At 43.9% G+C, this 1,153,433-nt stretch overlaps 1 protein-coding gene across 1 annotated transcript; it reads left to right on the forward strand.

Annotated features, from left to right (window-relative positions):
• The first annotated feature begins 24,762 nt into the window (after positions 1–24,762).
• C2H8orf34 (chromosome 2 C8orf34 homolog) lies at positions 24,763–648,999 on the forward strand. The gene is made up of 16 exons (XM_029591437.1): positions 24,763–25,217; positions 157,385–157,532; positions 173,036–173,161; positions 195,854–195,982; positions 270,443–270,471; positions 286,277–286,449; positions 326,431–326,597; positions 429,629–429,764; positions 465,141–465,186; positions 477,399–477,441; positions 482,227–482,300; positions 530,979–531,099; positions 571,889–572,391; positions 599,665–599,758; positions 605,614–605,661; positions 646,453–648,999. The coding sequence occupies exons 1-15, from the start codon at positions 25,149–25,151 to the stop codon at positions 605,655–605,657; spliced, it is 1,902 nt and encodes a 633-aa protein (XP_029447297.1). The 5' UTR covers positions 24,763–25,148; the 3' UTR covers positions 605,658–605,661; positions 646,453–648,999.
• Positions 649,000–1,153,433: the final 504,434 nt, after the last annotated feature.

The raw sequence follows: 1,153,433 nt of genomic DNA on the forward strand, positions 1-1,153,433 counted from the left end.
CCCTTTATCATTTTGGTTGCCCTTCTCTGTACCTTCTCCATCGCAATTATATCTTTTTTGAGATGTGGTAACCAGAATTGTACACAGATTTCAAGGTGCGGTCTCACCATGGAGCAATACAGAGGATTTATGACATTTTCTGTTTTATTAACCATTCCCTTCCTAATAATTCCTAACATTCTGTTTGCTTTTTTGACTGGTGCAGCACACTGATCTGATGATTTCAAAGTATTATCCACTATGATGCCTAGATCTTTTTCCTGGGTGGTAGCTCCTAATATGGAAGCTAACATCGTGTTACTACAGCAAGGGTTATTTTTCCCTATATGTAACGCCTTGCACTTGTCCACATTAAATTTCAATTTCCATTTGGATGCCCAGTCTTCCAGACTCGCAAGGTCCTCCTGCAATGTATCACAATCCGCTTGTGATTTAACTACTCTGAATAATTTTGTAACATCTGCAAATCTTATCATCTCACTCATCGTATTCCTTTCTACATCATTTATAAATATATTGAATAGCACAGGTCCAAGTACAAATCCCTGAGGCACTCCACTGTTTATCCTTTTCCACTGAGAAAATTGACCATTTAATCCTATTCTCTGTTTCCTGTCTTTTAACCAGTTTGTAATCAACAAAAGATCATCACCTCCTATCCCATGACTTTTTAGTTTTCTTAGAAATCTTATGAGGGACTCCTTCTGAAAATCCAAATACACTAAATCTACCGGTTCACCTTTATCCCCATGTTTATTAACCCCTACAAAAAAGTGAAGCAGATTTGTGAGGCAAGACTTCCTTTGGGTAAATCCATGTTGACTGTGTTCCATTAAACCATGTCTTTTATATGCTCTGTGATTTTGATCTTTAGAATAATTTTCACTATTTTTTCCGGCACTGAAGTCAGGCTCACTGGTCTCGTCTATAGTTTCCAGGATCACCCCTGGAGCCCATTTTAAATATTGGTGTTACATTGGCCACCCTTCAGTCTTTAAGTACAATGTATGATTTTGATGATAGATTACAAATTTTAAGTAATAGATATGAAATTTCATTTACGAGTTCCTTCATAGCCCTAAGATGCATACCAGCTGGTCCAGATGAATTGCTACTCTTTAGTTTGTCAATCTGGCCTACTACATCTTCCAGGTTCACGGTGATTTGGTTCAGTTCATCTGACTCATCACCCTTGAAAACCATCTCCAGAACTGGCATCTCCCCAACATCCTCATTAGTAAACATGTAAGCAAGGAATTCATTTAGTCTTTCTGCAATGGCTTTATCTTCCCTAAGAGCTCCTTTAACCCTTGGTCATCTAACAGTCCAATCAACTCCTTCACAGGTTTCTTGCTTCAGGTATATTTTAAAATGTTTTTATTATGAGGTTTTGTTTCTATGGCCAACTTCATTTCAAATTCTCTCTTCGCCTGTCTTGTCAATGTTTTACATTTAATTTGACAATGCTTTTGCTTTTTTTTCAGAAGGATCCTTCTTCCAATTTTTGAATGATGTTTTTTTGGATAAAATAGCCTTTTTTACCTCACCTTTTAACCATGCCAGTAAGCATTTTGCCTTCCTTCCACCTTTCTTAATGCGTAGAATACATCTGGACTGCCCATCTAGGATTGTAATTTTAAACAATGTCCATGCCTGTTGAACACTTTTAATCTTTGCAGCTGCACCTTTCAATTTCTTTCTATTTTCCTCATTTTATCAAAGTTTCCTATTTGAAAATGTAGTGTTAGAGCTGTAGATTTACTTATGTATCCCTTCCAGTTATTAGTGTTCCCGTTGGTCTCAGACAGCTGCGACCTTTGCTGCTCACCTCAATTTGCCCAGTAGCTCTGATTCTGGCTAAGATGGCCACCTCTGCCTCTGCACGTCGACCTCCCTGGCGTTCCCGGGACGGATTGGGCGATCCCGGTCACCATCTTGAATCTGGTGTGACCTAGGGCGCGCACGCGCCTGCCTCCTTCTTGTGCATGTCATGGCGGAAACCTCAGGGGCATCCCCTCCGCATGACGTCACTGCCTATGTGTATTTAAGCCTACCGGACTTTCTTACCTATAAGTTAGGACCCAAGAAACAAATCGGAAGCCGATCAATAATGCTGGAAAGCAGGACAAACTGTAGAGATCGGTATAATCTGGGATTCTTTTTTGGTGTTAGCCTGACTCTGGCCAAGTTTCGCTCTCGCAGGGGCTGTCTCAGGGGCTACTGTACCAATGGTGGCTTGTATTATCTCATATGAATAGTACAAGAACTTTACATCATATCAATCGGAATTATAATAGGTTGACTCAACATTGAAGTAGTCTCTTTGCAAAGCAGAGTGTGATTGATGTTTTGAAAACACGAAAATCACTTTCAATGCGATATATATCTTAGTCACGTAATGAACGTTCATTACGTGACTTGTTCTTGTTTAAAAGCTGCTCTATCTCCTTTTTAAAAATTAATCAAATTTGCAGATGACACAAAATTGTTCAGAGTAGTTAAATCACAAGCAGATTGTGATAAATTGCAGGAAGACCTTGTGAGACTGGAAAATTGGGCATCCAAATGGCAGATGAAATTTAATGTGGATAAGTGCAAGGTGATGCATCTAGGGAAAAATAACCCATGCTATAATTACACAATGTTGGGTTCCATATTAGGTGCTACAACCCAAGAAAGAGATCTAGGTGTCATAGTGGATAACACATTGAAATCGTCGGTGCAGTGTGCTGCAGCAGTCAAAAAAGCAAACAGAATGTTGGGAATTATTAGAAAAGGAATGATGAATAAAACGGAAAATGTCATAATGCCTCTGTATCGCTCCATGGTGAGACCGCACCTTGAATACTGTGTACAATTCTGGTCGCCGCATCTCAAAAAAGATATAATTGCGATGGAGAAGGTACAGAGAAGCTCCCCTATGAGGAAAGACTAAAAAGGTTAGGACTTTTCAGCTTGGAGAAGAGACGACTGAGGGGGGATATGATAGAGGTGTTTAAAATCATGAGAGGTCTAGAACGGGTAGATGTGAATCGGTTATTTACTCTTTCGGATAGTAGAAAGACTAGGGGTCACTCCATGAAGTTAACATGGGGCACATTTAAAACTAATCGGAGAAAGTTCTTTTTTACTCAACGCACAATTCAATTCTGGAATTTGTTGCCAGAGAATGTGGTTCGTGCAGTTAGTATAGCTGTGTTTAAAAAAGGATTGGATAAGTTCTTGGAGGAGAAATCCATTACCTGCTATTAAGTTCACTTAGAGAATAGCCACTGCCATTAGCAATGGTTACATGGAATAGACTTAGTTTTTGGGTACTTGCCAGGTTCTTATGGCCTGGATTGGCCACTGTTGGAAACAGGATGCTGGGCTTGATGGACCCTTGGTCTGACCCAGTATGGCATTTTCTTATGTTCTTATGTCCTAGCAGCTTGGTTCCACTCTGGTTAAGGTGGAGCCCATCCTTTTGGAAAAGTCTCCCCCTTCCCCAAATATTTTCCCAGTTCCTTACAAAACTGAATCCCTCTTCCCTGCACCATTGTCTTAACCATGCACTGAAACTCCAGTGCTCTGCCTGCCTCTTGGGGACCTGCATGTGGAACAAGAAGCATTTCAGGGGAAGTTCCATTGAAATGTGCACGTAAGTATTTATGCGCACAAACACGTGCTGGGGTCCCCTACAGCATAACTTTACTTCTGCTATGGACAGCATGTAAGTTTTAATATAAAAAAAACTAGGTGAGTGAGCAGGGTTTTAAGAGTAGGGGTTAATAGGATAAAAGGAAAGCTATCTAACTAGGGGGTTAGGTAGTCCTAGCCTTTACTAGGGCAAACTGAGAATGAACTTGGGAAATAGGCTGCCTTGGACCAGAAAGGTCTCCCAGTTGGAGAACATCACCCAGGTGTAGGAGGAAGTGATCCTGTAGCAAGGACCTGCTCTCCAGGTGATGTATTTTCCTCTCGCACTGAGGATAAGTCTCCCAGGTTTACTGCCCAGGAGGGAAGGGTTAGGCCGGCCATCATAGCTGGTGTTTCAATTATTAGAAATGTAGATAGCAGGGTGGCTGGTGGATGTGAGGACTGCCTAGTAACTTGCCTGCCTGGTGCGAAGGTGGCAGACCTCACGCATCACTTAGATAGGATATTGCTCAGGTAATGTCATCATTAAAGAAAATAGCTCTGAGCTATGTTAGAATGTCTTTTTAATATATACCATTAGGTCTAATACCCCCTTCTTATGATCCAGCTATTTAGATGAGATTTTGTTAATTTTTAAACTACTCTGTAATTGTTTTATTAATAGTAGTTAGGTCACCTAGGTTAAAACTCAATAGTTTTCTTATGTTGGACTTAATACATTGTTTTTTTTTCCAAGCGATGGAGGAACAGGTTCTAATTAGCATATGGTGGCAGTTTGGAATTCTTATGAGCACTGTCAACTTGAGGATAGAAATATCCCAGTGAGATAGAAATCCCAGACTGGATTCAGATATATGACTGGATCAGAGTTAAACTTGCACAAAAAGTGTGGTTTTAAAATATATTTCCCTCAGAATTTGTTCTTGATTAACTTCTAAGCTGTCCTTTGAAGTCTTTTAATGTATCAGTACTTTTTAAACCTTTTTTTTAGGTCCAAAATAAAGTCATTGTACTGTAAGGTGACTAAACCTTTTCACATGGAATTTTCCGAAAATAAAACTATTGGGGTCACTCTTCTTCCCTTATGTGATCCCTTGGTGTTAACTACTGAATTTCTCTTTTATTAAATTGTTAATTATAAAACATATTGAAGGGCAGGGACACCCCCTTTGGTGTTCCCCATACTCAATTTGTGAATATTTATGCTTTTTTACTGATTTTTAATGTGCTGAAGTAGGGATCACCAAGGTGATTCCTGGGGTTTGAAATTTAAATGGGGGCTTCCTTTAGCCTCCACCACCAAAGTTTGGGCCTTTATTTTAAGTAAATTCACTTTATTCTTATTTTTTTTACTTTTAAACACTGCCTCAACAGACCCACGGGACAGAAAGTGATGTCACATGGCCTGCTTATACTGATCAAGCCAGGGGCTTTCCAAAGGCCTCTGATGCCAAAGAATGGCTCCCTTCTGCAGCGGCACTAACAAGTATGCTTCCAGCATTACTACCTAAGGAACGCTGGAAGCATTATGTAATAAAAGCCTAAGATATGTTAGTAGCGGTCAGTATCGCTGAGGTAGGTGGAAGGGAGATGACTGGGGGGAGGCAAAGGAGGAACATTTTAAGTTTTTTAGCAAAGAGGGAGGGGGAGAACTGATCCAGCAGCAACTGTTTTAAGAAATTTTTCAATTGCTAAATTGTGGGACACCCGAGAGAGGAGGGGTAGATATATGTGGTGGTGGGCATCGAGCCGAGAGGCCCACAACTTTATTTTTCTAAGATGCGCTACTTACCCAGGTGTTTCACAAGTGTCTTTCAGCCCCCCATCACATAGAGCTCTTTTGGATTACCACACCCCAGATGCATGACTCTGCACTTCTTGGCAGTGAATCCTAGTTTCCAAGTTTTCAACCACTCTTCAAGCTTTCTGAAGTCACTTTTCATTCTCTCTACTCATTCTCTTCAAGATATCAGGGTAAATAGCAAGTTATCCAGCCACATGAGGCTGGATAACTTTAGGCCTAACCAGCCATAATCAATCAATGGCTGGTTAGGGTTAAAGTTATCCAGCTAAATGTAGCTGGATAACTTTGAACAAGCATTTTCAGTGGGATGTTTATCTCGCTGAATATACTGGACAAATTATCCGGCTAACTTCAGTTGGACAATTTGTCCTCTAAACGGCCTATTGAATATTGGCTTCATAGCAATGAGGGCCGAAAAAGACCATCTGGTCCATCCAGTCTACCAAGCAAGTTTCTTACAGTAATAACTGCCACAATGTGCAGGTTACCTCCAGGCCTTACGTTAAGGATATTAATATTAACATTAAAAACCAAGCAACTGTCAAACCCATAACAAAACTAGTGCTAGCAACATTTTTACAGGGTGAGCAGCCTTCTTGATAATTCATTGCTGTTTGAACATGCTTTGCTTTTGGACTTGTGCCTTTTACCTAATGTTTGTGTATCAGTACCCCGGACTGTAAAAGACAGGGCCCAGCATTGTCTGTCATCTGAATCCAATTCCCCTTCCCCTCCCTCTCCCACGATCGAAGCAGAGAGCGATGTTGCAGTTGCATCAATGCTAACTGGTTAAGGGTAGTAATTCCCAGGCCTTCTGTTATTGGTAGTAGCTGCTGTTCCTTGTATGTTACCCCATGCCCCATTTTCTTCATTCCGCTGCCTGGCTTTAGGGATCCACAGTGTTTATCCCATGCATTTTTTAATTTGTTTACTGTTTTCATCTTTACCACCTCTTCCGGCAAGGAATTCCAGACATCCAACACCCTCTCCATATAGAAATATTTCCTGATGCTTATTCTGAGTTATCCCCCCTGGAGTTTCATATCATGACCTCTAGTTCTACTATTTGCTTTCCAGTGGAAAATGTTTGAAGCTCGTGCATCATTAAAACCTTTCAGATAACTGATGGTCTGAGTCATGTCTCCCCTGCACCTCATTTCTTCCAGGGTATGCATATTCAGATCCTTCAGACTCTCCTAAGTCTTCCAATAATGGCCCCATACCATTTTGGTTGCCCTTCTCTGGACCACCTCCATCCTGTCTCTATCCTTTTTGGATATGATCTCCAGGACTGAACTCAGTACTCCTGGTGAGGCCTCAACAAGGACCTGTACTAGACCGTTATCACCTCCTTTTTTCTTACTGGTTATTCCTCTCTCAATGCAACCCAGCATTCTGGCTTTAGCTATTGCCTTGTCACATTGCTTTGCCACCTTCAGCTCACCAGACAGTATTACCCTAAAGTCCCTCTCCCAGTCTGTTCACAATTGTCTTTCAGCCTCCCCATCATATACAGCTCTTTTGATTACTGCACCCCAGATGCATGACTCTGCACTTCTTGGCAGTGAATCCCAGCTGCCTTCAAGTACTCTTCAAGCTTTCTTAACTCACTTTTTATTCTATCTACTCCTTCAGGCATGTTCACTCTGTTGTAGATCTTAGTATTATCCTCAAACAAACTTTACCTTCTATCCTTTCCGCAATGTCGCTCACAAAGATATTGAATAGAACCAGGTCCAATACAGATCCCTATGATACTCCACAACACTATTCTCTCTTCAGATTAGGTTCCATTTACCATTCCATGCTGTTTCCTGTCAGTCAACCAGTTTGTAGTCCACTCCACAACCTTGGCGCTGAGTCTCAAGCTTCTCATTTTGTTCATGAGCCTCCTATGCGGGATTGTATCAAAAGCTTTGATAAAATCCAGCTAAATCACATTGAGCGCTCTGACTTGATCCAAATCTCTAGTCACCCAATCAAAAACGTCAATTAGATTTGTCCACGAGGCAGCATGGACTCACCAGGGGAAGGTTCTTTCAGACAAATCTAATTGACTTTTTTGATTGGGTGACCAGAGATTTGTATCAAAGCAGAGCGCTCAATGTGATTTACTTGGATTTCAGCAAAGCTTTTGATACAGTGCCATCTAGGAGGCTCATGAATAAAATGAGAATCTTGGTACTCCTTTGTGCTTAGGAGAATTTTACCTCCAGTACTGAATGTCTCCCTTGTGATTTTGCATCCTAAATGCATTACTCTGCATTTTTTAGCTGCCATATCCTAGAGCATTCCTAGAGCTCCTTGAGCTCCATCCTCATGTTTCCACACCTTCCTGGCTGTCCACTTTGTGACAGATTTTGGTATCATTGGCAAAAAAACAAACTTTTCCTGACAATCTTTCTGCTCTATCTCTCATGAAAATGTTGAAAAGAACAGGTCCAAGGTTCGATCCCTAGGGTACATCACTAGTAACACTCCCCTCCTCAGAGAAAATTCCATTTACTACTACTCTTTGTTGCCTCCCATTCAGTTAGTTTCTAACCTAGTTGGTCATAGGGGTGTGCATTTGTTCCCTACGAATTGGGAATCCGCAACGTATAGGGCCCTATTCGTTGTATTTGTGGGCAAGCAAAACATATCGCGATTCCCCACGAATACAACAAATCTTCGCCGAATTATTTGGCCGCCTAGGAGCCAATTTAAACAAACCCCCCACCCTCCTGACCCCCCCAAGACTTATCAAAACTCCTTGGTGGTCCAGCGGGGGGTCCAGGAGCCATCCCCTGCACTCACATCCTCGGCTGCCGGTTTCAAAATGGCGCCGAAAGCCTTTGACCTACTATGTCACAGGGGCTACCGGTGCCATTGGTCAGCCCCTGTCACATGGCCATTGGCTCCATCTTGTACTTGGGTAACAATAGAGCCTGGAAATGTTGCTTGTAAGCCATCTATTCATATACTGGCACAATAAATAAATCACTCTTTAAGGATAATTAAAATAGCCCCCCCCCCCCCTAGTTTTCATACTAGAAGGAGAGGGAGATGGAGCAAAGGCAAAAGGTAAGGACATAAGGGGAACATGTTACCATTTACTGAGAAGACAATATTCAATTTATTGACAGAAATGAAAGTAAACAAGACTATGGGACCTTATGGGGTACATCCCAGAATACTGAAGGAGCTACAAGAAGTACTAACTGTAAACCTCACACCACTTGAAACAGGACAGCTTCCAAGAGGCTGAAGAAAACCAGCTATGGTACCATTCCATAACAGTATAAACAAGGAGGATGTAAATAACTACATACCTGTTTAAGATCTGCATGATAAGCCACACACAGACACTGAGCTAAAAATATACTCTGCAGCAAAGAAGGGAAAGGGGTCGATATGATACAAACATTCAGATGTCTTATAGGCTTCAGTAAAATACTACAAGATACCATTTTCCTTAGAATGGACAAGAAGCTCAAAAGAATTCAGAAAATACTTTTATGGCAGACCATCCCAGTCTGGATGGTCTGCCACTGTCACTGTCCTTGTAATTTGTAAGGAGCCTCTCAATCCCTCCCACTTGGTCAGTCTGGATTGGATGCCTGAAGACTATTTAGCCCAGCCATTTTAATACACTTTGGAGTTCAGTGTTGCGACCATCGCTGCCCGACGTCTCCATTACGCCCACCTTACCTCTTTGGCGACTCCCTCTTTGCCTGTTGGAGGTTTGGCTGCCACGGCGTCATCGTGCCGTTCTACTCCGGAGTCCGCGGACCGGCTAGACGCCGCACTCTGCCATGTTTTCCAGCAGCCTAAGGGCATGCGCGCAACGTGGCCCCGACTCAAGTACCAGCAGTGGCACGAACCTCAGGGGCGTCCCCCTGAGGTGACGTCATCTCCACCGGATATTTAAGGTCTCTGAAATCGCTAACTAATCGAGTTAGCAAGGCGTTGGATTACAAGGGAAAGGTTTCCTTACTCTCCTAGCTACTCTGCCTCTTCAGACTTGCTCCTCGGAGGCCTCGTTTCTATTTGCCTTTCAGGTCGCAGTCTGGAAACGGTACTCGCTCCTCGAGGGCCCACGTACCTGGACTTGCTACTGAATATCACTTCTGCAGGAAGTCATCGCTGCCTATAACACCAGTGAGTTACCATCTCTCTCTCAGAGTGTTCCCTGGAGCTAGGTACTCTCTCCTCGAGGGCCTACTTCTTTCCAGCTCCTGGGCTGCTTCTCGGAGACTATTGTGTGAGAGTTACCATCAAGGTTCTGTTCCTGAACTCTGCATACCCTGCCTACTCACTATATTCAGTTTCTCTACAGCTCAGTTATCCAGGATCACTGTTCCAGTATATGAGGGACTACAGCCCAGCCGGGCATTCCAGCTCACTACTGCCACCTCTGGTGGTTCCATATACTGTCTAATAAAAGAACTAGTGTGTGTCTGTCTCCATACTCTGAGCCTGACCGGTGGTCCCTCTCGGGATCTTCCCCCGGGGGCATGATCATCTGCCACCAGCCCAAGGATCCACCCACAACTACCTCAAACACCAACATTCAGTTTGAGGAAGCAAGGGAAGAGAAAGGATATTTCAGTTTTACACTCTGGTGAGGCCTCCCAGCTTAACCCAAATGTTGTTTCTTTTAGAACTGACTTCCAGAGGGTCCTTTTTCTAATTTTCAGAGAGATAGATTTGTAAACCTGATACCCTTTGGGTCAAAAGGACACTCACCAGGGGACCGAAGACCTGTGAGCCTACTCTAAACCCTAAGCCCCAGAGATGGATCCTGCTGCAAGGGACAGTGAAGGCAGAAGATATATCCAATTTAACCTTTAAAGTATTTTTTGGACTTTAGCAGAGTGGGGTTTTTTTGGATCTCCCTTCCCCACTGGGATTTCAGAGCGAAGAACTTGCCTAATCCCACTGACTTTTCTCCAAGAGAAGTCCCCCAGAAACATTAGTGAATAAAGGATGAAAGAATGACTAAGGAAGCAAGAACAAGAGCAGGAGACTCCAACTAGATCTCCACAAATACCAAGGGATCAGGACAGGCTGGGCTCTTCTTCCAAGGAGAAGAAGGTAGGATTTCTGCAGTAAAGTTGGGGACTTCAAGAACCAACAAGAGAGGGAGCTATTTTTGATTTAATTCTTAATGGATTTGGTGAGAGAGGTAATGGTGGTGGGGCCACTTGGCAACAGTGATCATAACACGATCAAATTTAAACTAATAACTGGAAGGGGGACCATAAGTAAATCTGTAGCTCAAACACTAAACTTTCAAAAGGGAAACTTTGATAAAATGAGGAAAATAGTTAGAAAAAAACTGAAAAGTGCAGTTGCAAAGGTTAAAAGTGTTCAACAGGCATGGACATTGTTTAAAAATACAATCCTAGAGGCGCAGTCCATATGTATTCCACACATTAAGAAAGGTGAACGGAAGGCAAAATGATTACCGTCATGGTTAAAAGATGAGGTGAAGGGGCTATTTTAGCCAAAAAAAACATCCTTCAAAAAATTGGAAGAAGGATCCATCTGAAGAAGATAGGATAAGACAGGCGAAGAGAGAATTTGAATTGAAGTTGGCCATAGAGGTAAAAACTCATAATAAAAACTTTTAAAAATATATCTGAAGCAAGAAATCTGTAAGGCAGCAGGTTGGACCATTAGATGACAGAGGGGTTAAAGGGGCTCAAAAGGGAAGATGTATTTTATTTATAAACTTTTTTATACCGATATTCTTGGCAACATCATATCGGTTTACATTGTAACAGCAAGGAGGAAAATATATTGAACAGGGGAGGAGGATGCATCAGAAATAGGAGCAATAAACTTAGTAAGGGAAGAAAGAGAACCAAGCAATAACATCAACAACTAAAGGATAAGGCCATTGCAGAAATACTAAATTAATTCTTTGCTTCCGTGTTTACTAATGAGGATGTTGGGGAGATACCAGTTCCGGAGATGGTTTTCAGGGGTGATGAGTCAGACAAACTGAACGAAATCACTGTGAACCTGGAAGATATAGTAGGCCAGATTGACAAACTAAAGAGTAGCAAATCACCTGGACCAGATGGTATGCATCCTAGGGTACTGAAGGAACTAAAAAATGAAATTTCTGATCTATTAGTTAAAATTTGTAATCTATCATTAAAATCATCCATTGTACCTGAAGACTGGAGGGTGGCCAATGTAACCCCAATATTTAAAAAAGGCTCCAGGGGCGATCCGGTTAACTATAGACCAGTGAGCCTGACTTCAGTGCTGGGAAAAATAGTGAAAACTATTCTCAAGATCAAAATCATAGAGCATATAGAAAGACATGGTTTAATGGAACACAGTCAACATGGATTTACCCAAGGGAAGTCTTGCCTAACAAATCTGCTTCATTTTTTTGAAGGGGTTAATAAACATGTGGATAAAGGTGAACCTGTAGATGTAGTGTATTTGGATTTTCAGAAGGCGTTTGACAAAGTCCCTCATGAGAGGCTTCTAAGAAAACTAAAAGTCATGGGATAGGAGGCGATCTCCTTTTGTGGATCACAAACCGGTTAAAAGACAGGAAACAGAGAGTAGGATTAAATGGTCAATTTTCTCAGTGGAAAAGGGTAAACAGTGGAGTGCCACAGGGATCTGAACTTGGACCTGTGCTTTTCAATATATTTATAAATGATCTGGAAAGGAATACGATGAGAGAGGTTATCAAATTTGCGGATGATACAAAATTATTCAGAGTAGTTAAATCACAAGCGGATTGTGATACATTACAGGAGGACCTTGCAAGACTAGAAGATTGGGCATCCAAATGGCAGATGAAATTTAATGTGGACAAGTGCAAGGTGTTGCATATAGGGAAAAATAACCCTTGCTGTAGTTACATGATGTTAGGTTCCATATTAGGAGCTACCACCCAAGAAAAAGATCTAGGCATCATAGTGGATAATACTTTGAAATCATCAGCTCATTGTGCTGCAGCAGTCAAAAAACAAACAGAATGTTAGGAATTATTAGGAAGGGAATGGTTAATAAAACAGAAAATATCATAATGCCTCTATATCGCTCCATGGGGACACCGCACCTGGAATACTGTGTACAATTCTGGTCGCCGCATCTCAAAAAAGATATAGTTGCGAAGGTACAGAGAAGGGCACCAAAATGACAAAGGGGATGGAACAGCTCTCCTATGAGGAAAGGCTGAAGAAGTTAGGGCTGTTCAGCATAGAGAAGAGACGGCTGAGGAGGGATATGATAGAGGTCTTTAAGATCATGAGAGGTCTTGAACGAGTAGATGTGAATTGGTTATTTACACTTTCGAATAATAGAAGGACTAGGGGGCATTTCATGAAGTTAGCAAGTAGCACATTTAAGACTAATCGGATAAAATTCATTTTCACTCAACACACAATAAAGCTCTGGAATTTGTTGCCAGAGGATGTGGTTAGTGCAGTTAGTGTAGTTGGGTTCAAAAAAGGTTTGTATAAGTTCTTGGAGGAGAAGTCCATTAATCAAATTTACTTAGGGAATAGCCACTGCTATTAGTTGTATCAATAGCATGGGATCTTCTTAGTGTTTGGGTAATTGCCAGGTTCTTGTGGCCTGGTTGGCCTCTTTTGGATACTTGATGGACCCTTGGTCTGACCCAGCATGGCAATTTCTTATGTTCTTATGTTCTTCACTAGGATTCTCTCACAGCTTCTGGGTACATTGCACACATAAAAAAAAAAAATCACCAAGGGACTACCTACCTAGAACCAACATTCAGCTGTAAATTCAATATTATGGATGGATGGATGGGCTTTAATTTATGAGTATCAATCAGTAGACCTGTCCTGTCCAAGTAATTACAGTCTCTCATTTAGTGGGAAGCATCAAATGACTATACACACACTGGCAACCTTTTAACATTGTCTGGTCCATAAATGAGAGCTTCCCCCCCATAAAAGAATTGGCCCCCGGGATTGAGAATCAAGCATGGGATGGAATTGCTAGCTGGAGCAGCTCCTGAAGAAATAAATTAGTTATGTACCCTAAGGATCAACAATTATCCTCAAAAAGGGGTTACACATTTTACTGAGATAATGGTGGCCACATGACGCAGACTTCCATCAGATGTTATGGGAGCAAAATAAGTGGTAGAATTCAAGGAAATATGGGATATATATTTAAAGGGATTCTGGTGACAAGAAAAAAGAAGACCACATGTCCAGTAGGGAGGTACATATGGGCAGGTTTAGTTAATTAGGTGGATCAAGAGACCATTTTCTTTCATCTTCTATATTTCTGAGTTTTGGAAAATGGTGCCAACAGGGCCAGGGGCAAAGGTACGGCAGGCCCCCTACACAGGATCCTTTGACAGGTTCGGTTGGGGTGGATCAAGTGCGGGGGGGGGGGGGGGGTAGGGGACCTGCTCCTTTTTTGGGGGGAACAGGGTTTGAGGTCATGATGTTGGTCTTGGGGGCAGGAGAGTGGGAAGGGGGGTGGCAAAGCCTCAAGTTTATTTAATGGACTGGGGATCTCCATGATGGACTTGAGGGGGAGGGCTTCTGTAAGCAAGTTTAGGGGTGCAGGGACCTTCTGCTAGAAGGCACTTCCAATTGCCCTCCCACCTTATTTCACGATCCTAAGTCAGGAAAAGACAATGAGTATTCTCCTCAGAAACAGATTTTTATTTATCAGATTTGGCAGGGTATAGCATTTAGAAAATAACAACAAATCATGTCGCTAACATCCTGGCCATGGTTTCACACATGCCATAAACCTTAGCCTGCTTAATATATTAATACTTTTGGCTAACTTACTTATCCCTGATCCCAGTTTCAGGCGAATTCCCTCTGTTTTATCTCAGAAGCAGACGATGGCTGGAGGTCTGGAGAATGTGGGCAGGGGGGAGCCTTGCTTCCTGGGCTTGGTACTGGCAGAGAGGGTAGGTGGTCCCAGAAGAAGACATGTGCTTCTGCTCTATTACTTGCTGGGCTATCTGGGCTTGCTCTCACCCCTCACCCTCTCAGACTCCAGTGTTCTTTCCTTCTTTCCAGGTTTTTCCCTCTGTTCCTTCTTCTCCCCCCCCCCCCTCCGTCTTATACTTTCTAGATGATAAATGTGCATATGCTCATGCATAATCATGTGGTGGGTAGAGGGTCTGCTGCATTGCAGGTCTTTTTCCCTCTCTCTATTTCTTCAGGGGGGGAGGGGAACTGCCACATCTGTATGCCAAGCTGTGGGTCAGAGTGTTTTTTTCTGTCTCCAGCTGCTCCCCCTCTTCCTTCCAAGGGTGGGGGTCTTTCTGACCTGTGGACTTGTGTTGGATGATCTATGACTCCTGCTTATGGGCTTAAGTTGTTGCAATGTCTCTGTATATTTGCACAGGAACTGACAAACAGGCAGATCTGATAACATTTCCTTTTCTGTTTTAAAGTTCATCTGTTTTAAACAGGTCAAGGTTTCTTCTTTTTCCACTGAGCTGTGACAGTGCTTTTGGGGCCTGTCAGTAAACTGGCCTGTACATTTCTTGACTATTATGATTCCTTTTTGATGATTCAGTGGTAAACATGAGATATATCCCTACATTTCATGATAGAATTGGGGGGGAGGGGTGGGGGCTGTCATCACACACAAAGATTTTTTATTTTTTTTGATTTTAGGAGAGCCAGCACTGACCCCCATTTAACTTCCCCGTTTGTCACATCTTTTGTTTTTATTCTGCCACTTCAAATGTGCGGCAGGAGCCTCGGGACCCGTGTTAGGGTCTTGGGCCCCCGCCACACATTTAATGTATTTCATCGAGACTGACCACCTTCGCAGTCAGCCAGGATAAAATATTAACATCAAAATATTCATGCATGCAAATCACATGCAAAGAAGGTCATTGCAATAGGGGAGGGTATCTGGGTGGGGAAATACAAAATATTGCGGATATAGTGCAATAAAATGTGCGTTAGAGCTTTAACGTGGCTTGATGAGTCAGTGCCATAACTGAAGAATTTAGCATCTGTGATGAAACAGAGTAAGCACCCCTTCTTCCCTTCATGAAGTGGGCAGAAATAACTATTCTCCTACTGCATACCACCTCTGAAATCTCAGTGTATGCTTCTCTCAATGCAGAAAGTTTTTCCAGTATAGGTAGACCCAGGCCTAGCTGTCCGCCATTGCATGCTGGGATTTGTAGTTCTGAGTTCCCTAAAAAGATAGGACTGTTGTCCATATATGCAGTGTGGTACAGCCAAGATTTAATTAGCCTTTCCTGAAAAAATAAACCCAGCTGGTTAATACTATCTCAAAGAAGTGCCCTGTGTCACCACACTGCCCCCACTCCTCTACCTACATAACTTAACATTGCGACCACCAATGCTCGGGGCAGTACTCCGATTGCTATCGCAATCTGGAATCGCAGATACAATACAGAACAATACGAGGCAGACACTTTTTATGTGGTAATAAAGGCCGCAGTTTTATTATTATAATTAATTACCTTGAGATGCACGAGTCTCTCATCATATCATATCAGTAGCTAACCAGCAGTCCAGGTGTTGTGTATCGGCGGTTTCGTGTGCCCATGGGCCTCAGCCCGACCCCTACCTTCGGAACCGAGCCAAGGGTTGACGGTGGCCCCACATGGCTGATGGTCTACCCTCCGCCAGGCCGGCAAGCTCCCATGGCCAAACATCCGAAGATGTTGGAAGGTGAATGGTCCTCCGACCATTCCGGGCCCTTTCGGACCTGCTGCGAGCAGCATGGAGCAGCAGGCCTGGCCTGAGGTTGAGGGCAGATGGGCCTTGACATGAAAACATGACTGTGGATTGATGCGATGGCTTCCAGACGAAGACACATGGCTGATGCAACGGCATCCAGGGACGAAGACACATGACTGATGCAATGGCAACACGAGGCACGAAGACTAGGGGTTGATGCAACGGCATCCATGGCGAGGACACAAGAGACAGTGCCAATGTCCATGCCTCGTGTTGCCTTCGTGGATGTCAAGAGTCTCGTCACGGAAGGCAGGAACACCAGGACGTAGGAGAACAAAGACACCTGGACATGGACCTCAGGCACGAAGACTTGGACATGGCACAATGGACGAGACGAGGAGCTCCACGGAGAGAAGAAGACCTTACAACCGGCTCTGGCAGGCAGGAGCCTCCAGAGCGAAGACTCACGGCGATGATGCAAGGCACTGGAGAACTGACGGAGCAGCCCTTTATAGGGCTGGTACAGGAAACAGTAATCAAGGTGGGGCATAGACACTTCCTGTGTCTGGCCCTTTAAATCTTACAAGAAGACGCGGCCACGCGCCTAGGGAGAGAGTGCAGAGGCTGTGCAGGACCATGGCCAGCGGCCTGCACAGCGTCTTTGCGTCAGACGCCAGAAGAGGCAGGGCTGAGCCTGGGAGCAGGCTCCAACGTGAGCGGCGGCTCCAGCCACTGCCGGAGGCCCCGGGGGCAGCTCCTGCCGCTACTCCAGCCCAGGGCTTTTGCGGCCTCCAGCTGCGAAGATGGAATCGGCGTCGGGGGTGGTCCCAGCCCCGAAGACAGCTGCGGCACCAACCGCGGAGCGGAGGAAGAAGCAGGGCGGCCTCCTGGCTGCGTGGGCAGGCCGACAGCGGCGTCCTGCCGCGTCGGCGAAGAAGGCTGCGAGGGTAAGTGGCCTGCTTGCGGGGGGACCCGCGGGCAGCGCTATTCATAACACCAGGGAGCCATCCGCCTTGTCTCCAAGCAAGGCGGCCCCTTCCACCGGCCCCCCCGCCGTGCTCATCCTAGCAAGGGGACCCCCTTCCGGCCTACCAAATTCGGACGTGACTCGTGCACCCATATTTGTATGCTGTAATAATTAACAGAGAATTAAACAACATTGAAACAGTTAAATTAACAGCCATTATCAATATTACAATATAACAATCACTCTAGAAACTCTTTAACTTTTATTTGCTATTAGTAATATATGCATATAAACAATTGATATAGGGGTGGGTGGGTGCGGTTTCGCCTGCCTTCGTCGCTGTAGAAAAGGGGCAATGACAGTGGCGAGGCAGGCTTATATCGGCGCTGCGACGCGCTCTTTGGAGCATGTCGCAGTCCGATGATGTCATGGGCACGTTGGGGGGGGGGGGGGGGGTGTGTGCGTTCGCAAGAGGCCTGCACCCAACATGCCCAGGAAGGCCAGCGCAGCGCCAGAGGACGGTGAGTTTTCTGTCCCGGCGGCACGCCGTTAAGGCCTGGTGCGCCTAGGAGCTCTAGCCCTCATATTAACATCATGACCGCCGATGCTCGGGGCGGTGCTCCGTTCGCTATCGTTATCTGGAATCGCAGATACAATACAGAACAATACGAGGCAGACGCTTTTTATTTGGTAATAAAGGCCACAGCTTTATTATTATAATTAATAACCTTGAGATGCACGAGTCTCTCATCATATCATATCAGTAGCTAACCAGCAGTCCAGGGTGCCACCCGCCTTGTCTCCAAGCAAGGCGGCTCCTTCCACTGGCCCCCTGCCATGCTCATCCTAGCAAGGGGACCCCCTCCCGGCCTAACAAATTCGGCCATGACTCACGCACCCGCCACCAGCATGAGGTAGTAGCATTTGCCTCATGCCTCCCCCCCCCCCAAGCTGCGGCCTTTTCAACCTAAGAATAGTTCAATGGCTTCCTGGATGGAATTGTTGAGAAAAAGGCAAAGCCAGCTAGCTGATTCATCACTACACTCCTTGATATACCGCTCTCTTTTGAGCTCACAATAAATTTGACCAATAGATCTTGTTGAACTGGTCCTGCATTCCAACCTCTCTCTTTTAGGAATTCAGATACAGTGTCATAGGCTCTGCTGTACGCTCTCCATGTGGAGGGGGTGACCGATCTCTTCAGGAGGTCTCTTGTGCCATTGTCCCAATGTTCCACAATTTCTTGGGTACTGCTGTGCCTTCCTTGTCGGCTCCGGGAACCTGTTTGTGAAACAAATCCCATTTAGCTCTGGATAATGCATCAGCAACACTATTATGGACACCCATGACATGATGTACTCTTATGGTCATGTTTAAAGGTAAACTGGTTAGTATCACCTCTCTCAGTAACTCAGCCACTCTTGGACATTTGGCTGATTGTTTATTGAGAACTTGCACAATCGACATATTGTCACACCAAAAAATAATGTATTTATTCCGAGGTTTGTGACCCCCATATGACTAGTGCCACCAAACTGGGAAACAGCTCAAGGAAAGTGATGTTACGCGTTAAACCATTCTGAACCCACTCCTGCACCCATTGCTCAGCACTCCAGGAGCCCTGCCAGTATACTCTGAAACCCCATCCTCCAGATGCATCTGAATATATACTGAGGTCTCAGTTTGATATAGGAGGGTCTTGCCAAATGGATGTTCCATTGAACTTGTTGAGAAAGGATGACCATAAATACAAATCATCCTTCATCGCCTAAGTGACCCTGATGCGATGTTTTGGGCATGAAACTCCGATCGTGCTTACGATTAACCTCCTCAGGAAAACTCTCTGTTACATCCCTACCCGCGGATATCACCCTGTGGGCAGGCCCTCACCTTTTTATTCCTCAGCCGGCATGCTGCGACCTTCCCTGCGGTCCGGAGCGCTGTCAGCATTCCTTCTTTCGGCTGTCGCGTCTCTGCCCTCCTCTATTGCGTGACTGGAGCTGCACCACAGATGGCCTCTTCGGGGGGAACGCTGGGAAATCCCCTCATTGCAGCCCGAGCGCCACTGCCAGAGTACTCCTTCATTGGGGAAATCCCCCCGTGGGGATTCCTCTCCTCCGCAGCTTGAGTGACGCCGCGGAAGCCCTTCTTCACGGCAGAATGCCGCCACAGCTGCTCTCCTCTTCTCTGGGGCCGGTCCTGCCCCAGCACAGCTCCTCTTCAGCGGCAGGAGCCGCCCTCGGCCCTTCTTGCTCCTGTTTCCAGGACGTTGCTGCAGGCCTCAGCTCCACCCCCCTGTGCTTCAGGACTCCCTCTAGGGGCTGGTCACATGGCTTCTTCAGTCTTTTAAAGGGCCAGCACAGGAAGTTCTTCTTCGACTCTCCAGATGATGTCTTCAGGGCTCTTCCTGATCCTACCCTATAAATAGCACTCCTTCAGTTCCTCAGTGCCTTCGGATGGAGTCACACCATCTTCTTCAGAGTAACTCCCTCCAGAGAGTCTATCCTCGGAGTTCCACAGTTCCAACATGGTTCATCTTGCCGCTCCTCTCTGGAAGACTTCGTGTTCCAAGTCTTCTTCACCTTGATGTCTTCACCTTGATGTCTTCACCTCAATGTCTTTGTGTCATGCTCAGGTCTCCCCTGTTGTGGTTGACCTTCCTCGTGGTATGTTCCAGCCCTTGGCTTCCCTTCCAGTAAGCCTCTGGATCCCTTGTCTGTTCCTAGATGTCCCAGACGTTCCAATGTCTCCAGGTCCTGATGTCCAGATGTCCACCTATTCTAAGTTCCGGAGGTACGCCAGGACATCTGGAACTTAGAATAGTCATCCATCTCTTCAGACATTCACAGGTCCTAGTGTCCAGAGGTCTATTCCCTCGATTCCGATGCCCTGGTTTCCTGACGTCGAGATAACCGCCTGAGGTACCATTCTCCTGTGTACCTCCTTCTTCACTCCACTTCTCATTCCTGGAGAACATGTCAGCAGATCTTGTCATCCTCCGGACTTGCCCCAATCAGTCTGCGCTTTGATAGATTGGAATCCCTCCGGTTTGACTTTCCTCGAATGCTGCTCGACCCCTCTCCATCTAGTGCTCCTCCCGCTCCCAGCATGATCCGCAACCAAACTTTGGGGTTCTGTAGGGTGCACAGCGGGACAGGGTGGTCCGTGACCAGTCCACTTTGGCTGTGTAGGGTGCCCTGAGGGATAGCACTCCCCTACTTCAAGAGCCTCATCTTTACTCTACTACAAGAGCCTCGTCTCTTCTTCGTACCCAAGAGTGTTCCTCTTCATCGTCTTTAAGAGTCTCAACTCTGTGTCCGTTTCCAAGAGTGTTCCTCTTCAATGTTCCCAAAAGTGTCCCTCTTCAACAACTCCAAGAGTCTCGTCTCTTCAGAGTCTCCAAGGGTGTTCCTCTTCATCGTCTCCAAGAGTCTTGTCTTATCTCTTCAATGTCTCCAAGAGTCTCGTCTAATCTTCGTCTTCAAGAGTATACCTCTTCTTCACCCATGTCCAGGAATCCTCATCTAGTCCATGTTCCAGGAGTCCTCGTCTCCCCTATGAACTCTGACTCTTTAGCTCTCTGGTCCAGGAGTCCCCTGTTCCGGTTCCACTTCTACCTGAGTTTGTACTGTGTCCATGCTTGTACTCATTTGCTTATCCTCGGGGTGTCTTGGGGCTCCTCCCTGAGTAGCCACGTGGACCAGGGGCTCACTTTCTCACAGGAGCAAATGATCATGCCTCCTCGCCCTTTCCCAGGGCTCACCAGGCACATTCATTACTGAATCCGGAGTCACAAGGCGTGTTCGTAACACTCTCCCCCTTGGTATAACACAACATGCAAAATTCAAACTGCCTATTAGTGACTGCATTTCGACCAACGTCATCTTTTTGGCTGTCATCGCTTGCTTCAGCCTGTTGTGAATGTCACAGAGTTTTTCTTGGGGTAATCTGGACCTCATCTTGTTAGAGTGGATTTCTATTCCCAGAAATATGATTGAAGTGGTGGGCCCTTCGGTCTTGTCATGTGCTATTAGGACTCTGAAATCGGATGCAATTGTATGGAATGTTCTTAGCAGTCTCGAGCAGGCAGTAGTGTTGTTGGGTCCGATGAAAAGGAAATTGTTGAGTTAATGCACGATGTTATTCATTCCTGCTTGTTGTGCTGTAACCCAATGGAAGAATGAACTAAATGCCTCGAAGGTAACGCATGACACTGCGCACCCCATAGGTATACATTTGTCAAAGTAATACACTGCTTTGAAGCAAAATCCGAGCAATGGGAAATTGCTTGGGTTCACCGGGAGAAGCTGGAAAGCTGATTCAATGTCGGTTTTCATCATGAGTGCTTCCCTCCCGCATCTACGCAATATATCTGTGGTGCTGTTGAAGGAGGCATACTGTACTGTGCATTCTCTGGCTGGTAAGTGGTCGTTAACTGAGGCGCTGCTTGGATATGAAAGGTTTTGAATCAGCCTGTATTTTCCTGGCTCCTTTTTTGGGATGACAGCCAATGGAGATACCATCATTTCCTGGAAAGATGGAGAATTGAATGGTCCAGCTAATCTGCCTTTTGCAATTTCTTCTTCAATTTTCTTTTGAATGATTGCTTGATGTTTTATTGCTGAGGATGCATTATGTGTCCATGTTACCTCTATGATCCCTTGAAAAGGTATTTTGAATCCGGAGCGAAATCCCTCTGTTAGCTTAGCTGCCTGTTTTTTGCATGGATAATGATTTAACCACGGGAGCATGGCTTCAATGTTGATTGGGGATGGCGCTTTGATTAATGCACTGTTATCACTTCCCTTTGGGATTATTCTCTGTGTAACCCTTCTTATTGCATTTAAATGCTGGATGTGAAGCCGAGCAAATTGAGCAAATGTGCTTAAATTTTCAATCCTGGAAAGAACCTGCCAATTTGCTATACCTCCAGCACACTCCGTTGTTACTGCTGAACGCTGCTTGTCCTGTGTGTGTGTTGTTTTGACTTAGTCTGTTGGATGAACGGATGCTAATTGCTGCATCCTGCTTCTTGCTCATGTGCCTGAGCCTCAGACTGACAACCTGTGTGCCCCAAGACATGAAGTGGTTCTCTTCCATTTTGTCTCTGAAGCGCTTGTCATAATTAAACCATGCCCATCCTTTGTATTCTCTATAAGCGTCCAAAATGGTGTCTGCGTAGCTGAGCATCGGTCTTCTTTTACCATGACACTTGTCATGCACAAAAATTCTCTTGTCCAGTTTATAATGTTTCTGGCGATAGGTTTGACGGATCCAGGTGCATGTTCATGCTTTTGGCTTCCTTTTTTGTCACCCGGATTTCTTCTTTCTTTGAGGATTTTAAAAATGTCAATGTACTTCCGCTTCTTGATCTTTTTATGCAAGTCTTTGGGCACGCTCTCCCATAATTGTGATAGTGCAGTCGAGGCATGTGGTGCACGCGATACGTCCTCATCCCGTGCACTAGTCCTTTCTCGTTCATCCTCGTTCATGATGAGTCAGTGTCAGAGGGTGATGTGGCACTGGAACTAGTAGAATCAGATTCTATTTCTGTTCTTACCTTCTTACTCTTTTTTGATTTTTGATTTTTTGAACCTTTTTTATTGCTACGACTAACCCCCGGCATTAATTCAAACTCACCTATTGCCGTTGCCTCGCTCTCCTGTCCTGGGTTTTCACGGGTGACTTCTTCTACCGTCGCCTGAGTCAGTGGAGCCGTGTTGAGAGAGGTGGTGGTGTTATGTTGTGTGGAGCTCGACTCTGCTGTTTGTGTTCTCTGACTGATTTCTTGCATTAGTGCAGTGCTTTCGGCTGGGTTGTTGCTAGCAGCCAGGTTGCTAGCGGCTGTTTGTCCTGCTGCTGTTTGTCGTGGCCATGGCCACCATCCCCAAGGGGGCTGCTGTAGATTGTTTGCAGGTATGCCTCTGTTACCTGTGTTCCAATTGGCGAATGCAATTTCACCAGGCCGGAATAGTAATAGCATGTTCCAGGGGGGATTGCTCGCAGGTCCTGCCAGCGGCGGTGGTCCTGTCGGCGGCAGTCCTCCACTCGTGTTGTTAGGGCATCCAGGTGTCGTGACAGCATTTTGAGGATTACTGGGCCCCTGTGTCGCAGTCTGACTGCATTGCTGACTGCTCGGTTGGGCTTGTACCTGGCTTGTACCAATTCATGTGCGTGTGGTGCAAGCTGTTGTTGTTCTGTTGTTGAACCTTTGTTGTTATTTGCTACTTCAGCGTGTTTGACGCACTCACATTCTACTCTTTTGCGCTTTTGCCTGCTGGCATTTTGTCGTGTGCGTGGTCTGGCCGTTGCCTTCTTGTTTTCCAGTGTTTTTTTGGCATCTTCCTTGGGAATGGCTGCCATGGTGTTTTTGTCTGCGGCTTCTTTCAGTTCAGCTGCCATGGAGGTTGTTGTGTTCTTTAATTACTGTGGTTAAAAGCAGGACCCCTGGAGATCTGAGGACAATTCCCCTGCTACAGATGCCACCAGCAACCCAGCTACGGACACAGTAGGCAATTTCGGCACAATACATAAAAACCCGCGGGAGAGCCAGCGAACGCCCAGGCCACTCTCCTGGGCGCAAGATTCAGAAAAAAAAATATGCAAATGAGGGCCCGCGGTAAAAGGAGGCACTAGGCATACTAGCGCGTCCCTAGTGCCTCCTTTTTGACAGAAGCGGAGGCTGTCAGTAGGTTTGACAGCCAACGCTCGATTTTACCGGCGTCGGTTCTTGAACCCGCTGACAGCCACGGGTTCGGAAAACGGACGCCGGCAAAATTGAATGTCCGTCTTCCAACCCATAGGCCGCGGGCAGATTTTAATTTTTTTTTTTTAAATTTTAAATTTGTTTTTATTTTTGGGGCCTCCGACTTAATATCACTATGATATTAAGTCGGAAGGTGTACAGAAAAGCAGTTTTTTCTGCTTTTCTGTACACTTTCCTGGTGCCGGCCGAAATTAACTCCTGTCTTTGGTGTTAATTTCTGAAAGTAAAATGTGCGGCTTGGCTGGGTCGCAGTCCAATGATGTCATGGGCACGTCGGGGGAGGCACGCCCTCGCGAGAGGCCTGCACCCAATGTGCCCAGAAAGGCCAGCGCAGCGCCGGAGGATGGTGAGTTTTCCGTCCCTGTGGCGCTTCATTAAGGGTGGGCACGCCTAGGTGCGCTAGCCCTCGTATGCTCAGAATGCACTAATAATATTTTTGTTTAAGTGGTATTTTCTATTTTAAAAGTTACATCTTCCCAATATCTGTTATAAAACTTTAAGGATAAAATAGGTTCAGGAAGTACAGCCAAACAAATATATACTGTATCTTGAATTACAATCTATATATATATATATTAAAAAAAAATACACAAAATGCTTGCTTTAAGAGCAATTGAAGAATGTTGTGTAAGAAATAAAACCGAACCCTGAGAGCTAGCACTAGGCAGCGGACACAGAAGCAATCTATCCGCCTCAGACTCCACATTTCATTCCTAACCTGAGCAAGCCGAAGCTGTGCATGCAGGGCGGAAAAAGAAGCTGAGCCAATCGGGAGGCGAGCATTCCGTTTCCACTGGAGAGCTGCCTAAGGTGGCCAATTGGTAAGCAGTTTACATCTCGGGAGCTGAAGAGCCGGCTTCAGCGCTCTTTTGTTTGCTGGGGTGGGGGGGGGTAATGTCTCTGGTGTCTCTCGGCTGGGAGAGTCTTGGCTGTTGTTCCTGTAACCAAGGAGTACGGAGGAGAGAGAGTGACAGCTAAAGCAAGCCAGTCAGCCGCTCGCCTTTCACCATGCACTGCTTTATTCAGTGCATCCTAGCCGCAACTACTGTTACTACCCAACAAACAGACACCAGCTTGTTTCTTTAATTAATAGAATTAGGATTTTTCTTTCTTTTAAATCTGTTTCCAGTCATATTTCTGCTTCACATCCTTCATGGGACTTTAGTTCTCACTCCCCCGTCCCCCTTCAAGTGTTCTGTAACTAGCCTGCTGGGAACCAGCTTTGAAAGAGTCCGGGTGGCTTTCACCGGCGGCAACTAACTGGGCACTGGCACTGTACTGGGATTCTTGATGGCGGCTCATCGGCAAACTCGAATTCAAGCCTACCTGGAGAAGAACAAGATAGGTTCTCTCTTTGAGGTAAGCGCAGTGTCTCACAGGCAGGCTTAGAGAATGCTGACTTCTTGCTTAGTAAGGGAAAATTCCTAATCTGGAAAATTAAATTGCAGAGAACATCCTGACTATTAGTATGCAGGTATCGCAAAAAAAAATAAATGTTTGATCTGCAGAGGAAGATAGTTTTGTTTTTTTTTCGTAACCTAAAGTAAATGCAGTATGCCTTAAACAAGAAATGCCCCTATTTTCGGACTTAGGTACAGCTCCTGCTTTCTTTTCCTTGGGTCTGTACTTTTTTTTTTTTTTTTTAATATATATATATATATATATATATATATATATATATAAACGGGCATGCATGCCGCTTAGAAGGCACACAGAGAAACTACAATATGTGCTTGCAAACGAGGTGCCAGGTCGAGTCACGTGACCCGCTCTGTGCCGGAAAATGCTGAGTGGAGAGCGCTGCCAGGTGAGCTGACTCCAGGCATGCAGGGCACCGGGGAGGGAGAAGCCCGCTCAGAAGGTCCCCCGAGCACTTGGCCAAAACATTACTACAATATTTGGAACATCATTGAGACTTGATGTGCTCTGCTTACCCCCTTTAGAGTTTAGGTGGCACATTGAAAACATACGTGAAATAACTAACAGCAATAAAGAGTTCCCCATCAGAGGAAAAAAAAAAAAAGCATGCATGTACTGCAGAAGCAGGCAAAGTCACAGGAGAAAAAAAAAACTAGCGGTGAATGAGCAGTGTGGAAGTGAAAACGCTGATCAGCGCTGCACAATATATAGAGAGAAAAATCTAAACAACCAAAAAAAAAGCGAAAACCAGGAGAAAATGCCAAATCATGTAACTTTATAACGAGAACAGAAAAAAAACAAAATAGTAACCAAATTAATGTATTCTTAAAAAAAACCTTATATTAAGCTAAGCTTTTGAAAAATTGCTAAATGAACTAGAATTAAATTAACATGGGAATACGGGGTGAATTTGAAAAGAATCTTAAATGTTCATAGATCACTATGGGTGCCATGAGAGAGATGAATGTTATCTATAAAGAAATAGATTTTGGCATTTAGGGTTTTTTTTTTATTTAAAATTGTTTTCATTGTGATTGATTGACATTTTAAGATTTTTCCCAACTTTTCTGTAGTATTATTTTGGGGGTAATGATTAAGCCTGTATGGAGATGAGAAAGCAATCGGGCTATTTTAAGAATACCTTGTTTTTCAATGTTCATATACAGTTCACAAAAGTTTTTTTTCAATTTGTATATTTTTTATTTTAATTTTTGGGCAGATAGATTTATTATGTTTTTTGTTATTTTCATTGAGCATAGGATTATTTTTCTTCCACACATATAAAGACCATGGGAGCTATTGAGAAGGAAGGAACATCCAAATTCCTACAGCTGTTGAAAAGTCCATCCCTGTGGTATTGCTTAACTAGACAACCCTCCGAGGGGTGTTGCTGCTCTTTAAAACAGTATTTATGTATTTATTTGCAAAAAAATTGATATTTAAGGGATGTTTCTATAGAAAAACATTTTGTTATAGTGATGTCTATGTGAGAAATGCATTAAGATGTCCAGCTGTCCTTTTACAATATATATAGTGATATTTGGGTGGGAGTTGGCCTTCGGATCAGTGGTGGTCTTATAAGGGATTTTCTTACCTTTTTATGCACACTTATCAAGTGTGAAAATGCTTATTGTCAATGGTCAGTCAATCTATCCATTCATCTGCACATTAGAATGGAAGAGGTACTTAATTGATTGTACTGAAATTCACCAGACTGCATCTGTACTAGAAGTGGTGAAGGAATACCAAGTTTGTTTCTGATTAGTACATTTTAGCTGCCAAATGAATCTGAAACATGCCTAAATGTTACAAAATGCATTACTTTTTCTAAACTTATTTCTTAAATTAATTATGTATTAGTCAAGTTAGGGAAGGGGACATACTGCATTCATGGATGAAAGTAGTGTGAACTATGTAAATATAGAAGGAAATTAATTTTAGCTCATAAGAGGATCGAAAAGAGTGCTCTGAGAGTGCATTAGTGACTGCCACAGTTTTTATTAGGATTTTTAGAAGTCACAATTACTCAGATTTACACTTGTATTTGTCATTGGAAACTTATCTAGTGATTATGGTTGGTTGCTTTAAAATATGGATTGGCATTCCCTTCTCCACACCTCCCCTCACTTATGAATATCCATCAGTCTAAGATCAGACTATACTCTTTATTTATGCTCCATTGACAAAGTAATGATAGTACTGATGTGACATAGCATCTTCTTTAAGAGTGGTTCTGTCTTGTCTGTTCTGCAAACAGCTTCCGGTAGGAGGAGCAAACTTACATAAAAGAACTGCTAACAGAAAGGTGATGACCCAGAAATGTTACTATGAGCCCTGGGTTGGAGCTTTGTGGGTTTCAGTTTCAGTAACAGACAGTTGTAATTAACTTTCAACCAGCAGTTCAATAAAATGAAGCTGACATTAACATGAAATTTTCCTTCTAGATCTACTGAGTCAATGAAAACAATTTATTTCATTCAAGCTCTTCCACCTGCTCTTAGCATGAGTTTTGATACTGCTACTTAATGTGTAAAGCTAAGTGTTTGCCCACTTTCAAGTTTAGGTGGTATTTATTTATTTAGACATTTTATATACTGTCGTTCCAAATGAAGATCACAATAGATTACATACATGTTAAAGGTCAACACATCAAGACTGATATAAATCTACATCTACTTAGATTTCATCGTATATAATAACTAACAGACTAGGACAGAAGAATGTAATAGTTAAGTTCTCTTTCAGTAGTATTCATATATTATCATTGAGTTGTCTTAGCATGCCTTATTTCTTTCATTGCTTGTTACTTATTCTTTTAGTATTATCTTTGACCTTAACAATGTTATTCTATGCCTTCTGAAGTTTTTTAAGTTATGTCATACGCATTTTTGAATAGCCAGGTTTTTAGTTCATGTTTGAAACTCTTTCTAACTTGTATCAAACTTAACGTCTCAGATAGGGAATTCCACTTCCTTGGGCCCGTTATGGAAAATACACGTTCACTTATTTGTGACAGATGTGTTCTCCGCATTGTTGGAACAGTCAATAATCCTTTATTTTGTGATCTTAGTGTTTGCTGTGGTGTATATGGTTGTAGAGACACTCTAATCAGGCAGGGGTTACTGGAGTGGCTAATATTAAAAATTAGTGTTTATATTTGATTCTAGATTGCACTGGCAGCCAGGGCAGTGATATCAGAGAAGGGGAGATGTGGTCAAATTTCCTTGTTCCTAATAGAAGTCTTGTTTCAGCATTTTGTAATAACTGGAAAGGTTTTAATAGCCCTAGTAATAGGGAATTGCAGTAGTCTATGTTTGAGATTAGTGTTTGTAACACACTGTACAGTCCATGAAAATTAGTAGGGATTTCAGCCAATGTAGCATGTGCAGCTTGGTGTATCCTGTTTTAATTAATTTATGTGCATTTTCATCAATCTGTATACCTAGATCCCAACTGTGCTTTCTTACTGCTTTGCATAAGTATTACTGCAGAGTATGATAATGTTTTCACACTTTGCAGTACAGAGAGAGAGAGAGAGAGAGAGAGACACTAGTTATAAGGCCCTTCTAGTAGTTAGGTATTTATACCTCTATATGAGGCTCACCTAGCCACTCGAGGTGGTTTAAATAGTAGTGTAGGGGTTAGGGACCACTTTGAAATTCAGAGTGAGACATACGAACAGAACAGTACACTCTTGTGAAGATTTGATGGTCTTCGGAGTGAGGAAACTCATACAAAGATGAGATTTGTACATTGTTCTCTCAACCTAGCTTGATGGACCCTCTACCTGGTGTAGTTATTTCCTGTGTGATATGGCTTTGCAAATTGTGAAGGCAGCCCACTTGGACAGAAGTCCCACCCTAAACTCCTCCCCCTTTTCCAACTTAGCATCACACCATGTATTATGGTGCTTTTCGCATGCGTTAAGGTGTTTTCCGCATGCAAAAAGCCCTTAACGCGGCATGGAAAATAACCCCTTTAGTTTGAGATGGGATAGTTTTTGCTGTATAACTTTCATATATATTGAGAGTGTAGATGCTGTCTTTTCAAATGATTTGGTGATGTTGTGAACCTGCCCACGATGAGCGCGGGCAGGCCACCTACCTTCGTGGCCAGTCAGACCGCTGAGGCCATTCCCAGCTGCTCTCTTCTCACGGCCAGTTGGGCCGCAGATGCTGTCTCTGCTGCCATCCTCCGTGGTCCGAAGGCCGCGGCAGTCTTCTGCCCTTCGTGGCAGGGCTGAGCCCCGCTGGGAGCCTCTCTTCGCGGCCGATGCTGCTCCCAGGGTCCTCTGATGGCAGGGAAGCCGTCCCTGCCAGTGCCTGCCCTCCTTCTCCTTCTTCGTGGCTGGAAGCCGCTCTTGCAGCCTGCCACGCTCCATCTTCAAGGCAGGGCTGCCGCTGCTGATGCTGCTCCTCTTCGGGCCTTCCACATGGCGGATGCCACCGACCTGCCTGCCCTTCTCTCTTCTGCTTCTTCTTAGGTGCGGGCGTGTGCCTCTCCTCTGAATTTAAAGGGCCAGCGGCGGGAAAAGCCCTGTGGGCCCCAAAGATGATGTCATCTACTACTTCCTGCTTCAGCCTTTTAAAAAGGGCCCTTTGCCAGTCCAGCTTTGCCTTCGCAAGGAGTTAGTCGCTCCTGGATGTTCCTGTCCTTCGCTCCAGGTGTCTTCTGTGGTTCATCGCTTCTTCAAGGTCCTGTGTTCTTCGTTGGAGCTCCATGTTTGTCCTGATGTCCGCCTTCTGTTCCTGATGTCCACAGTTAGTTTTGATGTCTGAATCCAGTTCCTGATATCCGTGATCCACTCTAGATGATCATCTCCTGTTCCTGATGTACGTGATCCAGTCCAGATGTCCTGAGCCCCAGGTTCCTTGTCGCCACCTTTCCTGGCGTGCCATGTTGTGGTCCGCGACCAGTCCCATGGACGGGCTGAGTAGAGCGCCTCATGGTACAAGGCCTTCTTCACTGCCGCACCACAAGCCTCTGGGAGGCTTCCACTTGAATCCTTGCCCCGGTCTACAGAGTTCTTTGTGCCTGCTCCGTCCATGCCAAAGACTCTGCAAGAACCTGTGCCATTCTAGCGTGGTCCACAACCAGCCACTGGCAGCTGTGTAGGGTGCCCCCCGGTGCAGGCCTCTACAGTTTCTAAGACATGTTCCTCTCAATCGCTCCACTATCTCTTCTGGAGTCTACGTTAGTTCCAGCATGGTCCGCGACCAGGCCCACGAGTGGGCTGTGTGGGGCGCGCTGCATCACAGTCTCAACCCAGCTCTTGCCCCTGACTCCTTGACTTCAGGACCTCGCTTCTGACTCCTTGTCCAAGTGTCCTCGTCTGAGTCTTCATCCAAGTGTCCTCGATTGAGTCTTTGTCCAAGTGTCTTCGCCTGAGCCTTCCTTGTTCCTGGCCTCCGTCTGGCCTGCCACTTCTTGCTGTTACCCAGTGGCAGGTCCGAAAGGGCTTGGAACGGTCGGAGGACCGTTCAAAGACCTCCATTGCGTTATTGGTCTTCCCGGAGCGTGCAGGTCTGGTGGAGGGTCAGTGCCTTCAGTCATCCTTGTCCAGTCCAGCCTTGCTCCTGCTCCGTATTCCATCGTGCTCTGGATTCCATCATCTGTCTTCGGTCCAGCCTTGTTTCTGTCCAGCCCATGCTCGGGCATGCCTCGCCTGCCTCGGCACCTCTTCGGAGTTCCTCTGGGGTCGAGCCAAGGTCCAAGAACACACAATCCCCTGGAAAGTGGAACTGCTCTCCTAGCGCTTCCTAACAGGTGAATGCGATATAAAATTGTAAGTCTTTTGCATATAAGAAGAAGAAGATTCCGAGACCTGCCAGTAATTTACACAGAGGGAGCACATAAATGCTGAACAGTGTTGCTGATAGTGCTGAGCCTTGTGGTACACCTGTATCAATATGATACGTATCTGATATGTTGTTGCCGAGTTTAACTTGGAATATCCTATTAGATAAAAAGGAAGAGAACCATTTGTTAACAATCCCGCTGACTCCAGTTTTGCTCAGCTGATGGCTTTGAAGGGTATGGTCCACAGTGTCGAATGAGGTTGTTAAGTCGATTAATATAAGGAGGTAGGATTCTTCATTATCAAATCCTCTTAGGACAGAGTCTATTAAAGAGTAAGGTTTCAGTTGAGCAATTTTTCCTAAATCCAAATTGGTTTGGGTATAGAATATCATGGTCTTCCAAATGGTTTTCAAGATGAGATAACACTGCTTTTTCAAGAACTTTTATGAGGAAAGATAGATTTGAAATTAGACGATAGTTATCTCAATCATCAATTCTCCCAGATTTATTTTTTAGGGTTGGTTTTATCACTGCTTGTTTTGCCCTATCTGGGACAAATCCTTCTGAGAGTGAAATATTGATATAGTTGCAAGATTTGGCGTAATTTCGCTGTTTACTTGTTTTAATGAACTACCTGGGACAGTCACATGGCTGAGTAGCAGGTTTGATTTTAGTAATGATTTTACTAATTTCGAGTTTGGATATATTGTTGAATTCTGTCCAATTGTTCAGACCATTTGTTTCTTCAGGTTCTTTTGTGGACTGGCAGAGGAGGAATTATGTTTTCAACCTATTGATTTTATTTATTTATTTAAAGCTTTTATATACCATCATTCTGTATTCAATCACAATGGTTTACAGTAAATACAATAGTAAAATCAAATCATAAAATAATCCAAAATTACAATAAATATCTTAATAAAACAAATAAATTACCAAAATAATAACAAGATATCTAGCAGAGATGTGGTATATTCATTGCAGGTGTTCTTGGAGAAGAAATAGTTTCTCAAAATGGAGGATAAAGGGTCCTTGATTAGGTGATATGTTCAACCATTTGAGGTTTAATCGTTTAATTAGAGATTTGCAGCCCTTTTACTCTTTGAGGATCATGCCAAGCCTATATTATAGTCATGAGACACACATCATCAAGAACTTTAACAAAATGAAGGGAATTATCACAATTAATCTTTTCTACCATTTTGAGCTACAAACTCTTTGAAACACCAACATTCACAGTGTGGTGCAGTGATACCACAAGCAGAGCTGACAATATATTTTTTAAATGAATAGAGGATATCACCACTCTTGTGTCATCTAACTGTCCTGTGTTCTACACTGTTTTGATGGGAGGGGGGGCTCTCTCAGGAACTCACTTGCTGTGAATCCATCTTTATTGCTTGAGATTCAGGCTCATTGATGTTTTTAGTTCTGGGGTCATCAGAACCCATCTATGGTCTTCTAGTGTCTTAACAGATGGTTTCCCATATTTTACTCTTTAGAGAGTTGTGTTTGATGAATCGCCGTTTGCAAACTGAAGCACAACTCACATGGAAATATTACCCAATAGAAATGGGGAGGGCAATTTTCAAAGCTATTTACTAAAATGACTTGTCCTCTGACCAACTAAAAGTATGCATATTCTTCCTGCGTGCATGTAATTTACACTTAGGGCCGGATTTTAATACCTACGTGAGGGCGGAGATTTGTGTGTGCAACTCGGCACGCACAAATCTACGCCCGATTTTATAACATCCACGCACGCGCATGTTATAAAATCCAGGGTCGGTGCGCGAAAGAGGGGTGCACACTTGTGCACCTTGCGCACGCCAAGCCCTAGGGGAGCCGCAGTGCCTTTCCCCGTTCCCTCTGAGGCGGCTCTGAAATCGGAGCGGCCTCGGAGGGAACTTTCCTTCCGCCCCCCCACCTTCCCCTCCCGTCCCCTATATAACCCAGCCCTATCTAAATCCCCCCTACCTTTATTTTGTTATTTACACCTGCCTCTGGGCAGGCGTAGGTTGTGCGCGCCGGCCAAGTGCTGATGCGTGAACCCCAGCACAGCTACTGTGCCGGAGGCCTCGGTCCCGCCCCGCCCCTTTCACAAAGCCCCGGGACATACGCGCGTCCCGGGGCTTGTGTGCGTCGCCGGGCCTTTGCAAAATAAGCTTGGCGCACACAGGAGTGGTTACGCATGTAAATCCTGAGGATTTACACGCGTAACCGTTTGAAAATCTGGCCCTTAATGTTTGAAGCAAACAATGTGGGTAGTTTATCTTTGAAAATTTACAGAAAGTATGCGCATGACAAGTGCCCCAGTGATTTGCATCTCTGGGAATATTTGAAAATGGGTCCCATGGTGTATTCATCATTTCTCTGTGTTTTTTTTTTTAGTTATATGCATGCTATGTTTGCACAGGACACGGCCTAGCAAAGTGCTATGTATGATTGTGGATTTCTTTGCTTAGTAATGGCATGGTTCTCTGTGAACGAATATAGAAAGTGTGCCCCCACTGAAAGTATGCACATTAGAGTGGCATTCTTTCATAGTGTGCATAATGACCAGTGAGTGCACACTAATGCACCCAGAATGTAGAAGAACAAAATTCCACAAAATGGAAAGGCAAAAACTCTTTTCACAAAGGGGGTTATTTTCTAAAAGCTTATCGCATGCAAAAAGGGCCTTTTCGCATGCGATATCATGCAAATTAGGGGGAGGGGAGGAGTCGGGGCCGTGGTGCGAAGGCTGCCGGCTTTCACAGGCCTGCTCCCCCTTCGCTCCCTGCCCTCCGTTTTCGCAGGATTCATCATTCTGCGAAAGAATGATGAATCCAGGGCAACGTTTCCAAACATAATATTCTCGTCTTCTATATCCCAGTGTAAAATATGAAATCTCAGCTCTTTCTGTTTGGCTGTTTGTCTCCTGATACAATGTTACAGACAGACAGAGAGATGGATGGACGCGATCACCACATAAGCCGTTCTTGTGATACTTTCTATGAGAACGCCTAAAAGTGACAAATGTTTTTATTTTATTTTATTTATTTATTTATTTATTTATTTAAGGTTTTTATATACCGGCAATCATGACAACATATCTTGCTGGTTTACATAAAACAGGAGTGCAGTAGATACGTCAAACTGGAACTGTGAATTTAAGGATACATACAGTTTTTAAGCTTTTCCTGTCTCACTGCAGAGCAGAATTTGTTACACTTGTCTGTCTGCTGGCAGTTCCAAGTTAAACTTTCATAGACACAAGTGTTCCTGCTGAATTCAGCAATACTTATTATCTCTTCTGTGGGCGATAGTAAGTTGTAGATGAACGAAATAACAACAGATGAGTAAAGCAGTATTGACAAAACTGCCAAAGCTGCTCTCTGGTAAACCACTTAGAAACAAAAGCTTTGGGGGTAATTTTCAAAAGGATTTACATGTTTAAACTGGATTTTCCATGTGTAAATTGGTACAATATATGCCATTGAGTTGGCAGTAGATTTTATGATTGTAAGTGCACTTTAAGCATGTAAATGGGCTTTTGAAAATTGCTACGATAGTGTTTGAAAATTACCTCTTCTGTGTTGGTGATACATAGCTTGGCTACAGCTTTCTACATTAGGGTGAGTTTTGACATAGCACACTTCTGGAGCTCCCCTAATAAGATCTAAGCGCATTGTGGATAATACATTGAAATTGTCAGCTCAGCATGCTGCGGCAGTCAAAAAAGCAAACAGCATGTTAGTAATTATCAGGAAGGGAATGGTTAATAAAATGGAAAATGTCATAGTGCCTCTGTATCGTCCATGGTGAGACCGCATCTCAAAAAAGGTTATAATTGCAGTGGAGAAGGTACAGTGAAGGGTGATCAAAATAATAAAGGGGATGGAACAGTTCCCCTATGTTGAAAGGCTAAAGGGCTGTTCAGCTTGGAGAAGAGACGACTGAGGGGGATATGATAGAGGTCTTTAAAATCATGAGAGGCCTAGAATGAGTAAATGTAAATCGGTTATTTACTCTTTCGGATAATAGGACTAGAGGGCACTCCATGAATTTAGGACACTTAAAACTAATAAGAGAAAATTGCTTTTCACTCAACATACAATTAAGCTCTGAAATTTGCTGCCAGAGGATGTGGTTAGTGCAGTTAGGGGTAGATTCTAAAACATTGTGCGTGCGCGTCCTTGTGCGAGTGCTACCCAGTGCGCACACATGGCCGCGCAATTTTATGACACGCGCATGCTGGTGCACGCATGTTATAAAATGCCGGGTCGGCACACGCAAGGGGGGGTAGAGATGTTCAAATACGTGCGGCAACGCATCGTGGCCTTCCGAAACCCCTAGCCTGATCTCCCTTCCCCTTCCCCTATCCTACCCTCCCCCAACCCTATCCTAAATGCCCCCAGATTCATTGTCCTAACTTTTGCTCCTGCTTCTGAGCAGGAGCAAGTTGTGCGTGCCAGCACCCTGCCGGTGCATGAAACCCCAGCAGAGCGGCCTCTAGCCCAGCCCCAGACCGCCCCTTTTGCTTACCCTGGGACTTACATGCATCCCGGGGGTTTACGAGTGTGACCGGGCCCTTTGAAAATTGGCCCAGCGCGCGTAAGGCCCTGCGACGCATGTAAACCCCCGGGTTTCACGCGCATAAATGTTTTAAAATCTGGCCCTATGTGTAGTGGGTTTTAAAAAGGTTTGGATAAGTTCTTGGAGGAGAAGTCCATTAACTGCTATTAATCAAGATGGCTTAGGGAATGGCCTCTGCTACTATTGGCATCCGTAGCATGGGATCAACTTAGTGTTTGGGTACTTGCCAGGTACTTGTAGCCTGGATTTGCCACGGCTGGAAACAGGATGCTGGGCTTGATGGACCCTTGGTCTGACCCAGTATGGCAATTTCTTATGATTATGTTTCTAATTAGTCCAGAGGCTCATTTCAGATAAATTGGGAATTGAAACATTTCTGATAGAAATCTGTTTGTCAGGTTCAGCAAATAACGTTATTACATCCTATGTTATCAAAAAATGACTTGAGAGAGCTCAGAAAAGTCACAGATACATCCTTTTTTTTTTTTTTTTTTTAAAGAGCCCAGCACAGAATCATGGAACATATTAACTTCTTTACCATATGCATGAGCCTTTTATTATCCCTTTTGGGATAGATGCACAGTTGTTCTGGCATCACAAAACATCTGGAATTGGGCAGAGGAAAAGCACTGAGTGTGCTCATGTGTTATCAGCTTAAACTATGGATGAGACACTGATTGCCTATGTATCTGTCACCACACTCTCTCCTTTTCATATGCTCCAAACTGCTTATGGAGCTCATCTCCATAGGAAACAGTTGCCTACAAACACCTATCTGGACCATAATCCAGTCTGTTATTTGTGAAGAGTTGAATACAATTATATACTGAATTATACGCCAGGAAAAATAGTGGAAAGTGTTCTAAGCATCAAAATCACAGAACATATAGAAAGACATGGTTTAATGGAACAAAGTCAGCATGGCTTTACCCAGGGCAAGTCTTGCCTCACAAATCTGCTTCACTTTTTTGAAGGAGTTAATAAAGATGTGGATAAAGGTGAACTGGTAGATGTAGTGTACTTGGATTTTTAGAAGGCGTTTGATAAATTTCCTCATGAGAGGCTTTTAGGAAAAGTAAAAAGTCATGGTATAAGTGGCGATGTCCTTTCGTGGATTACAAACTGGCTAAAAGACAGGAAACAGAGAGTAGGATTAAATTAACAATTTTCTCAGTGGAAGGGAGTGGACAGTGGCGTGCCTCAGGGATCTGTATTGGGACCCTTACTTTTCAATATATTTATAAATGATCTGGAAAGAAATACGACGAGTGAGGTAATCAAATTTGCAGATGATACAAAATTGTTCAGAGTAGTTAAATCACAAGCAGATTGTGAGACTGGAAAATTTGGCATCGAAATGGCAGATGAAATTTAATGTGGATAAGTGCAAGGTGATGCATATAGGGAAAAATAACCCATGCTATAGTTACACAATGTTAGGTTCCATATTAGGTGATACCACCCAAGAAAGAGATCTAGGCATCATAATGGATAACACATTGAAATCGTCGGTTCAGTGTGCTGCGGCAATCAAAAAAGCAAACAGAATGTTGGGAATTATTAGGAAGGGAATGGTGAATAAAACGGAAAATGTCATAATGCCTCTGTATCGCTCCATGGTGAGATCCCAACCTTGAATACTGTGTACAATTCTGGTCGCCGCATCTCAAAAAAGATATAATTGCAACGGAGAAGGTACAGAGAAGGGCTACCAAAATGATAAGAGGAATGGACAGCTCCCCTATGAGGAAAGCCTAAAGAGGTTAGGACTTTTCAGCTTGGAGAAGAGACAGCTGAGGGGGGATATGATAGAGGTGTTTAAAATCATGAGAGGTCTAGAGCAGGTAGATGTGAATCTGTTATTTAGTCTTTCAGGTAATAGAAAGACTAGGGGGCACTCCATGAAGTTAGCATGTGGCACATTTAAAATTAATCGGAGAAAGTTTTTCTTCACTCAACGCACAATTAAACTCTGGAATTTGTTGCCAGAGGATGTGGTTAGTGCAGTTAGTGTAGCTGTGTTTAAAAAAGGATTGGATAAGCTCTTGGAGGAGAAGTCCATTACCTGCTATTAATTAAGTTGACTTAGAAAATAGCCACTGCTATTATTAGCAACAGTAACATGGAATAGACTTCGTTTTTGGGTACTTGCCAGGTTCTTATGGCCTGGATTGACCACCTGGTTTGGCCTTTGTTGGAAACAGGATGCTAGGCTTGATGGACCCTTGGTGTGACCCAGTATGGCATGTTCTTATGTTCTTATAGAAAAACGAAGCAGCTTTGATAATTGTGCTCACAACCATTGAAGTTAGGTAACTCTCACGAATTAATCAATAATGATAATTCAAAGATCAGAAGCATAACATGCAACACCCTCAAGAAGTCCATCTTCACAGACTTAATTTAGAAATCACTTAGATCTTATCAGTAAAATAACACTTAACAGCATGCCAGCTTTACTTAAGAGCTACCTGCACATGCTGCATACCTTTCCCTGCTGCTTTGTGTATGCCCGGTAGACGGCACCAATGAGAACCAAGACTAGAGCTGGTTGAAGGCTGTAGTAATCAATTTAAATACATTGGCCCCACCTTGTATGGGGGCTCTGAGCAGAGCTGTCGGTGCTTTCAATCACTTCTGCCTGCAACACTGTTTAGTTGCTACTTCCACCTTGCTGGGCTTAAAAAAAACAATTTTTTACTCAGTTTTCTTATGTCTGTCCTGCAGGGCTTAAAAAAACTGCTTGTTTTGCTGCCTCATAGCAGGCATGGAACCATTGAGAATATAAGAATGCCTTACAGAATATAAGAATGCCTTACAGAATATAAGAATGCCTTACAGAATATAAGAATGTTTCCAGCCGTGGCCAATCCAGGTCACAAGTACCTGGCTAGATCCCAAACAGTAAATAGATTCCATGCTACTAACGCACAGTAATAAGTAATGGCTATTCCTCAAATCTGCTTGGTTAGTAACAATTGATGGACTTCTCATCTAGGAACTTGTCCAAACCTTTTTTTATCTCAGCTATGCTATCTGCCTTAACCACATCCTTTGGCAATGAATTCTAGAGGTTACTTGTGTATTGAGTGGCGATCTGGGAAACTGATAATTTTGGGGATGACTTGTATGGCGCAGCAGAAACTTCCACAGGCTTGCTGGGCAGACGGGATGGACCGTTGGTCCTTTTCTGCCGTCATTTCTATGTTTCTATGATTTGTTTTAATGTGCTACCTAATAATGTCAAGGAGTGGCCCCCCCCTAATCGTTATTATTTTGAAAGAATAAATAACTGATTTACATTTATCCGTCCTATTCCACTCATGATTTTATGGATCTCTATCATGTACCCCATCAGCCATCTCTTCTCATAAGAACATAAGAACATGCCATACTAGGTCAGACCAAGGGTCCATTAAGCCCAGCATCCTGTTTCCAACAGTGGGCAATCCAGGCCATAAGAACCTGGCAAGTACCCAAAAACTAAGTCTATTCCATGTTACCATTGCTAGTAATAGCAGTGGTTATTTTCTAAGTCAACTTAATTAATAGCAGGTAATGGATTTCTTCTCCAAGAACTTATCCAATCCTTTTTTAAACACAGCTACACTAACTGCACTAACCACATCCTCTGGCAACAAATTCCAGAGTTTAATTGTGCGTTGAGTGAAAAAGAACTTTCTCTGATTAGTTTTAAATGTGCCCCATGCTAACTTCATGGAGTGCCCCCTAGTCCTTTTATTATCCGAAAGAGTAAATAACCGATTCACATCTACCCGTTCTAGACCTCTCATGATTTTAAACACCTCTATCATATCCCCCCTCAGCCGTCTCTTCTCCAAGCTGAAAAGTCCTAACTTCTTTAGTCTTTCCTCATAGGGGAGCTGTTCCATCCCCTTTATCATTTTGGTCGCCCTTCTCTGTACCTTCTCCATCGCAATTATATCTTTTTTGAGATGTGGCGACCAGCCTGTCATAAGGGAGTCGTTTCATCCCCTTTACCATTTTTGTCATCCTTTTCTGTACCTTTCCAGTGCAACTATATTCTATTTTGAGATGCAGCAACCAGGATTACACATTGGCTCCTGCTGTTCCTTGGGCTCGGTGCAGGCCCAGTGGTTCCAATGCATCACTTCTGGCATCATCACTGTAATACTGCTGCCTCTGTCCTGCTGGATTTAAAAAAAAAAAAAAAAAAAAAGGCTGCCCGTTTTGCTGTTTCTCAGCAGAAACTGGGCAGCGGGGTGCCATAACTGACTCTGCTTCATGAGAAGAGCTGAAGTGCATTGCAAGGTGAGGCAGAAGTTTTTCTAGTTGTTTGGCTAAAAGAGGGGGAGAGGAATTTTTGTTGTAGCCAGGCGTGGGATGTCATTATAAGTTTCTTTGCCACAAAATGTGTGTACGTGTATGGGGGAAGGAAGGGAGGACATCCAAATCTGGTATTGCATTGAGCCTCAAAATTTGTTCAACTGGGCCTTTGAAAGACCCCCCCCCCCCCCCCACACACACACACTTCCAGGGAGAAAAACCAGCCTGAAGGCACCTCAACAGCTCAAGAATAGTTCCTCATCGTCCTGCCAGACCAATCTTCACAGTGAGTTTTGTCTCCCTCCCAGCAGATGGAAGGAGAGTTCTGGACCACTTCCCTGAGGTCATCTCCTGTATAGACTGGTTCAGTGGGGGAAGGAATCAGTAGTTCTCTGCCTCCAGCAGATGGTAGGTGGAGCTGGTTTGGCAAGAGGATTAGGCAGGGGTTACGACCTTCCTGAGGTTGCTTTCTCCAGGGAAGACCTGGGCCGGGTCGGTGGCCCTCCTTGGGACGACGGCCCTTTAGGTTCACTTTTCCCTCCCCCAGATCGGGGAGTTAGGCCTTGGGGGCCTAGCACTTCCCATGCAGAGGAAGCGTGAACAGCGGTAGCAGCAAGGAGGCCCAGTGCCTAATACAGCAGGACCTGGCCCAAAGTCCCCCGAACCCCTCACAATGAAGTTATGGACAGAGGCAGGAAGTGCCTAGCGTGCAGTGCATGGCGCGTCCCGACTGTTTTCGGCATCTTCTACTGCAACTGCGATGGTGTGGCAGCTGGCAGTACGGAAGCAGTCAGGATGGGGTGGAGGTGGTGCAGCAGAGGGCAGAGAGTGAGTCCCAGTTTCTGTGCTGCTATCAGAGGTCGCTGCTCTTCAGCTCCCTGACCCTCCACGCCCCCTCCCCGGCAGCCTTTTCCAAAAAGGGGTGGAGCTCTCTTCGGAATTTATGCTCTTGATGCACAAGACCTATAAAGAAATAAAGGGGAAGCCCCTAGGTGCAGGCCTCAAAGGCCCCGATCCCACTCCCTCTGCAGGGAAGAAGAGGAAATTGGAAGCCAGGGTGAAAGAGAAACCCAGACCCTTACAGGAGCTCCTGTCAGAGGAACAGGAGGACTGGTCCTGGGGGGATTCCCTGGAGGAGACCAAGGAAGAGGAGGATTTGGGACCGGAGGAGGAAGATTCAGTGGTCCAGCTGTTTAGGGCTGAGGAGTTAGGAGCCCTAATTTCCAAAATCTCCCAGGTCCTCAGGCTCTTGGAGGAACAGCCCAGGGGCCCTAAACTAAAGGGTAATCCTATTCCTATGGGAATTAAGAAGCCAGAAAGGGCTTTTCCCATACATTCCACAATCCAAGATATGATTAATGCAGAGTGGTCCTTGCCAGACTCTAGACTATGGAGTAGAAGAAACATGGAAAGACTGTTAGATCATATGGGGAAGGATAGTCTGCTGGAACTCCCTAAGGTGGATGCAGCAGTCCTGCAGTCTCTAAGAAAATGACTATCTCGGTTGAAGGAGGGGCAGCCCTCAGGAACTTACAGGATAGAAGGATCGAGACACTTCTAAGAAAAGATTTTGAACTGTTTACCCTAGCATTATGCTCAGCAATCTGTGGAGTATATGCGGCAAGGGTTTACTCTGCACGTTGCAGCCATCCCCACAAGCAGGTCAGGCAGAAGAGGCCTGTAACCAAGAGTGTGCCCAGGCAGAGTCCGTTGCAGTCTATGTGTCTAATGCCCTCTACGACTTCATTAGGATGATGCCCAAGCAGGCGTTACAACTGTGATGGCCAGGTGCTCTTGTGGCTGAAGAGCAGGGCAGCAGACTTAGTATCAAAGGCCAAGCTATGCAAACTCCTGTTCAAAGGAAAATTGTTGTTTGGGAGGACTTGGAAGCCCTCTCGAAGGCCCAGGACACCAAACCGCTGAGGCACCTGGAGGATAGAAGTAGACCACAGAGACGGAGTGCCGGTAGGCAGTGTCTCAGGGACACTAGTGAGTCCAGATGGCCAAGACTTCAGCCCAGTGGGGAAGGCAGAGCACATGGGCAGCCGTTTTGAGGAGTCCGACGTGGCTCAGGAGGCACAAGCCATAGGGGCCAACCCCCCAAGGGTGCAAAATGATGTTTGGAAGGGCCTCTCAAAGCTTCCACAGATTGGAGGCAGACTAAAGGAGTTCTATTGCAAGTGGACCTTAGTAACTACAAATCAATTAGTTCTCATGATTTTTATTAGTGAAGAATACTACCCAGAACTAAAGAGCAGCTTAAGAGAACAGTTCAACCCTCACCTTGCAGCAGAGCAAAGAAGCAGGCGGTTCAAGAAGCAGTGACCAGGCTGTTAGATCTCAAAGCTATTACTCCAGTCCCCAGCCAGAAAGGAGGAAGAGGCACGTACTCCATATTTTTCATAGTGCCAAAAAAGGACTATACTGCCCAGTGCTGGACCTCAAGAAAGTAAACCAAGCACTGACAATCCCGCATTTCAGAATGGAGTCCTTAGGGACAGTAAAGGCAGCAGTAAGAAGGGGCGAATTTCTCTCCTCTCTGGACCTGCTGGAAGCCTATTTGCACATATCTATGCGGGAAAGCTTCCAAAGGTTTTTGCCTTTGCTGTCTTAGGCCATCACTTTCCATTCTGGGCACTATCATTTGGTTTGGTGATGGCCCCAAGTACCTTCACGAAGGTCTTTAGTAGTTGTAGCAGCCACCCTGCGCAAGGAGGGAATCAGAGTCCATCCTTACCTGGACAATTGGCTAATAAGAGCAGACATGAGACAAGAAGAGGTTGCGGTAACAGAAAGGGTCATACAACAGCTGGAAGCCCTGGGGTGGATAGTAAACGCAAGAGCCATCTGTGCCTGTCTCAAATGTTGCAGTACCTCAAGGCACTGTTCGATACAAGCAGAGGGATGCTGTTCCTGCCAGAAGAAAGGATAGACAGGCTGCAGCAAGAAGTGAACAGTTGATATCCACCTGCGAGCCCAAGGCAAGAACTTAATCTTCAAGTGTTGGGATCTATGGCGGCAGTCATCAAAGCAGTGCCCTGGACAAAGGCACACATGAGACCACTACAGCAGTATCTCCTAGTAAGTGGGGCACTGCAAAAACTGGATTTCGAGTGGAACCAGCCACTACCGTGTCATGTAAAGGAAAGCCTCCATTGGTGGCAAGAGAGGGACAACCTAGCCAAAGGCTCCAGTTTGGAACCCCTCCAGTGGGTCTTACTGATGACAGATGCCAACATCAGGAGCTATCAGAAGAAGCTTTCCAACAGAAAGAGAATCAGTGGGGGCAAATCCAGTGAACTTCATGGCCAAAAGGAGCAATGCCAAAACAGACAACTTTTTCAGCCAAAGAGAATATGGGTCCAAGGGAATTGATGCATTAGCCCAGCAGTGGCCAATAGGAGTTCTCCTCTACTTCTTTCCTCCCTGGCATATGGTGGTAAAAATCCTTAATGGAGTAGCAAGCCACCAAGTTAAGTAATCTTAGAGGCACCAAATTGGCTGAGGCGACCGTGATACATGGACCTAGGTGGAGCTGATCAGGTTACAGCCAGTATAGGGTCTCCTGCATCAGGGGCCAGTCAAAATGGAAAACCCAGTACAATTATTTCTTACGGCATGGCTATGGAGAAGGACAGGTTCAAGGAAAGAGGCTATGCCACAGAGGTAATAGCCACACTTCTGAAGGCACAGAAAAGATCAACCTCATTGGCATATGCAAGGACCTGGAGGCTTTTCGAGAATCGGTGCTCTCAGAGAAACATTTCCCCGGGAAGGCAAACTTGGTAGCAATATTGCAATTTTTCTACAGGACTGCCTGGACAAGGGGCTGGTGGTAGGCCCTCTTAGAGTCCAGGTGGTGGCTATCCCCTTCTGCAGAGGGCAGATCAAAGGCTCCTCGGTGGCATCTCTGCCAGACGTAGTCTGCTTCCTATGGGGGGCAAACCACATATGGCCTCCTTGAAAACTAGTAGTGCCAGCATGGGATCTACACTTTGTGCTGAGATCACTGGCTAAAGCTCCCTACAAGTTGCTCAGAAACATTCAGAACCTCACCTGGAAGACAGCCTTCCTAGTGGCCTTATGCTTGGCAAGAAGAATATCAGAGATAAAAGCCCCATCGTGCCAGGAACCATATGTCTCCTTTTCAAAAGTAAAAGTGACACTGAGGCCAGTTCCATTTCCTCCCCATGGTGGTGCTAAATTCCACCTTAGTCAGCTGATTACTCTGCTAGGAGTCAAAAAAGCGGACTGTACAGAGGGGAGGGAGGAAGAGCTTACATTTTATGGATGTTAGAAGATCCCTCCAGAAGTAAGGCTACAAACAAGTTCAGAAAGTCAGACAAACTATTTGTCTTGTACACAGGAGTCTGCAAAGGGGAGGTGACCTCCAAGACCTTGATCGCAAGGTGGATCAGGGAAGCATTTGCCTCAGCATATGTAGCGAGCGGCAAGGAGGTGCCGCAGGGCCTGAGGGCGCACTCAGTGAGGTCGCAATCCTCCTGATGGGCAGAATTCAGGCTGGTGGCTCCCATACACATTTATAAGGCAGCTGCATGGGCCTCAGTGCACATGTTCACGAAACATTACAGGCTGTACCTACATGAAAGAAAGGATACCAGATTTGTGTCATGAGTCCTGGAAGCAGCCTTCGGACTTTCCCACCTGGGATGTCAATAGCTTAGGTTCATCCCACTGGTTTGGCAGGATGAAGAGGAAGGTACAATTAGGTCTTACCTTGCTAATTATCTTTCCTCAAGGCCTAACAGATCAGTCCTAAATCCATCCCTTGTAGAAAAAAAAGAGAGTTAAAAGGAGAAAGAAATAGAGGGAGAATAATATCTCATTTCAGACATCCAAAGCAGCAGGTTTCAGAGTAGGTCATACCTCCTTCTTTTTTAGTAGTCCCCTCAAGGCGAGGAGCAAGGGTGGACCAGGGTGCTGTCTTTTCTGGACTTGTTCTTTGGCCATGGACAAGCCATGTTTTAAGTTTCCAATTTGGGTTCTGACTACCCCAGGTAGCTGGGGGACAAAAAAAAAAGACAGAGAATATATAACATATTTATGTAAGAAAAATGTTAGGGAGAAGGGAGTGGGTGGGCAATCAAGAGGTTTGGTCTCCTTAGACAGAACCCCCCAAATATCAGTGCCTGGCATTTAATTTGTTTTTCTCTTCTCTTCTCTTCCCTTTGCTTTTTGTTTTTGGTTCAAATTTTATGAGAAACAGCAAGGATAAAGGTAATTGAGATAGATAGCATCAGCCTGGGTAAAGAACTTCCCTGCTGAACCAGCCTATATAGGAGAGGGCCTCAGAGAAGAGGTCTGGAACTCTGCCTCAATCTGCTGGTAGGAAGACAAAACCCACGGTAAAGACTGGTCTGTCAGGCCGTGAGGAAAGTCAATTAGCAAGGTAAGACCTAATTGTACCTTCATAGCTTCCAGTAGGTAGGGCCTTCCCTAGTCTCTGAAGCTCTAAGGACTGGAAGGGCACAGAGAATCCACTGGCTACCGTCACATGATAGACCAAAAAATAGGAAGGAAACGAAAATGTGCAGGGACAAAGTTTAAACTAGGAAAAAGGAGTTATAATAAACCTATGAAGTGGCCTCACATTTCCTCAGCTGTATAGCGATCATTTTATAACTAGAGCTCTCATCTTCAGTCTTCAAGTGCTGCAAATAGGTCTGGTTTTCAGGATAATCAAGCTATGCAAACTAGCTGTGTTCTTTAGACCATATATCTGATGAATATTCATTACATATGTCCTAAAAACCAGACTTGTTTGTGTGCCTCACTGATTTCATCTGCTCTAGAACCCCTGACGATGCTAGGAATCCGTAGCATTGTCAGGGGTTAGAATGCTACACAAGGAAATGAAGGAAATTGTGCACAAGTGAAAAGTCATGGGGGGTCGCAGGATAAGGAGTTAGCTAGAGGCACTGGAAAGTGTGTGAATGGAGGCACATGATGACTAATAGATACATATAATAATGTACAACTGTATTCTATCTCAGAAAAGCTAAGTCATGTCTAGCTTATATCATTATTTTCTAGATCCACTGATGACCAAGTCAATGACCCAGATGGGGCTGCTTCATAAATAAGAAAGGATACCAATGAAATGGCCATGAAGAAGTGGATTTTTTTTTTAATTTATGCATGTATTAAATAACATATCAAGAACAATCTTGAATAACAAAAATATATGAAGCATGATTTAAATTCCAAAATCATGAAACATCATGTTAACAAGAAAAAGAGAAACACTTCATAAGTTAAGTCCAAAAAATGGGGATCCAGTACCTCAATCTAGAAGCATTAATAAAGGAAACAAAAAGAAAAGAAAAAAATGTGTCAGCACCTCACAGAGGGGGAATAATATAATAAAGAGAGGATAAAACTCAACCATTTGGGGAGACCTAACAATGAAATTAAAATTATCCAACATCAACTTTATGAATTATACTTTTATCACTCAAAAATTGTATTAATTGTGATGGAAGATAGAAAAGGTATGAAGCCTCTTTATTCTTAATAAAGCATTTGCAGGGGAATTTTAGAAGATAAAAGGGCCCCATTTGCAGGACCTTAGGTCTGAGGAGCAAAAATTGCTTCCTCTTCTTGTGTGTCATCTTGGACACATCAAGGAAAATCCTAACCTGCAGATTCAAGAAGGATTCTGACCGATGTCTGAAAAAGAGCATCAATACCCAGACTTTATTGGGTTCCAATACAAAGGTCAGTGTCAATGTTGCCGGAGTAGCTTGGGCTGAGTCTAATGTCTCTAACAATTAAGAGATATTTAAAACAGATGCAACTGGCTCATCTACAGGCTCCACTATAGACTCTGAAGTAATTTTCTTAGCTGACCCATCTTGATTATCTTCTCGTCCTTTTTTCACACAGAGTAGATAGAATGCCCATGACAATGGTGGGACAGTTTCCTCAGCCACATTAAGAATTTCCATTAAGTATCTTTTAAATATATCTTTTGGTATATGTAAGGTAACTTAGGAAAGTACCCAAAACAAAGATTCCTTCCTTAAGAACATAAGAAATTGCCATGCTGGGTCAGACCAAGGGTCCATCAAGCCCAGTATCCTGTTTCCAACAGAAGACCCCATGCTACTGATGCAATTAATAGCAGTGGCTATTCCCTAAGGGGTAGATCTTTAAAAAATACGCTGGATTTTATAAGATACGCGCATAGCCGCACGTATCTTATAAAATCCGGGGTCGGTGCGCGCAAGGGGGTGCACATTTGTGCAACCTGCGCGCGCCGAGCCCAGCGGCGCTGCCTGTTCCCTCCGAGGCCGCTCCGATTTCGGAGTGGCCTCGGAGGGCACTTTCCTTCACCCTCCCCCCACCTTCCCCTCCCTTCCCCTACCTAACCCACCCCCCCGGCCCTATCTAACCCCCCCCTAACTTTGCGCGCGCCAGCCGGCAGCCCCGCTCCGTCCTCTGGTCCCGGGGGCTGGTCCAGAGGCCTCGACCACGCCCCCGGGCTGGCGCCACGCCCCCGGGCCCGCCCCCGAAATGCTGCGGCACGCCCCCGAAGCGCCACGTCGTTTCAGGAACGCCCCGGACACGCCCCCTCCCGCCCCTTTTCGAAAGCCCCGGGACTTACGCGCACCAGCGGCCTATGCAAAATAGGCCGCTGGTGCGCGAGGGCCCTGCGTGCGTAAATCCAGAAGGATTTACACGCGCAGGGCTTTTAAAATCCGCCCCTAAGTAAAGTTGATTAATAGCTGTTAATGGACTTCTCCTCCAAGAACTTATCCAAACCTTTTTTGAACCCAGCTACACTAACTGCACTAACCACATCCTCTGGCAACAAATTCCAGAGCTTAATTGTGCATTGTGTGAAAAAGAATTTTCTCCTTTAATGGCATTCTCAGTGTTCTCCATCTTACTGAACAAAAATAGATTATCCTTAATAAAGTAATCCTGTAAAGATTTGTTGGAAATCAGGGTTGTCTTAACCTCACTAATCTGATGAGAAGTAGCCTTAGTAACATTTTCCAGCATCTGTAAACAAATTTCATGGTCATTTGATCTCTCTACCAGAGAGTTTAGCTGGTTGGATAATAAATTCCCCAATCCTTCAATAGCCTCCCACAATGAGTCTAAAGTTACTTGGTTAGGTTTAACAAGAGAAAACCGTGGGCTTGTTGGTAAAGGAGTGGAAGAAACTCTTAAACTCATCACATAATTCTCTCCCATGGCTGAGCTGCTGGCCAGCTCGTCGTGCACTACCGGCATAGCGTTCACGCTCTTTCCTTCCGGGTAGGAACTCCCTGCCTGGTGCCTCCGACAGCCTGCATCTTCGGCAGGCGATGCTACCAGGTTCCCTTCCGGGTACCTGAGTGTGGCAGGATTCGCAGGCGCCTCTCTCAGCATCGGGGACAGCGATGTATCTGACTCTGGCAAGGGAACCTGCACCTCATCCATGGTTCCCGGCCGATGCGACTCCTCTCCTGATGAAAAGCCCCCTCAAACTACATGGATATCCATCGGGCCAGTCACAGGTGGGTCAGGAGCCACCCCAGGGTAGGTTTTTTTCCCTCGCACACCTTTTCCTGGCTGAGTGGGGCATTATAAACAGTATATCAGGAAATTCTTCAAGTAGAAAATTACCACGGCTTTCAGTGCTGTGGTGCCGGTGCCATCTTGGATCCCCCTCGAAATGGATTTTTAAGCAAGCTTTTAATGTCAGTTAATTAGTTAAAAAAAATTTTTTTGGGGGGGTTAATATTTATACTCGAGTGCAGTTACAGATTGATGATTTGGATTTATGTAAGGTTGCTTTTAGGTTTATATTATGTTTTATGAAATGTTATTTATGTGTGTTTTTGTCTTATTTATTGTTGTCCATCACTTCAGGCAACTTGTTGATGTAAAAATAAATAAAAAATAAATCAAAGTGACAGTGCAACCTCCGCCACTGCTTCCCCCTTCTGGAGTCTGCCAGACTGGGGACAGCCTTTCTACAGTTTTGACGAGTCCTCCTTGCGGGCATCAGTGGCACCTCTCAACCTCAAAACACCCTTATCTTGACTACCTTGCCTCACCTGCTCCAAACTATGATACATTTACTAACCTTCTCTCTCCCAAGTCTCTTTATGCCTGACAACTGCCCTCCTCCTAGAGTTAGTGGGATGGAGTGCCCTCGCTGAGAGGCAAGGAGGATAAACAAACTGATGGCCCACCTTTTACTTCCTTCTGTGGGACTACCCAAATCCCATGCTTCCCAGGATCTCCTTTCTCACTGCAGGATCAGTTAATACAAACGCCCTCCAGAGAGTGGGTCTTTTCAGAGAAGAGGAGCATGGCACCATGTTAGTGGAAGCAGCCATCATGTACCCTGGCCCATTGTCTTTTATTTATGTGGAGGCCAATATTCACATTCACAATAGGCCATTTAATGGACAAGTTATCCAGCTAAAGTTAGCCAGATAACCTGTCCTATATATTCACCTCACTTAATAAGCATCCCACTGAATATGCAAGCTTAACGTTATCTGGCTACAGTGCTGCTCTAAGAGAGACAGTGCCGGAAGCATAAGCGTGTGTTCTTACCTCTCTTAGAGCAGTGTGGAGGTGTTGGAATTTGGGCAGAACAGGTCTTCCCAGCAATCAAATATAAGGTATCGGGGGGTGGGGGGGGGGGGGGGGTCGGGGGAAGGGGGACTTGTTGATGTAAATCTTTGCAGGTGGGGGGAGGGAAGGGAGAGGGGTCAGCCTGATTTTGGAAAAGTCTGGGATAGGGGTATCTTGGGAAAATTTATAGTATTTGGGGGTGAAGAGGGCACAGCCTGACAGGGTTTTATAAGAACATTTGCTGCCCATGTATTTATTTTTTGTTCTAGCGCTAGTTAGTTGGATATCTTTAAAGATATCTGGTTAAACAGCACATTATCCAGCCACACAAGGCTGGATAACATTAGATCTGCTCAGAAGCAGATATAAAGTTATCTGGCTAACCTAGCCAGATGTACCCGATATTTGGCTAGGTTAGCTGGGTAACACAACTCCTCCCCGGAAAGCCTCTGAAATGCCACTTTTTTGTATCAGGCTAAACTATAGCTTCTTATCCGACTATAATTTAGCTGGATAAGTGGCTGAATATACCACATTTGCCATTTAGATGGATGACTTGTGAATTATCTGTCTAAATGGCTTTTGAATATTGACCTCATGTTAGTATAAATGTTTGCATGCAGTAGTTTTTATTCTATGCTTTCTCCTGGTCACTCTTGAGAGCAAATTGTTAGTCTGATTAATTTTTAACCAGATAAATGAATAAGGTTTCAATTATTGACACTAATTGTTTTCAAATCTATGAAAAATGAGAAACCACTTATTACTCATTAAGGACAAGGCAACAGTTAACTAGATTACTTCCTGTTGTGATTATTATAATGCCCGTTATGCATCACTACCATAATACACTCAAATAAAAAAACACATATACAGTACAAACATACAATACACATACCAAAACGCAAATGCATAAACAAATACACATGCAAACACCAGCACACATGCATCGTATGCACTCACATTCACATCAAACTTATAAAACAAATCAGAAAAAAATATTTTTCACTCAACTCACAATTAAGCTCTGGAATTTGTTGCCAGAGGATGTAGTTAAGGCAGTTAGTATAACTGGGTTTAAAAAAGATTTGGATAGGTTCCTGGAGGAGAAGTCCATAAACTGCTATTAATCAATAGGTAATACCCAATTGCTTGTTGTCAGATTTAGTAGCATGAGATTTATTTAATATTTGGGTACCTGCCAGGTACTTGTGACTTGGATTGGTCATTGTTGGAAATAGAATACTGAGCTTGATGGATCCTTGGTCTGACACAGTATGGCATATCTTATGTTCTTATACATATACACCACACATACATAAAAACATATATACATTAATACATGCATTTTGAACAAACACAAAAACTCAAACATATACACAATACAAAGATACTTACTCTCAGCTACACATACAAACACACAATGCAACACCCACATACATAATCTACAATTTTTCAGAACTCCATTTTTTCTGTATATTTACTCACAAAGTGGAATCATTTATATTAAAATGTTTTATTACATTTTTTTTTAATATTATACAATTTCAGGTAATTCTGCTAGTCAAAAATATGGGTGAACTTAACCCACAAGTATTAAAGACACTCCAGAAAACTTCTTATGCCTAAACAGAAGAGTAAGGTGATGAATCAAGCAATTTTTAGATAACCTCTCCAAAATTTTGAAAATGTTTTCCTAAAAATATATTTTTATGTCAGAAGTTCAGCAGATATTGAGTCTCCTGGAGCAGAGCCTCCCCAATATCTGACAGCCAGTTGGATTTTTAGGTTATCTGCACTGAATGTACCTAAGACAAATTTGGTATAATCTGGGTATTATATAGATTTATCTCATACATTACATATTCATTACAGATATCCTGAAAACTTAACTGGCTATCAGGTATTCAGAACAAGGTTGAGAACCCTGAAAAGGCTTGGTTAGCATATATTAAAAAAACAAAACCCAAAAACAAAGAAAAAGTGATCACCAGGGAAGTTTTTAAATGTGACAATGAGTGTGGGAAATATATACTTTGCAAATAATTTGGAAAGGATTAAACTGTGTGATATGAAATTCAGTTCTAAAATGTCTTCAAAATTGAAAAAGTGTCTAAACCATTGACCATTTCTTGAATCTGTAAAATACACTTATTAGTTATTAGTACGGGGAATGCAGTTTGTTGATTTTTTCTTTCTTATGTATGATGTGCTATCCTGGCTGGCGTTTCCGAAGGGGTTTGTTTAGCACACACCTTGTCAGTAATGCACTTCACTTAATAGCAAGGAATATGCTGGGTATAATCTCACTCTCTCAGATTTACTGCTAGCACTCTTTTTAATCCTTGCATTGTGCCAGAGAGAGCTTCCTCCTGGAGTCTGTACAGTGTAATATATGCAATACAGGCAAGGAGAACTTTGAAGGGATTTTCTTTTTAAGTCAGGCCGGTGGTGCTTAAAACAGCTGGGACTGTTTCTGCTCTTCTGTAAGGCATCTGTTGTTTCTTAAAAAGTAAAGGAAATTAATTTGGTCCACAATCTTTTAAATAGCACATTGTTAGGACTCTATTGAATCACATATTAAGGGTTTGCTCTTTTTTATTGCTTTTTGTGCCAGTAGTAGTTAGTTAGTAGTGCCTTTGGAGTCTCTCAGATACAAGTTCCATTAAAATGAACCTGAGAGATTGTATATACAGTATAGAGTGAATTTTTAGAGATGTTATGCATGTAAACATATCAAATATCATAGCATTTTTCAAAAACCCTTTGGAGAATTCAGCCCTGTGGAGTACATTTTAAAAAGGACTTAATGCACAAATCCTTTTGAAAATTACCCCCCAAGTGTACATGCACACAGTGCAGGGCAATTCAGTGTGACCAGTGCACCTCTTTCATAGCAATTCTACTGTTAACAAGAGGCAGTTGTCAGCAGAAAAAGCAGCCTATATGCTGTTGAGTTAAGTTCTTCCTCCTCTACTAACTGAGAACCTAGATTCATCATTTTGGTATAAATAGGGTAAATTAGTAACTCAAGGTGAGGTTTTGGTGGTGTTCTAGGGTTTGAGGGGCAGTTTAACATGCACAGTCAGAGGTACCAACAGCACAGTACACATCAGTGAAGATTGATGTGGTTTGGAATGAGGAAAGATACACAAAGATGAGATTTGTACAATGTACTCTTGACCTAGCTTGATGGCAGCTAGCTAGAGAGTGCATCAAAGCTAGTGCGAGAGTACATTGTACAAATTTCATCTTTGTGTACTTGTTTTCATTCCAAATCACATCAAACCTTCACTGATGTGTACTGTGCTGTTCGTACCTCTGACTGTGCATGTAAAACTGCCCCCCAAACCCTAGAACACCACCAAAACCTCACCTCGTGTTATTAGTTGACCCTCCTACAGTGGTATAAATAGATGACTAATAATTGTGCTACCCTAGAGGCTCTCTCTCCCTACTCTCTACCCTCTATTCCACTCCTCTCCCCTCCCATCCCCCTTCCTACCCAAAACAGGATTTGTAATATTTAGCACAAATCCAAGTTCAGGCATCATGCATAGCATAACACCTGCAAAAAAGGTGTAGTTATTTCCAGCATTAAAACATGCATTACACTGTTACACACAATATTAAACACTCCTCATTTTCATACATCCCTCCCATTTGACTACACATTTACATACACATCTCACAATGTGATAAATAACATATATTTTAAGGTGTTATTGTGCGCCTTAGGGCCCAAACACCCGCAATAAGGCACTAACGCAATTTGAAGAATGACCCTGTGAGGTAATCTTAGAAACATGGTGGCAGAACAAGATCATATGGCCCATCCAGACTGTCCATCTGTCCAAATAATTGAGTATCACTTCCTTAGAGATCCCCTGTATTTATCCCATGCTTTCTTGAATTCAGATACTGTTTGTTGTCTTCACCATCTCCACTGGGAGGCTGTTCAGTGCATCCACCACCCTCTCTGAAAAGAAATATTTAAGATTACTCTTGAATCTACCCCCTTTCACCTTCATCTCATGAGCCCTCATTCTAGAGCCTCCTTTCCATTCAGTGCGTGGAAACCTTTGACATAATCAAATATCTCCCCGTCTCGTTTTTTCTAGGGTATATATGTTTAGATCTTTAAATCTATCTCCAAATGCTTTATAAAGAAGACACTGACCATCTTAGTAGCCACCCTTTGGACCGACTCTAATTGGTTTACATTCTTATGAAGGTGCGGTCTCCAAAATTGTACATAGTATTCCAAGTGAGGTCTCAGGGACTTATAAAGGGGCAATATTACCTCCCTTTTAGGGTCATTTATCAAAATGCTATAAGATGTTTTTGCATGCGTTAAGGGCTTATCGCATGCGAAAAGCGCTGTTAATGCATGCGATAAGCCCTTAATGCATGTGAAAACGCCTTTAACACATGTGATAGCACCATAACACATGGTGCGATGCAAATCTGAAAAAGAGGAGGAGTGGGTTGGGTTTACTGTTTTGCATTGCATGGCTTTAAGTACATCTTTTTCAGTAGCATTAAGTGTTCTCAAATGCCTGTTTTAGTAGATTTGAAGCTCCTGGAGCACCACTGAGAGAGAGAGAGAGAGAGAGAGACCCACTTAGTAATTTGAGGTGAGGTTTAGGTATTAGTGTAGGGGTTAGGGCCACTTTGACATTCAAAGTGAGACTTTCGAACAGAACAGAACAGTGCTCTCTTGTGAATGGACTTTCTACCTGGGTAAATGAGAGAACATTGCACAAATCTCATCTTTGAGTGAGTTTCCTCACTCCGAGGTCATCAAATCTTCACAAGAGAGCACTGTTCTGTTCGTATGTCTCACTTTGGATGTCAAAGTGGCCCCTAACACCTACACTAATACCTAAACCTCACCTCGAATTACTAGGTGGGCCTCCTATAGAGATATAAATATCTATCCAGTTATGGCTATTCGCTCTGTCTCTCTCTCTCTCCTTCTCTCCTCTGATAGTAAACATGTCCCCCCCCCCCATCAGTTGTATGTAGGAAATACCACTCTTATCTCAAAGTGGAAAAAAGTTATTGCAATTTGCAGTAACTTAGGTATTAACGCAAATTGCAATAAACTGCCTTTTACCATAAAACACTCCCCTTTTTCTATCACATGCAGTATTTAGTGCATTTTGATAAATCCAGGCCTTTATCTGCTGACCATTCCTCTCCCTATGCAGCCAAGCATCTTTCTGGCTTTTACTGTCACTTTATCCACTTGTTTGGCCTCCTCACAATCATCATCAATGTACTGCATTAGTCACTTAGACAATTACAGTACATTGTTTATCGGTCTGCTGAAATCATTGCTGAGAGTGATACAGTTGGTGCAGAATGCAGCCACGAGGGTAATAGGTGAAATACCAAAAAGAGATCATGTCTCTCCAGTACTTAAGGAATTACATTGATTGCCAGTTGAATGGAGATGCAGATTTCAACTTATGACATTTGTTTTTAAATAACTAAATTGTTCATCTTCTTGTGCTCTGAAAGATAATATTGTACTCTATCTGAGTCGATCTTTAAGGTCGGAAGGAACCCAATTATTAGTGGTTCCCCTGGTCAAACAGTATAAGAAGGTTTTAAGTAGAGGGCGTTTGTTTACTTACTTAGCTCCTAATGAATGGAACAAACTCCCAGTTGATCTGAGGTTGCAGCAAGATTGTAAGGTATTTAGGAAACATTTAAAGGTTTATTGTTTGTAAGCTTTTGGGGGTAGTGAGCAGATTCAATGATATCAGTTAGGGGAATATAGAATGGAATGATAAAAAAAAAGTTTTTATTTTTATCTTATTGATGTGTGTTGTATGGCATTGAATGTAAATGTTTAGTTTGTATTATTTTATGAATGTATTTACTGTAATCCGCACCGAACTGATCTCTGGAGGTAGCAGAATATAAGGAATTTTTTAAAATAAAAAATCAGATACAATTGTCCCCAGATCCCACTCTTCTTTTGTGCTTAGAAGAATTTCACCTCCAATACTGTATCTTTCCCTTAGGTTTTGCATCCTAAATGCAGTACTCTGTATTTTTTAGCATTAAATCTTAGCTGCCAGAGCTTAGACCATTCCTCGAGCTTCGCCAGATCCCTCCTCATGTTTTCCACTTCTTCCTAGCTGTCCTAGCTGTCCACCCTAGGATGTAAGGTTAGGTTATCATCGGCAAAAAGAGAAAACTATCTCAACAACCCTTTCAAAATGTTGCTCAAAATTTTCCTGCACATTCTGTTGTATTTTGACTTTGCAAAGACCTAGATTATTTTTCTTAGTCTAAAGCATTCTTTCTAAGAAGAGATATTACTTTCTAAGAAGAGAAATGTAGTGCTTCTGGGCTATATTTAGCTAAACTTAGCCAGACAAACCCCAATTTTTAAAATATCCCATCCTGCTGCCCAGCTGAATTTTAGCTGGGTGAGACATTACCTTGTTAACATTTAGCCAGATAAAAAAGATGGGGCAAGATGGGACTTAAATTTATGCAGCTAGAGCTGATTTCAGCATTAGTTAGATAAAGTTATCCTGCTAATTCGTTGGAAAATTGCAGGCCTAACAACATAAAAAAAAAGAAAAAGAAAAATAGCAGCAAAGCTGCGGCTGTTTTTTATTTTATTTTTCAATCATTTCCCTGCCTTCCCCCCTGAAAATCTCTTTAAAAATTACTGGGTTAAGTGTAGCCTCCTCCCCCTCCCACCCAAATCTCCGTTACAAAGTATTGGGTTAAGTAGGGCCAATTCTCCCCCTCCCCCCATCTTCAAAATAATACTTGTGTAAATACCCTGCCCCCCCCCCCCCCAGAACATAAAAAAATCTTCCAAATACAGAGCACGAGACTTAGGGTCCCTTGCCTTCTCCCACTTGCTTAATGCGTAAGTGTAAGTGCCAATAGCTCTGTCTGTATGAATTTATTCACTGCATTCCTTTAGGGATTGGCTCTTCACTTACAGCTGAAAAGCCAATCTCTCCCCCACGGAATTCCTGGTTAAGCAAAGATGCCTGCCGGTTGAGCATTCTGGATAGATGAATGCCCGATAATGGGGCTTTTACGATATATTAGTAGATATTAAATAAATAACTAAATGACTACCACACTAAACTGAACAATTATTACAGCATGCCCAGTCAATGAGAATTAATGAGCTGACAGAGTTACTGAATAAGGAATAATCCATTAGATGAGCAGTCCTTCTATTACTAACTATCCATTCTTTAATAAAAGCATAAGCAAGCAAATAGACATTTTCACTTGCTTCAATGCCTCTGGCACAAGACAGTGGTGGCAATTAGTGAGCCACTGCAGATAGTGCCTTGGCCAATAAGTCTGCAGATCTTCTGCCTTTTTTTACTAGTCTATAGCTGGAGGGCAGGGAAGGGTTGTAAAGTTCAATCTGTACTAGTCCAAAACCACCAGATATACTGCTTATGAAAACTGCCACATTCATGACCTAGGGGGAGAAAAGGCAGAGAGCAGTGCCCTGATAAGACAGTACCTAGATGAATGGTTCTTGGCCACTTGGAACTGAGTGAGGAAGTCAGTAATGCCCCAGACAATGGGACATCATTTATCCCTGGGCATATGCAGCATCAAGTCTTTCTACTATTTGGGATCCCGCCAGGTTCTTATGGCCTGGATTGGCCACTGTTGGAAACAGGATACAGGGCTTGATGGACCCTTGGTCTGACTCAGTATGGCAATTTCTTATGTTCTTAAGCATACAAGGGGGCGGGGGAGGGGGGGTAAGGTTAGGTTAAGAGGTTACACAGAAATCAGGGGTCACTGGTGGATGTTCTTATCTGTATTATTTTGTTTTATAAACAATTCCAGTATTCCTAACTTACTGATTAAGGTTGTATACGGTACCTCATAACTTCATGTCATGGTGACATTTGGTCTTGTGGTTTGTGCTGCCTTTGGAAGCCCTGAAAATATTTATGGTCTTTTTTTTCCATCTGTCTAAGGATAGTTTGTCTTATGTATAATGATTCCTGACAAAGACACTTACTGGAGCAATAAAATCAAATGCTGTGCGTATGGCACCAGCTCGATAATAACTGCACTCAGTCACATGACTCCATGGCAGCAAGGGCTTTACTATAGAGTACTGCTTTTTTTTTTGCCCTGAGTAAGCAAGTATCTTAGTATGGGGGATATTTCTTGCCAAACTTAGGTTTTATTTGTTTTATGAGCAGTTTTCGTTTTTTTGCGCAGCACTAAAATTAATTTCAGGAATACAGAGCTAAATGTAAATTGAGATGGGCTGGTACAAGCATTTTCTGGAAAGATGAACCTTGCTATAGCAATCATTCAGAAGTGATTTGCATCCAACATCCTTTTCTGGGCTGAGCTGAAAGTTGAGGTCTATTTTGTTTTAGTGCTCTCCACACACAGAAATAATAGTCCTGTGGAATTAACACAGTCATTTTTTTTTTTTTAATTCCTAGAGCCTAGCTTCATAAACCTCTAACCATGAGTAATTGTTTAGCCTTCTCCCCATAGCAGGTTTTTAATAACCAGTGTGGTGAATAGAACTGTTTGTTTTCGATGTCAAGGGGACTTCTTTGATGTGTGTACTAATTAGTCAGGAAGACTCGGCTGCGAGATTAAATTTTTGTTTGGGCTCCTGAGGGCTGCATGAGCAATCTGCAATCAGTGTTCACGTCAGTCTCCTGTGCATGTGTACTGGGAGACGGTTAATGCCCAGCCCCCTCCCCTCCATCCGAAAAGTGATTATTTTACGGTATCGCACATCTGAAAAATGTATCCACGCACACTTCGTGATCTTGAGCTCGGTGCCACTGAGCACCTGCTTCCCAGTTCAGGCAGATGCACACTGAGTGAGAGAGTGCTTAGGCACAGTAAAACACAGAGAATATGCATTGGCTAATGGCTTAATTATGGCATCGTAAAGTTCCACATCGGCAAAGGCAGGATCAGCACGAGACTAACGGTGGTCTCATCTAATCCTCTTTTCCTTTCATTTTAAAGATTTGTCGCTCTTTGGATTTTGCTAGCTCAGTATGTTTCTTAAGGCCGCTTTCCATTGTTTCCAGGATGGAAAATGAAAGATGCAACTGCATTATCCCATTAGACTTTTGGTTTGCACTGAGGAAAGTTTTTGATATAGGACAGCGGATTGGAGCTTTTTGTGAGATAAACTTCAGATAGTGTTTCACACTGATTTTTGCATAGTCAGAACTAATCTTAGAGCTAGTCTGTTAAATATTAATTCCGAATGACTTGAGTTCGGAAATTGTAGATAGAAACTAAATTATAGTGAGCATTTAATGCTTTTAGCTATCTTGTTTGCATACCTGTGCCCACAAACTTTAACATGAAGGCTTAAATATGACCTTGGAGGAACTAAGACATTAAGGTGGCATTTCAGTACTCAATAATGAGAACTACACCAGAGGGTGGGACATAATATTATTAAATGGAGAATAATAATGTAATTGAGATTGCTGGCATGGATCTCAAAAAAGAAACTGTGCCCAACAAAAGTAGAAATTACATAACCGATTTGGATTTTTCAAATATTGTATCACATATCCCATGTAAGCTGCAAACAATATGGTCTGGCTTAAGAGATCATGTTGGAACAGTTTTAAACTGCTAACAAGCTGATAATAAGGCACACCATACTTGAACTGGGATGAGCACATGAAGGATGCTAAAGCAAAAGTTCTAATAAAATGTTTGATTTAGATCAGGGGTGAGCAAACTTTGAGCCATGGTCCCCCTTCCATTCATGCACTTGATTTGACCCCCACCAAGATGGGTTACAATATTATATACAGTATATAGATACATATATACTGTATATATCTAGGTATACACACATACACATGCATACATATGTGAAGGGTATTCACTGTCAACCAGTGGCTCACAGCCTCCAATGTGTTTCTCTTCAAATTGCTGAAAGAAATAAGTTCACACACACACATGCACGCATACGTGCGCGCGCACACACACACACACACACAAGCACACAGAGGCAGACACCAGTATCCAGACAGACGCAAAGAGAAACAGATACTTCATGTCCAAACCGACAGAGAACGGAAGAGAGACCTAGACAGATTCTTACCCTGTTCTCAGAGAGACAAAGACATGCTACAGAGAGATAGAAACTTAACACCCAGACGGGCATGGAGACATAGACATATCACACCTAGACAGAACATCACACACTCCACCTCCAGACAGAGGACAGACACACACAGACACAGGAAGGTATACACACAACACACCGAGACAGACGAACATGGGCAGACACACCACATCACACACAGACACATAGCCCGCACCCACAGACTAAAGCACAACAGACAAACACAGAGTTGCAAACGCCACACCATATCCAGTCACACGGGACACAAACCGCAATGGTAAGGACTGGACAATTTTTCAAACACATTTTGGTGCCATCCAAATCTTTGTAGAAGCTGAGAAAGACCTCCATCCCACCCTGCCCAATTTTTATTCCTTTTTTTTTTTAATGTTTTCACTAATTTTTCCTGTTTTTCTCTCTCTTTTTGTACTTTTCCTAGTTTGCTCATCTTTTTTATTTTCTCATGCTTTGATTTGCTTATTTATCTTTTTTACATTTTAGGCCTTTAATCCCCCTTCCCCGTCTCCTCCCTTCCACTTCCTCGATCTCTCTGGCCTCTTTGCCCATTCTCTTCCCCATCCTCACCACTTCCTTTCCCCTAGTGGGCAACGGCTGTGATCTCTCTCCCTGAGTAGGGACCCAGCAGCAGCAGCAGGAGCTCCTCCCAGGCTGAGGCTCGAGGGGTGGCAGCTCTTCCTGGGTCATGGCCAGTTCTGCCTCAGAGTAAGCAGCTCCCTTCCTAGGCCTGCCACAGTAGAAACAGATCCTCCCTATGGCTCACCGAAAGAGATGCATGGCTAAGCCGTGGCCTGCTTACAATGACATCACTATGTTCTGGCAGCTCCCTCCCTCCTGAGCTTGCAGTGCCACCAATTGTACTGAGACTCGACAGTGTAGCCATTTTTTCTTCCTTGATTGGGCAGCCTGTGTGCCCCCTTCTGGATTGTTTCAAGCCCTCAGTTTGCTCGCTCCTGGTTTAGATGGCAATTAGGAGCACCTTAAAGCCTATCTTGAAGTACTTTGCCTTTTCTGCTGCACAACTTTTAAAACCACATGTCATTGAGCCAGCCATGTAGTGCTGTGGTGTGGACTGTTCGAGGTTCAGATCCCCGCCATGCATTGAGCCTGAGCAGACCACAAAGGGCGGGTTCTGAGCCCAGACAGAATGGCTGCAGCTACAGTAGCAGCCTCTGCCCTCCAATAAGTACGCCTGAGGGTATGATTTGGAGGAAGCACCCCTCCTCCAAACCTCAGGCCTGAGAGGATCTGTCTGGGTAGAGGCAATCAGAAATGGAGAGCTGTAAGCTCTAAAATTACATGCCATTTAGGACATGCAGAGAGTTTTGTAAAAAAAAAAAGAAAAAAAAAGCTTACTATTCCATAACCCAGAAAACTCTAATGGATACTTTTAAAGCTCAGACTAGTCAGCAATAATGCAGAGCATTGAGCTCCTTTACAGAGAAGTCTTTTGATTGTCAGAGCATAAATAATATCCTTAAAAGATTTAAGAGCCCAGTATACAAAACTGAGATTTTAAAGTTGCCTTTGTAGTTGCTTTGTGACTTTCAGCTCAGTTTATCTGATAAAATTCCCTTTTCACATGTCCAGTTACTGCCCAGAGTGACTGGAAGATGAAGCTCAGGATGTGTTCCTTCTGAATCCAGTGTCATCCACATTAGGATGCTCTTTGCCTAATAATGACAGGCAGGGCCACATTTTCCAGTAGGCAGAATAGGTATATGCCTAGACACGCCTGCACCGAAGCAAGGTTTTGACGACTTGCCTCCGTGACATGCCCCTTTCCCAGCAAGCTTCTTTCTCCCTTTTCTTCCTGTGGTGGGGAGGAGAAAAGGAGTTGAAGACCCTGTGCCTAGGGGTGCATGAGATATAGATCCAACTCTGACAGCTAGCCTTCAAACTTAGCCTTGTAATCTGTTTTTAATTTGCTGCAGCTGAGTGTGAAAAGAAAAGCTGGTAAAATGAGAAGATGTGAGCTGGAAGTAACGGGTTCATATTCAGCCACTGTGCGGCTCAGCTAGTTAGCTGGATAAAGAATCTGGCTAACCTTGCCTGCATATTCAGTGGTGCGGGCATGCCGCTGAATATCCTAAACTTTAGGATAAATCTACTGGATGACCAGACAACCAGATAAGTTATCTGGCTAACTCTGCTCTTTGCCCTGTTTGCCCTTTGTCCAGTTATGCCCTGGAATGCCCCTAACTTATCCAGCCAAATTTTAGCCAGGTAATAAATTATCCAGCTACAGTTTCACTGGATAAGTGTCCAAATATTCATTTAGTCAGATAACTTCTGAGTTATCCTGCTAAATGCTTCTGAATATGGACTTCAGAATGTTTAGGCAATCTGAAATCCTGATTTTAAGGCAGTGAGATTTTTTTTTTATCACTAAAGGTAAACATTTTAATCTTGGTCTATAATCACAATTTATGTCCATTCTGGACAATTGCTCTCTCTAAGAGACCTTCCTGATGGAGTCATATTGTAAGGGTTGGTGCTTTACAGAAAAATAAGTCCAGATTTTGTGGGATGAGAATAATGCCTTGTTTAAAAAGCAAGGCAAGTATGAAGAGGCCCTGACAAAATAATAAAAGGGAGGAAAAGGAAACTGGATATGTAGGTAAAATCATAAAATAGAAGCTAGGAGAAATGCGAGAATGATTCACTACTCTGAGGTTGCTTCTCTGAGAATTGTGTATTCTTGGCTGGTCCCCTGCATCTTATAAATCATGATGCACTGCTTGAAAGCATACAAAATAAAACAATATAACCTGTGCAGAGATAAAGGGAGAATTAGATGTACTTTGGGCTAAACCTTACAGCAGCAATTGTACTTAGATGCCATTTTTGAATCTGAGAGAACCTGCATCAGTGTATATATCGCTTTTAACTAGAAAAAAGAGAACAGCGTATGACCAAATTTATAAAAGCCCAGGATCAAGTCGGTTAGTACTTAATGGTGCCTGCCAGCCTTACAAAAGGACATAGTTAGTGCATAACATGCAATTTATCATCTAGCTAGGGTACGGATCATTGCCGTAGTCCTGTTCTAGCAAGCCTTGTGCACGTAATTCCTGCTACTTTACATGAAGGAAGATTTCCATAGAACTGGAAGCAGCTTTATATTGGATTTGCATTGAAACTATTTGTTTGCAGTAGAGCAGTGTAGACATTTAAAAGAGAGGTATCAGTCTATCACTAGGTGCCATAGGGTTCAATTGTGGCTGCTATTCAGTTAGCAAACTTCTGGTTAACTTTGCAGGGATATTCAGCGGCATGGGAATGCTGCTGCATATCTCCGGCTATCTTTAGTGTTAGCCGGATAGGTTTATCCCACCATCTTAGCAGGATAATGCTGAAAATCAGCAAAAACTTCCTGTATAACTCATTCACATCTGTAGCAAACATTTGCATGAACAGACTGCTAACTTGCAGGACATTCTGCAAGTTACTACATCAGCCTGTGTGCGAACCACATTTATGTGTTCTTTGTGTTGATTTGGCAAGTACCAGGCAAAGGCAAAAACAAACATTCACCTGACAGCCTAACAAGTTTATTCTGTCCACTATGAGAGAGAACTCCATGAACAGAAAATTATTTTGTGTGACGCTAATGAGCTGGTTGGTTCCACTAACAAATCCCTGATAGCCACACAACTTTATCCAAATCCCTGACAGGATAACAGCCCTTTGAGCTCCTCCTTCATGATGAGCAGTGAGAGAGGTAATCTCTCTGAGTCACTCCTCTCCTTACAAAGAGCAGGGAGAAAGAGAGAGTTGCTTGATAGGCCCCTTCACTTCCTCCTCATGGGGCCGATGCAATACAGTGCGTTCAGCCGAGCGCAATGTATAACCTGCAGTCGGATGCGGGTTGAATAGGCACTAATCAATCCCCTAATGCAATAAGGGGATTAGCGAATATTCAACGCGCGTCCAACGCGGAGTGAATCTAATAGCACTCATCACGTAGCGAAACTAATAGCGCTCATCACATGCAAATGCATGTGAATGAGGCTATTAGTTATTCACTCCCAATGCAAAAAAAAAAAGTGTGTCGAGTATGCACATTTTTGTGCTCAGCGCCTGCCCAAAGTGCTCCCAAAAGTTGTACAGAAAAGCAGAAAAAATGATATTAAGTAGGAGGAAAAAAATCTTTAAAAATGTTTTTAAAAAAAGTTTTAATAAAGTACTGGTGGTCAGGTTCAGGAAACGCACGCACAGTTAACAAGCATCCTTTTCCCGAACCCCTGGCTGTGCACCAGTTAGGAAAACAGACATCGATAAATTCTGTTTTCCTAACCGGCGGACGGTCGACTGCCCGTGAGCTCCTGCTGTCAAGGAGGCGCTAGGGGCTGCTATTCCACTGTGCATATATTGGATGCAACTGCCAAATAAATAGGCTATACAAGCTGGTTTGGGGTTTCAAAACAAAATGTTACTGCTGTAGATCTTCAATAATAATTTGGCAATATACACACTTGTTCTTTAGATAGCCAATTATTATCTCAGTTCTCCAACCTCTCCTGATCAATGCAGGTGTCCTCAGTATTTGGGATCCCAGAGATATCCCACTCTCCAGGACATAGAAAAGCAAGAATTTCAGGGGGGCAGGAGTCTCTGAGGTGTATGTGGTATTCCCTTTCCAAAATACCTGAGGACCAAATGTTATGCCACACTTCCCAGCTCCCAGACTTGGTTCCTCTTCCTCGAAGACTCTGATGGGGATCCCCACATTAATAAAACTGTTCTCTTTTCTAGTGGAAAGAGAACTTCTTTCTCTTTTCAGTGGATTGCAGGGCAGGAAGGGTGTCAGCAAAAACTTCATCCCAAACTAAAAAGGTAAATTTTTTATGTAACAGAGTTAAAAAAAAATTATTTCTCTGGGCCCCTGAAGAATGGCTCTGGGAGTGAAGCAGAGCTCTATTAGTTCTAACTACAAGATCTTGTGTATGGTTTTTTTTTATTAATTGCTTGATGACTTGTAGAGCCTTGACAAGAAGTTAAGATAAAAAGAAACTGGACTTGCACAGGAAAGAAAGGTAAACAAGCAATTGAGCTCCTTCTTATTGCTCCTTCTTATTGCTTTTGCATATGGGAAAAGAACAATTTGGAGCCAGATTACAGAGAAATTTGCAGAAGACCAGAAGCGTGTCTGTGGAGCTGCAGCTAGTGAGAAAGAAAAGTAGTTTTCATGGTCAGAGAGCTAAAGAAATTATTTGGCAAACAAAAGTCCTTAACCCTGGCAAATGTGAGTTGCATTTTAATTCAAAGGTACAGCTCTACTAGAGAAAGAGAATTTTTGAAGGGATGGTAAGCGAAAGGAAAAATTTGTATGAAAGAAAATGTAGTTAAATTTGGAGTTTACCAGCAGAGACAAGAATTTGTTTAGAGGCTGGTATTACAACCAGGAGCTGTAACCACTGATTGAAGCACAAGTACCCTGGCAGAGTGAACTGCTGTTTGCAAAAGGGCAGTTTTAATTTGAGAGTTGCACAGAGTTTGACTGGAAGTAAATCTCTTGGTTAATAACTAGGAAGAGAAAATCTAAGGCCCAGATTTATCATTTTGCTATAAAGTTTGCAAAAAATAGTGCCCACGATAAAAAAGGGCCAATTATCAGATTTTGGGTAGGAAGAGAGAGAGACTCTTTATAAAGCTATTATATAAGTAAACTGTACCACTGTAAGAGGGGCAACTAGTAACTCGGGGTGATATTTTGTTGGTGGGCTAGGTTTTGGGAGGCAGTTTTACATAAACAGTCAGAGGTATGAATAGCACAGTTAAGATTTTATAAGATTTGGAGTGATTAAAGATACACAAAGATGAGATTTGTACATTTTACTCTCAACCTAGCTTGATAGCAGCTAGGTAGAGAATGCATCACACTAGGTTGAGAGTACATTGTACAAATCTCATATTTTTAAATAAATATAAATATTGCAAATCCTGTTTCGGCCATAACGCACAGTAAAATCCAGGAAGAAAGGTGTGGTAGTTCCGGTGTTAAATCCTGCGATAGTGTGCGTTATGCTATCGCACTCAACGTTATTTTCATTTTCATTTACTCTGCCCAAACTCCTCCCACTTGACTAAATTTTTAAAATTTGCATACGCATCTCACGATACGTTATCGCATGCGTTATGGCTTTATCGTGGGTGTAAGGACCCTAATGCGATTTAAAAAATGACCTCTAAAATCCTTCTGTTTTAGAGATGTATGCCACATAATCAGAGAAAGAAAGTAAATTTAAGTACCTGGCAAAAATGAGATAAGCTACAGATATTCTGAGGATCCCATTATTGCATATCTCATTGAAAATTAATCCAAAATATCTTTATTCTACATATTTTATCAACATACCATAATTTTTCTAAATGATGACATTAAATAATGAGACACAAAATACCTTTTATTAAATAAATTTAACAATTGGTAAGCTAAAATCCCTATAACATAGCATATAACCCAATAAAACATACAAAAAAGAGAACATAATTAAAACCACACATACAAAGAAGGGGATACACTTTTTCATTAGTGCACATTTCACATTTCACCTTTATATACTAATTTACTAACACGGGTTTTCTAACTTCTTATATAGGTATTCTACCTACTTGTATGTTAGTAAATATGTGACACAAACACACACACACACACACACACACACACACACACTCACTGGAATAAGTGCTCACTGACAAATCCTATAACTCCTTCTTTACAATCCAATGATGAATATCAGTCACTCTCCTTATATATGAAACAACTGATCATGTGGGGATACCTCTCACTCCATTCTTAATAGCATAATTTATCACCCCTTCTACCACGACTACCGTGATTGCATAAACACCTCTAAAAATAATGATCTTACACTTAAAAGGGGAGGTGAAAGAAGCTATTTTAGCTAAAAGATCTTCATTCAATATTTGGAAGAAGGATCCAACAGAAGAAAATAGGATAATGCATAATCACTGGCAAGTTAAATGTAAGACATTGATAAGACATGCTAAGAGAGAATTTGAAAAGAAGTTGGCCATAGAAGCAAAAACTCACAGTAAAAACTTTTTAAAATATATCTGAAGCAGAAAGCCTGTGAGGGAGTCAGTCGGATCGTTAGATGATTGAGGGGTTAAAGTGGCACTTAGAGAAGATAAGGCCATCATGGAAAGATTAAATGATTTCTTTGCTTCGGTGTTTACTGAAGAGGATGTTGGGGAGGTACCCATACCGGAGAAGGTTTTCATGGGTAATGATTCAGATGGACTGAACCAAATCACGATGAACCTAGAAGATGTGGTAGGCCTGATTGACAAACTGAAGAGTAGTAAATCACCTGGACTGGATGGTATACACCCCAGAGTCCTGAAAAAACTCAAAAATAAAATTTCAGACCTATTAGTAAAAATTTTTAACCTATCATTAAAATCATCCATTGTACTTGAAGACTGGAGGATAGCTAATGTAACCCCAAAATTTAAAAAGGGGCGATCCGGGAAACTATAGACCGGCTAGCCTTACTTCAGTGCCAGGAAAAATAGTGGAAAGTGTTCTATACATCAAAATCACAGAACATATAGAAAGACATGGTTTAATGGAACAAAGTCAGCATGGCTTTACCCAAGGCAAGTCTTGCCTCACAAATCTGCTTCACTTTTTTGAAGGAGTTAATAAACATGTGGCTAAAGGTGAACCGGTAGATGTAGTGTACTTGGATTTTCAGAAGGCGTTTGACAAAGTTCCTCATGAGAGTCTTCTAGGAAAAGTAAAAAGTCATGGGATGGGTGGTGATGTTCTTTCGTGGATTACAAACTGGCTAAAAGACAGGAAACAGAGTGTAGGATTAAATGGACAATTTTCTCAGTGGAAGGGAGTGGGCAGTGGAGTGCCTCAGGGATCTGTATTGGGACCCTTACTTTTCAATATATTTATAAATGATCTGGAAAGAAATACGATGAGTGAGGCAATCAGATTTGCAGATGATACAAAATTGTTCAGAGTAGTTAAATCACAAGCAGATTGTGATAACTTGCAGGAAGACCTTGTGAGACTGGAAAATTGGGCACCGATATGGCAATGAAATTTAATGTGGATAAGTGCAAGATGATGCATATACGGAAAAATAACCCATGCTATAGTTACACAATGTGAGGTTCCATATTAGCTGCTACCACCCAAGAAAGATCTCGGCGTTATAGTGGATAACACATTGAAATCGTCGGTTCAGTGTTCTGCGGCAGTCAAAAAAGCAAACAATGTTGGGAATTATTAGAAAGGGAATGGTGAATAAAACAGAAAATGTCATAATGCCTCTGTATCGCTCCATGGTGAGGTTGCACCTTGAATACTGTATACAATTCTGTTCGCCGCATCTCAAAAATGATATAATTGCAATGGAGAAGGTACAGAGAAGGGTGACCAGAATGATAAGGGGAATGGAACAGCTCCCCTATGAGGAAAGACTAAAGAGGTTAGGACTTTTCAGCTTGGAGAAGAGACAGCTGAGGGGGGATATGATAGAGGTGTTTAAAATCATGAGAGGTCTAGAACAGGTAGATGTGAATCAGTTATTTACTCTTTTGGATAATAGAAAGACTAGGGGGCACTCAATGAAGTTAGCATGTGGCACATTTAAAATTAATCGGAGAAAGTTTTTCTTCATTCAACGCACAATTAAACTCTGGAATTTGTTGCCAGAGGATGTGGTTAGTGCAGTTAGTATAGCGGTGTTTAAAAAAGGATTGGATAAGTTCTTGGAGGAGAAGTCCATTACCTGCTATTAATTACGTTGACTTAGATAATAACCACTGCTATAACTAGAAAAGGTAACATGGAATAGACTTAGTTTTTGGGTGCTTGCCAGGTTCTTATGGCCTGGATTGGCCACTGTTGGAAACAGGATGCTGGGCTTGATGGACCCTTTGTCTGACCCAGTATGGCATGATCTTATGTTCTTAAATACCTGAAAAATCTGGGTTAGGTATTTATATTTATTGTCGTTTATATTCCTCCTCCATAGCCCAGAGTGGTTTACATCTTTTGACATGAATAATCATAAAATAACAGCAAGTAATAGAAACTAAAACAAATCATTAAAGTAGACAGGTAAAATAAGATAAAAAAAATCAATTACATACTAACAACTCTTTAAAATTATCATTAAAATATAAAACTGTACATTGCAGAAAGATGACTATAAAACAGATATTTAAAAGCAGATTGAAATAAATGAGTTTTCAACATTTTCTTAAACATCTTTGAATAAGACACAAGGCATAGTTTACTGGGAAGGGAATTCCAAAAAGGTATCATTTTGAAGAAAATTAATATTTAATTGGCAATTTTCTGAGTAGGAAACAAGGAGTGAAAATATTTTGAAACCAGAATAATACAGTTTGTGTTGATCATTCGAACTGACATATGAGGGCAAAGGCTAGGGCCGGTGCCATTTTGAATACTGGCAATACGGCCCGAGTGCAGGAGGTCGCTCCTGGACCCCCGCTGGACTTTTGGCAAGTCTTGTGGGGGTCAGGAGACCCCCCAAGCTGGGGGGGGCCTCCTGACCCCCCCAGCTTGGGGGGGGGCGCCTGCCCACTCCTGGGGGTCCAGTGTCCGGGAGCGATCTCCTGCACTCGTGACGTCGGGTGCCAGGAACTAAAATGGCGCCAATAGCCTTGCCCTTACTATGTCACAGGGGCTACCGGTGCCATTGGTCAGCCCCTGTCACATGGTAGGAGCACAAGATGGCGCCGGCCATCCAGTGCTCCTACCATGTGACAGGATCCGGCCAATGGCACGGATACCCTGTCACAAGGTAAGGGCAAAGGATGGCCCGATAGCCGGAGGACGGCCCGGAGCGGGAGATCGTGGGAGATCGCTCCCGGGATCCCCATTGGACCACCAGGTACCTGTATAAAGGTTTTGGGGGGGTCGGGAGGGTGGGGGAAGCTAAGGGGTTACTTTTAAAGGGTCGGGTGGGTTTAGGGGTTATTTTTGTGTGCCGTTTTTTCCCGCCCTCCCCCAAAACAATAAGGGAAGCCCCACGATCAATATCGTGGGGTTTTCCTATTGTTTTCGGAGAGCCCCCGATTGTTGATGATTTTGAAAATATCGACGATATTTTCAATCGTCCGAAGCCCGATTCACATCCCTATTTGACACTAAGAAATGAGAAATTACTGCTTACCTGATAATTTCCTTTTGTTTAGGACAGATAAATCCAGCTTCCCTCCCTTGGTTGCCATATTGTTGCATTATAGTCCTCCTCCATGGCTATGTGTTATAGGGATTACTGGTTAGTGTTCATCCAGTCCCTAGACTAGTGTTAATACATTTTTGTCTGAGCTCAGCATTGCCTGTTAGCTGAGTATTGAAATAGTTATCTATTTAATCAAGTTTTGTTAGTCTGTCCCCAGTTGCTTTTGATTAGAATACTGGCAGCTGATGTTACTGCAGGGGTATATTTACTGTGATGTCAGTTTGCTCCATCTCCATCTGCTGGTAGAGGTGCATAACCCACTTGTTCTGGATTCATCTGACTGTCCTAAAGAAAAGAAAATTATGAGGTAAGTTGTAATTTCTCAATAGCAATGTAGTCAGCATTTGAGACAGGCTTTTGACTGAATCAGAGAGAGTATATCTAGCATCACAGCACCCATGTCATAAGACCTTCTTGTTGGAGGCAGGCTGAATTTTTATGTATACCACTGGCCCAGTGTAATTTCAAATGCTTAGTCAGAAGAAGGTACAGATTAAATCTGTTGGGTCTCCTGGCAAATCAACTATTGAATCCAAGGTGGATTGGGACTGCTACAAAAGGAACTCTCCTCCCTTTCATAGGCCAATATGGTCAAGCCTATTCCACCAGGGAAAGAGGGCAGGAATTCTATTCTTCCTGATTCCGAAACAAAATGAGGACTCCATTCCATCCTAGACCTAAGGGCCTTGATCAACTTTATCAAGGGAGAAAAGTTCAAGATGATTTCCCCAGGCACCTTAATCCCCTTTCCACAAAAAGGGACTGGTTATGCTCTTTCAGTCTAAAGGATGTTTACACCCATGGTATTAGGAAATATCTCAGATTTATTGTGGGAGGATATCCCTTCCAGTATCATGTGCTGCTATTTGGCCTAGCATTAGTCCTATGTGTCTTCACCAAATGCCTTGCTGTGGTTGCAGTGAACCTGTGCAAGCTGGTTGTGCCCATATATCCCTATTTGAATGACTGACTGGTCAAGAGCACATCTCAGGTGGCAGCAGCAGAATTAATGTGCATGACCATCTGGGTATTGGAGTTACTAGGTTTTATCAACTACCCCAAGTCTCAGCTGAGCCTGTCATTTCAATTGGAATTAATTGGAGCTCTGCTCAAAACGACTCAGGCAAAAAGTCTTGCTTCTGCAAAAAAGAACTAGCACCCTGATGTCTGCAGCAGAATAGATCCAGATGAGTCAGTAGACATGGCATATGTTGAAGCTGTTGTACATTTGATGCCATGAGGCCCATTTCACTCCCTTGGCATGCCTCCATATGAGGAGAGATCAGGTCACAGTAAATGCAAGCCACTTAGGACCTTTGAGACAGCATCCATGTCACACAATTGCTCAAGGACTCCCTGTCTTAATGGCGGGACAGTTCTAATCTGATCAGGGATATCCACTTCCAAAAGTTTCCAATGCAAATTAGGGAGCTCAAGTGGAGAGGCTCTGCACTCAGGGTCTTTGGTTTGCTCAGGAAAAGATCTATCAGATAAGCTTCCTAGAGCTAAGGGTGATCCGGTATCCTCTAAAGTCTTTCAGAGATTGGTTATCCAACAATGTCATCCTGGTTCAAATGGACAACCAGGTGATGACATACCTCATCAGCAAGCAGGTAGACATGGGATAATAATTCCTGTGTCAGGAGACTGTCCAGATGTGAGACTAGACTATCTCTCAAGAGATGGTTCTCAGGACTGCATACTTGGCTGGGATGGAGAATGTTTTGGCAGTCAGTTTGAGTCAATCCTTGGAACCCCATGAATAATCTCTGCCAGTGAGGCACACCCATGGTGGGTCTGTTTGCATCCCCTCAGAACAGGAGGATCCCACTTTTTGCTCCAGAAAGAAGAGGCAGAGCAAATTAGTCTCAGTTACCTTTACCTAGATTAGGGCAAGAGTCTGCTATATGTGTATCCTCTGATTCCATTAGTTGTGAAGATTCTGTTGAAGATCAAAGAAGACAGAGGAAATATGAAACTCATAGCTCCTTTTTGGCCAAGACAGATCTGGTTCCCATTCCTCAGGGAGATGTCCATCAGGGAACCAGTCAGACTGAGGACTTTCCAAGATCTCACTACACAGAATCAGGGCAGGTTGCACCATCCCAAGTTAGGTCCCTGGCGCTCACCACCTGACACTGCAACCCCTTGATCTATCTGAGAATATGTCTTGAGTTCTTTTGACTTAAAGAAAGGATTACACTAGAAAGTCATGGATTTAAGTGAAGGAGGTTTGCTTTGTGGTGTGAGCATAAGATCCTAGATCCATTCTTATGCTCCACACAGAAACTGCTTGATTATCTTCTACACTTATTGGAGTCTAGACTTAAAACCACGTTAGTGCAATTGGTGCATGCCATCACCATGTAAAAGGTAAACACATCTCTGTACAATCTTTAGTTGTCTGGTTTATGTGGGTCTTCATCTAAAACCTCTCATCAGGCTTCCAGCTGTGTGTTGGGACCTCATCATGGGTCTAGCCTACCTGATGAAAGTTCACTTTGAGACACTACTCTCCTGTGACCTGAAGTACCTTGCCCTGGACAGTAGTATTTTTAGTGGTGGTCACTTCAGCACACAGAGTCAGTAAGCTTCGGGCTCTAGTAACTTATTTAGCTTATACCAATTTTTATTATGTTAGGGGGGTGTTATGCAGCCATCTGAAGTTTTTGCCTAAGGTGGTCTCAGAATTTCATCTTAACCATTCAATTGTCCTTGCAGTATTTTTTCCCATGCCACATATCCACCAAGGTGAACAAGCACTGCACAGTTTGGATTGCAATAAAGCCTTGGCCTTCTTCCTGGAGTGGACTGAAGCTTATAGAAAGTGCACCCAGCTTTTTGTTTCTTTTCACCCCTACAAACTGGGGGATAGTTGCCAAAGAACTTTATTTAATTGATCAGCAGCTTGCATCTCCTTCTATTATGCCCAGGCAGGCTTGAATCTGTTGGGCCATTTCAAGGCTCATTCTGTCCAAGCCATGGCAACGTTGGTGGCTCACCTATGATCAATCCCCATGGAGGAGATCTGCAAGGATGTGATGTGGAGTTATTTCCACACATTCACACCTCACTACTGTTTGGACAAGGATGGCTGATGTGACAGTAGATTTGGCTAGTCTGTCCTGCAGAATTTTTTTGAGGTGTAGAACTCAACTCCATTCCCTCCTAGGTAGGGCTCATTGTTTTTGTTCCAGACTGCCCCTCAAAAATTAAGTATAAAATGGAAAAACGGCTAGTTGCCAGCAACACATTTTGTTGTGCCCATTGGCACATGTTATTGTTTCCCTTTTTTTTCATTGAGGGAGCCTGGAGCTAGGGATTTCACACTTGTGAGAACTGCCATCCTGCTTATCCTTGGACAAATAGAGTTGCATACCTGCAATAGATATTCCTTTAGGACAGCAGGATGGCAGTCCTCATGAATCCTGCCCACCTCCCCTTGGAGTTGATTTCTGTATTTTTCTGCTAAAATACAATACTGAGGGTCCCTGCGTGGAAGTGTGGCACAATGATTGAGAATGCAGCAGCAGCTCATGTTCTCACAGGAGCCAAAATACACGACCATATCACTCCTATTCTCCACTCCTTACATTGGCTTCCAGTTCATATACGTATTAGTAAACTCAATTCATAATCTATTTCTTAATATAAATTGTCCTTGCATTACAGCTATGGTGAAAGTTTACGTCTCCTCACGTGTACTTCGGTCTGCTACTCCAAACTTCCTTGACGTTCCTTCTTCTCGGTTAGCATGCTTGGCAGAGACTTGTGAAAGAGCATTTTTCTGTGTTGGTCCCAGTCTATGGAATTCCCTTCCATATGAGATTTGGAATATCTCAGATTTGATAGCTTTTAAAAAAGTCCTCAAAACATTTCTTTTTAAGGGAGCATTTGAGTGCTAACCTTGAATACTCATTCGCTCTTCTCATTCTTCTCTCGCTCAGATGCAGGGTAGTTCATCCATTGTGATGTACCCCATGTTTGTTTGTTTTCTGAATTTTTTCTTGTTTGCATGTCTGTATTGTGATTTTAATTATGTATGTTTATTTTGTACCCTGCCCGAACTACTGTTTGTAAAATAAAATACATAAATTATGCCACATATGGACATGCTCAGTGAGGTACAGTCAAAGTTCTAGAAACTTTGACAGGCTCCATCAGATGATGCCATCCATGTGTGAGAACTGACATCTTGCTTTCCTCGGAAAACACTTGTTACAAATAAGCACCTCTGCTTTACTTGGCAACTTGTTCAAGAGCTGATTAGTTGACAAGAGACTTTAACAGCGAATCAGGATTGTGGGGATGGAATGGATGGAAAGGGAACTACAGCTCAGTTTGCTCATTCCTGCTCTAGGGTACATTCTACTACTTAGTTATTAAGCAAAAATGTAAAATTTATGTTGGAAAGGTTTTGGATCAGTTCTGCCAGGTCACATGATGTCCTCTCAAGGGCTAGATTGGCATGCTCTGGAACCTCTTGAAACACATGCTGCATAGAAAGAGCACGAGGAATCAGACAGATGACCCATCCCGAGATACAGGTAAGCAACTCTGCTTTGTCCAGAGGTAAGCAGGATAGCACTCCTCACAAGTGTGAAATCCCTAGCTACAGACTCCCTCAACGAAAAAAGGGAAACTATAACATGTGCCAGCTAGTTGGCAACTAGCCTTTTTTCCATTTTACTATGTTTTATTTGATTTTATCTTATTTTGTTTTAATTGGTTAGAATTGTACTGTTGTGCTGCATTATATCTTAATCTGTATTCCTCTTAGCCTGCGCTCATTATAGGTAGATTGTAATTGCTTAAAATAAACTGGCTGCTTTTGAAAAAATTCCCAGGCTGATCTTTTCCTGCAGTCTACTCCTGTCAGTGATGCTCTAAGTGGAATGAGTTTTTAATTTGTATAAATGTGTTTAAAGGGCTCACCCTGCTTGTGATCCTGAAACCAGGCTGTAAATATTTCATTTTATTTAAAAAATATTTATTTCCCACAACTATCTAGCATTCGATATAGGAAACAAATTAAAACATTCATAAAATTATAAATAGTTTTGCAAGAACAGCAAGTTGGAGAGCTATTCATTGGCAGCTTTGTACCACCTCCGGGGAATCAGGGGCCTTCCTTTGCCACAAAATAAATATAAATATTTACCATCACACTACTACGTATTATTTCCAACGTACCACGAGACATACTCCGTGCTGTAAAGCTAACATGTAAGAGGCATTCCCTGCTCCATGGAGCTTACAGTCTAGTAAAGAAAGCAGCTGCTTTGTGTTTCTGGTGTGCAGGAACTCCATGGGTGGCTGTGGGACATCCACAGTGTTTCCATTAATTTTAACACTAGCCACACTCTGGGTCCAACATAATAAAACATGAGCTAAATTTCTTTACTCACATCGTAAAAATTGAGTTAACTAGTGATGTAGTAAGTTAATAATATGCTAAAGAATCGGGAGTTAAAAGAAAAAGCACACTCATCTGAAAATGTGTGCAGAAGGCATGCTTATTGCACATAACATAAATTTGTGCTCAAAGCATATTCTCACAGGACAAGCAGGATGGTTGTCCTCACAAATGGGTGACATCGAGGATGGAGCCCAACCACGGAAAACTTCTGTCAAAGTTTCAGGAACTTTGACTGGCCCCTATTGGGCATGCCCAGCACGGCACTAACCCTGCAGCCAGCAGGGGTCTCCCTTCAGTCTTCTTTTTTCCGCACAGCAGTAGCCACGCGGTAGAAGAGCTCATAACCACGTTCCTGACAGGAATTTCAAACTCTCAGTTTTGAAGAAAATTTGCCCCACAGGGGTCTCCCTTTGTCAAATTTTCTGTCCGCGGAACTTCGGTAAGTTTTTGCCGTTGTTTGGTCGACTTTCATCGTGTTTGGCCCTCGAGGCCTGTTGTCAGTCGACAGTCCCGCGGCTAAATTTTTGGCTCTTCGCCATGGCGTCGGGGTTTCGTCGGTGTCCGGACTGTACCCGAACTATGTCAATCACAGACCCCCATGGAGTCTGTGTTTTATGTTTGGGAAGCGAGCATGATGTTCTGACTTGCACCAAATGTGCTCTCATGACTCCAAAGGGTCGCAAAGCCAGAGTGGAGAAGATGGGGCTCCTCTTCCACGCTCGTACCCCAACGCCATCGATTGCATCGACGTCATCGGAACCGGCACTGACGAGGTCTCATCATCATCGACAACCCTTCGGTGACCGCCCGCCTTCGGTGACTTCCCGGCCATCGACTCCGATTCCTTCCCCTGATGCTCGAGGGGATCGAAAGGAGAAACATCGCCATCAACGTCATAAGTCTCGGCCTGTCGAGGAATCGATGTCATCGACCTCTGTACAGACCGAGCCACCGCCAAAAAAGCCTCGATCAGAGGTGGCACCGTCCACTCCTGTTTCGCAGGCACCGAGGCAACCCTCACCCCTTCGGGGTTTGGGAGCCGCGACTCCACCGCTGACGGTGGTCCCTCCGGCTCAGCCTCAGCCTCCCTCTTCCGTCGAGCCAGGTCTTGTTACCCCTGGACTCCGGGCAGAACTGGACCGGCTGGTCCAGGAGGCCATCGACAAGGCGATGCAACGATTCCAACCTCCTCCAGCACCGACACCGGCACCGAGGGTGGAACCAACCACCGAGCCCATTGCAGCAGCACTAGCTCCGTTGCTAACCCGGATGGAAGCGCTCATGACAGCCCTTCCACCGGTGATACCTGCGTCACCGACACCGGCAAGACCGCTGTCACCGACAGGTTTTTCATTGAGAAACACCGTATCGGATTCCCCCTTTGGGGATAGTTCCATCGGTGCCATGTCGTCCCTCGTCACCGACATTATCTTCGGGGGCGATACGCACCTCTGCTCCACCGAGGTTACCAATGCCGGCACCGATTCCATCGAGACCGACACCGTTTCCTTCGGTGCCCATACCGGCACCGATATCGGCACCGATTCCATCGAGGATTTTCTCGATGCCCCCGGTGACTCCAACTAATATTTTGGATCCTCAACCTGGACCCTCAGGGGTTCAACCCCCTCGAGGTCCTGCAAGTCATCACCAAGATCCCTATGACACTTGGGGTGATGATACATCTACTGACACCGATGATTTGCCTTCACCACCCTCTCCTGCAGAGAGTAGAAAGCGTTCTCCCCCTGAGGACCTCTCTTTCATAAATTTTGTGAAGGAAATGTCAGAGTTGGTTCCTTTCCAACTCCAATCTGAACAAGATGACAGGCACCAGATGATGGAATTGCTCCAATTCCTGGATGCCCCTAAAATTATCACTTCTATTCCCATTCATCAGGTTTTTCTAGACCTCCTTAAAAAGAATTGGGAATCTCCTGGCACTGTTTCCCCGGTCAACAAAAAAGCTGACTCTACATATCTAGTACAGTCAGCTCCTGGTTTTCAAAAACCTCAATTAGACCATCATTCCGTAGTCGTAGAATCAGCTCAAAAGAAAGCTAAACGACTGAAGCCACACTCTTCCATGCCTCCTACTAAGGAAAACAAATTCCTAGATAATATAGGTAGGAAGGTGTATCAAGGAGCTATGCTGATTTCCAGAATAGCTTCTTATCAGCTTTACATGACCCAATATAATAGGGTCCTCCTGAAACAGATGCAGGAATACACGGATGCCTTACCTGAACAATTCCAGCCACAGTTCAATCCCTTCTAAATAAAGGATTTGAAGCTGGGAAGCACGAAGTAAGAACAGCCTATGACATCTTCGATGCTTCCACAAGAATTTCAGCCACAGCCATCTCAGCCAGACGCTGGGCTTGGCTTAAGTCATCTGACCTACGACTAGAAGTTCAGGACAGGCTATCTGATTTACCCTGCCTAGGGGATAATTTGTTTGGCGAGCAAATTCAACAAATTGTTGCTGAATTAAAGGACCATCATGAGACACTTAAACAGCTCTCATCTATTCCTCCTGACTTGCCTTCTAAACAAATGTTTAGGAAGGACTCCAAAAAGTCTTTCTTCCGTCCTCGGAAGTATTATCCCCCTTCAACCAAGTCTAGGCCTGCAAGGTCTTATCGTAAGACTCAACCTCGCCAGACACACAAACAAAAACCAACAGCAGCTCCACCACCTGGCCCTGCGGCAGGTTTTTGACTTTCACCTGGAGAGCGTTTACCAAACCCCTCTTCCAAATATACCAGTAGGAGGACGGCTGTGCCACTTCCTAGAAAGGTGGCAACACATTACCACAGATCAATGGGTAATAGCAATTATTGCACAGGGTTACCACCTCAACTTCCAGTCTCTCCCTCCCGACTCCCCACCTCTGCAGGCGTGGAGACATACCGATCACTCTGCTCTTTTAGAGCAAGAAGTTTCTCTTCTCCTACTATCAAACGCTATAGAACCCGTTCCTCACTTACAACAAGGGCTAGGGTTCTACTCCAGGTACTTCCTGATCCCAAAAAAGTCAGGAGGACTTCGTCCAATCCTAGACCTACGGGCCCTCAACAAGTACCTTTACAAGGAGAAGTTCAAGATGGTAACCCTGGGCTCGCTGCTCCCTCTCCTACAAAGAGGGGATTGGTTATGCTCTCTAGACCTAAAAGACGCATATACTCACATTGCGATCACACAATCTCATCACAAATACCTGCGCTTTCTGGTAGGCCGAAACCACTACCAATACAAAGTACTTCCTTTCGGCCTGGCATCTGCACCACGAGTCTTTACCAAATGTCTCGTAGTGGTAGCAGCATTCCTCAGACAGGAAGGTGTCCACGTCTACCCCTATCTGGACGATTGGTTAGTCAGGGCCCCAACCCAGCAGCTGGCTCGGACCCAGTGTGCACAGCCCAGGATGCATCTTTTTACACTGGGGCCCTAGAGTCTCATGGGAAAATGCAAGTTTTTCTTTAAAAGTCGGATATCTTGCAATTTACTTCCAAAACTCCTCCATAGTTTACAGTAGGAATCAGACTGAAATGGAATATGTTAAAATGGTCATTAGATTTGTCTGTACTGCATGAGTTGTGCGGTTACATCCTGGTACTAATCTATAATTGATCTGTAGGTAGTGCTTACATTTCTAGTTCATGTTTAGCTTTCCTAGCATAAGACACATCTATTATTTTATTCTTAAAGCTTTAAAACAAAAACATTTTGTCTTAAAAAATGTCATTAAAGTATACTTTGAATCAGGCAATTTAAACTTTGACTTTGATGTAAGCTTGCTTTTAATTCAGCCCAAATTAATTATTTTCCATAAATGTGTTTCTGCTGATAGTACTTTATCAATGAACGTAAGGAATTATTTCTAAGGTGAAAAACTGGGCTATTGCATTAGAATTTTATTTTAAATTAAATCCCCCACCCTCCCGAACCCCCCCCAAATGCCTTAAATTACCTGGGGGTCCAGCGGCGTTCCGTAGCTAAATCGGGGGAAGGGGGAGGGCAGGAAAACCGGCACACTAAAACACCCTAAAACCCACCCCGACCCTTTAAATTAAATCCCCCACCCTCCCGAACCCCCCCCCCCCAAATGCCTTAAATTACCTCGGGGTCCAGCGGCAGTCCGGAACGGCCTCCTGCAATTGAATCGTGTTGTCTTCAGCCGGCGCCATTCTGCGCCGCCATTTTGCAAAATGGCGGCGGCCATAGACCAACACGATTCGACTGCAGGAGGTCGTTCCGGACCCCCGCTGGAATTTTGGCAAGTCTTGTGGGGGTCAGGAGGCCTCCCCAAGCTGGCCAAAAGTCCCTGGGGGTCCAGCGGGGGTCCGGGAGCGATCTCCTGCCGAGAATCGTTTTCCGTACGGAAAATGGCGCCGGCCATACGCGTATGGCCGGCCTTCCACCTTCCACCTTTCACCCTCCCCCTTTCGCCCGACTTTTCCCTCTCCTCCTCCCCCCCCAGCCTCTCCCCTCGATTCCTTGTCACCTGGCCGACTCCCTACCCCTCAGCATTTCCCCCTTCCCGCTACTCCTCCTTTGTACCCTTTGAAGAATTTATTTCCCAGTGATTCCCAGTGATTACCGCTTTTCAACCCTTCCGTATTTCTACGTAGTTAAGAGATCCTTGTATATAAATCACCTATACATAGCTTCCTCATCTCTATTTTTATTTTCTCCTTTTTACTTCCTTTGAACTATGCCTTTCTCCCTTTTACATCTCACCCCCCCCCCTTTCCCACTCCCCTCCGACCCCTACTCTACCTCCCTCTCCCCTCGCCCTGCCCCCAGCCTACCCTCCCCCTCCTCTCCCTCCCCTATTCTCCCTTGATTCTCTGCTCCCTTGGTTCATTGTTTTTATAGTTTTATAGTTTTGTTCTTTTTTGTACCTTGTTTTTGTGTTAGTAATATTATATTGTTTTAATGTTATTTTGTTTTACTGTATCTCCCACCTGAGTTCATTGTAAACCGGCATGATGTGCTTCACGAATGTCGGTAAATAAAAGTTAATAAATAAATAAATAAAATAAATAAATTATGGTATGTTTATGCTTGACATAGTTGCACTTTAAAGTTATCGGACTGATGTTGCTTTGCATTTTATTCTAGAGTATAGTATATTGTATTTTTGTGGCATCACCTCTGAGATCTCCTTTATTTAGAGGAGTAGTCATTCTTGTTGTTAATGCTTTGCATCAAGCAATCACTGTTGTATCATTTTGCAAATCAGTAATTAGAATATGGCGAACTGAATCTACTGATGGTTGAACTCATTTTCCACAAACCTCCTCTTTAATTTTTTTTTATCTAAAAACATCCCATTGTTATAGATGGTGAATTTAGGCATGCATGTAAAAAGAATTCATTCTGTGCTGGATTCCAGGATTATATAGCATGCAAAAAGTATTGCCAGGTAATTAACACCATACTGTCACTCAACCTGCAAGAATGCCACTTCCAAACTTGCAAAATGCCAGTGGCACTCTTGAATTGTGAATGCAGCTACTAACTAGTACTAACTGACATGAGACTTATCCTAAACATTGATAAGACAGAAATAATCATGCTGGATAGAAAGAATAACCCTACACACATACCAACACTCAACATAATGAATCAAAAGTCTGCAAGCTCCCCTATCACCCATGCCCGCAATTTAGGAGTAATAATTGACAAGGAACTATCATTCAAGAACCACATCTCCGCAAAAATCAAAGACGGATATCACAAACTCCTAATCCTATGACACCTAAAAACTTTCCTTTCCCCCAATAACTTCAGAACAGTCCTCCAACTACTCATCTTCTCCAACCTGGATTACTGCAACTCCCTGCTTTTCAACTTACCTCTCACCACCATCTGACCGCTCTAAATCCTTCAAAGTACAGCCGCCAGAATACTCACAGGAACGAAAAAATACAATCACATTACTCCAACTCTCATATCACTATACTGGCTCCCAATAAAATAAAGGAGAGACTATAAAATACTATCCATAATACACAAAATTATATATGAAAAACAAACAAACTGGCTAAGTGCATTCATAAAACTCCACACACTAAACCGAAATCTCTATTCAGCTAACAAAGGTCTTTTAAAAATTCCATCAGCTCGTCACAAACGTACCTCAACTCGGAAGAGAGCCATATCCCTAGGAAGCCCCGAACTATGGAACTCCCTCCCAACCGAACTGAGAGCATAACAAAATATAAAAACCTTCAAAAAAGAACTAAAAACATGGATGTTCACCAAAGCCTACCAAAACACCCTATGACTATACTACATCCTCCCTCCCTTTCGGGCCTCAAAACATGCAGCCCAATCCAAAACACGTAATTTAACCTGCACAATTTACAACCAAGCTATGTTTATAATGAATAAGATAACTATGTTACCAAGCATATGAATTTAACAAGCTATGAATTTTTGAACGCTCTGTTAATCATCGAAACTTTGTAAACCGTTGTGATGGCGAAACCGAATGACGATAAATAAAATAAATAAATAAATACCCCTGCCTCAATTTACTTCTCTACTTGCCAACTTATCAGTGGCAGAGGCATGTAGGGCTCTTCTCTTTGGCATATTACTGCCAGGAACATTCCACTGAGTGTAGGACTGTGAGCTGTCCTGCCACAGCCCTGACTCTTCTTTTCATGGACTTTTGTTTTTTCAAAAAGCTTGTGCCACCTCATAATCCCATGCTGAGTGAGATGTTGCTGGCAATGCAGAGGGAAGAGCCTCAGGTATCTCTGCTGGCTGCTGATCAGTGGGGGAGAGGGCTACGTGGGAGTTTGGTTTTCTTGGGGTTTGCATTCACTATGGGCCGGATTTTAAAAGGGTTATGCGCATAAGTTATGCGCGTAACCCTTTTAAAAAACCCCTGTGCGTGCCGAGCCTATTTTGCATAGGCTTGGCGGCGGGCACAAGTCCCGGGGCTTCGCTAGGGGAGCATGTCGGGGGGGGGGGGGGGGGGGGCGTGTTGGGGCCAATGTGAAATTTGGGGCGTTCTGGGGGGGGGGCGTGTCAGGGGCGTGGTGCCAGCCCGGGAAAGTTTTGGGGGCATGGCCAAGGACCTCGAAACGGGTCCTGGGCTGGGGAGTCGCGCACCAGCAGCCCGCTGGCGTGTGCGAGTTACACCTGCTTCTGGCAGGTGTAACTTTTAAAACACAGGTAGGGGGTGTTTAGATAGGGCCGGGGGGGGGGGGGGATTAGGTAGGGGAAGGGAGGGCAAGGTGCGGGGGGAGGAGGGGTGGTGGAAGGAAAGTTCCCTCTGAGGCCGCTCCGATTTCGGAGCGGCCTAGGAGGGAACGGGCAGCGCGCTCAGGGCTCGACATGCGCAAGGTGCACAAATGTGCACTCTCTTGCGCGCCGACCCCGGATTTTAGAAGATATGTGCGGCTACACGTGTGTCATATAAAATCCCGCGTAGATTTATAAAATCTACCCCTATAGTTCTGAAGTATAGAATATTACTTTTGACTCCAACTGAAAAGAAGCACATTATTTTGGCCAGCTTGGGGGGGCCTCCTGACCCCCACAAGACTTGCCAAAAGTCCAGCGGGGGTCCGGAACGACCTCCTGCAGTCGATCTCCTGCCGGCGCCATTTTCCGTACGGAAAACGATTTGCGGCAGGAGATCGCTCCCGGACCCCCGCTGGACCCCCAGGGACTTTTGGCCAGCTTGGGGGGGCCTCCTGACCCCCACAAGACTTGCCAAAAGTCCAGCGGGAGTCCGGAACGACCTCCTGCAGTCGAATCGTGTTGTCTACGGCCGGCGCCATTTTGCGCCGCCATTTTGAAAATGGCGCCGGCTGAAGACAACACGATTCGACTGCAGGAGGTCGTTCCGGACCTCCGCTGGACCCCAGGTAATTTAAGGCATTGGGGGGGGGGGGGGTTCGGGAGGGGGGGGGATTTATTTTAAAGGGTCAGGGTGGGTTTTAGGGTGTTTTAGTGTGCCGGTTCACGATTTTCACGATTTTAAAGATATTTTAAAAACCCAAACGGCGACAATACGATTCCCTCCCCCTCCCAGCCGAAATCGATCGTTAAGATGACCCAAGACATGATTCACATCTCTACTATCTATCTGTATCTTAGCTTAATTTGGTAGAGCGTGATAGGGGAAGGGTGCATGAGAAGTTTCTTACACACATACGCACACACACTGTTTTTCCCCTCTCCTCTCTTCCATGACCCCAGCATCTTCACTCTTCCCTCCCTGACCTCTGCACTTTCTGCAGCCCATCCCCAGAACTCTCCCCATTTCCCTTCTACCTCTGAGGCTTCTGATCCCAGGTTAATTCAACATCCTGTGGTCCATCTGGGCTAATTCAGCCTTTCTGCTGTCTTCCATTCATGTGAGCAATATGCCTACCTCTGTCTGGGCCATGTGGTCAATGCCTGTGTGTTATTCTGGCCATGTGGGCCCATACATCTGCCTTCTTTCAGCCCTCATGGGTGGCTGTATTCATCTCCAGTTTTAAACCTAATTGGGTGGGTCTGAATCCAAAATGAGTGGCCCGTCGAGGTCCATCTATAGCTAGGTTCCTGGGATGCACAAAAGATGACTGAAACAACTTCTGAGAGGTAACATTGTCAATCAAAGTCATACATGAAGTATCAGGAACACCCAGGTTCAGTGAATCTGACCAGATTCTATTCTCCTTTGCTATTCTGGTTAGCGGCAGGCCTCCAGAGTTTCCCTGAACTTCTGCAATTCCTCCCCTTCCCCTAACTCATTTCCATGTCCTTGTGCCTGAATGTCACCACATCTGGACCAATGGATTCCCGTCCTGCCATTCTGATTGCTGCAATATTAGCCATAGCTGCCAGAGTAGAGCGACTGCTAGCTGCACCTTCCACCTGAACTCCTGGACTTAGGGTGACATTCAAGTCCAGAAAAACTGTCAGCCATCCTATTCCCAGTGGAAACGCCAAGATTCAAAACTGGTATGAACAAACTAGATAATTAATTAAGGAATTGTGATATATCAAATGAATAAACTAAAGATGATGAACGGGCCCTGAACTGATCTTTAGGCCCAATGGCTGAGGGGGCCCTGGGACCAAGGAGAAGTCCCAGGTCTTCCCCTTATGCTTTACCATGAGATAAATTATTTCAGGAAAATATCCACATTGGGGAGGAGCAGTATGGAGCCCAAGAATGATGCTGTCATGATCAGTTCTCCATCATGGATTAGCATACCACATTACAAATATTTACTGTTTCAGAATGGGAATTACATCTTTACTGTTCAGCTAGGTACTAAAAAGCATCTAATTTGGAGATTTTAATATTCTGCTTATAAAGTTATAGCCCACAGTGATATTGTACAGTAAAATATAGGCATGCAAAAGGCAGGTCAAATTATTGAGGGATCTGCACAGCTATAGAAAACTTTCCGTGTCTGTGCCCTATGGCCATTTTCCTCCCCTCCAGACTTGACTACGTTCTCCAAATCTGGTCACATTATATAGCACTTTTCTTCTCTTGTCACCTCCAATAGCATCTGAAAGATGATTCACAAGGGTCTATAAAAGTTTTCCACACACACTTGTGATAGATTTTCCCTATATATATTATAAAACAGTTCTTCTGTACATTGTTTGACTGTCTTGAAATGTAATCCTGAAATAGCCGAATGTGTGTGCGTATATAATAGCTTAAAAAATCTGTATTGTATTCTTTCTGTTCAGCAGTCTCAACTGTCCCTCTTCTAACATTGTAGCCACTCATAGGCATTTAACTCATGAATGATTGTGATAAGCAACATAATCATGGCATGGGAAGAAATGGTTTTTGTGCAGATAATAATTTGTGAACACAACAAAAGGCTTAATATTCTTACCGTCTGTGCAGAGTGTGCTAAGGAAGCAAGCAAAGAATGGATTTAATCAGAGTACGGCTTAGCTGGCGTTGGAGGGTTGCATGTACTCCGTTCAGTTATCACTGTCTCATCATTGAGTGATGTTGAGGGCTCTTCTTGGAAGTTTGAGGCATAGCGCTGTAATTTTTGTGGGCATGTGAGGGGGATATGAGTGATCTAGTTAGATTTTGGATGATCCAAACATGGCAGAGGACTCTGATTTTGTGAAAGAAAGTTATCATAATTAAAGGTAGCGCATATTGAGGAAGGGCCTTGTTAAAGCTGTTTTAATAATTAGTATGGTGGGGTTTATAAAAAGTCTACACAAGTTCCTGGAGGAAAAGTCAATTTCCAAAACAGTAAAGGAATTTATACCGATTTTTTAATATATCTGTATTCTTGTATATATATCAACATTTTAACTAATAAATACTTTTGTATATTTATAATATTTATACAAAAAACCTGTTATATATACATGCCACAAATACATACTTTATTAGATGTCCACCATAAGAGTAACAGCCTCAAGTAACATACATACTGCCAATAAAACACCATAAACCATTTTCTTTCACTCACAGTCATACCATCTGCTTACCAAATATCTATTATACACACAAACACACACACACACCACCAACCCTTGCAAATATTTTTTGTACTATATGCCACCTTGTATCTGCAAAGTACATCAAATTGTATCTACCATACACTGTTTTGTACAACATATATATATATATATATATATATATATATATATATATATATATATATATATATATAATCTTGCGTGTGCCAAAAATATTTTTTAAATACATTATTACCATGAACTGTGCATTAAGCCCTCCTCGCAGCTTTCAAATTGCTATCTGCCATGCTGCTGAAGCAATCAAGATACTATCATCAATTAGACAATAAATAACAATGCCAAATCTAGAGAAATAGTCATTTGCCAATTTTGAGAACATATTGGTCCGGTAAATGTAGACAATATAGCTCCATTTGAGATATCTGGTAGCAAAGGGCATGTGCAGACAGAAGAGCAGACATCAGGGTATCAGTATTCAAAAAGGTTCAGAACTAAATTCTGAAAAGGGATTGGGCCCCTTCACTGACGGTTGTCAGGGAAGAGATCAGTCATTGCCTGAGAGCAGTGAATAAATTAATACTAACTGCCAGTAGTTTTCAGTGAAACATAGAAACATAGAAATGACGGCAGAAGAAGACCAAACGGCCCATCCAGTCTGCCCAGCAAGCTTCACACATTTTTTTCTCATACTTATCTGTTTCTCTTAGCTCTTTGGTTCTATTTCCCTACCACTCCCACCATTAGGGGTAGATTTTCAGACGAGCGCGAACAGCCTACTTTTGTTTGCGCTCCAGGCGCAAACAAAAGTACGCTGGATTTTAGTAGATACGCGCGTAGTCGCGCGTATCGGCTAAAATCCTGGATCGGCGCGCGCAAGGCTATCAATTTCGTATAGCCTGCGCGCGCCGAGCCGCGCAGCCTACCCCCGTTCCCTCCTAGGCCGCTCCGAAATCGGAGCGGCCTAGAAGGGAACTTTCCTTTGCCCTCCCCTCACCTTCCCCTCCCTTCCCCTACCTAACCCACCCGCCTGGCCCTGTCTAAACCCCCATCCTACCTTTGTCGGGGGATTTACGCCTCCCGGAGGGAGGCGTAAATCCCCGCGCGCCAGCGGGCCTCCTGCGCGCCGGGCCGCGACCTGGGGGCGGGTACGGAGCGGGTACGGGCGGGTACGGCCCCCGGGCCGTAGCCACGCCCCCGTACCCGCCCCCAAAACGCTGCCGACACGCCCCCACAACGCCGCACGCTCCGGCCCCGCCCCCGACACGCCTCCCGACATGCCCACTCCGAAAACCCCGGGACTTACGCGAGTCCCGGGGTTCTGCGCGCGCCGGTGAGCCTATGTAAAATAGGCTCACCGGCGCGCAGGGCCCTGCTCGCGTAAATCCGCCCGGTTTTGGGCGGATTTACGCGAGCAGGGCTCTGAAAATCCGCCCCTTAATGTAGAGAGCAGTGATGGAGCTGCATCCAAGTGAAATATCAAGCTTGATTAGTTAGGGGTAGTAGGGGAAGTAACCGCCGCAATAAGCAAGCTACACCCATGCTTATTTGTTTTACCCAGACTATGTTATTCAGCCCTTATTGGTTGTTTTTCTTCTCCCCTGCCGTTGAAGCAGAGAGCTATGCTGGAAATGCATTGAAAGTGAAGTATCAGGCTTATTTGGTTTGGGGTAGTAACCGCCGTAACAAGCCAGCTACTCTCCGCTTTGTGAGTGCGAATCCTTTTTCTTCTCCCCTGCCGTTGAAGCAGAGAGCTATGCTGGATATGCGTGAATCAGTTTTTCTTCTCCCCTGCCGTTGAAGCAGAGAGCTATGCTTGATATGCGTGAAGTATCAGTTTTTCTTCTCCCCTGCCGTTGAAGCAGAGAGCTATGCTGGATATGCGTGAAGTATCAGTTTTTCTTCTCCCCTGCCGTTGAAGCAGAGAGCTATGCTGGATATGCGTGAATCAGTTTTTCTTCTCTCCTGCCGTTGAAGCAGAGAGCTATGCTGGATATGCGTGAATCAGTTTTTCTTCTCCCCTGCCGTTGAAGCAGAGAGCTATGCTTGATATGCGTGAAGTATCAGTTTTTCTTCTCCCCTGCCGTTGAAGCAGAGAGCTATGCTGGATATGCGTGAAGTATCAGTTTTTCTTCTCCCCTGCCGTTGAAGCAGAGAGCTATGCTGGATATGCGTGAAGTATCAGTTTTTCTTCTCCCCTGCCGTTGAAGCAGAGAGCTATGCTGGATATGCATTGAAAGTGAAGTATCAGGCTTATTTGGTTTGGGGTAGTAACCACCGTAACAAGCCAGCTACTCCCCGCTTTGTGAGTGCGAATCCTTTTTTCCACATTTCCTCTTGCTGTTGTAGCTTAGAGCGATGTTGGAGTCACAGTAACCATGTGTATGTTTACTGAATAAGGGTATTATCTCCAGGCAGTAGCCGTCATTCTGGCGAGCCACCCACTCTTTATTGACGGCCTCTTGATTTTATGGATCCACAGTGTTTATCCCACGCCCCTTTGAAGTCCTTCACAGTGCTATGGGCACTTAGTATTAAGTGGAGCAGGAGGAGGAGAGAACCTTTCCTCTACCCGTTCTTACTCGGGGAACACTGTTGGAGGTTTGGGTGTGGAGGTTGTGAGATATAGGGAATGATTTTGGCATAGGGGGATGAGGAGGCTGCAATACAATTATTTTATATATTGGGGAGTCGGGAAGGGGCCTCTGGATCACAGCTATATTTTTAATCATTTTAGAGGAGTGAGAGGGGCTGCTGACCCAGGCTAGAAATTATTGTGCATTTTTGTTTTGGAAAGGACATATTGACCACTACTCTGCCGTTAGGTGTGTGTGTGTGTTTTTTTTTTTTTAATTGCAATCTTCAATAAGCCGGTGAGCAGCCAAGTTACCTGGATAACTTTTTCCGGGTTGCTTTAACTTAGCGAACTCATATTGTGTGGTTAGGGCCTGCATATTGGAGAAGTTAGCCGGGTAAATGTAAACCAGCTAAGTTTTCCCATTCACCAGCTTTTTGAATGTTGACAAGCAGTTGTTTTTATTTGTGTATCTCCAATGCGTTACTGAGAAATAATGTCTTTTGTGGTATTTCTGCTCCAACATCTCTCTTTGTACATAGAGCTTCCATAACTATAACAATTGGTTGAGCTAGCACAGAGAGGCCTCTACTTTTCTCACTTTTGTATTTACTGTCAGGCAGGGTCATGGTTTGATGCCAGCCTTGTTCACGTGTGATGGCAACTTGTCCGTTTTTCAAGACTTAGAAAAACACCAAATGTTGTCAGTAGAAGAATCCCATGAGAAATTAAATGTTAGAAAGAGAATACTATGTGAGCCTCTCAAAAATACACTTTCTTTTTAAAAGAAATGCAACTAAGTAAATGGGTGAAAATGATTAAGGTAATGAATGATTTCAGATGTGAGATTTTTATACTGCTAAGGCAGCATTTCAGCACAGCACTCACATGGGTCCTATGTAATTATTAAACCACTTCCAACCTGTACCTTCAGTTTCCCTGCAGATCTCTGATCCCCACTAAAATCCACAGGTAGCAAAGAAATTGCATTCTGAGAAAGGATAGCAGCAGGTAGGGAGGAAGGGGAGGGGATCAGAGACCTATCGCACACAGGGTCAACAACTCGATGTGGCAATTACACTGGTAACTTATAGTTGCTGATGTTAAAAATGTATATAAAAGAAACATGCTCAGCTATGCTGAAATGCTTGAACTCATATGATTTAGCCAAAATAAACTGTAATATACTGTAAACGCAACAGGGGGTGCTTGGGCAGAATATAAAAATAAAACATACATCAAAAACTAGATAGCACTGATTGTAGATACAGCTCTCCTGCCCATAATCTAGCCTGAAAGCCCATCCTTTTTAGGCTAGTTTAAAATCTAAAACCCAGGGGTGTTGCGATCCCCCCTGTTGCTGCGCTACAGGAGGTCTCTTACCTTCCTCCAGAGGCTGCTCTGAAGCCTGGGCCTCGCCTGTGTTCCATCCGGGACTTGCTCCAGGGCCTGAGAGGCCTAGCTGTGCCTGTGGCTTACATGCCTCTGCGTTTGGACTTCCTGGTTCCAGCCACGCCCGTTTCCCTATGGGGCTGGCCCGCAGCTCTCTTCCCCAGTTATAGGACCAGCGGTGGGCGGTCCTGGCAAGCTCCTCCCAGGGAGTTGCCTTCTACCTCCAGTATTTAAGGACTTTCTGTTCACTTGTAAAGGGCCTTCGGATCAGGTCCTACAGTCGTCTGTATACTTGCTGATCCAGGTCTTCCGTGATCACATATGCTTTGATGGATCCCTGTCCAGTGTCTCTGCCTTGATGTCTGATCCTGTTCCTGCCAGCCGTAAGGACTTCGGATGTCAGTATCCCAGCATCGGAGTTCCTGTTCGCCTGGAGTTTCCCTGCACCCTCCTTCTCAGCGTGGTCCGCGACCAGCCTTCCTGGGCTGTGTAGGGCGCGTCTGGGACGGGGTGGTCCGCGACTCAGTCCCACGGGTGGGCTGAGTAGGGCGCCCTGATGGACAGTGCCATGTTTCCGTCCAGCCTTGTCTACAGTGTCTTGCTTCAGCCCTTGCCCGGATGACTTCGTGTCTCTGCCTTGACCTACGTCCTCGTCTGGTTCCTGAGCCTTCTGTCCTGTTGGGCCCTGGAGTGGCCAACAGGAGGGATTCGTCCCACGGGCTCTTGAGCTTCTGCCAGCCGAAGGGGCTTCGGATGTGAGTATCCCAGCATCGGAGTTCCTGCTCGCCTGGACCTTTCCTTCTTGCTTCAGCCCTTGCCCTGATGTCTTCAGTGTCTTGCTTCAGCCTGTCTTGGATGTCTGCTTCAGCCCCCGTCTGACGTCTTCTGTATAAGGACTCTGTCTGCCCTCGCCTCTGTCCGGCCTGCTGCCCATTGCCGTTCCCTGCGGCGGGTCCGAAAGGGCCGGGAACAGTCGGAGGACCGTTCATTTGTCAACTTCCCCGTGTTGGCTACCATGGGCATGCAGGTCCGGCTGAGGGTTGGACTCCCTGCTTCTGTTCCTGCCTGCCTGGCTCACCATGCCTGCTCAGCTCACCTCCCACGGTGTGGCTTGGGGCTCCTCCTTGAGTCCTGCCGTGGCCCAAGGGCTCACCACCCGCCCGAGACGACTGCGCCCGCGCGCGCTCGTAACAAGGGGTGGCCTGGGGAGGTGGGAGATTGATGAATTGTGGGAATCTGTGTGTGGCACACTCTTAGGGCCGGTGCAAGGGTATTCGATAAGGTATTAGTGCCCTAGCTGACCCTTACAGCCTTTGATCTCCCCTTCCCTTCCTTCCCACATACTTAAAAATTATGCATTTTTTCCGTTTAAAATTTCTAATTAAGTTTCCCCTATCTTAAATGGGAGATTTTATGTTGAAAAGGGATATTCAAAGTTCAGTCTTCTGAATTAAAAATATCACTTCAACATATATATTAAAGTTATATGCACTGCAAAAAAGACATTTGGATCCAATAAGCCTATCATAAAGAGTGCTGGGTGTGGATTTGGCCCACAGAAAGCCATGAGTGAACTGAACTACAATATAATAGAGTAAATCTTCCCTACCAGCACTCAAACAGGAAACAACCCTGCAAATATTAACATCAGGCCCTAAATATCAATATACCTCCTGTTAGGACAACAGAACAATATCTCTATCCCAGAAAGGGCCCAGTGTAACTGATCATATTCCAAGATCCCAATGTCAACAACACCAATGTGCACAATAGATCTTGATGTTAAATTTCAATAAGCACTTATAAAAAGTTTTGTAAATGTATGTAGGACCATCAATATTTAAAAGTGTATATTGAACATATAGTACACTGTATGCTGCTAGGTCCACTTTTATTTAATTTTTATAAATGTTTGAAATGCATGTAAAAAATGTTTGCTCATCATATATTGAATTAAAGAACACTCATAGAAAAACAGTTGTCACCAATTTACCGACAAACACAAAAATTCAGCTGCCCAAGTCATTGAAAGTCAATATAGTTACTTATCTCTATATAAGTGTTGCGCACGGAGTGGACCCTTGGCCTGATGCAGGGTTGGTACGACGTCAGACCCAGAGGGCGCCTGCCACCAGGAAGCGGAGTACAGGAGAAGATGGTCTGAAGTGGGCCTCACAGGATCTCGGAAGAGACAGTTCAGAGGAGTGCCCACTATACAAGTGTGCGCGGTCGTTATCCGAGGAAAAAGGCCAGAGGTCATGAGAGGTCAGCAAGGAGAGTCCAATGGATAGCAAGGGTCAAGAGCCAGAGATCAGTCCAGAATAGTTAGCCAAGGCAAAGGTCGGTTACCAGAGGTCAGTCCGGGAAGTCAGGTCACAAGCAGAAGTCAGGTCAGGCAGCAATCCAACATGGTCCATAGGCAGGCAATGGTCAGTATCGAGAAATCACTCCAGTGGGTACTACAAGGAAGACATGGAACAGGAACACTGGAGGAGAAGATGCTGGAACAGGGAACACCAGAACAGGACACGCTGGGATAGAAGACACTTGCAACAGGAGACACAAATGTGACAACCAGACGAGGGTGCTCGGTGAAGGTCCTGCTGGACCGATGTCCCCGCTACCTGAAAGGGAGCCCACAGATGGACTGGTACTCTGGAAGCAGTCAGCAGAGAAGACAATCCGGGGCAAGCAGCAGTCAGGCAGGAGTGACCCATGTCCTAGAAGGAACGACCTGATTCCAAGGCAAAGTGGAAGTGGCAACTGAGCCTTTTTGTAGGGCTAGAGAGGTAACTCCCTGGGAGCTTATTGCGGCGGTTACTACCCCTAACTAATTAAGCTAGATATTTCACTTAGATGCAGCTCCAACACTGCTCTCTACATTAATGGTGGGGGTGGAAGGGAAATAGAACCAAAAGGTTACTAAGAGCCAAGAGTAACAGATAAGAATGAGAAAAAAAAAAGTGTGAAACTTGCTGGGCAGACTGGATGGGCCGTTTGGTCTTCTTCTGCCATCATTTCTATGTTTCTATGAGCTTTAGGAGGAGTCCAAGGGACTGTACCCTCACTGTCCCTTTAAGAAAGGGAGAGAGGTGCAGCCTCAGACCTTAGGAGGAGCTGTAGCAGGAAGCAGGACCCTGGACAGCAGCGTCCCTGCCACTGCCGTGCAGGAGGAGCCGGAGAAGGGCCATGGAACAGGTCCCGAGGTGAGCAGCGGTGTTCTGCCATGAAGAGGGGATCTGGGAGCGGCAAGGTCGCAGGAGAGGTCACGGCTTCAGCGGCCTCTGGGCCGTGAAGCAAACATAGTCACCGGCGGCTTCCTGCCATGCTGGGGAAGGCCTGACACAGCTCCTGCCATGCCAGCAAAATGGTAGTTGGGCCGTAGGGCTCCAGGCCATCGGCGGCTCCAGCCACGAAAGTAAGCGGCCTCCCGTGGCTCCGGCCATTGGAGGGAGCGGAACAATATGCACTCTCATGTAGGTAAACCCTGACATAAATTCAACAAAACTGACAAAAACTGAACTAGAAATCACAAGAAACCAAACTTAGTATGGAATGCAAACTTCCAATACAATCAAGAAATATAAAACATTAACCATATCAAAAAAATGACAAATCAGCTGATAACTAGAGCATCCAATAATTAAAAACACATACAAAAATGTTTAAAAAATTACCAATAAAATATTTCAGACATATCACATCCAATAATTAAAACTAATAGGGATTTAAAAAATCCTACATTCACCATACCTGGGAACTTTAGATTTCCAGTCAACCTGAAATAGTCATAAATTGGAAGAGGGTGCACAAATTTTAATCTTTCTCTCTCGCACAGTCTCACACACACACACACAGGCATTCACACACACACTCTCTCATAGGCAGAGTCTTACCAGCTTAAATACTTTCTCTCTCACTCTCTGTCTCACACACACACAGAGATACACACACACATACGCAGGCACACATTCATACACTCAGGCACTCACACAAGTACATATTCTCTCGCATACACAGGCACTCGCTACCAGTTGTTGTGCGGTGGGCCTGTTACTTCCTGGATCTCGACTCACTATGGTGTCTCCTGTTGGCATTGTCTCTTAAGTAGACCTTACTCATCGGTGTCTCAGAAGCAGGTCTAAAGTTACACAGCTAACCAACAGGGTGATTTATCAAATTGCTATAAGGCGTTAAGCCCCTTTAACACATGCGAAAACGCCTTTAACAGCACCATAACGCATGGTGTGATGCAAATCAGAAAAAAGGGAGGAGTGTGATTGAGTTAACAATTTTGTATGGCTTTAATTACACCTTTTTCATTTGTGTAAAGCTGTGTGATAGGGCTTTATTGCACTTTGTGATGTTTTTGCAAATGCCATTGAGCCAGCCTAGCTGTCGGGGGAGGGGGGGGGGAGAGGGAGAGAACGTAGCCATAATGCCCTCACATTAGATAGGTATTTATATCTCTATGGGAGGCCCACCTAGTAACTCGAGGTGAGGTTTAGGTATTAGTGTAGGGGTTAGGGGCCACATTGACATTCAAAGTGAGATGTACAAAGAGAACAGTGCTCTCTTGTGAAGATTTGATGACCTTCGGAGTGAGGGAACTCACCCAAAGATGAGATTTGTGCAATGTTCTCTCAGCCTAGCTTAACATTATTTGTCTAAATAGTTTTTGACTATGGACCTCATAGAAAGTAAAAACATTATAATATATAGTGAAAATTTTAAATATTTAACAAAATAAAATAGTTTATAAAATGTTCCACATCACTTTCATTTAATAAAAAGCCTAATAGTTTGAGAACAGTATTTTTTTTATGAGCAATTTGGATTGAACAGCAGAAGCACTTAACAATGCATTGCTCTATAATTACCAGCAGCTGGAGCTGAAGGGGTGGGGGGTGAATCCCAGAGTGAGAACAGGTTGATGGTTGCCACTCTACTGTGGAGGATCCCTTAGAGACTAAGAAGTGGCTCTGAGACTGTTGGTACTGCTGAGAAAGTCAGAGACGTGGTAGAGAGGCTGCTGAGAGAAACTGGCTCAGAGACTGCAGGTTACTGCTGAGAGGGTATGGAGAGACACAGAACTGGCTGAGAGGCTGCTAGTAACTGTTGAGAGTGACAAAATATTGCCTGAGAGGTTGCTGAGAGAGACAGGCTGAGTTCCTAATGGTTACTGCTGAGAACTGGCTGAAAGGCTACTGGAAGCCTCTTGGAAGTTGCTGAGAGAGACAGGCTGAGTTCCTAATGGTTACTGCTGAGAACTGGCTGAAAGGCTACTGGAAGCCTCTTGGAAATTGCTGAGAGACAGAACAGCTTGAGAGACTGCTGAGAGAGACAGAGAACTAGCTGAGAGACTGTTGGTTACTGCAGAGAGAGGGAGAAAATGGACTGAGAATCTGCAGGCTATTGCTGAGAGACTGCTGGTTACTTTTGAGAGATGATGTATCAAGCTAGGTTGAGAGAACATTGCACAAATCTCATCTTTGGGTGAGTTTCTTCACTCCGAAGATCATCAAATCTTCACAAGAGAGCACTGTTCTGTTCGTATGTCTCACTTTGAAATTTTAAGTGGCCCCTAACCCCTATACTAATACCTAAACCTCACCTCGAGTTACTAGGTGGGCCTCCCATAGAGATATAAATACCTATCTAGTGTGAGGGTATTATGGCTAGGTGCTCTTCCCCCCCCCCCCCCCCCTTGCACTCTCTCTCTCTCATTGCAAAAAAGTTCCTTAAGATAGTGCTTTGCATAGGTATTAGTATAAAACACACCCCTTTTCCTATCACATGTGATATTTAGTGCATTTTGATAAATCCAGGCCTTAGCAGGATACACTCATATTTGGCTAGGTTAGCTGGATAACTTAAGCCCTCCCTGGAACTTCCCTGAAATTCCCCTTTTTTATCCTGCTAAATTCTAGCTGGATAAGAGCTGAATAAAGCAGGGTAAGCCATTTAGATGGATAACTATTACATTATTTGTCTAAATAGTTTTTGACTATGGACCTCATAGAAAGTAAAAACATTATAATACATAGTGAAAATTTTAAATACTTAACAAAATAAAATAGTTTATAAAATGTTCAACTTATCACTTTCATTTAATAAAAAGCCTAATAGTTTGAGAACAGTATTTTTTTTTTTTTTTTATGACCAATGTGGGTTGAACAGCAGGAAGCAGCATAACAATGCATTGTTCTATAGTTACCAGCAGCTGGAGCAGAAGGGGTGGGGGGTGAATCCCAGAGTGAGAACAGGTTGATGGTTGCCACTCTACTGTGGAGGATCCCTTAGAGACTGGCTCTGAGACTGTTGGTACTGCTGAGAAAGTCAGAGATGTGGTAGAGAGGCTGCTGAGAGAAACAGAGAACTGGCTCAGAGACTGCAGGTTACTGCTGAGAGGGTATGGAGAGACACAGAACTGGCTGAGAGGCTGCTAGTAACTGCTTTTCTGTGCACCCTCCGACTTAATATCATGGCGATATTAAGTCAGAGATCCCAAAAGTTAAAAAAAGTAAAAAAAAATTAAAAGCAGCCCATGGCTCACGGGTTGAAAACCGGACGCTCAATTTTGCTGGTGTCCGGTTTCCGAACCCGTGGCTGTCAGTGGGCTCGAGAACAGATACCAGCAAAATTGAGCGTCGGCTGTCAAACCCGCTGACAGCCGCCGCTCCTGTCGAAAAAGAGGCACTAGGGACACGCTAGTATCCCTAGCGCCTCTTTTTACTGCCGGCCCTAATTTAAATATTTTAGTTTACTGAATCGCAAGCACAGGACACTGGCCTGTGCGCGCGCCGAGCTGCTCTCCTGCGAACTTTACTGTATCGGCCCGATAGTCCTGTAACTATACGTTCTGCTCTTTGTCTTCCTCTGCCTTCTCACATCTCTTCAAACTCATCAACTTCTTCCACCCCCCCCCTTACTTTGCCTTTTCAGCTAGAAAAGAAGCATTACCATTATAAAGCAACCTATAATGTACTAAATATATATTTGGGCAACAACATTGTTAGCTCATACTGCACTGATCTGATGAAGAGAGGATAACTTTGGAAACCTAATCAGAAATGCATCGTTAGTCCAATAAAAAGGAATCTCCTGTAACGTTTGTTGACCTTTTTTTTCTAGATATCCAAGCAGACTAACACATCAACTGCACTTCTTCATTTACTATGGCAATGCAAAACATTTGAAACAATTACATGCATTTGGATGCTTGCTAATGAATCAGAGGCATGTAGAATTGTATGCTGTGCACAAGAGCCTGTTAAATTAAGAAGTTCATGGTGGGTATGGTTTAGGGCTTTATATGAGCCATCAAATAACTTAACTGCACAAACATCCAGTTCGTTTCAAAAGGCCCTAAAATTCACAAAGAGCAAACACGAGCATATATATTTCAAAACCTTTTGTGGGTCTTTCTTTTCATCAGATAGAGCTGTTAGTTTTTTTGGGAAGTACTCCTATTTTCTCTATATAGTTTTAGCATCTGGTGGAGCTTATACAAATGTCAGTTAGCTTTAAACATCAAAACCTATTCTGAAAAGATTCACAACAATAGCATTGCATGCCTCTAGCAACCACTTTGAAAAGAAGTATTTTAATTAAGAGGCTAATGTGCACAGCCTACAGTTCTTCAGGTCTCTGTTATTCATTAGATTAGCAGGCATCAAAAACCATTTAATTGTTTTCAAAGTTTTGCATTTCCATGGTGAATAAAGTGGTGTGTTTGATCCTTTCAGTCTGCTTGAAAACTGAAACAAGAGAGAGATTTTGGAGTAATCATTTCAGATATCCTCAAGATTGACAGTCAATGTACTAAAGCAACTGCAGAAGCTAACCACATGCTCAGTTGTTTAAACAGAGGTATCATTAGCAAGAAAGGGCAGTACTAATTTTTCTGAATAGGTCACTTGTAAGTCCACACCTTGAGCACTGTGTTGAGTTCAGGAGGCTGGATCTTCATAAGAATATTGAAAGAATGGAAGCGGTTTCGGGAAGGATTAGTAAAGTAGTATACAGCCTGTATTTCAAACCCTATAAAGAGAAGTTTAAAACACTCAAAATTTATTTTCTGAAGGAAAGTAGGTAAAGAGGAAGGAAGGAAATATTCAAATATTTGACAGGCAAAAATAAAGTATGAAGGTCAAATTGTCTTTACAAAAGGAAATTCAAGGCAGGAGTTTATGATGTAAAGCTGCAAGGGAGGAAGGTTCAGAAAGAATTTGAGAAGGTGGTAGATGCATGGAATAATTTACCAGAACAGGGAGTGGAAATAAAAACTATGACAGAATCGGTCTGGTTTTCAGGATAACGCTAAAGAATATGCATGAGATATCAATTTGCATGCACATTTCTCTATGCATATTAATCAGGGTTATCCTGAAAACTCGACTGATATGCAGCCCTTAAGGACCAGAAGGGACACACTGGATAGAAAAGATAGTGGTAGAAACAAGATTAGGATGTGGCAGGATTGCAAACAACCCATTCTTCATTTCCTCAACAACAGATGCAAGGGGAGAGGTGATAAGGAGAAAAGACATGAAAAAGGAAGCCACAAAGTAGTCAGTGGGAGCCAGTAGGCGTCAATTGTTTAGAAACCAACTGAGTCAATTTTGGCAGGTTGATAGTAGCTAGTTACATTCCAGCAAGTCCACAACTAGCTGTTATGTATGGCCTCGAAAGGCCTTGCATTCTGTTATGTACGGCCTCAAAAGGCCTTGCATTCTGTTGAGAACGGCCTCGAAAGGCCTTGCATTCTGTTGAGAACGGGCGGTTTTAGTGTGCCCATGGACCTCAGCCTGACCCAGACCTTCAGGGCCGAGCCAAGGGTTGACGGTGGCTCCGCATGGCTGACGGTTGTACCCTCTGCCAGGCCTGCAAGCTCCCAAGGTCAACATCTGAGGATGTTGGAAGTTGAATGGTCCTCCGACCATTCCGAGCCCTTTCGGACCTGCTGCGAGCAGCATGGAGCAGCAGGCCGGGCCTGAGGTTGAGGGCAGATGGACCTTGACACGAAGACAAGACTATGAACATTGATGCAACGGCATCACATGGCACGAAGACTTGGGTTGATGCGATGGCATCACATGGCACGAAGACTTGGGTTGAAGACATGACACCAGGACTATGAAGACATGACACCAGGACTATGAAGACATGACACCAGGATCGATGCAACGGCATCGCAGACGAAGAACTGACACCAAGGCTGATGTGAAGACATCACGGACCAGTGGTCGATGCGATGGCATCCCGGACCAGGGTCGATGCAACGATATCAGAAACATGATGCTGAAGTGCAGACACAACAAGGAACTTGGAATCCAGATGAGATGAGAAGCAGGGAAGGCGGACATTGGCACTGTCTCTCAGGTGCCCTACTCAGGCCACCCGCGGGACTGAGTCGCGGACCACCCTGTCCCACTGTGCGCCCTACACAGCCCTTGCAGGCTGGTCAGGGGACAGCGCAGGAAAGATCCAGGACATGACAGCTCAAGAGCGCAGGACACCTGTCCACCTGCAGGCCACTCCAACCCGGGAAAGACATCGTCCGAGGGAGTCCGGCCCACAGGACCAGAAGGATCAGGAGTGTTGAAGATGAGACTAGGAATGAACATCCAGGAAGGCAGGAACACCAGGACAAAGATCATGAAGACACCAGGGCACCTGGACGAGGACCTCAGGCACGAAGACTTGACATGATACAATGATTGAGACGAGGAGCTCCTAGAAGACCTTACAAAGGCTCTGGCAGGCAGGAGCCTCCAGAGTGAAGTCACCATTCTCTCTCACACACAGACACACAGGCTCTCATATACAAGTTCCCATTACCATACATATGTACACACACAGGCTCTCACTGTCACATGCAAGCTGCCACTTTTTCACACACACACACACACACACACACACACACACACACACACACACACACACAGGCTCTTACTTTCACATGCTGTCTCTCACATGCAGGCTCCCATTCCCCCCATAGACATACACATTTTCTCTCACACAGCTTCATATTGCCACACAAAAACAAAACACAGGCAGGCTCCTCATTGGGTCCGGAAGGCTGCCAGCGGCTGAGAAGGCCTGGGATGCTGCTGGTAGCTGAGAAGAGGAAGTTACCTGTTCTCCCACTGCTCCTCGCATGCCTGCCTCATGCTATTCAAAACTCACAGGGCAGCACTTCCTCTATGCTGATTTTGTGAAGTACAGGTTTTGAAGGCAGTGAAGCACAAGGTTTGAAGGCCACACGTGGTTTGAAAGCCGGCACACAGAGAAGCAGGAGAATGAGCTTCTTCCTCATCTTGTCCGACAAGTGAGGTAATCAAATTTGCAGACGATACAAAATTATTCAGAGTAGTTAAATCATAAGTGGATTGTGATAAATTGCAGGAGGATCTTGCAAGACTGGAAGATTAGGCATGCAAATGGCAGATGAAATTTAATGTGGACAAGTGCAAGGTTTTGCATATAGGGAAAAATAACCCATGCTTAGTTATATGATGTTAGGTTCCATATTAGGAGTTACCACCCAGGAAAAGGATCTAGGCATCATAGCGGATATATACATTGAAATCATCTCAGTGAGCTGCGGCAATCAAAAAAGCAAACAGAATGTTAGGAATTATTAGGAAGAGAATGGTGAATAAAACATGAAATGCCATAATGCCTCTGTATCGCTCCATGGTGAGACCACACCTTGAGTACTGTGTACAATTCTGGTCACCGCATCTCAAAAAAGATATAGTTGCACTGGAGAAGGTACAGAGAAGTGCAACGAAAATGATAAAGGGGATGGAACCGCTCCCCTGTGAGGAAAGGCTAAAGAGGTTAGGACTATTAAGCTTGGAGAAGAGATGGCTGAGGGGGGATATGATAGAGGTCTTTAAAATCATGAGAGGTCTAGAATGGGTAAATGTGAATCGGTTGTTTACTCTTTCGGATAATAGAAGGACTAAGGGGCACTCCATGAAGTTAGCAAGTAGCACATTTAAAACTAATTGGAGAAAATTCTTTTTCACTCAACGCACATTTAAACTCTGGAATTTGTTGCCACAGGAAGTGGTTAGTGCAGTTAGTGTAACTGGTTTTAAAAAAGGTTTGAATAAGTTCTTGGAGGAGAAGTCCATTAACTGCTATTAATCAAGTTGACTTAGGTAATAGCCACTGCTATTACTAGCAACATTAGCATAGGATCTACTTAGTGTTTGGGTACTTGCCAGGTATTTGTTATTTGGATTGGCCACTGTTGGAAACAGGATGCTGGGCTTGATGGACCCTTGGTCTGACCCAGTATGGCATGTTCTTATTCTCTTATATTCTCATTCGTACCATCCACAGGAAATATTTGTGTGCCTCTGAGGCAGAATAATTTTACCAATACAAAGTACTCCCATTTGATCAGGTGGCAGTTCCAATGGTATTCACCAAATGCCTAATAATGGTTGAAAGAAATGGCAGAAAGAACAATGTCTTAGTTTTTCCATATTTAGACTACTGGCTAATATTAAGGAGACCCTTGGAAGAAACGTGGCTGACTGTATACTATATAATCCATGCATTTCTATCACTGGGATTTGTTGTGAACAATAATAAATCCCATTTTACACCAGTTTGTCAATTGGAATTCATAGGAGTGAATTTGGAAACGCAAAAGGGAAAGTGTTTCTACCTCTTGAAAGCATGAACAACCTAACCCACATAGTTCACTTTTTGTCTTACTGACTAGATGTATAGCCAGGACTTATATGACAGTATTGGGCCACATGACAGCTACAGTCCATGTGAAATCTTTTGCCTGTCTAAGGATGAGAGAAGTGCAGTGGCATCTGAGTTGTCATTGGATTCAGCATTTACGGCCACTATCCCACAGAATATACCTCTCTGAAACTTTCCCATGCCTTGAGTTCGTGGTTTCAGCTGTCAAATCTACTTTGTGGTGAACACTTTTACCCACCCCAAATTCAAAAAGTACTAACTATGGATGTCTTCATCCAGGACTAGGCAGTTCATCTCATTACAGTCTGCTCTCAAGGAACTTGGTACATTGAGGAGCAAAACCTCCACATTAACATTCTGGAACTAAAAGTCATGTTCAAAGTTCTCTTAGTCTTTGCAACATGATTGAAGAGAATGGTGGTTCAAATCCAAGCCGACCATATAGTAGCAATGTGTTTTATAAAGAAGCAAGGAAGAAAAGAGACCACAAAACCATGTTAAAGAAGCATGCAAAATCTGGAACTAGGCCATTCCAAATGAGATTCATCTAAATAACATTTATTTCCCAGGCAAGAACAATGTCACTGAGATACTGGCTTCAACCTCACAAATGATCGCTCCATCCCATACAATACAATTGTTTTTTCAGTTCTGGGGAACGCTAAAGATAGACCACTTTGCAGTGCTGTTTAACCACAAACTTCCTCTATATTGCTCCAAAAGACTAATGCCAGTCATTCCGATGTCAGATGCCTTTTCTATTTTATGGGACAAGGATCTCATATATGTGTTCCTACCATGAATTGCCAAAACAATAAATTAAGAAAGGAGGGAGAAAGAGAAATATTCTAATAGCCCTCTTTTGGCCACTTTAAATATAGTTTGTGCTCATCTGCAAATATTTCCAATTCTTCTAACACAATACACTGGGTCACTCTTGGTGTCGCGGCCGGGTGGGTGCCGCGACCAGGCCTGCTCACCTTGCACTGCCCTCAACTTTGCCTCCAACGTCTTTGGCAGGCCACACAACCAGCTTCAGTATCACCATCCTCCCTTGGAGACTTGGGGGTTTTTTTCTGTGCCAAACTGTAGAAAAAAATCCCTGACCTGACACAATATTTGAGGATGACAGAGCAGATCTTCTGGGCTGGAGCACAAAATCACACTGACTCCGGCCTTTTCTAATGCATTATTCACTTTTATTCATATATCAACTACAACACAATCCTAGACTGCCTTCCTAAGCAGTATTCAGCTTACACAAAGGGTTGTAGACTGTCCTCCCTCTGGACAGTGTATGTTCAGTCCCTTCTGGTTAAGTCAGAATAGTTTTATAGGAGCTGTCTCTCCTGGTGATGTAGGGCCTCCTGATCCCAGATGGGCTCTCAACTTATCCTGCCCAGCAGGGTCCTGCCCACAAAGCTCTCTCTCTTTGTGGGATTTAAGGGGGACCAGACATTCAGCCTGGTTCTGCATAGGCTTAAAGGGAAACATAGGAGCACTCTGTCATAGTGTCTTCTCTGAGAACTATATGACCCCTGTGTTTTTGGGGTTGCGGTGTCCTTGGAAACCACCTGGGGATAACTTGTAGGGTAGGGTGCTTTCCCAGGGGCAAGTAGGAACCTAGTTGAAAGGTAGGGAGTTGGCAGTGTAGGGGAATGTGCATAGTTGCATGAACAGTTTTTGGCAGGTCCCTCCCAAGTGTCCATAGGGTTAATCCTGAGTAGGGTGTTAGGAGTAGCACTAAGTTGTTGCATGATAATATGTAAAATATAATGTTGCAAATGAATTGTACTCACCCATCTGTCAGCATTTTTTGTATAGGCGCTCCTCAATTTGCTGGGATAGTGGAATAATGCAGAGTACTTTTTCACCATATTTATAATCCTCATGAGTCTGTAAATAACCACTTGCACATTCAAGGAATGAAAGCATTTTCAATTCTGGTTCATTATTTCACTTTAATGAGATCGCAGCAGTATAATGTGTGCAATTCATAGTATCCATCACAGTAGGTAGGCTGACAATTCTGTCCTCTCACTACAAAATAAATATTGTTCCTAGTGTCTTTTTGTAGGGAATTCATTCTACCTACCATAGCCACATTAGAATAAAAAGACTCAGAAAAAACTCAGATGCTAGAAAATGTAATAAACTCAAATCCTTGACAAGGCCGTCCAGGGATGGCATATGATCTGCTTATCGGTTGGCTCAGGAATTCGTTATCTCTTCCTTTGGAGAGCAATTTTCAAAATAATTTACCCAGGTACAAAGGCCTGTCTGATAATTTCCCTCCTCTATCTAGCTTAAAGTATATGCAGGCTTCCCTAGAGAGGGCCAGTGCTTTCATTAGGAGAACTAGGTAGTCACCTAGAGCTCATGGGATGGGGAGGGGAGTGGCTGCCCCCAAAAAAGCAAAAGTGAGGCCTAGTCAGCAGCCAAAGAATAGAAAAGTGAAGCCGCAGTGAGTGTGCAGAGGGGGCCACTGGTGCAACCCATCTTACCGGCAGCTGAAGAAAGGAGAAACAAGGCCAAGAGGGACTGCTAGTGTGTGTGAGAGAGCAAGCATGAGCATATGTGTGTGTGTGTCTCAGAGAAAGGCAGCCTGTGTATGTGTGTGTGTGTGTGTGAAAGAGATAATGAGAGAGAAAGGGAGAATGTGTTTGTGTGTGAAAGAGTGAGAGAGAAAAAGTGTGCGTGAAAGAGAGAAAGGAAGCATGCATTAGTTAATGAAAAAGAAAGCGAGGGAGCGTGTGTGTTTTTGAAAGACAGCAAGAGAGAGAGAAAAGGAGCGTGTGTGTGTGTGAAAGAGCAAGAGAGAGAAAAGCAGTGTGTATGTTTGTGAAAGCGAGGGAGCATGTGTGTGTGTTTGTGAAAGAGAGTGAGAGGGCGAGAAAGAGATCATACCCAGATCAAGGAACTTAATATCTAATAATTTCATAACATATTAATTGATAATTACCTAGTTAATCTCTATCGCTCTTACTCCTACTTCACTTATTCCTAGCTACACTAGCTCCCAAGTTCAATACCCCTGTTTATTGTAACTTTGAATTTTCGACCTTTCTTATTTATGTTTAGTTGGTTTTATTTTTACTTCTGGTTTCCCCTGTTCCATGTAAACCGGTCTGATATGAATCCCATTCATGAAGGCCGGTATAGAAATGTTTTAAATAAATAAATAAATAAATAAATAAATCATGTTAGTGTGTTTGTGATAGAGATCAAGGGAGTGTATGTGTGTATGAAAGAGCAAGAGAGAAAGGGAATGTGTATGTGTTTTCAAAAGAGAACAAGAGTGTGTGTGTGTGTTTGTGAAAGAAAGCAAAAGAAAGAAGTGGGACATGTGTTTGTGAAAGACAGCAAGAGAAAGGGAATGTGTGTGTATGAAAGAAAACAAGAGAGAAAATGAGAATGTGTGTGTTTGTGAGAGACGGAGGGAGCATGTGTGTGAGAGAGAAACAGTGTGGAAGAGAGAGAGAAATGGAGTGTGTGCTTGTGAAAGAGAGAGAAAGGGAGCATGTGTGTGTGTGAGAGTGCAAGAGAGGGATAGAAAGGGAGTATGTTGTGTGTGTGTGTGTGTGTGTGTAAGGGAGAAAGGAAAGAGAAAGGGAGCATGTCTTTGTATAAAAGAGAGAGATAGGGAGCCAGTGTGTATGTGAGAAAGAGAGAGAAAGCATATGCATGTGAAAAAGAGCATATGTGTTTGTGTGTGTGTGAAAGAGATTGTGTGTGTGTTTGTATGTGAAAGAGGGAGAGAGTGTGTATATGAAAGAAAGTGCATGTATGTGTGTATGTGTGTGAAAGAGAAAGAGAGTGTGTGTGTGCATGAAAAGAAGAGGGTGCGTGTGTGTGTATATATGTGTATAAAAGAGAGAAGAGAAAGGGATCATGTGTATGTGTAACTGAGAGAGAGAATGTATTTGTATTTATTTATTTAAAAATGTTGTGGGTTGTCTACATCACTGCTCTATATGTCATATGTAAATAAATAAGCAAATATAATAGTAAGGACAAAAACATTAATAATGAAAAAAGAAAAGCCTCACAGCATTTTAGTAAAATACGTCATGCTATAGTTACCATTTACCGGTTACCAGTTCAAATATTGGATCAACAAAATGCCAGTTCAAACAAACGCACTTTAAACATTTTTAAATATTTTAGTATAGAAAATCAGATGCAAGGCAACAGTCAGCGAGTTCCACAAAGTGGGACCTACCACCAAAAAGGCCCTTTTAGCAAGTCAGACATATCAAACTGATGGGATATCCAAAAGCAGTGTGTATGTTTGTGAAAAGAGAGTGAGAGAAAGGGAGCATGTGTGTGTGTGTTTGTGAAAGAGAGAGAGAGAAAGGGAGCAGATCACAACACTTGATTAAGCTCGTTTTCATGCAACATTGCATTTGTCCAAGGCAAAATATCTGTAGTGAGAAATTTATAGACAAATAGTGCCAATTTAAATTGGACCTGCCAAATAAGCGGGAGCCAGTGCAACTCCAACAAGATTGGAGCATTCCTACCCAAACCAAAATTAAGATGTACAGGTGAGTTCTACAATAATTGTAAGGCTCATACTGCAAAGGTAGGCAAACCAATAAACAAAAATTGCAGTAATCAAGGCTGGGGAGAGATACCTGTGTGTGTGAGAGAGAAAGAGAGCAGTTTGTGTGTATGTGTGTTTGTGTGTGTGAAAGAAAGAAAAAGGGAGCATAGTGTGTGTGTGTGTAAGAGAGAGAGAGAGAGAGAGAAAGGGAGCATGTAAGAGAGAGAAAGGGAGTGTGTGTGAGTGTGTGTGAGAGAGAGAGAGAAAGCGGGAGAGAAAGGGAGCATGTGTGAGTATGTGTGAAATAGAGAATGTGTTTGAGCTTCAAAGAATGTGTGCTTTCATGATTTTGATGTAATTGCAACATTCTCTCCACTTGCATGGCCTGGCTTTGCATTTCTGACCTCTGACCCAAAGTACAGTATCACATGGGGGATCTTCCCTGTACAGGGAAGAATCTCTTTGGGAACAAAATTAAAGAGGCGGTAGCACAGCTGAAGGATATCACGAAACCCTTCAACAGTTGTTGGCCAGTGCCTTGAACACCCAGCGCTCAGACAAGAAGCCGCCCAGGCCATTCACAAGATGCTCATTTTACCAGCCACGAAAGTTATTATCCTCTGGAGTCCAGAACAAGACCCCAGTGGGCACCTGCTAGATCAAGGACACGACATCCTCGTGCCCCTCACCCAACCCCTATCCCGCCACGGGGTTTTGACTGGCGGCAAGGGAGTTTGAGCCAGCAAACCCTACCCCAGAATACCGAACCTTCAGTGAGGAGTTGTCTGCAGTTCTTCGCTGAACGGTGGATTTCAGTCACCTTGGACCAATGGGTCCTATCTATCATGCTGCAGGCATACAGGTTGTGATTCCAATGGACTCCTCCACATTTCCTCTGTGTCCTCAGTGGAGATGTTCAGAGAACCAGCAAATACTTCGATTAGAGCTCTTCACCCTCTTAATGTCTCGAGCATTTGAACCAGTACTGCCAGGCCAGCAGGATGAAGGGTTCTATTCCAAGTATTTCCTGATTCCCAAGAAAACCGGTGGCCTTCACCCCATACTGGATCTGAGGGCGTTAAACCATTTTCTTATCAGAGAAAAATTCAAGATGGTCTAGTTGGGAACCCTGATCTCTTTCCTTAGAGCTGGGGGCTGGTTCTGCTCCCTCGATCTCAAATATGCGTATGCCCCTATTCCCATTTCTCCAGAACATTGGAAGTATCTTCACTTCATCATAGAAGGGGGACACTATCAATAACAGGTACTGCCTTTTGGCCTGGCATCGGCATCCCGCGTCTTCACAAAATACCTGGCGGTGGTGGGGACTTATCTCAGGAGGCAAGGTGTACATGTCTTCCCCTACCTCAACAATTGGCTCATCAAGAGTGACTCCATATTTATTTATTTATTTATTTATAGGTTTTTATATACCGACAACCGTTTGCACATCGTGTCAGTTTACAGATAACTTAAAACTTTTTGGCAGTGTCATTACATAGAACTTTTTGGCAGTGCCATTACATAGAACAGTAAACTATGCATACAAGAGAAAAACATGAACATATGGAAACTGGGTAACTATTTACAGAGAACGACGGTTCCTCAACCGGGGACAGATGAGGGAAAAGTTGACAGGAGCACATTGTAAAGGTAAAACATGGAGAGCACTGTAAAGAGCTCAGGAGGTCATCGGGGAGAAGGTTATTGCGGGAAAAAGTCAACAGGAGCACATTGTAAAGGGTAATACAGGGAATGCATTATACACAGCTTCGGGGGTCATCAGGAAGATGGTTGTTGAGGGAAGGGTAGGCCTGTAAGAATAGCCAGGTTTTTAGCTTTTTTTTGAATTTGGGTGTAGATGTTTCAGTGCGCAAGTCTGGGGGCATAGAGTTCCAAAGGGTGGGGCCGGCCAGGGAAAAGGCTCTGTTCATTGTGGAAATAAGTTTCGTGGATTTGATAGAGGGGGTGCGGAGTGTCCCTTGGAGGGCAGTACGAGTAGGTCTAGTGGATGTACGGATAAGCAGTGGGGGGTTGATCCAGTCAGTGTTTTCATTGATGATGCTTTTATGAATGAAAAGGATACGAGACTGTATTGGTAGCCAGTGGAGTTCGATAAGGGTAGGAGTGATATGGTCACGTTTTCTGGAGTTAGTAAGGATACATGCTGAGGCGTTCTGTAGGAGTTGCAACGGTTTAGTGTGTGTAGCAGGGAGACCAAGGAAGAGTGCATTACAATAGTCTATTTTGGAAGAATAAGAGGGGCCGGAGTTTTTTGATGGTTTGTAGTTTAAAATAGCAGTCAGTAAGGATAGATTTAATGAAGGGTTTGAGAGAGAGCTGGTTGTCAATAAGGACGCCAAGGCTACGGTTGTGGGAGGGGAAGAGCATGGCGGAGTATGCAATGGGAATAGAGGGAGAGGAATGTTTGTTAGAGATGATGAGGAGTTCAGTTTTGTGTGGGTTAATGGCAAGGTGCATGTCAGTGAGTTAGCTGGTTGATGGCGGTCAGGCATGATTCCCACTTTTAAAGAGCAGTTTGGAGGGAGTCAGTGAAGGGGAAAAGGATTTGGACATCATCTGCATAGATAAAGTGTTTGATGCCAAGATTAGTAAGGAGGGTTGTGAGGGGGAGCATATAAATGTTAAATAGAGTGGAGGAGAGAGAGGAGCCCTGGGGAACACCTTGGTCAAGGCTAACTGGGTCAGATTCATTGTTGCCAGTGGATACTGTATAATGGCCATCTTGTAAGTATGATTTGATCCATGAGAGAGCAGTGCCGGAAATTCCGATGTTACTGAGCATGTTGATTAATGTGATGTGGTTAACAGTATCAAAAGCTGCAGATATGTCTAACATGGCAAGGAGAAATGAGTAACCAGAGTCAAATCCTTTAACAATGGTGTCAGTCAGGGATAGAAGCAATTTTTCAGTGCTCAGGTTTTTCCGGAAGCCATATTGTGTGGGAGGAAGGATATTGTGTTGTTCTAGGTAATCAGATAGGCGAGAGTTGACTAATTTTTCCAACATTTTAGATAGGAAAGGGAGATTAGAGATAGGTCTGAAGTTAGCTAGAATAGAAGGGTCAAGGCTGGGTTTTTTAAGGATTGGTTTCACCACTGCCTGTTTTAGGAGTTTAGGGAGTATAGGGAGCATTGCATTCTGTACATTCCCCGATACGTGTTCTGGAGGGTCTGGGATTTCTAATCAACTACCCGAAATCTCACCTTCAGCCATTTCTATAATTGGACTTCATCAGAGCCAGGTTTAATACTGTCCAGAGGAAGGCCTTCTTGCCCCAGAACCGGGTGATAACCCTCATTTTTTTAGCAAGGGTATTCTCATGCTAACCATATGTCTCAGTGCATCAGTTTCTGTGCCTTTTGGGGCATATGGCAGCAACAGTTCACGTCACATCATTTACTCACCTGCACATGTGCAGGGCGCAGTGGACATTGTGCTCACAGTGGTTTCAAGCCACCCAGGATCTTTGGACTCGCATCTTGGTGACCACTCCATTTCAGCAATCCCTCGTGTGATGGGAAACCAACCTGGAGAAGGGGATGCCTTTCAGGCTCCCTCAGCTCCAGATTGTCCTTACTATAGATGTGTCTCACATGGTTTGGGGAGCCCACATTGCAGGCCTCAGTTCCCAGGGTCAGTGGTCCATGCAGGAGCAGTATTTCCAGGTAAACTTCCTGGACCTACGGGCAATCTGTTATGCCCTTTGGACATTCTGGGATCACTTGACTAACAAGGTAGTCCTGGTTCAAACCGACAATCAAGTGGCGATGTGGTATTTGAACAAACGAGAAGGGAGTGGATCGTTTCTCCTCTGCCAAGAGGCAATGCAGATCTGGTCCTAGGCTCTCACGAGAGGCATCTTTCTTTGAGCCGTGTATCTCCCAGGGATGGACAACATCCTGGCAGATTCGTTGAGTCGGACTTTACAACCCCACGAATGATCCCTGAAGCAGAGGTCACAAACTGCATCCTCTGCCTCTGGGGAACCCCGAACGTAGATCTGTTCACTTCCCTGGAGAACAGAAAAGTGGTTCGGTTCTGCTCCCTGGTACTAGTAGGCAAGGGGTTGGTGTTGGATGCCTTCTTGCATCATTGGAGCATCAGCCTCCTGTACGCTTATCCTCCCCTGCCACTGGTCTCGAGAATACTTCAAAAACTCCAACAGGACCGAAGCATCATGATCCTGATTGCGCCTTTTTATCCATACCAGATTTGGTGCCCACTTCTGCAGGACCTGGCCTCACACCCTCCGATCCGGCTGGGGACTGCTCCAGACCTGATCATGCAGGATCAGGGCAGGCTGTGCCACCCCAACCTCCAAGCCTTGTTCCTCACAGCATGGATGTTGACCAGGTGACTGTGTAGACTCTGGGCCTTTCGGATGGTGTGTCTCAAGTTCTGTTGGAATCCAGGAAGCCTTCCATGAGGAGATCTTACAATCTCAAGTGGAAGAGGTTCTTGGTTTGGTATGAGGGCAGGGTATAGACCCATTCTCATGTTCCACACCAAGATGTTTGGACTCCCTGTTGCACCTCTCCAAGGCTGGCTTGAAGACCACTTGGTGAGAGTTCATCTCAGTGCCATCGGAGCTTATCATCAGGGGATGGATGGTGCCTCTATTTCCACCCATCCACTTGTAGCGTGCTTCATGCTAGGCTTATTGCAGCTTAAGCATACAATATGACCCCCAGCGGTCTCCTGGGACCTCAATGTGGTCTTGGCCCACCTCATGAGGGCACCATTTGAGCCCATGAGATCTTGCAATCTGAAGTACCTATCCTGGAAGGTCATCTTCTTGGTGGTGGTCACTTCAGCGTGCAGGATCAGTAAGCTTCAGGCTTTGCTGTCGTATCCCCCTTATTCAAAATGTTGTCTTAAGGTGGTTTTGCGTACACATCCAAGGTTCCTTCTAAAGGTGGTCTCAGAATTCCATCTTAATCAATTCATTGTCTTGCCCACCTTTTTTCCATGACTACACTCTCACCAGAGTGAGCATGCCCTGCACACTCTGGATTGTAAACGAGCCCTGGCTTTTTATCTGGAACGACAGCGCATCACCGCCAGTCCACTCAACTCTGTCTCTTTTGACAGGAACAGCTTGGGAGTTGCAATGTCCAAACAGACCTTATCCTGCTGGCTAGCAGACTATATTTCTTTCTGCTATACACAAGCAGGACTACAGCTTGAGGTCCACGTCAAGACTCGAGCCATGTTAGTTTTGGTGGGTCACTTGCATGCAGTACTGATACACAAGATCTGCAGGGTTTTCTCCACACATTCTCCTGTCATTATTATCTGGACAAAGATGGACGACATGACAGTCATTTTGGTCAGTCTATTTCTCTCTGTAATCTATTTCAGCCATGAAAACCCAACTCTTCCTACCTAGGGCCCTTTCTTTGGGAGCAGGCTTGCTCCCTATGTTCCAGCAGCTCTAATTGTTCTGCAGGTTTGTACCCGTTAAATGCTGCATATGTTGGTAGCAGGACTACCATTCTGCTTGTCCTTGGAAAAAGCAGAGTTGCATACCTGGAAAAGGTGTTCTCCAAGGACAACAGAATGTTAATCCTCATGAAATCCTCCTGCCACCCCGCAGAGTTGGGTTTCTTTTGGTTTGTTATTTTATTTTTCACGAATTCTATGTTATAAGACTGAAGAGTAGGGATGTGAATCGTGCTTCTGACGATTGAAAATATCGTACAATATTTTCAAAATCATCAGAAATCGGGGGCTCCCTGAAACCGATAGGAAAACCCCATGAAATTGTTCGTGGGGTTCTCTTATCGTTTTGGGGGAGGGCGGGAAAAATGGCACACCAAAACAATCCCTAAACCCACCCCGACCCTTTAAAACTGATCCCTTAGATTCGCCCACCCTCCCAAACCCCCCCAAAACTTTTTACAAGTACCTGGTGGTCCAGTGGGAATCCCGGGAGCGATCTCCCGCTCTCGGGCTGTCGGCTGCCACTAATCAAAATGGTGCCGATGGCCCTTTGCCTTTACCATGTGACAGGGTATCCGTGCCATTGGCTGGCCCCTGTCACATGGTAGGAGCACTGGATGGCCCGCGTCATTTGTAAAGATGGCGCCGGCCGTCCATTACTCCTACCATGAACCGGTTCCGATTCACATCTCTACTGAAGAGGGAACCTACGTGGATGTGTGGATAGTGGTATGCTGGGCAAATGTTTTCCATGCTGGTCTCCATATGAGGATGTCACCCATGTGTGAGGACTAATATCCTGCTGTCCTTGGAGAATACCTGTTACAGGTAAGCAACTCTGCTGTCTCACCATTAGAGATGTCTGGTTTGCAGATCCATGGGAGATACTGTGGCTCACAGAGGATGTCCCTGAAATAGCAGTACATATTGAAATCTCCATTGTCTTGGGCTGCAATGCAGAAGACAGAAGCCTTTCTTACATGCAGGATCTTCCGGTATGCTGAAACTGGTCTGCTGGGCTATAGGGAGGGGCAGGGAGTGAAGGCTCGGATATCATCTTCAGGTATTAATGGGTCTTCTTCCGTCAGCTGCTTCCTTTTGTCCCTCTCTCCTGCTGCTTTTAAGGCTAGGACATATATATGCAAGACTTCATATATTGTCAAGCAGAGGGACGGAAGGGGTCACTTCTAAACTTCAGACTGCTGAACTCCTCTTTCCCAACAGGAGGGGAGTTTATCTATCCTGTGGTCTCTGGTCTTGTGTATTTTTGACCAGTGAGCTGATCTGTTCCAGGTACGTCATCTCTGGTCCTGTGACATCTGATCTTGTGACATCTTGACCAGAAAGCTGACCTGGCTGTGGCAGAGGTCACCTGTGAGCCAATGTGGCTGATAAGCCCGCTTTGATGGATTGGCTATATTGGTCTCTGCTGCAGGTCTTAACTGTCCTCATACATACCTGGCTGTTCTTCTCAGGATCTTTGTTTACAGAGAAAAGCTGTCATGTTTTCAGGGCCTAGTTAAACAGCTGTGCTGGCAGAGGGTTAGTGTTCATGGTAGTTGTGGGTGGATCCTTGGGCCGGTGGCAGATGACCTCGCCCCTGGGGGAAGATCCCGAGAGGGACCACAGGTCAGGCTCAGAGTATGGAGACAGACACACACTAGTTCTTTTATTAAACAGTATATCAAATCAAGGAAGCAGTGAGTCACTCAGGCTGACTAACTGAAGTTAGACTGTTTGTATTTCCCAACCCTCCCACCCCTCACCCACCCACCCCTAGCTCATCCCTTAATTTATAGGCAGGTGCCACTTTCCCAAAAAAAAAAAAAACATCAACAAAAACTTTATTGAGAATTCGATCAGACCCCGGTAGGCCACTATCAGACACATAGTGAATTCACTAATACATTTAAATGAAGTTAGACACATTCCTACTCCCATAGCAACCTAAAACTTAACTAGGAACTGATCAAAATTGAGATGAAGGCAGCAGTCCAGCAGCAAGAGGGGGGCTTCCCAGTCTTTTGCATCGAGTGTCACATGTATGATTTTTTTACCCACCGGTGAGAAGTTGTAAATGTGCATGCGATGCAAAGAGCTCCTGGCTCTCAGAGAACGAGTCCGATCTCTGGAGGCTAGAGTGGCAGACCTGGAGGAGCTGAGGCAGACAGAGAGGTATATAGATGAGACCTTCAGGGACATAGTAGTCAAGTCCCAACTTCAGACTGGCAGCCCTGGGGCTGCCTTGGAGGAAGAAGGTCTCATAATGGGAGAGCACCAACCAGGTGTAGCAGGAAAGGATCCTGTAGCAAGGACCTGCTCTCTAGGTGATGCATTGTCCTTTCGCACTGAGGATATCTCCCCAAGGCCTACTGCCCAGGAGGGAAGGGTTAGGTCGGCCGTCATAGTTGGTGATTCGATTATTAGGAATGTAGATAGCTGGGTTGCTGGTGGGCGTGAGGATCGCCTGGTAACATGCCTACCTGGTGCGAAGGTGGCGGACCTCACGCGTCATCTAGATAGGATTTTAGACAGTGCTGGGGAGGAGCCGGCTGTCGTGGTACACGTGGGCCCCAACGACATAGGAAAATGTGGGAGGGAGGTTCTGGAAGCCAAATTTAGGCTCTTAGGTAGAAAGATTAAATCCAGAACCTCCAGGGTAGCATTCTCTGAAATGCTCCCTGTTCCACGCGCAGGTCACCAGAGGCAGGCAGAGCTCCGGAGTCTCAATGCGTGGATGAGACGATGGTGCAAGGAAGAGGGATTCAGTTTTGTTAGGAACTGGGGAACCTTTTGGGGAAAGGGGAGTCTCTTCCGAAGGGATGGGCTCCACCTTAACCAGGGTGGAACCAGACTGCTGGCGCTAACCTTTAAAAAGGAGATAGAGCAGCTTTTAAACTAGAACAAAGGGGAAAGCCGACAGTCGCTCAGCAGCGCATGGTTCGGAGAGAGGTATCTTTAAAGGCTACTAATGATGCATTAGAATTAGGGCATCCCGACAGTGAGGTTCCAATAAATAGAAAAGTAGTCCAAGTGCCTGTAACTAAAAACTCACCTGAGCTAAAAAATTCTAACTTATCCCTATCAATTAAAAAGCAGAATAAAAATACAAACAAAAAACAAACTTTGAAATGTTTGTATGCTAATGCCAGAAGTCTAAGAAGTAAGATGGGAGAATTAGAATGTATAGCAGTAAATGATGACATAGACTTAATTGGCATCTCAGAGACATGGTGGAAAGAGGATAACCAATGGGACAGTGCTATACCGGGGTACAAATTATATCGCAATGACAGAGAGGAGCAGTCGGGAGGAGGTGTGGCGCTTTATGTCCGGGATGGCATAGAGTCCAACAGGATAAACATCCTGCATGAGACTAAATACAAAATTGAATCTTTATGGGTAGAAATCCCTTGTGTGTCAGGGAAGACTACAGTGATAGGGGTATACTACCGTCCACCTGGTTAAGATGGTGAGATGGACAGTGAAATGCTAAGAGAAATTAGGGAAGCTAACCAAATTGGTAGTGCAGTAATAATGGGAGACTTCAATTACCCCAATATAGACTGGGTAAATGTATCATCGGGTCACGCTAGAGAGATAACGTTCCTGGATGGAATAAATGATAGCTTTATGGAGCAATTGGTTCAGGAACCGACGTGAGAGGGAGCAATTTTAGATCTAATTCTCAGTGGAGCACAGGACTTGGTGAGAGAGGTAACGGTGGTGGGGCCGCTTGGCAATAGTGATCATAATATGATCAAATTTGATTTAATGACTGGAAAAGGAACAGTGTGCAAATCCAAGGCTCTCGTGCTAAACTTTCAAAAGGGAAACTTTGAGAAAATGAGAAAAATTGTTAGAAAAAAACTGAAAGGAGCAGCTACAAAAGTAAAAAATGTCCAAGAGGCGTGGTCATTGTTAAAAAATACCATTCTAGAAGCACAGTCCAGATGTATTCCACACATTAAGAAAGGTGGAAAGAAGGCAAAACGATTACCAGCATGGTTAAAAGGGGAGGTGAAAGAAGCTATTTTAGCCAAAAGATCTTCATTCAAAAATTGGAAGAAGGATCCAACAGAAGAAAATAGGATAAAGCATAAACATTGGCAAGTTAAATGTAAGACATTGATAAGACAGGCTAAGAGAGAATTTGAAAAGAAGTTGGCTGTAGAGGCAAAAACTCACAGTAAAAACTTTTTTAAATATATCCGAAGCAGAAAGCCTGTGAGGGAGTCAGTTGGACCGTTAGATGATCGAGGGGTTAAAGGGGCACTAAGAGAAGATAAGGCCATCGCGGAAAGATTAAATGATTTCTTTGCTTCGGTGTTTACTGAAGAGGATGTTGGGGAGATACCCGTAATGGAGAAGGTTTTCATGGGTAATGATTCAGATGGACTGAATCAAATCACGGTGAACCTAGAAGATGTGGTAGGCCTGATTGACAAACTGAAGAGTAGTAAATCACCTGGACCGGATGGTATACACCCCAGAGTTCTGAAGGAACTAAAAAATGAAATTTCAGACCTATTATCCTTTTATCCTCCACGGGGCTCCAGCGGTGAACTAGGCCTGCGCAATCGGCGCTGAAGCCCGTCGGGGTAAGGCCTCTTGTTCCACTCACCCCGATCGGGCTCCCTCGCCGATCGCCGGCCTGTCTCTCCAGCAGCCACTTACCTGAGAGGCCACGAGTCTCTGCCTTCAGCCAGCTGCCATCGGAGCTGCGATACGTCGATCCCACCCAGCCTCGAACCGAAGCACGAGCCCTCGCCTCCAGCAGGCCCCCAGCTGAGCCGCGAGCCCTCGCCCCGTACCGCCCACGAAAAAGTCGCGGCGGTGACGTCAGAGGCGCGACCGGCGGGCTATTTAAACCTCCGCTCTCTGCTACATCCTCCTTTTATCCTCCACAGGGCTCCAGCGGTGAACTAGGCCTGCGCAATCGGCGCTGAAGCCCGTCGGGGTAAGGCCTCTTGTTCCGCTCACCCCGATCGGGCTCCCTCGCCGATCGCCGGCCTGTCTCTCCAGCAGCCACTTACCTGAGAGGCCACGAGTCTCTGCCATCAGCCAGCTGCCATCGGAGCTGCGATACGTCGATCCCACCCAGCCTCGAACCGAAGCACGAGCCCTCGCCTCCAGCAGGCCCCCAGCCGAGCCGCGAGCCCTCGCCCCGTACCGCCCACGAAAAAGTCGCGGCGGTGACGTCAGAGGCGCGACCGGTGGGCTATTTAAACCACCACTCTCCTGGCGCCGCGCACCGCGCGTCGCGCGCACGAAGGAGCACGACAAAGGGGCCTGCCCCTTTGTTTCGCCCCTTTGTTTCGACCTTCGCTTCCCCGAGCTGCATCACACCAATACCGCACTAGAACTCATCCAGCATCCACCCATCATTCAATTCAACTAACAGCCTCAGCATTCAACCCACCTCAGCATTCAACCAGCCACTTCAGCAGTCAACCAACAGCCTCAGCATTCATCCAGCAAAAGATTACACAACCAAACATATCATTCAGTCCTCCTTAAAGAACATTTCCTCAATCTATTACCGCCACAATGTCATAGGACACCTGATTCTGACAATACCATCAAAGTCATCTCCCTCGTACAACCATGTTGCAAGGACACCCAATACATATATTACATCACAACTCCTTCTCCAAGATGAAGACTACACTAAGATATCAACCTATAACCCGTAGAAATCTAACCCCAGTAATGATCTCACCATTCACACAATTACTTGGTTTGGCTCTATTCACCTTATCACTCTTCAATGCCCAATCAATCACAAAAAAAACCCACATCCTTAATGACCATCTGCTAGATACCAAACCAGACATCTGTGCCATCACAGAGACCTGGTTAAAATCCTCAGACACAGTCCTAATAAATCAATTGCCTACACAGACATATGATGTCTTCTCCTTACCCAGAAAGAAAAAAAAAGGAGGAGGTCTCCTAATAGCTGCAAAAAAACTTTTTAACCTCACGCAACAACCTATCCATACTATACCCAAACTTGAGGTAGGCTTATTCAAGTCTAAGTCACTTCAAATTCTCCTCACCTATGCTCCTCCCGGACTTTTAGATCAAGATGCCTCTCCCATGATAGAGGTTATAGCCAAATACTTAAAACTAGACTCTCCTGCCATAATCATTGGAGATTTTAACCTCCACACTGATGCCAATCCTCGATCGACCAACTGTGATGCTTTCCTATCAGCACTCTCGGACATGGGCTTCAAACAGCACATTAACCAACCAACACATAAAGCGGGTCACACTCTTGACCTTATCTTCACAAATTCTAATCTCACCCCACTCTCACCCCCCATATGCCTACCAGTCCCATGGTCAGATCATTTTATGATCAACTCCACAATCATTGACAGGATTGACCACACCTCATCAGCCTACAACTCTATACTACAGGAAAGCTTGTTCTTCAGAAGATCTTGGCAAATCCCTGATCAGAAAACTCCCAAACTTGGATCTTTCAAATCCCAATTCAGCTATCACCTCATGGCAAAACATCACTGAAATGATAGCCAACGAATTATGCCCACTGTCAAAAAAAATTATAAACCCCTCCCATAAAAACAAGCAACCATGGTTCTCAAATGAACTCCGCACTCAGAAGCAAAATCTAAGACGGAAAGAAAAAGAATGGAGGAAGAATTCTAATCCCCTCACTCTTTCCATATACAAAACTACTCTCCACCAGTACAGATCAGCAACACTCCGAACAAAAAGAGATTTCTATGCTCACTGCATCCACGATATGCTATATGATGCGAGGGCCCTCTTCTCCTATGTTTCGGAACTTACCAAAACGGCTCTTCCTAATATCCCTGACGATACAGCTCAATCAAAGGCCAATGACCTGGCCTTATTCTTTCAAAATAAAATCACCAATACCCTGGCTAGATTACCTGTCAACACAAATCCTACTCTTCCGGACACAGTTCTCCTACCAAACTTAGACATAAGATTGGACTTCTTTGATTCGACCCACACTTTAGAGGTAGAATTGCTGATAAAAAGAATGAAACCTTCGACCCACCCGCTGGACCAAATACCCTCCAAGTTACTGATTCTCATTCCAGAATACATATCCAAATATCTAGCTGATATCATCAATTGTTCCCTTACACAAGGAACATTCCCGGACGCGCTCAAATTGGCCACGCTCAAACCCATACTCAAAAAATCCAACCTGGACCCGGAAGACCTCAACAATTACCGTCCCATATCAAATCTCCCATTTGTATCTAAGATCATGGAGAAAATTGTAAATAAGCAACTTTCAAATTACCTAGAAGACCACAATATACTTCACACGTCACAATATGGTTTCCGAAAAGAACACAATATGGAAACCCTCCTCACCTCCCTCCTGGATCAACTATATATTGGTTTTGATAAAGGACAGTCATTTCTCTTAGCTCTCCTCGACATCTCTGCGGCTTTTGATACGGTAAATCACAACATCCTCCTAAACCGACTCTCAGACATAGGAATTACAGGTTCAGCCCTCAGATGGTTCGAATCTTTCCTCAGTAATAGAGGCTATAAGGTAAAAATTAAAAACATGGAATCACCTCATACTAATGCTCCTTTTGGCGTCCCCCAGGGCTCCTCCCTATCACCCACCCTGTTTAATATCTACATTCTCCCCGTCTGCCACCTACTTTCAAACCTCAAACTCAAATTTTATATTTACGCAGATTACCTTCAAATTTTAATCCCTATATCCAAATCATTGGACTCAACACTCAGGTTATGGAACTCTCATCTACAAACTATAAACCACTACTTATCCAGCCTCAACCTTGTGCTCAACACTTCTAAAACCGAACTCTTGCTAATTACTCCAAAAGGTAGTCCCATACTTCTCCAATCACAAAATATTCCACATATATCACACGCCAGAGATCTTGGAGTCTTAATCGACAGTCACCTGAACCTAAAGCATTTTATAAAACACACTACTAAGGAGTGCTTTTACAAGTTACAAGTACTCAAAAAACTCAAACCGCTCCTATTCCACTACGATTTCAGATCCGTCCTCCAAGCCATTCTGTTCTCCAAGATCGACTATTGTAACTCCATTCTGCATGGTCTTCCAGCCTCTACCATTAAACCGCTCCAGCTGCTACAAAATGCAGCGGCAAGGATTTTGACAAATACCAATCGGAGAGAGCATATTTCTCCTATTCTAAAAGATCTCCACTGGCTCCCAGTAAATTTCCGGATCCTCCATAAATCTCTCACAATCCTTCATAAAAATATCCACCATCAAACCCCGCTTGACCTGTCTCATCCTCTCAGACTGCACTCGACAGCCAGGCCTTTAAGGGATGCTTACAAGGGATCTTTACACGTTCCTACAATCAAATTAGTGCACCACGCAAACCTCAGAGACCGGTCTTTTTCTACCGCAGGCCCTTCCATGTGGAACGCCATGCCTCCGGACCTCAGACTGGAGACTTGTCTAACAACTTTTAAAAAGAAACTAAAGACATGGCTGTTCAGCCAAGCCTTCCCCACTACAAACTCCATTGCCTGATCTAGAATTGTACACCACATATCTCTGTAAACAAAACTCTCCAAATTTTTCATGCATAATATCCATTAAAGAGAGGTTGGCCCCTTGCCCCCTCTTCTGTATATAGTATTTATTCTATTTTATTTCACTTTATTTATATATTTATTGCTCCGTTCACCCCTTCTTTATTTTCCTACTCCAAGTTAAGGCTTCCTTGTTATAATGTAACTGTATGCTCCGTATCTCTTGTTGATTGGTTAATTGTATATTCTGCTTAGTTCATTGTAAACCGAATTGATTTGATTTGTATCAAGAAAGTCGGTATATAAAAGGCTTAATAAATAAATAAATAAAATATTAGTAAAAATTTGTAACTTATCATTAAAATCATCCATTGTACCTGAAGACTGGAGGATAGCAAATTTAACCCCAATATTTAAAAAGGGCTCCAGGGGCGATCCGGGAAACTACAGACCGGTTAGCCTGACTTCAGTGCCAGGAAAAATAGTGGAAAGTGTTCTAAACATCAAAATCACAGAACATATAGAAAGACATGGTTTAATGGAACAAAGTCAGCATGGCTTTACCCAGGGCAAGCCTTGCCTCACAAATCTGCTTCACTTTTTTGAAGGAGTTAATAAACATGTGGATAAAGGTGAACCGGTAGATATAGTATACTTGGATTTTCAGAAGGCATTTGACAAAGTTCCTCATGAGAGGCTTTTAGGAAAAGTAAAAAGTCATGGGATAGGTGGCGATGTCCTTTCGTGGATTGCAAACTGGCTAAAAGACAGGAAACAGAGAGTAGGATTAAATGGGCAATTTTCTCAGTGGAAGGGAGTGGACAGTGGAGTGCCTCAGGGATCTGTATTGGGACCCTTACTGTTCAATGTATTTATAAATGATCTGGAAAGAAATACGACGAGTGAGATAATCAAATTTGCAGATGACACAAAATTGTTCAGAGTAGTTAAATCACAAGCAGATTGTGATAAATTGCAGGAAGACCTTGTGAGACTGGAAAATTGGGCATCCAAATGGCAGATGAAATTTAATGTGGATAAGTGCAAGGTGATGCATATAGGGAAAAATAACCCATGCTATAATTACACAATGTTGGGTTCCATATTAGGTGCTACAACCCAAGAAAGAGATCTAGGTGTCATAGTGGATAACACATTGAAATCGTCGGTGCAGTGTGCTGTGGCAGTCAAAAAAGCAAACAGAATGTTGGGAATTATTAGAAAAGGAATGATGAATAAAATAGAAAATGTCATAATGCCTCTGTATCGCTCCATGGTGAGACCGCACCTTGAATACTGTGTACAATTCTGGTCGCCGCATCTCAAAAAAGATATAATTGCGATGGAGAAGGTACAGAGAAGGGCTACCAAAATGATAAAGGGAATGGAACAACTCCCCTATGAGGAAAGACTAAAGAGGTTAGGACTTTTCAGCTTGGAGAAGAGACGACTGAGGGGGGATATGATAGAGGTGTTTAAAATCATGAGAGGTCTAGAACGGGTAGATGTGAATCGGTTATTTACTCTTTCGGATAGTAGAAAGACTAGGGGGCACTCCATGAAGTTAGCATGGGGCACATTTAAAACTAATCGGAGAAAGTTCTTTTTTACTCAACGCACAATTAAACTCTGGAATTTGTTGCCAGAGAATGTGGTTTGTGCAGTTAGTATAGCTGTGTTTAAAAAAGGATTGGATAAGTTCTTGGAGGAGAAGTCCATTACCTGCTATTAAGTTCACTTAGAGAATAGCCACTGCCATTAGCAATGGTTACATGGAATAGACTTAGTTTTTGGGTACTTGCCAGGTTCTTATGGCCTGGATTGGCCACTGTTGGAAACAGGATGCTGGGCTTGATGGACCCTTGGTCTGACCCAGTATGGCATTTTCTTATGTTCTTATGTTCTTAAACCACCAGAGGTGGCAGTAGTGAGCTGGAAGTGCCTGGCTGGGCTGAAGTCCTTCAGATACTGGAACATCAATCCTGGATAACTGAGCTGTAGAGAAACTGAATATAGTGAGTAGGCAGGGTATGCAGAGTTCAGGAACAGAACCTTGATGGTAACACTCACACAATAGTCTCTTAGAAGCAGCCCAGGAGCTGGAATGAAGTAGGCCCTCGAGGAGCGAGTACCTGGTTCCAGGGAACGCTCTGAGAGAGGGATGGTAACTCACTGGTGTTGTAGGCAGCGATGACTTCCTGGCAGAAGTGGTATTCAGTAGCAAGTCAGGGAACATGGGCCCTTAAGGAGCGAGTACCGTTCCAGACTGTGATCTGAAAAGCAAAGAGAAAGCGAGGCCCCCGAGGAGCGGGTACCCCTGGTAAGTCTGAGGAGGCAGAGTAGCAAGGTTTGCGGAGAGCGAATCCCATCTGCCGATACCTGGAGGAAAGTCCTTACTAACTCGATTCGTTAGCGATTTCAGAGACCTTCAATATCCGATGAAGATGACATCACCTCAAGGGGAAGCCCCTGAGGTTCGCGCCACTGCTGGTACTTGAGCACGAAGTCGAACCTATTAAAAAATAGGGACATCAGGCCTGTCTGTAATTCAGGCGTTGTGCGTTGCGGAGATACTCTAGATTTTTATGATCCGTGAATACGGTTATTTGATGCTGAGCGCCTTTGAGCCAAGGCCGCCATTCCTCAAATGCAAGCTTTATTGCCAAGAGCTCTTTATCGCCAATCCCATAGTTTTTCTCAGCAGGAGAAAATATTCATGAGAAGAACGAACAGGGACGTAATGCTTTCGAGTCTCCTGTTTGGCTTAACACAGCCCCCACACCGACATCTGAAGCATCAACTTCAACGATAAAGAGCTTGTTGGGGTCTGGATGCTGCAAGCACTGTTCTGTGGAGAAGGCAGTCTTCAATTTCTCGAACGTGGAAATAGCCTCTTCTGACCATTTTGAAGCGTTGGCACCCTTGCAGGTCATTGCAGTTAAGGGTACGGTTAAAGAAGAGTAGTTCTTTATGAAGCTTCGATAATAGTTGGTGAACCCCAGGAATCTCCTTAAAGCCTTCAAGCTGGTAGATTGTAAGAAACTCTTTACGTCTCATCTGGGTTGTTTGTGTTACATCCGGATATATCCATATTGGATGCCCAAAAAAAGGTATCTGCCTATTTCTTAAGAATAACCTCAATATGTAATTCCACTCCGAATGAAAGAGCGCCCATAACAATTGCATGAACCCTCGAAGGCATCACGACAGCCAAAGTGGCAAGACAAGTGGCATCAACATTCTACAGCACAATGAAGGGGGAACATAGCAAGCAGAAAGAGTGTCAGAAAAAACCACAAGGCACCGATAAAGGGACAAAGCAGCAGAAAGACTAGCACCAACACACTGAGGAATCATGATAGTGGCAAGAATACCACAAGGAGTAGAGTGAGTTGTCTGGTGTATGGCAGCAAGGCAGAGTGGCAGAAAGTTGATAGGGGCAAGACAGGCTGGCAGAGTGGAGGTAGTCTGGTCCCTGTGGTTTTCATAGGGGCAAGACAGGCTGGACCCGGGGAGAGTTCTATTTCCTTTGTGCAGGAAAGGGCTCCCTAGAATGGGTTCATCCCTAGTGAGGTAGTTCTGTTGGCATCTAGTGAGCTCTCGCTGGTCTTCTAAACTCTGGAGGACGTAGCAGATATACAAACGAGAATTTTGAAGGCCGAGGCGGAGGATGTTTCAATGCGAACAGCGGTTCAACATGGGTCAGCGGGTGCTAAGAGATAGGCAGGCTACACCCGGGGAGAGTTACCTTTCCTTTGCGCAGGAAAGGGCTCCCTAGAATGGGTTGTTGGCCCCTAGAGTGGAGCACAAGCCTTCAAAGCGTGGTGAGTCGACGTGGAGGAGGTTTCCATGTGAACAGCGGTTCAACATGGGTCGGCGGGTGTTAAGAGAGAGGCTATCTACATCTGGGGAGAGTTCCCTTTCCTTTGCACAGGAAAGGGCTCTCTAGAATGAGTTGTTGGCCCCTAGAGTGGAGCACCAGCCTTCAAAGTGTGGCGAGTCGACATGAAGGAGGTTTCCATGTGGTTCAGTATGGGTCAACGGGTACTAAGAGATAGGCTGGCTACACCCGGGGAGAGTTCCCTTTCCTTTGTGCAGGAAAGGGTTCCCTAGAATGGGTTGGCCCCTAGAATGGGATGTTTCCGTTAGTGTCTAGTGAATACCCTGAAGCTATTAACTGCTTATGCACTTCAGCTGATGACAAAAGAACTCGAAGAGCTCCCAGAAATAAGAAAACTGCTACTCAAGTCCAAATCTACAATATCAACCTATATTGACTTTGTACCCTACACAGTGCCTCTGTAAACTATGGGAACACAGAGGATGAACTAGAGTGCAACTACCACCAGTTTTCTATAATACTAGAAACATTAATGAGGCACCTAAGAAAGATTTAGGAACAATGGCCCATATTATGAAGGTCATGAAAACTATTGTAGCATATGAAATATGCAAACTCCAAACATGTTAAGTCAGCTTTTTATGTTCTTACATTCCAAATGTTGCAAAACAGGAAAAATAATATTCTGTAAAGAAGTGATGCAGGAATACTTGAAACTGAAATTAGAAATACTAAAACTAAACTCAGACAGGCACAGCATTTGAGGTCAGGCCCTTGTAGTGACATAAGGGCTGGACAGTGGACACTGCAGACAGGCACAGTGTTTGAGGTCAGGCTCTTGTAGTGATTTAAGGGCTGGACAGTGGACAGACAGGCACAGCGTTTGAGGTCAGGCCCTTGTAGTGATGTAAGGGCTGGACGGGCAGGCACAGCATTTGAGGTCAGGCCCTTGTAGTGATGTAAGGGCTGTAAAGTGGTCACTGCAGACAGTGCATAGCGTTTGAGGTCAGGCCCTTGTAGTGACGTAAGGGCTGGATAGTGGACACTGCAGACAGGCACAGGTGTGTACAGCATTCATGGCGGTCCAGATATCACAGGTGAAATGCACACTCCCCTCTTCCTTAGCTAGCAGCGCTTGGATTAGACTGCAACACTGGCTGTACAGGCTGGGGATGATCTTTCTGCTAAATGTGGTTCTGGAGGGGACTTTGTAATTTGAAACTAAGACCTTCAGCAAATGCTTGAAACCCATATTCTCTACTATCTGCAAGGGCTGGTCAACAAGGGCAATCATTTCCCCAATGCTCCTGGTTACAACTTTTGAGGCTGACTGCCTCCTTCCCCGGGATAGCGTTACCGAACACCATCCCATTTCCTCCATGGTGGGTTGTCACTTCTGACACATGGCAGGGGGTTGCTGGCCTGCCACCTGACTGCTAGAAGGGACTGAGGGCGTGGGGTGACTCTGCTCCTTTTCAACCACTTTATGCTGCCTGGAAAAAGGGGTCCCCTGACTGGTACTGCCACCATCCCCAGATGGCAGTACTGTTGGGTGTTGCTTCTGCATATAATGCATCATGCCGAAATTAGTTAGATGTCCCATTTGCTTGCCTCTGCTAATAGCCCTGGCACAGTAATTACACTGAGCAAAACGCGGGTCCTCCGTCACATTAAAGTGGCTCCAGATCACAGATTTCTTTTGTGATCCCTTCTCTATAGCCTTCGGGGTGTATGCTGGCACTGGAGTTGAAGTAGTGGGTGCACCCTGAGAAGCAATGTGAGGTGCATCAGTCACACTCTGTGCCTGCGCTGACTGCACTTCCTCGTCATCATCATCAGTTCATCTCTCCCCTGCAGCACTGAAGTGGAGGCTAAGACAGAACTAACTAATCCTCCTAAACCTTCTTCAGCTATTACATCCATTCCTGATGATTAGAATCCCACACAAGATGATTCTTCATCAGAATCAGAAGCAAGCAGTGCCTGCACTACATTTTCAATGCTGTCGAGTCTGCTGTCACACTGCTGCTTCTGGGTCTCGCCCTTTTGTCTTTCATGACTCAGCTTCCCCTTCCCTCACCTCCAAAACTACAGGGTCAGAAACAGGTGGTGATGGTGCATCATCTTTAAATTTCATTTTTTTTCTGGATGGAACTGCCTGCCCCTCCAGAGATTTTAGATTGGAACAGCTTCCTTTTTAACTTTAATGGGGGACTGGCACTGCCTTTTGAATTGCCTCCTCTGCCAGTCCCAATCATTCGACCATGTCTACCTTTCCCTGGAAAACTGCGCACAGACGCATGGTGCAGTGCCTTGATGTACACTGCAACTGAGACAGCTGTATGTGCACACCAAACTTGTAACTACAAAAGAGGTCTACTGGGGATTTGGCTTAAAAGAGCCCTGCTGTTGCAATATATGTGAGTCTGGAAAACTGCCCACAGACGCACGGTGCAGTGCCTTGATGTACATTGCAACTGAGACCACTGTATGTGCACACACCAAACGTGTAACTACAAAAGAGGCCTACTGGGGATTTGGCTTAAAAGAGCACTGCTGACCCAATATATGTGAGTCTGGAAAACTGCCCACAGACGCACGGTGCAGTGCCTTGATGTACACTACAACTGAGACTGCTTTATGTGCACAAAAAAATAAAACAGCAGAGAAAAGACTTGACTGGAAGCCTGAACAAGCACAATTCCTAGTGATGCTGCTTCTTAGTTGAAAATACTAACTCACACTATCTCCCACCCACACCACCCACACCACCCAAACCCTGCCTGCAACCTACCCCAGGGGGTAAGATAAGCAGCAAAATTTCACTGCTGGCAGCTTGTCTCAGTAGGAGAGACAGAGAGACCGTCTGAGTTTAATAAAAAAAAGAGTGCAGTCAAAAAATGCCTGGCTGGCACTGCAGCAAAACGAACAAATATCTTTTTCAATGGAAAATTCTATCAAAGTAGCTAGCAATTGAATACAGATTTGAGACACTCAGACTAGCTCTGAGTAAAACCACCTCCCTGGATAACCCCTGCAAAGAAAGAACATGGCACGCTGCATGCTTAAGGTATATATAGTACATCGTCATCAGGAAAAGCGTTTCAGAGCACTGAGTGAGAGCGGCTATTGGCTGCATTAGAAAAATGCTTAGCTCTCACTGATAGGTTGCATTCTCGTCTCCTTGCCAACCTGTCTGACCCACTCTATGACAGCGCTGTGAGGTCACTTATGACTCACAAGAAAGGGCTGGTTTTTGCTATGGATACTCCCACATGGCCTTCTCCTATTTCAAACAGCCCCTAAGAAATCACTGCATGCCAAAAGATTGAAACTAATATGATGTTTTATTCGTGGGGGATCGCCATGCATTTCATGAAACCACGAATCAAACGAACAGGGACTTATGTGTTGCAGATTGCACATTCGTTGTAAACGAATGCACATCCCTAATCAGAATTCATATTTTGTTGCAGAGTAGTAAGACCTCTGGTATCTCCCTACAATTCTTAGTAAAATCTTTCAAGCTAATTTTAAAACAAGTGTGCATGCTCATACACGCTTGTATTGGCACATAAGCGGAGATGCATTGGAATTTTAAATTTTGCTCGCATATGATTTAAAATATATTTAGTGCGTGTAAGCATATTTTACTTACTTGAGCAAACCTACTAGGCATATGTTCATAGGACTTTGCTGGCTTTAATGCATGTATGTAAGCAGATTTTAAAACAAGCTTGTGCGAGGGACATTCCCAGTTTTTCCAATTAGTCCACAGTTTGCCCAGTCAATATTGAGGTCTTCCAGACCCCTCTGGTTCTTTATTCTGCACATCTCCCAGTTGATCTGGAACCCTCTCCCTGTCCTGTAAGCCCTAAAATGTGAGACCTATATACTTGCTCCTCATCAGGAGCAGCAGTAAAGTTACATGGATAACAAGCTTCTGCGTCCTCTGTTTTAAAATACGGAGTTACATGTACAGCAGTTGGACCTGCCCCAGAATGCTCATACCCTGCCGCTTTTCCACCCCCTTGGTTTTGGCACATACATGGGAATATACACGTGTAAATAGTGGCTTTTAAAATCTGCATTGCTCGCATGAGGCCCCCATATGCGGATATGTGGGCATTTTTGTGCGAGTAACACTTTTAAAATCAATCTCTTTGTGTCCATTGTTCATACTGACTTTACCCCTATGCTGAGAGTTATAAAATTGCCATCTTAGGACTTTGAAGTCTCTCTAAAATCTTATCTAAGTGGCATGCAAGGTCCACTGTTTTCGCACCAGGCAGGCAAGTTACCAAGCGATCCTCGTGCTCACCAGCCACCCAACTATCTACATTTTTAATGATCAAATCAACCACTATTACAGTTATATTAACTCTTCCCTACTGGGCACACAGCCTGGAGACATATCATTGGTGCGAGAGGATAAGGCATCACCTGAAGGGCAGGTCTTAGCTACATCCTGCCACATCAAGGTAATGGTCTCCTGCCAGATGATCTTGCTCCTCCAAAATAGAACAAGGGCTGCTTGACAGGAATTGTGTCTGCTCTACAATGTTCCTGAAGGCCTCCTCTATATACTTATCTGTCTGCCTCAGCTCTTCCATGTTTGCCATTATATTCTCCATAGATTAAACTCTTTCTCGGAGAACCAGGAGCACTTTGCACTTGGTGTACACATGCAACATTTCACCAGCAGGCACATAATCATACATGTGACACTCAATGCAAAAGACTGGATAGCCCCCAATTAGCTACTGGACTTCTGGTCTACATTTTCATTTTATTAAGTTGCTAAAGTTTTAAAGCTGATTATGGAGTAGGCATATCTCTCAATTTAAGGGGTTTTAAATTATTTGATGAGGTTTAAAAATCTAAGATGGTAATTTTAAAACAAGCGCGCAGGCACACATAAATATGCATATCTGCGCGTGAGCGAAGATACCCTGGAATTTTTAATTGTGCACTTAATGTTATAAAATATGCCAAACACGTCAAGTATGCTCCTAAGTTTAAGAGGTTACTTGAGCACAGCTAGTGCGCATGTCTTCCATAGAACTTTGTCGGCTTTTACATGCGTACGTCCGCAGATTTTAAAACATGCTCGCACGAGGCACATTCCTAGTTTTCCAATTAGTCCACCAGTTTGTCCAGTTTCTATTGAGATCTTTCAGACCCATCTGGTTCTTCATCCTACATGCCACCCAGTTAACCCAGATCCCTCACTCTGTTCTTATAAGCTTTAAAACTCGAGATCTACAGACTTGCTCCTCATTGGGAGCAGCGATTAAAGTTACGTGGATAACTAGTGTACACACGGTGCGATTTTCAGTTTTAAAATACCATAAGTCTTGGCCCTGCCCCAGAATGTCCTTGCCCTGTCCTGCCCATGCCTTGACCCTGTTCTGCCCCCTAATTCTTCACACACATAGAGGTTCATATGCAATGTCTCTGGTGGCTTTTTTAATGTCCCCGCATGTGGCCCTCATGTGTGCTTTTGTGGCCACTTTAAAATCAACCTGTAAGGTTTTTAAATTGATAACTTGGTAACTCTTTTAGTTTTTGAATGACCAGCAACAAGACTAAATTTAGTCAGTCTCTAAAATCAGGGTTAATTGTATATTATGCAAAATTGCTAATTAATGTATTTTCAAGATGTTCCTCCTAACTGGAGGTGGAGGTATCTATTTAACAGAAAAAGAGCCTGGGGTGGGTGGTAATCAAACTAGTGACTAGGGTCCAGTACTTCTACCTGTTCAGATCCAGTAAGCGATCTTTGCAAACTCACAATGTTAATACTTAAAAAGACATACTAACTTCTACAAGCTCACAAAAATAACCCAAAGTTCTGTTTTTACAAGCTCACAAAATAACCCAAAGTCCTACTTTTAAATACACACAATTTCTAACTGTGTCAAACAAATACTAACTTCTACAAGCTGACAGTGCATTAATGTTATCATGGTTTAGTACTTTAGTGCATATACCCTGTTAGGCAAAAAAAAAAAATCTATTTTCTGTTTTTAATTGAGAGGACAATTTTCAAATGATTTACCCTGGGCAACAAAAACATTGTTTACTCTCCTCTTTCTGGGTAAAAGTACCTGCACTGTTTCATAAGTGTTTGCAATTCAAAATTCAACAATCTCTGTTTTAATAATTTATTTTAAAAATTCCTTGCTTTGAGTTTAATTCTTCATTTGACTGTCAGTGGATCAGTATTAGTTTTGAAAGAATTTAAATTAAAATCAAAAGAATCAGGGATTTCATGCATCATGCTGTCAGCTGAATCACAGAACAAAGCTCTGCTAAGGTATGCCTGGATGGCTCAGAATTATTATACATAGCATGATAACAATACTGCTTTTATTAAAAAATTTAAAGGAAGATAGCTGAGCTTTCTTTATCTCTGAGGATAAAAGAATTTTCCAGCTCTTTCCTCCCCAAGGTCACAAAACATCATGCACAGGTTTTTGCATTACTTTTGCTCTTATTAAAATGCCCCTGTGTTAGACATATTTAAATTTGGAAAGGCTCTGAGAGCTTTGAAAGTGCCAGTTGAAAACTACTATGTCGAGAGGTAGGAAGAGGATATGCAACCTGGAGGTAGGAAAAAGGAATGAATGGAGGGAGAGGCAAAGAAGAGTGATGGTAATCTGTAAATGCAGGTAGAGGGTGAAGAAAGGAAAGCTAATAGGAGGAGGGAAGAGAGAAAGAGGGAGAGAAGAGAAACGTTAGAGGGTATGGCAGGAGAAAAGAAAGGAGACAGTGAGGGGAAATGGTGGAAAGGAATGGGAAGAGAACAAAGAGGATATGAATCAGGGAATGCAAAATTCTAGACTTTTTGCATTGAATTTTAGTTGTCAAACCGCTGACCTCAAGAATTTTTTGGTTACTCATCATTTTTCTGTTCTATCTGGATTGTGCACCTCATTGCAGATCTTTGTATCATCTGCAAAAGGACAACTTTGTTAATATCTGCTCTGCAATATCACATAAAAATACTGCACAGAACTGGAGTTGGGCTCAGTTCTTGAGGTCTGGTCTAAGGTGTTATGCAAGCCTTTTTACTTGAAAAGTAAGGGTCCCAAATCAGATCCCTGAGGCACTCCACTGCTCACTCCCTTCCACTGAGAAAATTGTCCATTTAATCCTACTCTCTGTTTCCTGTCTTTTAGCCAGTTTGCAATCCACGAAAGGACATCGCCACCTATCCCATGACTTTTTACTTTTCCTAGAAGCCTCTCATGAGGAACTTTGTCAAATGCCTTCTGAAAATCCAAGTATACTATATCTACCGGTTCACCTTTATCCACATGTTTATTAACTCCTTCAAAAAAGTGAAGCAGATTTGTGAGGCAAGACTTGCCTTGGGTAAAGCCATGCTGACTTTGTTCCATTAAACCATGTCTTTCTATATGTTCTGTGATTTTGATCTTTAGAACACGTTCCACTATTTCTCCTGGCACTGAAGTCAGGCTAACTGTCTGTAGTTTCCCAGATCACCCCTGGAGCCCTTTTTAAATATTGGGGTTACATTTGCTATCCTTCAGTCTTCAGGTACAATGGATGATTTTAATGATAGGTTACAAATTTTTACTAATAGGTCTGAAATTTCATTTTTTAGTTCCTTCAGAACATCTGGTCCAGGTGATGTACTACTCTTCAGTTTGTCAATCAGGTCTACCACATCTTCTAGGTTCACCGTGATTTGATTCAGTCCCTCTGAATCATAACCCATGAAAACCTTCTCCAGTACGGGTACCTCCCCGACATCCTCTTCAGTAAACACCGAAGCAAAGAAATCATTTAATCTTTCCACGATGGCCTTATCTTCTCTAAGTGTGCCTTTAACCCCTCGGTCATCTAACGGTCCAACTGACTCCCTCACAGGCTTTCTGCTTCAGATATATTTTTAAAAGTTTTTACTGTGAGTTTTTTTGCCTCTACGGCCAACTTCTTTTCAAATTCTCTCTTAGCCTGTCTTATCAATGTCTTACATTTAACTTGCCAACGTTTATGCGTTATCCTATTTTCTTCTGTTGGTTCCTTCTTCCAATTTTTGAATGAATATCTTTTGGATAAAATAGCTTATTTTACCTCCCCTTTTAACCATGCCGGTAATCGTTTTGCCTTCTTCCCACCTTTCTTAACAAAGAATGGCTACCAAAATGGGACACATAGCAGTTTTTTGTTACACTCCTTTCATATTCCATGTGAATGAAATACAGTAGGGTAAAAGGAAAGGGTAACATGTCTTGAGTTACATGATTTCTTATGGGAAGAAAAAAAAAGATTTTTTATATTTTTTTTCCTTTCATGAAGATAATGGGAGATGTGAGGCAAAAAAAGGATAAAATTGTTGCTCCTGTCTTGATATGTATTAAATCTATATGGGGTGGAGAGCTCTGGGATGTGAACAAAAGGCACAAAAATATTCAGGTGATTAGCCTCTAAAGAGCAGGTCAATGGGTGATGTGGAAGGCATTAATGGAGCGTCTGAGGTGGCATTTCCTCCTGTCTACCTCAAATTCCTTTTTCCTGCTGTGTCAAATAGTGTTTTGCCAGCTCTGAATACCTTACAAATGAAGCCTTTCACAACAATTCAAATTTTGCTAAACCCAATATCTGCTGCTGTTCACCAGGTAGAGATTCAGAACTTCAGGAGTGACTTCACCATGTTGTTTTTAAAGGAATATTAGAAAGAAAGGTGATATGGTAAAGTGAATGTAGATATATCTGCCTCTGTCATACTTTGTTGTAACAACCTGAACATTTTAGTGGATGAATTTTCCAGAAGAAACCAGTTGCCAGTTGCTCTCCACAGTCATTATACATGTTTACTTTTTCAATATAAAAAGTAAACATGTGCTACTTGCTACTTCAGTTGCATGGTGCTACTTGCTACCATGCAACTGAACTGGGTTCAGTTTCAGAGAAGTATGGGTGCTACAAGGGCCATATTTACAGGACAAGTGTGGAAGAAATACATGGCTGGTCTTAGGAAGTGGCAGCCATGGCCAAGGGCCCTGGGTTTTCAAAGGGGCCCTGCAGGCCACAGTTCTTAAAAATTGATTATGGTGTGTTGTTGATTATGATGGTTCATGGAAAAAAAAAATTACAAATGGTTTATTTGGCGAGCACCAATGTGGCTGTATTGCCTTGTTTACCATTACTTTTTAGTCTATAATTCCAACATATTTGTGAAATATACACAGTAATATTACAAAAAGAAAAGTCCAGAATCAGAAGGGCTGAAGAAACAAAGTACCCGTTCCACTTAGTATTGACTGAATATGAGGACTTTGGAGCTATAACAGTGCTTTTCTAGCTGCAACCCTCTATCCTGTATGCCCGCCATCCCCCATATTAAATCACTGAATGTAGTTTGCATTGCTCTAGCAGTGACATTAACCTAACTACTATTAAAGTATAGTATACACTAGCCCACATTGGTTAGTTTTAGGCTGTTATCTCTTGGTGATATAATGCACTATTGCTTAGATGAGTAACCTCCTATGACATATTTCCAATCAGTTACATCTGTTCACATTTTTCTGCAGTTGTGATTTCTTTCTTTTCTGGTGCATTTGTATTTCATCAATTTTTCAGTTAAATATTTTGAAATTGATAGTGTAGTATAGAAGTTATATGGAAATTGACTGAAAATAGACTTTTGTAATGGTTGAAATGAGCCCAATATGTGGTGCCGAGAAAAGGAAACTAAAGAAACAGTGACACATACAAGATCTGAATAAGCAAAAAAGCTTATGAAATTGGCTAGTTTTTGGCCCAAACCTCTGCAAGACTGGAACAGAGTGGCAAGCAATCTGCGACCATCATGCATATAGAAGATGAAGGATTAAAGTACACAGTGATGAGAAATTAGGTGTAAATGTTCATGTCGAGGGCAGTGCAATAATGCCAGTTAATATTGATGTAACATTACTTGAAAGCAAAATCCTAAGCATATTAGGCAGTGACAATGATGAATGCATAGATAACATTGGCAACACTAACGAGGCACAGACTGATGCTGTAGAGAGCAGTGACCCAGAAAATTGGTCTTTAAATATATGTCTGATTCATTGCAAACTGAGTTGGTTAAGCGAGGACCATATCTTGTTATTGTTTTTGTTTCCTTTTAATGATAAAAGATGTCAATTCTCTGAGGAAAATTATCCTAAATTGCAGAGTGGTGAAATTATTAAATGCAGCTGGCTTGTGTACTCAGAATGATGGGATGCTGTTTTCTGCTATTCTCAACATTCCCATAGAATGGTAAGCTTTTTTTCAGCTAAATGTTGAACGATTGCTATAATATAGTATAGAACTAGTGCACTGGCTTGTGTACTCAAACTGATAGGATGCTGTTTTTTGGAAATGCCAAATCCCACCTTACTGAGAACACTTATAACAGTTGGAAACATGTTTCTTCTTATCTGTGAAATCACAAATACACATAAAACCATTTGGAATCAAAACAGAAGTGAAAGCTCTTGCACAACTTGTTTACAAGTTTACAAAACTTGATGCACACACTTAGGGAGTGATTGAAATTGATTCACTGGCAAAAAGTCCTGTACTGAATTACAGCAATCAACATTTAGTTGAAAGAGAATGACCATTTTGTGGAAATGTTGAGAAATTGGACAAGTCAAGCAATGGATGTTTTCTTGGCAAAGCTGAACTACTTGAAAAATTTGACCCTGTTCTGGAGGAGCATACTTGATGTATTTTGAAATAGAGACATTTGACCATTACTTGGAGAATCACATTCAAAATGGGATAATCCTGTTGTTGGCGAAGAATATTTTACAGTGAGTCAGTTCAGTCAAACAGTCTAAATACTTTTTCATAATGTTGGTTCACACAGCTGATGAAAGTTGAATAGAACAGATGTCAGATATGTCAATCAGCACCAGAAGTCCAAATATGTCAATCAGCACCAGAAGTCCAAAGAACATTTTTAGGTTTCTTGAAAGTAAATGACAGAACAGGAAAGTATTTGTGAAACAATTTTGGAGTTTGTAAAGCAAAATTCATTAGATATACAGGACATCTGAGGTTAATGTTACAATAATGATAATAATATGAAGGGCAAAATAGTGGTAAGCAAGCAAGAATTTTGAACATAAACAGCATTTACTTGCTTTGCAGTAATTACAACTTAAATCTAATCATATGTGATGATGCGTCTTCAAACACTGCAAATATTTTCTTGGACTGTTGCAGTGAATTTTTATTTCTTCTCTGCGTTATCTCAGTGTTGGGAAGTGTTAAAAGGACTATGCAAAGTGACAGTTAAATTGGTTTCAGAAACTCACTGGGAATGTAGAGTTAGTAGCACAAAGCTTTATGCTGCCAATTGACAGAGGTTCATGAGGCGCTGCTTGAAATATGTAATACTAGAACTGACAGTACAACTGTATTCGAAGCAAGCAGCTTGGCAGACCTACTGAATTCCTATCCGTTCATCGTCTGATTTTTCATTTGGTATTAAATCCTTGTCAAGATCAGCAGTTACCAAAATATTCCCAAATCGTGCTGTTCATGTAGTAGTGACAGCTAGGCTGGTAGCAGCAATGTGCGCGTGTTTTCATGAGACTGGCTTTGATGAAGCCATCAGTGAGACAAAACAGCAGATTTAAAAATTCCTGCATCGTTTCCAGCCAGAAGCCATTTAAGACACATGCACCAGTTTAATTACGAGGTTTGCGATGAACCAATAACTGCTGAAAAGGAAAGGTTCAAAATTGAATTCTTTCATCACCTAGTTGATGTGGCTTTACAAAAATTTGAAGACAGGTATTCTGTGTTTGGCAGAATGAGACATTTGACTAATTGTAAAAATTCCATGCACTGAAGCAAATGTTCTTTCATAAGCTCAATAAACGAACAAGTTGTTATGGGAGTCTCTGTTTAGTGGACCCTTGGGCCGACCTGCTGGAGACTGGGAAAGATGGTCAATGTCTCTAATGAATAGCAGGGCCGGGAGGCAGATGTTCAGGCAGGATGTAGATGCTCTTCACCTTGGAAGCTGGTGCTCCCCCGGGAGGAGCCCGTAGGAGCCCAACCACTGGGACAGGTGGCTTCACCCTTGGCAGCCGAAGCCCCCCCGGGAGGAGCCTGTAGGGACCCGGCCGCTGGGACTTAGGCGGGTTGTGGATCAGGACAGGTAACTGGAACCAGACTAGGACAGTAGCGATACTGTAACTGGGCTCGGGTTCTGGAACCAGGCAGGAACTGTAGCAAGACTCGGGTACTGGAACCAGGCAGGAACTGTAGCAGGATTCGGGTACTGGAACCAGGCAGGAACTGTAGCAGGATTCGAGTACTGGAAGCAAGCAGGTACTGTAGCAAGGCAGCAGGAACCAAGCAGTTACTGTAGCAGGCAGACAGGAACCAAGCAGGTACTGTAGCAGGCAGGCAGGAACCAGGCAGGTACTGTAGCAAAAACGGAGCGATGAAGCGAAGCGAGTCACTCCGGGACACAGCGCAACAGGAAACCGGGAGGCTAACCTGTTGCAAGGCAAAGACTGGATGGCCGCAGCCGGCTTATCAAGGCCGCGGCGTCTGACGTCAGGAGTTGGGCGGAGTCACCACTGGCAGGAAACGGCCTAGAAAAGCGCCCAAGTGGCACGCGTGCACGCCTAGGAGCCAGGCGTCCATGGGAGACCTCACAGCAGCACAGCCCCAGCGGGGATGCTGCCAAACAGGCCGCAAACCAGGCCTCTGGAAGTGGGAGCAGGTCCGGGAGCCCGGAGGTAAGGGCCTGGCTGCAGTGCTCGCGGCCAGAACCGCAATAGTACCTCCCCTCTTACGCCCCGTCTTAGCCGGTCCGGGTTTACTTGGGTGGTCCAGATGGAACTGCCGTAGTAAGTCCTTGTCTTGGATGTTACGGGCCGGTTCCCAAGAATTATCCTCGGGTCCGCAACCCTCCCAGGCAAGCAAGTATTCCCATCGGCGTTGATGAAACCGGACATTCAAAAGTTCACGCACTTGATACGTGACCTCGTCCGGTACTGAAGGATCCAATGGTTCAGGAGCCCGGGAGTGGTACCTGGATAGCACAAGAGGCTTCAGCAATGACACATGGAACACGTCATGTATGCGCATGGAGGAGGGTAGGCGCAGACAGTATGAGACTGCTCTCACTCGTTCGGCGACTCAAAAAAAAAAAAAAAGGGACTCCGTATGGTGGCAAGCTGTTCTGGCGGGGCACCGTATGGTGGCAAGCTGTTCTGGCGGGGCACCGATGTTCAATTTCTGATGTTTTTAGACTGACTAAATTTGCTTAACCCACATCTCCAGTTTAATTTCTCTATAGACTCGTTATCCATAGCTTTTTTGGATATCTTGGTTTTTGTCCAAGATAATACATTTCATACTACAATATTTTGAAAAGAAACAGATAGGAATACCTTATTAGCCTTTGATAGTTGCCATCCGAGAAATCTTCGCAATAACATTCCAACTGGTCAATTTCTAAGATTACGGCATCTTTGTTCGACTCGTGAAGAATTTTTAAAACAGGCACAAATAATGACCTCTCGGTTTTTGGCTAGAGGTTACCCTAGAAAAGTGATTCGGAATGCTTTTAAACGAGCATTTCATGTGAATCGCGATTTACTTTTTTTACCCCAGTCTTCTCCATCAGAGCCCTCTAATAACTGTATCCTTCCCTTCTCCCCTTTAAGTCGGGAAGTGACTAAAATCATCCGTACACATTGGCATTCCTTATCTTTACATCAGATGTTCCAGGGTTCCCTGCGGTTTACCTTCCGCAGAGGGCGCAATTTAAGAGACAGATTGGTACATGCATATCAAGGTAGGGTTGACGCGACCCCTTCTGGAGACTATTTACATCGTCCTTGTGGTCACTGTACAGCTTGCCACCATACGGAGTCCCTTTCATTCATCCAACATCAAATTACTCAAAGAATTTTTTGTTTAAAATCTAACTCTGATTGTACATCACAGGGTGTCATTTACATGATCAAGTGTCCTTGCCCCTTGCTTTACGTCGGTAAAACGTCCCGGAAAATTAAAACCCGAATTATCGAACACTGTTCAAATATTCGTACGTCCCGTGACCAAGAACCCTTGGTTGCACATTGGATAAGTTTGTCTCACACCATTGCTGACCTATGGTTTGCCGTAATTGAGGTAGTCCCAAAGCCAACCCGGGGTGGGAATTATACAGAATATTTGGGCAGACAAGAACAAAAATGGATTTTTACTTTGGACACTGTTTCTCCCAAAGGTCTAAATCGGGAGATTGAATGGCATTTGTTCTCTTAATTCTGTTTACTCATTATACTGTCACTGGTTGTCCGTCTGTGGACCTGCTTGGGCGCTTTGCCTCTTGGGAACCGGTGATTGGTTCCCGCGAGAAAGGTGATCAACTCACCTGCAGTTTGGCGCCCAAATTCTGCCTTTAAAATACCTGGTTGTACTGAGGGTAAATGCACTCCCTGCCATCTTGTGAACACTTCGCACCAAGGTATGTTATTTTCTACTGCTTTAAGTTGCACATCGGGTTTAGTCCATTGTTTATGTCCTGATCTTTGATTATTTTAAATTTACAGATTGATTGAATCTTTGTTGGTCCCCCCGATGCAGCCACCGGCGAAACACAGGACCGTGTTGGGGCACCTTGAAAATTGTTTTCTGAGATAACATTATGCAGTGGAGTCGCTGCAATAAAATTTATAAATTGTTTTTGCATAAAATGTTTGGAATCTCCTTTGATCAGGACTAAAGTTCTATGATCTGCACTTCTCTGATTTGGATTATTCTGTAGTGCAGAACCTTGCTTTTGTTCTTTTGGATTTCTCCCACTGATTTTAAGCGTTTAAATGGTTGCCGATGATCAGATCTTCAGCTATACTGATGCAGAATTTAATGCGGTCCTGACGGACACCTCTTTTTTCTCTGATTCTCCAACTGTGGACATACCAACAGTGACCTGGCCTGATGTAATAAATCTCCAAAAGCGCTTTACCCATGCAGAACTGCACGCAGCAACTTTAATCGAGTATTGCAGGGTCCGACGTATCCCAAGAGGCTTATGTATTCAAAAGGAGCCGCGCTTACACACTGAGAATCCAACCTTTCTTACTCGCTGGACCCAAAATTTTAAACAAATGCTCGTTTGACTTGATGGTGTTGATTATTGAAACCACAAAACAGACACAAGTATCTTTACAAGAAGAACTTACCAATCAGTTAGACATCATTAAGAGTTCTACTGTAGCAGAAGAATTTGATCAACAACTTCGTGAATTTCAGGACAATCTTTCGAAGTTTAAGACTGATTTAAAAACCGGAAAATATAAGAAATTTCTAAGAGACGAGAATGATTATCGGTCGGGCTTTGTTTATCAATGGATGTCAAAATCTCGTCAAACTCATCCAAAGAAAGTGTCATTTGCTCACGATTCATCTGGCGATTCGTCGGGGGAAGAAGGAAATCAACAGCGTCCCAGACATCAACCTGCTGTTCCGACTACGTCAGATTTACCTGCACCTGCTTCTTCACGCTATGCTTCAGTTACTGCTTCTTGTTTGGACTCAGGCCAAAAACCTCCACACTCAATTCAAACGTCACGAGCGGAGTATACTACCCGGTCTCGTACTCGAGGCAACACTCAAACTCAGCGACCAACCAAGGTCACTCGGACTCCAGTGGACCCTTGGCAGTAGAACCTGCTGCAGTGTTTAATTTATCCTCTCATATATTGTCAGATACTGAATTAGGAATTTTGCGTAAAGGTTTGTCCTTTGTCCCTACAGTGAAATGCAATACGTTTGATTTACAAGTTCATTTACAGCGGTTTTATAGGTCATTACGGTTAAAATCTTTTTTTGCCAAATTCCCACCTAGCCGTGATGAATCCCTGGTTCACGTTAAATCTCGATGGACCCCCCCTGGCCCGATTGATCCCCTTATTTTGGCTTTTGAGAAATTAGTGAATCAAGATGTGAGAACACTTGTTTCAGCTAATCATTTTACATACTTCAATTTATCAGATTTACCTGCACCTGCTTCTTCACGCTATGCTTCAGTTACTGCTTCTTGTTTGGACTCAGGCCAAAAACCTCCACACTCAATTCAAACGTCACGAGCGGAGTATACTACCCGGTCTCGTACTCGAGGCAACACTCAAACTCAGCGACCAACCAAGGTCACTCGGACTCCAGTGGACCCTTGGCAGTAGAACCTGCTGCAGTGTTTAATTTATCCTCTCATATATTGTCAGATACTGAATTAGGAATTTTGCGTAAAGGTTTGTCCTTTGTCCCTACAGTGAAATGCAATACGTTTGATTTACAAGTTCATTTACAGCGGTTTTATAGGTCATTACGGTTAAAATCTTTTTTTGCCGAATTCCCACCTAGCCGTGATGAATCCCTGGTTCACGTTAAATCTCGATGGACCCCCCTGGCCCGATTGATCCCCTTATTTTGGCTTTTGAGAAATTAGTGAATCAAGATGTGAGAACACTTGTTTCAGCTAATCATTTTACATACTTCAATGTATCTAAGGTGGAGTCACGGGCTGTAAAGAGTTTAGAAGGTGATCCTGATATTGTAATAAAACCAGCGGACAAGGGTGGTGGGATTGTTATACAGAACAAGGATCAGTATGATACTGAGGTATATCGGCAACTTAGTGATACTGCTTTTTATTTACCTCTTTCTGATGACCCTACTTCCGATTTAAGATCATTGATTGAACCTGTAGTTCAACAAGCTTTAGACATGAAAATGTTGACACCACGAGAAGGTAAATTTTTGTTAGTAGAGTACCCCATTATTCCTACTCTGTATACCCTTCCAAAGATCCATAAACGTATAGAGAGCCCTCCTGGTCACCCAATAGTTGCCAGGACTGGCTCTTTACTCGAGCCACTTTCAAAATTTGTGGACCTTTTTCTAAAACCACTGGTCCCTCTGATTAAATCATACATTCGGGACTCATCCCATTTTATTTCTATTTTGGAATCTTTGCCTCCACCTCCGGATCAATTTTTCTTTGCTACATTGGATATAGTATCCCTTTATTCCAACATCCCGCAGTCTGAAGCTTTACTAGTTATTGAAGAAGCCCTGGACTCTCGTCCTGCCCCTTGCCGTATTTCTACATCTTTTATTTTGAAACTAGCTGAAATTGCTCTTACTAAAAACTTTTTTTGTTTTGAGGGTAAGTTTTATCAACAAATTAAAGGCACAGTGATGGGGGCCACCATGGCCCCTAGCCTTGCGTGCCTTTATGTGGCTAAATTTGAAAAGGTTAACATTTATTCATCACATTGGTCAAATCATATAGCATTATGGGTACGTTTTATAGATGACATTTTCATTAACTGGCGGGGCACCGATGTTCAATTTCTGATGTTTTTAGACTGGCTAAATTCGCTTAACCCACATCTCCAGTTTAATTTCTCTATAGACTCGTTATCCATAGCTTTTTTGGATATCTTGGTTTTTGTCCAAGATAATACATTTCATACTACAATATTTCGAAAAGAAACAGATAGGAATACCTTATTAGCCTTTGATAGTTGCCATCCGAGAAATCTTCGCAATAACATTCCAACTGGTCAATTTCTAAGATTACGGCGTCTTTGTTCGACTCGTGAAGAATTTTTAAAACAGGCACAAATAATGACCTCTCGGTTTTTGGCTAGAGGTTACCCTAAAAAAGTGATTCGGAATGCTTTTAAACGAGCATTTCATGTGAATCGCGATTTACTTTTTTTACCCCAGTCTTCTCCATCAGAGCCCTCTAATAACTGTATCCTTCCCTTCTCCCCTTTAAGTCGGGAAGTGACTAAAATCATCCGTACACATTGGCATTCCTTATCTTTACATCAGATGTTCCAGGGTTCCCTGCGGTTTACCTTCCGCAGAGGGCGCAATTTAAGAGACAGATTGGTACATGCATATCAAGGTAGGGTTGACGCGACCCCTTCTGGAGACTATTTACATCGTCCTTGTGGTCACTGTACAGCTTGCCACCATACGGAGTCCCTTTCATTCATCCAACATCCAATTACTCAAAGAATTTTTTGTTTAAAATCTAACTCTGATTGTACATCACAGGGTGTCATTTACGTGATCAAGTGTCCTTGCCCCTTGCTTTACGTCGGTAAAACCTCCCGGAAAATTAAAACCCGAATTATCGAACACTGTTCAAATATTCATACGTCCCGTGACCAAGAACCCTTGGTTGCACATTGGATAAGTTTGTCTCACACCATTGCTGACCTATGGTTTGCTGTAATTGAGGTAGTCCCAAAGCCAACCCGGGGTGGGAATTATACAGAATATTTGGGCAGACAAGAACAAAAATGGATTTTTACTTTGGACACTGTTTCTCCCAAAGGTCTAAATCGGGAGATTGAATGGCATTTGTTCTTTTAATTCTGTTTACTCATTATACTGTCACTGGTTGTCCGTCTGTGGACCTGCTTGGGCGCTTTGCCTCTTGGGAACCGGTGATTGGTTCCCGCGAGAAAGGTGATCAACTCACCTGCAGTTTGGCGCCCAAATTCTGCCTTTAAAATACCTGGTTGTACTGAGGGTAAATGCACTCCCTGCCATCTTGTGAACACTTCGCACCAAGGTATGTTATTTTCTACTGCTTTAAGTTGCACATCGGGTTTAGTCCATTGTTTATGTCCTGATCTTTGATTATTTTAAATTTACAGATTGATTGAATCTTTGTTGGTCCCCCCGATGCAGCCACCGGCGAAACACAGGACCGTGTTGGGGCACCTTGAAAATTGTTTTCTGAGATAACATTATGCAGTGGAGTCGCTGCAATAAAATTTATAAATTGTTTTTGCATAAAATGTTTGGAATCTCCTTTGATCAGGACTAAAGTTCTATGATCTGCACTTCTCTGATTTGGGTAATTGAAATCTCCCATTATTACTGAACTACCAGTTTGGTTAGCTTCCCTAATTTCTCTTAGCATTTCACTGTCCATCTCACCATTTTGGCCAGGTAGACAGTATTATACTCCTAAAACTATTCTCTTCCAAATCTATTTCCAAACCTATTTTAAGCCTAGCTACATTAAAAGCTTTTAGCACATCCTTTGGTAATGAATTGCAGAGTTTAATTATGCACTGAGTAAAAAAAAATTTTTCTATTTGTCTTACATGTATTGCCTAGAAACTTCATTGTGTCTTCTAGTCTTTGTACTTTTTGAAAGAGTAAATAACTGATTCACATTTACCCGTTTCACTCCACTGATTATTTTATAGACCTCTATCATATCTCCCCTCAGCTGTCTGTTTTTCAAGCTGAAGAGCTCTAACTTCTTTAGCCTTTCCTCATAGGGGAATTTTTCCATCCCCTTTATCATTTTGGTCACCCATTCTCTGTACCTTTTTTAATCCTGTTATCTTTTTTGAGATGCAGTAACCAGAATTACATACAATATTCAAGATGTGGTCACTCCAGGGAGCGATACAGAGACATTATGATAGTCTCTGTTTCATTCTCCATTCCTTTCCTAATGATACCTAGCATCATATTTGATTTATTGGCCGCTGCTGCACACTGAGCAGAGAATTTCATCCTACTGTCCATAATGACACTTAGATCATTTTCCTGGGTAGTGAATTCCAGTGTGGAATCTTGCATTGTTTAGCTATAATTTGGCTTGCTCTTTTCTACATGTATCACTTTACACTTATCCACATAGGGAGGATAGCTTTCTTCAAACAAGTGTGTGTGCTTTTCTGTACACTTTTGGTCTCCTTAAGTCTTAACATGAGCTCCAGAGCTGGCATTAATTTTTGAGAGTAAAAATGTGCACCAGAGATGGAATCAATAATAGCCTCATCAACATGCATTTGCATGTGATGAGTGCTATTACCTAGACCCGTGATAGGACATGTGTTTTGGAATTGCTAACCCCAGTTTTGAATCAGGAGATATGAATGCACATCCAAAATGCATGTCCAATCATGGGGTAACTGTGTGCTGCAGCCAGTGCATGGTATAGCATTGACCCAATAGAGATTATAAGCTTTAGCAAGTAAGATCTAGAGCCTTTTCATTTGTGTCTCTCAGTTGTTGGAATTCTTTACTACTTTGGTTGCAAACAGAGCCAAATGTTAAGAGAGTAAAAACTTTGCTTATCAAGAAGGCATTTGGATGATGTATTGTTAAGGATTTACATTTTATTTATTGTGTGTTTTACGTTTGTATGTTTTTATGCTTTATTTTTGTAAATTGTGGATGTTTGTAAACCACGCTGAACACAAAATTTGTATGGAAGTTTGCAGTATACATTGTTAATTAAATAAATCTATATATCTTTCATATATGTATTTATGCACAAGTATGGCCCCTGCAGGTGGAAGGGTTCAGATCCTGCTCTAACGGGCATAGATACATGCTGGCATAGGTTCAGTACAATTTTCTTGTTGAATCTGAACCTGCTTCTGAACTTGTGTAAGACATGTTTCTCTGGCAGATCCGAAAATTGTGCCCTAGTCCTGTATACTATCTGTAAGGAGTATCTCCTCTTTCTCCTCTGTTCTCTCTCTCTCTCTCCTCAACCATTACGCCATGAGTATCCATAAGACTATTAGAATCATTTAGAAGTTTAATTTTCTACCACTCACCCTGTCCTCCCCTATTATTCCCCAGTCTGTTCCATTCACTATCTCACACATCCTATTAGCAATGCAATGCCATTCAGTGAAAGGTTCCCCCAAAACTCTGCATGAGACTCCTGACCACGTTTTTCTTTATAACATGCACAATTCTGGGCAAGAACAAGGGCTTTCAAGTTAGCACCTCCAACTCCTCTGCCTCTCCTTCTAGCCTGCTGCCATGTCCACTCATTTGGAGAACCCAGCTCACCAACACTTGGTTGAACGAGCCCCTTCAAGTTTGAACTTTGCTGTAGTAAATATATTCATGCATTTGATGAGGATGATGGTCACACATAAGTGATTTATAAAAATAGCAATTTATGCACATACATGCAAACCACTATTGAGGGCTGTAAATAAACACAACAGCAGCAGCTACAGAGAAAGATCTCTCAGGAGAGTGCAATTACCAGCAAGGCAATTCAGGAGCAGCCTCGGAAAACGTTAGTGGTAAAATAGGTTAAATAGGTCACCATCTCTAGTTTATATACCAGTGAATTAATTTGTTTGCATAACATTTTCCTAATTGGTTAACATTATAATTTTATCCCTTATAGGATAATGAGGTAGGATTATTGTAAATTGAGCCCAAAAGGCAAATGAAACTCAGTGCTCATAACATACTTCTTGACTTTTAGCATACATTCTAGCATTTCAACAGCCGTGGATTGTTTTTACAAGTCTGATCAGTGCAGTCTCAATGCTGTAATTATCTTTTATTTCTTCCAAACTAGTTTAGCTTCATAGGAAATTCTTTTTAAAGCACCCTACACCACGCCCATTTTTCATGCATGCATTTTCTTGCGAAAGCAGATATATGTGCATATGTAGCATATATGGAAAGTATGACTTATACATGAATACTTCACATTCACATGTGTATGTCATTTCTGCATACAAACTTTTGAAAATTCTCCTCTTAGGTCAATCCAATATCGGCGTGCCTAAAATGGGTGGTCATGATTGAGTACCCACTCTCCTAAGCGTGGCGATCGATTTCTATGGTGTGCCCAATGGAATATGTAAATTGGCTGCACAGCCACAGGTTTGGAAAATGGACTCTCATTAATTGAGCGCCACTTTTCCCAAGCCTGACCGCCAGAACATTAAAAAAAATTTTAACATTCTCTTTTTCTGTTCTTCTGACTTAATATCGCCAAGATATTAAGTCGGAGAAAGTACAGAAAAGCAGTATTTTCTGCTTTTCTGTCAACTTTTTGGGCTTCTCAAAACTTAATGCCTGCTCGGGTCAGTTGTTAATTTTTGAGGGTTAAAATGTGCGTATCAGGTGCACTTTTTTTTTTTTTTTGCATTGTGGGAAATAGCTAATAGCCTCATCAACATGAATTTATATATGATGAGCGCTATTAGCTATGCACTCTATTGGACGCGCGTTTTGGATGCACTAACCCCCATTTTGCATCGGGGGTTATGGACACATGTTCAAAATGCGCATGCAATTGCGTGTTAAGCCGTACGCTGTGGCCAGCACATAGTATTGCATCAGCCTGAGTGTGCATGGTATACCAAAGAGAAGGAGATTCTAAACTGTTGGGACAAAGAATTGAAAGCAGAGGAAGTTCATGATAATTGCAATCTTGCAAAATGTTGCTCAATTCACTCTGGTCATCATATCATATTGATTGGAAAGAAGGGCTGTGAATTTAAGATTTACAAGTGCTAGGATATAATGCCCATTTTAATTAAATTCTTATACTTGGGTATTGCTTGTATAGCCATATGCTTCCCAGTGCTATATTACTCAGAATGAGTCAAGACAAACTGTGTAAAGGGTTTTGCGAGAGGATTTTTTTAACCTTTTTTTCTCTTTTCATTTACTAACATAAATGGCAGAAGTGAAAGATCATCTAGTTCATCCACATGCATGAAATCTTTCTGTAATTCTGCATATCATTCTCTTTAATTTTGGAAAGTGTCTTTCCAATAAATAAATTAAAGATTGATATTTTTATTTCATTGTTTCTTTCCTGCTATTGAATTCTATAGGTCACTATATTTCTATTGGAAAGTCTCCTAAGCCTCAGATTTGATTGAATCATGGTAACACAGTAGATGTTGGCAGATAAGACCATTTGCTCCACCCATTTTGCTCGGTTGTCCCAACTTTCTTTTGAGAGGATTAAGTGGCGGCAACATGCCTAAGAGGGAGATGGGAGCTCTGGGAGGGAACAGGGAGCCTGATTTGTGCAGAGGGAGCAGAGGAGTAGCCTAGTGGTTAGAGCAACAGGCTGTGAAGCAGGAAAGCCAATTTTCAAATCCTGCTGACACTCCTTGTGACTTTGGGAGTCACTTTACTCTCCTTTGCCTTACATACAAACCCTACTGCCTGATTCATTAAGGCTTTTCTCCCGTTCTGTGACTATAGGAAAATACCTTGATGAATCAGGGGCCTAGATTGTAAACTTTCTGGGGATAGGAAAAACCTTCAGTACCTTAATGTAATTTACTTTGAAGTGTCACAATAGGTGGAATATAAATGAAAAACAGTTATGATAAATTATGAGGATGGTGTACAGTTGGGGAAGTTGATTGGCAGAATATCAGCAATTAAATTGATGATTTAAAGATTCTGCAGGCTGCAGGGCTTTCTTAATCAAAACTGACTAGGCTGGCCAAATACCTTCTGGTTGGCAACCCTGTTCATAACATGAACCATTGTCCTTGAAGGACTTTATGGAAAATGTTACATTGTACTTTATTGAAGCCTGTTTGTTATATTCCCCTTTCCTTTTTCTCTTCCAGTCAGTTCATTATGAATTCCTTAAGCCTTTCTGTATAGGGTTTATATTGCAGGTCCTGTAACATTTTGGTAGCCTCGCTTTGAACTGCTTCCAACCTTTTAGTGTACCTGTGAAGGTATGATTTCCAGAAATGAACAAAGTAATTGGGGTGATATTTCACTAATAGGGATGTGATAAATGAGAGGAAAGAGTTCATTTTTGGTTTGTTCCAAATGGAACAAACTGAAAATGGCCTTTCATAAAAATAGCAAAACATTTGGGGGTATTTTTGTTTTCATGAAAAATTTAAAAAAGGGCCTCCTTGAGGTCCTCCAAACTTCTCCTGCTCTATGAAATCAAGTCTGTGACTTGTGCATACCTGACTGGGCCACCATGACCTCTTCCGATCCCTTTCCTTGTGTAAAACTTTAGACCAGTGCCCAGGCCTATCTGGCTGGGATGATCCAGGCCCAGCTGAGGCCTCACTGGACCCCTCTCCTGCCTTCTCAAAGATTTTTGGGGAAGGGGATGGGAAGAAAAATGGCATCAGCAGCCATTATGTTATAGGGATGGGATAAGGAATCTGAAAGGGTTTTTGAGGTAATGGGGGATTTGAGAGTCTGGAGGAATTTGAGGGGAAGATTGGAGGCCTTGGAGTCCCATATTGTGGTGGCAAAAGGTGCGGGTGGAATTGGGGGCCAGGAAGGCCCATGTTGTTGTCACAGGTAGTAGAACCAGGGGTATCAAAGGTTCAGAAGGCCCATATCATTGCTTAAGAAATGGCCCCCCCATGTTAACTTGTTCTTTAGGATGGTAAACACAGGACATTTAAAACTGCTGTTGTGTGCACTTGTTTAAAGCCCTGTGTTCCCTTTCATATCCTATCATATGCACACTTTAGCATACTGACTATGCCACTCACTAATGACAATTTTAGCATGCTTACTAACTTTTTTTTTGTGTGTCCTTTAGTGATTTGGTCTGTCCCTTAATTTGATTTGTTTTATATTGTTTTTTACATTATTTTTTTTCTTTTCACCTTAGAGTTTCTGGCCAGCTTTTCCTATTATTTTGTGGTACAGTACAATGTGTTTCTTCCTGTAATATCACTGTCCTATATCTAAGTACCAAATCAGATAAGATATTTCAGTATTATTTTATATACCATATGGTCTTTTGAAGATAAACTAGCCTTTCTAGCCATATTCATATCAGATTTATTTTATTGGCTTTGTAAGCTCGAGAATATAGTCTGTGAATATATAAAGCCTTCCCCAGATAATTTAACAGAGACCTTTATTAATTTTGTTTGTTTAACCAAATCTGTTCACCCATCATTGGCAGTGCATTGTTCTAATGTTGTGTCCTCTTTCTCCAAACCATTTATTTCTGTTAATGTCCTTTGAGTTGTATTAATTATCTTGTTGTTGAAATTCATTGTGTTCGTCCATTAACTTCTTGGAAGAGTATCAATAAATCATTGTGCCAAAATAAATAACCTTCCCTGGAGCCTCTAACAAACCACTGATCAAGATTAGAAAAAGGAAGGATCTTAGATTTGAACCCCATGGTTCTTTCATAATTAATATTCTGCTTTCTACCTCCTATTGCTTATTAAGGAAAAGTAAGTGTAACTCCCCTTTGCCAGAAGTCTCCTTCCCTGCCCTGGAGAGCACTGGACATCTTCAACCATGGTGGGGATAAAGTTTCTTGGTCCCAAGGAATGGGAACAGGAAATATCTGCAATGCCAAACTGAGCAATGGTTACCTTACAAAAAATAAAACAATATCCACACCAGTATTGTTCTCCAAGCAGAAGAAAAATGTACCTGAAAAAATTAACCAAGTTTCAGCAAGTGCAAAAACAAAATTCATATCAGAAAAAGTAAAAAGTCCAGATCAAAAAAGTAGAGATATTCATCATTCTTCAAGGTTTATTATTTTGAAACCAGTACTTATTCAGCACAAGTCTGTCCAAATACTAGCATTCTGCTCCTGCTCCCACAGATTCTCTACTGTTCCCCAGAGGAAGTTACAGAATTTCTCTTGATTTTGCTCAGAGGGGCGGATTTTAAAAAGCATTTACATGCGTAAATCTGGGTTTTACGCATGTAAATGCACTTTACTCGAGTAAGTGGGCTTTTGAAAATTGCTACAATATATGCCATTGAATCGTCCATAGGATTTATTCGCATAAGTGCACTTTACATGAGTAAATGGCTTTTGAAAATTGCTACAATAGTAGTTACATTTATGCGCGTAACTCCTTTGAAAATTACCCCCATAGTGTTCACAACCCAACAGATGACCTATGGAAAATCTTCCCACTGGTTCCTAGTGGACTAAAATTTCAGGGCTCTCTTCTGGACTATCCAAAGAAGGATTCTCTTCCTTCCTAAATATAATCCAAGAGCTGGAGTGTCATTCTAGAATAACTTCTTGTTTTACCTTTCTTTCTCCCAGTACTCTACCTTTCAACAGCTTCTGTCTGTCAGTACCACTATGCAAATCAATACCAGTCTGAATCTCCTAACCCAGTGGTCCCCAACCTTTTTTGCACCAGGGATCGGCTTCAAGCAAGACCATTTTTCCATGGCCCGGCAGGGCGGGGTGGGGGTGGGGCATGGGCGGGGCTTTGGTCATATGGAGGCGGGGTTATGGAGGGGGTTGGATTTTAGTGCACACTTATCATTTAATTATGACATTTATAATGTGAATGTGACTCAACTCACCATAGGTTCTCACATGCATGGCACACTGATCCATGATCATCACGGGGCTAGATGTAAAAGTACAGTTTGCATCCACGGGAACCCCCCTGACCCACAATAATGAATGTAAAGCAGAATTATGACATTCCCCATACAACTCACCCTACAAAAAAGATATTCTGGTTCTGGTGTCATCTCAGTACCAGCAACTCAAACTCCTTCTACTTCCAGGCTCAATAGCCCTACTTATGAAAAGACAGCAGTTTACCACCAATGCATGTCCTCTTGAGAAAACACAAAAATAAGACCGATACAAACGCTTACATGCTAGTAAAATATCTCATCTCGGTAACAGACACAGAACCGACCTAACATACTCCCAGGATCTGTAGTAATGCACATAAACTAATCCGCACACAGTTACACCTGTATTATGGAATACACTCAAACAGGAGCAACCCTATCTATGAAAAGGCAACACTACAAATATTAAATCAGGTCCTAAAAACCAATACACCTCTTATTAGGAAAACAGAACTAGCAAGCAGCTATAGATCCCCTCACAGAAATAATTGTAAAACTATACTAATAAGCAGAATAAATGTTTCAAAACAGCTATGAACAGAATAACATCCAACAATTAAAAACTCAGAAAAACTATTAAACATTCTCTAAACACCAATAAAATATTTCAAAAAAGCAGACATCACACAATTAAAATGGCAGTCAAGAAAAATAAACTTAAAAAGCCACCTTTACTTACCCCCTCCAGCAGCTCTCCTACTCCCCTTCCCTGCAGGCCGTGGCACACACTAGAAGCAGCAGTAGAAGCTAAGCTCTATACTTATGGTCCTCTTCCTTAGTGCCCATGTCTCTCACACACACACCATACCAGTCATGCCCCCATGACCAGTTTCTGTCTCTCACACACCAATCATCTCCCAAACAGTCTTTGGCACACACACACCAGTCACCTTCCTGAACAGTTTCTCTCATGCCATACACACACAGACAGGCTTCCCACTCCCGTGTTCTACTTACATATATGGGCTTCTCACTCTCATAATCACTTTCTCTGTCTGTCTGTCTGTCTCTCTCTCTCTCTCTCTCTCTCTCTCTCTCTCTCTCTCTCACACACACTCACCAGTCTCTCACTCCCATGCTTGTTCTCTCCACATGCACAGGCTTCTCATTCCCATAATCACTTTCTTTCTCTCTCTCACACACACTCACCAGTCTCTCACTCCCATGTTCTCTTTCAGATATACAGGCTTCTCCCTCCAATGATGTGTCTCACACACACCCAGGTTTCTCACTCCCATGCTCACTCTTCACATGCACAGGCTTCTCATTCCCATAATCACTTTATTTCTCTTTCTCTCTCTCTCTCACACACACACACACACACACACACACCAGTCACCTGATCTCGCTCATGCATACACACACACACAGGCTTCCCACTCCCATGTTCCCTTTCAGATATACAGGCTTCTCCCTCCCATGCTGTGTCTCACGCACACCCAGGTTTCTCACTCCCATGCTCACTCTTCACATGCACAGGCTTCTCATTCCCATAATCACTTTATTTCTCTTTCTCTCTCTCTCTCACACACACACACACACACACACACACACACACACACACACCAGTCACCTGATCTCGCTCATGCATACACACACACACAGGCTTCCCACTCCCATGTTCCCTTTCAGATATACAGGCTTCTCCCTCCCATGCTGTGTCTCACGCACACCCAGGTTTCTCACTCCCATGCTCACTCTCTTCACATGCACAGGCTTCTCATTCCCATAATCACTTTCTCTCTGTTACACACACACCAGTCTCTCTCTCATTTCCATGCTCACTCTCCACGTGCACAGGCTTCTCATTCCCTGAATCACATTCTCTCACATTCACACACACCAGTCTTTTTCTCTCACACACACCGTCACCTTACCAAGCAGTCTCTCTCTCTCATGCATACACACTCACCCAGGTTTCTCACTCCCATGCTTTCTTTCACCCCCACAACACCAGGCTTCTTACGCCCATGCTTTCCCACATACCCAGACTTCTCACTTCCATGCTTTTTCTCTCTCTCACACACACACACACATCAGTCACCTCCCTGACTAATGTCTCACACACACATCAGTCATCTCCTTGAGTAGTCACTTTCATTGTCTCTCACATACACACACACATCAGCTCTCTGACAAGTCAATCACACGCAGGCTGGCTGCTTCTCTATCTTTCTCTCACGCACTTCCTCTCCCTCCCCCCCCCCCCCCCCCCGGAGCACAAATGGGAGCTGCAGCAGCCCCCGCAGGCCAAGAAAGAAGAATCCCATCAGCCGCGGGAGGCTCATGCTGCTGACTCCTTTCTCGATTACCGGGTGCTTCAATTGCTCGGGGGCCGATGCTGCAGCAGCCGCTGCTACTTTATCACGCGGCTCGGCTTTTTCTCCTTCCCGCGCACCCCGTATCACTTCCTGTTCCGGGTCACGAGGGGGGGGGGGGCAGGCGCGGGAAGAAGAAAAGGCCCAGCCACGGGTGCCACAGCTTGTTCTAGCACTGCTGCCATTCCCACTGGGCTTGAACGTGCAGATAGCCCGGCGGCAACGGCAGCGGGAGAGACCGGGAGCGCGCGACACACCTGCCGGTGCTTGGCGGCGCCGCGGACCGGCAAAAAACTCCCACGGCCCGGTCCCAGTCCGCGGACCGGTGGTTGGGGTCCGCAGACCGGTGGTTGGGGACCCCTGTCCTAACCAACTGCCCTTGTGTGTTAGTGGGAGGCATTTTTATATTCCCTCATTGGTACCATCCTATTTTGGGAGAAGGAATTCACCATCACTCACCAGAAATGTATTCACCCCTTGCACCTCCTACTGCGTGAAGATTCCCTATGTTAACTGATACAGTCACATTGACATTTACTAGGCCTTAGCTGCCTTCATAAGTAATCTGTATATCCAACTGTTTCTATTCTTTTCATCCACAAAAAGTACTTCAATGTTAGATAAGTAAATACAAACATTATCTATTTACTTTTAATGAAGAAGCATCTTAAAATAATAACTAAATTAAATGTGACAACTCCAAAAACAGTATTCTGCCTTGCAAATTAGGTTAACCCAGGGGTTCTCAGCAAGGGTCACAAATAGGTCTAGTTTTCAGGACATTTGCAAGGAATATTTATCAGATGGATTTGCATAAATATGATCTAAGAGCTAGGCTACTTTATATTGCTAGGTAGATATAGCATATTTGGATTTTCAGAAGGTGTTTGATAAAGTCCCTCATGAGAGGCTTCTAAGAAAATAAAAAAATCTTGGGATAGGAAGCAATGTCCTTTTGTAGATTCCAAGCTGGTTAAAAGATGGGAAACAGAGAGTAGGATTAAGTGTTCAATTTTTTTTAGTGGAAAAAGGTAAACCGTGGAGTGCCTCAGGGATCTATAATTGGATCAGTGCTTTACAATATATATATAAATGATCTGGAAAGGGATATGATGAGTGAGGTAATCAGATTTTCAGATGATACAAAGTTATTCAGCATAGTTAAATCACATGCAAATTTTGATAAATTGCAGGAGGACCTTGCAAGATTGGACGATTAGGCATCCAAAGGGCAGATGAAATTTAATGTGAACAAGTGCAAGGTGATGCATATAAGGAAAAAAAACTCATGCGGTGGTTACATGATGTTAGGTTTCATATTAGGAGCTACCACGCAGGAAAAAGATCTAGGTGTCATAGTAGATAATACATTGAAATTGTCAGCTCAGTGTGCTGCAGCAGTCAAAAAAGCAAACGGAATGTTAGGAATTATTAGGAAGGGAATGGGGAATAAAATGGAAAATGTCATAATGTCTATATTGCTCCATGGTGAGACTGCACTGTGAGTACTGTGTACAATTTTGGCTGCCACATCTCAAAAAAGATATAGTTGCAGTGGAGAAGGTACAGAGAAGGGCAACCAAAATGATAAAGGGGATGGAACAGCTCCCCTATGAGGAAAGGCTGAAGAGGTTAGGGCTGTTCAGCTTGGAGAAGAGAAGGCTGAATGGGGATATGATAGAGGTCTTTATGATCATGAGAGGTCTAGAATGGGTAAATGTGAATCAGTTATTTACTCTTTCGGATAATAAAAGAATTAGGGGGCACTCCATGAAGTTAGCAAGTAGCACACTAGGAACAAATCTGAGAAAATTCTTTTTCACTCAATGCACAATTAAGCTCTGTAATTTTTTGCAGAGGATGTGGTTAGTTAGTTTAACTAGGTTTAAAAAAGTTTTGGATAAATTCCTGCAGGAGAAGTCCATTAACTGCTTTTAATCAAGTTGACTTTGGGAACAGCCACTGCTATTACTGGCATCAGTAGCATGGGATCTACTTAGTGTTGGGTACTTACCAGGTACTTGTGGCCTGGATTGGCCACTGTTGGAAACCGGATGCTGGGCTTGATGTATCCTTGGTCTAATCCATTATTGCAATTTCTTATGTTCTTATGTTTTTACCTTGAAAAACAGATCTGTTTGTACTTCTCAAGGACTTGGAATTGAGAACCTGTAGGCTATCTTATATTCTCTCACCCAAGGCTTCTTCAAGGTTTGACCATTTTTGTTTAGGAACAGCAAAATGCACTCTTGTACTCTTATCCACTCTGGTGTCAATATTCAGTAGCATTTAACCTGAAAACTCACAAGTTATCCGGCTAATTGCTGACATTTCAATATTTCCCCACTTATCTGACCAAGTTTTAGCTGGATTACGATGGGGTATTCCTGGATGGAGTTAAGTTTGCTGGTTAAATAATACAGCTAACTCAGAGATTCAGAATTAGCTGGATAACTTATTTGGGTAACTCTGATTGTGCCGCAGAGTAGTCGTAAAGATAGCCAGATAAATGTATCTTTAAGATATCCATCTATATTCAATAGTGTGGCTGCACAACTCACTATCCCTCCAAAGTTAGCCAGATAGATTTATCCAGCTAATTTAGCAATCTGGCCAGTGATTGAATATTATCCCCTCTCAGCTTATACCATCAATACTTTGCCAGTACTTTCACCTTCTGCATTTTACAGTCACACACTGTACTCTTGTACAAGGCAAAAATAATACTCCTTTTGCTCACACTCATGCACACACAAGATCTCTCTACAAGTATAATTGACTTTATCTGCACATAAGACCTTTGTGATTTCAAGAGCTTAAATATAATAATTTCTTGAAAATTCTTATGTTATTCAAATTTATGGTATCAGAACTGTTGCGCTGGATGTGGACCCTTGGCCTGGTGCAGGATTAGTTCGGCCTTCTGATCGGACCCAGAGAGCACCTGCCACCAGGAGGCAGAGCACAGGAGGAGTCAGAGGCTAGCTGGAGCTTTGCCAATAGCAACCCGGGGTTTCCGGAGGTTGAGCCCTTGGGTACCCGGGCTGCCTGGTCTTAGGTGGGCCTCGCAGGGTCTCCTAGAGAGGAAGCGCAGGGGAGTACCCACCACAAACAAGGGTGCGCGGTCAATGTCCAAGCAAGCAGGCCCAGAGATCACAGAATGCCAGAAAAGAGTGTTTGAGTGGATAGCAAGGATCAAGGCCAGAGTATCAGTCCAGAATGGTCAGCCGAAGCAGGGGTCAGTACCAGTAGTCAGTCCAGGCATAGTCAGGTCAGCTAAAGGTCAAGTTCCAGGCAGCGATCAGATGTGGTCAGTAGACAGGCTGAGGTCAGTTCCAGGCAGCGATCAGACGTGGTCAGTAGACAGGCAGCGGTCAGACATGGTCAAGAACAGGCAGAGGTCTGTACCATGAGATCAGTCCGAAAGGCACTACCAGGGAATTGGAGAGATGATGGAACAGGAGACGTTGGAACAGGAGATGCTGGAGCAGGAGACACGAGAGCAGGCAAACAAACTATACTGGAGTGTTGACCCGATTGCCAAGGCGAGGAACAGGAAGCAGGGCCACACCTTAAGTATCTGGCCTAGGTAACGTCATCGGGAGGTGCCCCCGCGGGTCTTCCCGCCATTGGCCCTTTAAAGGGCTGCAGGTCGGCCGCGTGCGTGCCTAGGGGCGGGGCTGAGGAAGCCGACGACGCGGAGCCCCGATGGGAGCTTCACTGTGAGGCCTGCACGGGAGACTGCAAGCGGGGGAGCCGGGGATGCTGCAAACTGGCTGCGGCAGCGGATGAGGAGTGCCCGGAGCTGGTGGAAGGGATAACGAGGTGAGCAGGGCTGGCCGCGGTGCGGACAAGGCCGGGGCGTGCAACAAGAACTTGTAAAGAATCCAGTGTTATACTTAGGCCAATGTAGGTATTAGAACTTGGCATTTCTCTTTCTTTCTTCCTGATGGAAGAAAATATAGACTGAGATTCATACTTATTCATACCTGTCCAGAGCCAGACCACATTATTAGAAGAGTTTAGGAGAGAAAGTTATGAAAACTAGATAAAAATGTAGCACAATACAGGGAAACAGGATGTATTGAGGTTGTAAGCAACCATGTCTTCCATGAAGATGTCACAGCTGGAGTCAAGAGGAGTTACTGATGGTAGTCATGTTTCTAGCCACTGTCTGAAAGGAGTTGCTAGCTGCAAAGCAAAGAGCTGTTAGCACTTTTACCTCCACAGACAAGTCTCTTTTCTAAATGGTACTGCAGGTGAAAACTCATCTATTCATTTAACTCAGACAAGAGGTCTTATCATGTACAATCTCTTTATGAACCTTTTCATCCAGGTCTTTCAGATCCAGTCTTATTTTAAACACTGTTTGCTTTACATCATGTCAGTCTTGCTATCAAGATTAGAATCGGTCTTAGATCTATAGAGCTATTCATCAGTAAGAGGACCATCCTGACATTGGCAAAGTGGACTTGCCCTTATTTGATTTATATGTGGCTGGCCTTAATTAGAACCCTTGGTCCAATAATCATTCAACTGTATGGAAAATTTTAAAGTATGGGACTCTGAATAGTTTGGGGTCATAACTAGTGGAGTTAGTGTACAAAATGCTGTGTATCTCTGGTAACATTCACTTAATACTTATTGGGAAATATAAATAATGGAAAGGATTGCTAATTGGGGACTGTCGAAGTGCAGCTCTACATTTCATTTCATTATATTCCAGCACCTTTTTCTTTTTAAGACTGCCTTTGGCTTTATAGATGATGTATATTGGTTACCCTGATTTGTGGATCTAAAAACTGAAAGTTGTCTCTTTTTTTAGGAACTGATGACCAAATTAATAACAGATACACCTGACCAGCCAATTCCATTTCTCATCAGCCATCTGCAGAGCAAGCAGGGGAATTTTGGCCAGCTTCAGAGAACACTGTCTGGATCTGCTGCTCTTTGGGCAGAAAGTAACTCACCAGGTAAATCTTTGATTGGTAGGATCCATTTATGTACTTAAACTAAAAACAAGATTCCACGTCTTGATTCTTTTCAATTTTGGTAGACTGTCACAAACTGTCATTCAAATTGTAAACAAGTCTTTAAATAATACACTGTTGGTAGGCAGAGAAAACATTTACTTCAGAAGCATTTGATGTATTGTATTATCAATAACCGTTTCAGTCGTGTAATGGTGATGTATGTTTAGGGATGGATAGATGGAATCTTTCTACTTCAGGTACTGACAATTGTAGGCACTCAGAAGCTGAGACACAAATGAGGTTTTTTTTTGTTTTATTTTTCATTCAATATTCTTAGCTTGCCAGTGTTTCCAATTTTCATTATAAAGTTAACATTTGTCCTCAAAAGATTATGTCTTAATATATTTGCTAGTCTAAGGGTGCTACCAGTCTCTGACACATTTTATTGCTATTTACTAACAAAGATCTCCCTTTGGAAAGTTTATTACACATGGATAACTATATCTTATCTTGGGCCTTTGGTTTGGTGTGAATCCAGGGTTGCAGAAAATGCTGCAGAATTTGCCTTCTTCCTTGGGATCACAATAGTCTGCCTAAGCTTTTTGTCATATCCTCCTCCTCCCTTTCCATTAACTGCCAAATCTTGCTTCCCGCTTTATAGACACCGACTGCCACTCCACCATGCTCACAATTTATGGTGAGCAAAATGGTTCCAAAAGTAAATTTGATCTCCAAGAATAGAATTGGTGCAAATAGTTCATGATTTAGGGAAACTGAGTCAATGTTGGCCACAGCAAGAGGACAAGGTTGTTTGGGAGATAGCAGCAATTATTAGCCAGGAATAGGAAGGGAGTGAGTAGGCACAATGAGAGAGCATTGGGGTTATATTGAGATGATAGGATGGGCTAAGGCAGGGAAGAGAGGAAGGGCAGGATGAGAGGGGAATTAGATAAGAAGTGGCTCGGGGAATGTTGCCTGTGGCACTGAATATATCTGGTTAAAGTTATCCAGGTAAGTTATCTTCCCATCATTCCCCTAGCCACTTGGCTTACTGAATATGGACCCATCAGAAAAGAAAACTTGAAAATCCCTAGTATATAACTAGGGACACCAGTTGAAGAAATTATTTATTATATAAATGGTCATCTGTTTTTAAAAACAAAACCAGTATTGGGCCCTTCCAGCCCACCCCTTCCCTAACCTAAGGAGACCTCCTCCTGGAGCCGCCTCCTGGTGCTGAGAAGGATAAGGAGGATATTATTATAGGTTGCAGAAGGGCTGATAGCAAGTAAGAACTTTACATAATGATGCAGCAGTGCTGGGTTGGGCATCAACAGAACGTTTGTTTATATTTGAGAGAGAGCGTGCATGTATGTGCCTTTTTGACTGGAGAGAGAGAGTTTCTGAGGGGGTGTGTTTTTGTGTCTGGGGGAACAAAGTGTGCATGTCTGTGTTGTATCTGGGAGAGAGGGTGAGTATCTCTGGGAGAAAGAGAGTATGAGTGTATATGTGTGTGTCTCTTTTTTCTCACTCGTTCCCAGAAAGTGAGTGTATGTGTGAGTTTCTGGGAGAGAAAGAGTGGTGGTGGAAGTGGGGGGGGGGGGGGGGAAGAGTGAGAGAATTAGCCTTTCGTTTCTGAGAGGTGGAAGCCTCCATTTACCCCCACAAATATTGAAAGGTATAGCAGCTCACTACGATTGTGAATTCTGGTTTTGTGGCTCTTGATGGGTGCAAGGTTGGCCACCACTGATTTAGACTCTAGCCAATCTGGATTCCATGCTAGCTACAGCACACAGTCAGTTTTGATCTCATTGGCTGACAATATACTATATTTTCTAGATAGGGGTGAATCAGCTTTATTATTCCTTTTTTATCTTTCCAGTGCTTTTGATTTATTTGATCACTGTTTTCCTGGAAAGAGGCAGAATTTGGTGATGGAATTATCAGCTGGATTACTTTTCTTTCAGAAAGGTCTTACTTTGTATTGATGATTCTGCTTCAGCACCAGGATACATTAAATGTATCGTCCTCAAAGGATCCTCCTTTTCAGAGTTATCATAGATAATCCTAGAAACACGTCACAGCTTGCATTGGCTCTCAATTGCTGCTAGAGCTAAATTTAAAATTCTGGCCCTCACCTCAATTAATTTAGTGGATAATGGCCCTCACCTCAATTAATTTAGTGGATAATATGATGTGCAGCCAAAATTGTTTTGGTTTGTTTTTTGTTTCGGGGGTGGGGGGGGGGGGGTGTTTTATCTTTCTTTTTTTATGTTCAGTTTGGTTTGTTTGCTAAACCAAAATAAACAAAAACTCCCCCCAAAACAAAAAAATAAATCATAATGGGGCCTCCCCAGATCCCCAGTACTGCTTCCCAGACCTCCCTGATCCCCCTCCAGCCCACAGAAATCAACCAGGGGCTGGACCTTCTTTGCTGGGCTGAGTCAAACCCATCTGGAGCCACTGAGCACCTCTAACTCCCCCCCTCCCCCCACCATATACCACCAGAAATATGTTGGATTCAGGGACCTCTCTGGTCCCCACTTACTCCTGCTCCTGCCCAATGGAATCCTTTTAAAAATGGCTACAGCCAGCCATGAGACCAGCACTAAGTGTGATATCAAAATGACACCAGTTTCTGGCCTGGTCAGCACTATTTCCCTGTATGAACTTACAAATTCCATGAAGTTAGCAAGTAGAACATTTAAGACTAATCAGAGAAAATTATTTTTCACTCAACGCACAATAAAGCTCTGGAATTTGTTGCCAGAGGATGTGGTTCATGCAGTTAGTGTAGCTGGGTTCAAAAAAGGTTTGGATAAGTTCTTGGAGGAGAAGTCCATTAACAGCTGTTAATCAAGTTTACTTAGGGAATAGCCACTGCTATTAATTGCATCAGTAGCATGGGATCTTCTTAATGTTTGGGTAATTGCCAGGTTCTTGTGGCCTGGTTTGGCCTCTGTTGGAAACAGGATGCTGGGCTTGATGGACCCTTGGTCTGACCCAGCATGGCAATTTCTTAAATAAACAGACCATACAAGAAAATGGCACCAGTCAGCCCTGAGCCCAGTGCCATTTTGATATCACACTTGTTGCTGGTCTCAGTGCTAGCTTGCAGAAACAAGTGGGGACAGTTTTGTCTGTACAATCTCTACTATTAACTAAATAAGATGGGCCTTTTCCCCTCATGATAAGGAAGGTCAGGGCCATAATCTTTTAAATTTAACTCTAGCAACAATTGAAAGCAATTGCAAGTTGTGGCATAAAGATGTAACATTTGCCCTTCTGGGACTACCTATGACAACTCTGGGTATGAAAAGGGGGATACCACATTTAAGAACCATCAACACCAACAAAGTAGGACCTTTCTGAAAGAAACGAGATCTCACTGATAATGCTACCAGTAAGGCCTGCATCTTTCCAGAAAAATTCAATGATTGACAAAATATTAAGCACTGGAAATATCTAAAAAGATCACAAAACTGACTCACCACTATCTAGATGATATAGCATATTGGCAGTCAATGTACTCAAGGCCTTACAGCTGTGATTATATATAACCTTCTTTATAGCATCTCTTCCCCCTGGATCAGCTTGACATTAAAGATTCATACACCTGTCCAGACACTCCGATCGTCAAATCAGTTTCTTTTAGTTATTCCCTCTTCTAAGTTAGCACGGTTATATGAGACACGCGTCGAAGCATTTTTCATCTTTGGCCCGAACATCTGGAATTCTCTATCTGTTTCTCTAAGACTTACTAGAGATTCCAAAATTTTCAAATAACTCCTTAAAACAGACTTATTATCTGAAACTTTCACACCAACTTCCTGAGCTTGATTCTCTCTTAGAGGGTCATTTTCTAAAGGGATCGCGTGCGATAGCTGAGTCGGGGCGGAGTCTGCACTAGAAGGGGAGGAGTCAGGGCGGACTAACTGACTATTTCGCTGATGGCGAAAAGGTAGGACACCTTATCGCTGCCAATAGCTTTCGCACCTTTCACAGTGGTGCTATTGGGTGCGAAAGCCAGCAGCGATTACACCGCAGAGGTGCGATCGCTGCCGGCTTTTGCAGATCCGCCCCCCTCCCCCCCCCGCTATCCGTTAGCGCCGGGATTCACTATTCTCTGTTATAAATATTTTTAAATAAATAAATTAAATAAAGAAGATAAAACCTCACTCTGTGCTGTAGCCAGTATGGAACCTAGATTGGTTAAGATCTAAATTATTAGGATTCCATTTTCAGCCGTTGTCTGGCCAGTAAAGTTGGCCAGGTAAACTTATCCGGCTAACTTTAGCAGCCACACTGATGCATATACTCGACTATGTTAAAGTTAGCTGGATAAACATTGGGCTAACTTTAGGATGGCTCTACGACATGACCAGAGTTAGCCTGATAAGTTGTCTGACTAACTCTGAATATCAAAGCTAGTCAGAATGACTTGCAAAAGTATTCGACCCCCTAAAAAAAATCAGCAGATTTGTATGGATTACAAATGACACACAGATTGTTCCAAACAGTATGCTTATTTCAAACCAGTATGCTCTTAAATTCTCAAACTCACAATTCATTATTTCTCTTCATTTATTGTAAAATAAAATTAAAACTAAAAAATGCTGCTTGCATAAGTATTCAACCCCTGTGCTGTGGAAGCTCCAAGTTTACACAGATGAAAGTTATTGCCCTAACAATTGACTTACAATTGGCCTCTACCTGTGAATCATTAAGAAAGGTCAGATTTTCTGTATAAATGACCCTCTAATTCCAGTACCATTGGTCAGATTGTGAATCTGAAGAAAAGCTGTGAAAATGAAGACCAAAGAGCATTCTAAGGAAATTAAAGTTATAGACATACAGAATATAGGAAAAGGGTGCAAAATAATATCCAAGTGCTTGGATATCCCAGTGAACACTAACATAAGAAATTGCCATACTAGGTCAGACCAAGGGTCCATCAAGCCCAGCATCCGGTTTCCAACAGAGGCCAAACCAGGCCACAAGTACCTGGCAAGTACCCAACATTAACCAGATCCCATGCTTCTGATGCCAGTAATAGCAGTGGCTGTTCCCTAAGAGCCAGGTTTTAATAGGCCCACGCTCGCAAAATCCGGCAGATACGCGTGTGGCCGGGCCGCATGTGCGCCGAGTGCATCTTCAGAGTGGTCCGGCCACGTGCGTATCTGCCGGTGTGCGCTGAAGTGCCAGGCCTGTAGGAAGGGGCAGTATGGGAGCGGGGTTTGGCCGGGGCAGGGGCGTGGCAGGGGCGTGGCAGAGTCCGGCTGGGACAGCACCATTAGGTGGGGGAGGAGAGGGGAAGAGGGAGGCAGGGTAGGGTTAGGCTTAGGGAAGTTCCCTATTGGAGCGGAGTGGGAGGGAACTGATAAGGGCCTAGATGCATCGCCACACAGGTTTTATAAAATTCCCCCCCCTGTAGTGTGCGCTGGCCGTCACCCGCCCACACATGGATATGCCGATACAAAATCAGGCACAGATGTGCATGCGGGTACCTGATTTTATAACATGCGCGTGCCAACGCACATGTTATAAAATTGGAGTGTCCATGTGAGCGCGGCAGGAACTGCGTGCACATGGACCCCCATTTGCCTTTTTTTTTTTTTAAACATATATTTATTATGAAACAATGCAAACCAGTATAACATAACTATACCAAAGTACACAGACTTAAGTGCGTACATACAACTGTTATTTATTACATAAAGTGGCTGCCTACTGGTTCTGTATGAGTACCATGTGGTAGTCCGTATTTTATGTTTTTGTTGCCCCTCCCACCCGCCCACCCGAGGATCTGTGCTTCCATTAATCACATCTCCCGTTTCTCTATCGTAAAATCATGGAATGGTACCATTCTTGACGCAGTCCTGCATGGAGGGTGTCAGAGTAGTCCAGTAGTTATTCCAAATCCTGTGGCAGTTTGCTTTTGCTTCTTGAGATTTACAATTCGCAGTCAGGTAGTCGAAATGCAAAAGCTTATAGAGCCTGGTCTGCCACTGTTCCACTCGTGGCCTTTCTGCCGTGATCCATTCAACCAATATGGGTTGGAGCGCCACTAGTAATGCTTTCCTCAGGAACATTCGGTCCCAATTTGTCAGCCTGTCCAAAGTGCCTTGAAAGAAACGAAGCAAGCACACTTCCGGCGTTTGAGGCACTGCATGTAGTAAAATTTGGCTCAAGGCATTAGTTACCTGCTCCCAATACCGCTGTATCTTATCGCAGTGCCATAAGCTGTGCATCAATGTCCCTGGTTCTTGATTACATTTCAAACATGTATCCGTGGTGCTTATCTTAGCCATATACAGTCTGGTTCGGGACATATACATGCAGCACAGTACCTTATATCCTGTCTCACGCAAGCGAACGTTTTCCGTAGTTTGCAAACAATCCAGCCAAATCTGTGCGACGTCTTTTGTGGTCCAACAACTTGATTATTAGCAGTTAATGGACTTCTTCTAACACCCGATGCAAAAAGGGGATTAGCGCATTCAAATCGTGCATCCAAAGTCGCTCATAGCTAATAGTGCTCATCGTATGTAAATGCCATGTAGATGAAGCTATTAGCTACTACCCTGCGATGCAAAAATCCCTGCTCGTCCACCGTGCCCTTGTAAATGCTGCAAATTTAATGCCAGCCCAGGAGCTGGCCTTACAGCGTGTATTGGGCTGAATGAAAATACAAAATTTGTGCTTTCTGTGGTTTCTCCTACTTAGTATTGTCGCGATGCTAAGTAGGAGGAACCGCAGAAAGCAGCAACATGCTAAATTTAAAATGTTTTCCTGAAAGAAATTTCTGTTCGCACAATATACACACTCCAGGCCATGTATATTGTGTGTGTGTGTATTGTGCCTGTCAGTTAGATGCTACGGGATAAAACACTCTCATAAATTGAGTGTCAGTTTTGGTAACCGGCACACAGCCACGTCTCCTGATCACCCGATGCTAAGGACACGCTAGGGATGCGCAATTTATCCCCAGCACGTCCGTTTTAGCACGATGACTCATTTAATATCACATCGGGTGCCTAAGAGAGGTGCATGTACGTGTGTTTAAAAAATGGGAGAGGAAGAAGCAGGTAGTTGCAAGTAGGAAGTGCTGCTGTTATTTTCTTCCTGCTGGCAGGAGAGGGAGAAGGGTCATGCCCCAGGAGAGATCTGCTAGAAGAGGCTGCTAGCAGGAGGACGACTTCCACCTAGAGCTGGGAAGTACGGAGGAGCACTGTATGAGGTGTAGGATCCCACACTGGGCCGTTGTGACAGAAGAGGCTGCCGGAAGTTGAGCACTGTATTCATGGACCTTCAGCATCAAGGAGCGTTAGGATGTGGGGGATGGGGGGGGGTGGGATCTTGAATATATCACCCTTTGTGGTTGCAAAAGCAGACCCTCAGGTTTTTTTTTTGTTTTTCTTTTCACTGCCCTATTGAATTGAGTATTTGGGCAGTTAAAGATTCTGTGGTGGTTTTTGTTTTTGGCCTGCCTGAACTGAGGGGGAGGAGCACACAAGCTTGGGAGGGCAACACAACTTATTGAGAAGTAATAGCCTGGAGTTCATTTTTACATTGTTGTGAGGACTGGAAGCCTCTACTTTAAATGCAAGTGACTGGCCAATGTAATTGAGGGAAGTGAATTCTTAAGGGAACTATAAGGAAATGGTAATGCTGAGAATTTGTTTGCTCTTCCCAGAGGAACACAGTCTGTACTTTATTTATTTATTTATTTATTTATTTATTTATTATTTTTATTTAAACAGTTTTATATACCGTTGTGCAGACACGTCCATCTCAATGGTTCACAATTAGTCATAGTAAAAATAGGGGAGGAAAATAGAAAAATACAATTATTATATTATAAATATAGCTAAAAATCTAGATTTTTTAAACTATAAAATTACCGAAAGATAAAAGTAAAAGCAATATAAGTAAAAGGTTAAAACACGTAAAAAATGACTAAAAACTCCTATGTTAATTTTTCTCGTCTGCATATGCTTGCTGGAACAGCCATGTTTTTAGTCCTTTCCGAAATTGTTTCTTATCTTGCTGTAATCTCAGTTCTGGTGGCATTTTGTTCCAATATTTTGGACCTGCAATCGAGAGAGCGCACTTTCTTACTTCGCATAAGTGGGCTGATCTGATGTTCAGAATTGTGAGTAATCCCTTATTTGATGATCTCAGATCACGTTGCGGTATGTGTAATCTTATTGTGATATTCAACCAATCTGTCATATCTCCGTATAGAATTTTGTGGATGATATATAATACCTTAAAGATTATCCTCTGTTCAATTGGCAGCCAGTGCAAATCCTTCAAGACTGGAGTTATATGATCTCTCCTTCTAGTACCTGTCAGTATACGTGCCGCAGTATTCTGTAAAATCTGCATGGGCCGGAGTGCAACTTTTGGTAGGCCAAGTAGCATCACATAATTTATTTATTTATTTATTTATTTATTTAGCACTTTTCTATACCGACCTTCATGAATAAATTCAAATCAAATCGGTTTACATGTAACAAGAGGTAGAACTTAATCAACCATTTAACAAGAGGCGAAAGTTACATATAACAAGGAGGTAGTAACTTGGGGGGCTAAGTTAGCCGGAGGCAAAGGACAGCAAAACTGAATAAACTAAATAACGAAACAAAGAAACAGAGGCAAAATATCAAGCCTAAACTAGGTGGGGCGCCTAGTCAGGTAAGTGGAGTCCTGTCTGGTAGAAAATGGATGGTTTTGAAAGTTAAGGGAAGGCTTGGAGGAAGGGCCAGGTCTTAAGTTTTTTTCGAAAGATTAGAGGGCAAGGTTCTAGCCTGAGGTCTGTGGGCATGTTATTCCAAATGGCCGGACCCGCTGTAAGGAATGCTCGTTCTTTGGCGGTTGATAGATGCGTGGATTGCTTTGGGGGGGACTTGCAGGGTACCTTTATTCGCTACAATAGTCTATTCCCGTAAATATCATTGTTTGTAATACCATTCTAAAATTTTCTTGCGATAACAATGGTTTAAGACGTCTCAACATCATTAGCTTACCGTAACCTTCTTTAACTTTCCTGGAAATATGTGCTTGACAGTTAAATTCAGTATCTATAAAGAAGCCTAGATTTCTCGTTATATTTTCTACCTTCATATTTTTGTTATCGGTAATCAGACTTAACTTGGGTTCATCATAGATCTTTTTCCTGTCTAAGATAATAAAAACAGTTTTATCTAGGTTTAAAATAAGTTTAGTTGTGTCAGCACATGTCTAATAATTTCTAAATACATTTTGATTTGGAGCAGTGGCAGTTATTTGAGTCCTGAGAGTCAGTGATGTGACTGTATGGTATAGCAAGGTCCTAGATGTTTCTTTCTTTGCAGGAGTTTGTGTTGCCTCACAAAATATCAGTGGAGGGATATTTTTTGCTGAGGTGACACCAGAATTTGAATATTTATTTTTCATGTTAGTTGTAATGTGAATTGTCCTAGCTCTGGTCTGCACCTGTTCTGATGATTAATGATATTTTATTGTAGTTATAATGATTTCTGGCTTTCTGCAAAGAGGATTCATGAAAGAATACATTAATTTTTGTTTTATTACAAGATAGTTTGGATCTGATAGTTTTCTTTGCTTTTTACATGATATACTTGTGCATTTATAAACAGCAATAAATATAAAATAAATTAATACAGATTAATAAGGAATTTTTAATGCTGGTAAGTGCTTGAAATGAGGTAAAATATTTTAAAGTTTCATGTATGATGCATAATTTCTGTTGCAAACTACTTAGAAAGCCATTCTAGGGTGCAGTATATGGCATTATTTCGCAATAAGAATACAACTAGTAAGTCTCAGACCTGATTGCCTACAGCCCACCCATGTTAACCTTGTGCCCATCCAAAATATCAATTCTGGCTACGCCACTGCCCTACAGGGGAGACAATACTGAACGCTTTGTACAAGGAAGTTGCGAATATACAATTTTAATAAATAAATATTAGGGATGTGAATCGTATTTCTGACGATTGAAAATATCGTACGATATTTTCAAAATCGTCAGAAATCGGGGGCTCCCCGAAACCGATAGGAAAACCCCACGATATTGTTCGTGGGGTTCTCTTATCGTTTTGGGGAGGGCAGGAAAAGGCACACAAAAATAACCCCTAAACCCACCCCGACCCTTTAAAACATCTTTAAAAATGGCGTGGGCCATCCAGTGCGCCTACCGTGTGACAGGGGCCGGCCAATGGCACGGATACCTTGTCACATGGAAAGGGCAAAGGGCCATCGGTGCCATTTTTATTAGTGGCAGCCGACGGCCCGAGAGTGGGAGATCACTCCCAGGACCCCCACTGGATCACCAGGTACCTGTAAAAGGTTTTGGAGGGGTGGGGGAAGCCAAGGGATTAGTTTTAAAATGTCGGGGTAGGTTTTTTGTTTATCGGCTCGGGCGCAGCCGATAAAAAAAAAGCCCAATCGGGCCGGACGAAAAAAAAATCACATGTGAATTGGAACCGATTCCAGTTCCGATTCACATCTCTAATAAATATGGTACATAAAAATTGGCCCCGGGTGCTGGAAACCCTTGCTGCACCTCTGGGTCCCTGTACTAGAGGGAATTATGAGGAAAGAAGTTATGCTGTCTGAGAGAAAAATATTTTTAAAAGAGGGTTGTTTAATTATTATAGTCATTGTTACTGCTACCAATGCTGTATGAAATCTGTGAACATGAGAAATCAGTGATTTTTAAGAATTTGTTCTTTTTTTGATGGACACCCCAGAATGGAAATAATTTGTTTTATTTGAAGATTCCATTGAGTAAGACCCTCCTTTTTCACAAGGTATGCATTTGTGTGAGTAATCTTTTATTTACAGAATGGAGGGCAAAGAAAGGGGAAATATCTAGCATGAGAAATGCAGCGTCTGTGCCAGGTCCACTACACCATCTGCTCTATCACTTTTATTTTTTGAACCCCCAGAGACGTGTTCTTATCTTCCAAACAGGCATCAGACCCTCTATCATTTTATGTGCTCCAGAAAGAGATGACAACAAAAGTAAACAAAATCGTAGTGAAAAGTAGCACTTGGGTAGCTGTTTGTTTGTGTGCACAATCAGGGGTGGTTCTATAATGAGGCAGGCTGAGGCGGCCGCTTCAGGCAGCAGAATTTTGAGGCGGCAGAAAATGCCCCTCTCAGAACTCCACTGTGGCATCCGCCTTACCTGCCTGCCTCTGCTGCGGCTGCTGACCCAGGCTGGCGATGGCAGAAAAGAGGAGGGTTGCTGCCGCGGGTCGCCGCTGCTGGAGGCCAGGCCAGCAGCATGGAGGATGGAAGAGGGCCTCTGCTGCTGCCTGAGGCCAGGCAGGTGGCGTGGAGGAGGGAGGAGGGTCGACGATGACACCGCTGGAGGGCCAGGCCGGCGGCGGATAAAGGGAGGAGGGACACTGCCGCTGTCGCCGGAGGCAGCTGAAGAGAGGAAGGACTGGGAGGGGGGGGGGGTGTTTGAGGGGACGCCATCTCATCCCTCGCCTCATGCAGCAGATTGCCTTGAGCCGTCCCTGCGAACAATAAATGGGATGACAAAGTGATCAAAAACAATGAGGGTTCTTTGAGTTTGTATAACTCAGTTGTTTGGCTGAGACTGCTACTGCTCTGTGCCATTCCACCAGAAGCTGTCATCCTGTGCAAATGCACCCTTTTCACAATGGGTTGCGCTGACCATAATCAGCTCAGTTACATACGAATGGACAAAAATCCTTATTGAAAGAATCTTATTGTGGGAAAGAAGATGGCATGGGGAAGGTCAAAAGAAATGATTGGGGCCAGGTTGGGAATTGGAAGTCAAATTATGCTGGCAAGAAAGCAGCATATATGTAGGGTGACGTTACTAATAGTCTTCACAAATAGTATTATCTTTTTCCAACTGTAAATGTCAGATCTGAATGTCAAAAGAGAAATCAGAGATCACTAAAACAGATGAAAATCATGTGTTGCTAATGGGAGTCTACATTTTGCAAGAGGAGAACAATTACTTTACATATTTTTAACTGGACACATATTTTCAAAATATTAATCTGTTAAAGACCTTTCACTTTCAGTATATTAACAATCACTAGGACACATGAGGGCTATCATTCTGATTTGCTGTGGAAATCTGCAGTGGGCAATAGATAGGTTGTACCTTCTTTTCGGTAATGTCTGGGGGCTCCATTGAAATCAATGTCGTTAGATGCTTAGCAGATTTATGCAGCTTTTTAGCAGTTAGCATCCCACTTAATGCAGTGTAGTAGTTTCCTGTGTTTGTGGTGTTGGGGCACCATTATCAGTTTCGTGCACTGCCTTTGGTCTAGCCATGGCTGCCAGAATATTTTCCAAGGTTATAGTGGTAGTCTCAGTGGTGTTGAGAAAGATGGAATCCTGGTACACCTGTATTTGGACAACTGGCTGATTTGAGCCAGTCTCTGGAAGACAGCCACCTGGTGACCCGCAAGGTGATCTCCTTGTTGCAGGAGCTCGGTTGGGTGAAACTGGCCAAGAACAGTCTTCAGCCATCTCAGTCCTTGGAGTATTTGGGTGTCTGGTTCAACACAAGGCAGGCCAAAATTTTCCTGCCAGAAGTTAGGATTCAGAAATTGATGTTACAAGTGCGTCAGTTGTTGAGCACTATACGCCCGAGAGTATGGTCCTATCTACAGGTGCTCGGTTTAATGGTGGCAACCTGGAAGTGGTGCCATGGGCAAGGGTGCATATGCGTCCTCTTCAGCATTCTCTGCTGTCTTGTTGGAACTCGCAGTCTCAGGCCTATTCAGTTTGGCTCCACTTGCCAGTAGAAATCTGCTCTCGTCTCCAGGAGGATCATCTGAGAAAAGTTGTTTCCTTGACCTCCCTGAACTGGTTGATACTCACGACAGATGCGAGTCTCCACGGTTGAGAAGCTCACTGTCAGGTGCTGACAGCCCAAGGACGCTGGTATTCCGAAGAGTCCCTCTGGAACATCAATTGCCTAGAAGCTCAGGCGGTCCAGTTGGCATACTTGCAGTTCAGCCACAGACTACAGGGTCAAGCATTCCAAGTGATGTTGGACAACGCAACGACGGTGGCCTACATCAATCGACATGGAGGAACCAAGAGTCAGCAATTGTCACAGGAAATAGGTCAACTTATGGAATGGGCAGAAAGACCTACAGATGATCTCGGCCTCTCACATTGCAGGAAAAGACAACATAAGAGCAGACTTTCTCAGCAGGGAGAGTCTAGACACAGGAGAATGGGTATTGTCAGACAAGGCTTTTCAGTTGGTAGTGGATTACTGGGGCCTTCCGTTCTTAGACCTGCTGGTGATTTCTTGCAATGTGAAGGTTCCTCGATTCTTCAGTCGTAGGAGAGATCCGTGGTCCCTGGGCATAGTTTCTCTCGTACAGGTATGGCCAGAAGATGTTGCTTTGTGGCTTTCCTCCGTGGCCCTTGTTGGGCAGGATAGTTTGTAGGGTCAAAGGCCACAGTGGGATGGTACTCCTAATGGCACTGGATTGACCCAGATGACCATGGTATGCAGATCTGTGAAAACTCCTGATGGAGAAGCCCCCCCACCCTTTGTCTTCCACCGCACAAGAATCTGTTGCAACAGGGACCTGTCCTTCACGAAGATTTGACTCTGTTTTGTCATATGGTTTGGCCCTTAAGAGGGCTCACTTGTTGAAGGGTGGATATTCTTCTGCAGTGATTTCTACCTTGGTTCATACTCAGAAGTTCTCCACTTCCTTGCCCTCTATATGGGTTTGGAGAGTGTTTGAGGTCTGGTGTGAGGATCGAAGTGTTCTTCCTCATTTGGTTAAGATCCTGTTCATTTTGGAATTTTTGCAGCATATGTCAAATAAAAGATTAGCCCTTAATACCTTGAAGGTATAGGTTGTGCTCAGGGGCTTGGTGAATGATGATTCCTTATCATCTCATCCTGATGTGGCCCATTTTTTTAAAGGAGTGAAGCATTTTCGGCCTCTTGTGAGGTTACCGGTTCCATTGTAGAGCCTTAATTTAGTGTTAGAATTCTTGGCAAGCCTTACGTTCTGACTGCTGCATAGCCTTTCCTTGTGGTTATTGACCTTGAAAACAGTTTTCCTGGTGGCTATATGTTTTGCGTGTTGAATTTCTGAGCTGCTGGCCTTGTCTTGCTAGGAGCTGTTCCTTCAGGTGACTTCAGGGGCGTTACAGCTGCATACAGTTCCATCCTTCTTGCCTAAGGTGGTCTCAGAATTTCATTTGAATCAATTCATTTCCTTGGATAAGGTCAGGGATGCAGAGGAGTATTGCCTCTTGCATCCCTTGGATGTCAAGAGACATCGTGCGGAATCTGGATGTTTCTGGACCTTTCCAAAAGATGGATCGACTGTTTTTACTTCATGGTGGAAGGAATCAGGGCGAACTAGCTTTGCAGGCTACTATAGCTCACTGGATTAAGGAGATAGTTATGGCTGCATATGTGAATGCTTAAAAGCCATTGCCTACTCAGGTTAGGGCTCATTCCTCTAGGGCTCAGGCAGTGTCATGGGCAGAGGTTAGATTGTTGTCTCCTGTCGACATTTGCCGAGCTGCAACGTGGTCCTCTTTACACACTTTTTCCAGGTTTTCTCATCTGGATGTGCAGGCCCAGGAGGATGCAGCCTTTGCAAGGGCAGTGTTGACTGGACCATAGGCAGCCTCCCAATTTGTCCGGGAGTAGCTTTGGCACATCCCACTGGTCCTGAGCCCATCTGTCTACACACTAGGAAAGGAGAAATTACTACTTACCTGATAATTTTATTTTCCTTAGTGTAGACAAATGGACTCAGTTTCATGCCCTCGGCTGCTGAATGATTGTGTCAGTGGTCCTCTGTGCTACGTGTTCCAAAGGCGTATCTAGGGACTGGTAAGTGTTCATCCAGTCCCTAGATGGGGGTAAATACGTTTGTTGCTTGTATTTAGTGTTTCTTGTTGGCTGAGTACAGTAATGGTTGACTGTTTTTAATCAAGTTTTTTTGCTAGTCTATCCACAGTTGCTTTTGAAGAGAATACTGGCAGGCTGGGGTCACTGCAGGGTTATATATACTGTGACATTTGCTTGCTCCATCTGCATCTGCTGGCGGGGGAGCATAGCCCACTGGTCCTGAGTCCATCTGTCTTCACTAAGGAAAATGAAATTATCAGGTAAGTTCTATACTGTTGAGATGGTAAATAACTTGACAGTATAGAAAAGATTTTCAATAAAAATAAATAAATAGTAATTTCTCCTTTAACATTCACAGCTGGAAATATGTGAACATTACCATTGCCATGGCAAAGTGTAGCATGATATTTTCTGCAATTTAGTGAATATAATGGTAACTAAAGTGCATTAAAACCAAGTGTTAAAATGCATTTTCAATGCTCTTTAGTAAACAGGTCTTTTAAATTGTTATGGGAAAACTTGTTTGTCTTTTTATGCACAAGGCCATGTTGACATACAAAGTGTAACTTGGCAACTTACAGCTTGCAATGTTTTTCTGCAGAAAATAAAAGAAGAGAGTTCAGAAATTATGATAAACCCTGGCTGGCAAATGCTAAGAAGCCTAAAAAATCAAAGAGTGATCTGGCCGTGTCTAATCTTTCACCACCATCCCCAGAATCCAAGACATGTAAGTTTTTATATTTTATTACTTTATGCATAAAAAACTCTAATTTGAATTTATTTCTTGTTCTTCCATAAGCAGGAATACTTGATCCAATTGATAAAAGTTTGAACGATTTTGTGCTGTACTACAGGGGTTCTCAGCCGAGTCATTGTGGCACTCCCAGCCAGTTGGTTTCCAGCATATCCACAATGAAAATGCCTGAGATAGATTTGCATGTGCTGCCTTCATTGTGTGTCTACCACATCTACAGCATTAAATTTCCTCAAGAGCTCATTGAATTCATGTTTTGTCAGTTCAATGATAAAAGGGAAAACCTCTATAGTTATAGTTCCCCTTGTAGAATTGCTCCTGAACCCATATTGATTATCATTAATCATCCTCTAAGTGAGCAACATCTCCTTTTCTGTGATAGCTTCCAATAATTTCCTCAGGAATTAATGTTAGGTTATCCAGGCTACAGTGAACATAAGATATGCTATGCTGAATTTGACCAAAGGTCCATCAGATCCAGCATCCTATCTCTGACAATAGCCAATCCAGGTCACAAGTACGCCGTAGATCCCGAAGAATAAATTTAGTCTTTGTTGCTCACTCTCAGGGATAAGTGGTGGCTTTCCCAAATCTACCTGGCTAATAATAGTTTATGGACTTTTTCCTCTAGGAACCTGTCTAAACCCCTTTTAAATGCAGTTATGCTAGATGCTTTGACCACATCCTCCGGCAATAAATTCCTCAACTTGATTGTGCATTAAGGAAAAAGTACTTTCTCTGATTTGTTTCAAATTTGCTACCTAGTCTTAGTCCTGTTTCAAAGGGTAAATAACCATCTCATGATTTTATAAACATCTATCACAGGGGTTCCTAAACTGTGGCCTGCGGATCTCATCCGGCCAGTGAACTAATTTTATATAGTCCCTGGTAGCAGGAGGAAGAGCAGATTATATGTGGCCTGCAGGAGGAGCTGCGTAGCTGGGATACAAACTACCAATTAAGGCAGCTTGAGCATGTGCCAAAATCGCAAGATGTACAGGATCAGCAATGAGGTGAATTATGACCTGAAATTTTTGCAAGCGCTTAAGGTGCCAATATCAGAGTGGGCAGAAGTGCTGGTGGGATTCCCAACCCTTACTCACAGAAGAGAACCACTGACACAGTGGCCACAAAAATACAGAAATACCAAAGGGTTCCCAACCATCACTGGCAGAAGAAGACCGATGAGGTAGCAGCACCACAAATAAGGAAGTGCCAGTGCAGTTCTCAAATCTTGCTGGCAAAAAGAGCCAATGTGATGGTGGCCATAAAAATACAAAAGTGCCAGTGGGTTTGCAAACCCCACAGACAGAAGAGGATTCATACGGTGGCCCTGGCACTGCAAATACATAAATGCTGGTAGGGTTCCCAATCCCCACTAGTAGAAGAGGATCCATGCAGTGGCTGTGGTGCCGCAAATACAGAGGTGCCACTGGAGTTCCCAGTCCTTGTTGGCAGAAGAGGAAAATGCCTGGGTAAGAGGGGAGGGGGTGAAAGGAATTGAAATCAATGGGAGTGAGAGGAATGGAAGTGAAGGGGTGAAAGAAAGAAGGGGGTGAGTGGGAGGGAGGGGAAGAGGATAAAAAAGGGAAAATAATATGGTGAAGAGGGGAATGTGAGAGAGTGGATGAAAGGAAAGGGAGCAAGTGTGAGGAAGGGTGTGAAGGAAAGGGACTGGTGAGTTTAAGGGAGGGGGGGAGCGAAAAGGGTGAAAAAGGAAGGAGTGAGTGTGAGGGAGGAGAGGAGAGGAGGGTGAGGGAGGGAAGTGTGTGTCAAGGTGAAGGGAAGGGAGTGTGAGGGAAGTTAAATGAAGGGAAAAATGAGAGAGTGAAGGGGTGAGAAAGAGGATGGATGTAGAGAGAGAGAGTGTATGGGGGTTGTGAGTGGGAGGCAGTGTATCAAAAACACACTGCTCTGCCATTCACACACCTCCTACTTCCCCGGGGGGCAGATTCTGATGCTGAGGAAGTGGGGATGCAGGTGGTAGGATTTCCAGGGATGTGGAAAAGTTCCCAATTTCCTAGAGATATTTTACTGACACCCTATCTATCTACTTTTGCAACCCTGAACTCTGTCCCCTCTTTCCCTTAATTTTGATTAACTGAAAAGGCCAGACTCCCTTCACGAAACCCCCTCGGCTGATCAAATTTCCAAGAGGAACACTCTCTCCTGGCAATTTTAAAAGTCATATGTGATCTATCACTTAAAGTTTGGGGATCTCTGCTCTTTTATATCCTGTCTCAGTTGTTTAGCCTTTCTTCATAAGGGAGCTGTTCCATCCCCTTTATTATTTTTGTTCCCTTCCTCTGAACCTTTTCTAATTTCACTGGGGATAGATATTCAAACACTACTTAGCCAGATAAATAAGATTTATTTAGCTAAATAGTTAGCCAAATACTCAGTGGCAGGCAGTGGGCATAACTGGACAGTGCTACCTATCTGGTTAATTTAGCTGAATGAGTAGCATTATTGAGCCTTATCTGGTTCAGTTATTCAGAGAGATGTGGCCTATAGCAGTTCTAAAGTTATCCAGATATGCTTATCTGGCTAATTTAAAATCTTATCCGGGTATATTCAGCATTGCCGCTGAATATCCCATGTAAGTTAGCCAGATAAGTCTTATCTGGCTAACTTTCTTAGCCGGATATATTTTAATATTGGCCCCTGTTGTTCTTTCTTGAGGTGGGATGACCAGAATTGCACAAAATACTAAAAATGCAGCCATACCATGTATTCTGTTCTTCATTACTTTCTGAATAATTGCTAACATTCTCTATGCTTTTTTATTCACTCCTGCACACTTAGCTGAGGATTTCAACTTTGTATATACCATGACTCCTTTTTCTGGGTGATAATTCTTATTATGGAACACAGTTTTTAGGATTATTTTCCTTAGGCGCAACACTTTGCAATTGTCAACATGAAATTTCATCTGCCATTTAAATGCCCAGTTCTCTAGTCTCGCACGGTCTTTCCCTGGTTTTTCTCAATCTACTCATGTTTTCACAAATATGAATAATTGTATGTTATCTGCAAATTTGATGACCTTACTTATTGCTTCCTTTTCCAGATCATTTATAGATGTTAAATAGCACTGGTCCGAGTATACATCTGTGGGGCACTCCATTATTGACCTTTCTCCATTTGGAGAATTGACCATTTAGTCCTATTCTCTATTCCTCACTTTTCTTCAGGAACCAGTCTACAATAGGACATTTCCTCCTATTGCATTATTTTTTTAGTTTCCTGACCTATCTAGGGATTTTATAAAATGCCTTTTGAAAATCCAGAAAAAATATTTAGAGGTCTATATTAGGAGACACTCTGGATAGCAAAGTTAACCGGATAAACTTATCTGGGTAACTTTGGAGGCACATTCAACAGTACATCCCCTAACTTATCAGGTTAAATTCTAGTTCCTTAACTTATTAGCCAGCTAGAATTTAGCTGAATAAAGGCTTAATATAGCCAGGTAAGTCATTTAAATGGATAACTATTACGTTATCCATCTAAATGACTTTCGAATATGGACCTCTTATTGACCAGCTTTCCCTTAATTACATGTTTATTAATACCTTCAAAAAATTCTAGTAGATTGGTAAGGCTAGACTTCCCTTTGTTAAATCCATGTTGGCCCTTTCCCAGTAGGCCAAGCATGGGTATCTCCCCATCATCCTCAGTGAAGACAAAAAACAGAAAATTCTTTCTTTTTTTGGTTTTGATATGACCTTGTCCTCCCTGAATTTCCTTTTACTCTGGGTCATCTAGTGACTACCTCACAGGCTTCATGCTTTGAATGTACTTGAGAAAAATGTTTTATTAGTTTTTGCCTCTATAGTAAGCTTCTTTTCAAATTCTTCCTTGGCCTGCCTTATTATTGCTTTACATCTTATTACCCTCATTTGGATTTGCTTTTCATTTTCTGAAAGATGCCCTTTGGCTTTAATTCCTTCTTTCACCTTACTTTTTAACCTGGCAGTCTTTGATCTTCCTTTGACCTTTTTTTAATGTGTGGTATACATTTTATATGGGCTTGCAAAATGGTATTTTTAAACAATGTCCATGTCTAATGCCAACTTTTAATCTTTGCAACCATTCCTTTATAATTTCTTTTCCTCATTTATTGTAATTTTTCTTTTGTCACAGTCAGTGCTATTGCAGTAATTTTACTTAATGTCCTCCCTCCTATGTTCTGCTTCTGTTTGGATCTCTTATTGAACATGGACCTTTTTTGCCAGTCTTGTGGAAGCCATCTGCTCTTAAGCCCTAATTTGAGATGCCCGGCGTGCGTAAAATCTGGGAGATATGCGCGTGGCTGGGCCTTGTGTATGCCAAGTGCATTTAGAAATGGCCCGAGCATGCGCATATCTCCCGGTACACGCAGAAGTGCTGGGCCTGGGGGAAACGTGTGACGGCGCACCAAAGGAGCAGTAAGTATGAAAACAAAAAAAACTGGGCTAGCTAGGTAGGGGTTAGGGGTCGAGGAGGAGAGGGGAAAAGGGAGGAAGGTTAGGTAGGGGAATATGAAAGTTCCCTCCCAGTCCTCTCCTTAATTGGAGCAGACTGGGAGGGAACTGCAGTAGGCCTACTTGTGTTGCCACACGTTTTTAAAAATCCTCCCCTTGCGTGAGTCGCGACTCTCCCACAGATGCGCGTGTAGATATTAAAATCTGGCGTGCATGTGCGTGCGGGAAACATATTTTGTAATATGTGCGTGGCGATGTACGCATGTTTTAAAATCGGTGCTTCCATGTGTGCATGCCAGGAACTGAGTACACGTGGACGCACACATTCTTGTTTTAAAATCGACCCCTTAATTTTCTTTTTTAATAATTTTGTCTAGCATATTTTCCTATTTTATTTGGGCTTCTATCTCAATCAGAACTGGCTTCTATTGAATGCTGCTGCCATGAGCCTTCATTTCAACTGCCCAGAGTTTTTCCCTTATTTTACAATTTCCCACCTAGCCTGGCCATTGCAGTTGTGGTCCTTGGCCAGAGACCACAGACTGTGGCTCCCTCTGGAACTTGGTACATATACACCCTAAATCCATCCAGTGGGTTCCACTACTACCTGGGAATGGAAGATCTCCACATGACAATACACAGCACTGCTGTTGAACCACCAAGTTCACACCCTTAATTGGCTCTTGAAAAATTAACTTTAATGCCCATTGCCCATTGAATAATTAACTTTAATGCCCGTTTCATTCTTTGTATACATTGCCACTTAACTAACTGCCTGGTGTTTGTGACTTATTGAGTTTCATACTGCACTGCAGTTCTTTTTTTAATCCATTCCTGTATTATGCAAACCTGATTCTACTTAATATTAATGTAGTGACCTTATTGGTCTATTTTTCTCTAGTGGCCTTTCTACCATAAACACTAAGGGTCAGATTTTTAAAAAGTACGCCCGACAGGCACAAACAAAAGTACGCTGGATTTTAATAGATACGCGCATAGCCTTTAAAATCCGGGGTTGGTGCGCGCAAGGTTGTGCAAAATTGGCAGCCTGCGCGTGCCGAGCCGCGCAGCCTGCCTCCGTTCCCTCCGAGGCCGCTCCGAAATCGGAGCGGCCTCGGAGGGAACTTTCCTTCTGCCTCTCCCCACCTTCCCCTCCCTTCCCCTCCCTAACCCACCCCCCAGCCCTAACTAATTCCCCCCCCCCCACCTTTATTCCAAAAGTCACGCCTGCCCAAGACAGGCGTAACTTGCGTGCACTGGGTCGGCTGCCATCGCGCCATGTTCCGGTCCGGGGGCTGGTCTGGAGGCCGCAGCCATGCCCCCGGGTCGGAACCACGCCCATGGCCCTGCCCCCGGAATGCCCCGGATGAAGCACTGGCCGTGACACGCCCCCCCAGGAAAGCCCCGGCGCGCGCAGGGGGAGCTTTGAAAATCTACCCCTAAAAGAAAAGTATAGTATTACCACTCTGTTCCTATCTCCATGGCATCCTTTATTTTTTCAATCTTTTGGCATTAATATGCTTGAAGACATTTTGGGGATTGGTTTTGCTATCTTCAGCATTTTTTCTTTCATTGTTAGCTTTTGCTTGCCTGATTATGCTTGCCCTCTGTTACATTCCTAACTTCTCAATAAAGGTAAGATTATCCCATACAGAAAAAGATAAACAACCAAATGCGTGAAACTGCAGAAGTTAGAGAATGTAATAGAGTATTCTCTCTCTCTTAGATATAAATTACATATGTATGGAGAGAGAGCATTCACTTTTAAATTTTCTAACTTCTGCAGTTGAAAATACTCCCACATACTCGAGCATAGCTCTTGAAAGGTAGTCAAGAAATGTATTAAGTTAGTTCAATAAAAATATATCATCTTATATATTTTTTTCATTTATTCACCTTTATTTCTGTGCACTCATGTAGACTAACAAGGCAACCCCACTATTTTAATTAAGAAAGAAAATCGATGTTAAATAGAATAATTTTTCCAATTCTTTTTTTTGCAAACATTTGATTTTTTATGCAACAGTAGTGAAAGATTTATACTTTCAGCAGAACTGCACAGGGTAAGCAGGGACCAGTGAAACACTACTGTCGCATAGTCCCCAGAAGGAATTAAAGCATAGCGAGAACAGCCTGTTTTTCCAACATTTGTTCTCTGCAGAACACAACAATCTCATAGTATCAAAGTCTTTAACATGATAAGCCTCCTACTTACAAAGCATCAATAGTAAAGGACCAAATATGCATACACAGTGAATAGTTAAAATAACAAATGCACAGTTTCAAAATGTATTATAGTACAGTAGCTCTCTGTCTTGCCTCACAATCTTTTGAAGGAGTTAATAAACATATGGATAAAGTTGAACTATTAGATGTAGTATATTTGGTTTTCAGAAGACTTTTGACATTCTTATTAGAAGCCACTCTTGAGAGACTTCTAATAAAACTAAAAAGCCATGGAATAGAAGGCGATGACCTTTCGTGAATTGTAAACTAGTTAAAAGACAGGAAACAGAGAGTAGGATTAAATGGTCAGTTTTCTCAGTGGAAAAAGGTAAACAGTGGAGTGCCTCAGGGACTGGTGCTTTTCAATATATTTATAAATGATCTGGAAAGGGATATGATGAGTGAAGTGATCAAATTTACAGATGACACAAAATTATTCAGAGTCGGTAAATTACAAGCGGATTATGATAAATTGCAGGAGGACCTTGCGAAACTGGAAGACTGGGCATCCAAATGGCAGATGAAATATGTGGACACATGCAAGGTGATTCTTATAGAGAAAAATAACCTATGCTGTAGTTACACGATGTTAGGTTCCACATTAGGAGTTACCACCCAGGAAATAAATCTAGGCATCATAACGAATAATATATTGAAATCGTTGGCTCAGTGTACTGCGGTGACAAAAGCAAACAGAATGTTAGAATAATTAGGAAGGGGAATGGTGAATAAAATGGAGAATGTCATAATGCCTCTTTATTGGTCTATGGTAAGTGCAGTTCTGGTCGCCACATCTCAAAAAATATATAGTTACACTAGAGAAGGTAGAGAGAAGAGCAACCAAGAGCTTCCCCTATGAGGAAAGGATAAAGAGGTTAGGGCTGATAAGCTTGGAGAAGAGACGGCTGAGGGGGAATATGATAGAAGTCTTTAAAATCATAGAGAACTAGAACTGGGTAAATGTGAATCAGTTATTTACTCATTCAGATAATAGAAGGACTAAGGGACACACCATGAAGTTAGCAAGTAGTACATTTGTTTGTTTAAAATCATGAGCGGTCTAGAATGGGTAGATGTGAATCGGTCATTTTCTCTTTCGGATAGTAGAAAGACTAGGGGGCACTCCATGAAGTTAGCATGGGGCACAGAAAGTTCTTTTTTACTCAACGCACAATTAAACTCTGGAATTTGTTGCCAGAGGATGTGGTTAGTGCAGTTAGTATAGCTGTGTGTAAAAAAGGATTGGATAAGTTCTTGGAGGAGAAGTCCATTACCTGCCATTAAGTTCACTTACGGGTAGATTTTAAAAAATTGCTCGTTCGCGTACTTTTGTTTGCGCACCAGGCGCAAACAAAAGTACACTGGATTTTATAAGATAGGCGCGTATCTTATAAAATCCAGGATCGGCGCGCGCAAGGCTGCCGATTTTGGGCAGCCTGCGTGCGCCGAGCCGCGCAGCCTGCCTCCATTCCTTCCGAGGCCGCTCCGAAATCGGAGCGGCCTCGGAGGGAACTTACTTTCGCCCTACCCTCACCTTCCCCTCCCTTCCCCTCCCTTCCCCTACCTAACCCACCCCCCCCGGCCCTATCTAAACCCCCCCTACCTTTATCCATGGATTTACGCCTGCCAGCGGGCTGCTGGCGCGCCGAGACCCGACCCGGGGGCTGTTCCGGAGGGTGCGGCCACGCCCCCGGAACGCCCCCCAAACACCGCACCACGCCCCCAAACACTGCGTCACTCGGCGACGCCCCCGACACGCCCCTTTTCAGAAACCCCGGGACTTACGCGAGTCCCGGGGCTCTGCGCACGCCGGCGGCCTATGCAAAATAGGCGCGCCGGCGCGGGAGGGCCCTGTTCGCGTAAATCCGGCCGGATTTACGTGAGCAGGGGGTTTAAAATCCGCCCCTTAGAGAATAGCCACTGCCATTAGCAATGGTAACATGGAATAGACTTAGTTTTTGGGTACTTGCCAGGTTCTTATGGCCTGGATTGGCCACTGTTGGAAACAGGATGCTGGGCTTGATGGACCCTTGGTCTGACCCAGTATGGCATTTTCTTATGTTCTTATGTTCTTACTCTTCTGTGGAGTAAGCCCCAACTCACCACAGCTACCTAGTGTACATCTTGTGAGATGTGTACACGGTTAAAGAAGCATCTCCTTAATGCCTGAATCATATCTGCAGATGTAATCTTTATAGTCAGTGATCAGGGATCTAAGGCCTCACATCAGCATACTGATGGACCTTGTCTGCAGGTGAGATATGACCTAAGAAGAATACTGGACAAGCTGGTGGGGAGGACCACAAGGAGATATCAGCTGCAGATTTTAGATGGGTGACAATAACTAGGAAGAGGGGATAACTGGTAGAATAGGAAGCATTGGATCAGCCTTATCCATGCCCCTCCCCCCCCAATACACAAATTTGCACTACCAGGTAAGGATGGAAGAGTATGAAAAGAAATGATGGTGAAATTGAAATGTTAAATATAGAATCCCTATGGATGGTTGGGGGACAGGTGTGGAGTCAAATCACAAACAATGTAAAACTCCTATATATGTTTGAATAAAATGAAAACTGGAAAAATTAATAAAACCTGTTATGTGGAGCGGTGGACCCCTGGGCCGAGATGAGGATGGTGTCACCTATAGGTCCTCGTTATTGGGAGGTGGACACAGGTGGTGGAGTCCCAACCGGACCTTCACCTATACCAGCTCTCATTCCCCACAGGTTGAGCCCTTGGGTGCCGGGGCTGGCAGGATTTAGGAGCGGGTCTCCGGGCGAAGATGATCCTGAAGGAGGAAGGCAGAAGCTGAGTCAGACATACCAGTGGTCTCGGCTGGCAGCGAACAGGAGAATCTAGGAACGGGCCAGAGGTTAGGGCAGGCGGCTAGCAGAAGAGACGGTGAGCAGGCAAGTGGTCAGGGCAGGCGGCAGACAACGCAGAATATAGGAGAGCAAGCCAAGGGGATGAGGAGCTGGAACAGGGATAGGAGCTGGATCAGAAACACACGGAGCAGGGCTGGATCAGGAATACACGAAGCAGGAGTAACCAGCAGCTCAGAGCAGAGTGGGAGCTGTTGCTAAGTCAAGGATGGGGCAGCAGGGGCTGCCTCAAATAGTGTTTAGGGTCGAGGTCAACATCTGGGGCCACGGGAAGTTTTCCCGCCACAGCCCCTTTAAATCTGGTTGAGAGCTGAGTGCGCTTAGCAGCAGCAGAGGCCAGCTGCGCAACGGCGGCAGGTCGGCTCCCTGCCACGGTGGGGAGAAGCGACGGAGGCGGCTCGGGGAGCTGCGTGGGAGACCAGACATGAGGTAACAAAACCTTTGGATTTGCATAACAAGTGACTGAATCTACAGATCCCTTTATTGGTTTATTGGAATAAAATTGTACCATATAATCAAAAAATATCATCTTCAATAATATTTTTGTAGAACAATAAATAAGTGATATATGGTAATATTATTTGCTTGCAATCTGCCTGCCCACTAGGGGTTCTATATTTCCCATTTTCAGGTTTATAGCCACTTTTCTGTTTCTATTCATTGTGGTAGTTTGCTGCCTCTTAATTGGTATGATAAATTTGGCTTATCACTGATCTGTATCATCACTTTTCAATCACGGAAAAATTAACTTAATTATTGTGACAAATATTTAGGAAAATATTTCAGGACCTACCCCTATTTGAACAATCCAGCAGTAATTTGAAAAGCTCAAATTGGGTGGACTTACACATTTCAATAAATAATACCTTATTAGCATGGAGCTGCACTACACTACCATCATTGCATATTATAGGGCAGTTGTTCTTAACCTTTTTTCTTTCGGGACACACCTGATAGATAGTTCTCACATGCATAACACACTGAACACATGACAGTCACAAAACTAACCCCACCCCTACCACGACCCTCAGTAATGGGTTTAAAGCAGAACTAGAACATTCCCCATACAATTTACCATACAAAAAAGATATTCTGGTATTATCTCAATAACAGCAACTCAAACTCCCTCTACTACCAGGTGCAATAGCCCTACTTATAAAAAGACAGCAATTCACTACCAATGCATGTCCTACAGAGAAAACACAATAAATAAGGTGAGGTATTTGTACTAGCCGGCAAGCTAATTAAATAATTCAAGTTGGTCATGCACACAAGATCGACCTTCAACAAGTACAGAAAGACCACAAATTACAAATATGGAGACAGAAACTGGAATGGAAACCCAAAAAAGCCACTCTGCATGCAGTATAAAACTGGAGAAATGGAAACAGAAATAGAGCACCTAACAGTTCCAGGATCTGCAATAATGAACACCATGCGCACAAAGTTACACCTGCATTATGGCATGCACTCAAATGGAACAACCCTATCTATAAAAAGGCAACTCTACAATTATTAAACTAGGTCCTAAACACCAATACACTTTCAATTAAGAAAACAGAAAAAGCCAAGCTGTGTTAGATTCCCACACAGAAATAATTGTAAAACTATATGAATACATTTTTCAAAACCGCCGATGAACACAATGGATATGATAGAGGTCTTTAAGATCATGAGAGGTCTTGAACGAGTAGATGTGAATCGGTTATTTACACTTTTGGATAATAGAAGGACTAGGGGGCATTCCAAGAAGTTAGCAAGTAGCACATTTAAGATTAATCAGAGAAAATTCTTTTTCACTCAACGCACAATTAAACTCTGGAATTTATTGCCAGAGGATGTGGTTAGTGAAGTTAGTGTAGCTGGGTTCAAAAAAGGTTTGGATAAGTTCTTGGAGGAGAAGTCCATTAACTGCTATTAATCAAGTTGACTTAGGGAATAGCCACTGCTTTTAATCGCATCACTAGCCTGATACTTCACTTTGAATGCATATACAGCGTTGCTGTCTGCTTCAACGGCAGGGTGAAGTTTGGAAAAGAGGATTTACATTCAGACAACATCCAACAAGGCATTGATCTGTGCAGTCTGGGTAAACAAGCATCGAGGTAACTTGCTTGATGCGGCGGTTACTACCCTTAACCAATAAGCCTTATGATTCATCTTTGATGCAGCTCCAACATTGCTCTCTGCATCGGCGGTGGGGGGTGGCAGGAAGTTCACGTCGGACAGTTGTCAACAAGGGCTCTGTACTTGGTCGTCGGTGAGACAGTATGGGAAAATAAGTGTGGGAGCTTGCTAGGCAGACTGGATGGGCCGTTTGGTCTTTTTCTGCCATCATTTCTATTTTTCTATGTTTCTATGTAGGATCTTCTTGGTGTTTGGGTACTTGCCAGGTTCTTGTGGCCTTGTTTGGCCTCTGTTGGAAACAGGATACTGGGCTTGATGGACTCTTGGTCTGACCCGGCATGGCAATTTTTTATGTTCATATGTTCTAACAATTAAAAAGTCTTAAAAATTATTAAAAATTCTTCAAACACCAATAAAATAATCAAAACAGCAGACACAAAACATAATACCTAATAATTAAAATGGCAGTCAATCAAGAAAAATGAACTTAAAAAGCCACCTTTACTTACCCGCTCTAGCAGTTCTCCTACTCCTTTCCCTTGGAGGCCACACCAGAAGCAGTAGTAGTTGCTGAAGCTGTCCTCACGGCCCTCTTCCTTAGGGACCACAACCATTGTATTCTCTCTCTCTCACACTCACACCAGTCACACCCTCTGGACCAGTTCCTGTCTCTCACAATCCAATCACCTCCCCGATCAGTCTCTCTCTCTCTCTCTCTTCCCCTCTCCCTTACACACACATACATATACCAGTCATCTCCCTGATCAGTCTTTCTCACACATACACAGGTCACCTCTCTGACCAGTCTCTCTCAATCACACAATGCTCTCTCTCTCTCTTACACACAGGCTTTCAATCTCACACATACTCTCCCTATTTCACTTACTTGCAATCTCTGTCACACACATGTTCTCTCTCTCTCTCTCACAGCCACAGCCATCCAGATACATGCTCCATCTCACTCTCACACATACACACAGAAGCTCCGTCCCTTACTCACACTGACATACACAGGCACCCTCCCTATCTCACATACACACCAGACACACAGAAGCACCCTCCCTGTCTCACAAACATACCACACACACACACAGAAGCACCCTCCCTGTCTCTCAAACACACCACACACACAAAAGCACTCTCCCTGTCTCACATACACACCACACACACACTTAGAAACACCCTCCCTGTCTCACATACACAGCACACTCACACACACACACACACACACACACAAGCACCCTCCCTGTCTCATATACACACCACACACACACAGAAGCACCCTCCCTGTCTCACGTACATATCACACACACACAGATGCACCCTCCCTAACTCACATACACACATATACACTGGCTCGCAGCTGCATAGCTCATCTTCAGCATCACTGGCCTGGTTTCAGGCTGCAGCTGCCAGAGGCTCTGATCTTCGGATCTTCAGCCCCACCGGCCTGGTCTCCAGCAGTGGCCAGCAACACCAGTCTTCAGTTTTTTAGCCCTTCCAGCCTGGTCTCTGGTGGCAACCAGCAGCACCAATCTTCATTTTTTCGGCCCCATCAGCCTGGTCTCTGGTGGTGGCCAGCAGCTCCGGTCTTCAGGGCTTTGGCCCCATCGGCTGCGGGTAGTGCACGACACACCTGCTGGTTCATGGAAAGACACTGGTATGTCGCGACACATGGGTTGAGAATCGCTGTTAAATAGAGTGAACTTTTATAGGGTAAAAAGTTCATCAGAGGCTTAAAGAAGTTAAGGTAGTCAAGAAATGTATTAAGTTAGTCCAATAAAAAGATATTATCTTATATATTTTTTCATTTATTCATCTTCTAGATGCCATTGAAATGTCCATAGGTTATTCACATATAAGTGGAATTTATGCACGTAAATGTTTTTTAAAAATTTGTATGGTAGTATGTTACAATTACACATGTAACTCTTTTTAAAATTATCTCCTTAGGATATACATTGAGCACAGGGAATTTCCTTCTCTAACAGCCTCATCTACTTCATCCACAACTCCCAAATGCATCCTGTTAGCTGAACCCTATCAAAAACATATAGAACTTAGCAATTGTTAGTTAAATAGCTCATAGAGGTGAGTAAGCATCCAGTAGAGCCTAATTTGCTTATGATGTTCCTTCATTTATATGTATCCCTATACTAATTTTAGCACAGACACGCTAAAGTCATTTAAGACTGATTTAACATGCACCTTAAGTTGTTAGTGCATCGCACATGATTTCCACAAATAATGCTTCAAAGCAGGACAATAAGCTATAATGCATAGACCCTTATGCAAACATTCCTCAGAGTCCCTAGATATTGTTAGAAAAAATTACAGAATAGGCTAGGTGATTTATGTACACCATCTGCACTGATTTACGAGTTGGCAGAGAGTGCACATATTGAGAGTCACTTTGCATTACAAGGGAGGTTATATAAACAAATTAAAGGAACTGCCACTAATTTACCTGATCTGGCCAATCTGTATGTTGCTTAGTTTGAAGAAAGATTCCTATCTAGCAGACCTGGATTTGTCAATAGACCCATTAGGTCTGTGCCCAGGGCAGCAAAAATATGGGGGCAGTAATCTGCTTGCTGCCTTCCTGCGGTTGTGATTTATCACTCAGCAGAGAACAACCCTCTATGTACTGATCCAGCAGGGGAGGGAGTAAACCTGGAGCAAACAGAGTAAAAAGAGATATATTTGGGGAGGTTAGGAGTGGCTGAGTGAGGGATCATTGATATACCTGGGAACTTTTGAGTTGTGGTCACTAGAGATGTGAATCGTGTCCTCGATCGTCTTAACGATCGATTTCGGCTGGAAGGGGGAGGGAATCGTATTGTTGCCGTTTGGGTGTTTAAAGTATCGTGAAAATCGTGAAAATCGTGAGCCGGCACACTAAAACCCCCTAAAACCCACCCCCGACCCTTAAAATAAAATCCCCCACCCTCCCAAACCCCCCCCCAAATGCCTTAAATTACCTGGGGGACCAGCGGCGGTCCGGAACGGCAGCGGTCCGGAACGGCCTCCTGCAATTGAATCGTGTTGTCTTCAGCCGGCGCCATTTTTCAAAATGGCGGCGCAAAACGGCGGCGGCCATAGACCAACACGATTCGACTGCAGGAGGTCGTTCCGGACCCCCGCTGGACTTTTGGCAAGTCTTGTGGGGTTCAGGAGGCCCCCCCAAGCTGGCCGGAGATCGTTTTCTGGACCCCCGCTGGACCCCCAGGGACTTTTGGCCAGCTTGGGGGGGCCTCCTGACCCCCACAAGACTTGCCAAAAGTCCAGCGGGGGTCCGGAACGACCTCCTGCAGTCGAATCGTGTTGGTCTATGGCCGCCGCCATTTTGAAAAATGGCGCCGGCTGAAGACAACACAATTCAATTGCAGGAGGCCGTTCCGGACCGCTGCCGTTCTGGACCGCCGCTGGACCCCCAGGTAATTTAAGGCATTTGGGGGGGGGGGGTTTGGGGGGGGGGGGGATTTAATTTAAAGGGTCGGGGGTGGGTTTTAGGGGGTTTTAGTGTGCCGGTTTTCCTGCCCTCCCCCTTCCCCTGATTTACGATTTTTTGACGATAAATCGGGGGAATTGGTATTGTATCGTGGCCCTAACGATTTTTGACGATTTAAAATATATCGGACGATATTTTAAATCGTCAAAAAACGATTCACATCCCTAGTGGTCACTCTGAGATTGCTGTTGAATAGCAGAGGGGAGAAGAAAGAATGGAATAATATGTATCAGCTTTCTCTTTTCCACCGCCTCCCCCACCCAACTAATCCACACTTGCTTTTTCTCCCACCAGTCACCATCACCTGTCCCTCCTCCCCTGGTCTCTCCCTCACCTCAGCACTCTCCTTGCTCCCTCCCCCTATAAATATCAGGTCCATGACTTATTCATCCTTACTCTACCCTTAGCTGAGTGATTCCCACATCCTGGAAACACAGATGCAGGTTGAGTTTTGTGTGCATTGTAGCCACTCTCCAGTTTCTGCTCACATGCTGCTTGCAGTGTCTACACCGGGCTCGTTGTTCTCTACAGATAGGAGAACTGATACGTGGTGGTGAATCTGAAAATGGAAAACATAGAATCCCTATAGAGATAAGAAAACATAAGAACATAAGAAATGCCATACTGGGTCAGACCAAGGGTCCATCAAGCCCAGGATCCTGTTTCCAACAGTGGCCAATCCAAGCCATAAGTATCTGGCAAGTACCCAAACATTAGAAAGATCACAATCTACTATTGCTATGACTCCTAGATCTCTTTCCTGGGTGGTAACTCCTAAGATAGAGCCTAACATTGTGTAACTACAGCAAGGATTATTTTTTCCTATATGCATCACTTTGCACTTGTCCACGTTAAATTTCATCTGCCATTTGGAAGCTCAATCTTCCAGTCTCGCAAGGTCATCCTGCAATTCGTCATAATCCACTTCAGATTTAATTACTCTGCCTAATTTTGTGTCATCCACAAATTTGATCACCTCACTCATCGTACCCCATTCCAGATCATTTATAAATATATTAAAAGGCTCTGGTCCAAATACAGATCTTTAAGGCACTCTGCTGTTTACCTTTTTTCCACTGTAAAAATTAACCATTTAATCCTACTCTCTGTTTCTTGTCTTTTAACCAGCTTCCAATCCACAAAAGGACATTGCCTCCTATCTGATGACTTTTTAGTTTACTTGATGCAAACCCTGTGGGGCAAAAAGTATCAATGGAATTTGAACCAATGCAGACAGTTTAATTATTGGCCCCTAAGGAGGCAAGTTTTTGTATAAATGGGGGTTAAATTTAAAAAATAATAATATAAAATATTACCTCATTTCTGGGATGGCTGATGTGTGGGTCCTTGGGGAGGGCCAGTGACTGGGGTTGTGGCTAGGAAGTTTTTTGGGTTTTTTTGTTTAGGTGGGGGCAAGCAGTCTTGGGGGCATCTGGGTATCAGAGTAACATTAGGATGACTTGAGGGGCTCGGTGAAGACCTGAAATCCTGGGGAGCAGAGGCTGTGGCCCTTGTGCTGCAGGAGGTACCTGTGTGAGGCATAAGGATATGCCCCGCGAAGCTGGATGGGCCTGATGTGGATACCACGAGCAGCGTGGAGGTTCTGCTTGGAGTGGCTTGGAACTGCACTTAAAAATGCAGCGGGAGCAAGGGAGAGGCTCACTGTCGCATAAAGAGTTAGTATTAGGCTGCAGGGGAGAGGAGCAGGAGAGAGCCACTGCCACCAGCCCTTCCAAGGTTCCAGGCTGCAGTGTTGAAGAAGGAAGCTGTGCAGCACCACAGGAATGTGAAAAAGACTGCAGAAGGTGACTGGAGATCTGGGAAAGACCCTGGCATGATTTTAAGGCTGGAATTTCGCTAATGTCAGCAATGATTTTACCGACTGTTGCGATTCCATCCCAAAGAGGAATACAAGTTTTAAAAATAAAGTCAAAACCATGAAAATAAATAAAAATACACAAAAGGTCTGATGGGCAATGATCAGGGGAACAGGAAAGATCTCTTCAATGGGCCAAAAGTGAATAAAATGTGTGGAAATAGCTTTGGTTCTGCCTTGGCAGTTTTGGGGTCTCAAATAAGTAAAAAACAGAAAAAATTAAGCATGGGAAGAACTATAGAGGAATGGAAAATTCCAATCAAGCTCTTATTTTAAATGTAAGAACTTGAAATATTAAAGGCAGAAATATTAAAACAAATACTTCAGTTTGGTGTTCACTAAAGAAGACCCTGTACATAGACAGTTGCTGGATGACAAAACCATGGATGGCAGTGGGGTAAATGCGACCCTGTGTACAGAAACAAACTAAAAGTAGACAAGGCCATGGAGCCTGATGAAGTACATCCAAGGATACTGAGGGATTTCAGAGATGAGCTGGTATGTCCATTGAAAGATCTGTTCAATAGATCACTGGAAAGGGGAATAGTGCTGCAAGATTGGAGAAGAGTGTTGATGGTCCCACTTTACAAGACTAGGAGAAGAGAGGAGACTGGAAACTACAGGCTTGTTATCCATACCTCGGTGGTGGGAAAATTAATGGATACTCTGCTGAAGGAAAGGATAGTGAACTAACTACAATCTGGTGGGTTGCTAGACCCAAGGCAGCATGGATTCACCAGGGGAAGAACTTGTCAGAGAAATCTGATTGATTTTTTTTTAAATTGGGTGACTATAGAATTGGATCAAGGAAGAGCACTTGATATGATCTACTTGGATTTTAGCAAAGCTTTTCATACAGTCCCACATAGGAGTCACGTAAATAAAATGAGAAGCTTGGGAGTGGTGGTAGAGTGGATTACAAACTGGTTGACTGACAGAAGACAGTGTATAATGGTAAATGGAACCTATTCTGAAGAGAAAATGGTGTTAAATGGAGTGCCACAGGAATCGGTTTTGGGACCGGTTTTGTTCAATATCTTTGTGAGCAACATTGCGGAAGGGATAGAAGGTAAAGTTTGTCTATTTGCAGATGATACTAAGATCTGCAAGAGTGGACCTGCCTGAAGGAGTAGAGAGAATAAAAAGTGATTTCAAAAAGCTTTATGAGTGGTCAAAGTCTTGGGAGCTGGGATTCAATGCCAAGAAATGCAGAGACATGCATCTGGGGTGCAGATGGGGGTGAACGGCTAATGTGCCACAACTGGGAGAGGAACCTTGAGGTAATCATTTCTGGTGATCTGAAGGTGGCAAAGCAATGCAACAAGATGATAGCTAAAGCCAGAAGAATGCTGGGCTGTACAGAGAGAGGAATATCTAGCATAAACAGGAGGTGATAATGCCCTTGAGCAAGTCCTTTAGGAGGCCTCACCTGGAGTACTATGTTCAGTTCTGGAGCCTGTATCTCAAAAAGGATAAGGACAGGATGGTTGCGGTCCAGGGAAGAGTGACCAAAATATTGTGGGGTCTGTATCTTGAAGACTTATCAATAGAGGCTGAGGGATCTAAATATGTATACCCTGAAAGAGAGGAAGTGCAGGGGAGATATGATACATACCTTCAGATACTTGAAATGTTTTAATGATGCATGGTCTTTGAACCTTTTCTGCTGGAAAGGAAACTGTAGAATTCTGGGTCATGAAATGAAACTCCAGGGTTAATGACTCAGAACCAACATCAAGAAATATTTCTTCATGAAGAAGGAAGAGGATGCCTGGAATGCCCTTCCGGAAGAGGTGGTGAGGACAAAAACAGTAAACAAATTCAAAAAGGCATGGGATAAACACTGTGGATCCCTAAAGACTAGAGGTTGGAAATAAAGAAAAGGGTACATGGGGGAACCTGCACAGAGTGGCAGTTACTACCCTTAATCAATGAACTTTGGTGCTTGTAAAGCAACGGCAAAATCACTTTCTGCTTCGATGGCAGGGGAAGAAATGAGAATTGGATTCAGATGACAGCCAACACTAGGCCTTGACTTTTATGCTCCGTGATAATGATATATAGACATTAGGGTAAAGCACAGGACTGCTTCTTTGACCAAGTCCAAAAAGCAAAGCACTTTCAAGCAGCATTGTCTGAATTATCATGAAGGCTGCTTACCCTATAAAAATGTTGCTAGTAATACTGTAATGGTTTTGACAGTTGCTTAGTTTGGATTATAAATATTGCTACCCTTAACATAAGTTTTGGGGATATCTTGCACAGAGCAGCAGTTACGTCCCTCAAGAGAAACATGGGGTAATCTGCACTGAGTGGCAGATAGTACCATAAGAAACCTCCTGCACAGACTAGATGGGCAATCTGGTCTTTTTCTGCCATCAGTGCTATGTTAAACATAGTATTTTAATTTGGGCATCAATGGCAATCAGCAGTTTTTGGGTTATGTGGGTTGGTTCAGGATGGAATTGGATGATGTTGGGTGTTCTTTTGTCACTTTGAAAACACATTGAGGTAGATTTTAAAAACATATGCGTGCGCGTACTTTTGTTTGCGCACCAGGCGCGAACAAAAGTACGCTGGATTTTATAAGATACGCGCGTAGCCGTATGTTCTTATCTATACCTGAGACCCGGGCCATGTCTGAGTACATTGCAGAGAATCTGGCCAAGGGGTTTATCCGCCCGTCCAAGTCGCCTGCAGGGGCAGGCTTCTTTTTTGTCAGAAAGAAAGATGGCTCTCTGAGGCCGTGTATAGACTATCGAGGCCTAAATTTGATTACCAAGCGAGACCGCTACCCGTTCCCGTTAATCCCAGAGCTCCTTGATCGGCTTCAAGGAGCGAAGATTTTCACAAAGTTGGACTTACGAGGAGCGTACAATTTGGTCAGAATCCGTCCCGGAGATAAGTGGAAGACCGCATTTAATACCCGGGACAGGCATTATGAGTACCTCGTGATGCCTTTCGACTTATGTAATGCCCCAGCGGTGTTCCAGCACCTGATGAATGTGGTATTACGGGACCTTCTGAACACCAGTGTAATTGTTTACCTCAACAAGGTGTTAGTCTACTCCCAGGACCTGCCGTCACACCGTCTGCATGTCCGTCAAGTGCTCCAGATACTTAGGGAGCATGGTCTGTACGCGAAACTGGAAAAGTGCAGCTTTGAGAAGACCTCCCTGCCGTTCCTAGGCTACATAGTCTTCGCAACAGGCTTTCAAATGGATCCTGAGAAAGTGGCGGCTATTAAGAATTGGCCCCGGCCGAGGGGTCTTAAAGCGTTGCAACGCTTCCTCGGCTTTTCCAATTTCTACCGTCACTTTATTCCCAATTACTCTCGTATTGTGGCTCCGTTAACTGCCCTCACTCGAAAGGGGGCTAACGCGGTGGATTGGCCAACTTCTGCTGGCCAAGCTTTTGAGGCCCTCAAAGAAGCCTTCTTATTAGACACCTGCTTTCGTCATCCGGATCCCAGCCGGTCCTTCGTGGTGGAGGTTGTTGCTTCCAATGTGGCCGTAGGGGCCGTTCTGAGCCAGTACTCTGATTCTGGACAGCTGTTGCCCTGTTCATATTTCTCAAGGAAATTCTCCCCGGCAGAGAGCAACTACTGTATTGGTGACAAAGAATTGCTAGCCGTGAAGCTTGCCCTGGAGGAATGGAGACAGTGGTTGGAGGGAGCCAACCATCCGGTTACGATTTACACCGATCACAAAAACCTAGCATTCTTGAAGCAAGCCCAATGCCTGAATCCAAGACAAGCCCGGTGGTCGCTGTTTTTTGATCGGTTTGACTTTACTTACGCTACCGACCCAGCTCTAAGAATGTTCGAGCTGACGCGCTTTCGTGCTCTTCTGAGGTCGAAGACTCCTGACACACCTCAGTATACCTTGGACCCCGTGAAAGTAAGTCTTGCTGCAACCTTGGTGTCCTCCCAAGGGAAGACCGTCGTTCTGCATCGCTCCCGGAGAGCAGTTCTCGCCTGGGCCCATGACTCCCTCACTGGGGGTCATGTTGGTTGGAAAGGGACTTTAGACTTGTTAAACCATTTCTACTGGTGGCCAACGGTGAGACAGGACGTCCAAGCTTTTGTGGGCTCATGCCCTACTTGTGCTGTTCAAAAACCACTCCTCGAAAAGCCCAGGGGCTTGTTGCAACCATTGCCCATCCCGGTGAGCCTTGGACACACATCTTCACTGATTTTGTCGTGGATCTTCCTGCCTCTGAAGGTAATTCGGTCATCTGGGTAACCATGGACTGATTTTCCAAGATGGCGCACTTTTTTCCCTTGCAAAAACTCCTTCTGTTCCTGACCTGGCTAGCCTGTTCGCTCAGCATATCTTTAGACTTCACGGTCTCCCGCAGGATATAGTCTCCGATCGAGGACCACAGTTTACAGCTCACTATTAGAAAACCCTATGCAAGCACTTCAATGTGCAACTTAGTCTTTCGTCTGCATTCCATCCTCAGAGTAATGGGCAAACGGAATGAACCAATCGAACCCTGAAGACTTTTCTCCGTGCCTTTGTGAACGAACGACAAGATAATTGGTCCAATCTACTAGATGTGTGGGCAGCAGAAGGGAAACAAAATAGTGCATGTACATTTGAAAACTGAGGGGCAGATTTTAAAAGCACTGCGCGCGTAAATCCAGCCGGATTTATGCACGCAGGGGACTTGTGCGCCGGCGCGCGCAAAGCCCCGGGACGCTCGTAAGTCCCGGGGCTTTGCTTGGGGGGCGTGTCGGGGGTGGTGCGGCGTTTGGGAGTGTTCCGGGGGCGGGGCCGGGGTAGTGGTGCCGGCCCAGGGGCATTCCGTGGGCATGGCTGAGGTCTCTGAACCAGCCCCTGGGCCGGGGGGGGGGGATTTAGTTAGGGCTGGGGGGTGGTTTAGATAGGGGAAGGGAGGGGAAGGTGGGGGGGGGGGGGCCGGAAAAAAGTTCCCTCCGAAATCGGAGTGGCCTCGTAGGGATCGGAGGCAGGCTGCTTGGCTCGGCGCGCGCAGGTTGCACAATTGTGCACCTCCCCTGCGCGCGCCGACCCTGGATTTTATAACATGTGTGCATGTTATAAAATCGGGCATAGATTTGTTCATGCCGGGTTGCGTGAACAAATCTACGCCCGCACATAACTTTAAAAATCTACCCCTGAATGTATACATGCTGTTTTCCTCCCCCCATCCCCACCCCTACTTAAACACATCCAAAGGAATGTTTTCTTTTGGTGTGGCTAAAAGTTTGCCCATACGTTTAGATGTATTTGAAGAGGGCAGGTTTCAGTCGGTAAATTCTGGTGAAAATTGCCCTCACATTCAGTCTCATGTTGCAACCTATTTTCTTATTTTTTTCCCAATAAATTGTAGAAGTTGAACACTGAACAGTGTATATAACTAGGCTTGATGGTTTTGCATTGTTGTCATTTGCCATCTTTCCTTTTCTCAGGAGAAATAAAAATACAGAACAATGCCTTCAGCTGGTGTAATGAGAATGAAAGTCACAGCTATCACTGTCAAAAGCTGTGACCTTATTATGTTATTGCTGAGCTTCTTGCTAGCATATAAATTCTCTGTTTTTTAATCCAGTGCCAAGGTCGCTAGAACATCCTAACTGGGATTGGCGAACAAAACCAGAAAGCCATGATTTTGATGAATTAAACCATATCCTGCAGGAAAGCAAGAAGCTAGGGAAAGCCCTGGAGAATCTTTCTCGCAGTAAGTGTTTTATTTTAATGTGTCTGTGCAGTACCAGATGTAATCTTACGTCAAAGATTCCTACCAATGATTTTCATGTTTTTTTTCTAAATCTAGACCTGGGAGAAGGAGTGGGGACTGATGATTATTTAAAAAAAAATAAATAATAATAATAATTTTACCATGATTAAAGTAGATATCTCACCCCCTTTCGAAGTCCTGTTAATTAAATCTATATCATTTAACATCTGTTTGGCTTACTATGCCCCGGGCCTTCTAGAGCATAACTACTCCCCTCTCTTTTGACTTTTTGGCGAGTTCTTCTATCGACCCTACTACAACTTTATTGATGGGGGACTTTAACCTTCATATAGATGTTAAACCTTTATTGTCATCGAGTCATGCTTTTTTAGATTCTATGATGACTATAGGATGGATGCAGGTATTACATGATCCTACACATAGAGCAGGTCACTGTTGAGAACTTATGTTTTTAAATAAAGATACAGCTATTGTTGATAAACTAAACTGTACTAAAATACCTTGGGTCCTGACTGGTCTCTGCTTCGCCTGGGTCTGCCTGCAGACTGTGGGAACCTGCAGCAAGAGGACCCAGGCGAAGCAGAGACCAGTCGGGACCTTCACCTATACCAGTCCACGTTCCGCTCGGTTTGAGCCTTTGGGTGTGAGCTGGCAGGACTTAGGTGGGGTCTCTGCTGATGGTGGAGGAGAAAGTCATGGACAGGCGGCTGTCGGGCATATCCAAGGTCCAAGCAATGGTCAGGCAGGCAGCAGTCAGTTATATCCAGGATCTAGGCCAGGGTCAATACCAAGTATCCATCCGAGGGAAGAGAAAAGAGATGGATAGGCAGGGCAGGCAGGCATGGATCAGAATAAGCGGGCAATGTGGATGGAACAGCGTGGAACGAAGACAGAAGACAATCTGGATGAAGACTGAAGATTAGAATGCAGGGAAGTAACATGCACTACTAGGAAGTAGCTGGACCTGTTGCTGAGGCAAGTTGCTTCTGGGGAACTGACTTATATTGTACTGTACCGATGATGTCATCACTAGTGACTGCAGGGATTTTCTTGTCACAGTCCCTTTAAATCTCCATAAGTGGTGCACATGCACACCTAAGGGGAGGCGCGGCACACGCTGCTGGAGGCGTGCTGCTGGTGACTTACCTGTAGCATTCGCTGCGTTGAGGAGGGGAAGAACTGGCCTGACCGAGGGAAGAGATTGTGACGGTTCACTGGGGTAGCTCACAGACTGCTGAACGCAACTGTACCCTCTTCTTAAACCCTCTCCCTGAGGCTCTGGATGTCCTGGGGTACCATGGATGAAAGTCCTTCAAGAGACTGGTGTCCAAGATGTTGGAGGATGGCTTCTATAAATGTTCTTCTGGGCCATAATTTTTCCAAGAAACTAAGTACTCGACTCTTTTTCCTCTCCATTGGGAATCCAGGACTTCTTGGATTTAATTTGCTATTCTCTTAACGCTTTATATTTACTCACTGACTGTTGTATTTAATTACACTCCTGTTAACTATATATCATACCAATTGTTCCATGTAAACATTACTGTTTCTTGTTAACCGATACGATGTGCAAACGGTTATCGGTATATAAAAGCTCTTAAATAAATAAATACATAAATTTAATTCATCTTCCTGACATTCAAGCCATGAAAGAACTACTGGCTTAAACAATGAAAAATAGAATACATTATGGATTTTTAATATGAGTGGTAGCTTTAGTTGACATGTGACAGGGCCCACTTGCTGCAGAATAGAAAAGGGCCCAATAAAACATGGTGCCAAGCACATAAATGAGATAGTCAAAAGTGCTGGGTAATGAGCAGACCCTCTCCCCTACCTTGAATTGGGGATCTTGTCTTCTTTGGGTATCTGCCATTCTTTTGACTCAGGTGGTTGCTTTTTCTATCAGCTGATTGGTCCAGTCCCATAGTTCATGGGACTGAACCAATCAGGAGTGAGCTGCACAGGTTGTCACAAGCAATGGCAGAGAAGGCGGATATTGTTTCCCGTAAACAAACTTGAAGCGCAAGGAGCCTGTGGCTGTGTTGACATGGTTAATATGGGAGAACTCGACACAAGGTGGAAGATTGACCCAGTTGTCCTGGCATTCGACATTTGAGTGAAGGAAGGTTTTGAGGTATGCTTTCCTGTCGCTTTGCAGGTGGTAGACTGTTGTATAATCAAGTGTGATGTCAAACTTTTTGCAGAGAGAGTGCCAGTACTACGCAGTGAATTGCATTCCTCTATCCGAGGAGGTTCAGTATTTCATGTAGACTAAAAATATGGAGGATAAAGAGACGTGCAAGTTTCGGAGCAGAAGGAAGACCTGGTAATTGGACAAAGTGTGCCATCTTGGAGAAACAATTTATCGCCACCCATATTACAGTGGTGCCGTGAGTCGGGGAATCCATGACAAAGTTCACGGAAAAGTGGGTTCAGGGTTCCCTGGGGGATTGGAACAGCTGTAACTGCCCCCAGGGTTGGTTATGCAACACCTTTTGCTGTGTGCAATTGGGGCATGAGTCGACATAGGCCTTGACATTTTGCTTCATCTGGGGTTACCAGTAATGTCATTGAAGCAATTCAAGGATTCGTGCCCATCCAGGATAACCTGTGACATAGGGGTCATGGACCCATTTCATCACTTTCTTATGCAATCTGGAAGATAGAACCATCTTCCTTGGAGGGATGGGTGCAGTAGTGGCCACAAGTATCTTAGCAGGATCAATGGTGTTCCTGGGAGGTTCATGAACATCCTTGGTCTGGAAGGAGCGAGAGAGAGCATCTGGCCATTGGTTCTTGATCGCTGGGCAATATCATAGTTAAAAATCAAAGCAAATGAAGAACAAAGGCCAATGGCCTGGCTTGTATTAAGTTGCTGAGCTTGATGTAGATGTTCAAGGTTCTTGTGGTCCGTGTATATTGTAACATAGTGTTGAGCTCCTTTGAATAGGTGGCACCACTCCTTGAAAGCTAGTTTGACAGCCAGGAGCTCTCGATCTCCAATGCTGTAATTTCATTCAGCTGGGAAGAACGTCTTAGAAAAGAAGGAACTTGGACGAAGTGTGTTGGCAGAGGGTAGAGGCATCTACCTCTAAGATGAAGGGTCATATAGAATCCAGGTGACAAGGGCAGGCTTGTCAGCAAAGACCTTCTTTAACTTTTGGAATGCGTCAATAGCCTCAGGCGGCCAATGTTTGGTGTTGGTGCCCTTGTGGGTAAGGAAGGTAAGTGGGGCTGCCATGGAGGTGTAATTTGGAATTCACTGACGGTAATAATTAGCAAATTCAAAGGAACCTTTGCAAGGCTCGAAGTCCCACAGGCCAGTCCATGATAATTTTTATCTTGGCGGGATCCATTTAGAATCCTTCTCATGAGACTATGTACTCAAGGAGGGGAGCTCCACTTGCTCAAAAAGACATTTTTCCAGCTTGGCGTAGAGATTATTCTCTCACAGGTATTGCAGGACGATGCAAACATCTCTTCAGTGGGAATTCAGGGTTTGAGAAAAGATCATTATGTCGTCCAAGTGTACAACCACACAGGTTTACAGTAGATCATGAAAAATCTTGTTGACCAGTTTCTGGAAAACTGCCGGGGCGTTGCAAAGCCCAAAGGGCATGACCAAATATTTAAAATGTCCATCGTGAGTGTTAAATGCCATTTTCCATTCATCACCAGGCTTGCTGCATATGAGGTTGTATGGACCTCTGAGATCCAACACTGTGAATATCTTGATGCCCTGTAAGCAGTTGAATAGCTCCATTATTAGAGGTAATGATAATGGCCCTTTCTTAGTTATGGTGTTCAGGCCACAGTAGTCTATGCAAGGCCTGAGTGATACGTCTTTCTTCACATCAAAGAAGAACCCAGCTCCTGCTGGGGAAGAGGAAGGACGGATAAATCACCATTCTAGATTCTTCTCAATGTATGCAGACATTGCCTGAGTCTCAGGCAGAGACAGTGGGTAAACCTGTCCATGTGGGAGTGTGGCCCCTGGGATGATTTCAATTGTGCAATCATACATATGATGAGGAGGTAAAACTTCAGCAGTCATTTTTGAGAAGACATCCTTGTAATCTACATACTGTGGGATAAGCCCCAGGAGTAAGGAAGCAGCAGGCACTGGACAAAGAGGTTCTACTGGCATCAAGCAGAAATTTGTACACCTGTGGCCCCATCAGGCTAGTTGTAAGGAGAACCAATCAAAGTGTAGTTGATGTTGCTGGAGCTACGGTAGACCTAGGATGATAGGATGGATGATTCTGGAGATCACGAGGAGGAGGATTTTTTCCACATCCAGGAGACCGGTGTGTAAGGCCACAACCTGGCCTGGGAGTGGATTTCCATAGAGAGAAGAGATCACCAAAGGAGAAGTCATCTGAACTGTGGGAATATGGAGTTGGTCGACTAGTTCTCTTAAGATGAAGTTTCCTCCAGAGCAGGAATCCACGAAGGCCTGGGTAGAGAAACAAGTGGAGCCCAATTCTAATGTGACCGGTAGTAATAGTTGGGGAGTTATAACAGTGAGGCCTAGGGTGTTCTCCCCAAAGGACCCTAGGTATTGAGGTTTCCTGACCACTGTGGACATTGGGCCAAAAGGTGGCCTCGGCCAATGCAGTATAGACAGATGCCCTGCTCTCTGTGATGGAGTCTTTCTTCCGGATCCAAGCGGCAGCATCCCAGCTGCATTGACTCTTCAGGAAGTGGAAAGGTTGAGGGTGTGGCAGCCGGGGTGAGAGTGGATGTTGCAATTGAAGTGCTAACAAGATATTCCTTCATGCCAGATGAGTCTGTAAAGCCCTTTGTTGCAATCGGTGATCTATTTTGAAGGTTAGGGCAATGAGGGCCCCTAGGAAGGTAGGAAGATCCTGGGCAGCAAGTTCATCTTTAATCTTCCTAGAGAGGCCTTCCAAGAATATGGTGACTAAACAATCCACATGCCAGTTCAGCTTGGATGCCAGCATCCGGAATTCCACTGCATATTAAGCTAGAGTTCAGGAGTCTTTGCGAAGGTGGAGCAGATCGGAATCCATTGCGGCTGTATGACCTGGTTTCTTGAAGACAGTGTGGAACTGTTCCATGAACTATTGTAGGTTGAGCAAGAGGGGGTCCCTTCGCTCCCAGATGGGAGATGCCCAGGCCAGTGTCCAGGCCTTCAAGAAGGGAGAGGATATACATGATTTTAGTCTAATTGTCTGGGAATAGCGAAGCCTGTAATTGGAACTGCATTCTGCACTGGTACAAAAATCTCCAACAATTCTTTGGGTCCCAGGCATACCAGGGTGGAGCTGGCAGCTGAGGAACTGGCTGACTGGGTGCGACAGTGCTGGTGCAGTGGAGGTGGCACTTCTGGAATAGTCAATGTGTCCAGGCGAGTGGAGTGCCGGTCCATCGTGGCAGCCAGGAGCTCCAGGACACCTTGTTGGTCTTGCAGCCTACGGGTTATGCTGCAGATGGCCTGCAGTGAAGTCAAGTTTACCATGGCCTCAGCAACCTGTTATATCTGTGGACCCTTGGGCCAAGGCAGGATTGGCTCTACTATCATGGAGGAGACCTGCAGGTTCTCACCATCGGCAGGTGGACCCAGTTGAAGCAGAGACCAGTCGGGACTTCTCCTACTCCAGCCCACAATCCCTTTGGGTTCCGCCTTTGGGTGCTGGGGCTGGCAGGACTTAGGTGGGCTCTCTGCTGATGGCGGAGGAGAAGGTCCGTAATAGCTAGGGTCATGGCCAGACAGCTCTCAGGCTTATTCAACGTCCAGGTGATGATCAGAGACAGGCAGCAGTCAGGTGTATCTGAGGTCCAGGCAATGGTCAGAGACAGCAGTGGTCACGCATATCCGAGGTATCCGGGGTCCAGGCCGAGGTCAAAGCCAGATATCTCTCTGAGGGAAGAGAAGAGGGACAGATAGGCAGGGCAGGCAGACAAGTAGGGATGTGAATCTGTATCGGACTCGTTTCCGGTATCTGGTTCGGGTAAAAACTGTGGGAAATCTTCATTCCCGCGGTTTATACCCGTTTAAATCAGCTGTTTCATGCTGAAAAAAAAAACACCCTGACCATTTAAATGTAATTCTTTCTAATCCCCCACCCTCTGGAGGTCCATAATCAGTTGGCCATTTAGTAGACAAGTTTCTGGCTAAAGTTTGCCAGATAACTTGTCTCAATATTCGCTGAGGTAGATCTTAAAAACATACGTGCACGCGAACAAGGCTGTGCAAAATCGGCAGCCTGCGCATGCCAAGCTGCACAGCCTGCCTCCGTTCCCTCTGAGGCCGGTCCGAAATCGGAGCGGCCTCGGAGGGAACTTTCCTTCTGCGTCCCCCCACCCCCCAGCCCTACCTAAATCCCCCCCTATCTTTGTTGGGCAAGTTACGCCTGTTTGAAGCAGGCGTAACTTGCGTGCGCCACCTCGGCATCCCCCGGCACAGGACGCAGTGCTGGGGGACTCGGGACTGCCCTCCCGGCCCACCCCGAACCGTCACCACGCCCCCGGACCCACCTGGACTGCCCCCTGATCTCGGCCACGCCCCCTCCCACCCCTTTTACGAAGCCCCGGGACTTACGCACGTCCCGGGGCTTTGCTCGCGCCGGTGGCCTATGCAAAATAGGTGCGCCGGCGCACGAGTGCCCTGCGCGCGTAAATCCTGCAGGATTTACGCGAGCAGGGCTTTTAAAATCTAGCCCAGTGGGAGAAATGTCCCACTGAATATCCCCAATTAAAATTATCCGACTAACCATAACCGGATAACTTTAACCATACGCCTCCATTGTGGTAGCCAGCAACGACAGAAGTGCCAGTCCCAGATCATGGTAGGAGGCTATCACAATTTGGGAGAACAAGTACAAATAAAGGTATGGGGTGGGGGGCTTTGGGGGGGGGGAGGGGATCTAGAACCCATGAGATGTACTTTAAAAAATAAAAGGTGAAGTAGGACCTAACGATTCTTTTTTAAAACGGAAATGGGCCATTTTGGGGAGGGGGCAGCAAGTTTGGCTCTGTAGGGTATTTGCAACTTGAGTGGGAGGGAGGCGGGGGACAGGTTAGGGCCTATACGCCTGCGATGTGAGGTTTTTTTTTTTTTTTTTAAACAGGAACAAAACTTGACAAGCTATTTTCTTTTGAATATAGCCAGTTAAGTTTAAAGTTATCTGGACACACAAAGTTGGATAACTTTAGACCTGATTCTGTACAGGTCTAAAGTTATGTGGTTAATTTATGGGTCCATTCATCAAAGTGCATTAGGGGACGAATGGGCGTTAAATGCGGTCTAACGCGCATTGCGTACACAATAAATAGCACAATGGAAGCTAGAATGCACATTTTAAATTTAGAATGCATGTGGGAGGAGTTCATGCAAATTAAGATGTCCTACCGCCTTCCGTAATAGCTTAAAGCACACTAATGCGGGATTTAACTTCAGAAATAACTATACCTTTTTTTGTTGCTGTACAAGAGAAAAATGTTTTTATCACACACCTGTGGCCGTTACTGCAGATTGCGGCTATTATCACAGCTGTTATTTTGAGGGATAAAATGAGGCCTTCTATCAGACACACCTACCACGCCCTCCTGGCCAATAAAAACACCTGTTCTTACCTGGCCTTTCTTCCTAAACCCATAATGTTTGTGACAAGTGTACTTGTTGGGGGATACTGGATGCTTCAGGAGGCTCACCGCAGACAATAAGAACAACAACCACAAGAACAGTCAAGGGAAGTTCCAACTCCTCCTAGAGAAGTCCCTACACCGGAACCTGAGTCACTGGTTCCACATGGAGAGGGTCAGGGCCCATGGTAGCGCTTGGCATTCAGGTGAGCTCAGCTGAGAAGATACAGTGAGTGCATCTTTCCTCTACGAGTCTCATTCCTGGGCATGCCAGAGAACTGTGTGGTTAGGTATCGCCTCCGCTCTCGTGCTATCCTGGAATTATATGAAGAAACAGAGGGGATCTGGGTCCGGCCACAGAAAGGTCCCACGCTGTCCTGAGCTTTACCAAACTATTGGCTACTCTGCATGTCATGGCAACCCGCTCCTTCCAAACAACAGTAGAGGTTGTGGGGGGAATGTCCCAAACCACTTTTTCCTGATGTCTGGACCAAGTCATAACAGCTGTATCTAACCACATGAATCACTTCACAGTATATCCTCAGGAAAGGCAGGACTTGATGGAAGTGAAGAGAGGCTTTTATGCCAAAGAAATTTAAACTACCTAACATGGCCATGTTTCAGCACAAATTCCTGCTTCAGGGATGCAAATTCACACAATCTTCATATTAAAATGAAAAAAAAAAACCCCAAACACATAAGCATATATAATCTTCCATAAACATCTAACAAGAGCTATGTATAGCTTGAAATGCAAGAATCCAATGTGAAACAATCAAGATATTAAACTTAGGTCCCAGATGTATCTGCAGTCAGAGAAAGGCTTCTCCAAATCTTCCCTCTGTGACGTCTGTTTCAGGCAGTGAAGTTACAAGTCACCAGGAAAGGTTGCTTACAGATGATCACTTGAGCTGACAGAGTTCAGCTATGGCAGATGGAGGAAATGTAAGGCAGCCAACATCCTTATAAGAACTTGAGAAGCCTTTTTCTAGCTGCAGGTTCCTCTGGCATTTAAGATTAATGCCATAAATAAGCCATTGGAATTATTTCACGTAGTGAAATTGCTAACTTTAAAGCCTTCAGATTCAGATCAATTGGTACCTGATGTTAGCACTTTGGTAGGTCATTTTGATCAGAAAATGCTGAGCATTCATAATAAGCTGGGACATCTTATGATAGATAATATTCAAAATTCCAGTCTCAATTTCATACTGTAACTGAAAAAGAAGCACAATTATTTTTGGCATAGGCAATGCAAAGGCAACATCACACAGTCTTCTACTGCTTCAAAGACATGAGCTTTGCAGCCAAATTAAAACAATTGGTTAGCTGAAAAAAGGCTTTTGAGATTCAAACTGCTCTTCAGCCTCAAGCCTCTAAGGCTTGAGACATACCTGACAAACAACGCTCACATGTGTGACACACTGCTCATTATAATCCATGGTGGAAATTTTGAAAAAAGGCCCAGTATTAGAGATGTGAATCCGTACCGGACTCGTTTCCAGTATTGGGTTCATAGAACCGTGGGAAATCTTCGTTTCGCGCGGTTCTGAATGTTTTGTTTTCCGGCTGTCCCGAGCTGAAAAAAAAACAAAACACCCCGACCCTTTAAATCGAATTATTTAGAATTCTCCCACCCCCCTGAAAACTTTTCTAAAGTACCTGGTGGTCCAGCGGGGATCCCGGGAGCGATCTCCCGCTCTCAGGCCGTCGGCTGCCAGTAAACAAAATTGCGCCGATGGCCCTTTGCCCTTGTCATGTGACAGGGGCTATCATTGCCATTGGCTGGCCCCTGTCACATGGTAGGAGCAATGGACGGCTGGCGCTGGACCACCAGTTACTTTAGAAAAGTTTTGGGGGGGTCGGGAGGGTGGGGGATTCTAAATAATTTGATTTAAAGGTTCGGGTGGGTTTGGGGGTTGTTTTTCTGTGTGCCTTTTCTTCCCGCCCCCCCCCCCTCCCAAAACGATAAGAAAACCCCATGAAAATTTCATGGGGTTTTCCTATCGCTTTCGGGGACCCCCTGATATCTGACGGATGAGAAAATATCGTACGATATTTTCATCCATCAGAAAAACGATTCACATCCCTACTCAGAATTACTTTTATTGTGAAGAATGAGACAAGGGAAAGATAACTACTTTCTTTGAACAGAATGACCATCGACTTAAGACTTGAACCAAGCACACACAATTAAAAAAAAAAAACTTAAAATTTGGTTCTTTGAACAAGCCAACCAATAACCCATTTCCTAGCGTGTAGCAGATGGACTTAGGACCAATGGGTATAGTGTACTCCTGATAGCAGTTGGAGTCGGATCAGATTTCAATCTGATGTCAGCCCTAGTACATATACCCCTGCAGGAAGTGCAGCTTTCCAGTATTTTCTTTCTCTATAGCAGTTAGGGACTCTATGCATGCTAGCACTGTGTTAGAGTAAATTTTACCGAAGAAACCCAAATTAAGAAGAAATCTTACCTCTACAGACAAGCCCCGCTCTCCTGTGGTGACACCCGTTGGGTCCCTCCCCCAGTCGAGATTCCCGAGGTGATTTCCGCTATCCCTCGGAGGTGAGCCTCGGTCCGGCGGCCGACCTTCGGCGGGGACCTAGCCCCTGACATCGGGTGTGGCTGAGAGGCAGTGGGTGCAACCTCGAGCGTGGCGGTGAAGATATTTCCCCTCTCCCCTCGCAGCCGGAGACCGCCCGGAACGAAACCGGGAAGCGCCGGGACAAGGTAAGCTAGAAATCTTTTTAAAAGTCTCCGGTCTCCAAAGCTCGAGGAGACGCACAGGTCACCAGCCGGGACCAGTGCCACCGTGTTGATCGGCCCTAGCAGGGCTAGACCCCGGTCAGATCCGAGGGCCCTCCCACGTGGAGACCCTCCGAGGTGGTCGCCATATTGTCCGCGTGGTCGCCGTCACCATTTTGGCCCTGTTCGCCGCTCTGTCTGCTGTCTCGATCCATGTGCTCAGAGGCAAGCCGTGCGTACAAATTCCTTGTGCGCACAACATCGCACGCACAAGCAAAGCGCATAGTCAAGCGCTCACTGTCCTGAGCGCATAACTCGACCCGTGCGCACAAGAGCGTGCACATCGCTCGGCACGCACGCACTAAACCTACACGCGCATCTTTGATGCACAACTGTATTATACGCGTACAAACCATGTCTCCACCTGAAAATAAGCTCAAAGCTCAGGGCCTTTGCCCAGCATGCCACATTAGAGCTGCACAGCACGAGGAGGCCATGGCCCTGTGTATACAGTGTGAAGAGGCCCTAGGGGATCCAACTCATGGCCCTCCCCAGCCAGTGCCGGACCCCAGCCCTTCGAGCGGTACGCCGGACCTAACACCACAAAGGGGGACCCCCCCCTCAAATGGGGCTCCCCATGGTCATGGCGCCCCCTAGTCTAGACCCATCTTCTATCTTCTGGGTGGAATTCTTCAAAGGTCTGCATACCTTCGTCCACATGCAACCAGGACCTCCTACAATGCGGCCACAGGCACCACCAGAGGACCTCAACATACCAGGACCCTCTATGCCCAGGGAGGTGATACCACCGCCCAGAAGCCCCGCCTTCAGGGACACCTCCTCTGTGTCCCTGAAGGTGGGGCTTCTGGGTCAGAACCCCTGGAGGAAGGGGAACTCCTTCCGGGGACAGAACCCCATCGAACCATGAGACGCTTCTTCACCAAGGATGAACTTCTAGACCTAATCACGCACAGCTTGAAAGATCTTGCCATCCCAGACACAAGCGCCTTGGGGGAACCTAAGCTGAACCCACTTTTGGAGGGACTTCGTCAGACCTCCCATCATTTCCCACTATTACAAGCCTTCCAGCAACTAATTGACCTGGAATGGGAGGCCCCAGAAACCACGTTCAAAGGGGGCCGGGCTCTGGCAGCCATGTACCCTCTGGATCCCGCCGCCAAAGATCTCCTGGCATGTCCGAAAGTGGATGCCATGGTCTGCGTGGTCTCGAAGCGCACAACTATCCCAGTGAAGGGAGGAGCAGCACTCAAGGATGCTCAATATAGACGTCTGGAATCTATCCTCAAACAGTCCTTTGACGTCTCCACTATGTCTTTACAGATCGCAGCCTGCTTTGCCGTGGTGACACGCGCCTGCTTAGCGCAGACATGGAACAACACCCCTGGGGAAGCCCTGGAACCAGCCGTATCATTTCTCGCGGACGCCGCTTCGGATCTGGTACGCACGGCAGCTAGAGGAGTCTTATCCACAGTGGCAGCCAGAAGACAAATCTGGCTCCGAAACTGGTCAGCTGACGCATCCTCCAAAACAAGACTCACAAGGATGCCTTTCAAGGGAATACTCCTGTTCGGAAGCGAACTAGAGAAACTAGCCAACAAGCGGGGTGAGTCCCCACTGCCGCGGCTACTGGAGGACAGGAATAAGAGAAACCAGCGATCCTTCCCCAGACCTCCAGGGGCAGAGAGTCACAGCGCTTCAACCCATATAGAAATTCATATCAAGCGGCCCTCCCCACAGGCCGGAGCCAGTCCTTTCGGAACAAGCACAATAAAAGGGGAGCCAGCTCGGGCCCAGGCCCCAGCCGCACCCCACAATGAAAATCAGATGACCCATCCAAAGAAAGAAGCCATAGGGGGCAGACTGACCCTATTCTACCAAAGATGGGTCGAGATAACTTTGGACAAGTGGGTCCTCTCCATCATTCGAGAAGGATATTACCTGGATTTCCACCACCTCCCTCTGGACAAATTTGTGGAATCTCCCTGCCACGACCCTTCGAAGAGAATGGCAGTGGAAGCTACACTGACCAGGTTACTAGCCTTAGAGGCTATAACACCGGTGCCTCCACAACAAATAAATACTGGCGATTATTCCATCTATTTTATCGTTCCCAAGAAGGAAGGAACGTTCAGACCTATCCTGGACCTCAAGGCGGTCAACTGTTACCTGAAGATTCCCCACTTCCGCATGGAAACCCTACGCTCGGTTAGAAGAGTGGTATAACCGGGAGAGTTCCTTACCTCCCTGGATCTGTCGGAAGCCTACCTACACATTCCGATCCATCAAGAGCATCAGCGTTTTCTACGCTTCTCGGTCCTGGACTGTCACTACCAGTTCCGGGCACTACCTTTCGGGTTAGCCACTGCACCCCGGACTTTCACCAAGATCGTAGTGGTAGTGGCAGCAACACTGAGGAAGGAAGGAAGGAATCCGCGTGCACCCTTATCTAAACGATTGGCTGATCAGAGCGAAATCCCCAGAGGAAAGCCACCAGGCAACCAACAGAGTCAAAACTCTACTGGAGAGCCTCAGGTAGGTGGTCAACACATACAAGAGCTGCCTGCAGCCTTCCCAATCTCTAGAATACCTGGGAGTCCAGTTCGACACCAAACAAGATAAGGTCGTCCTGAAACCGACAAGGAGATCAAAACCAGTTACGAACCCTGTTGAGCGATCCTTGCCCCACAGCATGGTATTACCTACAAGTTCTCGGCCTCATGGCATCCACACTGGAGGTAGTCCCATGGGCATGGGCTCACATGAGAACCCTACAATGCTCATTTCTATCATGATGGAATCCTCTGTCCCAGAACTACACCGTATGGCTTCAGCTTCCGGACAGAGTTCGGACCCAACTACGATGGTATCTACAAGAAGCCCATCTGAGCCAGGGAACGAGACTATCCTCCCCAACCTGGATCCTACTCACCACGGATGCCAGCCTATGAGGATGGGGAGCACACTGCCAGGAGCTAACTGCCCAAGGGCAATGGAACGAAGAAGAGTCGGGATGGAACATCAATCTCCTAGAAGCCCGAGCAGTCAGGCTAGCCTGCCTAAGGTTTGGTCACAGACTCCGAGACAAAGCGGTCAGAGTAATGTCAGACAATGCCACAACAGTGGCCTACATCAACCATCAGGGAGGAACCAGAAGCCAACAGGTGTCTCTGGAAATAGATCTTCTAATGTCATGGGCAGTAGTGAATCTTCAAGAGATCTCGGCCGTCCACAATGCCGGGAAAGACAATGTCACAGCGGACTACCTCAGCAGAGAGAGTCTAGATCCAGGAGAATGAAAACTGTCAACCACAGCATTCCAAATGATAGTAAACCATTGGGGAACACCAACCATGGACCTCCTGGCAAACCAATCCAACGCCCAAGTACCCAGTTTCTTCAGCCGCAGGCGGGAACCCCAGAACCAGGGAATCGAAGCCCTGGTACAGACCTGGCCACAGGAGACTCTGTTATATGCCTTCCCGCCATGGCCCCTATTGGGCACGATCATCCACAAGATAGAACACCACAGGGGGCCAGTACTTCTAGTGGCCCTGGACTGTCCAAGAAGACCATGGTACACAGACATGCGAAGACTGTTGGCAGGGAACCCCCTGCCGCTACCTTCACACAGAGACCTGCTCCAACAGGGACCGATCCTTCACGAGGATCCAGCTCAATTCTCTCTTACGGTCTGGCCATTGAGAGAGCTCGCCTAAAGAGGAGAGGATACTCGGGAGCAGTAATTGACACCCTACTCTGAGCACGCAAGTTCTCCCTAACCACGACATCATACCACACTCGGTCAAAATTCCTGCGATTTTGGAATTCCTACAGAACGGACTACAGAAGGGATTGTCCCTCAACTCCATCAAGGCACAGGTGGCGGCCTTGTCATGCTACGGAACCAAGAGCGAGAGCGGCAGCATAGCCTCTCACCCAGATGTCTCCCGCTTCCTGAAAGGAGTCAAGCACATCCGAACACTCCTAAAGTGGCCGGTGCCTCTTTGGAACCTCAACCTGGTCTTAGATTTCCTAGCAGGAACCTCCTTCAGGCCTCTCCGTGGTCTGTCTCTCCGACTATTAACATTGAAAACAGCCTTCCTGCTGGCAGTCTGTTCAGCTCGTCGTATATCCGAGCTACAAGCACTGTCCTGCTGGGAGCCGTTCCTCAGACTTACCCCGGGAACCATCCAGTTACGCACAGTTCCGTCGTTCCTCCCCAAAGTGGTGTCTCACTTCCATCTCAACCAAACCATCTCGCTACCATCACCAGATGAGCATAAGAATTTGGAAGAGGCTCGAAGTCTATGACATCTCAACGTTGGCAGGCTCCTAGTCAGATACCTGGAAAAGTCAGCATTCATACGAAAGACAGACAATCTATTCATCCTCCACAGTGGAAAGAAGCAGGGGGAAGTGGCCTCACGAGCAACCATAGCCCGCTGGATCAAAGAAGTCATCAAGGCAGCCTACGTGGAAGTAGGCAAGCCACCGCCTTTACAAGTCAAGGCCCATTCTACTAGACCCCAGGTGGTGTCCTGGGTGGAAACCAAGATGATGTCACCTGCCGAGATCTGCAGGGCGGCGACATGGTCCTCCATCCACACCTTCTCCAGGTTTTACCGCCTGGACGTTCAGGCTCAGGAGGACACAGCATTTGCAAGGGCAGTACTAAGTGGGTCACGGGCAGCCTCCCACCCAGTTCGGGAGTAGCTTTTATACATCCTATTGGTCCTGAGTCTATCTGCTACACGCTAGGAAATGGAGAAATTACTTACTGATAATTTTGTTTTCCTTAGTGTAGACAGATGGACTCAGCATCCCACTCACGGCTGCCGTTACTCATGGAATTCTCGGGGGACATCCCCGGGAGCGAATGATTCAAGGGTAAGCCATGCTTTCCTTCATCTAGGACACCCATCCTACCAGGTGTTGACATTTCCCGGTTGAGGGCACTGGCGGTCTCCAGCTATAGCCAATTCAACCAGTTCAAATTAATCAAGTTAACCAAGTTATAAAGTTAATCAAGTTATTCAAGTTATGAAGTTATTCAAGTTAATCAAATTAGTCAGTCACACATATATCCACAATGCTTTTCGAGGAGAATACTGAAGAGCTGCACTTCCTGCAGTGGTATCTGTACTAGGGCTGACGTCAGATTGAAATATGATCCATCTCCAACTGCTATGAGTCCATCTGTCTACACTAAGGAAAACGAAATTATCAGGTAAGTAATTTCTCCTCTCGCAGTCCTTCGCCCTCTCCTACACCCCCTCCAGCACGCTACAGATCATGTGCCTCCCCCTATACAAAACCTCCCACTACTTAAAGAATTATCATTAGCTTTCGTCTCAGCCTTTTGTTCTCCTTTAGTTTCTTCATACTCCCCCCCCCCACCCCCGTTACATATCTGTTATGCATTGTTTTAATCCCTTACGGGCCAATCCCTTACAGGCCAATGCAGTAAAGTCTAGCGCCTCCTTTTGGACTGGAGCGGTGGCTGTCAGCGGGTTTGACAGTCGACGCTCAATTTTGCCGGCATCGGTTCTCAAGCCTGCTGACAGCCACGTGCTCGGAAACCAGATGCCGGCAAAATTGAGCGTCCGGTTTTCAACCCGACGGCCGCGGGCCAACTTCAATTTTTTTTTTTTTTTAACTTTTGGAAACTTTTGGGACCTCCGACTTAATATCGCCATGATATTAAGTCGGAGGGTGCACAGAAAAGCAGTTTTTACTGCTTTCCTGAGCACTTTCCCAGTGCCTGAAGAAATTAGCACCTTTGGGTAGGCGCTAATTTCTGAAAGCAAAATATGCAGCTTGGCTGCACATTTTGTTTTCTGAATCGTGTGAGAATACCTAATAGGGCCATCAACATGCATTTGCATGTTGCAGGCGCTATTAGGTTCGGGGGGTTGGACGCACACTTTCAGCCCCTTACTGAATAAGGGGTAACACTAGCGCATCGAAAATGTGCTTCCAATAGAGGGTTAACAGTGCACTCTGTCGCAGTGCACTGTACTGTATCGGCCCGATAGTTACTTAAACTGTTCGATGTATTTTTTTTTTCATTATCCAACTGTTGATATGTAAACCGATGTGATGTGTAAAAGAACATTGGTATATAAGAAACGTTAAATAAATAAATAAAATAAATACATTAATAAATAGTATACCTCCCATACCAGAACAGCACCAGCTACCAGCACTCAAATTAACCACCTTACCTAAGAAAAGGTAACACTGAAAATAATATACCAGGCCTTAAAACACCAATACTCCTTCTATTAGGAAAACGGAACAAGCCAGGCTGCTTCATAGCCCTACACAAAAACTACATGCCAGCAGAAATACCTCACCTCAGTCACTTGTGCAAACTCTCACCTAACAAAGAATAAAGAGACCATAATGCATAAATAGAAACATGTGAACAAAAACTGAACTGGAAACCACAAGCCAGAGACTCTGTATACAGTGCAACAAAGGAAAAAGAGAAACATCACCAGTCTTCATAAAACAAATCAAGAAATATAAAATCAATAGCAATAAAACCATAATAATAAAATGAATAGATTATTTCAAAACAGCTGATGAATGGAATATTCAATAATTAAAAATTCATATACAAATTTTCCAGACATCAATAAAATATTTCAAAACAGTAGGCACAAAGACCCAGTAATAAAAATTAATAAGGATAAAAAAATACTCTGGTTACCATACCTGGGAACATTTTATTTCCAGGTGCCTTGAGATTGTTGTGAATTAGCAGGGGGAGGAGAAGAGAAATGGGGTGGGGGAAGTTTGCTTACAACTTTCTCTTCTCTATCACACACATATACAATGCTTATTCCTGGGGGAATTCCGCACCAAAAAAATTAAAATTCTGCACACAAAAACTTAGAATTCTGTGCAGAAAAACTTTAAATTCTGCAAAATTCTGCAAAATTTATATTAGTCAAAATAACACAATTTACATGACAGTCTTTAATAATCCATTTTAAATTAATACAGAAAAAAATTGTTACTTAAAGATGCATAATTTTAAATATTTTGAGCATAATTTCCCTAGAAACTCACTGTAAGATTGTCCCTTCCACTCACTCTCCCTACTCCCCTGGGCACTTTGCCCTCTCAGGCCCCAACTCCTTCACCTGTCAGTATCTCTCCCCTCCACCTCTAGGCTCAACTCCTTCCACTCTATCACCACTCCCAGAGTTTGACCCCGTTCTCAGTACTGCCCCTCACACAGGCTCTCCCTCTCTCACACACATGCTCCGTCTCTCTAGTACACATACACATACCCTCATACAGGGTCCCTCTCTCTTGCATACATACCCACACTAGCTCCCTTTCTCTTTCACGCATACATCCTCACACAGGCTACATCTGTCTCTCTCTCATGCACCCCTTCATACAGGCTCTCTCTCTCATACATACACAATCCCTTCACACAGGCTAGCACCCTCACATACACACAATCCCTTTTTTATAAACATGATCCCTTTTTCATACACACCAGCTCCCAATCTCTCACACATATACAAACTCCTTTACAATGTCCTCATATAGGCTTCCTCTCTCTGGCACCCTCACTCAAGCACCGCATCTGCTCTCTCTCACTAAGCCCTTTTTACCCTCTCTGGTTTCTCTCACCCCCCTGCTCTCTCACCTCCCCTGCTCTCTCTCTCACACCCTCCTGCTCATCCCCTGCTCTCTCTCCCTCTCTTTCCCCCACTGCTCTCTCTTACCCCCTCCCTCTGCTCTCTCTCACCCTCCCCTCTCTCACACCCCCTCCTCTCTCTCACACCCTGCCCCCTCCTACCCCTTCTCTCCTCCCCTTTCTCACCATTCCCTCCCCCTCCCCTCTCACACTCTCTCCCCTCCCTTCTCTCACACCCCCACCCTCCCCCTCTCCTGTCTCACACACACACCTCTCTACACACATTCACTATCACCGGGGCCTTCACCTAGGCTGCGAGTAGAGTGCATCCCATGGCACTCAGGGGCCTTCATCTCCACTGCGAATGGTGCGGTCCGTTTGCGGTATGCCGGGGCCTTCATCTTCGCTGCAAATGATGCTCACTTAATTTGCGGCATGCCAGGGTCTCCTCTGCCATTTTCTGCACAGAATTTGGCAATTCTGCGTGGGGGGGGGGGGGAATTCTGTGCAAATTCTGTGCTCCGCAGAATTATCCCAGGACTAAATGCTCTCTCTCTCTTTCACTTTCATAGCCTCTCAATTCCACTTTTCACACATGCTCTCTGTTTTTCTCACATTTACACTCACAGGCTTTCAGTCACACACTTACATACATGCTATATCTTTTTCTCTACTTACACATATATGCTTTCAATCACACACACACATGCTCTCTCTCACTCACACAGGTTTTCAATCACACACAGACACACACGCTCTCACACTTATACAAACAGGCTCTTAATCATACATTTATTTATTTATTTATTTATTTATTTAAGTTTTTTCTATACCGGCATTCGTGAGGGTATCACATCATGCCGGTTTACAATAAACAGTGGGGTGATAAACGGAAACAGTGAACGAAATAAATAAATAATAGGTGCTAAAAAATAACAGTTACAGTTACAATAAAATAGGGAGGCGTAAAACTAGGAGCAAGAAGAAATTGATAGGAACTTTAACATAGAATGTTAACCAGAAGTATGACGGGGTACAATATAAAGCATTTTGTGATTTACAATGACTTGTTCATTTGAGGTAATTGCGGTTTTTTACATAAGGGTAGAGATCAGAAGTAATGGTTTTCTGGGTATTGGTAGTGCTTGAAAGTTGGTTGTAGGTGAGTAATGAGTTTATACACACACATGCTTTCTCTCACATATTCAGTCTCTCAATCACACACTTACATACATGCTGTGTCTCTCACACACAAAGGATCTCAATCCTCACATAGACAGATACAGGCTGTCAATCACACACACACAAGCTCTCTTTCACACAAAGATTCTCAATTATACACTTACATACATTTATTATTTATTTATTTAAATCTTTTTCTATACCGTCGTTAAGGTGGGTACCGTCACAACGGTTTACAATAAGGCACAAAAAAGTCATGCTATTAACCTCTAACAGTTTACACAGGTGCCATAATATTCGGTAACATAGTTTTAATCAAAATTAGTTAAATGAGTGTGAACACTATCATTTCCTGGTCGATTCTATAGCAGTTTGAGTCGAGGACTCATTCTATAAGGAACTTATCCTTTACTGATGAATTCTGTTAAAACAAAAAACATACACCCTTAGTGATTTCTGTTTGCGTGGGTGTTTTGTCCCTTGCACTTACCTGGTTGAACCTTGCATTTCCCTGGATTCTATTCTATTCTCCCTTCTCTTTTTGAAAGGCTTGTTTGAATAGCCAAGTTTTAAGATTTTTTCTGAAAGTTTTGTTTTCTCTTTGCAGTCTTAATTCCAATGGCATGGAGTTCCATAATATGGGTCCTGATAATGATAGTGCCCTCTCTCTTACCTGTGTTAGTCTTGCTGTCTTGACTGATGGAATAGTCAGAAGAGCTTTGTTGGCTGATCTTAGATTTCTATTGGGGATGTGTACTCTAAGGGCTGTGTTTAGCCAGTCTGCATTTTCATTGTGTATTAATTTGTGTATGGTGCACAGTGTCTTGTACTGAATTCTTTGTTCAATGGGAAGCCAGTGCAGCTCAGCTAGTGTTTCGGTAATGTGATCTCTCTTCCCTTTTCCAGTTAATACTCTTGCAGCCGTGTTCTGTAATATTTGTAGTGGTCTTATGGCAGTGTATGGCAAACCTAGTAGAAGGGTATTGCAATAGTCAGTGCTTGCAAATATTAGCGCTTGTAGTACTGTTCTAAAGTTGGCGGTCGTTAGAAGTGGTTTGAGTTTTCTGAGAACCATGAGTTTGGCGTATCCTTCTTTTACTTTTATGGATATATGTTGTTTTAAGCTTAGTTCTGTGTCTATTATTACTCCTAGATTCCGGACTTTCTCTACAAGTATTATTTGTTTGTTGTTATTGAGTGGCTCTCAATCTCACATACAGGCTCTCAATCACATACATACATGCTCTCTTTCACCCACATAGGCTTTCTATCATAGACACACATGCTCTCTCTCACTTATACACACAGGCTCTTAATCAAACATACACATGTTCTCTCTAACTTACACATTCAGGCTCTCAATCATGCATACACATGTTCTCTCACACAAACTGGTTCTCAATCACACACACACACACCCCTGTGCTCTCTCTCTCATACACACAGGCTCTGAATCACACATTTACATATATGCTTGTCTCTCTCACACATCCACACACATTATCCTTGCAGAATGTGATTATCAAAGATGTTGACTTGCTTTGATTCTGATGACTACAAATGTTTAATAAAGTGCTCACATACTAAGAAACTTCACTTTCTGGTTGTATCTTAAGGGTTCACTAGGTAAAAGATTTGGGACCCACATGATCTTGCATGCTAGAGTGCCATTGGCCTATCTAACTAGGCACATTTTTCACATGTAAGACCATCTGGCCTAGACCATAAAACTGAAAGCTTATTGTATGCTCCCAAGGAAGACAGCAAGAGAAAAACAGGAAACTACTTGCTGTGGAGCTTTCCAAGTTCTCATGTTGTCTTTTACAGAGAGCATGTGTTTAGCTAACACTTGGGTTGGGCACGTATGTGAGATAGACACTATCTAGCTAGAATTCAATTCCAGTTGCTGTCTAGTGAAATAGATTTAGAAATGCTTGGTTAGAGGTGCTGTAGCTATGTCTTCACTCTGGTGGAGCCAAGAGGTTGTATAGCTATGCTAATGTTATAGTGCAGCTATAAGAAACACTTGGCCTCTTGCATTGTGAAGATATATCACCTCTGACCAAGCAATGGGCCTTATCTCTGGTTCTTACACTGATTGCTGTTATCACTTAAGTCTTTAGTCAGAAGCCCATTTGAAAAGTACATAAAGCACTAGGTCTTGTTCATCTCTAGGGAGCAGAAATATGCAGTTGCAGGTTCCAGACCCAGAGAGAGTACTTGTAAATCTTGCATGGTGTTAGGTGATGTGACACTAATCATGCCATAAGAAATTGCTAAGGACCCCTTATTTGTGACCTTATTCCACTTAAAAGGCACTCAATAAAAAAGCTTTTTTAGGAATGACCATTTAAAAAAAATATGTTATCTAATTGCAGCCTGCTAGAAGATCCTGTCATTCCAGAAAGTGGTCTCTATGAAAACTGTGGATGAGTCACGGAGGTGTGAAAGACAGAGATTCTGCACTGCCTAAGAGCAGACAGTGATGAGGCCTTCTGTTGCTTGGGACCAGGCAGACTTGAACAGACTGGCCCTCACCCTGCACTATTTTGATCTGTGTACACCTCTTTGCAGAGGCTAATCGTCCTGTATTTTAGTAGGTTAATTTAAAAAGTCTGGCACATACATCAATTAGGGGAATTGTGAAGAAGTCAGGCTTATACAAGCTGACCGTATTTTAGAAAGCTCCCATATATGCATATAAATGCTGTGGTACGCGCATATCCAAAATTTCAAGAAAGGGGTGTAGTAGAGGCATAGCATAGGTATGTTATGGGCATTTTGGGGCCTGGCTAAGAGATGTGCACGTAAATACTCACATGCCCCGGCGCGTGCTGAGGTCCCCTGTCGCATAACATTACTTCGCATATGGATGACATGTAAGTTAAAAAATAAAAGAAATGAGCCATTTCTGTGAAGTGTAAAGGGTCTGGGGTAACTGGGGAGAATGCAGGCTAACAAACCAAAGGGGGGGGGGGGGGTTGGAGGACCTATCTATTAACTGGGCAAACTGGTGGAGGAACTGGTAATCTGGGAATAGTATGTGCCCGCACCCCTTTTAAAATCCAATTTATGCAATAGAAGTGGGATTTACACACTCATGTGTGTACCCATTTAAAATTTGATGCATATGTGTGCCTGGCCAGGATATTGTATAACATGCACACATATACGTATATGGGCAAGTGTTGCGCCGGAGGTGGACCCTTGGGCTGAGGTGGGGTTGACGCAACCCATAGGTAGGGACCTACGGGTCCCCAACATTGGCAGGTGGAGTGAGCTGATGAACAGAGGCGAGCTGGAGCTTCACCAATACCAGCCCTCATTCCCCGCGGGTTGAGCCTTTGGGTGCCGGGGCTGGCTGGACTTAGGTGGGCCTCTGTATGTAGTCGATATAGAGATCGGTTCAGCCCAGAGACAGCAGGTGAGATATGGTATAGTCTTATACTGGACATGGTAGTGTCTTGGAGACTCGGGTGCCAAAGGAACGTAGGTAGACAGGGGGCACCCGAGCAAGAGCAGGCCGAAGCCTGAGTGGACCAAGTCCAGGAAATAAGCTGGAGAAGCTTCGAGGAACAGGCTTGAGTCAGGGCTGGTGGCAATCCAGAGGCAGTGGTAAGCAAGGCTCAGGTGTGATCACGGAGATAGTCAAACGTAGTCAAATGATGCGGAGGTCTGGATCTGAAAATAGGCAGTAGGCATAGTCAGGCGCAGCAGAGTTCTGGGTCTGGAGATAGGCAATAGCGTAGTCAGGCGAAGCAGAGGTCCGGGCTTGGAGAGAGTCAATGGCGTGGTCAGGTGAAGCAGAGGTCCGGGCTTGTAGAGAGTCAGTGGTGTGGTCAGGTGAAGCGAAGTCAAACTCCATGTAGGCAATCCGAGGAATGAAGTAAGACAGGAGCAAGGAGACAGGAACCAGGAACAAACGAGGAACAGGAACGTAGAAGTGAAACGAATCTCTAGGAGGCAATGAGTACTCGACCAGCGAGAAGACCTGTTGCAAAGGCAAAGCTAGGGAGTGGAGCCTGCGCTTAAGTACTGAAGCTCTGCTGACATCATCATCTGGGGCCGCAGCTAGGCTCCCGCCGTGGTCCCTACTTAACCATCAGTGATGCGTGCACCTAGGGAGGGGCGTGGCGCTGAGAAGGAGCGTCTCTCTGCAGGCCATGCAGAGAGGCCCGACAAGAAGCAATGGACGTGGTGGCTGGACCGGGAATGCCAGGGACTGCAGCTGGGCCAGAGGCACCAGGGGAGGCCCAAAGATGGAGCTGATGACTCACAGCCACCAGCGAGGAAGAACCAGGAGCTGGAGTCACTGTAGAAAGGTGAGGGGCCGTGCCGCAGGTCTGCCGCGGACGGCACATGTAACAGCAAGTTAATAAATAAATGAATCCCTGGGCGCAGGCCAATGCAGATGCACAAATGTGCTCCCATGTGCTGGTTTGAAAGTTACCTTCCTTATATACTACTTGTTCAGTTCATGAAACTTCTCCTTGAATCATTGGCAACAGCAGAACTAAAATTACATTCTTGGAAAGTCGGGTTTTTTTAATAGCAGTTACTTCTGCTTGAAGAATAAGTTATTATAGTCAGTTCTTTCCCAACAAAATAGTTTTGAAAATTTATCCCTAGATTTTAAAAGCACTACTTGTGCAAAAATGGCCCCATATACGCATATGTGGGCCACACGTGAGCAAATTGAATTTTAAGAAGCCGGGAAGTATGCACATACATACCTGTGCATGCGTCAAGAATAGGGAGGTAGAAAACAGGGCGGGGAATGGAAGTTCCAGGTGAGGCCAAGACATTCACATGTAACCCCTGAATTTTGCAAGGCTGACCATGGCAACGCACAACATGTTATGTGAGTAACTTCACTACTGGTCCTGATGAGGCAAGAAGGATCCTGGGTGGGGGGGAGAGAGAGAGCCAGACAATCTGACACTCTATATCTCTCTCTCTGTAAGAGGGGCATTTTCAACTCAGGGTGGGTTTGGGGGGGCAGTGTTACATTGGTCTGCCCAGGGCCCAAAGCAGGGGCCACAGCCTATGCCCGAATGTGATGCCGAGTCCCAAGCCCCCCTCACCTGGAACAATCACTTACCCGATCCATCGGGTATCAGGTGGCCAGGCCGCTTCCTGACACCTGGGCCTTGGCCTAGGCCAGAGCCTGAACTCAAGCCTAACATCACGATCTGACCTGGACCCAAGACTGCAGTTTCATTTTTCAGTTCTTTCTGCACTCTGGGATGCATATCATCAAGTCCAGGTGATTTGCTATTCTTTAGTTTGTCAATTTGCCCTAGTATGTTTTCCAGGTTCACTGAGATTTATTTCAGTTCCTCTGAATCATCACCTTTAAATATCTGTTCTGCCTTGGGTATCTGCATTATATTTTCCTCAGTAAAGACTGAAGCAAAGAATTAATTAATCTCTCTACTATGGCCTTGTCTTCTCTCAGTGCCCCTTTTACCCCTCATCTTCTCTTAGCGCCCCTTTAACCCCTCGATCATCTATTGGTCCAACTGATTCCCTCACAGGAAAGAGAACACTTTCAACTTGGATTTCTGATTCCATCACTTACTGGTACAATCAAGAAGGTAAACATCTTGAAGGTAAAGTGAAAGATCATCAAGTCAGGGCTACAGCAACTTCATTAGGGCATCTGTGCTTTATTTCCATAGAAGATATCTGTAAAGCTGTAACATGGTTTTCTTTCCATGTTCATTACTCATTACTGCTCATTACTGCCTAGAGACTGTTTTGCATGAAGACAGGAGCTTTGGACAGGCGGTTCTTCAAAACTTATTCAATTAGTTCCTTCAACTCTACTCACCATCCTTAGGCAATATAGATAGGTTGAAATGATTTACTACTGGCAATCAAAAATAACAAATTAATACCATGCAGTCCTCAGCATGGTAATCCCCATATTGGGACTGATATTATCCCGCCTGTCCACAGAGAAAGCTAAATTGCATACTTGTAATGGGGGTTCTCTGCAGATATATCAACCACTTGCTCCCTCCCACCTCCCCTTCAGAGTTGAAGCATAGCTTTCTATTAAGACTGAGAAGAATTGTGCAGCAGATGGCTACAGGGGAAGGTCTACATATGCTCAGCAAGACCCAGGTTTTTCTGAGCTCTGAGAGAGATTTTTTTGTTTTGGTGGCTGTCAAATGACATCACTCTCTATGGAGAACCCTCCTTATATGTAAGCAGCATAACTTTCCTGTCTCTGTCCTTTTTTAATTTACTCTCATCTTTTTCCCCCATATTTCTTTTTTCTTTTGGGTAAAGTACTAGATTAATGCATTATAGCCTTATCCTCACTTTTCCCCTAGATGCACACTTAGAAAGGCTAATGCAAGTCATTTCATTGAAGAAATAATTTACTGTTCCCAAATGTTTCTCCTAATGCTGGAAGAGAAGCAGCTGAATTATGTTTTAGAATCACTTAAGACTTCAGTTGAATTGCACATTTTTCCAACTATTGACTATAGAACTTTAACTTTCTGTCTTTATATCCTAATTACCATGCTTTCACTAACATGCTGAATCTTAAAACTACAAAAAGACTGTTGATTTGATTCATTTACTCAGTAATTTACTTCCTGCTTGGCTGTGCGGTTAGCTAGGCTGAAAGATGACCAGAAGTCCATAATGTCCGCTCTTTTAATTGTTGGGCAATTATCTCTGAGAGGAGAAGAATGGGAAAGTGAAAAGCAAAAATACTTTAAGTCTTTGACACATATAAGGGTTTACTGAAAGTCAAAAGTTTGAGAGAGAGAGAGAAAGCGAGAGATTATGGAGATGTTTCAGTTCTTTTCAAGCAGTATTTCATTTTTCTGTGATCCTGTTAAGCATTCAGTTCTTGTAGATGAACTACTACTACTGGGCATTGGAGCTGACTTTCCTCTGTAGAGGTTTTATCTTGTGTTCAGTCTGTGAGTTAGGTTTGGTTATGCTTTCCTGGGATTGATGTGTTTGATTTACATGGCAGGACCTCTTTGCAGATAAATTCCATCAGTATTTTAAGACAGATAACATTATCTCTGCACTGCAGGTACTATGTGATAGTACCTTTCTTCACTCAATCAATTTAAGTGGAAATAGTAGGCAATAACAGAAAACAAGGATACTTTCCCAGAGTGAAATAAAAGGAATGAATGTGCACTTAATTACTGACTTTCAGTTTGTAAGTAGAGTTTAGGTGACATTGGTATCACTGCAACCTTTGCTGGAAGTGTCCGTTTTCCTACCCTCTTAATTTTTAATTCTTTTAGCTTTGCTAACTAACATTCTATTCTAACTAGCCCGGGGCTCCATTTTTTTGTTGCCAAAGATTTTTCTATTCCATATACTGTAACAACAAAGTTTCTTTTGAGGTTTCAAATGTTATTTCTATGTAATGACGAGAAACCATACCATAACCTTACACAGTAGCTTCAATGTAATTTTGCCATGGAATTCCCTCCAGGAAATTTAAATTGTGGAAATGTATGTGGGATGGAAAAAGATTTAGATATGCATGAAAGTGAGCAAGGCAGGGATGGAAACTAAAAATTTAATGAAGTCAATTTTGAATATAGCGTTCAGGGAATTAGACACCTCGCATCCTTATGCAGGGAATCAGATGCTTGTTACAATAGGAATAGGTTGGGTAAGGATGGAAAATGATTTAGAAAACTCAGGAGCTGGAGGAAAATATGATTTTTTTTCTTTGCTTTATTTTTGTGTTTCTTTTTAGTTATTTCGCTCATTTTGTTCCGGGGGGGGGGGGGGGGGGGCGAGGATTGTTTTGTCTTTCCTCCCTTTTCTTCTCTACTCTTTTTCCTTCTTACCCTTGCCCCTTCCTCTCATACAGGCTGATACAGTACAGCGCGCACTGTTAACCTGCCATTGGACGTGCGTTTTCCCTTACCCCTTATTCAGTAAGGGGCGGAAAACGCGCGTCCAACCCGCCGAACCTAATAGCGCCCTCAACTTGCAAATGCATGTTGATGGCCCTATTAGGTATTCGTGCTCGATCCAGAAAGTAAAATGTGCAGCCAAGCCGCATATTTTACTTTCAGAAATTAGCGCCTACCCAAAGGTAGGCACTAATTTCTTCTGGCACCAGGATAGTGCACAGAAAAGCAGTAAAAACTGCTTTTCTGTGCACCCTCTGACTTAATATCATGGCGATATTAAGTCGGAGGTCCCAAAGAGTAAAAAAAGTAAAAAAAAAAAAAAATTGGAAGTCGGCCGGCGGCTGTCGGGTCAAAAACCGGATGCTCAGTTTTGCCGGCATCCGGTTTCTGAGCCCATGCCTGTCAGCGGGCTCGAGAACCGACGTTGCCAAAATTGAGCGTCGGCTGTCAAACCTGCTGACAGCCGCCGCTCCTGTCAAAAAGGTGGCGCTAGGGATGCGCTACTGTCCCTAGCACCTCCTTTTGCCCATTTCTACCTCCGGGCCTTATTTAAATACTGTATCGCGCGCACAGGCGAGTGGCCTGTGCGCGCGCCGGGAGAGCTCTCCCGCTGACTTTACTGAATCGGCCTGATAGTAACATAGTAATGATGGTAGAAAAAGACCAAATGGTCCCTCCTGTCTGACTAGCAAATGTCTTATGGTAGTAACTGCCACTCCATACAGGTTACCCCCATGTTTATGTTAAGGGCAGAAATTGCCTCTCTGTGCAGGTTACCCCCTAAGCCTTATGTTAAGGGTGGTAATAATAACAATCAGAACTAAGCAACTGCCAAATCCATAGCAAAATTACTGCTAGCAACATTTTTACTGGGTGAGCAGCCTTCTTGATAATTCAGACAATGCTGCTTAGAACTGCTTTGCTTTTCAATTTGGCCACGGACGCAGTCTTGTGCTTTTTCCCTAATGTCTGCATATCAGTACCCTGGACTTTGAAGGTCATAGCCCAGCACTCGCTGTTGTCTGAATCCAATTCCCCTCTTCACAGCCCTTTTCCTCTATCCTCCCTCTCTCTTGCCACAATCCCTTCTTTCTCTCTCTTCCCTCTTGCATCTTCCTCATTTCATTTTCCTTGCCACAGACTCCCCCTCCCCCTTCCCCTAAGTCTTTTCTTTCATCTCCATTACTTCAGCCTCTCTTCCCTCAAAAGGGCTGTAGCTGCAGCTCTTTCTCTCCTGGGCCTAGTGCCAAGGGTTACTCTGGACCTCAGTGGCAGAGACTCCTTTCAGGAGCCTGGCTAAAGGGGTTGCATCGGCCACGGAAGGCAAATGCTGGGTCTTTCTACTTGGTGACTTATTTAGTTAAGTGCTTTTGAAAACAAAGTGGTTTAAATAATATTTCAAAAATCCCCCCCAAAAATTTTCATTAAAATATTGAACTACGGGGTGGTTGTGATGGTATTGATGATTAAAAGTTGGCACCCTAGCCAGGATGGATTCAGAGATAGTCATATGAAATTTCCACCTCTCACCTTTATTAATATTTGCTTAATGTTTGCTTGAGTTAATCTCATTAGGCTTTTTTGAGCAGCTACTTGTTGAAGCGATTAGTTGGACTGCACAGGAATCAAAGTTTAGGCATTCTGGATTTTCCCACTCCTGGAATTGGGTATCTGTCTGTATGTCTATTACTATTATATTGTATTATTATTGTATTATGTCTATTACTATTGTAATGCACTACTCCTGGGCCTCCCAGCCAATGCTCTCAGACCACTACATCTCCTCCAAAATGCAGTGGCAAGATCTCTCTCAAACACCAAAAGATCTGAACACATCACACCAAACCTCAAAAACCTGCACTGGCTACCCATTCCACACAGGATTCAATACAAAGTTCTAACACTCACACACAAAGCACTTTACACCGAAAAATTTGACTGCCCTACACATTCAATCCACCCAGAGAACACTCCGCTTCACCAACACCGGACTAATCCCCACCCCATCAACAAAAATAGCCCACCTAATCTCAACAAGGGACCATTCCCTAACAGTGGCAGGCCCAACATGCTGAACAGCCTACCACCCTAACTCAGGTTCAACCTCATTACCCAATCATTCAAAAAGAACCTGAAAACATGGCTCTTCAACAAAGCACATCCAACAACCACCCTTCACCCACCACCCAACACACCAAGATGAACACTTACTCCCACCTACACAACAGCACACACTTCCCCCCCTTCCTCCCCTTTCCCCTCAACACCCCCACACAACCTTTCAACCATATATCATGGTCAACCCCATGACCCAGCTTTCTTATTACAGCTGACACAAAGTTCCAACCTTTAGCTCTGCCTCGACTATTATCTATAATGACTCTACCCAGACCAATTGCTATGCAGACAATTGTGCAATGCAAAATGCTATAAACTCATCTGTAAAAATTACTAAGTTCAAGGTATAATGTTATATAATGTCACAAAGTTCAATATAAAATGTCACAAAGTCTCAATGTAAAACAAGAAGTCTAAGCTAAAAGTCACTTTATCCTCCATTGCCTCAGGTACAAACTTAGATTGTAAGCCCTCTGGGGATAGGGAAATACCTGCAATACCTGAATGTGAACCGATGTGATATGTCAGATTGAATGTCGGTATATAAAAGAAAGTAAATAAATAAATAAATAAATAAATATATGTCTATGTAGTAAGCCTGAGAGTAATAGGAGTTATGTACAGAATTCTTAACATATAAAAATAACTTAAGTACTATTTTCATTTAAGAGAAAACTGTGACATGTGCATGTTGCATTTCATAAATACATGATTTTGTGCATGTTTGTTTTTTCTGTACAATCTTCTCTTTCTGAAGATACAGAAAATTAAGGCCTAGATTAATCAGAAAGCTATATTCATCATGGGACTCTAGCCTGTTAAATCAGGCTGACTCTTGATGGACTGAGAATGCTGTTACTTCAATAATTGAAGAGATTTATCCTCCCAGAAATGAAGGTAGCTCTACCCCTGTGGTTTACAGGGGAAAGTTACCTTGGATGATCTAGGGAAAATGATATTAAAGCTAGATAGTAATATTATAAAGATGAATCAATCGTTATTAACAGTGATTAAGGCCAACATGAATTCAATTGAAGATCAAGGAAAGAAAATTGATAAATGTGAGAAAGATTTGTTGTTGATAGCAAATAGAATGCAATTAATACAAAATTCTTAGAATGCTTTCATCTGGGATAGTTTGGCCATTCATAATAAAGATTTGGAGTACATTGAAAATTTATTTAGAGCTAAGAATTTAAGAATTATTAATTTCCCTATGACTCACCTTCTCTCCCCTTGGGAGTTCTTTAAAAAATTTCTAAGGGAGCAGCAACACCCTATACTGGAAGTGCCTTTCACCCACAAGGAGCCGCAGTTACTTCCTGTGACCAGGGAAGATATTGATGTAGGTGTATGTATCTTTTAGATCAAGAAAGCAAAGCCAGTACCCTCTTTGCAGGAATAATTTTGTATCATCCGCAAATTTGATAACCTCACTCATCGTATTCCTTTCCAGATCATTTATATATTTATTTATTTAACACTTTTTTATACCGACCTTCATAGTAATAACCATATCGGATCGGTTTACATTTAACAAGGGTATAAATGAAGCGACAACTAAAGTAAATTAAACAATAGAAGTGAATAAGGCAAAGTTACAATCAACAAGGAGTAAAGAACTTGGAAGCTTAAATAGCTGGAAAGAAGGTAAAGGCAGGTAGTAATTAAAGTGATACAGTAGAGAATATGGGTTAAAGCTTAAAGTGCTTTAACCTGGAAGAGCCAGAGTCCATCGTTCATGAGGATAAAAGACCATCATCCAGGTAAGAATAAGGGCAACTAGTGATTGTCTGGCGGATCGGAGAAGGCTTGGTGAAAGAGCCACGTCTTGAGTTTTTTTCTGAATGTTAAAAGGCAGGATTGAAAAGCACCGGTCCGAGTACAGATCCCTGAGGCACTCCACTGTTTACCCTTTTCCACTGAGAAAATTGATCATTTAATCCTACTCTCTGTTTCCTGTCTTTTAACCAGTTTGTAATCCACGAAAGGACATCACCTCTTATCCCATGACTTTTTAGTTTTCGTGGAAGCCTCTCATGAGGGACTTTGTCAAATGCCTTCTGAAAATCCAAATACACTACATCTACCGGTTCACCTTTATCCACATGTTTATTAACCCCTTCAAAAAATGAAGCAGACTTCCCTTGGGTAAATCCATGTTGACTGTGTTCCATTAAATCAAGTCTTTCTATATGCTCTACAATTTTGATCTTGAGAATAGTTTCCACTATTTTTCCCGGCCCTGAAATCAGGCTCACTGGTCTATAGTTACCCAGATCACCCCTGGAGCCTTTTCTAAATATTGGGGTTACATTGGCCACCCTCCAGTCTTCAGGTACAATGGATGATTTTAATGATAGGTTACAAATTTTAACTAATAGATCAGAAATTTCATTTTTTAGTTCCTTCAGTACCCAAGGATGCATTCCATCTGGTCCAGGTGATTTACTACTCTTTAGTTTGTCAATCTGGCCTACTACATCTTCCAGGTTCACAGTGAAGGTCTGCTTATGTTCTGCATGTGTGACTGAGGCAATATATTCTTCTAATAAGAAGTGTATTAGTGTTTTAGGGCCCTGAAGAGACATAAGGTGATTGCCTGTTCATCCCACTACTTCAGGCATTACTAGAACTATCAGCTTCCTGGCCAACTTTCTGCTTAACAAATTGGCTTCCCACATACTCCCCACCATCTCTGGTGATCATACTAGGGTAGGGGGAAGGTGCAAGAGAGTAAATGAGGGGATGGTCAGGGGAAGCAGGGCCGTATCAAATTAATTGGGGGACATAGGTAGAATGGAATATAGTGTAACATAGTTCAGGCAGCCGCCCCCATTTACACATAGGCCGATGCAGTAAAGTGCGCTCAGGCCAAGCGCACTGTTAGCCCCCGGTTGGATGCGCATGGAAAACGCACGGCCAAACCCCCCGAAACTAATAGCGCCCGCAACATGCAAATGCATGTTGATGGCCCTATTAGTTATTCCCGCACGATACAGAAGGGGTTAATAAACATGTGGATAAAGGTGAACCGGTAGATGTAGTGTATTTGGATTTTCAGAAGGAGTTTGACAAAGTCCCTCATGAGAGGCTTCTACGAAAACTAAAAAGTTATGGGATAGGAGGTGATGTCCTTTCGTGGATTACAAACTGGTTAAAAGACAGGAAACAGAGAGTAGGATTAAATGGTCAATTTTCTCACTGGAAAAGGGTAAATAGTGGAGTGCCTCAGGGATCTGTACTTGGACCGGTGCTTTTCAATATATATATATAAATGATCTGGAAAGGAATACGACGAGTGAGGTTATCAAATTTGCGGATGATACAAAATTATTCAGAGTAGTTAAATCACAAGCAGACTGTGATACATTACAGGAGGACCTTGCAAGACTGGAAGATTGGGCATCCAAATGGCAGATGAAATTTAATGTGGACAAGTGCAAGGTGTTGCATATAGGGAAAAATAACCCTTGCTGTAGTTACATGATGTTAGGTTCCATATTAGGAACTACCTCCCAGGAAAAAGATCTCGGCATCATAGTGAATAAAATCGTTGGCTCAGTGTGCTGCAGCAGTAAAAAAAAAAAGCAAATAGAATGTTAGGAATTATTAGGAAGGGAATGGTTAATGGAACGGAATAATGCCTCTGTATCGCTCCATGGTGAGACCGCACCTTAAATACTGTGTACAATTCTGGTCGCCACATCTAAAAAAGATATAGTTGCGATGGAGAAGGTACAGAGAAAGGCAACCAAAATGATAAAGAGGATGGAACAGCTCCCCTATGAGGAAAAGCTGAAGAGGTTAGGGCTGCTCAGCTTGTAGAAGAGACGGCTGAGGGGGATATGATAGAGGTCTTTAAGATCATGAGAGGTCTTGAACGAGTAGATGTGACTCGGTTATTTACACTTTCGAATAATAGAAGGACTAGGGGGCATTCCATGAAGTTAGAAAATAGCACATTTAAGACTAATCAGAGAAAATTCTTTTTCACTCAATGCACAATAAAGCTCTGGAATTTGTTGCCAGAGGATGTGGTTAGTGCAGTTAGTGTAGCTGGGTTCTAAAAAGGTTTGGATAAGTTCTTGGAGGAGAAGTCCATTAACGGCTATTAATCAAGTTTACTTAGGGAATAGCCACTGCTATTAATTGCATCAGTAGCATGGGATCTTCTTAGTGTTTGGATAATTGCCAGGTTCTTGTGGACTGGTTTGGCCTCTGTTGGAAACAGGATGCTGGGCTTGATGGACCCTTGGTCTGACCCAGCATGGCAATTTCTTATGTTCTTATGTTCTTACAATTAGTGTAGAGTCAGGTGTTTGAAACTCTTTGTTGAATAATTTGATTAAAGGTGAGCAGTCTTTTTGAAGTATTCCAGGGGGGCAATATGTTTATTTGTGGTGATTTTAGTATTGCCCCCTCATATGGTGGGTTAATCTGTACTTTGTAAAGTGTAAGTTTAAGTTCTTTTTTACAGATTATTAGTAGCCCTCCACCTTTACGTTTATGTCTGGGGAAGTGAAAGACATCATAGTTGGGTTGATCAATTTGATTTAAGAGTACATTATCTTTGTTGTTCAACCAGGTTTCAGAATTGCAGAAGATAGTAGGGTTTAATTTCTCTAACAGATCATTTATCAGCAGGATTTTTTATGTCAGTGATTGAACATTCAGAAGCAGGAGTGTAAACATTAGGCAGGATGAAATTACAGGAGAGTTGTTATTCATTGTGGGTAGTATCTGTCTTGTATTCCTTATTTGTTTCTTTTTTTGTGTTTTCTTTCTTAGTTCACATATATGCCCTGACCAAGTATGGGTTCTATAATATGCATTTGCTCCAATGTTAGAATGGTTTCAGATTATAGGTGATATTATTGTGGTGAGTATACACAGGTTGGCACCTCGGGCATGCACGAAGGGGTGCACAAAGAGGCAAGCTCCTTTGTTGTGCTCCTTTTGCACTCAAGCACCTTCAGCATGACCGCCAGGATCTTGCTTCTTTGGTGGTGGTGGGAGGGCAAAGGGTTGATTGGTGGGCAGGTGCTGGCTGGCTGGTGCCAACATCTCCATTCCCTCACCTGTCGGGGGAGGGAGCGCCCCTTCCCACTGTTTCCCTCCGGCATCTGACCACTCTGATGATGTCGGGGCTTGGTAGGTGGTGCTCCGGCCACCAGGATCTTGCTTCCTCGGTGGTGGTGGTGGGCGGGCAAAGGGACGGTCAGTGGGTGGGTGCTGGCCGGCACAATAAACTTTTACCATAATGTGTACTAAAAAATTGTATGCTACTGAAGGCCCACTTTAAGTTTTCAGGCATGGGTATGATAAACCTGTTACCAGGAGAAATTGATGTCTCCATGTTAATTGTCCCAAATTGAAAGGGCTAGTTAGCATGGAAAAACTAATTTACCTGTAGGGCCATTGACAGGGAGTACGGCCATCCACCATCATAGACCTCATGACATCACCTTTAGCATTGATCAGAGTCCCTCGAGTCCCATCTCAATCAGCATCCCCACCAAAATTCCAGAAGGACTGCTACTTATATGCTTTCTGGTGGTGGCTACTTAAACTGCTGAATGAAAGTCATCATGGTTTGAACCATGAATGCTTCTGTACCGTGAAGCATGTGTACTGTGGGTTGCTACATATTTTCAACTGCAAAACATTAAGATATCATTGCAATTTTCAAAAGCTCATTTCTACATGTAAAACCTAGAAAAAATGCAACCCTATGGAATGAATTTTCAAAGGAGTTGCGTGCATATATTGTAGCAATTTTCAAAAGCTCCTTTACATGCATAAAAATTAGTTTTATGCATAAATCCTTTTGAAAATCATCTCCAAAATTTGCATATGTGACTGCAGTCAAGCAATTTAGTGCAGGTTTTCACTCATGCTAAATGCTTTATGCATACTGTGAATGCATATTAGTGCATTGCCTGACAGTGTGCTATCACTTCTCCAAATTCTTTTTCTCTTGTTCCCTTTAGATATTTTTTCTTTTTTAATCTTGTTGAGAAGTTTAAGCACAGCTGTTACATCTCAGAAAATGTGCCTTTTGTTCTTTATAGTGTACTCCAGAGTTCAGTAGGGAATGGAATTAATGCTGTGCTACAGGATAATATTTCTTTCCTTGGCTTTTATTTATTTATATATTTTTGCTACTAGGAGATAAAGGTTTTAATGTTTGTAACATGTGCACAATATCTGATGAGCTGAAACTCTTTCATTTTTGAAAGCACAGCCAGAGCTTTACTGCTAAGAAGCATCAGTGACCTCCAGTGTAAATAATAAAAGCTAATTCTCTTACACAAACAAATATACTTCACTTTCAATGCATATCCAGCATAGTTCTCTGCTTCAACAGCAGGGGAGAAGAAAAACTGTTACTTCACACATCCAGCAGAGCTCTCTGCTTAAATGGCAGGGGAGAAGAAAAAAGGGTTCGCACTCACAAAGCGGGGAGTAGCTGGCTTGTTACGGCGGTTACTACCCCAAACCAAATGTACCTGATACTTCACTCTCGACGCATATCCAGCATGGCTCTCTGCTTCAACGGCATGGGAGAAAGACTGATACATCACGAATTTCCAGCATAGCTCTCTGCTTCAACGGCAGGGGAAAAGAAAAACTGATACTTCACGCATATCCAGCATAACTTCAACGGCAGGGGAGAAGAAAAAAGGATTCACACTCACAAAGCGGGGAGTAGCTGGCTTGTTACGGCGGTTACTACCCCAAACCAAATGTGCCTGATACTTCACTTTCGATGCACATCCAGCATAGCTCCCTGCTTCAACGGCAGGGGAGAAGATAAACAACCAATAAGGGCTGTATAACATAATCTGGGTAAAAACAAATAAGCATGGGTGTAGCTTGCTTATTGCGGCGGTTACTACCCCTACTACCTCTAACTAATCAAGCTAGATATTTCACTTGGATGCAGCTCCATCACCGCTCTCTACATTAATGGCGGGGGTGGAAGGGAATTAGAACCAAGAGCTAAGAGAAACAGATAAGTATGAGAGAAGAAATGAGGGAAGCTTGCTGGGTAGACTGGATGGGCCATTTGGTCTTCTTCTGCCGTCATTTCTATGTTTCTATATGTTTCTATGTTTTTCCTTTGCACTATTAAAAATACTGTTCATAGCCCTTTTATGTGAAGCTTACGTTTTTGCCCTTTCCTGTTTATTTGCACTTTTATTTATTTATTTATTTTTTGCAGGGGGGGAGGGTAGGGGGGCTCAGTTTCCTCCTTCTCCTTTGGGCTTCCGGTTCAGTTAAAACTGTCCTCTTCTTGAGCAATGGTGCCATGGGCCCTCATTCAAACAGGAGTTTTCCGCAATTTTTTTTCGTTTCTCTATGTTGTTACAGAGAGAGTTCTTTGCTGTCAAAAAAGTAGTGTTGACAGTCCCTACGTACTGCATTATCATCTCGACACACTGTCCATATATGTTGCCCGTTGCCCCTTCCAAAGTATACACTATCGGAACTGACCCTGTAAACAAGCAGTCACACTTAAGCACTCGTACTCACCATTCATGCCCATGCCACAAAGGACACCAAATGGCAAACAAAAAGAAGAAAGAAAATGTATATTTTAAGTGAATTTTTTCCCACTAAATGAGATGGATGGGGAGAACAGGAATGAGCATACTGACTTTTGGAGCTTCTGAGTATGTTGAAGACCCTTTCTTAACCTTCAGAGAGCCAATTCCTTCTCCTGCTGCTGCTGCTGCTCCTGGAAGCAGAGCGTGAGAATCCTCTGGGTATGACTAAATGAAAGAAAAGTGTCTCATGTTGCCTCCCAGAGAATTCAGAAGGCAGCAGGTGCAAAGCAGGAAGGAAGGCAGCACAAATAATTGCATTTTCAATAGGAAGCAATCTCTTTGCTTCCCGAGCAGATGTATTAGTAGCATGCTTAGTTTGGAGAACTCTGCCATTTGAAGTGGCTGCTGCATAGTGCATACACTATTTAGTCAGAGAAAAAGAAAAGATGTTGAAAGAATCTCAGATTCAAAGTGGTAACTGACTGTTACTAAGAAACATGAACAAGGAATGCAATGGCAAGATGGACAGAAGAGAGAAGACATATAACCAAGAAAAAAAAAAGGCAAACAATACGACACACACTATTTGAGGAAAACAAAAAGTTAGAACAAGCAAACTTTGACGGTTCTCCAAAGAGAGGCCGGATGGCCTTATTGTTGTCAGGAATACTTCCTGTTTCCAATCAGCATCTTTTATCTGGATTCTTACCAATCTCCTTTCTTCAGGGTTGAAGTCACCTGTTTATCTGATTGAGTCTTTGCACCTGCGGATTTAACTTTGTTTTGTACAATCAGCTGGTTTGGTGGTTAAGGCTTTTACATTTCCTTCCCAGGCAACTCTGGTTTTCACCTCCATCTAAAGGAGTCTACAGACCCAGACAGAAACCCTCTTCATGAAACTTGTTGAGAAGGAGGGGAAGAAAAGTGCTGAGCTATGGAGCCATAAAACCTCTTTCATAAAAACCTCATTTTATTCATCAGGAGAGTGAAACAGGTTCCCTTTGCTTAATTTGTGGGGAACAGTCAGGAATGCGGTTTTGGCACTTCTTTGCAGGCTTAAGAGGTGTTCTCCATCCCCTCCCCTCCAGGTAGCCCATAGGGAAGAGAAGGACAGGGGTTGAGCCTGGAGCACCCAGGGAAGAGAGCATCCACCGCTCCCTAATCCAGCCCCTTCCCTCTTGTTCCTCCTCCCCCCACCTCTCCTCTTCTAGTGCAGGGGACAGAAGGGGGAAGGTTGATACTGAAGCAAACTCTGCAGAGCAAAGAACAAACACAAAAAGGGTTTGAATTAGCACAAGTTTGAAACTTGTAAGCAATAATGCCAATTTTCAAGGCTTCAACCTCGGCCTTGAAAATGGCGCTACTGCTCACAATTTTCAAACGTGTACTAATTCAACATCTTTTTTGTGCCCATTGTCAAAGGCTTAATTTCTAGGGGTGTGCATTCTTTTTCGCCATATTGGCGATCCGCAACGTATCTTGCCATATACGTTATATGTGTGGGGAGGCGAAACGCATCACAACTCCCCATGTATATAACGTATTATCCGTTTAATTTGGTGTGCCCCACGGCGCGCACTTTTCTTCACCCCCACTTAGCTACTAGCTAGCTTAGGATTTTCACAAAATGGCAGCGCCCATGCCCTAGATTCCGGTATCCATGCCGACCTGTCTGACCCTTTCCTGTGAGTCACAGTGACTCACAGGAAAGGGTCGGACAGGTCGGCATGGATACCGGAATGCAGCGTATCCGTGCTGACATTTTGTGAAATGTACTGAATGCAGCCAACCGCGCTGACATTCAGTGCTCTCTGTCAGTTTTACTGATGAGCTAGCACTATATAAAGATCAGCACAAGGAGAGCCATGCTGTGGGGAGTTGGGCTTGGTGTAAGAGGAGGCTGCACTGAGAGATAGGCTAGTTAAGGAAAGAAAAAGCTAATTATTCTTTATTTTGCTGCAGTGCCAGTGCCAGCTAGTCCTGTTTCTTTCAAGCTGATTATTTAGGTGATCTGGCTGAGAAGAGAAGCTGTGCCAGGGAGAGAAGCAGCTAGCACTCACCACCATTAGGGTGTTGTGGCTGACTGGGAGAGATATATTATTTAAAAAAAAAATTCCAGCTTTTTTAAACTGAGTTTTTTTAATTCAAGTCACTTAGTCTTAGTTTAACAGACTGAACCTTATTATTGGGTGGGTCTGTGCAGTGAAGTGCCCAGGGAGTCTGCCTCTTTTGTGCTTACAAACAAGCAGCTTCTGTGTGCACACCACACACATTACTGCACAGCCAGGCACTGTGACATTGGACAGTGGGTATTTTTAACAGACTGAACCTAACTATTGGGTGGGTCTGTGCAGTCAAGTGTCCAGGGAGTCTGCCTCTTTTGTGCTTACAAGCAAGCAGCGTCTGTGTGCACACCACATACATTAGTGCACAGCCAGGCACCGTTACAGTGGGCAGGCGACATTTTTAACAGACTGAACCTAACTATTGGGTGGGTCTGTAGGCACTACTCAGTGACATTAAATCCATAATGTCAGGGAAAGATAGATGTAGTCGAGTGATTGGGACTGGCAGAGGAGGCACCTCAAAAGACACTAGTGCAACACCACCAGTACAGTTAAAAAGGCACCTGTCGCAATCTAAACTCTTTGTAGGGGCTGGCAGTTCCATTGTGAAAAAAAATGAAATCTGACCCTGATGCATCGCCATCGCCAACACATGTTTCAGGCCCTGTAGTTTTGGAGGGGAGGGAAGTGGAGGCAGAGTCATGCCAGACAAAATGTAGACACCCAAAAGCAGCAGGGGGACAGAAGTCTTGACTAACACTTAGCATTGACAAGGTAGCGCAGTCACTGTTTGCTTCTGATTCAGATGAAGAATCTTCTTGTGTGGGATTCTCATCAGAAATGGAAGAAGTAATAGGTGAAGAATCTTTGGTAGGATCAGTTAGTTCTGTCTTAGCCTCCACTTCAGTGCAGCAGGGGAGAGATGAAAGTGATGATGAGGAAGAGCAGTCAGCTTAGGCACAGAGGGTGACTGAGGCCCCCCCCTGGCATTGCTTCTCAGGGTGCACCCACTACCTCAGCTCCAGTGGCAGCTTCCACCCCCAAGGCTTTAGAGAGGGGAGGATCACGAAAGACATCTGTGATCTGGAGCCACTTTAAAGTGACAGAAGACCCATGTTTTGCTCGGTGTAATTACTGTGTCAGGGCTATTAGCAGAGGCTAGTGAATGGGACATCTATCTAATTTTGGCATGAACCATCATATGAAAAGGCAACACCCAACAAGATTACTGCCATCTGGGGATGGTGGCAGTACCAGTTGGGGGACCCTTTCCAAGCAGTGTGCAGTGGTAGAAAAGCAGCAGAGTCAGCCCACACCCTCATCCCCTTCTAGCAGTCAGGCGGCAGACCAGCAACCCCCTGACATGTGGCAGAAGCGACAATCCACCATGGAGGAAATGGGGTGGAGTGCGGTAATGCTATCCCGGGGTAGGAGGCAGGCAGCCTCAAAAGTTGTAACCAGGACCATTGGGGAAATGATTGCGCCTGATGACCAGCCCTTGCAGTTAGTGGAGAATTTGGGTTTCAAGCGTTTTCTGAAGGTCCTACTTCCAAATTACAAAGTCCCCTCCAGAACAACATTTAGTAGAAAGGTCATCCCCAGCCTGTACAAGCAGTGTCGCAGTCGCATGGAGGCGCTGCTAGCTAAGGCAGAGGGAAGAGTGCATTTCACCTGTGATATCTGGACCGCCATGAATGCTGAACACACTTAACTCTCTCTGACAGCACACTGGTGGGACCTGGCTGAGGCAGGGGCAGCCAGCAGCTCTATTACTGAAGAAGTATCAGGGTGGAGGTGGGCTTTACTGCACACCCACCTGACGGACCAGGCCCATACCACAGCCAATATTCTAGCATGCATCAGAAAGATGCTGGAGGGCTGGCAACTACACCAGTAAGACAGGAAAACTCAGGCAGGGTTCTTTGTCACAGACAATGGTGCAAACATGGTTAAGGCATTAAACGACGGGCGCTTTAAGAACATCTGATATTTTGCACACACTCTACACCTGGTAGTGAAGTCAGCTCTGGTGTTGGATTCCAATGACAAAGAGAATGAATACCTGCATAGGTTAATACAGAAGTGCAGGAACATAGCAACGCACTTCCACAGAAGTGTGAAGGCGGGGCAGGTTCTCTGAAAAAAGCAGACTGATTTGGAGATGCCGCACAAGCGTCTCATTCCACCCGGTGGAATTCCACCTTTATGATGTTGGAGAGGTTAGTGGAGCTGCAGACACCCCTTCATGAACTTTCTGGTACAATGGACATAGGTGTGCAGAATCCCCTTGGTTAGTCATGAGTCAGGTGGTAAAAATCCTGCAGCCCTTCAAGGATGTCACTGAGGAGCTGAGTTCCAGAAGTGCCATCTTGGCTGACATCATCCCTATAGTTCATCTCCTGGATGAACGTTTTGAGGCCTTTAAACAGGAAGAGGGAATGACAGTTGAGGTGCTGCATTGTCTGGACGTTTTACAGCAGCAGGTGAAAGAGAGATTAAGGCCTTTAACAGAACAGAACACATACATGCTCACCACAGTCTGTGATCCCCGTGTGAAAGGGAAACTTGCCCTACAGTACGATTGTCTCTTATTGGTGAAGGACCTGCTGTTATCAAAAGTCCGTGAACAGGAGCGCCATAGGCAGAGACAGATTAGGCTTCAAGCAGAGGTGGAAACAGCGGGCACTTAGAGAGTTGTGCTGCTAGCCCAAGCAGGAGCAGCACTGTGTCAGCGACAGATAGTACCTCCTCCTCCACGTCAGAACGCCCAAGGCATGTTGCCCATAAAGATTCATCTTTTGTGCAATGGGCGAGAGAGAAAGCAGCTGGGATGAGTGACTCTCAGCCCGCCCAAGCAAAGGAGACACCAGCACAGCTGTTAGTGACAGAGTATCTCTCAGAGCTGATAGAGAACATGCAGACAGATCAACTGGCATATTGGGCACACAAGTCCACTGTCTGGCTACACCTAGCCAAAGTGGTTCAGCGATATCTGTCATGTCCACCAACCAGTGTGCCCAGTGAACATGTCTTTTCAATGACAGGGGATATCATGAGCCCTCACTGCTCAAGGCTGGCACCAGAGTTGATGTAAATGCTAGTGTTTTTGAAAGTAAACCTGCCTTTGCTTGGGTTTCCAAATTTTTCCTGTGAATGGCAAGATGAATAAAAGCAATTCAAAGCCTTAGAGCAGCTCCAACTGCCTCCTATGCTCCAGATAATATAAGCACTGCAGCACGTGTACCTGACCTCAAACGCTGTGCCTGACCGTCCACTGCCCAGGCCGAAAGTCCCTTCAAGGGCCTGACCTCAAACGCTGTGCCTGACCGTCAACTGTCCAGACCTTATTTTCCTACAAGTGTTTGACCTCAATTGCTGTGCCTGTCCATCCAGGCCTTATGTCCCTAAGTGGTATTGACCTCTGTCCTCGACTGCTTTGCCTGTCATTCCAGGCCTTATGTCCCTACAAGTGTTTGACCTTGATTGCTGTGCCTGTCCATCCAGGCCTTATGTTCCTACAAGGGTTTGACATCAATTGCTCTGCCTGTCCATCCAGGCCTTATGTCCCTAGCTGGGATTGACCTCTGTCCTCAACTGCTTTGCCTGTCTGCCCAGGCCTTATGTCCCTAGCTGGGATTGACCTCTGTCCTCGAATGCTTTGCCTGTCCGTCCAGGCCTTATGTTCCTACAAGTGTTTGACCTCGATTGCTTTGCCTGTCTGTCCAGGCCTTATGTCCCTAGGTGGGATTGACCTCTGTCCTCAACTGCTTTGCCTGTTCGTCCAGGCCTTATGTTCCTACAGGTGTTTGACCTCGATTGCTCTGCTTGTCCATCCTGGCCTTATGTCCCTAGCTGGGATTGACCTCTGTCCTCGAATGCTTTGCCTGTCCATCCAGGCCTTATGTCCCTACAAGGGTTTGACCTCGATTGCTGTGCCCGTCCTTCCAGTCCTTATGTTCCTACAAGGGTTTGACCTCGATTGCTCTGCCTGTCCGTCCAGGCCTTATGTCCCTAGGTGGGATTGACCTCTGTCCTTGAATGCTTTGCCTGTCTGTCCAGGCTTTATGTTCCTACAAGTTTTTGACCTCGATTGCTGTGCCTGTCTGTCCAGGTGTTGTGTTCCTACAAGTGTTTGACCTCGATTGCTCTGCCTGTCCGTCCAGACCTTATGTTCCTACAAGTGTTTGACCTTGATTGCTTTGCCTGTCTGTCCAGGCCTTATGTCCCTAGGTGGGATTGACATCTGTCCTCGACTGCTGTTGACCCTTGTTGAACTGCAGTTCACATGGCACCCTGCTCCATGTCGCCATGTTTTGAAGGCTCATGCTGCACTCTAGGGGCCAACCCATTCCAAGGAAGCCCTTTCCTGCTCTTAGGAAAGGGAAGTCTCCCCGGTGTTGTAGCCTATCTCTTAGGACCTGTTGACCGATGATGAACTGCTGTTCACATGGCACCCTGCTCCATGTCACCACGCTTTGAAGGCTCGTGCTGCACTCTAGGGGCCAACCCATTCCAAGGAAGCCCTTTCCTGCCTTAGGAAAGGGAAGTCTCCCTGGTGTTGCAGCCTATCTCTTAGGACCTGTTGACCGATGATGAACCGCCATTCACATGCACCCTCATCCGCCTCAGCCATGAAAACTCTCGTTTGTATAGTCAGGTTTCATATCACGCAAATGCCAGGAAGAGTGCAGATCATAGCACATATCAAATACTGATTTTTCTAAAGTATAATTCATCTGTATGTACTGTCTTCTATCTGTGTTGCAAGGTGCCAAGCACATTTTATTAGTACTTCTTCTTAGCTTCGGAATAGTAAAGTTCTTCAAAGCCTCTGTTTCTACTAACATAACAGCTGGCATTTGGGATTTTACATCACTTGGTGAAGTCCTTTTTATTAGTGTTTTACCTCCGGTCGTTTCTTCCATTTTGAAATCAGCCTCTTCCATGCCAAGGAGCAGTACTCTGACTGCTTTCCAGCCTCCCTGCCTTTTGTCAAGGATATTCTCACACTACAGTCCCTGGGGATCCCGGGTGCAGCCAGCCTGATTTTAAAAGACCAGCGAGAGCCCACTGGACCCCAATGGAAACCTCCCACTTTAGGGGCAAACCCATTCTAGGGAGCCCTTTCCTGCGCAAAAGAAAGGGTACTCTCCCCGGGTGTAGCCTGCCAGTATCTACCCTCTGACCCATGTTGAACCGCTGTTCCATTTTGAAATCAGCTTCTTTCTATGCCAAGCAGTACTCTGACTGCTTTCCAGCCTACCTGTCTTTTGTCAAGGATATTCTCACACTAAAGTCCCTCGGGGTCCCGTGTGTAGCCAGCCTGTATCTGTCCTCTGTGCCATGTTGAACCGCTGTTTAGAGGCGAACCCATTCTAGGGAGCCCTTTCCTTCGCATAGGAAAGGGAAGTCTCCCCGGGTGTAGCCTGCCTGTTTCTACCCTCTGACCCATGTTGAACCGCTGTTTAGGGGTGAACCCATTTTAGGGAGTCCTTTCCTGCTCATAGGAAAGGGAACTCTCCCCGGGGCTCTTATTTGAATATTTGCTAGTCACCAAAATCAGTACCCGTAGATGCTCCACTCCACCCAGGCATAGTTCATCATGTTTCAGGTCCTAGCACTCGTGTTAGACTCCCTGGTCCCTGTTTCAAGATGGGTCGGGTGCACAGTATGCCCAGTTGACAGTCCCACCACATGCTGAGCCTCATCTTGTCTTGCCTCCTTGTCTTTCCCTTATCGAACCACAGTGACCTGACTCCCTTGGCTCTGCCAGCCTGTCTTGCCCCTTTCAACTTTCTGCCACTCTGCCTTGCTGCCAATCACCAGATGACTCACTCATCTCCTTGTGGTGTTATTGCCACTATCATGGTTCCTCAGTGTGTTGGTGCTAGTCTTTCTGCTTGCTATGTTCCCCCTTCATTGTGCTGTAGGATGTCAATGCCACTTGTCTTGCCTTCAGTGGTTCATGCATCTGTTATCGGTACTCTCTATTGAAGCTGTGGTGTGTTTTTGACACTCTCGCTGCACTCTTGCCACTTCTGGTACCCCTTTGCACCTTTACAGTGCCTTATGCTATTCATGCCACTTTGGTGCCACTTTGCCACAGTCTAAGTACCTTGGAGCTCTTTTGTTGTTGTGATGATTTCTCCCCAGAAGTTTCATCAAAATTGATAATAAAACCCCAATTCTGCAGCCAAAAATAGGCTGAAAATCCTTCCCTCATTGACTTTAATGGGAACCGGAAAACAAATTCACGTATCAACGTATGAGGGCGCCATACGTCCGAATGCAATGGAAATGACCCCCGTCGAATACGTATCACGAAAGCAACGAAAACTTTCTGACTGCACATCCCTATTAATTTCTGGCATAATACTCCATGAAGTTAGCATTTACTCAATGCACAATTCATCTCTGGAATTTGTTGCCAGACGATGTGGTTAGTGCAGTTAGTATAGCTGTGTTTAAAAAAGGATTGGACAAGTTCTTGGAGGAGAAGTCCATTACCTGCCATTAATTAAGTTGACTTAGATAATAACTATTAGGGATGTGAATCGTTTTAGGACGATTAAAATTATCGTCCGATAATTTTAATATCGTCTTAAACCGTTATGGAACACAATACAATAGAGATTCTAACGATTTATCGTTATAAATCGTTAGAATCGTGAGCCGGCACACTAAAACCCCCTAAAACCCACCCCCGACCCTTTAAATTAAATCCCCCACCCTCCGAACCCCCCCCAAATGAGTTAATAACCTGCGGGTCCAGCGGCGGTCCGGAACGGCAGCGGTCCGGAACGGGCTCCTGCTCCTGAATCTTGTTGTCTTCAGCCGGCGCCATTTTCCAAAATGGCGCCGAAAAATGGCGGCGGCCATAGACGAACACGATTGGACGGCAGGAGGTCCTTCCGGACCCCCGCTGGACTTTTGGCAAGTCTCGTGGGGGTCAGGAGGCCCCCCACAAGCTGGCCAAAAGTTCCTGGAGGTCCAGCGGGGGTCAGGGAGCGATTTCCCGCCGCGAATCGTTTTCGTACGGAAAATGGCGCCGGCAGGAGATCGACTGCAGGAGGTCGTTCAGCGAGGCGCTGGAACCCTCGCTGAACGACCTCCTGCAGTCGATCTCCTGCCGGCGCCATTTTCCGTACGAAAACGATTCGTGGCGGGAAATCGCTCCCTGACCCCCGCTGGACCTCCAGGAACTTTTGGCCAGCTTGTGGGGGGCCTCCTGACCCCACGAGACTTGCCAAAAGTCCAGCGGGGGTCCGGAAGGACCTCCTGCTGTCCAATCGTGTTCGTCTATGGCCGCCGCTATTTTTCGGCGCCATTTTGGAAAATGGCGCCGGCTGAAGACAACAAGATTCAGGAGCAGGAGCCCGTTCCGGACCGCTGCCGTTCCGGACTGCCGCTGGACCCGCAGGTTATTTAACTCATTTGGGGGGGGTTCGGGAGGGTGGGGGATTTAATTTAAAGGGTCGGGGTGGGTTTTAGGGGGTTTTAATGTGCCGGTTTTGCGATTTTTAGATTTTTAGATTTTCACGATTTTTCACGATTTTTCACGATTTTTCACGATTTTTCACGATATTTTACCCCCCCAAACGGCAACAATACGATTCCCTCCCCCTCCCAGCCGAAATCGATCGTTAAGACGATCGAGGACACGATTCACATCCCTAATAACTATCGCTATTACTAACAACAGTAACATGGAATAGACTTAGTTTTTGGATACTTGCCAGGTTCTTATGGCCTGGATTGGCCACTGTTGGAAACAGGATGCTGGGCTTGATGGACCCTTGCTTCTGCTTCCTGATGTCCCAAGCTCCTTGGTGTCCTGCTCCTGTGTCTTCAGCGTTCCTGAGCCTTCTGGTCCTGTCAGGCCGTGCTCTCTTGGATGACGTCTTTCCCGAGCGTGGAGTTGCCTACAGATGGAATTTGTTCCTGTGCTCCTGAGCCGTCATGTCCTGCCAGCCTTTGTGGAGCTCCGGATGACTTATGGCTCCGTCGTCGAAGTTCTGCCTCAGCTGGATTCTTCCCTGCGCTCATCCCGTTCTCAGCGTGGTCCGTGACCAGCCTCCTCGGGCTGTGTAGGGCGCGCAGTGGGACAGGGTGGTCCGCGACCAGTTCCGCGGGTGGACTGTGTAGGGCGCCCTGAGAGACAGTGCTAATATCCTTCCTCCCAATCTCTCGTCTCGTCTGGACTTCGTCAAGTTCCTCATCTCGTCCTGGATGCCATTGCATCAGTCTTGGTATCATGTCAACGTCTTGTTCCTGATGTCTTCGCATCAGCCTTGGTGTCATGTCTTCGTCTGTGATGCCGTAGCATCGACCTTGGTGTTATGTCTTCATATTAAGGCCCGTCTGCCCTTGACCTCAGGCCAGGCCTGCTGCTCCATGCCGATCCAAGCGGCAGGTCCAAAAGGGCTCGGAATGGTCGGAGGACCATTCACATTCCAACATCATCATGTTGTTGGCCTTGGGAGCTTGCAGGCCTGGCAGAGGGTAAGACCGTCAGCCATGCTGGAACACACCGTCAACCCTTGATTCGGTCCTGGATCCTTCTGGGGTCGGGCTGAGGTCCAAGGGCACACGATATCACCCGTCATGTAACAGAATGCAAGGCCTTTCGAGACCCCCTTTGTAACACCAGACAGGCATTAATTTCTGATTGCTAAATGTGAGTCCTAGATGCACATTCTTTTTTTTGCATCAGGAGTGAATGCTTAATAGCCTCATTCACATGCATTTGCATGTGATGAGTGCTATTAGATTCACTCCACATTGGATGTGCATTGTAGAGGCACTAATCCCCTTTTTGCATAAGGGTATTAGTTAGCGCCTATACAACACGAATCCAACTGCGGGTTATACAGTGCACTCGGCTGAGTGCACTGTATTGCATCGGCCCCAAAGTGTTTGTGAGAGGTTGTATGTTTGCCCCCGGTGAAAAGAGCTATTGGTTCTCTGGAGGCCGGCGTGGCACACCTGAAGGAGCTGAGGCTGACAGAGAGGTTTATAGAGAAGACCTTTGGGGACATAGTAGAGTGATCCCAACTCCATTCTAGCAGCCCTTGTGCTGCTTTGGAAGATCAAGGTTACCTGGCAGGAGACTATCATCTTGATGTGGCAGGAAGTAATTCTGTTGCTAGGAGCTGCCCTCTAGGTGATGCTTTATACTCTCATACCAGGGATGTGTCTCCAGTGGTCTGTGACCAGGAGGGAAGGGTTAGGATGACTGTTGTAGTGGGTGATTTGATCATTAGGAAAGTAGATAGCTGGGTGGCTGGTGGTGTGAGGATCATTTGGTAACTTGATTGCCTGGTGGGAAGGTAGCAGACCTCATGCACCACTGATATAAGATTTTAGAGAGTGCTAAGGAGAAGCCAGTAGACTCGGTACATCTGGGTACCAATAACATAGGAAAGAGCAGAAAGGAGGCTCTGAAGCTAAATTTAGATTCTTAGGTAGAAAATAGAATTTCAGAATCTTCAGCATTGTAGTCTTAGAAATGCTTCCCATTCCACACATAGGACTGCAGAGGCAGGCCTAGCTCCAGAGTCTCAATGTGTGGATGTGATGATGGTGCAGGGAAGAGGGTTTTAGGTTTGTTAGGAACTGGAGAACATTCTGGAGAAGGGAGAACCTATCACGACTAACCTTTAAAATGGAGATAGAGCAGCTTTTAAACTAGATGATGGGGGAAAGCTGACAGTTGCTCAGAAGTACATAGTTAAATGCTAAAGTAGCTCTAGTGCTTTTAAGAGAAGACAGAGCAGAAAGATTCTAAATTATACTGTCAACTGATAAGCAGGTTGTTAATACAAACAAAAAGCATACTTTGACATGTCTGTATACAAATGCTAGAAGTATAAAAAATTAGATGGGAGAATTAGCAAATATAGCACTGAATGAAGAGATAGATATAACTGGCATCTCACAGACCTTAAGGAAAGAAGATAACCAATGGGATACTATCATTCCAACGTAGAAATTATATAGAAATGATAGGATGGATCAAATTGGTGGTAGGTGGTGCTATATGTTAAAAGGGGCATAGGTCAAACAGAATAAAAATTATGCAGGAAACAAAATGCACTAAAGAATCTTTATGGATAGAATTTCCATGTAAGAATGGGAATAGAATAGCAAACGAGGTGTACTACTGTAGGAGGTTTCACTGTATGCAACAAAATATGAACTCTTGACTTCACATGATGGACACTGACATGTACTTCAGCAGAAATACAAAGATGAGGAACTTTGGCCAGAATAAAAATAAGTGGCTTAATTATTTGATCTGCAAATTTAACTAAATCTTTCTTAAGGAAACAGCTTCTTTCCATAAATACTGACTCAAGTAACAGCCAAGGTATGTGTGTTGGGCACAGGTCCCAGACTTGCAAATGAGCCCAAATCTGCCTTGAGATTACAACAGCCAATTCCAGAAGGCAAGCTTGTGAGACAGGTCGGCTCACAGGTGAGCTCTGCCACAGCCAGGGCATCTCACTGATCATGAGGTTATAAGATAATCACACAACCTAGTCAGGAGTTGTCATGCAACAGGAACAGTGACCTCCCTTGATGGGAAAGGGGAGCAACAGTCTGAAATGAATGTGACCCTGTCCATCCCACTGCTTGCCTCTGCATGGAGTCTTGCACATGCATGTCCTGCCTGTTAAAAGCAGCAGGAGAGAGGGCTCAGGGAGGTGGCTGGCAGGAGAAGATCCATTGACATTGAAAGGCGATGCCCCTGCCATCGCTTCCTGCTCCCTACAGCTGAGCAGACCACCTTCAGCCTACCAAAGGTCCCTGTCTGTAAGAGAAGGTCCTGCCTGCTGGTTAGCTGCTGAGACGAACACATCAACATGTGCTGTCATCCCGTGAGCTGCAACGCCTCTGCAAACTGGCCTTTGTAATGGTGAGAATGGATGGTAATCTGTTAAGGTGGGAATAGCTAGCTAGAACATGTAGTAATATCCCTTTTGCAAGTCAAGGAATCTGATTTGCTTTTGCTCAAAATTTAACCCTGAAGTACACAGCTGTTGCCACTTCAAGAGTCTGTTGTGTTTAGGAGGTCCGCATGAGTGTCTTTCTCTAACTGGTAAGCCTGAAATAAAAGTCCGATTCTGAGGTAAAAAGTGTCCTTTCTTGAACAGTTTAGATTATATACATATGAGGTAATAAGTGATTAGTTCTGGAGTGTTGCCTCTACCCTCAAGAAAGGGAGAGACAATAGGGGGGAGGAAAGCAGACTGCAATCCACAGGTCACATAATATCCTTATTTTCCTACATTATTGACCACCTGGCCAGAATATACATACAGATGATAAAATGCTAACAGAAATGAGGGAAGCTATCAAAATTAACAACAAAGTAATAATGGGTGATTTAAACAATGGTTTAATGTCACTTCAGGACATGTTAAGGAGGCAAACTTTCTAGATGAAATAAATAATTGCTTCATGGACTCCAGCAAGATGCCAACAAGATGATTAGGTATTTTAGACCTATGATTAGGTATTTTAGACCTAATCATCAGTGGAACACATGATTTAGTGTGAGAGGTAATGATGTAAGGGCCAATTAGTAATAGTGATCATAACATGATCAAATTTGACTTGTTAACTGGAGAGAGGACACTAAAGAGCCCTTTCAACATCTCGGGCTCTGCTGCTGGGAGAGTGACTTTCAACATTTGGGCTCTGCTGCTGGGAGAGTGACTTTGGAAGAACTTTTCCCCCTGCTGGCTCCTGAATCATCAATGGTGCCCAGCCCCGCCCCCAATGATGTCACCTTTCCAAGGGGGGTGAAGAACCAGTGAGGGACGCTGGAGTCCATGTAAAAGCTGGGGCCACTGTGCCTGGCCCGGCTCTCCTGAGTTCTTTCAACATCTCGGGCTCTGCTGTTGGGAGAGTGACTTTTGATGAAATTTCTCCCCCGCTGGCTCCTGTATCATCGATGGTGCCCAGCCTCACACCCCCGATGATGTCACCTTTCTGGGGAGTGAAGAGCCAGCAGGGAACACCAGAGGCACCGTGCTGGGGGTTCACTCGCTCTATCTCGCGCACGAAAGAACGCAACAAAGGAGCTCCTTTGTGTGCTCCTTTGTGCATGCTGAGTGTGGCTGAGGCCAGTAACTCTATTCAGTGTGCTGGACATCATGTTTATTTTAATATTTCCACTCTTATTGTTCAGGGCCTCTAAGGTAATCTTGCCTTTCATAAATGCTATTATAGCTCTTGACCATCTCCTGTTCTTAAAAAGGTGTGTTTAGAAGCACATAAAGGTTTTTCTTCTAATTGTGTTCTTGTAGTCTAATCAATGCTCAGTCAATGAGGAGTAAGTTTCAATTGATTCACAATATTATTAATCATGAAGGAATTGATTTTTAGGGATGTGAATCGTGTCCTCGATCGTCTTAACGATCGATTTCGGCTGGGAGGGGGAGGGAATCGTATTGTTGCCGTTTGGGGGGGTAAAATATCGTGAAAAATCGTTAAAAATCGTGAAAAATCGAAAAATCGAAAAACCGGCACATTAAAACCCCCTAAAACCCACCCCCGACCCTTTAAATTAAATCCCCCACCCTCCCGAACCCCCCCAAATAACTTAAATAACCTGCGGGTCCAGCGGCAGTCCGGAACGGCAGCGGTCCGGAACGGGCTCCTGCTCTGAATCTTGTCGTCTTCAGCCGGCGCCATTTTCCAAAATGGCGCCGAAAAATGGCGGCGGCCATAGACGAAAAAGATTGGACGGCAGGAGGTCCTTCCGGACCCCCGCTGGACTTTTGGCAAGTCTCGTGGGGGTCAGGAGGCCCCCCACAAGCTGGCCAAAAGTTCCTGGAGGTCCAGCGGGGGTCAGGGAGCGATTTCCCGCCGCGAATCGTTTTCGTACGGAAAATGGCGCCGGCAGGAGATCGACTGCAGGAGGTCGTTCAGCGAGGCGCCGGAACCCTCGCTGAACGACCTCCTGCAGTCGATCTCCTGCCGGCGCCATTTTCCGTACGAAAACTATTCGAGGCGGGAAATCGCTCCCTGACCCCCGCTGGACCTCCAGGAACTTTTGGTCAGCTTGTGGGGGGCCTCCTGACCCCCACGAGACTTGCCAAAAGTCCAGCGGGGGTCCGGAAGGACCTCCTGCCGTCCAATCTTTTTCGTCTATGGCCGCCGCCATTTTTCGGCGCCATTTTGGAAAATGGCGCCGGCTGAAGACGACAAGATTCAGAGCAGGAGCCCGTTCCGGACCGCTGCCGTTCCGGACCGCCGCTGGACCCGCAGGTTATTTAAGTTATTTGGGGTGGGTTCGGGAGGGTGGGGGATTTAATTTAAAGGGTCGGGGGTGGGTTTTAGGGGGTTTTAGTGTGCCGGCTCACGATTCTAACGATTTATAACGATAAATCGTTAGAATCTGTATTGTATTGTGTTCCATAACGGTTTAAGACGATATTAAAATTATCGGACGATAATTTTAATCGTCCTAAAACGATTCACATCCCTATTGATTTTTGCTGTCTCACAGAGTCCTGGTTATTAGACTCAGATGCTATACGCTTAATCAAATTTGCCTTTCTGGATATTCATTTGTGTCTCACTCTTGTTAAAAGAAAAGGGGTGAAGGATTATTTGTGATTTACAAAGACACTTGGAACATTAATACTGAAACTTTCTGCCATGATTCTTCTCTGTTGGTATTTTTTCACTTTGTTTAATTTATGCTCCACCTACCTAGATTACTTGCCAACAATCTATCACCTCTGTTTGAACTACTAATCCTCTCCAAGACTGATCTGAACAACATGATTATTCTTGGAGACTTTAATTTATAAATTGACATTTCACCTCCTCTCCCTTATTACTCTTTATTTCTTGAAATCATGGATTCTCTTGATTCTCATCAATTAGTCTCTGGACCTACCCACAAATTAGGCCACACCTTGTCTTTGTTAACAAGTTCCTTTCTCAGTCCGCTATTTCTTCCTTAACAGTTAGTCAAGTTCCATCAATGGTCTGACCATTTTTTGATTGAATTTTGTTTTCATACTGCAAATAATTTATCCACCATTATAAAATTGTTTTCATACTGCAAATAATTTATCCACCATTATAAAATTGACGCTGACCTGTTTTCTTCTACTGTCACATCAGCTATATCAACGATGTCTTTTTTTAACATTTCCGATTCAATTGCCCCAGGGGACGACACACTTCTCTCAACTCTTAACTCATTAGCTCCATGCAGATCTTTTTCTACAAGCTCCTCTAAACCCCAGCCATGGAAATTAAATCCACTCATCAAAGCCTGAGGAAATCGGAATGCACTTGGTGCAAGCTTCCTTCTTCTTATCTCACCCAAGCATTTAGAACATCTCTAAAATTGTATCAAACCTGCATCTTTGAAGCTAAGAAAAGGTACTTCTCAAATTTAATTAGTAACATTGGTTATGATCCAAAAATTATTTTCAATATCGTTACACGCTTGACCAATTTAACACTATGTAAGCTGTGATCCTCTTACACTCTTTCTGCTGATTCTTTCCTCACATTTTTCAACCTAAAGATTGAGAAACTATGTCTCAATTTTGTCAATTTCCAAAATGGTATTCTGAAGAAGCCATCTCTTTCATACCTCCTTGGGAACATTTTGACTATGTGTCATCAATGGAAGGTTCCAATTTTATTGCCAAATCTAATACCACAATCTGTCCACAAGCTCTTTGCTCTTCTTCTTTGTTTAAAGACTTCAAAGACACCTTGGTTCCACTTTTCACAAGTTTATTTAATCTGTCTCTAAATGAAGTTACTGTTCCTGACAGCCTTAAGCAGGCAGTCGTTTGCCCTTTGCTGAAAAAAAAACTTATCTTGATCCTTCTGATCTATCTAACTACAGGTCAATTTCGTCATTACCCTTTTTCTCAAAAATTTTAGAAGCCTCAGTCTTAATCCAGTTATCAGATCATGTTGAAACATATGTGGTTCTCGATCCCCATCAGTTTGGATTCCGTCTTGCTGTCAACACAGAACTTCTACTTTTTTCTCTAACTGACACTATTAGAAGAGGCATCGATTATGGCTATCAATTCATCTTAGTCTCCCTTGATATTTCATCAGCTTTCAATACTGTGGATCATAACATCCCTCTTTTTTGCCTATAGGAAGCAGGTCTGTCTAGCACATATATAAATTGGTTCCATTTTTATTTATTGAATCACACTCAACAAGTAAAAATTCACAATGATTTTTCATCCATTTCTCACATTAAAACCAGAGTCCCTCAAGGCTCTGCTCTCTCTTTATTACTTTTTAATATCTACTTAGCACCACCTTGCAAAATCTATCTAATTTGACAGATTTGTACAAATTATATGCAGATGATATTCAATTCCTCATTCATATTCATTCAGTTTGGGATGATACACAAAGTCACATCAGCATCTGCTTTTCTTCAATTAAGTCATGGCTGGAACACAACAAATTAACACTTAATATGTCAAAAACCGAATTCCTTTCTTTATCTAGTCCTTATTTCTAAATCAACTATCTCTATCCACTCCTCTCTTTTTACAATAAGCAACCAAGTCAAAAATCTAGGAGTTGTGTTAGACAGCACTCTTTTATTCAAGCCACAAACGTGTGGTAAGAACATGCCATACTGGGTCAGACCAAGGGTCCATCAAGCCCAACATCCTGTCTCCAACAGTGGCCATCCAGGCCATAAGAACCTGGCAAGTTCCCAAAAACTAAGTCTATCCCATGTTACTGTTGCTAATAATAGTGGTTATTTTCTAAGTCAACTTAATTAATAGCAGGTAATGGACTTCTCCTTCAAAAACTTATCCAATCCTTTTTTTTTTTTTTTGCATATTAATCAAATTACAAGAATCTTTCTTGCATTTGAAAAAATGAGGTTTACAGAAAAAGAAATAGCATATAATAAGCTTTCACTACTAATTCAAAGTTAATCCTAACCCCATTCATATAGAAAACTTGGGGGAGAGACATTAAGAAAATGGAGCAGTCCAATGCAAAACATATACAGAAAGAAAATACTGGACACTAGGGGTGTGCATTCATTTTGAACTTAAATGTAAAACACAACTTATTTTTTTTTAACTTAAAAAAGTGATGAGGCGAAAACGATCGGATTTCCAACTTATTCAACATAGCTATGTTGAATACGTTGGAAATCGCGATTGTTGATCCTAAATAAAAATTTAAACCCCTCACCCTCCTTAATCCCCCCCCCAAGACTTACCACAACTCCCTGGTGATCCAGCGGGGAGTCAGGACGCCATTTCTGAACTCCTTTGCGAGGAGCACGTGACGTCGGCGCCACGTCGGAGTGACGCGGCGTCACGTGATTCCCCGCGGGTCAGGAGGCCCCCCCAAGCTGGCCAAAAGTTCCTTTTGGGCCCAACGAGGGTCCCGGAGCGAACCCGCAGGGAATCAGTGACGCCGCGTCACTCCGACGTGGTGCCGACGTCACTCCGACGTGGCGCCGACGTCACGTGATTCCCTGCGGGTTCGCTCCGGGACCCTCGTTGGGCCCAAAAGGAACTTTTGACAGCTTGGGGGGTCAGGAGGCACTTGGGGGGTCAGGAGGCCCCCCCAAGCTGGCCAAAAGTTCCTTTTGGGCCCAACGAGGGTCCCGGAGCGAACCCGCGGGGAATCACGTGACGCCGCATCACTCCGACGTGGCACCGACGTCACGTGCTCCTCGCAAAGGAGTTCAGAAATGGCGTCCTGACTCCCCGCTGGATCACCAGGGAGTTGTGGTAAGTCTTGGGGGGGGGGGATTAAGGAGGGTGAGGGGTTTAAATTTTTATTTGCATGTATGGACATAGACTCAACTTATGGAATTCTCCATATGTCCATATTGACCGCAAATGGGACCCCCTTTCGACTTATGGACTTATGAACATAAACCTTTGCTCTGCACATCCCTACTGGACACCCTGCTATTTTAATTATCAGAGATTTATACTGTTATTCCCAAAAGCCCCTTTAGTTGTTCCGGGGTGTGAAAACATACTTTTCATTCAAATAATTTACCATACATCTGCATGGATATTTCAAGGTAAAACTATCCCCCTTCGATAACAGATCCTGCCTAAGAGCTATAAATTTTCTTCTATGCAGTTGCGTGTTCCTTGCGAGGTCAGGATATTTATTTATTTATTTAAGTTCTTTTAATATACCGATGCTCAAGACTAGGTCTTATCGTACCGGTTTACAGTGTAACTGGGGGAAATCAATTAACAACTATATAGACGGTAAAGTTACATTAAACAGGGAGCAAGAACATGGGAGTTGGAAGACAGAAAAGATATATAAACGAATACAACTGGAGAGTATTAAAAACAGTTAACTAAAACAAGAGTAGCGAGTCATATAAAGGTAGCTGAGATCGGCTGTAGATATATCATAGGCAATTATTAACATATTATTTCCTGAGGAAGGAGTGATCAAGGGGAGGTAGGGAGGGTAGCGGGTAGGAAGGTGAGAGTCAATGTTAGTTGATGGAGGTTCCTTCAGCGGTAAGCTTGTGCGAACAGCCAGGTTTTCAGTTTCTTTCTGAAGGTGATATGGGATTGTTCCTGGCGTATATCTGGTGGAAGCGAATTCCAATGGAGCGGGCCTACTGTCGAAAGTGCTCGCTTATGGATGGAGTTGTGGACCGAGGATTTGTTAGGGGGGGCCTGGAGAGAACCTTTGTAGGCAGATCTGATCGGCCTTGCTGAAGTATGTAATTCAAGAGGGATGGCTAGTTGGAGTGTGGTTTGCTGGAAGACAGATTTGTGGATGATGGTGAGAGTCTTGAAGAGAATTCTATATTGGATAGGTAGCCAGTGTAGGATTTTTAAGATTGGTGTGATATGGTCCTTACGACGTGTGTTTGTAAGGATCCTGGCCTCTGCGTTTTTCAGCATCTGTAGGGGTTTAGTAGAAGAGGCGGGGAGACTGAGTAGTAGTGCGTTGCAATAGTCGATCTTTGAAAACAGTATGGCTTGAAGGACTGAACGGAAATCCTGGAAGTGTAGAAGTGGTCTTTGCTGCTTCAGGACCTGTAGCTTAAAGAAGCATTCTTTAGTTGTGGTGTTAATGAACTTTTTGAAGTTTAATCTAGAGTCTAGGGTGGCTCCTAGGTCTCTAACATGGCTTGCTAGTGGAGTAGATGCGTTGATGGCGAAGGGGTTGTTATCGCTGGGGGAGATAACCATGAGTTCTGTTTTGGATGTATTCAGGACCAGGTTGAGACTCGAGAGAAGGAGGTTGATGGAGTGTAAGCAGCTGTTCCAAAAATTTAGAGTAGTGGAGATGTGGTCTGTGATGGGGATTAGGATCTGCACATCGTTCGCATATATAAAATGGGTGAGGTTGAGGCTAGAGTTGAGGTTGAGGTTATATTGAGGATATAACCATACTTTTTGTCCATAGTATGTGGATAGTCTCAATCGAGAAAAGAATCACATTACTGTATCTCTTTCGGAAATAAAGGCAAAAGTTATCAAGAGTGTTTCTCTCTTTTTCACTTCTAAATTCATAGAGCTTTGTAGTATTTCAGAAATATTCAGTGGAGCTTGGTCTGTGGGATTCTATTCTAGATTTTCCTGCTTTCTCCTAAGATCTTAATTTTGCCCCAAGATAGTATGCCTTAACAATAACTGGAAGACAAGTTAATGGTATTTTAAGAGTATGCATCATATATTCTTTAAATAATTCCACTGGAGAGAGTTGGTCCATCACAGGAAATTGAGTACTTTTATTCATTGCACGTGCTGTATTCTCTAAGTTTTCAATTTTTTTCAACATTTCTCCTTCTGTTTCAATTTGATGCTGTTGTATCTTCTTTGCTTTATTCAAACACTCGTCCATACTCAATATTTTCTTTTCCTGTTCTTTCAACATCAGTATTATCTTTTAAAGATTTATTTGTCTCCACCACAGCTTCTGTTAGTGATGTTCTACAGGCTTCTAATTTCACGATTACATTCCATATGGTATCCAAAGTAATTATCGTAGGTTTGATAATTATGTTTTTACTGACCTTGGGCTTTGCTCCCTGGTCATGCTGGATTTTCCGGCCTAGATCCTCAGCACTTGGTGTACTAGCTTCGAAGGGAACTTTAACAGTATTCTCAGCCAATCCCTTGCTTTAGGTCCTCCGGTTTTCCCTGCTGTTCCATTCCCTTCTCTGCATGGAGCTTCAGCTCCTTCATCACCTTCCACTGAGCTTCTGGTTCATTTACAGCTCCCAGGAATTCCTCCGATATGTCCCCTGGTCTCAACAGACCAGCTCCTGGTGGCGACGGCGTTTCCGGCGCCCCAGGACTTAGTAATATTTCGTCAACCAGGACGGGAGAGATCTGCTCCAGTCCCTGCCTGACAGCGGTCCTCTCGAAGGGCGTAGCAGGAGGTAAGCCGAAACACTCGGTGATACTTCTTTGCAATGCTTCCATTGTTAAGGCAACAGGCAAGCTCTTCAGCTTAGCCTTTCTCTTTGTGTGCAGCATTCTCCGTCACCTTGAAGCAAAGTTTTACACCAAAGAAACTAGAAAAGGTAAGAGCCGAGTGTTTGCCATGCTCTCAGTAGGCGACCATTTTGTCTCTCCCTCCAATCCTTTTTTAAACACAGCTACACTAACTGCACTAACCTCATCCCCTGGCAACAAATTCCAGAGTTTAATTGTGCTTTCAGTGAAAAAGAACTTTCTCCGATCAGTTTTAAATGTGTCACATGCTAACTTCATGGAGTGCCCCCTAGTCCTTCTATTATCCAAAAGAGTAAATAACAAATTCACATTTACCCATTCTAGACCTCTCATGAATTTAAAAACCTCTATCATATCCCCCCTTAGCTGTCTCTTCTCCAAGTTGAAAAGTCCTAACCTCTTTAGTCTTTCCTCATAGGAGAGCTGTTCCATCCCCTTTATCATTTTGGTCGCACTTCTCTGGTAAGACAAGGTTTTTTTCAGACTTCTACTTGCCAACCTCAAAAAACTTCTTTTTCTTTTTGAATTCCACACAATACTTCAGGCCTGTGTCTTCCCTTCATTGATTATTGTAATGCTCTCTATATTGATCTCTCGTCCTCCACTTTACGGCTTATTCAATTACTCATTAACTCAGCTGCTCGGCTCCTGTCAGGTGCTAAGCATTCTGACCACATTACGCCCACTCTGATTAAATTTCACTGGTTATCCATTACTGAACATATCAAGTATAAACTTGGCATGACATTGTATAAACTTATTAATGACGACTTCTTCCCCTGGGCGAATTCCTTGCTCAAGTTTGATCAACCAGCATGTTCTCTACGTTCTTCATAGAGTAGTCTCCTTGAAGATCCATCACCTAAAATTGCACGCCTTCACATTACACGTGAATGTTCCTTCTCTGTGGCAGGCCCTGAATTTTGGAATTCGCTCCCTTTGAAATGCGGCAGTCCGATTCTATAAAAAAATTTTAGACCTCTCCTATAAACATTTCCATTTAGACTTGCTTATTTTTAATTTTAATTTTGTCTCTGGTTGTATTATAATTTTATACTGTTCCTTTTATTAGTTTTATGTTTGCTCTATTTATGCTTGTAATTTTGTAAATCGCTTAGACCAGTGGTCCCCAACCCTGTCCTGGGGGCCCACCAGCCAGTCGGATTTTCAGGATATCCACAATGAATATGCATGAGAGAAAATTTGCATGTTATGGAGGCAGTGCATGCAAATTTTCTCTCATGCATATTCATTGTGGATATCTTGAAAACCCGACTGGCTGGAGGGCCCCCAGGACAGGGTTGGGGACCACTGGCCTAGACCACTTGTGCATTAGGCGATTCATAAATTCAATAAAATGTAAATGTAAAATGTACTGATTGTATTTAACTTTCCAAAGGGAGACTATGATAAATTAAGGAAAATGGTTAGAAAAATATTGAAACAAGCAACTGTATAAGGTTAAGAGTATAAATAAGGCATGGATGTTGTTTAAAAATACCATCTTAGTATAAAAAGTGAAAAGAAGGACAACGATTGTCAGTATGGTAAAAAATGAGATGAGAGAGGCTATTCTAGCCAAAAGATCATCTTTCAAAAAATGGAAAAGGGATTTGAATGAAGAAAACAGTAAACACCATAAGCACTGGTAAGCTGGATACAAAGCACTAATAAGAAAGGCTGTATCGCTCCATGGTGAGACTGCACCTTGAATACTGTGTACAATTCTGGTCGCTGCATCTCAAAAAAGATATAATTGCGATGGAGAAGGTACAGAGAAGGGCTACCAAAATGATAAGGGGAATGGAACAGCTCCCCTATGAGGAAAGACTAAAGAGGTTAGGACTTTTCAGCTTGGAGAAGAGACGACTGAGGGGGGGATATGATAGAGATGTTTAAAATCATGAGAGGTCTAGAACGGGTAGATATGAATCGGTTATTTACTCTTTCGGATAGTAGAAAGACTAGGGGGCACTCCATGAAGTTAGCATGGGGCACATTTAAAACTAATCGGAGAAAGTTCTTTTTTACTCAACGCACAATTAAACTCTGGAATTTGGTGCCAGAGGATGTGGTTAGTGCAGTTAGTATAGCTGTGTTTAAAAAAGGATTGGATAAGTTCTTGGAGGAGAAGTCCATTACCTGCTATTAAGTTCACTTAGAGAATAGCCTCGGGGAGGGGAGGGGTGGGTGGGGTTGTGGTGGGGCGGTCCGGGGGCAGGGTGGGGTCAGAGGCTCCCAGCACAGCGGCCATTTGCCACTGTGATGGGGGATCGAATGCCGGCAGGTTGCCGGCGTGCTCAACATGCCCCTGCCCGGAGGCAGGCGCAGAAGGTACGACAAAGGTCTGGGGGGGGGGGGGGGGTCTATATTAGGGCTAGGGGGCAGGAGGGTTAGGGGAAGGGGAAGGGAGGTTAGGTTACGGGGTCGGGAAGTTCCCTCCCAGGCCGCTCCGAAATCGGAGCGGCCTGGGAGGGACCGGGGTATGTCAGTGGGCGTCGCCATGTGCAAATTGCACTAATGTGCACTCCCTTATGTTTGCAGCGGTGCACGCATGTTATAAAATCGGGGTCCATGTGTGCACGCCGGGTAGCAAGTGCACATGGACGCCCACGCAGGTATTAAAATCTACCCCTAAATGAATTCTTTGCTTCAGTCTTTACTGAGGAATAGGTAAGGTAGATAACTTATGCCAGAAGTATTATTTAAAAGTGCTGATTCAAAGGAACTGAAACAAATCTCAGTGAACGTGGAAGATTTTATAGGGTAAATTGCAAACTAAACAGTAGAAAATCAATTGGACTAGATGGTATACATCCTAGACTGCTGAAAGAACTGAAAAATGAAATTGGAGACCTATTACTAGTAATCTTATACTATTATTAAAATCAGCTAAAGTGCCTGAAGATTTGAGAATGGCCACTGTAACACCAGATTTTTAAAAGAGTTATTGGGTTGATCCAGAAAACTACAGACCAGTGAGCCCTGATGTAAATGCTAAGAAGAAAGGTTAAAAATATTCTAAAGAACAAAATTACTGAATATATAGATAGACATACAGTACATGAATTTAGCCAAGGGAAGTCTTGCCTTAACTTATCTGATACATTTTTATGAAGGCATGAATAAACATGTGGATAAAGATGATATTGTGTATCTGGATTTTCAGAAAGCATTTAATAAAGTACCTCATGAGAGACTCAAGGAAATTGAAAAGTCATGAGATAGGAGGCAATGTTCTATTGCAGATTCAGAACTGGTTAAAGGATAGAAAACAAAGAGTAGGGCTAAATAGTCAATTTTCTCATTAGAGAAAGGTGAATAGTGAAGTGTACCCAGGATCTGTTCTGGGATCATTGCTTTGTAACATATTTATAAATGACCTAGAGATGAGAACAGATTTGCTGATGATACAAAATTATTGCAGATGGTATACACCTTAGGGTTCTGAAAGAATTAAAATATGAATTTCAGATCTATTACTAGTAATTTTTAAACTATCATTTAAATCGTCCATTGCGCCTGAAGACTGGAAGGTGTCCAATATAACCACGAGATTTAGAAAAGATTCAAAGGGGTGATCCGGGAAACTATTGTTGGAATCGGTGGGGGCCGACCCCCATGGTGGACCGTACCTAGCGGCAGTGGCAGATGCGGTTCTCATCATCGGCTAAGGCAGCAGGGAGCCAGCAGTATGTCTCCCGCAGGGGCAGCCTTAGCCCCAATCTGACACAGATGCTTGGCTCCTCCCCCTACTTATAAGAGCAGCAACAGGAAGTAGTGCCAGACTCCCAGGAACTACTTCCTCACCCAGGACTATATAAGGAGGCTTCTGAAGGATTGTCAGTGCCTTGCAATAGGTCCAGCTTGGTGTGTCTCCTGCCTTGCTTGCCTTGTGTTGATTTCTGCTTTGGATACTGGACTCTGCCTTGCCTGCCGCCTGCCTCTGACTGCTTTGGATACTGGACTTTGCCTTGCCTGCCGCCTGCCTCTGACTCTGCTTTGGATACTGGACTTTGTCTCTTTGCTGCCTGCCTCGACTCCGGACTGTCTATACCACTGCCCAGCTGGTAACTCCAGCTGCCGGCCCTGAGGTTCATCTCCTGCCGACAAGGAACCATGGTAAGCCTTTAACCTTGTCATTGCGGCCCAAGGGTTCACTGATTCATTGAATCGTAACAGATTGCAAGGCCATGAATCTGATGAACCTCTCCGGTCTGCAGGCTATTCCAGGCCTAGCATTAAAGATAGAGCAGCAGCAACAATGCCTGGACTCCCTGGTGGCATCTCTGCAACGTCTGAACTCTCAGCTAGATGCTTCTGGGCTCTCCAGTGGACTACCTACTATTCCGGCACACAATACCTCTCCTGTGCGGCTACCGGCCCCTCCCCGGTATGCAGGTGATCCAGGACAATACTCCATGCACTTTTCACTGCAAACCGCACAGTTTCCTTCAGACATATTTAAAACCACCTTTATACTGTCCTTGTTAGATGGCAAGGCTCTGGCCTGGGCATCTCCATTATGGGAAAGAGGAGACCTCATTCTTCAGGACCTTCAATATTTTCTCCAAGTTTTTAAATGCACCTTTGATGATCCTGGGCATTTGGCGGCCAAGGTAGTGGTATGCTATCCGATTATGCCATTGAATTTCGGACAATGGCTACTGAATTGAATTGGCGAGAGGACAGTTTATGAAGTACTTTTTTTGAAGGACTAGCCACCCGCATCAAAGAAGAGTTAGCTGCTCGAGATCTCCCTGACTCTGGATGATTTGATTGATCTAGCAGGCAAAATTGATTGACGCCTTCAGCAACGTGCCAGAGAATTGCGCGGACTACGTAGACCAATCGCTCTTGCACCCTCCTTCTCTCGGCCTCTGACGGGTTCTCAACCAATGGCTATGAACCTTCAGCCAGAAGAACCAATGCAACTAGGGATGAGTCCTTTATCGACTGAAGAAAGACGGCGTCACCGAACTGTGCTGGCAAATGTCCTTTGCCAGCCGAACTGTGTTGGCAAAGGACATTTTTTGGCCAATTGACCTGAGAAAGGGGGAAACTCCAGAGCCTAGAACCAACAGGGGAGATGGTTCTAGGTTGTACCAGCTCTGCTCCCCAGCTCATCCTTCCGGTAACATAATTCAAAACCAGCAAGAATTCTCGACATTAGCCCTTCTGGATTCCGGGGCAGGGGGAAATTTCATTATGAGTAATCTGGTTGAACACCTTGGTCTACCTACCATGCCGCGAGATACACCTTTGATACTTTCTTCAATATCCGGAGACCTACTCCCTGGACAAATCCTTCAGACTACTCTTCCACTGTGCCTAAGGACTGGTACATTACATATGGAAGAGATTTCTCTTCACGTCATTGACAAAGCCGTTCATTCGGTCATTTTAGGAATGCCTTGGCTCCAAAAACATTCCCCTGTGATCAACTGGGAAACGCTTCAGTTAACCAAATGGAGCTCACATTGTCAACAGCAATGCCTTCTTCCAGTGACACGTCCTCTTACTGTATGTCTTGCTACCACCTCAGGAGACCTCCCTTCACAATATGCCAGTTTCGCTGATGTATTTTCAAAATAAATGCAGAAATTCTTCCTGAACATAGACAATTTGATTGTGCCATCAACCTGCTTCCCGGGACCATACCTCCTTGGGGAAGAGTATATCCGCTGTCTCTCCCTGAAACTCAGGCCATGGCCCAATATGTCAAGAAGAATTTAGACCGGGGATTCATTCGCCCATCTACTTCACCAGCTGGAGCTGGTTTTTTCTTTGTGGCCAAGAAAGATGGTACACTACGGCCTTGAATAGATTATCGAGGATTAAATGCCATAACCAGGAAAGATCGCTACCCATTGCCTCTCATTCCTGAATTACTGGACCAGTTACAGGGCGCCCAAGTGTTTATGAAACTTGATCTATGAGGGGCATATAACTTAGTCCGCATCAGGCCGGGTGACGAATGGAAGACTGTGTTTAATACTCGGGATGGACATTTTGAATATTTAGTAATGCCTTTTGGACTGTGTAATGTACCTGCAGTCTTTCAGTCCATGATGAATGAAATTTTTCAGGATCTATTATATAATAAAGTAGTAGTCTATCTGGATGATATGTTGATATTCTCCCGAGATCTGCAATCTCACTGCGGTGATGTCCAACAAGTACTGCAACGCTTGCGAGCCCACAAGCTCTATGTAAAATTGGAAAAATGCATTTTTGAAGTGGAGTCCTTGCCTTTTTTAGAATACATTACCTCCAATACCGGGTTCCAAATGGATACAGATAACGTGGCCTGTATCCAGGAATGGCCCCAGCCTTCTGGTCTGCGCTCCCTACAAGATTTTGGGGTTTTGCCAATTTTTATAGACACTTCATTCTTCATTACTCTCAATTAGTTGCTCCATTGACCGCACTAACTCGCAAAGGAGCCAATACCAGAGAGTGGTCTGTGGAGGCGTTGGATGCTTTTTCTAGGCTTAAGAAGGCCTTCCTTTCTGAAACCTGCTTTTACCACCTGGTTCCTGCACGTCCTTTTGTTTTGGAAGTAGATGCCTCTTCCACTGCCATTGGGGCTGTCTTGGGTCAAATTTCCACTAAGGGGTTTTCCACCCCTGTTCCTATTTTTCTCGTAAATTTTCCCCAGCTGAAAAAGGATATGGTATCGGAGATAAGGAGCTCCTAGCCATAAAACTAGCTTTTGAGGCCTGGCGACAATGGTTGGAGGGAGCTCAACACACTATTACGGTCTATACTTACCATAAGAATCTAGAACATCTCCACAAAACCCAACGTCTAAACCCCCGTCAAGCGCACTGGTCCTTATTTTTTAACCGTTTCGATTTCCTGGTGAAATACAGGCCAGCCACCAAAAATGTCAGAGCAGACGCTCTCTCTCGCGCTTCTGAGGCTGAAGATTTTCCAGACCCACCGAGATTCATTATTGACCCAGCACGAATCCTGATGGCCACTACCCATGTAGTTCCCCCAGGGAAGACTGTCTTTCAACCCGGTTACGACAACGCTTGTTGAAATGGGGCCATGATTCTAAAGTAGCAGGACACCCAGGCCGAGTTTGAACTTTCTCATTCCTCAGAAGATATTATTGGTGGCCACAGATGTACCAGGATGTGAAAGCCTATGTAGACTCGAGCCCAACCTGTGCCCAGCAGAAAACTCCAGTTGGACATCCTTGGGGCTTATTACAACCTCTGCTGGCACCCAAGGAGCCTTGGACTCATATTGCCACGGATTTTGTGGTGGAATTACCTGCTTCCAATGGTAATCGAGTAATTTGGGTGGTCATTGCCTGTTTTTCAAAAATGGCCCACTTTATCGCTCTCCCAACACTATCTTCTGCTCCAGAATTGGCCAAATTGTTTACAAAACACATTTTTCGATTACATGGACTACCTCGCCATATTGTGTCTGATCGTGGAACCCAGTTCATGGCCAAATATTGGCAGTCTTTGTGCAACAAATTTGGGGTTAAACTGGATTTTACTACAGCCTACCACCCCCAGGCCAATTGACAAATCGAACAAACTAACTGCACCTTAAAAACGTTTTAAAGAGCTTTTGTGAATGAACGACAGGATGATTGGGCTGACCTTCTCCTATGGGCAGAATTCTCCCATAACAGTCATGCCAACTCAGCTACAGGATCCTCCCCCTTTCTCTGTGTCTATGGGAAACAACCACTCCCTCCCCTTCCAATACCATTATCCGTGTCGTCCCAGCTGCTCAGATGACAGCACAGGATCTCCATGCACTGTGGACTCAGATTGAAACCATGATCAGCAAAGCTGCCCAGAGAACAAAGAATACTACAGACAAGCATCGGTGGCCAGCACCTCACCTTAAGGTTGGAGAAAAGGTTTGGTTTAGCACTCGCAACCTACGTCTGCATATGCCTTCCATGAGGCTTGCCCCTCGCTATGTGGGTCCTTTTCCAATCTTGAGACAAGTCACTCCTGTTACCTATCAACTACGTCTTCCTCCATCATTTAAAATCCATAATGTTTTCCATGTTTCATTTTTGAAACCAGTGATACTATCATGGCCTGCACGAAAACCGCCCACTCCCCAGGAAATCTCCACGGAAGAGGAGGAGACATACCAAGTCAGAGAGATATGGAATTTCTGCCGAAATAAGAGACATTGGGAATATCTCATAGCTTGGGAGGGGTATGGCCCAGAGGAAGATTCATGGGAGCCCATGAAGAATATACTCGACAAAACACTCCTTGTGGATTTTCATGCCAATCACCCGGAGAAACCTAGGCCTCCTGGAAGGGGTCTTAAAGGAGGGGGTACTGTTGCAATCGGCGGGGCCGACCCCCACGGCCGACCGCACCTACCGGCAGTGGCAGAGGCGGGTCTGTTCGGTACTCTCTGCATGGTCCTCATCATTGGCTAAGGCAGCAGAGAGCCAGCAGCATGGCTCCCGCAGGGGCAGCCTTAGCCCCAATCTGACACAGGCGCTTGGCTCCTCCCCCCACTTATTCTTACAGGAAGTAGTTCAAGACTCCCAGGAACCGCTTCCTCACCCAGGACTATATAAGGAGGCTTCTGAAGGATTGTCAGTGCCTTGCAATAGGTCCAGCTTGGTGTGTCTCCTGCCTTGCTTGCCTTGTGTTGATTTCTGCTTTGGATACTGGACTCTGCCTTGCCTGCTGCCTGCCTCTGACCCTGCTTTGGATACTGGACTTTGCCTACCTCTGGCCCTGCTTTGGATACTGGACTCTGCCTTGCCTGCCGCCTACCTCTGACCCTGCTTTGGATACTGTCTCTTTGCTGCCTGCCTTGACTCCGGACTGTCTATACCACTGCCCTGCTGGTAACTCCGGCTGCCGGTTCTGAGGTTCATCTCCCACCGACAAGGAACCACGGTAAGCTTTTTACCTTGTCATTACGGCCCAAGGGTTCACTGATTCATTGAATTGTAACAACTATAGACCAGTGAGCCTGAATTCAATGCCAAGAAAAATCATGGAAAGTATTCTAAAAAACAAAATCTCAGAACATATAGAAAGACATGGTTTAATGGGACAAAGTCAGCATGGCTTTACCCAAGGCAAGTCTTGCCTCACAAATCTACACTTTTTTGAAGGAGCTAATAAACATGGATAAAAGTGAGCTGTTAGGTGTGGTATATTTGGATTTTTTGAAAGCATTTGTCAAAGTCCCCCCATGAGAGGCTTCTAAGAAAATTAAAAAGTAATGGGATGGGAAGCAATGTACTTTTGTGATTGCAAACTGGTTAAAAAACAGGAAACAGTAGAATTAAATGGTCCATTTTCTCAGTGGAGTGCCTTAGGGATCTGTACTTGGACCGGTGGTTTTCAATATATTTATAAATGATCTGGAAAGGGGAATGACAAGTGAGGTGATTAAATTTAGCAGATGACACAAAATTATTTAGAGTAGTTAAATCACCAGTGGGTAGTGATAAATTGCAGGAGGACCTTGTGAGACTGAAAGACTGGGCAATCAAATGATAGATGAAATTCAATGTGGACAAGTGTGATGCATGTAGGGAAAAATAACCCATTCTGTAATTTCATGATATTAGATTTCATATTAGAAATTACCACCCATGAAAAAGATCTTTACATCATAGTGGACAATAGATTGAAATTATTGGCTCAGTTTGCTGCAGCAAACAGAGCCAAACAGAAAGTTAGGAATTATTAGGAAGGGAATGCCTCTATATCGCTCCATGGTGAGACCGCACCTTGAGTATTGTGTTCAGTTCTGATCGCTGCAACTTAAAAAAGATATTGATGCACTGGAGAAGGTACAGAGAGGGCAATAAAAATGATAAAGGTGATGGAATGGCTCTCCTATGAGGAAAGGCTAAAGTGGTTAGGGCTGTTCAACTTGGAGAGAGGGGGGGATATGATAGAGATCTATAAAATCATGAGAAGACTAGAACAGGTTAATGTAAATTGGTTGTTTACTCTTTCAGATAAAACAAGTTAGCAAGTAGCACATTTAAAACAAATCAAAGAAAATTATTTTCACTCAATGCATAATTAAGCTCTGGAATTCATTGTTAGAGGATGTGGTTAAGGTAGTTAGCTTATCTTGGTTTAAAAAAGGTTGGACAAATTCCTTGAGGAGAAATCCATAAAATGCTCTTAGCATGATTATATAACATGTGGGCCTAATTTTATTATAGCGTATTTTTATGCTTTTATTTTTATTGTTCCATAATTTATTTATAATATCTATGTAAACCACTGTGAACTGTAGTGATATGTGCAGTTTAGAAATGTTTTAAATAACTAAAATAGCCAAGTTGCCTTAGAAAATAGACACTGCTTATTACCGACATTAGTAGCATGGAACTATTTAATGTTTGGGTACTTTCCAGGTACTTGTATCCTGGATTGGCTACTATTGGAAACAGGATGCTGGGCTTGATGGACCCTCAGTCTGACCCAGTATGGGAACTTCTTATGCTCTTATGCTGATGGGAAGCTGATTTCCATTAAGTACTTCAGGAATAGAATACTGCCATAAATGTGGTAGGTGATTACCTTGTTCTAAACTTCCTTCCTTGTAGTATGGTAGTCATCCTGGATACCATTGTGACATATAATATTTTCAAGTCTTTGATACTTTCATCTTTAGTATCTCTGAAATCTATGAGGTCCATGTTCAGTTACTGTGTAGATAGCAAAGTTAGCCAGATAAACTATTGAATATAGCCAGTTAGAATATAGCCAGCTAACCATAAGACAGGTCTATGGGCTGACCAGACTTAGGGCCTCATTTTCCAAGCACTTTACCGCGTGCGATAAATTCGCAAATCGCGTTAACAGCTGTTAACGCGATTTGCGAATGCAAATTAGTCATTTGGTATTCAGGGGGCGGAGTTGGGGCGGAGCATATGTAAAGCGGGAACCTGTGTATCGTGTGCGGCGAAACAGCCGCAGTGTTAGCGCGGCTGCTATCGCTGCTAATAACTACAACTCCAACCTCGCGTTATGGACCGCGTTACAGGCCTGAAAAGGATTACCGCCATGAGAGAGAGAGAGAGAGAGCGAGAGAGAGCGCCTTACTATAGTGCCTATGCCCTACATAGGTATTTTAACCCCTATGGGAGGGCCACCTACTAACTCGGGGTGGGGATTTGGTATGAGCGTCGGGGGTTGGGGGCCACTTTCGCATTCCACATGAGACCTACGGACAGAACAGTGGTCTCTAGTGCAGATTTGCTGGCTGTCGGAGTGAGGACGCTCACTCCAGAAGTGGTTTGGGCAACGTTCTCTCTACCTAGCTTGATGGACACTCTACCTGGGCAACAACATGCTAGGTGGAGAGAATGTTGGCCAAATCTCCGCTTGGAGTGAGCGTCCTCACTCCGACGGCCAGCAAATCTGCACTAGAGACCACTGTTCAGTCCGTAGGTCTCATGTGGAATGCGAAAGTGGCCCCCAACCCCCGACGCTCATACCAAATCCCCACCCCGAGTTAGTAGGTGGCCCTCCCATAGGGGTTAAAATACCTATGTAGGGCATAGGCACTATAGTAAGGCGCTCTCTCTCTCTCTCTCTCTCTCTCTCTCTCTCTCTCTCCTCTCTCTCTCTCTCCTCTCAACTCTCTCTCTATCTCTCTCTCTATCCTCTCTCCTCTCTCCTCTCCTCTCTCCTCTCTCATCTCTCATCTCGTCGATCATCTACATCTCTCTCTCTCTCTCTCTCTCGTCTCTCTCTCCTCGTCTCTCGCTCTCTCTCTCCTCTCTCTTGCTCTCCCTCCAGGAGCAGGCGTGTCTGGGAATATCGTGCACTGCGATAAAAGAAACTGGCAATTATCGTGCAGTGGGAAAACATCACGTGCGGTGCTAATGTTTTCGCGAATGGCGAAAACATCGCCGCACACGATGTTTCCCCACTGCACGAAAGAAGCCTCATTTGCATTGGTAACGCCCCCTAATGCGTTACCAATGCGATATTGGAAAATAAGGCCCTTAGCCAGTTAAGTTCTTCAGCTACCTCTGAATATCACATTTAGCTGGATAACATATTCAGCTAAAACTCAACTCTTCCCAGTTACACCCCCAGAACACCCCTAACTTTACTGACTAAATTCTAGCCAGCTAGAATTTAACCAGATACGTATCCAAATCTTCATTTGGCTGTCTAACTCCAAATATTTCTGTATTTCTAGGCATCCACATTTTTTAATGCACTCTCTCATTCTTTCTGTTTATATACTTTAAAGCCATGCAATGAAACAAACAATTTTCAGCTTCTCCCTTCCTTCCAACTTCTTTATTTAGTTTCCTGCTCATCTGCACTTATTACATTATCTATAAGATCATTTTAAAAAGAAGCTAACCTCTTTCCACAGTCATGGAAAGAGTATGAACCATGAGAGAAAATCAACCTTTCCCCTCCTTGACTTCGCAGACCAGTAAGGCTTCACATGGATTTGTTGGTAATAAGTTGTTCCTACAAATTGTAGGAATGGATCTCAGGTGCTCTCCTCATGCCATAGTAAACTCTTCGTCCTCTGTCACTGTATGTGCTTGTATCATGCAGCTTCATAACCAAACTATCTTGTTTTATTGATTGTGCAGAGGATGAACATATAGGCAACCACATTCCACCGTTCCACAGGATAGCAGAAAGGATAGTTAATGCTGACCTCTTTAATATAGCAGTTCTGAAACTGATTGATAATTCTTTGTAGATGGTGCTTAATTTTTCTGACGCTTAACCTCTTGTATCTTAACTCTCTTGCTCTCACTGCTGAGTTATCCACCATGAAAAGCCCAAAATGCTCACACTTGCCAGATATATTTGAGCCTCCAGGATAAAGGGTCCAGCTTCACTATGTACCATTAACCTCCTTGGGGGCCTAAACATGCTCTATAGGAGCTGGATTCTCTGGGTTGGCATCAACGTTCCCTGTAAGCTGCCACGTGTACATGACTACGCCCGACTTTTCTGGAGGCCGTGCACAACTTTTTCTACCCCTGCGCAGTAAGACTATCAGGGCCATGGTGGAGCTTATCCCACCATGGCCCGAAGCACAGGACGAGACCCCCAAAGCTTCAGGTGCCCTGCAGTATTAAAAACTCATGAGAGTAGCACTTTTTCTTTGCTGATCTCGCAATACACACGATCAGCATGAAGGAAGTGCTAGCCCTGCAATATCACGGGACCTGCATAGAGGAGGCAGCAGAACAGGTTTCAATGCCAGTACAGCGATTGTGCTCTCCCCAACAGCTATGCAGCACAGTGATACTGGTAGCAGAGTGAGAGAGGCTCCCAGCAAAAGAAAGAGGGGGCCTTCCTTAAGAATATGTATGTGTATGAATGGGAGCTTGCCTGGCTGTGTGTGTATGAATGAATGGGTGCCTGTCTTGGAGATCTCTGTACCTTGAGATAAATGGGTGCCTGCTTGGGTGTGTGTGTGTCTGTGTGAAATGAATGGGTGCCTGCCTAGTGGACTGTGTGTGTTGAGATGAGTTGGTACTTGCTTGGGAGTCTCTCAGTCTGTTTGTGTGTGTGAGAATGAATGGGTGCCTGCCTGAGGGTCTGTGAGGTGGGGGGCTTGTCTGGGTGTATGTGTGAGAGAATGTATGGGAGCTTGCCTGTGTGTGTGTGAGGGAGCCAGTGAGAGTGAGTGCATGTGTGTGTGTGTGTGAGTGTGAGAAGAGACAGCATGTGTGTTTGTGTGAGACAGCATGTAAGAGTGAGAGCCTGTGTGAGACTGCATGTGTAAGTGAAAACCTGTATGTAAGAGAGTGAGACAGCATGTGAGAGAACCAGTGTGTATGTATGAGAGAGTTAGCATGTGAAAGTGAGAGCCATGTCTAAGCCACAGCATGTGAGAGTTGGAGCCTGTATGTGTGAGAGAGCATTTGAGAGAGAGACACAGAGTGTGAGAATGAGCACCTGAGTGTGTATTTGAGGGAGGAAGGGAAGTAGACAGGTAGATAGAGGAGAAACAGAAAAAAAAAGATCCTGAAATAGGAATTTGGAAAATACCCAAAAAGGGAACATGGGAAAAAAAAAAAGCCTGGGACCAACTGATTAGAGAAATAAGATCAGACAACAAATGTAAAAAAAAAAAAAAATTTTTGAATTTTTGGTGACTAGCATCCTTGCAAATGTGCATTACATATTTGTATTTTGTTCTTTCTTCAGTATTCCACTGTGCAGAATCCAGTTTCTCAGGCTTTCCATTTTATTTTTGTCTGCCTGTTTCTGTTTCTTATTTGTAGTCCCTTATTCTGTATTGGGTAAGATTCTATCTGTGTTCTGCCTGTATGACTGAGGTGCAGTATAGCTACTGTCATGTAGTTTTTCTGTGGGACTTTGGAGCAGCAGGTGGTGCATTAGTGTTCTAGGGCATGGTACAATATTTGCATTGCTGCCGTGTCATAGATAAGGCTGAGTCCTGAGACAGTGCTGGTATGGTATAGTATGGCAAGGTTCTAGGTGTCTTTATTTTTTTTGCAGGGGTTTGTGTTACTTCTCAAAGTGTTTTGGCAGTGAAGGGTTTGCAGTTACTAAGATGAGTGTGTGTGTGGAAGAGGAGGAGAATTGAGTGTGCGTGAGAGTCTGGGAAGTGAATGAGAGGTGTGAGAGTAAGTATGTGTGTATTTGAAGAATGAACGTATATATGTGAGAAAGATGTTCCCTCTAATGATTGGGTTGCTGTGACCATAATATTGATAGGCTTTGTGCATCAAAAAAAGTAGTGCTCATAGGGTAATAAAACAAAAAATGTTTGCAAGCAGCAACCCAATTCTTAGAGAGAACATTGGTTAGCATCATGATAGAGCTACAGCCACTCATCTGTTTCCTTTGACTGTCAGCAAAGAATAACTAGGGATGGGCTATCTTTATTGGATCATTCCCAGAACACACTTGGTTAAATCAATATTTCCTAATGCTCAGGGTAAATGGAACATACTAGTATAATCAGTAACAGTTAAAATTGTGCTTGTACTTGTGTAATTTTTAGTTCTGGTAATCTGGTGTTTTCCAGACCTTCACATTCTGTTTTCCTTTCTATAAGTCTTTTGTCCTGCTATCCTCATGATGTTGATTTAGAGGACAAATTTCAAAGCCATTCACCAGGGTAAAGTGACATGGCTGAAAAGTGTCCTTCCCTGACTCACTAAAAGCATACACTGGCTTCTAAAGCACGTGTACTGTGAACCACGTTAAAAAAGATGCATTTCTGTGGACGTGTTTAGATCAGGGGAGGAAAACTGCATATGTGCAATCCCTAAATGTCTAAAGAATTAGTTGTTCACAATTTTCATTCCATAACCGGCATTTATAAAATCTAAATCATTCATTCAGTTCTTATACAACATTCTGCTTTCCCTGCTTTTACTGCAGGCTATTTATTTAACCACTGGTTTACAGTTTAATACTAATCCTTAGGATATATACAGTATGCATATTAAATAATGAGTGATCCTTATAATCATAGCTACCTTTATTGATAAGTGAAATGATTCTTTACATGTTTTGAAGTCCACTGGGGTCCAGTATGGTTGTAACATCCTATTTATCAGTATGCTTGACAGTTCACAGGAGTTACATCACCGGCTGTTGGTCTCAGTACAATGAGCTAAAACGTCAAACAGTAAGGACCGTGCTAGTGAATAGCACCTGTCGTGAGGAGCACATTTTAATTTTTGAAACGATAAAATGTGCAGGCTCTTAATGGAAAAACGCTTCTTGTAGAATCTGCAAAGTATAAACTATAGCTTCATGCCTAAAAGCAAGTTTATCAGCAATCTGATCAGTGAATCAGATGCAGGCACTACATAGAAAAGTAAATAGGGGAAATTATACCTGTGGGTTTAGATGACATCATACACTACAAAAGCATTATTTAGCAGGTATCTCTTAGATTCCCTGGTGTAACTACCTCTTTGTATTTTTCATTTTCTTTCCATCTCTTCTATATCTGATAACCATGATTCAAGGGGTTTTTTAAGAACAGTTTTTATCACTTGTAGGATTAACTTTTGGATAGTATTTTTCTCATATTTCTTTTTTAATCTGTTTTTTTTTTTTCTGTAGGCATTGCCATTTCAGATGAACTTGAACAGGTAAGATCTATTGCATATGTAATCAACTCTAGATGCATGCAAAATCATATTTTAGGACTGACAATAATCTACTAAAAAGAGACTCTTCATCAGTAAAACCTCATATAAAAAAAAAAAACCTGAAGAGTGGGTGAGTCCTTGGCAGGCAAGATTCAGTGCAAAAAAGTGCTGAGTTGTGCATGTGGGGGAACAAAAATCTGAGGGACCTAAACATAAGAGGTGAGAAATTGAAGAGCACCAGGAAAGAGAGAGGTATCAGGATGATCGTCTTATCTCAAGGTAAATTGTGCGATAAGGCTGTGGTCATAGCCAGAATGATTCTAGGGTGTCGAAGGCAAGGCATAACTTGCAGAAAAACGGAAGGTGCAAATGCTTCTGTTTAGGTTTTTGGTGAATATTATGTCCCATTCTTGAAGCTATTCAACTAAATGTACATAAATTAGATGGAAGCAACAAACCTTTATCAGAGGAAAGAATGCTCTCAACAGCATGTCTTCAGCCCTGATCAGGTGTGCCACGGAAAAGTCACAATTGCCTGATACTCAGACCCAGAGCACCTTGCCACAGCAAGAAACACCAGCAGTGACTCTTAAGCATCGAAGAGCTCCTTTCTAAGAACATCATTCCTGCTGCTTCTTCCTAGCCTCAGCAAAAGCTCTGCAGTGTGCTAATTAATGGGCAACATGCAGGACATGGATATTCGGGTTCTGCTTTGTTCGGGACAAACAGTGCAAATAGCTCCTACTCATCTTCTGCCTTCTGAGCTTCCTCCTTTGAGTTCTTCCAGCCTTTGTTTTTTCCCCAGGCTGAGTGAGATGGGGAGAGCATGCACTGTGCACTGGATGTGTTGGGAGTAGCAGTAGTGGAGAAGCTCTTGCAGCCACATGTGGCAGCCAAGGTAACTAACCAAGCCAGCTGCCTGCACTGCACAGACTTCTCCCTTCTCATGGACTTGTATATAGAGCAAAATAGCCTATTGTGACAAGGTCATGTGTGCCTCTTCCCCCTCTTTCCATTTGTTTTAAAGTTTGGAGGAGAGGCTGGTGAGGCATTCAGTGCTTCCCTAAGTTTTTTTTTTTTTTTGCCATATGAGTCCTCTCCATGTCCTCACTGCCTTCTCAATTGAGAATGGTGTGCAACATAACATTTTTGTTTATATAGGTGTGCCTTGGATTAGAAAAGGTTGTGAAATCTACTTCTTCACAGAAAGGGTGGTTGGTGCATGGAATAAACTCAAAGGGAACATAAGAATGCCATACTGTGTCAGACTGAGGGTCCATCAAGCCCAGTATTCTAATCCAGGACACAAGTACTTGTTTAAGTTGTGGTGACCAGAACTGCACACAGTTCTCCAGGTGCGGCCTCGCCATGGAGCAATACAGAGGCATTAGAACATTCGCCTTTTTATTCTCCATTCCTTTCCTACTAATTCCTAACATTCTGTTTGCTTTTTGACGACCAATGCATACTGAACTGAGACTTTCAAATTATTGTCCAATATGACGCCAAAATCCTTTTTCTGGGTGGAAACTCTTAATATGGAACCTAACATAGTTAAACTACAGAGTAGGTTACTTTTCCCCATGTTCATCACTGTGCACTTCTCCACATTAAATTTCACTTGCCATTTGCCATTTAAATGCCCAGTGAGTTTCAAAACGTCCTCCTAGATACATAGAATAGATGGCAGAAAAAGACCAGGTGGTCCATCGAGTCTGCCCTACAATCGTGTTTTGAATTTGAATCTCATATCTTTAGTCTGGGTCTTTTCATTGTCACTAGGGTTTAATTGAAACTGATTTACCCTATGCCTCTTTGCTATAGCTCCTTAGGGGGTCCACATAGTCTAACTCATTTCCTAATTGTTGTCCTGTCCTATTATCATCTTCACAATTTTTCCTTTACTTCCTCCCTATTGTTTCTGCTCATGACCCATACTCTTGGGAACTCCTGGTGTAATTTCCTTAAGGACCCACATAATATATCCCATGCCTTTTTAAAGTCCTTTACAGTCTTCTTCCTCACCATCTCCTCTGGCAGGGCATTCCAAGTATCCACCACCCTCTTCGTGAAGAACCATTTCCTGACATTCAGTTTGAATTTACCTCCCTGGAGTTTAATATTGTGACCCCCTTGTTCTAATTGGTTCTTTCAAGTAGAAGAGGTTCGTTTTTAGTTGTGAATCATTTAGATCTTTCATGTATCTGAAGGTCTGTATCATATCCCCTCTGCGCCTCCTTTCTTCCAGGGTGTACATATTTAGGGCCTTCAACCTATCCTCATAGGTCATATGATGGAGTCCTCCCACCATTTTGGTCGCCTTTCTTTGAACCACTTCCACTCTATCGCTGACCCCTTAAGATACGGACTCCAGAACTGAACACAGTACTCTAGATTGGGCCTCGCCAGGGATCTGTACAAGGGAATTATCACTTCTTTTTTTCTTACTAGTTATTCCTCTTCCTCCTGTAATTTTTCACAACCCACTTGTGATTTAATAACTCAGAATAATTTTGTGTCATGTGCAAATTTGATCACCTCACTTGTCATTCCTTTTTCCAGATTATTTATAAATATATTAAAAAGCACCAGTCCCAGTATAGATCTCTGATAAAATTGACCATTTATTCCTACTCTCTTTCCTATCTTTTAACTGATTTGCAAAGCACATCAGGATAAACTGCAGGAGGACCTTGTGAGGCTGGAAGATAGGGCATCCAAATGGCAGATGAAATTTAATGTGGACAAGTGCAAGGTGATACATATAGGGAAAAATAACCCTTGCTATAGTTGCATGATTTTAATTCCATATTAGGAGTTACTACCCAGGAAAGAGATCTAGGCATCAAAGTGGATAATACATTGAAATCTTCAACTCATAGTCAGGCCGATACAGAATGGTGCGCTCAGTTGAGCGCACCGTTTAGCTCCCATTTGGCTGCACATTTTAGACGGGCTATTATTACCCCTTATACTGTAAGGAGTAGTAATAGCGCGTGAAAACGTGCGACCAACCACCCCAAAACTAATAGAGCTCATCACATGCAAATGCATGTTGATGAGCCTATTAGTTATTACCCCATAATTCTGAAAGATAAATGTGTGGCCAAGACGCACAGCAGACAAAACTGTTTTTCTGTACACCCTCCAACTTAATATCATAGCTATATTAAGTTGGAGGCAACCAAAATAAAAAAAACGGTTGGTGGGTTTGAAAACGGATGCTCAATTTTGCCGGCATTCGTTTTCCAAACCGATGGCTGTCAGCGGGTTCGAAAACCGATGCCAGTAAAATTAAGCATCAGTTGTCGGACCCACTGACAGCCACTGCTTCTGCTAATAAGGAGGTGCTAGGGACTGATTAGTTAAGGCCAAAACAAAGTCCATCTCTGAGTAAGTGTGCAGTTGCAAATGATTCTTGTACCGTTAGGGTGTTTTAATTGGGGTTGGTGGCCTTTTCCTCAACAAACTGGTCAAGCTTCCCAATTGGTGATGTGATATATGCACTAAAGCTTTCCCAGCAGCTTAACTGGGACTCCTATGTCAGGGGTCCCCCCTTCTACAATGTCAAAACAGTCCATCTGACGCTCCAGCATCTTACCGAACACCCAGTCCTGTATCTTGGTCCCATGTTGAAGATTCAGATGGGGTCTCTTGATCTTAGTTGATTCTTTGTGCTATTCTGCATAGGTGATTCCTCGAGCTGAAAAGTCTGAGGGTAGAAACCTTCTGACCCAGCCAAGCTCCCAGTGAGGAGGAATGGCCAAAAAGCCCTCTCACAACAAAAGAGATATAACTTCTTTTTTTTCATTTTAAACAAACACCTTCCTAGATTGATATTCTGCTTTCATAGTTTCTTGCCACATTCAGGGAGTGAATGGGTTCACTGGCCTTCAGCTCCTGCACTCTGAGTCCGCCATTGAGGATGACCTTCTTCAGAGAAACAGAGTGAAGCACAGTCCATTCTACAAAAGAATTCTTCTAGCCTACACGCACCTCACATAGCTACGCCTGTCACAGGTGTTTGCCACAGTCAGAGATTAAATTAGTTCATTGGTCTTCAGTCAAGGAGTGCAAATTCCAACAGAATTCAGGCCAAAAGCTTTCCTTACTGAAACAAAATACCTAGAATCCACTGGCAGGTTGTTCACAGTGAAATCCCCCTCCAAAAAGGAAACTGGTGAGGCAAGGAGGCTTCACTAGGGAGGGACAAAAATCTACATCTTTTCTGTTCTGTGTTTGCTCTATCTGACTCTATCCACCCCTTAAAATGTAAAATAGCTGGTTATAAAGGACATAAGCAACCAGTCCCAGCTCTCCTCAGAACATAAGAACATAAGAAATTCCCATGCTGGGTCAGACCATGTTGTGAATCTGCCCACATGCTGCGAACAGACTCCCTACCTGCTGCTTCTTTGAAACGCGGCAAGCCAGGCCGCTGCCGTCGCCGTCCCGTGGCAAGCCTAGCCACGTTACTCCCGGCTCCCGTGCAGTCCTAGTGCCACCAGCGGAGGTCTCCTCGTGGCGAGAGGCTGCTCCAGCAGAGCCTCCCTTGCGGCAGGGCCACCGTCGACACCATCTTCATGTGGCTTGGAGGCCGCACCAGCCAGCTCCTCTTGTGGCAGGGAGCTGCAATGCCATTGCTGGGGTCCTCACTGGATGGCAGGAAGCTGTCCCAGCTGTTGCTTGCCCTTCTCTGCATCTCTGTGTGGCAGGGTGCCGCTGTCCATGGTCCTGCCTTCCTCCAGGGCTCTCCTCTAGGTGCTGGCGCACACCTCTTCAATGTATTTAAAGGGCCAGTAGAAGGAAGTGCTCCTGGCACCACCAGAACCCAGCTGGTCTTCATTTCCTGGTTCTGCCCTATAAAAGGGCTCTTCTTCCGTCACTCCTGGCCTTCGGATCAGGTTCCACAGTCGTCTATGTCTTCTCTTCGATCCAGGTCTTCCATGGTCTTCTCCTGCTTTGACGGCTTCATCTTCATGTTCCTGATTTCCTTCGTTGGTGCCTCCAGATGTCTTCAGGTTCCTGATGTCCTTCGTCCATGCTTCCAGATGTCTTCGTGTTCCTGATGTTCTTCATTTGTACCTCCTGATGTCCAATGTCCTTCCTGATGCCTTTTGCCTTCGCCTCTGCCTCCATGCCTTGGTTCCATGATGTCTACTTTCCTGGCGTGCCGTTGTCATGGTCCGAGATCAGCCCATGGGCGGGCTGTGTAGGGCATCTCACGGTACAAGGCCATCTTCTCATGTGCAGTGCAAGCCTCCAGAAGACTTCTGTTTGAATCCTAGTCTTGAATCCTGAGTTGTCTTTGAATCCTTGAGAATCCTGAGCTTGAATCCTGTCCGGGTCTTCGGAGCCCATTGCATTTGCGTCCATCCATGCCAAAGACTCTGTTCGAACCTGCTCCGCTCCAGTGTGGTCCGCGACCAGTCCCGTGGCTGGACTGTATAGGGCGTGCTGCGTCACAGTCTCGACTCAGCACTTTGAATCCTATGTCTTGATCCTTCGCCTACAGCATCTTGATCCTATTCCTTGATTCTTCATCTATAGTGCCTTGACCCTTCGCCAGAGTCTTCAGCTACAGTGTCCTCGCCTGAGTCTTCGTCTACAGTCTTCTCGCCTGAGTCTTTGTCCACAGTGTCCTCGCCTGAGTCTTCATCTACAGTTCTGTGTTCTAAGGACTCCATCTGCCCTCGTCCTCTGCCCGGCCTGCTGCCTATTGCTGTTACCCAGCGGCAGGTCCGAAAGAGCTTGGAACGGTCGGAGGACTGTTCATTGATCAACATTGCGTTGTTGGTCATCCTGGGGCGTGCAGGTCTGGTAGAGGGTCAGACCTCTCATCTCCTTGTCTTCGCTCCAGCCTTGTCTTGCTCCCTGTTACCCATGCTTGCACCAGGTCACCTCCCGCGGTGTGTCTTGGGACTCCTCCCTGAGTCGTGCCATATTCCAAGGGCTCACATCACCTGTTCCAGAAACGACTTCGCCGCTGCGCTCGTAACAGACCAAGGGTCTATCAAGCCCAGCATCCTGTTTCCAACAGAGGCCAAACCAGGCCACAAGAACCTGACAAGTACCCAAACACTAAGAAGATCCCATGCTATTGATGCCGGGTAATAGCAGAGGCAATTCCCTAAGTAAACTTGATTAATAGCAGTTAAAGTACTTCTCCAAGAACTTACCCAAACTTTTTTTAAACCCAGCTACACTAACTGCACTAACCATATCCTCTGGCAACAAATTCCAGAGTTTAATTGTGCGTTGAGTGAAAAGGAATTTTCTCCGATTAGTCTTAAATGTGCTGCTTACTAATTTCATAGAGTGCCCCCTAGTCCTTCTATTATCTGAAAGTGTAAATAATCGATTCACATCTACTCATTCAAGACCTCTCATTATTTTAAAGACCTCTATCATGTCCTTCTTCAGCCCTCTCTTCTCCAAGCTGAACAGCCCTAACCTCTTCAGCCTTTCCTCATAGGGGAGCTACTCCATCCCTTTTATCATTTTGGTCACCGTTCTCTTTACCTTCTCCATCGCAACTATATATTTTTTGAGATGCGGCGATCAGAATTGTACACAGTATTCAAAGTGTGGTCTCACCATGGAGTGATACAGAGGCATTATGACATTTTCCATTTTGTTAACCATTCCCTTCCTAATAATTCCTGTTTGCTTTTTTTACTGCTGCAGCACACTGAACCAACAATTTCAAAGTATTGTCCACTATGATGCCTAGATGTTTTTCTTGGGTGGTAGCTCCTAATATGGAACCTAACATCGTATAACTTCAGCAAGGGTTATTTTTCCTTATATGCAACACCTTGCACTTGTCCACATTAAATTTCATCTGCCATTTGGATGCCCAGTCTTCTAGTCTTGCATGGTCCTCCTGTAATATATCACAATCCACTTATAATTTAACTACTCTGAATACTTTTGAATCATCTGCAAATTTGATAACATCCCTCGTCGTATTCCTTTCTAGATCATTTATAAATTTATTGAAAAGCACCGGTCCAAGTACAGATCCCTGAGGCACTCCACTGTTTACCCTTTTCCACTGAGAAAATTGACGATTTAATCCTACTCTCTGTTTCCTGTCTTTTAACCAGTTTGTAATCCACGAAAGGACATCATCTCCTATCCTATGACTTTTTAATTTTCTTAGAAGCCTCTCATGAGGGACTTTGTCAAACACCTTCTGAAAATCTAAATACAATATATCTACCCATTCACCTTTATCCACATGTTTATTAACCCCTTCAAAAAAAATGAAGCAGATTTATGAGGCAAGACTTCCCTTGGGTAAATCCAAGTTGACTGTGTTCCATTAAACCATGTCTTTCTATATGCTCTGTGATTTTGACCTTTTAGAATAGTTTCCACTATTTTTCCTAGCATTGACATCAGGCTCACTGGTTTATAGTTTTTTGAATCGCCCTTGGAGCCCTTTTTATATATTGGTATTTCATTGGCCACCCTCCAATCTTCAGGTACAATGGATGATTTTAATGATAGATTACAAATTTTAACTAATCGATCTGAAATTTCATTTTTTATTTCATTTAGAACCCTAGGATGCATACCAACCAGTCCAGGTAATTTTCTGTTCTTTAGTTTGTCAATCTGGCCTACTACACTTCCAGTTTCACAGTGATTTGGTTCAGTTCATCTGACTCATCACCCTTGAAAACCATCTCCGGAACTCGTATCTTCCCAACATCCTCATTATTAAACACAGAAGCAAAGAATTCATTTAGTCTTTCTGCAATGGCCTTATCGTCCCTAAGAGCCCCTTTAACTCCTCTGTCATCTAACGTTCCAACCAATTCCCTCACAGGTTTTTGCTTCGGATATATTTTAAACAATTTTTATTATAAGTGTTTGCCTCTACAGCCAACTTCATTTCAAATTCTCTCTTTGCCTGTCTTATTAATGTTTTTCAGTTAACTAGACAATGCTTATGCTTTTTTCCTATTTTCTCCAGATGGATCATTCTTCCAATTTTTGAAGGATTGTTTTGGCTAAAATAGCCCCTTTCCCTTCACCATTTAAACATGCTGGTATTTGTTTTGCTTTCCTTCCACCATTCTTAATGCGTGGAATACATCTGGACTATGCATCTAGTATTGTATTTTTAAACAGTGACCATGGCTGTTGAACACTTTTAACCTTTGCAGCTGCACCTTTCAGTTTTTTTCTAACTATTTTCCTCATTTCATCAAAGTTTTCCTTTGCAAAATGTAGTGTTAGAGCTGTAGATTTACTTATTGTTCCCCTTCCAGTTATTAGTTTAAATTTGATTATATTATGATCACTATTGCCAAGTGGCCCTTCCACCACTACCTCCCAACAAATCCTGCATTCCACTGAGAATTAAATCTAAAATAGCTCCTTCTCTCATTGGCTCCTGAACCAATTGCTCCATGAAGCAGACATTTATTACATCCAGGAACTTTATATCTCCAGCATGTCCTGATGTTACATTTACCCAGTCAATATTGGGATAATTGAAATCTAAACATACAAAATTCTCTTAGTGAAAAATCCCACGATTGAAATGAACTATATAGAAACACGTGGTATTGAAAAATTAAACAATCACAACGCTATGAAATTTTATCTTGTATGTTTAAGGACCATCATACCACCCACAGTGCTCACAAGTCAAACTTGCATCTCATGCACTTTCATGGGGTCACATTTAATCAATTGGTCCAGATGGAAGGCATCAAAGTTCAATTTTGTGTACTTTTTATGAATTTTTTACTATATATATTAAAAAGGCAACTTCCCTTGTTTCTGGGTTATCGGGGTTACTTATCCCGTAGCTGTCGGGGTAACTTGTCCGACGCGCGCGTTTCGCCACACAAGCTGTTTCAGAGACATCCGTATTCAAACTCTCCTGATCCAGCACATCCCCGTATCTTTAGCGGGGGTACAAGCGAAAGAATTTCAAACAAGGTGCCGAAGGTCCATCAATTTTTCGAACGCCGACACCATCTCCCTGCCTAGTTAATTCTAGCCTATATAAATATATATATAGATAATTGAAATCTCCCATTATTACTGCACTGCCAAATTGGTTAGTTTCCCTGATCTTTGGGAATTGAAAAGGCTGCAGCTTTAACAGGAAAACAAAGCATCTCTACCCGAGCATAACAAATAAAAACATGCACAATCTGCCCTGGTGGGCATCACTCCTGGACCCCTGCTGGACTTTTGGCAAGTCTTGTGGGGGTCAGGAGGGTTCCCCAAGACTTGCAAAAAGTCCCTGGTGGTCCAGCAGGGGTCCAGGAACGATCTCCTGCACTCGGGCCGTCGGCTGCCAGTAATCAAAATGGCACCGATAGCCTTTGCCCTTACTGTCACAGGGTCTACTGGTGCCATTGGTCAGCCCCTGTCACAAGGTAGGAGCACAAGATGGTGCTGGCCATCCATTGCTCCTACCATGTGACAGGGGCTGACCAATGGCACCGGTAGCCTCTGTGACATAGTAGGTCAAAGGCTATCGGCACCATTTTGAATACCGTAAGCCGAGGGTGTGAGTGCAGGAGATGGCTCCCAGACCCCCCGCTGGACTACCAGGGAGTTTTGGTAAGGCTTGGGAGTGTCAGGAGGGTGGGGGGGGGGTGTTTTGTTTAAATTGGTTCCTTTAGATGGCCGAATAATTCAGCGAAGATTCGTTGTTTTCATGGAGAATCGCGATACATTTTGCTTCCCCACGAATACAACAAATATGGCCCTATACGTTGCAGATTACAAATACAAAGGAAACAAATGCACACCCCTAATGCTTGGCAGGCCCGATGGTCCCTCTTCTTTGCTCGTTTTAACTTCAACTTGAAGTACCACCCAGCCAATAAGAACACCTGAGCTGATGCTTTATCACACTCAATCCTCCCAGAGGATTCCATCAAAGAACCCCAGCATGTCATCGATCCAGCATGCATTCACCTGTCAGCGGTCACGACCATTCCCGTCGGCAAGAAGGGTTTTCCCCACAGGCTACAAGAGAAAGTACTAAAGTGGGCACATGACTCCCAGATAGCCAGCCTGTCCGGCTGCGTTCATACTCTGGCACTCCTCCAGCGCTATTACTGGTGGCCCAACATGCAAAGGGACATCCGTGCATACATGGGCTCTTGTCCCACCTGTGTGCAACAAAAGCCATTGATGGGGTACCCCTGGGGGCTGTTACAGCCATTTCCAGCCCCCATGGAGCCCTAGAACCACCTGTCCACCGATTTTGTGGTGAACCTTCCCAACTCCAATGGCAAACACCATAATCTGGGTAATAGTCAACAGATTCTCCAAGATGGCTCACTTTGTCTCATTACCGGGCTCCCCTCAGCTCCAGAATTAGCCAGACTGTTCACTTTACATGTATTCTGCCTCCATGGTCTTCCCAAACATTTTTTAAGATGGCACCGGCCGTCCATTGCTCCTACCATGTGACAGGGGCTGGGCAATGGCACCTATAGCCCCTGTCACATGGTAAGGGCAAAGGGCTATTGGTGCCATTTTGTTTACTGCCAGCCAAGAGCAGGAGTGCTCCCGGGACCCCCGCTGGACCACCAGGGACTTTAGGCAAGTTTTTTTTTAGGGGGGGAGGGTCGGGAGGGTGGGTGATTGTAAAAAATTAAATTTGAAGGATCAGGGTGGTTTGTTTTTTTTTTGGATCGGGACAGCTGAAAAAAAAACCGATCAGAATTTATTTATTTATTTATTTTATTTATTTGTGCAATTTTTATATACCGTTGCCCAGAACAAAATGAAACCGGAAACGATTGCCGGTATGATACACATCTCTATTCATGCGTGTGAGGACTATCATCCTGTTCTAGGAGAAAGCAAAGTTGCTTACTTGTAACAGGTGTTCTCCTAGGACAGCAGGATGTTAGTTCTCACAAAACCTGCCCGCTACCCCACGGAGTTGGGTTCTCCTGATTGGTTTATTCTTTTTTTTTTTGTTTGTTCAAAGTTATGTTTTATTGAAAAACCACCAACATTACAAAAACATTAAGTACAGAGGTGTATAATAGTTTTTGTACAAATGAACCATTTTCACACTTGTCCCAACCTCCCTACACCCCCTCCCCCCCCACCCCCATAAAGAGGAACAGAAAAGAGTTACATATACTACTGAAATATACTTGAATTACTTGAATTATACATGAGGGAAATGCTTTCTGAGACTCTAAATACAGTGATGCATTGCCTAGCTAGCATAGTTAGTGAGCGTAGGGAGACAAAAGTTAAATCTGATCACGGACCAGACTCCAAAGATATAATCTTGAGAACAGTGCCGTAGATTAGTCCATTGTGCCCGACATCCGTCCTCGGAAGTTATGTCATCGTCACCCCGACATCTGTAAATGTGTCCTTCCAATTCTGTATGAGATTCTGAATGAATGAATGAATGAATGGGTCCCAGATTTTGGTGAATACTCCTTTAACGCGAGGTTCAGACAGGTTCAGACAGGTACGGTAGTCCAACTGCAATAGGGTATACATTTCTGAAAACCAAAACTACAACGTTGGAGGGTCCTGTTGTATCCACTTTGTTAATATACATTTTCTCGCCAGCCCCATGGCTTTGTGAAGTAATATTCTGAGCTTGTTCCCCATCCATAAAGTCATTTTTCACGCCAATAATTGCCAAGTCCACCGCAATAGGTGGTATGGTCTCCATAACCGATGTCATCTGTGTCCACATGTTGGCCCAGAATTCTTGAATCAATGGGCATTCCCACATGCCATGGTATAGAGTGGCTACAGTACTCTGGCATTTTGGACAAGCTGCCATAGGGACAATTCTCATATGATACACCCTTGCAGGCGAAATAATAACCCTGTGTATGATCCGCAATTACTGTTCATGGCCTGACACTGCTACGATCGCTTTGTGAAATATGTGAATGGCGTGCAAAAGGTCTTCCTCTGATCCATTGATTTCCAGATCTTTACTCCAGATTGCCGCTAGGATCCTCTTGAAGAATTTGAGTCAGTCCCGTCAGAGATTGTTTCCGTGACTTAAATATCCTGATCATCCTCTGAAAGGGCCCTGACTTAGCTCCAGGCTCAATAGCTTTAAGGGTTTTCACAACATAGCTCGCTACTTGCAAATAATGAAGAAAATCACTCGGATGCCAGTCAAACAGTTCTTGACATTGGGAGAATGTATATATTTTAGAAGTAACCAGGTCCCTGAGGTCCGCAATGAGAGTTAAACCTCTCTGTGCTAACTGCTGATAGAAGGACTGCTTGACCTGGAATAAAATTAGGGTTACCACACAAAGGCACTGTCTGAAATATGGACCGGAATATTCAACCTTTTCCTCATGGTACGCCACCCATAGCATCCATATGTAATCAATATATTATTGTACAACGTAGCAGGTAACTCTTGAATAGTTGCATGGAGTATAAATCTCAAATTCAGGGGTTGGGATATTAATTTATCCAGTTAGATATCTGAAAAACAGCAGCTGTCATATAACCAATCCCCAACTGTTCGTAATGCACACACCATATTGTATATAGTAATATTAGGAAATCCCCAACCACCCTTCTCTGCCGGAATCAACAGTTTTTTAAAAGCTACTTTAAGTTTGCGATTATGCCACAGAAAAGTCATGCATATTTTCTGTAATTTTCAGGTATCCATCAAGTTTAGAACAAGCGGCATTAATTGCAAGACATAAAACAATTTTGGTAATAATGTCAACTTAAGTAAAGCTATCCTTCCCATCAAGGATAGGGGGAGATCAACCCAGCTCTAACTTCCCAATTTTGTCTATAATTGGTGGGTGATTGAGAGTATACCAGTGAGTTGGATTACCGGAGAGTTAAATACCCAAGTATTTAATGGCATTCTCTACCCAACGAAGCGGGATATCTAGCCAACTCGCCCGTAAGTGTCCCATTATATCCAATACTTGATTTGTCAAGATTCAACTTGAGACCCGAGAACAAGCCAAAAGTTGCGAAAGTTTCTAAAATTTTTGGGAGATAAATAGGTGCTCTGGGAACAAAAAGCATTTTTGTATCTACGTATACAACTAGAGAGAGACCCCGCATGGATGTAGGGATAGTGGCATGCTGGGCATGCTCAGTGTGCGAGCCAAAGTTTCTAGAAACTTTGACAGAAGTTTTCCGTGCAGGACTCCATGATGTCACTCATGTGTGAGTACTACCATCCATCTGTGATGACTAACATCCTGCTGTCCTAGGAGGATACCTGTTACAAGTAAGCAACTTCACTTTACATAAAATTCTATACCTCCCCCTTTTCTGTCCTCTCTGTCCTTCCTTAACAAGTTATAGCCTAGGATGGGAATATCTCAATAATGAGACACTGTGAACCAAGTATCTGCAACAGTAAAAATGTTGAAGTCTGCCTCCATCATTAGGGCCTGTAGTTCTTGGATTTTTTTGCCCAGGCTACAAGCATTTGTGGTCATAACTTTCTAGCATTCCTCCCTTGGTTTGCTGCTCTTCATAGTCACCTTTTCTGCTCTTTTTCTTAAGTGTGGAATGTTGAGTAATTGATTTTATTATTTTTCTCCTCTCACTTCCTATATTGTTGGAGGTGACATTCCAATTTCATTGGCCACCTGCTCCTCTAGTTTAAATGCCTAATGATGTATGACTGGAATTTCTCACTTAGGATTATCTTCCTTGCTACTGTCAAATATAGGCCATCCTTATTGTGTAGTCTTTTGCTACTCCATACAAGACTCCAGCCTTTACACCATGTTAAGAACCATGTATTAAAATTTTCAATCTGGCTTACCCTTTCCTTTCCCTTTCCATGAACAAGTAATATTTCAAGAATGGAAATATTAATTATCACATGTTTTATTTCCTTCATGAGATACTGTAAATCTTTCTGTACTGCTTGGATACTGTTTCCATTGGTCCCCAAATGGATGATTACATTGATATTAGAGTCTTTACTTTCTTCATTGAGGGGCAGCTTTTCAAAGGGGTACGCGCGTAAGATACACGTGTAACCCCTGAAAAGCTGCCCCTTCCACCCCCTGCGCGCGCCGAGCCTATGTTGCATAGGCTCGGCGGAGCCCGCAAGCCCCAGGACATGCGTAAGTCCCGGGGCTTTCCTGGGGGGCGTGTTGGGGTGGCGTGTCACGGCTGGCGTGTCATCGGGGTGTTCTGGGGGCGTGGCCATGGCCGGCGCATCATTGGGGGCGTTCCTGGGGGCGTGGCCGCAGCCTCCAGACCAGCCCCCGGACCGGAACATGGCACGCCGGCAGCCGGCCCGCGCGCGCAAGTTATGCCTGCCTTGGGCAGGCGTAACTTTTGAAATAAAGGTGGTGGGGGGGGAATTAGTTAGGGCACGGGGGGCAGGTTGTTTGGGGAAGGAAAGGGAAGGTGGGGGGAGGCGGAAAGAAAGTTCCCTCTGAGGCCGCTCCAATTTCAGAGCAACCTCGGAGGGAACGGAGGCAGGCTGTGCGGCTCGGCGTGCGCAGGCTGCCGATTTTCGCAGCCTTGCACGCCCCGACCACGGATTTTAAAAGATGCACGCGGATACGCGTGTATCTATTAAAATCCGGCATACTCTTGTTTGCGCCGGATGCGCGAACAAAGGTACACGCTCGCGTACTTTTTTAAAATCTGCCCCTAATTGCTATGACTAGCTGGTTTGCATTTCTATCAGCTGAGGATCCAGGAAGTCACTTAACTATTGTGTCACCTTCAGAATGAATTCCCTAATTAGTTCCTCTAATGACTGAGTCTTCTAGCAGAAGGAATTTCTTTTATGAGGTTTGATAATGTTAAAAGGTTTTCAGTTCCAGTGGGTGAATTCTTTTTTGATGTAACTGGTGGGACTAAGCTGTTAATTCTCCAGAGGGATCCGTTCTCAGAAAATACTTTCAACTGAAACCTGGATTGGTGGTTCCTATAAATGTCTGTTTATTTACAAAGGTGAAATTGTTTATGTAAAGGTCAGCTCTGCAGGCATATCATATAAGATGTTATTACATTAAGGTAACACCACCAAGAACACAGGTGAAATGAATCCATCTCAGCATAGTAGAGGAGTGATTCTCCAACCATTTAGACTGATCTTCCTGAGCTGGTTGGAAAACCATCCCTGTTCCCTATTTCAGCTCCCAGAGAAATACATAAAGAAACTGAGAGATTCTGGTTACTCATGTTCTCTGGTTGGAACATCAGATGAAACTACTAGAAGGAACAGGTTACATAAAAAAGTATTGATTTCATGGTCTTAGAAGCTAGCGGGATATGGACACTATTGGAAAAGTTCAACACTATATAGTACTTCAGGAGATTTAAAAAATAGATGTTGCTCTTCTGTATATTTCTGCAGAATGTCTCCAAAAACCAAAGAACAGTATCCCATGGTCTCAGTACTCGAACCCACAAGGACTCACCAAATGAGTCAAAAATGATAGGCTAACATGACCTCCAAACATGTATGAAGGCTCTGACTTTCTTCAACTCTCCTGTTGTACCTCCTCTGGTGCCTCAGTTTCCCTGGTGCCACTTTCCACCATTAAGCTGCATCTATGCCGCTTTCTCTTGGACTTCCAGTGCCTGAGCTGCCCGCCAGCCGCCATGGACTGCTATTTGCAGACCATGCTTGTGGTGTTCTCCCCAGTGAAATAGACAAGCAAAACACAGTCATATTGCCTTTTATATCTACCACTACTAGGATGCCTTTCATTAAAAGTTCATACTTTGCATTTGTTCAAGTCCAGTATACAGTGATATACTAGATGAAGCCATGTATAGCTTTTTTTCTGTTTTATTTTTAATTCAGGACTCAATAGCATTTAATTCGTCTCTGCTAAGACCTTGTGTGATTGGAGAATGGGTAGGTCGTGAAGAGAATGATGCTGATCCTCTTGCAGATGAGATGCTTCAACCTCCAGTGCCAAGGAATAAGAATGAACAGTGGGAGAGTGAAGAGGGAAGCAGCAGCCCTGCAGGAAGGTGAGGTTTTGCCTTTCATTTTATAACTTGCCTGCTGCTGAATTTATTAAGTTATGTTATTTTTCATTTATATCTCACCTTATCAATCCCAAAGAATTAAATAAGCCGATCACAAAATGTAACACTGCATCATTAATAAGAGAACTATTGTTTTTGCAGTCTATCATTTTCAGTCCTTAACCCACACCACTGCTGCAGGGTTCAATACAAACTTCTTATATATTTTTTAACCAATTTCCTGAAAATTTATGGGATTTTCTTTCTTTTTTTGAAAACTGGTGAAACAATAGAAGCCACACCATCTAATTTTAAGGAGGGTGCTGTTAACTGACACATACTCACTCACTAGCAAATATTAAGGCTCTTCAGTCTGAAGAAGAGACAGCTGAAAGGAGATATGATAGAGGTCTATAAAATCATGAGTGATATGGAATGGGTAAATAAGGAACAGTTATTTATCCTTTCCAATTGTACTAAGACTAGGAGACAATCCATGAAGCTAAAGGGTAGCAGTTTTAAAACAAATTAGAGAAAGTATTTTTTTTCTCAGTGTACACTTAAACTATGAGATTTATTGCCAGAGGATATGGTGAAGGCACTAGGCAGTTAGCATAGCTGGGTTTAAAAAGGGTTTGGACAAGTTCCTTGAAGAAAGGTCTATAAACAACTAATAGTCATGTAAACTTTATTTTTATTTATTTATTTATTTGTTTATTTGTTTATTTTAATATACTGATGCTCAAGACAAGTCTTATCGTACCGGTTTACAATGAACTAGGGGAGAACCAATTGACACAGCAGGCGTAAAAAAGTTACAATAAAACAGGGAATGAAGAACTTGGTCATTTGAAAAGAGGGATAGGTAAAAACAGTAACAGAGAGCAGAGAGCCATTGGTTAGATAACAGAGTATGTACATTCATTTCATGGTTCAGATATCAAAATGATCAGTTGCTGGCAAAGAGGATAGTTGTATGAGCAGATTCTGCTCATACAAGTCATAAGACTTGGCGAAGCCACTGCTTACCCTGGTTGTCAGCAAGAAGGATTGGACTCATTCATTGAGATCCTATCAGGTACTTGTGACCTGGATAGGCCACTATTGGAGACAGGGTGCTATGTCGAGACATCAGCAGCAGGAGGTTAAAGTTATTTGGGAATGTGTTCCAGTATAACTTAAACTTAATCAATCTGTTATTTAAAAAGAAAAGAAGAATCTCAAGCCAGGGTCTTGCAGCCTGATCTGGTGTTTCCCTCTGAACTGAACCCAGAACTTTAGCTGGATAAGTTAACCGTTGAAGGCTTTTTTGAATATTGGCCTCCATGATGCAATGGCTTTCCTCATGTCTAACTGATTAATAATGGTTTATAGAGTTTTCCTCCAGGAATTTTTGTCCAAACGTTTTTTTAAATGCAACTACATTAAGGGGTAGATTTTTTTTAAAAAGCGCGATCGCGTACTTTTGTTCGCACAGCAGGCGTGAACAAAAGTACGCAGGATTTTATAAGATACGTGCATAGCCGCGCGTATCTTATAAAATCCTGGATCGGCGCGCGCAAGGCTGCCTATTTTGGGCAGCCTGCACGTGCCGAGCCGCGCAGCCTGCCTCCGTTCCCTCTGAGGCCGCTCCGAAATCGGAGCGGCCTCGGAGGGAACTTTTTCGCCCTCCCCTCCCCTCACCTTCCCCTCCCTTCCCCTACCTAACCCACCCCCCCGGCCCTATCTAACCCCCCCCTTACCTTTGTCCCTAGATTTACGCCTGCGAGAAGCAGACGTAAATCTACGCGCGCCAGCGGACTGCAGGCGTGCCGTCATCCGACCCGGGGGCTGGTCCGGAGGCCTCGACCACGCCCCCGGGCCGGCACCACGCCCCTGGTCCCACCCCCGAAATGCCGCATCCCGCCCCCCAAAACGCTAATTTGTTCGGCCCCGCCCCCGACACGCCCCTGACACGCCCCCTTCAAAAAGCCCCAGGACTTACGCGCGTACCGGGGCTCTGTGCGCGCCGGCGGCCTATGCAAAATAGGCGCGCCGGCCCTGCTCGCGTAAATCCAGGCGGATTTACACGAGCAGGGCTTTTAAAATCCGCCCGTAAGTGTTTTTACCGTATCATCTGGCAATGAATTCCAGAGCTTAATTTTGCGTTGTGTAAAAAACTATTTTCTTTGATTTGTTTTAAAAGTGCTATGTAGTAACCTATTTTTGATGAGGTCCATCCATATTCCGGACCACTTAGTTAGATACGTTTTGACTTATCTGATTAAGTGGCAGCTGTTAAATATCTGCCCAGGATCTGTGGCCACCACTTAGCTTGTCCTAAAGTTAGATGGATAAACTTATTCTGGCTAAGTTTTAGATAGCTAACTAGCTCAGCCGGATAGCGACTGAATATGGACCTCTTTATTGTTTGAAAAAGTAAACAACTGATTTGCATTTGCCCATTCCACTCCACTCATGATTTTATAGATCTTTATCATATCTTTCTTCATCTGTCTATTCCCCAAGCTGAAGAGTCTCTGGGTGAGCAGCAGGAGCTGATTTCATCTTTCAGCAGAGAACGCTTCCATCTCCCCAGTCAATTAACAGCAGACTTGCCTTCCTCACTGCTGTTGGCTATCACAACTTTCATCCCCTCCCCCTCCTCCAGCAATATCTTTAGCAGTATAAAGAAGTTCAGAAAGTTGGAATTACTTTAGTTATATTATGGGAGATATGGCACAAAACAGGAGTGGAAAGATACATTCTGTGCTCCAAGTTTATTGTCTAGCAGTTCTAAAAAGCAGCTGAAAGGCTTTTACTCTGAGCTGATAAGAATAACAATAATAATTATAAAAATAGCATTGCTAATAATAATGCCTGGAAGACTGGATGGCTGCATGACTTGCCACAAAGAAGATGTAAACACATCTGAAACTACTTATGGATTCAATTCATTACCATCAGAAAATTGTTCTGTGATTTAATAAATAAAAATTAAATATGATCGGCTTGTTCCAGTCCAGTTCTCAAAAGACAAATTTATACATAACTGAAACCTCTGTCATTATTGATGCTAATTGGCACCTTAGTAGAGTCATCAAGAACCAAATCAATACAGAAACTGAATTGTTTTTACGTCTTAAAGGTGATTCATCTAAAACAAGGTTAAACCATATTATCTGGATAGTATGTGAAAGCTTTTGCTAGCTATGCTATGTCTGTTTTTGTGAAATAATGGAAGACATCACATTTTACTGCTGCCTTTGTGTGACAAAACAGACCTATAAGTAGTTTACCCCCTTTGTATTAATGGAGTTCCGAATCATCTGTCATCTAATGTTTTCTGGAACAAAGGAGCTAGAAATTTGTAACTGCCAAGATGAAAGACAAACAGGATGATGGGTGATTTTCTAAAACCTATTCAGTTTTCACCAGTACACATGAGAGCACTGAAAGTCATTTCCTCATGTAATATGGTACAGAAGTGCTCAGCAAGATTATTTGACAGATGTTGAAGCAACTGGTTGTCATGATTCAACCAAACCATAGTTGGTCTCAGGACAATGTTTTTATGTACCTTGCATGTAGTCCGTAACTTTAAAATGTGTGTGTGTGTGTGTGTGCGCGCGTCCATATAAACGTATATATAGGTGGGTGGCCATATATGCTGGAATTTTATATCCTGCACACGGGTATGTGCACATGTTATAAAATAGGCATGCACAATTATGTATGCTTCTAATTTTAAGGGTACACGTGAACAACAGGGAAATGTTGGCATTTTCACTCAGAAGTGAGGGAATTTTATAACATGCGCATGTCCAGGAAATGACCAGTTTAACCAGTTTGTACACCAGTTTGCCCAGTGACAGCTATGCCCTCAAGACCCCCCTAGTTCATTAGTCGACACTCTTCCCAGTTAACCCAGACTGCCTCAAGCATATAGTAACATAGTAACATAGAAATGATGGAAGAAAAGGCCAAATAGATCTTCCAGTCTGCTCAGCAAGCTTCTTATGGTATTATCTGCTGCACTGTGCAAGTTACCCCATGTTTCTTCCAGGACAAGCAGGATGGTAGTCCTCACATATGGGGGTGACATCATCGATGGAGCCCTATCATGGAACATTTTTGTCAAAGTTTCTAGAACTTTGACTGGCACACTGAGCATGCCCAGCATGCCACTAATTCTGCATCCAGCAGGGGTCCCCCTTCAGTCTCTTTTTTTCCATGCAGCAGTTGCCTCGCGGTTCTCAGGAGCTCTGTGAGAATTTCTCACAACCTTTTTCCTCACGGAATTTTTTCTTCAAAATTTCAAAATGTTTTTCCCATCCTGGGGTCCCCCATCAACCCTCGACCTCCGCTAGCGCTGGTAAGTTTTTACCTTATTCTTTGCGGTTGGTTCCTAATGGTGCTCTCATCAGTGCCCGATGCCCACCGACCGTGCGCTGCATTTATTTTTCAAAAAATGGTGACTGGTTTTCGGAAGTGCCCCGAGTATCTGAGGACTATGTCCATCACGGACCCGCATGATGTCTGCGTTCTATGCTTGGGGCTTTCCCATGACGTCCAACTGGGCACTAGGGGTGTGCATTCGGATTGACCGCATTAGTAAAACGCAACTCATATTTTTTTTTTACTTAAAAAATTGATTCGACATAAACGATCGGATTTCCCACATATCGAACATAGATATGTTCGATATGTGGGAAATCGCGATTGTTGAGCCAAAATAAAAATATAAACCCCCTCACCCTCCTTAATCCCCCCCCCCCCGACTTACCACAACTCCCTGGTGATGGAGCGAGGAGTGAGGACGCCATTTCTGCAATCCTTGGCGAGAAGCATGTGACGTCGGCGGCACGTCGAGTGACGACGGCGCCACGTGATTCCCGGCTCGTTCGCGCCGGACGGCTCGTTCGGCCCAAAAAGAACTTTTGGCCAGCTTGGGGGGGCCTCCTGACCCCCCCAAGCTGGCCAAAAGTTCTTTTTGGGCCGAACGAGCCGTCCGGCGCGAACGAGCCGGGAATCACGTGGCGCCGCGTCACTCAGACGCGGCGTCACGTGATTCCCGGCCTCCTGACCCCCTCAAGCTGGCCAAAAGTTCTTTTTGGGCCGAACGAGCCGTCCGGCGCGAACTTGCCGGGAATCACGTGACGTCGCGTCTAAGTGACGCGGCGCCACGTGATTCCCGGCGAGTTCGCGCCGGACGGCTCGTTCGGCCCAAAAAGAACTTTTGGCCAGCTTGGGGGGGTCAGGAGGCCCCCCCAAGCTGGCCAAAAGTTCTTTTTGGGCCGAACGAGCCGTCCGGCGCGAACGAGCCGGGAATCACGTGACGCCGCGTCACTCGACGTGCCACCGACGTCACATGCTTCTCGCCAAGGATTGCAGAAATGACGTCCTCACTCCTCGCTCGATCACCAGGGAGTTGTGGTAAGTCTGGGGGGGGATTAAGGAGGGTGAGGGGGTTTAAATTTTTTTTTTGCACATATGTACATATACCCAACTCATTGGATTTTTTTTATGTCCATATTGGCCGCAAGTGGGACCCCCTTTCGGACATAAAAAATATGAACATAAAATTTTGCTCTGCACATCCCTACTGGGCACCAGTTGCGCCCAAATGACTCCTAATGGCCGCCAGGCCTGCTTAGAAAAAATGGCACATCTATTCACATCTAAGCGCTCGTCCCCGTCTACTCCGGCCAAGAGTGCACCGAGTCGGAAGCCATCTACGTCATCAACTCCATCTCCATTGACATCTCAGCATTGGGACGTTGGGGAACGGCCTTCACTGACATCATCATGCTCAAAGGCCTTAACATCATTGTCCTCGGTGCTGGAGAAGGACCGGGCTGAGCACCGAGAAAAGCACTGGCATTGACACTGACGAGAATCCTCTTCAGGAACGGGCACTGACAAACCATCGATGTCGTTGGAACCACCGACCAAAACGTCCTGGGAAGAGGAGCCCCCATCTTCCTCTGGACCTGGGACACCGAGGTGTTCCCCATCTACAATGCCAGTGGACCCTCTGGCAATTCCTATTGAGTCTCCAACACCAGCTTTCCAGGAGGAATTGGACCAGATTGTCCAATGCCTGACCTGGTGCCTGCGATGTTAGCTCCACTCCTCAAAAGGCTAGACACCCTTATCAGTGCACTTCCATTGGTGCCCGCTCCTTTCGGACTGGCGCCCCCTCCGAGGCCATCGATTCCTCCACTGGCATCAACCTCAATTTCTCTGTTGTCAGCTGATGAAGAGCGTGATCCATCGATGCCAGACCCAATTCTGGGGCCATCGGGTATATTTTCACCCTGGAGACCATCGAAAACACCAATGCCATCGATGCCTCCACTGACCTCGGTGCCGCCTCCACCTATTTCAGTGCCTCCACTGATTCCATCGGTGCCATCTCCTGATCCAGCTGGATTAGGACTTCTGCCTCCATTGGAAGAACCACAGGGTGGAGGAGACCAGCCATACGATCCCTGGGGTGATGATTCCTCTGGCTCCCAGGATTCTGAGGACATCCTATCGGAGCCTTCACCTCTGGAAGAAAGGCACTGCTCTCCTCCAGAGGACATCTCGTTTGCCAGTTTTATAAAGGAAATGTCTGAAACCATCCCTTTTAAACTGCAAACTGAAGAGGATGCCAGAAACAGAATGCTGGAAGTTCTGCAATTCGTGGATGCTCCCAAAGAAGTGATGGCAATTCAAGTCCACAAAGTTCTGCGTGACCTGTTACATTGTACCTGGGTGCACCCAGGTACAGTTCCACCAGTGAACAGGAAAACTGATGCTACCTACCTGGTTCAATCAGCTCCAGGATTCCAGAAAAGCCAGCTCCTTCACCACTCCATAGTGGTCGAATCCACTCAGAAGAAGGCTAAGAGGACCCAGCCTCATTCTTCTGCCCCTCCTGGCAAGGAGCAGAAATCCTTGGATGCCTTTGGGCATAGGGTGTTCCAGGATTCTGTTTATGGCACAAATAGCAGCCTCCAAAAATCAAACAAAATAGCCCAAAAACCTCGGAAATCTGAGGAAAAACTATCCAAACAATCACACAATCCAAAAACTATCCAAACAATCACACAAAACTTAGCCTCAGTAGAACAAAATGTTTTGTTTAAATACCTATTTAAATACCTATTTAAAGGAAAAGGTTTGTTCTACTGAGGCTAAGTTTTGTGTAATTGTGTACATATAGCAGCCTACCAACTAGATATGACACAATACTCTAGAAATCTTTGGAAGCAGGTTCAGGATTTCTCCAAATCTCTGCCGGAGGAGTTTCAAGAGGAATTGAACTCCATCCTCCAGAAGGTCCTTGATGCTGGAAAACATGAGGTCAGAGCTGCTTATGATATCTTTGAGACTGCTTCCAGAGTGTCAGCAGAAGGCATAAGTGCTAGACAATGGGCATGGTTGAAATCTTCAGACTTGCATCATGAAGTCCAGGACAGGTTAGCAGACCTTCCCTGCACAGGAGACAATTTGGAGAGAAAATCCAGGAAGCAGTTGCGCAACTCAAAGACCATCATGAGACATTGCGCCAACTATCTACTGTTCCCTCTGACTTTTCGTCTACCACCAAAAGACCGTTCAGAAGGGATCCTAGGAGGCTAACCTATAAAACCCATAGGTTTTACCCTCCTCCATCCCGGACTTGACCAACCAGACCCTATCAAAAAGGTCAACCTCATCAGCACAGGTCTACAAAAGCCCAACCAGCCCCACAAACTGGTCCTGAATTGGGTTTTTGACTCCCTTCTAGAGAGCAGCAGTCAACTCCCACCTCCAACAATATTTCCTATTGGAGGCCGCTTGTGCCACTTTGCCAACATATGGCACACAATCACAATGGACCAATGGGTCCTTTCTGTGGTTGCCTACAGTTACCATCTAAACTTCCTCACACTACCACCGGACTCTCCACCCCATCCGGCGAGGAGTTTAACTGACCATACGCCACTTCTTGAGGCGGAACTCTCAATCCTCCTGCAGTCCAATGCCGTAGAACCGGTTCCCCAACTGCAGCGTGGAAAAGGGTTCTATTCCCAATATTTTCTAATTCCAAAAAGTCAGGTGGCATTCGTCCTATATTGGACCTTCGAGCCCTAAACAAATATTTCCGCAAGGAAAAGTTCAAGATGGTAACCTTGGTCACCATGCTCCCTCTCCTACAAAAGGGAGATTGGCTCTGCTCTTTAGATCTTTAGGAGGCATATGCCCATATAGCCATAACTCCTACTCATCAAAAGTACCTCAGATTCTTAGTCGGCCACCGACATTTCCAATACCGAGTGCCACTATTTGGCCTAGCGTCATCACCCCATGTGTTTACAAAATGCCTCTCAGTAGTAGCAGCTTACCTATGACAACGCAGCATCCATGTCTATCCGTATCTAGACAATTGGCTGGTCAGAGGTCCATCCAAAGAGGTAGTACTTCAATCCTTCCATTTCACTATACAATTATCCCAAGTCAAATCTGACTCCATCATGCACCCTCTCCTTCATCGGAGTGGATTTAAACACCATTCAAGCCAAAGAGTTCCTCCCAAAGGACTGAGCACGCACATTATCAACCTTGGCCAAAGCAGTACAGACTCGCCGAACTATCACAGCTCGTCATCTACTAACCTTTCTAGGTCAAATGTCGTCCACGGTTTACGTGACCCCAATGACTTGCCTAGCCATGAGAGTAACACAATGGACTTTAAAGTCTCAGTGGTCCCAATCATTTCAACATATGTCCCACATTGTCCACATTACCAGCCAGCTTCATCTCTCACTAGCTTGGTGGATACAGGAATCCAATCTTCAAATAGGACTACCTTTTCAATCTCCAGAACCTCAGATTACACTGACAACAAATGCCTCCAACCTCGGTTGGGGAACCCATGTCAACAACCTGCAAACCCAGGGAACCTGGACCACAGCAGATTCAAAGCACCAGATAAATTTTCTGGAGCTCAGGGCAATACGATATGCCCTATTTGCTTTTCAGGATTGCCTATCCAACAAGGTAATCCTAATTCAAACAGACAACCAGGTAGCAATGTGGTACCTCAACAAGCAAGGGGGTACAGGTTCTTACCTGCTATGCTAAGAGGCGGCGCCGATCTGGGCCTGGGCTCTTTCCCATTCCATGCTACTGAGAGTAACCTACCTGGCAGGCGTGGACAATGTGATGACGGACAATTTCAGCTGGACCTTTCATCCTCATGAATGGTCCCTAAATCCCACTGTGGTGAACCAAATTTTCCACCAGTGGGGCCGCCCGCACATAGACCTCTTTGTGTCGATTCACAACCGCAAAGTAGACAACTTTTACTCTCTACACCGCAGCCACAAGACACCACCTAGGGATACCTTCGCCCACTCGTGGACAACGGGTCTTCTATATGCCTACCCTCCACTTCCATTTATCAGCAAGACTCTCGTGTAGTGAATCTCATAGCCAGGTCAGGTTTGGTTTCCCATCATATGCGACCTCTCAGTCCAGCAACCAATTCGCCTGGGCACAGATCCAACTCTGATAAAGCAGCACGACGGACTATTTCGTCATCCGAACCTCCACTCCCTGTCTCTGACAGCATGGATGTTGAAAGGTTGATATTACAATCCCTTAACCTTTCCGACAATGTGTTCCAGGTCCTCGTAGCTTCACGGAAGCCTTCTACTAGAAAATCTTATCATTCCAAATGGAAAAGATTCTCCTTGTGGTGCACGACAAAGGAAATAGATCCCTTTTCCTGCCCTACAACAAGGTTCCTGTTACAGCCCTGGGCCGTGGCCCAGGTCCTCCCCTTACTTCGAGGCCAGCCCGGGCTGCTGCGGTCCTGATTTGGCCTCTCCAGGCCTCAGCTGTGGCTCTCCCTCCTCGAGGGAGATGCCAGTGTTCCTTCGCAGCTGGCCCCGCCTCCTAGGCACGCGCGTGCACAGGGGCTGTGAATTTAAAGGGGCCAGCGTGGGAAACCACAGGACTGCGCTCCTGATGACATCAGAAGCTCCAGCCCTACTTAAATCCTGCAGCCAGGCTCCTTCCTTGCTTTGTAACGAAGTTCACACAGTTCCTCTGTGTCTCTAGTTGCTGCCTAGGACTCCGGTTCGTCTCTGCTGACTCTTGACTCCTAGCTTCTGACCCAGCTTCCCCTCTTGACTTTGTCTTCAGCTTCCACTCCTGGTTTTGGTTTATCCTCTGACTTCTGGCTTTCGACCCGGCTCCGTCCCATGACTCCTTCTTCAGCTTTCGTCCCTGGCTTTGGTTTGGTTCTCTGACTTCTGGCTTCTGACCCGGATTCGCTCTTGGACTTCGACTTCGGTTTCTTCCACCACCTCAGATATCCTGTGCTTGCTGGCCCAGAGGATTCTCCTAAGTCCCAGTGGCTCGGACTCTCACAGGCTCCTCCCGGGGGAGCCGCGGGCTTCCGAGGGTGAAAACTCTTCAGCTACCTGGGCCCAGCCGTCCTTTGTCCATCTCTTCGGCCACAGCCCGGATCCTTTGTCACAAGTGGTCCAGGTCCAAGTGGTCCAAGTGGTCCAAGTGGTCCAGGTCCCTACGGGCTCCTTCTGGGGGGACCTCGGACTTCCAGTGGTGACGCCTCTTCTGAGTCTCTTCCGTGCCACCTCCCAGCTGTGACACGTGCTGTGGTTTCCCACAGCATACCACCAACTGTCCCAGCCGGCCCAAGGGTCCACAACCGTAACAGTTTGCAAGGCCATGGACCCAGCGGATCTGGCAGGCTTGAAAGCCATCCCGAGTATTGCCCAGAGGCTGCAACAGCAACAAACTTGCCTCGACTCCCTGATGGCGACAGTGCAGGGGTTAGCCAACCGCGTTGGTGGAGCCACTGCCTCGGTACCTGGAGCTGGGGCCAATTCTGGATCAACAGCACCCATACAGATGACAGTACCCTCGCGGTTTTCAGGAGATGCGAAACTTTGCCGAGGGTTCCTGAACCAGTGTTATATTCGATTTAACCTACTTCCGCTTCAGTTCCCGATGGACTGAGTCAGGACAAGCTTCATTATCTCCCTGCCGGATGGGAGACCCTTAGCCTGGGAGTCCTCTGGGAGTCCTCTGGGAGCGTCAGGACTCCCACCTGGACAATCTCGTACAGTTCGTCACCGCCTTTCGGTGGGTCTTCGATGAGGCCTCCCACAGGCCTACCGCCGCATCTGAACTGCTCCAGCTGTGTCAGGGTAACCAGCTTTTGGCGGAGCACGCCGTGGACTTCAAGACTCTTGAGGCAGAATTGAACTGGGGAAGTGACAGCTTGAACGGAATCTTTCTGGAGAGTCTCTCACAAAGACTTCAGGATGAATTGGCAGCCAGAGACCTCCCAGATGACTTGAACGATCTGATTGATCTAGCAGGCCGCGTGGACCGCCGCATCCAATGCCGGTTCCACGAGAGGAGGTCGGTCCATAGGCCTGGGACCTCTGGAACCATTCCTTCTCAAAGTGGGCTTTCCCCATCTGCCTCTCCGGGGGCTCACGATCATGAACCCATGCAGGTAGGCTGGGGTCCTATCTCTCAAGAAGAAAGAAAGAGTCGCCGGTCCCTAGGCCTGTACTTGTATTGCGGTGGCAAAGGCCATTTCCTTGCCCATTGTAGCGAGCATCCGGGAAACGCTCGGACCTAGGGATAGTCGGGGAGCTAACCCTAGGCCATACCACCTCCGTCTCCCCATGCACCGTTCCGGTGACCCTACTCCTTCCTGAGGGAGAGTTCAATACGCTAGCCCTGATCGACTCCGGAGCCGGGGGGAACTTCATCCTCCAAGACTTGGTCCAGCAACTCCAGATTAGGGTTCAACCCCAACGACCCCCTCTCCGTGTATCTTCTATCCAAGGGAGACTTCTTCCAGGGCCCATCACCACTCGTACCAGGCCCCTCACGCTGCGCACTGGTATTTTGCATGTGGAGGAAATTTTGTTCCTCATCCTGGAGAAGTCCATGCATCCGGTCATCCTGAGACTACCTTGGCTTCGAAAGCACTCACCTGTAATCTCATGGGGCTCCCTCCAGGTGGCATCCTGGGGACCATCCTGCTTCAACTCTTGTCTGGCTGCAGTTCCCCGGCCACCAACACCTCTCCTGACATCGTCCATGGCACTGCCACCCCAGTACCAGGACTACCTCGATGTTTTTTCTAAGGAGAAAGCTGAGATCCTCCCGGAGCACCGCCCCTTTGACTGTGCGATCAACTTGCTTCCGCGTACCACGCTGCCACGAGGACGGGTCTACCCGTTGTCCCTTCCTGAGACACAAGCCATGTCTGCATACATCCGGGAGAACCTGGACCGAGGGTTTATTCGACCATCCAAGTCCCCAGCTGGAGCGGGCTTCTTTTTAGTAGCGAAGAAAGATGGGTCCCTCCGACCCTGCATAGATTACCGCGGCTTGAACAGCATTACCCGGCGAGATCGGTACCCTCTGCCTTTGATCCCGGAACTTCTGGACAGACTACACGGGGCCAAGGTGTTCACAAAACTGGATCTCCGTGGGGCATATAATTTAGGATTCGGACCTGCCGCTAGGTATCGGCAAGAAGCAGCAAGCCGGACTGAGGATGAGGGTAGACGGGGGCCTTGTGATGTAGACAAGAAGACACTGGAAGAAGCTGAGGATCTTGGAAGACTCTCGACGAGACGAGGAACTTGGAAGAGTCTTGGACGAGACGAGAAGCTGGGAAGGTTCGGTCATTGGCACTGTCTCTCAGGGCACCCTACACAGCCCACCAACATGGGCAGACCCAATGGGCTGGTCACGGACCACCTTGTCCCTGTAGCACGCTCTACACAACCTGAGAAGGCTGGTCATGGACCACGCGGAGAACGGGACAAGCACAGGAAGGGAATCCAGCTGAAACGAGACTCCAATGACGAAGCCAGATATCATCTGGAGAACCATAGGAGCTGGAAGGTCAAGAGGACTAGAAAACACAAGACGCAAATCCAGCTGAGACTCCAATGATGAAGCAAGGTGTCACCTGGAGAACCACAGGAGCTGGAGGGTCAGGAGGACTCGAAATGGCGAAGGAGGGTGAAACCTTGGAAGCATCAGGAAGAGTGGATAATCAGGAAGCGAGACATCAGGAAGCCTGGACTAGGAACCTCAGGACACAAAGACATGGAACATCAGGAAGCCACAAACACAGGAAGCAGACGAGACATGGAGCTCCAACGAAGAATGAAGACCTGACGGAGCGCTGGAAGATGAGACTTCCAGGAGCAAGTAACTCCAATGTAAGGCAAAGCTGAAATGTAGGAGAAGCCCTTAAATAGGGCTGGCACAGGAAACCAGGAGAGCTGACTTCCAGTGGGGTCAGGTGGGCCCCACCTATGCTGCCCCTTTAAGAAGGGGAAGAAGACACGGGCCTGCCCCTTAGGAAGGGGGCAGGACCTTGGAGAGCGGCCATGCTGCCACTGAGACGCTGAAGACAGGAGCTGGAGAAGCTGGGCCTACGCGCAGGCAGGCCCCGACGTCAGCAGCGCCTCCTTCCGCTGCAGAAGGACTTGAGGGACTGTGGCCTCTGGCCACGAAGATGAAGCAGATACCGCCGCGGCCCCAGCTGCGTTGAGACATGGCGGCAGGGCCCGCCATGCTGGAGAAGCACCCTGAAGTCCGTGGCTCCTGCTGTGGTGAAGAACGTCAGCGGCTCCATGCTGCAATGAAGGAGGCAGCACCGGAGGTGAGAGGCCTGCTAGCGGGGAGTAGCTCCATGGGCAGGATCATAACATCAACAATCTTCTCGTAAATGGAATAAAATAGATTCTAAAAATTTTATGAGAAAGTTGATGAATGTGGATGGATGAAGGTTGATGAGGGGGATGTAGAGAGTTTGAATAGTGGATTGTATGATTTGATGGACAGACTATAAAGGTAGATGGGATGGGAATTAGAAAGGGAGAATAAATAGGAAGAGAATATCATCCACTTGGATTGTAGTTGAATTGGCTGAATTTAAGAGAAGTCACCATTGCCTGGAGAGACAATGGCATAGAGGATTTAGTTTAGAGAATGGCGAAGGTTGAATACTGCTTATTTTAAGGAAATTATTATAGCAAAGAAGAAGTACTACATGAGTAGAGTGAAATCTGTGGATTATAATGCAAGAGTACTTTTTGGGTTAGTAAAATCATCTGTGGAATCTCAACCAAAAAATAAATAGATTTTTCATGAAGTTTCTGATTGTGAAACCTTAGCACAGTTTTTTTTTTTTAAAGAAAAGGTTGAGCTATTAGCGGAAGTATTGGAAGAAATAAGGGGGGATTATGAAAGATGAGAATGGGATCATTCTTGGAGGAGAGATAAATCCAAGTTTGGAGATTTTTGAATCATTTTATTAATAGAAGTGAAGCAATTGATTGCTCAGGTTAAACCATCTTATTTTTGTTAGATGCTTGTCCATTTTGGTTGATCAAGGGATGTTCATTTAAAGTGATTGTTTGACTTCAAATGTTGATTAATTAATTTTTTAATTCAGGTACTGTTCCTACAATGTGTAAATCTGCTGTTGTTTTACCCCAATTAAAGAATGATAATTTCAATCCCAGATTATGTAGCAGCTATAGACCAATGTCAAATTTGTCTTTTGTTGCTAAAGATTGGAAAAAGCTGTTACCAAGCAAATTTCAGATTACTTGGAATTGGCAGAACTTCTGGATCCAGCTCAGGCTGGATTCAGGCATGGATGTAGCACAGAATCTTTATTAGTTTCATTGATGGATGATGATCTCCTATTATTGGATAAAGGTGAAAGAGCACTGTTAATGCTATTAGATTTATCAAGCACTTTTGATTTGGTTGATCATCAATTGTTGAACCAGTGTGAACCATTGGATATGAAGGGATTGGTGTGGAAATGGCTGCAAAGCTTTTGGATGGGAGGAAACAAATGATATCATTCCAAAGGAAACTTTCTATAACAGTTGATGTTAGTTGTGGGGTAACCCAATGATCTTCCCTTTTACCAATTTTGTTTAACATTTTTATGAGTCAAGTGTGTAAATTTGGTTAAATAATAATATGTTGGTTTTAAATACTGGAAAATCCGAAAATTTGTACCTAGGGAATGGAAAGGATATAAGTCCCTTTGAAACTGATGTGTGTGGATGTTTTGCCAAAGAAGGAGGTGAGATCATTTGGAGTTCAGTTGGTTTCAACTTTTAGCATGGATAAACATGTTATGCATTTTGTTAGAAATAGTTATGTGAGAATTAAAATGCTAAGCTAAATTAGACCTTTATCGAATTTTTCAGTGTTAAAATCTATGGATTATGCTCTGCTTCTCTCGTATATTGATTACCTTAATGATCTATTTTTGGGATTTCCGATGATGTTAATGTGGAAATTACAATTGATTCAGAATACAGTAGACTGCGACAGGAGGGATTTAAATCCCAGCCCTCACTCCGGGCGCCCTCTTTGTCTCGCCGCAGGACCCGACGCTAGGAGCTGGTAGAAAGGGCCGCGCAGCCAGCGCCAGGACCCATCGGGGTAAGCCCTCCATTTTTCGCCCTACCACCGAGGGACCCCCGCCGGCCATGAGACCTAGCCTTACCTACCGCCACTGCTCCAATCTGGCCGCCTCCACCACACGACGCCCTCCAATCAGCAGCAAGGCGCGCTGATTACATCGATAGACTGCGACAGGAGGGATTTAAATCCCAGCGCTCACTCCGGGTGCCGTGCGCCAAAGGAGCGCGACAAAGGAGCCTGCCCCTTTGTGCGCCCCTTTGTGCAGCCCCTGGTGCACCTCGCAAGATCCATTCTTCGCTCTGACGCTGATCACTCAGGCACAGTTCTGCTCGATCCTGACCATCGTTGACCAGCGCCTGTGCCGTCCCGCTTCCTTAACTGATCCCCGTGTTCAATTCATTCAACACATCCCTCATCTCCAAGATGCGCTCCTTCACTATCCCCATAATCTACAATTACAGGGCCAATCGGCCCAAACCCTTAGCCTATCCTTCCACCAGACAACAGAGGCTTATTCCCATCATGGTTCCCCAGTCACACAAATACTCAGCCTATCACTATTCTCATTAACCCTGTTCAACGCCCAATCCATGACCAAAAAACTCACATACTTAACGACTACCTTCTAGAATCCAAACCAGACATCTGTGCCATCACAGAAACCTGGTTAAAACCCACGGACACAGTGCTAATAAATCAGCTTCCCACTCAAACATACAACCTCCTCTCTATTCCTAGACTTAAAAAAAGAGGAGGAGGGCTGCTCCTAGCTGCAAAAAAAGGGCTAGGCCTAGCTCTACATCACGCATATGCCACAAACAGTATTGAACTAGCCTTCTTCAAATCAAATTTCCTGCAAATTGGTTTAATTTAATGTTTGGCAAAACATCCACACACCAGGAAAATTAGAATCCGACCCCTCGCCTGCTATCGAATTCATAGCGAAACACATCAATGCAGACAAACAAGCCATCCTGATGGGAAATTTTAACCTGCACGTGGACGCTCCGCCATATTCCTCAAACTGCAAAATGCTACTTGATGCTCTCAAGCACTTGGGATTCAGACAAATAGTTAACAGTCCGACCCACAAAACGGGCCACATTTTAGACCTCATTTTTATAAACGAGGGCATCTCATATTCTACCAACCCAATATGTTCTCCGGTTCCCTGGTCTGTCCACCAGATCATCTCCACGATCCTAAAGATTGAGGATCACCCTCCCCACGCCTTCCCCAAAACCACGGTCACATTCAGGAAACCCTGCTCCACTGAAACCCTTAGCACGCAACTCGCCAAGGATCTAATTCAACTCGACCTTGCTGATGCCAACACAGCGACCTCTTCCTGGAACAACATTACCAGCAAAGTAGCCGAACGAACCTGCCCAACGATCTCTAAAATATTACAGCCCGCCCAGGACAACAGGAAACCATGGCTCACACCAGAATTAAAAGCCTCAAGCAAGACCTAAGAAATAAAGAACATAGATGGCGAAAAAAATCCCTCCACCATAACCCTAGCTGCCTACAGATCCCTCCTAAATGCATACACGAACACCATCCACAGAATAATAAAAAAGGATTTCTTTTAAAAAAAGATCCACCACTTCATCTTCGACTCCAAAGCACTGTTCTCCTATGTTTCAACCCTTACCAAACCATCCGCACCTCTCATTCCAGATGACCAAACCACCAGCAAAGCCACGGAATTGGCCGACTACTTTGAGAATAAAATTGCCAACCTCATTGCGCCTTTCACGGCGCCCAGTCCTCAACCCCCACCCACTCTCAACACCGGGCCCCTCAACGAAACGCCTCACTAGATTCTTTAGAATCTACATCCGCACTAGAAGTTGAAAACATTCTCAAGAAACTTAAACCCTCTTCACACCTGTCAGACCACATACCATCCAACCTGCTATTCACCATTCTGAACATCATTGCTAAGCCTATCGCAGACGTCATAAACTGCTCCCTGGCTCAAGGGCTTGTTCCAGACCAACTAAAGCTCGCAATCCTTAAACCTCTTCTGAAAAACCCAACCTATCTCCTTCAGACCCTGCCAACTTCTGCCCCATAGCGAATTTGCCGATGATCGCCAAACTCATGGAAAAAATTGTAAACAAACAACTCTCGGAATATCTGGAAGAAAACGATATTCTTGCCCCAACACAGTTTGGTTTCCAGAAAACATTAAACACGGAATCATTACTTACCTCTCTCTCGGACACTATCTTCCTAAATGTGGAAAAAGGACAACCCTACCTACTCGCCCTACTGGACCTCTCTGCGGCGTTCGACACTGTGGAAGCACTCTATCTTACTACAGCGGCTTGCAGACATTGGCATCAAGGGAACAGCACTCAGTTGGTTCTGTTCCTTCCTTGAAAACAGATTTTTCAAGGTGAAGATCAACAATAAAGTATCGCGCCCAGTCAGATCCACACCTGGGAGTCCCGCAGGGATCATCCCTTTCACCTACTGCTATTCAATATCTACCTTCTCCCGCTCTGCCAGTTACTCTCTAACCTAAAGTTAACTCACTGCATCTATGCGGACGACATCCAGATTCTCATCCCGATCACATAATCTCTGCACAAAACTTGGTCTCACTGGAACGGCTGCCTCCAATCAATCAACCTACTGCTTACAAGTCTCAACCTCGTCCTCAACACCAACAAGACTGAGATCCTTCTCATAACTCAGGTCAACAACAAAGTCCTTCTCAACTCCCCAAGTTCTTCCCAACTAGCTAAAACAGTAATCAATCACTCACCATATGTGAGAGACCTAGGCATTTTGCTGGACAACCAGCTAAACCTAAAAAAATTCGTAAATAACACCACCAAAGATTGCTTTTTCAAGCTGCAAACACTAAGAAAACTTAAACCACTCCTACACCTCAGAGACTTCTGCTTAGTGCTCCACTCTATCATCCTGTCCAAAATCGATTACTGCAACTCCCTCCTTCTGGGCCTCCCCCGCTAACACTATCAAGCCTCTGCAGATGGTCCAGAACGCGGCGGCCAGGATCCTTACCATGCCAATAAAAGAGAACACATCAACCCCCATCCTTCAAAACCTCCACTGGCTACCAATCAAATACAGGATTCTCTTTAAAGTTCTCATGTTGATCTACAAGGCCTTGCATAACATCTCCCCCCTCAAGCTAAGTATCCAACTACGACCACACACCTCAAGCAGACCTATCAGAAACGCATACAAAGACACTTTGTATACCCCTCCTGCCAAAACCTCACTAAGGAAGCGTGCGCTGTCCACAGCTGGTCCTCCCCTTTGGAACTCGCTCCCTCCAGACCTTTGACAAGAACCCTGCCCGCTGTTTTCAAAAAGAAACTCAAGACATGGCTTTTCAGTCAGGGCTTTGCAGAGTGATAAACGTTTCACAAAGGTCCCCCTGCCCCCCCCCCCCCCCCCCAAGGACTAATCAAAAATTCTGGCCATACACTCTGGTTCTGTCACATCACGTTCAAACACAGTCCAACCACCTGGCACGTAGCCATTCTAGCTTCGCAGAATTATTGCGTTCACCATAGATGTTGTTGAAGTGATTTCATGTTTAACCTGATGTTTTTTGTTAGACTTGTTAGACTTTTACAATTATTTTATAATTCATATTATATTATATATTCCATGTTCCTTGTACTCGCCCCAAGGCGACAGTTCAGTTTTCATGTAAACCAGTGCGATATGTATCCTATACAGGAACATCGGTATATAAAAGTTAAAAATAAATAAATAAATAACTAAATATTGTTAAGGAGAGGACTAGGAGGGCTTCAGCTGGTCCATTGTTATTGGATCTTCATTGGCACCTAGTAAATGGCAGAAATAAATTAAAAAACTTTCTTTGGCATTCAAAACACTAAGAAGACAGGCCCAAACAGCTAGAAAATTGATTGAGATGGTATAGGGGTCACTAGAAATTTAAGATCAACTAAAAGTCATTTACTACTGGCCCAGTTAAAGCGTTTTGGCCACTCTCGCTTACAAGCTATATCCTTCTCTGGGTGATTCCACAATTGTGGAATAGGCTTCTATTGAGTACTTAAAGCTTTGAAAACCTGCTTTATGATTGGTGACTTATAGTAATGATATGGGGACATATATTTTGATAGGGAATGATTGTAGATATTATATTACTGATGTAATAAGCAATGTCTGAATTTGTTATACACTGCCTAGGAAGATTGTATCAGTTAGGCAATTAATAAATAATTTTAAATCAATCAATCAATCAATAAACCACTCTCAGTGCTTCTCATTTGTAGGAAGGTTGATGTGATTTATCTGTTCCAGAAGGGTCTCGGATTCGACAGGCGCCAACTACCACACCAATCAGTGGTGGTCAAATCCGCTACTAAGAAGGCCAAGTGCACTTGAACTCATTTCTCAGCACCCCTGGGTAATAGTCAGCAGCCAAGGATGCTCTTGAGAGGAAAGTGTTTCAGGGTGCTATGCTCATCGCTCACAAAGCAGCTTACCAGCTCTACATGGGCCAGTATATGCGGGAAATTCTTGAAACAAGTGCAGGAGATGGCCGAGCAGATGCCACAACAACAGCAAAACATTCTCCAGTCACTGGTGCATAAGGGTCTGGAGTGCAGAAAACACAGGGTTCTGTTGACCTCCGATGTTTTTGAGACAGCATCGAGGGTCTCTGCCGCAGGGTTCAGTGCTCTTAGACTCACATGGCTGTACACCTTGCATCTCCATCTGGAAGTGCAGGAGCGACTCGCTGATGTGCCGTGCACAGGAGAAAATCTCTTCAGAGATAAGTGAAAGATGCGGTGGCCCAAATGTGGGACCACCATGCGACACTCCATCAGTTGTCCACTGGCACCCAGGACACGTCCTCCTCTACTAGGAGGTCCTTGAGGTCTGACCACAGGAATTCTTTCTTCCACCCAAGGAGATATTATCCTTCGCCTCCTCAACCCCGTCAGGAACAGCAGGCCCCTTGTAGCCATCCTAGGCAATAGAGGGCCCCAATTCCCCAGCCAGTGCCTCAGTCAACTCGAGGGACAGGGTTTTGATTGCATTGCAGGAGCATAGCCACGTCTGCCATATCTGGAGTGATGGACCCTCCGATTGGGGGAGGCAGCAGTTGTACACATGCTAGTGACCCAGGGTAACCTTGCATGAGTGGGTTCTTGCCAATGTCTGCGGAGGGTAGAAATTAAACCTATTGAATTCCCCGCCAAATTACCCCCAAGTCCTCAGAATAGATCTCTCTGTTTTCCTGGGAATGTCATGGGTTTTAAGATCCTTTTCAAGGCTTTTCAGTTGTCCCTCTCCTCTATAGTTTTTTTCTCTTTTTTAGTCTTTTATCTGGTTCTTTGGGATTTGATTTGTGTGTTCAACAGAGCAGTTTTATAAAGCTTTTCCTTTCAGTTTTGATTTTTTTTAATCCTAATGAAAATTATAAGCTCCATTACCTGTTTTCTGATATCTTGCATTTTTCTGTAGATAGCTATTTGTCATACTTTACAATTTCATTTTTTCTCTTCTCTTCTCTTTTATTTTATTGTGCTTGTATGCCCTGAACCTAGATGGTCCTACTTTTGGCACATCTATAGTTTTGTTCAGTTGCTGCTAGTAATTATCTAATTTTATTTACTGCTTGATTTCAAAGCCTATGCCTGTTCAGCTTTTTTTTTTCTTGGCTCTCATCATGCTCCCTTATTTTCTGTCGCATTTTTTCTTTAAAAATGATGTTCTCACAGTGATTTTTCCTTCAGCCAGGCCAGTACATAAGCTCTTTTGTGACCCCTATTAAAGCTTAGAAGGCTTGTATCATCTTTCCAAATGCCTTTGCTTGAGTACTTGTTTATTTCAGTATGCTTTTCTTAGGTTTAATTTTTTCATTTGTATGACAGTCTTTTGAGTCATATCTTAGTTAATTTTCAGCTGCATACATTAAATGCAATTTGGTGTTTTTTTGGCTGCTCTATATTTGCAGGTGATGTGCCATTATTTTGATTCTTTATATTTGTTGACCTTTCAAATCATTTTGCCGCAAGGTACTTTTGGCCCATTTTTGTTTTATTCATCTGTTTTCCTGTGCTGTTAATATGTTTAATGCTCCTTTTATTTTATTTAACACTTTTCTTTTATTCACAATTCAATTTTATTTTTATTTCTTGGCTGACCTGTCAGTACTTGTGCTGCTTCAGCATTACTCTATACAGTAAAGGCTTGAATCAGCCTTGGCAATTTTGGTCACCAGGATGCGAATAGCAGTCACATATTAGGATTTCACAAATATTTATTGTGATTAATGGGGATATCCAATCACTATTTGGTGTGTTCCTAAACTAGATAAGAACATAATAGCTGCAATACTGGGTCAGACCAAGGGTCCATCAAGCCCAATATCCTGTTTCCAACAGTAGGCAATCTAAATCAGAAGTACCTAGCAAGATCCCAAATAGCAGATAGATCCCATGCTGCTAATGCCCAGGAGTGAGCGGTGGCATAACAGTTTATGAACATATCCAAACCTTTTTTAAACCTAGCTACACTTAACTGCATTTGCCACATCCTCTAGCAATGAATTTCAGAGCTTTGAATGAAAAAAATATTGAATGTATTGAATGAAAAAAAATATTTCCTTTGATTTGTGTTAAATGTGCTGCATGGAGAGTCCCCTAGTCTTTTTATTTTTTGAAATGATTTTATAGACTTCTATTATATCTCCCCTTATCCATTTCTTCTCCAAACTGAAGAGCCCTAAACTCTAGCTTTTCCTTATAGGAGAGCCACTCCATTCCCTTTATCATTTTGTTCACCCTCTTCTGTACCTTTTCTAGTTCCACTATATCTTTTTTTAAGAATATCTATAAATAATATACATGGTGGCATCTTTGGGGGAGGGAGGGGAGCGCAGGGGGCATAGTGTGTGTGGATTTGCTGGTGGCTGCGAGGTCATGCTCTCTGCTGTCTAAGCGTGTTGTGCAAAGCTTTATGGCCCCAGAAAGCACTACAGAATTGTCTGATGGAGTCAGGGGACCTGGTAAGTTGCAAGAGAGAGGACTTCAACAGACTAACAAGTATGATGGGGCACAGGGGAAGAATTTTGAAGTAAAAAAACAGTTTGAGTTGGACTGGGGAATGGACAAGAATAAGAACATAAGAAATTGCCATAATGGGTCAGACCAAGGGTCCATCAAGCCCAGCATCCTGTTTCCAATAGTGGCCAATCCAGGCCATAAGAACCTGGCAATTACCCAAACACTAAGAAGATCCCATGCTACTGATGCAATTAATAGCAGTGGCTATTCCCTAAGTCAACTTGATTAACAGCAGTTAATGGACTTCTCTTCCAAGAACTTATCAAACCTTTTTTAAACCCAGCACACTAACTTTACTAACCACATCCTCGGGCAAGAAATTCCAGAGCTTAATTGTGTGCTGAGTGAAAAAGAATTTTCTCTGATTTGTTATAAATGTGCTACTTGTTAACTTCATGGAGTGCCCTGTAGTCCTTCTATTATCTGAAAATGTAAATAAATTCTAGACCTCTCATAATTTTAAAGACCTCTATCATATCCTCCCTCAGCTGTCTCTTCTCCAAGCTGAACAGGCCTAACCTCTTTAGTCTTTCCTCACAGGTGACCTGTTCCATCCCCTTTATCATTTTGGGCACCCTTCTCTGTACCTTTTCTAGTGCAACTAAGAACATAAGAGCTTAAGAAATTGTCATGCTGGGTCAGACCAAGGGTCCATCAAGCCCAGCATCCTGTTTCCAACAGAGGCCAAACCAGGCAACAACAAGTACCCAAACAACAAGAAGATCCCATGCTACTGATGCCAGTAATAGCAGAGGCCATTCCCTAAGTCAACTTGATTAATAGCAGTTAATGGACTTCTCCTCCAAGAACATATCCAAACCTTTTTTGAACCCATCTACACTAACTGCACTAACCACATCCTCTGGCAACAAATTCCAGATCTTAATTGTGCATTGAGTGAAAAAGAATTTTCTCGGATTAGTCTTAAATGTGCTACTTATTAACTTCATGGATTGCCCCTAGTCCTTCTATTATCCGAAAGTATAAATAACCGATTCACATCTACTGTTTCAAGACCTGTTGCGTGCCCTGTCCACGGTAGGCCCACGACCGGGCCTACTCACACTTGCAGTGCTGCTCCCGGACCCGGACCATCCTTGCTCGAGGCTGTGAGCAGCCGCCTACACCCCAGAGCACCTACTCCCTCGTCGGCTGTTCCAGACTCCTCTGCAGATCTTCTTGGTTCCTGGCGGGTCTTCCCGCGTGGGCCACAGGGAGACGCTGTCGTCTGGCCTCCTGCGGGCCCTGGCTTATGCGTGCACCCGCGCCTCCCATTCCTTTAAAGGGACCGCGGTAGGAAACTAGGCAGCGGCCCCGGATGATGACGTCATTGGGCCCTGGTATATAAGGCAGAGCTCCGTCACTAGTTCCTTCCCTTGGTAACAGGTCTCCACATTTGTTCGTGTGCTCGTTGCCCATCGTTCCTGGTTCCTGATCCTGACTTTGACTTTGTTCCTGGTTCCTGCTCCTGATTAGTACCTTGGTCACTTCCTTGTTTCGCTGGACTGATTCTTTGGCTTTGACCCTTGTTACATTGGACCATGCTCAGGATTGCTTCTCTGGCTTTGACTCTTGCTTCGTTGGATCACACTCAGGATTGCTTCTCTGGCTTCGACCCTTGCTACGTTGGACCACGCTCAGGATTGCTTCTCTGGCTTTGACCCTTGCTACATTGGACCACACTCAGGATTGCTTCTCTGGCTTTGACCCTTGCTATGTTGGACCATGTTCAGGATTGCTTCTCCAGCTTGACCCTTGCTACTCTTGATACTCTGGCTTGATTCTTGCTTTGCTCCATCTCAGTACCTTGTCTTGCTCAGCCACCTGCCCTGACCTCAGCTTGCCTTGACTATGCCTTTGGTATCAAATTGGACTTGGCCTCTTGGCTTCAGCCTCTTTTACTTTAGTGCCCTCTGTCTCCGCCCTTTACCTGTTGGCGCCCAGGTCTCTGGATCCCTACCTTGTCTGGACCAACATCAGTCCCTTGATACCACTGCTGGTTTCCGGCAACCCTTGCACCACTACTTCTGGGAGTCATTGCATGGAGGCCTGCCTAAGACCAGCTGACCCTGGTACCCAAGGGCTCAACCTGTGGGGAACGAGGGCTGGTACTGGCAAAGCTCCAGTTAGCCTCTATCTCCTAGTCAGCTCCACCTCCCGACAGTGGGGACCCGTAGGGCTTGCCCTACAGGTTGCATCAACCCACCCCGGGCCAAGGGTCTACCTCTGGTGCAACAAGACCTCTCATGATTTTAAAGGCCTCTATCATATCCCCCCTCAGCTGCCTCTTCTCCAGGCTGAACAACCCTAACCTCTTCAGCTTTTCCTCATAGAGGAGTTGTTTCATTCCCTTTATCATTTTGGTTGCCCTTCTCTGTACCTTCTTGATCGCAATTATATCTTTTTTGGATGCGGCAACCAGAATTGTACACAGTATTCCAGATGTGGTCTCACCATGGAGCAATACAGAGGCATTATGACATTTTCCGTTTTATTAACCATTCCCTTCCTAATAATTCCTAACATTCTGTTTGCTTTTTTGACTGCTGCAGCACACTGCGCCAACAATTTAAAAGTATTATCTACTACGATGCCTAGATCTTTTTCCTGGGTGGTAGCTTCTAATATGGAACCTAACACCATGTAACATGTTTTTTGAGATGCAGTGACCAGAACTGTACACAGTACTGAAGGTGCGGTCTCACCTTGGAGCGATACAGAGGCATTATGTCATTTTACGTTTCATTCACCATTCCCCTCCTAATAATTCCCTTCCTAATATTTGTTTTTTTGACTGCTGCAGCACACTGAGCTGACGATTTCAATGTATTATCCACTATGATGCCAAGATCTTTTTCCTATGTGGTAGCTCCTAATATGGAACCTAACATCGTGTAACTACTGCATGGGTTATTTTCCCTATATGCAACACCTTGCACTTGTCCACATTAAATTTCATCTGCCATTTGGATGCCCAATCTTCCAGTCTCGCAAAGTTCTCCTGCAATTTATCACAATCCACTTGTGATATAACTACTCTGAATAATTTTGTATCCTCTGCAAATTTGATAACCTCACTCATCGTATTCCTTTCTAGATCATTTATAAATATATTGAAAAGTACAGATCCCTGCGGCACTCCACTATTTACCCTTTTCCACTGAGAAAATTGATGATTTAATCCTACTCTCTGTTTCCTGTCTTTTAACCAGTTTGTAATCCAGAAAAGGACATCACCTCCTATCCCATGACTTTTAGTTTTCTTAGAAGCCTCTCATGAGGGACTTTGTCATAATCCTTCTGAAAATCCAAACACACTGTATTTACTGGTTTACCTTGTTCCACATATTTATTAACCCCTTCAAAAAATGAAGCAGATTTGTGAGGCAAGACTTCCCTTGGGTAAATCCATGTTAACTGTGTTCCATTAAACCATGTCTTTCTATATGCTCTGTAATTTTGATCTTTAGAATAATTTCCTCTATTTTTCCCAGCACTGAAGTCAGGCTCATTGGTCTATAGTTTCCTGAATTGCCCCTCGAGCCCTTTTTAAATATTGGGGTTACATTAGCCACTCTCCATTATTCTTTCCTGTTGAAGGTTCAACAAGTATTTAGTATGAAATAATAGTGATGTTTTAAACATTTGAAGCTGAAATTGATATGAGAAAGTACTCTTTGAAGCCTGGACAATTGAGACTCTTGTTCATTTAGAAGCATAGAAACCTAGAAATGATGGCAGAAAAGGACCAAATGATCCACCTAGTCTGCCCAGCAAGCTTATGCCAGTGCTGTGCAGGTTATCCTCATGCTTATCAGTTTCCAAGACCATAAAAGTAGGGCCCTTGGATGCTGTTTGAATCGCATATTGGACCAGCTGATGATTTCTGGAATTTTGGGTTAGGTGCTTGCATGGTATTAAGGATGTGCATACATTTGAAACAAATGGGTAAAATGCAACTAGTCCATTTTTATTTCATATGTGAACTTAAGATTGTCCAAAGCATTTTCAGGACTGGCTGATTCAATTCTGGTTTTACTCCCCTGCATGCAGGTACTCATAGTTTTGCTTTTCTTAGCAAATATAATAGAGAAATCAAAATAAGTCCCAGCATACAATGGGGAAAAACTAGGATTAGATCAACCTGCCCTGAAAATATGGAGCAAACTGGCAACCCTATGTGGACCCCTGAAATGAATGGAGGGGGTTCCAAAAATTTAAACAAAAATTTTGTCTCATTCATTTCCTTCCCAGTCATGTCAGTGGCACATTCTATAGATGTGCACTACTGAACAAACAAACAAAACTGATACCAATAGCAACCAACTTTTGCCTGTGTGACATCACAGCTTTCTGAGAGCTGAAGCAGGATGAGTTGGCACGGAGACTAGATAGAAGATAAGTCATGTTGAAGCATCTTTTTATCCAGCCTATAACTGCCATCTAGATCAAGTGACATTGATGTCCTCCTGTTGAAATATCAGAGCATCTGCAAGAAAATCTATTTTCTCTCTAGCAGTTGATAGAGAAGTATCTGTTTTGAAAATCCCTCCAAGAGTTAAAAAATGCTTTAAAAAAATTGGCATTTGGCACTGATCTTCTCTACTAGATTTTTATCTTCTCTGCTGGTCTCTTTCACTGTCACAGAATAGGAGATGCAGTGTTATTTCAGTGCTTGTTTTCTCTATTAATGCGAGGAGGGTAGAAATAGAGTAGAGATTGAAGCAGTGCAAGTGATTTTTTTTGTCTCACTCTCTGTCTGAGTGTCTAGCAGACATAGAACAGGGCTGTGCAGTGAGGTTTTAGCAGAGATATTGAAGCGAAGAAGCATCTTGCCCGGCTGCCAGCCTTCTTCACTTCTATTTGTTTTTGCATGTGAAGAAATAAGTCAGCAATGTGCACACACACACACACACACACACACACACTGTATCTGTGTGTGTGACACTGACAGGCACATTTGCACATACTAGAGTGGTACTACAGCATCAATAAATTAAATTCCTTTATTTCATCAAAACACTTAATAGACACTTCAGATTCCATCCTGCCACTGAGAGGAAAGGGCAGAATAAGGAATGACAAGGGGAGAGGATATGCTACCCAATCCAGTAGTAGCAGCAGCAAGAAAAAAGGAAGTCTTGCCCCTAAACAGAAAAATAAAAGCCTTTTTTAGCCACAAAATGGCAGGAGTGGAAGCCAGCTCAAGGCAGAAAAAATTGAAATTTGGAAAGCATGTGCAACCATCACCTGTTTTTCTCCCTGTAGTTTTAGAGCAGAAGCAAAAAGTACAAAGGATTCCAAGGCTGGCATTAGCAGGGCAGGGACAGCAGAAGTGCAAGCCAAAAGCAAAAGTGTGCTTCTTTATGAATGCTGCTTCTCAGGCAATGAAGTCATTATTTTCAAATACTGATTCTGAGGAAGGATCTGGACTAGGATTCCATGAATGAAATTTAAGAGCTAGTATTTATTTATTTTATTCATTTTAAAGTATTTACTATCTTCCCCTCCAAAATAGTCTGGGCTAGGGTACAATAAAAACATACATAATTTCAATGACAAAACAAATTACATAAACAGTCATGCACAAACATAAGTCTCAAGTTTTTCTTTTGCAGATATCAGTAGAGGATGGCTTACTATTTCAGTCTATGCTTAGGAAAAGTACCGGAGAAAGCAAATGCTTTATTAAAAATGAGTTGCCAGGTACTTGTGACTTTGATTGGCCACTGTTGGAAACAGGATAGTAGGCTTGATGGACCCTTGGGCTGACCCAGTATGGCATGTTCTTATGTTAAACACTTTACTGCCTTACATGAGGTACTGGCTTCCAATAGGGGTGTGATGAAGTCACCCTGTTTCCTCCTTTTTGCATGTACGGGACAAGACATTTTGCCTGGTCCATCTTAACTGCTACAGAGGGAAAGAGCTTTGTGGGTAAGACCCTGCTGAGAGGGCAATAAACTTGTGAGCCCAGCTGGGATCAGGAGGCCCCTGTGTTTCCAGGAGAAGGCAGTTCCTGTAAATATCTCTGACCTAAATTGAAAGCTTTGGAAGTGTACTGCAAAGATAGGCGCTTGGGGGTAGACCCTTGTCCTGTGCTGGTACAGGGACTTTCCACAGGTGGCGGAGCACAGAAGGAGACAGAGGCAGTGTAGAGCTTCACCACTGGAAGCCAGAGGTGCCCCCGGGAGATGCCCATAGGGACCTGGGCCGCTTGGACAGGTGGGCCTCACAGGGTCTCCTGGGAGTGTAAGTCCGGCGTGCCCACAGATGCAAGAGGAGCGCTATCGGGTTCGAGGCTGGAAACAGGTTAGAGGAGAGCGAACCACAATAGAGATGCAATGACAAGGCTAGGGACAGCACCAGAATCAAGCAAGGTCAGAGTCCAGAAGTCAGTCTAAGGAATGGTCAACGAAGCAAGGGTCAAGATCCAGAGATCAGGCAAAGATGAAGAGCAAGCTGAGGTCTTTGGCAGGTGGCAGGCAGGTCAGGAACAAGTTGAGGTCTTAGGCAGGCAGCAGGCAGGCAGGTCAGGAACAAGCTGAGGTCTTGGGCAGGCAGGTCAGGAACAAGCTGAGGTCTTGGGCAGGCGGCAGACAGGCAGGCAGGTCAGGAACAAGCTGAGGTCTTGGGCAGACGGCAGGCAGGCAGGTCAGGAACAAGCTGAGGTCTTGGGCAGGCGGCAGGCAGGCAGGCAGGTCAGGAACAAGCTGAGGTCTTGGGCAGGCGGCAGGCAGGCAGGTCAGGAACAAGCTGAGGTCTTGGGCAGGCGGCAGGCAGGCAGGCAGGTCAGGAACAAGCTGAGATCTTTACCAGAAGGACAGTCCGAGGTAAGACCGGGGAGATGAACAACGAACACTGGAACAAGCAGGGCTAGGAAGCAAGAACAAGCAGGAATGGAACTGGAACAGAAGGATCATGGAACGAGACTAGGAACAAGCAAGCAGGAACACAAGCAAGGGCAATCTCAGGAACAAACCGACCTGATTGCCAAGGCAAGGAAGTGAGGCCAGGAACTTCCTTTTAGCATGAGCTCAATCAGGGTGCGCCACAGAACTAGGCCATGCCCTGGAACCTACATCAGGGCGGCAGGTCCACGCATGCGCGCATAGGGGCGTGGCTAGCTGCTGCGACACCGAAGCCCGGTGTGAGGCCTGGTGTGCAGCCGAAGGCCCGTCGACCGCCTCCATGGGACGCTGGGGCCTAGCTGGACTTGCAAGGGCTGTGAGGGAGACAGGACCAGGACACGCTGTGGAACCCCGAAGGTGAGCGGTCCCATGCGCGGGACAACCGTGGGTGGGCCGCGTAACATTATTGAAGTGCTGTTAATGTTAAAAAAAGTAAAGTTGGAAGAAGAAAAGCTGGAGTCAACATGGTTCCTGACTCCAGACAGTGAAAATTTGCTCAGCTAGCCTCACATATGGTGTCAGATTGGGGATTTTTTCTAAGCCTGGCACAGAAAAAAAAAACCCAAGAGATTGATATTCAAAAGCCATTTAGACTGATACTTGAAAAGTTATCCATCTAAATGGCTGGCTGGCTATAGTTAAAGCCTGGCTAGCTATATTTAATGACTTATGCAGCTAGAATTTAGCCGCATAAGTCGGGGGCAGTTCACGGGTGGACAGGAAGCATTTTCGGGGTGGGCCAGAGTCAGTCGCATAAGGTGGCTAAGTACGATAGTCAGAGTTAGCCACTTAACCAATGTGGCAACTCTGGTCGTGCTCTAGGGCTGTACTAAAGTTAGCTGGACATACTTATGCAGCTAACTTTATATCCAGGTATATTCAGCGGCGTGGCTCTACAGCTGAGTATTGGCCCCAAAGTCTCCAGGGTAGAAAAGCGAAGGAAAGTTTGTAGTGTCTGGGCTGCCAAAGAAGTTGGAGGCAAAGTCATGCTCTTAGAAAGGTGTACAAAAGCACAGAAGTAAAGCAGAAAAGAGAAAAATAAGTTGTGGAAACCCTGCCTAAGGAAGGAGGCTGGGACAGAAGAAAAGCAATGCTGTTAGGACTGCAGAGCACTGAAAATTAAAAGCTTGCTGGCTCAAAGAAAAGAAAAGCTAAAACTGCCTTTAAACAAAAAGTAATCTGTGGGGCCTGGAAGGAAGTCAGGTTTGTTTGGTTTTTTTTAGCTGGTTAAGAAGAAGCTAAACCAGGAGTTAGGACTTGTCCTCAGTGTAGTTAGTGCTGGACGTGCAGGAGGTTTTTTTTTTAATTTTTATTTTTTACCTTTGTACATTAAAAAAAGAGAGAAGATAGTGGTACAAAGAAGCAGTACAGAAACAGGGTGTGGTTCCTAAAGAGACTGCAGCTTCCAGAGGCATGGGCAGAACTATGGAAAACCTGACCTGGAGCCAGTGGGAATACTACACTACAGGTGACAGAAGAGAAGCCAGACTGCTTGGGAAAAGTGAGCAGCCATGTACTGTGTGATAGGAGTTCCCCATTCTCAAGAGCCGGATGAGAGGAAGAACCTGAGACTGGTGGTGTGGCAGCTAGATAGGCCAGCCAGGCTAGTAAGGCCAAGGAACCCACTCCCAGATTGTGAACTGCCCAGAAAGAGGAATGGCTAGAAACAGTAGCTGAAATACAGGCGATGGCTGCAGAGATGGACAAAGTGCTAAGCGAGGATCCTGCTGGGAAAGGAATAAGTTTGTGAGCCTAACTGGTTTCAGGAGGCCCCCATGTATCCAGGAGAATGCAGCTCCTGTAAGTATCTCTAACCTAACTTGAAGGAATTGAAAATGTACTGCAAAGGTAGACAGACATTGATGTTGCTGAAATGCTATTATTGTTAATAAAAGTTGTTGCAAGAAGAAAAGTTGGAGTCAGCATGGTTCCTGACTTCAGACAGAGATGATTTGCTCAGCCATCCTCACAAGAGGAATGAATTAAATTTAAACTGTTGACTTTTATTTTCAAATCATTACATTATGGTTGTATTAAGTTTTACATTCCTAAAGTCCTTATGCTCTGAAGGTCAAAATTTGCCTCATATTCCTTGTATTGGGAGTTGTAAAACCCAACAAACTAGACTGAGAGCCTTTTCTCAAATTGGTCCCATGTTTTGGAACTACTTCCTTTGTTTAGAGTGTACAAAGAAAACAGTGTAAGTCCAGGATTTTTTTTTTTAAGTTTATGCTTTGAATTTGTAAATTGATATATGTAATATGTTTTTTTCATGTAAAGTGTTATGTATTGTCTTAACATTTATGAATATTTTTTTATTTTATAATCCGCACTGATCAATTTGTAATTGAATATAGCAGCCTATAAGTACATTAAATAAATAAATATATTGAGAGGTAAAGAATTAAAAGAATGGCGCCAAAGATAGAACATGAGCATTCATGAATCTCAGATAACCATGTGGACTTTAGAGATGGAATGTCAAGTAAGTATTGGCTAGAGGAACGGAGTGTATGGACCAGGGTATGAATACATAATGTAAAACTGAACCATGGTGAAGATACATTATATAGAAAATTGTGTATAATGACTGCTATTTTGTATTGAATGTGTCAAAGAACCAGTAGTCAGTGAGTAGGGCTTTAAGCACAGGAGTAATGTGTTCTTTCAAATGTGTCTCAGTTAATAAATGAGCTGCAGAATTTTGTATTAATTAGAGAGGATAGAAAGTATTCTGTGGGTCCCGATGCTGGGGCCTACGCTCAAGCTCAGGCAAGATATCGTGACCTGACCTGGAGGATGGGTCCTGATGCTGGGAACTCAGCCTGGACCCAGGCCCAAAGCCATGACCCGACCCGGAGGCCGTGTCCCAAATTCTGGGCCTTGGCCTAGGCTGGGGCCCAAGCCTAAGCCCGACGCTATGACCCAACCTAGGGGCCAGGTCCTGATGCCGGGGCTTCGACCTGGAGGCCAGGTCCTGACGCCAGTGTCGATGCCCGGCCCCGGTGTCTGGCCTGGGTCCTGGCCTAGGCCTCAGTGTCAGGACCCGGTTTCTGGGCCAGGCCTGAGCTCCAGGTGTCAGGACCTGGTTTTCGGATCGGGTTGAGTATGGGGCCTGGGTATGGGCCCAGGACTAGGCCGAGGCCCTGGTGTCTGTACCTCATCTCTGTGCCGAGCTGTAGAGTTGAGCCTGGTTTTGGTCTCCTACCTAGGCTGAGGTGTCTGCCTTGAGTACGCCGAGGCTGCAATGAGCTCCCATGGCCTCAGCCTATGCAAGTCTGAGATTTTCAGCCTAGTTACCACCTGCAGATCTGTGCCAGACTGGGTAAGTTGAAGTTGGGAGGTTTCCTGGCCCTGGTATTTTTCCAGGGGGGTGGAAAGGAGGTCTAGTTTTCATTTTTTGGCCTTTGGGGGGGGGGATGTTAATTGCTTGATTCATTTATTTTAACACAAATCAAGCAATCCATGAACTGAAATTTGTGGGGAACCCCCCCCCCCAAAAAAAATGAACTGAATAATGAAAACAAATTTGTTTTCCTTGCACATTCCTAGTATGCAGCATCACCTACAGAATCAGCACTCAGGGGAGGGAGGCAGTACTAGCCTGGGACCCTTTCTGCCATTCAAAGTAATAGCCAGAGGAAAGAGTTGAAAATGTGAAGACTTTTCCCCAAGCTGATTCCATTGCCCCTTCCACCAAGCAGATGGCAGGCCAGCAGCCCTCTGCATCTGCAGTAGCAACCCACTACATAGGAAGTGGGGTGGCATTCCTTATTACTATCCCAGGGCAAGAGGCAGGCAGCATTGAAAGTATTAATGAGGTGCGTTGAGGAAATTAGTGGGGACTAAACATCAGAGTGCATGTAGGCTATGCTGCACACCCAGGTGATGTCCTCATATTTCATCCAATATTCTGTTAGCCATAGGAAGGATGCTGGAGGGTTGGCAGTTAGATCGGAGAGGCAGGAGTCTTCAGGCAGGTTTCCTTGTGACAAGGTGGGAAAAATATGACAATAGCAATAGAAGATTGGGTCTTTTGGAGGATCAATTACTTTGCACACTTGTTGCATGTGGCAGTGAGGGACGCTCTGGGGCTGAGGTCCAAGGACCATGGGAATCTATTCCTGAAGCACCTGATAGCAAGGTGTAGGAAAATAGTAGGTCACTTTCATCGATGTGTGAAGGGTGGACACTTATGATGCATCTTGACTTCTTCAAGATGTTGGAATCTGCTGGAATTTCACCTATCTGATGCTTCAGAGATTAGTAGAGCAGCAGACACCTATTCATGATATACCTCTGGAAAAATAGATAGAAGTGGATTGACCACTGGGGCATCATGATTGGGTAGTGGTGAGGAAGCTTTGTTCCCCCTTCATGGTGCCTTAGAATGTTCGTGCCACTTTTGGTGCCACTTTGCCCCTCTCATACTACCTTTGGGGGTTCATACCACGTTATTGGGACCCTCTTCTGAAGCCTTTGCTCATCTGATGGTGCCTTGGAGAAATCCTGCCATTGTTGGTACCCTATTAGTTAACTTAGGCTATTCATGCCACTTATGGTGCCACTATGCCACAAGCTTAGTGCCTTGGAGTTCTCTTCATCCTTCTGCTGTTGTCTACCCACAGGTTTCATTATAATTGATAAGAAAACCCCAATGTTGCAGCTCAAAATAGACTCATTGCTTCCCCCATTGACTTTAATGGGAACTAAAATCTGAATGAAATGAAGAAACACTTTTTTTTTTCATTTGAAGCTAATAAAACAAATGGAGGTGACCCACAAAATGAATAAACAAAACAAAATATAAATTTTTGCCTCTTCACATGCCTACATGGAATGGAATAAATGTGCTTCATGTTTGTCAGTGTTTTATCACTTTTTAATGTAATATTTTATCAAGAATTTTATTTATTAAAAAATAGTCCCTCTTCATTGTTCCTTTTAGCTTGGAATTCATTGTTTTGGTGCTTTGAGAACACTTTATAATACAGTCATCTTTTAAATCGAAGCAATAATAATATATAGAGTGATATCCCTCAGGCGACTAAATGTATAAGATGCCCTTTCACGGGAAAGCATTCAGGAAGTGTAAAATAAACTTCTATATGTGTAGTAAATAAAAGGTTAACAATTGTGAAAGAAGTACATTCCTTTTTGAAGTCCATTCTTCAAGAATCTCTTACGAATTCTGATTGTCAGGCTATCTAAAAAGAATATTCATGAGATATATTTCATACCTTTGGTCTAAGAACTAGCTTACTTTTCATATTTTGTTGAAAACTAGACCTGTTGTGGGTTCTCAAGAACCAGATTTGGGAGTCACTTTCCTAGAGAAATATGTCCAAAATATATTAATTTTAATCTAGAAACATTTGAAAGCTATAAATTGTTTAGCAAATACACCAATGTACTGTATGTTTTGTTTTATTTTGAATTTATTGGAGTAATAGCAGCTGACGTATTTTTTCAAAAGACAAATTACACATTTTCTGCTCCATAGAGCTCTCATTGAAGTACAACAGTATTTTATCTTCTGAATGTTTCTTAATGGAAAAAAAAACCTTATTTTGTAAACTCATTATACAAAATAGAACCAAGCAATAAAGCTCAAGGATGGAAATTTGTCAGGTTGGCAGGGCAGGGATCCAAGATAGTAATGTAAAGGAGATGCAATTGTCAGTAATTGGAGTGAAGAACTACACATGCAGATTATAACAAACAAACCAAATGGATATGTGAAAAAGTATAACAGCTGTCCAGAGATCTACGAAAAGCTAAAGTTGTAATCCTTAAGGCAATTTCTTCAGAGCTTCATCAAAAAAAGTTTACAGAAAGCGATTCCCCCATCATTGTTTGTGTTTCACTGGAGGGCTGTGCGGAAAGGACATACAAGGTGTCATACCTTACAAATTTTAATTTAACCTTTTGATTTTGTAAATGTATCAGGACAGCAAAAATAACCAAAGTGCAAGGGACTATCCTAGAAGCATTCAAATGGGTGTTATTTGTTAACTGGGACTTACTTTTTTGTACAGTATCCACAGACAGTTTGGACCGAATGACTTGTGTCCTTCCCTTCTCAGGGAGGATGAATAAGTTCTGCAGTTACCAGATGACATTGGTCTGTTTAAGCCCCACATCCCATTTATTAGAGACACTCTGCTTTGCTTTTCACTGTGGGCAAAAATCTTTGAGACATTTTGGTTTCTTTGGAATTATGTCCGTCCAGTGCTGAATTTGTCATATTGATTATGGGTCATTTTCATTGAGATCAGTGTGTTGTTTGCCCTTTTTCACTTTCTCTCACTACTTTAATGTATCTGAATATGGGAAAGACATAGTTTTTAAAACATCCATCATCTTTTCTTTCGATAGGGGTGGGCTATGTAATGCTTTGTCCTTTCCCCCTCTTATATGTGAGCAACACTACCTATGCCTTGAAGACAAGAATCTTTGAACACCTATCTTCCTTATGCTCTGCCAGAGAAGAAGCACCCTTTGGGGTAGATTTTAATAAAGTACGGCCGAGCATACCTTTGTTCGCACACCAGGCATGAACAAGAGTATGCCGGATTTTAATAGCCGTGTGTATCCTTTAAAATCCAGGGTCGGCATGCGCAAGGCTGCCCAAAATCGGCAGCCTGCGCACACCGAGCCGCACAGCCTGCCTCCAGTCCCTCCGAGGCCGCTCCGAAATCGGAGCGGCCTCGGAGGGAACTTTCCTTCCACCCCCCTGCACCTTCCCCTCCCTTCCCCTACCTAACCCACCCCCCCAGCCCTTTCTAAACCCCCCTACCTTTGTTAGAAAAGTTACGCCTGTCTGAGGCAGATGTAACTTGCGCGCACTGGCCAGCTGGCCGGCGCATGATTCCACGGCTCGGGAGTGGTTTCGGAGGCCTCGGCCATGCCCCCGAAACGCCCCCGGGCCGGAACCATGCTCGCGGCCCCACCCCTGGATGATGTGCCGCCGCGACACACCACCGACATGCCCCCCAGGAAAGCCCCAGGGCTTCTGCACGTCCCGGGGCTTGTGCGCGCCGCCGAGCCTATTCAACATAGGCTCGGCGCGCAGGAGGAGCTTGGGGCAGGTTTTCAGGGGGTACACGTGTATCTTACGCGCGTACCCCTTTGAAAATCTGCCCCTTAGTGTCACATCGGTCTGTGATGTCTCATAAAAAAAGAAAACCAATAGTAGTAAAATCTATAATATAACTGAAAAAATAACCACCAAAGAATTCATAGGACTGATTTATAAGGAAGCCATCATACCCAAAGGTAAACTGCCAATTTTCTTAGCACTTCTTTATAATTGTTTCAGTCTCCAATATAAAGTCATTTAAATTTTTCTCTTGTTTTTCAATTGCACATAAAAAATACTAATAAAACACTTATCTTCAAACTTTTCTGGCACCCACACCTGACAACAGCTGGTGTTTCAGTGTCTGCTTCAGGGGTGTACAGAACATGGTGTTTATTTTTCTCTTTTTTTTCAATTGCATATTAAAATTACTTTTAAAAAAAACACTTATCTTTAAGCTTTTCTGGCTCCCAAACCCCACATCCATAACGGCTTGAACAAATCGCAGCATCCTTCCTCCATTTAAGATGCCTTGACTTCACTGAAAAAACATTGGAGCATAGTCACATGACCCATGTGTCATCACTAATTCAAAACACTTTTCTGTATGCACATAAACTCTTGAATATCTTGAAAAAAACATGCTTAGCACTGTCTCTTGAAAAACATAACATCAAATAGGGGTCCTGGCATGCTTCCTGCCAGCCCCTTCCCCAGGTATCATCAACCTGCTGACCTAGACCTTTCTCCCAACTCTGTTATCCTGTGAGCATGAAAGTAGATGGCACTTGCCAGAACTTGCCTCCCCTCTATCCCTGCATCCCCAAAATAAGTAGACATTATCTAATGCCCCGCCCCCAAACACCTCTTCCTCCCCAGCAGCTGATGCTCTCCCAACGATCCTCATTCCCAATACCATTACAAATAGGCTCACTAAAGTTACTGGGTGGGAGAACATCAGGTGCCGAGGAGGGAGGTATAAACTACAGGCAGATAATTACTTATGTGGCTAGAATATAGCCAAAGAAGTGGCTGCATATAGCACATTAGTTGTTTAGAGTGCTAACTTTACTGTTGGCCATCTAAATGGCTTTTGATGATGGATCTCAGGATATATAATGTAGTAGTATAGAGAAGGTAGTGCATAATATACCCCCTATAGCATGGGCACAGCTGTCTCTGATGTGTTCCATAGCAGCAAGACACAAAACATAGCTGTGACGTGTGTTCAGTTCAGTACATTGCAACACACTGAAAGCTGTAGCTACAGGTTGCTACTTTCATACTGTATGTTTGCATTACACAAGAGAAGCTAGGGCTATTTGGCTTCAGATGAAAGATACTGGGAGCAAGGAGTAGTTCACTTTGGCAGCACAGCTGTAAAGCCACTGACCTACCAGACCAATACATTTCCCACTAAACTATTACTTTGCCTCATAAGTATATACGTCTCTGCTTGTGTGGCACAGTGGCCAGGCTACATTGTGGGAGTTGTCAAGATGTGGCTACATAGTGCCAACCACAAGCAGATATCAACTTATCTGGCAAAGTAGCACTGGATATAACTCTTATACTGCCAGTGTTTTCAACCCCCTCTTGGCTGAATGAATAAACAGTGTCAGGCAAAGGTGGAATGTTAGTTTACCATATGTGAGGCCATTTTCTCCCTGCCTACACATTACCATATCAATAGTATCCATCCTAAAGGGTGGAAGCACGGAATTGCTTCTGGCTAAAGACTGTGTGGCCAAGTTGGGTGTATGCATTTGTGTGGTAAGGAAGAAAACTACAAGCTATATATCACCCCCAGACACAGATATAGACAGAGGCTAACACAGCACATCACTTACCCAGACACATACATCTGTTAGTACATTGTTGTTTGTACATTGTCAGCACTTTGCTAACCTACCCAGGCCCAAATTTGCTGTTCCTGGCTTGTTTGTCATCAGCCATCAATGATGTCTGTGCCAAGCTTGTTCCTACCTTCTAATGAGATCATCACAGTCATTACTACTCACACAACATTGTCTACACCTGGCAGCCTGACAGACATCTATTGGAAGCATATATGATCACTTAATCCTCTTTGTTACAAACATGGGCACCTCCAAGCCTCAGGCACTGAAAAGGCATGTCTTTCTACAAATAACACCAAAGTGCAGAAAACATCATGCCTACCATATCTCTGGGAACAGTTTGGCTATATAATTTGCACAGTGGCAGGCTTCAGTAGGAGACTTCTTGTTGGCTCATGAGGTCATCAGTTGATTTAATCTTCTCTTGCCTTAATGCTCTACACAGAGCTGATGACTGGGAGTCTATCAACATACCAATCTTGGTCTACAAATCCACAAAGTGTAAAATGGACAACCACCACAGGAGACACATCCTATAGGTCAGTAACTCTGCTATGTTGTCCACAAATCATGGCAGCCATGCAGACAAGCAAGGGCCTCAAACTTGAAAAGACCTGAAAGGTCATACTGCTGCTAGGGAAAGGCCCATTCTGATAGCATATCTCCCCAGGAATCCTCAGCCTATGTGCTTTATGGGTGGCCACATATAGGATAAGGACTGTATCTTCTATTAGCAATTAGAATAAACTACTCTGCAGAATTTCTATATACATACATTACACAGGACAATATGACTAGCCCTGAGCTGGATAGGCAAAGGGCCTTGCTGCACCCTATCTCAATATTTTCTAATGGCTACTTGTGACATGTCAGGGTAGATTCTAACACAGCTTTGCCTTGGTTCAATGAGGTGAACCTTTAGTTCTGTCATGTGTGGGCTGTTATTGTCATCCCTAAATAAACTAGGACCTATACATTTCAGAGGTGATTTTCTACACCATGTGAAGGCATGACACCATCCTATTCCCAATCCAACCTTCAGGTAGTCAGATCAGTATCCTATAATAGCCTCCCTATGCAGCTAACATAAACAATGTGACAGACCAAGGACCAAGGCCCTCACCATCTGTACATGAGAATTGACTGTTTGGATGTAGCAGGGCACAGCTGTACATGGTCATGTGCAACCTCTACGCGATATGCTAGCTTCCAATGATCTGTGAGGTTTGGGGATAGCCACCATACTGGACATGAGCTTCCCAGAAGGCTCTAAGTGAAGGCCTGCTATGTGAGCACTCTGATGTCAGCACTGCTTCAGAAACTGATGAGGCAGCGCTGGTACCTGTGTCTTTGCTGGCCCATGTGAGAGTATGCATCCGATGTACTTGTGGCTATTTTCAGTATGTGGTCAAGTAAACCCAAAACCCATCTTTATTTACATTTGTATTGCACTGTGGTCATTCTTCAGTTCCTAAATACTGTATACGATCATGACATTATTCTATATTCTTTTAATATCAAGGTACAATAAACGGAGTTTATGAATTTTTTTCCCCTAGTTTAAAGATGGAACCAAAAAGCAAGGGCCTGAAACAGCAACAACAACATCATAAGAAACTGCTGGCTGCCATGCTTTCACAGGATTCCTTTGATTCTGTCAACAGCACTGCACCATCTTTAACAGAGGATGATATCCATGATGAGGATGATGCAATGGAACTCCTGGGTAAATAAAATAATCACATGACCTTGAATATCATTCTTTACTTTTTTTTTTATAAAGGTGGCATTGGAAATAAAGTACTAATAGTTTTCAAAAGTTTATATTAAACACTGGATGTTGTTCTTTTAAGTAGAACCTGTGTTCCGTGAATTTAGAGACACAGTATGTTTGTTTTTTTTTAAACTGTTTATTTAACTTGACAGGCAACACAGCTTATCCATTGCATACAGACAACATGGGACCCAGCTTATGTGAAGGAATTGTTGTGTTGTACTTTTATTCCTCTCCTCGGTGTTCTCCTCTCTAGCCCTTAAAAAGTAAAACAAATTACGATATTGATCGGAATGTATTCTCTAAAAAAAAGAAAAAATTCTTGATTTTGGCAAATGAAAATATTTAAATGCTATGTTAAAAAAAAAGCATAACTTAAAGTCCCTGTGAAACTGTAAAAACAGCATAAACTGCCTTTTCATGGCTTTTTAGCTTGGTCCCCACTCTGATTAACATAATATTTTATCCTTTTCATTGTAATATACATGGCCTCATTACCCCTTTCTGAAATCTGCAGTATCACTTTCCTGACAGCAGAAACAAGTTGGGCAGAGCAAGTATATTGAGCATGTTTACTGCATGATGTCCACTCCAACTAGGGACAAGAAGCCAAACGTGCTTGCTTATCACTCCACCTTATTTAAATATACTCAAAACCACAAACATGTCCCTACGCTATAAGAATCCATGGGGAGAAAGAAAACAACAAAAAATACTAGGATATAATTTTTTATAGCAAAAATACTGTTATAATTTGAAACTGAAGAGAATTCCAGACAGGAAATAGGAAAGGCAGACATCCACGCAGAATAAAAAACAGGAAATGAAAGGTCTCATCCCTTTCTAAATTTTGTCTTGCCCTCACTTCCTTAACAATAGCACTATGAATCAGGAAGGACTATTCCTGGATTGGCTCAATGATTTTAGCAGCATTTTATACTGCCATGCTTGAGTGTTAGGTTTGATTCCCAAGTCCAGCTTCTCTCCCATGGAACAAGCAGGGTTTGTGATGCTTCAGAAGTACCTTGGAAGGGGAGTTTTAGCCAATGTAAAATGTCTCACTAGCAAAACAAAAGCTACCCCGACCACACCATACTGTTCGATCTAAGGTCAGAAAGTCAAAATACTGAATGAAACAGTTTCAATAAACACAATACTAACTTTAATATATCTGATGTATTCATAACATGTATCTCATTTCAAAAATTATGAATGACATACAGCTTGGGAGGCTATATTGAAGAAATGTTCGTTAAAGATATTCCCCTGATGCAGACACACAGGAATGCCGAAACGCTACAGCGTCAGGACATTTATGATGTATTCGGAGGAATATTCAAGCTGACACTTGGTTACAATGGAGGAATATTGAAGGGGACACTTGGTTACATCGGAGGAGTACACCTGCAGTATGGCAGTATTATGATGGCAATTGTTTAAGGAAGGAGACCGAGACTAGTTTTGAAAAGCAAATTGTGAGCCACAGCATTGGGAAAGAGATTCGAATAACATTAGGATGTTTGAAATATTGAACGATGAGGCATAGTGGTCTGACTCTGTAGCCACTGTTTGAGTCATTGGAGCATGACAATTTTCCTCACCAGTGTTTATGGTACAAGCTTGTTGGTTTTAGTGGACAGCCTTCCTGTTTTTGGAAATATGATTGTTGTACTCCATAAGTTAAGCATCAGCCAGTTTGGAATTAATTAATAAATGTCAAAGTCTTTCTAATGATAATAATACCGAGCATCTCCTGTAACTATTTGCCACATGTTGTTATTAGCAACATATAGAAAGATGATTGTTGTGTTTAATTATTGGAAGTATAATTTATTGAATAAATGAGGTGGATGTGTGATGTGAATGTTAGGGATTTTGTATGGTTTTATGCATTGGGATAGTATGAAAAAAAATAATGAATTTAGTGAATTGGTCTCAATTGAATTTTTTTTAACAAAATAATTTTTGTAATGAGATATATGATGATATTATGAATACATTAGATATATTAAAGATAGTATTTTAATGTATAGATTATGTTTATTGAAACTGTTTCATACAGTATTGTGGTTTTCTGGCAATGTAAAATGTCATCTAGTGGGTAGAGTCACGGCTCACACATTGGATTCTGATGGATGCTGTGGTTGGCAGCCCTTAGCCAAGAATTATCACTATGATGACCCAGGCTAATTAAAGAGTAGAGAGAGAACAGAAGATATTTAAAAATAAGGATGAATCACTAGATAGTTGTGAATGAAGGCTCATGCTGCAGTAGCCCCAGTAGTGGTCAGTTCTATTGAGATGAAAGCCCACAGGAGGAGGAGGAAACTGCCAAACTTAAAAAAAAAAATTAATACTATCTTTACAAGTAGCACATCTCTGTTTTCTAGAATGATAAGGCTTTATTCTCTACTGCAGCCCAAGTGAAGAATGCAGTCACATCTGTATACTGCTCAATACTAAGAAAACTATCTGAACGAGGTAATGTTGGAAAAATCATCATATACACAATCCACAAGGAGTGCAAGAAGACTATAGGTCCAATAATTTCATCTTCAAAAATATTTATTTTAAACGTTCAAAGGAGCCACTCCTATTTTTAATTCATGCACAAGTAAATGACTGCTTCAGGGTCCCCCGACACGGGCCCCGTGTTTCGCCCGAAGGCTGCGTCGGGAGGGACAGTCTGTAATCTTAACAAAGGCTAAAAGAGAACAACGAAACATCAGTGTTAAAAATGGACCAATTTAAGGGTACAGAGTATATCTATTGACGCCGAGACACATACCTTAAAGTCAGCTGAGGAGTTCACACAGCTAAAGCGGCAAGGAGGGCGGGCGGCTAGACTAAACACAGCGTTTTAAAGAGAGCTGTTTTGGTGCGATTTTGAACCACCAATCAGAACACGAATCAGCTAGCCAATCAGAACAGGACAGATCTGCACTCAACTAAATGAATATAATGGTAATGAGTTCAGTTCAAAAGGATACTAAAAATACATAACAGTGTCAAATAATACTATATATTATGGAAAATGTTATAGAAAAGATTCTTATAGAAAATACTGCCACTCGATCTCATTGTTAAGTCCTGCAGGATGCAGGCTATTGAGTGTGAAAATCCATTTCTGCTCTCTACGGATAAGCATTTCGGAAAAGTTTCCTCCCCGACATGGTGGATGAAGCAAATCAATTACCAAAAACTTTAAATCATCCTCAGAGTGCCCTGCTGCTTGTGCATTCACATTTTCAACCCAACCTTAGTAATATTGTAGGTGTTTTTTCCGGCCACCAATCTTGTGGACAATGTTCAGTGTGTCCTTTTGTTCTCTCTACCAATAATTTTGAACATCCAATTACACACAAAAAATTTTTCTTAAGATTTTCCACCAGTTGTCATTCACGAGGAGTAATCTATGTGATTTTGTGCCCCTGCCCAAAATTGTATGTGGGTAAAACCACTAGACAGATACGCACCCGTATCATTGAGCACCGGTCAAACATTCGTACTGGCCGTGAAACTGCTCCCCTTGTCTCTCATTGGCAAACAGCAGGGCACTCTGAGGATGATTTAAAGTTTTTGGTAATTGATTTGCTTCATCCACCATGTCGGGGAAGAAACTTTTCCGAAATGCTTATCCGTAGAGACCAGAAATGGATTTTCACACTCAATAGCCTGCATCCTGCAGGATTTAACAATGAGATCGAGTGGCAGTATTTTCTATAAGAATCTTTTCTATAACATTTTCCATAATATATAGTATTATTTGATAGGGATGTGAATCGTGTCCTCGATCGTCTTAACGATCGATTTCGGCTGGGAGGGGGAGGGAATCGTATTGTTGCCGTTTGGGGGGGTAAAATATCGTGAAAAATCGTGAAAAATCGTGAAAAATCGAAAAAACGTAAAATCGCAAAACCGGCACATTAAAACCCCCTAAAACCCACCCCCGACCCTTTAAATTAAATCCCCCACCCAAATGACTTAAATAACCTGCGGGTCCAGCGGCGGTCCGGAACGGCAGCGGTCCGGAACGGGCTCCTGCTACTGAATCTTGTTGTCTTCAGCCGGCGCCATTTTCCAAAATGGCGCCGAAAAATGGCGGCGGCCATAGACGAACACGATTGGACGGCAGGAGGTCCTTCCGGACCCCCGCTGGACTTTTGGCAAGTCTTGTGGGGGTCAGGAGGCCCCCCCCAAGCTGGCCAAAAGTTCCTGGAGGTCCAGCGGGGGTCAGGGAGTGATTTCCCGCCGCGAATCGTTTTCGTACGGAAAATGGCGCCGGCAGGAGATCGACTGCAGGAGATCGTTCAGCGAGGCGCCGGAACCCTCGCTGAACGACCTCCTGCAGTCGATCTCCTGCCGGCGCCATTTTCTGTACGAAAACGATTCGCGGCGGGAAATCACTCCCTGACCCCCGCTGGACCTCCAGGAACTTTTGGCCAGCTTGGGGGGGGCCTCCTGACCCCCACAAGACTTGCCAAAAGTCCAGCGGGGGTCCGGAAGGACCTCCTGCCATCCAATCGTGTTCGTCTATGGCCGCCGCCATTTTTCGGCGCCATTTTGGAAAATGGCGCCGGCTGAAGACAACAAGATTCAGTAGCAGGAGCCCGTTCCGGACCGCTGCCGTTCCGGACCGCCGCTGGACCCGCAGATTATTTAAGTCATTGGGGGGGGGTTCAGGAGGGTGGGGGATTTAATTTAAAGGGTCGGGGGTGTGTTTTAGGGGGTTTTAGTGTGCCGGCTCACGATTCTAACGATTTATAACGATAAATCGTTAGAATCTCTATTGTATTGTGTTCCATAACGGTTTAAGACGATATTAAAATTATCGGACGATAATTTTAATCGTCCTAAAACGATTCACATCCCTATTATTTGACACTATTTATTTATTTTATTTAACAGTTTTTTATACCGACCTTCATAGTAAATTACCATATCGGATCGGTTTACAGTTTAACAAAGGGAAAACAACAAGAGTAACAAATTCACGTAAATGAAAGATAACAATAAGTAGGAAGAAGTCAAAAATTACAATCAACAAGGGGAGAGAACTTGGAAGCTTGCAACAAGCTGGAAGGAAGATAGGCCGGTAAAAGAAATTTTACCGTTATGATTTTTAGGATCCTTTTGAACTGAACTCATTACCATTATATTCATTTAGTTGAGCGCAGATCTGTCCTGTTCTGATTGGCTAGCTGATTCGTGTTCTGATTGGTGGTTCAAAATCGCGCCAAAACAGCTCTCTTTAAAACGCTGTGTTTAGTCTAGCCGCCCGCCCTCCTTGCCGCTTTAGCTGTGTGAACTCCTCAGCTGACTTTAAGGTATGTGTCTCGGCGTCAATACCGGTAGATATACTCTGTACCCTTAAATTGGTCCATTTTTAACACTGATGTTTCGTTGTTCTCTTTTAGCCTTTGTTAAGATTACAGACTGTCCCTCCCGACGCAGCCTTCGGGCGAAACACGGGGCCCGTGTCTGGGGACCCTGAAGCAGTCATTTACTTGTGCATGAATTAAAAATAGGAGTGGCTCCTTTGAACGTTTAAAATAAATATTTTTGAAGATGAAATTATTGGACCTATAGTCTTCTTGCACTCCTTGTGGATTGTGTATATGAATTGTGGAGTGCATCATTGCTCCTTCTCTATATTTGGAAAAATCATCATAGCCATCCCCATTAGCTAAAGAAACCTAAAAACACAGTAGCATCTCTTCTCCTTCAAGTACACTTCAGCAATGGCTAGATGTAGAAGAGATTAATTGGTAACCATGTCATCCACAAAGAAACTAACATCTCTGTACAAGGAGAACTCACTAATGCAAATTTTGTCTCATTTCAGCCTTTAATAGGACTCAGTAGTGAGTTAATCTCCTGCTTAAGAATAGAGCTCTGGACAAAATGTCTACCTTAAATAATTTGAATGTAGGCAATCTAAATATAACTTCTACATTTATTATATTGGAAGTCCTTTAATAAAATCCTTTTCTCTATCATTTCTATGAACTTTGAAGCTGACATTTTAATGATCTTAGGCACCTAAGGTTCTGAATTTATAAATTTGCCCGCTATAAATATCTAAATGTAGAATAAATATGGAATAAATAAACATAGAAGCCTATATTTTTCAATTTAAAGAGGTTGGGGCAAGTTAGGTGAGGAAGTTAGGCACCTAGCACTAATGTTCAATGCTAGGTGCCTGACTTGGGCAGTCAAATTTAGAACCTGGCAGAACTGGTCTAGTATGGCTACCCTGCACCCAACCTGAATCTTCTGATAAAATAAAGTCTGTACTGGGGGAATTCACTAGCCCTCCTGCAATCCATCTGCCTCTGGTGAAGGAAGATGTACAAGAAGGAGCCACTAGCCCTACCTGCATCACCAGTACCCCCCTCTCCACCATGACATCACCCCACCTCCCCCAAGGTTTCAGGAGAAGAGGGTCTTATTCTCCCCGGCTGGGCTGAATACTCAGTGCAATAGCTTTGACAGCTCCCAGCACTTAAGTATTCATTTATTCACTTCATTCAGTGAAGCAGCCAATCTCTGTTCAGAACTCAGTTCTGAACAGGAATTGGTCTCTACAGACACCATTCTGCCTGGGGAGGCCCTTAGTTGGCACGAGGGGAAGAAGAATTGACAAGGGAAATGTTTTTTTAATTCACTGGGTCTGGAAGAGGACAACTGATCTTGCTATGTGATTGAGCAAAGAGAGCTTTGTCCAAAAACCTTGGGCTTAGAGGAGTGAACTAACTGAATAATTTTGTAGCGTATCTGAATTGAGTTGATAGACTACTAATGGATTTTTTAGTTTGTGTACATGGACTGTCTATTGATTTGTTTCTACTATTTTTCTGGACAGTTATTTTATTTTGGACTTTACAATAATTTATTTCCTCTGTTTTGGAGAATTACCTTTCCTGGTTGAGTGCAAATTTCCCCTTGGGCCTCTCAGCTTTTGCTGGGCCCTGCTGGTCTGAATCCTGTTTTATGACAGGTTCCATGGTTGCAGAAAGATCTTTCCCCACCCTTAATGACCCTTAACGAAGAAGGGTAGTTTACAAAAATGGTGCATAAGCACCATTTTTCCCAAGAGGAATGAATATTTTTAGTTCAAATTGTTTTACCATTTTGTTGTGCAGAATTACTGTGGTAGGGTGCAGAAAAAGCAACTCACAGTTGTTCAAAAGAGAAAAATAAAATTCCAAGTAACTTCCATATGCACAGTTCTTAGATTACTTAAATTCTAGAATCCTCACACACCTCTTCACAGAGATTTTTACTATTCAACCCCAGGTGGAAAGAAGGAGTCCCTCTTGAAATTCCTCAGTTTAGTCACAACTTGCAGAAATAGTCCAAAACAACCTTTTCACACTTTCTTTATGTAGTTTGAAATTTCCTGGCCCAATACTGGAACTTCAAGACAAGTACCAATTCCTTGTTCTTTCTGGGCTCCCTACACACGACTTCTCAGTAATTCAACTTCCTGTTCCAAACTCCAACAGCAACTCTTTCCTTCAGCAACATTCCCAAACAAACTCTACAAAAGATTCCCCAGCCAAGGATCTCAGAAACCACTACTCTACACCACAATCATACTAAAATACTTTTGTTTCATGGAAAACACTTTTCATAGACCTCCTCCTGACCCATCTCCTTGTGGATGTGAAGAATTAATATTTCAGTCTCACATCAATTACACTCCTCTTAGACTCCCATTGCTACAAGATTCCTACTCTTAAATGTTGCACGCCATTTAACCGCTAGTGGGGCCTAAGCAGCTCTTCATTAAGTAACTTTGCTGAGATCTTCCTGGTTAGTGTGATCTACGTTCCCTTGACCCTTACTCACTGCACTTACATTTGCAGCACACAGGGTCTAGGCATGCTAGTTTCCAGCGGTGAACTTGCAGTTTCAGGCAACTCAGCCTCCACCTGACTCATGGCTTTCTACAGAATATGGCGCATCCCACTTGCCACTTCCTATACTATCGACGGGGTCAGTATCTTCCCATGCTTATGTTGGCAACAGGCAGGTCCTCATCTTCTTCTTCCAGAGGTTTCTTGGCCATATTTAATTCACTAAATATTACTAGAGTTCTTTTCCAACCTCAGGCCTTATTCTCCTTCTCCTTCCCTGCCTCCTTACAATGCAGGTACTGCTGTGGTTCAGACGCTACAGACAACATTGGAGAGGTGATCATACCATGGCCAGCTCTACTCCACAATCTCCTGAACCACCAAGATGCCTCATACCTGCTTGATAATCTACCATAGACCAAAAATGTAAAGCATGGCATTCATGGCATACGATGTCCAGTGCCACAGGTCTGATGGATGCCCTGCAAATTCGACACTCCAGCCACACTATGCCCCAATCTTATTCTTGGGTTAGCAGAAGTTAAACAGGGAAGTAATGCTCCATGCTTTCTCTTTTCTGCCACTCAATGACAGTTTTTACAGCATGCACTGTTCACCTTGTTCCATGCTATACCACATTCCTCAGTGCACAGCGACAATGTCTTATCTCACGTATGTCTGATGATGTGACATAATCAGGTAGGTGCGTGCTACACAATTACTCATTCCTCATGCATCGAGGGTTCAATAGTTCTAGACAGTTCCTCCACATTGTGCAGACTCGTAAACCTTCTTCTTTCACTGAAATTCTAACAATGACAGACCTTGTGGCCTCCTTAGATTTTACCATGCTCCAATATGCACAAAGAATCACTAATGCACCAAACATTCCAAAATTTGATTTCACACCCAAAGCCCAATGTTCTGGGTGCCAATTTTTGTAACATGAACCACCCTATCTCCCATAGAGCTTGCAGAATCTTTCAAGGAGGTAGGCCAGTCTCCTCTGTACTCCATGATCTCGGGTGACTCCAAAATGAAACAGAGACAGTCTGAGTCCAACCATCTTGTTTATTTTCTTGCACACATTTAACATGACTCACAGAAATTCCCAGCAAGGAAATAGATGTGAAAAGTTCAGTCAAATCTCAAACTGAAGGTGCACCAAAAGGTGTTAAATCTCTTTAGTGCAATTATATTATCCACATCAGGGATTTTGCTTGTATAATCTGAGATTTATCTAAACAGTGGACTTTTGTAACCCCAATGGTATTCACAGCAAGAGGAACAGTTTTAACCCTCAATGAGGATGGTGTCCAGTTAAATTTGACGGCATAATCTTCCTGGAGCTTACATTTGCTGTACAAGGACCAGAATCCTCTAAGGCTGCTTGCTAGAGAGAGACATCTCACCAGTTCCCGAGCTCTCCAGAAAGTAACACAACTAAAGTTAGATCATGATGAGGTAAAGCCAGATCTAACATTAACAACCCCACATGTGGGTGCTAGAGGCACTATTTTAGATAGTAAAAGAAGCTTGAACAGTTCTAAAACTAAATATATTTTAGTTTGTAATAATTGTAATCCCCCTGTGGTTAGGGGTACATGCCTGTTTTAATTTGTGCCCTCAGGTTCACTTTGGCTTTCAGTTCTTCTTAACAGCACAGGACAAGATGTACTAAAAGTTTTTCTCATCCTATGTACAGAGCAGGGGAAAATGTTCAGTACATAGGTTCCAAAATGCTTTTTCCCATCAGGGATTATTGCTCAGTTGTTATTGATAGGATAAAACCCCCTTGTGAACCAATCATAATGAGGAGTGTTATGTAAAGTTTAGTTTATATTAAAGTTTAGTTTATATTAAAGAATAAGACACCACAGAGAGAATGGTAAAGATTGCTCTAATACTGATTATAGTGGCAAACTTCTCTGAAAAAAATCATTTACTGACAGCCTTCATTGAAATCTCAGTATGTCTTCTCCAAATAATGCAGAGGAGGCAAAAATTGCCAGTAAATCTCTGATATGTGCTTTAGACAGTATGAAAGGCACTGTTTTATGAGATTTCTCTGTATAGCGTTCTGACAGCATACCATCCATTTCTTCTATAAACTGGGACACACATGGAATAACAGAGGGTGTCTGTATTTGAGAGGCAGAGGGAGAGTTCTTCAGCTAGAATGAGAAGACATGCTTTATTTTTTGGGTCACTAATTTTCCTCGAGCATCGAGTTCAGTTTAAGTCTACTTTATTGCATTATGTTGGTCTGGGTTTTATAATAATGTAAATAAATTTGAAGAGGGACTCTGGATTCTAGTTGGAAACATTCATCACATCAATAACTTCCTGTTAAATTATCCATTTTATATGAAGCATATTCATGTCACTAATAAAAACTTTTAAAGTGTTTGGTTGCATGTAGCTTTGGAAAAGAAACAGGTGTTGTCAATCTTTGAACATGCACTTACTCTCATTAGAACTTAAAAAGTGAATTTGCTACCTCTAGTGGATTTGTGAAGTATAACAGATTTGTGAAGTATAGCAGATTTACAAACCAAACTTTTTAAGTTTTCTTTACAGTGATGTGCTGTAAGAAATGATGTGCCTGATGATGGTGTATGTGTCCTTTTTCATTTGTGCATGCACAGACAATTTGCACACAAAATGCCACTGGTAGGAAATTACACATGTAAAATTCCATGGTCCGAGGAACTGATGGCAGGAGCAAAACCCTTTCCCCATCCACACACACACACTCTACAACACATCCCCCACACTTTTCCCAACACGCCCATTACCCCTGTGGCTGTAGTGCACACATGCACATACAAACATACACCTCCGGGTCGGATTTCCCATAAGGCCAACCTAGGCCATGGCCTAGGGCGCAGCAGTCAGGGGGGCAGAAATAACAATCAAACATTTACAAATTTTTCAGTGTTGTTATTTTGAAAAGGCCATATAAAATGCTGCTTTTAAAATTTACATCCATATACTTTAAATAAATTGAGTGGTACATTTACGTTGCCCATCTCTACAGTTTGCGCTGTCTTGCTCAGTCACAGGCAAAAAGCATTTGCTATTTCTCTCTCACACACTCAGCGTAAACCACGAGTTAAAGGAAAATTCCAGATTTGGCGTTCCGATAGTGATTCCAAGTGATTCATTATACTCATATCGCTTGTCTTCTACATATCTACTGATAATAGGTATGTAAAATATATTGTTACTACTTTTATATACTGTTTTGTTAACTCAGAGCTGAAAGCCTTAAGCAGACAAAGTTGACGGGGGTTTTCACTAAATTATAAAGGGGCTGCGATTTTTATTACAAAACATGACATACACAACTTATGGCTTGTTTATGCAGCATCATTTAATGTGGTGTAATGTAAGTTTGGCACAAAATGCAAAACATTTCAATAAAATTATATAATGTCAGATGAGAATCGATGTAACTCTTCTGCATTTTATGTCAATTTTATTCACTGTTTTTTTGTATCGAATACGCCATCTGGGTGAATAATTTGAACTAACCAAAGAAGTAATCGTCGTATCTCGTATGGGTTATATAGGCAGATGTCTGCATTTTGCGGGCTGGCCTGACCCAAACCTGCAGGCCGGATCGGGTTCAAAATATTTCAGCGCGGGTCGGGTCGGATAGAAGAACTTCTGCGGAGCGATGCGGATCCCGCGGGCTGAAAGTTTTTTTTACTGGTTTTTGTTTTATTTTGCTTCTAGGAAGAAATTCTAGTAGATATTTAAGACGACTTGAAGAAATTCGATGGAAAGGTTTTTTGTATGAGTTAAAATTCGATGGAAAGGTTTTTTTGTATGAGTTAATGTTATGCAATTTCATAAGTAGTGCAGTAGTGTAGTTTTGAATTAAAAATATATGGTTCAAAGATTATAAAGATTGTATTAAGTGCTTACATGTTTCAAAAATAAACTATTACATATTAAATTGAAAATTATAAATCAACTTTTGAGGAGAAGGGGGTGCAGAATTGTGCTTTGGCCTAGGGAGTAGAAATGTGTAAATCCGGCCCTGCGGCCTCCTATATCATCCTCTCACACACACACACATATACACACACAACCCCTATTCACTTCACACCTCCAAAAGACACACACACAACAAGTACATGGCAAGAATATTTGTTAATAATAATTGCTGGAGGTAAAGAATGCTTTTGGAAATTGTGTGTATTCCATCGAATGCACCTTTCTAATCTTGTTTTACATATTTAGAATGAGGGGGTCACAATTAAGCACTGGGTAATAACAGGACAAAACAGTTAAAAATATTTGCCACTGAGATTCCTTACACAAATATGAAATAGCACGGTTTCTTTGCTCAAAGCTTGAATTTCATGAAACGTCTAAAAGGGAAAATTTTTATAACATATTGGGAAAATAAAAACTCGTACATAAAGGCACTGTAGGACTTTGGCCTGATCCTTATATTTATCCCTTCCAGGCCAACATCACTCAGCAATTTGTCCACTCATTTTTCTTGTGCAACTTTTCTGTGAAATGTTTACCCTTCCTGAAGAGATGGCTGAGGGGAGATATGATAGGGGTTTATAAAATAATGAATGGAATGGAACAAGTAAACTTTACTCAGTTGTTTACTCTTTCATAAAATGTACAAAGACTAGGGGACACACAATGAAGTTACTGGGTATTCTTGGGATAAGCAGTTTGGAATCTATCTACCCCTTTGGGATCCTACCAGGTACTTATGAGCTGGATTGGCCACTGTAAGAAACAGGACACTGGGCTTGATGGGCCCTTATGTTGTGTTCTTATGTTCTAATGTTCTAAATGTTGAAAGGAATTTAGCCTTGGGCAAAAGATGCAGAATCACATGAACTTGCAGCTATTTGTCCTAATTTGTTAGACCCTTAAATATGACCCTGGGGTTTCAAATATTTTGCTTACTGAGAAAGTATTCATAGAGTCATGCTCACGTTTTAGTGTGAATGTTAAAGTAATACCTCTATTTTGTTTTATCTCCATGCTTGAGGCAGCAATACATTATTTCCTAGCATGTAGTCAGATGGACTCAGGGCCAGTGGGTTTATGTTCCCCTGCCAGCAGATTGAAACGGAGCAAACTGACACAGAAAGGTGGTGGAGGAAGAGTGATGGGCACAGAGTTACTAACTGAATTATGGAATGTACTATTCATATGTGAGCCTGAATTTGAAACCAATCTGTTTTGCAACGTATTTTCTTTGGCATTTTCAGGGAATGCGAGTGAGTAAACTTGTAACCGCATCCAAAAATGACTCAGGGAACAATGATATACTTATATGAAATGTGGAAATAAAAGGAGAGACCATATATATTGTCATCCACAGTATAAACTGCAGTGACCCCAGCTTGCCAGTATATTCCATCTCCAGCAGATGGTGGACGTGCATCTCACAATGAGGACTGCTTTGAGCTTTTTGAAAGGAGAAATTTGAACTTCTAAATTCAGGAACAGAAAGCCCCGCTCTCTTGCAGACAAGGGCAGTTCTATAATGAGGCAGGGTGAGGCGGCCGCTTCAGGCAGCAGAATTTTGAAGCGGCAAAAAATGCCCCTCTCAGAATGCCACTGTGGCATCCACCTCATCTTGCCTGCCCCTGCCGTGGTTGCTGACCCAGGCTGGTGGTGGCAGAAAAGAGGAAGGTTGTTGCCGCAGGCCGCCACAACCAGAGGCCATGCCAGTGGCACAGAGGAGGGACACCGATGTCGCTTAAGGCCAGGCCGGCAGCGTGGAGGAGGGACGCCAGTGCCGCCAGAGGCTAGGCCAGTGCGCCGGCGGCGGCTGAAGGGAGTAGGGGCGTGGGCAAAGTGAGATGAATGTGGGGCGAGAGAGGGTGGGGAAAAGGGGCACCAATCTCATCCCTCGCCTCTGGCAGCAGATTGCCTTGAGCTGCCTCTGCCTAAGGTGATACCTAAAGGTCCCTCCCCCAGTTGAGAATTCCTGAGGCAATTTTCATGATCCTTCAGAGGTGTGCCTTGGTCCAGTAGCTGGGTTTCCTGGTGTCGACTTAGCTGCTAGTACAGCTAAAAGGCAGCAGGCGTAGGAGGCCGAGCACGGTGGTGACGGTAGATGCGCTCTCCCCCTGCAGCCGGAGATCGTCTCTGTACTTAGCCGGTAAGCACTGAGCTCAGGTAAGGTTTAAAAAAAAGAGGAAGATTTACCTGAATCAGAGACAGTTAGAAGGGTTTCATGATTTTCTCCGGTCTCCGTTCTCGGCGCGCTTTCTGACGTTCGTTCCAGCTCCCATTAGGGTTGGGGAACTGGACAGTTTGGCAGGTTGAGCGGACCTTGTGGGCTAGGCTTTTTTCTTGCATGTCACGTGGTAGGCTGCAGCGGCCATTTTCACACGCTCGTGTGCATGTTCTGCTGCCCTCTGTAGGCTGTTGGTGTGCACAATGTGTTGGCTCTTTGCACACATTGTGCGCTCGGTTTTTGGGTGCACTTTTTACACGCACAAACTTTTTTATGCACTTAATTTGCTGCACAGGTTGTGCATGCATCTTGCCGCACTTTTTTCTAGGCACTTATTTTTTGGGTGCATTTCATTTTTGAGCTTGAGCTGTTCTGACGCACATTTACTGCAATGATGGCACTGGTAAGCAAGAAGCCTAATCGTCTTCCTATTTGTGTTGCCTGTCATATTAGAGCTTCTCAGCAGGACCTCGCTTCTAACCTGTGTCAGCGCTGCTCAGACACTCAGGTAGAGCTGACTTCCTCAGATTTTGCTAAGCCTGGCTCTTCCCATTCTGAAGATGGGTTGGTCACAGCCTTGACTGTTTAGATGCCAGATCTTGGTTCTCTCTTGACTGGCTCCTCCACTGGCGAGAGCAGTTCTTTGGGACAAGCTCCAGTTCCTTCTGGGCTTGGTCTGGACCTAGCTGCTTTTTCTTGGGTGGAATTTTTTCAAGGCTTAAAAGCTTTTCTTCAATATTGAACCATGTTGCATTTCTTTCATAGGGATGAACTGCTGGCCTTGTTTTCCCAAACCTTGAAACAGCTAGGTGTTCCTGGTTTGGATGCTATGTCAGAGCCGAGGAAGAATCCCATTTTGGTTTTCTTATGTAAAGCCTCTTTTTTCTCAAGTGATGGATACAATCCAGGAATTGATTGTTCTGGAATGGGATGCCCCAGAGGCAAATTTTAAAGGGGGTCAAAATTGGAAGACTTCGCCCCCTGGATCCGGCTGTGAGAGAGTGTTTACATTTTCCCAAAGTGGATGCTCTGGTATGTGCCATGTCTAAGCAGACTACTATCCCCATAGAGGGAGGAGTGGCCTTGAAGGATATACATGATAGAAGGATTGGGGCTATTCTTAAGCAAGCTTTTGAGGCAGTGTTGATGAATTTACAGATTGCCTCCTGTTGCACCCTAGTGGTGAGATCTTGTCTGCTTCTCTCTCAGAAGGTTGATGAGTCTGGAGGGAATTCCAAAGTGGTTATGGAGCCTGCTGTTGCCTTTTTAGCAGACACAGGCTGTGATTTGGTCTGGACCTCAGCCGGAGGAGTGGCTTTGGTGATAGCAGCCAGGGGTCAACTCTGGTTGCGAAATTGGTCAGCTGACACAGCTTCCAAAGCCAATCTTTTCAAGATTCCCTTTAAAGGCTTGCTCTTGTTTGGGAGAGAGTTAGAGAAACTGGCCAGTAAGTGGGGTAAGTCTCTGGTGTCTCCGTTGCCGGAGGATAAGAAACAGTTACAGTGCTCCTTTGGTATGAGGGGTCATTTCCAGGGTTCCAGGCATTTTTGTCCCTACAAAGGGACTAGCTTTCAGCAGACTCAACCTTTCGGTAGGTCTCAGTCCTTTCGTCCCCAGCAGAGAGGAGTGGGCTTGTGTGGTGGACCCTCCAAGTCTCAGGAAGAGAACCGCATGGAGGTGAACCTGAGCAACCATCCCAGTCTTTGGAGTATCTGGGAATCTGGTTCGACACAGGGCAGGAATGATTCAGAGACTGATATCTCAAGTGTGTCAGTTGATAAACACCTTATGCCCAATGGTGTGGTCCTACCTATAGGTACTCTCGGCTTGATGGCAGCTACTCTGGAAGTGGTTCCATGGGCAAGGCGCATATGTGTCCTCTTCAGTACTCTCTGCTATCTCATGGTAACCTGCAGTCTCAGGATTATGTGGTTCAGCTTCACTTGCCAATAGAAATCTGTTTCTGCCTCCAGTGGTGGTTGCAGGAGGATCATCTGAGAAAGTGAGTTCCCTTTTCCTCTCTGGCCTGGTTGGTGCTCACGACAACTGAGAGTTTTCACGGTTGGGGGGCTTCATGTCTGGAGTTAATGTCCCAGGAGCACTGCAATGCCGAAGAGTCCCACTGGAACATCAATTGCCTGGAGGCCCAGGAGATATGACTGGCATGATTGCAGTTCAGCCACAGGCTGCAGAATCAAGCGGTTTGCGTGATGTTGGAGAACACAACAATGGTGCTGTATATGAATCACCAGGGAGGAACCAAGAGCCAGCAAGTGTCACAGGAAATAGGCCAGCTGATGGAATGGGCAGAAGGTCATCTGCAGATGCTCTCAGACTCTCACATTGCAGGAAAAGTCAACGTAAGAGCGGACTTTCTCAGAAGTGAGAGTCTGGACCCAGGAGAGTGGTTATTGCCAGCTGAGACATTTCAGCTGATTGAGGATCACTGGGGCATTCCGTTCCTAGACCTGCTGGTGACTTCTCGAAATGAGAAGGTGCCTTGCTTCTACAGACACAGGAGAGATCCGTGGTTCCTGGGAATAGATGCTCTCATACAGTTCTGGCCAGAAGACAGATTGCTATATGTCTTTTCTCTGTGGCCCTTGCTGTGCAGGATAATTCACAAGATTGAAGGCCACAGGGGGCTAGTACTCCTGGTGGCGCCATACTGGCCCAGGCGTCCGTGATTTGAGGATTTGTGATGACTCTTGGTGGAGGCCCCCCTTTGTCTTCCGCCGCACATGGATCTGCATCAGCAGGGACAGGTTCTTCATGAGGATCTGACTTGATTCTGTCTTACGGTATGACCCTTGCGTGGACTCGCCTGTTAAAGCATGGTTAGTCCTCTGCGGTGATTGCCACTTTACTTAACACTCTCAAGATAAGAACATAAGAAAATGCCATACTGGGTCAGACCAAGGGTCCATCAAGCCCAGCATCCTGTTTCCAACAGTGGCCAATCCAGGCCATAAGAACCTGGCAAGTACCCAAAAACTAAGTCTATTCCATGTTACCATTGCTAATGGCAGTGGCTATTCTCTAAGTGAACTTAATAGCACTTTCCACTTTCTTGGCTTATGTGCGGGTTTGGAGAGTTTTTAAGGCCTGGTGTGAGGAGCAGGGTGTTTGTCCTCTTTCAGTTAAGATTCCACTCATTCTGGATGTTTTGCGGGATGGATTGAATAAAAGCTTGGCCCTTAATTCCTTGAAGGTGCAGGCTGTAGCTCTTGCCTGTTTCAGAGGCCTGGTGAATGGTGTTTCTTTGTCGTCTCATCTTGATAAGGCCCATTTTTTGAAGGGAGTGAAGCACCTTAGGCCTCGCTTGAGGTTACTGGTTCCATTGTAGAGTCTTAACTTGGTGCTGGACTTTTTGGCAGGCTGTACATTCCGATCACTGTACAGCCTTTCCTTATGGTTGTTGACTTTGAAGACTGTGTTCCTGGGGGCTATATGTTCTGCACATCGGATTTCTGAGCCGCAGGCCTTGTTTTGCTGGGAGCTGTTCCTTCGAATGACTCCAGGGGCATTACAGTTGCATACTGTTCCATCCTTCTTGCCCAAGGTAGTCTCGGACTTTCCTTTGAATCAGTCCATCTCCTTGATATCCCTGGATGAGATCAGGGATGTGGAGGAGTTTCACCTTTTGCACTCCTTGGATGTTAAGCGTCTTGTTGTTCGGTATCTGAGGTCTCTGAGTCTTTTCAAAAGATGGATTGCTTGTTTGTTCTCCATGGTGGGAGTAAGCAGGGTGCTCTGGCTTTGCGGACTATCATTGCTCATTGGATTAGGGAGGTGGTCACAGCCGCATATGTGAATGCTGGAAAGTCATTACCCAGTCAGGTTAGAGCTCAGTGTCATGGGCAGAGGTTAGTCTGTTGTCTCCCATCAATATCTGCCGAGCTGTGAAGTGGTCCTCCATACACACTTTTTCTAGGTTTTATCATCTGGATGTGCAGGCCTGGGAGGACGCAGCCTTTGCACATGTGGTTTGGACTGGACCGCTGACAGCCTCCCACCCTCTTGGGGAGTAGCTTTGGTACATCCCTCTGGTCCTGTCTACACGCTAGGAAATGGAGAAATGACTTACCTGATGATTTTGTTTTCCTTAGTGTAGACAGATGGACTCAGCTTCCTGCCCTTGGCTGCCACATGAGTGTATCAATAGCCCTCCTGTAGAGCTCTGGGTCCTAAGGGATTTCTGGGAAGTGTTCATCCAGTCCCTAGCTTGGGGTACCTAGAAACTTATGTGAGTTCAGTGTTTATGGTTGGTTGAGTACAGTTCTGATTATCTTTTCTAAAAAAAATCATGTTTTCTATCAAGTTTTTTGCTTGTCTGACCACAGTTGCTTTTGAAGAGAATACTGGCAGGCTAGGGTCCCTGCAGGGCTATATATACTGTGACATCATCTTGCTCTATCTCCATTTGCTGGCAGGGGAGTGTAAACCCACTTTTCTGAGTCCATCTGTCTACACTAAGGAAAATGAAATTATCAGGTAAGTAATTTCTCCATTAAGAAAGCAGTTTTTTCATCAAAAGACCAGTAGTATTTCCAGCTCTGGTTTGTGGTTTCATTCTTCACATACAGTAAATGTGAATTTGCTGGAATTAATGGTAAGGTGCTGTGGTTAGATTTACCAGTTTTCCACCATGCTATTTGTCTTAATGCCTTTGGTCAGATTCAGAGATTTGAGCTAATTATTAGTGGCCTACTAGGGGCTGATAATCAAAGAAAGCTGAGCATCTGACTTAGGTGCCTCATTTTTACGCCCCTAAAGTTAGCTGAATTTTCCACCAAATTTAGGGACCCAAGCTTTGGTCTGTAAATTTGCCTAATCTTAGCTGCCTAAAACAGAGGCACCTAATTTAAACCTGCTATTTATTTGCCTACATTTAGGTGCCTTTTATATTCCTAGTGCTGAAAATCAGTGCTATGTGCCTAGCTTACTTCCCCTGACCTGACCTCCCCCTGGTCCTGCCTGCTTTTTAGTTGCTTAAATGTAGGTGCCTAGTGAAAATAGGCAACTAAAAATGTAGGTGCTTAGCAGGGGGAGTTTTTCATTTAAGAAGATTTAGTTGTCTAACTCCTTAAATTAGGCAAATAGATCTTTTGAATATTGTTTCCTAGAGAGTCAATTTTCAAAAAATGCCAAGTGCCTACATTTTAGGAATCTAAATTTAGGGTAATTTTTAACTAAAATATTTCTTAGATTTAGAGACCTAAAACTAAGGATTCTAAATTTACACCTGAAATTCATTTCCTAGATTTAGATGCCTAAGGGCATGATTTACTAACCATCTTTTCCCCATACACACAGATAAGGAAATGATTCTTTAGTAAAGCAGGTCCCAATTTAGGTACCTAGTGATGAAAATTAGTGCTAAATGCCTAACCTTTTCCCCCCACCTTAATTCCAATCCTGTTGTAACCTATTTTTTAAGGTCCTAAATTTAGGCCCTCAGAGATAGATTTCAAAGAGGTTGATTTCTGTACCTACCTCCTTAATTAAGGCACCTAAATACTTTGAAAACTGCCCTTCTGTGTACACATCCCTGCTTTCGCTTACAGAACAGTATTGCATATTCATCACTGTGCAATACTTAAGATAACTTTAGATAAAATGAATACATTTTTAATTTGTTAAGGAAGCAATCATTTCTAGCTTTCTGAGCGGTTGCAAATACCTTTCCATTGTACTATTTATTTATTACTCAGTTTTAAGGCCTGCTGGGTTCATTTGTTCATTTGTTGAGTATTGATATTTGAATTGTTTAAAGAAAATCTAACATTTTCTTTATAGTTGTATATAAACATATTTGCAATCTGAGTTTTTTAAATCATGGTTTAAAATAGTACTTATAGAAACATTCGGTATTTTATTTTTACACACAATGCCATTTTTCAACTACCTAAAAAATGTAACATTGGGAGCCATGATGACTTTGTCTGCCCACTGCAACTGAACAAACATACGGTGAAAATAAACATGAAAAACAACCTTGCTTGGACAATTAAGGCCACAGCTGTGTTAATCCTAAACATCACCAAAATGTTAAAGGGAATGGAACAGCTCCCCAATAAGGAAAGATTAAAGTGGTTAGGAGAAGAGACGGCTGAGGGGGGATATGATAGAGGTGTTTAAAATCTTGAGAGGTCGAGAATGGGTTAATGTGAATCAGTTATTTACTCTTTCGGAATATAGAAAGACTAGGGGGCACTCCATGAAGTTAGCATGTTGTACATTTAAAACTAATCGGAGAAAGTTCTTTTTCACTCAATGCACAATTAAACTCTGGAATTTGTTGCCAGAGGATGTGGTTAGTTCAATTAGTGTAACTGTATTTAAAAAAGAATTGGATAAGTTCTTGGAGAAGTCCATTACCTGCTTTTAATTAAGTTGACTTAGAAAATAGCCACTGCTATTACTAGCAACAGTAGTATGGAATAGACTTGGTTTTTGGGTACTTGCCAGGTTCTTATGGCCCGGATTGGCCACTGTTGGATTCAGGATGCTGGGCTTGATGGACCCTTGGTCTGACCCAGTATGGCATGTTCTTATGTACTATTTCCTATATCTAAGCCACTCACACCAATAAAAAACAGTTGGGTTGTCCCATTAATGGTCTACCTTTAAGAAGCAAGACAGTCATCTTTGCTCTTGACCCTCCACCATGATTCCAAACAAGGATGCTTTTTTTGCCAGGGCTCTTCTGTGCCCTCAGATTTACGAGGACTATTAGCCCCTAATTGTTTAGCAAATAAGAAAGGGCCTTCCCGCTCTCTTGTCTGACAGGATGCCTTGGGAATTAGCTACCAACTCAATGTACTCTGACTATTCGCTCGGGTATCCCACCACATGCATGAAGTAGTGTCACTCTTGCCTCAAGCCCCCATTTCAACACATCTGTGGCCTCTGTGTTTTGGCTTTCAGAAATATACTCTCCAAAGCCTTCTATAAGTTATTATTAAAGATATCCTGGCCTATGTCTGATAAATTAAATTTTTCTGGCCTATACAACCATTTGTATTCATCAGCTACCCATTTTTGCATAACGTGACAGCCTCCCAACCTTCCCACCCAGACACCAGTCTGCAATTGACTTTCTTCCACCCCTTGTTCTATAACTTTGAGCCATTCCATTTGATTCATGGTATGCTTTCTTACCAAAACAAGCACTTGTGGCTGAATAAATCCACTAACTTCACCATGTCTTTTTTGATTATTTGAATCAGTAGCCTGCACAAGAGTCATTGCCCTATTAGATGAATTATTATAGTTTTGGGCTTGGCTGTTATGTTTGCTCTATGCTGTTAGTAAGGGCAGAAGCTGCTTCCAATGCATGCCATGCTTTCTCATCCATGACACATGGATCCTGTGTGAGACCAAACCGAAATGCAGCCCCTAAGGCCACTCTTGCATCATCCTGCTGCCTATCCAATGAATGAAGGAATGTCCCACAGGCTCAACCCTTTTTTGCCCCGAGGCAGATCTGCATTGAAATGGTCAAAGGTTAGTAACAAAATCAAGGAAATACAATCTCACATATAGCTTCACGACAGAAAACCTCCAACACTCTATTCTTTGAATTGCATTGGTGTTCATTTCTGCTGGAGCAGCACTAGTGGATGCTCCTGTACAAAATGAATGGGTTCTGAATTTGCTAACATTGAATCTTAACCTGACAAGGCATGCTTTGAACATTGCAGAGAACCAGTATTTGGTAAGGGGAACGAGATCTATATAAATTAGTAGATGAGTGCTGCCAGCTGGCCTTCCACCTAAATAAGTTCTCAAATTCCGCAGGGGGCAAGTAATTAGTGAGTCAATCTGTTGCAGAAAAAGCATTGCACTCCTCCCTGCCTGATCTGTTTTTGACCTGTGGATGACAATATACATGGGCTCTCTCCTTTTATTTCCACATTTCATATAAGTATATCATTGTTACCTGAATCATTTTTTGATGCAGCCACTAGTTCACTCGAGCATTTCCCTGAAAATGCCAAAGAAAATGCAACTTAAAACAGGTTGGTTTCAAATTCGGCCTCACATATGAATAGTAGTACATTCCATAATTCAGTTAGTAACTCATGTGTCCATCACCCTTCCTCCACCATCCTTCTTGCCCATTCCATCATAATTTTCTTTACTATGAAACTCCTGGTGGGATCCCTTCATCCTTGCATTTTCATAAAGAAAGGTAGGCTGGTTAACTGACCTGCGATGGGACCCACTGATAGCCCTTCATACCTTGCCAGAGCAACAAATTTATCGATAAAGTAGTCTTGACCAGCCCCACCATCTACACCTATTAAGATATTTTCCACCCGTTCATATCTTCTATGAAACGCAGACCAGATAGCTGGTGCTACTGATCTCTGTGAGACATCCCAAGTGATCGAGCTCCAGTTCGCCATAGCTGATCCGGTACTGAACATCCTGTCTCATCTGCTTCCAGAATCTACTGTCGAAATAAATCCCACTTAACTTGGGGGAAAGAGTCTATGACACCACTGTTAATTCCTGCAAAAGGGTAGAAAGCCAGGAAGGTGTGGAAAACATGAGGAGGGATTTAGTAAAGCTCTCAGAATAGTCTACAGACTGACAGCTAAGATTTAATGCTAAAATATTTAGAGTAATGCATTTAGATACAAAAGTCCAAGGAGAGAGAAAGTATTGGAGGTGAAATTCATTTAAGCAAGAACGAAGAGCGAGATTGGGGGGTGATTGTGTCTGATGATCTTAAGGCCAAACAGGTAGATAAAGAGACAGCAAAAGCCACATAGGGAAAGGAATGATCAGCAGAAAAAGTGTGGTGATATTTGGAATACTGAATACAGTTTTGAAGACCACACCTTCAAAAGGGTATAAATTGGTTGGAATCAGTCTGGAGGGTGGCTACTAAAATGGCCAGTGGTCTTCATTTTAAAGCATATGAGGATAGGTTTTAAGATCTAAACAAGTATATCCTAGAGGAAAGGCGGGATGGGGGAGATAAGATAGATATTTAAAGATCTAAAAGGTTTCCATGCACAGGGGGCTAGCCTCTTTCAATGGAAAGGAGGCTTTAGAATGAGGGGTCATGGGATGAAGGCGAAAGGGGTAGACTCAGGCATAATCTTAGGAAATATTTCTTTACAGGGAGGGTAGTGGATGCATGGAACAGCCTCACAGTGGAAGTGATGTGTTGTGTTTGAGGCATTGTGGACCCTTGGTTGCAATGGAGATGATGCCGCCCACGGGGAGGAGCCCCGTGGGGAACCACTGCGATAGGCTGACTCAGATAGCAGACACAGAATGGATAGAGTCTTTATTGTACTGCTGTAAATAGATGATAAAGCAGGAAGGTAAGGCACTGATCCACGAAGTGCCAATACGCTCAACAGGCTCAGAAGTATAGTCTCACCCAGATGTTCACGATAGGCAGGAGCCCACAGTGCGCGTAATGCCGTGGCTGGTGGGTGGAGTTGGAGCACCGGATCGTGGAGGTACTCACAGAGTGAAGGCATCTTCCTGATGGTAGAATGGTGGAACTGAAGGTCCGTGGTGCATGATATGAAGTAGATAGGTCCTCGAGGAGCGAGTACCCAATGGTCCAATATCCTGGAAATGAATAGTGAGGAAAAAACCCCGAGGAGCGGTTGCCTTGGTTAGTGAGGACCCCGAAGGGAAGTTGGAAGCGAGAGACCCCCGAGGAGCGGGTGTCTAGAGCTTCTGCTGGAGCGAGGCCCTTAGCGTGAAAGTGGCATCTAAGCATACAGCTTAGAGCAGGCAGAGTAGCAAAGCGAAATCTTTGCTAACTCAAATTGGTAGCGGAAGCGGAGGCTAGATATACCTGGAGGTACTGACGAAATGTGTTGGGGCCGCCCCCGAGGTTTCCGCCATGATGTGTATTTGAGCATCGGAGATGTGTGTGCTCGCCCCCTAGGAGGCCACGGGAGTGGGCATGGCGGATGGGGACACGCATGCTAGTCTGAAAACGCCGAGGCCCTCGGCACTCAGCACTGGAGACAGCCATCTTGCCCAAAGAGAGAGAGAGGGAGAAAAAGAGGTAAGGCAGAGTGGTCGCAGCTGTCTGCGACCGATGGATGCAACATGGTGGAGTCAAAAACAGAATCTGAATTGAAGAAAGCATGGAATAAATATGGGGGATCTCTGAGGGAGTGATACGAATGATAAGGCTAGATAAATTGGACGGATATGCAGACTAGATGGGCCTTATAGTCTTTTTTGCCAAAATATTTCTATGTTACGTTAATCTACAAACATATGAATACCACCTTTAGCCGCAACTCTGCAGCCCAAGGGCATTTAGCAGACTGTTTTTTGATCACGATGTGGGTCAAGGTGCTGCACACCACATGCCTTGGTAATATACTCTAAATCCCCAATCCTCAGTGGCATCGAATTGAATGTTAAGTCCTAACTAGATACTGAGGATTCATGCCAGATGGAGGCTCCATTGAAATTCTTGAGGAAATTAACTAAACCTTCCTTGATCGGCTTAGAAATCCTGATGAAGTGATGTGGTTAATCAACACAGCAGCCAGTTCTTCAGGAATTTTCTTGCAATGGGGTAATCATACATGCAAAATTCAAACTGCCAATGAGAGACTGTATTTTGGCTAGTATCAGTTTCTTGGCAAGTGATGCCTGATTTAACATTGCCTGCAAGTTATGTAGTTTTCAATCAGCAGCCTTAGATACCATTTCACATGAATCAAGCTCAATACCCAGGAAACGGATCACCATAGATGGGCTCTTTATTTTCTCAGGTGCCAACAGGATGCCAAAGTCCCTGGAATTCTTGAAGTTGGCAGGCACTAGGCGCCTGACTCCCTAGGCCCAATAAATAGAAAATCATCTAGATAATGAATGATGTTGCTTATGCCAGTTGGCTGAGCCATAACCCATTGGATGGAAGAGCTGAAAAACTCAAAGTATGCACCCCATTGGCAAACATCAAAAAAATATTGGCCCCAAACAAAGCCCAGTATTTGAAAATTGCACAGGTGAACTGGCAACAGTCTGAATGTTGACTCAACATCTGTCTTTGTGTTGCGGCTGCGACCTACAGATCCTGACACGGGCGCGACCACTAGCTCATGGGAGAGCGTGAGCCCCTGAACCACTGCATGACTCAGAGAGGGGCCCTGAGCCACACCATGGGAGGTGAGCGCATGCAAGCATGGACAGAGCAGGAACAAGGCAGGACTGGAACTAAGGCAAGATACTCGGAACAGTTACCAGGAAGGATCAGCCCTCCACTGGTCTTACACGCACCAATGAGACCCCGCAATGCAATGCTGGTCTCAGGAGTAGCCCTCCGGACACTCGAAAGCCCTTTCGGACCCACCACTTGGGAATGACGAGTGCGTGAGGCCAGACAAAGGCTGAGGGCAGGAACAAGACGAAGACTTGTTCCTGCCCTCAGCAGGAACAAGTCCTCAGATGAGGACTCAAATTACTCGGAAGACTCAGACGAAGACTTGGAAGAACTCAGACGAGGTCTCAGGTTACTTGGAAGACTCAGACAAGGATTCAGGATACTCAGAAGACTCGGACAAGGATTCAGGTTACTCAGAAGGTCTCAGGCAAGGTTTCAGGACTCAAGAGAAAAGTACTGGGTGAGAACTACATCACAGTGCGCCCTACACAGCCGCCCATGGCTGGTCGCGGACCACGCTAAGTGTGAAGCAGACTCCAGTAGTGGAACTTGAGACTGGAACATGTTGAAGATTCAGTAGAGGCCTGCACCGGGGCTCACCCTACACAGCTGCCTGTGGCTGGTCGCAGACCACGCTGGAGCAGAGCAGGTTCTGGCAGAGTCATGGGCATGGATGGAAGCAGGCAAGTAACTCCGAAGACCAGGACAAGATTCAAGACTCAGGATTCAAGACTCGGAATGTAGAATTTGAACTTGTAACATTAAAAACAAGGGTCTTCCGGAGACTTGCACTGCAGATGAGAAGAAGGCCTTATACCATGAAGCGCCCTACACAGCCCCCCATGGGCTGGTCATGGACCACGACGGTGGCACGCCAGGAAAGGTGGACGCAGAAAACTGGGAACTGGTTGCAGAGGCGAAGATGAAGGCATCAGGACCAAGACATCAGGAACACAGAACATCTGGTACAACAGGACTCAGGAACAGAACCATGGAACATCAGGACATGGAACAGGTGACAAAGGAGCTCCGTAGAAGGATGAGACGAGGAACATCAGGACGAGGAGACCAGGAACACGGAACGAAGGGCCATCTAGACAAATGACCTGAACCTGCAAGGAAAAACATGGACAACTATGAAGTCCGATCCGAAGGCCCTGAGGAACAGGAACTAAGCCCTTTTATAGGGCTGAAGCAGGAAGTGAGCTGAAGACTTCCAGTGGGGCTGTTGGCTTTTCCCGCCACTGGCCCTTTAAATACAGAGGAAGAGGTGCATGCCAGTGCCTAGAGGAGAGCCCAGAGAGTGGAGCAGGACCATTGACAGCGGCGGCCTCCAGGCCATGAAGAAAGAGCAGGCAGGCGTCAGGAGCGGCCTCCAGGCTGCAAGATGGCGTCGGCAGGAGCAGCAGATTCCCTTGCCGCTCGAAGGAGTCCTAGTGGCGTCTTCCCCACCGCGGAGAAGCAATCATCAGTGGTGGCTTCAGGGCCGCATTGAAGGCAGCACCGGCGGCAGTCTCTGGCTACCCAGGGGAATCCCAGCAGGGAAACCCCCACTGCAGAGGCAGAGCTTCAGCGGCGGAACAGGCCGTGAAAAGGATGGTCGGCGGCAGCGGCTCCACGCTGCAAAGGAGCAGCAACTCTGTGGCGGCACTAGGCTGCGAAGAGGAAGACATCGGCGGCCCCTCCTGCCGCACTGGGTGGCGTCGGACTGCACAGAGGCGGCAGCAGCGATGGCAGTAAGTGGAGGCCTGCTCGCGGGATGGGGTCCACGAGCAGGATTGTAACACTTTGCCATCAAGGCACCGTTACTTCATTCCCTTAGCAAGGCTATTTGCATTGTCAAATGTAGCCTATTGTGCTGTATATTCATTTGCTGGGAGGTGGTCATTCACTGATGCTCTGTGTGGGTAAGACAAGCTCTGTATCAGTCTACATTTGTCTGGCTCTTTTTTTGACATGACCACCAGAGGCGACAGCATCGTTTCTTTGAAAGGTTGCTATGTGAATTGACTGGCCATCCTCCCTAGACCAATTTCATCATCTATTTTCTGCTGAACTATATCTGTGTGAGGCATGGCAGATGGGACGTTATTCTACTGTTGACTAACCCTTGAATCAGAATTATGAATCCTTCCTTAAAGCCTAATGAGATTTTCATTGCCTCACTTCATTTTAGAGTAAAAGTCGAGCCATGGCCACTCAGAGCCTCTCTGGGACTCTTTGTCTTTGTGGATGACCCTCTCTGATCTGGAGCGAGGGGTGTTGTTTCAATCTCCCCTGTTTAGGTTGTACTCACCACAGATGCCTCCAGACTGGGGTGGGGAGCCCATGTGGAAGGTCTCCGCACCCAAAACCTGTGGTCTGCCCAGGAAGCACAATGCCAAATCAACTTCCTTGAGCTCTGGGTGATCTGGTACGCTCTCTGGGCCTTCAGGGATTGGCTGGCCGGCAAGGTGGTCCTGAACCAGACTGACAACCATAGTATATAACAAGCAGAGAGGCATGAGATTGTTCCTCGTGCCAGGAAGCAGTTCAGATCTGGCCCTTGGCCTTTTCCCAGAGGATGGTTTTCCGGGCCATGTACCTGGCTGGAATGGACAATGTGATAGTGGACCGGTTAAGTCAAGCTTTCCAGCCCCACAAGTGGTCTTTGGACCAGGCAGTGGTGGATCGGATATTTCATCTCTGTGAGACCTCGGACATAGATCTGTTTGCATCCCCCTGCAACAACAAGGTAAATGGCGCCCAGCTTTGTATAGATTTTCCCACAGCTGGGGCCAGGGCCTCGTGTATGCATATCCTCCAATTCCTCTAGCGATGAAGACTCTCTTGAAGCTTCACCAGGACCAGGGGCCCATGATCCTCATAGCCTCGCATTGGCCAGGGCAGATCTGGTTCCCGCACCTGCGGGATCTATCCTTCTGGGAATCGATCAGCCTGGGGACATCCCCAGGTCTCATTACTTAAGATGAGGGCAGGCTGCAGCATCCCAACCTCTGGGACCTGTCTCTCATGGCATGGATGTTTAGAGGTTGATTCTGTGGCCCCTTGATCTCTCAGATGATATGTCTCGAGTCCTGGTGGCTTCCAGAAAGCCTTCCACTAGGAAGTCCTATGGGCTTAAGTGGAAGAGGTTTTCAGTGTGGTGTGAGCAACGTGGCTTGGATCCCTTCTCTTGCTCCACTAACAAACTACTTGATTACCTCTTCTACCTTTTGGAAGCTGGTCAGAAAACCAACTCTGTTAGGGTGCACTTGAGCATGAACAGAGCTTACCATCAGGGTGTGGATGGTTCACCCATCTCTGTGCAAGGTTTGGTGGGATGGTTTATGTGCGACCTGCTTCAGTTGAAACCTCCCCCTGAAGCTTCCTGCGGTGTCTTGGGACCTCAAAGTAGCGTTGGCTCAGCTAATGAAGGCTTCTTTCGAGTCGCTGAGCTCCTGTAATCCGAAGTACCTTACCTGGAAGGTCATCTTTTTGGTAGAGTCACTTCAGCACACAGAGTCAGTGAGCTTCAGGCGTTGGTGATTTACCCTCCATACACAAAGTTCTTTCATGACTGGGTGGTTCTCCGGACACACTCTAAGTTCCTGCTCAAGTTGATGACGGAGTTACACCTTAACCAATCAGTCGTCCTGCCTACCTTCTTTCCCAAGCCTCACTCACATCCAAGCGAGTGGGTCTTACACAGTCTAGATTGTAAGAGGGCGTTAGTCTTCTACATGGAGAGGACAGAAGGTCATAAAAAATCCACGCAATGCTTTGTCTCTTTTGAGACGAATAGATTTGGAGTTGACATTGGTAAGCAGACACTGTCCAACTGGACAGTAGATTGTATCTTGTTCTGTTATACACAGGAGGGACTGTGGCTTGGGGGTCATGTTAAGGCTCATTCTGTCAGAGCCATGGCGACTTTGGTAGCCCACTTGACAGCAGTTCCTATGGAGGAGATCTGCAGGGCTGTGACATACAGTTCCTCCACACGTTCACCTCTCACTATTGTCTGGATAAGGATGGCCGATGTGACAGTAGTTTCAGCCAGTCTGTCCTCAGGATTCTCTTTCAGCTCTAAACCCAAATTTTCCTGCCTAGGGCCCTTTTTTCGAGTCCAGGCTGTCTCCCATTGTTGCCAACAGCACCACTTTTGTGCCCATTGGCACATGGTTAAGGGTCTGTTAGTCTTTTTGTTTTGAGGACAGCCTGTAGCTAGGGATTCACCCATGTGTGAGGACTACCATCCTCCTTGTCCTAGGAGAAATATAGAGTAGCTTACTCTATAACAGGTTTTCTCCTAGGACAGCAGTATTAGGGATGTGAATCGTTTTAGGACAATTAAAATTATCGTCCGATAATTTTAATATCGTCTTAAACCGTTATGGAACACAATACAATAGAGATTCTAATGATTTATCGTTATAAATCGTTAGAATCGTGAGCCGGCACACTAAAACCCCCTAAAACCCACCCCCGACCCTTTAAATTAAATCCCCCACCCTCCCGAACCCCCCCCCCAAATGACTTAAATAACCTGGGGGTCCAGCGGCGGTCCGGAACGGCAGCGGTCCGGAACGGGCTCCTGCTACTGAATCTTGTTGTCTTCAGCCGGCGCCATTTTCCAAAATGGCGCCGAAAAATGGCGGCGGCCATAGACGAACACGATTGGACGGCAGGAGGTCCTTCCGGACCCCGCTGGACTTTTGGCAAGTCTTGTGGGGGTCAGGAGGCCCCCCCCAAGCTGGCCAAAAGTTCCTGGAGGCCCAGCGGGGGTCAGGGAGCGATTTCCCGCCGCAAATCGTTTTCCGTACGGAAAATGGCGCCGGCAGGAGATCGACTGCAGGAGGTCGTTCAGCGAGGGTTCCGGCGCCTCGCTGAACGACCTCCTGCAGTCGATCTCCTGCCGGCGCCATTTTCCGTACGGAAAACGATTCGCGGCGGGAAATCGCTCCCTGACCCCCGCTGGACCTCCAGGAACTTTTGGCCAGCTTGGGGGGGGCCTCCTGACCCCCACAAGACTTGCCAAAAGTCCAGCGGGGGTCCGGAAGGACCTCCTGCCGTCCAATCGTGTTCGTCTATGGCCGCCGCCATTTTTCGGCGCCATTTTGGAAAATGGCGCCGGCTGAAGACAACAAGATTCAGTAGCAGGAGCCCGTTCCGGACCGCTGCCGTTCCGGACCGCCGCTGGACCCCCAGGTTATTTAAGTCATTGGGGGTGGGGGATTTAATTTAAAGGGTAGGGGGTGGGTTTTAGGGGGTTTTAATGTGCCAGTTTTGCGATTTTACGATTTTTCGATTTTTCACGATTTTTCACGATTTTTCATGATTTTTCACGATTTTTCACGATTTTTCACGATATTTTACCCCCCCAAACGGCAACAATACGATTCCCTCCCCCTCCCAGCCGAAATCGATCGTTAAGACGATCGAGGACACGATTCACATCTCTAAGCAGTATGTTAGTCCTCACAAAACCCACCCACCACCCTGCGGAGTTGGGTTTCGTCTATAGGTCTTATTTTCTAAATGGATCGCACGTGATAAGGGACGTTTCGCACGCGAAACGTCCCTTATCGCGTGCGATACCAAAATGGGGGCGGAGTCGGCCCCAGAAGAGGAGGAGTTGGGGCGTCACCGGGGTCGACTCCACAAAGACGCCGCGGACGATGAAAAGGTAAGGCCCTTTTCGCGTCCGAGTTCGCGCCCAATAGCTACACCTTCTATGGTGGCGCTATTGGGTGCGAAACCGGCAGCAATCGCTGCCGGCTAGTGCAGACCCGCCCCTCATTCCCTAAAGTATCGTAGGCCTGCGATACTTTAGAAAATGAGGCCCTATGTTTGTTATTTTATTTTTTCATAATTCTATGTTACGTGATTTGAAGAGGGACCCCGCATGGACACGTGGATTAGGGCAAGCTGAGTATGCTCAGTGTGACAGTCAACGTTCTAGAAACTTTGACAGACGTTTTCCATGCCGGGCTTCATCTGATGATGTCACCAATGTGTGAGGACTAACATCCTGTTGTCCTAGGAGAACACCTGTTACAGGTAAGCAACTCTGCTTTCTCCTATAGATTTTCACTTTGTTCAGGAATTAATCTTGTCGCTCATCAGCACTTCAAGCTCCTCAGAATCTACATAATGCCACAGCGTGATTGATTTCTGGTGTTCAACAAGACATCACATTATGCTAATTTTAAAAGATTTGCACTGATTATCAGCTGTGTCCAAAATTCTGTACAATGTTTTGATGCTTTCCCACAAGTTATTGGCATTGGATTCTTTCCCTTGGGCAAATGCCTTCCTGCACCTCTATAATCCATCTCTTACCTTAAGGTCTGCACAAAGAGGCCTGCTGGATGTCCCATCAGTCTGTCAGGTGAGGTTTGCTGACATGCGTAAGCTCGCCTTCTCTGTGGCCACTCTAGAGCTTTGGAACTCCATTCCTCAAGAATTGCTATTGATGTATTGTACAGAGGCATTTAAGGTGATGCTAAAAACCTGCCTTTTCTGGCTAGCATATGAGTAGCTCTGAGTTACTGCCATAATTCTGTGTTATCTTATTGTATTTTGTGCTGGGGTTTTTTTCTCATTTGGATTGAACTATGGATGTTTTAATGTTCACCGCCTATGGTTTAGGTATTGGCAGTATAGAAATCAAAATGTATTTATTTATTTATTTATTAAATATGTTAATTATGTAAAATGACTACTGCCTAGGCTTTGGTGACTAATAAATCCTTATTAAACTAAACTAAAAATAATTCTCTGCACCACCATTTCATCCATGCATTGAGACTTTGGAACTCGGCCTGCCTCCGGGGTCCTGTGCATGGAACAGGAAGCATTTCTGAAAATGCAACTGGAGGTTCTGGATTTCAATTTCCTACCTGAGAGGCTAAATTTAGCCACCATAACCTCCTATGTCATTGGTACCTACATATACCAATGTATACATCTACAAACTCTGGATCCTTCCCAGCACTCTCTAAAATCTTACCTAGATGGTGCATGAGGTCCACTATCTTTGCACTAGGCAGGCATGAACAGTGTCTCCACACTTGCTTCGGGCTTCTCCTCTGCTCTATATGGCCTCCAAGACAACATCTGGCCACTTGATCATCAAGGCTCTGACAACAAGCTGCTGTGAGTGTCTGGCCGACTCAAACCTCAAAAGATAAAACATCCCTTCTCTGTCTCACCTGCAGCCACTGCACTCTGTTACTCCGATGAGCCAACAAGCTGCTTGCACAATAGCTACTGGGAAATTATGGTGGATGGTGCGACCCTGCAAACCTTTGAATTAGTTGTGTTGTCATCACCCAACTTTCTTCCCCCCCCCACCCCCAATTCCCAGGTAAGACTCCGCTCCCTAGCTGGACTGGGGCTAGTAGTATGCACTGAAAAAAGTGGTGGGGGGAGAAAGGATTCTGATTTTTCAGGCTGGGGGTGTGTGAGCGATAAGGTGTGATGCTGGGTGGACTGTGTCATGTTATGTGAGGCTCCCAGGCACTCAGCCTGTACTCATATGTATCTAAAAAACAAAGCGAAGTGCTGTATGAGGCAGTTTCATGTGTCATTCAATAAAAAAATTCTTCATATGATAGTCTTATAATTCACTAATGTATCTATACAGTCTATATCTGAATGTGGTTTGACTGCCATATTAGTCCACTTAAATGCACAGAAATAAAAGCCCTCGTATAGGAGGGGCCAGATAAATCACACCCCCTTTCAGCTGTGTGATTTAGAATGAGCATGTGTAACATGCCTACACTATTAACACTGCTCCCAGGGGTGGGAAGGAGAGGCTGGAAAATAAAAAGAAAATATTACTATTGCAAGTAATAAGAAAATTCAGAACATGCACATTTATATAACACATGTACAGGTGAATTTTAAAAGGCTGGCTCGCTTCAAAACCAGGAGATATGCAAAACTTTAAGACCGGTGCGCACTGAGCACCGAGTACTCGCATATTTCCCTCTGTGCACACTAATGAAAAGTTCCAAAAAAGGGACATGGGCATGGTCTGGGCGAGGGCATGGGCATTCCTGGATTTCAACTTCAAATTTGCGTGTAAATACTTATGCACACAGGCATGCGCCGCGGTCCCCTGCTGCATAACTTTACTTCTGCTGTGGAGGATGAAAGATAAATAGATCAGGAGGGTTTTAAAGGTCAGAGCTAACAGGTTAGAAGGGAGGCTATTAAACCACTGGGCAAACTAAGAATGAAAGGGAAAACTGGTAATGGCATCAGTGCACCTGATTATTAAACAACCCCCCCCCCCCCCCCATTTATTTCGTAAAAGCTGCATTTGCACGCATAGGCGTGCATCCACTTAAAATTGTACACATTTGTGCATGCATTCAGGTTATTTTATAACATGCGCCCATATGTTATAATATGGCCGTGGCCCTTTATGTGGACCAATGAACATGCACACACGTGCACTCGCGCACTTTTTTAAAAGTTATTGTCCCTGAATTTTATACTCTATAGGAAACAAAAGCAAATGGCATTACAGTAAAAATAATTCATTAGAAATGGAAAAATAAGATTAACTTTTTGTAGTTTAAATCAGAAAATCACTGTCCTCTATCTGTTTCAGTTCAGTTTAAGCAAATTAAAAATATGAGTTTTCAAAATTCCCATCTCGGCCAGAATAGTATCATAAATTCTCAGTTTAATTTCACCTGATTTTTGAATACTTTAGACAAACTCCTCTGCAGTCCAAATGGTTGATGAAGCAGTTGCCCGATGCTTGGGAAATCCGTGATTGTTTTCAGCGCTTTGTTAAACTGCCCCCAAAACCCAACGCACCCCCACAAACCTCACCCCAAGTTCATAATGGCCCCTCTTAAGTGGTATAAAAAGTTCACAAATCAGTGGATCTCCATAGAAGCTCCCTCTCCCTGTTCCCTTCTCTCACTCCTCTCCAAAAACAGGATTTGTGATAAATATCACAAATCTCATTTCAGCAATAACATGCAGCTACTGTAGGCATAAGACCAGGAAAAAGGTGTAGTTACTTCCAGCATTAAATCCCACAATAGCATGCATTATGGTATTACACACAACATTAAACAGTCCTCATTTCCATTTACTCCTCCCATTTAAATACATTATTTAAATTTGCATACACATTTCACAATGCAATATTTATGGCGTATGGCATTATTGATGAATAACCCTGTAAATTTGCCTTCTAATCACCAATAAATACCCCTCACCCTTCCCCTCCACCTTATCACTGCCTTTTATGATTCACTTATGGCAGCTAACTACTTTATGTTTCCTGGTAAATGTAATTGTTTGCTTCTTTGAATTCTGACTTGAAGAAGAGATTATTAGCTCTCAAAATGTCAAGAATGTATGGTTATTCCAATAAAAAAAAAAAAATATATATATATTATTGTTTTTATCTCTTTGTTAACCTTTTATATCTGTGCATTTCTGAGCAGGCATTCTAGTAGACTTCCATTTCAGTCGGCATTCCTTTCCATTTGAGATTTTTGCTTTTTTGTCCATTGAGACAATATAAAAAGGAACATTGGATTAACCAAGACCATATTATTTAAAATTGTGTGTTTTCAAACTATTTATTTTAAAATAGCAGAAGAAAAATAGCCAATTAGCCCTTCATTTTCATTTTCATTCCTTGCATAAATGAAAATGTCTTAAAAGTTTTCAGGCACCTATTGTTTCTCAACAGATTGATACAGAGAGGCATTCTGTTTCGTTCTCTATAATCCTCACTTTGCTCTTGCATTTTGTCCTATCCCTGCTCACTGAGCAGGAGGGCTATCAGTTCCAGGCACATAATCTTACAGTGAGATACTAGTTAACCTGCTCTTCAGGGGATCTGTTACATTATAGATGAAGTTATCTAATTAGTCGTTCATTAGGCAGAACTGATTCTGAGTTTGATCTTCTAATGTTCCACAGCCAAGGCTAGTTGTTCCTTTCTATAATGATTAATTTAAGTATAATTTAGAGATGATTACATTCTAGTTAATTGTCAATTGCCTATATATGCTGGACATATTTTCAAAAAATACATACATTTTATGTTATCAGTGAAAAATGAGCCCCAGAGTAGATCTTAGCACAGAGTTGTTCCAAAGTCAGTACTACATATTCAATATCCAAAATAATTTATGCATATGAAGGCTCACATGGTTATTAGCACAACCAACAATCCTTGAGAAAAAGCTAAACAGTAAAATCTTTGCTTATGTAACTCATGAAAAAAGTGCCAGCCAATTTGTATTGGTGGATTTAATATCATAATAACTTTTATATGCAGTGTTATAATAAATTGGATTCAGTATGTTTTGTTTTGTTGTACACAATGGGCTAGATGTGTAAAAGGGTTTCTCCCATTTTGTATCTATTGGAAAAATTATTAGTATGAGTGGGTGTTTTGTTTAATTATAAATATCTGAGTGAATTCGTAACTAGATAAAGACATGGAGAAGAAGATAGGAAATTTGAAGCGAGGGAGGGAAAGAGATGGAAAAAAAGCCTATTGTACAGAAGCAATGAGAGATGTAAAGGACAGAAAATTGAAAGGAAGGGCTATTTTGAATATCCATTCATTGGCCTTATGCTACTCTCCCTGGCAATAATTTAAATATCCTAGTCTAATTGCTTAGATGATAGATCTGAATCCAGTTACACAGTACCAGATCTTGCTCTTGCCTACACAATCTGGTGCTGAGAATGCTTTGTTACTGTAGAGATAATGATCAAAGATCATAACATGAAATAAGGAAAGTGAAACTCCAAAGCAACTAATACAAAACATAGTCCACCTTAAACCAAAATTTTACTTTTATTTTAATAAGCAGAGTAAAAATTGGAGGGAAAATGACCTCAGAACCTAGCTTCTTGGGGAATGACACTCTCAGTGAAGCCTTCTCTTTTGTATTAGGTCAAAATAACCTCCAATTTTTGCCACTTCAATTGTGATTATGCTCTTTTTCAGTAAAAATTATGAACGTAATTTTTAAAATTGTTTAAAATCATTCACTTATCTGATAAGTATATCCGTAGCATCAATGTAAGAGCAATTTGATGAATAAACGATGATGTAAGTATCCAGACACCAGTAGCTCATAAACGGCAACATGGTAAAAACCATGCTATCTCAAATCTGTAATCTATAGGTTCCAGGGACTGTACTATCCTCTATTTTAACAGTGATTCCATTAATTTACTCACCACCAAGGTAAGAATAACTGGCCTGTAGTTTTCAGATTCCTCTTTACTTTCTCTTCTGTGAAGAGAAACTGATTCTTCCTGTTTTCAGTTTTTAAAATCACTTCTGACTCTTAAGATGCTAGATTGACTTTCAAAAGATTATAGAAAGATTTGATACTAACATATTCCTATTATTAATATATAGCTGTAACTATGAAGTCTACTAAGTATCACAAAATCATGACTAGTTTGTCTTTTTTAGACAATACCAAAATCTACTACAGGAGAGTGCAATCTATATGAGTTGACAAAATCATCAGTCAAGAAAAGTGATTAAATGCTTGGCAACTATGACTCAATGCAAAAAAGAAGTGCTAAGTCATGAATTTGGGGTACAAAAATCCAAGGGAGCAGTATGAGATATTGATGTGCACCAAATGGGAGAGATCTCATGGTTGCAGTACAGTATGAAAAGGCAGTGACCAGATCCAGAGGAATGCTAAGATGGAACAGGAAGAAGTATAACAGTAGAAAAAGTAGGTGATGGAAGCACCATACAGATGAATGGGGAGACCTCACCTGGAGTAATGTCCAATTCTGGAGGAGTTACTACTGAAAGGATATAAACAGAACAGAGATAGTCTAGTCAAAGGTTAGCAAAATGGTGCATGATCTGCAATAAAAGCCATATGACATGAAACTTAGGAACCTAAATACGAAATATCCTAGATGTGAAAAGAGAGATGGGAGATATGTTGGAAACATGCAAATACCTTAATTGTATAAATAATAGAGATGTGAATCGTGTCCTCGATCGTCTTAACGATCGATTTCGGCTGGGAGGGGGAGGGAATCGTATCGTCGCCGTTTGGGTGTTTAGAGTATCGTTAAAATCGTTAAAATCGTGAACCGGCACACTAAAACCCCCTAAAACCCACCCCGACCCTTTAAATTAAATCCCCCACCCTCCCCAAATGCCTTAAATTACCTGGGGGTCCAGCGGCACACTAAAACCCCCTAAAACCCACCCCCGGCACACTAAAACCCACCCCGACCCTTTAAATTAAATCCCCCACCCCAAATGCCTTAAATTACCTGGGGGTCCATAGCGGCGGTCCGTAGCTTAAATTACCCCCGGGTCCGTAGCTAAATCGGGGGAAGGGGGAGAGCAGGAAATCCGGCACACTAAATCGTGGTGTCTTCAGCTGGCGCCATTTTGCAAAATGGTCGCCGCAAAATGGCGGCGGCAATAGACCAATACGATTTGATGCAGGAGGTCGTTCTGGACCCCCGCTGGACTTTTGGCAAGTCTTGTGGGGGTCAGGAGGCCCCCCCAAGCTGGCCAAATGTTCCTGGGGGTCCAGCGGGGGCCCTGGAGCGATCTCCTGCTGCGAATCGTTTCCGTATGGAAAATGGCGCCGGACATACGCGTATGGCTGGCAGGAGATCGACTGCAGGAGGTCATTCAGCGAGGGTCGGAACCCTCGCTGAACGGCACCATTTTCCATACGGAAACGATTCGCGGCAGGAGATCGCTCCAGGGCCCCCGCTGGACCCCCAGGAACTTTTGGCCAGCTTGGGGGGGCCTCCTGACCCCCACAAGACTTGCCAAAAGTCCAGCGGGGGTCCGGAACGACCTCCTGCGTCGAATCGTATTGGTCTATGGCCGCCGCCATTTTGCGGCGGCCATTTTGCAAAATGGCGCCGGCTGAATACACCACGATTTAGTGTGCCGGATTTCCTGCTCTCCCCCTTCCCCTGATTTAGCTACGGACCCGGGGGTAATTTAAGCTACGGACCGCCACTATGGACCCCCAGGTAATTTAAGGCATTTGGGGTGGGGGATTTAATTTAAAGGGTCGGGGTGGGTTTTAGGGGGTTTTAGTGTGCTGGGGGTGGGTTTTAGGGTGTTTTAGTGTGCCGCTGGACCCCCAGGTAATTTAAGGCATTTGGGGGGGGGGTTCGGGAGGGTGGGGGATTTAATTTAAAGGGTCGGGGGTGGGTTTTAGGGGGTTTTAGTGTGCCGGTTTTCCTGCCCTCCCCCTTCCCCCGATTTACGATTTTTTGACGATAAATCGGGGGAATTGGTATTGTATCGTGGCCCTAACGATTTTTGACGATTTAAAATATATCGGACGATATTTTAAATCGTCAAAAAACGATTCACATCCCTAATAAATAATACACAGGAGCATTCCCATTGCAACAGGAGTACCCGCATGAAAATAAGTTGGAGCCTCCCTATCAGCAGCAATTTTTTTTGGGGGGGTGGGGACGGGCTGTGGAGATCAGAGGAGCCTGAGGAGGCCATGGTTGGGCTCAGCTAAGCCCAACTTAGTGGGCTTGGGCCACGACTCTTCTTTTGCAGGGCGGGATGGGTCCATGAATGCTCTGGCTGACTTTATTGGGGGGCGGGGTATTTGAACATCTCAGAGAGGCCATTTTTATTTTTACAACTATGAAAATACCTAAACATTTTAGAGTATTTTTATGAATGGCCATTTTTGGTTCATTCCATTCAGAACAAACAAAAAATGGCCTTTTTTCTATTCTGATGTACAATGCATTAAAAACCCATGCATATCTTAGTCGATAGCAATGCAACAGGAAGTAAATTATGCAGTCTAAACATTGATCATACAGTTCTTATCTGCCATCATATTCTGTGTTTCTGTGTCATTGACTTCAACATCATTAGAAATACAATGTAAGGGTTTTCATACAAAAATAGATTTTGTTCAAAATTCATGTCTCATTGCACCACAAAAAAGCCTTAGATTTTGTAAATCATTAAGCACTTACTCACATGTATTCAATGAATTCCAGCTCTCCTACAAAATCAATTGTATAACTGAAGAAGTGTTATTCTACTCTCAATAGTTCCATTGTGATATCATACCAAAAGCACCAATCAGTTGGCAGCTCAGTCTGTATATTGTCACATGCTGCTCTTCTTTATGAATAATTAAATCCTGACCAACACAGTTTGCATTTTCACAGGTAAGTTAACCATGCAGTAGCCAAGGTAAAAAGAACTGTTGAACAGGTACAAATTATAGCTTTTTCTTAATACCAACAAAGATTCAAGCAGCATTTCTTAAATTTAGTTTCCAACTATTACGTTTCCTCACTGGTGACTGAATAAGGGAAAACCTCTTGCACAGCAATAACTGGGCAGCCTTAGACACCTGTGGGCTCCTATCCGCCCCCATCCCAGTCTCGCTGGGCTCCTCCATTTACAGACAATGAAAACACGACACACAATTTGGATGCAAAGACCGCAGCTGCTTATTAGAATCCCTAACATGAGAGTCTAATTAAGCTCCGAGTCCAATCAATAATGTTTACAAAATCGTGCAGGGCAGGTGCCAGTACTCTAATATCCTCTCGTGGAACCGTGGGGTCTCGCGTCAAGCGAGCCCCCAGAACAGGCATCGTGACCGCCAAGAACCAGATAGGATCATGGCTTGGACCACCACAAAGCAAGTCCGCTACAATTTCCCATCCACCGGCGGGGATCCCAGCCCGGCCACCACAAAGAAAGCCTTGCTGGAGAACCTCCCCACATAATAGCCTCGATCCAGCAAGGCACTTGCGTGGGCCCAACATTGATCATCCGTTGGAAATGGGTGAGGGCCCCTAGGCCTCTCATGTACATATTGGCACCTCTCTCTGCTTCCTTCTAATGCTTCTGCATTACAAAGGCACTCCTGGACTTGGTCCCTGCCACAACAGGGGCTCAGCCAGTGAGCGCAGAAGCATCTTTCCACCTGGACATGAAGAGCACCCCCAAAACAATGGCTATGGCCACTGCATCTGGGTGAAACACCTCTGCATCACTTGCAAGAACAGATCATGTCCCTAGTTCGACAAGTGTACCCCTTCCGGGGTGTACAGCTCTGCTCAGTGCCAGTCCACCCATTCATTCTGCAAATGATAACCACCCTAGAGTTGTATGGCTTTGGCTACCTGCTGGTTGAACTTGGCACAGTACTCCACCACCCAGGGCACATCAAGCTATGATGGGTATGATCTCAGACCAGCAGAATTTTGCGAATGACCATGAAGAGGTCAGGCGGATAAAGTCTTTCCTGATCGCATTTATTAGAGCAATGCTGATGCCTTTACCTAAGTCATTGCTGCCAAGGTGAATGGTGATTAGGTCAGGCAGTACTGTGGTCACTCTTCTTGACTGCAGCGTTGGCCATAGCTGATGCCATCGCATGCCTCCTCGACATAGCCAATTGATTGTCCAACATTTCCACAAGAGCCCAAGGTCATGACCAAACTTCCCTTCGATGGCTCTTCTCTGCATTCATGATGAATGGCCGACAATCCACGCAGAGTGACATCGGATGACAGCTGCATGGAACCTGTGGCCCTCCTACCCACTGGCAACTCTGATCACATTGTCACCCCCAGTCACTTTCACCTCTCTCCAGACCATATTCTCTGTCTCTCTTTTCAGTCATTGTGTCACCCCTTGCCCCCAGACCAGTCTTTCTCTTTTCTCTCTCTGACTTCAGTCATTGTCACTCTCCCAGATCAGGCCTCTCTCTCCCCAGTCACTTTCATCCCCTAGACAAGTCTCTCTACATCTCTCCAATCTTGTCACTGCTCCCCCAGACCAGTCTCTCTCTCTCTCTCTCGCTCTTGTTGGCTCCTCTGCTCGCAGGCCCCAACCGCGAGCAGCCTCACTCACCCGCCCACGTTGCTTCAGACTGCCACCACTTGCTGCCGCTTCAACGCGGCCCAGGACGCCACCACAGGCCTCATTCCTTTTCTGTGGCAGGGAGGGCCGCTGCAGTCTCCACCTCTTTGCAGCTTGCACTGCCTCTGCTGCTGCTTCTCACAGCGGGGACGCCGCCAGTGCTGAGGACCAACTACTTGTGGTATGGAAGCCACTGTCTTCCGCCTCTCTTCGCGGCAGGGTACTGCCGCCGATGACATGCTCCATGGCAGGGAGCCGCTGCTACACTCTCCATCTCGCGACCCAGGTGCCACTGTCACCGCTGACACTGCCACTTCGCTCCTGCTTTCCAGGCCCGGCATAGGTGCGCACGTGCCTCTTCTCAATATTTAATGGGTCAGCGGCGGGAAAAGCCCCATGGCACCAACAGTTGATGTCATCAACCAGTTCCATCACCAGCCCTATCAAAGGGCTCTGCTTGTTCTCCTCAGAGCCTTCACATCGGATCTTCACGGTCGTCCATGGTTCTTCTGTCTGACAAGGTCTTCCGTGGTCTGCTCCTGTCCATATGGTTCCATGTTCTTCGTTAGAAGTTCCTAGATGTTCCTGGTCTCCGTGGATGTTTCTGTTCCTCGTCGGAGCTCCTTCATCGCCTGTTCCATGTTCCTGATGTTCCATATTTCCGGTGTTCCATGTTCCTGTCTCTGTCTCTTCGTCCTGCTTCCAGGTTTCCTTCTCATCCACATTTTCGGGCATGCCACCGTCATGGTCCATGACCAGCCCATGGGGGGCTGTGTAGGGCGCTTCATGGCACAAGGCCTGTCTTCATGTTTGCAGTGCAAGTCTCAGGAAGGCCCTTGCTTTTGATACCGAGGTCTATTCCTGAATCCTGAGTGTTGAATCCTGTTCCCGGTCTTCGGAGTTCCTTGTTCCTGGTTCCACCCATGCCCTAGATTCAAGCCAGAGCCTGCTCTGCTTCAGCGTGGTCTGTGACCAGCCATAGGCGGCTTTGTAGGACGCGCCCCGGTGCAGGCCTCTCCTGAATCTTCATCATGTTTCCAGCTCAAGCCTTCATCTTCTTGACTGGAATCTGCTTCGCTTCTGGCGTTGTCCACGACCAGCCATGGGCAACTGTGTAGGGCACGCTGCAGTGCAGTACTCACCCTGTACTAGTGCCTGAATCCCAAGTTCCTCAAATTCTCGTCTGAGTCTTCCAAATTCCTCGAGTCTTCATCTGAGTCTTCCAAGTTCCACGAGTCCTCATCTGAATCTTCAACTTCCTCAGTTCCCTGTCTCGTCATGTTCCTGTTCTCAGCCTCCTTATGGCCTCACACACTTGTCGTTCCCAAGCGGGGGGTTCGGAAGGGCTACCGAGTGGCTGGAGGGCTACTCTTGGATCAACATTGCATTGCTGGGTCTCATCTGTCCGTGCAGGTCCAGTGGAGGTCTGAGCCTGCCTCATTCCAGTGCCTATGATACTCCATGTCTTGATCCTGGTCTAGCCTTGTTCCAGCTCCAGCCTATGCTTGGACACTCTCACCTCCCACGGTGTGTGCCTTGGGGCTCCTCCCTGAGCCATGCCATGGACCAAGGGCTCACATCCCCCTAGAGCAAGCGACCGCACCCCACACTCGCAACAGCTCTCAGTCATTTTCACCTCTCCCCAAGACCAGTCTCTCTCTCTCCTCTCTTATCATTGCCATTCCCTCAAGAGAGGGGAGGAGTCAGATTGCATTTGACCAGATTCAGAGGCACCAGCAGGAGTTTGTCACCAGTGCTCTTACTAAACAGCTGGACCTACAACAGCCTATTCAATGCCATACTGCTTACACCAGGTTTCCTGTTCCATCCAGCTGCATCCTCGCCCTGCCTCAGCCTCTGGTCCCTATGTGCTACCTTGAAGTGATGCTGCTGCCTTGTCTCTCTCATAGTTGCACCCCTGCGGCTCCTCCTCCCTCCCTGATACTTCATCAACAATCAACTCTGTTTCCTGAGGTCTCCACTGGGCTACTGATCAACAGAGGGGAAGGACAAGGCTCAACCAAAGCTGAGCAATGAAATTCCTCCAGGCGCTGCAACTTTTTTAAAAATAATAGTGCTTGCCTTTTTTTACTTTTTTGTGATAGCCCATGGGAACAGGTGAGGAAATGGGAAAACAGACACAGCACAAGCGTCAAGCAGCACAGCAACTTGAGCAAGCAAGGCAGAAGCAGCAAAGGGGACCAGTCTGCAGTTTGCTTCATCCAGGCCCCTTGCTCAATGAAGCTCTACAGCTCTATCTTTTAGAGCCACGGATACCCTGTTACGTGTGCCATTCGTGGCAGACCAGCGACATGGCCCCCTCACCTTCTTACGCAGATTCCAGCTTCTGGTTCCTCCTCGCTAGCGGTAGTGGGCCGCCAGCTCTGACCTCGGGCTGCCCCCGGTGCCTCCAGCTCCGCCATAGTTCCCAGCATTTCAGGTCAAGATGCCATTGCTCATCGGGCCTCTCCATGTGGTACATGGAGAGACACCACTAACCGCACCGTGTGCATCACTGATCCTTATGAAGGGCCCGCAGCGGGAACCTGGCCACAGCCCTGGATGATGACATCAAACTCTTCAGTGTATTTAAGCTCAGGCCTCACTCAATAGCTTTGCCTTTGCAAAAGGTCTCCTCACTACTGCTAGAGATTCATCTCTATTTTTCACTCCTGATTCTCATTGTTCCTAGTTCCTGTTCTTTTTGTCCTGCCCTGCCTCGGATTATTTATTTATTTATTTTTTTATATACCAACATTTGATCTGAGATATCACATCGGTTTACATTCAGGTACTGTAGGTATTTCTCTATCTCCAGAGGCTTACAATCTAAGTTTGTACCTGAGGCAATGGAGGGTAAAGTGACTTACCCAAAGTCACAAGGAGCAACAGCAGGACTCAAACCCTGGTCTCCTGGTTCATAGCCCACTGCTCTAACCACTAGGCTATTCACTTTGCCTGACTACGCTTCACTCTATCTCCAGACCCAGACCTCCGCTACGCTCGACTAGGCTACTGCCTATCTCCAGACCCAGACCTCCGCTACACACGACTACGCTACTACCTATCTCCAGACCCAGACCTCCACTATGCCTGACTACGCTACTGCCTATCTCCAGATCCAGACCTCCACTTTGCCTTACACTACTGCCTATCTCCAGACCCAGACCTCCGCTATGCCTGACTACGATATTGCTTATCTCCAGACCTCAACCATTGCTTCGATTGACTAACGTTATTGACTTCTCCATAATCAAACCATTGCTTCGATTGACTAACGCTATTGACTTCTCTGTGATCAGATCTCAACATTGCTTGCCACGACTTCCACTTTGCCGTTAGCCCTGACCCAAGCCTGTCATTGACGCCTCTTCTAGCCTACTCCCTGGACGTGGACTTATTAGGGTTCGGCCTTTGCTTGAGTACCCTCAGTCAGCCTCCATTCCATTGGCGCCCGAGTTCCAGTACCTTACCTAGTCCAGAGTAGGACTATGCCACCTATTGTCTGCTGTCTCTGGGCTCAACCAACCTTCTCTGATATCCAACCTCAAGGCCCACCTAAGTCCTGCCGGCCCCGACACTTAAAGGCTCAACCTGTGGGGAACGATGGCTGGTATAGGTGAAGCTCCAGCGGCCTCTACCTATCAGCACACTCCACCTGCTGATGGTGGGGATCCAGAGGTCCGCCTATGGGTTGCGTCAACCCCACCTCTGCCCAAGGGTTCCACCTCCGATGCAACAGGTTGCAAAGACCATGGATTCGGTGGAGTCGAATGCCCTCCAGGCCATCCCAAGCCTGGCATCCAAGGTACAAGAACAGCAACAATTTCTCGAGGCATTGACCTCCTCCATGGAATAAGTTCACGCCTGGCTTGATGCCCTTCTAATAATCCAAGTTCTATTCTGACTCCTCCTCATCCACAGCCATCTCCATCGATGCGGTGAGCCTTGTTGGCCCCCGTGCTTCAATGGTGACTCCAGACTCTGCAGAGGGTTTATTAACCAATGTTTGATGCAATTTGCTCTGCAGCCCTCTGTCTTCCAGGACGAATTGACCAAGGTCACCTTCATCTTATCCTGCCATGAGGGGAAGGCGCTGGCTTGGGCTTCCCCCCTGTGGGAACGCTCGGATTCCTTGTTGAAGGAACTAACTCAGTTTGTGGCTGTGTTTCGATGGACTTTTGATGATCCTGGGCAACATTCCAGGCAAGCACTAACTTTCTACATTTCCGTCAAGGTCAGACTATATCATCGAGTTTCGGACTTTGGCTACTGAGCTCACTTGGCAGGAAGACTGCCTCTGAGCTATCTAACTGGATGGACTCTCCCCGCAGCTGAAGGATGAGTTGGCTGCACGGGAGCTCCCTTCCTCTCTTGAGGACATTATAGACTTAACAGGCCGAATCAACCACCGTCTCCAAGAGCACCACCAGGAGAGTCGGATGCCCAAGAAGCCTTCACGGGTTCGATCCCATTCACCACAGATCACCAACCCTGCCCCAAGCAGTGATATTATAGTGGTTAACACGGAAGAGCCCATGCAGTTGGGTCATGGGCGGCTGACACCGGAAGAGCGCCTCCGGCAGAGACAAACTGGTCTGTGTCTGTATTGTGGAGCTCCTGGCCACCATCTACAGACTTGCCCTATCCGTCCGGGAAACTTCCCAGCTTGAGTTCAGTAGGGTTCCTGAACTTGGGCACAACCTGTCCGGCCCCTCAGTTATCGGCACCAATCACCCTGATCTGGGATTCCTGGTCCTTTCCGGTTCTTGCTCTAGTAGATTCTGGTGTTCACTAAACAACAACCAAATCTCTGTTCTCTTCTGAAGAAGCGAGAACACTTGAAATAGGTCAAGTTGACCACCAGGGGGAGGATTCATTACAGACATCAAGTATATAGTTGAGAAAAAATTAAAAAACAAAAAATATATAAATATATAAAATAAAGCATTTGAAGAATAAAGATGGCAGCTATTAAATGAGTGAATCATAGAGTGGTTACCTCAGATAGAGCCACCGCACATCACCTCACATCAGGGTGTTCCCTTGAAGTTTGGTAGTTAATGATCTAGTAGATTCTGGAGCAGGAGGTTAATTTCATTCTCAAGGACCTTGTTCAGCTTTTGGGTATAAAAACCCGCTCACTTGAAACCTCCTTATGTATTGCTTCTATTTATGGAGAGCCATTACCCGACTGAATTTCCCTGACTACGGAACTGGTCCAGTTATGCACTGGAGCCTTACATACTGAGGAACTCGAATTGTTAGTACTGGAGAAATCCATCCATCCAGTAGTTCTTGGACTCCCTTGGCTACAGAAGCATTCTCCCCAATTCAACTGGGGTTCGTTCCAACTGGTGGAGTGGGGTCCCGCCTGCCTCCAGAAAGTGATACCTTCATCCGTGGTTCCTTTGGCTGCCACGTCTTCTGGCATACCTGCCCCTTACACAGACTTTGAGGACATATTCTCCAAGCAAAATGCCGATGATCTTCCGCCTCTTTGAAGGTTTGATTGTCCTATCGATCTCCTTCCAGGGACCACGCCTCCTCGAGGACACACCTACCCCCTGTATCTCCTTGAGACGAGGGCTATGACATCCAAGAAAATCTTGCAATGGGATTCATCCGCCTCTCTACTTCCCCTACTGGGGCGGGATTCTTTTTTTGACCAAAAAAGATGGGTCACTTAGGCCGTGTATTTACTACCACAGTCTAAACACCATCACTCGTAAGGATAAGTATCCCTTGCCATTAATTTACGAATTATTTGATCGTCTTCAGGGTGCATCTATATTTACAAAGCTGGATCTATGTGGAGCGTATAACCTGGTAAGAATCCGTCCTGACGACATTTGGAAAATTGCCTTTAACACCCAAGATGGACACTACGAATACCTGGTAATGCCTTTTGGCCTCTGTTACGTGCCCGCAGTATGCCAACGAATGATGAATGAAATTTTTAGAGATCTGCTGTACACCAAAGTTGTGGCTTACCTGGATGATATCCTTGTCTTTTCTAAAAACCTCAACACCCAAACCATCCTTTAACACCTTCGTGAGAACCATGTGTTTGCGAAATTGGACAAATGCTTGTTCGAGAAATCCAGCCTACCATTCCTTGGTTATATTATCTCCCAACAAGGGTTTCCCATGGATCCAGCCAAGTTAAAAGGACTCAAGGGTCTCCAGTGCTTCCTGGGATTCCTCAACTACTATCGTCACTTCATCCCACATTATTCTACCCTGGCTGCTCCATTGACAGCCTTAACTCATAAAGGTCAAGATAAGCGGAATTGGACTCCGGAGGCCGTCGCAGCCTTCCATCGCCTGAAAGAAGCCTTCCAGAAAGGGTCCTGCTTACATCATCCTGACCCAAGTCGTCCCTTCCTAGTGGAAGTTGATGCCTCCGCCATTGGGGCTGGGACAGTCCTGAGTCAACGCACCACCTCTGGTACCATTTTTTTTATTTATTTTATTTAAAAACTTTTCTATACCATTGCTAAGTTAAATACCATCGCAACGGTTTATTTTATTTAAAAACTTTTCTATACCGTTGCTAAGTTAAATACCATCGCAACCGTTTACATGTAGGCACATAGTTCCTTGCTCCTTTTTCTCCAATAAATTTTCATCAGCAGAACAAAATTACAGTATAGGGGATCATGAGCTACTCGCCATAATATTGGCCCTCAAAGAATGGCGCCCGTGGAAACAGATCCAGCAGCAGCAGGATCTCCTCCTGGGCTGAGGCCTGAAGGTGGCAGATCTTCCTGTGTTGTGGAACACCACAATGGTGTTCCCATGTCCATTTCTGCCACAGAGTAAGCAGCTCTCTACCTGGGTCTGCCACAGCAGAAGCAGCTGCTCTCCCTGGCCCACCGAAAGAGACGCATGGCTAAGCTGTTGCATGCTTACAATGACGTTACCAAGCTCTTGCAGCTACTTCCCTCATGAGTTTGCATTGCCTCCACGTCACTGAGACTCAACTGCATAGCTATTTTTGCTTCCCTGATTGGGAAGCCAGTGTGCCCCCTTAAATACTGTCCAAGCCCCCCCCCCCCCTCAGGGGGTCCTGGCCTCCAATTTGCTCCCTCTGCTCCACAGCAATAGGCAGAAGAAACTGCTGAGCCTGCACACTGATGACATGGGATGCTGCACTCACTGCATGGCCTCTCTGTTGTTTTTAAATGTGCGGTATGTGCATTCTAACTGGTTCATGTGAGGCACTGAGACAGACACTGCAAGGGCATTCTGGAGGGGCATTTTTTGTCACCTCATTCAGCTTCATTATAGAACTGTTCTCGCTCCCTAGGAAAAAAACTGTGCTGAGGACACTGGCATCTCAACACAATGTGCATGTCTTCCCTAATTCCTGTTTAAAGTTTTTAACTTCCTTCGTTTTATGACAGTGTTATTTCCACAGGTTATGATAGGTTTTATGTTTTTTACAATTTTCTTTTCTTCCACTGCTTTCTATGGAGTTGGAGTGTGTAAATCTGGCTTCCAAACCTGTCTGGTAACCCTGCAACCAGCAGAGTTTTCAGGATATCCACAATGAACATGGATGAGACTAATTTGCATACAATTGAGACCAGCTATCTGCAAATTTATCTCATACATATTAATAGTGGATATTTTGAAAATTCTGCTGACTGTGGGGTCACTAGGACAGATTTGGACACCAGGACACCACTTCAGCTGGAGTAGACTAGGGTGGAGGACTTGTGAGAAGAAAAGGGGTTCTCCAGATTAGGATCTCCTTCTTAAGCTTGATTTGGAGGGGCTTTAGAAGAGGGTGCAACATCAGGGCTTGAATTTTTTTTTTCACCTGGGATGGGGAGAGGAGACATTGGGCCACTGTTGGCCTTTGTAGCATGTGGCAGCAAGGAAGATGTTAGGACAGAGATATCTATAGGTATGTTAACCTGCCGATGCTCTTGAAAGTTAACTTACCAATTGAGGTATAGTTACCATTTTAAGTTTACCACAAATTGTGGAAGCTTATCATGATTTGTAGTAAGCTGTTTAAATATTAATAAGTAAAATATTTTTGGAGTTAAGGGGTTTGTTTTGTGTTTTTTTGCATTATTGCTATTGCATGCATAGATGCTGCTATTAAGATATTAACACAGTTTAGTAAATAACCCCCTTCCTCATGGACTCCAGAGATTGACTGGAAAACTAATCAGAATGCACAAAGAATGGAGATAAGAAAACATCAGGTAAGGTGGTAAAAGAGAGCCTAAGAGAGAGACAAAATGATACAGTTTTACTATTAAAAGTCCTACACTATAAGGTAATTCTTTGGATTTCTAAATGGATGAAGTAGGAATGTGCCTGAGGTCACTAATTTCTGCTGACCATAAGTAACACTACAGAAATGTCAAAGGGGAGGGAGCTTTGTCCTCTTCCCACCAGAAGTTTAGAAGGGAGCCCCCACCATTCTGAACATAAAATTGCAATGCAAGGGATCTTATTCAGATCCCCATTTATCAGAGCATGACCTCTCATTCTAGGACCTCACCTCTACTGAAAGCGACCTGCCTCCTGTGCATTTAATCCTTGGAGGTATTTAAGGGCCTCATTTTCCAATATTGCATTGGTAACACATTAGGGGGCGTTACCAATGCAAATGAGGCTTCTTTCGTGCAGTGGGGAAACATCGCGTGCGGCGATGTTTTCGCGAAAACATTAGCGCAATTCATGATGTTTTCCCAGTGTGCGATGATTCTTTGGGTGTTTCATTGCAGTGCACGATAGTTCCAGACAGCCTGTTTCAGGAGAAGGAGAAGGAGAGGGAGAGGGAGAGAGAGAGAGGGGGAGAGAGAGAGAGAGAGAGAGACTTACCATAGTGCCTATGCCCTAGACAGGTATTTTAATCCCTATGGGAGGGCCACCTACTAACTCGGGGTGGGGATTAGATATGAGCGTCGGGGGTTGGGGGCCACTTTCGCATTCCACATGAGACCTACGGAAAGAACAGTGGTCTCTAGTGAAGATTTGCTGGCCGTTGGAGTGAGGAAACTCACTCCAAGAGGAGATTTGGGCTACATTCTCGCCACCTAGCTTGTTGTTGCCCAGGTAGAGTGTCCAGCAAGCTAGGTGGAGAGAACGTTGCCCAAATCTCCTCTTGGAGTGAGTTTCCTCACTCCGACGGCCAGCAAATCTTCACTAGAGACCACTGTTCTTTCCGTAGGTCTCATGTGGAATGCGAAAGTGGCCCCCGACGCTCATACCTAATCCCCACCCCGAGTTAGTAGGTGGCCCTCCCATAGGGATTAAAATACCTGTCTAGGGCATAGGCACTATGGTAAGGTTCTCTCTCTCTCTCTCTCTCTCTCTCTCTCTCTCTCTCTCTCTCTCTCTCTCTCTCTCTCTCATGGACAGCGATAACCCTTTACTGGCCCGTAGTGCTCGCGTTAACAGTTGTTAACGTGATTTGCAATTTTATCGCACGCGGTAAACTGCTTGGAAAATGAGGCCCTAAATGTCTTTATCATGTCTCCCCTTTCCCTTCTTTTCTCCAGGGAATATGTTTACCTGTCTCCATATGCTTTATGATGAAGACCATTTACTATTGTAATTGCTGCCCTCTGGAATGAGTCCACCCAGTTTATATTTTTTAAAGATGTGATCTCCAAAATTGTACACAATACTCCAAATGAAGTCTCTCCAGTGACTTATACTGAGGCACCTTCCTTTTCCTCCTGGCTATATTTTTCCCTATGCAGCAAAGCACCTTTCTGGCTTTTGCTGTTGCCTTGTTTAACTGCTTGGCCACATTAAGATCATCACATATGATCACCCCAGATCACTCTTTTGTTTTGTGTACATAAAAACTTCACCCTCTATACAGTATCACTCTTTTTATTTTTACCCAAATGCATGATCTTGCATTTATTAGCATTAAAATGTGGTTGCCAGACTTGACCATGCCTTCACTCGATCCCTCCACTTGTTTTCCACATCTTCCTGGGTGTTTATTCTGTTGAATTTGATATAATCCACAAAAAAGGCAAACCTTACCCAATAGCCCTTCCATAATATCAATTACAAAAATGTTGAACAGAAACAGACCGAGGAACGATCTCTGTGGCACACCTGTACAACCTCCCCTTTCCTCGGATTGAACTCCATTTGGCACTACCCTTTCTCACATTCCATTCAATTAGTTTGTAACCCAGTCAGTCACATTAGGGCCTATACTTAGGTTGCTCAGTTTTTTAATGTCACCTATGCGGAACTGTGTCAAAGGTCTTGCTGAAATCCAAATACACTATCGCCCAAATTTTCAAAGCGCTGCGTGCACTAAAACCGGGACATACATGCGTGGCCAAGTCATTTTAAAAATGGCCCGGCCACGAGCATATCCCCCCGGTACGTGCAGAAGTGCCAGTCTGTCTCAAAGGAGAGGGCCGGGGGGTGTGGTCTGGGTGAGGAGGGGCGGGGCCAACCGGGATAGCATGCGCTGGAAACTTACTTCTGTTCCGAAGGAGCAGGTAAGTTTTAAAACAAAAAAAAATGTAATAGGTAGAGTTAGGGGTCAGGGAGGAGACGGGAAAAGGTAGGAAGGGTAGATAGGTGGATAGGGAACTGAGAAAACCCTACTCTCATTGCCGCACGTTGTTTTGTAAAATCTCCCCCCCCCCCTCCGTTGTGCGCAGAAGAGACCACCCGCCTACACGTGCGCGCGCGGACATTAAAATCCAGCATGCACCAGCCCTAGCCAAATCATTGGAAGAATCCGATATTGATAGCTCTTTATCATCTCTAAAAAAGGAAAATACTCCTATTGGGAAATTAATTGGAAGTAGGGAACGGGACACTGTTAGATCAATGATATTAAAGCCTCCTACCATTACTTTAGAAAATCTATGGAATTTTATAGCAAAGTTAGATGGTTCAATAGGAAAAATTATGGAAGAAGTTAAGGAAATAAAGAATTCCCTAAAGATCAATTTGGAGAAAGTAGAGGAACAACAAAAAGAAATTAAAGATTTAGATAAGAGATGTGTGCAGATAGAGAAAATTCAACAACATCAAATTAAAACGGAAGTAGAATTCCAAAGGAAATTTGAGTTTTTGGAGAACAATATAAGGGCCTTAAATCTAAGGGTAATAAATTTCACCATCATAGATCAATTGGGACCAAGGGAACTGTTTAAAGAATATATCATGCAAATTCTAAATATTCCAGAGGTTAACCATCCAGTTATAATAAGGGCTTTTTATATAGGCATAAGGAAAAAAGTTCCAACAAAATTAGATCAAATACAAAATTCTCAAGAACATCAGGAATCCATACATATTTCTGATCTGTTGCAAACATCGCAAGGAAAGATAGAAATAAAAAATAGAGGCACATTGTTGTTACAGTTTGCATTTATTACTGATAAGGATGTTATACTTAAATCTTTTTTTTTGCAATAGATCAAAAAAGTTTTACGGACAAAAAATATGGATCTTTCTGGATTTGGTAAGGGCTACTCAGCTCCATAGAAAGTAGTGGATAAAGGAGGATAAAGGAGGATTCTTTTTATTAAAATACCCCTGTAGATGTATTATCAAGAGCGAGGGGAAAAATTACTCATTCCTAGAACCAGAACAACTTAGAAATTTTCTAGGGGGAAAACAGCCGGTTAATATAGATTGATGGAAATCCCATAACATTTTCTGGTTGGGTTAAGATTTCAATTAGATTTTTGCTCATAAAAAGTTTCACAGAGGATATCCTTAATTTTTCCTGTAGTTAGGAGGAACAAGAATTATTTTTATTGTATTTCAAACAATATTATGTATATTTCTTATTTAAATGTTTCTTTCTTGTTCTGCTATTACTGTCTTGGTAATTATGACTGTATAAATTGAAAATTCATAAATAAAAAATTGGAGAAAAAAAGAAAAATCCAGCATGCATGTGCATATGGGAATCATATTGTATAACACATGCACATCGACGCGCACATATTATAAAATACCCGCATCCATGTGCTGAAGCCAGGAACCGCTCGCACAGGGACACACGGATGGGTTTAAAATCAACCCCTATATTTATTGCTCTCCCTGATCTAATCTTCTAGACCACATTTATGTGTTTATATTTCATAAATATTTATTATGGAAATCCTGAATAGTTTTCCATCCTTGAAATAGGGGAATGCTCTTTCTGTATATATATATATGTACAGGACTTCAAAAAATTCACTAGGACTTACCAGATATGAAATGTTCTTGCCATTTATTTCCACCAATGCTGTTCCTCTTAATATGTTTTTTTGGGGGAGAGGTGGGAGACTATAGTAAGTGCATTTCTTCCCTGGATAGTGCACCCCCGCAATCACAGCAATCACAATTTCCATGCAATTTCTAGATCAAGTAAGAAGTGACAAAAATTGCACATTAAGGGCCAGATTTTCAAAGGGTTACATGCGCCGGGCCTATTTTCAAAAGGCCCGGCAACGCGCATAAAGCCCCGGGACGGGTGTAAGTCTCGGGGCTTTACGAAAGGGGTGGGGTGGGGCCAGAGGCCTCCGACATAGCGGCCATTGCCACTGTGTCAGAGGATCGCATGCCAGCAGGCTTCCGGCACGTGCAAATTGTGCCTGCCCAGAGGCAGGTGCAAAAGATACGTTAAAACTTGGGGGGTTAGAGTAGGGTGCACAATTGTGCACCCCCCTTGTGTGCACCGACCCCTGATTTTATAACTTGCGTGCAGGTAGCGCGCACACATGTACGCCCACGTGCACCCTTTTAAAATCTACCCCTAATAACCTAAATATTGAAACAAACAGGAAAAATCCTGTATATGTGCATACTTTGTAGGCAGTTTTCAAAAGGAGGTGAGGAGGAGAAGGGTGTTGCAATAGAAATGAAACTTTGCAACTCTTTTGTGGGTTTTAGCTAGTGTACACAAAATATATGCTGCTCATGCTCTAACATTTCATAGAGAATTGTTGTTGGGCTTCAGTTTTACACTTAAGATGTTTTCCCAGTGCATTATTTCTTTCATACCTAGTACTGTATATTTAATTTATACATTCAAGAACATCTTGACCCTGTGGTTTATCTTCATTATCAGCTTTTTCTATTTTCCTAAAGTATGCTCTCTCTTTCTCTCTGATTCTATACAAAATGTGACAATTAAAGTATTATCTGAGAGCAGCTCTTCAGCTTCCCTTTGGGCACTTTCATGCTAGTCTGGAGTCTTTGATAATAGCTGCTTTGTAGGTGGCAGGATTCTTTTTGCTTTGTCTGTTTTTGGTGAATGTGGAATCTTTACCTCCAACAGTTTCTAAAAGACAGTAGTTGAATTCTCCCTGGTTGATCTCTCAAGCCCTGAATAAGACTAATATCTTTTTGTGCGCCATTCCTATCCAGTGCTTCTGTGCAACTGCATTCCACCTGGGTAGCAGTGCATTATTTCCTAATGAGAGTAGCATTGATTGCATTGCACATTCCATTTGATAGTGATAAAGGGTCTGATTCACTAACATTTTCTTCCCATTCTGTGCAAGGTACTGTGGGAACTCAGCCAGCACCATTTTTTAAGATGCCAGGGCTTGCTTTCTCCTGCTCACATCAGACTTTGGGCCCTTCGGAATGGATAAGGGCCTGGAAGGAGGGAAGGATCCTGTGGGGCAGATGAAACCTTACACCTTCTAAGAATGGATTTCTTAGCAAATATTTATTTTGGGCCAAAATCAGAAGAACAACTTTCTTCAGTTTGGCAAGATTCAGTAATTTCTTTATTGATATTTGTTTTTCTTAATTAAACATAATTGGTTAGGTATTGTGCGACTAGATTTTATTTATGTATAATCCGCTTTTGATATACAATTGCTTCAGGTGGTACAATACAATTAGATGCACTTTTACAGTTTCTAAGTTAAGACAACAGATCCATCCATGGATTTCACCAATACACAAATCTCAGATTACTTAGAATCAATTCTTTGACTTTACAGCTATGAGGAGATAGTCTGTTTTCTTACCACTCTGACAAACAGTGATTGAAGCAGGATGCAGTCTCTCTCCCTCTATGCAGGGAGACTCAGTGTTGCTTACAGGAATACAGTGTCAGATACAAGGATTTCAGATACTGCTGTCTGTAGGCTGGTCACAGGAGATAAGGCAGAGATGCAGTTTCTGTGTAGGAGTCTTCAGCTCAGTGATTTGGTGTAGAGATCTCCAGTCAACAGCAAACTTCAGGTTGCAGAAACGCAGGCAGAGATTTTGTGTACCACTGGTAGCAGTGCTGGACCCAATGGCATGTCCGTTGTTTGGCTGAGCCCCGGGATGATGGCAGAATGATGGCGGACTCTGATGATGGCAAGCTCTAATGATGGTAATGGACATAACTGTCTTATTCTTGGGTTCCACTTACTTTATAACTAGTGAACAGATGAGAGTATATGAATAATGATGAGGGCTCTCCTTCTTTTGGAGAAGTGAAGAGCTCATCTTGGAATATTTGACTACATAGCCTTAGGAATGAGAGATAAGCAGTGTGTAATCCAGACAGGACAGAAGATAAACAAAGGGCCTTATCAAACAAGGTTTATTATATATTTTTTTTCTGTAATGTCTGCATTTTCCAAGTCTTAAGACATAGGTTGAAACCCCAATGTCCTTGCTGTTTTCTTCCATATTAATTTGGCTCAGAGAAAATGGGTCTTGGCCTAAGTCAGATTTGTGGCCTATATCGTATCTACAGTCTGGCAGGCCAATGGGCTTTTTCTTTTAGTAGTGGTGAGGAGTGCTCAGGAGGAAGGGGCAGAAATTCAATGGGCCAATCTCTCCCTTGGGCAAAAGACTTCCTGCACATCGGTAATCCATCTTGCACCTTAAGCTCTGCAGAGAGAGGCCTGCTGGATGTCCCATCAGTCCATCAGGTAAGGTTTGCTGACATGCGTAAGCGCGCCTTCTCAGTGGCCACTCTAGAGCTTTGGAACTCCATTCCGCAAGAATTGTTATTGATGTATTGTACAAAGGCATTTAAGGTGATGTTAAAAACCTATCTTTTCTGGCTAGTATATAAAGAAGCTATGGGTTATTGCCATAATTCTGTTATATCTTATTGAATTTTGTGCTCTTTTTTTTCTCATTTGGACTGAACTATGGATGTTTTAATGTTCATCACTTATGATCTAGGAATTGGCAGTATAGAAATAAAAAATGTATTTATTTATTTATTAAACATGTTAATTATGTAAATCGCCTACTGCCTAGGCATTGGTGACTAATAAATCCTTATTAAATTAAACAAACGGACGCCACCATTTAAAACTGGGCGAGATCCCTGGAGCATGGTTTTTACAGACCCATTTCACTTCTTAACTCATATCTGAAGATCCTAGCTAAAGTTTTACAGTTGTGTCTGGAGTTGGTACTTTCCTCCTTAGTGCACAGGGATCAAACTGGCTTTATAAAAGAGAGAGTTCTACTTTTAATACTAGACGATTGTTCAATATTTGGCTAAGAAAAGGAGAATCTCAGGAGTCATCTTATCTTTAGATGCAGAATAGGCCTTTGACCGGATATCTTGGCCTTTTTTGTTTGTGGCTCTTCATCACATTGGTTTGCCTAGCCAGTTTCTCAAATGGATCAACACTATGTATGCTAATCATAGAGCTCGGCTTTTATTTAATGGCTCTCTCTCTCTTCCTTTTTTTCCCAATGAGCATGGAACCCAGCAGGGTTGTCCCTTATTACCCTTGCTTTTTGATTTGGCTATTGCACCTTTGGCTGCGGCTATCCGCTCAAACCCAGTGATTCGGGGGGTTAAGATAGGGTGTTTCAAGCACAAAATATCCCTTTATGCTGATTACATTCTGATCTATTTAAACTCATTACAGACCTCTGCCCCTGTGTTGTTAGCACTTATAGAGCACTATGGGGATTTGGCAGGTTATAAAGTTAATTGGGACAAATCCAAGGTGTTTTCATGGGGTGAGATAGTTTGTCTGCCAGACTGTTTGTGTACTTTCCGGAGGGCGACTGATGGATTCAAGTACGTGAGTGTGTTTATTTCTAAAAATTGGTCCAAGCTTTATGCTTATAATTATGGGGGCCTTAATTAGTTCAATCAAGAGAAACTTAGCGGAATGGACGGATCTCCCTGTCTCTTGGGCTGGAAGGATTTACTTACTCAAGATGAATAACCTACCCAGGCTCTTATATTTGTTCCAACATATCCCTTGTTCAATTCCATTGAAGGTGTTGATGATTTACATAGCTCCATGTTGGTTTATTTGGCAATATAATCAAGCGCGCATTGGTCTTCCCCAGTTGTACATGCCCAAGAGGCAGGGTGACATGGCCCTACCTAATTTAAAAGTTTATTATTGGGTGGCTAGGTTACTATGTCTTAAGGCTTTGGCAGGTCATAGGGATACCCCGTGGGTAGCGCTGGAGCGTATGCAACTAGAAGGCAGCTTGTTAGCTATGTTGCCCTCCCTCCCCCTGGCTTCTCCAGTGAGACACCAGGTTAGTAGCAAAATCCCATTATCTCTCATACTCTTAAGGTGTGGTTTCAGGTTTTGCACTTTCTTGGGATTTCTGGTAAAGAGCTGTTAACTATTGCTCCAATTTATGGCTATACCTGTGTCTCAGGATATACATTTTCAGCAGAATTTAAATTATGGAGGAGTATGAGTTTATGTACAATCATGCAACTCTGGGATGAAGATGGTTTTCAATCATTTCAAGAACTATGTGATGAATATAAACTACCTGAATTCTCAAGGGCCCATTATCAGAAATTGTGGGAGGTTTTAGATGTTCATTTGGATGTCTAAACTGGAGACCTACTTAGGTGACCCAGATGCTTATACCAAGCAGATAATGGCTATAGACTGGGGTATACTTCTTCACAGATATGCTGAGGAAGTGCCCCAGAAATTGATAGTACAATGGAACGCAGATCTGGGTACTGCTTATGATTCCAAAGTCTGGAAACATATTTGGTTGACGGCACATCATAGCTCTTTCTGTCTTAAATGGGTGGAGCTTATGATCCAATTATTGACTAGAACTTATCAAACGCCCCGTTTTTTATGGAAAAATATATGGGGATGTTGCAGCACTGTGTTGGTGTGGCTGCGGTGAAATGGGCTCATATATGCACATGTGGTGGCAATGTCAAAATATGCATCACTTTTGATGTCAAGTAATGCAGGAAATTGCTGATATCCTGGGTTACCCTATTGGTATTCCTCCCACACTGGGTTTACTTGGCAGATGGGTGGGTTCGTCGGTTCTCAGAAAATATCGACCTTTAGTAGGTCAACTTTTGTTGGCTGCTAGATTCACTATAGCTACCTTTTGGAAATCTAGCCCTAGGTAAAGATATTGGCGGGATCAAGTCAGGGAAATATCAGATATTGAGCGTTTATGTTTTGCTGTTAAGAATGAACATTTTAAATACCAGAATATATGGGGCCCTTATCATACTTACCCTCAGACTGGTTGACTGAGGTTTTGTTAAAAGGGGATCTACTACTTGCTGTTACCTGTAATAATTGTTGATTTAATGAAGCAGTATACAGATGTATTTGTGCATTCTTGTCTATTGGAAAATTTGTTAAATAAAAAGTTAAAAAAAACTAAACAAAAATAATTCTTTGCACCATCGTTTCATCCATGCATTGAGACTCTGTAATTCGGCCTGGCTCTGGGGTCCTGAGCATAGAACAGGAAGCATTGCTGAAAATGCAGCTGGAGGTTCCGGATTTCATTTTCCTACCTAAGAGGCTAAATTTAGCCTCCAGAACCTCCTATGTCATTGGTACTTACATATATCAATGTATACATTTACAATAGCTGGATCCTTCCCAGCACTCTCTAAAATCGTATCTAGATGGTACATGAGGTCTACTACCTTTGCGCTAGGCAGGCATGAACAGTGTCTCCATGCCTGCTTCAGCTCCTCCTCCTCCTCTGCTCTGTATTACCTCCAAGACACCATCTGAGCACTTGATCATCAAGGCTCTGACTACAAGTTGCCGAGGCTATCTGGCCAACTCAAACCCCCAAAAGCCAATGAGCTGCTTGCACGCTAGCTACTGGGCAACTATGGTGGATGGTGCGACCCTGCGTACCTTTGATCTAGTTGTTTGTCATCACCCAACCTGCTTCCCCCGCTATTCCCAGGTAAGACTCCGCTCCCTAGCTGGACTGGGGCTAGTAGTATGCACCAGAAAAAAGTGGTGGGGGGAGAAAGGCTCCTGACTTTTCAGGCTGTGTGTGTGTGAGCAATAAGGTGTGATACTGGGTGCGCCGCACCATGTTTTGTGAGTTTCCCAGGCACTTAGCCTGTACTCTTATATGTATCTAAAAAACAAAGCAAAGTGCTGTATGAGGCAGTTTCATGTGTAATTCAATAAAAAAATTCTTCATATGACAGTCTTGTAATTCACTAATGTATCTATACAGTTTATATCTGAATGTAGTTTGGCTACCGTGTTAGTCCACTTGAATGCACAGAAATAAAAGCACCCATATGTAGGAATGGCCAGATAAATCTCGCATGTTATAAAATGATTGCATCCATGTGCGTGTGCTGGGAACCGCGTGCACATGGACGCAAGCACTGACTTTTTAAAATCTACCTTTAAGGTAGAGAACCAGAAAAAGATGGGATGGGAGAAGAAATTTATTTATATTTTTCATGTTTACATTTTTTTTTCTGGAGACAAAACACCCCAATATAACCAACAAAGAATCAGGGTGGGAAAACTAGCCTAGGATTGTAAAGGGGTAGAACAAAACAAAGAACCATAAAAGAGGTGGAGTGGGAGGGGAAACGTGTATTTATGGAAATGAAATCATACTTTTATCAACAGTTTTTAGGTGGGCAGTTTGCATTAATTGGTAGGGTCAGAGTAAAATGGTGGAGGGTCTAGATAAAATAGTAGAAGTATGGGTGAACTTGTGGCGGTATTAACAAACTGGTGATTAAAAGTAAGTGCACTAGTAAGTCTTTTCATAAGGAAAGTACACGCATATTTTATAAAATACCTGCCTCCATGTGAAAACTGTGTTAACATGGACATAGAATTATTTTATGTTTAAAATTGTGCATGTACTTTTATAAAATAAGTGAAGAGAGTAAGTAGCTTCCTACATTAAAAAAATGTGCATTTATTGAAACATGCATGCATGCTTTTGGGACAGAGATCCATGGTATTTTATAAATTATATAGCTCCCTCCATGCAGTTCACAAAATACAGGCTAACTTTGTGTGCATGTTCTTATACGTGTCTGTGATTTATGAACCCTGTTGAAAATTGCCCTTTAGAAATGAAGTGCCATGTTACATAAGAACATAAGAAATGCCATAGTGGGACAGACCAAGGATCCATCAAAGCCCAGTATCCTGTTTCTAACAGTGGCCAATCCAAGTCACAAGTACCTGGCAAGTACCCAAACATTAGATAGATCACAAGCTACTATTGCTTATTAATTACTGTAAGAGCAGTTTATGGATTTAACCTCTAGGAACTTATCCAAACCTTTTTTAAACCCAGTTACACTAACTGCTGAAACCACATCCTCTGGCAATTAATTCCAGCGTTTAACTATGTGCTGAGTGAAAAAGAATTTACTTCAATTTGTTTTAAATGAGCTACTTGCTAACTTCATGTAGTGCCCCCTGGTCCTTCTAGTCCTTTCATGATTTTGTACTCTTCTATCATATCCCCCCCTTAAGTTGTCTCTTCTCCAAACTGAACAGCCCTAACTTCTTTAGCCTTTCCTCATTGGGCAGCCATTCCATGCGCCATATCATTTTGGTTGCCCTTCTCTGCACTTTCTCCAGTGCAGCTATATCCTTTTTGAGATGCAGTGACCAGAACTGCACACAGTATTCAAGGTGCGGACTCACCATGGAGTGATACAGAGGCATTATGACATTCTCTGTTTTATTTTCCATTCCCTTCCTAATAATTCCTAACATTCTGTTTGCTTGTTGCATGTTGCAGGGTGAAGCAAATTTCTGTGAAAAATATGCATGCCAATGCCAAGGCAATGCTAGGTTGTAGTTGAAAATATGCCTACTTATAACATAGCAGGCAGGGAAGATTGACTTTCAATCAACCATATGCAGCAACATATGTGTGGCCGTGTGTACGTTTTACCATGGTATTTTATAACATGCGCATATCACATACAATGCACGAATACATGCAATGCCTTGAAACCAGATATTTCAATGCAATAAACGCATGTACTTTACCCACCAATTTTAAAACTATATGCATGTACATTTTACGCTTGAAAGTAAACTAGATTTTATTCGCATTTACATGTTTAAGTGGGCCAAATTTAAAATATACATGCATCAAGGAAATTAAGAGTTTACCAATTAGTCCAATAGTTTGCCCAGTCCTTTTTCAAGTCATTTAGACCTTCCTGGTTCTTCAGTCTGAACGTCCTCTGTTTCACCCAGACCTCCCACACAGTCAATACTATACAAAAAACATGTGTAATATCACTTACACCAGATAATTAGCAGGTGTAAAAATATACGAATAAGTTAGAAAATATACATGCATATCTTTTAAAATAGCAGCTATTGTGCACAACTGTTGGCCCTGCCTTGTAACACCGCTAGACCACCCCTATTTCACATGTGTATATGTATTTGAAAGCAAAAATATGCAGGTATTTTTGACATTTATACATGAGTAGAAGCTACTTGCACACATATAGAGTAATTAATACATACATAGGGCTAGATTTGAAAAGCTCTGCGCACGCAAAGTCCCGGGACGCGCATAAGTCCCGGGGCTTTGTAAAAGGGGTGGGAGGGGGCGTGTCTGGGGGCATGTCCAGGGTCAGGGGGTGGTCCGGGGTGGGTCCGGGGGTGTGGCGACAGTTCGGGAGCGGGCCATGAAGGCAGTCCCGCGTCCCCTGGCACTGCGACCTGTGCCGGGGGATGCCGAGGCGGCGCGCGCAAGTTACGCCTGCTTCAAGCAGGCGTAACTTGCACAACAAAGGTAGGGGGGGATTTAGGTAGGGCTGGGGGGTGGGTTAGATAGGGGAAGGGAGGGGAAGGTGGGGGGACACAGAAGGAAAGTTCTCTCCGAGGCTGCTCCAATTTCGGAGCTTCCTCAGAGGGAACGGAGGCAGGCTGCGCGGCTCGGCGCACACAGGCTGCCAATTTTGCGCATCCTTGCGTGCACTGACCCCGGATTTTATAAGATACATGTGGCTACGCGCGTATCTTATAAAATCCGGTGTACTTTTGTTTGCACCGGTTGCACGAACAAAAGTACGTGCGCGCGTACTTTTTAAAGATCTACCTCATAACATTTTGAAAATTCACCTTTAAGTTGCCACTCAGTGGCTTTCTGAAAATATATCTCTCAGTTATTAATCATGAAGTGTAATAACGAAGTTAACATATAGATGACTTAAAGAAATAAGCTTTTAAGTTTACAAGTGAATGTTGTTTTATTGCTTGGCTATTCTTATTCTGTATAGACTTGTACAACTCTTTAGATTTAATAAATATTGTTATGATTTAGCCATTCCATGTATCTTTGTTGCTGGGCTTAGAACCTAGAGTATCACAATTTTATATGAAATCAGAAAATGATTGCATATAAAGTTTGACAATCACAAAAATGCCCAACAGCTGTACCAGATAAACTGGGAAAAGATGCAATTAGGTTAACCAAAATGGCAAAGATCCTAGTGTAATACATCATAAATATGCACTGTATATATGACAGTTGAAATATTTATGTTTGCAGGACAGCCATGCAGCCAGCCTATTAGTATTGCTCCATATGCTGAAACCAGGATCATAAGTCTATATTGCTATACATTTTAAAATATTTTTTTAAATCCCAGGCAAGTAAAAAACATTCCCAAAAAGGATTCTAATAGTTCACTCTCAAAAGTCATTGGTGAGCCAAATATATCAATAGGCTGAAAATAATCCTGGTAAATACTTTACTCTGATCAACCATTCAAAACACTCCAACACTGAGCCATGTTTCATAAAGTTCTGCATCAGGAGCAGGGGAAGATTGCAGGAAAATGTCAGCCTGGGGATTTTTTCAAAACCATCCCATGGCTATCTGACCCACTCATATGCTTACCTTACCTTGGCCTGATACAGGCCCTCATCATATTCAGAATAAAGACACAACATATATGATAAACAGAAATGTGCAGACAAAAACTGAACTGGAAACTGCAACAAGCCAGAGTCTGTATACAGTGCAACAATGGATAAATAGTAATCATTCCACAACAAACATCAAACAATAAAATCAAGAAATATAAAGTAAATTAGTAAACCATACTAAACAAATGAACACATATTTCAAAACAGCTGTTAAATAGAACATCCAATAAATACAATCTCATTGAAAAATGTTTAAAATATTAACAAACACCAATAAAATATTTCAAAACAGCAAACACATAAAACAACTAATAAAAAAAATCATCACTCTCCATCCTAAGAATTTTTTTATTCTAGTCACCAAAATATATAAATAAATGTGCAGACAAAAACTGAGCTGGAAACCGCAACAAGCAGTTTTCACTGTATATGAAAAACAAAAACATTACTATTCCTCATAAAATATCAAACAATAAAACTAAGAAATATATAATACAATAGTAAAACAGTACTAAAATAATGAACAAATATTTCAAAAAGGCTGACAAATGGAAGATCCAATAATTAAAAACTTTTTTTTAAATTTATTGTTTTGAAATATGTTTTTGGTGTTTGGAAGGCACATCAAATAACATCCAATAATTAAAAATAATAAGGGTAAAAAAATCTTGTATTCTCCATACCTGGGAATGTTTGATTTCCAGTCATCCTAAGAATGTCATACATTAGCAAGAGAGACTGGATGCACAAACTTTCTCCTTACTCCCTTCCACCCACATACACCCTGTCAGAAGCAATATGCTTTTCTCACACACACATAAAGACAGAAGCACACTCTCTCTCTCAGCCACAGCCAGCCAGAAGCATGCTCCATCTCTCCCACACACAGACAGAAGCATACTCATACATACACACACAAACACAGAAGCACCCTCCCTCTCTCACATACACACCGTACACACATACAGAAGCGCCCTCCTGATTTCAAATACATACACATACACACATAAGCACCCTCCCTGTCTCATAAACACACCACACAAACACACACACATACATTTACACAGAAGTACCCTCCCAATCTCAAATACACACATACACACATACACACAGAAGCACCCTCCCAATCTCAAATACATATTCACACATACTCATACACACACACAGAAGCACCCTCCCGATCTCAAATACATATTCACAATACTCATACACACACACAGAAGCACACTCCCAATCTTAAATACACACACACAGAAGCACCCTCCTGATTTCAAATACATACACATATACATCCTGGTCCCAGCTGAACAGCTCTAGCCTTTGGCCCCACCAGTCTGGCCTCTGGTGGCGGCCAGCAGCTCCACTCTTCAGCCCCACTAGCCTGGTCTCTGGTGGCAGCCAGTGGCTCCTGCCTTCGGTCCCTCCAGCCTGATCTCCAGTGGCATTTAAAGCTCCCATCTTTGGCCCTGCCAGCTTGGTCTCTAGCAGCAGCCAACGGCTCAGTCTGGTACAGGCTGATGTTGGACATATGGCTCTGCAGGCAATGGGGCTGCTGCAGCCAACACCAACCACGTGCTTCTGAAGCCGTGATAGACCAATCTGCCTGATCAGAGGGTCTTTTCCAGCAGCTCAGCCTCACAAGTAATAGGTCTTCTGCTCTTGCTTTCAATGTCACTTTTGGCTTACCAGTGATTTTGAACAGTAAGCTATTAGAATCATTCTTGGAAAAGATTTTTTCTCTTCATGGGACTTTAAAAAATATTTTAAAATGTATAGCAATATGGACCTATAATTCTGCATTAAAATAGGTGAGTAAAGTACAGACGTTGAATACATTGATATACATGGTTTCAATGCATTGCATATATTTGCATATAAGCCTTCATACGCGTGTATGCCGCCTGATAGATATATACATATTTTATAGCACACGCATATATCCTCTGCATGTGTTATAAAATACTATAGTAAATCTATGTGCAGCCATATATTCACATATATGCTGCTGCGAGCAGTTGTTTGAAAGTTATCCTCCATGTGCATGTGTTGTATGAGATGTAACAGTTATTGTACTGCTAAGGAATATGGGCTACCTTTGTCTGTGAAATGAAAAACCTTTCTGTTTTATTATATTTTGTTTCAGTATTTACATGAAAAAGTTTATACCTTAGTAATTTCAAAAGATAAACCAAAAAAAATTAAATTACATTTTATGAATGAAGTGTGCTACATTGAGGAATAATGAATCCTTTTAGAATAGACAATTTCCACCAGGGGGCGCTAAAGTGTTTCTTAAATGTTTCATCAACTCCAGCTCTCCATAAGCTGCAGAATATGGAAATAACAATGAAAGAACTGGGTAAAACTGATTCGCCAAATTAAATTCACATGTGGCTACAAAAATAACGTAAAAAATTTAAAACAAATGGATGTACATTGCTGTCTTGGAATTAAGATAAAGCTTATGTAAACTTTTAAAGATATGTCTTTATTGCTAAACTTTAGATCCTAGTATTTAGGCTCTTTTTCAAGTTCTCATACTGTGTCTCTTAGGTCATGACCCTTTGTTGTTTTCCCCATAGTTCACATCTCAAAACATCAAGCATGAAAAATGTTGTTGCTTCCATGCAGCAAGCATGCATTAATACCTACAACATACTTTGCTCTCAATACCAATTATTGGTGATGTTTAGAGAAAGCAAACATACAGAGGGTAACTTTGAAACAACTCCAGGCAGCTGAATAACTTCATGTATATGGCTGTGCAAAGACCTACCAGAGTATTTTATAACCTGCAAGAATAGGATATGCGTGTATTATAAAATTTGCATATTTCTACCCTGCGAACACATGCAATGCATTGAGAATGAGTATTTGAATGCATTGAATGCTTTTCCTACTGATCTTAAAAATATATGCGTGTATATTTTACCTGCTAAAATAAATTAGGACTTACTTAAAACCCAATTTACTTGTGGAAGTCGATCTATTTTAAAATGTGCACTCATAATAGAAATGATCAGTTTTCCGATGCCTCCACCAGTTCGCCCAGTCCTTTTCCAGGTCATCAAAACCCTCCTGGTTCTTCAGCATGAATTCCCCCTCGTTCTGCCAGATCTCCCACCCAGCCAATAGTACACAATAAGCAAATCTGATAGCAATTGCACAAGATAATTAGCAGATATAAAACTATACAAGTAGCTTGCCAAATGTACCCATCTCTTGTAAAATAGCAACTTACACTTGTAAGTATTAGCCCTGCCCAGAACACACCTAGACCAACTCTTTTTTTGCACATATATGTGGTCCCAAAGCTTAAAGTATGTATGTACTTTTGATGTTTGTAAAATACTATCAAGTACATTTTAAAAGCCCTGCGTGCGTGAATTACGGGAGTTATGTGTGTGGCTGGGCCCTGTGTGCGGTGCGCGCATTTTCGTACAGGCCTGGCTAGGCACGTAACCCCCGTTACGCGCCGAAGTGCAGGGCTGTTGTAAAGGGGCAGGCTGGGAGGTGTGGTCTGGGTGGGGAGGGATGGGGAGAGCCAGGACGGCACCATTTGACGTTGTCTAGGGAAGCACACACCAGCAACCAGCCAGTACGCGGAGATTACTTATGCACCTGAGGAGCAGTAAGTAATTGAACAAAAAAAAACGTAAGTAGCTAGGAAGGGGATAAGAGTCGGGGAGGAGAGGAGAGGTGAAAGGATAGAAAGGTTAGGTAGGGGTATAGAGAATTTCCTTCCCCGTCTGTTCCTTAATTGGAGCAGACTGGGAGGGAACTGGTGAAGCCCTACTCCAGTCGCAGTGCGTGGCCTTTTAAAATCCACCCTCCCCCCCCCCCCCGCGAGTGGAGGAGGCTACCCACCCGCACACGTGCGTATTTTATAACATGCACACGCCAATGTGCACATGTTATAAAATACCCGCATCCATGTGCACTGCATGCACATAGACGCACGCACGCGGGTCTTAAAATCAATCCCTTTGCGAGTACAGGATACTAATGCATGTATATGCCAATTTTTCTTCATGTAACTCTTTGAAAATTCACCCCACAATTTGTTGGGTCAGTAGCAGCAAATAGAAAACATGTTTTGTTGCATAATCTTCACAAACTGGGGTCACAATGAAATGTTTCTAATCAAAAAGTCCCACAATATATTCCACTTTCTGAAAGCAAGTATTGAAATATTGTGACAACTTGTTTTACAGTAACATTTAGATTGTCATTAAAGTGTTATTTGCTAGGGCTGGCTGAACACACTATGTTCTGCCATAGTAAAAAAAAAAACTGGGTCTGTGTCCCAACTCAGATTCTAATCTTGCAGGTGTTTATGACTGGGGGCACTATAATAGCAGCACGTGTCATTCAAAGGATGGAGAGAGGGATACTTTAGAGCTGGTTGCATGATGACACCTGCCTTACAATGGTATTATAGCACTCCTGAATGGGATTTCCTTCTTCTCTGTTAGCCACAGGGACCATCAATCTAGGGCAGGTGGGAATAGAAACATATAGGAATTTGTAACTCTGAAAGAGAATATTCACAGACTCTTCTACATAATGCCAGCAGATGTGGACAGATGTATTTTTCCCCCCAGGCTGAATAGATACAGTTCTAAAAGCCTCATTGCAGGCAATAAGGCAGGAGGAGTTGAGCTAGACTGCCCAATTAGGAACAATAGAAAAGAGAGGAAAAACAAACAGGTCAAATGAGTGAATAAAAATATATCCTTTTCTGATAGGCACACTGCCAACGGCTGCCAAATAGTACATCACACTGATTGCCATAGCTGTCTTTAGTATTCTTCTGTACAGGAGCAAGAAACTATTCTACTTTTCTGTAAAATAAAATAAAAATCATTACTACTGTCCACTACTGTACAATACACACATGATTCCAGCTGCTGCACACTAGTATACAGCTACAAAAAAAAAAGCATTGTTAGCAATTGTAATTTTCTTAAATAATAATTTAAAAATGTACCGGATTAAGGCCAGTGGCAGCCTCCACCTTCCACGTTTACTCAATGGGGAAAAAGAAACGACTTCCAAAAGATTCCCGGATACTGATTTGGCAGAAAATCCCCAGAAGATTGCTCGTCAGTCTGTTCAGAGACTAAGACCATAGCTCATTGCATAAAGGTTCTCAGTCGCTAGTGCTGAATGCAGAGATCATATTTCCCCAATCTTATGGCATCTCCATCAGCTTCCTATATCATTCAGAATACACTTTAAGACTTTCTTACTTGCTGTTTTGAAGCCAGACATAAATTGGCCCCCTTCATATTTAATGTTAGGCTCACTGAAGTCAATATTCAATAGTACCATGGGTGGACAGCTTATTTGGGTAAACAAAGTCGGATAAATTGTCATGGATATTCAGCAAAGCGCTGCTGATTAGGCAGTCTGCTGAATATACCTGGATACAGTCCTAGTGAGCCGGATTAACCTATCTGGCTAACTTTAGGACTGCTATCTGGCATGACCAGACTTAACTGGATAAGTTATCTGACTAACTCAGAATATCAGTGCTGGCCAGACAAATTATCTAGCAAACTGAGGCCTAGATTTATCAAAATGCTGTTAATATAGCAGAAATAACATCAGCGATAAAAAAAGAGGCATGGTAAGGATAATTACCCTGCTTCTGCATAGGCAATTTCTACAAGGCATGATAAATTTATTGCATCTATGCTATTTTTTCACTTCACAGAGAAAGAGTGAGCGAGAGCGAAAGAGTCAGACTCTGTATAGAGTCAGTCTGACACTATATATATGCACTAGGGATGTGAATCGTTTTAGGACGATTAAAATTATCGTCCGATAATTTTAATATCGTCTTAAACCGTTATGGAACACAATACAATAGAGATTCTAACGATTTATCGTTATAAATCGTTAGAATCGTGAGCCGGCACACTAAAACCCCCTAAAACCCACCCCCGACCCTTTAAATTAAATCCCCCACCCTCCCGAACCCCCCCCCAATGACTTAAATAACCTGCGGGTCCAGCGGCGGTCCGGAACGGCAGCGGTCCGGAACGGGCTCCTGCTACTGAATCTTGTTGTCTTCAGCCGGCGCCATTTTCCAAAATGGCGCCGAAAAATGGCGGCGGCCATAGACGAACACGATTGGACGGCAGGAGGTCCTTCCGGACCCCCGCTGGACTTTTGGCAAGTCTTGTGGGGGTCAGGAGCCCCCCCCCAAGCTGGCCAAAAGTTCCTGGAGGTCCAGCGGGGGTCAGGGAGCGATTTCCCGCCGCGAATCGTTTTCGTACGGAAAATGGCGCCGGCAGGAGATCGACTGCAGGAGGTCGTTCAGCGAGGGTTCCGGCGCCTCGCTGAACGACCTCCTGCAGTCGATCTCCTGCCGGCGCCATTTTCCGTACGAAAACGATTCGCGGCGGGAAATCGCTCCCTGACCCCCGCTGGACCTCCAGGAACTTTTGGCCAGCTTGGGGGGGGGCTCCTGACCCCCACAAGACTTGCCAAAAGTCCAGCGGGGGTCCGGAAGGACCTCCTGCTGTTCAATCGTGTTCGTCTATGGCCGCCGCCATTTTTCGGCGCCATTTTGGAAAATGGTGCCGGCTGAAGACAACAAGATTCAGTAGCAGGAGCCCGTTCCGGACCGCTGCCGTTCCGGACCGCCGCTGGACCCGCAGGTTATTTAAGTCATTTGGGGGGGGGTTCGGGAGGGTGGGGGATTTAATTTAAAGGGTCGGGGGTGGGTTTTAGGGGGTTTTAATGTGCCGGTTTTGCGATTTTACGTTTTTTTGATTTTTCACGATTTTTCACGATTTTTCACGATTTTTCACGATATTTTACCCCCCCAAACGGCAACAATACGATTCCCTCCCCCTCCCAGCCGAAATCGATCGTTAAGACGATCGAGGACACGATTCACATCCCTAATATGCACCACTCTAGAGGGGCATTTTGAATGGAGATGGGTTTGGGAGGGTGGTGTTACACAAACATTCTGAGGTGTTCATAGTAAAATTGACATCACCAAAGATTTGTAGTTATTATAATGGATGAAAAGTATAACTAGAGGAGTAGATTTGTACCTTCCAAAACCCACCCCGATTCAAAATGCCCCTCTAAAGTGGTACATAAAGTAAGTCAGTCTCTCTCTCTCTCCCCCCCCCCCCCCCCCCCCCCCCGTGCAGTAAAAATATTTTCTCTCCTTTTTTTATCACATGCATTAGGGCAGTAACGTGCACATTGATAAATGACCCAGTTAATATGCCCTCAGAATGTCTCCAACTTAGCTGGCTAAACAGTTAACCAGGTAAGTTGGAGGTGTTCAGAGCAGCAGGAAATTCAGAACCTGAGTCTTGCTAAGACTCGAATTTAGCCAAACTGTCTGAATATTGGCCCCCATTATGTGTAACCTGTGCAATATTTGAGGTCCTTTCAAGAATCTCTCTTACAATTCTGGCCTTATATGAGGCTTGGTTCACTGGGACCAAAGAGAAGTTTTCTCTGTTGCTGCTCCCCGTTTGTGGAATACTTTACCTGATAAAATATTCTTATTGCAAGGTTTCTGGTATTTTAAAAAGGGACTAAACGCATGATTTTTAGTGAGGCTATTGTTCTGAAATAATATGGCCTAGTGATTTATAATGTTTATTGCTTCATGTTTTAGACAGGAGAGAGGATGAGGGTTAAATGTGAGCTGGGAGTGGGTTGTGAATTTTGGTTGTCAGATTTATTACATCATGTCATTTGTTTATGATGTGCTAATTAGGAAGTGAAATTTAAGACCTGCTCGCATGCACACATGTGCGCGCTTGCCGGAATGTGCAAATGGCCATGCTGATTTATAACATACGCGCGTATATGCGCATATATGCATGCATGTTATAAAATCGGCTATCTGCAAGTACATGCACACACGATTTTATATTGTCTCACGCATGTGCATGTGAATGCAGTGTCAAGTGCATAAGTGGGGGAATTTCAGTGAGGTAATGCGGCAACGCAATAGGCCTTTTAACAAGTTCGCTACCAAGTCACCCCAGTAAAGGAGAGGACTTCCTTGTCTCCTTTTCACCCTATTACTCCAACCCTTAAAACCCCACCAGCTAGCTTTGATTTTTATATTACATGACTTATACGCTGTCTATAGCAGAAGTAAAGTTATGTGGTAGGGGACCCCAGCACGCACTTGTGCGCATAAATTCTTATGCCCCAGATTCATGCTACAGACCCGGCCCACCCATGTCCTGCCCACGGCCCCCCCCCCTTTTTGTCGAGAAAAAATTTTATGCACATACCAGGAGATACACGCCTACCTGCGCTGGTTTTAAAATCCACGCGGAGCGTGCGGGTCCGAGTCACACGTGGATCTCCTGGTTTTGGCACACGCAAGCCTTTGAAAATTGACCAGTAAATGTTGTACGTCACCTAATGCAACAGTAATGTTGACATGCAATAAATATGAAAGAAACGATAATAGGCAGGCAGAGGCTCCAAATAAGAGTCCATGAAGGTGACTGCAAGAGGGCTTTCTGCATTAAAGGGAAAGTGTCTATGGGGAAAAATGTTTAGTACATAAGCCCATATAGTCTTCCAAGCTCCCCTACACCATCTTTTTCTTTCTTTTTTTTATCTCCTTATTATTTTCATTTCTTTTACATCTGTCAGGATTTGTTCTTTCTTCACTTTTCTACCTGTCTTTAGCTATTTCTCTGTTTTCATTCCAATCAAATGTGCTTAAGACATCCTCCCTCTGCCAGCTAGGAAACCAGGCTGCACATGCTTCATTCTGCTGAGAAGCAGAAATAGCACAAGAACAACCAGAAGAGTTCATCATTATGATTCATGAATAGTATTTCTGTCTTCCCCACCACATAACTTTTCCAAATTTTTGTACAAAGCAAAAAGAAATAAAAACAGACATGAACACCTGCATTTACCAGATGTGCATATAATCCCAGAGCCAATCCATTAGGCATCCATCAGTTAAACATATCCTTCCCATTTGTGTAGCTCCCACAGTGTTATAAGTATATCTATCCAGCGCATACTTTAGCTCATCGACTGATATTTTTAATGTTTTTAGATGCACTAACCTCCATTCCAAGTAGACATAATTATAACATGCAAGGGGCTAAAATGAGCAAGATACACTTAATTGATACAACCTGATTATGTTTTGAGTCCTGAGCTATTTTGATGAATGAATTTCATGTGTGGTGCGTTTGAGACTTTGAATGCCAAGATCTGTATATAAATATCAAAGGTTGCTATTATGACAAGAGTCGGGTGGCACCTTACAGACTAACCAGTTTATTGAAGCATGAGCTTTCGAGGACAGAGTCCACTTCATAAGATGTGTTGTTGAAAAATGCTCTGCATAGATTAAAACATATCAACTATGGTAGTATGAGCAGATTATGAGCAAAAATACAGAATTCAACAAAGAGAGCAGCAAATTAGAGATGATTTATTTTATCTCTGCATGAGATGAATAGCCATAGATGAAAATGTAGAAATATGCTTCAATATAAATTATGATGTCCATATATTGTCTTATTATTAAACACACTGTGTGGTTGTTGTCTGCAGATGATGTAAGGCTGGGTCCCCTGACATAGAACAGTGTTTCGCAGTCACTGTGCCGGAGAGGATTTACATCTTAAATCATCATAAACTGATTCTTGCATGTGCGACAGAGGTTCAGCCTAGTTGCTTGACTCTATGAATTGTAATAGACCATGATTAAAATAGTTAATCTGCATTCAGTAAGATTTTAATTGTAGTCAACTAATCAATTTAAGTGAATAAATGGAAAATGTTTAGTCCAGTAAGGTTAGTATTAGTGGTGTGCATACATTTTTTTCATTGCCATTTCGTTTTCGGGTCCAGGGTGAGCCATTTCGGTCCACCCTGAATCAGAACATTTTTTTCATGGCCAATTTAGTAAAAAAAAAAAAAACCAAAAATAAACACCCCCAACCCTTTTGAAATGTAATTAAATGCGACCCCCCCAACTCTCGCCAAAAGCCCCTGGTGGTCCAGCAGGAGTCCCGGGAGCGATCTCCCACTTTTGGGCCATCGGCTGCCAGTAATCAAAATGGCACTGGCAGCCCTTTGCCCTTATCATGTGACAGGGGTTACCGGTGCCATTGGCTGGACCTGTCACATGATAGGAAGAATGGACTGCCTGCGCCATTTTGATTACTGGCAGCCGACCGAGCGCTCATTTTAATGGCCCTGGAAAGAGCGATCTCTCGGAGTCATTAGGTCTCAGTGCACCAGATATTGCAGCTGTTGGGGCACACGGCAGCAATGTCCATGTAACTCCCTTTGCTCATCTACACATGCGCAGAGCTCAGTGGATTCTCCGCTCCAAATGGTGCCAGGCCACCTAGGATCATCGAGGGTGCATTTGAATCATTCAGCACCTCCAGTCTCCTTGTCATGGTGAGAGACCCTGTTCAACTTGGAGGTGGGGTACCATTCCAGGCATCCCCAACTCAGGCTGTGTTCACCTCAGATACCTCCCATCTCAGGTGGGGTGGTCATGTGGAGGAGCTCCACACCCAAGGTCGATAGTCCTCCTAGGAAGCTCAACACCAGATAAACTTCCTGGAGCTCCGGGAGATCCAAGACACACTCTGGGCATTTCAGGATCGCCTAGTCAACAAGGTGGTCCTAATCTGGACAAACAACCAGGTGGCAATGTGGTACCTCAACAAATAGGGGGTACAAGATTGTACCTCCTCTAAGAAGCTGTTCAGATATGGTTGTCGGCTCTGTCCCAGGGCATCCTGCTCTGGGCCATGTACCTTCCTGGACTGGAGAGTGTGGTGGTGGGTTGCCTGACCCCACAAATGGTCTCTGAAGCAGGAGGTTGCAGATCGGATCTTACGTCTTTGGGGAACCCGGGAGGTAGATCTTTTTGCTTCCCCCTGTAATAGGAAGGTAGCTTGTTTCTGGTCCCTATTCTGGGAGGGTAGCAGGAAGGTATCGGGTGCTTTTGCATACATTTGGGGCAGGGCCTCCTGTATGCGTACCCTCCTCTTCCGCTAGTGTCAAAGACCCTCCTGAAGCTCCAGCAGGATCATGGGACCATGATTCTCATCACCCCTTATTGGCTGTGTCAAAGCTGGTTCCCTCTCCGGCAAGATCTCACCCTGAGGGAACCGATCAGTCTGGGCACTGCTCCAGAACCCACCACACAGGATTGGGGCAGGTTGCATCATCCTAATCTCCGGGCCTTGTCCCTTAAGGTGTGGATGTTGAAAGTTTGATTTTATAGCCCTGGGAACTCTCGAACGAGGTGTCCCGAGTCTTTCTGGAATCCAGGAGGCTGTCTACTAGGAAATCTTACGGCCTAAAGTGGAAGTGCTTTTCTGCTTGGTGTGAGAGTCAGCAGTTTAGACCCGTTCTCCTGCTCCATCCTAAAATTGCTAGACTATCTTCTACACCTCTCGGATTCTGGCCTAAAAACCAATTCAGTGAAGGTGTATCTTATTGGGGCTTACCATCAGGAGATGGATGGTCCGCCCATCTCGGTGCATCCTATTGTGAGGCGCTTCATGTGGGACCTGCTTCAACTGAAGCCTCTCTCAGGCCCCCGGCAGTGTTCTGGGACCTCAACGTGTCCTGGCTCAGCTTATGAAGGATCCTTGTGAACCCATGGACTCCTGTGACCTAAAGTTCTTGACCTGGAAGGTCAACTTCCTGGTGGTGGTCACCTCAGCATACAGGATTAATGAAGTTCAAGCTCAGGTGGTTTAGAGCCATGGCGACTTCAGTGGACCACTTGCAAACAGTACTCATGATTAAGATCTGCAAAGTTGCGACATGGAGTTCTCTCCATACCTTTGCTTCTCATTACTGCATAGATAGGGATGGCCAATGCGATAGCAGTTTTGGCCAGTCTGTCCTCTGGAATGTTTTTCAGCTGTGAAACCCACTTCTTCCAGCCTCTGGCCCTTTTTTCAGGTTCAGGCTTCCTCCCTTTGCTACCAACAGCACTTGTTGTTGTGCCTGTTAGCACCTAGTTACATGCTTGTTGGTTTTTGTTGGTTATTTGGGAGCATCCTGCAGCTAAGGATTCACTCATGTGTGAGGTCTACCATCCTGCTTGTCGCAGAGAAAAGCAGAGTTGCTTACCTGTAACAGGTGTTCTCCTGGGACAGCAGGATGTTAGTCCTCACAAAATCCACCCACCACCCCGCGGAGTTGGGTTTCTCATATGTTTATTATTTTATTTTTCACTTGATTCTCTGATATCAGACTGAAGAGGGACTCCATGTGGATGCATGGTTAGTAGATGCTGGGCATGCTCAGTTCTACAAACTTTGACAAAAGATATCCGTGCTAGGCTCCATCTGATTATGTCACCCATGTGTGAGGACTAACATCCTCCTATCCCAGGAGAACCCATGTTACAGATAAGCAACTCTGCTTTATCACATCCCTGTTGCCTTTCAGACCTATGGTGCAACGAGTCTTCCTATGTGCCATTTTTAATTTATTCTTCTTTATTTGCCTGATGTTTGTATATTATTTCTCAGTTTGCTGAACACATTTATAAGATTCTAGTTTTCTGTACGATTTAAAATTTCTCGTGCAGTTGAGCAAAAAAAAAAAAGTCTCTCCTGGAGAGACTGCTCATGTAATCAGGAATGTTTCTGTCTTGTGATTGAGAGCCAAATTAAAGCAATGGGCTAAGAAATTAGCAAAATTGCAAGTATTTTCCATGCTCAGTTAAGTTTCACATTTATGAAATAAATGATCAACATTTTGCAACAAAAGTGTGTGCAAACAAGTCTGTGGGCATTTTTTGAAGTACGGTAGCACTAATTTTGAACAAAGCATAAATCTGTCACAAGACCAAAACTTGCTTTAAAATAAATTCTGCCCTCTTAAAGAAATGCAAATAATATTGCAGGACCTTTGCCCTACCCTTAAATCTAAGTTTATGTATCTGATAACATTTTTTCACTTTTAGATATTGAGAGAATAAACATTTCTTTATTTGCAGGCCCATGTGAATAAAAGGGACCTGTTTGGGCTGGAAAGATTATATATGACACCTTTAGATAATTCTTCTGTTTACTGACCACATAAATAGACATTTTTTAATAGGGGGGAGAGTCAACGTGGTTTTTGCAAAAGGAAGTCTTGCCTATCCAATTTGCTAGAATTTTTTGAAGGTGTAAATAAACATGCAGATAAAGGTGAACCGGTTGATGTAGTGTATTTGGATTTTCAGAAGGCATTTGACAAATTCCCTTATAAAAGACCCTTCAAAAAATTGGAAGGTCATGGAATCAAAGGCAGTGTCCTGTTGTGCTGGGTCAATCATCAAATTATGTTATGGCCTTAAAGCATAATAGACTCTAATGTGCATTATATCATATGATATATGCTAGGGATGGGAATCGGGCTTCGGACGATTGAAAATATCGGACGATATTTTCAAAATCGTCAGAAATCGGGGGCTCCCGATAAGAGAACCCCACAATTTTGTTCCTGGGGTTCTCTTATCGTTTTGGGGGAGGGCGGGAAAAACGGCACACCAAAACAATCCCTAAACCCACCCAGACCCTTTAAAACTGTTCCCTTAGCTTCTCCCACCCTCCCAAACCCCCTGAAAACTATTTACAAGTACCTGGTGGTCCAGTGGGGGTCCCGGGAGCCATCTCCCGCTCTTGGGCCGTCGGCTGCCACTAATCAAAATGGCGCCAATGGCCCTTTGCCCTTACCGTGTGACAGGGTATCCGTGCCATTGGCCGGCCCCTGTCACATGGTAGGAGCACTGGATGGCCCGTGCCATTTTTAAAGATGGTGCCGGCCGTCCATTACTCCTACCATGTGACAGGGCCTGGCCAATGGCATGGATACCCTGTCATACGGTAAGGGCAAAGGGCCATCGGCGCCATTTTTATTAGTGGCAGCCGACGGCCCCGAGAGCGGGAGATCGCTCCCGGGACTTCCACTGGACCACCAGGTACTTGTAAAAAGTTTTGGGGGAGTTCGGGAGGGTGGGGAAAGCTAAGGGAACAGTTTTAAAGGGTCAGGTGGGTTTTTTTGTTTATCGGCTCGGGCGCAGCCTATAAAACCGCGATCGGGCCGCACAAAAAAAAATTAATGATGTGAATCGGAACCGATTCCGGTTCCGATTCACATCTCTAATATATGCAATATTTTGCATGTCCCCACCCAGATACCCTCCCTTATTACAATGACTTCCTTTGCATTCAATTTGCATGCAAGAATAATGCAAATGCATGCAAAAAAGGTAATTACTTGGCAATTTGGTGCAAATATTTTATTGCGGTCGACCAAGAAGGCGGTCTGCCTCGATAAAATAACAACACTCCTCTGGTATGCATAAGATGTCGGCGAGAGGCCCACGACTCTTACATGGATCCCGAGGCTCCCGCCACACATTTAATGTGGCAGGGAGAGAAAACAAACTGCGGCCAAACAGGGAGGTTGACCAGGGGTTATTGCTGAGCCCCCATTTCAACCAGGGAACACCGGTTGAGGCAGCCCCAATTCCCCTGAAATAAAAATAAAGTGTAAAGAATGCACATGGCAAAGGCAGCGGTCCCCATGGCCCCCCCAATGTGCAAATCCCCCTCCCCCTGGCCCTCCAGCAGACAGATCCCACTCCACAACCCCCGGCCCCCCTGATAGTGGCGGCCCCCCTGATAGAGGCAGCCCCCTGTCAGACAAATCTCCCCTCCCCTAGCCCCCTTGATAGAGGCAGCCCCACGGCAGACAAATCCCCCTTCCCCTTCCCCTCCCCCCACCCCAATCCCTCCCTAGAGACCCTTTATGTTAGCATTGTTCCAATGTCTGGGATGAGTGTACCCTCACACTCGTCCCTATTGGCGCCATTTCCCTGATGTGCAAATCCTCCTTCCCCTCCCCCAGTCCCCACAGCAGACAGATCCTCCTCTCCCACCCCCGATACAGGCAACTCCCTCAGCAGACAAATCCCCCTCCCCTACCCCTCCCCTGCCTCCCTCAGAGACCCTCTTATGTTAGCATGGATCCTGCATTGAGAACAGGTGCACCCTCCGCACCCATCCCTTTTGGCCCCATTTTCCAAAATGGTACAGACCTCACCTTGCCTCTGCTATGTAACTAGGATAAGGTTCGGAATCCCAGGTTACATGCTGGGGCAAGATGATGTCACCATTTTTGAAAATGGTGCCAACTGGGATGGGGGGCTGGGAGAGGGGGCTGACTCTATAGGAGGCCAGGGGGGCACTTTGAGAGCCTATCTCAAACCCTATTTTTAGTAGGGATATCTCCAAATAATATCTCCGCTTCTAAGAAATAGTTTTACAAACCCAGAGTTTACTCACTCCTTTCCTTTATCTCATGAAGAAATTCACACAGTTTGGAGAATCTATGCATTGCCGAAAATCTGAGGGTTCATTCCGTGAGCCTATGATTGTCTCCTTTTCTGTGACTCGGTCTATTGAAATGAGGTATGCTTCACTGCATACATTTTTACACATATTTGCAGTGTCTCTCTCTGTTTCCTTTGTTGACATCTGCTTTTTATTCTACTCATCTTATTTTTTATGGTAAACCCTGATCTCAAACTCATAATTTGTCTTTCCTCTGTATTGATAGGACAACTTTTATTGTTCTGAAGGACTAATCTATGACTTCATAGCTTTTATTTATTCTATACCATACAGGATTATATGGATCATTGGGGTTTTTTTTGTATGTTTCAGTGGTTGCTAATAGTTTCAAATATTCAAAATAAAGGTTCCATCTAGTGTGCCAATTTTCGTTTTCCACTATAATATTGAAGACCCTGCTTGACATCTGGCTTTTTTCTTATAGAAACATAGAAACATAGAAATGACGGCAGAAGAAGACCAAATGGCCCATCCAGTCTGCCCAGCAAGCTTCCCTCATTTTTTCTCTCATACTTATCTGTTTCTCTTAGCTCTTGGTTCTAATTCCCTTCCACCCCCACCATTAATGTAGAGAGCGGTGATGGAGCTGCATCCAAGTGAAATATCTAGCTTGATTAGTTAGAGGTAGTAGGGGTAGTAACCGCCGCAATAAGCAAGCTACACCCATGCTTATTTGTTTTTACCCAGATTATGTTATACAGCCCTTATTGGTTGTTTATCTTCTCCCCTGCCGTTGAAGCAGGGAGCTATGCTGGATATGCGTGAGGTATCAGTTTTTTTTCTTCTCCCCTGCCGTTGAAGCAGAGAGCTATGCTGGATATGCATCGAAAGTGAAGTATCAGGCACATTTGGTTTGGGGTAGTAACCGCCGTAACAAGCCAGCTACTCCCCACTTTGTGAGTGTGAATCCTTTTTTCTTCTCCCCTGCCGTTGAAGTTATGCTGGATATGCTGGATATGCGGATCCAGCATATCTGGATCTTCTTTGCTTATTCCATGCTTTCTTGAATTACAGAACCATTTTTCGTCTCATCACCCTATCTGTGAAAAACAATTTAAATTTATATTATGACATCCTGAGTCAAACCTCCTCTGCTTCCCCACACACACACAATGAGGTTGATATTCAGCACCATTTAGTCGGATAAATTCGGATTTATCTAGCTAAGTGGCAGTGTCTGAATATCCAGCCACATTCAGTGGTGGCTAATTTGCCAGTTAACTATTTATCTGCTTAAACAGTTATCTGGCTAATAGATGGGCAAAATGGGGGTGGAACAGGGAGAGCTATTTATCTGGCTAACTTACAGGGTCATTCATCAAAATTGCATTAGGGCATTTTCGCGGGTATTAGGGCCATAATGCCCATGATAACGCCTTAATGCATGCGTTATTTTTCACATAACGAGATATGTATGCAAATTTTCAAAATTTAGTCAAAGGGGAGGAGTTTATGAAAATGAGGGGTGTTTAACGTTGCATGTGATAGCACACATTATTGCCGGATAGAAGCTAGGTAAAGAGTACAATAAACTAGGGCAAGAGTACATTGTACAATTATCTTTGTGTACCTTTCCTCATTCCAAATCACAACATATCTTCACTGATGTATACTGTGCTGTTTGTACTTGTGATTGTGCATGTAAAACTGCCTCCCAAACCCTAGACCACCACCAAAACCTCACCTCGAGTTACTAGTTGACCCTCCTACAGTGGTATAAATAGTTTACTTATAAAAGAGCCTTCTCAAGAGTCTCTCTCTCTCTCTCTCTCTCTCTTTCTCTCCCTCTCTCTCTTTCTCACTCTCACCAGGAGCAGCCCCAAATGTGAAAATGGTTGTCTGGGCACTTCACAAGCTGTGAAGTGAAAATATCACAGGTGCAATAAATTTAATAGGCATTTTGGTTTACGAAGCATGCATTGTGGTAACAAAAATTAGCCTAACTACATCCCTTTTTTTTTTATCACAGGCATTATTCTTGTCAAATTTATAGGTAAATGATGAATCTAGGTCTTAGCCAGATAAGTGTCAATATTCTTATCTGTCTAAAGGCTGGATTCATTAAGGCTTTTCTCCTGTTTTGTGTCTATGGGAAAAACCCTTAAGAAATCAGGTAATTAGAGGTCATTTATCAAAATACGATAGGACCTCAACGTGCGATAAAAGGTTCTAACATGCGTTATATCACGTGATATTTGCATGCAATATTTTGTATGTCCCCCCCACAGATACCCTCCTCTATTGCAATGACCTTCTTTACATGCAATTTGCATGCATGAATAATGCAAATGCATGCAAAGAAGATCATTACTAGGCAATTATATGTTAATATTTTGTTGTGGCCGACTGAGAAGGTGGTTAGCCATGATAAAATAACTACACCTCCCTAGCACACATTAGATGTGCGATGGGAGGCCCGGGACCCTAATGTGGGAGTAGCTTGCTTATTGCGGCAGTTACTAGGGATGTGCAGAGGGACGTCATACGTTGCATTCGTGATTCGGATTCGTCGGGGAGCAAATGCATTGCATTCGGCCGTATGGCGCCCCGATGCGTTAATACGGTGAGTTATATTCGTGTCCCAGCTAAAATTAAAATTAACTACAACCCCCCACCTCATGACCCCCCCCCAAGACTTACCAAAACTCCCTGGTGGTCCAGTGGGGAGTCCAGAAGCCAACCCTGCACTCTCATACCCTCGTTTGCCGGTTTCATCATGGCGCCGATAGCCTGTGTCACAGGGGCTACCGGTGCCATTGGTCAGCCCCTGTCACATGGTCACCAGCACCATCTTGTGCTCCTACCATGTGACAGGGGCTGACCAATGGCACCGGTAGCCCCTGTGACATAGTATGGGCAAAGGCTATCGGCGCCATTTTGAGTCCTGGCATCGGACGGCCGGCATGCAGGAGGTCGCTCCGGGACTCCTGTTGGACCCCTGGGACTTTTGGCCAGCTTGGGAGGGCCTCCTGACCCCCACAAGACTTGCCAAAAGTCCAGCGGGGGTCCGGGAGCGACCTCCTGCACGCCCGCTGTCCGATGCCAGGACTCAAAATGGCGCCGATCGCCTTTGCCCTCACTATGTCACAGGTACCGACGGTAGGCCCCTGTGACATAGTGAGGGCAAAGACGATCTGCTGCCAGTGTTCAAAATGGAGCCGATCGCCTTTGCCCTCACTATGTCACAGGGGCCGACCGTCAGTACCTGTGACATAGTGAGGGCAAAGGCGATCGGTGCCATTTTGAGTATTGGCATCGGACGGCTGGCGTGCAGGAGGTCGCTCCCGGACCCCCGCTGGACTTTTGGCAAGTCTTGTGGGGATCAGGAGGCCCTCCCAAGCTGGCCAAAAGTCCCGGGGGTCCAACGGGAGTCCCGGAGCGACCTCCTGCATGCCGGCCGTCCGATGCCAGGACTCAAAATGGCGCCGATGAATGCCCGACTCAAGTCGGGCCGGTGAATGCCCGACTTGAGTCGGGCATTCACCTTGAGTCGGGCCGGTGAATGCCCGACTCAAGGCCTGAGTTTCGCCCAATGCAGGGCTGCTTCAGGGGCTGTTAATAACAGATTATGTCATTCGACAAGAAGCATTTTAGTTGTCTCATTCTTCATTCAACTGACATCAACAAGGAATCCCAAAATATTGCTTGCAGGTCTGTCTAGCACACATTGTGCACTGGTTTCTTTACAGTCGGGATGTTATTGATTCCAAGTTATTAAACCAAAACACTGTGAGTTGGAGTTAGCCACCTTTGAATGTACTTGAAGCGTCTACACTGTTGCGATTTTAAAAGCTTCATTATAAATATATTGGAATAAGCACATCAACATGATAACATGATAATAAACCTTTGCGCAGACACACTTTTGCACTCTCTTGAGCCTGAAGACACCCTAGACATCCCAAGACACATCACTGATACTGCATGTGTGTCCCTTGCAGTGACGACAACAGTACCTGCTGGTAAAACGGTCGTTCCATGCTGACTGCATGAACGCATGCTCCGATGGGCCAATGATTCAAAACTAGCTGGCCATCTGGGTCGAGCGCAAACCCTAGAAATATTGAGACATTTTTACTGGTGGCCCAGCATGGTAACTGACTCCCGCAACTATGTGGACTCATGTCCAATATGTGCTCAAAAAAAGCCTCCTACCGGTCGGCCATGGGGACTTCTCCAGCCACTTCCAGCACCCACTGAACCTTGGTCCAGCATATCAACAGACTTCATCACTGATCTTCCTCCATCTCAAAACAACACTGTCATATGGGTTATCATCAACCGCTTCTCCAAGATGGGCAACTTCATTCCACTCCGAAGCCTTCCATCGGCCCCTGAACTCGCCAAGCTGTTCCTAAGACATATCTTCCGCCTACATGGGCTACCTAAAGAAATCGTATCAGTCAGAAGGCCGCAGTTAGCCGCAAAGTACTGACGATCCTTATGTCAAAAATTTAACATTCAGTTGTTTCACTTCAGCATACCACCCTCAGGCTAATGACCAAACTGAAAGGACTAACCGGACCTTGTAAACCTTTCTAACATCTTATGTAAATGACCAATAGGACAATTGGGCTGACTTACTCCCCTGGGCCGAACTATCACATAATACACATCTTGCTGCCACCACAGACCTCCCCATTCTCAGTGGTATTTGGATGCCAGCCACAACTACACTTGCCTGTACCATTTTCTGTGCCTTCGCCAGCAGCGCAATTCACCGCACAAAGTATCCGCAATGTGTAGAATAAAATAAAAGAACGACTCACTCAAGCCGCAGAGCATTCAAATAGGATTGCTGACGCTCATAGGCGGTCAGCTCCACTCTTTAGACACGGTCAAAAGGTATGGCTAAGTATCAAGCACATTAGACTGTGACTCCCCTCACATCGTCTGGCACCAAAATATACTGGACCTTTTCCCATCCTCTGGAGAGTTGGAGCAGTTACCTATCAGCTACAATTGCCACGATCCCTGGGTATTCATAATACCTTCCACATTTCACTGCTAAAGCCACTCATCCTCTCCTGGCCTTCCCGCAAAGATCCTCCTCTGCCACAAGTGTCCGCTGAGCCAGATCATACCCTCCAGTAATAGGTCCTTGATGTACATCGACGTCGAGTCCGTTGGGAGTACCTTCTCTCCTGGGAGGGATACAGGGCCAAGGAGAACTCCTGGGAGCCCTCACAAAATATTCTTGATAATGACCTCCTAAAGGCCTTTCACATATCACATCCTGACAAGCCTTGTCCGAGGAGGGGGAGGCCTAGAAGGGGGGGGTCTGTTGCATGTCCTGTCCGCGCTCGGCCAGCACCCGGGCCTGCTCATCTTTCTAAGACCTCCGCGGGTCTTGGGTTGGCCTCTTCAGCAGTGGCAGCAAATCGAGCTAGGCCTCAGCGTCCTGTAGCGATGGTCGCCGGGCCTTCCTCATCCAGCCAGGCCTCACGGCGGGGTTCGGTGTCCTCCGTGGCATCGGCCCCACCCTAGGTGCACGCGCACGGACCGCCCGGCCTCTTAAAGGGCCAGGGGCATATCCCAGCTCTGCAGCACGCCCTGATTAGTCGCAGCAAAAAAGGAAGTTCCTGCCATCCCTTCCTTGCCTTGGCAATCGGGTCAATCACATCGTGATTTCTAGTTTGCCTATGTGTTCCAGTCTGTGTTCCAGTCTCATTCCAGCCTTGTTCCAGTCTCATTCCAGCCTTGTTCAAGTCTCGTTCCAGTCCTGTTCCAGCGTCCTTCTGTTCCAGCGTCCTTCTGTTCCAGCATTCTCCTGTTCCAGTGTCCTTCTGTTCCAGCATCCTTCTGTCTCCTCGTCTCCCCAGGTAGTACCTCTCGGACTTTCTTCTCGGTACTGACCTCAGCCTCTTCTTGACTACATTGATCGCTGCCTGCCTCTGACCTTCTGCCTGTTTCTATGACCACATCTGCACGCTGCCTGGAACTGACCTCTGCCTGATTACCAACCACGTCTGCACGCTGCCTGGAAATGACCTCTGCCTTAACTCGACCACGTCTGTCTTCTGACCTCTGCTTTGGCTGACTACCCACGGACTGACTACTGGTATTTGACCCCTGCTTTGCCTGACTATCCACGGACTGATTACTGGCTCTGACCCTTGCATTGGCTGACTATGCTTCCTTGAAACTGGCCTTGATCCTTGCCATATATTCAGAGACTCTCTTCTGGCCTTCTCAGGCACCCCAGACTTCTGGCCTGAATATTGGCCGCGCAGCCTTGATCATGGTGGGCACACCTCTGAACTTTCTGTCAAGGAGATCCTGTGAGGCCCACCTAAGCCCAGGCGGCCTGGGTACCCAAGGGCTCAACCCGAGGGAACCCCAGGTTGCTACTGGCAAAGCTCCAGCTAGCCTCTCTCTCCTCCTGTGCTCCACCTCCTGGTGGCAGGCGCTCTCTGGGTCCAACCAGGGAGCCTACCAATCCTGCACTAGCCCAAGGGTCCACCTTCTGGCACAGCATTACCCTTCTCCTCCAAGCCAAAGAGAGATTGTTCCCGTGCTTCTCTTGGGCCTGCTGCCTGTTGACTTGGAGTCATGGTTGCTGTGAAGTAGCTTTTAATTTTCATTACTATTCAACATGTTAGCACAGCTACTAAGACAGCAAAATATTGGAGGTACAGGTTCCTGACATTCAAACTAAGGACTGATTGAAAAGGGTTGAGCTACCATCTGGTTGGAGAAATGGGATTAGGCCACAATCTTAGCCTGTGCTGTCACTTCCTCCTAGCTTAAACATTTTTATAAATTCATGCAATCAAACAGAATAACAATGCTAGAAAAAATCAATTTTGAAGGCAGCAACAAAGAAATGAAATAGCAAGCAGTTAAGCTTTTCTCTGGAATACAGATAATAGTAATAGAATTGCTGGGGGTGATGCTATGCAATAACTGTGGGGCAGCAATCCTCAGACAGATCTTTTTGGAACTCTTCTGCCTTTTTGTTTTTAACTAAGACTCTATGACTGTTGACTGTTGTTCCAGATTGAACTGACTGGGATTTAAAGGGCTTCTTCATGCCACAAAATCCACATTCAGATAAACCAGTGATCCATACATAAGAAGGGTAATTTTATAACTATTGCATGTTGGAGTATAGACAGTGCATACGTATAAAGGTGAATTTTAAAAGCTGACACAAGCCAAAATCGGGCAATGCTCTCGCATGTCCTGATACACAAATATCTCAAGCTGATTCAAAAATGTGCATGGTTTGGACCAGGCTTGGGTGTTCTGGGACATGGCCAAGAGATGTCTGAGCAGATACTTACGCACTTGAGTGTGCACCCAGGTCCAGTGCCTCATAACTTTACTTTTGCTATAGAGGAGGTATAACTTTAGAAAAAACAACAGCCATTTCTGAGGGGCTTACAGGGCCTGGGATAACTGGGGGGAGTGCAGACTAAAGAACCAGGGGATTATGGAGGACCTACTTCTAGTCTGGGCAAACTGGTGAAACTAGTCATGGTGTGGACATGTGCCTGTTTTAAAATTCCCTGACTTGCATGGCTCATACCGCAATGTGCATACCCCTTTGAAAGTTACCGTCTTTATGTGCAGACTTTACTCTGGATTTTCAAAACAAACTTATGTACATAAATTTATTTTGAAAATTTGCTCTAGAGAAGGTATAATTTGTGCAAGTGAATTTACATACATACTTTTTTAAAAGCGAAAAGTATGTACATAAGTCTCAACTCCACCCACTGGAATGCCTTCCACCAATTCACATAAAAACACACATGAAACCAGCTAATGCATGTAACTATATGCACACTGAGCCCCCTGGCAATTTTATAATAGCTATTTACCCACAAAAAAACATGTTTTATGTGTGTAAATAAGAACATAAGAAATTGCCATACTGGATCAGACCAAGGGTCCATCAAGCCCAGCATCCTGTTTCCAACAGAGGCCAATCCAGGCCATAAGAACCTGGCAAGTACCCAACACTAAGAAGATCCCATGCTACTGATGCTAGTAATAGCAGTGGCTATTTTCTAAGTCAACTTGATTAATAACAGGTAATGACTTCTCCTCCAAATGGCTTTGAAAATCTGGTTTATATAGAACAATTTTCAAAGGGAAGGGAAATAATATGCATAGAAGACATTTTCAAATCTTCATTGATTATTTCTAAGAGAAAAGTGCTTGAAGAATATGCAGGTACAAATTTCTGCAGGTGTTTTTTTCCCAGGCTGCAAAAAATGCAAAAGTATGTGTGTACTTTTGCTTTGAATATTGGTGCAAAGTACCCATAAACGTCTCTTCAATGCGTGCAGTTTTATTATTGTCCCATAAGAGATTTACTGCTAGTTGAATCTTATGTATACCTAAACATCTGAATATGTTCAAAATGGTTTAATCAGATCTCACTATATGTAGGGGACGATTTTCAAAATGTTCATGTTAGAGCAAAGTCCGGGGGTACTACTGTTTACCTATGGATTCTCCTTCAGGTGTCAAAGAGAGACTATGCATATACTCTTGCATCAAAAATTGCTGCAGATATAAAGTATCATGGACATTTGCATCTGCTTTTAGTGTAAGTACTTTTTGAATGGGAAATACATACTAATTTGAAAAATCAATCTCCCCTTGTAATTTTCCTCCCCCAACTAAAACGCACCCTACAGAAATTCTCCTCTTAATGCAACTAAAAGTGCATGTGTTGTTCCACAGTGCACATACTGTTAGCTGCTTTAAGGGAGGGCAGTTTTTAGATGGTTGATTTTTGTGGATAAAGTGCTTTTTACACACATGAATGGCTTAAAGAATTGTAATCATGGGACTTAAGTCAGATACTTTATATTTATTTTGTTGTGCATGTATTCCTTCCATTACAAAGTAAAAGAAATCCATTTATAATATCAAAACATTTTTATTGAAACCATCAGTTGTTTGAAGAACCTTTTTATTTTTAGTTTACTTGAAATGTAAACTTGTCAAAAGATATTGGGCACGCAACAGAAAAATATGAATCATGTGCTTCATGAAAATGTAGTGCACAATTAATCTCAGGGTGTAAGTGCATGACCCTGAATTTTTCACAATATTTTTCTCGCTAGTCACCTGTTGTCATATATTAAATAAGTAGGGTGACCATATAACTCCATATCCAGGGGGACAGGCTGAGCAAATCCAAGTTTCACCCCATTGCTTGCATGGAGATGCAGTCCTGCCTTTCTCATGGAACTCAAAAAGGAAATCAGAACTACAGCTCCACTAAAGTCATTAGAGTGACAGCATGTTGGCACAACAATCCGTGGTAAAACTGTGCGGTCATTGCTGATTTATAGCCATTCAAAGGAGCAAAATATGATTGTCTTTTAGAAAATGTGTCTATCACTAATCTTATATTTGGTCTCATCAAACTTCACATATCTTTTTATGGTGTGGTTGAAAGAAAAATAGATGCCCAAAGTCATCAGATTGCCAAATAGAGTTTGTCTTAGATTACTGGCTTTTTTACCATCTTGAAAAACTGCGTAATGCTTTCATAAGAATGTAAGAAATGCCGTACTGGGTAAGAACGAAGGTCCATCAAGTCCAGTATTGTGTCTCTGACAGTGGCCAATCTGGCCCAAAGAATAGATCCTATCATTCTTGCTCATATACAGGAATAAGCAGTGGCTCTCCCAAGTTTATATGGTTAATAGTTTCCTCCAGGAACTTGTCTAACCCCTTTTTTAAACCCCTTTTTTAAACCCCTTTTTAAAGGGCTACATATCACCTTCCTATTGCAAGGGATATTTTTCTAAATTTTACTTTTGGTTTTACAAAACTACCACTTATTGAAATCTATAGAAACAAGAGACCCATGGTGATTTATTGTTCAGTGTGAAACTTTAGAATCATCATTTGTAGTCACATTTTCTATTTTGTAAGAGCACATTCTCTGGTCAGTTGCCTAGTGAGACATTTTATTTTCTGTATCTGGAATTATATTTGGAAAAATGACAGAAGAAAGTTTATGGTGATTGGAAACACTAAAGAAGAAATTGTTTCACTTTTTTTGAGAGAATTATGTTACGTTTGTGAACATTAAGATTGTTTTGGTCATCTGTTGCCCAATAAAAGGGAAGCAGGAAAAATAGTCATACATAAAATGTAAAGAGCGGTCCAACAAATAATACATTATCAGCTTCATTACAGTATGTATAGATCTCAATATCCCTTTTTGAATATTCAGAGGCCAATATTTAAGAAAACCTCCAACAGATAAGATATTTGGCGAAAGATAGATCAGTTATCGTAGATTTTCAGCAGCATAAATGTCCTGCTGAATATCCCCCAGTTAAAGTTATCCAGCTACTTTGAACTGGATAACTTTAAAATTAACCGTCTATCTTTTGAATATTGCCAGGTTTAAAGTTTATTATAGACTTCACCAGCTATATTCTTTGAATATTGCTAGTTAAGTGGTGATGGATTGCGGACCTTTGCCAGATATTCTTCCTCAAGATTTTCTTTCTGAAATCCTTTCTAGTTTTTGACCGCTATTTTTTTGCCTTTATTGTTTTTCAGCCACTGCTTTTGAAAACCACTTGTGTAGCTGTATCTGTGCAGCTCATGGATCAGCTGATCAGGCCTTGCTCTGTATCTATGGAACCCGGCATTGTTTGAACAGCTGCTGTAGGAGCCACGGGTAGAAATGGCCCTAGCAGCAAAGGAATGTTGCACTTCTCTCTTGGAACCCCCCTGGATTTGGTGCCCCAGGTAGTCATCCGACTTGTTCATCCATTGAGATGGTCCTGGATGTTTTTTTCTCTATCTTACTTTTACTTCCTTAACACAAAAATTAATTGATCTTTCTATAGCTCATTTTAGATTAGCTCACGGTTCTTCCACGTCACTTACATTGTCCCGCCCTACCAGCTTTCTCCTTTAGGTGCTTCCCCATTTTGCCCAAGTTATTATTTTTTGAAATCCAGATCTCTGAATTTTGTGTGACCTTCTCTCTGCTTTGGCAGTTATATCAAATCATAACTTCTGATGGTTCTCAGGTAGCCACACAGCTGTACATTAGACATGGTTTTTGTTTATAAATACTGTTGCTTCCTCCATGAGTTCCAGGCAAATTTTCCAACAAATTCTCCAGATGGGACGGGGGCATTCTTGGATTTAAACTTGAAATTAGCGCATACATACTTACACACACTGGCGCACTCCAGGGTCCCCTGCCGCGTAACCTTACTTCTGCTATGGATGACATGAATGTTGTAAAACAAAATATTCTAGGCACATCAGTGGGGTTTTAAGGTACAGCTCTAATAGGGAGAAGGAAGGGTATTAAACTAGGGGGGTTTGGAAGTCCTATCCCTTAACTGGGAAAACTGGGAAAACTGGGTAAACTGGGAAAACTGGGAAAACTGACTGTGCATGAGTCTTTTAAAATCCCCCCACTTATGTGGTAGAAGCGGTATTTGCACGCACAGGTGCACACCCGCAAAATTGTGCGCATATGTACACATGGTCAGGCACGCATATACGCGTGCATGTTAGAAAATGGCCGCATCCCTGTTACAGTTTTGGCTGCAGTGCAACCACCTCACCACCAGGGGTCCCTCTAGTGCTGGCTTTCCTGACAGGCCCAGTCCATCTCCTCTGTCCACTCTATGCTCTGGGTGTGCCCTTATAACCCTGCCTGACAGTTGCCTCGGTGCTTCGGCATCGAGCTCACCTGGGCTCCCTGCTCTAGCCCTGCGCAGCCTTCGGGCCTTTCCTTGCCTAGCCCTGCGCGGCCTTCGGGCCTTTCCTTGCCTTGCCCTGCGCGGCCTTCGGGCCTTTCCTTGCCCTGCGCGGCCTTCGGGCCTTCTTTCTCGCTTTTCTTACCTGGCCTACGGGCCTTCTGACCTGCCTGCTCTGCTTACGGTGTGTGGCCTACGGGCCTTCTGACCTACTTGCCCTGACTACGGTGTGTGGCCTACGGGTCTTCTGACCTGCCTGCTCTGCTTACGGTGTGTGGCCTACGGGCCTTCTGTGTGTATGTGTGTGGCCTACGGGCCTTCTGACCTGCCTTGCCCCGCTTATGGTGTGTGGCCTACGGGCCTTCTGTGTGTGTGTGGCCTATGGGCCTTCTGACCTGCCTTGCCCTGCTATTGGTGTGTGGCCTACGGGCCTTCTGTGTGTGTGTGTGTGGCCTACGGGCCTTCTGACCTGCCTTGCCCTGCTTACTGTGCCCTGACCCAGCCTGGACCCAGACACTGCTGACTGCCGCCTGCCCTGACCCAGCCTGTACTTAGACACTGCTACTGCTGCCTGCCCTGACCCAGCCTGTACTTAGACACTGCTACTTGCCGCCTGCCCTGACCCAGCCTGAACCCAGACTCTGATACTTGCTGCCTGCCCTGACCCAGCCTGGAACCTGACACTGTTTCTAGCTTCCTGTCTCTCTCCACCTGGAGCCACCCTGCTGGGTGGTGTTCACGACTCCTGACCGGAGCCCAAGCGTAACAGTATGCCGAAGCCATCAATTTTCCAGGGGAAGAGATAGGTCTTGGTACTACCGGTGAGCCAATTTTTCTTTTACCTCTACTCACATTATGCCTCAGCCTCCAAGTTTTTATGTCTGTGCTTGTTGCCAGACTTTGAACTATCTCAGTTACAAGAACTGTCTTGCATGTCAACTCTCAGACCAAGAACACTGGGTATGCAGTGGTTGTCATAAGAGGAACGTCTCAGTCTATCAGGAATGTTTAAATTGTTTAAATCCTAAACCAGGGTGGTGGAAATGCTCCTGTCTTCCGTGTCTGTTACCACCAGGCAAACCCTGCCCCCGTTGTTCTGCTTTAGGATCAGCTGTTCCATTAGAAAAAACAATCAGCTCTCCTAACCGGTATTCTGCTTCTGGCTCCACTAAAACAGACATTTTAGCTGGCAGTTTGTGGATAGAAAAACCCAGGACTTACCTGGCCAAGAAGGTTTCTGTGACACCAGTGCTAGAGCCTCAGGAACAGGTTTCTCTCAAACGGAGAAAGTTGATTAACTCTAGCAGGGCTCTGCTTCCCACAGCTGCTGTTGAGACACTAACGAGCACATTCCCTAGACGTCCTAGAACTGCCTGTGCCTTCTCTAAACTGCTCCTCCAGAAACAAAATAAGGAGCCTCAGAGTTTGGCTCGGGGTATCAAGCCCACAGCAGTGCAATCTGTGTCTTCTATGTGCACTGCTTCTAACCTTGCTGCTCTGCCATCTGAGCCTGTTTCATCACCCCAAGAGGGGGCCAAGCCTGCTGCATTACCCCAAGAGGGGGCCAAGCCTGCTGCATCGCCCCGGGGAGGATCCAAGCCTGCTGCATCGCCCCAAGAGGGGGCCGAGCCTGCTGCATCACCCCAAGAGGGGGCCGAGCCTGCTGCATCACCCCAAGAGGGGGCCGAGCCTGCTACATCACCCCAAGAGGGGGCCAAGCCTGCTGCATCACCCCAAGAGGGGGCCAAGCCTGCTGCATCGCCCCGGGGAGGATCCAAGCCTGCTGCATCGCCCCAAGAGGGGGCCCAGCCTGCTGCATCGCCCCAAGAGGGATCCAAGCCTGCTGCATCACCCCAAGAGGGATCCAAGCCTGCTACATCACCCCAAGAGGGGGCCGAGCTTGCTACATCACCCCAAGAGGGGGCCAAGCCTGCTGCATCACCCCAAGAGGGGGCCAAGCCTGCTGCATCGCCCCAAGAGGGATCCAAGCCTGCTGCATCACCCCAAGAGGGGGCCGAGCCTGCTGCATCACCCCAAGAGGGGGCCGAGCCTGCTGCATCGCCCCAAGAGGGATCCAAGCCTGCTGTGCATCACCCCAAGAGGGGGCCGAGCCTGCTACATCACCCCAAGAGGGGGCCAAGCCTGCTGCAGCGCCCCAAGAGGGATCCAAGCCTGCTGCATCACCCCAAGAGGGGGCCGAGCCTGCTGCATCACCCCAAGAGGGGTCCAAGCCTGCTGCATCGCCCCAAGAGGGATCCAAGCCTGCTGCATCACCCCAAGAGGGGGCCGAGCCTGCTGCATCACCCCAAGAGGGGGCCAAGCCTGCTGCATCGCCCTGAGGAGGATCCACGCCTGCTGCATCGCCCCGAGGAGGATCCACGCCTGCTGCATCACCCCAAGAGGGGGCCAAACCTGCTGCATCACCCCAAGAGGGGGCCAAACCTGCTGCATTGCCCCAAGAGGGGTCCGAGCCTGCTGCATCGCCCCGAGAGGGATCCAAGCCTGCTGCATCGCCCCGAGAGGGGGCCAAGCCTGCTTCATCGCCCCGAGAGGTGTCCGAACCTGCTACAACGCCCGGAGAGGTGTTCGAGCCTGCTACAACGCCCGGAGAGGTGTTCGAGCCTGCTTCATCGCCCCGAGAGGTGTCCGAGCCTGCTTCATCGCCCCGAGAGGGGTCCGAGCCTGCTTCATCGCCCCAAAAGGGGTCCGAGCCTGCTTCATCGCCCCGAGAAGGGTCCGAACCTGCTTCATCGCCCCGAGAGGGGTCCGAACCTGCTACAACGCCCCGAGAAGGGTTCGAGCCTGCTTCATCGCCCCAAGAGGGGTTCGAACCTGCTTCATCACCCCGAGAAGTGTCCGAGCCTACTACAACGCCCCGAGAAGTGTCCGAGCCTACTACAACGCCCGGGCAGGTGTTCCAGCCTACCGTTTCACCCCGAGAGGGGCCCGAGCCTGCTGCACTACCCTGAGAAGAGCCTGCTGAACCGGTCCTGCTGCCGCCCCCGGAGGGGCTTAAACCGGTCCTGCTGCCACCCCCGGAGGGGCTCAAACTGGTACCACTAAAAGACTTTCTGACTCAGCCATCTGAGCCTGTTGAATTGCTCCAGCTGTTGCTGCCCTCGGAGGGGTCGGATTTCATTTTTGAGTACCTGCTAAGATGGGACCCAGGAGGAGGGGGAGGCCTTGAGGAGGGGGTACTGTTACAGTTTTGGCTGCAGTGCAACCACCTCACCACCAGGGGTCCCTCTAGTGCTGGCTTTCCTGACAGGCCCAGTCCATCTCCTCTGTCCACTCTATGCTCTGGATGTGCCCTTATAACCCTGCCTGACAGTTGCCTCGGTGCTTCGGCATCAAGCTCACCTGGGCTCCCTGATCTAGCCCTGCGCGGCCTTCGGGCCTTTCCTTGCCTAGCCCTGCGCGGCCTTCGGGCCTTTCCTTGCCTTGCCCTACGCGGCCTTCGGGCCTTTCCTTGCCCTGCGCGGCCTTCGGGCCTTCTTCCTCGCTTTTCTTACCTGGCCTACGGGCCTTCTGACCTGCCTGCTCTGCTTACGGTGTGTGGCCTACGGGCCTTCTGTGTATGTGTGGCCTACGGGCCTTCTGACCTACTTGCCCTGACTACGGTGTGTGGCCTACGGGCCTTCTGACCTGCCTGCTCTGCTTACGGTGTGTGGCGTACGGGCCTTCTGTCTGTGTGTGTGTGGCCTACGGGCCTTCTGACCTGCCTTGCCCCGCTTATGGTGTGTGGCCTACGGGCCTTCTGTGTGTATGTGTGTGGCCTACGGGCCTTCTGACCTGCCTTGCCCCGCTTATGGTGTGTGGCCTACGGGCCTTCTGTGTGTATGTGTGTGGCCTACGGGCCTTCTGACCTGCCTTGCCCCGCTTATGGTGTGTGGCCTACGGGCCTTCTGTGTGTGTGTGGCCTACGGGCCTTCTGACCTGCCTTGCCCCGCTTATGGTGTGTGGCCTACGGGCCTTCTGTGTGTATGTGTGTGGCCTACGGGCCTTCTGACCTGCCTTGCCCCGCTTATGGTGTGTGGCCTACGGGCCTTCTGTGTGTATGTGTGTGGCCTACGGGCCTTCTGACCTGCCTTGCCCCGCTTATGGTGTGTGGCCTACGGGCCTTCTGTGTGTGTGTGGCCTACGGGCCTTCTGACCTGCCTTGCCCCGCTATTGGTGTGTGGCCTACGGGCCTTCTGTGTGTGTGTGTGTGGCCTACGGGCCTTCTGACCTGCCTTGCCCTGCTTACTGTGCCCTGACCCAGCCTGGACCCAGACACTGCTGACTGCCGCCTGCCCTGACCCAGCCTGTACTTAGACACTGCTACTGCTGCCTGCCCTGACCCAGCCTGTACTTAGACACTGCTACTTGCCGCCTGCCCTGACCCAGCCTGAACCCAGACTCTGATACTTGCTGCCTGCCCTGATCCAGCCTGGAACCTGACACTGTTTCTAGCTTCCTGTCTCTCTCCACCTGGAGCCACCCTGCTGGGTGGTGTTCACGACTCCTGACCGGAGCCCAAGCGTAACAATCCCTGGGCGAGGGCCGATGAACTTGCGCACATGTGCGCCTGCGCAGTGCTATGAAAGGTACCATGAAAGCGTTTTTTCCATAGACACAAAATGGAAAGAAAACCTTTAGTAAACAGGCCCCCCCCCTTAGCTGGTTAGCTCAATATTTAGCAATCTGGCTAAATTTATCCAGGTAACCTTGGCTGTAGAAATGTCAACCCTAAATCTATCCGCTTAAATGTTGAGCAAATAGATTTAGCCACATTTTTAGTTTGGTAAGTATGGCTAAATATATGTGTAGAGATAAATAGGTACATTTGTCTAGTAATTTTTCCCATTCAGTGGGAGGTAGATCTTTAAAAAGTACGTGTTACGGCTATGGCTGCTGTGCAACCGCCTCACCACCAGGGGTCCCTCTAATGCTGGCTCTCCTGACAGACCCAGTCCATCTCCCTTCTCCTCTCTATGTTCTGGGCTGTCCCCTATAACCCTGCCTGACAGTTCCCTCAGTGCTTCGGCATCGAGCTCGCCTGGGCTCCCTGCTCTAGCCTTCCTTGCTTGCTGTGCATTTGGTCCCTGGACCTTGCCTTGCCTTGTCTTGCGCGGCCTTCGGGCCTTATTCCTTGCCTTGCCTTGCGCGGCCTTCGGGCCTTATTCCTTGCCTTGCCTTACCTTGCCTTGCGCGGCCTTCGGGCCTTATGTGTGTGGCCTACGGGCCTTCTGACCTGCCTTGCCCTGACCCAGCCTGGACCCAGACACTGCTACTTGCCGCCTGCCCTGACCCAGCCTGGACCCAGACACTGCTACTTGCCGCCTGCCCTGACCCAGCTTGGACCCAGACACTGTTACTTGCTGCCTGCCCTGACCCAGCCTGGACCCAGACACTGTTTATAGCCTTTCCTGTCTCTCTCCACCTGGAGCCACCCTGCTGGGTGGTGTTCACGACTCCTGACCGGAGCCCAAGCGTAACAGTATGCCGAAGCCACCAATTTTCCAGGGGAAGAGATAGGTCTGTGTGCTAAACCGGTGAGTCAACTTTTTCACTATTACAAGATGCCTCCTTCTTCAAAGTTTTATACCTGCAATTCCTGTCAGACCTTGAATTACCCAAGCTATCAGAACTGCCTAGCCTGTCAACTTGCTGGTCAGGAACACTGGACATGCAGTAACTGCAATAAGAGAAATATCTCTGTCTACCAAGAGTGTTTAAACTGTTCTACTCCAAAGCCAGGATGGTGGAAATGTTCATGTATTCCCAGCCTATTACCACAAGGCAAACCGTGCCCCTGTTGTTCAGCTACAGGACCAGCTGCTTCATTAGGGAGAACAGTCAGCTCTACTACCGTGCGTTCAGCTTCTGGCCCAGTTAACAACATTATTTCATGTAACAGTTTATGGATTAAGCATTCTAGCACTTCATCTCTGGACACTTTGGAAAAAACTTGCTCTGAAAATCTCAGAACTCACCGGGTTAAGAAGCCTTTGATAACTTCCATGCTAGAGCACCAGAAACAGAAGCAGAGGGAAGTAATTAACTCTAGCAGGGCTCTGCTTCCCACAGCTGCCAAGTGGACACTAACGAGCACCTTCCCTAGACGTCCTAGAACTGCCTGTGCCTTCTCTAAACTGCTCCTCCAGAAACAAAATAAGGAGCCTCAGAGTTTGGCTCAAGGTATCAAGCCCACAGCAGTGCAATCTGTGTCTTCCATGTGCACTGCTTTTAACCTTGCTGCTCTGCCATCTGAGCCTGCTGCATCACCGCGAGAGGGGTCCGAGCCTGCTGCATCGCCCCGAGGGGTCCGAGCCTGCTGCATCGCCCCAAGAGGGGTCTGAGCCTGCTGTTTCGCCCCGAGGAGGATCCGAGCCTGCTGCATCACCCCAAAAGGGATCCGAGCCTGCTGCATCACCCCAAGAGGGGTCCGAGCCTGCTGCATCGCCCCAAGAGGGGTCCGAGCCTGCTGTTTCACCCCGAGAGTGGGCCAAGCCTGCTGCATCACCCCGAGAGGGGTCCGAGCCTGCTGCTTCGCCCCGAGAGGGGTCCGAGCCTGCTGCATCGCCCCAGGAGGGGTCCGAGCCTGCTGCATCGCCCCGAGAGGGGTCCGAGTCCACTGCATCACCTCAAGCGGGGTCCGAGCCTGATGCACTACTCCGAGAAGAGCCTGCTGTATCGCCCCCGGAGGGGTCCGAACCGGTTCTGCTGCTGTCCCCGGAGGGGTCCGAACCGGTTCTGCTGTCATCCCCGGAGGGGTCCGAACCGGTCCTACTGACAGACTTTCTGACTCAGCCATCTGAGCCTGCTGAACCGGTCCTGCTACCATCCCCGGAGGGGTCCGAACCAGTCCTGCTGCTGTCCCCGGAGGGGTCCAAACCGGTCCTACTGACAGACTTTCTGACTCAACCATCTGAGTTTACTGAACCGGTCCTGCTGCCGCCCCTGGAGGGGCTCGAACTGGTCCTGCTGTCGTCCCCGGAGGGATCCGAACCGGTCCTACTGACAGACTTTCTGACTCAACCATCTGAGTCTACTGAACTGGTCCTGCTGCCGCCCCCGGAGGGGCTTGAACCGGTCCTGCTGCAGTCCCCGGAGGGGTCCGAACCGGTCCTGCTGCAGTCCCCAGAGGGGTCCGAACCGGGCCTGCCAACAGACTTTGTTACTCAACCATCTGAGCCTGCTGTACCGGTCCAGCTGCCGACCCTGGAGGGGTCCGTACTGGTCCTGCTGTTGCCGACCCTGGAGGGGTCTGTGCTGGTCCTAATGCCGACCCTGGAGGGGTCCAGACCAGTCCTGCTGTCGTCTCAGGAGGGATTACGGACTATTCTGTTACCCCAGGAGGGGTCTAACTCTGCTGCCTTGTCCCAGGAGGGGTTATGGACTGCCTTGCTGCCTCGGGAAGGAGTTGAACCTGCCGCATCGCCCCAGGAGGTGTTTGACTTCATTATTGAGTACCCCCTGCTAAGATGGGACCCAGGAGGAGGGGGAGGCCTTGAGGAGGGGGTACTGTTACGGCTATGGCTGCTGTGCAACCGCCTCACCACCAGGGGTCCCTCTAGTGCTGGCTCTCCTGACAGGCCCAGTCCATCTCCCTTCTCCTCTCTATGTTCTGGGCTGTCCCTTATAACCCTGCCTGACAGTTCCCTCAGTGCTTCGGCATCGAGCTCGCCTGGGCTCCCTGCTCTAGCCTTCCTTGCTTGCTGTGCATTTGGTCCCTGGACCTTGCCTTGCCTTGACTTGCGCGGCCTTCGGGCCTTATTCCTTGCCTTGCCTTGCCTTGCCTTGCGCGGCCTTCGGGCCTTATTCCTTGCCTTGCCTTGCCTTGCCTTGCACGGCCTTCGGGCCTTATGTGTGTGTGTGTGGCCTACGGGCCTTCTGACCTGCCTTGCCCTGACCCAGCCTGGACCCAGACACTGCTACTTGCCGCCTGCCCTGACCCAGCCTGGACCCAGACACTGCTACTTGCCGCCTGCCCTGACCCAGCCTGGACCCAGACATTGCTACTTGCTGCCTGCCCTGACCCAGCCTGGACCCAGACACTGTTACTTGCCGCCTGCCCTGACCCAGCCTGGACCCAGACACTGTTTATAGCCTTTCCTGTCTCTCTCCACCTGGAGCCACCCTGCTGGGTGGTGTTCACGACTCCTGACCGGAGCCCAAGCGTAACAGTACGCACGCGTGTACTTTTGTTCGCACAACTGGCGCAAACAAAAGTACGCCGGATTTTATAAGATACACGCGTAGCTGCGCGTATCTTATAAAATCCGGGGTCTGCGCGCGCAAGGCTGCGCAAAATCGGCAGCCTGTGCGCCGAGCCGCGCAGCCTGCCCCCGTTCCCTCTGAGGCAGCTCCGAAATCGGAGTGGCCTCGGAGGGAACTTTCCTTCCGTGTCCCCCCACCTTCCCTTTCCTTCCCCTATCTAACCCATCCCCTAGCCCTACCTAAATCCCCCCTCTACCTTTGCTGTACAAGTTACGCCTGCTTGAGGCAGGCGTAACTTGTGCCCGCCGCCTTGGCATCCCCCGGCACAAGCCGCAGTGCCGACGGACTCGGGACCGCCCTCCCGGCCTGCCCCGAACTGTCACCACGCCCCCGGACCCACCTCAGACTGCCCCCTGCCCCCGGACACGCCCCCAGAAATGCCCTCCCGCCCTTTTTACGAAGCCCCGGGACTTATGTGCATCCCGGGGCTTTGCGCACGCCGGCGGCCTATGCAAAATAGGCGCGCCAGCTCGCAGGGCTTTTAAGATCTACCCCTGGGTTTTTTTAATATTGAGCCCTATTATTCCTATCTTTTCTTTCCCTTTTACTGTCAGCATGGCTACCTGCTGCAATCTCAAACATATTAATGAGTTTTTCAGCCAGACGGTGTTATGTATTTCACCTGTGCCTGCAGCTTCTGTGAGTAAAGATTTAAATTTACAAAAATGTGTTGTTAATGATGGCAAAGTAGATGGTAGTAAATAGTAAGAACATAAGAATATGTCATACTGGGTCAGATCAAGGGTCCATCAAGCCCAGCATCCTGTTTCCAACAGTGGCCAATCCAGGCCATAAGAACCTGGCAAGTACCCAAAACTAAGTCTATTCCATGTTACCATTGCTAATGGCAGTGGCTATTCTCTAGGTGAACTTAATAGCAGGTAATGGACTTCTCCTCCAAGAACTTATCCAATCCTTTTTTAAACACAGCTATACTAACTGCACTAACCACATCCTCTGGCAACAAATTCCAGAGTTTAATTGTGCATTGACTAAAAAAGAACTTTCTCCGATTAGTTTTAAATGTGCCCCATGCTAACTGATTGTTGCTGGTGCCACTTCCTACCCTACACATAATGGGCTTCGCAGAATCAGCACAAAAAAACCCTTGTTGAGTTTGAGTCTAGTCTTATCACACATACCTCATGGGGAAAACCATGAGGTATGTGTGATAAGGAAGAAGCATTCAGGCCTCCAATGGAAAAACACAAGAAATATTTTTCAAAAGGATTTACATGCATAAAACTCTGCTTTATGTGCATAAATGGGCTTTTGAAAATTGCTCACATGGTCGTGCATTTAAAAGTACATGCAGAATCAATTTTGCATTTTCTTATACAGTACATGTGCTAGAAAGTGGCATTGTTGGGACAGGGAAACCATTTACACATATGCTTTTAATTTTGCAAAGTATGCATATAAATGTACATGTTCACATTTATATCTATTAACTTGCTGGTGTAAATGTGTATGTGCATGCTGCCAAGGTTCCAGGTACAGCCGTTAATTTGTAAAGTGGACTTAAGCGCATAAGTCCACTTCAAAAATTTGGACTAAGGTCTGCACACATACTTTAGCTTAGATCCAGCTGTTATAAAATTACCCTTCCTAGGTATTGAATTTCTGTTGAATTTGCTCAGGTCTATGGAAATTCTGGCACAGGAAGTTTGATGGATTTTCTCAGTAAATTTGTGGAAAATTTAAAAATTCCATCAAACAATAAATTCTGCCCGGTTCAAGGTTGACTTTGAATTGTTTGCACATCACTATTCCTGAATCAACCCAATTCTGATTATCTACAGATACAGATTGTTAAATATCCAAGAATGCCTAAGAATTCTGAGTGAAGAGGACTCTGCTGAAATGCCATAGATTTTCTTAATGCAGTTCTTTCCTTATGGAAGATATGAACTTAGGGCCTGATTTTCAAAAGCATTTACACGCTTAAAACTGGGTTTTACATGTGTAAATGCACTTTACCTGTGTAAGTGGACTTTTGAAAATTGCTACAATATATGCCATTGAATCATCCATAGGATTTCCCCTCATTAAGAACTTTATGCACATAAATGGCTTTTAAAAATTGCTACTATAGTATGTTACATTTATGTGCATTTTAACTCCTTTGAAAATTCACCTTTTAGAACCTATATAAAGAACATTTGCTTTCTTGTCCCTATTCAAATGCCAGATTAGCAAGAACTGTTGCGACCGAGGGCTTAGAAGCCTTCGGAACCTGTTGCAGACCACAGGCTATGGATCCTGAAACAGGCACGGTCGCTAGCTCATTGGGATACTGTGAGCCCCTGGACTACGGCGTAGCTCAAGGAGGAGCCCCAAGGCACACCATGGGAGGTGAGAGCATGCAAGCACGGGTGGAGCAGGAACAAAGCAGGAACAGCCCTCCGCTGGATCTACACGCATCAGTGTGACCCAGCAACGCAATGCTGGTCATGAAAGTAGCCCTCCGGCCACTCTGTAACCCTTTTGGACCCGCCGCTTGGAACGACGAGTGTGGCTGAGAGCAGGAACAAGATGAGGACTTGGAACTTGGAAGGAGTCAGATGAGGACTTGGAACTTGAAAGGTACAGGTGGGCACTGTCCCTCAGGATGACCTACACAGCCCGTGGGCTGGTTGCGGACCACCCTGTCCGCTTGCACATCCTACACAACCTGAGAAGGCTGGTCGTGGATCATGCAGGAGTGAGACAAGCACCAAAAGGGGATACAACTAAACAAGACTCCAATGACCAGAAACAGGAACCAGATCCATATGGATTTACCCTCGGGGTGGCCAGCTGGAGGACTGGAAGAGCTGGCAGACTCGGAAGACTCTGAACTTAGAACTCGGAAGACTCTGAACTTGGAACTCGAAAGACTCTGAACTTGGAACACTCAGAACTTGGAACACTTGATCAGGACAAGGTGACAAAGGACCTCTGGAACATCGGAACATCAGGACTTGGAACAGGCGAAGGAGCTCTGGAACATCAGAACACCAGTAACGGAACCATGGAACATCAGGACATCTGGAACAACAGGAAAATACCGAAGGAGCTCCGACGACGAACAAGACCAGGAACATTGGGACCGGGAACATAGAGAATACTGAACACGAAGCCATCTACACAGATGAAGACCTCGGAGGACCTGGACCGGTCACAAAGCACAGACAACTGTGGAACCCCGATCCGAAGGCCCCGAGGAACTGAAAATGAGCCCTTTTATAGGGCTGAAGCAGGAAGTTGGCTGATCAGGACTTTTGGTGGGGCCGCGGGCTTTTCCCGCCGCTGGCCCTTTAAATAGATTGAAGAGGCACGCGCCGGCGCCTAGAGGAAGGCCCAGAGAGAACGCAGGGCCCTGGGCTGCAGCAGCCTCCGCGCCCAGACGCAGGTAGTCATCAGGTGTGGCCTCCAGGCCGCAGGATCGCGTCTGAGCAGCAGCGGCTTCCCTTGCTGCTCGAGGATGACTTCAGCGGTGGCTCGGGGCCACACAGAAGGAAGCAGGGCCTGGCAGCAGCACTCAGCCACAGAAGGTTGAGGCAACACCAGCGGGGGTTTCCGGCCACGTAAGGAGTCCCAGCGGGGAACTCCCTGCTGCAGAGGCAGGGCTCCGGCGGCGGCACAAGGCTGCGAAAAGAAGAGTCGACGGTGTCGGAGGGCCCCGAAGAAGGAGTCAGCGGCACCCGGCCACACAGGCAAGGCCCTGAAGACAGTGGCGTCGGGCAGGCAGTGGCGATGTGGTTAGCCGGGCCGCAGGGAGCGGCAGCGTCGGGCCGGGATGACAGCACAGAAGGTAAGATGCCTGCTCGCAGGATGGGCTCCGCGAGCAGGATCTCAACAAGAACAATATAAGGATGTGCCAATTTTATCTTCTACTCTTTACCAATAGTTGATCCTTTGTGCTGTTTGAAAGGGATTATTCAGGTAATCTAGACAAATCTGAAGCTGGCCTGGAAGAAACTGTGTTAGATTAGATCTATTTTGAAAAAAAATGGAATCATCATTTTCTCTAGGCCACCATCAAGGGATAAAAAACAAAATAAAAAGGATTGCTCTTTTCTAAACTATATTTGGTCCCCTAAAATCAAAATGAACATCTAATAGAGGAGAGGAATTCAACTATACAAAATAGCTCTATACTTAGCAAATATAATCGCAGTACAATAAAAATGAGAAAAATGTTGAATTTAGCTTTTTAATACTAAGACTTCTTTCTTGCATCTGAAGTGGTCATACTTTATTACTGAAATATGATTTGTAGCATGATTTATTTACTATTTTATATTCTTACAGAGGACTTTGATGATCTGAGAATGGAAGGAGTAACCAGCTTGATACCTTCTGGAAGTAAATATAGCCAGGGTCGAAGCACTTACACTGTGGAACCTCAGGCAAAGGTCACATTGAACATCTGCTCAAGGTGTGCCAGGTAAAACAATAGCAAATGGTAACAAGTCAATTCCTATTCCTAGCTTTTAAGCTTAAATTTATGTTTTTAGGAGGGCAGAGGGGTGAGCTTCCTTCTGCTAAATTAAAATTACTTTGCTCCTAGCTATCCTTTGACCTCACTTTTGGCATTTGATTTCCATAGGTAACCTTTCTGCTTGATACTGTTCCACATTAACAAGAAATCCAAAAGTTGAGCTTTCCTCCACAGCTCAGAATTTTTTTTAAGCTTATCTGCCTCTGAATTTCATTACTTTTCTGAGCTTCTGTGGATTTTGGAAGGAAGAATCTGGGAAGTTAGATGCTGAATACCAGTTTAAAAGCACCAATATAAATGGAGATTTACTTGCACAGGTGCAGTACAAGATACTATATAACCATAATCTTATCCTGTTTCATCTTTTGGAAAGATTCTAATCAGCTTGAACTTTTTCTGGTTCCAGCAGCTGGAAACAATTTTAACATATGCACAGTATGTAAGTCAAACAACTATCTTAGGTTTCCTTCCTTTAGCCACGTGAGTGAGAAGAACTGCTGAAATGCTCTAGATTTTCCTAATGCTGTTGTTTCGGTAAGAAAAATAAGAGCTTAGAGCCTATTAAAAGAAAATTTGCTTTCTTGCCCCTATTCATATGCCAGATTAGCACGAACAACATAGGGGTGCATCAATTTTATCTTCTCTTTATCAATAGTTGATCTTTTGTGCTGTTTGAAAGAGATTATTCAGGTAGAAACATGAAAATGAAAAACAGGGCTGATGTTAAATTAAGGTCGCAAATCATATTTCAACTCTGCCCATTCTCCCTTTAGTGTTTGTAAATGTGAGGGTCTGGCATGAAGGAAAGAACAGGGATGATCTTCAATTGCTCCTGCTCCTATCAAAGTCTCTGAAAAGCAGTTGTTTCTGAGACTGGTGCCAGAATGACATCAAAATGATACTGGTCTCAGAGCCAGCCAGCACTGTTTTCTTGTATGGCCATACAAACATATCACTGTACAAGAAAATAGCACCAGCTGCCTCTGGTAACAGGACCAGCCGGCACTATTTTTAAAGAGATGTCAGCGGGGTAGGTGTAAGTGTGAATACTTCTGCCCCTTTTGTCATGCCACACTTCAGTTTCACAGTCCAACCAATCTACATTTGAGTTTCATAGTCCAACTGATCCATTTAACCGCCTTTGTCAGCCGGTTTAGTTACAATGTTACTCTGGTGCTGAAGTTCAATTAATGCCCGTTTCTCTTCTTTAGATATGTTATAATAGTGCTTCATTTTGTTCTCTGTTTTCTCAATATCATGCAATACCTTTGGGTGGAAGGTGTAAAGCATCAGATTCATCGGGCTAAGAGGAACCCAATTAGATTGATTTTTTTACTACAGATAAATTGAACGAAACTGATGGATTATTTTCAAAATATAGTTTCCTCTGAAGTTGATGAATAGATTTAAAGAAATTGCATCTAAAAGCGAATTGGTCATGAGACTGGGTGGGGACAAATGATAAGCCATAACTTAGTACCTTTTCTTGATTTAGTGTAAGAGATAATGAAGAGAGGTTTATAACAGTTGAATGTCTCACCTGGTCAGTTGTTTGATCCATAGATGTTGTTATGTAGGCATCTGGATGATTCCAGCCTGTGTCTTGGCCCTGGTTATAATGCTGTCAGCCTCTCACTTGGCATTCTCTTTGAGAGGGGTGACCTAAAAAAAAGATGCAGGCTCCTCATCATTGCCGGATAATTCATCAGATGGCAGGTTGAAGGAGACTTTCTTCTAAGGTTTTGGATTTATCAACCATGTATAGATGGGGGACACATTTGTAGTCAGCCTCATCTCTCTGAAACATTTTAATTTTGAATCCTTTTTTTTTTTTTAATTTCTTTTTATTAGGTATTTTTAAATATAATACAAGGTTAAGATATTGGAAACACAAAATAATTGAAATCAAATTTCCAAGAAAATTGTAATACATCCTTAAATTATCTTCACCATACATAATGCAAAATAAGTAGAGACATACATTACATTACACTGGAGCAGTTTAATAAGAAATAAAATACCAATTAGACAAGACTGTCTACTCTTCATCTTATTTCCAAATATTCCCCTTTCTATAAGGGCTTTAGGCGTGGGAATCCAAGTAACCCCTTAGTTGTTCCAGTTGATTAAAAATATAATGAGAATCTTGAGATATGATTAAACACCGATAAGGGTATCTTAATATAAACCTTGCTCCTCTCTGCAAAACTTCTGATCTCATAGCTATACATTTTTTCCGATGTAATTGAGTCAGACGAGCAATGTCTGGAAATATTCTAATACTTTGTCCATAAAATTTTTTATTTTGATTTCTAAAATACAACTTCAGAATAGAATCTCTTTCGGTCAGGAAAACAAATTGGACAATTAAGGTAGCTCTAGACGAGATACTCATTTCAAAAGATTTTTCCAGGTTATCGGTTAAATTTAGATCAACATTTATTTCAGATTCTTCCTTCGAGCCATGTACTAATTCTCCACTTTGATTCTGAGGAAGATAATATATCCTCGAAATAGCTGGAATGGTAGAATCTGAAAATTTCAATACATTCTTAACATAGCTTCGAAACAAATCATTTGGAGATATTAAATTTATCTTTGGGAAATTAAGCAACCTCAGGTTCTGACTCCTAACCTGATTTTCAAGACTTTCTATCCTTTCTACACACATTTTTTCAGATCTTATCAAGTTAGTTTGTATCTCCTCTAATGTTCTAACTTCTCATCTATAGTCTTAAGATTTATTTCCAATTTCTCCACCCTTTGTCCCACTACATGATTTAACTGTAAAACATCCTGTATTTTATTGGACAGAGCATTAATTGACATTTGCATCTGGATAATCATTTTCCCAATTTTTCCTAATGAAAATTCTTTAGAAGTTATTACTTGTATTACATCTTCTCCCTCCCCCATAGTAGCCTCCGTATCTCGTGCAGAGTTAACCCCAACCTCTGGTTCTTTGGAACCCTTTATCATAGGGTTCACCGGAGCTACAGATAAACTACCTGGACTCCTCTGAGAACCAGAATTGCTTGACAATAAAGATTGTTCTAATGCCGAATCAACATTTCTGCCTAACGGTGGCTCTGGTCTCTCTGGGGCCCCGGGGCTTAATGATATTTCGAAAGGCCTGGGGCTCAGTTCCTGCTCCAAACTGCTACCCCCAGCGGCCACCCCCGAGGTAATTGATGAAGACTTTCTAAAGCTTTCCTCTATCCACGATTGATATAGTCCTGAGATTGGTGTTGAGGCAAAGTCCTTTACCTGAGCCTTCCTTTTGGTATGTGGCATTATATAGAAACACTTTCACGGAAGGAAAGATTCAGTAGCGACAGTCTAAAATTAACTTGAATGTATGTCCCTAGGCCGCTGCAAATTAAAGGTCAATAAAGAGCCCAAAAATCAATGTACCTCAGTTTTCTTCTCCAGACTTCTCCGAACTAAGCTGGACAAAGCCACGCGCCCCTTCGGCACGCATGGCTTAGGTGACGCGTCGTCGTCATCGTCGCGCCACAAACGCAGTTCTAATGAGGCAAACCAATACTCCTCCCACTGACTAGTGGGGCCAATAGGAAGGCAGGAAATGTAGTTGGACTCAGCAGATGTCTCAGGAAATTGTGGCAGCGGCAATGTCGCACCGCAAACGCAGTTCTTATGAGGCAAACCTATACTCCTCCCACTGACTAGTGGGGCCAATAGGAAGACAGGAAATGTAGTTGGACTCAGCAGATGTCTCAGGAAATTGTGGCAGCGGCAACATCGCGCCGGAAACGTAGTTCTTATGAGGCAAACCAATACTCCTCCCACTGACTAGTGGGGCCAATAGGAAGGCAGGAAATGTAGTTGGGCTCAGCAGACATCTCAGGAAATTGTGGCAGTGGCAATTTTGAATGCTTTTAAATCAGCACAGAATTTCTCCATCGAACATTCAAAATCGCCCAGTGTAGTATCAAAAACATTGAGCATAGAATCCTTCTTAATATTATCAAGGAAGACTGTGGATTGTTCACATAGTTTGGAAATCATTTTTCCTGCTTTTTCAACACAATGTTGGGTTCCATATTAGGTGCTACAACCCAAGAAAGAGATCTAGGCGTCATAGTGGATAACACATTGAAATTGTCAGTTCAGTGTGCTGCGGCAGTCAAAAAAGCAAACAGAATGTTGGGAATTATTAGAAAGGGAATGGTGAATAAAACAGAAAATTTCATATTGCCTCTGTATCGCTCCATGGTGAGACCGTACCTTGAATACTGTGTACAATTCTGGTCGCCGCATCTCAAAAAAGATATAATTGCGATGGAGAAGGTACAGAGAAAGGCTACCAAAATGATAAGGGGAATGGAACAGCTCCCCTATGAGGAAAGACTAAAGAGGTTAGGACATTTCAGCTTGGAAAGGAGACAGCTGAGGAGGGATATGATAGAGATGTTTGAAATTATGAGAGGTCTAGAACGGGTAGATGTGAATTGGTTAGTTTCTCTTTCGGATAATAGAAAGATTAGGGGACACTCCATGAAGTTAGCATGGGGCACATTTAAAACATTTAAGTTCTTTTTTTACTCAACACACAATTAACCTCTGAAATTTGTTGCCAGAGTATGTGGTTAGTGCAGTTAGTATAGCTGTGTTTAAAAAAGGATTGGATAAGTTCTTGGAGGAGAAGTCCATTACCTGCTATTAAGTTCACTTAGAGAATAGCCACTGCCATTAACAATGGTAACATGGAATAGACTTAGTTTTTGGGTACTTGTCAGGTTCTTATGGCCTGGATTGGCCACTGTTGGAAACAGGATGCTGGGCTTGATGGACCCTTGGTCTGACCCAGTATGGCATTTTCTTATGTTCTTATGAACATTTGTTTAAAATAGATGACCATTTTTCTAAAAACTCGGGAAGCTCACAGTACAGCTTTGGTTCTTTGTTTATTCTAAGTCCTGGGGGATTTGTTGATGCTTTAAATATTCAACTAATGTTGTACTGTGAAGCTCAGTTCTAATGAGCCATTTTTGAGTGGTGATAAGTTCATTCCAGGTTGCAGATGATGTTTGTTCACTGCATTCTTCGAATAATGATGCCCCTTTCAATGTTTCACTCAACAGTTCATAAGTGTAACTATTAATTTTCTCCCAATAAAAGTATGCCATGATGCAAATCAATTTCAAATTACAAAGAAAGAGTCCAAAAAGCATGAATGCAATTATAATACCAGAACAAAAATAGCATTCAAGGCAAAATAATATCAATTACAATGAATAATTTAAAGAAATTGTGATGGTGACAGTTTAATATATGCTGCTGAAGTACCTTCATAACACCTGTACATGCTAATTGTTTATTTAATCATTGGTCCTAATTTATTTTTTGGAGATTTTTTATGCAAAATAAAAGAAGAGTTACTTCCCTTTTCTTGTTGGAAGATGTATAAGTGCTCTATTGAAAAGCAGCAGCAGCAGTGAAAGTTGTGTTATGTTGCACCCTCCATAACATCATTTTTTGACTGGTGGGCTGTATCAGGGGTGAACACCATTTTTATGTATAGCAATGCCGTACAAATCCATACATCAAAACAGTGCCATCTGCTGGAGTTAATGCGCTAGAGTTAATTAACTCCGATGCGCCCCCGGCACACAGTGTCAGTTTAAAGAAGAAAGAAAATGAAGGTGTTGATGGAGCTGCGAGGCCTGGGCTCCGGGCCTCGGTCCATGCTTCTGCCTAGGCCCATGTGTTGGAACCCAGCCATTGGGCTGAGCCCCTACATCGGGTCTAGTTCCTGGCTGAGTTCTGTTTGAGGGACAGGTGGTGGGGATGTGTTGCGACCATTGCTGCTCAACGTCTTTACTTCACCCTCTTTACCTCTGTGGTGACTCCCTCCAGGTCTGACACGGCGTATCTATGCCATCTTCTTCCGGCGTTCCCGGACCGGCTCGACTCTGCAACTCCGCCATCTTGTCTTGATGCCTAGGGCGTGCGCGCGTCCCGACTCTTGTACCAGCAAGGGGGCGAACCTCAGGTGCGTCCCCCTGAGATGACGTCATCTACTTCCAATATTTAGAGGTCTTTGAAAACGCTAACAAACTGAGTTAGCAAGGAAGGGATAAGGTTACGGACAAGGTTTCCCTATCCAAGCTACTCTGCCTCCACGGACTTACCAGAGATACCCGCTCCTCGGGGGCCTCGCTCTTTTCTTTATTTTCAGATTACAGATAGGAACCGGTACTCACTCCTCGAAGGCCCATGTTCCTGAACACACTGAAGATTCTTTACTGCCTGGAAGCTATCACTGCTACAAAATAATGTGAGTTACCATCGCTCTCTCAGAGCTTTCCCTGGAACTAGGTACTCGCTCCTCGAGGGCCTAATCCTTTCCAGCTCCTGAGCTTACTTGAGACCTTACGTGAGTTTTGTCATCTAGTTCTGTTCATGAACTCTGCCTACTCACTTTCTACAGTTTCTCAACAGCTCAGCCATCCTGGGATCGTTGTTCCAGTACCTGAGGGGACTACAGCCCTGCCGGGCATATCAGCTCACTACTGCCACCTCTGGTGGTTTCTAATAACTTGTTTAATAAAAGAACAATGTGTGTCTGTCTCCATACTCAAGCCTAGATGGTCGTCCCTCTCGGGGTATCCTCCCGGGGGCGTAGTCATCTGCCATCGGCCCAGGGATCCACCCACTACTAAATCAGATTCATTACAGATTGCTACTCCTTAGCAAGACGATATCTGAGATACTACAAGATTGCTGACTCCTCCCTCTCCAGGAGCCCGCTACACAGAGCCTTCTCTACAGATTGCTCCTCCTATCTGACTGCTCCTCCCATCAAGCATCAGATTGCTAACTCTGCAGTCTAACTAACATCAGAGATATAACAGATGCTAACTCGAGCAGCAGATCCATAACAGATTGCTAACTCCCTAGCAGATTCCTAACAGGATGGGACAAGAGGCCTTGGAAGCCCCTGTTTGCTTTATTGGGGTAATTTTTAGGATTGTTATTTTTTTTAATGTTTGATTCATTTTTTAAAAACATTTCACAAACTGAAATTTGTGGGAAAAAAACGTCCCGAAAATGACCTAAAAAACAAAAACACATTTTTTATCCCTGCGCACACCTAGTTGCCACCAGTTGTAAAGCCAAGTCACAAATACCTGATACGATCCCAAACAGTTGATAGATTCCATGATGCTTATGCCAGGGATAAGCAAAGGATTTTCACAAGTTTTAATAATGATTTATGGACTTTTTCCCAGGAACTTGTCCAAACCTTTTTTTTTTAACCCAGCTACACTCACAGCTTTTATTACATCCTCTGAGAAGCAATTCCATTGCTTAAATATGTGTTGAGAAAAAAGTAATTTTATTTATTTTTAGATATATTGTCAAGTATATCCTCATGGTGCCTCACTTCAACTTTATATCATAATCCCTTGCCCTTGAGTTTCCTCTTTATTTTACTGAAGCCTGCTAGATATTTGACTACTTCTATCATCTTTCCCTCACTCCCTTCCTCCAGTAAGGCAATTTGTAATTACTGCTTAAATATCTTCTGCATATCTTGGAGTTTGGGTTCAAAATCAAATCAATCAAGTAAAACCGTAGATCAAAAGTGCATACCATCATTATGTTGAAGAAAGACTGATTTCTGTACAACTCTTAGTTGAAAGACTTGTGGGCTTGCTTCATTTTAAGGGCCAAATGGATCACCCTATGAAGGCAGTTTTCTTAGGCACATGGGATCTCTGAGAGAGTTGTAGATAAATAAATATTTACCCTGGTAGAATGCCCTGTCTGAATATTCCTCTCAAATGTGGCATAAAGTATGAGTGAAGTCCAGAGCACATGTATCTTTAACTGTGAGAAAAAGAACCTTTCCTGTGGGTGTGTTTAGGTCAACAAAGGAAAGTGTATACAATATGTTCGGTATATAAAATGCCTAAATAAAAAAAATAAAAACATCATATGAACACTTGAAGGTGAATTTTAAAAACCCTATGTGCGCCAAAGCAAGGAGAGAATCATGCCTGCGCGTGCTGCACAGATTTTAAAAGGTGCGCAAGTATGCACATCCTCCCGATACATGCAGAAAAATATTTTCTTAAAAGAGGGTCGGGGCATGGGTATGGTTTGGGCAGGGCATACTCGTTCTAGGATTTTTAATGAAATCTGCACACCGGGGTCCCCTACTGTGTAACTTTACTTCTGCTATATATGGCATGTAAGTTATATTATCAAAAAATCTAAGCTAGTCAGTGGGGTTTTAAAGGTCAGAGCTAACAGGGTAAAAGGGAAGCTATTTAGCTAGGGGAGTTAGGCAGTCCTGTCGTTTACCTGGGCAAACTGGGAATGAAATGGGGAAAGAGGTAATTGTGTCGGTTTTTCACTCAACGCACAATAAAGCTCTGGAATTTGTTGCCAGAGGATGTGGTTAGTGAAGTTAGCGTAGCTGGGTTCAAAAAAGGTTTGGATAAGTTCTTGGAGGAGAAGTCCATTAACAGCTATTAATCAAGTTTAGTCCGGGAATAGCCACTGCTATTAATTGCATCAGTAGCATGGGATCTTCTTAGTGTTTGGGTAATTGCCAAGTTCTTGTGGCCTGGTTTGGCCTCTGTTGGAAACAGGATGCTGGGCTTGATGAACCTTTGGTCTGACCCAGCATGGCAATTTTTTATGTTATGTTCTTTTGCATGTGTCTATTAAGTCTCCCCACTTAACGCAGTAGAGGAGGCATTTGCAAGCACATGTGTGCGCCCATATAAAATTGCATGCACGTATATGTGCGTATAGCCTATTTTATACCATGAAGGAGTTATACCATGAAGGAGTTAATAAACATGTGGATAAAGGTGAACCGGTAGATATAGTATACTTGGATTTTCAGAAGGCGTTTGACAAAGTTCCTCATGAGAGGCTTCTAGGAAAAGTAAAAAGTCATGGGATAGGTGGCGATGTCCTTTCGTGGATTGCAAACTGGCTAAAAGACAGGAAACAGAGAGTAGGATTAAATGGGCAATTTTCTCAGTGGAAGGGAGTGGACAGTGGAGTGCCTCAGGGATCTGTATTGGGACCCTTACTGTTCAATATATTTATAAATGATCTGGAAAGAAATACGACGAGTGAGATAATCAAATTTGCAGATGACACAAAATTGTGCAGAGTAGTTAAATCACAAGCAGATTGTGATAAATTGCAGGAAGACCTTGTGAGACTGGAAAATTGGGCATCCAAATGGCAGATGAAATTTAATGTGGAAAAGTGCAAGGTGATGCATATAGGGAAAAATAACCCATGCTATAATTACACGATGTTGGGTTCCATATTAGGTGCTACAACCCAAGAAAGAGATCTAGGTGTCATAGTGGATAACACATTGAAATCGTCGGTTCAGTGTGCTGCGGCAGTCAAAAAAGCAAACAGAATGTTGGGAATTATTAGAAAAGGAATGATGAATAAAACGGAAAATGTCATAATGCCTCTGTATCGCTCCATGGTGAGACCGCACCTTGAATACTGTGTACAATTCTGGTCGCCGCATCTCAAAAAAGATATAATTGCGATGGAGAAGGTACAGAGAAGGGCTACCAAAATGATAAGGGGAATGGAACAACTCCCCTATGAGGAAAGACTAAAGAGATTAGGACTTTTCAGCTTGGAGAAGAGACGACTGAGGGGGGATATGATAGAGGTGTTTAAAATCATGAGAGGTCTAGAACGGGTAGATGTGAATCGGTTATTTACTCTTTCAGATAGTAGAAGGACTAGGGGACACTCCATGAAGTTAGCATGGGGCACATTTAAAACTAATCGGAGAAAGTTCTTTTTTACTCAACGCACAATTAAACTCTGGAATTTGTTGCCAGAGAATGTGGTTCGTGCAGGTAGTATAGCTGTGTTTAAAAAAGGATTGGATAAGTTCTTGGAGGAGAAGTCCATTACCTGCTATTAGGTTCACTTAGAGAATAGCCACTGCCATTAGCAATGGTTACATGGAATAGACTTAGTTTTTGGGTACTTGCCAGGTTCTTATGGCCTGGATTGGCCACTGTTGGAAACAGGATGCTGGGCTTGATGGACCCTTGGTCTGACCCAGTATGGCATTTTCTTATGTTCTTATGTTCTTATGCATGCATATATGCCCATATGTTATAAAATGGCTGCATCCATTCGCATGAGTCAGCATATATGTGCACCCGTGCAGCTGTTTAAAAGTTACCGTTCCAGTTTTCAAATATACTGTATGTCTGCTATTGTAACCCCTCCCTCTGCCACTCACACAGATAGCAGGTGAAAATTACATGGATCCTTTTTTTTTTTTTTTCAATGTATTCTTTATTGTTTTTTTCAGTGAAACCATCATGAAACACATTTACATATTATGTATCACAAGCATCCAAAATTAAGGCAAACACATAAACCAAACTATAAATATATCATATGATGTGATACAAAGCATAATAGGGGGAGAACATCATCCAAATCAAAATAAAGGAAATCTAAAATCTAAGTAGCCCTCTATTCCCTATGTGGCTATATCTAGATTTCAGCTTGTCATATAATAGGAGAAGGAGATTATTTACTTCTATTAAGGACCATTTACCTTTTATTTTCCCACATTAGACTCCGATTTAGCCAATAAAAAGGTCTCCAGATGAACCGGATCTGTAAACCCAAACTTTTTCCCTCTGTAGTTCACATAACATAAACAAGGAAATTTAAAAAAAAATGTACCACCCAGAGCCACAACATGATGTTTTAATGCCAAGAAGGCTCTCCTCCTTGCTTGGGTGGCTCTAGCTACGTCCGGGAAAATCTGGAATTTATGTCAGCAAAAGGAGACATCTTTATTGGTGAAAAATGTTCTGAACATTCTATCCTTGTCTTGCTCAGATAAAAAAGAAATGAAGAGAGTAACCCTGTTCTCAATAATATCCAGAGAATCCTCCATAAAGGTAGAGATACCTAAACTTGGAGGATTCTCCTGATCCTGATTTTGAACAGTCTTCTCTTTCTTCTTAGTAAGATAATATATTTGAGACAAATTAGGAAATTCTTCATCTTTATACATTAATATCTCTCTAAGAAACTTCCTAAACAATTCTTTAGGAGAGAGCAAACGAGTTATTGGAAAATTTACTATTCTTAATTTTTTTACTCTCATTATATTTTCCATTCGCTCTAATTCTCTATGAATGTTTAAACTGTCCCGCATAAATGTATTTTCTGATGATTGAACTAATTGCATTTTACTTTTCAATTCGGACAATTCCTTTTCACAGTTCAACATTCTAGACCCTTGCTCATTTATTTTTTCAGCTTTAGCATTTATCACAGCAGACAATGATTTGTTCATAATAGTAATATTATTGTCTAATTTAGAAATAATATTCCACACATCAGATAGTGTAACATTGTCTGGGGAGACATCCTCAACATTGCTACCTGAAAAAACTGGAATAGATTCAACAGGCAAAACAGTAATCACAGGTTTCTCAACCCCTTGGTTTCCAGCTTGTGTCACCAAGCTTGCCTCCAAAGGGTTAAATCCTACCAGTTCTCTCACCATCTGTGAGGATGATCTCTTAGTTGGCTGAGGTGGTAAAATTGGTCCTTGTCTTGGGCTTATGGAAGCTAAAGAAGAGCTTCCTATCCCTTCCTCCCCTGGATCAGTCCTATGCCTCACGACATGCTGATCCATTGGGCCGGTGCTAACATACTGCATTGGTGATGAAGTAATATTTCTTGCCTTCCTCTTCTTCCCCATCAGGAAAAATTGTTCGGCAGGATAATATTATGACCAAACTCCCAAACTCATCCGGACAAAGCCGCGCGCCCAGCTTAGGTGTCACGCCGGCGGCGTCACAGCGCCGCGCCACAGATGGATTTAAAGTTAGAGGCCATGCCCCCTCCGACATCAGGAACGGCGTCTGTTTCTCCCGCAGCTGTTACAATTTCATGACTTTTCCTTAGCAAGCGACCCTCAGGTAGCCGCAGATGGAACAAGGATAGAACCCTTACTTTGCGGTAAGTTCGGGGAGACTTGGCCGACGGCCCACTCCTTCTCCAATCGCTCCCCGGGGTAACAGCGCACCATGGATGGATTTAAAAGAGGGCACACCCCCTCCGACGTCAGGAATGGCGTCTGTTTCTCCTGCAGCTGTTACAATTTCAGGGCTTTTCCTTAGCAAGCGACCCTCAGGTAGCCGCAGATGGAACAAGGATAGAGTCCTTACTTGGCGGTAAGTTCGGGGAGACTTGGCCGACTGCCCACTCCTTCTCCACATGGATCCTTTTTATGCAAATAGTTTCTCTTTGAAAATTTGTTTAAAGTACATGCATTAATTCTCCACATAGGGGCGGATTTTAAAACGAGCGCGAATAGCCTACTTTTGTTTGCGTTCCAGGCGCAAACAAAAGTACGCTGGATTTTAGTAGATACGCGCGGAGCCGCGTGTATCCGCTAAAATCCTGGATCGGCGCGCGCAAGGCTATCAATTTCGTATAGCCGGCGCGCGCCGAGCCGCGCAGCCTACCCCCGTTCCCTCCAAGGCCGCTCCGAAATCGGAGCGGCCTCGGAGGGAACTTTCCTTTGCCCTCCCCTCACCTTCCCCTCCCTTCCCCTACCTAACCCACCCACCCGGCCCTGTCTAAAACCCCCCCTTACCTTTGTCGGGGGATTTACGCCTCCCAGAGGGAGGCGTAAATCCCCGCACGCAAGCGGGCCTCCTGCGCGCCGGGCCGCGACCTGGGGGCGGGTACGGAGGGCGCGGCCACGCTTCCGGACCGCCCCGGGCCGTAGCCACGCCCCCGTACCCGCCCCCAAAACGCTGCCGACACGCCCCCGAAACGCCGCGATGACCGGGCCCGCCCCCCGACACGCCCCCTCGGAGAACCCCGGGACTTACGCGAGTCCCGGGGCTCTGCGCGCGCCGGGAGGCCTATGTAAAATAGGCTTCCCGGCGCGCAGGGCCCTGCTCGCGTAAATTCACTGGGTAAATAGAGAATTTGATCAAGGAAAATGCACTTGATAGATTTACCTGGAGCTTTTGATATGGTCCCATATAAGAGGCTCATGAATAAAATGAAAAGCCTGGGAATGCGTCCCAAGATGGTGAAATGGATTACAAATTGGTTGACTGATGACAGTACTTATCCCGGGGCATGAGATGCAAGAAATATATCAACTATTGTGAACCTGCTGAGTACTTGCTATCCAGAGATAGGATGCTGGACTTGATTGACTTTGGTTTGACCCAGCTTGACATTTCTTATGTTCTTACATTGCTATGTATTGATGAATGGAACCTACTATGAAGAGAGAAGAGTGATAAGTAGACTGCCTCAAGGATCAGTTCTGGGGCCGGTTCTATTCAAGATCATTGTGAACAATATTGCAGATGGGTTAGAAAGTACAGTTTGTCTTTTTGCAAATGATACTGAGATCTGCAACAGCATGGACACACTTGAGGGAGTAGAGAGAATGAGAAGCAATCTAAGAAAGCTTGAGGAATGTTCAAAGGTTTGGTAGCTATGAGTCAATGCCAGGAAGTACGACATACATTTTGGATGTTGTAATCCAAAGAGCAGTACATGATGTGGGGCAAAAGACTGATCAGAGCCAGGACTGGGGGTGAGGGAAATGGCTGCCCTGGGTATTAAGCGCAAGGGGACATCATCAGCTTGTCTGCTTTTACCTATTGTGTAAGCACATAAAACACTGCCCTGATGACTCTTTTGTCCAGTGCCCAAAATCTAGGGCAGCAGAGATCAGTCCTCTGCTACCTACTCCAGTCCCTCCCCTTCCAAGCAGCATGCAAGAAACTGTATGGGGTAGATTGAGCCTAGATTAGACAGAGCACAGTGCAAAGCAAAAAAAAAAACAAATTAAAAAACCCCTCCCTAATCCAGCCCCTTCTCCTCTCTTGTCCCAACCCCCCATCCTCCTATCTGTAGGGAACATGAAAGGGGAGGGGAACTGTCGAGGATAGCAGATTAAAGAAGAATTTAGTTTTTATCTGCATATTCCTTTTTCTAATTTGTGATCCCTTATTCTGTAATTGATGAAGGCCTCTCTGTGTTCTATATGTGTGACAGAGGTGAGGTATTCTGCTAGCAAGTATTTTTATATAGGCATCTGTAGTAGTCCAGCTTGTTCTGATTTCTCACTAGAAGGTGTATTGGTGTTTAGGCCAAGGTGGAATATTTGCAGCATTACCTTTTCATGCAGGGTTGTTGCTGTTTGAGATCTGAGAGTTAATGCTGTATTGATATAGCAGGAATTTGTGTTACTTCACAAGGAGTCTGGTAATGGAGGGACTTTGTGTCACTGTTACTGAAGTGACAGCAACATAATTTGAATGTTTTTCCTGTGGTGAGTAGTAAAGGGAAAAAGTTTCAGTTTAACCCAGCCTGCCAGATAGTATTTTCAGGCAATATATTATGAATATCTTTTAATTGATAAATTTAGGTATTTCTTGGGATCTTCTTTTTTTGCAGTCTATTTCCAAAAATTACAGAACACATAATCATCAGACTGTGACATAATTTCTGAATCATAAATTTTGCAAAACATTTTAAAATATGATGTCCATTTATGTGCTTTTTACAGGATTGTTGTGGGGAAGGGCTGTGGTGGAGACATAATGATAGTTGAGTTTCATTATAAAAACGGGGGGAGCTTATAAGCCTGAAAATTGATTGAGGTTGTGCAAGGTTGAACGACCTAGGGAACTGGTCACCAAATTTGTTCTGGGAGACCCCAGACACTCATGTTTTCAGGATCCTGCAATGATTAAGCTTGTACAGGAGAAAGGTAGGGGCTGCCTCGTGGCTCACTGGCCCTGGGCTGATTTTACGTTTCTGCAGCGGTTGCTGCTGCTGCCAGTGCAGAAAGATCTACAGCATTGCAGCCTGAGGAGTAATAGGAAGGAGGAGAGACAGAAAGAGGGGAAAGGGAGTGGGCTGCTGCTTGTTAGAGCAGTGGTCCCCCTACCCTGTCCTGGGGGCCCACCAGCCAGTCGGGTTTTCAGGATATCCACAATGAATATGCATGAGAGAAAATGTGCATGTTATTCATTGGGGATATCCTGAAAGCCCAGCCGGCTGGTGGGCCCCCAGGACAGGGTAGGGGGACCACTGTGGTAGAGGGTAAAAATGGGAGCCCCCATCTAGCTGCTGTGCACTAGATGGGGGCTGCAAAAAGAGACAGGGGGCTGCTGCTGCTGCTGGGCAGGGGTGAATGGGGATGAAATGGGGATGCAAGACAAGTAGTGGGGGTGTGGAGGAAGAGGAAGACCTAGGGCAAGTGGTAGGGGGATGCAGGGCAAGGGGTGGGAGAGAAATAGGATTCAGAGCACAGAGTGGAGTAGGGAAGGAGGGGAGGGGAAGACAAAGGATTTGATGGGGGTTGCTAAGTAGGAGGAGGGAGAGAGAAAGGGGTGCTTTGCTGAAGGCTGCCCCCACTATAAGTATAGCTGTGCCTTTGTTGCTGAAAGGTATAGTGCTATGTCAGGGCAGACATTGGTAAGTGAAAGCGGGGAGGGGAGGGGAGGGGGTGAATAATTCTCTACATTCGTCCCAGGGGCAGAAAAATCTGGTCCCGTCTCTGAGACTGCTATGCACGATCTGGAGAGAGACCTCAGAGTGATAGCAAAGCAATGTGCAGAAGCAGTGGCTAAGGCCAGAGGCGTGCCGGGCAGCACAGAGAGGAGGGGGAACCAGTGGGAGAGACAAGCTGGTACTGCCTCTTTATCGGTCATTGGGGAGGCCTCACATGGAGTACTGTGTTGAGTTCTGGAGACCGTCTCTCAAAAAAGGCAGAAGAGAAGCAGTCCAGAGAAAGGCAACCAAAATGGTATGGGGTCTGCACCAAAAGCCATATGGGATGAGAAGATCTAAACATGTATATTTTGGAGGACAGGGGAGATATGAGACAGACTTTTAATTACCTGAAAAGTATGAATGATGCACATGACTCAAACCTTTTCTGATGAAAAGGAAGCTGTAGAACTAAGGTTCATGATACAAAACTCCAATGCCGGTAGACTCAGGAGCAATGTCAGGAAATATTTCTTCATGGAAATGCCCTTCCAGAAGAGGCAATGTCCTCACAAATATGGTAAAAGAATTCAAAGGGCATGGGATAAGCATAAAGGAACAGCAAATTCCAGGTGGCTGGAGCAGGGGGTGAGCCACATTTTTTAATTGTGCCCTCCCCTTCCATTAATGTAATTGGTTGGGGCCCCACCAAGATGGGTTACTATAAACACACACACACAAGATGGGTTATATATACACACACACATGCACACATGAAGGGTATTCACCCTTCTATACTATATACACACACATGCACACATGAAGGGTATTCACCAGGAAGCCACACTCCTAACCAGTGACACAGTGCCCCCATTTGGTTTCTCTTCAAGTTGCTGAAAGGAGTAAGCTCAAAAATACACACACACACACACAGAGGCAGACACCCCACACCCATAGACAGATACCTCATACCCAGACAGACATCCCTCACCCAAACTAACAGCGAAACAAACACCCAGACATAGACACAAAGAACCCACACACAAGTTATCCCATACCCAATCACAGAGAGACCAAGACACTCCACACACACACACACACACACACACACACACACACATACATACACACCCCAGAGAGACAGAAAGTCAACATCCAGACAGACACAGACATACCTCACCAAACAGAAGACAGACACACTGCAGACACACATAGAGAGACACACAGGCAGACAGACCATATCGCACACAGAGACATGGACTGCACAGAGAGACCAAAGCACACCAGACAGACACACCACACTATAGCCATATACACAGGAGACACAGCACAATGGTAAGAGCTGGAAATATTTTCCAAAAACTTAAGATGCCAGCCAATATTTTTTTGGAGCTGAGAAAAATACCTGCCCATCTTTGGTTTATTTTTTTTTGTTTTGTTTTTCTTTTTTACTGTTCTTACTCATTTTTCCTAATTTTCTCTCTAATTTTATAGTTTTCTTAGTTTGAACTTTTGTATTTTCTCATGTTTTGATTTTACATTTTACTTTATTCTCCCTTCCCTGCCTCCTTCCTTTCTCTCCCCCCCCCCCCCCCCCCCAGCAGGCAAAGCTGTAATGTCTCTACCTAGATAGAGATCTGATAGCAACAGGAACTCCTCCTGCGCTGGGGTCTGAGGGTGGCAGCTTTTTCTGGGTTGTGGAACCCTGCATTGGCTGCTCCCATACCCAGTTCTGCAGCAGAGTAAGCAGCTTCCCACCTGGACCTGCCAGAGCAAAAGCAACTTCTCTCCCCGTCTCATCAAAAGAAGCAAGGCATGCTTACAATATTGTCACTATCTTCTGGTAGCTTCTTCCCTTCTAGCAGGGCCTCCACGGAACTGAGATTTCACTGTGTATCACTTTTTACTTCTCTGATTGGACATCTAGGGGTAGATTTTCAAAATAGGCGCCGCTGAGCCTATTTTGCATAGGCTCAGCGGCGCGCGCAAGCCCCGGAACGCACGTATGTCCCAGGGCTTTGAAAAAGGGGCAGGAAGGGATGGGGCGGGGCGGCAGTCCGGGGGCGGTCCCGAGTCCTCCAGCACAGCGGCTGTGCCTGGGGATGGTGCCGGCAGCCGGCCGGTGTGCGCAAGTTGAGCCTGACTCAGGCAGACGTAACTTAGAAACAAAGGTAGGGGGGAGAATTAGGTAGGGCTGGGGAGTGGCTTAGATAGGGGAAGGGAGGGAAAGGTGGGGGGGAGTGAAAGGAAAGTTCCCTCCGAGGCCGCTCCGATTTCGGAGCGGCCTCGGAGGGAACCCAATGGCTTTCCCCATTCCCTCCGAGGCTGCTCCGATTTCGGAGCGGCCTCAGAGGGAATGGGGAAAGCCATTGGGCCTCCCCTAGGGCTCAGCGTGCGCAAGGTACACAAGTGTGCACCCCCTTGCACGCGCTGACCCTGGATTTTATAACATGCGTGCGGCAGCGCGCGCATGTTATAAAATCGGGTGTACATTTGTGCGCGCCAGGTAGCACACACAAATGTACCCCGCGCGCGCTCCTTTAAAAATCTGCCCCCTAGTGTGCCCCCCCTTCAGGACTGTTCAAGCACCTCCCTGTGGAGACCCGCCCCACTGTTTGCTCATTCATGGGCAAGAAGATGGAAATGAAGAAAAGGGTAACCCGTGGTAACTTTTGGAATAACATTTTTGATTGGCAGTAACCTGCAAGGAACAGCAGTTACAACCCTATACAACTTTCTGGGCAGACTGGATGGATCATCTGAGTCTTTATCTGCTGTCTTTCACTAAGGTGGTAACTTCTAAACAGCCGTGTGGGCGCACATGTGTACATGTTTGCCAGCTCATGCCCAGGTATGCGACCATTTTGTAACATATGCGCACATAGTATATAATAGGCTGAATGTGCACACATGTACGCACAATTTTAAGTAGATGCACACCCATGCGTACAAATGTTGCTTCTACTGTGTAAATGGGGGATTTTAGTAGACATGTACACCGACACAATTACCAGTTTTCCCAGTTCGTTCCTAGTTTGCCCAGGCAAGGGATAGGACTTCCATCCCTTCCTAGTTTAATAGCCTCCCTTTTACCCTGTTAATCCCAGCCTATAAAGTCCTGCTTAGCTCTTTACTTTTTTTTGTTTTCTGACTTAAATGCCAACCGTAGCAGAAGTCAAGTTCTGTGGTAGGGGACCCTTGTGTGCATAAGTATGTACGCACTAATTTCATTGTGAAATCCAGAAATGTCCGTGCCCTGCCCAAACCACGCCCACACCTCGCTCCTTTTTCGGAAAAATGTATTTGTGTGCGTAGAGGCAAATACACGTGGACATGGGTGCCTTTTAAAATCTGCGCAGCACGTGCCGGCCCAACTTGTGCACATATCTCCCAGTTTTCTCACGTGCTGGACTATTAAAATTCAAGTTTAAGTTACTAGGTTACTCCCCAAGGAACACCTTTTATTGTAACCCAGCTAAAAGGACTAGTCCTATGGAAGCCCACTTGCACTTTTAGTCAAGCAGAGGAGAGCAGTTTCATCCATGACAGTTTACCGAATAAATGGCTCTAAAAATTATTCTCTATATTGAAATTTAAGGGCAACAATGTTGCATAATTATTTAATAATACAAATTTTTGAAAGAAAAATTCATCCTGTGCAACTAAATTTCAAATTCTGTTCTGAGAAATCAAAACATTATTTTTTTTTTTTGGGGGGGGGGATCTAAAATTGTTAGATCACATTTGCACGGTTCAAACCTGATTTTACACGGCTGTGCATGCAGACTTGCAAAATTAGGTACCCAGGCTATTTTTTAATATGTGCGTGTATGTTATAAAATTGCTGCATCTCTGGGCACATGCTGGCACCCATTTGAAAGTTACCGTTAAAAGTTACCGCAAAAGCCCACTTAAAGTAAAGTGGATTTATACATGCAAAAACCAATTTTAAACATATCTCAATTTATTTGTTAAAAGTCTCATTATGTCTCTGCAAAGTGACGTACACAGGCACACAATACCCTTGCATGCTGGTTTCATGCCCTCGTCATTTTTATTCTCTGCTAATGCTGTAGCCGGTAGTGATTTTCTCCCAGGTAAATGACCTGGAACAATCACCAACCTGGAAACTTTTTTGAACTTGCTTCCTTTTCCACACTGGGAGAAAGCAAATGCTGGAGGCTGCTTCAGGCCCCCAACTCAATACCCTTTTTTTTTTTCTAAAAATTATCATTGCCTGTAGCTGTGGGTGTAGAAGGCACCGCTACTTCACCCCCAGCGGGGGAATCTGCATCCTCTTTCTCCCACCAGTTGAGACCAAGGAATTTAACTATTCACTGGAGCTGCTGATGTTCAGGGTCCTTTAATGTTTCCACCACTTGGATTTCTGCAATGAGTTCAACTCTTTTCTTAGCACCACAACTGTAGTGCTCATGAAGGTTTAAATATTAAATTCAAGCTGATGAGAATAAACAAACACAAATGGGTCCAGTGAGTTCTCCAGGATCAAACCACAAAGTGTTTCACGCATCATCCTAAAAAAAGGTATACACACCACTGAGAAACTGCACCCCAAACAGCCACTCAGATCAACAGTCCCACATCAAGTCTCTACCTGCAAAGACATCTCAAAGTGCTGTGCAGTCAGTGAGCTTCTAATCTCCTCTGAGCCGAACCGAGCTTTTCCACATCGAACTGGTCTGGCAACATGACATCACTTCCTGGCCCATGAATATATTAAAAGGTATTATAAGCTACAAAGGATCAAGTTGTTTTCCTGGACTAATATGGATATTAGAACTCTACAAGTGCCCATTTACAGCTATACACACAAGAATTTAGATATTTCTGTTCAACACCTAATGAATTTAGGTGTCCAAATAATTTGAATAATCTCTTTTTTATTATACTTCTTTTTCTTATTTTTTAAATGCCTTGCTGCATACCACAGATACAATAATTAGGTTTTCAACAGTGGGAACTTTATTAATCTTGGCTTCTATGTACTGTAATTGCTTATGCTTTCACAAGTGCACCACATTTGTCATTCCCCTATCCCTCAAGACATAGCTTAACTAAGGAACTTACTGCAAAAGCAATCTACATGCTTGGTTTGTTAACATCTGGAAATTCACTGCTTATGTCTGTGGTTATAATTCCTAACCTGAACAAATGGACTGGGAATTGAATAATAACACTTGAGTACAGCCAGCGAGTTATGGATTCAGGACTTTGCCATCCCTATTTACTTTTGATATTGTCAACCCCTCAACCCCACCTCCCCTCCCATGAGGTCAGGGAGTAGGTCTAAGGCACAGCACCACAGCTTCCTGCGACAGCTCAGGGGTAGATTCTGCAAGAAGTAGAACATTTTGAAGCACATTGGCCAATATTTCTATCTTTCATTTTACATTATAAAAACTAAAGTAGTTTTCCAGTCTTGCTTCTGTCTGTGTAATTTATTGCCTATTCACTGGGTGAGGGAAAGGGATCCCAAGTATCAGTACAGGGAGGAGATCTCAGGAGAGGGTGCGAGGACCTGGGGACTGGGAAAAGAAGGGAAGAAGACCAGGAATGGGATGAGGAGAAGGTGAGAGGACCGGGGATGAGGAGGATTTCAGATGGGAACATTGAGGAAGTGGGGGCAGAGGGGGAGATCAGGAATCAGGGATAGGGAAAGAGGATGGAGGGAGGTTCTGGGATTGAAGAAGGAGAGAAGAGAGTAGGATGGATTAAGGGTGGATTAGGACGAGGTAAGAAGGAAGAGAGATTCCAGGACTTGAGATCAAGGGAGAAAGGATCTGAATTGCTATGATGGTGAGGTGGTGGTTGGGGGGGGGGGGTGTGTGTGTGCAGGAGGCAGGTGTCCCTATCATGCTGTGGAATTGCTTCCCCTTGCATCTCTTCTATCCTTCCTCACCACCCCTCCCTTCCTATTCCCTGCACTTGGCCTGGAAGGGGAGAGGATGCATCAGGAAGCAGAGCACTGCCCTATGCTGAGTGAGATGCCACACTGCAGAAAAGCAGCAATCTTCACCCAGCCTGCTGCTCTCAGATGTTTGCCACCCTAGGCAAAGGCTGGCCTATTGTGTTTATCGAGGAATCTAAGCCTGCAGCCAGCAAAAGACTAAAATTACTGTACTGAAAAGAGCAAACACTTTAGTTTACCTTTAAAGAAGCACTTTTCAAACTGTCTGCATTGGTGCAAAATTCATGCATATTTTTTTCCTTCAGCCTTTGCACAAATTTTCAAAGAAAACGTATGCAAGGACTTTCACTTTGAACACTTCTTTGAGTACAAAGAGCGTGTGGACTGTCACATGTACCTGCTTTTTGGGCAGGCAGAAATTTGCTTGAAAAGGATGTTCATAGGTTTGAAAATGTAACCTAGTTGCTTACTTTTCCTCCTGTGACCTAAAGCCAGCCCTGAGAATGCTTCCTCTCAATGGGTGTACTTTCAGCTGCACTGAAGGTGGGCAGTTTTCAGACTGCAAATTTGTATGGGTAGATTGCATTTTACCTGCAGAAATCGCTTTGAAAATTGTCCTCTAATTGTTCAGCTTCTCATTACTTTTTTTGAGTGGGTGCCCGAGCTCCTTTAGGTTTCAGTCTCCGTTGGAATCAGGGCTGATATCTGGTGCCACTGAAACTTCAGACACAGCTATAAGGGGAATAACCCCCCTTTTTTGTATTCCCTTCTCAACTCATTTAGCCTGGTCATTGCAGGGTCAGTCCTCGACCAGGGACCTTCTGGAATCCTGGGCCCTAAATCCAGCCACGAGGTGTCACTGTTGCAGGATGACTGGAACTCCCTTCCCCCTAGGGACTGTGAATGCTGATTCTGCAGAAAACCTCAGCCAGCAATTGAACCTTAATTCCTCTGCATGGCACGGCCACTGAGCTACTGGGCTGAGCCTTTTCTATTCTGTAAGCTTTTGAAATTGTTGTTTATGCAACACTTACTCCGGACCAATCTTTTTACATTTCTTTGGCATGCTGCTAATTTTTATATTATTTCAATGTAAAGCCAGTTCATAAAAGATAGCAGTAGAGCTAGGCGGCCAGCTACTGTATACATAACTACATTTCCAACATACTTACTGTATGTATTAAGGGAAATTGTATAAATCATCATCCTAAACCATGGAAGCATGCTCTAAAATTTTCACATCAATTAGAAAATACTTTTACAGACTATTTTAACAGGAAACTACTTGTTGGTTATCTCACTGCTGACATTAATTATTGCTGCCAGTGATGAGATAAAACTGTACTTAAAGGTTTCTGACAGAGTGCCATACACATTTCAAAGCAATGGATAAGAAAACTACTTTATAATTTAGTGATTTTTACTAATTAATGCTTTCTTCCTGTCCTACAGACTTGCAAGGATTTTGATATTAATTTCCCATAGGATTTGATGGAATTTGGCTTGTTAAAAAAAGAATTAAGCATTATTCTCTTTGTTGTTATAATTTAAGGTTTAAATAAAGCAGTTAAAATTGTATAGCTTTTGAAGATGCTGCAGAATGATAGCTCAGTGTTAACACTTGCTTGCATTCCTTTTGTTTAATGTAATGCAATTCTGTGTATACCATTTTGACTACATCACATTTTAAAGCTGTATTATTTTTTTGACTATACATTTTTCCTGCATTCGCTCTATATAGGAGTAGTTGCAAGAAGGAGATAGGGCAGTGTTTCCCGACCAGCGTGCCATGGTGTGCCTTCAGATCCAATCAAGTGTGCCACAGAAAAGTCACCACTACCCAGTGCTCAGATCCAGGCTAGCAACTGGGCTCTGCTGTTAGCATCTCACAGCAATAAGAGACACCAGAGACGGCTGTTAAACCAGTAGGAATTCCTTCCTTAGAACCTATGTAATCAAACATGCCTTTCCTAACATGTTTGATTACATAGGTTCTAGCAATAGCATGAGCCCTGGCGTGTGGTAATTAATGGGCAAAATGCAGGGCACAGATGGCTGGGTCCCGCTTTGAGCAGCACACACAGTGCCCACTGCACCCCCTTCTTTTCCTCCCTCCTGAAGCCCCCCCCCCCTCCTTTGAGTCCTACTAGCCTCTGTCTTTTCCCCAGGCCGAATGACATGGGGAGAGTGTGCACCCGGCATTGAATTACTCTGAGTGTTGGGAGCAGTAGCAGTGAAGGGGCTCCGACACCCGCACTCCGCAGCCCAGGTAACTAACTGAGCCGACCACCCGCAAAACACTGCACTTACTCTGTATATAGAGGGAGCTAGCTCATCATGATGGGTCCACGTGTCTCTCCACCCCTTAGCTATAAAATTTTGAAGGGAGACTGGTGGGGCTTTCAGTGCTTCTTTAGCTCGTTTTTTTGTTCATATGAATCCTCTCCATGTCTACATTTACCTTCACCGTGGAGGTCAGTGTGCCACACAACGTTTTTGCTAAAGCAAGTGTGCCTTGAGTTTGAAAAGGTTGGGAAACACTGACATAGGGCATGTTAAAGGCAATGGAGCTCACAGATTATGAGAGTGTTATCAAACTGAAGAATAAAACAGTAAAAAAAAAAAAAGGCATTTCTTTTCTAACAAGTGTTGCTGATCTGAACATTTGTACAAGTTGTTAGCATTAGAAATGACTTTGCTGTACCTCAGATTATTCATTTGCCTCCCGCAGCATGACATTTGTATGCGTTGCCAAAGTAATACATAAAGGGGGCAATTGTCAGAGGGATTGCTGCTGATAAATGGGTCGTTTACCTATGGGGAAAAAAAATTGCCTTCTCCCATGCAGGGAAAAGAGATGGTACTGAGCACAGGGATTAGGGCAGGCTTCCAAAAGTAAGCAAGGGGATTTCATTTTGAAATCCCCAGGCCTGCTTTACACTGCTTTATCCCATGAACTTTGCATCTGTTATATCTGTTAGATCTTTGCTTCTGCAACACTGGCCTGACACAGGTTTTCCTTTGAAAACTAGCTTGCAGACCCATGGGTACAAAGTACTCGCAGGCCTGGAGCACCACAGGAGGCTGAAAATGGGCCTCAAAGTAGTTAAAGTAGGAAAAAAAAACAAAAGAGATAACAGTAAAATCACAAGGGCAGATTTTCAGCAGCTTGCGTGTGTAAAATCTGGCCTTTCGCGCGTTGAGCCAATTTTCAACGAGGCCCGGCCATGCACATAAAAGCTGGAACGAGCACAAGTGCCGGGCTTCCTGAAAGGGGCAGACCAGAGGGCATTGTTCGCTGTCCCGGAGATTTGCACGCCAGCAGCCGGTCAGCGCGCAACTTACTTCAGCTTGGGAGCTGTAGTAACTTGCAAAATAAAGAAGAAAACAAGGAAAAGTTAGGGTTTAGGGAGTGGGGAGGAGAAGGGGAAGGGAAGTTAGGTAGGGGGGGGTAGAGAAGTTTCCTCCCAGTCCGCTCCTTAATTGAAGCGGACTGGGAGCGGAAATTGCAAAAATCCCCCCCCCCCCCCCTTGTGTGTGCCACCCGCACATAAATGCGTGCTTGGTAGAAAATCAGCACGTCCACGCGTGCGCGCAAAGTGCAAAACCTACCCCACAGTACAGAAGGGACAATAATGAGATAACCCCACCGTTCTAGTGCAGGTCTGTGTTATGTCTAGTCAGATTGTGTTTCTGATCTAGTTGCAGCATGCAACATATTTAGTTGGTATAGCTGCTGTTTCTTCTGTTTACCCCACAGTTATACAGTTTTCTTTGCTCATTCTTTTCTGGGAAGTCTTTGACTTTGTCTCTCTCTCTCTTTCTTTTGTTCCTCTCTTTCCTCATTTTTTTGCTATAATATAATAGTCTAAATTTGGGCACTTTGGACTTAATTCATCCAGATTCTATTTGGCTGGAAGATGAAATGAGAGATTCTGCTTTTGGCAATTTCATTTTTTTTAATTTTATATTTTATTTAATATTTCCATAAAATACAGTAAATTACACAGAACTTCAAAATACTTATAATCGCCCAGCTAAAAGAAAACCAGCCAGAATCATTTCATAGAGGTTCTGCTTATAGATTACCAGCAAGCCCTTTGCAGAGCCAAACGATAGAAAGGCTCTACGTAACCGGAGGTTCTCTGCCAGGTTTCGCCAGGTTATCAGCTAGGAAACCTTTTGAACTTGCTTCCCTTTCCCCAGTTGCCAGAGGATCTAACCTGGCACTTTTTTTTTTTTTTTTTAAGAAAATTACACTAAATATAAGAGTGGATAAATTCATACCCACTCCACCTAATACAACCCTTTTTTATTAATCTATAAAAACTTGTTACTCCTTATTCTTACTCAGTACTTATCTTTACCCTTACCGTGTCAGTAAGCTTTTCCATGGAGAAAATTCATCAAATATACCGAAATCATGAATTCTCAGACAGTTTGCAAGAATGATTCCGGGGTTGGGCTATAAATACGGCTGCCAGTCACTAACATATATAGGCCGATTGAGCTTTAGGAAAATGTGCACTGGCTTTCAGCGCACAATTTTTAAGACCCGATTAATTTTTTTTTTTAACTCCCAATACAGTAAGCTAGTGAAATATAAATGCATCGGGAATTTTAAAAACGCGTATTGAGAGTAATATGTGTGTTAAGAACAAGTCCAGCACTTTTTAACTCGTGTGTTTGTGTGTGTGTGGGGTGGGGGGGCAACCTTGATGGCTAAAAGGGATGGCAGCCGCCACCACTTAGACAGATATATACTGATTTATCCAGCTACCTGGCGGGTGACCGCTTTTTAGCTGGATAAGTTCTGACTTATCCATGGACATTTAAAAACTGTTTAAAGACATTTTTTCCAGTTTTTAGGGATGCTGGAAACTTAACTCCAGCTCTGACCTAGAGTTAAGTTTCCAGGGCTAAAAAGGATGCGCTGACCAAATGCATTCTCTCTGTATCAGGGGGTACTGCATAATGCCTTCATCTGCATGGGGTTTCCCTGCGAGAGTGCTAAGTAGTACTCCTGTTTGGGAATGCACATTTTCTGTACCCAGGCACGGTAACATTCAAACAGCCATGTAGACGTACATGTACGCGCAGATGCCAGATCGCGCCCAGAGACGCGTCCATTTTTAAAAAATGCGGGCGTATTTGTGCGTATGATATAAAATAGGCTGAACGAGCATACGTGTGCACACAATTTTATATGGAGATGCAGAAGTGTGTGCAAATGCCTGTTCTATTGTGTAAGCCGGGGGGGGGGATTGTATTAGATATGTGCGCAGGCGCAATAGCCCTTTTTCCCCAGTTCTCCCAGTTAACGTATTGGATTTCATACCCCTCCCCCCCAATTATTTACCTTCCTTTTAACCCCGACCCTTAAAACCCTGCTGACTTGCCAAGTTTTTCTATTTTATTACTTATACGACATCCATAGCAGAAGTAAATTTACACCTTAAGGGATCCCGGCATGCGCTTGTGTGCGTAAATAATGATGCACACATTTCAAATTAACTTTCCAGAATCTGCATGTCCTGTTCATACTCTGCCCAGGCCATGCCCATTCCCCACCCCTTTTTTAAACTTTTGGATTTGTGTGCATACTTGCACGTTTTTTTAAATCCATGTGGCATGCACCGGCCCAAGACATGCATATCTCCTGACTTTAGTGCGCATAGGGGGGCAGATTTTCAAAGGGTTACGCGCGAAAATCCCCGAAAAGCTGCCCCTTCCACCCCCTGCGCGCGCCGAGCCTATCTTGCATAGGCTCGGCGCGCGCACAAGTCCCGGGGCTTTCCTGGGGGGGGGGGGGGGGGAGTGCCAGAGGCGTGTCAGGGGAGTGATGCGGCCGGCGCATCATCGGGGGCGTTCCGGGGGCGTGGTCGTGGTTCTGGCTCAGGGGCATTCCGGGGGTGTGGCCGCGGCCTCCGGACCAGCCCCCGAACCGGAACATAGCTCGCAGGCAGCCGGCCGGCGCGTTCAAGTTACGCCTGCCTCAGGCAGGCGTAACTTGTAAAATAAAAGTAGGGGGGAATTAGTTAGGGCTGGGGAATGGGTTAGATAGGGGAAGGGAGGGGAAGGTGGCGGGGGGCTGGAAGGAAAGTTCCCTCCGAGGCTGCTCCGATTTCAGAGCGTCCTCGAAGGGAACAGAGGATGGCTGCGCAGGCTGCCAATTTTGCACAGCCTTGTGCGCGCCAACCATGTATTTTATAACATGCGCATGGCAGCTGGGAAGGGGTTTGGACTTTATGCATACTTTTGGATTTTCAAAAGTATGTATGTAAATTTTCTTGAAAGTTTTCTGTTCATATGTTGTGTAATTGTGTGCAGATACATTTGGTGAGATAATTTTCAAAGTGGACTTATGCACACAAGTTTGCTTTGAAAATTAATATCTAACTCCCCTTTTTGCCAGAGGTCACCTTCGGGCACATCAGGGGCTGGAAAAGTTGTCTGCAGCTCTGGAACAGGGCTCTTTCAATGGAAAATAGCTTTTGCTATTGGGCCTAAAGGGAGTCACACACAGAATACAACTGTCTTCACATACTTAAAGTCCAAAGCAAGATCACAGTATAGAAAATCCAGAGGGAACCCGCATATAGAACAAAAGAACAAAAAACAGAGAAAAATAGCTTCTAGGTGGGAATAACAAACGTTCAAGAAGTTACTCACTCTCCTCTTATGCTGCTGCCATCACCAATTTGAAGAATTCTCCTAAATCATCAGGTTGTTTTTCTCCCTCAGGCCAATGACAGATAGGAAACCTCTTCGTCTTTTTCCAAAAGCACTTGCAGCAGACTTCTCCAGACTAAGGAATAATACCCCAAGACTAGGGGACATTTCCCTCTAGATGTTTTGTGCACTGCGCCAGAGACTTGACAGATCTCATTAGCAAATCCACAAAAGTATAACAATAACAAAAAAGCATTAGCCCTGAACTGGGGGTGCCCCCCAACCCCCTTGCTCTCTTCACAAAATGTTTTACTCTTACCAGACTTCTCACAGAATCCCAAAAGCTCTTCCCAGTGCCCCACGCAAAGCATTTTTATATTCCTAACCAAACCTAACGCCTTTTGGGGGAAAGGACCCTCCTAACCATCATTACTTTACTCACATCTCCCTTGTTCTTGCTTCAGTTGCATGACTTGTATTTCTTCATTGTCACTATGATCATACCTGCTTCTGAAGCCACTACCAGGCCGATTCAGTAAAACGCGCGGGAGAGCCGGCGCTCCGAGGCGAGCACCTGCTCTCCCAACGCGCGCCCAGGCCCCTCTCCTGGGCGCACGATTCAGTATGCAAATGAGGGCCCGCGGTAAAAAGGAGGTGCTAGGGACACTTGCGCCTCCCTAGCACCTCCTTATTGGCAGAAGCGGCGCCTGTCAGCGGGTTTGACAGCCGACGTGTAATTTTACCGGCGTCGGTTGTCGAACACGCTGACAGCCACGGGGCCTCCGATTTAATAACGCTATGATATTAAGTCGGAGGGTGTTCAGAAAAGCAGTTTTTTCTGCTTTTCTGTACACTTTCCCGGTGCCGGCCAAAATTAACTTCTGCCTTTGGGCAGGCGTTAATTTCTGAGAGTAAAATGTGCGGCTTGGCTGTCTATTGGCTCCCTTTTCACTTCTGCATACAGTGCAAGCTTCTTTTTCTCACCTACAAATTAATTCAAACTGTAGTGCATTACCTATGTTCTCTTCTCTCTCACTTTACTGTTATCTGTGCCCTTCTCTGCATATTCTCGACTCTGTGGTTTCCACCTGCTGTACTATATGCCTGGAAAAGACATCATTCTCTCTCTCTCTCTGGCCATATACAAATGAAGTCTAAAAGCCCACATTTTTTATGATGCTTTCTAATCTTAATCACTTCTGTACAATAAGCACGCTTCCCATGAACTTGATTGTCATGCAGCTTTGGCTTGACTAGACTGTAAGCTTCATAGAGCAGGGACTGTTTCTTATGTGTATCTGTACAGTGCTGTGTATGTCTAGTAGCACATTAGAAATGATAAATAGTAGTAGCAGTAATAGTAAAATGAATACAGGAGAAGCAGTCCAGCATATTATTGTGCAATGTTTTGCTTATTTAATCTTCTGGTCATGGGAAGTTATGAATACTTCTGAGAGAAAAACCGTTTCAAATCTTTCCATAAAAGTTGCTGAGAATGATCTTTAGTGTGTGCCAGATTTGTATTTTTCCTTTTCTGGGTCTCTGACAAGCTCCAGGTGCAGACCTCCTTCTTTATTAGCTGCCTTCTCATCAGACCCTGTATGGGATCAGAGAGAAACATCTGGAAGAACGCTATGCATGCTCATTCTTTAAAAGCTCTTCTACTATTCTTTACCTGTGCACATAAGCGAGAACAGCTTAAAGAAAGCAAAATGTTTTGTTGTCTTTACCTACTACATATAAATGTTGAAGGATCAATATTATTCATTAAAATAGTAAAATCTTTTTGATAAGCTGCTGAAATTAAAGAAATTTATTTTGGGCTTGCCTTATCAAAATCACTTTTCCAACTCAAGGGGCCAAAAAGTAGCAGATATTCAGGTACTAGCAATTAATAACTGTTATAAAAATATATATTTGTTTGAAAATTTGAGATATTCACTAAGGGGTACATTTTAAAAGAGAGCGTACGCTGGATTTGATAAGATACACGCGTAGCCGCGCGTATCTTATAAAATCCGGGGTCGGCGCGCGCAAGGGGGTGCACATTTGTGCAACTTGCGTGCGCTGAGCCCAGTGAGCGCTGCCCGTTCCCTCCACCACCCCCCCCCCCCCGCACCTTCCCCTACCCTCCCGGCCGTATCTAGACCCCCCTCCCTACCTTTATCAGAAAGGTTACTACTGCCTCCGGGCAGTAGTAACTTACGCGCGCCGGCGTGGCAGGCCCTGACACAGGCCACGCCCCCGGACCACCCACACGCCCCCGATCCAAAACCGTGCCTCCTGGCCACGCCTCCGACCACCCCTTTTTGCAAGCCCCGGGACTTAAGCGCATCCTGGGGCTTGCACACGCTGCCGAGCCTATGCAAAATAGGCTCAGCGCATGCAGGGGGGTTTTAAAAGGGTTACTCGCGTACCTTATGCGCGTAACCCTTTTAAAATCCGGCCCTAAGGGTCTGATTTTAAAAAATATTTGCATGCTTAATATTGTGATTTACTTGTGTAAATGCACTTTACTCATGTAAGTCGGCTTTTGAAAATTGCTCAATATATTCCATTGAATTGTCCATAGGATTTATCCATGTAAATGCACTTTATGCACGTAAATGGCTTCTGAAAATTGCTAGGATAGTATGTTATATTTGTTTGCAAAACTCCTTGAAAATTCACCTGTGTGGGCCTAAATTTAAAAAGTATTTACATGCTTAAAATTGGTTTTACATGTGTAAATGCACTTTACCTGTGTAAGTGGACTTTGAAAATTGCTCAGTATATGCCATTGAATTATCCATAGGATATTCAAGTGAAAGTGCACTTTATACGCATAAATGGCTTTTTAAAATTGCTATGATAATATGTTACTTTTACGTGTATGCCTCCTTTTAAAATGACCCGTTATGCATCTTGCCAAAATATTTCTGCTGAGTGACATATAAGGCTTCCATAGGTACAATGAACCCCATTCTCACATAGACTTCTCATAGAAATCCACTCATATGTGGGTGAACCTTTATTGTGGTTTACAGAGGCCTGAGTTAAATAAACATACACTATATCTAAATTAAAAATTGCAAATAAAATTTAAATTTAAAAGTTGGAGACCTATTTATAAAAATGGTTTTGAGAATTTTTAAGATTTATACTTTGGCGTCCTTTAGGTAGTCTGCTCATATAGGCCTGAGATATGGATATATGTCAGAGTACATCAGAGTAATTCCTGCTTAAAGGGTCCATCTTTGAGAAAATTGTTTCTTTACATGATTTACACCCTCCCTTTCCATTTTTCTGACTCTCCTTTTTCTCTTTCTCTTAGAGTGTCTCTTGAATTTTCACACAAGCCATGATTCCTAAAATTGTTTTTGTCCTCATGCTTGTCAAGCACTTCCGCCTATGAATTTATATGATTACACTTGTTTTTCCATCTAGTTGTTTTTATTACTTCTTTCTGGACCAGTACTGTACATGGAAGATAGTTTTGTGCTAGAAGAGAGAAGGAGAGGATATTTCTTGTTTATCTTTTCCTTTAGAGGTGAATATTCAAAAATCTGGGTAAGATACCTGTATAATTTTAGCCGGTTATCTTTAGGTGAATTTTCAGATGAACATAACTGGTTAGATATTCAGCTGAAAATTTGGATAAATATAACCAGTCAAAAATTTGACTGAGTAAATATATCATACTTAGGGCCTAATTCAGTAATTGGTTGATTTTTAAACCCCTACTTGTGCCAAAACCAGGAGATATGTGATTGACTGGACCCAGCGCGCACCGTGCGAATTTAAAGCCCTCGTGAGTACACACGTATCTCCCACTACGCGCACAAATCACAAATATTAAAAAATGGGTGGGGCAAGGGCAGGTCTGTAAAATGAAATCAGCGAGTAAGTATTTACACACAAGAGCATGTGCCATGGTTCCCTTCTGCGTAACTTTACTTTTTTTTTTTTTTAATTTCAGGTTTTTATATACCGGCATTCGAGAGCGCAGTCCCATCATGCTGGTTCACATAAAACAGGGGTGCATTGTGAACATAAACTAAAACAATGGTGCGGAAAAGGCAGTTACATATAACAGGGTGATTAGAACTTGGCAGAGAAAGAAGAGAAAGGACAGGTTAATAATTAATTTAAACATGTAAACAATAGTGGAGATGGTTAATCATGGTGTAGGTGGTGATAAGGATGGTGTGGAAGAGATAGGTCAGTTTGAGTCCGGGAATGCTTGTATGAATATCCATGTTTTTAGTCTTTTTTTTAAAAGTTGAGATGCATGTTTCCAGTCTGAGGTTTGAGGGGATGGAGTTCCATAACGGTGGAATGGCTGTAGAGAATGCCCGATCTCTTAGCGTGATGTGTCTGGTAGATTGGGGGCGGTGGTACCTGTAGCGATCCTTTGTAGGCATCTCTTGTTGGTCTTGATGAATTATGTAGTTGGAGAGGGATCTGTAGGTCAATGGGAGCCAGTAGGTGGATATTTTTGTATGTGGTAAGAATGGCTTTGTATATTATTCTAAAGTGTATAGGTAACCAATGGAGGCTCTTTAGGATGGGGGTTATGTGATCCCTTCTCCTGGAATTTGTCAGTATTCGTGCAGCTGTATTTTGTACCATCTGAAGCGGTTTGGTGTAAGAGGCGGGAAGTCCAAGTAGGATGGTGTTACAATAGTCTAATTTAGAGAAAATGATTGCTTGCAGGATGGTTCTGAAATCTTGTGCATGGAAAAGAGGTCTAATTCTTTTCAGCACCTGTAGTTGGTAGAAACAGTCTTTAGTTGTTTTGTTGATAGTAGCTTTGAAATTCAGGCGATTGTCAATTAGGACTCCTAGGTCTCTCACTTGAGTAATTGTTGGTGTGTTTTGCTGTGTCGAGGTGATGGTGCTGTTCTCAGGGGTGATGAGCAGGAGTTCAGTTTTGCCGGAGTTTAGTACCAGGTTCAGTCTGGTGAGGAGGAGTTGAATTTTTTGAAGGCATGTATTCCAGTAGGTCAGCGTTTTTGCGAGGGAATCCTTAATGGGGATCAGGACCTGTATATCATCAGCGTACAGGAAATGTTTGAGGTTGAGGTCGGTGAGAAGTTGGCATAATGGTATGAGGAGGGAAGGGGCGGCGTGTAAGTCATGTAACAAAAAAAACTAGGGTAGTCAGTAGGGTTTTAAGGGTCGGGACTAATAGGGGAAAAGGGAGGGAAGTTAGCTAAGAGGTTTGGAAATCTTCTCCTTTACTGGGGAAACTGGGAACAAACTTCAGCGCATGCCTACTAAAATTTCCCACACTTACGCACTCGAGTTGGCATTTGTGCGCATCAATATAAAGTAGTGCACACATGTATGCGTGTATGGCCAATTTTATAACCCGTGCACATAAACGCGCAAATACACGTGCATGTTATAAAATTGCTGCGTCCATGTGTGCGAGCCGGCAAAAGTGTGCGCCCACGTGCGTGTCTTAAAATGTACTTCTAAGATGGTAACTTTTAAAGAGGCTCGCAGGTACACACATGCACATGTTTGTCAGCCCGTGCCCAAGGACGCGACCATTTTATTATATACAAGCATATATGTGCGCATGATCACCCCACCAACCCCTTCCCTCCTTTCCCAACACTCAAAAAATAAAGTGTCAGCCAGCTAGGGAAAACCTCCATTGCCCCTACTGCTTGCTGTCAGAAAAAAAAGCTGAAAAGCATGCCCCAGCATCCTCAGTCTCCATCTTGTCCAAAAAAGGATAGAGGGCTGGCCAGGAGATCCTTTTCCCCTGCCTTCCTGTCAGGGGAAGCATTTGATAATATCTGCCAGGTCTTTAAATGTTCAGGGCCTGCCAATCTATCTTATTTAAGCGCTCTTGAACTTGTTATTCCTTAAGAAGTGACCTATGAGATTTTGATAGCTCATTTACAGCATCTTTGAATGATTTTTATAATTTATAATAAGAAGAATCACAGCCTGCAAAACAAAATCAAGTTTACATATATGGAATTTAATTTTAATTGCATGTTTAAACAAGAAACAGTTCAGAAGAAACACAAATATCAAAATCAGGCATGTTTATTATTCAAGGTACTTGAAGGATTTTATTAATTTATTAGCTTAAATAACTTGCTTGCAAATGTAGTGGTAAAAAAGTTTAATGGTTATTGTTCTTCTTGGTCCAAAATGGAGAGAGTGTGAGGCAGTACTGTAAAATATTTCACTGAGGTGCAAAAATATTTTAACAAATGTATTTATTTTCATTCAAAAGAAAGGTGTTCCGGTTTGTTGAAAACATCAATATCAGTTAGTTGTTTAGAAAAACACATTAGTTTTAGTGTCACAAGTATCATTCAAAAAATAACGGTATACAGATTGTTTTTCTTGGACATTATGAGGATACCTTTCAGACAGCTCTGTGCGGCTGCATACATGCACATATATGGCTGTGTGGAGATCAACGATAGCATTATACAATCTGCGCGTACCACAAAATGCATGAATGTCTATCCCACAATATACGTGCTTATGTATGTTTATGCGTGAATACAAGCAATGTATTGAAGACTAGTATTTCACTGTCTTTCCGGGTTTATCAATATACATTGGGTATATTTCATGCGCAAAAATAAAGTAGGTCTTGCCTAAAATCCAATTTTCAAGTGTAAGTTGGTTTCTTTGAAAACGTGTGTGTGTAATTGAAATTACCAGTTTTCTGATTCCTCTACCAGTTTGTCCAATCCTTCTCCAGGTCATCGAGACCCTCCTGGCTCTTCAACCTGACCTTCTCCCAGTTCACCCAAACCTCCCATCCAACAAATGCTACACAGTAGATTCATTTGATATCAATTACACAAGATAACTAGCAGGTGTATAATTACGCGAGCAAGTTGCCAAATAAACGCATATAAGTCTCTTTTAAACTAGCAACTTACATGCGTCACTGTTGGCCCTGTCATAGAATATCCCTATACAACACTTTTTTTTCCTCTTTATTTGTGCATGCGAAACCTAAAGAATGTGCATACTTTCATTGTTTATAAAACAGCAGTTACAGGTTACTTACCTGTGTGATGCTAGCTTTTTCACACGTAACTCTTTAAAAATGTCCTCCTATGTCAAAAGAAGGTCTTTTTTTCTCATGTGGTTGTTAGGGAAGAGAGAAAAATCATCAAACTGTTTCATAAATGATATCATCCGTATTTTCTTTTACTCAGACTACAAGGAGATAACATAGTAGAAGGAGAAGAGGATGTTCCTCGTGCGTCCAGTTCCCAGAACGTGTTGTACCAGATACAGCTGGTAAGTTCAACTTCTGTCTTCATAGAATAAATGATGTTGCATTTGAAAAAGCTAGTCCAAAGAATAGGGAATGCTGGTGAAAAGCAATTTTATTATTTCAAGTAGTATTTGAAATTTCTCAAACCTCTATTAAGATCTGATGTCATCTTGGAAGTATAGTTTAATACGGTAATTCTGCCATCAAGGTTAAAACATAAACATGTAAATGGCTACTATAAACATTTCAGACCTGTTTTGTTGGAGTTTTTTGCCTTTTATCCCTTATAACTTCAGCAGTTTCTATAGCTCCCACCCCTTCTAAGATGGAATGCCTAAGCCCCACAGATGACCCATGCCAGCCCAATGACTGGAAGGGGTGCCTGCTCTGAAACGCACCCCTGAATGCTGTTGGTTGGCTGGTAGGAGCTGCCACTGTAGTAGCTTCCACTTCCCTTTCCTTTCTGGTTGTGAATGGGCTTCCTCTGTGGAGTGCCCAGCCAGTACCATTGGGCAAGGGACCCAAACATGGATTCCCCACATTGCAGTGCAAAATGCTGTGGCTTCAGCTACAGGGGCCGATCCTTAAGAACTGGTTGTAATTATATGTAGGTCATTTAATATTCATATGGCTGTTTTTGTAATACACTCCTAAGATAAAACATGAATACATTTTCAAAAAGTACATTAGAGTTTTTGAAACACTAAAAGGTGAATTCTAAAAGCAGGGCGCACCCCAAAATAGGGAGATGGATACGCATATAGCACATGCACACCTGATTTTATAAGCCACCAACATGCACGCACAAGTCCCAATGTGCAGATACCTTGCATCGGAGAAAAAAAGGGTGGAATGTGGTCGGGGAAATGGCATTCCGAGGTGGGGCCAAGAGATATGGGCACAAGTATGTACGAGCCTGGGCACAAGCCCAAGTATATTTGAGTATAAAATTATTTTTGCTATGGAGAAGGTGGAGGTCTTAATAAAACTATTTCCAGGAGCTTATGAAGTGTATGAGGGGTCAGGGATTACTAGTGGGGGAGAGCAGGGGAGGTTTGGAGGACCTAGCTATAGATTGGGCAAACTGGTGGATGAACTGGGGAAGCTGCTCATGGTGTGGATTCATGCCTGCTCTAAAATTCCCTCACTTGTACAGCTCAAAGCCGATATTATTTGACTGTGCAAGCACACTTGAAACGTTTAATAACTGGGAGCACCAGTTAATGATGGAAGACATTCTTTTACAAAACAGTGGTGAATCTGGCTGCCAACAGCATCTGAGAAATTAAGCTCTTCATTCTAGAAAACACTTGTAAATCACTCCAATAGCCCAAAAGCCCCAATTCTGGTTAGAAGTCAAGATTAAACCCCACTATTCCTGAGGTTTCAGAAAAAATCTGGACCCCCAAAATGTTTAATTCGTGGAGAGGTCAACCATACATTGACATGAGAACCATGGAGACCTTTCTCTCTCCAGCACATGGGGCTAGATAGAGGGTTGAAATTGTGAAAAAGCATAGTTTGCATGTAGATATGATGGAGTCTAATCATTAATGCAGAATCCTTCCAAAGTACATACCAGTCATCTATGGTTATTAGTTAATTGAGTAAGAAGTTCCATATTCCATATACTAATGAGAGATTCCAGCATAGGATCCATATTGTTTTATAAGAGTATGTGGGGGAGGGGGGGGGAGGAATGCCAGGGTAGGAGGGGGATGATCACTGGCTGTGGAGTGAGTACTTTGCCTTATTGAGATGCCAAGGTAAGAAAAGGATGATCATTGTGTGTTTGGTTGGAGGAGGAGATAAGTACTTTGCCTGAATGGGATGACAGGGAAGACCAGAGATGATTACATTACATTACATTTTTAATTTAATTGTCACCCTATTCTAAGAAAAGACTCAGGGTGGCTAATGTTTCAAAATATATACATCATATGCATCGAATACAGCAACAATACATCAAAAACATCGATACAATAGCATATAAAATAACTAATTAACCTTTCCTTCTCTGACAAGGCAAAAGGATAAAATCCTATACTGTTTCCACCTAAACACTACTAAAAATTCCCAGCCCTCCCCTTTCCTCCTGGTAGCTTACAAAGGGATAACCCTCTTTGGTATCGCGCCTTTGAGGATGATCCACCCCTTCAAAAGTGGGCCAGGTCCGGAACTAGATGGCAAATAGTCGCTTCCCCCTCAGCAACTCACAGCTCCATCTCTCTTGTGGTGGGGGTGGAAAACTATAATATAGCTGGCTTTCTCGCAACTTTGCAGCTTACCGAAAATATCCCCCCAGAATGTCTAAGAAAAGTATTTTTGTACTTTCACAAACCATACAATATTAATTTTTCAAGTGAATCACAGTTTCCCAGTGTAAAACTAAAATGATGCAGCAACTCTAATGTACTTTTTGAAAATGTATTTGTGTTTTATCTTAGGAGTGTATTACAAAAACAGCCATATGGCAAGAAGAATATAACGGCCTATCATCGCTATACACAACTGTATTAAATTATAATAATATAAATGTTTCTAAAAGTTGGCCAGTTTGTGTATACTGCTCAGACAATTGCATGCATAATTGGTAAATGCATAAAAATGTCTAAAGTCAAGCATGTCCAATTAAGTGTTCCACAGAAGTATTTTCTTGCAAAGAAATTTAATAAGAAAAAGAAAAAGTAATGTAGAATATAGTTGAGGATATGAAACAAGTAATATAAGCTCCCACATTAGAGAAAACAGTATTTTAATGATAAATAATACACTAAAGTCTGCTTAATACAATTAATTTATGACTGGCCTCATTGGTTAATAATGTTACTGTGCAGGAGACCAGAATTCAAGTCCTAGAACCCCTTCTGTTATGACTGCCAGGGGTTTGGGCATCTTCGGAGGCAGTGCTAATAGCCCGGGAGGGAAAATGAGGAGGAACAGGGGCAGGGAGGAGAGAGGAAATTGTAGTCATCAGCGGTGACACTTATTGGCAAATTTTAAGTGTGCTTTTGCATTTGGGTTCTAAAGCAAACCGTGATCTGTACCTCTCAGCCACATGATCATAGCTGTGCTGTCTGGGCAAGACGGAGCAGGAAAAGGACTGAAAATAAGAAAAAAAATGCTGGGAAGCCACAATTGAAGGGCTGTGGGGCCTCAGCCAAGATTGGGACAAGTTCTGAACGGCAGAAAGCCAAGGGAAGGAAGGCTTCCTGACCCTCTGAAAAGAAATTATTGAATTTAAAAATTGTATTTTGCTTCTAAGAGAATGAGAATGTGAATCTTATGTTACAAGCTGTTGACATCTGTTGTTCTTAAAAGAATGAGAATGTGAAGTACATGTTAATGCTTTGAGGTAAAATTAAGAAAGATAACATTTAAAAAATTACTATTCATATAATAAAATTAGCACAATATTCAAAGGCTTTGACCTATTAGTTTTTAGATTTAATGGCTGTCTGGCTAAATTTTAGATGGATAACACATTACCCAAACAAAATTTAGCCAGATAAAAAGGAGCAGTGATGGGGTATTCTGGAGATGTGGCTAAATTTGTGAGTGCTGATATTCAGTGCTAGCCAGATATAGCTAGCCAGGTAAGCCCTAAAGTTTTGTGGATAAATTTGACTGGATGGCTTTATCCACGGATATTCAATAGAACATTTATTTCATTCACCAGCTCATTGAATATTAACCACAGAATACTGTATTAATGTTAATATGGTATTCATATCATGTCAATTGATTTTTATGACATATCTGATCTATTCAGGTAAGTGCAATAATGTACATTTGGAGTTTTATGCCTCCAAGTGGATTTAGGGACAAAAACATTATTGTCCCATTTACTAAGGACTTCTCACAGTTTTTTAATGCAAAAATAGTTATTTCAAGAAATTGGTTAAATTTTTATGATTTAGCACTTTTGTGAAATTAAGCACTCTCATGGTTATTCACAACTATGATGTATGTGGAAGCGACAAATTATTGTATGGTTCTTTTGGGACATTGATCAGAAAAAGTATAGCAAATGTATTGTGTGTGTACAGATGTGTGTGTTGTGTGCATAGTGGATAGCCTCTGAGGTCATTTCTAGGGCCGGTTCTATTCAATATCTTACTTTTAAGTCATTTTTCATATCTTATGTATATACACACACTCTCACACACACACACACACACACACACACACACATTTATTTATTTATTTATTTGACTTTATTATTAAAAATATTCACATAATATGTAATAAGATATGAAAAATGACTTAAAAGTAAGATATTGAATAGAACCAGCCCCAGAAATTATCCCAGAGGCTATCCACTAATCAATGTTATTTCCTCAGAGTGAATTCCATTTATCACTACATGCTTTCCTCTCTCAAAATTTCTAATGCATTCCACCACCATGGGATCCACTCCCAGGCTCCTTATTGTATTCATGAGCTTCTTATATGGAAAGGTAACAAAAGCTTTGCTGAAATCTAAGGCCTAGATTTATCAATTCGCTATAATTATAGCAAAAAGATTGCCCGCAGGGAAAAAAAAGGGGTGGCGGCAATAGTGAGCAGGCAGCCGCATCACACTGGTGCATTTTCACCTGCCGCAGTTGTGGCCATGCTGCACACTATCACCCCATAGCACCAGTGAAATAGCTGTAGTTATTTCCAGTGCTAATGCGGGTGATAATGTGTGATACAATATCGCCCGCTGTGCTACAGGCCTCTAAATTTCCTTAACCCTGCCTAAACCCCACCCAGACTCCTCCCCTTTCCCTAATTTGAATTTCCAAATCACGATTTGAAAAATGATTCCCTAAGTAAGCTATATCCAGAGCACACCCTTGATGTATTTTTCTAATTACTCAATCAAATATATCAATCAGACACAATCTTCCCTGGTAAAACCATGTTGCCTTGGATCCTGCGACCTCCTGGATTGTAGGTAGTTTGCTTTCCTTTCCATCAACAGAATCTCCATTTATTTTCCTACCACTGAGTTATGGCTAATTGGCCAGTGGTTTTCAATCTCCTCTTTGCTACCACTATCATGAAGGACCACACATGACCTTCTCCAATTTTGTGATATCACTCCTGTCTCCAAGGAAATATTGAACAGGTCCTTTAGTGGGCCCAACACAATCACTCTGATCTCCCTTAGTATCTAACGATGTTTCTCATATGGCCCCATTCCTTTGTCCACTCTCAGTTTTGCTAGTTCCACACACACACTTTCTTCCATAAATGATGTAATATCTTTCCAACTCTCATATGTACCCTTGCCAACCAATAGATTCCTCCTCCAAGGTCTTCTTTAGTGAACACTGAACTGAAGCATTTTGTTACAATTTCTGCTTTTTCCTTGTTTCTCTCCACACGTTGTTCCTTGTTACCTCATTTTACTACTTTAGCAATTCTTTCTTCCAACAGCATGTTTGCCATCCTGAATTTCTTTCTTTGTCTCTTTCAGCTTTACCAGATATTCTTCCTTGAGCTTTCCCAGATATTCTTCTTTTTGAGATCCTTTGTACTTTTTGAAAGTTGATATTTGCATTTATTTTCTCAGATACTTTTTGGAGAACCATATCAGTTTCATTTTTCTCTTACTTTTATTTACTTTTCTTACATAAATATTTGTTGCCGTTATTATAGTTTCTTTTAGTTTAGCCAGTTATTCTTCTGCTTTATCTACCTTGTTACAACCTACCATCTACTTCTCATTTTCCCAACCTGTCAGCTACTTCTCAATTCCATTTTACCAACGTCAGTATTTTTTAAATCTAGGACTTTGAGCTTCATATGACTTCCCTGTGCCTTGGCTGTTATATCAAACCATACTCTGTGATGACTGCTGGTACTCAGGTGGGCACCTGGAGTCACCACTTTTTTATCTGGCAAAATTTTGCTACTTTGTGAATTTAAGTGTTTACATGTAGTTTGTTAGTGGAAAACCATTTTTAAAGCAGATGTTTTTTTATTTTTTTTTTAATCTTCATTTATATTGTCATACTGCAATATATAGCCATATCAATGTCCAACAATCATAGAAAAAGAAAAGAAAAACAGTATAATATCATTTGAGCATATAATATGCCATACACATTTTATAATAAACAAACATCATTATAGTAACCACATGAACCAGGCACAAAGACTGCCCCATACAAGCACTCACTCATCCCATTAGCAGACATAATAGATGTATAGAAACTAGTTCTGCCATCTACTGAATACTGTAGTTCCTCTAATCTCTTATGCAAACTAGCTGATAAGAGTTCCTATGCACAATAGTAATCTTTTGGCATCTTTCTGGGTAAAAATAACATCGTCTTTCAGAATGCATCCAATCTACCATATGGTGATGCCGTAAATGAAGAGAAGGATAAGTCTCATTGATAATATAACAGAACACAATATATAGCAAAAAGTAAGGCAACGTGTACAAATGATTTTATAGCCAATAAATAACCCCACCACCCAAGAGAGGGATCCCAACAGTAACAGGAAAGTTTAGGAGAAATCACCCATTCATTATTAAGAACCCCCTCCCAGAAATTAAATAACCTAGAACACAAAACCAAATTATGCACCAGAGAGCCCCTCTCATTATGATATTTAATACAAGTATCGGAATCCACTATGCCCATCATAAAGGCCTTAACTGAATCACTTGGAATCTCGCAATGATTGACATTTTACTGATGTTAACAAAATGAAGAGAAATATCCTCAGAAGTAACTAGGCCCAAAGTCTTAATCCAATAGATAGATAAATTAGTAATCAGCTAGGGGCCCCATTTCAATAACTGTAGCTTATACCAATGTGACAATTTATTGCCTCCCTTTGATTCTCAGTTCATCCTCAAGACTAGAAGGCTTGAGCAAGATCAGATGCAGAGACTTTAAGGAACAAAGATAATGGTGAGCCTGAAAGTAGGCATAAAAATGTTTAGCAGGTAAATCAAAATTTTCCTTTAATTGGTCAAATAAATGTATGGTATCTCAAACTTGCTATACAAATCAGCGACATTTCTCAAGCCTTTATCCCATCATCGAGCAAAGGGCCCCACTTCCAAACTCGAGGGAAATACAGTAATCCCAACTACGGACAAAAATTCTGATGATATAGAAGAAGCTCCCCACCATTTACAAACATACCTCCAGGCTTGTAACACAGGATAACACAAAGGAGAGTTTTGCATCTCATCTGGCAAAGCAGCATTGCACAAATGGATGATATACATTAAAGAATGAAGCGATACCATACCAGCGGTACAAAAGTTATAATCAGCAGGAATCTATTCCCAAGGAAAATATAATTGAACTGCTATATTTTAAAAATGAAAATCAGAAAAACTAAGCTCCCCAAAGGCTTTGGTATACATAAATTTATAATAGCTAATCTTTGCACCCTGTGATTGCCAAATGAAACTCACCAAGGCTGATCTCAACACAACATCAGCATTTGACAACCAATAGGGCAGCATTTGTAAAAATAAAGCAAGCGGGGAAGTAGAACCATTTTAAATAATGCACTCCTCCCCAATAAAGAGAGTTGTAATTTTTCCATGCATTCAACTGTTCTTGAATTTTATGTATAAGAAGTGATACATTCAACCTATAAAGCTAATGTAGTTCAAAAGGAATAGGTATATACCCAAATATTTAATGTAATCCATAGTTCATTACAACAGAAAAGAACCACCCTAGTTGTTCTCAATATCCTTATGCTTGGGTAAAGCCTCAAATTTAACATAATTGATTTTGAGGCCAGCAAAAGTTCCAAACTTATCAAAAAAAAAAGAGAACACAAGTGACAAAGAGTCCTGTGAATTACCAATAAAAAAAATCATATCATCAACAAAAAGACTGATCTCATGCTCATGATTACCCAGCCAAAAGCCGTGAATAGGAGAGGTATTCCTTAATTTAACCACAAGAGATTCAATTGTCAAAATATAAAGAAGCTGGAAAAGCAGACACCCTTGTCTAGTTTCACTCTGTAAAGCAAAAGGAGAAGAAACTGTACTACTCACAATCAATCTAGCCTGGGGCTTACAATACAACAAACGAATCTACTGCAAAAAATAGAGCCATCAGTACTATAGTGTGGTATGACTCAGAAAAGATGGGACCACTGAGCCCGATCAAAGGCCTTCTCAGCGGCCAAAATAATGGCAATACCCCTCTTGTTTCACACAGTTACTATTCTTAATAAAATGAATGGGGGTAACCTGTATAGAGCAGCAATTACTACCCTTAATAAAATGCATGAGGATAAACTCCATGGAGCGACAGTTACTGCCCTTAATAGAATGCAGGGGGGTAACTTGTATGAAGCAGCAGTTACTACCATAAAAACTCGCTGGGCCGACTGGATGGATCATTTGGTCTTTATCTGTTATTATTACTATATTACAAGGGGAGACCTTAGGACTTTCACTACCTTCCTCACATTCCTCACTCCATGCCAGGATCATTTAAATCTTGCATGACCTCTAGAAACTAGACTGGGAATAACACAATTCAATCGCTGGTCTAAAATTGAAGCCAAAATCTTTACATCTACATTAAAAAAGTAAATTTTGAAAGACTTACTCATATAAAAAAGGCCATATATATATGTTTGTGGCCCAGTGACATGTAATGCATATTTTAAAAAAGGGCCATATATGCGTGTATAAACGAATATGGAAACAAAAGTAGATGCACAAAAAAAAGGGTGTGTTGGGACAGGGTTTTCACATTCATGAGTAATGAAGTATTTTAAAAGTGATGTATGCACAAATGTCATCCTACTTACGCATGTTCATTTACTACTGCTCATTTATGTGCACAAGTGCAAACTTCTCTTTTGAATTTGACTTGGCTTTTGGCCAAGTAGGTAAGTGAACACAAGAGCTGGCTAGAGGGTGGGAGAGAGTGTATGTGGGATACACTGAAACCTACTGGGCCCAAACTGGGACACACTTGGGCCATATGGGGGGGGGGGGGGGTCAGTCATTGGGCATGGGATAAATTCTGTGGATCCCTAAAGGTTAGAGGTTAGAAATGAAGAAAAGGATGCATGGGGTAACCGACATGGAACGGCAGTTACTACCCATAATGGAAGGCATGGAGATTACTGCCATTAACCGATTAGCCTTGATGTGTTTGATGAAACTCCGTATATGCAAAAAAAAGAGCTAATAATTTTCCATTCAATTAATCACCAAAAAAAAACAAGGAAAAAAGAACCAAAAAATTTTTTATCACAGAATTGTGCTCAAAAAATTTTTTGTGTGAGTAAGACTGACCGTATCGGCAAGCCTGACGACAACCCCTTAAATGATTTAACAGGGGTTGTCCGGACTTCTCGTCATTTACAGTTAACCTTTTTCAATTAAATTTTTACAATATTTTTCAATTATTTTTTGTTTTTGAATAATTTTTTACAAATGTTTTTTTAAAAAGGTTTTTTAAGTCCATGGCAATTGTATCCAGTTATCTCAATCCAGAGACACAATTGTTTCCATTTAACTCAGTCCAAAAAATTATTTTCAAAGCCAAAGAATATGATTTTCAGTAAACGAAGGACAAGAATATCTGTTAAATAACCTCGACACCCGGCCGATGTTTCGCTACTGCTTCATCAGGAGCGTGACATTGTTTACTTCCAATATCTCCCGTCGATATTCTATATAAGGAGCATATGAAAATCTTTCTTGTCCAAGCGTGGTGTCTCCCGTCAGATTTGTTTCATCGGGAGCTTACCCAGCCTGTGTCCGCTCGAAATTTAAAAGCGGTCTGCTTCGTATACACCCACTCATTTTTCAGGGTTAACACCCATTCATTTTTCAGGGTTGTCGCTTCTCATTATTGCCCGGAAAAATCCTTCATTGTGGACGTGTACCGTCTCAACTGGCTTCCGGAAATGCAGGAAATAATTATAAAATATTGTAAAAATTTAATTGAAAAAGGTTGAAACTCCAACATCACTCTGTGCTTCAACAGTGGAGGGGGGGAGGGGAGTTGGATTCAGACAACAGCCAATGCTGGGCCATGACTTTTATGGTCTGGGGTACCGATATGCAGACATCACCCCAGGTGACCATAAGAGGAGGGGAGCCAATGCTGCCAGCAGGAAGGTCCCACGGCAGCAAGAAGCACTGACGTGCTAGCAGGGTTCCCGCTCCTTGCCAGGAAAGTGAGCTCCTGCAGCAAAAGAGACCAATTGCAGAAGACAAGGCCCTGTGGTGCCGCTGCCATTTATTATGCATATTCACCATAAATTGTTCAGTTTGTTCCTGAGTTTGTAGCATAACAGCTTTTTCATCTTGAATAAGACACAATTGTGCAGGAAAGATTAAGGCAAACTCCTTTCCAATGCAATTTAGTACAAATAGGCACTAGAGCCTTAAGACTTGCAGTTACTTTCACTGAAGAATCATTAAACAAGAGCAAGCTATTAAAGTGATAGTCATACCTGGGAATTTTGATTTCCTGTCACCCAGAGATTTCCGTGGATTAGTGGGTGTGTGGTGGTGGGGTGGGGGAGGGGGGGGCGGGGGAGCAGGGAAACTTTCTCCTTCCTCTCTCTCACACAAGTTTTTTCATGCTCATACATGTGCTCACATACACATAGATGCTCGTATACACGCACATGCTGTCACTCACATACCTGCTCTCCCACTTGCTCTTTCACAGACAACGCATGACCTTTCATACATACATACATATTTTATTAGGCACAAGCATAGGTACTCTCTCTCTCACACACACACACACAGATACTCTTGCTCTCGCAAACCCATGTTCTGTCACCCATACTCAACAGGCTCAATTTCCTCTTTCTGTTGTGGCGAACAGAGAGGTGAGCTCAGCAGGCAGATGGAGGGGTCTTTTATTCTCTTCTGCTGCTGCTAGGCCTCTTCGTTCCTCCTGTCGCCGGTGGGCTGTGCTCCGCCAGTGGCCACAAAGCCTTTTATCTTCCTCCTGCCCAGGCCTGGTGCTCACAGGTGTGCAAACCGTGCAATTGTATGGGACAAACACACCGGGGAGGGGGGGCAGTGGTGGTCCAAAAAATAAAGAAGAGGGCAGCCCATGGACCCCATCCCACTGGTGGCGAAGGCAAGAAGAGGCCCATGCATGATCCGACCAGGAGCAGGAAGGAGCCCCTTCAGCTGCTGTTGCTTCGCCTGTGCCAGCCCCGCGGTATTCAGAAATCATGGGGCTAGCATTTCCTTTATGCTGATTTTGTGATGCACGAGGTCAGCATGCAGGAAGTGCTAGCTCCCTTCTCTGAACTTTCTCCAGTGCAGCTATATCCTTTTTGAGATGCGGTGACCAGAATTGCCCACAGTATTTAAGGTGCGGTCTCACCATGGAGCGATACAGAGGCATTATGACATTCTCTGTTTTATTTTCCATTCCCTTCCTAATAATTACTAATATTCTGTTTGCTTTTTTGATTACCACAGCATACTGGGCCAAATAATTTCAATGTATTATCCACTATAACGTCTAGATCTATTTCCAGGGTGGTAACTCCTAAGATAGAACCTAACATTGTGTAACTACAGCAAGGGTTATTTTTCCCTATATGCATCACTTTGCACTTGTCCATGTTAAGTTTCATTTGCCATTTGGAAGCCCAATCTTCCAGTCTCACAAGGTCCTTCTGCAATTCATCACAGTCTACTTGAGATTTAACTACTCTGCATAATGTTGTGTCATCTGCAAATTTGTTCACATTACTCATCATACTCCTTTCCAGATCATTTATAAATATATTAAAAAACATTGGTCCAAGTACAGATCCCTGAGGCACTCCGCTGTTTACCTTTTTCCACTGTGAAAACTGACCATTTTTTGCTTGAGGCCTGCTTTCTTCCTCCACACCCGACGTTTTTGGGAGTAGACCAGGAGACCCAGCAATTCATTCAGAATTCCAGAGTCTCCAGGTCAAATCCGGAGAGTTCCCAGATATTAGGGATGTGCAGACCAAAAGTTTATGTTCATAAGTCCATAAGTCGAAAGGGGGGGTCAATTTCGGTCAATATGGACATATGGAGAATTCCATAAGTTGAGTCTATGTCCATACGTGCAAATAAAAATTTAAACCCCTCACCCTCCTTAATCCCCCCCCCCCCCAAGACTTACCAAAACTCCCTGGTGGTCCAGCGGGGAGTCAGGACGCCATTTCTGAACTCCTTTGCGAGGAGCACATGACGTCGGCGTCACGTCGGAGTGACGCGGCGTCACGTGATTCCCCGCGCGTTCGCTCCGGGACCCTCGTTGCACCCAAAAGGAACTTTTGGCCAGCTTGGGGGGGTCAGGAGGCCCCCCTAAGCTGGGGGGGCCTCCTGGGGGGAGGCCTCCTGACCCCCCCAAGCTTTTGGCCAGCTTGGGGGGGCCTCCTGACCCCCCCAAGCTGGCCAAAAGTTCCTTTTGGGTGCAACGAGGGTCCCGGAGCGAACGCGCGGGGAATCACGTGACGCCGCGTCACTCCGACGTCACGCCGACGTCACGTGCTCCTCACAAAGGAGTTCAGAAATGGTGTACTGACTCCCCGCTGGACCACCAGGGAGTTTTGGTAAGTCTTGGGGGGGGGGGGGATTAAGGAGGGTGAGGGGTTTAAATTTTTATTTAGGATCAACAATCACAATTTCCAACGTATTCAACATAGCTATGTTGAATAAGTTGGAAATCCGATCGTTTTCGCCTCATCACTTTTTTAAGTTAAAAAAAAAAAAAAAGTTTTGTTTTACATTTAAGTTCAAAATGAATGCACACCCCTACCAGATATGGTGATAGTCCAGTTTACCCGCTCTCTTGTATGCCAACATAATTTAGTGTTTATCAGAATAGTTTAAAATATGAGCAATTACAGGCCTCAGCCTTGCAGCATTCTCTCTGACTGCTCCCAAATGGTGTAAATGTCCCAGCAACACAGGCTCAGTCTCCATCAAAAGGCATCAGGCCTCAAGCAGCCACACTTGAAAAAATTGCAACAGATCAACATCTTTCACCGATTCCGGCATGCAGGTGAAACAAACATTGTTATATCTACCTCTATTTTCTTGTTCTTCAATGCAGTCATTCAGGTCCATGTTTTCTTTCTTCAATGCCTCGAATAGTGCAATAATGAGTATGCTGCCATTTCCTGAGTCAAGAAACGGCTTCCCTACTCTCCAAAATCTCATCCTCAGATGATTGCAACTTGTTTAAACTATCTGTTTGTGCCACAGTTACATTTTTAGAGATATCCTTTACTAAATCATCGTTTAGTTCCTGTAATGAGGCCTCTGCATCAGATACTATTTTGTGATTTATGGGCAGAAGTTTTTCTTTAACTAATCTGCATGATCTTGTGAACATGCCGCTCCAGCTGCTTCAAAGTTGCTCTCAGATCATAATGGTTAGTTATCTATTCAAAATCCACCAACCTGTTTGCAAAATTAATGCAGATTTAGCTGGATCCTTGCGGAGCACAGCTGCAATGTGACTTCTCAGCTGCCCAGCGTAACTGAAAGTCCAAAAGCAGACATTTTATTAGTACTTTTTTATTGGACTGAGTACAGGTGTGACTAACTTTTGAGAACCATGCTTCTTTTATCAGGTGAGTAGAGAATGAGCTAGGGATGATGTTTCCTAACTGTACAAGTAAATTACAGCCTTTACAATGATGTTGTTTGTTTTCAGAGGACTGAGAAAACTGAGACACATTGCAGAATTTTCAATTTATAGCTTGAATGTCTGTTTTGTCTATTATAATATATCTCCCGGTCTTTTAGTATAGATCTGGTATACAGTAGCAAATCAAGCAATATAAACATGGGTTGACAGACAAAGGCCTGATTCTCTAAGCTCGTTTTCCCTTAGCCAACAATGGGAGAAAATCAGGGCCAAGTATATTATTATTATCTTACGGAATGCTTTTTAAGTTGTGATCATTTTATTGGACCAATAGAAGATGTGATATGGTATGTGAGCTTTTGAGATGAAATAGGCCCTTACTTCAGATGGGATAGATCTGCAACAGGCATATCACAACGTTTTCTTTATTAACTTGATGAAGGGAGCATAGCTGTGGAAAGCTAGTTACACATTATTTTCAGTCCAATAAAAAGAAATCACCTGAATCTTTTTTGTTGACATTTCTTTCTGTTCGTCCAAGTGGATTAACATGGTGTAGCCCCTGCTTCAACTTCTCCTGAATGACAGGCTCATGTGAGGTGGTCATGGGCCACTGCTGCTACACCCATGAATCCCGAGTTTTCCTGCAAAGGGGGAAACGGAACAGTTTTGCAAAGCTCTTGGGGGTTTTCTGGAATTCCTCTGTAACCAATCCAGTAGCAAGAACAAAACACATGCCAAGGAAGAAATGTTCAGAAAAATAAAATCTTTACTGGTACACCATGGGTTAGTAGTACACATTCAATACAGAAAAACAAAATTTCAAAAATCACAATCTCAGTCAATAGCAATTCTACTCATCCTGACAACAGGTATTCAGGGGCAAAAGAAGCCCTCCTTGGTTATTGCCCCTGGTAGAGTCTGCACATCTGGATGCAGTCCTCTAGAATCTAGTAACTGCAACTGGATGTTCCTCTTTGGACAAAAGCAGATGAGCCTCTTCACTGATGCTTCCTTCAGACAACAACTCTACGGGATCCTTCCCTACAAGGCAGTCTTTCTTCTGATTTCCCACAAGACAAATTCTCTCTCTCCAACTCTCTGAAGAAATCCCTCTCAGACAGAACAGAACTGCCTTGGATTTTCAGGGAAATGTTAGGGATCAGTCTTGGATCCCATGACAAGACCTTTCTAGTCCTGAAGGCCTAGGCACCTCGACCTTGGGCCCCAGCCACCTTCCCAGTAAAAGAAGCAGGTCAGACAATCTTCTCACTTGGCAGGACCACCCCTACCCATACTTCTCTCTCTACAGAGAGACTGATTATGACAAAGAACCCTGAACCCAAAAGGCACAGGAGTTCTGGTAAACCACTGACACCTTCCACTGGAGAGTACGAACCACCTCTCCCTCACCCTCTGTGTCTGATGAGACTCTGTCACCTACTGGTAAGGGACAATTTTGGGACATCCTTACAATGGCAATCATGCTATTTTATTCAATCTTTCCTTTTTTTTTAATTACTAGCAGCCCGATCCAGTAAAGTCCGTGGGAGAGCGGACGAACGCCCGCTCTCCCGGCGCGCGCACCGGCCCCTCGCCGGTGCGCGCGATCCAGTATTTAAATGAGGCGACGCGGTGCAAACGAGGAAAAGGAGGCGCTAGGGACACTAGCGCGTCCCTAGCGCCTCCTTTTGGCCTGGAGCGGCGGCTGTCAGCGGGTTTGACAGCCGACGCTCAATTTTGCCGGCGTCGGTTCTCGAGCCCGCTGACAGCCACGGGCTCGGAAACCGGACGCCGGCAAAATTGAGCGTCCGGTTTTCGGCCCGACAGCCGCGGGCCGAATTCAAAATTTTTTATTTTTTATTTTTTTACTTTTTTTTACTTTTGGGGACCTCTGACTTAATATCGCTATGATATTAAGTCGGAGGGTGCACAGAAAAGCAGTTTTTACTGCTTTTCTGTGCACTTTCCTGGCGCCGGAGGAAATTAGCGCCGACCTTTGGGCGGCGCTAATTTCTTAGAGTAAAATGTGCGGCTTGGCTGCACATTTTACTTACTGGATCGCTCGGGAATACCTAATAGGGCCATCAACATGCATTTGCATGTTGAGGGCGCTATTAGGTGCCGCGGGTGGGCCGCGTGTTTTCCTCCCCTTACTGAATAAGGGGTAAGGGAAAACACGCGTCCAGAGCAGGGTGACAGTGCGCTCCGACGGAGCACACTTTACTGGATCGACCTGTAGGTTAGAAACAGCACACCTGCTTCTCTGCAAATTTCCTATTAAAGTATGAGACTTAATTAAGTCCATCTTAATGGCCAATATGTAGATAAATTAAAAATAATTCTTTAGAAACGTTTTTATTAGCATAAATTTAGGAAACTAAAATATTAGCAGGCTGCTCCAATATGCTATGACTTCGGGAGGGTGTATGATTCCCCCAGTTCTCATTTCTTGAACTGGGGGAAACAAAGCCCAGTAATGCTTAACTTTGTAATACAGACAAGAATTTAGCTTGCACTCTATTGTAGGAAACACTGTATTACCAGGGAACATTTGTTATTTCAATTTTTGAAATCATAAATGTGTTCCAAATTTAAAAAAAAAATCCAGTTTTAACAGCTCTTTCTTACATTTATTTCTCGCAAACAGCAATATAGAATGTGCAGATAATAAATATTGTTGAAACATGTGGATCTCTTGATTTCCGAGTATGCATAGTGATGTTTCAGTTATTTGATTCCACTGTAAAAGTTACAGACATCAACTACTCACATTTCACATGATGGTTTTGGCTAAGAGCAGAATTCAATCAAAGGATGTACTGGAAAAAAATGTATAAAAAGATGATGAATAACAGAACATTTATAGTCTCTTTTTTTTGGTCACATTACAAAATTTTTCGGCTTACCAACGTGAAGACTTTCACTTTTTATAAGAACAGGAAACAGCTAATTATGTTCAAACCTACATGTACAAAAAACGTGTCATGGGAAGTGAGTGATCTACTGCCTTCAGAGTAGATTTTCTTACATTTTTGATTGACATTCATTATTTTTAATGAAGCACTAGTTGCTGAATGGTGCTACCACACACCCTAAAAGTTGTACAGTGTTTTTCATTAGTTGTCTAGCAGCCATCAACAGAACTGGCATTCGTACAGTAATTACTTTGCTTTCATCATCATCAAATTAGAAACAACTCTTCAGGTTCCAGACAGCCATCAGCTATTAGAATAAGCTCAGTAACAGACTCAAATTAAAACTCTCATCCCGCGCAACTTAAAACCCACTTTTATTCCTGCCGCTAGAATTCTGCCAGCTCATTTATAGGGCTGCAATTTCTAAGAGATTAATTATTCCTAAGTAATTATATGAATGTTACTTTATTAGTTTTCTGCCTCTTTGTAACAGCTTCATTGCCCAAGGCTGAAACACTGATGGAAGATGATGAAGAATTTGAGAGTGCATCTCAAGTGACAGGACCTGTAAGTATATTAAGTTACGGATGACCTTCCTACCTGTCTGGATAATCTGTTGAAATGACAGATCTTTATATGATGCTGAATACTATGCTTGGCTGAAAGCAGTGCATGACTGACTGTCTGCCTTGATAAAAATAGCACTGAGAAGTTTGCTCCATGCCATCCTTCACATGACATTTCTTTTTCTAACTTGGAATCCATGTCAGGTTGCTTCTCATATGCAAGCATTTTAATTATTATTCTGCTATCTTTACAGCAATCTAAAGAATATGAATAGAAACAAAAGCATGGAGGCATGATTTTCAAATAGCCTACATGATTTTCAAATAGCCTGCATGCATATTGTATGCACATTTTCAAAGGGAAGCAGCACGTGCCATCTCCCTTTGCAAACGAGTAGCTGCAAAGCACACGCACCGGAAATGTCCATGTACTTTGCATCTGTTATGTCCACTGCCAGCCGAGCGGGGCAAAATAGTGTGTGCACAGTTGAAAATCACTTGCACATGTGCCATTTTACTCCACTGACCTAAAGATGCCCACAGGAATGACTCTTTTTAATTAATGTGGAATACCTTTATCCACATTTGAGGAAGGCAATTTTCAACTGGACCTTTTTATCCAGATAAATACCTTTCAAAAATTACCTTCCAAATCAACTCATAATTGATAAGGTGGTGATAGTCTTCTTCAGCCCATGAATCCACTGGGGCAAGCACTGGGCAACTCCATTAACCTCAGTGGCATACAAATTAATGAGTACACATGTATTTATTTATTTTAAACATTTTTATATCACCCATCAAAATTACTAGACAGTTTACATGAGTCTTATACATGGATTCTACCAGCTTACGTAGTGACACTATTATACGTTGCCCTGTTATGTTACATGTTGTGTTGATTGTATTCTTTTTATGTATTTAAGATTTTAATGTTAGTTTTATGTGATTTTATTCCCTGCCTTGAATGCTGTCTTATGGAAAGGTAGTCTATAAACATAATAAACAAGAAATGATCACCTGACACTCCTATTGACAATGGTGCTTTATTAGTGAATAGGCCCAGTTGGAAATAATGGGGCCTTCGATAAATAACATAACATATTGCAATTTGTGAATAAGGGTGTAAAAGTAACAATGGGGTGGAAAGAGGATTCACTAAAACATTTAAGGCTTGATATTCAAAATGACTTATGCACGGGGTGGAGGGGGGGTGTTAGAGGGCCATGCCAAAGTTAGCAGCCTAATTTTTTTTCTATCTGGCTCCCTGGGGAGCCAGACATAAAATCCCTCCAAATGGTAGTGCCTCCTGTTACTCCCACAAACCCTAAGCATGATGGTGGGGTCCTTTCGTCGAGTGTGACCTTAATCTGTCAGTCCTGAACTTTTAAGGTCCCAAAGGGAAATCAGCGTATGTTGGGCCTGCGGTGCTGCAGCAGGGGTGAAGGCCTGCCTTGTGGAATTGTGAAAGTAGAGCATGCTGACATTCAGGTGCCAGGCTACTCCTTGATCCGATCAGTCAGGGGGGCTCCCGGATGCACTTGACATGCAGTCACATCATGCTCGGGTGTAGGAGTAGCTGGAGAGAGAGCGCAGGAGCGAGCCCTCTAGACCCATTGGCTCAAAAGAAGGACAGCAGAGGAGAGCACCTTGGAGATCTGGCAGCGTAAGTGAAAGCCTAGCAGCAGTAGGGGCTACATGCAGTAAGTGCTTCTGCCACATGGAGAGATTGAGGCCTGATGTACGTGTACAGGAGGGGGCTCCAGGGCACTGACTCTGTTGCATGCAGTTCAGGTGATGGAGGTGAAGAGAGAGAGTCTCAATTCCTTTGAGAGCAGGACACTGCTGTGTTACTGAATTCTGAGGCTCTTTTTTATAATTGCTGCATGTAGCATCTCGATGGAATTTAGATCCTCGTTTCAATGACTGTAAACTTATGGGTTGGAGAATTTGAAAGCCTCTTTTTGCATCATTGCCTCAAGTTTCTGCTTCTGTCTCTCTGCATTTTTTTACTTTCCATTATTTTTGGTCCTGTGGAGAGTGACATTCTGCATAGTTTATATTACCGATATAAACACTTTGCAAAGTGTTTTAAACTACAGCAGTCTGAGCGGTGAGCTTTATTTTTGTACCATGAGTTCTTATTTCCTTTGGCTTAGCTTTATTCCCTTGTCTTATGATACATCTTTTGGATATCTATTCTCTTTTTTGTGATTGCAACAATAGAAAAGAAGCCCGCATATTCTACAGCTCCTGTAAAATTTAATGGAATGTCTAGCAGCACATCAGATCACACTGATTCATCTTCAGAAGGACCTGCTGTCGAGACTTCATCTGGTGCTATGCAGAGTCCACATCACAATAGTGGAATCAGTTATCTCAGATAGGGAAATCAGCTGCTTCGCTCTGATGAGAGTAATGCCATTAATGACCTTAAAAAGCAAAATCAAAGGCTTGAAGGAGAGGGTCTCTCAAAATTATATTCACATTGTTGAACAGATTGACTCTATGGTGGATTTCTATAGGTATAGAAAGGGTTTGAAAAAAAATGACAATGAAAATAAGAGCACCAGGATGACATGGAAAATAGTCAGCGATGGAATAATATAAGAGTCCTCGGAGTCCCAAAGATAGACAGAAATGAACATACTGCTAAGTTGCTTAATGATATCTTCCAGTCAAGTATTATGGGCTTTGGGATTCACTTGATTAAACCCTCTCTTGTGAGGATCATCATGGAGAATGTACACTGCTTTGAGGATAAGCTACTACACCAGGGATAATGATCGACTGGATTATAAAAGAGCAAAGGGCAAAATATTTCAGGACCTGTCCTAGTACACTTTGGAAAGAAGGAAATGTTTTCACTCCCTTACTTCTGTGTTGAGAGACAAAGGGATGGATATGTTACCATTCCTTTTGCTTCGCAATTCATCTGGGAAGGTAGAGATATCGTATCATAGACCTGGAAGAGTGTAAAGGGATTTTGAATCACCTGATGTGATGACCAAATCCAGAAGACGACCATCTTCTCCAGCAGAGTTGGAATGGACAGAGACTTCCATCAACTTCAAGGAAAAGATTAAGGTTCACCTCTCCAGAACAGTCAGATGGGGAGATGGACCAGTCAACACCTGGCTGATAAATATGTTGCCAGGATTTTGCTCTCTTTTATATGGAATTTGTCTCTATTGCCATCTTTCTTGTTGGATCATTTCTTTATTTGCTTTCTCTTTGCCCTTAGCTGTTGGTTGTTGATTCTCCTATAACTCATCCATAAGTCTATATGTGTGTGAATGAAGGATTTTGTGAACTCTTTTCTGTCTCTTTCACTTCTTTTTCTCCCTTTTTTATATGCTGGCACTTGGGTACATTGACTTCTGTAAACTGGTATACATTTCTGGGATTATTGTGTTTGATCATATTGGGAGTAGGAGTAGAATCCTGTTTCCATCTCTCTCTTTCTCCTCCTTATCTTTGGGGCAGCTCTTTTGCTTTTCATTTGTACTCTTTCTCTCTCTTTGTGTTGACATCATTTCATGATGAGAGTATGTTTGAAAATGTTAGTCGATAGAGATCAAACTGTTTTTTTAAAAAGGAAGCAAGGAATGGATAATGTCCGGAGGACCCTCCACTTGATATACCATGCAAGGAGTAGGGGAAAGGTTTCCTTAGATGCTGAGAAACCGTTCGATAGGGTGGAGTGGCCATATTTGTATGCATCTCTTATTACGTTTGTATTTTTTGTTATTATTATTTATAACCTTTTATTTTAATAATAAGATAAAAAGAAAATCTCAAAGTTAATGCAAGGAATAATCAACTGCACACTGTCATTGACCCTAGGCAGCATATAACAATAATAATAAAACTTACATGAGTATAAAAATTTGGGACAGAAACTAAATAATTGGAGGACCCTACAGTGCAAATGCTGCATTATTCAGAAGGTTAACCAACAACTATCCCCTCATAACAGCATTAAAAGTTGGAGAGTATGGAAGGACATGCAAAAAGGACTTGAGTATTTCAAATAATAAAATAACTTTTCTAGGGGGAGATAAACTAATATGCCCAGAATTTCCCACATATAGAATCATATTTTTGAAGAGAATTCTGAAGAGAGTGAGAAATAACTGCTCAATATAAGCTACTTCAAAGACCTGAACCTTACAATAGTCCAAAAGGGGAATACCTTTCCAAAATTGGCAATTGTGAATCTGGCTGCCAACAGCAACTGGCCAATCACAATTTTAGATATGCCTGAAACTGAGACAAATTCTCAGCATCCCAACAAAGCCAAATCTAGGGATACACTAAGCTCTGAACCCTGAAATCGAGAAATCAACTTGAACACCTTAACCCAGAAGTCTTGTACCCTCAATCATGTCCACCACATATGAAGAAAAGATCCTCTTATCCCTCCAGCAAAGAGTAGAATAAGAAGAATTGATTTTATGGAAAAGTATAAGGTAATAATATGTATGATGAAAGAGCCTGTCAAGGCCAGCCCTGTGTCTACAGCAAGCTACACTCAGCCCCTTCCCACAGTACCCTCCAATCATCCTCATCCAATTGCAGCAGTAGCTCATTGTTCCACTGTTGAACCAACGAACAAATCTTCTCCTCCAAGACCAACAGAGCAACTAAGCCCCTATAAATTCCTGAGATGACCTTAAATTTACCAAGCTGGTCTGCAAAGCATTTATTCCACTGGATTTAAAGGTCTAGCTGTCCAACCCTTCTCATGCAATTGAGTCAGAATTTGCTGGACTCTCATAAATGGGCAAAGTTACATAGAAACATAGAAATGATGGCAGAAGAAGACCAAACGGCCCATCCAGTCTGCCCAGCAAGTTTCGCAGTTTTTTTTTCTCATACTTATCTGTTTCTCTTGGCTCTTAGTAACCTTTTGGTTCTATTTCCCTTCCACCCCCACCATTAATGTAGCGAGCAGTGTTGGAACTGCATCTAAGTGAAACATCTAGCTTAATTAGTTAGGGGTAGTAACTGCCGCAATAAGCAAGCTACACCCATGTTTATTTGTTTACCCAGACTATGTAATTCAGTCCTTGTTGGTTGTTGTTGTCTGAATATAGATCCACTTTTCCCTCTGCCGTTGAAGCAGAGAGCTATGTTGGATATGCGTGAAGTATCAGACTTTCTCCCCTGCCGTTGAAGCAGAGAGCTATGCTGGATATGCGTGAAGTATCAGTCTTTCTCCCCTGCCATTGAAGCAGAGAGCTATGCTGGATATGCCTTGAAAGTGAAGTATCAGGCTTATGTGGTTTGGGGTAGTAACCGCCATAACAAGCAAGCTATTCCCTGCTTTTTTGTGAATGCTAAGCCTTTTTTCCACATTTCCTGTTGTCGTTGAAGCTTAGAGCAATGTTGGAGTCGCTTTAACCGTGTGTTTGTTTATTGAATAAGGGTATTATCTCCAGGTAGTAGCCGTCATTTCCGCGAGCCACCCACTCTTCATTCACATCCTCTAGACTTTATGGATCCACAGTGTTTATCCCACACCCCTTTGAAGTCCTTCACAGTTCAGGTCTTCACCACATCCTCCGAAATCGGAGCGGTCTCGGAGGGAACTTTCTTTCGCCCTCCCCTCACCTTCCCCTCCCTTCCCCTACCTAACCCACCCCCCCGGCCCTATCCAAAACCCCCCCTACCTTTATCCACGGATTTACGCCTCACAGAGGGAGACATAAATCCACGCGCACCAGCGGGCTGCTGGTGCACAGAGACTCGACCCGGGGGCGGTTCCGGAGGACGCGGCCACGCCCCCGAAACGCCCCGGGCCAAAACCACGCCCCCGGTCCCGCCCCCGAAACGCCGCATCATCGGGTCCGCCTTCGACACGCCCCCGATACGCCCCCTTCCAAAAACCCCGGGACCTACGCGCGTCCCGGGGCTCTGTGCGCGCCGGCGGCCTATGGAAAATAGGCACGCCGGCGCGCAAGGCCCTGCTCGCGTAAATCCGGGCGGATTTACGCGAGCAGGGCTTTTAAAATCCGCCCGATATTCACTGGCTTTCTTTCCCTCACATACCCACACACAGGTTGCTCTCTCCATACTCCACTTCATTCAACTCAACAAGCTCTCTAAACTCCAGGGCTCATCTAGCTGAGCATGTTGTGGCCTCACTGGGCCTTTTGCGCTTACTGTAGGTGGGAAGGAGGATGCTAAAGGCCTTACCCCTTTCTCTGCTCTTATATTTGGCTGGCAGGGCTTGGACTCCCTGCCGGTTCTCTACTCACAGGATGCATCGTCTTCTGCCAGCAGAGTTTGAACTCCTTGCTGCTCTGTTGCTCCCAAGGCACATCTTTTTTGGGTGGAAGGGCTTGGGCTCCTTGCTGGCCCGCTGCTCCTGGTTGGAATGCATCATCTTTGGCCAGCAGGGCTTGGGCTCCCTGCCGACCTACTGCTCCTGAGGTGCTTCTTCGTCTCTGTCCAAGCTGCAGTACTGGTGCTTTCCACTAAGTGAACACTACCCCCACTGCCAAGGTTGATTAAGTGCTTCTTCTGTTGCTCCTGTGGCAAAGGAGGTCAATTGTCAGCTGTTTCAACCATGCGAGCTACGGAGGCCCCTGCTGGTCAAACAGCTGACATTTGACCTGCGCTGCAAGAGCAAAAGAAGAGGCGCCATACTGACCTTGGCAGTAGGGATGGTGTTCACTTAGTGGAAGGCACCGGTGCTAGGCAGCAGGTTTTCAGGCTGGGTGGACTGCAGCTGGCTTGCAAGTCTAAAAATTTGGCATTTCCAGACAAATTAGCCCTCCTGGCTTTTGGAAATTTCCTCAAATATCTGGACAGTCCAGAGAAAATCCGGATAGTTGACAACCCTGTTTTATCTGTGTAAGTGGCATTTGGAAGATCAATCAGGGCCCACTGTATAAAAGTATGTGTACAAGTCAATTTCATATGTATTTTTATGTGCACTGCAAAGAGGCGTTCCTAGGGAGGAGTTGGGGCAGAGTTGTGAGTCAGGTACGTACTTGTTAGTTTTGAAAAGTGTGCATGTAAGTTGAATCACACAAGTTATGCATTTGATAAAGCAGGAGTAACTTTGTGCAGGTAGGTTTGTGTGCACATTTGTGCAATTACTTGCAAATTTTCAGTGTAAACATGACTTGATAAAGTTTCCTTATACAATGTGCTGTTTGAAGATGACCCTCTTAAAAATTAGCAACATGTAAACCTAATATATTTGGAGTCTCAAATTATAGCTCCAAAAGCTAAAAACGTACCATGAAAAGATTATAAAGATTTCTTAACATTATATCCATAGCTGATTTTGCTGTGACAGTTCAGCTCAGTGAAGTTTGCTTAGTATGGTTCATATTTCTCTGCTTGACCAAACAAAGGAAGTGGTATTTTTCTCCATGTTTTAAAATGTATGCCCATGGCTAAAATGAAAGCTGATTTTTTAGCACATGTATTTCAACCTGACATGTACTGACATAATAAATATGGCATTTCACTCCTAAAATGGATGATGTGCGGAATATAATTCATCCCACCAATATGTCATATGTAAAGCTTAGGAATTTTAAGGGATGATTTTCATCTTTATCCATAAAGAGAATGTGGCTTTCATTTTAGCTACCACATCAAACATACATCTTTTAATCCTCTTCTACATACCGTATCTATTTTAGTCTAGTAGTTCCTTTTTGTTCTTTTATATTTGCAATATTGATAGACATGTTAAAAGAAATATTTATGTATAGAATGCATTATTGGTATGGGATCACACATGATGAGTTCAGTAATGATGTACTTTTGATACATCTGTTTCGACAGGAATGCATATACCTTGCCAACTTTCTAGTACATGCGGGAAAACGGATAGTATGCATGTATATCATTATTAAATATACACACATACTGTCTGTTTCCTGCATGTACTAGTTGGCAAGGTATGTATATACCCACTGAAACAGATGTAATGAATGCACATCCCTAGAGTTTAGTACTATGTCATGTGCATTGTCTGCTATTGTTATGGAATCTGTATTTTGTACAAATGTGCATTCATTTGAAATGAAATAGGAATTGACACTGATATTCCTATTTCATTTCACTTCATTATTTTAAAAAAGCTATAGAAAAATACACACAATGTCATGTTTTATTCTTTTTTTGTGTGTGTGTATACCATTTTAAATAATGGTGGCCCTTTGCCCCATCATGTGATAGGATCTGCCCAATGGTGCCAGTAGCCCCTGTCACATGATAGGGGCAAAGGGCGGCACACAGCATTTTGAATAATGGCAGCCACCAGGCCCAGGAGTGGGAGATCATTCCTGGGCCCCTACCACACCACCAGGAACATTTTGGTGAGTCCTGGGGGGGCTCAGTTGGGTGGGCTAGGATGAGAGAAGGGGGTCAGCTGGTGGGAGAGTGAATATCTTAATAAAGGAAAAGGGTTTGGAGTGGTTTCTGTGAGCAATTTTTTAAATTAGAATATAGATTTTTTCAGGTGTATTGGCTCGAAGGAGTATAAGGGGGGAGGGACAGGGGTCTCTGGCTTAAGGAAATACTGCGTATTTGCAAAGTGTGCATGTAACTAGAAATGTGAATCGGATCCGGAATCGGTTCGGATTCCGGTTCCGATTCACATGTGGGTTTTTTTTCATCGGGCCCGATCGCGGTTTTGTTTATCGGCTGCGCCCGAGCCGATAAACAAAAAACCCACCCCGACCCTTTAAAACTAATACCTTAGCTTCCCCCACCCTCCCGACCCCCCAAAAAACGTTTTACAGGTACCTGGTGGTCCAGTGGGGGTCCCTGGAGCGATCTCCCGCTCCCGGGCCGTCGGCTGCCACTAATCAAAATGTCACCGATGGCCCTTTGCCCTTACCTTGTGACAGGGTATCCGTGCCATTGGCCGACCATTGGCCGGCGCCATCTTGTGCTCCTACCATGTGACAGGGGCTGATCAATGGCACCGGTAGCCCCTGTGACATAGTAAGGGCAAAGACTATCGGTGCCATTTTGATTACTGGCAACCGATGGCCAGAGTGCAGGAGATCGCTCCCAGACCCCCGCTGGACCACCAGGGGCTTTTGGCAAGTCTTGGGGGACCCTCCTGACCCCCACAAGACTTGCCAAAAATCCAGCGTGGGTCCGGGAGCGACCTCCTGCACTCGGAGCGTCGGCTGCCAGTATTCAAAATGGCACCGATAGCCTTTGCCCTTACTATGTCACAGGGCCTACCGGTGCCATTGGTCAGCCCCTGTCACATGGTAGGAGCACAAGATGGCGCCGGCCATCCAGTGCTCCTACCATGTGACAGGGTCCGGCCAATGGCACGGATACCCTGTCACATGGTAAGGGCAAAGGGCCATCGGCACCATTTTGATTAGTGGCAGCCGACTGCCCGGGAGCAGGAGATCGCTCCAGGGACACCCACTGGACCACCAGGTACCTGTAAAAAGTTTTTTGGGGGGTCGGGAGGGTGGGGGAAGCTAAGGTATTAGTTTTAAAGGGTCGGGTGGGTTTAGGGGTTATTTTTGTGTGCCGTTTTTCCCTCCCCCAAAATGATAAGAGAACTCCCACGATCAATATCGTGGAGTTTTCCTATCGTTTTGGGGGCGCCCCCGATTTCTGACGATTTTGAAAATATCGTCCGAATCCCGATTCACATCCCTACATGTAACACTATTTGCAAATAGTATGAACTTTTTTCCTAAATCAGCCACATTTCAGATTATCACAATTTTATACATAAATACACAAAAATATAATTTTTCACAAAGAAATCACTAAACAACACTCAAGTATTCATTTATATAACCATGTTATATACACATACCATGTAACTTACTCTTAAGAAAAGTGTCAGCACATTTTAATCATCAGGCATTGGTGCTCAAGAATATTTACATACATTTTTTTTTGTTTCTCTTGTATTGTGGATGTGTATTAATTTTACTATTATGGTTCCTTTTTGCACAATTGAATACTTAACTGAGAAACAATATTCCCAAACATCCATATTAATTTACCTTAATGTTTTCTAATTCAAGTAAACACTGTGTGGTTCATTTTCAAAGTGGTTTGTTCAGCTAAATTGGACTTAGCTGGGCAAGCCTTAGGATTTGAATTTCCCACTGCATTCACTGTCGCCACTTTATCTGGCATCGAGGCTGATTTTCAAAGGTTTCAGAATCATAATTTTTGGAGTAAGGATCCTAAATTGTGCCTTTGAAAATGTACTCTGGCTTAGTGCCTGCTTTTAGAGTTCTATTTCATTGGCTCCTAAGTTTAAGATTCTAAAACGTGGGTGGCTACAAGGGTAGAGTTAGGTCAGGGAAAAAAAGTTAAATGCTTAGGGCCAGATTTTAAAACTTACGCGCGGGCCGTAGATTTGTGCGCGCAACCCGGCGTGCACAAATCTACGCCCGATTTTATAACAGCTAATTCCTTCTCTCGTGCGCCCAGTGGTCTCTCAGCTTCTCCTTAGTCCCCACCACTTTCCGTTCACTCCCTCCTCTCCACCCCCCCTAAACTCCAAAGATCCACCTCTCTTCCCCGGTTCATACCCCTGTAATTTTAGCTTATCTCACTGATAGACCGATTCAGAACGGTGCACTCAGCCGAGTGCACCGTTTAGCCCCTGTTTGGCCGTGCATTTTTGATGCGCTATTATTACCCCTTATACTGTAAGGGATTATAGCGAGTGGAAAACGCGCAGCCAACCCCCCCTGAAACTAATAGCACTCATCACATGCAGATGCATGTTGATGAGCCTATTAGTTAAGTACCCGAAATACAGAAAGTAAAATGTGCCCCAAAATTTAAAAAAAAAAAAACTTCTTTTAAAAAAAAAGAAAATCTGCCCGCAGCCTGCAGGTTGGAAAACAGACACTCTTCTGCCGGCATCCGTTTTCCAAACCCTTGGCTGTCAGCAGGTTCGACAATCGACGCTGGTAAAATTAAGCATCGGTTATCATACCCACTGACAGCCTCCGCTTCTGCCAATAAGGAGACGCTAGGGACGCACTAGTGTCCCTAGCGCCTCCTTGTTAGCGCCGGCACTAATTTAAATAGTGAATCGCACACCCAGGAGAGGTGCCTGGGCGCGTGTTGGGAGAGTGGGTGCTTGCCTCGGAGCGCCGGCTCTCCCACAGTTTTTTTTTTAAATCGGCCTGTGGGTAAGAGGAAGAGTGCAATGGCAGTGAAAGGACAGGAGAGGGAGGGGATAGATTAGAGGATAGTATATCTTTTCCCTACTAAACTTTCCATGCTCCCTCATCCTTTACTTAGTCCTCAAATTCACCCTTCAGCTACTACATTGACCCTTATCCCCTTCCTTTTTTTTTCTCCCTTTTATTCCTACACTTATCACTCTTGCTTTTCTCATCTACCTTTTATTCCTGCACTTTTCCTCTCCCCTTCCAATCTCTCTTCCACCTGCTGTCTCTCTTCTCTGCCCTCCTCCTGCTGTCTCTACTCTTTTGTGTCCACCTGCCTCTCCTTTTTCCCCTTCCTTTCCTCTGCAGTCTCTCCTTTCTCCTCTCTTACTCTTATTCCTCATCCTGCCCCCATCTCTAGCAGGTAATGATGTGATACCATTGGACACTCAATAGGTTCCTACACCTAACTTTGCAGTATTGGTCATTCTTCCAGTGATGGAAAGAGTGTGATCATCAACCACTTCATCAATTGCTGCAGTGGCAGAGTCCATGATCCCAGGGATAGGGAGAAGCAGGACCTTTCACCCACTCAGGAGCTTGTAATGGTTGCGATTCTGCATGCAGGCCAGGAGTAGGATTCCCCACTATCCCATCTCAGCAGCAGCAGAGGCTGAAAGGATTCCCTGTCTTTCCCAGCAGCAGCAAAGACCTCAAAGGCAGGGCACACTAGTTTTACGTGGGATCATCTTTGATTAGATTAGCTTAGATTAGTTCCACAATTCATATGCAGTACCACGGAAGAGGAGGAGGAGGATCTTGAGTTGCAAAGAAAAAACAAGGACTGTGGTCCAGTGCCACAAAGAAGTTGCACTGTTGGACTAAAGCAGAACCAGATTGGTGGCTAGGAAAAAAAATCTACATCAAGGAGCCTTCTAAAGCCGGAAGAGATGGTAGCGCAAATGAGAACACTGAGAGACGAAGTTAAATTAGGACTGATGCTTACTAACTTGGGAACCGAGGCACCAATGTACTAAAACGTGCTCAGAGGTGGTGGTGGACTGATTGATTATTACTGGAAACAGCAGATAGGAAGCCCCACTGGGCCTTATGTTACTGCCACCAGTAATACATGCATTAACTCCAAAAAAAAATCCTGAGTTTAAAGTCTTTATTACAATTAGGGAGTTGTCAGCCAAATTTACTTCAGCTTAGTACATTGGCCTATAAGGGGGTAATTTTGTAATAGCCTGCATAAATCTGAGTGAAATAGTTATGTCGATTTTGAAAGCAAACTTACACATGTGTAGGAATAACCTAAGTCAATATTAAGAGGGGTAACTTTTAGCAGTCCACAAAGGGCTAAGGTAGCATGTACAAAGCACCCGCAGACTTTACTCCAAATTTTCAAAGCGGAAAATTAGCTGCTATGCATAAACCCTACACATTTATATGCATAAATCCAGCTAATCATTTTCTAATCCCTAGAAAGTATCTGTCAAAAAACTTGAAGTCTGATGCATTAGTAAGTATTCATAATCAATATATAACATTTGCCCAGGACCAGCTTTTTCTGCGCCTGGGGCAGATATTCAGAATTACACCTTCCCGCCCTCCCTTGACTTACCAGTGGCTTCTGTGGCACAGCACTGTGTCGTTTAGTGGTAGTGGCAGCTCCAGCAAAGCACATCTCTCTGTCTTCCCCCCCTGCCCAGCATCCTCTCTTGCTCTTCCCCCACCCTTTGTTCAACATCCCCTTTCTCTTCCCCTGCTTCCCCCCTCCCCTTCAATCCACTCTGTGGCTTACATCTTCCACTTCACCCCAGTCCTTCCCCTCCCTGCATCTCCCTTCTTTTTATCCCCCTCCACCACTTGCCCTGGGTCCCCCTCTTTCTCTCACTCCACTTCTTGTCCTGCAGCCACCTTTGAGCTCCACCTTCCCATCCCCCCACCCTCCCATTCATGTCCCTGCAGACAGGAGCGAAGGGGGAAATGAGAGAAGAGATGGTGCTAGTTTAGGGAGCAAAAGGTTCTTCTGTGCTTTGCACTGCACTCTTGTCTGCTCCAGGCTCACACCAAGCTGCTCCCCTCCACACCAATCTGTTGCTTGCATATTATCTGGAAGCGTAGGGCTGGAGCAGGAAACAGAGGGCTCTTCCTTGCTGCCTGAGATTCAGGGCACTGGCCAACAGAGTCATCGGGGCAGAGCCTTGTGCGCTTTTGCCCATAAGTAAAAGCAGCCCTGCTGATGATGCGCCCTTGGGCTTAGCACGCGGGGCAGCCAGCCCCCCTCCCCCCTCGGTGGGCACCCCCCCCCCCCCCCCATCTGTATACCCGTCGCACAGTTGAAGTGCATCCTTTTGTTGCTTTTTGCTTGCACGTTTATCCAAGCTGAGGATACAGTTATGGCTGAGTTTCATTACTCCGTGCTCTTATCAGCAGTCCTTTCATGTCAAGTCCATTTGCTCTCCCTCTTGAATTAGCTTTATAGCAAAACATGGACATGTTGGGGGACGAGCAGCTCTTAAGTCATTGTTGTCATACAGATTGCTGGCGAGATTAAATACACTTTCACGACTCCCTTGATGTGGATTTTCAATGTTTGTTGAACTTTTTCCGCCTCACCTCTACGGATGAGTTTCATAAACACTGCGTTTAGTTTAAGAAAACATTAATAAAGAGAAAGTGTTTTGTAGTTAACTAGCCACAAACACAAAAAAAACAGCTAAATGAAACTAAATGTAATTCCCTAAGCAGACCATAACTTATTTATTTTATTTATTTATTTAAAGCATCTTCTATACCGATATTAGTCGAAACATCATATCGGTTTACATCAAACTATAAGAACTAAAAGAAGGAAGTTACAAATAACAGGGGATGGGGAGAGGGTACAGAGAACCGATAGGAAAGCAAGGAAATCATAGGAACTTGGAACAAAACAACAAGGAAATCATAGGAACTTGGAACAAAGCATCAAGGTTTTCATATGTTTTCTCTGTCTGACAGCAATAAATAGAAGAGAAGGAAACACTGCTTTGGGACATTCATTCTCTAGCCAAACTTCCCCACATAAATGCAACAGCCTTGGGGGTGGGGGGTGGGAGGGGGGGCAGTGAGGAAGAAAGGGAGAAGCAATACAGAAGAAAACCAAACACGACTGGATTTGGCTGTAAGATATTTTATTAGAAGCAGGTGCTGCATTGGAGGTTGTGCTTCATTACAATAGTCTATGCCCTCTGTTAGGACAGATACTGGTCACTTCTTTTTTTTTTGGGGGGGGTGGGGGGGGAGGTAGCAACATTTTAAAATCTTGCCCTTTGTTTTAATCTATGAATTTCACTTCTAATGCTATTACAGGCATCGCTTGATCACAAAAATACTGTAAGATTTAATAAACTTTATGAGCAATACGGTGGTCAATGCAACCTAAATATACCCCCTTCACCGAGTCAAACTGAATTATGTCATTTCTCCCAGCTACACTTGTTTTCATCATCTTGCCAAGCCACATATACAAACAGCCTCTGATCTGGTCTCATTTGTATATCTGTACAGCAGCTTGATGTCTGTCTAATTGTGGATTACAGTGCACAGAACACCGAGACTATTTGTAAAGCTAAAATTGGGTACACCGAATAAGCATTTTGTCAATCAACTCGTTAAGACATTAATCTTAAATGAATCCTGCTAAATGAATACTTGTGGTTTAAACATCACTGTGATTTAGAGCTAACCATTTTCTTTGTACGTTATTGTGAAGGGTTCCCTCTGGATTCTGGAAGCACCTGTTGTCTTCTCCCCAGCCACGCCGCATTTAGGCTTCAGGAATCCCCTCAGGTAGCCTCTCTTGCTCTCCATCTTCCCCATCTCAGGTTGGGGTTCTCCCAGTGCCTTCTTCTGGCTTGGATCACCTCACTGGTCTGTAACCTTGCTTCATAAGCATTCCTAGCTCTCTGGAACCAGCTCTGGAACCAGCTCTGGAACCAGCTCATCATCATCCCTGCTCCTTTACTGCCCGTTTCAGAGTCCCTGTTTTCCACCTGGCTGCACTCTATGCTTGGAATAGACCTCCTGAGTTGGTGCGTCATGCTCCCTCTCTTGCCATATTTAAATCCTGCTGAAAAACCACCTTTTTTGAGGCAGCTTTTAAATATTAACCAGATAATCCCATTTAATTAAAACCATTTTCTTAATAAATGGATTGTAAAGTCTACCGAGCAGGGACTGTCTCATGTATTTTTGTACAGCACTGTGTGTCTGCCATGCTATAGAAATTATAATTAGTAGTAGCAGACATTATTTCTGTATCTGTGCATTCAGGTCCTCTGGTTCCTTTCCTATGTTCAGTTGATTTGTTGCCAGCTCACTCCTGTTCTCCTCTGTCTGTCTCCCCCTTTTAGCTAAGACACCCACACTTTTCTCTGCCTGAAGGATGGGTTTGGAGTTCAGTCCCTCCCTCTTCCTGAGCTCTGCCCATGTGGACTCCCTTCCTAACCAGGCTTTCCTGTTTTCCTCTAATTTTGTCTGTCCAGCATCCCAGACACTTCTGTCTGCCTCCTGTTTCTGAAGTGGAATATGAATTGTAAACCGCTTAGACCATGCTATGAATAAGCAGTATATAAGAAACTTTTAAATAAATAAATAAATGTATATATTATTACTACCTATATGTATATAAATGTACATATTATATATAAATGTATATATTATATAATACCTATAGGTATATATAGTATCTATATATAATACCTATATGTATATGTATACATATATATATATAATACCTATAAATATATATAATATAGTATATTATATATATTATATGAGAACTGAACACAGTACTCACCTGGAGTACTGTGTTCAGTTCTGGAGACTGTATCTACAAAGAGACAAGGACAAGATGGAAGCGGTAAAGAGAAGGGCGACCAGGAAGGTGGAGGGTCTTCATCGGATGACATACGAGGAGAGATTGAACAATCTAAATATGTACTCCCTGGAGGAAAGGAGGAGCAGGGGTGATATGATTCAGACTTTCAGATACTTGAAAAACTTTAATGATCCAAAGACAACAACAAACCTTTTCCGTCAGAAAAAAATCAGCAGAACCAGAGGTCAGAGTTGAGGCTCCAGGGTGGAAGACTAAGAACCAATGTCAGGAAGTATTTCTTCACGGAAAGAGTGGTGGATGCCTGGAATGCCCTTCCGGAGGAAGTGGTGAAGTCTAAAACTGTGAACGACTTCAAAGGGGAGTGGGATAAACACCGTGGATCCATCAAGTCTAGAGGGCGTGAATAAAGAGGAGGCAGCAAAACACTGCACGGAGCGGCAGTAGCCACTGAGGCATTCAAACACTGCACGGAGCGGCAGTAGCCACAGAGGCATTCACGGAGCGGGATGCCAGTGGCCAGTAGTTGGTGTTCCACCTTCACGGAGCAGAAGGATGGAGGGCTGCTATCTCCAAAAAAACAAAAAACAAAAAAACAAACAAAAAAATAAAAACAGGGGTGGGTAAGAGTATGGGGTAAGGGTGTGGCCTGCTTGTTACAGCTGGACATTCACTTGGATACAGATACGGCGCTGCTCTCTAAATTGGTGGTGGGCTGGAGGGGAATTAGGGATGGAGGGTACTGGAAGCCAATAGTAACAGGTGGGAGAGAATAAAAGGGGAAAAAAATGGATAAAGTGCATAGCTTGCTGGGCAGACTAGATGGGCCGTTTGGTCTTCTTCTGCCGTCATTTCTATGTTTCTATGTTTCTATAATATAGTATATATATAATACCTATATGTAAATATATATATGTATATATAGTATATATATATATATATCTATAATACCTATATGTATATATTATATGATACCTATAATAAATGTATATATTATTACTACCTATTATTCATGGCAATCCCCTGTTTGATGTAACCCTTGTTCGATGTAATTTAACCTTGGTTCGATGTAAATCGATGTGATATGTCTTTTCATGAACGTCGGTATAGAAAGGTCCAAAATAAATAAATAAATATTTTTTATATATATATATATATATATATATATATATATATATATATATATACAGTAGATAGTGGGGATGTGCAATCATTTAGGATGAATTAGGCAATTTTGGGAAAATTCGGTTTTTGGGTAAGTGAAATACGAAATTTCCCGCGGCGGGCCGAAAACAAAGCCCGAACCAAAAGGTTCAGATTTGCACATCTCTAGTAGATAGATATTCTTTATTCAGGGTTCTCCCTGTTTTTGATAGTAGGGGCCACCTTCAGGCACTGCTGAATCCTTGCAAACTCAGAATACATGCACCATCACTCAAATGAAAGTTCTTACACTGTTGTTCCAAAGGGAAAAAAAAAAGGTTTACTGTTGTAAAAGATGGCAGCTAACAAAAATTACAGTTCCAGAAAACTGTTTAAAAAATCAGGCTTAACTTTCACTCAAAACTCTTACAATAATTCTAGCATTTTGAGCTCCTAAGTCCATACAGATTCTCTCTTCAATATCCTCACTTTGCAGTTCCTATACTATCCTTCAACTTTAGGATGGATACCTTCCTCCGCATGCAGACATAAAACTCTCCACAAATCCAGTGTTCCAGACAAGAAGACTCTTGGCCTTCTTTTCACCTGAAAAGGGAAAGCAATTCCCTCTTCATCTTCAATTCTTATGGAGCAGGTCAGCAGACATCCTCTCCCACTCCAATTCCTTTGACTGATCCATCCCTATATACCTTTTGAAAAATCCCTTCCCTCTAGGGAATAGACAAAAAACATGTTTTGGAGCACATGCACGTGCCTTTTTGTGTGCATTATCTGAGCGTCCTGGGGGAGCTCAGTTTAGGCACTTATATAGGCACAGTGTTGTGTGCTTTATCTGGGAGTGCCTATTTTTCTGAGTGCACTATTAAGGTGTATTGACAGACTGATGGCGCCCATACCGAAGAAACCTAAGCGCCTTGCCCTATGTGTTGCTTGTCATATTCGGGCATCCCTACCTGGTGTTCCCTCAAATTTGGCAGCGCTGTTAGGTAGGTACGTGAATCATTTTTGACGATTTAAAAAAATCGTCAGATATTTTTTAAATTGTCAAAAATCGTTGAGTCGCGATACAATAGAAATTCCCCCGATTTATCGTGAAAAATCGTAAATCGGGGGGGGGGGAGGGGGGGGAAAACCGGCACACCAAAACAACCCCTAAACCCACCCCAACCCTATAAAACTAGTCCCTTACCTTCCCCCACCCTCCCGAACCCCCCCAAAACATTTTACGAGTACCTGGTGGTCCAGAGGGGGCGCAGGGACCGATCTCCCGCTCTTGGTCCATCGGCGCTATTTTGGCTGCCACTCAAAAATGGCGCCGATGGCCCAATAAAAAAACCCACCCGACCCTTTAAAAATGACCCCTTAGCTTCCCCCACCCTCTCGATCCCCCCAAAACATTTAAAAATTACCTGGTGGTCTAGTGGTGGTCCCGGGAGCAATCTCCCATTCTCGGGCCGTCGGCTGCCACTCATAAAGATGGTGCCGATGGCCCTTTGCCCTTACCATATGACAGGGTATTCGTGCCATTGGCCGGACCCTGTCACATGGTAGGAGCACTGGCTGGCCGGCACCATCTTTAAAGATGGCCGCCGCCATCGTAAAGATGGCCGCTGCTGTCTTTAAAGATGAAAGATCCATAAAGCCTCATGCTTTTTCCCTGTTATGGAAGCTATTCAAGAATTAATTGATCTTGAATGGAGCACCCCAGAAGCTAATTTTAAAGGGGATCGAGTCTTGGAAGGACTGTACCTCCTGGATCCAGTTGTGAGAGAGCAATTACGTTTTCTGAAGGTGGGTGCACTTGTGTGTGCTGTTACCAAGTGGACGACTATTCCTTGAAGGATGCACAGGATAGGAGGATTGAGGCTATCCTTAAGCAGGCCTTTGAAGCAAGGGCAATGAATTTGCAGTGAGTTTCCTGTTGCTCTCTGGTGGCTCACTCTTGTTTATTGCTCTCTCAGGAGATTGATGAATCTGATGTAAATTCCAGGGCAGTGATGGAACCAGCAGTCATCTATTTGACAGATGCAGGCTGCAATTTGGTCCGCACTTTGGCCAAAGGGGTGGCTTCAGTAATAGTGGTTAGGCATTAGGTAAGGCTGAGAAATTGGTCGGCCAATATAACCTCGAAGTCTAACCTTACAAAGTTGCCCTTTAAAGGCTCACCCTTTTTTGGGAGTAAGTTGGAGAAAATGGCCAATAAGTGGGTCCCTGGTTCCTCGATTACCAGAGGATAAGAAGCAGGCGTTGAGATCCTTCAGCACAAGAGGTCATGCTAGGAGGTTCAGACATTGTTGACCCTACAGAGAGTGACTTTTTAAAGGAAACCTTTGGATAGATCTCAGTCCTTTCGTCCCAGAAAGCCCAGAAGGAGCACAGGCTCCTGGAGTGGAGCACTCCGAACCTCCCAATGAAGGTGTGCCAACCCACCTCCAGGATCAGGAGATAGCAGGTTGCCTCTCTCTTTTTTATCAGAGGTGGGTCAAGATCATGACAGACCAGCGAGTGCTGGAGGTGATTAGGGATGGCTATGCACTGGAGTTTTGTAGTGTGCTTCTGGATGTGTTCATGGTGTCTTGGACTCCCTGCAACTCTACACAGAAGAGACAGGCAATGGAGGTTACATTATTAAGAATCATCAGCTTTCGGCCTGTGATTCCAGTGCTCATGTCTTAAGAAAATACAAGCCAATGTTCCATTTATTTCGTGGTACCCATCCTGGATCTCAAAGGAGTCACCCGTTATTTGCATGTGACTCATTTTTACATGGAAACCTTGCATTCAGTGATAATGCCAGTACAGTTGGGGGAGTTCCTGATGTCTCTGGATCTGTCCGAGGTGTACCTGCATATTCCAATCTGGTTAGAGCATGAATAATTTCTGCATTTCATGATTTTGGATCATCATTATCAGTTTTGAGTGCTACCTATTGGTTTAGCCACTGTGCCCAGAACCTTTTCCAAAGTTATAGCAGTGGTGGCGGTGGAGTTGAGAAAAGATGGGATCCTGGTACAGCCGTACTTGGACAACTGGATGATTCAGGCCAAGAGTCTGGAAGAGAGTCTCTTAGTCTCACGCAAGGTGATCTCCTTGTGCAGGAGCTAGATTGGGTCGTAAACCTGGCCAAGAGCAATCTTCAGCCATCACAGTCACTGGAGTATCTCGGTATTCAGTTCAACATGAAACAGGGCAGGGTATTCCTGCTGGAGGGCCAATGGCACAGGTGCATCTATTAATAAACACAATTGTGCTCAACAGTGTGATCCTATCTTTGGGTGCTTGGCTTGATGGTGGTGACCCTGGAGGGGTCCTCTTCAGTGCACTCTGCTGTTTCTGGAGCCCACAGTCTCAAGATTATTCCATTCGGCTCCACCTGCCCATGGAGGTCTGCTCTCAACCACAGTGGTGGTTAAAATGGATCATCTAAGAATGGGGGTTTCCCTAAGATTACCAGACTGGCTAGTACTCATGACAGATGTGAGCCTCCAGGGTTGGGGAGTTCACTGTTAAGATCTGACAATACAAGGGCGCTGGAGTGCAGAAGAGTCTCTCTGGAAAATCAATTGGCTGGAAGCCTGTGCAGTCTGATTGAAATGCTTGCGGTTCGGCAACAGATTGCAGGGTTGAGCAGTCCAGATAAAGTTTGACAATGCGACAACAGTGGCATACATCAATTGGCAGGGAGGAGCTAAGAGCCAGCAAGTGTCGTGGGAAATAGCCCAACTTATGGAATGGGCGGAAGTGCATCTTCAGGAAATTTCAGCCTTGCACATTGCAGGAAAAGACAATGTGAAAGCAGTCTCTCAATAGACAAAGTCTGGAGCCAGGAGAATGAGGATTATCAAGCGAGGCATTTCAACTAATAGTGGATCATTGGGGCTTTCTGTTTCTGGACCTGCTGGAGACTTCTCGCAATGTGAAGGTTCCTTGATTCATCGATGCTCTCATGCAGGGGTGATTGGAGGGCAATCTGCTGTATGCTTTTCCCCCATGGCTCATGTTGGGCAGAATGGTTCACAGGATCGAGCGTCACAAGGGGATGATGTTTCGGGTGGCACCAGATTGGCCCAGGAGACCATGGTATGCAGATCTGTGGATTACCCCCTCCAGTTTCGGGCACACAAGGATCTGCTACGGCAGGGGCCTGTTCTTCATGAAGATCCAAATCGATTTTGTCTTATGGTATGGCCTTGAGAGCCCTGGATATTCTGCTGCAATGATTGCCACATTGCTATGAGTGAGAAAGTTCTCCACTTCCTTAGCCTAGGAGCGGGTTTGGCGAATTTTTGAGTCTTGGTGTGAAGATCAAGGGATGCTTCCTCGTTCAGTTAAGATCCTGCTTATTTTGGAATTTTTGCAGGAAGGATTGAATAAAGGTATGACCCTTAATTCCTTAAAGGTACAAGTGGCAGCTCTTGCCTGTTTCCGAGGTCAGGTGAATGGTGGGCCCTTGTTGGCTCATCCAGATGTGGCCCATGTCTTGAAAGGAGAGAAGCATCTTCACCCTCCCTTGCGGTCCAGTGCCTTTGTGGAGTCTTAATATAGTTTTGGATTTTTCAGCGGACCCTACTTTTCGATCAATGCTTAAACTTTCTTTGAGGTTAATGACCTTAAAAACAGTGTTTCTTGTGGCAATTTGTTCTGCTCGTCGAGTATCTGAATTACAGGCATTGTCTTGCCGGGAGCCGTTTCTACAAGTGACTCCAGGGTCGATACATCTGCGTACTGTTCCTTCTTTTTTGCCAAAACTGATCTCGGATTTTCACTTGAATTTGTCTATTTCCCTGCCGATTCTGGACAGGAAAAGAGATGCAGAGGAATATTGCCTGTTCCAGCCCTTGGATACCAAGAGGCATATCTTGAGGTATTTAGAGGTTTCTGAACCTCTCAGGAAGATGGACCGGCTGTTTATATTCCATGCTGAGAGTAAGCAGGGTGAGCCAGTGTCACAGGCTATAATAGTCTGTTGAATTAAGGAAGTAGTCATGGCTACGTATGAGGATGCTGAGCAGTCATTGCCTAGTCAAGTATGGGCTCATTCCACTAGGGCTCAAGCAGTGTCATGGGCGGATGTTAGATTGTTGTCTCCCATTGACATTTGCCAAGCTGCGACTTGGTCCTTCTTACACACCTTTGCCAGGCATTATCGCTTGGATGTGCAGGCCTGGGAGGATGCAGCCTTCGCACGTGCGTTTTGTATGGACTGCAGGTAGCCTCCCACCTTGTTCGGAAGTAGCTTTGATACATCCCAATGGTTTTGGATTCACCTGTCTATACGCTAAGAAAGGAGAAATTGCTACTTATCTCATAATTTCCTTTTCCTTAGTACACACAGGTGAATCCAGCTTTCCAGTCTAGGCTGCTGAATGGTTGTGCTATGGTCCTCATGCATGGCCGTGTGTCCCTGGGAATACTGGTAAGTGTCAACCCAGTCCCTAATCTAGTGTTATTACACTCTTTGTCTGAGCTCAGTGTTTTCCTGTTGGCTGAGTGCTGGAATGATTATCTGTTAATAATCAAGTTTTGTTAGTTTGTCCATAGTTGGCTTTTCCAGAGAATTCTGGCAGGCTGATGTCACTGCAGGGGTATATATACTGTTTTGTCAGCTTTGCTCCATATCCATCTGCTGGTAGAGTGCATAACCCACTGGTTTCAGATTCGCCCGACTGTTCTAAGGAAAAGGAAATTATCAGGTAAGTAGTAATTTCTCCTTGTTTCTACAGAGAGTGAAACAGTTTTCAAGGATAAAATTATATCATTTCTGATAATGAAGGAAGAAACCAAAGAAAGCTTTTAGAAGATGTAAATGTTAGAACTGGGAAATTGCTTGTATTTTCAGTTGCATGATACTATTAGGGGCGGATTTTCAAAGGCCCGCGCACGTAAATCCTTCCGGATTTACGCGCGCAGGGCCCTCGCGCGCCGGCGCGCCTATGTTGCATAGGCCGCCGGTGCGCGTAAAGCCCCGGGACGCGCGTAAGTCCCGGGGCTTTTGTAAGGGGGCGTGTCGGGGGCGGGGCCTACTGATGCGGCGTTTCGGGGGCGGGCCCGGGGGCGTGGTCGAGGCCTCCGGACCAGCCCCCGGGACCGGAGGACGGAGCGGGGCTGCCGGCCGACGCACGCAAAGTTACGCCTGCTTCCAGCAGGCGTAACTTTGCGACAAAGGTAAGGGGGTGGTTAGATTGAGCCGGGGGGGGGGGGTGGGTTAGGTAGGGGAAGGGAGGGGAAGGTGCAGGGAGGGCGAAGGAAAGTTCCCTCCGAGGCCACTCCGAAATCGGAGCGGCCTTGGAGGGAACGGAGGCAGGCTGCGCGGCTCTGCGCGCGCAGGCTGCCGATTTTACGCAGCCTTGCGCGCGCCGACCCCAGATTTTATAAGATACGTGCGGCTACGCGCGTATCTTATAAAATCAGGCGTACCTTTGTTCGCGCTCGCGCAACTTTTTAAAATCTGCCCCTAATTGTATAATCATTGGCTCATCTTCAGAATTACTTGCCACATTTTAGAGACCCACTAGAGCAGAGGTAGATTTATATCAATTACATATTGGCACATATTTCATAAATAACTTTGAAATTTCTTGGGAAAGGTATTTTATGCAGTGCAGTATGTGCACGCATAGTGTTAATATTTATCTTTGAAAGCAATTAGTTGAAGAATACTGGTTCATTTTCTTAAAAGATAATCTATTACTACATGCTATTATATAATGTGAACCAGTGGCTCAGTTGTTTATTTGATTAGATTTTGTTTTACACTTGTTTGCAATGGCATAATCACAGGTGAACCTGGACGAGCCATGGCCCTCCTACTTTGGGCTCAGGCCCACCCAACCAGGGCTGTCTGACATCGGAAGAGGCCTGTTGGAGTAATGCCATTACGGGATCCCATCCCTGTGATGGTGAAGCAGCAAAGCCATCACGGGATCTCATCCCCACAGCAGCAGAAATAGGAGTTTGGCTGTGCCTAATGAAAATGCCCTGTGTATGTGGGTAAGAATGAGAGCCTGGGTGTATGTGTGTGGATTAGAATGGGAACCTGAGGATGTGTGTGTGGAGGTGTGGGAAGGGGAGCCTGGGTATCCATCTGTGTATAAGAATGGGAGGCTGAGTGTACATCTATCTGTGTATATGAATGGTAATGAGGGTGTGCATCTGAGTGTGCGAGAATGGGAGCCTCCGGGGTTAGGGTGACAGTGTGAGAGCAATAAACAAAACCGTGATCCGGCCACATGAAAAAAAATTAACGATGTGAATCGGAATCGGAACCGATTCCGGTTTCGATTCACATCTCTAGTAGTTTCACTCTAACAGTCCACCTTGATCTGTTACTCCAGTAGGTGATGTTTAATGTTCTAGGTCTTGGTGTAGAATTTGCATTGCCGCTTTTTCATAAGGTTGCTGTTATTTGAATCATGAGAGTCAGTGCTGTGACTGTATGGTATGGCAAGGTTCTAGATGTCTCCTTTTTTTGCAGGAGTTTGTGTTACTTCACAAAATGTTTAGCAGTGGAGGGATATGTTTTGCTGAGGTGCCACCAGAATTTGAATTTTTTTTTTTCATGTTGGTTGAAATATGAATTGTCCTAGCTCTACTCTGCACCTGTTCTGATGATTAATGCTATTTTATTGTAGTTATATTGATTTCTGGCTGTCTGCAAAGAGGATTCATGAAAGAATACATTGATTTTTGTTTTATTACATGATTGATTGGATCTGTTTATTTGTTTTCTTTACATTTTACATGACATTCTTGTGCATTTATAAACTGCTATAAAATTAAAATAAATACAGATTAATAAGGAATTTTTAATACTAGTAAGTGCTTGAAATAATTGAGGTAAAATGTTTTGATGTCAACTGATGTTGGCTGCAGTGGTGAGGCATGCAGGGGTTAAACCACATTCAGGCCAGACTTTGTGGCAACAATGGAAAGAGCAGCAGGTATGTTGCTTTGAGAAGATATGACAACATGGGCTTTATGTAGGGTAACTTGCACAAGGAGTGCTACTGGCAACAGTAAGTAAGTGCACCAGCTTAATTTTTGAGGCAGCTAGGGACTTCACAGTGTTTTTGTCTCCCATGCAGGTTAACAAGGAGATGATTACAAACTGATAATGTCATGAGACCCTATTAACAGGGTACATTAAGTGTCCACTTTTATAGTCCTAATTTGTAAAGTTTTGGTAACTCCTCCTCAGAGAGGCATAAAAATTTGGGGAAGGGCTCATTTGACATCCTTGATGAGGCAACAAACATCTCTTCTAAGGGGAAGGGATTTCTATTTTACCCATTCCCCATAAACTTGTGAAAAGTCATTCATTGACCCCTTTTTAGCTAAATTTTAGCATTAACATTGTATTTTGGGTAATAAAAGACCTCTAAATTAGTAGGAGTTTATTGCGACAAATTTGTATGATTAGATTATTTTAATAATTTTTGTCTGGTATGTAATTAAATTGGCATTTTTATATGTACTTTGTAATGTGAGAAAGTGAGTTTTTCTGTTTGTTTTATTTGACATATTTAGTTAAGATCATCCTATAATTATGATATATATAATCAACTATTTTGATTTCATTTACTGTTTTAGGAATTATAAAAATTATTTTTAAATTTAGTTCTAAATAGTCTATTTTCTTAAATAGTTACAAAATGGAAACTGAGTCACTGAGGACAATGATTTTTTGACAATACTAGATGAAAGTGGAAATAAGGTGGTCTAGTTATTTCAAAGTCTTTAGTATACTTTGAATTAAGAGCCATAGAATGTTAAAGTTTAGCTGAATAGTTGCTGGCAGAATGAGAAAAGTTTTCACATTAAGTTCGATTGGTAGAAACATAATTACATCATCTTACTATCAAGGGGTTTAATGAGATCATATGCCAAACTTGGAGTTAGGGGCCAGTCAGATGTCCTAGTTTAAGTATGGTAGGTGTCCTAATCAAGCTAGTAAATTCTAAATTGTAACCTCTGATAACCTTATAAAATGGCTTGCTTCAGGAATGTTGAAGGAAAACTGAGATGGACTTTAGAGCTGCAACAAACACATGCAGAGCCTGCTGAAATAAACCAGAGAGTAATGAATGGTTGAATGTTATCAGTAATTATAGTTGATTGATCCTGTGCAAGTAAGTGTAAACATATGATCTAAGGGACATTAAATGATTAAATATCCCTCTGTGTACTGAGAAAATATATTTGGATATAAGCATATGCAATGTATAGAATAATATTGGCTAACTGACAAAATAAAGAAATCAAGAAGAAAACATTTCTTTTTGGCGAATTAAAAGTCAAACAAACTACCAAATATTTTAAAAAGACCAGACACTGAATCATACTGTGAACCAGTTAAAAAGGGTAATGATTATATTCTTGTTCTTTGGAAAGAGAACCATATTGCTTTTCTATACCAAACAAAATATATAGAGGGTCGCAACAAATAGTGACGTCACAGACACCATATTCTTTTAAATCTGAAGACACGTTTTCTGGTCCCTTATAATCAAAAGAGAAATTAAAAAGAAATGTTATTTTTTCGTGTTGCAAAAACAGTTTCCTAGATTGTTCAAACATAGCTTAGGCATATTTTGCATAGGGAATATTTGGAAGATAATTGTAAAAATGGGCTTAGCCAGATTTTTAAAAATTTAAAGTTATTTGTATGATAAAAGGTAACATTAGAATATCAAGAGTTAAAAGAGCAAATAAGGGCCTTCAGCACAAGACCGGATCACCATTGGATCATTGGAGACAGAGCCAGAATCCTAACTGTTTTTCCTGTATGGGACATGTCAACTCACAAAAAAAAAATTGGCTGTTTAAATATAGTCATGTTTCAATTAGAATTAACTTGAAAAGATTTTGAGGTTAGTAATAGGAAATATTTAACTTTGAAAAGAATAAAAACCATATGTAGGTTTCAACAATGAAAATGTGTGGTTGAGTTGAGTAAAATATTAAAGTTATCTATATTCTGAGAAGCAGTAGTAGAGAAACTGGGAAAGAAAGTGAAAACATTGTAGAGAATAGGGTAAAGCTAATAACATTTACCTATGAACTCCAGAGGTGAAGTTCTTTTAAGAACCAAGGTATGACACAACTTACCTTACAAAAATCACTCATCCTCTATATATTCACTCACCCACCTACTCTCACAGACTCAGGCTGTTACATTTGGCCAGCAGCAGGGTAAGCCCGTGACCAGCTGCTCTCACTGGCTTACCACTGGCAGCCTCCCTATGTACACATAGACGGGCCCATCACCACGCTGCTACCATCAATTTCCTGAAGTACACAAACTCCCATTACAAAGGTCCGTGGAGGTAATCTTCTCAAGGGGACTTCCGATGACGTCAGGCCTTCTGGGCCAATTAAGCCAGGGTCCTGCAGCTTCTCCTTGCCTCAGCAACTGGTATACTGCCTAGTACAGTGTGTGTTGCTCCTTTCGTTCCAGTATTTCTGTTCCTGCATCCAGCCTTGCCTTGCCCAGCCTGCCTTGTTCAGCCTTGCTTTGTCCAACCTGTCTTGTCCATCCTTGCCTTGCCGTGTTTGTCCTATCCAGTGTCTCCTCGTCTGTTTTAATCCATCCTTCAGCATGAACTCCTGGTACTGACTTCCTGCTTTGGACCTGATTGTGCTTGCCTGCCACTTGGTCCTGACCATTGCCTTGGACCTGACTATGCTTGCCTGCCACCTACCCAGACCTACCAAACATGTGTGCATCCTGCTCATTATGTCACTGAAATTAAGTCTGAGTTATTTTTTGTCTGCAGTTTTTGGGTGATGGTATGGGGAGAGGGAGGTCTGGAGCAATTAGTAGAAGATGTTGGTGAGCTACTGGAGGGCCTGGGTGAGCTGATGGAGGTCTCAGCGAACTGGTGCTTGGAAGTACATGTACAAGTATTTTCATAAGCAGAATACATGCATACATCTGCCAACTTTATAAAAAAAAACCTTGCCACTCCCATAAACTGAAGGTTATTATGTGCACATGTTACAATTATTAAATGTATAAAATATATGATGGTAACTTAGAAACAGCCACGCGGGCATACATGTGCGCACATATGCCAGCTCACGCCAAAGGATATGGCAATTTTATAACATGCATGCATGGTATAAAATAGGCTGTACGTGCGTACATGTGCGCACAATTTTATATGGACGTGCGCATGTGCGCGCAAATGCTGCCTCTACCACATAAGTAGGAGGATTTTAGCATATACATCTACTGATGCTATTAGCAGTTTCTCCAGTTCGTTCTCAATTTGCCCCCAGTTCACTCGGATAAAGGATAGGACTTCCTACCCCTCCTAGTTAATTATCCTCCCTTTTTCCCTGTTATCCCTTACCCTTAAAACCCCACTAGCTAGCTTGATTTTTATGTTCCTGGACTTATGCGCCATCCATAACAGAAGTAATGTTACATGGTAGGGGATCCCAGGGCACACTTATACTCATAAGTATTTACGTGCACATTTCATGTTAAAGTCCTGGGCCACACCAAGAACACACCCACACCTCACACCCTTTGTTAAAGTCCCAGGCCTCACCAAGAACACACCCACACCTCACACCCTTTTTCAACTTCTTATTTGTATGCATACTGGGAGATACACGTGAACTCAGGCACCTTTTAAAATCCACCCGGTGTGCACCACATGGACATATTTGCGTTATCTCCAGGCTTTGACAACAACCAGGCTTTTAAAATTCACCCTAATGTGCATATTTTTATAAAACAGGTGTAAAAACTATGGGGCGGATTTTAAAAGCCCTGCTCACCGGCGGCCTATGTCGTAAGTCCCGCGTAAGTCCTGGGGCTTTGGAAAAGGGGCGGGGAGGGGGTGTGCCGCGGCGTTTCGGGGGCAGGCCCGGGGGCGTGGTGCCGGCCCGGGGACGTGGTCGAGGCCTCCGGACCAGCCCCCAGGACCGGAACACAGAGCTGGGCTGCCGGCCGGTGCGCGCATAGTTACGCCTGCTTTCAGCAGGCGTAACTTTGCCGACAAAGGTAGGGGGGGGTTTAGATAGGGCCGGGGGAGTGGGTTAGGTAGGGGAAGGGAAGGGAAGGTGGGGGGGAGAGCGAAGGAAAGTTCCCTCCAAGGCCGCTCCGAAATCGGAGCTGCCTCGGAGGGAACAGGCAGCGCCCACTGGGCTCGGCGCGCGCAGGTTGCACAAATGTGCACCCCCTTGCGCGAGCCGACCCCGGATTTTATAAGATACGCACGGCTACACGCGTATCTTATAAAATCCAGCGTACTTTTGTTCGCGCCTGGTGCGTGAACAACAGTACGCGATCGCGTATTTTTTTAAGATCTACCCCTATGTGGATGGCCACATTAAAACACTGCTCATATACTGCAACATAAGTGCATGCTTTCAGGGTGATATTTGGTATTTTATAAACTGTCTGGCTTTCACTGTAGTTTATAAAATCCAGGCATATCTTTAGACACATCTACTCATGTCTGCGTGTCCTGAGTTATACATGCCTTATGAACATATCACCCCAGTTTTGATTAACCTCCATTGGCTTCTGATACAGCAGAGTATACACTGCAAAATAGCCAGTTTGCTTTCTAAACTATTATCAACGGATGTTGCACCCTGGGCAGTCTCATTAAGAGTAATTCAACTGACTCGTGCTTTGACATCTGCACAGAGAGGCTATTTGGATGTCCCATTAGTTAGGCAAGCATGATTAGTTTCACGTAGAGAATATGCTTTTTTGGTTTCAGCATCTACTTTTTGGAATTCATTACCTCAAGCACTATGCCAGGAAGAAAGTTTCAAGGTTTTAAAGTAGAGTTGAAAACATACAGTATCTGTTTACACAGGCCTATTTTTAATTTTAATTTTGGATTTCTTGAGTTTTACTGTTTTACTATTTACCGCTGCTGGATTTTATGATTAATGAGATGTTCTCTTAGTCTGATATTTTTATGTTTTGTTTTATAGTTTGTGTTGCGTAGGAGGTGGATCCTTGGGCTGAGGTAGGGTTGATGCAACCTCTAGGTGAGGGCCTATGGGTCCCCACTCTAAGCAGGCAGAGTGGGCTGAAGCTGGAGGCCACTGGAGCTTCACCTATACCAGCCCACCTTCCCCTTGGTTGAGCCTTCGGGTGCCGGGGCTGGCAGGACTTAAGCGGGCCTCAAGGTTAAGTACAGGTAGTACTTAACCTTAACTGCTGCCCAGAGACAGCAGTCAGCAGATGGTGTGGTCCTATCCTGGACGGGATATGGATGAGGAACTCAAGCACCAAGGAAAAGAAGGAACTGAAGGTGCCTGAGCAAAAGGAGGCCGAAGCCTTAATAGTCCATGTCCAGAGGATAGGGACAGAGGCATCAATGTCAAGCTTGAATGGAAGCTGGCAGCACTAGGAAGATGTAGTAAGCAACGTGGATCTCTGCACTCAAGAAAGTCTGAGACAAAGTCGTTTGTAGCAATGGTCAAGGCACGGAGAAGGCAGGTGTGGTCAGACGTAGCAATGGTCAAGGCATGGAGAAGGCAGACGTGGTCAGACATAGCAATGGTCAAGGCACAGAAAAGGCAGGCATGGTCAGATGTAGCAATGGTCAAAGTACGGAGAAGGCAGGCAAGGTCAAATGTAGCAATGGTCAAGGCACGGAGAAGGCAGGCAAGGTCAAATGTAGCAATTGTCAAGGCATGGAGAAGGCAGGCAAGGTCAGGCGTAGCAGTGCTCAGGCTTGGAGAAAGCAGGCAAGGTCAGGCATAGTGATGGTCAGAACCAGAAAGTCAATCAGCACACAGATGAGATGAACACAGAACAGGAACCAGGAACTTGGAGAAACAGGAGCATGAAGCAAGGCTCATGGAAAAGCAACGAGTACGAAGAAACCTGGAACAGGAGACCAAGGAGACCTGTTGCAAAGGCAACATTTCAGTGCGAGGCCTGGGCATTTAAGCGCTGAGGGAACTGACCTCAGCATCCAGGTCTGTGGCCAGGTTCTCACCACGGGCCCTTTAAAGGTTTCATTGGTGTGCGCACGCGCACCTAGGGAGGGGTGCAGCGCCGCTGGCATTGTCTCTCCTCGAACCCCGTGGAGAGGCCCGATGGATGGAGGCATCCTGGCTGGAGGTCCTGGGAAGCAGAGCAGGGCGGAGGTGCTGGCGGAAGTCCAAGGTCGGGACTGGTGGCCCACCACTGCCAGTGACGAGGAGCTGGAGCCTGAAGCCTGTGCAGAGATGTGAGAGGGCCGCATCACGGGGCTGCCACGGGCGGTGAGCGTAACAGTTTGTTTTATGTTTAATATCATTATGTATGTATTTATTTATTTGTACATCACTTAGAGCTTCTGCATAAGCAATTAATCAAATCCTTAATAAAGATAGATATTGAAAATTACCATCTCTAAGTCCTAAATTTATTTATTTATTTATTTATGCAATTCTTATATACCGTGGATCAGAACACATGATTCTATCTTTATGGTGAATTAAGACACAAAGTACTGTAGCCTCAGAGGATTACAAAAGAATACAAAAAGTAGAATTGTGATGTAATCATCCCCTCGCATGATGTGAAAGTGAAATGAAAAATGACACCTTGAAATTCCTTAATTTATCATGATGCAATTTTGTAAATTTAATTTTAACAACTCAAGAGAATAATAAAATTAGTTTAAAGACCAAGGGAGGTAAATCAAGAAAACTATGACTATGAGCTGTTTCCTTGCAGTAAATTAAAGCATCTTTCATAGTTTTGGGTTATTGCCTAGCAGCAGAACTGAATTAAAAATTGCAATTAGTGAAAAACAGTAAATATTTTTAGAATAAATGACTAATTTATAAAATTGTGAAGATAGAAAAAGGATCTGAGCAGCATGAAAAACCCAGTGTGTTATATTGGACAATGAGTTTGGCAACTATTCATTCAGTCTCCAGCTGGCCTTATACTCCACACTCCTAAACAGTTAAAAGGCAAAACTTCTATAATTAGGAGGGCAGCTGTGTAAGGGTAAAAATATATTTCTCCTGTCTGAATCAACCATATTTCTGTTCAAAGTAAAGCAGCACAAATTATGTAGGTCAGTACTTATGAAACTGAATTTCCCTTTTGTTTCAAGCTCCCATTTTTATATCTCTCTTTTTTTTTTTTAATCATTTAAATCTTACGCCTCAAGTTGGCAACCTTCCTAAGCCATATATATAGTGACTTTTTTTAATTGGTGAAAAATTAGACAAAGCTAGGGCATAAACTACAAAGACAGTTAAGAGTTTATCAACATTTTGAACAGTGCATCTTTTGTCAAAGTCTTGATTTCCTGAAACTTTTGGAAAGGTAAAACATCCCATAGGAAAAAAAAACAAAACCTTGTGTCAAAGCACTAGGAGACTTTTGCTCCAGATGCTAAATTTAAGGTTTAAGAAAAGTCCTTCTATTGTAGGTAATTTACCTCCATGAAGCTCATATGATATCTGGATTTAAATTGCTCACCTTTCCAAATCTGTGCTCAGGATGAGCTATAATTCAGGTACAGTAGATAATTCCCTATCCCAGAGGGATTGCAATCTGAGTTGGTACTTGTGGCAATCACAGGCAAAGAGACTCGTCTAATTTCATAGAACATAGAAACATAGAAATGATGGCAGAAAAGGACCAAATGATCCACCCAGTCTGCCCAGCAAGCTTATGCTAGTAGATGCTGCCCTGTGCAGGTTACCCCATGTGTATCAGTTTCCCAGACCGTAAATGTCAGGGCCCTTGGATACTATTTGAATCTGATTTCCTTAACTGTTGCTGTGGAAGCAGAGAACAATATTGGAGTTGCATGAAAAGTATCAGGCTTAGAGATTAAGGTTCCCTATACGTACCCAGATCAGTCCAGACTGTGGGTTATGCTTCCCTTCCAGCAGATGGAGACAGAGAAAAACTCGAAGGGCACCCTCTCTTAACCTGGTGTGCACCTGCATCCCTTCAGTACTTCTCTGTCTCCAGCAGATGGAGGTGGCACAAACCCTGCAGTCTTGCCCTGATCTTAGGGTTGAGACAATATCCCTTTAAAAATTGAAAGAAAGAAGAAGGTTTCTTCACTGCTACAGCGATTTGATTCAGGCTGTAAGTTCCTGATGGTCTTTTCAGATATTTTCTCTGCTTTCAATACCGTCCTAAGAGATGGAGGAAAGGAGAAAAGGGTGAGTGTGAAAGGACCTGTTAAAACAAATTATATAAACACAAGCAAAGTTGGAAAATTAACTAATTTTTTAACATAATATAAAAGATGGAAATTTTTGCCAATGTGCACCAGAAGGTTCTAATTTTTGCCACAGAATCTACCCGAGCTGCTGCAGCAAACTATGGGACTGTGCCTTAGGCCTTCTAATCCATGTTGACTGACTTCACAGGAAGGGGGTGGGTGGTAGGGAGTGATTGCACCAACAGTGTCTAGGGTAGCAAAACCTTAAATCCATCAGTGCTTAAGATGATCAAATACAATGTCCCCCAGTTCCCGCTCTTCCGTGCTTAGAAGAATTTCACCACCAATACCGTGCATTTGCCTTCTATTTTTGCATTCTAAATGTATTACTCTGCATTTTTTAGAATTAAATCTTAGCTGCCAGACCGTAGACTATTCCTTGAGCTTCGTAAGATCCCTCATCATGCTTTCCACTTCTTCCTGGCTATTCATCCTGTTACAGGCTCTGGTATCATCAGCAAATAGACAGACCTTTCCTAAGTCCTAAGTCCATCTCTTAAGACGGGAGGAGATGGAGAGGGTGAGAGGACCAGGAATGGGATGAGGATAAGGTGAGTAGGACTGGGTATTATTGGGAGGAGAGGAAGAGAAGACTGGGGATTAGGAGAATGGGAGATGAGGAAGAGCAGAAATCTGGGATGAGAGAGGGAGAAAGGTTCTGGGATGGAGGAAGGGGAGGAGGGAGTACCTGAGTTTGGGGAGTAGGTTCCAGGCTCTGGAGAGAAAGTAGTAGTAGGAAGGAAGGAAAGTTCCAGGATCAGGGGGATAGAATCTAAGATCAAGAGAGAGAGAATATGAATTCCATTGCAAGTGTCCCTACCATGCTTCAGTCCTGCTCCCCTCGCATCTCTCTCTAACCTGCATCCAATCTGGCATGCATGCATGCCCATAACTCAGCACCAATCTCTTGTCTCTCACACACAGACACATTCCCCAGCTAATCCCTTTTCATCCCACAGCTTTTCTCCTCACCCCACAATGATCCTGTTATTTTATTGGACAACTTCTCCTCGACTTCATTCTTAGAGGTTAGTGCTGTCCTAAAGACAGTGAAAGACACTTACTGTACATTTGATTCATGCTGTACTTCATTGATAAATGTTCTATGTCCTGAGGTTAGTGGTTTTATTGCCAATCTTGTCAATGATGCCCTCAATGAGGGATATGTTCACCCTGCCCTGAAAATTGCTTCAGTGCGACCAATACTAAAAAATATACTAATTTAAATCCTGCTGAGTTAGCAAGCTATCGATCAATTTCAACATTGCCACTGTTATCCAAAATACTTGAGAAAATAGTGTTAGACCAGCTACAAAACTATATTGAGGAACATAATGTGTTGGATGAATGCCAATATGGCTTTCAAGCTTATCATGAAATCTTGCTCCTTTTGAGATTATTCGGAGGGATTTGATTCAGGCTGTAAGTTCCTGATGGTCTTTTCAGATATTTTCTCTGCTTTCAATACCATTGATCATGGGATTCTATTGAGACATCTGGAATATTTGGGTATTTCCTCACCTGTCCTCTCACCTGTCCTCTAACCTGTCCTTAGCCAAAAGATCTTCATTCAAAAATTGGAAGAAGGATCCAACAGAAGAAAATAGGATAAAGCATAAACATTGGCAAGTTAAATGTAAGACATTGATAAGACAGGCTAAGAGAGAATTTGAAAAGAAGTTGGCTGTAGAGGCAAAAACTCACAGTAAAAACTTTTTAAAATATATCCGAAGCAGAAAGCCTGTGAGGGAGTCAGTTTGACCGTTATATGATCAAGGGGTTAAAGGGGCACTTAGAGAAGATAAGGCCATCGCGGAAAGATTAAATTATTTCTTTGCTTCGGTGTTTACTAGGGATGTGAATCGTGTGATCGATTGTCTTAACGATCGATTTTGGCTGGGGGGGGAGGGAAATCTGATCGTCATGTTTTTTTTTTTTAATCGTAAAAAATCGTAAATCGGGGGAGGGTGGGAAAACCGGCACACCAAAACAACCCTATAACCCACCCTGATCCTTTAAAACAAATCCCCCACCCTCCCAAACCCCCCCCCCAAATGTTTTAAATTACCTGGGGTCCAGTGGGGGGGTCCCGGTGCGATCTCCCGCTCTCGGGCCACGGCTTCGTTAATAGAAATGGCGCCGGTGGCCTTTTGCCCTTACCATATGACAGGGCAAAGGTAGCGCCAGCACCATTTTGGTTCCTGTCACCCAACGTCACGAGTGCAGGAGATCGCTCCCGGACCCCCGCTGGACCCCCAGGGACTTTTTGCCAGCTTGGGGGGGCCTCCTGACCCCCCACAAGACTTGCCAAAAGTCCAGCGGGGGTCCGGGAGCGACCTCCTGCACTCATGCCGTATTGCCAATATTCAAAATGGCGCCTGCGCTACTTTTGACCTCACTATGTCATACGGGTCGTATGACATAGGGCAAAGGTAGCGCCGGCGCCATTTTGAATATTGGCAATATTCAAAATGGCGCCGGCACTACTTTTGCCCTCACTATGTCATATGGGTCGTATGTTTTGAAGATCTACCTCTATGTGTGTTTTTTATTGTTGGGTGGGTATAGTCCCCTGAGGAAACCGGCTTTTCATCAGCAAAACTAGGGACCTAGTAAGGATTTTTGGTAGATTTTAAAATTGTTGATGTTTAACAACATAAGAACATGCCATACTGGGTCAGACCAAGGGTCCATCAAGTCCAGCATCCTGTTTCCAACAGTGGCCAATCCAGGCCATAAGAACCTGGCAAGTACCCAAAAACTAAGTCTATTCCATGTTACCGTTGCTAGTAATAGCAGTGGCTATTTTCTAAGTCAACTTAATTAATAGCAGGTAATGGACTTCTCCTCCAAGAACGTATCCAATCCTTTTTTAAACACAGCTATACTAACTGCACTAACCACATCCTCTGGCAACAAATTCCAGAGTTTAATTGTGCGTTGAGTAAAAAACAACTTTCTCTGATTAGTTTTAAATGTGCCCCATGCTAACTTCATGGAGTGCCCCCTAGTCTTTCTATTATCCGAAAGAGTAAATAACCGATTCACATCTATCCGTTCTAGACCTCTCATGATTTTAAACACCTCTATCATATTCCCCCCTCAGCCGTCTCTTCTCCAAGCTGAAAAGTCCTAACCTCTTTAGTCTTTCCTCATAGGGGAGCTGTTCCATTCCCCTTATCATTTTGGTAGCCCTTCTCTGTACCTTCTCCATTGCAACTATATATTTTTTGAGATGCGGTGACCAGAATTGTACACAGTATTCAAGGTGTGGTCTCACCATGGAGCGATACAGAGGCATTATGACATTTTCCGTTTTATTCACCATTCTCTTTCTAATAATTCCCAACATTCTGTTTACTTTTTTGACTGCCGCAGCACACTGAACTGATGATTTCAATGTGTTATCCACTATGACGTCTAGATCTCTATCTTGGGTTGTAGCACCTAATATGGAACCTAACATTGTGTAACTATAGCATGGGTTATTTTTCCCTATATGCATCACCTTGCACTTATCCACATTAAATTTCATCTGCCATTTTGATGCCCAATTTTCCAGTCTCACAAGGTCATCCTGCAATTTATCACAATTTGCTTGTGACTTGACTACTCTGAACAATTTTGTATCATCTGCAAATTTGATTATCTCACTCGTCGTATTTCATTCCAGATCATTTATAAATATATTGAAAAGTAAAGGTCCCAAAACAGATCCCTGAGGCACTCCACTGCCCACTCCCTTCCACTGAGAAAATTGTCCATTTAATCCTACTCTCTGTTTCCTGTCTTTTAGCCAGTTTGCAATCCACGAAAGGACATCGCTCATATCCCATGACTTTTTACTTTTCCTAGAAGCCTCTCATGAGGAACTTTGTCAAACGCCTTCTGAAAATCTACTACATCTACCGGTTCACCTTTGTCCACATGTTTATTAACTCCTTCAAAAAAGTGAATCAGATTTGTGAGGCAAGACTTGCCTTGGGTAAAGCCATGCTGACTTTGTTCCATTAAACCATGTCTTTCTATATGTTCTGTGATTTTAATGTTTAGAACACTTTCCACTATTTTTCCTGGCACTGAAGTCAGGCTAATCAGTCTGTAGTTTCCTGGATCACCCCTGGAGCCCTTTTTAAATATTGGGGTTACATTAGCTATCCTCCAGTCTTCAGGTACAATGGATGATTTTAATGATAGGTTACAAATTTTTACTAATAGGTCTGAAATTTCATTTTTTAGTTCCTTCAGATCCCTGAGGTGTATACCATCCAGTCCAGGTGATTTACTACTTTTCAGTTTGTCAGTCAGGCCTACCACATTTTCTAGGTTCACAGTGATTTTGTTCAGTTTGTCTGAATCATTACCCATGAAAACCTTCTCCAGTACGGGTACCTCCCCAGCACATATGCTTGTCTATGTTAGAGAATTAGTGTGACTCTTAGATTGTGATTGTGATTTGATAATACTAAATAAACATTATTTAAAAACTTTCTAGTCACCAATTTATTGATTTGTTTTGAATATCTATTTATTTCTTTGTTCACTTTTTTATACCGGTATTCAAAAAAATATCATATCGGTGTACATGATAAAAATATTCAAACATCATAAAACAATATAATATTTCTCAAAACCTATAAAACAGATACAAATAAACAGTCAATAAAATACCTAAATATTATCAATACATTCCTACAATAAATCTTCCTCTAAGCAACTAAAACTAGATGGAAAGAAAAGGAAAGGGGGAAGGGGAATACCCTGAATTAGTAAAGGCATGCTCAAACAGCCAGGTTTTCAGTTTTATTAAAATAAAAGTTACTTTGGATAAATAAGTGAATCTGTAATTTATTTAGCAGTGAAGTCCTAGCCAAGTCCTTCCCTACTCAGGGACTAGCTTGGGATTCCTCTTGGGACTTCTATTCTGGTGGGGTGATTGACACAATTTAATTCCTATTTGCTAAACCCTGAATCAGATGACTTGATATCAAGCTCTTACTCCTCCTTTCCTCTCTTTTTATTCCATTGTGTCTGATAGTTGTCTTCTGGCTTCTTCCGCAAATACCAAATGGGTATCTGTAGTAGTTAACACCAAATGGGAGCCACTTTTCTCCTGTTCCATACTTCTCTTTCTCCCTTGGACACTGGATAGATATCCAAACCTCCTTTGTTTGGTGATACTGCATCTCTCAGGTTTAGAGATACAGATGAGCAAAACAGAGCAAATCCAAATATTCAAAAAGGGAAAAGCGGGAAAAAAGTCTTTCAAAGTAATTCCAAAGTAGAACAGTTTTGCATGTTTCTGTTCTGTGTTGTATAAGGTTTTGTTATGCTTTACTGTGTAGGTTGACTGTAATCTGCTGAGATTGTGGATTGGTGGAACAGAAATTGTGGAAATAAATAAGTAGAAAAATAAATAAATAAAAATACAATTCTCTTCCCACACAAAAGGAAAATTAACAAGAAAATCTGTTAAATCTTCTCCAAATCCAGATTCCAATGTACTTGTCCTAGGATTCCTCCTTAACAAATCAGAAAAAAAAACCTCATTCTCTGATTTCCAAGTTAAAGATCATACTTACTCTAGCAGTCTCTGTCTTATACAGCAGCAGGCAGCGACCGCTGCGGGAGCTTCACATGGGGATGCTGTGGCGTAGATGGCATGCACCCCCTCCTGCTCTACATACATAGCCTTGCTACAAAGCTATACACCTTAGTAGGGATACCATTGGGGACCTACAGCATAAAAAAAGCTTTCCATTGGTAAAAAGGATATTGCTGTCTTTGGGGTAGATTTTATAAATCTACCCGCACGCATACTTTTGTTGGTGCACCAGGCGCAAACAAAAGTACGCTGGATTTTATAAGATACGCGCGCCGAGCAATGCATGCGCTGCCCGTTCCCTCCGAGGCCGCTCCGAAATCAGAGCGACCGCGGAGGGAACTTTCCTTTTGCCTCCCCTCCCTTCCCCTACCTAACCCACCCCCCCGGCCCTATCTAAACCCCCCCCCCCCCACCTTTATTCGAAACGTTATGCCTGCCTCCGGGCAGTAGTAACCTACGCGCGCCGGCTGTCTGCTGGCGTGGCAGGCCCCAACACAGGCCGCTGTGTCGGAGCACTCGGCCACGCCCCCGGACCGCCCACACGCCCCCGAACATGCCCCCAAGACGACACCACGCCCCCCTGGCCACACCCCCAGCCGCCCCTTTTTGCAAGCCCCGGGACTTACGCGCATCCCGGGGCTTGCGCACGCCGCCGAGCCTATTTTGCATAGGCTCGGCGCGCGCAGGGGCGTTTTAAAAGGGTTACGCGCGTACCTTATGCGCGAAACCCTTTTAAAATCTGGCCCTTATTGTATTGCTGAGATCAGATGTATAGAATTTTAATTAAAACAATGCAGCTTTGTAAGCCGGCACAAAAGTAAAAATTGATTCATCATGTCCAAAGGTTGGATCACTAAACAAATATCCTAATTAAAACTTAAGCATCCTCTATATTGTTGATTTATGTCAATTAAAATCTAATATAGAATTTTAGAAAATGTTGTCCTCCCAGTGATTGCGTAAACATCTGGGTGGTGCCTCTGGATATGTGAAGAGAACTTCCCGGGAGCAGTGGTGGGCACAGGGGTTTGCATTTCTGCGCATACTTGTGAAGTTTCAAAAGTATGCGTGTAAATTTTCTCGGGAATCCTGCCCGTAGAACTTAGCTGGTGTAAATGCATACAGGCAGATTACCAGGGGGGATTTTCAAAGTGAAAGTATGTGCATGCTTTCACTTTACAAATTGGTGCAACATCCACAAGTAAAACTTACCCATGGACTTTACACCAATGCAGGCAGTTACAAAATTACCCCCTTAAAGGGCAATTTTCAAAGTAATTTACCTGGTAAATAGGTATTTACCCAGGTAAAATGGCCTGACTGAAAATTGCCTTCCTCAGATGAGTCTTCCATTACACACTGGTTTCACATGGGGTAAAAGAGGATTTCCTGTGGAGGTGTGTAGGTTGTAGGAGACCAATGGTGCACACTCATTGAATTTTGAAACGTACGCAGACTATTTTAATCCAGCACCATCTGCACAGACAGAAGGCGCAAAGTGTTCATCTACATCCAGAGTGAATACTTTGCACATGCTAATTCTCAAAGATAAAAATACATGTACTTTCGCTTTGAAATTTTGTGTACAGTACACACAGTACGGGCTGTTTGAATATTGATCCCTTAAAATAGTATGTTATCAAGTGCCTCAGAAGATAAACTTTAAGTCCTTACAAACTATAAAATGGCCAGCCTTTGGAGACAGCTATTCTGTCTTGTAATATGGGACTCTTTAGGCTGGAGGTATTCCAAGGAGAGAACCCAATCCAAGGAATTTTGCCGATTTTGCAGTAAGAAGGACCACGTTTGAAGTCTGCTCTCTAAAGCTCTGTCCCTAATCAAACAAATGAGGTAGTAGTGATACATGATCTACCACCAACATTTCCTTAACTGGGAACTTAACTTTTTTACTGTCTGGGAGGTCTGATCACAGGATGTGTGCCAGCCGTTATATTTGATTCCCATCAGTAGTATTCTTTAAAAGATACTTTCTCTCCTCCTGCTGTGTCAGTATTTGCATGGAGGAATGCCTCTGTACTGGAAACATATTTCTATTTCTCTCACTGCTCTTTCATAAGCTTTGACAGAAGTTGGAATGATATATTCCTGCAAGCTTTTCAGTAGCTCAGTTAGTACTGTGATGAGTTATACCACAGTAATATTGTAATATGCATTTGTTCCATTTCAAGTAGCTGAAATTATTATCTATACTGTATTTACTTGTAATAAGAAATCAGATAAGTTTATTACTTGTACTATTATTATTAATATTACTAACCAGATATTTACTGAAAAGTTATAGTAGATCAGCATTGGCTTGAGGTGTGAAAATATGACAAATGAGGTTACGTTTGAGGATATCCTTGGCATGTTATTACCATAATGTCAATAATAATTTTTTCTATACCTTAACAAAATCTTGTTTATATCTATTTTATTGAACTTTGAATACACTAGAGATAAAACAAATGATTTAAATGAGCATGCTGTTGTGAATATCTTGGTGGACCCTTGGGCCGGCCTGACGGAGAAGAGAGATGGTGAGAAGAGGAGTCTCCGTAAGTGGGACACAGGCCGGGAGGCGGATACCTGGTAGAGCGATGAGATAGATCTTCACCCTGGAGACCCGAGACTCCCCCAGGAGGAGCCCGTAGGAGCCGGGCCGCTGGGCCTTAGGAGACTGAAGACGATGACTTCACCCTGGAAGCCCGAGGCTCCCCCAGGAGGAGCCCGTAGGAGCCCGGGCCGCTGGGGCTTAGGCGATCAGTGAAACCAGTAGAGACGGTCCGGGGTCGAGGCAGGCAGCAGACATGGAGGGTCGTAGGCAGGCTGAAGTCGGAACCAGAGAAGCAGTACCAGGAGATGAAGGGAAGGTCAGGAACCGGAACAGAAGCAGGGACAGGAACCTGGAACACGAAGGACCGGGACTGGAACTGAAGCGGGTGCTAGAACACGAGAGGAAGATCCAGACCTGGAACTGGAACAACCGGGACTGGAACTGGAACAGCTGGGAATGGAGCAACTGGAACTGGAGCAACTGGAACTGGAGCAACTGGAACTGGAACCAGCAAGGAAGCAGGCAAGTGCCCAGAGCACACAGCAAGCTAAGCATCAGAAGGCGAACCAGGCATCAAACAGGGGCAGACGCCGGCCTTAAGTATTTGCCGGCGTCTGACATCATGAAAAGGGGCGGCCCACCCTGTGGCGGGAAAGGCTCTTTAAATTCACTCTCCTCGCGTGCGCGCGCGCTTAGGAGGGGAGGGGCTGAACTCAGCAACTCGGCAGCATCTCCCTCGAACCGGCGAACCAGGGTGGAGCGCCCGGGACCCTGGAAGAGAAGGTAAGGTCCCGGTCGCGAGTGCAGCGACCGGGTCTGTAACACATGCCTAGATTTGTGCCAATTATCATATTGAGTGTTTATGCCATTACTGCTTTTTATTTCAGTCTTATTCTTAGGCCTTCTTTCTCTTTTCTCTAAATATATTTTGGGGGGAATTTTCAAAGACATATGCAGGTAGAGCCAGATTTTGAAAAAGCATTTAGCTGGGTAAATAGGACTAATTTGGGTAAGTGGCAGCCACTGAATATCCAGCTAAGTACATAGCCAGATTGTCAGTGGGTAGGCAGTGGGCAGATTGGTGTAGCACTACTTATCCTGATAACTTAATTGGATAAGCAGCTGTTTTCACAATTATTGGGGCTAATTTATTAGATAAGTTAGATATGCCACAGAGCAGGTTTACCTTCCCCAAATTTAATGTATCTGTCTAAATAGTGATTTTTATGTGGCTTTTCAACGGCATAGCCATACCACTGAATATCCCATGTAAATCAGTCCGATAAATCATATTGGCCTAAGTTACATACTCGGATATCACTGAATATTGGGCCCATAAAAATTAGCATATATACACATAATTAACCACTACTCACATATTTCAATTTTTATAAAAGTTGAAAATACACACATATTTTCACTTTTGGGCACATATATACATGCTTAAAAGCGAGGCAGTCTAAGCGCATTCAGGTGGAGTCAACAGTTACACGTGTAAGTTGCTATTTTAAAAGACGTGCACATAAAGGATAATTTTAAAAGGAGTTACATGTGTAAATGTAACATACTATCATAGCAATTTTAAAAAGCCAATAACGTGTGTAAAGTGTACTTACACTTGAATATCCTAAGGACAGTTCAATGGCTTATACTGTAGCAATTTTCAAAACCCCACTTACACAGGTAAAGTGTATTCACAAGTGTAAAACCCAATTGTAAGCATATAAATGCTTTTTAAAATCAGTCCCTTTTTAAAGATTTGCCAGCTTACTTGTGTAATTTTATACCAGGTAATTATCTAAAGGGAAATTAAATGGGTTAATGTACACTAATGGCCAGTTGGGAGATCTTGTGGACTGGGAGGAGTTGAGACAGAAGAACCAGGAGAGTCTCAATGACCTGAAGAAGGACTTTGGAGAACTGGTGGACTAATTGGTAAAACTGGTAATTTCCTTGAGATGCATACTTAAGAATACACAGACATAACACATGTAAATCCCGATATATGCCGTATCTCCCCTTCCCCCCGCTTTTTGGAGTTTCAGTTTTTCTCTGTATTCTTGTTTATAATTTATGGTCTTTTATTCCGTATTAGATAAGTCAGTCTGCATTCTGCATGTTTGACAGAGGGGAGGGATTCTGCTAACTAGGATTTAGATTCTATGTAGGAGTCTAGAGCAGTCTGGCTTTCTTTGTTTTTCCAATAATGTGTACTGTGTTCTATATTTGCAGTCTTGGTTTTTCATAGATAAGGTTGTTGTTGTTGTTGTTGTTGTTGTTAAAGTCCTGGGTGTTAGTGCTCTTATGGTATGGCCAGTATTCTACATAATTTCTAAATGTCTTTTTAGCAGGTTTTCATGTTATTTTACAAAGTGGCTGGCAGGGAAGGGATTTTGAAGTTCTATTACTAAGGGGAAATCAGAATTTGAATATATTTTTTGTATGGTGAGTTGAAAGGGGCAATTTCCTAACTCTGCTCTGATTAAACTCCAGAAGAAATCAGACCTTTCTGAGGTTGACAGTGAAGTGCATGAGAGTTTGTCTGTATCGAAAAACTGCATGCTGTATATGCATATCAGTCCTAGATTTCTCACTCCTGCAGTAAGTAAAGATTAAAATTTTTGTGAAAAAAAAATTAATAATGCTATTTTACAAGCAGTTGCTAGAATTAAATAATATTTTATCTTTCTCCTGCATCATTTTTAACAATAAAATATCAAGGATTTTATTTTTAGTATAGATGTTAAATGTAGTGTGCAAGTGTCATGCATGTGACCATCATCTGTCAGGTGTGTCATGATGGAAAAAAGAACAACTGTGCCAACCTATAGCAGCAGGCAGTGGAAAGAAATGCAGTCTGCAGGGGAAGAAGCATGAGAAACAACTGCTCATTTTCAAAATTTAAACCGTACTGAGGATAAAACGGAACTAGGAAGGTACAATATAGTCTAGGGAATTTTTCAGGCCAACTAGAGATGAGTGAAAGGAAAGCAATATTTAGAGATAAAATGACTGAAACAATTATGATCACACTGTGAAGTCTTGTTTATAATGTGGGATTTTCTTGTAGGTTGAGTTTATTTAATCATGATCCTAGAACACAGTAATATGAACCCTGACATAACTATGATTGGGGACTTTGCCATTTCCCCCCTAATCTTCGATGTTAATATAATTAACAAATTCTACCCACAGTCCTTATTTTTGATGTTTCAGTCCATGTCTTGAAATAGCTTAGTGGCCAGTTTTATTTTCTATCTGCTTTATTGAACTCAAAATGTGTCACATGGCTAATGTTGTATAATAAAGGACATGCAGAGCAATAGTGGAGATAGTAGCACACAAGAAAATGAGCAAAACAATCAGTAAATTAGTCTTTTATATTTAAGATCCTTTAATGTAAAATGAGCTCAATAACTCAGTCTCCTTAAAGAATTTTGGGGTAGATTTTCAAAGGGTTGCGCGCCTAAGATACGCGCACAACCCCCGAAAACCTATCCCTACCTCCCCCTACGCGCACCGAGCCTATCTTGCATAGGCTCGGCGGCACGCGCAAGCCCCGGGACGCGTGTAAGTCCTGGGTCTTGAAAGAAATGGGCGTTCCGGGGGCAGGGCCGTGGGCGGGGCGCCAGCCTGGGGGCGTTACCGAGGCCTCTGGAACAGCCACCGGGCCAGGGGATGGAGAGCCGGCGCGCGTTAGTTACACCTACCCAGAGGCAGGCGTAACTTCTCCAACAAAGGTTGGGGGGGGGGTTTGGTTAGGGTTGGGGGAGCAGGTTAGGGTTGGGGGAGCAGGTTAGAGAGGGGAAGGGAGGGGAAGGTGCGGGGGGGGGGGGGGGGGGCGGAAAGAATGTTCTCTCCGAGGACCGCTCCAATTTTGGAGCGGCCTCAGAGAGAATAGAGGAAGGCTGATTGGCTCGGTGCACGCAAGTTGCACAATTGTGCACCCCTTGCGTGCGCCGACCCTGGATTTTATAACATGCGTGCGGCTGCGCACGCATGTTATAAAATCAGGCATAGATTTGTTCGCTCCGGGTTGCGCGAACAAATCTACGCCCGCGCGCATGTTATAAAATCTGGCCCTTAATGTCCAATTCAAAACCAAAAGTGATTTTGCAAAAGGCATACATTAATGATTCACCAGTAGTATCTGCCTACTAATGACATTACGGGGGATAGTTCTGATGAATCATTAATATTTATATTTTGCAAAATCACTTTTGGATTTGAATTGGACATTCTCTATTTTATTTGAGGAGACTGTGGGCTAGATTTTAAAAGCCCTGCGCGCGTAAATCCTGCTGGATTTACGCGCTCAGGGCCCTCGCACGCCGGTGCGCCTATTTTGCATTGGCTGCCGGCACGCGTGAGTCCTGGGGCTTCGTAAAAGGGGCGGGAGGAGGCATGTCCAGGGGCGGGTCAGGGGGCCGTCTGGGGCGGGTCCGGGGGCGTGGCGATGGTTCGGGGGCGGGCGGGGGGGCAGTCCTGAGTCCCCCGGTACTGCGGCCTGTGCCGGGGGATGCCAAGGCGGCGCGGGCAAGTTACGCCTGCTTGAAGCAGGCGTAACTTGCACAACAAAAGGTAGGGGGGGATTTAGGTAGGGCTGGGGGTGGGGTAGATAGGGGAAGGGAGGGGAAGGGAGGGGAAGGGAGGGGAAGGTGGGGGGATGCGGAAGGAAAGTTCCCTCCGAGGGACTATGCTACTGATTGTTGTGTATAAGCAAAGTATCTCATGCCACAGTCAACTTCTTAAATTTTATTTTTCAGCAACAAACCAAGCAGTTCCTTCCCTCTTCTACCAGTGCTTTTCTTTATCCATTTTCTTAAATCAAGATTGTGCTTAATTATGTGGAAGAAAGATAGTTCCCTAATCATCTTCTGTTGGCATATTTATAAATATTCTTTTTATGTTGTTTAGTAATTTAAAAAAGAGCAGAAATTCACTTTCCTTCTTTTCTTCCTTTTTATTCACTCATAAAGTTGTACTTATTGTCTCTTGTTTGTGATGTTTTTCTTTATGTGCTCTACTGCTGGGACAATGGTGGGCAATACCTTAGGTCATGTGACTTGGTTCTTTAGCAGACCCTTATTTTGAGGGTTCTCTGAAAATGAGTTAAGACTGCTTATTATTAAAGCACATTTTGGCATTCTTGATATGAAAAATAGAAAGAAATTATACTGATCAATCTAATTCCTTCCTAATCTAAGCTTCAGTGCCACAGGTACATCTTAACACATCTACAACCAAAAGGTAGCTTGTGCCTGCAGTATAGTATGGTAAAAGCTATACAGAAGTCTATATGTTCTGCCTACTTGTTACCTGTTTTAAATGTATACCATCCTTTGTAATATATCTATATATTTATATCAAGGATATATGTAGAGCAGTCATCATTGTACTTTTTAATAATGAGGTTCATATTCAAAGTGGTTTGTCCAGCTAAGTTTGAACATAGCAGCCACGATAACAGCCACTGATTTATCCTGCTAACATGAATTTTTATAGGAGTTACTGCATGTAAATGTAACATACTGTCACAACAATTTTCAAAAGCCATTTACCTGTGTTATGTGCACGTAATGCATGTAAAACCTATTGACAATTGAATAGCATTTATGATAGCAATTTTCAAAAGCCCACTTACTTGCATAAAGTGCATTTACACATTTAAAACCAAGTTTTAAGCGAATGCTTTTGAAAATCAGGCTTTTAGGACTGGATTTTCCATTCTCGCAGAGAATGGTGAAGCCAGTGGTAATGGGGGGGGGTGGCCTGCGAAAGCCGGCAGCGATCGCACCACTGCGGTGTTATTGCTGTCAGCTTTCGCACCCAATAACTCCACCGTGAAAGATGGTGCTATTGGGAGCTACTGTGACGATAACGTAACTTACCTTATCGCCGCCAGCGAAGATACCGCCATGTCTGCTTCCTCTCCGCCCCGACTCCGCCCCTGGCAAGCTATTGCACACGAAAAGTCCCTTTTCACGTGCAATAGGTTTAGAAAATGACCCCCTTAGTTTTTTAGATGGATAAAGCGAGAGTGTTCTGGGGTAGGACTGATTTATCTGGCTAACGGTGGAGCTATGCCCGCAATAGCCTGCAGCCAGCTGCACTGCGGCAGGCGAAACCACTGTGTTGTGAGGTGGCCGGCTGCAGGCTATCGCCCGACCGCCCCCTGCTTTCCCCCCCCCCCCCCGCCCCCCTGTAGCGCAGGGTTCATCTGGCCTAAGTTAGCCATATAATGCCGATATTCAATATTATCTGGATAAAGCTGATAATACGGCAAGGCAGTTCTAAAGTTATCCAGATAAACCTCTCCGGATAGCTTTAATTTATCTGGTTGTATTCAGTGGTGCAGCTGTGCCACTGAATATCTTGTCTAAGTTATCCAGATAAGTTAACCAGACTGCCCATGGCTGAATCCAGTGGGTACATAACATGAGGATTTGTACTTGCACCTACTTGTATCTCACAGTATGTACTTTGCTAAAAAAAAAAAAAAAAAAGCCTATTAGCATATAGCTCAAAAAGATACAAAATTATAGGACACAGTAGAGTTTAAGCATTGCAGTTTCACTTCCTGAAATAATGATGCAATGTGGTAGCAGAAAGTTGTTGATTCCAGTGGTAACACCCTGCGTTTTCTTTAGCACATTGCACCATTTATGAACATTTCTGCCAGCACATCCTTTCTCATGTCTAACACTTGGAATCTTGAAGTTTGTCATGACTATACTTGACACATTGGCACAATTCCATAAATTATCCCACACTCATGTTAGCTGCCTCCTGGAATTATGTCACAGAAAGGTTTATTGGAATGGCAGTTGATGCCCATATTTTGAGTTATTTCCAGTCTAGTCCATGTGCATTTTGTTATTTAAAATGCAAATTGATGTTTCCACAGTGGTTAATTTGAAAGTCAATTTTTTAAATTAACTCCAAAGAAATCTTTGAACCCCACAGTCCTTTATAATTACAACATGAGGAGAACATATCATTATAGCATTTCGCTTTTCTGCTTTCTACTTGACTGTAAGAATGCACTCAGAGTTTCTTGTATGTCTTCTTTTTTTTTTTTTTTTTTGCAAACTGCTTCAGCGTCACCCAGTCTGGGACTCAGATGTCATATCTGCCAGAAGTGGAGGCTCCCCAATCCAGAAACTTTCAAAAGAGGCCTTAACCGCAAAAGAGCTGCAGAGCATGGAAAAGCATCTGGCTGGTATGTAATGGCAAGTGTGCATTGACACTCAGAGATGGGAAAACTCACTGCAGATCATCTCATTGTTAATATTTCATGAAGCTAATACAGCAGACACAAAGACACAATGATATGAAAACCCAGCCTTGCAAACTTGACAGAGCTGCCCATCCCCCCCCCAAAAAAAAATAAAGACCCTATAAAAATGTTATTTTATATTTATTTTCTTACATGCATAAAATAAAAACCCGACTTTTATAGGCAGATTTGTGAATACTAATTAAAGAGAGAAACAAATATTTTAAAAGAGAATATAATCCACTAAGGGGCTTATGCAATAAAACTTGTACTAAAAAACTATTAGTGTGCGACTCAGTAAAATTGTAACGTGTATCTTAAAATGGAACTGTCCATGCTATCCAAAAGGTTTTACTGAAGGCACACTAAAACTTACTTCTATATGGCATGCCCTTGATAGTACTTTGGATTTTAGATTTAGATTTATTTTGGGATTTTAGATTTAATTGCTCATCTTTCCCAAATCCAAACTCAATGCAAGTTACAAATTCAGCTACATTTGATCTTCCATGTGCGCGCGGTTCCCGGTGTGCGCACATGGACGTGCTGATTTTATAACATGCGCGCATCAACGCATGCATGTTAGAAGATCCGCTACCCGCGCGCACATGCACGCTCAATTTTATATCAGCGCATGCCCGTGTGCATATCAACTCACGTGGGTAAGGGGGGGGGGGGGCATTTTCTAAGAGGCACACAGCATCGTGATAGGCCCTTTCCCCAGTTCCCTCCCAGTCCTCCCCGACCCCTAAAATCTTGCTAACTTTTTTTTTTGTTTTTTTTCAAACTTACCTGCTCTCTGGAGGAGTAGCAGGTTGCTGGGACAGTGCCCAATGGCACTGATATTTTGCATGCATGGGTAGATGCGCGTGTGGCTGCAGGCCTTTGAAAATCCCCGCGGTGCTCGCACAGCCCTGCCACACGTGTGTCTGCTCCTTTCGGCGCACCCTGGGTTTTTTAAATCGGCCCTTTAGGGCTTACAATCTATGTTTACACCTGTGGCAATAGAGTGACTTGCTCAAGTTCACAGGAAGCATTGGTGGAAGAAGCAGGATTCAAACTGGTTCTCAACCTGCTGCTTAGACTACTCCTGCTAGCTGCTGGATGCTCCCCCATGCTAGCTTGTCCAAAGTGACAGGGCTCGGTAGCAGGGGGATTCTCTCCCCATATCTCCCCATCAAACTCAGAATCCTCCTCCCTCTACCTCTTTTCCATGGATTTCAGTCTCCCATGCTAGAGTTTCTCTGAGTGAATGATCAGCAAAATCCTCTAACAAACACACAACAAAAAATAACATTATATTCAATGTATTACTTCATCTGGTTGAATGGTGTCATTGCCATTCTTTCCCTCTCTTCCCGTATAAACTTGCACATGATAACCCCAGGTGTCCCTCTAAGACAGGCAACGCTATGTTGTAAAAATTAAATAAAAATAAAAACCGCATGAGCTGTAGGCTCTATTGCCATTGTGAAGGGAACAGGGAGTGAAGCAAGACTGCAGCTGAGGATGAAGATACCATGTGATGCTGTTGGTGGGAGGTTGCCGTGCAGTGTGGCAGAGAAATGAGTAGGTACAGCTGTAGCAGGCTAAACCTGCAAGAGGCCAGTGGTCTGCTGCAGAGGAGAGGGTGTTCAATAGCTGCCTAGCAAGAACAGTGGCAGTAGTGAACAGTACTCAGTAGGTAAAACCCACAGAGCCTGGGGAGAAGAGCTGCCAGAATAGACACTTCCTCTTGCCTCTCACCCTTTATATTTTTTTGTACAGTTGAAACGAAAGCAACCATTTTGAAGAACACTGATCGAGTACTGCTTTTTCAACAGGCCCTGTTCAGAACTATTTTGATGTGATGGGTCTCCCAGCAAGGAGCCTTTTATAACCCTAAAGAGACCCTGGTAGAATTCTATGTGGGGGATACTGCTGCTTTTCACCTGGATGTATTACAGATTGTAAGAATGCAGTGGAATAACAGAGATTATCTGTTAACTGTTAAAGCATATGGAGGGTGTGATATTCTGAATGATCACTAGATGGCATTCCTTCTGGTAATTTACACAATGCATTTGAAATGTGTAGACAAGGATGTGGTTGCTGTCCTATATGGAAGGAGTCCCTTTAAAGAAGATAGGAGAACTAGATCCTATAGAGGGATTATGTCTCTCAGTAGAAAAAGGGGGTTTAACATTTTGTCAGGAAGTTGTGAAGGGAACCTGTTTGCAGAATGGGTTCAGTTTGGGGTTCTTCTCATGTGTGAGGGCCCTGCAGGGCCTTTCCCCCTCAAGAGGAAAGGCCCAAGTCAGTATGCATATCTCCTCACAGGGAAGCAGCCAAGGAGTGGTATGTCTCCTCAAGGAGATGCAACATCCTGAGTCCTAGAGGAGAAGTGAAATTGTGATAAGGAGTTGAGAGCCTTTGAAAGGTGATGGACAGGATACTGCAAAAATTACTGATTGTAAATTGGATGAGAGTTGGAAAAAGAGATTCTGGAGATATTCTGGAGATAATCAGAAATTAAACTCCTCCTCACCAGTCTAAACCTTGTACTTAATGCTTCTAAAACAGAATTCCTGCTCATATCACCGGAAAACAATAATACACTCCCAAAACCACCCACACTCCTTCAAACAGCCCACGTAAGAGATTTAGGAGCCATCCTGGACAATCGACTCAACCTCAAACCATTCATTAACCAAACCACCAAGGACTGCTTCTACAAATTACATATTCTGAAAAGAATCAAACCACTTTTCCACGCCCAGGACTTTAGAACAATACTACAAGCAATAATCTTTTCCAAATTAGATTATTGCAACTCATTACTACTAGGCCTCCCAGCTTCCTATACCAAACCGCTACAAATGGTTCAGAACTCTGCAGCCAGAGTCCTTACAAACTCCAGAAAAATGGACCACATCTCACCTATCCTCAAAAACCTCCACTGGCTACCGATCCACTATAGAATCATGTACAAAACCATCAACATCATATACAAAACTATCAACCAAAACACGCACCTCGACCTACAAATACCTCTTAAAAAATACACTTCCGCCAGACCCATCAGGGAATACTACAAAGAGTCACTCCAAATTCCAAAGGCCAAAACCTACCAACATAAATCATTGAGTCTTAGAGCCTTCTCTTCAGCAGGTCCAACTCTCTGGAACTCTATCCCACCTGATTTGAGACAGGAGCCATGCTCTCTAACATTTAGGAAAAGACTAAAAACCTGGCTTTTCAAAAAAGCATTTCCAAGCATTGAATAAAACCTCCATTAAATAGCACAAACTCTTATTCTATAACTGGACCTAATACAAATCAACCAACCTTAAATTGACACTCATCAATACCTTCTGAGCTTTTATCATACCATTATCGTATTTATGCATCCGGTTATTTATGTACCGTCTCATAGTGATGTACCGCCACAGTTACTCACATATTCTTATTTAATCACTTTGCTACTCTATTACATTAATAGGCCAAAATGTAAATATTGCTCTGTACAATCTCTCCCCTTTTCCAGTTCCAAGTTGATTTCCCTGATTTTTTGTAACTTTCTCACATCCTTTATTTGATTCACTGTATTTATTCACTGTATTTAAAGTTCAAGGTTCTTATTGAGAACATTGTTTTAAGTTATGTTATGCTTTACACACTCTGTTAATTGTAAACCGGGTTGATGTGATGCCTGTCATGAAACTTGGTATAACAAAAAAACAATAAATAAATAAATAAATAAATAACAGTTTCCTAATCTGGGAGAAGAAACTCTGTGTAATAAGTTATGAATACTGAAAAACGACTACAATAGATGATGTATACTGAATGCTCACATTAGGGACGATTTTTAAAACCTGGCGATGTTAAAACCAGGAGATATGCACGTGGCCGGGCCACATGCATGTTTCAGGGATTTTCAAAAGCCCACGGCCACGCATGTATTTCCCAGTATGCACCGAAAAACGGGTTAGTGAAAAAGGGGCAGGCAGGGGGGTGGGGTTGGGGACAGGGTCTGGGTGGGCTGGGACATCGCCATTAGTCAACCTGCTACTGCGCCGAAGAGCAGGTAAGACTTAGAACAAAAACAATTAGGTTATTTAGTGGGGTTTTAGGGGTCAGGGCAGATAGAGGAAAAGGGAGGCAAGTTAACTAGAGTATTTAGGAAGTTCCTTTATTGGAGTGGACTGGGAGGAAACTGGGAAAAGGCCTAGTCTGTCGCCGTGTGCGTGATGTAAAATTGCTCCCCCCTTACATGCTCGAGTCGGCACTCGCGTGCAAATGCACATGCCAATATAAAAGTTATATAAAGTTACTATGTGATACATTAAAGACAAATAGGAGAAAATATTTTTTACTCATTGCATAATTAAACTCTGGAATTCGTTGCTGGTGGATGTGGTGAAAGCTGTTAGTGAGGCTGGTTTTAATAAAGGTTTAGGCAAATTCCAGGAAGAAAAGTCCATAAACCATTATCAAGGTGGACTTAGGGAAATCCATTGCTTATTTCTGGGATAAGCAGCATGGAATCTGTCGATTTTTTTGAAATCCTGCCAGGTACTTGGAAACAGGATACTGGGCTTGATGGACCTTTGGTCTGACAAAGTATGGCAAATCTTATGTTCTTATATTCTAATACCAGAAAATAAAAGTTCTGTTTGAAATTTATCTTCAGAGTGAGTCCTGTTTTCCTGATACTGTGAGTGGGAAACAAGGAGTACTAACAGTCAGAGGAGGTCATAGAGATGATTCTCAATAAGTGAGAGCCATGTCCAGCTAAGGACATCTGAACAGTCTCTGGGTCCAGATCCACTACCCAGACTGCTTGATCACTTTCCCCCTGAATCCTTCCCAAGAGACTGGAATCCAGCTCATGCAGGTGTCATACTGCCTCACATTTTATGTGCCTCGTCCGTGTTGGGATTACACTAAAATTGAATAGTCAAGGATATAAGATTGGAGAAACACCTTTATATATGTCCACATACACTCTATTTAGGAGGTAGACAATAGGGGTGTGCATTAGGGGTGTGCATTCGGATTGACCGCATTAGTAAAACGCAACTCATATTTTTTTTTTACTTAAAAAATTGATTCGACATAAACGATCGGATTTCCCACATATCGAACATAGATATGTTCGATATGTGGGAAATCGCGATTGTTGAGCCAAAATAAAAATATAAACCCCCTCACCCTCCTTAATCCCCCCCCCCCCCCCGACTTACCACAACTCCCTGGTGATGGAGCGAGGAGTGAGGACGCCATTTCTGCAATCCTTGGCGAGAAGCATGTGACGTCGGCGGCACGTCGAGTGACGCCGGCGTCACGTGATTCCCGGCTCGTTCGCGCTGGACGGCTCGTTCGGCCCAAAAAGAACTTTTGGCCAGCTTGGGGGGGTCAGGAGGCCCCCCCAAGCTGGCCAAAAGTTCTTTTTGAACCGAACGAGCCGTCCGGCGCGAACTTGCCGGGAATCATGTGACGTCGGCGTCACGTGATTCCCGGCTCGTTCGCGCCGGACGGCTCGTTCGGCCCAAAAAGAACTTTTGGCCAGCTTGGGGGGGTCAGGAGGCCCCTCCAAGCTGGCCAAAAGTTCTTTTTGGGCCGAACGAGCCGTCCGGCGCGAACGAGCCGGGAATCACATGACGCCGCGTCACTCGACGTGCCGCCGACGTCACATGCTTCTCGCCAAGGATTGCAGAAATGACGTCCTCACTCCTCGCTCGATCACCAGGGAGTTGTGGTAAGTCTGGGGGGGGGATTAAGGAGGGTGAGGGGGTTTAAATTTTTTTTTTGCACATATGTACATATACCCAACTCATTGGATTTTTTTAATGTCCATATTGGCCGCAAGTGGGACCCCCTTTCGGACATAAAAAATATGAACATAAAATTTTGCTCTGCACATCCCTAGTGTGCATTAGTTCCCTACGAATTGACAATCCGCAACGTATAGGGCCATATTCATTGTATTCGTGGGGAAGCGAAACGTATCGTGATGCCCCACGAATACAACGAATCTTCGCCAAATTATTCGGCCGTCTAAAGGAGCCAATTTAAACAACCCCCCCCCCACCCTCCTGACCCCCCCCCCCAAGACTTATCAAAACTCCCTGGTAGTCCAGCAGGGGGTCTGGTAGCCATCTCCTGCACTCACACTCTCGGCTGCCGGTATTCAAAATGGCGCCGATAGCCTTTGACCTACTTTGTCACAGGGGCTACCGGTGCCATTGGTCAGCCCCTGTCACATGGTAGGAGCAATGGATGGCCGGTGCCATCTTGTGCTCCTACCATGTGACAGGGGCTGACCAATGGCACCGGTAGTCCCTGTGACATAGTAAGGGCAGAGGCTATCGGCGCCATTTTGATTACTGGAAGCCGACGGCCTGAGTGCAGGAGATCGCTCCCGGACCCCCACTGGACCACCAGGGACTTTTGGAAAGTCTTGTGGGGACCCTCCTGACCCCCACAAGACTTGCCAAAAGTCCAGCGGGGGTCCGGGAACGACCTCCTGCACTCGGACCGTCGGCTGCCAGTATTCAAAATGGCGCCGATAGCTTTTGCCCTCACTATGTCACAGGGGCCGACGGTCGGCCCCTGTGACATAGTGAGGGCAAGGGCTATTAGCTGCCAGTATTCAAAATAATGAAATGGAAAACCAGTACATTTAAAATATTCATCAAGCCATGGGATGCAATGTCCAAAATAATGCACACAGAAAACCATTATTCGGGTTTACTGGTACTGACTTAGCAAATGCTGTAAGTGTTTAGGATTTACATTCAGGGCCAAGTCACCTTTTGGCACCTGTAAGTGTAGAAGGGATGTCCCTCTCCAAAGATACATTGATAGAGGGTGGGACCCCCCCATAAAGAAGTACCATGGTGGAAGGGCATCTGCTCTGCAAAATAGCCCTCTCTTTCAAGAATCGCTCATCCTGAGCAGCAACATTTCATCAGTCCTCACCCCTTAATGGAAAAGGAACGGGGTGGGGGCAATTCTACAGCACTCTAAATGCCGCCAGCCCACTCCTGCTTCTTTAAGGGAGTGGATCAGATGGAATAAAGCCACTCATGCTGAGCAGCACTGTTAGAAAAATGTGCCTCCAGGATAGAGGAGCAGGAGGTGCCTCTTTCAGCCCAGCATCTCTGGCAACTGTATACATTGCCTAGTGGGAAATCATGGCCTGATCACAGCTCTGCCCACACTCATGTTAATAAGTGCTTCCCAGGTTTTAAAATCACTGCAGAATGCAGGTAACATGGGCAGGCAGGGCTATCCATCTTTATTTATTTATTTATTTATTTATTTATTTATTTATTTATTTAAAATCTTTTCTATACCGTCGCTAAGTTATATACCATCACAACGGTTTACATGTAGGCACATATTTAATGTAGGTAAAAGTGTACTATAGTACATTCTAACAGGTGCTGTCCAAGGTTCAGTTACAATATATCATTAGACAAAATAATTTTTAGAGAAGTGGGTCATGACCGAGTGTTATCAATATGCTAGTTGTGATGTGGGGTTCATAGACTACTCTACTGTATCATCTTAAGTACTGTGTGTCGGTGCTTATCTTCCTCTTTCACTCACCCTCCATCATAACAGCATACCCCAAAATAATCACTCAACAAATACTTGGATATCAAGGGCCACAGCATCCTATTAATATATGCATTGTGTGACAATACCTGAGCCAGCCAAAGAGTTTGAAAAAGAACCCTCCTCCCTATCCAACACTTGGTCAGTCCATCTGCCACATCCCAACAAAATGGGCCACTTATAGCCCAGCCAAGGCTTCAGGCATCATCCAGCAGAGTGCCATCTCAAATCAGGCAACAATGCATCCAGCTGAAGCCCAATGTGGTGCAATTACCCAATCAAACCTACAGTACCATCATCTGGTGCGAGAGTTCTCATCCCCCAATTATACCAATGGCTAACCAGGGTCCTCCAGTGTTGTCCACTGCCAGCTGGGCAAGGCATATCTATTCTGCTCTGAATAAGAAGTGGTTTGTGTATCCTGCCACAGACACAAAAGTCTCAGGCTAATCTGTGTCCTCCCAATAAAGCATGACTTCTGCACCATAAATAAACAATATTCCATCAAAGACCATCTGGAAGGGGTGAAAAAAGATAAATCTCATGTCTGTCAAATTGATGCCATTTAAGTGATAACCTGCAAACATCGTGGAGCCATCAATGCAGGTATGTGGATTGCCCCAAGATTGCAACCTAGAACCAATTGGACAATCAAATTATCTAAAGTCTACACTTCCCCATGGGTTGGAACCTCCTTTTAGGCCTGGGAATGATATCAGACACATAAGCTGTAAAAGTAGCCAATAATGATATGACTATGTTCATATTATTATTGGTTAGTTTTACTGATCATTTGTCTGCTATCATTCCAGGCACAAACAGAAGTTGCATCACACAGGTAAGTGCAGTTTTCAAATAATTGACTGAACCATTGACATCCAGTCTCTTCCCTTTATGTGATCTTCCATGCCTTCCTACTCTGATTTGGATCCAAATATTATCTACATACCAACAAACATCTTTCTGACAACTTTGCCCAATAATGATCATCAGCTATTAAAGACATATGATCCCCAAGCAAATATCTGAGATGTAATTAATCATCCTTCCTTCCTCAAATTACAATTCCATATACTCCTACCTGCTGATGTCCATCACTCACTGATTTTTAGTCCAGTTTGAAACCTTCAGTCCCCACTTTCCATCTACCCAGCTTTATGATCCTCCTAGACAGGACTGTATCAGAAGAATCCTACATAATCCTAATGCTTAATGTCTCAAACCTATCCATAACACAATTCTTTGGACTGCTCTGTGATCACTAACCCATAAAACATGCTCATTGCCCATCTATAATCTAAATCTCACGTTTCTTCTATGATCAGTGCCTGGAAGAATGCATCACACCAGAACAACTTCTCTTAGACACCCTCAAACCTATTGGAGCAGCTACCTTCTAGCTGTTAAGGGCCGGCTCATGAACCTTGGCCCCCAACCTCAGTCTCCAAGGCACAGTTCAAAGCTGGGCTCCTCCCCAACCTCCCACCCCTGCCCAAAATCTTCCAGAGCAGATGTTCTCTTGGCTTGCCAGATATATCCTTGCCAACTGGCCTGCAGACTTCTCCATGTGCCCCTCCCCCCCTGCACACACACACACACACTTCCCATATTTATTTATTTATTTATTTGGAGATTTTTATATACCGCGGTACGTATAGGTCTACATCACCAGTCCATCTACTGGGCTTCCTGGCAACACTGGGTTCTGGCTGTGTCTGCTATATCCTTTAAAATTGGCTTAGTGCCTCCTCCTGTTCCCCTGTGCCAAAAGACCTAAAAGGTTCTATCCTGACCACAATTACAAATAAAAATAGCAGGCACTGAAGCCGATACTTCTTAGCATCCTGTTCCCTTCTTCTCCCTCAGAGGAAGATATATATACAGTATATATATATATATATGTTTTGTTTGCCTGGGTGGCAACCTCTTCCTTAGTATAACCACTGACTTTGCCTATCAGTTTTTTTTCACCTTCCCTTTACATTGTGGAGTTATACCCTTTTTAAAGATCCAGCCTGAGTTTAAAAACACACCAGAGCTAAGAAAAACTAGGGAAAGGGGATCCAGGGGTAAAGAAATAACAGCAACTCCATGGCCACATCACAACTGCCACTCTCTCTCTCTTTTTGTGAACACAAGGCAGACACCGCAAAGGCTGCATGCAAGGGCACGCCTGCAGGTAAAGTTCTCCCTTTCTTGGACAACTAGACTGCCAGGGTGGAGGCATCCAAAGAGAGGCACTTGCCCTCTGGGGCCTGACATCGACCCACCTGTCCCCACACGCTGCCATGGCCCCACCGACCTGAGTCTCCCACAGAGCAGCACTAGATGAGGGAGAGCCTCCCCAGCAGCAGCATCTGCTCCTGCTGCCTCCAGATGTCACAGTCCCAAGGCTCGCCATGAGCAGCGCATTGCAGGACCACAAGCAATCCCACCGAAGATAAAGTTCTTCTCTGATGCATAAACTCACACTAGGACCCCCTTGTTCTTTGCTATAGCAGGAGCAGCAAAGAAAGGGGGGGAACATCACATTTCCCTCTCTTTAACCCCTGAAGGCTACCTGCCCATCCCCCCCCCCCCAGTGAACCACCGAACGAGAAGTAAGGATTTTCCTGCCACATGGAATGAATTACACTCCACTCCCCCCCCCCCCAACAAAACCCTGTTAGGCAAAGAGGCACTCAGGGGCCAGGCCTGGCTTCAATGTTCTGTATATCGGCTGGTACCTGGCCCAGCTGCTCTTCTGTTTTCACCATGTGTTGCTTTTATTCTTCTTTCCAATCCTTCTTTCCTCCCCACCACCATCCCGTATGTCAGCATACCGTTCAGCACTGCAATCAACTGGTGCTATAAAAATCACGATAATAATAAAATAAATAATAATATTATGCATTTAGGGGGGGGGGGGGCATGCCCTTACCTCAGCTCTCATGTCACACCGATTCACTACTTTCTTTCATACTAAAGTTTACAAAACAAACCTGGCAGGGAGAAAAGGCAATTGAAAGTTGATTACATGTTTTTAAAGGGAAGAGTCTCTGAAAATAAAGTACAAGATACATGGGTAAACAAAAGTATTTGTGCACCTTGTATCCCCTATTATGTGGGCTGACTGCATGCTGAAAAATATGAGTATATATTGGAAAGTTAAATATGTTTGTATATTTTCCCTTCCTTGACCTAATCCCACCTCCTCAAATGTCCATTGGTTGGTGGTTAAATATAGCATTGGACTAAGACTACAAAAGAAGTAAATAATACATCCTGGTATCTGCATGGGTTCCTTGATGCATCTTCATCCTTTCTAAATCTTTAGGATGCCTTTATTTTCTTTCTTAATCTAGAAACACTTGTAGAATATGTGATAAAGATATCAACAAGCCAGAAAAAAATCACATATATCCAACGTAATTTATTGAATCAGGTGCACCCTCATATATGAGCTATTGTCCTACGTCTTTTTCTGATTGGGTTTATTTTTTTTTCAGCACATATTTTCAGCACGCTTTGTTTGCCATCCATGTTGCAATACATCCGCATCGTGATACTGTCAATGTGCTCATGCCATGATGGCAGCAAGGACAGAGGGTGCCGACTGAGTTTGGGATGGAAATCATTAGCTGAGCATGAAAAAATTATGAGGCAACATTATTTTCAAGAGAAACAAATCACTGCTTCAATAACAACCTTCAAAAATATAGGAAATGCAGTAAAGAATATCAGTATAGACCTCTAATTCCATTATAAATATTGCTTCTAAGGTTTCCATTCTGTGATCTGAATTACAGTTAGGGATTTAGTGTCCATAGTCATTTAACAGTGACACATAGATTAATTTCATTTAAAAAGGATGCATTGCCCATTTGGTTTAAATTACTAATTTCCCAATCTTGATCATTGACCCTCCTGGCATTTTGTGCAGGTATTTTACTATAACCAAAGGGACAGGTATTGATTTTTTTTAAGCCATAATGGAAACGAAATACAAGGTTTAATTTTGAAAGGTAAAATTAAACTAATCAAATGACTTCATGAGGTCAAAGTTTGAATTAGATTAGTGTGGAAATTAAAGCAAGGAGGAGAAACCTCCTGAACTTCCTGCTACAAGAAAAAATACTCTTTGCAAACTGTCCCTACCAAGGGAAACAGCAGCAGATTTTAAAGGAGCGTTCTTAACTGTTTTGCATTTATAGGCACTAATATTAAAATGACTTTTGTATTATTAAAATGTGCTGAGCAAAAATAGAAATGAAAACAAAATACATTATTAGGGGACTCAGTTTAAGGCATGGGCCAAAACACCTATAGAAACTGTATCAAGGCTTTTTATTTTATTCATGACATGCAAATCCTTTGACTGATTTTAGACTGTAGTCAGTAACAGCCCACATGCGTGCAAAATCCTTCATTTTTGGGAAGGGTTAAAGATCATGAAACATAAAGGGGCACATTGCAACTCTGCCTCAGGGGCTTTATGCATCCTGCCCAAATCTCTCTCACCCCCTTCCCATCCCCAAACCACAGACATAAACTAATAAACCAAATGTCACAGAAATTTCTTTGAATTGGATGAAATGGCAACAGTTTTATTACTGCATAAGCCATGTATGCGCGTATAGTTATGAGCACACTGGACGGGCAAGTTTTGAAAAAGCCATTTGTCGAAACATAATTTTCAAAAGGATTTACACATGTAAAAGTAACTACTATTGTAGCAATTCTCAAAAGCCATTTGCCCACAGTTACGTGGTAAAACCTATGGACAGTTCAATGGCATATATTGTAGTAATCTTCAAAATCTCACTTACACTGGTAAAGTACATTTACACATGTAAAACCCAATTTTAAGCATATAAATGCTTTTTAAAATCAGGCCCATAGAATATAATGGCAAATAATAATACATCCCATCTAGTGTGGCCATCCATATCTCCTGCTTATAGCACCTTCCTCTCCCTTAGAGATTCCTTGTGCTTCCTCCATTTTTCTTGAATTCTAATACTGTCCTCATCTCCACCACCTTCACAGGGAATCTGTTCCATGCATCGACAGCCCTTTCTGTAAAGAGGGCTTGAGGACCCTCCTGACCCCCACAAGACTTGCCAAAAGTCCCTTGTGGTCCAGCGGGGGGTCCGGGAGTGATGTCCTGCACGCGGGCCGTCGGCTGCCAGTAATCAAAATGGCGCCGATAGCCTTTGCCCTTACTTTGTCACAGGGGTGACCAGTGCCATTGGTCAGCCCCTGTCACATGGTAGGAGCCAACCAATGGCACTGGTAGCCCCTGTGACATAGTAAGGTCAAAGGCTATCAGCGCCATTTTGAATACTGGCAGCCGACGGCATGAGTGCAGGAGATGGCTCCCGGACCCCCCGCTGGACCACAAGGGAGTTTTGGTAAGTCGTGGGGGGATTTGTTTAAATTCGCTCCTTTAGACAGCCGACTAATTCAGTGAAGATTTGTTGTATTCGTGGGAATCGCGATACGTTTCACTTCCCCATGAATACAACGAATATGGCCCTATATGTTGCGGATTACCAATACGTTGCAAATGAATGCACACCCCTAACTCCTAATGTGGAACCTAACATCGTGTAACCTCAGAAGGGTTAGACTCCCCTTCACCTTGGAGTCTTACAATCTCATGTTTGCCCTGTTTCATAAATTCATCAATAAAAGCCACATTAAAATAAAATAAAAATGGTGATTAAATGGTGATTGCTCATACATTTAAAGCTGGATCCACTTCATCCTGTAAATTCTAAACTACCCAACACCAAATACTTCCAAGAACATTAGCTTTTTAAGCTGTTTTTGAAAAATTGTATATTCATCAATCATTCATACAGAATCCAGAAGGGCATTCCACAATGGGAGGCCTATAACTGATAAGGCGTGAGCATGTGTTGATGACACAAACTCCAAGGTGGCTTGTAAAATTGATACATTGTTTAAATAAGAATGCTTGCCCATTTTCACAGATTTAAAAACAAATACTAAAATTTTAAACTTCTGCTGCAAGGGAAGCCAATACAATTTTTCTATTATGGGAGTACTATATTCCCAAGGAAGGCCTCCAGAAATTAAATCAGCAGAGTTCTGAAGTATTGTAGCACCTTTAAACAAATGGAAGACAGCTGTGTACAAGTAATTACAGTAATCCATAGTAGTTTGTACAAAGGCCTGGACTAGAGTCCAAATGTAAGCATGATCAAAAATGTATTTTTGTTTTTGGTTTGGTATGTGTAAGTATCACTGCTGTATACCAGATGTTTGTTTATGTTTTTTCAGTAAAAAATTTAAATATGTAACAGTCTGAATTTGTAATAGCCAGATTGGATGACTGTTGAAATTTGAGGCTTAAAGGAAAGCTTGGTATCAAACTGGAAACCCAAATTTCTAACACATTCTTTAATAGTTATAGATCTTCAGAAGGATAACCATGGTAGTTTGGTATAGCAAAATTGACACAAGGTGAGAGGCACCTTATAGACTAATCAATTTATTGAGGCATGAGCTTTCGAAGACAGTCCACTTCATCAGATGCACAAAGTGAAGTTTACCACCTGCTTTTGGCTGAATTCCCAAACAACCTGACTCTGAGAAGACCCAGACATGTTGGGGGCCGGTACTGAGCCCGATCAGAAAAACATGGGCACTTGAGCGGCACCAGGGAAGCAGTCTTCTGTACGCAACACTTCCCGCACCTGCCAGACAGGCGGGGATTTGGTGCTGGGCTCTTCCCTCTTCACTCACCCTTACTGAGGGAATCCCAGTTAGTAACAGCAGTGGGTAAAATGTTTGGGATAGATACAGAACAAAGAGAAGACATTGAATAGGCAGTCTGTATGGAAACAAAGTAATAATAGCATTATAATCAAGAATTCTGACAACTGAGTTAAGAGTGAAAAGACAGAATGATCTTAGAACAGAAAAGTTCATAGATAGATATAGTGTGCCCATGAAGCCATTGTCTCTGTTTAGACCTAGGGTGATGGTGTTAAGGTTTTTGATGAGTTACAATACAGCAGTTTCATGCTGGAGTGTTTCTTTGAAGTTCCTTTTTAGGTGTGGTAACTTTAACATCAGATAGAGAATGTTCTAGGTTGGAGTGTTCACCAACTGTTTTCCAAATGATGCCATTTCTGGTGTTAGATGTTTGTCCATTTATTCTTTTCCTTAGGGATTGTCCTGTTTCTCAGCAGACGGACATTGCTGGCAGGTGATGGCATATATTACATTGGAAGAAAAGCAGGTGAATGAATGCCAGATGTTGTAGTTGATATTGTTGGATAATATGTGGACAGATTTGGCATCTGGGTTTCTGGCAGGTCTGGTTCCTAATAGGATAAACTTGCTACCCATGGCCTGTGAGAGAGTGGTATCATTGTCCAGGATGGTTTGTAGATCCTAGATGATATGTTTCAGTGATTTTAACTGGGAGTTATAGGTAACAACCAGAGGTGTTCTGTTATTCTATTTTTTGAGATGATTCTGTAGCAGAGTGTTCCTGGGTATTTGTCTGGCTCTATTGATCTGTTTTCTTACCTCATTGGATGGGTTTTGTAATTCCAAAAATGTCCATTATAATTTCTCTAGATGGGAGTCCCTGTCCAAGTGATCAGAACAGATGCAACTGTACCATAAGGCTTGGCTGTAGACAATGTACCTGTTGGTAGGGGATGGGTGGAAGCTGGAGGCATGTAGGTATGTATGGCAGTTGGTGGGTTTCTCGTATAATGTAGTTCTTATGTGCCCCTCATGTAGTTGGATATTTATTTATTTATTTTATTTAGAGATTCTTATATACCGTGGTACGTATAGATATACATCACCACGGTTTACAGTAAACAATAAATTAGCAACAGGCTTTACATACAACAGGTTATACAGGAAGTAAACAAATAACAGCCACAGGCTTTACATAAATAACAGGTTTCAGGAGTACATACTATAACTCCTTTAACTATAAAATATGGTGTCCAGAAAGTAGACTTGCTGTGTGGGTTGTTCCAGGCTCAGATTGATGGTGGGATGAGGTTTGTTGAATTACTGGTGGAATTCCTTAAGTGCTTGAGGTCCATGGGACCAATGATGAAGATGTCATCAATGTACCTTAAGTAGAGGAGTGGCTTCTAGATGTAGGAGCTGAGGAACCATTGTTCTAAATCAACCATGAAAATGTTAGCTTATTGTGGAGTTATACGGATATCCATGGCAGTGCCATTGACTTGCAGATTACAAATCCTTTCAAATCTGAAATAGTTGTGCATGAGGACAAAATGGCAAAGTTTGTTGGCCAGATCACTTGGGATGGCATCTGGGATAATATTCCTGATGGCTTGTAATCTGTCTTTGTGGGGGATGTTGGTCTAAAGAGAATCAGCATCCATGATTGTCAGAATGATGTCTGGGAGGTGGCCAATAGAATGGAGTTTCTTCAGAAAATCTGTGGTGTCACAATGGTAGTTAGGAGTGCTGGTGGCATAGAGTCTGAATTTGTAGTCCATATAGTCAGACACTTCTACTGTGAGGATGTTGATGCTAGAAACAATGGGGCATCCAGGATTCCCTGGTTTGTATATGTTGGCTAATAGGTAGAAGGAGTTTGTGTAGTTCTTTCTGGTATTCTACAGTGGATTCTAAGGACAGGGACTTGTAAAATGTTTGCTAGAGAGTTGCCTCCTTCTTGTGTACAGTCCAATCTATTCTTGACAATAGTTGTAGTAGTCCCTAATATAGAAAAAATGTTACTAATAGATTCTGCTAATTTAACTTGCCTAGTAACCAATAGACCTTTGGTTTTGTAAAATTTCATAATTAAGTTGCTCCCTGCCATCCAACAATTACTGCCATCCAACGATTACTATCTAATAAACAGTCTTGAATATGGCTAAGAGTAGTAAAAAGGTTTTCCTTTAAGGAGAAAAGCAACTGAATATCATCAGCATGAACTTCACACACGATAAGTCAAGAAATAAACACAAAGGCTGTAAATAAATATTAAATACTGAGCAGATGGTATGGATGGATCCCTGCAGTATTCTTTACTGAATAGATGGCCACGCGATGACTGCTGATCCTGAAATCTTACTTACTGTTTGATCCTAGTACACAGCTCATATATAGCACTGTGGTTTATTTTTTGCTTGCATCCTTTCATAAGTAAGAATTATTATTGCAACTGTCTCTATCAGGGTCTTCCCAAGAGGACAATGAAGAAGCTACATCTTATCCAGAATATAACAGCCAGGCTGTTGGCAGGGAAGAAGTAATTTGATTACATCACCCCTATTTTGAGAAAGCTGCACTGGCTCCTAGTTGGATCCAGAGTTAAGTTTAAAGTTCTATTGATTTTTAAATACTTGCATTTGACTGGTTTCTTTAAGGTCCCTTAGATCAGAGGTTCCCAAACCTGGCCAGGGGTACCCCCACCCTGTCAACATTTCAGTATATCCTCCATGAATGTACATGAGATAAAATGTGCATGCTATGGAGGCACTGCATGCAAATTTATCTCATGCATATTCATGACAGATATCTTGAAATGCAGATATTTTCTAAACCTTAATGTTGACTGTGAGATAAAAAAGTTAAATATTACCTTCTACCCTAGTAAACCTCAGAATTTGATCAGAGTTGAGTCAAGTTTGCTGCAAACTGAGATGACTGAGGCCCAGAATCACTGAGAATTATGTTTTCCGTTCCTTGCTTATGATCTTTTGTCAGTTCCTATTCATGGTTCCTGGACTATGGACTTTGAGTAAAATTTTGAAATTTGAAATTGTTTCCAAGTTTCCACAGAGATAATGTAGTTAGTTTATGAAGTCAGACTCTTTCCATCTCTTCTTTTTTTTTTTTTTTTTTTTTTTAATCCTTTATTTATAACTTTTCAAATAATAGATACAATCATATTATTTGTATACAGAAAAACATGGTCTTTATACCAATCATTAAATTTGTCAAATATTTCATATTAGGAAATAAACCATTAGTATCAATCAATATGGAGGGTTTTTTTTCCCTTGATTATTATCTTTTTATAGGGGAATTATAAGAAATACTTCAAAATCAAGATTGATTCATGCTATAACTATACCCAATATTTATCATTACATGGGTAGTGGGGATGAGGTAGGCATCCTACTCTGATTTAAGAAATTCTTTAGTTGATCTGGGACGAAAAATAAATATGTAACTTCCTGCTTTTTTATAATACATTTACAAGGAAAACGAAGGGTAAAGGAAAAACCTAATGAAAGAACTTCTTGGCGATAGTTCAAAAAGGCTTTGCGCCTTTGTTGGGTGGTCACAGCCAAGTCAGGAAAGATTTTAACATCCTTGTCATGGAATTTAACTGGGTATTTGCTAAAGTATTTCTTCATAACAGAATTAACATCAAAAAAGGAATAAAAGGTTACTAGCAATGTACCCCAGTTAATTACTTCCAAGGAAGAATCCTCTAGAAAATTAGACAAATTACCTTGAAATAATTCTGATCTAACCACATTCCTTGTAGGAGGGAGAAAACTGCAATTATTTATAGTTGGAGCTTTATCCTCAGAAAAACCGAGTTGCCCAACAAGAAATTTTTTTAAAAGTAATCAAAGGTTCTTCTCCTACTTTACGAGGAAAATTTAGGATTCTTAAATTAAATCTTTTAGAATTATTTTCTAACATTTCAACTCTACGAGATAAATATTCTTTATCTTTTATTAAAGCTTGTCTAATTTCTGAGTTTTTCTTCTCTTGGTTTTCCAAAACTTTAATTCGTTCATTAGAGTCCCTTATCTGTTTCTGTATTCCCAAGCAATCTTGTTGATTTCCTTCACACATTGTATTCATTTTCCTTTCCAGATCTTGGATTTTCCCCATCATGCCAGCCATCATATCCCACAACGTATCCATCGTTACTACAGCTGGTTTGGTTGGGATTTCACCCTGCTTTGGATTTGGAATAGAGTCTTTAACTCCTATTGGGACCAAAGCAGAGGCTTCTGCTGCTGCCCCTTCAAGATTTATCGAGGCAGCAGTAATTGTCTCTGTTTCATTTTGGACTTTGATTGCATCAAGCTGCAATCTTTCAGATGTTGACTCAAAATTTTCCGAAGCAGGTTCTGTTAACCCTTCCAAACCCCTCTGCTGTGGTGCTAGCCCGATGTGAGGGCTAAGGGACGCTTCCTCTGCAGGGTCAATAGATTTCCCCAACACTACTGGCACACCAGATTCTTCAGCTCCCTTTAGTACGGGTATAGGGGAAAGCATATAGCTTGAAATTTCCTGCTGTATAGGAGACGGCATTGGTAAGGGAGGATAGGTTCTTATTCTCCCTTTCCGCTTTGGAGGCATTTCAAAGGATAGCAAGAAATAGCTAAAGCAACCTTAGCAGAATCTATTGATAAATAATTCAAGGACTATGAGCAAGGAGGGTAATTAGAGAGAAGATTAATTACAGTTCTTACTTGACCTTGGCGATCCGGCGACTCCGGCGAAGCCCGGCAAAGCCCTTGTCTGCGCGCGCCCCTTGAGCGCGCGCGGCTTTAGCGACGCGCCGGCTCTGCTACGCGCCGCACTCCGGCCGTTGATATTGGCCGCTTCCGGTCCCGCCTCTAATCAGCTCCTCTGTGCCGCACAGCCCAGCAGCTGACTCGGGTTACCGTCCTGCCTCCGACCTCCGCGATATCACTCTCGGGGCTTCTCTCTCCGCTCCTGCTCGCCCTCAAGGTAGGAGAGCCAGGGGGCCGCTGATATTGGCCGCTTCCGGTCCCCGCCTCTAATCAGCTCCTCTGTGCCGCACAGCCCAGCAGCTGACTCGGGTTACCGTCCTGCCTCCGACCTCCGCGATGTCACTCTCGGGGCTTCTCTCTCCGCTCCTGCTCGCCCTCAAGGTAGGAGAGCCAGGGGGGCCGCTGATATTGGCCGCTTCCGGTCCCGCCTCTAATCAGCTCCTCTGTGCCGCACAGCCCAGCAGCTGACTCGGGTTACCGTCCTGCCTCCGACCTCCGCGATGTCACTCTCGGGGCTTCTCTCTCCGCTCCTGCTCGCCCTCAAGGTAGGAGAGCCAGGGGGCCGCTGATATTGGCCGCTTCCGTCCCGCCTCTAATCAGCTCCTCTGTGCCGCACAGCCCAGCAGCTGACTCGGGTTACCGTCCTGCCTCCGACCTCCTCGATGTCACTCTCGGGGCTTCTCTCTCCGCTCCTGCTCGCCCTCAAGGTAGGAGAGCCAGGGGGCCGCTGATATTGGCCGCTTCCGGTCCCGCCTCTAATCAGCTCCTCTGTGCCGCACAGCCCAGCAGCTGACTCGGGTTACCGTCCTGCCTCCGACCTCCGCGATGTCACTCTCGGGGCTTCTCTCTCCGCTCCTGCTCGCCCTCCAGACTCTTTCCATCTCTTCTGATTAATCCATTGAATGTTGGACTTTGGCCATGTGATACAAAGTCTGGTCCTTGGACTTTGCCCCTATTATGTGATAGAGGCAAAGTCTGGTCGATGCCATTTTCCAAAATGGTATAGGGTTTTGGGGGTGGGAGTGGGGGGCCCACATTAGATCACCAGGGTTTTCTTTATTGGTTGGGGGAGAACGAGGGGCCACTAGACCACAGGGATGTTGATTTTTGTCAAGAGATAATGGGATGGGGATTACTTGAAGGGGGTTTGGTTGGACAGGCGATAATTTAGTTACAAATGGAGGAGTTAAGATGGGAGGGTGGGGCATCGTCACTCAAACATTTATTCTTTTTGTAACATTTTTGGGGGTCGTCACAGCCTTGGTACTAGAGGGTCTCAAAAGAGCTCCAGGCGGATTTAAGCACATTCTGGGGGTAGTTTTGGGCTGATTGGCTCTTTAAAATGATAGTACCCTAGTGCACAGTGGGCCACTATCACTTGTCTTAGTGACTCTAGCCACGTTCTTTTTTATGGTGCATTTCTCCCATGCTCCTAAATCGTGCCATGATATTTGACAGGGAAAGGCAAGATATTGCAGGAACACCCTCTCCTGATATTTGGCCCCTCCCATGATAACATATCATGACTTTTTAAATGACCCTGCAAACAATGGAGAGTGAAGTGACTGGCCCGAGATCACAAGGAATAGCAGTGAGATTTGAACCCTGGCTTACCTGATTTGTAGACTACTGCTCTAACCACTAGGCAGCTACTCTACTCCAAGTTATGCGTAAGAGTTCTGATGTTAGGCATTTATAAATTGTAAATGTAAGTGGTTTTTTTCCAGCTAATTAGAGATTTTTTGGTGAAAACAAAAATCATGTGATGTGGCACAGCTTTTATTTTCTGGTACCTTTTCTGACTGAGTCGCTGCAGAGTCGTTAGTATGGAAAAGGCAGAAAAACAAAGCAACAGATCCAGGGTAGGCAAAGGAGGGGAAGTGGTGTTTTTCAAGTGTTTACCTAATAAACACCTTTTTTTTTTTTTGGCATCGGGGAGTGCTTTATTGGTTAAAAACTAAAATCAGAAATCCTAGTTATAAGTAAATAATATTTCATGATTTTGGGGCCCATGAACTAAAACATATTGTAAAACATCTTTTATTGTTATATCATTAAAAATGCATATAGGTGCAAAGAAATAGCCTCAGTATCATATACATGTTATTAGCATGCATGTTTACCCCAAAAAAGCATAGCATATCAGCGTTTTACCTGCCTAATTGGTAAATAGCATGTGAAAGCTATACAAAATAATATGCATGCACTAGACTGGATATATTTAGTTCTGTTTTCCTAAAGGCTTCTTGAAATAATATAAAAAGCCTTCTTGCTCACATTTTATCAGCCTTGTTATTTCTTTCATAGTATACAGTAACTGTTTGTGCAACTAATGCTTCTTTTATCATAGTCATTAATTAGAACATTCAACTGGGCTCTCTTGTGAGACACTTGCTCTCTTAAGTGCTTAGTATATAAACCCCTGTCAATCCTTTCTAATCTTTTGACATTCTTTTTTTGCTTTCTGTATTCTCTGCTCCTCTTTTCTTTCTGAATAAAGGCTGTGAACCATAGTAGCTTCCCCCTCAACACCATCTTGCATGCACCCCATAATTTCCTCACTGGAACTTCCCTGTCTGAGTTCTGTTTGAAAACTTCTTCAGTATTTTATGATACTGGCTCTTTCATCTTTTCTTCTTTCAGATATTGTTTTGTAATTTCCAAATCTATTGTGTGGCAAAATTGGGCCAGCGAGGAAATTGATATGGAGATCGGTATACAGTCTGATTATTTGATGGCCCCTATCATGGCATCCTGCACCCTTTGTGCCACTCTTCCTGATCCAAAGAATAAATCTATTCTTGAGAATAAGTCATGATACATGAAAGAGATGATGGAAGGGAAAGGGCGAAGACAAAAAAGGCAGGAATTCCCCAATGTATGTGCCACCCATATCTGTCCAGGAGGCAGAGCGTTCCAAGAAATAGGAGGAGTTGCAGGAGGATGAGCCAAAGGCCGGACCACTAACTGCAGAAGCAGGGGCATGATCATGCTAATGGATATGGTGCTTCACTTAGGAAGAAAACAAATACTTTCTGGTGCTTGTCCATGAGAACTACATAATACTATGGTTCTTCACTCAGGAAGAGAACAACAACTTTCTGATGCCTGTCCTCAAGAACTATAGTATATTGTGGCACTTTGCTCAGGAAGAAAGCAGCCACATTCTGAAGCTGGTTCTTGAGAACTACAGTATACTCTTTGGCAGAGACTCCACAAAGAAATTCCTGGTAGCAAAGAAACACACTAAGAAACAAATAAAATCAGTGGTCAGCAGCCTTAGAACAGTAGCATAAATGAAACATCCCTACTGTGGCATTAAATGTAGCCTCCAGGAAAAGTCTGCTAGGATTCTTGGTTCTGAGAAGAAGACATAAAGTGGTTTTATCTGTGCCGGTCGCTTCACACCATTGGAGCAATGCCTCATTAATACAGATAAGTTACTTCATTACAAAAACACAAAGTAGGAACACATAGCAAGAGTTCAGTAAAATTCCTTTGTAGAGTATCCTACATGCTCCAACATGTCAATGTAGCTTGTATGAGGTTACAGACCTAGCAGGGGACAGATCTTTTGTCTGGCTTGATGGCCTAGCAAGTGAAGGACATTTTGGTAGGATTAGGGACACAACAGTCAATTGGTTTTACCCACATTAAGTGAGCTTAACATGGGCAAATAGCTTTCTAAAATTGCTACAATAGTATGTTATATTTACATACTCCTTTGAAAATTCAACTGTAAGTTATTTCTAAGTATATTTTCATATACGTCCAAAAAAGGTGTTCATATAATTCTAAAAGACTGTAGCTTGTTCTTAATCAATGCAGACAGTCTTTCCATCACATATATTATCCATACTTTTGTATATCAATCTATAATCCTAGGAGGGCCTACACACTTCCACACAACAGGAATCACCCACCTAAGGGCAAATATCAAGAAGCTAACTAGGAATCTTCTTTTCAAATCAGGAATATCAGGGTCATTGCAGCAGCCCCACAAAAGCAGCTGATAATCTAGAGGAAAGGAAGACTTGGTGATTCCATCGATGATTGTAACAGCTTTTTGCCATAATGGTTGAATTTTCATAAATTCCCACAATTTGTGTTTGATAGATTCCCTTCAACAAGCAACCTTTCCAGAGTCAGGATTGTCTGGCCAATCTTTGCTTATCAAAGCTGGGGTTAGAAAAGCCTGGAATAGAATTTTATATTTAGTATCCAAGTGGTTAATGCAAATAGAGATACACTTGGGGGTAGATTTTAAAAGAAGCGCGATCAGCCTACTTTTGCTTGCGCATCAGACTCAAGCAAAAGTACGCTGGATTTTAGTAGATACGCGCGGAGCCGCGCGTATCCACTAAAATCCTGGATCGGCGCGCGCAAGGCTATCGATTTTGTATAGCCTGCGCGCGCCGAGCCGCGCTGCCTCCCCCCGTTCCCTCCAAGGCCGCTTCGAAATCGGAGCGGCCTCGGAGGGAACTTTCCTTTGCCCTCCCCTCACCTTACCCTCCCTTCCCCTACCTAACCCCCCCCCCCGGCCCTGTCTACCCCCCCCCCTTACCTTTGTCGGGGGATTTACGCCTCCCGGAGGGAGACGTAAATCCCCGCGCGCCAGCGGGCCTGCTGCGCGCCGGGCCGCGACCTGGGGGCGGGTACGGAGGGCGCGGCCACGCCCCCGGGCCGTAGCCACGCCCCGTACCCGCCCCCAAAACGCTGCCGACACGCCCCCGCAACGCCGCGCGCTCCGGCCCCGCCCCCCGACACGCCCCCCTCCGAGAACCCCGGGACGTACGCGAGTCCCGGGGCTCTGCGCGCGCCGGGAGGCCTATGTAAAATAGGCTTCCCGGCGCGCAGGGCCCTGCTCGCGTAAATCCGCCTGGTTTTGGGCGGATTTACGCGAGCAGGGCTCTGAAAATCCGCCCCTTAGTGTTATCCCAAATGTGTATCCTCCACAATGTGCCCCTGTATATTTTTCTCCTATTTAGGTTGATACAAAATATTTACCCTTAGTATTTAATTTGTTTAGTTGGGCATAGATCCTTGAAATAACACCAGCACAAACATTTTTCTTTTGAAATATGAGTTCAATTGGATTAAATGGATGCAAAAAAAGAGAATTTATACAATCCTAAAATGCTTTAGAATTCTATTGGAGAAGTTATCTGCGAATGACCCATGGGGTATAGGGGAGACACGAGAACAATGTCCTGGAGTGTGATGGGTTTTGGGTCTCCGATTAAATGACAGAAGATATTAAAGATTTTATTGTAGCATAAGTCTGATATTACCATAATTCAAGAAATGCATTTAAATGATGTGGAACATAGCAAATTGAGATGATGGTGGGTGGGAGATGCAAACTGGGCCTTATCAGACACTCAGAAAGCCGGGGTTGCTAGTTTGATCCATAAGGCCCTGTTGTATTAGGTGAACACTCAAATAAAAAACCCAGAAGTAGGTACCTGATTTTAAAAGGGTTGGACCGTGAGGAGCATCGCACAATTTGTAATGTATATGCCCCAGTGTTTATGACCTTATCTTTTATGCCATTCTTCTATAGAAGGTGTGGGCTTTGGGCACAGGCCCCATTGCCCCAGGCAATGACTTAAATATGGTGTTGATAAGTCGCAGTGTGTGACCATGGAAAAATTTGTGAGGCATAAAGGTATACCTTTGGTATGTGAACAACTCAACCTTTTGGATGTCTGGAAAGTGCTACATCCAACTAAGCGAAATTATACCCATATCCCCGGGCACACACTATTGAATCTTGAACCGACTGTCTGTTGGTGTCATAACAGATTTTTTTTCTCAGATAGTCAAACCTACCATAGGTCTATTGGAAATATCTGATCATTCCATAATCTGGCTTGATATGAAATGGTCAGAGAGGGGGATTGGTAGGGCACATTGGAAATTCCCAGCCTATTTATGTAAGGATCTGGGGTTCCAAGCATACTTGCAACAGAAGTGGAAGGAATTCCACAAATTTAATCAGGCTGCTTTGTATTGGGAAACTGCAAAAATTGTTCTACATGGGGATATCATAGCATATCTAATTAGAAGAAGGAAAGATCTGGATAAAAAAATAATTAAGCTTGAGAATCAAGTTAGACAGGATAAAATGAAGTTGGCTAATACATTCACAGCAATTGTGAGAGCAAACTTTATTTCCTCCCAAGTTGCTTTAAATTCCTTAATTCAACAAAGGGCACAAAAGTCTATGCTCTGTTATAAGCATCAGCTCTATAAATTCGGCAATAAATCTGGTAAGCTCTTGGCTTCCCTAGTTAAGTGCAGAGAAAGTGCTAAATTTATAACAGCTATTTGGGACAATATGCTTAATGTAGTTAACTCCAAAGAACAACTCCAAAAAGTCTGTTTGGAACACTTTAAGGTGTCAGTTTTGAAAGGCATGGGCGTCTATGTGCGTGCGGTTCCTGGAGCGCACACATGGACGCAGCTATTTTATAACATGCACCGTACTTAAAATTTCACACGCACATGTGCGGGCAGGTCAGGACTCGGGAGGGGGAAGGATTTTAAAAAGCAACGTGTGGCAATGCGAGTAGGCCTTGCCTAGTTCTCTCCCAGTCTGCTCCAGTTAAGGAGCGGACTGGGAGGAAACTTCCCTATACCTCTACCTAACCTTCCTACCTTTTCCCCTCTCCTCCCCAACCCCTAACCCTTACCTAGCTGCTCACATTTGTTTTGTTTCATTACTTAATGCTCCTCCGGAGATATTATTGAGGCATGTCTGATATTGTCATAATTCAAGAAACACATTTAAATGATGTGGAACATAGAAATTTGAGATGATGGTGAGTGGGAGATGCCTATTGGGCCTTATCAGGCACTCAGAAGGCTGGGGTTGCTATTTAGATCCATAAGGCCCTGTTGTATCAGGTGAACACTTAAATAAAAAACCCGGAAGTAGGTACCTGATTTTAAAAGGGTTAGTCTGTGGGGAACATCTCACAATGGCCTAATGGCCACTGTCCTACCAGGCCCCCTTCCTGCCCCCCAGTCCGCCCCTTTTATATGGCCCGGCACTTCTGCGTGTACCAGGGGTTATGCCCATGTCCAGGCCCTTTCGAAAATGTGCTCAGCACGCACAGGGCTCTGCCACATATATAAGCCCTGGATTTTATGCGTGCAGGCCATCGGAAATTCGGGCTGCAATGTATTTTCTCCAAAGAACTTAGTGACCTGAGGGCCAAGATTCATTTCTTCATAACCTGACTTTGCCTCAACTTACGGCTCTTCAATTAGAGGTCATCAACACCCCAAAACCTGCCCAAGAGATCCAGGTGGAAATACAGCAGGCTACAGTAAGGCACCAGGCCCAGACAGTTATGGGGGTTAATTTTATAAATTTCTGCAGGCCCAGGTTACACTACCACTGTAAGCCATGTTCAGTCCTATAGTCAAGTTAAAAAGTTTTCCTATCAATAGGAATACAGCTCTCATTACTATCCTTCCAAAAAAGGGGAAAGATCTATTACAACTAGAGTCCTACCAACCTATATCTTTGTTAAAGTTTGACATTAAGCTTTTGACAAAGATATTTGTGGATAGATTAATGAGGTTTCTCCCCAGGTTTATAGCCGGTCGTCAGTTACGGTTTGTGAGGGGCCAGCATTCTGCATTAAATGTATGGAAATTTTTGTTGTCTCTCACTCATAGTAGCCAATTTCATACTCCCTCTCTTCTGGTGAGTTTTGATGCTAAAAAACATTTGCTCGAGTTCACTGGGGAATATCTGTTCTTTGTATTGGAAGACTTTGGGTTTTCAGAGGTTTTTGTTTTTTTTTTTTAGAGGTGGTGAAACTTCTTTATTCGGACCCTAAAGCGGCAATCCTTGTGAATAGAGAGGCAACAGATGAGTTCTCCATCTATCGGGGAACATGCCAGGAGTGCCTCCTTTCTCCACTGCTGTTCCTTCTGTCTTTAGAACCTCAGTTACAGACTATACAAGACAACAAGGGTAAAGGAATTTTCACTGTGGATCGAATCTATAAAATAGCAGCCTTCACAGATGACCTCCTTATTCATTTTTCACAATCCCGGGACTCCTTGCCAGAACTCCTGAAATATTTTACTAGGTTTGGCTCCTTCTCTGGATTTAAACAATATGGGGAAATCAGAAGCACAGGCCTCTTCCCCTCAAGTGGAAGCTTTGTGGGGGTTGGGATTTCCCTCTATTGGATATTATTCTTCCTTTAGATCTCTTCAGATTATTCAATTTGAATATGCTTATATTGTTGAAGAGGATGAAGGACAAATATCTGTTGTGGAATTCTCTTCCAATTCGGCAACTGGGAAAGTTAATCTGCTTTAAATGATTTTATGGCCACAGTGGCTATATGTCCTGCAGGTCTTACTGTTGTCCTTACAAAAAAGATTTGAAATTCAGTTATGCAATGTTGTCCTGATTTGTATGGTGGAAGGGACGGGCTAGGATTCCAATCAGGCAGCTAGTGGGGGGCTGGAAAGAAAAGGGGTTCAGCATCCCAAACTTTGAGGGTTCAATATGGCATGCCTCTTTTGACATTTAAAAGACTGGCTCTTTAACTTTTCTCATTTGAAGAAAGATTGGTTGCTTCCCTCCACCCCGTTATGTTCTGCATGCAACCTGACATCTATGCAGCAGGTTTGGAAGTTCCTATGTGCTAAATTAGAACATAGCCACACAGAATCGATATTCATGCCCTTGCAGGGAAATCAAGCTTTCACTCCAGGGATACAATCTAGAGTCTTTTCATAGTGGGCTCAAAAAGGGATCAGACATCTAGTGATGATAAGATCTTTCCCTTTCTGGAGCTGGAATCCCACTAGAGACTAGACTCTAAATACACTTTTCATATATGCAGTTGAAACATTACATATAGACATTCACTAGCACTCATTTTACTAAAGAGTTTAAGGAATTTATAGAGAAATGCTTTCAAATTGAAAGATAAAGAATGGTCATCTCTTGCTTATATCATGCAATGTCACAGCTCTCCAGCACTGCTGACTATGAACCCTTATTACAAAAATTGCTCTCTGAAATTTCTTTAAATATGTCAGGGCTACAGCTTTCAGTGTTGTAAGAGACTCCCGAGCCTAGTGGGAGGTGCCTATTTGCATAAGATACCTTATAAATTTCTGCTGAAGGTGTACCTACATAGTACATACAGTAGTATTGACAGCAGAAAAAGACCAAATGGCCCATCCAGTCTGCCCAGCATTTTTTTTATGGTAGTAACTGCCACTCCGTGCAGGTTAAGGTTACCCCTATGTTTCTGTTAAGGGGTAGTAGCTGCTGCTCTATACAGTTTACTCTCATGTTTCTTTTATGGGTTGTTGTCAACTCTATGCAGGTTACCCCAACCCACCTCTTTAAGGCAGGACTTGTGTAATCAGAGATTTGTGCTAAATGTAACACAACCAGAGATACTCTTATGACATTACTTCTGTATGTGCTCCGTGGTCCGAGCTTTTGGGGCAGAGCAAAGAACTTTCTGATTAAGATATTGGGATGGGTTATATCATTTTCTCCAGAAGCTGTTCTGTTTGATCATGTAGCTTCTGATTTAGCTAGATACAGAAATACACTGTTTGTCCAGAAGGCTTGTCTGTTGGGGAAGAAAGCCATTCTGTCAGTTTGGTATGATGGATCTCCCCTGGCCTATTGGGCTTGGAGGAACATGTTACATGACCTAATGTAGATGGAAAATCTAGACACCATATGTTCCTTTAAATGTAAACTATGCTTTGTGGAAGTATAGGATGAATACTTACAATCACTTTCCCCTAGAGTGAGGAGTATGGTGCTTAACTATCCTTGATCATACTGCGTTTAGTTGATGTACTATATGCATCTTCTGATATATGCATTGGATGTGGCTATTGGCAGCTTCTGTCTACCTCTTGCTCAATGGCCCATAATATGGCAATAACATCATTAATGGAATATAGGGATGGAAAGGAGTGGGGAATGCTGTAAAGGGAATGGACAAGTCTCGCCTACATGTCATTATGTTTATGCCTGATATTGAACAGCAAATATATATATATATATATATATATATATATATATATATATATATATATATATATATATATGAGCTTGGAAGGGTCATTGGGCTCTGTTCTGCATTATCTGTGATTTTGTGTAAGAGGTGGGTGATATTTTGGGGATAGAGATGAGAAAATATTGAGAATATTTACTGGTTAATGTATATATTCCAACCTTTGCTTTATATGCATAAGAAATCAATGTATGTCAGGCTGTTTTATATATATTTCAATAAACATATTTCAAATATTCGATCCTATAAAATGTTGGGCTTTATCAAAGGAAAAACTGGGATAGTGACATCTGGCTTCATTTTAAGAATAGAGTCTCCTGGCAGAAAGGTTCCCACTTTTATAAAATCTAAGGCCCTATGCATTTCCAGATATTTCAACCACGAGAACCAAATGGGTTCCATATAATCGGAGATAATGGTGAAAATGTGGCGTTGTAATGAAATATTCTAAGCATTTTGTGTCAGACTTGGAACACCAGTCCCTTTAAAGGATGAGCAGGAACCTTAAGTTTCTGATGGCAGGAAAAGGAATGCATTGTTTCAACAATACAACTTGCTCATCTCTATACGTTCCCTAGGTCCAATTGCTTTGCAGAGAGCACCTTGATGAACTTCTCAATGCAGGGATACATACTACAGGATCCCACAGCTACCACTGTGGAAGAGGAATTAGAGAAGGAAAGCAATGGTTTCATCCTGGATGCTGTACCATGCACACTGCAGATATCCAACAAATACGTCCAGATAACATTAAGTCTGGACAGTCTTGAAAGAAGAAAAGGACTGGGCTCAGATGTTGCCTGACCTAGTCTACAAGGAATCTGGCAGCCCTGATTTGGGAAAGTAATGTCATCTGAACATTCTCCTTGGGGTAGTATCTCCAAATGAATTTGTTTTGTACATACCTTGACAGGAATGGACCTCATTCCTAAGCCATAGTATGTTCAGAATGATTTCAGTCTCTGAAATTTACTGCTAATGCTCTTTTTAATACAGACATTGTTTTCGAACTACAAATTCAAGCCCAAACTACAAAAAACTGCATGAACTGGTGAGCTGTTCATGCTAAAGTCTCAGAATGCCTGCTGTGGTCATTGGAGAGACTAACCACAAAAATGATAGGAATGACCATCGCTGATTGCCAGCCAATATATGTAAAGAAATCAAAAACTGCGCCACATGTCCCTCTACTTTGACCCCTTCCACTGCATCCACTCTATTCAAACCGCACATGAGTATCTGATTCAGTGGGTTTGAAACCAGAGGTGGAAAAGTTGCAGAAGGTAGAGGCTTCCTCTTGATCATTCTTCATATTTTCCCTTCTTGCTTTCTGTGAGGGACTTGTCCTCAGCTGCTGCATCTTTGTCTTCATTGTGAAACATGTCTTGCAGACTGTGGGAAGCATCTGAGACAAGTCATAGAACACATGCAGTTATATGCTTATGCACAATCACGTCAATGCCTAATTACCTGTGAGGTTTCCTTATATATATATAAAGCTTTTTAAATTATAACATATACAAAAACAAAGTATATCATAAAAACAAAGAAAATATAGTAACTCTCTCATCATACTTGATCAAGTCCACATTTCAAAAGGAATTGCTAACAAATGAAACCTACTTACATAAAAACGAAACATAGCTTGTTTAGATCAATTAACCCTCCCAGTTCACTAACTCCCAGAAGGCATCATGTCGATTTATCAGCTATAAATATTTCCAAGTGCATAGGGTCCACAAAAATAAACATGTTTCCCTGATAACTTACTATTTTTCTATCAGTGTACAAAATTCCATAACACACCTCTTTTTAACTTATATAGATGATATCTTCTGTCACACTGTTATTTTACATTTCGATCCTCATTTTTTTGAAAAGCTTTTAAGTGTGTCAGGAAGATAGCTGGAGATTGACTGGGGTCTACAGTATTGCAATAGACTCAATGGGCCAACAATCTTTATGTGCCATCAGATTCAATGCTGATCTGTGTGGGAGAATTCTATAAACTATTTGTCAATTGTCTTGTCCTATGTTTGCACTAGAGATGCAAGCGCCAGCCTGTTGTAGTTATGGAACACTGAGCTGAGTATATTATAAATTCCTGGTTTTGCTGTGGGGTCTGCCATTTTGCAGAGGATTACCAGTGTGAATTCATTTACACGGAAACTTCAGAAAGAAAGTTGCTCCTAGTAGCAAAAGACATGGTTTTAACTGTAGGAATAATTTCCTCTTGATCTGGGGCTTCTTGGAGGTTTGAATTACTGCAACTCCTTATTGCTAGGCATATCTGCCAATACAATGAGACCACTTCAATTATTTTAGAACTCGGCAGCACAGGTTTTCACTGGAAAACAAAATACGATCACATAACTCCCATATTAGAAAATTTGTGCTGGTTACCCATCCAATACAGAATTCATTATAAAGTATTAACATTGGTTCACAAAATCATGCATGATGCCAATAATTCCTGGTTAGCTACCAGATTTCATTTTTATACCCCTCAGTGCTGCTTACGCTTTGTGAATAAGGTCCTGTTACATGTCCCATCAATTCACCCAATCACATTTAGGGAAGGGCCATTTCAGTTGCAGGCCCTATTTTATGGAATATGATGCCTGAAAATCTGCGGCTTGAACCAGAAAGGAAAAGTTTAAAAAGGAGTTAAAAACTTGGGGGCCGATATTCAGCCAAAGAATGGCTATTTAAGTTACCAGATATAGCTATCCATCTAACTTAACGGGGATATTCAGCGATACGGCTATCTTAAAGTTAGCCAGATAAGTATATATGCCTAACTTTAGGACAGCCCTACAGCGTGACCAGATTTAGCCGCATTGATAGTCATTAGTCATTTTGCAGCTAGAATTTAGTCGCATGTGGCTTTAAATATAGCCAGCTAGCCATTTTTTTTTTTTTGAATCAACATTTTTATTGGGAAACCAATTAAACAGTTGAACATTGGGTACAAAGAAAGAACACAGTATGTAACATATAACATTGAATGTTCCACAACACTGCTTTTGAATCCTATACAATTGTAGGCACAAAAACTTGGGAACATTATATAGTGATTTTGCGCTAAGCAGTGATAACCAAGTAACCCTTTTTTTTTTTTTTGTCTTGAATAGGACATTTCGACCCCCCCCTTCCCTTTCCTCCATCCCCCCCCCATCCCCCCCATTCCCCGTCTGTCACTGAGTTCAGGTGGAACAAGTTTGAATCAGGGCAGTCTTGAGGTACAAGAGTTTGAAAGAGGCATGAAACTCGACAAAGGTACTGTAGGAAACATCACAGACCACAATCCCTGTCGCATCATTAGTAATTGGCATCAAAGCTGTCATTACCGTAACCAGTTGGGTGGTATGTTGATCAAGATCCATATGTACCGGAAGAACAATCATCAATGCAATAATAACAAAGGTGATACAGATAACCATAATGGCAAGGGCAATGACAAAGACAGTAATAAAATTAATGTCACTGATAAAAGAACCCATAATGAGGGTACTACCCAAGCTTTATTTATAATAATAATAAGCCCTGATGGGGCATAATCAACCTTGTGAGATGACCTTCGAGTGATATGGAATGTATCTTAAGACTTCTAAAGTTAATAAGTTTTTGGTGAAAGATAACTAAAAAGAGGTTCCCAGATTCCTGTCACTATGGTTACTCTCTTGTGTGAGAGGTTTTTCGCTATGACATATTCCAGAGTGCTAAGATGAAGTAGTTGCTTAAACCAGAATTCCACTGTCGGTGGTGTCTCATCTATTCATTTTTTAAGAATGACTTTCCCCAGGAGCCCCGCTCTACGAATAAAGAGCAGAACTTGTTTACTGGGTTCTGTGTGCAAGGAAGCTATTGATCTGAACATCCATAAGTTTGGATCCATAGGGAGAAGGATGTCAAGCAACTGAGAGCCAGCTAGCCATTTTAATGGATAATTTTCAGTTATCCATCTAAATGGCTTTTGAATATCAACCTCCCGGTTTTTCAGGCAGGCTGCCAATATTTTAACCAACTAATGTAGACTAGGAATGTTGATGTTGACTGTAGATTTTTATATGTTTTATATGCTTTTATATGCTTGGATCAGGTCCTCTGATGTTGGCTGTAGAGGTTTGTATGATTTTATACTTTTGTTTTATTATGTTATGATATTGTTGTTATTTGTTTTTATCTATGCTTTAACCGGGAAACCACTTTGATTAATGGAGTATGCAGTATACAAGTAATTCTAAATAAATAAATACACTGATGATTTGTGCTACGTGCAGGGGGGAGGAGCTGGACAGAGTCTGGTGAGGTTTCAGTGCAAGAGAGAAAAGCTGATGAGACTTCAGGGGTGCCAAATTGCTAGCATGTCCAGGACACCAACATGTCTTTGTCCATCTCTGGCCAAGTAGACATGGAATCGCCATAGTTTACTCTTGGATGTGAGGAATAAGGAATGGATCTACTCTTTGGGAACTGCTTGGTACTTGTGTCTCGGATTGGCCACGGTCAGAGACAGGACGCTGGATCTGATAGAACTTTGGTGTGACCCAGCTTGGCATATTTTATGTTTTTGTGTTAGAGAATATAAATGATAGCCAGATAAAAAAAAAAAGAGCCACGGCACCAGAGCAGTGAGTATATTTGTATTTTATGATGTAAAAAACAGTCATAGGAAAAATTGTATGTAACCTTTGATAATCAGGAGACATGGAAAAAGTAGACTTGTTCCTATGATTTTAGAACATAAGAACATGCCATACTGGGTCAGACCAAGGGTCCATCAAGCCCAGCATCCTGTTTCCAACAGAGGCCAATCCAGGCCATAAGAACCTGGCAAGTACCCAAAAACTAAGTCTATTCCATGTTACCATTGCTAATGGCAGTGGCTATTCTCTAAGTGAACATGGAGTTTAGTATTACTTTAATTAGTATTACTTTAATTTTTTTGCTACCTCTTGATATGTGATAGGGTAATGCTACCACTTGATATGTGATAGGGTAATGATAAAGGGCATTGGATCCAACTGGCAAATGATTTATGATAGACCCCTACTTATGACAACCTCCAAACACAGTCCTCAGTGAACAACTGCAATAGCAGCAGGATCCCCTTTCCCTATTCAGTTTTTGTTTGGCTGTCTTAGATAAGAAATTGCCATACTGGGTCAGACCAAGGGTCCATCAAGCCCAGTATCCTGTTTCCAAAAGTGGCCAATCCAGGCCATAAGAACCTGGCAATTACCCAAACACTAAGAAGATCCCATATTACCCAAACACTAAGAAGATGGAGGTAGGCAGCATATTGATGGAAGTAGGCAGCATGACAACAGTGACCAAACAGTGACCAAATGCTGGACAGACTTGTCCTAACATGAGAGTATCCGGATGTCCACAGATTCCAAGAGTTTCTGTACCCATCTGTTCCAGTGAGGGTGTATTAGCAAGTACTGAGTTCTACTTCTGGAAAGAAACCAAGTTGCCTAAAGGCACAGGCCCATAATCTGGCGGGTTCTGTTATTATGTCAGTGAAAATCCATCAGATCTACATGTAATTGCAAGAGTAGGAGGACCAACAATGGCAGGAAGAACAGAAAAACTGATGGCGGTGAAAAAAACAAGAGGACTGACGGCGGCAAGAACAGGAATTCCAACTGCAGAAAATGAAGACGGAGATGGTCCACTCCCAGATTAAGAAACAAGTTTTAACCTTATTAGGGACAGTTTGTGCTCCAGTTTAATTCCATAGCCAAACTCCTGAATGATCTAATGAAGAATCGGCTACTGTTATCATCTATAGTCCCTGGCATGAGAAGCAGCCTTTCAAGCATTAAAGACTGTGTTAGCTACTGCTCTAGTACTAGCTGCACCAGACTATAAGTAAAGATTTGTGGTGTAGACTGATGCCTCAATTTACAGCATTGGGGCTGTATTAAGAACATCCCATTATGTACCTGAGCCGCAAACATCTGGACAGAAAGATGGTGATGGTGTAGGTTCTCAAAAAGCTGCACCATATTTTTATGGATGAGCTTTACTGTTATTACAAATCACTATCCCTCGGTCTGGCTGAAAACAGGAGAAAATGGAAAGCTGCTGCATTGGAGTCTATCATTGCAAATGTACAACTTTACCATCCAGCACAGGAAAGGCAACGAAGACAGAAATATAGACAAACTCTCAAGAAAGTCCAAGTAGCCAGAATAGCAGTTTACATATGTCAGATCAAGAAGGAGATATTTAGGCACCACCAGGACACAATTCTTCAAAAAGGATGAACCAGGACTGTCCTGACAATTTATTTAATTTATTTTAAAATATTTCTGTTCTGCCCTTCTTATATATATATATATTTTTTTTAGCATGCCATACTGGGTCAGACCAAGCGTCCATCAAGCCCAGCATCCTGTTTCCAACAGTGGCCAATCCAGGCCATCAGAACCTGGCAAGTACCCCAAAACTAAGTCTATTCCATGTTACTGTTGCTAGTAATAGCAGTGGCTATTTTATAAGTCAACTTAATTAATAGCAGATAATGGACTTCTCCAAGAACTTATCCAATTCGTTTTTAGCTACACTAACTGCACTAACCACATCCTCTGGCAACAAATTCCAGAGTTTAATTGTGCGTTGAGTGAAAAAGAACTTTCTCCGATTAGTTTTAAATGTGCCACATGCTAACTTCATGGAGTGCCCCCTAGTCTTTCTATTATCCGAAAGAGTAAATAACCGATTCACATTTACCCATTCTAGACCTCTCATGATTTTAAACATCTCTAACATATTCCCCCTCAGCCGTCTCTTGTCCAAGCTGAAAAGCCCTAACTTCTTTAGTCTTTCCTCATGGGGGAGCTGTTCCATTCCCTTTATCATTTTGGTCACCCTTCTCGGTACCTTCTCTATCGCAACTATATCTTTTTTGAAATGCGGTGTCCAGAATTGTACACAGTATTCAAGATGTGGTCTCACCATGGAACAATACAGAGGCATTATGACATTTTCCATTTTATTCACCCCTTTCTAATAATTCCCAACATTCTGTTGGCTTTTTTGACTGCCGCAGCACACTGAACCGATGATTTCAATGTGTTATCCACTATGATGCCTAGATCTTTTTCTTGAGTGGTAGCTCAATGCAGTTACTAAAAAGGACTGATACCCATTGCTCTTAATCTCAGAATTGTTCGATTGCCTGCAAAGGGCAAGAATTTTTACCAAATTGGCTCTACAGGGGGCTTGCAATCTAGTCCGCATCCATGCCAACAATGAGTGGAAGATAGCCTGCAACACAAGGGACAGGCATTATCAGTACCTCGCTATTCCGTTCAGATATGTATTGCCCAGAATTATTTTAAAGATGTTAAATGAGACCTTCAGAGACCTTCCTTACACCTGTGTCATGGTGTACCTTGACAATATCCTAAATTTTTCTAAGGATCTTATCTCCCATCACTAATACGTTCGTCAAGTACTTTAACGGACCAACCACACCTTGAAAAGCAGCCGCCCTTATGTACTGGCTGGGTCCAGCCGCGTGGCCTCCAGAAGCCACGTCTCCCATGTTGCTCCCAACGGTCCCATTCAGTGTCCTCCTCCTGAATGCGGCAGGAAGCCGTGACACGCTGTTCCAGCCAGCATCTCTCTAGCACGGCAGGATGCCGTTAAATCATCGGGCCCAGGACTGCCTTCTAAGAAGCCTCCCCTCCTTCTTCCCTAGGTGTGCACATGGCCGATTCCCCCACATTTAAGGGGCCAGTGGTGGGAAAGGCCAGGTGGCACCCTTTGATGACATCACTGGCTGGCTCCTATATAAAGCTGCTCCAGACGCCTCTCCAGTGCCTCAGCAATAGGTCAACTCCTCCAGGAAAATTGCTTTGCCTGAGTTTATGACTCCTGTTCCTGATTCTGCTTCTTGGTTTCTGTCTCTGCTGTGGTGTTCCTGAGTCCGTGTCTCCCCTCCTTGTTTCCTGCTGTTGGTATGCCTTTTGATCTCCTTGTCTGTGGTCAGTCTCCCTCGTCTGTCTTCAGCATCCCCTCATGTCTTGTGGTCCCTCATCTTCCTCATCCTCCTTTAATTGATCTTCTGGCTGACCTTAGACTGTACTCAATGCTGCTTGACCTCTGCCTGCCACTGACCACCGCCTGTACTCCATCTTTGATTGAACTCTACCTGCCTCTGACCGCTGCCTCATCCAGACTCCACTGTCTTTCACCTGTCCTGCTTGTGGGCTGATCCATCTGCATCTGGCTGTACTGGCCTGCCTCATCTGTCGAGCTTTAGATCTTCTTCTTTACAGAGGCCCGTACCTAAGTCCAGCCCCCCTGGCACCCGAGGGCTCAACCTAAGGGGAACGAGGGCTGGTACTGGGAAAGCTCCTTTTGGGCTTCTACTCTGACAGCTCTGTCTACTGACAGTGGGGACCTGCAAGGCTTTTCCCTGCAGGCTGCGCCAACCCCACCTCGGGCGAAGGATCCACTTCCTCAACAACCCCTTATTGGAACACTCATTGGAAATCTGCCAAGTATCTCTCTTTATTATTGACAAATCCATCATTTTGTGTAAAACTATCCATATTTCTTCTTTACCTTGAGTTCTTTAAAACCACTACTTAATTACACTAATTTTCATATAGTCACTCAATCATTGGTCCTGTCTTCCTTGGACTACTGCAGTGTTCTTTTTTAGGGCTCCCTTCTATATATTTAAAATCACTGTAACTGATACGAAACTCGGTGATTTAGTTGATCAGTGGGGTAGGACCTAGGGATCATATATCTCCTATTGGCTGCCTGTCCCATGCCGGATTAAATTCAAGATGCTTACCCTGGTCTTAGAACATAAGAAATTGCCATGCTGTGTCAGACCAAGAGTCCATCAACCCCAGCATCCTGTTTCCAACAGAGGCCAAACATGGCCACAAAAACCTGGCAAGTACCCAAACACCAAGAAGATCCCATTCTTCTGATGGCTATTACCTAAGTAAACTTGATTAATAGCAGTTAATGGACTTCTCCTCCAAGAACTTATCCAAACCTTTTTTGAACCCAGCTATACTAACTGCACTAACCACATCCTCTGGCAACAAATTCCAGAGCTTTATTGTGCGTTGAGTGAAAAATAATTTTCTCCGATTAGTCTTAAATATGCTACTTGCTAACTTCATGGAATGCCCCCTGGTCCTTCTGTTATCCGAAAGTGCAAATAAACGATTCACATCTACTCATTCACAGGTCGATACAGTAACATGCAGTTAAAGATTTCCCGTCTGTAACGAGCTGGGAGCGCACAATACAGACGAGTAAGGCGATCCAGCAATACAGTCTCCAGTTTCACGCGTCCGTAGCGCTTCTTAAAATAGACACATAACCCTTTCCGCACCCAGCATGTAAATGATGTGTAAATGAACGAATTAGCTGTATAATGAAGGAATTAGCTATTCCCCTCCGATACTGTAATGGGCGCTGATATTATCTCCTTAGTAACCCGTTGTTTTGCCGCGGCCTTAACGTGTTAGTTTACCGCCTCCCCCTAGTAGGAGTTAGGACTGTGAGTCTTGTAACAAATCCATGGACACCACTTAAGATACTCAAACACAATAAAAAACAATTACAAAAAAAGCGATAAAGAGATGATCGAGAAAATGTAATGCTGTGGGACACATAAAACCTGTCAGAAAAAAAAAAAATTTTAAATACCTGTCACTTTCCGAATCGTGCGGTCATCCAGGCAGCGGCGGGAGCCGGAGGGCCGCGTGGGTCCATGCGGCCGGCGGCGGGAGCCGGGTGTTCGATCGAGGCCGCGGGCGGATGGGCGCGTGTTTAATCGAGGCCGCGGGGGCGGGTGGGCGCGCGTTGGTTTCAGGCGGGCGGCGGCGGGATCCGGGTGGGCGCGAGTTTAATCGAGGCCGCGGGCGGATGGGCGCGTGTTCAATCTAGGCCGCGGGCCGGGTCGCACAGGCGCGCATTCATCCAGGCGGAGAGGCGAAAGCGGCCTCCGGCAGCCCCCACCGGCAGTGAATGAATGCGCGCCTGTGCGACCCGTGCGATTCGGCGCTCACGGCGTGACGTCACGGCATGTGACTGCCTTGAGCACCGAATCGCACGGGTCACACAGGCGCGCATTCATTCACTGCCGGTGGGGGCTGCCGGAGGCCGCTTTCGCCTCCGGCTCCTCCGCCTGGATGAATGCGCGCCTGTGCGACCCGGCCCGCGGCCTAGATTGAACACGCGCCCACCCGGATCCCGCCGCCGCTGCCGCTGCCGCCGCCCACCTGAAACCAACGCGCACGCCCACCCGCCCCCGCGGCCTCGATTAAACACGCGCCCATCCGCCCGCGGCCTCGATTAAACGCGTCCATCCGCCCGCGGCCTCGATCGAACACCCGGCTCCCGCCGCCGGCCGCCTGCACCCACGCGGCCCTCCGGCTCCCGCCGCTGCCTGGATGACCGCACGATTTGGAAAGTGACAGGTATTTATAACATTCAGGTTTTTATATTTTTGGTTTTTTGTTTTTTACACTTCCTGGTACCTGTCATTTCAAATGTCATTTGAAATGACATTTGAAATGACAGGTACCAGCGCACCCAGGTTACTGTATAGGCGCTGCACTCAGCGCCTATACAGTAAAATGGGTTGCGCGGGCATAACCCTTCCCTATCGCTTCACAGCCGCGGCATGCATTTGCATGCAATTAGAAGAGAGTATCGGGGACTTAGTGAAGAGAACTGTGCGTGCGGGGAGGAAGGGTGCGCCTGACACTGCCGCACTGTTTCTACCGCGGCCTTACTGTATCGACCTGTCAAGTAGATGTTCAAATCACAACATGATTTACTCTCTCCTTGCAATGCATCTAAACTACATAATTATTAACTTAGCCAGATACTTCAGTCATCCTCTCAATGTTTATTAGCAATTCCTTCCTTATGTGAGGTAAGGTTCTCTGAATCTAGAAACAGGATGTTCAACTGTGCACTCAATGGAATAGCCTCCTGAAGGAATTGAGGGCCAAAAAAGACCTGCTATGTTTTAGGAAACAGCTTAAAGCCTATTTCTTTTCCCAGGCTTTCAACCCTATAAATCTCCAGTTTTGCAAGATAGGTAGATAGGGGTAGTACTATAGTGCAGTTGGACAAAATGGGTACTGATAATGAGATTGGAAGCAAGAGTTGTATTATTTAGGTGGCTGTATTGTTATATTTAGTTTATTTTACTATATTTGTATCTTGTCTGTTGTCTGTTAATATATGTTTTTATTTTGTATGTATTTTGTTATCCATTAAGATCTGTGGATTGGTGGAATATTTATCTTAAATAAATAAATACATATATACTAAGAATTATTTTACTGTAATATATTTTCATGGACAATTAAGATGATCCTCTGAATATGGTCATCATCAGAACTTTTTAACTAGGTAAATCTTTCTTTCAACTTTGAACCAGCAGTACAAAATGATAAAAACACCATTCTATTCTATGATGCTGACAAAAGTATAACTCACTCAGTTATAGATATGTTGTATCTTTTTGCTGTTGTACAGATATTGAAAAAGACCTGGCATTAATGGTTGAAGCGAGAATGTCAAGGAGTCCAAGTAGTCAACGTAGCAGTTTACTTATATCAGATCAACAAGGAGATCTTCAGGCATCACCAGGACAGAATTCAAGACCTCAAGTGCCAAGTCAAACTGGAATAAACAGCCCACTTCCATTGCAGGGAAACAACATATCACTGCAAACAAATAGCAAAGCACAGGTCTCAAGCATCTCAAACAGTAGACCTCAGACTCCCAATACTTTGATTAATAAATTTCAAATACCTTCAGCTCAAGGAAGCAGACCTGCAACCCCAAACAACATGCCATCACGATCTGTTACTCCCAGCAGCCATGGAAATATGAATACAAAGACTGGTGTTCAATGGAGCAGATCTATAACATCCAAGAGCCAAACTGGAAGGACTACCAACATTTCTCCACTCATGGCTAGTCAAATGGATGCAGCTAACATGGGAAACACCTCTCAGGGAAGCAGTCTCCAAGAAGTAAGTATATCTGTTTTTACTTTGGCATACAATGAATTTGTAATGTTTAAGATATTGGCTTCTGATTTGAGATTTTCAGGCAGTTGTTTTTAATAGGGATTTGCATTCATTTGAAACAAATGGGTAATCTGAAACAAAACAAGGCATTATCATTTAGATTTGTTTAAACTGAAATGAATGGATAATGCCCCTGAAAATATCAAAAGTATTCATTTGCATTAGTTTTTTTTATCCCCTAAATGTTGCGCCGGAGGTGGACCCTTGAGCCGAGGTGGGGTTGACGCAACCCGTAGGTAGGGACCTACAGGTCCCCACCGTCGGCAGGCAGAGTGGGCTAATGAACAGAGGCCGAATGGAGCTTCACCAATACCAGCCCCCGTTCCATGCCGGTTGAGTCTTTGGGTGCCGGGTCCGGCTGGTCTTATGTGGGCTTCTGTATGTAGTCGATTTAGAGATCGGGTTCAGCCCAGAGACATCAGGTGAGAGATGGTACAGTCTTACACTGGTAGTGTCCTGGAGACTCGGATGCCAAAGGAACAGAGGCAGCAGAGCAAAAGCAGGCCAAAGCCTGAATAGACCAAGTCCAGGAAGTAAACTGGAGAGTAGTCGAGGAACCGGCTTGAGTCAGGGCTGGCGGCAATCCAGAGGCAGTGGCAAGAAAGACTGAGGTCTTATCACGGAGATAGTCAAACGTAGTCAGGTGAAGCAATGGTCTGGGTCTGGAGATAGGCAGTAGCATTTTCAGGCGAAGCAGAGGTCTGGGTCTGGAGATAGGGAATAGCATAGTCAGGCGAAGCAGAGGTCTGGGCTTGGAGAGAGTCAATGGCGTGGTCAGGCAAAGCAGAGTTGAAGTCTGTGAAGGCAATCTGAGGAATGGAGCAAGACTGGAACAAGGAGACAGAAACCAGGAACAAATGAGGAACAGGAATGCAGGAGTGAGACGAATCTCTAGGAGGCAACGAATACTCGACCAGCGAGGAGACCTGCTGCAAAGGCAAAGCTAGGGAGCGAAATGTAATGGTTAAGTGGTATTTGGGTGGATCCTTGGGTTCTGTGGCAGATGATCATGCCCACGGGGAGGAGCCCCGTGAGGAGCCACAGTACTAGGCTAGACTCAGAACTCACAATCACCAGTTATGATTATTATTATTATTTTTAATTTTTATATACCGGTGTTCCTGTATGACATACAAATCACATCAGTTTACATTTAAACTGAGAACAACAAGTTCGCCTGGAGACGGTACATGGAACAAGGGATACAAACTGGGATGTGGGAAAACTATAATTTAGAAAAATACAATTAACTACATGAGGAAATGTGCATAATAATATTGGGTAGTAAATGGGAAGTACATCTTGGGAGAGTAACAGTCAATGTGTTGCCGAGGAGAATACAGTAAGGGTCCAGCATGCCACCCAGAAGTCTTAATGGGCTCAGAAAGTAGGAGAAGGCAGAGGAATGGGCAGGCTGGATGCGAGCAGGGAGTTTATGTTCCTGGAAAAGCTTGGCTGAAAAGCCAGGTTTTAAGTTTCTTTCTGAAAGTCGTGTGGCAAGGTTCTTGTCGGATGTCTGGAGGAAGCGCATTCCACTGAGTGGGGCCTGCTGAAGAAAAGGAGCATTTCCTTAGGGAAGATTTTGCTGGGGGGGTGTGGAGTATGTCTTTGTATGCACCTCTGATGGGTCTGGAAGATGTATTGGGGCACAGTTGGGAGCTTAGGTAGAGCGGGGCGATGTTGTGCGTTGCTTTATGAATAATTGTGAGAACTTTGAAGATAATCCTGGCTTTAACGGGGAGCCAGTGGAGGTTCCTAAGGATAGGGGTGATATGTTCTCTTTTGTTGGCATTAGTGAGAATTCTGGCGGTGGAGTTCTGAATCATCTGGAGTGGTTTGATGGTGTAGGCCGGGAGCCCAAGCAGGAGGGTGTTGCAGTAGTCGATTTTCGATAGGATGAAGGATTGCAGCACCATACGGAAATCATTGAAGTGGAGTAGTGGTTTCAGCTTTCTGAGGACTTGCAGTTTGTAAAAACATTCCTTTGCGCTGGTGTTTACAAATTTTTTTAAGTTTAGCTGATTATCAAGGATGACGCCTAGATCTCTCACATGAGGAGAATGATTTAAATTGGGCAAGGTTGATAGAGGGGTTCCGATGGATAGAGCGGCCCAATCATGTCCTCTTGTGAGATGATTAGGATCTCTGTCTTGTTGTTATTGAGGACTAGGTTGAGGCTGTGGAGCAGTTGATTTATTGATTGAAGGCAATTGTTCAATCAATAAATTATTATTATCTTTATTATACAGCTTGAAGAGTACCATCCGAGGTGGCAGTAGTGAGGCAGTCAGGGACCTCAGCAGAGGGAGCCCTTCTCACCCCGTTGGTATAGGGAGGTTCCGAAGCAGATTTCCAGGCAAGATAGTACTGTGGATGAGACAGACTGAGAGAGAGTACTCACTAGGTGTTTGCTGTAGGTATGCAATTCCACCAGGTTGAAGAAGAAAGTGCAGGCACCGAGGCAGGGAGAGCAGGCCTTCAAGGAGCGAGTACCTGTTCCCTGTAAGACACCTGAAATAAAGCAGAGGGCCCCTAAGGAGCGGGTACCCAGGTTAGCAGTTACCCCGAAGGGCAGAGAGAGAACTTCCAGTGGCAGCACGGAAGTGGCAGAGTAGCGTAGACAGGAATGGATTCGAGTCCTTGCTAACTCAACGAGCTAGCAAATTAGAATAGGTTATATACCCTGATGGCGTGATGTCAGCAAGGGGGAACGCCCCCGAGGTTCGCACCAAGGTTGGAATAAAGACGTGGGTGGCGCATGTACACCCTAGTAGGTACCTGGGAGGAGCATGGCAGGAGGCTGCACCATAGCCGTTCTGGGGACACCGGAGAGGTTGGCTTGTAGACTTGGCAGTAGCCATCTTTCCTAGGTAAGCAGGAGGAGCCATGAACAAGGTGAGGCAAACGGGGCGAAGCTGTCTAGAACTGACGGCTGCAACAGTACCCCCCTTCAAAGGGCATCCACGCTGTTTTCTACCAGGTCTTGGTTTCTGAGGATGCAATCTATGGAAGTCCTGTAGCATCTCTTTATCCAGTATATTAGCCAAAGGAGTCCAAGAGTTTTCTTCAGATCCATAACCATCCCATGATAAGAGGTATTCCCATACTCTGCCTCTTTTTCTCGCATCGAGAATAGCATCTACCTAGTATTCGATGTCTTCGTCTGCATCTGTAGGAGTAGCTTCAGGTGTCTTGTTGGAGAACTCACTAAGGATCAATGGCTTCAATAGTGAGATGTGGAACGCATTGTGGATCTTCAATGTAGATAGTAGCTTCAGACTATAGGTGAGATTGCCTAATCATCAGAAAATGGGAAATGGTCCAACGAAGCGTGGAGCGAAGTGAGCTGAAGATAGTTTGAGGATAGCCAGACTTTGTCACCAGGCTGGAAATCTGGAGCTAAGATTTAATGTTAAAAAAAAATGCTGACATATATTTCGTAGTGAATTTTCAAAAGATTTAAGTGCATAAAAGTAGCAAGTTTCAAAAGGCTATTTATGTGTTTAAAACCCAGTTTTACACATGCAAACCCTTTTGAAATTACCTCCATAGTTTGCAAAAACTGAAGGAAGAGTTACAGTATAGAGGATGAAAGTCTTCTAAGTACAAAGGAAGAGCAAAATGTAGGGGTCATCATATCTGATGATCTTAAAGTGGCCAAACAGGTAGATAAAGTGACTGCAAAATCCAGAATGATGCTTGGTTAGATAGGGAGAGGAATGTTCAGCAAAAAAAGGAAATGATATTGTCCCTGCATAAGTCCCTGTTGAGATATAATTTGGAATACTATGTGCAGTTCTGGAGACCTTCAAAAGGATATAAACTGGTTGTAGTTGATCCAGAGAGTGGCTACAGAATGATCACTGGTAGGGATGTGAATCGGGTGCCCGATCGTTCCCGCTTTCAGGTTCGTCTGGCCGCGGGAAAATCTCATTTTCTCGCGGATCCCCGTTTTTTTTTTTAGTGAAAAATCGTTTTTCGGGTTAGTGCACGGTAACTCATGTTAGCGCGCACTAACAAAAATAGCAAAAGTAACAAAAAATAAAAAAAAATAAACGTTTTTTTGTTAGTGCGCGCTAACATGAAAAACGATTTTTATGAAAATTCAGGGGGAAAAGTGATCATTTCTTTTTTTTACCAGATATATTAACGAATTTAGAAATATTGTACGATATTTCAATTTGTTAGAAAAACGATTCACATCCCTATGGTCTTCGTTCTAAAGCATAAGGGGAGAGACTTAAAGATCTAAACATGTATACCCTAGGTCAGACCTGGGCAAGGGGCGGCCCGCGGGCTGAATCCAGCCCGCCTACGGTCTGAATCCAGCCCGCCCACTGCTGAGAGCAGACGGGGAATGAGGCACTGCTGCCTTCCCTTGCAGAGGGAAGGCAGCAGTTCATTCTCCGCACCCTCGCTCCCCGATTGGCCGGCCAATCGGGGAGCGGAGAAGGAACTGTTTTTTTTTTTTACAGCGTCCGGGGTGGGGGGGGGGGAAGAGGGAGTGACTCGAGCGAAGGCACGCTGTCCGATTGACCGGTGCTGGGCAAGCCTTGCCCAGTACCGGCCAATCGGACAGCGTGCCTTCGCTCGAGTTTCTTTCCTACATATGTCACGGAGTTTTTTGCCGGTCCGCGGCGCGCGCTCCCGGTCTCTCCCGCTGCCGTTGCCGCTGGGCTGTCTCACGTTCAAGCCCAGTGGGAACGGCAGCGGTGTTGGAAGAAGCTATGGCACCCGCGGCTGGCCTTTTCTTCTTCCCGGGCCTGCCCCTCCCGTGACCCGAAACAGGAAGTGATACAGGGAGCGGTGCGCGGGAAGGAGAAAGAGCCATGCCGCGTCGGCTGCAGCATCGGCCCCCGAGCAATTGAACCAGCCGGCAATCGAGAAGAGAGTCAGCAGCATGAGCCTCCCGCGGCCGAAGGGATTCTTCTTTCTTGGCCTGCGGGGGCTCATGCTGCTGACTCTCTTCTCGATTGCCGGCTGGTTCAATTGCTCGGGGGCCGATGCTGCAGCCGACGCGGCACGGCTCTTTCTCCTTCCCGCGCACCGCTCCCTGTATCACTTCCTGTTTCGGGTCACGGAGGGGCAGGCGCGGGAAGAAGAAAAGGCCAGCCGCGGGTGCCATAGCTTCTTCCAACACCGCTGCCGTTCCCACTGGGCTTGAACGTGCTGACAGCCCAGCGGCAACGGCAGCGGGAGAGACCGGGAGCGCGCGCCGCGGACCGGCAAAAAACTCCGTGACATATGTAGGGGGAAGAGGAAGTGAGTAAGAGAGAGTGAGAAGCAGCCAGCCAGCCTGTGTGTGATTGAGTGGTCAGAGAGCTGATGTGTGCGTGTATGTGAGAGACAATGAAAGTGATTGCTCAGGGAGATGACTGATGTGTATGTGAGAGTGTGAGGCATTAGTCAGGGAGGTGACTGATGTGTGTGTGTGTGTGTGTGAGAAAAAGCATGGAAGTGAGAAGTCTGGGTATGTGGGAAAGCATGAGCATAAGAAGCCTGGAGTTGTGGGAGTGAGAAACCTGGGTGAGTGTGCATGCATGAGAGAGAGAGACTGCTTGGTAAGGTGACTGTGTGTGTGAGAGAAAAAGACTGGTGTGTGTGAATGTGAGAGAATGTGATTCAGGGAATGAGAAGCCTGTGCACGTGGAGAGTGAGCATGGAAATGAGAGAGACTGGTGTGTGTGTAACAGAGAGAAAGTGATTATGGGAATGAGAAGCCTGTGCATGTGAAGAGAGTGAGCATGAGAGTGAGAAACCTGGGTGTGTGTGAGACACAGCATGGGAGGGAGAAGCCTGTATATCTGAAAGAGAACTTGGGAGTGGGAAGCCTGTGTGTGTGTGTATACATGAGTGAGATCAGGTGACTGGTGTGTGTGTGTGTGTGTGTGTGAGAGAGAAAGAGAGAGAGAGAGAGAAAGTGATTATGGGAATGAGAAGCCTGTGCATGTGAAGAGTGAGCATGGGAGTGAGAAACCTGGGTGTGTGTGAGACACATCATGGGAGGGAGAAGCCGGTATATCTGAAAGAGAACATGGGAGTGAGAGACTGGTGTGTGTGTGTGTGTGAGAGAGAAAGAAAGTGATTTTGGGAATGAGAAGCCTGTGCATGTGGAGAGAACAAGCATGGGAGTGAGAGACTGGTGAGTGAGTGTGTGTGTGTGTGTGAGAGAGAGAGACAGAGAAAGTGATTATGAGAGTGAGAAGACCATATATGCAAGTAGAACACGGGAGTGGGAAGCCTGTGTGTGTGTGTGTGTGTGTGTGTGTGTATGGCATGAGAGAAACTGTTCAGGAAGGTGACTGGTGTGTGTGTGCCAAAGACTGTTTGGGAGATGATTGGTGTGTGAGAGACAGAAACTGGTCATGGGGGCATGATTGGTATGGTGTGTGTGTGAGAGACATGGGCACTAAGGAAGAGGACCATAAGTATAGAGCTTAGCTTCTACTGCTGCTTCTGGTGTGTGCCATGGCCTGCAGGGAAGGGGAGTAGGAGAGCTGCTGGAGGGGGTAAGTAAAGGTGGCTTTAAGTTTATTTTTCTTGACTGCCATTTTAATTGTATGATGTCTGCTTTTTTGAAATATTTTATTGGTGTTTGGAGAATGTTTAATAGTTTTTATGAGTTTTTAATTGTTGGATGTTATTCTGTTCATAGCTGTTTAGAAACATTTATTCTGCTTATTAGTATAGTTTTACAATTATTTCTGTTTGGGGATCTATAGCTGCTTGTTAGTTCTGTTTTCCTAATAAGAGGTGTATTGGTGTTTAGGGTCTGATGTAATATTTGTAGTGTTGCCTTTTCATAGATAGGGTTGCTCCTGTTTGAGTGTATTCCATAATACAGGTGTAACTGTGTGCAGATTAGTTTATGTGCATTACTACAGATCCTGGGAGTATGTTAGGTCGGTTCTGTGTCTGTTACCGAGATGAGATATTTTGCTAGCATGTAAGCGTTTGTATCGGTCTTATTTGTTGTGTTTTCTCAGAGGACATACATTGGTGGTAAACTGCTGTCTTTTCATAAGGAGGGCTATTGAGAACTGAGTTAATTATATTAGTCCGGCCCTCTAAAACCATCCCAATTTCTCATGTGGCCCCATGGGAAAATTAATTGCCCACCCCTGCCCTAGGTGGATGGGGAGATATGATAGAGACATTTAAATTCCACCAAAGTTTTCATGTACAGGAGACTAGGCTCTTTCAAAGGAATGGAAGCACTAGAAAAAGGGTTCATGGGATGATGGTAAAAGGTGGAAGAATAAGGAGTAATCTAAGGAAATATTTCGTTACAGAGAGGGTCATGGATGCATGGAACAGCCTTCTCATGGAGGTATTGAAAACAAAGTATATGATTTCAAGAAAGCATGGGATAAACACAGGGAATCTCTGAGGGAGTGAAAGAAATTGTAAGTTGAATTAGTTGGTGTGGATGGGCAGACTAGATATGCCATACAGTCTTTTTCTGCATTTACATTTCTCTGTTTCTATGAACAGCCCAGGCACAAAAAGAGGTTCAAAGGTTTCAAGCAACAGTGACATGAACACTCCAAAGCAAAAAAGAGAGACATTGCTTGAGCTTTGCTAGATCACTCCTGATATTTTCAAAACCTTCCTAGCTGTCTACCCTGTTGCAGATTTTAGTAGCATCAGCAAAAATGAACAACTTTCCTGACAATCCTTTGCCAATGTCACTCATGAAAATGTTGAAAACAAAAGTGTTGCACTTCCTGGCCGCATTCACTCCATGGCCGGGCTCACCTTTCTCGTCCGTCCATGAGCTCCGGGCTCTCACACTCCGCAGCCGGCCCCCCGCGCTCAGTCTCCCGTCCAGGCCTCACAGCGGGGCTCGGAATCTTCCGTGGCATCTGCCCCGCCCCTAGGCACGTGCTCAGACCGCCCAGCCTCTTAAAGGGCCAGGGGCAGATCCCACCTCCGTGGCGCACCCTGATTGAGGGCTGCATTAAAGGAAGTGGTCTGACACCACTTCTTCGCCTTGGCAATCGGGTCGTACACTCCGGTGTCTCTAGTTTGCTGTCCAGCGTCTCCTGTTCCAGTGTCTTCTGTTCCAGCGTCTCCTGTGTCTCCAGTTCCAGCTTCTCCTGTGTCTCCTGTTCCAGGGTCTCCTGTTCCTTCGTCTCTCCATCCCTGGTAGTACCCTTCGGACTGATGTCACAGTACTGATCATTGCTAGCTCCTGACTACTCTTGATTGCTGCCTGGAACCGACCTCTGCCTGACCACTGACTACTCCTGATCGCTGCCTGGAACTTGACCTCTGCCTGACCACTGACTTCTCCTGATCGCTGCCTGGAATGTGACCTCTACCTGACCTGACTACTTCTGGATTGACTACATGTACTGAACCCTGCTTCGGCTGACCATTCTGAACTGTTACTCTGGCCTTGATCCTCGCTATCCGCTCAGACTCTCTGTTCTGGCCTCCTGTTACCTCTGGACATTCTTGTTTGGACATCAACCTCGCATCCTTGTTTGTGGTGGGCACTCCTCTGCACTTCCTCTCTAGGAGATCCTGCGAGGCCCACCTAAGACCAGGTGGCCTGGGTAACCAAGGGCTCAACCTGAGGGAACCCTGGGTTGCTATTGGTGAAGCTCCAGCTAGCCTCTGTCTCCTCCTGTGCTCCGCCTCCTGGTGGCAGGCACTCTCCGGGTCCGATCAGAGGGCTGTACCAATCCTGCACCAGTCAAAGGGTCCACCTCCAGTGCAACAGGTTGCCAAGGCCATGGACTCGGTGGAGTCTCCCACCTTGCAGGCCATTCCTGGCCTAGCCGCTCATGTCTGAGAACAGCAGCGAACACTAGAAGTGTTGGCTTCATCCGTGGAGAGACTACGGTCTCAGCTACAAGACTCTGTTATGGCCAATTCTGGGGGTTGGGCTCAAATCCTACCTCCATGGGCATCACTGGCTTAAGCATTAATACCCAGCAAATTAAAAAAAAAAAAAGTATGCACATATCCGTTTTTTCAAAAATAAAAATAACAAAAGCAATTAAGAAAAGAAAATGTGCCCCTTCAAAATAAAGTCTTAGCAGTTGAAATCAAGCCAGAAAAAGTTGCTCTTTTTGTAATAGAGCAACTTCAAGCCACTACTGATGCTTCTTTGCTCCTCTTTTGATGCCTTGAGTTGTAAATGCTCCTGTTGTTGGTGCACTTTACCCCTGTTTTGGTGCTTTGTGGTTTTCTTCTCACTATTGGTACTCCTTTGCTGCTTTTGCGGTACTTTAGTCTGTTTATGACAGTGTTCATTCTACTTTACCTTTGAGATGTGCCTTGAGCTATTGATATCATTCTCGATTCTACTTTGCCCCATTCTTGGTGTTTTGGAATGCTGAATCTCTGCTATTGATGTATTCCTGCAAGTTTCATTGAAATTGGGAAAATAAATTTAGAACCCAAAATAGCTTCTCCTATTAACTTTAATAGGAAACAAATACACACCAAAAAATGTGTTTGAAACAAACAAAACAAATCAAGGATGCAACTGAACCAAAATAAATTGAATTAAAATGTTTTTCTATGCACAATCCTAGCTTTTAAAGTGCTCCATCCCATGATCTTTTATATGTGAAAGGAATTCACATCAAGAAATATAAACTTAAAAATTACAGTGTTGCTATCTCAAATTTATGGTGCTCAGATTATGAAGAATGAAAATTTTTATCAAATTGTGTAGAATAATGTCTGGAATACTAAGCAAGAATTATTTGGCTTTTCTGAACAAATTTTTGCGTTATAGTAATAATATTTCATGAAAAGTTTATTTCCCCTCTGAAAATCAGTTCAAATATTTGTCAGATTATAACACAGAAAGCTACAGCGCATCAGAAAGTATATAGACCCCTTTACTTTTTCTACATTTTGTTACGTTGTAGCCTTATTGTAAATAAAATGGATAATATGCATTTTTTCTCTCTGTCTACACACAATACCCCATAATGACAAAACAAAATCAGTAGAAATTTGTGCAAATTAATTTTAAAAACCTGAAATATCGCATTTTGATAAGTATTCAGATTTTTTACTCAGTACTTTGTTGAGTCATCTTTTGCAGCGATTACAGCCTCAAGTTGTCTTGAGTATGATACTACAATCTTGGCACTTCTTCCATTCTTCTCCAGGCTCTGGCTGGGCCATTCAAGGACATTTTCAAACTTATGCCAGAGCTACTCCTACATTATCTTGGCTGTGTGCTTAGGGTCGTTGTCCCAGTCAGAGGTCCAGAGCACTCTGGAGAAGGTTTTCAACAAGGATCCCTCTGTACTTTGCTGCATTCATCTTTCCCTTGATCCTAACTAGTCTCCAAGTTCTGGCAGCTGAAAAACATCCCCACAACATGATGCTGCCACTTCCATGCATCACCATAGGGATGTTATTTGCTAGATGATGAGTGGTGCCTGGTTTCTTCCTGACATGATGCTTGGCATTCAGGCCAAAGAGTTTAATGTTGGTTTCATCAGACTAGAGAATCTTGTTTCTCATGCTCTGAGAATCCTTCAAGAACTTTTTGGCAAACTCAGAGGGCTGTCATGAAGTGACATGAAGTGACAGCCCTCTTTGGGTTGAAGAGTGGCTTCCATATGGCCATTCTACATAAAAGTGGAGTGCCACAGAGATGGTTGCCTTCTGGAAGGGTCTCCCATCTCTAAAGTGGAACCCTGGTTCTTGGTCACCTCCATGATCAAGACTCTTCTCTCCCGATTGCTCAGTTTAGGCTGGCGACCAGCACTAGGAAGAGTCCGGTGGTTACAAACTTCCATTTAAGAATGATGGAGGCAGTGGCGTAGCCAGAACTGAATTTTTTGGAGGGAGCCCAAGGATGGGCAGTAGGCATACAGGTCTAGGCCCTACTAATTGTAGTCTTATTGATAAATAATATCTTAGAATGCACCTAACAATAGATTTCTAAGTAATCTGTGTTACACCTGTCGGTTGCAGACAGCTGCGACCTCTCATGCTCACCTCTTTTTTTCCTACTCCTGCAAGTCTGGGATGAATGGCAGTCTCTACCAGTCCACGCAAACCGGCATTCCTGGGACAGCGTGGGGGATGCCGACCGCCATCTTGGACCCAGAGCTACTTAAGGTGTGCACGCACGCACAAGGGCCAGATTTGAATACATCATGGTGGGAACCTCGGGGGCGTCCCCACCCGATGACGTCTACCTGCCAGTGTACTTAATCCAACCTGCCCTTGTACTCCTCGAGTTAGCAAGGAGTTCCATCCTGCTGTACGCTCTTCTTCAAGGACTTCCTGTTCCTGATTGCTATTGGCATACGGATGCACTGAGTACCCGCTCCTCAGAGGCTCCCCTGCGTTCCCGGCTATCTGCTCCTCAGAGGGCCTTCTGCCTTACTATTACTACTGGACCTGCTTCTCTGGTCTCCATCTCGCTCCAGGAACACCAACTGTGAGTACACCTACTGACTTCTTCCATTCTGACTGCATTGAGGATTCATCGCGGCGTACCCCGATCCTCAGACCACTACCACCATCCTGCCTTCTGCTCTATGGAATACCTGGATACCATCTACAGAGACCACTCAAAGTTCTGCATTGCTTCCAGTTCTACAACGTCTGCTACAGATATCCTCGGCATACCCTGCCCTGTGGGCCACTACTGGATCTGTACTCCTGAAGCTGCCTACGCTTTCCTGAGGGGATCTCTGGCATACCCCATTCCAAGGGCCACTACCGAATCTTCTCAACTGAGTCTCTCTCTGGGTAATTCCCTTTGCCCAGGACTATACAAACAGAGTTCCTTTCCAATAGAGTCTAACAATTTCTTCCCATTTAATATAATCTTCATTCTTAGCTGTGTCATACACCACTGAGATGTGCCTGCTGACGGTGAGGCTCACAGGGCTCTTCCCTGTGGGTGGAGATATTGCTCATCCCAGCCCAGGGGTTCACTTCTATCCTCAAACATAACAGATTGCTAACTCCATGGACCTGGCACAGCTCGCGGCCCTCCAGGCCATCCCTGGCTTGGCCCAGCATCTGTCTGAACAGCAAAGGACTTTGGAGACACTGACTAACACCTTCAACCAGCTCATTTCTCAACTGAATGCTGCTTCTATGCCTGACAAGGCTACCGCCTCTGCACCAGATGGATCCGTAAGACTTTCAGTGCCCTTGCCTGCATCCACTCGTTTTACAGGTGATCCTCTATTATGCAGAGGCTTCCTGAATCAGAGCTGTATGTACTTCTCCTTACAACCTACTTACTTTCCAGATGTAGTGTCCAAAACTACGTACATCCTGTCTCTATTAGACGGAAAAGCTCTGGCCTAGGCTTCACCTCTCTGGGAGCGTAATGATCCTATTCTCTGGGATTTGACAGGGTTTCTTACCTTGTTTCATTCAGTGTTTGATGACCCTGCTAGCTGGATCTGCACTCCTACACCTTCAACAAGGTACCAAACCTCTAACTGACTGTTATTGAGTTTAAAACTTTGTCTTTCGAGTTACTCTGGGACCCGGGTTGCTTAAGGACAATTTTTCTGGAAGGTTATGAATACTTTCTGAATGCACTGTATAATTGTCAAGATATGTTTTGTAGAGTTTATTTCATTTTATATCACAAAAATATTTGACAGAAGAGAAAAGCAGCCTGTAAAAAGTGAAGTATCTAATAAGTGTAATAGTGGTCGAAATTCTTATTGATTTATGCATGACTAGGAAATGTTTTCTTGGCTTTTACAAACCAAGTCAACAGAGAAGATATAAATTGTGCATACCATACCTTTGCACGCTTTCAATTACTTAAAGGCTAGCTTAAGAGTAATTCATTTAACACAAATGATTAGACGAATGAACATAAAATGCAACAGCATTGTATATACATTTATTTTTCTTTTATTCCTAGATGTATTCAAGATTAAAGAATAGGGATGTGAATCGTTTTTTGACAATTTAAAAAAATCGTCAGATATTTTTTAAATCGTCAAAAATCATTAGAGTGCGCAAAACAATAGAAATTCCCCCGATTTATCGTGAAAAATCGTTAATGGGGTTAATGTCCACTAACGGGAGTTATTTGGGGGGAGGGCAGGAAAACCAGCACACCAAAACTCCTCCTAAACCCACCCCGACCCTTTAAAACTAATCCCTTACCTTCCCCCACCCTCCCGAACCCCCCCCCCCCAAAACCTTTTAGAAATACCTGGTGATCTACTGGGAGTCCCGGGAGCGATCTCCCGCTCTCGGGCCATTGGCTGCCATTAATAAAAATGGCGCCGATGGCCCGATAAAAAAAAAACCCCACCCCCGACCCTTTACAAATGACCCCTTTGCTTCCCCCACCCCCCAAAACCTTTTACATGTACCTGGTACATGTACATGTACTATGTCACAGGGACCGACGGTCGGCCCCTGTGACATAGTGAGGCCGACCGTCGGTCCCTGTGACATAGTGAGGGCAAAGGCGATCGGCACCATTTTGAGTACTGGCATCCGACAGCCGGAGTGCAGGAGGTCGCTCCCGGACCCCCGCTGGACTTTTGGCAAGTCTTGTGGGGGTCAGGAGGGTCCCCCAAGACTTGCCAAAAGTCCCTGGGGGTCCAGCGGGGGTCCGGGAGCGATCTCCACTCGGGCCGTCGGCTGCCAGTAAGCAAAATGGCGCCGATAGCCTTTGCCCTTACTATGTCACAGGGGCTACAGATGCCATTGGTCAGCCCCTGTCACATGGTAGGAGCACAAGATGGCACCGATGGCCATGTGACAGGGGCTGACCAATGGCACCGGTAGCCCCTGTGACATAGTAGGTCAGAGGCTATGGGCGCCATTTGATACCGGCACGGAGGATATGAGTGCAGGGGATGGCTCCCGCCCCCCCCCCCCCCCCCCCCGCTAGACCACCAGGTACATGTAAAAGGTTTTGGGGGGTTCGGGAGGGTGGGGGAAGCTCAGGAATCAATTTTAAAGGGTCGGTGGGGTTTTTTTTATCTGCTCGGGCCTCACTAAAAAAAAATTCACGATGTGAATCGGAATCGGAACAGATTCCGATTCTCATCTCTACCGATCAGATTTTGTTCTCCCTCCAGCCAAACCTGATCGTTAAAACGATCGGGCACACGATTCACATCCCTATTAAAGAATGTTTGAGATACAGATGTATAGAGTTAAAAGATGATTTACATATCTTTATATAGAATCACTACATATATACTAGCAACGCACAATAAAGCTCTGGAATTTGTTGCCAGAGGATGTGATTAGTGCAGTTATGGTAGCTGGGTTCAAAAAAGGTTTGGATAAGTTCTTGGAGGAGAAGTCCATTAACGGCTATTAATCAAGTTTACTTAGGAAATAGCCACTGCTATTAATTGCGTCAGTAGCATGGGATCTTCTTAGTGTTTGGGTAATTGCCAAGTTCTTGTGGCCTGATTTGGCCTCTGTTAGAAACAGGATGCTAGGCTTGATGGACCCTTGGTCTGACCCAGCATGGCAATTTCTTATGTTTTTATGTTCTTAAATTCATTTATGAGCATCATATTTGTTTCAGTCTGGGCAGATTGCACATGTATTGTCCACTCCTGCACATTGTGGCCACCCACAAGCAGAACAGCGGTCCTGCTTTCCAGTGCTAACCACAGTGAACAGTGTTGCTAGAAGGTAAATCAGGCCCCGATGGAAAGTACCTAAATACGATATTAAAAGTTAACCAAATATCTTATATACAGCTCGATACAGTAACATTCATTTGAAGATTTCTCGTCTGTAACGAGCTCGCTGCGCACAATTCGGACGCGTAAGGCAAACCAGCGATACAGTCTCCAGTTTCGCGCGTCCGTAGCGCTTCTTAAAACAGACGCGTAACCCTTCCCCACCCGGCATGTAAATGAACGAATTAGCTGTATAATGAAGGAATTAGCTATTCCCCTCCGATACCGTAACGCGTGCTCAGGTTATCTCATTAGTAACGCACTGTTTTGCCGCGGCCGTAACGTCTTAGTTTACCGCCTCCCCCTAGTAGGAGTTAGGACTGTGAGTCTAGTAACAAATCCATTGACACCGCTTAAGACACTCAAAAACAATAAAAAAAAAAAGCGATACAGAGATGATCGAGAAAATGTAATGATGTGGGACACATAAAACCTGTCAGAAAAAAAAAAAAAATTTAAATACCTGTCGGAGGGCCGCGTGGGTTCAGGCGGCGGCGGGAGCCGGGTGGTCGCGTGTTAAATCTAGGCCGGGTCCGCACAGGCGCGCATTCATTCACTGCCGGTGGGGGCTGCCTCGGCAGCCCCCACCGGCAGTGAATGAATGCGTGCCTGTGCGACCCCTGCGATTCGGCGCTCAAGGCAGTCACATGCCGTGACGTCACGGCATGTGACTGCCTTGAGCGCCGACCCCTGCGTGTTAAATCTAGGCCTGGTCCGCACAGGCGCGCATTCATTCACTGCCGGTGGGGGCTGCCGGGGCAGCCCCCACCGGCAGTGAATGAATGCGCGCCTGTGCGACCCCTGCGATTCGGCGCTCAAGGCAGTCACAGTCAAGGCAGCTCACATGCCGTGACGTCATGGCATGTGAGCTGCCTTGAGCGCCGAATCGCAGGGGTCGCACAGGCGCGGGGCTGCTGAGAGGCAGCCCCCACTGCCGGTGGGGGCTGCCTCTCAGCAGCCCCCACCGGCAGTGAATGAATGCGCGCCTGTGCGGACCCGGCCTAGATTTAACACGCGACTACCCGCCGCCCACCGACCGTCTCGAACTAACGCGTGTCCCCCCGCCGCCGCTGCCGCTGCCGCCTGGAACAGGCGCCCACCCGCCCGCCCGCGGCCTAGATTTAACACGCGACCACCCGGCTCCCGCCGCCGCCTGAACCCACGCGGCCCTCCGACAGGTATTTAAAAATTATTTTTTTTGAACACTCAGGTTTTTACATATTTTGGTATTTTTTTTTTCACTTCATGGTACCTGTCATTTCAAATGTCATTTGAAATGACATTTGAAATGACAGGTACCAGCGCACCCTGGTTACTGTATAGGTGCTGTATTAAGCGCCTATACAGTAAAATGGGTTACGCGGGCATAACCCTTCCCTACCGCTTTAAAGCCGCGGCATGCATTTGCATGCGATTAGAGGAGAGTATCGGGGAGTTAGTGAAGAGAACTGTGCGTGCGGGGAGGAAGGGTGCGCCTGACACTGCCGCACTGTTATTACCGCGGCCTTACAGGATCGACCCGATAGTTATTAGTTAAGTCTGTTCCTACCGGAGAGCAGTCCTAAAGTTAGCTGGATAAGTTTAATCTGGTTATCTAAGATTTTATCCAGATCTATTCAGCAAATCTCCTAATGGGCAGCACTCAGCTGAATATCTGTGACAGTCTATCTGGCTAACTATAGCTGAATAAATTGCTCACTCACACATTGCTGAGAATTGACCTATATATTTTCACAATGTATAATAATGTACCTTCATTTCAGTATTGCATATGCATTCAATATAGACTATCTGACACATATTATGTAACATAGATCAATTTTTAAACCATAAGGACTGCAAGCACATTTTCAAAAGGAAACTCCACTTGGTGTTTTCCTGTGAAAATTTTGGACCTGCTTTGCAACAGGTGCGAAGTCTGCACTGTGAATGATGCATGGCGATTTCATTGTTGGTTGGCTCTGTACTTTCCTTGGCCCCAGCCTCACTCCTTTTCAGTGATTGCAAAAGCAGCCACGCTGTGAAACAGCACGGGCGCTTCTACCCACAAAGTGGGAGGGCAATTTTCATTCTCAGTTTTACCTGGCTAACTACTTACCCAGGTAAAATCTGTTGAAAATTATTTTTATTAATAAGATGATATAAACCTTAAGGATGGCACTTCTTATGTTCTTATGTCTAGTTTGTGATTCTTGTGGAAAACGTTTGCTTGAACTTTGGAAGAAACAGAATTTCCTTCAGTATCAGGGCATACATTGTATAGCATTTTGTAAATCTGCTGTGCCATGTTTATTATGATTGGACAGATATTGGGAAAGCTGTCAGGTTTGATTGAGTTCCACTCAAATGTAATTAAGAAATTTCTCGCAATTCCAATTGAGCTGTATTATAAAGTCACAACTCAGTCATTCAGAATCTAGAGTCTAAAGAGATTTAATAGATAGGATAGGACCAGCTAGATTTTAAGATTCATTATTTGACATTCTAACTAGATTTCATTCTAACTATTTATTTATTAATTAAAATATTTGTCATCTGCTTATATCAGAAATAACATGCTAAGCGATTATTTACTAAGCTGCATTAAAATGGTGCTTCAATGCACTGTTTTAACTCAAGAAATTTCTCATGGGATTTAATAAACTGAGGTACCTGAGTGCTACAGTTTAATAATTCCTGTGTTCCAATGGCCGTGAATGCATGGACGTTATCTGTGGTGTTAATGTCCGTGTGTCCCTGGCCCCTTTGGATGTGAAACTTAAAAGGGCATGTAGCCCTGAGTTTGGCCCCCAGCACCTAATTCCCTCTACCCAAAGAAAGGTTCCCCCATGTGTCTTCTTCCTGTCCCAGCATAACCCCATATCTTCCCAACCTCCTAACACAGATGGACAATATCTCTGCCCCTTCCCCACCCTCAAGCACAAACCCCACCATCCACCTGACCTGGAATAAAAATGGCCCTAAGGCCCCTAGCGCTGTCCTTGTGCAAGAGCTATAAGTCTTCAGGGCAGGAATGTTGTTACTTTTTTCCAATTTAGTTGTGGGGTATGGTTAGTGCCAGGAACATGGCTTCTGACTATTTCTGATGGAGTGTAGGTGTCCATGAAATGTGTGGCGGCTTTTCTTTGGGGAGGGGGAATTTGATGCCAAAAGGGCTAAACTCAGGGCTATTTGACACTTTAAACATCCAGGAGATGCCCTGTTAGAGCCTGGAGGATGCAGCCAGGAGTGCAGTGCAGTCACTGCCGGTTCCTGTTGTGGTATCAGTGGTTTCAGTAGCATTCCATGTGGGGTGGAAGAGTGACAGCAGGGGTGGTAGTGCGGCAGGAAGATGGGATGAAGGGAAAAGGAGGCCCAAAGCCGTTCTTTCAATTTCTTGAGGAGTGTCATCGGACTGCTATGATTTTTTTGGGATGGGGTGAGGGGACCAGGACTGAATGCTATGCCCCTCAGGTATTTCATTATTTTGGAAGCATGCTGGTTAAGGGGTTTGTGTGTGTGTGTGTGTGTGTGTCTTACCGGATGTATATTTAATATGGCCGGTTAAGTTCTAAGTTATCTGGGTAAACACCTATCCGAAAAATATAGGACTAGATCTAGGCAGCTAAACTTAGGCTTGCTAAATTCAAGCCTGACCTCGACACACCCCTGCACCACCTATTCTTTTTATCCAGCTAACGTTTCACTGTGGTAATGACTTACCTGCTAAAACAGTCTGTCAGTGAGGTGATATATTTAAATCCCAGATTTGTGTAGCTAAGTCCCAAACTTAGCCAAACACATTCTTTTAAATATTGATTTCAGTATTAACAAGGATAGGTCACAAAAATAATTGTCTATACTTAATAAGAACCACAATCATTATTATGCGTTCTTTCCATAGAAAATAATACTGTCAATATCATAACTTAATATGATGAGGTTTAGTGAAAGAAAGGAAAGAGTATGTGAACCTCTATGTTCTTCTGGATGATCTCAATAAAACAAAATATATTTCTTAGCACTAGTGTATAGTAAGATGTGTGCTTTATTAAATCTGAAATGCTTTGAATCACTGTTTTGATATACATTAACAGAAGAAAAGACACTGGAAAAAAAATAACAACCTGTACCTTCAAAATATATTTACCATCCAATTGCATAACAGATTTGGTAACAAATACTAGTTTTAATATCATCCATCTATTTTTTATATAGTAAACTCAGAAAGGTCAACTTATGCTATTTTGAAAAGGATCTAGTTAAAAAAAAAATTCTAAAAACAAAGGCATCCAGTTATTTTTTTGGCTTCTTACAGAGAATGCATTATCCCTTGCCAAGATTTAATTTTGTAATAGAGCAATTTATAAATATTTGGCAAAGATCAATCAGTAAATCAGCTGTTAAGTTAAAAAAAAATTCAAGACTTTTGCTCCATGATCCTCATCAAAAGGAATTATATGTTGTTGGAAGATCAGAGTTATGGGGCATACATTTGACTTCCTGACTCTGTATTGACATGGAAAATATTAGCAGGTGTGCTAAATTACAAGTCTGCTCAAGCAAAAGTCACATTATATTCTTTAAAAATTTGATATATAAATATAATTAAATTATCTATCCATAATAAACGAGCAATGTGAAGTCCCATAAAGTTTGATACATCTGCTGATTATTTGTAAATTTAATTAAATTTAAAATGCAAATGATAAAATCCTTGTTGTCCATCCACACAACAATCTGTTAATGTTGACAAATTGAGAGCTGTGAGGGAAAAGTGTGCAACTGCTGTATTCATTTCTGGTTTTTTTTTTATATTTTGGAAAATGATGCACCCAGGAAGCTCAGTGCTGTCGTCATTTTGTGGTTGATTTGCCCATTTTGAGGGTTAACAGGAAATCATAGGAAATTACTAGTTGGGAAGGTTGGGTGAATACCTACGAAGCTATCTTGTGTCAGAAAACTCCCAGCTCAGGAGACCAAAAAGTGACAGTTAGACTGTTGGTGAATGGATAATATGGGATTTGTATCAGACTTGGCTCCAAGTCTGTGTAAATATGGGTAAGCCTCATTATACTTTTTTAATATAAAAGATGTTCCAGTCCAATTGGTCTCCTATGGAACATGGCAGAGGAAGCTCACAGAGCATACACAACGAATGGCATTGGCATGAAATAAGGATAAAAAGCCAAAAATGCTTCTATACATTAGGGAGGATAACTTAAAAAAATGCATTCTCACAAAACTGGGCATATACAGCCATATTTTCTAACAGGAGGAGAAGGAGGCTGCCTCTTCCCTATCCCTATAGAAATATTCCATAAGCAAAGTGCAAAATATATCCAACAAAATATTTATTTATTTATTTAAGGCTTTTATATACCGACTTTCTTGATACAAATCAAATCAACTCGGTTTACATCGAACTAGGCAGTAACTATAACCAAACAACAAGACAGTTTGAAGGAGTATAAAGTTACATTATAACAAGGGTGCCTTAACTGGGAGTAGGAAACAAGAAAGGGGGAACAAAGATAAAGTGCGATATACAAGAGAATATGTGAGGGGCAAGGAGCCATAAACTATCCGCACACATGAATATGTACATAGACATGGAGGTACCAGGTAGTTTTCATACATGGCTACCTTTTCATTTTTTTCTTTAACAAAAGGTGCCTGATATAATCATCAAAAATCCCACCATAGCCTCCTAGTAGTCTCAATTTGTTTAGTATATTTTTAGAATTTTTATGCAAGTAAAACTTAGCTGGAAGAATGCAGCAAGAATCCAATCCAACAGAGCTGCGGTTCAAAGAGATTTTCTTCTTCAGGGATAATTTCTTTCTCAGGGTAACTTCTGTTCCATAATGCTGTTACACTCAAGCAGAATGTTTGAATGAAATCCCTTGAAGCACAGCAGTGTTATGGAAAAGACGTTATCCTGCGAAAGAAATTAATCCTGAAGAACAAAACCCTCTTCCCTATCCCTGGTATGAGAAGGAACCATGGAAGGATGAGCTGGCAGGCCTGCATCACCACTACAACCACCAAGCTTCCTCCCCTCGGGAGGTTGAGGACTTAGAAAGAAAAAAAGGTGAAGCACCTGTACTTCCATGAAGGCGAACGGCTGCAGCAGCTCTGTGCTGTTGTGTAGTGCCAAAGAGCTAAATACACAAAAGTCACTTTTGAGAGATTTCATATTTGTTTAATCTGTGCAATGTTTATGCTATATGCAAGGGGTTCTCAATCCAGTCCTCGATATACACACATAGCCAATCAGATTTTCAGCCATGGGGTTAATGGCCATATTAAAAAAGATCCTACCCAAGCAAGAGATGGCCACCATCAGGACCTGCATTCTGAAGTCGCTGGGGGGGAAAAAAGGTGAAGACATTAGAGAATAGGACATAAAGGGAGGCTGCTGAGGCTGAGATTGGGGGCAGCTAGCTGGCAGGGGGGGGGGGGGATAAGGACTCACTGCTGTGCTGCTGCAGAGTATAGTGGTGATGGCTGCAGGCCACCTGCAGCCAGCATTGCAGCTGCTTCAGCAGGAGGGGCCAGGTCCATTGCTTCTTTCTTCTCTTTCTGCTCTTCTTCCTCATCAGAGTTGGTGGTGTCTGTGAAAAGATAAAAATGTGTGTAACAAGCCATCGGCTGGTAAGCAATGAAGTTTAATGTCCATCACAAATCAAATTGTTGGAGTGTATCCCATTTATGGAAGAGGTGGAGACACTGGGGTGATATCCTAACTGTGAGACACTCACCTGCTATAGGGGTTGTAAGGCCATATATAGGTTCCCTGAGCAATGTTGCTTCTGTTCAGCAGTCCTTAGACCCAGTGACTAGATGGTATGTATTGGAGCTTGCCTTGGATTCCAACCCATCAATGGCAATGCTGCCATAATGCAAAAGGTCCTTGGAAGAAATTCATAGAGATTCCCCGCAAATAGTATTTGGGGTAGTTCTATATTTGGATTGCGAGTGCTTGAAATGTACTTTTTCATGACATGTCAGGTCATGACACAGGGGTTGTGCTGTGTCCATCTTACCACTGGATGATTGCCTATTGGTTGAAGAAGAAAGAAGCTTTATGGGCATGAAGGATACTTCCAGCTATTGGCTGAGACATGGAATTGTTGAGTGACAGGGCAATAGTGGGGCCTGTAATGGAAGCCACAAATAGGCTTCCATTAGTACTGCTCTAAAAGTACATACACGTTTCAGTACGTGTGAATATTTCCAATGCAAGAAAATGCATACTTTCTTTACCTAATTTATTAATATATATGTGAATATCTTAGATGTGTAAAAATATAACATGCATACGTAATAACCCAGTTTATATATGGAGTCATTTTATAAAGTATGCACGAACGCTTGAAATCACCAATTTGCTGATATCTCCTCAAGTTCACCCAATCCATCTCTAGCACTTCACCCAAAACCTGCGGGCAACAGTCTAGTCGCGTTTCAAGTGCACAAGTTAATTAGGTATAAAAGTGCATAAATAAGTTTGGTTAAATATACGCTTATATCTCTTAGAACAGAGCATCTACTGTGTGTACTTTCGAACCACACCTCCGAATACTCCTATCATGCCCTTTTTTTTCCCCTGATAAAATGTACGCACGAAATGGAAATGCATGCATACTTTCAACATTTATAGAATAACATATGTGTGAGTACATACTATTTTTACATGCAAAATCCCTTTAAAAGTTTATGCCATAGAGGCCAATGGTACACACTTTTGCTTGCATATAGGGTGCACAGTTTTCTAAAAGCCCATTTCCATGAGTAAAGTGCTCTTATATCTGAGAAAATAGTTTTCAAAATTATTTTCTATGTGGCTAAATATAATCACCACCTTTTTTCACCAGATGACTGTATGTCAGGATCTAAACAAACAATGCAATAACCATGCTTTCAATTGATATTCTTTAATGCAAAAGACAAAAAGTAGAAAACAAAATATGTGCGTCGTGACTTACAGCTTGCAGGGAACAACCAGAGTACTCAAAAAGATGCAGTATCCCTTATCAAGTAATCTGGGAAGAGAGACCCAATCCAGCTCACTAAACCTCAGTGCAGCCGTGTTCAGACACAGCAATGAAAGCTCAGGAGATGTTGTGCCAGCAGAGAACTCTCTCCTGGCTAACCCTTACAAACAGCTGGGGGAACAGGGAGAGTTTATATATTGTCAATGGGAGCCTGGCTGGGCATAGCCCATCCCAACCCACAGTACCTGGGAAAGTAACAACACTACAGCTTTCCTAATTCCTCACATAGCTCTCTGTACACAGCGACAATCTACCACCTCAGGGTCAGTGGTTCAAACTCCACAACAACCTTACACTGTATTTAGTCACTCAAAATGTAGGTATTCTTCGTTATTGAGGAAGGATTTAACTTAGCTGGCTAATGCAAATTTCCAGCACTTGCTATTTAAGTTTAGTCAGCTATGTTATAGGTTTAGGTAAATCTAGCTAGATTGTGACTGAAGCCTTTCCTGAACTTGACTCTGCTATGACATAGCCAGCTAGGTTGCCACTGAATGAACTTGTTGAAAATCAACTTCATTGGACAAAGAAAGGAGAAATATCTGGAAGGCTATGAGTTCAAATATTCATAGTTTATGTAATAAAATTCCAGACTTATATGCCATAATGGTAGAGGCAGATTTAGATATTGTTGCTGTCAGAGATATTGTTAAATGAATTCCATGAGAGATATATCCATAGCTTTTTCTAGAAAAAAGATGCTGGTACTGGGATGCAGGGCCATCCTTAGGAGGAAGGGCAGAGAAAATCTGGGCAAATGCCCAGTGTCTCCAACCCCTCCATAGCAACCCTGCTCCTTGGTTATAGGGTTCAGTCACAACATGACCCTCCGCCCTTACCATCCTCTCGCCCGCCAGCAGGAGGCATAAGATAGTGTTTTTTTGCAACTGCCATGGCACTGGGAAAGCCAGGGGTGTCGTTAGATCTGGGCATACATGGTCACTGTCCCAAGTCTAATGATTAGTTCCCAGAGTCTTGGCTGCTGTGTTAAAAAAAAAAAAAAAAAGAACTACTTTGATTCACTGCACTGTGGTCTGCCTGCTAATTCATGCGGACTTTACCCGGGTTAATGAGGACCTAGTAACATTGGGCACACATAAACCATGTGGTAATTGTTTGATGTGTTGTCATATGGACACCTTGTCTTCTTTTACACACCCGAGTACTCATAAAACTTTTCATTTGAGATAGGATTCTGATTGCACCACACACGGGGTAGTATACGTCATTAAATGCCCATGTTCCTTATTATATGTTGGTAAATCATCGAGGAGGGTAAAAACACCTATCATCGAACAATGCTCTAACATTAGGACCTCCCGTGAGAATGAACCTTTAGTTGAACACTGGACCCGGTGTTTACACACTATTTCTGACCTGTTTTTCTTTCTCATTGCAGTGGTCCCCCGTCCATCTCGGGGAGGTAATTATGCTGAACACTTAGGGGCGGATTTTAAAAGGCATGCGAATAGCCTACTTTTGTTTGCGCTCCAGGCGCAAACAAAAGTACGCTGGATTTTAGTAGATACGCGCGGAGCCGCGCGTATCTGCTAAAAACCTGGATCGGCGCGCGCAAGGCTATGGATTTTGTATAGCCGGTGCGCGCCGAGCGCAGCCTACCCCCGTTCCCTCCAAGGCCGCTCCGAAATCGGAGCGGCCTCGGAGGGAACTTTCCTTTGCCCTCCCCTCACCTTCCCCTCCCTTCCCCTACCTAACCCACCCGCCCGGCCCTGTCTAAACCCCCCTTACCTTTGTCGGGGGATTTACGCCTCCCGGAGGGAGGCGTAAATCCCCGCGCACCAGCGGGCCTCCTGCGCGCCGGGCTGCGACCTGGGGGCGGGTACGGAGGGCGCGGCCACGCCCCCGGACCGCCCCGGGCTGTAGCCACGCCCCCGTACCCGCCCCCAAAACGCTGCCAACACGCCCCCGAAACGCCGCGACGACCGGGCCCGCCCCCGACACGCCCCCCTCGGAGAACCCCGGGACTTACGCGAGTCCCGGGGCTCTGCGCGCGCCGGGAGGCCTATGTAAAATAGGCTTCCCGCGCGCAGGGCCCTGCTCGCGTAAATCCGCCCGGTTTTGGGCGGATTTACGCGAGCAGGGCTCTGAAAATCCGCCCCTTAGGTCGTAAGGAGCAAAGGTGGATTTTTACTCTAGACACTGTAACACCTAAGGGTTTGAATCAAGAAGTTGAATGGCACCTGTTTACATGAATATCATTGGTGTTTGAATGGCACCTGTTCGCTTGACTGCGATTGGGTGCTTCAGGTTTGGGGGAGCCAGTGATTGGTTCCCTGGAGCATCGCGATCGCGTCACCTGAATTTCGCGCCTAACTCTGTTTGGTTTAAATACCTGTGTTGTATTGAGGTTCATTGCACTCCCTGCTATGCTGTAAGTTTCTGCACCCAGGTATGAAAACCTGTCTAATGTGATACGCGTTACTTCTCTCTGTTTGGCATTAAGTCCATTTTTGTCCTGATTGTTGATATATTTTATTTTTAGATTGTTGTGTGAAAAACTTTGGTCCCTCCCGATGCAGCCTCTGGTGAAACACGGGACCAAGTCGGGGGACTTCTGTAAAAGAATGTTTGCAATTTAAGCCAGTGGAGTTGCCGCAATAAAACAACATAATTTTCTTTATAAACTCTGCATTTGGAATTCCTTTGATTGGGACCACCTCTGTCTACACTTTTTTGGCTGGATATTTGATGAAGTACAGCATGTGCTCGTTGTCTTTTTTGGCTGAGATTTCAATTACCCCAATATTGACTGGATAAATGTATTATCGGGACATGCTAGAGAGATAAAGTTCCTGGATGAAATAAATGACAGTTTTATGGAGCAATTGGTTCAGGAACCGAAAAGAGAGGGAGCAATTTTAGATCTAATTCTCAGCAGAGCACAGGATTTGGTGAGAGAGGTAACGGTGGTAGGGCCACTTGGCAATAGTGATCATAATATGATCAAATTTGAATTTTTTACTCAAAGGGGGGACAGTAAGCAAATCCACGGCTCTCGTGCTAAACTTTCAAAAGGGAAACTTTGATATAAGAAAAATAGTTAGAAAAGGAGCAGCTACAGGGCGAAGCTCCAGTTGGCCTTTGCACCGTTACCCTGACCTCCCTAGGTCCACCTAAGACCCAGCGGTCGGGTCCCTATGGGCTCCTCCCGGGGGGACTGCAGACCACCAGTGGTGAAGACACAGCGCCTTATCTCGTCTCTTCATCACCTCCGTGTTCGCCTCCATCTTCAGTGCCAAGGGTCAGCTGGTCCTGCCTCCTGTTCTGCCTCGCCACCCGACGAGAGAGCCTATGGACCCTCCGAAAGGTATACCATCCTCTCGTTGGCCAAGGGTCCACAAGCCTGAGCATAACAGGAACTGCAACAAGGTTAATTAAAGGTGTACGAGTACATAATATACAAATGGAGCTGGAGACCGGTGGGTCGTGGAGGCAATTATACAAAATATACAAGGGGTTATGAGTTCCTGGGGGGTCAATGGAAGAGTTGGGGGGTCAAGAATGTTAATCCAGGAAGACTTGATGAAAGAGCCATGTTTTTAGCTGTTTTCTAAATTTGAAGAGGCAGGGAACCTGGATGACTTTTCCCTTTATAGCTATATTTGAAGGATATAGCAAGTTAAGAGTTGATGCTGTAAAAAAAAAAAAAGCTGAAGTGTGAATCTACCAGTTTGATCCCCCTCTCTCCAGTGAAATGCTAGAGGCTACTGGCAACCGAGTCCCTCCACTTGCCCAAGCCTTTCAAAATAAGGCAGGCAATTAGGTCCAAAAGGCCGCTCTTCCCTCCCCACTTAAATCATGGAATTCACATTTTAAATAAAGTAGTGGCAGAAGCCTACCCTCTCCTCCATCAACCCACCCTGAACTCTCTCACCCTACTTTGCTTTTATGGGAAGGAGGGCTGCACATTCCTTCTTAGTTCAGGCAGTGGGAGATCAAGGCTCATAGACATGAAGTAGTCTGCTAATACTCTTGGTCAAAGTTAAGTACACTTCTTGTGGTGTAATATACATTATTTGCTTTAGCGCAAATAGTGAGTTAAGATATTTTAATAGAGTTCATTTGCATGCATTTGATTGTAATACAGTTCATTAATATGATTCATGACATGTTCTGCACTATAAGTTAGGATCTGCATTTTCTACAATTTATAATTTATGCCCCCTGCTCCCCCACCCTTTACTATTTACAATTATATGTAATCTATTCTATAACTGTGTCTATCTCTCAATTGTAATCCATCTTGAAATCCTGTACCTTGCTTTGTGTGCTTTGGTAGGAAAGTGAATATTAAATCCTTTAAATAAATACATATTTTTTTCTGTTATCTGTAATGCATACTGTTTTAACATGAACTTACCATATATTAAGCATCAAATTTGGTGTTTAATGCTCATTAGCACATTAATGCATATTACTAAATCTTATTGTAATTAACTCTACATAAGAAAATCTTGCTGTATATTGTATTGAAGGATGAAGCCTTTCAACAGCTGCAGGTTGAACGTCAACCCTGGATACTGCCCAGTGACACGGAAAGTGAAGGAGTGGAGGCAGAGCAAAAGAAATGTAGGTATAATTTGCATTCTCCCCTAAAAATCACTTTTGCTTTGATAATATTTATTTACAAACTAGGAAGCTGAAGCTCTTTTTGTAAGTTTATATTAAAGTCATTGAGAATATAAAAGCTTAGGGCTGAAATTTCTAAAGGATTTATGTGCATAAAACTGGGTTTTACGTGTGTAAATGGACTTTTGAAAATTGCTAATTTTATCTGTGGAACTCCTTTGAAAATTCACTCCATAGAACTGAATATTGAAAAGGTTGTATGCGTTAAATGGACTTTACGTGCATAAAAGGACTACAATGCCCCGATGCTGGCTTTTTTTTGTTGCATTTCAATGATGAGGGAGCCAGTGCCAAAGTAGTAGCACAGGAAAGCAGGAAAACCTCACAATAGCAGCAGTGGGAAAAGCAGCAGAGCTGGTGAATGGAGGCGGGCCTTGTGTTGTCTGCTGAAGGTGAGGGCGAGGCCAGAGCGTGATCATGTGTTGATCATGTGTTGAAAGGGAGGCCAGCCCACTGCCACTGAAGATGTGGGTTTGCCACTGTGAGAGGAGCCATCGATGGTAGAGATTGTGACAGAAGAGTGACTGCCAATGAAATGGGTTGGTGTGAGAAAAGTTGCTGCTGCCGTTGGGAAACAAACTCCAAGCATGATGAACTGTTGCGGGGCCTAACCTATCAGAGGAGTGGCAGAGGCTTTTTCGCTACTGGAAGCAGGATTTTATTTACTCTCTGTCCCCCCCCCCCCCCGACTCCAGGTATCTGCCACCCTAGGCACAGGCCTAGTGTGCCTAGTGACAAATACAGGCCTTTCCAAGAGTTCCCCAGAGGCAGCTCTGGGATGGCAGGGTTCAGATTATTGGTATTCTGTAGATTCTAATCATAGGCAGGGTTTGGGGAGAAATGAAGGAGGTCATTTCCCTTCCCACCTGTAAGGGGTAGTCTACACTGGTTGGAAGACCAAGGATACTATGATCGGGCGGCCTGCATGGGAAGGCTGAGGATGCTTCACTGCTTCTGCCCCAGGTGAGAAAGCTGAGGATGCCTCACTGGTTGGCATAGGAAGGCTGAGGGCACCACATGGCCAAAAGATGAAAATAAGACCATGGTCAGAATCACAGTGGAGTAGGAAAGCAGCAGCAGAACAGGTGGGAGGCATGGTTTGAGGTTGCTTGGAATGGAAGGAAAAGGGGGGCAGGATTGGAAATAGAATAAGATACTGGGATCTTGAGTTAGTGGCAGCAGGAAAGCCTGGGGTGAGGGGTTTGTAGGGGAAAGTGCTAGAATTGGGTGGGGAAAGGGAAAAGAGAGTATAATACTGCGTATGTGTGTGTGTGTGTGTGTGTAAGAAAAAACGTACACTCCCTGTCTTCTAATCCATGCCAATAAAAGTGTGGAGTGGGGAGAGGCTCCACTCCCTACCTACAAATTAAACTTCCATAACCTTTATCCCTCCTCAAAATTACACAGGCAAACTACACCTTTGTGTCTTGATCTGTTTGCTTTCTATCACTGTGCACCCAGGGGCTCTTGGTTCTCGAGAAGCAAGATGGTGCAGAGAGGTGCTTGCCCATTTATAAAAAGAGGTAGATTTCTTGACATATACAATGTAAAACATGAGAACATAAGAAATTGCCGTACTGTGGGTCAGCCCAGCATCCTGTTTCCAACACTGGCCAAACTAGGCTATAAGTACCTGGCAAGTACCCAAAAGCTAAATATATCCCACATTACTAATGCTAGTAATAGCAGTGGCTATTTTTTTCTAAGTCAACTCCATTAATAGCAGGTAATGGACTTCTCCTCCAAGAACTTATCCGATCCTTTTTTAAACCCAGCTACACTAACTGCACTAACCACATCCCCTGGCAACAAATTCCAGAGTTTAATTATGCGTTGAATGAAAAAGAATATTTTCCAGTTAGTTTTAAATGTGCCAGATGCTAACTTTATGGTAAATAGCCAATTCACATTTACCCATTCTAGACTTCTCATGATTTTAAAGACCTCTATCATATGCCCCCTCTTCTCCAAGCTGAACAGCCCTAACTTCTTTAGTCTTTCCTCACAGGGGAGCAGTTCAATCCCCTGTATCATTATGGTCACCTTTTTCTGTAACTTCTCCATCACAACTATATCTTTCTTGAGATACGGCGACAAGAATTGTACACGGTATTTAAGGTGTGGTCTCACCATGGAGCGATACAGAGGCATCATGACATCCTCCGTTTTATTCACCATTTCCTTCCTAATAGTTCTTAACAATGTTAAGTTAACATTCTGTTTGCTTTTTTTATTGCCACAGCAAACTGAGCTGACAATTTCAAAGTATTATCCACTATGACTCCTAGATCTCTTTCCTGGGTGGTAGCTCCTAATATGGATGTTATATGGATGCAGTGTAACTACAGCATGGGTTATTTTTCCCCATATGCATCACCTTGCACTTATCCACATTAAATTTCATCTGACATTTGGATGCCCAATTTTCCAGTCTCTCAAGTTCCTCCTGCAATTTTTCACAATCTGCTTGTGATTTAACTACTCTGAATAATTTTGTATCATCTGCAAATTTTATTACCTCACTCATCGATTTCCTTTCCAGATCATTTATAAATATATTGAAAAGCATGGATCTTAGTATAGATTCTTGAGCCACTCCACTGTATACTCTTTTCCACTGAGAAAATTGTCCTTACTATAGGATCCTTTCCTGCTGCACCAAGTTGATGCTGTATGATCATGAGACCTTCTTCCTCCAAGGCAGCATTAGGACTGCCATTCTGAAGTTGGGACTTGGCTACTATGTCCCTGAAGGTCTCATCTATATACCTCTCTGTCTTCCTCAGCATCTCCAGGTCTGCCACTGAGATCGGACTTACTCTCTGAGAGACAGGAGTTCTTTGCATTGGATGCAAATATATGCAAATATCCTACAAATGTGTTGCAGAATCTCAAAAAACAATGCACAGAATTTATCCATGACTGCCGAAGAAAATGGAGTGGGGGCAGATCTACTGCAAGCATATTTATCATCCTAGGCGAACCTTACAGCCTTGAGCCTCCTCTTCCAACTCTTATAAGTGATGAAATGTCTAACATGAGGAGTTGTTTGTACATTGCACTGCTAGCTGCATTGTACAAATCTACTCCTTTTCATCACTTATAAGGGCTATAATTCTTTACTGATATCAGTTTTACTATGAATACTTCTGAACGTGTTTGTAACAATGCCCCCCCCCCAATTCCAACCCACCTCCCGAAAACCCACCCTGATTCTAAGTGCCCCTCTAGAGCGGTACTTTTATAGTGTTAGACTGACTCTATACAGAATTTCTCTCTCTCTCCCTCCCCCCACCCCTCGTACACAAGGTTATATGAGTAATGGCTGTAGAAGTATGCACAGCAATAATATTTTACATGTGTATTTTTTAAAATGAGATGTATTTTTGCTTGTGCAGCAATACACACGTTTATGGGCACACGCGTGTTCCTTTAAAAATGTACCTGATTGTGCACACTAAAAAGTTGCACCAGGTGTTAAGTTTTAGGTTTAGGAGGCCCATGGTAGATAGCAGACGGTGAACAGAATAGAACACTATTTACTCTGCCTCTACTAAATGTATGTATGTATTTATTTATTTATTTATTTTTGCTCTGTTTTTAAGACACTTGTGTAACAAAAGCTGTAAACAAGTTACAGATCAGCATAATACATTATACATTTACTCAGTTATATAAAATAAATTATAAAAATCTGATACAATATAAGAATGTTTGAAGATAATCCGAATAAATTAGAACTAAAATAGCAAATAGGCACATTCCAATTTCAGACTGTGCTAAATAATCTTCCACTAAGCTTTATCTTCAGATAGCCTAAACCAGCAATTTAAAAGCTTTTTGGAATGCTAGAATATCCACAGTGGCTCATAAATATTTAGGTATTGTATTCCACAGTGCTGGCCCTCAGCAGTTCAAAGCTCTTTTCTTAGTTTCCACATATTTTATGTCAACATGAGAGGGCATATTCAGGTAAACTCCTGAAGAGAGTGCAACTCCCTAACATATACCAAGCTGTTCTGTCTTTTAGATAATAAAGACCTCCCTTAAAAACACATTTATAAAACATTAAGACCATAAACTCAACTCTAAAAGTCACTAGAAGCTAATGCAGAGCATCTACAACAGGAGTAATACGGTCTTCCAGCTTCATAAAAAGGAAATGTGGTTTGATATCTTAATCCAGACACAGTTTATCAAAGTTTTAACTTCAAAGAAGATTTAATTGAATATAATTTAAAAAATGCAGTTCACAAGCTGAAATGCCAGTATCTGTATCCTTGGATTGGCTCTTGTTGGTCACGTGATTTCACGTGGTGCCAAATTGAAGTTATTTGTGTGCGGCCCTATCTCAGCTGTTTAGAGCCTTAATGTTTGCTCTTTAAGTTGGTAAACTTGCTATACTGTTAAGGGTAAGCTGCTTGTATCACTGCTGTTCTTTTAACTAGTGTCCAGTACTCTTAAGAGTCCTTGCTTAGGTAAACCTTTTGCTGTTTATTTGACAGATGTAGTACTCCTCGTCTCATTTTGTGCAAAACACGGTGCCAGTCGGTGGACCAAAGACTACCTTATATTTCAGCTTATGAACAGCATTTTATGAATTATTATGATTATAATCTTCTTTGAAGTTAAAACTTTGATGAACTGTGCCTGGATTAAGATATCGAAGTGATCTCCTTTTTCTTCAGCTAAGCAATGCCAATGTGCCTTCATCTATCCTCCTTTGTGTAGCTTCCAGCTTTAGACCCATAAGAATCCAGAGGCTTTATTTTGAACAAACTATAACCTTCTTAGCTGCTTCTGATGTATACATGAGTTTATTGCAGTAGTGAAGTCTACTAATAGCTGTTGCATGATTGATTATTGCCAAACTATTGTGAGATATAGAAGGCTGAAAATTCCTTACTGAAAGTAGCAGATAAAACACTGAGCGTATTGTCCCATCAGTTTGGATTTGCCTAATTTACACAGGATGATGTTCTATCATCTAAATACTACATTTGATCTTAGCCAAAAGGCCGAGAAGCGATGCTTTTGCACACTAATTTTAGTACATATCCACTGACATCCTCTGACATCGTACATGCTAGGGCCTTAGGGGGTATTATTTAAAAGGATTTACATGCATAAAAGCAACATTCATTGCAGCAATTTTCAAAAGTCCATTTACATGCTTAAAGATACAAATTATTTTGTCGTTTGCTTGAACAATTTAAAGTAGGTTGACCACTGAATTATGATATGAAGCTAAAAGAGCCAAAGCAAGTATTTTATCTCAGCAGTGTTTGCAGGTGGCTCCAGAAAATGGTCAGTTGGTTTAAAATAAATTATTTATATCATTACATGATAATAACAGGCATCTGGAATGGAATGTTAGTATTGTAGCCAGACCTACAGCTCAGAGCTGTAACTGCTGAAAAACAGTGATTATTAGTGCTCAGGTGCTGAAATGACTGGTAAGAAGAGCCAGTAGGAAATCTGGCGTATTTATTGAGGCTATTCTTGAGGCTTTTGTGTGTTTGTGTGTGGGTATAGACTACAGCACAGCAGATGATGCATGGTAAGATTTATTTTTATTTTTCATCTCTGAAAAAAATATATTATGTGATGCATTACTATATGGATACCATGCATGTGATTTAGTGCTAGAGCTCTATGATTCATGAGTTTGAGCCAGGCAGTTTAAAGAATTAAACTTCACAATAGCAACACCTGTTCTTTTGACTTAGCCGTTAATAAATTATGGAAAGAAAATATTTCAGTGTTCCCTTTTCTTCTTTTACATAATAACATAGCACTCATGGAAAACCATATGAAGGCTGCAAACAAAAAAAAGTGAAAAGGTAATGTTTACTTTTATAGAGTTTCTCAATGACTTTGTTGGAATATAAAGCCTTGTAAAACTGTTTCACCTTGCTCCTCGTAGTCTTACTTTAATGGGCCCTATGTAATAAAAATTCCAGTTAAAAATACTTAACATGGAAGTTGGTAAATCTTTTACATGTACAGTAAAACACCGGAGGGATAGTAATTTTCAAGCTATTACTGCAGACAAAGCAATGCTTTATCCACAGAAATGGCCTACTCTAAAATTGCTGGCCTGACATATGGGTAAATTAAGTCACATATATCATTTTTATGCATGTAAGTTTGTTTGGACTGAGCAAGGCGTTTCCCAGGGGCAGAGTTCGGAAGGAAGGTTTGCATTTCAGTACATAACTTTTGCATTTTGAAAGTAGGCTGGTAAAGGTTTGTGAAAAATATCTATGCACCAAATGAAGCAGATATAATTGTGTGCAGTCAGATTTGATGTTATAATTTTGAAGGCAAATAACTTCACGTCATTTCACTTTGAAAATTGATGTAACTTATGTATTTGCCATTTAATTTATGTGGGTTGTTAGAAAATTACTCCTTTAACGTGGTATGTAAAAGTTTTACCATGTGCATGTGAAATTTTTGCCATACTAGTATGGCCACAGGAGTAGTGTGCATGGAAACAAAAAAAAAAAAAAATCTGTGTTGTAATCACTAACTACATGTTAGCAAGCTCTTTCACTTTTGCTTGGTTAGCATGGGCATAGTCTCTTCCCCAACCTTGGTTCAGAGGAAGATGTACCCTCCTGATGGTGTCCCCTGGACAACAACTAGCCCTCCACACCTGCAGATCACATCAGGATCCCCTTCCTCGCACAGTATCACCCATCTTTTCTGATAGGCATTCCCCGGGACATAAGTAACAACCTCCACATCTTCCAATAGGTATTCTCTGAACATCAGGTGCACCCCACCCCCCCCACACACACATCTCCCAATAGGCATCCCAAGCACATCAGGAATACCCCACTTTGCTAATCAGATCCTCACCACTCTGGACCCAGAACTTACCAGTCCAGAGGGGTAGCATCTTCTTTTTATTTTGTTTTATTACATTTTCCAATATAAGTAAATACTGAAATACTGAAAATGAAACTTTAAGTGAAACATTAAAGCATAAAAGCAAGAAATGAAAAAGGAAATCTTCACAAAAATAATATAAAGTATGATTTTACAACCCCAATGACACACTAAGGTACCAATGTACTAAGATGCAAACATTTTTCACAAAATAAGTTTCAGCATGAAATATTTTGCTCAATGTGCAAAAATGTGAAAGATTGGGAGTTTTGCACCTAATTTTTCATGAAAACCCCTTTTGCAAAAAACATTTCACAAAAGTGGCCTTTGCAAGAATAAACTTTTACATGGTAGTTTATTTAGATCACCCCTTGCAAGAATAACGTTTTGTACGGTAGTTTATTCAGATCGCCCCAATGAGATATTGTGATGCAAAATCATGCAACATAGCTCATCAGAGGGTATTTTGTGAAAATGAGTGCACAGAAGAGGCTTTGTGGGTCTGTTTTCACAAAAAAAAACAAAAAAACCTGTACCTTAATGAGGTGAAGACATTTTTTTGGTCAAGCCCAGGGGAGTAGGGCTTTGCATGAAGTAACTGGAGGTCCATGGTGGACTATGTTCTCTGAGCTTCTAGCGGAGCCAAAAGTATGGGTGTGGCTTGGCTTCTACAACTCCTGCCCCTAAGCCCCACCTCCTTGTCACCAAACATATTACAAAATCCAGTGCAGCTATAGGGTAAGTTGGGTGGCCCTGGATATATCAGAGTTCAGTAATAGAAAAACAGGTGCAAGGTATTTAGGACTTAGCGGGTGTGTAAATAGCAAGGTGTGGGGTGGTTATTGGACAGGATTGGGAGGGGTGGGGAGGTGTAATAGGTGGTAGGAGGGCATTGTCATGGCTAGTTTCAGTGCATCCTGAGGCAAGCTGTGGATGGAGATATTTAGGCTGATCAGGAATACTTAGTGGGAATTGGGGAGAGTAGCCATGTCTTGAGAATTTTCAATTACCCCAATATTGATTGGGTAAATGTCCCATCAGAATATGTTAGGAAGGTAAAGTTTCTAGATGCCATAAGTGGAGCAACTGATCCTCAAACCAAAGAGAGGAGGACATATTTTAAATTTTTTCCCCTTCATCCTGTCATGAACTAATAAACTGATAATTCCTCAGGAAACTCCTTCCCTGATCTACTCTCTCCCTACTTTTACTTACACACACAATATATATAGCTATTTTAATCAATCCCCAGTACTAAATATCTCTCTAACAAGGGAAACTTCCTTCTCTTATACATGCCAAACCCATGGTCAAATATAGCTACTTGGATTGCGATCAAACCTCCCACTAGAGGGAAAGATATAATTTAAAAAAAAATATATATATATATACCCATCATCACCTTACTATCCCTAACACAAATCTCAAAGAAAGAAAGAGCTAACTGATCAAACTCTATTATCACTATTTGCTTTACCAAATCCACGCTACCTATTCATGTCATCTGGGAGCAGTGAAACCCCCACCAACCCAAACCATCTCGTCCTAGACTCCTTCATTTTAACCCACTTCATTCCATTACTTTCACCCAATATAAATAGACCTCTCCTTCTCTACTTCTCGACTTCCTCAATGCATGTTCAGCAAACAGCAACTCCCATCCCATACTTGACCTCATTGAAGAATTTAACCTCCAATTATTATGCCTTACTGAGACTTGTATTGGAGAGGGTGACACTATCTCTCTCACTCAGCTATGCCCACCCAAATATTTCATCCACCACAAACCTCATTGTATGGGAAGAAGTGGAGGATTTGCAATTATCTTCAAAGATACACAAGCTCTCTGTTACGCTTGGGCTCCGGTCAGGAGTCGTGAACACCACCCAGCAGGGTGGCTCCAGGTGGAGAGAGACAGGAATGGCTAGAAACAGTGTCTGGTTCCAGGCTGGGTCAGGGCAGGCAGCAAGTAGCAGTGTCTGGGTCCAGGCTGGGTCAGGGCAGGCGGCAAGTAGCAGTGTCTGGGTTCAGGCTGGGTCAGGGCAAGGCAGGTCAGAAGGCCCATAGGCCACACACACACAGAAGGCCCGTAGGCCACACACAGTAAGCAGGGCAAGGCAGGTCAGAAGGCCCGTAGGCCACACACACACAGAAGGCCGTAGGCCACACACCGTAAGCAAGGCAAGGCAGAGAAGGCCCGTAGGCCACACACACACACAGAAGGCCCGTAGGCCACACACCGTAAGCAGGGCAAGGCAGGTCAGAAGGCCCGTAGGCCACACACACACAGAAGGCCCGTAGGCCACACACAGTAAGCAGGGCAAGGAAGGTCAGAAGGCCCGTAGGCCACACACACACAGAAGGCCCGTAGGCCACACACCGTAAGCAAGGCAAGGCAGAGAAGGCCCGTAGGCCACACACACACACAGAAGGCCCGTAGGCCACTCACCGTAAGCAGGGCAAGGCAGGTCAGAAGGCCCGTAGGCCAAACACACACAGAAGGCCTGTAGGCCACACAAGGCAAGGCAAGGAATAAGGCCCGAAGGCCGCGCAAGGCAAGGCAAGGCAAGGAATAAGGCCCGAAGGCCGCGCAAGGCAAGGCAAGGAATAAGGCCCAAAGGCCGCGCAAGGCAAGGAATAAGGCCTGAAGGCCGCGCAAGGCAAGGCAAGGAAAGGAATAAGGCCCGAAGGCCGTGCAAGGCAAGGCAAGGCAAGGAATGGTCCAGGGACCAAATGCACAGCAAGCAAGGAAGGCTAGAGCAGGGAGCCCAGGCGAGCTCGATGCCGAAGCACCGAGGGAACTGTCAGGCAGGGTTTATAAGGAAAAGCCCAGAACATAGAGTGGACAGGGAGATGGACTGGGCCTGCCAGGAGAGCCAGCACTAGAGGGACCCCTGGTGGTGAGGCGGTTGCACAGTAGCCATAGCCGTAACACTCTCAAACTAGTATCCTCATAAAAATAGGCAAATCTGACTGCCTAACAATTAAGTTTCAGGGAAATGAAGGCCCAAAACTCATAATAATCTGTTGTCCTCTTGAAAATCACCCTGAATCCTTCCTAAGATTTTCTGAATTCATATGTGACGTTACTACCATTTTCCCCAACCTATTGGTTCTATCATGCAGAGGTCCTCCTTTAAGAATACGTGTCAACCTTCCAACGTAACATGGATGACCTTGGTCTTACCCAATAATTAAGGTTTCAACCCATAAATATGGACACTCTCTCAACTTAATTTTACATACTTTCAATATCAAACTATATTAGGGATGTGAATCGTTTTTTGACGATTTAAAATATCGTCCGATATATTTTAAATCGTCAAAAAATCGTTAGGGCCACGATACAATACCAATTCCCCCGATTTATCGTTAAAAAATCGTAAATCGGGGGAAGGGGGAGGGCAGGAAAACCGGCACACTAAAACCCCCTAAACCACCCCCGACCCTTTAAATTAAATCCCCCACCCTCCCGAACCCCCCCCCCCAATGCTTTAAATTACCTGGGGATCCGGCGGTGGTCCAGAACGGCGGCGGTCCGGAACGGCCCCCTCAATAGAATCGTGTTGTCTTCAGCCGGCGCCATTTTTCAAAATGGCCGCCGCAATATGGCGGCGGCCATAGACAAAAACGATTCGACGCAGGAGGTCATTCCGGACCCCCGCTGGACTTTTGGCAAGTCTTGTGGGGGTCAGGAGGCCCCCCCCAAGCTGGCCAAAATTTTCCTGGGAGTCCAGAGGGGTTCCGGGAGCGATTTCTTGCCGCGAATAGTTTTCGTACGGAAAAATGGCGCCGGCAGGAGATCGACTGCAGGAGGTCGTTCAGCGGCGGCCCCGCTGAACGACCTCCTGCAGTCGATCTCCAAATCTCCAAAGTAGTAAAAAACCACACTCCTGCGTCGAATCGTTTTTGTCTATGGCCGCCGCCATATTGCGGCGGCCATTTTGAAAAATGGCGCCGGCTGAAGACAACACGATTCTATTGAGGGGGCCGTTCCGGACCGCCGCCGTTCTGGACCACCGCCGGATCCCCAGGTAATTTAAAGCATTTGGGGGGGGGGGTTCGGGAGGGTGGGGGATTTAATTTAAAGGGTCGGGGTGGGTTTTAGGGGGGTTTAGTGTGCCGGCTCACGATTTTAACGATTTTTCACGATAGTTTACACACCCAAACGGCAACAATATGATTCCCTCCCCCTCCCAGCCGAAATCGATCGTTAAGACGATCGAGGACATGATTCACATCTCTAAACTATATCTAGCTTCATTTTCAGTAACTGCTATCTCCTGGCCAGATCATAGCCTGATCCGGATCACCTTTCAAAACCCTAGTCAATCACCTATCTCCCTAGCATTGTGATCTCCATCTAGAAACTTGTCTGCAGTTATCAGTAACATTCTAAGAGAACACCTAAAAATACCAGCTACCATCAACACATCAGACTAGCCTGAACTACTAGTTCAGCAGGGGAATGAATCATTTACTTCTGCCATTGAGACACTAGCACCTTTCAAACCAAATCCTGCCAAAACTGTGCAAAAGTCTCCTTGGTTCCACGAAGATCTCCGCCTACTCAAACAACAATACTGACATCTTGAAAGGGCTTAGTGTAAACAGAAAATACATTCCAGCAACTAACTCTGCAAAGAACATTCCAAAAAGTACAAAATGGCCATCCATCAAGCAAAAAAAAATACTTCATTTCTAAACAACTTGAACAAGCAATGAATAACCCAAGTAAACTTTTTGAACTTGTGCGGAAATATTCTAATTCTGAAGTTCAAACACCCACCACTGATTCTCTTTCAGTGGAAGTCATTTCTCAATTTTTCACTGATCACTTCACTTTCATCTCCCAAACATACATACTACCCTCCCACCAAATCTCAGCCAAACTATTTCCTGTAACTGACTTCAAGAAAGTTACCCACAAGAGAAGGAGAAAATTCTCCAAAGAGCCACTAGATCTCATTCCACCTAAATTCATATAGCAAACCTGAAGCAAGACTTCCTGAAAACTATTGTAAATGCCATCTATCTCAAGGCATATTTCCTGCACTCACACAAAAGTGCAATCATCAAAAAATTCTGAAGAATCATGTGTCAGATAAAAAAATATTAGACAACTATTGCCCAGTTTCTAGCTTCTCCTTCCTATCTAAGCTAATAAAAAAATAAGTTATCTCCAACTCCTCAACCAGCTCAAGGAACTGAATCTGTTCTATTAGCCATCACTAATAGCATTCACTTGCACACTAATCAAAGTAGCGATTCCCTCCTCATATTGCTAGATCTCTCTACTACCTTTGACAAATTGACCATCAACTTCTGATCCAGCACTTACATGACATCAACATTGACAGATACTTCCTAAAACTGGTTGAATCCTTTCTCTCTAACAGAACTCAGTCTGTGAATTGAGCCAACCCTCAATCGGATTTGGATTTACCCAGACCACTCGAGAGAAGAAAACTTTTTCTTGTAATGCGGCAAGAAGTTGTTTCTTTGGGAACTTCTTTTCTTCTCAGACATCCGTGCAAATGCATGGTTACATATGCTGGAAATAGATATTTTCTTCCTGATCAGCTTCGCTTCTTTTTAGATCAGAAGAAATCCCTTGTCTCTGCACCTGTTTGCTCCACTTAATATTAAGTGTTAATATACCGATCTGTAGCAAGTTATTGCTTTTTCTTTTTTTATGTTATCTATAGCTCTCTCTTGCCTTTAATGTCAACCCCCTTTTTATAGTGGTCCATGGCTTTTGGGAGTTAAGATAATTTCTTTTGAATATTTCAATGATTTTCTGTATTATTATTCTCCTGCCTTTCTTTGTCATGTTTATGGCATTGTTAAAATATATATATGCAATAAAAAAGAATTAAAAAAAAAAATCAGAGCTAACCAATCACTCTCCAATTCAAATGTTACATGGACGGTAACTTTCAAACTGGCACACATGCACTATTGGCGTGTGTGCATTGGCGTGCACCCAGATATGCAGCCATTTTATAACTTGCACGCATATATCAGTGCATGTTACAAAATAGCCTGACCTTCTGCATATTATGCACCCAATTTAAAGAGGGTGTGCGCCTATTCACGTAAATCCTGCTTCTACCATATGAGCCGAGGAATTGCCAGTTTCACCAGTTCATCCACCAGTTTGCTCAATTAAAAGCTAGGTCCTCTAAACCCCTCAGGTTTGATAGTCTGCACTCCCCCCATTTACCCCAGACATATTAAACCCCTGAGAAAAGGCTCTTTTTATTTTTTAACTTGCACCTCATCCATAGCAGAAGTAAACTAACATGCAGGGGATCTGGGTGTGCGCCCAGGTGCATAAGTAGTTATCTGCACATCTCTTGGCCACACCCCGCAATGCCCATGTCCCACTCAAACCATGCCCACACCCTGCCGCTTCTGAAAACTTTTGAGATGTGTGTGCAGCAGAAGATACATGCGCATCTGGGAGGCTTTTAAAATTTGGTGGGTGTGTGCAAGCCCTACTTTTATGTGGATCTCCCAATTTTAGTGTTCACTGGGCTTTTAAAATTCACCTCTGATTGTCTTATGACAGTGTTACAATGGCTCAGCAAACAGGAACTAAAATCGAACCCCTCTAAATTGAAACATTTCTGGATTAGCCCCCAAAGTCATCCCTTATGGTCACCTCCCTACCTGCTAGACACTCCGTAACATCCCAAAGAAATAGTATGAAGCTTAGGGATCCTACTTGATCAAAAACTCAGTATGGGAACACAAATCTCCAAAGTAGTAAAAACCTCATTCATGCACCTGCATCAGATCCACCAACTATGAAACTACCTAGACAAGCACATTCTGGCTATAGTAATCTACACACTAATCAGCAGCAGAATAAACTACTGTAATTCTTTATTAAATAGCATCTCCCTATACAGCTCAAAACACTTCTAGCTCCTACGTAACACAGCAGCAAGAATCCTGGTAAAAGCAAAAGCATCTGACCACATAAAACCTATTATATCTCAGCTATGATGGCTACCAGTATAGAACAGGATCAAGTTGAAGATACTCTGCTTCAGCTAAAGCATGGCTTATTAACAAAGCATTTCCAATAGAGACTCCCTATCCAAAAACCTAGTTACCACAGAGATTTCTACAGCAACAGCAACATCAAAGTACCCTAATTATGAATCTGTCTTTAAATATGTAGATGCTCAACCAATATTGTCTGGTAATCTAATACTGTTGAAAACTACTTTAAATTTATGGTAATGCACTTTGGGAACATTCATAGCAAAAAGCGGAATATCAAATGTCAGTAAATAAATAAATAAATAAATAAATAGTCCGTCGTGGAATGAAGGACTTCGTGCTTAGGATAACAGTGGTGGGAACATTTGAGTGATTGTAATGCAATTAAACTTGACATAATAACTAGAGGGAGTGCTGGACAAAGCCAATATGGATTTAGCCGAGGGAAGTCTTGCTGCACCAATTTCCTACATTTTTTTGAGGGCATAAATGTGGATAAAAGTGAACCAGTTGATTTACTGATCGATTTTAAAAGCCCTATGTGCACCAAAGCCGGGGGATAGGTGTGTGACTCAGCCTGTCGCATGCCACACGGATTTTAAAAAGCATGCAAGTATGCGTGTATCTCCTGGTACTCGCACAAATCATAAAGTTCAAAATAGGGGCGAGGTGGAGCATGGGCGTGCCGCGTCTGTAACATGAAGTCTGTGCGTAAGTATTTACGTGCACAAGTGTGCATCGGGGTCCCCTACAATGTAACTTAAACCCGGCTCCACATGTAATCCACACACTACCAACCTTCGACATAAAGCAGCCAACATTGTTTCCCCAACATTAGCTAAGATCATAAACCTATCCTTAGAAGAAGGAACAATGCCAGATATATTGAAAGGGGCAATTATAAAACCAATTATAAAGAAAAAAAAACAGCGACCCCCTTATCCTGAGCAAGTACATGTATGGAGGCGATAAGTAACGGTATCTCGATGGAGTGAGTAGGGATGCCCAAGTGTACGGCTAGTCCTTCATCAAAATCTTCCCGCCAGCTCCAGAATCAACCAAAGCCAGGGTAGGAAAGGAGCAGGAATTCCAAGTCAGGGTAAATGGAAGTGTCAACTGGGGGGGGGCCAGAGAAGTAGCTCCTAAGTTCAGGATCCCTACCAAACTTAGGCCAGAGAGTTTCCTGGACGGATAGGACAAGTAGACAGATGGTGTCCTGCAGCACTGCAATACAAGCAGAGGCCTGCTTGCCTCCTCCTGAGGCATTCTTCTGGGGTAAGATGTCCACACCCTAGGTGCATGGGCTCCTTGTTTGGAGGGGGAGCTCCACTGGTTGTGGGCCCCTCAGAGGAAGGAGAACATGAACATTCCGCAGCTGGGTGACAAGGCATTCGGGTTTCCCGGGGGTGCTCCTGGAGGCACCTGATGGCCTATGTTACCCTCTGAGGTCAATGAGGCCCTTGAGAGAAGTCAGTAATTCATGGGCTGCAAGCTTATCCTTGAGCTGAGGCAAAAGACTGTCCAGGTAAATGGATCGAAAGCAATCTTGCCAGCACAGCTCAGTCGCTAGGGTGCAAAATTCAATAGTATAGTTGTTAAATACCCGACAGCTCTGCCGCAAGTGCAGAAGGTCCGAACTGGCCATTGCTTGCCTCCCTGGATCATCAAAAGTCCATCGGAAGGTGGAGATGAAGCGCGGTAACGCTTGAAGAGAATCCACTCATGCCCATAAGGGAGAAGCCCAAGCCAATACCTTGACTTCTAGGCAAGAAAGGATGAATGTTACCTTTGTTATATCATCCTGGAATAAAGAAGGCTGCAAAGTGAACTGCATGTACCATTGATTTATGATGCCCATTCAAAACTTCGGGTCCCCATTAAAACGGGACATAGCAGGTAGGGAGAGCGAAGCCCTGACCGAAGTAGCCGGTGACGAAGAACTGGACGAGACTGGCGTGTAGGCCACTGGGGCTGGATGAGAGTCCAGATGAGCATTGAGGTGCTCTATGGATGCGGCCAATGCCTCAAGGAATCACTGCTGTTCCTGGATCTTCAGGGCCAGGCGTGGAATGGTCTGGAGGGCCAATGGCTCTGCTGGGTCCATGGCCTGGGCAACCTGTTGTGAAGGTGGACCCCTGGCCCGAGATGGTTGCACCACCTGTGGGAGAAATCCCCACAGGTCCCTACCATTAGGAGGTGAGGCCAAGGGGGAAGCGGAGGCTGACTGGAGCTTCGCCAATACCCGGAGGTTGAGGCTTTGTGTACCGGGGCCGGCTGGACTTAGGTGGGCCTCCTCGTGGTTGATCCCGATAGAGGTGTCCAGAAGGCAGAGTGCCGGAAGGCAGCGGATTGGGATGGTCCCAGCAAGGTGAGACAAGAGCCAAAGTCGAGTCCAGGCAGAGGGTTGAAGGCAGGCAGCTAGAGACAAGGTCAGGTTCAGCTGAGAGGTCGAATTCAGGCGGCAATAGGTGAGGTCAGATCCAGGCAAAAGGTCAGATGTAGGCAGCTATAAGTGTGGTCAGGTTAAGGTCCAGGTCAAGCCAAGGAAGTCCATCTGAAGGTAGGGCAGGACCAGGAGCAGGAACTGGAACTGGAATAGATGCTGGATCAGGAACTGGAACTGGAACAGGTACTAGAACTGGAATTGGATCATCAATGAAGTGTACAGCAGAGAAGCATGGAGCCCTGTTATCAAGGCAAGCTTTGAGCATCTGAGCCTGCCTTATATAGTGGAGCTGGTTGACGTCATCACCTGGGGCCATGGGAGGCTTTCCCGCTACGGCCCCTTTAAATTCTGGAGAGACATTCGTGCATGCCTAAGGCCGACAGGCCGGAGAGGAGGAGGAGGCAGCATCTCCCCGCACCGCACGTGGGGAGGCCTGGTTGGCCCCGGAGGAACTCGCGGCAACACTGGAGAGTCCCGAGAGCATGGAGGGAGCATGGGTGCGGAGGCGACTGCCCACCACCGCCAAGGAGGTCGGACCAGCCCCGGAGACCTGGCATCAGGGGTGAGTGAACCCGGCCGTGGGCCTGCCACGGCCGGGGACTGCAACAAACAAGGCCATAGCAGAAAAAGTAAATTAATTCTTTGCTTCAGTCTTTCTTTGATGGTGATAATCCAGAGGCTCTGATGTAAATCACTGAAAATTGAAGATGAAACAGAGCAAACTGATGAATTGAAGAGGACCACGAAGACTGGATGGTATTCACCTCAGAGTTCTGAAAAAACTCAAATATGAAATTGCTAACCTGTTAGTTGTACTCTGTAACCTATCATAAAAAACAGCCACAGTACCTGACCAATGTAACACCAATTTTTAAAAAGAGTCTTAGAAGTGATCTGAGAGCCATAGACCAGTGAGCCTGATATCAGTTCTCAGCAAAATGTTAGAAGCTTTTCTTAAAAACAAAATTACTAACCATATGAATATACTTGGTTCAATGGAGAAGTCTTGCTTTACCAATCAACTACATTTTTGTTGAAAATGTTAATAAACATATGGATAAATGAGAGCTACTTGACAAAGTGTATCTGGATTTTCAGAAGGCATTTGTGTTACAGTCCAGGGCCGTGCCTCGGTCCCTCCACCTACCTCAGGGCTGGCCCGGGCTGCTGGGAAGCTCCCCCGGTCAGGTAGGCCCGACCTGGCTCCTGTCGTTGCGTTCCCTCGGCGAGGGAGATGCCGGCGATCCTCAGGAAAACTAAACCCAGCCCTAGGTGACGTCAGACGCTGGCAGGGTTATTTAAACCCTGCAGCCGGCCCAAAGCTTCGCCTTGCAACGAGGTTCACTCTTCGGAGTAGCTAGTTGTGCTTCCTGCTTCCCGGTTCCTGTCTGTTCCCGACATCTGACTTCTGGCTCCTGACCTTGCATGTTTTTGACTCCGACTTCTGACCTTGCTTCGTTCATCGACTCCAGCTTCAGCTTCTGTTCCTGGTTTTGGCTTCCAACGTCTGACTTCTGGCTCCTGACCTGGCTTCGTTCACCGACTCCGGCTTCAGCTCTCTCCGTTCCTCAGGTACCCGGTTCTTCACTCGCCTGGAGGTTTCGCCTAAGTCCCAACGGCTCGGGTCCTCACGGGCTCCTCCCGGGGGGGCCGCGGGCTTCCAAGGGTGAAGTCTCTTCTGACCTCCTGGGCTCCGCCTAGTCATTGGATTACCTCATCGGACTGCTCTTCTGGTCCTTGGTCGCATAGGATCCACACCTAAGACCAAGGGGCCCGGGTCCCTACAGGCTCCTCCTGGGGGGACCTCGGGCTTCCAGTGGTGAAGCCTTCTCTGGATTCCTTCTCCAGTGCCGCCTCCCGGCTGTGATGTCCACTGTGGGTCCTCCACAGTGCATCAACATCACTCTCAGCCAGCCCAAGGGTCAACGTCCAATACAATTTGAAAAAGTCCCTCATGAGAGACTCCTCAGGAAATTAAAAGGTCATGGGATATGAGGCAATGTCCTATTGTGGACTGGTAACTAATTAAAAGACAGGAAACAAAGAGTAGGATTAATTAATCAGTTTTCCCAACACACTGGAACTGGTGCTATTTTACATATTCATAAATGATCTGGAAAAGCGAGCAATGAGTGAGGCAATAAAGTTTGCATATGACACAAATTATTCAAAGGACCTTGTGAGACTGGGCATCTAAATGGCAGACAAAATTTAATGTGGACAAGTGTAAAGTAATGTACAAAAGGAAAAATAATCTTAACTACAGGTACCCAATTCTGGCTCTGAATTAGGAGTCACAACTCAGGAAAATGATCTTAGATTCATTATGGGCAGTATGTTGGAATCTTCAGCTGAAGGTGATGGTGGTTAAAAAAGCAAATAGAATATTAGGAATGATTTGGAAAAGAATGGAGAATAATAGAAAAGTAATAACAATATAATAAAATAAAGCTGGACATGAGTAAAAACAGTATGTGATTTATACATTCTGTGTACTTGGAAGTCCCACAAAAAGAAAAGAAAAAAAGAACAAAAAGTGTTGAAATAATTTAAGTATAATTAATTCCGATACTACTGGGTGACCTGTGTTTGTTGGTGGATGGCAAATATAATTGATCCATAGTTCAGCCACATTTTGATTATTATGTGTAGTTTTGATTGTTCCTTCTCAAAAAGATAGAAGGAAACTAGAAAAGGAACAGAGTAGGGCAAAGGGGATAGAATAGCTCCCTTATGACAAAAGGCTAAATGGGTTAGGGCTCTTCTACTTGGAGAAGCGGTGACAGAGAGGGGATATGAAAAGGGTGGAACAGATAAATAGGGGATGGTTATTTACCCTATCACATAGTCCTAAGATTAGGAGACACTCCATGTAATTAATTGGTGGAAGATTTAAAACAAATTTGAGAAGAGGTTGGGGGTTATTAATAATCATTAAAAAAGAACTCAAGCTTACATCATACACAATGAAGATTCATCCTCCACATGAAGTTGCAAGTCTAAAATCTCTACAGTTAAACATAGGACTGGTTTACTGTCCCCCAGGAATACTCCAAAAAGATTGCTTGCCACTTATCAAAGTATTCACTAAGGTATTTCCATCCCCAGAATCTACATTAATTGCAGGACACTTTAACCTCCATGTAGACAAAACTCCCAGAATATTGGACTGCAAAATGTTTTTAGATGCAATGGAAGCCCTGGGATAGTCACAATTTGTCTCAAAAGCCACTCATAAAGCGAACCACGCTCTAGACCTAATATTTGCTAACACCAACAGTTGCCAAATCAACACTTCTCATACAATATTACCCTGGTCAGATCACCAGTTAATAAAAGTAGAAATAACCTTTACCAACCAAAACCATATTAGAAGAGAGAATAATCATACTGTTACCTTCAGAAAAAAAATAGAGTTGGAAGTACTCACCAAAACAATAGAAAACAAGCTCTGTGAACTAAATCAAACCAACCCAACATCAGCATTTGATTCATGGGACAAGATAGTCAAGGACATAGCAGAAAAACTTAGTCCTCTCCAGTCAAAATCTGTTAACAAAGATAGGATTAACATTGAAAAAAAAGAAGCCCTGGCACAATGATAAATTAATAAACACTAAAAAGAAACTTAGAAAATTAGAGAAACAATGGCGGAAATGCCCGCTGAATCCCCAAAAAGATATAAATCCTTCCTCACAAAATACCATACTCTAACTAATCAAGTAAAAAAAGATTACTATGCCAAACAAAGCCATGAGGTCACATTCAGTTCTAAACTGCTCTTTGATATTGTTAAACAATTCATTAAAGACCCATCTTCCATAACTAGAAATGACAACTACACAAAAGCCTCCTGCAACAAATATGCAACTGCAATCCTAGACAAAATTAATAAGCTGAAAGCTCTACTCCCTGTCTCTACCAAAATAAAAACACCAGAAGGATGAAGTGGCATAGTTTAGTGGTCCATGTTTGACAGAGTATCGAAGCTGAAGATTAGTCAAATCATTACCAAAATTAAACCTCCCTCTCATCCACTTGACCCAATTCCAGCCAGCTCTCTTAAACAAAAACATGGGATAATCATTAAGTCAATTATAATATTAATTAACCTATCTTTTTCAGAAGGAACTGTCCTAAATGGTCTAAAACAAGCGGTGATAAAACAAATCTTAAAAAACAAGTCCAGTAGAACAGACAATTGGGATAACTACTAGAGATGTGAATCGGAACCGGAATCGGTTCAGATTCCGGTTCCGATTCACATGTGGGTTTTTTCCCATCGGGCCCGATCGCGTTTTGTTTATCGGCTGCCCAGCCGATAAACAAAAAACCCATCCCGACTCTTTAAAAGTAACCCCTTAGCTTCCCCCACCCTCCTGACCCCCCCCCCCCCAAAACCTTTTTACAGGTACCTGGTGGGCCAGTGGGTTGTCCCGGGAGCGATCTCCTGCAATCTCCCGCTCCGAGCCGTCCTCCGGCTACCGGGCCATCCTTTGCCCTTACTTTGTGACAGGCTATCCGTGCCATTGGCCGGATCCTGTCACATGGTAGGAGCACTGGATGGCTGGTGCCATCTTGTGCTCCTACCATGTGACAGGGGCTGACCAATGGCACCGGTAGCCCCTGTGACATAGTAAGGGCAAGGCTATCGGCGTCATTTTGGATCCTGGCACCTGACGGCACGAGTGTAGGAGATCGCTCTGGACCCCCGCTGGACCCCCAGGGACATTTAGCCAGCTTGGGGGGGCCTCCTGACCCCCACAAGACTTGCCAAAAGTCCAGCGGGGGTCCAGGAGCGACCTCCTGCACTCGGGCCATATTGCCAGTATTCAAAATGGCGCCAGCGCTACCTTTGCCCTCACTATGTGATATAGGGCAAAATGGCGCCAGCGCTACCTTTGCCCTCACTATGTGACACATGAGGGCAAAGGCTAGCGCCGGCGCCATTTTGAATACTGGCAATACGGCCCGAGTGCAGGAGGTCGCTCCTGTACCCCTGCTGGACTTTTGGCAAGTCTTGTGGGGGTCAGGAGGCCCCCCCAAGCTGGCTAAAAGTCCCTGGGGGTCCAGCGGGGGTCCGGGAGTGATCTCCTGCACTCGTGCCGTCGGGTGCCAGGAACCAAAATGGCGCCGATAGCCTTGCCCTTACTATGTAACAGGGGCTACCGGTGCCATTGGTCAGCCCCTGTCACATGGTAGGAGCACAAGATGGTGCCGGCCATCCAGTGCTCCTACCATGTGACAGGATCCGGCCAATGGAGAAAGTGGACTCTTGTGGCTATACTCTGATTGGTGCTGCCTAACGAGCAAACCTGCTAAGCCCACACCAGCAGCTAGCAGGACCAAATGGAACTTCACCTATATCAGCCTTCTCCCCTGCAGGTTGAGCCCTTGGATTCTGCCAGCCAGAAGGACTTAGATGGGTCCCAAAGGCTAATCAAAGCAAGGGTTGTGCCAGTCAGCAGACAGCAAAATGGATACCAAGCCAGAGGCCAGGACAGGCAGTAGACAGCAGAATGGATACCAAGCCAGAGGTTGGGGCAGACAGGAGGGGTCAGGAGCCAGGCCGAGGTCAGAATTCTGAAAATCAATCCGAGATAAAGAGGACAGACAATGCAACCAGGATGGAGGAGATAAGTAAGGGCACAGGCGGGAACAGGGAACAAGGACCGGATGGGTGGAGGACAAGGCAAGGAAAGGCAACAAAGAGATAGGGAAACAAGACAGGAGCAGACAAGGCATGATCAAGGTTCTAGATAACACTAGCAACACCCACTTGGATGCCAGAAAACCTGTTGCTGAGGCACTGATGAAGGGTCCAGGCAGGACTTAAGTAGGAGACAGTTGCTAATGTCATCAAGGGGTGCCAGAGTGGATTTACTGCTTCAGACCCTTTAATTGCAGGGTCATTGGGAATGCGCATGTTAGGATATGTGGACCCTTGGCACGAGGTGGGGTTGACGCTACCTGAGGGGTTGGGCCCTGCAGGTCCCCACCGTCGGGAGGCGAGGCAGGCCGAGAACAGAGGCAAACAGGAACTTCGCCAGTACCGGCCCTCGTTTCCCGCAGGTTGGGGGCCATAAAAGCACACTTAAGGCATGCTGGCAGGAGCTGGGTCTGATGGTCGGCCATGCCCCACTGAGCAGTAGGAGCGGGAGGTGACAGCATCCAGCTCTGAGGTGGCATCAGGTATGAGCGAGGTGTCCTGTGAGCCGCCAACCATAATAATGTTCTTATGTAAAGAGGCGATAAATCCTTCTTTGGATACATAAGAGAGGTGAAAAACCACAGGGGGAATAGGTAAGATAAAGTGGGATTTGCAAGGGGGAAAACAGGCAAAAAGTAGAAATATTAATTAAATTATTTTTCTCTTTATTTAAGTAAGAAGGGGGAGATCATGGTGTTAAGATGGAAAACAGAATTTATAAATGTGAAATGATTGCAAACTAAATTACAGAGAAGAGTACTTGCAGTATTTCTAGAAATGAGTGAATAAGGCCATGGCCACAATGTTATACACTCTTGGATTTTAAACTAGCACAAAAATATACTAACAGTGGCTTTCATTGCTCCATTCATCTTCCCTGAAGACCAGGGAGGTTCTGAGAAAATGGAAGAGAGCAGATGCATTCCTGCTACTCAAAAGTGGAGACAGATAAGAGATGATCAAGTACAGAACTGTTATACTAACACCAGTAGTATGTAAAACTGTGGAAACTCTACTAAAGAAAAAATGAAGCACCTTGAAGAAAGTACACAACACCAAACAGCATGGTTTCACAAAGGGAGAGTCTTGCCAGGCAAACTTGATTCAGTTCTTTAATGAAGAGACAAAAGTGGTATATCAGGGAAGTGCAGTAAACATTGTCTATAGGACTTCAGTAATACTTTTTGATATTGTTGTGCATAAAAGAACAGTAAGCAAGCTGGACAGTATGGGAATAACTCGGATTATTATAAATTGAATGGGGAACTAGTTGAGTGGCAGGATACAGAGAGTGATGGTAAACGGTTAACGGAGTCCATTCTGGGGAAGGCAAATTGACCAGAGGATACCCCAGGGCTCAGTACTGATACTAGTACTTTTCAAAATCATTATTAACAACATCACGGCAGTCACAAAAGTTGTCTTCAGTGTCCACTTCCCTTTTGGGCTGATGTGTTTACAAGCTCACCACAGACTGACACTAAAGGGTAATGTGGTGCCTCTCTGGCTTGGTGTCCCAAGTGGTCGCCCTGCTTGCCCACCTCTTGTGACAGCTCTGGAGACATTGTTGAGGAGCTTGAGGAAGAATTGCTACAAATATACACTTGTGGATTAATGTAAAAGGATCTCCTGACGCAGATATCTATCGAAGCACAGGTCATATCAGGTTATTTTCCAATGGTGCTACTCTCCTTTTGCTCCCATTGGCCACAGGGCTTATTGCTTGCTGGATTTCTATTTTGATATAGGAATATTTATTAATTTAGAGTTTTGCATTTTAGTTGCTCTAGCATTTGAATTATTCACACTTTTGTGAAAATAAAACTCTTAAAAAAATGTGCTGGAACTAAAAATTCTGTCTTTAGGGATATGACAAATGGCTCAGATCTCACTGTAAAATGGTCCTTCCCATAAAAATCTATGTTCTTATTTTTGTGTTTATATTTATTAATCTACTAGTTTATCCCATGTGGTAATTGTTTGTGAGCTGTTTTCTCATTCAATATTATGATGTATTTTCATGTTTGTATTGTGAATTTTCATGCGTGATGATGACAATGATCCAGTACCAAGCGTTTAAGCATCAAATTTTGGGGGCCGGTTAATAATACTAAACGTTTTCTTCTGTTTTGAGTCCATGCAAAAAATGCTTAGTAAACAGAGCCCTTGGAGTCTTACTTAGGCACACAACCAGATATTCAAATGTAATTGTGGAAATCTAATAACAGTTCACAATCTGTCTCATTATCTCTCTATATAATCTAGTGTACATATCCCTACACATAGACATTAGACACTCAACTGCATATCTTTGAAAATACATCCCATTGTTTGCATATTTCTATTACATTAACACCATGAAACTCCTTATTACTTACAATAAATAACTGCTAAATCATGGGCCTTACTAAATAATAGTTTTCCATTTGCTTTTCTCTAAATTTATAAATAAAGTAACAAAAGGTTTAAAGTTACTTTAATAAGAAATGTAAAAAGTCATTTGTGTTTAACTGGAATCTCTTCAGGGATGAAACCTATTTAAAAGTTAAAGAGCATTTTGGAAGCTCACACTAGTTCAGAATTTCAAAGTTAACAAGATGTAATGTAGCATGGGATGGGATGAGCAAGAAGAAGCAGAGTAGTAGTGAATCACTATCAGTCAGTTTCATAACATATTGATTTATTTTTGCCATTTTCCTTAAACACAGTGGGGCAGATTTTTAAAAAGTATGCGCGTGCATACTTTTGTTCGCGCACCCAGCGCAAACAAGAGTACGCCTGATTTTAATAGATACACGCGTAGCTGCACGTATCTTTTAAAATCCGGGGTCGGCACGCGCAAGGGGGTGAACATTTGTGCACCTTGCGCACGCCGAGCCCTGCGCGTGCTGCCCGTTTCCTCCGCCTCCCCCCACCTTCCCCTCCCTTTCCCTACCTAACCCACCCCCCAGCCCTATCTAAACCCCCCTACCTTTATTATAAAAGTTACGCCTGCCCGAGGTAGGCATAACTCGCATGCGCCGGCCAGCTGCCTGCGCGCGATTCCCCGGCCCGGGAGCAGTTTCGAAGGACTCGGCCACGCCCCAGAAACGCCCTGAGCCAGAACCATGCCCGCGGCCCCGCCCCGGATGACGCGCCACCGCGCCACGCCCACGGCACGCCCCCAGGAAAGCCCCTGGACTTATGCGCGTCCCAGGGCTTGCGCGCATCGCCGAGCCTATGCAACATAGGCTTGGCGCGCGCAGGGGGAGCTTGGGGCAGGTTTTCGGGTGGTATGCGCGTATCTTACTCGCGTACCCCTTTGAAAATCTGCCCCAGTGCTTCTGTATAGACTTATGCCAGCCTTAGGCAGGAGTAATTTATGTTTGGATCTCAGGTTTGTGAAAGACTAAAAAGGCAAAAATATATTGTATTTGGGTGAATGGATGTTTGTGAGCAGGTCTGTGGAAGGAAAAGAGGATGTTAATGAAGCATCTACAATTACTTCTGAATATCTTCCAAACATCTACTTTTACAATAATTGCTGTTCAGATATTCAGCTTCATTTGACATCCAGAAGCCAAAAAAATAGCTTCAATGAATTATATCTTTAGTCTGTCACTTAAATAACTAAATTATAGAGGAGAAGGTATTTAAAGTCCTTAAATAAACACGAGTGAATAAACCTGATGATATACATCCAGGAGGCTAAAAGAACTGAAGAATATGCGGACCTTACACCTTGAGCTCCATTTGAGGGAGTGAACAGGAAACTCCCTCACAATACCTTAAGGGACTGGCCACAGCTATCTGGCCAGTCCTCCTAAAAGACCAGCACTGCAAAGGATTCTGGGGGAAGGGAGGCTTCCCTCACCATTCTATAAGGAGTCAGGACCCAGAAAGTTTAGAGAAGGCCCAGGGAGCATTCAGTCTGTGTGAAGACCTGCTGTATTTATTGTTTGATTGCTTCCAGAACTACAAGGTGAGCTGTATTATTTTCTATTTTACTTTTCACTATAAATAAAATTGCACATAAGGAACAGCCAGAATCTGCCTCCATATTCCTCCTGGCTGTTTCCCAAGCCGCTATTGCTCAAGTTATCACACTCCATTCATTTTATACTTGAAAATGGGCAGATTCCAAGACACTGAAGGAGTGTGAATGTAGTTCCTCTACATAAAAGTTTGTACAAGAAGGAGACAAGCAACTATAGACCCTTTAGTCTAACTTCAGTGATTGGCTAAACTATGGAAACAGTACTAAAGAAAAAGATCCTGCAGCACCTTGAAACAAGTAGATTGCAGACACCAGATAAAATGGTTTCACAAAGGGAAGATCCTGTCAAGTTAGAAGAGTTCTGTAATGAAGTGACAAAAGTGATGGATTTGGTGTGGTAGAAATTCTCTACCTGGATTTCAGTAAGACTTTTGTCGCTGTTTGAGAAATGGTGTAGACAGGTCCAGAGCTAGGGGCACTCTGCGACCCCACTGACTACCGATGACATCTTATGGAGATATGGTGGGGGTGGGGTATGCCTGCCCCCCCCCCTCCAAGATGACAATGGTCATTTTTTGGGGTGGGGGAAACACTAGACCACGAGGATGTAACAATATTTGGGTGGGAGGGGAGGGATGGGATTAAAGTGAGGCCTAAGCCAAAGGGGGCTCTTTTGTGGCTTTAAGAGGAAGGGTAGTGTATGGGAGCAAGTTATCGCCGCATGTTTTTCCTTATTTTTTTTAGTTTTTTGCAGGCCAGAGCTGCCTCAATAGGTAGGAGGAAGGGGCGGGCAAGGGTCTTCAAAGACCCCCAGGGTGGTTTTTTTTTTTTTACTAATTTGGGGTGTGGGATTTTTTGGGGGGCCTTTGGTAAGTGATGACGGCCTTGGCTGAGGTGGGCTGCTATTACGTGGGAAGGCCCCGTACTGCAGCGTGATTTTTTTTTTGTCACGTCTTTGTGCCGCAATAAATAGCACGCCATGTACTGCTGTGATAGTTTGTCAGGCATCCCTGCCAAATATCGCAGGGATGCCTCCTCAAAACTCTCTCCCCTCCCCCACGATATTTGGCACCTCTCGCCATAAACTATCATGGCTCAGTAAATCTCCCTAGAAGTTTGTACCTGGGTACAAGGTTTCTGTGGCTGGGTTCAGAAGTATACGCAGTAGTTGCTATTTTGTAAGAGATATATGTGTATGCATTACCAAACCCTACACCTGCATCTTTTGAATCAGCACCGTGCTGTCTATATATCTGCCAGTTCATTTCCCCTGAGATGAGGAATTAAGGCTCATGGTATAGAATATGAAATCTTGCTTTACAATAGCAGAAGTATTAGCTGCTTTGATGCAGGTGCAAAGTATGGGAGTACTTTAAACTGGTATGTGGAACTTCAAGGTTTGTCGGGACTTTCATTATTGTCATTTAAGTGTATCCTGCCTGCAACTATGCATTCCAATATAAATTCTGTATTTATATTAAAAAAAAACCATATCAAGCAGTGTGATGTGGGCTAGCATGTAGGCTAGAATAGATTGAGGAGAAGGAGCATATGGGGTTTATGGAATGGCATGCCCACCTTGGGCAGCTGTTTTCTAAGTGTAATTCACTTAAAATACTATTTTAATATAAGGTGAAAATACAAATGCACATCCAAATTATTGCTACTATTTTTTCAATTGTTCTTCCAAAAGAGCAAGAAGAAAACTTAAATGTATTCATTTTTTTAATGCCAGAAATATTACATAGGACATCATATTTATTAAAATATTTTGTGAATGAGGACAAAATTTCTCAGTTGTCTTTATTTATCCCTTCCATTATTCACAGTGAAAACTTGTTATAGAAAATGTGCCAGAGTTCCATTAGTGATTTTACTACAGCTTCAAGTCTGTAGTTTACAAAAAATGATTCTTATGGCATGTCAGCAAAATGTGTTATTGAATAATACACATGTGAAATGCAGTATGATGGGAAAAAAATATGCTATTTGTGTCCTAAGATATTTTGTCAAGTTTTCAAATGAGTATTTGACATTTGTTAGTAAAGTAAAGCTATATGATACAACTATTTTTATTCCCCCAAAGCAATCATTGGCTCAGATGTCTCTAGCAATTTTCACTACTTTTGTCATGTTTAAAGTTTTAGATTTCAGGAAAGCTGTAAGGGCCATGAAGTCATATAGATGTTTGCATCTGAATGACTAGTTCCCGAAGTCTTTCAGTTACAAATTATATCAGATAAACCTATTGACCTTTAAAGAAAATGTGCTTAAATTTTCTTCAAGCAAACTGTACTGCATTGTTCCAAATTATATATGTGAAACAGTGCTTAAAATATCAGACATATCATAAGTTTGCACAGGTTTCATACACAGAATTACTGGGGCATAATTTTCCAAAATATTATGCCATAGGCACAGAGAACTGTTGAAAAGAAGCCCCCGGTGACCAGCTTTCTGAGCATCTATTCTTAATTCTGCTGGTCACATATCTTGATAAACAATAATTTTACTGGTAGTTAATAATTAGGGATGTGCTGTCATTTCTTTCATTCCAATTCATTTAAGGGCGGATTTTTAAAAGGCCACGTGCATAAAATCCGGCCTTTATGCACGTGGCTGGGCCTAGCGCACACTGAGCCTATTTTCAAAATGGCTTGCGCGACCTTAGCACCTCCTTGCTAATGCAACCCCGCGGTTACCGGCATTCTGCCGGTTATGAACACTGACGCCGATAAACTCGGCTTCGGTTCTCATAACCGCAGTCCACCAGTTATGAAAACCGATGTCGAGTTTATCGGCATCGGTTATCATAGCGCAGCCGGCCGGTTATGAAAACCGATGCCGAGCATATCGGTGTCGGTCTTCAATGCGGCCAGCTGAGTTTTTTTTTTTTTTTAACTTTTAAAAGAAGTACAGAAAAGCAGTTTTTTCTGCTTTTCTGTACTTCTTTTCGATGCACTCAGCTATTAACGTCTGCTCCAGGCAGACATTAATAGCTGAGCGATAAATGTGCATCTGAAATGCACATTTTTTTTTTTTGGCATTGGAGTGAATGAGTAATAGCCTCATTCACATGCAATTGCATGTGATGAACACTATCCCATTCACTCCACGTTGGACGCACGTTAAATAGGCACTAATAATCTCCCTATTGTATTAGGGGGTGGATTAGTGCCTATTTAATCCACGTCTGACTGTGGGTTGTACAGTGCGATCGGCTGAGCGCACTGTATTGCATCAGCCCCTGAGTGGGTAAGATAACCTGAAAATGTGCTTGGTTATCTTTATATAGGTATTCAGCTACACTTACCCAGCTGGTTGTGCAGCTGAACATTTGGATAAATTTCCCTGTTCAAAATGTGAGTGGGAAAATTTAGATCTGCCATGTGTGCTTAAGTTACCTGATCAAATGTAACTAGATAGCACTGAATATCATGCTAACAAGCTTAGGCCTGGATTTATCAAAATGCACTAAATACCGCCTGTGATAGAAAAAGGGGCGCGTTTATCGCAATTTGCACTAATACCTATGCAAAGAGCTAAGTTACCGCAAACTGCAATAATAACAGTGCTCTCTTGTGAAGATTTGATGACCCTCGGAGTGAGGAAACTCATCCAAAGATGAGATTTGTGCAATGTTCTCTCAACCTAGCTTGATGTTACCCAGTTAGAGAGTCACTTTGAATGTCAAAGTGGCCCCTAATCCCTACACCAGAGCTTTCCAAAGTGTGTGTCGCGACACTTTACTGTGTCGCCTGAGGTGTGCCGGTGTGTCGCGCAAGCCCGGTGCACGTGACACACCGGCAAGTGCAGGGGCCGGGAAACCATGGCTCCGAGCCAGATATGGCTCTTTTGAGGGCTGCATCTGGCTCGCAGACAAGTGTCGCCACACTTTCCCGCTGACCCAGCTGCTCCCCGGTCCTCCTCCGCCCGGGCGGATCGCGGCAGGACAGCTGGAGTCAGCGGCACCGGCGTGCTCTCTTCTTCCCCCCCCCCCCCCCCCCCGGAAGAGGAAGTGGAGAGTATCGGGTGCGTGTGCGGCAAGAAGAGGCCACGCTAGTGCGCTCGGCATCGGCCCGAAGAAAAGAAGACTGCAGCGCGGCTCGGAGGAAAATGAAGAGCTTCAACCGCGGCCGATGGGACTCCGCCTCCGCGAGGGCTGAAAATGAAGGAGGTTAGCGTTGGGAGGAGGCTGCTGCTGCCGCGAGTTCCCGGGGTGGGGGAGAGAGAGAGTGAATGAGCGAGCCGCGCTGCAGTCTTCTTTTCTTCGGGCCGATGCCGAGCGCACTAGCGTGGCCTCTTCTTGCCGCGCACACACCCGATACTCTCCACTTCCTCTTCCGGGCCGCGGGGCCCTGTGTGTGTGTATGAGAGAGTGAGAGATTGCATGTATGTGAATGATTGAGAGCCTGTACATGTGAAAGAGAGTATGTCTGTGATTGAGAGCCTGCCTGTGAGAGAGAGAGAGCATGAATGTAAGTTTACCATTGGTAACCTGTATGTGTAAGTTTGTGATTGAAAACCTGTTTGTGTGAAAGAGTATGTGTGTATGATTGAAATCCTTTGTGTGTGAGAGAAATCATGTGTATGTATGATTAAGAGCCTGTGTGTATAAGTAAGAGAGAGATCATGTGTGTCTGTGTGTGATTGAGAGCTGGTTTAGGTGATGGAGCATGTGAGTATGTGATTGAGAGCCTGTGTTTAAATGAGAGAAAGAGAGGACATGTTTGTAAGCATGTGAATGAGAGTCTGTGTGTGAGAGAAAAAGACAGCATGTATGTGTGTGATTGAAAGCCTGTGTGTGTGTAAGCGTGAAAAGATAGACAGTATGTATGTAAATGTGTAATTAAGAGCCTATATAAGTGAGAGAGAAAAAACATGTGTATATGTGAGTACTGAGAGCATGTGTGTATAGGTGTGTCATTGAGAGCCAGTGTGAGAGAGAGCGCTGGTATGTGACTGAGAGAGGAGAAAGTTCCAAGCAAACCACCCCTCCTCCTGATAATTCAGAACAATCTCAGGAGACCTGGATATCAAACGTTCCCAGGTATGCAGAGCAAAAACATGTTTGTATCCTTAATATTTTTCATTACTGGGTCTTTGTGTCTGCTATTTTGAAATATTTTGTTGGTATCTGGAAATGTTTTATATGAGTTTTTAATTATTGGATATTCCACTCATCAGCTGTTTCGAAATATGTTCTTTTTGTTAGTACAGTTTTACTGCTGATGATTTTATATTTCTTGATTTGTTTTATAAGGATGGGTGATGTTTCTTTTTTCCTTTGTTACACTGCATACAGAGACTCTGGCTTGTTGCAGTTTCCAATTCAGTTTTTTCTGCATGCTTCTTGTTATGCGTTTTGGTCTCTTTATTCTATGTTAGGTGAGGGACAGCACGTGATTCAGGTGAGGTTTTCTGCTGGCGTGTAGTTTCTGTGTAGGACTCTATAGCAGCCTGACTTGGTCCGTTTTCCTAATAGGAGATGTATTGGTGTCTTAAGGCCTGGTGTAATATTTTCAGAGACTTATTGTACTTTAAAAGTGTGATCTTACATAAAATGCACACATTTACTTGTACTTAGTTTTAAACATATTGTATGGCTCTCATGGAATTACATTTTAAAATATGTGGCGTTTATGGCTCTCTCAGCCAAAAAGGTTCCTGACCCCTGGGCAAGTGGGAGCCAATGCGGCCGCCAGTGGACCTCATCCCACTGGCGGCTGAGCAGTAAAGAATCGCTGTGCTGTGTGCCGCGGACACACAGCAGGAAGATCGGCATGGCCATAGTGGAGCTCACCTCACCACGGCCTGAAGAACAAGGTCACGTCGAAACGTGCAGATGCTCCGCCTCCTTCCTGCCCACGCGGCCCCGGAAGGAAAATGTTGCCGGAGCCGCACGGGCAGAAAGGGGGAGGAGCATCAGCCGCGTGCAGAAGAGGAGCAGCGTCGTTACAGCGTGTGAGAAGAGGAGAAGGCCCCCACCGTGGATCGGTCCGAAAAGATCAGGGCCGCTGCAGAGCCCGTCCTGCAGCGACCTGTGAAGAGGAGGCCCAGAGGTAAGAGAGAGGCTGAGGGCCCATAGAGTGTGTGCATGTATGAGGTGCGTTGAGAGATTGGATTGCGTGTATGAGGTGTGTTGAGAGATTGGGTTGCGTGTATGAGGTGCGTTGAGAGATTGGGTTGCGTGTATGAGGTGCGTTGAGAGATTGGGTGTGGGAGTGAGGACCTGAATGTTTGCAGAGACAGCATGTGAGAACCTGTATGTGTGTGCAAGAGACAGCATGTGATAGTGAGAGCCTGTGCTTGAGCAAGACAGCATGAGGGAGTGAGAGAGAGCCTGGGTGTGTGAGAGTCAGACAGCATTTGCAAGAGAGAGACTATATGAATGATTGTATGAGAGAGAGCATGTGAGAGTGAGAGCCTGCGTGTGTGTGTGTGTGTGTGTGAGAGAGAGAGAAAGCATATGAGAATGAGAACCTGACAATGTTTGAGGGAAGAAGACAGATGGAGAGAAAAGAAATAGAAAAAAAGACAATATGAAAGGAATTGGCAAAAAAATAAGAAAGGGGAGGTGGAACAAAAAAGCCTGTGACCAACCGATTAGAAAACTAAGTTCAGACAGCAAAGGTAAAAAAAAAAGAAAGAAATTACTTTTTACTGATTGGCACATGTAATCTTTGGTAATGTGCAAGAGTAGCACTTTCTCTATGCGGATCTCACAATGTACGAGATCAACATGGAGGAAGTGGAAACCCACGGGGCCTGCACAGAGGAGGCAGCAGAATGGGCTTCAGTGCCAATAGCAGCAATCAGCGCCTCCCCAATAGCCATGCGGCATCAGTGACAGTGGCAGGAGAGGAATGAGAGAGGCTCTGAGGTTGCTGGCAAAAGAAAGAGAGGGGGTCTGCCTTTAGTGTGCATGTGTATGAATGGGAGTCTGCCTAGGGGTGTATGTGTGTGAATGCATGGGTGCCTGCCTGAGGGTGTGTCTGTGTATGAGAATGCATGGGTGTCTTCCTGGGGTTTGTATTTGTGAGAATAGGTGCCGGCCAGTGTGTAGTATATGTGTGTGTGTGAGAATGAATTGGTGCCTGCCTGGGGGTCTGTGTGTGTGAGAATGAATGTGTGCATGCCTGGGGGATGGTGAGGGAGTGGTGTGAAAATGAATGGGAGCCTGCCTGGGGGTCAGTTTCAGTGTGTGAGAATGACTGGAAGCTTGCCTGGGTGTGTGTGTTTGTGTGTACGTGAGGGAGCCAGAGAGAGTGTGTATGAGAAAATCCAGGGGAGTAAGAGTTTGTGTGGGGGGGGGTGTGTGGAGGGGGAGAGATGTCTTAGAGCCTGAGAGTGTGTCAGTGTCTGTGAGAGCGAGAGGTTATGGTGGGTATAAAAGCATGAATGTGTATGTATGTGACAGTGTATGTGTGAGAGAGAATGGACATGTGAGTCTGTGTGAGAGAGGATAACCTCCTAATCCTGGACAATATCAGGGTGACTGGAAATCAAGAGCTCCCACGTATGGACAGCAGGGGCTTTTTAAATTCCTTATTAGTTTTAATTATTGGGTGTTATTTGATATATGTGCTGTTTTGAAATATTTTATTGGTGTTTGGGAAATTGTAAAAAATGTATGATTTTAATTAATAGAAATTCTATTTATCAGTAGTTTTAAAATATTCTTTTATTAGTATGGTTTTACTATTATAACTGATGCTTTGTTTCTTGATTTTATTTGTTTTATGAGGAATGGTGGTTCTATTTTTCCATTGTTAATACACAGAGTCTGGCTTCTTGGGGTTTCCATTTCAGTTTTTGTCTAATTTGTGCTCCTTTATTTTGTATTCTGTATTTGGTGAGGGTCTGTCTCTGCTCTGTGTGTGTGACCATTATGAGAGATTCTGCTAGCATAGGGATCTATAGCAATCTGGTTTGTTTTGTTTCCTCAGTAGGTGGTGTATTGGTATTCTAGGACCCAGTGTAATATTTACCCTTGCTTTTTCACAGGTAGGGTTATTGTTGTTTGAGTCCTTGGTGTTATTACTGTTATGTTACAATGGGATTGCAGTATAGATTTTGAGTGTCTTTTTTACGAGGTTTTATTTTAGTTCACAATGTGCCTGGCAGTGGAAGGTGTTTGTGCTGCTGTTACTGTGAGGTGACACCAGCATTTGAAAATATCTTTCAGTATGATGAGCTGTAAGGGAAACATTCAAGCTCCATTGTTTGGGGGAATTTCAGTGGATGCACAGAGTTACAGAACTGGAGGTGCAGGATTTATATTGACATTCTGTCCCTTCCTATAAATTCCAGACTTCACTCTCATAGCCATATATAATTAGTTGAATGAGGCTATCAATTTTATAGTGTGAAACTGGCCAGCTTTTTAAAATTACGCAGAAGACCCTTTGGACTTTATTAACACCAAATATTCAAAAGCTGTGTTCATCCCATCAAGCTCATATATCTCATTAAAGAGGTAAATTGAATAACACAATAACTTTGTTTTATTATTGTTATTCATAAATTATAACAATAACATTAATCTTGGAATATTATATATTTTAATATAAATGAAAGGTTTTCACAAGATAGGTTGTGTCGTGAAACATTTTATTATGTATATATTTAAGGAAACATACATAAATTGTCGAAATACATTTCGTTCGTTTAACCTTTAACCTCTGGTTTGCTAGTAGACTGAATTACTGTGTCCCGAAATTATGTTTGTCTAAAAAGTGTGTAACCAACATGAAAAGTTTGGAAAGCTCTGTCCTACACTAATAACTAAACCTCACCTCGAGTTACTAGGTGGGCCTCCCATACAGATATAAATACCTGTCTAGAGTTAGGACATTACGGCTAGGCTCACTCACTCTCTTGCTCTCTCTCACACTCTATTGCTCCAACAGGCCCTTGAGAACACATCACAAAATGCAATGAAGCCTTAACACAAGCTATCACACAGCTTAACACTACTGAAAAAGATGTAGCTAAAATTGGCATTAAAGTCATGAGATAGGACTTCACAAAATGGTTAACCACTCCCACCCCTAACTCCTCCTCTTTTTCGGATTTGCATCGCACCATACGTTATGGTGCTATTGCATGCATTAACGGTGCTTTTCGCATGCGTTAAGCCCTTAACACATGCGAAAACGCCTTATAGCATTTTGATAAATGACCCCCCTAAATTTGAAAGCCCTGCTTAGGAATGCCTCCAAATCATTCCTGTTATATCCAGCTAGCCAGGCCATTTATCAACTCGCATTATGGTGTTTTTGCATGCATTAAGGCATTTTTGCATGCGAAAAGCACCATAAAGCGTGGTACGATGCTAATTTTTAAAAGGAGAGGGATTGGGATTTCTGCAAAAGTGGGTTGGTGTCACAAAGTGTGAAGTTACAAGATATCGCACTGTTTTGCTGAAATTGTCTACACCTTTTTCAATTGCATTAAGCTGTGTGATATCATGCCCATAATGCAATTTTTTCACAAATTCCATTTTAGGCTGGGAGAGAGAGAGAAAGAAAGAGAGACTGTAGAGGCTCACAAAAAGTTAACTATTTATACCACTGTAAGAGGGGGGCACTAGAAACTTGGGGTGAGTTGGGTTTTAGGGGTCAGATTAACATGCACAGTAATACATACAAACAGGACAGTTATCAGTGAAGATTTAATGTCATATGGAGGGATGAAAGGTGAAAGAAGAGAAGATTTGTACCATTTTCTCTCCTCACCCCGTTACTAGTGCCCCCTCTTACAGTGGAATAAATAGTTCAAAAATCAGTGGGGCCTCTACAGAGGCTCACTCTCTCACTCTTTCTTTCTCTCTCTCTCTCTCTAAACCCTTCCTCCCAAAATAATAAATCCCATTTCGACCGTGATGCATAACGCCAAGAAAAATGGTGTAGCAATTTGCAGTAGTGTAGATTTCTTTATTGCATGCAAAGTTAAACAACCCTCAATTCCATTTACTTCTTCCACTTGAATACATTTTTTCAGATTTGTATAAGCATTTTGCAATGCGATATCACATATGTTATGGCGTTATTGTGGGCGTTAGGACCTTAACACCCGCGATAATGCCATAACACGATTTGATGAATGACACCCCCCCCCCCCCCAATTTAGGCCTGCAGCTTAACACAGAAGGGAGAGACACTATCCTGCCAAGGCCCCAGAAGTAGACTGGAGGGAAGAGAGAAGCAGATGGATTTTTGCAGTTTTTCTGAAGTTTTTTCACAGTTTTACTCTGAGCCTTCTGGCAGTATCCCCTGTTCAGTGGGTCAGAAGGAAACTGTGTACCTCTTCACCCAGTCAAAGAGGAGGTTGCCGTGAGTGTGCAGTGAGAAGAGAAGTGTTTTGATAAGACGAGTTTTCCACCAAGGGGGAAGGAAGTATTTTTCTGTCACCCTTCCTTACCCTGAGCTAGAAGCTGTAAAGATTGCTTTCATTCGTGTGCCCTTCCTCCAGAAAGGCTGCATCTGTTTTTTGGAAGAGGAGTTGGAGGGAGGGAAGAGAAGAAGGACCTCTGGAGACTCCCCAACAGACTTTTCCACTACTGGGACACAGGAAACTGCCAGGTTGGAGTACGGGATTCAACGTGGATCTCAGGTACTGGGTAGAGTATCCGGTCATGGTTAGGACACCCCAGCTTACTTGGGACACCTATCAATCCCTTCCATGGAGGATAAGTCAGTTTCAAATCCCTGCCTGGAGGACCACATCCACAGAGGTAGAGATCATTTAAATCCTGACTCTTATACAGCCAAGGTCTCTGGATATAAATGAACACTTTATTTTTTTTGCATCTGCTGATTCTTTTACAATTAATAACAGTAAATTTTAATTTAAAACTCTAGTCTGGTTTCTAAGTCTACCTGTCCCAAAGAGCTATGGTAACATACACACAAGGGAGATTACACATCAATGCCTGGGCCCAGAAGGTTTCTTTCAACCCCACAGAAAGAACCCGCTCCTAGGGAAAAGAATGTGGGGAAAGAGACTAAGGAAGTAGCCCAGTTTAAGAAAAGATGTTGTGTGCCTTAGAAACAGTGCCTTCCTCTAACAAAAGGTCACATATACACATTCTATCTCACCGGTTTGTTGCATTTGCAAATGTGCTGTTACAAGGTTTTCTCCATAAAAGTATTTTGTTTTGGAACAAATACTGTATTTGTTTTGATTTACTTTTATTTATTTATTTATTTATTTATTTATTTAACAGTTTTCTATACCGACATTAAAATACACATCATATTGGTTATAACAGCAGGTAGAAGGTACATCGAACGGGGAGATGGGGATGGAGAACCAGCAGGAACAAGAGTTAGAGGGGCTCTAACAGGGAGTCCGAGGCAATAGTTAAAATAGAAAAGGGGGAGGGGGGAGGAAATGGGAGCTATTTACATAGGGAGAGTTGGATGGGTGAAAAATTAGGGGGCTTAAATACAAGGATGGGGTGGAAGGAGGGGGGGCAGATATTTACAGGGATGGAGGGTGAGGGTGGTTTGTAGCAAAGCTAGTCCGGAAAGGCTTGGTGGAAAAGCCAGGTTTTTAGCATTTTGCGGAATTTATTTGGGCATGACTCCAGGCGGAGGTTTGATGGCAGTGCATTCCATTGGGTTGGGCCTGCAATTGAGAGGGCACGGTCTCTTGTTGAAAGTCTGGCACTCTTAAGGGGTGGGACTTGAAGGGTAAGTTTGTGGTTTGCTCTGGTGGGGCGGGTGGATTGTGTGAGACGGAACGGTTCATTGAGCCAGTTGGAGTTATCTTTGTATATAGCTTTATGTATGATGGTGAGTGATTTGAAGAGTATGCGTGATGGGATGGGAAGCCAATGCAGGTCTTTTAGGATAGGGGTTATGTGGTCTGTTTTTCTAGCGTTGCTAATTATCCTTGCAGTAGCATTTTGGAGGATCTGTAAGGGTTTAATGGTAGAGTAGGGGAGACCAAGGTATAGCGAGTTGCAGTAGTCTAACTTGGATGACATAGTGGCTTGGATGACGTTTTTGAGGTCATGCGTGTGGAGCAGTGGCTTGAGCTTTTTTATGATGTTGAGTTTATAAAAGCCACATTTAAGTACAGAGCTAATGTGTTTTTTTAGGTTCAGTAATGGGTCGATTAGGACGCCAAGGTTCCGAACTGTGGGTTGTGATGTGAGAGAGAGGGCCATAGGGTCATTGGTGGGAATGGATTTGAGGGTCTGGTGGTTGTGGATAAGTATGAGCTCAGTTTTGGAAGAATTTAGGGCAAGTTGTAGGGATGTGAGGAGGGAGTTAATGGAGGTGAGGCAGTCCTCCCAGTAGCTTATAGTGGCAGCCAAAGATTCACGTAGTGGGATGATGATCTGAACATCATCCGCATAGATGTAAAATTTGAGGCCGAGTTCAGTGAGGTGATGACAGAGGGGGAGGAGGTAGATGTTGAAGAGGGTAGAGGAGAGGGAGGAACCTTGGGGGATACCCTGGGAGAGGGTGAAGTGTGAGGATTCGTGATTTCCAATTTTAACAGAGAAACGTCTGTTTGTCAGGTATGATTTGAACCAGAGGAGGGCTATGCCGGAGATACCTATATCTGCTAGGCGGGAGATGAGTAGATTGTGGCTTATAGTATCGAAGGCCGCAGATATATCAAGAAAGGCAATGAGATAGTTGTGTCCATGGTCAAGACCGGTGAGGAGGGAGTCAGTGAGTGATAGTAGGAGGGTTTCGGTGTTCAGGTTTTTTCGAAAGCCAAATTGGGAGGAGTGAAGGATGTTATTATCTTCGAGATAGTCCATCAGTTGTGTGTTTACTACTTTCTCCAAGACTTTTGCAATGAATGGGAGATTCGAGATGGGACGGTAGTTTGATGGGTCTTTGGGGTCAAGTGTAGGTTTCTTGATAAGGGGTTTGACAATAGCATGTTTTAGGGAATCAGGAACGGAGCCGGACGCTAGGGAGCAGTTGATGATATCTGCTAAGGGTTTTGCTATGGTGTTGGGAATGGAGAGTAGGGATTTGGTAGGTATGGTATCGGATGGGTGGGATGCTGGTTTGATTTTTTTGAGGATGGACTCTATTTCCTTGGAGGAGGTGAGATCAATGGAGTGGAGTGAACTTTTATGGGATTGCGGGGTTTGATTGTGAGAGGGAGTGTTTGAAAGGTGGGTGGTGGTTTGGGGGAATCTGAGGAGTAGGTTGGCTATTTTGTTGTGGAAGTACAGAGCTAGTTCTTGACATTTGGAGCTGGCTTCCTCATCGGTGATAGAGGGGATGATGGGTTTGGGGAGGGCTGCAACATAGGAGAATAGGACCTTGGGATTAAATGTGTATTGGTGTATCTTGGTGGCATAATAGTCACGTTTAGTTTTTTGAATGGTAAGGCGATATGTGTGTAGGTATGTTTTGTAGGATGCGGAGTGCTGCGAGATAGGGTCTTTGCGCCAGGCTCTCTCTTTTTGTCTGAGGGTGAGTTTCATTTGGTGTAGTTTTGTATTGTACCAGGGCTTGCTGTTGGAAGAAGGTGTGTGTTTGTGGGTAATGAGAGGGCATAAGGTGTTAGCTATGTCCTGGGATAGTTTACTCCATGAGTTGAGTGCAGTATCAGGGGATGTGCAGTCAAGTTTATTTGAGGAGTCAGTGAGGGCAGCGGTGAGCTCTTCGGATGAGCAGGGTTTGCGGAATGAGAATGAGTTATTTTGGGGCTGATTGCAGGTGGAAGTGATATTTATGGTGAGATGGGATTCAATAAGGGAGTGGTCAGACCATGGTACAGGGGTACATGTGGGTAGTGAGGGGGCCTGAATGTTAGAGTTGATAAATACGAGGTCTAGGGTGTGCCCTGCTTTGTGTGTGGGGGTGGTTATAATTTGGGAGAAGCCTAAGGCCTGTAGGGCAGATAGTATGGTTTCACAGGATGGTGAGAGGGGAGAGGAGTCAACGTGGAGATTGAAATCTCCCAGTATAATGGCTGGTTTTTCGTTGTTGATATTGTTAGATACAATTTCGATGAGGGGGGGAGGGATTGTGTTCTAGTAGGCCTGGGGGGGGCGTATACAATGCATATTTGAAGGTCAGTGGATCTGAATAGGCCAACTTCAAGCTTGGGGTGGGGGCAGGTCTTGATGGGCCTGAGGTTGAGGGGTTTTTTGGCTATTAGGAGTAATCCTCCACCTCTTTTTTTTCGGTCTGGGTTGGGAGAAAATGTCATAAGTGTGTAATGGGAGTTGGTTTAGGATCACAGTATCTGTGTCCTTGAGCCAGGTTTCGGTTATTGCAAATATGTCAGGTTTTTGGTCATGTAGTAGGTCATTGAGGATGTGACTTTTTTTGGCAAGGGATTGGGAGTTGAGTAGCATGATGAATAGTGTGGTGAGGCCAAGTAATTGGGTTAAGGGGGAGATGAGGATGGGGAGGAGGGATTTGCGATGGGTTGGAGAATTCATGTGGAGGAAAAGAGGAGGTATGTGCGAAAGGTGTTGAATGTGGGGGATAGGGTAGGAGTTGTGGGGGGAGTCGACTTGAGGAGGCATGGTGAGGTGAAGAGTAGATGCCAGGCAGATGTATAGGAAGATCCGAAGGGATGAGTGGGGGTGATGGAGGAAGGTGTATGGAGGGATAGCACCCTCCATTTTTTTGGGTATTGGGAAGGGACTTTTCTTACACATCCCTCCGTAGTGATAAGAGGAGATGGATGTGAATCTTGGGAAGGGAAGGTCGCTTCCCCTCTCTTGTTCCTTTCATCTTTCTTCCCATTGTCCTCACAAGTTCAGGATTCTGGCACCTGCTATGGGGCTGGGCCACTGTATGCTAGGACCCATCCCACCTGCTATTTACTCCTGACCATTTGCCGGGCTCCCTTCTTTCTTCCCACAGAGCTGTACAAAGAGTCTTGATTCCTTCTTACTTCTCCCATATCATGCCACATTTCCAACAAGCTGCCTATTCCACAAAGTGGTTAATGCTTAACTGGCAAGAGTGGGGAATGTGGTAGGCCGTTGCAGGGGAGGGCATCTGTACTCTGTATAGCAAAAGTAATTCTTTGAGAACACTAATTCAAGTGGTATTTCCTCTCTGGTGGCATACCAATGAGATGTGGAGTTTGTTGGCACAGCTGAAGTTATCCATGATCACTTGATTTTTGACTTGACTCCTACTCACTATACTTTCCCTCCATATACCAGAGGAGATATTGGGGATCCTTTTCCGTATCTGGATTCATGTCAGATAGATAGGAATACCTAATTGCAAGACTGTGAAACATACAGCAGGTGACTGCAATCATTATCACTTTTTGAGGGGAATACTTTAAGACCCCCATCAAAGCAATGCAAATACCTGAAGCAAACTCATCACTCCAACTGTGCACTCGATGACAGAGCAAGTGGATAGATGGGACTTAATGTTCTTTTTTTTGAACTTCTTTGAAAATCTGCAGGAGTGAGGAAACACAGTTGATATCCATATCCCTCATCACCTAGGAAGATAGAATAGCTTAGTCAAATCATAGAGATGAGACTTAGACAGTGTGAGCTGGTGTTTACACCTGATATGATTGCTAGAGGTGTGAATCGTGTGATCGATCATCTTAACGATCGATTTTGGCTGGGGGGGGGGAGGGAAATCTTATCGTCGTGGTTTTTTTTTTTTTTTTTTAAATCGTTAAAAATCGTAAATCGGGGGAGGGCAGGAAAACCGGCACACCAAAAAAAACCCTAAAACCTACTCTGAACCTTTAAAACAAATCCCCCACCCTCCCGAACCCCCCCCCAAAAATGTTTTAAATTACCTGGGGTCCAGTGGGGGGGTCCCGACGCGATCTCCCTCTCTCTCTGGCCACGGCTGCATTGAGAAATGGCGCCAGTGGGCCTTTGCCCTTATCATGTGACAGGGCAAAGGTAGCGCCGGCGCCATTTTGAAGATTGGCAATACGGCCCGCGTGCAGGAGGTCGCTCCCGGACCCCCGCTGGACTTTTGGCAAGTATTGTGGGGGTCAGGAGGCCCCCCAATAGCTGGCCAAAAGTCCCTGGGGGTCCAGCGGGGGTCCGGGGGCGATCTCCTGCACCCGTGATGTCGGGAGCCAGAAACCAAAATGGCGCCGGCGCTACCTTTGCCCTATCACATGATAAGGGCAAAGGGCCACCGGCGCCATTTCTCAATGCAGCCGTGGCCAGAGAGAGAGGGAGATCGCGTCGGGACCCCCCCCCCCAACTGGACCCCAGGTAATTTAAAACATTTTGGGGGGGGGTTCGGGAGGGTGGGGGATTTGTTTTAAAGGTTCGGGGTGGGTTTTAGGGTTTTTTTGGTGTGCCGGTTTTCTCGCTCCCTATTTAACGATACAATGCAAATGCCCCTGACGATAAATCAGGGGCATTTGTATTGTATTGTGCACTCTAACGATTTTGGACGATTTTAAAATTATCTGACGATAATTTTAATCGTTCAAAAACGATTCACATCCCTAATGATTGCTAGCATTGTAGATGTTGCAGTTGTCACTGTCCCCTTGGACTTCACTAATAGGAAGGTATACTTGTCACGAAGTGGTTCTCACTAGCTAGGTTCTCTTGGGTGTGTTTCGGCAGCTGGCTTATGTAGTAGTACCTCTGGCATGTGTGTGTGAGATGCAGTGTGTATGGGTTTATTGTTGGGGATAAAAGGAATTCTCACCCAGTAGCCTGTCTGTACCATAGAAGCATCCTTGAAATTTTGCAATAGGAGAAAAGAATCATAGGAGAACCCTGGGTATCATATTCAAAATATTCATATGCAGCAGCAGAAATGTTTCTCATCAACAACTGCCTCCAGACAGTAGGTGGGTTTTACTCAATATGCAATCAGTGTCTAATGTAGACTGAAGTTGATGATAAATTTGGGAGCATTAGCATGTGGTGTAGTGAATAGCGTGCACAAACTCATTATGCCCTAATTTGCATCTCATTATGCTCATTAATATATACTTGGACTTTATAGTTTCCATTCGCTCAGGGGAAGGGCAGTTTTCAAAGGCATTAACCAAAACTGAAAATTACCCTCCTTAATACGATAAATTTGTGCAGTTTCAAACATGTGCACACTTTTATCCCCAGGAAATATGCGCTCCTGTGGGCATGCATAGGTTACAGGAAGAACACAGCATATGTACATTTAATTTTCTAATGTATGCATGATATTCCCCCACTCCCCTCCACTGCCCACACAAATATCAGCTGCAAAGTGCACCTATGAATTTTCAAAAAGAAACAAAGCGGGCAATTTCTCTTTGAAAAATTGCATATAATATGCAAATTAAAAATTGCTGTCCTTGCAGTATTAGATAAGGGGGATATTTCAACTTAAAATACCCATGTAAGTGTATTATTAAGTTGGAAGGTAAGAACTATTCATTTTTAGACCCAGCTGGTTTGAAGGACCTACTTGCATAAAATGGCTGGCTCTAATAATAAAGACAGGTCTTAGATAATGTATATTCTTTAGGTTTAAATGTTTTACCCTTGTATGCCGTTTAGTTTAGAGAGGATTTCACTACATTTTCCTTTTGAATTATGATTGACAAAGAGTTGATAAAGGAAAAGTATATGATTAAGTTGTAATATGGTTAGATGTTTATTCACCTCAGTCATTATGATGTTTCAATGTTATATTTTGTTTATTGTAATGAAATGAAAAGCAATAAATAAAGAATTAAAAAAAATAAAATTGCTGTCCTAATGGCTGAGAGAGGCCAATCTAACTCTTCCTAACCCCCCCCCCCCACCCCCAAAATAACTTAAACAATTATCAGGCACTGATCCCCCTCCCCCCACACACACACATCCTCTAACTTATAAAAACTAGTCAAATACCTTAGCCCCAAACCCCCACATCCTGTCGTTGAAGAGATCAATCCGCATTCAGCACTCATTGACTGAAGCAGTCAGTCCCTGTTCTGCACTGATTTCTGAAGAGGGATTTGCTGCTTCTCCGAGGAGTGACATGAATAAATCCGTACTTAGCATCCAGTGGTGCAGGACAAGGTAAAAACTAGGGATGTGCAGACCAAAAGTTTATGTTCATAAGTCCATAAGTCGAAAGGGGGGGTCAATTTCGGTCAATATGGACATATGGAGAATTCCATAAGTTGAGTCTATGTCCATACGTGCAAATAAAAATTTAAACCCCTCACCCTCCTTAATCCCCCCCCGCCCCCCAAGACTTACCAAAACTCCCTGGTGGTCCAGCGGGGAGTCAGGACGCCATTTCTGAACTCCTTTGCGAGGAGCACGTGACATCGGCGTCACGTCGGAGTGACGCGGCGTCACGTGATTCCCCGCGCGTTCGCTCCGGGACCCTCGTTGCACCCAAAAGGAACTTTTGGCCAGCTTGGGGGGGCCTCCTGCTGGACCACCAGGGAGTTTTGGTAAGTCTTGGGGGGGGGGATTAAGGAGGGTGAGGGGTTTAAATTTTTATTTAGGATCAACAATCGCGATTTCCAACATATTCAACATAGCTATGTTGAATAAGTTGGAAATCCGATCGTTTTCGCCTCATCACTTTTTTAAGTTAAAAAAAAAAAAAGTTGCGTTTTACATTTAAGTTCAAAACGAATGCACACCCCTAGTGTTCTGTATGTGTGACTGAAGTGCAGTATTCTGCTGGCGTGTGGTTTCTGTGTATGAATGTATAGCAGCCTGTCTTTTCCTGTTTTCCTAATAGGAGTTGTATTAGTGTTTTAGGGCCTTGTGTAATATTTGCAGATTTGCTTTTTCATAAGTTGGGTTGTTACTATTTGAGTGTCTGCAGGTAGAGCTATTTTGGTATGGGAGGTTTACTATATTGTAATTTGTAAATCAATTTACTTATGGCTTTCTGAGGGCCAAGCTCGCTTCTAACACAGTTCATTAGCATTCTATCTGCCACTCCTCTGGGAATCCTGACCCTGCAGCTCCCCTTCACTAACTTTTCAAATAGTCAAAAGGACTAGACACTATGGGGCGGATTTTCATACTCCGCGAATAGGCCTACTTTTGTTTGCGCTCCAGGCGCAAACAAAAGTACGCTGGATTTTAGTAGATACGCGCGGAGCCACGCGTATCTGCTAAAAACCTGGATTGGCGCGTGCAAGGCTATCGATTTTGTATAGCCGGCGCGCGCCGAGCCGCGCAGCCTACCCCCGTTCCCTCCGAGGCCGCTCCGAAATCGGAGCGGCCTCGGAGGGAACTTCCTTTTGCCCTCCCCTCACCTTCCCCTCCCTTCCCCTATCTAACCCACCCACCCAGCCCTGTCTAAGCCCCCACCTTACCTTTGTCGGGGGATTTACGCCAGCGGGCCTCCTGCGTGCCGGGCCGCGACCTGGGGGCGGGTACGGAGGACGTGGCCACGCCCCCAGACCACCCCAGGCCGTAGCCACGCCCCGTACCCGCCCCCAAAACGTTGCCGACACGCCCCGAAAACGCTGCGACGACTGGGACCGCCCCCCGACACACGCCCCTGACACGCCCCCCTCGGAGAACCCCGGGACTTACGCGAGTCCCTGGGCTCTGCGCGCGCCGGTAGGCCTATGTAAAATAGGCTTACCGGCGCGCAGGGCCCTGTTCGCCTAAATCCGCCCGGTTTTGGGCGGATTTAGGCGAGCAGGGCTCTGAAAATCCGCCCCCAAGGGCGTTCCCCCCCCCCCTTTTTTTTTTTTTTTTGCTTTCTCATTGATTTGAACTGCATTGAGCCTGGGTGGAGGGAGGCCATTATTTCTTTCCTCGTCTCAGGCAGCAGATTGTTTTGAGCCGGGGAGGGGGGGGGGAAGGGGTTAAATGTTTACATAAGTTTGACAAATAAACTAAATCAACATAAACATGAAAACAAACTGGGAAAAAAAAAAAGAATCCCCCCATTAAAAAAGCAAACCAAAATGAAACATTTGGGATGCACATCCTTCGTACCCTTTGTTATTCAATAATGATTGTAACTTTGGATATTCGTTTTCTTTATCTACTTCTTCAGAAATACATAATAAAAAGATTTGGAGAAAAAAAAACAGTGACAAATCAAACACATTAACATACTATAAAATTCACATAACTGATACCTAATAAGAATTATCAGATCCAGATATCCCTTAAAATAAATGATTGGATGAAGGAAACCAATGTTATAATTTTAAATATTGTTTGGCAAACCATGTTTTAACATAATGTTAAATTAAGAAATCAGATATTTTCCATAATGCCTCACCAGATTTCCTCATAGAAGATATTTCTAAAGTGAGATTTCAATTTAAAGACTGAATCACAACTTTTTTTTCTATAAATTCTCTGAAAGGTCAACAGTTCACCCCTGAGTAATTTCTTCCAGAATTGAAGCTTCAGTACCACTATAGACCAATTCTTACCTGGTTAACAGAACTAAGAACTTGTTTGGAGTTAGTCTAATTGCAATAGTAGATAATGTTTGCAGAAGTGAAATGTTTTCGATAACATCCAGACTTTTTTTTTTGCTTTCCAAAAATTGTAGAAAAAGATACAAAGACAGTCAGTTTAAAAGCTCATTGATTTACTTCTAATGTGTCTTTTAAATAAAAATCTCTCTTTAGAGGTTTTCTAGTTTAATAACAGAATGTCCTTTCTTTTACAGGTTCATGATGCTGCTGGAAACATTTGGAAATGAACACTAGAAAATCAATTGTCCAAATATAGATCTACAGATTTTTTTTTTCAGTTTATTCATGTACAATGTTTTTTTTACATTATTTTTGTAATATGAACAATACTTCAGAGAAATTCTTTATCATGTAGATGCTGATCTGCTGGAATGTACCAACACCTGTAATGCTGACAATGGTACAACTATAAGTAATACAATAGTAGCTAACTTTTATAATGCATTTTTTTTTCTGTGGCATTTTTTCTTAAGTTCTCTTTTAAACCTGCAACTGACCTTAGATATATATTACACTCTGCCTGAAAAGAACAAATTCACTCAACCTCTCGATGCTGTGAGATGCTTGCATCGCATTGCCGGCAGTGAGATGCGCTGTGACCTTTTTGCACCAAGGAGTTAAAGGATTTAGGTATTTTATCCTCTCTAAGGTTTTCTACTACTTATATTTTTGTAAACTTCCACCATTTTTTAGATTATGAAAAATTTCAGTACTTACCAGCGTGTGCCAATATGTACCATTACAGTCTTGGAAAAAGTAAGCAGTTCTTAAATTCCTAGGTGTGTATTTATTAGACCTTAGCAAAAAACATTAGCTTTAAATCTTAAACTCTGCTTAGATTCATGGGTTTCGGAGGACTGTAGTCTAAAAGATCTTAAAAAGATGGATCACTGGGAATTTTTCCCATGAATCACAAGTGTGGATCGGATGATTTCTGGCTGTGGGTTACACTGAATGAAGCACCTGTCAAGAAACCTGTTCTGCTTATTCCTGTGGTATTTCAGGGTCTCAGCAATTCTGAGCATACTCAAACCATTCTCACCTGCCATTAATGGAGCAGATCTCAGTGGGAAAGATTGGGCTGAGCAGCTTGATGTGTACTGGCAGGGAGGGGGGGGGGGGATAGAAAAAGATGAGCAGGAAAGGGCAAAAACTAGCAGTGAAAAAAGGCAATGAAAGGGCCACACTAGCACCAAACTGCACCCAGGAAAGGTAACTTTCAAACTGGCGCACAGTCGCACATTTGCACGCATGCATCAGCCTGCGCCCAGGAATGCGGCTATTTTGTAACTTGCATGCATATATGTAACCATGTTACACGCACATGTGCACCAAATTTTAATGGGTACACACATGTGCACACAAATCCCACATAAGTCGGGGAATTTTAAAAGAGGCTTATGCCCTCGCCATTCCCCATTTAGCAGTTCAGCCATCAGTTTGTCCAGTTAACAGCTAGGTCCTCCAACCCACCCCACCCAGGTTTGATAGCTTACACTCCCCCCAGTTCTCCCTGACCCTTTAAACTTCTCATAAATGATTTGATCCTTTTATTTTATGGCTTAAAATACAACCATAGCAGAAGTAAAGTTACTCATTGGGGCACGTAAGTATTTACCCACAAATCTCTTGGCCAGGCCCCAAAATGCCCATGCCCCACCCAGACCATGCCCTTTCCCCGCCCCTTTTTAAACATTTTTTAGATGTGTGCACCGCGACATTTATGCTTACAACTGGACGCTTTTTAAAATACGGTTGACATGTGCAATCCCGACTTATTCGCGCATCCCCCAATTGATGCATGCCAAGCTTTTAAAATTCACCTTAAAGACTGTAATTTACAAGGCTGCTTCCAAAGATGCAGAATAAAAAATTGCAGTACCACAACTGTACCTAAGTTATGTTTATCATAAGGCAATGTTATAAATTATGCAATATTGGCTGAAGGAGCTCAATGATAGCGGCCCCTTCAGTGTTACTGTATTGAAAATGACCTGAACTTCATTAGGTTCCTATAATTTTCAATAGTATACCATGTAGGACTGTGGTGGACCCCCCCCCCGCCTCCCAAGTTTGAACCTGATCACTATGGTTTAGTTGAAGTTGTTATGCCTTCGGTCTGATAGATGGATTGAACCAGTGCCTAAGCACTTGTGGCACATCCTGGAAATCCCTAAAAATGATTGTGAATCCTGAAAGTTAGATTGGTTCATCTCTAATATGGCTAGAACACAATTAGGTATAGCCTGTATTGCATTTCTTCTTATTAAAGCTATACTCATTGATCAATAAAAGCTCTTCAAATGACAGTAAACAATATCAAATGAAAAGTGGAATGCACGCAAAATGGAATTTCATCTTGTGCATGATGAATATTACACATATAATGTAGATTGTTTAAACCACATTCAGATATATCACATTATTCAAACAAGAGCTAGTTTATTTACTCTATGCTGTGTATTTGGACATCTTCAAATTATGCTTGAAATATATGATGCTATGACTGAGCTAACCGATTTAATTAACTAAGAATTCAATGAAGCATGTGCTGAATATGGTGCTTTATTTTGCTGTTGGAGATGTATGTTTTCTATTAGAAACTAAAGCTACATAATAAAACTGCTTGCTTCGATAATACACAAAATAGTGTAAAGACAATTTATTTTTCTTTTCAGGAAAAGACTTCAATGGCAATCTTCAAAGGCTCCCTCAATAAGGCATTATGAAATTCTGTAAATAAATACCATATTTAATCACCTATGGATTTTACCTATATAAATGCACTTTACCCATGTAAATGGGCTTTCGAACATTGCTATAATATATGCCATTGAATTGTCCTTTGGATATTTACATGTAAGTGCACCTTACATGCGTAAGTTTTAAAATTGCTACAATAGTATGCTACATTTACATGTGTATCTCCTTTTAAAATGACCTTCAATGTTTTTCTTTTGCAATACAAACAAAGCACGCACTTCTCTCATATGCGAGTGAGTAGAAAAATGTTCTCTCAGTCCATGATGGAAAACAAGTGATCATTATACAATAAATTCCACACCTGGGCAAATGTCCACTTAATGATTTATTTACAATTATTTGTCTGATTTTTGTTAGCCTTGGTTCTATCCAAACAAAGGCTCATCAGATGGTAAAAGTGTGTGTGTGTGTGTGTGTATAATATAGGCAGCCAGGACTTCACTCGCTCACATCCGCCCTTTTACAATTTAAATAAAACACAAACAACATGTTGGGTTTAGCAGGGCCGCAGCTTTAATACAAAGATGGGATGCCTGAGCCCAGTAAACATGACACAACGTCGAGTAACCATCCGCCACCTCCCAGCAAGGCGGTCAACTCCAGCCACCCGGCTAGTAGTTCCAAGCCTTGAACAGTGTTCTGACCCCCGCCAACTCCCAGCAAGGAGCCAAGCCAGTGGACCCCCGCCACCAGCTAGCAAGGAGCCTGTACTAGACAACTGCACCCAGTTGTCTACCCAGTTGTCTACCAATCCACATTGTAACAGGAATGCAGCTTATAGATAGAACATATGTACTGTGGGGGCTTGGGCCATCCGCCATAGAGACAGATATGGAACATTCTGTGACCCCCCAAAGATGCGGCCCTATTTAATGAGGAAACAACTCCTCCAAAGCCTCCTGAATTGAAATCTATGAATGATAAATGGACTCTATCCCGTCCAAAAAGACCCTGCTCCCCCCCCAGGACCATGCGTACCGAATGTGCCGACTGCCCAAAAGCACTAACCAGGAGCCAATTTGCTGGTTGGCTTTCGCTCTGCTCCTGCACCAGATTAATGTATCCAATTCCGCAGGCCTTGCTATAATGTCTGACCAACATAAGACAGCTGATGAAAACAATATAGACACTAGCGTAATGTCATTCCGGACCATTCTAATAAATTTGCGGTCTGACATTGTTCCCCAATCATTGCCCCCAAGATGAATCACCAGCGCCTCATGCTGACCAAACTGTTCCTGTCCCCGCCGCAAGCAGGGATTCAGCTCATCCCACAGCATGCCCCTATGACCCAACCATCGGATCCATACTCCCCGCCGCTGCAAGTCCATACGGGCATCCACATGCATGCTTATGTGCCCAAAAGGTGTATGAGTGTCCAAAAATCCAGGTGGATTTCATAGCAGGTTCCGCACCTGGAAAGAGAAAACAATTAGATATTGCATATACTTAGTTATGACCAGGACGGTCGTAGTCCTCATAAGCATCCAACCTCCACCTGCCAATCCTATCAATCCCCCCCCCCCCCCCCCGGCAAACTGGAAGAAGTTGCCGCTCCAATCCGAAATGAGTGCGTCCCGAAATGGCAAACATCCAGACAAATAGCCACTAATGTAGAACAAAGAACCATTTCGAACTGATACTTCATTAAGGGTCGCGAGTCCGCATGGACCAAAAACTGTGCTGGTCCAACTGCCCGAATACGGGTAAAGTGCAATGCATTAACTACCGGACAAGAGCGCAAACCCGGGACAACCGAAAGCCCTTTGCCCCCTTGATCAGTCTTTGACTTAGGTATGCACAAAACAACCGATATAGTCAAAACAACAACATGCTTTACAAGTAAACTCGGATATTCTGTACTTGTAGTGGATCTGGCCACCAGTTCACTGACTCTGAATGCTCCAAAAAAAGTGAATACAAACACCACCAGGAAGAGCACTGCCTCGTACTGCGAGGAACAGACGCTCGGCAATGTGTCCCATAACCTTAAAAGAATATCGTGTGTAATAGGCAACCATTTATCAATGCTCCGACCCAATTCCTTAGCCCAACCAACCAAAATATGCAGAACCACGAACCTCCCGATCGTAAAACTCCATCTGTGAGCCCGCATGAAAAAAGAAAACCCCATGAGCTGACTACTCACCGCTCACTTGGAGCATCCCTCCAGTCTGGCCTGTTCTAAAAATGTAGTAGGAATACATCTGAAACGGGCCCCCACACCCACCCCGAAGAAATAAAAAATGACACCACCTTACGGGCTCCGGCTACGTAACTTTTCCATGTGGCGGGGGCTAATGATGCTCGCAGCAGCTTCCAGGCTTCCGGGAACCAAATTTCTAGAGGAAAGCCGGCACCAAAGCTCCGCCTAGATCCACAGCTGGGGCGAGCTCTTGAAACAACTCCCACTTGCAACGAGAAAGAGAGTCAGCCACACCATTAGCCACACCAGGGACATGTCGGGCCCATATTGTCACATTTAATAACATACGTTTATAAGGTCCCTCAACAATTCGGAAATCAGTAGGCACCTAGCCACTCTTGTTGATAACTTCCACCATGCCCAAATTGTTGCACCAGAAGATTACTCTCTTGCCTCTTAAACGTGAGCCCCATATGTGGACTGCTACCACAATCAGGAACAATTCAAGGAAAGTGATATTTTTAGTGACGCCTGACAACATCCAATCCTCCGGCCAGCCAGCCGAAAAACAAGAACCCTGGAAGTAAGCACCAAAACCCACCGAACCAGCCGCGTCTGTAAATAAGTCAAGGTCCTGATTTGACAAGGGATCAGACTGCCAAAATGCATTACCATTAAACTCTAGCAAGAACCTGTCCCATATGCGCAAATCCTCGCAAATTTTTGCGGTAATGCGAATATGATAACGCTTCGTAACACCAGACATGGCATGCAACAGCCTGCGCAAAAATACCATGCCCATAGGTATCACCCTTCAAGCAAAATTAAGACTGCCTATCAGGAATTGCAATTGCAGCAAGGACAACTTCGACCGCTCCAATGCCATGCATACCAAAGCCCGCATCTGCTCGACTTTGTCTGCGATAAGCCACGATACCATGGCATCTGAATCCACTTCAATCCCCAGAAATACTAACTTGGTACACGGACCTTCTGTTTTTCCAGATGCCAAAGGTATAACAATAGTGTCAGAGACCTCCAAAAAGCAACGCAAAAGACTGGAGCAATCGTCAAATCCTGTCCTGCCCACAAACAAAAAATCATCTAGATAACGAACAACATTCCCGCATCCAGAGAGCCTCTCCACCACCCAGTGAAGAAACATATTGAAGGCCTCAAAATATGCACAAGCGATTGAACAACCCATCGGCATACATTTGTCAAAATAAATGCCTGATTGAAGCGAAAACCAAGCAAATGAAAGCTATCCGGGTGAAAGGGCAGCAGACGGAATGCAGATTCTATAATCAACTTTGGCCATCAAGGCTCCATGTCCACCTTTTAATTGTGCGCACTGCTGAGTCAAATGAGGCATAACGGACCACGCACAGCTCTCTAGGAATAAAGTCATTAACCGACTTACCCTCCGGAAAAGAAAGATTATGAATTAACCTATACTTTCCCGGCTACTTTTTTGGCACAATCGCTAGCGGTGAAAGTAGCAAACCCGGAATTGAGGAAGCAAGAAAAGGACCGGCAATCCTGCCCAGCTCAATCTCATTTTGCAACTTATCCCCCACCACATTAAGCATCTTTTTGATGGATGGATAATTCACCCCCCCCCCCCCCATTAGCCCCACACCCATACAAGTGATCCAAAAACCAACCATATATCCTTGAGCTAACAATGTAACCGCCTCTCCCAAAGGGTAAATCCGTAACCATGACAACAAGGATGCACACCGAATAGGAGAGACTGCCTTACTAACCACCTCACTTGGCCATTCTCTTTGGGACAGTATTGGAGCTAGGTCCGTCGTCCGCGTGCTTGGCGCACCGAGAGACGGGTTCACCAGCACCACAGTTGGAGCACACATGTCTGAATTTACAGTCCAGGAAAATACACGTGGAGCAATTGAATTGCTAACAGATATCAGTAGATACTTGTCCAGATTTACCCGCACCACTCGTGGGAACTCCCTGACGAAAAGGCCAATTGAAACCCTTGTCTTGATTCAACAATGACCCAGAGGCAAAAGAAGACACTTGGGAAGTCATCTGCATCAGCCATAGGCCGACGTCCTGCGTGCCCCAAGACATAAACTTATTCTCTTCCATGTGGTCCCTAAAACTTTCGTCATAGTTCAACCATGACCAGCCCTCATTCTCCTTACTTGCTGCTAAAATAGCATCACTGTAAGACAACAATGGGCCGTATTGCGACAGATCTTGATGACCAATCACGCTTGCCAGTCGCAAAAAGGACCGAATCCAATTGTGCACATTGCGTGATACTTTTTTCTGTGATCCTGGAAAGTGCTCATCTCTCCCCCGCTTCTTCTTCTCCTTTCTCTTGCCATGCCGACCTTCCAAAAGCTGAAATATATCAATAAACTTGTGTTGGCGAATCTTCTTGCAAAGCGATTGCGGTACCTCCTCCCAGAGTTCTGAAAAAGCGACCAGTGCAGAGATACCCCTATTGGGATTCCGGACCTGCTGGACCAGCCCCTACCACCACCCACAATGAAGGATCAGAGGGAGATGGAACAGACAGGGCTGTGGCAGTACTTACCGCAGCAGCCGACTGTTCCACCGCACCTTTCCCAGCAACACTCCCTGCTGCACTCACTTCTGATTCCAACGGCCTGCAGGCCGCCGACTCCATCTCAAGCCCGCTGAATCAAGTGCTGCACTGTCCCCACTCGCACGGCCCCTATGATCAGAATGCTGAACTTACTCCTTAATGCCCCACAGAGAGGCTGAAACCCTACGGCTGCTCAGAGGTACACAGATAGAGCTCTGCAGCCGGTACTCACTATACCTTGCAACAATCCTCCGAAGCGTGGATGCACGCTACTGTCACTGTCCCAGCTCTCCACTCTTGGCCAGTAATGAGGGGAACCACAGAGCTTATGCCTCCAAATCCCCACGCACGCTTCAAACAACCGAGCTGAAGCATCCGAGCTGGCTGCTGTGAAGCCAGGCACTGCCGTGATCTGGCGGCGTGCCGCCAGACAACCCCCAACGAACCCCTAACGTCACTAGTGAGGACCAATGGGAGAAAGACAGGGCAATATGAATTTGCTGGAGCTGACGAATCGTGGGCGCCACAGCCTGTTCCTCGCCAGCCCCAGCTCCTTCCTCCCCCCCCCCCTCCCGACACTTATTATTACCCCTGAAGGGGCGGGTTTGACTGCCCCCTGACCTCCCCGTAGTTCCCCCCCCCCCCCCCCCCCGCGTGACTCAGACCCTGGGGCTACTGCTACCTGAGTGGCCTGGCACTACATTACTTTGGTCGACCGGACCGGTCGACCTCCCATTACAAGTTTGTGTTTATGGCCCCCTCCTATAACTATGAAATGGCTAGGCTTAGCTCCAGCAATCTTTGTGCGGAGGTAGGTCCATGATGGGGTGGGGTGAGGGGGCAGTGCAGGGAGATATCAGATTTCTCCAAAGTTGGTGAGTGATTTGGAGGCAATGTAAAAAAAGGGGGGGGGGGCAATTTTCCTAGAAGAAATATATGAGGGGAGGGAACATAAAACCAAGGCTATTTAAAATGAGGCCAGTTTTCAAAAGGGATCTAGCTGGCCAAGTAAGGAAATCCTTCCCTGCTGAGAGGATAAAGTTAGGTGAGCATCTTTAGCTAGCCAAATTTGAGGCAGACCTAGAGATATGGAAAGAAAATCAGTGCTAGTTACTTAACTTGGCCAGCCAAATCCAGGAGCTGCAATAGCAGGCCTAAATCAAGTCAGCCAATCCTACCTGAGAAATAGCCACAGGAATCCCTCTTTTTAATGCAGCTGAAGGTATGTGTGCTGTGATGTTAATGTTCAAAGGGTTTGTCTAGGCAACTTTTGGCGCTACCCGAATAAAACCTGAGGGCCGTATTTTAAAAGCCCTACGCGCGTAAATCCACAGTATTTATGCGCGTAGGAGGCCTTACGTGCGCCGGGCCTTTTGTAAAAGGCACGACTATGCGAGTAAAGCCCCGCAGGGACATTTTTAGCCACATTTAAGGAGAGTAGTTTTCACTCTGGTCATTTTACCCAGGTAAATAACTATTTACTAAGGTTCATGTCTTTATTTAGGGCCTATGCGTTAAGTTGCATTAAAATAGACCATGGGCCAAACACAGGTATCAAGGCCAATTTTAACACCTGATATATTATTATTATTTATTTAAAATATTTTTTGCCCACGCATACCATCTGCAACTCTGGGCTGGTAACAAAAAGCCATACAATTAGGGCCTGATTTTCAAAACATTTACATGCACAGGAGCTAAGTTTCAAAGGAGTTCATGTATGTAAATGTAACATATTGTTGATGCAATTTTCAAAAGCCCATTTACATACTAAGAGCCTGAGTTTCAAAAGCATTTACATGCTTAAAATGGATTTTACCCAAGTAAATGCAGTTTACCCATACTATTAAAAAGACTGGAAGAGATTGGATTACAAAAAACAACACTTGATTGGTTCACATCCTACCTGACAAATAGATCCTATCAGTTGGTCTGTCAGCCACAGTAGGCCTGAAGAGAGTGTCCGAGTGAAGCACAAGGATCAGAGCCAAAGTATCAGTCCAGAAGTGGTCAGCCAAAGCAGGGGTCAATACCAAGGTCAAGTCCGAGCGTAGTCAAGGCAAGCGAGGGTCGGTTCCAGGCAGCAGACGAGAGAGTGGTCAGACAGGCAGTGTTCAGTTCCAGGCAGCAGACAAGAGAATGGTCAAGCAGACAGTGGTCGGTTCCAGGCGGCAGACAAGAGAATGGTCAGGCAGGCAGTGGTCGGTTCCAGGCGGCAGACAAGAGAATGGTCAGGCAGGCACTGGTCGGTTCCAGGCGGCAGACAAGAGAATGGTCAGGCAGGCAGAGGTCAGTACCAGAGATCAGTCTGAGAAGGTACTACCTGGGAAGGAGACAGGAACAAGGAGATGCTGGAACAAGGAAAAATTGGAACAAGGATAAGGCAAACTTAGTACACCACGGTGTTGACCCGATTGCCAAGGTGAGGTCCTGGGGGACAAGGCCTCGCTTTTATACTGAAGTTAAGTGATGTCATCGGCCTGTGCTGCAGAGCTGGTTCCCGCCCTTGGCCCTTTAAAGGGCCGGGCGGTCTGCACGTGGCGCCTACGGGCAGGGCCGGCGCTGGAGAGGATGCCGCGCCCCAGTGTGCAGCTAGACCCGATGTAGAGGGCCTAGGAGATGCCACTGCAAGGCGCCGCGGACGGGTGGTGCTGGCAACGGTAGCGGGAGAGGACGGTCCAGGACCTGCTAGCTCAGGAGCAGGGTGAGCAGGCCCGGGCACGGGCTTAGCGCAGACGGGACGCGCAACAACAATGATAAAGACTAACAGATGGGGAGTGTTAAACACATACACAGAGGAAAAATTCTCTAAGAATGGTAAAAATAACAAACGATATCTAACAAAAAAAAGATCTAAAAGAAGTGAAGAATATATCAATAACAAATGAACTCCTTATAAACTTTGAAACAAAAAATTGTAATATTTCATTATACAAGATGCTATCACATAATAATTAACCATGCTAGTTCTTATGTGGGACCTTCAGAAAGATGGACAAGTCACATTGCTAAAAGCTCCAATGTAACAATTAGGTTACTAGCCCTTAATTTTTTTTTTTTTAATTCTTTATTTATGAATTTTCAACTTACAATAAGTATCATTCAATTTTACATTATTCAAAGTCCTTTGAATATTCTTTAGGTATACAAGATATCCCAATATTAATCCAAAATAATTTTTTTTTTAAATCACAACATAATAACATATCTTATAACCAAACCAGTTGCCAAACAAAATGGGGAGCATTGAGCAAATCAAATAATATTTAAACTAAGTACTCAAAAATAGCAGGAATTATAGATATTACATTATTAACCAACTAGTAATTAGATTTCGGCCTTACTTCTCTCCCTTTGCTTCCTTCGCTCCTCCAGGAACTTTTCTAAATTAAGTGGATCATAATACACATATCTAGCTCCTTCCACCCGCATGACACACTTACATGGGAATCTTATCATTATCTGTATCCCATATGTCCTAGCTTTATTAGCCAAGGCAATACATTTTTTTCTTTTTTCTTGTGTCTCCTTCGAAACATCTGGATATATCCAAATTTTCTGTCCCAGGTAGAGGGAGGATCTCTTCAACATAAAGGCTTTCAAAACCTTATCCCTATCTATAGAGTTTTCAAACTTAACCAAAAGGGTTCCTCTCATCTCTACCTGGGAAGAGTATGATGTTTCAATTAACTCTGTTATATTTAAGGATTTATCCACTTGCTCTGGAGAACTAAGTCTCTTTTCATTAATAAAGTACACATTAGTTATTTGTGGTAATTGATCTGGCTGCCATGACAAATTTTCCAAAAAATATTTTTTTAGTTGTTCCTTGGGAGATACCATTCTACATTTAGGAAAATTAACAAATCTTAGATTTACATATTTAACCTGGTTTTCCAAGAATTCAACTTTTTTACTCAAGGTTATTTCACCTTTAATAATAGATGATTGCACTTTTTCTATTGAGGATATATCCTCTTGTACTTTATTTAACACCGTCCCACAGTTTACCACAATGGGGTTTAAATTTATCAATACATTTTGCATCTCTTTAATGCTATTATTTAGTTTCAAAATATTATTTTGCAAAGTGTTCATAGCATGCCAGAGCGTTTCCATTGTCACTGTTTTAGGATTGCCAGGTAGGGCCACGGGCGTTGGGGGTAGAGAAAACTCTTTAACTTGTACCTGGTCCATGCTGTTCCTCAATGGGGGGCTTAATACCGAGCCAATTGATGATATAGAGATCCTGGAACTTTCCAGGATCTCTCCAGCTCCTCTCACCTCCTTAAAGGATAGGGTTCCAACTTCCCTTTCCTGATCTGGATTCTGCAACATTACACCTTTAGGGTCCGACCCGATCAAACTCAGCTGTGTCAACTATGTCCGTATATCAGCTGAGCCAGAGACCTCAATAGGCATATTACTATTCGGGGGTGGAGGAATAGTTGGTGCCCCGGGACTCAAGCTCACTTCTCCCAATAGAGGTGGGGTTTGCTCTCTCACTACCTCTATAGCGGGATACTCCGGGGTTTTTGAGTCTACAGGTGAATAAAAGTTAGTCAAAATTGTTTGCACTGGGGAAGGAATCGCTGGTGTCGAGGCTTCCAATCTCACCTCCCCCTTCCGCTTAGTGTGCGGCATATTTACAAAAATACTTCAAGATAATATCCCAAAAACACGTTGAAACTTCTACTCACAGTTCCTGCTAATAACCTTCAGATATGGAGTTAGAGCATTTGGCGGGCTTTACAGCCCCTTCCACTTCAAGGAGGAGGGGGCGCCTTCCCGCCTTCGCCGGTCTAAGCCGGTCCAAGCCGCCCGCCCCTAACGGAGCGCGTGGCTTAGGCAGCGTGCGCCGACGGCGGCTGTGCGCCGTCTGGCTGTGATTTTATATGCAGACGCGCTCCTCCTGCGACGTCCAACTCCGCCCTCTCGCTACCGGGAGGGGGGAGGGTCAGGTCTTTTTGCTGCAGAGTCCACCAGCAAATCCTGGTTGTTCCGTGGAGATTTTATTCCAATGTAGGTAGGAGTTGGTGCCCCCTCACGCTTTCTCTCCCGGGCTCCCAAAGTATAACCGTCTGGCTATGATTTTATATGCAGACGCGCTCCTCCTGCGACGTCCAACTCCGCCCTCTCACTACCGGGAGGGGGGAGGGTCAGGTCTTTTTGCTGCAGAGTCCACCAGCAAATCCTGGTTGTTCCGTGGAGATTTTATTCCAATGTAGGTAGGAGTTGGTGCCCCCTCACGCTCTCTCTCCCGGGCTCCCCTAGCCCTTAATTTTAATCATTGGTTCTGCAAAAAGTTTAGTCTTTGTTTTGGTTTTTCTTATAAATTTTTTGAAAATTGCAATTAAAACAGAAGAAACTGCATTGTAAATGAAACATATGCACTGCAGATTCAAAATATGTCTGATGCTAATTTAGCACTGTGGATTCAAATATACCTGGTGCAAATTCAACTATATCTAAAAAATCATTGAGAATTTATAACCCAAGTCACTTAACTTTGTCGAGAATATCCCCGTACTGAGTCTCATCTCCTTGTTGAAACTGTCCCCGACACGGGCTGTGTTACAGAATATTCCTGCCTCAGGGGGATCCTTGATGGCTTGATAGCTTCACAATTCAAATAAAACTTCCATATCCCAACCAGGAATCTACACTGAATTCAGTGCATGGGTCAGGCAGTGCCATACTTTGAAATGCCTCCTTCAGGGAAAAAGTACCCTGGCATCATTTCCTATTGGTGTAGGGAAATGTCTGTGGAGAGTTGCAGGGGATCAGAGAGCTTTGAGCAACCCAGTGGGAATTCTTTTTTAGTGAGGGTTTCATTTTCTAAATGATAAAATGAAAATAAATTGTATAAAGGCAAAAAAAAAAGAAAATGAAATGAAATGAAAAATCCCCATAAATGAAACAAAACATAACAAAAATCCCTGCACAGACCCCTAACAATATCACTGCATTCTTATTTATCATAAAGCCTCTTGAAAACCTTAACTATCAGCATCAAGTTTCAAACTTGAATTCCTAAAAAAAAGATTTCTCATTGTCAGATTATGAGCATAGGGAGAGTAATTTTATAACACCCTCCCAATTTTCAAAGCCTATAAGTTCACTTTGAAAATTCTCTTGCCCATACAAAATTATACCTGCTCTTTGCATTGTGTAACTTCTATATGTTTATGTAAACACACGGGGTAATTTTCAAAAGCATTTATACACTAAAAACTGGGTTTTATGCATGCAAATGTACTTATAAGCCAGGCCTTCCCAAATTGTGGGTCAGGAGACCAAATGGGGTCACAAGTATCTCAAATGTCAGCACTCTTCAGGTGCCAGCAGTAGCAGCATTAATGTGGAAGTCAGCAGTGAGGATTGTGAGCCAGCACACGCTCACAGGCCCTTTATTGTCACTGCCCTTGCACAAGGAGAGGTCGGGTACTGCAGGGCCTGAAAGTTTGCACAAACCTCTGCAGGTCCTGTGCTGAACTTCATTAGTAATGCTGCTGCCACTGCATATTACCACGGGACCAGCCATGAGGGGAGGAAAGAGTGGACTGGGTATGAGTCAGTGGAGATAGCCACTGCTTTTCTCACCACTGAAACTACCCAATAGAAAAATGTTGCCTCTACTTGCTCTCTCTTCCCAACAATTGTCACCCACCTTTGGCCCAATGCACAAAGGGACATATTGCTGCTGATCCTGGCTAGGGGGATTTTTGGAAGAGGGGGCTATTTGAAGGGAGGGTTGAAAAGCAGGAGGGGTTTGAGGGTTTGATAAGGTAGCAGTGGAGGTTGAGACAGTGGGGAATGACAGAAGATGAACTGGGAGATGTAAGAGGAGTTAAAGGGGGGGGGGGGGTGAGGCAGTCAGTTGGGAGAATGTAAGATAGGAGGAAGTAAGACTGAGAGGATGGGGTGAGAGGGAGGGGATGACAGAGGATTTGGAGATGAGAGACAATCAGCTGGGGATATGAAAAAAAATAGCTGGAGGGGATGAGAAAGAGGGAATGGGTTAGGGAAGTGAGGTTGGGAGAAATGGGTCCACTATAGGGAAGAAGGTTAAAAGGAGGTCCTTTAGAGAGGGTGATTGTTGTAATGGTAATTTGTTTTGGTTGTCCTTTAGGGTCATATGAATTTTCAGGTGTTAAAATGGGGTCATGCTGGCTAAAAGTTTGGGAAGCCCCTTTATAAGCAGTTCAGTGGACTTTAAAAAATTGCTATGATATGTGGTATTGAATTGTCCATAGGTTTTACGTGCGTAAGTGCACTTTATCAGGTGAATTTTCGAAGGCATTATGTATTTAAATGTAACAGAATTTCATAGCAATTTTCAAAAGCCATTTACCCATGTAATTGCATTTAATTCGGGTAAATCCTATGGACAATTCAATGGCATGTATTACTGGGAGAAAATGGCCCTTAAGATGGATGGGACAAGCTGTTAACATAACAAAGAGATCATAAAATATAGGATATGCCTGTCACTGTTACGCAGTACACCCTGTTGGATAAAGTAGTGTCATTACCATGTTAGTCCACTTGAATGCATGGAAATAAAGGTTAACAAATAGAAGTATACAAATAAGACAGTAACTTTAAAACAAGCGCACGCCCATATACACATGTATGTGGGTGCGAGCACACATGTACTAGAATTCAGCCACGCAAGTGCCCATGTACTAAATAAAATATGCCTAGCGCACGTACATGTACTCCTAATTTTAAGCAGTTACACAAGGAAACATTATGTATTTTCTTTAGGGCTTGTCAACTTTTACACGTACAAATGAGCACATTTTATAACATGCGCATGAAGGAAATTCCCAGTTTTACTAATTAGTCCACCAGTTTGCTCAGTCTATCTCTAGATCCTCCAGACCCTTTGGTTCTTCAGCCTGCACTCACCCCAGTTTACCCAAATCCCTCCCCCAGTCAGTTTTTGGCTATAGAGTTTTATTCTGACTTACCTGATAAAGAGCAGTAAATGTGCGCAGGCAATAGCTCTATGCACGCTGCATTCTCGGGTTATAAAATTGGGATTATTATGTGTATAAATGTTGGCCCTGCCCCAGAACACTCTTGACCTTGCCCAAATCCACCCCTTTTTTACACGAGCAAAGTTATTTGTACATTGGTACTTATACGTGTATATGCGAAGTTTAGAAATTAGTGGTGTGTAGCGTATGGAGGCAAAGAACACACTTGATGCAGCTTTCATCGCAGGCAGGAAGAGAAGGCAAAAAGGGCTGAGCCCTCACGAGGCTCTTCCTTTTATTGTACATTCATACAAAGGCAGATGATGTATCATTACATGATTGGCTACTTTCCCATAGCAACAGACGAGTCCCTACACTATTGGTTTTGGCTCAGGGGGTGTGCACGGATCATATCATTGGCTGCTGAATTCTATACCTCCTGACTTTGTCCTGCCTCTGACTAGGGAACACCCAGCCCTACTTTCAGGCTATCAGGATTAATTATAAGCCAGAGAAATACATGAAGTCAGGTATCCTTTCCTAGGCAGAGAGGCTTAAGCACAAGTGATGCTTTTATTCAGGCAAAGTTCAGGGAGAAGGGAAGTTAAGTGTTTAAACCCTGAAATGGCTTGCTGGCAAGCGCATATTTCCCACAGTGGTGCATATAAGCACTACACACGAGTATCTGCTTTTTATGTGCACACATCTCTTTAAAATTCACCTCTATGGCAATATCTTTTTACTGGACTAAGTTGTTACATTACTTGACTAGCTTTTACATGCAAATACTCCCTCCCTTAGGTCAGAATAGAATGAGTTAACCACTTAATCTTGAGCAAAGAGAAGTAAAAAGCAAGCCTCTAAGAAACTCAGGGCCTGATTTACTAAGCCATTTCTCACATTCTGTGTCTATGGGAAAATGCCTTAAGAACATAAGATATGCCATACTGGGTCAGACCTAGGGTCCATTAAGACCAGTATCCAGTTTCAAACAGTGGCCAACCCAAGTCAGAAGTACCTGGTAAGTACTCAAACATTAAATAGATGCCATGCTATTAATGCCAGCAACAAGCGTGGCTATTCTCTATTGATTATTAATAGCAGTTTATGGACCTCTCCTCCAGGAACTTAGCCAAACCTTTTTTTAAACCCAGCTACACTAACTGCACTAACCACATCCTCTGGCAACAAATTCCAGAGCTTAATTGTACATTCAGTGAAAAAGAAGAAAATGGCACATAATGTATCATGCTGTGATCTATGCAAGCACATATCAGAGAACCTCACAATCACCCACATGGGAAAAACATTCAAAGAGGTCAATATTGAAAGCTTTGTGCAGGTGACCTTTTGAGTTAGATGCACAAAAAAACAAATTTTCAATAATGCTCCCCTCCAACTGCAAAGATTTTGTGTGCACATTTTGTACATGAAGAATTTATCTGGACAAAAAGAGGCATCAATGGAGGTGTTCTAATGTGGAGCTAAACTGTAGATAGTGAGCACACATGTTTAGCACTGTCTCTGCCTAAAATTAAATACACATGCCTGGTAAGAAAATCACTATCCTAATTTTACCCAGATAAATTTATGAAACTTTATCTGAGTAACCTGGCAGACTAGCTAGTCCATTTGTATTTTTCTGCCATCATATTTCTATATTTCTATATTCAGCAGAAGACTTGTGTACGTAAGTCCTGCTGAATATCTATGAAAAGGTATGCACATGACTTTCTCTGGATATTTTTGGTGCTCATTTGCTGCTCCTGTAATGCACTGGCATCTAGTGACTGGGTCTGGTCACAAGATGCCACTATGCCTGTGCTTAACATCAACTACAAAGGAGCCATTCATACCCTTCAGTCCCTCTCACCAGGAGGCTCTGGATTGGCTGTCTCAATACTATTTAGCCCAGTCATTCTATTATACCGTGGGTTCAGTTTGAGGAATCCTACACAGCCGCTGGGTGAGTTCTGCACATTAAAACATCACCATGGGCTCCACCCAGAGGTCTGGATTAAGGACACCTACCTACCCAGAATTATATCTGTACCATTAGTCAGATGTAAACTCACACTTCTGAATTATGGCCTTTATTTGACATATTAATCAGTAAACTTTATTTTAATACCCAGACCTGGTCCTGGTCCTCTCACCTCATGGGAAGCACTTAAAGTACAGTATACACACTGGAAACCCTTTCTCATCGGAGCTTCCCTCCCCCCTCCCGTAAAAAGAATTCCCTCCAGGGATTAAGAGTCAGCGTGGGATGTATTATGCTAGTTGTAGCAGCCCCAGAAGATATAAATTAGATTGTGTGCCCTCAGGACTTAAAACATCCACAAGGGGTTACATGTACATCATTCAGGGCAGAAAATGTAAAGAGGGATGCTAAATTGATGAGACAGGCCAGATGTTAACAACAATTCACAGAGATACAAGATCAATCACCACAGGAAAAAAGGCAACACCTCCATGGGGGTGCACTCTTCACAACAATACAACAGCATCAATGATCTTATGACCAGGATAATTAAAAGAAAAATTTAAACAATGCAGGAAAATAACACTTTTGAGGTTAAAATGATTAGATACTTCAGAACGGACAAGAAAGGACTCAACAAAGAGAGGGAAGATAACTTTCAAACAACTGCATGTGGAGGCATAGATTTACGATAGTATTTTATAATCCACACGTATCAGATACATATGTATTATAAAATGTGGCTATCATTACATGTGTATGTCTGCTTAACTGCAAATAAATTCAGTGTGTTGACAGAGAATATTTCAATGCATTGAACTGCATTCTTCTCCCATTTTAAAAATATGCACACATACATTTTATGCGTGAAAATAAAGTAGGACTTACTCAGGTAAAACATGTGGCGGTAATTTTCAAAAGGATTTACACATGTAAATTTAACTACTATCATAGCAATTTTCAAAAGTCATTTACCTGAGTAAAGTGCACTTTCGCAAGAAAATCCTATGGACAATTCAATGGAATATATTGCAACAATTTTCAAAAGCCCACTTACTCGAGTAAAATGCATTTACATATGTAACTCCCAATTTTAAGCATAAAAATGCTTTTTAAAATCAGGCCCAGTGTGCATAATAGAAATGACCAGTTTTACCAGTTACTATACCAGTTCACCCAGTCCTTCTGCAAGTCATCAAGGTCTTCCTGGTTCTTCAGCCTGGTTCTTCTCCCACCCACCCAACTGTACACAATAAACACATTTCATATCACTTGCATAAGTTAATTAGCAGTTGTAAAATTATGCAACTTATTTGGAAAATCTACCTGCCTTATAAAATAGCAATTCACACACCTAAATGTTGGTTCCCACCTTAGACCACCCTGTTTTTATGTGCATATATGTGCACAGGAAAGCAAAAATACATACATATATTTTATTTTTATAAAGTAGCATATACACAAATAAATGCTATTTACACACGTACAGTATATGCTAATTTTTATACACGTAACTCTTTGACTGCCTGTCAACTTCTGAACAAACAGCACCCCATTTTCTCCTTCACACACTATCTTGAATGGCTTTTACAGTTCACTTATATTTTCTGGTAGTCTCATCTTTTGCTCACTCTGTTCTAACCTAAGGGGGTCATTTTCAAAGGAGTTACGCATGTAAATGTGACATACTATCGTAGCAATTTTCAAAAGCTATTTACTCGAGTAAAGTGCACTTACTTGAGTAAATCCTATGGACAATTCAATGGCATATATTGTAGCAATTTTGAAAAGCCCACTTACTTGAGTAAAGTGTATTTACTCGAGCAAAAACCAGTTTTGCTCGAGTAAATGCTTTTTAAAATCTACCCCTAAGGAAGGAAGTAATAGCTCCTGAAATCTAGTCAAGAAATAAATTGTTAGTCAAATAAAAAGGTATCACTGTAATTTTTATTTTATTTCTATTTGTAAGGATGTGCAACCCAAAAGATTTTTTTTTTGTTTATTTTTTTCATTTCAGGGTTTCTTTTTTTTACTTTGTTTTAATGTTTAATTTAGTTTGGTTCATCTGCTGAACCAAAACAAACATTTAAAAAAAATAAAACAAATACAAAAACAAAATGGCAGCATCCCTGGGCCCCCACCATAACTTCCTGCAGTGTTCTGGGCCTCTGAGCCCTCCTCCCCTCACCAATATTCCAGTGCTTGTACTTGGGTTTAACTGGCTGCGCTGAACCAAGCACAACTAGGGCCTTCCTGGGCCCGTATGTCTACCCCTTCTCCACACCTCCCACAATGAGCCTGTGTCAAAGTGACTTCAAAATGGAACCAGTTTCAGGGCGGGCTGGCACCAATGTCTTATATGGCACCATTTTGGTACCATTTTGACATCACATTAGCACCAGTCTCACAGCTGGCCAGTCCCATTTTTAAAGATATACTGGCATGGGAGGGAGTGAGTGGGGATTGCTTTTGTCCCTTTCCTCATACCAGCCCTCGTGGAAGGGGTAGGTGGGAGCTGGGGAATTCCCTGGCCTCTGCTCATTTGTGAAGGGCAGAAGAAGAGTTGGAGGGGCCCAGGAAGACCCCCAGTTGGCCTTGGCTGAGTCCAGCTAGTAGGCCCTAGCCTTGAGGGAAGATGGAGGGATAGCAGAGGGCAATGGGAACTGTATTTTTTTTTTTAATTTTTCTGGTAAACAGAATATATTTTCTAATAGCATACATTATTTGCTGAAACAGAAGCACTAGAAAATTTTCAGGGGTTTTGGAACCTAAAGGCATTTGTTTTGTGTAAAACAATATGAATCAAAACTGGCTATTATCATTTCAGGTTCCTTATTTGCTTAGAATTAATGTGCATCCCTATTAAGCTTTGTTTCAGTACATCATGGCATTATACCAAAATAGTGATACCTCCTCAGGACAGATCCAACATTGGGAGAATGATGGACAGTACATCTCCTCCAGCAGAATCAGTTGAAAAAGGACAAATTACTAACAACTTTATGTAAAAATAAACAAAAGAGAATTTCTTGATTCTTAAGTAGGATATGTTGGGACTTGTGATGTCTTTAATTGGACTGTTAGGATAAAACCTGGTGGACTAATAGATGCAGATTAGGGTAAAAGGGCAATCTCTCTTTCACTGAGCCAGAGATCATTACTGCAAGTCTGTTAATCCAGCAAGTATAAAATGCCTGAGCTTTTTTATCAGCACAAAAATTTGATAAATATAAGAAAAAAAACATAATGTAAGTGATTTTGAATGGTTTCATTTTTATAAACAATGTCTTACTTTTTATACCTAGCAGCATGTGGACGGAAACCCATTTTAAGCTTGCAAAAACAGAATTTTGCTGTCTCAGATGGACATGTTAAATAAACAATGCTCATGATCACAAACTGACAACTGACTTGCAAGATTGAAAGTTACAAAGGAAAAACACAGGATATCTTAGAATGGTTTACTCATGAGGGTGTTTGCAAATGAAAGAGCATAATTGCAAGTCAGCAAGAATACCATGCCCTGGTCATGGCATGCATTACCGCTCATCAATATATAGAAGCGAGTGAACTCCTTAAACTGGCCTTTTTGTCTCAGTTATTGTCAGGAATAAAGAATATCAGAATGCTGGAAAGATACTTGTGATGAGCACAGAGCAAATGACATCCTAAATATGGTAATGTAGTTCCTTTATATGCCTGTCAGTCATAACAAGAACGCTCACACTTTCTTACAGACACACAAACAAGCTCTCTCTCACGCAGAGAAAAAACAGATGACTAACTCTCTCCAAAGTGAAGGAGGTAATTGGTTGAGATCATTCTATCTTTTATGTATTGGGTATCTAGCTAAAGATGTACTCATGGTCTACAGCAGGCTATATTCCACTGTATGTGGTACAATTAGGGGTCAATATTCAATGACATTTAGCCAGATAACTCACAAGTTATCTGGCTAAATGCTGGCTTTTCAATATTTCTCCCACTAATCTGCCTAAAGTTTACCCAGATAACTCATTGTCCAGCTAAAATTTAACCGCATTACACAGGGGTATTCTAGGGCAGTCCAGGGCAGAGTTATGTTAGCTAGATAACTTATCTAAACTAACTCCAATATTCAGTTACTCCAATATTCAGTGGGCAGCTGCACTATTGAATATAGCTGACTATCTTCTAGCCACATAAGTTTATCCAGCTAAGGGGATCATTTTTCAAAACCTGATGGGCCATTATCGTGGACGTTAGGGCATTATTGCACATGATAAAGCCCTAACACACGTGATAACACTGCATCACGATGTTAAAATGTAAATGAGGGAAAGGGAAGGAGTTTGGGCGGGGTTTAGTAAAATGAGGGGCTGGTAGCACTGTGAATGATAATGTTTCGCACATTATCACCAGCAGTAGTGCTGGAAATGCCTACATCTTTTCTACTGGCGCCACAGGGGCGAAAGTGTTCAGCGTGGCCGCAATGTGATACCACGCTGTCGCAATGTGGCCGGCAGCATTCTTTCACCCAGTCTCTTTTTTGGCTGGGGGCGAGCATTTAACTATAATTATAGTGATATGATAATTCTAGGCCTAACCTTGCAATCTGGCCAGTGATTAAATATTACTCCCTTATGTATTTGCAAAATAATAATAAATTGTGTTATTCTCAGAATTTTTCTCTCTGCCATCTATCACTCCACAATATGCTTCCATCTTGTAACAGGGCCAGTAAAAATAAATTATGAGCCAAACTTTCAAAACTGTCCACACTACACCATTTGCATGCTTAAGTGGAGATTTATGCTAATATTTTATAAATTGTGTAGCGGGAGCCAATTTACCTGGATAAACGGATTTTAAAATTGTCCTCTCCATTGACTTGATTCTGCCAAATTCAGTGCTGTGTGAAAATCAGGAACATATATAGTTGGAATGATTAGCAAACAAACACATTTGCATTTTAAATTTAAAAATGGGGGATAGAGGAGCTACTTCACATCTCAGCAGAGGCACATAAATGGGTTTTATGTGACCTGTATGCCCTGGCTGTAGTCTTATTCAAAGAATGCATTATCGGCATCTTTCTCTTGTGCTCTTGTTGTATCCTAGCAGATAACTGTCCTCATCAGGTGGCAGATGTGGAATAGAGATGGGGAGACACTATGAAGTATAGCCTGACTGTGGAGGACGGGCACGTAGCCAAAAGCACTTACTCAGATGTGAAATGTGGAACTTTTCTATTAATTTCTGCCTGTAACTCAGGCATGATAATTCTAACAAAAGACTGAAAGTAAAGATTTTTGGCTTCTCTAACAAAAATATATATCAGTTCTTTCACTAGAAAAAATTTCTTAGAAGTCATTGTATATTTTCACATCTCCTTTCCAATGACTTCAGCATGAAAATTGAAAACAGACTTTAAAATAGCTCATGCTATAATATTACTATGCCTTGTAGGCACATTACAGGCACTTCTCACACACCATGAGTCCTCACGCACCTCTTAATCTGACTCTTTGATATTTTTCCAGTGCAATGGATGCACGCACCTATGCTCTTTTCTTGAAGTTTACTGTCAGCATTGCTACTCATGCCTGTGTCTGCTTATGGTATCAGGTAGCCCATGCCCATTTTCTCTGCCTCTGCAGGTTTGTCAGAATCACCAAAATGTGTATCTGTACTCATAACTTACATAAACTGATGAACAGAGTTCATTGCAAGCAAAGGAAGTCACAGTCAAACAGAAGGGTGTTGTGAGGGCTGTGAAAGTATCCTACTGTTTTATTTCTTTTCACTTTGCATTCCTCATTCTTCTTCTGCCGGTTCATGCTAATGTACCGGCAGAAGAAGGACATTTCAGAACCTGACAACAAGTGGAGTATCCCAAACTAGTAAAGGCATTAATTTTCTAAAAAAGTTGAATGCTTAACCTTGGAGGCCAAATTGTAAGCAAATATTCAGCAGCAAACTTTGGTACTTAAGTATAATTGAACATTTTCTTAAATTTAAGATACTCATACTTAGGCACTTCATCTTTGCTGGCTGGTACTGAACACCCTCCACCCCTACCTTCTCCGATAGCTCTGCAATTCCCTTTCTCCCACCTGCTCATTCTGGCTTCCCTCCAAAACCCCCAAAAGACTTCAGTTCTTAGCTGGCAGGCATGGGCTTACCTCCTACCAGCATGGCACCCAGCATTGCTCTGATCCTAGGAGTTGCCAGAGTAATGCTAGAAGTCAGACCAGTAGTAAGCTGGTTCAGTTCTGGAACTTTCTGGGATTTTGGGATTTGGAAGAGGGAATCAGAGGGCTCTACATCGGACAAGTGGGAGGGTGGAAAATGTGGAGCCATAAGGGTGGTACATTTTGTTGAAGATCGTGTGGGTGGGAGGGAAGTGATCACAAGGTTGATAGGGAAGCAGTATTCTTTTTGAAGATTAAGTGGATGAGAGAAAGGTCTGGGCCAGGAGGAACGTTCAAAACTGCAAGGCCGAGATATCAGGGCTGCCAGGGATACCTGGCTAGCATTGAAAATCAGCACCAGGAGGCTGATATTCATCCACTATCTGGCTGCACAAGTTAGATTGCTTCCTGATTCCCGTCTGTATTTCTGGTTCTTGTGCCTCGTCTTCCAGGCTACCTTGTCCAGCATTGCCTTGTGCTACTCATCTTGTCCAGTGTCTTCAGTGCGTCTCCGTCTACCCTTGGCTTGACTCTTCGGATCTTGACCTCTTGCTTGAATCTGACCATGACTGGCTGCCTCCTGGACCTGCCCCTTTGCGTGAACCTGACCACTCTTGCTAGCTGCCTGCCCCAGCCTTGGCCTGTAGCTGACTCGTTAGTCTGCTGCCTGTCCTGACCCTGGTGTGTCTTTGGACTTTAGTTGCATGCACCACCCTAGGGTCCCACCTAAGTCCTACTGGCCACCAGAACTGGGGGAGGTGGCTGGTAAAGGTGAAGCTCAGACTGGGCCGCTACAGGGCCATTTGCCAGCTGTTGGCGTAGGCCATGTGGGTTTGCTGAGACCATGGGCTTGGTGGACTCATCTCCAGCCTCTGCTATCACTGGCTTAGCACATTAGCTTCAGCAGCAGGATCAGGTTAATACCATGGCTGGATATCTTCAGGGCATTGTGTCCCGGACTACTCTGGCTCTTGTTCTGGCACCTGACCTTCGGCCTGCTACTCTCACATCCCACCTGCCTACATCTCCGAGATATGATGGAGACAGGTGTAGAGGCCATTTAGTTTGGAGAAGATGACTGCGGGGGGGGGGGGGGTATGATAGAAGTCTATAAAATCATGAAAGAACTTGAACAAGTTAATGAAAATCGGTTATTTACTCTCTCAGATTATAGAAGAGAACTCCATGTAGTTAGCAAGTAGCTCATTTAAAACAAATCATAGAAAATGTTTTTCACTCAACCCATAGCTAAGCTCTGGAATTCATTGCCAGGGGATGTGGTTACAGCAGTTAGTGTAACTGGGTTTAAAAAAAGTTTGGATGTTCCTAGAGGATAAATCCATAAACTGTTATGACGGTTATTAATAAGCTTGTGATCTATCTAATGTTTGGGTACTTGCCAGGTACTTGTGATTTGGATTGGCCACTGTTGGAAACAGGATACTGGGCTTGATGGACCCTTGGTCTGACCCAGAATGGCATATGTTATGTTCTTATGTTCTTATACCCATTCTCTGCTCTGGAAACAGATGCTATGACCACATTTATTAAAGAGAACTTGGATAGAAGCTTCATTTGCCTCTCTTTCTCTCCCACTGGGGTTGGATTCTTTTTCGTTGGGAAAAAGGATGGAGCCTTGTGTCCCTGCATTGATTATCATGGTCTTAACTCTTTTACCAAGAAAAATAGTTACCCTCTTCCCCTGATCTCTGAGCTCTTTGACCGCCTTTGGGGCACACAAGTGTTTACCAAGCTGGCCCTTCAGAGAGTATACAACCTGATTAGAATCTGAGAGGCGACGAGTGGAGGACCACCTTTAATACCCTTGATGGACACAATGAATACCTGGTGATGCTCTTCAGGTTATACAATGCCCCCTCAGTCTTCCAATTTTTTGGTAAATGAGTTCTTCTGGGACCTACTCTACTGCTCTCTTTTCAAAGTCATTGTCAGAGCATCAACTTCATATGAAACAGGTCCTCCAAAGACTCCATGAGCACTATCTCTACACCAAGTTAGAGAAGTGTAAATTTGAATAGAAAAAAATTCCTTTCTTGGGGTATATTACCTCTCGCCAAGGCTTCCCTATGGACCTAGAGAAATTAAAAGCCATATTGGAGTGGCCCCAACCTGTGGGCCTCAATGTGCTACAGCGCTTCCTGGGGTTCTAAAATTACTACAGGACATTTATCCATATTACACCTCCTTGGTGGCACCATTCACAGCCCTAACAAGAAAGGACACCAAGAACTGGACCACAGACACTATTCAAGTCTGAGCATCTTAAAATGAAATTCACTCTTGATCCATGCCTACACACCCAGATTCATTCAAGGCATTTATTGTGGATGTAGATGTGTCTACTCTCCTGCAGCATAACCATAATGGTACTCTTGAGATCTGCTCCTATTTTTCAGAGAATAATTATACCATTGGTGATCATGAGCTACTTGTGGACAAGCTAGCCTTGAAAGGATGGCAACACCTGCTAGTGTTGCAACCGTCGGTCTCAGACGGCTTTGCCCGACATGCCTCACCTCTATTTCTGCCTTCTCCACCAGCCTCGGGAGAATGGCGTCCGTAGCATCTTCTTGCCACACCCTCCGGCTTCCCCGGAGAGGCTCTGGTGTGGCGTCCCGCCATGTTGACCTGAGGCCTCCTAGGGTGCACGCCTCATGTCTTGTAGCAGTGTTGGCACGAACCTCGGGGGCGTCCCCCTCGAGTGACGTCACTGCTTCTGTATTCAAAAGGTTGCCCATTTGCTGACTCTTACCGAGTTAGCAACAGATTGGATTCACTCCAGTCTGAAGCTGCTCTGCCGCTTCTACTCTGCTGGAAGCCACCTTCACCCTCCGGGGTTCTACAAACCTGGGTACCCGCTCCTCGGGGGCCCTTTGCTTATTTCTAGGTGCCTATCCTAAATAGGGATGTGAATCGTCCAAAATCGTTAGAGTGCACGATAGAATACAAATGCCCACGATTTATCGTCAGGGGCATTTGTATTGTATCGTTAAATAGGGCACACCAAAAAAGCCCCTAAACCCACCCTGACCCTTTAAATCGACCCGACCCGACCCATCGCTATTTTTTTTTTTACGGAGGCCCGCACCGCAAAAAAAACCAAAAAACCCATCTGACCCTTTAAATCGACCCCCACCCTCCCGACCCGAGCCATCGCTAATTATTTTTTTACGGAGGCCCGCGCCGCAAAAAAACCCCAAAAAAACCCATCCGACCCCTTAAATCGACTCCCCCCCCCCTCCCGACCCAACCCAACCCAACCCATCGCTATTTTTTTTTTACGGAGGCCCGCACCGCAAGAAAAAAAAAAAACCATCCGACCCTTTAAATCGCCCCCCCCCCCCTCCCGACCCCCCCAAAACCTTTTAAAGTTACCTGGTGGTCCAGGGGGTCCTCGGGGGTCCTCGGGGAGAGAGCCAGGGGGGCCTCGGGGAGAGGAGAAATCCAGGGGGGCCTCGGGGAAAGATTTCCCAGGCATCAGCTGTTCTAAAAAAAAAAAAAAAATGGCGCCAATGCCCCTTTGCCCTTACCATGTGACAGGGTATCCGTGCCATTGGCCGGCCCCTGTCACATGGTAGGAGCACTGGATGTTCGGCGCCATCTTTACTCATCAGCCCATATTATACTATGGGCTGATGAGTAAAGATGGCCGGCGCCATCTTTAAAGATGGCGCCGGCCATCCAGTGCTCCTACCATGTGACAGGGGCTGGCCAATGGCACGGATACCCTGTTACATGGTAAGGGCAAAGGGCATCGGCGCCATTTTTTTTTTTAGAACAGGTGATGCCTGGGAAATCTTTCCCCGAGGCCCCCCTGGATCTCTCCCCAAGGTCTCCCGAGGCCCCCATGGACCACCAGGTAACTTTAAAAGGTTTTGGGGGGGGTCGGGAGGGGGGGGTCGATTTAAATGGTCGGATGGTTTTTTTTGGTTTTTTTGCGGCGCGGGCCTCCGTAAAAAAATAATTAGCGATGGGTCGGGTCAGGTCGGGTCGGGGGGGGTGTCGATTTAAAGGGTCGGATGTGTTTTTTTTTTTTTTTTTGCGGCGCGGGCCTCCGTAAAAAAATAATTAGCGATGGGTCAGGTCAGGAGGTCGATTTAAAGGGTCGGATGTGTTTTGTTTTTTTTGCGGTGCGGGCCTCCTAAAAAAATGTGAATTGGAATCGGAAACGATTCCAATTCACATATCTTAACGATCAGATTCGAGCCCTCCCGCAACCGAATCTGATCGTTAAGACGATCTGGCACACGATTCACATCTCTTATCCTAAATACAGGTACTCGCTCCTCGAGGACCTGTGTGTCTATCCTGGTGCCTGCTACAAATTCTTCAACCTGATGGAACACTACCTGAGAGGTAGAGAGGTAGAGAGTGAGCTCCTCGCCACTCATCTACAACGGGCCCTACACCACCATTGTGGAATGGGTCTCCTCTGCTGAGGATCACAGACTGTTAATACCTATCCTCTCTCTACTGCTCATTGGGAACTCTATTTACTCAGCTACCAGGGAGTGTGTTATAACATCTGCCAGTCTGTCCTACAGTGCCTTACTGGACATCTGCATCAGGGCCTTACACCACCATTGTGGGACGGGTCTCCTACGCCAAGGATCACAGACTGTTGCTATCTAATCTACTCTCTACTGCCACCTCTGGTGGACCACACTAGCTGTATAATAAAAGATATATTCTCTGTGTTTGTGCATCTGAGTCTAGCCCGGTGCTTCAGTTCCCTAAGGGGCTCCTCCCCATAGAAGATACCATCACTGTTGCCCCTGAGAATTCACCAAACACTTCGCTATCATAACAGCTAGAAGGAGCCAAGCACCCAATAACTATCTATATAGATCACAAAAAACCTAGAGCACCTGGCACAAGTGCAGAGATTGAATCCCTGGCAAGCCCATTGGTTGTTGTTTTTTTTAACTGGTTTGACTCTGAGCTGCAGTACTATCATACGGAGAAGAACTGAAAAGCCGATGCCCTCTCACATTCTTTTGATAAGGAGGGTTCTCTGGAATCTACACAGCCATAATTGACCCTGCGAAGATTGTGGTTGCTGCCACATTTACAGTTCCTCCTGGAAAAACTGTGATACTCCTGCAACTATGCCAGAATATTCTTCAGTGGGCTCATGACTCCCACTTGGCAGGGAATCCATGCATCACTCAAACCTTGGAATTAATTGTCTGACATTATTGGTGGCCTTAGATGAAGAGCAATGTGAAATGCAACATAGAGTCTTGCCCAACCTGTGCTATGAATAAAAGTGGGACATTGTTACAGCCGCTGCCAGCCCCCAAGGAACCCTGGACCCACTTGGCCACTGACTTAGTTACTGACTTTACCCTCTCTGGTGAAAAAAACCCTATTTGGGTGGTAGTGAATAGATTTTCTAAGATGGCTCATTTCATGCCCCTTCCGAGCCTCCCATCTACACCTGAACTGGCTAAACTCTTTGTCCAACATATCTTCCATCTGCACGGGCTCCCCTTTCACATCCTTTCTGACAAGGGAGCAGTTCACAGCTCGCTACTGGAGAGGCTTATACAGGAAGTTTGGAATTACATTGGATTTCACCTCAGCCTACCATCCCGAGAGCAATGGACAAACCAAGCAGGTAAAGCAGAGTCTCAAGGCCTTTCTTTAAGCCTATGTGAGCCAACAGCATGATAATTAAGCATCCCTGCTTCCATGGATCAAATTTGCCCATAATGATCATAGAAGGGTGATGACTCCACAGAGTCATCATCCTTCTATATCGTGTTTCGGCACCAACCCCATACACCCAGGCCTTTTCCTGGCTCTAACACTTGCTCAGCAGCTAGCCTAATATATTAAGAACTATGGCAGAAGACACACCATCTCCTTGAGCAAGCAGCGGAACATTTTAAAAGACATGCAGACAAGAAATGTCGTCCAGTGCCTCAACTTCATCCAGGAAGCTTAGTTTGGTTCAACACTAAAAATCTTCGATTGAAAATGCCATCTCTGAAGTTCACACTATGGTTCATGAATCCAATTGGGTCCTGTGACTTACAAGCTCAAATTACCAGTATCATTACAAATTCATGATATGTTCCATATTTCTGTGATGAAACCTGCAATTTTTTCTTAGCCGGGCAGATTGCCCCTTTAGACCACCAAAGTTGCTACAGAAGAAGACACTCAATTTGAGGTCCAATAGATTTTGGATTCCCAAAAAATCTGAAACCAATACAATATCTTATCTCTTGGAAAAACTATGGACCCAAGGAAAACTCATGGGAGCTGGCCTCCAATCTATAAGCCCCCCACCTGCACCCCCGCCCCCAGGAAGCCCAAGCTCAGAAGAGGGGGGGAGGGACTTTGGGGTGGTTCTGTTAATTTTTTGACTCATGGGATGGTACTTTGAGCTGCCACACTCAGCCCTGCCACTGCCTGCCGCTGCTAGAGGCCTCCTATTATGGTGGTGGCTCGCCATCGCCAAATGCTGCTGACCATCGCTGATGCCACCATCCCAGCCAGATCACTGCCTTCCCATAGGTGTGTGCAAGCACAGATGCGCACATAAAGTGTGCACTGTTGTGAGAAACCCAGAGCAGCATCTCCAGATGTCATCAGCTTCCTGGCTTATATAAGCTAAGGCCTGCAGCAGTTCCACACCTCAGCAACAGGTATTCCATTCTTGAAGTAGTGCATGTTGCTCTTTTGTGTTGGTTTCTGATTCCTCTGTGTGTACCTGGTTCCTGTGCCTTGTCTTCACACCTTGCCTCATTCTCTCTTGTCTTCCAGCCTTGCCTTGACCAGCCTTTCTTCTCCAGCCTTCCCTATCAAGACCATCTCATCCAGCCTTGCATTTTCCTATTTATCTTTTCCAGTGTCTTCAGTGTGTCTCCAACCACCCTTGGCATGATTCTACAGATCTTGATCTTTTGCCTGGACCTGACCATGACTGCCTGCAACCTGGACCTGACTCCTTGTCCAGAACTGACCACTCTTGCTAGCTGCCTGCCCCGATCTTGGCCTGTCCCGGACTCCATTAGTCTGTTGCCTGCCTTGGCCCCAGTGTGCCTTTGGACTTTCATTAGATTCATCGCCATAAGGACCCACTTAAGATCTGCCAGCCACCAGAAACCAAGGGTTCAACCTGTGGGGAGGTGGCTGATAAAGGTGAAGCTTCAGATTGTCCCTCTACAGGGCGTGTTCACCAGCTGCCGGTGTAAGCATCATGGATTCGATTTCAAGGCTGCGTCAAATACCCTGCAGCACAAAGGGCTCCCACACCTGCCACCTTTCACACTGAGCCCCAGGAAATTTTACAAGAGATGCCTAGTACCTCTAATAAAAATAAAACATTTTGGTTCATAATTATTAAACTTGCTTTACTTTCCACCTGTGTTTTTTTGTATCAGTTTGTTTGTTGGTACAGATACTGGCCTGTGTACAGTCTTCTTTGGAATGTCTGTGGTTAGTGAGAGTTTAGAGATGATTTGTAAGATAAAGACATTGAAGTGAATAGTATATGGAAGTGTGAGGAATGAGTTAAGAGGAATAAGACAACAGTGTGAGAAGGGTGGTAAGAGAGAATGAAAAAAGTGATATCTAAGGAGGGGAGAAGGGAGTTAGTGAAGAAAAAAGGACAAATGAGAGGCAATAGGAAAAAGTAGGTAATAGGACGGTAGATATTTGGGATAAGACTGCTAAGACTATTAGGGAAAAATAAAAGGGACAGAAAGAAAATGCTCATTAAAAAGACAGTATTGAAAACCATTTGCATGAGTAAATAGAGATTTATAAGCATAAATTGGCCTTCTGAAAACTGCTCTATCTCAATACAACTAAAAAGTATGCGTGTTATTCCACAACTTGACTTTTAGACACCATTAGAGGAGACTGCCATTAAAACTCCTTTCCATGTTGGACTTGAAAGAGATTTTCAAGGCATTACCTTTTCTCTCAAGCATTTGATTATATCTTATTACATTGATGTTTGTTTATTTTATGTGTTTTAAGTTATGTTTGATGTTGTTTGTTTTTTATGAAGAATATGTATTCTGTAACTCTCCTAGAATGGCTAGTGCTTTGATTGGTGGGCTAAAAAGCATTTTAAATAAATAAATAAGGTTTTCCCAGGGGATGTGTGTATGTCAGTGGTGAAAATAATATGTGGGGATTGTATTTTCTACTCTACTGGCATTATTTTCCATTAAAAAGGAACTTGCTCAAGACTGTGGGTACTTTGTACTTATGGCAAGCTTCAAAGAGACAGGATGTGTATACTTTCGCTTGAAAACTGATGCAACATCCACAGATAAAATGTACTCACAGACTTTGTCTCAATGTGCACAATTTAAATTTTGTCCCTAAAGACTTTATGATCCCTTTTCCATCTTCAAAGAAACTTAAAAGATGATATTTTTCAGTGCTACTTAGCCAGATAAGTAGAGACTTATCCGGCTAAGTGGCAGCGGCTGAATATCAGGTCCCATTCAGCAGCCATCACTTAGCCAGATAAGTACTTATCCAGTTAAGTAATTAGTCAGATAAGTGGTGGATGGAATATGGGTGTTACAAGGAGGATCTATTTATTCAGCGGACTTACCGGGTCATTCATCAAGCTGCGATGTGGCCTTATCGCGTGTGATAATGCCCTACCAGCATGCAATACTGGCCGCATCGCAGCGGTACTATTCAAATTAAGGGAAGGGGAAGAGTGTGGGTGGGGCTTGGGCAGAGTTAAGTCCCGGCAGCGCTGCAGGGGATAATGTTTTTCACATTATTGCCAGCAGCACCGTGGGAAATAGCTACACCTTTTCTTGTGGTACTATGGGGACCATAGTGTTCAGTGCTATACCGCTGCGATGCAGCCGGCTGCACATTATCAGAATTATGTGCACATTAGCAGAATGATGAATCTAGGCCTTAGCCAGATAAGTAGTGATATTCAAACTTATTCTGTTAAGATAACCAGATACATTACACCTTCTCAATGGACTTGCTCAATAGCAAGTTAAAGTTAGCTGGAAAAGTTTTATTCGGATAACCAGCAATTTATTCGGGAATATTCAGTAGCATAGCTGTGCTGCTGAATATCTCATATAAATTAGCTGGATAAGTCTTATCTGGCTGACTTACTTAACTGGCTATGTTTGAATACCTACCCATATAGTACAAGTTTGAAAATGGCCTGAGTGTCCAACTTAGCCAGCTATGCTGTAACCAGCTAAGTTTAAGTGTTTTCACCTGAAACCTAGCTGGCTAGGTTATGCAGTAAATTTACTTAAATCAAGCTGAATAAAACATAGCCAACTAGATTTAGATTAGCCATTCCTGCGCATAGGGATAACCTTCTAACTTAGGTCTAGATTCATCATTCTGCTATATTCATGATGGCCCGCGGACAAAAAAGGGGCGGGGAGTGATAGTGTGCAGCCGGCTGCATTACAGCGGTGTGGTTTCGCCTGCCACGGTACAGCGGCACCTCACTCTATCGCCCCCATAGTGCCACGGGAAAAGGTGTAGTTATTTTCTGCAGTGCTTGTTGTGTACAGCCTCGAAGGCCTTGCATTCTGTTGTGAATGGCCTCGAAGGCCTTGCATTCTGTTGTGAGTGAGCTGTTTTAGTGTGCCCTTAGGCCTCAGCCCAACCCCAGGCGAACCCAGGACCGGCCCGAGGGTTGACGGCGTATTCCAGCGTGGCTGGCGGGCTGACCCTCTGCCAGGCCTGCAAGCTCCCAAGGCCAACATTCAAGGATGTTGGAAGTTGAATGGTCCTCCGACCATTCTGAGCCCTTTTGGACCTGCTGCAAACAGCATGGAGCAGCAGGCCTGGCCTGAGGTAGAGGGCAGTCGAAGAACTTGACATGAAGACAGGACAATCGTACTGGAACCAGACAGGAACTGAAGCAGGACTGGCTACTGGAACCAGACAGGAACTGAAGCAGAACTGGCTACTGGAACCAGACAGGAACTGAAGCAGGACTGGCTACTGGAACCAGACAGGAACTGAAGCAGGACTGGTATGAAGACATCACAGAAGACACTTGGGTGGAAGGACAGTTGCACAGTCTCTCAGGGCGCCCTACTCAGTCCACTCAGAGTGCGGGACTGAGTCACGGACCACCCTGTCCCACTGCACGCCCTACACAGCCCGAAGGCTGGTCACGGACCATGAGGAAAGCGGGACATGCGCAGGGAAGATCCAGGCGAGGAGGAACTCCGATGTCAGGTCCAATGGCATCCGAAGCTCCGACGGCTGGAGGGGACAGAAGCTCCGAGGCGCAGGGACGGATCCCACCTGTTGGCCACTCCTAGGCCCAACAGGTCAGAAGGCCAGGAGCACAAACGAAGATGCAGGGAAGAACATCCGGGAAGGCAGAAACATCAGGTCATAGAGGAACATGGCAGAACATCAGGACGAAGATCAGGGCAGGTACATCAGGATACCTGGACGGGACATCTGAACAGGACATCTGGACGGACATGTAGACAGGAACCTCAGGCACGAAGACAAGATGAAAGAACAGGAACTGAACAGGAACTCCATGGAGAAGACAGGAAGGCCTGATGGAGCTCTGGCAAGCAGTAGCCTCCAGAAGGGTGACACTCTGATGCAAGGCGAAGAACAGACTGAAGTTGAAGTCCTTTATAGGGCAGAAGCAGGAAGTCCAATTAGAGGTGGGGTCAGCCACACTTCCTGTGGCTGGCCCTTTAAATCAGGCCGAATGTCACGCGCCGGCGCCTAGAGGAAGCAGCAGGAGAGACCAGGACCGCAGACAGCGGTACTCTCCTGCATCTCAGCGTGGAGACCAGGAAACAGGCAGGCAAGCTTCGGGGCAGCCTCCAGGCTGTCCCACGAGGACCCCCTTGATGGCATCACGGCTCCCCGCCGGGAAGGCCGACCCGGGGCGGCTCCCAGACTGCAGGAGAAGAGCAAGACCGCGGCTCCGGCTGCGCAGTAGGCCCAACCTCGGCAGTGTCTCCGGCCGCTTGGGGAAGATGAGGGTGCGGCTCCAGCTGCGTGGCAGATCCAACGGCGGCGTCCCTGCCACATCGGGGAAACAGCAGCTTGGGGTAAGTGAAGCAGGCAGATTCACAACAGTGCTGCCACGATAATGTGAAAAACCTTGTTGCCTGCAGCGCTGTGGGAATAACTCCGCCCAAACCCCGCCCACACCCCTCCTCTTCCCTTAATTTAAATAATACCACTGCAATGCGGCTGGTATCATGTGTGATAGGGTGTTATCACACACAGTAAGGCCCTTACGCACATGATAAGGCCACATCACAGCTTGTTGAATGACCTGGCATGCCAACTAGCACTAAAACGAGTTCTGGCCAGCTAAGGGGTATATCAAACCACATCACGCAGTAACATGTGTGAACATGCATTGTTAATAAGTAGGTCCTATCACAAACAATGGTCGCTGTGATAAATAATACCCATTAATGCACAATGTAGTTTGACAAATAGGCTCCTACATATGCTTTCCTGACTCTTATCCATCCCCCACCCCCACCCAGAATGCCTACAGATTGAGTGGCTAATTATAGTTGCTCAGCAGAGGAAATATTTTACCTCAAGGGATCTAGCCACTTTAACTGCATAGTTGGGCAGTTAGATCCCTTTGAAAATCTATCTCTTAGTATTCAGTTATGCCTTGTTCAGACATTAGTATACTCTTCTCAGATATAGTATAGACTACATACCTTTTGTATCACATAAGGCCATATATCACTCTGATGTAAAGTGATAGCATTGCACAACAGTACAAACAAAACAGAACATATGTAACAGTTGGGAACAAGTCCAAATAAGCCAGACACTGACTGAAAATAAAGCACACACGGTAGTAAGGTGGCTTTAATCTCAGTGAGAAGAAATGTCTGATAGAGGATTTTGCCATCATTTACATGGGGTAACTAACTTACATAACATGAAAGGGCCCTGAACCTGCTCCCAGTTGGACAGCCATTGTTTCTTCAGCCTTTATATCTTACTATATTTTTCTTCTGAGACAGTACATTGGTCTTTTTAATAATGAATGATAATGTTATTTCATGGAAAGACCTACATGTTGTTAACAGCAATTTTAAACTCACCAAAAAGGATCCAAATAACTTTCCCCTTCCTCCCATGAACATAGACAAAGCCTAAGGTACAGAAAGCGAGGTGAAAGAGAATGTATGTGTTCAAGACAGAAGAGAATAGATCCTGAAATGTGAAAAATAAGAGTATTAGAATACTCACAATAATAAAATATCAAAATAATAGTTAAAAAATGAAAATACAAACATTTCCAACCTAGAGTGCATTCTTCATGAATATTCCGTTTGTGGTCATTTAACATCGTATATTATAATTACATGGGGAAAAGAGTAGGAAACTAACAGTTCTGCGATGACAGAGCATATCACTATATAGATCATTTCAATTTTAAAGAAAAAAAGAAGTCAAATAGTAGCTATCCTTTCATGCTATTAGCCATACTACAAGATATTATAGATAGATATAAACACATGCACTTGGGTCGATTACTTTGAAGAAATGACAAACTCCCTCATGAGAGGCTTCTACGAAAACTAAAAAGTCATGGGATAGGAGGCGATATCCTTTCGTGGATTACAAACTGGTTAAAAGACAGGAAACAGAGAGTAGGATTAAATGGTCAATTTTCTCAGTGGAAAAGGATAAACAGTGGAGTGCCTCAGGGATCTGTACTTGGACCAGTGCTTTTCAATATACCGTATTTTTTGCTCCATAAGACGCACCTAGGATTCAGAGGGGGAAAATTAAAAAAAAAAAATTGTGCTAAACCGGCTCTGCGTCTGGGCGTCTTATGGAGCAAATTAGGGGAGTGCATAGCTTTTTTTTTTTCTCCCCATTTTGTTTTCGGGTCTGGGGAGGGCCATTTCGGTCCACTCCCCAGATCAGGAAACGTTTCCTTCTCTGGAACCCCTCCCCCCCAAAAAAAACCCCCATCCCAACCCTTTAAATTAACAACCCCCACCCTCCTGACCCCCCCAAGACCTGCTGACTTAATTTACTACAACCCCCACCCTTCTGACCCCCCCCAAGACCTGCTGACTTAATTTACTGCAACCCCCCACCCTCCTGACCCCCCCAAGACCTGCCGACTTAATTTACTGCAACCCCCCACCCTCCTGACTCCCCCAAGACCTGCTGACTTAATTTACTGCAACCCCCCACCCTGCTGACCCCCCCAAGACCTGCCGACTTAATTTACGCAACCCCCCTCCCTCCTGACCCCCCCAAGACCTGCCAAACGTCCCTGGTGGTCCAGGAGCGGTCCGGGAACGATCTCCTGGGCGTAGGCTGTCGGCTGCCAGTAAACAAAATGGCGCCGACGGCCCTTTGCCCTCACTATGTCACTGGGACCGACCGCTGCTATTGGTCGGTCTCAGTGACAAGGTGAGGGCAAAGGGCCATCGGCGCCATTTTGTTTACTGGCAGCCGACGGCCGAAGCCCAGGAGATCGTTCCCGGACCGCTCCTGGACCCCCGCTGGACCACCAGGGACATTTGGCAGGTTTTGGGGGGGTCAGGAGGGTGGGGGGTTGCAGTAAATTAAGTCGGCAGGTCTTGGGGGGGGTCAGGAGGGTGGGGGGTTGCAGTAAATTAAGCCGGCAGGTCTTGGGGGAGTCGGGGGGGGGGGGGGGTTGTTAGATTTTTTTTTTTTTTTTTTATATTCGCTCCATAAGACGCACATACATTTTCCCCCCACTTTTGGGGGAAAAAAAGTGCGTCTTATGGAGCGAAAAATACGGTATATATATAAATAATCTGGAAAGGAATACGACAAGTGAGGTTATCAAATTTGCGGATGATACAAAATTATTCAGAGTAGTTAAATCACAAGCAGACTGTGATACATTACAGGAGGACCTTGCAAGACTGGAAGATTGGGCATCCAAATTGCAGATGAAATTTAATGTGGACAAGTGCAAAGTGTTGCATATAGGGAAAAATAACTCTTGCTGTAGTTACACGATGTTAGGTTCCATATTAGGAGCTACCACCCAGGAAAAAGATCTAGGCATCATAGTGGATAATACTTTAAAATTGTCGGCTCAGTGTGCTGCAGCAATCAAAAAAGCAAACAGAATGTAGGAATTATTAGGAAGGGAATGGTTAATAAAACGGAAAATGTCATAATGCCTCTATATCGCTCCATGGTGAGACCACACCTTGAATAATGTGTACAAATTCTGGTTGCCACATTTCAAAAAAGATATAGTTGCGATGGAGAAGGTACAGAGAAGGGCAACCAAAATGATAAAGGGGATGGAACAGCTCCCCTATGAGGAAAGACTAAAGAGGTTAGGGCTGTTCAGCTTGGAGAAGAGACGGCTGAGGGGGGATATGATAGAGGTCTTTAAGATCATGAGAGGTCATGAGAGGTCTTTAAGATCATGAGAGGTCTTGAACGAGTAGATGTAACTCGGTTATTTACACTTTCGAATAATAGAAGGACTAGGGGGCATTCCATGAAGTTAGCAAATGGCACATTTAGGACTAGTCGGAGAAAATTCTTTTTCACTCAACGCACAATAAAGCTCTGGAATTTGTTGCCAGAGGATGTGGTTAATGCAGTTAGTGTAGCTGGGTTCAAAAAAGGTTTGGATAAGTTCTTGGAGGAGAAGTCCATTAACGGCTATTAATCAAGTTTACCTAGGGAATAGCCACTGCTATTAATTGCATCAGTAGCATGGGATCTTCTTAGTGTTTGGATAATTGCCAGGTTCTTGTGGCCTGGTTTGGCCTCTGTTGGAAACAGGATGCTGGGCTTGATGGTCTGACCCAGCATGGCAATTTCTTATGTTCTTATGTTCTTAACTTTAATTGAAATACTGATTTGAATATCTTCATTTAATTCTTTTTTACATTTTTATGACTTATGTTGTTATATCTAGCAAGACCAGGCTGTGGGCACTGCTGTGGAGAACAGCTGTCAGTGAGCTGATGGATGGCCTGTTCCTTTCAAGTTGCTGGTGACTAGCACCATTTTCATAAATACCTTAAAACATTGTACTGATGAATTGTTCATGGTTTGTATTATCCCTTATCAGAGATATAAGCATATTTTTGGCAGACTGTAATTTATTTGTTCTTTTGCTGTATTCCTGGTATCAGTTCTTAATTCTAGTATTACCATAAAATTGTGGAGGAATCTTGGCCCATCAATAAGCGGCCTATGCGTTAAACTGCACACTAAGACCCTCGTTTGCAGCCTAAAACTTGCAAGTTATGCAATAAGACCTTATTAAAATTATCCAGAAAAGATGTTAGTGTGAGCATGCTAAATTAGCATGTCCAGACATGCACATGAGTGATTAGGATAAGCAAGGTAAAAAACATTGCATACTCCCCCTCCACTCTAGTCACTCATGGCCAAATTTTAAATCCTCCATGTGCGCAAAAAACGGGGATTACACATGTGGCCAGGTCTTGCGCACACCGTGCGCATCTTCAAAGGGGCCCAGCCATGCACATAACCCCTGTTACACACCGAAGTGCCCGGTCCAGTTAAAGGGGCGGGAAGGGGGGCAGGGAGGAGCGGGGCTGGAGGCGGCCGGTACAGCGGCTATTTGCCACTGTACCAGTGAAGGAATGTATTTATTTATTTATTTGTAGGGTTTTATATACCGTTATTCGGTAGAGCCATCATAACGGTTTACAAATCTGCAATTATCATCCAACATATGCAATTATCTTACAATCAAATGGAGTTTACATAGTAGTTGGGAACAGTAGGGTTTTGTGAACAATCAACATATTTTCTTAGTCATTGAATAACAGAATATTGCGGAGAACATTTTCAAAGAACAATGGATCAAGGGAGTGAGCAGGGAGGGGTAGAAAAGGAGGGTACATCAGGAGATCATGAAGGAGGAGGATTATGCTTGCGAGTTCTGTTGAGTGCTGGGATGATCAGGTGTCAGATAGAATAGAGTTTGCGGAATAAAAATGTTTTAGGTCTTTTTTTAAATGTTTTTTGGATGTGCTGGGTCCTCAGTTCTATGGGTAGGGTGTTCCAAGTTTTGGGGGAAGCAATGGAAAATGCTCTTTCTCGCGTAGTTGAAAGATGAGCGTCTCTTAAGGTGGGGATGTTTAGGAATCCTGTGTTGTTGGAGCGTAGGTTTCTTTGTGGGTTTTGGGGGGTAATGTTTAAGCCTTTTAGTCCATGAAGATCATCATTTAAGATTTTATGAATGATGGTCATAGATTTGTAGGTAATTCGTGCAGAAATAGGAAGCCAGTGAAGAGAGATTAAAATGGGTGTAATGTGTTTGTTTCTTTTTTTTCCGGTAAGGATTCTGGCAGCTGAGTTCTGCAGTATTTGGAGTGGTTTGAGGGATGATGAAGGGATTCCAATAAGTAATGAGTTGCAGTAATCGAAGGTGGAGAAAATAAGCAGTTGGAGGATGGTTCTGAAGTCAGAAGGGTTGAGAAATGGCTTTATGTGTCTTAGGATTAGTAGCTTGTGGTATCCTTCTTTCGTTTTATTTACAATGTGTGGTTTGAAAGAGTGTTCAGCATCGATGGTAACTCCAAGGTTCCTGGTATGGGTGGTAGGGATTATAGTTGTCATTTGTTTATCTAGGATTGTCAGGGGTAGCGGAGTTGGATTGGGTTTTTTATCCATGAGTATGATTTCAGTTTTGTCAAAGTTGATTATGAGTTTCAGGGAGTTTAGTAAGTGCTTGATTGAGATAAGTAGATCTGATGTTTTTTTGTATGCATCTTCAATTGAGTTTTGAATGGGAATTGGAAGCTGAATGTCATCAGCATAGAGGAAATGTGAGATTCCATGATCTTTTAGTAGTTGGCAGATGGGTAGGAGGTAAATGTTGAAGAGGGTAGCGGATAAGGCTGAACCTTGTGGAACTCCAGTTTTGAGGTCAATCATTTTTGATGGGGTGTTGTTGATCACTACTTGGTATGAATGATCAGAGAGGTAGGACGAGAACCATTGTAATGTAGTACCAGAAAGGCCAATGTTTGACAGTCGTTCTAACAGTATATTGTGGTTTACTGTGTCGAAAGCGGCTGATAGGTCAAGGAGTATGAGTAGGTATTTTTCACCTTTGTCAAAGCCTCTGATGATAACGTCATTTAGGGAGATGAGGAGAGATTCTGTATTTAGGTTTTTTCTAAATCCATATTGGGATGGATGTAGGATGTTGTTTGTCTCCAGATAATCATCTAGTTGAGTGTGTACAACCTTTTCAATGGTTTTGGCCAGGAATGAAAGGTTTGATATAGGGCGGTAGTTGGTGAGGATTTCTGGATCTAGGTTGTTCTTTTTGAGGATTGGTTTGATGATAGCAGATTTGAGGCATTTGGGGTAGTAGCCTTCAGTCAATGATAAGTTGACGATTTTGGTGATGGTTTTAGAAATGGTTGGTTCGATTGTTTTGAGGGAGGTTATTGGGATGGTGTCCAATGGATGGTTGGCTGGGTTCATTTTGTTTATTATAGTTCTAATTTCAAGAGTGGAGGAGATGTCAAAGTTTGACCAGGATGAAGTTATCATGCTGTTGAGTTTGATGTTCTGGTTGTTGTTGGTTATGTTGGATTGGATAAGATGAGCTATTTTGTTGTAAGGTTGTTCCGATAGTTATTTAGTGTGGTAGGGTTTTTGTTTTTCCGCTATTCTCTTTCTTTTTTTCAGAGTAGAATGGAAGGTATGTGCAAGTTATTACTGCTCCGGACTAGGAGGGAACTGGGGAAGGCCACAATTCGTCACTGCATGAAACTTGCAGAAATGTACTCCCCCTTGCGTGCACCGCACGCACGATTCCAAAATCCGGCGCACATGTGCTCGCGGCCCTGAGATTTTATAACATGCGCGCGCCAACGCACGCATGTTATAAAATTGGCGCATCCATATGTGTGTGCCAGGAAGCACGTGCACATGAAAGCATGCGTGCACATACTAAAATCTACCCCTAAGCACTCATTAATGGCATGTTATTTAATAACTCCCTCAGCCAAGGTGATAACTTACTAATATAGTAACACTAGCCGTTAAGCCCGTAACAACGGGCTACATTTAAAAATTTTTTCTCGGTCCATTTCCTTCACACTCATTCTCCCTCCCACCTCTATTCTCACTCCCTCCCTCTTACCTCCCCCTCCTAGTCTCCCCTCCCCCCACTCTCTCCTCCCTCCCCCCTCCACTCTCTCCTCCCTCCCCTCTTCACTCTCTCCTCCCTCCCCCTCCCTCCCCCACTCTCTCCTCTCTCCCCTCCACTCTCTCCTCCCTCCCCTTCCCCCCACTCTCTCCTCCCCCTCCCCTCCCCTCATCTCTCCTCCCTCCCCCTCCACTCTCTCCTCCCTCCCCCTCCCCTTCCCTTCCCCCACTCTCTCCTCCCTCCCCCCCCTCCCCACTCCCCTCCCCCTCTCTCCTCCTCCTCCCCTCCCCCACTCCCTTCCCTCCCTCCCCTCTCCCCCTCTCCTCCCCTCCCCTCTCCCTCCCCCCTCCCCTCACTCTCCACTCCCCTCACTCTCTCCTCCCTCCCCTCCCCTCCCCTCACTCTCTCCTCCATCCCCTCAGTCACTCCCCCTCTCATCTCATCCACAACCGGCAGACAGAAGATCTCCGGGGAGGTGTCCCTCCCTCGCGCGCGCCGCTACTGCTCTTTGCCGCTGCCGCCGCCGCTCCTGCTCCTCGCCGCCACTCCTGCTCCTCCCAGCGCCATTTTTATTTTCGGGCACCCTCCGCTCTGACCGACGTGCTCGCCCGCGCATGCGCGGTAGAGCTGCTCTCTACTGCGCATTTGCGGGCCGTCGGTCAGAGCCCATTTATAAGGTAGATAGTAATGATGGCAGAGAAAGTCCAAATGGTCCATCCAGTCTGCTCAGCAAGTTTCTTATGGTAGCTACTGCCGCTCAATGCTGATTACCCCCAAGCCTTATGTTAAGTGTAGTAATATTTATAATCAAAACCAAGCAACTGTCAAACCCATAACAAAGTTACTGCTTGCAACATTTTTACGGGATGAGCAGATTCTTGATAATTCAGACAATGCTGTTTGAACATGTTTTGGGCTTGGTTGTAGAAACAGTCCTGTGCTTTTTCACTAATATCAGTGTATCATTATCCCGGACTGCAAAAGTTGGGGCCCAGCATTGCCTGTCATCTGAATCCAATTCCCTTTTGTCTACCGCTGTCGAAGCAGAAAGCGATGTTACAGTTACATCAAAAGCATCAAGGCTAATTGGTCTGCAAATACTAAAGTGTCCCATAAATAATTGCTCTATGCCACAACCTAGTCATCAATTTGTGACCTCAAGTATGTGGACTGGACACCCCACCTCTATTCTATCACCCCAAGTCTTATGTTAAGGGTAGTAACTGCCGCTCTATGCAGCTAACTCCACTCTAAACATTACCTCTAAAGTTAATATAGGGTACCTTAATTCTTCATAGCCTTTGGAAGAAAGCAGGTGGAGCCAAGAGGAATCAGAACTGAACATGCTCAGTTTAGCATGATCATGCTAGTTAGCTTCCCTTCAGTAAGTAACATGCTCAGGCTATTTAGCCAGTACATGTTTGGGTTTCCATGTACAATAATAGCATGAGCACACTACTGTTGACATTTTTTTTACTGTAACCATCCTAAATCTTATTGCATCATTCATTAAGTGGCATTTTAATATGCACGTAAAATTTTGTGAGGCCACAATTATCCTTTTTGTTAGCATGAGTTTAACTACATAGACTCCAAATGACATATTCGTAGACTATTAAATACTTTTCAAGAATAAGATACCTAGTTATAAAGGGTAGGCAACCAGAAGGTTAGTAATTAAATGAATTTCCTTCTATAGGTGAGATGTATGCAACTCTCAAGTACTAAAGCAAATACATTACTAAATTGTGTTAACTTTTGCTTTGCAAACCACTCCCAGGTAATAGAGATAAAACTCTGAAGTCAGTGGAAGAAATTAGTGATGCGATCCAGACCAGTCCTAAGAGATCCACACCCACCCACACATCCAGATTTTGACAACATAGCATCGCTCTTTGGAAACTATTTACAATTTTGAAATGCAGTTTGATTACTGGGTTGACTATGAAACCTTTTTTCTATAGAACTCGTTTCAATTTTCTTTCTTGTTCATGAGCCATCAGAGACAAAGAGATGCAAGAAAAATGTTATAAAGAAAATTCTGGAAATAAAACATTTAATTGTTTTTAGACATAGTAAAAAAAAAAGAAGCAAGGACTAGTTACTTTGGAAACGAAAAGTAAAGCATAGTGCCAGAATGCAGTTCTTTTTTATTCAAGGTGAAAAAAGACTCAGCTGAAAATAATTTCTTAAAATGAATGGGTAATTGGAAGCTTAGGAATGGATCATAACAATTGTACTAGGAAAGTTTTCTCTTACTTTTTTTTTTAGAAAGTTACACATTTGGATCACATTATGCATAATCACTTATGCATACAATAATTTCTATTTGGCTGATGTGCCTTCAAAATCAATATTATGCGTTTTCACTTTGACCTATTATGACAAAATAAACTCAAAAGTAGACACACATTTCTGAACTTATATGTCCTTGCCCTAAAATTATATCTGAAAAATTAAAAAGGATAGTACATTCAGTTCCTGCATGCATACAGGTACTTATAAAATAGTTTATTTATTGCTTGACACATTGATTCACCCCTGACATTTTTTTTTTTTTTACATTAATTCTGGAACCACTGTACCAGATATAGTTTATAACACTTAAGGACCCAACCCCATCCCAGGTAAGGGGGAAGGTCATAACCGTGGGTGTTCACTGCCTGCAAAGCAGGGAAGGGGGCTGAGACTTGGAGAATGGGCCGGTGAGCACAATTTAAAGGCTAGCTGGTCCTCCCACCAGCCTCTACTTTCTGTGGTTTTGGGTAGCTTTAATTGCTTGCCTCTTCTGCTTTCCTTTCTCTCTTCCCACACTGTTTGTGGCTTAACTTGAGGCTCCCGATTGCAGCCTGATGGCCGTCTGCAACCTGGATGAACAGCTGTGTGTGTCTGGAGTTCGAATGCATGCTGGTGGTTCAGCGGGTGGACTGAGGAGGTGGGGCAGGCATGCGGCTGGAGCATGTCAGGGTTTGGGATGGAATGCATCAGTCAAAAAAGCAACCAGAATGTTAGGAATTATTAGGAAGGGAATAGCAAATAAAACAGAGGATGTCATAATGCCTCTGTATCGCTCCATGGTGAGACCACACCTTGAGTATTGTGTACAGTTCTGGTCACTGCATGTCAAAAAAGATATAGTTGCACAGGAGAAGGTACAGAGAAGGGCAACCAAAATGATAAAGGGGATGGAACAGCTCCCCTATGAGGAAAGACTAAAGAGGTTAGGGCTATTCAGCTTGGAGAAGAGACGGCTGAGGGGGGATATGACAGAGGTCCGGAAAATCATGAGAGGTCTAGAACGGGTAGATGTAAATCAGTTATTTACTTTTTCGGATAATAGAAGGACTAGGGAACACTCCATGAAGTTAGCAAGTAGCACATTTAAAACTAATCAGAGAAAATTCTTTTTCACTCAATGCACAATTAAGCTCTGGAATTTGTTGCCAGAGGATGTGGTTAGTGCAGTTAGTGTAGCTGGGTTTAAAAAAGGTTTGGATAAGTTCTTGGAGGAGAAGTCCATTAACTACTATTAATCAAGTTGACTTCGGGAATGGCCTCTGCTACTACTGGCATTAGTAGCATGGAATCTTCTTAGTGTTTGGGTATTTGCCAGGTTCTTGTAGCCTGGTTTGGCCACTGTTGGAAACAGGATGCTGGGCTTCATGGATTCTTGGTCTGACCCAGCATGGCAATCTCTTATGTTCTTATGTTCCGGGGTGCTTCCCCAGGGGTGCCATTCGCTAAGGGCAAGATTTTCAAAGGGTTACGTGCTCCAAGCCTATTTTGCATAGGACCGGCGATGTGCGCAAGCCTCGGGATGCGTCTATGTCCCAGGGCTTTGTAAAAGGGGCGGGGGCAGGGCGGGGCGGGACCGAGGCCTCTGGCACAGCGGCCATGCCAGGGGGATCGCGCGCCGCCTGGAGGCAGGCGCAACTTATTAAACAAAGGTGAGGGGGTTTTAGATAGGACTGGGGAGGCGGGTTAGGTAGGGGAAGGGAGGGGAAGGTGGGGGAGGGCGGAAGGAAAGTTCCCTCCGAGGCCACTCTGATTTCGGAGCGGCCTTGGAGGGAACGGGGAAAGCCATCGGGGCTCCCCTAGGGCTTGGCGCGTGCAAGGTGCACAAGTTTGCACCCCCTTGCGTGCGCCGACCCCTTATTTTATAACATGCGCACGGGTGCATGCACATGTTATAAAATCGGACATACATTTGTGCGCACCAGGTTGCATGCACAAATGTACACCTGCGTGTACCTCTTAAAATCCAGCCCTATGTATTTAAAGAAATAAAAGTATTGATTGTACACAAGCCCTTGTTGGGGAGAGCAAATCTTGCTGGATCCGGTGGCTATCCTGCTGTCCCTTCCATCTCCTAGCCTGTATGGTAGGGCTGCTACCTCAGAGGCTCAATGGAGAGGTGCAGGTTCAGGGGCGGATTGGTCTATCGGGGAATCGGGCATCCCCCGGTGGGCCGGTCGTTCCCATCACATGATTTTTTTTTTTTTTTACTACCCGGCCAAAGACAAGAAGAGGGTCTGCTGGTGCTGCGGCCTGAAGAGAAACCTGTGGGTATGGCCGGTGGAAGCACTAGGCCTGGGCCTGGGGCGCGCGGCGAGCAGTGGTATCCCGAGGGGAGCCAATGCCCCTGGGCGCAGGGAGGCTCATGCGGCGCTGCGACAGGCAGATGGGCAGGGCCATGGTGAGGCTCACGTCACCACGGCCTGAAGAAAAAGATCGCTTTTAAATGCACTGATTCTCCTCCTCCTTCCTGCCTGTGCAGGCCCCGGAAGTAAACGTTGCCAGAGCCGTGTGGGCAGGAAGGAGGAGGAGCATCAGTGTGTGCAGAAGAGGAGCAGCACTTACGGGCCACCGCGAATCCCAAGTCGCAGCGGCCCAAGAAGAGGAAGAGGCCCAGTAGCAGGGCCGCTGCAGAGCCCATCCTGCGACGACCTGTGAAGAGGAGGTGAGAGAGAGGCTGAGGGTCTGTAGAGTGTGTGTGTGTGTGCGTGTATGAGATGAGTTGAGAGATTGTGTGTGGGAGTGAGGACCTGAATGTTTCCAGAGACAGCATGTGAGAGCCTCTGTGTGTGTGAGAGTCAGACAGCATGTGCCAGTGAGAGACTGTGTGTATGAATGATTGTATGAGAGAGAGCATGTGACATTGAGAGCCTGTATGTGTGTGTGTGTGTGTGTGTGTGTGTGTGAGAGAGAGAGAGAGAGCAAAATGCATGTGAGAATGAGAACCTGACTGTGTATTTGAGGGAAGAAGATGGAGAGAAAAGAAACAGAAAAAAAGACAATATAAAAGGAATTGGCAACAAAATAAGAAAGGGAAGGTGGCGGAGAGAGTAAGAAAAGAGGAGAAAGAGAGACCAACTTATTACCCTCAGCTGAAGGAATCCGGGGCGTGCGGCTGCCTGCTGAACCCGACAGCGACCCAAAAGCTGAGATTGGTGACGTCAGGGGGCGGACCCGGAGAGAGGAAACAGGAAGCCCTATAAAACCGGGCTGTGTGTGGTGCGCTGCAGACGCCGGCGTGCCTCCCAAGTCACGCACGCCTAAGGGGCGCGCGGCATGTCAGGCTTAGCCTGGCTTTGCCTGGATTCTGCCTAGATCCGCCTGGGACCATCTTGAAATGATGGATTGTTAAAGGTAAAGAGTTTTCTTTCTCTCTTATCTGACTTTTCTTACGGGTCAACTTGTGGGATATTTTTTGGCAATATAGTAAGAGGAAGTGGCCAAATTTTCTCTGGTCATAGTTGGAAGTTTAGTTATGCCTCCGAAGAGGAAAGGGAAGGTGAGGGTGTTTCCCTCTCTCCCTCTACCTTCTCCTATACAACCAGAGATAAGCCGCTTCATGATCTCGCCTGCATCTAATAAGGCAGGTACCGAGGAGCCTGGTGTGCCTGCCAATCAGGGAGGACTGGCAGTGCCGACAGAGGAAGCCACCCTTAGTCCTAATACAGGACTGCCACCTGCGCAGAGGAATGGAAATGGGATTTTTGGAGAAGCTTCCGTAGAGATCATTGCTTCCAGCTCTGGAGCTGGAATTCATGATACCCGTATTAAAGATCTGGACTCTCAGGAAGCTGTGTGTGTTGAAGGAGCAGAAGGAGGAATAGAATTGTTGTCTCCCCATAAAGGGTTGGAGACTCAGCTGACCAACGGGACACCCCTTATCCCATTAAACCGCCCTGCGGTGGTTACTTTAGACATTTTATGGGAGATGATGGCCAGAATGCTTAATAATATTAAAGGGTTGGAGAATAAAATGGATGCAATGAGTACCGGGCACCAGCGAGATCTTTTTCAAACCCAAAAACAAATTAAAGATTCTACTGACAGGATTAAATTATTAGAATTGAATGATAAGAAAAATCAAGATTTTCAATTAACAGTTGTGAAAGATAGAGATAATATCGCAAGGAGAATTGAAACTCTTGAAAACAATTCCAAGCGTTTAAATTTAAGGTTTCTAAACTTCCCCAGGATAATTGGGGAAGCCCCTTTCATTTTTTTAAAAAAAGTTTCTCATTGAAAACCTTGGTTTTGGATTAGAGGAGTCTCCTGTAGTAATCAACTGCTAGTAATAAACCTAGAAATGTGATACCACAAGAAATAGATCAAATGTTTCAGGGAGACCTAACTAATTTTCTTGAGGATTCCTCAGCTCAGGTTATTGATAGAGGCACTTTGTTAGTAACGTTTTCATCAATAAATGATATAAATCTTGTTATGAAAAAATATTTTAGTAAGTTCCCCATCAACTACTTGGGGAAAGATATTAAAGTGTTCCCAGACTTAGCTGCATCCACACAGCTTTGGCGGAAATCCTTTTTGGGCTTTCGCCAAGAAGTAACCGCTTTGGGTTTCTCTTTTGTTTTGAGATTTCCCTGCAAATGTTTAATTACAAAGCAAGATGAAGTTTTTGTTTTCCTTATACCTGATCATTTGAAAACTTTTCTGGAACAACGGAAATTAACAACCTCATCCCCTGTGTCTAAAAATAAGTAATGAGTATGCAGGTTTCTGTATTAGCCCTACTGTTTTAGGATGTTTAATGTAATATTCTCCCTAAATTTTCCAATATTCCGCATTCCTCTCAAGATTGTTTTGAAATGATAATGGTTTAGAGTTACTATTAATGAAATAACTAATACAACTTTTGAGGAAAATAATTTCTTAGTTATCAACCATGCTTTTTGGTGTTTCTGTAAATCATTTTATATGTGATTTATTAGAAAATCTATAAATAAAGAATTCAAAAAAAGAAAGGGAAGGTGGAAAAAAATAAGAAAGGGAAGGTGGAAAAATAAAGCCTATGACCAACCAATTAGAAAACTAAGATGAGACAGCAAAGGTAAAAAAATAAATAAATTACTTTTTAGTGATTAGCACATGTAATCTTTGGGAATGTGCAAGAGTAGCACTTTCTCTATGCGGATCTCACAATGTACAAGATCAGCATGGAGGAAGTGGAAGCCCACGGGGCCCTGCACAGAGGAGGCAGCAGAATGGGCTTCAGTGTCAGTAGCAGCAATCAGCACCTCCCCAATAGCCATGTGGCAGCAGTGACAGTGGCAGCAGAGGAATGAGAGAGGTTCTGAGGTTGATGGCAAAAGAGAGGGGGGTCTGCCTTTAGTGTGTGCAGCTTTTAAACTAGAACAAAGGGGAAAGCCGACAGTCGCTCAGCAGCGCATGGTTCAGAGAGAGATATCTTTAAAGGATACTAATGATGCATTAGAATTAGGGCATCCCGACAGTGAGGTTCCAATAATTAGAAAAGTAGTCCAAGTGCCTGTAACTAAAAACCCACCTGAGCTAAAAAATTCTAACTTATCCCTATCAATTAAAAAGCAGAATAAAAATACAAACAAAAAACAAACTTTGAAATGTTTGTATGCTAATGCCAGAAGTCTAAGAAGTAAGATGGGAGAATTAGAATGTATAGCAGTAAATGATGACATAGACTTAATTGGCATCTCAGAGACATGGTGAAAAGAGGATAACCAATGGGACAGTGCTATACCGGGGTACAAATTATATCGCAATGACAGAGAGGAGCAGTCAGGAGGAGGTGTGGCGCTTTATGTCCGGGATGGCATAGAGTCCAACAGGATAAACATCCTGCATGAGACTAAATACAAAATTGAATCTTTATGGGTAGAAATCCCTTGTGTGTCAGGGAAGACTACAGTGATAGGGGTATACTACCGTCCACCTGGTCAAGATGGTGAGATGGACAGTGAAATGCTAAGAGAAATTAGGGAAGCTAACCAAATTGGTAGTGCCACACTAGAGAGATAACGTTCCTGGATGGAATAAATGATAGCTTTATGGAGCAATTGGTTCAGGAACCGACGAAAGAGGGAGCAATTTTAGATCTAATTCTCAGTGGAGCACAGGACTTGGTGAGAGAGGTAACGGTGGTGGGGCTGCTTGGCAATAGTGATCATAATATGATCAAATTTGATTTAATGACTGGAAAAGGAACAGTGTGCAAATCCAAGGCTCTCGTGCTAAACTTTCAAAAGGGAAACTTTGATAAAATGAGAAAAATTGTTAGAAAAAAACTGAAAGGAGCAGCTACAAAAGTAAAAAATGTCCAAGAGGCGTGGTCATTGTTAAAAAATACCATTCTAGAAGCACAGTCCAGATGTATTCCACACATTAAGAAAGGTGGAAAGAAGGCAAAACGATTACCAGCATGGTTAAAAGGGGAGGTGAAAGAAGCTATTTTAGCCAAAAGATCTTCATTCAAAAATTGGAAGAAGGATCCAACAGAAGAAAATAGGATAAAGCATAAACATTGGCAAGTTAAATGTAAGACAAGACAGGCTAAGAGAGAATTTGAAAAGAAGTTGGCTGTAGAGGCAAAAACTCATAGTAAAAGCTTTTTTAAATATATCCGAAGCAGAAAGCCTGTGAGGGAGTCAGTTGGACCGTTAGATGATCGAGGGGTTAAAGGGGCACTTAGAAAAGATAAGGCCATCGCAGAAAGATTAAATGATTTCTTTGCTTCGGTGTTTACTGAAGAGGATGTTGGGGAGGTACCCATAATGGAGAAGGTTTTCATGGGAAATGATTCAGATGGACTGAATCAAATCACGGTGAACCTAGAAGATGTGGTAGGCCTGATTGACAAACTGAAGAGTAGTAAATCACCTGGACCAGATGGTATACACCCCAGAGTTCTGAAGGAACTAAAAAATGAAATTTCAGACCTATTAGTAAAAATTTGTAACTTATCATTAAAATCATCCATTGTACCTGAAGACTGGAGGATAGCAAATGTAACCCCAATATTTAAAAAGGGCTCCAGGGGCGATCCGGGAAACTACAGACCGGTTAGCCTGACTTCAGTGCCAGAAAAAATAGTGGAAAGTGTTCTAAACATCAAAATCACAGAACATATAGAAAGACATGGTTTAATGGAACAAAGTCAGCATGGCTTTATCCAGGGCAAGTCTTGCCTCACAAATCTGCTTCACTTTTTTGAAGGAGTTAATAAACATGTGGATAAAGATGAACCGGTAGATATAGTATACTTGGATTTTCAGAAGGCGTTTGACAAAGTTCCTCATGAGAGGCTTCTAGGAAAAGTAAAAAATCATGGGATAGGTGGTGATGTCCTTTCGTGGATTGCAAACTGGCTAAAAGACAGGAAACAGAGAGTAGGATTGAATGGGCAATTTTCTCAGTGGAAGGGAGTGGAGTGCCTCAGGGATCTGTATTGGGACCCTTACTGTTCAATATATTTATAAATGATCTGGAAAGAAATACGACGAGTGAGATAATCAAATTTGCAGATGACACAAAATTGTTCAGAGTAGTTAAATCACAAGCAGATTGTGATAAATTGCAGGAAGATCTTGTGAGACTGGAAAATTGGGCATCCAAATGGCAGATGAAATTTAATGTGGATAAGTGCAAGGTGATGCATATAGGGAAAAATAACCCATGCTATAATTACACAATGTTGGGTTCCATATTAGGTGCTACAACCCAAGAAAGAGATCTAGGCGTCATAGTGGATAACACATTGAAATCGTCGGTGCAGTGTGCTGCGGCAGTCAAAAAAGCAAACAGAATGTTGGGAATTATTAGAAAAGGAATGATGAATAAAACGGAAAATGTCATAATGCCACTGTATCGCTCCATGGTGAGACCGCACCTTAAATACTGTGTACAATTCTGGTCGCCGCATCTCAAAAAAGATATAATTGTGATGGAGAAGGTACAGAGAAGGGCTACCAAAATGATAAGGGGAATGGAACAACTCCCCTATGAGGAAAGACTAAAGAGGTTAGGACTTTTCAGCTTGGAGAAGAGACGACTGAGGGGGGATATGATAGAGGTGTTTAAAATCATGAGAGGTCTAAAACGGATAGATGTGAATCAGTTATTTACTCTTTCGGATAGTAGAAAGACTAGGGGGCACTCCATGAAGTTAGCATGGGGCACATTTAAAACTAATCGGAGAAAGTTCTTTTTTACTCAACGAACAATTAAACTCTGGAATTTGTTGCCAGAGAATGTGATTCGTGCAGTTAGTATAGCTGTGTTTAAAAAAGGATTGGATAAGTTCTTGGAGGAGAAGTCCATTACCTGCTATTAAGTTCACTTAGAGAATAGCCACTGCCATTAGTAATGGTTACATGGAATAGACTTAGTTTTTGGGTACTTGCCAGGTTCTTATGGCCTGGATTGGCCACTGTTGGAAACAGGATGCTGGGCTTGATGGACCCTTGGTCTGACCCAGTATGGCATTTTCTTATGTTCTTTTGTTCTTATGGGGGTGTGTGAATGCATGGGTGCCTGCCTGGAGGTCTGTGTGTGTGAGAATGAATGTGTGCATGTCTGGGGGATGGGGAGGGAGTGGGTGTGAAAATAAATGGGAGCCTGCCTGGGGGTCAGTGTGTGTGTGTGTGTATGTGTGTGTGAGAATGACTGGGAACGCCTGGGTGTGTGTGTTTGTGTGTATGTGAAGCAGCCAGTGAGTGTGAGAGCATGAGTGTGTATGAGAAAATCCAAGGGAGTAAGAGTTTGTGTGTGGAGGGGGAGAGAGTGTCTTAGAGCCTGAGAGTGTGTCAGTGTCAGTGAGAGCGAGAGGTTATGGTGGATATAAGAGCATGAATGTGTATGTATGTGACAGTATGTGTGAGAGAGAATGGACATGTGAGTATGTGTGAGAGACAGAGGATAACCTCCTAATCCTCGACAATATCAGGGTGACTGGAAATCAAGAACTCCCACAGAAGGGGACAGCAGGGGCTTTTTTAAATCCTTATTAGTTTTAATTATTGAATATGATTTGATGTCTGCTCTTTTTGAAATATTTTATTGGTGTTATATACAAATTTTTGAAAATTTCCCTGAGTTAAATTACTGGAGGTTCTATTCATCAGCAGTTTTGAAATATATATTTTTAGTATGATTTTCCTATTGTGATGTTTTATAGTTCTTGATTTTATTGTTTGATGTTTTATGAGGAATGATGGTATTTTCTGTTTTTCCATTGCTGCATTACATACAGTCTAACTGTTGTGATTTCCAGTTCAGTTTGTCTGTGCATTTCTGTGTAGATTTTATGGTCCCTTTATTCTGTATTTGCTGACTCACCAAATTGTATGTGTAATTGGGTACCCATGGGCCAGTATGGAGAAAAGTCCCCCGGGCCACTATTTTCCCACAATCCGCTCCTGAGCAGGTTGGTTGTGCTCTAGACCTGGCAGGCAGGCAAGCTGGTGGATAAGGCACAGTGTTGTCAAGAATGGTCCTGGAACAGGGCCGCTGGGCCAGGTGACAGCCATGCTTTATCCAGGATGCAGGCCCTAGGCCTGCTGGCAGGATGCACTACAAAAGTAAAAAATAAAAACTAGCCACAAGGGGAGACATCTGTCACTCCCCCCCTCCCATTGGAGAGAGAGCTCTTCCATTGGGGCAGATTTTCAAAGGGTTACGCGCGTAACCCTGAAAACCTGCCCCTGCATAGGCTCGGCGATGCGCACAAGCCCCAGGACGCGCATATGTCCCGGGGCTTGAAAAAGGGGGCAGAGAGTCCGGGGGCGAGGCGGAGGCGGGGCCGGAGCCTCCAGGCACAGCGGCCATTTGCCGCTGTCGGGTCAGCTGGCGGCTGGCGCGCGCAATCTACTCCTGCCCAGAGGCAGGTGCAACTTGAAGATTAAAGATCAGGATGGGGGTTTAGGTAGGGATGGAGGGCGGGTTAGGTAGGGGAAGAGAGGGGAAGGTGGGGGTGGCGGAAGGAACTTTCCTATTCCCTCCGAGGCCGCTCCGATTTCGGAGCGGCCTCGGAGGGAATAGGGAAAGCCATTGGGGCTCCCCTAGGGCTCGGCGCGCGCAAGGTGCATAAGTGTGCATCCCTTTGTGTGCGCCGACCCCAGATTTTATAAAGTGCACGCAGTGGCATGCGCATGTTATAAAATCGGGTGTAGATTTGTGCGCGCCGGGTTGCACACACAAATCTACGCCCGCACATACTTTTTTAAATTTGGCTCATTATGTATAGTATGTGGGATGCCTGTTCAAGAGGGCTGCTTCTATGGTGAGCAGGGTGGAGTGATACTTTTGGCATTTACAATGCCCCTGGAGCATGTTAATTTGGTAGCTTTAGGGGAGGGCCAAAAGGCCCATTCCTTCATTATCATCCTGTCCTCGCTGAACTCCCACTGCCATATGATAACTGTGTGGCCGGGCCAGGAGATGAGAGATGTCAGGATCCCAAACCCTCTACCCTCCTGCCCTTCATTTTGCTGGGGTTGGCGACCTCTTATTTGGGGTGCCCATGGAGACTTGACTGGGCTCATGACTTGGCACAGGTTATGAGCCCATATATTGGATTGGGTGGTTGGTAGGAGGCAAGTGCATCCTTCAGAGGAAGTCCATGAAATATGAAGTCTCCCTGCCAATTTTGACTCTGCTGGATGGCAAAAGGTCTGACTGGGTAAGCAGAGGGTTGCTACTTGGGGGTGCCAGAACACACATTTTCTCTTTTCATGTCTTTGTAGGAGGCAAGACCACGAGGTTCCCACAGGCATGACTCCTGGACCCAGGCAGTGTTTCAGTCCTCTCCTCCATCCCCCCCCCCACCCACCCCGGTCACTGCGGTGCATGGTGGTCTGCTTATGTCTTTAGCAAGTTACTATAAATATGGCTTCTCCTCTCACAAGCTTATCATGTATTGGAGCCTTAAATGCTGACTGAGCTGCATCTGGATCTGAATGATGTGTTTTGGACCTGTCAAAACAGGGACTTCAACACTGCAGAGTCTGCAAGCTGCCACAGCCAAGGTAAAGAAATATAAAATACATCAAAAACCCCTGTGTGCTCTCCTGTTAACGAGAAATGTTCTGCAAGAACCAGCATCCAACACTCAGTATTAACAAGATGGGAAAAGGGCTGTACTGTTTAGCCTGCCCAGAGAACAGCACTGCATAGCTAACAGAGAAGGAAGCCAAAGGAATGCTGTCAGACCATTTAAGGTAGTAAAGGAGCAATTCGACTAGCTCTGTCTGTGTGTGGGGGGCAGGGACGGCCAGGAATTGAGCCAGGAATAGAGGGGTGCATCTGGCACTCCTGCAATCAGTGATTCATCTGAATAGCTAATTATCAAGAGGGAGAGACAGAAGTCTGCACTCTGAAGCAATAGAAACAGACAGCTGCTCTTGCTTCATAGCCAAGCTACAAGTAAAATCTCAACAAGGGTCAAAGAAACTAGGAGTTAAGAGACTGAAAAATGTCCATTCCAGAGGTATCCAAGCCCAAGAGCACATGGCTGGATCACCTTCCTAAAATACTGAATTAAGAAATCTAAATGTTGCATAGAGAATATATAAGCAGAAGAGGGAGAAGGTTTTTTCTCTGCTGTTTATCACAAATTCAGTATCTCATCTTCACTACTTTAGCCTTTCAGCCAAAGTCAAGCATAAACCCTTGCTAGTAAGTACTAGGAAAGAAAAACTGATGAACCGTGATCTTTCTGTAAGAGACTGAAACCAGGCCCGCTTTCTGTTTAATACCAAGTAAACCACTTTGGGGGAGTTCCCCAGGAGAGTGAGACCTTTCATACACTGCAGTTCTTATCTATTTGGTTTGTCATCTAGCCAGCTCTACCAATTTCTTCATTTTTATGATTTTTTTCCCACGCAATTTTGTGTTTGGGACAGGGTGCACCCTTTACAAACTGGTGACATTGGGCTGGATCTGTTTCCCTTACCACCACCATTTTTTTGAGTTCTCAGGGGTAAAGACATTTTTTCAAAGTTGTGTTCTTCACTGCCTTCCCCCCAACCGTTAGCATTCCTTATATCTTTTTACTATCCATATGAGTATGTTGGTTGCCCTGGTTAACAGCCCATACCTAGTGTTATTTTTACATTGTTTGATTTAAAATAAAAAAAACTGTAAGTTTATATTATGTTTTGCTACTGTACTTTTCTCATTTAATGTCCTGGTTGGATTTACTGAATACTTACACAATACTAATAAAAGGATTAATTACTGTTTTAGCCTGGTGTAATGACTTTATCTGGTCTGTGGGGCCACAAGTGAGGAGTTGTTTAGGAAGGGAACAGAACTGTGGTATCGGGGTGACCAGGACACTGTTTCATCTCTCTCTAAGGCTACGAACCCAAAGAGAAATCATGTGGCTAACCCCAACTTACACTTTTTACATTTTCCAAAGACAAAGTAGATTTCCACCACTGAACATCTTAGGAAATATTTTGTTGAAACATTTCAGTTTTCTCCTCAGAAAGAATTTATGATCTCAAAATGTTATTTATCTGAGAAAAAAAAAACATTTCCTCTAATGTTGATGAAGAGAAGGTAAATGTGTTGCAACCGATAGTTAGTGAAATTCTTTCTTTATTTCTTCAGGATTCACAACATGTTATTTCCATAAGGGCGACTTTGCTAGTAAGGTTTTCCATTGATTTTGATAGTGGTCTGATACTCAGGCAATATTTTAAATTTAAAAATGAGCTTTTTTTATGGTCAACATGTACAAATATTCCCAGATGTAGCAAAAAAAAAAAAAAGGTACAGATGAGAAGGCCATTGTTTTTGCAGTTAAAACAATGCACAATTGCTTTAGGTAATTCTTTCTATTTAAAGTCCCATACAGATATATTTTTGTTCAAAGTTGTTGATCCTGCTCATTAGGAATTTTTTTTGGTGGCTAAGACCAACAGGACTCAGCACACCTTGGTAAAATTGGCATTTGCTGGTGACACTGGAATGTAATTGTAACCCTTTTTGAAGTGGCATACTTTTTCAAGGGCACACGAAGGGGCTGATGCAAAACCGAGCACACTGTTTAACCCATGGTTGGATGCACGTTTTGGGCACACGTCCACAGCTCCTTATGCTATAAGGGGATTAGCGTGTCCACAACGCATGTCCAATGTGCCGCAAAACTAATAGCGCTCATCACATACAAACACATGTCAATGAGGCTATTAATTAGCCACCCCCACATGCAAAAAAAAAAAAAGTGCGTCTAATCTGCACATTTTTATACTCAGAAATTGATGCCTGCCTGGAGCAGGCGTTAATTTCTGAGCACCCCAAAAAGTTGTACATCCTCCAACTTAATATCATGGCAATATTAAGTCAGAGGAACTAAAAGTTTAAAAGATTAAAACATTTTAAAAAAGGGTGCCAGCAGTCAGGTTAGGGAAACCATCACTCAGTTAACCAGTGGACAGCCAACCTCTCCTGGGTGCCCACTGCCAAGGAGAGAAGTGAAGTATCTGTACCACACTCTGATCCTGCTCCTTCTTGCATCCCTTCTCTAACATCCTACCCAATATGACATACACATGCACAAACACACACATACTTGAAGTTGACACCAATCCCTTCTCTCATACACACAAACAACACTGTCCCCTACCCTTGTTCCCCTATCTCTCACACACAAGCATACACTCCCCAGCCAATCCCCCTCTCATTTCCCAGCCTCTCTTCCCACTCTCCAGTCATCTCTACTCAGCCTTTCCTAATTTCCCCAGAATGATCCCCCTTTGCTTTGTCTGCTGCAGGCTCTCCTGTTCCCAGCGTGCTGCCTGGAAAATAGGGACGATCAGAAAACAGAGGGCTGAAATGCAACAAATCAGCTCCATGAAGTTAGCATGGGGCACATTTAAAACTAATCGGAGAAAGTTCTTTTTTACTCAACGCACAATTAAACTCTGGAATTTGTTGCCAGCGAATGTGGTTCGTGCAGTTAGAATAGCTGTGTTTACAAAAGGATTGGATAAGTTCTTGGAGGAGAAGTCCATTACCTGCTATTAAGTTCACTTGGAGAATAGCCACTGCCATTAGCAATGGTTACATGGAATGGACTTAGTTTTTGGGTAATTGCCAGGTTCTTATGGCCTGGATTGGCCACTGTTGGAAACAGGATGCTGGGCTTGATGGACCCTTGGTCTGACCCAGTATGGCATTTTCTTATGTTCTTATGTTCTTATGCTGCATCCCAGATTTCTGCTGCCCTAGACACAGGTCTAGTGTGCCTAATGACAAATCCAGGCTTGAACAGACCTTATACTATATTTGGAAACCAGCAATGCAGTAATGTGGGAGGAAATAGCCTACATTCGGGCTGATACAGTACAGTGCGCTCCGGTTGAGCGCACTGTTAGTCCGGGTTTGGCCGCACGTTTTCGATGCGCTAGCTTTACTTCTTATACAGTAAGGGGTAATAGCGCATCAAAAATGCATGGCCAACCCCCCCAAAACTAATAGCGCCCACAACATGCAAATGCATTTTGATGGCCCTATTAGTTATTCCCGCACGATCCAGAAAGCAAAATGTGCAGTGAAACCCCACATTTTACTTTAAAAAATGAACGCCTGCCCAAAGGCTGGCATTAATTTCTGCTGGCACCGGGGAAGTGTACAGAAAATCAGAAAAAACTGCTTTTCTGTACAACCTCCGACTTAATATCATAGCGATATTAAGTCGGAGGCCCCAAAATTTAAAAAAAAATTTAAATTTAAAAAAATTTTTTTAAATTGGCCCATGGCCTGCGGGTCGGAAGACGGATGCTCAATTATGCCAGCGTCCATTTTCTGAACCCATGGCTGTCAGCGGGTTTGAGAACTGATGTCGGCAAAATTGAGAGTCAGCTGTCAAATTCGCTGACAGCCGCCGCTCCTGTCAAAAAAGAGGCTGAGTGGGCCCTCATTTGCATACTAAATCGCACGCACAGGAGAGTGGCCTGTGCGCACGCTGGGAGAGCGGGCGCTCGCCTCGGAGCACCCGCTCTCCCACGGGTTTTACTGTATTGGCCTGTTTATTAGGAAATCTAAGATCTTAAACAGACAAATTATTGAGTTAGAGGGTAGTTAAAAAAAAAGGCAAAGGCCAAATTAATATTGCAATGTACGATTCAATATAGGGATATTTTATTTATTTATTTATTTCAGATTTTTATATACCGGCATTCGAGACAGAAGTCACATCGTGCTGGTTCACATAAAACAGGGGTGCATAGTAAACATAACTATAACAATGGTGTTGAAAAGGCAGTTACATATAACAGGGTAATAAGAACTTGGCTGAGAAGGAAGAGAAAGGAAAGGTTATTAAATTCACACAGGTAAACGATAGAAGATAAGGATGACCATGGTGTATTTGGAGATTAGTTAACCGAGTCGGAGATTAGTTAACCATGTTGGAGATTAGTTAACCATGGTATAGTTGGAGATAAGGGGTGGCTTGGAGGTGTTCTATCAATTGGCGTCCGGGAAAGCTTGTGTGAATATCCAGGTCTTTAGTCTTTTTTTGAAAGTTGAGATGCATGGTTCTGTTCTGAGATTTGAGGGGATGGAGTTCCATAAAGGTGGAATGGCTGTAGAGAAAGCCCGGTCTCTTAGTGTGCAGTGTCTGGTGGATTTGGACGGAGGTACCTGTAGCGATCCCCTGTATGCATCTCTTGTCGGTCTTGACGAATTGTGTAGTCGGAGCGGGATCTGTAGGTCAATGGGAGCCAGTTGGTTGATGTTTTTGTATGTGGTAAGAATGGCCTTGTATATTATTCTAAAGTGTATAGGTAGCCAATGGAGGCTCTTTAGAATGGGGGTTATGTGGTCCCTTCTCCTGGTATTTGTCAGAATTCGTGCAGCTGCATTTTGCACCATCTGAAGCGGTTTGGTGTATGAAGCGGGAAGGCCAAGTAGGATGGTGTTACAATAGTCTAATTTTGAAAAAATGATTGCTTGTAGAATGGTTCTGAAATCTTGGGCATGGAAAAGTGGTCTAATTCTTTTCAGCACTTGTAGTTGGTAGAAACAGTCTTTGGTGGTTTTGTTAATAGTGGCTTTGAAATTCAGGCGATTCAGGATATGTATAGAGAGACTCTTTGAACCCTAAACACTTACTTACACAATAGAACACAAAAAATGCTAATACTTTCATCACATAAACTGTTCAAATTTGGGAATAAGATTGGAAAACTAATGGCTAACGATTAAGATATGGAAAGGGAAAACAAACATAGAAATACTAAAAACTGAGCAAGGAAATCTTCTGCAAAGGAGATATGCCAGTTTTTTTTTTAGAGATTTTTACAAAACTTTATATAAGGCAGACCATGGTGGAAAGAGGAATAATTTTTTTAATTGTCTGTGATTGCCAAGGTTAGATAAACAGCAATTGGAAAGCCTAAACAGACCTATTCAAATTCAAGAAATAGTAGAATGTATTAAAACTAGTCAGCTACATAAGATACCTGGCCCTGATGGGTTGAATGCTGTCTCTTATAAAATTCTGACACCAAGTCTTATGATGGCATTGGGAAACTTTTTGAGGCAGCCATTCAGGCAGTGAATAACCCGGAGAATGTGAAAAGTGCTTTTTATCATGGTCCTGCCCAAATCAAGCACAGACCCCCAATAATCCAGCCTCTTATTGAACCATTTCACTACTAAATTTTGATTTAAAATTATATACTAAATTGGTAGCTGGTAGGATAAACCTAATTTTACCAGCTCTGATTTCACCAAATCAAGGAGAGTTTGTTAAGGGAAGATCAGCAGGAAGACATATAATATGTGTAACAACATCAATGACCCAATGCGAGTGTCAGAACACTCAGTCATTGGTTGTGGGTCTTGATGTCTAAAAGGCATTCAACCAGGTCACATGCTCATACCTTTTTTCTGCATTAAGGAGATATGGGTTTGTGAAAAAATGTACAATATATATTTATACTTTATAGCATCCCAGCTCCATCATTTTAGCAAATGGATATATCTCAGAGGAATTTCAACTCCAACGAGGTACAAGGCAAGGGTGCCCTCTATCACTGCTACTCTATATTCAAACTATGGACCCTTTGCTAAGAAAAATTGAACAATGTGAAAGGATCTTAAGTTTTGCAGTGGGGAAAAGTGTATTTAAAATTGCAGCTTTTGCCAATGATGTATTGTTTTTTTGTTTTTTTTAACAAATCTGGTCATCTCTTTACAAGTTGTTATGGAGATGCAGAAAGATTTTGATATTTTTTTTCTGGTTTGAAAATAAATTTGGACTAATCAGAAGTTTTAGATGTGTTGGGGACATTGCGACAAAATTAGGGAACATCTTTTCTGCTAAAATGGGTAGATATGGAGATGAAATATCTGGGGATTAGAATATCATTAGAAGTGCAGAACATCTATAAGAATAATATTTTACCCCTCTTGATCAAAATGGAGAAAAAACTAGCTGATTGGAAGTCTCTACCATTTTCACTATATGGCAAGATATATTTGTTTAAAATGATGGAGCTTCCTAAATGACTTTATGTATTACAAATGTTACCAGTCTGGGAGAAGAGACAAGACATGCTCAAGATCTATCGTATTATGAGATCTGTTTTTCTGGGGAAAAGAAAAGAACAAGGTCCATTTGAGCTGTTCAAAAGTGTGTTTTAATTAAAACATGGCTACGGGAACACAGGAGCCATTTAAATACTGGCAACATAGAGGCTCCAATTGTTAAACATTGTCTTCAGGCTCATCACACTTTTGAACAGCTCAAATTGACCGTTTTAGAAAAAGTGTCAAAGAGCAGTGGTGGATTTTCACCCTCGCGTCACGAGCTCCAGATGGTTCCAAATGACTGTGTTGAATGGTCTTCATTACTTTAACTTCTCATTGGTTGTTAGAGCCAGCTTTCAGTTCACTGATTGGCCCGTTTTGAAACAGACAGTTTAAAAAGTCTGTTAAAAATAATGGGGGAAAAGTAGAATCTAAAATCTCACAAATTAAAGAATTTAATATGGCTACTATTCAAGATAGAGCTGCTCTCTCCAGAAGACTGGAACTGTTGGAGAACTGGAATCGGTGTTTAAACTTGATTATTTAATTTTCCTAGAGTTATGGGGGAAATTCCTACTGTTACTTTAAAAAGATACTTCGCTGAAGTTCTTTTATTGCCTGAAACTCAATTTCCACTAATAAATAAGGCATACTTCCTTCCAGGACAAAATTGTTTAAACCAGCAGGCAGCACCTTCTATGGACTTACAAAACCTTACCAATTTCTTAGAATCTTCAGCTATCGAAATCATTGATTTTTCTACTCTTCTAGTTTCCTTGATAATAGAACAAGATGTTAGTAGATTAATGATATCCTACTTTAAGAATTTAAATACATTGTTTCATGGAAGTAAGGTCCGTATGTTTTCGGACATTTCAAAAATAACCCAGGAACGACAGAAAGGTTTTCTGTGTATGAGGCAGGCTGGGGGCTATTTTTCTTCTAAGATACCCTTGTAAATGCATTATTAAAAAAGAAGCAGATACTTTCATTTTCTTTTCCCCAGAGCAGTTAAAGCTTTATTTAGACTCTCAAATCCCCTCAGAGAATACTGTAAATTCAGGGGAATAAAAATAGATACAGCTCCCCTTTCAGGTTAAGTCCTATTAATTAACCTTTTTCATATTACTCTCCTTGAAAGTTGTCTCCCAAGGTGATATTAAAATGAGAATTGGTTACTGCATTAGAATTTATTTTTCCGGAATTGTTAAATCTGACATGATATTATTTCAAGCTAATGTAATGTAACATGTTTCCATTATAAATTTTATGATACAATTGTATTAGAAAAGTGATAAATAAAGAATTAAAAAAAAAACAAAAAACAACTAAATAAAAGTATTCACCCAATATGCCAAGAATGGGCTAGAGGGAAGTTATTATGAATAACTGGAACTTCAGTTTTTTAGCTAACACAATATTTTAAATAACACTAAAGTCAGCAAAATAAGTATGGCAGAAAATCCAAACTTACTACAAAGATTACTGTGTTTATAATGTATAAACACAGTAATCTTTATAAACACAAAGATTACTGTGTTTATAATGTATAAACATAACAGACATTATTTTATATACTTACTCTATTTATTAATTTAGAAAAATCAATATTTGCATTGAGAGACTAAAAAACCTGAATTTTTAAGTATTGACTTCTGTAAAACCAATGTCAGAAAGCAGGCAATTTTGTTTACTGACCATCTTCAAACTTTAAATATTATCTGAGCTAGAGAGCCAGTAAATGCATAATTTGCTTTACCTGTTTGCTGAATAATTTATCATTGCGTATTAGCTATAAATATACCAGTTGAAAGATTGTCTAAAAGCTTTTCTGGATGCTCTCCAGTTATTTGGAGCCATTATGATGAGTTTTTAAGTAAAGTATAAGTAAAAAAATAAAAAGACCGATACTTAATTTCCAACTTGAAAGTTCAAATACTGTAGTTTGCACTAGTAAAGGTTTCAGTGTTAAATGTCGACTGGATCTAAGAGAATCTGTTTGATTCATTTTACTTTTAAACATCATTCTAATATGTTTATTATAAATTTAATGAAATGCAACTATTTAGCATGTATATTTACCAGAAAACTCAGTGGATGAATAACTTTGTAATAGAAATATTCCTGACTTTACTTGGCAGTTATCGAATAAATATTTAGAACATGGAAATTATAAAATGGATGTTTTAGATACACACTGGTATTTTTGATAAATAGCCACTATAAATAGCCACTGCTGTTATGATGGGGTATTTTACATAGCTTAGACCTAAATTCATCAAAATTCAATGTATTCTTGCAGGAGGGGTTCAATCTATTGGGGGGGCATATGGCCATGGTAGTGGGCCCCCTCACCTGAAAAGAATCATGACTCCATGGCAGCCAAATACTGCGACATAAAAGACTGTTGTGAGTGGCCCTTTAACACGAATGTGGCCCCAACCGTAAGAGACCGCCATCATATTAAAGGTCACTGGCTGGCAAAAAAACAACAAACTGCAGCCAAATGGGGAGATTGTTTCAACCTAGGCCACTGGTCGAGGTAGCCCCGACTCCCCAAAAATAAAAATTAAGTTAACAGTAAGCGTGCGGTGGCGATGGCAGCCCCCCTCCCTCGGCCCCCGATAGCCTCAGCCCCTTTCCTCCTCTCCTCTGAATTCTCTGATTGCCATAGCCCCCTCCCCCCTCATTATTTATGTATTAAAACATATCTATATTCGGCTTATATCAAGATAATGTGCTAAGCGAATTACAATAATTAAAATACAGAAAACAATATACATACAGATCATATTCACAATAAAATGACAATAAATACAAATAAAAACAATAAAGATAAAAACTGAACATAAAAATTGAAAAAAAAATCTTATTGAGCAGCAATAAACATTAAGTATTAAAATTCAATCCAGTTGAAAGGCCTGCCTAAAAAAAGTACGCTTTTACTAGTTTTCTAAAAACACCAATATCTTTGGTAACACGTAGTGCCATCGGTAATGCATTCCAAAGTCCAGGTCCCACTACAGAGAACGACCTTTGACATATCTCTTTTAAACAGGTGGTCTTAATGGAAGGAACCAGCAACAAGTTCTGATATGAAGATCGCACCAATCGATTGGGAGCATAAGATTTCACAGGCTCGTCAAATAACTTGGGCCATTCATATGCAATGCTTTAAAAATTAAAAGTATAATTTTAAATTTAATCCTGTATTTAACAGGTAACCAATGAAGTCCTTTTGTGGATTGCAAACTGGCTAAAAGACAGGAAACAGAGAGTAGGATTAAATGGGCAATTTTCTCAGTGGAAGGGAGTGGACAGTGGAGTGCCTCAGGGATCTGTATTGGGACCCTTACTGTTCAATATATTTATAAATGATCTGGAAAGAAATACGACGAGTGAGATAATCAAATTTGCAGATGACACAAAATTGTTCAGAGTAGTTAAATCACAAGCAGATTGTGATAAATTGCAGGAAGACCTTGTGAGACTGGAAAATTGGGCATCCAAATGGCAGATGAAATTTAATGTGGATAAGTGCAAGGTGATGCATATAGGGAAAAATAACCCATGCTATAATTACACAATGTTGGGTTCCATATTAGGTGCTACAACCCAAGAAAGAGATCTAGGTGTCATAGTGGATAACCCATTGAAATCGTCGGTACAGTGTGCTGCAGCAGTCAAAAAAGCAAACAGAATGTTGGGAATTATTAGAAAAGGAATGGTGAATAAAACGGAAAATGTCATAATGCCTCTGTATCGCTCCATGGTGAGACCACACCTTGCATACTGTGTACAATTCTGGTCGCCGCATCTCAAAAAAGATATAATTGCGATGGAGAAGGTACAGAGAAGGGCTACCAAAATGATAAGGGGAATGGAACAACACCCCTATGAGGAAAGACTAAAGAGGTTAGGACTTTTCAGCTTGGAGAAGAGACGACTGAGGGGGGATATGATAGAGATGTTTAAAATCATGAGAGGTCTAGAACGGGTAGATGTGAATCGGTTATTTACTCTTTCGGATAGTAGAAAGACTAGGGGGCACTCCATGAAGTTAGCATGGGGCACATTTAAAACTAATCGGAGAAAGTTCTTTTTTACTCAACGCACAATTAAACTCTGGAATTTGTTGCCAGAGAATGTGGTTAGTGCAGTTAGTATAGCTTTGTTTAAAAAAGGATTGGATAAGTTCTTGGAGGAGAAGTCCATTACCTGCTATTAAGTTCACTTAGAGAATAGCCACTGCCATTAGCAATGGTTACATGGAATAGACTTAGTTTTTGGGTACTTGCCAGGTTCTTATGGCCTGGATTGGCCACTGTTGGAAACAGGATGCTGGGCTTGATGGACCCTTGGTCTGACCCAGTATGGCATTTTCTTATGTTCTTATGTTCTTATAGAACCCCTCCCCCTCACCCCCTGACTAGGGCAAGGTGAGAGCACCATTTTGGAAAATGGCATTGACTGGGACCTGTGCGAAGATGTTCCTGGTCCTGCCACGGGATCAAGGATAAGGTAAGGCACTCTAAGGACAGGGGCTGGTGTGGAGGGAGGGGGGCTGTGGCAATCGGGGGGTCAGGGGGGAGTTGGAGAGTACTATATGGCAATCAGGGAGGGAGCTGTGCAATTGGGGATCAAGGGGGAGGGGGCTGAGGCTATCGAGTGGTCAGGGGGGGCTGCCATCACCGTGCACTTTCTGTCAACTTTATTTTTCATTTTAGGGAGTGGAGGCCGCATTGACCAGTGGCCCCAGGTTGAAACGAGGATCAGCAATGACCCCTGCTCTGCCTCCCTGTTTGGCCGCAGTTTTTTTTCTTTTCTTTCCCTGCCATGTTAAATGTGCAGCAGAAGTCTCGGGACCTGTGCTAGGGTCCCAGGTCTCTTGCCACACATCTAATGCATGCCAGGGAGGTGTTGCTATTTTATTGTGGCTGCTCACCTTCTCGGTCGGCCGCAAAAACATATTTGCATATAATTGCCTAGTAATGAGCTTTGCATATATTTGCATTATTCATGCATGCAAATTGCATGTAAATAAGGTTATTGTAATAGGGGAGGGTATCTGCCGTGGACATGCAAAATATCATGTATATCACGCAATATATGTGATATAACACGCATTACAGCCTATTATCTTCTTCAATCTCTCCTCGTACGTCATCGCATGACGTATGAGGAGAGATTGAAGAATCTAAATATGTACACCCTGGAGGAAAGGAGGAGCAGAGGTGATATGATACAGACTTTCAGATACTTGAAAGGTTTTAATGATCCAAAGACAACGACAAACCTTTTCCATAGGAAAAAAATCAGCAGAACCAGGGGTCACGATTTGAAGCTCCAGGGAGGAAGATTCAGAACCAATGTCAGGAAGTATTTCTTCACGGAGAGGGTGGTGGACGCCTGGAATGCCCTTCCGGAGGATGTGGTGAAGACCAGAACTGTGAAGGACTTCAAAGGGGCGTGGGATAAACACTGTGGATCCATAAAGTCAAGAGGCCGCCAATGAAGAGTGGGTGACTCGCCAGAATGATAGCTACTGCCTGGAGACAATACCCTTATTCAATAAACATACACATGCTTACTGTGACTCCAACATTGCTCTAAGCTTCAACAGCAAGAGGAAATGTGGAAAAAAGGATTTACACTCACAAAGAGGGGAGTAGCTGGCTTGTTACGGCGGTTACTACCCCAAACCAAATGTGTCTGATACTTCACTTTCGATGCATATCCAGCATGGCTCTCTGCTTCAACGGCATGGGAGAAGACTGATACATCATGCATTTCCAGCATAGCTTCAACGGCAGGGGAGAAGAAAAAAGGATTTGCACTCACAAAGCAGGGAGTAGCTGGCTTGTTACGGCGGTTACTACCCCAAACCAAATGTGCCTGATACTTCACTTTCGATGCATATCCAGCATGGCTCTCTGCTTCAACAGCATGGGAGAAGACTGATACATCACGCATTTCCAGCATAGCTCCCTGCTTCAACGGCAGGGGAGAAGAAAAACAACCAATAAGGACTGTATAACATGGTCTGGGTAAAACAAATAGGCATGGGTGTAGCTTGCTTATTGCGGCGGTTACTACCCCTACTACCTCTAACTAATCAAGCTAGATATTTCACTTGGATGCAACTCCATCACTGCTCTCTACATTAATGGTGGGGGTGGAAGGGAAATAGAACCAAGAGCTAAGAGAAACAGATAAGTATGAGAGAAAAAATGTGTGAGGCTTGCTGGGCAGACTGGATGGGCCGTTTGGTCTTCTTCTGCCGTCATTTCTATGTTTCTATGTTTCTATCGTGCCTTAAGCCCTAAAGCAATTTGGACTAGTTTATAGATCTTCTATATGTATGTCCAGCAATTTCTCACTACAGTAGGTGCCATTGAAATTAACCCATTTAAATATATAAAATATAGTATGACTATTGTAGTACAGTACTGCAAATTAACATTTATGATCTATTACATCATTGATGTTCTGTTTAGCCATCAGTAAAGATTTATAGAATATCACCATTGTTCATTGAGGGAAGTGTTATTTAGTTGAATAGGTTAGATTAGGAAAGTCATGAAAAATAAATGGCTGCAAATGCTTTAATATGTCTGTTGGGAGTGAAGAACATCTGGAGAGAGGGTATTGTAGACACCACCTCTTGGAGTGGCACAGGACTGGAATGGAATGTAGCTGGTCTGGTAATGCTGGAGTACTTGAACAAGGAACTAAGTGCTAGTAAGGTGGAACTGGAGCCTCAGCAACAGAGTGAGGTAAGCGTGGAACTGGAACTAAGTGTTGGTAAGGGTGGTACTGAAACAGAGGAACAGAATGAAGGTAAACGTGGAGCTGGATGCAGGTAAACATGGAACAAGAACACGAGCTGAGTGCCTGTAAGGGTGGTACTGGAACACAGGACAGAGTGAAGATAAGTGCGGAGCTGGATGCAGGTAAGCGTGGAAATGGATCACTGGAGCTGGGACTGGGGCAGACAGGCTAGGACAAGATCAGGACAGGACAAACCAGGACAAAGAACATGAAACACAGAATGCCCGAAGGCAGCAGAGACCTCCGAGGTGTAAGGCAGGTAGGGCCTAGAATCATGAAGAAAGGTAAAGGAGCCTCAGGCAAAGCCAAGTCAGGGAACAGTGAGGCCAAAAGTAGGCCACAATGCAGAGAAGGATCAGAAGGCCCTCAGGCCACAGAACAAGGCTTGGAACAGAAGGCCGGGTGGCAAGAGGACAGGCAAGGGAACCAGGGAACAGAAGGCCCAGGGGCAGGGAACAAGGCTCAAGGAAATTAGAGTCAGTAGGCTTGGCGACCACACAGAGATACAAGGAAAGGCTTTAGAAGGCAGCAGAGTGAGAGTGGCTAAAGCAGAGAGCCAAGAAGGACTCGATACTGAAGTAAGGAGACATGGGTGAGACAGGACTAAATAGGGCTGCAGTATGGGTGAGGTGCAAAGAATCTTCAGGATCAATATATCTATAACTGTGCACACATGCTTTAAATCACAAATGTTATTATAATTAAATATATTGTACACCGCTTTGGGCAGTCTCAACTGAGACTGGGCATGTGATTAATAAGAATGGTAAATAAATAAATAACATCCTATCCAGTTTTCTTCTGGTTTGTGCTCTCATGCCTTTCAGTTACCTATAAAGAATTAAAATGAACCTCATCATGGGTTGCTTAGCTCATTAGCTATGTTTGTAAAGTGTTTTCTCTAAGGGTTTGGTCAGCCTGAGGGGTGTGCTCATGGTGACCCCCTGGTGGAGCGGAGGATGTACAGCAGGCAGAGACGAAGCACCAAGGACATGCTAGTAGTTCAGAGTTGAGCTCACTGGAGTCCTCTGGTGGAGAGGAGGCCACGCAGTGGCTGGAATCGCAGCAGGTTCCAATACAGAAATGTGTCGGTAATGACAAAAACAATTGTTGACCATCTAATAAAATGTGATCACTTTACAAACATAGCTAATGAGCTAAGCAACCCATGATGAGGTTCATTTTAATTCTTTATAGGTAACTGAAAGGCATGAGAGCACAAACTAGAAGAAAACTGGATAGGATGTTATTTATTTATTTACCATTCTTATTAATCACATGCCCAGTCTCAGCTGAGACTGCCCAAGCAGTGTACAATATATTTAATTTGTGATTTAAAGCATGTGTGCAGTGTGCCCAGTTCTTATAGCTATATTGATCCTGAAGATTCTTTGCAGGTTGGGTACCTTCCGTTAGATCAACATAAGAAAAATCAGAAGAAAATATTGTACATTGATGTTTGAGACCACATATACCTCTTCTTTTATGATTCTTAAATTGGTTAAAAAAAAAAAAAAAGGAATCTCAACGTCATAAGATTCTGAATTAAAGGATTTAAACTATGAGAGATCTCATACTTCCAAGAGAAATTGGAGTGATTCATAATTTATTTGTTAATCATCCTAATGCATTGCTAAATTTGTCTATAAAGGATTTGGTTAAAAGAACTGTGAGCTTGAATCATCAAAATTCCTAAGCATCATCTACAGTTGAAATACTGTTTCTGGAGGTATTTGATCAACAAAGCCTTACAAAAGATTTCTGGGTTGCCTTGGAGAATATTTGACTGTAGTCTGAGAAAATGGACTAATGCATGGTAGAAAGAAATACCATAGACCCTCGATATGGGTGTAATTTTAAAATGAAATGCCTGTGGTAGGAATGCACATTCATTTACAATGAATGGGTAAAAGGTGACACATTATTTATTTATTTATTTAGATTTATATTCTGTTTTTTGCACTTTTTTCAGCATTAGTCCATTTTCAGTTTGCTTTACCTGACATGAAATAAATGGAGGGGCCCTCTGGTAATAAAACATTTTATTTGCATTCCTTTTGGATACATTAAAGTCTATGAGGCAAAGAAGGATTTTTTTCTTGATATTAGACAGAATGGAGTAGGGATAGCAAGGAGCAAGGAAGGAGCATAACCAACTAAGGTAAAACACCTTTTTTGAATTGACCATTGTGACTTCCTCATTTAAAATGTTTTAACCTAAAACTGAAAGGACAGCTGGTCTTAGAGGAGACTGGATTTTCTAAAACTATTTCTCTCTTGAATTTCAGAGAGAGAAGAAAGACTTTTAACTCCTGAGAAGGTGAAAGACAAACGTTTACAGAAAAATTTACATAGGACCTCCCACTGTCTCACCTGACTCAGGCCATGGCTGTTCCTCCTTGCTCTGCACAATGGCCCCAGTGCCGCAGATTATCTTGGTCCCTAGCTGTCAGTCATGGCCTTACCGCTCCAGATCGCAGCTTCCCTTGCCTCCTCAAACATTAGAAGGAGCAGGAAAGGCTGCTTACCTGCTGCAATATCAGCCCATTTCATTAGACCCAGAACTGCCTCCTTCCTCTGGCTGTCCTCACTATGGGCTCTTTTGCACTTCCAGCTCTCTTGATACCCTGGTGTACCCTCATCACTAATGTAAGTAAACACAAAGGGCCAGATTTTAAAACGTATGCGCGGCCATAGATTTGTGTGCGCAACCCGGCGTGCATAAATCTACGCCTGATTTCATAACATGCGCGCGCAGCTGTGTGCATGTTATAAAATCCGGGGTCGGCACACAGAAGGGGGTGCACACTTGTGCACCTTGCGCGCGCCGTGCCCTAGAGGAGCCCCGATGGCTTTTCCTGTTCCCTCTGAGGCCGCTCCAAAATAGGAGCGGCCTCGGAGGGAACTTTCCTTCTGCCCCCCCCCCCACCTTCCCCTCCCTTCCCCTACCTAACACGCCCCCCTAGCCCTATCTAAACCCTTGCTCACCTTTGTTTGAGAAGTTGCGCCTGCCTCCAGGCAGGCGTAGATTGCGCGCGACGGCTGGCCCACGATCCCGGGCATAGCGGCAAATGGCCGCTGTGCCTGGAGGCTCTGGCCCTGCCCCGTCCCCTTTTTCAAGCCCCAGGACATACGCGTGTCCCGGGGCTTGTGCGTGCTGCCGACCTATGCAAAATAGGCTCGGCACGCGCAGGGGCAGGTTTTCGGAGTTATGCGCGTAACCCTTTGAAAATCTACCCCACATTGTTTTTGTACTTATTCACAGTAGGCACAAACTTGTTCTTTGATATTTGATACAAAGTCTATCTGTAAAAAGCATCTGTAAACTTTGTTCCAAAGCAGACAGAATGCAAATTTCCCCTTTGGGGTTAATTTTCAAAGGTTTGCTGCAAACAAAATTTGCATATACATGTGTAAGTAGTGTGCACATGTGTATATGTTATTTTGGAAACATCAGGAGTGCACATGTACTTACAATGACACGCATAAATGTTAAAAGGAAAAAGGGTGGTTTAGGGACATTTTGGAAATATGCGCACAAGCTGCTATTTTGTAAGCAGTATATGAGCATACAAATACATTACCAAACTTGCCTTGCAATTTTAAACCTGTTATTGAGTCATGAAAGTGAAATTGTGCTTATTGTTTTTCTGCAGTTTTTGGATGGGAAGTCTGGGTTAACTGGTAGTGGTCGTGGTGGGGAGAAGTTCATGGCGAAATACAGGAGGATCTGGGTAAACTTGTGGAGGTGTTGACGAACTGGTGATTGCAAGTATGTGTGCATGTAAGTATTTTCAGAAGCAGTGTATGTGCATTCTTTCTGAAATACATGCCTCTGTTACGCGTGCTGTCCGTGGCAGAACTGAGGCATGGCCCCCTCACCTCTCTGCAGTAACTCCATCTCCTGGTTCTTCCTCTCTGGCGGTGGTGGGTTGCCAGCTCCGTCCTCGGGCCTCCCCTGGTGCCTCCGGCTCAGCTGCTGTCCCTGGCGTTCCCGGGCCAGCCACCAATTCCATTGCTTCACGTCGGGCCTCTCCGCATGGTCCGCGGAGAGATGCTGCTACTCAGCGCCACGCGCATCACCAATGCTTATGTAGGGCCCACAGCGGGAACCAAGCGTGGCCCCAGATGATGACATCAGCGGAGCTGCAGTATTTAAGCGCAGGCTCCGCTCCCTAGCTTTGCCTTTTCAACAGGTCTCCTCTCTGGTCGAGTACTTGTTGTCTCCTTAGAGATTCGTCTTACTCCTGTGTTCCTGCTCCCTCTTTCCTTGTTCCTACGTTCCTGCCTTGCACCTTACATCGGATTGCCTACACGGACTTTGCCTCTGCTTCGCCTGACCACGTCATTGACTCTCTCCAAGCCCGGATCTCTGCATTGCCTACGTCGTTGCCTCTCTCCAAACCCAGACCTCTGCGTTGCCTGACTACGCCGTTGCCACTCTCCAGACCCGGAACTCTGCATTGCCTCACTATGCCGTTGCCGCTCTCCAGACCTAGACCTCTGCATTGCCTGACTACATCGCTGCCTCTTTCCAGACCCAGACCTCTGCGTTGCCTGACTATGCCGTTGACGCTCTCCATACCCAGACCTCTGCATTGCCTGACTACGTCGCTGCCTCTTTCCAGACCCAGACCTCTGCATTGCCTGACTACGCCATTGCCGCTCTCCAGACCCAGACCTCTGCATTGCCTGACAACGTCGTTACCTCTCTCCAGACCTAGACCTCAGCAGCGTTCAACAAAGCTTGACTATCTCTGTGATCAGACCTCAGCCATGCTTGCCACTGCTTCCAGATTGCCGCCAGCCCTGACTCAAGCCTGTCTCTTGACGCCTCTTCAGCCTACATCCTGGACTTGGCCTATTCAAGCTTCAGCCTGCTTTTGCTCGGGCGCCCCCTGTCTGCCTTGGTTCCTTTCGCACCCAGGTCTCCAGGACACTACCTTGTCTAGTATGAGACTGTACCATCTCTCTCCTGCTGTCTCTGGGCCGAACTCGATCTCTTCATTGTCTACATACAGAGGCCCACCTAAGTCCAGCCGGTCCCAGCACCCAAAGGCTCAACCCGCAGGGAACGAGGACTGGTATTTGTGAAGCTCCAGCTGGCCTCTGTTCATCAGCCCTTTCCGCCTGCCAACGGTGGGGACCCATAGGTCCCTACCTACGGGTTGCATCAACTCCACCTCGACCCAAGGGTCTACCTCCAGCGCAACAGCCTCTGCATATAACTTGGTGTTTTTACAGACACATCATACTTATGAAGTGTGTCAAATATAATCATGTAATGCAGGAAAACAATGTGTTTTCCTGCATTACAAATATACTCAAGCACTACAACATTCCTGAGTACTTTTGGGACAGAAATGCATTCCTATTCATATAACTCAGGGTTTTTATGTAAACGTTAAACTTATTGTGTAAAATATAATCATGTACGATTATAGAGAAGCAATGTGTTTTCCTGCATTACAAATATACACAAGCACTGGAACATATCAGAGTATTTTTGTGGCAGAAATACATGGATTTTATAAACTGTGCAGCTCCCACCAAACAATTTATAAAATACTAGCTAAAATCTCCACAGGCACACCTCTACACAGATTTAGTAGCTTATGCCGACCATTGAAAACTGGGCTTTAGAAGGTGATTTTAAAACTTCCTGCAGATGCTTTTTATCCATGGACTTTAAACTAATTTTCAAAGGGAAAATACTGTGGGATGGTAACTTTTAAACAGGCGCGCACAGGTGATTGTATTTGCTGACTCGTGTCCAGAAACGCATCCATTTTATAACATACGTGCATATATGCCCACGTTATAAAATAGCCTAGACAAGCATACGTGTGCACCGTTTTAAATGGACTCACGCATGTGCGCACAAATCCCGTTTCCACTGCGTAAGTAGGGGGATTTTAAAAGGGGCGCCCATCCATGCCATTGCCGGTTGCACCAGTTCGTTCCAGGTTCACTCAGGCAAGGGATGGACTTCCAAACTAGGGATGTGAATCGTTTTTCAACGATTAAAATTATCGTCTGATAATGTTTATATCGTCTTAAATCGTTATAGAACACGATACAATAGAAATTCTAACGATTTATCGTTAAAAATCGTTAAATCGTGTTAGTGCGCACTAACTCGAGTTAGTGCGCACTAACTCCCCGTTAGTGCGCACTAACTCGATTTAGTGCGCACTAACTGAAAATGATACAAATAAACACTTTCCAGGTCACTGAAGGTCAGTTAGGAATGAATATGTGTTCCTATTGGCTGGCTGCCCTCTTATCTATTGATGTTACCAAGGTTACCACTGAGGTGATGGTTGGGGGGATGGGAAATGGAACTGGAAACTAACGAACACCAACAGAAAATGAAACAAAGTGTTCACACTTCACAGGTCAGTAAAGGTCACTTAGGAATGAATATGTATGTATGTATTCCTATTGGCTGGCTGTGCTCTTATCTATTGATGTTACCAAGGCTAACACTGAGGTAATGGTTGGGGGGATGTGAAATGGAAACAGTTGGAAGCTTGACAAAAAAAGTAATGTAATGATCAGCACTCACGTGACTAGAACTTGTTTGTTTATTATTTTAGTTAGCAGGCACCTGAAATGCTAGTGCATGTTGAATTTGCCAATCACTGTGCATTTTAGAAAGGTGGTCCTGGCTGGAACTGTACACAGTTCAAATATATGTAATTGATTGTTGGTAAGTGTATTTTTTAAGTAGCCACACTGGCACAAGTATGTTTACTTTTCCTCCTACTTAACTCACTAGCTCAGCTTTGTAAGAAGGGCTTCTCTGCTTGTGTGTTGTTTTTGTTTGGTGTGAGGAGAGCAGAAACATCAGATCTTTATTCAATCTACTACAGTCATCTCTTACAGTGCCCTATCCCTATTAATACCAGGAGTGTTGTGATCTTCCTGCACACAGTGCCCTAACCCTGATACCAGTCTGAGACAGCTCCCTCCCTGCATTACTAGTGAGAGGCTGGCTTCACAGACAGGGGGGAGCTGCCTGACCCTCACTCCTGACTTCCCCCATGTCCCAGCTAGTGAATGGTGTGTGGGTGAGGGGGGGGGGGAGGATGGTGAAGTCTGAGACAGCTCCCTCCCTGCATTACTAGTGAGAGGCTGGCTTCACAGACAGGGGGGAGCTGCCTGACCCTCACTACTGACTTCCCCCATGTCCCAGCTAGTGAATGGTGTGTGGGTGAGGGGGGGGGGAGGATGGTGAAGTCTGAGACAGCTCCCTCCCTGCATTACTAGTGAGAGGCTGGCTTCACAGACAGGGGGGAGCTGCCTGACCCTCACTCCTGACTTCCCCCATGTCCCAGCTAGTGAATGGTGTGTGGGTGAGGGGGGGGGGGGAGGATAGTGAAGTCTGAGACAGCTCCCTCCCTGCATTACTAGTGAGAGGCTGGCTTCACAGACAGGGGGGAGCTGCCTGACCCTCACTCCTGACTTCCCCCATGTCCCAGCTAGTGAATGGTGTGTGGGTGAGGGGGGGGGGGGAGGATGGTGAAGTCTGAGACAGCTCCCTCCCTGCATTACTAGTGAGAGGCTGGCTTCACAGACAGGGGGGAGCTGCCTGACCCTCACTCCTGACTTCCCCCATGTCCCAGCTAGTGAATGGTGTGTGGGTGAGGGGGGGGGAGGATGGTGAAGTCTGAGACAGCTCCCTCCCTGCATTACTAGTGAGAGGCTGGCTTCACAGACAGGGGGGAGCTGCCTGACCCTCACTCCTGCCTTCCCCCATGTCCCAGCTAGTGAATGGTGTGTGGGTGAGGGGGGGGGGAGGATGGTGAAGTCTGAGACAGCTCCCTCCCTGCATTACTAGTGAGAGGCTGGCTTCACAGACAGGGGGGAGCTGCCTGACCCTCACTCCTGACTTCCCCCATGTCCCAGCTAGTGAATGGTGTGTGGGTGAGGGGGGGGGGAGGAGGATGGTGAAGTCTGAGACAGCTCCCTCCCTGCATTACTAGTGAGAGGCTGGCTTCACAGACAGGGGGGAGCTGCCTGACCCTCACTCCTGACTTCCCCCATGTCCCAGCTAGTGAATGGTGTGTGGGTGAGGGGGGGGGGGGGAGGATGGTGAAGTCTGAGACAGCTCCCTCCCTGCATTACTAGTGAGAGGCTGGCTTCACAGACAGGGGGGAGCTGCCTGACCCTCACTCCTGACTTCCCCCATGTCCCAGCTAGTGAATGGTGTGTGGGTGAGGGGGGGGGGAGGATGGTGAAATCTGAGACAGCTCCCTCCCTGCATTACTAGTGAGAGGCTGGCTTCACAGACAGGGGGGAGCTGCCTGACCCTCACTCCTGACTTCCCCCATGTCCCAGCTAGTGAATGGTGTGTGGGTGAGGGGGGGGGGGGAGGATGGTGAAGTCTGAGACAGCTCCCTCCCTTCATTACTAGTGAGAGGCTGGCTTCACAGACAGGGGGGAGCTGCCTGACCCTCACTCCTGACTTCCCCCATGTCCCAGCTAGTGAATGGTGTGTGGGTGAGGGGGGGGGGAGGATGGTGAAGTCTGAGACAGCTCCCTCCCTGCATTACTAGTGAGAGGCTGGCTTCACAGACAGGGGGGAGCTGCCTGACCCTCACTCCTGACTTCCCCCATGTCCCAGCTAGTGAATGGTGTGTGGGTGAGGGGGGGGGGAGGATGGTGAAGTCTGAGACAGCTCCCTCCCTGCATTACTAGTGAGAGGCTGGCTTCACAGACAGGGGGGAGCTGCCTGACCCTCACTCCTGACTTCCCCCATGTCCCAGCTAGTGAATGGTGTGTGGGTGAGGGGGGGGGAGGATGGTGAAGTCTGAGACAGCTCCCTCCCTGCATTACTAGTGAGAGGCTGGCTTCACAGACAGGGGGGAGCTGCCTGACCCTCACTCCTGACTTCCCCCATGTCCCAGCTAGTGAATGGTGTGTGGGTGAGGGGGGGGGGGGAGGATGGTGAAGTCTGAGACAGCTCCCTCCCTGCATTACTAGTGAGAGGCTGGCTTCACAGACAGGGGGGAGCTGCCTGACCCTCACTCCTGACTTCCCCCATGTCCCAGCTAGTGAATGGTGTGTGGGTGAGGGGGGGGGGGAGGAGGATGGTGAAGTCTGAGACAGCTCCCTCCCTGCATTACTAGTGAGAGGCTGGCTTCACAGACAGGGGGGAGCTGCCTGACCCTCACTCAAGCAGAGAAGCCCTTCTTACAAAGCTGAGCTAGTGAGTTAAGTAGGAGGAAAAGTAAACATACTTGTGCCAGTGTGGCTACTTAAAAAATACACTTACCAACAATCAATTACATATATTTGAACTGTGTACAGTTCCAGCCAGGACCACCTTTCTAAAATGCACAGTGATTGGCAAATTCAACATGCACTAGCATTTCAGGTGCCTGCTAACAAAAATAATAAACAAAGAAGTTCTAGTCACGTGAGTGCTGATCATCACATGTCAAGCTTCCAACTGTTTCCATTTCACATCCCCCCAACCATTACCTCAGTGGTAACCTTGGTAACATCAATAGATAAGAGCACAGCCAGCCAATAGGAATACATATTCATTCCTAAGTGACCTTTACTGACCTGGGAAGTGTGAACACTTTGTTTCATTTTCTGTTGGTGTTCATGAGTTTCCAGTTCCATTTCCCATCCCCCCAACCATCACCTCAGTGGAAACCTTGGTAACATCAATAGATAAGAGGGCTGCCAGCCAATAGGAACACATATTCATTCCTAACTGACCTTCAGTGACCTGGAAAGTGTCTATTTGTATCATTTTGAGTTAGTGCGCACTAATCGGAAAAAACGATTTTTAACGATTTTTCAATGAAATAATCGTGCCAAACACGATTTTCTTCTCCTGCCACACGATTTCTATCGTTAAGACGATATGGAAAACGATTCACATCCCTATTCCAAACACTTCTAGTTTAATAGCCTCCCTTTTCCCCTTTTTAACCCAGATCCTTAAAACCCTGTTGACATGCCTATATATTTTTTTTGTTTTAGGATGCACACGCCATCCACAGCAGAAGTAAAGTTATGTGAAAACTGCAGTCATGCTTTGAAAATTCCAAAGTGTGTGTATAAGAGCAAACTCCTCCTCAGTACTGCCACTAGGAACGCCTCTTCATGCTGCACAAACTTTTACCCACAGGGCAGGCAATTTTCTAAAAGTCTTTTTCTGCAGGGAAAGCACAGTTTGCCAGCAGAAATACTACTACTACTATTATTTGCCATTCTTAAAGCTCTACTAGACATACACAGCACTCTATGGAACTCGCAATCAAGTCAAAACAAACAACAGGCATTGAAAGGTGTATCTGTTGTAGAGAAGTGTTTTAGGTTTTAAAAGCAGCCTCAGAATGGTGAGTTTATGGAATGGACTTCAATATCTAAAATAAAGGACTTTTGACTGTTCCGACTATACAAACAGAAGTAAGAGATTGTGCTTTTTCCATAGCAGGTCCAAAGCTTTGGAATTCTCTACTTGAGATGTTACGTGTGATACCAGATAGAAAGAGATTCCCACAAAAACCCTCCTCACCATCGCTAATACAATTGTTAAACCCATCTCCCTCATCTTAAATAGATCTATAACTCTTGGCTCTGTCCCAAACCAATTAAAGCAAGTCACTATAAAACCCATCCTTAAAAAACCCTCCCTTGATCCTGCTGAACCTGCCAACTTTCGCCCCATTTCCAACCTCCCATTCCTATCCAAAATCTTAGAAAAAATCATCAATCGCCAACTAACAGACTACTTGAATGAGATTCACATCCTTTTCCCCTTCCAATACGGTTTCCGTAAACACCATAGTACAGAAACCCTCCTCATTTCGCTAGCCGACTACATCCTAAAAGCCCTCAACAATGGTCAATCCTACATCCTTGCCCTACTTGATATTTCCTCCGCCTTTGATACTGTCAATCTCAATATTTTAATCAATCGCCTCCTAGAAATTGGCATCTCAGGATCCGCTCTCCTCTGGTTTCAGTCTTTCCTCAGTAATCAACAATATAAAGTAAAAATTGGGAACAACGAATCTAAATCATATAACTTGACACAAGGTGTTCCACAAGGCTCCTCACTTTCTTCCACCTTATTTAACATTTACTTCCTTCCCCTATGCCGTCTCCTGTCTGACCTTGGTCTTCCTCATTTCATATATGCTGACAACATTCAACGCTGGACCTAAACTCTGGAACTCTCTCCCTCCTGACCTGAGATTGGAACAATCGACACCCACCTTTAAAAAGAGACTCAAGACTTGGTTGTTTAATCAAGCATTCTCCTAATCCCAATAACTATTCTGAACTTTTCAACAATCGACCTCAGGCCCGACTCAGTCAATTCCGAATATATATTCTCCTATATTATATTGTATTTAAATTGTACTCTCCTTGCTCCGTTGAAGTTATTTATTGCTCTCATTAAGTTATTTTATTTATTTCCAAGTTAAATCTTCCCTGTTCTCTGTAAGACATTATTCTATATTCTGTCAATTTTATTGTTACAATGTAAACCGAATTGATTAGTAACTTTGTTACTAGAACTTCGGTATATAAAACTGTTAAATAAATAAATAAATAAACATTCAGATTCTCATCCCTATCACTGACACACTGCCTAATGCAATCAAGACCTGGGAATCAGCCCTCCCCGCCATCAACGCTGTGTTCGACAACTTCCTCGTCCTTAACACTGCAAAAACTGAGCTACTAGCAATTTCCCCCAACATTATCACCATCAATCCTCCTTCAATCAATCACCATACACCCCTCATTACTTTCTCCTCTCACGTCCGCAGCCTTGGTGTCGTCTTAGACAATCAATCTAAAAAAATTCATAAACACAACCCTAAAAGATGGCTTTTTCAAACTACACACATTAAAAAAAACTCAAACCCTTACTTCACCTCCATGATTTCCGCACTATACTACAAACCATCATTCTGACTAAAATCGGCTACTGCAATGCCATTCTCCTAGGTCTCCCAAAAAGCACGGCCCAACCCTTACAAATTCTCCAAAATGCAGCTGCCCATATCCTTACGAATGTACATAAAAATGACCATATCAACCCGGTACTCAAACACTTACACTGGTTACCCATATCATCCCGGATACAATATAAAACTCTCACTTTAATTCATAAATCCCTCCACAACAATGACATGCAATGGTTCAAGGAACACCTCTACTTCCACGAAACTGGCAGACCCACCAGAAAACAACATGTAGCTACCTTACACACTCCCTCACATAAGCTGACGAAACTGAAGTCCACCGCAAACCATGCCCTCTCCAATGCTGGCCCTTCCTTATGGAATAATATGCCTCACACTCTGCGACAGGAACCATGCTATAAGAAATTTAGAACCTCAAAACATGGCTCTTCAAGCAAGCCTTCACTTGAGCCATCCTTCCCCTTCCCCTTCCTTTGCCCTCTACTCCCCCCCCCCCTTCGCGAACTACCTTACCTCCCTTTTCTGGTCCCCTGCTCCCCTTTCCGCCAATGCTGTTTCCTATTGTCACTCTCTCAGCCACACCTTATATGTATTCATCTTTTATACATAATGATATTCTACATCTCTGAGTAAATATTCCTTTAAGAGAACATAAGAACATAAGAAATTGCCATGCTGGGTCAGACCAAGGGTCCATCAAGCCCAGCATCCTGTTTCCAACAGAGGCCAAAACCAGGCCACAATAACCTGGCAATTACCCAAACACTAAGAACCCATGCTACTGATGCAATTAATAGCAGTGGCTATTCCCTAAGAATAATTGATTAATAGCCATTAATGGACTTCTCCTCCAAGAACTTATCCAAACCTTTTTTGAACCCAGCTACACTAACTGCACTAACCACATCCTCTGGCAACAAATTCCAGAGCTTTATTGTGCGTTGAGTGAAAAAGAATTTTCTCTGATTAGTCTTAAATGTGCTACTTGCTAGCTTCATGGAATGCCCCCTAGTCCTTCTATTATTCAAAAGTGTAAATAACCGAGTCACATCTACTCGTTCAAGACCTCTCATGATCTTAAAGACCTCTATCATATCCCCCCTCAGCCGTCTCTTCTCCAAGCTGAACAGCCCTAACCTATTCAGCCTTTTCTCATAGGGGAGCTGTTCCATCCCCTTTATCATTTTGGTTGCCCTTCTCTGTACCTTCTCCATCGCAACTATATCTTTTTTGAGATGTGGCGACCAGAATTGTACACAGTATTCAAGGTGCGGTCTCACCATGGAGCGATACAGAGGCATTATGACATTTTCCGTTCTATTAACCATTCCCTTCCTAATAATTCCTAACATTCTGTTTGCTTTTTTGACTGCTGCAGCACACTGAGCCGACGATTTCAATGTATTATCCACTATGATGCCTAGATGCCTAGATCTTTTTCCTGGGTGGTAGCTGGGTGGTAGCTCCTAATATGGAACCTAACATCGTGTAACTACAGCAAGGGTTATTTTTCCCTATATGCTCGTTTACCAAGCTAAATGTTTATGTGTGTACATAGTTTGTCATATATATCATCTTCCTTCTAAACATTGTTATACATAGAGGTATATCTTCAAACGATACGCGAGTGCATACTTTTGTTCGCGCAGCAGGCACGAACAAAATTACGCTGGATTTTATAAGATACGCGCGTAGCCGCGCATATCTTATAAAATCCGGGGTCGGCGCGTGCAAGGCTGCGCAAAATCGGCAGCCTGCGCGCGCCGAGCCGCACAGCCTGCCTCCATTCCCTCCGAGGCCGCTCCGATTTCAGAGCGTCCTAGGAGGGAACTTTCCTTCGCCCTCCCCCCACCTTCCCCTCTCTTCCCCTACCTAACCCACCCCCCCCCCGGCCCTATCTAAACCCCCCCTTACCTTTGCGCGCGCCGGCCGGCAGCCCCGCTCCGACCTCCGGTCCGGGGGCTGGTCTGGAGGCCTCGACCTCGCCCCTGGGCCCGCCCCCGAAGCACCGCGGCACGCCCCTGAAACGCCGCGTCGTTTCGGGAACGCCCCCAGACATGCCCCCTCCCGCCCCTTTTCGAAAGCCCCGGGACTTACGTGCGTCCCGGGGCTTTACGCGCGCCAGTGGCCTATGCAAAATAGGCGCGCTGGCACACAGGCCTTTTAAAATCTGCCCCATAGTAATTCATAATCTCTCATATTAATCACTTTCACTACCTTGCTATAGACTGTTTATGAATTTGTTGTTTGCTAAGTTATTTGTAAAGCCTGTTGCTGAATTTGCTGTTTCCCTGTAAACCGATTAGATGTTCCAAACGATTATCGGTATATAAAAACCCACAAAGAAATAAGTAAATAAAAATGTGAGCTAAAAACATGGTTATTCAAAAATGCATATAACCTAACTTAGTAACGTCAGAATGTAAAGATATTAATTGAAGCAAGAGGAATAAATCTTTATGAGAGAACCTAAGAATCGTAAAGCAATGTACAGACTATTATGTGAGATTTGTTATATTATTTTCCTGTATTACTTGCCTTAAGTCTTAGATCTTTAGTAAGCTATATAATATCTATTGGAACATATCATTTCATTTGAGATATGTTAATCAATACCAATGAATACTAACTTTGTAAACCATCAAGATTTGTCGATCAATAGTTATGAATGTTACCTCTAAATCATTGTGATCATTATATGGAACACCGGCGTATAAAATGTTTAAATAAATAAATAAATAAATAGATGTGGCTAGAGAGGGAGCAAGAGGCACCGAATCTGGACGTCTAATCCATGCATATGGTGCAGTGAGGTGGAAAGTGTGGATTCAGGAGTGCATGGTAAAGAAGAAGAGGACAGACCAGAGCAATTTGCCAGATAGATGGAGTTCACAAGGAAAGGTGTAGGGAGAGGAAGATAAGAGAGGCAGTGAAGTGCTGCCGAGTGAATGCATTTGTAAGTGCAGAAAAGAAGCTTGCACTGTGTGCAGAAGATGATGAGGAGTTAATGGGGCAAATTGAGATGAGAAGTTGCATGGTCACACTCCCACTGAAGGAAGATAAGTCGTGCAGCTGAACTTTGAATAGATCACAGTGAGGAAAGATGGTTTAGTGGGAGGCCTATGAAGAGCAATTTGCACTTGCAATAGGAGATGTTAAGTGAATGGATGAGCATTTTGGTAGCATGCTTAGAAAGGAAGGAAGAAATGACATGCTTTAGATGTGGATAGAAAAGGAGAGAGAGAGAGAGAGGTTTCAGAGATGACCCTTCTAAAACCGAACTCTTACTAATTACTCCAGAAGGTAGTCCCATACTTCTCCAATCACAAAATATTCCACATATATCACACGCCAGAGATCTTGGAGTCCTAATCGACAGTCACCTGAACCTAAAGCATTTTATAAAACACACTACTAAGGAGTGCTTCTACAAGTTACAAGTACTCAAAAAACTCAAACCGCTCCTATTCCACTACGATTTCAGATCCATCCTCCAAGCCATTCTGTTCTCTAAGATCAACTATTGCAACTCCATTCTGCATGGTCTTCCAGCCTCTACCATTAAACCGCTCCAGCTGCTACAAAATGCAGCGGCAAGGATCCTGACAAATACCAATCGGAGAGAGCATATTTCTCCTATTCTAAAAGATCTCCACTGGCTCCCAGTAAACTTCCGGATCCTCCATAAATCTCTCACAATCATTCATAAAAATATCCACCATCAAACCCCGCTTGATCTGTCTCATCCTCTCAGACTGCACTCGACAGCCAGGCCTTTAAGGGATGCTTACAAGGGATCTTTACACGTTCCTACAATCAAATTAGTGCACCACGCAAACATCAGAGACCGGTCATTCTCTACTGCAGCCCCTTCCATGTGGAACGCCATGCCTCCGGACCTCAGACTGGAGACTTGTCTAACAACTTTTAAAAAGAAACTAAAGCCATGGCTGTTCAGCCAAGCCTTCCCCACTACAAACTCCATTCCCTGATCTAGAATTGTACACCACACATCTCTGTAAACAAAACTTTCCAAATTTTCATGCATAATATCCATTAAAGAGAGGTTGGCTCCTTGCCCCCTCCTCTGTATATAGTATTTATTCTATTTTATTGCACTTTATATATTTATTGCTCCGCTCACCCCTTCTTTTTTTCCTACTCCAAGTTAAGGCTTCCTTGTTATAATGTAACTGTATGCTCTATATCTCTTGTTGATTGGTTAATTGTATATTCTACTTAGTTCATTGTAAACCGAATTGATTTGATTTGTATCAAGAAAGTCGGTATATAAAAGCCTTAATAATAATAATAATAATAATAATAATGACCCCCAAGGCTGCAGGTACAGCTTTGCTTGTTTCATTTCCATTGAGCATGCATCCCATCCTAGAATGTGGGGTTATGGCTAAGCAGCCTGCTGTGCTTACCTTCCCATTTCTCTCACAACATATTTTATTCTTAGCAGCTTTATAACTCTGCAGGTTGTATGACTTGTTTGGCAATGACATGCCTACCAAATGAAATGATTTCTCCCAGAGTCAGTACCATGTTTCTAAATGATATAGCAGGAGGTACTCTATAAAGTTCTAGAGATGGTAGCCTCCCCTCCCCACCTATCCATAGATTTCAAACCTATTCGCGTTATCGCATGGGCGCGCAGAAATAGACGCAGGGAGATTTATCCTACTATTTTATAAAATGTGCAGTATAGTTCTACTCTGAAAGTACAGATGTATGTTTCGATATGCATGAATGTCTAAAAGGCAATGAAAGTGCTTACTTTTTCTACCTGTTTTATAAACATATGCATGTATATGTTATGCCCCTAGACTGCCCCTTTGCGCTGATAAATGTGCACGTGAAATCGAAAGTGCGCGCATACTTTTGATGTTTATAAACTAGCATGTTCGCAAATACAGGCTACTTATGTGCCCCTATGCTTATTTTCCACATGTAACCCCTTTGAAATGTTATTCAGTAGTGTTTATATATACAGTATTTACATAAAATAGGTATAGTTGGTAAATGTTAAGAGAATACATGTAATTTTGAAAATGCAAAATTGGTTACAATGCTGTTTCCCACAACCTAACCCACATCAGGTACTTTAAAAGTATACTCACTGTGGAGCAATGTGCTTATTTTTACCTGCATACAGGGTGCACAGAATTATAAAGATGGCTTATTTATCTAGGTAAATAGCCATTTACTCAGGTAAGCAGATTTTGAAAATGGTCCTCTCTATAAACAGTTTTATAAAGGCCTATAAAACATGCCAAGCTTTGCTGGTATGCCAAGTTAAACTAGGGGCTCAATAAGAGTATCCGCTCCAGCAAGCATGGGGAGTTTCGCCCAATCAATTACAGGACATAGTATTGTATTCATGGATCGGGCTTCCACTAGCTAACAGAATGGATTGATAACATACTGCCAGGTCACATCTCATGTGGAGGTCCGGGGGTTGGTCTCAATTTTCAAAAGATTCCAGATGTTGCAAAGTCTGAGGATACTTTTCTCCATGGACTTTGCACCAGTTCACAAAGGGAAATTATGACTTACTCTCCTTTCAAAAAATGCCTTGGGAAAAACTACTCACAGAGATGTGCACCTACTTTTTCTGCAGATAATTTTTCCCTGAAAAAAACCCCCACCCAGGATTGAGCAGAAGAAACAACAGAATCCAGACATATGAAGAGTGGGGCTGCAAAGGGTTAAATAAAATGTTGAATAAATGTTAACTTATTATGTTTGAAATGAATACAACTCTTCTAATACAACACTTCTAATAGTCCAGCTTTGAAATAGAAATAGAAGTCACATTCTTTGCCTGCAGCTTGCATTGTTTTTTTTTTATCATCTAAGTGAATGCATCTTTAATATACAATGTTATTTTATAATGCTGATATACAGTGCGAGCAAATTGGCCACAGCACAAAAAAATGCATGGAATTCTGAGTCTGCACTTAGGCAGATGCACCTTAAACCTTAAATTTAATTTGGTCTGAACCCAAAGAGGCAAGACAGTTGAAGCCATTAACCTCTGAAACCCAAGTTATCTTTAGATTTATCGGTGTTTTATTTTCAATTTGTTTAATAAATTGTCTGCCAGAAACCTGAAATATTACGATCATTATTGGTCAGGATTATTTGTTATCTAAGCATTTTCATTTACTGAAGATTTTATGTTCAGTAATTTAAATCACCTAAGCGTATGTCCTGTGCTGAGAAAAATGTTTCTCTAAGTAGTATGGGGTCGATTTTAAAAGGTGCACACGTGAGTCCATGTGTGCAGGGTTCCTGCTGCGTGAGTCCATGTGCGCAGGGTAGCCTGCTCCGCGGGGGGGGGGGGGGAGGGAATTTAGAATAATACATGCGGCAACGCGATCAGGCCTAAAACAATTCCCTCTCAGTCCACTAGCTCGTGCTTCCCCGGATCAACGTCTAATGGCGTTCTCCCGGCCCTCCCTTTTTTCTAGCACGGCACTTCTACACATCACCAGGGTTTACGCGCATGGCTGGGCCCTTTCTAAAATGCGCTCGGCATGCGCAAGCCCAGCCATGCACATAACCCCCAGTTTTTACGCATGCAGGGCTTTTAAAATTCGGGCTTATAAAATTATTTTTTATACTAGGCAGCTAATATTAATACAAGTTGTTACAAGTGGTTTGGGCAGCAGTAATTCTGGCTGATTGGACTACAGTGAACTTATCCTCAGCCTTTTTTGGATTGTAAATTGTCCTCATAAGCATTGCAGAGTACTTTTCAGTTATAAGAACATAAGAATTGCCATGCTGAGTCAGTCCAAGTCCATTGAGCCCAGCATCCTGTCGCTGATATTGGCCAATCCTGGCAGATCTCATAAAGCAGATCTAATTTTTGCTACTCACGCCCAGGAATAGCAATAGCTTTCCTTATTCTACCTGGCTAATAATGTGTTATGGAGAAAAAAAGTTTGCTGAGTGAAAAAGTACTTTCTGCAATTTGTGCAAGGGGGACATATTTCTTTTGTAAGTCACCATCTGGGTCATTCATCAAGTTGTGTTATGGCTCTATCATGCGTTGTATTGCTTATATCGTACAATATCGCCGTGATAGTGCACTATCATGGTTGATATTTCGTGATATATGCAATATTTGCATCTCCCTGTCCAGATAATACAATGCTTGGAAAGAAGATCATTTCTAGTCAATTTGATGCAAATATTTTATTGTGGCCAACTGAGAAGGTGGTCAGCCGCAATAAATTACCACCTCCTCGGTAAGCATTAGATGTGCAGCGGGACTCCGGAAAAGTGCCGAGGCAAGTGAGATGTATCTGAGCGTGGGTGGCAGGCTGAAGATTTGGGGCTCTGATCTCTGCCGAACCTAAATGCACCAGAAGAGACCCAACAACACAATGCTGGTCTCTGAGGTAGCCCTCTGGCCAGTTGATAGCCCTTTCAGACCCACTGCCTGGGAACGGCAGGTGCGACAGTATGGACAGAGGTCGAAGACAGGAGATGGCGCTGGAACAAGTAGGCACTTGGAGACTTGGACAAGGTTTCAGGCTACTCGGAGACTTAGGCAAGGTTTCAGGAAACTTGGAAAACTCGGACAAGGTTTTAGGATACAGGCACTAGTACAGGTTGAGTACTGCACCGTGCTCAACCTGTACTAGTGGTCGTGGACCACTGTATTAGTGGTTGTGGACCACACCAGAAGTGAAGCAGACTCCAGGCAGGAAGTGAAGACTTGGAACCGGAAACATGTCAAAGATTAAGGAGAGGCCTGCACGGAGGCGCGCCCTTACAGCCGCCATTGGCTGGTTGCGAACCACGCTGAAGCGGAGCAGGTTCTGGCTTGATTCTTGGGCATGGACGGAAGCAGGTACAAGGTACTCCGAAGACCGGGAACAGGATTCAAGACTTGGAACTCAGATTCAGGAACAGACCTTGGCATTAAAAACAGGAGCCTTCCAGAGACTTGCGCTGCAGACGTGAAGATAGGCCTTGTGCCACGAAGCACCCTACACAGCCCTCCATGGGCTGGTCACAGATCATGATGGTGGCATGCCAGGAAAGGTGAACAAGTAGGAAATCTGGAAGCAGGACGAAGAGCTGGAGACGAGGACATCAGGATCAGGACTGGAATGCAGAACATTAGGAATATCAGGAACATCTGGAGATAGGAATATCTGGAAACAGGATAGATGAGGACACAGGATCCGACGAGAGACCAGGAACCATGGACGAAGACAAAGGAGCTCCCATGATGAACAGAGGACCTAGAAAAAGCAAAGATGGACCTTGGAGCCTCCTGGAATGAAGAGCTAGAACAGACGAAGAATCCAGGAGCGGACTGGCTCCTTGCGAAGGTGATGAGGGACTGACGAGGAGCCCTTTTATAGGGTTGAAGAGGAGACGCCCAAATGATGTCATCAGGTGGGGCCATGGGGTTTTTCCCCATGGCTATGCACCTACAGGGAGGCCAGGACCGGGGACAGCGATGGAGACATCAATGCCGTGAAGATCAGGACTAGAGGTGACACTAGGCCGTGAAACAGGGCGCACATGTCGGCGGCTTCATGCTGCGAAGAGGAAGCAGGTCAGCGGCGGCTTACTGTTGTGAAGGCAGACAACGGCGGTGGCTCCGCCCGCCGCGGAATGGATTGCGGCGGCACTCGGGTCGCGAGAGAAGGACATTGGCGGCGGCCTCCAGGCCGCAGAAACAAATGGCAGCATTGGCAGTGGCTCTGCCCACCGTGAAGAACAGGCAGTGGCACTAAGGTCGCAGCAGTGGCGGCGGCACTGCCCGCCGTGAAGAACAGGTGTTGGTGCTCAGACCGCGTCGAAGATGAGAGGCTGCTTGCGGCTAGGCCCACAAGCAGCATCGTAACACATGGCTGGTGCAAGGTCATGTCACTACCATTTTAGAAAATGGCACAAACTGGGACGTGTGCAAGGGTGCACACGTCCCACCCCATGGCACCCCAAAACACCTTAACAACCCTACACCCTATCCCCCTGATGTAGATTAAACCACGCTCGCAGGCACCCACAGCCCCCGAAGTTCATTAACCCACAAACCCAATCCCTGGCCCCCTGAAATAAACTAACCACAACTCTGGCCCCCCCAGAAATAACAACCACACAGCCCCCCCCCCCTGGCCTGCCTGATACACATTAACCCACACCCCATGCTCCCCAGCACCACCTGAAATACCTTAACAACACCCCCAGCCTACCTGGCCCCCCGATGTATATTAATCCCTTCCTCTGCCCACCCGAAAAAGGTACAGCACCCCACTGCACCCTCCCCTCTCCCCTGAACTCTCCAGAGCCCCTTACCTTAAACGGTATCCCACCTTTTTCTAAAATGGTGACGATATGACCTTGTACTAGCCATGTGACTGGGGTAAGGTGTGGGGATTGGACCTAGGCCATGTGGTGGGGGTGGGGGTTAATGCACATTGGGGGGGGCTTAAATGTACTTCAGGGCAGACTGCCACCACCGCCATCACACATGTAATTAAAACTTCATTTCTATTTTGGGGCAGTCGGGGCTACCTCTACTGACCCCCACTCAACCTCCCCATTTGGCCACATTTTTTTGTTTGGGGCCAGTGGCCCTTTAAGGAATGGACATCCCATGAGGCTGGGGCTGCCATTACGTTAAAGGGCTGATCGTCACGTTCATTTGCATCATGATCTTTGGCCGCAACACATAGGACCGCTCCATACAGCTGCAGTTAAAAACATCAGGAGACACTGAACCACAAAGACCAGAAGGATAAAAGATAATAATTGAATCATGAAGAATAAATCAAATTAGAGAATGTAAGATGCTAAAAACAATCCATAGAATAAGATGCAAAAACTACCACTTCATTTTATTTTTCTGTACTCTTTGCTTTATGTAACCAATCATTGTTTGTCCATTGAGTTATAATTATGAATGTCAATTTGTAAACCGTTGCAAGCTATACCTGGAATGACGGTATGTAAAATGTCTAAATAAATACATACATACATACATACATATTTTATGTTTTATTGTTTTCTATTATTAGTAATATGCTTTGTAGACTTTCAAAGAACCCGGTCAGTGTTAATGCTGGATGGGATTTTCTTTTAACTTTCCCTGTAAGCTATCCTTTGGTTAACAAGAAGAGTTTGCACCTTTATTCTTCAATTAAATAGTGACAAGGAGTGGTAGTGTAAAGCATGCTAATAAGCAGGACCTCCCTGTGGGAACCTGTGATAGATGACTGTTTCACATTGAGAGGCAGACAGGGCTGTTGACACTGGCTGTCAAAAAGGCTTCATGCCTTTGAAAGAAAATCTTAATCTTCTTTATTCATGTGTGAACAGGTCCAGGCCTTCCTCCTGCAACTCATGCACATTGGCTATCCAAACTGTGGGTTGCTAGGTTTTTGGGCAGGGTTTGTTTGCCTGTGTCTGCTTTGTAGGAATGGATGAGGACTGAAAATTAAAATCTGTCTGACAGAGAGCACTGCTTCTCTGTCTCTGTTTGAAGAGACATGGCAACCTGGGGTGAAAGGAAAAGGAATTTTATTGAGCGTAAAACCGCTCAATGTTTAAATGTTGGCTGTAAGAAATGAATAGTCAGTTTGGGAGACTTGTAGGCTGTTTATAGACATAAAGATGACTGTCAATCATGGCACAATAGTGAAATTTGTGTTGGAGAAAAGTACTTTTTAGTGGCTGAACTTGTGTTTCCTGTTAAAATGGACAAACAAAAAGCTTTTTTTTTGTCTGGAGTTTCCAAGCATTAAAATTTCAGAATAACAGAGATGCTGTTACTGTTACAGTGAAGGTTGGTCTTTGTGATAATGAACTGGCTGTCAATTTACAGCATTTTCTTTTCAGATAAACCCAGATAGAAACTCTTACCATATTTCTTTTTATCTCTTCCCATTTCTAAATCTCTTTGATACAACACTTGTCTCTCTCGTTGTTTATTATAATGTGTATGAATGGTTTAGCAACTGAATGAGGTATATAGGAATACTCTCATTACTGCTATTAACTGATTTAGAGAATGATTAAAGAAGATTCTCCTTCATTGTACAAAACTTACTTCCAGTTACCTACATCCAAACTAAATCTTGGTGATCCATAGAAAAGTTAAAAATATGTGCATGTACAGTAATGAATTTAGAATTTTGGCTCCCCTAAGCACTGTCACCCCCTGTCACCCCTTCTCCCCTCTGCCCAAGGGGCCCATGCAATTATGTACACTGAAAGCAGGGGCAGACTTTTCAGCGCCCTCTTTTTCAACGCACACATGGCGCCCGCAAGGGGGGGGGCGCCATGCGATATGGAAATTAGGGGGTCGCGGCTGCCGGTTATAAAGACCGACGCCGATAAACTCGGCCACGGTTTTCATAACTTGCCTGTCTGCCAGTAATAAAAATGGCCGCCAAGTTTACCGGCGTCGGTCTTCATAACTTGGCAGTCTGCCGAGTTATTTTATTTTACTTTAAAAAAGAGGTACAGAAAAGCAGTTTTTTCTGCTTTTCTGTACTTCTTTTCAATGCGCTCAGCTATTAACGCCTGCTCCAGGCAGGCGTTAATAACTGAACGATAAATGTGCGTCTGAGATGCACATTTATCTTTTTGCATTCAGAGTGAATGAGTAATAGCCTCATTCACATGTTTGCATGTGATGAGCGCTATCTCATTCACTCCGCGTTGGACGCACATTAAATAGGCTCTAATCCCCCTATTGCATTAGGGGGTGGATTAGCGCCTATTTATCCCATGTCCAACTGCAGGTTAAACAGTGCACTCGGCTGAGCGCACTGTATTGCATCGGCCCCTAAGGTTGGACAACAGGAAGCAGATGATCTAAGGCACAGCGCCTTAGTTTCCTGTGGCAGCTCAAGGGTCGATCCTGTGGCATAAATTAAAATATTCTGAAGCAAATTGGCAACAATTTCCATATTTTATATTACATTATAAAAATAAAGTAGTTTTACACTATAACAAGCCTTCAACAGGCCTTCTCCTAAACAGCCCTCTCCTACACTACCCCTCCCTAAAGTATACTTGCGCCCCTACTCTTAAACATATCCTTGAGTCTGGACATAGTCTATCTGTCCACCCCTGCCTGTACATAAGTCAGCGTTCCCCCCCCCCCCCTCCCTTTCCCTTCCCCCTTATATTTTAATACTTATATTTAATATCTATTTTATTACCCCCTCAACTTCCCTTTCTCTCCACCCAAGTCACTACCATTTGTACAGTACCTCCCTTCTTATATTTGTAAAACATAATTCTTATACCTTTTGTTCTATATGACTAAGTTAATCATTTTTCATATGTTATCAAATGGTTTCCTAAGTTCTTTAAATGCTTTCAAATGTTCACGTATGCGTTCCATGTAACAGTTGCGCCATTTCCTCCAGCCCTCCGCTTGTTACTTGTAAACCGGTACGATGTGCAAACGGCTACCGGTATATAAAAAATGTTACATAAATAAATAAATAAATAAATAAACTATTAGTATAATTAATTTTATTTTTATTGGGTGAAGATACATGATCTCAGATTTCAATACTGGAAGGAGACCTCAGGGATGGGGAGAGGAAGGGAGAGATTCAAGAACAAGGTGAGGAGAAAGGGGAAGAGTATTTTACGGATAGGGAGAATCAGAGATGGGAAAGATTAGAAATCTTGGATGGGGACAAGGAGAGAGAGAGAGAGAGGAAGGTTCTTGAATTGAGGAAGAGGAGGAGGGAGTAGGCAAAGTTCTGGAGTGGGTTCCAGGATCTGGGGAGAAGGGAGGTTCTAGGATCTGGCAGAAAGAATCTAAGAGCAAGGGAAGGAGGATTTGAATTGCAGTGGGTGGGGAGGCGTGGAGGTAGTGTCCTACCTATGCTCTGGTCCTTCTCCTTGAATCCCTTTTCTAACATCCTACCCAATATGACACACATACACACACAACAAACATACACACACATACACATGACGCCAATCCCTTCTGTCTCATACACAAACACTGCCCCCTACCCTTTTCCATTATCTTTTACACTCCCCAGCCAATCCTCCTCTCATCTCCCAGCCTCTTTTCCCACCCTCCATTGATCTCTACACAGCCTCTCCTAATCTCCCCAAAATGATCCCCCTTTGCTTTGCCTGCTGCAGGCTCTCATGTTCCCTGCATGCTGCCTGGACAAGAGGGACTGGATCAGGAAACAGAGGGCTGTTCTCTGCTGAGTGAGATTCAGCACAGCTGAAATGCAACAAATCTTCAGCCAGCCTGCTGCATCCCAGATATCTGCTGCCCTAGGCACAGGTCTAATGTGCTTACTGACAAATCCAGACCTGTGCATGTAGTCAATTATGTTTTAAAGTTAAAAGTCTATTGGTTAAATTGATAAACTATGGGTCAAGTAAAATGTGATCTTCAGCTTCCCCTCTTCCACTGGTTCAGTGCTATCCCAGGCATTTCTTTATCTGTCCGTATCCATCTGGAACTGAGTAATAACACTAGTTTTGATTCACCTACATTTGGTACTGGCTTTCAATTCTGTGACTTGCCATGTGCTGAGTTTAATATTTTTCAGAGAGATTTTTGTTTATAAGTCAGTTTCTGGGTTTTAAACTTTTTCGGTAGAGGAAGTCTGAGCATTTGCCTAGCAATCTAAGGCCTAGATTTATCAAATATTGCATGTGATAGAAAAAGGCTGTGTTTTATGGTAACTTTTGAGTGAGAGAGAGAGAGCACCTCTGGAGGTGGTACCATAGTAAGCGGAGGCCACTCACACAACGATGATATTTTTACAATGTTCTCTCAACCTAGCTTGAGTTAGAGAGTCCATCAAGCTCGATTGAGAGAACATTGTATAAATCTCATCGTTGTGTGAGTTTCCTCACTCCGAAGGACATCAAATCTTCACAAGAGTATACTGTTCTGTTCGTACGTTTCACTCTGCATGTAAAAGTGGCCCCTAACCCTGACACTACTACCTAAACCTCACCTCGAGTTACTAGGTGGGCCTCCTATAATAGCATAAATAGCTGCTTACTATGGTATCACCTCCAGAGGTGCTCTCTCTCTCTCTCTCCCTCCAAAAATTTGTGATTTGCAAAAAAAATCACAAATTGTATTATGGGCATAACACTTGATATCACACAGCTTAACCCAATTGAAAAAAGTGTACTTATTTTTGGCATTAAAACTGTGCTATATTGTGCATTATACCTTTGCAAAGTGTGAAGCCAGCCCACTTTTTCTGAAAGCCCACCCCCTGCTCCTCCCCAATCCCTCCCCTTTTAAAATTTTGCATCACACCATGTGTTTGGTGCTTATCATGTGCGTTAAAGCATTTTTCGCATGCGAAAACATTTTAATGCATGCGAAAACGCCATAACGTGATTTGATAAATGACCCTGTAAGGTCCTCTGTAGATCTGGTTGGTGTGACTAAGAGTTTTACCCACCCTATTATTCTTCTGTAAACCTTTAAGTGGCCTAAGGCCTCATGTCTTGCAACTTTATTCAATTAAAGTTGTCCTTTTTTTCAATTAATACCACTATATTTTATCTCGTTCTAGTTCTGCCCAATTTATTTATTTAATAGAAATTTATAAATTGCTTTACAATTTCTAACAAATTGCCCAATGTAATGAATAATAGGTAAACATAAACATACCATACATAAAATAACAATGTATTAAAATAGAACAAAATGAGATAAAATGTGGCCCAGATGCATTTTCGAGTTTATAGACAAGAAATCCTACTACTTTCATCCATCATGAAACTGTTAAACTCTCCTTTACTGTACTCCAGATGACATGACTTCCTCCAAAATTTCATTAAATCCATTTCCTTCCTTAACTCCAAGGATAAATCATTCCATTAATTTGGAACTGCTGCAGAAAAGGCCCAATTTTATAATCTAACATGACAGTATGCTCTTACAGAAGGAAGCTGCAACTAATGTCACAAATTAGATCTCATCTTAAAGACTCCTATTTGTATTGTGTTGTCTGTCTTGACTGTCTCTTATATGCTTCTGTATTACACTATCGGGAGGATTTTAAAAGCCCTGCTCGCGTAAATCCGCCCGGATTTACACGAGCAGGGCCCTCGCGCAGTGATAGGAAAAAGGTTGAGAGCACAGGGAAAAGGCATGGAGAATGGAAGAGTTTGTGTTGGGTTGCATATGGGAATTTATATGTGTGTCTTCCCAAAAGGGATGAAGTTCAACTGGGCAGAATGGATGGGTTAATCTTATCTGCCGTCATTTACTATGACACTTTACAAATGATTAACAGCAGTACTAGTAGTAGTAGTAGCATTTAGCCTCTGGATAATAAATATCTAACAACTAACATAAAGCAGATATTCAGGTGAAATTTAGCAAACATGAAATATTCCACAAAAGATAAAAAGACTTTTAATGTCTGCAGAATAGGGAGCTACCACGGATGTTCCATGAATGTTCTCCACCCTGCCAGCAAACACCCATTAATGCAAATACATGCATGTCTTTTCTTCACCTGTGGCAGCTATTGGATACAAATATGTTTACTCTAGCTCAACATTATCCATGCAGTTTTCATTACTTCTAGTGGAGTAAGAACATAAGAGCATGCCATACTGGGTCAGACCAAGGTTCATCAAGCCCAGCATCCTGTCTCCAACAGTTGCTAATCCAGGGCATAAGAACCTGGCAAGTACCCAAAAACTGTATATTCCATGCTACTGTTGATAGTAATAGCAGTGGCTATTTTCTAAGTCATCTTAATTCATAGCAGGTAATGGACAAGTTCCTGGAGGAAAAGTCCACAAACCAAACCATTATTGAGGTGGACTTGCAGAAATCCACTGATTATCCCTTGGATAAGCAGCATGGAATCTATCAATCTTTTGGGATCCTGCCAGGCACTTATGACCTGGATTGGCCACTGTTGGATACTGGGCTTGATGGGCCTTTGGTCTGACCCAGTATAGCAAATATTATATTCTTATTATAGAGAAGAAAACAACACATACATTGATTTTTCAGATCTATGCACATTGCTTTTTAATGGAAAAGTACCTGTAGAAAAAGCAGGAGCAAATGTCTAAGGATACATTTCTTTTGTGGAAGTTTTCAAAAGGAAAGTATGTTCATACTTTTCCTTTAAGAATTGATGGATAGTGTAGAGATAAAAGTGCTTATGCACTTTACATCATCATTGTGGGCAATTTGAAATGTTCCTCCACTATTACTTAACAGTCCACTCCCCAATTTTAGAAAAGCTATACATATTTTAAATACTATCTAAATGTAAGAACCATATACAGTATGCAGGATCAGTGTTTCTTTTCATGTATAGCATAGCAGTACTCACCTTTTAAAAACTACTTTGGTATACCTAAACTTCTATATTAGACTAGATTACAATTATACCATTTGTCTTATCCTAATCAAAGCCTGATTTTCCTCTCACCATGTTTCATGGCTATCTCATGTTTTCTGTCACACCACACTTTTACAGTTAAGAACATAAGAACATGCCATACTGGGTCAGACCAAGGTCCATCAAGCCCAGCATCCTGTCTCCAATAGTTGCTAATCCAGGGCATAAGAACCTGGCAAGTACCCAAAAACTGTATATTCCATGCTACCTTTGCTAGTAATAGCAGTGGCTATTTTCTAAGTCATCTTAATTCATAGCAGGTAATGGACTCCTCCTCCAAGAACTTATCCAATCCTTTTTTAAACACAGCTACACTAATTGCACTAACCACATACTCTGACAACAAATTCCTGAGTTTGTGCGTTGAGTAAAAAAGAACTTTCTCTGATTAGTTTTAAATGTGCCACATGCTAACTTCATGGAGTGCCCCCTAGTCTTTCTATTAACTGATAGAGTAAATAACTGATTCACATTAACCCGTTCTAGACCTCTCATGATTTTAAACACCTCTATCATATCCCCCCTCAGCTGTCTCTTCTTCAAGCTGAAAAGTCCTAACCTCTTTAGTCTTTCCTCATAGGGGAGCTGTTCCATTCCCTTTATCATTATGGTCGCCCTTCTCTGTACCTTAACCATCGCAACTATATCTTTTTTGAGATGCAGCGACCAGAACTGTTCACAGTATTCAAGGTGCGGTCTCACCATGGAGCAATACAGAGGCATTATGACATTTTCTGTTTTATTAACCATTCCCTTCCTAATAATTCCTAACATTCTGTTTGCTTTTTTGACTGCTGCAGCACACTGAACTGACGATTTCAATGTGTTATTTCACTATGATGCCTAGATCTCTTTCTTGGGTGGTAGCTCCTAATATGGAACCTAACATTGTGTAACTATAGCATGGGTTATTTTTCCTTTTATGCATCACCTTGCACTTATCCACATTAAATTTCATCTGCCATTTGGATGCCCAATTTTCCAGTTCAGAAGGTTTTCCTGCAATTTATCACAATCCACTTGTGATTTAACTACTCTGAACAATTTTGTATCATCTGAAAATTTGATTACCTCACTTGTCGTATTTCTTTCCAGATCATTTATAAATATATTAAAAAGTACGGGTCCCAATACAGATCCCTGAGGCACTCCACTGCCCACTCCCTTCCACTGAGAAAATTGTCCATTTAATCCTACTCTCTGTTTCCTGTCTTTTAGCCAGTTTGTAATCCATGAAAGGACAGCGCCACCTATTTTATGACTTTTTACTTTTCCTAGAAACCTCTCATGAGGAACTTTGTCAAATGCCTTCTGAAAATCCAAATTTACTACATTTACCAATTCACCTTTTTCTACATGTTTATTAACTGCTTCAAAAAAATGAAGCAGATTTGTGAGGCAAGACTTGCCTTGGGTAAAGCCATGCTGACTTTGTTCTATTAAACCTTGTCTTTCTATATGGTCTGTGATTTTGATATTTAGAACACTTTCCACTATTTTTCCTGGCACTGAAGTCAGACTAACTGGTCTGTAGTTTCCCGGCTCGCCCCTGGAGCCCTTTTTAAATATTGGGGTTACATTAGCCACCCTCCAGCCTTCAGGTACAATGGATGATTTTAATGATAGGTTACAAATTTTTACTAATAGGTCTGAAATTTCATTTTTTAGTTCCTTCAGAGCCCTGGGGTGTATACCATCTGGTCCAGGTGATTTACTACTCTTCAGTTTGTCAATCAGGCCTACCACATCTTCTAGGTTCACCATGATTTGTTTCAGTCCATCTGAATCATTACCCATGAAAACCTTCTCTGGTACAGGTACCTCCCTAAGATCCTCTTCAATAAACACTGAAGAAAAAAAATCATTTAATCTTTCCGTGATGGCCTTATCTTCTCTAATTGCCTCTTTAACCCCTTGATCATCTAACGGTCCAACTGACTCCTTCACAGTCTTTCTGCTTCGGATATATTTTCAAATTATTTACTGTGAGTTTTTGCCTCTACAGTCAACTTCTTTTCTTTTGCACTCCATTCTCTTTCTATAATCATGGTAACCATTCTTCATATAATATATATCTATATATCTATATATCTATCTGCATAGAGAGAGGAATATCGAGTAAGAAAAGGGAAGTGATTATCCCCTTGTACAGGTCCTTGGTGAGACCTCACCTGGAGTATTGTGTTCAGTTCTGGAGACCGTATCTCCAAAGAGACAGAGACAAGATGGAGGCGGTCCAGAGAAGGGCGACCAAAAAGGTGGAAGGTCTTCATCAAATGACTTATGAGGAGAGATTGAAGAATCAAAATATGTACACCCTGGAGGAAAGGAGGAGCAGAGGTGATATGATACTTGAAAGGTTTTAATGATCCAAAGACAATGACAAACCTTTTCCGTTGGAAAAAAATCAGCAGAACCAGGGGTCACGATTTGAAGCTCCAGGGAGGAAGATTCATAACCAATGTCAGGAAGTATTTCTTCACGGAGAGGGTGGTAGATGCCTGGAATGCCCTTCCGGAGGAAGTGGTGAAGACCAGAACTGTGAAGGACTTCAAAGGGGCGTGGGATAAACACTGTGGATCCATAAAGTCAAGAGGCCATCAATGAAGAGGGGGTGGCTCACCAGAATGACGGCTACTGCCTGGAGATAATACTCTTATTCAGTAAACATACACATGGTTACTGTGACTCCAACATCGCTCTAAGCTTCAACAGCAAGAGGAAATGTGGAAAAAAGGATTTGCACTCACAAAGCGGGGAGTAGCTGGCTTGTTACGGCAGTTACTACCCCAAACCAAATAAGCCTGATACTTCACTTTCAATGCATATCCAGCATAGCTCTCTGCTTCAACGGCAGGGGAGAAGAAAACTGATACTTCACGCAGATCCAGCATAGATCTCTGCTTCAACGGCAGGGGAGAAGAAAAACTGATACTTCACGCATATCCAGCATAGCTCTCTGTTTCAACGGCAGGGGAGAAGAAAAACTGATACTTCACGCAGATCCAGCATAGATCTCTGCTTCAACGGCAGGGGAGAAGAAAAACTGATACTTCACGCATATCCAGCATAGCTCTCTGTTTCAACGGCAGGGGAGAAGAAAAACTGATACTTCACGCATATCCAGCATAGCTTCCTGCTTCAACGGCAGGGGAGAAGAAAAACAACCAATAAGGGCTGAATAACAGTCTGGGTAAAACAAATAAGCATGGGTGTAGCTTGCTTATTGTGGCGGTTACTACCCCTAACTAATCAAGCTTGATATTTCACTTGGATGCAGCTCCATCACTGCTCTCTACATTAATGGTGGGGGTGGAAGGGAAATAGAACCAAAGAGCTAAGAGAAACAGATAAGTATGAGAAAAAAAAATGTGTGAAGCTTGCTGGGCAGACTGGATGGGCCGTTTGGTCTTCTTCTGTCGTCATTTCTATGTTTCTGTGTTTCTATGTTTCTATCTCACCTAACACATAACATCCATCTGTACAATTATGGATCCCCATGATTAAAAGGAGAAGATTACTGGTATACAGCACAAATATATTGGCAAGTAGGATGTAATCCTTGTAATGCTATAATGTATTATCATCTTCCTTTCACACATGTATATCACTCAGCACCCTGTCATCACACCACATATGCATCATCTCCATTTATATTTCAACATTCATATCTTTCCCATCATACAGAGAACAACACTTGATAGCTTTTATAGAACATTTTACTGCACTGGGCTTAATTTGTAGACAAAAAGGAACTGGAATTGTGAAAGGGTGAGATGAGAGTTCCAGGGCCAGAAGTGACCTGTGCAAAAAGGCAGAACCAGGAGCAGGTGTGAACTATATCTCTCTTACACACACACACCCGAACATAATCTTCTCTTTCTTAATATGTTCTGATCATCTTACTCACATGTCATAGTCCATCTGACCCCCTTACTCACACCTCTCCTCCGACTTACTCTTTTTCCCCTCCCATACATAACTTTGTCTTTCTGATCCCTTCTCTCACTCTTTGGCCCTCCCACATCCCATATCACTCACTCTCTTTCCTCTCCCTCTCATCCCTTCACTCAGTTCCCACTCCCCACCCCCAAATCTTCTCATTCACTCTCTTGGCCCTTTCACCCTCATCAATATGGTCACCAGCAGCAGAGGCTGCAGGGCCTGTGATGACAATATGATAAACAGGAAGCCTGTGCACCCAGGAGAGGCAGAAGCAATGGTGTTGACAGGCATTCACCCTGCATGTTTGTTTTACCTTAAATCTCATGACCTCCTAAATTGTGCTGGGAAATTGCACAAAAATCAAAGCCATGGTAGCTGCTCTTGTCTCAAGATGAGTAGCTTTAACACTCTCTGTTCTTCTCTTCTTTCTCAATCCATGCTACTAGTGGCTCTGTTCTGTTACCTTTGGGGGGGGGGTCCCAGAAAAATGGTGAGGAGAACGACATTCTGAGTTGTTCTGTCAGAAATTAAACCCTCGGTAACTTAAACAAAAAAGGGTTGAATTAGCACAAGCTTGAAAGTAATGAACAATATTTATTTTATTTATTTGTTTATTTGTTTGTTTATTTTTATATACTGACATTCAACTGAGATATCACATCGGTTTACAAAGAATAAATGCAGTTGCTCACAGTGGTTTCACAGAGTTTCTTGGCACAAGACAGAAATAATAACATAAGAATATTTTTCGTAATAGCAACTTAAAAAAGATAACTTAACAATGTTTCATATAATAGAACTTATAACAACTCCCCTACCCCTATACAACCCAAAAAATCTATCCAATTCAGACGCAACTGCAAGCAAGAAGACCTAGTAACAGCCCTTGCATTAGAGCTCAAAAAACTCAACCTTACTGATGCAGAAACTGCCCTTGAGTCTTGGAATCACCTTACTAACACTATTGCTGAAGAGCTTTGCCCCATACAATCACGCCTGATTGACCCATCTAAAATCAAAAAACAACCTTGGTATACTACTGAGCTAAGAGCCATGAAATGCATCTTCAGAAAACTTGAGAGAAAATGGCGCAAAAATCCCACCTCTGCATCACTCGCTACTTTCAAAAACCACCTTCATATTTACAGAACAGCCATTGCCATTGACAAAGCAAAAAGAGATTTCTACACACATAGAATCCACCACCTCCAGTTTAATCCTTGAGCCCTTTTCGAATTAGTTAACAGCTTAACTAAATCCAGTACTATCTGCTCACAAGTTACTGACGAACAGAAAAAATGTGAAGACCTAGCCATATTCTTTAACACAAAAATAAGCAACATTATGTCGCGTTTCCCTTCCACCCAAGTATCTACTGACTGCAATTTCGACAGCATTTCTGCAAGGCTCCCTGCTCTTGACACCATTTCCTCAGTGAAAATTGAATCTATATTTAAAAAAATGAGACCATGCATGCACCCTTTGGACACCATCCCTATTAAAACCCTCCTTACCATCCCTAACATCATTGCCAAGCCCATTTCAAATATCATCAATAGATCCATTACACTTGGTATCGTTCCTGGTAATCTTAAACATGCTATTGTGAAACCTATCTTGAAAAAAACAACTCTTGATCCTGCCGACCTTACCAACTTTCGCCCCATTTCAAATTTATCTTTTATCGCTAAAATCCTTGAAAAGGCAGTCAACCGGCAACTCACTGATTACCTAGACGAACACAACATTCTCTCACAATCGCAATACGGCTTTCAGTGACACCACAGCACTGAGACTCTACTAACTTCACTGTCCGATTACATCCTCAAAAGCCTTGACAAAGGCGTATCACATATTCTGATCCTCCTGAATATCTCAGCTGCCTTTGACACTGTCAAAGACAAAATACTCGCTCAACGCCTCTCAGATATTGGCATATCAGGACCAGCCCTCCAATGGTTCCAATCCTACTTACAAGACAGGCAATACAGTGTACAAATAGGCAACTGTACCTCCAAAACTATCTCCCTGCCACAAGGTGTCCCCCAATGCTCCTCCCTGTCCTCCACTCTGTTTAACATCTACCTCCTCCCTCTCTGCAACCTTCTATCCAATCTAGGCCTCCCACACTTCATTTACGCCGATGATGTGCAAATTTTTATTCCTGTAAATGACACACTTCAAAAAGCTACTGAGACCTGGAATTCCACTTTAACAGTGATTAATACACTATTGACAAGCAACTTCCTAGCACTCAACACTGCCAAAACAGAGATACTACACATCACCCCTCAAAGCATTTCCCCTCCCTTGCACCTAGGCTACAATCTCCATTCCCCCACGGTTTCCAATGAACATTTTCACAGTTTTGGCATCACCATTGATAACCATCTTTCCTTCAAAAAATACATCAACAACACACTCAAAGCCTGTTATTTCAAACTTCACACCCTCAAAAAAATCAAACCCTCTTACAAGCATTCATTCTATCCAAAATTGACTACTGCAACGCCCTTCTCCTAGGTTTACCCAAAAGCACACTGCAACCACTTCAATTACTCCAAAATGCTGCTGCATGGATCCTCACTAACACATACAAAAACGATCACATCACCCCGGTTCTAAAACACCTTCATTGGTTACCTGTCGCTGAAGGAATACCATACAAAACCCTCACTCTCATCCACAAAGCACTCCACAACCAAAACATGCACTGGTTCACTGAGCACCTTACCTTTCACAGCTCAAACAGACCCATAAGGCAGCAACACAGAGCAACACTTCCCATCCCTTCCCCTAAGCAGTCTAAACTCAGTTCCACTAGAGCTCGGGCATTATCTTTGGCGGGACCCATCCTATGGATCAAGCTCCCTTCCTTCCTGCGTCAGGAACCTTGCCCAAAAGAATTTAAGCAGAACCTGAAAACTTCCCTGTTTACACAAGCTTACTCATAACTACCTTCCTCCCCTTCTGAATTCTATGTTATTATAACTTATATGACATTCTTTCTTATTTAATTATATTTATTTAATTATATTTTGATCCCACACTTATTGTAAATTGTTCAGTTCTAATTCTACAGTACACCCTAGTTGACTCGCCCCATTGTATTTTATTTTCTCCCCAATTTTGTTCAATTTTATGGGCATTGTTCACTGTTCTCTGTAAAGCTCGTTTAGCTGCATTTTTTGTTTACTGTGAATCAATGAGATGTTCCCAACGTTCATCGGTATATAAAAGCTTCTAAATAAATAAATAAAAATAAAACTTAATAAATAATATAGAGAGTAACAATATTACTTATAATAGAACTTAATAAATAATATAGAGAGTAGAAATGAACGTCTTCATCTAAGCTGAGACATGGGGAGACATGGTAGAAACTTAGGGGCAGATTTTCAAAGGGGTACGCACGTAGGATACGTGCGAAACCCCCAAAAAGCTGCCCCTTCCACCCCCTGCACGCGCCGAGCCTATGTTGCATAGGCTTGGCGGTGCGCACAAGCCCTGGGACGCGCGTAAGTCCCGGGTCTTTCCTGGGGGGGGGCGTGTTGGGGGCGTGTTGCAGCGGTGCGTCATCCAGGGGCGGGGCCGCGGGCGTGGTTCTGGCCTGGGGGCATTTCAGGGGCATGGCTGAGGCCTCCGAAACTGCTCCCGGGCCGGGGAATCGCAGCTGGCAGGCGTAACTTTTATAATAAGAGTAGCGGGGGTTTAGATAGGGCTGGGGAGTGGATTAGGTAGGGGAAGGGAGGGGAAGGTGGGGGGAGGCGGAAGGAAAGTTCCCTCCGAGGCTGCTCCGAACAAAAGTACGCGCTTACGTATTTTTTAAAAATCTGCCCCTTAGTGGAGATAAAGTACTGCCATTCATCAAGGCCGGGGCTGAAGCCTTGACAATTGGTGCTACTGCTCCCAAGTTTCAAAACTTTTGCTTATTCAAACCCTTTTTGCATCTGTTCCTTGCTCAGCAATGTCTGCTTCAGTATCACCCATTCCCTTTCCGTTCCCTGCAATTCAGAAAGAGAGGTGTTTGTATGTGTGGTGTGTGTGTGTGTGTGTGTGTGTGTGTGGTGAGGGGGAGGGGGAGGATGGATAAGAGGGGAGGGGCTGTGTTAGAGAGCAGTGTGGCTATTCTCTTTTCTCTGTATGGTCCAGGCTCATCCCTCCCCTTGTCTTCCCTGCAGACTGCCTGCAGTAGAGAGGCTGAAAAGAAGTGCCAGAACTGTATTTCAGTCAGTGCCCTTACAAATTAAGCTCTGATGCCACATCCAAGATATACAAACAATACAATACAACATGTGTATTTGCTGAACAGCCAGAAAAAACAAATAGAAAACCATACCTTTCGTATACCCTTCTAGAAGTTTGATTAAATGGTGATGGTAGGTAGGGGTGTGCATTCGGATTGACCGCATTAGTAAAACGCAACTCATATTTTTTTTTTACTTAAAAAATTGATTCGACATAAACGATCGGATTTCCCACATATCGAACATAGATATGTTCGATATGTGGGAAATCGCGATTGTTGAGCCAAAATAAAAATATAAACCCCCTCACCCTCCTTAATCCCCCCCCGACTTACCACAACTCCCTGGTGATGGAGCGAGGAGTGAGGACGCCATTTCTGCAATCCTTGGCGAGAAGCATGTGACGTCGGCGGCACGTCGAGTGACGCCGGCGTCACGTGATTCCTGGCTCGTTCGCAGCCGGACGGCTCGTTCGGCCCAAAAAGAACTTTTGGCCAGCTTGGGGGGGCCTCCTGACCCCCCCAAGCTGGCCAAAAGTTCTTTTTGGGCCGAACGAGCCGTCCGGCGCGAACTCGCCGGGAATCACGTGGCGCCGCGTCACTCAGACGCGACGTCACGTGATTCCCGGCGAGTTCGCGCCGGACGGCTCGTTCGGCCCAAAAAGAACTTTTGGCCAGCTTGAGGGGGTCAGGAGGCCCCCCCAAGCTGGCCAAAAGTTCTTTTTGGGCCGAACGAGCCGTCCGGCGCGAACTTGCCGGGAATCACGTGACGTCGGCGTCACGTGATTCCCGGCTCGTTCGCGCCGGACGGCTCGTTCGGCCCAAAAAGAACTTTTGGCCAGCTTGGGGGGGTCAGGAGGCCCCCCCAAGCTGGCCAAAAGTTCTTTTTGGGCCGAACGAGCCGTCCGGCGCGAACTTGCCGGGAATCACGTGACGCCGCGTCACTCGACGTGCCACCGACGTCACATGCTTCTCGCCAAGGATTGCAGAAATGACGTCCTCACTCCTCGCTCGATCACCAGGGAGTTGTGGTAAGTCTGGGGGGGGGATTAAGGAGGGTGAGGGGGTTTAAATTTTTTTTTTGCACATATGTACATATACCCAACTCATTGGATTTTTTTTATGTCCATATTGGCCGCAAGTGGGACCCCCTTTCGGACATAAAAAATAAGAACATAAAATTTTGCTCTGCACATCCCTAATGGTAGGTAACAAGGTTCTGACTTAGCCCCTTTCCTCCCTTCCTTGGCGTGCTAGGAGCTAGGAATCCTCCTTTATTTTCTTCTTCATTCTGCTGATCCTTCACCCTGTGAACCAGAATGCCATTGTACTGCTGCTGCTGCTGCTGCTGCAGAAAAAGGATTACAGTGTCCATCTTAACCACCAACCTAGGAAAGCGCTAAAGGAAGTAAAAAGAGTAAAAAAGAAAATAGTGACACAAGAATGATCTATATTTTAGAATTTGGCACTATCTAAGAAATGCTAAATAAATAAATAAACAGACAAGGAGATACAGATGCTGGAGCATATTACAAAGTAATGACTGTAATGACAGCCACCATACTCCCACATTGAGCTGCAAGAGACAGAAGGACAACCAATACAAGAGTCCCCTACTGCCTGCACTGCTTCAAGTTGGGTTTACAACATCTTCTCTAGCTCTGACCCCTCCTGCTAATGTCATAGGAGTATGGCTACAATGGCTAGTATGGCTAGTATGGCTACAATGGCTAGTATGGCTAGTATGGCTACAATGACCTTACCTCTCCCACCCTCACACAACAATCAGCAAACTCCTCTAAAAATCGTTGCAATGAGTTAGCACAATTTTTTAAAAACAAGGTCTCCTCCATCACTGCACAATTCTCACACAATAACATCAATATCTCTCTCCCCACTATCAACTCTCCAGTCTCCCTCTCATCTTTTGACTCCTCGTCCTCCCTGGAAGTAGAGAACATCCTAAAAAAAATGAAACCCTCATCACATCCCTCTGAAACCATCCCCTCTAAACTCCTGCTATCTATACCCAAGGTGATAGCCAAACCACTATCGAATATCCTCAACTGTTCCCTAGAGCATGGCACAGTCCCTAACTTTCTTAAGCAAGCAGTAGTGAAACCGCTACTCAAAAAACCCAATCTTGACCCCGCCACCTTAGCTAATTACAGACCTGTTTCTAATCTACCCCTCCTATCTAAAGTCCTTGAAAAACTAGTTAACTCTCGCCTCTCCGATCACCTTGAACAAAACAATATTCTCCCATCCACCCAATATGGTTTCAGGAAGCATTTAAGTACTGAAACTTTGCTGCTCTCCCTACACGATACCCTCTTTAGAGGAACCGACGCAGGATCCTCTTATCTGATTGCCATGCTTGACATCTCGGCTGCGTTCGACACAGTCAATCACGATGTCCTCCTTAACATCCTCAGGAGTATCGGGATCACTGGCAATGCCCTCACCTGGATACAATCGTATCTCCAAAATCGATTTTTTACCGTCTTAGTGGATAACAATGAATCCGACCCCATCAGTCTTCCCCAAGGAGTTCCCCAAGGTTCCTCCCTATCCTCTTTAATATATACATGCTTCCCCTCACCACTCTCCTCACTAACCTTCACATCAAGCATTTCATTTATGCTGATGATGTGCAACTCATTTTCCCATTCTCTGACTCTCTCCAAACTGCTCTTCTAAACTGGGAATCCTGCCTTTCCTCCATCAACCAACTCCTTAATGACATGCACCTGGCTCTAAATCCCAACAAGACTGAACTTGTAATCATATCTAATAGGCAACCACTCCCAGACATCCCACCTGCATACTCTTCCACCTCATTCCCATCGCACATTCGCAACTTAGGTGTCCTTATTGATAATCATCTTACCTTTAAACCCTTCATTAAATCCATCATAAAGGATTGCTATTTTAAGCTACAAAATATAAAAAAACTCAGACCACTGCTACTAGGAATGTGAATCGTTTTAGGACGATTAAAATTATCGTCCGATAATTTTAATATCGTCTTAAACCGTTATGGAACACAATACAATACAGATTCTAACGATTTATCGTTATAAATCGTTAGAATCGTGAGCCGGCACACTAAAACCCCCTAAAACCCACCCCCGACCCTTTAAATTAAATCCCCCACCCTCCCGAACCCCCCCCCAAATAACTTAAATAACCTGCGGGTCCAGCGGCGGTCCGGAACGGCAGCGGTCCGGAACGGGCTCCTGCTCCTGCATCTTGTCGTCTTCGGCCGGCGCCATTTTCCAAAATGGCGCCAAAAATGGCGGCGGCCATAGACGAAAAAGATTGGACGGCAGGAGGTCCTTCCGGACCCCCGCTGGACTTTTGGCAAGTCTCGTGGGGGTCAGGAGGCCCCCCACAAGCTGGCCAAAAGTTCCTGGAGGTCCAGCGGGGGTCAGGGAGCGATTTCCCGCCGCGAATCGTTTTCGTACGGAAAATGGCGCCGGCAGGAGATCGACTGCAGGAGGTCGTTCAGCGAGGCGCCGGAACCCTTGCTGAACGACCTCCTGCAGTCGATCTCCTGCCGGCGCCATTTTCCGTATGAAAACGATTCGCGGCGGGAAATCGCTCCCTGACCCCCGCTGGACCTCCAGGAACTTTTGGCCAGCTTGTGGGGGGCCTCCTGACCCCCACGAGACTTGCCAAAAGTCCAGCGGGGGTCTGGAAGGACCTCCTACCGTCCAATCTTTTTCGTCTATGGCTGCCGCCATTTTTCGGCGCCATTTTGGAAAATGGCGCCGGCCGAAGACGACAAGATGCAGGAGCAGGAGCCCGTTCCGGACCGCTGCCGTTCCGGACCGCCGCTGGACCCGCAGGTTATTTAAGTTATTTGGGGGTGGGGGATTTAATTTAAAGGGTCGGGGGTGGGTTTTAGGGGGTTTTAATGTGCCGGTTTTTCGATTTTTCGATTTTTTTCGATTTTTTTAACGATTTCACGATTTTTCACGATATTTTACCCCCCCCAAACGGCAACAATACGATTCCCTCCCCCTCCCAGCCGAAATCGATCGTTAAGACGATCGAGGACACGATTCACATCCCTAACTGCTACACTTCTCTGACTTCCGTACTGTACTCCAGTCTATCATTTTGTCTAAAATTGACTACTGTAACGCACTCTTTCTTGGCATCCCCGCAACATACACCAAGCCGTTACAGCTACTACAAAATGCCACCGCTAGGATACTATCAAATTCCAAAAAAAGAAACCATATCACACCCACTCTTATCGAACTTCATTGGCTCCCAATACACTCTCGAATTCTTTATAAAGCTCTCTCCATCATCCACAAAAGTCTGTTAAATTCCAATCTAAATTGGATCAACCCCCTCTCCTCCCCCGTACCTCAAATAGACCCACCCGCAAAGCCCTCCAAGGAACCCTACGTGCCCAATCCATCAAATCTTTCAAACTCTCCTCCACTATAAACAGAGCTTTCTCTCTCGCCGGCCCCTCCATATGGAACTCCCTGCCTCATGATATACGCCTGGAGACATACACACCCACTTAAAAAAAAAAACTGAGAACCTGGCTCTTCCTGCAAGCCTACCCCATGTCACCCCCCATTACATAATTACTCCCCTGCTTTTATCTTCGATCTATGACTTAGAATGGCCTTTATGACTAAGAATCTATGATTAAGAATTGCCTTTATGCCCGCTGATTTTGTAATTTGTACATTGCTATTTATGTTGATAGTTATGTTTATAGTTCCGGTTAAATCTATTTTTTGATTATTGACTCTGCGCTGCCTAGTCAGTATTATCCCCTCTCCCAGTTTTATCCATTGTTTTTCGGTTACATGTAAGGGCTCCGCCCAAAAGTTAATTTGTATTTTTTCCGTTATATGTAAGGGCACTGCCCAACAGTTCCTGTTTTTTGTAAACCAATGCGATGTGCGAACGGACATCGGTATAGAAGAGACCTTAAATAAATAAATAAATAAATAAATAATTGTGGAAAAAATGATAGCCAGCATATCCCTAGACTGAGCTGCAGAGTACAGAATGACTACCTGTTGTCCAGGAGTCCCCACTGCCTGCACTCCTTCCTATCTGCTTTACCTGTACCGATTCCTGCTGATGTAATCAGAAGTTCAACTACATCCTGAGGCCCACCACAAAAGGAAGAGACTGTCAGAATATCCCTAGACAGGGTAGAAGGTAGGAGAAGAACTATCAGCTCTTCAGGAGTCCACCACTGTCTGCATTACTTCCTGTTGTTTCTCTGACATCTCCTCTAGCTCTGTCCCCTTCCAATGATGTCATCATGGAAGTCAACTACATTTTGAGACCCACCTCATGGGGTAGGTGACCTCAGGTGGGTTGCCTCTGAAGGGGCGATTTGAAAGGGGCTTGCCCCTTTCATATCCCTCTCAGAAGTGACTGGGGAGTGATATATTACATTTTCCATTCTCTCTATTTTGAGTAAGCACCAACAACCCTTCTATGTTTTCCTTTGGAAGATAGAATGGTTGCACCAATGATAAACTTTGTTTATTCTGAGAAGGTTGATGAGATCATTGGTACAAAACCTACTGTGGACAGAAATGGCAAGAGAGATGTTGTAGAGTTTGGAACCATGCAAACATATACTTCTGTGGTTGTAGGGGAAAATGTAAGTATTGGCAATGCAAGTATTGATAAGACTGGCAAGCTCAGTTTTGGATATCTCCCTACTTGCCAAAATTCACAAGATCAGTTGGCACTGTTAAGAGGGGAAGACCATAGTGTCAGACCCACTTCTGCTGCTGGACTACTGTTATTGAAGAGTCAGGGGGTATATTGGCCCAATTTAGAGGTTAAGGCTGCAGGAAATATTATATTGACTTCAGTATGGCAGGCAATTCAAGGTCTTTGGATGGATATGGTTGATCTCAAAGGCAAGGTTCAGACAATGCTAAAGAATGCAATAAAGTCCACTGTTCAGTCTCTAGTTAAATGTCATACCAATATGGAACAAAAACTGGGAAAAATTGAATCATTTAACATGTCAGTGGCTAAAGATAGTATCATGGAGGTAGATATTTAAATCCTAAATGGCTAAGTAACTTAGGGCTGGATTCACTAATGCCGCAAGGCATAGTGAATCCCGCGGTAACAGGGGGTGGGGGGGCGGTCCTGTGCTAGCCGGCAGTGATCGCACCTCCGCGTCGCGTGAAACTGGCAGCGATAAAGGTGCGTACCTTTTGCTGTCAGTGCAGTCTTCGCGGCGTCAGCCCGTGCTGCCTTGACTCTTCCTCTTCCGGGGCTGATGCCACCCCGACTCCACCCCCATCCTGGTATCGCACGCGATAAGGGACTTTTCGCATGCGAAACATCCCTTATTGCGTGCAATCCACTTGGAAAATGACCCCCTTAGCCGGATATAACTTATTTGGCTAAGTTATGTGGATATTCAGTGGCCACTAGATAGCCAGATCAGTCCTTCTTATCGAACGTTTTGCTGGCTGAATATTGGGCCCCATAGTTCTAGAAGAATTGAGGCTTTGAAAAACTTGCTTCAACAAACTATTAGACATTAATTTTCCATGATTTAGTAGGACTTTTGGTTTAGATCTATTTAAAGATTATTTTGTGAAATGTTTACATTTTTTCATGATGCTTTGACATCAATTAAGGCAGTTTATTTCTCCTTTGCCATCACTTTCAATTAGACAAGAACTAGAGACTTCAACAATTGTTGCATCCTTAAAAGGGACTCCTCTGGCTTTGCTGCTTGTGGAGGCAGATAAAAATCATATTATGCGGCCTTTACAGTTAAAGAATTTATATGCTCTAGGATATGTGTGCCCAGATAACTCCCTGTATTACTCAGCCTAAGCAGAAACAGTTTCTATTAATGTATACTGCAGCACTTAACAAAATGTCTGTGTTGAACTTGTATATCTTCAAAATCTTAAATAAAAAAAACGGCTATAACTTTTCACATCCCATCATGTAAGAAAAATAAAAAAACATCTTACAACAGATCATCAGTGAACCTGAACCAAAATGACTACCACTAAATTCCTCCACAAGCTGCACCCAACACACAAAAATTCTACAGTGAAGTATTAGAACCTACCATAATAGCCATGCAGTATGGATTGTAGATTTAATTACTTGCCTTTTCCAAATTGAAGCTCAAGACATGCTATAATTCAGGTACTAAAGATATTTCCCTGCCCTAATTGACTTACACTCAGGAATGATAACTTTCAAACTTGCGCGCAGGTGCACATTTGTGCACATGCATCAGCCCGTACCCAGGGATGAGGCTATTTTATAACTTGCGTGCATATTTGCATTCATGTTATAAAATAGCTTGGCTGTGTGCACATTAGGGATGTGCTATTGTTCAGGACCAAATTAGGCAATTTCGTTGAAATTTCCTAATTAGTCCTGGTATGGGGACATTGAAACCCGAATGGATTTTTCCCAAAATTTCGGTAAAAATTCATTTTCAGGTTAGAGTGCACTAACGGGAAAATGTTAGTGCGCGCTAACCCAAAATTCAGGTCCTCCCGAATTTTAAAAGGCCTGAACCCTGGGCCAAAAACAAAGCCAAATTTTAAGTGGGCACACAAATCCCACTTCTACCGAGTAAGTCGGGGGATTTTAAGAATGTTGAATGCCTACACCATTCCTAGTTTACCAGTTTGTCCACCAGTTCACCCAGTTAACAGCTAGGTCCTCCAATACTCACCCCCTGGTTTGATAGCCTATACTCCCCTCAGTTACCCAAGAACCTTTAAACCCCTCAGAAATGTCTTGATCCTTTTATTTTATGACTTACATGTCATCCATAGAAGAAGTAAAGTTACATGGCAGGAGACCTTGCTGCGTGCCGGGGCACATTATTTATGGGTGCATCTCTTGGTTAGGCTTTGAAACGGGGAATGGGCATGCCCAGACCACGCCCACTCCCCGTCCCTTTTTGGAAATTTTTAAGATGTGCATGCCACGACATATACACGCATATATGGGCGCTTTTAAAAATACGGTTGTCAATATGGGTAACTGGACTCACTCAGGCCCCAGATAGCCAAGCCTTCAACTGGGCAAATGCTTCAGAGGGGCCTCATACTAGTAATCACAGAAGATGGTGATTTGAGATCTGTTATCCAAAAGGTATTTTACCAGATGCCCCTCCACCTTCACAAATACCAGTGGAGTAGGTCTTATTAGCCCTTTGGAGAGAACTGGAACAGCATTAGGAGCTGGTACATTGGGTGATATAGGTCAGGCACTGGAGGTCTTCTCTCTCCAGGATCTCACAAGCTGCCTCTATTTGCTCCCTCAGTGTTATACAAAATTTTTGAAGGTGCTCTTCTCCCCGACAATGGTAACAGAATATAAGTCTACATGCCTCTAGAGAAGGTGGGAGTGCTTCCCTATAACTCGCTTGAGTCCTTTCTTGATCAGTGGGGTTTGGAGAACTACCTGGGTGATTCTGTACTCTCTCTACACAATAAAGCTTGCTTAAAAGATGCAAACTCCAGGAATAGTCTTTCAAACTCTGCTAGCAGATCCACATCTGGACTGGCTTGTCACCCCCATTACTCTTGCCACAGGCTCCTCAACTTATGGGGAAGGGACATTAAAGTGAGCCTTCAGGGAGGCCATTTCTTTTTACAACTGCATAAGCAGCTCTGCCCAACCAGCTACTTCAGTGATCTGGTCTGACAGGCCAGCTGGGGGATCTGGTTTTTCCTTCCTGACTCCAACCAAAGCCTGACTTACAGCTTCCTGCTCTTCCTCATCCCTGATTTCTTGCAACAGCTGTTGGAACACTGGAGGCACAGTCTTCCTTTCTCGTAGCCGCAGATGCATGATAATCCTAACTAACTTGGGGGCTCCATGCACCAACTGTTCCAGCAATACTGAGTCCTTCTGGGAGGATGGAATTCCTCCTTTTAGGACAACTCTCCTGAGAAGGTTCTCTAGCCACCTCTAGAAATCCGATAGCATCTCTCCTTCCTCCTTACCAATTTCCTAGAACTTTCAGTAGTGCAAAAGTGCTCTCCAAGGCATCTAGACACTCTGTTGGTGTGGCTTGAGGTTTTTCTGCATTAAAGGCCCAAACAATATCTAAAGCTGGGCCCTTGAGGCTCTTGCCTATGTACCACCATTTCTCCGAATGGGTCATATTCATCTTGCTCTTCATGGAGAAAGTCAACTGGTGCTTGTTAGCATTTATTGCTGGCTGCTGTTTCTGGGCTGCTTCCATCTCTTTTCATACCACTAGTACAATAAAAACAGTGTTCGAAGAGGAGCTCTTCAGGAGAATGCCTCAATTTTACTTCTTGCAAAGTCTTTTCTTGTCTTCCTAAGAGTAAGATAAGTTCTTTGGGTACTGTACAGTCTTTAGGGGAAGGTCCCATGACTCCTCCTGCTTTGACCAACACCACAATCTTCCATGGGGGTTGCTCCCTAGAGGGTTTTATCTTCTCTGGTAGTGTATCAAGCTTCCCAGCTTGATACACTAACAGAGAGTTTTATGTGCAGATTCCTTTGCTCGCCCCAATATCTTCCTCTGCCTTATCTCCATGTGTTCTTCCACCAGGACATGGATCTCCTGTGGGCTCATCTCCAGTGGAACGTGTTGCAAAAGGAATGGTTGGGCTGGATCCACACCCTCACCCTTGCACCAATTCATAAAAACTGCACCTCTATATTCATATGACCAAAAATAAAATATAGACTTTGTGTCTATGTGACAGAAAACACTGACAAGTGCATTTTTAAAACCTGGAAATCCCGGGAGATACACAGATGGCTGGGCTGAGCGCTCGCCAAGCACATTTTCAAAATGGCCCTGCTACGCGCCTATCTCCAGTATGCGTGGAAGAGCCGGGGTTTTGAAAAGGGGCAGGGTTTGGGCAGACTAAGGGTAGGGTGGGAGCTGTCCCGGTGAAGTGAATGCCGGCAGCCGGCCAGCAAATGGAACATGTCATCTCTTCAGATGAAGTAAGTTCCAAAATCGGGAACATGGACGCGTGTGCGCGGCTTTAAAAATTTACCCCTGAGGTTCCTATTTGACAAAAAAAAAAAAAATGAAAACTTTTATATGTTTCTGCTGGCATATGCACGCATATTATAAAATGGGCTGAATGCACGTATATGCGTGCACAGTTTTATAATGGACGCGCGAATATGCACCCAAATGCCACCTCTAGTAAGTGGAAGAGTTTTATAAGGGGTGTCGCTGTTGCCATTACCAGTTTTCCCAGTTCGTTCCCAGTTTGCCCAGGTAAGGGTTAGGCCTTCCCAATCCCCTTGTTAAATAGCCTCCCTTTTATCCTGTTAGCCCCAAACCTTAAAACCCCGCTCACCTCTTTATGTTTTTTTGCTTTAGGACTTACACACCATCCATAGAGAATTTATGTGCATAAGTATTTATGCACTGACTTCATTCATAAATCCAGGATCGCCCATGCCCCACTCAGACCACACCCTTGCCCTGCCCCTTTTTAGTCAAAATGTATTTGTGTGCATAGTGGGAGATTCGCACGTGAAAGTTTACTTAATTGTTATAATATTTGTGTTAGCATATTTTTTTTTATATCATGAAAAAATAAATCTAACCACGTTAGAACAAACTGGTTTTAGTGTCACTCTGTCCTTGGGAGGATATTTAAGAGTCTATTCAGTAAAAGTCAATAACAGATTTTTTGCACCTAAAGGTGAGGTAAGGAGCAACACTGCATTATTCACAGGGAGATTAACTTTCAAAGAATGCCACACAGCCCCATATACACACATATATAGACACATGGGGAACTACTACAATATTTTTTAACCTGCGCACATCAGGTACACACAGATTATAAAATGTGTGTGTGACTCCTTATGTGCAAAAATGATAATGCATTGAAAGCATGTACTTTTCTTACCTATTTAAAACATATTCACATATATATTTTACATGCGAAAAAATTGTGATTTTCTCACATAAAACCCTATTTTACATCCAGAAGTTAGTATATATTTAAACATGCACACGAAAATAAAATCACCAGGTTGCTGAAACCTCCACCGGTTCACCGAGTCCTTCTTCAGGTCATTGAGACCCTCCTAGTATTTCATTCTTAACTCCTCAAAGTTCACCCAGACAACCACCCAACCAATAGTAGACAATAGATGAGTTTGATATCAGTTGTGTAAGTTAAAAGTGAAATAATGCGAATAAGTTGTCAAATTTATGCACTTGTGTCTTACAAAATTGCAACTTATTCATGTACCTCTTGGCACTGCCTGGGAACACCTTTAGACCACCCATTTTTCCGTATGTAAATGTGCACACAAGACGGAAAATATGAGTATACTCAGGGGCAGATTGCAGGAAGATATTGGCCCAGGGATTTTTTTGAAAACTGGCCCATGGGGTATCTGACACCTTTATGCACTTTCCCTGCAGCACGAGTATCAACAGCTCCCAAATGCACACTAAGGTAATCTTGGAACTCAGCAGAATTGAGGCAAAATATCTCCAAAATAAACAATCTTTCCTAAATAACTAAGAAGTTGAACACATTCTAGAGACCATGGGTGAGCAGAATTGCAGCCCCCTACATCTCTGCTTACATCTCTTATAGAGATATACTTTGGATTCCTGGTCTGGCTCTTGAACCAGATGCAAGTAATGACATTGCCAGCCAGTGTCAGTGTTACGCTCACCGCGCACCGGCCCTGCTCACCGCGGCTTCCAGCATTGCATGGCCGACCAGCTGCCTCCATGCCTCCCCCAGGCAGTCCTGGCCCGTCTTCAGCGACGCTGGACTGCTACAGGCCTGAAGGACGCTGCTGTCCTCCCTGTCTGTCAGGCCCGCCCTCTAGAGGCGCATGCGTGTGACCAGAGATCCCTCTTAAAGGGACAGTGGCGGGAAATTCCTGGAAGCTTCATTGGATAATATCATCACTCCTGGCCTATTTAGGCCCAATCCCACTGCTCCTCCCTGACTTGGCAACGAGTCTGCTTCGCTCCGGTGAAGTCCTCTGGCTGCATTGGTGCCTTGCTTCCTGTTTCTGCCTTCTGAGTCCTGTTCCTGCCTTCCAAGTCCTGTTCCTGCCCTCCGAGTCCTGCTCCAACCTTCCAAACCCTGATCCTGTTCCTGCTCCCATCCTTGGGTTCCTGCGGACGGATCTTCTGGCTTCTGACCTTGGACTGACTTTCGGTGACTCTTTTGGCTTTCGGTGACTCTTTTGGCTTCGGACCTCGGACTGGCTATTGGCGACCATCTGGCTTCTGACTCTGGACTGGCTACCGGCGAGTCTCTGGCTTCTGATCTTGGACTGACTTTGGACGATTCTCCCGGCTGTTACACAACCGTTTTCACAGGGGCCCACCTAAGACCAGCCGGCCCACACACCCAAAGGCTCAACCTGCGGGGAACGGGGCTGGTATTGGCGAAGCTCCAGCCAGCCCCTGCACCAGCCCGGCCTCGCCTCCTGATGGTAGGGACCTGCGGGGGTTCACCCTCTCAGGTTGCGTCAACTCCACCTCGGGCAAGGGGTCCACATTTTCGTCTGTCCCCACAACAGTCAGTCACACACGCTCAGTCACAAACATTTTTTAGATTGCAGAAAGTTTATTGGCACATACACACTAACAACCACAAAGACACATACTCTTTCTCAGACACACCCACACACAGAGTGGGTGTGTTCCGTCCAAGGAAGGAACTTGGATGGAGTAACATATGCGTATGATTTTAAAATCAAAAACATTCTTGTAAGTTGCAACTCTGCTCCAACTCCACCTCCTTGAATGCCTCTCAGTGTGCATAAGAGAATACATGAAATCAGGTTGCCCACATACTGTTACGTGCATTGGTCCCTAATTGATTTTCAAAACACCACTTTATTTGCATAAAAAAGGGTTTTAAGTGCATACGTTGCTTTCAAAATCAAGCCCATTATGACTTATGCTCTGCCAAATCTGCTTGACCCAGAATGTTACTTTGAATCTCAGTTTACAGCTGTTTTGTTTCCGAGATCATGTTGGTCTCCAGCTGGTAAAACAGTATGGCCTGTTTTTTCTTTTCAAGGTTTTGCCTGGTTGCCAGTTGGAAGGAGATAGCACACCACAGACCACATCAGGACTGGACCTTGTATTGTCAGGCCTTTAGAAGAAAGCCAAGACTTTAACCTGATTCTTGAAACTAATCCTGGATAATCTTTGCTCCCGCATGTTTTCTCAGGTTTCCCTGCATGTTGCTTAATTGCAGGACTTTAAATTACCTTCCCAGCTTGGAAGAAGGACTGGAATAAAAAGAGTGAATTGAAATATATATATATATATATATATATATATATATATATATATATAGTATCCATGGGTGGGATTGGCTCTACCTGCAGGGAAGATCCCTGCAGGTTCTCACTGTCAGCAAGCAGACTGTGTAATGCCCCCTTGACCTCTTACATCGCGGGACATCCCTGGGTCCCGGGATGTCCCGCGATGTACCAAGGTACCAAGAAGGTACCAAGGTCCACGACCTCCTGGGGGATCTGCTCTGCCTCCAGGACTGCTTCTGGGGTCCACGCTCTCCTGGGAGACATGACTCCACCTCCCGGACTTTCTCCAGGGTCCACACCCTGTTGGGGGACCCAACTTCACCTCCCGGACTGCCGCTAGGGTTCCTTTGCTCAAGGGGAACTGCTTGATCTTCAGATCTGTTGCTGCGGTCCTCTCACTCAAGGGGGGTAACCACCTACAGGCCTGCTGCTGTCCTTCAGTTCTCCTCCCTCAGTAGGAAGGTTTCCCTGGTTTGGGTTTAAAGCTCTACTAGGCTTATGGCTGTTTTAGCATTTAGTGGTTCTAGCCCTCCACAGTCTCAGCTTTCAGTGATTTTAGCTCTTCTAAGCTCATGGACAGTCATGTGCTATTACCAGCCTGGATAATTCACCTTCGCTCAGCTTGGCTTTTGCTTTATCTGATCCTGTATGGGTCACCTCTAAGCCAAAAGGCCAAGATCCAGACAGGGCCACAGAAAGAGACTATGTTCACACACCTCTATCCTGCCTGGCCATCCCCCTGTTGTCTGGGAACTCGATACTCACATGTCTGAATACCCTTGTTAGTCAGGGTGAAAATCAGTTTGCTTCTTAGGACTGTATTCCAGTACATTTCTCTCATAAATTCCTTTCCCAGTCATTGTTCTGTAATTTATGAGTTAGAATCCTCTGAATGTTTAGTGATATTTCCTACAAAATTACCAGCAGAAGTTCAGGGGGCTGTGACATGCAAATCCCTTACTTGAATCTGTGACTCCTCTATTCAATGGTCATTTAAGTATTCACAGTAAGGGGTCTGATGATCTTTTCAATTTCCTGGGCTGGCAGCTCAAGTTACTTAGTTGCATTGTCCTGATTTTTTTTCTCTGCTGCAGTTCAGTTAAATGGTAGCATGCTTAAACCTCTGTCTCTCATGATGGGGGTTTCACAGGCAAAGCAAAGACTAGTCTGGATCTTCACTTTCACCAGCCCATATTCCCCTTGGGTTGACCCTTTGGGTGCTGGGGCCGGCAGCATTTAGATCAGGATCTCTGCTGATGATTATGGATGTGGTCCAAGGCCAGGCTCAGATCATAGGCAGGCAGTGGTCAAGCATCTCGAGAGTCCAGGCAAGGGTCAATAGCAGACAGTGATCAGGTGTTTAGAGAGTCCAGGCAAGGTATCTGTCTGAGGGAGAGGAAGAGGGACAGATAGGGCTGAGGCAGGCTGAGCTGGCAAAGCAGGAGCAGGCAGGGAACTGAAGGCTGGAACAGGCTGAACAGATGAAGGCAAGAACAAGCTGGGCAGACGAAAGCAGGAAGCAATATGCATTGCACTGTAGCTGGACCTGTTACTGAAGCAGGATGCATCGGGAAAGCTAATCGTATATAGGGCAATGCTGGTGATGTCATCAATAGGCACTGTGGGGACTTTTCTGCCACGGTCCCTTTGAATGGCCCAAGGTCAGGCACTCTCGCCTAAGGGGAGATGCGGGTAAGCTGGAGTTGGCATGAGAGCCCCCCTCCAGGGAAAGAGTTGGCGGCGTCCTGCCTCACCAGGAAGAAGAATGGCTGACCCAGCCGCAGCCGTGAGAGTGGTGATTCGCAGGAGCAGCCCACGAACTGACGAATGCAACAATATGTTTATTTTTATGAAAATAAAAATAGAAAACAACATAAAACCCTAAAATAAATGGAGAAAGTATGGAGAGGCATGGCTTCAGGAATGCTCTCTGACATAGATTTAAAGAAGAGGCAGCTGTGGGGTTGTAGTGGAGATGTGTTTGGAGGGCGTGGAAGCACATTTATGTATATGGGGTTGTAGGTAGAGTGTGTATGGGAGTGTATTATGTGTGGAGGTAGGTGACGTTGAGAGTAGATGGATGTGTGGAGGTGGGGTTGTGTGGTTGTATGTGTGGAGGTGTAGGAATGTGTTTATTGTGGATTTTTGTGGGGTATGTGGGTATAGAATTGTGCAGGTTGTGAGTTTGTGTGTGTTGTGTATGGGGTATGTATGGCAGAGGAATAGGGGTGTATGGGGATTTGAATGAATATGGTGGGTGAGTATGTTAGGGGATAGTGACTGCTTCTCTGTGTGTGGACTTGTGTAGGGAAGGAAAAGATTGTGGGGTGTGTAGGGTGGGCTGTGGAAGGTATGTGGGTATAGGAGTGTCTGAGTTGTGGAGTTGTATGAGTGGCTGTTTAATAGGGGTGGTATAGGAATATATACGTGTGTGGTGGAGGGTGTGTAGGGGTAAACAGTATGTATGGGTGATGCATATGTGTGTGTGTGTGTGGCAGGTGGGTGTGTGGGTGTATGTTGGCTGTGGATATGCATCAGTGTACTCCTGTGTATGAAGTGTGTGGGGATATGTATGGGTGTGTGTGGGTAGATGTAGAAGTGTATACTATTGGTATTGTTTTACGTGTGGGATGTGGTTGGGTGAGTGGAGGGGTAAAGAGGGGTAAGAAAGGTATAGATATGTGTCTGTGTGGTGTGTGTGTGTGTGTGTGCGTGTGTGTGTGTGTGTGTGTGTATAGATTAGTGGGTTTTTAACTTTGGAAATGTGAGGGAAACTGCTTTGAAAACACCCTTTGGTGCCATCTATCACCAGTTGCGACACTTATTTTTCCCTGTCTCTATCAGCCTATATTGTTCTGTCAAAGTGATAAAAGGATATGGGGAAGGTGCTATAAATGGAGCACTGATGAGCTTTCTAACAGCTTCAAACAGTTTTCCATAGAAAGCAATGGGATTTGTTTTTTTGGAGGCTCATTTCTTAGAAAATACTAACCTGAAATGTCAGGGTTTTGAACTTATTGAAGACATTCTTTCTACATGCCAAATTTGATGAATTTCCATTTCTTTTTTGGCAGTTATTGTAAACTGCTTAGCAAAGTTTTTCTAATATAGGTGGTATAAAAAAAAAATCTGTAAATAAATAAATAAATAAATAAATAGACATTGATCCTTTTTATATAATTCTTTTCAACATTTCATATGATGGAAATCATAAAAAGATTCCAAATTGTGTCTACCTGGGTAACATCAAGCTAGGTTGAGAGAACATTGTACAAATCAAATATTTGTGTGAGTTTCTTCACTCCAAAGGTCATCAGATCTTCACAAGAGTGTAATGTTATGTTCATACATCTCACTCTGAATGTCAAAGTGGCCCCTAACCCCTACACTACTACCTAAACCTCACCCTCGAGTAACTATGTGGACCTCATATAGAGGTATAAATACCTACCTACTATAAGGGCCTTATAACTAGGCAGGCTCTCTCTCTCTCTCTCCCCCCCCCAGTGGTTGTAGGTTATTGCACTCTGTGATAATACCTATGCGAAGCACTAAGATAGCACACTTTGTGATAAATAGGTATTACCATAAAACATACCCCTCTTCCCACCACATGTGATAGTTTGATGCAGATTGCTCGCTCCATAGGGTGAGTCCACAGGTATCTCTCATGCAGAGCTGCTTCTTTCCTTTAGCGGTCATTGGTCATTGCCCTGCTGCTGACTCACAACTGCTTCCATGTCTGTCCTTGCAATGTCCTGCCACTCCCAGGGTAAGTTGTTCTTGCTGTTGCTACATTTGCCAGCAGGATCCCATAGTACACTGGCTTCTCATCTCCGTTTTCACAAAGAAACCAGCAACTCTCTGCAAATTCAGTGCTGCCATGTACCTCAGGCCCTTCTTTCTCCACCATGGTTCTTTACCTGGGAGCTGCACAAAGTCTCTGTGGTTTGTCTGCTACTGTGGCTTCACCCTCGGGCCTCTTCAGCATCCCTTCTGCTGGGGCTCTTCACTATTAGTGGAAGGTTGATTTCCATTCACATGGGATTGCACTGCAGCAAGCTTCTTCCAGTGGGGCTGGGGTCATCTCCAGAGGTCATGCAGATGTTGTCAGTTGCTTCTTCATTCGCCATTGCAGTCCCATATCCCCACAGTTCATCTCTCTTCAGTGTGAAATTGTGCCAATGCTCCCACCAATCTCCTCTGCTTGGACACTTTCCCTGAACAGCAAGATTGCTTTCTCTTGTGGCAAGGGACAATGGCTAGCATTTGGGCCACTTCCGTATTATGCCTGCATGCTGCTTTCTCTTCCCCACTGCAGCAAATGAAAAAATCTCTGGGCAGGAAGTGCTATACCTGGGCAGCTCCTCTTCCGTCTCCAGTGCTGATGTGCTGGGCCCAACAGTGACATAGGCCTCTGGCTCCATGGCTTTGCATGGCACTTCCCCACAGTCCGCTGCTTTCCCTGTTTCTCTTCCCAGTGTGGGCACAGTTCTCTGGCTGTATCTCTGCTTTGCACTGTGGTTTCTCCCACCAGACCTTGCTTTCTGGATGGCACAGGGCCTGTATTGACCCAGGCAGCCTTCTTTCTCTTCCATGCATGATTGCACCAGGCCAGCTTCTACACCTAATCAGCTGAGCTATATCCCCCTCAATTCTGCAGCTTCAGGGAAAGCATAGAAGCTGGTGGACTGCAACTCCTCCTTCAGGGTGGCCATCTCCTTTCTTCTTTGGCTTCTCCCCCATTGACGAGACTGGTGGTCAACTTTGTCCATTATTGTCTATGGGAGATTTTTTGCCATCATCACCAAACTGCTTCAGAGTCAGAAAAAAATCACACAATGAAGAAAAATCTTCTAACACGTTCTCTGTGACTCCCACATCAATGTGTCCCTGTTTGGGTTACATCTGTAGCAGAACCCCCATTTGGCTGGTGTGCTGCATTCAAGGAGCTCCAATGCCGGGGTCCATCTGACGTGTGTGTGTGGGTGGGGAAGGTTAACCTCCTGAGCCCTTGGCATAGTCCTGTCTGAGTTAGATGGCCTTTGCTTCCAAACCCTTGTGGGTTAGTGCAGGAGTATCTTGATGAAAAGACCAAAAAAATAAAGTAAAAAAACCCACAAGCACCTTCTCCACCCTCTGTCCTACTGCTCAGTACAAATAAAGAGTCAGAGTGTCCAGAATATTGTATTCAATAAAATTGCACTTAATTGGAAAAATCAAAATCCAGGCAAGAATTGAAAAAGTAAGAAACAGCAATAGAAAAATCAGGGTCAGAAAAACCATTGTCTCCCTGTCTATCATACGCTTCTTTGGTGCTGTTCTCTATAACCACCGTCCGCAGCAGGCTCTACTCACATCGTGTCATGCCTGGCTCTCCAATTCCAGTGCTCTCACGGCGGTGGCCAGTCTCCACCACCGCATTCCTCCACCACCGCATTCCTTCCCTCTCCACTCCACGTGGCGGCTGGGAAGCCGCCAACCAGTGCCTCGATCCTGGGCCTCTCTAGGCAGGCGTGCACGCTATCTGCCCTTCATTTAAAGGGCCTATGGTGGGAACTCCGGGTGCGTGGACATCATTGACCCAGAGTATTTAAGCTTCACCGCTAGCTGCCACTAATCGTCTTGGCAACGAGTTCCATGGTTCCCATTGGTGCCATATTCTCTCCACGGACCAGCAGTTCCTGTCATCGGACCGCTGCACTTCTCCTTCCAGATTTCTCTCTCAGCATCTCCCGCTCCGTGAGCCCTGGCTCAGCCCAACCTTACTGGACTCTCTCTCAGTGCTTCCTGCTCCTTGGGGCCAGGTCCAGCGCCATTCTACCTGTGAGCTCCAACTGCAGTACCCACAGCTCCTGGGAATCCCCTTGAGGACTTTTGCCACAGTGCCTTCTCTCCGGCTCAGCACAGTACACCTCCAGCCTGTGCCCCACTCCTTGGGGCATCCCTCTACGCTTCCACTACAGAGGGTTCTGTCATCAGCTTGCTGTGTCCCGGGCAGTACCCCAGCACTGCTACCCTCCAGCGGGTTCCCCGCTCTAGCCTTTATCCAGTAGACTCCAGTTTATCTGCATCTCCTCATCTCGAGGCCACTCCCACGTGGTCTGGCTCTTCAGAGCTGCAGTGATCTTGCACTTTCTCCTCTTGCCTCCTGGAGTGCTCCTGTTTCGAACTGTGCCTAATCTCTCTGACACTCTCTGCACACACTCGCCTACCTTCTCTGGGACCAGCCACACAGGGGCGCTCCTAAGTCCTGCCGGCCCCGGCACCCAAGGACTCAAACTGCGGGGAAACTAGGGTTGGCACAGGTGAAGTTCCAGCTTGCGTTTGTTCCCGGCCAGCCTCGCCTCCCGGCGGAGGGGACCTGTGGGGCCTAACTCCTCAGGTAGCAACAACCCCACCTCAGGCCAAGGGTCCACAATTCCTAACACTCTCCACTACACCAGCATCCAAAAATCCTTCCCCTTGGAAAATAGGATACAAGAAAGCTGGGGAAAGGTGACAAAACCCCTGATAAATAAAAGGAAGCTAGTCTTTAGAATCAAATGGATCCAACCTCTCTTGCTGAAATGTCCAACATTCTCCAAAAATCTTTTACTCTTTTCACCCTTGCTGTCGACTCAGAGCAAGGCTAAAAAGAAAACTGAACTCAGCCCTTCCAGATACAGGGTGTTTCCTTCAGTCAGGAACTGGTTCAAATCCAAATGTCAAAAAAAAAAAAAAGGAAAATTCCTTCAGTCTCAAAGATCTACTGCTGAAGTCTCCTCTAGTGCAAGCAAAGAAAACTTCTCTCCTCCTGGTCAGTCCACCTGGGGGATGGCAAAGACCCAAATCACATGCTGGAGGGGGATTTTTATTTATAATCCCCAGCAGCCTCCCACAAAAAGGTGGGGATAAAGCTAGGGGAGGATTAAAAAAAAATGCAACCCCACCCACTGCCTATGCTAGAAAATGTAGGATAATCTTAGTGACATGTCCTTCCTGTTTTATATAATGAATTTCCCCTTTTACACTGTCAACTCCATTTCTGTACCCATTGCCTATTAAAATAGTGTCAATTGATTGACTGGACAACTACTGATACCACATTTGACCTCCTGAAGACCTTCCTTAGGTTTTTGAACTGTGGGTTTTTTCCTCTGCTACTGATCTGGTCCAATGTACTTGTTTAGGGTCAAAACTTGGTGTGTGCAGCAGGGACCCCTCCACCTCCAAGATAAACCTGCTCCATGTGTTGGGATCCAAACAGATCTGTCAAGAGATTCCTGGAATATCACTCCCTTCAAAAAACTTCATCGGAGATTTATTCCCAGACCACCTTATGCTGTCTTCAAAACAGATCTTTACTCTCTGGTATGGAAAACCAATTTTTTCTACCTTTTTTCTTCCCTGAGAGTTCCTGCCTGCGCCCACTGCCACAGCAAGCACTCAGGTAGCTCCTGCATCAGGAAATCTTCAATGGGCCCTCCCTTTACCCTTGCCCCTTCCCCCCCCCCCCCCAATAGAATAGCAGATCATGGAGGGAGCTGTCAACTTTCCTCCCACTGCTGCTTCTGGGTTCGCAGCACTAATTGCTGACATCAGAGCCGCCCAGCACTGAGCAGCAGAGGCCAGTTTTGAATGTGCTGACACCTGTGCTGGGAGACTTCAACAATGTCAGAAACTGAAGCCTCTGTTGGAGGTGCGGGGCATAGGTGAAAATTTGGGGATGACGTAAATGTGACTTCCTGTACTTTACTTGGGGAAACTGAGATAGAAAAATAATAAGCATTATATACAGAGTTAAATGATTCTGTACATAGAGGATTGCGCTGGTGTAACTAGCACAATAGACAGGGAGTATAGATGGAAACTCAGACATACTAATACAGGTTACATCTTATCTCGGTAATTCTTACTGTTTCATCCATTCCCATGCAAGGTCAAGTGACACAACCGGGGAATGTTAACCTCTGGCTGTCTGATCTGGAGGATGAGGATGACCTTTTGCTATCATTCTTCCAACACCCCTTCTTGATGGCTGAAGAGTCAACCCTCGAGACCCATCCTCTTCAGGATGTCCTTGAGATGGTTTCTATAATGGAAACTCCATAATTGTCCATGCTTTGTCCTCATGGGGAAGAGTTTTTTTCATTTCTCATGCTCTCCTTTGTCCCTTGGTCCTACATTTTGTTGATCTTTCAATGTCCTCTGTTTCATCTGAGGAAGTGAATCCTTTCCTTGAAAGCTCATGCCTCTATAAATTAATTAGTAAATGTGCCACACACTTCTTGTCATTTTTCTTCCAAATTTAGGGTTCTGGTATTTCTTGTACTTGCATTCTGTATGAGAGTGTGAGCGAGCCATTATTCCCTTTGTTACCTGATAGACCTTCAGAGTATGGGGTCCTTTTTAGGCTCCACCCCTTCAGTGTCATCTGGACTGTTCAAAATCTCCTCTTTCTTCATCTCAGCTGGTTGCTCTGCCATCTTATTTGGGTTCACATTTGCAGTGACATTTAGTTAATCTAGCAACATCTGATTGTTCCATAGCTTCACCATGATTCATGTTGGTGTTGATGCTCATGGAAATTATCTGCTCAGGGCTCATTGGAGTCATGACATTTGGTGAGGGTGCCTTGTTGAAGTGCATGCTATGGGTTACTTGGGGAGTAGGACAGCCATTAGGTTTTGCCATTGCTCAATAACTAGAACTCCATTCCAAGGGGCAGTAAATACTACTTCCATAGAATCCCCAGCCCTAGATGTCCAAGGGAGAAGAAGTCCTGAATCAGGAATCAAACCCAGGTCTTCTGCATGGCAGTGTGCAGATCTGCAGGACTTCTAATTCACTTTTTTAAACATGAAATGCAATTATTTCTATTTGCCAAAGTCAGCAAATATTTTCTAGCCATAAATTTTTCTAATTGTGTTTGAATTGAGTTTTTTATGAACAAAGCATGTTACAGATAAGTGGTACCATGGAAGGCAGTAGGTGAATGATAGTAGGCTCGTGCAAAATACTTTATGTCAAAACTCAATACTAATTATATGTTATATCTAGAAGCAGTGCCAGAAATGGTGGCTTCATTGACTGTACACTTTCAATCATCTCCAATGTATTTGTATAAGTAAAATGGATTGGTTCATTTCTCCAAGTGTTGCTTAAAAGGGCTTGTGGCCCATAAGAAAATTAAATCCTGGGAAAAAAAAATCCAATAGGAATTGTGTTCAAAAACAACATGAATACTGTGGTTACTGGCAGCAACAGCTTCAACCAGATACAGTTCAAGGAACACATCAGTGTCTGGCTTCTACTTAAAATTACATCCATCTTTAAAAAAATGATTCAAAACTATGAGAAACCTGGGTGGAGCACTAAAAACAACTGCAGCATGACATAGCCTAACCCCAGTTTTGAGCCTGATACAGAGCCATCATCGTCATCGTCTCATTTCCAAACATTTTGCGGTCTGTATTTTTCCTGCCTGAGCTGAGAATATTTAAACAAATGTCAAAGGTATTTCCTCCGTGGTTCAGAGATGTTAAGTTTGAATAACTAAATCCAGATGACAGGTACAATAGAAATAAACTATACGCAGACGGGAGCATGGTTAGAGGTGATCAGTTCAATAACTGTAGCAAAACACCTTAGAAGGCAGCTGACAATTTAAAGCAAACACCCAGCAATAAATCCTACTTTTTAATTCAGTTGACAGTACAGAGGACCTGAGTCCCTTAGATCTCACGTTGTTGTTCTTCATATGATACGTTCAAGGGCACTTTATGGAGTTAGGGAGAGATCTTGACAACTAGCCAAATCTGTGACCTTTCCAAAAATCCTGCCTGTATGCAAAAGTGGAATTAAATTCTCACAAAGAAATTCAATCAGTATGGAAAAAGTTGGGGAATAATAGGACTGGGGTTGCACTTGAAAATATAAGGATCTATACAGAAGGGAAGGTTTGCATTTGTACCGGGGGAGAAACTGCATTCATAGATTAGGGATGCACATTGGTATTTAAACAAAATGGAACACCTGTGTTCCATTTAAATTTGATTAAAAAGTAAACAGAAAAATATCCTTCTGAAATTCTGTTTTTGTTGTTGATTTTCCTGGTTGCATTTGGCGGACTGAGGACATGCCCATAGGCCACAGCATTCATCCCCAATGCTACGAACAGCTGGGCCTCACCTCCGCAGCGAGACCCTGCCAGAGCTCATGTGGCGGCAGGATCCCACCAGGACTGCTATCTCTGCCACTTCTCCTTAGGTGCATGTGCACCCTACATCAGCTTATTTAAATGACCCATGGCAGGAAAAGGGCCATGTTTCAATATGAAAACTGGGTAAATCCGTGGTACCTCAATAACAGTTCAAAAATAATTAAACCACGTGGTATGTGAAAAAAAATCATATATTTATACGAATAAATATTTTTGCCTAAGACAACCCTCATATATGAGCCAACATGCACGTATTTAAAACGTGTTTCGCATAGCATTCACTGTTAAGAATCAGTTTTTCCAAAAACAAGTGAACGGCTCACTTACATATAATCATAGGGTTTGTCTTTTTAGAGTTCTTACTGGGAACTCAATTCATATAAACGTTTTTGTGCTCCTTTTTCAATTTTTCAAAACAGACACGGAAGAAAGCCACTTATCTGAATTATGCAGCATTTGTAGGCAGCGATGGATTAAACGTCCTGCCTCCGATTTCTGGTAAGCAGTAGCAATTTTAAAGATCCTGCCCAGCACAGAGTGTTTCGTTATAACAACTTCATCAGGGGCTAGCTGCAATGGGGCTCCATTTTGTGAAAAAACACTGTGAATGAAGGACTCGCTGAAAGGAGCTCAAATTTACAGACAGACACCACTGCAGCTAGCAACAGTCTCCTACATTGTTGTGTAGTGTGTATGTTGCTGCTTCCTCTGTTCCTGGTTCCTGTTCCTTGCTTCTTCTCTCCAGCCCAGCTGTGCATCATCTCTCCAGCCCAGCCATGCCTCGGCTCTCCAGTCCAGTCTTGCCATATCTTTTTAGCCCATCCTCTCCTCATCTCTTCAGTCTGTCCTGCTTCATCTTATCTAATTCCTTTTGCCTCCTGCCTACCCTACAGTGCCAGTACTACTTCTCATCTCCCAGTCTTTGGGGAGGCAACCCTAGTCTGGACTAGGGATGTGAATCGTTTTAGGACGATTAAAATTATCGTCCGATAATTTTAATATCGTCTTAAACCGTTATGGAACACAATACAATAGAGATTCTAACGATTTATCGTTATAAATCGTTAGAATCGTGAGCCGGCACACTAAAACCCCCTAAAACCCCCCCCCGACCCTTTAAATTAAATCCCCCACCCTCCCGAACCCCCCCCAAATGACTTAAATAACCTGCGGGTCCAGCGGCGGTCCGGAACGGCAGCGGTCCGGAACGGGCTCCTGCTCCTGAATCTTGTTGTCTTCAGCCGGCGCCATTTTCCAAAATGGCGCCGAAAAATGGCGGCGGCCATAGACGAACACGATTGGACGGCAGGAGGTCCTTCCGGACCCCCGCTGGACTTTTGGCAAGTCTCGTGGGGGTCAGGAGGCCCCCCACAAGCTGGCCAAAAGTTCCTGGAGGTCCAGCGGGGGACAGGGAGCGATTTCCCGCCGCGAATCGTTTTCGTACGGAAAATGGCGCCGGCAGGAGATCGACTGCAGGAGGTTGTTCAGCGAGGCGCCAGAACCCTCGCTGAACGACCTCCTGCAGTCGATCTCCTGCCGGCGCCATTTTCCGTACGAAAACGATTCGCGGCGGGAAATCGCTCCCTGACCCCCGCTGGACGTCCAGGAACTTTTGGCCAGCTTGTGGGGGGCCTCCTGACCCCCACGAGACTTGCCAAAAGTCCAGCGGGGGTCCGGAAGGACCTCCTGCCGTCCAATCGTGTTCGTCTATGGCCGCCGCCATTTTTCGGCGCCATTTTGGAAAATGGCGCCGGCTGAAGACAACAAGATTCAGGAGCAGGAGCCCGTTCCGGACCGCTGCCGTTCCAGACCGCCGCTGGACCCGCAGGTTATTTAAGTCATTTGAGGGGGGTTCGGGAGGGTGGGGGATTTAATTTAAAGGGTCGGGGGTGGGTTTTAGGGGGTTTTAATGTGCCGGTTTTGCGATTTTTCGATTTTTCGATTTTTCACGATTTTTCACGATATTTTACCCCCCCAAACGGCAACAATACGATTCCCTCCCCCTCCCAGCCGAAATCGATCGTTAAGACGATCGAGGACACGATTCACATCCCTAATCTGGACAATCTTCTCCCCACAACTATTGGCTCCCATCTCTATTTCCACAGAACATGCTCAATTTACTACAGATGTCTTCTTGGATTCCAGAGCAGGTGGGAACTTCATCGACCAAGCCCTGGTTCATCAGTATCAGATCTCTACCATCATCCTGGAACATCCAGTAACCATCTCCTCTGTATACGGGGACCCTCTTCCAGGTTGCCTCATGGAGATGACAGTGCCACTCACTCTTCAGACCAGACTTCTCAACAAGGAGACCATCTCCTTATATGTGATTCCTCGAGCTGTGAATCCTGGGCCTGTCCTGGCTTCAACAGCACCAGCCAGTTGATTGAGTGGAATTCTTTGGAATTGGAAAATTGGGGTCCAACCTGCTTCACAGCTTGTCTCATCCTTGTTTGTCCACTGTTCATCTTAATATTAATCTTAATATTAATATTAATATTTACCAAAATAGACTACTGCAGAGCTCTCCTCACAAGCCTTCCCAGCTCAACCACAAGGCCGCTGCAGATGATACAGAACGCCGCGGCCAGAATTTTGACCAGCACCAGCCGGAGAGAGCATATTACTCCCATCCTCCGAAACCTACACTGGCTACCAGTCAACTTCAGAGTCCTACACAAATCACTCACTTTAATACATAAATCCATCCATAATCACCTTCACCTCGATCTCGAAATCCCTTTCGGACTCCATACCTCCAGCAGACCGATTAGAGAAAACTACAAAGGAGCACTTCAACCCCCCACAACCAAAGCCACGCGCCTCATCTCGACCAAAGACCGAGCTTTCTCTATAGCAGGCCCAGCCATCTGGAACAACCTCCCAGCAGATCTCAGGCTGGAACCCTGCCTAGTAACATTAAGAAAAAACTCAAGACTTGGTTGTTCCGCCAAGCCTTCCCGGACCCCTCAGACACACATTAGACGACAAACCGGCTCATGAGCAATGGAACCCAGATCCTCTCTAAATTCTACACAAGCATCAGTACTTTCATAATAGCTCAACTAGCACTAGCACGGACTTTTAGGTCTTAGTTTCTTAACTTACTACCCTTTTTAAGCCTTCTTTCCAGCTGTTTTAAGCTTCCAAGTTTTGCAGTCCTTGTTAAATGTAACTTTGTTTCTCCTGATTATAATAAGTTGTTTATGTTTACTGTTTATGTCCCTGTTCGATGTAAACCGACCTGATAAGGTATTTAACTTTGAAGGTCGGTATAGAAAAATGCTAAATAAATAAATCTTGACTCTGGCTATCACCATACCTGGGCTATCGCCACACCATTCTGCTTTCTCTGATGTGTTCTCCAAACAATGGGCTGAAACCCTGTCCCCACATCGCTCCTACAATTATGATATAGACCTCCTGCTAGAGAAAGTATCCCCGTGGGAAAGGGTCTACCCTTTATCTGTCCCCAAAACCAAGGTCACGAGTCAGTATATTAAGGAGAACCTGGCAAGAGGCTTTATTCAGCCATCTTCTTCCTCTGCAGGAGCAGGCTTCTTTATGGGCAAGAAGGATGGAACCTCAGGCCCTGTATTGATCATAGGGGCCTCAATACCATCCCAAAATAGCCCTGATATCCCCAACCACTCATCTCTGAGATTCTTCGACCATCTGTGAGGGGCTAAGATCTTTACTAAATTAGATCTACAGGGTGCATACACCTTATTCACATTTGGAAAGGAAATGAGTAGAAAACCGCATTCAGTACATGAGATGGGTATTATTAATACTTAGTCATGCCATTCAGACTCTGCAATGCAATGCCTCAGTGGTATTTCAAAGCATGGTGAATGAAATTTCTCAAGATCTCCAGTATTCCCACATAGTGGTATATCTTGATGACATACTCATCTACTCCCAATCTCTCGTGCAGCACCGGGAACATATTAAACAAATGCTACAATTTATTTATTTATTATTTTTATAAGCCAACATTCAATCTCAATTGAGATATCACACTGGATTACATTCAGGGACTGTAGGTATGTCTCTATCCCCAGAGGGCTTACAATCTACGTTTTTGTACCTGAGGCAAGGGAGGGTAAAGTGACTTGCCCAAGGTCACAAGGAACAACAGCAGGACTCAAACCCTGGTCTCCTGGTTCATAGTCCACTGCTCTAACCACTAGGCTATTCCTCCTATCATCTGTATACAAAACTTGAGAAATGTCTCTTCGAGCAAAAGCAACTCCCCTTCTTGGGGTATATCATTTCTCAAACTTGCTTACAAATGGATCCTGCAAAGAAAAAAGGCATCCTAGACTGGACCCAGCCAATTGGCCTTTGGGCGCTACTATGCTTTCTAGGATTCGGTAACTACTACCGAAAATTTATTCTGGGATATTCCACCTTTGCAGTGCCACTCATTGCCTTAACCAGAAAGAGAGCATATATCTGGTGTTAGTCCACTAAACCATTGAAACCTTCCAGGCTCTCAAGCAAGCTTTCTCCCAGGGACCTTGCCTACAGCACTCAAATCCTAATCGTCTTTTCATCCTGGATATAGATGCCTCTATCCTTGGGGTAGGGGCTGTCCTCAGTCAACACAGTGACAAAGGGAGCCTCCTGCCATTTTCCTTTTTCTCCAGAAAGTTCTCTTTGGCAGAGAGGAATTACGTGATTGGGGATCACTCGTTCCTCACAGTGAAATTGGCACTGGAAGTATGGCGGCATTTCCTAGAGGGGCCCAAACACCAGACCATGATATACACTTACTACATGAACCTGGAATACCTTGAACAGGTGCAACAGCTTAATCCCAAACAGGTATGATGGTCCCTCTTCTTCACTAGGTTCGAATTTGAGATCTGCTACCAACCAACATGGAATGGGAAACCTGCAAAGGTTACTGTTGTTGTTGCTACACCAGTATCCCTGGGGAAGATGGTAGTACCCAAGCATCTTTGTGAAAAGCTGTTAAAATGGGCTCACAACTCATGCTTTGCAGGGCATCCTGGAGTATCCTGACCCCTTGAGCTCCGTCAGCACCACTACTGGTGGCCACAAGTAAAGATGGATATGAAGAGCTATATGGAATCTTGCCCTGACTTTGTGCTGCATAAATCTGCTTGTTCCTGACCTTGGGGGCTGTTACAGCTGTTGCCAGCCCCCACGGAACCCTGGACCTATGTGTCCACTGATATTATCACAGGACTCCCTCTCTTTCATGGTTACACCACAATATGAGTCGTAGTGGACAGATTCTCCAAGATGGCACATTTTGTTTCTCTCCTAGGCTTGCCATCCATGCCCAAGTTAGCTTATCTTTTCGTCCAACATGTCTTTTGACTGCATAGACTGCCCTCTCACATCCTGTCTGACAGAGGTGTTCAGTTCACGGCCTGATATTAGAAAGGTCTTTGTGAAAAATGTGGCATTACCCTGGATCTCACCATAGCCTACCATCCACAAGGAAATGACCAGACAGAGAGAATTAACCAGGTCCTCAAGACCTTCCTCTGCCTAAATGTCAGTGAAAGACAAGATGATGGGGCCATTCTCCTACCCTGGCTGAGTTTTCACACAACAGTCATGTCAATAGTGCAACTGGCTCTTCCCCGTTCCATGTTGTGTATGGCAAGCATCCACAGGTTCCTTTGCTGCTTCCTCTCTCAGTGACTTGTCTGGCAGCCCATCTCACAGTCCAAGAACTCCAGGACCTTTGGCTACAAACCAACTGGTTGATTTTCAAGGCAGCAGCTCAGATGAAAAACAACGCAGATAAGAAACATAGACCAGCCCCGCAACTCCAGGCTGGAGTCTTAGTGTGGTTGAGCATGCAGAATCTGCATCTTTGTATTCCATCCCTTCATTTGACACCCAGATTTATAGGTTTGTTTCCAGCCTTGTGATGGATGGGACCTGTAACCTATCAGCTCAAGCTTCCAACAACTTTAAGGATATACAATGTATTCCATGTTTCCTTGCTGAAACATCTGGCTGTCTCCTAGTTCTCTCGACAGCCCCTCAAACATGGAGAGATAACTTTGGAAGAAGACATGCATTATGAGGTACAGGAAATCTTGGAATCCTGCAGACAACACAATAAACTGGAATATCTCATTGCACGGAAAGATTATGGTTTTCGCACCTTTGTTAGTAAAGGAGTTCCACTGTTGCTTCCCCCAGAAGCCAAAGACCAGGACTTTGAGAAGGGAGCTTAAAGCGGGGTACAGCCTGCACCACACTTCTCCTTGATGCTGCGAACAGCTGGGCCTTCCCTCCTTGGCAAGACCTTGCTAGAGCTCATGCGCATGGCAGGTAGTAGCCGGGACCTCTACCTCTGTAGCTCCTCCTTAGGTGTGCGCACCCCTGGCGTCAGCTTATTTAAAGGGCCATAGCACGCCTTGATGACCTCACCAATGTTAAAACCCGCTAAAACCCACCCCCGACCCTTTAAATTAAATCCCCCACCCTCCCGAACCCCCCCCCAAATGACTTAAATTACCTGGTGGTCCAGCGGCGGTCCGGAACGGCAGCGGTCCGGAACGGGCTCCTGCTACTGAATCTTGTTGTCTTCGGCCGGCGCCATTTTCCAAAATGGCGCCGAAAAATGGCGGCGGCCATAGACCAACAGGATTCGACGGCAGGAGGTCCTTCCGGACCCCCGCTGGACTTTTGGCAAGTCTTGTGGGGGTCAGGAGGCCCCCCCAAGCTGGCCAAAAGTTCCTGGAGGTCCAGCGGGGGTCAGGGAGCGATTTCCCGCCGCAAATCTTTTTCCGTACGGAAAATGGCGCCGGCAGGAGATCGACTGCAGGAGGTCGTTCAGCGAGGCGCCGGAACCCTCGCTGAACGACCTCCTGCAGTCGATCTCCTGCCGGCGCCATTTTCCGTATGGAAAACGATTCGCGGCGGGAAATCGCTCCCTGACCCCCGCTGGACCTCCAGGAACTTTTGGCCAGCTTGGGGGGGGCCTCCTGACCCCCACAAGACTTGCCAAAAGTCCAGCGGGGGTCCGGAAGGACCTCCTGCCGTCGAATCCTGTTGGTCTATGGCCGCCGCCATTTTTCGGCGCCATTTTGGAAAATGGTGCCGGCCGAAGACAACAAGATTCAGTAGCAGGAGCCCGTTCCGGACCGCTGCCGTTCCGGACCCCCAGGTAATTTAAGTCATTTGGGGGGGGGGGGGTTCGGGAGGGTGGGGGATTGAAGGAGGTAGGATTTGGCAAGGAAATGTTTAAGTTATTTGGGGGGGGGTTCGGGAGGGTGGGGGATTTAATTTAAAGGGTCGGGGGTGGGTTTTAGCGGGTTTTAGTGTGCCGGCTCACGATTCTAACGATTTATAACGATAAATCGTTAGAATCTCTATTGTATTGTGTTCCATAACGGTTTAAGACGATATTAATTTCTACTATTGGTTGCAAATTTTAAAGTTCCATTTTTCATTGGCTGGTACTTCAGCCACTCAAAATTGAACTATATAAGTGAACACAGTGTCAAGGGCTGAGTTTTCAATTAAAAAATGTGTAGGTGTTTGAGCTTTGATTAAAGTTTTGTTCTCTGAGGAGTATTAAAGTAAGTATTAAAGTAAGTGGTACCCCATCCATATGTGAGTCCTCCTGTGCCACGATCCCTGGGGGATTGTTCTAATGTGTTACTAAAAAAAAAAAAAAAAAAGCAAAAAAGCAAATAGTTACATATATTCAGTCAGTCTTATCCTGGATTGCTTTTTGTTGTGCCCATGTATGCTTGTCTCAAGAGGACTGTATCACAGCAGTTCTTTATTGTTAGTTAAGCACCTGAAAGGCTGGAAGATTGATGGTGTGTGTAGGGGAAGGGGGGGGGGGGAACGGTATTGAGGAAATAGAGGGGGGGGGGAAAGGGGGGAACCATAAGGATTTGGGGGCAGTTGTTTTCTATATGTTGACTTTTGTTATGTACTTTTGAAAAATTTAATAAAGAAAGAATCTAAAAAAAAAAAAAAAAAAAAGTAAGTGGAAATGATTTTAGCTGTAAATGTCTATTCTAAACTCTTGTATTCACGCATGTATTTTCTCTTTCTGGAACAGCTCTGATGCAGCTCTGAATGAAACGTTGGACAAGTTGATGGTTTTCCTGTATCTTGCATATTGAAAAGCTTAGTGCACTTGAGCATAATTACAAGGATGAATATACAAGGGATTCAGAAATAAGTGATTCAAAAAATAAGTTTAGAAGTTTTTTTATTTGCACGAGTAGATTTTTCACTTTAAATTAAAAAATGGAGATTTTGTTTAGACCAATAATTGATATTGAGCTTTAACGGTCACTGATAATTTAGCTCTGATTTGAGGTCTTCCTTCAATTAAAAAATTATATTTGACTTGCTTGCACTGAATATTATAGTGAAGTAGCTTTTCATTCTTATTGTAAGATATAATAGCTTCTTTTCCCCACTTGATTGTGTAATTGTTCACTGATACAAAGCCAGAGGACAAAAGAAAGGAACAGCTTGAGTGCAGACTTACTGAAATGGATTCTGCTTGTGCAGTACAACTTCAGAAACACATCTTGCAAAGACTTTCAGGTGCTTAACTAACAATAAAGAACTGCTGTGATACAGTCCTCTTGAGACAAGCATACATGGGCACAACAAAAAGCAATCCAGGATAAGACTGACTGAATATATGTAACTATTTGCTTTTTTTTTTTTTAGTAACACATTAGAACAATCCCCCAGGGATCGTGGCACAGGAGGACTCACATATGGATGGGGTACCATGGGACAATCCCCCAGGGAAGCCTTGATACCAGCATTCTGCAGTCCACAGGCCACATCTTTGCCATTCAACCAACACCCCACTCTGCTTTTAAGTTAACTTATATGCTGGTTATTTGGGAATAATGTTTACTATTCCTCTTAGATATTAGTGCTGCTCATAATTTGTAGATTAGACTTTAACATTTTAGATCAACTTTTTGGTTAAATAAAATATATGCATGAAAATTGTTTGTGAGCTCATTTTCTGGAAGTTGCCCTTTTTAAAGAACTTAGGGAAATGTATTGCAATTGTTGTAGTCCCTCTGGTTCTTGCAACCAGCTCAGTCTATGCTGTATGTGTGTGTGTAACCTTAAAGCTTGCAGTCTCTCTGATGGGATGGGCCTTAGATATTCCTTCCTCACCATCCTCATTGTACTCCATGCCCTTATGCATGTCCAATGAAACACAATAAGTATTCTACTTGAGTCCAACATTGTTTGCTGTCCTGAAGACCCGGCTGCTGGTGCACGCAACTTACTTCAGGAGCTGAAGTAAGTTGTGTAACAAAGCAAAAAAAATAAAAAGTAGGGTTAAGGGGGTGGGGAGGAGAGGGGAAGGGGAAGGGAGAGGAAGGGAGGTTAGAGAAGTTCCCTCCCAGTTCGCTCCTTAATTGGAGGGGACTGGGAGGGAACTGGGGAAGGCCAGGGAACTGGGGAAGGCCAGAGTGCATCGCTGCATGGAAATTGCAAAAATCCCTCCCTTGCGAGCTCCACCCTCACACACGTGCGCGCAGCCCACGGATTTTCTACCATGTGCCCACCAGCGCGTGCAAGGTAGAAAATCGGTGCATTCATGTGTGTGCGCCGGGAAACGCATGCACATGGGCATGTGCGGGGAAGCGCGCATGTGCAAAATCTACCCCTTAGTGCATTAACCGCATCCTCTGGCAACAAATTCCAGAGTTTAATTGTGTGTTGAGTGAAAAAGAACTTTCTCTGATTACTTTTAAATGTGCTACTTGCTAACTTTTGATCTTTCAAAAAAAATCCAATACATTCCATGAAACCATTTTCTGAAAGATTTGCGTATTTTCTTCATGAAGTGTCTGTCTTCCTTCTGTTATGCTTGGATTAGTAGCATGGCCTAGTGATTAGAATAAAAGGCTAGAAACAACAGAAACTGCAGTTGTAATCCTACTTCCCCACTTACACTCCTTGTAACCTTTATCTCCTGTTGTCTCAGGCCCTCTTTTCAATTGTAAGCAGGGCAGGGGCTAATTGTAGGGATGTGAATCATTTTTTGACGATTTAAAATATCGTCCGATATATTTTAAATCGTCAAAAATCGTTAGAAGTGCGATACAATAGGAATTCCCCCGATTTATCGTCAAAAATCGTAAATCGGGGGAAGGGGGAGGGGAAGGGGAAGGGGAGGGCGGAAAAACCGGCACACTAAAACAACCCTAAAACCCACCCCGACCCTTTAAAATAAATCCCCCACACTCTCGAACCCCCCCAAAATGCCTTAAATTACCTGGGGTCCAGAGCGGGGGTCCCGGTTTGATCTTTTACTCTCGGGCCTGCGGTGCATTGTAGAAATGGCGCCGGCGCTACCTTTGCCCTGTCATATGACAGGTCAAAGGTAGCGCCGGCGCCATTTTGTTTTTTGTCCCCCGACGTCAGGAGCGTAGGAGATCACTCCCGGACCCCCGCTGGACCCCCAGGGACTTTTGGCCAGCTTGGGGGGCTTCCTGACCCCCACAAGACTTGCCAAAAGTCCAGCGAGGGTCCGGGAGCGACCTCCTGCACTCGAATTGTTTTGCCGTACAAAATGGCGCCGGCCATACAGCGTATGGCCGGCGCCATTTTGTATGGCAAAACGACATCAGGAGCATAGGAGATCACTCCCGGACCCCCGCTGGACCCCCAGGGAATTTTGGCCAGCTTGGGGGGCCTCCTGACCCCCCCAAGCTGGCCAAAAGTCCCTGGGGGTCCAGCGGGGGTCCGGGAACGACCTCCTGCAGTCGAATCGTGTTGCCGTACGGCCGGCACCATTTTGCGCAAAATGGCGCCAGCTGTACGGCAAAACGATTCGAGTGCAGGTGGTCGCTCCCGGACCCCCACTGGACTTTTGGCAAGTCTTGTGGGGGTCAGGAGGCCCCCCCAAGCTGGCCAAAAGTCCCTGGGGGTCCAGCGGAGGTCCGGGAGCGATCTCCTACGCTCCTGACGTCGGGGGACAAAAAACAAAATGGCGCCGGCGCTACCTTTGACCTGTCATCAGGGCAAAGGTAGCGCCGGCGCCATTTCTACAACGCACCGCAGGCCCGAGAGTAAAAGATCACACCGGGACCCCCGCTCTGGACCCCAGGTAATTTAAGGCATTTTGGGGGGGTTCGAGAGGGTGGGGGATTTATTTTAAAGGGTCGGGGTGGGTTTTAGGTTTGTTTTAGTGTGCCGGTTTTCCCGCCCTCCCCCGATTTACGATTTACACAATATTTACAAAAACAAAACCGCGACGATCCGATTCCCTCCCCCCCCAGCCGAAATCGATCGTTAAGACGATCGATCACACGATTCACATCTCTAGCTAATTGTATGTGAATACATATTGCCATTGTACAGAACTGCATACACCTGAAAGCTTTATAAAAATAATAAGTATTGTGGGATCAATTTTCAAAGGGTTTAGGAGTCTAATTTTGACATGTGTATTGAAAATAATACTTTTTATATGCCAAAAGGAAATGTATACAAAAAAATAACTAGGAGCCATGATTATATATACTGTACATATAATATTCATATATATATATAAAGTGATATATCTCAATTCAATTTCCTGTGTGTGCACAGTGAACATGATCACAAATATGAGTGATCACTGTTATTCTGTTCAAATGTATTCTGAAACCTGTAGCTTTTGGTCCCAAATAACCATTGACTCATTTACCCAGGTGTGTAAATTGGGTTTAATTATATAGGTTACTCAGTTTTACAGCAATAGGCTACATCTGATCCATTGCTTTCTAAATCTAGTCCTCATGTGTTACCAATACGTCTGATTTTCAGGATAATGAAAATACACAAAAGAACTTATTTCACAGACCAAAAATGTGCAACCATATCTCAGACATTTTTGTTGTCAATATCCTGAAACGCAAACCTGCTGGTGGCTATAAGAATTAGAGCTGGAGACCACTGGCTTACTGTAATTGTTAACAGAAAAGAAATAGTTTAAAATGTGTTAATGTGGTACTGAACGGAGAACACTTTGTCTTTTCTTAGAAGGTCCTCCTCTACACAGTCCTTATTTAAACAAAGTAAACTTGTCAAATATATTTCAGTTACATAAAAAATATCAAACATTCCATATAACATTCATTTCTTTACCTCATCATATAATTTTCTCAGGCTTAAGACCTTTTTAAGAATTTTTGCCATTAAAAGGAAAACCGTGTTACTAATATGGTGTTAGGTTATAGCAACTATACATCTCTGCCTGTAAGTGTATGCTGTATTAATCAATAGTAATACTATAACACATTTTATGGAGTTCTTGTGGGTGAAATATTGGCTTTTTAGAAAAGGTTGTCTACTCACAAGCTAGATTCATAAATGGAAAGAAGATTAATGGGAATGAAAGACATAGCTATTAGGGGAAATTATGAAAAACTATGACCAATAATGACTTCATCGTCTATTATAAATCTCTCTATGTAATGATATCATATAGCATAGCCCTCAAATATCAGTAAACGATTTCAATCGTCTAAGAATTTGAATGGTTTAATAATCATTTCAAGTTGTGTGTAAATGTATGTTGTCAGTCTAAAATCAAAAATATAAATCTCAAATTTGTTCAGATTTTACTGACATAAATTAAAATAAAAATAAAGATCAACAAACAAGCTTTAGGTTATACCATTTGATTGTTTGTGGCCAGCCTACTTAGTCCAATAAAATGGTATCAGCTACATCTTGCTTCTTGACTTTTATATATATGTGTTTATATGTGTGTGTGTGTGTGTGTGTATATATATATATATTGTGATAACGCTAAGAGATCGGGCATTCTCTACAGCCATTCCACCGTTATGGAACTCTATCCCCTCTAACATCAGACTGGAAACATGCATCTCAACCTTCAAAAAAAGACTAAAGACATGGATATTCATACAAGCATTCCCGGACTCAAACTGATATATCTCATCCTCGCCAATCCTTATCTCCAACTACACCATGATTAACCATCTCCATTATTGTTTACATGTTTGAATTAATAACCTGTCCTTTCTCTTCTTTCTCTGCCAAGTTCCAATCTCCCTGTTATATGTAACTGCATTTTCCGCACCATTGTTTTTAGTTTATGTTTACGATGCACCCCTGTTTTATGTGAACCAGCATGATGGGACTGCGTTCTCGAATGCCGGTATATAAAAACCGAAAATAAATAAATAAATAAAAAATAACCAGAGCGGTAGCGGCTTGGGAACTGCCAGAGGGAAAAGGAGGCAGACTCTGGCTGTTCCTTAAGTTCAGTTTATTTACAATGAAATTGAGAAAAGTGTACAGCAAAACAAATGAAACAAGCAGCTCGCTTTGGAGTTCAGGTCTCTCATAAATAACACAGTGCAGTGCAAAGCAAGTCCCAATCCTAAACAAAGCAGGTCTTTAGCTACTGTCACTCTCAAACCTTAAATGTAGCAGGCCTTCTCATCAGGTGGCATTCTGTCTGTTCCCCTGGGCCCGCTTAACCCTTCCAGCTCCATCCTTCACCCAGGTCTCAACCTTAAGGAGGACGATGTTGATCTCACTTTGCACGAGATAAGCATGAAGGAAATGCTAACTCCACGAGTTTTGAATATCTTGGGGTTAGCACAGGAGGAAGAGAAGAATCTGAGTGTGCTCGCTCTGGCTCCTGATTGGATCATGCATGAGCCTATATTCTTCACTGCTGATGGGATGGGGTCAACCAGTGTCTCCTGGGCCTCTTCTTTTCTTCTTGTACATTCATTGAGGAGGCACCAGCAACAGTAGAGGAGTAAGACAGGCACCGGTGTGCTGCTAATGTGTGAGTGTAAGTGTGTGAGCATGGGAGCATGCCTGGGTTGTGTGTATGTGAGAGCCTGAGAATTTGCTTGGGTTGTATGTGTGTGTACCAGAGAACATTGGGTCTGCTTGGGTTATGTGTAAGAGACATGGAAGCCTGCCTGGGGTGTGTGAGTGGATGTGAGAGAATGGGAGCCTGCCTGGGTTTTTTGTGTGTGTGTGTGTGTATGTGTGTGTGAGTGAGAGAGAGAGAGAGAGAGCGAGAGAATGGGAGCCTGCCCAGGGTGTGTATGTGTGTGTCAGAGAGCATTGAAATCTGCCTGGGTTATATTTGATATGTGTGAGAGAGCACTGCAGTCTGCCTGGGTTATGTGTGTGACATCATGGGAGTTTGCATGGGTTATGTGTGCATGTGTGTGAGAAAGTATGGGTGCCTACCTGGGTATGTGTGTATGTGAGTGAATGAAAGCCTGCCTGGGTTGTGTGTTTGTGTGTGTGTGTGTGTGGGTGTGTGTGAGAGAGAGAGAGAGAGAGAAAGAGAGAGAATGGGAGCCTGCCAGATTTTTGTGTTTATGTGTCAGAGAGCATTGGAGTCTACCTAGCTTGTGTGTATGTATGTGAGAGAGCACTGGAGCCTGCCTGAGTTATGTGTGTGAGAACATGGGCACCTGCCTGGGTGTATGTGCATGTGTGTGAGGGAATGGGTCTGCCAGCCTGATCACAACCTGCCAGCAGCCGAAGTGAAGAGGAAAGCACAGGGTTACTGGCAGATCCCAACCAAAACAGAGCTGGAAACACCCAGGTAATTGTGAGAGAAGAAGCATGTGAGTAAACATATATACGCTTCTGTTTGTGTGTATGTAGATATATATGAAAGAGAGGAGAAAGTTTGTGCACCTTAATCCCACTAATCCAGGACAATCTCAGGGTGACTAGAAATCAAAAGTTCCTAGGAATGGAAAGTGGGGATTTTTTTTTCCTTATTACTTTTAATTCTTGGGTGTTTCTTGATGTCTGCCATTTTGAAATATTATTGATGTTTGGGAAATTATATAATTTTTATGAGTTTTTAATTATTGTTTATTATTCTATTCATCTGCTGTTTTGAAATATTCTTTTTATTCATATTTATTTATTTTGTATTTATTTATTTAAAAGTATCTATGGCCCACGCCCTCCAAAGTTCAGGGCGCGTTACAGCAATACAGCATGCTCCTTTGTTTGTGCTCCTTCTTGTGCGCACCAAAGGTGCTCGCACCTCTGGCGCGGGCGCCTCCTTTGTCATCAGCCCAAAGGGGCGCAGACTATCATCGCTGAAGCGGAAGCTTCCTTAGCTGGAATGGAAGCTGAAACGGGGGCAGAGAAGGCTTGCTGGAGCAGCAGCAGGCACAATCCAGGCAAGTGGTGGTAAGCAGACTATTATGACTGATGTATTGTATTCTTTGATTTTATTGTTTTGAGGAATGGTACTTCTATTATTCCATTATTGCTTTCCATACAGTCTGGTTTGTTGAGGTTTGAATTTCATTTCTGTTTATGCTTTATGATCTTTTCATTCTTTATTTGGTGAGAGTCTATCTGTCTTCTGCATGTATGACTCAGGTTTGATATTCTGCTGCCTTGTATTTTTCTGTGTAGGGATCTATAGCAAGCTGGCTTGTTCTGTTTTCATAATAGGAGGTGTAATGGTGTTTAGGGCTTGGTGTAATATTTGCAATGTTGCCTTTTACTGTTTGAGGGCTGGCAGTTAGTGCTCTTTTAGTATGGGAGGTTTACAAACACTGTAATTGTAATTCAGTTTACTCTGGGCTTTCTGAGGGCAGAGCCCACACCCAACATGCATTATTATAGGCCTAATACCATATGCATTCCGAGTGTTTTTTTTTTTTGCAGGATTATGATATTTTGTTTTATTTTTACCTCAGATGATTGTACTCTCAATGTCCTTTTTCATGTAAACTTTGTTGGGGAAAGGTAGGCAGGTCTTGGGATTCCTGGAGTGTGGCAGGTTTGCCAGCTTCCTAGAAACATTATCACTCCTCTAGGAACTCTGACTCCTGCTTTTCCCCTTCCTGCATCATTTGAAATCACCAGGGCCAGACTACAAAGAGAGCATCCTTGCCCTTGATGATTTGACTTGTAACGTGTCTTGAGGGGGAGAGAGGGCACAATCTCATCCCTTGCCTAAGGCAGCAGATTGCCTTGAGCCGCCCCTGATCCTACCTTTAACCTTAAAATAAAATAGTTAGGCCTTCCCGAACCCCTCTAAATTGCCTGGAACCCTTCAAATTCTGACCCCACCTACAACTCCAGTTGGAGAAGACTTTACCTCCTCTGTCAGGGCTGCTTCATCACTGTTAGCCAATTGGTCCCTCCAGTGTCAACTGTCAGTGAAAGGACCAATCCCCTTTCAGAATTCTAAAGGGGCAGCCTTTTGAAAGCGATTGTTCCTTTCACCAACAGTTATGTTTTACTATATAGTCACTTATAGTTACTAACCTGAATCAAAGTCAGGTTGTGGCAATTACTCCAAAAATGGAGAACAGAGTCGATCTCGGCCACCTGACCAATCGGTAATGATCTAGCTGTGATGAGATAACTGTTCCCTGTGGGTCTATTGTGCTGATATGGCAAGACCACACTGTGATGCTAGGTTGTAGCAGTATCTGTTGGCCTCCATCTGATTACAGTAGTACAAAGACATATTATACTGTATCTCAGCATTCCATGTTGTCCCTTGCTTTAAAGAAGTATCACTCATAGAATTCAGGGCACTTTCTGGTCCCAGATGTGAGACAAAGGGGACTTGCCCCTTGACTAATCCCAGGAGTAGGTGAGAGACCATTCCCACTAGCTGTGACAAAGAAATCCTCTTCCTCTTTTCCTTCCATTGTGCATGAACCCAAAAACAAAGGCTACAATGTGAAAGGACAGCAGACAGTCTCCTATGGCCCTTTTTGGACACCTACCGAGGCTATGTCTGCTAATATCACTGGCCCAAGCACCCTAGCTATTGGCTAGGCAAGCTCACACTGCAGGTCTGCCCTTTTCCTCTGCCCCAGCACAAAGCAAAAGAAAGGAAGCCCATTGATTGGGGAAGAGGGGAAAAGGGAAACTCACTAGCTACATCAGCCATGTTAAGGATGCTCTAGGAAATCCTGGAGCTCATCTTCTATATAAATTCCTCCACAAATAAAAGTTCTTGAAACATTCCTATTTTATCTGGATCAGAAACAAGACATAAGATCATAGACAAGGTTTACAGTGAATCCAGCAAAAGAAACTTTGATTTAGAATTATTTCATGTTTCAGAACAAATTAAAGCAACAACCATGGCAAATTTATGCATGGTCAATTTTGAAATGCATCCTATATCAGCAAATAAGACATACTCAATACATAAAAATTGTTTAAACCATTTGGCAATGAAGGCGAGGGACCTTAGTACCTACTACTAGATTCCTTTAATTTCTGGTTGAACAATTGCGACCCTAATTAAGGATTCAGATTGAATTCAGGCCAGAACATTCCATTTCTTGATATAAATAAGTGTAAGGGATGCTTTGATCCCTTAGATGATCTTTACCCTTTTTAGACCAGTAATAAAGGACCTTGAGTATTTTTCAGGCCATCCCTAAATGTTCCTTCTTCCAAGGTTGCGGATTGGTCACCTCTGTTCTATAAATTGGGGTTGAGCATGTGCATAGAGATCAGAGTGAGGAGCTGAAAGAAGAGATTTGAGTGGGAAGTTCTAAAAGTCCTTTTTATAAACCCTTCTGAAATTTGCAATAAGGGAATAGGACAGTAAGGGTGAGGGGAGAGCGAGTATTGAAGTTTGAAGAGTTGCAGTGTTTTTCAACGGTTCGTTCAGGAGGAAAGCCCACTTGACCAAAATGATAAAGGGGATGGAACAGCTCTCCTATGAGGAAAGGCTGAAGAGGTTAGGGCTGTTCAGCTTGGAGAAGAGACGGCTGAGGGGGTTATGATAGAGGTCTTTAAGATCATGAGAGGTCTTAAATGAGTAGATGTTACTCGGTTATTTACACTTTTGAATAATAGAAGGACTAGAGGGCATTCCATGAAGTTAGCATGTAGCACATTTAAAACTAATCGGAAAAAATTCTTTTTCACTCAACGCACAATAAAGCCCTGGAATTTGTTACCAGAGGATGTTGTTAGTGCAGTTAGTATAGCTGGGTTCAAAAAAGTTTTGGATAAGTTCTTGGAGGAGAAGTCCATTAATGGCTATTAATCAAGTTGACTTAGGGATAGCCACTGCTATTAATTGCATCAATATCATGGGATCTTCTTAGTGTTTGGGTAATTGCCAGGTTCGGCCTCTGTTGGAAACATAATGATGGGCTTCCCAGCATGGCAATTTCTTATGTTCTTATGTTCTTTGCCCTACTACCATCTGAAGTGGGGTAAGTAGTGGCCCAAGAGAAAAGGTTTGGAGTGGATGTATTTTTTGAGGTTTTTGGGCTTTGTCATTCAAAGTTCCAGGATCTGGAATACCATCAGAGAGACTGAGACCTAGTCTTTTTTGCCAGGAGCCCACTTTCAGTCACCTAAGAGTTTAGATATTGAAATTGTCCTTACCTCATAAGGATACTAGCTCAGAGAACATAAATAAGAACAGGCACTGTGGATTTTTGTGTTGATGTCTTGGGCTTTGCTTTGAAATGGACTTTCAAGTTTATCTTTTTGATTTCAGTAAAAGTTTATTTTGTATACCATTCCAGTCATCCTGCTTTTTCTTTCAAAAGAAAACATCCTCACCCACAGCCAATTGCCAGTAAATAACAAGTGAAAGAATTGGCCCCTACCCCCACTTGTCTAGGACCCTGGAAGTTATCCTGCTCCCTGCCTCCGCAGACCCTGGCACCGTAGTGGATTGTGTAGAGTTGTATGGATTGAGAAATTGGAGAAAATCAGAGGCTCAGATAGATAAGTGGCCCCCGGAGAAACTGTGTGCCCTTGAATTCCAGGAAGTCCTTGAAGAGGGGGCTACATTAGGGTTTCATTAAGGAAGGTCTCATTAAAATTAGGATTTATTAGAAGTTCACAGACAAAATTGCATTATTTCCATCTAGTAGTTTTCATCTTCCATTATTGAAACAATTTTCCTGTGGGTATTTTTTTCTCACCTAGATACACAGAATACATAGGATTTCTGAACAATATTTTTTTTTTTAAATTATAGGATGCGATTAGTTTTATTCACTGAAGTCACTGAATATCTTTTATTTATAAATGTTTCCAGGTCATGGTGACTTGAGCCCTTAGCTGCTAGTCAAAAATTAAATATTTCTGGTTTTGTGCATTATGACCCAGAGATAAGGTCATTGGCTGGTTTACTGTATTAGGATTGTCCAAGATGTTACAGAGTCTTCTGATATAGGGGTAGATTTTCAAAAACAGCGCATTGGCGTACTTTTGTTGGCGCTCCAGGCGCAAAAAAAAGTACGCGGGATTTTAGTAGATACGCGCGTAGCCGCGCGTATCTGCTAAAATCCTGGATCAGCGCGCACAAGGCTACCAATTTCGTGTAGCCGGCGCGCGCCGAGCCGCGCAGCCTGCCTCTGTTCCCTCCGAGGCCGCTCTGCTACGCGCGTATCTACTAAAATCCTGCGTACTTTTGTTGGCGCCTGGAGCGCCAACAAAAGTACGCCAACGCGCCGTTTAGAAAATCTACCCCATTATATATAGATATATATATATATTTTTTTTTTTTAAAGGGGCTCATACTATAGCTTGCTGTAGCACACAGAAGTGGTGCTGGCATTTCTTGTAATCATCATCCACCTATATCTTTATTACAATTCAATCAAAAACACAAGAAGAACAGTCCTTTGCAAACATTCATAAGTTCATGGACAGAAAAGGAAAAGCCTCCCATGACCCACCTGATGGCAGGATACTGAAGTAGTGATTAACCATAGTTTGCTATCAGTGCCCTTAGCTGACTGGCTGATAAGCAGAACAGCAAGTTCAAGAAGGTGTGATATTAACTTTAACCCATTGTATACATTTTCTTTTATATATTTCTCTTTTACTATCATTTGCCTTTATGAATGTTTTACAAAGATAGTGAAATAGTCTTTCCATAACTGCCCAAGATTAAAAGGTTATCAGTCTTCTTTACCTGCCATAAAGTGTTGGAATCAAATATATATTTGATATTTTTATATACTGTCAGGCGAATTTTAAAACAAGCATGTGGTTTCCCCATACACATGCATAAGAGTGCGTGAGCGGACATACGCTGGGATTTTAAATCATGCACACACTTGAGCTCGCATGATTTAAAAATACACCTATTGCGCATAAGTATGCTCCTAATTTTAAGCAGTTACTCAAGAAAATGTACTTCCCAATTAGTCAACCAGTTTGCCCAGTCAGTCTCAAGGTCATCCAGATCCCTCTGGTTCTTCTTCCTGTTGACCTGGATGCCTCACCCTGTTGTATTAGGATTAAAACACAATTTCTGCAGATCTACTTATCAGGAGCAGCAGTAAACATACACTGCTGACATGCCTCCATGCGCTGGGGCATCTGGTTTGAAAATATGCGCACAATTTTTGGCACCGCCCCAGAATGCCCAAGCCCCGCCCTTTTTCTGCCCCCCCCCCCTTTTTTTAGCTTGTGGATGCGCACATACACATATCAGGGTGAATTTCAAAAGCCTGACAAGTGCCAAAACTGGGAGATATGCAAGTATGTTGGGCACATGCTGAGGAGATTTTTTTTATTTTTTAGTTTCCTTTATTGCAAAATTTCATAGGTAACACAAGATATGCTTAACTCAGAAATTATGGGCAATTGGAATTACAAAATGCCATGCATAAAATCTACAAACACGCTATTAACAATCCCATTGCCCCCAAGCTTATAGGTAAAATGGGGGGAGGACAAGTTGCAAAGGAGCGTTACAAATAAGAAATGAAAAATGAAATTGTGCAAGACAAAGCATCAGGTAATTTTAAATTGAATTAAATCTCTTGAGAATTTGGTATCTTGGGCCTTTAGAGTCCAAAAATAATCTTAATTGGGACAGTTCAAAATAAACATATCTGCCATCCTGGATAATGAACTATAAATTGTGCTGCCAAAATCATAGCTTCCTGTCTCATTGACAAAAATTTACGCTGATGATCCTGAGTTACTCTGGTAACATTTGGATAAATCCATACTTTCTGCCCCTTAAACAGAGACTGACATTTATGAAGAAATAGTCTCAAAACTGTATCACAGTCTTGTGGTATTTAATTATTTATTTGTATATTTATTTAATTTATTTTAGAAATCATCTAGACCAAACTCCTTAATATCTCTTCAGTGTGGTTTACAAAATGCACTCATAAAATCACATAAAATGTCATAAATCTGTAAAACATTTTAGACTCACAAACAAAAGCATCTAATTCATCCAAAAGCCTGTTATTTATTAAAAAAAAAAAAAGAGAGACCAAAAGAGTGTCTCTGTTGGCCACTTCCAAGGATGATGAATGCACAAGGAAGTCAGTCTAATTAGTACCCAATTCAGCAGGCGATGGATCGGCAGGGGCCTTATCGCTATCTCTTTCCATAGGCAAAAATGAACTTTGGCCATGGGTAGAATAGGTTCAGTTGGAATCTTTAATATCACTACCATATCATTTTTGAAGTGATCTAAAGGAGAAATATACTCCAGTACTAGAAAGTTTAAAGCTCTGAGATTTAAGTATCTGGATGAGTTCTCTAAGTTTCCCAACATTTTATCTTGAACCATATATCCTTGCACCAAGTTTGTTTGAATATCAGGGATATCAGTAAGTTGTTTTTCCAGGTCTTTTACCATTTGTGTTGCAGGCAAGGTGCTGAGAGGATTTAAGAAGCCACCTGCGGATGTGTGAATCTCCTGGTACATGCACAAATAAAAAGTTGAAAAAAAGGGGCAGGGCATGGGCAAACCGGGACTTTAACATTGAAATATGTGTGTATTTATGTGCACAAGCATGTGCTGGAGACCCCTGCTGCATGACTTTATTACTGCTAAGGATGGCGTGTAGGTAATAAAATAAAAAAATATAGGCTAATCAGCGGGGTTTTAAAGGTCAGTGCTAACAGGGTAAAAGGGAGGCTATTTAGGGTGGTTAGGAACTCCAGTCCCTTAACTGGGTGAACTGGGAATGCATGTCTACTAAAATCCACCCACTTACTGTTGCGTTCGTGCCTCTTCTTACCCTCGCTCTACCCTCTCTACCTTGGGAGCGACTCCCTTCGGCTCTGACTGACAGATGCAGCCATGGCTTCTCCCTGACTCTTGGTCCCGGTGTCCCCGGGCTGGCTTGATGCTACGGATCCGCCATGTTCTTGATGATGTAAGGGTGTGCACGTGTGCGCGTGCTCCAGGCTTTCTACCAGCAAGGGCGCAAACCTCGGGTGTGTCCCCCCGTGGTGACATCATCCATTTTCACTTTAAAAGTTCTTTGTTTGCTAAACTCTAAGGAGTTAGCAAGGAACTCCAACAGGACTTACTTCGGCAGTCCACAATACTTGCAACAACGATCCGAGTCAGCGAGGGGAATCCTTCTCCACTGCTTGGCCTTTTTAAACTTACCAGGAGTACCCGCTCCACGGGAGGTCCGCTCTCTCTTCTTGATTTCAGATTGCCAAGACGGGATTTGGTCCTTGCTCCTCGAGGGCCTACGTCCCTGAATACTCAGAAGACTCCTCATTGCGTGGAAGCGATCGCAGATGTGAACACAGTGAGTTCTATTGTAGATAGGAATCGGTACTCGCTCCATGAGGGCCTACATTCCTATAGCTCTGAAGACTCCCTTCCATGCAAGACGTTATCGCAGGTACGGAGATCGAGAGTTATATTGGCAAGATTGCAGATAGGAACCGGTACTCACTCCACGAGGGCCTATGTTCCTAGAATCCTTTACAGACTCTCTTCTATTTGTGTTTATTTCATATTCTAGCCTAGCTGGTGGTTCCTCTCAGGATCTCCTCCTGGGGGCGCTGTCATCTGCCATCGGCCCAGGGATTCACCATTTCCTCCAAGTGGTCATTCCTTACACTACTGTCACTCTGTGGGAGCCAACCACTACTGACCACTAACACCACTTACGGAAGTATTATATAGATAGCTACCTCCTCTTTCTATGGGACTTGCCAGCAGCCTATATATATAACAGATTGCTACTCCGTAGCGGAAGCATGATAGATTGCTATCTCTGTAGCGAAGTACAATATACCAATTGTTAGCTCCTCTCCTCAGAAGAGTATCATTGAACAGATTGCCAACTCCTCTTCCCTGGGGAGTTGATCCATAACAGATTGCTACCTCCTTCCCTTACAGGAGCATCTAACAGCAGTTCGCTAACAGATTACTAACTCCGCCCTCCTGGCTGGGTAAGCCCTACAGATAGCTAACTCCTTCCCTCTGGAGGAGCAGATCATGACAGATTGCTACTCCTCCCCCTTTCAGGAGAAAAGCAGAACAGATAGCTAACTCTGCCCTCCTGGAGGGGGTGAGTGATAACAGATTGCTAACTCCTCCCGAGGAGGAGAGCATAACACTTACACAGCAGAGGCAGCATTTGCATTCACATGTGTGCGTCCATATAAAATTGTGCGCACATATATGCGCGTACATCCTATTTTATACCAAGGGCACATATACGTGCATACATTATAAAATAGCCGTGTCCTTTGGAGTGAGCCAGCATAAGCGTGTACCTGTGCACCCACATGCTGGTATCAAAGTTTCCATCATAATTAGCAACTTTTAAATCCGTGTTACTCATGTGCGGCCCACAAATGCCCATAAATGGGTCTTTTAGCATAAGCAACACTTTTAAAATTTGGCACAGTGGTAGCAATTGGCTGGGTGTCACCTCTACAACTATTTGAAAGAGAAGATGAACTTTTGCCTATTGGAGTTTTTGAAGTGGCAGCCCAGTTTGAATTGTATCGGGTATCATGTTTCTAAATATAAATTGACTGTTTTGTGAAAACGTGGCTGTTACCCTGGAAGTAGAAGCTTTGAAATGGACATAGTAACGTGTTTTCACTTCTAAGGCAGGAGCTGGGAACTCCAAAAGAACACTACTGTTATGTACTTTTCTCATGTAGTTCATGGGAGATTTTTTCTTTTTTGTTCATGGACTTGTTCCTATTTTCAAAAGAATCCTATCTACACCATATTTTAAGGACATCAGGTCAGACATAAAGACGCCATTCAATTGATTCATGGGTAAGCAATCTTGGAGTGCCACAAGCAAATCTGGTTTTAAGGATATCCATAATAAATATGTATGGACTTATTTGCATGTACTACCTCTATTGTATGCAAATATACCTCAAGCATATTCAAAGTGAACATCCTGAAAACCAGCCCTGTTTGTGGCACTCCAGATCTGGGGTTGCCTACTCCTGAATTATGGTATGCACCTTTTTGTTAATACAGTAAAAAAAATATTATGCCATAATATGCAAGATTCAATATTTTTCTTTTAAATTAGCAATATTAATAAATCATATTAATATTACTAATTTATAAAACTTTTCAGTGAGAAATGTAGCAATTTCTAGATATCTAGCTCACTGTTTCCCAACCCTCTCCTGGAGGCACAACTAACCTGTTGGGTTTTCAGGATATCATAATAAAATATGCATGAGATAGATGTGTATACATGGGAGATCCAGGGTATGCAAATCTATCTCATGCATATTCATTGTGACAATCCTGAAAAGCTGAGTCACTAGGTGTGCCTCCAGGAGAGGGTTGGGTAACACTGGTCTAACTGTTTACTTTCTGTGTGACCAATTTAGTTTTGCTAAGGATTAAATAGCTCTGCTTTGAAGCTCACCAACCTCTAGATTAATCAAGATGCTATGATTTTTGCATGGATAGCAACCACGATACAAAAAAAGGAGTGTGGCTATGACAATTTTAGAATTACTGCACTGCACGATATCTCTCTGGTAGAGACTCCATCAAGCTAGGGTGAGAGAACATTGTAGAAATCTCATCTTTGTGTGACTTTCCTCACTCCAAATTACATCAGATCTTCACTGAGGTCTACTGTGCTGTTTGTATGTCTCACTCTACAAGTAAATCTGGTCTCCCAAACCCTACACCACCTCCAAAACCTCACCTCAAGTTACTAGCTGGCCCTCCTTTAGCAGTATAAATAGTTGACTACCTTGTGTGCCACCCCAAAGGCTCTCTCTCTCTCTCTCTCTACTCTCTACACTCCACTCCCTCTCCCTCTCCCTCTCCCCTCTCCCCATGCCCAAAATGGAATTTGCAATATTTATCGCAAATTATGTTACAGCCGTTTCAGGCATATCACACAGTTTATCACCAGGAAAAAAGATGTAGTTATTTCCGGTGTTAAAAGCATGTGATAGCGTAATGCATGGTGCGATAATGTCCCTCATTTTCATTAATCCCACCCAAACCCCTCCTCAATCCTGCCCCTTTGAAACATTTTGACAAATTTGCATTTGCGCCACGTGCTGCGATAACTATCGCGGGCATTATGGTGTTATCGCAGGTGTTAATGCCAAAACGCACTTTGATGAATGACCCTGCAAATTTGTAATGTCATTATTTGAATTTAAGGAAACTGGATATGCCACCAGGGATTTTTGTCATGTTGACTTTTTGGCCTTTATATAATAGAAAACAAAGTTGTTTGGGGGTCACAAAACACATTCTTTAGGGGTTGTTCAGTCATCATGAAAGGATAATCAGGAAGTTTAGAATGGATAGAAAGCAGAGGCTTTATAAACTATGTAGTCAGTTTTCCTGCAAGGATTAGACACAGGATGTTGAGATGCAACACATCAGGGACTGTATATTTTTTCCAATCTATTTTTGTGTTCTGAATATGATGATTCATACCATTATAAACAAAAGGCGTGCTGTAAATGCACCTGCATGTAATGGGGTATTCACATCTAAGTAAACAGTTGTAAAAAAAAAAAAATCAAAACATTCTGACAATTAAAAACATAGGACAAAACATCTTATGTGCTTCTTCATAAATTGCTATAGCATAAAGGAGCATTATAATTTTCCTAACTTTCCATTCAGCATTGGCAAAGGTCACCCACTTTGTGTGTATGGGATTATTTTAGCATTTAGTGAAAAGAACTCTAAAAAAAGAAAATAACAATTGCACACATGAAAAATTAATTTCTACTAGTTAAGGATACACTGATTATCTAAAGTTTTACCATCTGCTTATTCACCCTGTGCCATATGGTACTGATGCATAATTACTCTTTCCTTTCATTGAAAAGCTGTGTGTCCTATTGCAGCCAGTCCCTATAAATGTTATATAATATATTCTTGGTTTTAGCCAAGATAAAGTTTTAGGGCATGTCGTATAGTATTTTCCTTTCCAGTAAATTGCAGAGTAACATTGTTGGTCCTGTTAAGATTTACAGATTCAGAGGAGATTGAATTACATGTTAAATGTCACATTGATTCGTTTGTTAGGCATACAATACAAGGCATTACCACTTTATAATTGCCTTTCTTCATTATGAGGCCTATATTCTAAGCATTTTTCCCCATTATCACAGAAGGCCCTTATGAGCTGTCATAAAATGACTTTGCTGTTTCCAAAAATATATTGAAAAATCTTCCCCTATCCCCCCAAAAACATTTTAGCTTATACTGTGCCAGCATTAAAAGCTTCCTACTAGGGCAATAAACCATCAGATCCCTAACGTGACATATAATGATAGCAGATGGCTAATATTGTTTAATTAATGGCACTTAGTATTAATCCCTCAAAATAGAGCACAAGTTGTCTTCTTCTTTTCATACAAACAACATAGAAATGTGATAGCAGAAAAAAAAAACCACATGGCCTATCTAGGCTGCCCATCCACACCAAGGGCCAGATTTTAAAACCAGCGCGCGTGAGGTACATTTGTGCGCGCTACCCGGCACGCAATGCCAGGGGATGGCGCGCCGGCATGTCGGCCGGCATGCGCAAGATACGCCTGCCAAAGGCAGGCGTAAATATGTGAAATAAGGTAGGGGGGGATTTAGGTAGGGCTTGGGGGGTGGGTTAGATAGGGGAAGGGAGGGGAAGGTGGGGGGAGCGGAAGAAAAATTCCCTGCCGAGCCCTAGGGGAGCCCCGATGGCTTTCCCCATTCCCTCCAAGGCTGAAATCGGAGTGGCCTCGGAGGGAATTTTTCTTCCGCTCCCCCCACCTTCCCCTCCCTTCCCCTATCTAACCCACCCCTCAAGCCCTACCTAAATCCCCCCTACCTTATTTCACATATTTACGCCTGCCTTTGGCAGGCGTATCTTGCGCATGCCGGCCGACTGCCGGCGCGCCATCCCCTGGCACAGCCGCTGTGCCGGAGGCCTTGGTCCCGCCCCCGGACCTGCGCCACACCCACGCCCCCACCCCTTCCTGCCCCTTTTTCAAAGCCCTGGAACATACGTGCGGCCCAGGGCTTGTGCGTGCCGCAGAGCCTATGCAAAACAGGTTTTTAAAGGGTTGCGCGCGTCACAATCCCTATCATTCCCTCAGAGATCCCATGCCTCTTGATGTCTCCACCATCTCCACAGGAAAGCTGTTCCATGCATCTTCCACCCTCTTAGTATAGAAATATTTCCTTAGATTACCCCTGAGTATACTCTTTTTGCCCTCATCCAATGACCTCTCATTCTCGAGTATCTTTTCAATTGACAGAGTCCCATATCCTGTGCATGGAAACACTGGAGGTATTTAAATATCTCTAGCATACATCTTGTAGCCTGTTCTTTAAGTCTGTCTCCATATGACTACACTTTAGTAGCCAGGTTTATAAGCTTCTGAAGATATGGTCTCCAGAATTGTGCCTCCACATGAAGTCTCACCAGAGACTTATATAGGGGCAGTATCACCTCCTTTTTCTGCTGACCATTAATCTTCCTATTTAGCAAAGCATCTTTCTGACTTTTGGGGCTGCCTTAGCCACCTGTTTGGGACATTAAGATCATCAGATATGATCATCCCCAGACTTTGCTCTTCTTTCATGTGTAGAAGAATGGTATCCCCTATACTGTACCTCTCCCTTGGGTTTTTGCAGCCTGAATGCATGACTCTGCATTTTTTACTATTAAATCTTACCTGCCAGATGATAGTCTATTACTTGAGATTTGCGAGCTTCCTACTCATTTTTCCACACCTTCCTGGCTGTCTATCCTGTTGCAGATTTTGGCATCATTCACAAAAAAGACCTACCTTTCCTGACAATCCTTCCAAAATGTCGCTTCAGAAAAAGTTGAAAAGAAACAGTCCAAGGACTGATATTTGGGACACACCACTACATCACCCCTATCCTTTGTTGCCTCCCACTCAACCAGTTTCTAAACCAGTCAGTCACTTTATGGCTCATAACAAGGGTGAAGAATTTATTTATTAGTTGCCTATGCAGAACTGTGTCAAAGTCTTTACTGAAATTCAAGTACACTACATATAGCATTCTCCCCAATCTAATTTTCTAGTAATCTAATCAAAGCAATTGATTGAATTATCTGACAAAACCTACCTCTGGTGAAAATTTACTGCCTTGGATGTTCTAATTCATTGGATTCAAGAAAATGCACTGTCCTCTGTTTTCACAGTGATTCCATTAATTTGCTCAAGCCAGAGGTCAGACTAACCAGCTTGTAGTTCCCAGCCTTCTTCATACTACCATTTTTGTGATGAGAAACCACATCCCTTTGTCACCAGGCCTTCAGAAGTATTCATGAATCTAAAGAAGCACTGAAAAGTTCAGCCAGTGGAGTTGCTACAACTTTTTTAAGTTCCTTTAAAACCACTCGAATCTCATCCGGCTCCATCATCTTATCTACTTTAAGTTTAGCTACCTCCTCACAAGCATACATTTCTGAAAATTCTTTGAGATTTACTTCACTTCCAATCCTATGTATGTTCATTTTATGTGTCCTTGACCAAGAGCGGCTCAAGGCAATCTGCTGCCTGAGGTAAGGGATGAGATTGTGCTCCCACTCTTCCACTCAAGGCACGATACAGGTCAAATCATCAAGAAAGGCGAGGAGGTCTCTTTGTAGTCTGGTCCTTTCAGTGATTTCAGATGCTGTGGAAGGGGAAAAGCAGGGGTCAGAGTTTCCATAGGAGTGGCAGATAGCGTCAGTGATAATGTTTCGAGGAAGCTGGCAAACCTGCCACACTCCCAGGAATCCCAAGAACTGCCTTCCTTTTCCCAACATTTTTCCCTGGGAATGTGAGAGAGGGGTGAATGGTGGGGGTGTGTGAGTGTGTGTGGGAGGGGGGGGGGGCTCTCTCCAGGCCAGTGCAAGGGGATTAGGCACCTTAGGCTATCTTTACAGCCTTGTGCACATGTCCCCCTGCCCTCATCACACTCAAAAATTAAAAAGCCTGCATTTATAATAATCAAGTTTACATGAAAAATGACATTGAGAGTACTGTTTTCTGAGGTAAAAAGATTACAAAATATCATAACTCACTCAGAATGCACATGGTATTTGGCTTACAGTAATGCATGTTGGGTGTGGGCTCTGCCCTCAGAAAGCCCAGAGTAAACTGAATTATAATTTGTAAACTAAAAGAGCACTAACTGCCAGCCTCAAACAGTAAAATCCCTAACTATGAAAAAGCAACATTGCAAATATTACATCAGGCCCTAAACACCAAATGCCCATGCTCTCCCTCTCACACACACACACGCACACAACCTAGATTTTTGCAGTAAAGCATAGTGAAGTCTGAGTGTCTTTGTGTTCCAAAGTCCCAAAGAAATCTTTTAAATAGACTTTTGTGAGCTATGTCCAAATTTTCCAAGGATTCTACAAGAACCCAGCTTATCAGAAATGACATTCTTATCAATATTTTTTTCCATCCACGTGTTAAATGTCTATCTGGCCAGAAGCTGAACCAGCTTCTTTGAAAATATTTATGTGGGTGGATCAATCACACTGTTCAACTTGTAGCCTATTGATTTGCACTAATTTAAAATGAGAAATGCAAACTGAGGGCTTTAAAAATGTGAGAATAAAGACATCAAGGATTAACAGACAGCAACTGATATACATCCTTGGACTCCAATGGATCCTAATTGCCAGGTCTCAGCCGTGCTCTGCTGATCAGCTCTTTTTCTCTCTTAAAGAGAGAAACCTGTACTTGTGCTGACTGCAATAAATTTTCCTGAACGCTTGCTATTTGCAACTAAGAAGATTGAGCAGACTCAGGCATCCCTGAAACTCAATGCATTTGTACTTTTTGGGTTACTTAATCTCATTTTAAAAATGAGATTTTTTGTTTTTTAGTTTATATGATAATACCATCATGTATGGTTTTATTAAATTTAAAATTGTATTTTATTATTTTCTAATTTATAGTTGTATGCTATTAGGAGATATAAATCTATAGACCCTTACGGGGTTTTAATTCAATTATGTTCCATTTTAATTTTATTTTATTATGAGTTTTTGGGACAATGGCTTGTCCAACTTTTATGTAAACCGATGTAAAGTGTATACAATATGTTCGGTATATAAAAATGCCTAAATAAATAAATAAAACAAATTAATGCTGGGGATAGCCTGCTGTATGTCCAATAATTGGTAAGGAGGTAAGTGGAAAAGTTATTCAGCGATAGTTAGATGGATAACTTTTCTTGGATATTCAGTGGGAATATACTCTCCTAAATTTATCCGGTTACATGTAGCTGGATAACCTTAAAACCTATCTGGCTATGTCTGAATGTAATAGGTTAGGCTTTAAAGTTGTCTGGCCTTCTGTCTGGATAAATTGAGCCTTAACTGGTATATTCAAAATAATATAGTTGGTTAAGTTGCACTGTTTTGGTCGGCCTCTCCTTCCCCCAAACCTCTTCCCAGTTCTACTGAAAAATGACCCTGTGTCCCTCCTCTCATCCCCAACCCAACCCTATCCCTCCCATCCACTCAGTACCTTGTGAAATGCAATGCCTTCAGCTGGGATTGTGCTACTCAAGTGTGATCATGGCCGCTTTTGATGTTGCTATGACAGCAACACTGGAAGAGGAAGCTGCATTCCCAAAGTGCCAGGTGTATTGGATTATGCTTGGTTTATTTTAACCTAACCTGCACAGTTTTGGAAGGATACTCAAAATGATTCCAATTGGGAGCGAGATTTATATTCACTCACTCCCACCTGCTCCAGAGCTGCTTTTGACAGAGGTGGCATTGGAAACATAAACTGAGTATAGTTTAAGCCTCCAGTGCTTGAAGTGTCAGATGCAGCACTGGAACAGCCTGAAACAGGTGAGTTTAAACCTCTCTCCTGGCGTGGATCGTTTTGAATGTTGGGGGGGGGGGGGGGGTGGGAGGAGGAAATGGAATGAGGGAGTCCAGGGATTGGGGGGCTGGGGGGGTGCAACTGGGCCTATTGGTTCTGCGGCGGCGGGGAGGGTATGAACTGGGGGATGGTCCAGGGAGGGAATGATTGCTACAATATGACAATGGAGAAGGGGTAGTATGGGGGCCCCACAACTTTCAGACTACAAAGTTTAAACTAACGGAGGGATTGGGGGTGGGGGGGGGCATGCCCCAACATGACCATTTATTCCATTGAGTTGGTAAAAGGAAGAATAGGGCTGAAGGCCCTTTTCTTTTCTTTTCTTTTTTTTAACATTCTGACAGTGCTATTTACCTGGATATGTTTTGAAGATATCTGGACAAGTAGCAAGATATCTGGCCACCCAAGGCCAGATAACTAAAAAACCTAAACAGCTATATTCAAAATTAGTCGGTTAGAATGTTTTTGTTTTTTGGCTACATGTAGGCAGATAACTTCAGTCAAGTATATATCCCGCTGAATATGCAGGGCAAGCTATCCAGCTAATTTTAGCCAGATAATGCATCTCACCAGCTTACTAAATATGACCTCCATAGCATCTTTCAGGCTTTTTCCACTGTTTATTCACCAGTTTGGCCACCTTGAGATTATCAGATGCAATCACCCTCAGGTCTTATACTTTATTTGAGTAGACAAGAATTCTGTACTCTATATTGTACTATTCCTTTAGGGTTAGTAGCCCAAATGCATGATCCTGCATTTTTTACTATTAAATCTCAACTGCCAAACTCTAGATCATTCCTCAAGCTTCATTTGATTTGTCCTCATGCTTTCCACACCTTTCTAGCTGTCTACCTATTGCAGATTGTGGTATCATCCGCACACAATATTGCTTTACAAAATGTTGAAAAGAACCGGACCCAGGACCGATCCCTGTGGCACACCACTAGTAAAGTCTCTCTGGTGGAGCGAACTCCATTTAACACTACCCTTTGTTACTTCCCACTTAACCAGATTTCTTCTAATTCAATCAGTCATTTTAGAGCTCATACCAAGGATGTTCAGTTTATCTATGTTATCTAAGCAGGGCCACGTCAATGGCCTTACTGAAATCCAAATACACTTCTGGTCACCCGAAGAAATTGATTAGATGTGTCTGACAAGATCCACCTCTGGTAAAATCCTGCTGCCTAGGATCTTGTAATCCTTCGGATTCCAGAAACTGCACTATCTTCTGTTTTACCAGCGATTCCATGAATTACTCATCACAGAGGTCAGATTATCTAGTCTGTAGTTCCCAGCCTCCTTCCACTTTCGTAAAGAGGAGCCATACTAGCGTGTCTCCAGTCCTCAGAACTGCTCCCGATTCACAAATACAGTCTTCAGAAAATTGTTTCAGTTTACCTCGTTTCCAATCCCATTTGTGTCCATTCATTCTCCTGTCCCTTCCTCAGTCAACAGCAAAGAGAAATATTTTTAAGCATATCTACTTTTTCCTCATCAGCCTCTACATATTCCTTCACCTCTGCATCTCACAGTGTCACTTTTGCATTTCCTGCTACCATTAACATATCTAAAAAAAAAAGAAAGCCATCCCTCCATTTTACCTTATTTGCTATTTTTATTTTCATTTGTATCTTTGTTCTCCTGACAACTTTCCCAGCATCTCATACATTATCTGGATATTGTCTCCTGTCTGCCTCTTTCTGTGATTTCTTTTAGTTTATTAATGCTAATCTTTTTCCACTTAACTTTTCAGCTACTTTTTTAAAACCCTATACACAGGGAGGATTACTTTTAAATAAATGTGTGCAGCAGTAAATATATCAGTATATGGCCATGTGTAGTTTTACCATAGTATTTTATAACCCACACATCTCACATACATGTATTTTTACCTCGTAACAAATGAACGAACGAATGCATGCAATGAATTGAAAGCGAGTATTTCAATGCATTGAATGCATGCACTTTTCCTATTTAAAAAATATACGCACGGATATTTTATGTATGAAAATAAAATAGGACTCACTTGCGTAAATCAGGTTTTATGCATGTAAGCCAGTATATTTTAAAACCTACCATGCTTTACTTCTGCTACGGTTGGCGTATAAGTCATGTAACAAAAAAATTACGCTAGTCAGTAAGGATCGGGGGTAATAGACTAAAAGGGAAGCAGGTTAGCTAGGTGGATTAGGAAGTTCTCTACTGGGGTGAACTGGGAGCGAACTGGGAAAAAGGGCTACTGCGTCCATGCGCGTGGCCACTAAAATTCCCCTCATTTACGCACGCAAGATGCCGGCATTTGCATGCAATTGCACACATCAGTATAAAATCGTGTGCACATTTATGTGCATATAGGCAATTTTATAACACACTAGCGTATACGCTCATATACACGCGTATGTTATAAAATTGCTGCGTCCATTTGCTCGCACCAGCAAACGCATGCACATGTGTGCCCATGTGCAGGTCTTAAAATTTACCTATTTGCCTTTTGAACTTTTCTAAAGCTGGTTTTATTTCTGGACTGGAGTTATTCAAGAGATATGCGATATAAGTCTCACTCTTCTGAGAAAACTCGTCTTCTTTCAAATAGTTATTATATTCTCAATTTCAAAAAACTTCCAAATTTAAAAGAGGGCTCTGCAGATCTTTTTGCCTCTTTTAATAGCTCTGATATGTCTTATTTTTTTTTTTTTTCAATCTTCACAGGATAATATTTCTTCTCAAGTAACTCTTGTCATATCATTTGTACTTGATTCTGATAAAGATCTTGTATTTCAACAGAATTTCAACTACAAAAATAACTTATTCCCTGACATTTCCTGGGACAATTGATTACCTCAAGATGCCACCTCAGAGCTGACTGGCCATCACTCAATCTCTCAGGTCAGGCAGTAGGGGACCCTCTAGCCTTTCGTGATCTCCCCTGGCTCTCCCACCTTTTGCCCCTGCTTCAAAATAAAAAGGAGAGCAACAGACTGTGGCCCATATAGCAGGACATTGTACAGACAGACTGTAATATTTTCAAAGTGAACTTGCGCCCATTAGTTTATTTTGAAAATACTTGGGTAATTGGCCAAGTATATGCACGTGTTCTCATACATATAGCTATACTTCCTCTTCAAAAAGTATGTCAGTACGTGCCGCCTTGTCTCAACTCTGCCTCTTGCAATGCCTTTATTCAATTCATGAAAAAGTGTGCACGTATCCAGATTATGCGCATAATTGTATATGTACTCAGAACTGGGATATTGTAATATAGCCATTTACATACATAGAAACCGTGTTTTATGGGTGCCAATGACTTAGAAAATTACTCCCATAACAAATTGTTATTATAAAATAGTGTCCTTGCCATCTGTGTCCCTTTCACTTAAGCATTGAAATAATTGTCTTTGTGCATGAAAGGCAGTTAAACCCTTAGATATGGATAAACAATGTTATTTTATAATGTGAACCACAATTAATGATCCATATGCCAGAACAAAAATTAAGTAATACAAATTCTCATGAAATACGTTTTTTTTACAGTATTTTCTCATAATTTACATTATTATATAGGTTATAGAATAAATGACAATTGTCAATTATGTTTAGTCTTTATCACTTGTACTAGACCTCTCATTGTTGATTTGTACCCACTGATGACAGAAAAATCTAAAAGGTGTCTATTTTTTACAATTATCCTTAAGGAAGATACCTTAACTAGAGATAATGGTAAAATATTATCTATTATTCTGATATAGATTAAGGAGAAATTGCTTTCCTAATCTGCCTTCCTAATATGTCTAAAATCCAGAGACAACGATTTCTTTTGTGACTAAGGCCTAGATTTACCAGTGTCACAGGGCCCCCTGAATCGCGCTCTAATGGAGGACGGGGGGCAAAACGGGGGGGGGGGGGCAGTCCTGTGATAGCCGGCAGCGATCGCACCTCGGAGCGAAACTGGCAGCGGAAACTAAGCGTACCTATCGCTGTCGGCAAAATCTTTGCGGCGTTAGCCCCGGTGCTGCCCCGACTCCTCCTCTTCCGGGGCTGATGCCACCCCGACTCCGCCCCCATCTTGGTATCGCACGCGATAAGGGACTTTTTGCGTGCAAAACGTCCCTTATCGCGTGCGATCCGCTTGGTAAATGACCCCCTTAGAGACATTTGTGATAAGAAGATTCTGCTGTAATGGCACATTTTTAAATTTGAGACATATTTTCTTTGTCAATTTCTTTGTCATCATATGTCTGAGCTGCAGCGTGAAGGCCATGTAGCAAATATGAAGTGCTGAATAATGTATTTTACTTTGTTTTATTTTGGTAAAACATCACTTTTTCCATTAGGTATTTAAGATTTTACAGAAGATTAAAAAAAAAAAAAAGAAACCATTAAATGTTGGCTTATATGGAGGAATACACCTGTCAGAATATTTGTTTACAGTACATATATACATATATGTATATACATGTAATATATATATATATTACCATGTTTGCTCATAATTTGCTTTGTGGTTAGGATAGAATTTTAAGCAGTGTATAATTATGTAGATTAAACTATACTTGTGCAACTAACAGGATTATGTAAATCTTAGAGTCATTTCTACTAAAACTGTTCTTGTTATGTATTTACATATAGTTATACTTCAGCAACAGATAGCTTAAGAATATAAGTTCAACAATTAATCATTTTGAAGTGAATTTTCCTCTTGCATGGGTATGCTTGTTAAGGGTAATTAACTAACCACAGTTTGTTTATGTAAGGTATGTGTAATCTGTTTATAGAGCATGGCAGCTGACATAATGTAGTTTTTGGCATGCTATTGCATTCCCTTTTCCAAGCTATCATATAAAATGATCAAATCTCATTCAGATGAATAATTCTTACCAACTAAAATTTGTCACAAGTTATATTATCCAATAATATTTTAATCCCTCCCTAAACTTTAGATTTGCAAGGAAAGAGGCTGAATAACTCATTTGTTTAGAATGCAAAAATTCTTTAGTTATTCTAGGCAACAGAGGAAGGTGATGGGAGAATATTAGCAGTATATTTGTTACAGACCAAGGCGGTAACTTTCAAAGCGGTGCACACATTTGTTGGCACGCGTCCAGGAACATGGGTACATTATAACATATGCATGTATATGTGCACATGTTATAAAATTACCTGATCAAATGCACATGTGAGCTCAATTTTAAGTGGGTGTGCACTAGGGTGGCCCTTAATTTTCAACTTTTGAAATTCTTTGCTCCTAACCCATAATCTTGCTCCAATTATATGAAAAAGTGCTCCTTGCCAAATTTCAGCACAATTGAACTATTTTAAGGTGACCCCAAAGGCCTTAAAATTTCAAATCTCACCAAAAATTTGTATTTCTTATTTAAAACTTTTGTATTTCATTTTCAAACGTTGATTGGGAAAATAATAGTCAAGCTAATCGAAAGACAACTTTATTTATAACTATTTTCTTTATACAGTCATTTACATGAAATAAAAAGTAGCCAAGTTAATGAGCAAATATTGAAACCAAAAGAAAACTATGTACTTCGCAAAATAACTTCTAAAGTGGAAATAATAACAATAAAAATGTAATAAGATACCAGATTTTCAGCACCTCTCAGTCCTTCAAGCACCACCAGAATTGAGGAACCCATGCAATTGGGCAGAACCCAACTCTTGATGGAGGAGAGGCTCCGACGGTGAAATCTAAGTTTGTGCTTTTATTGTGGTGGAGCCTGTCACATCCTAGCACGACACCCACAGAAACTGAGAAACGGGAGGACCTAGAGTTGTCGGGGAGTTGCTCCTGGGTCTCACCACTCCCACTCCCCAACCGATCTTGCCCATCACATTGGAATTAGAGGAGCAAGTCCACTCCATGCAAGCATTCATTGACTCAGGCTCCGGGGGAAATTTTATCACAAAGGCAGTGGTCCACCTCTTGGGAATACTAGTGGTTTCCCGGAACAGACTTCTAATCATTTCCTCTATCCATGGAGACCTGCTTTTGGGAAGAATAACTTCCACCACAATTTCTCTCTGACTTCGGAGTGGAACTATGCATACGGAGGATCTCCCATTTCTCGTGACCAAGAAGGCCATTCATCCAGAGGTGCTGGTATTGCCCTGGTTAAGACATCATTCTCCGCAGTTTGACTGGGAGACCTTGGAGCTAGTCAAATGGGTGCCGCGGTGCCAGGACTTATGCTTGGAAAGGTGCAACCTCAGTCTACCTACATAGCGGCTATGGCCCTCTCGAGGCTTCCTTTACCTTATGCAGTCTACGCTGATGTATTCTCCAAGGCTAAAGCAGAGGATCTCCCGCCTCATTGACCATACAATTGCATCATCAATTTGCTCCCAGATACCACACCACCCCGCGGCCGGGTGTACCCTTTATCAGCTCCTGAGATGGAGACCATGAACTTGTATATCAAAGAAAACTTGGATCAAAGATTTATGAGACCCTCTTCCTCCCCGATAGGGGTGGGGTTCTTTTTCGTCACCAAGAAAGACGGTTCTCTTAGGCCCTGCATAGATTATCATGGACTAAACGCCATAACTAAAAGAGACCATTATCCTCTACCGCTCATAATGGAGCTGTTCGATTGATTCCAAGGAGCCCAAATTTTTACCAAGCTGGATCTCTGAGGGGCTTACAATCTAATATGAATACGACACAGAGACGAATGGAAGATGGCTTTTAACACTCGCAATGGACATTATGAGTATTTGGTGATGCTCTTTGGGCTATGCAATGCCCATGCAGTATTCCAAAATCTCATGAACGACATCTTCCGAGATCTGTTATATCATTGTGTTATAATTTATTTGGATGACATCTTGGTCTTCGCCAAGGATCTCCTCTCTCATCGTCATCATGTTCGACTAGTCCTTCAGCGACTCCAAGAAAATCGACTTCGCCAAACTGGAGAAATGAAATTTTGAACAGGAGAATCTTCCTTTTCTTGGATACATAATGTCTAGCCAGGGTTTTAACATGGACCCCAAGAAGATTCGAAGTATTCTGGACTGGCCACAACCCTCTGGGGTTCGTGCCTTGCAAAGATTTCTGGTATTCATCAATTATTACAGGAACTTCATTCCCAACTTCTCTCTGATCACCAACCTCCTCACTGCTCTCACTCATAAAGGAGCTAATACAAAGGATTGGTCATCTGAAGCAGTCAAGGCATTCCAGGACCTAAAGGAGGCCTTTCTCCAAGAACCATACTTCCACCACCCGGATCCCTCCCACCCCTTTATTTTGGAGGTAGACGCCTCTGATTACGGGGTAGGCATGGTGCTCAGTCAGCATTCTAGCACCGGATTCAACCTTGCTCATTTTTTCTCAGAGATTCTCACCTTCTGAACATAATTATAGCATTGGAGACAACAAACTTTTGGCCACAAAACTGGCACTTGAAGAGTGGTGTCAGTGGCTAGAGGGTGCACCACACCAGATTACCATCTATACAGACCATAAGAATTTATAGCACCTGCACCAGGCACAGCATCTAAATGCTTGCCAGGCCCAATGGGCCTTGTTCATTTCTCATTTTCATTTTGAGATCCGATACCGCCCTGCTTCAAAAAACCTTCAAGCAGATGCATTATCCCAATCCTTTGAGCCCAAAGAACTGATGGAACCTCCTCGACACATTATTGATCCTAAGAACATAAGAACATAAGAAAATGCCATACTGGGTCAGACCAAGGGTCCATCAAGCCCAGCATCCTGTTTCCAACAGTGGCCAATCCAGGCCATAAGAACCTGGCAAGTATCTTCTTAGCATCTTCAGTAACTATTCCTCCTGGTAAGACGGTGGTGTCTCGCCGTCTCCGACCAAGGTTTTAAAATGGGTCCATGATTCGAGAATTGCTGGACTTCCTGGCAAAAGCAAACCCTGGAGCTTCTTCAGCATTTTTACTGGTGGTCTCAAATGCAGACTGATGTGAAGACCTATGTGGAATCCTGCCCCATTTGTGCCCAGAAAAAGCCATTGGTGGCGAAGCCATGGGGACTATTACAATACATACCTCCTCCTAAGGAGCCCTGGACGCACATATACACAGACTTTATTGTAGATCTTCCCCCGTCCAAATGCAATATGGTTATTTGGGTTGTTATCGATAAGTTCTCTAAGATGGCACACTTCACTCTTCTTCCAGACCTACCCTCAGCTCCAGAATTGGCCCTATTGTTCGTCGCACATATATTTTGACTTCATGGACTTCCTAAACATATTGGGGTAAATTTTAAAAGCCCTGCGTGCGTAAATCCAGGCGGATGTACGCATGCAGGGGACTTGTGCACCGGCGTGCCTATGTTGCATAGGCCACCAGCACGCACAAAGCCCTGGGACGCACGTAAGTCCCGGGGCTTTGCTTAGGGGGTGTTCGGGGCATGTTGGGGGCGGCACGGCATTCGAGGGTGTTCCGGGGGTGGGGCCATGGGCGTGGTGCTGGCCCAGGGGCATTCCGGGGGTGTGGCCAAGACCTCCGAAGGTGCCCCCAGGCCGGGGAATGGCGCGCCGACAGCCAGCCAGTATGCGTAAGTTACACCTGCCTCAGGCAGACGTAACTTTTTCGACAGGTGGGGGGGGGGGTTAGTTAGGGATGGGGGTGGGTTAGATAAGAGAAGAAAGGGGAAGCCAGGGGAAGTGGAAAAAAGTTCCCTTCAAGGCCACTCCGATTTTGGAGCGGCCTTGAAGGGAACGGGGAAAGCCATCAGGGCTCCCCTCGGGCTCGGCACGCACAAGGTGCACTGCACACGCCAACCCTGTATTTTATTACATGCACGCGGCAGCGCGTGCATGTTATAAAATCAGGCGTAAATTTGTTCGTGCCGGGTTGCGCGAACAAATCTACGCCCGCGCATATGTTTTAAGATCTGCCCCATTATTTCTGATAGAGGCACGCAATTCACTGCCAAAACTAGCATGCCCTGTATCACAAATTCAACATCACCCTAGGTCATACAACTGCTTATCACCCTCAGGCCAATGGTCAAGCAGAGAGAACTAATAGAACATTAAAGATCTTTCTATGTCAACAAACATCAGAATGACTGGTGTCTCCTTTTACCATGGGCAGAGTTCTCACATAATTCTCACAATAGTCATGCGACTGGGACCTCCATTGACCTCCATTGACCTTACCTCCATTGACTTTACCACCATTGACCTCCACTGACCTTACCTCTATCTGTACCCTCACCAGCAGCTCAATCCACTGCTCAGGAGTTGATAGAGCTATGGATTCACACTGAAGAAATGCTAAAACATGCGGCATAGAAAGCCAAGTCTTCTGCAGACCTACATCGCAGACCTCCTCCCCAATTTAAGCCTGGAGAAAAGGTATGGCTAAGTAACCGACATGTTCGACTGACTACCTTCCATGAGGTTGGCACCTCCCTATGTAAGACCATTTCCCGTCCTCCTGCAAATTGGTCCTGTCACCTACCCGCTACGACTACACACCTCTATGAGTCATACATAATGTCTTTCACGTATTGCTCCTCAAGCTGTTGTTTCTTACATGGCCTTCTCAGAAGACACCTGCACCCACCGCCATTCCATCTGAGGGCCAAATCTATCAAGTAAAAGAAGTCCTGGATGTTTGCCGGAGGAACTGCAAATGGGAATACCTACTTTCTTGGGAAGGTTTTGGCCCTGAGGAGAATTTTTGGGAACCGGCATCGAACATCCTAGACAAGAACCTTCTAAAGACTTTCCATGCTACATACCCTAGGAAACCTAAATCTCGTGGAGGGGGGCCCTAAAGGAGGGGGTTCTGTTACCACTCTCGGAACGTGATGTCATGACCGACCGCCGGCTGCCGCCATTCCACGGCAGAGACATGCTGCTGCGGGTCCCCCCAGGTGCGTGCGTGCACAGCAGCCCTGTTCTTAAAGGGTCCTCGGTAGGAAATTTTGGTGGTGCAGGCTATGGATGTCATCAAGCTGCCCCCATTTACAGGGCAGCTTGACTTTCCTTCAGGGCCTCAGCTACAGGTTCCCTGTCTGAAGCATTTCCTGCGGCTGCCTGTTATCTCATCGGCTTGTACTCTGGATTATTCTTGTTTGCTACCTGCCCTGACTCACTGTGCCTCAGATTCCGCTTCACCTACCACCTGTCTGGATTGGATTAGACACTGGACTCCTCTTGTTGGCCATTGGCCCATTCAGGCGGCAGTTATCAGGCCTCGCACTTAGACCTTGGACTTGTTGAAGGGTCCGCCTGCTACAGCAAAGAGCTCAGGGGCTCTTCTGTGGGGTCCTCTACCCTGTCGCAGCCCAAATGTCCTAGAGGTTAGTGCTAATTACTGTAAAACAATTTTTTTAAAAACTTATATATTATTTTAACTCCTGTTCTACCTGCAAACAGGGCTCACTGGGGCACTGGGGAGTGCAAGGGCCACATTCTGACCCATGATCCTGGATCCTTTTCCAAAAGGGTGTTAGCGTTTCTAGCCACGGTCGCCCATGGCTGGCCCCTGCTCACCTTTGCCGCAATGTTGGGACCACGTTCGGAGCCATGGCGGTGGTGGGAAGATGTCCCCAGGGAAGGCCCAAAACCTCCCCGGGCTGAGCGTGCCTTCTTGGGCAGGTCAGCTCTGAACGTGCGCATGCTGACCTCCTGTCTTCGGTGTCAGGCCATGCTGCTCTCTTCCTGGTTCCAGCTGGCCGGCCCTCCCCTAGGTGCATAGCCACACCTCCTTCCTATTCTTAAAGGGGCTTGATCACTAATTACCTTCAGCTGCCTAATAGACCTGGGGAATATATAGGGAGGCTTCCTCTTCCTGTCCTGTGACTTGGCAACAAGTCTGCTCGCTCCTGTGAGTCTTCTGGTCCCTCTGGTAGCCTTCCTCCTGCTTCTGTTCCTGGATGGATCTGTGGTATTCGACTTCAGACTGGCAAGCAGCGAATCTCTGGTGTTCGACTTCGGACTGGTAAGCGGAAAATCTCGGGTATTCAACTTCGGACTGGCAAGCGGCGAATCTCGGGTATTCGACTTCGGACTGAACTTCGACAGGTCTTCCATCCTCAAGGGCCCACCTAAGTCCCAGCAGTCCGGGTCACAATGGGCTCCTCCCGGGGGGGGGGGGGGGGGCTGCGAACTTCCAGTGGCGAAGATCCAGCTGGCCCTTGCTCTGTTCCCACGAACCTTCTAACTTCCCAAGGTCCACCTAAGTCCCAATGGTCCGAGTCCCTACAGGCTCCTCCCGGGGGGACCATGGGCTTCCAGTGGCGAAGACTTAACCAATTCCTGCCTTGATCCATCCTCGCCACCTGACGGAGGAAACTGTGGAGCCATCTCCTCAGGTAGTACCAACTCCTCACCGGGCTAGAGGTCCACATCTTCTCAAACTTCACTACAGATTGCCAAGTCCATGGACCCGGCAGAGGCCTCTGCCCATCAGGCCATTCCAGGGATGGCCCAATGAATTATGGATCAACAGAAGACCCTGGATGCTCTCGTCTCCACCGTGGAGAACTTGAACCAATTTTTTTATGCCTTCGGACCCATGAACCCTACCTTGCCATCAATACCCGCAGCCTTACCAGCAACCTCTGACGCCTGTCCAGTAATTTGCCTACCAGCTCCTCCACGTTTCGCAGGCAAACCTTGCTCCTGTAGGGGCTTTATTAATCAGTGCAATATGCACTTTCACTTGCAATCAACCCTCTTTCCAGATGACATCACTAAAACAACTTACATTCTCTCTCTTCCCAAAGGGAAAGCCCTAGAGTGGGCATCTCCCTTGTGGGAGCATGATGACCCTGTGCTACGCAACTTGAGAGAGTTCTGGGAACTTTTCCGCATCACTTTTGGCAATCCCACTTGGGAGGTATCCTCTGGAGCCAATCTCCTTCATTTACGCCAGGGCTCCCATACTCTCGCTGAGTACACAATTGAGTTCCGAACATTATCCTCAGAACTTGGTTGGGACTACGACTGTTTGAGGACCATCTTCCTGGAGGGACTTAGCTCAAGAATTAAAGATGAACTCGCAGGTCGAGAATTACTAAGGTCTCTGAACTCTCTCATTGATTTGGCCAGACGCATTGACAGACACCACCAAGAATGCTTCCGAGAGGTTCAGATCTCTAAAAAAAACCTCTAGTACCTTCAGACGCCCTCAATGCTCGCTGTCCCCCAAGAGCGAACCAGGGACCTCACGGGGGCCGACCAAAGACCCCTTGCAACTGGGATGAGGTAGACTCTCCACTCAGGAACATCGTAGACACATACAAGATGGCCTCTACTGTGGCGCCGCCGGTCACCGCCTAACATCCTGCCCGGTGTGTCCGGGAAACTCCCCGGCCTAGGATCTGAAGGAGGACTCTTCCTGGGCCTGACATCACGTACACCTCCACTAACTCTGCCAGTTGGGTTGGCGTCAGGGGACCACGAATTCCATATCTTAGCCCTGGTGGACTCGGGAGCCGGGGGAAATTTCATCATGAAGAGCTTAGTGGACCACCTCAAAATTCCACTTCTTCGCGCCCAGGTTCCATTGGTCCTCTCATCCATTCAAGGCGAACCTCTCCCGGGTCAAGTCACTCACATTACTTCGCCTGTTCAAGTCCGCACCGGTTAACTTTCCTTCTATATCCTTGAATGGTCAATCCACCCCGTCGTCCTGGGGCTCCCCTGGCTTCAAACACATTGCCCCCAGTTCGACTGGAAAACTCTACAACTGGTCCGATGGGGATCAGCCTGTCAAAACACTTCTCAATAGTGTAGCCCCGGTGCAATGCTCTACTACCACCGCCTGCCCTCAGGGCCTACCTACCCCCTACTCCACCTGCACTGATGTCTTTTCGTAGCAAAAGGCGGAAACGCTACCACCACATCCGCCTTTCGACTCCACCATTAAGCTCCTTCCGGGTGCAGAGCCCCCTCGAGGACTTACCTATGTCTTCTCCTCCACTGAGACCTAAGCAATGTCACGTTACAACCAGAAGAACCTGGATCAAGGATTCATCCGCAAATCTACCTCCCCCACAGGGGCTGGCTTCATCTTCATAGAGAAGAAAGACTGGACGCTCTGTCCCTGCATTGACTATCGAGGGTTAAATGCCATCACCATCAAGGATCATTATCCACTTCCCTTAATCTCGGAGCTGTTTGACCGTCTTCAGGGCGCTAGGATTTTCACTAAGTTGCACCTCAGGGGAGCCTATAACCTAATTCGTATCAAAGAAGGGGATGAATGGAAGACGGCCATCAACACCAGAGATGGCCATTATGAATATCTAGTCATGCCGTTTGGGCTTTGCAATGCCCCCGCCATGTTCCAAAACACAATGAATGAAATCTTCAGGGATCTGTTATATCAATGTGTCGTCATCTATCTCGACGACATCCTAATATTCTCAAAATCCCTCTCTGCTCATCGTCAACATGTCTCTTAGGTGCTACAGTGGTATAGAGAAAACAAGCTCCATGCCAAACTCAAAAAGTGCCTTTTCGAATGGGAAGCCCTCCCGTTTTTAGGGTATATCGTCTCATCAGGGGTTCCGCATGGAACCTCAGAAACTGAGGACCATCCAAGAATGGCCCCAACCATCCACACTGAAGCCGCTCCAGCGATTTTTGGCCTTCGCCAACTATTATCGCTCCTTCATTCCCAATTATGCCTCCATTGTGGTTCCTTTAACAGCCCTGACCCGGAAGGGCGCCAATTCTAAGCCCTGCCCCCAGAAGCGATATCTGCCTTTCTTCGTCTCAAGGAAGCATTTCAGAGCTGGCTGTGTCTTCATCACCCCGACCCTCAACGACCGTTTATCATTGAGGTGGATGCCTCTTCCGAGGGTGTAGGAGCCATTCTCAGTCAGGTATCAGCCACTCACACACTCCATCCTTGCTCGTTTCTCTCTCGTCAATTCACCTCGGCAGAATGTAATTATGCCATTTGAGATAAAGGGCTTCTCACCATCAAGATCGCCTTTGAAGAGGGTGACCCTGGTTAGAGGGAGCCCAACATCAGGTCAGGGTCTACTCGGATCATAAGAATTTAGAGTGTTTGCACCAGGCGCAACGTCTCAACCCCCGACAGGCCCAGTGGGCCTTATTCTTAGCTAGGTTCAACTTCATCCTGCGATATCGCCCAGCTGAGAAAAACATAAAGGCAGTTGCTCTCTCTCAAGCCTTTGACACCACAGATACCATCGAACCTCTCAAATTCATCATTGAACCATCATGAGTACTTCTGGCTGCCACTACACCCATTCCCCTGGGAAAAACCTTCGTGCCACCTCATCTCCGAAGGCAGGTATTGACTTGGGCCCACGATTCCCGCAGTTCGTGGCATCCAGGACAACACCAGACGCTGTTCGCCCTCCGTCGGTACTATTGGTGGCCCGGAATAACCAAGGATGTTCGTTCCTACGTGGAATCTTGCCATGTGTGCGCCCGTCATAAGAATTCTCTGGGACCACCTCTAGGCCTGCTCCAACCCTTGCCTGTGCCCACCGAACCATGGACACACATCTCAATGGATTTTGTCGTGGATCTGCCCCTGTCTAGTGGCAAAGCTGTCATCTGGGTAATCGTTGATCGGTTCAGTAAAATGGCTCATTTTGTACCCCTTCTGGGGTTACCTTCCACATCTCAACTGGCACAATTATTTGTCCTTCATATCCTTAAATTGCACGGCCTACCCAAGAGTATCCTATCTGACCGAGGACCTCAATTCACTGCTAGGTTTTGGAGATCACTCTGCCAGAAGTTGATGTCACGCTGGAATACACTTCCGGATATCACCCGAAAACTAATGGCCTGGCAGAGAGAACGAATAGAACCCTCAAACAATTCTTGCGCATCTATGTCAATGATAAACAGGACAATTGGACAAATTTGCTTCCGTGGGCTGAGTTTGCCCTCAACTCACACCCCTCCGTGGCCACCAGCTCATCTACATTTCAACTAGTCTATGGCAAGCAACCTCGATCACCACTGCCTATTCCTGTTACCATTCTGTCTCCTATGGCTCAGCTTTCCGCCAATGAATTGCATCAACTTTGGATCTCCACCAGACATGCCCTGCTTAAAGCCAACCAAATGGCCAAGAAGTATTCCGACTGCAGGCTTGTCCTCCCCTTCAACCTGGTCAGAAAGTATGGCTGAGCATGCGATTTATCCATTTAAAGCTACCTTCTATGCGACTTGCTCCACGATTCATTGGGCCATTTCCCATACTCTGCTGCATAGGTGCGGTAGCTTACCTTTAACTCCTGTTTCACCACATCGACTATTTCCCTTGCATGCAATCTCCTATTTATTATAGGGCAGCTTAACCCCATATCTCACATTGTAATTTTTCTTGTTTTTGAAACTTGTACATATTACCTTCCTGTATATACCTATGTTCTGTAAGAATTTGATTTGATAGTATATGATGGTTTCCTCATCTCCTAGTTGATTAATCTTTACCCTCCCTCTCCCCTCCCTGCCCTCCTTCCCCCCACCCCACTCTTTTTCTTTTCTCTCCCCACCCTAGTTCTCTATCCTTCCTCCGCCCTTTTCCCTCAGTTCCATGTTCAATGTAAAGCCTGTTGCTATTTTTGTTTCCTGGCTTGGGAAGGGTTCGACCCTGAAGAAAATACGTGGGAACCTCTTGCCAATATTTTGGATAGAAGTCTTCTTGTTCAATTTATTTATTTATTTATTTATTTTATTTAAAGTCTTTTCTATACCGTCGTTAAGTGGATGCCATCACAATTCCACACAGATTCCACACAGATCATCCTGCTAAACCAAAACCGCTGGGGAGACGCCCTAGAGAAGGGGGTACTGTTAGTGTTTCCAGCCATGGTCGCCCGCGGCTTGCCCCTGCTCACCTTCGCCACAACGTCGGGACTGCCGTCGGAGCCACGGCAGTGGTGGGAAGACGTCTCCGGGGAAGGCCCAAAACCTCCCCGGGCTGAGCGTGTCCTCTTGGGCAAGTCGGCACTGAAGTCACGCACGCCGACCTCCTCTCTTTGGTATCAGGCCATGCAGCTCTATTCCGGGTTCCAGCTGGCCGGCCCTCCCCTAGGCGCGCGGCCATGCCTCCTTCCTAATCTTAAAGGGGCCTGATCACTAATTACCTTCAGCTGCCTAATAGACCTGGGGAATATATAGGGAGGCTTCCTATTCCTGTCCTTTGACTTGGCAATGAGTCTGCTCACTCCTGTGAGTCTTCTGGTCCCTCTGGTAGCCTTCCTCCTGCCTCTGTTCCTGGATGGATCTCTGGTATTCAACTTCGGACTGGCAAGCGGCGAATCTCTGGTGTTCAACTTTGGATTGGCAAGCAGCGAATCTCGGGTATTTGACTTCGGACTGGCAAGTGGCGATTCTCTGGTATTCGACTTCGGACTGAACGACAGGTCTTCCATCTTCAAGGGCCCACCTAAGTCCCAGCAGTCCGGGTCCCTACGGGCTCCTCCTGGGGGGGGGGAGGCTGTGGGCTTCCAGTGGCGAAGATCCAGCTGGCCCTTGCTCCATTCCCATGAACCTTCAACCTTCCTAAGGTCCACCTAAGTCCCAGCGATCCGGGTCCCTACTGGCTTCTCGCGGGGGGACCGCGGGCTTCCAGTGGCGAAGAATTAACCAATTTCCTCCTTGTTCCAGCCTCACCACCCAGCGGAGGAAACTGTGGAGCCGTCTCCTCGGGTAGTATCAACTCCTCACCAGGCTAGGGGTCCACATCTTCTCAAACTTCACTGCAAAGGGGGAGGAGAAGCTAGTCTTCCTGTACAGGTTTTCTACTTCTCACAGTAAAAGACACATTGCATATGTAAGCTGTTACTCAAAAATAAATCTTTTTATTGAATACTTGATTAGAGATGGAAAATCACAAAGGGAATACTTTAGATGAGTGTACTGCAATACAGAAATAAATTTCCAGAGGAAAATCACAGACAAAGTCACTGGCAAATCATAAGAACATAAGAACATAAGATATGCCATACTGGGTCAGATCCAATGTCTATCAAGCCCAGTATCCTGTTTCTAGCAGTGGCAAATCCAAGTCACAAGTACTTGGCAAATACCCAAACATTAGATAGATCACAAGCTACTATTGCTTGTTAATTACCGTCATAGCAGTTTATGGATTTATTCTTTAGAAACTTATCCAATCCTTTTTTAAACCCAGTTATACTAACTGCCATACCCATATCCTGTGGTAATGAATTCCAGAGTTTAAATAGTGTTTAACTGAGTGAAAAAGAGTTGTCTTTGATTTGTTTAAAATGAGCTACTTGCTAACTTCAAGGAGTGCTCCCTCTATTATCTAAGAGAGTTAATAACCAATTTATATTAATTTGTTCAACTATCTTTGGGGTTTTGCTGCTATTGCTCTGCCTACCTATCTTGCTTCTGATATACCACTTTAGGAGACATACTTATAATTTGCCTACCTGCCTTGCCACAGATATATTGCCTTTGGGGTCTTACTGCTAAATTGTTTAGCTGACACATACCAGATATACCAGCTTTAGTTTCTTAAAGCTGCCAATCATACTTGCCATGCCCAGATGTATCACCTTAGGGGTCTTGCTGTTACTGGTCTGCCAACCTGCCATGCCCCAGATGTACTACATTAGGGTTCTAGTAACCACTCTGCCTACCTTCCATGTCACTGATATTTCACCTTAGGTGTGTTAATGTAATTTGCCTACCTGCCAAGCCCTTGATAATATAACATAAGAACATAAGAACATGCCATACTGGGTCAGACCAAGGGTCCATCAATCCCAGCATCCTGTTTCCAACAGTGGCCGATCCAGGCCAAACTGGGCAAGTACCCAAAAACTAAGTCTATTCCATGTTACCATTGCTAGTAATAGCAGTGGCTATTTTCTAAGTCACCCTAGGGGTCATACTGATATTCTGCCTACTTGCCATACACAAGATTTCCTTTTTCAATAAGTGTCTTTCACTTCTCTAACAAGTCTTATTTGTTTAACTATGTACATATTTATTTTATCATGAATTTTTATGTATGATTTTATGTTACCCACCCTGAACTTTGGAGGGTATGGGATACAAGAGATTTTAAATAAAGAAATACAGGTACTACCTTAGGAGTTTTTCTGCTACTCTGCCTACATTCCTGCTCCTACTATACCATCTCAGGGATCTTGTTGCCATATTTCTACCTGTCGTGCCTCTAATGTACCACCTTAGGAGTCTTACTGCTGCTCTGCTTGCCTGCTATGCCCCAGATATACCACCTTATTGCTGCCCTGCCTACTTGCCATGACCATATTTATTACCTTAAGGATCTTGCTGCTACTACTTTGCCAGCTGACATGCTCTATATATACTAACTTAGGGGGCTTATTGTCATTCTACCTACCTGCCAGGTCCCTGATATATGCCTTAGGGGTAATATTGCTACTCTGTCTAGTACCTACCGTGCCCCAGATCTACCACCTTAGAGGTCTTGCTGCTACCACTCTGATTACCTGCCATGCCCCAGATGTACAACTTAGTGGTCTTGCTGCTTTTATTCTGCCTACCTGTCATGCCCCAAATGTACCACCTTAGAGTAGGGATGTGCAGAGCAAAATTTTATGTTCATATTTTTTATGTCCGAAAGGGGGTCCCACTTGCGGCCAATATGGACATAAAAAAAATCCAATGAGTTGGGTATATGTACATATGTGCAAAAAAAAAATTTAAACCCCCTCACCCTCCTTAATCCCCCCCCAGACTTACCACAACTCCCTGGTGATCGAGCGAGGAGTGAGGACGTCATTTCTGCAATCCTTGGCGAGAAGCATGTGACGTCGGTGGCACGTCGGACCCCCCCAAGCTGGCCAAAAGTTCTTTTTGGGCCGAACGAGCCGTCCGGCGCGAACTCGCCGGGAATCACGTGGCGCCGCGTCACTCAGACGCGACGTCACGTGATTCCCGGCAAGTTCGCGCCGGACGGCTCGTTCGGCCCAAAAAGAACTTTTGGCCAGCTTGAGGGGGTCAGGAGGCCGGGAATCACGTGACGCCGCGTCTGAGTGACGCGGCGCCACGTGATTCCCGGCCGCCGACGTCACATGCTTCTTGCCAAGGATTGCAGAAATGGCGTCCTCACTCCTCGCTCCATCACCAGGGAGTTGTGGTAAGTCGGGGGGGGGGGGGATTAAGGAGGGTGAGGGGGTTTATATTTTTATTTTGGCTCAACAATCGCGATTTCCCACATATCGAACATATCTATGTTCGATATGTGGGAAATCCGATCGTTTATGTCGAATCAATTTTTTAAGTAAAAAAAAAATATGAGTTGCGTTTTACTAATGCGGTCAATCCGAATGCACACCCCTACCTTAGAGGTCTTACTGCTAATCTACCTACCTGCCATGCCCCAGATATACCACCTTAGGAGACTTCCTCTACACTGCCAATCTGCCATGCCCTTTATATACCACCCTAGGGATCTTACTGCTGCTCTGCCTACTTTCCATACTCCAGATGTATCATCTTAGTAGTCTTGCTGTTAGTCTGCCTATCTGCCTTTCCCTGAAATAAAACCTTGGGGTCATGCTGTTAATATTCCTACTTGCCATGTTTATGAGGTACCAGAATGGTTGTTTTGGGGCCTCCATGTTTTCTGTTTGAATCTCAGCTTAGTTCTCCTGCCCTGTTTGTTGGTTAAACTGGGCTGTTTTATCCCCAGAAAAGAAATGTGGAAAAATAAAATCCACATTTCTCCTTCTATCCCACCTCTTTTATTGTTTTAGGTCTTGCTGTTAAGGCCTGTGTAGGCCTTTGTGCTGTTTCTGATGTGCTATTTGTGCTATTTGTGATGGATCACACTCCAAGCCTTGGGGGTTTAGAAAACTTTGTGCTATTTGCAATTCCCTGCACGTTATGCCTTGGGGTGTTGATGTATTTGTGCTGTTTGTGATTCCCCACATTATGTTTTGAGGGTTAGTCATTTTCAGTATGTATTAGCACTATAATCAATCCGTTATAAAGTAACAGATGGAAACATAACTAATTTAATGAGCCATTAATAATTTTACTGTACTGGCCATTTGTATATAACATATGCATGGCTTGATCTTTACAGTTTGACAGAAGCATATGCTAGTCCACATTCTTCCTACTAAGACAGGCATCCCCTATTCCACTTTCAAACTTCTGTCCAAATCCACTTCTCTTATGGCATTTGGTGACTCTTGGCCTTGCCCTGGTTATCTGTTACTTTGCATGCCTGATGCACCACTCCTTGGGCTTTTGCTAGCATTCTTCCTTTGCCTCTATCCTAAAAATACACCTTGGGGATTTTATAATTGCTTTTTTTTACTGCATTACTTTACTTCTATGATTTTAGGTTTTAAATCACCAGCACCACTGCTTCTGCAGCCACTCTAAGCCAGTCTTGGTAGATCAGAGTGCTTCCAACACTGCCCTGGTTGTCTTTTTGGTGCTTTCCCTATGGTACTTGATGACTCTTTCTCTAGTCTTGGCCATCCGATGCTTTTTGCAGGTCTGACCCACCCAGTTACCTTTAACAGTTTCATGTCCTTTTGGACATTCTTCAAACTCCATTCCCATATGGTTCTTCCAATTGGTCTCATACAGTATTTATCTTTCAATGGATTCTACCATATCAAAAGACAAGATCTGCAACACCAAGAACCACCAGGATCAAAAACCTCCATGATTACTGCTTCTAACATAATGGAGGCAGTATTTGCAAAAACTGATTCAGAAGAGGAATCATGTCCTGGATTCCCTGAATCACACGATATTAAACAGCTAGTGGCTAAAGAGCATTTGGCTCCTCTTGTCAGTAGCATCTTTCAGTGAAGACCAACTTCAAAACCAAACAGACAGCTCCTATGGAAATTAACCAGGCCTCCTCGAAAGATTTCCTCTAGCTTCTTCCTGCTTAGGGCTTTCTACTAATTTGGTTTAGCCCTTTGACCCTTATTTGGATCCTTGGGTGACTGCTTTACATCTTTTGTGATGGTTTGGGCTCTTCTTGCCACTCTTTCAGTTGCTTGCACTCTCTATCACTGACTTGAGGAGGGATTCTACCATTTTTGGTCTTCTGTCTGCAAGTCTTCCTGGATTCACAAGGCTTCTAGAATCACTGAGTGAACTTTTACTGTTTAATATATATTAGAACCAAATATAGAAGTTTCTGAGTTTCAGAAAAATATTGAAAAACAAAAAAAACCCTAACTTTCAGTGGATTAGATAAACTCAAAATAAGTGCATGTCAAGGAATATTTTAGTCACTGATAATCTTAACTGTTAAAAGCCTTCCTGCCCTACCCCTCTACCCACTGCCCCAGTAGTTGCTCTTCTAATGTAGTTTTTCTGGGGTACATAATTGGTAACAAGATAATTTGCTACTTTTTTTTATCAGATGAAAGGGAATCTCTATCAAATCAAATGAACAAGATGACTGCTATTCAATGTAACAAATGTGGAGCCTTTTTCTTGAAGCAAACCATCAAGAAACTTAGGGCTTGCCCTTTTTTGTTCACAACTCTTCTCACTTAAAATGGAGTTAGCTCACCTTAAAGCTGAATTAGCTACAATAAAAAAGGAATTAGCAACCTCCAAGGAAGCCTTATCCAATCTACAGCATTCAGGAATCTTTCCCCCCCACCATCACAGAAGATTCAGAAACCCAAAAAGAAAGGGTTCATAATTGGCTCAGGTAGGATAAGACCTGTTGCGTAATGACACCTATTCTTTACAATAGTGCAGCCCAGATGCCCTCTTCCACTTGAACAGAGCATCCAGAAACCCAAGAATAAATGAATTATAGTGGGTTCTTGTAGGATAAGCCCTGTGATGCATAGATACCCAGTCTCTCAAGTGACATTACAAAATGCCTTCTCTGTATTGGAAAATAAAGACATTCTAGTAATGGAGACAGAAGTGGGATCAGAAAAGAAAGAAGAAATCCAATGTGCAAGGAAATTCTCTAACACAACCATAAACCATAAGAAGAAGCTCATTGTGCTGGGAGACTCAGTCATGAGGCACTAATTTTGGAACTCTTCTCATGTGGAACACTATAGTTAAATGCCTTCCAGGATCCTCAGCAGGTAGAAATGCTAATCCACTTCACTTGCTACAGACTCTTATTCCAGCTCCTGCTTCCGTGGTGTGAGACGTTCCGGGTACCCGCTCCTCGGGGGCCCTTCCTGTCTCTGGCTATCCGCTCCTCTGAGGGCCTTTCACCCAGTCTGCCCTGTTTCCTAGGGCCTTCTCTGGAACTTTCACTCTGCTACAGTGAGTACCCCACTCTGCGGACCTTTGTCGTACCATTGCTACTGAGGAATCCTCATTGGTGTACACCGCTCTGTGGACCATTACTGTACCATTGCTACTGAGGAACCCTCATTGGTGTACCCCGCTCTGCGAACCATTGCCGTACCATCGCTACTGAGGAACCCTCAATGGTGTACCCCGCTCTGTGGAGCTTTGCTGTACCATCGCTACTGAGGACCCTCACCGGTGTACCCTGCTCTGCGGACCATTGCCGTATCTTCTCTACTGAGGACCCTCACCAGTGTACCCCACTCTGCGGACCATTGCCGTATCATCACTACAGAGGACTTCTCCATGGCTATACCCCACTTCCCAGATCCTGTGGCTCCCCAGTGCCTGTGTGTCTTTCTGCCACACCCCACTCCATGGGCAGTGTCACTCTACTTCTCTAATAAAGTTTCAAGGACTCTCAATCTAGTACTGACGTCAGCTCCCTGAGATGATGTTCCGTGACTCCACCACCAGGGGTCACTCTCTCTAGCTTCCTCTGCCTCTCATCTCTCTCTCCAGCACCTGTTGCTCTACGCATCTCACAGCTGAGACCTCGCCTCCCGACGGTGAGGCTCATGGGGCTCCTCCCCATGGGTGGTACCATCTCTCACCTCGGCCCAGGGCCCACATACCCACAAATCCTAACAGTCTTCTTGCCATTTTTGGTGCCACGTTGATATGGTCTTGTTTCATTGGCATGTCTCCACCCTTCTGATTATATCTATCCACCAATTTCATTAGTAATGATTAGAAAATCCCAATTTGGGAGCCCAAAATTGGCTATATTCCTTTGCCTATTGACTATAATGAGAAACAAACAAATAAATAAAAAAAACAATGTTTTTTCATTTGAAACTAATGAAATAAATGGAGGAGTCCTATGAAATGAATGAATGCAACAAAAATGTTTTCTCTGTATATCCCTAACAGACTAAGTTATTGCAGCCTGAAGACACTGTTGGTGGGGATCTGTACAGAATATGAGATAGAGATGTGAATCGGAACCGGAATCTGATCGGTTCCGGTTCTGATTCAAATCTTAAAATATTTATCGTCCAGCTCGATTTTTTTTTGTTATCGGCTGTGCCCGATCCGATAACAAAAAAACCCTCCCCCACCCTCCTGAACCCCCAAACAACATTTTTAAATTACCTGGTGGTCCAGTGGGGGCACAGGGAGTGATCTCCCACTCTCGGGCCATCGGCTGCGTTAATAAAAATGGCGCCAATGGCCCTTTGCCCTTACCATGTGACAGGGAAGCCATGCCATTAGCCGACCCCTGTCACATGGTAGGAGCACTGGATGGCCGGCGCCATCTTTAAAGATGGCGCGGGCCATGTCCGGCCATCCAGTGCTCGCTAGCATTAGCGTAGCTCAGCAACACAAAGAAGATTCATGGTCTAGAAAGTGTGATCTCAATGAGTGAAACCGTACTCCTGAAGACCTGGATTGATAGAGAGGCAATGAAAAGATGTTTCTGATGCTCTGCAAGTCATCAACTTTGTGAATCAGATGAAAATGAAAAAGTATGCGTGCATATATTGGATATATGGTAACAGGCACAAACAAGGGTTGAATTAGTACAAATTTAAAATTTGTGAGCAGCAGTGCCAATTGTCAAGGCATCAACTGCAGCTGTTGTCACTAATACATTTTTCACATGCACAATTAATTCAATCAGCTTAAGAAATCCATCTAAAGAGGAACATACCCTTTTGAACATAGCATGCATGTTAAAACAGGGTTTTTCACTATTCCCCTAAAGATATTTAAATATCTCAAGGAAATTTAAATATCCAAGGAACTTCCTTATCCAGCTCTTGCTGGATAAGGAATAACAGAGCATTTGGGCTGCAAACCTCTAAAGGAAATTTCCTTGGGATATTTAAATATCTTTAGGGGAATAGTGAAAAAGCCTGTTTTAACATGCATGTTATGTTCAAAAGAGTGTGCTTTGTTTAGTCAATAGGTCCTTGTGTATCTATTGGAGAAATGCTTAGTAATCTGGCCTATGATGCTTGATTAAAATGTTTACAACTGGCATATATCGCCCACATCAAAGAGATCTATGAGCTGGGAAAAAGAAAATTGTCCACTCCAGTTGATTAATTTGACTTTTGAGTATGCAAATCTTTTCTCTGTTAAAGGAACTTGTTGGTGGTCATAAGTGCTTGCATGTGCCCAGTTTATATGATACACGCTGTTAATAGTGACATATTGGCAAATTTTGAAAAGCTGAGAAATAAATGAACAAATCAATTAGGTAATGAGAACTGCTTCAATATGAGCCGTGTGTAATGTATTCAGCTGTTTGTAATCAACTCAGATTTAAATTAATCTAATAAGCATTAGTTTGGTCTAGTTTATAGTTACTGCACATGGTATGAAAGTCATTTCAGCTGTAGTTCATCTCACATTATTAAAACTGCATGAGCAAGCGGAAGATGGACCATTTTATTATTAATAGCAAAAGAGTGCAACATAGATTATAATTAAAGCAACTTACTGAAAAAGACCACTATTAAAGACAATAAACATAAGGATTTTCTCTTAATACTAACAGAATAAAACTTTCAGTTATAAACTTTTCTCTAATATTATCAACTACTTGTTGAATTTTTTTAATTGGAATAAAAATGCAATGTATCTAAATATCTTTACAACATGGAACCTCTTTCCAGTTACCTATCAATCTGTTTAAAAGACGGTGTAAAGATATTCCTGCCTCTTTAAAGCACCATATCTTTACCTGCAACTGTGTAACACTATTACTATGAACTGAGTGAAAGTTTATACTCTAAATAGATGTAAGACTAAAATTATTGAGAGTAATTTTCAAAGTTTTCACTGTGTAACATTGGAAGTTAAGTATGTAAGTAGCATGTACGTGCACAAGTAGTATTTTGTAAAAGCCTGAAGTATTCACACTATTAGCAGCATCACACATGTCTGTGAACTGGCGATTAGTCAAACAAGTGCACGTATTTTCATAAGCAGAGTATGTGCGTGTTTTATAAAATACTTGCGTCCACACATTAACGGTGCTAAATATGTGCATGTTGTAGTTATTTTACGCATAAAATATGTGCATGCACTTTTATAAAACATGGAACTGAAACATACTGAAGCACTGGGGCAAATATACTTGGTATGTTTTAATTGTGCAGATTCCACCACACAGTTTATAAAATACAAGCATAACTTTACATGCACAAACTTGTATAATGTATGGACCGACTTACGCACATTGTTGAAAATTACCCTCCCTTTATGCATAATTTACAAATTATATATACACATATAAATGCAATTATTTCATGGGTCAGTACAACAATAAGATAAAGCTTAGAAGTTTTCACAAAACACAAAATAAAGTTATCTATATGTAGCAAGTGTTCTCTGAGGACAGCAGAATATAAGTCTTTACAGGTTTGTGATGTCATCAGATAAAGCCCAGTTGAAAACTTTGACTTCAAAGCTACTAGAGCTTTCAAAGATCTACTGAGCATGTGCAGGATTGTCCCGGGTCACAGGCATTTACGGGGAACCTTTCACTTCTTTAAGCTAATAAAACAAAGGAGAGGTGGGTGAGTCGGTTCTGTGAAAACTCACATCCTGGTGTTCTCACAGAACACTTGCTACAAGTAAGCAATTTGCACTTTCTTCGAAGACAAGCAAAATATTAGAGTCCTCCTATGCTATGAACCTCTAGATACAAGTTGTCTTTAACAAAAAACGGGGAAATAGAACATGAACAGTGTTAATGAACAGAAAAATATTTTGGTTGGCAACAGGCCATTTTGGATTATTATTATTATTATTATTATTAGGTCAGTATTCACAAGTTATCTGTCTAAATGGCAAAATTGGCATACTAACTCAACCACTTAACCAGCTAAATTATAGCCGGATGAGTCAATAGCCTGCTATAATTTAGCAAGATAAAAGAGGTGCCTTCCAGGGGCGTTCCAGGGAGGGGTTTAGTTATCTGGCTAACTTAGCCAAATTTCAGATATATCTGGATAAGCTAACCAGATAACTTTAGACCTTCAGAGCAGGTCTAAAGTCATCAAGTCTTGTGTGGCCAGATAACGTGCTCCTTTACCAGATATCTTTAAAACATATCCAGCTAAGTAGCGCTGTTAAAATCTTTAAAAAAAATAAAATAAATAAGAGGTCCTGCAGCTCGATCTCCTCTCTCCTCCCCAAAATGTCATACATGGCCTGTCTGGCCATGTTTCCGGTACCTCCTAAACCTCTTTTAATACTATAAAAATCCCCAGGTTTATAAGCCAGGACCTTTGCCCTGGTTTTGGCTAACTTTGAAGATCAGGCTGCCCCCTTTCTACTCTACCTGCAATGGTGATGTGTCATGTTGGCCCCCCTCCCCATTGCCCCTGACCTTTCCCATTCACCTCCTGATACCTTAAATTTCCCTGCTGGAAGCGGGGTACCAACTTCCCTGGGGAAGGGATGGGGAGAGTCAGGTGGATTTGGGGGGGGGGGGGGGACATGAAGCACATCACCATTGCAGGTGGGGAGAAGAGAGGCAACTCAATTTTCATTGTTTGCAAAAGTAAGGCTAAGGGCTTGTCCTACAAACCTAGAGACTTTTACTGCATTAAGAGAAGTTTGAGAGGTGCAGGAAGCAAGCATGGCCTGACAGGGTCATTATGACATTTTGGAGAGGAGGGAGGGGATTGGGTCCTTTTATTTCTATTTATTTATTTTCTATTTATTTATTTCTTTTAAAAAATCATGTTCCAAATATTTTCACAATATATCAAACATAGATTATACTATACATTCATAAAGTATTAAAACAAATATAACATCAAAATAACAAAAAAACCCCAACATAATACATGAAATATTTGGCCACATTGTCAAAGTCTGGCCATATTGTGGCCTTATGTGCATAAGCTAGTTTTGAAAATGCTAGGGTCCTTTATACTCATAGATTAACTCACCTAAAATTACATTCCAGTCTAAGGTTAGGTATCCAGGGAGAGACAAATAAAATGGGAAAAGCTTATAAATTTAAACCTCCGGGCCTTTGGTCTCCTTAGGCCCTGTTCTGTAACCTACCCTGCCTAGAGCCCTATAGGTCTTTGGGCCTCTATGTTCTCTGTTTATTGTTGTTCAGTCCAGTCCTGTCTAGTTCAGTCTTGTCACTGTCTAATCCAGTCCTGGCTGTATCTGCACTCAGAAGGCGTTTGACAAAGACCCTCATGAGAGGCTTCTAAGAAAACTAAAAAGTCATGGGATAGGAGGCAATGTCCTTTTGTGGATTACAAACTGGTTAAAAGTCAGGAACCACAGAGTAGGATTAAATGGTCAATTTTCTCAATGGAAAAGGGTAAACAGTGGAGGTCCTCAGGGATATGTACTTGGACCGGTGCTTTTCAATATATATATATATATATATATATATATATTTAATTATTTAATTATTTGTTAAGTTTTATATACCGTCATTCGGTAGAGAGATCATAATGGTTTACAAAAATATACATTTTTCTTAGCAGTTGTGTAACAGAAAAAACAATATGAACGTTATACATTTTCTTAGCAGTTGTGCAACAATAAAAAACAATTTGAACAATATCAGAAATAAGCATATCAAGTCCAGAGAGCATTATTAGGTTGGAAGAGGAGGGTATGCAGTTCAGGGTGAAGAGAATGTATTAAGAGGTTTATAACTGAGAGTTCAGTTGAGAGTTGGAATGATCAGATGTCTGAGGGTCAGTGTAGAATTTGTGGAACATTAGGGCCGGATTTTATAAATGTGCGCGAACGCGTACTTTTGTTTGCGCACCAGGCGCGAACAAGAGTACGCGGGATTTTAATAGATACGTGCGTAGCCGCGCGTATCCATTAAAATCCGGGGTCGGCGCGCGCAAGGCTGCCCAAAATCGGCAGCCTGCACGCGCCGAGCCGCGCATCCTGCCTCCGTTCCCTCCGAGGCCGCTCCGATTTTGGAGCGGCCTCGGAAGGAACTTTCCTTCCACCCCCCCCCGCACCTTCCCTTCCCTTCCCCTACCTAACCCACCCCCCCAGCCCTATCAAACCCCCCCTACCTTTGCGTGCGCCGGCCGGCAGCCCCGCTCTGTGTTCTGGTGCCGGGGGCTGGTCCGGAGGCTGCGGCCATGCCCCCGGAACACCCCTGGGCCGAAACCACGCCCCCGAAATGCCCCTTCACGTGAGACACGCCCCCAAAACGCCGCGTCACTCCGGGCACGCCCCCGACATGCCCCCAACACGCCCCTTTTACAAAGCCCCGGGACTTACGCGCATCCCGGGGCTCTGCTCGCGCCGGCGGTCTATGCAAAATAGGCGCGCCGGCGCGCGAGGGCCCTGCGCGCGTAAATCCGGCTGGATTTACGCGCGCAGGGTATTTATAATCCACCCCCTAGTGTTTTATATAACATTAGTGTTTATATAAATGATCTGGAAAGGAATACGATGAGTGAGGTTATCAAATTTGAGATGATACAAAATTATTCAGAGTAGTTAAATCACAAGCGGATTGTGATACATTACAGGAGGACCTTGCAAGACTGGAAGATTGGGTATCCAATGGCAGATGAAATTTAATGTGGACAAGTGCAAGGTGTTGCATATAGGGAAAAATAACCCTCTCTGTATTTACACGGTTAGGTTCCATATTAGGAGCTACCACCCAGGAAAAAGATCTAGGCATCATAGTGGATAATGCTTTAAAATCGTCGGCTCAGTGTGCTGCAGCAGTCAAAAAGCAAACAGAATGTTAGGGAATGGTTAATAAAACGGAAAATGTCATAATGCCTCTATATCGCTCCATGGTGAGACTGCACCTGGAATACTGTGTACAATTCTGGTTGCCACATCTCAAAAAAGATATAGTTGTGATGGAGAAGGTACAGAGAAGGGCAACCAAAATGATAAAGGGGATGGAACAGCTCCCCTATGAGGAAAGGCTGAAGAGGTTAGGGCTGTTCAGCTTGGAGAAGAGACAGATGAGGGGGGATATGATAGAGGTCTTTAAGATCATGAGAGGTCTTGAATTGGTTATTTACACTTTTGAATAATAGAAGGACTAGGGGGCATTCCATGAAGTTAGCAAGTAGCACATTTAAGACTAATCGGAGAAAATTCTTTTTCACTCAATGCACAATAAAGATCTGGAATTTGTTGCCAGAGGATGTGGTTAGTGTAGTTAGTGTAGCTGGGTTCAAAAAAGGTTTGGATATGTTCTTGGAGGAGAAGTCCATTAATGGCTATTAATCAAATTTACTTAGGGAATAGCCACTGCTATTAATTGCATCAGTGGCATGGGATCTTCTTAGTGTTTGGGTAATTGCCAGGTTCTTCTGGCCTGGATTCTTGGCCACTGTTAGAAACAGGATGCTGGGCTTGATGGACCCTTGGTCTGACCCAGCATGGCAATTTCTTATGTTCTTATGTTCTTAACTGCAGTTCAGCATCCAGTCCTATCTGTACCTGCACTCAGTTCCAGCTCTTAGCCTGGTACCAGTCTGCTCAGCCTAGTCCAGTGCCCAGCCTACCATGTTGTCAGCCACCGCAGCCAAGTCCTACTAACCCCCAGATCCCAAGGGCTCAACCTGTGGGGAAGGGGCTGGCTAGGCAGAAGACCAACCTTGTTCTAGTGCTGTGGTCCTGCCCTGCTCTAGAGTCAATCTCTCCAGATTCCTGCTTTTGTGACATTCTTCTTTTTTCAAAACTCGAAAGGAAAAGATAAATTAATGATGTTTGCTACTGAAAGGTAGTTTGTCTGGTAGTTTCCAATCTAATTTCCCATGGGGAAGGAAAATTTAATAACTCTAGTTGAGAGGATATTAAAGTTCATGTAGGCCTGTAAGAAGTCAAAATATTTGCCAGGTAATTAGGTTTCCCTTTTAGACTGTTCTATAGGTAAGACAGAAAATCTAAAAATATGATTCTACATCGAAGTGGGAGTTTCCAAAATAGAGGAGAGACATGGTCAAATGTGGAATAGCCAAAAATTGTGATTGCTGAATTTTGTAACAATTGAATCCTTTTATGAGAAACCAGAGATCCCTGTATATAAGGAATACAGTAATCTATTCTGGATGCCACACAGGTACAGGATAAGGTAGCTAAGTCAGACTTCTGTAAAAACTATTTTAATCTTTGAATTATTTGGGGAGAAAAAAATACCAATTTAGTTAAGCTAGAAACATGTTTAGACATAGACAGGGAATTATCTAAATTCAATCCTAATACTTTGATCACATCTTCTGGAGGAATGTCAATTTCAGACATTTGAGGAACCAACTTAACATTAGTTTTATATTTACCAAACCAGATCACTTCTGCTCTCTGAGGGCTATCAGTCTATTGTCTGACAGTCAATTAGCTGTCTTATTTAAACAAGCATTGAATCTAGCTTTGTCTATCAACAAGTTTGAGTAAAAGGAAGCTAAAACCTGAATATTATCTGCGTAAGAATAACAACTAAAACCTAGCTTTTGAATCAAACTCGTTAATGGGGCTAAAAATAAGTTAAACAACAATGGGAAAAGAATAGAACCCTGCAGGACCCCACAAATCATTTCCTTATTTGAGATACTTCGTTTTCTCATCCTATTTGGAATGACTGATCTTCCAATAATGATTAAAACCACTTCAAGACTATACCAGTAATTCCCAGATCTTTCAAAAAAAGCAGTAAATGTTTGTGGTCAACAGTATCAAAAGCAGAGATTATATCAATCGAATCTGGAATTACATCTTTTCCTCTATCAATATTCATTCTAATTTCATTAGTCATAGCTAGCAAAGAGGTTTTAGTACTGTTTACTTATGGTCTTGAATGAATGGTATTAACTTTTTCTGCTTAGTAGTCAGTAAACTGACCAAATACTACCTTCTCGTTTATAATGAATGTTAAATTAGCAACTGGACGGTAATATTGTTCAGAAGGCTCTACGGACATTTTCTTTATGATTGGATGTACCTAGGATGTTTTAAATTAATTGGGATGTTGCCATCATTTAAACTAGAATTAACAACTGGCATAAGAAATTCAGCAAGACTGAAATCTCTATTTTTTTATTACCAACTTTAATGGAATTGCGTACAGATTAGAAGTGCAATCATTCATTGTGAATAAGAATTTGTTTTCTTTTCCTACAATAATTATTGGATTAAAAGATTTTTCCTCCAGAGATTTCCTCTGACTTTTCCCTGCCTAGAGCTAGTAACATAAGAACATAAGATATGCCATACTGGGTTAGACCAAGGGTCCATGAAGCCCAGCATCCTGTTTCCAACAGCGGCCAATTCAAGTAACAAGTACTTGGCAAGTACCCAAACATTAGATAAATCACAAGCTACTATTAAGTTCCCTATCTTCTGCTTTCTAGATGATTTGATTAGTCTTTTACTCTATAGATACATATAGGAGCCTAAGGTGTGATTTGCATATCACATCTGCTACAGATATTCTCCAGCGTTGTCCTCCTCTCCAGGACATAGGGGGTCATTTATCAAAGTGCTATATGGTGTTTTCGCATGCGTAAGGCATTTTTGCATGCAAAAAACGCCTTTAATGCATGCGAAAGCACCATAACGTTTGGTGCGATGCAAATGAGAAAAAGGGGAGGAAATTTTGGCAAAGTGGGCTCTCTCTCTCTCTCTCTCTCCCTCCTTGGCTTTAAATCCAGTCCATAGTTTGTAATTATTCTCTCCTCTAGTGGTGATTTGGAGGTTCATCAGGGGCATACACCTATTCAGATAACCTTGACTGAAGAAAGTTACATTTTTTTTTTTATCAGAGAAGACCAAAAGCAAGGATTCCTGAGGGACAAGCATGGAGCAGTGAAGGAGGAAAGGGATATCCACTCAGCCAGATCAGCTGACTCAATCTTAGTGATCCGTGGTTGTAACAGGTGTCACAGCGAGAATATCCTCATAGCCCTCTCATGGTGATTTATGGCTTTCAAGCCATTGCTGTTGCTGCCCTTTGCCCTTCTTTTGATATTTTACCAAATTTATTAGTGCCCTTTGTCCCATCTCATGGTGCTTTGAGGGTCTTCATGCCACTGTTTGTGCAGTTTCAAGCCTCTAATGGTGCTTTGGAGTATTTTCTGCCACTTTTGATGCTTCTTGCTCCCTCTCAAAATATTTTTGGTGTTGAGTGCATTGGAGTCTTCATACCGCTGTCATTGGTGTGCTCTGTTTCTCTTTTACAGCATGGCAAAGTTCTTGCCACTCTTGGTGCTGCTTTACTCCTCTCACAGTGCCTTGTGCTATTTGATGATGCCCTCTGCTCCTCTCCCCTTGCCTTGAGGTAATGATGCCGCTGTTTATACTCCTGAGTGCAAGGCTTGGGGTTTTGATAAGTCTGCATTCTGCCATACTTCTCACTCTGCCTCTTGGAAGTTTTGTTGCCACTCTACTTGCTCACACCTCTTTCTATAGAATGAGGTATTTTAACCACTCTGCTTCCTGCTTTATCCTTCTCTTAATTCCTGGGTGCGTTGATGCCACTGTGTGCTTTTTTCTAACCACAGTCACTGTCTGCTGTATGTGTCTATGAGTCCAATCCAGTGTACTGTAAGACTAAAACCCTCAGCTTGCTACCATACCCCTCACTGTCTATTATAGGCCATGGGGGGTTGATGCCTCTCTTCTTGCTGCATTGCTTTCCACCTATGGTTTGTACATTTAAACACTGCTGCTCTGAACCTTTATAACTTAATTGAACCAACTAGCAATGATCCCTTTCTCTGGGATGAAGAAGCAGTTTTAGACTTTTTATGACTTTATAGACCTGAGTTGCATAGTGTTTGCTGTAACAGCTGTGAATATTGTAAGAGGGCCAGAAGGGTTAATTACACCAATCTATAAACATGAAGATACCATTAACTGAAATAACTATAGAGGGATCTTTGTTAACGGTAATATTAGCAAACTGTCCTGTAATGTTCTCAGCATATGAATACTAAAATTCCAAATGAACCATAAAAGTCTGCACAGAAGTCATATTGGATTCCTTCCAAAACACAGAGCCACTGACCACATCTTTACCTTACAAACACTGATCAACAAAGAAACAAACATTTAAAGAACACCCCCTCAGGGAGAATATTTGCTTGGTTTATTGACTTTGCAAAAGCCTTTGACTCCATCTGACACCCTGGCCTCAAACGCAAACTACTATAAACTGGAATTGTTGGGAAAACCTATGATATAATTAGATTCATGTGCTCATCCATCAGCTGTAAGGTAAAAATAAACAATATGCAGACAGGCAGCTTCAGACAGGAGCAAGAAGGGAGACAGGGATATAGCTTGAGCCCAGTCCTCTTCAATATCTACATCAATGATCTCCCCAAGATACCAGAGAGATCCCCCATCTGCAGAACTAAAACTAAATGACTCAGAAATCAAATGCCTGAGGCATGCAGATTATCTGGTGGTTTGGGCTATGATTATAATTTAGTGGTTTCTTATGAAAGGATATTCTGTATCCCTGAGGAATTTTTACTGCTGTTTATGAATGTTCATTTCCATATTTTTTGTGAAATTTAAAAAAACAAAGGTCCAGATACCTGTACTGACTTGATACCTGATGATGTTCATATTCCATCTGTTGTTCATAACTTAGGCTTTCAATTCAATTCTTCTTTGACTTGTTCCACTCATATTCAGAAAATCCTACAAGTGGGGTTTTACAAGTTACACCTTTTGAAATGTATGCAATATCTGTTGATTCAGAATGATTTTCTAACAATTGTTCAGGTGTTTCTTTTAACTATCATTGATTATAGTAATGCTTTGTTAATCGGGCTAACATATAGAATTAAAATGTGACTGTGTGGCTTGTTACATTTGGGAGCACAAATGATTGTGTTACATCATTGTTTGTTAAATTACATTAACATATCGAAACATAGAAATGATGGTAGAAAAGGACCAAATGGTCCATCCAGTCTGCCCAGCAATCTTGTGGTAGCATCAAGCTTATTCTTCTCATATCAAGTTCTGATTTGTTCCAATGAAAAAATTTGTTCCATGTAAACTGCCACACGGCAGTAGTTATTACCGTTTAACTGTGAACCGGAGTGATATGTATTGTATACAGGAACTCCCGGTATATAAATCCATAAATAAATAAATAAATAAAAGTATCAGATTTATTGGTTAAGGGTAGCAACAGTCGCATCAGCAAGTTACCTCCATTCTTTTTTTTGTTGGGTTTGGGGGTTTTTTCCCCTAAGTTTTTTTTGCCAAGTCCAGGCCTAGCACACAATTACAGCACACATTTTGTTTGTACAGCATGGAGGGAGAAAGCCACTACTGCTGCCAGACCCAAAAATGTAGTGTCCTTGTTGGTTGCTTGGCTACCATTCTTGCAATGCTTAAAATTTAAGATATTATTTTAGTTTTCAAAGCACTTAAAGGAGAAGGCCCAAGTTACTTGGCAACTTTGCTATCTTTATATCAACCCTCATGTCACTTTTGTTCATCTCATTTGTTACAATTGGTGGTCCCTTCATTTAAACAAACCTGACTCGCAACAAACGTGGTCCAATCTTGTGGAACGACTTACCTAGCTGTTTACATCTTATTCTGTATATAAAGTCTTTCCACAAGCAATTGAAAGCTTACTTGTTTAAGGAAGAATTTATAAATATTGATGGTTTGCTATCATTTGTTTTTTTATTTGTTTACAAAATATGATGTATGTTTTATTGTTAAACTGCTTAGTACAATATTTGGATCAGGAGGTCTATAAGTATTTTAAATATATACATAAATAAATATTAAAATTAAGGATTTGATGGAAGTTGTGCTCCTGTCAATTTGGCGTATTTCACACTCACTGTGTATTTTTTTGATAATTTGGTTTTGTCATCTTCTACCTGAGAAGGTGTGCAAGAGACCCTAAACCTGCTAGAGACCTACTGCACATCATGGACCTTACAAATAATCCTGAAAAAAAATATGATTTTCCAGAAAAGGCCAAAAAATCTTCAACACAAATTCAAATTCTTCCTAAACAAACAAGAAATTGAACATGCTGTAGTTTAGACTATACATGCCTTGGCTTGAAGCTAAGGCATGTATATTTTGTACATCGCTTTGGGCAATATTTTTTTATCTGTAAAGCGATTAATAAAAGACAAATAAATAAAAAATAAATAAGTGCATCTGGGAGTTTTAAACTGAACACAAACAAGAAAACTCCCTAAGAACCTTATATGCAGCAAACATCTGGAAAAGACAACCCCCTCATAAAACTACTATTGTAATTATTTGATAGCATCATTCAACCAATCCTCTCATATGGGAGAAAGGTCTTGGCCTTTCATTAGACTCAAAGTAAACATATTGGAACAGAACTCCAACAGAAATTCTACACTTCCAGTTCTGCAAACAGACCCTCAGGGGCGGATTTTAAAAGCCCTGCTCACGTAAATCCGCCCGGATTTACGCGAGCAGGGCCTTGCGCGCTGGCGCGTCTATTTTCCATAGGCCTGCCGGTGCGCGCAGAGCCCCGGGACTCGCGTAAGTCCCGGGGTTTTTTGTCAGGGGCATGTCGTGGCGTTTCGGGGGCGGGGCCGATCGTTGCGGCATTTTGGGGGCGGGATGCAGCATTTCGGGGGCGGGCCCGGGGCGTGGTTTCGGCCCGGGGCGGTCCGGGGGCGTGGCCGCGCCCTCCAGAACCGCCCCCGGGTTGCGTCTTGGCGCGCCAGCGGCCCGCTGGCGCACGTGGATTTACATCTCTCTCCGGGAGGTGTAAATCCGTGGACAAAGGTGGGGGGGGGAGGGTTTAGATAGGGCCGGGGGGTGGGTTAGGTAGAGGAAGGGAGGGGAAGGTGAGGGGAGGGCGAAAGAGGGTTCCCTCCGAGGCCGCTCCGATTTCGGAGCGGCCTCGGAGGGAACGGAGGCAGGCTGCGCGGCTCGGCGCGCACCGGCTGCCCAAAATTGGCAGCCTTGCGCGCGCCGATCCTGGATTTTAGAAGATACGCGCGGCTACACGCGTATCTACTAAAATCCAGCGTACTTTTGTTTGCGACTGGTGCGCCAACAAAAGTACGCAAACGTGCATTTTTTAAAAATCTACCCCTCAGTGTCCACAGAAATAACCCTAATAATGGGTTCAGAGCAAAATCAGGATACTTCTCCTTATTACTCACCATGCAAAAGAGAATATTCAAATTCTGATATTATCTCAATAACAGCAATACAAACTTCCTCCATTATAAGGTACTCTATGAAGTAACAGAAAAACCTGGAAAAAAACATTCAGCACCTTTGAAGCAAACCTGCCATGCCAAACCAGTACTAACACCCAGAAGTCAAATAATTACAACCTAGCCTGTGAAGAGGTGGTAATGCAAATATGGTCAATGCACCTAAGAACACCAATGCATCTCATATTGTGAGGTGCAAATTGCTAAAGATCACTATATAGAAAATTCATGCTAGCAGAATACCTCACCTTGGTCACAAATGCAAAAAATAGCCAGATTCTCACCAAATGCAGAATAAGTATTCACAGACTGCAAATTGAAAGATGCAGGCAAAACTTTAACTGGAAACTTCAAAAGTCAGGCTCTGTGTACAATGCAAAACTGGAGAAATATTCTGCACTGTGCTGTGCAGAATAAAAGGAGGTCCATATTCAGACACTGGCTGGATTGCAAAGTTACCCCCTCATTTATCAAAATTCTATAAGGCGTTTTCGCATGCGTTAAGGCCTTATCGCATGCGAAAAGCGCCGTTAATGCATGCAATAAGTCCTTAACGCATGCGAAATGCCTTTAATGCAAATGATAGCACCATATCGTATGGTGCGATGCAAATGTGAAAAAGAGGAGGAGTTAGGGGCAGGCTGGGTTTACCATTTTGCGAAGCCCTATCACATGGCTTTAACGCCGATTTTAGCTACAATGTTTTCAGTAGCATTAAGCCGTGCGATAGCTTGCGTTACGGCTGTATCACCTGTTGCAATATTTTTCGCCTAGCCATAATGCCCTCACATTAGATAGGTATTTCTATCCCTATGGGAGGCCCACCTAGTAACTCAAAGTGAGACGTACGAATAGAACAGTGCTCTCTAGTGAACATTTGATGACCCTCGGAGTGAGGACACTCACCCAAAGATGAGATTTGTGCAATGTTCTCTCAACCTAGCTTGATGTTACCAGGTAGAGAGTCCATCAAGCTAGGTTGAGAGAACATTGCACAAATCTCATCTTTATTAGTGGCAGCCGACAGCCCGAGAGCGGGAGATCGCTCCCGGCGCCCCCACTGGACCACCAGGTAATTTTAAAATGTTTTTGGGGGGTCGGGAGGGTGGGGGAGGCTAAGGGGTCAGTTTTAAAGGGTCGGGGTTGTTTCTTTTTTATCGGGCCATCGGCACCATTTTTATTAGTGGCAGCCGACGGCCCGGGAGCGGGCGATCAGTCCCGGGGCTTCCACTGGACCACCAGGTGATTTTAAAATGTTTTGGGGGGGTTTGGGAGGGTGGGGGAAGGTAAGGGATTCGTTTTAAAGGGTCGGGGTGGATTTAGGGGTTGTTTTGGTGTGCCGGTTTTCCCGCCCTCCCCCCAAATAACTCCTGTTAGTGGAAACAAACCCGATTAATTATTTTTTATCATAAATCGGGGGAATTTCCATTGTATCGCACTTTTTAATGATTTTTGACGATTTAAAAAATATCGGACGATATTTTAAATCGTCAAAAAACGATTCACATCCCTAATATTTAGTGCAGTTTGATAAATCCAGGCCTTAGCCGGAGAAACGTATCCAGGTAACCTTGGAGGGATATTCTCTGGTGCAGTTGCACTATTGAATATGGGTGGCTATCTTAAAGATAGCCAGATAAGGTTATCCAGCTAAGTTTTGGGCAGCTCTGTGCTGCGACCAGAATTAACTGGATATTTTATCTGGCTAACTCCTCCCAGGAATGCCTCCAGAATGCTCTTATGATATCTGGCTACATTTTAGCCAAATAATGAGATATCTGGCTAAAGTGTAGTTGGATAAGTACTCATAATAATCAAAAGTTGGCATTTAGCTGCCTCTGAGGGCCTCAGAGATATCAGGGATGCACATTTCCAAAAGCTGACAGAGAAAATGAAAGATTTCCCACACATCAATGAGCAGGAAAACATGTGGCATCCTGCCACCAGCCAGAAATGAAATCTGACCAGGGACAATATGGACCAAAACCTGAGACATTCTCTAAGACTGTACTTTACCTGTGACTTTATTATTATTTAGTCATTTGTTGCTTTCTTTTCTTACATTTTTATTTTAATCATTCTACTTTGGCACAGAGGTGTTCCTAGATACCTAAATGATCTGGGACATGGGCAAATAAGCCCTCCTTTCCCCTCCCCCCTGAAATTTTAATAATTAACTTAATCATGATTAGCACTTCCCCTTTCTCCAAGAACAATCCTATAAAAACACGTAACTTGTTATCACACAAATGATCTCTGTTCTACGTTCCCATACAGCTGTCTCTAGACAGAAGAACCTTCTAAGTAAGAAATAATCCCTTGGATAGTTTCAACCTTATAATAAAACTACCACTAAAATTATTTTTAAAAAATCAATCAAAAATTCTTCTATATAGGAGTGAAGTCTGGTATCTATACAGGATAAAACAGAATCTCAATATAAAACCTGCATTGTTGCAGTCTGACACTGCAGGCGAGGTAGTGGACCCTTGGGCCGGCCCACCTAGGATTACAGGGTAGGCCGGGAGGCGGAGCCACAGGCTGGCGGTGTTCACCCGGGAACCAGGAACCCCCCAGGAGGAGCCCGTAGGGTCCTGGAACCTTGGGACTTAGGAAATAGGCTGAATGTCCAGTGGCAGGGATGGCCTTCAGCCGGAGCTGTAGCAAAGGAAGTCCAAAGGTATTTGGTAGTCCGAGAATCGGCTGTACAGGCCGAGGGCCAGCTGATGGCAGGACAGTGGGCGGCAGCGGGGACTGTAACTAACCGGATACTGAGGCAGAGTCTGTAGCCGGCTGGAACTGAAGCAGGCTGTGGACTGGAACAAGGTCGAGAACAAGCCAGGGTCGGAGGCAGGCAGCAGACAGAAGCGAAGTCGGGAACGAACCAAGGTCAGAGGCAGGCGGCAGGGTGAAGCGAGTCAAAAGCAGTCCAAGGGTCAAAGGCAGGAACAACGAACAGACGATGCGCAACTCAGAACTACTAGGCAGTAGTGAACCTCGTTGCAAGGCAAAGAGAAGGAGTCCGGACGCCGGTTATATCGGCCTTAGGGCGTGACGTCATCAGTGCAGGCGGGGCCAGACTTCCGGGAGCTGTGCGCATAAAGTGGGCGTCCTCGCGCGCGAGGCAGCGGAGAGACGGGCAAGCAATGGCGGCCGCCACATGGAGCAGGCAGCGCCGCCGGGGTCCCAGCCACGCGGAACGCGGCGTTTCCAGCGGCGGAGGTAGGCACCGTTCAGTCCTAGCGGAGGGGAAGCGGCGCAGACCGCAACATGCATCTCAAGTTCTACAATACCCTGTGTTCACCGAAACTCTCCCAACAAAAATTGCCAAGCAGAACAAGGACATTTCCCCTTACCACTCAATGCAGAAAAATAATCAAATTCTTTGATTACCTCAGTATCAGCAACACAAACTCCATTACTAGCAGGAACACTGCAAACTCAAACAGTAAGAACCCTACCTATGAAAAGGCAACACTGCAAATATTACACCAAGCCATAAAACACCAATAGGCCTCCTATTAGGAAAATAGAACAAGACAGGCTGCTCTAGAACTCTATACAGAAACTACAAGCCAGCAGAATATCTCAGCTCAGCCATACATGCAGAACACCGACAAACCCTTGCCAAATACAGAATAAAAAGAGCACAAAGTAGAAATACAAACATGTAAACAAAAACTGAACTGGAAAATGCAAGAAGCCAGACTCTGTATTCAGTGCAACAGTGGAAAAACAAAGCTGTCAAAGGCAGCGCTGGAAGCGCTTGCACTTATGCTTCCAGCTCTGTCTCTGATAGAACGGCACTGGAAGCACCGAGAGTGAGGAAGTGTGTTGCTCACTCCTGGCAGGGGATTTAAAGGTATTTGGTGGATGGGGAGGGTCAGGGGAGATGGAAGGGGGTGCAGCACATTGGCATTGCTGGTGGGTGGGGGTATCTTAAGGGAGCACCCCGATTTCCATGTTTTAAGACATGTTTGAGAAGGGGGCCCAACCTGCAAACCAGGGGGACTTTTAGGATATGAAAGACGGGTTTGAAAGGGTGAGGTATGCATGGCCTAATAGAGCCTTATCTGAAATTTGGTGAGGGGGAGAGACAGAATCAGGCTGCAGGCCTGTTTACACATTTTTTTTTATTGTACTACTTAATTGGATAACTTTGAAGATATCTAGTTAATTAGCTAGTTATCCAGCCACACAAGGCCAGATATCGTTATATCTGTTTTGAAACAGGTCTAAAGTTATCCAGTTAACTTAGCTGGTTACAAATGAAAAGGTAGTCATACCTTTAGCTGGATAAGTGGCTAAATATTTAAAAATTTGGTATGATTTTGAATATTGACCTCTTTGTTAATAGTTATGTTAATAGTTAATTATATTTATTGGTCCCCTAATTCTAAAATACAGCTGAACAAGCAAGATGACAAGAAAGCCTTTGAAATCCTGCATGACTACAGAGCAGGAGAGAAAACCTGATCAAAATTCTCTCTCAATCTGATCATGACAAATCCCAAGTGTATGCAAGGCCCAAGACAATTGAAATTGCCTGTCAAAAAGATGGGTAAAAAAAGTCTTCCCCAAGTACCCCCTCCGTTGATGTTGTAGGGAATCTTTCTATTTCAGGATCACTTTAGATCTCCTCCAGAGTTTTCTCTGGCTTCTGGCCCTATCTAGGATGTTTCACCTCACTCGCCATGCTTTCATGTTTTCTTACCACTGTGAGTGGCTGCTTTGCCCCTCTCATGATACTTGGGTTTTCATTTCACTATGTGCTGCTTTGACCTTCTATCAGTGCCTTGATGTATTTCCTACCACATTTGCTATTTCATTCTTTCTCTCATGTTTCCTTTGGCTGTTCATGCCACTGTTGGTGATATTTTGTACCTCTTTTGGTGCATTGGAGTCTTCATGCTACTGTTGTTGTGGTCTTTTGCCCATCTTTTGGAGCCTTAGGGTTTTCTTACCACTGTTGGTGCGTCTTTGCTCCTCTTACAGAGTCTTGAGATGCTGTTGATGCTTCTGTTTGGGCTAATTTTCCCTGACACCATGTCTTGGGCTATTCATTCCACTCTTGGTGCCACTTTGCCCAAGTCTTGGTGTCTTAGAGTGCTTTTCCCTGTGCTGCTGCTATCTGCCTACAAGTTTCATTAAACTTGAATAGAAATCCTCAATTTTGGAGCCCAAAATAGGATGCATTGCTTCCTCGTTGACTTTAATGGAAAATGAATTAAGGAAGGAAGGAAGGAATGACACAAATAAACATTTTTTTTCCCATTTGAAATAATCAAAATTAATTTTGGAGACTAACAAAATGAATTAATGAACCAAAGCAACATTTTTCTTCCGTACATATCCCTTTTTATTTTATAGTCAGTATACAAAGTGATTAGCTTGAAATAGTATGTTAAATGTGTTATCACACTTTAATCTATATGTGTGGAAAGGGTTATGGGCGATTTTATATTATGCTATTGTCAATTGAGATATTGTGCTATAGTAAGGGGCTGGTTTTGGTTTTGATAATTGGATGGTACTGTTGTTACTGTATAACATTTATAAGTCGCTTTCATATTAGAAATAAATAAATAGTAAAGTAGCCTCTTATCTCATTACCATTAATAATAGTACTGCAAATACTAAAATCATAATCTATTCTTCTAGACCTTCAAAAAGCTATTTTCTTATACTTTTCCCTTGGGAGAACCTTCTTAATCAAGCTCACTTTATGCTTGCAAGCTTGGGAAGTACAAAATTAAATGAAAACTTTCTTGTTGAGAGAGTTTTACCAGCTGTAATAATATTGAAGTCTGTGGTTCTTGTCAATTTGTTTAAACTTTTAGTTCTTTGATCTGTAGTTTCAGGCTCAACAAATCCAGAGTTGATGAGATAATTTAGCTCTATTGGTATGATTGGAGTGCAAAATTCTCGCACACACCAGATCAGTCAGAGTGAGACCCCCTCTTCCTGAGTAATCAAAAGAGTGAAACAGAGGACAGAGGCAACAGTCAGGGCAGTTTATAGATGTGGAACCCCTTAGTCAAGCTTTATGGAAGTCTTCAGCCAGTCAAAGGACAGTTCTAATTTAAAGAATGCAAAGTCTTTAACTATGGAGCCAGAACGTTGTCAGTCTTGAAGCGAATGAGATTTCATTAGGTAGATAGGGGTTCTGACACATTGTAATTTGAAAATGTGGCAAAAACCAAGGTTGGTGGCAGCAGCAGGAGCATGACCAGCAACATAAGCTTCCATTTCATATTTTTCTTATATATTGCCATACCAGATGCAAGGCCTGCCCCATGCGGTATAGAAAAATATCCTCAAACATTTAAAGACAAAATTTAAAAAATGTAAAGAAATTACAGTAAAATTATTCCCTTACAACTCCTTCCCCTCCTTTCTTTTCCCAACCTTGTGGAACCAGGGGCGGATTGGCCTATTGGGGGATTGGGCAACCCCCGGTGGGCCGGTCGCGCTAGTCACTTGGTCTGCCGAGTGTGGCCATGACAGAGCCGCGCTCGGCAGACCATGTGAAATCTCTTGGGCCAGCCTGGGCAGCGAATCCCTGGGCCGGTCTTCATCGGGAATCCACCGCTGTGTGGAACCCACTGCCTCACCCAGTCTGCAAAAAGATGTTAGTACATTTTACCAACCAGTCCTTTTACCATCAGTTTAACCCCCCAAAAACACAGCTCCCAACACCTTACTTTTTCAATATTTCTCTGTCTTCTTGAAAACAACCAATTTTTCACTTTTTCCTAAACACCAGGAGGCTAATATTCAACACAACGTAGCCAGATAAGTAACAATTTATTCAACTAAGTGGCAGCCAATGAATATCTAGCTATGCTCAGCGACCACCAGTTAGCTGGATAAGCCACTTATTTGACAAGTAGATAGCCAGATATCCAGTGAGCAGGAAATAGGTGTAACAGGATGGCACCACTTAGCCGGATAATTTAGCAGGCTAAGAGCCAATATTCAGATTTATCTGGTTAAGTTAACTGGATGTTAGACATGCCATAGAGCTAAGGTAGACCTGCCATAGAGCAAGTCTAACTTAACCGATTGACTTACCTTGATAAGTAGCACTTTTTGATGGGATGCTGAATATCCCAGGTAAGTTAGCCGGATAAGTTTTATCTTGCTAACTTACCTAGCCATTTTCTTTTCAATTTTTACCTTCTTATAATTTGACTCTAAGGGAGATGAATTCCTCAATTCTGGGACTGCCACAGAGGAAGCCCTCCTGCAATTAGTCACCTTGTGCATTTCTCAATTTGAAGGGACCTGAAAGAAAGTACCTTGAAATGAACATTACTTGCATCCAGGAGTATGACCTCCCTCTCAACAAATTTCTGTAAATACACTCTTAATAACCTGAGAATTAAAGGTCATCTTAAATTTTGCCCACTCTCTTATAGGAAACTAGACTCAATAAGAGGATAGCATTAGATCTATGAAAACAATATGCTACCATATTTAGTAAAACTTGTAAACAAACATTTTAATTTGAAATACCCACAAACAGTTACAGAAATCTAATAGAGATATTATGTATCTCTATTAGATACATGGCTGTTCATGAAAGCATTTCCAGACCCTTAAAGGATTCACTTCCAGCAATTGCAGCAAAATCTAATACAGCAATACTGAACATTTTCTATCAAATAAAATATTTATTTAAAAGAACAATTACTTAATTGAACATTCCCTTCTAAACGGAATCAATCACTACAAACCAATCACTACAATGTTTTAATTCTTATTAAACTTGTTTATCTTTCCTTTAACTCTAATCCCAGTTAGAATAACCCCTGTTTATTGTAACTTTCTCTTCCGTGCACTTGTTTTATACTACTGTAATGTATACTCTTATGTTTTAGTTATGTATGTTATAATATATTGATCACCCCTTGTTTTATGTAAACCGACATGATACGTACTCCCGTGAATGCCGGTATAGAAAAACACAAATAAATAAAAAAATAAATAAAATGTAAGACTGAGTTACTGTTTGGAAGGTGAACACATTAATCAGCTGTCATAATCTCCGCACCTGTCAACGCTGAAAAAAGCAATGCAACCAACTGATCTCAATGTCCCTCTGTGTACCTTACCTCAATCTAATTTATTTTGAAAGCCAAAGTAGGAGCTATTGTACCCTAACATCAACAAATGGAATTTCTGTCTTTCCTGCATTCAAAATCAAGCAATTATCTAACAACCACCATGTAATCACATTCAATTCTTTATTCAAACTTTCCAAAGTGAAAGCAGGATCATGTCCTTTAGGGACCACCAGCTGAACATCATCAACATACAAAATCTCTGTAATCCCTAACAATCATTTAAGCACCCCCAAGAGGCACATACATAGATTGATCAACAGTGGTGAAACAGGAGATCCTTGAGGGACCTCACATTCCTCCTGAAGCAGATCAGATAATTCAGCCCTTACCCCTATTACAGACATCCTATTAGATAAAAAAAAAAAAGAGGATATTCACTTAACCACTATTCCTCTCAATCTAACCTGTCTACAGTATTCTAACAAAATCTTATGATTAACCAAATCAAAAGTGCTAGATAAATCAAGAAATCAAGCAGAATTTTAAAAACAGATTCCCCTCAATCTCTACAATGTAACAACTCCTCAGTTACTGCCACTAGAACCATCTCCATGCTATAACCTTTCTTAAACCTAGATTGACAATCATCTAAACTGTCCACTTCTTTCAAATAAGAAGAAAGTTGTAAACTAACAACTTTCTCTATATCTTTGACCAAGAAAGTGGTACTAGTCACTGGTGGATGATGGGCACAGGCTTCTTCAAAAGAGAAGTCACCACTGTATGTTTAAGCCCTGCCGGAAGGCAACCCTCTTCTAAAAGGAATTCACAATTTGATTTAATAATGATAACAAATCATTGGGAAGGGATGATATAAAAAACAAGGGCCATGAATCATGCAGACTCCAAGTAGTCTGCAAGTTGACAAAATGGATTTCATCTCCATCAGGCCAACTGAACAAAACGTTTCCAAACTCTGTTTGGGATTCAACAACTTCACTTTCTTTTCCAAACCCTTCTCTTCAACCAGCAATCCTCTCTGAGCCTCTAACTTATCTTCCAATTCTTTATAACACTCACTGATTTTGTACAACCAAAATCCAGCAAAACTATTCCCAGTCAAAACTTTTTCACTCAATGCACAATTAAGCTCTGGAATTCATTGCTGAAAGATGTGCTTAGTGCGGTTAGTGTACCTAGGTTTAAAAAATATTTGGATAATTTCCTGGAGGAAACTATTGTTAATCAAGTTGTCTTAGGGAATATCCACTGCTATTACTAGCATAGCATTAGTAGCATAGGATCTATTTAATGTTTGGGTACTTGCCAGGTACTTGTAGCCTGGACTGGCCACTGCTGGAAACAGGATGCAGGCCTCAATCTGACAAAATATGGCAACTTATTACGTTCTTAAAAGGAGCTATTGCAAAGGCCATAAATCTATATGTTAGAAAAGTAGACAAAAGTAACAGGAAAACGAAACTAATCTGGTTCACAAAGAATGTGATTGAAAAACTAAAGGCAAAAAGGACAGCATTCAGGAAGTATAAAGGATCCGAAAAAGAGCAACATGGGGAAGAATACCTGGTGAAACTGAGGGAGACAAAGAAAGAAATCAGGAAAGCAAAAGTTCAAGTATAAGAGGTAAAGGCCAAACAGGTAAAGTGAGGTGACAACTTTTTTTGGAGTGGCCTAGTGGTTAGAGAAGTGGGCTATGACCTAGAGAAACCAGGGTTCAAATCCAGCTGTCGCTCCTTTTGACCTTGAGCAAGTCACTTCATCCTCTGTTGCCTCAGGGACAAACTTGGGCCTGGATTTATAAAAATGGACTAAAAGGAAAGGAAAAGGGGCATGTTTTATGGTAATAGGCAGTTTATTGCAAAGTGTGCTATCTTAGTGCTTCTCATAGGTATTAGCGCAAACTGCAATAACTTTTTTGCACTTTGCGATAAGTGCCAGAATTGTTGTATTTCCTATGTACAACCACTGAGGGGGACCATTTTAAGCTGCTGGAGATCCAGCCTAGCTATCAGGGCCCTTCTACAACCACTGGGGGAGAGGAAAGAGAGAGAGAGAGAGGGAGAGAAAGATCCTAGCCATAAGTCCTCATACTAGGTAGGTCTCCTCGAGGGAGACGCCACCGTGCTCCGTGGCTGGCCCCGCCCCCTAGGCGCTTGCAAACGCAGGGGCTCCAAACCCGACTTCCTCCACTCCGATCCACAGTACTCCCCTTCCAGGGAGCATTTCTACCTGCACCAAGCCCTTGATTCTACGCACCGGTCTCCTACACACTGAAGAGATCTTGTTTCTCATACTGGAGTGATCCATTCACTCTATCATCTTGGGGTTGCCCTGGCTTCAGAAGCACTCCCCAGTTATCCACTGGGATACTCTCCAGATCGCATCTTGGAGTCCGTCTTGTTTCGACTCCTGCCTGGCGACTTTTCCTCAGCCCAGCGTGCCACTTCTGACCATGTCTGTAGCAGTTCTGCCACAATATCTGGATTACCAGGATTGTCTTCTCGAAGGAGAAGGCTGAACTTCTCCCCAAACATTGGCCCTTTGATTGTGTCATAAACTTGATCCCTGGCACTATACCGTCCAAGGGGTGGTTATACCCCTTGTCACTCCCAGAAACCCGGGCCATGTCATCTTACATCCAGGAGAATTTAGAGAGGGGCTTCATTCGACCCTCTACTTCCCCTGCCGGAGCCGGATTCTTCTTTGCTGCGAAGGACGGGTCACCCTGACCCTGTATAGACTACCATGGTCTCAATGCCATTACACGACGTGACAGATATCCTTTGCCATTGATTCCTGAGCTGCTAGACCGACTACAAGGAGCCAAGGTCTTCACCAAGCTGGTTTTCCGGGGAGCATACAATCTGATAAGGATATGACCAGGCGATGAGTGGAAGACCGCTTCCAACATGAGAGACGGGCATTATGAATACCTGGTCATGCCCTTCAGCCTCTGCAATGCCCCTGTGGTTTTCCAAAACCTAATGAACGAGGTGCTAAGGCTCAAGGGTCCACGAATCCTACCTCTGTATGAGGCCTACCTAGTCACTCAAGGTGAGGTTTAGGTATTAGTGTAGGGGTTAGGAGTCACTTTGACATTCAAAGTGACACGTACAAACAGAACAGTGCTCTCTTGTGAAGATTTGATGACCTTTGGAGTAAGGAAACTCACACAAAGATGAGATTTGTACAATGTTCTCTCCACCTAGCTTGATGGACTCTCTACCTGGGTAACATCTTGCCAAAAGTCCAGCAGGGGTCCGGGAGCGACCTGCATGCCGTCCGTCTGATGCCAGTACTCAAAATGGCGCCGATCGCCTTTGCCCTCACTATGTCACAGGGGCCGACCGTCGGTACCTGTGACATAGTGAGGGCAAAGGCGATTGGTGCCATTTTGAGTACTGGCATCGGACGGCCGGCATGCAGGAGGTCGCTCTGGACCCCCGCTGGACATTTGGCAAGTCTTATGGGGGTCAGGAGGCCCCCCCCCCAAGCTGTCCAAAAGTCCCTGGGGGTCCAACGGGGGTCCCGGAGCGACCTCCTGCACTCCGGCCATCCGATGCCAGTACTCAAAATGGCGCCAATAGCCTTTGCCCCTATTATGTCACAGGGGCTACCGGTGCCATTGGTCAGCCCCTATCACATGGTAGGAGCACAAGATGACGCCGATGGTCATGTAACAGGGGCTGACCAATGGCACCGGTAGCCCCTGTGACAAAGGCTATTGGCGCCATGATGAAATCGGCATCGAGGGTGTGAGTGCAGGGGATGGCTCCTGGACCCCCCGCTGGACTACCAGGGAGTTTTGGTAAGTCTTGGGAGGGTTCAGGAGGGTGGGGGGTTTGTTTAAATTTTTATTTAGGTGGCCATATAATTCGGCGAAGATTCGTGTATTCATGGGGAATCGCGATACGTTTCGCTTCCCCACGAATACTACGAATAGTGCAATATACGTTGCGGATCGCCAATACGTTGAAAACGAATGCACACCCGTTGTGTTTAACCAGGGGCACATTTTCTCGATTAAGGTGTAAACAAGATCAATGTTCATAACAGCAACAGCACACAAACTTCCTCCACTACCAGAAACAATATGCAATAATTCAAAATCCTTCAAAAAAATGTACTCAGAACCTATAGCAACTTGCCATCCCAGAACACACTAACTGCCAGACTCAAAAAGTAATAAACCTATCTATGAAAAGGCAACATTTGAACTGTAACACCAGGCCCTAAAACACAGTACAACTTCTCATTATGGAAAACAGAACAAATCAGGCTGTTATAGATCCCTACACAGAAACTATATGGTAGGAGGATACTTTGCCTTATTCAAACATGCAGAACACAAATAGAACCTCACCAAATATATAGTAAAGAGACCATAAAGTAGAAATATAGACGTGCAGGCAAAAACTGAATAAGGAAAAATCAAAAAGCCAGATTCTGTATGCAGTGCAACAATGGAAAAACAGAAACATCATCATTCCTCATAAAACATCAAACAATAAAATGAAGAAATATAAAATATTGATCAAAATAGTAAAACATTATTCATAAAATGAATGCATATTTCAAAACAGCTGATGAAGAGAATCTGCAGTGGCTGGGCTAAGTATTTTCTTTGGCCACCATGAGATAGAATCAATGGTGACCCTGCCGGGTACTTTTTTCTTCAGCTGCCTGGGATAGGATCTGCTGCAACTCTACAGGCCTCTTTAGTCTCAGTGGAGTGGGATCCATGGCGGCCCTTTGGGCCTCTTTTCCAGCTGCCGCAGAATGAGATCCACAGCAGTTCTCCTGAGTCTTTTCTTTGTCAGCCACAGGATGAAATCTGTGGCAACCCTGCAAGTTTCTTCTTTGGGCACCATGGGATGGGATCTGTGGTGGCTCTGCCATGACACTAAAAATCATCTTGTGTGCCACAAATGGCACATGTTGCAAAGGTTTCTAACCCCTGGCATAATGTCACACTATAAATGTGTCAATAGAAATGGCATACTATAAGCTACAAAACTTGTCTAAAAGTTGATTATGGCACCGAGGACAAAAACTATGAGGCCAATATTCAGAAGCCATTTAGATGGATAACTGAAAAGTTATCTATCAAAATGGCAAAGTGGCGATATTTGAAGCCGTATATGGCTAAATTCTAGCCTTATAATGAGTTATGTGGCTAGAATTTAGCCGCATAATTCAGGGGCAATCTGGGGTTGAGCAGAAGGCATTTCAGAATGGGACAGAGTTAGCCACATAAATTATGTGGCTATCTCTGATATTTTGAGTTAGCCACTTAACCAATGCAGCTAACTCTGGTCACACTGTAGGACTGTATACTTATCTGGATAATTTTAAGATAGCCAGGGATATTCAGCGGTGCGGCTTTTGCTATCCAGCTAATTTAATGGAGATATATACAGCAGCACAACTGAATATCCCCATTAAGTTAGATGGATAGCTATATCCACTAACTTAACTAGCCACTCTGCAGCTGAATATCAGTCCCTAAGTGTTGAAATTCACAAACAGGACAATTTTAAAACAAGCACGCATGCTAGTGGAGATATGCTGGAATTTTAAATCATAAGTATGCTCCTAATTTTAGGAGGTTACTCGAGCAAGTACTCTGAGAATAGAAAAAGGAGGGTTTTTTTTTATGTTAAGACACCAGAGATATTATTCCTGGATCGAAAAATGGTCACAAACAACCTTCCATCACTCAAAGTCGACAACTCCCACAACGAAATTGAATTAACAATCTTTACCAGATGCCTTGGTATTTTCTTAGACAGTGAGCTTAACCTGAAAAAGCACATTGCCCTAAACGTGAAGGACGGATACCACAAATTATTAACCCTGAGACGCATAAAACCTCTACTACCCAGAAACGATTTCAGAACCATACTACAACTCTTAATCTTCATCAATATTGACTATTGCAACTCCATATTACTTGGTCTGCCCATCGCCATCTTTTGTCCCGTACAAGTCCTACAGAATTTGGTGGCAAGACTGCTGACAGGTTAAAAGAAAATTGACCACCTCACGCCTGTTCTGATGTCATTACACTGGTTCCCAAAAAAATAGCGGATTGAATTTAAGGTACTATGTTTACTACATGAGATTATTAACAGTGAACAAACAGACTGGTTAAACGCAGCAATTAGGCTACACATCCCAGAAAGAAACCTTCGTTCTGCTGATAAAGGGCTTCTAACAATTCCGTCTGTAAGAACAGCCCATCTTACAATTCTGTCCATAAGAGCAGCCCATCTTACAATTTCCTTAGCAGGCCCCAAAATCTGGAACACATTACCACTATCCCTTCGAACACAACCAGACTCTAAACTATTTAGGCTAAACCTGAAAACCTGGCTTTTCACCAAAGCATTCGAGGAACAACTCCCAGACAGAATTTGAAATATTAACAGGTATCCAGGCCTCCTGCCCCATAACATTTATAATTATTTTAGCATTGTTTTAAGTTTTAATTTATGTGTTTTGCTCTGAATTATTGTATTAGATTATGTTCTACTAACTTGTAAACCATTGTGATGGTTCAAACAAATGACAGTATATAAAATAAATAACTAAATAAATAAGCACCAGAAGTTCTTGAGTACTTCAGAATAAGTTGTAGCCCTTTACTATAAATCCTACAGCTATCCATGCATTCTATGGTGATCTAACAACTAAAATACCCTTGTTCTATATATGGAGGTCATTGGATTGCATGGTAGCCCTTCACTTTAATTCCTACAGCCAACCGTGCATATTATGGTGATCTAACAATGAGAACACCATTTTTGTACATAGAAGGTACTTCAGAATGTGTGGTAGTTATTTACTATAAATTCTAAAGCCTTCCCTATACTCCTTGGTGTTTTAACAACAACATCCATTTTTCTACATATGGAGGACAGCAAAATAAGAGGTAACTCTTTATTTTAAATCCTCAATCAATCTACATTCTTTGGTTTTGACAACAACAAGCCCCTTTTTCTACATATGGAGATCTTCAGAATGTGGGGTAGCCCTTTACTTTAAATCCTACAGCCATCCTTGCAGGCTCTGGTGTTCTAACAACTAAAACACACTTTTTCTACTTATGGAGGACTACAAAATGAGTTGTAGCCCTTTACTTTAAATCCTAAACCAATCTCTACATTCTTTGAAATTTTGAAACAACCCCCTTTTTTTTTACCTATGGAGTACTTCAGAAGGTATGGTATCCCTTTACTTTAAATATTACAGCAATCTCTATATTCTTTGTAGTTTTGACAACAATGCAGTTTTCCTAAATATGGGGTACTTCACAATGTGTTTGTGCCCTTTACTTTAAATCCTGCAGCCATCCCTATATAAATTTGGTATTATAACAAAAAAAACCCTTGCTTTTTCTAAATACAGAGTACTTCAAAATGTTTGGTAGCCTTTACTATTGTGTTCTAAAACTCCCTTATTCTACATAAACAGTACTGCAGAATGTGTTATAACCCTTTGCTTTAAAACCTACAGCTATCGTTGTATGCTCTTGCGTACTAACAACTAAAATAACCTTTTCTACATATGGAGGACTTCAAAATGTCTGGTAGCCCTTTAAATTCTAACACAATCTCTACATACTTTGACATTTTTTCAACAACAATCTCCATTTTCTACATATGGAGAATTCAGAATGTGTGGAAGCCATTTACTTTAAATCCAGAGCCATTTGAATACAATGAGTGAAGTAATCAAATTTGCAGATAATCCAAAATTATTCAGAGTAATTAAATCACTAGCAGATTGTGATAAATTGCAGGAAGACCTTCTGAGCCTGGAAAATTGGGCATCCAAATGGCAGATGAAATTTAATGTGGATAAGTGCAAGATGATGCATATAGGGAAAAATAACCCATGCTATAGTTAGTTACACGATGTTAGATTCCATATTAGGAGCTTCCACCCAAGAAAAAGATCTAGGCATCATAGAAGATAATACATTGAACTCGTCGGTTCAGTATGCAGTGGCAGTCAAACAAGCAAATAGAATGTTAGGAATTATTAGGAAGGGAATGGTGAATAAAACGGAAAATGTCATAATGCCTCTGTATCGCTCCATGCTGAGACCGCACCTTGAATACTGTGTACAATTCTGGTCGCCGCATCTCAAAAAAGATATAGTTGCAATGGAGAAGGTACACAGAAGGGCGAGTAAAATGATAAAGGAAATGGAACAGCTTCCTTATCAGGAAAGATTAAAGAGGTTAGGGCTGTTCAGCTTGGAGAAGAGACAGCTGAGGGGGAATATGATAGAGGTCTTTAAAATCATGAGAGGTCTAGAATGTATAATGTGAATCAATTATTTACTCTTTTGGATAATAGGACTAAGAGGCACTTCATGAAGCAACTGTTGACACCACACCGCTGCTGGCCAGCTGATTCCTCCCTCATCTCTCTCTTCTTTCCTCGCCAGGTGGATGGCAGAATTGCGACAGTCAGCAGGCAGAAACAGGGAAGCAGGCCCAGGACCCAGCAACGTTGTGATGCGCTTCCCTTCTGGGCATCCTCCTCCTAAAATTGTGGCATTCTCCCAACAGTCCTGATCGTGGTGGCCTCTCTTTCTATGCTGCACCTGTTTGGGTTTCTTCTTTTCCTTGGCAACCTCTTCACTGCTCGGCTCCCACTTGTTGGCAGCTGCAGGTGCTAGCTTTGGCGGCAATACAATGCCACAGTTTTGCTTACAACCCCTTTCTATTTTTTTAAATTGTGGCACTCTGTCTCAACAAAAAGGCATTCTTTGGGCCTACCGGCTTTCTTCTCCATCATGGCCCTTCTCCTGCCGACTTTTTTTTCCTTATTATTATTATTTTTTTTTATAATCGCGGCTGGCTTTGCCTTTACTCTCTGGCTTTTGCCAATTCAGAGACTCAGCAGGCATTGTGTTGCCACTTCTAGTCTGTTCTATTCTGTTGCCAGTCTGGCTTTGCAGCCCAGGTATTTATTTATTACAATAAACCACAGGGTCTTAATACAACAAAGAAAAAGAAGAAATTTAAAAAAGTGCGAAACAACCAAAAAATAAGCTAATACAGGGTTCTGAAACCGATTGTGAATGTCCATTTATCTTCAGTTAACTGATCATCAACATTAGCTCCCGCATTAATGTACTTCCACCCAAGAACTCTTTTTTTTTTTTTTGTCCAGCTGGCAGTGACTGTTATTCAGGAATTTCTTTATTATTATTAGCTCTCACCCATTGCCAGCCTCCTTCACTATGTTTAAAATTGTAGCTTTGCCATTAACAAAGATCTTCAGTTTTGCTAGATATATCAAAGCATGGTGCTGTTCTGGAACCGAAGGAGGGAGTGCTAGGGGGCGCTCCCAATTCCGCGGGTAAGTGTGCCCTTGGACCTCGGCAAACTAGGAGAGGAGCTCCAAGCAGTGCCGAGGCAGGTGAGACAGGTCCTCCTATGGGGGGAGACTGGAATCCAAGCCCCCGCCAACCTGCACGGCCTTGGAGAGGACAACCACGCAAGGTTGGTCTCTGAGTAGTCCTCCGACCACTCCAAGCCCTTTTGGTTAATCAATAGTCTATCTGGTGCTGTGCAAAAACCCCTGTAGCATGTTCACATGCATAAGGCGCTTATGTCAGCACGTAGGTCTGATTTAAAATATGTCATTATGTGTGTAAGTATAGTCATGCCCAGACCACTCCTCTTCCATGCCCCTAGTATACCCCTTTTGTACGTGCATACTGCTGCATGAGTACGAGTAGATATGCACGGAATTTACGGCTTCTAAAATACGAGCGTGTCCCGTGCAGCCCATGTATATGAGTATGTGGCCGTTTTTGCGTGAGCAAAACTTTTAAAATTGAACTGTGAGACTATGGTCTTAGTGTCACATTCTGGACAGAAGCCAGATTGACAGTGATCATAAATTCCAACTTCAGCTAAAAGTCCCTTATTTGCAAGCCTCGGAGAGGCCAACCATGCAAGGTTGGTCTCTGAGTAGTCCTCCGAACACTCCAAGCCCTTTCGGACCCACTGCTGGGTAACGGCAGAGGTGGCAGGCCGGACATGAGGCAAGGACAGACGAAGACACTGAAACTGATGATGAAGGCTCTGATGAAGATTTTGATTGGACTGGACATTAGGGAATTAGGCTGGGTCTGATTCTCCTCTAGATCAGGCAGTAAGAGGAGGAAGTGGGGAGTGGGGGGAAGGTGGGTTGGGAGAGGGAGTTAGTGAAATGTGGAATACCCACAGAGAAGGCTGGTTATGATATGGTACAATGAACAGATTGTTTCTTATCTAGTAGCCAGCCTCTAGTGATGTGTCCTTCCTGGAAGCAGTCATGAATTCCTGACTGTGAGAGGATATAAGCATAGTGAGCAGATCCAGGAAATGTGGAGTTACATCCAAGATGGGTCCCCTAGCGTCACAGACCACCTGCATATTGATTGAATCCCTTGCAATTGCAGTAGGCAGCCTCATCTCCCCATGGTGCCCTTATGGGAATGTGCATGCAAACAATTGTTCTCAGGATGGAGGGAAAGTGTGCCACCTGATAGAAATCCTGCATTATTTGTTCTTGGTGCCATCTGCTCTGAGGGAAGGATATATACAGGTGTGTTCTCCTTAGCAAGGTGGCAAGCACCTGATCAATACACATGGAGGTGGCACACTGGCTTATGCCAGCTGTAACCTCCAGAAAAGTTTGGACGGGGCCGGTAACAAAAAAAAGCTAAGGCAGTGGTAATCTTGAGATGTGCTGGCTGATGCGTAGGAGGTGGATCCTTGGGCTGAGGTGGGGTTGACGCAACCCATAGGCAAGGGCCTACAGGTCCCCACTGTCAGCAGGTGGAGTGGGCTGAAGCTAGAGGCCACTGGAGCTTCATCTATACCAGCCCACATTCCCCTAGGATTGAGCCTTCAGGTGCCGGGGTCAGCAGGACTTAGGCGGGCCTTGAGGTTGGGTATCAATAGTAGCTGGTTCAGCTCAGGGACAGCAGCCAGCAGATGGCGTGATCCTATCCCAGACAGGATGTGGAACAGAAACCCAAGCACCAGGGAACAGGAGGATACTAAAGGTGCCTGAACAAAGGAAAGCCGAAGCCTTAATAGTCCATGTCCAGAGACATCACTGTCAAACTTGAGTAGCAGCGGGCAGCACTTGGAAGGTGTAGCAAGCAACGTGGAACTCTGAACTCAAGAAAGTCTGAGGCGAAGCCATTCATAGCAAAGTTCAAGGCACAGAGAAAACAAATGCGGTCAGACGTAGCAATGGTCAGGGCATGGAGAAGGCAGGCGTGGTCAGACACAGCAATGGTCAAGACTCGGAGAAGGTAGGCATGGTCAGACGTAGCAATGGTCAAGACATGGAGAAGGCAGGCGTGGTCAGACATAGCAATGGTCAAGGCACGGAGAAGGCAGGCGTGGTCAAGCATAGCAGAGATCGGGCTTGGAGAAGGCAGGTAGGCGAAGTCAGGTGAAGCAGTGGTCAGGCTTGGAGAAGGCAGGTAGGCAAAGTCAGGCGAAACAGTGGTCAGGCTTGGAGAAGGCAGGTAGGTGAAGTCAAGTGAAGCAGTGGTCAGGCTTGAAGAAGGCAGGTAGGCGAAGACAGGTGAAGCAGTGGTCAAATCCAGGAAGTCAATCAAACACAAGATGAGATGAACTGTGGAACAGGAAACAGGAACCGGGAACTTGGAGAATCAGGAACACAAACAAGCAAGTACTGCAGCAACGAGCACTCAGAAACCAGGAACAGGAGGCCAAGGAGACCTGTTGCAAAGGCGATGCTGAAGAGCATGGCCTGAGTATTTATGTGCTGAAGGATCTGACGTCAGCATCCAGGTCTGCGGCCAGGTTCCCGCTGTGGGCCCTTTAAATCATTCACTGATGCGTGTGCGCCTAGGGAGGGGTGCAGCACTGCTGGTGGCATCTCTCCGCAAGGCCCGCGGAGAGGCCCGAGGAGTGGAGGCATCCTGGCTGGAGGTCCCTGGAAGCAGAGCAGGACCGGAGGTGCTGGCAGGAGTCCTAGGTCGCTGCCACCAGCAACGAGGAGCTGGAGCCTGAAGTTTGTGCAGAGAGGTGAGAGGACCACACCACGGGGCTGGCGCAGGCAGCCAGCGTAACACTGGCAAGGCATGGTCCCTCTGGCTGGTGGGATAGGCCTTCCTGTAACTGCTGTCATAGGTACTGTATGGTTTCCTTATTAAACCTGAACCTATGCATGACTTCCTCTTTTGACAGATCTAAAAACTGAATCTGTGTCCTTTATATTCTGTGTGCAGGATTCCTTCTTCTCCTCCTCCTCTCCTCTCTCTCCTGCACCTTAAAGTCATGAGTTCCCATACTGTGATTATAGTCATTTTGCTATGAAAATGTGCCCTCCTGTCTCAATCCCCTCAGTACAAGTGACTGCTACTCCCCCTCTAACTCCCCCCCACTGTCAACTCCAGCTTCCACTTGTCAAGAGAAGGTGGCCTGGCAAATGACAAGAGGTTAATCGATAGTCTATCTGGCGCTGTGCGCAAAAACCCCTGTAGCATGTTCGCATGCGTAAGTGCGCTTAAGTCAGCACGTAGGTCTGATTTAAAATATGTCATTATGTGTGTAAGTGTAGTCATGCCCAGACCACTCCTCTTCCATGCCCCTAGTATACCCCTTTTGTACGCGCATACTGCTGCACGAGTACGAGTAAATATGCACGGAATTTACGGCTTCTAAAATACGAGCGCGGCCCGCGCGACCCATGTATATGCGTATGTGGCCGTTTTTACGTGAGCAAAACTTTTTAAATTGACCTGTGAGAATATGGTCTTAGTGTCCCATCCTGGACAGAAGCCAGATTGACAGTGATCATAAATTCCAGCTTCAGCTAAAAAGTCCCTTATTTGCAAGCACACAGCTTTTTGAATTATTTTCCCCAAAAAAGAAAGAATAGCAATAGAGTGATAATGATCTAAAGAATTTGGGTTAAGGCCTTGTTTTTCAAAGGACTGGTCTAATAAATATTTCTTCCATGGGGGAAGGAAAAATTCACTGGCACATCGCCTTGTTAACAATGGCTAAAAGCTACAATGATAAATCATTCAAAACTATTTTTCCTTACTGACAGAAGCATTAGACACCATCATTTCATGGAGATACTTTGTACATGGTGCTTGCCATAATGCACAAAAGTTATTATTGAAAGATGTAATATGACATAGACATCTGTATTGATGTCTATCAGCTTAACATGCAGCTATGTATTTTAATTTCATGTTTGAAAAACCCAATAAAAATACAGTTTCAAAAGAATTCAGGCAATGAAAGAATACAGGCAATGAAAAAAGCTACATTTGGGACTAAATAAATAGTATGACTAAAGCAATGGATAACATATTGTGGCTTTAAAAATGCATAGAAAACATTTTAATCAGAAAAAAAACAGAATAACTGAATTCATATAAAAATATCAAATCAATGGTTTTATTAATACAGGATGGTAAATCAGTGTACATCACAAATAATTATTTCAAAAGTTTGTATATGTGCTGCATCAACATATTTTATATAAAGCTAGCCAAGTGTTCCAATGGTAGCCTGATCTTGATTCTGGGAAATTGGTAAATGGAAACAGAGTTTTGTCATTTCTTGTTCTTATCCCAATGTAAACAGTTGATTCGTCTGGGTGAGGCTGAGATGCTGAAACACTGAAAGAGGTAGATACCAGAATGCATTCTCTGCCTTGTAAACTCATAACAGCTTTATAAAGAATCCATCAAATTTCTCAGTTACATTCTATTAAACTGTTTTATCTTCAGTGTATCGCTGGGGTATAGAGTGGAAGGGCAATTGGATGATTTTAGTGTAAGCCATTGGGAGATGCCTCTGAGCAAAATTAAAAAAGTAAAATTCATCAAGGAAGTATCCACACAAGTAACATTTCTAGAAATGACTTACAAGCATGAATTATTAAAAAAAAAATGTAGTTTCCCAATAAATACAATGAAAACTTGGAAGACATTGAAATCTAACTGAAATTTGTGAATATCTGAGCAAACAAGTTTGAACGCCATACCTAGTTAAGAAACATACTGCAGATCCAAATTCCTGCATATCCATTAATATATTAACAAAGGAATCGATTCTCCCCCAGAGGTTTAAATCTGCACTTGGCAAATAGCAGCTAATTATTTGTTTTTCCTGAATATCTACTGCAGTAAAAGGATTAATATGTTTGTTTTGAAACACCCAAAAAATGATATTCAGAACATGCATGAAGCAGAGCTCATGAATAGTTTTAATTTTTGGGCTTCTTTCTGCCTCTTCTCCAATCCGTAAAGGGTTATTCACTCACCTACATATGAGGCTTTCATTCACCTTACTTTAGACCTCTCCACATATAGATTTATCCCTGCTCAGAGCAGGTTCTTCCCTTTCACCCATATAGTTTGCATAATTACCAATTCGAGTGTGTCAGGGTTCAACGATAAATTGAAGTACCTATGACTACAGACAGAGGGACTCAAATACAGCTTATAACAAAGATAAGTGGAAGAGCACTAATTTGAGTATAGGAGTTGAGCTGATCAGACTAGAAGAGTTGAAAGTGATTAGTCTGCATAGTAGTAGATAATTCATTTTTAAAGCATTTAATATTAAAAAATTGAAAATCCAACAATTGACCACTGACACACAGGAATATTTAGTTGTATACACAGTAAAACGGTATAAACTTCTTTCAGAGTCATAACCGAGGAGTGGTTACTACTTATAGAAGAGGTACTGGACACCAGAGTATGACAAAGAAAACACTGATTCCCTGTTTTGTTTTGGGGTTTTTTTTCTAGTAATATCAAAATCTGTAACAGGGTGGACAGCCAGGAAGGAGTGGAAAACATGAGGAGGGATCTAATGAAGCTCGAGGAATGTTCTAAGGTCTGGCAGCTAAGATTTACTGCCAAAAAATGTAGAATAATGCATTTAGGATGGGAAAAACCCAAGGGAAAGGTACAGTATTGGAGAGGAAATTCTTCTAAGCACAAAGGAAGAGTAGGATCTGGGGTAATTGTATCTGATGATCTTGCCGGCCAAAGCGACGATAAAAACCAGAAAAATGCTTGGCTGCATAGGGAAAGGAATGGTCAGCAGAAAACGGGAGATGAAATTGTCTTTGTATAGGTCCCTGGTGAGACCTCACTTGGAATACTGTTTATATCATGTTTATATCAAAAGGATAAAAACATGATGGTTTCACTCCAGAGGGTGGCTACAAAAATAGTCAGTGATCTTTGTTTTAAAGCATATGGGGATAGACTTAAAGATCTAAACATATATTCCCTAGAGGAAAGGTGAGATAGGGAAGATATGATAGGGACATATAAATATCTCAAAGAATTCTTGCACAGGACGTGAGCCTTTTTGAAAAGAAAGGAGGCTCTAGAATGAGGGGTCATGCAATGAGATTGAAAGGGGGTAGGCTCTTGAGTAATCTTATGAAATATTTCTTTACAGAGAGGGTGGTAGGTGCATGGAACAGCCTCCCAGTGGATATGGTGGTATAAGTAAGTTTAGGGGTGCAGGGACCTGTCTGCTACAGGACACTTCCAGTTCCCTTCCCACGTCATTTCACGATCCTAAGTTCAGGAAAAAGACAGCATGTTCTCCTCATAATTAGACTTTTAATGATGAGATTTGGAAGGATTTAGCATTTAGAAGATAACAATTCCACCTCTAACATCCTAGCCACTAAACACCAGTTTACCCTAAAGAAAGTTCTGTACCATGGGTGGTTTCACACATGCCATAAACCTTAGCCTGCCTAATATATTAATACTTATGGCTAACTTACTTACCCCTGGTCCAGCTTCAGGCAATTTCCCTGTTTACCTCTGAAGCAGGCTCTGGCTAGAGGTCTGGAGAGTGTGGGCAGGGGAGAAGGCTTGCTTTGGCACTGGCTTACAGGGTGGTCCAAAAAGGAGGCTTGCTTCTTGCAAAGCTACCAGGCTGCTCTCAGCTCCTCACCACCTCAAACTCCATGTCCGTATGACCCCAGGCAGGGCATCTCCTCTCTCCGGTCTCCTGGCCACACCTAGTCTTCTCCCTTCTTGATAGCGAGGAATCCTGGGCTGTCTCGGGTCTGCTTTTTTTTCTCCTTATTTGCCCCATCTTATACTGTCCAGCTGATAAATATGCATAAGCTTGTGTGTAATCATGTAGTAGGTGGAGGGTCTTTGCTGCATTGCAGGTCTTTTCCCCCTTCCCTTTTCTTGGGGGAGGGGGGGGTGCTCCTGCTATGTCTGAACTGAGACACTATGCCCACATCAGCATTTTCTCCATTTCCGAATGTTCCCTCTTCATCCAAGGGTGGGGGTCCCTCTGATCTTTGGATTCCCTTGGCTGGTCTATGACTTCTGCAAATGAGCTTAAGTTGCTGCATTGTCCCTCTGCCTTGGTTATATTTACACAGGAGCTTACAAAGTGGCAGATCTTGATAAGCATTCTTCAGTTCTGGATTAAAGTCCTCATCTGGGCGCAGTTTCTTTTCCTTAGCTGTGACAGTGTTTTGGGCCTGTCAGCATATTTGTCTGCTTCCCTCTTTGGTTATTATGATTCATACTTGGTGCTTTCAATGGTATCTCTAAGGAAGTGATGAGAATTATAATACTAAATTAATAGGATGGATGTCTAGACTGGATGTGCCATACGGATGGATCATATGGCACAGACTGGATGGACCATATGTTCTTTTTCTGTCATGTGTCTATGTTTCTATATATTTGTACAGGGACATGGTTTTTTTCCTTATTTTTGGGATGTTAATTTGTGGATCATTGATATACTTGTTTTTTGGATTATGGAATTGTGTATATTTTCTTTACAATTATAAACCACAGATTGTTTTTTTAAATGGTAAAATAATATAATACTCAAAAAATAAAGTCCAAAATAGGGATTTGGTATAAACATAAACATGCAATTTTAAAGATGATTCAATAGTTTATCTGTAGTTAATGAAGAGAGTACAGTGTAGGGGTAATATGGTATCTGTACCTAACATCCATAATACCCTTTGCTGCAGCATTTTGGATCAATTCTAGCAGTAAGGAAGATGTTTGGGCAGACCCACTAAAAAAACTATTACAATAATCTAATTTGTTAAAAATAAAGGAGGCACTTATTGTTTGTGGGGTAATGTGGCCAGTGGTGGCTTAGAAAACAGCTAAGAGAAATAAAGAGGCAGATCCTGGCTGTTTCCCTAGGTACAGTTTATTTACAGTGAGAAAGCCAAAATCAAACAAATAATGCAGCTCACCTTAACTTCAGATAACACACAGTCCTTAAACATAACAGGTCTTTCCATAGGCTTGGTCTCTGCCTGCTCCCCGAGGCCCATTTAACCCTTTGGGCCCATGCTTTCTTATTCTAGGTTGAAGGGATCCTCCTTATTCCCAGATTCCCTTGCTAGGTCGGAACCTAAGGAGGACCAGGCCAGATAACAGTGGCTGGTCCCTTAAGGTAGTCTGAGGGAGTTTCTTATAGACTCTCTCACATACCTTCCTCCTCAGTTCAGCCTGCTGGGATGAGTGATTGCCTGTTCCAGGGGCACCTTTCTGGACAAGAAATCCACATTGGATTTTTTTCCTTCTTGCCCTATGTCGAATCTTATAGCTGAAGGGCTGTAGGGTCAGGAACCATCTCATCATGCTTGGATTGGACCACTTATTTCTATTTATTTATTTATTTATTTAACAGTTTTTTATACCGACCTTCATAGTAAATTACCATATCGGATCGGTTTACAATTTAACAAAAGGGAAAAACTAGAGTAACAAATTCACGTAAACGAAAGATAACAATAAGTAGGAATAAGTCAAAGTTACAATCAACAGGGGGAGAGAACTTGGAAGCTTGCAACAAGCTGGAAAGAAGATAGGCCGGTAAAAGAAATTTTACCATAGAGTGTACAAGTTAAAAAACTTAAGGACGGTGCTTTAACCTGAAAGTCTCAGGTTAAATCCATATCCATATCCATATCCATAAATCCATATCCATATCCATATCCATATCCATAAATCCATATCCATATCCATATCCATAAGAGTGGTTGGTGATCTGGTATGAGTGTGAGCTGCCATCCTAGTAGGTAGTAGTGCAAGGCCCTCTTGACTGCCAGAGACTCCTTCTTGACTGTTGATTAACGTCTCTCCCATGGCATCAGCTATAGGTTGTTTTTGGCCATCCTTCTCATGGGCTAAGACTACTCCCAAGCCCACTTCTGAGGCATCAGTTTGCACTGTGAAGGTTTCGGTGAAGTCAGGACTTATCAGGACCGATTCAGAGCATAATGTCTCTTTCAGAGTCCGGAAGGCATATTTTGCTTCAGCTGACGACTGGACCTTCTATGGTGCTTTCTTCAACAACAACCTTGTGAGAGGCTCCACCTTCTCTGAGTAATTAGGAATAAACATCCTGTAGTATCCCATAAGGCCTAGAAATGCTTTCACTTTTGCTTTTGTTTGTGAGATTGGCATCTGAGTGATCACCTTGATTTTCCAGGTCTGTGGATGGACTTTGCCCTTTCCTAGGGTGACACCAAGATACTGGATGTCTTGCCTTCCCAGCAAGCACTTATTAGGTTTGGCCATCAGTCCTGCTTTCCTCAGACTCGTTTTCATGGCCTGGAGTTGGTTGAGATGTGTCTTCCAATCTGGGCTGTACACCACGATGTTATCCAAGTAAGTGGCTGCATATCCTTGATGTGGCCAGAGGAGGCAGTCAACCAAGTGTTGAAACATAAAGGGTGCAATGGAATCAAAATGGGAGGATGGCAAACTAGAAAAGTCCCCCTGGCATTGAGAATGGTGTCTTCTCCTTCACCGCTGGTGTGAGAGGTACCTGCCAATAGCATTTTCAAAGGCCCAGGGTAGAGATGAACTTGGCTGATCCTAGATGCTCAGTTAGTTCATCCACTCATGGCATCAAGTACACGTCAAGGTTTGAGACCTCAATGACCTATTTAAAGACCGTGCAGAACCTTATACTCACATATGACTTTGGCTCCAACACTATTATTGAGGACTAATCACTATTAGACTCCTCTATAACCCAGAGCTGGAGCATCTCCTTTACTTCAGTCTCAGTGATGTGGCATCTGGCCTCAGGAATCTGATAGGGTCATTGCCGTACCACCACTCCAAGCGGACAATGATGTCATGCTGCACCAGGTGGGTACAATCTGATAGGTTCGAGAAGAACTTCTTGTTTTGCTCCATCAGCTGCTTTAAGTCAGCTGTCTGTGCGATGGACAGCTGCTCTCTGAAAGGAATTTGGGGTGCGTTCACTTCAGGTCTGACTGGATTAAACTTTACTTTTTGCACTATTCCACACTCTTGTGCAAACCATTTCTTCAGAAGGTTTACATGGTAGATTTGAGTTTATATGGCTGGGCTATTTTATAATCCACAGATCCTATTTTCTCCAGCACTTCATAGGGTCCTTGCCAACTGGTTAACAACTTGCTTTCCAAAGATGGGAGGAGGTCAAAGATGTGGTCGCCCTGCTGGAATACATTTTGAACCTTGGGTAATTGTAACCTTGGGCTTGGGTAGCCTGAGCCTTCTCTAGGCATAGAAGGGCCACCTCCAAAGCCTATTTTAGGTGATCCTGCACTCAGAGCATGTAGTGAACGAGGTTCTGCCTGGGATTCTTGTTGTTGTCTCAAGTCTCGTGAGTTATGTCCAAGATTCCTCTCAGTCTCGTCTCATTTAGCAATTCAAAAGGGGAAAATCCCATTGAGTTCTATAGCACTATACAGATTACGAACAGCACATATGGTAGCAATGCATCCCAATTCTTGTCATCTTCATCCAAAAATTTCCTCAACATTTGTTTGAGTGTCTGATTGAAGTGCTCAATGATACCATTGGTCTGCAGGTGATATACTGAGGTATGCAGTGTTTTTACCTTGAGCAAGGTGCTGAGCTTTTTCATTACCTTGAACACAAATGGAATTTCCTGACTCATTAAAATCTCCTTGGGCAGCCCAAGTTGGGAAAAAACCTCCATGTGGGCAGGCACTATCGTTGGGGTTTTCATATTCCGCAGCAGTATTGCCTCTGGATATCTTGTGGCATAGTCCAGATTGACGAGGATATACTTATTTCCTCAAGTAATTCTCTCCAATGGCCCCAAAAAGTCCATGCCCAGCATTTCAAAAGGGGTCTCGATTATGGGCATTGGTATGAGAGGTGCCACCCATATGCCATCAGGCTTTGCAAGTTGGCAGATAGGGCAGGATTGAGATATAACTGGACCTGTTTGTGTGGCCTAGCCAATAAAACTGTGGCAATAATTTTTCTCAGGTCTTTTCCTCCCCCAGAGGACCCCTAGAAGGTGGCTATGTGATAGCTGCATGACCTTCTGGCAATATGGTTTGGGAACTAGGAGTTGTTCTCTCAATTCCCCCTCCACATTTCCCTTTGTGACTCGATTAAGATGGTCTCTTTTCATCACAAATTAAGGAGGAATAGGGTCTGTAACCTGCACTCCAGAGACTAGCTTTCCATCCACCCTCTGTATATGCTCACGGGCCCACTTAAAGGATTCATCCTCCTTCTGGTCCTGCCTGAAGCTCTCTGGGTCACCACCCTTATCCCACTTAAAAGGGCCCAGTAAGACATTCTGGGTGGATTGCTGTTCTTCCCCTGACTCTAACCCTTCCTCTACAGCTGCCTTTAAATTAGCAGCATAACTGTATTTGTCCAGTTGGCATGCTTCCAGGAGTTAGGAGTCTTAGAGTCATTATGATACAGATCTAGATCATCCAAGGGAATGAGTTCTGGAAACTCCAATTCTTCATTGTTGTGGTGGGATGAACCATTTGTGAGCTGATTCCAGAGGCTCTTAGTTTGGAGAATCCCGACCTAACACTACGGGATAGAGTAGCCAAGGAAGAACTCCACCTCAATTTTGTCTTGGCTTACCGGGGTTTTCAGTTGTACCTGGCCATTGGTCTCTGTGGATGCATGCCAAGGTTACTACTCTGTCATAGTCAATCTGGAATCGCTTTACTCTCTTTGAATGAGCATGTTTACACTCCCAGAGTCCACGAATCCTGGGTTGTAATGTCATCTAGCTCATCTGCAATCACAAAAGTAAAGACTCCCTGGCTGTGGAAATCCATGAAATTACAAAAGTGTGGGGTCACAGTATTAACGTTCATTGGTTATAGTTATGGTGATCTTTATTTGTAACCTGCCTGCAGAAACCATAAGCGGCTAACATTCAAAACATATAAAATTGTTCAACTTGCACATATGAATACCATAAAATTAAATTAAATAAAATACATCAGAAAAATAAAATACACCTTCCAATCTGGGCTGACCACCATGATGTCATCCAAGTAGGTAGCTGTGTATCCTTGAAGATGGTTCATCTTCTCTGCTGAGACTGTTTCTGGCAAAATGGCCCTTTCTCCATAACTGAAAAATGGCAGTCAGGCTGAGAGTTACGATTCCTGTGAAAAGTCCAGCTGGACCTGTGCTAATGGTTGTTGGGGTCTCTGGCTTTTAGGACTTCATTGTCTTCTACCTAGGTCTAGTGGTCTGCCCTGACACACAGTTTAATGCCAGGGAAAAAGGTGTAAGTAATAGGGATGTGAATCGTTTTTTGACAATTTAAAAAAATCGTCAGATATATTTTAAATCGTCAAAAATCGTTAAGAGTTGCGATACAATAGAAATTCCCCTGATTTATCGTGAAAAATCGTAAATTGGGGGAGGGGGAGGGCGGGGAAAACTGGCACACCAAAACAACACCTAAACCCACCCCGACCCTATAAAACGAATCCCTTACCTTCCCCCACCCTCCCGAACCCCCCCAAAACGTTTTACGAGTACCTGGTGGTCCAGTGGGGGCGTGGGGACCAATCTCCCACTCTCGGTCCATCGGCGCCATTTTGGCTGCCACTCAAAAATGGCGCTGATGACCCGATAAAACCCCCCCACCCTTTAAAAACGACCCCTTAGCTTCCCCCACCCTCCCGATCCCCCCCAAAACATTTTAAAGTTACCTGGTAGTCTAGTGGTGGTCCCGGGAGCGATCTCTCGTTCTCAGGCCGTCGGCTGCCACTCATAAAGATGGCGCCGATGGCCCTTTGCCCTTACCATATGACAGGGTATCCGTGCCATTGGCCGGCCCCTGTCACATGGTAGGAGCACTGGCTGGCTGGCGCCATCTTTAAAAATGGCTGCCACCATTGTAAAGATGGCCGCCACCATCTTTAAAGATGGCTCCGGCCATCCAGTGCTCCTACCATGTGACAGGAGCCGGCCAATGGCACGGATACCCTGTCACATGGTAAGGGCAAAGGGCCATCGGCGCCATCTTTATGAGTGGCAGCTGACGGCCTGAGAACGGGAGGTCGCTCCCGGGACCACCACTAGACCACCAGGTAATTTTAAAATGTTTTAGGGGGCTCGGGAGGATGGGGGAAGCTAAAGGGTCGTTTTTAAAGGGTCGGGTGGATTTTTTTTTTATCGGGCCATCGGCCCCATTTTTGAGTGGCAGCCAAAATGGCGCCGATGGCCCGAGAGCAGGAGATCGGTCCCCGCGCCCCCACTGGACCACCAGGTAATCGTAAAAGGTTTTGCGGGGGTTCGGGAGGGTGGGGGAAGGTAAGGGGTTAATTTTAAAGGGTCGGGCCTCACTAAAAAAAAAGTAACGATGTGAATCAGAACCAATTCCGATTCACATCACCCCAGATCAGATTTTTTCCCCCCTCTAGCCGAACCCGATAGTTAAGATGATCGGGTACACGATTCACATCTCTAGTAAGTAATATAATGCAAATTGGCCCTAATTTAACTAAAACCTGCTCAAACATCTTTCCTGATCCTGCCCTCCTCAAAAATGTGCGTTAACAGCACAATGTACTTTGATAAATGATCCAGTTAGCTGTATATATCTGAAATTCAGCTAACTTAGCTGAAAAATGGGACCCCTCCCCAAAATGTCTCTTTTATAGCTTATAACATATCCGGCTATAATTTCACTGGATAAGAGGCTCAATATGCCGTATAACCTATTTAGACGGATAACTTGTGAGCTAAGGAAGACAACAGAAGGGATGCCACAAAGAAGCCCTCCCCAAAATGTCTCTTTTATAACTTATAACATATCCGGCTATAATTTCACTGGATAAGAGGCTCAATATGCCGTATAACCTATTTAGACGGATAACTTGTGAGCTAAGGAAGACAACAGAAGGGATGCCACAAAGAAGCCCTTCCCAAAATGTCTCTTTTATAACATAACATATCCGGCTATAATTTCACTGGATAAGAGGCTCAATATGCCGTATAACCTATTTAGACGGATAACTTGTGAGCTAAGGAAGACAACAGAAGGGATGCCACAAAGAAGCTAAGGAAGACAACAGAAGGGATGCCACAAAGAAGCCACAAAGAAGCCTTTATTGGTGGAGACGTAAAAAACTGCCCAACTCTGGCCGAGTTTCGCCACATAAAGTGGCTGCCTCAGGGGCTCAGTAAGCGTCAGACGTGCTTAAATTGCTATTGATTCCTTTCATCAACAGTACTATGTACTCATTGGCAGCGCACGGCACGGATAGTCTCCACTCTTGTGAGCTATCCATCTAAATGGTTTTTGAATATCTACCCCCAAATAGGCAAATATATGACCTTGTGCTGCCTAAAACTGTCTTTAGGTGGATGGATCTATAGATATTCAATATCCTGAATGTGCTGAATTTTCATAGCTATTTCAAAGTTAGCTGGATAGTTGGCTTTCCTGCAGAACAGGGCCCTGCCCTGCCCTGCCCCCAATTTATCCTGCTAACCTTTTAGCCATATGAAAAGTTAGGCAGATAAGTGCTGAATGCTGAGCCTGGCTGGATATTCGAATGGTGCTTCTTGGATCAGTCTCATTATTATTACTATTATCATCATGATTTATATAGCTATACCAGATGTCTATGGCACTGCACAGAGATATAGGAAGTAGGGATGTGAATCGTGTCCTCGATCGTCTTAACGATCGATTTCGGCTGGGAGGGGGAGGGAATCGTATTGTTGCCGTTTGGGGGGGTAAAATATCGTGAAAAATCGTTAAAAATCGTTAAAAATCGAAAAATCGAAAAATCAAAAAACCGGCACATTAAAACCCCCTAAAACCCACCCCCGACCCTTTAAATTAAATCCCCCACCCTCCCGAACCCCCCCCCAAATAACTTAAATAACCTGCGGGTCCAGCGGCGGTCCGGAACGGCAGCGGTCCGGAACGGGCTCCTGCTCTGAATCTTGTCGTCTTCAGCCGGCGCCATTTTCCAAAATGGCGCCGAAAAATGGCGGCGGCCATAGACGAAAAAGATTGGACAGCAGGAGGTCCTTCCGGACCCCCGCTGGACTTTTGGCAAGTCTCGTGGGGGTCAGGAGGCCCCCCACAAGCTGGCCAAAAGTTCCTGGAGGTCCAGCGGGGGTCAGGGAGTGATTTCCCGCCGCGAATCGTTTTCGTACGGAAAATGGCGCCGGCCATACGCATATGGCCGGCGCCATTTTCCGTATGGAAAATGGCGCCAGCAGGAGATCGACTGCAGGAGGTCGTTCAGCGAGGCGCCGGAACCCTCGCTGAACGACCTCCTGCAGTCGATCTCCTGCCGGCGCCATTTTCCGTACGAAAACGATTCGCGGCGGGAAATCGCTCCCTGACCCCCGCTGGACCTCCAGGAACTTTTGGCCAGCTTGTGGGGGGCCTCCTGACCCCCACGAGACTTGCCAAAAGTCCAGCGGGGGTCCGGAAGGACCTCCTGCCATCCAATCTTTTTCGTCTATGGCCGCCGCCATTTTTCGGCGCCATTTTGGAAAATGGCGCCGGCTGAAGACGACAAGATTCAGAGCAGGAGCCCGTTCCGGACCGCTGCCGTTCCGGACCGCCGCTGGACCCGCAGGTTATTTAAGTTATTTGGGGGGGGTTCGGGAGGGTGGGGGATTTAATTTAAAGGGTCGGGGGTGGGTTTTAGGGGGTTTTTGTGTGCCGGCTCACGATTCTAACGATTTATAACGATAAATCGTTAGAATCTGTATTGTATTGTGTTCCATAACGGTTTAAGACGATATTAAAATTATCGGATGATAATTTTAATCGTCCTAAAACGATTCACATCCCTAATAGGAAGTGTGCTATAACAACTCAAGTAACTTTTGCATTAGCAAACATTCATGATACACCAATTTTCAAACAAACTTAGGTACAAAATGTTGAAAATTATCACCAAGAACATGCACAAACATACCCACACAAAGTTACAACCGATTTTTGCAGGGTATAACTTGTGAGGCTTAATTTACATGCATACTTTTAAAACTCCAAAGCATATGTCTAAATCCCAACTCATCCCCCCACAATACCTATCTTTTATGTGCATACAATTATGTGTGCAATCAGGTTAAATGCATACTTTTATGCACACAACCTCTGCACAAATTTAGATCATGCCAGTCATGTGCATAAACCAATGTTTTATGTTGTTAATGGCTTAAAAAATTACACCCAAAATAGGCAGCCCCTACTCTTTGGAACTTATAATCTAGTCAAAAAGACAAAATACACAACAACAACAAAAATGTAAGAGCCTCTAAGTTAAAACAGCAGGGCCATGACTGAGAAGAATTAAAATAGGTAGTTATAGGTGGGGTTAAATAAGGGATGGGCAACCCCAGTCCTCAAGAGCTACAAATTGGTAGGATTCTCAGGATTTCACTACTGAATATGCATAAGAGAGATTTGCATGTGCTCTGCCTCAGTAGTAAGCAAATCTACTTTATGCCCTTGAGGACCGGAATTGCATTCCCTTGGATTAGATGAAAGATATTTATTTATTTATTTGCTTTTATATACCGAAGTTCATAGGGAACATCACATCGATTTACAATGTAATAAAATATATAACACAGTTAATCAGTTACATAGTCAGTTTAAGAAAACATTAAACTAAAATATACAATAAATATTTCTAAAAAGTAAATACTAAAATCAGAACGGCTGAGAAACGTCAGCTGTACAGGGGGTGCTCTGCTTTCTATGAGTAGTATAAGATCATATGTAACATAACTGAGTATCATGAAATTTATTGTTGAGAGTCTGTAAATATTTAAAGGAAAACTCTGGTTATGTATCTTAACAATTAGTCTATAGGATATAAGTGCTGTGAACTATATTGCAGACTTTATTTCTGCTTGATAATGATTGTCAATCTTTTACCAGGTTTGATTAATCTTTTACCTGGTTTGATTGATCTACCAAGAATATAAAAAAATGCTATAACAACAAATGGTAAAAAATGAGTTGCTAAGATTAAGTGCAAATACAAAACAGGATGACTTCTAGTTCCTGTCTGAAAAGCTCCCGGTGGTGCTACTAAAACAGAGCTGTGATTCAGAAGGAAATGTACCTGAAATGATTGAAACTTCAGCCCTTAACATAGCTGTGGCTCAGTGGAGGACTCCATATATTGTATATCCCCTGCTATTTTGCCATTAGTTAAGTACAATACAGACTTTGTAGGGAGTAGCACAGCCTTTCATAACTATGGTGCTGGACAGCTAAGCGATGTACCATATTATTTGTTCATTTATGAATAACTAAATTATTCAGCAGATAGCTGTCTTCTGCAATACTAAAGAACTATACTTTATTAATCAAGCACTGATGCATAGACACATAGAATATGAGGAAAGCTAAAGAACACAAAGCCTATTTTTTCTAACACAATACTGCAGACCTCAACCTGTACCTTTGCTTCCCTCTTCTGTACTTGTTCTATGCATTCTTTTATTCTGATACTGCATTTTTTTCCCCTTTGGTTTCTCCTTTAGAAGTCTGTTTCATTTATCAACCACATTTTCCGCCAAGAAATATTTCCTTTGTTACAGTAGGACAGAGAGAGAGACTGACTGTTGGGTGCACGGTGCGGGGGCAGGTGGTTAAGAGGGAATATGAGAGACTAGTGGGGAGAGAGCAGACCTTAGAGGGTAGAAAGAGAGAGATTGGTGACTGGTGGAGACAGAAAGAGAGTGAGAGAGAGGGATTTGTTGGGCCAGGGTAGATGGAGAGAGAAAGAGACTGGTGGAGCTAGAGTAGGGTGAGAGAAATATACACTGGTAGAGATAGAGAGAGAGAGAGACTGACTGTTGGGTGCACGGTGCGGGGGGAGGTGGTTAAGAGGGAATATGAGAGACTAGTGGGGAGAGAGCAGACCTTAGAGGGTAGAAAGAGAGAGATTGGTGACTGGTGGAGACAGAAAGAGAGTGAGAGAGAGGGATTTGTTGGGCCAGGGTAGATGGAGAGAGAAAGAGACTGGTGGAGCTAGAGTAGGGTGAGAGAAATATACACTGGTAGAGATAGATAGAGAGAGAGAGAGACTGGTGAGCCAGGATTTGGGGGGGTGGGGGGGGCAGGGCGTAGAGAGTGAGAGACTGGTGGGGGCAGAGAACAAGAGAGAGACTGGTGGGACTAGAGTGGGGGAAGAGGGAGAGAGACTAGTAGGGGAGAGAGAAAGAGACTGAAGAGGCCAGGGTGGGGGAGAGAGATAGTGAGAAAGAATGGTGGAGAGACATGAGACTGTAGAAATAAGATTTGGGGGGGGGGGGAGAAAGAGAGAGATAAAGCAATTGGTGGGGGCCAGGCTATTGGGGAGGATAGACAGTGAGAAAGTGAGACTGTTGGTTAGGGAGAGAGTATGAGAGAGAGAGTGAAAGACTGGGGGGCAGAGTGAGGGAGAGAAGAGAGAGAGAGGGGTGAGAGAGAGGACGATAGAGAGAGAGAGAGGCCTGTGGCTCTAGGGTAGGAAAGAATGAAGAAAGCTGGCTCTTTCTCTGGGTCTACCAGGGGAAGATGGGGGATGAAAAACACATCTTTCCCCTTCCTGCCCGCTCCTCAAAAGTGAGGTTCTCTCTTACTGTGCATTCAGATTTCATGGCTCTTAGTGCATGAAAGGTGGGCCATCAAATATAGAAAAACGAAAAATAAATAAATACATGTAAGGTGGCCTCCCCACCACTCCCTGAGCTAAGGCTCATCCCTCCAAAAAAACTCAAGGTGCACCCCCCCCCCCCCCCCAGGCCCTGTCTGAGATTGCATCCCACCCAGAATCATGAAGGAGCCCCCACCCAAGAACACTCCCATCTGAGACCCTGGCACCCCTAGATTCTCCCCACCCCTGCTTACTCCATTCCTGCTATTGCTACTCGCTCTTTGGTTAGGAACAATTGCAGGGTTTTCTCAGAAAAGTAATAAATGTTGGCATCCTTCCCACAGTTTGTCGATTTTTTACTTGTTAAAAGCATCGCTGTCAAAAGAATGCTTTTTGAAGCGTTTAAACATGATTGAAAGTTCTGTGACTGGAAGTATTTTGGCTTACATTTAGAATGTACTTACAAAGCCGACTTCAGGGAACTATTCTAAAAATGTTCCATTATAACTTCGTTTATAAGGACATCAGAAGTAAATTAAAGACTATTTATAATTTTTTTTTTGTTATTCATTTTCTGGCTCTCTAACCTTTGAAGTCATCACAGAAAACGGAAAACAATATTTGGCTGACATTTACTGAGGATGTATATTATGTCTTTCCTGAAACCTACTGAATCTGTGGAGGCTGAAGAAGGATGAAATACATTTCCTAGGTATATTTTTTTTTTTTGAGACTTTCATGCAGTGGTCCATTATATTCTTCTGGAATAAATCTCTGTAAGGGCAGGTAAAATGGCCCTGACTGAAAATTGCCCCTCCTTAAGTATGTGTAGGTTACATAATGCATCTTCTTTTAGACACATTAAAAAAGATGTGTTCCTGAGGTCATGTTTAGGTTAGGGGAAGAAAATAGCATTCAAAACATATGATCTTCAAATAGACGCAGGCTATTTTGCTCCTTTTCTGCTCCCCATAGAAATAGCAGGTGCAGAGGGAATAGATGCTTTTCACACATGAACTTGCTTACTCATTTTCATAGAGAACCAAATGCAGGTAGTTTGAGAATTTGTGTCATGTGCACCTAACATACACCTAGAGCCACAAGCTGCGATTATTTTTGGGGGGAGGGTTCCCAAAATTGAGGGGGGTGGTGCTGGTAAAGTGGGGTTCTATTGAGGTGGAGGGGGGGTGCAGTCTCAGCCCATATGTTTTTGGAAAGGAGGGTGGGGGAACAATTTATTTTGTGAAGACAGGGTTGGGGGATGGGAGTAGGTTCATCACCATGCGTGGAAGTCATTCTTTTTTTCTAATCCTGTTGGGTGTCGGGCTTGCCTCAAGTGGTGGCCCCCGGTTGAACCAGGGGGGTCAGCTGTGACTCCCGCTCAACGTCGTCTTTTTGCTGCAGCACTTTTTAATTTTGTGTGGACCTTCAAATGTAAAGTGTGAGCTTCAGGACCTGCGTTAGTGTCCCGTGGCTCCTGTAATTTATTTAACAATTCCCCAGGAGGTGTTGTTATTTTATCATGGCCAACCACTTTCTAAGTCCACCATGAAAAATATTTACACAGAATTGACTAGTATTGAGCTGCTTTACATGCCTTTGCATTATTCATGCATGCAAAGCAGCTCATTGTAATAGGGGAAGGAACTTGGACACGGCCTTGCAAAATATCATGTATATCATGCAATATCGCAGCAATAGGGCTATATTTTGTGATAAACAGCATATAATGCAAGATATATGCTGTTTAACGCGTGTTAGAACCCTACTTGGCTTGATGCATCTCATAAATAGTTTGCAACTACGCAGTACGTTGCACAATCATCCCCCTAAAGTAGAAGTAAACTTATTGAGGGCAATTTTATGACAGCCTGAAATCCATGTGTAGAAATCCATGTGTAGAAAGTATACCCAGACCTCAGCCTTCTTACATGCTTTGAAAAATTAGCAGGTATATGCAGCGCCTTGTGTGGCATTCATAGGCATATTTCTGCTTGCTTAGGAGCAAGTCTAAATGTGAAAGTCAAAATAGAAAGAAAGCATGTGCATGGCTTCCCTGCCCCAACTCTACCCTCTCTTTCAAGGACATGTAAAAGTATGAGCAGAATCACATCTGTGTGTACGTCTATGCACGTAATCCCTGGATAATTTTCAAAAGCCCATTTATGCACAAAAACTACATTGTACATATGTAAATGCTTTTGAAAATCAGATCCATAGACTCCCAGCTTGTTGGTTTCAAACAGGGAACATTGCATAAGGAATTAAGTGGTACAGTCTGCTACTGGTATATTAAATGACACAGGATTGAGATTTAAACAAGGAGGTACATATTTTGCTGCTGGGCAGTTGGCAGAGTTGTTTAGACAAACTTATCCAGCTAACTGAAGCCCAGATTTTAAAAGGGCTATGCGTGTACATTTCAGGGTTTAGGAGCGTGGCCGGGCCTAGCGCTCCGTGCGCATTTTATAAGGGGCCCGGCCATGCGAGTAAACCATGGTACCCGCAGAAGTGCCAACCGAGGGAAAAGGTCACCCCGAGGGGGCATGGTATGGATGGGGTGGGGTGGGGGGTGGGTCAAGACAGCGCCATTAGCCCAGGGAAGCGCACGCAAGTAGCCAGCCGGTACAAGCAGATTACTTCTGCTTCGGAGGAGCAGTAAGTATTAAAATAAAAAATTTTGGATAATTAGGCTAGGTTTAGAGGCAGGGAGGAGAGAGGAAGAAGAAGGAAAGATAGAGTTAAGGGTAGGAAAGGTCTCTCCCAGTCCACGCCTTAATTGGAATGAACTGGGAGGGAACAGGGGGAGGCCTGATTGTGTTACCACGCGCTGCTTTGTAAAATTCTTCCCCCCCCCCCCGTGCGCACGAGTCGCAGGCCGCACACACATGCTCGTGTGGATTTTAAAATTTGATGTGCATATGCGAGTGGCCATTGGATTATATAATATGCATGCGCCGGCGCACGTATGTTATAAAATTGGCGCATCCATGTGCGCGCGCTGGAAACCTCATGTTCCCGTGTCCATGTGCGTGCAGGCGCCCCTTTTAAAATCGACCCCTTAGCTTGGAATATTGATTGGCACGGCTGCACCGCTAAATATCCCTGACTATCTTAAAGTTAGCTGGATAAATTTACTCGGCTTAGTTTAGGACTGCTCTTCAGCTGTGCTAAAGTTATCTGGGTACATTAGCCAGAAAACACTGAAACTTGATGTTATCCGGCTGACTTAGCTGGATAATGTCACTTTACCCTGGAATGTCTCCAGACATCTGCAACATAGCCTGCTAAATACTTATTCAACTACTTCAGGGGCAATTAGACCAGTGGGATTTTCAAATCCAAGCATTTGTGTTTGTCTAAGTGCCAAATTTAGCCAGACTATCACGCTGAATAAAGACTTCAGGATATGTTTGCAGTCAGAATACAGATTAAAGTATGCAAATGAATTTATATTGTAAATTCAGTTTTTCTTATCCAATTAAACATTCACTACAAATACAGAGGACAATTTTCAAAGGTCTCTAGCTGGGCAACTAAGAAAGAAGTTTTAGCTCTCAGAGCATCTAAAGTTAGCTGTTAGGTGGCTAGATTTAGCCATAGCAAAAATTGGCCAGGATGGGTTGGTGGGGGCTTGAGGAAATATGCATTTTATTTGATTTTCAAATATATGCACTTATCTTAAAATGTGCAGCCGATTCACAGATACTGCAGGTACAAGCTCTGTGGGTACTTTTGTACTCTCATACATTGTAGATTATTAAAAAATTAGGAACAACATATGTGAAAATAAAAGTACGAGCAGACCATGCATGCACCTGCTGACAGTTTACTCAATATTTCCCCACTCAGATATATATTTGTGGAACAGTGCTATTGGGCAAAATCTGTCCTAGAAGTCAGATTATCACTAACAGGGTGTTAAGCCTGTAGGTCAAAGACGGCTGTGACTGCGTGTACTTACTTCCTACACTGCTCTCCTGCCCTCCCCGGAACTGCTCGCGGCTCGGGCCAGCTTTCACGTGTTCCCCAGGACTCCTCAAGGTGGCCTGGACGCCACCACCATCTTCCTCGACTTCAGGCCTCCTTAGGCGAGCGTGCGCCACCGGGCCCTCCTATGAAGCCTCATCGGTGGGAACCTCAGGGGGGTCTCCGGTTGATAACATCATCAGGCCGGTGTACTTAAACTCCATCTTTGCCCTCAGCTAGCCGACTTGGCAACAAGTTCCATACATCTTCGTCTACTACTTATGTGTTCCTGAGACTCGCTTGTGCCTTGGACCTGGACCCTGTCTGGTACCCGCTCTTCAGGGGCCAGTACCCACATTGGGGACTCCTCACCTATCCCGCTCCTCGGGCTGGCTCTGAATCTCTTGGGTTCTACCTACAAGGTCTCCTGATCCTTGGGACTACCTCTGGGACATCTCAGCTTCCTGTGAGTTCTACAGAGGTACTTCCCCGCTCCTCGGGGTTGTGCCACGACCTGAACAAGACTGCTCATGTCTCTTGCTCCTCGGGACCGCGTTCACATTCTACAGCGACTGTTGGGGCTTCCCGCTCCTCAGGATAGTGCCCTCCAGTTTCTTGGGACTTTGCATGCTTCCCCACTCCTCGGGGTCATGCCAGCCTACTATATCGAGACTACCTACATTCCCCCAATTTTCGGGGTTGTGCTTCATCATCACCAAATGATCAGCTCAGGCTTCCCTGTCCTGGGGTTGGGCTTCGGCGTTACATCATCATCCTACGCTCTGCAGCTCCTCCCCTCGGGGTTGCCCTCTGGAGTATCTCCTGCTTGGTTAAGTCTCACACTTCCCGCTCTGCAGCCTGATTGGCACTCTTATCCTTGGGGTCCCAGCCAGGTATTGCCTCCAGTCTCCCATTCTCGGGGGCTCTCTCCTGGCACCACTGGACCTCTCCTTTGCCTCACCCAGAACTGTCTATGACCGCCTCCCGACGGTGCAGACCTGTGGGGTCTTTTCCCATAGGCAGTAACAACTTGCACCTCGGGCCAAGGGCCCAGATACTCACAAATCATAACACAGTGCTATGACAGATTTTCATAAAACTAATGGTTTTTGCATGAAAATGGAGAATATTGTATCACTCATGTTGGTCTTTTGCCTTTCTACCAAAGTGGTCTTCGTACTATAATAGCACAGACAGAAAAGAACTGTAAATCCCATGAATGCTTTCCCATGCTCCATTCCCACTTGGAAAAGCTCTATAAAGTCTTTATAACATGTGTTAACCAGGACTTCATCCTCTCCCTCATCCGCCCTTTCACAGCTCTTTATCATCCAACAAAAAAAAACAGGGCAGAACTGTGTGGGAATCAACAGCAGCTTTTTATTACAAGTAATGTAATAACAAATAAGCCCGAGCCAAACAAAGCAATCCTAAATCTCAGTGGTCATCCGCCACAAGCCAGCCAGATAACTCACCCATAGGCCACCCGGCCTGCAGCCTCTCCTGCCGCCTGATGCTCAGCCCCCGCCATCACCTAGCAAGGAGCCAATTCCTGGAGCAATGACCATACCAGCTATCCTGTTCTGTCACCCCAGAACTTTAATGAGGATCGGGCAACCTGCCCTATACAAGCTGGGACAGCAACCTGTACCTATCCGCAAAACAATACGGGTGGGAGGGATGCCACTCGCTACCTCCAGAAAGCTGAAGCAAGGCAAAAGCCTCTAGCCTTGCTTAGTCACCACAAAACAACCCTCCCTTTCCCAAAGATCTATGCGCTTCCTCTCGAATTAGACAGAAACACAAGAGCAGCGTCTTTCAAAATCCTCTCCAAAGATCCCCAACTGATTTTTCTTACTCCCCTCCCCACCACCGGCTCTGAGCAGTCCGAGGTTTTGCCTGGCCCTCATGTTATCTTGGGCAGCCAGGCCCTTCGGCCTGTCAGCCCTGTTCCGAAAACAGAGCCGTAAAATAAAGAGATAAATATTCAACTTAAATGAACATGTTTAAACCACTTCCATTTAGTAACACAATCTAATAACTGAACAAAAAGTTATAATTGAACTATAATTCACTAACACTAAAATATATATACAATATAAATTGCTCTGAGAAAATATATGTAATTCAATTCAGTGTTTCTGCTTTCTAAGTGATTTTCTGAAATTATCTATTTATATAATTATGTAATTCTCTCTACATAACAGGCTTGTGTCGCTCAGTCGTGTCATTTGATCAGTCATGTCTGCCTGTGGCTACCAGGCAGCGCCATGTACAGTGGAAGGTACACTGTGCAAAGACAATATGCTCTGTTTGCAAAACCCTCATACACACCCACACCCACACACACACACACACACATCCACAGGCGTACACCCCTGGCAACACATGGTCACATGCACGACACACACATACACAGATGTAGGCAAAGACACACACACACACACACTCAGACACTGACAGAGACACACACAGACATAGAGACACAGGCAGACACACACACACACACACAGGTACAGGCCCCCACATCCACAGGCACACACATATTAGTGCACACACCCACAGAAAGGCTATTATGGACCAGACTACCCAAGCAACACCGAGCACTTTTCACTAGTTAGAGGGATAGCAATAGAAGTGGCCACCGTAGAAAGTTGAAGTTTTGGCAATTTTTAAATAGCCTGGAAGTCTTATTTTCACCCGGGCAATAAATGAAGAAATCAAGGAATAAAACCTGACTTCTCTTGTCTCTCGAGGCATTGATTTATCAAAATCTCTTCTCATAGACAAACAATAGGAAATAAAGACATTAAATGTAGGCGACGTAGCCATGCAGGATATACTGTACAAAACAACTGTAACCCATTTTGGATGTTGGTTTGGATTAGTCTGATGTGATGCCTCTCATTCAGCTTTTTTTTAACTTCTGGTCTTTCCTCCGTATGGCAATCCCTTCCATTTTCTTGCCACTCTTCTAGCCCTCATCTCTCTGGCCAGGCTCTTTCTCCCTGGCTTTGGCATGGTTTCACTTTCAACCAGACACATTACAGCACAATCCAGAATAAACCTCCGAACACCGAGGAAAAAGTGGCCAGCAGCTGTTTCAGTGCTCCAGACTTACTCATCTCATAAAGGTCAGTTTACGGGGAGTTTGACTGCCTGGTAGCAGTTTTTCCCTCCCGGTTCTCCTGAGCTTCTGACAGTAGCAGTTTTCCCCTCCCAGTTCTCCTGAGCTTCTGACAGTAGCATTCTCTTTGCATCCAGGGAGAAACTATACATAAAGCTTCCTTCCTTCTCCCCTGCCCTCTTTTCTATCGCACGTTTTGTACTGTGGTTACTGCAAGAAAGGATGGAGATGAATCCCCCCTTCCCCACCCTCATTTTCCCTTGGCTCCTCCCCCGGGACCCCTGTCTCTCTCTGTTTTACACTTTTCATCTTCTTTCCTAACTTTCTTTCTCTCCCTTTTGTCCCTGGAGCTTTTCCCTGGTGCAATGTGTGGCTTCTCCCTGCTTGTTCCTCTGTTTTGGGGTGCGCAGACCTCTGTCACAATCAATTCAGTCCGGTTTATGTTTAGTTTCATGTTGAAACTAACGTAACACAGAATAAAATCTGAATTTCTGTAGCCCAGTGTAGTTTAATGAGTTGGATTCCCTTTGGTTTGAATTTTTAAGCAATTCCTTTGAATTTTCAATGTATGTTGACTTCGATTTGCCTTGATTTCTATGTGGAGGATGAACAGGATGATGTCACACAACTAAGTTAATTTCCAGCGTGCCAGAAAATGTACAGCACTTAATAATCTTTCATATCCAAGTGGTGAACTGCACTTGTCACAGTTTGATGAGTCACGTTGAGGGTTGCAAGGATTTAGGGGAGTTGAATCAATTTGGCTTGAATTTGCTTTGACCTACATCAAAATAGCTAAGGCTCAGAAAAATAGTACCGCATCTTTTTTTTTTACTTAGTTCAGAAGTGTTGCAAGTTAAAACTAACTGAAATGCACATTCTTAGAGGATTTAGGAGATTATTTATTTTGCAAATTTGAACTGGGATCAGAGCCAGGCCACTTGGTACCTATGGCCAAGTGAAAACATGAGCCCTCACCCTGAACATAACATAACACCACGAGTTGGGGGACTCTGTTAAATGCAGGGGGCTTTAATTTTAATTTTAACCAAGCAGTTTACCCCTGCTTCTTTGGGCTTCCAGCTCAGTTGGAGCCAGTATGATCCTGGCACCATAAGCCTTCATTCAAAACTAATCTGGAAACCCTGAGAAGCCAGATGTTGCATGTCATGCAACACCAGAGAAATTTATTTATGAAATGCATTTCTATTTCTATGAAATAGAAACAGAAATATATTTCCTCCTGTATTGTGCAAAATGAAATATCATAAGCCACACATTCCCAAAGTTGGCATATTCTAGTCACAAAACTGAATATAAAATGTTTTTTTCTATCCTTCCGGCTGGACATTTTATTTTTCTAATCACTTTAGTCTTATTTGGAAAACAGAAGAAGTCAGGCTGCTACGGATTCCTACCTAAAAACTACATGCTAGCAGAATACCTCACATTGATCATATGTGCAGAAAACAAACCCCTACCAAAATCAGAATAAAGAGACCATAAAGTATAAATAGAAACCTGCAGAGAAAAACTGAACTAGAAACCACAATAAGCCAGACTCTATATGCAGTGCAACGATGGAAAAAAAGTACCTCATAAAGCATCAAACAATCACATCAAGAAATATAAATCATCAATCATAAAAGTTAACTATGCTAATATAAAGAATAAATATTTCAAAACAGCTGACAAATAAAACATCCAATAATTAGAAACTCATCTAAAAATATTCCAAATCACTAGATCCATCAAATAACACCCAATAAATTAAAACTAATGAGGATATTAAAAACTTTTGATTTCCAGATACCCTGAGATTGTTGTAAATTTATAAGGGGAAGAGGTTGTTGCATACAAACTTTCTCCGCTATCTCAAATGCTCAATCATACACACACACACACACACACATACACACACACACACACACACACGCTTAATCATATATACATGAATACACACACACACAGTCTCCTTCTTCAGCCAGACAGCCACTAGACCCCTCTTTTTTACTTCTAGACTCTGGGCCCTGCTGCTCATGCTTCTGATTGTGGGGAGGGGGAGGGGGAGGCTGATGCCGCTTCGTTTCTGTCCCACAAGCTGTGCTTGTAACTGCTGGCAGGGGGTGGGGAGGCTGATGCTTCTTGCAGGCCGCGCGCCTTCTGACTGCTGAGGTGAGAAAGGTATTGGGAGGCCTCAGACCACTGCTGCGGTGCTGCTTTTGGCTCAGCGGCGGCGCTTCTTCTGACTGTCAAGGAGGGGAGGGGAGTGGAAGACTGATTCTGTTTCTTTCAGCCTCGCGAGCCGCGCACCTCTTGACTGCTAGGGTGGGAGGTGCTGCTAGTGTGGCTCCGCGGCTGCCCTTCTTCTTACTGTTAGGGCAGGGGGTATGGAAGGGCGATGCTGTTGGTTGCAACTCCACGGCCTGCACCTTCTGACTAGGGCAAGGGGGGAGGGGAGGCCAATTTTTCTACTTTCAACTGGACAGGCACTCTGCTTCTGACTGCGGCAGAGACTCCGAAGCAGGCACAAGAGTTCTTGTCAATAAGCTGTCTATCGGGTGGATGGGAGGCAGCTCTTCAGCTAAATTCTGAGAGAGGTGGCGCCCCTTGGTAGATGGCGCCTATGGCTGAGGCCATATCGGCCATAGGCTAGCTACGGCTTTGACTGGGATAGTGATCTAAGCAGAAATGAAAAGTGGTGTCTAAATAAACCATCCAGATAGTCTAATGCAATGTTCTGCCTGGAATCATACAACATATAACTCAGGGAGGTTAGACCTGCTCTCCGATCGCTCCTACTCTCTCCCCACCCCCCAATAAAACACGTACAACTTTTGGCATTTGAACATAAGCCGCAGTTTATTTACAAACCCGAGCCCCTTACAACAAGTATAACATTATAACATTTTTGTAACTACAAATCACCCCCTCTATTCTCTTCCCCTTTCCACCCCCCGCCCCTTTTTCCTTTTATAATTCACAATTTATTGATTTTTTCAAAAAGTATTCATAAATCATACTTTACAGGAAAAAAGAAACAGAAAAACATATGAAGATAACATACAATACTACATCTTCACAAATTACATCATGACATATATGCTTTTCATTTAAGAAACATAAATGATAAGAAAAGGCTGGAAATTTGAAGGGAGTATAATTACTATATCTAACAAGGAATAACTGGCTTTATTCACAATTGGCAATTTAGATTCTTCAAATTTCAAATTCTCCAAGAAAAACTTTTCAAATGTGCTTTGGATATCTTCCCCCAAAGCTTGCGGGAAATTCAAGAATCTCAAGTTCAAATGTCTAGTATAATTTTCCACCACCCCCCCTTTTCCAACTGTACCCCTCGTCCCAGAGGTAGAGCACTGCCACCCTCCTCCCCCCCCCCTTCTTGCCCCAACCCACACCAGCGAGGGCAAGCCCTGGCCCTGAGCTATAGCCCCCAAGCTCACAGGCCTTCTTGTGCAGCAGCCCCCCCCCCCAACTGCATGAGTTGCCCCCCCCCTTTCCAGACCCTTTTAACATTACAATTTCTTCAATAGTAACTCGGGCTCGGGTTTACCGCCACAAACAAGAACTGTTTAACCAGTTCTTGTTCTCCCCCCCCCCCCCCCCCCCACTGCAGCCTCAAACCTCCTGAACAACATCATCTCCAAACTGTCCTGCAGGGAATTGTTAAACAAGACCATCCCTATCTCCGACAAATGAACTCCGTCACCCTGGAATAACCCTTCCTCAACCCCCTACGCCCACCTATGTCTTACCCAAAAACCTCCCTCCTCGATTACCCATTTACCCAACTGCCGATTCATCTTGGTTACCCCTGATTTCCATAAAATTTCCGTTTTGCACCAGAGATGGACTATGATGTCCGACCATCCGATGAGTATCCTGGGCCAGCGAATCCAAATTCGCGAAAGATCTTTTTTGATGCATGTGACCAATTCCTGACACGACTTTTTCCCCACATCATTTCCCCCAAGGTGGATAAGCACGACATCTGGCACTCCCCACATTTCCGCCCTTTCCCACAGAAATGGTAAAAGTTCCTACCACATCATTCCCCGCTTGCTGAACCAGGACACACTCCACCACCGCTGATCCAGATCCAAATGTTCACCATAGGGTCATCCCACGGCTCACTGCTGCGCTGCCCACAATCCAGACGCACCCTGTTCGTCTCACCACCCTGAATAATTCTGCAATAAAAGAAGACAATATCATTATGCGTCAGAGCTGCCCCCCCCCCCCCACCACCCACACAAAGGACCCTCCCACCCCCTTTCCTTCGCTGCAGTACGAGTGGTACCTTCTCCCTTCTTCCTTTGTTTTGATTTTTTTTTTTTAATGCCCTGACGTAGGTCAGGAAGGCATTGGATTTCCACCTGCCAATATCCTGAATCCCGGCACCTGATATCCCCCCTTCTGCAGCTGACGTCGCCACTCCTATTCGAAAGGAATGCGAGCTGTAAAACTTCACATCCCACCCTACCTGTCTGACCACCAAGTGCAACACCCTTGAAAATTGAAACCTGGTTAAAAGCTGTCCGTTCCTGTGAACCAACAATGGACCTGGCAGTGACGAGCGAATCCTCATGTATTGTTTTGTTAACCTCACTGGATATACTACTACACTGGCAGCTGGAAGGAGCATGATAATCTGCCCTTTAATTCTCTGGTTCATTTTGGATTTCTGTAAAAACAGCTTGACAACTGCCGGGCCCAACTTCACATGCCTCACCAACAGCCCTTACTCAGAGCCTTCCACCCTGGATTTTGCCACCAACTTGCTAATCTACATGGTTCCGAAGAAAGCCAAAGAAAACGCTGTACTAAATAACCAAACCTCATATTCGGATCAAGATATTGCTGACAAGTGGTGTATTAAATTATCTTATCGGTTTTCGTTTATCACCCTCCCCCTCCCTATTCCTCTGCCACCCCCCAAGAACCCGCTTTATCTTGAAGCTACACAGCGGGTTACCCCATCCTCGCAACCTCTGAAAAAAGGCGAATCCCGCCAGCTGAATGCGCATTGACCCCTCAGAATAACACAGCCTTCTGGCTCCTAAAATATATCTCACTACATTTCCATTCGAAACCAGCCCCAACATTCGAAACCAGCCCCAAAGAAGACGATGATGAACTTGCACCCTGCCCCACTGACTGCCGCCTTCGTTTCCTCTTTTTGGCTCCTCTCCCATCTTGGGGACCCATTGACAATTGCAATTCACCTGAGTCATGGCTCACTCCATGCATTCCTTCAGACACCGCCCTGCCCCCACCGCTCGGTCTCCCCAACACCCTCTGACTTTCTGGGATCTGGGGATGTGCGCGGTCTCTCCAAGCTTCATGTTGAGATGCGGACGGCATTGCTATCTCTTCCTCATCTGTGAATACATATGCACAAGCCGCAGAAACCTCGCTGCCATGTATCCCTTTGCCTATTCCTAATCCCTGTCGACGATTCCCACCCAGCTATCTCACCCTGAACACCCCAACCCTCCCCTCCCTCACCCTCTCTCCTTCCCCAGTGTCCCTCTTTTTCCCTCATCCTTCTCCTCTCCTTCTGCCTCGTGGGCCAACCCCCGAAACCATACTGGCCGTCCAATGTCCCAGTCATATGACCCTTTGCCGCCGGTTGCCCACAGTACCTACCTTCGTAAGGCCTGTCAAGTCTTGCATCAGCCATGGAGCGCGCTCTCTGCTGCACGCCAGCAAGAGGGTCAGATTTTGCTTCAAATCCCCTTCCACACCCTACAGCTGGTCCACCTCTTGTCACACGACTGCTCCTGTGTTGGCTCAGGCCTCCTCCCAATGGTTCCAGCTCCCGGGACTTCCCCTCTCCATGTACGCAGACTGAAACATGTCTGCCTCCCGGCGCCGGATCCCCTTCTCGTGAAGTTGACCTCTCCTCCCTCTACGTCCCCCCATGAGCATTGCCTTTTCCCTTCCCCTTCCCCCTCCCCCCAACGAAATCCCGATCCTCCCTATGGTCCCAAATGTAGGTCATCCTCCTGGACACCGCCGTCTCCACTACCTCATCGGAAGGCCTCGGTGGGGAGCTGAAGGCCTTGCCGGACACATTCATAGACAGATTTAATGGTAAAAATTCTCTACCGCACTCCTCGGCACTCCTCCCCCCATCACATCAAACGTGCCTGCTTCTGGCCCGCTTTCGCCCGAGCTTACCTCTGGGGACTTCCTGCCCAACCCGCTGGCCCTCTCCTCAGTTGGGAACCCCACCGGCCCAGAGGTGACCGCCACCAGCCCTCGCCCACGCCTCCTGGCCGAGGTCCTTGGAGGGTGGAGGGCTGCGTGAGCCCTGCAATCCTTTCCTTTGCGCAGCATTGAGCACTTTCAGGTCGAGGTATTCCCCTTTACTAAATAAAAACGTCGAAGCTGGAAGGAGCCGCTGCGGGTCTCCTGACTAAAGTAATGCACTATTATTTTCCTCCCTCTTCCTCTCTAAGCCCCCCAGCCATATCATACAAAGTCGTACATACACCTGGAAGATTCCTTCACCGGATCGCAAGCCACGACACCCTCTCCCCACGCTGCCCTGCTCCAAATGGTGCCAAACCTCTGCTACGTCGTTCCCTACCTTGCTGCCAATCACATCTCTCCGATTCAAAACCCCACTCTTACCATTTTCCCATGATCCTAAGCCTGCTCGTATTCATTCTCCCCCCCCCCCCCCCATTCCCCCCTCTCACTTGCTCTTAGCTCCCTCCAGCGTTAATTTCCGAGTTATCGGCGGCGGTGCAAAACTGGCTTGCACCACCTGTCCTAACATCTTAAACTGCATTACCTATAAGTTATTTTTTTTTACAGGCAGCAGAGATATTTAGTTACATTAAATCATATATCATTACATCATCCATTTTACATTTTATGCTTTGTTCTAATTGATACATGCTATTACTATATTGGGGAGAGTCATGACGGCAAAATGCCCCTGTTTAATATAAAAAAGGCTTTATGATGTATCAGTGGGGTAGTTCTTCCAATGGTAGCATAACCTCCTTGAATTTAAGGTCTTTGCAAGCTTGGAAAAGCAAACTTCCAAAGATTTACACAGCTCTAGTCAGAATGTAAAACATTAAACAAACACTTTGGCTATTTTGTCTATTACCAGGAAACCAAGTTGCATAGTACGATAATATAAAGGTTAAAATTGCACATGAGAACATCCATCCAGTGCTGAGTTATGACTCACTGCACTCTAAACGGAAGGAGTATGCTGGGTTTTCATACAATTGGCACAAAGAGCGAAATCCATGCTTGTCTCTGAATTTTTCTATCCTGTAAGAACTCATGTTTGCTTGAGCAATCAATAAAGTTGCTTGAGCAATCAGTAAAGTATAAAGGTTATATGCTAACATTTTGGTAAAGTCACTTATAATTTCCCCTGTCAATTATTATTTAAAATGTTTCTATTAATTTTAACATTAATCATAATTTTTTGTTTTATATGTGTGCCCCCCCCCCCCCCCCCCTTGGTCTGGACTATGAATGACCCCTATGCTTCAATGGGGAATACCACATGATAAATTATATTTACTAATATGATTTATCTTTGGATTCATATCCTGAGCGGGGAATGAGGCAGGGTCCCGGTCACCGTGAATCCACAATCATGTGCCCTTTCCACACAACCTCTCACTTGCGGCACCACAGACCAGATAAAATCATCACACCAGAAAAAAACAGTAATTAACCCTTTTACTAGTATTGTGTAAGTAGACAGTAAATCCATCCAGAATAATTAAATGGGAAAAGTACAGTAGTGAAGGATAATCTAAACCTGCAGTTTTCTTATTTTATATCAAGCAATGCAAAAATAACACTGGGTATGGCCTATTAACCACAGCAACCAACATGCTGATGTAGATAGTAAAAAAAAATAAGGAACACTAATAGAGAAAAGTTGGGGGGGGGGGGGGGGGAAGCAGTGAAGTACACAGCTTTCAACAATTGTCTTTAAACCTGAGTACTCAAAAAAAAGGGGGGAACAGATCCACTTCAATGTCACCAGTTTGTAAAATGTACACCCTGTCCCAAACACACAATGTGTAAAAAAAAAAATCAAGAAACTGAAGAAGTCTCTTTTGATGTTGGAGCTGGCTAGATGACAAAGCAGACAGATGAGCACTGTAGTGTAGCTTCCCAAATAGTTCGCTTGGTACTAAACAGATTGATTTCAGTCTCTTACAAAAGTTCCAAGGTCCATCAGCTTCTCTGTTCCAGCCCTATCTCGTATGGCTATACCTGCCAGCAATGGTTTATGCTTGACTTCGGTTGAAAGGCTGGAGCAGTTAAGATGAGATACTAAATTTGTGACAAAAAGGAAGGAATAAACCTTCTCCCTCCTCTGTTAAAATACTCCCTGTGTAAAGTTTAAATTACTTAACTCAGTCTCTTAGGAGGGTGAGCCAGCCATGTGCTTCTGGGCCTGGATATCTCTGGGAAGGAAATATCAATCTCTTAGCTCTTGGCTCCTGTGTCCCTTGTTGGGATTTTACATATAGCTCAGCTATGAAGCAAGAACAGTTGTCTGTCTCTCTATTTCCTCAGAGCACAGACTTCTGTTTTTCCCTCTTGATAATTAGCTTGTCAGGTGAAGAACTGATTGCAGGGCTGCCAGATGCACTCCTCTCTTCCTGGCTCTTGGCATCAACTCCTGGCTTCACCTCTCACACAAAAACAGAGCCAGTCAATTTGCGCTTTTTCTTCCTTACATGGTCTCGCAGCATTTATTTGGCTTCCTCCGCTGCTTGCTATGTAGTGCTGTTCTGCAGGCAGGCCAAACAGCACAGCCCCCATCCCCAAAACATCAACACTGTGAGTGCTGGATGCTGGTTCTTACAGAATATTTATCATTTACAGGAGAGCACACAGGGGTTTTTGATGTATTTTTATATTCCTTCACCTTGGCTGTGGCAACCTACAATCTCTACAGGGTTGAAAACCCCTTTTTGACAGGTCCAAAACACATCACTCAGATCCAGACATCACTCGGTACACATTGTAAGGCTCCAACACAATAAGCGTATGGGGGTTGGAAATTGGTGATATATATTTTCAAGGAAGCAATGTAAATGTGTTTTTTATTTCTTTATTCATCATTTATACATATTACACATGCATAAACTTGCAACACAAACAGCAGTTTGACATAAACCATATTAAAAAGAAGAAAAAAGATATCTTTAAAGGCAAAATAGTGTACAGTCAACTGCAAACAAACAACAAGTAAGAGAGAGCCCAGCAATTTGGGAGAAAATTCAAGAATTAAGGAACAAAATCCCCCCAAAAAGAGGGAAAATAGATTTTATAGTGAGTACTATACTTCCTAATTAACAAATTTTGGATTAACAAGCCAAAAATCTCTACAAAACAATAAGACTTATACATTGTTAGGGGCTCTTGCAATAATAAATTATCTAAGTTGCACAGGTTTGTAAAAAACGAATTTTCATTAGTGAAAGCAACCATACATTTACAAGGAATTTGCAAGAAAAAAATGAGCTCTTAGGGCCAAAACCTCCTGCCACATAGCAAGGAATTCCTTTCTCTGTGCCCGAGTAGCCCTGCAAACATCAGGAAAAACATGAATTTTACCACCCATAAATAAAATATGTATTGGTTGAAAATATAAATGAAGAATTAAATCATGGTCAAAGTCAAGAGGAAAACATCACTAACAAGATATATCTGTGCGTTTCATCAACAGTGGTAGTCTCTGAGATTGCATAAATGTCCAAAGAAGCACCATCTTGACTTAATATATCTTTAACAGGATCTCCATCTTCTGACTCTCTTACAAATGGAAGGTAAAAGGCTTTGTGAACCAAAGGAAGGGCAGATTGAGACAATCCAAGCACATCCCTCTTGAAAGGTTCCGCAGAAGAAATCATTAGAGACCAATGAAAGTTAAGAATTCAAAGATTTAATGATCTTGCAGAGTTCTGTAAAAACTCCAAGTTGCGATGAATTGTAGGTCTATCTTGCACCATAATATTCTGAGCCATGGACATTTTCCCCAAATCACTTTCCAATTTATAAATCTTCTCATAGCAGCCAGAAGATAACGTCTCCTGAGTTTGCATATGAGGAAAAAAATTATTTACATTAGCTGTAAGAGAAGTTAAGGACTGCTCCACAGATGAAAGAAGAGCCTAGATGCTATTAAAATTATAGGAGAAGATTTAGGGATGGCGGTATACAAACCAGAGCCTGCGGCAAGCTTACTTTGATGGAATTTGGTTGTCACACTCATTAAAGCTAGAACTGGCCCCTTGACTGTGACTGAGCCTTCTTTCGTAACTGGAGCCTCTTCAAGTCTTCCGATAACCTGTAGAGCTCAGGCACCACCTCTTTGGAGAACTTCCAGTGCGACCTGCTCAGACGCCACTGCCCCCCTCCTGCCTGCATCTGGGTATTCCTCACACAGAAATGTAACAGCAGGCGGTGGCATTGCCATCGGTTGGGTCAGAGAAGGGGGTGTCCTGTCATCAGGGCTAAGCAAGATGTCAAAGCTGGCTTCAAGCCAATGCTCTGATCCCTCAGCGGCGGCAACAGCAAAGGCGGCAACAGCGAAGGCAAGTGCCAAAGGAAAGGAAGTAAGGAGAAGCTCTGCAATCATTGTCTGTCATGCAGAGGGGCTACGGGGGTGAGTAGGGGGGACAACCCATAGCGTGCCCTGTCATTTAACCCTCAAGTATTCACAATAAAACATGCAAAAGAAAAAAGTCCAGAAGCAATCTCAATCAGCGTCCTCACCAGCACCATCTTGAGCTCCATCTATATGTAAATGTTTTTTGTTAAGCTATAGCATTTCATCTTGCACATTACAGTCCATAGTAACCAATATTCTTTCAACTATACTTTAATCTGATCCTTACTCATTCCATCCTGTTTACTTATAATGAGGTAATACACCAGAGATCCCCTGAATTAGAAATTTTCTAATAAATTCCTTAAGGGCATTTATCCATCAAATCATTAGCTGTTATAACTTATGCTCTTATACAAGTAGAGATTAGTAGCAACTCATTTAGCAGCAGTATGTCTTTTGAGCTATGGGAACTAGTTCCTTCCTGTTAGCTTACCTATTCGATGGAAGCTGGGTTCTTCCAGAGACAAATTAATTTTTCCAAAGATTAGCAACCTAAATAGACTCACAGATGAATTACGTGATCTGGATCACCTGTGTCATCAAAGGATCTGGATAACTTTACAGAAAAAGCTTCTGAACATGCATGGATTGTGGCCCAAAAAGACATCATACCATCTTGCAGGACTAGAAAAAGGATTTTTGCGCCCCGGCACAGAAAAATTAAAAAGCCCTCCTCCCAACCAGTGGATTTATAATTTGCACCCCACAGATTTTGCTCATTCTGTATATTTATATCTAAACAGCTATGGGTAAAAATATTGAGAGAAATAAAGAAATATTGCTAGATTGCAAATTGCGAGTCTGTTGGCTCCTTTTGAGAGAGATAGCAAGTATGAGGGAGTCTAGGATCTAGGAAATAGAATCCAAGATCAAGGGAAGGAGGATCTGATTTGCAGTGGTGGGAGTGAGGGAGGAGATAGGTGTCCTTACCGTGCTGCAGTCCTGCTCCCTCTCGCTTACTGTATGTAACTTCTCACCCAATCTGGCCACACACACACACACACACACACACACACCCAACACTAATCCCTTCTCTCTCTCTCACACACACACAAACACTGCTTCCCTTCTTCCACATGCCCCTTTCTCTCACACACAGACATATACCTCTCTGCCAGGAGCATATCATCCATAGCGCATAGTGGTGCACTGCACAGGCACCATCAACTTATGGAAAGGGTGTGTCATGCACCCCCAACTAGAAACACCTGCATCAAAGGACCTGTCATCACTGAAGCGGGACTCTGGAGAAAGCTGTGTGGAAGGACCAGCTGCTGGGAAAGTAGAAGGAAGAAAGGGTTGTGTGGGAGGACTAGCTTCAGAGAGAAGAGAAAAAAAGGGCTGTGGGTCTGTGGGAGAGGACCAGCTGCAGAGAAAAGGGGGAGGGGATACGGCTGCAGGTGGGAGGGAGGGGGCAAGAAGTCCCTTCGCGACAAGGGTTCCACTTCCTCCTATGCTCTGCTGTACCCAGCTTGTTTGAAGATTATGGTTAATGGGTGAGCTCACTTTTGGAGTCGGAGGCTGAGGCATAGAAGTTCTTAGATTCAGCCGGTAGACCTGAGGCCTGAGACTTGACTGTGTCGGGGTGATACTGAGTGTTTGAGGCGCCATTTTTATACAGCCGGCACGGGGAGTGCAATTTCGAGAGAAGACTAGTGTCTCCTCAGCGATGGAAAGATGGGGCTGAGGTTGGGGCATTTTTGTTTTGTTTTTTCTTTTTAGGCAAGTGCTTTTCTTTTTGGATCTCCTGTTTGGTGAACCAGGGTACGGTGTTACCCATGTGCTATACTGATTACTGATTGTGCTGAGCTGCAAGATCTGGCTTTTGCCGGCAGTGTGGGTTTTTCAGGTGAACATAAATCCTACTTTGCTTATGATGGCGAGTTCGAACTGGTCTTGGGGACTATGCTCAAGCCTATTAGGAATTATCCTCTTGCATTTTTTTTTTGTGATTCTGTAAATGGCTGAGGTCTAACGATAATCTGGACAAAGTGGTTCAAACCTGACAAGGCTTGGCAATTTTTCTGTGCCACCATTTTTTTGTTCTTTCACGAGATTTTGTACAGGGATATCCCACTGGGGATGACTGTTTTGTTATATTTTTTATCATTTTAATTTTGTTCAGTTTATTTGGGTAATGTGGGGAGAATAACTTTGTCTTTATGTTGGTTTGTTCTGACTGGGGGCAGAGATATTCGGGCACTAGTTGTAGTTAGGTCACCGAGGACAATCGCTACATGGGGTTTTCCTCAGCAATACTTTGCTGACCCTTTCTATGCAGATCTTGCAGGGGGTGCAGAGTTTGTGGGTTGTTCAGGTGTACAATCAGATTAGGGGGAAGGGGGTATCTTGATATTATTGGTTTCATTTAGGCAGGGGAGGTAGGGGGTGGGGGAGAAGGGAGATTCATTGGATGGGTTCTTGGCTTTTTGGGAAGGCGATAGGGGTGCTAAGATTATGTTTAGTCAAGGAGAGAGGGTGGTTAGTTGGGTGTTTTGGAGTTCCGTTTTAGCTGTTCTTGGGAGTGGGGAAATAAGTTTGGAAAATACACACAGCTGATCGATAGGATTTTCTGTCCAAGCGCAACGTACAGGCAGTATGCCTGGACGGTTGGAGACCAGCCTTATGTACATGAAGAGTATCTATTTCTGTTGAAGTTGCTGAGCAGAAGCTTAATAACTTGAAAATTGTCTCAATAAATATCAGAGGCATTTCTTCACCAGTGACGAGAACTAGAATCCTGCAATATCTGCAGAAACAAGGAGTTTCTAAGAATATAAGAAACTGCCATACTGGGTCAGACCAAGGGTCCAACAAGCCCAGCATCCTGTTTCCAGCAGAAGCCAAACAAGGCCACAAGAACCTGGCAATTACCCAAACACTAAGAAGATCCCATGCTACTGATGCAATTAATAGCAGTGGCTATTCCCTAATTAACTTGATTAATAGCCGTTAATGGACTCCTCCTCCAATAACTTATCCAAACCTTTTTTGAACCCAGCTACACTGACTGCACTAACCATATCCTCTGGCAACAAATTCCAGAGCTTTATTGTGCGTTGCGTGAAAAATAATTTTCTCTGATTAGTCTTAAATGTGCTACTTGCTAACTTCATGGAATGCCCCTGTTGCGTTCGTACCTGTTCTCGCCCTTGCTCCACCCTCTCTGTGGTGACTCCCTTCGGGTCTGATGGACAGATGCTTCCACGGCTTCTCCTCACCATTCTTCCTGGAATCCCCCCGGCTGGCCTGATGCTGCGGATCCGCGATGTTCCTGATGACGTAAGGGCACACGCGCGCTCCAGAGTTTGTACCGGCAAGGGCGCAAACCTTGGGGGCGTCCCCCCATAGTGATGTCATCCGCTTCCACCTTAAAAGGTCATTGCTTGCAACTACGAATCGAGTTAGCAAGGGGAATTCTTTCTCCGCTGCTCTGCCTCCACCACCTTACCTAGGGGTACCCGCTCCTCGGGGGCCCCGCTCTCTCTTCTTGATTTCAGATTGCTAAGACGGGATCCAGTACTCACTCCACAAGGGCCTACATCAGTGAATGCTCAGAAGACTCCTTACTACCTGGAAGCGATTGCAGACGTGAACACAGTGAGTTCTACAGGTAGGAACCGGTACTCACTCCACGAGGGCCTATGTTCTTAATCTCCGAAGACTCCCTTCTGTCTAAGATGTTATCGCAGGTACGGAGATCGTGAGTCATTACTGCAGATTGCAGATAGGAACCGGAACTTGTTCCACGAGGGCCCATGTTCCTAAATCCCTTCTCAACTCTCTTCTATATCAGAAGCTATCATATCTTCTATATCAGAAGCTATTATATACCTATATCTTGTGCTTTACTATTATAGATTGCAGACAGGAACCGGTACTCGCTCCAGGAGGGCCCATGTTCCTACAACCCTCCAGACTCTCTTCTATTCCATAAGCCACCTCCTACACAGATATTGTGAGTTCTCATTCCAGACTGCACATAGGAACCAGCGCTCGCCTACGGCTCCTGTTCCTGAATATCCTGAAGACTCTCTGTTGCATAGAAGCCATTACAGATATCTACAACTGTGAGTGTATCATCTATTACTGGTTATGTATCCAGCATACCCTGTCTACTCACTACTTATAGTCTCTCTCTACAGCTCAGCAACCCAGAGACTGCAGTTCCAGGGACTTCAGCCCTGCCGGGCACATCAGCTCACTACTGCCACCTCTGGTGGTTCTACTTCCTGTCTAATAAAGAACTATCTGTGTTTGTCTCCATACTCCAGCCTAGCCGGTGGTCCCTCTCAGGATATTTTATGTATTTATTTATAAACTTTTTCTATACCGACGCTCATGAAAAGACATATCGCACCGTTTACATATAACTCAAAGTCGAAAATACATCGAACAGGGTGAAATTAACAGGATTAGGATATCCTCCTGGAGGTGCTGTCATCTGCCATCGGCCCAGGGTTTCACCAATTTACTTCAAGTGATTCATTCCTTACACTACTAAAGCGGTATTATATGACTGCAACTCTATGGGAAGCCAGCCCACCACAGATCATTAACTTTGCCTACGGAGTATTATAAATGTTAGCTCTTCTCCTTGGCAGGGTGATCCATAACAGATTGCTAACTCCCTGGCAGACTTATAACAGATTGCTACGTCTAGCAGCAAGGATTAACAGATTGTTAACACCTCCCTCTTCAGGATGAGATCCATAACTGACTGCTAACTCCTCCCCCTATAGGAGGAGCACAGTAACAGATTGCTAACTCTGAGCAGCAGATTTATAACATATTTCCAAATCCTCCCCTCTGGAGAAGCAGATCTCCAACAGCCCCCTAGTCCATCTATTATTCAAAAGTGTAAATAATCGATTCACATCTACTCGTTCAAGACCTCTCATGATCTTAAGACCTCTATTGCACTTATCCACATCCTCTGGCAACAATAGGTTTGGATGGGTTCTTGGAGGAGAAGTCCATTAACGGCTATTAATCAAGTTTACTTAGGGAATAGCCACTGCTATTAATTGCATCAGTAGCGTGGGGTCTTCTTAGTGTCTGGGTAATTGCCAGGTTCTTGTGGCCTGGTTTGGCCTCTGTTGGAAACAGAATGCTGGGCTTGATGGACCCTTGGTCTGACCCAGCATGGCAATTTCTTATGTTCTTATGTTCTTATCATATCCCCCCTAAGCCGTCTCTTCTCCAAGCTGAACAGCCCTAACCTCTTCAGCCTTTCCTCATAGGGGAGCTGTTCCATCCCCTTTATCATTTTGGTTGCCCTTCTCTGCACCTTCTCCATCACAACTACGGTATATCTTTTTTGAGATGCGGTGACCAGAATTGTACACATTATTCAAGGTGTGGTCTCACCATGGAGCGATATAGAGGCATTATGACATTTTCCGTTTTATTAACCATTCCCTTCCTAATAATTCCTAACATTCTTTTTGCTTTTTTGACTGCTGCAGCACACTGAGCAGATGATTTTAAAGTATTATCCACTATGATGCCTAGATCTTTTTCCTGGGTGGTAGCTCCTAATATGGAACCTAACATCGTGTAACTACAGCAAGGGTTATTTTTCCCTATATGCAACACCTTGCACTTGTCCACATCCTCTGGCAACAAAATCCAAAACTTAACTGTGCATTGAGTAAAAAAGAATTTTCTCTGATTAGTTTTAAATGTGCTGCTTGCTAACTTCATGGAGAGCCCTCTAATCCTTCTGTTATTCGAAAGAGTAAATACCGATTCTCATCTACCTAAGACCTCTCACAATTTTAGAGAACTCTATCATATCCCCCCTCAGCTGTCTCTTCTCCAAGATGCACATCCCTAACCTCTTTAGCCTTTACTCACAGGGGAGCTGTTCCATCCTCTTTATCATTTTGGTTGCCCTTCTCTATACCTTCTCCAGTGCAACTATATATTTTTTGAAAAGCAGTGACCAGAATTGTACACAGTACTCAAGGTGCGGTCTCACCATGGAGTGATACAGAGGCAATATGACATTTTCCGTTTTATTCACCATTCTTTTCCTAATAATTCCTAACTTTCTATTTTCTTTTTTGTCTGCCGCAGCAGATTGAGCCCACGATTTCAATCCACTATGATGCTTAGATCTTTTGCCTGGGTGGTAACTTTTAATATGGAACCTAACTTACGGGCCGATACAGTAAAGTCCGCGGGAGAGCGGACAAACGCCTGCTCTCGCGGTGCGCGCGATTCTCTATTTAAATTAGGTGACGCGGTAAAAACGGGGAAAAGGAGGCGCTAGGGACACTAGCGTGTCCCTAGCGCCTCCTTTTTGACAGGGGCGGTGGCTGTCAGCAGGTTTGACAGCCGACACTCAATTTTGCCGGCGTTGGTTCTCGAGCCCGCTGACAGCCACGGGCTCGGACACCGGACGCCGGCAAAATTGAGCGTCCGGTTTTCGGCCCGACAGTCGTGGGCCGAATTCAAAATTTTTTTTACTTTTTTAACTTTTCGGGACCTCCGACTTAATATCGCTATAATATCTGTGCACTTTTCTGGCGCTGGAAGAAATTAGCGCCGACCTTTGGGTCGGCACTAATTCCTGAAAGTAAAATGTGCGGCTTGGCTGCACATTTTACTTTCTGTATCCCGCGCGCATACCTAATAGGGCCATCAACATGCATTTGCATGTTGATGGCCCTATTAGGTGCCGCGGGTTGGACGTGCATTTTCCTCCCCTTACTCCATCAGAGCGCACTGTACTGTATCGGCCTGATTGTGTAACTACTGCATGGGTTATTTTTCCCTATATGCAACACCTTGCACTTGTCCACATTAATTTTCATCTGCTATTTGGATGCCCAATCTTTCAGTCTCTCAAGGTCCTCCTGCAATTTATCACAATCTGCTTGTGATTTAACTACTCTGAATAATCTACAAATCTGATAATCTCACTCATCATATTCCTTTCCAGAAAATTTATAAATATATTGAAAAGCACAATCCAAGTACAGATCCCTGAGGCATACCAATGTTTACTCTTTTCTAATGAGAAAATTGACCATTCAATCCTACACCCTGTTTCCTATTAACCAGTTTGTAATCCATGAAAGGACTTCATCTCCTATCCCATGATGTTTTACTTTTCTTAGAAGCCTCTCATAAGGGACTTTGTCAAACACCTTCTGAAAATCCAAATACACTACATATAGAGGTTCACCTTTATCCACATATTTATTAATCCCTTCAAAAAAATGAAGCAAATTTGTGAGGCATGACTTCCTTTGGGTAATCCATGTTGGCTGTATTCCATTAAACCATTTCTTTCTATATGCTCTGTGATTTTGATCTTTAGAATAGTTTTCACTATTTTTCCCAGCATTGAAGTCAGGCTCACTGGTCTATAGTTTCCTGGATCACCCCTAAAGCCCTTTTTAAATATTGGAGTTGCATTGGTCACCCTCCAGTCTTCAGGTACAATGGATGATTTTAATGATAAGTTACAAATTTAACTAATAGATCTGAAATTTTAGTTTTGAACCCTGGGATGCATACCATCCAGTCCAGGTGATTTGCTACTTTTTAGTTTGTCAATCTGGCCTACTACATCTTCCAGGTTCACAGTCATTTGCTTCAGTTCATCTGACTCATCACCCTTGTAAACCATCTCCAGAACCGGTTTCTCCCCAACATCCTCATTAGTAAACATAGAAGCAAAGAATTAATTTAGTCTTTTTGCAATGGCCTTATCTTCCCTAAGAGCCCCTTTAACCCCTCCATCATCAAATGGTCCAACAAACTCTCTCACAGTGTTGCGGAGCGCGCACTCAGGCCCTGTCAGGAACTCGGAGACGCGGTCCCATCTAGAATAAGAAGTGAGCCCTTGGGCTACGGCACGGCCCAGGGTGGAGCCCCAACACACACTGTGGGAGGTGAGCTAGTAGGAGTACGGGTAGAGCAGGAGCAAGGCTGGAGCAAAGACAAGGCAAGGATTATCCGGAACAGGAACAAGGCAGGCTCAGACCTCCACTGGACCTACATGCAGCAATGAGATCCAGCAACACAATGCTGATCTTGAGAGTAGCCCTTCGTCCACTTGATAGCCCTTCTGGACTTATCACTGGGGAATGACAAGTGCATGAGGCCAGACGGAGGCTGAGGGCAGTTACATGAAGAGTCAAACGAAGACTCAGGATACTCAGAGAATTCAGACATACACGTGGATAATCAGGAGACTCAGATGAAGACTTGGATACTCAGGAGACTCAGATGAAGACTTGGGTACTTGGAGAAGGGCTCAGGATACTCCGAAGACTCGGACAATGATTCAAGATATTCAGAAGACTCGGACAAGGATTCAGGAAACTCAGAAGAGTCGGACAAGGGTTCAAGATATTCAGAAGACTCAGACAAAGATTCAAGTTGCTCGGAAGTTTTAGGCAATGATTCAAGAGTCAGGCAAAAGTACTGGGTGAGAACTGCATCGCAGCGCTCTCTACACAGCCGCCCATGGCTGGTTGCATACCACGCTGAACGCGAAGCAAATTCCAGGCGAAGACATGGAACTTGAGACTGGAACATGGCGAAGATTCAGTAGAGGCCTGCATCGGGGCTCACCCTACACAGCTGCTGGCTGGTCGCGGACCACACTGGAGCAAAGCAGGTTCTAGCAGAGTCTTAGGTATGGATGGTTACAGGCACAAGGAAACTCCGTAGACCGGGAACAAGATACTCAGGAACAAGGCTTTAAAAACAGAAGTCTCCCGGAGGCTTGCACTGCAGGCGAGAAGAAGGACCATGACATGGCATGCCAAGAGAGGTGGACAGATGAGGGACCTGGGAACTGGAGGAAGAGCTGAAGATGAGATGGACGGAGTCTAGACAGGAACAGCAGACATCAGGAACAAGGAACATGGCACCTCAGGACTTGGGACATCAGGACATCTGGACAGGGCACATCTGGAACATCAGGAACAGAAGACAGGCAACGAGGGAGCTCTGATGAGGGATGAGGCCAGGGACATCAAGGAGACGAAGTTCAGGAACACGAAGAACATGGAACGAAGATCCATCAAAGCACAGGAGACCACGGAAGACCTGGATCAGAAGGAAGAATAGACGCTGTGCAAACCCGATCTGAAGGCCCTGAAGAACTGAAGCAGGGCCCTTTTATAGGGCTGAAGCAGATGACATCATCAGCGAGGGCCGCGGGGCTTTTCCCGCCACTGGCCCTTTAAATACCATAGAAAGGCGCGTGTCTGTGCCTATGCAGAGGCCAGGAAGAGGACAGGCACGTCGGCAGCATCCCTGTTGCATGGGAGGCCCGAAGAACAGCAGTGTTGGTGGCAGCCCTGCCACAAGGGTGGGAGAAGAAGCAGGCTGCAAGAGCAGCTTCGTGCCGTGAAGAAGAAACTCCCGCCGGCGTCACTAGGACTGCGGGGAAGCCCAGAGGGTCACGGCTCGGCCTGCCATGGGACAGCGTCGGCAGCGGCCTGGCTGGCCGCGTTCGGAGTAAGGAAAGGTAGGGGGACTGCCCACGCCTGTCATGGGTAGTCCCAAAACTCATAGGTTTATTGCTTTGGATATATTCAAATAAGTTTTTATGAGATTTTGCCTCTATGGCCAACTTCATTTCAGTTTCTCTCTTAGCTTGTTTTATTAATGTTTTACTCTTAACTTGACAATTCTTATGCTTTTTCCTATTTTCTTCAGATGGATCCTTCCTCAAATTTTTGAAGGATGTTTTTTAGGCTAAAATAGCCTCTTTCACTTCACCTTTTAACATTGCTGGTAATTGTTTTTCCTTCCTTCCACCTTTCTTAATACATGGAATACATCTGGACTGCACTTCTAAGATTGTATTTTTAAACAATGTCCATGCCTGTTGAACACTTTTAACCTTTGCAGCTGCACCTTTCAGTTTTTTCTATTTATCTCATTTTATCAGTTTCCCTTTTGAAAATTTAGTGTTAGAGCTACAGATTTACTTATTGTCCCCCTTCCAGTTATTGGTTTAAATTTGATCATGCTATGATCACTATTGCCAAGTGGCCCTACCACTGTTACCTCTCTCACCAAATCCAGTGTTCCACTAAGAATTAAATCTAAAATAGCTCCCTCTCTTGTTGGTTCCTGAATCAATTGCTCCATGAAGCAGTTGTTTATTCCTTTCAGGAACTTTATGACTCTAGCATGTGCTGATGTTACATTTATTCAGTCAATATTGGGTAATTGAAATCTCCCATTATTACTGCACTGCCAAACTGGTTAGCTTCCTTGCTTTCTCTTAGCATTTCATCATTTACCTGACCATTTTGTCCAAGTAGACGGTAGAATACTCCTATCACTGTACTCTTACCCAACACACTGGGATTTCTACCCATATAGATTCTACTGAGCATTTAGTCTCTTGTATGATCTTTATCCTGCTCGACTCTATACCCTCCCAGACATAAAGTGCCACAACCCCACCAAGTTGATCCTCCCTATTTTTGTGATATAGGGCCAGATAGGGGGTGGGAAGGTCCGGGGACGGGGTGGGGCGGGGCCAGAGGCCGCCAGCACAGCGGCCATTTGCCATTTGCTTTGAGCCACTGCCGCTGACTCCACCTTCGGTGGGGGAAGATGCTGCCGGGATACCTTCAGGCAGCAGGAAGCTGCTTCTGCCTCCTATATGGCCTGGTCTCGTTCCTTGTTGGAGCTCCTTCGTTGTCTTGTCCTAGTTCCTGATGTTCCTGAAGTCCTGATGTCCCTGAAGTCCTGATGCTCCTTGAGTCTTCCTAGTTCCGAGTCTTCCAAGTTCTGAGTCTTCCAGCTCTTCGAGTCCTCCAGATGGCCACTCTTGAGGGTAAATCCGTATTGATCCGGTTCCTGTTTCCGGTCATTGGAGCTTCGTTTGGTTGGATCACCTTCTGGCGCTTGTCTCGCTCCCGCATGGTCTGCTACTAGCCTTCCCAGGTTGTGTAGGGCACGCAAGCAGACAGGGTAGTCCTTGACCAACCCATTGGGGGGGGGGGGGGGGGCTGTGTAGGTCGCCCTGAGGGACAGTGCCCACCTGTACCTTCCAAGTTCCATCTGAGTCCTTCCAAGTTCCAAGTTCTCATCTGAGCCTTCCAAGTTCCAAGTCCTCGTCTTGTTCCTGCCCTCAGCCTCCATCTGGCTTCACGCACTCATCGTTCCCAAGTGGTGGGTCCGGAAGGGCTTCCGAGTGGCCTGAGGGCTATTCCTGAGACCAGCATTGCATTGCTGGATCTCATTGGTGTGTGTAGGTCCAGCAAAGGGTTGATCTTGCCTTGTTCTTGTTCCGAGTTTCTTGCCTTAGTTCCAGTCCTGTCTTGTTCCTCTTCCGCCTGTGCTTGCATGCTCTTACCTTCCATGATGTGCTTTGGGGCTCCTCCCTGAGTCGTGCAGTGGTTTAGGGGCTCACGCTCTCCCATGAGCTAGCAACCGTGCCTCCACACTCTCAACAGGATCCATAGGCCTCACGGTCGCAACATTACTCCTCCAATAGTAGAGGTGTTTGTATCCTTGTTCATAAGGATTTCCCTTTGCAGATATATCACTAGTGCTTAGGGATGTGAATCGTTTTAGGACGATTAAAATTATCGTCCGATAATTTTAATATCGTCTTAAACCGTTATGGAACACAATACAATACAGATTCTAACGATTTATCGTTATAAATCGTTAGAATCGTGAGCCGGCACACTAAAACCCCCTAAAACCCACCCCCGACCCTTTAAATTAAATCCCCCACCCTCCCGAACCCCCCCCAAATAACTTAAATAACCTGCGGGTCCAGCGGCGGTCCGGAACGGCAGCGGTCCGGAACGGGCTCCTGCTCCTGCATCTTGTCGTCTTCGGCCGGCGCCATTTTCCAAAATGGCACCGAAAAATGGCGGCGGCCATAGACGAAAAAGATTGGACGGCAGGAGGTCCTTCCGGACCCCCGCTGGACTTTTGGCAAGTCTCGTGGGGGTCAGGAGGCCCCCCACAAGCTGGCCAAAAGTTCCTGGAGGTCCAGCGGGGGTCAGGGAGCGATTTCCCGCCGCGAATCGTTTTCGTACGGAAAATGGCGCCGGCAGGAGATCGACTGCAGGAGGTCGTTCAGCGAGGGTTCCGGCGCCTCGCTGAACGACCTCCTGCAGTCGATCTCCTGCCGGCGCCATTTTCCGTACGAAAACGATTCGCGGCGGGAAATCGCTCCCTGACCCCCGCTGGACCTCCAGGAACTTTTGGCCAGCTTGTGGGGGGCCTCCTGACCCCCACGAGACTTGCCAAAAGTCCAGCGGGGGTCCGGAAGGACCCTCCTGCCGTCCAATCTTTTTCGTCTATGGCCGCCGCCATTTTTCGGCGCCATTTTGGAAAATGGCGCCGGCCGAAGACGACAAGATGCAGGAGCAGGAGCCCGTTCCGGACCGCTGCCGTTCCGGACCGCCGCTGGACCCGCAGGTTATTTAAGTTATTTGGGGGTGGGGGATTTAATTTAAAGGGTCGGGGGTGGGTTTTAGGGGGTTTTAATGTGCCGGTTTTTCGATTTTTCGATTTTTTGATTTTTTAACGATTTTTCACGATTTTTCACGATATTTTACCCCCCCAAACGGCAACAATACGATTCCCTCCCCCACCCAGCCGAAATCGATCGTTAAGACGATCGAGGACACGATTCACATCCCGTAGTGCTGCGACTCAAAAGGGCGCTAAGTATGTTCTCCTTAAGGGCAGTCTTTTTGGACAAAGTTTGATGCTTATGACTGTAATTAGTCTGAACAGTGGACAGTCTAAGTTCTATAATCAACTCTGTTCTGTGCTGCAAGCCTATGATGCAACAAATCTCTGTGTGGGGGGTGACTGGAACATGTGCTTGAACTCTAAATTGGACAGATCTCGGGGGGGGGGGGAGGGTGACTCTGGTGATGATATTATAGGGGGCCTCCACACTCTTAGACAAACATATAGTCTGCTTGATGTGTAGAAGAAGCGGAATCCTAGCAGTCAGAATTACACCTTCTTTTCCTCTAGTAATCAGACTTGTAGTCATTTAGATTACTTTTATGTAATGGCCCTTTAGCAGCAGCAGTCATAGATGTGGATATTTCGACATACTACGCAGAGGTAGTTATTGATGAAGAGTCTCCTCGGGATCAACAGATCTTCTGACCCTGGCAGTTGAATGAGTCTTTGCTGTGGGACAAAGTTTTCCAGACTAAAATGAGAGACTCCATTCAAAGGTTTCAAGCCCATAACTCATCCGCTGATACTGACCTATTGTAAGATGGGAAACCCTGAAGGCAACATTCTACACTTGTTAAAAATACTTTTTTTGAGCATTGCTCATAACACTTGTTTGCTTTCTTTTTATATGGCCGACAGAGACAAAAAGAGCGAGAAGGAAACATGGAGATTAATTGCTTTGGTCATATGTCTAAGGCTATTAGTGCAAGATTTATTTTGAACAGCATCATTTGCTCAAAGACTGGAATGAAAATGGTTAGTCTGGAACTAGATGAAGCATAGCAAAAGGAGAACAAACATAAGAGAAGAAAACAGGAAGTAAAACCACCTAAAACAATAAACTACAGAAGTACTATTTATATATGCTGAGAATTTTTAAATGAATCCAAGTTTTGCATTTATTTAAAAAAGGTAGAAAAGAAAATTTGGAAAGTAATTCCTGCTAGAAATAAAATACATATATGCTAGTTAGAGTCAATGGGCATACACAGAAAAGACAAAAATAGAGAATACATCAGCAGATAAAAACCATTTGGTCCAATCAGTTTTTCCATCTATGACTTCCTACTGTTCTGGTCATAGTGGCAGCATGGTTCATAGTGACAGTACTTAGATTAATCTTCGTTTGCCTAATTAATTTTTATATTCTTCCTTGTTTTATCATTATGTATGATTTTATTGGAGGTTGTGAGTAAGAAGTACTTTTTAGGTAAAATAAATAAATAAACAGTTGATCTAAGGTCTTCTCCCTCCTTCCATCCCTAAGCTCTATTACAGGGAGCCTAACTTTAAAATCTATTTGCAGTAATGGATTTGCACATACAAGTGGACGCATGGAGAATTATTCTAGTATTTTATAAACAGTGCAGCTGAAAAAATATAATATGCAGGTATAATAACCCCAATTTACATGCAGAGGTAGGTATTTTATAAAGTATGTGCATATACCATTTTGAAAATACTTGATAATGGGTTCATTTGTTGCGTTTTGCATATTTGTTTCAATTGAATGCCCATCGCTACTGGTTAAGGGGCTCTCCGAGACAGGTTTGGGAAGCTCTGGTGGTGGGTTAGATTGTTAAAGAACTGTTACGTGGTAAAATTAACAGGCTAAATTTACATCTAAATATATGGTTATTTCTAAGCGAACAAAACTTGTATGGTTAGATTTATAGCAGCCATTTGAGCAGCTGCACTGAAGAGGACAAATCTAGCCAGTTAGTTACTGCTAAATATCACACTAACCAGCTAGATGGCATATTTATTAACCAGTGTTAGCATGCAGAAAAAAAATGCATTAATGCACAATATCACTAATACTCTGACAAGCATTACCATTTATCATTGAGAAATATGGCTGAATAAACCAGAAAAAGTTATGAGCAGCTTCACGTTCAAATGCATGCAAAGTAGCTCATAAATATTAAATGGGTTTAATATTTATGAGCTAATATTTATTAAATAGGTTTAATATTTGTGAGCTAACATGAATTCTGATAACCTTCATGATAAGCCTTGTAGTTAATTATACCTCAAGAAATATATTTCAATTCCCTGAGAGCATTGGCAGACTAATGCCTGCCAATGTACTCAGTTCTCCCTTCCCCCACCCTGGATTTCTAAAGGGGTAGCTAGTCCCAAATTCCAAACACTCTGCAGAATAAACTGCCCCATCACAACTCCTCCCTAAAAGTGATCCCCACTCATCTTCTGCAAGCATTAAACCTTCAACCACAGATTTTCCACTACCTCACCATAAAAAATACTCTGGTAGCCCCAAATCCTCCTAAAACCCTTCCTCCTCACTTCAAACCCACAATATATTCTGGCAGCCATGCCCCCTGGGTGGCATCCATATTACACAAATGAAATATTCAATTGGTGAATCTGTGCTTTCCGGATCACTCTTGGGGTCTCCTTTGTTCCCACCCGGCTTTTAGAGTCTCCCTGGCTAGGTTATTGAATTTCCTCCTGTCTGCTATGGAAAGGATTCCCTTTTGGTAGCTGAATTCCACAGCTTAATTCCCTTACTCCACTCCTCTTTATGTGTACTGTGTTCATTCCATCTGTACTGTCTCCACTTGGTGAGCAACAGATAGGAAGTTCTCTCTTTCTCTCCTCCCATGAGGCACCAACAGAATCGTCACTCCTCCGAAAGATTTCTGCTATGATGGCAGTGTACAGTGTGTACAGTATTTCTCACACTGAGTGACACAGGAGTGGACTGCAAGGATCCCAAAAGCACTGAGCAAATGCCAGCCACAAAAAACAAGACTCCTTTACTGCTAGTGCTAACATTATCATCTAGGCCCCATCCCACAGGACCAGAACTTAGAGGAACTAAGGTTTTCATCCATTTCTCAGGCAATCTCTTTCCCTTTTTTCCATGGAAGAAATGGTTGGAATAAAATGCCTTCCACAAACAAAAATACCAAACTGATAGAGAATTGGCTCACTAGGCTCTACACGTGGGCAAGTAGTTATTCTTTAAATTAACATCAAGGGTCAATCACCAAAAGATTTAGTCTGCACTGCAGGTCTAAAGCAGGGGAGAAAGAGATAAAATGTTCCTTCTTTCTGAAACTCCAATTACCACACCCCTCTAAGAAACTTCTGCCAACATTATGGTTCACATACTAGTATAAAAGCTGGAAATGCAGCAGCCTTCAGTGGAGGTTGCTGCAGGTGGCACATTCTTCTGGCCTTTACAGCATAGTAGTACCCGTTTACAGGCATAAACTCCTTGGTAATTTCCCAATAGGACTTTACAGATGATTTTATATAATTTTGGATTAAAGTGAAACTACTCATATCTTTAGCCATTTTGCAAGATTTTAGAGTCACCTGTCCAAGTATTAGAGTAACCTGTCATTTCTCTGGTCTAAGAGTTATCTGTCATCTACCCCCTCTGACATATATAACGCTGATGTAAATCTTCATATCACTGGCAAATGTGCACATTTTCCTTTGTTACCCTTTCACAATGTCACTGTAAAGAAATGCAACCTGATTCTCCGGAAGATTATTGGGGCCCAAGAACAGCAGAGATTGGTTTTGTTACTGTGAGAAACATGGACGGAATCTCTGGGTTTTAAGCCTGTCTCTGACAATAGCTTGCAAAACAACACAGCAACCACTGCTTGTAACAAGGAAAAATTCCAATTGTCTTGAGCACTTTACTTCGGCCATGTAATGTTTGGCCGGCCTTGGGACATCCCCGCGAACAGCTGCATTCACTAGGGATGTGCAGAGCAAAATTTTATGTTCATATTTTTTATGTCCGAAAGGGGGTCCCACTTGCGGCCAATATGGACATAAAAAAAATCCAATGAGTTGGGTATATGTACATATGTGCAAAAAAAAAATTTAAACCCCCTCACCCTCCTTAATCCCCCCCCCAGACTTACCACAACTCCCTGGTGATCGAGCGAGGAGTGAGGACGTCATTTCTGCAATCCTTGGCGAGAAGCATGTGACGTCGGTGGCACGTCGAGTGACGCGGCGTCACGTGATTCCCGGCTCGTTCGCGCCGGACGGCTCGTTCGGCCCAAAAAGAACTTTTGGCCAGCTTGGGGGGGCCTCCTGACCCCCCCAAGCTGGCCAAAAGTTCTTTTTGGGCCGAACGAGCCGTCCGGCGCGAACTTGCCGGGAATCACGTGACGTCGCGTCTGAGTGACGCGGCGCCACGTGATTCCCGGCTCGTTCGCGCCGGACGGCTCGTTCGGCCCAAAAAGAACTTTTGGCCAGCTTGGGGGGGCCTCCTGACCCCCCCAAGCTGGCCAAAAGTTCTTTTTGGGCCGAACGAGCCGTCCGGCGCGAACGAGCCGGGAATCACGTGACGCCGGCGTCACTCGACGTGCCGCCGACGTCACATGCTTCTCGCCAAGGATTGCAGAAATGGCGTCCTCACTCCTCGCTCCATCACCAGGGAGTTGTGGTAAGTCGGGGGGGGGGGGGGATTAAGGAGGGTGAGGGGGTTTATATTTTTATTTTGGCTCAACAATCGCGATTTCCCACATATCCCACATATCGAATCAATTTTTTAAGTAAAAAAAAAATATGAGTTGCGTTTTACTAATGCGGTCAATCCGAATGCACACCCCTAGCATTCACCCCAATGCTGCTGTAGCATCTTCGAGGTAGGAACTCTACCACTTCTGGCCTGCTCTGCCCCACCAACGTTTCTCCCTTAGGCATGTGCATGCAAAATTCCAGAGGCGGCAGTCCCTGATGATGTCACATGGCTGGGCATGTAAACCTCAGCCCCGCTACAACTGATGCCTCAGCAACGGGTCTCCTACCTTGCTGTGCCATGCATGCTGCTCCGTGTTCATGTTTGCCTTATTCCCAGGCCTGGATTTGCTAATAGGCACATTAGGCCTATGCTTAGGGTGACAAAATTCTCGGGGGCAGCATGGCAGCTGAAGATTTTCTGCTTCCCAGCTGTACTGAATGTCACTTAGCAGAAAACAGCCTTCTGCTTCCTGATCCAGCCCTTCCCCTCCTAGTACAGAGAGCACAAGGGAAAGGGTGAGGCTGGAAGGGACAGATCAAAGAAAAACTGTTCTGTTCCCTATTACAGCACACCCTTTCCCCTGCCACACAGCCCCCACCATCCTGTGCAGGGAACAGGAGGAGAAGGTTGAAGCCAGAACACACAGCAGGTAGCAAAGAAAAAGCCTGCTTTCTAATCCTGCCCCTCTTCTCTTCTCATTTTGGGACATGAGGGGAGGAGGTGAGCCTTGAGCAGATAGAGCAGAGCAAAGAACACTGTGCCTTACACATTCTGCTCTATTGTCCCTTGTTTAGCGGGAGGGGAACAAGAAAGTGGTGTGACAGCACCAATAGTGTCACTGTCTAGGGGTGGCAAAATCCTAAATCCATCACTGCTTTCTCCTGTTCCCTCTTCTTGCCTGTTTGTGCCGCCTTACCTTGTTTCAGTCCTTGTCTTCATGCCTTGTTCCCTTCCATGTATCCCTTCCATGTTCCCTTCCATGTATCCATGTGTCCCATCTTTCTCTTGTTTGTCCTCTGCCTGACTCATTTCTGATATCTGCTTTGGGTTTGACTTTGCTTCTTGATTGCTGCCTTCCCTAACCACTGCCTACACCTTGATGCTGCTCGCTATCTGCCTGCCCTGATCTCAGACTGGGCTTTCCACCATTTTTTCACTGCCTTCCCAACCTTTGCCTACCACTGGACTCTGCCTGACTGCTCTCTATGGGACCCTCGCCTACGTCCTGCCAGCTCCTGGAACCCAAGGGCTCAACCTGTGGGGAATGGGGCTGGTATAGATGAAGCCCACTTTGCCCCAGTTGAGTGTGTCCACCTGCTATCAACATGGGACTAGTTGGTTCACCTGCCATTGTGTCAACCATTTCACAGCCAATATCTCACGCTTTGTGACAGATTATGAGGCTATGAGCTTCATGGATTCATCCTTAGATCAGGCCATACCTGATTTGGCCCACCATGTCCAGGAGCAGTAAGAACAGCATAACCAAATAGGATTGCTTCAGGGTCTGTTGGTGCACATGGACGACATACAGGCTCAGCTATCAGCTCTAGCGCCCATCGCACCCCCTTCAGCTATACCAGACCAGGTTCCATGCCACACTTACTGCCTCCTCCCAGATATGACGGGGACCCCAAGACCTATAGAGGCTTCATCAATCAATGCTTAATGCATTTTGAGCTGTAAGTCACTAATTTTCCCCCCAAATGGACCAAGGTGACCTACATCCTCTCACTCTTGGTTGGTTTAGCTCTAGCCTGGTCATCACTTCTGTGGGAAAGGAAAGATTTCTTCGTGGGAAACTTGGATGGCTTTCTGAGGCACTTCTGAAGAATCTTCGATGACCAGGATTTGGCAGCTTCTGAATGATTCCAAATTACACAAGGCATCAGAACAGATGGGGACTATGCCATACTTTAGCCTCAGAACTACATTGGAATGAGAATAGCTTGGTTATCAATTCCTGGTAAGGCTTTGTGGAGCGGATCAAGGTTGAATTGGCCAGACACCTTCCAGCCGGCCTTGAGGATCTTATCACTCTCACTATCCTTATCAATATCGGCATTCAAGAGTAGACCAGAGAGAGGGAAGCTTCTTGGCAATATTTCAAGCTTGCACCTAAGTTTCAGTGACCTCTGGTGATCCCTACTAAAGAAACTATGTCTGCTTCCTCCACTGAAGAGCCTATGAAGTTCAGCAGAGCCTGACTCACTGAAGAAGAAAAGCAGAGGTGTTGATGAATCAATATATGCCTGTATTGTGCCGGTCAGGAGCACTTCACACTTGATGCCCTGAGAAACTGGGAAACTTCCAAGCATAGGATTGGTTGGAGAGACAACCCTAGGCCATCCTCTACCCCTCTCCTCAGTTACTTGTTCCAGTTGACCTAATCTCTGATATGACCGAGTTCCACATGGAAGCCTTCCTAGAGTCTAGCGAACTTAATTGAAAAAGCCCTTGTATGCCAATACAATCTCTCAGTGGTCACCTCTGAAAAGCCTATCAGAATATCATCGGTCTATGGAGATGCCTTCCCAGGTCATCTGACCATGATCACTGACCCACTGACACTTCTAATTGGAACAAGCCATTCTCTTTGTTCTACCAAAGGCAGTGAACTCAATCATCCTTGGTCTGCCTTGGCTGATCCAGCACAACCCTATCATAGACTAGTAGATGCTAGAGATTGTCCACTGGGGCCTTTCCTGTTGGCAACACTGCCTTCAGGTCTCCCTACTAGTACCTGTGATCCGGACATCAGCACCAGTCCTCCCTGGACTTCCTCCATAGTTTGCTGTTTTGTGGACATCATTATTAAAAAGCATGTGGAGACATTGCCTCCCCACCAGTCCAATCTGCTGCCAGGGAAGAGCCCCTAGAGGAAGGGTTTATCCCTTGTCTGTTCTGGAAACCAAGGCCATGATGGCTCACACCAAAGCAAACCTTGAACAGAGGTTTATCTGACCATCCTCTTCCCCAGCGAGGACAGTGTTCATTTTTGTCAGGAAGAAGGACAGCTGTTTGAGACCCTGCATCTTCTATCAGGGTCTTAGTGCCATCAACTGCAAGTATAATCATCCCTGCTGTTGATCACTGAGTTATTTGACTGCCTACAAGGAGCCAATATATTTTCAAAATTGGATCTCAGAAGTGCCCATTCGCGAAGAAGACAAATGGAAGATGACATTCTGTACCCAAGATGGGCATTATGAATATTTAGTAATGCAATTTGGTCTCTGTAATGCACCAGGGTTGCTTCAGAGCATGGTTAATGAAAGTTCCTGAGACCTTCCCTACTCCCATGTCCTTGTCTTTCTAGATGACATTCTCATCTATTCCCGCTCTCTGGCTCAACACAGGCAGCATGTCAGATACTCCAGAGACTCCATGAGAATCACCTCTACACCAAGCTTGAAAAATGAACATTCGACCAAGTGGAGCTACCATTCCTGGGTTACATTATCTCCCACCTCAGTCTTTGAATACACCCTGAAGAACTGAAAGCTATCCAGGAATGGTTCTAGCCCAAGGCTCTGCAAATATTCCTAGGCTTCTCAAACTATTATCCACAATTTATACATGGGTAATTCACCTTGGCAGAACCACTCACCCACCTCACTAAGAAGGGAGCTGACACCAGGAACTGGCCGGAAGAGGCCATTCATCCATTTGCTCAGCTCAAGACAGCATTATTCAAGGCCCCCAGGCTTCAACACCCAAACCCTTCAAAACCTTTCATTATTGAGATAGACACTTCTGCTACCGGAATTGGGGCTGTTCTCTCCCAGCACAACCACCAAGGAGCATTCATGCCTTGCTTCATTTATTCGAAGAAGTTTACCCCAAAAAGAGAAATTATATAGGAGACAATGGGCTCCTGGCTGTTAAACCCGCCTTAGAAGAGTGGTACCGCCTATCCTGTCATCATATACATGGACCACAAGATCCTTCAATATCTCCAACAGATACACCAACTAAATCTGCAGCAAGAGCATTGGTCTCTATTTGTTTACTACTTTGATTTCATGCTCAAGTACTGCCCAGCAGAGAAAAACCAGCATACGGATGCCTTGGCCAGGTCCTTTGATGCAGAATATCTGCAGGAAATATTACGTCATATCATTGATTCTGTAAGATTTCTGGTGGCTGTCATTGTCCCTGTACCCTGCTGGAAAAGAACATTGTCCTTAAACGATTTTGAGAGAAAGTGCTTTGATGGGCATATGACTCCTGACTGGACAGCCATGCTGTTATGAAAAAAATACTGGAACTGCTCCTACATCACAACTGGTGGCTTCAAGTAAAGCATGATGTTCATCGTTATGTGGAATCATGTCCTAACTGTGTAGTCAATAAACTAATTCATTCTTATCCCTGGGGACTGTTACAACTGTTGCCAGTCCCTGAAAGACCATAGTCCCACATGGCCATTTACTTTATCACAGACCTTCCTTCCTCCAACAGTTGTACTATCATTTGGGTTGTGGTGAATTGATTTTCAAAAATGCCCCACTTCATACCACCTTCTGGATTTCCCTTGGCCCCAGAACTGGTTCACCTCTTATTTTAGCATAGCTTGCCTGAACTCATATTCTCAGACCGTGGAATACAGTTCAATTAAAAATTCTGGAATAACCTTTGTCTGAAATTCAAGATTTCACTGGAATTTTCATGTATCCACCATCTCCAGACCAATGGGCAGACCGAACGACCCAACCAAATCCTCAAGGGCTTCCTATGAACCTACATGAATAAGTGCAGAATGATTGGGCCCCTTTACTCCCGTGGGCAGAGTTCTGGCATAACAATTGCATGAAGAATCTACAGGCTCAGATTTCCTCTTCCATTACTACTGATGGTCTCAAATCCCACAGCAGACACCCTGGGCCAGGACCTAGGGAAGCTTTGGCACAGGACATGCCATCTTCCTGACACTGTCACAGAAACGTACAAAATACAGGCAGTCAAGAGATGCTGCTTGGGTCCTTTCAAACTAGGGGACAAAATATGGCTGAACACCTCTAACTGCTGTTTAAAGATTCTGTCCTTGAAACTTGCACCACATTTCATTGGCTTGTACCCGGTTAGTCAACAGCTGAACCTGGTTTGTTACCAACTGAATCTGTCTCCTACTCTCAAGGTTCACCACACATTCCATGTGTCCTTACTCAAGCCTCTTCTCTTCAGTGGTCTACCAGTACAGCCACTGAAGAGAACACATTATGTGGTACTAGACTTTCTGGATTTGGACCAGAATAAAATACCTGGGAACCTGCACCCATCTCACCAAGGAAGTGCATCACCTTTACCCTATAAGCCCAAGTCCAGGGGTTTGGGGAGGGGTTTAGAAAGTTGGGTAATGTAACATTTGGTGGCTGTGGGATGTCCCCACAACCAGATGCACTCAACCTGAAGCCACTGCAGCATCTTCGAGGCAGGCATTTCCCCTATAGGCAGGGCCGGAGAGAGCAAGAATTAGGCCTGTGCCAGCTAAGAAAAGTAGGCCCCCATGTAAGGTTCTGATGTGATACTTAATAAGAGAAATCATTTTCTAAATTTCCTAAATACTTTTTATTTATTTAAGAAGGCTTTACGAGCTTTTTAGCAAATTCTTCAATTACAATTGGAAATTTTATTTATACATGTTAGAAATACATTAGCTTTTTTTTAAATTTTGCCCAACAAAAGTAGGCCCCTTGAACATTGTAGGCCCTAGCCAAATGGCCATGCTGGCACCCCCTCTCTCCTGGAGTGCCTGTAGGCATGTGTACACATCCCAAACCAGCCTAACAGGGCACTAAAACTCCAGTGGCGGTGCTCCCTGATGATGTTACATGGATGGGAATTTAAATCCTAGTTGCGCTATAGCTGATGCATCAGCAACGGGTCTCCTGCCTTACCATGCAGTATGTGTTGCTTCCTGTTCCTACTTGTCTTGTTCCTGTTGCTTCTTCATGCCTCCTTGCCTTGTTCCAGTCCTTATATCCTGCCTTGTCCTTGTCTTGTCCCTCTCTGTCTTTGTCTTGTTCATCCTCTGCCTGACTTCCAGTTCTGACTCTGCTTTGGTTTTGACTTTGTTTCTGGATTGCCACCTACCCTGACCACTGCCTGGACCTTGATGCTGCTTTTACCATAAAGAAGCCTTAGATCCGCTAACAAAGGTCTTTTATCAATTCCTTCTATTAAATCTGCACACCTTAGTCAAATACGAGAGAGGGCACTATCTATCACAGGATCAAAGCTGTGGAACTCATTACCATCCCAATTAAGAATGCAACAGGAAAAAAATAAATTTAAAGCAGAACTTAAAACTTGGCTATTCCATGCGGCTTACAGTGGAGATGAGAAATAGATATGCATGTAACTGTACAATCACAGGTAGCTTTGTGTTTTTACTCTTAAATACTGGAAGTATGTTTTATGCTTTTAGTATTTATTGGTTTAATATTTATGGTTTCTGATATTTTTAGTACATCTTTATATCTTTTAAATTTTATCTTTTGTTATTTCAACTGTTTGTAATTTCTTTTATTGTATTTTATTGTTATGTTAACCGCTGTGAAGGCCATGCTGAGACAACGGTATATAAGCAATAATAAACCTTAAACCTTAAACCTTTTTATCTGCCTGCTCTGACCTCGGCCTGGACTCAACTACCGTTTGTTCACTGTCTGCCCCAACCTTGGCCTACTACCAAACACTGCCTGACTGCTATCTATAGGACCCTCACCTAAGCCCTGCCGGCCCCTGAAACCCAAGGCCTCAACCTGTGAGGGAAAGGGTTGGTATAGGTGAAGCCCAGAACTCCTCCCAGATGAGCATGTCCACCTGCTATCAGCGTGGGCCTAGTAGGTTCACCTGCCAGGCTGCATCAATCACGTCATAGCCAAAGGCTCACACTTCATGACAAACTATGAATACTGGAAACAGGGCAAATTTGAATAAAGAATCCTTTGGTACACCGATCCTTTTTGGTTTTTTGCTATCCACCATTAGATCTCCATTGTGTTAGCAATAAATGATATGTAGGTGAAAGGTTAGGAAAAATATTGGACTTCTGTGAGAGTTATCCACTGGATGGCACTATTGACTAGGCAATTCTGAGATAATTATACTAATTTCAATCAATATCAGATCAATGCAGTGATGTCACCAGATAGTGTATAGGTGTAACAATCATGGTAGGTTTTTACCATGATGCTAACTTATAACAATGAGTACATAATATGTATATCTGTGATTTATTTCCAACATAATATGTAACATAAAAGATTTCACAACTCTTTCTCTCTCTCTCTCTCTCTCTTGTTATTTCTTTTGGATTCCAGCTCTATCATATTTGCTGATAAATTTCTAACAATGAAATATACACTAATTATTCTAAAAAGACCATCGCCTTGTGATATCTAAAAAGGGGACCATGCAGATAGAACAATTTATAATTCATAATAACTTGAAGGGATGGGATGGTAGGGAAGGAGGTGAGGAGATGGGGGTGGGGTAAATCTTTCATTTCAAGGATGCAGGATTCGATAGCGAGGGATGGAGCCTGGAACATCATTTTTATACATTTGTTTTTTTAACTTTTTTTTGCTGCCTCAAGGGATGATAGGGGGGGGGGAATGGATAGGGAGTCTCACATGACCCCCAGGAATTAAATGCAGACAGGGAGGCCACTGTTTGGACCCCTTGGACCCTTTAAGCAGATCCCCACGAACATTGGAACATTTGCAACATGCTGATGCTCCTAGGTAAAGTTAGGTGCCCCCTCAAGAGGTGTAGCTAACTTTAGATAAAAAATAGAGGCTTCTAAATGTTGAGGCAAGCTGCATTGTTTGATTGCCATACATAAATTGATTTTCAGCTTGTTTTAATATCTGCATTGCACCAGTTTTCTGGGAGAGAAAATGTATAGTATTTGTAATTTTGCACATTTTCTATGTGTTAATGCATTTATTTGATAAATGTTGTTTACTTTAGGGTAAAGCCTAATGTGGCTTAGTAAATGACCCCTTAAATTAGAATCTGAAACGATGAAGAAATAAATAACTTGGCCAGGTAACAAGAAACATCAGCGAGAGAAGTGGGATTTGAATGCTGGATTTTCTTATTTTCAACCCTCAGCTCTAACTATCTGGCTACTATTGACTACCACCTGCCATTGCCTCCTTGGCCCTAACAGTTTTTTCTCCTCTCCTTCCTTTCCTTCCCCTCCTCCTCACTATCTTGATTATCTGATGCTGCCTGCCCCTGCTGCAGCTTTCCTCTTCTGATTGTTGGATTTAATTATCAAAATCTCAAGGGCAGGAGCCTATGGATCTGAAAATTAATGGGGGGGACAGCACAAGGCTGAAGGTTCACCTAGGGCTGACTGAAAGGCAGTCACAGACAGCCATGTGCAGCCTCATCCTTCCAGCCCATGCAGCCCAATGCAAGCACAACTGTATCTTCCTGCTCATGCAGGCTGAAGCAAGCATGCCTCTACCTTCTTCTGACCAGTGCAAACCGATGCAAGTATGGCATGAGATGTCTCCTCCTTCCAACATGGTGTTAAAAACCTTGCATTATGAGCAGATTTGGTGCAAGGGTATTACACACTACAGATCTGTGGTTCCCAACCTATCCTTGAGGACCCCCCAGCCAATCAGATTTTCATAATAAAAACAAAATGAATGAGTTATGTGTGCATGCATATTCATTGCAGATATCCTGAAGACTTGACTGACTAGAGGTCTCCCAGGAAAGGTTTACAAACCATTGCCCTAGGTGAACCTTCAGCCTTGTGCTGACAATCCCCCACCTCCCCATTAACTTTCAGGCCCATAGGCTCCTCCCTTGAGATTTTGATAATTAAATCCAACAATCATTTTGACCACCCCATCACCACTTCTAGAACAAGCCTGTAAAAGCATATCATTGGACATCATGAGGTCCATATTCAGTCATTGCGTGGCTTGGCTATTTAGCCAAATAAGCTGAATATCATACAGTTAGCCAGATAAGTTTATCTGGCTAACTTTAGGACTAGTCTATGGGCCAACCAGAGTTAGCTAGATAAGTTATCTGGTTAACTTTGAATATCGTAGTTAACCAGGCAACTTATCCAACTAACTCCACTCCTTCCAGTTACACCCCCAGAAAACCCCTAACTTAGGCCTGCATTTATCAAAATGCACTAAATATTGCATGCGATAGGAAAATGGGTGTGTTTTATGGTAATAGGCAGTTTATTGCAATTTGTGCTAATACCTATGCAAAGCACTATGTTTAAGTGCCAGAATTGATGTATTTCCTACATACAACCACTGGGGGGACCATGTTTAAGGAAAGAGGGACAGGGAGAGAGAGAGAGAGAGAGAACCTAGCCATAATGCCCTCACGCTAGATAGGTATTTATATCTCTATGGGAGGCCCACCTAGGAACGCGAGGTGAGGTTTAGGTATTAGTGTAGGGGGTTAGGGGCCACTTTGACATTCAAAGTGAGACGTACGAACAGAATAATGCTCTCGTGAAGATTTGATGACCTTCGGAGAGAGTAAACTCACCCCCAGAATGTTATGGCAAAATTCAAGGGCTGGATCTTCCAGTTCTCAACACATGCAGCCACTAAGCAACCCTTTTCAAGAGCCATATCATTTAGTAAGGGTGTGCATTCATTCCCTACGAATTGGGAATCTGCAACATATAGGGCCCTATTCGTTGTATTCGTGGGGAAGCGAAACGTATTGCGATTCCCCACGAATACAACAAATTTTCGCTGAATTATTCGGCCGCCTAAAGGAGCCAATTTAAACAAACCCCCCTCCCTCCTGACCCCCTCAAGACTTACCAAAACTCCCTGGTGGTCCAGCGAGGGATCCGGAAGCCATCCCCTCACTCACACCCTCGGCTGCCAGTTTCAAAATGGTGCCGATAGCCTTTGACCTACTATGTCACAGGGGCTACCGGTGCCATTGGTCAGCCCCTGTCAAATGGTAGGCATACAAGATGGCACCGATGGCCATGTGACAGAGGCTGACCATTGGCATCAGTAGTCCCTGTAACATAGTAAGGGCAAAGGCTATCGGCGCCATTTTGAATACTGGCAGTCGACGGCCGGAGTGCAGGAGGTCGCTCCCGGACCCCTGCTGGACTTCTGGCAAGTCTTGTGGGGGTCAGGAGGGACCCCCAAGACTTGCCAAAAGTCCCTGGTGGTCCAGCGGGGGTCCAGGAGCGATCTCCTGCACTTGGGCCGTCGGCTCCCAGTAATCAAAATGGCGCCGAAAGCCTTTGCCCTTACTATCTCACAGGGGCTACCGGTGCCATTGGTCAGCCCCTGTCTCATGGTAGGCACACAAGATGGCACCGATGGCCATGTGACTGAGGCTGACCAATGGCACCGGTAGCCCCTGTGACATAGTAGGTCAAAGGCTATCGGCGCTATTTTGAAACCGGCAGCCTAGGGTGTGAGTGCAGGGGATGGCTCCCAGACCCCCCGCTGGACCACCAGGGAGTTTTGATAAGTAGCAGGGAAACGAATAGGAATTAATGTATAAACGTATCGGGGGGGGGGGGGGGGGGCCTTGCCGAATGCAATGTATCTGCCCCCCAACGAATACGAATCCCGAATGCAATCTATGGCGTCCCTCTGCACATTCCTATCATTTAGTAAGACCTCTCAATGGCTGTGCTTGCTGATGCTTAACAAGTGTTTCCAGGCCAGGGTATATATCTGCGCCACAGGAATGTTTTCCATACAGGTTGTGGTAAAGCAGAAGTTGCTATATTAGGGATCAGGGATCTGTTCTGTTAGGCAGAAAGATTGGTCAACTGAATGTGAAGAGAAAAATATACATATACTGTTTATTTAAAGTATGTACACATTGCAATTTTGCAGGGGAGCAGCCTGGTGATGACTCCTATGGCCCGAGACCAAGTGGCCTCCGCAGGGCATGACATCACTCATGGCTGCTGCCTGCTAGCCCTGAAGAGAACACTGTGGTGGAAGAGGAAGTGGCAGAGGAACAGTGACAGACTGTGGAGGAAGAGAAGGAGAAGTTATAAGAGTCCCAGCTGGCTGTTTCTGTTTCTCAGTCACTCAATCTTGGGTAGCTTGAAGGTGGCTAGCAGAAGGGTAGCTCAGTAGAGGAGGAGCTTGTCTCTCCTCCAAAAGAGGAGGTACAGGTCTCTCCTGCAGAGAGGCAACTCCTCCACATAAATTTCCAAATTGGTGGCAAAGATAGTGTGACTCAGTATGGAGATGCATGGCCTCCAGGATGCTATGAGGGAGGAAATGCAAGGGCTCAGAGATGTTGTGAGGGAGGAGATGCAGAGATGCAGCATGAGCTATGGGCCATTCATCAAGGACTGGCCACCCAGACTACAGTGTGGAGGGAGTTACTGCAGCAGATGCCCCCTTGGTAGTCGCAGCCCCGCCAGCTCCCTTCTTTGTGATACCCTACTGGATGTAGCCACTACCAGCCTTTGCTGCACCACCAGGCTGGATAGCCTCTCCCCAAGCTGGAGTTTCATCTGCACCTTTGCCCGCTCCACCTAGTCCTCCACCATCCATCATGTTATCTCGTCTTCTAATGCCACCACCACCACCAATTCTACCCATACAGCCTGCAGTATCACCATTGCCACCACCAGACAGAGATTCTCCTACCTCTCTGAGGAACCAGGTGGCTGAAGAGACAAAACCCACCAAAGCTGCCAGTCTATCTTCTCAGCTCACTCAAAGTTCTGCAGGATCCTCCAGTAGCTATGATGGTATACTACTGCCGCCAGGTCCTGTGTCCTCCGAGGTCAATGTAAGCTGTGGCACTCATTTGGAGTGTTTCCTTTTCATCTAGATTTTTTTCCAATCCCTCTAGAAGAGGCATGCATCTGATTTTGGCCATGTTAAGTAGCATTCAGCAGACTAGAAAGATCTCACAGACTTTAGGTGTATTGTAAAGAAGGCATCCCCCAGATCTGTCCAGACAGAAGAAATGTGTTTTGAGTAGGCAAAAGGTGTTTTCAATGACTGCCCTGGTCTGTTGGTAAGCCCTATTGTAGTGAGCCTCTGCTGTGGCCTTTGGGTTAGTCAGTGGGATGAAGAGTCAAGTTTTGAGTGGATATCCTCTGTCAACTCTATAGGAGAACGCAGAAAAGAGCAGAGTTACATATGCTTTAGGGTTGGGCAGCAAAGCAATTCACAGGAAATAGTTAGAGTGGTTCTCCCTGTCCAATGCTGACAGTCTACTTAGATATGAGTGAGACAATAATAGGAGGTTAGTTGATGTGTAGTGGTTGTGATAAGTGCATTCCTATCTAGAAGTTAGCTGCAGATTCTGTGTCCTTCCTGGAAGTGGTCATGAATTCCTGACTATGAAAGGATGTAGTAAATAAATAAGCAGTAGTAAATGAACACACATAAATTGGATGTTGTTCATACGTATGCTATACTTAAAACACCTCATTATGCACATTCCTGCTAATACCATCCTGAGATGTCCCTAACATGCCCCTTTTTTGCATCTGTATCTTTGCTTGCACATGCGCACATACACACATATGTGGGCCTTGTTAAAATATGCATTACCTACACATGGACATATAGACGCATAAGGCCTGATTTTTAATCCCCTGCACGCGGGGAAAACGGGGGTTACGTGTGCGGCTGGGCCTTGTGCATGCTGCGCGCATTTTAGAAGAGGCCCAGACGCGTGCATAACCCCCATTACGAGCACATGAGCCAGTCCTCCTCCAAGGGGCGGTCCTGGGGCTGGGGAGCGGCGAAGCTGGAGTCCACCGGTATAGCGGCCATTTGCTGGGTAGCGAGCTCACATAGAGGCGGCGTGTATTTTTTAAAAATCTACCTAAGAACATAAGAACATAAGAAATTGCCATGCTGGGTCAGACCAAGGGCCCATCAAGCCCAGCATTCTGTTTCCAACAGAGGCCAAAACCAGGCCACAAGAACCTGGCAATTACCCAAACACTAAGAAGAACCCATGCTACTGATGAAATTAATAGCAGTGGCTATTCCCTAAGTATAATTGATTAATAGCCATTAATGGACTTCTCCTCCAAGAACTTATCCAAACCTTTTTTGAACCCAGCTACACTAACTGCATTAACCACATCCTCTGGCAACAAATTCCAGAGCTTTATTGTGCGTTGAGTGAAAAAGAATTTTCTCCGATTAGTCTTAAATGTGCTACTTGCTAACTTCATGGAATGCCCCCTAGTCTTTCTATTATTTGAAAGTGTAAATAACCGAGTCACATCTACTCGTTCAAGACTTCTCATGATCTTAAAGATCTCTATCATATCCCCCCTCAGCTGTCTCTTCTCCAAGCTGAACAGCCCTAACCTCTTCAGCCTTTCCTCATAGGGGAGCTGTTCCATCCCCTTTATCATTTTGGTTGCCCTTCTCTGTACCTTCTCCATTGCAACTATATCTTTTTTGAGATGCGGCGACCAGAATTGTACACAGTATTCAAGGTACGGTCTCACCATGGAGTGATACAGAGGCATTATGACATTTTCTGTTCTAATAACCATTCCCTTCCTAATAATTCCTAACATTCTATTTGCTTTTTTGACTGCTGCAGCACACTGAGCCGACGATTTTAAAGTATTATCCACTATGATGCCTAGATCTTTTTCCTGGGTGGTAGCTCCTAATATGGAACCTAACCGTGTAACTACAGCAAGGTTTATTTTTCCCTATATGCAACACCTTGCACTTGTCCACATTAAATTTCATCTGCCATTTGGATTCCCAATCTTCCAGTCTTGCAAGGTCCTCCTGTAATGTATCACAGTCTGCTTGTGATTTAACTACTCTGAATAATTTTGTATCATCCGCAAATTTGATAACCTCATACCTGATACTGTATAATGCCTTTTTAATGCACATTCACCTTTGAAAATTCACCTTTAAATGTTTAAAAAAAAATAAGAGGCTATGTGGGACATGTAATTATATCATGAAGCTAAAGGGAATGTTTTTTACCTTAAGCTGATTTTATATGGTTATCTCTAAAATGTTATTTCTTATTGCTCAAGATAAAAAATAAAATAAGAATAGTCAAGTGAATTTATTTTGTTGCATATGTAGGGCTGGATTCTAAATGCCCTGCACGCGTAAATCCGGCCGGATTTACGTGTGCAGGGCCCTCGCGCGCCGGCGCGCCTATTTTGCATAGGCCGCCGGCACGCGCACAGCCCCAGGACGCGCATAAGTCCCGGGGCTTCGTAAAAGGGGCGGGGAGGGGGAGTGTCCGGGGCATGTCCGGGGTCAGGGGGCGGTTCGGGGCGGGACCGGGGGCGTGGCGCCGGCCCAGGGGCATGGTCGAGGCCTCCGGATCAGCCCCCGGGTTGGGTGATGGCGTGCCAGCAGCCCGCTGGTGTGCGCAGATTTACGTCTGCTTTCAGCAGGCGTAAATCTGCCATCAAAAGGTAGGAGGGGTTTAGATAGGGCCGGGGGGGGGTGGGTTAGGTAGGGGAAGGGAGGGGAAGGTGTGGGGGGGTGGAAAGAAAGTTCCGTCCGAGGCCGCTCCGAAATCGGAGCGGCCTCGGACGGAACTCGGTGGGAACAGGAGGGAACAGGCAGTGCGCGCCGGGCTCGGCGCGCACAGATTACACAAATGTGCACCCCCTTGCGCGCGCCGACCCCGGATTTTATAAGATACGTACGGCTATGCGCGTATCTTATAAAATCCAGCGTACTTTTGTTCGCGCCTGGTGCAAATTTGCGCTTGTGCAAATTTATAAAATCTGCCTCCCCGTGTATGTATATCAGTCATGGATTTCCATTGGTTCTGTTGGGCAAGTTTACATTTACATCCTAAACATTTAAAAGGGGTGGTTGCAGGTAGAAACTGCAATAATTGTGGTATTACTGCAAAATGCAAAAACATTATCGCACTCTGCGGTAATACCTATGCGAAGCGCTAAGATAGTGCACATTGCGATAAATAGGCTATTATCATAAAACACACCTCTCTTCCTTTCGCATGTGATAGTTTGATGAATCTAGCCCTTAACTGGATATGCCCCTTTTATATCCTGCTAAATTATAGTTGGATAACAATATATCTGGCTATAATTTAGCCAGATAAGAGGCTCAATATGTAGTACAATCCATTTAGATGGATACCTTATGAGTTATCCATCTAAAGGCTTTTGAATATCTACCCCTTTTGTTTTATTTTCATTAAATCTGAAATGATTTGAAAATGCCTCTGAAAAAAATAGATAATATTAGGTTTTTCATTTTGGCAAATAGTGTGCATTATTTTCAAGTAGGTGCCATTTTCTGAAATGAAAAATGTAAATAAAATGAACCTAGAAACAACATTCTGGTCATAAATGAGCTAAAATGAGCTGAAAATGAATGAAACAAAACAAACTATATATACCTTGCTTGCACATCTTTAATATCCAAATGTTTAGAAAATAAAATATTTGCAAAAATTGACAGCAGCTATAAAATGTATGTCTTTGACTAGAATGTTTATAATTCAGTCAAACTCAGAATGATGGCAATTCAGGTTGTTTCAAACAGCAAATAATATATTGGGTATTCATCCTAGGGAAAAAAATGGTTGTTCTCCTGCATAGTGAGATTGTCATACTCATTATAACAGCAAATTTCCATTTATCCCAGCATCTGAATATAATAAACTCTTTTAAGTGGTAAGAGAAAGATAACAGAGTGTCTACAGCTTAACCAACAGTTAATCCTTTTGGCTAATCATGCAAGCTGCTGTCACTAGACTAGACTAAAATATTTCCTCATAATTCCTCTTTTAGTGACAAGCACCAGATGCTCAAATTAGATATATAAGAAACAAAATCTTTGTAGACTGAGCCACCCATTTCATACTCTTGCAGTTTCCAACAATAAAAGTTCAGGAATGCAGTAAACTTGGGGTAACATCTCTAACTTTTATGTTAAATAGCTTCTAATCGATCTGCCTTCCATAAATCTGAATAATCCATTTTGGAACCTACAATGGCCTCTTATATATATCAGGGACCTGTTTATCTATTGGGATTAGAAACTCTCTTGAGTTATAGAAACCATTCCAACCTTAACAAGAAAAATAGAGGAAAACTGCCCAGAGAAACACAGCTCCTTGGATACTTCGCCAGCTCCCCTGAAGACATCTCTTCCAACTCCAATACCAGCTCCCACTGAGCCACGTATATAGACCAGAGTTGGTCAACCCTTAACGAGGGAGGGACCCTCACTTTCACTCAAATTAGCCACTATGCCCCTTGGACCTCCCATTACTGAAATGCTTCTCTATGTACTTTATGGGAAGACCTAATCAGTCTTATATAAGAACATAAGAACTTAAGAACATAAGAAAATGCCATACTGGGTCAGACCAAGGGTCCATCAAGCCCAGCATCCTGTTTCCAACAGTGGCCAATCCAGGCCATTATAACCTGGCAAATACCCAAGTACTTGCACAAGTACCCAAGTCTTGCACATGTTTGACTCCTAAATGGTATTTAACCCCACCCCAGTATGCCTGTCATGCATGAATGGGGCCATAAAAGAATTTGTTTCTCTTTGGGGCTGGAATCACTCACCTGCTAGCTCTCTCACAGTATCTCTTACTTCCCGGGCTAGATCATTTAAGAACATAAGAACATAAGAAAATGCCATACTGGTAAGACCAAGGGTCCATCAAGCCCAGCATCCTGTTTCCAACAGTGGCCAATCCAGGCCATAAGAAGCTGGCAAGTACCCAAAACTAAGTCTATTCCATGTTACCATTGCTAATGGCAGTGGCTATTCTCTAAGAGGTAGATCTTAAATAAGTACGCGCACGCGTACTTTTGTTCGCACAACCGGCACGAACAAAAGTAAGCTGGATTTTATAAGATACTCGTGTAGCCGTGCTTATCTTATAAAATCCGGGGTCGGCGCGTGCAAGGGTGCGCAAAATCGGCAGCCTGAGCACGCCGAGCTGCGCAGCCTGCCTCCGTTCTCTCCAAGCCCGCTCCAAAATTGGAGCGGCTTCGGAGGGAACTTTCCTTCCGTGTCCCCCCACCTTCCCCTCCCTTCGCCTATCTACCCCACCCCCCAGCCCTACTTAAATCCCCCCTACCTTTTGTTGTGCAAGTTATGCCTGCTTGAAGCAGCCATCTCTTCTCCAAGCTGAACAGTCCTAACCTCTAGTCTTTCCTCATAGGGGAGCTGTTCCATCCCCTTTATCATTTTAGTTGCCCTTCTCTGTACCTTCTCCATCGCAACTATATCTTTTTTGAGATGCAGTGACCAGAATTGTACACAGTATTCAAGGTGCGGTCTCACCATGGAGCGATACAGAGGTATTATGACATTTTCCGTTTTATTCACCATTCCCTTCCTAATTATTCCTAATATTCTGTTTGATTTTTTGACTGCCACAGCACACTGAGCCGATGATTTCAATGTATTATCCACTATGACACCTAAATCTCTTTCCTAGGTGGTAGCTCCTAATTTGGAACCTAACATCGTGTAACTATAGCATGGTTTATTTTTCCCTATATGCATCACCTTGCATTTATCCACATTAAATTTCATCTCCCATTTGGATGCCCAATTTTCCAGTCTCATAAGGCCCTCCTGCAATTTATTACAATCTGCTTGTGATTTAACTACTCTGAACAATTTTGTATCATCTGCAAATTTGTTTCTCACTCGTCATATTCCTTTCCAGATCATTTATAAATATATTGAAAAGTACGGGTCCCAGTACAGATCCCTGAGGCACTCCACTGCCCACCCCCCTCCACTGAGAAAGTTGTCCATTTAATTCTACTCTATGTTTCCTGACTTTTAACCAGTTTGTAATCCATGAAAGGACATCACCACCTATCCCATGACTTTTTACTTTTCCTATAAGCCTCTCATGAGGTAGTTTGTCAAATGCCTTCTGAAAATCCATACACTACATCTACCAGTTCACCTTTATCTACATGTTTATTCACCCCTTCTAAAAAGTGAAGCAGATTTGTGAGGCAAGACTTGCCTTAGGTAAAGCCATGCTAACTTTGTTCCATTAAACCATGCCTTTCTATATGTTCTGTGATTTTGATATTTAGAACACTTTCCACTATTTTTCCTGGCACTGAAGTTTCCCGGATTGCCCCGGAGCCTTTTTTAAATATTGGGGTTACATTAGCCACTCTCCAGTCTTCAGGTACAATGGATTATTTAAATGATAGGTTACAAATTTTTACTAATAGATCTAAGACTTCATTTTTTAGTTCCTTCAGAACCATGGGGCAAATACCATTCGGTCCTGGTGATTTACTACTCTTCAGTTTGTCAATCAGGCCTACCACATCTTCTAGGTTTACTGTGATTTTTTTATGTCCATCTGAATCTTTACCCATGAAAACCTTCTCTAGAATGGGTACCTCCCCAACATCCTCTTCAGTAAACACCAAAGCAAAGAAATCATTTAATCTTTCCCCGATGGCCTTATCTTCTCTAAGTGCCCCTTTAACCCCTCGATCATCTAACGGTCCAACTGACTCCCTTGCAGGCTTTCTGCTTCGGATATATTTTAAAAAGGTTTTACAGTGAATTTTTGCCTCTACATTCAACTTATTTTCAAATTCTCTCTTAGCCAGTCTTATCAATGTCTTACATTTAGCTTGCCAACACTTATGCTTTATCCTATTTTCTTCTGTTGGACCCTTCCAATTTTTGAATGAAGATCTTTTGGCTAAAATAGCCTCTTTCACATCACCTTTTAACCATGCCAGTAATCATTTTGCCTTACTTCCATCTTTCTTAATGTATGGAATACATCTGGACTGTGCTTCTAGGATGGTATTTTTTAACAATGTCCACACCTCTTACACACTTTTTACCTTTGTAGCTGCTCCTTTCAGTTTTTTTCTAATGTAATATATGCCATCACCTGCCAGCCTTTTCTTTTCACTCAATTTCTAGTTTGTGTCCTATTTTTTAACTCCCGATGCATTAGCATACCATTAGCTTGCTGCAATTGCAGATATAAAAAAACAAAAAAATTAATATGTGCATTAAGAATGTGCTGAATTAACATGCACAGTTGTCATGCTCAGCTAATTATATCGACCCTAAAGCTAGCAGTATCCTGACGCTAAATACAACCTAAGCTACTGAAGAGTCGTGTATGATGCAATCATTTTAAAAATGTGTTATGAGAAATGAAATAATGTTCCAAATATTTTACAAAAAAATCATAACTAAACTAACTAAAAGTAAGGAACAGAACCAAGAGCAGAAAACACGGTATAGTAAGGTGCATTAGTAGCAAAGGGGTGTTAAGCTCTATTGGTTAATATCAGAAATAAAACATCAGGAGACTCATTCTATGTAAGTCTGCAAAACTAAGTTTCCCAATTCCCCATATGGAAACTAAGGGTTTGCTTTTTTAAGTAAACCTTTCATAAATATTCATGGTCATAGCTTCTGGCACACATTTGCAAAGCTGTGTGGACACGAGTAATACATGACCTCAACAGAGTCAAGGGATATTATGTTCACATCATCACCAATGATATATGAGCCAGTAGTCAAATAGTCACTCATATGTTTGACAGCATTTCAGATAATTTTCCAGTTTGATATATTATATCCACCATGAGTATAGTATCTCTAGAACATATAAAATTAGAAAAACATTTATTGACTAAAATGATAATTAGAGATGTCAGGGGAAAAACTGAGTATAACTAACATGACTTCTTGGTGACAAGAAGTGTTAATCTTTATGACTAAATTAAATTATAGGCTAATATTAGTCAAATACTGTAAACCAAATTAAATGTCCATTATTTTTCTTTAGTAGACTTATGCAGAAACTAAAATAAATATCCATAATTTTAAAAGTCCAGTTCTGGCTAACTTTCGTAATAGTTGCATTGCAGCTCCTGATTTATCTTCACTTTATGTTTTATAAAACAGATTTAAGTTAGCATGGAAATGTGATCCATGGAACTGACCCAAGTGTTGAGTGCTGTCAACTACCACAAAGAAGAGACCTGTCCATGAGAATAGCCATGAGCAGAGCTGTTCTTAGACTGGTCCTGGGCTTGGTGAGGTACTGAAATGTGGGGATTTTCTCTCTTTTACATATAAGGGCATCTCAAAAGTGTCCCTTACTTATAAGATATATTTTTTGTTTTATAAAATCATGCAATAAAAAACAGTAAATAAGTGTGTGTTGGTGTTTTAGACACTTCCCACTAGGAGTGATCTTAGAGTGAGAGTTTTCTATATAGCAGAGGAACCCAAAAGGTTCCCTGTTTGTTCCTTTTAAATCTCCTCCAAGGGTGGAGTGCCCAGGCCTTCAGGGAGTAGAGATTGGGGTTTTGGAGGATTTTGAATGAAAGAATCATGAGGTGATCTATAGTGAAAGGGAATGCAAACTATACACTTCAGGTAAATTTTAAAAGGATCATGCATGCACCCATAAACATGTATATTGCAGCGCGAACAAAATTATGCCTCATGTTATAAAGTATGCATGTAGCATTTAAAATACTGAGAGACCACACTTCTAGTAGGGTTAGTTGGGGGGGGGGGGTGCTGTTACAGACACATTCAGAGGCAGACAAGCAAGGCAGGAGGAAATCCAGCAGCCAAGAACTGGAGCAGGCGGAGACCAGAACTGGGGCAGGCTAAAGTCAAAGACAGGAACAGGCATGTGCGTAAGGCTACAGGCACCATGGTCTGGGTAAACTGGCCTTGAAGTGGATCTCTGTAGACAGAGAAGATCAGCAGAGGGAATTAGGAGTTGACTGACTAGGATTTCAAAATGAAATTTCCATGGGAGCCAGAGTCTACAAAGGCCTGGGTGGAGAAACATGTGGAGCTTAGTTTTACTTTGACCAGCAGGAGGAATGGGGAGCTGGATTGATAGAGCCTAGGATCATCTCCCTGAAAAAACCTAGATATTTCAGTCACGACCTCTGTTGACATTGGGCCAAGAGATAGCGTTGGGGCTGCCCCGTAGAGACAGAAGCCCTGCTGTCTGTGACAAAGCCTCTCTTCTGGGGACAAGCGGCAGCAACCAAACTGCATTGGCTCTTCTGGAGGAGTGGAGGTCAAAGGCATGGCTGTTGGGGACAAGAGTGCATGTTGTAATTGGGGAGCCAGTGGGACACTCCTCCTTGCTGGATGAGTCTCTTGAGCCATATGTTGCAAATGATAATCTATTTTGCCAGTTAGGGTAATGAGAGTCTCATCCTTGATCTTCCCAGAGAGTCCATCAAGGAATATGGTAATTAAGCTGTCCTCTCACCATTTTAGCTCAGAAGCCAGTGAAATTCCACTGCATATTTGGCAAAGGTTCGGGAACCTTGACGGAGGTGGAACAGATCGGAGGCCATTGCTGCTGCATGACCTGGCTCCTCAAAGATGGTGAAAAACTGCTCCATAAACAGTTGAATGTTGAGTAAAATAGAATACACTTGCTCCCAGAGGGGAGAAGCCCAGGCCAGTACTGTTCCATTGAGCAACAAAATGATGTATGTGGTCTTAGCTTAGTCGTCGGGGAATAGTGGAGCCTGTTAGTTAAGTAATCCCTGACATCACTTAGGATTCCTGGTATACCAAGGTGGATTGGCTGACTGGGCATAAAAGGAAGTGGCGGCACCAGTGCAGGTGGAGGTGGTACCACGGGAGAGGTCAGAGCATCCAGCACGTGGTAAGGTAATCCATAGCCTGCGGCCAGGAGCTCCAAGGTGCCTTGCTGGTCCTGCAGCTTGTGGACTATACCAGGGATAGTTTGGAGTGAAGTCAAGTCCTCTGACTCCATGGCCTCAGCAATCTGTTGTGTCTGTGGGCCCTTGGGCTGAGTAGAGATTGGTTCTACCTGCAGGGTCAAACCAAGTATACGTCCAAGGAAGAAGAAGGGGAGCAGTTTGGGCTGAGGCAGAGAAACAAAGTAGGAGCAGGTTGGGCAGTCGAGGGATGGAGTAGGCAGAGATAAGGACTGGGACAGGCTAAAGGCAAAGCTGCTTGCTTTTATGTTTTATCTGGTACCGATCCAAAATGCAGGGCCATCTTTAGGTCTTTATGGTATGACTGCCACAGAGCTCCTTTAGTCCCAGAGCCCACTGTAAATGCATTATTCTTACCAGCCAATGATGCCTATTAGAACTCAAGAGGGTCAGCAGTATTGCTGAAATAGCATAACCAGTCTTTGAAAGTGAGTTAAGCCAATTACCGGTACACTTAATTGTAAAAGAACAAAACACAGAAAAGAGTAGGACTTATACCCTACCAGCAAGCATTGATCATTATGAACATTTGCTCTTCAGGAGGGTCTTATAAATCATTGAAATCATTCCATCATAATTTTGCAGTAGTTAAGCATTTTTTTTATAAAAACTTAAAAGTACTACTAGCTAATAAAAGGGAATGCTAATTCTTTTGATATTTTCTCTTGAGCCAGATATCTCTCGATGGTGGTTGAACACACTAAATCTCTGTGTCTCTGTGTGGATTTAACATCAAAATGTCAATAAACTAAGCATCTGATGAACAGATGGAAACAGTTTTTCATGTAAATACAGTAAGATATGCTTTTTCAAGTGCTAATGGTTTGACAATCTCTCATGCCTTACTAACTGTTCAAGCAATGTGGAAACAGTTAAAGAACAGACTCTCAATTGATCTCATTCAGACTCGATAAAATCTTAATTTTTTTTGCTGTATGCTTTTCAGAAGAAAAGATATTAGATGATCACGACACTTTCCTTGTTTATTTTTTTCTTTATTTGGAAAAGACATGAGCTTAAGTTGTCAAGCCTCTGAATGGCTATATGAAACTCACTTAATCCTTCACTTACAGTCAGGGTATTTTAAACAGACAAAATGCATTATACTTAATATAAACTCATAACAGACTGCAGATTTCTACAAGTTACATTTTACATCTGAGAAGCTATGTTAAGGTAAATGTACTGAAGTGTGGTAATTTTATTGCATTACTATGGAAAACTTATGAAATTTACCAAACTGTAAAGGCGGTATATAAACATAAACATTATTAAATAAATAAAAATGTGAAAAGCAGCTGATATTGTCCAATGTGTTGCGGTCCCGGTTGCCAGACTCGCGACCGGGTCCTTACTGTCCTCTCCACGCGGCAGCCTCCTACGGGGTCCGGTGTTCCGCGGGCCTACCAGGCCTTTCTGCGGCGGCGTCTCCACGAGGAAGACACCGCCGAGCCCCGATCTTGACTCTACCCCCCCCCCCCCCGTGGGTCCACGCGCGTGTGAAGGAGGGCCTTTGAAAGGCCCAGCTACAGGAAGCACCGGCCAGCCCCCTGGATGACGTCAGACACCGGCAGGGTACTTAAACCCGGCGTCTGGCGAGGGAAATCGCCTTGCAACTAGGTTCACTCTCAGGAGTCACTAGTTGCTGCGTTCCTGATCCTGATCCTGCTGATCCTGATCCTGCTGTTCCTGACCCTGGTCCTACTGTTCCTGCTCTTGGTCCTGCTGCTCCTGATCCTGATCCGGATCCGGATTCCCTTGGCTCATCTTCCTGGTTCCTGACTCCGGTTCCGCTTCTGACTCTCCGTGTCTGCCGCCTGCCTCGACTTCTGGTCAGTCTTCTCTTCTAGTCCCGCTGCCGTCGCCTAAGTCCCAGCGGGCCGGGTCCTCATGGGCTCCTCCCGGGGGGATCTCGGGCTTCCAGGGTGAAGATTCCATCTTCTCTTCAGGTCTCGCTGCCGTCGCCTAAGTCCCAGCGGTCCGGGTCCTCCCGGGCTCCTCCTGGGGGGATCTCGGATCTCCAGGGTGAAGACTTCTTCTCTGCACCCGTCTTGGAACTGCCTCCCAGCCTGCCCCTTCTCCGCGGAGCTCTCTCTTCCAATCATCACCCTCCGCCAGGCCAGCCCAAGGGTCCACCATTCAGTCCGCAACACAATGTGCAAAGTTAATGATCTGCACAAATATTGGATAATATTTTTACTGTGCATTGTCAAAGTTACTACATAAGGGGTGATAAATATTGTTGTAAGAGGATGCCAGAATCTGCCTGTTACTATTTATTTATTTATCGCAGTTTTCTATACCGGTGTATTGGACTTAACCTTCACATTGGTTTACAATCTCATAACAGTAAAAAAAAATAAAATATGCATACATCATAAAAACAACATAAAAAACTAATACATTTTATTATGCCTAACATACATTTCAAAAAACCTTAAAGAGTCAAATATACACCTGCTCCTTTTTTGTATCTTGCCTATGCATGATTCATAGCTTGCTTAGCTGTTATTCTCATTGAAGGCCTGTTTAAATAGCCACGTTTTCTGTAGTTTCTTAGTCTGCTAATCATGTCTCAAGTCTAAGTTCATCAGGAAGAGTGTTCCAAATCCTGGGTGCTGCGAGAGATAGTGCCCTTTCTCTGACTGAAGTTAGTCTAGCTGAGGTTAGAGATGGAATTGCCAATAGTCCTTTATTGGCTGACCTCAAGTTGCGCTGTGGTGTATGTAGTCTTATGGAGGCATTTAACCATTTTACATGCTCGCCATGTATTGCTTTATGCAGGATTGTTAGAGTTTTATACTGAATTCTTTGATCAACAGACAGCCAGTGTAACTCAATGAGTACTGGTGTTATATGTTCAAATTTCTGTGTCCCAGTCAATACTCGTGCAGCTGAGTTCTGCAAAATCTGCAATGGTCTTATTGTGGCATATGGCAGTCCCAACAATAAAGCATTGCAGTAGTCAATACCACTGAATATCAGCCCTTGTAGAAGTGTTCTAAATTCCTTTGTGTTCAATAGAGGTTTTAGTCTTTTCAACATGAGTAATTTATAGAACCCCTCCTTGGTTTTTGCTTCAATATGTTTTTTTATAATTTAATTCAGGGTCTAAAAAGACCTCCAGATCCCTTATTTGGATGCTAGCATAATTTGGTTATTTTCATATTTAAACTGATTCATCTCTTTATTCATTACTGTTTTTCGTTCGAGTAGCATTATCTCTGTTTTTTCAACATTTAGGCTTAGTTTCATCTGCGCCAGTAGTTGTTTTATTATGTTCAAGTACATAATGGTGGTTTTAAAAGTTTTTTCTAAGGAATCTGTGACTGGTATTATCTGTATGTCATCTGCATACATGTAGTACGATAACCCTAGACCTGACAAAAGATGACACAGCGGTATCATATAAATGTTGAGCATAGTTGCAGATAATGCAGAGCCTTATGCTACGCCAGTTTCAAGTGTAATGGTATTTGACAATACATTCTTCATGTTTACTTGGTATGTTCTATTACTCAAAAAGGATCTGAACCATTCTATTGTCTTTCCAGCTAGCCCGATTTCAGTTAATCTGTGAAACATGCACTAGCACTGTTTCATTTACCTTTATGGCCTCAGTCTCCTCAACAGGTCTGCTTGCCAGCAGTGGGGTAGATTTTATAAAAGTACACCCGCGTGTACTTTTCTTCGCGCACCAGGCACAAACAAAAGTACGCCGGATTTTAATAGATATGCGCAGGCTGCCAATTTTGGGCGCGCAGGCTGCCCAAAATTGGCAGCCTGCGAGCGCCGAGCCGAGCAGCCTGCCTCCGTTCCCTCCAAGGCCGCTCCGAAATCGGAGCGGCCTCGGAGGGAACTTTCCTTCCACCCCCTGCACCTTCCCCTCCTTTCCCCTACCTAACCCACCCCCCCAGCCTTATCTAAACCCCCCTACCTTTGTTTTAAAAGTTACGCCTGCCAGAGGCAGGCGTAACTCGCGCTCGACCGGCTGGCTGGCCACGCCCCTGGGCCAGAATCATGCCCGCGGTCCTGCCCCCGAATGACATGCCGCCGCGACACACGCCCCTGACACGCCCCCGGCACACCCCCCCCCAGGAAAGCCCCGGGACTTACGCGCATCCGGGGCTTGTGCGCGCCACCGAGCCTATTCAACATTGGCTCGGCATGCGCAGGGGGAACCTGGGGCAGGTTTTCGGGGGGTAAGTGCGTATCTTACGTGCGTACCCCTTTGAAAATCTGCCCCAGTATGTTTCAGAGGTCTCTTATCTGTGCGATGCCTGTCCATAGGAGGGTTAGAGAGGTGTGCTGCTCCCCACTGGGAGGGATCACTTGAGTTATCAAAATTCCTGTGCCCATGTGACAGAGGAAGATTTTGTAGAGTCAGCCTTAGCACAGGGCTGAGAGAGTGAGGGTCTCTCCTTGTGGAGGACGCTGGGTGAGTCTGGACCTCAGCAGAGATAGGACCAGGAGTGAGCTCTGTTTTGGGCAAAGGGGTGCCTAGAGAGAGAGGAAGAAATTCAGGAGTCCAGGAGGGTGAAGTCCTGGGACCCAAGTGAGTTCTGAAGAGAAGTGTATCTGGAAGTTTTGATAGTACAATTGCTATCTTGAACATTGCCTTTGAATCTTTTGAGATTTTGGAAATGCTGAATTCCTCAGCCTTGTTTACTTTATACAATGTATTTTATGCTGTTGTGGACCTATCCCTCCCAAAGCAGCTGGAGTGGCGAAACATAGGCCATGTCAGGGGGACCAAAACACTGCCGGTTATTTAGATATTATTGGAATTACAAAATATTGGATTTACAATAAAATATGTTGCATTAAAGAAGAATCCTGATTGTCTCCTGTGCAACGGAGTTTGTACCTTACTCTGACTAGCGCTACACCTTCGCTTTTTGGATATCACCTGTTTGTACTGCTCTCCTACTCCATTATTATATATGCAAGTTAAATACCTCCATAATACATTTTTTAATAACATTCATGAGGGTTTAAGTTTTTACCAAAATGTCAGGATTTAAAAACACATAATTTTAATTGTTCTTTTCATTCCCATAAACTGTCATGGGTACCCCACTGCACTTCAAAATTACAAAGCAATGTATTATTTCATGCTTTTAGTGTGCTTTAAACCAATATGGACATCAAGAACTGCAGGGCAAAAAATAAATACTTGGAAAAAAAGATTTTTCAATAACTGAACCTTATATTTATTACAAAATCCCAAATGTTCTGTCAATAAACCATATGATAATATGAAATTATTTTTCTTTATTCTAATTATTAGATTCCATTTTTTCTTCCTTCTCTTTGAATTTCTCTATTACATTTGTCAAAACATTTCAAATATTTTCATTTTGGTAGATCAGCTTTCTGTCAGAGCCATTCTACTTCTGCCCATTTTTACCATGCTCCTGCACAAAAAAATGTGACTTCTTCTTCTGCATTTAGGTGGAGTCTGTAGGTCTAGCCATTCTCTATCATGCTACACAAACAAATTTATCTTGCTTGTACCCTGTGTCTCAAGATCCTGCTGAAAGACATTGATCCACATCATAGTATGGTTGTGCTAGCATTTGAAATGAAATAGGAAATGAGTCATTTCATTTCTGCAACAAAACAAAAAAAAATGAACAATATATTGTTTGTTTTTCATTTTGTTTCATTTTGCCACTGTTAAAAAAAACAGCTGCCTTTTTTTTTAAACAGCCCCTGAGTCCCTCTCATTCTCCCTGTTATCATACCTTAAACATATGGAATGAAGTCTAGACTGTGTGTCCAGAATGAGGTTTTCGGGATGAAAAATTGTATGCCATCGGACACGCTGAGTCCAGATAGAAGCTTACACAGTGGAGTCATATATTTCAGTTTCATTTTTCATTACATTTTCATGCATTGTTTATATACAGCAAAAACCAGATACAAGAATCATGGCAGTGTACAGCAGTATACACAAAAATTCATTAAAATGAATTAAATAGGAATGCCAATATGCCTTGTAGGACCCTTGTCAAAATACTATGCCACGAAGATACCGCTGAACCAATCCTGACTTGTTGACGATCAGAAAGTTATGATAAGAACAAATCAGATAATATACTCATAATATCAACCTCTTTCAGCCAAGCTAAGAGGGTTTGATAGTCCAGGGTATCACAAGCAGCCGATATTATCAAAGGTGAATAATATGTAATCAATCCCATTAACAAATCCTTGCCTGATGACATGAAGTGTTGAAAGTAACAAGATTTCCATAGTGCAACTTTCTAATTCTGAACTCTGTAAGTTGTGAGCATCAAGGTAGTTGCTGAGCTGTTTCAGTATTACTCTTTCAATGATTTTGGAAAGAAAGGATAAAGATGAAATAGGCCTGTAATTCATCATGTTAGCAGGGTGCAGGGAAGGTTTTTTCGATACAGGGGGGAAAGGAATCCTTCCGTCTTTTCTTATGCTAAGGGAGAATGATGTTTATATCTACTTGGACCCAAAGTAGCAAGTGCTGAGGGGTGGCAGATGGGTTATTGCCAACTTTCATGTCCCTTTTTCACTTTCTTTGATTTGTTTATTTTTTTTCCTTTATATTCAGTGACTCAGATACACCGAATAATTGAATAACAGTACTCTAAACTGAGCTGGAGGTTGTTTTTATTTAGGTTACATTTTTCTTATGTTGTATATATCTGTGTTATTACACAAAATGCCTTTCATCATGTTCTTTTAGAAATGTATTTTATTTGCTTGCGTGATGAGACTAGATGGCAGGTGGTAAAATTAGGTTGATATATTTATAGATGATTTTTATGGAGATTAAAATATTAAAAACAAAAATCTATGCATTACTTGGCAGGTAATTCCTCTGTCTCATGCATTTCTGCCCTATCTGGCATCAAATCGTCTATTAGAGTAATATGAGATTTCCATCAATTGTAAGTAACACTTTTATTACGGGTGCTGTAACTTACCTAGAAGATTATGTCTAGTGGTGGCTATCAACCTGCTTCTAGGAGATTTGCACTTTTAGATTTGAAGAGGCTTTCTGTTTGTTTTTCGTTTTGAATATTATATTTTGAGCTGACAAATCCTAGGGGACTAGCAGCACTAAAACACGAAGTATGACTCAAACCGCCATCACTTTTAATGTGCTAATGAAACTCAAAAGTATTTCCTGCCTCTCCACTGATGTCAACTTGACTGTGAAGTTGTTGTGAGAGCGGGAAGGAGAAGGGGGGCCATGTCTTTCATCGTTCCCTAGAAGTAATCCAGACCACTTTTATTGAGCCTAGGGTCCCCTCAGGACAAATATTACCAAACGTGCCAACTGAGTGTCTGCACAAATATTTCTAACATGATATGGCTTAAGCTATTTTGCTTCAAGTTGAATAAAAGCAGTTCTTGCAGAGATTGAGATCAATGTATTTATAGATTACCTCATTTATGTACTTCGATTCCAGCATAATTGGAATTACTTTAGCATAATATTTTGTCATGTTTGCATGCATGTCTTAGAATTATGCTGATGATTAACTGCATTTGTTTCAATTGCTGTAGTTTAAATGTGAAAATTAATACCGCAGTGAAATATGTTTGACTTTGCTGTCACTGATGTTAAGTGCTCTGCTTGAAAACTATTCAATAGGGAGAGGTGAGAGAGCTTTGAGCAAACACTGGATCTGATTACTAAGAATGCAAGTCAGCCTGGCCCTCTGGTTCAGCTGCACTTCAATTCTCCTGCCCATCAGAACAAGTATAATATGTGTGAAGGCCCTGTCGCCTGTGTCCTCACTATGGAGGGGGGGCACACAGGCAGAGGCATAGCGAGAGTCCCTGGTGCCCAGGGGCCAATGCATTTGATTTGACTCCCCCCTTTTTCTCCCCCACCATCGCATGGCACAACTGTGTTGGATCGCTTTTCACTGGGGAAGGGCGAGAACCCAGCCTGCACATCACTACATGGTGCCGCCGTGCAGGGCCAGGGCTAACTTTTTTGCAGCCCTGTGTGAACAATTATATTGCTGGTCCTTTCTCATTCTGTTTTTTTTTTCCTATATTGTATTTGTATTTTTCTAATCAAGGTCAGTACAAGGGTATTAGGCACCCTAAGTGAATCTTACAGCTTTATGCCCATCCTTCCCCCCAACCATAGTCCTCTACACACACAATTTCAAATTATGTATTTATAATAAAAGATTTTACTTGAAAAGGGACACTCAAAGTACAGTCTTTGAAATAAAAACATCACAACAGCATGTATATTATATTTACATGCACTGCTATGGTGTCAACAAGAAAACCCTGTATAAAAGCCAAAAAGACCCTTGGAACATATATGATAGGACTATTGTAATGCATGTTGGGTATGGGCTTGGACCTCAGAAAGCCATGAGCAAGCTAAATTACAATTACTATATAATAGACCTCCCATTCGAAAACAGCATTAACTGCCAGCACTCAAATAGTTACTGCCCTATGAAAAGGTAACACTGCAAACAATTCACCAGGCCCTAAAACACCAATATACCACCTATTAGGAAAACAGAACAAACCAAACTTCTATAGATCCCTGCATAGATATGATAGATTAGCAGAATGTTTAACTTCAATGACAAATGCAGAACACAGACAAACCCTCGCCAAATATAGAATAAAGTGACTATAAAGTATAAATGGAAAAGTACAGACATATACTGAACTGGAAACCGCAACAAGTCAGACTCAGTATTTAGTGCATGTATGGAAAAACTAAAGCATCATTCTTCCTCAAAAAACATCAAACAATAAAATCAAGAAAAATAAAGCATCAATCATAATAGTGAAACCATATTAATACAAATAATTAATATTTCAAAACAGCAGATGAACAGAATAATATCCAATAATTAAAAATAATTCCCAAACATCAATACAATATTTCAAAACCGCACACACATCAAATAACACCCGATTAATTAAAATTAATAAGGATTTTAAAACAAATCACTCACTCTCCATACCTGGGAACTTTTGACTTCCATTCAACCTGAGATTATCAGAATAGTGGGAGGAGAAGGAAGATGCACAAACTTTCTCATACCTCATATACACACACATTCATCCTCTTGCTCACACTGACACACAAACACTCTTTCAAAACTCACACACACTGACAGACCCACAAAAGCTGGCTGGCTCCCTCTCTCTCAGGCTCACCCACAAACTGTCTCACTCTCTCTTAGGCACACGCTTGCTGGCTCCATTCCCTCTATTCCATATACAAACACTGGCTCCACTCTCTTTCCTCTACACAGACACACACACACACACACAGACTCCATTCCCTCTCCTCCACATACCAGTGGCGTAGCCAGAATTGATTTTTTGGGTGGGCACAAGGTTAACATGGGTGGGCACAAGGCATGCAGGTCTACTAGTTGTTTTCTTACTGATAAATAATGCCATATACTGCACCCTAGAATGGCTTTCTAAGTAGTTTGCAACAGCCATTATGTGTCATGTATGAAACTTTAAAATAATTTACTTCAATTATTTCAAGTATAGAAAACAATCAAATCCAATCATATAATAAAACAAAAATTAATATATTCTTTCATGAACCATCTTTGCAGAAACCCAGAAATCTTCATAAATACAATAAAATAGAATTAATCATCAGAACAGGTGCAGCACAGAGCTAGGTCAATTCACATTACAAGTAACATGAAAAAAAAAATTCAAATTCTGGTGTCATCTCAGCAAAAAATAACCCTCCACTGCTATTTTTTGAAGTAACAAACTCTTGCAAAGAAAGAGGCATCTGGAACCTTGACATACAGTCACAGCACTGACTCTCAGGATTCAAATAACAGCAACCTTATGAAAAAGCAGCCATGCAAATACTACACCAGGCCCTAGAACATTATTACATCACCTACTGGAGAAGTATAACAAGCTGGACTGCCACAGAGAAACTACACCTAGCAGAAATATTGCACTTCAGTCACACACACAGGCAAAACTGAGACTGACCCTAACCTAATATAGAAATAAGAGACTATAAATTAGAAACAGAAACATGCAGATAAAGCCAAAATAGAAAGCCTGAGAAACTAAAATGTCTGAACAGTGGAATACTTAAGAAAGAGCAAAATACAAAAATATAAGAATGCACATTCCCAAAGATCACATTTAAATTGCTAACATCTCAATATATATATATATATATATATTTTATTTTTTTATTTTATTTTTTTTACCTTTGTTGTCTGATCTTTGTATTTTTTTAATCAGTTGGTCCTGGTTTCTTTTTCCCATTTTTTCCCTTGTCGCTCATTTCATAATTCCTCTTCAGTGTCTTTTCTAATACTGTTTTCTTCCCTTCCACACACACACATATATACATACATGCTTTCTCTCACAGACTCCCTCACACACACTCAAGCTCTCACTCTCGTATGCTCTCCCCCACCCCCCCCAAGCTCACATTCTCTGCAGACATACATACAAGCTCTCACTTTCTCACCCCTCCCCAGGCTTATATTCTTATGCACACACAGACGCACATCCAGGCACCCATTCTCATCCACACACACAAACCCATACTCCCATTCTCACCCACACATACACATATTCAAGCTCCCATTCTCACCCACACATACACACATTTAAGGTCCCATTCTCACCCACACATACACACATTCAAGCACCCATTCTTACCCACACATTCAAGCTTCCATTGTCACCCACACACACAAACCCAGACTCCCATTGTCACCCACACACACAAACCCAGGCTCCCATTCTCACCCATATATACACACATTCAAGCTTCCATCCTCACCCACATATTCAAGCTTCCATTCTCACCCACACACATTCCATTCTCACTCCCATAAACACCCAGGCTCCGATTTTCACCCACACACACACACACACACACCAAGGCTCCCTTTCTCATCCACACATGCACATTCAACTCTGTGCACAGTTTCCGCTTCCTCCCCCCAGAGCAGGAAGATCAGCTGGCCTCTCCTGCTGCCACCGGTGTCCTGCTATCTTCGGGCCGTACGGCCGACCGATCTTCCTGCTGGGTTGGGAGGGGAGCGGAAGCTGTGCGCGGCGCTTCCGCTCTCCTCCCCCCAACAGGAAGATCAGTCGGCCGTACGCAGGAGGCCGGTGGCAGCAGGAGAGGCCAGCTGATCTTCCTGCTCTGGGGGGAGGAAGCGGAAGCTGTGCACGGCGCTTCCACTCTCCTCCCCCCCCCCCCCCCGAAACAGGAAGATCAGTCGGCCGTACGGCCCGAAGATAGCAGGAGAGGCCAGCTGATCTTCCTGCTCTGGGGGGAGGAAGTGGAAGCTGTGCACGGCGCTTCCGCTCTCCTCCCCACCCCCCCCCCCAAACAGGAAGATCAGTCGGCCGTACGGCCCGAAGATAGCAGGAGAGGCCAGCTGATCTTCCTGCTTTGGGGGGAGGAAGTGGAAGCTGTGCGCGGCGCTTCTGCTCCCCCCCCCAAAACAGGAAGATCGGTCAGCCATGTGGTTGCAGGACCGCTTCCCCACTTGTGCCGTGATGGCGCACCAGTCATGGGTTCTCCTCTTCACTGTCGCGGGGATGGAATCCCGCGACAGCCTTGCAGTTCCGGTGTCAGTTGGGTGGGCCTGGGTCTAAATTGGGTGGGCAGCTGCCCACCCAGGCCCACTTGTGGCTACGCCACTGCCACATACACACACTAGCTCCACTCCCTCTCCTTTACACTCACACACATACAGGCACAGGTTCGGCTCCACTGCCTCTCCATCCCTCTCACACACACACACACACACACACACACACACACACATACACATAGGTATTGGCTCGGCTTCACTCCCTCACCATCACTCACACACACACACAGAGGAACTGACTCCACTCCCTCTTCTTCATACATACACACGTTGGCTCTACTCCCTCTCCTTCACACACACACATACACACACATACAGGCTCTACTTCCTCTCCACACAAACACCTGTGGGCAGGCTCTGGTTCCAGGTCTAGTCCCTCAACTTCAGTTAGGTCACAGGCCTTCTCCTCCTCTGCCATCAGGTAGGATGGACTCCCCTGCTGGCCGTGGACCTCCTCCATTTCTGCCACTGTGCTGGATGGACTCTCCCGGTGGCACAGGGCTTCTCCTCTTCTGCCGCTGGGAGGAATGGACTTCCCTGGTAGCCGCGGGCCTCCTCCACTTCTGTTGCTGGGCGGCATAGGTGCCCCCGGTGGCTATAGAGCCTATTCTTTGCACTGCATGGGATCTCCTGCTCCATTGGCACCCTCTACAGCCTGGCGCCCAGGGGCCTTGACCCCCTGACCCCCCCCTGCTATGTCAAGAAAGATAGTGTACTGAGACCTGACCACTCATTTCCCAGTCCTGGCTCTGTCTTAAACACATGAGAAGATACATAATTGGAGGCAGGTATGGGGAAGGGAAGAGGCCATGCCATGGAGGCTGAGGAGGAGCATCATCATTGATGTCAGGGAGACAGTGGTTGGCTTTGAGGAGCCCAGGACATGACCAGCAGTGATTGAGCTGCTGCCATGGATTGCAACAGCTTAATAGTTTCCTGCTGGACATGCCACAGGTCCTGTAGGTTGGCCACCATCTGCACCGTCAGGCCCTCCAAGACATCCAGGCCGTGGGTCAACTGCACCTGGAGAGCCAGCATAGCATCCAGGCATGCCTCCATGGGAGAGAGCCTGGTCTGCTCCTGTGGCCCTTCCCCGGATGCTGCACCAGCCTCGAGGAACCAGCGACCCGCTTCTGGCGCCACTGGCATGACCTGGTCATCATCGTCAATGATGATGACCTCCTCTGCCTCCATGGCCAGTGGGGCTGGAGGAATGGGGGAAGGGGATGAAGCCTCTTGCTGTGGCAGCATTGGTGGTGGTGGTGGTGGTGTCAAAGGTTGCGTCGCTGAAATGAGAAATAAGAAATTATTACTAGAATGCAACAAAAGGGAAATGGGATAGACGGGCTTGACAGAGTTAAATGATAATTGCTCATAGTTTATATAGGCCGGTACTATTAAGGCAAACCTTGTGGAGGTAGCGAGGGTAATGGCAAGGGTAGTGGCGAGGCTAGTGGCGGCGGAAATAGTGGAGGTGTCCTTACCCCTACATCTTCCTCCTCCTCCTCCAAAGTACTTGTGTCTGAAAAGAGAAATGAAAGCATTACTGATGCGCACAGGGAAAAGATCTCGAATGGCAGGATGGAGACACTGCGATTACTATTTGTTATTGACATTATTAAACAAGACCTCTCACTTCTTATGCCTTTTGCATCATCGTAAGGCTGTAATATTTGAGGTGAAACCAACAACACATACCTTCCTATGGCATTCACTGGGAGCACAGGGCCAGAAGGAACTCCTGCTCCTCCCTTCTCAATCTTCGGGCCCTCTTTTTCAATGCCTCAACCTTCAGAAGAAAATAAATAGAAAACATTCAGAAAATAAATATAAAATTCAACAATGCAAGAAATTGACCTATGCCAGCAATTTTGAATAATTATTTTCCCTCTGGAGCATTAGCCGGACCTCATCAGCCTTGTTACAATAAGCCTAATGCCATATGGGTTCCAAGTGTCTTTTTTTTTTTTGCAGGGTTTTCTGGTTGGCACCACAACAGTGCATGCAAATATAATATACTTGTGATAATATACAAGTGATAATTTTGATCTCTGACTGCACTTTTGTCATTTTTTATATAAAATCTATTATACATGCATAATTTTAAATTGTGTTGGGAGGGAGGATAAACACAGCTGTACGGTCCACAAGGCAGATTCTTCACCACTAAGCCCAGTAGGACACAGCTCTTGTCCTCCATTCCTGCCCAACCCAGCAGCCATGTTGTTGTGTATGCAAAGCTCTTAGCAAAATGGAACCCTACTAAATGGACCTCCTCCACGTGCACATCCTTTATCCCTTTCACAACCATAAACAGACATCCAGTACTCATTTTGGTGTCTCAAATGCTATTGCCGCGGCCTTTCCAAGGTGCCCATGGTTTGTGTTGTCTGTACCTTCCCGACGACACAAACATAGTTGCTCTACCGCTTAGCCTAGACCTACGTAGAATATAGAGGTCTCCGAACTTACCACCCGCGGGAAGGAAGCTTCGGCATTGAAAGTCACCCTGAGTGCCCACCAGGCCTCATCTGCCCGATCCTGGTCCCGCGGGCGCCCAGGGCGAAAGTACAGGTGCCATTTGTCACGAACTATGAGGAATGCCAGCAGCCTGGCATCCCCCTCTGAAAAGTTGGGCATCTCCCTCACAGCAAGGCTACCCAACTACACTCAAAATGGCCATCTGGGCATGGCCACAGGGGATGGATGTACACGCTCATGCGTCCCTTCCTCTGGCATCCGCCAAGGTCCTGCACATTGCTGGCATTTGAACATACAGGCCAGGCCAAAACCAACGCCTTGGAAAGGCCATGGCCATTTGTTCTGAAGGATGGGCGGAGCCTCAGGGACGCTGAAATCTAGATGCTCTGCGGATTTGGTCTAGACAAGGAATGCTGAAGGAAGAAGCCTTGCAAGGCGTCCCTGCCTCTGGCGTCCGCCAAGGCCCCGCACGTTGCTGGCGTTTGATCGTCCAGGGTAGGCTGAAATATGGCGCCTTGGAGAGGGGAGGTTGATACAAATGACAGAGAACAGAGTCGATAACTAAATAAAAAAAACTTTGAGCCAAAATAATACTTTTCAATGCAGGGAACATCTTTCATCCTTGGATCACAGTTCCTGAAATAAAACTCAAGACAGGATTAAGCTTTTGCTCCCCGGGCATGGTAGTGAGATATTGCCAGGCATAGATGATGACCCCAATTAAAGACAGGCAACTAATGTACAGTCATGAAACGGAAAATATCAAGGATTTTGTAGAGGCATTTTATTGAAAAGAGCACATCAATATCAAGAATTATAGGTACAATTGATAACAACTTACACGAGAAATAAGTCTCAATGATCCTTCTGTGAACATCATAGCCCTGCTCTGTGTTGTCCACCTCTGCAGCTGGTTCAAGAGGTGGATCTGGTGGCAAGTTTTCTGCAACCTCAGCATGCCTGCCAAATCGCAAACAAATGTTGTATAGCATGCAGCAGGCTATAATAATGCTTGCCACCTTTTCTGCACTGTATTGCAGGGCTCCAGCAGAGTAATTCAAGCATTTGAATCTGCCTTTCAGTACTCCAAAGGTTCGCTCTATCATGTTTCTAGTACTGGCATAGCCTCATCGTAGCATTTTTTGGCTGCGGTGTGTGAGGAGTGTAGCGGAGTTAGCAACCAGGGCTTACAGCTATAAGCCACCATCGCCTACATGGGGTGTAACCAAGAATGCATCAAAAAACACTTTACAGTGACAACAGCAAGCATAAAAACATCACATATTAATATACATGTACTCTATTGTATATCAAAACACTCTAACGACCCTTCCACCACAGTCCTTAATAGGGATGTGAATCGTTTTTTGACGATTTAAAATATCGTCCGATATATTTTAAATCGTCAAAAATCGTTAGGGCCACGATACAATACCAATTCCCCCGATTTATCGTCAAAAAATCATAAATCGGGGGAACGGGGAGGGCAGGAAAACCGGCACACTAAAACCCCCTAAAACCCACCCCCGACCCTTTAAATTAAATCCCCCCCCCTCCCGAACCCCCCCCCCCCCCAATGCCTTAAATTACCTGGGGGTCCAGCGGCGGTCCGGAACGGCAGCGGTCCGGAACGGCCTCCTGCAATAGAATCGTGTTGTCCTCAGCCGGCGCCATTTTTCAAAATGGCGGCGCAAAATGGCGGCGGCCATAGACCAACACGATTCGACTGCAGGAGGTCATTCCGGACCCCGCTGGACTTTTGGCAAGTCTTGTGGGGGTCAGGAGGCCCCCCCAAGCTGGCCAAAAGTCCCTGGGGGTCCAGCAGGGGTCCGGAAAACGATCTCCTGCCGCGAATCATTTTCCGCTGAATGACCTCCTGCAGTCGATCTCCTGCCGGCGCCATTTTCCGTACGGAAAACGATTCGCGGCAGGAGATCGTTTTCCGGACGCCCGCTGGACCCCCAGGGACTTTTGGCCAGCTTGGGGGGGCCTCCTGACCCCCACAAGACTTGCCAAAAGTCCAGCGGGGGTCCGGAACGACCTCCTGCAGTCGAATCGTGTTGGTCTATGGCCGCCGCCATTTTGCGCCGCCATTTTGAAAAATGGCGCCGGCTGAGGACAACACGATTCTATTGCAGGAGGCCGTTCCGGACCGCTGCCGTTCCGGACCGCCGCTGGACCCCCAGGTAATTTAAGGCATTGGAGGGGGGTTCGGGAGGGTGGGGGATTTAATTTAAAGGGTCGGGGGTGGGTTTTAGGGGGTTTTAGTGTGCCGGCTCACGATTTTCACGATTTTCACGATATTTTAACCACCCAAACGATAACAATACGATTCCCTCCCCCTCCCAGCCGAAATCGATCGTTAAGACGATCGAGGACACGATTCACATCTCTAGTCCTTAATGCATGTCATCATCCCACCACTATCTAGAATCCTGTCCCATAGCCAATGTCACTTACCGAGCAGCCAGCCATCACCATATCTTCCCTGTAGGAAATGGGCTACAAACGATGAATGTGCAAGAATGTAGGAGTCATGGCAGCTCCCAGGAGCCCTTAAGAACATAAGAAATTGCCATGCTGTGTCAGACCAAGGGTCCATCAAGCCCAGCATCCTGTTTCCAACAGAGGCCAAACCAGGCCACAAGAACCTGGCAAGCACCCAAACACCAAGAAGATCTCATGCTACTGATGCCAGTAATAGCGGAGACCATTCCCTAAGTCAACTTGATTAATAGCAGTTAATGGACTTCTCCTCCTTTTTTGAACCCAGCTACACTAACTAGGGATGTGAATCGTTTTTTGACGATTTAAAATATCGTCCGATATATTTTAAATCGTCAAAAATCGTTAGGGCCACGATACAATACCAATTCCCCCAATTTATCGTTAAAAAATCGTAAATCGGGGGAAGGGGGAGGGCAGGAAAACTGGCACACTAAAACCCCCTAAAACCCACCCCCGACCCTTTAAATTAAATCCCCCACCCTCCCGAACCCCCCCCCAAATGCTTTAAATTACCTGGGGATCCAGCGGTGGTCCAGAACGGCGGCGGTCCGGAACGGCCCCCTCAATTGAATCCTTTTGTCTTCAGCCGGCGCCATTTTGCAAAATGGCCGCCGCAAAATGGCGGCGGCCATAGACAAAAATGATTCGACGCAGGAGGTCGTTCCGGACCCCCGCTGGACTTTTGGCAAGTCTTGTGGGGGTCAGGAGGCCCCCCCAAGCTGGCCAAAAGTTTCTGGGAGTCCAGCGGGGTTCAGGAAGCGATTTCTTGCCGCGAATCGTTTTCCGTACGGAAAATGGCACCGGCAGGAGATCGACTGCAGGAGGTCGTTCAGCGGCGGTCCAGAACCCCCGCTGAATGACCTCCTGCAGTCGATCTCCTGCCGGCGCCATTTTCCGTACGGAAAACGATTCGCGGCAAGAAATCGCTTCCTGAACCCCGCTGGACTCCCAGAAACTTTTGGCCAGCTTGGGGGGGCCTCCTGACCCCCACAAGACTTGCCAAAAGTCCAGCGGGGGTCCGGAACGACCTCCTGTGTCGAATCGTTTTTGTCTATGGCCGCCGCCATTTTGCGGCGGCCATTTTGCAAAATGGCGCCAGCTGAAGACAAAAGGATTCAATTGAGGGGGCCGTTCCGGACCGCCGCCATTCTGGACCACCGCTGGATCCCCAGGTAATTTAAAGCATTTGGGGGGGGGGGGTTCGGGAGGGTGGGGGATTTAATTTAAAGGGTCGGGGGTGGGTTTTAGGGGGTTGGCTCACGATTTTAACGATTTTTCACGATATTTTTAAAACCCAAACGGCACCAATACGATTCCCTCCCCCTCCCAGCCGAAATCGATCGTTAAGACGATCGAGGACACGATTCACATCTCTAACACTAACTGCACTAACAATATCCTCTGGCTACAAATTCCGGCACCATCTTGTGCTCCTACCATGTGACAAGGGCTGACCAATGGCACCGGTAGCCCCTGTGACATAGTAAGGGCAAAGGCTATCGGCGCCATTTTGATTACTGGCAGCCGATGGCACGAGTACAGGAGATCACTCCCGGACCCCCGCTAGACCACCAGGGACTTTTGGCTCCTTGGGGGTCTCTCGCTTCCAACTTCCCTTTGGGGTCCTCACTAACCAAGACAACCGCTCCTCGAGGGTCTTTTCTCTCTATTCATTTTCAGGATATTGGACCATTGGGTACTCGCTCCTCGAGAGCATATCCTGCACCATGGACCTTCGGTCCCACCATTCTACCATCAGGAAGACGCCTTCACTCTGTGAGTACCTCTACAATCCAGCGCTCCAACTCCATCCACTAGCCACGGCGTTACCCGCACTGCGGGCTCCTGCCTATTGTGAACATCTGGGTGAGACTATACTTCTGAGCCTGTTGAGCGTATTGGCACTTCGCGAATCAGTGCCTTATCTTCCTGCTTCACCATCTATTTATAGCAGTACAATAAAGACTCTATCCATTCTGTGTCTGCTATCTGTGTCAGCCTATCGCATTGGTTCCTCCCATAGGCAGAGTTATCTCCATTGCGACCAAGGGTCCACAATGCCTCAAACACAACAGCCAGGGTCAGGGTAGGCGCAAAAATTACACATTATAAAAAGCTCATTAAAGACACGCTTTTTGGACGCGCATTACTGTATTGAGGGTAATAGCTAATCCAGTCATTAACATCCTCTTTACGTGCGGCAGGCGCAATTCTCTAAATGCCATCTAGCGTGCATGCTATGGACATGTTAATACCTTTACTATATAGCGTGCCTGAATAATGCATCTAAAACGTGCAACTAAATTTCCGTAAAATGGCGCACTAGCTTCACCGCGCTTTACTGTATCAGCCTGAATATGTTCTGCCTGAGTGCACTTCACCCTCAAGTTTCATTAGAATTAATTAGAAAACCCCAATTTGGGAACCCAAAAGAGGATGCAATTCTTCCACTATTGACTTTATTGTAAAATAAAGGAACAAACAAAATGATTAAATTAATGTTTTTTTCATATGAAATGAACCAAATGAATGATGATGACGTACAAAACAAATAAACAAATCAAAATTTAATTTTTGCCTCTGTACAACCCTATTAATTAATGAGGCTCCTTGTGACGACCTTAAAGATATGTGGATATGTAGAGAGAGAGTTTGTTCTTCAGGTATTATGGGCCATTTTAATGCTTTGAATTTTAGGCATTGGGTTTTGAATTTGACCTTGCATGGAACCAGTGAAGTTTTACTAGAATGGGTGTTATGCAGGGATGGTGAACTCCAGTCCTCGAGGGCCGCAAACAGGCCAGGTTTTCAGGATATCCACAATGAGCACCATGAGCATCCAGTGGAGGCAGTACATGCAGATCTTTTTTATGCATATTCATTGTGGATATCCTGAAAACCTGGCCTGTTTGCGGGACTCGAAGTCTGGAGTTCGCCATCCCTGGTATTATGTGTTCATCTCATTTGCAATCTTCTAATTGGTATGTTGTAGCATTCTGGATTAATTGAAATTGATGAAAGCCTTTTGTTGTCAGACCATGTATAGTGTGTTTCAGTAGCCCACATGAGATGTTATCATGTCATGGACTGTTATAATCAGACTTGTCTTCTCAATGAATGGTGTGAGTTTTTGTAGCTGCTTTAGATGGTAGTGGCGGTTTTTGAAAGTTGCTTCAGTTTGAGGTAGCATGGATAATTCAGAGTCCATCAGGATCCCAAGGTTTCTGTACTTGTGATTTACTGATTTCAAGTGGAGTTTGTGGTTCCAAAAAGGGATTTTCATGTCTGGAATTCAGTTATTTGCTTTTTTGTACCCACAGAAATTCTGTCTTGCTCAGGTTCAGGTTGAGCCTATTGTCTTTAGCCCAGTCTTGGATGTAGTTTCCTCACAACTGTTTTGAAGATTCAATTCTATAGATCTGAGATATTCCCTATGTGCATAGTTGTAGCATTTTAGGTTCAAAGATTGAATTAGATGAGATAGTGGTTTGCAATAGATATTGAAAAGAATGGGTGACAGAATGGATCCCTAGGAAGGGTCCAGGTTGGGGAGGAGGATCTAGAGAATTCAATGGGTTGCTGTTTGCCTGATAAGCAAGATTCCAATCAGACTAATATTCTACCGCTGATTGCTATTTCTTCTAGCCATGATAGCAAAATGGAATGGTCAGCTGTGTTGATTAGGCATGGTTATCCAGTTTGCAATAAACATGTTAACCATCCCTAGGCACAAGGCTAAACATTTTTATTATACTAGTGTATGCATCCTACTCACTTACAATGTTGCTTGGTTACTGTTGATTAATTTGGTTCCCTTTCCATCTTGTTTGTTATTAGGCTCTGGAGTATCCATTTACTATTTACTAATCCTAAGTAAATATTTTTCTAGTAAAGCAGGGAATGTGTTATGGAAACTTCAAAGCAGCTAACAATATGGTCACTAATTTAAATGACTATCAAAGAAGTTTAATTAGTTTGTTATATTATAAGCCAAATATGTTAATACAACCTTACTTATCAATTTAATTGAGCCTGAACTAATTAATCTTCCTTACTTGAGAGATCTAGTAGGGGAAGCCTTTGACAGCTCCCTTTCTATCTGAGGCTTGTGGGTATGAGGCCTCCCCCTTCTTCTCACTCCTTCAAGCCTTGCCCTCATCCCCTCATGCTTCGGTTTAATTCCTTTACCTCACTGACTGTGTTAGGCAGCAGCAGGAAAGCTACTTTGATCGAAAAATAAATAGCCAGCTGTGGTCCTTCAGTCACTGTTGTGGCAGAGAGTTTATAGAACTGAGAGCTAGAGATGTGAATCGTGTCCTCGATCGTCTTAACGATCAATTTCGGCTGGGAGGGGGAGGGAATCGTATTGTTGCCGTTTGGGTGTGTAAAGTATCGTGAAAATCGTTAAAATCGTGAGCCGGCACACTAAAACACCCTAAAACCCACCCCCGACCCTTTAAATTAAATCCCCCACCCTCCCGAACCACCCCCAAATGCCTTAACTTACCTGGAGGTCCAGCGGCACACTAAACACGGCACACTAAAACCCCCTAAAACCCACCCCGACCCTTTAAATTAAATCCCCCCCCCCAAATGCCTTAAATTACCTGGGGGTCCGTAGCGGCGGTCCATAGCTTAAATTACCTCCTTAGCGGCGGTCCGTAGCTAAATCGGGGGAAGGGGGAGAGCAGGAAAACCGGCACACTAAGTGTAGTCTTCAGCCGGCGCCATTTTGCAAAATGGCCGCCGCAAAATGGCGGCGGCCATAGACCAAAACGATTCAACGCAGGAGGTCGTTCCGGACCCCGCTGGATTTTGGCAAGTCTTGTGGGGGTCAGGAGGCCCCCCCAAGCTGGCCAAAAGTTCCTGGGGGTCCAGCGGGGGTCAAGGAGCGATTTCCTGCCGCGAATCGTTTTCCGTACGAAAAATGGCGCCAGCAGGAGATCGACTGCAGGAGGTCGTTCAGCGAGGGTTCCTGACTCCCCAGGGTCAAGGAGCGATTTCCTGCCGCGAATCGTTTTCCGTACAGAAAATGGCGCCGGCAGGAGATCGACTGCAGGAGGTCGTTCAGCGATCGACTGCCGGCGCCATTTTCTGTACGGAAAACGATTCGCGGCAGGAAATCGCTCCTTGACCCCCGCTGGACCCCCAGGAACTTTTGGCCAGCTTGGGGGGGCCTCCTGACCCCCACAAGACTTGCCAAAAGTCCAGCGGGGGTCCGGAACGACCTCCTGCGTTGAATCGTTTTGGTCTATGGCCGCCGCCATTTTGCGGCGGCCATTTTGCAAAATGGCGCCGGCTGAAGACTACACTTAGTGTGCCGGTTTTCCTGCTCTCCCCCTTCCCCCGATTTAGCTACGAACCGCCGCTACGGAGGTAATTTAAGCTATGGACCGCCGCTATGGACCCCCAGGTAATTTAAGGCATTTGGGGGGGGGGGATTTAATTTAAAGGGTCGGGGTGGGTTTTAGGGGGTTTTAGTGTGCCGTGTTTTAGTGTGCCGCTGGACCCCCAGGTAAGTTAAAGCATTTGGGGGGGGGGGGTTCGGGAGGGTGGGGGATTTAATTTAAAGGGTCGGGGGTGGGTTTTAGGGGGTTTTAGTGTGCCGGTTTTCCTGCCCTCCCCCTTCCCCTGATTTACGATTTTTTGACGATAAATCGGGGGAATTGGTATTGTATCGTGGCCCTAACGATTTTTGACGATTTAAAATATATCGGACGATATTTTAAATCGTCAAAAAACGATTCACATCCCTACTGAGAGCAGAGAAGGGACTTCTTTCTGGACACCCTCTGAGAAGGTCTACGTATTCACTGTCATGGCAGGACTCACAGTCATCAGAACTCAACCTGCCCTGTTTTTACTTCTTTTCCAAAGGTATGTTTGGATGGGGACCTCTGCTGTTGTGGAGACAATCAGCCATTCAGGGGATCTCCGCAGCCTGACAGCAGCATTTTTGGTGACAGGTTCTGCAGCCTTGCATAGAGAGCTGGAGAAGCAGATGGCCCTGCTACCTCAGCAGTCCACATTGGGTTATCCCATGTAACCACATATTCACCACTCATATCTTTATCTTTTAATCTTTTATTAAAATGTATTGGTCGCTCTTGCATTACGCACTAGATAACATACATAAAATAAAATTCCGTACAAGACAGAAATATAGAAACATGATTACTTTGACCAACAGAGCCATCTCAAAAGCCCAGTCTAAGGATGAATGCACTGGTTCAATTCAAAAATAGGCTTGTTTGAAGAAACAGCATTGTTTTAAAGATGTTTACACAATCTGATAAATGCAATGCTTCAGGTATCAAATTTCAGACTGTGAGAGCCGCAACAGGGAAAGCACAGTCTCTTGTCTCCATAAAACATGCCTGTCGAACAGAAGGAACAGAAGGTATGATCTAAAAGAACATGTGGGACAATGTGTCATTAAGCCATGCAGAATCATTGGAGTTTGTTAGCTTAAAGACTGTCGTGTCAATTTTATATTGAACAGGCTGGCTGATAGGAAGCCAGTGCAAGTCAGAAAGCACATGGGAATTGTGCTCTCTGCAATTGCTTCCTGAGATGAGACATGCAGCTGAGTTTATCAGAAGCTATAACAGCTGTAAAGTCACTGCTGGAAGGCCAAGATACAGTAGACAGTGCTACAGTAGTCATACCGGGCTGATACTGGTTAGAGGCCCTGAAGACCACGTAGGCAACCAAGACAGAGATTTTTTTTATTTTTACATGTTCAGAGGCGATGTGAACCCAGTGAGACCACATGTTTAACATAGGACCCATTCACAGAAGGAAACATGTAAAGGCATTATGAAGGCCTTCAACTTAAGCCATGCACAGAGGGCCTGTTTTATTCTTGCATTCTGGTGTACTTGTTGTAAATTTCCCAGGCCCCAAGTAAACGTAGCACATGATTCTCCCACAAACTTCTTGAGTCCCAGTCCTTCTCAGTCCTGGCTCTTAAAGCATTTTATGTTGGAGTTCAGGAACCTTAGTAGGACTTTTCTTCCCTCTCCCTAGGGACCTTCTTCCATGCAAGGATATCACTCTTCCGTCCTAGGCTGCCTAGTGAACCTAAGAGGTCTCCACCACTGAATTTCTTTGTGGCCAGCACAGGAGCTGATCACGGTAGAGAATAGTCCCTTGGAAAACTTGGAATAAGGAGAGCTTGGCTTCTCCATCCCCAGGTTATTTCAGAAAGAGGAACTTGTTCTCGTTCTTTGGGTTGATGCCATTGTATTGGCCATGGACTGCAAGACAGGGCAGCAGATTCAAAGTATTTATTTATTTTATTTATTTAGAAACTTTTATATCCTGGTATTAGTGGGGACATCAAATCGGTTTACATTTGAACAAAAGGCTTGAAAATACATGTTAACAGGGAAAAGTGAACCGGGAGAGGGTTAACCAGGAGCAGCGTGGAAGGATAGATTAAAAGTTAACAAGATAATTAGCTCCTTAATATAAGGAATATGCGATCACCATGAGGCAGTGCAGGGATGGAGTGGAAGGGGTAATCTATTCTGGATAAACTTGTTTGAACAGTAGCATTTTTAGTTTCTTTTTAAATTTGATCAAACATGGTTCAAGGTGCATGTGCACAGGGAGGGAGTTCCAGAGAGAGGGGCCTGCAATAGAGAGGGCACGATCGCGAGTGGAGGAGAGATGGGCAGTTTTCAGAGAGGGGACATGTAGTGTGCCCTTGTTGGTGAATCTGGTGGGTCGAGTGGACTGAGGGGTATTGAAGGGGATGTCGAGCCAATTGGAGTTGTGAGCGTGGATGGATTTATGTACTATGGTCAGGGTTTTGTAGTGAATGCGGGAGAGAATGGGGAGCCAATGTAGGTCTCTGAGGATGGGGGTAATGTTTTCGTGTTTACGTGTGTTTGTGATAAGTCTTGCTGAGGCGTATAAGTATGAGGCCCATCGTAGTAAATATTCCATTTTAGGGTTACTGTGTAGACAAGGTCTGGGAGGGCTGAGTTCCAGTGATTCACGGACTCTAGGAAGATAATGCCATCAGTCACAGGACTGTTTGGAGCCATGGAGGCCTTGGGGATGTCAGAAGAGTCAGCCCTGGCAAGTAAAACTCTCTCCAGATATTGATCAACCCATTTGTAGGATGATGAAGACAAGAACTATTGATACAGGGATTTCTCCATCCAGCCCATGGAGGGTTGGTGGGTCTTTTTCCAAATCTGCCCAAAGCAATTCTGGTAGGCAGCTGGTTACAGTGACCCTACTGTGAGTGAGTCTTCATCCCAGTAGTTCTGGTCATGATATGGGACAGGTGGTCGCTAGAGTTTGCCACTCCTTTTTTCCAGCACCTTGATGGTGTTTCCCTGCAGGTCAGCCTCCAAGAGAGGGTGGTAAAGGCTGCTCTGGGGAAACATCAGAGTTTGATAGCTGTGTTTCAGCTACCTCATGGCTCATAGATTAGCTTGGTACTTCTATTTGGAGTTCCAAAATAAAAAGGCTGGTCTCCTCTGATGCTCCCTAAGAAGGGTGTCATCATATATTTTGGGATGTACCATTTGCTCCATAAGTCTGGCAGTGAGGCACAAAGAATTCCTTTTTTCCCTGGACATTTTAGAAGCTTCTGTCAAAAATATATAAAGGTTTTCATTGTCCTTTTGGGTTTTGTATTCAAGGGAAGTGTTTTTGCTTTTGACTTCTGTGACATTCTTATTTCAATTTGTACCTTGGCTTTTAAAGGCTAAGTAGTGCTTGTCAACCTCATCCAAGGGGACCCAGGTCCTCAGAATCATGAGATGGTTAGGAGCTATATAGGAAGTCTGGTACTTTCCCAATCTCAGGGTTTGCTGGGAGGAGGGTAAGTAGGTTCCTATGTCAGGTGAAATTCAGTAAATGATAAGGGCAGGTAAGAGACTTATCCCATGGAGGTCCTCAGGATTTAGGAGTATCACCAGCTCTTGGGTTCTATGATGGCCTCTCTGGATCTATTTCCTTGGAGCCAGGGTTCACCTGTGATGTCAGTTGTTTCTGTTGTGCTGCTAGTGCCCACGGTCAAAGCACTGAAGGGTGTGTCTCCCTCTTCTACTCAATCAGGGATGGCCTGACTTGGGTGGCAGGTACCACGAACTATCAGAAGGATTGAATCTGGATTCTCCCAGATTGGTTGTGGATATTCCTGGTGCACTGGGGTGCATTCCTCATGTAGCTCAAGAAGCAATAATCCCTTCTAAAAATTCAACAGAGGTGGTCACTTTGAACTAAGGATGTGCAGTCATTTGCAATGTAATAGGAAATAAAGATGATATTTTCTATTTCATTGCATTTCGTGAATAAAAAACAAATGATAGGAAAACCCAGAAAATTTCATATGTGTTGTCCTACCTTTTTTATTTAGAGGGGAGAAAGATGTTTTCTTTTCTATGCTGGGTTGCTAGGACGGAGGTCTGCTCGGGTGGGGCCTAGAAAGGCCTAGATTGGAGGCTTTAGAGTAGCTGGGATGAGACAGGCTTGTGAACTGGCAATTGCATCCGTGAGCCATATGTGGAAGCACTGCAAGAGCAGTGAAGAAGCTCCCTGAGGTGTTATGAGACTGGCATTCAGTAGCTGAGGGAAGGGGCCGGAGTGAGCAGCTGAGTTTTTTGCCAGTGCTGCTGCCAAGCCCTTGCTGAGAGTCCCCGTTGCAGAGATGTATAATTGAGGTAAGTGCTGCTGCACAACTGTGTGATACAGGCTACAACCCCGCTGATGTCACTGATGTTGTCAGTCCCAAAAGGAGGGAAAATAAATAGTTTAAGAATAAGCAGAAATAAATTAAATTAAATTAACCACCGATTCAAGGTGGGAGACCCAGGGAATGATCCCCCATAAATGTTCAAGTCCCAGGAAACAACTTGGCGATCTTTGCACCAACATGTTTAAAAACACCACAAATCACAAAATTCAAATAAACTAAGTATAAGGGATATTTGGAAAGGGGTTAGGACTGTAATAAGCCCTTGTCTTGGGTCAAAAAACTGTTTTAAAGGAAAAAATTGACCCGTTTTCCACAGCGTGATTTTGGCATTAAAAACATTCAAATTAGGTACCTAGTGAAGCTAGCAATTGAAAATCTGGCCTATAGACTTCCTTATCTGTGTTACTCTTGCAGCTTTTGATAACATCAGGAAGATATGTGGGGGAAGGAGAGGGTTTAAAATTGCATTGCATTGTATTGCATTGATAAGTTTTTGACCATAGTTTGGATACTTATTCTTATGGACTATTTTTTGTTTTATTATGGTCAATAAAAAATTTTCAATTAAAAAAAAAAAAATTAACTAAGGTATGGGATCATCAGAGAAGGGATTAATAACCCCTGTTTAGTGTTTATTTATTTATTTTGGGGTAGATATTAAAAAAAAGTGCAGAGAACTTTATTGGTCCACATTTAAAGTTTCATTTTTGAAGATTCACAATTTCAAAAGCGGCAAACTCCACTGTATATATGTAAATTCTTGTAAGGGTCCCCCGACACGGACCCCGTGTTTCACCATAAGGCTGCGCGGGAGGGGCAACAATTTTTTCAAAATGTTACCCAGGTAGAGAATCCATCAAGCTAGGTTGAGAGAACATTGCACAAATCTCATCTTTGGGTGAGTTTCCTCACTCCGAAGGTCATCAAATCTTCACAAGAGACCACTGTTCTGTTCGTATGTCTCATGTTGAATGTCAAAGTGGCCCCTAACCCCCTACACTAATACCTTAACCTCACCTCGAGTGATTAGGTAGGCCTCATATAGAGGTATAAATACCTACCTAGTATGAGCACATTATGTCTAGGTTCTCTCTCTCTCTCTCTCTCTCTCTCTCTCTCTCTCTCTCTCTCTCTCTCTCTCTCTCTCTCTCTCTCTCTCTCTCCCCCCCATTAAAGACATTTTGTTTGCATGCGAAAAAGCCATATAGCAGTTTGATAAATGACCCCCTTAGTTTTGGAGAATTTCTAAAGTTATTAAAATTGTCTTGATATCATCCATATCTGTAACAAAGGGTTTAGAAATTGGGTAATTATAGGTTTATAGGGAAACTGGTGAGGTAGGAACTATTTCTAGCGCTGACATCACTAAAGTAAGGGTATCTCTTGTCGGAGAAAGGCTGTGACAGTTTTAAAACATTGAGGAAAATCTTCGTCAAAGAGTCACAGAGCAGAAGAACTGTTTCTAAGCTCTGTTTGAGGCCTAGTAGAGTCACGATAACACATTTTTGATTGAGGGAATAAAAAAAACACATTTTATTGTGAATGTGTATAGTGTATGAGTGTGATTAAAGATAAATTCTCCTGATAAAGTAAGTATTGAGAAAAGTTAAAGTACAATTTAAATACAGCTGATTTGCAGTGATTTGAGCCAGCTTATTTAGACAGTTTGTGAAAGAAAAGCAAGTTTCTGGAAAGGAAAATTAAAAATTAAACCCATAGTCATATATTAATGGATCTTAACAAAACTCTAGTACTGTATGTGGGGTGGCTTTGTGCCTAGTGAAACCATAGTAGTTCTTGGTCACATACCAGATAGTGGATTTAAGTCTCTAATTGTAGTTCATTGCAAGGAAGATAATTACTTCTGAGATTTAAATATTCCTTTGAAACCTCAAAAGAAAAAAGATTTATTTTGAGAATTATCCTAGAGGGTGAGGCTTATATAGTTCAGGAGTTAGTACACTATAAGCAGAATTGTTCATCTTCTGCAGACAAGGATCCATTAATTAAAGTAAAAGATCTATCGGAACTCAATTCCAAAATAAGCCTATGAGTGTATGGTATGAGTGCAAGAGAGATTATCTTTCCATCTCTTCACTTTCTCATTTATTATTCTCAGTGTCCCATTTCTTGCACGCATCATGTCTCATGGCCTCATCTCAGTGTGCATTAAGATAAGATGATTTCAGTTAACCCTTTATTTTATCAACTAGCTGACAAAGCACAACAAACAGTCAAGACATTCACCAGGGAACTCAATTTTCACTAGCAGCTGTAAGATTTGTCTCGAAAAGGGAGATAGTTTTCTCTTATTGATTTATTTAAAGCTAGTAGGAAGAAGATTCCAGAGAGGATGATAGATTATGGGGTCAAGAGGAAGAGCACTAATAAGCAGCACAATCAAGCATCAAATCCTAGCTCCTAATGCTTCTCATCAATTAAGAAGAGTAGCAGTTTCTTCTAAACCAATCTTGGAATCTTAGCCTCATTCACAAACTACTATGACCACAAGATAAGTGACAAATATGCACACAAGTGACATTTATACGGGAGTAACACTTTAATAAAATTCCCAACATTCAACACAACTGTACAGTTACAGACAACATAAAAAGGAGAAATTTAGAAAGAGAGAAAAAAGTATAGGGAGAAAGAAAGATAAAGGATAGAATAAGATATAGAATAGAGAAGATAGACATAGAAAAAGTGAAGATGCACACTTAAAAATAGAACTAATGAAGGTATACTTACCTGAGAAAGATAGCTTCTAGGGATCTTATTGAATCTGAGAAAGATTAGAATGCAAAGAATTACAATATTCTTATCTGAAACATATTCTTAGTCATTGAAACTGGTTTCTGAATCTTGAAATTTCTGTCTTGTAATTGCTGAGAAAACAAGTAATGTCTTGTTAACTTATAGCTGGATACATTTTTTTAAAACTTATGTAACTAAGAAATTAAATGCTGACTCACATTTTGAATTGTCATTAACAATTATTTCCTTAAACTATTTTTTATCTCCTCTCATGCCAGTTTGTTTCACCAAATAAAATCTTGATTCTTTTCATAAAAGAGTACATATTTATTATCTCATTGTAAACATCCTGGGTAACATCTGGTGCACATCTCACTAGGCTATGTATTTTACTGGGCTATAAGCTTCTGCACGGCATCCTAGTGAGGGCCCTCCTGAAGCCGACTGGCGAAACATGGCCGTGTCAGGGGACTTTAAGGCTTAAGAATTCCATATCTGATACAGTGATAATATCAGCATGAACTAATAAAGATGTTATTTTGAACTTGACTTGTGGAAATTTCGTGATTGCACCAGATCATCAAAAGAATATTACTTTTGGATTTAAATTATTTCCTCACATTTCTTTGTTTACATTTGTACTTGGGCATGTGAGGCTTCTCCACGCTTGCTATTACTACATTTGTACTTCTCACCGTGACATATTAGTAGAAAGCTCAGAGCTTTACATCTATCAGCCATAATTGTGACAATGTAAGTGAGAAGAATGCATGCCAAGTGATTTACATTTGAATGTCTGCAAAGGAATAATGAGGATCATGCATAAGGAAATGAGGCATCTAATGCATTCCATGGCTCGGAACAGGTTAGACACTGCAAGAACTGGGGGCTGGCTGACCCAATGGCTACCAAGCTCCCTGGCCCACACTTGCTCTTCCTTCCACCTGACTACTAATGTTCTCTGTAAAGTGCCTGGGACTACTGACATCTTTCTATCCTCCATGTGTGCGCTAGCCATTTTGAATAGTGTAGGTTCTTGCAGTTTGTCGGAGCTGCTAGCCTGTGCAGTTAAAATTGCAAAATAGCTGGAGTGCACCTGGTAGGGAGCATGGTGTTAGTGGTCCTTTGTGTACCTTGCAGGAAACATTGCTGATTACCTCACCTGCTGCTGGACCCCATGTATGGTCCTGCCTGCTGATTTCCTGTGGAGGGAAGGGATACAGAAGTTCCCTCCCCTCCTTAAAAATTGTATAAAGAATCCCTCTCCATAAACCAAAGGGGAGACATGATAAAATCAAGTTCCTAGTTATTAGACATATAGGAACCTTCATCTTCAGTTTTTATTTTATTTCCCCTAGGAATTTCAATGTTACAACAAAAGAAAATCAGTGGAAAATCAGTGGAAAAGTAATTTTTCCACTAATTTTTTTTTATTATCGCATTGAAATTCTAATGAAAAATAAAATAAAAACTGAAAACGAAGATCCCTATCACATACAACTGCCACAAGCAACTCATGTAGTGAGCCAAAATACATTGTATTATTGTGTGGATCCTCATGCATGTCTTACAAGTGCTTAGTTAGTGCCCTGTGCCAACATTTAAGATTTGAGGTATTGATTTTGCAGTTTCTGATTCTGGAAGAGTCTGTTCAGAAAGTGTGATATAGATAAATTCTTGATTGGAGAAGGCTCATCTGTTGTTATGTTTGTACCTCAATGGACCAAAACAGGAGAACCTTCAAGTAAAAAGTAAGGGCCGGATTTTCAAAGCTCTACGCACGCTGGGCCTATTTTCAAAAGGCTCGGTGACATGCGAAGGACATGTCTAAGTCCCGGGGACATGTCTAAGTCCCGGGGCTTTACTAAAGGGGCGGTCGGGGGCGGGGCGGGGTCAGAGGCCCCGGCACAGCGGCTACTTGCTGCTGCGCCTGGGATCGCACACCGGCAGTTGGCCGGCGTGCGCAACTTACTTCAGCCCCAGGGCTGAAGTAAGTCTTCGAACAAAAGCCTAAAAAAGAAAAAGGTAGGGGGGAAAGGGCGGGGGAGGTAGGGGAAGGGAAGGTGGGGTAGGGGGTAGGGAAGTTTCCTACGAGGCCGCTTCGATTTTGGAGCGGCCTGGGCTTGGCGCACGCAAGGTGCACAATTGTGCACCCCCTTGCGTGCACTGAACCACGATTTTATAACATACAAAAGCCTGCGCGCGCATGTCATATAATCGGGCGTACATGTGCGCGCGTTGGGTAGTGCGCGCACATGTACGCCTGTGAGTACATCTGAAAATCTACTCCTAAATGCATTGAGTAGGAAATACAGTGAAGGATACTTGGTGTTTCGCTTTCCATGGTTTGGAAAAGCAACATCACCAAGAAAGGAGTGTCTCAAGCGATCAAATATGTACCAAGAAAAATAAAATGCCACTTTTTTATTAAATACCTTACTTACCACTATAAGGACTAGGGTTGCCTACCGGCTCCAGATTTTCAGAACAGGCTGATACAGTCCTAGATTTATCCCATTGCATGCTGGGACTTGTAGCTCTGACTTCCCTATTGCAGTGCCTTAGAAAAGCAAGAACACATGTTCCAGATTCAGTCTCATTCTGGTCCTGGGCATGAGGACACATGGGGGAGGGCCACAGACTTGCTCTCCTTCCCCCCCCCCCCTGTATGGGGGGGGGGGAAGGAGAGCAAGTTTTCAAGGCCCTTATTGTTTCATCTCTCTCTCTGGGGCTTTTCAGCATACCAGTCCAGTAACAAATATCAATCTTCACACTTCAAATTGTTGTTCAAAATAAAATCTTTACTGATAAAACTGGTGGTAAAACACAAAGTCCAAAATAAAACACTTAGAGCAGGGCACCAATACTGCAACAGGATACTCAGTTTAAAACAAAAAATCACGGTCTCTTTCCAACTCTCGCTTAAACAGTCAGCTCTTCTGGACTGGTACCCCTTAAGAACTTAAGAACATAAGAACATGCCATGCTGGGTCAGACCAAGGGTCCATCAAGCCCAGCATCTTGTTTCCAACAGTGGCCAATCCAGGCCATAAGAACCTAGCAAGTACCCAAAAACTAAGTCTATTCCATGCTACTGTTACTTGTAATAGCTGTGGCTATTTTCTAACTCAACTTAATTAATTGCAGGTAATGGACTTCTTCTCCTCCTCCTTTTTTAAAAACAGCTATACTAACTGCACTAACCACATCCTCTGGCAACAAATTTGAGTTTAATTGTGTGTAGAGTGAAAAAGAACTTTCTCCGATTAGTTTTAAATGTGCCACATGCAAAATTCATGGAGTGCCCCCTAGTCTTTCTATTACCTGAAAGAGTAAATAACTGATTCACATCTACCCGTTCTAGACCTCTCATGATTTTAAACACCTCTATCATATCCCCCCTCAGCCGTCTCTTCTCCAAGCTGAAAAGTCCAAACCTCTTTAGTCTTTCCTCATAGGGGAGCTGTTCCATTCCCTTTATCATTTTGGTTGCCCTTCTCTATACCTTCTCCATCGCAATAATATCTTTTTTGAGATGCGGCGACCAGAATTGTACACAGTATTCAAGGTGCGGTCTCACCATGGAGCGATACAGAGGCATTATGATATTTTCCGTTTTATTCACCATTCCCTTTCTAATAATTCCCAACATTCTGTTTGCTTTTTTGACTACCGCAGCACACTGAACTGACGATTTCAATGTGTTATCCACTTTGACGCCTAGATCTCTTTCTTGGGTGGTAGCTCCTAATATGGAACCTAACATTGAGTAACTATAGCATGGGTTATTTTTCCCTATATGAATCACCTTGCACTTATCCACATTAAATTGCATCTGCCATTTCAATGCCCAATTTTCCAGCCTCACAAGGTCTTCCTGCAATTTATCACAATCTGCTAGTGATTTAACTACTCTGAACAATTTTATATTATCTGCAAATTTGATTACCTCACTTGTCATATTTCTTTCCATCCTGGGTGCTCTCAGTACCTGTTTGGCAGATATATTCTGTTTCTCCAATGTCCTTTTCTCTTTTTATCTCTCTCTCCTGTGAGTCTAGGGCTGATTTTAGCTAAATCAGATTCTGACTCTGATGAACTTTCCCAGACAGGTTAGCCTTCTTCTGGCACCTCCCAGTATACTGGTCCACCAACTTTTCCAAACACTCTTTCTCTCTCTTTTTTCTAGACTCCCAGGCACTTGTACCCTGGAATTCTTCTCCACTCAAACCTCTCAGGACCCTCTCTAGTGGAGCAAGGACCTATGGAGCCTTGCTGTAGAAAATGGCTCTAACACTACCAGGACTCCAGAGCTTGGAATCCTCTTCCCTCCTCTGCTCAGTCCCAATCTTCACATCTCCTCCTACTCATGTGGAAGCAAGATTTTTTTTTATACCATTACTTCACTCCTCCCACTGGGGAATGGTGCTCCTCCTCAAGACACTGACAATAACCTGGCATCATTAATAGGCAGGATCTGGTGAGGCCTCTGCCACACTGAGGGGACTCAGACCTATTGAAGCCACATTTTGACTGCTTGTGGACACTTCCCTAAGGCTAAAAGAGGCACCCCTTAACATTAGTAAGGACATCAACTACTTCAGAGCTGCAAGATCAGAACTCTTAAGCAAAGAGGACTAGGGGACACTCCATGAAGTTAGCATGGGGCACATTTAAAACTAATCGGAGAAAGTTCTTTTTTACTCAACGCACAATTAAACTCTGGAATTTGTTGCCAGAGAATGTGGTTCGTGCAGTTAGTATAGCTGTGTTTAAAAAAGGATTGGATAAGTTCTTGGAGGAGAAGTCCATTACCTGCTATTAAGTTCACTTAGAGAATAGCCACTGCCATTAGCAATGGTTACTAGGGATGTGAATCGTTTTAGGACGATTAAAATTATCGTCCGATAATTTTAATATCGTCTTAAAACCGTTATGGAACACAATACAATAGAGATTCTAACGATTTATCGTTATAAATCGTTAGAATCGTGAGCCGGCACACTAAAACCCCCTAAAACCCACCCCCGACCCTTTAAATTAAATCCCCCACCCTCCCGAACCCCCCCCAAATGAGTTAAATAACCTGCGGGTCCAGCAGCGGTCCGGAACGGCAGCGGTCCGGAACGGGCTCCTGCTCCTCAATCTTGTTGTCTTCAGCCGGCGCCATTTTCCAAAATGGCGGCGAAAAATGGCAGCGGCCATAGACGAACACGATTGGACGGCAGGAGGTCCTTCCGGACCCCGCTGGACTTTTGGCAAGTCTCGTGGGGGTCAGGAGGCCCCCCACAAGCTGGCCAAAAGTTCCTGGAGGTCCAGCGGGGGTCAGGGAGCGATTTCCCGCCGCGAATCGTTTTCGTACGGAAAATGGCGCCGGCAGGAGATCGACTGCAGGAGGTCGTTCAGCGAGGGTTCCGGCGCCTCGCTGAACGACCTCCTGCAGTCGATCTCCTGCCGGCGCCATTTTCCGTACGAAAACGATTCGCGGCGGGAAATCGCTCCCTGACCCCCGCTGGACCTCCAGGAACTTTTGGCCAGCTTGTGGGGGCCTCCTGACCCCCACGAGACTTGCCAAAAGTCCAGCGGGGGTCCGGAAGGACCTCCTGCCGTCCAATCGTGTTCGTCTATGGCCGCCGCCATTTTTCGCCGCCATTTTGGAAAATGGCGCCGGCTGAAGACAACAAGATTGAGGAGCAGGAGCCCGTTCCGGACCGCTGCCGTTCCGGACCGCCGCTGGACCCGCAGGTTATTTAAGTCATTTGGGGGGGGTTCGGGAGGGTGGGGGATTTAATTTAAAGGGTCGGGGGTGGGTTTTAGGGGGTTTTAATGTGCCGGTTTTGCGATTTTTCGATTTTTCACGATTTTTCACGATTTTTCACGATATTTTACCCCCCCAAACGGCAACAATACGATTCCCTCCCCCTCCCAGCCGAAATCGATCGTTAAGACGATCGAGGACACGATTCACATCCCTAATGGTTACATGGAATAGACTTAGTTTTTGGGTACTTGCCAGGTTCTTATGGCCTGGATTGGCCACTGTTGGAAACAGGATGCTGGGCTTGATGGACCCTTGGTCTGACCCAGTATGGCATTTTCTTATGTTCTTATGTAAAGATATTTCATGAAAGCTTGCTTGAAAGTTTCCAACATGGTACAAGAGGCTAGTTTTAACTGCCACAACAAAACACATGCCATCGGTGAAACATTTATTCTACCAACGTTCATGCTATAATTGGACCCAAGATAGTGAAGGAAGTGGCCTGAGTGCTGCTTTCAGATGACACTATCAGGAGTCACATAGATAACATCAAGTCACATAGAAATGAATTTGATACAGAAACTGAAATTAGCAGAAACTGACATTGACAGCTATACACAACATCATTATTGTGTGTTTTGATGATGAATCCATTAAAGATAATTATATTTTCTGCAAAGAGAATGGAAATGAGATCATATAAAGTTAAAAATGTAGAGAAGTGCTGGCTTCCTTCCCTTAGTTTGTACTGATATCATAAATTATGCTGAGAATTTTTTTTTCAAAGGCTTTTCTATAGAAACTAACTGTGGCTGCCACTTGACTAGACCCACAGGCGCTGCCTGGCTCACCCAGAGAGCCTCCTTGAACTGCTACCTCCCTGAGGTCTCCGGAGCTTCCAGTTCGGGTCTGGTCCATCCATTCTGCATCAGCCGTGCACCCTTGCTTGTGGTGGGCACACCCCTCCGCTATCTCTCCAGGAGACCACAAGAGGCCCACCTAAGTCCAGGCGGTCCGGGTACCCAAGGGCTCAACCTGTGGAAACCCCGGACTGTTATTGGTGAAGCTCCAGTTAGCCTCTGTCTCCTCCTGTGCTCCGCCTCCTGGTGGCAGGCGCTCTCTGGGTCCGACCAGAGGGCTGTACCAATCCTGTACCAGGCCAAGGGACCACCTCCAGCGCAACACAGCCTCTGTGCTGGCTTTGAATGGCAAGCAGTTTTATTTGCTGCACTTCCTACAAAACTCTCCAAGGTCTATATTCAAAAAGGGGCGGATTTTCAGAGCCCTGCTCGCGTAAATCCGCCCAAAACCGGGCGGATTTACGCGAGCAGTGCCCTGCGCGCCGGGAAGCCTATTTTACATAGGCCTCCCGGCGCGCACAGAGCCCCGGGACTCGCGTAAGTCCCGGGGTTCTCCGAGGGGGGCGTGTCGGGGGCGTATCGGGGGCGGGCCCGGTCGTCGCGGCGTTTCGGGGGCATGTCGGCAGCGTTTTGGGGGCGGGTACGGGGGCGTGGCTATGGCCCGGGGCGGTCCGGGGGCGTGGCCGCGCCCTCCGTACCCGCCCCCAGGTCGCGGCCCGGCGCGCAGGAGGCCCGCTGGCGCGCGGGGATTTACGCCTCCCAGAGGGAGGCGTAAATCCCCCGACAAAGGTAAGGGGGGGGGGTTAGACAGGGCCGGGCGGGTGGGTTAGGTAGGGGAAGGGAGGGGAAGGTGAGGGGAGGGCAAAGGAAAGTTCCCTCCGAGGCCGCTCCGATTTCGGAGCGGCCTTGGAGGGAATGGGGGTAGGCTGCGCGGCTCGGCGCGCGCCGGCTATACAAAATCCATAGCCTTGCGCGCGCCGATCCAGGTTTTTAGCAGATACGCGCGGCTCCGCGCGTATCTACTAAAATCCAGCGTACTTTTGTTTGCGCCTGGAGCGCAAACAAAAGTAGGCTATTCGCGCGCCTTTTAAAATCCGCCCCAAAGTGTTTAGCCAGCTAACTGAGAAGTTAGCTGGCTAAATGAATATTTGGCCACTTATCTGACAAAATTACAATTTAGTAATACATTAAGCCACGGCAGTGCTTTTACAAGCGTTAAACAGGGTATACCACATGATATATGCTGTGTCTCATGCGACAGAGCACTATCATGGCGATATTACATGATATACGTTATAATTTGCATGGCCCTGCCCAACTTTCCTCCCCTATTACAATGGCCTGCTTTGCATGTGATTTGCATGCATGGATAATGCAAATGCAAGCAAAGAAGGTCAGTAATAGGCAAGTTGCTGTAAATATTTTATTGCGGCCAACTGAGAAAGTGGTCAGCTGTGATAAAATAACAATACCTCTTGGGGAATTGGTAAATGCAATGAGGGAGCCCCTGGGACACTAACGTGGGTCTTGAGGCTCCCACATAATATTTAAAGGGCCATGCCAAAAAAATTGTTGGGGGTCCTGGCCCCCTCCCCCCACAAATATATCTAAAAATATAATTGGTATTCAGTGGGAGACCCCCCCATCCAAATGTAAAGAAAGCATTTGTTGGCGTTCAGGGGCCCTCCCACCTTGAACCCCAAAACTTTAAAATGAAAAGAAGCTCCTGCAATGGGGCCCAGGGCACCCCCTAGCACTCAGCCCGGTCTGGCACTAGGGGGTGCCCTGGCCCCATCGCGGGAGCTGCTTTTCATTTTAAAGGTTCAGGGATGAGGGAGGGGGGTCAAGGGTATTTGGGCCCCCAAACCCTAATGAATGTTTTCTTTACATTTGGGAGGGGAGGTTGACTGAACCCCAATGATTTCATTGATACTTTTGGGGGGAAGAGAAGGGGGATACCCCCACTACCCCCACTGAAGACCAATGATTTTTTTTTAGATACATTTGAAAGGGGGGGCACTGTACCCCCTCTGATGTTACTTGACTAGTGGGGATGGGAGGGGACTGGGTAGTCATCACTGTGTGAAGTTTAAATTTTCTATTACTTTGAGGTGACGCTGCTGCCTCAAGTGGCAGTTCCGGGTTGAGCCCCGAGGGGGCAGGCATGAACCTCAATCAATTTTTCTTTGTGGGGGGCACCTTTTTAAGCAGCCAGCACTTTAAGGTGATGGCAGGCCCTTGAGGTTGGGGCCGCCATCGCACTTAAGTTGGCATATTGTGCACTCTTGGTCGAAGTGGCAATGACTTCTCCCATGGGGAGGGGCCCCATGGGGAACCACAACGATTGGCTAGACTATAGTAAGCAGACACTGAGGAAAGAAAGCTTTATTATACAGCTGTTGAAGAGTTGAATCTTGCCCAAGGAACATACAGTACTGTAGTCCAGCGAAAACACAGTAATCTCAGACAGTCTCTGTTGTTGATGGTCTCACCCAGATGTAGCGAAGGTGGGGTAGTGTTCCGCAGCGCGGGATAGGCCGAGCACCTGAAGAGTGGGATGACGAGAGCTGGAGCATAGTGATACTCACAGAGTAGCAGTGCTGATTACTTCCTTCGGTAGTTGAATGAATGAATGAATGAATGAATGAAGAGGGGGACCCGAGTAGAGTAGGCCCTCGAGGTGCGAGTACCTAGGAGCGTTGAGGGTTCCTGAAAGAAATCAGACAGGACCCCTGAGGAGCGGGTGTCCTTAAGGTTAGGCAGATTAACACCAGAGGGCGAGTAGAAGCGAGAGGCCCCCGAGGAGCGGGTACCCAGAGCTTCCGTAGGAGCGAGATACCCCAGAGGGTGGCGAGGAATCCAAGCGAACAGCTTAGAAGCGGTCAGAGTAGCAAAACCGAAGTCCTTGCTAACTCATTCAATTGGAGCGGAAAGGAGGTATAAATACCCGGAGGTACTGATGTCATGCGGTGGGGCCGCCCCCGAGTTTCCCGCCATGACGTATTCAAAAACGTAGGCAGCATGCGTGCACATGCCCTAGGAGGCCTCAGGAAGAAGATTGGCAGATGGGGTCACCCATGCTGGCTTAGAGACGCCGAGGGTTTCGGCAAACAGCAGCGGAGGCAGACATTTATCCAATGGAGGAGGAAAAGGATAAAAGAGAGGTGAGGCAGAGTGGTCGCAGCCATCTGCAACCAACAGAAGCAACAGTACCCCCCCTTCAGAGGGCCCCCTCCAGCATAGTGAGGTGCAAAACATGCTGAAGGTAGTTTAAGATGGAGGAACTTGGTACTCAGCCAGACTTTGTCTCCAGGCTTAAACTGAGGCGCCTCTCGATGGTGAATATCGTAGATCTTTTTTGCTTTCTGTCCTGCTTTAAGGAGTAGATCCTTTGTTTGCTTCCAAAGCTGAGATAACTCTGCTGCAGTGGCCTGTGCAGCAGGAGAAGCCACTGATAAGGGAATTGGCAGAGGAGGAAGCGGTTGTCGTCCATAGACGAGTTAGAAGAACCCATAGATGTAGCAGGATGCGAGTTGATAGCAAATTCTGCCCAAGGCAGCAGGTCCGCCCAGTCACTCTGTCTTGAATTTACATAGGAACTGTTTAAGCATTCTGTTCATTCTTTCAGTCTGTCCATTAGACTGAGGGTGGTAAGCGGAGGTCAAGTCCAATGAGATATCAAAGTTTTGACATAGGCTCTCCAGAACTTAGCTGTGAATTGAACTCCTCTGTCGGACAGAATATACTTAGGCATTCCATGAAGGCGGAAGATATGTTTGATGAAAAGTCTCGCTAACTCCACCACTGAAGGTAATCCTGATAAAGCTACGAAATGTGCCATCTTGGAGAAGTGATCAATGGTGACCCAAATGGTATTGTTCCCATTGGAGAGTGGCAAGTCTACCATAAAATCAGTTGCTATATGTGTCCAGGGTTCATCCGGTGCTGACAGGGGTTGAAGCAGACCCCAAGGACGTCCAGCTGGTGGCTTCTGCTTGGTGCCGACAGCACAGGAACCCACATAAGCTTGTACATCCTTTTTCATGGTTGGCCACCAGTAATACCGCTGTAACATGGCCAAAGAATGACTCTGTCCAGGATGGCTGGCCAAGCGGGAATCATGCACCCAGTTCAACAGTTTCTTCCTTTGATTTCTAGCCATAACTGTCTTCCCAGTGGGTACAACATGAGTGGCTGCAAGAACCACTTTCCCGGGATCAATAATGTGATGGGGTTCGTCTGGCACATCTTGAGGTGAGAAGGATCATGACAGGGCATCAGCCCGGATGTTCTTCTCTCCTGGATGGTATTTCAAAAGGAAATCAAATCTGTTAAAGAACAGTGACCATCTTGCTTGGCGGTGGTTGAGTTGTTGTGCATGTCTGAGCTACTCCAAGTTCTTGTGATCAGTGTACACTACTATCTGATGTGCACCTTCCAGCCAAGGATGCCACTCCTCAAAGGCCAGCTTAATTGCGAGTAACTCTTTGTCTCTGATTCCATAATTTCTTTCGGTGGGTGAGACCTGCCTTGAGAAGAAGGAGCATGGATGGAGCACATTAGATTCGCTGTACTGGCTCAAAACCGCTCCCATGCCGACGTCCGATGCGGCGACCTTGACGATGAATGGGCGATGCGGATCTGGATGGCGGAGGCATAGCTTTTTTTGAAAAGCTTCTTTGAGAGACAGGAAGGCAGATATAGCTTCAGGAGACCAGTTGGCAGGGTTAGCTCCCTTTCTGGTTATTGCAGTGAGAAGGACTATCAATGATGAATAGTTCTTGATAAAGGAACAGTAGTAGTTCGTGAAGCCCAAGAAACGGCGCAGTGCCTTCAGGCCTGTAGGTTGGGGCCAATCTCGGATGCTTTCTAATTTCTTGGGGTCCATCTGAAACCCGTTTTTTGAAACAATGTATCCCAGGAAGGGTACAGATTCCTTGTGGAACTCACACTTCTCGAGTTTTGCGTCTAAGTGGTACTCCCAATAGTGTCTTAAAACCTTTTTGACATCCTCTTGATGTGTTTGTAGATCCTGGGAGAAGATCAGGATATCATCAAGATATACTACTACACATTGATATAGTAAGTCCTGTAAGATGTTGTTCATCATATTTTGAAAGACTGCAGGTGCGTTACTTAATCCAAAGGGCATGACGAGATATTCAAAGTATCCATCGCGGTTGTTAAAGGCCAACTTCCATTCGTCACCTTCAGAAATGCGCACCAAGTTGTAAGCTCCTTTGAGGTCCAGTTTAGAAAATATCTTGGCTCCCTTCACCTAAGATTCTCTAAGTGTCTGGATTTTAAGGAGGACCAGGCAACACAGCTGGGCCTGATCTTTTAAGGTAATCTGAGGGAATTTTCTATAGACTCCCTCACATGAATATATTCAATTGTGTGGGTGAACTATTCAGTATACCTCCAAAGTTAGCCGGATAAGTTTACCCGGCTAACTTTGCTATCTGGACTGTGTCTGAATATGGATCTCTACATCTCTAGCTACATTCTAGTAATAAGATGTTTAAATTGACCCAAAAGATCTTGGACCATCTTTACCACATTTTTTTTTTCACTTTTACAGCTTCCTTCTTTGTTATTTCAAAGATTCTGACTATCTAGAATCTTAAACATTTTCCTAATTGAAGCAGCATTCTCTAAATATTGCTGCAACTATAATATGCATTTTACAGTAATTACCAGGCAAATATGGATAGTGTGACACCTGTAAAAACAATGCTTCTTCCAGCAACAAGGAAGTTGCTTCTGACAGCAGTCCAAATGAAAATTGAGACCTTCTGTAGCAGCTGTATATAATCATTCTCTAGCACATTTTTAGCACAAAAAATTCTGTAACATAAACAGTAACAATTAATAGCATAAAACGTTATCTTAACTAAAATATTACTAAAGCTCATACCTCGTCTTCTACTTTATGTCACTCAGTTCTACTGTAACTTTTCATATTAGCTTGTTGATTTTCTTGGAGCAGTTATTTTGTTAACAAGTGTTAAATTGGATCCTTAAAGATCATTTTGCATCAGCATATGGAGTTGTTATAATTGTTAGGCGTGTGCATTCATTTGAAATGAAATAGGAAATGTCAATGATGGTTGAAGAAATGCACACATAATGTTACCCAGCTTGCTGTTTGCCTTGTAAACTCTTTATTTCAGCTACTTGGTGCCCTCAATAGAGGCAAAACATTTCTGCCATGATGGTTTTGGCATGGTCAACTGCAAAGAAGACTGGACTACACTAGACACAGAAGCAGCAGCAGAGAAAGAGGTAAAGGGCACCAAGGGTCTACAGTTGCAGAAGTGATTATTTAGAATTATCTGACGAGCAAGTTTTCACTAGATATAGATTTATTAAACAAACCATTTTGGATATTTGTGACCCATTAAAAGGAGATCTGCAGCATGATACATAAAGAATCCATGCTTTACCTGTGCATGTGTAAGTCACCATGACCTTGGCTTTTCTTAGCCAACAGGCAGTTTCCAAAGAACAAACCATCTGAGTCAGATGGAAGTTATGGGACCATGAAAAAGCTCTACTCTATGAATATGCAGGTTGTCTGCAATGCTACTAGGATTATCACAGACATCCTAACCAACTTAGGGGGTCATTTATCAAAATGTGGTAAGGTGTTTTCGCATGTGAAAAAGCCAGTGGGCTGGGTTAAGCCAATTTTAACAACACCTCTTTCAAATGTGTTAGGCTGTGTGATAGCAGTCAGGACCATGTGATGATGCTGTCCAGAGCCCTGGGAGGGAGAGGGAGAGAGACTGGTCATGATAACATGTCCCATGCATATGTATTTATATCCCTAGGATAGGCCCACCTAGTAACTCGAGGTGGGGATTAGATAAGGGTGTAGGGGGTTAGGGGCCACTGTCACATTCTACATGAGACGTACGAACAGAACAGTGGTCTCTTGTGATGATTAGCTGGCCTTCGGAGTGAGGAAACCCCCTCCAAGATGAGATTTGGCCAAGGGTCTCTCAGCCTAGCTTGATGTTACCCAGGTAGAGAGTCCATCAAGGTAGGTTGAGAGACCCTTGCCCAAATCCCATCTTGGAGGGAGTTTCCTCACTCCGAAGGCCAGCTAATCTTCACAAGAGACCACTGTTCTGTTCGTACGTCTCATGTAGAATGTGACAGTGGCCCCTAACCCCCTACATTCATACCTAATCCCCACCTCGAGTTACTAGGTGGGCCAATCCTAGGGATATAAATACGTATGCATGGGACATGTTATCATGGCCAGGTGCTCTCTCTCTCTCTCACTCTCACTCTCATATGAACAGTACATTAGCATACACCACACCCCTTTTGGTAACACATGCGGTACTTACCGCATTTTGATAAATGAACCCCTTATACTGTAAGACCTAAGACCTCTGGGGACAGGGAAACTATTGTACTTGAATATAACTTGTCTTGAGCTATGAATGAAAAGGTGTGAGATAAATAAAATATATTTCTTGGTTCCTGCCACAATGCACATATTTTCAAAGAGTCTTGTTTGGTTCAAAACTTTGAGAGCACCCAAGGGCTATGATTGAAAAGAGCACACGTCAGTTCCTCCTTCTCAGCTTCACTCCTTCTCACCTTTCTTTGGGCACTTCATCTTCCTAGTCATCCCCTCTCCATTTATCTTCAAAGCTCTTTGGTGCAGAGACATCGTGCCTTGGCATGAATAGCAAGGCCTGTCCCCACCAGAAGTCATACATGATTTAGTATAAATTGGAATCATGTTCTACTTATGGCTCCTGCGATTGTAACCATGCTTGCCTCCTTACAGCTGAACTTACCCCCCCCCCCCCCCCCCCCATCTCCCACTTCCTCACAGGTGATTGGGGCTGACCTATTAAAATCTGGTTGTTGACATCCATCAGAGATCCTCACTCTTGTTGAGAGGAACAGTATAATTATGCTCTTTAGTCCATGAGACAGACAGCTCTTTTGGCATCCTGAAAAGTGGTTTCAGATGCCTAAATGAAAAAGGAAGAGTCTTAGTGAATAGTTCTGAGAAGATCTATCAGAGCTTTAGTGAATGCTGTATTTTACACAATATAGCGGCTCAACAATGAATACTACCACCACCTGATAAAGAGCAGGAAGAGACAGTGATACAGAATTTGACTCTAAGGCAGAGTTAGAAGTGCTCCAGAGAAAAACACCAATTATTATTATCTCTCAAAGACACAAATTAATTCTACAACAATTTTCTGTGCAGAGGTGAACATTTATTTACAATTAGTATAAAGTGAATATGAAGACAGTGACAGGGAAGGTGAATAGTGAAATACATTAACATAATGTTGAAGGAAATGTAAACAGTGAAATCATCATTTTCCCCCTTTTCCCATACCTATCCTCAAACTCACATCTTCTGCCACATATGCAGTGTGCCGAAATATTACCTACTCAGAAACAGTGCTATATTCTGTAACTTCTGGGGCAGATGTAATAACCGTACTGCATAGTTTACCTGTAGTTGTTTGCACATTTTGTTTTTTGCAAACTTCACTGCTGCCGTAGCATGGAGTTTTGTGCATGACAAGTTGTGTACAAGTTGTTACCCTCTCATGAAAATCTCATGCTAATGATGATATTAGTTATTACCACACAATGCAGAGAGGTGGTATAATTGGTTTGGTTTGAGTGCATAAAATTCATGTTCTCTGTGGCACCTTCTAGTCTACAATGTATCCCATGTCCTCTTGCCTACCAGTGGCGTAGCCACAGGTGGGCCTGGGTGGGCAGCTGCCCACCCAATTTAGACCCAGGCCCACCCAACTGACACCAGAACTGCAAGGCTGTCGCGGGATCCCATCCCCGCGACAGTGAAGAGGAGAACCCATGCTTGGCACGCCATCACGACACACGTGGGGAAGCGGTCCTACAACCATATGGCCGACCGATCTTCCTGTTTGCGGGGGGAGGGGGGGAGCGGAAGTGCCGCGCACAGTTTCCACTTCCTCCCCCCAAAGCAGGAAGATCAGCTGGCCTCTCCTGCTATCTTCGGGCCGTATGGCCGACCGATCTTCCTGTTTGGGGGGGGGAGGAGAGCGGAAGCACCGCGCACAGTTTCCGCTTCCTCCCCCCAGAGCAGGAAGATCAGCTGGCCTCTCCTGCTGCCACTGGCCTCCTGCGTACAGGCGACCGATCTTCCTGTTGGGGGGGGGGAGGAGAGCGGAAGCGCCGTGCACAGCTTCCGCTCTCCCCCCCCCCCAGCAGGAAGATCGGTCGGCCGTATGGATTGAAGATAGCAGGAGGCCAGTGGCAGCAGGAGAGGCCAGCTGATCTTCCTGCTCTAGGGGGAGGAAGCGGAAACTGTGCACGGCGCTTCCGCTCTCCTCCCCGCCCCCCCCCCCCCAAACAGGAAGATCGGTCGGCCATACGGCCCGAAGATAGCAGGAGGCTAGTGGCAGCAGGAGAGGCCAGCTGATCTTCCTGCTCTGGGGGGAGGAAGCGGAAACTGTGCACAGGCTTGAATGTGTATGTGAGGATGAGAATGGGAGCCTTGTTGTGTGTGTGTGGGTGAAAATCGGACCCTGGGTGTGTATGGGAGTGAGAATGGAGTCTTGAATGTGTGTGGGTGAGGATGGAAGCTTGAATATGTGGGTGAGGTTGGAAGCTTGAATGTGTGTATATATGGGTGAGGATGGAAGCTTGAATGTGTGTATATATGGGTGAGAATGGGAGCCTGGGTTTGTGTGTGTGGGTGAGAATGGAAGCTTGAATATGTGGGTGAGAATGGAAGTTTGAATATGTGGGTGAGGATGGAAGCTTGAATATGTGGGTGAGGATGGAAGCTTGAATGTGTATATATGGGTGAGAATGGGAGCCTGGGTTTGTGTGTGTGGGTGAGAATGGAAGCTTGAATATGTGGGTAAGAATGGGTGCTTGAAAGTGTGTATGTGTGGGTGAGAATGGGACCTTAAATGTATGTATGTGTGGGTGAGAATGGGAGAATGGGTTTGTGTGTGTGTGGATGAGAATGGGTGCCTGGATGTGCGTCTGTATGTGCATAAGAATATAAGCCTGGGGAGGGGTGAGAAAGTGAGAGCTTGTATGTGTGTCTGCAGAGAATGTGAGCTTGGGGGGGGGGGGGAGAGCATATGAGAGTGAGAGCCTGAGTGTGTGAGAGAGTCTGTGAGAGAAAGCATTTATGTATATATGTGTGTGTGTGTGGAAGGGAAGAAGACAGTAGTAGAAAAGATACTGAAGAGGAATTAGGAAATGAGCGACAAGGGAAAAAATGGGAAAGAGAGACCAGGACCAACTGATTAGAAAAATACAAAGATCAGACAACAAAGGTAAAAAAAAAAAAATATATATATATATAGAGAGAGAGAGAGAGAGATGTTAGCAATTTAAATATGTCATCTTTGGGAATGTGCATTCTTATATTTTTGTATTTTGCTCTTTCTTAAGTATTCCACTGTTCAGACATTTTAGTTTCTCAGGCTTTCTATTTTGGCTTTATCTACATGTTTCTGTTTCTAATTTATAGTCTCTTATTTCTATATTAGGTAAGGGTCAGTCTCAGTTTTGCCTGTTTGTGACAGAAATGAGTATTTCTAGCATATAGTTTCTCTGTAGTAGTAGTCCAGCCTGTTCTGTTATTCCCGTAGGTGATGTATTAATGTTCTAGGGCCTGGTGTAGTATTTGCATTGCTGCTTTTTCATAAGTTTGCTGTTTGAATCCTGAGCGTCAGTGCTGAGATTGTTTGGCAAGGTTCCAGATGCCTCTTTCTTTGCAAGAGTTTGTTACTTCACAAAATAGCAGTGGAGGGTTATTTTTTGCTGAGATTACACCAGAATTTGAATTTTTTTTTTCATGTTACATGTAATGTGAATTGCCCTAGCTCTGCGCTGCACCTGTTCTGATGATTAATTATATTTTATTGTATTTATGAAGATTTCTGGGTTTCTGCAAAGATGGTTCATGAAAGAATACATTAATTTTTGTTTTATTATATGATTGGATTTGATTGTTTTCTATACTTGAAATAATTGAAGTAAATTATTTTAAAGTTTCATACATGACACATAATGGCTGTTGCAAACTACTTAGAAAGCCATTCTAGGGTGCAGTATATGGCATTATTTATCAGTAAGAAAACAACTAGTAGACCTGCATGCCTTGTGCCCACCTATGTTAACCTTGTGCCCACCCAAAAAATCAATTCTGGCTACGCCACTGTTGCCTACACCTGATCTCTTTGGTTCTTGCCTGTCTCTCATATATTCAGCTATAGGTTCAAACATCTGGGTCTCTCTCTGACAGCCACAAGAAACTCACTCATTCCACTGGAGTGTCCAGGTCAAAGATTCAATTTCTCACACATGAAGGGAATACTCTTGCCAGATGTGTGGCAATTTGGAGGATGTCTTGATGGCCCCAATTGTGCCATAATCACGAACTGTCACATAGTCTTACCTTTGTTGCAAGTTCTTTACAATCTGCTTTTTCATTCTCCTAGGAACACTGTTCACCTCTGCTGTGGATCTTCACAAAACCCAAAGCTCTGCAGATCATCAATACCATCTTCATTAGATGATGTATCTGCTCCTTCATGATGGCAATGTTTAGGGTCAGCAGTTTATTTTTGCAATGTGAGTTCATATGGAAAACTGTTCGGATAAATGGTGACTAGTGTACAATGTGATAAAAAACAATGACAAATAAAATGTTTAAATCCATATTTACTATTTTTTTCACTTAATAAAATCCACGCAATCATGTAGCACATAAGAGAAAATAAAAAGAGCACAAAACATTAAAATACAAAAAAAAAAAACCCCCATGAGCAAAATGCAACAAATTTAAATCAAATTTACAGTTCTTTTGGGTTCAGAAGGTTTTGATCTATGGGCCGATTGCTGCTGTACACAGCTAAGAATGGCCTGAAGCTCAGCCCTTAAGCTCTGGATTTATGAGAGCAAAAATGCTCTGAAACTCCCTGAGCTCTTCCCTCGTCTCTTAGCTCAGAGATAAATGCTGCATTTTAGTTCCAGGCTTGTACCATATTAAAGAAATGTGTTGTGGAGCTACTCTGTCCTGACTTCATGCAGCTGTGGCTGGTAGTGGTGCTGGCCCTTCTGCAGATGTGTAGTGGACCCGTGTTTCCTCCTCCTCTTCCTCCTCCGCCACCTCTGTTGATAATGACTGTTGTGAACTCAGGTCAAGATAAGCTCTCTATTATATGTAATGATTTGCATGTTTCAAAATAAAAAGTTTACAAAATATGGACACCCCTGAAAATATTGCTTATTTTATAAAAGGCCATGGTACCTGTACTGTATACAGCTACAGTGACAAATAGTGGAAGTTATGTACTCATGTGTTGCACTCATCCACCCAACAAACACACACACACGTGCACACACAGAGCAAGTGCTAAGAGGCATAATGGCTGCTAAGATGCTTAAACTGTTAAAGCACTAATTGCCAAAAGATAGCAAAGTCTGTCTTTGAAACTGGACTGAGGTGGACATGTGCTATAAGGCCTAGAGTGGACTGCATTTACACACACTGTTGACATTATCCTGACTAAGATTGCAGTTTCAAAGCTTTTCTCATGGGTACCTATCTGATCAACCCAGGAAAAAAAAACAAACCTGCTGAGAATTGCCCTCTTCCTCTACAGATAAACATTCCCGTAGTATTTCACAGGATGGCTACTTGCATCTGTAGCAAAGAGGGGTAGACGTATGGTGAGGGTTGAGCTGGATGACCATGCACAGCAGGTATATTTTGGAATCTCCACAAGTGGGGTAAACAGCAGACTTTGTCCCTGCAGAAACGCACCTCTGGGATTTCAAAATTAAGCCCAACATAATCACAAGAGCATTTTGACATATTAACACCTACCATGTGGAGCCAGGACTTCTCTTCAGACTTGCTGCTGCATGCTCTGTCATGCAGATCAGGATTGACCTTGATGAGGAATCAGAAAGTGCTGAAACTAACCTTAAGCTAAAGCAATTTTAGGTAATGAGGTATCCAAATGGTCTGTACACCAGGTATGGAATCTCAAGGTTCTTATACAAAAATTAATAAAATAGAAGAGGGAAGGGTGCTCCACTAGTTTGGCAAGGGATAAAGAGTCTAGCACTTCTCAATCACTGTGTCAGTTCATGTCAATACTGACCAAAGGTCATTACTATCTGAAATCTGGCTGGTGTGCTGTGGAAAAAGATAGTGGGCTCAGTCTAGTTTATAATGGAGTTTGCACCCTTAGTTGCAGTAACAGTAGAGAGGTCAAGGACTAAATTGCACTTCCAGAAAAAAAGGGAAGAAGAACGTTTGCAAAGCAGAGTGAGAATTCTAGCTTTCGCCATCACTGCCTTTGCAGTGGTCAAATCCGGGGTGTGGTTAGGTCCAGGACAGAAAAGTAGGCAGCTACTGCTGATTTTCAGCGCTAGTCACATTGCTGGCTAAATCTAGGTACTGCCATAGAAGCCTTAAATCTGGCTGGGGCTTACTTCCTCCAGGCTTGGGGTCACTGTCTAACTAATGCTGGATGCCAAGCTGGGAGGAGGTTAGCCTGTATCCTCTTTCCAGCTTGACTTGAGGACATTATAGAGGATCTTTTCCTGGGGGGAGGGGGAAAGGGGTGTCAATGATGGGGTACTTTTTAAGGAATTAGGTGGAAGAGAGGGAACATGAGGGAGAACTGTCTATCTCTCTACTACACTTTTGTCTTTGAGCATAAGGATGGAGGGTCATGGGGGAATTTCCATTCCCAGTTCATCTGCCATAATTTTATCTTCACGTGGGGGACAGTGGTATCACAAGAGGAGGCAGGATGCAAGGAAGGAGAATTGTAGCGGGAGCTGTTAGCTGTCTCTTGCTCAAGCTTGACTTTGTGCGTCCTGTGGGAGGGAGGGGACTTGAGGAAGGATGGGTCTCTCATCTTGTAGCTTTGGATGGGAGGGAGAATTGGGCCAGCCAGATTTGGGTCTTCTATATCAGTGCCTAGATTTGGTCAGATAATTTCAGTGAAAATCAATTCTGGCCACTTAAATTTCTCCCCTTGACCTAACCTGGTCCCTGGGCTGCCCAGAAATTGGTCAGCTAAATTTATCTGCTTAACCCCAGTGAAAAAGTCTTTGCCCTAGCCAGCTAAGTCCTTACTTTTGAAAATTCACTCCATTTGAACAGGAATTGGGCCATTTTTGCTCCTTCATATTTGAATTAGTAAATATACAAACTTGAAGCTTCACCACAAGCCCTTCCATATGTGCCTAAATAGAATACAAATGGAACCAAAGAACATCTAAAACCTAATTGCCTACCTTCCGATGGAGACTACTTTTCGTTTGAAAGACACGATTCCTATTAAAGGTTACCTTTCTCTTTCATTTTAATATAATATAATATTAATTTTAATATCATATAATATTTTTATTGTAAAATGTGTAAGCACCTGCTTAATAAAGTTTCAACTATACCTATTCTTTAAAAAAAATAGCATGTAATTCTACAGTAAAAATATATTTTCATTGCCTCAGGCTCCAGAAAGTATACAAACTATGAAAACAATGTGTTCTTATTTAAGTTTGATTAAACATGCAAATATGAATCATTGCAGACCATTGTATATGCCTCTTGTTTTCAGGATCTATTTTCAAAACTAGCCTGCATTCTTTCCATTCAGAAAATTAGAAAACGTGCATAATTGTCAAGCAAATGAAAGCCAAATCCTGAACCCTTTGACCACAGAGAGAGCCAGTCTTCATTCAGCCCACGCAAAACAGGTGGCAACATTTAAAAGCAAACATAAGTTCCTCTTTCGCAGCACTTTATTCCCGGTCTTACAAAGAGGCAGGCACGGGGAGAAGAAGCTGAAACATTCATGGCCAATGTAATATGCTCCTGGGAGAATAGTTCTGTTTAATATGTTCCCCATCCTCACATAAATCTGTATCTCAATGTGGCAAGTTTTTAAAAAGGGATGACCCAAAAACAGTATTCTAGCCATTGCAGAGTACTTTTCTGCAATGTGCATTACTTTGCTGTGCTAACGTGGAGACTACTCACAAAGAAACAACTTTGTGAATACTTACTGTGCTTATTCCTATGGAAACAATTCTCATTAGAAGACAATTCTGTTTAAAAGAGAATTCCCTTTGGTGGACTTCACTGGATCATGATCCTAGATCTCAAGAAGAGAAACCTTTGAAAATGAGAAAAAAAAAAAAAAAGGAAAAATCTTCACTAGCTAGCTGGCAATGGGATTGAGCTATTTTAATTTGCTTCTTACCAACAATTTATAGAGATTAAGAGTTTGCTGAAAAGAAATGATAAGGAGCTTAGGAATTGTTTTCTGAAGACATTCCATATTGCCTGTAAGAGAATGGCTTGGCTTTGTTGCATGGTGCTAATTAGGGAAAAATTAACTACATATGGCATTGTGTTCTCCTTCTGGCAATTGTTTTTTATCCTTCTTGAGAACTGATTCTTTAGATACAAATTCTTGCCAGTGAATGTTCTTGCAATTGGTAGGCAGGGGATAAGATCAATTGAGAAACTGATCTTGCAGTTCATTAATTATTTTGAAGTGGTTCTTGGGGTTGTTGTGTATTCAATTAACTCTGAGGCCATACTTAGAGATAACATTGGTTTTAATATGCTCAAGAAGGCAAGAATAAAGTAGATGAGCATCAGTGGTTTTCTGTAGTTCGAATGTTCTTGTGTTGAACTGTAAGGAAGAAATAAAACAATGGACTATGGAAATTCTCTTTGGTGCTGTACAAGTGAATTTAATAGCTCCATGTGCAGTCCCAGCGCAATCTGCTCTTGGGCACAGTGGATGACTGGGAAGCTCATAGACTAGAGCAGGACCCATGATCTTCCAGGGTTACTGCACAAGGGAGAAAAAGAAATCTGCTTTTCAGGGTCCTTAGAGTTTCTTCTTATAGAGGCTCCCTCCCTAATCAGGCCAGTCAACATAAAAAACACCACTCGGACTCCAAGATTGTTGTTGAAAAAATAGAAATTATTTTTCCTGGACTGAAGATAAGCAATACAAAGTTCCTAAATACTGGTATACTAGTAAATAATGCACCACACTGCAAACAAGTCCTCAAAAGGTATTAAGACCAGGGAGGACAGAAATGGTTCTATAATGAGGGAGGGTGAGGCGACTGCCTCAGGTGGCAAAAGTTTGAAGCAGCAAAAAGTATGCCCCCAAACAGTCCTCCATCAGCCGCTTTACCTTGCCACCTGGACAGGTTTACTGATGTGCCCATGGGGTTTCCACTCCTGTGGGCCAGAAAAGGAGCCTCAAGGCAGTGCAGAAAAATGATGTTCCCGTGAGGATAAAAAAAGGCAAAAGGCCCCAACGGGCTGCTGGTGGAGCCCAACCTGAAAGCAGCCAAAGAAGTCATGAAGCCCTGCAGCCATCGGCAGAGCCCAACCCGCCATTGGCGAAAAAAGGAGAATGCCCAGCAGCTACCAACAGCAGAAGAAAATGAGGCCCCTGGAGGCCTGCTGAACTCATCGCACCCACATCTGATGTTAGTGATGTGTGAGTGAAATAGTGGGAGAGTATGTGCATGTGTGTTTGTGAGAGAAAACATGTACATGTGTATGTGATAGAGTATGAGTATTTGAGAGCATGTGTATAAATGCATGTGTGTATAAAAAGCAATATGTGAGAGCATCAGTGTGTGTGTGAGGCACTGAGTATATACATTTATGAGAGCATCTATATATATATATGTAAAAAAGCATGTATGAGCATGAATGTGTGTGAAAGAGCATGCGAGAGCATCTGTGTGTGAAAGAGCATGTGACAAAGCATCTATGTGTATAAGAGGGTCTGTGTATGTGAAAGCGTCGGTGTGTGTGACAGCATGTATGTGTGTGTATGTGTGACAGCGCGAATGAAAGTGCATCTGAGAGAGAGAATGAACCTATGTGTTTGTGTATATGAGAGGAGAAAGAGCCCACTACCTGCCCCCTACACTAATCTTTATTAGTTTAAATTATTAGTGTTTGCTATTTTAAAATATTTTATTGATGTTTGGGAATTTTTTTATCATTTTTGTTTTTAATTATTGGCTGTTACTCTATTCATCAGCTGCTTTGAAATATTTATTCTTTTTATTGGTATGTTTTTAATATTATTCTTGATGTTTTTTATTCCTTGATTTTATTGTTTTGAGGAATGGTATTTCAATTTTTACATTGTTGCATTGCATACAGTCTGGCTTGTTGCAGTTTCCAGTTCAATTTTTGTCTACATGTTTTAGTTTATAATTTATAATCTGTTTATTCTACATTTGGTGAGGGTTTGTCTGTGCTCTGCACGTAAGATTAAGGTGAGGTATTCTGTTAGCATATATATAGTATCCTGACTTGTTCTGTTTTCCTAATAGGAGGTATATTGGTGTAATATTTGCAGCATTGCCTTTTCATAGTTAAGATTTCTACTGTTTGAGTGCTAGCAGTTAGTTCTCTTTTAGTATGGGATGTTTACTATATTGTAATTCCAACTGAGTTTACTCTGGGCTTTCTGTGTTGCGATTCTGCTGATGGCTATGGCCATGGGCAGCCTCTTACCTCCCTCTGCTCCAAGGCCCGGAGGCCGCCGTCATGCCGGTGTATCAGGAGCCGCACTGGGGCTCTCCCTCGCAGCAGGAGGCCGCTGCCAAAGCCCTCTTCACCGTGGCAGGGAGCCGTGGACTTCAGCCGGCTCTTCTGCGGCATGGAGCCGCTGCCCATGCCATCTTCGACAGGCCTGGTGGCCTGCTCCTCAGTGGCACAGATGCCACCATCGCTCTGCCTCCTCGAGCAGCTCGGACGCCGCCTCCCACATCAGACCTGGTCGGGGCCTGCTCCTGCACATCAGCATATTCAGCAGGACCGCTGTCCAGGGTCCTGCACTTCCTCTCTTCCTGCTTCCTTAGGCATGGGGACGCACCTCCTCACTGGTTTTAAAGGGCCAGTGATGGAGAGGCCCTCCTGGCCCCACCTGATGACATCACTTTGGATCAGCCTCCTTAGCCCTACAAAAGGGCTCAGTTACCATTCAGTCGGGGCCTTCCCAAGGAGCTGATCTTCTCTAGGACTTCCTGCATTCTTCGCTACTGCTTGGCATCTTCTTCATGTTCTTCGGGGGATCCCTCATCATCATCTGTCCTGTTCTCTGCTGATGCCTCATCTGTCCTGATGTCTCCATTGTCCCCGTCCTAATGTTCCTTGGCCCAGTCTTCATGTCCTGATGTTCGTCCTATCCAGATGTCTTCCCGCCTTGATCTGTCCCAGCATGGTCTGCGACCAGCCTGGCTGGGCTGTGTAGGGCGCACTGCGGCCCAGTGGTCTGTGACCACCCCCTCTGGGGTGTGTAGGGCACTGGTGGGTCTCCTTCCATCTAGCGGAGCTGAAGACCTCTATGTTCTTTCCTGTCACCTCCAGGAACCGGAATCTTCAAGATGCCTCACTTGCTCATCCCGGCTGCCCTTTGCCGAGTGTCTGGAGAGTTCGCCATGATGTCTGGGATCTTCGCCTTGAAGGCCCATCTTGTACATAGTCCACCGATGTTCTGGCCTCTGGCTATGCCTAGCCTTCGGTGGGCAGTGCTCCAGTGGATAGCCTGAGGGCCGTTCTGGCCACTGCAGCCTCTTCCCCAACTGTGGGTGTTAGCGCCTTATCCAGAGTCTTCTTCATCCTGAATTTTATCCTGGTTTTAACTCGTCTCATCCTCACTTTGTCTGAGTCTGATCTTCATCTGCATCCTGTCTTCATCAGCATCCACATTCGAGTCCTCTTCACCTCTGCCTCATGCCCGGCCTGCTGCTTTTGCCGTTACCCAGTGGCAGGTCCGAAAGGGCTTGGAGTGGTCGGAGGACTACTCAGAGGCCAACCTTGCGTGGTTGGTCTCACTGAGGTGTGCAGATCGGCAGGGGCCTGGTCTCCACTCCATCTCAGATGAGGACCCGTCTTGCCGCAAGGACACACACTCCTCGTCCCGCACTCCTAGTGCTCCCTTCCAGCGCAGTGCAACATTCTGAAGGCAAAGCCCACACCCAACATGCATTACAATAGGCCTAATACCGTATGCATTCCAATTATGTTTATTGATGGTTTATGTATTTTTACCTCAGAAGAATATATTTTTAATTTTTTTCATGTAAAATTGGTTATTATAAATACATATATAACCCAGCTTTGGTTGTCACTAAGTTTTTGCTTTATTTTTCTAGCATAAAAGGATTCTCCCTTTGACTTGTCCCTGCCTTTTGGTGGGAGGCTGAAAGGGACTATAAAAATCATACAAGCATGTGATTTAGGTCTTTTGCAATCCCCCAGGTGGAATGACCAGGAAGAGAGAGGTTTCTCCGTTAGAAAGTGGATTTTTTTTTGGAGCTGTGTGGATTTTGCTACTTTTTTCAGAGTTGAGTGGAACCAGGACGTACCGAAGGGATTCCCCTCTGTATCTGGATGGAGTGTCTTGAATTATTTTTGCCTTTGCAAAAAGAAGCAGAGCAAGAGGTGAAAAGAGTTGAGATATTTGTATATTCCAGTAGGAGTAGCTGGATTGATTTTGACTTTAAAAGACTATTTTTGGACTGAGGGTATTTTTCACTTTTTCCCAGCATTTTTAAATGCTGGAGTTGCAATGGGGATATTCTACTCTAAGAAGGGAAGGATAACTTGATATGGATGTTGGTGAAAGGGAGCAAAGAGCTACAAGGAGGAGAGACATGGATACAGGGGCTATGGCTTTTCTGACACTGATTTTCCTTATGTTGTTCTTGGTATTCACTATTCTGGCTTGGATTTTCATTTACATGGGTAAATACAGAAAACAAATTAACCTCACTAAAAACAAATTTATTAAAAAAGAAAAAATCCAATAAACTGAGGAAATCTGCAGTTATTCAGCGTAGTCAAATCCTTAACTACAGTTCAGAATAAGCCCTCAATAGAAGTAACTCCTCCGCATGTCCTCTAAACCCTTGTCCAACAATCATGTTGAAATTAGCAAAAGATGATATTTCTCAACACATTGAAAATATTGTAAATTTATCTCACTCTTCTGAAAAATTACCAAGATTGCTCAAAAGTACATTTATTACTCCAATCCCTAAAAAAGCAATTGGTGATCCTACTGACTTCTAATTTCAGACCAATATCATCATTACCATCACTTTCTAAAATTACTGGACTGGTAGTTTTATATCAACTCAACGACCATATTATTGACAATTCACTTTTTGATCCACAATATCATGGTTTTAGACAAAGCTTCAGGACAGAAATGTTCCTCTTATCCTCATTTGACACAATTATCTGTAGCTTTCACTCCAGTATAGATTACATTCTGGTTCAGCTTGACATAACTGCTGCCTTTGACACTATTAATCACAATATTCTACTTACATGCTTACAGTCTGTTGGCATAGCTGGAACAGTTTGTGATTGTTTTCTCTCCTATTTATCAAATAGAACCCAACAAGTAAGAATTGGTTCATCATGTTCAGACTGGTACTCACTATCCTCTGGTGTTCCACAAGTTTCAGCACTTTCAGCTACATTGTTCACCATTATTCTTGCTCTCCTTTGTCAAGTCCTCAAATGCCTCAGTGTAAATAACAAAATATACACTGATGATATTCCATTTTTTTCCCTTTCAACTCATCCTGGTCCAACACTCTAGCCTTTGCCTCTCTATGCATTAACTCAATCAAACCTTGGCTTTCACATAATAGACTAAAATGCAACTATAACAGAAGTCACACTTTTATCTGGATTCCAAACCTCATTAAATTTTCAAGGACACTGTATCCTAATTATTCACAAAGAGGTAGATTTTAAAAGGGTTACGCGCATAAGTCCCGGGGCTTTTCTAGGGGGCATGTTGGGGGGCGGCGCGATGTTCGGGGCGTTCTGGGGCATGTCGGAGGCGTGGTTCCGGCCCAGGGTGTTTCAGGGGTGTGGCCAAGGCCTCTGAAATCGTCCCCGGGTCGTGGAATTGCGCAGCGGCGGCCGATCGGCGAGCGCGTGTTACGTCTGCCTGGAGCAGGTAACTTTCACGATAAAGGTGGGAGGGTATAGATAGGGCTGGGGGGGTGAGTTAGGTAGGGGAAGGGAGGGGAAGGTGGGGGGGAGGCCGAAGGAAAGTTCCCTCCGAGGCCGCTTCGAATTCGGAGCGGCCTCGGAGGGAATGGGCAGCTCGCGCAGGGCTCAGCAGCTATATCCTTTTTGAGATGCGGTGACTAGAACTACATATAGTATTCAAGGTGCAGTCTCACCATGGAGTGATACAGAGGCATTATGACATCCTCCATTTTATTTTCCATTCCCTTCTTAATAATTCTTAACATTCAGTTTGCTTTTTTAATTGCCACAGCACAATGGGATGACAATTTCAATGTATTATCCACTATGATGCCTAGATCTCTCCTGGGTGGTAACTTCTAAGATAGAACCTAACATTGTGTAACTACAGCAAGGGTTATTTTTCCCTATAATCATCACGTTGGACTTGTCCACGTTAAATTTTATCTTCCATTTGGAAGCCCAATCTTCCAGTCTCGCAAGATCCTCCTACAATTCATCACAATCTGCATGAGATTTAACTACTCTGCATAATTTTGTGTCATCTGCAAATTTTATCACCTCACTGAGGACTTATGCCAGAAGAAAACTATTTAATTGCACACTTATTTTTCTATCCGAGTTTTCCAAATAAAGTATCCCTGCATGTTTTTGCAGAGGAGTGCCAATCATTTCTAATTCAGAGTGGGGTAGATTTACAAAAAATGCGCGTTCGTGTACTTTTGTTGGCGCACCAGTCGCAAACAAAAGTACGCTGGATTTTAGCAGATACGCGCGGAGCCGCGCGTATCTGCTAAAATCCAGGATCGGCGCGCGCAAGGCTGCCGATTTTGTGCAGCCGGCGCGCGCCGAGCCACGCAGCCTGCCTCCGTTCCCTCCAAGGCCGTTCCGAAATCAGAGCGGCCTCGGAGGGCACTCGCTTTCGCCCTCCCCTCACCTTCCCCTCCCTTCCTCTATCTAACCCACCCCCCCGGCCCTATCTAAACCCCCTCCTACCTTTGTCCGGGGATTTACTTCTCCCTCCCTCCCGGAGGGAGAAGTAAATCCCCGCGCGCCAGCGGGCTGCTAGCGCGCCGAGACGCGACCCGGGGGCGGTTCCGGAAGGCACGGCCATGCTCCCGGGCCGAAACCACGCCCCCGGGCCTGCCCCCGAAACGCCGCGTCCAGCCCCCAAAATGCAGCGTCAATCGGCCCCGCCCCGGCACGCCCCCGACACGCCCCCGACAAAAAACCCCGGGACTTATGCGAGTCCCAGGGCTCTGCACGCCCCGGCAGGCCTATGGAAAATAGGCGCGCCGCCGCGCAAGGCCCTGCTCGCATAAATCCGGGCGGATTTACGCGAGCAGGGCTTTTAAAATCCGCCCCAGTATGCTTTTATTAGAGGTATAGGAGTCCCTGCTGCTCACAACCTGTTTAGATCCTGAACAATAAAACTGAACTAGACCAGTGTCACTGGACAAACTGATAGGTTATAAGCCCAGAGAAGACTGGACTGAGAGAAGAGATTATAAATTCAAGCTGCTCTGATCCAGGAAAAAGCTGCAGAGAAGGAGGCATCCTGCAGTCACTAAAGGAACTATGAGTAGATCAAAAGAAAGTAGTTAACCCAGAAAGCATGGCTTCCTGCTAGATGCGCTAGAGTACCTGTAAGTAAGCTAATGCAAGCAATTATCAGATTTAGAAGTTTAATATGGAAATGCTGATGAATAAGGATACATTATGTGATGTAATATTCCAGGATACACATTCTGAAAATGCAGAGCATTGGGATCAGATAGATATGCAGGTGAAAAGCTTGTTGCTGCATTTTGTTCATTGTCAACCGATGAGATGTTCCCAACGATCATCGGTATATAAAAACTGTTAAATAAATAATCTATTTCTCTTCTTGTTGAAGATGATCAATTAATAACACATTTGAAGAGAAGGGACTTGCAAAACAGAGGTAGAAAAGCCTAGAGGGATTGTATCATATATGTAATTTAAACAGTAAATAGTTTCTGCTTCGCAAATTGTACATTCTAAGGCTGAAAGAGTCCCAAGAGATGTTGGATATATATTAATGCTGTATTAGAAATCACAAAGAGACTGAGAAGCATAGGAGAAGATTAGAAAGACAATCATGTGTCACAAATATTACTGTGCAGTTTGCCTGATACATATGATAAATGCATTGGAATCCAAACCAGAATGTGAATTAATATTGGACTATATAAAGGGGAAACTCATAGATTTAATACCCAGTAGTAGTTCTAAAGTTTGGCATGTTTAGTGATCAATTGACTAACTTCTATCACATGTTACTGGATTTTTTTTTCTGTTTATTGATTTATTCAACTTGTACAAAGAATATCCTCTTTACAGAGAAACAGGGAAATATAAACTTATACAAGAACACAGTAAATACTGCTTAACAACAATAAAAAGAAAAACATTTCTCTTATTGACCTCAAATAAAGACTAGTTAGGGGCTTACACCAGAATTATGAGGAGATTAAACAAAAAAAGATTATCAAGTATAAGCTTAGAGGAAGATCTTAAAAACATATGTGTGTGCGTACTTTTGTTCGCGCCATCGGCGCGAACAAAAGTACACCGTATTTTCTAAGATAAGCGCGTAGCGCATGTATCTTATAAAATCTGGGGTCGGCGCGTGCAAGGCTGCACAAAATTGGCAGCCTTGCGCGCCGAGCCGCGCAGCCTGCCTCCGTTCCCTCCGAGGCCGCTCCGAAATCGGAGCGGCTTCGGAGGGAACTTTCTTTCCGCGTCCCCCATCTTCCCCTCCTTTCCCCTATCTACCCCACCCCCCAGCCATACCTAAATCCCCCCCCTACCTTTTGTTGTGCAAGTTACGCCTGCTGGAAGCAGGTGTAACTTGCCCGTGCCGCCTTAGCATCCCCCGGCACAGACCGCAGGCCAGGGGACTCGGGACTGCCCTACTGGCCCGCCCCCGAACCATCACCACGCCCCCGGACCAACCCCGGACCGCCCCCTGACCCCAGACATGCCCCAGGACACGCCCCCAGGCTGCCACCACACTCCCAGACACGTCCCTCCCGCCCCTTTTACAAAGCCCCGGGACTTATGCGTGTCCCGGGGCTTTGCACGTGCCGGCGGCCTATGCAAAATAGGCGCGCCGGCACGCAAGTGCCCTGCGCGCGTAAGGCGTTTAAAATCTAGCCCTTAGCGTTTTGGCTAATCCTATTTTCTCTATGACTTACTGGTAGTAGAATCCTGGACTATGGGATTAGGTAACACTTTTGACTTATTATCCAATAGTGCCTTCAATTGCTCAGGAACAAAAAAAACATAGGTAACATTATCCATTTTTAATATACAACGGCATGGATATCTAAGCATAAATACAGCTCCCATGGAGCGAGCTTCTTGCTGCATGGCAAGGAACCCTCTCCTCCTATCCTGGGTAGCTTTGGCCAGATCGGGGAACACTTGTACAACCTTACCCATAAACTCCACTCTCATATTTTGAAAATAATTTCTCATAATTAAACTGAGGTCCTGTGAATATATAAAAGACACTAGGAGGGTGGCCCTCTCTATTATCTCAGATGTAGAAGTCCCTAGAAAGGCAGTTAAATTTGCCATATCGATCATAGGTGCCACTTCTTCTTCCCTTGCTCTTGCATGTGGTAGAAAATATACTTTGTTGAAAACTGGTATATTTTCAGGTGCAATTTTTAATATCTCAATCAAATATCACTTAAGAGTTATCCTTGGTTGTTCTCCCAGAACCTTAGGAAGTTAATAAACCTAAGGTTCAAATTTCTGGTCTTATTTTCCAATTGTTTCATTTTCCTATTCAGGATAACTCGGTCTTGCACTAATGCCACCTGGATATCTTGAAACTTCTTAATTTGTTCCTCCAACTGCTGGATCCTCTGTATTTGATTCACACTCCTTGAGTTAAAGTCTTGGGTAACGGTTTCTAATTGTAAAGAAACACTTTTTTGCTGCAAGGAAACTGTTTGTAATGCTACCCCCATCTGTGCCAACAGTCCCCATAGGGAGTCCATGGTTACTACCGAGGGCTTAGGGAACATGGTTTTTGCAGTTTCAGATTCCACAACTTCACCAGTTAAGGCGTTTTAAAGAAAACACAGCCTCAGGAATCAGGCTTGCTGCCTGCAAATCAGCCATGTTTTCCCCTTCCAGGTCTTGCACGTTTCTCCCGCTCCCCACGGTGGCACCCACAGCTGCATCATCTAGTCCCATCAGGGCTGCTTCTGCACTCACCGGGCTTGAGAAGTTTTGGGGAATCGGCACTGGAGCCATCCGAGAGTCCAGGGGGCTTAAGCTGGTCTCTCCAGAATCGTTCGCGGCTCCTCCTGTGAGCGTCTCAGCGCAGAACTGCTCCCCCTGCCTTGAAAAGCCAGCAGCCAGCTCCGTTATGGTCCGCTGTCCTGGAGGGAGAGAAGGGGCTGTGGGGTACACTCTTACTCTCCCTTTTTGCTTCGGAGGCATTTCGCATCAAAAGTAGGAGAAAAATTCAGTAGAATCAAGCGAAAACGGACAGTGTCCAGAGCAGCACTGCTATTCCGCCGCCATCTTGGCTCTGCCCCTTGCTCCACATGTTACTGGATTTACTGATATAATCTGATTAAATTTATTCCAAGTAACTGGAAAGGCTTTTCTTCTTAGATGTAAATTTTTGGTAGAATTATGTTTGCTTAGCCTATAATTAATTACAAACTAACTACAAAAGGGAGAACTAGCAACTTGGAAAAATGCATGCAAAATGGCAGTTTGTATATACAAAGGGGCGGATTTTAAAAGCCCTGCTCGCGTAAATCCTCCTGGATTTACGCGAGCAGGGCCTTGCGCGCCGGCGCGCCTATTTTCCATAGGCCTGCCGGCGCGCGCAGAGCCCCGGGACTCGCGTAAGTCCCGGGGTTTTTTGTCGGAGGCGTGTCGGGGGGCGGGGCCGATCGACGCGGCGTTTTGGGGACGGGACGCGGCGTTTCGGGGGCGGGCCCGGGGGCGTGGTTTCGGCCCGGGGGTGTGACCGCGCCCTCCGGAACCGCCCCCGGGTCACGTCTCGGCGCGCTAGCGGCCCGCTGGCGCATGGGGATTTACTTATTTTTATTTATATTATTTATTTAAAGTCTCTTCTATACCGATAGCCATTCGCACATCGTATCGGTTTACATCAGAACAAATAACTTTTGGGTGGGGCCCTTACAAGTAACAGTCGAATAACTGAGTAAATATAGACAAATAGAACTATAATAAAATAACTACAATGTACAGTATATATAAAACAATAACTATAATGTACAGTATATTTACAGCATTCTTAATCATATTCAACGGACGGGTAACAGTTCAGCTACTCGAGTTGTTACTCGCTTGTTGTTGGAGACAAAAGTAGGGGGGGGTTTAGATAGGGCCGGGGGGGTGGGTTAGATAGAGGAAGGGAGGGGAAGGTGAGGGGAGGGCGAAAGCGAGTGCCCTCCAAGGCCGCTCCGATTTCGGAGCGGCCTTGGAGGGAAGGGAGGCAGGCTGCGCGGCTTGGCGCACGCCGGCTGCACAAAATCGGCAGCCTTGCGCGCGCCGATCCTGGATTTTAGTAGATACGCGCGGCTACGCGCGTATCTACTAAAATCCAGCATACTTTTGTTTGCGACTGGTGCGCCAACAAAAGTACGCAAACGCGCATTTTTTGTAAATCTACCCCAAAGTCAATAATTTGAATTTAAATTTTAAAAGTTTCCTGAGTCTTTTGTAGTTTGTTAATATTTTAGTTGTAATCATCTCCCATTGATGTATTGTGACTCGATACCTTATTTTATTTGCTTTGTTTGATAAAAAAAAAAGCTTGGATTGAAAAGGATAGCCCAGATTGTGGAAGCATGTCTTCATTGAGAATTGCATTCATTTTTATTTATTTTGAGGGAATTTTTAGCCTGCCTTTTCTAATGATGATCCAGGAGAGGTTGGTGGGAATTTTGTATGGGTTTGTTCTTTTATAAATCTTGGGGAATGGGGAGAAAATTGGTGGTTGAAATTATGAACTGATTTATTGGTTGCTTAATATGCATAATGGATAATGCATAAAGGACAAATGTATGATTGCTAAGTTCAATAAACAGTTTAAATACTAAAAACATTTAAAATTTGAACATATTATGTATTTCTTCTGCATTCATCTTTGTTGGAGTTCACACCAATCTGAGAAAAGCCAAATATTGGAATTAGAACACTATCTCTTCCACACAATCCTCCCCTCCACTGTCAACTCAAACCCCTCCATTTGTTAAAATATATTTTCAAAATAGTCAGAACTCATTCCCTCTTGCCATACAACCTCTGCCTGAAGGAGGTGCAAACATATTCAGCTCTGGCCCCAGGTCCAGCTCCATGTCTAGATGAGTGTCAAGCCAGAGGGCAATATTGTGCATACCACGATGATATCTGCAACTTTCTTTGGTGAATACTCTAGTGCTCCTCCAGAGCAGTCAAGGAAGTGGAACCAGCTTTTCAAAAAGCCAAACGTACATTCATTGACAGTTCTGGTTCTCATGTGTGCCTTGTTATCCTGGACTACTGCTGCTGTATGTGCACAGAGAGGGGCGTGAGCAGTCATCTCTTGCAAAAAATTAGAAATACAGCAATTCATTAACTTGCTGCTCTCTCTCTCTCTCTCTCTCTCTTCCCAAGCCCAGGAATGGCCAAAATGCAATTCCCAAAATGTATGGCAAATTGTATTATTGCATTATGAATGACCCGGTAAAACTGGAGTAAAACCCATGATAAGCTCAGTGTGGCTTATTTTGCCAGCATCTGTATTTCCTTTATTAAAGACTGCATTGTCTCCAAAGGTGTTCCTCTGCTGCCTCCTTCAGGAACAGTCAAAGATAAGAGGTGAGAATACACTATCTTAGTCAAGGCAAAAAACCTAACACCTTAGCTTTGAGATCAGGTAGTCCATGGATGCTTTTAGCTAGGACTTTGCTATGACATTACATACCTTTATATTTATTTATTTAACATGTTTTGTATACTGTCATTCGGTTTCACCATCAGAACGGTTTACAGTAATCGTGAAAAAAAGATTAGATGAACATCAACACAACAGATTGTCTTGAAATCGTATTACAATTTTGGGGTTTGAGTGTTAGTTATTACATACAACATGTTCTATTAAGGCATAGAATGGGTTAATGGGTAAGGCAGAAAGGAAAGGTGTATAGTTTGGATGAGTTATACAGTTAGGTCAGTGACAGCAGGGGTTTTAAGGTTCAAGGTATAATTAAGAGGTTGTTAGATATGCGATGTGAGGTCATTTGCACAGAAGTATTCGAATGTTGGATGTTATTTTGTTGATCAAAGGATGGAGATTTCTTCTTGGTGTTGGGTTGCGTGGGTTCTGGTAATGCAGTTGATTTAGTGAGTTTGAGTAGGCTCTGGTGAACAGCCAGGTTTTCAGCGCTTTTTTGAAGGTTTTAATGTTTGGTTGAGTTCTTATTTCAATTGAGTTCCATAGTGTGGGACTGGCAATTGATATGGCTCTCTCATGGGTTGTGTTATAGGAAATACATTATAGGTTCTGACACTGTGCAAGCCAAAGGACTGGGTACTAGGTAAAACGACAGATTCTTGAAGACCTGTATCGAGACATGCCCCTGAGCTATATATACTCTATTTTCCTTCACTTATCTTTGAAAAAGAAAGACACCAAAACACACTTTATAACTGGCATAGAATTAAAAATTGTATTTACACAAGAGGCTAACAGCAACACAGATGTTTGCACCAACAAATTGCATTTTTGAACCAAAGGTTCACATATGACATTTTTATAAAACATTGTGTACACCTCACAATGTCTAATGCACAAGGTGACATATCTCTAAGAAATGCCATCCCATAAACTCATAGAGCATGTCATGATAGCACAAAAGAGATAGCTGGCATGGGTTCACTGTTCTACATGGTTTGCCTTCAGAGAATCAGCAATCCCCAAGTGTTCTGATTAGCCTGTTAGGATGTTACATTATACCTGGTAAAAAGGCTGTAGATGTTGAGTGACAAGTCCATGCTTCAAGGCACATGGTTGGAACTAGGATAGATGGTGAGAAAGTAGCCTTTTACCACCAAAACTATACAGCTCTGCCATCTCTGATGCATAGCCTTCTGTCACAGAAGGTGGAAGAGGAAGGGGTCGATTCACTTGATAGAGCTGAAAGTGGTGCTGTAGGTTGCCTGAAATCCAGCACTGTAATGATTAGTCTTTCTGATGAAGACTGCCAATGGTCAGAGAAGTGAGCCATTACAGCAATCAGTATTTAATGGGAACTTTCAGGCCATCTATTCATATACTGACAACTGGCTGGCCATCATGGCCGAGCACGAATCCTAGAGATGCTGAGGCATTTTTACTGGTGGCCCAGCATGGTATTAGACTCCCGTAAATATGTGGAATGCTGGCCATGGGGACTCCTACAGCTACTTCCAGCGCCCACTGAGCCTTGGGCTAGTATATCTACAGATTTCATCTCCGATCTTCCACCATCTTCTAACACTGTCATCTGGGTCATTATTGACCGCTTTTACAAGATGGCACATTTCATCCCACTCCGGAGCATCCCATCGGCTCCTGAACTCGCTAAACTGTTCCCCTGCAATGGTGGCAAGCACGGCTAGGCTTCGGTGTCCCGTGGCGGTGGTCGCCAGGCCTTCACCTTCCAGCCAGGCATCACGGCAGGGCTCAGTGTCCTCTGTGGCATCGTCCCTGCCCCTAGGCGTGCGCATGTGGACCACCCAGCACCTCATAGGGCCAAGGGTGGGTCCCAGCTCTGCAGCACACCCTGATTAAACCTCCTATTTCAGGAAGCTCCTGCCCTGACTTCCTTGCCTTGGCAATCGGGTCGATCCTTGAGCATTCTAGTTTGCCTCTGCATTCCAGTCTGTGTTCCAGTCTCGTTCCAGTTCTGTTCCAGCATCCTCCTGTTCCAGATTCCTCCTGTCTCCTCGTCTCCCCAGGTAGTACCTTCGGACTGTCTTCTCAGTAGTGACCTTGGCTTCCCTTGACTACGTTGACTGCTGCCTGCCTCTGACCTTCTGCCTTAGGACTTTTCAGCTTGGAGAAGAGACAGCTGAGGGGGGATATAATAGAGGTGTTTAAAATCACGAGAGGTCTAGAACGGGTAGAAAGACTAGGGGGCACTCCATGAAGTTAGCATGTGGCACATTTAAAACTAATCGGAGAAAGTTCTTTTTTACTCAACGCACAATTAAACTCCGGAATTTGTTGCCAGAAGATGTGGTTAGTGCAGTTAGTATAGCTGTGTTTTAGGGATGTGAATCGTGTCCTCGATCGTCTTAACGATCGATTTCGGCTGGGAGGGGGAGGGAATCGTATTGTTGCCGTTTGGGGGGGTAAAATATCGTGAAAAATCGTGAAAAATCTAAAAATCTAAAAATCGGCACATTAAAACCCCCTAAAACCCACCCCCGACCCTTTAAATTAAATCCCCCACCCTCCCGAACCCCCCCCCAAATGACTTAAATAACCTGCGGGTCCAGCGGCGGTCCGGAACGGCAGCGGTCCGGAACGGGCTCCTGCTCCTCAATCTTGTTGTCTTCAGCCGGCGCCATTTTCCAAAATGGCGGCGAAAAATGGCGGCGGCCATAGACGAACACGATTGGACGGCAGGAGGTCCTTCCGGACCCCCGCTGGACTTTTGGCAAGTCTCGTGGGGGTCAGGAGGCCCCCCACAAGCTGGCCAAAAGTTCCTGGAGGTCCAGCGGGGGTCAGGGAGCGATTTCCCGCCGCGAATCGTTTTCGTACGGAAAATGGCGCCGGCAGGAGATCGACTGCAGGAGGTCGTTCAGCGAGGGTTCCGGCGCCTCGCTGAACGACCTCCTGCAGTCGATCTCCTGCCGGCGCCATTTTCCGTACGAAAACGATTCGCGGCGGGAAATCGCTCCCTGACCCCCGCTGGACCTCCAGGAACTTTTGGCCAGCTTGTGGGGGGCCTCCTGACCCCCACGAGACTTGCCAAAAGTCCAGCGGGGGTCCGGAAGGACCTCCTGCCGTCCAATCGTGTTCGTCTATGGCCGCCGCCATTTTTCGCCGCCATTTTGGAAAATGGCGCCGGCTGAAGACAACAAGATTGAGGAGCAGGAGCCCGTTCCGGACCGCTGCCGTTCCGGACCGCTGCTGGACCCGCAGGTTATTTAACTCATTTGGGGGGGGTTCGGGAGGGTGGGGGATTTAATTTAAAGGGTCGGGGGTGGGTTTTAGGGGGTTTTAGTGTGCCGGCTCACGATTCTAACGATTTATAACGATAAATCGTTAGAATCTCTATTGTATTGTGTTCCATAACGGTTTAAGACGATATTAAAATTATCGGACGATAATTTTAATCGTCCTAAAACGATTCACATCCCTACTGTGTTTAAAAAAGGATTGGATAAGTTCTTGGAGGAAAAGTCCATTACCTGCTATTAAGTTCACTTAGAGAATAGCCACTGCCATTAGCAATGGTAACATGGAATAGACTTAGTTTTTGGGTACTTGCCAGGTTCTTATGGCCTGGATTGGCCTGGATTGGCCACTGTTGGAAACAGGATGCTGGGCTTGATGGACCCTTGGTCTGACCCTTGGTCTGACCCAGTATGGCATGTTCTATGTTCTTATGCTTCTTTGATCTCTTCTGACCACTGACCACCTCTGATCTTCTGCCTGCTTCTTTGACCATGACTGACTGCTGCCCACCTCTGACTTTCTGCCTACTTCTATGACCTCGTCTGCACGCTGCCTGGAACTGACCTCTGCCTGAACTCGACCTCATCTGACTGCCTTCTGGAACTTGACCTCCGCTTTGCCTGACTATCCACGGGCTGATTACTGGCTCTGACCCTTGCATTGGCTGACCACGCTTCCTTGAATCTGGCCTTGATCCTTGCTATACATTCAGAGACACTCTTCTGGACTTCTCAGTCACCCAGGACTTCTGGCCTAAGTATAGACCGCGCACCCTCGATCGTGGTGGGCACATCCCTGAACTTCCTATCAAGGAGACCCTGCGAGGCCCACCTAAGACCAGGCGGCCCGGGGACCCAAGGGCTCAACCCGGGGGGTACCTAGGGTTGCTAGTGGCGAAGCTCCAGCTAGCCTCTCTCTCCTCTTGTGCTCTGCCTCCCTCTGGGTCCAACCAGGGAGCCTACCAATCCTGCACTAGGCCAAGGGTCCACCTCCTGGCGTAACAGGATGATAGGATTGATATGGAGTCCTCTAGGATAGAGGATACTTCCCCATCCCTGTCTGTATACACCTCCAGCCCAACTCAAGAGAACTACTTTCTAGTGGGGCTTAGTTAATTTTTATAGGATTAACCTTCTCCACTCTTTCTGGAGAATCAGTTAAGGGATCTTGAATATCCTCGGTTCTCTCAGATACATGTCACCAAGCAAAGTGAAAACTGTAAAGTCCCTGGCACTCTTTAGGCACTGCAAACTCTCAGATTTTCTTCATGGATGCTGCCTCCATGGTCTGGATTATTTGACTCTGTGCAGATTTCTTTCGCAATTTCCTGTGGAGAGGCTTTCAGAAGAGATGTTTCTATGACGTCTGGGCTGGCCTGCCTGGCCATGAGCTGGTCCCATAGAGTCTAGAACTTGGGATAGTCTCATTCCAGAAGAACGTGGTATGGAAATTTGGGAAGTATACTCATTTCTACATAGGCTTACCCCGCTGAGTTCATCAGTAAGATCTAACTAGTTGGGTACTGTTTCTAGTCACCATGCAGGTGAGTGTTGCCTTCTTCCTGTAATCAATATACCTACTCCGGGCTAGGTCTTTATGTATGAGAGTCTTTCCGCATCCTGAATCCACCAGTGTTTAGGTGAGAACCACATTCAGCTCAACGGAAATCACGGTCTGAAAGTCCCCCACCTGGACTATCCACCAAATTACAGCTTTGCATCTATGCAAATATTTGCGCTCACTCACCCTCAAACTCTTTATTCTCAAGTGTGAGGCAGTCCTTGACAACATGCTCTTTCATCCACGCATTGCTCCTTGTTACCTTTCAATTTCACTATACCACTTTAGACCTTTCTCTTTTCTCTGATGTATCTGAAAAATGTTTTGTCACCTCGCTTTACCTCTTTGGCAATCCTTGCTTCCACCTGGCTTTTTGCTTTCTTGATTTCTTTCTTAGTCTCCCTCAGTTTCACCAGATATTCTTCCCTGTGTTCCTCTTTTTGGGATCCTTTATATTTCTTGAACGCTGTTCTTTTTGCTTTTATTTTATCAGCCACCTCCTTTGAGAACCAGATCGGTTTCTTATTTCTTTTATCTTTGTTTATTTTTATAACATATAGATTTGTTGCCTTTCTAATTGCTCCTTTTAGTTTGGCCCACTGTTATTCCAACTCTCTCATTTTCTCCCAGTCTTCTAGTTCTACCTCCAGATCTGTATTTTTGAAATTCAAAACTCGGGTCTTCATGTGACTTCTCTGTATCCTATTTGTGATATCAAACCATACTATTTGATGATCACTGGTGCTGAGGTGGGCTCCCACCCAGACATTAGAGACATTATCCCTGTTAGTGAGCACTAGGTCCAGTATATCTCCCTGCCTTTGAGCACTAGGTCCAGTATATCTCCCTGCCTCATGGGTTCCATTACCATTTGTTTGAAGAGAGCCTCTTGCAGGACATCCATGATCTTTCTGTTTCTGGTAGATTCTGCAGAAGGGATTCTCCAGTCTCTGTCCGGCAGATTAAAATAACCAATAATCAATACTTTTCCCTTCTTTCCCACCTTTTGATGTCTTTGACCAGATCTCTGTCGAGTTCTTCCATTTGATTCGGAGGCCTATAAACCACTCCAGTAAAAATGAATGCACCATCATTATTCATTATTTTTTAGGATGGTCCATAATGCTTCTTCTCTACCCCACATTCCTTGCAGTTCAGATATTATTTTTGACATAAAGAGCTACTCTTCCCCCTTTTCTGTCCTCTCTGTCCTTCCTTAACAAGTTATACCCCAATATGGCCGTATCCCAATCATGAGAATCTAATAACCATGTATCCATAACAGCAACAATGTCCAAGACTGCCTTCACTATTAGGGCCTGCAGGTCTGGGATTTTATTGCCCAGACTAAGAGCATTTGTGCTCATAGCTTTCCAGCCTCTCTCCTTCAGGTTACTGCTCTTCTTGGACTTCTTTTGTGCTTTATTCAGCTGACTTTTGTTATCCTCTTCACCCATTTCTTTGAGATTTGGTGGGTGACATTCCAAATTCTTCCTGCCACCCCTGTCCTCTAGTTTAAATGCCTTATGGCATAGGATTTGAATTTATCACTTAGGATCTTTTTTCCTGCCACAGACAGATGTAAGCCATCTTTGACAGAGCCTTTTACTGTTCCATATATGGCCCCAGCTCCCAGCATATCCAAAACTTTGTTCCTTACACCAAGTTTTGAGCTATGTATTAAAGTTATCTATATGGCTTAGCCTCTCTTCCCCCTTTCCATGAACAGATAACACTTCTGAAAAGGCAATAGTCTTTGTCAGGTGACTAATCTGCTTCGTCAGAGTCTGGAAATCTCTCTGTACCATTAGGATGTTGTTCTTAGCAAGGTCATTGGTTCCCAGATGGAAGATAATATCAACTTCAGAGTCCTTGCTTTCTTCTTGGATAGCATTGACTATCTGAATAGCACTTCTACCAGCCGATGATCCTGGAAGGTTTTAACTATCATGTTTCCCTCGAAAAGATTTCCCATATTAGTGCCTCTGATGATTGAGTCACCCAGCAGAGTGATCTTTTTCTTATGTTTATTGATTATATTATTGAATTTCTGTGTGCATTGGATTTCTTCCTTCCTTTCAGATACCATTTCAGCCTCCATCGTTAGAGCTTCTTCATTATCTAAGACAGAGAAAGCATTTTGTACTTGTGTCACTTGAGAGAGTGGGTATCTCCACATCACAGGTATTAATCCTACCAGAGCCCACTGTAATCCATTTGTTCTTGGGTTCCTGTATGTTCTGTGTAAGTGTGTGTATGTATATGGGGGGGGGGACGTGAGCTGCAGATTTGTGAAGAATTTGTGTCTTTGGGTCACAGGTCTTATCCTACTTGAGCCCAATGTAAACCACTTTTTTCTGGGCTTTTGAATTTTCTGTGATAGGGAAATGATTCCTCAATTCTGTAAAGTGGGTGTGGATTTCTTGGTGGTTGCTAAAACTTTTTTTTATTGCAGCTAATTCAAGTTTAAGTTGAGCCAACTCTTTTTTCATAGCAGAGAGTTCTGAACAAAGGAGGAAGCCCTATGTTTCCAGATGATTTGCCTCAAGATAACGGCTCCACAGTTTTTTCATTGGATAGTCCTCACTTTGCTCATAATTTTAAACTGTCAGTGTGGAAGTCAATGGGGGGGTGGGGGGGGGGGGGAGCGGGGAGTGCCAGGCTGTAAGGTTCGCCTAGGGCGCCTAATGTCTTTGCACCGGCCCTGTTTCAGCCACATGGCCCGGCCTGCCACAACTCTGCAGCTCTTTGGCTGGGAGGGCCTCCTCCTGCTTCTGGATAGTATGGAGTCTTTTTTTTCCTTCTAGCACAGCCGGGCTGAAGAAGGAAGCCCAATTGTTGCAGGTAGGTGCAAGCAGTAGGTGTTCGCCCCCAAACCTGTGGCACCCTAGGTGGCCGCCTAGTTTGCCTGGTGCTTCCACTGGCCCTGCCCATGAGTGATCGGTGGCTGGCCAGACTCAGGCTAGACTCTGTTTTCTCTTAAGCTTTTTATTAATCACAGAAACATGTAACAAAAGCAGCTCTGCTTTCCTTAGCAATTCTCTAAATAAAAGACAGCAGTATTAGCTTTCCTTAGGCTTCTTCTCTTCCCTGGGGTCCCTGGACCTAGCTTCTCATCTCTTTCTAAGGAGAATGCCCTCACAGTGGAACTCTCTTCCTGTCTGTGGCTTTAAGGTGGACCAGGCTAAATGACTGGTCCCAGGCTTCAAAGGAGGGTCTAACATATGCTCCTTCATAGACCCGTTTCTTGCTACAGTGCAGATGGCTTGCTCTGCAGAATATCCCTAGAAAGAGAAGACAGCTCACCCTACTATGACTCTGACCCTTTATAAGCACTACAAGTGACTACTGACATAACCATCCCTAAAAGTGATGTAACCTTTAGTCTACTTATACTGCTTAGCAGCTAAAGCCAATTGCTTTTTAGCATTAGAGTTTAAGTAGTGGTAGAAGATAAGATTGGTTACCATTTACACTTAACTGTTTCACTTCTTGTAGCTGGCTTACATTTACCATGATGTAATCCAATTATTGGAATGAAATGTGAAGGTACAAAGGGTCAAGTGCTGATTATATTAATGTTCACACAAACACAGAGGTTGATGTGTAAACAGTCAAACACATTGCTGTAAGGAATATTACAACATCCCAGATATAGTCTGGCAGCAATCAGTATCCCAAGCTTTCAGTAGCACATTAATATACAGTACCTTCTCAAACATCCACATCTGCACTTATTATCTACAGTTTTATCTGTATCTGCAATCTTTATCTGCACTTACATTTATTCAATAGATCTCCATTATAATGCTCAAAATTACAGGGGGGTGGGAGGTAAGAACAATCGCAACACTTAATATACACTTTCAATCTGGTCTAATAGATTTAAAAAAAAAAAAAAAAGTAAAATCCTCAACTACTTAAAGTTATTAATAACATTAAAAGAAAGGCTGAGCATGCCCTATAAAATCTAGAAGAAAATCTGTCAAAACATTTTTAAGGGACATTGGAGAACAGTAATGAATATACATGCATAAGTCAGGAATATTATTGCATACACTCATGAAAATTATGCACACACAGGTGATGCATATAGAATTGTATACAAGTATGCTAATAAAATTAACATGCCAAATAATTTACGATATGTTCCTGTAATTCAGGGGTGGGCAATTCCGGTCCTCGAGGGCTGCAAACCAGTCGGGTTTTCAGAATATCCTTAATGAATATGCATGAGAGAGACCTGCATACACACTGCCTCAGATGTATGCAAATCTATTTCATGCATATTCATTAGGGGTATCCTGAAAACCCAACTGGTTTGTAGCCCTTGAGGACCGGACTTGCCCACCCCTGCAGTGTAATTACTCATAATGTTTTTGTAAATGCAGGTATTTTATATCTTTGCATATAGCCTCTGTCACATATGCACACATCAGCTGCCAGGAAGTGTCCCCAGCTCAGGAAGTACAATTTCTCACCAGAAAAAGTGTCCTTGCTTGTGAATGAAGTGGTTAAGGCACAAAATCATCTCATTCACTAAAGTGAATGCTTAGCAGAAGCAAATACCGACTGTCTGAATTCTAGTCCTAGGTGCGGCTCAGGCTGAATAAATCAACCATTCCTGGGGTGAGACAGCTTGATGCCTTCCAGGGGCAGTTCTATAATGAGACAGGGTGGCCGTCTCACTGCCTTGCTTAGTGAAAGTCAGTGAGGTTCCCACATATCACTGGCAGGAAGACAATCGTGGTAGCAACGCACTTTATGAGATACTGGCAGGGTTCCCACTCCTCTCCATCAAGAAGAAAGCCCTGCATGACACCGGTTCATAAAAATGACGTGCTGACAAGGTTCCCACTCCCCACCAGCAGGAAGAAAGCCCCGCGTAATGCCGGCACATAAAAATGATGTGCTGTTGGGGTTCCCACTCCCTGCCAGCAGGAAGAAGACCCTGGCGAGGTTCCCTCTACCTGCCAACAGGAAGAAGGCCCCACATGACACCAATGTATAAAAATGATATGCTGATGGGGTTCTCACTCCCTGCCAACAAGAAAAATGCCCCACGTGACACCAGTGTGACAACTCTGTATGGTGACTGCCAGTTGGAGGAAGAAAATGCAAGGAGAAGGGAAGGGAGGAAAGGCAGGGGATATGAGGGAGGAAGTAAGAGAAGGAGACAAGTGATGGGGAGGAGAGAAAAGGAGATGGGAGGAAAAAGGGGTGAATTAGAGGGAAAGCAAGGGGTGAATGAGGGTATGATGAGTCAAAACGGAGGGATAGTAAAGGGAATGAGTGACAGAGATAGAACAGAAGGTATGAGTGAGAAATGAGGAAAGGAAAAGGGAGGGGAGAGGGAGAGGTAGGGATGACTCAAAAGGGAAGAAAAGGCAGGAGGTGTGAGTGAGGAAGAAAGGGATGGAGGTGAGTGTCTGAGAGGGGAGGAAGGGAGCGAATGAGAAGGAAGGAAAGTGAATTAGATTGAAGGAAAGTGAATGGAAAGGTAAGGGGTGAATGAGGGGATAGTAAAGGGAATGAGTGACAGAGGTGAACAGAAGGGATATGAGTGAGAGTGGAGGGAATGAAATGGGAGGGGTGATTCAAAAGGAAGTGAAAGGAAGAAGGGATTAATCATAAGGGAAGGAATATCAGGGGTGTGAATGAGGGGTAAAGGAAGAAGGTAAGTGATAGAGAGGGAAGGAAAGATGTGAAGAAAGGGGACTGAATGAAAGGGAAGGACATGAATGGGAATATAAGAGGAGAGGAAGTGTGAGTCAAAAAGGTTGAAAACAAAGACTCATGAGTGACAGGAAACAGGGGGTGAATGAAAGGGAAGAGGAGGAATGAGTCAAAAGAATTAAGGGGCGAGGAGGTGTGAATGGAGAAGGGGAAGGGATGGGCGAGAGCAAGAGTGTGAGAGAGAGAGAGAGCATGTGTGTGAGCATATGTGTGTGTGAGAGAGCAAGCATATATTCATGAGAGAGTGAGCATGTGATAGAGAGAATAAAGTTTATGCATTCCTTCCTCCCCCCATTAATCCATAAAAATCTCAGAGTAACTGGAAATCAAAAGTTCCCAGGTAAGGAGAGCGAGAACATTTTTTAGTTACTTGGTGTGTCTGTTGTTCTGCTTTTCTGGAATATTTTATTGTGTTTTGTGAATTTTAAAAAATGTGACTGAGTTTATCGGGTATTATTCTATTTGTCAGCTGTTTTTACATTTCCTTTTATTACTATGGTTTATTATTATGCTTGATTTTGTTTTATAAGGAATATTTATTTCTGTTTTTCCATTGTTGAAAAGCCTACAGAGTCTAGTTTGTGGTTTCCAGTTCAGTTTTTGTCTGCACATTTGTTTATTATCATGTTCTCTTTATTCTCTATTTGGTGGGGGTTGTATTTGTGTTCTGTATTTATAACTGAGGTGAAGTATTCTAATAGTGTAAGGGCTCTAGAGCAGTTTGGCTTGTTCTGTTTTCCTAATAGGAGGGGTATTGGTATTTTAGGGCCTGGTGTAATCTTTGCAGCATTACCTTTTTATGGGCAGACTTGTTACTGTTTAATTGCTGACAGTTAGAGCTGTTTTGGTATTGGAGTTTACTATGTTATAATTGTAATTCAGTTTAATTATGGCTTAGCTAACACCTAACATGCATTGCATTAGGCCTAATACCATATGAGTTCCAAGTGATTTTTTGCAGGGTTTTCTGATTGGTACCTCAGTAGTGCCTGTAAATATAATATACATGTTTTTGAAGTGATATTTCTATCTCAGAAGACCACTGAATGTCCTTTTTCATGTAAAATCTCTCTTTCTGGGTCAGGAAATTTAAAAATAAATGCATAATTTTTCAGTGTGTGTGTGTAGGGAGGGGAAGGTTGGCTCAAGACTATAAGGTTTATCTGGAATACTTAATACCCTTGCACTGGGCTGAAAGAGTGCACCACACACAGACCCCCACCATTCACCCATCTCCCACACCCCCAGGGGGCAGTAGCTGGGGAAGAGTGGGAGGCAGGTGGTAGGGATCCTAGGAGTGTGACAGGATTACCAGCTTCCTAGGAATATTATCACTGGTGCTCTATCTGTCACTTCTCTGGGAACCCTGACCTCTGCATTCCCCCTTCCAGCATTTCAAATTACCCAAACGGCTAGACTCCAAGTGGGAACCTGCTACTTAGGCATCCTCAGGGGGAGGGGTGCTCTTGCCTTCCTCACCTCAGGCAGCAGATTTTCTTGAGCCGCCCCTGATGCGTTCTGCTCGGAAGTGACACAGAGTAAGTTTCCTTTTCTGCATTCTTGCTTTCTTTGTGTGCATATATAGCATCCATATGTACTTTCCCTGTTACAAACATGATTGTGCCAGTCTACAGCCATCACAGACTTCACTGTTTTAGCCTATTGCAGAGCTGGCAAGTTACCCAGCTCCTGGGGAGGGAGATTTAAGGCCAGTGCTGATTTTCTGATAACACCATCCTGATGCATTATAGTATCTGCAGCAGGATTTTGTATGGGCTGAATCAGGGGCTATGCTGGAAGCCTGCACTTCCATTGCAGCAGCCTAATGATGGAAGACGTGCTGGGCCTTGATCGCGCTAGGATGGTACCATGATCCAGGCTGAAGAAACATTTATTGGGCGAGGGAGAGGAGCAAAAAAGTTGGGGTGAGGGGGTAGGAGGGAGGCCCTGGAGAGAAACAAATTTCATAAAATAGGCAGGGAGCGGGGGAGAAACCAGCAGCTGAGCAGTGGGGGCAGAGCTGAGCCTTTGGAGCTTGGTGGCAGGGAGGAAGGGACCACGATCTGTTATTTTTTTCAACAGCACTTCGCTATAGACTTTTGAATGTAGCCAGTTAAATCTAAAGTTTTCCAGCTAAGCATAGCTGAATAACTGGCTATAATCAAAAGAATATCCAGTTATGAATTATCTGGTTACGGTTAGACAGATAATTTTAATTGGGAATATTCACTATGATGTTTATCCCACTGAATATCCAGGACAAACCTAGCCAGATAACTTGTCTACTAAATGGCTTACTGATTATTGGGCTCATGTTGATTTGTTCTTCTGAGAAAAGCACTCATAAACTGTGCAATACAGAGTGATGTGGCTGATTGCCTCATGCTTGTGACCACAAGAGTGATCTAAAAGCTGCCAGTGTCCAAAAAAACCCCAGGCCTATAGTGACCTTGAGGTGGCTGGCAAGGCATGACCTGACCTCTATGTGTGGAAGGCTGCAGATCCCCTTTTGACTGTTGGTAGAGGTATAGATGGGTTTCTATACTGAACTTAAACCTGCATAGCACTTCCTCCACTGAGAAGTCCAAAAACTGGGTCCTGGCTCTATATATCCTCTCTTCCTCCTATATTGCCTCACTTTCCGATGATGCAAATCCCATAGAATCTAAACATTTATAATGCTCATAGCACTATAATTCATCACCAGGGTACCCTTTCCCTCCAGCTAAACAGAGTTCACACACAGCAGGCACGCTGACAAACAAATACAAAAAAATGAAAGAAAGAGTGGGCAATTAGATAACTGCACAACACTGACAATGATTTCACAACCAACTACTTACAACAATCTCCAGCACTAACCACCAATCCAACCACCAGGTGCCAAAAGACAAGTGAGGTTTAAATTCTCGTGGATTAAATAGCAGATGTAAAAATGTAGGATCAAATTTCATGGTATGTGCTTGTATTCCACTTATAAAATCTGCACTTGTGAGTGTACTTGAGACCCTGGCCTGGAACACCCCTCGAAACAACCTCTTTTTATGTACATACATATACACATGACATAGGCAGTACATGAATACTGCCGACTTCATGAAAAATAGATTTCGCCTGCACAAAGGTCACATGCACATATAACCTGATTTTACATGCATCAACCTTGTGTAAGTCTTCAAAAATTACCCCCTTCATGAGAAGCAGGTTACAAAAATGTTAGCGTGAGATTTAGTGCATAGGCCCAAAAATTTTCAGAGATGTATTTTTTCATAAAAAATAAATTGTCTTCTTCCCCAACTGTACCCACCCAGTGCCGGTGCAAAGGTCTGCAGCTGCCCTTGGCGGTGATGATGTCATGGCATCATGTGATCTCTCTCTCCTCCCACATCAACCGGAACCCCAGAGATTACATGCCTCCAACTTCCAAAGCTCCGTTCACACACAGCGACCTTTCCCAGCTCCATGCCGCTCTACCCTCATTCGCCGCTTTAAAAAATGCCACCCTCACATCTGACTACGGTGTCCCGCCTACTTCCAGAGCTCTCGGTGGCCGCTTAGTCCACCTAATATTCTCCCCGGCCCTGCCCCCACCCAGGGCCAGTGCAAGGGGATCAGGGCCGGTGCAAGGGGATTAGGCGCCCTAGGTGAGCCTTCTCCCTTGCGCCCCCCCCCCCCCCCCCCCCGGCTGCGCCGCCACTCCCCGGTCTTGGCCCCAACTCCTACCTCATTCTCGATCATGCCCACTGACTGTGTGGTTTTCTGGGTTGCGAGCAGGTTAGGCACTGCTCGCGGCCCGCCAAATCTCCACTCCTCTTTGCCACCAATTGCGGCCCCATATGGCTCGCACCCAGTGGCGCACCAAGGGTCTCCGGTGCCCGGGGGCCAATCCATGTGTGTGCCTCTCCAGCATCCCCCCAGTAATCCTTCTTGTACTACTGCTTAAGGACACAGAAAATCAGTGGCATCTCTAGACAGAAGAATTTTGGTGAGGGAGCCAAAATGACATTTCTTCATCACACCGACCTCTATTTTAGCATGGATCTGCTTTAAAATTGGTTATAAAAAAAGTGTTAATAAAAAAGTCCAAAGGGTTTTCTGCGTAATTTTAAAAAGCTGGCCAGTTTCACACTTCTAGTAAAACTACTATAAAATTATTTGATAGCCTCATTCAACTAATTCTATATGGCTATGAGAGTGAAGTCTGGAATATATAGGAAGGGACAGAATGTCAATATAAATCCTGCACCTCCAGTTCTGTAACTCTGTGCATCCACTGAAATTCCCCCAAACAATGGAGCTTGGATATCTCCCTTACAGCTCATCATACTAAAAGATATTTTCAAATTCTGGCATCAACTCACAATAACAGCAGCACAAACACCTTCCACTGCCAGACGCATTGTGAACTAAAATAAAACCCCGCAAAAAAGACACTCAAAATCTATACTGCAATCCCATCGTAACATAACAGTAATAACACCAAGGACTCAAACAACAATAACCCTACCTGTGAAAAAGCAAGGGTAAATATTACACTGGGTCCTAGAATACCAATACACCACCTACTGAGGAAACAAAACAAATCAGATTGCTATAGATCCCTATACAGACACTATATGCTAGCAGAATCTCTCACGATGGTCACATACACAGGGCAGAGACAGACCCTCAACAAATACAGAATACAAAATAGGGGGGCACAAATTAGAAAAAACTGAAATGGAAACCCTATGAAGCCAGACTCTGTGTATTAACAATGGAAAAACAGAACCACCATTCCTCATAAAACAATAAAACCAAGAAACATAAAGCATCGGTTATAATAGTAAAATCAAACTAATAAAAGCATATTTTAAAACCACTGATAAATATAATTTCTATTAATTAAAATCATATACATTTTTTACAATTTCCCAAACACCAATAAAATATTTCAAAACAGCACATATATTAAATAACACCCAATAATTAAAACTAATAAGGATTTAAAAAAGCCCCAGCTTTCTATACGTGGGAGCTCTTCATTTCCAGTCACCCCTGATATTGTCAAGGATTAGGAGGTTATCCTCTCTCTCTTACACATACTCACATGTCCATTCTCTCTCACATACATACACATTCATGCTCTTATACCCACCATATCCTCTAGCTCTCACAGACACTGACACACTCTCAGGCTCTAAGACACTCTGTCCCCCTCCACACACACACCCCCACACACACACTTACTCCCCTGGATTTTCTCATACACACTCATGCTCTCACGCTCTCTGGCTCCCTCACATACACACCCACACAGGCAAGCTCCCAATCATTCTCACACAAACACACTCACCCAGGCAAGCTCCCAGTCATTCTCACACACACACTGACCCCCAGGCAGGCTCCGATTCATTTCACACCACTCCCTCCCCATCCCCCAGGCATGGACACATTCATTCTCACACACAGACCCGCAGGCGGGCACCAATTCATTCTCACACATACAAACTCCAGGGAGACTCCCATTCATTCTCATACACAGACACAGCCTCAGGCAGACATCCATGCATAAGAACATAAAAACATAAGAATATGCCATACTGGGTCAGACCAAGGGTCCATCAAGCCCAGCATCCTGTTTCCAACAGTGGCCAATCCAGGCCATAAGAACCTGGCAAGTACCCAAAAACTAAGTCTATTCCATGTTACCATTGCTAATAATAGTGGTGGTTGTTATATAAGTCAACTTAATTAATAGCAGGTAACGGACTTCTCGTCCATGAACTTATCCAATCCTTTTTTCAACACAGCTATACTAACTGCACTAACCACATCCTCTGGCAACAAATTCCAGAGTTTAATTGTGCGTTGAGTGAAAAAGAACTTTCTCCGATTAGTTTTAAATGTGCCACATGCTAACTTCATGGAGTGCCCCCTAGTCTTTCTATTATCTGAAAGAGTAAAAAACCGATTCACATCTACCTGTTCTAGAGTTCTCATGATTTTAAACACCTCTATCATATCCCCCCTCAGCTGTCTCTTCTCCAAGCTGAAAAGTCCTAACCTCTTTAGTCTTTCCTCATAGGGGAGCTGTTCCATTCCCTTTATCATTTTGGTAGCCCTTCTCTGTACCTTCTCCATCGCAATTATATCTTTTTTGAGATGCGGTGACCAGAATTGTACACAATATTCAAGGTGCGGTCTCACCATGGAGCGATATAGAGGCATTATGACATTTTCCGTTTTATTCACCATTCCCTTTCTAATAGTTCCCAACATTCTGTTTGCTTTTTTGACTGCCTCAGCACACTGAAACCGACGATTTCAGTGTGTTATCCACTATGACGCCTAGATCTCTTCCTTGGGTAGTAGCACCTAATATGGAACCTAACATTGTGTAACTATAGCATGGGTTATTTTTCCCTATATGCATCACCTTGCACTTGTCCACATTAAATTTCATCTGCCATTTAGATGCCCAATTTTCCAGCCTCACAAGGTCTTCCTGCAATTTATCACAATCTGCTTGTGATTTAACTACTCTGAACAATTTTGTATCATCTGCAAATTTGATTACCTCACTCATCGTATTTCTTTCCAGATCATTTATAAATATATTGAAAAGTAAGGGTCCCAGTACAGATCCCTGAGGCACTCCACTTCCCACTCCCTTCCACTGAGAAAATTGTCCATTTAATCCTACTCTCTGTTTCCTGTCTTTTAGCCAGTTTGTAATCCACGAAAGGACATCGCCACCTATCCCATGACTTTTTATTTTTCCTAGAATCCTCTCATGCATTCACACACATACACCCCCAGGCAGACTCCAATACACATGCACACACTAAAGGCAGACCCCCTCTCTTTCTTTTGCCAGCAACCTCGGAGCCTCTCTCATTCCTCTGCTGCTACTATCACTGCTGCCGCATGGCTATTGAGGAGGTGCTGATTGCTGCTACTGGCACTGAAGCCCATTCTGCTGCCTCCTCTGTGCAGGCCCCATAGGCTTCTTCCTCCATGCTGATCTCGTACATTGTGAGATCCGCATAGAGAAAGTGCTACTCTTGCACATTCCCAAAGATTACATGTGCCAATCAGTAAAAAGTAATTTATTTTTTACATTTGCTGTCTGATCTTAGTTTTCTAATTGGTTGGTCACAGGCTTTTTTTTTCCACCTTCCCTTCCTTATTTTTTTGCCAATTCCTTTTATATTGTCTTTTTTTCTATTTCTTTTCTCTCCATCTGTCTTCTTCCCTCAAACACACAGTCAGGTTCTCATTCTCACATACTTTCTCTTTCACAGACACACACACACACACAGGCTCTCACTCTCACATGCTCTCTCTCAAACAATCATTCATACACACAGTCTCTCTCCTGCACATGCTGTCTGACTCTCACACACACAGGCTCTCTCTCACTCCCACATGCTGTCTTGCTCAAGCACAGGCTCTCACTGTCACATGCTCTCTTTCATACAATCACTGCACATGCTGTCTGACTCTCACACACACAGGCTGTCTTGCTCAAGCACAGGCTCTCACTGTCACATGCTGTCTCACTCATACACACAGAGACTCTCACATGCTGTCTCTGCAAACATTCAGGTCCTCACTCCCACACACAGTCTCTCAACTCACTCTCACACACAATCTCTCAATTCATCTCATACACGCACACACACACACACTCTATAGGCCCTCAGCCTCTCTCTCACCTCTGGGCCTCCTCTTCATGGGTTGCCGCAGGATGGGCTCTGCAGTGGCCCTGATCTCCTCAGGCCACCTGCAATGTGGGATCCGTGGTGGCGGTCCTGCTACTGGGCCTCCTCCTCTTCTCAGCCTGCTGTGACTTGGGATTCGCGGTGGCCTGTAAGCGCTGCTCCTCTTCTGCACACGGCTGATGCTCCTCCTCCTTCCTGCCCGTGCAGCTCCGGCAACATTCCAGGGCTGCGCAGGCAGGAAGGAGGAGGAACACCTGCAGGTTTAGAGACGCGACCTTTTTCTTCGGGCTGTCAGTCCTGCCGATCTTCCTGCTGTGCGTATCCGGCACACAGCACAGTAGTAGTTCACTGCTCAGCCGCCAGTGGGATGAGGTCCACTGGTGGCCGCATGACCCTTCATGTCAGCCATCAGTGCCCCCCCTATGGCCCTGCTCCCGGGGGCATTGGCTCCCCCTGACCTCCCCTCGGTATACCACTGCTCGGCGCCCCCTAATGCTCAGCGCCCTAGGCCCAGGCCTAGTTCGCCTAGTGCTTCTACCAGCTCTGCCCCCACCAAGAAAGCAGCCTATACTGGTGATCCTCAAATCCCTAGGCCACAGTATACTCTTCAGAAAGAAATGTACTGCTGCCATTGAACAAAGAAAAGATCAACGTCTGTTTTGAGTTTTAAGCTAAAGAAAGAGCATAAAGCCTGCAGATCAGTTTGCTTATACAGTTCCAAAACAGTGAAACCTTAGCTCAAGGATTTAATTTGCTGTAACTAAAAGAAGGGAACAAAATTCACAGAAAAAAATTGTGAATGCAAAACCTTGAAGGACTCTTATCAACAAGCTCTACAATTCTTTTTACTGTATATAACTTTGTGATTACCAGATTTTTTTTCCTTGAACATTTTTCACATCAGTTGTAGGAAACTAAATCCTCTAACAAAGGATGCACAATTTCAGAAATATGAAAGCATTTCAATATGCAGGCTTTTAAAACTTTTACTGCCCTAATTTTCCTCAGAACTTAAATCTAACCTTTAGAATGTATTTGTTAGATTTATTAGAAATAAAACTGGCCTAAACTATTCATGTAACCAAGAATCATCTGTATAGTTGACAATAAACTGATTTTTCAAGGAAGACATTTGGCTGCTCTTGCTTCGGAACTTACATGTTAAACCAAGGTTTTACCAAAAGCAGTGTGCAAAATAATTAGAACCTAACAATAAAATAAAATAATCTAAAATACTGTGGGCCAGCTTTTAATGTCAGCATGTGATGACATTAGTGGGAGGAGAAAAGTCAAATGCATCCTCAGATCAACGCAGGCACAGAAAGCAGCAGAGCACATGCTTCAGCAAGGGAAAAGAGGGAGCAAGCTGGACAAATTCCTTTCTTGTGGTGCTAATTGTTAGGGATGTACAGGGGTAAAAATTTGGTTGGTTTTCAGGAGGTTTATTTCCCAATAATTAAATTTGTTTAATGTTGATTTGATTCTTTTCATTAAAAAAAAAAAAGAATCAAACATTTCACCCCTTCCCCCAAAAAACCAAATAAAAAAAGGAAACAGGCCCTCCCAAGACATAAGAACATTAGAGATGTGCATTTGTTTTTTTCCGAATTGGAACATTTCAACGAAATTGTCCAATTCGGCATGTTTCAGGGACCCAGAAAAATGATTGGGATTTTCCCGTTTTTTCACGAAAACTCCACGTTAGCGCACGCTAACTCCCGTTAGTGCGCACTAAGAAAAACTAACAAAAAGTAACAAAAAAATAACAAAATCTAACGGGTTTTGTTAGTGCGCACTAACGGGGAGTTAGCGTGTGCAGTAACTCAAAAAAACGATTTTTCGCAAAAAAAAACCCCCTGAACCGCAAAAAAACGACATTTTCAGCGGTGGCTGAAAAACGAAGAATGACACGAACACAAAAAACGATTCACATCTCTAAAGAACATAAGAACATGCCATACTGGCATCTAGTCCAGGTGATTTACTACTCTTCAGTTTGTCAATCAGGCCTACCACATCTTCTAGATTCAATGTGATTTGGTTCAGTCCATCTGAATCATTACCCATGAAAACCTTCTCCAGTATGGATACCTCCCCAACATCCTCTTCATTAAACACCGAAGCAACGAAATCATTAAATTTTTCCACGATGGCCTTATCTTCTCTAAGTACCCCTTCAACCCCTCGATCATCTTACAGTGACTCCCTCACAGGCTTTCTGCTTTGGATAAATTAAAAAAAGATTTTACTGTGAGTTTTTGCCTCTACAGCCAACTTCTTTTCAAATTCTCTCTTAGCCTGTCTTATCAATATTGTACATTTAACTTGCCAACACTTATGCATTATCCTATTTTCTTCTGTTGGATCCTTCTTCCAATTTTTGAATGAAGATCTTTTGGCTAAAATAGCTTCTTTTACCTCCTCTTTTAAACGTGCTGGTAATCGTTTTGCCTTCTTTCCACCTTTTTTAATGTGTGAAATACATCTGCACTGTGCTTCTAGGATGGTATTTTTTAACAATGACCATGCCTGTTGCACACTTTTTACCTTTATAGTGGCTCCTTTCAGTTTTTTTCTAACAATTTTTCTCATTTTATCAAAGTTTCCTTTTTGAAAGTTTAGCACAAGATTTGCTTACTGTCTCCCTTCCAGTCATTAATTCAAATCTGATCATATTATGATCACTATTGCCAAGCAGCCCCACCACCATTACCTCTCTCACCAAATCCTGTGCTCCACTGAGAATTAGATCTAAAATTGTTCCCTCTCTTGCTCCATAAAAATGTCATTTATTCCATTCAGGAACTTTATATCTCTAGCGTGTCCCGATGATACATTTACCCAGTCAATATTTGGGTAATTATTACCACACTACCAGTTTCGTTAGCTCCCCTAATTTCTCTTAACATTTCACTGTCCATCTCACCATCTTGGCCATGTGGGTGGTAGTATACTCCTACCACTAGAGTCTTCCCAGACATACAAGGGATTTCTACCCATAAAGATTCAATTGTGCATTTAGTCTCATGCAGGATGTTTATCCAGTTGGACTCTATGCCATCCCAGACATAAAGAGCTACACCGCTTCCCGGGTGCTCCTCTCTGTCATTGTGATATAATTTATACCCCAGTATAGCACTGTCCCATTGGTTGTCCTCCTTCCACCATGTCTCTGAGATGCCAATTAAATCTTTGTCATCATTCACTGCTATGTATTCTAATTCTCCCATCTTACTTCTTAGATTTCTGGCAATAGCATACAAACATTTCAAAGTTTGTTTTTTGTTTGTATTTTCATTCTGCTTTTTAATTGATATGGATAAGTTAGAATTTTTTAGCTCAGGTGAGTTTTTAGTTACAGGCACTTGGACTACTTTTCCTATTATTGGAACCTCACTGTCGAGATGCTCTAATTCAAATGCATCATTAGTATCCTTCGAAGATACCTCTCTCCGAACCATGTGCTGCTCAGCGACTGTTGACTTTCCCCTTTGTTCTAGTTTTAAAGCGGTATATCTCCTTTTTAATGGTTAGTGCCAGCAGTCTGGTTCAACCCTGGTTAAGGTGGAGCCCATCCCTTTGGAAAAGACTCCCCCTTCCCCAAAAGGTACCTCAGTTCCTAACAAAACTGAATCCCTCTTTCTTGCACCATCGTCTCATCCACGCATTGAGAATCCGGAGCTCTGCCTGCCTCTGGGGACCTGTGTGTGGAACAGGGAGCATTTCAGAGAATGCTACCCTGGAGGTTCTGGATTTAAGCTTTCTACCTAAGAGCCTAAATTTGGCTTCCAGAACATCCCTCCCTCATATTCCTATGTTGTTGGTGCCCACATGTTCCACAATAACTGGCTCCTCCCCAGCACTGTCTAAAATCCTATCTAGGTGACTCGTGAGGTCCGCCACCTTCGCACCAGTTGGGCATGTTACCAGGCGATCCTCATGCCCACCAGCCACCCAGCTGTCTACATTCTTAATAATCCAATCACCAACTATGACGGCCGACCTAACCCTTCCCTCCTGGCAGTAGGCCTTGGGGAGATATCCTCGGTGCGAAAGGACAATGCATCACCTGGAGAGCAGGTCCTTGCTACAGGATCCTTTCCTGCTGCACCAGGTTGATGCTCTCCAATCATGAGACCTTCTTCCTCCAAGGCAGCACCAGGGCTGCCAGTCTAAGTTGGGACTTGGCTACTATGTCTCTGAAGGTCTCATTTATATGCCTTTCTGTCTGCCTCAGCTCCTCCAGGTCTGCCACTCTAGCATCCAGAGATTGGACTCGTTCTCTGTGAGCCAGGAGCTCTTTGCATCGCATGCATATGTACAATTTCTCACCAGCGGGTAAAAAATCATACATGTGACACTCGATGCAAAAGACTGGGATGCCCCTCTCTTGCTGCTGGACTGCTGCCTTCATCTCAGATTTGTTCAGTTCCTACTTGTTTTAGGTTGCTATGGGAGTAGGAATGTGTCTAATTAATTAGAGATGTGAATCGTGTGATCGATCGTCTTAACGATCTATTTCGGCTGGGAGGGGGAGGGAATCGGATCGTCGCCGTTTGAGTTTTTTAAATATCGTGAAAATCGTGTAAATCGAAAACCGGCACACTAAAACATCCCTAAAACCCACCCCGACCCTTTAAAATAAATCCCCCACCTTCCCGAACACCCCCCCCCCAAATGCCTTAAATTACCTGGGGTCCAGTGGGGGGGAGGGTGGGAAAACCGGCACACTAAAACAACCCTAAAACCCACCCCGACCCTTTAAAATAAATCCCCCACCCTCCCGAACCCCCCCAAAATGCCTTAAATTACCTGGGGTCCAGAGGAAGGGTCCCGGTGTGATCTTTTATTCTCGGACCTCCGGTGCTTGTAGAAATGGCGCCGGCACTACCTTTGCCTTGTGATATGACAGGTCAAAGGTAGCGCCGGCGCCATTTTGTTTTTTGTCCCCCGAGGTCAGGAGCGTAGGAGATCGCTCCCGGACCCCCGCTGGACCCCCAGGAACTTTTGGCCAGCTTGGGGGGGCCTCCTGACCCCCACAAGACTTGCCAAAAGTCCAGCGGGGATCCGGAACGACCTCCTGCAGTCGAATCGTGTTGTATACGGCCGGCGCCATTTTGCGCAAAATGGCGGTGCAAAATGGCACCGGCCGTAGACAACACGATTCGACTGCAGGAGGTCGTTCCGGACCCCCGCTGGACTTTTGGCAAGTCTTGTGGGGGTCAGGAGGCCCCCCCAAGCTGGCCAAAAGTCCCTAGGGGTCCAGGGGTGGTCCGGGAACGACTTCCTGCATGCGAATTGTTTTTCCGTACGGAAAATGGCGTCAGCCATACGGCGTATGGCCGGCGCCATTTTCCGCCATTGGCCTACAAGGGAATGATCAAACTCTCAATAAGGGTTTTTATTTTAGTTTGGTTTTTTAGTGGCACCTGCCTATACATTAAAGGATGAGCTAGGGGTGGGTAGTTGAGGGGTGGGAGGGTTGGGAGGGTTGGGAAATACAAACAGTTTAAGTTAGTCAGCCAGAGTGACTCACTGCTCTCTTGATTAACAAATGTTGGTACCTAATCAAACCAAATCACACTACCTCAACACCTTTCCAAGGTGAGTAACTGAACTGAACTTTTCAACATTTTTACTTAGGTATACACTGCTCCTAGCTTATTTCTAGTTTCTGACTACTTTTGTTCTTTTTTTTTGTTTTGTTTTTAATATACAAACACTGTAACTTCTGCTTACTAGCTGCCTTACAGACTATTAAAAATAAACACACTAACTACTGCTTATTAGCTGCCTTATTGACTGACTATCTAAAAATACAGTCTAACTTCTGTTTATTCACTGCCTTACTGACTATTAAAAGCACAAACACGCTAAATAATATTCCCAAATAGTTAACTTCGCCCCCCAATACTTTTAAAAAAGAAAATGTCCCAAGCAAAAACTTAGATTCCTTTCAGCCACCAGCAAGGTCATCCTCTCCTCTCAGTGCTCCCACACCACCCATCCTTTCCACTTGGAAAAATGGCAGAGCCAGGATCCCTCCCAGCCCCCACTTACCCGGGACAGTGGGGATCCACTGGTGAAGCCTGGCCCAGGCCCAAATAGAGGCCATGGTAGTTTACCGTGACCTCAGACTAGGCGCTACACAAGGCCAAGGCTTGGAAGCCTGGTCCTGATTCCTTGGCCTAGGCCTGATGCCAGGGCCTCAGCTTAGGCTGCAGCTCAGGCCTGATGCCAGGGTCCAGTATGTAGCCAAGTCCCAATGCCTGGACCTAGGCTTAGGCCAGGGCTTGGGTCCACGCCTGACACTATGACCCAGTCCAGAGGCCGGGTTTCAATGCTGGGATCTCAGCCTGGACCCAGGCCACACACCTGGGCCCCTACCTAGGCCAGGGCCTAGGCCTAGGCACAATGCTGTGGCCCGGTCTGAAGCTTTGGCCTCAGCTCAGGGTCAGGCCCAGGCCTCGGTGCTCTGATGGATATGTCTTCCTTCTTCTTCTGTGGTCTTGAATTTATACCATTCATTGGGGTAATGCCAGAGTCAATTAACTCCGGTGCATCCTCCCCAGCCATTTTTATGCACGGCAGCTAATTGAACTGCTGTACATCAAAATGCTGCCCTCCACTGGGAAGGATGACCAGAGTTAATTAACTCCTGCATGACCCAGTGGATGGCATCAGTCCTCAGCTGAGGCCTAGGCATTGAGACCCCATCTCCTGAGGCCTAGGCATTGAGACCCCATCTCCTTGGCCATGGCATCAAGCCTAGGCCAAGGCCCAGGTGTTAGGATCTGGCCTCTGGACTGTGCTCCAGTGTAGGGCCTGGACCCAGGCTTCAGCCTAGGCAGAGGCCCAGGTGTGAGGACCTGGCCTCCGGGTAGGGTCGAGGCCTAGGAGTCTGGACCTGCCTAGCTGTGGCTACCTGATGGATTAGGTAAGTGGGGAAACATTTTTCCAGGGACCCTGCTCTTGCTCAGGTCTCGACTAAGGCACCAACATCGGCCCAGGTCTAGGCTGAGACCCGGTGCCCAGGGTTTTCCCCATTTTTAAACTCCTCCACTCCTCCTTTCTCCCATATCTAGCCCAACCATTCTGTGGCTGTGGCCTAAAGCAGACCCAGCCCTGAGTTAAAAATCAGGTTGATTTTCAAAAGGATTGACATGCACAGTACGCAGGTTATGCCTATAAATTATCTTTTGAAAATGAACTGGAGACCAGCAGATGTAACTGCATGTACATAACTTTATTGTGCATGTACTTTTATGTGTACTTTCAAAAGATGTTCTAGTGGCCAACATTGGGGCAGGCAAATGATTTATGTGTGAACTTTTGATTTCCAAAAGTATGCATGTAAATCTACATTCTATGGGCCTGATTTTCAAAAGGATTTACCCACTTAACATGGGTTTTACATGTGTACATACACTTTACTCATGTAATTGGGCTTTTGAAAATTGCAAAAATATATGTCCATAGGTTTTACCTGCATTAAGTGCACTTAATTGAGTAAATGGATTTTGAAAATTATTAAAGTAGTATATTTCATTTACATGCTAACTCTTTTGAAAATTAACCTGATAAAGTTGTATCTGCTCAGGAACAGATGTTACTTTATGGGTCAGATTTTAAAAAGCATTTACTCGAGCAAAACTGGTTTTTGCTCGAGTAAATACACTTTACTCAGGTAAGTGGGCTTTTCAAAATTGCTACAATATATGCCATTGAATTGTCCATAGGATTTACTCAAGTAAGTGCACTTTACTCGAGTAAATAGCTTTTGAAAATTGCTACGATAGTATGTCACATTTACATGCGTAACTCCTTTGAAAATTACCCCCTATGGGGCGGATTTTAAAAGGAGCGCAAATAGGCCTACTTTTGTTTGCGCTCCAGGCGCAAACAAAAGTACGCTGGATTTTAGTAGATACGCGCGGAGCCGCACGTATCTACTAAAAAACCTGGATCGGCGCGCGCAAGGCTATCGATTTTGTATAGCCGGCGCGCGCCGAGCCGCGCAGCCTACCCCCGTTCCCTCCGAGGCCGCTCCGAAATCGGAGCGGCCTCGGAGGGAATCCTCTAACACCCTCCCCTCACCTTCCCCTCCCTTCCTCTACCTACCCCCCCCCCTTACCTTTGTTGGGGGATTTACGCCTCCCAGAGGGAGGCGTAAATCCCCGCGCGCCAGCGGGCCTCCTGCGCGCCGCACCGCGACCTGGGGGCGGGTACGGAGGGCGCGGCCACGCCCACGGACCGCCCCGGGCCGTAGCCACGCCCCCGTACCCACCCCCAAAACGCTGCCGACACGCCCCGAAAACGCCGCGACAACCGGAACCGCCCCCGACAAGCCCCCGACACGCCCCCCTCGGAGAACCCCGGGACTTACGCGAGTCCCGGGGCTCTGCGCGCGCCGGTAGGCCTATGTAAAATAGGCTTACCGGCGCGCAGGGCCCTGCTCGCCTAAATCCGCCCGGTTTTGGGCGGATTTAGGCGAGCAGGGCTCTGAAAATCCGCCCCTATGTGTGTATGTCAACGCATGTACTGGGGACACCCACAAATTTTTAAAGTGAACTAATTCTAGTGCATAAGTCTGATTTGAAAGTATGGGATAAAGTCTTAGATACAAAGTAGTACCCTATGAGAAAAATTTCCTTGCCAATGTATTTTAATATATGCTGTATATCCATATTTGAGAAACCTTGAAATTCATAGTAGTATTAACATAAATATTATAACCATTATCATAGTTATGTTCTGATGTATATTTTATTATGTCAGAGGCTTTCTTAAAAGGATGTTAGCTTCCATGAAGTTATGAATTGTACTATTCAATTAAAATTATCTTGCCACATGTTTAGATAATTGGAAATGGCTCCATGAGGGCCACATCTGGTTTTATACATCAAAAGGCAAAGTATGGTACTCATAAGAGTGGCAAGTACCATAATGTAAATATTAGATTCATTTTTACTCCATATGTTTTTGTCCCACCACCAACAATGAATAAAAGCTCTTAATGCAACTGAAAATCTGAATCATAAGTACCGGCAATGAAACCCCCTTTAATGGATAAAAAGGCAACACCAGTGAAATAGAGAGAGAAAAAGTTTAGTTCTTTATAGTAATTATGAATATTTAGGGATGGCTGAAGTTCCCTCAATCTGGTTCATATCCAGGTTCAGAGATGCAAATATGTGATTCAGATGACTGATTTCATATGGAACCCAGCTCATATTTAACAGATATTTACTTTTTTTTTGTTTTAGAATTATGTGAATATTTACAGATTCTGCTTTCCAATAATTCCAGTATAAGTGAGAATCCATAACTATGAATATCCAAATTGTGTCATAAAATCTGAATGAAATAAATATAGAGATGGGACTTGAACCACAAATTGTTCTAATGTACTAGATCTAATCCAGTCTGAACCCTGCCACATTTCAACTCTGATAATCCAACATTCTGGTTCTAACAGGGTTCAGATTTATTTTATTTTCACTGCTTCCTTCCTTTCAGTCCTATATTTAGTGGGGGGGTTTTGTAGCCATATTCTTTAATCTAATCAATAAAATACTTTTCTGCCAAGACTGTGTATTTATAAATCTAATTTTGTTGTGTTGAAATTTTACCAGTAGACACATTAATAAAATTGCCACTGCAGGCATGTTTGCTATTTAGGGATCTGCAGTAGATAAATGTGAATAACAAATAATTATTTCTGACATGCACTATAGATGTTTGAAATGTCTTTCACAAAAGCTGAAGGACAAAAACAAACCTGAAGAATATTAGTAACATGGGCACTCGGACAGATTGGCTCTTTCCCGTACCCTCTCCTCAAAGAACACACAATACTCAAACAAATATTCAAATATGGCTGCAGTTTATTGAAGCCACAGCCAAGCCTTGCAAAGCAACAGTATCAACCATCAAAAACAAAACATTGGATTTATCATGATGCAAAATTCTCTTGCCCAAGCCCGGGGAGGGGGGCTAACTTCACAACCCAGCAGGCTATTCAAGTGGACCACCACCATATTCCAAACCTCTCTGCCACAGCCCAACTGGAGGTTACTCAGGTGGATCAACGACCCACACCAACCACCACTGCCTTACAAGGCAGCCCCTTTTCCCCCACCAAACCTGAATGCACATTAATATCCTCATAAAGGTCAAATCAATTGTACACCAAAACAATCAGGACTCGAGACACTAGTCAGCCACCAAAGAAAGGTCAATCGAAGATTAATGCTTGTTCCCACCAAGAAACTGTAGCTCTGAAAAACCTAAGACAAAACCTGTTCTAAAGTCTCCTGGAGAGATTTAATAGAAAGGTCAAAACCAATATCTGAATGGTGTACCCCATCCTGCCTTTAAAACCCAGGAAAATCATCCTTAGCCCATTCATTAGAGATGTGAATCGTGTCCTCGATCGTCTTAACGATCGATTTCGGCTGGGAGAGGGAGGGAATCGTATCGTCGCCGTTTGGGTGTTTAGAGTATAGTGAAAATCGTTAAAATCGTGAACCGGCACACTAAAAACCCCTAAAACCCACCCCCGACCCTTTAAATTAAATCCCCCACCCTCCCGAACCCCCCCCCCCCCAAATGCCTTAAATTACCTGGGGGTCCAGCGGTGGTCCGGAACGGTCTCCTGCAATTGAATCGTGTTGTCTTCAGCCGGCGCCATTCAGCGGGGGTTCCGGACCCCGGCTGAACCACCTCCTGCAGTCGATCTCCTGCCGGCACCATTTTCCGTATGGAAAATGATTCGCGGCAGGAAATCGCTCCCGGACCCCCGCTGGACCCCCAGGGACTTTGGCCAGTTTGGGGGGGGGGGCCTCCTGACACCCACAAGACTTGCCAAAAGTCCAGCGGGGGTCCGGAACGACCTCCTGCTGTCGAATCGTGTTGGTCTATGGCCGCCGGCTGAAGACAACACGATTCAATTGCAGGAGACCGTTCCGGACCGCCGCTGGACCCCCAGGTAATTTAAGGCATTTGGGGGGGTTCGGGAGGGTGGGGGATTTAATTTAAAGGGTCGGGGGTGGGTTTTAGGGTGTTTTAGTGTGCCGGTTTTCCTGCCCTCCCCCTTCCCCCGATTTACGATTTTTTGACGATAAATCGGGGGAATTGGTATTGTATCGTGGCCCTAACAATTTTTGACGATTTAAAATATATCGGACGATATTTTAAATCGTCAAAAAACGATTCACATCCCTACCATTCATGTTTAACCCTGAACCCCTCTTGGACCTCTAAGACCCCAACGGATTATTAACCTTAAAATTTCAAAATGATATCAAACTAACCAAAATGAGCAAATGATTTTTCAAAACACACAAGTCTTTTTTTTTTTTTAGCAGCAGCAAAGAATCATTGTGCCCCAAATGAATGGTTATCACTTCTGGGGCCTCTGCTTTTGAAACATCTCCGATATGACAGGCACTAACTGGTCCCATCTCATATCCTGAAGGACGATCCAATGAACGCTCCCGTTCTCAGCCTGTAGAACCAAATATTCTCCATGAGGACAAATTAAAGCCTTTTGAAAAGCCCAGTATATGAAGGAATGGTCCATGACCCAGGGACACCCTTTCATTACCCACCCCTCCTGAAGCCCTAATGAAGAAATAAAAAAACAATTAGGAAAAAAACTCATATATCTGCTGCTAAATACTCCACTGCTCCTCTATGTACATAGAAAACAATTGGCCCCAAGTTCTACCTGTCGATGAATTCAATTGCCTAACCTGGTAGACCTGCACTGGTGCCGGCACCTATGCAAAATGAATGGGTCCCACATCTATCCACATCCTCACCTAAAATACAGATTAACCATTTGAGGACACTAGTAAATTGGTAACATGTAAGAACATATGAACATAAGAACATGCCATATTGGGTCAGACCAAGGGTCCATCGAGCCCAGCATCCTGTTTACAACACTGGCCAATCCCGGCCATAAGAACCTGGCAAGTACCCAAAAACTAAGGGGCGGATTTTCAGAGCCCTGCTCGCGTAAATCCGCCCAAAACCGGGCGGATTTACGCGAGCAGGGCCCTGCGCGCCGGTAAGCCTATTTTACATAGGCCTACCGGCGCGCGCAGAGCCCCGGGACTCGCGTAAGTCCCGGGGTTTTCGGAGGGGGCGTGTCGGGGGCGTGTCGGGAGCGTTCCAGGGGCGGGCCCGGGGGCATGGCTGCGGCCCAGGGAGGCCCGGGGGCGTGGCCGCGCCCTCCGGACCCGCCCCCAGGTCGCATCCCGGCGCGCAGGAGGCTCGCTGATGCGTGGGGATTTACGCCTCCCTCCGGGAGGCGTAAATCCCCAGACAAAGGTAAGGGGGGGGGTTTAGACAGGGCCGGGCGGGTGGGTTAGGTAGGGGAAGGGAGGGGAAGGTGAGGGGAGGGCAAAGGAAAGTTCCCTCCGAGGCCGCTCCGATTTCGGAGCGGCCTTGGAGGGAACGGGGGTAGGCTGCGCGGCTCGGCGCGCGCCGGCTATACGAAATCGATAGCCTTGCGCGCGCCGATCCAGGATTTTAGCGGATACGCGCGGCTCCGCGCGTATCTACTAAAATCCAGCGTACTTTTGTTTGCGCCTGGAGCGCAAACAAAAGTAGGCTATTCGCGCTCGTTTTAAAATCCGCCCCTAAGTGAACTTAATAGCAGGTAATGGACTTCTCCTCCAAGAACTTATCCAATCCTTTTTTAAACACAGCTATATTAACTGCACTAACCACAACCTCTGGCAACAAATTCCAGAGTTTAATTGTGCGTTGAGTAAAAAAGAACTTTCTCCGATTAGTTTTAAATGTGCCCCATGCTAACTTCATGGAGTGCCCCCTAGTCTTTCTACTATCCGAAAGAGTAAATAACCGATTCAAATCTACCCGTTCTAGACCTCTCATGATTTTAAACATCTCTTATCATATCCCCCCTCAGTCGTCTCTTCTCCAAGCTGAAAAGACCTAACCTCTTTAGTCTTTCCTCATAGGGGAGTTGTTCCATTCCCCTTATCATTTTGGTAGCCCTTCTCTGTACCTTCTCCATCGCAATTATATCTTTTTTGAGATGCGGCGACCAGAATTGTACACAGTATTCAAGGTGCGGTCTCACCATGGAGCGATACAGAGGCATTATGACATTTTCCGTTTTATTCACCATTCCCTTTCTAATAATTCCCAACATTCTGTTTGCTTTTTTGACTGCCGCAGCACACTGTACAGACAATTTCAATGTGTTATCCACTATGACACCTTGATCTCTTTCTTGGGTTGTAGCACCTAATATGGAACCCAAAATTGTGTAATTATAGTATGGGTTATTTTTCCCTATATGCATCACCTTGCACTTATCCACATTAAATTTCATCTGCCATTGGATGCCCAATTTTCCAGTCTCACAAGGTCTTCCTGCAATTTATCACAATCTGCTTGTGATTTAACTACTCTGAACAATTTTGTGTCATCTGCAAATTTGATTATCTCACTCGTCGTATTTCTTTCCAGATCATTTATAAATATATTGGAAAGTAAGGGTCCCAATACAGATCTCTGAGGCACTCCACTGTCCACTCCCTTCCACTGAGAAAATTGCCCATTTAATCCTACTCTCTGTTTCCTGTCTTTTAGCCAGTTTGCAATCCTCGAAAGGACATCGCCACCTATCCCATGACATTTTACTTTTCCTAGAAGCCTCTCATGAGGAACTTCGTCAAACGCCTTCTGAAAATCCAAGTATACTATATCTACCGGTTCACCTTTATCCAAATGTACCTTAACATATATCACACAATCTCAAGAGGAACCCTGTGCTCCAGACACTCAGGGATAGGGAAGACCTGCCCCTGAAGTGGTGGTGACCTGTTGCAAGGTATCTCTGGTGTTATTTGCTTTGGGGAAACCAAAGAAGTTATTTTTCCAGACATGGGAGGAAGCTTTTCTACCCCTCTTCCTACCCATCCATGGACCTGTGAAACCTGCAGTTCCATCAAGGAATTCTTTTATTGGGGATCACCATCAAGATCAAGCACATCTAACTGTGAGTATGCCCTCATCTGTGATTGGAGGACACCCAGAGTCTTCGCAACCCCAGGAAAAGAGAGAAATTCACTCTCTGTGCATAGACAGATTTTTGTCATCTGGGGAGAGTTTCCCGCCCACTAAAGAGGCCCTGACCAAAGGGGACCACTGGTCAGCCTATGCCAGGATGGTGGCTGATTCATGGTCTTTCCAACAGTTTCTTACACAGATAGAGGTCACAGAATTATCAATAGAGAGAGAGAGAGAGAGAGAGGAAACTGCGCCATAAAGGTCCGCTACATTTGAAAAATCAGTTGTATTGGAACCGTTCAAATAGGAGTTTGGGATCCCAATAACATCATCAGTTATGCCTTACGACTGTCAAGGCCTAGCATCATATTAGGCTACAGAATAGGCCCTTCTCAGTAGTAGTACCTAGGCTATGGAATGAGCTACCTATGGAAATTAGAGAGGAAAAAGATTTAATGTGTTTCTGCAGGAAATTAAAGACATGGTTGATCACAATTGAAGTATGGGGAGGAAAGAAAGAATGAAATTAATTATCTGTGAGGTATGGGGAGGTAAAATTGGCTGAGTTGGATATTTTATTTTTATTTTTATTGTTGTTTTATGATTTACTGTTTTATTTTTTATAATTTTGTTATATATATAGGGGCAGATTTTAAAAGCCCTATGCGTGCCGGGCCTATTTTCAAAAGGCCCGGCAGCACGCATAAAGCCCTCGGACGCGTGTAAGTCCCAGGGCTTGAAAAAATGGGTGGGGTGGTCCGGGGGCAGGGCCAGAGGCCTCTGCAAGTCTGCTGGGCTGGGAGATCGCGCATCGGCAGTCGGCCGGCGACTTGTCAGATAAAGATATGGGTGGTTTTTTATTTCGGGCTGGGGGGGCAGGACAGAAAGGGGAAGATGGGGGGGGGGAGAAGGAAAGTTCCCTCCAAGGCCGCTCTGATTTTTGAGCGGCCTCGGAGGGAACAGGGAAAGCCAGCTGGTCTCCCTGAGGGCTCGGCGTGCGCAAGGTGCACCAGTGTGCACCCCCTTGCATGCGCCGACCCCTGATTTTAATACATGCACGAGGATGCGCGCGCATGTTATAAAATAGGGTGTACATTTGTTCGCACCGGGTAGCGCGCACAAATGTATGCCGCGCGCATGCATTTTTAAATCTGCCTCATATTGTTTTACGTTTCTTTTTTGTATATCACTTTGAGTGATTTTTAAAGAACATCTGGAAAGCGATTCATAAATTTTATTAAATAAATACATACATAAACATGGTAAGAGAGGTTTTAATTTTCGTTTCCTTGCTAGCAGACATTTTCTGTGGTGATGGAGGATGATACTGTTTTGGACCTTTTGATTCCATGTGACTCTGTAAAAGCCTATTCTATGTTGCCTGACTTGCCACTGACCTTGACAGCTATCTCTTAGGATAAAATTTGGAAGAGGCAGCACTCTGGTTTGTTTCTCAGAAAGCAAATTTCTCACACCCCCATCCAGCAGCACTTTGTGTGCCTTTCCCAAGGGACAGGCCACCTCCAGGATTAGAGACAGACACCACTTGTCCTGTGGGACGAAAGCAGGAGATGGAAGGGACTGGCAGCAAGAGTAAGAGAAGTCTTTGAGGTGATGTGGTAGTGTGGAAGGTAGCTTGGGATGAGGGAAGCACCAAGGAATGAGGCTGGGTGGGAACAGAAGTTCAGAGGAGCAGTAGCAAGGGAGAAGGCGGAAGGAAGACCAAAGAATGATGGTGGTTAACACTTGATGGTAAGAGAAGGGGAGAATATGGTGGCAGAGGAGGCAGGGTCACAGGAGTAAAGTTTCTCAGGTCAGTTTGAGAAGAAACTTACCTGAAAATGCTGGAATTCTATTCCAGTAGCCAGGAGATTGGAGACCAACTATCTAGGTTTTAGAAAAATGTTGAAATCATGGTTGTTATCATGTTTAAATGAGCTTTAATTTAGTTTTAATACTTGCTGTGTATATATTTCAATGCATTGTTTATTCTACACCATCTTGGTCAAGGCACTTTATTAATATGATTCTGTTTTTATTTTGTTTTCTTTGAATTATGTATGTATAGTTGGAACTTATCTTGAACTGTGGAAGGTATAGGCCTGAAAGGACACCACCACATTAGCACATGACATGTTGCCTCTGCTAAGAAAGTTCTGGAGTTGGATGAATTTAGTACAAAAAAGGCAGTGATGGACCACAGTCTTATCGCTTTTATTCATCCTCGATTGCCATGGCATTTCATCACTGTATTCATGTGCTTTAATATGAATGGATAGCTTAAAATTAAACTGATACCATAACAATTCTTTATAAGGGGTAATATAAACAACGACAGTTTTCAGTAATGGACATAAAATAAAATACATGAAAGGGATGCATCTCAAATGTTGGAAAAGCTTCAAATACCCTTCAAAGCTATTTTGTAAAAAATCATTAAATATTTCATTAGTTTTCTGATTTAGCTGCAATGGCATCAGTACAGCACAATTTCTGGGTCAGATGTATGAATGAATGAATACCTGGGAACATGCAGCTTGAGTCACTTTTTTCTCATTCAGCAGCAAGGTGGTGTACTTGCTATGTTTGTCCACTTAGATAGCAGAAATAAAGGTCAATGAGCTAATGGTGATCATCTTTTATTGCACTAACAATACATTTACGACTGGCTTCCTCCCATCAGGTCAGTGGGAAGAAACAACCTTGAATTTTTCATTGCTTTATTATTATTACCCTTTCTTTGTTTTCTTTTCATGGTGTTTTGTCTTCTTTTTACAGGCGACTTTAGAATTACCTTCATCTAAGGGTAAAGCTGTTCTCTGAAAAAAATGAAGGTAGCTTGACCTCTTGTTTATCTATGGTCACAGCTCCCTGTCACCTAGACTGTTGAAAAGCACGAATAAGGAGTCAGTCAACAAAGCCTGTTAATTTGAAGCTAGCTGTCTGACTGGTTTTGTTATCAGAGTATAGACTTTCTTTTTCTTAAGTGAACAACTTATTTTTCTTTTGTCAAACTCGGGCAATAGAAAGGGGCCCCCAGAGTGAATTCATCTTTGATGGTTAGGGCAACAGAGAAGTTGAAATGTCAAAGGGTGCTCTCCAAGTTGCTAAAATAAGACTTTCCTATCCTACAAGTTACTATGCCAGCACAAGCATTCATGACAGCAGTATATAAATGAATAAGCAGGAAAGGTGACAATTTATAGTACGGTCATAACTGGTATTTCAAGTATAGGGAAGCTGAGGGGAACAACATGCCAAACAGATGATCCCCCAAGAAGAGATCAGCAGTTTAGTGCATATATTCTGAAACTTATGGTTCCTTTTAATGGATTCAATTCAATTTTTCTGTTTGGAGATTGGAATACATCTTTGAATATCTGCCTATAATTTGAGATTCCCTCTGTTCTCCATAAGAAGTTATGAACTAATGATATTATTTTCTTCCTAAAGTCTCGTTCTGATATATTATTTTTATTTTTCATTGTCTTTGTATGTAGTAAGTAATGTGGTTGATAATCTGAAAATTAAATTGTTTCTGAATTAGAAAGAAATATATTTAATAATTGTTATTAATGTATATGACCAGGACTAGGCATCTCCAATTGTAATATAAATGTTTCTACATGTAACTAAGCAATGTGCCTGTAATTACTGATGCCTATAAGTTATTTGCTGCAGATATTTTGAAGCTATTGACATATATAATATGTACAGTTTTCCTGATGCAGCCTAAATATATATCTGTAACCATAAAGTGAAAAACTACATTAAGGGGCAGTTTTTAAAAGGGCCGCGCGCGTAAATCCGGAAGGATTTACGCGCGCGGCCATGCATAGGATGGCTTATTAAGCTTAAAGGTTTGCTTAATAAGCTTAAGCTTAAAAGTTTGCTTAATAAGCCATCCTATGCATGGCGCCGGCGCGCCTATTTTGCATAGGCCGCCGGCGCGCGTAAAGCCCCGGGACGCGCGTAAGTCCCGGAGCTTTCGAAAAGGGGCGGGAGGGGGCGTGCCCCGGCGTTTTGGGGGCGGGCCCGGGGGGCATGCCCCCGGGACTGGAGGACGGAGCGGGGCTGCCGGCGACACGCGCAAAGTTAAGGGGGGTTTAGATAGGGCTGGGGGGGGGTGGGTTAGGTAGGGGAAGGGAGAGGAAGGTGGGGGGAGGGCAAAGAAAAGTTCTCTCCGAGGCCACTCTGAAATTGGAGCGGCCTCGGAGGGAACATGCAGCTCGCGCTGGGCTCGGCGCGCGCAGGTTGCACAAATGTGCACCCCCTTGCACTCGCCAACCCCGGATTTTATAAGATACGCGCGTATCTTATAAAATTCAGCATACTTTTGTTCGCGCCTGATGCACAAACAAAAGAACGCGCTCGCGTATTTTTTAAAAATCTGCCCCTAATTGTATAATGCCTTCATTTTCTGTGCAACTCAATTTTAAAATTTTTGGTTCTAAAAAATTCTGAAATTTCAAAAACATGCCTACACAGAGACATTATTTTCTATACTATTAATTTTTCTAGTTATATTACATTAAACTTATAGTAAAGTAGGTATGCAAATGACTGTTGTTATCAGTACAACTATATTGTAAGCAAACCTTTAAGCTTAATAAGCCATCCTATGCAGGGTTGGTTGACACTAGGCGGCAGCAGGGCTTGGGAAGAATCTACCAGAGTAAAATCTTCAATCTCCTCTCCTCCCACCCCCAGGAGGCTGAAAATTATCTCATACATACTTTACCTCTGCTGCAGCAGATGCCTCCTCAACTCCTGGCCTGTCAGCTTACAGGAAAAGAAATTATGTCAGGTGACAGGTGTCAGGTGTCTGCAGGAACTTCACAAAGATTAAATTTCTACTATGTTCTCTCACCCTTTTTGTGAGACTTTCCTCACTCCAAATGTCATCAAATCTTCCCAAGGTGTACTGTGCTGTTCGTACGTCTCACTCTACCTGTGAAATTGGCCCCTAAACCCTAAATCACCACTAATACCTCACCTCTACCTATTAGGTGGTCCTCCAATAGAGATATAAATGCTTAACTACTATGAGGCTTTTATAGATAGTCTCTCTCTCTCTCTCTCATTATGGCCTGCTTAATACCAGGAAAATAAAATACCACCCCCCTCAAATATTTGCAGCCATGCACTACAGTATTTTTTGCGTGCATTAACACCATGATGAATGATGCGGTTAGTGAGATCTGCCACCCACACCCTCTTGCCCGATTGAGAAAGCAGACGTATCACTTCAAGAAATATCAGATCATCCTGATGCAGCACTAGCGAAACGTTGTCAACATTGGCATTTCTACATTTGAGAAGATAGCGTCACAGTAATCCAAAGAAATAAATGACAGAGATCATTGAAGATGATATTTGAGCACTGGGAAACATTCAGATAAGTGTGAAGTCTTGAAGATTTTTTTCATAAAAATAAAATTGACCGATCATTTTTCAATTTTTTTCAGGCTTAGCATGAAATAAAAGAAAAAAAATGTATGTTCACAGCTATGCAATAACCCCATGAAATATAAGAAGAATAAAAGTAGAACAGTTTGACAAAAAACTGGGATATGATTTATTTAATAGCAGTTGTAAATAAGAAATAAGAATCATGGACTTTAAAAAAAAAATGTAAATAAAAATGAGAGGTGTTTAGATCTATGTTTGCATCTAATCGTTTTGAATTCAGGGGGTCATTTTTCAAAATGCAGTAAGGCGTTTTCGCATGCGTTAAGGGCTTATCGCATGCGAAAAGCCCCGTTTTCGCATGCAATAGGCCTTTAACGCATGTGAAAACGTGTTTACCGCATGCGATCGCACCATACTGTATGGTGCGATGCAAATTCCAAAAATGGGAGGAGTGGAGAGTGGGCTAGCCTCTCTGCGAAGAGCTATTGCACAGCCATAACACAGATTTTAACTACACCTCTTTGAAATGTGTTAGTGGCCAGGACCATGCAGTAAGGTTTTATCACCATTTGTGATGTGTCCTGTAAGGCTTATTTCAGATGATGAGAGAGAGAGAGAGAGAGAGAGAGAGAGAGAGAGAGAGAGAGAGAGAGAGAGAGAGAGAGAGAGAGAGAGAGAGAGCACCTTGCTATAGTGTTGCTTCCCTAGACAGCTATTTGTATCCCTATGAGAGGCTCACCTAGTAACTCGAGGTGGGGATTAGGTATGAGTGTAGGGGGTTGGGGGCTACTTTCACATTCAACGTGAGATGTACGAACAGAACAGTGGTCTCTTGTGAAGATTTGATGGCCTTCGGAGTGAGGAAACTCACTCCAAGATGAGATTTGGGCAATGTTCTCTCAAACTAGCTTGTTGTTGCCCAGGTAGAGTGTCCCGATAAAAAAAAACCCACCCCGACCCTTTACAAATTACCCCTTTGCTTCTCCCACCCTCCCGACCCCCCCAAAAACCTTTTACATGTACCTGGTGGTCTAGCGGGGGGTCCAGGAGCCATCCCTTCAATCATACCCTTGGTGCCGGTGCTGGAGGTTTCAAAATGGTGCCGATCGCCTTTGCCCTCACTATGTCACAGGGAGCGACGGTCGCTCCAAAAATCGCGCCGGCCCCCCCCCCCCCCCCCCCACTGGACCACCAGGTAATTTAACATTTTGGGGGGGGTTCAGGAGGGTGGGAGAACAAAGGGGTCGTTTGGAAAGGGTCAGGGTGGGTTTTTTTTTATCTGCTCAGGCCTCACTAAAAAATTAACAATGTGAATTGGAATCGGAACCGATTCCAATTCACATCTCTAACGATCTGATTTTTTTCTCCCACCATCCGAACCTGATCGTTAAAACGATCGGGCACACGATTCACATCTTTATTGCCTACTATCCCATGATTTTTTACTTTTCTTAGAAGCCTCTCTTGTGGGACTTTGTTGAACGCCTTTGGAAAATCCAAATACACCACATCTACTGGTTCACCTTTGTTCACATTTATTCACCCTTTCAAAAAAAAAATGTAGGAGATTTATGAGGCAAGACTTTCCTTGGGGTAAATCCATGCTGGCTGTATTCCATTAAACCATGTCTATCTAAATGTTTTATGATTTTATAACAGTTTCCATGATTTTTCCCAGCACTGATGTCAGGCTCACCGGTCTCTAGTTTCCCATATAAGTTACAAAATAATTGAAATAGGTCTGAAATCAAATTTTTTAGTTCTTTCAGAAGCATTGCGTATATACTACCCAGTCCAGGTTATTTACTATTCTTCAGTTTGTCTGGCCTACCACATCTTCCAGGTTCACCATGATTTGGTTCAGTTCATCTGAATCGTCACCCTTGAAAACCGTCTCTGGAATGGGTATCTCCCCAACATTCTCTTTAGTAGACACCGAAGCAAAGAATTTGTTTAGTCTTTCCGTGATGGCCTTATCTTCCTAAGTGCCCCTTTAACACCCTGTTCATCTAACGGTCTAGCCGACTCCCTCGCAGGCTTTCTACTTCAGATATATTTAAAAAGTTTTATTATGAGATTTTGCCTCAATGCCAACTTCTTTTTAAATTCTCTCTTAGCCTGCCTTATCATTTAACTCGGCAATGCTTATGCCTTATCCTATTTTCTTCTGATGGATCCTTCTTCCAATTTTTGAAGAAAGACCTTTTGGCTAAAATAATCTCTTTCACCTTACTTTTTAGCCATGTCAGCAATTGTTTGACCTTCCTTCCACCTTTCTTAATGTGTGGAATACATCTGGTCAGTGCTTCTAAGAGGGTATTTTTTAACAATGTCCATGCCTGTTGCATACTCTGAACCTTTGTAGCTGTACCTTTCAATGTTTATTTAACTATTTTTCTCATTTTATCAAAGTTTCCCTTTTGAAATCTTAGTGCTAGAGCCATGGATTTAGTTACTGTCTTCCTTCCAGTCATTAATTCAAATTTGATCATATTATGATCACTATTGACAAGCGGCCCCACCATGTTACCTCTCTCACCAAATCCTGTGCTCCACTGAGAATTAGATCTAAAATTGATCCCTCTCTCATCGGTTCCTGAACCAATTGTTCCATAAAACTGTCATTTATTCCATCCAGGAACTTAATCTCTCTAGCATGTCTTGGTGCTTCACTTACCCAGTCAATATTGAGCTAATTGAAATCTCCCATTATTACTGCACTACCAATTTGGTTAGCTTTCCTAACGCACAAGGGATTTCCATCCATAAAGATTCAATTGTGCGTTTACTGGCTAATTTTTAAACCCCAGCACGCACCAATACTGGGAGATATGTGTGAGACTGGGCCGCATGTGCACCGTGTTTATTTTCAAAGTGGCCCAGCCATGCGGGTATGCATGGAAGAGCTGGGTTTGAAAAAAGGGGCAGGCCGGGGAGGGCCAGGGCAGGGTCTGGATGGGGTGTGGGTGGGCCGGGACAGAGTCACTGTCCTGGTGAAGCATGTGGCAGCTGGCTGCCAGCGCGCAGAACTTACTTCTGCTGAGGAGAGTAGTTAAGTTCAAAAATAAAAAAATTATGTTCATTAGGGGGGGTTTAGGGGTTGAAGCGGAGAAGAGAAAAAGGAGAAAGGTTAGCTAAGAGGTTAAGGAAGTTCCCTTTCAGTCTGCTCCTTTATTGGAGCGGACTGGGAAAGAATTGGGGAAGGCCTGATCATGTCGCCGTGTACTTCTAACCAACAGGGTAATTCATCATTTTGTGATAGGCCGTGATCGCATGTGACAAACAGCATATGCAAATTGCATATGCAAATTTAACATTAATATTAAAGTGGATGGAGGGTGATCAGGATAAATATAAAATATGGGTGGTAGTGCTGTGTGTGATTATGGGCCAAAAAACAATTATTGCACCTGTTATCGTGCATCCTGGATGTGATGGCCAGGTACCCGGGAGCTGCTCATGATTCCTTTATACTTAGGCAGTCAGGGCTCTTTGACAATTTTGAGGCTGGCCTGTATGGTGACGGTTGGCTTGTAGGTAAGACACACTTTTCTTTGTAAGTTACCTGTCTGCTCAGAGGAATAAAGTGTCCCATCTTAGAAAAGTGGTCGATGATGACCCAGATGATAGTGTTATCTTGAGACGGAGGCAGGTCAGTGATAAAATCGGTTGATATGCTGGACCAGGGTTCAGTGGGCGCTGGAAGTGGTTGGAGAAGTCCCCATGGCTTTTGTTGTGCACATACAGGACAAAAGTCAACATATTTGTGGGAATCTGATATCATGCTGGGCCACCAGTAGAAGCGTCTTAACATTTCTAGGGTTCTAGCTTGACCAGGATGTCCAGCTAGCTTCGAGTCATCAGTCCAGCGGAGAACATGTTCATGTAGTCGTTGTGGAACAACCATCTTTCCAGCGTGTACTGTGGTGGTAACTGCAAGAGACACACATCCAGATCAATAATGTGTCTTGGGATGTCTGGCGTGTCCTCTGGCTCAAGGGAGCACGAGAGCGCATCTGCGTGGAGGTTCTTCGAGGCTGGCAGGTAGCGCTGCTCAAAATTGAATCTCTCGAAGAATAGTGCCCAACGGGTTTGTCTCGGATTTAATAATTGCACCTCTTTTAAGCGCTCCAGATTCTTGTGAATATAGTAAATTTATGTTGGGCACCTTCTTGCCATGGGCGCCACTCCTGAAGTGCCAGTTTGACGGCTAGGAGTTCTCAGTCTCCAGTTATGTAATTTTGCTCCACAGGTGAAAATTTGTGGGAGTAAAATGAACAAGGTGCCAATGTACCCTTGGAGGAGTACTGACTCAACACCACCCCGGCTCCTATGGCAGATGTGTTGACCTCAACGACAAATGGGCGATTTGGGTCGGGGTGTCGTAGACAGTGCCAGGAGATTGATTCCCTTCTTGGTCATCGCAGTGAGTGGAGCAGCTAATGTGGAATAGATGGAGATAAAGCTCCTATAGTAATTCGTGAATCCAAGGAATCTTTGTAAGGCGTGGAGGCCTACTGGCTGGGGCCAGTCACGAATCCCTTGAAGCTTTTCAGGGTCCATTGTAAATCCTTGATTGGAAATGATATACCCTAGGAAGGGTAATTTTGCTCAAAGATGCAAAGAACAGTTCTGACATGGGAGCGATGGGCCCTCAGGTCTTTTGAGAATATCAAGATGTCATCTAGGTATACAACTACGAATGAATAAAGTAGATCTCGGAGGATTTCATTCATTAGGTGTTAGAACACCATAGGGGCATTGCAAAGGCCAAAAGGCATTACGATGTACTCATAGTGACCATCCCTGTTGTTAAAAGCGATCTTCCATATGTCCTGAGGCTGGATGCATATGAGGTTGTATGCTCCCGTAGATCGAGTTTCATGAAGATCTGGGCCCCTTGCAGGCAGTCGAACAATTCGCTATGAGGGGTAATGTGTAGCAATCCTTGTGGGTGATGACGTTCAGCCCCAGTAATCGATACAGGGGCATAATCCTCCATCCTTCTTCTTGACAAAAAAGAAGCCCGCTCCTGCTGGGGAGTCAGAGGGTCTGATGAACCCTTTCTCGAGGTTCTCTTTGATGTACTCGGTCGGGCTTTGGGCTTCTGGGGGAGGCAATCCTGCTGTCTTTGGGGTTTCCCATGGCAATGCTGCTTTCCTTGGGTCCCAGGACCTTCAAGATGGAGGTAGGAGCTGGTGGAGCCTTTAAATGGCTCTGTCACCGAATAAGTAGCTCACCGGAGTCACTCCCGATGACGTTGGGAAGCAGGCGTGGCTTCGTCAGGTCGGTGGGCTATGTCGGTCTGGCAGTCCGGCTGGGCTTCAGGCTTCTGGGGGAGGCAATCCTGCTGTCTTCGGGGTCTCCCGCGGCGCTGCTGCTTTCCTCGGGTCCCAGGACCTTCAACATTTGAGAGCGTAGTTCCTCTATAGAGGATGCTAGAATCTCTATGGCTCATCGTTGCTCTTGAACAGTGGCGGACAGACCCCGAAAGGTCCGTGAAGTGGGAGACTCCACCGAGTCCATGGCCTTGGCAACCTGTTGCTCCGGGAGGTGGACCCTTGGCCTAATGCAGGATTGGTAAGCTCCCTGGTCGGACCCAGAGAGCACCTGCCACCAGGAGGCAGAGCACAGGTGGAGACAGAGGCTAGCTGGAGCTTCACCACTAGCAACCCAGGGTTTCCTTGGGTTGAGCCCTTGGTTACCCGGGCCACCTCATCTTAGGTGGGTCTCGCAGGATCTCCTTGAGAGAAAGTTCAGGGGTGTGCCCACCACGATCAAGGGTGTGCGGTCGATGTTCAGGCTTGGAGTCCAGGGTACTAGAGCAGGTCAGAAAAGAGTCTCTGAATGTATGGCAAGGATCAAGGCCAGAGTCAAGGTAGCATAGTCAGCCAAAGCAGGGGTCAATACCGGTAGTCAGTCCATGGGTAGTCAGCCAAAGGAGAGGCCAGGTTCCAGGCAGCGGTCAGATGTGGTCAGTGTTCAGGCAGAGGTTGGTTCCAGGCAGCGTTCAGTCATGGTCAGTGTTCAGGCAGAGGTTGGTTCCAGGCAGTGTGCAGACGTGGTCGAGGAAACAAGCAAAGGTCAAATCCAGGTGGCGATCAAAAGTAGTCAAGAACAGGCAGAGATCAGTACTGAGAAGACAGTCCAAGAGGTACTACCTGGGGAGACGCAGGAACAGAAGGATGCTGGAACAGAAGGACACTGGAACAGGACTGGAACGAGACTGGAACAGGACTGGAACAAGGCTGGAACGAGACTGGAAAAAGGCTGGAACGAGACTGGAATAAAGACTGGAAACGCAGAGGCAAACTTGATATCACAAGGTGATCGACCCGATTGCCAAGGCAAGGAAGTGCAGGCAGGCACTTCCTCTTCTACAGCGTTCAATTAGGGTGCACCGTGGAGCTGAGATCTGCCCCTGGCCCTTTAAGGCACTGGGCGGTCCAAGCACGCGTGCCTAGGGGCGGGGCCGATGCCACAGAGGACTCCGAGCCCCGACATGAGGCCTGGCTAGAGGTGGAAGGCCCGGCGACCGCCGCCACGAGACACCGAGGCCTATCTGCACTCGCTGCTACAGCTGTGGAGGACGATCCGGGACCCGTGGAGGACTTAGTGAGGTGAGCAGGCCCAGGCGTGGGCCCAGCGCAGACGGGATGCGCAACACTCTTTAATTATAGGCACTTGGACTACTTTTCTTATTATTGGAATCTCTCTGTTGGGGTGCCTTAACTCTCCTGCTTCATTAGTGTCCTTTGAAGATACCTACATCCACACCATGTGCTGCTGAGCGACTGTTGTCTTTCCCCTTTCATTTAGTTTAAAAGCTGCTCTATCTCCTTTTCAAAGTTTTCCTTGTGATGGCAAAGTAATATGCATTAGGGATGTGCAGCAGGGACGGATACGTTCAATTCGGTATTTGTATTCGTCGGGACCCAAACCCGTTACATCTGTTTTCGGGGGTCCCCGATTCGTCCATTAGTTACATATGGGATTTGTTTCCCATTAAATTTGAAAAAAAAACCCCATCCCAACCCTTTAAACTTAATTAACTACAACCTCCAGCCTCCTGACCCCCCCAAGTCTTGCCAAAAGTCCCTGGTGGTCCAGCGGGGGTCCTGGAGCATTCTTCTGCATTCGGGCCATCGGCTACCGGTATTCAAAATGGCGCCGATAGACTTTGCCGCTAGACAGGGGCTACCAGTGCCATTGGTCGGCCCCTGTCAGATGGTAGGAGCACAAGATGGCACTGGTCGACCATTGCTCCTACCATGTGACAGGGGCCAACCAAGGCACCGGTTGCCCCTGTGACATAGAATGAAGGAGCTGAACTCTGTACCATAGCATTGTGCCTTGCTCCATGGAACCAGCTTTATTATACAATTTAAAATGCTTTTTTTTTTGTCAGATCAAGTAAACTAGTTAATGTTATCTAAGGTAGATTCTTTTGGAAAGATGACTTTCCTTGTGACACTGACAAATTATTATTGGGTTTAGAGCCAAAACTAATTAAGTAACCACTAAGGGTCCAATGCACCAATTTTCATGGCTATAGGCCAGCTATCATTACCTTGCACATTTATTGAGCATGATAATTAGGAAACTGTTGTAAAACTTCCCTATAAAGAGCCAAGGTTGAAGCATATGGCTTGCCCTCCTGTTGTTCAAAGATATCAAATTGAGATATTAGTTGTGGCAGACTGATTGTGATTTGCTCTTGAGGAGTCAGGAAATGTGTTTTTTCACCATGGGAAAACATCTCAACTGCATTAAATTCATTCAAAAACGCAGAGATTACAGAAAGTTACTTTTGTCTGTTCCCCATTAAATTATTACATAATTATGATAAATGGTCCCTTATAATGTATTATTTTTACATAAATGTTATAGAAATTAGAATTATGTTCTGAAAACAATCTTCAGTTGTAGAATATTGCATACAGGAACAGAAAGGTTTAAATGTGCTAATACGAGCCATGTGTACAGAACATTACTTAATAAATAACAAGATGAATGTTCTGTTCAACATTGCATTTGGGCAAAGAATCCCCTGAAATTCATGGCAATAATCTTCTTTTCACTGAGAGGGCTAGAAATTAATGGCTTCTAGTGAGCTAATGACAGGATATACATGAAAGTTAATAAATGATGATAACATTTTTACCTGTTATATTTTTCTCTCTCAGGCACTGAAAGAATTTATGCTAAGAAAGGTGAATTTAGTGAGTTTTAAAGTATAGGTTTTAACTAAGCAGCAGTTTTATCTTTTTCTTTATTGTTCTGCTTTCATTCATTCCAAGAACACCGGTATGATCAGCATGACATTACAGCCATACACACCTCAGCGAACACTAAGATCCCAAAATAAAGGACTTTTGAATGTTCCCACAATACGGAGCACACATCTGTCGCAAGTAAGAGAATCTGTGGTTTTCACTGCGGGCCCAAAACTTTGGAATTCTCTACCTGAGATGCTACATTTGATACCAGATAGAAGGAGATTTAAAAGTCAGCTAAAAACACGGCTATTCAAAAATGCATATAACCTAGCTTAAAATCATCAGAATGCAGAGAACTACAAAAACAAGAAAGACAAGAGAAATCAATTGAAGCATGAGGAATAAATTTAACGAGTGAATGTAAGAACCTCAACACAACATATTGACTCATATGTGAAATCTGTGGAATCATTATGGGCTGCTTTTAAAAGCTCTATGCATATAAATCCAGTAGATTTAAGTGCGTAGAGTGCCTAGAGAGGTCTAGAACGGGTAGATGTGAATCGGTTATTTACTCTTTCGGATAGTAGAAAGACTAGGGGGCACTCCATGAAGTTAGCATGGGGCACATTTAAAACTAATCGGAGAAAGTTATTTTTTACTCAACACCCAATTAAACTCTGGAATTTGTTGCCAGAGGATGTGGTTAGTGCAGTTAGTATAGCTGTGTTTAAAAAAGGATTGGATAAGTTCTTGGAGGAGAAGTCCATTACCTGCTATTAAGTTCACTTAGAGAATAGCCACTGCCATTAGCAATGGTTACATGGAATAGACTTAGTTTTTGGGTACTTGCCAGGTTCTTATGGCCTGGATTGGCCACTGTTGGAAACAGGATGCTGGGCTTGATGGACCCTTGGTCTGACCCAGTATGGCATTTTCTTCTTCTTCTTATGGATGCCGGGCCTATTTTCAAAAGGACTGGCGACACACGAAAAGCCCTGGGACGCGTGCAAGTCCTGGGGCTTGCAAAAAGGGGCGGTCCGGGTGCGGGGCCAGAGGCCTCCGACACAGCAGCCATTTGCCACTGTGTCGGAGGATTGCGTGCCAGCAGTCGGGTAGCACGCGCACATGTACACCCATGCGCTGTTGTGAAAATCTACCCCTATATGTTCTGCTCCTCTCACCTTATGTCCTAGATCTTTAGATAATATATAATAGAACATTTCATTTAATGCCTGTTGATTAATACTACCTCTGTAACCCATCTTTATTTGTTGACACATAGCTATGAATGTTACTTTTCTAATCTTTACATACACATAACAGAGGTAACAAACTTTGGGCCTCATTTACCAATATCGCATTAAGGGGCGTTTCCCATGCAAATGAGGCTTTTTTCGTGCAGCGGGAAAACATCGCATGCCGCAATGTTTTCGCCATTCGCGAATACATTTGCGCAAATCGCGAAGTTTCCCCGGTGCGCGATAAAACACCCAAAGAATCATCGCAGTGCACAATATGTCCAGACAGCCTGTGTCACCCCGACCCTTTAAAATAAATCCCCCACCCTCCCGAAGCCCCCCAAAATGTTTTAAATTACCTGGGGTCCAGTGGGAGGGTCCCGGCGCGATCTCCTGCTCTTGGGCCATGGCTCCATTAAAAGAAATGGCGACGGTGGCCCTTTGCCCTTATCATATGACAGGGCAAAGGTAGCGCCGGCGCCATTTTGGTTCCTGTCACCCGACGTCACGAGTGCAGGAGATCGCTCCCGGACCCCCGCTGGACCCCCAGGGACTTTTGGCCAGCTTGGGGGGGCCTCCTGACCCCCACAAGACTTGCCAAAAGTCCAGTGGGGGTCCGGGAGCGACCTCCTGCACGCGGGCCATATTGCCAATATTCAAAATGGCGCCGGCGCTACTTTTACCCTCACATAGTGAGGAGCAAAGGTAGCGCCGGCGCCATTTTGACTTTTGCCCTCACTATGTCGACATAGGCCCTTGTTTCTCCATAAATGGCTTCAACAGGGGGGAATTTCACCATCCAATTATTATCACCAAATTGCTTATAATAGAGCAACCGCGAGAACCCAAGCCATAGTGGGTCCTTAATCTATTTCAAACACAACGCCATACAGCGGTGCGAGTTAGTGGGTGACAGTGGTGCCTCATTGAATATTCAGAATTTATGCAGTGGTGTGAGCCAGTAGAAGAAAATTAAAAACAAGAGAAGAGTGGGTGAAGGGGGCACGTTAAAATATGTGTGTATAAGGTGTAGCTACATAATAGAGGGAAATGAGTTACAAATTCCCAGCTATTGCAAGCATGCGATAGCTGGGAAGCTTAGCGCAGGCCTGCGCTAGCTGCATCGGGGCAGAGTCAGCCCCGGAAGAGGAGGAGTCGGGGCGTCACCGGGGCCGACTCCAAGAAGACGACACCGATAGCGAAAAGGTAAGGAGCCTGTTCGCTGCCTATTTTGCACCGAATAACTACACCTTTTATGGTGTAGTTATTCGGCGCGACGCCAGCAACAATCGCACCGTGACGGTGCGATCGCTGCCGGCTAGCACAGGACCGCCCCCCGCTTCGCCCCCCCCCCCTGTCCCCCGTTAGCGTCGGAATTCACTAAGCATTGCGGCATTAGTGAATCCAGGCCAAAGTTTTTTACCTCTCTTATGTGTATGTAAAGATTACAATATTGTTGAGAGGATAGGTAACATCACCTAGTGTGTTACTTTTCTAAACCATTGTGATCTTTAAATTGGAATGACAGTATATAAAATGTCCAAATAAATAAATAAATTGTGCTTCTTTTTTTTTAACTTGTATTTTATTTTTATTAATATTTAAACAATAATTCAAAGAAAAATTATTGAAATAGAAAATAGTGTTAATTGTAGACAATTGTTCAAAACCAAACAGTAAAAACAAGACCCATTTCATATCAAAAGTATCAACACCTCCTCCTTTCAGAGAAGATGATACAGAATTATAAACGCCACCTCCAGTCTTTGTAACTGACGATATACCCAATCTGTTGCTATATAAGCTGTTAGATATAACCAATTTATATCCATTGTTATAACCTATCCATATCTGTTGTTACACCAGTTGTGTTTTTCGCCTGTAACTCGTTGTTATACATGTAAACTGGAGTGAAGGCCTTTAGCTAAACTTCGGTATATAAAAGCTTACAAATAAATAAATAAATAAAAATAAATTAGGAAAGGGTTCCATACTGGATCTTATATTAAAAAAAAAAAAAACCACCCACAAACTGATCAAGTTCAAAGAAAATAAAGCAACTTACACAATATTTAACCAAACAATTGTAGGGAGATTTAAGTATAACATTCCCCACAGGTTAGAAATTAATTCCTGACACAACCCAATATTTTTTTCTCTGTATCCTTTGAGTCACTCCATAAACATTAGGAAAATGTTAACTTGATGTCTTAAAAACAAAGGGTCAATATTCAGATGGTTTGGCTAAGTCTAGGACTTCACTAGATAAACCATTGGCTTTACATTTCCCACTGCTCTAAAACAGTCTCTGACTTATTCAGATGTTTAGCCAGATGAGTTGGAGGCATTCCAGGAACATTCTGGGCTGGAGGCAGAGTTAAATTAGTTGGATAAGTTAAGGGTTTTCTTTGCCTTACAACCAGGTAGGCATTAACTTTGAAACCTTTTTCTTTTATAAAGATATTTTGAGGTCAATATTCAGTAGCACAATGAACAGACAATTTACCCAGTTAAAGGTCACTCCTGTCCTTTGAAAGCACCGTACTAATAGGGAATGGGTAAATGGGGGCCAGGGAGGTCTCAGGTCCCTGGCCCTGCCAGGAATTTTAAGAGGAGAACGGGGGGGGGGGGGGGGGGGGGGGGGGGGGGGGACTACTGAATAGACCCGGACCCGGACCTATTTTGCAAGAGTGAAGAGGGGCCAATACAATAATGCCCCTGTTTGAGGTCAGCCCAGGTCCCTGGGCTTCTATTGTTGTGGCAGCGAAAGGTTTAGAAGGCCTTTTTTTTTTTAATTTTACCCCCTACCACATTTAAACAAAAATAATAAAAAATTGGGGGGTATTTTTGTAATTGCCATTTTTCACTTTCTTCCCTGCAGAACGAAATGAAAATGGTCCCATTCATCCCATTTTACCTATTTGAGTAAAAATGAATGCACATCCCTAGCATCTACTAAACCTAAGGAGGTTAACTTTTGCCACTCAGCATGGGGAGAATTTTCAAAGGGATTGATCTAATTGGCAAAATTCTTACATAGTCTGCTAGATACCTCTTAAAAATGACCTCGTTGGATAAACAGCCCATGAATTGCCAGAAGTATAAAAGAGCAGGTACCATACAGCAGTGCTTTTATCAAAATTTGTCAGGAACTCACAAATTAACTTTTATCTTTTTCTTTTTATTTTGAGAACTACATTCTATAAGGGATAATCTATTACAATTAAACCATGAGGCGAGGCATACATTATCCTGGAAGAGTGAAAGGACTGGAGACTGTCATTTTGCAGTATATCACGATTACCTGCTGCAGTTGTTACCAGAGATTGTCCACAATCTGGTTTTAACACATCAGGCTGTGGGAAAGTTGTCTGCCACCATGTTTTATGAGTAGTTGTTTTTGAAATTAGGGTGAAATGATATGCTATAAAAAAAAATAGCATCACAGTAGTAGTGCCTAGCTAGAAAGGTCAGGATGTAATCCTCTTTGAATTGACTGAAAGGCAGAATATAAATCAAATCAAATAAGTAAAGATTTCCCAACACAGATGAGTTAATAATTAAAAATGATGGAAAATCCTTTACACATTTTTTGTGAATATTAGAAAATACATGGGGCCTTATTCAACAAAGCTTTTTTCATAAGAAAATTCTTTTTTAATAAGCTCAAATTGTGTTTTACAGGGTATAAAGTCATGGCTTAGCATATTTCTTTTGAGAATTTTGAAAACTTCAAAAAGCCCCCTTCACGATTAATATACGTATGCCAATGCCCAGTAGGTTCCTGGCATTTCGGTTGAGAATTCCAGGCTTGGACTTCACGTGGCGAGTTAAATCTGAGGAATTGCCCTGGTTAATAGTCCCTGTGTGGTCTTTCACATTAGGTTTAGCCAAATAGAATGTTATCTCACAGCAAAGGTTTCCATTGCTCAATTTCACCTAAATTATTCACATAGGATAAAGTAGTGTGGCTGCTGATTTAGTCTATTTGAATGCACAGAAATAAAGGTATTAAATTAATATCAGATATCACCTGATATATATGTTTTTGTTTTTAAATGTTAACCTTTATTTCTGCGTATTCACAGCAGAGTCATTTTTCAAAATCAGATTTCAACTGCATGGATCTAACCGATTAAAAATCCCCCGAACCGTGTTTGGCTAAAATCTGTTGACACAAAATGCCTTGTACACAGTTTATAGCTGGACAAGAAAGGGACCTGATGGGCATGCCCAGGTTGGGGTCCTCAAATATGGCTGATTAGCACAGTATCAGAGCTAATTTTCCACCTAATGGCGGCCATAAAAATGGTTGCCTTAAATCTAACCACACAAGTTTTATGCGGTTAGATTTATATGGATATTCAGCCACAATTTTAGCTGAATATCCAGTCAAAGTTTACCAGTGAAAATTAACAGTAAAGTTTCTGCTCAAAATCTCTTTGAAAACCCTACCCCATTAGATTCATTAGTAGCCAATCCTGTTAGGAAAGCTAATTCACCTTTCAACAATAATAGCACTTGAAGAGGCACAGTGAGGATGTAGCACTGGAAAGAGTGGCCACCTAGATAGTAGTGCAAGAACGAGCAGCACACTGTCGGCTATCACTTCCTTCCCCACGTCAATTCAGTGAACCCACGTTGCCCTCAAAGAACCATCTTTCCTGATATAGACCATAGCTAAAAAAAAATCTGGTAAGAGAGACCCTCATTCCACCCTAACAAAAGAGATCCCAGTACAAATTTCTGTAACACGCTATCTTGCAGAACCCATCAAGAAGATGAACACAGCTCCGCAGTCTGGCCAGACTTAGCCAAGGTAGCTCAGCACTATTCACCACCAACCAGCATACCCAATGAATATGTCTTCTCAATGGCAGAGATATTGTGAGCCTCATCAATCAAGACTGGACCCAGAGTTGATGGAAAAGCTAATCTTTTTGAAAACCATTCTGCATTTGCTTAGGTTTCCATATTTTCCTGTATAACAAGATGACTGAAAGCACCTTGAACATCTTGTTTCCACTCTTCCTACCTGCCATGCCATTGATATACCACCTTAGGGGTTGAACTGCTTCCATTCTGCCTACCTTCCAGGCTCCAGATGTACCACCTTAGAGGGTCTTGCTGCTACCGGTCTGTCTACTTGCCATGCCCCTTATGTACCACTTTAGGGGTCTTGTTGCCTCATGCCCTAGATGAACCATTTTAGGGTATATCTCTGCTACCTGCCTTGCCCCTGAAATACCTCCTTGGATTTCCTAGTTAATATGCCTACTATGTACCTGCATGGGAGTTTTGATGCCTCCATGTTGCTTGCAGTTTGTATCTCACCCTAATTCTCCAACCCTGTTTGTTTGGGGTTTTTTTTGTTATACTAGGGGTTTTTTTACACAGAAAAATAATTGAAAAAAATGTTTTTTCTTCCTCCCCACCTCTTTTCTCATTCTTTGTTTTGTTGTACATCTCTTCAGTACCAGCCTAGGTCTCACATCCTGTTTCTTTGATTAATATTGTGAGATGTTTTGTCCTCAGCAAAAAAAAATTGGAAAAAGAAAAAAGTCCAAGTTTCTTCATCCACACCCTCTCTTTTCTGATTTTCTACCTTACGGGCGGATTTTCAAAGCCCTGCTTGCGTAAATCAGCTCGGATTTACGCGAGCAGGGCCTTGTACCCCGGCGCACCTATTTTTCATAGGCCTGCTGGCACGCGCAGAGCCCCGGGACTCGCGTAAGTCCCGGGGTTTTTTGTCGGGGGCGTGTCGGGGGCGGGGCCGATCGACACTGCGTTTTGGGGGTGGGCCCGGGGGGGTGGTTTCGGCCCGGGGCGGTCCAGGGGCATGGCCGCGCCCTCCAGAACCGCCCCCGGGTCGCATCTCGGCGTGCCAGTGGCCCGCTGGCATGCGTGAATTTACTTCTCCCTCCGGGAGGCGTAAATCCGTGGACAAAGGTAGGGGGGGTTTAGATAGGGCCAGGGGGGTGGGTTAGGTAGAGTAAGGGAGGGGAAGGTGAGGGGAGGGCGAAAGAGAGTTCCCTCCGAGGCCGCTCTGATTTCGGAGCGGCCTCGGAGGGAACGGAGGCAGGCTGCGCGGCTTGGCGCGCACCGGCTGCCCAAAATCGGCAGCCATGCGCGCGCCAATCCTGGATTTTAGAAGATACGCGCGGCTACGCGCGTATCTACTAAAATCCAGCGTACTTTTGTTTGCGACTGGTGCGCCAACAAAAGTATGCGAACGCGCATTTTTTTAAAATCTACCCCTTACTGTTTTGTTGTACATCTCTAGAATTCCATCCTACCTCCCCCACCCTTCTCCTATCTTGGTTATACTGGGGAGTGTTGTCCCCCAATACCCTCAGTCAGAAGGAAGAAATGCAGTCACAATGAAAAAAATTGCACAGGAAAGACCATTTGCAAGTTCTAAATGTGATAAAGGTTTCAATAGGAAAACAGAACTAATGCAACATCAGAAAATCAACAAAAGGAAGTGACTGTATAAAGCTACAGAATATGGGTAAAGTTTTCTTAAAAAAGCAAACCTCATAAATTATCAAGAAAGCCACACTGATAAGAAACTATTTAAATTTTCTGATTGTGACAAAATTTTAAACTGGAAAGAAAATTTCACAAGAATCCCAAAACTCCACCCCCATCATCAAGATCAATTTTAAGTATGTTGGGTACTTGCCAGGTTCTTTGGGAACTTGCCAGGTACTTATGGCCTGGATTGGCCACTGTTGGAAACTGGATGCTGGGCTTGATCGACCCTTGGTCTGACCCAGTATGGCATGTTCTTATGTTCTTAAGTAGGAAATGTAATAAAATCTTATGATGACAGATCATTCTCTTGTACTAAATCTGGCAAGTGTTTCAACAGGAAGACAGAATCTCCCATGCCACTCTGCCTTGCTCTATGCCCCTCATGCTACATCCTGGGGATCTTTCTGCCATTCAACCTTGCTTCCATACCCAGACTTTACACTTTGGGGTTCTTTCTGCCATTCTGCCTTGCTGCCATACTCCAGATTCTGAACTTTATGATGTTCTTACCACTCTGGGGGGCTGTTTTCTACCTCTCATGGTGCCTTGGTGTATTGATGCCACTCTTTGAGCTTCTTTATCCCTTTCCTGGTGCCTTAGAGTTTTTTTGGCCACCTTTTCAGTTTTGTTCCCCCTTCATGGTGCGTTAGGATGTTGATGCCACTCTTGATGGCATTTTACATCTCATACTGCTGTAAGAATATCATGTGTGGGTATCTACAATTGATTAGAAGAACTTAATCTGTAAACCTTATGATACAAATTCATTAGTTTTAAGAGAACTGTTACTTACACGTTTGTGATGTAATAAATCAGTTTTAATGTAGCAGCATAAGTATACAAGATTTAATATGGTACAGATATTTCTTTTCTTTGTTTTTTTGTTTTAGTTTGTTACAGTTTCACACTGTAAAGCACTGTAATGAAAAATAAACAGAAAGTATATGTGTTATCTCTCCAAGCCAAAATTTATACTTGTTAATTATGCAATTGCCAAACCTATTAACCCAGCTGAAAGGTAATTAAGCCAGTGTAATCTCACCTTTTGCCATTCTAGGTCACTCCTATAGGTTTCTGTCTCAACATACCACAGAAAAATCCAGCAAACCCAATATGGAGGATGATAGTTTGAACTCACAGGTCTCATACATATCTCAGTGAGATATATGATGGCAAAAAGGGTAAAGATGTTCCAAGCTTTAGTTATGTCAAGATATAGTTGGCCAGAATTCTGCTTTAATTGGTCTTACTTGCCGTTTCACAGGTGTAGTGAACTACAGCAGTCAAAGTTCTGGAAGCAAAAGCTCTTTGAGATGATCTGTGGGGAAAAGTGATAGTCTGTATAAATTCAGAGTCCTTTCCTTTGTTTGGAACCTTATTGCATATTGTTTTCCACAAGATCCAGCGTTGATCTTGACTGAATGTTATCACCTTCTATAGACACAGGATTGGTGAAATGCAAATGATGTCTGAGTCCAGATGCATATGAATGTTCTCATTGAGAGTTAATGAAGTTCATAAGGTTCAAGAGCAGATATGCTCAGAACAATATCCTGTCTGGATACAAAGTTTTCACTAAAGATATGTGCACAGTTCTTGTCTAAGGTTTTTCTCTCTTGGTGAGGTGCTGACAAATGTCTGATATGAAAGAACAATTGCAGCTTCTCTTCTGTGTGAATCACAGTCTCATATGAAGTTGCCAAGATCATCATATGGCTGAAGATTCCATCTCTGTGTTGCTTAGCCTGCACTTTTTGGTTCAGCCTGATTGCATAGCAGTAGGCCTCCAGTTCAGTGATGCACATGATAGTTTAGGGCCACTGGCATTTTTTCTACACTGCCTTTGAGGGTTCATGCCACTGTTGTTGGTGCCCTCTTTTGAAGCCTTGGGGTGGCTGCTTCTTTGTTCCTCTGATGGTGCTTGGAGAGTTTCTGCCTTCTTAAATGATATCTCAGTCTCATTAACCCATACACTGCCATATAATAATGTTAGAAAATAATTTATACAATAGGATAAAAATATACATTATCATGTATTAAAATAAAAAGGAAGTGCTATTGTGTAAGAAGTAAATGCTACATAAGATAATGAATTTCTGAGAAAAAAATGCCTTCTTGCAAATAAAATTCTTCTTTTTATTTCCCACAACTAATCAAGCTATTCTTAAGGCCCTGTCAGGCATACATAGACAAGGTCTCATGAAGTATCCAACAGAAACAGTATATCTTCTCTAAAGTATTCTACCTCCTCTGAAAATGATATAATGCACAACACATTACTTTGAAGTTCTGTGGTGCTCTTGTATGCTAATATTTATATGAGGATAGCAGCTACATTTCATAAAACCATGCTCAGCAATGTTTGAAATAACAGTTTACTACTAGCATGTTGATGTGGTCACACAATAAATAATTTTGCAATATTTATATACACTTTCATGTTATCAATATGATATGTTCAAATTGATGACTACACATATATTTCTTCTTTGCCAGCTGTAATCTGTTCTCAGTTTAGTTCCAGATGAATGCTGTGGCATTTTTTTCTTCTTTAAATTAAGCAGCAAGAGACAGTAAAGCTTTTGTTTAGAGCAGGCATATTTTTTGATTGAGCCCTTATAAGTAATACTTTTATTGCTCATTTACTTGAAATTGCAACTTAACGAAATAAAAAAAAGGAATCCCTATTCCCCAACTTTATCATCTTTAATAACATTTCTGCTGTATTTGCTTAATATTTATAGCAATAATCATGGCAATCCTTGACGTTTAGCAACCTTTTTTAATCATAACATACTTTTTAAAAAAATGCATGCTGAAGCGTGCTTTTAAAGTGAATAATCCCAAGAGATAACAAATTCTTAACAAACTTTTATATTAAGAAAAAACTTACCTTGTTGAGTATCAATTGCTACTAGTAGTTGATGCTTTTGTTCAAAAAGCTATAGCTTTCCTCCAGCATGGTGCCATGTTTCACCTGAAGCAGCTTCATCAGGGAGGATATATTTCATTGTTTCAACTTGGCTAGCTGTGACATGTTTCTCACCGAGTTTATGCTCTCTTTTTAAAGACTTCATCAGCTTCAAACTATTCAGTGACTCCACTGGAGAACTGAACAGAGACTCTGCAGCAGTAACATGCTACAGCATTTTTAGCATTAAATCTTAGCTGCCAGATTCTAGACTATTCCTCAAGCTTCACTAGATTTGTCCTCATATTTTTCACACCTTTTGGATGTCTGTCTTTTGGCAGATTTTGCTATAATCACAAAAAGGCAAATCTTTTCCAATAATTCTGCTCTGGGAGGACAACAAAATGTTAGGATTAGTGAGTGTGTGGGTCCTGGGCCGAGGTGAGAGATGGTATCATCCATGGGGGGTGGAGTCCCATGAGCCTCACCATCAGGGAGCGAGGTCTCAGCTGATGTCAGACACAGTGTAAATCTAGAGTCTTTATTAAAGAAGTAGCGCAGCACTACCCATGGAGCGGAAGGTGCCAGAGTAAAGTCACACAGGAGTCACAAGGTCTGTGGAATGGGGGATACCCAAGGAGGATACCTCAGTCTAGTAAGAAACAGTCCACAGAGCGGGATACCCCAATGAGGGCGTCAGTGGATATGGTAGTGGTCCGCAGAGTGGAATACACCAAAGAGGGTCCTCAGTAGTGATGGTAGTGGTCCTCAGAGCAGGGTATACCAAAGGGGTCCTCAGTAGAATAGGAAGTGGTCCACAGAGCGAAGTACTCACGGCAAGAGTAGTGATGGTTCCAGGGAAGCCCTGCGGAATGGGGCAAACAGAAGTCCAGAGCGTCAGGGCCTACGAGGAGCGGATAGCCAGAGATGAGGAGACGGTCCCAGAGGAGCGGGTACCCAGGACGTCTCACGCCATGGAACAGGAACTGGAACGGGGGGGTCCTCTTGAGAGCAAGACGGATTTGGCAGTGAGGGATCACGTTGCCAAGTCGACAATAGGCGGGGCCAGCTGGCTTAAATGTCCAGAGGGAGTGACGTCATCCAGAGGGGACGTCCCCGAGGTTCTCGACTGACCCTTGTGCGCACGCACGCGCCTAAGGGATTCCAATGACAAGATGGCGGTCGGCGGCGTCCATGCCACTCCGGGAAGTATGGGAGCGGTAAACAGGCCGGCGATGGCTGGCAGAGGCCACCAGTCTTCCCCACAGGGTTAAGGAAGTGAAGTAAAAGGTGTGCAACAGCAGTCGCAGCCATCTGCGACCGACGGGAATAACACAAAATAGCAGAAAAACAGAATGAATTATTTGCCTTAATTTTATATAGGTAATATACCAACACCCAGTGGTGCTCTCATGGGTGGGCATGGGTGGGTCGTGGCAATGTCACTGGGTGTTGGTATGCTCCCTATATAAGGTGCTCAGGCCCACCCATTTAGCATTGCCCAGCGGCCTGAGAAGAGAGGCACTGTCACAGGGCCCTTGTGAACAGGCTCAGCGCTGTCAGGTGTTCACATTCAGGAGAGCAGTGGCTGAAGAGGGGAGGTGGCCCAGGATGCCAACAATGGACCCTGTCCCACCAGTGACCAAAAAGAGAATGAGGACCATGAGGCTGCCGGTGGCTTCCATACCGCCAGTGGCTGGGAAGAGAATGAAGCTCAGGAGACCACTGGTAGACCCACTACACGGCGGCTGAGAAGAGAATCCCACCAGGAAAGAGCCCATTTACTTGCTCCACCCATGTGTGCCGGCCTAATGGAATTCAGAACTCTTGCGGCTCACATGTTCTGCATGTTGATCTTGTGGTGCATGAGATCAGCAAAGAGGAAGTGCTAGCCGCAAGAGTTTTGAATAGCACAAGAGCTGGCACATGAGGAGGTGGAGAGGCAGATTGGGGCTCCCCCCTCCCCTTCTGCTCCTGATGGGGAGACTGCCTGGGTTTTGCATTTTTGAGTCAATGGTAGCCTACTTGGATGTGGGTTTGTGAAAATCAGAGCCTGCCTGGGGTGTTTGTGCATGTGTGTGTGTGTGTGTGTGTGTATTTGTGTGTGTGTGTTAATGGGAGCCTGCCTGGGGGGATGGGGTATTGGTGTGAATGGGATACTGCCTGAGTGTATGTATAAATGGGAACCTGCTGTGAGGTGGGGGTTTAATGGGAGGCTGCATGGGGGGGGGGGGGAGGTGTGAAAGGGAGCCGGCCATCCACTGCTCCTACCATGTGACAGGATCCGGCCAATGGCACGGATACCCTGTCACATGGTAAGGGCAAAGGGCCATCGGCGCCATTTTGATTAGTGGCAGCCGATGGCCCAGGAGCCGGAGGATGGCCCGGAGTGGGAGATCGCTCTCGGGACCCCCACTGGACCACCAGGTACCTGTAAAAAGTTTTTTGGGTGGGTCGGGAGGGTGGGGGAAGCTAAGGGGTTACTTTTAAAGGGTCAGGGTGGGTTTAGGGGTTATTTTTGTGTGCTGTTTTTCCCGCCCTCCCCCAAAACGATAAGGGAACCCCCACGATCAATATCGTGGGGTTTTCCTATCATTTTGGGGGAGCCCCCGATTTCTGATGATTTTGAAAATATCGACGATATTTTCAATCGTCCGAAGCCCGATTCACATCCCTAATCATAACCCCCCTCAGCCATCTCTTCTCCAAGCTGAAAAGTCCTAACCTCTTTAGTCTTTCCTCATAGGGGAGATGTTCCATTCCCTTTATCATTTTGCTCGCCCTTCTCTGCACCTTCTCCATCACAACTATATCTTTTTTGAGCTGCGGCAACCAGAATTGTACACAGTATTCAAGGTGCGGTCTCACCATGGAGCGATACAGAGACATTATGACATTTTCCATCATATGTGTTTGAAAGAGAGAAAACATGGGAGTGTGTGTGTGAGGGAGCATATGTATTTGAAAGTGAGAACCTAAGTGTGAGAGAGCATGAGAGTGGGAGCCTCTTTGTTTGTGAGAGTGGCAGCCTGATTGTGAGAATGAGAGTCTGTGTGTGTGTGTGTGTGTATATATGTGTATTTGTGTATGTGTGTTTGTATATGTGAGAGCCTGCATGTGAGAGAGAACATGTGAGAGAGCCTGTGTGCTTGTGTGGGAATGTCAACCTGTGTGTGAAAGAGAATATAAGAGTGAAGGATTGTGTGTGTCTGTGAGAGGGAATGGGAGCCTATGTGTGAGAGACAACATATGAGCACGATAGCCTATGTTTGTGTGTGGGAGTAGGAATCTGCATGAGAGTGAGAACTGCATGTGAGGGAGAGCATATGGGGGTGGGAGCCTGAGTGAGAGAGTGTGTGAGGGAGTGGGAGCCTGTGTGTATGTGAGAGAGAACATGAAAAAGTGGGAACATGTGTGAGAGAAAGCATGTATGTGAGAGAGCTATGTGAGAGTCTGTGTGTGCATGAAGAAAGAAGGAAATAATTCAAGAGGAGAGGGAAGGAACAGAAAGAATAAAGGAGACCCCTGAAAAATGAATTAGGATAAGACAGACAAGGGGAACAAAAAGACTGGGACCAAGCGATTAGAAAATTAAGATCAGACAGCAAAGGTAAAAAAAAAATTATTTTGACTTTCAGTAACTGAAATATGCTATTTTTGAGAATGTGTATTTCTTCAATATTTGTATTTTGCTGTTTCTTCAGTATTCCAGTGTTCACAGAGTCTGGTTTCTCAGGCTTCTGCTTTCCATTTCAGTTTTGTCTGCATGTTTGTTTCAATTTGTAATTCCTTATTCTGTATTGGGTAAGGGTCTGTCTGGGCTGTGCATATGTGACAGAAGTGTCACATATGAAATTATGTGCCTTATTGTGAACCGTTGTGATGGCAACTAGCTTAACGACGGTATAGAAAAGATTTTAAATAAAATAAAAAATAGTATTTTGGCTAGTATGTAGTTTCTCTGTAGGGATTTGTAGCAGTTATGCTTGTTCTGTTTGTCTACTAGGTGGTAAATTAAAGGTCTAGGGCTTAGTGTGATGCTTGCCTTTGCTGTTCTTTTGTAGATAAAGTTGCTGCTGTTTGAGTGCTCCTCAGTTGAGTTGCTCCTGAGAGTTACTGCTGGTATGACATGGTATGGTATGGCAAGGTTCTAGGTGGTTTTTGTTTTTGTTTTGTAGGGATTTGTCTTAATTCACAAACTGTCATTGGAGAGAGTTCATTTTGATGTCACTGAGGTGGCACCAGAATTTGAATTGTATTTTATTTTATTTTTTGCATGTGCTAGTTCTGTTCTGCACCTGTTGCAAATCTTAAGTTCTTATGATGATTATGATGATTATTGCTATTTTATTGTAATGAAATTCTCAGCACTTTTGGAAAGTGATTTTTTTTTGTTTTATTATGTGATTGGATATGAGTTTCTGTTAAATGTTCATAAGAACATAAGAAATTGCCATACTGGATCAGACCAAGGGTCCATCAAGCCCAGCAACCTGTTTCCAACAGTGGCCAATCCAGGCTACAAGTACCTGGCAAGTACCCAAAAACTAAGTATATCCCATGCTACTGATGCTAGTAATAGCAGTGGCTATTTTCTAAGTCAACTTGATTAATAGCGGGAAATAGACTTCTCCACCAAGAACTTATCCAAACCTTTTTTGAACCCAACTACACTAACTGCACTAAACACATCCCCTAGCAACAAATTTCAGAGTTTAATTGCATTGAGTTAAAAAGAATTGTATTCAATTAGTTTTAAATGTGCTACATGCCAGCTTCATGGAGTGCCCCCTATTCCTTATATTATCCAAAAGAGTAAATAACTGATTCACATTTAACCATTCTATAATGATTTTAAAGACCTCTATCATATCCCCCCTCATATCCAAGCCGAACAGCCCTAACCTCTTTAGTCTTTCCTCATAGGGGAGCTGTTCCATCCCCTTGATCATTTTGTTTAATTTTTACCTGATGTGTATTTATAAACTGCAATAAAAATAAAATAATACAGATTAATAAGGTATTTTTGATGGCAATTGCTTAAAGTAATAGAATTAAAATATGTTAAAGCATCACTCATGATGAAACTGGAAGATGTATTAGGTCAGATTGTCAAACTAAAGAGTAGCAAATCACCTGAACCGGATAGATTGCATCCTAGGATTCTCAAGGAACTAAAAATGAAATTTCAGATCTATTAGTTAAAATTTGTAACCTATCATTAAAATCATCACTTGTATCTGAAAACTGGAGGGTGGCCAATGTAACCCCAATATTTAAAAAGGGCTCTGTGGTGATCCAGGAAACTACAGACCAGTGAACCTGACTTCAGAGCCGAGAAAAATAGTGGAAACTATTCTAAAGATAAAAATCACATAGCATATAGAAATACATGGTTTAAAGGAACACAGTCAGCATGGATTTACCTAAGGGAAGTCTTGCCTAACAAATCTGCTTCATTTTTAAGGGGTTAATAAACATGTGGATAAAGGTGAACTGGTATATATATTGTGCTTTTGGATTTTCAGAAGGCGTTTGACAAAGTCCCTCATGAGAGGATTCTAAGAAAATTAAAAAGTTATGGAATAGGAGGCGATGTCCTTTCATGGATTACAAACTGGTTAAAAGACAGGAAAGAGAAAGTAGGATTAAATGGTCAATTTTCTCAGTGGAAAAGGGTAAAATGTGCAGTGCCTCAGGGATCTGTACTTGGACTGGTGCTTTTCAATATATTTATAAATGATCTGGAAAGGAATACGAACGAGTGAGGTTATCAAATTTGCAGATGATATTCAGAGTAGTTAAATCACAAGCAGATTGTGATAAATTCCAGGAGAACCTTGCAAGACTAGAAGATTGGGTATCCAAAAGGCAGATGAAATGTACGTGGACAAGTGCAAGATATTGCATATAGAGAAAAATAACCCATGCAGTAGTTACACGATGTTAGGTTCCATATAAGAAGCTACCACCCAGGAAAAAGATCTAGGCATCATAGTGGATAATACATTGAAATTGTTGGCTCAATGTGCTGCAGCAGTCAAAAAGCAAACAGATGTTAGAAATTATTAGGAAGGGAATGGTGAATAAAATGGAAAATGTCATAATGCCTCTATATCGTTCCATGTTGATACTGCATCTTGATTATTATGTATAGTTCTGGTCACCGCATCTCAAAAAAGATATAGTTGCATTGGAGAAGATACAGAAAAGGGTGATAAAAATGATAAAGGGGATGGAACAGCTCCCCTATGAGGAAAGGCTGAAGAGGTTAGGGCTGTTCAGCTTGGAGAAGAGACGGCTGAGGTGGGATATGATAAGAGTTCTTTAAAATCATGAGAGTTCTTGAATGTGAAATAGTTATTTACACTTTCAGATACTAGAAGGACTAAGGGGCACTCCATGAAGTTAGCAAGTAGCATATTTTTCACTCAAATCATGATTAATCTCTAGAATTTGTTGTCAGAGGATGGGGTTAGTGAAGTTAGTGTAGCTGGGTTTAAAAAGGGTTTGGAAAAGTTCTTGGAGGCAATGTCCATTAACTGCTATTAATCAAGTTGTCTTAGGGAATGGCCTCTGCATGGGATTTCTTAGTGTTTGGGTAATTGCCAGGTTCTTGTGGCCTGGTTTGGCCACTGTTGGAAACAGGATGCTGGACTTGATAGACCCTTGGTCTGACCCAGCATGGCAATTTCTTATGTTATTAGAAATCCAGTCATGGGCCGACTCCCTGTGCCCATGCCATTGTGGTACTGCTTGGGGAGATGTGCAGGGAGCCGGCCTATATTGCCATGGTGCTACTTGGGGTGTGGGGAGCCAGCTCATACTGCCACAACTGTCACCTCCATGGTAAAATTTAGACAGCAGACCTCAGGGGAAGCTCCAGCTTTGTGGGGCTGGTGTTGGTCATAGCAGCTTCATGAGCATAGGGCCTCTGTGACCAACATACACCAACACATATGATTGGTCAGACTAGCCCACCAGGGCATGCCCAAAGCCCTGATAGGCCAATCCGCCTCTGGACCAGAACTGCACACAATACTCAAAATGTGGTCACAGCATGCTTCAATACAGAGGCAATATGTTATTTTCCATTTTATTATCCATTCCTTTTTGGATTATTCCTAACGTTCTATTGCTTTTTTGACCATCACTGCACCCTGAGCTGAAGATTTCAATGTATTGTGCAGAAGGACTCCAAGATCTTTTCCCTGGGTAGTGATTCTCAATACAGAACCCAGAACTGTGTACCTATAGGTGGATTTTTTTTCGTATGTGCATCACTTTACACTTCTTCACATTAAATTTCATTTGCCATTCTGTTGCCCATTCTCCATCTCACAGGGTCCTTCTGCACTTCCTCGCAATCCGCTGCCATTTTAACAAATGTGAATAGTTTTATGTTATCTGCAAATTTGATCACTTCACTCATCTTTCTCTTTTCCAAAATGCATATGTTAAACAGCACATGTGCTAGTACCAGTTCGTTTGGTACTCCACTAATGGCCTTTCTCCATTTGGAAAACTCACCATTTAGTCCTTCCTCTGTTTCTAGCCTTTTAACCTGTTACCAATCCACAATAGAATGCTGCTTCTTATCCCATGACTTTTTAATTTCCTAAGAAATTTCTCATGGGGGACTTTGTCAAATTCTCTCTGAAAATACAAATACAAGCTATCAACCAGCTCACGTTTATCTACATATTTATTTTCACCTTCAAAATATTCTAATACATGGTGCTACTTGGGGAGGAGCTGTACCCCATGCCCAAGCATGGGCCAGCTCCCCGTGCTCCTCAGGAACCCCTCCCCTTGAAGCACCACAATAGCAGAAGGCAATAGCAGAAGGCACTCGTGTATCTTCCTCTCCCATCTCTGCCTCTATCCTGTGTCAGTGGGATGCCATCACAAATCTCCCACGCTGTTGCCTCACCACTTGTTGGAGACCTGTTGGCCCCTCCTTATAACTGATCAAAGCAAAAAATAATGATCCTTCCCTCCACCCCAGTATCGGAGCCTTTCAGTCTTCCTCTTCCCACATTATGGGACACCTCCAGGATTATCATCAAGCAACCCTCCTGCATTCCTCCAAGACCAGTGTAAGTAAAAGAAATGTTGTTTAAAAAAAAAAAAAAAAAAGTATTCAGAGCCCAAGGGAGTGAAATGTGAGAAAGAATACTAGTGAGTTAGTGAATACATATGCATGTGCGTGAGTTTGAGAGAGTGTGTGTGTGTGTGTGGGAGCGAGTGTGCATGTATGTGTGAGTGTGGGAGAGAGATTTGAGCGAGCATGCATGTACGGGAGAGTAAGAGCATGTGTGTGTGTGTGTCCCTGGTTGGACCCAGAGAGCGCCTGCCACCAGGAGGCGGAGCACGGGAGGAGACAGAGGCTACCTGGAGCTTCACCAGTAGCAACACGGGGGTTCCCTCAGGTTGAGCCCTTGGTTACCCGGGCCGCCAGGTCTTAGAGAGATAGGAGAAAGTTTATGCACATCTTCCCCTTCCAGCTCCTAACTAATCCACGACTCTCATGGTGACTGGAATCAAAAGCTCTCAGGTACTGAGAGCGGGGTATTTTTTTATTTTTATTAGTTAATGATTGGGTGGTATTTGATGTGTCTGCTGTTGTAAAATATTTTATTGGTGTTTGGGAAACATATATTTATTTATTTATTAGTAGTATTTATATACTGTTGTTCTGAAGTCAGTCACCATGGTTTACACCAGGGGTCGGGAACCCATGGCTCGCGAGCCAGATATGGCTCTTTTGAGGGCTGCATCTGGCTCGCAGACAAGTGTCGCCACACTTCCCCGCTGACCCAGCTGCTCCATGGTCCTCCTCCGCCCGGGCTTAAAATGCTGTCAGCCCGGGCGGAACGCGGCAGGACAGCTGGAGTCAGCGGCACCGGCATGCTCTCTTCTTCCCCCCCCTCCCCCGCGGCCCGGAAGAGGAAGTGGAGAGTATCGGGTGCGTGCGCGGCAAGAAGAGGCCACGCTAGTGCGCTCGGCATCGGCCCGAAGAAAAGAAGACTGCAGCGCGGCTCGGAGAAAATGAAGAGGTTCAACCGCGACCGATGGGACTCCGCCTCCGCGAGGGCTGAAAATGAAGAGGTTAGCGTTGGGAGGAGGCTGCTGCTGCTGCCGCGAGTTCCCGGGGAAACATTGCTCGCTCATTCACTCTCTCTCTCCCCCACCCCGGGAACTCGCGGCAGCAGCAGCAGCCTCCTCCCAACGCTAACCTCTTCATTTTCAGCCCTCGCGGAGGCGGAGTCCCATCGGCCGCGGTTGAAGCCCTTCATTTTCCTCCGAGCCGCGCTGCAGTCTTCTTTTCTTCGGGCCAATGCCGAGCGCACTAGCGTGGCCTCTTCTTGCCGCGCAGGCACCCGATACTCTCCACTTCCTCTTCCGGGCTGCAGGGGGGCGGGGGCTGTGTGTGTGTGTGTGTGTGTGTGTGTGTGTGTGAGAGATTGCATGTATGTGAATGATTGAGAGACTGTATATGTGAAAGAGAGTATGTCTGTGATTGAGAGCCTGCCTGTGAGAGAGAGAGAGCATGAATGTAAGTTTACCATTGGGAACCTGTATGTGTAAGTTTGTGATTGAAAACCTGTTTGTGTGAAAGAGTATGTGTGTATGATTGAGATCCTTTGTGTGTGAGAGAAATCATGTGTATCTATGATTAAGAGCCTGTGTGTATAAGTAAGAGAGAGATCATGTGTGTCTGTGTGTGATTGAGAGCTGGTTTAGGTGATGGAGCATGTGAGTATGTGATTGAGAGCCTGTGTTTAAATGAGAGAGAGAGACCATGTGTGTCTGTGTGTGATTGAGAGCTGATTTAGGTGAGGGAGCATGTGAGTATGTGATTGAGAGCCTGTGTGTAAATGAGAGAAAGAGAGGACATGTTTGTAAGCATGTGAATGAGAGTCTGTGTGTGAGAGAAAAAGACAGCATATATTTATGTGATTGAAAGCCTGTGTGTGTGTGTAAGCGTGAAAAGATAGACAGCATGTGTGTAAATGTGTAATTAAGAGCCTATATAAGTGTGAGAGAAAAAACATGTGTATATGTGAGTACTGAGAGCATGTGTGTATAGGTGTGTCATTGAGAGCCAGTGAGAGAGAGCGCTGGTATGTGACTGAGAGAGGAGAAAGTTCCAAGCAAACCACCCCACCTCCTGCTAATTCAGAACAATCTCAGGACACCTGGATATCAAACGTTCCCAGGTATGCAGAGCAAAAAATTTTTGTATCCTTATTATTTTTCATTACTGGGTCTTTGTGTCTGCTATTTTGAAATATTTTGTTGGTATCTGGAAATGTTTTATATGAGTTTTTAATTATTGGATATTCCACTCATCAGCTGTTTCGAAATATGTTCTTTTTGTTAGTACAGTTTTACTGCTGATGATGTTATATTTCTTGATTTGTTTTATAAGGATGGGTGATGTTTCTTTTTTCCTTTGTTACACTGCATACAGAGACTCTGGCTTGTTGCAGTTTCCAATTCAATTTTTTCTGCATGCTTCTTGTTATGCGTTTTTTTCTCTTTATTCTATGTTAGGTGAGGGTCAGCACATGTGATTCAGGTGAGGTTTTCTGCTGGCGTGTAGTTTCTGTGTAGGACTCTATAGCAGCCTGGCTTGGTCCGTTTTCCTAATAGGAGATGTATTGGTGTCTTAAGGCCTGGTGTAATATTTTCAGAGACTTATTGTACTTTAAAAGTGTGATCTTACATAAAATGCACACATTTACTTGTATTTAGTTTTAAACATATTGTATGGCTCTCATGGAATTACATTTTAAAGTATGTGGCGTTTATGGCTCTCAGCCAAAAAGGTTCCTGACCCCTGGTTTACACAGTAGAAATAAATAACATAATAAAAGGTACATAAAATTCATATATATGTTTTTAATTAATGGATGTTCTATTCATTACCTGTTTTGAAATATGTATTCTTTTTATTAGTATGGCTTTACTATTATTGATTTAAATTTCTTGTATTTATTTTTTGAGGTTTTATGAGGATTGGTGATTTTTCTGTTTTTCCACTGCTGCACTGCATACAGAATGTTTTTCCACTGTTGCACTGAATACAGAATGTTAGTAATTATTAGGAAGGAAATGGGGAATAAAACAGAAAATGCATTATGGCATTAACGCAAGCAATAACACATTAATGCATGTGTTAATGTCATACCACATGCGATAATCATGTTACTGCATGGCACAAATGAAAATATTTTGAAGGGGCAAGATGGCATAGGGGTTTGGGCAGGATAAATTAAAATGAGGAGCAATAGAAATGCTATTGCACAGTTTTAATGCCAGAAAAGGCTACAACACAATTTGCATTTTTTTTTTGGGGGGGGTGGAAGAGAGAGAGAGAGAGTGAGTGAGAGAGAGAGAGAGAGAGAGCTAGCTGCTCTTGGGAGTCCTTCCCAGTATTCAAATTTTTATATCACTATAGGAGGGCCAGCTAATAGCTCAAGGTGAGGTGTTGGTGGTGGTTTGGGGTTTAGGGGACAGTTTTACATGCAGAGACGTAAGAACAGCAAAGTACACCTCGATGAAGATTTGATATCCTCTGGAGTGAGGAAAGTCTCCCAAACTTGAGATTTCAACTATGTTCTCTCACCCTAGCTTGATAGTACCTTGTTATAGCCTTCTATCAAGCTAGGGTGAGAGAACATTGTAGAAATCTCAACTTTGTGAGACTTTCCTCACTCCAAATGACTTCAAATCTTCACCGAGGTGCACTGTGCTGTTCGTACGTCTCACTCTGCATGTAAAACTCACTCCAAAGCCCTAAACCACCACCTTACCTCAAGCTATTAGCTGGCCCTCCTATAGAGATATAAATTGTTGAGTACTATGAAGGCCTTATAAATAGTCTCTTTTTCTCTCTCTCTAATTTATTCCACTTATTCATCTCATGTTCCTCTTGTATCTACTTCCATTGAGGCTGGAATTTTTTTTTTCACCTAGTAGTTTCCATTTCTGTTCCTTTGGGCTTCAAATTCAGTTGGAGCTAGGACTGAATTCTGGTGCCATAAGCTTTCATTCTCAGTTATGTGAGGGTTTTACCCTTATATTGAATTTCTCCCAGTTTAGTCTAGTCGTCACAGTGTTGGATTTCAGCTGGGAACCAAGCACTAGGTCATTTTCTGGAATCCTTTAATCGTGAGCCCTAAATCTGGCAAGTAGATGTCATTGTTGAATGGTGACTATGACTCCCTCCCTCAAATGGCTGTGAACCCTATCTCTGCAGCATCTCCAGCCCTTTTTAACCCAGGGAAAGAAAGACCTGATCCGGGAATCAAACCCACTTCCCTCTGCATGGCGGTGCATAGCATAGCCATTCAATCACCGGACCTGCTTTGTGTAGCTGTTTTGAGAAGTTGTTCTGAGTTATTCAATACATTGTAACATACTGATATTAATCCTCTATTGTTAACTGCCTTTTCAATTGGCAACAATGATAGTTTTAATCTTTAATCTCCAGTTATGAAAAATGGCATGTTTAAGTTGGAGGTATTTAAGAAATGACTATTTAACAATTTTTTAAAGTAAATCTGAAATCCCCAAAAGTATTATAATCTAAATATCCATAAAGTTGGGCTAGAGTAAAAATTCCTTTTTCCTGCCTGAGTTATAAATCTTGTAAGCCACCTAAATCTGGGAGGCTTTTGGTGTTCCATAATGGAGTTTGAAGCATCATCTTGCCTAAGGCAGAATGTGCCTTTCTCCAAACAAGGATTGCCAGTTTCATGATACTTCTTGTGGCTGTACTCCTGTATATTCTGTTTTGTAAATCACCTCTTTGATATCATTCTACTGAGTGAAGTAATATTTTTTCCAGATTGAGCAACCTTTCAACCTTCCAACGTTTCATATAGTTATAATGGGAATTCAGTAACGTACATTTTAAACAATCACAGTAAAGAAATAACTAAGCAGCATTCACCAGGAAAACAAACTAGATTTAAAAAAGAGGAACAGGATATGATGGCAGATGACTGAAAAAAAAGATCAAATTACCCATTGAGTCTGAACTGAACACACTGCTAAAGATGTATCCCAGTGTTAGGGATAGAGCATAATCCCTTGTAAGATAACAAAAACTATCCTGGATAGAGAGAATTATCTGCCTTATTTGCAGGGGCAGGTCTACCATTAGGCAGGGTGAGGTGGTCGCTTCAGACAGCAACATTTTGGGGTGGCAAAAAGTGATAAAGAAGCCTTAGATGTAGATATTAAAACCAAGAAAATGTTGGAATGGGCCAATACATTAAAAAATCTTTCTGTGTAAAATTCAGGTGTTCTTCTAAGCAATACTGAAAGGAGTGTATAGATTTCAATCGCAGATCAATGAAAGAAGAAATAGTCATCAGCCCTTGATTGTGTAGAAAGGAGAATATTCTCCCCCCCCCCATAGCCGGTGGGATGTGCGGGTTACCCACGACAGGAAAGCATAACGATTTCTTCCAATTTAAGCCTATTTGTGTTCTAAATGTCTTCCAAGCCCTCCGCATCGCACAAATCAGTAGAGAGCTTGTTAAATAGGGTAGGAGGTCTTCAGATCAAGCATGCAAGACATATTGCAAGGTAAGAGGATAAACAAATTCACTTTCCATGATTGCAATCCATTCAGGTAAAGAAGGACACAACCAGTCTCTGAGGATTTGTAATAAACAAGCAAGACTATATTTACGTAAGTCCACAAACTCCAACCACCTTCACCTCTAGGTGTTACTAGCATCAAAAATTTCTGACATGCCCTGCAGCCTTGCCAGAAAAAATGGGTAAGGTGATGTTGCATTATCCTGAGATCCTTACTGGTAAGTATAAATGGAGCCATCTGCAATTTGTACAAAAGTTTCGGTATTAAAATCATTTTAGTAAGAGCTAAATTACTCACTTAAGGGAAGATGTAGCCAGCTAGACAATTTGTGTTTGAACTTTTGAAGTAAAGGTTGGAAATTAACAGTGTGCCACTGCCTAGGGGATCTATGAACTTTAATACCTAAGTATTTAATATTGTCTGTCGACCAACTCAAAGGAAATTGGGGCAAATTTGACATTAAATTACCCAGAACATCCATAGCCTTTGATTTCTGAAGGTTTAACTTTAAACCAGAGAAACTGCCAAAAATGTTCATATAGTCTTACACTTTGGAAAGAGCAAATATCGCATTTGTCAAGAATAGGAGCATGTCATCTGTAAAAAGCATCATTTTCAATTCGTGGGGTCCCATTATCACTCCAGTAATCTCACTATCACTTTTCATCTTATGAATTAAAGGTTCTAAGGAAAGAATATAAAGCAAGGGAGATAGGAGCATCCCTGTCTCATACCTCTCTGCAATATAAAGTTGAGAGAAGAAAATTTATTAACATTGATGTAGGTCCTTGGCTGTAATTATAAAAGTCTAATGGCACTCAGAATGAAGCTTCCAAATCCAAATGTTTCCAATACTTTAAATAGATATGCCTACTCCACCATGTTGAAAGCTTTTTCGGCATCAAAACTAATTATTTTATTTAATTGTTTTTATATACCGATAACCATATTCCGTAATTAGTAACGGATCAACTGGATGATTATTATGACAAGATTCTAAAGCTAAAAGTAGGCTTCTGGTATTAGTGTTTGGCTTGTGACCCATTACAAATCCAGTTTGTTCAGAGGAACAAAGCCCAGGTAAGAGTCTCTTGAGACTATTAGCAATAACTTTAGCATACATTTTTATGTCTTGATTTAGAAAAGAGATAGGTCTATATGGCCCTGGATCAGTCAGATCCTTCCCTGGTTTGGGTAGCACAAAAATAACCACATCCGACATAGAATTTGGAATCTGTTCCTCTTTTGCCATAGTGTTCAATAAAACTGCAAGAGAAGGCGTGATGTGAGGCTGCAAAATTTTAAAAAATAAAGAATTGAGGCCATCAGAGATGGGAGATTTATGTAATTTTAACTCCTTAAGAACACAAGCAACTTCCAGACCAGCGAAAGGCTTATTCAAACCATCCAGTTGGTTTGGGTAAGTCCAAGTTATGGAAAAAAGTGCCCTGGTTTTCCATGTTAGAGTTTTCAGAGCTATATAGAATTTGGAAATATTCTCTGAAAACTTCTATTTGAGAACAAAAAGTGACCATCGTCCCATCTCTTCTGTGGATATTACTGATAAATTTAGGTGAATGTTGAGTTTTAGTCAGATTCGCTAATAGTCGCTCTGACTTATTTCCATAAAGAAATAGCTTTTGCCAGAACATAAAAATTGAGTCTTTAGCCTTTTGATATACTAAATCATTCAGGATACACTGAGTATAAAGGAATTTATCTTTCCAAAATGATGATTGAGTTTTATTCCACAGGTCCTTATAGTTTGCCAGTCACTTCCCAAGAGCTAGGATATTTTTATTTCCACTTAAATGCTACAAAGCTAATAATATCCCCCCTAAGAACTAGGGATGTGCATTGTTTTTTTATAAGGGGTCAGGCTACGGGTCAGGCAACCCGTGGAAAACTTTGTTTTCCAACGAGTTTTTTTTTTTCTCAGCAATTTTCACCGAAAAAAACAACAACCCAATCCTTCAAATTTAGTTAATTACAAGCCCCCCCACCCTCCTAACCCCCCCCCCCCCCAAAGCTTTCCTAAAGTCCCTGGTGGTCCAGTGGGGGTCCCAGGAGCAATCTCCCACTCTCGAGATGTCGGCTGCCAGTAAACAAAATGGCGCCAGTGGCCCTTTGCCCTTACCATGTGACAGGGGTTACCGGTGCCATTGGTCAGCCCCTGTCACATGGTAGGAGCAATGGACGGCCGGCACCACCTTAGAAAATGATGCGGACTCGGAGGGAACTTTTCTTCGCCCTCCCCCCACCTTCCCCTCCCTTCCCTTACCTAACCCACCCCCCGGCCCTATCTAACCCCCCCCCCCCCCCAACTTTGCGCGTGTCGGCTGGCAGCCCCGCTCCGTCGTCCGGTCCCGGGGGCTGGTCCGGAGGCCTCAACCATGCCCCCGGGCCGGTGCCACGCCCCCGGGCCCGCCCCCGAAAAGCTGCATCATTTCGGGAATGCCCCCGGACATGCCCCCTCCCTCCCCTTTTCGAAAGCCCCGGGACTTACGCGCATCCCGGGGATTTACGCGCGCCGGCGGCCTATGCAAAATAGGCGTGCTGGCGTGCGAGGGCCCTGCGCGCATAAATCCAGAAGGATTTACGCACGCGGGCCTTTTAAATCCGCCCCAGTATTTCAAGGTGCGGTCTCACCATGGAGCGATATAGAGGCATTATGACATTTTCTGTTCTATTAACCATTCCCTTCCTAATAATTTCTAACATTCTATTTGCTTTTTTGACTACTGCAGCACACTGAGCCGACTCTGTTGCATAGAAGCCATTACAGATATCTACAATTGTGAGAGTGTTATCTATTTCTGGTCCAGCATATCCTCACTACCTATAGTCTCTCTCTACAGCTCAGCAACCCAGAGACCACAATTCCAGTATCTGAGGGATTTCTGCCCTGCCGGGCACATCAGCTCACTACTGCCACCTCTGGTGGTTCTACTTCCTGTCTAATAAAGAACTATCTGTGTTTGTCTCCATACTCCAGCCTAGCCGGTGGTCCCTCTCAGGATATCCTCCTAGGGGCGCTGTCATCTGCCATCAGCCCAAGGATTCACCAATTTACATAAAGTGTTCATTCCTTACACTACTAGAGCGGTTTCATAACAGACTGCCACTCTGTGGGGAGCCAACCCACAACAGATCACTAATTCCGTCTACGGAGTACAATGGACTGCTGGCTACTCTCATCGGGGGAGCAGATTCCATAACAGATTGCAACTCCTCCTCTCTGGAGGAACAGATCTACATCAGGTTGCTAACTCCTCTCCTCTGGAGGAACTGATTACTAACAGTCTGATAACTCCTCCCCTCTGGGGAAGCAGATCCATAACAGATTACTACTCCTCCCTTCGTGAGGAGCAGATCGATAACAGATTGCTAGCTACGCCCCTCTGGGGGAGCAGATCTCTAACACTATGTGAGTGCAGTCGATAACTCCCACAACATGTGCTGTCTGTCCTGAAGGAATGCTATGTAGTGATCAAGGCGGTCGGATACAGCTGTTATGACCTAGCTCAGACAGCAGGAAAATGTGCTTTGGGACATTCCCCCAACTATCCCTACTGTCGTTTGGAAGGAGACAGATGCCAGGAAATGCAGGGTGGCCAATAGTTTGGTGAGGCCAGGTATAGCGTGAGACCATTCAGTGACCAGATCCAGATCCCCTCTGATTTAATCATATAATTCCATGATAGCCTGAGAGATGAGGGGATACCTGCTTATCACATAATCTTATGAAATGACCAGCAAAGAGGTTTGTGGAGGGAAGATGCACTCCCTGTATCTCCTGTGCCTTGGCCACCTGCGTGGCAAATGCTGTCATGTGCCCCAACACTTTCCCTGCAGGTCCAGTGGCTCACGCTCAGGTGCTGGGACTTCCCAAGGAAGAGCTGGATATTCCCTTTCATGTTCTGGTTGTTGCTGTTGTTGGACTTCTTCTTCTTCCTCCTCTTCTTGTTGTTGTCTGAAGCATCCAGTATCCCCTCACAAGTACACTTGCCACAAACATAATGGATCTAGGGAGGCAGGCCAGGTGGGAACAGCTGATTTTTTTGGCCCAGGAGGGCCTGGTAGGTATGTTTGCAATAAGGCTCAAAATTATTGCGTGTGGTAAAAGCCGTGAATCGCGGTATTGGCTGAATGTGCATGCTAAAACTTTTTTTTACCTGTACCGGCCAAAAAAATAGATGTACTTATTTCTGGTGTTAAATCTTGCATTACTGTGCATTAATTGGATGCAGGAAGCAGTAGAAGACCAGCATTTGCATTTACTCACAAACAGTTAATTTTATCATGGGTTCAAAAAACTATTTAATGGAATCATTACAAAGCCACATAATAAGCCATGGTAAAAAAGCAAACAGAAATAGTGTGATCATACTATTCTCATCCATGGAAATATGAAAATGCAGTGGCTATATAGCATAATATGCATTCTGCTTACTGTGAACATGCTAAATAGCATGAGCATGAGCACACTAACCTGAGCTTGTTCAGTTTTCTTTTCCTCTTGATCCTCCCGCTTCCAACTAAGGCATGGGGATTGCTTGTTAGTGCAGAGGGAAGAAGAGGGATATCTAGTTCACTCTAGCTGAGGAACTTAAAGGAGAGTGGAGCTTTATAAGAACAGAAAACTGACATGAATGCATGTTTACAACCATCTCTCTTATGTGTCAGTAATAACCATCTCTCTTAAGTGTCAGTAATAACCTCAAAGACCGGTATCAGGAACAGTCAGGTGAGTAGATAACTGACAAGGTCAGTGCAAGAACCCCTGCAAAAGTGAAAGACACAAAGAGACAGCAAAAGGAGCTTGATCCTATCCCTCAAGAGAACAAGAAGTTGAAAAACCAAGAAACAGGCGGAAAAAGCTAGGAGATTTATAGTGGAATTCATTGGAGAGGGAAGGCCAGAATTCCTCCCATACCCCTTGCTGTGATGAGAAAAGCAAAAGGCGTGGGGATAGAGGAGCTGGGTGAAAAGCAAGGAGAAAGCTGAGTCAATCCTCCAGAGGAAAGCCCAGCTGTAGGAGCAAGAGGACAGCAAGTGAGCTTTTTCTGTGGATAAAAATGGGACTGCTTGAGGTAAGACAAAATACTTGTTTTGCTTGTTTTTCTGAAATGGACTGCTCTGAACTTTATGTGCGTGGCAGGGGTAAGGTTCCTAACTAGCTCCAGATTTTCAGGTCAGGCTGATCCAGTCCTAGTTTTAATCCATTACTTGCATGCACCTCTGGATCTATTGTTCTTATCAATTTCCCTAAGAAAAAGCAAGGCTAAGGGGCTGATGTAATAAGCCTCACTGAGCATACTGTTATGGTTATTGATGTTTGGGTGGATCCTTGGACACTGTGGCAGCTGACCTCACCCACGGGGGGCAGTCCTGTGAGGGACCACAGTGTCAGGCTAGGCTCTAGACACACAAACACAGATTTGAATCTTTTATTAAACAGTTTTGGAAACCACCAGAGGTGGCAGTAGTGAGTAGTGTATGTTGAGCCCGGCTGGGCAGGTCTCCCACAGAACGCTGGAACAGTGAGTCCTCTGCTAGGCAGTGCCATAATGGAAAGAGACTGAGAGTTATGAGTACACAATAAGAAGCATTTAGAGTCCCAGGAAGAATTAGGAGAAGCTCCCAAACAGGGAGAGCAGGCCCTCAAGGAGCGAGTACCTGATCCCTTACAGCAGAGAGACTCAGTTGTTTTGTACTCACGTAGCAGTAACAGAGATTCCACTAGACGAGATGTCCAGCACCGGAACAGAGGGCAGGCCCTCGAGGAGCGACTACCTGTTTCCAGTGAAGCAATACTGTGGAATAGATGGTAATTGTACTCACAGATGGAAACTGTTAGTGAAGTTTCCAAGTAGAAAGGTTTAAAGATGCAGGCAGCGACTCAGGGAACATGGGCCCTCGAGGAGCGAGTACCAGTCTCCTGATAGCACCTGAAAGAAGCAGAAGAGGCCCCCGAGAAGCAGGTACCCCATTTGCGACCCAGAAGGGTGTAAGAGTTCCAGATAGCGCTGGAGTGGCAGAGCAGCTTTGGTACGGAGAGCGAATCCCATCCGTAGAGTTACAGTTGCTAACTCGATGAGCTAGCAAATACTGTAGGCTTAAATATCCAGACAGCATGACGTCATATCAGGGGGACGCCCCTGAGGTTCACGCCATCGTGGAAATAAAGATGAGGGTGGCGTGCACGCGTGCGCCCTAAGGTACCTTGGAGGAGCATGGCGGGAGGAAGCACCAAAGCCAGTCCAGGGACGCCGGAGAGGACAGCAAACAGATGCCGTGGCAGCCAGTAGTCCAAGGTGAGCGGAAGGAGCCGCAAGTAGTGAGAGGTAGGCGGGGCGAAACCGTCGAAGACCAACAGACGCAACACATACCACAGGTTTTTACTCTAGTTGCTACTCAGGTTTTTCGGTGCTAACTTGACTCGGGCATATAATATGGGTTTTAGTGCCTAAAACACCCATGCTAAGAAACCTGCGGCATGCCGAGTGCTGGTACATGTAAATCACATGTAAACTAATCTATTAGTTATTACAGGGCAAAATCAGAAAGCCATGTTAGTAGTAGGGGTGTGCAGGACAAAAAAATTTGTTTTCAGGAGGGTTTTTTCCTATGAATTTCGGTTCATGGAATGTTTGATTCATTTCATTTGTCTAAAAAAAAATGAATCACACAAATAATTCTTAATAAGTACACCATGTATAATAATATTATTAATTTTTAATTTTTATAATTAACAAACAATTTTTATTTTATATTGATTTTTAGTTAGGAGGAAAAGGCTTTAGATGCCAAGATGGCTAACCAAATAGTCTTCTTGGTGATGTTTAATCATTAGTCTAAAAAAACCTCCTTTTCTTTGTAAATGTTTTAATTTTTCTTGCAGATATATGTTTAATTTTTCTTGCAGAAATTAATTGTTTCTTATTCAGGAATGGCAAGCAGTGAAATTATACTTCGCTCACTCCAAATTCAATGTCCATTAGTTTACTGCATCATTTCAAAAACTAATGTATCTTTAAAGTAACAATGCCCACTTCATTGTTTAATGCTAGACTTCAATACTTATAACATATTCTTTGTTTTGCATTGAATTGGTGCGCTGCTTAAGTATTGTAAATCTCCAAAAATGTTGCTTGGTGTCTCCAATACTGCTTGGTGTCTCCAACAATTGGCCAATGTTTCGCTTGGATGGCTGCGTCAGGAAGAACTCAATAACTAGTCCTACAACAAGAAATTCATGATTTTTAAAAGAGATAAACATCTTTAAAATACAAAATCCTCCATTTAACAAACCTTGAAAATGATGCATTGCTCTCATAAAATTCTTCCGGTATTCAAAAGTGACTGCAGCCTAGGGATGTGAATCGTGTCCTCGATCGTCTTAACGATCGATTTCGGCTGGGAGGGGGAGGGAATCGTATTGTTGCCGTTTGGGGGGGTAAAATATCGTGAAAAATCGTGAAAATCGTTAAAAAATCGAAAAATCGAAAAACCGGCACATTAAAACCCCCTAAAACCCACCCCCGACCCTTTAAATTAAATCCCCCACCCCCAAATAACTTAAATAACCTGCGGGTCCAGCGGCGGTCCGGAACGGCAGCGGTCCGGAACGGGCTCCTGCTCCTGCATCTTGTCGTCTTCGGCCGGCGCCATTTTCCAAAATGGCGCCGAAAAAATGGCGGCGGCCATAGACGAAAAAGATTGGACGGCAGGAGGTCCTTCCGGACCCCCGCTGGACTTTTGGCAAGTCTCGTGGGGGTCAGGAGGCCCCCCACAAGCTGGCCAAAAGTTCCTGGAGGTCCAGCGGGGGTCAGGGAGCGATTTCCCGCCGCGAATCGTTTTCGTACGGAAAATGGCGCCGGCAGGAGATCGACTGCAGGAGGTCATTCAGCGAGGGTTCCGGCGCCTCGCTGAACGACCTCCTGCAGTCGATCTCCTGCCGGCGCCATTTTCCGTACGAAAACGATTCGCGGCGGGAAATCGCTCCCTGACCCCCGCTGGACCTCCAGGAACTTTTGGCCAGCTTGTGGGGGGCCTCCTGACCCCCACGAGACTTGCCAAAAGTCCAGCGGGGGTCCGGAAGGACCTCCTGCCGTCCAATCTTTTTCGTCTATGGCCGCCGCCATTTTTCGGCGCCATTTTGGAAAATGGCGCCGGCCGAAGACGACAAGATGCAGGAGCAGGAGCCCGTTCCGGACCGCTGCCGTTCCGGACCGCCGCTGGACCCGCAGGTTATTTAAGTTATTTGGGGGGGGTTCGGGAGGGTGGGGGATTTAATTTAAAGGGTCGGGGGTGGGTTTTAGGGGGTTTTAGTGTGCCGGCTCACGATTCTAACGATTTATAACGATAAATCGTTAGAATCTGTATTGTATTGTGTTCCATAACGGTTTAAGACGATATTAAAATTATCGGACGATAATTTTAATCGTCCTAAAACGATTCACATCCCTACTGCAGCCTACCTCATTTTGAATCAACTCGAAAGGTAGCAGCTTATGTAGTAGTGCTTGGTTGTGAACACACGTTTACTATTGTGGGAGATGCTTGTCAATCAAAAGACTCAACCAATCATGCTCAAACCACGTAAAAGCTAAGAATGCACTTGATTGGTTCATTCTTAAAACCTCCTATGTAAATTCTTGGATCGATTGCATGGCTATGACAATGTTAATCCATTATAAAAAAAATGTACCCATTCAATACTTGTATTTAAACCATATGGTGCTGTTCTCTGCAGTTCAAAAATCCACCTTTGTTCTCTCTGTAGTAAATACTTATCCTTATTTTCCTCCCCGCAGATGTAATTTTACTGACTCAGTTACAAATCAGCTATCTGATGTCCAGCATTATAAAATATTGAACAAAGATCCAACCAAGAGATTACAAACGATCATCAAGACTATTACAAGTGCAGCGGTGGAAGTTGGTTTTTTGACAAAAAAAGAATTTCAATTTCTAAATGTACCATTTCTACGTCTAGCAACAATATACATGGACCTAAGATCCATAAAACCTTAATAAAGCCACCAGGGAGACCTATTGTCTCAGCGAATGAATCTATTCTTGAGCCATTAGCTATCTTTGTAGACAAATATTTGAAACCTTTGTAGTCCGGTTACCAACATACATACGTGACACCACTCATTTTTTGAATATTTTGGATAACATTGTTTTGTCTGAATCATGTATAATGGTGACATTGGATGTTTGTTCCCTTTACACTAACATTCCCCAGGAAGAAGCGTTAGGAGTTATAACCAATACATTGAGACAGAGGACCCATCCCCATACAGTACCAACTTCATTTTTAGTGAAATTAGCTCAGTTAGCCTTGTGTGAAAATGTTTTCATTTTTCGGAAACAATTGTACTTACAAATAAAGGGCCAGATTTTAAAAGCCCTACGCGCGTAATCCAGCTGGGGGGTTATGTGCGCCGAGCCTATTTTCCATGGCCCGACGATGCGCGCAGACAAGCCCAGAGGCAGGCGTAAATAACAAAATAAAGGTAGGTGGGATTTAGGTAGGGATGGGGGGCGGGTTAGATGGGGAAGGGAGGGGAAGGTGGGGGGAAGCGGCCTCAGAGGGAATGGGGAAAGCCATCGGGGCTCCCATAGGGCTCGGCGCGCACAAGGTGCATAAGTGTGCACCCCCTTGTGTGTGCCGACACTGGATTTTATAATATGTGCATATTTTATAAAATTGTGTGATTTGTGCGTGCTGGATTGTGCGCACAAATCTACGCCCGCATGTAGCTATTAAAATCCGGCCCAAAGAGTACAGTGAAGAGTTGTACAATGGCCCCCTCATTGGCTAATCTTTATATGGGTGAATTTGAATCCACATAGATAGAAAAGTCTCCATTTAAAGAAAGAATAAGATTGTGGGTGAGATTCATTGACAATGTTTTTTTGTTGTGGATGGGGACTATAGCTGAATTAAATAGTTTTTTTAATTGGTTAAACTCGTGCAATGATAATATACAGTTCACTATGAACTATAGTTACCGAGAAATAACATACTTGGTTGTGAAAATCATCATGAATGATAATGGAAAGTTTTAAACCACACTTCATTGAAAGAGTACTGATCGAAATATATATTTGCATTATAACAGTTTCCATCCAGAATCACTGAGAGACAACTTACCGTTTTCTCAATTCTTGCAAGTCAAAAGGATTTGCACAATTCTCTAAGAATTTAAAAACAAATCTAGAGCCATGTTGAATGATTTTCTTGAGCGAGGATACCCTGTTGGAGTCATTAAGAAAGCCTATAGAAGGGCATATTTTTCACCTAGGGAGAGTTTATTATCATCATCAAGCAAAAAAATCACAGGATTCTAATGTATTGACATGTGTCATGAGGCATAGCAGTAGATCAAAAGATATTAAAAAAAAATTTTCAAGAATCTGTCCATATTAAGATTGCATGAACAATTAAAAAACACTGAGATCAAATTTGCATTTACTAGAAGCAAAAATTTAAAAGAGTTATTATGTCCATCATATTACGAGGACAAGGTCCGCACTGGTAGTACAGTACGTTTGGGACATTATAAGTGCAGACATTGTTTAGTCTGTAAAGTAACTCTTGAGCTTCAGACATAAGGTCATCCAGTAACTGGAAAATAATACAAACTCAAACAATTTTCTACTTGTGCTACCAAAGATGTTATCTATATAGTTTTGTGTCCATGCATGAGGATTTATGTTGGAAAGACTAGTAGAATGCTAAGAACACACATTTCTGAACATCACAGTTGTTTTAAAAATAAAAGGATTGAGGTTCCCATGGTTTCTCATTGTGTTGAAAACAATCATACATTTGAAGAACTACGTTTCTTTGTAATTGAGTCAGTAAAATTACATCTGCAGGGAGGAAATAAGGATAAATATTTGCTACAGAGAGAACAAAGGTGGATTTTTTGAACTGCAGAGTACAGAACCATATGGTTTAAATACGAGTATTGAATGGGTACATTTTTTATAAAGGATTAACATTGTCATAGCCGTGCAATCAATCCAAGAATTTACATAGAAGGTTTTAAGAATGGACCAATCAAGTGCGTTCTTAGCTCTTTCGTGGTTTGAGTATGATTGGTTGAGCTCTTTTGATTGACAACCAGTTTCCACAATAGTAAACGTGTGTTCACAACCAAGCACTACTACATAAGCTGCTACCTTTCATTTGAATACCAGAAGAATTTTATGAGAGCAGTGCATCATTTTCAAGGTTGATTAAATGGAGGATTTTGTATTTTAAAGATGTTTATCTCTTTTAAAATCATGAATTTCTTGTTGCAGGAATAGTTATTGAGTTCTCCCTGATACAGCCGTCCAGGTGAAACATTGGCCAATTGTCGGAGACACCAAGCAGCATTTTTGGAGATTTAAAATTCTTAAGCAGCGTACCAATTCAATGCAACGAACGCATCATTGTAAGATAAGTAAAGTCTTAAACAAAGAATGTTATTAGTATTGAAGTCTAGCATGAAACAATGAAGTGGGCATTGCTATCTTAAAGGAGGTATAGCCTAATGGTTAGAGCAGTGGGCTACAAACCCAGAGGCTAGTGTTTGAGTCCTGCTGTTGCTCCTTGGGCAATTCACTTTTCCCTCCAGTGTCTCAGGTACAAAACTTAGACTATAAGCCCTCTGGGGATAGAGATTGAATGTCAAAATAAATAAAGACACATTAATTTTTTAAATGATGCAGTAAACTAATGAATATTGAATGATGCAGTAAACTAATGGACATTGAATTTGAAGTGAGCGAAGTATAATTTCACTGCTTGCCAATCCTGAATAGGAAACAATTAATTTCTGCAAGAAAAATTAAAAATATATCTGCAAGAAAAATTTAAAAAATTACAAAGAAAAGGAGGTTTTTTAGCGTAATGATTAAACATCACCAAGAAGACTTTTTGGTTAGCCATCTTGGCATCTGAAGTCTTTTCCTCCTAACAAAAAATCAATATAAAATAAAAATTATTTGTTAATTATAAAAATTAAAAATTTAATAATATTATTATGCATGGTGTACTTATTAAGAATTATTCATGTGGTTTTGGCATATTAATATTGAACACACTTGACAAGCCCTATCAAACATTGAAGAAAATGAATCAAACATTAAAAAAAAAAAACAAAAAAAAAAAAAAAAAAGACCAAAAAACAAAAACAGGGCTTCCCAGCCACCCATCCCTCCCACCCATAAAAAAGTCGGGACCAAGATTCCCCAGGCCCCCACTTACCAGATCCATTGGGGATGCGCAGGTGATGCTTAGTCTGAGGCTTAGATCTTGGCCTAGCATAGACTGAGGACATGGTAGACCACTGTGACCTTAGCCTACACAAGGCTGAGGCTTCAGGCTTCAGCCCGGGCCTGACGCCATGGCCGAGGCCCAGGCTCAGGCCAAAGATTTGGCTTTGTGTAGGCTGAGGCCACAGTATGTCACCGCATCCTCAGCCTACCATTTTCAGATACCCTACAGATCAGGTAAGTTTTTATTTTAAATTTTCAGGGTCTTGGGTGAGGCCACCTCATCTCCCTGGTCTCCACTGAGATTCTGGTATCACACTCTGGCTTAGGTAGGCTGCAGAACCTACTTTGGGCCTTGGTGAGGCCCTGGCTTTGGGCCTGGGCCTATGCCCGATACATAGTTTAAAACTAATTGAACAAATAAGGTTTGTTTAATTTGGGGGCCCTCAATGTAGTTCAGGGCCACCAACTGAAACAAATCAGCCTTATTTGTTGCATTTTCTACTTTCATTTTAAATGGATGCACATCCCTAGTTAGCAAGGAGACATTTTAGTGTGTTTTTTAATGTGGAAAATTTAATACTAGGTCGGGACAGAACTAAAACTTAAGTCACATTTCTGGTTGCTATTTTACTCCACTGTATTGTTATGTATAAGTGCTTCTCGGCGGCAAACATGGATTAAGTACCTTTTTTTTTTCGGTGTGGTATATTTTGCTGATGAGCCGAAGAATGAGTGGCAGAAGCTTTAGAGCAAAGAAAAGAGAGGAAACAAAGAGAAAGAAGTCACTTTCTCACCAAAGAAGGAGGATATGAGAGGAACAGACTGTCCTAATTCAAGACATTTTCAGTATTTTATAAAGAAAATGCCAATCTGTTCAAAGCTGTCCTGTTTAAGACAAAGTAATAAAGTAAATCATGATGGTAAAAAAGAGATCTTTTAAATGCATCATAGACTCACTGCAATTGATAACTCCTTTGAATATCTTTTTTACTGAAAACCTATGCCTTTCCTTTGAACTCAGAAATTGTAAGGCAAAGAACAGCTTTCTGTTACAGGTCCATGGAGCCAAATGTTGGGTAAATTTACAGTTCATAGTTTATTCTGGGAAGATTCAGCTGCAGAGATAGCAAAAGGTTTTGTGTGTTGAATGTTGATACTAAATTGATGTATAGATAAATTATGTTGTACAATATGGTGGTAATATCCTTTCAGATGAGTTAATATTATTTTTCTCAAATTGTAAATTTAGTAAGAATATATGAACTCAAAATACTTGTGAAGGAAAACAAGTAATTCTGTATAAGATAAACAAATTCTGTTTATCAGCTCCTATCATACTGCATTTGCGGGCCTGCCCTTCTTTCTTATTTAGGAGTCTTTGTGGGTTGTGATATATCTTTTACAGGACCAGTTAAGAAAATGCAGTACATGAGCTTTTGAGACCCCAGATTCTTCAGATCTGATTAGTACACTGCACACAATTTTACTATGTTGCCTAATGTGCATTCCCAAAAGAACCTATCATGCCACTGATAAAATTTGGGCCCTGTGGCAGACTTTTTCAGTTCCACATATACTATAGCATATCTTTTCATGCAGAGGGGAACAGGATGGAGAGATGCCTGAGGGAGGCTTCAAGGAAACACAGATGATCAGTGAAATAATGCATGCAGATGTGTTTCCAGATGCTTTAAAACACACCAAATCTCTATGATGGTGTTTTCTTTCTTTACTAGTAGCACAGATGAGATCGCTGTATCATGGGCTATTTTGTTTTTACCACACATGTAGATATAAATGGGACTTCAAGGGCTTGCTTTTTTTTTTTATCGTGCTCATTGCCTTGTTTCAGCCTGTTGTATTAGATCTAAGGATTGCAAGCGTAAATCCTATTATAAATAAAAGCATTATGTAGAATTTACAAAGATCTTTTGAGACAGATTGTATGAATCGACTGGCTGATGGTTAATCTGATATCCGTTTAAGAAAGAGAAAATGACATCAAACTGGCAACCTGATGTCTGTGACAATGAAATAACAAAAGAGACAATAAGATAGTATTTCACAGAGAGTGAAACAATGATAAGATCATAGCATAGACCCGTAGCATATCTGTCCTGACTAACAAACATGAATGCTATTTTCAAGAAAACCAAGACTGGATTACCTGTTTGTCATGTCTTTGAGTCAGGATGAATGCCAATGAGCGTGACCACCTATCTTTTTTATGGGGATTGTGCAGCATCAGCATGTGAGGTTGGATAACAGCATAGCTGTGAAGGAATTTATGGAGAAGGCATACAACTTTTTTTTTTTTAAGTTAAGATCCAGAATAAATGAGTGTGTAGGAGGAACTTTTCAGTTTTCTAAGCTATCAACTAATTTTCAGCAACCATACAAAGAACACATAGGCAAGATTAGGCAACCTCTTGTTCTTGTGTTTTTGGGATATCTCTAGATTAGCATTCATACTGCTCCAATTGTATGCAGATCTATTGTACATATATTTATTAGGGATATGATACAAAATGGAGTATATTGGTGACCATGAAGGCAGGAGACTGCCAATCCCTGCACATAGGAATGCACACAGGATGAATATCTTGTACATGACTGGTTTAAGTTGCATCCAGAGATGAAAGCTGGTGCTAAATCTTTTTCCATTCCCATTTCATCTCTATTCAGCTATATTTGTAAAGAGTACCTCTGCTCTGCCAGCCTGTCTTGCCCCTATCAGCTTTCTGCCACTCTGCCTTGCTGCCATACACCAGATGATTCACTCAACTCCTTGTGGTGTTCTTGCCACTATCATGGTTCCTCAGTGTGTTGGTGCTAGTCTTTCTGCTTGCTATGTTCCCCCTTCATTGTGCTGTAGGATGTTGATGCCACTTGTCTTGCCACTTTGCCTGTCATGTTACCTTCGAGGGTTCATGCATCTGTTATCGGTGTTCTCTTTTGAAGCTGTGGTGTGTTTTTGACACTCTCGCTGCTAATTTGCACCTCTGTTAAAGCACTCTTGCCACTCCTGGTATCACTTTGCCCCTTTAAAGTGCCTTAGGCTATTCATGCCACTTTGGTGCCACTTTGCCACAGTCTAAGTACCTTGGAGCTTTTTCCTCATTCTGATGATTGCTCCCCAGAAGTTTTATCAGAATTGATAAGAAAACTCCAATTCTGCAGCCAAAAATAGGCTGCAAATACTTCCCTCATTGACTTTAATGGGAAATCAGAAAATTAATAAAACTAATCAACGAATTGGTTTTCCCCCCTGTGAAATGAATGCAACAGATTTGGGTCCTGGTGAAATGAATACTGAATCGAAATGAATTTTTTCCTTCTGCACATTCCTACCATTTATATGGGTAAATAACTATTTATGTGGGAAAACTGCTGTCCTCATAATGGCTAAGAACCGCATGCATACTTTTAGCCACATTTAAAAGGAGCATTCCTGGGGACGTGTTTAAATTGTAGGAAACACATGGAAATTTAAAATCTATGCGCTTACTTCATCCAACTTTCCTTTGCTGGATGAAAAAGAAGGTACAAAGTCTAGGTTTACTATTGTCGCTGGGCACCATACAAGTGAATTATCAAAAAACTATCTACGCAAATAATTTTTTCTTTGAAAACTGATTTCAGGTATGAGGCTACAAAACTACACATGGACTTTACACCTAGGCAGGATACTGAAAATTGCCCCCTATAAATGGAGAAGTTTCTGAATTAGGGTTTATTTACTAAGCTGCGATATGCTTCCCAGGGGAAAATATTGTGGGATTTACTAATCTGTGATACTGAGAATCATAGGTTAGTGAATTCCACAGTATTTTCCTTGGTGGTAAAATACCACCAGGGCAGTTTTTCCACATAAACAGCTATTTACCCATATAAATGACTTTGATAATTGTACTCATAATCAATAAGAGTCTAATTCACTCTCTACAGATATAGCTGAATAGGGATGAATGGGATTGAAAAAACATATAGCACCAGCTTTCACCTCTGGATCCAACTTAAACCAGTCATGTAAAATACCACCAGGGAAAATACTGCGGTTCAGCTGAGCCAACCCAGCACTGCATGATGGCAGCCCCTTATCTGAGGTCCACAATCTTATAAAGAGGCTGATGTGGCACTTGGTGCTCCCTCTTCCATCCCTCCACCCCACCAGAATGATGTAAAAATCAGTCAAGTGAGTCCATTGAGATCCTCTCTCTCACCTCCTACCCCGGCCTCCTTCGAGGTTGCCAAAGATAAGGAAAAATGTCTTGCACTTAGCCACGCTCCATCTGGAAATCCCTCCACTTTGTGCAAAAAAAATACAGCACACCCCTCCAGAATCCCCCACCACGACGAACTTAACAATTATCCCTGGTGATCCAGTGTGGAAACTCAGAGCACCCCAATGCTCTGGAGCCAACGCCATATTCTAAATAGCACTGGTCAGCTTCAGGCACCCCTTTTCCCTGTCAAATAACAGGGGCAAAGGGTACGAGGTTGACCAGTGACATTTTGAATAGGACAATGGCCCTGGGGCATACAGGGTCCGCCATACCTCCAAACTGGGTATTAAGGGATAATTGTCACTCTTTTTGCAGAAAGTGGAGAGAGCAGAGCTAATTTTCACACATTTTCTTAAATTTCTTATCTTTGGCCACATTAAGGAAGCCTCAATAGATTCCCATAAATATTTACATCCTGCTGGGGGGGGGGGGGGGAGGGGAAGAGGGGGAGCATCATGGGCTGTATCAGCCTTAGACCAGGAGCCAGGACATGTGTTAAGGTCCTGATACTCCAAAAGAAAGTTAGCTACACCTTCAAACAAATAACATGTTTTGTGAATTTTGAGGCAAGTCGTGTCATTTGATTTCCATTAAGTTGAATGACAATGAGTTTATTTATGTGTGTTTGCATGCAGTCAAAATAGTTTGTTTTAATACCAACTTTGTGCCAGGGTTTTGGGGATAAGATAGCATCTACTATTTGAAATATTGTGTATTTTCTCTGCGTTAATATATTTACTGTGCTGTAAAGCCCTAATGCAGCCCTAATGACCCTCTTTGATGTATTAAGGGTGCCACAGGGATCAGTAGTACAGAGTCTGTTATTATCTATAATAATCGTAAATGACTCAAGGATGTGCATTATCCTGCTATTTGCAAATGATACAAAAATAAGGAAGAAGTCCAATAATGTTGATGAAGATGGCAGAAGCTTACAAGATTACTTACAATGGTAGCATAAGCTAGCAAATGGCAGAGAGCGTTTAATATAGATAAGTATAAAGTTGTGCCTGTGGCATTGATAGCAAGGATACTGTATATAAGGCTTATGATGTGTAATGAGTAGTAGCACTGAAAATGATTCTAATGTCATTGTTGATAATCAGGTATGAATGTGTGCTGAGTATCAAGTTGCAGCAAGCACATTTGCTTGCTTGAAAAGAGGATTTGTATGCAGGGATTCCATTGAAATTCTACAATGTACAAGTGAGACCACACCTGAAGATTGGGGTATATTTTGACCTACCTGTCTTACAGAGGGATGTAACAGATGAACTACATTTCTTGGGAATATAAAAAGTATATTGTATGAGGAAATCATAAAGCTATGGAGATTTACCTTGAAGAGAAGGGATATTTGGGAGAACAATAATGAAACCCACTTTTTTGTGGATGAAATAACATTTAACCAATGGAAACCAGGGCTTTGATTATTGCCTAACCTATCCATGTGTTAAAGTATCCCTAGTGTTCAACAATGGATAGCAGATGTAGACCCAGAGACAAGAAGAGGACAGGCCAGTGAACAACATTTACAGTTTTGTATAAGCAAAACTATTCACATTGCTTCGGAGGGGAAAATTATATGCAGATAAAGCAGGCACAATCTCTGTATGTAATTTGTCTTATGTAGGCTTTTGCTTTGATTATTGGACCATGCAAATACAAACCATGCAAATACAAATACCAATGCAGGCAGTTTGGGTTATTGCCTTCATAATGATTTAATAGTGCCATAAAACCACCAGAATGACAGCAAAAGTCTGTTATAATTGTGCTGGCATTTGTGCTCCTGCAGCTTCCTCCATACAACTGTGCAACTTGTATCATCATTCAACAAATATATGTATGTTTATGTTTCACCACTTACCATTCATACATTGGGAAAAAACAGCAATCATTGAACTTAAAGGAGAAAGGGCAGGTGCATCCAAATAGGGGAACTAGGCAGTCGCCTAGGCTGCCAGCCATTAGGGGACGGCAAAGAGAAGCCATGTGGGGCCATGAGCAGAGCCTATCCCCCTCAGTCGAGAGGAGTAGAGACTCAGCAGGCTGCGAGCAGAGGAGACTCGGCCATGAGTGGCACCTTTGTGTGTGAATGAGAGAGCAATGGTGTTAGTGAGAGAGAGGGAGGGAGCCTGTGCAAGGGTGCATGATTGAATGAGACAAGGAACCTAAGGATGTATAAGAGAGAGGGCCTGACTAAATGAATGAGGTTGAGGCCAGAGTCGAGCCCTGGTCCAGGGGTGTGAAGGCACAAGGCACAAGGTTCACCTAGGGTGCCTTATACCCTTGCACCGGCCCTGAAAAGAGAATGTTACAGGGCAATGATGGATGCTAAGCTGGGAGAAAGGTAAACCTGTGTCCTCCCGGCTTGGCTGGAGGACCTTTCAGCAGGTTTGTGAGTAGGGAGACACTTGGGTTTTCTTTAAGAAGGGAGGGGGTATGGAAAAGGAGACCGCGGACTGACATGATTTTTAATGCAAGGCGGGAAGGGGGATTGAGAGGATGTTCGAGCTCTGGGCTGTTTATTTTTTAATTTTCAGCTGAAGGAAGGGGATCGGAAGGAGGTTCGAGATGCCAGACTATGATTGTTTTTATTTCAAAATTGGGATGAAAGGGGAATTGTTGTGATGCAGCCTGTGGCTGGAGCCATGAGCTGCCTCTTACCTCCGCGGCCCAGAGGCCGCAGCAGCACAGGCCCTCTCCAGCCAACGCCGTGGACTCCTGCAGCCCGGCTGCCATCTTGCCGGTACAGCAGCTCTCCCAGCTTCCTAAGGCACGCACCTCACTTCTGTATTTGAAGGGCCAGCCAAGTGTGGCCCCCTGCTAGCTCCTCCCCGGGCGTAGTCCTCTTCAGCCCTACAAAAGGGCCCAGTATTCAGTCCAGCTTTGCCTTCGCAAGGAGTTAGACGCTCCTGGGATCTTCCTGTCCTTCGCTCCAGGAGTCTCGCTGTTCCATCACTTCTTCAAGGTCCTATGTTTCCTGTTCTTTGTTGGAGTTTCTTGCTTTGTCCTGATGTCCGTCTTCCGCTCCTGATGTCCATGGTCAGTCTTGATGCCTGTCTGCCAGTTCCTGATGTCTGTGATCAGTCCTGACGTCCACCCTCCGTTCCTGATGTCTGTGGTCTAGTGACACTCTAAAGCACTCCCTAGGCTCTAGACCCTGCAGTGTCCATTTTCCAAAATACTTCAGGGTCTTTGCCACTTTTGTGGGGGGTGTTACTTGGGGCCAATCAGCTCCATTTTTATGCAGCCCCTCATTTAAATACTGCATCTGGCATCCAGGAGATGTGGCTACGTGTGCAATAGGAAAACGAGCGCTCAATATGAGTGCCCGTTTTCAACGCACATCTTTTTGCCTTGGCCCCTGAGTGAGAAAGGGGGATTGTACACAGAGCACTGGCTGTGACTGATTCTGAGTGTTTGGAGCAGCAGCAATGAAAGAACTCTGGAGGCCACATGCCAGCAACGTATTGACTTTTCCCTTCTCCTGCAGTTGTATATAGAGGATCCATTGTGACAGATTAATGTGTCCATTCTCCCCTTTCCCTTTATTTTAAAATTTGGAAGAGAGATTGGTGGGGCTTTCAGTGCTTCCCATGTAAACCTTTTTTGCATCTACACTGCTTGCTTGGTGGATTTTGCTGTGCCTAACAACATTTTTATTAAAGTAGATGTACCTCGGGCTTGAAAACATTGGGAAACGCTAAACTAGTTGACCCTGCCACTTAGGAAAAGTGTTGGTTAGGGACCAGGTGAAAGTAGCTGACGGGAAACAGGATGTGTTTCTGGCAACTGTTTACCAAGCAGACCATGTCCTTCAATGAATGTCTTGTTTCAAGAGTAATTTGTTACATTGCTGCCTTGCATTATTAATTCTGTGTACCTAAACCATGTTTATACTTTTGTAATTGAGGTAAAAAAATAATACATAATTAATTGCCTGGGCCCCCTGGAAAATAATCCTGGGAGTAGGAGAGAGAGTAAGAGCCATACTGGCTCTAGAAATAGAAAGAGCTGTGTTTTGTTTTTTGTTTTTTTTTTAATTAATTAATTAATTAATTAATTAATGACCTATAGCGCCCTCTGAAGGAAGGAAATGTAAACAAAGAAGCACACAACCAACAGAGAGAGAAAAAAAGGTGTGGAAAAAACCCAAGGACAGGGGAGAAAAGTAAACAAATTGAGACTGAGCTGAACTGATGGAGAGAGCCACAAAGGGAAAAAGAAGCATATCAGTGTAGCTGCTGCAGAGTGATAGGAAAAAAGTAGATTTTTGTGAGAAAAAAAAAAAGAAATTGGTTGACAATGGAAAAACTCCTTAATCCTGGCAAATGGGTTTTGCATTCTAACCCAGTGATGCTGCTCTACTAGAAAAAGTCTTTAAGAGAGGGTAAGCAAAAGGAGAAATTTGTGTGAAAAAATTTAGTTAAAATTAAATTTACCAGCAGATGTGCAGAACAATAGACGTCTGCCATTGTTAAAAAGTTTCATTGAAGAAAAGTTTGAATTGAATCTGTTTGTGAATTTGGACACTAAGTCAAAGGTCTATTCAGTCAGAAGCTGATGTTAAAACTACCTAGGACAGAGTGTTCAAGTACTGTCTCTGCACAAGTCCCTTGTCTGTCTGATTTTATATTCTGCTTTAAGGCACTTCAAAGCAGATTACATTCAGGTGCTGCAGTGTGAACTGCTGTTGTAAATAAATCTCCAAATTAATTCCTGGGGAGATGAACAGAATTAAGGAAGATTTAAAACCTTTCTGTACTAGAGTTGGATACCAGTGAGATTGACATTGTATGTTTTTATTAGTTCACAAGTCAAGTCAATGGTTCCAGTGAATGAGGCACACGCGTACTTAGGTTCTGCCTGACGCTAACTTGCAAAACTGAGGGAAGTTTCTCTTTTTGATTTTGTAAAGCTTAACAGAGTAGGTGCTGTGTTGAGACTGTACCCAGGACTGGAGGAATTGAAGACCAAAGAATGCAAGAAGAAAGCTTGCCCATACAGTCCATCAAAGACTGCAGAACTGTGAGCTATATTGTTCACACCTGTTATAAAGACAAAGATTCTGCCCAGAAACACCACACAGAGGCTCTACACAGAATTTGGTAATCAGTGAGACAAAAGAAAATGTCTATAGAATATAATGCTCTCACATTCATAGAGTATAAATTTATACTTATCTGAGTAATTTTATGAGAGAAAAAGTGAAATTTGCAAGATTCAAAGGCAAGTTTGTGTTAATTAATTGAAAATCTGCTGTTTTTCTGTTGCTGAATCTTTGTACCAGGAAGACAATAGAAAAGCAAAGGTTAATATTTGAAGTTCTTTGAAAAAAAATCCTTAAATGGGGAAAGAAATTGGTTAACATGAAAGTTAAAGGATATACATTTACCTTGTTGATTATTTCACTCAAAGCACTGCTAAAAGTATTGCTGGAAAAGTACTTAAAGACGTTATTCTTGTTAACAAAAGAAGTTTCTTCAGTTTGTGTTCTTTTAAAAATAAATTCTATTAAATTTGAGACTAAGTAATTATTACTATGAATTAACATCTATTGTATTTCAGCATTTTATCATTTATTACTTTTCTAAATCAATCTTATGGCACTTACTTCACTCTCTTACCTCCACGGAAAACACTTGTATTATTAATAGTCACAATACAGAGAAGAAGAATTATATATGTGACTGCCATTGGAGGGAAAGTGAGGGAAAGAGATGCTCCAGTTTAGTTCTGTGAGTTTTAAAGTTCTCCTTTCCCTGTTCCGCCCTTGGGGGTTACACTTTGTTCATATGTTATGCTATAACTTGTGGACATTAAGGGAAAACTTCATTAACTCATGTGTTATCTTTCTTAGCTAAGAGGTCTGTACCCTGTGCAAGTCTCTTTGGGGGTTATTTTCTAAAGCCTTATCGCATGCATTAGGGCCCTAATGCAAGCGATAAGGCCATATCGCATGTGAAAAGGGCCTTTTCACATGCGATATAATGCAAATTAGGGGGAGGGGAGGAGTCGGGGCGGAGTCGGCGGTGTCTTCGCTGCCGGCGATAATGTTAGTAACGTTATCGTCGGCAGTAGCGCACCGAAGAGCACAACCTATCACGGTGGCACTATTCGATGCGAAAGCCGGCAGTTGGCACACCGCCATGGTGTGAAGGCTGCGGGCTTTCGCAGGTCTGCCCTCCCCTGTTTTCGCAGGATTCATCATTCTGCGAAGAATGATGAATCCAGGCCTAAGTTGCTGGGAAATTTCTTCTAAATGTGAAGATCTTCCATTTTGGGGCCAGCGTTCAGAAAGGCCTGCAGCCAGTCTCACTGAGGCCTCCAGAAGGCATTGTTTTTTTTTATCATACAATAATTCAATAAACATTCTATGGACAGATGACAGCACTAAAACTCTTGTGTCTGTTATTCTGTATCTGCATCCAGCAAACAGTATATTTTCCAGTTAATAAATGTTGAAAATTGGGAAGCTAATGATCTCTATGCACTAAGCTGAATTAACTGCGTACACCAACAATCTAGAAGGGAAGATGCTAGACAAAATTGCTGTTTATGCTAGAAAGTTATTAGGCCATAGTATTATAGAGTAATGTTTAGAATACACCAAGGCCCTTTGGCACTTTAGCTTAGTTTCAGACTCATAGATAGCATTTACATATTGAGAGAGAGAGTGAATTTACATGCAGAAAGAGCGAACTTATATACAGCCATTCGGAATTGTTTATACATTTACATTTATTAGGTTTATAGACCGCCTAAGACAGAATGATCTAGGCAGTTAACAATGAAACACAAATAAAATAATTGCCAATAAAAAGAAAACATAAAATTACATTAAAAAGCATAAAAGAATAGCAAATTAAAATACTGTTTCAAATCATAAAACTCAAAATAGGCAGATTTAAACAAATGGGTCTTGAGAAGATGTTTGAACTTTTTAAGAGAGTCACATTTTCGTATTTTGAGTGGGAGGAGATTCCAGAACATAGGTCCGGCAATGGAAAAGGAGCATTCGCGTGTAATATAGAGGTGTGCTGCTTTTGGTGAGAGGACCTCGACCTGGCACGGCCCGCTGCGACCTGGCACGGCCTCCCGGGGAAGGACAAAGGTAAGGACCCGGTCGCTAGGCTAGCGACCGGGATTGCAACATCTGTATAGAGTTTATAAGCATCAGTCAAGTTTGAGAGAATCTTGCATATGGGTGCTAGATAGATATTGAAAAGAGAGAAGAAAGTGCAGAACTTGAGGAACACCTGTTTTGATTTGAGAGATCTGAGAGGGAGGTGGCAATTTTAACTTGTTGAGAGCGATTAGTGAGGTAAGAATGAAACAATTGAATACTGTGCCAGATAAACCAATTTATTGCAGGCTATACAATAAAATATTGTGGTCCATGGTGTCAAACACCGAGGAGATGTCTAATGAAATAAGTATGTATTGATGGCCATTGTCAATGCCTCCTCTAATGGTGTCAACAAAAGAAAGAAGTAAATATTCAGTATTGAGAGCCTTGTGAAAGTCAAATTGAGTGTCAAGGATTTCATATTTCTCTATATGACTTGATAAATGAGTTAAAGCCGAGGACTCAAGAATTTTTTAAAGAAAAGACAAGGAGGAAATTGGCCTATAATTTGATAGGCAAAGATAAAGCAAGACAGAGCAGTTGCCTTAGGTAGTGATTATTTATTCACACAATTACTTGATAAAAGAGCTCAACTCTGGCCGAGTTTCACACAAAGCTGTTTCAGGGGCTACAAAATAACCAAACATTAAGGTAAGTATACATAAAGAAATGATAGAGGTGTGCATCCGTTTTCCACGTATTTGTAATCCACAACTTATTTTTTGCTATCTGTTAAAAGCGTGGGGAGGCGAAACGCATCGCGACTCCCCACGTATTATTCGGCCTAAATAAAAATTTAAACCCCGCCACCCTCCTGACCCCCCCAAGACTTACCAAAACTCCCTGGTGGTCCAGCGGTGGGGCCCGGGAACTCACTCAGACCCTCGGTGCTAGTTTCATCATGGCGCCAATAGCCTTTGTCACAGGGGCTACTGGTGCCATTGGTCAGCCCCTGTCACATGGCCATCGGCGCCATCTTGTGCTCCTATCATGTGACAGGGCTGACCAATGGCACCGGTAGCCCTGTGACATAGTATGGGCCAAGGCTATCGGCATTCGGCGCCATTTTGAGTCCTGGCGTCGGACGGCAGGTTGCTCCAGGACCCCCGTTGGACCCACAGGGACTTTTGGCCAGCTTGGGGGGGCCTCCTGACCCACACAAGACTTGCCAAAAGTCCAGCGGGGGTCCAGGAGCAACCTCCTTTCACGCCGGCTGTCCGATCCCAATACTCAAAATGGCGCCGATCGCCTTTGCCCTCACTATGACGGCGACTGGCGCCATTTTGAGTATTGGCGGGATGGCGATTTTGAGTCTCAAAATGGCGCCAATCACCTTTGCCCTCACTATGACGCCGATCGGTGCCATTTTGAGACTCAAAATCGCCATCCCGCCAATACTCAAAATGGCGCCGATTGCCGTCATCGTTAGGGCAAAGGCGATCGGCGCCATTTTGAGTATTGGGATCGGACGGCCAGCGTGCAAGGAGGTCGCTCCCGGACCCCCGCTGGACTTTTGGCAAGTCTTGTGGGGGTCAGGAGCCCCCCCCCAAGCTGGCCAAAAGTCCCTGTGGGTCCAACGGGGGTCCCGGAGCGATCTGCCGTCTGACGCCAGGACTCAAAATGGCGCCAATAGTCTTTGCCCATACTATGTCACAGGGGCTACCGGTGCCATTGGTCAGCCCCTGTCACATGGTAGGAGCACAAGATGGTGCCGATGGCCATGTGACAGGGGCTGACCAATGGCACCGGTAGCCCCTGTGACAAAGGCTATCGGCGCCATGATGAAACTAGCACCGAGGGTCTGAGTGAGTTCCCGAACCCCACCGCTGGACCATCAGGGAGTTTTGGTAAGTCTTGGGGGGGGGGGTCAGGAGGGTGGGGGGTTGTAGTTAATTTAGTAGTAACGTATTTTCCGATCGACAACTTATTGAATTCTCCATACTTCCGCATGAAACGGAATTGACCCTCCACGAATACGTATCACGTACGCAACGAAAACTTTTTGCCTGCACATCCCTAAGAAATGATAAAAACACAAGAATTAGTATAAATAATAAAACATATAATCTACAGGGCAGGTATAAGGAAATATAGGTAAAAGAAAATAAATACATTTAATTACACAAATGTTCACTGAAAGTTCTAAATAAGAAAAATAATTATAAATAAATAAAACCAGTTAATGCATATAAGTACATAGATATCAATATAAAGTACATGGGAGCCAATATAAAATATACAGAAAACATTTTCTTTTACCTATATTTCCTTATACCTGCCCTGTGGATTATATGTTTTATTATTTATACTAATTCTTGTGTTTTATCATTTCTTTATTTATACTTACCTTAATGTTTGCAGCCTACTGCTCTAACCACTCAGTTTTTGGGCCTGTTATTTTTTTGTTCTCAGTTTTCAGTGTCTGCACTAGGGGGCGCCTCAGAAATGTTTAATGGGGTGGGGTGGCCTTTGACCACCCCATCTCCTGCATCTAAAAATAGAACTCCTCCATTCCCTATTGCCTGCTTCCCACCTCCAGGATCTGCCCCCTGGGGGTTTGAGAGGTTGGTGAATGATGGGAGTCTGTGTGTGTGACACCATGTCTTAGGGCTTATCCAAGGATATTACATGCCCTAGACAAACTTTACAGCCTTTCATTTCCCCTCCCCTCCCCACATAATTAAAACTTATGCATTATTTTTGCATTTTAAAATTTATGAACTTCCCCAACCTGAAAAGGCAGATTATATATATGGAAAATAGACATTCAAAGTACAATCTTCTAAAGTAAAAATATTAATTACAACATCATATATATTATATGGGCATACCCTGCAAAAAACACACTTTCAATAATAATAGTTTAATAGACTTAATAAACTACCTTTCTCATAGTAATCAAGATGGTTTACTGGATCCCTTATGGTACCTCCGTAACCCATCATTATTTGTTGATTTTAGCTATGAATGTTACTTTTGTAAACCGTTGTGATATTTACATGGAATGACAGTATATAAAATGTCTAAATAAATAAATATTAGGCCTATGGTAAAGTGCACTGGGTGTGGACTTGGCCCACAGAAAGCCAGGAATAAACTGAACTACAATTCCAATATAGTAAGCCTTCCATATCATAACTGTCAGCACTCAACCTATGAAAAAGCCATACTGCAAATATTATATCAAGCCCTAAACACCAATACACCTCCTATTAGGAAAACAGATTTAAAGGCAGGTTATTGTAAATCCCTACATAGAAACTGCATGCTAGCAGAATACCTAAAGCCTCAGTCACACAAGCAGAACACAGACTCTCACCAAATACAGAATAAAGAGATCATAAAATATAAATTGAAACGTGCAAAAATTGAACTGGAAATCACAAGAAGCCAAGCTCTGTAAGCAATGCAAACACAATAAAAAAATATAAAATATTAAACATACCATTAAAGAGTGTCAAATCTGCTGATAAATTCAGCCAATTAAAAACACATATAAAAATGTTTAAAATATTACCAAATACTAATAAAATATTTCAAAACAGCAGATAGATACATCACAAGTAATATTTAAAATCAACAAGGATAAAAAAGAAAACTTCCACTCTCCATACCTGGCAACTTTAGATTTCCAGTCCTCCTGAGATTGTTGATTGGAGGAGGGTGCACAAACTTTAAACTCTCTCACATACATATATACAGGTACTCTCACACATACACATACACACACACACACACACACACACAAAAACCCTCTCATATACACACACACACACCTCCCCACCACCCTCTCATACACACACACACACAAATACCACCTCCACCATCCTCTCATACACACACACACACCCCACCCACTCCCTCCACCCTCTCATACACACACACACATCCCCACCACCTTCTCATGCAGGCAGACGCCACTAGGGATGTGCATTCATTTTCAATGAATGTGACATCTGCAATGAATAGGGAAGCCTCAGCAAGCCCAATTCCTACAGTGATGCTGCTTGTTGTTTGAAAATACCAACTCCCAGACAGCCACTGGAACTCTCACACTATCTCCCAGCCACACCACCCAAAACCTGCCTGGAACCTACCCCAGGGGGGTAAGAAAAGCAGCAAAATGCCACTGTTGGCAACTTGTCTCAGTGGGAGAGACAGAGAGTCAGTCTGAGTTCAATAAAAAAAAAAGTGCAGTAAAAAAAGCCTGGCTGCCTGGCAGGCACAGCAGGAAAAAAGAACAAATATCTTTTTCAGCAATAGAAAATTAATTGTAGCACACTAGCAAAGTAGCAATAGCAATTGAATAAAGATTTGAGACACTCGGCGAGAGCTCAATAGCAACGACCTTCTCAGACAGAAGCCAAGAAGAAAGTGTACTGTGTGGTATGCTTGCTTAAGGTGGAAATACAGCAGGAACAGCATCACAGAGCACTGAGAGCAGCGATTGGCTGAATTAGAAAAATGCTTTGCTCTGATACATTGCCATTCTGGTCTCCTTACCAACCTATCTGACCCACTCTATGACAGGGCTCTCTCTCACACACACACTCACACACACACACCACTCCCTCCACCCTTTCATACACATACGCCCGACCATCACCTTTGCATACACGCACACACTACCCCCACCACCCTCTTGTACACATGCGCGCACACACACACATCCCCACCACCTTCTCATGCTTACACCACCCCACTAGGGATGTGCATTCGTTTTCAATGAATGTGACATCCGCAATGAATAGGGACCTAGTAGGGTGTGTGTAAGCATGAGAAGGTGGTGGGGATGTGTGTGTGTGTATGAGAGGGTGGTGGGGGTAGTGTGTGCATGTTTGTGTATGCAAAGGTGATGGTCGGGTGTATGTGTATGAGAGGGTGGAGAGAGTGGTGTGTGTGTGTGTGTGTGTGTGTGTGTGTGTATGTGTGTGAGCCCTGTCATACAGTGGGTCAGACAGGTTGGCAAGGAGACCAGAATGCCAACGTATCAGAGCAAAGCATTTTTCTAATTCAGCCAATCGCTGCTCTCAGTGCTCTGTGATGCTGTTCCTGCTGTATTTCCACCTTAAGGAAGCATACCACACAGTGCACTTTCTTCTTGGCTTCTGTCTGAGAAGGTCATTGCTATTGAGCTCTCTCAGAGTGTCTCAAATCTTTATTCAATTGCTATTGCTACTTTGCTAGTATGCTACAATTAATTTTCTATTGCTGAAAAAGATATTTGTTCTTTTTTGCTGCTGTGCCTGCCAGGCAGCCCGGCTTTTTTTTATTGCACATTTATTTTTATTGAACTCAGACTGACTCTCTGTCTCTCTCACTGAGACAAGCTGCCAGCAGGTCTCTGAAATGGGGAGGCAAGATGGCTGCTGAGTAGAAAGCTGCATCAGGTCTCTCACTGTGAGGTTTTATCCTTTTTACTAAGTTACCTCAATATGCCGCACACTAAGAGGAAGGGGAGATTAAGAAGTGTGAATGTCAACTCACCCTCTGCTGATTCCGGACAGCCCCACATCGAGGGTTTTTTTGTATTAGTTACAACATCATCGCCGGAAAGTTTGGTCACTTGGGGGGGGGCAACGGTGGAGCGTACGTCGTCCCCTCTGACCTATGACATCACCTTCAGTCCAGGGAGCCGAACAGGCCTGTTCACCCGGGAAGAACTGGCGTGCTTCCTCTCACCTCGGAGGCTGTGGGAACCCCCTTGCATTGTTTCAGGGTAACAGTGGACCAAACGGCCAAAGTGAGAGCCCGAGGGAGATTTGGGGGCTTCGAGGAGAGAAGAACAAGCCCTGGAGAAGGCACGGAGGGATTAGAACCAGATTCCCCACTGGAAGAACACTGTGCAGCTGGGATGATTTCATTGCAAGGTATAGGGGTGAGCATGAGCACCAATGTGGAATCAGGAGAAGGCCAACCTAATGCTCTAATTACAGGCTTTATTTTACCACGACCTGAAATAATAACTTTAGATGGAATCTGGACAGCACTGAAATCAATTGAGTCCTCAATATCTTTGTCACTAGTAACGCTGGAAACAAAAATCAATCTGTTCTAAATAATAATTTGATTTCTGCTTTTAACAAGAAAGTAGAAGAATTAGAAAATAGGATTACCACTACTGATACTATTCATCAGAAACTGGTTCAGTCTGAGATAACTGCCAACAAAAGATTAGAAAATATAGAGAATGCACTTAGAACACAATCTCAGTGTTAAATTTTCTGGTAAAAAGAATGATTTCCCCTCTTGAGTTATTTAAAATATATATGCAACAATTATTTAAAATACCTGATTCTGCTATGCTGGTAGGTTGTAGGCAGGGTTTGGGTGGTGTGACTGGGAGATAGTGTGAGAGTTCCAGTGGCTGTCTGGGAGTTGGTATTTTCAGACAACAAGCAGCATCACTGTAGAAATTGGGCTTCCTGAGGCTTTCAGTCTTTTCTCTGGAGTTTCATTTTTTGTGCACACGGAGTAGTCTCAGTTGTAGTGTACAGCAAGACACTGCACTGTGTGTCTGTGTTTGTGTATAGTTTTCCACACTCACATGTATTGGTACAGAGGTTTTCAGTCACTAATAAAGAAATAATCCTTTTAATTGAAATCCCTAGTAGGCAGTGACATTAAATCCATGATGTCAGGGAAAGGTAGACGTGGTCAAGTGATTGGCACTGGCAGAGGAGGCAATTCCAGTCCCCCATTAAAGTTAAAAAGGGAGCTGTTCCAATCTAAAATCTCTGGAGGGGCAGGCAGTTTCATCCAGAAAAAACTAACATTTAAACATGAAGCACCCACACCACCTCCTGTTTCTGTTTTGGAGGTGAGGGAAGGGGAGGCTGAGTCATCCAAGACAAAAGAGCAAGACCCAAAAGCAGCAGTGCGACCGCAGACTCTAGTTAGCACTGACAATGGAGCACAGACATTGTTTGCTTCTGATTCCGATGAAGAATCATCTTGTGTGGGATTCTCTTCATCAGAAATGGAAGAATTAATAGCTGAAGAAGGTTTAGGAGGATTAGTTAGTTCTGTTTTAGGCTCCACTTCAGTGCTGGAGGGGAGAGATGAAACTGATGAGGAGGAAGAACAGTCAATGCAGGCACAGAGTGTGACTGATGCCCCTGGCATTGCTTCTCAAGTTGCACCCACTACAACTGCAGTGCCAGCATTCACCCCGAAGGCTATAGAGAAGGGATCACGAAAGAAATCTGTGATCTGGAGCCACTTTAAAGTGATGGATGATCCACGTTTTGCTCAGTGTAATTACTGTGCCAGGGCTATTAGCAGAGGCAAGCAAGTGGGACATCTAACTAATTTTGGCATGACATATCATATGCAGAAGCAACACCCAACAGTACTGATATCTGGGGATGGTGGCAGTACCAGTCAGGGGACCCCTTTTTCCAGGCAGCATAAAGTGGTTGAAAAGGAGCAGAATCACCCCACGCCCTCAACTCCTTCTAGCAGTCAGGTGGCAGGCAAGCAGCCCCCTGCCATGCATCAGAAGCGACAACCCACCATGGAGGAAATGGGGTGGTGTTCATTAATGCTAGCTTGTGGAAGGATGCAGGCAGCCTCAAGTTGTAACCAGGAGGATTGGGGAAATGATTGCCCTTGATGACCAGCCCTTGCGGGTACTGGAGAATGTGAGTTTCAAGCATTTCCTGCAGGTTTTAGCTCCAAATTATAAAGTCCCCTCCAGAACCACATTTAGCAGAAAGGTCATCCCCAGCCTGTACAACCAGTGATGCAGTCACATCCAAGCACTGCTAGCTAAGGCAGAGGGGAGTGTGCATTTTACCTGTGATATCTGGACTGCCATGAATGTTTCACACTCTTACCTCTCCCTGACAGCACACTGGTGGGACCTGGTTAAGGCAGGGGCAGGCAGCAGCTCTATTATTGAACATGTATCAGGGTGGAGGTGGGCTTTACTGCACATCCACATCCACCTGATGGACGAAGCCCATACCTCAGCCAATATTCTAGCATGCATCAGACAGATGCTGGCAGGCTGGCAGGTACACCAGAGAGACAGGAATCTTCAGGCAGGGTTCTTTGTCACAGACGACGGTGCAAACATGGTTAAAAGGCAATATCCAACAGGGGCTTTCAGAACATCCGATGTTTTGCACACACTCTGCACCTGGTAGTGAAGTCAGCTCTGGGGTTGGAGTCCAAGCACCAAGTGAATGAATACCTGCAGGACTTAATACACAAGTGCTGGAACATAGCAGGTTTCTTCCACAGAAGTGTGAAGGCGGGACAGGTTCTCTGACTAAAGCATACTGATTTGGGGATGCCTCACAAGCGTCTCATTCAAGACATTGGCACCCGGTGGAATTCCACCTCTATGATGCTTGTTATATATCTGTTAGCGATGTGCTAGGGAGATAGCAATCTGTTATTTATCTGCTGCTCGAGTTAGCAATCTGTTATGGAGAAGATGCTTGATGGGAGGAGCAATCAGATAGGAGGAGCAATCTGTAGATAAAGCTCTGTGTAGCGGGCTCCTGGAGAGGAAGGAGTCAGCAATCTTGTAGTGTCTCAGATATCATCTTGCTAAGGAGTAGCAATCTGTAATGAATCTGATATAGTTGTGGGTGGATCCCTGGGCAGATGACCACGCTCTCGGGAGGATACCCTGAGAGGGACTACTGGCTAGGCTGGAGTATGGAGACTGACACACATTAGTTCTTTTATTAAACAGGTTATTAGAAACCACCAGAGGTGGCAGTAGTGAGCTGATATGCCCGGCAGGGCTGTAGTCCCTCAGCTACTGGAACAACGATCCCAGGATGGCTGAGCTGTTGAGAAACTGTAGAAAGTGAGTAGGCAGAGTTCATGAATAGAACTAGATGACAAAACTCACGTAAGGTCTCAAGTAAGCTCAGGAGCTGGAAAGGATTAGGTCCTCGAGGAGCGAGTACCTGGTTCCAGGGAAAGCTCTGAGAGAGTGATGGTAACTCACAATTGTTTGTAGCAGTGACAGCTTCCAGGCAGTAGAGAATCTTCAGAGTGTCCATGAACGTGGGCCCTCGAGGAGCGAGTACCGGTTCCTATCTGTAATCTGAAAATAAAGAAAAGAGCGAGGCTCCCGAGGAGCGGGTACCTCTGGTAAGTCCGAGGAGCAGAATAGCTTGGATAGCCAAAGCGAGTACGTAGCCATATGCTTAACCGTATCCGTATCCTTGCTAACTCAGTTTGTTAGTGTTTTCAAAGACCTTTAAATATTGGAAGCAGATGACATCATCTCTGGGGGACGCCCCTGAGGTTCGCGCCCTTGCTGGTACAAGAGCCAGGACGCGCGCACGCACCCTAGCATCAGGACAAGATGACAGAGTTGCAGCATCGAGCCAGTCAGAGTACGCTGGAGAGAGGCGGCATGGAGATGCCGTGGCGGCCAGCCATCCATCAGACCCGGAGGGAGTTGCCACAGAAGTAAAGAGGGCAGAGTGAGGGCGTCGAGCAGTGACAGATGCAACTGTACCCCCCTTCAAAGGGCGATCTCCTCTTCATGTACCAGGCTTAGGTTCGGAAGGATGCGCGAGGTGGAACTGATGTTGCATCTCTTTGTCCAAGATATTGGTCTGAGGCTCCCAAGTGATTAAATCTGGGCCGAAGCCTTCTCAAATCAGAAAGTATACAAAAGTCTTGCCTCTGTTACGAACATCCAGAATCTCTTTGATCTTGATTTCTAATTCGTCTTCTGCAACGATGACAGATTGATCTTGAGATATGGAAGAATCTTGCAGAGTGTTATAGATGATATCAGCAGCAATGATAGTAGAAAGACTAGGGGGCACTCCATGAAGTTAGCATGGGGCACATTTAAAACTAATCGGAGAAAGTTCTTTTTTACTCAACGCACAATTAAACTCTGGAATTTGTTGCCAGAGAATGTGGTTAGTGCAGTTAGTATAGCTGTGTTTTAAAAAGGATTGGATAAGTTCTTGGAGGAGAAGTCCATTACCTGCTATTAAGTTCACTTAGAGAATAGCCATTGCCATTAGCAAGGGTTAGATGGAATAGACTTAGTTTTTGGGTACTTGCCTGGTTCTTATGGCCTGTATTGGCCACTGTTGGAAACAGGATGCTGGGCTTGATGGACCCTTGGTCTGACCCAGTATGGCATTTTCTTATGTTCTTATGTTCTTATGCTGTGGACGTCACTGAAGGTTTCAGTGGAAGTAGCGATGTTAGTGTGCATCCAAATCTACTTCTAAGATGACTCTCCAGTAGAATTGCTGGATAAGAAATGAAGGAAAGGTAGGCTTAGTATTAGTTTATTATTGTTTTATTGTTAAAGTATGTTTTAATTTGATTTGTTTTATATTGTAATTATGATTTTATATTATTAGATTATGTTTATTCTATTTTAATCAGAGTTGTTTGTGTAATGTATATGAGGTACTGATATTTATTTCTGTACTGTAAACAGTCTTGATGTCTTGTGATGAAGGTCGGTATACAAAAATGCCTAAATAAATAAGTAGCTTCTCTGGACGTCACTGAGGCTTCAGCGGAAGTAGCAATGTTGGTGTGCGTCCAAATCTACTTCTAAAAGATGACTCTCCAGTAGAGTTGTCGGATGAGAGATGAAGTAGAATTCAGCAGTAATGGATAGAGCTGCTGTGGACATCACTGAGGCTACAGCGGAAGTGGTGATGTTAAGGTATGTAAAAAATCCACTTCAGTAGATGGTGGCATCACCAGCGGAAACAAACTAGCTGGTTGCCAGAGATATTTTCTTCGGATCTATATGTGCTGTGGCTCATCAAACACATCCTCCGAAAATGCTTCCTCAGTGAGAACTGAGGAAGGATACACTCGTCGTTCTAGTGGCACCGAAATTCTTAGACCCAGGGCACCATACAAGCCCCATGTGGAGGAAGTACACCTCTTTGGAGAAAACTTCTCTGAAAGATGCATCTTGGGGCGGCAGTCCTAGCCTCACTGGAGTTGTAGGCATGCATTAATAGACGAGATCTCCTTAAGGCACCTCCCATAACACTCTGGGCCCTATCATGAGAGATCCAGGGAGGCCCAGACAATTGGGGTTGGTGCATCTGCAGCCAGGGTAACCCCAGGATGATAGGCTGCATAGCCTTTTCTAGTACCAAGAAGGAGATTGTTTCCATATGGAACGTGACAGATATCTCTAGGTTGTAATCCATGAATACGGATAAATGTTGTATCTTCTTCGGATCTATAATGTGCTGTGGTACATCAGGCACATCTTCTGAGTGAATGAGCGTGACAGCGCGTTTGCTCTGGTGTTTCGATCTCCAAATCGGTGTGCAAAGTTCTTATTATCCATGAAGACGGTTAATGTTGAACGCCTTTGAGCCAAAGTGAACGTAGAAGGCGCTATTAATAACAGCAGCCATGAGATGAACTGCCGTGGACTTCAGGAGAAGTGGCGGTGTAAAGGAACGTCCAAAGCCCACTTCAAATTGTGATGGAGTAAAGGATCTTCTTGTTTGATGAAGGGATTCCTCAGGTCTTCCACCAGACGTCTGAGAATAAGGTTACCTCCTGCCCCTGAGTCCATCAGTCTGAACCATAGCCAGTTCGCAGATCACGGAGACTGGGAGAGAGGGCGGAGGAGAAAATGCCGTATGGCGCAAGAATAGTCCTCCTGCGGGACTTAGGCCCGTCTGTTTCCCGGACGAATAGGGCATGCAGTGACATCATGGCCGGGCTGACCACAATACATGCACAGGCCTCGTTTCTTCCAAAATCTTCTCTCCTTGGAGGTCAAGTGTCCACGACCAAGTTGCATTGGTTCATCTTTATCGGCAGCAGCAGTTACTGGAACCATCAGGTGCAGTGGTAGTACTAGCCTGTTTCAACCCAGGTAACTTCTTAGGCTGGAGTTCCTTCACCTTGTCTCGGAGCCAGGGATCAATCCGAATAGCCAAGGCTATTAATTCATCCAGCGAGTCAGGTGTCTGGTGAGCGGCCAGCTCATCCTTTAAGCAGGTATCCAGGCCTCTGCAGAAGAGAGTCTTGAGACAATTGGGGTCCTAGCGTAGTACCGCTGCAAGAGTCTTGAATTCTATGGCGAATTCAGCCAGTGATCTGTTGCCTTGCTTCAAGTCCACCAAAGCAAAACCGGCAAAGGAAATTATGAGCAGGGTCATCAAAGACGGATTTAAACAAGTCCAAAAATCCTTCTATGTCCTGCAAGATAGGGTCCTTACATTCCCAAAAGGTAGATGCCCATGACAGGGCTCTTCCATCCAAGTATGACAGGATGTAGGTGGTCTTCGAAAGAGCCGTGGGAAATAAAGTTGGCTGTAAGGTGAAATGCATGCAGCACTGGTGCAGAAAGCCCCGGGAGAAATCCAGTTCTCCAGAAAAGCGGATAGGAGCCGCCAGTGGTACAGCAGTCTTTAAAGTTACCTCCTGTAACTGACCTTCTTGATTAGAAGCTGTGCCTTGTATCTTCTGTGTGTGTAGCTGATGAAATGCTGCAGTAAGTTTCTCCAAAGTTTCTTGCTGCTCTGAGATGCGTTGGGCCAGGCCTGGTATAGCCTGCAAAGCAGAGAGATGTGCCGGATCCATGAAGTTAACAACATCCCAAAGTTGAAGCCAAATCCACTGGAGTTAACAACATCCCATAATTAGCCGGATCCACTGGAGTTAGCAATCTGTTATATATTTGTTAGCGATGTGCTAGGGAGATAGCAATCTGTTATATATCTTCTGCTTGAGTTAGCAATCTGTTATGGAGAAGATGCTTGATGAGAGGAGCAATCTGTAGAGAAAGCTCTGTGTAGCGGGCTCCTGGAGAGGGAGGAGTCAGCAATCTTGTAGTGTCTCAGATATCGTCTTGCTAAGGAGTAGCGATCTGTAATGAATCTGATATAGTTGTGGGTGGATCCCTGAGCTGAAGGCAGATGACCATGCTCTCGGGAGGCTACCCCGAGAGGGACCACTGGCTAGGCTGGAGTATGGAGACTGACACACATTAGTTCTTTTATTAAACAGGTTATTAGAAACCACAAGAGGTTGCAGTAGTGAGCTGATATGCCCGGCAGGGCTGTAGTCCCTCAGGAACAATGATCCCAGGATGGCTGAGCTGTTGAGAAAGTGTGTAGGCAGAGTAGGCAGAGTTCAGGAATAGAACTAGATGACAAAACTCACGTAAGGTCTCAAGTAAGCTCAGGAGCTGGAAAGGATTAGGCCCTCAAAGAGCGAGTGCCTGGTTGCAGGGAAACCTCAGAGAGCGATGGTAACTCACAATTGTTTGTAGCAATGATAGCTTCCAGGCAGTAGAGAATCTTCAGAGTGTCCATGAACATGGGCCCTCGAGGAGCGAGTACCGGTTCCTATCTATAATCTGAAAATAAAGAAAAGAACGAGGACCCCGAGGAGCGGGTACTTCAGGTAAGTCTGAGGAGGCAGAGTAGCTTGGATAGCCGAAGCGAGTACGTAGTCATACGCTTAACCGTATCCGTATCCTTGCTAACTCAGTTTGTTAGTGTTTTCAAAGACCTTTAAATATTGGAAGCAAATGATGTCATCTCAGGGGGACGCCCCTGAGGTTCACCCCCTTGCTGGTACAAGAGCCGGGATGCATGCGTGCGTGCGCCCTAGGCATCAGGACAAGATAGCGGAGTTTCAGCATCGAGCCGGTCCAGGTACGCCGGAGAGAGGTGGCATGGAGACGCCGTGGCGGCCAGCCATCCGACCCGGAGGGAGTCGCCACAGAGGTAAAGAGGGTAGAGTGAGGGCATCGAGCAGGAATGGACGCAACAATGCTGCAGAAGTTAGTGGAGCAGCAGACAGCCCTTCATGAACTTTCTGCGGAAATGGACATAGGTGTTCAGAGTCTCCTAGGGCATCATGATTGGTTAGTCATCAGTCAGCTGGTAAAAATCCTGCAGCCCTTCAAGGATGCCACGGAGGAGCTGAGTTCCAGAAATGCCACCTTGGCTGACATCATCCTGATAGTTAATATTCTGGAGCAAAATTTGGAGAGCTTTAAACAGGAAGAGGGAATGACAGCAGAGGTGCTGTGTTGTCTGGACATTTTGAAGAAGCAGGTGCAAGAGAGATTAGGACTTTTAACAAAAGATGACTGATATATGCTCGCCATGTTCTCTGATCCCCGTGTGAAAGGGAAACTCGCCCTACAGTTCGATTGTCTCACATTTGTGAAGAAAACTGTTAGGAAAAGTCTGTGAAAAGGAGCGCCATATGCAGAGACAGATTAGGCATGAAGCAGAGGAGGAAACAGCGGGCATTTCAGAGAGTAGTGCAAGCCAAAGCAGGAGCAGCACTCTGTAGTGACAGCTAGTACTTCCTCCTCCACATCAGTATGCCAAAGCCATGTTGCCCCTAAAAAATCATCTCTTCTGGCATGGGCTAGAGTGAAAGCTACTGGCAAGAAAGATTCTTAGCCCACCCAAGCAAATGAGACACCAGCACAAATATCAGTGACACAGAGCCCACATAGGACATGGAGACAGATACGCTGGCATATTGGGCATACAAGTCCACTGTCTGGCCACACCTAGCCAAAGTGGCTCAGCAATATCTGTCATGTCCACCAACCAGTGTGCCCAGTGAACATGTATTTTCAATGACAGGGGATATCATGAGCCCTCATCGCTCAAGGTTGGCACTAGAGTTGAAGGAACTGCTAGTATTTTTTAAAATAAACATGCCTTTGCTTGGGTTTCCAGATTTTCCCTGTGAATGGCAAGATGAATAAAAGCAATTTAAAGCCTTGCAGCAGCTCCAACTGCCTCCTATGCTCCAGATAATATCAGCACATGTACCTGACCTCAACTGCTGTGCCTGTCTGTCCAGCCCTTACGTCACTACAAGGGCCTGACCCCAAATGCTGTGCCTGACTGTCCAGCCCTTAAGTCACTACAAGGGCCTGACCCCAAACACTGTGCCTGTCTGTCCAGCCCTTAAGTTACAACAAGGGCCTGACCCCAAACACTGTGGGCCGGATTTTAAAAGGGTTACGTGCTTAAGTTAAGCACGTAACACTTAAAAAAAAAACCCTGCGCGCACTGAGCCTATTTTGCATAGGCTTGGTGGCACGCGCAAGCCCCGGGACGTGCGCAAGTCCTGGAGCTTTGTTAGGGGGGCGTGTCGGGGGCGGCGCAACGTTCAGGGCATTCCGGGAGGCATGACCGAGGCTTCCGGAACAGTCCCCGGGTCGGGTGATGGCGCGGCAGCGGGCCATCGGTGCACGCGAGTTACGCCTGCTTCGAGCAGGCAAAACTTGTGCAATAAAGGTGGGGGGGTTAGATAGGGCCGGGGGGGTGGTTTAGGTAGAGGAAGGGAGGGTAAGGTGCGGGGGGTGGAAGGAAAGTTCCCTCCGAGGCCGCTCCGATTTCAGAGCGGCCTCGGAGGGAATGGGCAGAGCGAGCATGGCTTGGCGCGCGCAAGTTGCACAAATGTGCACCCCCTTGCATGCGCCGACCCCGGATTTTATAAGATACGCGCGGCTACGTGCGTATCTTATAAAATCCGGCATACTTTTGTTCGCTCCTGGTACGCGAACAAAAGTACGCGCTTGCGCTGGTTTTTAAAATGTACCCCTGTACCTCTCTGTCCAGCCCTTAAATCGCTACAAGGGCCTGACCAGAAACATTGTGCCTGTCTGTCCAGCCCTTTCGTCACTACAAGGGCCTGACCCCAAATCTGTGCCTGACTGTCCTGCCCTTAAGTCACTACAAGGGCCTGACCTCAACCGCTGTGCATCGGGGAAATGATTGCCCTCGATGACCATCCCCTGCAAGCAGTGGAGAGTACGGGTTTCAAGCGTTTGCTGCAGGTCTTAGCTCCAAATTACAAAATCCCCTCAAGAACCACATTTAGCAGAAAGGTCATCCCCAGCCTCAATTAGAAGGACTTGGGCCTCTGAGCAGCGCCGGGGAGGCGGTCTTCTGTATGCCACATTTCCCGCTCCTACTGGATGGTCGGGGATTCGGCGCTGGGCTCTTCCCTCTTCACTCGCTGTTACTGAGGGAACCATGGTTAGTTTCTATTCCTCCGCTTAGTATTATGCTAAAATTCAGCAGGTCACCACATCTGATGTGAGGTCGTAGTGGTAGAGGAAAATGAGGAGGCACCGGCTCCCTTTCTGTGTTCTGTACAGGGCCTCGAAAGCTGCCTTCTTCATTGATGCACAAGCAGAGTGATACACCGCTAAAAGTCGCAGGTCCATCTGTTTCTCGCCCTACCTTGCGCAGTATGGCAGCAGTAATCAACTGAATGACGAAGAGTTGGAATAAGTTCATCTTCCTCGTGGTGCCCTTCCGTCAATTCAGCAGGTTGTCACGTCTGATCTGAGGTCATAGTGGGAGAGGAAAAGGAGGTGGCCCCGGCTCCCTTTCAGCATTCTGTCTGGGGCTCGCCTATTTCTTGGTACCCGCTGACTCATTTATTTATTTATTTATTTATTTATTTATTTATTTATTTATTTAAGGGTTTTTTATATACCGAGGCACGTTTGCAAAACATCACCTCGGTTCACATTGTAACATAACTTAGCAACAAGCTTTACAATATTATCATTTTTTTTTTTTTTTTTTTTTTTAACAGGGAGAGGGTTAACAATGGTAGGAGAATATGATACGAGAATTATATACATATGTACATATTAGTTCAAATAATTGAATTAAATCAGAGCAATTAGAGTAGATTGCAGGGGATAGTAATAAGGGAAGGGGAGGAGGATGGGTATATCCACAGGGGGTGGAGGGAGAAAGTAGAAAGGGCGAGGGTCGGAATGGAGGATTTTGTCGCATCTAAGGGGAGAGTCAGTTCGTTAGTCAGGGTACGCTAGTTTGAACAGCCATGTTTTAAGATTGTGCTTGAATTTTTTGTGGCAGGGTTCAAGGCGTAGTTGGGAAGGCATTTTATTCCAGTGGGTGGTTCCTCATGTCGAACCGCTGCTCACATTGAAACCTCCTCACTTCACCACGCTTGCCCAGGCTCGGGCCCCACTCTAGGGGGCCAACCCATTCCAGGGAACCCTTTCCTAAACAAAGGAAAGGGAACTCTCCCCGGGTGTTGCCTATCTCTTAATATCCGCTGACCCATGTTGAACCGCTGTTCACATGGAAGCCTACTGTGCCTCGGCCTTCAAATTTCTCATTTGTATGTCTGCTACGTCCACCAGATTTAAAAAGAGCGAGAGCTCACTGGATGCCAACGGAACCACCACACTTTTGGGGCGAACCCATTCCAAGGAGCCCTTTCCTGCACAAAGGAAAGGGAACTCTCCCCAGGTGTCGCCTATCTCTTAATACCCACTGACCCATGTTGAACCTCTGTTCGCATGGAAACCTCCTCCATGTTGCAACACTTTCCAGGGCTCGTGCCCCACTCTGGGGCCAACCCATTCCAGAGAGCCCTTTCCTGCACAAAGGAAAGGGAACTCTCCCTGGGGCTCTTGTTTGAATATTTGCTACTATCACCAAGATCTGCACCCGCTGCTGCTCCACCCCACCCAGGCATAGTTCATCATCTTTCAGGTCCTAGCAGGCATGTTAGACTCCTTGGTCCAAGTTTCAAGATGGGTCAGGTGGAAAGTACTCCCCAGTTGACGTTCGTCCTGCATGCAGGGGGCCCCATCTCCCTTCACCCCACTCCCCTCGCAAGGGGGAGGGGGGTTCCGGAGGAGGGCACAGTGGCGGTCATCTCCCTCTGCCCTGGGGAAAACATCAAAGCTGCTCCTGGGGGGGGGGCTATAACATGCTCCACCGGAGCAGCGAGCCCCTGCACCCCACCCGCGGCCTTCCCAGTTGAGTCAGAGCTGGTTGCGGTGCACCGCCATGGAGGAAATGTGCACTACGGGGGCTGGGGCCATGTGGGAGGCATTCCCCGCCCAAGGGGGATCTGCCACCCCGGTCAAACCAAACTCTTAGTGATTTCACACTCTCTTGAACTCAAATCATTTTTCTAATTCAGCCAATCACAGCTCTCAGTGCTCTATGATGCTTTTCTTGCTGTATTTCTACCTTAAACAAGCATACCACAGTGCACTTTCTTCTTGGGTTCTATCCGAGAAGCGTGTTTGCTGATTGAGCTCTCTCAGAGAGACTCAAATCTTTATTCAATTGCTATTGCTAGTTTGCTACAATTAATTTTCTGTTGCTGAAAAAGATATTTGTTCTTTTTTGCTGCTGTCCCTGCCAGGCTTTTTTTTACTACACTTTTTTTTTTATTGAACTACTTGTTGACTATCGGTCTCGTGCTGGTATTTAGCTTTAGATGGAGTTTACCACCCACTTTCGGCTGCATTCACAAACAACCTGACTCCAAGAAGACCTGGTCCCTGAGCGCCGGGGGCCACTACTACTGGCCTAACACCATCCGTGGGCTGAGCCTCGTCTTGTCTTTCCCCTATCAACACCATAGCGACCTGACTACCTCAGCTCTGCCAGCCTGTCTTGCCCATATCAAAACCACAGGGACTAGACTACCTCCACTCTGTGAGCCTGTCTTGCCCCTATCAACTTTCTGCCACTCTGCCTCGCTGCTATACACCAGACGTCTCTACTCCTTGTGGTGTTCTTGCAGCTATAATGGTTCCTCAGTGTGTTGATGCTAGTCTTTCTTTGCTGCTTGTCCCTTTATCAGCGCCTTGTGGTTTTTTCTGACACTCTTTCTTCTTGCTATGTTCCCCCTTCATTGTGCTGTAGGATGTTGATGCCACTTGTCTTGCCACTTTGCCTGTCATGCTGCCTTCGAGGGTTCATGAAACTGTTATCGGTGCTCTCTTTTGAAGCTGTGGTGTATTTTTGACACTCTTGCTGCTGCTTTACACCTCTGTTAAAGCACTCTTGCCATTCCTGGTACCCCTTTGCCCCTTTACAGTGCCTTAGGCTATTCATGCCACTTTGGTGCCACTTTGCCACAATCCAAGTACCTTGGAACTCTTTTCTTGCTCTGATGATTGCTCCACAGAAATTTCATGCGAATTGATAAGAAAACCCCAATTCTGCAGCCAAAAATAGGCTGTAAATACTTCCCCCATTGATTTTAATGGCAAACGGAAATGAATGAAACTAATAAACAAATTGGTTGGGTTTTTTTTCCTATGAAACTAATGAAACGAATTGGGGTCCCCATGAAACAAAAATACGAAATGAAACAAATTTTTTCCCTCTGCACATCCCTACTCCCCACTTCGATCTCCAGGACTCTGGTTGCCACCATCGCACTTTACCATTCTCTCTCCACCATGCTGCACTCTGCACCAGTGCCACCACAGGACCTTTCTTGCACATCACAAAGCCATGCTACCGCGGAATGCCGGGACCTATCTTGTGCTCGCAGGGAGAACAGCATGTCATAAAGCCACACCACTGTGGGACACTGGGACCTTTCTTTTGCTGGAGGGGAGTGGAAATCCCACCAATATGTCACTGCTCCATGCCACCAGTCGTGCTGCTGCTCCATGCCACCAGAGTTTGCCTGTATTAAGGGTGAGGCAGCTGTGGCAGGAAGGTTTCAGGGGGCAATTTTGCTGCCTCGAAATCTTGCTACCTGAAGTGGCCACCTCATCCTATCTCATTATAGAACTGCCCCTCTCCTCTTCACCCCTTTGAACCCCAAACATACCCTCTGGCCGATCCCTATGTTTTGCCAGCTGGAGGGAGGCAGTGCTGTGGGTAATTGAAATTCCTACTGGTATACTATTCTGAAAATCCATGTCCATAAAAGGTTACACAAGTCCAAATTTACCAGTGATTTGGAAATCAAACAGAAAGGTCTGATTGATTATGAGCATTTTTCAAGAGTTGTTCAATACTTTTTTTGTCCTGCTGTCGAGTATTACTATACCAAGAATAATCTTGCCAACAAGGCATTATTCTTCATAGACAATGCCCAGTGGCATCTACTCAATCTAGGGGAACTGTCTGACACTGAGAAAATTGACTATCTCCTTCAAAAGCATTGATCTGACACAAAATGCATTGATATCAATATTTAAAATAAAAATTACCCATGAAATTCTGGCTTTTGAGAAAAATTAGAAAGAAGGCTATTGAACTTTAAAATTGAGCATGCATTCACTTCTTTAACTGACTTTTTAAATAAACACTAGAAATGTGTATTCATTTGAAATGAAAGAGTAAAATGCACCGAATGAGAACATTTTTGTTTTATTCATTGACCCCAAAAATGAATAGAGGGAGCCCACAAATTAAACACACATTTAGTTTAATTTGTTTGTTTCCCATTCAAGTCTATGGTCCATTTTAAAGTTCTGCAGTTAAACTAGTAAGTATAGCAACCAAGAAATTCCTGAGTGATGTAGTAACTAGGACAGAGCCAAGGAGGGAGAAGAGGGCCAGTAGACAAGATGGAGAACCAATAAAGGTGAAGCTGCCCTGCTCCTAATGATACATCTTAGGGATCTTGCTCCCACTCTGCCTTGCTGCCATTCTCCAGACTCTATGCATTAGGGGTCTTGATACCACTCTGCTTGCTGCTATGTCCCTTATGCTACATTAAGGTGGCTTGCTACCACTCTACCTAGTTGCCATGACCTTGATGTTACACTTGGGGGAGTTGCTGACATGCTACCTTGCTGCTATGCCCCTTTTGTAATTCCTTGGGGGTCATGCTTCCACTCTTCCTTTCCGCTATAACCCTTATGCTACATTTTGGGGGGCTTGCTGTCATACTCCTGACACTACATCTTGAAGGTCTTGTTGCCACTGTCTTGCTGTCTTACATCTTGAGGTGTTCTTGTCTCTGTGGGTGGCAGCTTTGCATCACTCATGGTGGTTTAGGGTCTTCATGCCACTCTTTCTGCTGTTTTGTCCCTCTATCAGTGCCTAGTTTTTTTTTCTGCATCTTTGTTTCTTTGTTCCCCCTCCATGGTGCCATAGGATGTTAATACCACTCTTGGTGACAATTTGCCCCTTTTTTGCTGCCTTTAGGGGTTTGTGCCAGATGCCACTGTTATTGGTTCCCTCTTTTGAAGCCTTGGGGTATTCCTGACACTCTTGCTACTGCTTTATTTGTCAGATGGTCCCTAGGAGAGCTCCTGCCACTGTGGGTACCCTTTTCCCCTTTACGGTGTCTTAGGCTATTTGCGCCTCTTTTGGTGCTACTTTGCCACAATCTAGGTGCCTTGGAGTTCTCTTCCCCCTTATGATGTTGTCTCCCCATAGGTTTCATTAGAATTAATCAGAAAACCCCAATTTTGATGCCCTAAATAGGCTGCATTGTTTTCCCCATTGACCTCAATGGGAAATAAATGAAACAATGTTCTTTTATCATTTGAAACTAATGAAACAAATGGAGGTGATCTACAAAATGAGTGAACAAAAATGAAAATTTTGCCTCTGCACATCCCTAATCAACAGATACACATTATTTTTAAATTTAAGTATATATAACTTATTTACTTTGCCATTCCTGAATGGTTATTACATTTCTAATATTTTTTTTTTCACCTTATTGTCAGAATGGTAAAAATAAAATCCGATGTTACCCTAGTCATTGGACAATGGACATGTACTTTTAGGCATTCAGTAAAGTTTAATTACTGACATGGCAGCAATAGACTGGTAATGTATAATACAAGCATATGTCTATTGCTGGAAAGTATACAATTACAATTATGAGCTGGGTTTGAAAGATATATCTCTACTGCATCTGAAGGCAATTTATTGTCAATTCAGGCTAACCACAGTCTTGTTTTTGTAACCAGGCCAAAGAAGTCAGCTTGTGGCAATCAGACAATAGGATGGAGAAGCTCCAGGCCACTACAGCTGACAGATTTTCACATCCATGAATATAGTACATGGACTATTTCTAATGCTCCAGTGCAAAGCTGAATAGTAGCTATCGCACAGTGTCTTCTTCCTCAGCTGGGGCTGATTATCTGGTGCTGTTAGCAGGCCTGCACTTTCTAGTCCAGCTGGTTTATCTGCATAGGCCTATTATCAGAGTTAACACTTCAGTTTCCCAATGCTTCAGACTTTAAAAGAACAATACTTGTAAAACCTTTTCTTTAATTTATTTTTAGAATCATCTATTGAAACACAAAATCATTAACAATGACACTTTGTATTATGATTTATATTAATTCCTGACAAAGTACTAATTTGAAAGTTTTTGGAAGTTTCTCCTGCTCGATCACTCACTACTCTTCTGAAGCTAAGAAAATCACAATGTTGTTGTGATCACTGTATCTGAGGCCCATGAAGGGATCCCTTGCACACATAGAAATACATAAAAAATAATAATAAATCATTTCAGCAAGCAATAAAGTTTAAGGATGAATAAAACTTGAATAAAACCTAAATAAAAGGAAGCTATTTCATAAAAAAAACAGGCAAATTAATAGCTTGAAGAATAGGTCCTGTACAGCTGATATAACTTTGGCTGTCAGTAAATTTTATATTAATTTTCTCTGTGGCAATCTATAAAAATGAAATGATCAAAAAAAATCTTAAAATATAGGTTCAGTTAATAATAATCATAGACATGATTTTAGCATTGTACGAGTGAGAATTATCTTTAAAAAAAATAAATGTTTTGTATTTCAGCACAAAAAAACAAAATTTGAACTCCAAATCCTGCATCTTTGACATGATTTCTGTTTTTCTTTAATAGTTATATGGACAATTGTAGCAATTTCTCAATATAACTGCAGTCTAAGGTCTGTTTTCAAATGAATGCCAAAAAAACCCAACACTTTCATTACCTTTAAATCCTGAGCTAAAACAATTCATTTTAATGATTCCCTAGGTCCATTCATGAAACTTGCTAAGCATGATGAGAGATGCACCTTTCTTGCTCATGTGAAGGTGCAGAGAAAATGTTGGGTTATTATACTTTGTGTTGTATACTTGTTAACATTGATACTCAAAATATGATTATCTATTTTGCTACATATTTCCACATTTAACAGTCTTCGTACTGGGTTACTTATTTGCTAGCCCTTGGGTAAAGTTAAACTGAAAAGCATATGCCATATGTTTTCTGTCATTGGGATAACTAGTTAAATGTGTCCCTGGCTTGTAAAAACCATGTGTTAACTTCTAATAGAAAAGAGTTTAAAAACATAAAAGGCACTTAACCCTTTTATCTCAGGGGAGATTTGGTAGTGTTAGGGAATTTGTTTTCATTTTGGGCAGACTTGTGAGGAAATTCTTGAAATGGATATATAATATATATAGTGTAAGGCCTTGACAGGTCTCTACTAAGTACTTTCTGAAATTCGTATAGGCAGAGTGCTAGTATTAAGAATGAGCCACCTGGGAGTGTCACGAGATGAGGTAAACTTGGTAAGATGTGTTGAGAGTGAGCTCTGGGTTCCACCCACCAAAAATTGCAACTTTTTTCTTCAACCTACATCTAAATCTCCAGATTTACATGCCTAAGAACCCCCCACAGTGTATGGACAAGTTTGTTCTTAGAAATCGTGCAGTAATGTCCCTGAAATTGATGAAGGACAAAGACAAGCCAAAGCTAACTGATGGTAAAATGGCTGACACCAGGGAGAGTGTTAATCCCCACTTGTCGGATGAATCGATAGTGGCAGATCTTACCACTGCAATAATGAAAGCCCTTAATGGTAAGCTTGAATGGATTTTGGAACAAATTCAGGATGTTAAAAATTCATTTGGTGATGTCAGGATGCAGCTGAGAATTGTATTAGTGCAACTGAAGATGGTAATTGGCTGTTGAAAGACAAAGTTGCTATACTTGAGGCCACGGTAAAAGACAGAGAGGAAAAGATTGACGATTTAGAAAAACGCTCTAGATGGAGTAACCTACGTGTCGTCTGGTGGGGATACCTGAATCTGATTTGATTACAAACTATCACATCTACTGGGAACCTGGTTAATTCAGGAACTGGATATGACTGATTACTAGGGGAAAATTATCTTTCAGTGAGCCCATCACTTAGGTCCTCACTTAGCAAGGCCATGTGTCATCATTGCATAGATGCTTAACTATGCACATAAAGTTGCAATTTTACAAGCATATTCCAATAGGAGATTCAACATAAAAATCACAAGGTGCTGATTTTTCAAGATTTTTCCAGCAGGATCTCAGCTAAATGATGTGAATTTACTCCTATTTGTGCAGACCTATTAAAGCTATACATTAAGGCCTAGATTCATCATTTTGCTATAAATATTTTATTTATTTATTTAAAATATTTCTATACCGTCTTATCAATTATGTGATTGACCAAAATGGTTTACAAAGTAATAATAATAATAGTAATAATAATAAAAATAAAATTGCATAGATTGAGAGTTAAATCTATGCATAAACAAAAATAAATACCTAAAAATAAAAAAATGAAAACAAAAAATAAGGGTTAGAGAGAAATACAATTAACTGCAAATCCATATTCTAATCTGATGTTATTACATTGCAAAATAAAAACCCTAATAATAACAATTTGCATAATTCAAGTACAGAAAGAAAATATAGCAAAAATAGTGCCCGTGATTAAAAAAAAAAAAAAAGGGCATTTTACTGCAATATGCTTTAAATTTATCATACCTGTGTTATTTTCACATTGAATGCTGTGTTTTATTTAGATGTTTTTAATACCGTCTTTCCAAAAGAAGATCACAACGGTTTACAATATCAATATTCATATTCATGGTCAATGATCACATATTATGTGTCACCATTCACCTTCTAGTTCAACAACACAGCAAATACTAATTCTAGTTCATAATCATATATATTCTAGGATATCACAATAGCTACTATGTAATCTAGTTCATATTCATACATTTTCTGGGTCAACATAACAGTAAATACAGGTTCTATTTCTACTAACAATACACTTTACGTTGTTCATCACTTATTGCTCGCTCTGCTAACAATATCTCTGGTACTGACATAGCAGTTATCAGCATATTGGTATTATACATTAAATCATATGCATTTCTAAAAACCCATGTTTTCAGTTCACACTTGAAACTTTCTTTCTGTTATCTGACATATTGACTCAAAGTGAGTTCCATAACTTGGGGCCTGCTATAGAAAACATTTGGTATGTGGTCGAGTGGAAAGCACCATTAGAAGTCCTTTGTTTTGTGATTTTAGGTCTCTCTGTGGTGTGTAGTGTTTAATTGTCATTCCTAATAAACATGGGTTAATATTGTTGATGATATTGAAAATTAGAGATAATAATTTATAATAAATTCTGGATTGTTCAGGTTGCCAGTACAGAGCAATCAGCGAGCGGGTGATGTGTTCAAATTTCCTTATCCCTATTAAGAGTCTTGCTTAGGCATTTTGAAGTAACTGTAGTGGTTTTACTAGATTTGAGGGTAGGCCTAGTAAAAGGGAGTTGCAATAGTCTAAGTTTGAAAATATAAGTGTTTGTAAGATAGTGCGGAATTTCTGCATTGTTAACAAAGATTTCAGTCTGTGTAGTATTCTCAGCTTGGAGTATCCTATTTTGATTAATTTGCTTATATGTTTTTTCATAGAGAAGTTCTTATCAATCTGAATTCCTAGGTTTCGTACTTGATCTGAGAGAGTGATATTAGTAATAACTTGGTCTAGGGTTGGCAGTTTGATTATCGTGTTATCTCTCCTTAACTACACAATTTCCATTTTTATTGGGTTTTTTTTTTTTAATTTTTAATTTTTCAAATTTTCAAAATCACAGCAAGTTTTAAGCTTACTTACAGAAAAGAAAATGCAATTAATCTAGGCATCAAACCAATTACTGCAAGAATACTTGATAACATCTCACCAATTAGATACATTATTGCATTTCATCGTATGAAATATATAGCTATGGGGACAGAATTTTAAGGAAGTTCAAAAACAATAATCTTAACATGCAGTAATGGCTTTACGTAGTTAAAGGTACTAATTTTATCTTTGTTCCATATTAGGGCTTAACTATGGAGGGAGCTATTACCCTCCTAGCGTTCAGAAAGGATTTTAACTGTTCAGGGTATTGGAAAGCGTATATATCTTTCCCAGATCTGATAATACACTTACATGGGTACTTCAATACATAGGAAAAACCCAAAGCTAAAACTTGAGATCTCATTACGAGAAATTCACGTCTCCTAGTTTGGGTTATAGGTGCATAATCAGGAAACACACGAATATTTACCCCCCGAAACTGGTTCTGAATATTCTTGAAGTACCTTTTCATTATATCATTTAAATCTTTTTCTACAATGAAAGATACCATTAAAGTAACTGTTTCATAATATTCCATTGTTGAATCCTCTAGGAATCTAGTTAGATTCCCTTCATTAGTTTGCAAAACATTCCTATTTTTATTCGATGTTGGTATATAATATAACTTATTCACTTGAGGGATTTCTCCCTCAGGAAATTTCAAATTTTCAACAAAGTATTTTTTCAACGTTATATACGGAAGTTCGCCAACAATTTTTGGAAAGTTGAGAAATCTCAAGTTTAAATGTCTGGAGTAGTTTTCCATGTATTCCAACCTTCTAGAAATCGTGGTAACATCTTTTATAATCTTTACATTGCAATCCTGATTTTTCTTTATTTCAACCTCCATCAGAGCCAGCTTAGGTTTAATTTCTTCTATCTGGGTTTCGCATGAAGTTACTTTCTGCTCAACAGTTTCCAAATTGTCCTGAAAGTTTCCAATCACATTCACTAACGCCGCCATAATATCCCATATTGCTTCTAAGGTGATTTTCTCTGGCTTAGAAGGCATTTGAAAACGGGGTCTTGCTGCAAACTCACCCGTCCTCAATACTGGTGATATTCCGGCCAGGCTACTCTCCCTCTCCGATGCAGAAGCAACGCCTCTCGATGTTTCACCATCCTCACTCCGGATCGGGGTAGAAACAGGGGGCATATCCTCAGCCTCTGCCCCTGCAGTTCCGGGGACCTCTGGTTCTTGCTCCGGCGTTTCATCATCCGCCGCCCTCTGACCTCCCTGCGCCGAGCTCAACAGTAGCACGTCATGTGCCTGCGTCTCAGCGGCCTCCGGGCGTGGGGGGGGAGAAGCAATCTCGGGTTTGCGAGGAACAGGGGGGCTGAGAGTCACTTCTCCAGGAGAGACCAGCGCTTCCTCAGTGGATCCCTCAACGGAGTTCGCTCCCCCAACTTCCAGGACCTTCACAGACGCATAGGTTGTAATCAAACGCTGTGCTGCCATAAGCTCCGTGTCTGAGGGATAGGTACGGAGCTTACCCTTTTTTTTCGTGGGCATTTTTGCAGGAAAAAAAAAATTCGGAACAGCGGAGCTCAGCGTACTAGCGTCTGTCTACGCCGCCATCTTGCCCCCATCCCATTTTTATTGGGTTTAGAGTTAGTTTCAGTTAAGAATGTTTTTGTTGTATGGCCTTCATGTATGTTGACAGAAACGACATAGTTTTTTCAAATGTTATGTCGAAAGGGATGTAGAACTGTGTCAACTACATATAGGAAGAAGTTGATTCCTAGGTTTGCTAGAGAAAGACTCAACAAAAAGATAACTATTTATACCACTGTAAGAGGGGGGCACTAGTAACTCAGGGTGTGGTTTGTGGGGGTGAGTTTGATTTTGGGGGGGGGGGGCAGTTTTACATACAGAGTACATCAAGCAAGGTAGAGAGAACATGGTACAAATCTACTCTTCTTTCACCTTTTATCACTCCAAATCACATTAAATCTTCACTGATGGTAACTGTGCTGTTCGTACGTATGACTGTGCATGTAAAACTGCCCCCCAAAACCCAACTCACCCCAAGTTCATAATGGCCCCTTTTCACGTGCAATAGCCTTAGAAAATAACCCCGTTAGTTACCTGTTATGTACTCTGTGTTATGAAACTGATGGTGGACCCTTAGTCTGAGGTAGAGTAGATGTTACTTAAAGGAGAATAAACTCTCTTAGGTCCCTACTGTCAGAAGGCAAGGCCAGGTAATCCAACGCTGAACAGTTACTTCGCCACCAGAAGCCCACGGTCCCCCCAGGAGGAGCCTGTAGGGACCTGAGTCACTTGGACTTAGGAGACTTCCTGAAAACTGAAGAGCTTCCAGTTACTTCACCACTGGAAGCTCACAGTCCCCCCAGGAGGAGCCCATAGGGACTCGAGCCGCTTGGACTTAGGAGACTTCCTGAAGACTGAAGATAGGTCTGGATGCAGGCGCCTCCTGCAGGTCATGGGGTCCAGGCCGCTGACGCCTCCAGCAGGTCATAATGCAATCCGGAAGTCGAAGCCAAGGAAAAGTCGGAAGCCAGCCCAGTGGTCGAAGCCAAGAGAAGGGTTGGAAGCCGGTCCAGTGGTCGAAGCCAAGAAAAGGGTCGGATGTCAGTCCAGTGGTCGAAGCCAGGAGAAGGGTCAGAAGCCAGTCCAGTGATTAAAGCCAGAAGAGTCCGTCCAACAATAGGAGAAGCAGGAACTAGGACCAGAAGGACAACATCACGGAACACATGAAGCGGAGTCCAGGAACAGGAAATGGGAAATCAGGAACAGCACCAACCAGGAGCCAGGATACCAAGGCAAGGTCTGAGGGGCTGACCTTGCCTTTAAATAGTGAACCAGCAGGGGAGTTCCCCGGAAGAAGCTTAAATCAATATCCGGTAGTGGTCCCTTTAAGAATCCTGCTTAGCCGCACATGCGGCTCTAAGCAGGCTCGGTGGGGGAGGAGTCAGCAGCAAAGAATGTCGGCAGGGACACGGCCAGACCTCAGCAGCGGCCATGGCTGTGCGTCGAGCATCAGAGATGACTGCCTGCTCCTGCAGGCGCCCTGAGAGCGTCCCAACGCCGCAAGTGAGTGGCTGGCCCCGGTCGCGGCGGTCCACGACCGGCGGCCATAACACTCTGATTTATATCATTCAGATGTGCAAAAGTTGACCTATATATAGGTTGTACAAAAATACAACTGAGATGTTGTGTTTTTTGTTAGAAGGATTAAACATGCTCAAAAATAACTTTTCAATGTGTGGCACCACCCCCCACCCCCCCACCCCCACCCCCCAGGTTTGGCCACTATATGTCAAAAAATCCCTGCATAGAACCTTAATATCATGAGCCTTCCATCCCTCTCAGCCCCACCCAACCTGGAGGGTCTGGACTGAATTCCTAAATCCTATTTAGCCTAGCCATTTTAGTGTTCTTTGAAGTCATTTTTATTTAGATTCAGAGCAGAGAGGATGTAGCTCTTCCATTCTCTGGTGAGGTCTCCAATCTCATCTGGATCTTTATATTTTTTAAGAGATTCCTCTCTGTGCACACCCTGCCAAAGGTTATTCTGTATTTACTTGCAGTGAGAGAAATTTTTATCTGATTCCCTTTGGGGCAAAAGGGCTCTCATCCCAGATATCTGAAGACCTGTGAGCCCCTCTACTCCCTAGATGTGGCAAGTAGCCGTGACAGATCTTCTGTGTTAGATTTTTGATGGTCAAGATGTATTCTGACATTTTGAGAAGAAACTCCTGCTTAAATCTTGTACCCTTTAGAGAAGGCTCCGCCAACACCCGGACACAAAGGACAAGGGCTAAAGATCTGTGAGCCTTAATCTGCACCCTAGATGGGGCAAACACCAGTGATGGTAAAGCAGCAGTCTTCAAGAGATTTTTCAGAGAGCAGGTATTTGGACTTTGTTTTGTGGGGAGGTTTATGACTCACCCCTCTCTACGGGGATGCAGGGCTGGCATAGCCTAATCCCCTTTGACTTTTCCATAACAGACGTCCACTATAACAAAAACTAAGAATGAAGGAAAAAGACTGGGAGACCCCCAATTGGATCTCCATCCATCAGACCAGGACCGGCTGGATGGCCAGAATTGAGATGGATTAAGGTAGGACTGTTTTTGCTGTGAATTTGGGGATCAATCCAATAGGATTCTCAGTTAGCCACTGGATGAGCTTTGTGCAATTAAAATCACCATGGGAATACTACCTAAATGCTTGACATAAAAGGACACCTACCTACAGAGAAATACACTCACTTACCAGCAGTCAGATATAACTTCAACCTTATTGACAAATTGACTTTAATTTATTTATTACCAATCGGTAATTTATTTTAACAACCAAAAGCTGTGCCTGTCTGATTTGCCCCAGCATCTCACCCCATGGGATGCACCTACAGTCTACAAACACTCGGGCCGATACAGTAAGGAGCGGTAGGGAGAGCTGCGTTAGTGCCGGGCACACCCGCGGTTGCCGCATGCACAGTGCAGCTCACCTACCGCTCGATACTGTATGTAAATAGCTTGCAAATGCAAACTGTGTCTAAGAAGCGTCTGTGAAGCGTTAGGCCCGCGCAACCCATTTTACTGTATTGAGCGCTATACAGTATCCTGGGTGCGCTGGCCTAACGCTTCACGGACACGCTGGTATCTGTCATTTCAAATGTCATTTCAAATGACAGGTACCAGGAAGTGGATGGTTCTCCTATGCTCGGGATTCCCAGTCCTCTCTCCTCTCCTCCCGAAGCAATCAACAAAAGTGGAAAAAACGGGGGAAAAAAAAAAAGTAGCAAGAGAGAGAGGGGAGAGAGGACGGGCAATCCTATGCTCGGAATTGTCAGTCCTCTCTCCCCTCCTCCCGAAGCAAGGCACGAAAAGCAGCCTTGCTTTTCGGGAGGAGGGGAGAGAGGACTGGCAGTGAAAAGCAATGAAGCGACTTACTTTTTTTGCAGCCCCCCTCCGGAGACGGACATCAGCGACGACGACCGCGGCTCCCCTGCCTCCAGCTGCCCGCGAAGATAGACGCATTGCACGGGCGAAAGCGGCCCCTGTGCGTGCAATTGGGCCGCTCAAGATGTGACGTCACGACATTTCGCGCCTTGCTTTGGGAGGAGGGGAGAGAGGATGGGCAATCCTATGCTCGGGATTTTTTTTCCACTTTTTTGCTTTTTTTTTCGCTTTTTTCCGCTTTCGTTGCTTCGGGAGGAGGGGAGAGGACTGGGGCTGCCCCGGGGACCACCACCCATGGACGTGGCCAGGGCAGGTGAGCGGGGGCTGGGGGAAAGTTTGCCGCCTACCCTTACCCCTGCCTCTAACGCAGGGGTAAGGGTAGGCGGTAAGTTAGCAGGTTAAACGCGCGGCAAAACATCAGGGTAAAAAAGCGATAGTCGGGGCGCGCGTTACTGTATGGGAGGGAATAGTTATTTCGATCGTTTACTTGTAATATACATGCCGCGGGCGGAAGGGGTTATCCGGTGATTTAAGGACGCGGTAAGAGTAGGTTAAAGGGGATTGTGTATCGCAGGAAGGGCTAACGTGGCCGAAAAGTGGGTAGAAAGCGGGTTAGGAGCAGGATAACCGTGGCCACACTTTACTGTATTGACCTGACTGAAAGCAAAACACCATGGTCCGGGCCATAAGCAAGAGCTTCCCCCAATAAAAATAATCCTCTCAGGATTAACAGTTAAGCATGGGAGTAAACTGTTAGCCAATGTCCTTGGGTTTAAAACCCCCCAAACAAGGCTTCACATTATTACCACTGGAGTGAAGTTTCAAAGGAGTTATGCGTGTAAAACCAGAATATATCATAAAAATGTTCAAAAGCCCATTTATGAGTAATACTTGCATAAAACCTTTTGAAATTCAGCCCTATGGAGTGAATTTTCAAAGGAGTTAAGCATGTAAAAGTAGCAATTTTCAAAAGCCCTTTTACGTGCATCAAACCCAGTTTTACCCATGTAAACTTTTGAAAATTATCTCCTTATTGTTCGGTTCTGAATTTGCAAAACAAAGTAGGTAATATGGTGCATCAAGGCTCCCTGATACCCAGTGATTTTTATTTAAACCTTGTCTGCAAAATAAAGTCTCTTTCCCTAAGTGATAGTTTTTGAAACTAGACAAAAAGGGCTTTGGGAATGGATATTGCTCTCTTCCTTATAATGTTATGCTAATGTACTATCATTGCTGAAAAATACTTTTGAGGGCAATATTTAAAAGACATTTTTGAAGTTTAAATAGCATTTTACCCATGAAAATGGGATCTTTGAATATTGATTCAAAATGAGAAAATTCAAAAAGAAATTTTCTCTTTGAATATTGTCCATCTTTCAATCTGGATACATTATGTGCATTGGTGAACAATGCACATAATTTTCAATGGTGGGGTTAGGTTGGAGAAGGAAACAATGAGCATCTTTCTGGATATACAAATTATGGGGTAGATTTTCAAAGGGTTGCGCATGTAAGATACGCGCCCAACTCCCAAAAACCTACCCCTGCCTCCCCCTGCATGCGCTGAGCCTATCTTGCATAGGCTCGGCGACGCACGCAAGCCCCAGGATGCGCGTAAGTCCCAGGGCTTGCAAAAGGGGGCGTTCCAGGGGCGGGGCGGGGTGCCGGCCCGGGGGCGTGCCAGGGACGGGACCGAGGCCTCTGGCATAGTCGCTGTGCTGGGGGATGGAGAACCGGCGCGTGCAAGTTACGCCTGCCCAGAGGCAGGCATAACTTCTTCGATAAAGGTTAGGAGGGGGATTTAGGTAGGGCTGGGAGGTGGGTTAGATAGGGGATGGGAGGGGAAGGTGGGGAGAGGCGGAAGGAAAGTTCCCTCCGAGCCACTCCGAAGTCAGAACGGAGGCAGGCTGCTCAGCTCAGCGCGCAGGTTGCGCAGTTGTGCACCCCCCTGCGCGTGCTGACCCTGGATTTCATAACATGCACACGGCAGCGCGCGCATGTTATAAAATCGGGCATAGATTTGTTCACGCCGGCGCATACCTTTTAAAGATTTGCCCCATAGGGCAGATTTTCAAAGGGGTACATGCGTAAGATACGCGCGTAACCCCCGAAAACCAGCTCCAAGGTCCCCCTGCGCATGCCGAGCCTATCTTGCATAGGTTCGGCGGTGCGCACAAGCCCCGGGACGCGCATATGTCCCAGGGCTTCGAATAAGGGGCTGGCCTGGGGTGTGGCAGCAGGCAGGGGACGCGGCGGCAGTCCGGGGGCAGGGCCGGAGGTGTGGCAGTGGTCTGGGGGCGGGGCTGAGTGCTCCGGCACAGCGGCCTGGGCCGGGGCAGGGAGCCGGCGGCGCACGCAAGTTACCATTTGAATTTAGTTCATCTTGTGGTATTTTTGCTTTTCTGATTAATATGAAGGTTTGTTTTATTTTATGCTCACTTCCACTGCAAAGTCTGAGAGACATCCAATCTGATTTCAATTTTAAAAAGATGAAAATCAAATCATAGACAATGACATTGGAGTTTTGGCCATGGCAAAGAAAATGAGCCCAAGGGAGCTATGTGCAGATGAACAGGGTCATTAAAATTAAATATAGAATTTAGTTATTACCTGGTAGTTGGGGGAACCATTCCACCTGGGATGCTCCTGCTTGGTGCTGAAATGCTATGATACAGAGCTGGCAGAGGCTAAAATAGTGTAGCCCCAATGTAGTGTGGCTGGCTGTCAGGGCTGTAATAACCTAGGGCAGGAAAGAAAGCTGCAGGCTAGGAACCCTGCTTTATTTATTTATTTATTTTAAATTCATCATTTCATGTTTGCCACGGTCTGAGGCTAAGAGGGCAAGCAGCAATAGCAATCAGGGAAGCAGCCACGGGAGAGCTGTGCACTGCCTCCCACAGCACTAAGTGGCTGGGAGGAGGTGCTGGAAGTGACAGCAGGAGCGTGGCTGAGATTCCTGCTGCCATGGCTGCTGCAGCTTCAGAGAGAGAAAGGAGCCAAACAGCGGCAGGATCATGAGCGCTGGCTCCCGCTTGTTCTACTACTGCTGCTTCAGAAATCTGTGCTGGGCTGCTGTGGTGACATCGGTGTGATATTGCAAATCCAGAAGTGGGGGTCTGATCCACAGTGCCACCACAGAAAAGCTTAAAGCTTGAGACGCAGAGTATGAGTGGCAGGCAGTCTTAAGCAAGTTCCCACCATCCCTATAGATCAAACGGGAGATGTATTTGAAGCACCCCTCAGGAAATACAGATCAGCTGCCACCAAGATAGGGGGTGAGAAGGAAGAACTCCACCTGCACCTGCGGGTAAAGGCAGAAGGAGTTATCATTTAGCTACTGGGATAGATGAGACCTGCAATTTACTCACCTTTGTTTTTTCAATTCGACCCCATTTGCCCACCCTCCTCCTTGTAAAAGGGTACCAAAACAATCACCACACCAAGTGATAGCGTTATGCTTTTTTACTGATAACATACAACTGAATTCAGGACAGAGCATAAGTCAGAAGGAAAAATAGCAATAGGAAACAACAGTGAAGGAAATTGTACAAATATCACTGCAGGTAATATTGTAGGCCAGTGAGATCAAGCAATTGAATAAAGTTGTCAACTTTTAAGAAACCTGAACTAGGAGTCCGTTACCAGGTACCCATGAAATTAATATACTTAATTGTTCCAGTCACTGTTTATGTGCACAAAATAAAACAAAACCAAAACCGGTGGGGCCCATACATGTGTCCTATGAGTATGTAAAAGGCAGGAAACTCCCTGAACTCTGCAGGCTAATAGAATGTCTATTTTTCTAAAACAAGAGTTATCTCTACTTCCCCTTTGTGGTTTGTTTGTTTTTTTTGCCAAGCAACATCCTTTTTTTTTGCAGTGAAGAGAAAAACTGGCTTGAATTTGTACTCTTTCCTTCTGGTCCCCTGCTTAAAGAGATCTGACTACTCACACCCCAAAACATTCAGCTGTGCAGCAACAGGGTCTGAAATGTTCTCTGATATAAAGTTTCCTCCAATTCCTGTACCCCCCCCCCAATCTTTGGGTGGCAGCCAACCATCGATGGGTCCATAAAAGTATTTAATGACTGGAACTGTACCTGGCTAGCCTAATGCTCAGTTTCTTATCCCCAGGGCTGGATTCTTTGTTGGTAGTGGGAAAGAAACTCCTTTCAGGGCTAGGAGTGACAAGGGTGACCCTTTTGTACTTTCCTTTTCCCAAGGGAGAGGTATGCTTCCTCATCTCATTGTAAGTGGCAAATGGATACACTGGAGTCACTGATTTATTGTCCAAACTTAAAGTCATTACTGATGTATAATCAGTTGGAATATGGCAAAAATGAACTCAGTCCTGAGCACCACAGACGTTCTCTTTGAATACAATCCTTTCCCTCGATCTGTGCATGGGTCTCGGTTACCAGTGCCAGGGATGCCTCGACTCATCAATGCTTGGCTAAGTGGAGTTTCCAGGTGGGCAGGGTGCTCTTTCTTGGGCAGGATAACCCCTTCTAAAACTGGTAAATGCTAAAAACTGTCTCTGCACAGAGAGTCCAATCCTCTCTCTCCCCAAGGGGTGCAGACTCCAGATGGGTATTTATTCTTCTTCTGTTTCTTGATCTGTTGTAGAGATCCACCTAGTAACAAGCAGCTCCAGATGTTCTTTCCAATGAGCAGGAAGAGGGGTGGCAAATACTTCCTCTCAAATCTTTTAACAAGATTCTTCTTCCCAAAAAACTGAGTTAAAGCACCAGAAATTCCTGGCACCGGATCACCATCAGTCCCCTGTCCTCATGGAGGTGGCAGAGGGGCATATCTTCACTGTCCTGGGATTCCCAGTGAGGGCTCCCCACCCATGCCTTCCGTCCAGGCACTGTTTAGGGGTCTCACCAGGCGTCTTACAAATTAAAGTCTCTGAAAATCCCAAAAGATAACTCAGGATACAGTCCCTACCCACCAGAGAGTAGACAAGCAGGGCAGATCCTCTTCCTGTCTCACAAACTCCCAGCAGGCTTTGCTTGAGTCCTAAACGAAGGCCCAAATAGGAAATGGCTCCTAAACCACTAACTCCATGAATCAAACCGCAATGCCCCCAGAACTCTCAGGAAAAGGATGTTTGTAAAACCTTCAGAGGGGGATGGGCCATAATGAAATACCAGTAATGCCCTAACCTACCAGGGCATTACTGGTAATGAGACCATAGAGTCCATTACATTCCATTGTCACTTATCTTTCAACACACAGAGGGAAATCCTGGGCTGCCCTCCAACGCCATCTCTAGAGCCCTGGGTCTGTTGTCCAGCAGTGACACTAATGGTCTCTGTTCCCATCCTCCAAGGGATTATTTCTCCTTCCTGGGTAGTGGTCGATGTCTACCAGTTTGTTGCCTTTCCTCCTGTGCTGCACAGTTCTGGCCATTCCTCAGCCAGAGACAAAAACATGCCTTTTTTTTTTTTTCCTTTTGTTCACTCCTGATAGGTGCTACAGCACTTTCCATTCCTTCCTAATTGCTGACCAGTTCTTATAGGTTCCCAAAGGTCATGTGGTCTATTCACTCTGTAAGGTGCCTGGTTAATCATGTAGCTGCTGGTTCTACAGAGGCATACACTTCATGCAAAGGCAAGTAAAACATGTGTCAAATAAACAAACAGTTCCATTGGCACCTCTTTTCTCACAGTAAAGGACAACTAGTGAGCTAAGCAGTGCTAAAGTCTCTTTGGAAGGTCTGGGACATAGTCTTAATAGTTCAGTCTTCCACTCTTCTGCAGGGCCCCAGCATAATATAAACTCAGGTGGACAGAGACTCAAATTATGGAGCCGTGCCACATCTTTAATCCTCAGAGACTTATTTAAAGTTTTAGAGAAAGAAAGAGGGAACCACTTTCCTTTTGGTTCCCTGGAATGGCTAATTACCATATGGAGCAAAGTCATGTTTACTAATTCAAGGGAGCCTCCTGCATAGCAAGACAGGTTTGTTTACAAGTTGTGACAGGTAAAGGGAAACCTAACAAAACAAGAAAACTCATAGGCAGGGCTGGCAGGAGCATTAGGCAGACTAGGCCGTCACCTAGGGCGCCGGATGAGGGCAACGAATGAGGGTGGAGAGGCATAGAGCTGGTAAAGGTCACAATGTGTGAACATGGATTTGGAGGTTCGTGGTGTATGACCTGCTGGGTTCAGGTGGGTGTGGGAGAAGTGTTAGGGTTTTGAGGTGTTTGAGCAGATTCTTGGGGACTATGGCAGATGACCACGCCCATGGGAAGAAGCCCCATGGGGAGCCACAGTACTGGGCTAGACTCAAGATGCACAAACACTGAATTGTCTTTTATTATACAACAGATGTAAGCCACCAGTGAGCAGGTTCTGAAGTAGCAGTCCAGGGACCCTTGGCAGAGGGGCCTTTCTCACCAAGTTGGTATTGGGAGATTCTGGTGTAGGGTTCCCAGCACAGCAAAGCTGTAGATGAGATAGACTGATAATTAAATTACTCACTAGATGGTAGCTGTGATGTAGAAGGTTTCCACCAGGCAGAAGTAGATGGTTCCAGGCACCGAGGCGGGGAGAGCAGGCCCTTGAGGAGCGAGTACCTGATCCCAGTATGGCACCTGAAAGAAGAGGAAGGGCCCCCGAGGAGAGGGTACCCAGGTTAGTAGTTACCCCGAAGGGCAGAGAGAGAGCTTCTGGCAGCAGCACGGAAGCGGCAGAGCAGCGTAGACCAGAGGAGTCCAATCTGAAATCCAGTCATTGCTAACTCGGTTAGCTAGCAAGTGAGGGCAGGCTAAATACCTGGACGCTGTGATGTCACTCGAGGGGGACGCCCCCGAGATTCGCGCCATAGCTAGAATAAAGATATGGGTAGCGCGCGCACGCACCCTAGTAGGACTTTGGGAGGAACATGGCGGGAGGCAATTCCATAGCCGTTCCGGGGACGCAGGAGATGGCGACTTGCAGACACGGCGGTAGCCATTTTACCAAGGTAAGCAGGAGGAGCCGAGAACAAGGTGAGGCATACGGGGCGAAGCCATCTGAGACCGACGGACGCAACAAGAAGAGAGAGGGAGTTCACGTAATGCTGTTACGTCATCCTCACCTAGGGCAGCTGCAGACCCTTGCACCATCACCGCTCAAAGGGGAAAATTGAGCCAATTAGATACTTTTAAAATGTTAGGAATTCATTTTAAAAGCCCAGCACACACCAAAGCCAGGAGATCCTGGCAGACGTCCGGCTGGCACCACTGCGCAGATTTTAAAAGGTACCCTACAATCACACATATCTCCTTGTATATGCACAAATTTTTTTTTCCAAATGAAGTGGGCCATGGGCATAGTCTGGGTGGGGCATGGGTGTTCCAGAATTTATGAATGAAACCAGCACCTAAAAGCTTACGCACACAAGCGCATGCCAGGGTCCCTTACCACATAAATTTACTTCTGCTATGGATGGGGTATACGTCCTAAAACTAAAAGCTAAGCTAGTCAGTGAGGTTTTAAGGGTTGGGGCTACCACGGTAAAAGGGAAGCTAATTAACTAGGGGGGAGGGTAAGAGGTCCTATCCTTTATCTGGGCAAACTGGGAATGAACTGGGGATTCTGGTAATTGCGTCAGCACAAGTGTCTACTAAAATCCCCCAACTTACACAGTAAAGGTGGCATTTGTGGGCACATGCATGTGTCCATATAAAATTGTGCACAGAAGTACGTGCATACAGCCTATTTAATACCATGTGCGCATATACCCTCGTAAGTGATAATATGACCGCGTCCTTTGGCGCGAGCCAACATACGCAAGTACATGTGTGCCTGCACCACTGTTTCAAAGTTACTGTCCCAGAGTTTTGAGGTCTAGAAGCTGTTAACCTTGAAAATTGAATTCTAAGAATTAAAAAAAAAATTTTGGCAAATTAAGACCTTTTGAAAATAGAGACTATTTTTATGATATCAGAAAATGACAGGATCTTTGGTTAAGTGCCCGTTATAGTTTCTAAATCCTCTTAGTGAGAGAGAGAATGGAATCTTTTCTGGCTTCTGTTGCTCACAGATGCCAAAGTTTAATATTTTTGGTACAATTCTGCTGTTCAGAAACAATATAATGTCAAACGCAAACACCAAACACTGAATTTGAGAATTCTGATTGCTGATAGGGTTGTGAGTGTGAGAGATGAATGAGTTTACATTTTAGAAAACTGGTTCCCTCAGAAAGATAAGAAAGCAGGACAATTAAAATAGTTAAAAGCAAAACTACAGTGATTTCTCTGCTTATTTTCTTGTTTTTTTAGTCTGAAAACTGTTACATTAGAAAAAAGATGGAAAAAGGAGGTTTAAGAGTATGAATACCAATTTTCCGAATTAACGTTCACCATATTTAAGAGAACTTTTGACAAAAAAACAGAAGAATCTGTTTTTACAGGCAATTCTTCAAAAGTTCAAGTTGTTTTGTATATATAGATATATAGTAGATATAGCTATAAATAGATATTTTTATGTATTAAATTCTATTTTAGAAAAGTAATGATAGGGCAACTGCACAAAAAAAGCATAGAAGTTGGGGATGCTTAGGGTAAGAACATAAGAAATTGACATACTGGGTGAGACCAAGGGTCCATCAAGCCCAGCATCCTGTTTCCAACAGTGGCCAAATCAGGCCACAAGAACCTGGCAAGTACCCAAAAACTAAGAAGATCCCATGTCACTATAGCAGGAGGGAAGTTCATATCCTAGGCCAGATTGGTACAGTTATCTCATTTGGAGGCTCATTTATCAAATTGCTTTATGGCGTTTTCACATGCAAAAACGCCATAATGTGTCCGAAAAGCAGCATAACGCATGGTGCGATGCAAATTTGGAAAAGGGGAAGAGTTTGGGACAGGATTTCTGGCCAAGTGGGCTGGTAGAGAGTCCATCAAGCTAGGTTGAGAGAACATTGTACAAATCTCATCTTTGGGTCAGTTTCCTCACTCCGAAGGACATCAAATCTTCACAAGAATGTACTGTTCTGTTTGTACATCTCACTCTGAATGTCAAAGTGGCCCCTACCTCCTACACTACTACCTAAACCTCTCCTCGAGCAACTAGGTGGGTCTCATATAGAGGTATAAATACCTAAGTACTATAAGGGCATTATAGTTAGTCTCTCTCTCTCTCTCTCTCTCTCTCTCCATTTTGATAAATCCAGGCCTTGATTTATAAGAAAACTTTTTGCTAGGGAAATGAAATAGTTATTTACTATGAAAAATGTTAAAATTAAAAATTACTATTTTTTTAAATTTGGAAATTAAAAAAAATTTACTATTGAAGCTGATGACTGAATTCACATTCTGACACAAATATTCATGAATCTCAGCATGATGCTTAAAGATTAAAAGGAATGACATTGTAGTTCCATAGAACTGTGGAAATAATGATTTAAATTAAATGAATGAACTATTCTGGTGACAGTCACAGTGACTATTTTTTATTTTTTTTTTAGAAATGGGAGAACTAACCGTGACCCAGTTCTGAGCTGTAAACTCTTTATAATTAAAATCCAAATTTCTGCTCCTGATTTGGATTAGTCTAACCTAGATGGGTTTACATTTTTGAAGCACAATTACTCAGGTCTTGTTTTCTTTTTGTTTTCCAGGTCAGAGGATGAAGCAACAATAATATGTATGATTTTAGGATTTCTACCAGTTTCTAAAATTTTGATTGCCATTTTACAACAAATAAATACCAGGTTTCCAGAGCCACCGTTATTCCAGGTCAAGAATGGGGAATTGGAGTCCCGTCAAAACTGGCTCAGCTTCTGACAAGTAGGATTGTGGGTTCACTTTCAGGCTAAGTCACCTTGGGTCAAATTCAGCTGTGGCTGTGATCATATGAATGAAAACATATGCTTTCCACTTAGAAAGGAGTTGAAATTAAATCTGAATCAGTTCGTCTCTCATCACAGCTTTGTTGTAAAAGTGTTGAAGTAGTTATATTTTGGTAAAACTTAGGTTGCATGGGATGTCATAACTCTTTTTTTTCTCAGAGGGCGAGGCTAAGAATTTACCATAAAGCTAGTTACACATCATAACATATATGTCTCAGCACCAATAGCATGACCAATGTTCCCTTTCCCACAAAAACCAAGTCTAAACATCAAGTATTGCATTTGTTTTGAATGACCTTGTATTCTTTCTCTTAATGACTTACCCTTCCTGTTTCAGCAGATAAATTAAGAACCCTGGAAAACAAACCTTCTAAATACTTTATAGTTAACCAGAAAACATCTCTCAGACAATTTTAGAAAACCTTTTGAACCAGTTTTCCTTTCTATAAAAATCTATTTCTAACCACAAGTATAGATGGCAACAAGGCAGTAAGTTGGGTGTATTACTGCCACCTAATATTTTGTTAATGAATCTGGTTATAGATTTGGCTTTACAACATTTGATAGAATTTGCAAATAATGTTTGTTTGTATTGGCATGCATTAACATGTAGCCATAGGTAATACAGATGATAAATCTGCCACACTAACTAGAAAACAGATGGGAGCCAATTCAAAAACAGCTTTTATTGAATGCACCTGATTTTAAGCTAACTTCTAGTATTCTCTCTAAACAGCTTAATAAGAACCAGTTCTTATTTTATATATATATATATATATATATATATATATATATATATATGTTGTTTGTGCCTAGGATTTAGCATGCCTTGCATGTTTCATTCGTATCAGTTTATGAGACGGGGTGGAGGAGAAAAGCATAATGAAAGCCTTTTGTGCAAATATGAAATATCCACGTGGCCTTTCTCTAACAAGATATTTGCACGATCTGCTCAGAATGTCTGAAATGGAGGCTATCAGTGCTTCCTTGAGACTTTTCACAATAAAGAAAACAGGTCGTTGACTAGCATAAGAGCCCTTGATGAAGAACAAAACCTAGGAGTAGCCATTCTTCCACTGGCATCTGCGGCAATTGAAATGGCCTTTCACTGCTGAAGGCAGGGGTGCAGCCTATTATAGATGGAGCTCTATGTCCTCCTTCAGCTGCCATCTCGCCTAAGTGCCAGGTGCAAAAGATGTGCTTTAGAAGAAGCTGCAGTGAAGGATAATGGTCACTGCAATTAGGAACTGATAATTATGTATTTCCTCCTTTTAGAAACTCCTCTCTTTCTGTAATTATTTTCTTATTCTTTGCTGCTAGATGGTTCATTTAGAGCAACGGATTTTATTTTAAATGTGCTCCTTGTTAAATAAGGAATTTCATGGCATACAGCCTTAATTTACACAATAACTTTCTATCATTATGTAGAAATAATATGATTAACAAATTATTGGTGACTGTTTATAAAGTGCTTTCAATACACACAGATAGGGAATAACATTATATATTGAATTACAACATTTTTATTATATACCTACAAAGAAATCCTTATTTCATTCATACTGTTCACTGCTCTCATTCACATATAGCCCATGTTCTGAGAGGTTACAATAAATGTATCCTTTTTTATTGGTTTGATTTATTCAGTTTTTCTCTTTCTCCCTCAGGAATATCAAGTACTTCAATAATGATCTTTTTTTTTTTTTTTTTACCTGAAGTGTCTGATAATTTGTCTATAATCAATATTTCTTTTTTTTTTTTATTTAAAGTTTATTATAATCAATATTTCTCACACAATAAATTACCCATTCGTTCAGAGTATTTCACTGATCCCTTTTCCAGTAGTTGATAATAACACTTTTTGCTGCTGGCATGTAAAATTTTATCAGGCCTTACTTTAAAGCAGAGCTTTCCAAAACTGACCTGGTGACCCTTAATCCATTTGGGTTTTCAGGATATCCATAATGAATAAGCATGAAATACTTTTGCATATACAGTGTATGCAACTGTATCTAATGCATATTCCCTGTAGATATCTTGAAAACCTGACTGGCTGTGGATTCACCTGGATAGGTTTGGGAAGCCCTGCTTTAAACATAGACTTGAAAAACCATTGCCAGAAGACTGGAGAGATGCTTGAAAGTTATCTTCTATTATTCCAGTCATTCACAACCCAGTTCTCAAGACAACACTCAGCCAATCTGTTTTTCAGGATAGCCACAATGAATAAGCATGGAATAGATTTGAATGCACTGCCTCCATTGTACTCACATCTAAGTATCTCATGCATATTTATCATGGATATCCTGAAAAAATGACTGGCTGGGTGTGTCCCAAGGGCTGGGTGGAGAACCAGTGTACTATTCAGCATTCATGCAAAAATCTCCTTAATTTAGCCCAAAAGTTCTTAACACCCTGTCGAAACTTGAGAGAAAGGTCCACATTCAAAGAGATCAATTCATCCCTGCAGTCTTCAGCCTCCCTAGGGTGAATATGAGTAAATAATTCAGATTTTCCAAAATATAAATTACATTGTTATATGGTAACATAGTAAATGACATCAGAAAAAGACACAAATGACCCATCCAGTCTACTCAGGAGAGGTATTTTGGCTTCTAACTGCTGCTTAATGCATGTTACCCAGTGCTTTATTACCTTGCTAGTGCTCCTTTGTGCTTATCCCTTTCTGAATTCCAGTAGCAATTTTTATCTCTACTACCTCCACTCCAAAATATTGTGATTTGGTAGAATGCCATTAAACAGATCAAGAAAGAATATATATTGAAAAGTTGATCAATTGTACTCTGTAAATTTTTTATCTGTGGTTAGGAGTTTAACATCTCCATCAAACAAGAAGAGTGATATAAGTGCATCAGCAGAAGTCTGTAATGACTTAATTGCTAAGCACTTTTGGAATAAGATTAATAACATTGGGGATAATTTGAATAGAATATGGGCACACTAACAACTTAGACTTGCTCACTTGAGGACAGAGGAGGAATTGAGGGGGTTGATGAAAGGAGGGTGACGTCACGTCGATGACGCGGCCGTCACGTGGTCCACCGCGGTTCCGCTCCCGGACCCCTCGTTGGACACAAACGGAACTTTTGGCCAGCTTGGGGAGGTCAGGAGGCCCCCCCAAGCTGGCCAAAAGTTCCGTTTGTGTCCAACGAGGGGTCCGGGAGCGGAACCGCGGTGGAGCACGTGACGGCCGCGTCACTCCGACGTGACACGGACGTCACGTGCTCCTCACAAAGGAATAGAGGAATGGCTTCCTGACTCCCCGCTGGACCACCAGGGAATTTTGGTAAGTCTTGGGGGGGGATTAAGGAGGGTGAGGGGTTTAAATTTTTATTTAGGGAACCGGTGCATGTATGGACATAGACTCAACTTATGGAATTCTCCATATGTCCATATTGACCGAAATTGACCCCCCTTTTCGACTTATGGACTTATGAACATAAACTTTTTGTCTGCACATCCCTATTGTGAGGAAGAATAAGGCTACAGTGTATAATCTGGACACTTACCAGCCTATTCTAGTTAAAGTAGCAAAGGATGGTTTAGTGGATAGTTTGGGGATGATAAAGACTACCTGACAGAAGGAGTCATTACACAGACCCTGAAAAAGTCAATTATTAGTCTGTTTTTAAAGAAACAGACCCTGGATGATACAATAATAAAGTATCACTTTAGACCAGAGTTGAATTTTCCCTTTTTTAGGAAAATTAGTGAAACAAAATGACACAGCAACTGACACACTATCTGGAAACCTTTTTAGTGTTCAAGAAAAATGTTACCATCAAGAGACTTTTGGGATCCTTACTAGATGATCTTTATCGGGGCATGGATCAGGGAATTGGAATGGTGGTGGTCTTCCTTGATTTTACCATGGTCTTTGATGTGGTTAGTCATATGTTGATGGCTGATCTGCTGAAGACAGTGAGCATAAGAGGGACACTGGCTCATTTTCTTCATTCAGAGGAGATTGCAAAAGGTTGTTATGGTCCATTTCATTCTGTACTCTAGGACTTGGATTGTGGGCTGACCCAGGCTACGTGTTTATCTTATAAAATCCGGCGTACTTTTTAAAGATCTACCTCTATGGTTTCTCTATGTAAGTAACAGGGGGCCATAGGGCTTTGTTTCCAATTTTTTGCAGCTGAAGTACAGATTTTTCTCCCAGTAGCAAAGAGGGTAATGGAAGAGCTACAAAAGTTGAATAGCGGGTTGGCAGAGTTGGCAATTTGGCTCAGAAGTAATAAACTGAATCTAAATGTTATCAAGACAGAGGCCCAAATATGGGGAACCATACCCAGAATTTCAGATTAGTGTGAACGACTTGCAGGCAGTGCAAATTTTGGGAATCTGGTTCAGTTCTGGGCTGTTAGGTTTTTTAAATTATTTATGAATAATTTTACAATCTTACAAAGTTAGTCAAAAGTAAACTAGTTTTCCTAATAGAAGCACTGGCTCTGGACAGGAACTGATATTGGTGAGGGAGAGCAGACCACACTGACAGCACAGGAACAGAGAATGAGTGAATCCTCTGTTATAGTTTCCCAAGGTCCATCTGTCTCTACCACCACTTCAGTGCCAGCATCATCCATCCTCAAGAAAACAAACAGAGGCAAAGGATCATGAAAGAAATCTGTGATCTGGAGCCATTTTCAAATGGAGGATTCATGCCTTGCTTGTTGTAGCTATTGCATGAAGGAGACCAGCTGAAGGAATTACTTGGCCATTTAAGTAATTCTGGGATGAAGCATCACATGAAGAAACAGCTTGCCTTTCAATATGTAGCTGGGGTTGATAGTAACAGTAACCCTTCTGCAAGCCAGAGGACACTATTTATTTATTTAAAAAGGGGACAAATGTTCCTCAAGCTGCTTCCAGGCCTTCTGCTCCTTCTACCATACAGGTGGCAGGCCAACAGCAGCAGCAGCCCCCATCTATACTGTAACTAGAAAGCGACAGTGCACAATGGAGCAAATGGGAAGGTGTTCGGTGGCACTGTCACAGGGAAAGGGGTAGGCAGCATTCAAAGTAGTGACCAGGAGCATTGGTGAGATGATCACTTTAGATGATCAGCATCTGCAGGTAGTGGAGAACGAGGGTTTCAGGTGTTTCCTGCAGGTGTTAGTGCCAAATTATAAAGGGCCCTGCAGGACCACTTTCAGCAGAAAGATCATCCCCAGTTTGTATATTCATTGCTATGGTCAATCCAGGTGCCGTTAGCAAAAGTACAGGGGAGAGTGTGCAGTTTACAAGCAACATCTGGACATCCACTGGTGCTTCTCTTTCCTTCCTCTCTCTGACAGCACATTGATGGGACCTAGCTGAGGTAGGGGAAGGCAGCATGGTCCTTAGGGGACAGAGCAACAGGGTGCAGGTGGGCTTTGCTAAATACTCACCTGGCAGATGGTGGCCATACCTCTGCCAAATTGTTAGGAGCCATTAGAGAAATGCTGGAGGGCTGGCAGCTGGATGAGAGAGCCAGTAGTCTAAGTGCATTGTTTTTTCTCAACAACAATGGCTCTAATATGGTAAAGATAGTATCCGACATGGGATATCAGGGTGAACAATGCTTTGCTCACACCCTGCACCTAGCAGTGAAGGAGGTCCTGGGGCTGGGGTCCAGAGACCTAGAGCATGTCTATCTGCATGGTTTACTTAACTGTAAGAAAATAGATGGGCACTTCCACTGAAATCTGAAGGCAGGCGACCTACTCTGTGAAAAGCAGGAGGAGTTAGAATTGCCTCATAAGCATCTCATTATAGATGTGGGCTCTCACTGGAATTCTACCTACATGATGCTGTAAGTTAAAGGTTCGCATATTTCCTTTTGGCCTAATTTTTATATATTCCTTTTTTATACACATATTAGTTGTTAGTAATTTTTTAGGTAAATCATATAATCTTGTTTTTCTCCAATTTCTTGCTTTGAATTCTGCTGACCTCTAGCAGAAGTCCTGGTTTCCTCTGTCCAGTTGACCTTTCACCTTTATTGTCTATTAGCTCAAGTTTCCTATTACTTTTCAGTTCTATGAGATAAGGAAGAGGGAAAGGACCAGATTTCTTAAGGCAGATGGTGCTTTAGATAATAATCACAAGCTGAACTGTTAATTAGCCAAAAGGCTTGGAAGCTATCAAAAGTATATGTCAGTGTCAATTCATCAAAGATGGACATTTAAAACTGCAAAAACTGTAAAAATAACTGTTGATCATACAAAATGCTGAATGTATGAATTTTGTAAGTGGATATCATTTCATATCTGGACATTATAAATACCAGTTATCAGATGGCATATAACCTTTGCTGAATTGGGAAGTGTTTTCAATATCTTGCATAAACAATGCTGGTATGATGTCATGGCAAGATTTCCACTGATTGATTTGGAAAAGTATAAGCAACTAGGAAACAATTGCTAGTAGGACTCATTCTTGATCAAACTCTCTTTGAACACTTACGCACTCTTGAAAGAACTTCTTTCCTACTAACAGTTCACTCACTGTAATGAAGTACAACCTGCCCGGAGGCAGAAAAAGCAGAGGTATACAAAAAGGAAGACAAGCAACCTCGGGGTTGGACAGGAGGGGGCGTCTAAGGACAGGAGAAAAACTACAACTCCCTGGTTCCTTGAGCATCTAAGAGAATCATGGGCCCAGGAAGAGGCTGAGTTGATAGCCTCTTCCTGGGCCCATGGTGAGTCCGATTCAGCTGAATCAATGTTGGTTAAGGAAGAGGGTGTGCCCGAGTGGGAGAGAAAGTATGAGAAGAGCTGTTCTTCTGACACAGAGGAGGAACATAAGAACATAAGAACATAAGAAAATGCCATACTGGGTCAGACCAAGGGTCCATCAAGCTCAGCATCCTGTTTCCAATCCAGGCCATAAGAACCTGGCAAGTACCCAAAAACTAAGTCTATTCCATGTTACCATTGCTTGTAATAGCAGTGGCTATTTTCTAAGTCAACTTAATTAATAGCAGGTAATGAACTTCTCCTCCAAGAACTTATCCAATCCTTTTTTAAAACCCAGCTACACTAACTGCACTAACCACAACCTCTGGCAACCAATTCCAAAGTTTAATTGTGTGTTGAGTAAAAAAGAACTTTCTCCGATTAGTTTTAAATGTGCCACATGCTAACTTCATGGAGTGCCCCCTTGTCTTTCTATTATCCAAAAGAGTAAATAACCGATTCACATCTACCCGTTCTAGACCTCTCATGATTTTAACCACCTCTATCATATCCCCCCTCAGCCGTCTCTTCCCAAAGCTGAAAAGTCCTCACCTTTTTAGTCTTTCCTCAAAGGGGAGCTGTTCCATTCCCCTTATCATTTTGGAAGCCCTTCTCTGTACCTTCTCCAATGCAATCATATCTTTTTTGAGATGCGGCGACCAGAATTGTACACAGTATTCAAGGTGCGGTCTCACCATGGAGCGATACAGAGGCATTATGACATTCTCCGTTTTATTCACAATTCCCTTTCTAATAATTCCCAGCATTCTGTTTGCTTTTTTGACTGCCACAGCACACGATGCCGCAGCACACGATTTCAATGTGTTATCCACTATGATGCCTAGATCTCTTTCTTTGATTGTAGCACCTAAGATGGAACCTAACATTGTGTAACTATAGCATGGGTTATTTTTCCCTATATGCATCACTTTGCACTTATCCACATTAAATTTCATCTGCCATTTTGATGCCCAATTTTCCAGTCTCACAAGGTCTTCCTGCAATTTATCACAATCTGCTTGTGTTTTAACTACTCTGAACAATTTTGTATCATCTGCAAATCTGATTATCTCACTCATCGTATTTCTTTCCAGATCATTTATAAATATATTGAAAAGTAAGGGTCCCAATACAGATCCCTGAGGCACTCCACTGCCCACTCCCTTCCACTGAGAAAATTGACCATTTAATTCTACTCTCTCTTTCCTGTCTTTTAGCCAGTTGCAATTAGGGATGTGAATCGTTTTTCGACGATTTAAAATATCGTCCGATATATTTTAAATCATCAAAAATCGTTAGGGCCACGATACAATACCAATTCCCCCGATTTATCGTCAAAAAATCGTAAATCGGGGGAAGGGGGAGGGCAGGAAAACCGGCACACTAAAACACCCTAAAACCCACCCCGACCCTTAAATTAAATCCCCCACCCTCCCGAACCCCCCCCCCAAATGCCTTAAAATACCTGGGGGTCCAGCGGCGGTCCGGAACGGTCATTCAGCGGGGTCCGGAACCCCCGCTGAACGACCTCCTGCAGTCGATCTCCTGCCGGCGCCATTTTCCGTACGGAAAACGATTCGCGGCAGGAAATCGTCTTTAAGATCATGAGAGGTCTTGAACGAGTAGATTTGAATCGGTTATTTAAACTTTCGAATAATAGAAGGACTGCGGGCATTCCATGAGGTTAGCAAGTAGCACATTTAAGACTAATCGGAGAAAATTCTTTTTCACTCAACGCACAATAAAGTTCTGGAATTTGTTGCCAGAGAATGTAGTTAGTGCACTTGGTGTAGCTGGATTCAAAAAAGGTTTGGATAAGTTCTTGGAGGAGAAGTCCATTAAGAGCTATTAATCAAATTTACTTAGGGAATGGCCACTGCTATTATTTGCATCAGTGGCATGGGATCTTCTTAGTGTTTGGGTAATTGCCAGGTTCTTGTGGCCTGGTTTGGCCTCTGTTGGAAACAGGATGCTGGGCTTTATGGACCCTTGGTCTGACCCAGCATGGCAATTTCTTATGTACAGTTGTTAGGTTTTGTAGGTTTTGTAGACCCTTGGCCTGAGGTGGGAGTTGACACTACCTGAGGGGTTGGGCCCCACAGGACCCCACCATCGGGAGTCAAGGTGGAATGGAAACACAGGCAACAGGACCACGGCTGTGGCCCAGGAGATAGGAGGCACCGAAGAGCTGTTTGTGTCACAGCCACGTGACTGCAGGCACCTGCACTGAAGCAGTACTGCGGGGTGCCCCGAGGAGCGGGGTCTGAGAGAGACAGTTCCAAGGTATCACAATGCTGGGCAGGTCAGGTGCTAGGATATACCAGAGGGAGGATCTCCAATGCAGAGACGCATAGGACAGGCCCCGAGGAACAGGGAGCGTGGAGACAGGATCTCTGGTGTAGTAGCGCTGAGGCTACCACAAGAGCGGAGAAGTGTAGAGACAAGATCTCTGGTATGGTAATGCTGAGGCTACCCCGAGGAGCGGGGAAGCGTAGAGACAGGATCTCTGATGTGGTAATGCTGAGGCTACCCTGAGGAGCGGGAAGTGTGGAGGCAAGATCTCTGGCGAAGTAGTGCAGAGACAAAGTCCCAGGAAAGGAAGCACAGAGTAGGCCCCCGAGGAGCAGGTACTCAGAGCCAGAATCCTCAATCTGAGAGCAGAGGTCCAAGGCAGGAACCTCAGGTCTGGAGAACAGGAACAAGCACCAGAAGAGCTCAGGGAACTCGTTGCCAAGTCTGTTAGTGTAGGCCAAAGGAGGTGCTTAAATAACTCAGGCTTGTAATGTCATCAGCTGGGAACGACCTGGAATTCACGCTATTGGGCCTTTAAAGGGAGGACAGATGGCACATGCACGCATCTAAGGAAGCCCGGAGTTGGAGCATAGGTCAGCAGCGTCCCAGCCGCCACATGGAACATGGAGAGTCAGGAGGAACACGGCGGTAGCAGCTGGCCACAGCCGCGAGGTCACCAGGCATGGAGAGCCAGGCATGACATAACGTGAATTGGGTTGGCCGCGGATGGCTGCGCCCAACGATCATAACAACAGTTGGGACATACTTCAACAAACACACTGCTACTGCCTCCCAGGCTTAAGAAGCCATTCCAAGGGCCTCAACACAACAATGCTGTGTCCCCAACACTGCCAGCTGGGCCACACTTCAACAATTATTGAAAGAGCTCAAGGAAACTGCAGACCAGTAAGTCTAACGTCCATGCCAGGCAACATGGTAGAAATTGTCATAAAGGAAAACTTGCTGAAAATATAAATAGGCATTGTTTAATGGGACAAAGTCCACATGGATTTAGGAAAGGAAAGACTTGCCTCTCCAATTTGCTTCATTTTTTTGAGGGCATAATAAACATGTGGATAAAGGTGAGCCAGTTGATTTAGTGTATCTGGATTTCCAGAAAGCATTTGAGAAAGTTCCTCATTAAAGACTTCTTAGGAAACTAAAATGTCAAGGGATAGGGAGTAATGTTCCATTGTGGATTGCAAACTGGTTAAAAGATAGAAAACAGAAAGTAGGGCTAAATGATAAATTTTCCCAGTGGAGAAAGGTGAATAGTGGAGTGCCCAAGGGATCTGTTCTGGGACCACTGCTTTTGAATATATTTATAAATGACCTGGAAATGGGAACAACAAGTTGTTACAGAAGGGGGACCTTAGGAAGCCTTGACTTCTGTTATGTTACGGGAACGCTGGGAGAGCAATCTGAACTTGAGAGGAATGTGTGTCCTTGGACCTCAGCACGATCCCAGAAGAATCCAAGACCACACCGCGGGTTGGCGAGACATGTCCCAGCATGGGCGAAGACAAAGTCTGACCCCCTGCCGGACCTACATGCTTCTGGAAGCCAACAACATTATGTTGGTATTTGAACAGTCCTCCGACCATTCCCAGCCCTTTTGGACCTGCCACTGGATATCGGCAAGAAGCAGCAGGCTGGACTGAGGATGAGGGCAGACGGAGGCCTAGTGACACAGAAGACTCAACAAGACGAGAAGATACTAGAAGTGGATGAGGATCTTGGAAGACTCTCGACGAGATGAGGAACTTGGAAGACTCTTGGACGAGACGAGAAACTGGGAAGGTTCAGACATTGGCACTGTCTCTCAGGGCACCTTACACAGTCCACCCACGGGACTGGTCATGGACCACCCTGTCCCACTGCGCGCCCTACACAACCTGAAGAGGCTGGTCACAGACCACGCAGAGAGCGAGACAAGCGCAGGAAGGGAATCCAGCTGAGACGAAACTCCAATGATGAAAGGTGTCATCCGGAGAACCACAGGAGCTGGAGGGTCAAGAGGACTCGGAAGCACAGGAAGAGGATCCAGCTGAGATGAGACTCCAATGACAAGAACAGGAACTGACAGAACGGATTTACCCCAACAAGATGTCATCTGGAGAACCAAGGGAGCTGGAGGGTCAGGAGGAGCGGAACCTCGGAACATCAGGAAGCCTGGAACATCAGGAAGTGGAACATCAGGAAGCCTGGACTAGAAACCTCGAAACATGAAGACATGGAACATCAGGAAACCACAAAGACTCAGGAAGCAAGATGAGACATGGAGCTCCAACGAAGAACAAAGGACCTGATGGAGCGCTGGAAGATGAGACTTCCAGGAGCAAGTAACTCCATTGCAAGGCCAGGCTGAAGCCCTTATATAGGGCTGAGACAGGAAACAGTCCTTAGGTGGGGCCCAGGACATATCTGGCCATGGACCCTTTAAATCTGGTAAGGAGGTGTGGCCGCGCACCTAGAGCAGATAACAGGAAGCTGTGCAGGACCATAGTCAGCGGCCCTGCACAGACTTAGTCGATGGAGAAGCAGGGCTGGGCCGAGGAGCAGGCCCCGACGTCTGCAGCGGCTCCTGCCACTGCAGGAGGGAACGAAGGCGGCTCCGGCCACCAGGAAAGCCCGGGGACTGCAGCCTCCAGCCGCAAAGATGAAGTTGACGTCGGCGCCGGCCCCAGCCATGTTCAGGCACAGCTGCAAGGCCCGCCATGCCGGGGAGGCACCCCGGTCCGTAGTTCCCGCTGTGGTGAAGATGACGAACTGACTGCAGCACCTGTTGTGAAGAGGATCAGCGTCTCCATGCCGCGTTGAAGAAGGCAAGACCAAGGTGAGAGGCCTGCTCGCGGGGGAAGGCTCCACTGGCAGGATTCATAACACAAGTGAGGTGATCAAATTTGGCAATGACACAAAATTATTCAAAGTTGTTAAATCTCAAGACTATTGTGAGAAATTGCAAAAAGACCTTGAAAAACTGGGAGATTGGGCATGCATATGGCAAATTAAATTTAATGTGGATAAGTACAACATGAAAGTGATGCACTTAGGGAAAAGTGACCCCAAAAATGGCATCAATAGCCCCTGTCACATGGTAAGGGCAAAGGGCCATCAGCGCCATTTTGTTTACTGGCAGCCGACAGCCCGTGAGTGGGAGATCGCTCCTGGGACCCCTGCTGGACCACAAGGTACTTTAGAAAAGTTTTGGGGGGTCGGGAGGATGGGGGATTCTAAATAATGAGATTTACAGGGTTGGGGTGGGTTTGAGGGTTGTTTTTGTATACCCTTTCTTCTCGCCTCCCCCCCCCCCCCCCAACCAAAATGATAAGAGAAGCCCACAAAAATGTCATGGGGTTTTCCTATCGCTTTCAGGGACCCCCCGATGTTTGACAAGTTTGAAAATATCATCCGATATTTTCAATCGTCAGAAAAACGATTCACATCCCGATTGAAATCTTGATTCCCCTTTTTATGATTTTTGGTCCCTTTGTACCTTGGGATGTTTCCTGCCATGTTTTCTGCTTTGCTCCCTCTTCAAGGTGCCTTAGAGTGCTGATGCCATTTTTGGGGCACTTTGCCTCTCGTGATGCAATTAAGTGTTCATGTCACTATTGCTGCCATCCTCTTCTTCCATCTTGGGATGTTCTTCCTCCTCTTGCTTCTTCTTTGCTCCTCTCATGGTATTTTGTAGAACTCTTGCCAATGTTGGAAGCCTGGTATTCCTTTGTCCCTTTGCGAAGCATTAGGCTACTTTTTTTTATTCCACTTTGCCACTAAGTACCTTGCAGTTCTTTCCCCTTCTGATGATTTCTTCTCACAAATTTCATTAGAATTGATAAGAAAATCACTATTCTGAAGCCCAGAATAGACTGCTGCTCTTCCCCCATAGCTTTTAATGGCAAATAAACTATTTTTTTTTCTGGTATTGAAACTAATGAAACAAATTTGGATCCCAATGAAACGAATGAACTAAATGATTTTTTTTTTCTGCACAACTTTACATAATATCCAGGTTTGACTAGTGTAACATTGTATATATGGGCTTTCTCCAGTCATTGGTGAAACAACTTCAATTAATACAAAATACTAGAGATGTGAATCGTGTGATCGATCGTCTTAATGATCGATTTTGGCTGGGGGGGGAGGGAATCTGTTCGTCGCGGTTTTGTTTTTTTTTTAATCGTTTAAATCATAAATCGGGGGAGGGCGGGAAAACCGGCACACTAAAACAACCCTAAAACCCACCCCGACCCTTTAAAATAAATCCCCCACCCTCCCGAACCCCCCCAAAATGTTTTAAATTACCTGGGGTCCAGTGGGGGGGTCCCGGTGTGATCTTCCACTCTCGGGCCACGGCGGCGTTAATAGAAATGGCGCCGGCGCTACCTTTGCCCTGTCATATGACAGTTGTCATATGACAATTAATACAAAATACTAGAGATGTGAATCGTGTGATCGATCGTCTTAATGATCGATTTTGGCTGGGGGGGGAGGGAATCTATGGGCTTTCTCCAGTCGTTGGTGAAACAACTTCAATTAATATAAAATACTAGAGATGTGAATCGTGTGATCGATTGTCTTATTGGTCGATTTTGGCTGGGGGGGAGGGAATCTGATCGTCGCGGTTTTGTGTTTGTTTTTTTTTAAATCGTTTAAATCGTAAATCGGGGGAGGGCGGGAAAACCGGCACACTAAAACAACCCTAAAACCCACCCCGACCCTTTAAAATAAATCCCCCACCCTCCCGAACCCCCCCCAAAATGTTTTAAATTACCTGGGGTCCAGTGGGGGGGTCCCGGTGTGATCTTCATATGACAGGGCAAAGGTAGTGCCGGCGCCATTTTGGTTCCTGTCCTCCGACGTCACAAGCGCAGGAGATCGCTCCCGGACCCCCGCTGGACCCCCAGGGACTTTTGGCCAGCTTGGGGGGGGCCTCCTGACCCCCACAAGACTTGCCAAAAGTCCAGCGGGGGTCCGGGAGCGACCTCCTGCACTCGGGCCGTATTGCCGTATTGCAAAATGGCGCCGGCCATACGGCCATACGGCCGGCGCCATTTTGCAATACGGCAATACGGCCATACGGCCGGCACCATTTTGCAATACGGCCCGAGTGCAGGAGGTCGCTCCCAGACCCCCGCTGGACTTTTGGCAAGTCTTGTTGGGGTCAGGAGGCCCCCCCAAGCTGGCCAAAAGTCCCTGGGGGTCCAGCAGGGGTCCGGGAGCGATCTCCTGCGCTCGTGACGTCGGAGGACAGGAACCAAAATGGTGCCGGCGCTACCTTTGCCCTGTCATATGACAGGGCAAAGGTAGCGCCGGCGCCATTTCTATTAACGCAGCCGTGGCCCGAGAGTGGAAGATCACACCGGGACACCCCCCCCCCCCCCCACTTGACCCCAGGTATTTTAAAACATTTTGGGGGGGTTCGGGAGGGTGGGGGATTTATTTTAAAGGGTCGGGGTGGGTTTTAGGGTTGTTTTAGTGTGCCGGTTTTCCCGCCCTCCCCCTTCCCCCTTCCCCTCCCCCTCCCCCGATTTACGATTTTTGACGATAAATCGGGGGAATTCCTATTGTATCGCACCTCTAACGATTTTTAATGATTTAAAATATATCGGACGATATTTTAAATCGTCAAAAAACGATTCACATTCCTACAAAATACCACAGCAATGATTTTGGGGAGATGGGAGGAATTGGTTATAGGAACTATTTCTCTTCTTTATTGCAAGTTTGCATTGATTGCTGCTTATGGAATACCAAAATAAATTCATGCTGTTAAGATTAACTTATAAGATTTTATATGACATGAGGCCTTAGTATTTGGTTTGGCAAATTGGTGACCTACTTTGCCGCCACCCAATCCCCTTCGTAGCTTAAGATCCTCACAGAACAAACTCCTGAGGGTACTCACAAAGGAGATGGATTTGTACAGACTGATAGAAGTTTCCGGGTGGCAGTCCCTTGCCTTTGGAACCGTTTGCTAAAATACATTTTACTCCAATCAGATTACTGATGTTACCACGAAGCAGTGAAAACAAGGTTGTTTTCCCATGCTTTTGGGTTTGTGTTGACATTATTTTAGGTGCCAGTCATTTCAAATGGCTACTCTTCTTTCTTTCTTGAGAGTGAATAGTCCTTCACTGTATGAGTTCCTAATACAATCATACTTTTCAACTGACAAAGGAGGAAAACAGCAACTAATTCTTGTTTGTAATCAATCCAAATAACCTAAATTAAGAAATGGAGTGTCATCATATTTTGTCTGAACAACCAGGGAAAACATTCCCAGATTCCCATCTGAGGCACACATTAGAATTTATCACATCCTAATTTTCTGATGTGAACAAGTGTTATCAGCTGAGCTCAGGATATTTTCTTTTCATTCTTATGTGTTATTGTTCACATTGTTCAAATGCTGAAAAATGTACACTGAGTATGCCAACTTTGAATATCCAAATTCATTGCTGAATAAATCATAAGAACTATTTTCTCATATAAATAAAGCAAGTTTGCTTACCTGTAATAGGGTTTTCTGTGGACAGCAGGATGAATTTGATTATTCATAGATTACATCGTCTGACATCACCAATGACCATCATTCATAGCTCAGTAAATCTTTACTGAGCATACACACGAGTTCTCAAGCATACATTGCCTTTTGAGCCCCTTAGTCTTTTGCAGAGCTTATGTCTCTTAAGATGCTGCTGCGGAACAAGCCCACAAGCTGCCTTTCACCTCTCTGCCGGACAGATGCCAGCCATGTGCTCTCCCTGTGGCATGGAGTCCTGATGCTGCCATTGAAGCAGCAGCCTGAGTACTGCCATCACCTGCCTCTTAACAGCTCGAGTGCCACTGATGCATTGCGACCCTTCTGCCTTACCTCTTTTTCTCCCCTTTCTCTCTCTTTGGGCAAGATGGCTGCCTCCAGTACCAAGTGCCGAGGGCCTCGGCGTTCTCAAACCAGCATGGGCATCCCCATCCGCCATGCTCACTCCCGTGGCCTCTTAAAGCACGAGCGCACATCTCCTATGCTCAAATACACGTCATGGCAGAAAACTCAGGGGCGGCCCCACCGCATGACGTCAGTACCTCTGGGTATATCTAGCCTCCACCTCCGCTACCACCTTGAGTTAGCAAAGGCTTCGCTACTCTGACTGCTCTAAGCTGCACGCTTAGCTACTTTCACGCTAAGGGCCTCGCTCCAGTAGAAGTTCTAGACACCCGCTCCTCGGGGGTCTCTCGCTTCCAACTTCCCTTCGGGGTTCCTCTCTAACTACCACTCCTCGGAGGTCTTTTCTCCTTTCTACTTTCAGGATATTGGACCATTGGGTACTCGCTCCTCGAGGGCCTATCTCCCTTCTATCCTGCACCACGGCCTTCAGTCCCACCATTCTACCACCAGGAAGACGCCTTCATCCTGTGAGTAACTCTATGAACTGGCGCTCCAACTCCACCCACCATCCGTGGCGTAACCCTCACTGCGGGCTCCCGCCTATCATGAACATCCGGGTGAAACTATACTTCTGAGCCTGTGGATCAGTGCCTTATCTTTCTGCTTTCACCATCTATCTACAGCAGTACAATAAAGACTCTCTCCATACTGTATCTGCTATTTGTGTCAGCCAATCGCAGTGGTTACCCACGGGGCCCCTCCCCATGGGCGTGGCCATCTCCATTGCAACCAAGGGTCCATAATGCCACAAACACAACAGATTGCTAACTCTATGGACTCGGCTCAGTTCGCAGCCCTGCAGGCCATCCCTGGCCTAGTCCAGCAGATCACAGAACAACAAAAGTCTTTGGAGAGCCTAGCTACTGACTTCAATCAGTTACACACTCAACTGAACTCTTCAGCTCCTCCTGTGAAGGAATTGCTGTCGCCAGTGGTAACCCTTAATACCACTGTACCTTTATCCACATCTACCCGATTTACGGGTGAAGCCAAGATGTGCAGAGAGTTCATTAATCAATGCAGCATGCATTTTTCATTACAGCCTACACTCTTTCCCACTGAAGCTTCAAAGACCACCTATATCCTGTCATTCCTTAAAGAACGAGCCCTGGCCTGGGCGTCACCGTTATGGGAACGTGAAGATCCTATCCTGAATGACCTACCAGGATTTCTACAACTTTTTAAGTCTGTGTTTGATGACCCAACTCGCCAGGCCATCGCTTATCTGCCTTGCTCAACCTTCAGCAAGGTAACAAGGCACTTACAGACTTTGCTATTGAATTTAAGACTCTAGCATCCGAACTATATTGGGACACTGGATGCTTACATGCCATATTCATGGAGGGTCTCAACTCTCGCATAAAGGACAAACTAGTGGCTCGCGATTTGCCTGAATCCCTTGAGTCCCTGATAGAACTAGCAGGGAGAATTGACCGCCGTATCCGCGATCGTACTCAAGAGGCTAAGAGTCCACAAAAGTCTACAGTGGGGGCTAACTATCCTAAACCTGTGCTTATTAGAGATGTGAATCGTGTGCCCGATCATCTTAACGATCGGGTTCGGCTAGAGGGGGGGAAAAATCTGATCGTGGGTGATGTGGGTGAAGTGAATCGGAATTGGTTCCGATTCACATCGTTATTTTTTTTGTAGTGAGGCCCGACCCTTTAAAATTAACCCCTTACCTTCCCCCACCCTCCCGAACCCCCCCAAAACTTTTTATGATTACCTGGTGGTCCAGTGGGGGCGCGGGGACCGATCTCCCGCTCTCGGGCCATCGGCGCTATTTTGGCTGCCACTCAAAAATGGCGCCGATGGCCCGAGAAAAAAAAAACCCACCCGACCCTTTAAAAATGACCCCTTAGCTTCCCCCACCCTCCCAAGCCCCCCAAAACATACCTGGTGGTCTAGTGGTGGTCCCGGGAACGATCTCCCATTCTCAGGCCGTCGGCTGCCACTCATAAAGATGGCGCCGATGGCCCTTTGCCCTTACCATATGACAGGGTATCCGTGCCATTGGCCGGCTCCTGTCACATGGTAGGAGCACTGGATGGCCGGCGCCATCTTTAAAGATGGCGGTGGCCATCTTTAAATACAGCGGTGGCCATCTTTAAAGATGGCGGCGGCCATCTTTACGAGGGTGGCGGCCATCTTTAAATATGGCGCCGGCCAGCCAGTGCTCCTACCATGTGACAGGGGCCGGCCAATGGCACGGATACCCTGTCATATGGTAAGGGCAAAGGGCCATCGGCGACATCTTTATGAGTGGCAGCTGACGGCCTGAGAACGGGAGATCATTCCCAGGACCACCACTACTAATTGGGCTACCTTGGAACTGTCCTGGTGGGGACCAGACAGTCATGATCGGTGTCTTGCAGAAGTTTCACTGCTCATCTGCATGCCCACTACACCATCATTACCTGGCTTACCTCCACAATATGCATCCTTCCAGGATGTTTTCTCCAACTTCTCAGCAGGTCTGAGCATAATCAGTACTTCATCTTTCTACTGCCTAAGCCCTTTGTCAGGCCTCAGTCCTTTGTCAGGCCTCAGCTTGAATATGAGATTTAGTCTGGGGCATCTATCTATGGCTACTCAAATATTAGGAAAAATGCAAAAACAGAACCACTAAGCTAATAAAAGGGGACACAAGGGCTTATGTATGTTGTTTGCCCTTAGGGAAAATGACACGATTGGCTGAGCATTCAGTTACACTCTACAAGTATATACTAGAGGTTTTCTTGGTATCCTGTGTGCTCCAGGAACAGCCCCCTGTGGCAGGGCAGGGGCAAGCAATTCCACTCCTCAAGGACCAAGGGCCGCTCGAGTTTTCAGAATAACATTAATGAGTGTGCACGAGAGAGATCTGCATGCACATTGACTTAGCTGTAAGCATGTATGTTTCAGGTATTTTCACTGGGATTATCCTAGATGCCAAACCAATTTGTAGCTCTCAGGGACCAACGGGAATTCCCCGCTGGTCCAAGGGTACATTGATTTCACTGCCTGCAGAGGAAAAAATGTCTCTTCTCCCAAGGAAGATGGTCATTTCTAAAGGACTAAGGGCCTGATTCGCCAAGGTTTTTTTCCTGGAAATAAAACGTAATGAATCAGGCCCTTAATTATTTAAGCAAATTACAAATGTTTTGGAAGAAAAATCTCTTCTGTACTTTTATTGTAAAATTTAATCTGATCTTCGTATTTGGGGATGGGAAGGAATTTTTTAACGTTTCACAAATGGCTATAGTTTGTTTCATTTTCTGCCTTGCTATGGAGAGATAACTGATAAACAATTAGGAAACTGCATGATTGGGCTTCATACGACCTGAGCAAATCTAACAAAATGCTTCTTGTACAGCTAATCGCTCAGTAAAATGTATGAATATAAGGTCACTTGGAATTTTGCTTGGTTGCTTTGTGAATTGCATTTGGATATTTATTTATTTATTTACTTATTTAGGCATTTTATATACCGTCGTTCCATTTATAGATCACAACGGTTTACAAAAAGACAATTAACAGACAAACTAACACACAATTAACAGACAAATATGGAATGGTTACAGAGGTGGTATACTAAGGATGCAATTTATCTGTTAAATCTATCAAGTTCAATTTTCTAAATCATATTCACTTTGATCTAGTACAAAAAACATAGAGTTTGGATAATGTAAATACAAAGTTATGGTTTTCATCGTTTTTCTGACAATTGAAAATAACATATGATATTTTCAATGTCGTCAGAAATCGGGGGCTCCCCGAAACCGATAGGAAAACCCCAAGAAATTGTCCGTGGGGATCTCTTATCGTTTTGGGGGAGGGGGGAAAAGGGCAACCCCTAAACCCACCCTGACCCTTTAAAACATATCCCTTAGCTTCCCCTACCCTCCCGACCCCCCCAAAACTTTTTAAAATTACCTGGTATTCCAGTGGGGGTCCCGGAAGCGATCTCCTGCTCTCGGGACGTCAGCTGCCACT

Source organism: Rhinatrema bivittatum, chromosome 2, assembly GCF_901001135.1.
Source record: "Rhinatrema bivittatum chromosome 2, aRhiBiv1.1, whole genome shotgun sequence".
Lineage (NCBI taxonomy): Eukaryota > Metazoa > Chordata > Amphibia > Gymnophiona > Rhinatrematidae > Rhinatrema > Rhinatrema bivittatum.

Excerpts from the sequence above, each read along its gene's own strand:
- C2H8orf34 (XM_029591437.1), top strand. The coding sequence starts at position 25,149 with ATGGCGGCTCATCGGCAAACTCGAATTCAAGCCTACCTGGAGAAGAAC. Across the intron at positions 429,765-465,140 it reads ATCTGCTCAAGGTGTGCCAG|ACTACAAGGAGATAACATAG; the intron begins GTAAAACAATAG and ends TCTTTTACTCAG. Across the intron at positions 572,392-599,664 it reads AGGGAAGCAGTCTCCAAGAA|GATGAAGCCTTTCAACAGCT; the intron begins GTAAGTATATCT and ends ATTGTATTGAAG.